The 986,492-nt window shown below is 40.1% G+C and overlaps 11 protein-coding genes and 4 long non-coding RNA genes across 33 annotated transcripts; 6 read left to right on the top strand and 9 right to left on the bottom strand.

Moving 5' to 3' along the window:
• Positions 1 to 111,882: 111,882 nt before the first annotated feature.
• slc35g1 (solute carrier family 35 member G1) lies at positions 111,883 to 177,965 on the bottom strand. Of its 5 annotated transcripts, XR_011345518.1 has the most exons (5): positions 177,513 to 177,965; positions 132,047 to 132,227; positions 116,479 to 118,909; positions 114,364 to 114,719; positions 111,883 to 112,015 (listed from the first exon to the last, which is right to left on the bottom strand). XR_011345518.1 is itself a non-coding variant. In XM_069900563.1 (4 exons), the coding sequence occupies exons 1-4, from the start codon at positions 177,757 to 177,759 to the stop codon at positions 118,881 to 118,883; spliced, it is 510 nt and encodes a 169-aa protein (XP_069756664.1). In that variant the 5' UTR covers positions 177,760 to 177,959; the 3' UTR covers positions 118,866 to 118,880. The 5 variants fall into 5 exon arrangements, 3 of the variants coding, with proteins under 3 accessions (XP_069756662.1, XP_069756663.1, XP_069756664.1); XM_069900563.1 differs by lacking the exons at positions 111,883 to 112,015; positions 114,364 to 114,719 and adding an exon at positions 120,423 to 120,475 and having other exon boundaries at positions 118,866 to 118,909; positions 177,513 to 177,959; XM_069900561.1 differs by lacking the exons at positions 111,883 to 112,015; positions 114,364 to 114,719 and having other exon boundaries at positions 115,554 to 118,909.
• Positions 177,966 to 216,198: 38,233 nt separating this feature from the next.
• Positions 216,199 to 288,055, bottom strand: lgi1b (leucine-rich, glioma inactivated 1b). 4 transcript variants are annotated; one of them, XM_069900553.1, is made up of 10 exons: positions 251,859 to 252,039; positions 246,784 to 246,852; positions 235,015 to 235,129; positions 234,564 to 234,635; positions 230,536 to 230,607; positions 230,372 to 230,443; positions 226,981 to 227,052; positions 219,251 to 219,420; positions 217,914 to 218,078; positions 216,199 to 217,828 (listed from the first exon to the last, which is right to left on the bottom strand). In XM_069900553.1, exons 1-10 carry the CDS (start codon positions 251,971 to 251,973, stop codon positions 217,008 to 217,010), a joined length of 1,743 nt encoding a protein of 580 aa, XP_069756654.1. In that variant the 5' UTR covers positions 251,974 to 252,039; the 3' UTR covers positions 216,199 to 217,007. The 4 variants fall into 4 exon arrangements, with proteins under 4 accessions (XP_069756654.1, XP_069756657.1, XP_069756656.1 ...); XM_069900556.1 differs by lacking the exons at positions 246,784 to 246,852; positions 251,859 to 252,039 and adding an exon at positions 287,863 to 288,055; XM_069900555.1 differs by lacking the exon at positions 246,784 to 246,852.
• On the top strand, positions 230,542 to 245,284 carry LOC138744419 (uncharacterized). The gene is made up of 2 exons (XR_011345517.1): positions 230,542 to 233,957; positions 245,033 to 245,284. It is a non-coding gene; the product is annotated as an uncharacterized lncRNA (long non-coding RNA).
• fra10ac1 (FRA10A associated CGG repeat 1) lies at positions 252,149 to 325,814 on the top strand. Of its 3 annotated transcripts, none has more exons than XM_069900559.1 (13): positions 252,149 to 252,251; positions 262,798 to 262,877; positions 264,151 to 264,246; positions 264,792 to 264,837; positions 270,263 to 270,339; positions 271,284 to 271,367; positions 273,499 to 273,583; positions 273,676 to 273,721; positions 282,120 to 282,233; positions 284,038 to 284,080; positions 292,995 to 293,101; positions 304,081 to 304,165; positions 325,712 to 325,814. In XM_069900559.1, the coding sequence occupies exons 1-13, from the start codon at positions 252,216 to 252,218 to the stop codon at positions 325,797 to 325,799; spliced, it is 987 nt and encodes a 328-aa protein (XP_069756660.1). In that variant the 5' UTR covers positions 252,149 to 252,215; the 3' UTR covers positions 325,800 to 325,814. The 3 variants fall into 3 exon arrangements, with proteins under 3 accessions (XP_069756660.1, XP_069756659.1, XP_069756661.1); XM_069900558.1 differs by lacking the exon at positions 325,712 to 325,814 and adding an exon at positions 317,020 to 318,327; XM_069900560.1 differs by lacking the exon at positions 325,712 to 325,814 and adding an exon at positions 307,315 to 309,899.
• pde6c (phosphodiesterase 6C, cGMP-specific, cone, alpha prime) lies at positions 314,627 to 348,853 on the bottom strand. Its single transcript, XM_069900552.1, has 22 exons — positions 347,205 to 348,853; positions 336,469 to 336,621; positions 336,289 to 336,378; positions 328,603 to 328,743; positions 328,411 to 328,485; positions 328,246 to 328,310; positions 328,103 to 328,169; positions 325,796 to 325,843; positions 325,103 to 325,252; positions 322,312 to 322,455; positions 321,714 to 321,779; positions 321,464 to 321,610; positions 320,700 to 320,807; positions 320,475 to 320,584; positions 319,840 to 319,927; positions 319,621 to 319,721; positions 317,953 to 318,060; positions 317,799 to 317,862; positions 316,987 to 317,061; positions 316,629 to 316,712; positions 316,336 to 316,486; positions 314,627 to 315,712 (listed from the first exon to the last, which is right to left on the bottom strand). Exons 1-22 carry the CDS (start codon positions 347,679 to 347,681, stop codon positions 315,627 to 315,629), a joined length of 2,598 nt encoding a protein of 865 aa, XP_069756653.1. The 5' UTR covers positions 347,682 to 348,853; the 3' UTR covers positions 314,627 to 315,626.
• Positions 348,854 to 361,995: 13,142 nt separating this feature from the next.
• rbp4 (retinol binding protein 4, plasma) lies at positions 361,996 to 376,498 on the top strand. Its single transcript, XM_069900551.1, has 6 exons — positions 361,996 to 362,113; positions 362,252 to 362,385; positions 362,467 to 362,600; positions 366,757 to 366,863; positions 373,024 to 373,236; positions 376,297 to 376,498. The coding sequence occupies exons 2-6, from the start codon at positions 362,266 to 362,268 to the stop codon at positions 376,308 to 376,310; spliced, it is 588 nt and encodes a 195-aa protein (XP_069756652.1). The 5' UTR covers positions 361,996 to 362,113; positions 362,252 to 362,265; the 3' UTR covers positions 376,311 to 376,498.
• A 308-nt stretch (positions 376,499 to 376,806) lies between these two features.
• LOC138743791 (free fatty acid receptor 4-like) lies at positions 376,807 to 381,532 on the bottom strand. The gene is made up of 3 exons (XM_069899396.1): positions 381,296 to 381,532; positions 378,153 to 378,281; positions 376,807 to 377,220 (listed from the first exon to the last, which is right to left on the bottom strand). Exons 1-3 carry the CDS (start codon positions 381,530 to 381,532, stop codon positions 376,807 to 376,809), a joined length of 780 nt encoding a protein of 259 aa, XP_069755497.1.
• Positions 381,533 to 383,856: 2,324 nt separating this feature from the next.
• cep55l (centrosomal protein 55 like) lies at positions 383,857 to 411,187 on the bottom strand. 2 transcript variants are annotated; one of them, XM_069900549.1, is made up of 9 exons: positions 410,896 to 411,187; positions 406,257 to 406,535; positions 402,108 to 402,146; positions 396,593 to 396,646; positions 392,360 to 392,486; positions 391,176 to 391,492; positions 389,796 to 389,867; positions 387,078 to 387,203; positions 383,857 to 386,456 (listed from the first exon to the last, which is right to left on the bottom strand). In XM_069900549.1, exons 1-9 carry the CDS (start codon positions 411,064 to 411,066, stop codon positions 386,265 to 386,267), a joined length of 1,377 nt encoding a protein of 458 aa, XP_069756650.1. In that variant the 5' UTR covers positions 411,067 to 411,187; the 3' UTR covers positions 383,857 to 386,264. The 2 variants fall into 2 exon arrangements, with proteins under 2 accessions (XP_069756650.1, XP_069756651.1); XM_069900550.1 differs by lacking the exon at positions 402,108 to 402,146.
• Positions 411,188 to 415,273: 4,086 nt separating this feature from the next.
• On the top strand, positions 415,274 to 664,621 carry LOC138744412 (myoferlin-like). Its single transcript, XM_069900547.1, has 54 exons — positions 415,274 to 415,630; positions 421,627 to 421,682; positions 425,888 to 425,979; positions 460,262 to 460,367; positions 466,873 to 466,963; positions 478,243 to 478,382; positions 478,562 to 478,690; positions 479,995 to 480,057; positions 480,142 to 480,192; positions 481,377 to 481,407; positions 486,300 to 486,415; positions 487,302 to 487,428; positions 488,430 to 488,533; positions 488,634 to 488,702; positions 492,057 to 492,100; positions 497,147 to 497,229; positions 498,460 to 498,495; positions 502,196 to 502,320; positions 503,034 to 503,147; positions 505,016 to 505,193; positions 508,731 to 508,855; positions 510,601 to 510,707; positions 511,532 to 511,724; positions 513,985 to 514,140; positions 516,235 to 516,366; positions 517,875 to 518,038; positions 522,718 to 522,832; positions 523,735 to 523,837; positions 527,608 to 527,750; positions 528,111 to 528,284; positions 528,662 to 528,749; positions 531,742 to 531,819; positions 540,573 to 540,754; positions 540,843 to 541,001; positions 543,367 to 543,468; positions 545,589 to 545,750; positions 547,721 to 547,886; positions 548,145 to 548,218; positions 548,756 to 548,812; positions 553,786 to 553,884; positions 557,739 to 557,864; positions 561,145 to 561,300; positions 562,719 to 562,810; positions 564,886 to 565,056; positions 565,448 to 565,590; positions 600,181 to 600,320; positions 604,752 to 604,840; positions 605,325 to 605,420; positions 636,961 to 637,102; positions 638,063 to 638,162; positions 649,505 to 649,695; positions 653,377 to 653,486; positions 656,710 to 656,857; positions 663,886 to 664,621. The coding sequence occupies exons 1-54, from the start codon at positions 415,543 to 415,545 to the stop codon at positions 663,919 to 663,921; spliced, it is 6,162 nt and encodes a 2,053-aa protein (XP_069756648.1). The 5' UTR covers positions 415,274 to 415,542; the 3' UTR covers positions 663,922 to 664,621.
• On the bottom strand, positions 647,583 to 661,185 carry LOC138744413 (uncharacterized). The gene is made up of 3 exons (XR_011345516.1): positions 661,091 to 661,185; positions 648,064 to 648,122; positions 647,583 to 647,821 (listed from the first exon to the last, which is right to left on the bottom strand). It is a non-coding gene; the product is annotated as an uncharacterized lncRNA (long non-coding RNA).
• Positions 663,447 to 670,145, bottom strand: cyp26a1 (cytochrome P450, family 26, subfamily A, polypeptide 1). 2 transcript variants are annotated; one of them, XM_069900545.1, is made up of 7 exons: positions 669,793 to 670,144; positions 669,110 to 669,334; positions 668,604 to 668,888; positions 668,357 to 668,506; positions 667,436 to 667,570; positions 667,159 to 667,314; positions 663,448 to 665,471 (listed from the first exon to the last, which is right to left on the bottom strand). In XM_069900545.1, exons 1-7 carry the CDS (start codon positions 669,979 to 669,981, stop codon positions 665,127 to 665,129), a joined length of 1,485 nt encoding a protein of 494 aa, XP_069756646.1. In that variant the 5' UTR covers positions 669,982 to 670,144; the 3' UTR covers positions 663,448 to 665,126. The 2 variants fall into 2 exon arrangements, with proteins under 2 accessions (XP_069756647.1, XP_069756646.1); XM_069900546.1 differs by lacking the exon at positions 669,110 to 669,334 and having other exon boundaries at positions 663,447 to 665,471; positions 669,793 to 670,145.
• An 11,084-nt stretch (positions 670,146 to 681,229) lies between these two features.
• On the bottom strand, positions 681,230 to 702,995 carry LOC138743925 (cytochrome P450 26C1-like). The gene is made up of 6 exons (XM_069899489.1): positions 702,792 to 702,995; positions 701,791 to 702,015; positions 701,113 to 701,388; positions 700,323 to 700,478; positions 687,854 to 688,387; positions 681,230 to 682,359 (listed from the first exon to the last, which is right to left on the bottom strand). The coding sequence occupies exons 1-6, from the start codon at positions 702,993 to 702,995 to the stop codon at positions 681,991 to 681,993; spliced, it is 1,764 nt and encodes a 587-aa protein (XP_069755590.1). The 3' UTR covers positions 681,230 to 681,990.
• A 9,561-nt stretch (positions 702,996 to 712,556) lies between these two features.
• On the bottom strand, positions 712,557 to 889,829 carry LOC138744408 (exocyst complex component 6-like). Of its 7 annotated transcripts, none has more exons than XM_069900541.1 (24): positions 889,623 to 889,829; positions 845,570 to 845,741; positions 840,823 to 840,870; positions 840,651 to 840,741; positions 835,889 to 835,934; positions 819,371 to 819,575; positions 817,080 to 817,235; positions 816,863 to 816,892; positions 816,266 to 816,334; positions 809,989 to 810,072; positions 809,848 to 809,894; positions 809,502 to 809,622; positions 807,303 to 807,374; positions 798,118 to 798,215; positions 794,833 to 794,938; positions 794,074 to 794,183; positions 790,090 to 790,201; positions 787,419 to 787,553; positions 786,406 to 786,585; positions 785,738 to 785,767; positions 763,637 to 763,778; positions 749,534 to 749,607; positions 721,989 to 722,101; positions 712,557 to 713,683 (listed from the first exon to the last, which is right to left on the bottom strand). In XM_069900541.1, the coding sequence occupies exons 1-24, from the start codon at positions 889,745 to 889,747 to the stop codon at positions 713,551 to 713,553; spliced, it is 2,499 nt and encodes an 832-aa protein (XP_069756642.1). In that variant the 5' UTR covers positions 889,748 to 889,829; the 3' UTR covers positions 712,557 to 713,550. The 7 variants fall into 7 exon arrangements, with proteins under 7 accessions (XP_069756642.1, XP_069756643.1, XP_069756639.1 ...); XM_069900542.1 differs by lacking the exon at positions 889,623 to 889,829 and adding an exon at positions 882,701 to 883,057; XM_069900538.1 differs by lacking the exon at positions 889,623 to 889,829 and adding an exon at positions 880,685 to 880,764.
• LOC138744409 (uncharacterized) lies at positions 819,899 to 856,344 on the top strand. The gene is made up of 4 exons (XR_011345515.1): positions 819,899 to 820,066; positions 821,064 to 821,207; positions 837,699 to 837,867; positions 856,086 to 856,344. It is a non-coding gene; the product is annotated as an uncharacterized lncRNA (long non-coding RNA).
• Positions 889,830 to 930,833: 41,004 nt separating the features above from the next.
• On the top strand, positions 930,834 to 933,191 carry LOC138743924 (uncharacterized). Of its 2 annotated transcripts, none has more exons than XR_011345116.1 (2): positions 930,834 to 930,919; positions 932,751 to 933,191. It is a non-coding gene; the product is annotated as an uncharacterized lncRNA (long non-coding RNA). The 2 variants fall into 2 exon arrangements; XR_011345117.1 differs by lacking the exon at positions 930,834 to 930,919 and adding an exon at positions 931,217 to 931,277.
• Positions 933,192 to 986,492: the final 53,301 nt, after the last annotated feature.

Here is a 986,492-nt window from a genome sequence, read left to right as displayed (position 1 = left end):
TTTCAGTAAATCTTTCCCCTTTGAAGAACAGATGGCATGAACTGTGCCAGATCGGAACAATACACAATGTCAAGCAAGCCGTGATCAAATGTAATGACACGGTCTCATCCAGCTGAGATCAGCTGGTTCATGTCTGGCACTGTAAAGGAACAGTATGCATAATGCTTTGCAGATAAATAATGACCTGTCCAGCAGTGATTCAATCATCTGAAAAGTTTGCTTCAAGACACATACATTTCCTTGGATCTTGACACAAATATTCTGGACTGTCAGGTCAGTAAACAGAAAAATCAGCTATTTGCCCAATCAAACCTGAACATTTGAGTAAATTAATAATGCAAACTGGTGTTTGCTATGAAATATAAATATGCAATAATACATTTCTAGTGCAATGACATATCACTGAGAGTTCTAACTTCTTTGCACATTGCTTGCTGATTTAGGAATGATATGACTGTATCAGTATTTTATTGACTTTCAGGGTGGTTTTCATTACTTGCCTTGTTCTATTTCAGCTCTCTATAAATCCAACAACATTTTCAAATTTGCGATCGTGTAAAACTTGCCAGGGAATAAAAATAGGAGAGTGAATTCACCCTAGGAAGCAATGGGAAATGGGATACGTCTTAAGTGAAGAGATCATTTTTAAAAAATAGATTGTGTCTCGGATTATTGACATCATCCAAAACAAATTTCACCCTCATTGCTGCTCTGATACTTTGCAAATTGTGTCAATTAAAATGAAGATGACTGCAACAACAGTTTAATCATATAACCAGACAAACACTAAAAATGCTTATATTAATCTCATAACACAATCTTGGAGAAACCATTAAGAGATTCTTCTTTTCAGCGATATCCAGAAGGTGTGGAAATGTGAATCAATGCCAGAGAATATTCAATGCTGAACAATTGAAACATTTTGGAAAGAGTTACAAAAGTTAAGTTTCCTCAAGATCTAAATATTTTTTTAACTTGGAAATATTAAATAAATACTCAAAAGAATTTATTAAAATAGCCCTAGCGGTAGCTAGAAAATGTGCAGAAGTCAGATACATATTTGGGAATGGGTAGAAATAGGTCGATGTGTACCACTTGAAAAGATTACATACAATTTGACATTTTTCAAAAGATTTGGGAATCATATTTACAAACTGTAGGAATTAAGTTGTTAATCGCCCAACCTGAATCTTCCAACTTCTAAAAATTAAGATAGGTTAGACTTTATTTGAAAGTTTTAGTAAGTTTTTATAAATATTATCCAGTTGCTTTTATTTTTCTTTCTTTTTTTCTTTCTTTTCTATCAGGCTGTTGGGGAGGGGAGATTTTCTTTTAAAATCACTAATTTTTTATTTTTTTGTTGTGCAAGGGCCAAGGCAAATGTGTGGGTAATGGAGGATATGGTGGTGGGGTGGGGGGGGAAGTGTCAATTTGAAGGTAGTAGAGATGAAGTCATGGTTTTTTTTTGGCTTCAGCCAGGTAGAGGTCAGTGCACCAGACCACCACAGTGCTGACTTGTCTGCAGGTATGATAGCAATGTTGTAATTAGAGTGGAAGGCAGAGTATTCTGAGGGGGTGAGATTAAAATAAGCTAGGGGAGTGGTGAAGTCAAGATGGTTGATGTCTTGGCAGCAGTTGGAAATATAAGGTTCCAGAGTGGATAGAAGGCCAGAATGAGGAGTCCAGGAAGAGGTTTAAGATGGGAGAAGATGTCTGAAGTGTAGGGTCAAAATTCCTGGTGGAAGGAACGGAGACGGAGTCAATGGAGGAAGAGTTTGGCATCATGGCATGCTCTGAACTCATCGTGATGTGCATGAAGGGGAGGGACGGAAGGTGAGGTCTATAAACAGGACAGAACTTTCTATCTCCAAGAGGGTATGGTCCAAGGGGACGGTAAAGACCAAACAGGCATAGAAGAGGCTCAGTCAAGTAGGCCAGTCACTCGGAACTTTTTTTTAAAGCTATGGCCCCCTTAGCACTCTGTTCAAAGTTTATGGGCCCCCCTTCCCTGTGAAGCAATCAAGTTTAATTAGGGTTTTTTTTTCTAAACTTCTCTCCTGCCAACTGCATAAAACATATTTTATGACTTTAGTCCATAGTCACCCTTAAATCTCCTGTGGCCCCAGAGGTGGGAGCCCTTTGGACCCAATGAGAATGGCTGACGTAGGCCACTGAGACCAAAGTGAGAGTTTGTCAGAGGCCCTGTGGCCTGTCCAGACCAGGGTGATAGTTTGGGTCAGAGACTCAGTCCTGTAGGCCGTCGGTAGTACCTTTCATTGGCCTTGTTGTAATTCTTGGAGTCCTTTATACTCCTGTTTGCATTGTCTTTATTGGTCCTTAAGGATCTGAATGTCAGCCTGTAGTGCCACATTCCAATATCTCAGGTCAATACATACACTCTGCTTTAAATATCTTAGTGTTCTTCTTCAAGTCCGGTTGCATGGGATCATGGTTGGGACCACTTCTTTTTACGTCATATGTTAATGAATTGGATTGCTGAATAAATGGGTTTGTGGCTATAGTTTGCAGAAGATGCAAAGACAGGTGGAGGGGCAGGTAGTGTGGAGTAAAATAGAGAGGCTGCAGAGAGGCCAAGATAGATTAAGAGCACGAGCAAAAAAGTGGCAAATGAAATACAATTTTGGAGAGTGTACAGTCATGCTCTTTGGTAGAAGGAATAAAAGGGCAGATTATTATTTGAATAGGAAGATCATTCAAAATTTGGTAGTCAAAGGGACTTGGGAGTCCTTGTGTAGGATACCCAAACGTTAACCTTCAGGCTGAGACAGTGGTGAAGAAGACAAATGCAATGTTGGCATTCAGATCTATAGGAATAGGATACAAGGACAGGGATGTGATGTTGAAGGTTTATAAGGCACTGGTGAGGCCTCACTTGGAGTACCATGTACAGTTTGGGCTCCATATTTAAGGAAAGATGTGCTGGCATTGGAGAGAGCTCAGGGAAGATTTACAAGAATGATTCCTGCATTAAAGGGTTTAGCATTCGAGGAACATTTGACAGCTTTTGGATTACAGTTCAGAAGAATGAAGGGAGACCTTATAGAAGCGTCAAATGTTGAAAGGCCTGGACAGAGTAGATGTGTTTCCCATGGTAGAGGAGTCAAGGTCAAGAGGGCACAACTTCAAGATTAAAGGGCGCCCAGAGATGCTGAGGAGTTTATTTTGCCAGAGAGGCGAACCTCTGGAACTTGCTACCACGAGCAGGTTGTTGGGTGTATTTAAGGCAAAGATTGCAAGGTATCTGAATAGTCAGGGAACAAGACAGGGAAGTGGGGTAGAGAGGGAGAATGGATTAGCTCATGATGAAATGGCCAAATGGCCTACTTATACTCCTATATTTTATGGCTTCTATTATTATCTCTTCAGAGAACAGAAGACCCTGCATTGGAAGGAACCTTGCATTTCAATTTTTATTGAAACAAAAGTAATGAACATGAACATTACAACATTCCTGTTAATCCAGTCTAAATCCTCACTTAAAATTTGAGCATAAACCATGCTTGCTAATAAGATCCTGAACTGTGCAGGACGTGATCATCAAATCTGATTATTTTCACTCGCCCATTTCAAAACATCACCAAACAGTAATCGAGACGAGCAGATGTTTCTCCTGTCTGACCCAGGGGGACAACATGCAACATCCTTCTGTCTAGGTGATTCACACAAACTAAAATTGAACCTGAACCAAAATGATTTTATTTGCTATCATATTTTACAAGTCACTTACTGGACTAGGTCATGGAGACAGATAAGAAAACTAAAATTACTTCAACTCAAAAACAGGCAATATTAGTCTGGAAGTAAACCCAGCTGGCACCACACAGGTACTGACCATATCTCATAACTACTGCAATCAAGATTGTCAAATGCAGAAATGTGCTTCAGGTGTGGGTTAGAAATTGGTACACTGCACATGGACCTGCATGAAGGTGAGACTCTTTTGGCTGGAATTATCCAATATATAAGCTGGGATTGTCTTGCCACTGGGGCCAGAATTGTACTTATTGGGAAACCTGACAGAAAATTAACAAAATTCCAAATTAAATTTGTAGATATTGCCCTGTCTGCAACTATTTTAAAAATCTATTGCGATCACCTGGAAGTCCGATCCCCCTGCTCATCACAATGTTGCCATATTGGTCTATATCAGAAACACCTGCATGATAATCAATATGGTTCGTTAATATTGCCAATTACAATTATACAGCAAGAAAATGAAGACATCTTCCAGGATTTCAACCCTTCTCTTAACCTTGGATCTCAGCAATAAAATCACATCAGCCACTGTTATAATCTCCACACTCAATCCTCTCCTCCCTATTTTTACCAACAAATGTAAAGATAACAAATCCTAATTTCCACAAATGCTGAGGACAAGACTCCAGCATGTATTTGAATAAGACAAATTTTTAAAAGGACGTTGACTACCCTAAACACAAAGTTAGAAGTTAGCAATAATTCCTCAGGATCAGGAAGGACAAACATTTTTATACTCTTGCTGAAGCATTAAAGTGAGCTCCGAGAATTCAGCATGTTAATAATGGAAGTGCAAGATCCAGATGAGGAAAGGAAAAAAAAACACATCGACAGGGATCTAATGTTACGAGTTAAGCCTGGAACCATGTTGTGGTAAATCTGTCAAGACTGCAAATTTAATAGGAGGGTCTGTCTAAACAAGCATGGAATAACCAGAAGATCTTAAGGGAACATTCATCTTAGAAAATATTTTTCTCCTTTTCACTCTGGTGTAGGGTTAGAACTTGTGGTTTGTCATCTGGCCAAAGCCAGATGACAACTCTCAGCCATCTCCTACTTACCTCTCCACTGGACCCCACCAAGACTCAAACCATCTCTGAACTCCTCATTTCTGGTCATCTCCCTATCAAGTCCTCTGACCTCATTGTTTCCAAACCCCACACCGCCATTTCTACCTCCTACCCAAGATCCACAAACCCAATTGTCCCAGCAGATCCATCACGTCCATGTGCTCCTGCCCCACCAAATTGGTCTCTGCTTACCTCAACTCTGCTTTGCCCCCATTGTCCAGCCCTTCCCTACCTACAGCAAGGACATTTCATTTATCCTCCATCATTTTAACTTCCAGTTCCCTGAACTCAATTGCCTCATGTTTAACATGGACGTCCTATCACTATACAACTCCATGCCTTATACTTAAGGCCTCAAAGCCCTTTGTTTCTTTCTGGACAATAGACACACTAGTCCCCCTTCTCCACCACCCTTCTCTAGCTGGCAGAACCTGCCCTCACCCCCAATATCTTATCCTTTGACTCATCCCACTTTCTCCAGGTCAAAGGGGTAGCCAAGGGTACACACGTGGGCACCAGCTATGCCTGTCTTTTTGTTGGATATGTGGAGCAATCTATGCCACAAGCCTATACAGTAAAGGCCCGTCAACTCTTCCTCCAAAACATCGATGACTACATTGGTGCTGCTTCACGCACCCATGATGAGCTCGTCAACTTTATCCAATTCACTGCTGACTTCGACCCTGACCTCAAATTCACTTGGTCCACATCAAGCAATACTCTTCCTTTTCTTGATCTCTCTGTCTCCATGTCAGGAGACAAACTCTTGACAGACATCTTCTACAAACCCAGCAACACCCACAGCAACCTCGACTATACCTCTTCACACCCTGTGGTCTACAAGAATTCCATTCCCTTTATCAAATTCCTCAGTCTCCGTTGCATCTGCTGCCAGGACGAGGTCTTCCATGCCAGATCATTAGAGATGACTTCTGTCTACCACCATCAACTCAGCACTCATATGCATATCCTCCATTACCCGCACATCTGCCCTGGTCACCCCCGCCCCCACTCACAACAAGGACAGGATTCCCTTGTCCTCACCTACCACCCCACCAGCCTGCATATCCAACACATCATTGTCCACCATTTCTGCCACGTACTATGTGATTCCCACCACTAGGCACATATCCGCCCCCCCTCTTCTGCAGGGACTGCTCCCTCCATGACTCTCTTGCCCACTCCTCCCTCATCTACCCCTGTGACCGCAGGAGATGCCCCACTTGTTTCCACATTTCCTCCCTCACCATCATTCAGGGCCCCAAATAATCCTTCCAAGTGAAGCAACATTTCACTTATGAATCTTCAGCGGTTATCTACTGCATTTGGTGCTCCTATTGTGGTCTCCCCTAAGTCAGAGAGACTGGATGCAGAATAGGAGATGGGTTTCTTGAACACCTTGGCTCTGACCACTGCAATAGAGTGCATCGTTCAGTGGTCACCCATTTCAATTCCCTTGCTTACATGTCTGTCAATTGACTCATGCACTGCGAGACTGAGACCACCTGCAAATTATATTAACAACCCCTAATCTCTTGTCTGGGCACCCTCCAACCAGATGGCATTAACATTGACTCCTCCAGTTTCCTTTAAACACCCCCCCCCACCCCCCCCCCCACCCACCCACACCCACCCATCTTCTTCCCCCATCTCCCCCTATTTTTCTTTTCCCTTTTCCCCCTCTTCTTTCACAGACCCAAAATCAATTCTTACCTTTCCTCTTATATACAATTAACACCTTTGGCAATTCATCTGGACTCCTCCCCTTCCCATTCTTCAGACTTTATTCAGAAGCCTTCAGATATTTTAGTTATAACTTGAAGAAGGGGTCAGGCTAAAAATGCCAGCAATATCTCTTTACCTCCTATGGATGCTGCAAAATTGGCTGAGTTCCATCCTCCAGCTTTTCTGTGTCTTTTTACCATATTGAAGGAGTTGGGTCTTATCAACATTCTGTACTCTAAATTTGACCATTGCTGCTTCAAGGTTGTGAATCCATCTACCGCAAGTGAATGACCCCTTGGGAAGGATCCGAGCAACAGATCGTATTGTGTTGATTCCTCATTGATGGTTATGCAAAGGGGGTTTCATGCAGTTTCAAAAGATGAGAGAGGATCAAACAGGTTTTTAACTGTGCCAATAGAACTCTTCTTACAAATATGACAGCTTTTTTTTCAAACAGGTTCTCATGGAAAGAAACCTGAAAAATGCAGAGGTTGTTGCTCAAGATGTATCATTTCTTCATAATACCGCAATTCGGTGCCTCAACCACAATTAAAAATATTAAATTCCTGTGTTTGTGTCATTAAAGATTAAACTTATTAAATAAATAAACTCATTCAAGTTCAGCTTTCAATTTTTTTTGGCACTTTATTTCACTACATATTTCATTTTCTATCAATAGAAAGTTCACTATTTTAACTTACACTTCCTCGTTAAACTTCCTGTATTTTGTTTGGTTAGAAACACGACTACTACTTCCACCCATAGTAAAACCCCTCAACATCTGGGTATTTGGCTGTATGGAAATCCCAATGGTTCAGGAATTGGTTCACTCTTTGGTACCACGTCCACATTACCAACAGCCCTGCTAATCATGAATCCACATATTCAGGAGGTTGGTTGCACATTACTGGAGCTGTAGGGCAGGGTTACAGCTGGACACTGGGACGGTGTCAGCGACACCAGGGTCGGGGACATGGGTAGGTTTATATCCTGAGCCAGGTTCCAAAGCACAGGTCAAGGTTGGGGTCAGAATCAAGAACACCAAGGGTGCTGACCATGAGTTGGGAATGACAGAGATTCAGGGTAATAGTAAAGTAACACCAGTGACCCAGAGCACAAGGCAGTATTTGAGGTGCTTGTAGTTTTCCATTTGCTTGACGGGCTAAAACCATCAAGGTCACAGGAGTAGGTTTTCAGTGCTCGCTTTGAACTCAACCACTCCATTGTCAAAATTTATAACAATCATGTGCAACATGAAGGAATAAAAGTGAATTTGAAGTGCGTGGGGGGGGGGGGTTTATACGAGTAATGTCCTGTGGTGAAAAGAATTCTCTGGTCCAGCACCCAAGTCCTGAACAAGCTGGATTAGCAGTATTGCTCTATATCACCAGCACTTGTTTTTATATCTCGAGGCACTTCACAGAAACATTGCCAAAGTAAATACGAAGCAAAGCCACAAAAGGAAATACAAGACCAAATGATCAAGAATAAGTAGATTTCCAGGTGGATATTAAGAAAGGTTCAGGTAAAGAGATAGGCAGGAAGGCAAAGAGCTTAGAACTTGGCCAGAACCAGACACAGTCACAAGCAATAGGAAGTACTTAAAATGCTGGAATTAGAGGGCAGCAGGGATGGGGCAGGAGGACAGGGCAATGAAGGATTTTTACAACAATAATAATGTTTAGAATCAAACTGCAGCCAAAATAGGGCAGCAAGCAAGATATAAATCAGCATGAAGTTCACATATTTCTGAAGGGTGACAGAGAAAACGACACTTGCTTCATGTTAGGACAAAGCCAGCAGGGTTTTAAAAGTATATTTGATCCGTTCATATTGACACCAAATCCCCTTAAGAGATAGACATTATTTGGAGGTTTGACTGATGGCAATTAGCCATGGAAGTACCATAGAATGCCTACATACAATTGCTGGTCTAACAACAGAATATCAAAAAACAGCAGACGCAGAAAATCTGAAATGAACAGAAAATGCAGGAAACACTCTGTAGTTCAGGCAGCATCTGCAGACAGAAACAGAGCTAAAGTTCCAGGGGCAAGACTCCTCATCAGAACAGAATAGTCTAACTGTGTAGTGCTGTTGATTTGTGGCTCAGAGTGCCGGCCTGTTCAACGTTTGCATATCCAAACTGCAAGCTTTAGAGAATGTCAGGAAAGAGGGCAGATCTTAGACATTCTTGCAAAATTACTCAACTGAAACATGAGCAAGCAATCAGGAGGGCTCAGCGAGTCAGGCAGCATTCACACGAAGAGATGGTCAGTCAATCAAAGGCCCCGTCCCAAAACTTTGGCTGGCCATATCTCTCCATGGATGCTGCCTGTCCAGCCAAGTGCCTCCAGCTTCTCTCCGCTTTCTCTTGTAATAGTTCAAGCCAGAAACAAGCCCTTTGGGCCCATCACGTCTACACTGATTATGTCACCTAACTAATCCCATCTGCCTGCACATGGTCTGCATCCCTTTATTCCCTGCCTATTCACGCGTCCATCCAAGTGACTCAAGCATTCCCATTGCATCTGCTTCAGCCCTGCAGATGACCATAGTTTAAAAAGAAGGCAGATCTCAGGTATTCTTGCAAAATGACTCAACTTAAGACGTAACTTGAACGCAGAACCTCCGCGTCTAAACCACATTACTGAAATATGTAATCCTCAAGTACATAAGAATTGGGTGCAGGCCATGTGACCCTTTCAGCGTTCTCCACCAATTAATAGGATCTTGGCCTCAGCCTTCCTATGATTCTCAAATCCCAAGCAGAAAATAAAGCTATTTCAGCCTTGAATATATTCAAAAGTTCAGCCTCCACGGTGCTTTGGGGCAGAGAATTCCAAAGATTCATGACATACAAGATTCATCAGCATACAGAATGGAGACTTGCATGGAGACAGCATACTTGCACTCAGTGTCACCAAAACCAAGGAGCTGATTGTTGACTTCAGGAAAGGAAAGCCAGATGTTTACAACCCAGTAATCATTAGGGCATCAGAGGTGGAGAGGGAGATAAAATTTAGGCTCTTGTGAGTTACTATTTCAGAGGATCTTTCCTGGACCCAACACACCAATGACATCATGAAGAAAGCACATCAGCACCTCTACTTCCTCAAGAGTTTGCGGAGGTTTTGTATGACAGCAGAAACCCTGGAAAATTTCTACAGGGGTGTGGTGGAAAGTGCGCTGACCAGATGCATCACAGTCTGATACGGGAACACCAATACCCCTGAGCATAAAGCCCTCCTAAAGGTAGTGAACACACAGCCCAGGACATCACATGCAAATCCCTCTCCATTATTGAGCACATCTAGAGGGAACACTGCTGTTGGAGGGCAGCAGCAATCATCAAAGACCCACACCACCCAGCGCATACTCTGTCCTCACTGCTACCATCAGGAAAGAAGTATAGATGCCACAAGACTCGCGCCTCCAGGTTCAGGAACAGCTACTACCCCTCCACCATCAGACTCAACAAAAAACTCAGATTCATTTAAGGACTCTTACTTGGGCACTTTATTGATTTTCTTTCGTTCTCTCTGTGTTGAACACTTTGTTTACATTCATTATCTGTTTACACTTCTTTTATTTGTTTACACCATGTACAGTTTATTTTTTGCACTACCAATTAGCGGTAATTCTGCCACGCCCGCAGGCAAAAGGAATCTTGGGGTTGTATGCAATGTCATGTATGTACTCTGACAATAAATCTAAAAACCCAGAGAGAAATAAAATATGTTTTTAATCTGTCATACCCACACTCCTGTTCGGCTCTGAATCATGGGTCCTCTACCGGCATCACCTACGGCTCCTAGAACGCTTCCACCAGCGTTGTCTCCACTCCATCCTCAACATTCATTGGAGCGACTTCATCACCAACATCGAAGTACTCGAGATGGCAGAAGCTGACAGCATCGAATCCACGCTGCTGAAGATCCAACTGCACTGGGTAGGTCACGTCTCCAGAATGGAGGACCATCGCCTTCCCAAGATCGTGTTATATGGCGAGCTCTCCACTGGCCACCGAGACAGAGGTGCCCCAAAGAAGAGGTACAAGAACTGCCTAAAGAAATCTCTTGGTGCCTGCCACATTGACCACCACCAGTGGGCTGATATCGCTTCAAACCGCGCATCTTGGCGCCTCACAGTTCGGCGGGCAGCAACCTCCTTTGAAGAAGACCGCAGAGCCCACCTCACTGACAAAAGACAAAGGAGGAAAAACCCAACACCCAACCCCAACCCACTAATTTTCCCTTGCAACTGCTGCAACCGTGTCTGCCTGTCCCGCATCGGACTTGTCAGCCACAAACGAGCCTGCAGCTGACGTGGACATTACCCCTCCATTAATCTTCGTCCGCGAAGCCAAGCCAAAGAAAGAAGAAGATGGCCCATTATCCCAAATCACTGTACCCCTTCCTCTAACTCTCGTCAAGAGCCCTCAGAATCCCATCTGGTGTTTGTCGTCTTTAGCAGAAAATATGGCAAAAATTCACCTGATACAAACCAGTTTCCCGTTAAATCTGTTTCAGATGAACAGCATTAATAGATAATAGATTGAGACAATTAGATACACCCACTTCTAATTTCAATTTATTGCTGATCCAGCTATTTGCAGGGTGTGCCAAATTAGTATAAACAATTATTGAAGAAAGGCAGCAAAATAATGCCCATTTAAATTGCATTTCTGATATTTTTCAGACATCTTACAGAATTGGCATATGTTATGGCACACAGAAGAAATAAATTGAAACCAATTTTCCTTCCAATTGACATCGGAAACAATGCCATGATACTTTGTTATTGTCTACTGGGATACAATGTATTTTTTCCAGAACTGTTTCAAATTGGTAAATGGACAAAATCTTCTGTAAAATTAATACCAATGTAATCTTGTTAACATTAAAAACCATATTTTTTCCATCTACACTGAAAAGTAAAATTAAATATTTCTCAAAAGACAGAATCAAGGGAAAAAGAGATGGGTTTTAAAGGGGAAAAAGGTTGGTGTATTCAGATACAGACATAATTCTAGAAATTCAAGTCTAGAAATAACAAATTCAAGTAATTTGTCATGAGCTATTTGGGTCTAAGCGTGTAATGAGGAAAGGAGGGAGGACTCTGGAAGAGAAGATGGGAGGACTGCTGCAATGGAGGCACAAAGAGAATGTGAAATATAAACTACAAGATTGAGAGATGGGGTGGACAAAAATGCTCAATGAGCAGAATTTGGTCTTGAATAGAAAATGGACACAAATTTTGTTGAGCTGAAGCTTTTGGATGGCGGAGAATTCGAGTCAGCAATTTAAAAGGGTTTGAAAGCAGTCTTTACAATTGTACAGTGAGTGGCGGCTGCTCAACGCGAGTTATCTACAACACAGAGGTTATGAACAGTCCGGTTCAACTAAAGACAATGACTGGGAAAGAGAGATGTAATGGTGGGGAATAATGCTAATAATAGCATTAGACTTCCCAGTGGCTCAAAACAGAAACTGCAGCTCTCAGACACTGAAGCAATAGAAGCAAGAGAAAATTTCAAGTTGTTGGAGAGATGATGCCTACCATCATGAATGCAAGGTGTGAAAGCTGACACAAAACCCAACACAAATTTTGCAATCAAAATGTCCTTTCCCCCATTTTAGCATTACAAATATCTGCAGATGACCAAGAATGTTGCTGAGGCACACCCAGTGGTTTACTCTCCATCACAATCCATTGCAGGGAAGACACTAACTTGAGCAAGATTTGAAAACCCTGGATATGATCTAATGATATGATCAGTTGTAAAACATTTTAGATTGAGTACAAGAGACTTATTCAGTGCCATTGAATAAGTACACATTAATAAAGATAATAGTTTAATACACATTAAATAAGATAAAAGATAATAAACTTAATAGTTTCTGTCTTCTATCAATTTTCTGGGTCTTGAAAAAACTCAAATGCTTTACATCATGTTTTATGCATAATTCAATTCCCTTCTTCAAACTCTTTCCAAAAAGAGTCTCCCTACTGTTTATAAATGTTTCCTATCTCAGCCACCTAGCACACGATAAAGTTGAAAATCTCAACACATCAAGTGTTTTGCCATTTAATATTGTTCTTAATCAAGTTGCTGCTACAGACGATCTCGAGACAGCATTCTGTGATCATAGTGCATTGTGTTTGGACAAAAAATGATCTTCAGTCGCCAAATGGAAAAAATTACGAACCTCACCAGAAATCCCCTTCAGTGAGAGGGGCTGCATTTATGATTCACAGTACAGTTAAGTGTGCTTTTCTTTCAATTCCAACTGGATGCATGGAAGGGTGTTCCATTTATTTTCCTGGAAAACAGGCTGTGTTAGTGGCAATAATTATGCTCCTGCCTTTGTGGAGCTAAAGGCAAAGCAATGAGGAATGTTTGGTTTATTGTCCAATCTTAGAATTTTCTACCATGAGTTTTCTTCTTACACAGCTTGCTATTCATTATGGGGTGTGTGAGAGGGAAGGTACAACATAGTGTGGGGGAGAACAATCAGTAAAATGACTGGGCTTGTTAGAACAGAAGGCAAGCACCATTTCCTCCTCCTTCAGACTGGGCAGTCGACCAACTTGCTCACACTAGATGGAAGATCATTAACAGCTGGAATTGAGAGATGTTTCCCTTTTCAGCTCAACTTTCATCAATTCTTTGTTGGTTTCTGAACCAAGTTTGTGGTAATTAGAGTGAAGTTATAACTGGAGTAAAGCAGGAATACAGACTGCAACAAATTGAATGCTCAGTGCAGCAGTACTCTTGCCAAGGTCTCAAAGCCATGTGTGGCTACACTTGGAGCAAGATTTCATCCATTTCGGCATTAGACATATCAAAGCTTCTTCCTGAATGTTAATACACTGCAATGACATCATTCAAGATGATTGACCTGCAGCTGTGCCATATAATTTTCCTTCAAGTTTTGGCTCAGTAAGAATAATAAATATTATTTTAAAATTAGGAGCCAGGATTCTGTGGAACTTTATGTAGCACCCTTGCAGAAAACAAGGCAGCCACTGTGATCTCTCAGACATGAAATGCAGAACAGAGCAGAGGACTGGATATGGGATAATATTTTAGCCTCAGGAGAACTTTTTCACACTCTTGCCTGCAATAACATTTTCTTCAAACAGCCTTCTTTTCCACACCTCTACTTCGGTAACTTTATATTCATTTGTATTTGGATAGCGGTCAGCGACAGGAAGGAGAGAGACAAAAAAAATCAACCAGCTGTGGGGACTCAGCAGGTAGAGTTGAATGAGCTTCAGCCCACACACTTTACACAGGAGGCATAAATTTTTTGCAGACTGTGTGGATGAATGTGGGAATTGCAGAGAAGGTGAACAACTGATAATAAGTCCTGTGATACAATGTGAGTGGATGCATCAACAGGAATATGACAGTGATAGGGACACCGTATACTCTGGTAGACGAACACCGACCGCTGTCAACAGTTTTCCCAATGTCACAGTTTAAGGATATTTGCTCAGGGGTAGAGAGGAACCAAAGGAGGAGGGATCGTATTGAATTTTGTGCAGGAAGTAATTATTTGGATTGGAGTAAGAAAGAGGTTCTACCAAAGGGCTACAGAAAGTTAAGTCGATGGGCAACATTAACAGGTATGGACAGCAACATCATTAAAAAGGCACACAAACCTCTTTCTTTGTTAGCTGAGGCACAAAATACAGGATCAAAGCTGCCTTGGGAAGGTTAAAATTGGTGTATAATATTAAGAGGGGTTTGGATAGAGTAAATAGCACAAAAACAAACTTTGGTTGAGGGGTTAAAAAGAAGCTGGAGATATAGATTTAAGGTAAATACTGGAAGGACAAGGGGGGAGGGGTGGAAATGAGGAACGATTAAAAAAATTTTTACCCAGAATATGCAAGGAGCCTTATCACATGACTGAAAGAGTGACTCAACCCAGACTGCGGGCTGCTGGAAACTGGCTCACAGCAATCAGGGAATTTTATATCTGAATACATGGAATGAAATAAATTGATCGTATAAAGAAAGACTTTCTGGGTTTTGGTGTCTTACTCATGACATAATTTCATATTCAACTTTGAATGAATAAACTTGAGTCTTCAAATAAAAAAAATGAATGACCCAGCTCATGTCATCCATGATTTGGAACGGTCTGCATTTATTGATAGTCTAGTACAGAAAGAGACCACAGTTTCAATCTGTGCCCACTTTATAAAACAGCAATTAAGTTAACCCACCACACCCCCCACCATTAAGAATCTTTACCATTCTTCTTTCTTGAAGTTTTTATCCATTTCCTTACTGTTGGCTACTTTTCGATCTGCATTCACCGTCTGCCATCTACACTTTCCAGTTTGGAAATGTTGCCCCTCAGCCCTATCTCCGGATTTGATGCCATCCTTCCGAAATCTATGCCATCTGATAATCAGCTCAGACACAAGATTCGGCTGCTGTATTCCTATTGCTTGGATGCTTTATCCAATTTGTCTTTAGTTGAGTACAGCCAAGCATTTTTTGAAGGGTGGGCTGAGCTCTCCGCCAAAGAGAGAAGCACATCACCACACACATTACCTTGAGGCTAGCCCAGACAAATTAAATCTCACCGGGCAACTAAGGCCACATGGACAAAATTACTTGCTCCCAACCCAGACTGTCTCAACAACCATTCCGGAGGGTAACCAACTTCCTACAACTTGAATGCACGTTTCAGCCTTGCTGCATTTAGAATCTGATGCTGAAGTTTACAGCAAGCTGATGGAGTTTGTAGGCATTCTCCCTGGAATAAAGCACATTAGGAACTGAGCAGCATGCCCTCAGTGCTCAACTAGGTGGGATAGGGAGGCAGGGCAGAGATGTACTTTCAGTCAGCAGACTTTATTCATGCACCATTTCTATAAGAACTTCAACTGACAATAATGCTTCAGAAATGACACCTTCAAAGATATGCCTCATTCCAGATGCACTTCTGCCTGCTATACATCAATATATGGCACTTCTTTGGTGGGAGAGTCAAATAACCTCAGCTGTGTGTGTACTGGTGGACTACAAACTTGGAGGAGGATGTCACAAATGATCTTGTTCCAGTGCAGGTGGCAAAATAAAGATCAATCTTCACAAAGCCTCTTTCAGTTTGATGTATTGCCTACACACGTGCCCTACTGCAGACAGCATGCCTGCCTGATTGTGGGTGCATCAAAATCAAACAGAATTCCATCCTCAATACTCAACAGGTGCTATTCTGTGTGCTTCATGTCACTGTCAGGCAGCCCAGCTGTTGCCTTCCTTCTGCTGAAGTCCACTCTAAAATGTGTATTTGAGTTTGTAGCAAACGTAAGGCTGCCTACCTACTGGATGCCAAGGTCTGCCAAACCAGGTCTCCTGAAGAAACCCAGAGGCAGACAATGCACTCATAAAAGATCAAGGACAGAAATTACAGGAGGTAAAGCAGGATCAGAAACATGTCAATCAATGATCGTCCCAAATAACAAATCCCACACAACCACGTATAAAACTGGACTATAATTTTTTTTTATAATGTTTGTTTTCTGGGGATTATGATAGACAACTTCAAGCTGAACACAAAGATAATTTCAGATTCGCTGCATTGTCTAGGAAGTTGGAGAAACATTAACTTTTATTCAATCTAGTATGCTTAATTGCATAATGATGCTGGCAGATTGCGTTAGTTCAACCGACCTCAAACTGATTCTTGTTTGAACTCAGCATATGATGTCTCTCATTTCAGTGTCCAATAATAGTTGGCCAGCATTGATGGATCCCACTTTTCCATGGTCACAATGTCCTGGTGAAATGTTTCACCACATTCATTACTGTCTACAAGATCAGCAGGGGAGACGTCCAAGTGCCAATACAGAAGATGAATTTTCCCCAATTGGCACATTGCACTTCAATAGTTTTGTATTCCTTGAGGTAAATCCATAAAATATGCCCAAAGGTGTTCCGGAAGCAAAATCTTTGTTGCTTAGTGTAATCTGGTGCAACAAATTATTACGCACAAAGATTCTGCCACATGGATTACTCAAATGGCAAACATTCTTCTCTCTAAGAGAGAAGGATAAAATGATTCAACTAAGTCAATGGTGCCAGTCAGTGTGTAATGCTGGTCAATTACCATCTAAAACAAAGAGAAAGTCTAATCAATTGCATTTAACACACAAGAGCATTTCCAATTTCAGATTTTCCAGTCAGCATTCCAATGGTAATTGATTGAACACTTAATTCTATGAAGCAAAGCCAGGTTATTTTAGGAAATCACAGAAATGCTGGGGGAACTCAACAAGTTTTGCAGCACTTAAGTGAGTCCTTTTCCTTTATGGATCAATGTGCTTGCAGTCTCTCTACTACAGGGCGAACCTAACTACAGTATTAGGCTACTGCTCGATCCCTGCACTAAGCCACCAGCACAAGCAGGCGCTCCTGCAGCTCTAAGTACTGCAATAGCGCTGCCTTCCCCACCACTGCTTGGCATCAGACCCATATATAACCAACGTTTTGGACCAGGATGAGTAAAAAGCCTGAATTAAAAAGCTGGGGTAAAGGGAAGAATGGGCGGGGGAGGAGTACAGACCAAAAGGTGTTGATCTGATATGGATGGGACACTGGAGAGAGGAAAGGTGAGAATTGATTAGGGGAAGGGAGGTTGTTCTTGGCTCTGTGGAAGCAGAATAGGGTGATAGGAGAGAGAGAGAGAGAGAGAAAAAAACTAAAGGAAAGGGGGGGATTAACATAGCTCAGGTTAGAAGGTGGGGGGAGGTGCTAACGGAAACCAAAGAGGTCAATGTTAATGCCATCTGGTTGGAGGGTGCCAAGACCAAACACAATGTGTTGTTGCTCCAATTTGCATGGGATCTGTCTGACAGTTCATGACACGATATACAGACATGTCAGCATGGGAATGGGGCAGAGAATTGAAATAGTTTGCTAGTGGAAGATACCCTGCTTTTGTGGTGGATGGAGCCGAGGTGCTCAATGAAGCAATTGTCCAATCTACGTCCAGTCTCTCCGATATAGAGGCGACCACAATGGGAGCCCCGGATGCAGTAGGTGGCCCCTGAGGATTCATAAGTGAGGTACTGCTTCATATGGAAGGATCGAATGGTAGTGAGGGAGAAGGTGTGCATGCAAGTAGAGCACCTCCTGTGGTGCCAAGGGGGTGAATGGTGGGAAGGGAAGTGCAGATGAGGAAGTCTCGAAGGGAGCAGTCCCTGTGGAAGGTGGAGAGGGGAGGAGCAGGGAAGATGTGTCTTGGTGAGGGATCACATGGTAGGTAGCAGAAACGGCAGAGGATAATATGGTGGATGCGGAGGCAGGTGGGGTGGTAGGCAAGGACAAAGGGAATCTTCTCCTTGTTGCGTGTGGGGGAAGGAGGGAGTGCCAGGGCAGATGTGCAGGCAATGGAGGATATGCAGGTGATTGTGGAGGGTCATATGACCCCTCCCATTGGAACCTAGTGGGAAATCACCTCACCTGCCCATCAATTATTAGTTCTGCCCACAGGTGAGGCTGACTCACAAATAGTCATCACAAGTCATGTGGATGGGCCCTACATTTTAAAAAGCCACAGGTTCCCTCTCCCTCAGCCTCCTTGTGTATCATCTTTCTCCTGCCCTTCTGTCTTTATATTGTTGTGTGTTTTTGCAATGGGGCCTTCCTGGATCCCGAGCCTTAGGCGATAGTGGAGAACAGGTTCATCTGATATACTTGTTAGTTGTAATTAATTTACCTTTTATTAGTGTGCTGTGATTGCTGGAAATAGAGAGGGGTGGTGGGTACTGTTTTTTAACCTTCATGTTCCCAAGCAGGAGTTGAGAATGTTTAGCAGAGATTTATTTGCACCCAATATGTAGCTATTTGCAGTAGGGTTAGTCTGAGTGAGTGTGTCTCCTTTTGTGCATTTCCCTGTGCGTAAATACCACTGTTTGTTGATAACGTATGTCCAGCCTTGATTCTCTTTGAACTCATCAAACCTATTCTGAACACATTTGACACTGCAAGCAGGTTTCAAGGATTCTTGAGGTTTTTGCACAATACTAACCAATTTAACCTTTCCCAATAACCACTGTGTGGGTGGGTGGGTGTGTGTGTGTGGACTCCCTGTTGTGTTGGGTCACATGGCACACACTTACTGAGGGGTGTTCAGATGGAGCAGCAGGTCTCCTGACTGGGAAAGGGGCACCAAGAAGAGGGGGGGGGGGGGGAAGGTTTGTAATGCATGGACGGAAGATATGTAATTGATGCCATTCTGGTGACTTGTCTACTTGTATATACACAGACACACACCCCCGAAGAGTGAATTTTCTTCATTCACAGGATGATTAATCTCCAAGCACTGGAAGCAGTGGTTGAACTGACAGACCCAACAATTTGAACACTACTGGCAGATTGTTGTGAACATTGATCCCTGCAGACACTGAAAACAGAGACTCTGGGGTGAAAATTGTCCAGCTCTGCGTGTTTTGATATGCCTGTGTTGAGGAGATAACGATCGCCAGCCAACCTTGCTCCACACCAATTATAACCACACATCCAGCAACCCTTGATAGGGTGGGTGGCTCAAGTGGGGGGGGGGGGGGGGAAGAGAGAGTTGGCGAGCCATCAGTGGGATAGTGGCCTGTAAATGATTGGCATGGTGTGGATTGTGGAGGGCTATGTGACCTCGCCGTCTGGAACCTGGTCAGATTGTGGATGGTCATGTGACCTCTGGCTGGAATCTAGTCAGGTGACCTCACCTATCAATGATTAGATCTGCCCACAGGTGAGGCTGACACACTATTGGTCCTCACAAGTCATGTGGATGGGCCCTGCATTGAAAAAGCAGTAGGTGGAATATCTCTCTCTCTCTTCTAGACCATCACTGAATTCTGGCTGCAGGCAGCTCTAGAGAGCCAACTACAATGTGCTTGTCCCATATCCCAAACCGTGGGCAATACTGGAGATCAGGTTCATTTGATATATTTTTAATAATTTACTGTTTATTAGTGTGCTATAATTACTAGGGGTAGAGAGGGGTGGTGGGTACTGTGCGTTTTACCCTCACATTTCTAACAGGGAGTTGAGAATGCTTAGCAGTGATTTATTTGCCCCTAATGTGTAGATATTTGCATATTATCCTGGGTTAGTCTGTGCCCGTTCATGAATTCTTCTGTGCTTAAATAAGGACCACTGTTTGTTAATAGCACATGTCCAGCCTTGATTCTCCTTGAGCCTGTCAAGCCTATTCTAAACACAACAGGGCCTAGTTGATGGTGATAGATGGGAAGTCATTTTTTTTTTGGAGGAGGACATCTCCGTTGACAGTGATGAGAAAAGCCTCATCCTGGGAGCAGATGCAATGGATGGAGGAATTGGGAGAAAGGAATGGAATCCTTACAGGGGTCAGGGTGTTAAGAAGTGTAGTCGAGATAGCGGTGGAGAAGATGCCTGTTGCAAATTTGTTTCCTGAGGTGGAGAAAGGGGATTGTGTTGCTAGAGATGGAACAAGTAAATCTGAGGTCGAGTGGAAGTTGATGGCAAAGTGGATAACGTCCTTCTGGGGACATTGCCATCTCTAATTTGCACACATTCCCGATTTTAAAATAATGTTTTCATTACTTGGGCAAAATCTTAGCCTCCAACTTAGCAACATTGTGGAAGTCTATTTATGGAATGCTGCACCTTAGGAAGGCATCTTGGCATCAGCATCTTCTCAGGGGCCATTAGGACTGAACTATAAATGCTGAGTTTGTAGCAACATTCATGCCCCTTGAATGGAATATTTAGAAAAAAACATTGAAGCATGACCCAATTGCATAGACATCCATTCTATCAAGAAAGGGCCAGTCACAAAGATGTGAAACTGATGTTTGTTTCATACCTCTACTCATACAGAAAATTCCCAGTGATTTAATAGATGATGTGGTTTTCACTGCAACTTTAAATCGAGACAAATAATAAATCAACTTTCAGGTCACGTGAAAGAATGACAAAAGCCGATGTGCAAAACATACAATAACCAGTCTATTTGTTAGTAAAGGGCAGGAGCTCCGTGGATTCCCAATTTTTTTTATAATTTAACAATAATAAGTATCGTTAATAATAAAAACTGAATGCCTTTTTGTTTCAGAAGGCTGGTAAACAGCTTTGGCTAAAAGGCTCGTTGAAATTCACAGAGAGTTTTTTCTCTACCTTCCAAGCACGATTAGTCTTTTTGGAAGAAAATTAATGCTTGCATAGCAGAAAAAGTTCAGGTCACAATGAATCACAGGCATGTTGCAGCATTAAATTAGTGTGATCTCTAACTCTCATTCAATAAAGGAGGCCTTTAACACTGTGCAAATGTCAGGGCCAAGAGTTAAAGCAAATCAGAAATATGATTTAAAAAACTTTTTTTAATGCAATTATGTTTGCAACTTCTAACGTTTCAGGGTAGCTCAAAGTATTTTACAATAATTGAAACCACTTTTGAAGTCTGGTTACTGTTGCAATACAACAGACAAAGCAAGATTGAACATCCAAAACTGGCAACAAATGAAACAAACAACTTGTTGTGGAACAAATGCACGAAAGGGCACAGAGAAATACTCCGCTGTCGATTCTGATTAATTCAGGGAATATATAATGCTCGCCTGAACATAACGATATTGAAAGCCCAATTATTGTGAAGCTGAAATGCTGTTAACAATTAAATCCAATGAAAAAGAATACATCTTCCCCTTTTTTCTTATTGCATTTCTTTTTAAAATAAGCTTGAACATGCAACATTTAAATCCAAACTAAAGAGCATCATGGTATTTTAAAGGTCTGCAAACCAGGAACATGGCCTACTGAAAGCATTTTAATCAACAAGTCATGATCCAGAGACACAAAAGACAGCATTTGTTGGAATCTGGGGCAAAATCTAATCTGCTGGAGGACCCTGGTATGTTGAACAGCGTCAGTGGGCCAACTAGCAAGGTTTTGGGTCAGGGACACTTCCTGAATCCCAGATCGGGTCAGTGTGGTATGGGAAAAGGAGTGCTGAAAGTGAATCAGGTGGGAATAGGGATGCAGGATGAAAGGGGCAACTTGATATTGGAAAATTCAACATTCACTCCATTGACTCATAGACCGTGGATGAATACATGGTTGTTTTTTTACGTTTACATCAGTCCTTGCCCTACAGTTTTGAAGGCAGGAGTGGACGGGTTGGTGTGGAAATGGGAAGTGAGGGGGATGAAATGGGAGCTCCAGATTCCCACTGCAGCCATAGCACAGATACATGGCAAACAGGTCACCAAGTCTGCACTTAATCTTACTGACGTAGCAAGTGCCACATTGTGGGCACCGAATACACCAGACAAGGTACACACAAATCTTTGCCTCTCCTGGAAGACTGCTCAAATTCTTGGAGAGTGCTGAGGTTAGTGAGGTGCTGCATCTCCTGTGGTGGCGAGGGAAAGTGCCAGGGAGTCACATGGAGGAAAAGAACTCCACCTTCCACAGTGACACAAAGGAAAAATATACGTTTCTCTTTGATTTCTTCATGTTAACTGACAACTTCATGGCTTCAGGAACAGTGGAGTATTTCCCTGTGCCCTTTCTCATGTCTAGTTCTCAACATGCAATTTGCAGTTTGGAGATCATCAAATTTTTTGCACCACGCTTTGACCCTTATAGAGCAGTGCTGACCAGACTTCAGAAGTTTTACAATTTCTGTTAAATACTTTGGGATATCCTGAAGCATTGAAAATTAATAACATCACTTTATCAAGACTGCACTTCAAAATCAAATGTTCTTTCATCCAAAACCAAAGGGGATAATGTGAAAGGCAGCTGGTGGAACTGGGACGTCACATACCTAATTCTCCTGTCTCAGAAACAGCCACTGAGGATCTGTATTTTTTTTTTAAATATTTGGTCTGATCTCACTGATGAGTTTGGGGATGTCTGGCTCAATGAAAATTATATCAATAAAACATAAGTATATTTAAAGCCCACTTTTCCTGAAGCTAACGTTAACAATTAAAAGGAATACATCTTCCCCTTTCTTTCTTTTCCATAACCCTACAATCCACATTGAAATAAATTATGGAATTATGGATTCTGTGCCAGGTCTAACATGATGCAGGACTCGATGTTTCATTCCCCTGTGTAACTGCAGGAAACCTCAGCAAAATTGATTCCACTCCTGCGCTCAATGGAGCATACATATACAGCTACCACTTCTAACCAATAAGGTTAAGACTTCTGCATTTGGCTCTACCTCAAAACTACCAGTGTTCAACATAAAATCTGTACCGGTTTATTTTCCCCCTCATGAAATTATAACCCATCTTACATGGATCCTCTGTTCATAACAGCTAGATTGTATGTTGCTTCAAGAGCATAGCTGAGATTTAGAAAGGTTGGGTAGAGATCTCCAAAAGTGGCACGAGGTAAAAAGATTATATGGAGTGCGTGTATATGTTTAAAAACTAGATGCATCATGTGGTGTGACACTGTTGCGTCAATCATTGCTAATTGAGTGTTCACATTCAACAGAGAATATTTGTTGAGAAGCTCGAGCCTTGTCAGTAGCCTTACTGACAGCAGCAAGAGCCATTGGCAACATAGATGGAAGCAGCACGGCAACAATCAAGTGCCGGGTCATGGAGAGTAAGGTTCTCTCGGTAGAGTGACAATGATGTCAGGCCAAGGATATAACAGATAATTAGGTGAATTTTAAAATTTCAGTTCATCCTAACCATTTGCCCATTGCATGGAATAAGTTGCATTGTTCCCGATACACGTTAGTTCATTTGAGGTTCCAGAGGAAAACACAGAACAACATGGTCATCATTCATAAATGGGCTGTAACGTGTATGCACAATTGTTTTCCAAAACACTACGGCAAAACTGCATCTCTATTTTACAGATGTACGCTACACAGTTACCTCAAAGTCTGGGTGAATTGTTATGTACTATCTGGAGTGACGGTAATGATAAATAGTTTACTGTCATCACATTGTACAAATGACCAAAATTCTTACTTGCTGCAGCCAAACAGGTACTTAAATAAAAACTATAGCAGTAAACTAATTGAATTAAATTAAAAGAGACAATAAATAAGATAGATAATAAGTAATGCTGGTGTAAAAAGGGTGCAATAGGGCAGACAGTACATGATTAGGATACAAAGGTTCAAGAGTATTGATCACTGTTGGAAATAAACTGTTCTTGAACTTAGAGCTACTGGTTTTCAGGCCCAAAAGGTAGCAGTGAGAAGAGCTTGTGACCAGGATGATGGAGTTTACATGACTTTGGCTTCCTTCTTAAGCCAGCACCTCACATAGATGGTTGCAATGTCTGTTATTTCAGGGATCTCCCAGTGGCCACCCATTTCAAATCCCCGCCCCATCCCTGCAATAGCCGACATGTCTGTCCTCAGTGTCATGCCAGACTGAGACCACCCTCAAATTTGGCAGAACAATGCCTCATACTCCATCAGGACAGCCTTCAACCAGATGGCATTAACATCAAATTTGCTGGTTTCCATCAGCCACCCCCTCCCCCACACCCCACCCCAGCTTTTCTGTATCTCTGTTTCCCTCTGTATCCTTTGCCTCATTCACAGAGCCAAACCCTCACCTCTCCCCCACCTCATCTTTCCTCTCTCCTGGCTTCTCCTCCATATCCATTTACCTCCTTTTGTCTGTTGGTCTGTACAGCTCCTCCTGCCAGTTCTTTTATTCAGGGGGCACTGCCTAGTTCTTTCTCCATACCTTGAAGAAGGGATCAGGCCTGAAACATCAGTAATATATCTTTACCTCCTATGGATGGTGAAAGATCTGTCAAGTTCCTCCAGCATTTCTGTTTACACTACAATCACACCGTCTGCAGACTTGCTTGTTTCACTTAATCCATGTGGTGCACATAATAATCACATCGACGTAAACGGCTTTAATTCCCAAAAGCCTGGGCACTACTGATACACTACTTGGCCAGCTTCCAGGTACAGGAGCAAGAGGGGGAAAGTCTGGGTACATCTGCCTTTATTGGGAAATCGGGGAGGAGCCAAGGGAGGGGTTAGGGAAGGTCAGGCAGGATCTGACTGGTCAGTCCATACATCTATGTAAGTGCCTTTCACCACAAATAGCTTGTATAGAAATGGATGTCCCTAGGAGATGTGTTTATGCAGTTGCATGACAAGATGCAACTTTTTTTTTAAAACCATGTTAATTTCCCAGACACAGCTAAAGAGATGTTTCTCTGTAGTCGTGACACAACTAAACCTCGCTTCCGTGTAGTCAACAGAGTTAGATGCAAGTGACAATATCAGACCTTTTGGACACTGATGAATCAGGATTATTTGAAGTAGGCCACAAAGTAGTGGCTTTAAACCACCCATTCCCAACCTTCTTTTGGCTATGCCCCACCGCCATCCCTTCCCCAGGACACTGTTCAAAGTTTATGGGTCCCTCCCCTGTGAAGCAGTCATGTTATGGTTTCTTCCCCGCAAGGCACCCCATTAAGAGCGGCTTCTTTAAAAAGGTACCACAGGCCTGAAAGTGAAGGGTTTTCATACCTGTCAGGGGAATTGTTGACTTGAAGCCAGCGGCCAGGCAAAGGTTACGTTCATTAGCCTGGAATTGATCCAGATTAGTAAATACCCGGAGAAGTGCAGTTTGATCTGTCACAGTTACAAGGCCACAACTCTCAAAAGCTCTGGTCCAAACATGGAGAAACCCAAATCATCCCTTCCAAAAGTATTGACACCTTTCAGCCAGAAAACTTCTCTTCTGTCTGATGGTCTCCAAAATCTGTATTTGCCTCACACAACCCCTAAATTTCTGATTCAGACCATAGTTTAGGTTCCTACAGTTTGTCACTGTCATATTCGGGCTGTTCGATGGAATCCAATGCATCGTAACATCCCCACATCATCTAAACAGGAGAGTTGAGTGAGTGATCCTTTTGCATCGTGAAGGGAAACAGTGAAGTGAAAGTGACTGGTAAAGGATTATAAGTGACAAGCTGGTGTTATTGCCCTTTCTGCTCCAAGAGCATCCAAAAAAGCATTTTACTGTATTTCAGTACACGTGACATTAAACGATTCAACATATTTATGCTTGCATAAAAGAAATAGGAGCAGGGGTAGGCCATCTGAGCCTGCTCTGTCATTCAGTCTGATCATGGCTGATCTAATAATAGGCTCATCTCCACCTACCTGCCTTTTCCCTAATTCCCTTAATTCCTCGACCACGTAAAAATCTATCTAACCTTGCTTTAAATATATTAACCAAGGTCTCCTCCCCTGCTTCAATGGGCAGAAAATTCCACAGATTCACCACCGCCTAGGAAAAGCAATTCCTCCTCATCTGTCCCAAATCTACTTCTCTGAATCTTGAGGTCATGTCCCCTAGTTCTGGTCTCCCCCACCAATGGGAACAACTTACCTACCTCTATCTTATCTATGCCTTTCATAATTTTATATGTACCCACGAGATCCCTTCTCATTCTTCTTAATTCCAGTGAGTATAATCCCACATGACTCAATCTCCCCTCCTTCCTGGAAACAACCTGGTGCAGCTTCTCTGCACCGCCAACAAAGCCAGCACATCCTTCCTCAAGTACGGAGACCCGAACTGCACAGATACAGCCTCACCAGTACTTTGTATATTTACAACATAACCTCCCTGCTCCTGTATGGCACCACCCCTTCTTCCACCATGGGACGTTCCCCAGCTCAACTGCTGATGGGTCACTGGTTGCGATGAAATTCGGCACAGCCCAATATGGATGGACAAGTGGAGGGAGAGAATTGGAGCTAGAGAGATGATGAAAGTTAAAGATCAAGAGATTTTGTTTCAGGTGGGGAGCACAGATTACTCCACCTCAGAGACGGTGAAGTACTCAGATACAGCAAGAACCAGGAACTACACGGTGAAGATGGGCAACTAGGAAGAACTTCCAACAGGATGGTAATTATGGAGATGTACCGAATAAGCCTGAGATTGAATTACAAGATTGGTCCTATGACACAGCCCTTGTTGGGCAAGACATCAGTCAGAAGATGCTGAAAACTGCAGAGTTATGGTCTCAGCTCAACCCATCACAAACATCCTCCTCCCCTCCATCTTAGAGCCCCTTTCACACCACTGATTCCATATGGGTTAACCAACTAATGTAGCAGGTCCATTCCCGGTAATCATGCAGTTTGAAATGTCCCAAACTGGTAGCACGAGTTGAATTCAACCGGCCTCTGGCACTTAGTGGGGAAAAGTGTCAGAGCCCGTTCAAGTTAACTCACTAACCGCCTTCCGTCATCGCTGGAGGATCCCCCCCACCCTTAAAATGCCAGGTTGCCAATTTACCGGTAAATCATGGTACAGTGGAAAAGGTGCCCCGAGGTGCAGCATGCCCTGAAAGTTTTCCTGCTTCCTACAAGGGTTGGCAGTGTGAAAGGGGTTTTATATTTCCCAATGCCTTGGGAAAGCAATCAACATATTAGAAGGCTCATCTCACTTTGGCCACATTCCCTTTTCCCTCCTCCTATCACGGTCAGAGAGAGAAAAAAAAAATCACGTGTGGGATGACATACAGCCAGATTCAAGGACAATTTCTTCCTGCTGTGATCTGATTCCTGAATAAATCGCAGACTTTTAAAAATTATGTTGCCTTTGTCTATACAAACTGATCTCTCTCTGTAATTATATGATTCTGAAGTATGTTCTATTGCCATAAGGGATGTGTAGCTACACTGCTTGGTTAAAATAAACTTTCTCACTGCACCCTGGAAAATGACAGTCAACTTGAATTTGAACTTAAAGAGCCAAAATCAAGAAGATGACATACACACTACAAGAGATCATCCATCAGCATCAAGGATGTCCAGAGCAAAAGCTACAAGATTAGTTGAGGAGATACGAGAGTTCGAGGAAATCTGTACATAGATTAAATTTGAATGAGTATTTATAAAGGAATACATGATTTATTGTTTATTGTACTTTAATAGCTAACGAATGATAATATGTAGACTGGTGTTAACACAACTTTGTTACCTTTTCAAGAGAATAATGGTAAATAATGTTTTGATAATGGATGTGATTTAAGGTTTATGAAAACCATGTGTATGATTTTAAACAGTGATATTTGTGTAGAGGTTTCTACCTTATTGATATTCATAAGGCAAATAACAAGAACCTGCGACCCTTGCAAACATATTAGTGTTCGTCACAAAAGCAGTAATTATGTCCATAGACATTCTTTTTTTTAAACTTATGAAATGTTAAATGGCAACATTTGTTTACACCGTTAACTATTGCACAATCAAAAAGAGTAATTGAGAATGAACAGAGAAGTAACAAGCGAGAAAACGAAATTATTTTGTCAAAGTGAAGACTCCCGAGACTGTTGTCATCACATTTGGACTGCAAGATGCAACCCTGTGGAGTCACTGTGAAAATGCTTGTTCAACGCATTTCCTCCTTCAGGCAAAAAGAGTTCCCTTTAACAATGCCCAGCAGTGATTCAGCTGTGACATTCATACAATTTCATTTATGTGCAATTGCTCAAATGGCATGATAAAGCCAGTGAACAGAACATTTAACTTTATTTCTATTGATGACATCAAACATGATGAAGTATTGGCGTCTGTGTTTCCACTGCCAAGCTATCTTGCATTTACATACCGCAGATCACAGACTACTCCAGTAGCAATTACAACTTTCATATTATGTTTATGTGGATCAATATTAATTCACCAACTCTGTATTACTGGGTCAGTGCCTGATCAGAATATGGGTCAATAATGCAGTTTAGTCACCTGGTGATTTGACCAAGAAACCGGTTCTGAGAATGCAATGGAAACTGGAGAAAACCGTAAAATAGGTATTCGTTTCATTGTGTAATTTTGCTCTAATTTTGTATAATTTATTTAATTTGGTATAATGAAAGAAAGCAATTAAAAGTAACTGAAAACAGAACATTTCTGTTGAAAGTAAAAATACAATTCTGAAAGTCTCCACTTGTGACTTGTGATTCTAATTTTTCTTTGAATAATTACCTTCACCTTCCAATTCACCACTAGTAATTAATTCAGCTATGTTGATAACTCACTCACACTGCCAGGAACCGCAAATCAAAATCTCTTCTTACATGCAGCACACAGTTCATTAAATTAGATTAAAGGAATAAATCACCAGGAAAGTCACAAAATGTGGTTTTATGATGTGAACCGGATTGAACATTCCTACAACTCAAATTGTGCACAATAAACAATTGCAGCTCGTTTAATAATCGTACTCCCTTCGCTTCCACGTGCATTAACCACCAACGCTCCTACTTTTCCTCAGTATTCGCGCAGATATTTTATGGCATTTAGATATATTGAAAATATGTGAACTCTGTTATAATTAGCTCTTATTCATTCAATACAATTCAAGCCCACAACAACATTTCTATCTAGATTAGTCTGCTCACTATATACTTCACTGCAGATTCCAACACGAGAACTTCTGAAGTCCAAGCCCACATTCGCATCTCCATTACAACTGTTTTGACAAGAACAAACATCTTTCACCAGCCAGCAGGTCAGGGTTATTATCAAAAATGACCTATCAAACTTTGCAGCCATTTCTCAAATCACCAACTGAATCCATAGCCTCCAAGTTCAAATAAAAACATACCCATGCAAGTTTAAAGCAATCTTACCTTGCACCTCCTGGATCTGGTCCAGTTATCTGTCATCAGCATCGCTTGGCATATCACAAGCTTCTCACGGGGAACCTTGGGAACTTTGATATCATGACTAACATTTTTCTTTTGACTGATGGCCTTCCGGGCCTTTGGTCCGATGTGCCCCGATGGTAATCTCCTCGTCCGTGCTTTGGATCCGGTATAGACAGATTTCTTCACTTCTCGGTTATTCTTATTGTATCTTCTAAACAGTAAAGTGGACCGCTCCTTTTTGTTTCGGTTAAATTCATTGTCCATCCCTTCATCGCAAGCATTATCTGAATCTTCAAAATCACTAACAGCAGACCTTAGAGAAAATCGGTTGATCAAATGACCTGCAACAAACCTGTCAGTCAGGGGTTTCATCTTCGGCTTTGTTTGGTCTATGCCTAATTCCGCCCGTGTGGCATGCAAGCTTGGACCAATATAATTATTGTTCTGCGCACTTTCTCCAATGTAGTCCTTTGGAAGCTGCAAGAGCACATTCGATGGACAAGAGAAGGCTGAGGAACAATAGTCATCTTCAACATGGAAAACCGAAGTCTCCTGTGAACACTGCCCAGGATAGAAGATGTGATTTTCCTTCTGCTCACAGCTGGCCTGGCGCTTCGTTTTCAAATCACCATTTGCACAACCAATTTCCCTGACAGTTTGACTGCCCAAGGATGACACGCATATAGAAATTTTTTCATCTGTCGAGTTATTCCGCTCTCTTTTCAACCCTTCATCTGACAATGAGACGTGAACCTTGGGGTTCCAGCGTACACCTGCATCTGTTTGCGAATGGCACGACTTGGATTGCTCTATAAACATGGTGGGATCACATTTTTTCTGGCTAGATAGCCACCTTTTTCCATTGTGGCACCCCACTTTCGAGTTTGAAGTTGCAGTTGCACTACCCTTAAGTTCCATTCCACTTGCAGCATTGTATTTTGCCGTCAGCTGTGCCACAGACATAAATGGTGGGGAGCTGTGGGCTACCCCCTGCAACTCTGCAGGAGCCACAGGAGGACCCCGAAGGATTGATATAGGATCAGCAGAAAGCATTCCCTCATTGACAACGCGTCTTATTTTAACATCACAGCACGAATTGCTCAACCTATTTTCATCTTCAGCTGACTGGGCAGATATCATCTTTCCTGGTCCCATGGCGGCAAACACAGAAGCAGCTATTTCTTCAGAGGTCATTTTGAAAGAACGACTCTCAGTATTGTTCTTATTCTTTTCTTTGACTGTCATAGCATGGCCTTTGCTGTGGTAATTCTCAAGATGCCCCTGTGGAACCTCTGTAATAACAGAACTCTGACCCTTATGTGGGAGACTAAAACTCAGAGAAACTTTACCACTTGATAAACCCCATGATCGTTCTAACTGAGCAGCTGGTCTCTCAAGTATTGTATGACATAACAAAGTGTCCTGCTCAGTACATCAGAGATCACTTACAGTCAGAAATCTGCCATTATCAGCTCTAGAATTCATTTTGTTTCAAGATGGATATTATAATTCATTCAGCAAAAAATGTTGACATGGTCTGGTAGTTAAAGAATGGTTTTTTTCCTTGTGCAGACTTCAAATTTGGATTATTCTTCACTGTAAAGAAAAAATGAATAAGAGTTACAGACGTTTCCAATGACTAGAATTACATCATCAAAAACAGGATAGCAGTGAGAAATATGGTACATGGTGATGGTTTCTAAGCACAATCAGGGTGCAAACTATCCGCTGGAGAAACCTTGGAGTCTCAACCAAAAACGACAACATCTCCCTCCATAGATGCCACCCGAAATGCTGAATTCCTCCAGCAGTTTTTTTTTTTGGCTGTTGATTTCTAAGGTGCACCCTGTGTTGGTTTAGCAAAATGAAATTATTTTGTTCCAATGTCTGCTCAAACTCATTCTTGCATGAACCAAGCAGCATTTGGATCTTTTTAGTTATTTGCTTCAGGAAATATATATTAAAAAAAAAGGAAAATTAGGAACATTTAGTAACAAAATTGGAAAAGAGTTGAAAATAAGCATCTTTTCATCTGTAGCAGTTTTAAATAATAAAATATTTTGAAATATAAAGAAGAAAATTGATGCATGAGATCCAGTTAAGTAATTTATTGAATAGTTTAAAAGCTCCAAAATAAATTTGAGTATTCTACTCCATAAAGAAACAGCTTAGAATTTAAAGCAAATCCGATGGCTGCACAGGGCACGAATTAAAATAAATTCTTCACAAGGCTACATACATCTGATCTGGGAATGTGACCAGTTTTGAGGGTGGGACCAATTTAGTTTTGCACGAAACAAAACGTTTTGGGCAAAGAATGCAATTTGTATTTGAAATTATTTAATCTGTTGAAGTGTTTTTAATGATTTTCGGTCCAGATGTGGAATAATTTCCTGTAGCTTCGTGAGCCAACAGTACCATTTAACCAAATGATAGTACTTTTTATAATACAAAACATTTTAGCCAAAGGATTTCAATTGGGTTTTTTTTTTCTCCAGTGTACAAGATAACCAACTACATTTAGCATGCAAGCTCACTACTTTCAAAACTGGCATATAAAAATGATCCTTGAAAGAAATTCTCCAATGCTTTTTAAATGAATTACAGGAATGCACTGGTAAATTTCACAAAACCTGACGATTAATATTCAAAAACGCTGGTGTCTACACTTTATACCATAATGTCTTGAATTCTACATTATTCATTGATTCATGATTGCTTTTTAAGACATTTGGAATCAATGAAGAAGAATTCATAGTTAGCTTGAAGTAGCATGTTGAAATCTACAAGCATTCTGGCTTAGATCGCATTCCATACCCTGGCTCTGCCACAAATTTACCAAAGTTCTTGACCATCACCATGCCCGACTCACCTCCCAACTTTGCCAACCCTGATCTCATATGGGGCAGTACACCCAGCCCCCACTCAGAGTAATACGCAGCTGACTAGCAAGTCTGCAGATCCATATATAGCATGACATTATGCATTAATGAGTGAGCAAGATGCAGAACCATTGCAATTTCTGAATAATTGGATAATGGATTACCAGAGTGTCTGGAATAATTGGATAATGGATTACCAGAGTGTCTGGAATAATTGGATAATGGATTACCAGAGTGTCTGGAATAATTGGATAATGGATTACCAGAGTGTCTGGAATAATTGGATAATGGATTACCAGAGTGTCTGGAATAATTGGATAATGGATTACCAGAGTGTCTGGAATAATTGGATAATGGATTACCAGAGTGTCTGGAATAATTGGATAATGGATTACCAGAGTGTCTGGAATAATTGGATAATGGATTACCAGAGTGTCTGGAATAATTGGATAATGGATTACCAGAGTGTCTGGAATAATTGGATAATGGATTACCAGAGTGTCTGGAATAATTGGATAATGGATTACCAGAGTGTCTGGAATAATTGGATAATGGATTACCAGAGTGTCTGGAATAATTGGATAATGGATTACCAGAGTGTCTGGAATAATTGGATAATGGATTACCAGCAGCTCAAGCAAGAACAAAATAAGTAAAAAAAATAAAAAAAAAATAAGCAGGTTTAAAATTGTAACAGTAAATATTCTCTGAAACAATGCATAAGCCTTTGGTGCAGATGGGAGCAGATATTCAGCCAGTGAAGTGCCTTGGTCATGTTTTGCTCAGAGCAGCTGTTTGAATAAAGTTGTGTAAAACAACCATGGTGTTGTCCAGGATGAAGAGCTGGTTGATGCTTCTTGCTGTTAGGGTGAATCTCATAACGTGGAACAAAGAACACTACAGCACAGTACAGGTCCTTCAGCCCTCGATGTTGTACCAACTCAGATTCCTTTAAAAAAAAAGTCTCTCCCGATTACTGCTTAATAAGATTTACCCTGGTCAGAAGCAAACATGGGGGGTGGAAAAACGGAATTAATTATCTGTAATGCTATTGTTCATCTTTCAGATGGAGGAACCTGCAGATGCAGCGACAATTAAATATTTTCAATTAATGTGACTGAAAATAAACTAAAATGCTTTAAGGTTAATATATTCATGCAAGTGAATTTTATTCAGTGTATGTACAGTACAGGATTTTTGTCTTTTAAATTATTTATTCTTAATGCAGGTGTATTAGTTAGGCATTGTAAGAGCAAGGCTCAAGCAACCGGAAAATACACTTATCTGGCAACTACCAATAGCCATCGGTGCAGGATATTGTATATACTTTAGTGCAAGGAGTAGTTTCTGAATATGCCTTGAATAATTTTCAGAGATATGGAAAAAGCGAAGGGGAACAGGACCAAAAGAACTTCTATGAGACAGTCATGCAGTGTCAACGAGTTAAATAGCTTCCTTCTGTGCTGCCCCAATTGTTGATTCAATCTTCTTGCTCGTATGTGCCCAGGACTTTTAAATAACAAATCAAATAATTTCCTTTGATCAGATGCACATTTTTCCATTTCCTATAAAACTAATTGCCTGAAATGTTAACTGTTTTTCTCTTCAGATATAGCATGACCTGGTAGGCATCTGCAGCATTTTTTTTTTAATTTTATTCCAAAGTAAAAAGACATTGCAAAGGAAATCAGTGAACAAAATCTGGAAACACTCACGAGATCAGGCAGCAGAAGTTGGGGGCAAGAAAAAACAGCCATCAGCCTTGCTTTAAAGTTCATGACCCATCCAGAGAGGGTCATCAAATTAAATGCCCCATTTTATTATCACTTAATTTCATATTATCCATAGATTCTGCCAAAATTGCTGATTGTTTCTTGAATTTTCAACTAGTTTGAATACAGAATTAACTCCCCCCCCCCCTCCCTCTCCCACCCCCCCCAATCTGTGCTGCCTTTGCGGATTTCAAACATATTCATTAGATAAGTTGGTTTAGTCATTCTTGCTCCTGATAAAATTATCAAGTGACACAAAGATGGTGGATCAGAACTGATCAAGATTTGGCTTCAAATGTACATCTCCACACACAATACATATCTATGATCTATTTACCAAATTATCCATGATGAATAAGACATAATATTCTTGATTATATCATACCAAGATTCCCACAATTTCCTCAAAGGTCTTATTACTGAACAAAAGGGAGAAATAAAAAGAAACTGCCTTTAATCAAGGTGCATCACACTGACTAACACTTTGGGTACTTTTTCTCAGCTCATACCTCCTCCAAAATATAGATTACCTTCATGTTGTGCTTCCCATTTTGCACTTTAATGCCAAAACTCAAAGCTGGGGTAGAGGGACCAAATGCTGGACTACGAAGCCTTGAAAATATGTGTTCTTACATCAAGTGATTATTTTCTTTGCCACCATTATCAGACTTTTGAATGAACCCCAAAATAGCAAGAATCATGTTGTCTTTGCATCTTACCCACTGATCTTTTCCTGTGGATTTCACACTGTTTTAATTTGCACTATATACAAGATGTCTATTCGTAGAACCGCTTCTAACACTGCACTTCTTTTCACTTGTGTGACAAGCATGAACTGCAAATCTCAATAATGTACTAGGTTTCCGAGGTATGGGCTTGGAGACAAAGGTAAAAAAACATGAAGCTTCTGAAATCAAATATGGCCTCGCAATACAACTACAATTATCAATGAAAAAAAGTCAGCGACACCAACAATGACTTCGTATCATTTGAGGAATCTTCCTTGGGGAAGTAAAACATTATACTATCAGGGTGTTTGGTGGATTTTAAAACAGGGACAGGCTCCTCAAAAACTGAAGAGAACATGCAAATTAGCACAAAACTAGAGGAAAAAGATAGGCCCAACCCCTCTCACCCGGTCCTCGTTGTGCTAATTACAGGTATACCCTCTTTAACGAAGAAACCCGAAATAAATTTGAATGGGTTTTCGCTTTTACAAAAATAGCCATCAATAGTAGTGAATGGGTCTTTACGCCATTTTTCATAGGAATGCCCTACTTTTGAAAAGCAGGGTACACCTGTATTTCCCCCTTTCATTCAGAGTCACAATGAAGTTCCAACCCAAAACATTGACCATTCTTTTTTTTCTCCCACTGATGCAGTTGGAGTTGCTGAGATTCTCCAGCAGATTGTGTTTTGTTCCAGATTCCAGCTTCTGCAGCCTTTCACGTGTCCAGTTCCCGCCATCCTAATTAAAATCACGTTGATAAGAACAACGTTTGAATTACAGAATTAATTCAGATCAGTATTCTGTTGATCTGAGAAATTACTTAATAATTTAATGCAACCATGTCACCTCAAGATGATTCAAAAGTAGTGAGGAAATGTTGAATTAACTAGCAGAGGAGATTAGTAACTGTGCAATTATAATGGAGCAGCGCATAATAACATCAGCAAAAAAAAAAAATCACTGACATGGCTTCTTTTTCCTGATATGCAATTTTCAAAATTTTTGCTCCTATTTTAGAGTTCCACCATCCACGGTAAAATAACTTTTGTAAAATAATTAAGCCTAGAAATTCATGGCCGTTATGGAACTGAAATTTGGCAGGCTGATACTACTAATATAACTATTTAGTGCATTTAAACCAAGTTGCCAAAACAGTAAAACTCACAACAGTGGAAATAAAAATGTACAAGGTTTTGATCAAGGCACATCTTTAATGTCTGGTTTAGATCAAGGAAATGTTGGAGTGCAGCGAGGAACGAAGGAACTAATCCCCAGTGTCAAGAGCATGATTTACAAGGAAAATTTGGGATAAACCCAGAGTAAGGGAGACAGCCAAGACAAAAACATAAAAGATGACCAAAAAAAAAATGAATGAAAATATCAATGTGTGGAAATACATTCAATTAGATTACCAGAGTGAGACAAAGATTCTCAGTTTTAAACTTATAGGGAGTAAATTAAGGAACAACATGAGGAAGTTGCCCAGATGTAGTGGTTGACACATAGAAACAAAGCGAAATGGTATGCGTGGTAAACCACTCTACATATGTTTGGCTGCATTAGGACACGCCCCTTGATGACTGGGCCGGGGGCTCTTCCTACTGTCCCCTGAATAAAGGCGACTGTGCCACAGCCCCCTCCTCAGTCCAGTCGACCAACATGGACATGCCTCCAGTCTATTATGATAAAAAGCCTATCACTTTCTCTTTAGCATCTAGTCTTTGAAGTAATTGATGGTGCATTAAGTAGTGGATTCAAGACATTATAAATGCACCAGAAATAAGCGGATGGGCAATCGGAAGAGTGTCTTCTCAAACAGTCTTTCAGGTGAACTAATTGCCTTCGTCATAATTATGTCCTGTGGTCTTCACAAGCTTTTTGCTTGATCCTTAGAGAAACACTATGCAGTTGTTGGAAAAAGGCACAATAAGGCAGAATTAAAGTAGCACGATTAACAAATTTGATTGAGAGGGGTCTTGATAGAGGTGTTTAAGATTTTAAAAGGGACAGACAGAGTAAATGTGGATAGGCTTTTTCAATTAAGAAAGGGGGAGATTCAAACTAGAGGACATGGTTTAAGATTGAAGGGGGAAAATTATAAGGGGAACATGAGGGGAAATTTCTTTACGCAGAGGGTGGTGGGGATGTGGAATGAGCTTCCGGCAGATGTGGTCGAGGCGGGATCATTGGTTACATTTAAGGAAAGACTGGATCGTTGTTACATGGATAGGAGGGGACTAGAGGGGTATGGACCGGGTGCTGGTCAGTGGGACTAGGAGGGTGGGGATTTGCTACGGCACGGACTAGTAGGGCCGAACTGGCCTGTTCTGTGCTGTAAGTGGTTAGATGATCACATTTTGTTTATTTTGTGCACTTTGGCAATTTACATATCAATGGATCAAACCAGGTGACCATCAGTCATCCTTCAATGTGATTCATTATTGTTGGCTAGGACTTCATCTTCAGTAGGACATCACCTGAAAATGAAATATTATAGCTATAGAAAATATGATCTATTGTTCTAAAGATTTTGGAGGGATTCTGTTGGAGTGGAAACACTGGTGTATTGTACTCAGTAAATAATATTTCCCATAGCAACAGCTCAGAATACATTTGGATTTCCAACAATGGGTTGCCGTTCAGGCAGCAGCAATTGTGATCCACATGATTCACCCAGCTGTGTTGTGTAATAACTTGTCACAGCTAATTCATCATTATTTTTAATGCTGGAACTCATCATTCGGTTGGCTGTAAGTGTGTCAACACTCCATTCACCAGTCTGACCGTAAGCAAGAATTTGGACGGCAGCCAACAACTTCCATTTGCCTTATTCCTAGCATATCTCCACATAGCAAGCAAGAGCAAATCAGCACCTCGCGTCACTAAGTTTCAAAATGTGTTCATCTGCACCAAAAACATTACTGTATTTCCGTCTGTTTGACCGTCAATGAAAAATGTTATCATCCTAAAACTGTAGTCAACCATACTCTAAAAGCAATAATTTAAAAAAAAGCTTGGAAGTGACATCATTAAAAAAAAAGCAAGTTTACTCGCAATTTCCCCTTACTACCCCTTGGCCCACAGCACCCCCACCAACCACAAGGAACCCAATGATAAACAAGATGCAATGCATAATAAATGAGAAGATATTTGGACCAGAACTTATAGATATCAGTCTCAATTAAAACCATGTTAGATGCATCCAATTTTTATAGTACTGTAATTTATCTCATTGATGGACCATCCTAAATTGACCACGAATAGTTGGAGAGTTAAAACACAGCAACACTTGAAGGTTCTCCCAGAGTACTGCAAGTACGAGGACGTTGCCCTAGCAATTATGAAGCAAGATCAATCTTTCCAAAATTACCAACTGCTGGTAGAATACAAGAAATAGGAGCAGGAGTAGGCATTCAATCAGACCATGGCTGATCTAATGATGACATTTTGAAACACTGAAACTTCAGAATTATTTGAAAGTGGGACTGTACATTTCATTAAATAGCTAATAAATCTCATGAATAGAAGCATCTTTGTAACAGAAATGCTCATCAGAGTATTAACAAAACACATGGATAGGGTGAGCAAATTTGTTGTTTTGAGTTACAATCTTGGAGAATCTTTCCTAGAACCAACACACTAATGACATCATGAAAAATTACTTCTTCAAGAGTCTGCAAAGGTTTGGTAATGATATCAGAAACCCTGACAAATTTCTATGGATGTGTGGTGGAAAGTGTACAGCCAGCTACAACAGGGTCTGGTATGGAGACATCAATACCCCTGAGTGTAAAGCCCTCCCCAAAAGATAGTGGACAAAGCCCAGGATGTCACAGGCAAAACCCTTGCCACTATTGAGAACATCTATGGGGAACGCTGCCATCAGAGAGCAGCAGCAATCATCAAGGATCCACACCACTCAGCACGTGCTCTGTTCTTGCTGCTGCCATCCGGAAAGAGGTATGGGAGTATAATGAAAGATTTAAACTGTGTTTCTTACTTTTGCAGTCTTTGCTTCTGCAAGGCTGAGAACTTGCCTGTTTTGTTTTAGAATTAGTAGACACATCTGTTTACACTATGAGGCCCAAGATGCATATTTAGTAGACACACCTAAATTCCACTATGGGGCATATGAATCAGTAGACATTATCCAGTTGGATCTTCAACAGCATGGATTCGATGCTGTCGGCCTCTGCCATCTCGAGTACTTTGATGTTAGGGATGAAGTCGCTCCAATGAATGTTGAGGATGGAGCAGAGACAACGCTGGTGGAAGCGTTCTAGGAGCCGTAGGTGATGCTGGTAGAGGACCCATGATTCAGAGCCTAACAGGAGTGTGGGTATGACAACGGCTCTGTATACGCTAATCTTTGTGAGGTTTTTCAGTTGGTCGTTTTTCCAGACTCTTTTGTGTAGTCTTCCAAAGGCGCTATTTGCCTTGGCGAGTCTGTTGTCTATCTCGTTGTCAATCCTTGCATCAGATGAAATGGTTAATAGACCAATAACAGAAAAGATCAACTAGCAGAAAAGATCAATATTCACTAAGCATTCAATGCGATAGTCTCAAGGACATGTCAATACATTTTGCAATTATCAAAACAAAGCCTCCCAGAGATTTATTAATACTACACATTTCTGTTACCAAGGCACTTCTATTAATTAGATATATTAACACTATCTAATGAAATGAACATTAAGGATTCACACAACCCAGCACAAGCTCTGTGCTCACTGATGCTATCAGGAGAGAGGTTTAGGTGTCACAAGACTCGCACCACCAGGCTCAGGAACAGCTGCTACCCCTCCACCATCAGACTCCTCCACGACAAACTCAGGCTCATTTAAGGACTCTTACTTGTGCACTTTATTGATTTTTTTTTCACCTTTCAGTTGTAGTTTCTTTATTTGTTTATATGTGTATATTGTATACAGTTTTATTTGCAATACAGGGAGAGTGCTCAAGAGACTTCGCTAATGGATTGTTGTTTACAAAAAGGCAACAGATGAAAGAGTTTGTCGGAGCCACTTCTGTTTGGAGCTGCTCTAGGAGGGTCATGTGGTTTGGCAAGCAGAGAGAGTAAAAAAGGCTCCTTGTGTGAGAGAGGGACTCACAAAGAGATCACTTCTACAGTATTACAGCCAGCAACAGTAGCTGGGATTGGAATAGGACAAGCTGGCAAGCCCCGTTTGGAAGACGGCCTGATCAAAAGGGAAACAAAAAAGGAACTCTGTGGTGACATGAAAGGAAGAGGTTATCATCTGGAAAACCCTGAAGGGGTAAGTTTTGTCAGCAAGTGACTGATGGAAGTACATCAGTTGTGGATATCCTGGAACCACAAATCTCTCTGAAGGAGTCACGTGATATAGTGGACGGCAGGGTAAAACCAGCCATCTCCAGAAAAGAATAAATAAAGTGAAGAAAATACAAAGTTGAAGAAACACAAAACAAATAAAAGATAAAGTTGCAGAGAAAAGAAAGAAAATGGCACCCAAGAAGGAAAAGGTAAAAACAACGGGAAAAAAAGAAAAGATGCTGGAAGAGAAAGGAGAAGGCCTTACCTGCATGAAGAAACAGGGAGCCGTGGTGAAGAGCGCCCGATTTCTGAGATTGGTGACAGCCCCGCAGACTCGTGACCCCACCCCCCCCCGCTCCCCGACCGCTGGACTGCAAAAATGGCTCTCTGAGCCAAACAAAAGTGCGCAAATGCCCGTGCATGAGGAGTCGCGCGCGACACGTGCCGAGGAGTCGAACAATGAGTAGTGCCGAGGAGTTGCACAATGAGCAGTGCGCAATCTAAGGAGAAAGAAAACACCGACCGGAAGGGGGCTCAGCCGAGGAGCGGGCAACCATGGCGCAACCAGCTGAGGGATGCCCGACACCAGGCCTCTCAGATGGAGGAAGAGGAAAGTGGCAGGAGAGGGAATGAAGTACCAGGTGAGAAAGAAAGTCAACGGGGTGAAAGGAAAGAGCAGCAGCAGCAGGAAGCTCAACAGATGAGCAGCTCAGAAGAAGAGGACCAACAGCAAGAGGCCAAGCAAGAAGAGACCCGACAAAGTGAGACAAGCAACTCATCAGGAAAGTCAGAAGAGACACAGAAACAAAAAGACACAAACACAGGTACAGACACAGAAGACGACAACCAAGATCTTCACAGAGAGATAGAAGGTAAAACAGTTGGACAGAATATAGATAAAGCCTTTTTTGAAGAACAAATGAGAGCATTAAATGAATGATTGTCATTAGAATTCAGTGCAATTAAAAGAAAAATGAAAAGAACACAAGATAAAGTGCAAAGTTTAGAATGGGTCATGACAGAAATAGGGAAAAGAGGAGAGAATGTGGAAGAATGAGGAACGGCTGTAGAAATGGAAGTAAACAACTTAAGAGTAAAATTGGAAGAAAATTATAAGAAAATTAGAGACACAAGAGTTCTTATCTCAGAAAATTGATATGTTGGAAAATTATAGTAGGCGAAACGACATGTACATTAAGCGGCAAGAGAAGGAAAATGATGACACGAGCTTTAAACCCAAAGGTGGAAAAAGGATTTAAACAAAGATAAAAAATGAAACTTGGGAAAAGTTATGTTCTGGAGCTATGAAGAATATAATAAACACAAGGTTACGCATGATACAGTATAATTGGTTACACAGGTTATATATCACACCCCAAAAGTTAAAAAAATTGGATCCAACATTATCAGATAGATGTTTTCACTGTAAGGAGGAAATGGAAACAACAGTACATGCAATTTGGGCATGTGAGAAAGTGAAAATGTTTTGGGAAGAATTAAATCAGATATTACATAAAATTACAAAAAATAACATACCAAAAATCCAGAGATCTTTCTTCTAAGTAATATATGAAGTAAAGAATTAGGCCTCAAATTGGATGAAGCACAAAAAAGATTTATTATGATAGCCTTAGCAGTAGCAAAAAAATGTATAATGTCAACTTGGAAAATGGAAGAGAGCCTGAGAATACAGCAATGGTACATGTTGGAAAATGGAAGAAAGCCTGAGAATACAGCAATGGTACATGGAAATGAATAAATGTATTCCATTGGAAAAAAATAACATAATTTAAAAAATAAAGTCACATTATTTAAACAAATTTGGGAACCATACATGGAACATAACAAAGAGGGCTTGCCTCGGACCGCCACCCCCTAAAATGATAAGAAGTGAAAATGACTTGATCCAGTGTGTAAAAGTAGATGACACATTTTTCTTGTTTATTTTTCATTGTGTGATGACATTGTTTAATGGTTTTATTGTATTATATATGTTGATTATTAGTTTTGGAGGAGGGTGGAAAGGGGGGAGGGAAAGTAGGGGGGTGGAATACAAGGGAGAAAATGCCTCTGTGTATATTTAATGAGAAACATTTGTATATATTTTGGTTGATATGGTTCAGTGTGAAAAATAAAAAAAATATTTAAAAAAAACAAATCTCTCTCTGAAAACTGACAAGAACCTTCCTGAGCGGAAACCATTTACCTTTCAAGCATCAAAGCCTGGTGAACTTTATAAATGTTAAATTCTGTGCACAGTATAAGAATTGCCTGCAACCAGTGAACTTGGAGGAATGAGAAGTGAGATTGGACTGTGAACCAAAGAACTTTTCTGAATTTACACACACATTACATACACATGCAGTTAGAATTAGAAAGGGGTTAAGTTAGGTTAAGTAAGTCAATAGTGATAAGTTAAAGTTTGATTCTATTTTCATGTTTAAAGATAATTAAAAGCAACTTTTGTTTAAGTAATCATTTGTCGTGGTGAATATCTATTGCTGCTGGGTTTTGGGGTCCTCTGGGCTCATAACACTATTGAATAGCAGACCCCCTTTTACACTGCCAATTACATCCGAGTTAACCCACTAATATAGCGGGTCAAATCATGCAGTGTGAAATTACATATCTGGGCAGGGTGAGTAGATTTCAACTGGGCTCTGATACATGGAGAGAGCAAGTGTCAGATCCCGGGTGAACACACTCTGGACGTGTGAAAGCATAACCTGCTGTTGCATTGACGCTGCTGGAGATGGGACCCCTCAAAATCCCAAGCTGCAGAATTAACTGCAAATAATGGTGCAGTGTGAAAGGTTCCTGGAGTCAGTTTGTCCTGCAAATTTTCCCCATTTCCTACGAGGGATGGCAGTGAGAAAGTAGCTATAGACAGGCTTCTGCACACAAAGTATCCACAGGAGCTCCTCATGGAGCTATCCTATCCAGGTATATTCAGAATGCTCATTTTGTTAATAATTTCCGTCAATTTGCTCAGAAAAAATGTCTATTCCACAGCAGAAACTAAAATTCTCCCAAAAAAAATTTCACCAGAAGTTGCAATGTAGAGGATAACAAAATTGTCAGCAGAAGAGTGGAAGAATGTTAAGGATGAGCAAAAGGAGTAAAATAGGACATAATGGCCTTGAAAGAAGCTTTGCCATTCATCAAGGTATCAGCTGATCCAATTTTTGTTCGCAAATCTTTTTTCATGCTCATTCATACAACTTTGATCAGAAAGTCTATTTCAACCTTGATTAAACTGAGCAACAGCTGCAATCACAACTCTCGGGAAAAGTGAATTCTAAAGATGCACAATTCTGAGACGGGAGATAATGGCCTTTAAGTGGTTAGCTCCTCATCTCAAACCATCTTCCCAGTTCTCTTCCAGTTGAGAAAATATCGTCATTTAATCGACCTTCATTTCCTACCATCTACGTATCATCTTTTGCCCAATATCCCTTTATCCCTTCACAAACCTTGCATTGTCCCCCCCACAACTGACTCATTCCCCCTCCACAACTGGAACAGGAATGAGTGTAATCAAGTATCCATTCATCTATCAGTGATACACTATATATATAGCTGAAAACCTAACACTGATCCCAAAGGTATTCTATTAGTTGCAGCTTACAATTTGAAAATTACTTGTCTGCAGACAAATATGACCATTAGCCTTGAGCACAAAGCCCTGAGTTTATGCATTGACACCTTTAGTGTGCGTTCTCAAATGCTTCTTGGAAATCCAAATACTCTACATTAACTGGCTGCATTCTGTTAGTTACATTTTTCACCAAAAAATCTTATTGAGAATCAAAACAACTTTTTTCATATTATACAGATGTACATTGTGCTCTTTTTTAATTTACAAAAAATCCCAACACACACATATGTAAATATTCACATACACCTTCAGATACACATCTAGACCTTCCACTTCCTGACCACCTTGGCACCTTTGCTGGACAGCATCATTGGTATAAAACTGATTATACCAATGCAGACATTGCACAGTAACACATTTACTCTGTGAGCACTTGTAATTCAGAGAAATAATGGATAGAGGGTTGCCATTTATGGGAAAAAAATTCCAGCGGACCCTCTTAATGTACATTTGATTTTCTCCAGTTTAATAAAGAAACTGAATTCCTTAATCTGTTGTGAAATAGAGGGACCCCTATCAGACTTCCAGTGCAATAATGTTAGTCACTTGGCTAATAGAGACATAAACGCTATTACTTTTGTCTGTCGAGAATTTCAAGATTTGCCAGAATTCCAAATATTGCAGTCAACGAGCAGGGTTGCTAATTAACTTTAGATAATGTGCTAGAGACTCCACTCCAAAAACCCTGTATTTTGGGGTCCTGATAAAACATGCGACTTAGGTAGCAAGGGGAGTCATTATACTGATTGGATTTGTCCTCTATTTCAGGATAAATGGCTGACAGTCTGGATTTTGAAGAGTGAACCTTAAACTGAACAAGTCCCCACCGAGTGCAGGAGGTGATAGAGCGAATTCTCTCAATAGCTTCCTTCCAAAGAAATTAATAAATTTAATAAAACCCCTTTCACAAAATTGTGCTGTTTTTTTTCCTAACTGCTCTATTGTCGATTCCTCAACCAATTTCCTGGCTAAGTGGCCTGCAATTCCCCACTGTCATTTTCTGAATAGTAATGTATGGCCTGAGATATTTTCAACATCTAAAAGATTTTAGAGGATTCCAAGCAATGCATTCAATATCTTTTCAATCATTTTTTTTTAAAGAAACAGGGAAGTCTAATGGTAGGCTTTAACCCCACTAATTACTGTTGTATTTTTCATCTCACAACAGTCCATCTCTTTGACAGGCTTGAAACCAAAGGACAGGACTCGAGCAAAGCAATTCTGTGGCTGAAAGGACTTGAACCAGAAGTGACTGTAATGTATTCTGCTGTTAGCCACATTATGGGCCCAGAGGACCCCAAAACCCAGCTGCAATGGAAATTCACTAAGACAAATTATTACTTATACAAAAGTGGCTTTTAATTATCTTTAAACATGAAAACAGGATCAAACTTTAACTTATTACTATTAACTTAACCCCCTTCTAATTCTAAGCGCACGTGTCTGTAATGTTTCTACAAGTTTTAAAAAATTATTTGATTCACAGTCCAATCTCACTTCTGGTACTGGGCACAGAATTTAACATTCATGAATTTCACCAGGCTTTGGTGCTTGAAGGGTAAATGGTTACCGCTCTTGTTGGTTTCCAGAGAGGGGTTTGTTGCTCGTTGGACACCCACAACTGATTCCTTCTAATCAGCCGAAAAAGTGTCTTGCCGAAAAAACTTGCCCCGTCAAGGTTTTCCAGATGACAACCTCCTTCTTTCAAGTCACCACAGAGTTCCTTTTCTGTTTCCCTTATTTCAAGTGAAACATTATACAGCCAGCAATCTCCTCTTGTATGGACCACAAGGGTTTTGACAGGCTGAACTAAGAACTCACAACCCATCATCAAAATGAGGTTTTTCCACAAGCTTGCCTGCTTTTCATGTTCCAGTCCCAACTGCTGCTCTCTCTCTCTCTCTCTCTCTCATCTGTTGCTTTCCAAAACAATAATCCATTACTCCACAACATGTCCAATTAACGCCTACTTGTGAAGTCTCTATAGGCATTCTTCAAAGTTTTTGCAAAGGCACTCGAAGCCTCATCTGTCTGAAGCAGAGCTCTGGCATTTTAAATGAGATCTGTTTTGAACTGTTTGTATCTGTATGCGACCTAAACTAAAAAAAATCTGCCACAATTTATCTCCTATAACACATTTCTATATGCAATACAATATAATCTGTCATACCACTCATTGCAAATATGGGTGATATCACATCAAAAAATCCTCCAAAAACATTGCAACACTTTTATCTTAACTCCACAAGTCTGCACATCATACAGGATGAATATTTTCCAGCTGGAAGCTAGGTAGCAGAAGAAACTATCACTAGAAAGAAGAGAAAGGAATGAGAAGCAAAACAGAATTACAACCCTTTATCTCATTCATTCTAGCACCTTCCTGACACTGAAGTGATAACAGGCAAATTAGGGGGGGAAAAAAATACACAGGTTAAAGGTGAGATGGCAGTAAGAGGGCAAAAGAAAATGGCCCAAGTTGTAAGTCAGAAAGAAGGTTTCTAAGAGAACACCAGGGTTCAACATTACAGACTCACGGGGAACATTAAAGGAGTGGGAAACATTTTGGATTTAATAGTTTAAGTGAAAGAAAACCAGTAAAGGCTGTTACAACAGCGACGTCCCAGTAGCAAACCACTTCAATTCTGGGTCACACTCCCACACTCACATCTATCCAATGCCTCATGTACTGTCTCACCCAGACCACCCGTAGATTGGAGGAACAACTCCTTATTTTCCATCTGGGCAGTCTCCAGCCAGATGGCATTAACATTGACTTCTCTGCTTTCTGCTAAACTTGCTCGCCTTTTCTTTCCCCTCCCCTTTTTCCTGTCTTTCTAGTTCTCCCTTTCCTTCCCCACCCAGCCATCCCTCCACCCCTTCATTCCTGCTGTTCCCTCTCCTTTCTCCACCTATAATCTCCTGCCTTTGCAACACCACCAGCTTTTTGTTTGGATGTCTGCCAGCATTTTCTCAAACCTTGACGAAGGGATCAAGCCCGAAATGTCAGTTATGTATTTTTATCTTTGCTACATAAAAGACACTGACCTGCTGAATTTCTCCACCATTTTGGGATTTTACTTCAACCACAATGTCTACAGATTTTTGAGATTGACTGAAGGCTGTTAAGGGCTGTGGTGCACTGTTAGCCAGAATCAGACACACACAAAGATAAAGACTGTTCTCTTCTCTTTGGCTTGGCTTCGCGGACGAAGATTTATGGAGGGGGTAAAAAGTCCACGTCAGCTGCAGGCTCGTTTGTGGCTGACAAGTCCGATGCGGGACAGGCAGACACGATTGCAGCGGTTACAAGGGAAAATTGGTTGGTTGGGGTTGGGTGTTGGGTTTTTCCTCCTTTGCCTTTTGTCAGTGAGGTGGGCTCTGCGGTCTTCTTCAAAGGAGGTTGCTGCCCGCCAAACTGTGAGGCGCCAAGATGCACGGTTTGAGGCGTTATCAGCCCACTGGCGGTGGTCAATGTGGCAGGCACCAAGAGATTTCTTTAGGCAGTCCTTGTACCTTTTCTTTGGTGCACCTCTGTCACGGTGGCCAGTGGAGAGCTCGCCATATAATACGATCTTGGGAAGGCGATGGTCCTCCATTCTGGAGACGTGACCCATCCAGCGCAGCTGGATCTTCATAAGCGTGGACTCGATGCTGTCGACCTCTGCCATCTCGAGTACTTCGACGTTAGGGGTGTAAGCGCTCCAATGGATGTTGAGGATGGAGCGGAGACAACGCTGGTGGAAGCGTTCTAGGAGCCGTAGGTGGTGCCGGTAGAGGACCCATGATTCGGAGCCGAACAGGAGTGTGGGTATGACAACGGCTCTGTATACGCTTATCTTTGAGGTTTTTCAGTTGGTTGTTTTTCCAGACTCTTTTGTGTAGTCTTCCAAAGGCGCTATTTGCCTTGGCGAGTCTGTTGTCTATCTCATTGTCGATCCTTGCATCTGATGAAATGGTGCAGCCGAGATAGGTAAACTGGTTGACCGTTTTGAGTTTTGTGTGCCCGATGGAGATGTGGGGGGGCTGGTAGTCATGGTGGGGAGCTGGCTGATGGAGGACCTCAGTTTTCTTCAGGCTGACTTCCAGGCCAAACATTTTGGCAGTTTCCGCAAAGCAGGACGTCAAGCGCTGAAGAGCTGGCTCTGAATGGGCAACTAAAGCGGCATCATCTGCAAAGAGTAGTTCACGGACAAGTTTCTCTTGTGTCTTGGTGTGAGCTTGCAGGCGCCTCAGATTGAAGAGACTGCCATCCGTGCGGTACCGGATGTAAACAGCGTCTTCATTGTTGGGGTCTTTCATGGCTTGGTTCAGCATCATGCTGAAGAAGATTGAAAAGAGGGTTGGTGCCAGAACACAGCCTTGCTTCACGCCATTGTTAATGGAGAAGGGTTCAGAGAGCTCATTGCTGTATCTGACCCGACCTTGTTGGTTTTCGTGCAGTTGGATAATCATGTTGAGGAACTTTGGGGGACATCCGATGCGCTCTAGTATTTGCCAAAGCCCTTTCCTGCTCACGGTGTCGAAGGCTTTGGTGAGGTCAACAAAGGTGATGTAGAGTCCTTTGTTTTGTTCTCTGCACTTTTCTTGGAGCTGTAAAGACTGTACAACAGGCTTTAATCCACAAAGACTTCCACAGAGCCAGGCTGGCTTTGGCTGCAGCAACTCTGAGTGAGGCCAGCCTAGTCTTATATTCCGGAGGGTGATTGACACCCAACTGGGTGGGGCTTGATCCATTCAGGCCAACTGATTGACAGCCAGCCAGGTGTTGTCCTGTCCCCTTACACTCCTGTAGTTACAGAGGTTGAGGTTGCACCCTGCAGTAGGCCGGTGGTGTACCACCACATTCACCCCTTCATTAAAATTGTCCCAGGGCAGGGCAGAAACAAGGAATCGCACCCACTATGTACATACAGGTTGAGGCGACTTGGCGGCTGCCGGGGTCTGTGTGACCATCATAGGACTGGCTCCTGGTCACTGGTCAGAGGGGAAGTGGGAGGGCTGTCGACAGGGGTGTGTGTGGCTGGTGTAATGCTGCGTGGAGGGGTAGCCAGGGGGGCTGGGGTCAACATATGGTACCCACTGCAATCAGGGAGTTCCCATGTCCGTACAACCTCAAGGGGCTCAGGAGTTCGCGGGTATGGTCAATTTCTATAGCCGCTTCACTCCAGGCACTGCATGCATCATTGCAGCCAAAGACAAGACACTCGCCTGGACTCCTGAGGGCAGCAGGGCATTCAAAGGCATGAAAGATGCCCTCGCGAAGGCTACCCTGCTCATCCACCCACACACCGACCTGCATATGGCACTCTCAGTCAATGCCTCTGCCACAGCTGTCGGCGCCATCCTGGACCAGCAGGTGAACGGACAGTGGAAACCACTTGCATTCTTTAGCCGACTTCTTTGCCCACCAGAGCGCAAGTATAGTGCTTCTAATCGTGAGTTGCTGGGCATGTACCTGGTGGTGCGTCATTTCCACCATTTCTTGGAGGGGAGGCCTTTCACCATTTTTACTGACCACAAACCCCTCACTCAGGAGCTCGCTATGGCAAGAGATCCCTGGTCGGCCCGCCAACAGTGTCACCTCTCCTTCTTGTCGGAGTTCACCACCGACATTCGGCACAAGGTGGGGAAAGACAACGTGGTCGCCAACGCACTCTCACAACTGGCCTTTGCGCGCTGACACCCAGCCTCGACTTCAACCAGCTCACCCAGGACCAGAAGTCCGATGTGGAGACTCAGGCCTGCCATCACAGGCCTGCGGGTCCAGGACCTCCCGACTCCTCACTGTGAGGGCACCATCCTGTGCGATGTCTCCATGGGCACCCCACAACCAGTGATTCCCCAGCAGTGGCGCAGGCAAGTCTTCCACCATATCCATGGCCTTTCCCACCCTTCCATCAGGTCCATGGTCCATATGGTGGCAGAACGTTTCATCTGCCACGGGCTTCGGAAGCAGATTGCGGACTGGGCCAGAACCTGCACCCATTGCCAGCTTTCCAAGTTACACAGGCACACTAGAGTACCCATGCAAGATTTCGAACATGTCCAGGAATGGTTCAGCCACATCATCGGACCCTTACCCGTTTCCGAAGGTATCCCTCATCTTTTCACCGTGGTAGACTGTACCACTCGTTGACCTGAGGCAATCCTGATGCCACATGCCTCCACGGATTCCTGCTCCCAAGCTCTTTTGAATGGCTGGGTTGCTCGGTTCGGCGTCCCGAACCACCTCACCAGTGATCGTGGCGCCCATTTCACCTCGGCAAGCTGTGCCCAGAATGCAAACAGGCTGGGGTTCGAGCTACATCACACCACAGCCTATCACCCACAGGCCAATGGGCTAGTTGAGCGATTGCACCACCACCTTAAGTTGGAACTTATGACCAGCCTCATCACCCCCGACTGGGTGGACAAGCTGCCTTGGGTGCTCCTGGGCATCCGCTCAACACCCAAAGAAGACCTACGCACATCATCAGCCGAGCTGGTCTATGGTACACCACTAGCCCTACCCGGTGAGTTCATCAACACACCTCACAACCCCCAGCAGTCACCGCACAGTCTACTCCCCCCCCCCTCCAGGCCCAGTTGGATTCCTTCACACCTCCACCGTCGCCCAGACACGACACACAGGCCTCTTACGTCCCCAGCGAGCTGTACTCCACAGAGTACATTTTTATTAGGCGGGGCCCATCCACAGCACCTCTACAAAAACCATACAAAGGGCCGTACAAAGTCGTCCAGCATTAAGGATCCACTTTCACACTGCACATCAGTGGTAAGAGGGTACTGTTTACGGTGGACAGCTTAAAGCCAGCCCACCTTGACCCCACCGAACCAGTAGTTGTGGCCCAACCCAAGAAGCGAGGCTGCCCGGCAAAAAACATTGGCGTCGGATCTTGGGGGGGGGGGAGCTGTGTGGCGGTACGCCATTAGGCAGTCGAACCGGCCCCGCTTGTCATGCACATGGCGGGGCAGCCAGCCAAAATAGCGCCATCGGGGGTTTCCTCCCGACCTCGGCACCGGGCTCAGAAGCCTGCGCTTGGCGACCCACGTGACGCCCCGGTGACATCGGGGCCCCCAGCGCAATTCTCAGCCAGGTCTGGGCTGGGAGTATAAGACCATCCAGGATGCCTGCAATAAAGGAGTTTTGCTCACTGAACTCAACCAGTCTGATTGTGTGATCCTTCAGTTAGGAGTGTAGCCGCCGCTATACACACATCTATAGTTCAATGTCTGACCATTAACTTTGTTCAAGGATTACTACTGAGGTATTTCAATACATAAAATTTACACTATTCCCAGGAAATAAGGTCTCCATATGAAGCCAAACTCTCAAGAGAACGTGAACCCACAGTATTTACACCACCCATGCCTTTCAGACTGTTTCCACTCATGCAGTGTATGACAGCTGAGTTTTGTTGACCCAAAGTTGCTGAAAGTCAACCTCCAAGGCACTCAAACTCCTCCGTTTAAAATCATCAATAGGTTTACATAAATTCTTTGAGTTAATGTATGCATAATATTTAGTATGATTTGATTTGAATAGAATTGATAGTTCGGTATTTTATTATCTTTCCAAGAATTCCAGTCAAGGACACATTATGACAGTGAGTTATAGAGGAAGGCAACTTAGGAACTGCCAGATAAAATGAAGATGGCTTTGTTGCGAGCACAAATCTTGAGTTGGTCACTGCCAGCCAGCCAGCCAAAGGCCAACCTCTACTGCTCTGCACACTCTTCCTTTATTGCTGGTGGCAGAGGCCAGTTCATCACCATGGTAAAAGTTATAACACACAGCACATTACACAAATTTAGAGACTTACTGTCAAGGCCTACAGTGGTCCTCCAGGAGTACCACCATTTCTGCCCATGTGACAGAGGATTTTGAGGTGACTTGGGAGGAATTGTTAGAGCAGCTTGCACACAGACATTTTAAAAACACAGAACATTTGCAGGACTTTGGCAGAATGATTTTTGCAGGAGGCAACAAAGTATCGACAGCAGCTTGCCTGGAGAGCATGTGATCTTTGCAGGCAGAGGAGAAGAGTTTTGCTCTCAGAGAAGGGAGGGTGTGAAACAGAGAGAGGAGACAGAAATCAGTTCCAGAAGGACATGCTGGCAAACTTTGGAAGGCTGCCTGGTCAAAGGAGGAGATTGGCAGTCTGAAAGGTGACCTGAAAGAAAGAGGATCATCTGGAGAACCCTGAAGGGGGCAAGTTTTGTTAGCAAGACTGATTGAGAAGGAATCCGTTACGGCTGTCCTGGAAAAGGAATCTCTCTCTGAAAACCAGAAAGTACCCTCCTGAGTGGTAACCATTTACCTGTTAAGCACCAAAGACTGGTGAACTTTGTTAATGCTAACTTCTGTGGACAGTATAAGAATTGCCTGCAACCAGTGAGATTGGACTGTGATTCAAAGAACTTTTCTAATCTTAAATATACATTACACACACCCGTGCTTAGTAGTAGATGGGGGATTAAGTAATTAGGTAGATTAGTAGAAAATTAGAGTTTAATTTTGTTTTCTTGTTCAAATATAATTGAAAACTACTTTTAAGTAACCCGGTGTTGTGGTGCATATACATTGCTACTGGTTTTTAGGGTCCTCTGGACTCCGTAATACCCGTCACTAGTCAAATCCCTCAGATGACAAGGGATTCGTATGAAACACAAGAGAAATCCAGCCCGAATGCAATGGGTCAAAATTTTTAAAATGGCAGAAAGCACCAACACCCTCTCAGCCAGGTCCCTGACCACTAACACACATGATCTATATGGTACTGAAACACAAAAATCAGCAGACTCAGTTTTCTTTAAAAATATACACAGCCGCTGTGTTCCAGGAAATTATTGCCATTTTACCCAGACACATGTGGTGTAAAAAGGTTGGAACCAGTAGGAGGGTGCTGTTCCCTTTCTGATATTTTACCTCCTAGACCCCTAGTAAATTTCTCAGAATGCCTGCTGTCTAAAGTTAACTGCAGGCATTCTGTGAACAATGGGCTAATGAATAGCGGGTATCAAAGACACGGGTTGCAGGTCATGAAATTGGGTGTTTTGTGGCAGCATCAAACCAGATTCATATTATAACCATCTTACAACATTACTATAAAAAAAATTAAATAATAGTGCATTAAAAATAAGGCAATGTCTTTGGTTCATTGATTATTCAGGAATCTGATGAAGCAGGGGAAAAGTTGTCCTTGTCCTGGCAGATGCTTGAGTTTAGGCTCCTGTACCTTCTCCCCAATGGTACCAGAGTGAAGAGAGCATGGCCTGTGTGGTGGGGATCCTTGAGGATAGAGGCTGCTTTATTAAGACACCACCTCTTCTAGTTGTCCTCAATAGAGTGAAATCTAGTGCCTGTGATGTCGCAGGCCAAATTAAGAACCCTCTGGAGTTTATTCTTCTCCTGAGATTTGGTGCCTTCATACCAGACAGTGATGCAACCAGCCAGAATGCTCTCCACAGTACACCTAAGTTACGAGAGTCTTTGGTGGCATACTGAATCTCCTCAGTCACATCACAAAGTATGACCACTGGTGAGCCTTCTTTGTGATTGCATCAACATGGAGTCTCCAGGTCAGATCCTCGAAGGTGCTGACAGCCAGGAATTTGAAGTTCTTGACCCTCTCCGCTACTGAGCCCTTGGTGAGGACTGGGTCGTGTTCCCCTGACTGACTTCCTCCTGAAGTCCACAATCATCTCCATGGTTTTGCTGTCCTTATGCACAAGGTTGTTGTCATCACATCATTTAACGAGCTGATCTATCTCCCTCCTGAATGCCTCCTTATTTGTGATTCTGCCGACAACTGTCGTGTCATCGGCAAATGTAGAAAGCATTGGAATTGTGCCTGGCCAGATAGTTATGGGTGTATAATGAGTAGAGCAGTGGCATCCTTGGGATGCACCTGTGTTAATATACCAACATTTTGGTCTTGAGCCCTTCGTCACTTGAGCCTTGTTCAACCTAAATTTTCTTCTAAAGTTGAAAAACCTACCATTCGCCCCAAGACCAGCAGGTCCAATTTGTACAAGTAGAAGTAAGGAACCAAAATAGTTTTGCAGACTGAAAAATACATGGTTGAAGGGGATGACATTTTTAAAGAGACACACACGCAAGATCTCTGCACCAGATAAATCAACTAAATTTATATCATATATACATTGATAACAAAATTCATTGTTGATTTAAAGAAAAATAGCAGAGTGCAATCCATCTTTAAACATGACACATAGCATTTCCCCATTATCTTGGAATATTTGTATTGAGCGCCTTTTGGCCGACAAAGTCATGTGATGCACCTGCTTCTTGAACAATGTTTTGCAGACAGTCTGCACCAAGAGTTTAGAGATATATTAGTATATTGCCTTGTAACTTTATAATTGGCTCTTTTGGATACTGTTTTTGATTGAAGACTTTACATTATTTGCTAGTACCCTGCCAGCCAAAATGCACTTGGACACTTTGTAAACCACAGTGGATAATTAGGAAACCAATTTGTTGCGATTTCAAAAGCTTTTTTTTAAATCCATTGTGAACAGGGCAAAAACAATAGTGCACAAGCCCAGACCAAAATTGAATAGTACAACAAGCCTAGACTAAGCCTGATCAAGCTCAATATTAAGATCATACTGACACTCAAATGATAAATCAAACAAGTCCAGGTTAATATAATCCAAATTGCTAGGTACACTTCAGCAACCTTTACATCAACTGGCTTGCAACCAAGCCTCAACAACAACGCTGGAAATTATAACTTAGAAACATCGAAGGCCATTTGGCCCTTCAAGCCTACACTGCCATTCATTATGATCATGGCTGATCATCTACTCGGTACCCAGTACCTGCCTTCTCCCCAGACCCCCTGATCCCCTTAGGCCCAAGGGCCATATCTAACTCCCTCTTAAATATAAAGAACCACCTTCAACCACTTCCTGTGCCAAAGTCCACAGATTCACCACTGAGAGAAAAATATTTTTCTCATCTCAGTCCCAAAAGACTTCCCCCTTATCCTTAAACTGTGACACCTGGTTCTGGTCTTCCCCAACATCAGGAACAACCTTCCTGAATTTAGCTTGTCCAATCCCTTAAGAATTTTATACATTTTATAAGATCTTCCCACCACCGCCCCCCCCCCCCCCCACCAATCTTCTAAATTCCAGCGACTATAAGCCTAGTCGATCCAGCCTTTTTTCACATGCAAGTCCTGCCATTCCTGGTGTCAATCTAGTGAACCTTCTCTGCACTCCCTCTATGGCAAGGATGTCTTTCCTCAGAGATGAGAACTATACACAATATTCTCGGTGTGGTCTCACCAAGGCCCTGTAGAGCTGCAGTAGAACCCCTCTACTCCTGTACTCGAATCCTCTTGTTATAAATGCCAACATACCATTCACTTTCCTCACTGCCTGCTGTACCTACATGCCCACTTTCAATGACTGGTGCACAGCAACACCCAGGTCTCATTGCATCTCTCCTTTTCCTAATTGGACACGATTTAGGTAATAATCTTCTCCTGTTCTTACCTCCAAAGTAGATAACCTTACATTTATCCACATTATATTCCATCTACCATGCCTTGGCCGACTCACCTAACATGTCTAAGTCACCCTGCATTTCTTTTAGCATCCTCCACACACCTAACCCTGCCACCCATCTTCGTGTGGTCTGCAAACTTGGAGATACTGCTTTCTATTCCCTCATCTGAGTTATTGATATATATTGTAAATAACTGGGGTTCTAGCACTGAGCCTTGCAGTACCCCACTAGTCACTAAGAACCAGTTTATTCCTACTCTTTGCTTCCTGTCCGTCAACCAATTCTCTATCCACCTCGATACCATATCTTCTATACCGTTGCTTTAAGTGTGTACACTAATCTTCTGTGCAGGACCTTATCAAAAGCCTTCTGAAAGTCCAGATATACCACATCCACTATTTATCCCTTAACCACTCTACTATTTACATCCTCAAAAAATTCTATAAGATTCATCAGAAATGATTTTCCCTTCATTAAACCTCAGTCTAATGATATCACTACTTTCCAAATGTGCTGCAATCGCATCTTTAATAATTGATTCTAGCATTTTCCCCACAACCGATGTCAGGCTTACTGGTTTATAATTTCCCATTTTCTCTCTCCCTCTTTTTAAAAAGTGGGGTTATGTTAGCCACCTCCAATCCTCAGGAACTAATCCAGAATCTAAAGAGCTTTGAAAAATTATCACTATTTCCTGGGCTACTTCCTTAAGATCTCTGAGATGCAGACTATCTGGCTCTGGGGATTTATCTGTCTTTAATCCCTTCAATTTACCCTACACAACCTCTCAACTTACATTTATTTCTTTCACTCCTTCCCTCACATTAGATCCTCAGTCCCCTACCATTTTATGAAGATTATTTATATTTTCCTTAGTGAAGACAGAACTAAAGTAGTTATTCAATTGGTTTGCCATGTCCTTGTTCCCCATGATCAATTCACCTGCTTCTGACTGTATTGAACCCACATTTGTCTTAACTAATCCCTTTCTCTTGACTATAAAAGCTTTTGTAGATATGTAATTTTTTATGTTCCCTGCCAGCTTTCTCTCATAATCACTTTTAACTTTCCTAATTAATCCCTTTGTCCTCCACTATTGAACTCTGTGTCTCCCAGTCCCAGGAATACTTTTTTTCTGGCTAGTATATATGCTGCTTCTTTGGATTTGATACTCTCCCTGATTTGCCTTGTTAGCCTCAAATGCACGACTTTCCTTGATTTATTCTTTTTCCAAACTGGGATGTACAATTGTATTTCATCCAAGCTATCTTTAAATGATTGCCATTGCATTTCCATCGTTAGTCCTTTAAGTATCATTTGCCAATCTATCTTAGCCAATTCACGTCTCATATCGTCAAAGTTACCCTTCCTTAAATTCAAAACCTTTGTATCTGAATTAACTCTCCATCTTAAACTTCCTTTTCAAACTGTGTCAGTGCTTAATTAAGTGAGATGTGAGACACACTTCTTAAAGAGATGACTGCAGTCAAGTGCAACTTTATTAATATTCTAAAATGTTACATGCACACAACTCTAAATTATGAGAAGGGTGCGTTCACCAGAGAAAATACAAATGAATTGTAGCTTCTCGGAGTGAAATTCAAGATGAGAGTCAACATCAAAACCCCATGGTACTTCACAAATATGACAATAGGCTCATTATGTTCTAATGCTAAATAAACATAAATCACTGATCTTCTAAAAATCACATTCACATGGACTTCAGCAAGGCCTCTGGTCAATTGGTCCAAAAGTTCAGATCGCATGGGATCCACGGGGAGCTGGCCAAATGGGTATATAATTGGCTTGATGGTGGGAGACAGGGTGCAGTGGAGAGTGGCCACACAGATTGGAAGTCTGTGACCCATGGCATTGTCACCATGATTGAAACAGAGTCCACCGTTGTTCAACATCTGTACCTATGACTTGGACGACAACGTAGTAAGTAAATGGTTAGCAAATTTGCAGATGATATCAAAATTGGTGAGTTAGTGGACAGTAAATAAAGGTTACCCAAGATTACAACAGAATCTAGATGAACTGGGAAAGTGAACCAACAAATGGGCAGATGGAATTCAACTTGGGAAATGTGGAAAATGCTGCACTCCAGTGAGTTAAACCAGGGCAGGATATGCATAATGAATGCTAGGATCTTGAGGTACACAAACTGGATATTCAAGCAGTTGTCTGGGCACTTATCTTCAGTGGTCAGGGCACTGAGTACAGGAACATCATGTTATAAATGTACAAGACATGAGTGAGACCACACACAGACTACGGTGCATAATTTTGATCACTCAGCTATAGGAAAGATATCAAGCTGAAAAGGGTGTAGAAGACATTCACAAGAACATTGATGGGACTTGGTGGCTTGATTTATGAGAGGACGAATAGGCTGGGACTTATCATTCTGAAGAATAGAAGGCCAAGGGTGGATATATTAGAAGTTTATAAAATCATAATATAAATATAGTATTTCCACCCAGAAAGGTGAATCTAAAACTAGAGGGCATAAACTTAAGGCGAAGAAAGGAAAGATTTTGAAGCTCTGAGGGCACCTTCTTCACACAGATGGTGGTGGATATATGGAACAGGCTGCCAGAGAAAATGGTAGAAGTGGGGAAAATTGTTACATTCCAAAGACATTTAGACAAGACATGAATGGGAAAGGTTTAGAGAAATACAGGCCAAATGCAGGCAAATAAGCAGATCAGCACAGAGAATATGGGCCAAAGGACCTGTTTCCATACTGTAGAGATGACATTGATTAATGAGTTCTATTACTTCTCTGGTGTGTCTCGTTGGGTTCATTTAATAATTTTGCAAACATTCCTTCCAATCCTACGGCTCTTTCCAATTTAGTACAATTGATCTAACTAGACAGAATTTCTGAATCCAAGACATTCATGCAAATTAAAAACAGCAGTTACCCCAACTCTGAGATCTGAAGAAACCACTCAATCCCACCTTTTACGTTCAGCCTGCACCCATGGTTTAAGACCCTTCCATTTTTTTTTGTCCTTACCCAGATGTTGCTCAGGATAGCTTCACTGAATAAGCCATGGATTGTCCCACAAGGTGCTAATAAATTTACCAGCATTCTGCAGGTATTCGCCCTTACTTGAAACAAATAGCCCTTTTTCTGCTGGCAAATTGCTTCTGTTCATTTTCCCTTCCTCGCGCTACGTCTGGATTGCTAGAAGTACCAATATCAGACAATGGACTACAGTTCTATTCAAACCAATTTGGAAAATTTATGCACAGCAGGCATGAAGTAATCTTGCATATTCATATCAGCCTGCCTCAAATGTAGAAGCAGACTGGCCAGTTTGGACCATGAAAAAGGTTATAGAAATGGATGATAAAGAACAAGTCAAACAGATGCACACATCATTCTGCCACTGGCTAGGGTAAGAATAAATTGTTGGCTCAAAACCAGGTCAAACCAGATGAGAAATACTTGGTTCCCATACTACATTTTAAGTTTTTTTTTAAATTGCCAGTAGATTATTCTCTCACGCACATCAAGCCCCATCATGCTGTGTGTTCAACCCATTACTGTTCAGGCCGCTGACTCACAACAACGCTGCCAAATTCAGTTCAAACAGGATCTTCAAGTTTGCAGATGATACAACAGTAGTTGGCCTCATCGGCAACAGTGATTAGTTAGCTTATAGAGGAAAGGTTGAGAGGCTCGTAAAGTGGTATCAAAACAACCACCAGAGCCTCAATTTGGACAAAAGAAATGATTGTGGACTTCAGGAGGACGAAGGTCAACCACTTTCCTTTTTTCATTTGTTCGGGCACCTGCCTAAATTTTGTCATACCTTGAAGAAGGTCTCAAGCCCCAAAACGTATCTTTATTTTTGTTATGTAAATCTGCTAAATTTTGCCAGTATTGAGTCTTTACTCCATTGCACATCAATGGTTCTCATGGAGGGAAAACATAGAGAGTATAGACAAGAATTAATAAGGGAAGGTAATGGAATAGAGAGAATAAGGAGGGAACTAAAAGAGTGACCTTTGTGACATATAAAAAACGAAATCTTTTCTGGGGGGGGCTGGGTGGGGGGAAAAGAGCGGTCACTGCAAAATCAGTTGACGCTTGCGAGTGGATTCGCAAATCCAAATGGAGAGGGGAGATGTGGTTGTCCGACAAGGGACAAAGGGCAACTCAGGAGGGGAAGGGGAGATTGGGGATAAAGAAGATAGAAATAGGAGAATAAGGAAAATGTTGGATGTTGTAGGAATGTTGTCTGGTAAAGAGTTGAAAATAAGAAAACAGAAATGGAAAAGGAGGAAAGGTAATGATGGAAAAACGGAAAGAGAAGATAAACAAAATATAAAATGGCTACGCTGAACTATATGACTCTAAATATTAATGGAATACATAACCAAATTAAAAGGAAGAAACTACTAAATTTACTGAAAAAGGAAAAAATAGATATAGCATTTGTCCAAGAAACACATTTAACTGAATTGGAGCACAAGAAATTAAAGAGAGATTGGGTAGGACATGTAACAGCAGCATCGTATAATTCAAAAGCAAGAGGAGTGGCTATATTAATTAGCAAAAATGTGCCATTTAAAATAGAAGAGGAAATAATAGATCCAGCAGGGAGATATGTTATGATAAAATGTCAGATATATTCAGAGCTTTGGAATCTACTTAATATATATTCACCTAACGAAGAAGATCAAAAGTTTATGCAAGATATCTTTTTGAAGGTAGCTAATACGCAAGGGAACATACTAATAGGAGGGGATTTCAATCTGAATTTGGATCCAAATATGGATAAAACGGGGAAAAAAATTAACAGGAAGAACAAAGTAACCAAATTTATAATTAAATCAATGCAAGAAATGAAACTTGTGGACATATGGAGGAAACAAAACCCAAAAGAAAAGGAATACTCATACTACTCGACTAGACATAAAACATACTCAAGGATAGACCTATTCCTGTTATCAGCCCACATACAAGGGAGAGTTAGGAAAACGGAATATAAAGCTAGACTATTATCGGACCACTCACCCCTGTTATTGGCAATAGAGCTAGAAGACATCCCTCCAAGAATGTATAGATGGAGATTAAACCCCATGCTACTTAAAAGACAGGATTTTAGAGAATTTATTGAAAAACAATTAAAAATGTACTTTGAAGTAAATACGGAATCAGTGGAAGATAAGTTTATACTATGGGACGCAATGAAAGCATTCATTAGAGGGCAAATAATAAGTTATGCAACCAAGATGAAGAAGGACTATAATCAGGAAACAGAGCAGTTGGAAAGGGAAATAATAAACATAGAAAAAAAATTAGCAATAAAGGAAGATACAACCAAAAGAAGAGAATTGGCGGATAAAAAAATAAAATATGAAACATTACAAACATATAAGGTGGAGAAGAATATAATGAAGACAAAACAGAAATATTATGAACTAGGGGAAAAAACACACAAAATCCTAGCATGGCAGCTTAAGACAGAGCAAACTAAGAAAATGGTATTGGCAACAAGGAAAAAAGACAAACAAATTACATATAATCCAAAAGAAATTAAGGAAAACTTCAGAGAATTCTATGAACAATTATACCGAACCGAAAACGAAGGGAAAGAAGGGAAAATAGATGAATTTTTGACTAAAATTGAACTACCAAAACTACAAATAGAGGAACAAAATAAATTAACAGAACCATTTGGAACAGTAGAAATACAAGAGATAATAAAAAATTTACCAAATAATAAGACACCAGGAGAGGATGGACTCCCAATAGAATTCTACAAAACATTTAAAGACCTAATAATACCGCCCCTCCTGGATGTAATCAACCAGATTGATGAGACACAAAACTTACCAGATTCATGTAAAACAGCAATAATTACAGTGATACTAAAACAAGGGAAAGATCCACTCTCACCAGCGTCATATAGACCAATATCTCTGCTAAACACAGATTATAAGATAATAGCTAAACTATTAGCGAACAGATTAGCAGAACAGGTACCGAAAATGGTAAATTTAGACCAAACTGGATTTATCAAAAAAAGACGCACAACAGACAATATTTGTAAATTTATTAACTTAATTCATGCAGTAGAAGGAAATAAAGCACCGGCAGTAGCAGTAGCTTTAGACGCAGAGAAGGCCTTCGACAGAGTAGAATGGAATTACTTGTTCAAAGTATTGCAAAAATTCAGTTTACCGGAGAAGTATATTAATTGGATTAAAGCATTATATAAGGGACCGTTAGCGAAAGTGACAGTAAATGGACATGTATCAAAGCAATTTAACTTAAGCAGGTCAACGCGGCAGGGATGCCCACTATCACCATTATTGTTTGCGCTAGCTATAGAACCACTAGCAGAATCGATAAGAAGAGATAATAATATAAAAGGAATAAAAATAAAAGACAGGGAATATAAAATCAGTCTGTTTGCGGATGATGTGATAGTGTACTTAACAGAACCAGAACTATCAATAAAAGAACTATATAAGAAATTGAAGGAATATGGAGAAGTGTCGGGATACAAGATAAACGTAAATAAAAGTGAAGCAATGCCTATGAACAACGCGGATTTCTCAAAATTTAAGGAGGAATCCCCATTCAGATGGCAAACGCAGGCAATAAGATACCTAGGTGTGCAAATAAACAAAAATCTAGGCCAATTATATAAACTCAATTACAATCCACTAATGAAAAAATTACAGGACGATTTAGAGCATTGGAAAGAGCTACCACTAACACTGATAGGAAGGATAAACTGTATTAAAATGAACATTTTTCCAAGGATACTATACTTATTTCAGGCATTGCCAATACAACTGACAGAAAAATTCTTCAAAGAGTTAAAGAAAATAATAAGGAGATTTTTATGGAGAGGGGGGAAACCGAGGATAGCACTAGACAAATTAACAGAATGGTATAAACAAGGAGGCTTACAATTGCCAAACTTCAAAAATTATTATAGAGCCGCACAATTAAGGTACCTATCAGATTTTTATCAAACAAGGGAAAAACCAGACTGAACGAGACTAGAATTAGATAAAATAGGGGAAAAGATACCTGAACACATATTATATAAATGGGACGAAAAATTGGTACAACATAGAACTTCTCCAGTATTACACCATCTCCTCAATATATGGAAGAAGATTCATGTAGAAAGAAATAAAATAAATTACCAAATACCAAAACTAATATTGACGCAAAATAAGCTACTCCCTTTTACAATAGACAACCTTGCCTTTAGAAAATGGGAAAAAAAAGGGATTAAAAGAATAGAAAATTGTTTTTCAGGAAGTAGATTCTTATCCTTTGAACAAATGAGAGATAAGTACAATATAACGGGAGATACAGCGCTGGCATATTACCAACTGAGATCCTACTTGAAAGATAAATTAGGAAGCAACTTGAGTTTACCAGAGGGAAGTAACCTTGAATATGTGATTACAGATACAATGTTAATCAAAAGATTTATAAAAAATATGTATATTAAACTGCAAGAAAAGGAAAATGAGGAAACAAATGGTAAAACTAAACAAAAATGGGAACAAGATTTAAATATAAAGATAAAAAAGGAAACATGGGAGAAGTTATGCTCTGGAACGATGAGAAATACAATAAATACGAGGCTGCGTATGATACAATATAATTGGTTACACAGACTATACATAACACCGCAAAAGTTAAATAAATGGGACCCAACAGTATCTGATAGATGTTTTCGATGTAAAAAAGAAAGGGGAACAACAATTCATGCAATCTGGACATGTGAGAGAGTAGAAAAATTTTGGGATGATCTCAATCAGATATTAAATAAAATAACAGAAAACAATATACCAAAGAATCCAGAGATCTTTCTCCTAAGTAACATAAAAAATAAAGAATTTGGAATTGACTTGGAGGATGCACAAAAAAGATTTGTTAAGATAGCCCTAGCTGTAGCAAAAAAATGTATTATGTCAACCTGGAAATTGGAAGATAATTTGAAAATACAACAATGGTATATAGAAATGAATAAATGTATTCCATTAGAAAAAATAACATATAGTTTAAGAAATAATATTGAAATATTCGAACAAGTATGGGAGCCTTACATTAAATACAATAGCGAAAACCTACCGGGAACAAACATTACCTAAGTTGATGGAAGGAGAAGAAAAGAAAAGAATGGACTCAGTAGAATTTCTGGTGTATTTTTGTTGAATGACAACATTGTCTAACTGAATTAATGCAACCTAGATTGTATAACTAAAATGGATGAGAGGGGGGGGGATGGGGGGGTGGCTTGGGAGGAGGGAGGGGGGAGGGAGAAAAAGTCACTGTAAATGTGTGGAAAAGAAAAAGTGTATATCATGGCTATTGTGATTTATGGTGTGAAAAATAAAAAATTTAAAAAAAAAAATGGTTCTCATGGAGCAGGCTGCGCCGATCTGCAAGTGAACCGGGTCACAGAGGTACAGGATCGCATGGGGCTGGCCCAGAGACACTGGGAGTGTTGCCAGCCCTCCAGGCTGATGTCACAATGGTCCCGGGGGCAGCAAAATATCAGGAAGGTTGTGCTTATAAGCTCACATGGGAGTTCCAGTAAAATCGGTTAAACCGACTCAAGGCCGACTACCATGTCTTTGTCCGCTACACCGGCAAGTAGATAGTGGAGAGCACAAAGTTCCTTGGTGCGCATATAAAGGATATTCTATCCTGGATCCACAGCATCACCTCATTAGACAGGAAGGTGCAGCAGCACCTCCATCTCCCAAGAAGGTTGAGGAGGATATGGCTAACAGGCCTCATCTTGACAACTTTTTTTTTTAAAGAGGAGCATAAATGAGAGTATTCTGTCTGTAACATCGTGTGGTATGGTAGCTGCAAAGCATTGGACTGGAAGTCAATACAGAGGATCATCAAAATGGCCAAGAAAATCACTAAGGTCTCTCTTTCCTCTATTGAAAACATTTAGCGGGAGCTTGCTTAAGTAAGACCAAAAGAATTATGGAGGGCATTATCCATTCAACACACAGTATCTGTGACCCACTCGCATCAAGGAGGTGGTGCAGGAATATTAAAAGCTGGACTGCCAGGCTGGGAAATAGATTTTTCCCCACAAGCTGTGAGACTATGAACAATATCCTGTAACAGAGCAAATCATCCCAAAATATTTATCGATGCATTTATTTTAAATTATATTTTTGATTATTATGTACAGTGTACTGTCTGTGCACTATGTTCCAGAGAAACTCTGTTTCATCTGGTTGTATTTGTACGGTCAGATAGTAACAAACTTAAACATTTATGCTTGCACCTGATCAACGTTATTCACAATGCTTGACGTAATTTATAAACATTCTTAGCTTGACTTTGCAGACCTTATCCATTTGTGGTACTAATGAGGTCAGTTGTGTCCCACAAGTGAATCACAGGAAGAGCCTGGAACACAGTGGATACAGAAAACTTGCACAAGTTGTATGCACTCAAATGTCAGACAAACTGAACATTTTGCTCTGTGCAAATGCTTAAAGGACACAAAAAAAGATTTTTACAAGTTGTTTGTTCGTGTGAATGTATATATTAAAAATAAAACCTTTGAAAAGTAGTTTATACTGTATAATTATACTTTAAACACTCAGCCATGTACATCCTAGCATAATCGTGAGAACTTTAAAAATTCACTCTACTTTATATGCTCAGCCTTACAATAACCATATGGCAAATGTTCTCATGGGACAACCTTTCTTTCTCCTAATTTTTTTTTTTTTTTTTTTTTTTAAATTGAGCAAGTCCGTGCCTGAACAAATTTTGTCTTAAAAAAAAAATTCTCCTTTACTACGACTGCCAGCAATAGGTGACTCATCAAAAGAAGTTCCTTTTTATGGCTGCAAAGTCAAGAGTTCGTTTTCCAATTTTGCACAACACTAGCTTGCTTTGGCAAATGCAGCACATCTTTACATTGATCTCCCAGCTCCAATATTTCTGCAAATAAACTACCAGAATTTGTTTCAGGAAGATTGATTAGTACTCCGAAACATTGTTCTAAATTTGACCATTTTTAAAAAAAATTATTCAAATTGTTTTAATGCTATCAATAATTAGTGTCTCACAATCATTATATTTTCTGTTTGTTCATCTCACTAATAAATCAACACTTCCCAATCCTGCTCTCTTGAATATCCCCAAATGTAATCAGTGACCATTGACCTGGTATGCCTTGGGTTACCATGAACCAACACACTGAATTTACCCCCTCACTACTTTTTTCTGTTTTTAAGATGCCTCCTGAAATCTCCCTCTTTAACCACCCTTTTGGCCACATTCCCCAAAATCTTACGTTGGTCACAATCAAATTCTGCCTGATTAAGCAAAATGCTGAGATGTGCTCAACTATTTTAAAGCCAAGGTATTATGAAAATTGTTCTAGGTAGATAAAATAATCCCTTACAATAGGGCTGAATTGCAATATTTGGAAAAAGTCTGAATGTCGACTCATAGAGCCATGAAGTTACTACTAGCCTGCTGGTCACCAGATCCTGAAGAAATCGTCATTTAAAATGTTCTTATAAATTTCACATATTACCTCAAAATGGCATCAGACAGTGAAATCATGGGACCCAATTTCAGATGAAGCTGCACAATGCAGCTTATTGAATGGTCTTACCTGTTCTTCATAGTCAGGGACCCACACATCCTCATCTATCATGAAGTACCTCATCGAGGATAAGATACAAATTTGCAGTTCACACTTCTCATCACCCTTCAAACATTCGTAACATCGAGGGATACCAAAAATCCATCATTACTATCCCAGATGCTTTTTCTGCCTGTTGAAAAATCCCTCAATTCAACAGGAAAACACCCATAAAAAGCTAATAACAATATACTTAAATTAATTCCAAGATGGCAATTATTTCTTAATCCAAATAAAATGATTATCTTTTTTTTTTAAAAAAGGACAAATTTTGAAGCTTCATTTTAATTGAAATTAGAGTATATAAATTAACACAATTTTGAACACAGAACAGGGCCAAGATGTCTGACCAGAGCATAATGTCAATGTAAATTAATCCAATCATCCTGAACATGATCTCTCTCTTCCCATCCCCTCCCTCACCTCTGGACAGCAAGCAGTGAAGAAGGCGAATGTTATGATGGCTTTCATAAAGAGGGGATTGAAGTATAGGAGTAGAGAAGCCCTCCTGGAGTTGTACAGGGCACTGGTGAGACCTCATGTGGAATATTGCATCCAGTTCTGGTCCCCATATTAAAAAAGGACATACTTGCTATAGAGGGAGCGCAGTGCAGGTTTACAAGGTTAGTTCTCAGGATGGCAGGATTGTCATACGTGGATAGGTTAGAAAGACTTGGATTATATGCGATGGAGTTTAGAAGGATGAGGGCAGACATGATTGAGGTATTTAGGATTATCAAAGGGCTTGACAAGGTGAAATCAGAGCACATGTTCCCAATGATGGGAGAGACTAGGACTAGAGGGCATACTTTAAGAATACAGGGAAGGCCATTTAACACAGAAATAAGGAGAATTTTTTTTACCAAGAGAATTGTGGGAATGCATTGCCACAGAGGAAAATGGGGGTGGATTTGTTGGATAGATCTAAGAGAGAGTTGGATAAGACTCTTGTGGGCAGGGGAGTTAAGGGTTATGGGGATAAGGCTGGGATTAGTTATTGAAAGGGAAAGATCAGCCATGATCTGATAAATGGCGGTGCTGGCTCGAAGGGCCAATTGGCCTACTCCACCACCTATTGTCTATTGTAAATGCACCAAACATTGCTCATCATATTTGCTTCCACCATGTCACCAGGCACCTACAAAATTCATGAAAAAAAAAATCCCCATGCATCTCTTTTGATCTATCCCCTTCTCACCTTGAACCCATGAACATTTCCACCCAAGGGGAAAAAAGCCTCTCATAACATTATATACATTATGGTAAACTTGTGTAAGACTTTGGCGAGGCCAAAATTGGAGTATTGACTGAAGTTTTGGTCACCTAACTACAGGAAAAATATCAATAACATAGAAAGAGAGCAGAGAAGATTTACTAGGGTGTTGCCTGGACTTTTCAATATCATGAGTCTTTACCACCTATCTACTGGAGTTGCCACTTTCAAATAGTTATGGGCTTGTATCCAGAAATCACTCTGTCCATCAATGCTAAGAATTCTAGGGAGGGAGTCACGTGATGGAGTAGTGGCCGGTCAGGAAAACCAGCCCTCTCCAGGAAAATAGAAAAAAAGTCAGTAAAAAGCAAAGCATAACAGAAATAAAGTATAAGAAATAGAAGATAAAGATACAGAGAAGAAAAAAATGGTTTCCAAGAAGGAGAAAGTAAGAACAGCTGGAAAAAAAGTTAAAAAGTCGCCAGAGAAGAAGGAAGAAGGCCTTACCTGCAGGAAGGAACATGACGCTGTGGTGACGAGGAGCGCCCGACCCTCAAGGTCAGTACCTGCCCTGCAGAGTCAAGACCCACCAGCCAGTGCACCACAAAAATGGCTCTCGGAACCAAACAAAAGTGCGCAATCAAAGGAGAAAGAGGACACCGGCAGGAGGTGGGCTCAGCAGAGGAGCGGGCTGTCACAGACTGAGTAGCTGAGAGACACCCGACACCAGGGCTCTCAGCTGGAGGACAAGAAAGACAGCAGAAGAAGGTGCGACAAAACAGACGTGGAAGACAAACTGAGGGAAGATCGACAAGAAGACCAACGTCAAGAGCACAACAGACGAGCAGCCCAAGAGGGGAGGAACAGCAACAAGAGGCCCAGCAACAAGAGGCCCAACAAAGAGATACAAGCAGCTCATCAGGAAAAACAGAAGAGACACAGACACAAAGAGAAGACAAAACACAGATTCAGAAACAGAAGAGGAAGAAGAAGACCAAGATCTTCACTGAGAAATAGAAGGTAAAACTGACGGACAAAGAGAAATAAAAGGTAAAACTGATGAAAAGAATATAGATAAAGTCTTTTTTGAAGAACAAATCAGATCACTAAAAGAATGGTCGTCATTAGAGTTTAATGCAATTAAAAGAAATAGAAGTGAATGACTTAAGAGAAAAATTGGAAGAAAGTGACAAAAAAATTTAAAGAGACAAGAGTTGTTATCTCAGAACATTGATACGTTGGAAAATTATAGTAGGCGAAACAACATAAAAATAGTGGGCCTGAAGGAGGGTGAAGAAGGCACAGACATGAAGGAATTTATAAAAGGATGGATCCCGAAAGTCCTGGGAACGACAGAAATGCAGGAAAAAATGGAAATAGAAAGGGCACACAGAGCATTAGCTCCGAAACCACAGGCACATCAAAAACCAAGATCCATCTTGCTCAAATTTTTGAGATATACAACAAGAGAAAATATACTGGAACCAGCAAGAAATAAAATTAGAGAAGATAATAAACCATTGGAATACAAGGGTCAAAAAATATTTTTTTTACCCAGACATAAGTTTTGAACTCTTAAAAAGAGGAGGAAGGAATTTAATACAGCAAAATCAACTTTATTGAAAAAAGGTTACAATTTCATATTAAGACATCCAGCTGTGCTTAAAATATTTATACCCGGGAAGCAAAACAGACTGTTCTCAGATCCAGAGAAAGTGCAAGAATTTGCAGAACATTTCCAGGACAGGAGAAGAGATATAACAAGAATAAAGAATGGTGATAAAATATATATAAAGATGTAAAAACAATGTATATGTAAAGAACTAAAGAGGGAAAAGAGAATGGAAGGAAGGGAGTAAGGGGAAAAAAAGAGCTTTCTTATACTTGTTTAAAAAAAAAGTGTTTTCTGAAGAGGACTGGGTGGAGGGGGAATAACCATCACTGCAAAATCAGTTGATGCTGCAAACAAGATCACAACCCAAATGAAAAGGGGAGTTGTGGTTGCCCGGCAAGAGGTATGGGACAACTCAGAGGGGGGGGGACTTTTGGGGTTAAGGTATTAGTGGATGTGGGAACTGTGGGGGTACTTTAGGTCTTAAATGTGTTGTCATATATTAAATGTAATAAGAGAAAACTAAAAGATGAAAAGGGGGATGGAGGTGGCAAAAAAATGGAAAAGAGATGTATGCAAGATACAAGATGGCCATGTTGAACTATATGACTATAAACATTAATGGAATACATAACCAAATTAAAAGGAAGAGGCTACTAAATTTATTGAAGAAGGAAAAAATAGATATAGCATTTGTGTAGGAAACACATCTAACTGAAGCGGAACATAACAAACTAAAGAGGACACGTAATGGCAGCATCCAATTAATTCAAAAGCTAGAGCTGTAGCCATACTAGTTAACAAAAATGTACCAATCAAAATAGAGGAGGAAATAATAGATCTGGCAGGGAGATATGCAATGATAAAGTGTCAGATATACTCAAAATTTTGGAACTTGCTCGATATATATGCACCTAATGAGGAGGATCAAAAGTTTATGCAGGATATTTTTTTTTTTTTAAGATTGCAGACACATAAGGATAGGAGGGGATTTTAACCTTAATTTGGACCCAATGTCAGATAAAACTGGACAAAAGATAAGTAAAAAGAATAAAGTAGCCAAATTTATGGTTAAATCAATGCAGGAAATGAAACTTATGGATAGATGGAGGAGACAACACCCAAGAGAGAAGGAATTTTCATATTATTCGAGTAGGCACAAAACTTACTCAAGGATTGATGTTTTTGTTATCAGCCCATATTCAAGGGAGTTAGGAAAACTGAATACAAAGCTAGACTACTATCTGATCATTCACCCCTGTTATTAGCAATAGAACTGGAAGACATCCCACCAAGAACATATAGATGGAGGTTAAACACCATGCTACTTAAAAGACAGGAATTTAGGGAGTTTATTGAATGCCAAATTAAAACATATTTTAAAATAAACACAGGATCAGTGAAAGACAAATTTATATTATGGGACACAATGAAAGCCTTCAATAGAGGGCAGATAATAAGTTATGTGACTAAGATGAAAAAGGACTACAATTGGGAAATAGAGCAGTTGGAAAGGGAGATAGTAAGTACAGAAAAGGAATTAGTAAAAATGGATGATATAACGAAGAGAACTGGTGGGAAAAAAAGTCAAATACGAAACATTACAAATGTACAAGGTGGAGAAGAACATAATGAAAACAAAGCAAAAGTATTACGAACTGGGAGAAAAAACACACAAAATATTAGCCTGGCAACTTAAATCAGAACAAACTAAAAGAATGATACTGGCATCAAGGAAAAAGGACAAACAAATTACATATAATCCAACAGAGATTAATGAAAATTTTAAGGAATTTTATAAACAATTGTATCAAACTGAAAACGAGGGGTAAGATGATAAAATAGAAGAATTCTTAGCTAAAATTGAACTGCCGAAATTGAAAGAAGAGGAACAAAACAAACTAATAAAACCATTTGAAATAGAGGAAGTACAGGATATATTAAAAAAGCTACTGAACAATAAAACACCAGGAGAGGATGTATTTCCAATAGAATTTTATAAAACATTTAAAGAGTTATTAATTCCTCCTCTCCCGGAAGCAATGAACCAGATAGAAGAAACACAAAACTTGCCAGATTCATGTAAGACAGCAATAATTACAGTAATACCAAAGACAGGGAAGGATCCACTAACACCAGCATCATATAGACCAATATCTCGACTTAACTCAGACTATAAGATAGCAAAATTATTAGCAAACAGATTGGCCGATTATATATCTAAAATAGTAAAAGATCAAACTGGATTTATTAAGAAAAGACGAACAGCGGACAATGTCTGCAAACTTATTAATCTAATTCACGCAGTTCAAGGAAATAAGAAACCAACAGTGGCTGTTGCTTTAGATGCAAAAAAAGCCTTCGACAGAGTAGAGTGGAATTACTTATTTAAAGTAATACAGAAATTCAATCTACCAGAAAAATATACAAATTGGATTAAAGCATTATATAATGGACCGTTGGCGAAGGTAACAGTAAATGGATATGTATCGAGTCACTTTAAATTAAGTAGGTCAACTAGACAGGGATGTCCACTATCCCCTTCATTGTTCGCCTTAGCAATAGAACCTTTGGCAGAACTGATAAGAATAGAAAATAAAATAAAATGGATAAAAATAAAGGAGAAGGAGTATATAATCAGCTTATTTACAGATGACAACATAGTATACCTAACAGAACCAGAGGTATCAGTAAAAGAATTACACAAGAAATTGAAGAAATATCGGGGTACAAGATCAACGCAAATAAAAGTGAAGTGATGCCAATGAGTAACACAGACTATACAGAATTTTTTAAAAATCACCATTTAAATGGTAAACACAAGCAATCCGATACCTAGGGATCAGGTTAGATAATAACTTAAATACAAACTAAATTATCAGGCACTAATAAAGAAATTGCAGGAAGACTTAGAACATTGGAAAGAATTACCGCTAACGTTGATAGGGAGGGTAAACTGCATTAAAATGAACGTGTTCCCAAGGATACAATACTTATTTCAAACGTTACCAATTCCTTTAACAGAAAAATTCTTTAATGAACTAAAGAGAATAATAAGGAAATTCTTGTGGAAAGGGAGGAATTCAAGGGTAGTGTTAGATAAATTAACAGAGAGGTATAATCAAGGTGGTTTTCAGTTACCAAATTTTGACAATTATTATAGAGCCGCACAATTGAGGTATTTATCAGATTTTACCAGACAAGGGAAAAACCAGACTGGACTAAGATAGAACTAGATAAAATAGGGGAAAAGGTACCGGAACATATACTTTATAAGTGGGATGAAAAGCTGGTACAATATAAAAGTTCACCAGTACTGCATCATTTACTCAATATATGGAAGAAGATCCACTTAGAAAGGAAAACAACAAATTACTAAATACCAAAATTATTATTGACGCAAAATCAGCGAATCCCTTTTACAATAGGTAACCTTTCCATTAGAATGGGAGAGAAAAGGAATTAAGATAATAGAAAATTGTTTTTTTTTTGAGAAATAATTTATTAACATTTGAACAAATGAAGTACAAATATTGAATAACTCATGGTACAATGTTTCCATACCACCAACTGAAAGCCTACTTAAAGGATAAATTAGGAAACAGCTTGAGATTACCTGAAGGAAGCAGCTTTGAATATGTGATTACAGACACAATGATAATCAAAATATTTAAAACGAACATGTACATTAATCTGCAAGATAAGGAAAATGAAATAAACTATAAACCTAAGCAGAAGTGGGAAAAGGATCTAAACATAAAGATAAAAAATGAAGTATGGGAAAAGTTATGTTCTGGAACTATGAAGAATACAATAAACACAAGGTTACGCATGATACAGTATAATTGGTTACTCCTCAAAAATTAAAAAAATGGGATTCAACATTATCGGATAGATGTTTTCGCTGTAAGAAGGATATGGGAACAACATTACATGCAACTTGGGCATGTACAAAAGTAAATACGTTTAGGGAAGAATTAAATCAGATACTAAATAAAATTACAAAAAATAACATTCTTTTAAGTAACACAAGTAGAGAATTAGGCCTCAAATTGGATAAAGTGCAAAAAAAATTCATTATGATAGCCTTAGCGATAGCAAAAAAATGTATAATGTCAACTTGGAAAATGGAAGAGAACATGAGAATACAGCAATGGTACATGGAAATGAATAAATGTGTTCCATTGGAAAAAATAACATACAATTTAAAAAATAAAGTCACAATGTTTGAACATATTTGGAACATATCAGAGAGAACTTGCCTACGACCTCCATCCCCTAAAATGAGAATGAAAATGATAAGACAAAACAACTAGATTCAGTGTGTAATAAATAGATGACGCATTTTTCTTGTTTATTTTCCTTTGTGTGAAAATATTGTTTTATGGTTTTATTGTATTGTATAGGTTGAATATTTATGGGTATTGAAGGGGGGTGGGTAGAGGGGAGGGAGGGAAGGGGGTAAAAAGGGGAGAAAATTTAATGAGATACGTTTGTACATAATTTGGTTGATATGGTTCACAGTGTGAAAAGTAAAAAATTATTTTTAAAATGCTAAGAATTCTACAATTTACTGTATACTTTCCTCCAAAGGTTCAACACATCACACTTGTCCGGATCACACAGATTCTGCCATTATCCAGCCACATTTCCAAGGGATGTATATCCCACTATGTCCTTTGACAACCTTACCGATCATCCACGTCTCTATCATTCATCATACTGTCGGCAACTCTCTTACATTTTCATCCACATTATTCACATACATTATTCAACTACAGACATCCCTGCAGAGCACCACTCACCTCAGATTTGTCAGAATAACACCCATCCACTACTACACAAGTCTTTTATGGCTAAGCCAACTTTTAAACTCAAGATTTCATCGATCATGTGTGCCTTACAAATTGTTTATAGTTTAATATTTTCATTATATGCCACATAAAAATTAGGCATTTTAAACCGAGTATACAATTTAAAATTCCTTATTGGTAAATACTACAAGGCAGATGTTGCTAAAAGACTTTTTTTCTAAGTTTCCGGCACAGCAATACATTCATCCCAATCCCTGGCAACCATAGGTCAATGGAGTGATGTCTTTGGTATGTCAACAATGAATAGGAATGAGGAATAGTTGGAAATCTGCTGTGACTGAAAGAGACCAATAAATAACCCAATTCCCTGTGTGGGTTTGAATAATAGTACGTAGCAATTTTGGAAGAGTTAGCGACAGTGGTGCCTCAACTTTACATTCCAGACACTGATTAGACTGTATAATGATAAGACTGTGTAACAGAATGGCAATTATATTTGCAAGTCAGCATGTGCAGGACAATGCACTCTAAATTAACAAGCAGAAAAAAAAAATCACAAAAGACCAAAAGACAGAAACTTTAAAGAAAGCTATACATTTTTGTTATTTATAGAATTGCACAGAACAAGAAGAATTAGTTTAGCAAATTTTTCCTAATATTTCTCTTTGAAAGAGGTAACCAATTATTCCACTCCACTATCTTAATTTTTTTTCCTAACTACATTTTCTAACTTATTGTTAAATCTGTACTCATTCAGGTCATAAGAACTCACCACTTACACAGTTAAGTTTTCATTTCTAATTTTTTTTTGTAAATTATCTTAAATTTATAAATCCTACATCAACAAATTTTCACTTTAGAAATTACATTGGAAACTAGAACTTCTTTATGACACCTACAGTACAACCAGCTGCTATCCCTCAAATTTCTAAAATACTGTCTCTTCCTTCGATTATGTTTTGTACAAAACTTGCATTCATTTTCACTTACTGCCACAGAAAGAGTCACCTCCATTGTCTTTCTGCCACATCCCAATCTACTTTCTGATGGTGCACCAAGATACACTAATTAATGGCAGAATGAATGTCAGAACTTAAAAGGGGCTTCATTCAAACTACTGTATGGAACTTTCTAATGTTTGGTCAAAAAGAACAATATTGAGGAAATATACAGTTTGTCCCCTAAATGGCATCACTAGCTCAACAATGCATTTGATATCATAGCTTTGGATATTTGTAAAGACTGAAGATATTCTTGTATGTACAGTGCCCCTTTAAGGACTAAAATTAAGAGCCCCCTAAGCATGTGTGCGTCGTTGTCCATCGCATTAAGTTTAGTGATTGGTAATTAACCAGTATTAAGCCGACAGGCATTGAATCAGCGAATATAAAAAGAATAGTCGTTAGAAAATTGTTGCTTCTGCAGATGTGTGAAAAATTTATCCAAAGAATATAATCAGCAATTTATTCTGAAAAAGTTACAAGTATTCCCCTTCAAGTTATTCCTGCATTGAAATTTTAGTTTTTCCTAGGTTATTTAATGTGAACATCTTACCTGGGGGGGGGGGGGGGGGGGGGGGGGGGGCATTTTTTTCTATCGCTTGTGCATTGAGAAGCAGTCAAAATTGGGGAAAAAAGGATGAGACATTTTTCATACATCCTGACAAGTGCTCCAAAGTAATTGATAAGAATAGCAGGCAGAAAATCTGCAACTGTAGCTTTTATTTGTTTTAAAAACTTCATCCTTCATACAAACTTTCAAGTGACGTAAAGAAACTCGTGGTTCAATTCAGCAACTGCTGGTGTAAAATGCAGGGTGCCTGTGGGTTATTGTCTCTTGTACTATTCAAAGCCATTGGTGCACTGGAATGAGATGCTACAATTCTGAGCACTTATTCTCTGACAAACAATATTCATCAACTGAAACCCTTCTTTAGTTTTAAAAAATCCAAAAAGGTATTTTTTGTGCATATATCTAGATTCATTGAACTTGCATCAACACTCAAGTGTCCAAAATCCAAGAACATGATGAAGTTCCAGCCCAAGTTATCCCTCCAGGAGCGTCTTACCTTTCCAACTGCATCCCAGTTCACCCAAGCTGCTGGCCGCTCTGTGCTTCTGTCCAGAGATGACGCTCTGTCTGTTGCAGACGTTACGAGGCGGACTGAGCTGCAGCCGTTGTACTGCAGTGAGTTAAAGTTCAGCGGCAGATTCAGCATGTGAAATACCAGGCTAACCTCAGATAAGCTCGTGAAGCAGAGTTCCCTGGGCTGTGTCAGAACTTTGGAATGTCTGAGCTAACTCCACTTGCGAGGGGTTTTGTATCGCGATTTGCACTGGGTTGCCTGGACCTTGTTGGCATTTTTATTCGCTGCCAACGATCTGCCAGCATTCATACACAAGGTACCTTTTTTTAAATCCCCCCCCCCCCCCACCCCGTCCAGTGAAATATGTATGCTATCTCAATGAAAACAATGGCTCAATTCAACAGTCTCCTCAGAAGTACAACACTGCAACCTCCAGAGTTGCCAACCATTCTCTCCTGACAGGAAAAAAAGGACAAGTTTTAAAAAAAAGAAAATGCCATGGGGTGGGGGAGTGCTTGGGGGTAAAGGAGAGAAGGAAGGAATTGGGGAAATAAGTTCTGCACTCTTGTTTTACTGGCAGCCACGAAGTATTTTAATGAACTTAGCTGATGCAAACCTTTTGCACAGAATAAAGCATAGTTTTATGCTTTTTTAGAAAAAAATTGCCTGGAACAAGAGGTTTATTGTGAGTCAATTTGTGAAGTATACCCCATAAATCTGTTCTCAGCAGAAAGTTATCAGGATTTCTGCACCTGTATTAGAAGTGAGGGGAAACTCTCCTCTGGGTGCACACACTGCTCTGCTGTATCAATACCAAGATTGTTTTCTGTCACTGAATTTGCCCGCCCTGTGTTTTTAATTACGAATCCACTACAGATAGCATCAGAAAACTGGGTTGTGTCTGGTCTTGGGTTCAAACTCATTTAGAATAAATTACTTCAATAACTAATGTTCAAACAAGCCAATTTTCTGCAGAAATAAAACTCCCCAATTTGGAAGTACGTGAGGCTATAAAAAAAAGTAATGAAGAGGAAAAATAATACACTCATGCCTGGAAATTGGATTGTTTAATCACTGTTTTCTTTATCGGCCTGTGAATAAATTACTTCAGCTCCCTTTTCTGGGTAGCGTTATTTGCCCAAATTGGTGGCATCAAAATAGTGCAGTTGGGCATTAAAACCTCCAAGAATCCAAGTCATTTCATAGAACGGGAAGATTTCCCACTTTCTCAATCTGCAACTTGTTGAAGATCTTGGCGTGGTGGATGCCATATCGAAGCATTACTTCGAGGGCTGGATCTTGAGGGACAAGAGCTCCATTCTTTTTCCTCCCTGGTTGATCACTCCAGTACACTACTATTTTCCTGAGAAGGAGATCTGGTGGCCCGAAGCAGTGCAATGGGTGCCCTGCAAGCAGCAGCCAAACAGCAGTGGAGATTTTGCCGACCTGAGAGACTGTAGACAGCTGGTGAAGCACGAGCAGCAAAGGTTTCGGAGGTAGAGCCTGGAGAGAAGCTGAAGCAAGAGCACCAGGTGAAAGGCTATCGGAGAGTTGGCAGACAGAGTAGGAGAATGAGCAGAGAAAATACAATGTTGGAAAGTGCATGCTCATACACTTGGTAGAGAAAAAATAAATGGGCAGATTATTTTCTAAATGGGGAAAAAATTGAAAATCTCCAGATACAAAAGGAACTTGACCCTGAAGGAAAACTTGCAGTGATGAAGGCGACAAATGCAATGCTGGTATTCATTTCAAGAGGAACAGAATACAATAACATGGTTATGATGTTGAGGGTTTATAAGGCACTGGTGAGATCCTACTTGAAGTATTGCGAGCAGTTTTCAGCTCATCATTTAAGAAAAGATGTGCTGATTTGAGAGAGGGTTCAGAGGAGGTTCACGAGAATGATTCCATGATTGAAATGGTTATTATATGGGGAAAGTTTGACAGCTCTTGACCTGTATTCATTGGATTTAGGAGAAGGGCAAGGATGGGAGGGGAGATTTCATTGAAACATTTAGAAGTTCTTGATTAGCCAGGACATCAAAGGTTATGGAGAGTGTGATGACATTGTTTAATGGGTTTATTGTATTGTATATGTTGAATGTTTAGTGGGTAGGGAGTGGGAAGGAGGGAGGGAAGGGAGTGGGGAAAAAGGTGAGAAAATGACACTGTGCCTATTCAAGAGGGAAATGTTTGCATGTATTTTGGTTAATATGGTTCATAGTGCGAAAAATTAAAAAAGTTATGGAGGGAAGGCCTGGCAGTGGAGCTGAGTGGGAGAATGGATCAGCTCACGATCGAATGGTGGTGCAGACTCAGTGCGCTGAATAGCCAGTTTCTGCTCCTATGTCTCATGATCTCATGGACTATCTCTGCTTGTTTCCCAGCTAAGCAGGGGAGGGTAGCATCCCAGTCACGGGGACCTCCTAACAGTGAGGCACATCTCGTCGGAAGTCTGCAATGGAATTCAAGGGACCCACTTCACACCTCACTCTTAACCGCCACCACAATATACTTGTGGAAGAGCCCAAATTACAACTTCTGTAGGCATTGGAAACATCCAACTAATCAGGTAGCACTTATCAGGTTGGATGGTATAGATTATCAATGGTGGAGCGAGGTGGGAGTTGGTTCAGGAAGTGTGTAAAGGACAGCAGATGAGCAACTCTGCAACTATTGATGTGTATATTTGTGCATGTGTGTGCATGCATGAAAGAGAGCATTGGTTTAGCATCCTGCTGTTCATAGCGATCCATCTCATCAGGCTATAAGAAAGCATACAGTACCTAGAAAAGAACAAGACAGGAAAAGACCCTTCAGATCACTCTCACCTCAGTCTAATTAATCCCATCAGCCTGCACATCCGTCTGTTCCCTGCTTGTTCACATGTTTGTCAGAATGCCTCTCAAATGTTGGTTATATTATCTGCTTCTTATCACCTCCCCTGGCAGCTTATTCCAGGCACCCACCATTCTCAGAGTAAATAATTGCAAAAAAAGTTCACCCAACTTCTCCTTATTGCAAAAACACTCTCTCTTCTCCTCGTCCCCCACCTTTTTATTCAGGTGCCTGCTTATTTTTGCTTCGGCCTCACAAAGGGCTCAGCCTCAAAATATTGGTTATCCTTTTCCTTCCTGTGGATGCTGGGTTTGTCAGCACATTTGTGTATTACGCTGAGAGGATTTAACACCTTTAGGTCTGGGAAACCCAATCCAAATTTGCAAACAAGATGGTAAAATGGATGTGATGAGGAGACTGCTATTCTGCCTTGTCTCCATACACAACTCTCTTCTGTTTCACCAAAATGGTCATTTTTTTAAAAAGCCTAAGCAACACATTTTAGAAATAGAAATATAGCCCCAAGTAAACTATACACATTGTTCTCCATTCCTTGTTATCCCCTTCATGCACTAATTACTAAGTGATAATTCCAGTATCACCCCAGCAGAGTGTATTTAATTACCTGTATTACCATAAATCCTGAAGAGCTATACAGGCAAAGTGATTTTGAATGTCATCAACTGTTACAATTGCAGCAACCATTTACAGGGCTCTCCATAATGTTTGGGAGGAACACTTTTTTTCTTTCATTTGCCCCTGTGCTTCACAGTTTTAAATTTGTAATCAAACAATTCATATGTAATTGAAGTGCACATTTCCAACTTTATTCAAGGTTATTTATATACATTTTGGTTTGACCATATAGATTTACAGTATTTTTTTTAAACAGACAATTCCCCCGTTTCAGGACACCAATATTTTGACAGTTGGTTTATCAAGTATTTGAGATCAGTCAGGTAGGTTTACTGGTTTCATTGGTGCGGGTGTAAGAGAGCTCAGCTTGCTTTTAAACTTGATCACCTTTGGAGTCTGTAGTTGCCATTTTAAAACTCAGTCTCCATCTCCTTATGTGGGTTTGGATAGCATACTGGAAGTGAGGAGGAACTTACAATGCGTGTCATCGATCGTGCACTAACGCCAGCCGTTAACTTTACTGGGGGTCTAGGAGGTAAAATTTTGGAACAGGTATGGCTCCCTCATTCTCGTTCTGACCTTTTTATACAGTTTGGATTCTGGAAAAATGGCAATAATTTCCTGGAATGCAACAGCTGTGGAAAAAAAAAACAAATGACATTTTTGAATATTTTATTTTTTACTTTCAAAGATTTGTATAAATCCAAATAAACAATAGTGTATATCATACCATCTATTTTATCCCCTACCCTTTCTCCCTCCCTCCCATATCCTAATATAAAAAATATTATTTAAATTAAACAAATACAAAGAACAAAATATCGTTAAAGTCAAAGACCTTTAAGGGAACTTAAGAAGAACCCAAAGAAACCTTAAAAAGGATAAGCAACAAAATACAAGAACACATCACTTGCTCCACGACCCACTTCACTGATCTCAAGCATTCCACGACTGGCACGGTTGTTGTATTCACTTTATCTAAAAGGGGTAAAATTATGTCCGCTCACCAATGTGCTGCAGGTAGGGTTGCCACACCCTAACGATTGTGCCATATTTCTTACTCAAATTGTATGTAATTTTTTCCAGGGGAATACAACTCTGCATTTCCATATTCCATCGTGTAATATTTAGTTGGGAGTCAGACTTCCACATAACCACTATACATTTCCTGGCTACTGACAAGGCAACCTTCACAAATTGAATTTGGTATCTGGACAGAATAAAACTCACGTCCATAATATTTCCCAGAAGGTACAATTTTGGATCCTGTAGATCCTTTGTATTTTTTTTCCAGAATGTCCCCCAGAAGGATCTCACCTTTGTACACAGCCAGGTTGAATGGATAAAGGTTCCAATCTCCACACCACCCCAAAGCACATTTCCAAGATTTCTTATTTAGATTTATGTAATTTTTGTGGTGTGAAGTACAGTTGATGCAGGAAATTGTATTGCACCAAGCTGTACCTGGCATTAATAACTGCTGTCATGTTGTCCAGACACAGGGCTGACCAGCACCGCTCATGGATTGTTGTGCCCAAGTCAGACTCCCACCTTTCCCTTACCCGTGTAAGCCCGGCTTTGGGGCCTCACTTTGGATTATGAGATGCATCATAGAGATAAACTTGCATGTATTCCCCTTTTGAATTAGAATCTCCATGTCACTACACATGGATAGGGCCATAAACAGCCTCAAATTATCCCTTAAGATCTTAGCCGAAGATAGAAGAAGGCTTTACTAGGCAAATCATATTTATTCCTCAGCTTTTCAAATGACATGTGCTGCCCTTGCTCATAACAATCTTCAATATACCTGGTCCCTTTCCGGCACCAGGTGTCCAGGATCTTATTATCCAGAGTCATGAGTATTAATTTATTCTGGGTCAAGGGAATCACAGACCTCAATCAGTCCTTGCATTCATGGGATATGCAACAAAGTACTTAACATGCCTACCTTAATATACATACTATTGCAATGTACCAAATGTTACCAAATGAAAAGAAGGGACTATATATAAAAATTGCTGTAATTTTTACATGGTCAAATCAAAATGTATGCAATTAACCTTGAATAAAATCTGGAATATGTGAATTGTTTGATTACAAATTTAAAACTGGAGCACAGGGCAAATAAAGGAAAGAAAAAAGGTTTCTTTGTCGCAAACATTATGGAAAGCACTGTATTCACAACAAATTCCCATAAACAGTAATATAATAACAACTATATACAGTCCCAGACGAGCAGATTTCCTGGGTTATTGAAGGATATTCCTATTAATACCCAACATACTTGTTTTAATGTTACACAGTATCATAACACATTTTCCAATGTGAGTGTAAAGGAAGGAAGAAATATACAAGTAGTCCAGACCATGACCTTGGCCAGAAATTTACACTTATCCTGGAACATGCTGCTAGAGGAAGGGTTGGAACCGATACAATCACTTCATTTAAGAGACACCCCAAGTACTTGGGAGCCCAACACCACCTTCAGCCATTTACCCAGCCACAGAACAGATCCCACCTCAAGATGCACATCAGAGCTGCATCTTTGGAGTTCTGGCTCACATTCTGGATCACTTAGTGAACCGAATGCCAGAACCTCAGAATTCTGAATGATCAGATGCCAAATTATCAGAGATTTACTGTCATTTATTTTTGCCATGGAATTACACAGTGCAGAAACAGACCCTTTGTTCCACCATGTCCATGCCAACTTTTTGCCCATCTACAGTAATCCTATTTGATTGCATTAGGTCCATGTCATTCTATGCTTTGTCTATTCAAGTGCTGGTTTAAATGTCTCTTAAATGTAGTGATTGTATCCAATTCCAGCACGTTCCAGATATTAACAGCTCACTGCTCAAAAAGTTACCCCTCAGGGTCTTTTTAAAACTCCTTCCATTCACCTTAAATCTATGCCCTCTTGTTCTTAATGCTCCTACCATGGGAAAAAGATTCTATATGCCCTAACTATGCTTCAAATTATCTTACATCCTTTGATCAGGCCACCTGTCAGCCTCAATTATTTCCCCCAAAAATATACTTTATTCACATTAAATTATTTACAAACATGAAACCCATTCAAGACTTTTTACATTCACAATATCAGTCCTATCTATACATTCTCGTCAATACACCATTATCAACACTGTGGCACTTCGTCATTTCTACACATTGTCATGAGATGTACCTTGTCTAGAAAAGGAATATTTATGCCGTTCAAGTCTTTTTACACTCAGGTCACTCAGCCTCATTTGCTTCAGGAAAAATAAACCCAATCTGTCTGATCTCTCCCTTCCCAAAGGTGCAAATGCCATCAAGTCATAAAACAAAGCCCCAGTACAGAGAAGTTCAACGGCTCTGCTGTTGGCCTCAGTGCTTTTTCAAAATACGAGCCAATTATCTATAGCCAAACTAGACAGACATGGTCATGTGACATACAAGCCTGCCTCTTTACAATTTGTTAGGAAATGGTTATTGGCCTCTCTATTTGAAATATCAATGACCTGCCAGAAGAAGCAACTAAACATACAAGGAAAACATTACTTACTTGCATTTCTCCCTCTCCATGTTAAATAGTTAAAATAAGATAGCCAATCAAGTGTAACTTTATCAAGCACAAAATCTCAGTTAACAGGGTTCTCACTCACTCTGTTCTAAGTTCCAAATAATTCTATTCCTTTTTGTTCTCTCAAATCTGAGATCTAAGCATTAGAAGACAGAATTAGTCAGACTTGAAGAAACAAGGTTTATTTTATTCAGCGTTGTGAATAACTGCACTGAATCTACTTCACCTAAAGAAGGTAAGCATAGTCAAAAATTCCATTCACTTTTGTGAAAAGTAGGTTTTGGCTCTGGGTTCTCATCATTTCTAATTGCATTCAATTGCAAGGTACAAATTGGCTCTTTCCGACTACTTCTTTTCCTAAAAATTCTGACTTAAAAATAATCATTGGTGAAACAATTCTGTGTTTAGCCATCTTAAATGAGACAATTACTACAAAAAGAATTATGCCTGAAAAGCCCTTGAAATAATTTTTTTTTAAAGTTTTTCAGGGCAGAGAGACCAGACTCAATTCTCTTGTTAGTGAGGAAACAGCTGAAAGAACTTTCAAGCCTTGGCATTATTCTACAATTTCTGGCCAAAACAATCATAGGTTTGATTTTATGGGATTTTTTTTAAAGAATCCAGTTGATGCATTGTTATCTGCCAGTATCATCATCGTATTAGGAGATAATTTAACAGTGGTTTGAAGAAGTGAGAATAAAGAATATGGAAACATGAAATCTGCTGTTTTCACTTTGGCATTTTCAATGAAATTAATTATTCTGTACACCCACACATGCATTCTTGTGTAATTCGCTTATGTGGATTAAAGCTTTTCATTTCTGTTTCCAAGCAACAAATATTCCATTTTGCATTATCCTTTAGAAGCATGCCAGAAACTGATCGTTAATTCAGTTATCACTTGTAGCAAAATAGTCAGTATCAGTAAAGAGGAGCAAAAACGTTCAATCTTTCCCAAGAGGTCAGGGGGCTTTATTTCTGAGAAAAAGGAACAAATCTTCAATTAAGGGGTTTTCTGTGCACTAACAAGTAAATCTCCTGTGAAAGTTGATGCAGACTTAAAGGATGGGTATATTCAGGAATATTTTTGGCTATACTTGTTTACAAAAGACTCCATCAGTGTGAACACTAATTTAGTAAAAAAAAACTGATAGTCAAACAAATCATGATTGTTCAACAATTCAATATCTATGTGGGTCTAATATAATGAGAGCTGGTTTATTCTTGAAACAGCTTTGTGTGTTTTAGGGTCAAAAATATTTAGGCTTGTTCGGTGATACTCTTTGTTTTGCAAAGCGTGTTTACTAAGAATACCAGGCCTTCTCGTTCATTCTATTAACACACTGTAAATTGGAAGCAGCAGTCTCATTAAGGTTACTTTTGAGAATGTACCCCCCCCCCCCCCACTGCAACAAACACCACAACCTCAGAAGTCTACAACTTGGATCAATTAATAATATCATTAGTCGTGACTGGAAGGAAGACTTCAGCTCATAAATTATCAGTTAATTGCGAGAATACTATCAGAGGCACGTCCCTAAAGCAAATGCCTTGTGATTCAGGTGAACAGTAAAATCTAATGAGACATTTTGGTATACAAGTAGATGTGCTGAGCTCCGAACCACGACCAAAGGCATTTTTACTTCGCAGCAGCAAATTGGTTCACGGTTCATTGCACGTGAAACTGTTCAATTAACACGAATGCAGCATCTTGTGAAAAGATTTGTCTTCCAGATCTTCAGGCTTTCTTACATGAAAAGCGAGTGTCCCCCACTTCACCCACCACAAATGTGGCAACTGTTGGGATTGAGTCCTCAGAATGGTCATTTAGCGCCGTTCCCAACCCTATAAACGTGCATCCAACTTCGCACAAGAGTCAGTTCCAAAGGAAAACGATGGGTAAGGGGACGGTGCCGAAATAGAGGAGGGGGGGGGGGCCTCCTCTTCACATAGGACCCTCGGAAAAGTGCAGTCAAAGCACTGGTCTACTTGGTGAGGGCCATATCGAAAGGTAGACTGACTGACAGGGCACTTGGAATGTAGCAGAGGAGCCTGGACTGAACCAATCAGCGTGGTCAACTCCACCTGGGCTGCGAGAGCGGCCAATCAGCGCACAGTCCTTGCGCCCTGTGTCTGCAACGTTCCCAATCTTCTGGTCACTGGAGGGATCAAAGATAGAATTTAAAAAAGGCTACGCGATTGGGACCCGATCATGTGGCGGGTCATGGAACCTGCACGGAGGTGGCAAGACTGAATAAGAGGTGAGAGGCGCCCCCTCGTTTCACACGAAAAGGGAGACTGTGCAGGGTCTGGAAGTGACCGAAGATTTTGAAGGGACTGAAAGCTCAATCACTGGAAGAAGAAGAGGGTCAATCTTTCGGGCCGTGGTGTCCGAAATTCATGCCAAAGCTGCGTAGGATCCGAGGGAGGGTTGCAAACCCTGGGAGAGGAGTCGAGAGCTGGTGAACGAAGATTATAGTGAGGGCCAGAAGAATCAGGATTTTGTTGCCATGAATCGATGGTGGGAGAACATTTCCAGTGCTGGAGGAGAGCGGAGCATTGTGACAAATTAGAGGGGACAGACAGTGGTTATTTGTGGACAGACAGTGGTTATTTGTTAACAGACAGCACAAAAGGTGGCAACTTGAAGGGGATCGGAAATAGACGCCTGGAGGATTTAAGGAAAGACGTGTTTTCTTCTGAGTAGTCTTCTATCCGCAGTTAGTAAGCGATTACTCCAAGGAAATCCCATCCAACCGGGCTGTGTCACACTGACTGGTGTGTTTAAGTATGAAAATGAGAATTTGATCAAGTGTGGAAATTAAAGGCATCTGATATTAAATTTAGGACTTAACATTTAACTAAGAACAGCCGAACATAGTTAATGTTCGATAAGGTACTGAAAGTATCTGAGGGACTCAAAATAGTGGTCATGTCAGCAAACCCGGTTAATGAAGATGAACTTCCACCAGAATTAGGAAGCTAAAAACAGATTAAGATGGGGAGAAGAGACCTCTTCAACACCACCTCACTGCAGCAGTCCCTCAGAGATCAAGACAGCCGCCATTAGCCGGGTACCCAAGAAGGTGGCAATAATAGGCCTCAATGACTACCACTCTGTGGTACTGACCTCCACCATTATGAACTGCTTGGAGCATCTGGTGATGGAACACATCAAACCACACCAATTGGAGATGCTGGATCCATTTCAATTCACCCATAGAAGAAACCGTTCCACAGACGATGCTATAACCTTGGGGGTTTACAAATTGAGGCTGCTCAGGGCCTGTGTTTCCTACCTGCAGCCCTTACACATTGGTCTCAATTGGCCGATTTAAGGGCAATCCCGCCCCTTTGGTGAGGCGGGTGCATGGTGTCATGCACCTGCCAGAAGTCACCACTATCCCTACCATGTTGCTAAAACTGATCTCTATTCAATTTATGGACATGTGCTGATTATCACAGTGACCTCACCTGAGGTGCTCACTCTCCACACTTGAACCTCTCGCCAACGTGTCACTGATGACGCGCGCGTGCAAGCACGCATGCACTCACACACTGACATCATCTTCCAACGGGGCAGCCATCTGTTGATCACAAATTGAGTAGCAGCAATTTCCAGTACGTCTACGTGGGTTGGCAATCCACCTCCAATGTGGTTTGCCAACCCGTGCAATTATTTTTTTTAAAATCGACCCACCGATTGGCCTGTGCACGGGTAGATAACCTGCCAAACTGGCAGGTTAAACTCATGTTACAATCCATTTTGTAATCCTTACTTGTCTCTTCATTCCATCCTGACCCAGCTGGAGAACAAAGCCTTTTAAACAGGGTTACTGTTGATTAACTTTAGCTTGGTGTTTAATACGATCATTCCCCAGAGACTGTCCTTGCTGGGACTCAACACCCCTCTCGGTAATTGGATCATGGATTTCCTAACTGAAAGACCATTTTCTGGGTCAGTAGCAGAACATCGAGCACTGTCGTGCTGAGCACTGGCGCACCTCAGGGCTGTGTGCTCAATCCGCTCCTGTTCACACTACTGACCCACGAATGCATCACCAGATCCAGCTCCAACAGTGTCATCAAGTTTTCAGATGACACAACAGTCGTCGGCCTCATCAGCAACAACTATTGAATTGCACTACAGAGAAGAGGTTGGAAACCTTGCGAAATGGTGCAAGAGTAACAACCTGAGTCTCGACATGAACAAGATAAAAGATGATCGTGGACTTCTGGAGGACAAGGGACAGCCACTCTCCATTACACATCAACAACTCTAGTGGAAAGAGAGTAAGCACAAAGTTCCTTGGACTTCACTTAACTAGTTACCTATAGTGGAGACACAACATCTCCTCACTTGTCAGAAAGGTGCAACAGTGACTGTGCTTCCTGAGAAGACTAAACCAGGCAAGGCTACCGGCCACCATTATGTCAACAGGTGCTATATCAAGAGCATCCTTGCCGGCTGCAAAAACAGTGTGGTATGGTTGCTGCAGAGAAATGGAATGGAGGGCCATGAGAGTGGTGGAGAGGATCACTGGGGTCTCTCTCCCTTCTCCCCCCCCCCCCCATTGACATGATCTACAAGGATCATTGACTGAAGAGGGTGTGCAAAATCACTGAGGATCCCTTCCACCCTGCACACAGTATCTTTCAGCTGAGGATCAGAGCCAGCACTCAGGCTGAGGAACAGGTTCTTCATGGAGGCAATGAGATTCCTGAATGACCAAAGGAACTGCTCACACTAACCATCTGAGACAGTCATTTGTACAAAACAATATTTATTTATTTATATGGATATAATACATGTCCTGCATATGTATTATTTGTCTGTATATGTGTTATGTCAAGTTGTGTGTCTACATGTTTTGCACTGAGGACCGGAGAACGCAATTTCGTCGAGTTATACTTGTAAATCAGATGACAATAAACTTGACTTGAAAAGGACTGTAAAAAAGGCCACCTGCAATTTGGAATAACAACACCTGATATTCCGTCTGGTCGCTTTCCAACCAGATGGCATTAACACCGACTTTTCTGATTTCTGTTAGGCCCTTCCCTGGCTCTCTCTCTCTCTCTCTCCTATATCCATCTGTTTCCTTGTTTCCAGCTCCTTACACCTTTCCTTCTAAATTCAGAGAGCTACCATCTCCCCCATTACTTCTCAGCTATTTTCTCCTCTTCCATGCCACCCATATCGACCTAAGTCCCCTTGCCTATTGGCCTGTGCTCCTCCCTCTGCTCTTTCTACCCCTCCTCCCCCCACCATTTTATTCAGGAGCCTGCCTACTTTCTGCTCATTCCCTTAACAAAGGGCCCATGCCCGAAATGTCGGTTATACTGCATACCTTTCCTTCTGATTGACGCTGAGTGACTTGCTGAGTTTCTCCAGCTTTTTGTGCATGGCATTTCAATCACAGCATCTACAGAATTTCCTGCTTAACTGTATAAAAAGGGAGCTTTGTCTTACTGTAGAATTATCAAGGAAAATAATGCAGGAGCTAAAACATCAGAAAATCCCTTGGACCATTCCTACCCTCTACCTCCTGATCCACCCCATCCTCCTCCCCTCCCCAATACCCTCCAATCCATTTAACCTCCCTCTAACCCCTGCCTGGTTTTCACCATCCCGGCCGACCTTTCTCGATCGGAGACTGAATGCTCTGTCTTCAGTAGAGGCCTCACCTTCGTCCCCCCCTTCACCTACAACTTAAGGAGTTCCACGCATACCATGATGCTGAACTCTTCTTCCATTGCTTCTACCTCCATGCCTACTTCCATAACCATGATTCTCCAGCCCCCACTACAGATCCCTTCTCGCACTTCAAATCTTCTTTCTCCTCCTGGACATCTTGTTCTGGTCTTCAGCTGCCATGACAGCAACCATATTGACTTCACTACTCTCTTCACTCATTCCAATTTCACCCACTTGGAATGCCTGGTCTTCACTCTCTCCGCATCAATCCGAACCTCACCATCAAATCCGCAGACAACTGTTGTGATCTGATGCACTGACCTCTCTCTGGCCGAAGCCAGATGCCAACTCTCAAACCTCCTCTTAATATCCCTCCAATAGGACACCACAAAATCTCATGAAACCACTGAACCACGTACCATCTCTGAAATCCCAGGCACGGCCTCCAACCTTGGTTCTGTCCACTGCAATAGTATAGATCTCCCAGTGGCCACCCATTTCAATTCTCTATCCCATTCCCTTGTTGACATATCTCATGCACTGTCAGACTGAGACCACTCGCAAATTGGAGAAACCACACCTCATCTTCTGACTTTTGACCACCTTCCAACTGGATGGCATTAATATCTCCAGCTTTTGTTAAACCCACTCCCCCTCCCCCCAACATTCTTTGCCAGTCGCCTTCCCCAAGCTCTCTCTCTCCCTTATCATTTCCAATTAACACCTTTTGTTGGTCTGGATTCCTTCCCCAGCCAACTGTCTGAATTCGGAGACTTTCTGAAATTTCTTGCATCTGACTTATTCTGCTTATTCCTTGAAGGACACAGGCCTGAAATGTTGGCAATATATCAATGTTTCCTAAAGGCACTGAAAAGATCAGCTGAGTTTCTCCAGCATTTCAGTGTGGTTTTACTACAATCACAAAGTCTGCAGACTTGTGTGTTTCATTCTGTTTTCCCTCTGGGAGGGGAAGAGAGCCTGACCTGAAGGACATAACTTTCTGTTCTGCACTTTACAACTCCTACATTCTTTTATCTGTTCTTTTGTCTATTTTATCATTCTCTGGTCGCTGCCATTTACTCAGTGATTAGATAACCTTGTTTACAGCTTATCTCCCATTATCATCCTGGTGTTACCCTTTCAGAGACATCCCACCCCCCCTCCCCCCCCACCTTCCCTGCAAGTGAACAAGTTTCTTTTGTCCTCGGTTCTGATGCAGTGTCTTCAACCTTGTCAGTTAATTCTGTTACCCCACATCCCACAGCTATGACCTTACCCTACTGAGTACAGTATTTCAACAGCTGCTCTTTCATCTCACTGTCTTGTCAGTTTCTAGAGCATATCTCTTATGGTGTCCTGCAGTGATCCAGTAAGCGGTTTCCTTTTGTAGGCCCTGTCCTTTCTTTGTGCAGTTAAATCAGAATCAGGATCTATTGTGAAGAACAAGTCATGGAATTCGTTGTTGTGCAGCAACATCAAACATTCATATTATAACCATCTTAAACCATACGACCCAAGGACCTCGCTGCCACGTCCCAGCTTGCTTGGCCACGGCACACGAACCATGGGTGTAAAGGGTGGGGCCACATCATTACTATAAAAAAATAACTGTGCACGAAAAGTGAGGCAGTGTCTTTGGTTCATTGATTATTTGCTAATCTGATGGCAGCGGGGAAGAAGCTGTCCTTGTGCTCGTCTTTAGGCTCCTGTACCTTTTACCCCAATGGTAGCAGAGTGAAGAGGGTATAGCCTGGGTGGTGGGGGTCTTTGAGAATAGAGGCTGCTTTTTTTTTAAACCTCGTGTAGATGTCCTCGATGGAGTGAAGTCTGGTGCTTGTGATGTGGCAGGCCGAGTTAACAACCCTCTGGAGTTTATTCTTGCCCTGAGAGTTGGTCTCTCCATACCAGGCAGTGATGAAACCGGAGGGGATGCTCTCCACGGTTCACCCGAAGAAGTTTAAAAGAGTAACGTACCAAATCTCCTCAGACACCTCACAAAGTATTTGTAATTTCAAAGCTGATTACTGCTTGTAGGTTACATTTCAAAATAGTGTGAATGCTGGCACACAGTTTTATTAATGACTGTCACATTGTAATCTTTAATTCTGGCTGCTTCTCCTTAACACTGTTCATTCATAGATTCAGTGACGTGAGTCCAAATCTGACCTCTAGTGCAGTCTGTGTGGAATATGCACTTAGGGTGAAACACGAAAGTCTGATTGCAGTAATAAAAAACACATAAAGCTGGGTATGGATAGGACAGGCAAACTGATATGGGGAGGGGCGAGTGGACTCTGAATGCAGAGCTGGGGGAATGGAGAGAGGGAAAAGGGAAGAGAGTGAGAGGAAAGGAGACATAGGGGTAGATAGATTGGGGGGGTGGGGGGAGAGGTTCAAACGCAAACTAGAGAAGTAAATGTTAATGCCATCCATTTGGAGGGTGCCCAGATGGTACATGAGGGGTTTTTCACCTCAAAATAAAAGAGTAATTATATTCAATCGTAATACTCATATTAAAGAGTAATATACCCTTACCCTTTATGACCAAGTAAATTTCCCTGAGTTGCTTTACATTTCCTCCCACATGTCAAAAATTTGCTGGTAGGATAATTGGCACAGAAGTAATCCCTGTGTATGAATAAGTGGAAACTCAGAATGAGATCAAAGGTATTTGAGAGAGAATATAAGCCCTTTCATTGAGAAAAAAAGGTGAATGTGAAGATAGAGATTCTCCGTCTTTAAATCGCTGGACTTACCTCCATAAAAGGTATGAAGGCGGATTGACTGGTCAAACTCACTTGATTTTCCATCAGCCTAAGGGGGGGGGGGGTAAGCTCAGAGGTGGAGTGAAGCCGCTGAAACCGGCTAAAAAGGGGAGGGCTGATGATGTCATGATGATGCCGTCAGCTGGCGATCCAGCAGCGCGAATTGTTTTAAACCCATATGGTTAATAGAGGCGTTTACGTTGCGCAGGAGATCTGCCCAAGTCCTAAGCAGATCTCCGTGAGCGCTCTTACCTGCTCTTCAGTCGCCATTTTCAGCCTTCTCCGTGCGTATGTTTGACATCACAGTGGTGGGTGGCACTACTACACCACTCGCCCCGTCTCCTTCAGCTCTGGAAACCAGCTCCCAATTCAGCTCTGCATAAAGGCACCGTGGGATCTGAATGCGGGGCTTCACCATAAAAAGGGCCAATATTGTTACAGGGAAGGAAGAAGGAGAATGGAATTGAAGGGATTCCCCTGAGACCTTACATGAAGTTGATAGGCCGAATTGGTTGATAGGCCGAATTGGTTGATAGGCCGAATTGGTTCCTGCATCATAAGCAAAATTTTAATTATTTCTCAATGGATACCCAAGGAACTGTCTGTAAAGATATATATTACTGACATTTCAGGTCTGAGCCCTTCTCCAAGGTACCATAATTTGAAGAAGGGCTCAGGCCCAAAAGATCTGTAATATATGAAAGCACGATCAATCGCACAAAGACTGAAGTTGCAGAGACTGAAAGCTTTTATTTACAAGAGATGGACAGCCTTTATGGGGAAGAAAGAGGGAGGAGAGACGAGCTGGCCAGTGAGAGCAGGGTCAACCAGGAAAGGTAATGACATTTACATATGCCAAATATATGAAATAATTGTTTCACCATGTATATCTTTACATCCTATGGACACTGCAACACCTGCTGAGTTCCTCCAGCAATTCTGTGTGTGTTTTACTACAATCACAGCATCTGCAGACTTCCATTTTTCACTCTCCATGGATACTGGCTGACTTGTTGGATAGTTTTATAATTTTATGATTTACTTTCAGAAGAAAAGTTTTTTAAAAATCCTGGACACTTGGATATTATTTAATTACTGGGTCCATTATTAATCTTCAATCTAACACTGATATTTTCAAAGCAAGACTCAATGCAGAAGATTGTTTACATTTCCACCATTCTTCAAGTTGAATCCAATGTAAAAATCTAAGCACCATTAAGAACAGAGCAGTTGCTTTGTTATTATATGTTGTAAAAGGAGCACTGGCATTTTCAACTTTGACAGACTTCTTCCTTTCCATGATTTTTCAGGGTGGGAAATTGAAATAAAGTAGCAATGTTGAAGCATCACCATAATATCTGGTTTCCTTTCAAGATACACAGGATTCAGACATGGAGATGTATTGCAGACTCCAGGGAAGCAGATGACTGGTGCAGGGCACCAGAAAACAGGGAGAATCCCCCCTCCCCCCACCCCATTTGAGAAGGAGAAGTGAAGGAAACAACCCACAGGGCGATGACCACAACAGTGGACCTGTGAGGGGTTTTGCAGCTGAAGAACACACAGGTGGCGGGCTGTTGGCAATCTGAGGCGAGGAAACCACGCAGGCTGTGGGCTGCTGGCAACTGCAGTGGAGGGATTCACACCAGGGGGCGGACGGCTGAAGAAATATCAGCAATTGCAACTGCGAGGCAAGAGGGTTCCAAGGGCACTGAAGGTTTCCTGGTCATGTGGGAGGTTTGAGTCCAGAGCTCGGGCTGCGGGAGCGCTGGAGGCAAATCCACAGACACTCGGTGATTCTGGGGGATCTCTCTTTTGTTTCTCTTTCTGACTGTTAGAGGCACTTCAGGCAATTTCTGCCGATGGTGAATCTGACTGCCTTATAGCAGATGAAAGCAAATTTGGTGGAATATTGCACTGTCTTTATTATATGTCAACAAAGGAATCTTAAAATCTTTCCTTGACAATCACCTTATCAATATTCTGGAATTTCCTTCTGAATATAATGGTGGGAATAATATCAGTACAAGGATGGCAGGCATTCACCGTGGCCCACCATCACCTTCTCAGCATGGCACCTTTCTGCTGATAGTCAATACTAACTAGCCACAATTGCTCTTATCTCAAGGTGGATTTTACTGTGTTTTAAAAGCACACTGAAATACTAAGGAACTCAGCTGCTCTTTTCAGCAGATATAAAAAGCAAAGATATATTTTTGTGGAGACTGAAAAGACCGGCTGACATCCTCCAGCATTTCAGTGTGCTTTTACTACAATCACAGCGTCTGAAGATTTTCGTGTTTCACTCTTGACTGTTTTTTAGTACAGGGATGTGATAGAAACATTAGTTTAAAGTAGATAGAAGTTGCACAGAGGCAGCCCAGCCCAAGGTCTCCAGTCTTTGTCAGTGAATGAGTTCACTGCAGGATTTCTGAGATACTCTTACATTTGTGTATAGAGGTCAAGGTCCAGTTCCACAAATTATTCAGCAGACATTGCAGCAATCATTGTTTTGCAGCGCAACTCACTGTAATGGTGTACCCAGGATAATTATCCACTGCTCACACTAAAGACAATCAAATAACTTCAGACTGGATCAATCAGAATTAACAATTTTTAAGCATGGGTATGTCAGAATTTTTTAACATTGTTTTTGACCAGGCAGGTTGTTTATGAGTGTAATGTCCCTATCTCTATCTGATCTCTAGAGATGATGAACCATGCTTTCTTTAATCAGTGCTTACAGAACATGGTACAGAACAACATCTTCACCCCATAGTGTCTACCGTATATATTCATGTGATAGTCGAGTTTTTCGGACCAATTTTTCGGGTCAAATTTGGCGGAGAGGTCAACTTTTACATGGGTCATACTTTTAAGGGGCTAAAATTTACACAAGAATCCAAAAGTACTGTGTGTAAGTTGAGTTTTGGGGACTAATTTTTTTAGGTCAAAATGGGGTGGGGGGGTGGTTTGTACTACTTTTGACAGTGGTAAATACCTCCATCATTCAAGGCATCAGGAGCTTGGATGACCAGGACAGGGTGGTAAGTCCATGTTCAGGGGCATCGGGAACTCTGGTGTTTGGGTGTCTGCCGTCGGGGCATCAGGAGCTCAGATGGGCAGGCAGCCAAAGGGAGAGTTTGCGGTCAGGGTGTTGGGACCTCCGGTGGGCAGGTGGTCGGAGCGAGGATCCACATTCGGGGCATCAGGTGCTTAAATGGGCAGGTGGTCAGGGCCAAAAATAAGGGAGTTGACTTTTACACAGGTCATATGGAAAACACATGATTTTTGAGCCAAAAAAAGGAGGGTCAATTATTTAATGGGATCGACGATTATACACAATATGTCTGTGTGAAATCTGAAATAAGTGTTCTATATCTATAACTGCATGCACATAATCCACGTCTCTCCATCAAGTAGGAAAACAGGAAAGAGGTATAGATGCCACAAGACTCGGACCACCAGGTTCAGGAACAGTTGTTATCCCTCCACCGACAAACTCAGAGGACTCTTACTTGTGCACTTTATTGATTTTCTTTTCACTCTCTCTGTATTGCAGTCAGTTTGTTTATATTCATCATTTTTCAGTTCTTTTACTTGTTTACATATTTACGCTGTGTACAGTTTATTTTTTTGCACTACCAATTAGAGGTAATTCTGCCGCGTCCGCAGGAAAAAGGAATCTCAGGGTTGTATGTGATGTCATGTATGTACTCTGAAAATACATCTGAAATCTAAAATCGGAAATGAGTGGTGAAAATAGTGCTGGGTCTGATATATTGAAGTTTTAAAGGATTTAAAATGTATCAGTGTGTCAGTTCATTTTCTTGCTCATCTTCATTATCCTGCAGTCTCTCAATAAGTTAATTTTAAAATTCTCAAATCCTATCAGTTGTGACTCTTTTTAATAATGCAGCCTTTGCAACTACCACAGATCATTTGGATCAATGCCCTTCATATTCCAGTCACTTGCTCCTTCCCTGTTGTAAATCACCCATCCAGTAACAGTAGCCATGATTTTAGCTGCCCATGCTCTAAATCCTGAAATTTTCTCATGAAACCTCTGTGACTCATGTTCCACCTGTGCAGGATTTTGACTGGTTAAAGTAAACAGTGATGCCTTGAAATAATCCACACTCATTTAAAAGAATTTAAAAGGTAAACTGAGTCTTTTCATTGCCATAAATTGTATACCAAGTGCTTACTGTTTGGTTAGTTATATTCCATCTCATCAGATCGATAAGAAGGGTTGAGAAGGACCTGGACCGAATAGGATAAGACCAGAGTGCCAACTTGGTTAGCAAGGACAAGTTGGGCTGAATGTCCTGTTCATGCAGTACAACCCTATGACTGAATGAAATGCACAGATGTTATGTTGTGGCAAACTTCTACAGATGTGTAGTGGAAAGTGTGCTGACCGGCTGCATCACGGTATGGGGGCGCCAATACCCCTGAGCGGAAAGCCCAGCAAGAGGTAGTGGACACAGCCCAGAACATCACACCATTGAGAACATCTACAGGGAACACTGCCATTGGAAAGCAGCAGTAACCATCAAGGATCCACACCACCCAGCACACGTTCTGTTCTCATTGCTGTCATCAGGAAAGAGGCATGGGTATCACAGGACTCGCACGAGGTTCAGGAATAGTTGCTACCCCTCCACCATCAGACTCCTCAACAACAAACTCAATCAGGGACTCATAATTTGCACATTATTTATTATTGAATATTTTTTCTGCATTGCACAATCAGTTTGTTTACACTTTTTTTGAGTACAGTTTTTTTTTGCACTACAGATAAGTAGAAATACTGCCTGGCCCACAGGAAAAGGAATCTCAGGGTTGTATGTGAGGTCATGTATGTACTCTGACAATCAATCTGAAATTTGAACTTTATGTGCAAAGAGTCAGCCTCTTATAGTTGAATACCTGAGTTCATCTGGGAAGAATCAGGCCAAGTGGAGAAGGGAAAGGGTGGAAAAAAGGAGAGGCGGGGGAGGAGGAGGAGGCTGGCAGTGGAGAAGGGATTCACAGACTGAATTGAAAGATGAGATCAGCACAAACTCCATCAATAAAATGAGTTTTTAGAATGAGTACATTCTACATACAGCATTCTTTTTCTGATCCTCCAGATCATGACATATTCCTGCACTTCATGTATCTATTCCAATCCTTTTTATGGATGGTATGATCCTAGCCTACATACTCACAGGCAGGGAATTTAATGGTCCCTTAGTTCAAAAACATTCCTTCCCCTTTAATTATTCCTGGGAGAATCCTTGTTTATTCTTATGTGGTAGTAGTGAATATAATCTTTCACTTTAAGCCCACTGTGCATTACTCAGCATCGTGCCTTTAGATTCTGCTGCTCAAAAGTCACCAGAATTGTTGAACCTCACACCTAAAGAATATGCCAACCAAGCTTCTTGAGAATCACACATCGCAAGCCTTCAACCTGCTTCGGTAATGACATCCTGATAGTTAGTTCCTACAAGCAGGTCTTCAGGTTCCATGCCTTGGAATGTGTCCGTCAGCCACCAAGCTCCACACTGGTTCACTGATTTGGTCTTTTACCCTGTAGGGTCCTCTTCCAGACTTCTCCTTCATCGCTTGGAGGGAGAGTGTTCTCTAACACTGGTGCTCTGGGCCATCCTGGTCCAGCCTCGGAGCCTGCAACCCCATGAGGTCTGGGCTGACGTTTGGGTATCGCCATGGGTCTTTCCTGTAAAATAAATTGCACTGCGCTCATTCAACAGCCAATTTAAGCCCACATGAGTGTGTCAGGTGGAACAGCTGAGTACCGGGACCCTATGAAAGATGCATCTCTGCTTCCCTACTCCTCCCAGGACTGCACCAGCAGCAGTGCTGCAATTATAACAGCACATCCACCTTGACATCTCCCTGTTGTCACTTTCTTCTATTTCACTGTCCCCTTTCCCCAGTGTCCTCCATCAATCCTTGGCCAATCCGCCATTTACTTCTGTGGTGAAATTATGGAGGAACATTTAAAGTGCTGATTTATCCTTTTCTGAATTCTACATTGAGTGTTCAGCTGATGTCCGAGCCTGAAACCAATGTGGGATTAGTACAGGAAAGAGTCACTGAAGTAAATGTTCAGCCATGATATTGTTAAATGGTGTAGCAGTCACGTGGGGACAAAAGGCCTACACCCACATGCAGTTTTTATGTTCTGATAAAATCTATGCACAATTTTTTAAAAATTTAAATTTAGACATACATCATGGTAACAGGCCATTTCGGCCCACGAGCTCATGACACTCAATTTCACCCAGAGGGAGGAAACCCACGCAATCGTGTGGAGAACGTACAAACTCCTTACAGACAGCGCGGGATTCGAAGCCCCAGTCCCAATCACTGGCGCTGTAACAACATTCCTCTAACCACTATGTCAACCGTGTCACCCCAATAACTGCCACACATGTTATATAAGTGATGTGATCAGAACATTTCCATGTGTAAAAGAAGGAGAGATACAAGGACAACAAAAAAAAGATCAATGTGTTCACTGCTTGCAATTAATCCTGCAATGTTCGCAATCTGTAAAGTAATTTTGTTAATTTAGAGATACAGCATGGTAACAGGTCCTTCCGGCCCGTGAGCCCATGCCACCCAAACACACCAATTAACCTACTAACTCCCTCTGTCTTTGGAATGTGGGAGGAAACCAGAGGACTGGAGGAACCCACACAGACACAGAGAGGGCAGGCAAACTCCTACAGACAGCACTGGATTCGAACCTGGGTTGCTGGTGCAGTAATGGCATTGTGTGAACCATGGCACTAACCATGTAGACTGAAATAGAACATATAATATATAAAAAAAGGAATTGAACAAACTTAATCCCTAAACTCACTCCTGCTTTCCTATCCTTAATGTGGAACCGTACAGGAGGGAGATAGATCAAGTCGTTGAATGGTGTAATGACAACAACCTTGCACTCAACATCAGCAACACCAAGAAGATGATTGTGGACTTCAGGAGGACGTCAGGGGAAAATGACCCAGTCCTCATCGAGGGCCCAGCAGGGGACAGGGTCAAGAACTTCAAATTCCTGGGAGTCAACATCTCCGAGGATTTGTCCTGGTTCTGGATCCTCCACGTTGATGCAATCACAAAGAAGGCTTGCCAGTGGCTATACTCTCTGAGGTGTCTGAGGAAATTTGGTATGTCACCAAAGACTCTCATAAACTTCTGCAGGTGCTCTGTGGAGAGCATTCTGGCTGGTTGCATCACTGCCTGGTATGGAGGTGCCAACTCTCAGGACAAGAACAAGCTCCAGAGGGTTGTTAACTCAGCCTGTGACATTACAGGCACTAGATTTCACTCCATCGAGGACATTCACATGAGGCTGTGTCTTAAAAAAGCAGCCTCTATCCTCAAAGATCCCTACCACCCAGCTCATGCCCTCTTCACTTGGGAAAAAGGGTACAGGAGCCTAAAGACAAGCACTCAATTGCACAAGGACAGCTTCTTCCCCGCTGCCATCAGATTCCTGAATAATCAATGAACAAAAGACACTTTTCGTGCACTGTTATTTTTATTTTTTATAGTAATTTTGTAAGGTGGTTATAATCTGAATGTTTGCACTGTGCTTCTGCCGCAAAACTCCAAATTTCGTGACCCGTTCATGACAAATTCTGATCTGATTCTGATGCCATATACAATGTCTTCATTAAAATGAGCACTGTGGACATTTTGATCTCTGCAAGCACTAGTTTTCTCAGGTGATTTGGTATGTCATGAAAGACTTGAAACTTAATTGGCACTGTTTGATATGCAGGTGCCAGTGCACAGGACAGGAAAAAGGCTGCAGAGGGTTGTAAATGGCTGGAGCCATCATGGGCATTAGTCTTCATTCTATTAAGGACATCATTCAGAGGCGGTGTCTCAAGAAAGCAGCTTCTATCATCAAGGACCCTCACCACCCAGGCCATGCCCTTTCCTCATTGGTACCATCAGGAAGGAGATACAGGAGCCACCCGACATTACAAAAACAATTTCTTCCCCTCCGCCATCAGATATCTGAATGGACAATGAACCTATGGACACTACCTTACTTTTCTCTTTTTTGCACCAATTATTTATTTTTTAATATTGTATTTACAGAATTATAATTTATAGCAATTTTCCACATACTTCTGCTGTAAACAACAAATTTTGTGACACGTTCACGACAATAAACCTGATTCTGATTCTTCTGAAACAGATTTGAAAAAGGACTATGAGATGAAAATGCCAATGGCAGCAAGCACATTATATGAATAAGATGAAGTTGGAAGGAAGTTTGGACCAGCAGCTTTATGTCCCATTTCATGGCCAACACAGAAGGACTGTGTTATGGCAACGTGATCCAGTGAAACGGAACAATGGTTGTGTTGTGCATTCATGAAGATCAGCAATGGGCAAAATGCCCAGCATTCTCGGTTTCTGAGGCCATGCCGACAGCAAGGAACAATGATCAATTTTGGTAAGGCAGCTCATATATTTTCACTGTCACCCTTATGTTGACAGAAAATGTTATTGTTTGCCTATACGCAGGTAACACTGCATTGATGTGCATTCCGTACAGGCTGAAATCTGCAGCTCCAATTAAAGTTACATGTTGCTATGGAAATTACACACGAGGAATCCAGCAAAGTGGTGCCAATTGAGCCCAGACATTATAATCTAGTGAACAGCCAGTATCCGTTTCAGTGCTGTTGGGATTGTCCCTGTAACTTTGAAGCATTCCAACCACATTGTTTATTACCAATGTTGTCACACTGTGCATTGGATTAGTTAACTTTATGGAGCAAGGTGAGAAGCCACTCTCAACTGTGCTAAATCTTCCTCTGATATAAAAAGAACAAAGTTTAATCCTCCAACATGTACTAAAAGCATTTTTAACAGCCATCTTTTAAATGTACAATAGTTGTCGATCAATGAGATCAAAGGGCACCAAACCAAGCCTGCACATCTTTCCATTTCTCAATGGCAGAGAACACAGATTCTTCATCATATTTTATTGGATATACAACAGTCAGGTTATTTGACAACCCTGTTCGTGCAAGTGTTTATGCTCTACTTAATCCTCTTCCTGCTTTTCTTGATCTAAATCTATCAGCATCACCCTCTATCTCATCTTTCCTCACATGCCTGCCCAGTTTATTTTTGAATGTATACATACTATTCACCAACCAATCCCTGTGATAGTAAATTTCACTTTGTCACCACTCTTTGGAGAAAGAAGTTCATTCTATATTCTCTGTTATTGCTGTTTTATAATTTATGTGGAAAGATTTCTTCTGTGTCCATCTTGTCAAAGGTTATCATAATTTTTTCAAGATTTTACATTAAAAAAAAGTAAGTTGCTCTTCAACCTCTTTTTCTCATAAAAGAGACTCATTCTTTCCTGATTCGTGAATCCTCATGTTTCTGGTTTAATTGGACCATTTCTTCTGAGAGCCCAGTTACAGCACTTTGCATTTGCTGAAAGGCTATAATATTAGTTCTCGTCAGCAAAGTTACATGGCATACAAAGGGTATCTGTGGCCCATTCCTAAATGCCACTGCAATCTCTGCAAAACTTTCTCCAGCTGAGATTCAACCAGACAAATGAACCATGGATCAGTGTTATCACCTCCCACATTGTGTAGCCCTAATGCAATTTTCCAATAGTCCATATTTTGACTAAACCCGGACCAAGTAGAGGCCAGTTCTGGGTGTCATAAAGTGAACAAACTTGAGTCACAATGGTTTGACATAGGAAGCACCTGGAAAACTTGAGTATTGCTAAGCTTTCTGTTACACATCGGAGTAAACTTGGCACATATTTCAGAAACTATAACCCAGATTTTCCATTCCTGTTACTGAAATGTGCTGTTTTGTCAGTTCCCTATTTTTCCTTGCTACCTCTGGTATCTTCCATTAGAAATGATAGGTAAATTGTGGAGGAAGGGGAAGTATTCCTACTACTACTGAACACTTATTAGGCTACTTCTTACCTGAAGAGTTTCCAGTTGTATTGAACATTAGATGATTATAAACGAACACATCCCACTTTTAACCACACAATGTTTGCGGGCGAATGGATCGCACATTGTCATTTCCTAGCCAATGGAAGTAATACTTCCATTAATTTGATTTCTTCCACATAATACAAAGTACTGGTTGAGTGTAGTTGAAAAAAAAAATTTTCACCTGAGGAATATTGCAGATCTCCAACAATCCGGTGCTGTCTGTAAGGAGCTTGAACGTTCTCTGGGTGCTCCGGTTTCCTTCCAACCTTCAAAGCATACAGGGGTTGGAAATTAATAGGGTAGCACGGGGTCATGGGCCAGAAGGGCCTGTTATCATGCTGTAGGTTTTAAAAAAAATCTCTCGTCTTCTTTTATGCTATTTATAGTATCAGCCATGGTGTGGCTTTCTCCTCAATTCTCATTATTGGTATTTTATTTTTACGAATTCTTCATAAACACAATTCAGTTATCTATTGCCTTCATCTTGATGGCACCCACAGTTTATCTTAAAATTCAGCTCTTTGGTGCATGTTTGATCAAAGGTGTAATGATATCTGAAGCTGAAGGGTACTGGCACAACACAAACTAAAGATCGGTGTCTTAGCTATTGATGTGCACTGCAAACCTGATTTAAATCCGACAATATATGTCTAACTAACTTGGTGTATATTCTGATTAAACTTTCAAACTACACCAGCTGGGGTCAGGACTTTATCCAGGTGATAATGTTGATAGTGTTGTACTTCTTGTCCATTGTTCTTCTGCATGATCTCAGTCTATTTTCCCACCTTTCTATAAACGCCACTGAGCTGTGTTGGTTTGAATTGGGCTGGTGTGGGTTGGGCATGGCAAATGTTTTGATCTTGATCTTGATTTGGATTGCCTGTGGCTGGATTGCATATGTAAAGTGTAAAGTGTAATAAATAATCTTGAATCAAGTTTGGATTAGCTATAGTTGTATTGGATTGTAAACACCAGGCATCACTTGGGGTGGAATTGGCCATAGCTTTATGATGGAGCCGAATTCCACCTTCTTCCATCTTGTCAGCGATTAAGATGGGACAACCATTGGCCAGGCCACATCCAGGTTATTTTAGTGTTTGGTCAGGTAGGTCTCACTGTTGTATTGGAAAGGGTTGGTTGAGGGCATGGCTCCTTCAGGAGCAGAAAACTTCAACAATACAACCAGGAATTTGCTGGAGTCCAACTTTTTTCTTTCAACTGCACTCAACCAGTACTTTGTGTTATGTGGAAGAAATCAAATTAATGGAAATATTACTTCCATTGGCTAGGAAATCATACATTTGGTACTTGAAAGCCATTACAAACACTTCACCTGGTCTTTTTGCACCCATGTGAAGGGCTACATGATCACCAGTGGTGTGATGGGGAATCTGCTCAGGAACTGTAACATACCACCACCATTCATGACTGGGTGTGAATGAACTACCACTGATCTCATCTTCTCTTGTTCGATTTGTCAGCTAAAACCAAACTGCTGATGACCCAGGCGATTGTCCAGGTTTGAATTTCTAAATCTTTTGAGTATTCTCTGCTTAACTTTGGCATGTGCCACTCAACAGAAGGGTGTGAAGCCAAAACATCATCTCCACAAATATAGTGCAGTAATCATTTCTACTGACATGGATATCAACACATGCATCTGCAAAGCTGGTTGGCAAGGACAAGGTCAGAAAGAGCTTTCTTGTGTTGGTGTCTCTCACAACCAGTTACCAGTTTGGCAGCTAAATCATTTAGACAGTCAACTTGATCAGTGATGGTGTGAGCAACCCACACATTTTTTTAACCAAAATTAGACTTTATTCACAATTAATTATTGAAAAAAGAAAACTGTTCAAAGTCTCTTCCAACCCTTAGTTTCGCATCCATACATTTCCATCTCTATTTACATCATTGCCACCACTGTGGCACCTCGTCATTATTTGCTCCTGTTATTTGAGGGGCTTCCCCTCAGTCTTAGCCCCTCAATCCCCAGTAACAGAAGGACTCTAGTAACCAACACATGGTGATGAATATTATTCTTCCATCCAGTGTGCAATAGTATTAGTAATGTTTCCCTCCGAGTGGAGTTTAATGTGGACGAGAACTGACTCATCAGAGGATGGTATGTGGTAATCAACAGGAGATTTCCTTCCCTGCCTTTGATTGATGTCACAACTTCCTTAGATCCTCAGGCAATGTTAAGTGTCCAAAGGCAATGTTGATTCACAATGTCCCTTCCTTCCAACTGCATGCCATTAAACCAGTGATTCTCAACTTATTTCTTTCCACTCACATACCACTAAGTATTCCCTAAGCCATAGGTGCTCTGATTAGACTAAATGTAATCAAATAACCAGAGAAATGAAGGCCAACATGTTTCTTTCACTCAAGGAATGATAATCTTCTATTTCAGTCATCATTACTGATTTCCATCTCGCCTTTGTTTTTGTACAGGGTGATGATGATGGCATCACAAAGGTCCTGCGGCAGTTTTCCTTGGTCCCAACAAAGCTTGAAAAACTCATGCAGTTTGGAATGCAGAGTTTTGCCGCCAGCCTTCCAGACCTCTGGGGGGATTCCATCCATACCTGCTGCTTTGCCACTTTTCAGTTGTTTAATTGCCTTATATGTCTCTTCCCGGGTGAGGACCTCATCCAGCTCTAGCCTTAGGGGCTGTTGAGGGAGCTGGAGCAGGGCGGAATCATGGACTGAGCGGTTGGCACTGAAAAGAGATTGAAAGTGTTCTGACCATCGGTTGAGGATGGAGATCTTGTCGCTGAGGAGGACTTTGCCGTCTGAGCTGCGCAGCGCGCTTTGGACTTGGGGTGAGGGGCCATACACAGCCTTTAGAGCCTCGTAAAAACCCCTGAAGTCGCCAATGTCCGCGCTGAGCTGCTCAAACTACAGGGGAATCACGCTGCTCTCCATTGCAGGCAAAATCTTCGCTAGGATTCTCCTAAGTAGAATAATACCTAGTGTCGCCGAGAATGTTCTCCCAGAATCACAGTGCGGCTTTCGCGCAAACAGAGGAACTACTGACATGGTCTTTGCCCTCAGACAGCTCCAAGAAATGTGCAGAGAACAAAACAAAGGACTCTACATCACCTTTGTTGACCTCACCAAAGCCTTCGACATCGTGAGCAGGAAAGGGCTTTGGCAAATACTAGAGCGCATCGGATGCCCCCCAAAGTTCCTCAACATGGTTATCCAACTGCACGAAAACCAACAAGGTCAGGTCAGATACAGCAATGAGCTCTCTGAACCCTTCTCCATTAACAATGGCGTGAAGCAAGGCTGCGTTCTCGCACCAACCCTCTTTTCAATCTTCTTCAGCATGATGCTGAACCAAGCCATGAAAGACCTCAACAATGAAGATGCTGCTTACATCTGGTACCGCATGGATGGCAGTCTCTTCAATTTGAGGTGCCTGCAAGCTCACACCAAGACACAAGAGCAACTTGTCCATGAACTACTCTTTGCAGACGATGCCGCTTTAGTTGCCCATTCAGAGCCAGCTCTTCAGCGCTTGACGTCCTGTTTTGCGGAAACTGCCAAAATGTTTGGCCTGGAAGTCAGCCTGAAGAAAACTGAGGTCCTCCATCAGCCAGCTCCCCACCATGACTACCAGCCCCCCCCACATCTCAATCGGGCACACAAAACTCAAAACGGTCAACCAGTTTACCTATCTCGGCTGCACCATTTCATCAGATGCAAGGATCGACAACGAGATAGACAACAGACTCGCCAAGGCAAATAGCGCCTTTGGAAGACCACACAAAAGAGTCTGGAAAAACAACCAACTGAAAAACCTCACAAAGATAAGCGTATACTGAGCCGTTGTCATACACACACTCCTGTTCGGCTCCGAATCATGGGTCCTATACCGGCATCACCTACGGCTCCTAGAACGCTTCCACCAGCGTTGTCTCCGCTCCATCCTCAACATTCATCGGAGCGACTTCATCACCAACATCGAAGTACTCGAGATGGCAGAGGCCGACAGCATCGAATCCACGCTGTTGAAGATCCAACTGCGCTGGGTAGGTCACGTCTCCAGAATGGAGGATCATTGCCTTCCCAAGATCGTGTTATATGGCAAGCTCTCCACTGGCCATCGTGTCAGAGGTGCACCAAAGAAGAGGTACAAGGACTGCCTAAAGAAATCTCTTTGTGCCTGCCACATTGACCACCGCCAGTGGGCTGATATCACCTCAAACTGTGCATCTTGGCGCTTCACAGTTCGGCGGGCAGCAACCTCCTTTGAAGAAGACCGCAGAGCCCACCTCACTGATAAAAGACAAAGGAGGAAAAACCCAACATCCAACCCCAACCAACAAATATTCCCCTGCAACCGCTGCAACCGTGTCTGCCTGTCCCGCATCGGACTCATCAGCCACAAACGAGCCTGCAGCTGACGTGGACATTTACCCCCTCCATAAATCTTCGTCCGCGAAGCCAAGCCAAAGAAGAAGACTGATTTCCATCATTTTCTCCTCCATTTCATTTGAGAAAGCAACCAGAACCAGCAAGTAAAGGCAAAGTAGCAGTGCATAGTAGTCCATAAACCAGAAATAAATAGCTTGTGCGATGTGCATGGCAATATGGAAATACATTTTCTGTGGTTATACTTGGTCACATTGTGCTATTCAATGATTATCCCAGACTAACATTGATACACAGCAAAAGATTTCACACAAACGCCTGAGGTACAGCTGATGGTCGCTTGTAAAATCTGGTTCTGCTCCAGCCACTTTAATTCATGTAAAATAAATGCTGACATTTGGATAGTGTAAGTTAAAGACCCAAGACATTTTTTGGTCTTGGAGAGAATGACCCAATAATACTGCAGCACTATACTGAGTATTTCATACATTTCAATGAATTGAATATCTATTGTTGAATCATACAAGGAACCCTATTTAACAAAAAAATCTATAAACAACAGCTGCATAAACTCATTACTTTTTTTAATCCCTACTTAAAAGGTGGAAGGAAATTGTAGATGATTACAATTGTGGAATTGCTGTTTGGAATGAGTTACTCCTGCTGTTTTGTGTTATATTTTGTCAATGACTACTTTCATTTCATGGGGTTCATAGCTCAGTCGTAGAGCACTGGCCTTGTAAACTAGTGGTTGTGATTTTGTTCCTCACTGGGGCCTCATTTCCGTGAGCGCGCTCGACAAAGTGGTGACTCTCTGTCTTCCTTTTGGGAGACAAAGTTAAAGAATTTCATGTATGTTACATTCTAAATGTAGTATTACATGACAATAATGAAACCTTTATTGTCTGGTTTTTATGCATCCAGTAGGACACACTGAGTTTCACAAGACCATTGGCTACATTTCTTAAAACCTAAATCTTTATCAACCATCTTTGCAGTGTCAATAAATGCATTGATTGGGTAACAACATTTTGATGATATCAATAAATTATCATTTCGTCTATTTTCTGATAATGGTATTTGTCTTTCTTTAGATCACAGTACTATATATTATGGTATCTCTTGAGAATAAGCAACCTTCACCTGGCTTTCCACCATCAGCATTATAAAACATGCACATAGTGACTTATAATTCCATCAGCTTTCTCTCTCATCAGTGCAGAATAGGAATTTCCACTCAAGTGGCCATCATTTTGGCTTCACAGAATATTAAGAATCCATTAATTTTGTCAAGTAAAGGACATATTTCCATTTTTTAGGCACAGTTTTATATTCCACATTTGAAATGGGTTGATGGGTATTCGAAATGGGAATATCGGTAGGCTGTTTGGTCATTTGGACCTCGTACATCATTCAGTATGACAATGGAGGACCATTCAATTTTGGGACCTTGTTCTTACCTCCCCTACCCCATTCCACATCATTTGAGGATTTAAGAAATGTATCAGACTATTTATGACAATAATGCTACTACAATTATCAGGCAAATATTGACCATTTAGTCACATATTAATGGAAATATCGTCAGCTGTTCCAATCCAAAGCATGACAACCAGCAGCTGGAGGACCAGCTCCTACAATCAGAGAATCTAACAACTTACTCTGGACATTTGTTTGCATTGCCAATGACAAGTCCCCACATAAAGATCCAACTCTCTTTTTCAATTTTTTATTGGTTTTATAATAAATACAGTACAATGAAAAATGGGAACAAAACTGAAAGTACAATATCACATATGTATTTATAGCAAGATAAAACTTCAAACAGTATAAACTCGGTTCCCCCTCCACTACCCTGGATGAAGACAGAAAAGACATCTCTCTCTTATATGTGGCGGTGTGAGCAATGGAAGAAACACGTTGAGGGTCGTTAATTCTATTCAGATTCAGTGTGTCCCTTTAAAGGCAGCATGAGCTCAGTCACCTGGTGCATTGTGACATCATAAATCGCTGTCCAGGGTGCGCACTGGAGGGGATGCTGGAGTCAGAGAGAAACCTCAGATGACGTCATTTCCCCATGGCTGCCCTGCCACGTGACGATACAAGCGGGATCAGTTCACTATGAGGATGTGCGCCGCCACACAACTCCCTCACCCCAGAACCGGCTACGCATCCTGTCGCTTTGGCAGCCAGCCCCGACGCTTGGGCGTGGCCGTCTTCACCATCTGTGATGTCCAGATGGGCCGTCTACAGGCGGTCCACCCGTAAAAAGTTCCTCTCTCCCCACAACGTCCAGGGTGAAGACTTTGTATGGCTCCTTGTACGGTTGCTGAGGCGGTGCACCTTGTGGTCCCCTCCGCGCGAAAACGAACTGGGCTGAGTCAAGATCTTTGGGGAGATGAAACGGCCGGGTGCCATGGTGTGCTGGGGGGTGGGGGAGCTAGGGAGGCCAGTTGCCAGCAGGTTTTTGACGGTGGCCGTGGTGTCAGGGTCTGGGCCGAAAAACTCACCCAGCAGGGAATGCGGTGTGTCATAGACCATCTCCGCTACTGAAGCCTGCAGGTCCTCCTTGGGTGCCGTCCTAATCCCAAGGAGGACCCAGGGTAGTTCGTCTGCCCAGTCTGGTCCAGAGAGTCTGGCCGTAAGCCATGCCTTCAGGTGCCTGTGGAACCTCTCCATCAACCCATTGGACTGCGGGTGGTATGCTGTGTTGTGGTGGAGCTTGACCCCCAGGAGCTTTGTCATCCAAGTCCACAGAGCAGACATGAACTGCGCCTCTCTATCGCTAGTGATGTGCACCGGGACTCTGAAAGAGACGATCCATTGGCTGACCAGAGTCCTGCCGCACCTCTCCACGGAGGCCTCCTTAATCGGGACAGCCTCCGGCCACTTTGTGGCCCGATCCACCACTGTAAGGAGGTAACAAGCCTCTTTGGACACCGGCAGGGCCCTGACGACATCAACGTGGATGTGTTGGAATCTGCGAACTGCCAGGTTGAATTTCTGGATGGGGGCTCGCGTGTGTCACTGGACCTTGGAGGTCTGGCAGTTCCTGGCCAGTTCCACCACCTCCTTCTTCAGCCTGTGCCACACAAAACGCTCTGCAACGATCTGCACGGTTGTCTTTACTGCCGGGTGAGTGAGGTCGTGGATCAGACCAAAGACTTTCGCTCTCCAGTGCGGCGGGACCACTGGGTGCAGCGTGCTTGTTGAGACATCTCAAAGCAATGTGTCCGGGCTGCTGGGCACCCGTACATTCTTGAGTTTGAGGCCCAAGATGGCGGTTCGCAAGGCCTGCATCTCCGCATCGTTCCTCTGTGCCTGAGTCAGTTGCTCGTAATCCAGGCCAGGCACGAGAGTGTTGATGGCTGGATGGGAGAAAGCATCTACCACTACATTGTCCTTGCCGACCCTGTGTCGGATGTCGGTCATGAACTCAGACATGTACAAGAGGTGGTGCTGCAGTCTGGCAGACCACGGATCCTTGGCCATCGCCAGTGCTTGAGTGAGGGGATTGTGATCCATGAAGGCTGTGAATGGCCTGCCCTTGAGGAAGTAACAGAAATGGTGGATGGCCAAATACAGCGCCAGGAGCTCCCAGTCAAAGGCACTGTATTTGAGCTCCGGTGGACACAGCTGCTTGCTGAAAAAGACCATCGGGTGCCATTGTCCATTGAGCTACTGTTCCAGAACCACCCCCCACTGCTGTAGCTGAGGCATCCACAAGAGCACCATGTGCACCTCTGGCCGTGGGTGCACCAGCAGCGTAGCGCTGGCTAGATCCTCCTTTGTCGCGATGAAAGCCCTGTCCGCCTACTCTGACCATGATAAAGTCTTCTTTTGGTGGCCACGAATGCAAACAATGGGTGCTTGGTGCGCACGGCTCTGGGGATGAAACAATGGTAAAAGTTCACCATCCCCACAAACTCTTGGAGGCTTTTCAGGGTGGAGGGTTTAGGGAATCATTGAACAGCCGCTACCTTCTCTGGCACTGGTGTGGCCCCAGCCACCAAAATGGTGTTCCCCAGGAACTGGAGAGACTCCTTCCCGACCTGGCATTTGGCCGCATTGACTGTGAGGCCGTAGTCCGCCAGCCGGGCAAAGAGTGTGCGGAGGTGGGCTTTGTGTTCGTCGCGTTTGTGACTGGCAATGAGAATATCGTCCAGGTAAATAAACACAAAGTCCAGGGGTCTTTTCCAACCGTGTCCATGAGGCGCTTGATCGTTTGGGCAGCGTTCTTTAGTCTGAAGGGCATACACAGGAACTCGAAGAGGCCGAAAGGGGTGATAAAGGCTATCTTACCCACGTCATCTGGATGCACCGGGATCTGATGGTATCCTTGCACGAGTCCACTTTGGAGAAGACCCGTGTGCCATGAAAGTTGGCGGAGAAGTCCTGTAGGTGGGGCATTGGGTACCTGTCGGGGGTGGTTGTGTCGTTCAACTGATGGTAGTCCCCACACGGTCTCCAGCCCCCGGACGATTTCGGAACCATATAGAGCAGCGATGCCCAGGCGCTGTCCGAGCGCCAGATGATTCCAAGTTCCTGGAGCCTCGAGACTCCTCCTTTGCCTGCTGGAGCTTCTCAGGCGGCAGCCGTCTGGGTCTAGCATGCAGCGGAGGGCCCTGTGTGGCGATGTGGTGGAAGACCCCATGCTGCAGCAGGGCGCCGTTGAACCATGGCTCTAAGATGGCAGGAAATTCGTGGAGGATCTAATCGAACTTGTCCCATGCTGCAGCTACGATGGTGATTTTGAGCTTGCGGTCTTCTGCTGTATCCCGTTAGGTGGAGTGGAACGTTCAGGCATTGACCAGCCTTTTGCCTTCATGTCAACTAGTAGGCCGTGAGTTCTGAGGAAGTCGGCCCCTATCAGCATGGTGCCCACTGAGGCCAGGATGAACCTCCAGTGGAACTTCTCTTTCCCATTCTGGATCTGTGCCCTGCGGGTGCCGTAGGTCCTAATGGTGGAGGTGTTGGCCGTCCGCAGGGTTGGACCTCAAGATCGGGTGCGAGTCTCTAATGCTATGGGGGGGGGGGGGGGAAGGACGCTGAGCTTAGCCTCTGCGTCCACCAGAAATCGGCAGCCGGTGGATCTGTCCATCACATGAAGGAGGCTGTTTGTGTGGCCAGCTGTCCCAGCCATTAACAGCGGCTGGCCTGGTCGTTTCCCTGAAACCTGCAGAGCTGGCGCCACTTACGGGCTTGCGCTCCCCAGCGCTTGTGGTATAAACACGAGGTTGACTGGCCTTCCTCTGGCTTGGTCTTGGGAGCGGCTTGCGGTTGGCTGGCTCCTGGTCACGCCACCTGGTTGAGGGCTGCCTCGTTCTCCCTCCTTGTACGCCAGAGGGCATCCGCATGGGCTGCAGTTCTCCACGGGTTTGAGAAGTCTTCATCTGTGAGGAGCAGCTGGATGTCCTTCGGCATCTGTTCCAGGAATATCTGGCGGAAGAGAAAACAAGGCTTGTGGTCTTCCGCCAAGGCCAGCATTTTGTCCATCAGCACCAATAGACTACGGTCCCCAAGCCCATCTAGGTGAAAGAGCCTGGAAGCCCATTGGTGGGGAGTTAGCCCAAAGGTTCCAAGCAGCAGGTCTTTGAGGGCGGTGTACTTGATGTGGCCGGGGGGGTAGTCATCCACCCTCACTGCCGTATCTTGGTCCAGAGCGCTCATGACATGATAGAACATCGTGGCATCTGATGAGATGTTGCAGAGTTGAAATTGTGCTTCTGCCCGCCCAAAATACGTTCTTGGTTGGTGGGCCAAAAGGGGAGGGGGCAGGGGACTTGATGGAGACATGCTGAATCCATGGTGTTTTGAGTCCAGAAAAATGTCTGGGCTCGTCGGGGTCACCACTATGGTGATGTGAGCAGTGGAAGAAACACAGCCACCACGTTGAGGGTCGTTAACAACTGTTTTTATTCATATTCAGCATGTCCCTTTAAGGGCAGCAGGAGCTCAGTCACCTGGTGCATTGTGACATCATTATCACTGCCCAGGGTGCATGCTGGGAGGGATGCCGGAGTCAGAGAGAAACCTCTGACGATGCCATTTCCCCATGGCTGCCCCGCCACATGGCGATACAAGCGGGGCTGGTTTGCCGTGACGATGTGCATCCCCATGCACATATATTAGATAAAGATATAGATCTAGATTAAAAAATTAAAAACTTAACCTTCTCTATTAAAAAAGATCTCCCCCCAAAAAAGCACATCTGAGCACCTTATCCTGAGGATTTTGTAGCTTTAAATCACATTAAAAACATTTACATCAAATGAAAATAAGACAAAAGGTCACCATGTATCTTCAAATTTCATCAATAAATCAAATACATGATATCTAATTTTTTTTCTAAACTTAAACAGGACATGATATGAGAAAACCATTGAAACACTGTTGAAGGTCTAGAGTCTTTCCACTTGAATAAGATGGCTCTTCTAGCCAAAAATGTAGAGAAGGCCACAACCCATTGCGGAGGTACAGAAAAACTCCCTATGTCTAGTTCAATAACCCCACAAAGAGCAGTTATTGGATTGGGTTGTAACTCCACCTGAAATACAGTTGAAAAGATATTAAAATTTTCTTTCAATACCAATAGATTTCTGAGGTAGGACAAACTGAAACATACATGTCAATGTAGCAATATCAGATTTGCACCTGTCACAATTAGGGTTAATATTAGAAATGATAGAAGCTAGCTTATCCTTGCACATGTGAACATGATACACCACCTTGAATTGGATTAATATATGACAGGCACATATTGAAGAATCTTGTACCATAGATCCTCTGATAAGGGTCTTGCAAGTTCCAATTCTCAAGCTTTTTTAATTTTGTCATGAAATATTGGACATAATTCCAATAACCTATCATATGTAATTCCATTTAATCATTTCGGAGAAAAATATTATCAACTAAATCTGGTGGATATACAAATGGAAAGTCTGGTAATATGGTATTTAAGAAATTTTTAATCTAAAAAAAAGAATATTTGGTAAGTTGTATTTACTTGCCAGCTGTTCAAAAGACATTAAACAAACTTACTCAAGTAAATTTGCAAAAAAAACCTTTTGATTTTCCATATAGTGAAATATTGATCAATTATTGGTGGTCAAAAAAAAATGAAAGATAGCACTAGATTTGCAATATATGTTGAGTATTGGATTAGATATATCCTTATTGATCTTGGAAAAACGAAGTGGAAGAGAGGTACCCCTTTAAAGAGGCCACTGAATACTGCTGCATAGATTTCAATTCTAAATCTATGCATAATGGACAATCCAATTTGTCAGAATGAAAAATCCAAAAAGGTAGGTAACGAATATTAACAGCCCAGTAATGATCAGAAACACTCAACTAGTGAGCTGTGCTGTGTATACTATTCCACTTACTTCCTTCTGTATATTGAAAGTACCTTACAACCAGCAACTTCAACCACCAAGATAGACAAGAAATTCAAATGAATGGAAGTAATCACTACTGTCTACTCCCTAAGTCACTCAGAGCATACTGTCATTGTTGCTAGATTTATATCCTGGAACTCCTGAGAGCATTGGGCGAGAAATATACCTATTTCATACACAGTATTCTTATATTTCTCCAGCATGCTAGTTTCGTCCGCGAAGCCAAGCCAAAGAAAGATTTTTATATTTAAGGCTGTTAAATTGAGAGTTTGCAATGTTGTTTAAGAAGGCCATTAAGAATCCTAACTGGTGTCACATTAGGCTAGACCAAGTTAAAACAACAGAACTTTCCTCTTGGGAAGCCCAAATGAACTGTTTTGTTTTAAAAAAAAAACCTTTTTTTCCAGGATATCACAAGGCCCCTAGCTCCATTCTATTCACCATAAATATTGGAATTGCCAAACCTCAGGACTCTTTATTTTTGTCAAATCGCCTCCAAATATTCAAACAACACTTATCTAGTAAGGAGTCCAGCTGATCCATGTGACTTGGTTACTTTGTTTGCTTAAAGGTTTTTTAAAAAATTCTTAGTTTATAAACCACGCTGGATAATGGAGGGATGGGAAACTTGTAGAATTAGACATCGGCTATTCAGTTTCTTGTCCTAAACCAGTGTCAAAGTAAGACCATAGCTGATCTTCTTCTCAGCCACACTTCCCTTCACTAACTCTAAGATTTCCTTAAACAAGGAACAGCTAGTGCTCAGGAAAACTATGGGTTATGTGGCTGAATTGGAATAGAGACAGATAACCCACTTTAAATTGTTCATCATGTCGCAACTTTTGTGGACAGATTTTGAGGATATTATCAGAGAAACCGACAAAAACAAATTCATTTAAAATAATTAAGAAATTAACGAAATTAAAAATCAAAAACTTTATAAGCTTCTCGGTTTACTTGAAGTTTATTTTAAATGCTGGCACTCAAATTCTTCCACCCCACCCCCCACAAAGTCAGGATGTTCTAAATTATTTTAATCAGCCATGTAGAACTTGGTAAACTGCGGTTGTTTTGTAATGTAGAACATGAAGAAGACTTGAGGTCCTAATTTTCTCTGCAGTCAACATTCAGATTGTGGCACAACTTTAGCAATGTGGCCAATGGCACCATCTGGAGACAAGTTGAGGGATAAATGGAGAAAAACCTGGTGATGCTCAGCAGGTGTGAAAAGAGAAAGTGGAGTTAACTTTTCGGGTCAAAGAGATGCCTGCTGTGATATGTGCAATATCAGAATCAGAATTTATTGTCATGAACAAGTCATGAAATTTGGTGTTTTTGCAGTAGTATCACACTGCAAATATTCATATAACTATCTTACAATATTACTATTTAAAAAACAGTGCACAAAAAGTAAGGCAGTGTCTTTGGTTCATTGATTATTCAGGAATCTGATGGCAGCGGGGAAGAAGCTGTCCCTGTGCCACTGAGTGCTCACCTTTAGGCTCCTGTACCTTTTTCCTGATGGTAGCAGAGTGAAGAGGGCACGGCCTGGTTGGTGGGGGTCCTTGAGGATAGAGGCTGCTTTTCAAAGACACCGCCTCACGTAGATGTCCTCAGTAGAGTGGAGTCTGGTGCCTGTGATGTCACAGGCCAAGTTAACAACCCTTTGGAGTTTATTCTTGTCCTGAGAGTTGGTGCCTCCAATACCAGGCAGTGATGCAATCAGTCAGAATGCTCTCCTCGGTCCACCTGTAGAAGTTTATGAAGGTCTTCGATGACATACCAAACCCCCTCCAGACATCTCACAAAGTGTAGCCTTCTTTGTGATTGCAATATCGGCTTAGCGATGGGCTGAAGGAAAGCAGAGTCATGAGTAAACAATGAGCTGCTGGAGGGATTCTGTGGGTACTCAGGTAGCATCCCTGGTTAGAAATGGTCAGTCAAAGCTTTGGATCAGGACCCTTTAACCGGGTCTCAATAAAGACTCCCAATCCAAATTTTTGACTCACCCTTTATATTCCTGGATGCTGTCCAACCCACTGAGGTCTTTCAGATTCTTGCCATTTCCTCAAAGTTCCACCATCTGCAGTTTCTGTGTTTCTCTTAACAAATGTGTGTGCTTGGTGGCAAGAACCTCGTGGCAACTCACACAGTTACATGTGATGCTCGTCAAATACCAAGTAAAATACATTTGACTAGACACCGGTCACGTTATATAGGAAAGTAGGGTTTTAAGGTAATCCTTGGCCCCTTGGAGTTTTGTGACACTTGCCCGCTCTATAAAAGCACAATGGCCTTGCACAAACCATCAATTGTTCCTGTCATGACAGTCTGGAGTAACAAGACGTTTCGAGCTTGAGCCCTTCATCAAGGTAAATGTTGGTTATGTATCTTTACCTTTGTTACATAAAGGACACTGTTTGACCTGATGAGTTTCTCCTGCATTTTGTGTTTTTACTTCAACCATGGCGTCTACAGATTTTCATGATTTACTTCTGGCTTATAGATGGAATTCCAGAACTTTGAGTTGAAATAATCGACAGCAAGGTTTTCACTAGCAGATAGATTTTTTTTTAAACAACAAATGAATACAGTGTTAAGTTCCTGAAGCAATGAAAAAGGTAGCTAGATTAAACAGGATGCAGGAACAACTAAAACACAAAGTATTTTAGTTAAACAACAGCATAATTTCCTCAGTTCTTTTTATTTTATGTTCATTAATGCAAAGGAACTTGTGGTAAGTTATGCAATAAAATAGGAACAAAGGCTAAAGGAGAACAGTAGAAATACTACCATGCAGTGGCAGAGCATCAGTGATCATTTGTCTGGTGAAAACTTGCATCCAAGGCCAAAAATGGCCTGGCATTTCACTTTTTTCATTTCAGTGCCACCCAGTTCTCAGTCCCTAGCCAAGCTTAGGAGATCATCAGTCACAAACCCCTTCATCTTTCCTCTCTTAAATATGTCACCATTTTCTAGTTTAGTTTGACTGGTGACAACTCAAACAGAGGACAAGGTCTGGAAATTTCTGTAAAAATATTGTTGTGGAACAGATGTATACTAAAGAGCACCTTCTGCTATTTTGTGGGAGGTACAAAATGAATTATTTAAGGGTTTTTTTGTTTGCAAAGAAAGGAAAAAAGACAACAGCTGTCATCGGTTACAAACACCTGACTGAAGGACATCCTAATATGAATGTGCTTCTATAAGAATCTTAAATTCAGAAGTCTAACACACGTAGCACACAGATTTGATTTCACAAAAGACAGAACTAGATTCCTCACTTTCCCTCCACATTTTGCTATTTTTCTATCAGTCTAATGTACCTTTGATGTCATTCATTACAGTATTCTTCAATCATTAGTTTGATAATCAGCAGGTTGCTGGATGATTATTCAACAAATACAAAAATGGTTTGTGACAGTATTTAAATAACCTACATTACACATTAAAATATTTTATCTTCATGCTAAGTGAAATAATAAAATGATTCAATCATTTCTCAAATATGAATAAATATTCTCTAATTATTGTGTAAAACCACAAAACACAAAAATATTAATGTCCAGTTTTAGAACCCAATTTTAGAAAGTACTATGAAGCTATTTACCAGTAAGCAGGTGATCAGTTCTGTTCAGCGCTCATCTGAATGCAAAGCAACAAGTATATAAATAGAGGACCTTTCATAAATCCAGAATATTCCAAAGGGTTTTGCAACCTTGGAGTTGATTGAGGATGATCATTGATGACAGAACACTTAAAAAAAAAAGTCTCCAAGGCAGAAATTAAACCAAGAAAAAGATGATCAGCTTTTGATTGACTGAGGGATGAAAGTTGATCCAGATTTAATGAGAATCTAATTGGATCATCTATGGAGTGTTATGGGACCTCTTGGTGTCTCTTACATTCTTGAGGGGCCAGTCAGGGACCCATCTTTGGAGAATTATGGGACCTTTTGGTGACTCTTTCTTCCTTGAGGGGCCAGTCAGGGACCCATCTTTGGAGAATTATGGGACCTTTTGGTGATTCTTTCTTCCTTGAGGGGCCAGTCAGGGACCCATCTTTGGAGTATTATGGGACCTTTTGGTGACTATTTCTTCCTTGAGGGGTCAGTCAGGGACCCATCTTTGGAGAATTATGGGACCTTTTGGTGTCTCTTACATTCTTGAGGGGGCAGTCAGGTACCCATCTTTGGAGTATTATGGGACCTTTTGGTGTCTCTTACATCCTTGAGGGGTCAGTCAGGGACCCATCTTTGGAGTATTATGGGACCTTTTGGTGTCTCTTACATCCTTGAGGGGTCAGTCAGGAACCCATCTTTGGAGTATTATGGGACCTTTTGGTGTCTCTTACATTCTTGAGGGGTCAGTCAGGGACCCATCTTTGGAGAATTATGGGACCTTTTGGTGTCTCTTACATTCTTGAGGGGGCAGTCAGGTACCCATCTTTGGAGTATTATGGGACCTTTTGGTGTCTCTTACATCCTTGAGGGGTCAGTCAGGGACCCATCTTTGGAGTATTATGGGACCTTTTGGTGTCTCTTACATTCTTAAGGGGTCAGTCAGGGACCCATCTTTGGAGTATTATGGGACCTTTTGGTGTCTCTTACATTCTTGAGGGGTCAGTCAGGGACCCATCTTTGGAGAATTATGGGACCTTTTGGTGTCTCTTACATCCTTGAGGGGTCAGTCAGAAACCCATCTTTGGAGTATTATGGGACCTTTTGGTGTCTCTTACATCCTTGGGGGGTCAGTCAGGGACCCATTTTTGGAGTATTATGGGACCTTTTGGTGTCTCTTAAATCCTTGAGGAGCAGTCAGGGCCTCAGGTTTTATTGCCTCATTTATAAGGCACTCACTCAGTGGAGCTGATATGCAAAAGTCTCTGGAGAGAGGCTTGAACCCACAGCTTGCTGAGTTGGAAGCAAAAGTGTCAAACAGAACCATACCAAATTGACAGAGTTCCAGGATGGTCTCCTGAACTTTGGATGAGTGCAAACATTTTACACACTAAGTAAATGGAGTGCAACATCTGTCAGTTAAGCAACATTATTGCAATAGAATTTCTCATGTCAGAAATCCAAATAATTACAAAAGTCTCAATTAAAAAATGGCAGAAAGTTATAATTTTGCATTATCCTGAGATATTCTCGAGTCATCATTTTGTGTTTTCAGTGTTCAGAAAATAGATGGAAAAATAACCATATTCAAATTCGGCGATCTCCCTCATTTCAAAATATAAAGGACTTTGGTTCATTTGCATTTTTCTTTACTTCTTTTGGTTAATTTTGATTTTTCTTTTCTTTCCTGGTGCTGGTGTACCACTTCTGAATAGCAACTCCACTGGTGCCACTTGTTACACAAAGTGCTCCCCCTAAACTCCACCAGGTAGGTGAGCGATTCAAGAATAAATATTGCCATATGAAAGCTAGAACTACTTCGATTGTCTTGATAAGAGCCACAGGGCCAGCCTTCTCTATCTGCAAAGCTTTTGTGAGAAATGTCTGCCCTCCAATGCCAAGTATGCTGATCACGATTAAAATTGCTCGATCCATTCCACAGAGGGGCAAGCTCCATTCCTGAATTATCGAGACCGCACTTAAACTCAAGACCATTCCAATCATTGAATAGTACCAAATGGAGAGGAAGTAGTGGACGGATTTGCCCATTTTCCGGATCACTATCAACGTCAATGACATGCAGATTGCACTTGCAAACGCAGCAGCCGTCCCCTTGATGTGATTCTTGTAGTCGCTTTCAAATCCAGAAATGTGAGTGCCAAAGAGAAACTGTGGCCTAGCGATAAGAATGACCCCGACTAAAGAAAAAACGAGGAAGATGGGATCCAAGAGAGTGCATTTTTCCTTCAGAAAAATCCATGCAAATACGGAGACAAAGACTGGGTTGCTAAATATTATGACAGTGGCATCAGCCAAATGCATCTGTTGAATGGCGTAGAACAGCAACATCATGGTTATGGCACCGAGGATACCTCGTAGGAAAAGCAACAGTCTCAGGCCCTTCGGTCCCAGAATGTCCACTCTGCAAAACAATGACAACAGCAGGATTAAAGTTTGATGCAAGCACATCTCTAAACCTGGACCCATACTCATATAGTTTTACAGTTTCTTAATTTAGTTAAAATATTGAAAAGGAAACATTTTCTGCATTATTCAGAAAAGACCATTATTTTTATTCATCCTCAAATTAAATTATTGTTATGGATCTATGTTAATAGTAATACTTAGGTTAAGGTTAAGTTATATTTCTTATAAAAATGTCTTAGTAAAGTAAATTATAGAGTTAAAATATTGTATATGTGTTTTTAGTAAGTTAGTTGTGGGTTGGTACAGGGTCACACACAGGTCGCAGCATATTTACAGAGAACCACTGAACTCAGAAAGATTGTTCTTTTTCGGAGTTGACGCATCTTGAAAAGATAGCGCTAATGGATCTGAAGTGAGTCTTAATTATTCAAGAACAATGGAGTGTTTGCTTTATTAAAAATTGAAATATCTAAGTACTCAATAAGAAGGAAGCCATCGGTTTTTATACTAAACCACTTAAGGGCTCTTGAACAAGAGAACAAAAACTCAGAGCCACGTGAGTGATATATTTAAGCCTTTGAAACAAAAGTGATGTAATCTTTCAGAGTGGTTTCAAGACAGATGTATGAAGATCACATGGTTTACAAGAAACTGGGGTTTGTAACAGTTTAAAATTCAATAAATGATCACATGATTTCAAAGAATTGGAACTGACCTCATTAATGATGTAAATGGTCACATAATTTGGAGAAATATATATTATCAAGTTCATACATTTTTGGATCACTTCAGTTTGGAGTACAGAAGTCAAAATCCTGTGACACACACACAGGGGTTGGAACCTTGTGAAAGACAGGGTTGAACTACAGTAACCAGAATAGGTGCTATTGTGTGTTACTCCTGGAAAAAGGGAACACAGAATAAGTGGCTTTTTAAATAAGGAGGACCGCTTCGCTGTCTCTTTGGAAAAGAGAACAGAATTCTAATGGGTCCATTTCTGTATGCCCACTTCACTTAACCCTTGTCTGGGCTTGTGAATTTATCATGGAAGGAAATAGCTACATTCACTGTTTCTTAGAAGAGGGAAGATTCTTCGTGTGGGAAACAGATTCCAAAATCATCAGTAAAAAGAAGATTTGATCCTGGGAAGACAGGAATTGTATTCTCCTTTTCACAAGAGGTACATTGGTGGCACAAAAGATGGTCTATTTAAAAGAAAATCTCAAAACATCTCATCAAAAGAATAGTGAGTTTAAAGAGACCTGGAGATATGATGTTTAAAAGTGCTTTATAGTTATTTCTGAACTGAAAATTTAAGACCTTCAAGCAAAACTAAAATGATGCTGTAGTTTTAAAAATTAACTTTTCAGAGTGGGACTTTAATTGCACACACATTTTACATTTGCGCATAGTGGGGTTAAATTTAGAGTTAAGTATGTTTAGAGATAAGTAAGTAATGTTATGTTGTTGATAGTTTAATTTAAAAAAAACTATTAATTTGAATTTACCATTGTCTGGTGAATTTTCCATTGCTGTTCCTTTGTTAGTGCTAACAAAGTCCCTTTAAACCCAAACAAAAAAAAAAATTAAAAGGGTTGTTAGTTCACAACATTATGAAAAGGATGGAATCACCTAAAATCTTGTTTTTTCAGTTTTAGTGCCTGCAATCTCAATAGTGTTGGACCACAGTGAACTTGGTGTTGGTCCAATCTAAATAAGCATTCATTGTGCCTGCACATACACAACAAATGATAGCCCCTCATTCATGAATGGCAAAAGAGGGCAAAGCCAAACCTCAGTCCAAAATTCCACTCATGCATACATTTTTTAAAGACTTCAGTCGCATTCTAGTGCATGATGTATGAATCAATGTTTTCACATCTCAACCTGACATGGTTCAGGATTACTCAATATGATACCCCTGGTTTGCTTGTTTTAATTTAACATTTCAAAGTGCATTTAATCACACTTTTCTCCCATTTCCTTGGGACAATGCTCATTTGATAAATAAATAAAATCAAAATGATTTTCTGCCATTCTACCTGTAGTTGATGATTACACCAACTCCATTCAGAAATGTTCATTTCATACAATTTCATAACCTCACCCAATTATTAACTGAACTCCAGACTCTCAATTTTTGTTGGTGTGAATGCAGCAAGTCTTAGAGTGAGTAATTGTTTTCTTACTTCTCTTTTGGATAGCAAATGCTGACTTTAAGGTTTCTTCCTCTAATTCAAGGCAATACCAGCAGTGGAAATATTTCTATCTAGTGTAATGATAGAGTGCTACCACCAGGAGGAGACAGAGACAGATTGTGTAGCATTTGAGGAATGTTGCATCTTGCGAATGTGGTTGCATCTTTAGTAGGTTCAAGATGGATGCCACCCCATGAGGTCTGCATGTGTGTGTACTGTTTTTAGTGCTGGTTGCTTAGTTAATAAATGTAGTTGTTTTAAAAAGAACCCAAAGTTTATTTATTGTAATAAAAGAAACATCACGTGGTACCAGATGTGGAAGAAACAGCCTGTACAAAAACAGAGGAAACACCACCCATGCTGGACAGTAGTGGACCAGCAGAGCCAACATAAGCACCTGTGTTAAGAAGATCCACATGAGTTGTCAAATCACCTGACAGACTGTATCTATAAAAGAACTGCATACTTAAAGATTTATACTGCTGATGTTCATGTGTTGAACTTTAAATTGGAAGAATACTGTATTAATGTATCATGTTTGATTAAACATTTCAAGGAAAAGGGATGTAGTGATAGAGTGCTACCACCAGGAGGAGTCGGAGAATGAGTGTGTGGCATCTGAGGAATGTTTCATCTTTAGTAGATACAAGATGGATGCATCCCCATGAGGTCTACATGTGTATGTACTGTTTTTAGAGCTGGTTGCTTAGTTAATAAATCTAGTTGTTTTAAAAAGAACCCAAGTTTTAATTTAATTAAAGAAACATCTAGTGCACCAATACTTTTAAAATCCCATCAATTTTATAAAAACAAAACTTCCATTTCCAGAAAAATGCAAACATGCCTGTGTATCAGTAACAAACTACATTTGAGAAGAGTCAATTTCTTACTCCTGGCAACTATTGGATTAAATCAGTGGTTTTCAAACTGCCCCCTGAAACTTACATTCCACTTTAACCATCCCCTATGCCATAAGTGCTCTGTGATTGGTAAGGGATTGCTTAAGGTGGCATGTGAGTGAGAAGGGAAGGTTGAGAACCACGGCTCTCGATTGTTACTGAAATATTTTGCTTGAGAAAAATTGTCATTGGCCCATTTCCTTTGGAGTTATGAAACCATGCACATAATGAGTCAATTAGGTACGCTTAAAACAGTGGTTTTCACCCACATAACACCTTAAGCAATCCCTTACTAATCACAGAGCACCTATGGTATAGGAATTGCTTTAGGTGGAATGCAAGTTTCGGGGGGCAGTTTGAAAACCACTAGATTAAATTAATAAGTAGTTGTGGGCCACAGAGTGACAAAGATAATAGAACTACCACCTCGCAAGCTAGGTTCAAACTTGACTTCCAGAGCAGTCAACATGAAGTTTCACATACACCACCTGATTGCTTCTGGGTGCTCAGGTTTCGTTCCACATCATAAACCAATGAATAAACATTTCTAATCAAGCCACATAACAGATGCCCCAATGCCTGGGGCACCTTGTGAAATCAATGCTGCACTCTTTCTATGATTCCTAAGTCCACCCTTTAGACTCATAATCAGAATTAGACTCAATACTCAACAGATTCCCAGTTTTTGTTTTATCTCCCTTCAATTGTAAGGTCCATAACCCTGCATGTATTTTCAGAAAACTTTTGAAGTACACTGCTGCAGTTAGGTCATTGTAATAGATACATAAGGGTCCCTCTGCTCCTGTACCAATCTTAGAAATACTCCTATATATTGCCAAACCCTCCCAAACATCTTCCACTTTGTTCTTTCCCTACACAAAATGTTATCTGCCACTTGTATACACATCTTGACATCTAACATGATCCAACTCATTAGTTACCAGACTTCCCAGTTTTGCCTCATCTGCAGATTTTGAAATCAGACTCTTCATCATTATTCAAAAGAAGAAATGCAGTTTCTTAGTACTGACCCCTGGGAAGTACCTTCCTACAGCCCAAGAAACAACTGTTCATTTTGATGGTTTTTTGCGTCAAAACAAATTTTGGAGCTTATTATGTGGCAATAAATGGAAATCCTTATGAATATCTATTTTCACATCAATTTTGTCATGGTTTTCATTTCTTTAAAATAAAATAAAAACTATTTTCTTTCAGCAAATAATTGTTAATCCACATTTGTCCAAACGGCTATTAATGTTATTCTTGATCATTGTTTCTGGCAGCATCCAATCTATTGGACTAAATTTACTCAGTTCATCTCAAATTACAGTGGACAATAAAGATTTTGCTTCCTGAACACTTTTGGGTGAATTTTATGGATTTTGAGCTGCTGATCAGGAAAATCACCTCAAAAATTCCCTATCACATATTGTTTTTTTTTCCAGATAAAAACCTATTTTTGTGATTTCATGTCATATTCTTTTAGCATGCATTCACATTTGGACTTCTTCCCTGCTGATCTTGGTACAGTCAATGACAAACTGTAATGGAGGATTAAAACCATGTACTCAGATGCTTTTTGCTTATGTGGAACTGACGACACTGGGTCCACACGCATGTCACCTTACTTTCAGAACTAGCAGATGTAATTAAACTCAGCCATGGGGACTTATCTGAAGATACACTTTGAAATGGAGGTTGCCACTCTCCTCCGAGAAAGTAAATTTCCAAAAAAACGGGGGACGCTGACAGACGGTTTTTGGCTGCTGGCCACAGCCTTACGCCACTCCGTTCAGCGTGAAGTTGAATTAGTTCAGCAGCAGGTAAAGTCTGAACATAAGAGAAAACAACTAGAGGAGGAAGTAGAGACTCTGCGACAGCGCTGCTCGATGATGAGCGAAATTGTTAGCACCAGTCAGGATCGAGCCAAAGAATGGGAGGATAAGCATGTTCAAACAATTTGCCGTAATATTAAACTCCGGCAACAGCTCTGTGCGAATAAGGAAAAGCAAGGGGTAGAACCTGATCCACACCGTATTCGTGCCATGATAAGGAATGGCAATGATCCTGATGTAATTGATGATTGGGACGGGAATATCTGGTATGATGATAATGGTAATAATGCAGATACCCCCCGGCATGTGCCTGGCATACTCCCCTCTCCCTCCGCTGTTCAAGCCCGCCCCGTAAGGCAGCGGACTGTCCAAGCAGATGAAGGCGAGAGGGGGGATGATGTAAGTGTAGAAACTGAAGGGACCGGTGCTCCGATCTCCCAAGCGGACCCAGGGGAAGGCTCCCAAACCCCTGCTTATGCTAGGTGGGCTCCCCCCTCAACGGGATGGTCTCAGCAGCCTCCCATGTGCCAGAGTGGTAACAGGGGTCGGGAGCAGTCAACAACAATACGTGACTTTACTATAAAAGAGCTGGCCGCCATTGGAGATCGTTTTAGGCAAAAGACAGGAGAAACTTTGGCGGCCTGGCTTCTGCGGGTTTGGGAGCAAGGGGGAGGTAGCATATATCTGACCCCTGAGGAATTGTTGGGGTTAGGATCATTAACTACTGATATTCGAGTCACTGCCGAATTACGTGGCAGAAGGAGAGATGTAGACTATTTACTTGCTACTCTAGGAGAAGCCCTGTTACGGGTGTATCCGTCACCAGTAGATTGGGATCTGCATTTGCAGAACCATTGGGGCACACCAGAGGAGGGTATAGCAGTGATTCGCCAACAGGCCGTGGCCTCTGCTTTGTATGCGGGGCGCCTGAGGCTGTGGATGCATGGGGGGAGCCCTGATGAAGAATTATTCACAGCTGGAATGCATACCCGATTGGTTCGTTCAGCCCAACCTACTATACGGGGACTGGTCCTGTCTGTAACTAGTCCGCTAATTGGGCACCTCGTATCTGAGGCGGTGCACGCCCTATCTGGACTCCAAGAACTGGAGTTGGGAGGTAAAATCCACTCACGTACAACCCAGGTTAAAGCAGACAGACAGGATGAAAGGAGAGGGGCTGCTGTTAATAATGGACTGACCAGAAAAGAGCTTTTTCTAACTTTGTTAAAGTTAGGCGTACCTAAAAGTGATATTGATGGGAAACCTACTGCAGTCTTGTATGCCCTTTATAAGAGGAAGGCAGGGGAACATCATCCCCAGATGCTGGGTCCTCCCGGCCCAGCTGTGCCTTCTGCTCCCACTGCTGCTTCTATCGAGTCAGCTTCTCCTGCCCCAGTTACCCGTGATGAGGTACAACAATGGGTTAAACAGGCTCTTAAGGATAACAATAGCATGTGGTCCTGGAAACCCCCGAACCCTTCTGAAGCCTGAAGGTGTGGGCAGGATTCCCGTGTCTATTCCATCGAGACACGGCGCACACACGGGGATCCGCGGCCCTACATACCATTAACAATTCACTGGGGTGGGGGTAATGATCGCCAATACTTGGCTTTGGTTGACACCGGTGCAGAGCACTCGGTGATTCCTGGTAACCCCGACCTCTGGAACGGACCCACATTTCGAATAGAAGGAATGGGAGGGGCAATCACCCTGGCAAAGGAAATAAAAGTCCGTGCCACGGTGGGTGATGGCCCTTCCCCCATATGGTTACATGCGTTGGTAGCTGCCACTGACGAGTGTATTCTGGGTATTAATATGTTGGCCGGTACAGCCCTTAATACTAGCCAAGGGGGGTTTGCATTCGGAATTCGGACTATTACAAAAAGATTAGTGGTGGGTCAGGCCAAGTGGGATCCCGTGGTGGTGACACCCCCCTCAAAACCTGTATGCATTCCGCAATATCGCCTCCCTGGAGGGCAGGAGGAGATTACCGCCACCATTGATGCTTTGAAAGAAGAAGGGGTAGTGAGGCCTGCAACGTCGCCCTTCAATAGCCCTGTTTGGCCGGTCCAGAAGCTGGACGGCTCCTGGAGAATGACAGTTGATTATCGTTTTTTGAACAAACATGCCCCACCACTTGCTTCAGCAGTTCCGGACATTGTCACTCTTATTGAAAACATTGCTACTGGGAACTCAGGAACATGGTATGCTGTCATTGATCTCGCTAAGGCCTTCTTCAGTATTCTTATAGCTGAGGACTCACAGGATCAGTTCGCCTTTACCTGGAAGGGGCGCCAGTATACCTTCACCCACCTTCCAGTATCGCCTTCCCTCTCAATTCACCATTATATTGATGATGTGGCCTCCTGGAGCCTCTGGCAGAAACAAGAGGGTCGCCGAGTCCCACTAGGATTCTGGTCACGTACCATGCCTGAGGCTGCCACTCGTTATTCTGTTTTTGAACAACAGTTACTAGCCTGTTACTGGGCCCTGCTAGAGACTGAAAGAATGACAGGTGATGCAGATGTTCAATTGCGACCTGCACTTCCTATAATGAATTGGGTCCTGGCTAATGATGCTAATCTAAAGATCCGGCGGGCTCAGCAGTCTTCTATTGTTAAATGGAAGTGGTATATTCAGAGTCGTGCGACCAGAGGGCCTGAAGGGGTGGGCCGCATACACGAACAGGTGGCTTACCATCCTAGGTCAGGAACTCAGTTATCGGAGGAGGGGGATGGTGGCTCCAGTCAGTATGCTGAGTTGAAGGCAGTCACTTTACCACTAGATCCCCATGATCACCCTCTTCGCCTGTTTACTGATTCCTGGGCTTTGGCTAATGGACTTGTGGTATGGATGCCTGATTTGCAAAAGAACAACTGGATGATACATGACCGCCCAGTATGGGGCAAAGAGTTGTGGCAGCTGTTGTGGGATGCTTCCCACCATCGTGAGATAACCGTTTATCACGTTGATGCCCATACCAATATGGCGACTAACATGGCTCAACATAATGCAGTAGCAGATCAGCTTGCCACTATCAGCTGTGCTGATACCGTCCCCCTGGCTCGATGGGCACATGAACAGAGTGGTCATTTGGGGGAGAAGGGATCAGCTATGTGGTCCCGTACACATGCTTTATCCATCCATAAGGATGATGTCCGCATGGTCATATGTACATGCCCAGAATGTCAGCTTGTGAAGTTCCATACCGTTCCACCTGGTCCGCATGGCCGAATAAAACGGGGTGCTCACTCAGCTGCGGTCTGGCAAATTGATTACATAGGCCCCATGCTAGACTGCATGGGTAAATATTACGTCCTAGTAATGGTTGACACCTTTTCGGGCCTGGTTTTTACTTTTCCCACCAAGACGGCTGACCAAGCTAGCACTATCCAAGGACAAAACCATTTGATTTATCGTTATGATGTTCCAGAGGAGATTCACTCTGATAATGGCTCGCACTTCTCCGGGAAAGCAATCTGTGATTGGGCAAATGACAACGGTATTTTATGGGTCCACCATATTCCTTATTACCCGCAGGCTGCCGGGTTAGTTGAACAAATGAACGGCTTACTGAAGGAACAAATTCATTTGTTAACATCACTGGGGACCCAGAAGGGATGGTGCCATGTGCTGCAGCAGGCAGTCGACAATTTGAATCATCGCCCTTTAAAAGGAGGTACACCTTTCCACCGACTTCTTCACGCTCCTGAATTACAGCCTATTCCAGAGGAATAACAGTCAATGCCCCCCATCCCCGAACTAGAGAATGTTGGACAAAAGGTATGGGTGGCACCACCAGGTAGTGGCCCTCCTGTAAAAGGGGAAATAGTGACACCTGCCCAGGGTAACACTCACTGGGTAGCTATTGAGGGACAGGATGATTTAGTCTGTTTAAACACTGAACGCTTATGGTATCGTGAGTGACATGTGTCAGGCTTCTTTGTTCCAGGTTCTCCATTTTACACTCCTGGTGATCTGGCTTAACAGCTGCTTTGATGCCAGCAATTGGATTTGTAATGTCGAGGACGTTCCAAGGGAGTTCCCAGTGGGAAACACGGTCCGATGCATTACACCAAGGAAGTCCTCGGTCACCAGCCTCAAGTGCAGCTTATATAAATATGTTATTGTTCAGCATGTTTCAAAATCTGTTCGTGAGCTCCAGTATCTGGGTATTGTGGCCAACAAGGATAATTTGAGCCTTGGTTGGAATCCTTTCTCATGGCTAACTGCTACATTTGGGGGAGTGGGCCACAATATCCTCCGTTGGTTGCTCGCGTCATTGCTTATCTTTGTAATTGTTGTTTTGATTTCTCTTTTTTCGCTCCCTCTGTACTCAAATACTGGTTAGGCCTCGCAAATGACAGATTGTGACCAAGGGGTGGAATGTAATGGAGGATTAAAACCATGTACTCAGATGCTTTTTGCTTATGTGGAACTGACGACACTGGGTCCACACGCAGGTCACCTTACTTTCAGAACTAGCAGATGTAATTAAACTCAGCCATGGGGACTTATCTGAAGATACACTTTGAAATGGAATTCCACCGTGAGGCCCAGGGAAAGCAGTTGTCAAATACGACACTCTGAAATTGACGTATTGGTCACAACCTGTCTTGCTCAAGAAGTTTTAATGAGTCCTTGTATCTACGAGATAAACCAGGATATCATAGCATCCTGCTCCATAATAATTAATCTTCTAAATTGTAGAATAGTATGCTCAGCTTTGATTTTGACTGACAAATGTTAGAGGGAGTGGGTGCATGATTAATTGTTTTTGGGGTATAAAAGTCTGTGGTCCTGCTGCTGAAGTTTAGACTCTCCGAGGGGTGGGAACACCCCTTGTCAAGAAGGAAGAACAGCCAGAGTCCGAGCAACGTCCCGGTCGGGGGAGGTGGAGAAGCTGCTACCAGCGCCCTGACAACCTACTACAAGTGTGCAGTTGTTGCCTCGCTTTGGCAGTTGGGACCAGTCCAAGCGTTGATAAGTATAGTTGGGAAGGGCTTGCATATTGTAGTGTGAAATCAGCTTTTGAATTAGTAATAAACATTTGTATAAACTGAACTGCTCTCGGTGTGTGTGTCTATTTTCTTTCGGTAGCTAAAACACTGTGACCAATCTAAAATGAACAAAATGAGAGGTATAAGTTTACCCAAGACACAAACGTGGTGAAAGGTTTCACCAGGACATTGTGACCATGGAAAACCAGCATCAGGGCTACTGGAATCCATCAATCCTGGGTGTTGACACGAAAGGCATCAGATGCTGAGTACAAATAAAAATGGGCGACAAAACATTTTTAGGTCAGTCGAACTAACACAAAATGCATCAGCATCATTATGTGACCAAACATGCTAAGTTCAATAAAGGTTAATGCTTCTCCAACATGATGCAGCAAATCGGAAATTATCTTTCTGTTCAGCTTGAAGTTGTGTATCATGATCCCCAATTTTTTTTTAAGGAAGTAAACTTTTTGAAAAAAATTGTTGCCCAGTGTTATTCTTTAAAGAAAATATAACCTTTCAGCATTCGTTATGCTTTCAGATTCAGATAATGATTGTGGCTTGTACCTCTTCCCCTCAGCAATCTTAGATATATCCAATCAAATGTGATGCCTTATCTACTTTAAGACCATCTATTCTTTGAGTACTTTTTAGCCTTTCCTGTTTCTCAACAACTTTTACAAGCATCATTTTCCTTGCTAACAGTAGACCTAAAATAATTATTTGACAGGCTCTATGCCTTTATGATAAATCTTTTAGTCCCTCTAATAAATTTACTAATTCAAATATAACAGATTGTTAACTTATGTTCACTCCAATTCTATCAAATTGACTTGTTTTTTGCCTCTGATCCATTTTGGTCCAATTCTTATTTGCGTTTTCAACCTGCCATGCAACGTACATCCACTTTTCCTGCTTCATCTTGCTCTATTTTTTTTTGTGTCACCCAGAGGCAAGTTTAGTTGATTTACCTGGCCCCTGGTGGGAATAAACAGCAATGAGGAAGAGTGAGGTAGTGAGTGGGGTTACAACAGCCTTGCCCTCAAGGTTAGCAAAACTAAAGAACTGGTTGTGGACTTCAGAAGGGGAAACCAAGAGAACACAAATGAGCCCTAATTGAGGGGTCAGCAATGGAAAGGGTTAAGAATTTCAAATTCCTGGGCCCCAGAGTAGATCTCTGAAGATCTACTCTGGGGCCTCCAAGTTGATGCAATTACAAAGGCTTGCCCGCAGCTATACTTTGTTAGGAGTTTGAGGAGCTATGGTAGGTCATCAAAGACAAAATAAAGTGGTAATTCTGCCTCGCCCACAGGAAAACGAATCTCAGGGTTGTATGTGATATCATGTATGTACTCTAACAATAAACCTGAAATCTGAATCTGAAGGCTCTTCCAAATTTCTACAGATGTACCCTGGAGAGCATCAATGAGCTGGTTGCATCACTGTCTGATATGGAGGTGCCAACTCACAGGACAGGAAAAGACTACAGAGAGTCGTGAACTCAGCCAGCACCATCATGGGCATCAGTTCTCTCCATCGAGACATCTTCAAAATACAGCATCAGAAGAAAGCAGCCTCAATCCTCAAGGAACCTCACCATCTAGGTGATGCCCTCTTCACACTGATACCATCAGGAAGGAGGTACAGGAGCCTGTAGACAAATATCGAATGCTACAAAAAACAGCTTCTTCTCTCTGCCATGTGATTTCTGAATGGGCAATGACCACAGAACACAGAATCATCTCACTTTCTCTTCTTTTTGCAACAATTTATTCACTTTTTAAAAATGTAATTTATAGCAATATTTGCACCTGTAATGCTGCCACAAAACAATCAATTTTGTGACATGTTCATTACAACAAATTCTGATTCTAAATGTAGCTCCTCCCTGATTCTTTAAATTATGAACTTACTGTTTTGCTTGCTTTCGATTCAACCTGGCATATCCATTATCAAAATTTAAATTGGCACTCTTTAAATGTCTTTATTCTCAATTCTCCTTATTCTTCTACAAAAATAATGTAAACAAAATATAATCGCTATTTCCCAAATACTCACCAGTGACTTATCCTACCTGAGGCACCTCTTTCCTAGAACAAGAATCAGTGCTTTATACCATGAGGATAGAAGCAGAGAGATTCTCCAGAAAGATTCTTTTGAATTCTTCCTCCCCCCCCACCCCCCGCCCCCCCATTACCCTAATGCACACTTGGATAGCTATAGAAACAGATTCATACAGTGCCCTAACAGGTTCCATCACAACTAGGCTGTCCATCAAGTAGCTATCCGTGATGATCCCATTCACCAGCACTTTGGTAATTCAACTGTTTGTCCAAATGCTTCCTAGATGTTGTGAGACCACTTTCCTCCACTACCTTCTCAGGCAATGCATTCCAGATCTCAGCCATGCTCTGGGTGAGGCAGTTCTTCCTCAGAGCCCCTCCAAACCCCTTACTCTAAGCCTACGTTTTCTAGTTGAAGACTCCCCTGCTGCGGGGAAGGTTTCATCTCATACTTTTGTCTAGCCCGATCAGATTCCCCCCCCCAGTTCTCCTTCACTCCAGCCTCTCCAGTTGCCCCTCGTAACTTTAATGTTCCATCCCAAGTAACATCTTCGTCAATCTCTACAACATCCTCTCCAGTGCAATTATATCCTTCCTACAGTGCGTCAACCAGAACCATATTCAATACTCCAACCACAAATGAAGTACATTTTTAACAATTATACCATGACCACTCTATTCCTATATCCTATGTCCCAGTTAATGATTCCATCTGTTTTCACCACTGCATTTACCTGGAAAATTAATATTTCCTGGATTCCACCTTTAATGATGTATGCCCATCCCTTATTAGGCTTCCAGAAAGGCACAATTCCACACGTAGTCAGCCATTGCTCCATCTAACATACCAAGAAATCAATTTCATTCTGTAGTCCAAGATTATCCATTTATCAATCACCCAAAGGATATCTCCCCATTTTCTCTACATTATGTTGTTCTTCCATTTCTCTGTAATTTTCCTGCAAATATACACCTCTCTATTTGTCCTAACACTCGATGGTTTATAGAATACACTGAGAAATATAATGGAATTACTATAATTTTTTAAAACAATGATTAAATGGATTCCAATCCTTATGCTGTGGCAACTTCAAGCATGGTCGAAGCAATACAAGATGCACATTTCATACTTACTCATTGTAGATAATAATTGGGAATGTAAATATCCACTGAAATAAACATCGAATCCCACTGATTTCCAGAGAATGGATTCCTTCAATTTTCTTCACCAAGAGAGAAAGGATCGAAAAGAATAAACAGGAGAATAATGCATAACATAATCCAAGGCCCACCCATTTAGGCTTCTTCTCAGTCACTGCAAAACAAGAAAATTGAATTTACCAAAATAATTCCGCAATGCAGGAACAGGGCACTCATTGCAACATCTTATAATCTTACTTAATTCCAGCTGCCTAATCAATACGGAGAACAAGTTGTAACTTCACTAGTTAAATAGGAAAGTCTGGAGAAGCTGTGATTATGGTGCAACTGACAAAGGTGCTAATAGGAAGCAAAAGGATAATAACCAATGTTTGGAGCCTGAGCCCTTTGTCAAGATAAAGGCACCTGCTCGCATTTTGCTCATACCTTGATGGAGGGATCAGACCCGAAACTTTGGTTACATCCCTTTAGATGCTGCGGGACCTGCTGAGTTTCTACAGCACTTTTGTGTATTTGCTTGTAACTTCACTATTTATTTATAAGGAGATGCCTTACAAAGCCGACTTTTCCCTTTCCAGACTAACAAACTGGCCAGTAAACAATACATTACAATTGAGGCACAGACACATTCTTAACAATGAGAATTCTAATTGCTCGTTGCAGTGTGAAACCCCATTTGTACATGTGGAGCCAAATCCTCTGCGTGGGTGTCCTCGTTCCTCCCTGGAAATATTCTTTTCTTAGAGCTACACAGTAAGTATCTAACAGTAGCATTGTTGTTATATTATAAAGCTGTAGTGTTAAGTCACATTAAGATATGTACTGCATTCTGCTACTTTCTCTATTTTACATTTAAAAGGAAAATTTTATCTTCAGAATCCTTAATATCAAATAACAACCTAAGAATAAAACCAGTTGAACAAGAGACTATTTAAATAAAAACTGACAAAGTACAAAGAGGGCAAAAATACTGCTGTCAAATATTCAAACTTTTAAAAAATTGCAGGAAATAGAAATCCTTTCAATTGCAGTTCCGTTTTACTTGTTTACACAGTGGACAGTTGTTTTTTGTCATATGGTGGACTACATTAGAGACACACAGCATGGAAACAGGCCTTCAGCCCAACTTCCCCATGCCGACCAAAATGTCCCAGCCGCATTAGAGCACCCTGCCTGCATTGGGCCCAAATCCCTCTGAACCTATTCTATCCAGATACCATTCTATTTTTTTCTTAAACAATGAAATAGCTCCTGCCTCAACCACCTCCTCTGGCAGACCATTCCTTAGACTCTGTGTAAAAAAAAAAAGATTTGTTAAATATCTTATCCCTCACCTCAAACTTATGTCCTCTAGTTGATACAAATGACAAACAGCAATGGGCCCAGCATTGAACCCTTGCAAGATCTGATAATGACCCTCAGAAGATCCTTCACATTCAGTTCCTAACACCAATGGGACTATATTCACCTGATGTTACTCTCAATAAAACTTTCAATCAACACCTTTGACAACAGGCCTAAATAAACACAAGAACCACAGAACTTTTCTTTTTAAAATATTTTAATTAATTTTAATAACAATAAATTTGTACAGTACAGTTATGGAATGTAACATGGAAAAAAAAGAAAAACCCTGTAAGCAGAATCATACAAATTCCAAACCACAGCCATAATAAAGAAAAAGGATATCATAAATTTAGCAAAATCCCTAAACTGTACAGTTATATTTAAAATATAATAGTCAATGAAAAAGTAACAAAAAAGTTTTTAAAAAACTTTAATTAAAACCCCTTCCATTAGACAAGATTTAAAAAAAATCCTACCATGTGGGTATCAAGTGACAACAACTCGGAAACAAACCACACAACATGGAAGTTTAGATCAGTCTTAACATTTAAAATTATGATAATATTCCTTAAAAAGGACCCCGTGTCTTTTGAAAATTTAATATATGAATCTTTAATGTCATATCTATTTTTTTCTAAGCTTAAACAAGACATAGTATCATTTAACCATTGTTAATCATTTAACCCACCTCACTGACAAAAGGCAAAGGAGGAAAAACCCAACACCCAACCCCAACCAACCAATTTTCCCCTGCTACCGCTGCAACCGTGTCTGCCTGTCCCGCATCGGACTTGTCAGCCACAAACGAGCCTGCAGCTGACGTGGACATTTACCCCCTCCATAAATCTTCGTCCGCGAAGCCAAGCCAAAGAGAAGAGGGGGAGTATTGTCTTTCCATTGGATCATAGATCTGGCTATCAATTAAGTAAAAGATAAAATTCAGTTTTGAGAAATCAATAAAACGTCATCATCAGATAATCCAAACAGAGCAATTACAGGGCAAGGTTCCAATTTAGCCTTGAGAATTACTGATAGTGTGAGAAAAATATCTTTCCAAAATTTTTCTAGACTAGAGCAAAATCAAAACACGTGAACCAAGGAAGCCTCTGTAATTTCATATTTGTCGCATAGAGGATTTGTATCAGAGTGAAAATGAGCTAATTTAGTTTTAGATATAGGTACTCTAGGGACCACTTTAAATTGCAATAAACAATGTTGTGCACAGAGGGAAGTCATATTAATCAAATTACAAATAGAATCCCAAACCTCAACAGAACATTAAAGATTCAAATCTTGTTCCCAATCGCACTTGATCTTAAATTACGAGGCTGTTCTTAAATCAAGTAAATTATTAAACATGAGAGATATTAAACCTTTGTGAGAAAGTTGAAAATCCAAAAGTAAATCAAGAACATCTGCCTCAGGAATTTGTGGAAAATTGGGAATCTGAGATTGAACAAAATGTTTAACTTATAAATATCTAAAAAAAAATGTGTATTTGGCAAATTAAATTTTGACACCAATTGTTCAAAAGAAGCAAAACCTTCTAAATTGTGCCCATATTCCGAAACTATGTCTAATTATCAGATTATTAGTTCTTGTAAAAAGAGGAGGATAAACATTAACCTAAAATTGCCAACAACAAAGAATTCTTTGTAAAATTCAATTCCATTTCTATCCATGAAGGGCAGTCAACCAAATTATCAAAATGTAACAAAAGAATTAACTTCTGTATAGTGACTGCTCAATAATATAATCTAAAATTGGGAAATTCCAATCCACCATTCCTTTTCGCTCTTCGAAGATGAGTTTTATTTAAGCGGGGATGTTTCCCTTGCCAAATGTAAAGAAGATAGAAGCAAATCAAGGGAGCCAAAAAAAATTTTGGAATCAAAATTGGTATGGATTGAAAAAAGTACAAAAATTTAGGTGAGATGTTCATTTTATTAGAGTTAATATGACCTCCTTTAAAGAAGACCGCAGAGCCCACCTCACTGACAAAAGACAAAGGAGGAAAAACCCAACACCCAACCCCAACCAACCAATTTTCCCTTGCAACCGTTGCAACCGTGTCTGCCTGTCCTGCATCGGACTTGTCAGCCACAAACGAGCCTGCAGCTGACGTGGACATTACCCCTCCATAAATCTTCGTCCGCGAAGCCAAGCCAAAGAATACGACCAATCTCTGAGAATGATAAAGGTGACCATCTCGATAATGATAAGTTAACCTGATTAAATAAAGTGGAAACTTTTCTCCTTAAAAAGATATTTGTAGCTCCTAGTGATTGTAATACCAAGATGGGTAAATTGGATTTCCACAATCTTAAAAGGAAAATTAGCACAACTTGATGTAGAACCATTCAAAAGGTACAAGTTAACTTTTATGCAGATTCATCTTATACACAGAAAACTGACTAATATTACTAGGCAAGGAAACCTCTGGATTAGTAAAGAAAAGCAATAGATCATCTGCATATTAAAAAAAACCTTATGCTCAATACTCTTCCTCTGGATCCTTTGAAAATCTCTACCATCTCGAAGATCAATCGCAAAGGGCTCTAATATCAAACCAAAGTGATGGACTTCAAGGACAACACTGATGAGTACCTTGAAGATTAAAAGGTATTGATCTCCGTAAATTAGTAAGAATTGAGGCAGTAGGACATAAATAAAGTAATTTAATCCATTTAAGAAAACAAGGCCCAAAGTTAAAGGGGAAGGATCCATTTAATTGTGCTTCTTCTAGGCCTATTTCCTTACTTATCATAGATGTGAAGATTTTGTCTAAAATATTGGCACACAGACTGGAGAACATTTTATCTTCAATCACTTCTGAAGATCAAACTGGTTTTATTTAAAAAAAATCATTATTCTTATTTTAATATATATCGTTTATTGAATATTCTATATTTACCTCCCACTCCTGCCTTTGAATGTGTTCTTTCTCTAGATGCAGAGAAGGATTTTGATTAGGTGGAATGGGGTTATTTGTTTGCTACTTTAGAACTTTTGAATATTACAGGACAGAAACAGGCCCTTTGGCCCTTCTAGTCTGTGCCAAACCATTTTTATGCCAAGTCCCATCGACTTGCCACAGCCATAGCCCTCCATACTCCTCATATACATGTACCTGTCCAAATTCTTCTTAAATAGAAGTTTGTTCCACACTCCCACCACTCTCTGTGTGAAGAAGTTCCTCCTAATGTTCCCACTAAACTTTTCCCCTTTCAGCCTTAACCCATGTCCGCTGGTTTGTACAGAAGATAGAACATTACAGCATAGTACAGACCCTTCTGCCTTCCATGCTGTGCTGACCTGTATATTCCTACCCAAAAAACCTAAACTTTTCCTATCTCATAACTATTTTTCTTTCATCCATGTGCCTATCTAAGAGCCTCTTAAATGCTCCTAATGTTTCAGCCTCCACCACCATCCATGGCAAGGCATTCCAGGCATCCACCTCTCTCTCTGTTAAAAAAAAAATTACCCTTGATGTCTCCCCTAAACTTTTCTTCCTTCACTTTATTTCACATTTGCCCTCTGGCTGTTCGCAATTCTTGCCCTGGGATATAAACCACTGGGCCGTCCACCTTATATCTGCCCCTCAGAATTGTGAAGACCTCTATTAAGTCTTTAGCCACATGTTAAGCTGCATTATCCTCCTATTTCTAATCTCACTAGCGCCTGGCACGGGTAGCAATCCTGAGATCACAACCCTTGAGATCCTGACCTTCAACACTGTGTCTCACTCCCTGAACTCTCTTTGCTTGACCTCATCACCCTTCCTACCCACCTCATTGGTCCCTACATGGACCACAACATTTGGCTGCTCACCCTCCCTCCTGAGAATGTCCTGAACATGATCTGAGATAACTCAGACCTTGGCACCAGGGAGGCAACATACATTTCAAAGGTAATTCATAATTTTAATTTCTCTTGGAAATTCCCCTGACTACTTTATTGCAAATTCCTCATTCTTTATAAATTATTTTCCTATATCACTTTCAACACATTCATGGACACCAGAACGTAAAGATTGTGGTATTTCCAAAAACTGAACATTATCTGATCATCACTTTAGCTTCTATTATCTTCTTTCTATCCATTTATTTAACCTTTTTACACTTGCAGTCTCCTTATTTATGGGGAAGTCACTTCTCCATTTAATCTACCACACTTACTTCACCTTCTGTTTACCTTCTAGTCACCTGCTGCTTACACACACCATTCTTAGTATTTATGCCTTTTTTTACATAAAAGTGCTGGACTATTTTAACCCCTGTTCAAAATATTTTATTGTCTTGAAAACTGTCAATTTACCCAATCACTTCTGTCTGCAAAAAATGTATCATGCAGCAAAGTATTTAACAAAGAACAAACTAAAAGTTTGTTAAGTCCTCCTATCACATTTCTTCCAAATGCTCAATCTTCTTCATAAGACAGAGGGCATGAAGTACTGAAGAAACTCAGCAGATCGCTGTCCATCTGGAGGAAGTCAAGGTGTACCAACACTTTGGGCCTGAGCCCTTCATCAAGGCATGCCCAAAAAAAACAGGCAAGAGCCTGAATAAAAAGGTGGGAAGAGAAGTGGAGGGAGGGAGGAAAGAAGGGTCAGGGAGAGGAGTACAGGCTAACATGAAGGAGGCCATAGGTGGGTGGGTAGAAGAGAAAAAAGCTGAGGGAGGGGTTAGCTCTCTGAATGATGAGGAAAGGGAAGCAAAGCAGGATGAAAGACAATAGAAGAAAAGGGAAACAGAGAGAGTCAGCTAGGGGCTTAGTAGAAACTGGAGAAGTGGAATGCCCGGACAGAATATTAGGTCTTGCTTCTCAAATTTGTGAGTACCCTCAGTTTGGCAATGCTTGAAGTCATGGATAGACATATAGGTGTGGGAATGGTGTGTGTGGATTTAAAATGGTTGACCACTCAGAGGTACCCTTTATTGCAGCAGACCAGTCTGCATTCAGTCTCTCGAACATGGAGGAGGTCACAATGGGAGCACTGACCCCTGCAGATTCACAATTGAAGAGTTGCTTCACTTGAAAGGACTGTGTGGGGCCCCAAATGGTGGTGAGGGAGGAGGTGTGGGTGCAAGTATTTGCATCTTCTGCAATCACAGGGATATATGTAGAGGGGACAATTAGTGGGAAGGAAAGAATCATTGAGGTAGTTCCAAAGTGAGCAATCCCTCCAAAAAGCAGAGAGGGGAAGATGTATCTGTGGTGGGATCCTGTTGCAGGTGGAAGAAATTGTGGAGGATAGTACATTGGATACAGAGGGTAGTGGAGTGGTAGGACATGGGCAATCTTGGCCTTATTGTGTCTCAGAGTGGAGGGGGCTAGGACAGATATGCAAGTTAAGGCCCAAATGATGTCAGTAGGGGGGTGACATTTAAAAAATTTTATTCTATGATTTCCATTTCTCTATAGGATAAACAGTCAAAAACCCCAAACTTCAAGCCCCAATGTAAAAATGTGAGGCAAATATTTTCCCCCCCATCTTTTCCTCTGGGAGTGGAGGGCATTTTCACTCTACTCTATCTTCCTGCTCTGCTTGTCACAAGTTCTACGTGCCATTGACTACTTAAGATCATTTCACACAGAGATCCCAGTAAGTCGGTGTGTCAGCTACCTGTGTTTAAAGCCAGGTCAGGTCGGATCGGAACATTCACACTGAACCAAGAAAATTCGGTTCAGAGCCACCTTTTACACATTCCAGGTCAAAAGGAGGCTGGACCAGCAGCATTACCACATCCCGAGAAGGCAGGTAATCCTTTCGCACAGGAGCCTGTGGGAAACGCATCAGCTCTGATACTACCTACCTTGGTGGGTAATACATAGGATGAAAATACACCCCCCCCCCCCCACCAATCCTGGTTTTGGTTGCATTCACACAGGTAAGTGAAACAGTAAAAAGGCCATTAAATTCTGGCTTTCAGGGGCAGTGTGAAAGCATCTTATGTTTGCATTATCTACTGGGTCCCAATTCACACTAAGCAGATAAACGCGTTACAGCAGCGGTTCTCAACCTTTTTCTTTCCTACCACTTTAAGCATTCCCTATGCCATTGGTGCTCTGTGATTAGTAAGGAAGGTGGGATGTGGGTGGAAAGAAAAAGTTTGAAAACCACTGTTTTTAATCGTCCCTAATTGACTCGTTATGTGCATGGTTTCATAACTTCAAAGGAACTGGGCCAGTGACAATTTTTCTCAAGCAAAATATTTCAGTAACAATGGAGTCTAAAGCAGTGATTCTCAACCTTCCCTTCCCACTCACATACCACCTGAAGCAATCCCTTACTAATCTCAGAGCAACGATGGCATAGGGATTACTTCAAGTGGTATGTGAGTGGAAAGAAAAAAGGTTGAGAACAACGGCATTATAGATTTTCCCTTTGGTCACCACGGTTTTACCCTCACTAAGTGATTCTCCCTTTCCCTCTCCAACCTCCCTGATTTGCTGAGTATTTCCAGCCTTTTCTGTTTCTATTTTAGATTGACAGCATCTAGATTTAAATTTTTTTTATTATTCTAAATTTCTATTTATTTTTATAAAAATATACACACACACACCACACACACACACACACACACACACACACACACACACACACACACACACACACACACACACACACACACACACACACACACACACACACTCTCTCTCTCTCATCGCTTCCTTCATAACCACAATATATGCCAAAGTGATTTCAATGAATTTTAAATGCAAACATCAGGGTCCCTTGGAAACTTTACAGCCAAATTGCACGAGATCCTATAAACAGTGACGAGATAATAATCCAATGAAGTGTACTAGTAATAAAATTAATATTGGCAGTCCAGCAGAGGGAGCCCCTCAACTTTTCTTCCAAAAGCTTTGCAAGATGTTTTATCGAGGGGCTGGGTTAACAATCCTTGTGTATTGCTGAAAACCTTCAGTGTTGCACAAAAGCGACAACCTTGATGTGTGCACGTCTGGCAGTTAAACATACAACTTTCTAACTCAAGAGGCATTTTCCCTCTTGAATCAAAGTGCATATTGGAATACAATTTCTTGCAATATAATGTTGCTATTGATGTATAGAAACTGTTGTAATTGGCACTTTGGAATTTACCTGCAGCCACAACAATTCTTCTGCTGGCTAAAAAGAATTTGTATAGTCTGTATAGTCTGTGTTATTAATGATTTATTGGCAGCAAATCATACTCTCTTTCTGACCCCCTCTCCCTCGTCACCTGGTTCTATTTGCATATCTCCCACTAACACCTTGATTCTCAGATTTATCACCATATATATCACATACAGCTCTGAGGTTTTTTTTCTGCGAGCGAAGTAGAATTGGTAGTGTAAAAAAACTGTATAACATTCATATAAACAAACTGACTGTGTAATAGAGAGAGAATTTTTAAAAAAATCAATAATGTGCAAAGGTAAGAGTCCTTAAATGAGTCCCTGATTGAGTTTGTCTGATGGTGAAGGGGTAGCAGCTGTTTCTGAACCTGGTCGTGTGAGTTTTGTGGCATCTATTACTTCTTTCCTGATGGTAGCAGTGAGAACAGAGTGTGTGCCAGGTGGTGTGGAAACTTGATAATTATTGCTGTTCTCCGTTGGTAGCATTCCCTGTACATGTTCTCGATGGTGGGGAGGATTTTACCCGTGATGTCCTGTGCTGCATCCAGTATCTTTTTCAGAGCTTTATACTCAGGGCCATTGGTGTCCCCTGCCAGACCGCGATGCAGCCGGTCAGCACACTTTCTACCACACATATGCAGAAATTTACCAGGGTTTCTGATGTCATACCAAACCTCTGCAAACTCCTGAGGAAGTCGAGGTGCTGATTTTCTTTCTTCTTTGTGCCATTACTGTATTGGGTCCAGGAAAGATTCTCTTCCCTGCCTCAACAGGTTCCATCTGCTCATTCCACCTCTATCAGTCACCTTCCTTGCTTACCAGATCCTGTATCTGCAGCCTCGTTTCCACATCAGCTTCTAGTTGGTGTCTACATCCATATCCCAAACCACCTCCTGGCTCAATATGCCCCTAGTCTCTCTTTACCTTATCACCCACCATCTCCTGACTCCTTTCCCACCTGCCCGTCATTTCCCCGCCTCACCTGGTTCTAGCTGTCATCTCCTGACTGACCCCTTGCTCTTTATACTGGCTGAGTCCTCACTACATACACTCTCAGTTCTAATGTAGGGACGCGACCCAAAATCCAGCCTGACCTGCTGAGTTTCTCCAGCAGATTGCAACATTAGCTGTTTCTTTTGTCTCCACTGCATAACTCAAATAATGGAGCTGATTGAGAAATTCAACCGATTGATGAGTTTTGGCAAGATGATCAGCAATTTTATTTTTAAATTTGCTGCAAAGAATCGCAACAGGAGAGATTAGGAGTTTTTTTTTTAAATGTTACAAATATTTTTTAAACACAGACCATCTGAAACAATTTGCATAACATAGAACATTACTGCACAGTACAGGCCCTTTGGCCCTCGATGTTATACTGACCTATATATTCCTATTAAAAAAAAACGAAACCCTTCCTACTTCGTAACCCTCTATTTTTCTTTGATCCAAGATCCTGTCTAATAGTCTCTTAAATGCCGCCAATGTTTCAACCTTGACCACTATCGCTGACAAGGCATTCCAGGCACACACAACTCCCTGTGCAAAATTACTTAACTCCCTTCACGTTGCGGAGATGTCTTTTGGTGTTTACTATTCTTCTCCTGGGAAAAAGGCACTGCCTCTCAGAATCTTTTAGACCTCTATCAAGTCTTCTCTCATAATTCTTTGTTCCAAAGAGAAAAGCCCCAGCTCTGCTAACCTTCCCTCATAAGACTTATTTTGCAATCCATTCAATATCCAGGTAAATCTCCTCTGCACCCTCTCCTTAGCTTCCACATTCTTCCTATAATGAGGTTACCAGAACTGAACACAATACTCTGTGTGGTCTCTCCAGACGTTTGTAGAGTTGCAGCGTGACCTCTTGACTCTTGAACTCAATACCTCTATTAATAAAGCCCAACATGCCAAAGGCCTTCTGTACTATCAATGTGCAGTAACCTTGAGAGATGTATGGATTTGGACAGTGTTCTTCCACACTGTTAAGTATCTGACCATTAACCCTGTACTGTACAATGTGCAGTAACCTTGAGAGATGTATGGATTTGGACAGTGTTCTTCCACACTGTTAAGTATCTGACCATTAACCCTGTACTGTACAATGTGCAGTAACCTTGAGAGATGTATGGATTTGGACAGTGTTCTTCCACACTGTTAAGTATCTGACCATTAACCCTGTACTCATCCTGTACTCATCCTTCCAGTTTGACCTTCCAAAATGCACCACCTCATACTTATCTGGATTGAACTCCATCTGCCAATTTTCCACCCAACTCTGCATTGGGTCTATATTCTTTTGTAACGTACGGTAACCTCAGCACTATCTTCAACTCCTCTAACCTTTGTATCATCTGCAAACTTACTGATTTATCCTTCCACCTCTTCATCTAGGCCATTAATTAAACATCACAAAAGAGCAGGGGTCTCAGAATAGATTCTTGTGGCACTCCATTCATCACTGAACTCTAGGCTTCCACTACTATTCTCTGCTTTGTACAGGCAACCCAATTTTTAATCACACCCAAGGTTCCGTGGACCCCATGCCTTTCTCAACGAGTCTCTTATGGGGGACGTTGTCAAATGCCTGACTACAATCCATACCAACCACATCTACTGCCCTACCCTCATCAATTTCTTTTGTTACCTCCTCAAAAAACTCAATTAGGCATGTGAGGCATGACCTTCCATTCACAAAGTATTGCTGACTATCCTCGAGTTGCATGCAGTTTGCCAAATATTCATCAATCCTATCCCTAAGAATTTTTTCCAATAATTTGCACACAATTGACATAAGACTCACTGGTCTATAATTCCCAAGATTCTCCCTTTACCATTTTTAGACAAGGAAACCACATTTGTCATTCTCCAATCCTCTGGCACCTCCCCTATAGCCAAGGAGGACTCAAAGATCATAGCCAATCCCCCAGCTATCTCTTTCCCTTCTTCCCACAGCAACCTGGGGTACATTGTGTCTGGCCCTGGGGACTTGGCAACCTTAATGTTTTAAAAGAAATTTCAACACAATCTCAAGATCATCCAGCACACATGCCTCTCCTATTTGACCTCACCCTGATCAAGGTCCTTTTGTCTGGTGAAGACAATAGCAAAGTATTCCTTTAGGACCTCTCCAACCTTCTCTGCCTTGAGGCACATGGTGCTTCCTTTATCCTTTAGTGGCCCCACCTTCTTCCTCTTCATCTTTCTGTTCTTCACATATGCATAGAATGCCTTGGGTTTTCCTTAATTCAACTTGCCAAGACCATCTCATGCCCCCTTCGAGCTCTCCTCAATCCTTTCTTAAGTTTCTTCCTGGCTACCATATAATTCTCATGAGGCCTCCCTGCTTCCAGCTTCCTAAATGTAATGTATGTTTCCTTCTTCTTCTTAACTAGCTGCCTTGCCAGTTTTGTCAACCACAGTTCCCTTTTCCTATCATCTTTTCCCTGTTTCAGTGGGACAACCCTCTCCTGAACCCAGTGCCAGTGGTCCCTAAACCTCCACTTTAATTCTGTGCTTTCACCCTTAAATATCCATTTCCTACTTACTCCCCCTAGTTCCTGCTTCAACCCATCGTAATTAGTCCTTCCCCAATTGTACACTTCTCCATTTTGCCTGCTTTTATCCTTATCCACAGCCAAGCTAAAGCTAAGGAAGATGCGGTCACTTTCACCAAAATGCTCCCCCACCGAGAGATCTGCCACCTGACCAGGTTCATTACCCAGTACTAAATCCAGTATGATCCCTCCTCTCGTCGGCTGGTCTACATACTGTGTCATAAATCCTTCTTGAAAATACCTAACAAATTCTGCCCCATCTATCCCTCTTGCAGTCAGGTGGTGCTGGTGAGCATTAGGGAAGACGAAGTTTCGCATGATAACAACTCTGTAATTTCTGCACGACTCCAAAATCTGTCTATTTATCTGCTTAATGGTGCCCCGCAGGCATTTTGGGGGCCTACAGACTACTCCCAGTGTGGAGATTGTTCCCTTCCTATTTCTGAATTCCACCCACACTGACTCAATAGAGGCAGCCTTATAACCATATAACCATATAACCATATAACCACTTACAGCACAGAACAGGCCAGTTCGGCCCTACTAGTCCACGCCGTAACAAATCCCCACCCTCCTAGTCCCACTGACCAGCACCCGGTCCATACCCCTCTAGTCCTCTCCTCTCCATGTAACTATCCAGTCCATCCTTAAATGTAACCAATGATCCCGCCTCAACCACGTCTGCCGGAAGCTCATTCCACATCCCTACCACCCTTTGCATAAAGAAATTTCCCCTCATATTCCCTTTATAATTTTCCCCCTTCAATCTTAAACCATGCCCTCTAGTTTGAATCTACCCCACTCTTAATTGAAAAAGCCTATCCACGTTTACTCTGTCTGTCCCTTTTAAAATCTTAAACACCTCTATCAAGTCCCCTCTCAATCTTCTATGCTCCAGAGAAAAAAGCCCTAGTCTGCACAACCTTTCCCTGTAACTCAAACCTTGAAATCCTGTCAACATTCTCATGAACCTTCTCTGCACTCTCTCTATTTTGTTTATATCTTTCCTATAATTTGGTGATCAAAACTGTACACAGTACTCCAAATTTGGCCTCACCAATGCCTTGTACAATTTCATCATAACCTCCCTACTCTTGAATTCAATAGTCCGATTTATGAAGGCCAACATTCAAAATGCCTTCTTCACTGCTCTATCTACCTGAGTATCAGCCTTGAGGGTACTATTTACCATAACTCCTAAATCCCTTTGTTGCTCTGTACATCTCAATAGCCTACCATTTAATGCATATGACCTATTTAGATTTGTCTTCCCAAAATGTAACACCTCACACTTATCTCTATTAAATTCCATCAGCCATTTCTCAGCCCATACCTCCAGCCTTCCTAAATCACCTTTTAATCTATGGTAATCTTCCTCACTGTCCACAGCACCACTAATCTTTGTATCATCCGCAAACTTGCTTATCCAATTCTCCACCCCTACTTCCAGATCGTTAATATATATAACAAACAATAGTGGACCCAGGACCGATCCCTGAGGAACTCCACTAGTCACCATCCTCCAAGTGGACAAACAATTTTCCACCACTACTCTCTGACACTTCCCATCCAACCATTGCTGAATCCATTGCACTACCTCCTTATTTATACCTAATGCCTCCACCTTTTTTCCTAACCTCCTGTGGGGAACTTTGTCAAAAGCTTTCTTTGGCTTGTCAAAAGCTTTACTAAAGTCTAAATAGACAACATCCACAGCTTTCCCTTCATCAACCTTTTTTGTAACCCCCTCGAAAAACTCAATCAGGTTTGTCAAGCATGAGCTACCCCTGACAAAACCATGCTGATTACTCCCTATCAATCCCTGTAGCTTCAAATATTTGTAAATACCATCCCTCAGAATACTTTCCATCAACTTACCCACCACAGACGTCAGACTCACGGGCCTATAATTCCCAGGTTTACATTTGGACCCTTTCTTAAACAGCGGAACCACATGAGCCACCCTCCAATCCTTTGGCACTACCCCCATGACCAGTGACATCCTAAATATCTCTGTTAATGGCCCCACTATCTGTCCACAAGCTTCCCTGAGTGTCCTTGGGAATATTTTGTCCGATCCCGGAGATTTATCTACCTTTATCTTTTTCAACACAGCCATCACTACCTCCTCGGTTATCCTTATATGCTTCATGACCTCCCCACTATTTTTCTTTACTTCAACTGGTTCAATATTTTTTTCCCTAATGAATACCGAGGCAAAGAAATCATTCAAAATTTCCCCCATTTCCTCTGACTTCTCACTCAGCCTACCCTCACTATCTACAAGGAGTCCAATTTTATCCCTCACTAATCTTTTACTTTTAATGTACCTATAGAAACCCTTTGGATTTATTTTTACTCTCTCTGCCAAAGCCTCTTTGTGCCTTTTTTTGGCCTCTCTAATTTCTTTCTTAAGATTCCTTCTACACTCCTTGTAGTCCTCCTTCAAACTCTCAGCTCCCTGCTCTTTATACCTCTTGTACACCTCCCTTTTTCTCCTAACCAAATTTCCAATATTCCTCGAAAACCAAACCTCCCTATGACTTCCAGCCTTTCCTTTCATTCTCACTGGGACATATCTACTCTGTACTCGCAAAATTTCTTTTTTGAATATCCTCCATTTTTCATTTACATCCTTACCTGAAAATATCCTGTCCCACTCAATACTCCCCAAATATCTTCTTATTCCTTCGAAATTTGCTCTTCTCCAATCAAGAACCTCAACTTTAGGCCCCTCCTTGCTCTTCCCTAAAACTACCCGAAAACTAACAGAGTTATGATCACTAGACCCAATTTGTTCTCCAACATTAATGTCCGATACCTGACCTAGCTCATTCCCTAACAGGAGATCTAGTATTACACCGTCCCGAGTCGGTTCTTCTACTAATTGATTTAGAAAACAATCTTGAACACATTTAGCGAACTCTAGCCCATCCAGCCCTCTAACTGTATGGGTATCCCAATCAATGTGAGGGAAGTTAAAATCTCCCATGATCACTACCTTATGATTGTCACACATATACGTTATCTCCCTACAAATTTGTTCCTCTAATTTTCTTGGCCCATTTGGTGGTCTGTAATACACCTCTAAGCACCCTCATGCCTCCTTCACCCCTCAATTCCACCCAAACAGCCTCACTGGACGATCCCTCCAGACCATCCTGCCACCTCACGGCAGTAATGCCCTCCTTAACAAGCAGAGCAACCCCTCCCCCTTTTTTTTTTACCCCCTGCTCTATAACATCTAAAACAAATGTATCCTGGAATATTGCCAGTCCTGCCCCTCCTATAGCCAGGTCTCACTAATTGCCACACTATCATGACCCCAAGTATCTGTCCATGCTCTAAACTCATCTACCTTGTTCACTATGCTTCTTGCATTAAAATATATGTATTTCAGAGAATGTCCCTCACCTATATTCTCTTTTCTACCTTTTAACCTAATCTTCATCCTACCTTTGTTATCGTTATTATTCCTATCTAAGTGGCCATGCTCCCTTGACACTGCTCTCACACTCTGTTCCCCACCCTCCTGCCAAACTAGTTTAAACCTTCCCCCACGGCTCCAGTAAATCTGCTTACCAGCACATTGGTCCCCCTCCAGTTCAAGTGGAGTCCGTCCCTTTTGTACAGGTCCGACCTTCCCCAGAAGAGATCCCAATGATCCAGAAATCTTATCCCTTGCCCCCTGCACCATCTCTTTAGTTTGATAGAAGCAGTCAGAAAATGGATAAATAGCAAAAGAAAGCAGAGTAAAAGAGCACTTTGTTTCCTCTCTAATATTTCAACGAAAGGGACAGCACAGTTAACATAGCAGTTAGCGCAACACAGTTACAGTGCCAGTGACCCGGGTTCAAATCTGATGCTGACTGTGAGGAGTTTGTATGTTCTTCCCGTGCCTGCATGGGTTTTTTCTGAGTGTTCTGCTTTCCTCTCATCCCTACTGGAGTTGCAGGTCATTTGGGTGTAATTGGGGGGTTTGGGTTTGAGGGCCAAAAGGGCCAGTTACCATGCTCTATGTCTAAAATAGAAAAACATTAAAATGGCAATAGTTTGGATTCCATTCAAGATTTCTTTGCCAGTGTATGACCCAGCATGACTCCCAAGGCTACTCCATTCCAATTGTATACAACTGCACAATCACCTCTGACATGTGAGTGATCTGTAACCTGCAATATAGGTCAAACCAAAGATTGTAATGGAGGAATCAGGGACATTGGCCCAAATATACAAATCTGCAGATGTTTTTAGGGGAAAAACTCTCCTTTGGATATTAGGCATAATGTTACTCAGTTTTCCTCTCTCAGTAGATTCTGCAAACTGCTTGGCTTTTCCAACATTCTCCTTCATTTCAGATTTCCAGCAACTATTGTCTGCTATATCTTACAATTCCAACATAGGATCTTTCCTTTTTGTCTCACTCTATTGTTCTTCCAGACTGATTGAAAAATATTCATTCTCAGCGCCAGTGAGCAGGGTTTGAATTCGGCGCTTTCTCTAAGGTACGTTCTCCTCATGTCTGCGTGGGTTTCCTCCAGGTGCTCCGGTTTCCTCCCACCACTCGGGTAGGTCATTTGGGTGTCATTGGGCTGGATGGGCTCGTGGGCCGAAAGGGTCTGTCACTGTGCTGTATGCATGGCTAAATATGGGGCCTTTCAACTAACACATTGGAAGCAACACAGAGATCAATTCTACAAGGCTTTAAAGCTTGGGAAGTAAAACATAAAAATCTGTAGATATCGTGGTTGAAGTAAAAACACACAATGCTGGAGAGACTCAGCAGGTCAAACAGTGTCTTTTATATAAGCAAAGGTAAAATACACAATCCGAAACATTGACCTGCTGAGGCAGCATTGTGTGTTTTTACTTCAAAGCTTGGTATGTCAGTAAGTGCAGCAATTCAATACAATGCAATACAATGAGGGAGAATTGGTTTTCGTCTGGTACTTAGTTTTTTCTTTGTATGTTAGTCTAATAACAAGACTTGGCAAAGCATTTAAGAACTCTGGAATGCAAATTCCATGCCAAATGGGAGGACTCAGGATGCTTCCCATGCTCAGGGCACCAGAGTTGGGGAAGGATTATCAGGATTCTGGGCTGAAACAGCAACTATCATCACTGTGGAAAGCAGAAGGCTGATTGCGGAGGAGTGCACATTTTGGGAGCTGGTCATCCTGTGGATCAAGAATGCAGACAGGCAATGGGTAGTTCAGGAGTGCCCTACTCACCATCTCTCCCCACCCCCCCTTCCCTGGTGAAAGCTTCCCCGAGGGAGTGTAATGACATCCAAATCCAAAGCATGGCAGGGGAATGAGGAAAAAGTTCAAGGAAATTCAGTAGTCAGGAAGAAAACAGATGTTTCCACAACGCGGATGGAATTCTAGGATGGTTTACTACCTCCCTGGTACCACGGTACTGACAGCCACTGCACATTTTGGAGGGGGGAGGGTGAATGTTATACCGATGACATGGGTAGATTAAAAATGAACATTTTTAATTGAATTTCCGTTGCTTGTCAGTGATCCCACCTCCCTCTACCCATTCAGCAAACACTTACTGTTTGTGTCAGAGTGTCGATGCAAATTCCATCCAGCAACTTGCCATCTTCACCACACGTCCAAGCAGAAGCCAGCATCAATTACCATTACATCGCCCATCCGAACTCACAACTGCAGATCCTCTCCCTGATGCCATCTGAGCTACCGACACCCCAACCACTAACATACCACCCAGTATCAGCCATCCAATCTCCCGACACCTTGAACAACGTAGGTACTCATGACTCCAAGATTATCTCACTTCTGTTTCAAAGGCTAAAGCAGATCACTCACATGGTTCTAAGTTTCATTTAGCTTCTTTCAGGGGCCTTAGGTGGTTTAATTTAAAAACAGATGGCTTTCTTCAGCAGTTCTTATTGAATACTTGTATCCTTCTGTTTTTAATAAAGCAAACACTCCATTGTCCTTGAATAATTGAGAGGCACTTCAGATCCATGAGCTCTGTCTTTCCAAGATGCGTCGACTCCGAAAATGAGCAACCTTTGAGTTTAATGGTGTATCTATAACTTTGGTGACCTATGTGTGACCCTGTACCAGCCCACAACTAACTTACTAAGAATACATGTATAATACTTTAACTCTATAATTTACTTAACTAAGATATTCTTACAATAAATATAATTTAATCTCATCCTAAATATCACCATTAACACAGATCCATTACAATGGGTTTGTAAAACATGCCTGTAGAGAATTTGTCTCCCAAGAAAGAGATAGAGATCAAGAAAGGGGAGAACATTGCCAGAAATTAACCAAGTTAACCAAGTCTCGGACTGTGGTTCTCAACCTTTTTTCTTTCCACTCACATACCACTTTAAGTATTCCCTATGCCATAGGTGCTCTGTGATTAGTAAGGGATTGCTTAAGGTGATATGTGGGTGGAAAGAAAAAGTTTGAAAAGCACTGTTTTAATCGTACCTAATTGACTCGTTATGTGCATGGTTTCATAACTCCAAAGGAAATGGGCCAATGACAATTTTTCTCAAGCAAAATATTTGAGTAACAAATGGGTCTAGAGCAGTGATTCTTAACCTTCCCTTCCCATATCACCTTAAGTTATCCCATAAGTGCTTATTGCATAGGGATTACTTAAAGTGGTATGTGAGTGGAAAAAAAAAGGTTGAGAACTACTGCTCTAGGTGAAAGTTAGCACCAAAGTGGATAAAGTTAATGAGTTAATGGGTGCACAAGGCAGGACCAACATATTCATCAATGTAGCGGAGGAAGAGCCTCGACCACACTGCTTCACACCCTGTCCCATGTAAGGATTCTATTCATTTCTCTCAATTCCTCTGTCTTCAAGGCAAGTTAAAGAATAAGCGTCAAGGAAATAAGTGGGAGTTCATTGGATTGCTCCGAGAGGCAGCATTGGCTGGGCTGAATAACCTCTTCCTTTGTCAGAAGAAAATATGAAATAAATATGAAAAACAAAATCTGGAGATATTTTTGTGGCAAATTTTAATGTCACAAGGCATTTCACATTGGCAGCATCAAACAAACAAGGGTGTGAAGGAGAAGCGTCTTAATAAATATACAAAGGGGGAAGACAGACAGGTGTCCAGAATATGAAATAATAAACTAAATCTTAACTAGTGAATGAACAGCCAGAATCAGAGTTTGCAGGAGCATATAGAGCAAAAAATTGTTACATAGTTCAGTAAGGTTGAAGGCCAAGAACAGATTTGAGAACAGAAAAACAAATTTTTAAAATTAAAGACAATGTTTGTTCAACTGATAGTGAAGGCAGGTCAACATTGAGAGGAACACAAATTGGTTTGCGGCAGGTTAATGTCATGGGACAGATTGAAGTTGGTATTGCCAGCATGCTCAATCGAGGGCCAGGTTTACCTTCAACATTACATTAAAAACGCTGTGTTGCCTCCTGAAGTTAAGCTTGTCTGTGGGCTGGCAGAGCATCAAGCACCGCCACACTGAGCACTGGTGCACCTCAGGGCCGTGTGCTCACCCGGCTCCTGTTCACGCTACTGACCCACAACTTCATCGCCAGATCCAGCTCTAAAATGTCAAGTCTCCAGATGACTCGAGAGTAGTTGGCCTCATCAGCAACAACGAGGAGTTGCACTACAGAAAATCTCATGAAATGGTGTGAGAGTAACAGCCTGAGTCTCAGCGTGGTCAAGACGAAGGAGATGATCATGGACTTCAGGAGAATCAGGAACAACAACCCTCGACTACACATCGACAACTCTGTAGTAGAGAGAGTGGAGAGCACCAAGTTTCTTGGAGTTCACTCAACTAGTGACCTATCGTGGACACTCAACATCTCCTCACTTGTCAGGAAGGCGCAACAGTTTCAGCATTTCCTGATAAGACTGAAGCGGGCAAGGCTACCAGCTAACATGTTAACTCTCTACAGGATCACTATCAAGAGAGTTCTGGCCGACTGCATCACAGTGTGGTATGGTTGTTGCAAAGAAATTGATTGGAGGACCACCCAAGGACCATAAAAGTAGCAGAGACAATCAATGGAGTCTCCCTCCTCCCTCCGTCAACTGAATCTACTGGGATCATTGTTTGAAGTGGGCGCACAAAATCGTTGAGGATCCCTTCCACCCTGCAATCTTTCAGCTGCTCCCGTCAGGAAAGAGATACAGGAGGATCAAAGTCAGCACCACCAGGCTCAGGACAGCTTCTTCCCACGGACAATGAGAATGCTGAAAGGCCAAAGGAACTGCTCACACTAACCATCCGAGGCTCTCATATACATGAAACAAAATTTATTTATTTATTTGTTTGTTTTGTTTTTTAATTTTTTTAAATTTTTCACACTATGAACCATATTAACCAAAATACACACAAACATTTCCCTCTTGAATATACACAGTGTCATTTTCTCCCCTTTTCCCCCCTCCCTCCTTCCCACCCCCTCCCTACCCACTAAACGTTCAACATATACAATATAATAAACCCATTAAACAATGTCATCACACAATGAAAATAAACAAGAAAATTGTGTTGTCTACTTTTACACACTGGATCAGTTCATTTCGTCTTCTTCTCATTCTGTCATTTTAGGGGGTGGAGGTCCGCGGTAGGCCCTCTCTGTTGTGTTCCATGTACGATTCCCAAATTTGTTCGAATACTGTGATGTTATTTCTTAAATTACATGTTATCCTTTCCAATGGAATACATTTATTCATTTCTATGTACCATTACTGTACTCCCAGGCTCTCTTCTGATTTCCAGGTTGACATTATACATTTTTTTGCTACAGCTAAGGCTATCATAATAAATCTTTTTTGTGCTTCATCCAAATCGAGGCCTAGTTCTTTACTTATATTACTTAGAAGAAAGATCTCTGGATTTTTTGGTATGTTGCTTTTTGTGATTTTATTTAATACCTGATTTAGATCTTCCCAAAACTTTTCCACTATCTCACATGCCCAAATTGCATGTACTGTTGTTCCCGTTTCCTTCTTACAGCGAAAACAGTTTATATATTTGTATTGACTGAATACTTGACCTGCATATGTATTGTTTGTCTGTATGTATGTTATGTGTCTGCATGTTTTGTACCATGGACAGAAGATTGCTGTTTTGTTGGGTTGTACTTGTACAATCAGATGACAATGATTGATAACATGAAACAGAGTTAAGGAAGGATACTCCCTTAGACCTTTTAGCCGTGGTTTGATTTTAAAAAACCAGCAGATTTACTCCAAGACATTTCCAACATTGCCCAGTGCCTTAGCAGAGGTGTCAACATTATCGTGGCAACAGCGAAGCTAATATCAGGAATACTCCAGTGATGAGACATGGATATGAAACCAGAAAGGGGGACAGTGGATCCCCATTGGGTCAGCAGTGGCAGATTAGCAGGAAAGAATCCACCCCTACCCTTATACGATCACTTGCACAAATTTATCCAAGACAGTACAACTTTAAAAAAAAGGTAAAATCATACACTCCTCCATACTTATCACTGAGACAACTGTTTTTTAAAAAAAATAGTGCCTCCATTCTATCCATATTCTGGAGGAGTTCAGCTCATTTTCAGGATACAAATCAAATCTTCAAAAGAGTAAATGTTTACCCCATTTTGAGTTAAGTGGTTTTGAGTTAAGTGGTTCAGGATTTGAGTGCCTAGGTGTAAACATCACAAGCATATTCTCCTAATAAAAAAAATTACTTCCCTTATGACCAGGTAAAAATAAAAATTTTAGAGATGAGCAATTAACCCATGTCACTAATGGGCAGAATAAATGTAATCAAATTGAACATATTACCTAGATTCCTTTACTGATTTCAAACCATTCCCTTATTTCGTCCAAAATACCTTTTCACCTTGATGGATAAAATAATCTCCTCCTTTATTTGGAATGGAAAATCTCCAAGGGTCCGAAACCGTTATTGGAAAACTGTAAGGTTAGTGGAGGACTCACACTTTCCAATTTCACTACTGGACACCACATATAGAAAGAGTGAAATACAAAAGTCTGCAGACGCTGTGATTGTAGTAAAAACACACCGAAATGCTGGAACATCTCAGTCAGTCTTTCAGCATCTATAGGAGAAAAAGATATCTTGCCGACATTTCAGGCCTGAGCCCTTCTTCAACGAATAAGCAAAAATCCAGGAAATCTCAGAAGAGGCAGTGCTGACTGGGGGAAGGTATGCAGACCAACAAAAGGTGTTAATTAGATAGATAAGGGGTGAGTTGAGAATTGATTATGTCTGTGTGAAAGGAGACAGGAAAAAGGAAGAGAGACAGAGCTGGGGGAAAGTAATGGGGAAGAAGTGAAGGGGGGAGGCATTAATGAAAGCCAGAGAAGTCACTATTAATGCCATCCATTTGGAAGTTGAGATGTTGTTCCTCCAATTTGCCATGGACAGACATGTCAGTAAGGAAATGGGATGAAGAATGGAAATAGGTGGCCACCGGGAGATCCATGTTATTGCGGCGGACGGGACCGAGGCACTCAACAAAGAAAGAAGTGAAGGGCTTTGCCTTCAGAATGGGAAATAGAGGTGCATAGGGATTGGATATCCATGGTAAACATGAGGCGATCAAGTTCACGAAACTGGAAGTTGTTGAAGTGATGAAGGGTGTGTAAAGTGTCCCAGATGTGGGTGAGGAGGGACTGGACCAGGGGGGACAAAACTGAGACAAGGTAAGTGGAGACCAATTCCCAACTTGATGGGGCAGGAGCACATAGACACAATGGGTCTGTGGAGGACAATTGGGTTTTGGCAAGGTCCTATTGGAGGGGTATTAGGAGGTGTCTGAGAGTTCTCATCTGGCTTTGGCCAGATAGAAGTCAATGCACCAGACCACAACAGTCCCACCTTTGTCTGCAGGCTTGATGGTGAGGTTTGTATTGGTGTGGAGGGCCAGGCGTTCTGAGTGGATGAGATTGGAATGAGTGAGGGGAATAGTGAAATCAATATGGTTAATGTCACCGTGGCAGTTGGAAATATAAAGATCCAGAGCCCTTTATTTCTTTCTGGGGAATAGACCCAACCAGTCCCCCTCCTCTACCACCCTTCTCCGGCTGGGAGAACTTGTCCTCACCTTTAATAATTTCTCCTTTGACTCATCTCACTTTCTCCAGGTTAAAGGGGTAGCTGTGGATACCTGCCATGGGCCCCAGCTATGCCTGCCTTTATGTTGGCTATGTGGAGCAATCCATGCTACAAGCCTACACAGGCAAGGCCCCACAACTCTTCCTCTGCTACATCAATGACTACTTTGGTGCTGCCTCATGCACCCATAATGAGCTAATTGATTTCATCCACTTTGCTGCCAAATTCCACCCTGACCTCAAATTGACTTGGTTCATCTCTAGTACCATTCTCCCTTTCCTCGATATCTGTCTCCATCTCGGGAGACAAACTCTTGAAGACATCTTCTACAAACCCACCAACTCCCACAGCTACCTTGACTACACTTCTTCACACCCTGTCCCCTGTAAGGATTCCATTCCATTGTCTCAATTCCTCCATCACATCTGCATCAGGATAAGGACCATCACATCTGCATCAGGATAAGGACTTCCATGCCATATCAGAGATGTTCCACTTCAAACAACGTGGGTTTCCCTCTACCGCCATCAACTTGGCCCTCACTGCATATCCTCCATTACCTGACATCTGCCCTATCTCCCTCCAGCCCAATGCACAACAAGGACAGGATTCCTCGTTCTCACCTACCACCTCTCCAGCCTCTGCATCCAACGCATCCTCTTCCACCATTTCCACCACCCATTTCATGATCCCACCACTAGACACATATTTCCCCTCTCCGCCTTCCACAGTGACCGCTCCCTCTGTGACTCTCTTGTTCATGCCTCCCTCCCCATAAATTGCCCCCTTGCTACCTAACCCCGTGACCCCAGGAGATGCTCCACTTGCGGCCACATCAATTATCACACCACTATTTGGGGCCCCAAAGAGTCCTTCAACATTTCATTTGTGAATATGCAGGGATCACCTACTGCATCCAGTGATCCCGTTGTGGTCTCATCTGCATCGGAAAGAAAGACTGAGTGTAGACTGGGAGATCACTTTGTTCAGCACCTCATCTCTGTCTGCTGCAAAAGCATGGATCTCCCAGTGGCCACCATTTCAATTACACACCACATTGCCTTGATGACATGTCTGTCCATAGTCTCATGTACTGTCAGACTGGGATCATCTGCAAATTGCAAAAATGACACATCTGTCTGGGTACCCTCCACCCAGAGGGCATTAACATCAACTTCTCTGGCTTTTGTTAACCCCCCTGCACCCCCCCCCCCACCTTTCACTTCTTCCCCTGCCAACTCTAGGCCCTTTCATACAGTCAAAAAGCCCGAGTGTAAAGGCAGAGATTCTCTGCCCTTACGTCGGGAGACTTACCTTCATGAATGTACCCTGGCTGGCTCCAAGGCACCGACTGAAATCCCTCTCGGGGAAGGATCATCGGCGGAGCGCTGTGCTCCACCACCTAGCATGAATGTACTGCAGCTGCAAGCAGCTGGCTAGGGATGGGCTGATGATGTCACAATGATGCCGTCAGTCAGCGACCCATCTCCCCTCTCTCCTCCACTCACTCACCCCTCTCCCTCCATGAACTCCCTCAGGGCAGCGGTGGCCAGTGCAGGCCTCCGGCACCTCACCAGGCCACTTCAGCTTTCGGAGCCACTTGTCAGCACCAGTGGCTCAAAACACAGCAGAGCAAAGGCCATTACCTTTTGGAGGGCTTTATGCTTGGTGTTTCCAATATCATATCTTGATGCAGCCCACTTTCAGGTGTCTAGGGGAGTGCTCAGAAGCGGAGAATACACCTACCCGAAGAGGGTTGGGTAAGTACTCCTCGGGTCAGGGCTCTCCACTTTAAGGTGGCCTCCCAACAGCCGCATTCGGGTATTTTAGGTGGCTTTCCATTGGGGTATTCTGGCCACCTGAAAGTGACTGGTGAGACTTCCCCTTGAGACTGTGAAGCAAGTTTCAAAAACAATATTCACAGCATTCTACACGATAGGAGTGTGTAGAGCTCGTCGAAAGAACCAAAGACTTGTTGATCCAAACCAAGGCTTTTATTAGCAAAAGACCGGAGCTCTTCACAGGTGGCCGACCAGTCCGGAATGATCCGACCTGGCTAGGGACACAACCCTTTAAGGCCCAGACAATAGGTGTGGCTTAGCTCTCAGCCAATCGCTGTAAGCACAGTCTAGATACAGTAACTATATACACTATGTACATTGGTGATAGATCTGTACTATCACATTCACCCCTTCTTGGAGAATTGACCCTGGGAAAAAAAAAACAAAAATGAAGGAGAGAATGAAAGGAAGGGGTAGGTCAAGGAATGTAGCGGTCAGGGGGTCTGACCATCCGGCGTGACCGCCATGGTGCCGGGATTGGGGTCGCTGGAGTGGTGTCGCCAGCGGGCTTGTTGGGTGCGACTGCTCCGTCGCTCAATTCCCCAGTCGTGTTGTCGGCAGGGTGGAGAATAAGGAGTTGGGGGGTTTGCTGGGTCTACCGCGTCCTGAGCTAGGTCCCGCACCAAAACAGTGTCCTCCCACCCGTCTGGGAACTCCACGTAGGCGTAATGTGGGTTCGCGTGGAGTAGAGTCACTCGGTCGACCAAGGGGTCGTTCTTTGAGTGCCGGACATGGCGTCGCAAAAGGACGGGGCCAGGGACAGTGAGCCATGCCGGTACAGTGGTTCCCGATTCGGATTTCCTCGGGAAAAGAAACATCCTTTCGTGGGGGGTGGCATTTGTTGCAGTACATAGGAGGGAGCGGATGGAGTGTAAGGCACTAGTGAGAACCTCCTGCCAGTGAGAGGTGGGGAGACCTTTAGACCGGAGAGCCAGTGTAACCGCTCTCCATATGATGGCATTCTCCCTCTCGACCTGGCCATTACCGCGTGGGTTATAGCTCGTGGTCCTGCTTGAAGCAATACCACACTCCAGAAGGTACTGTTGCAGCTCTGCACTCATGAATGAGGCCCCCCTATCACTGTGGATGGAATTGGGGTACCCGAAGATGGTGAAAATACTGTGAAGGGCCTGTATCACTGAGGTGGCAGTGGTGTCTGGGGAGGCCACAGCGAATGGGAAGCGGGAGTACTTGTCGATGGCTGTAAGGATGTAGGTATTACGGTTGGTCGACGGTAGGGGCCCCTTAAAGTCTACGCTAAGACGCTCGAAGGGGCGGGTGGCTTTGATAACGTGGGAGTTATCCGGACGGAAGAAGTGGGGCTTGCATTCAGCGCACACCAAACAGGCTCGGGTCATGGAGCGGATCTCCTCGACTGTGTAGGGTAAGTTAAATGTCATAGTTAAAGGTGGAGAGTTCGATTCTCCATCTGGCGATTTTGTCGTTTTTTTATCTTACCACGCTGGGTGTTGCTGAACATGAAGGAGACCGCGCGTTGATCAGTCAACAGTGTAAAGCGCCTCCCAGCGAGGTAATGTCTTCAACGACGCACCGCTTCAACTATGGCCTGGGCCTCCTTCTCGATCGAGGAGTGTCTACTCTCCGGACCCTGGAGGGTTCTGGAGAAGAAGGCTACAGGCCGACCGGCCTGGTTCAAGGTGTCTGCCAGGGCGAAGTCGGATGCATCGCTCTCGACTTGAAACGGGACAGACTCATCGATTGCGTGCAGCGTCGCAGCAGCGATGTCAGATTTGATTCGATCGAAAGCCGCTGTGGCTTCGGTCGAGAGGGGAAAAGAGGTGTTCTTGATAAGAGGACGCGCCTTGTCGGCGTAGTTTAGAACCCATTGGGCGTAATATGAGAAAAGGCCCAGGCAACGTTTGAGAGCTTTCTGGGTATGTGGGGGGGGGGGGGGGTAAGTCCATTAGGGGACGCATGCGGTCAAGATCTGGCATGACTATCCCGTTCTCCACCACACAACCTAGAATAGCGAGTCGTGTGGTCCAGAAGACACACTTGTCCAAAATGTAAGTCAGGTTTAGCTGACGGGCAGTTTGAAGAAATTTGTCTAGGTTGGCGTCGTGGTCCTGCACGTCGTGGCCACAGATGGTGATATTGTCCAGATACGGGAAGGTAGCGGTTAGCCCGTTCTGGTCCACCATCCTGTCCATTTCCCGCTGGAAGACCGCGGCACCATTCGTGACCCCGAATGGTACCCTGAGAAATTGATATAGCCGCCCATTCGCTTCAAAGGCCGTGAATGGTCGGTCCTTGCAGCGGATCGGGAGCTGGTGGTAGGCCGAACGTAGGTCAATAGTGGAGAAAATGCGGTATTGGGTGATCTGGTTCACCACATCCGTGATGCGTGGCAGGGGGTACGCATCCAGGAGCGTGAAGCGGTTAATGGTCTGGCTATAGTCGACCACCATCCGTAGTTTTTCCCCATTCTTGACAACCACCACCTGGGCTCTCCAGGGGCTTGAACTGGGTTCGATGATGCCCTCATCCAGCAATCTACGCACCTCACTCCTAATGAATTGCCTGTTTTCGTAACTATATTGCCGACTTTTGGTGGCCACAGGCTTCCAGCCAGGGGTGAGGTTTGCGGAGTGCTGGCGGGGCAATCCGGAGTGTGGAAAGGCCGCAGGATTGGCCCCGGGGCATGGGGGCGGGTTGATCGGGTGCTTCGGGAGTGGGGCGATGGCAGACCGAGAGGGGGGCGTGGGGTCCCTCAAAGTGTAGGGACACCATTTGGAACTGACACTGGAAGTCTAATCCCAGCAACACTGGGGCGCACAATTGGGTAAGGACGAATAATTTGAAGTGGGTGACCGTCACGCCCTGTACTTCCAGCGTGGCGATGCAATACCCCTTTATCCCAGTCGAGTGCGACCTTGTCGCTAATGAGATCCTCTGGGTAGTGGGGATAATGTCAAGTCCCCAACGGAGGGCCAGATCTGGCTGGATAAAACTGTCAGTTGACCCAGAGTCAAATAAGCAATTGGTGTAGTGTCCATGCACTTTAATCAGTTCCATTGCTCTGGTGAGGGGATGAGAGCATTGCTGGTTTAATGTTATTGAAGCAGTTGACAGGGGAGTTTTGCGCGATGACGTCACGCAACAGGATGACGTCACGCAACGGGATGACGTAGTCAATGCTCGAGGAGCAGGTTGGAGGACCTCCCGGAAGTGCTGTTGTGGCGGCGTTGGCGGGTGAATGATAAGTAGTGGGGTTTGTAGTTGCTCGCGATTGGCGGTGGGTAGGTCGTTGGTCGCGGCGGTTGGGCCCTGGCGGTCATCAGCGATGGACGCTAGGGTGAGCACCTGGTTGGCCGCGGGGGTGGCTGTGGCGGCGGTAGCGTCGGCCCCGGGGGTGTCCATGGCGGCGGCAGCAGCGGCGGCAGTAGCGTCGGCCCCTGGGGTGTCTGTGGCGGCGGCAGCAGCGGCGGTAGTGTTGAGTGTTCCGCACGGGGGCGAGAGGGGGGCCAACACCATGGTTGCGAGGGTGGGCTGCCCCTTCCGGGTTCGGCGTCTCCATGACGTCAGGCGTTGCCGTGAAGGGGAGCCCTCGCTCTCATTGGACGAGAGCTCTGGGGAAGAAGAGTTTGAATGGGATAGCGGCGATTGGGCTTCACACGAGGCACTGTGTTGGCCGGCGGCCATTTTAGACCTACAGACTGCAGCAAAGTGGCCGTTTTTAAGGCACTTCTGGCACCTGGCTTTTCTTGCTGGGCACTGGGACCTGCTGTGCTTGTCCCTCCCGCAGAAATAACATTTTGGGTTCGCAGGGGGCAGGGTAGCAGCAGCCGACAGGCCGTCAGGGGTAGGGTAGAAGGGCACTCTACTCACATCAGAACGAGGGGTCCAGTCCCTAGAGAGCTCGGTGGACTTTAAGGCTGCCTCCTCCATTGTGATCGCAATCCGGGCCACGTCCTCTAGTTTTTCTACCCCTTGTTCGAGCAAGCGCAGCCTCACTTCGTTTGATCAGAGCCCGGCCACATAGGCATCCCGGATGAGATCATTTGTGATCTCGGCAGCAGTTTTGTCCACACTGTTACAGTCCTTGCCCAATGCCTTTAATACTTGTAAATATGCTCTGCTGGACTCACCGGGCTGTTGCTTCCTCGACGCAAGCACGAGCCGGGCATGAACTCTGTTCACCGGTTGATCATACAGTCCTTTCAGTACCTTTATGGCTGCGGTGTAAGTGGTCTCATCCTGGATGTTCTCGTAGACTCTCAAGGACACCATAGACAGCAATGCTGTTAGACGCTGGTTATCCTCCTCTACCTGAATGAATCTCAGGAAGTTTTCAAAGTTCAGCAGCCAGAACTTAAAGGCTTTGAAGGCTGTAGCTGACTGTGGGTCGATATCAAGTTTTTCTGGCCGAGTTAAACGCTCCATCCCTTTCAAAAAAAATTCTTTTGCTAATAAAATTGTAGAGCTCGTCGAAAGAACCAAAGACTTGTTGATCCAAACCAAGGCTTTTATTAGCAAAAGACCGGAGCTCTTCACAGGTGGCCGACCAGTCCGGAATGATCCGACCTGACTAGGGACACAACCCTTTAAGGCCCAGACAATAGGTGTGGCTTAGCTCTCAGCCAATCGCTGTAAGCACAGTCTAGATACAGTAACTATATACACTATGTACATTGGTGATAGATCTGTACTATCACAGAGTGTCTGCAAAATGTGACCTGGTGGGAACATGTGCAAATCAGCATACTTTCCACCACACTTCTGTGGAAATTTGCCAGGGTTTCTGGTGTCATACCAAACCTCCACAAACTCCTGAGGAAACCAAGTTAGATACATAACAAGTATTTTAAGCCTGAGCCCTTCATCAAGGTTTCAAGCCCAAAACATTGGTTATGTACAGTATCTTTATCTTTACTATATTAAATACATTATTTGACCTGCTGAGTTTCTCCAATGTTGTGTTTTTACTTCAACCACAGTGTCTGCAGACATTTGTGTTTTACTTCACACATTGGAAGGAAGCAGACAGAAAGAGGGTCACAACTAGCTGCTATTCAACAGGGGCTATTTTAAGTAGAAGGATGATCTTTAGGAGTTGGCTGGCTTGGAGATCGGATGTATACTCCACTGTAGGCTGGTGTTGCTATTTGTAGGATTCAGGTATCTGATCACTAGCCAATTATCAGCTGGGTTGCTCATGAAGTAAACAGTAGTTTACTGCATGAACTTCAAGATGATACTTAAATGCAAGCCAATATCCAGGATTAATCCCAGGTCTGTGCTGTAAACTTGATATTCAATTTTCTTTGCACACGTTCCCACCAGGTCACATTTTGCAGATACTCCTATCGTGTAGAATGCTGTGAATATTGTTTTTGAAACTTGCTTCACAGTCTCAAGGGGAAGACTCACCAGTCACTTTCAGGTGGCCAGAATACCCCAACGTAAAGCCACCTAAAATACCCGAATGCGGCTGTTGGGAGGCCACCTGAAAGTGGAGAACCCTGATGCGAGGAGTACTTACCCAACCCTCCTCGGATAGGTGTATTCTCCGCTTCTGAGCACTCCCTCTAGACACCTGAAAGTGGGCGGGACTACGGCCACTAGTCGACAGGAGCCAGCATTTGCTCCGTGGCGCCTCTCCCCACTGTGGACCTTTCAGGTGCCAGAACAACGCTTTCAGTGCTTCCACCTGAATGTCGCTTTGCACACACCCACAGCTGGCTCCAGAGCCGCATTCTCCCGGCTAGTGCACCTAAAAGCAGCTACCGTTTGATGGGTGACAGATTTCTTGTTAAATGCAACACCCTGGCCCTTGGCAGCAAGGAAGAGCAAAGCACCATGTGGGCTGACAACAGGCCATTTTGATATTGTTACCTTTACTGTGTTTGACATTCCATGATCTAACAATTTTGAATATTCCATGCAAGTCATCTACAGCTCAGAGAAACAGATCTTCTGATAACTACTGGTGTGTGGCTAATCTAGGGTGGCCAGACATCCGGATTTAGGCTTAACAGTCCAGCTTTTGAGGACTCTGTCCTCCAACCAGTGCCACCTCAAACTGGACATTATATGACTTCCTTTTGGGGGTGTCGGCCATACTCTCCCAAATGGAGGACAAGGGGCAGAATCCGGAAAAAGGGAAGGGACACAGAAGTTACCTGTCAATTTGCAGTGTCCCAGGGTCCGAAGGCTGAGCGCAGCCATGTTTCTTCTTGTGCACATGCACCAGCCGGCCCTCACATGCGTCACGGATTTGAGTACCGAGGCAGGACAGTGCATGCGTGGTGGGCCCACATGCAGACAGAGGGGTGAGGGTGATTTCAGGTCAGGGACAGTTAGCGCAAGGTGCAGGCGCGCACTTGTGGCACAAATGATCTTCAGCAACGACATCGAATGCATAGTGTGGACTGTGATCTTTGAAGGAGAGTGAGTAACTCAGTTTTGATTCAAATTTAAAATTTACAAAAAATTTTCTAACAAGTTTTACAAAACTTTTGACATGCTTAAAAAGAAAACGCTTATTAGAAAAGCAAGACTTTTATGCTAATAGGAGAGTTAAAAACGTAACCAAGACAAGTACATGTTCGATACTCCGTTTTTTTTAGAAGCAGATAATTCAGATAAAGATAGCAAAATCATTTCAAGTGCATGTGGTGTGTACATAAAGGTCTGTCAAATCTTAAAACATACACGACTTCACACATTAAAAATAAAATGGGAAAAGGAAGGAGGGATAACTTCTGGGGAAGAATGGAAAATAATATCGAGCAATGGAGGTATCAATGGAAGTGACCAGTTCACAGAAGTGGAGGGAGTTTGGGTGGAAAAACCTGATAAGATACTTTATTCCACCCTAAAGGTGAGCCCATCTTTAAACAAATGGAAGAAATTATAATGGACATTTATAAAATGGAGAATCTAACAGCATCTGTTAATTTCAAATCGTTCCAATTTATTTCATTCTAGGAAAAATGGTTTAACTACATAATACTTCATAGGCCTGACCTTATTCTTACAAATTCAATGATTATGTTGTGGAAAAAAAATCACTCCCTACTTGCACCTAATAGCCAGAATACACCTGGGATGGTCTCTGATCTTGGAAGCTAAGCAGGCTCAGGACTGGTCAGTATTTGGAGGGGAGACAGCCCAGGAGCAGCGGGTGCTCTAGGTTTCTGTGAGGGGTGGTAGACAAAGTGGGGACTCTGTCTGCCTTACACTACGGAAAAGTTAAAGAATTTCATGTATGTTATATTCTAAATGTAGTATTACGTGACAATAATGGAATCTTTACGTATAAACTTTTTTTTCTTGTTCTATCTTTCTTCTTCTCTCTATAAGTGTATACCTCAGATAAATATTATGTGGAAAATTGTGGCCAATATGAATACAAGATAAACATGTCTAATAATCTGAGATACATCTTATGGAAAGATTTGTTAAAACTTCAATAAAAATTTAATTAAAAAATACTTGCATTAATGCAGTGGACAGTAGGGATGTGGAGAGTTGGAGATAGAGTGGTTGACTTTTTGTTTTGAGTTTTCTGATGCTGTGTTCCGTCTAAATGTTGCGTGTTTTCCATGCGGTCGCATACTCACACAAATGTACAGTATACACGCGCACAAATGTCCAAATGTGTGCACAGCACTTCCACTTGTGCGCATGCACACAGCTGAGAGAGATCTCCTCCATTATGAACATTTGGAAAGAGCCACCTTAGGGTAATCACAAGGGCAAATTTCCTTTATCTGTCCACAAGGGTGTTGCTTTACCAGGATGTTACCTAGATTGGGAAACAAGTCTCATGAGGTAAGGTTAGCAGAGCTGGGACTTTTCTCTTTAGAGCGTAGAAGAATGAGAGGAGACTTGATAGAGGTCTACAAGATTATGAGAGACATAGATAGGGTGGACGGCCAGCACCTGTTTCCCAGGGCAGGAACACCAAACACCAAAGGTCATATTTACAAAATGAAGGGAGGGAATTTTAGGTGAAGATTGTTGCTTTAGAATGTAAAGTGTGGGTAGGATTCTTAAAAGTATCAAAATATTAAAGAAATTCCATCACTATCTGGTATGGAGGTGCCAACGCTCAGGTCAACAAAAAACTCCAGAGGGTTGTTCACTCAGCCTGTGACCATTAACTCTATACTCAACCTTCTGGATTTTTCTTCCAAAATGCCCCACCTCACACTTATCCGGATTGAAATCCATCCGCCACTTTTCAGCCCAACTCTGCGTCCTGTCTATATCCTCTTGTAACCATCGACAACCTTCAGCTCCATCCACAACTCCTCCATCCTTTGTGTCATCCACAAACTTTTTTTTGAATATTTTATTTTTTTTACTTTCAAAGACTTGTATAAAACTGGAGAAAATTACGTACAGTTTGAGGAACAAATTAAATCATCTAGTCATCCATGACAAAAAAAAAGAAAAATATCCCTTCAAATCCTCACCTTAACCTATTACTGTTGCTCTACTCTCCTCTATTTCTACCCTTAGTTCAAGCAGCTCTGTGGTGCAGCTAGTAGAGTTGGTGACTGCCACACAGCACCAGGGACCTGGGTACATTCCTGATCTCTGGTGCTGTATGTGTGAAGTTCACACATTCCACCTGTGAGTGAATGGGTTTCCTGTAGGCCCCAGAGTCATGCGAGTTGGCATGTTAATTGGTTACTGTTAATTCCTCTTCGTGTATCAGGAGTGGTAGATTCTGGAGAGAGTGGATGAAAATGCAGGGAGATACATAAAAATAAACGATTACAGACAGTGGGCCAAAGAGTCCATTTTCCATTCCATGTTTCTTTCCGTGACTCAAGCCTGAATAAGCTCACAACTCCTGTGTGGATCTCCCCAGCTCTTCCAAATAACCCTTGTCAGACTCTGGCTTTACCTTACTCTTAATTTAGTCTATGTGTGGTCTGAGTCCAGTGTGTTCTTTGAATGAAGTGATAGGAGAAGGTATTCGGTTCAACAGTCAGTTTATTACACAGCACAAGAATAAAACTTAACAGAGCTCTGGGTCAGTCGTTAGTTCATAGGTCACCTGCACAGTGAGCTATTCCCCAAGACTGACCCCTATTGTCCAGTTGGCTCAGTTTATATAGATCAACCTTATCATACAGAACAAAAGTTGGCTTTCTTTGCTAGATTTCATTATCATACAGAACAAAAGTTGTCTTCCTTTGCTAGATCTTTTTGCATAAGGGTTATCACAAGTCATCTCCTGTTTTGCAGATATCTGGGGTGTAGCACTCCCATCTTAATCCTCCAGGCCAGACTATCCTGTTGTGTTGATCAGAAATTAATTCATCCCCAGATATTTCTAATCACCATTCTGTTCCTGTCTGGCCAATTTCTGCTGTTCTCTTTAACACCTCCTCCTGCCTTAATCTTCCTCCTAGACTGGTTTTCCATTCCCTTTGTTTCTTGCAGGCCATTCTTTGTTCTGGTCTGGCCTGTATCTCCTGTGCTACTCACCACCTCCTTCAGTTTGAGCATTCCTCCTAAATCGTTTTATGCATTTCCTCTCCCTGTATTTTGGGAGCGCAGTTTTTTTTGCTCAGCCAACTTTGCTCCATGCTGTGATTGCCACGTAATCACATTCCTCTTTTTCCCTGAACCATGCAGTAAATATAAAATTATTAAATAATCATTTCTTTCATAATGTTTTAACCTCTAGATTCCAACACCCTTCAAGGCACCAACAGTAACAAGCCCTTTTTTTTCCCTGCTTTTGTTTGCCGATATTCTGCATTCACGTAATGGAGATCAATACTCACACCAGGATAGCAAACCCATCCAACTCACCCCTCACGTTTGAGTCTGTCTTTAAACCCACAATTGACTCTTTACTACACTTTCCTGCCTTCTCTGTTCACTGTGGACTAATATTTTGCTAGCTGGGAGTTCATTCTGGATGCCTTTGCTCTTGAAAGGAAGTCACTTTATTTTCCCTGCTCCAGTGACATTCTTTCCCAGATCTCAATTTGCTCCAATCTTCATGAAAACACTTTCCTTCAATTGCTTCACTCTCATCCCAAGTTTCTCCCTCCCAGGTCAAAGCAAGTCTTTATTCTCACAGATTGTAATCTCTAACTCCATTCCTTTTTGTTTCTGAATTACTTGTTTAGCATCTCACCTGGAATAAAGATTCGTTCCCCCCACCCCCAATTGGTTAGGAAACTTTTGCAGTTACTTATTTTCTCAACCATCTGTCTTCTCATTGATGCTCTTGTGCTCATTTGAAACCCTTACAATTAAAGACTTTGCTCTGCCCATTTTATTCAACTCCTTTTTAAAAAAATTTTTAAAAATTTTTCACGCTATGAACCATACCAACCAAAATACACACAAACATTTCCCTCTTGAACATACACAGTGTCATTTTCTCCCCTTTTCCCCCCTCCCTCCTTCACCCCCCCCTCCCCACCCACTCAACGTTCAACCTATATGATACATTAAACCCATTAAACAATGTCATCACACAATGAAAATAAACAAGAAATTTGTGTTTTCTACTTTTACATACTGGGTCAGTTCATTTCGTCTTCTTCTCCTTCTGTCATTTTAGGCGGTGGAGGTCCGCGGTAGGACTTCTCTGTTGTGTTCCATGTACGGTTCCCAAATTTGTTTGAATACTGTGATGTTATTTCTTAAATTATATGTTATTTTTTCGAATGGAATACATTTATTCATTTCTATGTACTATTGCTGTATTCTCAGGCTATCTTCTAATTTCCATGTTGACATAATACATTTTTTTGCTACAGCTAAGGCTATCATAATAAATCTTTTTTGTGCTCCATCCAAATCGAGTCCAAGTTCTTTACTTCTTATATTACTTAGAAGAAAGATCTCTGGATTTTTTTGGTATGTTACTTTTTGTGATTTTATTTAATACCTGGTTTAGATCTTCCCAAAACTTTTCCACTTTCTCACATGCCCAAATTGCATGTACTGATGTTCCCGTTTCCTTCTTACAACGAAAACATCTGTCTCATACTGTTGGGTCCCATTTATTTAACTTTTGGGGCATGGTGTATAGCCTGTGAAACCAATTATATTGTATCATGCATAACCTCGTGTTTATTGTATTTCTCATAGTTCCGGAGCATAGCTTTTCCCATGTTTCATTCTTTATCTTTATGTTTAGATCTTGTTCCCATTTTTGTTTGGGTTTACAGCTTGTTTCCTCGTTCTCTTTCTCTTGCAGTTTGATGTACATGTTTGTTATAAATCTTTTAATTATCATTGTGTCTGTAATCACATATTCAAAATTGCTTCCTTCTGGTAACCTCAGTCTGCTTCCCAATTTGTCCTTCAAGTAGGTTTTCAGTTGGTGGTATGCAAACATTGTACTGTGAGTTATACCATATTTGTCCTTCATTTGTTCAAAAGATAATAATTTAAGCATAATTGCAAGAAGAGGAGCAAAATAAATTAATAAAATCATTTGAAATAGAGGAAATACAGGATATATTAAAAAAACTACCGAACAATAAAACGCCGGGAGAGGATGGACTCCCAATAGAATTCTATAAAACATTTAAAGACTTATTAATTCCTCCTCTCCTGGAAGTAATGAACCAGATTGAAGAAACACAAAACAAGCCAGATTCATGCAAAACAGCAATAATTACAGTAATACCAAAGATGGGGAAAGATCCACTAACACCAGCATCGTATAGACCAATATCTCTACTTAACACAGATTATAAGATAATAGCTAAACTATTAGCAAACAGATTGGCCAACTGTGTACCAAAAATAGTAAAACTAGATCAAACTGGATTTATTAAGAAAAGACGAACAACGGACAATATCTGTAAGTTCATTAACTTAATCCATGCAGTACAAGGAAACAAGACGCCAACAGTGGCAGTTGCCTTAGACGCAGAGAAAGCCTTTGACAGAGTAGAATGGAATTATTTATTCAAAGTACTACAGAGGTTCAACCTACCAGAGAAATATATTAATTGGATTAAAGCATTATATAAGGGATCATTGGCAAAGGTGACAGTAAATGGATATGTATCAAGCCAATTTAAATTAAGCAGATGAACTAGGCAGAGATGTCCACTATCTCCCTCACTGTTTGCGTTAGCTATAGAACCACTGGCAGAACTGATAAGAACAGAAAATAAAATAAGAGGGATAAAAATAAAAGAGAAGGAATATAAAATCAGTCTATTTGCAGATGAGGTCATAGTATACTTAACAGAACCAGAAATATCAATAAAAGAATTACATAAGAAAATGAAGGAATATGGAGAACTATCTGGGTACAAGATCAACGCAAATAAAAGTGAAGCAATGCCAATGAATAATGCGAATATTCAACTCCTTCTTCAATCCCAATAAAACAAGGAATACAGAGGCATACAAATGGGTTGGACACCTGCTACATCAAGCATGACCAGAGGAGTCACGTGATGGAGTAGTGGCCGGACGGTGAACTCCAGCCCTCTCCAGAAAAGTCAGAAAAAACAAAGCAAAACACAATGGCACAGAAATAAAAATCAAAATAAAGTGAATATAAAGGTGGAAAGAAGATGGCGACGAAAAAAGAAAAGTCGAAACCAACGGTAAGAAGAGAGGAAAAGAAGACAACGGAAGATGAAGGAAAAGGCCTTACCTGTTCGAAGAGGCCCGCGGTGGAGAGAGAAACCCACTCCCTCAGGTCGGTAGAATATGGACTACAAAAATGGCTCGCTGAGCCGAGTAAAAGTGCGCAACCGCGCATGCGCGAGGAGTCGCGCATGCACAATGGACATGAAAAAAAACACACCGACGGGAGGGGTGACCAGCTGGGGAGTCGATCTCCACAGCCGGCAACGACAGCTGCAGAACACCTGCAGCAAGAGGAGAACACAGAAGACAACGAAAACAAGAAAGAAGAGAAGAAAAGGGCAACAAAGAAACAACAGATGGCCAACCCAGAGGAAGAAGAAGAGGAAGAGGAAGATTACAGTGAAATGGAAGAAGAAGGGAAAGGCAAGATAAAGGATTTACTTTCTCTTATTAAAGAATACATGGAGTCATTTAAAGAATGGCAAGCGCAGGAATTTGATGATTTAAGAAGAAGAATAAACAATACAGAAGAGAAAGTGAATAAAATAGATATGACCTTATCAGAAATGGGAAAAAGAATGGACAAGGTGGAAGAACGAGAAGCAGCAGTAGAAATGGAGGTAGAGGACTTAAAAAAGAAATTAGAGGAATCTAATAAAAAAGTTAAAGAGACACAAGAACTGTTAGCTCAGAAAATAGATATAATGGAAAATTATAACAGAAGAAATAACATAAAGATAGTGGGCCTTAAGGAAGATGAAGAAGGCAAGAATATGAGAGAGTTTATAAAAGATTGGATCCCTAGGATCCTAGGATGTCCAGAACTACAGCAAGAAATGGAAATAGAAAGGGCACATAGAGCATTGGCCTTTAAACCACAATCACAACAAAAGCCAAGATCTGTTTTAGTAAAATTCCTAAGATATACTACAAGAGAAAAGGTACTGGAGAAAACAATGGAAAAAGTAAGAGAGGACAATAAGCCACTGGAGTACAAAGGGCTAAAAATCTTCATTTATCCAGATATAAGTTTTGAACTCCTGAAGAAGAGAAAGGAGTTCAATACAGCAAAGGCGATTTTATGGAAGAAAGGGTATAAATTTATACTAAAGCATCCAGCGGTATTGAAAATATTTATTCCAGGACAACAAAACAGACTATTCTCGGATCCAGAGGAAGCACGAAAATTTGCAGAACAATTACAAAATAGACTGAGAGATGAAGACGTGTAACGAGAGTACAAAAGACTGCAAACTAAAAAGACATAAGTTTTGAGCTCCTGAAGAGGAGGAAAGAGTTCAAAACATCGAAAACGATCTTATGGAAAAAAAAAACTATTCTCGGATCCAGAGGAAGCAAGGAAATTTGCAGAACAACTACAAAACAAACAGAGAGATGAAGACATGTAATAAGAGTAAAAATGACCACGATTTATATGTATGTGGGTAAAGAGGTATATGTGTGTATATGTATAATGTGCATACATGAATGTATCCGTATTTAGAGGGAAATATAGATAGTATAGACAAGAATTAATAAGGGAAGGAAAAGGAATAGAGGGAATAAGGAGGGAATTAAAAGAGTGACCTTTGTCACATATGAAAAGCGAAATCTTTTCTGGGGGGGCTGGGTGGGGGGGGTATTACGGTCACTGCAAAATCAGCTGACGCTTGCGAGTAAATTCGCAAATCCAAATGGAGAGGGGAGATGTGGTTGTCCGACAAGGGATAAAGGACAACTCAGGAGTGGAAGGGGGGATTGGGGCTAAAGAAGTTTTAAATAGGAGAATAAGGAAAATGTTTGATGTTTTAGGAATGTTGTCTTATAAAGGATTCAAAACAAGAAAACAGAAATGGATAAGAAGGAAAAGTAATGATGGAGAAACGGAAAGGGAAGATAAACAAAGTATAAAATGGCTACGTTGAACTATATGACTTTAAATATTAATGGAATACATAACCAAATTAAAAGGAAGAAACTGCTAAATTTACTGAAAAAAGAAAAAATTGATATAGCATTTGTGTAAGAAACACATTTAACTGAATTGGAACATAAGAAATTAAAGAGAGATTGGGTAGGACACGTAACAGCAGCATCGTATAATTCAAAAGCAAGAGGAGTAGCTATATTAATTAGTAAAAATGTGCCATTTAAAATAGAAGAGGAAATAATAGATCCAGCAGGGAGATATGTAATGATAAAATTTCAGATATATTCGGAGTTTTGGAATCTACTCAATGTATATTCACCTAACGAAGAAGATCAAAAGTTCATGCAAGATATCTTTTTGAAGATAGCAGATACGCAAGGGAACATATTAATAGGAGGGGATTTCAACCTGAATTTGGATTCAAATATGGACAAAACTGGGAAAAAAATTAACAGAAAGAACAAAGTAACCAAATTTATAATTAAATCGATGGAAGAAATGCAACTTTTGGATATATGGAGGAAACAACACCCAAAGGAAAAGGAATATTCATATTACTCGGCTAGACATAAAACATACTCAAGAATAGACCTATTTTTGTTATCAGCTCGTATGCAAGATAGAGTAAAAAAAACAGAATATAAAGCTAGAATACTATCGGACCATTCACCCTTAATATTGACAGTAAAGTTAGAGGACATCCCTCCAAGAATGTATAGATGGAGATTAAACCCCATGTTGCTTAAAAGGCAGGATTTTAGAGAATTTATTGAAAAACAAATTAAAATGTATTTTGAAATAAATACGGAATCAGTGGAAGATAAGTTTATACTATGGGATGCAATGAAAGCATTCATTAGAGGGCAAATAATAAGTTACGCAACCAAGATGAAGAAGGACTATAATCAGGAAACAGAGCAGTTGGAAAGGGAAATAATAAACATAGAAAAAGAATTAGTAATGAAGGAAGATATTACTAAAAGAAGAGAATTGGCGGATAAAAAAATAAAATATGAAACACTACAAACATTTAAGGTGGAGAAAAATATAATGAAGACAAAACAGAAATATTATGAATTAGGTGAAAAAACGCACAAAATCCTAGCATGGCAGCTTAAGACAGAACAAGCTAAGAAAATGGTATTGGCATCAAGGAAAAAAGACAAACAAATTACATATAATCCAAAAGAAATTAAGGAAAACTTTAGAGAATTCTATGAACAATTATACCGAACTGAAAACGAAGGGAAAGAAGGGAAAATAGATGAATTTCTGACTAAAATTGAACTACCAAAACTACAAATAGAGGAACAAAATAAATTAACAGAGCCATTTGGAATAGTAGAAATACAAGAGATAATAAAAAAATTACCAAATAATAAGACACCAGGAGAGGATGGATTCCCAATAGAATTCTACAAAACATTTAAAGACTTATTAATTCCGCCCCTCCTGGAAGTAATCAACCAGATTGATGAAACACAAAGCTTACCAGATTCATGTAAAACAGCAATAATTACAGTAATACTAAAGCAAGGGAAAGATCCACTCTCACCAGCGTCATATAGACCAATATCTTTACTTAACACAGATTATAAGATAATAGCTAAACTATTAGCAAACAGATTAGCAGAGCATGTATCGAAAATGGTAAATTTAGACCAAACTGGATTTATCAAAAAAAGACGCACAACAGACAATATTTGTAAATTTATTAATTTAATTCATGCAGTAGAAGGAAATAAAGCACCTACAGTAGCAGTTGCTTTAGACGCAGAGAAGGCCTTTGACAGAGTAGAATGGAATTATTTGTTCAAAGTATTGCAAAAATTCAGTTTACCGGAGAAGTATATTAATTGGATTAAAGCATTATATGAGGGACCGTTAGCGAAAGTGACAGTAAATGGACATGTATCAAAGCAATTTAACTTAAGCAGGTCAACACGGCAGGGATGCCCACTATCACCTTTATTGTTTGCGTTAGCTATAGAACCACTAGCAGAACTGATAAGAATAGATAATAATATAAAAGGAATAAAAATAAAAGACAAGGAATATAAAATCAGTTTATTTGCGGATGATGTTATAGTGTACTTAACAGAACCAGAACTATCAATAAAAAAAATTATATAAGAAATTGAAGGAATATGGAGAAGTGTCGGGTTACAAGATAAACGTAAATAAAAGTGAAGCAATGCCTATGAATAATGCGGATTTCTCAAAATTTAAGAAGGAATCACCATTTAGATGGAAAATGCAAGCAATAAGATACCTAGGTGTACAAATAAACAAAAATCTCGGCCAACTATATAAACTCAATTATTATCCACTAATGAAAAAATTACAGGACGATTTAGAGCATTGGAAAGATTTACCACTAACACTAATAGGAAGGATAAACTGTATTAAAATGAACACTTTCCAAGGATATTATACTTATTTCAGGCTTTGCCAATACAACTGACAGAGAAATTCTTCAAGGAGTTAAAGAAAATAATAAGGAAATTTTTATGGAGAGGGGGGAAACCGAGGATAGCACTAGATAAATTAACAGAATGGTATAAACAAGGAGGCTTACAACTGCCAAACTTTAAAAATTATTATAGAGCCGCACAATTAAGATACCTATCAGATTTTTATCAAACAAGGGAAAAGCCAGATTGGACGAGATTAGAATTAGATAAAATAGGGGAAAAGATACCTGAACACATATTATATAAATGGGATGAAAAATTGATACAACATAGAAGTTCTCCAGTATTACATCATCTCCTCAATATTTGGAAGAAGATTCATGTAGAAAGAAATAAAACAAATTATCAATTACCAAAACTAATATTGACGCAAAACAAGTTACTCCCTTTTACAATAGATAACCTTTCCTTTAGAGAATGGGAAAAAAAAGGGATTAAAAGAATAGAAAATTGTTTTTCAGGAAATAGATTCTTATCCTTTGAACAAATGAAAGATAAGTACAATATAACTCAAGATACAGCGCTGGCATATTACCAATTGAGATCCTACTTGAAGGATAAATTAGGAAGCAGTTTGAGTTTACCAGAGGCAAGTAACTTTGAATATGTGATTACAGATACAATGATAATCAAAAGATTTATAACAAATATGTATATTAAACTGCAAGAAAAGGAGAATGAGGAAACAAATGGTAAAACTAAACAAAAATGGGAACAAGATTTAAATATAAAGATAAAAAAGGAAACATGGGAGAAGTTATGTTCTGGAACGATGAGAAATACAATAAATACGAGGTTACGTATGATACAATATAACTGGATACACAGGCTATACATTACACCTCAAAAGTTAAATAAATGGGACCCAACAGTATCTGATAGATGTTTTCGATGTAAAAAAGAAATGGGAGCAACAATTCATGCAATCTGGACATGTGAGAAAGTAGAAAAATTTTGGGAAGATCTAAACCAGATATTAAATAAAATTACAGAAAACAATATACCAAAAAATCCAGAGCTCTTCCTCCTAAGTAACATAAAAAACAAAGAATTTGGAATTGATTTGGATGGTGCACAAAAAAGATTTGTTAAGATAGCTCTAGCCGTAGCAAAAAAATGTATTATGTCAACCTGGAAATCAGAAGATAATTTGAAAATACAACAATGGTATATAGAAATGAATAAATGTATTCCATTAGAAAAAATAACATATAGTTTAAGAAATAATATTGAAATATTTGAACAAATATGGGAGCCTTACATTAAATACAATAGCGAAAACCTACCGGGGACAATCATTACCTAAGTTGATGGAAGGAGAAGGAAATGAAAAGAATGGACTTAGTAGAATTTCTGGTGTATTTTTGTTGAGTGACAACATTGTCTGACTTGTTAAATGTATCCTAGATTGTATACCTTAAATGGACGGGGGGGGGGGGGGTGGGGAGGGTGGGTTGGGAGGAGGGAGGGGGGGGGAGAAAATGGCACTGTATATGTGTGAAAAGGAAAAAGTGTGTACCATGGTTAATGTGATTTATGGTGTGAAAAATAAAAATTTTTTTAAAAAAAGCATGACCAAGTCACATCCTTCTGCCTCTCTTTCAATGTTTTTATTAGTTTCATCGTATAAATGTTACCTAGGTACATGAGAATAAAATAGAAAGGTACATGAGAATAAAATAGAATAATTAACAAATCGCATAGAATAATACAGATGGTATTGTAACCCATGTTACATTAAAAAGTGATGGAAAAATACTTAACTAGTATTTTACTTGTCTAACCCCACCCCAGAGAGGGTATTGGCTTAACACAGACTGACCACTACTGATATTTTTTTAAAAAGTAACCAATGGGACCATAAACCAGAAAATATTTAATCTTCACATTTTGAAAATAATTGAGAAACGAACCCCATAAAGAAACATTCATTTTTTTTTCAAAGTTATATCAGATAACTATTGAATATGAGAAGGAGGGACAGCATCTTTCCATCTCTTCAATATGGCCCTTCTAGTGATACTACATCCTTCTGCCAAAACTAAATATTAATCCTAGATCATATTAATATTTAGGTCCAATACCAGCCATAAAAATGCAAGAAAAAGGAGCCAGGGTCCACCATCTGGCCCATTGAGCTTGCTCCGCCATTTAATATCATGGCTGATATGGCTGTGGGCTCAGCTCCATTTAACTGGCTTTTCCCCACAACTCTTAATTCCCCTATTTTGAAAAAAAACCTAACTAACTGGGTCTTAAACATAGTTAATGTGGCAACTTATACTGTATCGCAGAGAATTCCACACACTCACTATTTGGTAGTAAAGCAGTTCCTCTTCACCTTTGTGAAGAGGAATTACTCCCTTTCAATCTTTCCCCACCAGCCATTGTCACCTCCAGCCAGCCAGCACTTTGCTATCAAGATTGAGATCATTTTCACTCAGGTGCCTCCACTGCTTCCTCCAAGCCTAATGGCACAATGATTTCATCTCATGGCTCAGTTCCAGTCCATTTGAAATGGAAACTCTTGGCCATCAGTTCCAGATTTGTCTATTTTTATAAATGACTTACCAGCCAACCACCAATTCCTCTTTCCCTCCCCCATGACCCAAAACTCAAGTTTGACTCCCATTTCTAACTGCAAAAACTACAACTTCATAAAACACCTTTGACAAAAAAAAATACTGCATTTGTTCGCACGAATTGACTCAAGTTCTTGCATTTAAAACTCTTCAGTGTTTCATCATTTTGCTCGCATCCCTGTCACCCTCCCCAACCTGATCCTGCAACAACTCCACTACCAGTCTCAAACAACAACAAAAAACCCTTCGATATTGGCCTCTTGTGGATCTTCCAGCTACATCACTACACAGGCCACAAACTTCAGTTTCAGGCTCTAGAATTTTCACCTTAAAACTTTTTGACTCATCACACGCAATAAATAAGATGCAGTTCCTTCAACAGTCTTTTTGTCAGCTTGACTGACAATCATTTGGCTGGTCTCAGGCTTTTCATTAAAACATACTGTATAAGTACATGGTGGGGGGGGGGAGCACTTTCACTAATGATGACAATTTTAATTTGCTAGCTAAATTCTTGAAAATTTGGGCAGAGGTCCTGTGGAACATTATAAATTACAAGCTCCCAAATAACAACAAGTGATTTTTTTTTTAAAGTTGGAAAAACAGTGGGCTGATTACAGGATATTGTGTCCCCAAGTGTTTACACACACACAAGTAATTGCTACATGACAAGTTCTGACCTGCCCCCCCAATTGAGTCCAACTCTGGCGGACGAGGTGGTTGAAAGGGAAATAACCTAATCTCTCTTGACTCACTTGCATATTCCGCTGAGTCATTGCAAAATATAAAAATGATCTTCTGTTCACTCGTTTGAACAATGCAAGTGTTTCACTCCAGACTAAAGGGAAACATTTTTTTTAAAAAGAGGGACTTTCAAAAATGTGAGGGGACGAAGCCAGTGAATCCCTGCAACACAGTACCTGTCGTGTCCCTCGAGGGCTCTTCATCAGCGGAGTTTGCCACTCTCGGAGAGTAGCAGCAAGTAACAAAGTTGGTGTGTGCCTTGGCTGTCACTTCAACGCCTCGCTGCTCTGGCTCCGGGATGCGGTCGCACTCGGGGCTCGCTCTTCCTCGGCTGGCCTCATCCGTCAGGACGTCGTTCACCAGCGGCTCGGCCACCACAGTCACCGCCACACAGCGCTGCTCGGGGTGGCCGCGAACGCTCATTCTGAACCAGCCTCGTCGTTCCCGGTCGGCGCAATGCAGTTCTGGAGCCAAGGTGAGAGTTACGTTCAAGGGCGGTGCTTCGCAAAGAAAATGGCTTCTGATTGCCTGACCCTGAAAGTTGGAAGGCTGGTGGAAATCCACTTCTCGGTTCGACAAAAGGACGAGAAGGGAAACACTAACAAAGGGTTAATGGGGTTGTTGACTCGAACCTGGAGTTGAAGTATCCAACAGGGATATTTCTGCGCTGCATGTCTGCAAGTTTGTTCGTTCTTGGATGGAATGACATTGTAACAGTTTATATTTTTTATAGTATGTTTTAAAGGAGGTAAAGTGTGGCAGGGTTTTTTTAAAAGTGTAGGTCACAAATAAACACTTCACAACACAGATCTCGTTTATTAAAGGGCAGAGCTCAAGCTCAAGCCAGACAGTCCAGGCTCCCAGTGCCTTCGCCAAAACTTTTGAAGGGTGCCCATAGAGACTTCACAAGTCGGTGTTAATTTTGACATGCTGTGGAATAAAGGATTATTGCTTTGGGAAAGCAACAGATGAACAGACTCAAAGATTAGGTCCAATGCCGGAGTCTGAATGCGGGTTGCTGTTCTGAGAGGGTCCATGCGGTTTCCTCTGTGTGACAGAGAGAAAATTCAGTTCTACTGTCATGACAAGCTTGTGGAAAACCCCCATTTTGAAGATGGGTTCTGAGTTCTTCAGCCTGGTCAAAGCCCTTGTGGTCCATACAAGAGGAGATGGCTAGTTGGAAAATATTTCGCTTGAAATAAGGGAAACAAAAAGGAACTCTGGGGTGACCTGAAAGAAAGAGGTCATCATCTGAAAACCCCTGATGGGGCAAGTTTCTTTGGCAAGACACTATAGTGGCTGATCGGAAGGAATTAGTTGTGTGCGTGCCCAACGAGCAACAAATCTCTCTCTGAAAACCAACAAGGACCTTCCTGAATGGTTCAAGTACCAAAGCCTGGTGAAGATTCATATATGTTAAATTCTGTGCACAGTATTCAGAATTGCCTGATACCAGTGAACTTGGAGGAGTGAGAAGTGAGATTGGACTGTGAATCAAAGAACTTTTCTGAATTTATACACACATTACATACACATGCGCTTAGAATTAGAAGAGGGTTAAATTAATAGTAATAGGTTAAAGTTAGATCCTGTTTTTATGTTTAAAGAACATTAAAAGTAACTTTTGTTTAAGTAATGATTTGTCTTGGTGAATTTCTATTGCTGCTGGGTTTTGGGGTCCTCTGGGTTCGTAATAGTTCTGATTGATGACTTGAGTTTTTTTTTACAGGTGATCTTTTCTCTGCCACAAAAAAATTTTGTTTGGAATATTGCGTTCACTTTTGGTCACCTCATTACAGGAAGTGAATGGGAGGGGTGCAGGGCTTTATCGTGATGATGCCTGGATTGGGGAAGTGCTTTAGCAGGCAAGGTTAGCAGAGGTATGAGGTTGGGAAGGTTGAGTAGGTGTATAGAGGTAGGCACAACATTGTGCACTAAAGGGCCTGTACTGCAATGTTCTAGAAGATAGGTAAGTTCTCAAGTTTGAGCAAAGTGAACCTGGAAGGAAGTTTGGCTCATCAGACACCATCCATGGAGATAAATGTTCATTTCAATGTTTTGGATCTAGACTTTTAATCAAGACTCATAGATTGCAGCAGGACAGAGGGAGATCCATTGACTTGGTGTCACAGCAACCTCTCCTTGAGTGTCAGCAAGATCAGGGGGCTGCTTATAGACCTGGAAAAGAGGAAGGGCTCACCCCATGATCCGTACCAGTGCTGATTAGGTTAGGATAGCACAAAACTTTATGTTCCTAGGAGTAAACATCTCCAGTGGCTGGTCCTGATCCACCCATGTTGATGCAATGGCTACTACTTGCTCAGAAGTTTGACAAAATTTGCAATGTCACCTGCATCCCTTAACAACTTCAACAAATGAACATTGAAAGTTTCATGACAAGGTGCATCACTGGATGGTGAGAGAACTGTTCTTCCCAAGACTGCAAGAAATTGCAGAGGATTATGAATGTGGCTCAGGTCATCACTGGATGGTGAGAGAACTGTTCTTCCCAAGACTGCAAGAAATTGCAGAGGATTATGAATGTGGCTCAGGTCATCACCACATCTCCCTCCCTTCTTTTGGTTCCATTCATAATGCCCATTGCCTTGGTAAGGCAGCCAACATATTAAAAGATTCATCCCATCCCATACACACACTCTCCTCCTCCTCCTGTCAGGAAGAAGATTCACAAACGTGAGATCACACACCATCAGATTCAATTATAGTTTCTTTCCTGCTGTATCCAAGACTCCTGAATGAACCTCATAATAGTAAAGCTATGTTATCTTTGCTCTGTACCATCTGATCTCTCTCTGTAACTGCACTTTTGTGCTGTGTCTTACCTACTATATTTATGAATGAGATCTCTAGCGGGGTTGATTGCAAAACAATTACATCACTGCTTTGAACTTGAGCATCTTGTGTTTCACTACCATCTGAAGATAGATTGAAATTCATTTGTGTGTGTGGATTTTTTTGTGAAATAAACAACACTTAGAAAAAGGGAAAGACTTTATATGGTGGTACACCACCGGCCTACTGCAGGGAGCAACCTCTGTACCTGCAGGAGTGTACCACTGGCCTACTGAAAGGGGCAATCTCTGTACCTGCAGGAGTGTAAGGGGACAGGACAACACCTGGCCGGCTGACAATCAGTCGGCCTGAATGGATCAAGCCCCACCCGGTCAGATGTCAATCACCCTCCGGGATAGAAGCCTGCGCCGGCCTCCCAAGGCCTCACACAGAGTTGCTGCAGCCACAGCCTGTCTGGCTCTGCGGAAGTCTTTGTGGATTAAAGCCTGTTCTACAGTCTTTACCTTGTGTGTGTCTGATTCTGTCTAACAGCGCACTACAATTTAATCCACAAAACTTTCCCACGGCTGCCATGGAAAAACTCTTGAGCACAGGGAGCCTCGAGGTTGACCGATGCCACCCGGAAGCCCAGACACGCTTCGAGATCTGCAGCACACAATCGAGGCAATCATTGAGGCACACGAGGGCGACATCCTGGACTCCAATCGGAAGAAGTTAGTCCTACTCCAGTCAAAGCTGGGTCCCCGCGCCTTCCAGGTAACCAAAGGCTGTTCCACGTACAAGAGCGCAATGGACACTCTCGAGAACTTGTACAAGTCCCCCATGAATGTGGTCTGTGCAAGGTACCTCCTCAACACCCGAGCCCAGCAACCAGGGGAGACGGCTGAGTCTTACCTGGGACACTTGCGAGAGTTGGCCTGACCGTGTCTGGCTGAACCCGGGGTAGGTGCAGAGGAGGTTGAGAGGCTGATCTGGGATGCCTTTGTTTGAGGGCTACGCTCAAGGGCCATCTGGCAGAAGCTGCTGGAAGACAACATCTATGCCCTAACTAGGACTGTGGGAGTGTTCCAAACCCTGGAAGCAGCAGCCCTGCACGTCAAAGCCTTCGATTCCAGGTCCCCCCAGGCTTCCTCATGGCCCTCTCACACTGCAGCTGCAGCCCCAGGCCGAGCTGGGGAGGAGAACGTAGCTGCGGCAGATCCCTGGCGCCCCTGTAAGTACTATGGGCTCTGGTGTGGGTCAGATCGACGATTGAGCCACAACTGCCCAGCTAGGAACTGCCGGGGTCTCTGTGACTGTCGAAGGACTGGCTCCTGGTCACTGGTCAGAGCTGAACCTCACTTACAACAAGGAGAAGTGTGTGTTCAGCACCACCCGCCTCGCCATCCTGGGTATATCTTGGCCCATGGAGTTGTCGGCCAAGATCCGGAAAGGATGCACCCAATAATGGAGTTACCCCTCCCTCCCACACTGACATCTCCGAGGGATGAAATAACAATAGGTTTTCAGCAGACCAAAGTGTACCTTTCATCAAGTTGATGGTCTTTCAGCAGTTATGGATGTTTGACTCTGTTTGCATCCCTGGGAACAGCCCATAAATCAGGGAGTCCTCTCTCACGCAGCGGCTGGGGATGAACCATGACAAGAAACCTTGGATCCTTCTCCACACAGTCTTAACAAATCTACATTCTACAAAGAGGTTGGCAACCGACTCCACTCCACCGCAATGATCTTGAGGGCAATGTGTATTGTGGATGATGTTCTGGCTGTCCAGGAAGGATTGGACTAGAAGAGCTCCTCTCACTGCAAGCCAGGGCAATTCCTAGTACTTGGTTATGAGCACTGCCAATGAGGCATCCTGGCAGATGACGTGGACAATCTTCTCCGGGAACCATCCCACTGTGGCCATGGAGTATTTGTCTCTCAGTGGCTGCAGGACATTCCCTGCTGACCACTGCCTGATTGTGGTCAAAGGTGTCCAATGAGGTTTGGGACTCCATTTTGATGTTAATTAACATGACTTCCTTCTGTGTTTGCTGCAATTTAAAGTGGTCCACAGAGCACATATGTCTAAAAAAATTATCTAATTTTTATTCAAATATAAATCCTTTTCGTGACCCATGTAAAATAGGTGATGCCTTTTTATTTAATCTGTTCTGGACCTGTCCTAGCTTAGAAGAATTTTGGAAAGATGTTTTTCCAAACACTATCGGTAATTCTTAAGTTAAAATTGGAGCCTTGCCCTTTAATTGCTCTTTTTGGGTCACCTCAAGACTTCAATTCAAAGCCGAATTTTATCTTTTACTTCACTGATAGCCAGACGAGCAAATTTGATTAAATGGAAAGATAATACTCCACCTACACATGCACAATGGCAAAACGATATTATGTCTTGTTTAACTCTAGAAAAATGTAGATATGCTATCAAAGATTCAAATATTAAGTTTCAAAAGACACAGGGCCCATTTATGGACTATTATCATAATCTCAAGAATGAGTTTTGTTGTGAAATTTTGCTGCTGTGCTGTCCCTCTCCAGTTGGTGTCACATGATTCATACATGTCAACTTTCAACCTTGCTCAGAGGAAGGAAGGGGTTTTGAAATTTTTTTCTCACCTTTTTTTGTTGTTAAATTTTGCTTCATTTTGTCATGATGGTGCTAAGGATTTCTTTATTATGAGAATATTTGTAAAAAAAATTCTTTTAAATCTTGCAGCACATTGTATTATTGTACTGTTTAATTGTTTATAATGTAAAATATGAATAAAAATATTTCAAAAAGGAAAAACAGTTCCATGAAGGATAGATGGTGTGGCAAAATCCAGCTGACTGGGATATTGCAGAGCAATGGGGCCAGGCCCATCCTTTGCAATACCTGAGACAGGTAGAACCTCAGCACATAGCGTCAGTTGTGCCCTTGTACTTTAGTTCCAAAGCATGATACACCCACACGTAAAGGTGGTCATCAGGATGAGGACCACATTGTGTATGCCCTTGCTCCTGTTTTCTGGTGACTTGTACATAGTGACTCTTTGGACCCTTTCCATCTCCGATCCCCATATGAACCAAAAAACTGCTCCAGTGATTGCCAGGGCGGAGGGGCTGGGGATGTGCCACACCTATGCCATGTACAGCAGTACTGAGAGGACCTTGCACCCAATAACCAGATTTTTAACTATTATTGAGTGGAAGCACCACACCCACAAACCCTATTTCTGTGGCACACTTCAGCCTTTCCAAACCAGATCACCAGCACCTTCAGTTATTCATATCTGACAGTGAAGGGGATGGTGGACCGATCAGATCAGTTACTGAAGAGCATCACCTCACTCTTCTTCTGATTTATCCTGGTGCGTGATGGATGCTCAAAATGGGCACAGATGTTGATCAGTTGGTGGATCGATTGTGTGTCCAAACAGAATACGGTGACATCGTCCATGTACAGGGAAGCCTTAACCTGAGTGCCTCCACTGCCTGGCCACATCACTCCTCATGCCCTCATCCTTCCTGATGGATTCAGCAAAGGGGTGTACAACCCTAACTGACTCCAGTCTTGATGTGGAAGCCATCCATTTCCTATCTATTAATTTGAACTGTACCCAGCAAGGATTCTCATCCAAAATAAACCATTTGAAATGTTCAAATCTTATTTCTGTAGGCATTTTAAAAAAAAATTATTTTACATTTCTTTCTTGTTGGCAAAGTGAAGTCAAACTCAATTTATTCTCCCCAATGAGGACCTACCTGGACTTTTCGCTTTTTTGTTATTCCTCTATTTCATCCTCAATTCTATAATCTCTTTGACTGGGGAATGGTTAGCGTAACTATTAGCTCCAGCGATTGGGACCGGGGCTCAAATCCTGTGCTGTCTGTAAGGAGTTTGTTCGTTCTTCCCATGACTGCGTGGGTTTTCTCCAGGGGCTTTGGTTTCCTCCCACCATTCAAAATGTACCAGGGGTGTAGGTTAATGGGGTGTAAATTAGCCAGCGTGGACTCGTGAGCCGAAAGGGCCCATTACCATGCTGTATGTCGATATTTAAATTTTTTTAATTTAAAAAATGTTGTTCCACCCATTTCCTAAGGTGTCAGATAATCCCTCTGCATTGTCAAATAATTATTAAGCTGCAGAGTACTACCTTATCCTCTATATCGAGGATAAGGTATGCTTCTTTTCTGCTCTCTCTATATTATTAACTTAATTGTCAAAAAGTTTAACTTTAAAGTTCATTTTAATTTAATTGAGCTATAAAGCATGGTAACATGCCCTCTGGCCCATGAACCCACATCTCCCAAATGCACCCATGTACTTCTTTGGATGATGTGAGGAAACCAGAGCACCGAGAGGAAACCCACAGAGACACGGGGAGAACATGCAAACTCCTTACAGACAGCAGTGGATGTAAACTATGCTAACCATGCTGCCCACTTAGTACTTTAATACTTTTTCAATATTTTGATATCAATCATCAGGTGTTTAGTACACTGAGATAATTTTACTATGATTTAGTATAAGATGCATAGCACTCCGATTTACTCAGCATTCGTAAACTAGGCAGCCATTCTCATGATGGGCCATATGCTCCCCGGGGCCTCAGGATATTTAAGGGCGCCACGGACTAAAAGCATAAAATAGTTTTAAATGTTTTTTTTCATGTAGTCAGTAGGAGAGAAGTATGGAAGAAACCAACTAACTTCACTGCTTCTCAGGAAATGGAGCCCATAAACTTTGAGCAGAGTTCTAAGGGGTCCATAGCCAAAAAAAATGGCTGTACTATAGGTTCAGGCTTTCCATATGAAGATTCTAATTAATATGAATAGATTCTACTTTATATGCATTGTACTGACATCAATGCAATGTGAATGAGATAAATATTTGTAAACAAGCCATACTGACTACTAATTATGGATTCAGATATGTTGCTATGAAATTGTAAGTAATTACTGGTTGTAGACCTTCTACTTGCATGGAGTTTTGCATATAAATAAATCAGTTTGCAGTTGAAATTTAAACAGTAAAGGAAATATAATTCATGTTTCTTACAATAATTATAATGTTCCTTTTTAATTGAGAACAGATGACATAAAAGGGCTGCTGTCCCAAAGAGTAGAGATTTCATGCCACAAGTATATTCTAAGATCTTTCACATTTGTAAAGATCAGAATCAGTATTGTCTGGATTCAGAACAAAAAAATGTGTATATTGTTTACTGCTTTGAAGAAAAGTGGAGAACATTCTTGATTGCCAACTCCCACTAATTTGTGACAGCTGTAGTTTGATAAATGTATCAGCCTTGTGTACTTATTACATTGACAGTGGAGAACAACTGAAAGTAAACTAAACCATTAATCTAGATTGGTATTGGTTATTTTCATCAACAGAAATCATGGATTTTTATTAAAGATTTCTTTGAGTTGTGTCCAGTATAGCTATTAGTCCTGAGGGGTTTATGTAAACAGTTAAGTGACTCATATGTTCCATGTTCAGTTAAAGACAATGGGTTAATTCAGAACATCCTTACTCAATTAAGTTTGTGGTTGACATTGAAATGACTCAATACTGAAATGCATTTGCCTTTGCTTTTTCTATTGATTTTTAAAAAATTATTAGCTTCCATCTATACCATTTACCATGTTTATGTTATATCATTTGCATCATCAGATATGTGGGTAATCTATCCCATGATTTTAGCTTTTATAAATACATTGAATATTTGCAGTTCCAATGTAGTCACTTGTTGGATAACATTGATAGTATTTGATTACACTGAACAACAATGTTTTTCAAAAGCTTTGCTCCCTAATGAAAAATTGGAGATCATGATAGACAACTTCAAGCTGAACACAAAGATAATTTCAGATTTGCTGTGTCACGTTGGAGAAACATGAAATTGACTTTTTTTGAATTTGTCATGTTTAATCACATAATGATGCTGACACATTGTGTTTGTTCAACTAACCTAAAAATGTTTTCCTGCTGATTTTCATTTGTACTGAGCACCTGATGCCTCTTGTGTCAGTGTCCAACGATAGTCAGCCAGCATTGATGAATTCCAGTTGCCCTGATACCGCTTTTCCACGGTTGCAATGTCCTGGTGAAATTTTTCACCATGTTCGTCACTGACTGCATCAAGATGAGCAGGGAACACAAATTTCTTGTTTATTTTATTTGTGTGATTACATTGTTTAATGTATCATATAGGTTGAACATTGAGTGGGTGGGGAGGGGGGTGAAGGAGGGAGGGAAGGAAGGGGGGAAAAAGGGGAGAAAATGACACTGTATATTCAAGAGGGAAATGTTTGTGTGTATTTTGGTTGGTATGGTTCATAGTATGAAAAATTTTAAAATTTAATTAAAAAAAAGATGAGCAGGGAAGAAGTCCAAGTGCGAATTCAGAAAATGAATTTTTTTTTAAATTTTTTAAATTTTTTATTTTTCACACCATAAATCACGTCAGCCATGATATTTACTTTTTCTTTTTCACACATATACAGTGACTTTTTCTTCCCCCCCCCCCCCCTCCTCCCAAGCCACCCCCCACCCCCCCCTCTCATCCATTTTAGGTATACAATCTAGGTTGCATTAAGCCAGTCAGACAATGTTGTCATTCAACAAAAATACACCAGAAATTCTACTGAGTCCATTCTTTTCTTTTCTTCTCCTTCCATCAACTTAGGTAATGTTTGTTCCCGGTAGGTTTTCGCTATTGTATTTAATGTAAGGCTCCCATACTTGTTCGAATATTTCAATATTATTTCTTAAACTATATGTTATTTTTTCTAATGGAATACATTTATTCATTTCTATATACCATTGTTGTATTTTCAAATTATCTTCCAATTTCCAGGTTGACATAATACATTTTTTTGCTACGGCTAGGGCTATCTTAACAAATCTTTTTTGTGCATCTTCCAAGTCAATAGAAAATGAATTTTCAATGACATGTTCGTGGTTTTTTTATGCTTGAAGTAGACTTAAAATATGATAGAAAATCACAAAAATATCTAAAAACCGGAATGTGATAGGAAATTTTAAGGTGATTTTCATGACCAGCAGCCCAAAATCCATAAAATACACCCAAAAGTTTTCAAGAAGCAAATTCTTTGTTGTCCAGTATTATTATCTCTTTAAGACTTGGCTGCATCTAGAAAGCTCACTCAGAATAGGGGATGGTAGCTAATTTTAAATAGCAATTGGATCAGTACCTCAGGATAAGAAATTAGCTGGGTTTTAGAAAAAATATCAGTAAATGGACTAAACCCAGAAGTTTCGTAAAGAGAAGCACAAGGATAAAGAGATGAATAATCTCTTATGGTTCCATGGACTATGGTTATGACCTTGATTCAATGGTTGAAATTATAGTGCACCCACTTCGAGATAAAATGAAATTAAACTTCAATGAAAAAGAATTACAAATAGTGATGACTCCTCTGCTATTGTTTAGTTGACTTTTTAGCAACGCTATTACAGTGCCAGTGACCCAGGTTTAAATCGGCGATCTCTGTAAAGAGTTTGTACATTCTTCCCGTGTCTGCGTGAGTTTCCTCCAGGTGCTCTGGTTTCCTCCCACTCTCATAAATGTACAGGGCTACTTGGGCAGCACAGGGGTCGTGGACGAAATAGCCTTTTACCATGCTGAATGTTGAAATTTAAATTTAAACTTTATGTATAAAAATGCAGCATATGTTCTTGTTATTGCTCAGCACTCTTATTGGATGATCGTTATTAGGGATGGAAAGGAAATAATTTCTTCATCTACTCACCTACCAAATCCAGCGATAACTTAATGTTAGATAGACAGGAGGGAAACTCCTCTGCGTTGTCTGAAACAGATTTGTCTCTCTTCATTGATGAGTTTCATGCTTACCACACACCTCTGAAGCCTTCTTCGTCATCTATACTTGTCTTGGTTGAGAGAATTGAAGCCAAGAATATGCATCAGAAGTTCCACTCCTCTAAATTTTAGAAGTATGAATTTCAAAAGTAACTTTCAAACAATTATGGATAGGAAAGATTTCCCGAGCCTACGGGGACAGAAAGTGAACTTTTGGTTCTTTCATCTCATAAACTCCTGTGAATAGCTATGAGGTAAAACTCCACTAAATATCATGCACTGAATTTGTTAGTTAATGTGATCCAATGTGGTCCAAACATTACATTTTCCAAATACCCTTGCCACAAGATCTCAAATCATTTTGATTATTTGGGATAATTTGCATTGATATTTGATTACTTTTATCAAATATCTTCTTCATGCATAAAATATACAGCTACACAACATGAAATATTGTTTTGTCTTCATTCACAAATAATATTTACATAATGTTGACACGGCATCAATAAACTCCCAAATGTTCCATCGATGTTAAACATTGTTTTTGTTTCAAAAGATACTTTGTCATAAAGAATTAAATATATGTACACAAAACATTTTGTTCAATAATTTCATCAAAAATTAATTTATTCCTATTGCTTAATGTTAGCACCTCATTAGTTAAAATTTATAGACAGTCCGCTCCCCCTACCCCCCCAGTAAATAGTTCATGGGATCTTAAATGCTTTCAACTAGTTAGTGTATATTGGCAGAAGGGACCTAACTACAGCCCATCCCTAGCAACCTTTACAGTGGCCGTATCCAGCTTCAGCATATTTCCCATCATCTGAGGCTAATCTCACCACTAGACAAGTCAAAACACCAGGCAGGAGAAACTCACCAGGTCAAACACTGTACTTTATATAGCAAAGATAAAGATACATCACCAACATTTTAGGCTTGAGCCCTTTATCAAGGTACAATGGGCTTCAACCATGGTGTCTGCAGACTTTCATGTTTTACTGGACAAGTAAGGTCTTTGTGAGGCCCTCTGCTCATCATTTTAACAGTTAGCTCAGGAACTAACCGACGTTAGTTTTCTTTTAAGGCAGGGTTTCGGAATCAGAAGCTGGTTTATTGTCACGATCATGTGTCACGAAATTTGTTTTGCGGCTGCAGTACTCTGAATGTAAAGTTGCTATAAATTACAATTCCTTAAATACAAGATTAAAGAATAAATAACAAATGTGAAAAAGAGAAAAAGTGAAGAAATATCTATAGGCGGAGGGGAAGAAGCTGTTTTTGTAACATTGAGTGGGTGTCTCCAGGCTCCTGTACCTCCTTCCTGATGGTAGCAGAGAAAAAAATGAAATAGCCTAAGTGGTGGGGGACCTTGATGATAGAAGCTTCTTTCTTGAGACACCATCTCTTTTAAAGATACGCTTAATGGAGTGAAAACTAATACCCATGATGGCACTGGCCAAGTTTGCAACCCTCTGTAGCTTTTTCCTGACCTGTTCCTTGGCACCTCTGCACCAGAGTGATGCTTCGAGTCAGAATCCTCTCCACGAACATCGATAGAAATTTCAAGTCTTTGGTAACATACCAAATGTCCTCAAATTCCAAACAAAATATAGCCTCTGTCATACCTTCTTCATGATTCCTTAGACATGATGACCCCAGCATAGGTCTTCAGAGATGCTGACATCCAGGAATTTGAAGTTCCTTACCCTCGTGATGAGAACTGATCTGTATTCTCTTGGTTTCCATTTCATGAAAACCATAATCAATTCCTTAGTTTTGCTGTTGCTAAGTTGCATACACAGCTATCTGTCCTATATTACTTCTATAGGCTTCTTCATTGCCATCTGTAATTCTGCTGACAATATGATGTCATTGCCAAATTCGTAGATGGCATTTAGGTAAACTGGTTGACCATTTTGAGTTTTGTGTGCCCGATGGAGATGTGGGGGGACTGGTAGTCATGGTGGGGAGCTGGCTGATGGAGGACCTCAGTTTTCTTCAGGCTGACTTCCAGGCCAAACATTTTGGCAGTTTCCGCAAAACAGGACGTATCTCGGCTGCACCATTTGATCGGATGCAAGGGTCGACAACGAGATAGACAACAGACTCGCCAAGGCAAATAGCGCCTTTGGAAGATTACACAAAAGAGTCTGGAAAAACAACCAACTGAAAAACCTCACAAAGATTAGCGTATACAGAGCCGTTGGGTAGGTCACGTCTCCAGAATGGAGGACCATCGCCTTCCCAAGATCGTGTTATATGGCGAGCTCTCCACTGGCCACCGTGACAGAGGTGCACCAAAGAAAAGGTACAAGGACTGCCTAAAGAAATCTCTTGGTGCCTGCCTCATTGACCACCGCCAGTGGGCTGATATCGCCTCAAACTGTGCATCTTGGCACCTCACAGTTCAGCGGGCAGCAACCTCTTTTGAAGAAGACCGCAGAACCCACCTCACTGACAAAAGACAAAGGAGGAAAAACCCAACATCCAACCCCAACCAACCAATTTTCCCCTGCAACCGCTGCAACCGTGTCTGCCTGTCCCGCATCGGACTGGTCAGCCACAAACGAGCCTGCAGCTGACGTGGACTTTTTACCCCCTCCATAAATCTTCGTCCGCGAAGCCAAGCCAAAGAAGAAAGAAGAGATGGCATTTGAATTGTGCCAAGCCACAGATTCATGGGTGTAGAGAGAGTAGAGCAGTGAATTAAGCAGGCATCCTTGAGGTATGCTGTGTTGATTGTCAGTGAGGAGGAGATTTTGTTATCAATCCAGACTGGCTGATGAGGAAGTCAAGGATCCAGTTGTAGAGGAAGGTACAAAGGCCCAGGTTTTGAAGCTTGCTTTCCAGTAATTAGAGAATGATGTTGTTGAAAACTGAACTGTAATCAATGAAAAGTAGCCTGATGTGCAGTAGATATTGCTGTTGTCCAGATGATGAGGGTAGGGCGCTAGACGTGGTCTACATGGATTTTAGCAAGAATTTTAAGCGAGGCATTTCCCCACGAGAGACTCATCCAGAAAGTAATGGGGCATGGGATCAGTGGAATCTTGCCTGTGTCGATAAAAAAATTGGCTTGTAGGAAGAAAGCAGAGAGTAGTAGTGGAGTGCCACAAGGATCTACTTTTGGGACCTCTGCTCTTTGTGATTTTTATAAATGACCTGGATGAAGAGGCAGTAAGTTTGTGGATGACATGAAAAATTGGAGGAGTTGCGGATGGAGCTGAAGGTTGTCAAAGGTTACAAGAGGATATAGACAGATCACAGAGTTGGGCAGAAAAGTGGCAAATGGAGTTCAATCTGGATGAGAAGGCTGAGTACAGGGTTAATGGTCAATGGTTAATGGTGGATGACCTTTGGGTCCAAATCCATACACCCTTCAAGGTTGCTGCACAGGTTGATAGGATAGTTAAGAAGGCCTATGAGATGCTGGAATTCATTAATAGGGGGACTAAATTCAGGAGTAGAGAGGTAATATTACAACTCTACAGATCTCTGGTAAGACTGCACTTAAATTATTTTGTTCCGTTCTGGTCACCTCATTATAGAAAGGATGTGGAAGCTTTTGAGAGGATGCAGAGGAGATTTACTAGGATGTTGCCTAGATTGGGAAACAAGTCTTATGAGGCAAGGTTAGCAGAGCTGGGACTTTTATCTTTGGAGCACAGAAGGATGAGAGGAGACTTGATAGAGGTCTACAAGATTATGAGAGGCATAAATAGGGTGAACAGCTAGCACCAGTTTCCCAGGTCAGGATCAGCAAACACCAGAAGCCATAAGTACAAAGTTAAGGGAGGGAGGTTTAGGGGAGACATCAGGGGTGGGTTTTTTACTCAGAAAGTTGAGGAATGCCTTGCTGGGGATAGTGGTTGAGGCTGAAACATTGAGGGCATTTAAGAGACTCTTTGAAAAACACATGGATGAGAGAAAAATAGAGGGTTATGGAGTAAGAAGGGTTTTGTACTTTTTTTTAAGGAAAGAATATACAGGTCGGCACAACATCGATGGCCGAAGGGCCTGTACTGTGCTGTATTGTTCTATGTTTTATGATCCAGACTGAGTGGAGAACCAATAAGATTGCATCTGCTGTGGAACAATTGTTGTGGTAGGCAAATTGCAGTGGGTCCAAGTCTCTTCTTAGATACAGTATGAGTTCATTTAGGTCATGATCAATCTCTCAAAGCATTTCATTACAGTAGATGTAAGTGCTATTGGGCAATAGTCATTGAGGCATCTCACCCTTCTCTTCTTGGGCACTGACCGGTATGATTGATATGCTCTCATGCAAAACACTGCATGATTAACTTGAACATGTTATGTGAAGAACAGTTGCTGTGGAATGTTCCAATTAAAATGAATATGGTGAGGCATTGTACTTAGTCTCATCCTTGCAATATTGTCAAATATAGAATTTACTCTGCCTCTGCTATACATCCTCTTCACCCATGACTGTACAGATAAACATTATTCCAACCCTACCTTAAAACTTACTGACAATGCCACAGTAGTGGTACTTGTATCAAATACAAGAATACAAGAAAGACACTGCAAGTCTAGTGGTATTGTGCCAAGATAACAACCTCTCTCTCAACATCATGCGATGAAGAAGACGACCACTGATTTTGGGAGAGGGGGTAGAATCCATACACCTGTGCATATTAATGACTCTAAAATTGAAAGAGTAGATAGGTTCAAGTTCTTTGGTATAAATATCTCAATTGACCTGTCCTGGGACCAACACATTGACATGACTGTTTCTTTCTACTTTAAAGACCAAGAAAATTTTGTAGGTTGTTGTTGTCCCTCAACAACTTCTACAAGTGCACCAACAAAAGTGTACTTGCTGGACACAACACAGCATGGTATGGGAGGTGTCAGCTTAAGTTCAGAAGTAGCTATAGCAGATACTGAATGCAACTCAGAATATAATGCAAACCCCTCCTCTCCATGGATTCCATCTATATCTCCTGCTGCCTAGAAAGGGCAGCCAATAATATTGAATGACCCATCACACCCCAGATAAACTCTCTTCTCCTTCCTCCTATTGGGGAAAAGGTTCATGAGTGTGAAAGCACTCACCAACAGGCTTACCTGCGGCCATCAAGCCCTTGAATGAACCTTCAATAAAATAGAAGAGTGAGGTGTAGTTGAACATCAAGACATCTAACACTGGACAATGTTTTTCAAAAGATTTTCTTCCTGAAAAAAAAATTGAGGATTATGATAGACAACTTCAAGCTGAGCACAAAGATGAATTCATATTTGCTGTATAACATAGGAAATGGGAGAAACATTAAATTAACTTTTATTGAATTTAGCATTAAGCATATACTTGCCACAAATGTAACAGAATGTATGCAATTGTGATATTGATGAGACATTTCTGTTGAATTGAATCTTGAAGATAATAAATGCTATTGTTACGTAACCCACTCTGAAGAACATGTGCGTCAATATGCTCATTCTATATCAAAGCAATGCATAGCATCTGTATATATGAGTGGCTTTTATAGCCTGTCTTCATCTATCCTGGTTGAAGACAACATTTGTGTATCACCTGCACTGAGTGTATGCCCAGGCATGCCTGAACTGACCAAAGCAGCTTGCTTTGTGGGCAATATACTAGTAGACTTAAAATATGGCAGGAAATCACAAAATAGGTTATATCTAAAAACTGGTATGTGATACAAAAGGTTTAAGGTGATTTTCATGATCAGCAGCCCAAAATCCATAAAATACACCCAAAAGTGTTCAGGAAGCAAAATCTTTGTTGTCCACTGTATGGAAGAATTCAAGGAAATGGAATTCTGCCCAAAGTGTTTTTATGTAAGCCACAAATACAGTGGGTCTCATTTTAAATGGTAGCCACAGGACACAGGCATCATGATAGTCGCCTGGTAATTTTCTGCTTAAAAATCATTTAGGGTATGCACACCAGCTGTATCTGGAAATCCTTGCTGTTGATCAATGTTCATTTTTTTGTGAGGTATACCCATCATTTTCAGTGTGTGAAACTGATGATGCTCTGAATCAATGGAAAAACCAGTTAAAGATACAAGTACTTGTTTATTCCAAATGTAAGTGGATAATGTCGATGTAATTGCATTCCCAAAGGAATGGAAGGTCTTAGTCTTGCTCAAACCAAGCACAGAGGTGCAGACTGAGATTACCAGAAGGAAGCAGCTTTGAATATCTGATTATAGAAACAATGATAATAAAAAGATTTATAATGAACATGTACATCAAGCTGCAAGAGAAGGAAAATGATGAAATGTACCCGAACAAAAGTGGGAAAAAGATTTAAACATAAAGATAAAAAATGAAATATGGGAAAAGTTATGCTCTGGAACTATGAAGAATATAATAAACACGAGGTTATGCATGATACAATATAATTGGTTACACAGGTTATATATCACGCCCCCAAATTTTTTTTTAATGGGATCCAACAGTATCAGATAGATGTTTTCACTGTAAGAAAGAAAAGGGAACAACAGTACATGCAATTTGGGCATGTGAGAAAGTGAAAAAGTTTTGGGAAGATCTAAATCAAGTATTAAATAAAATCACAAAAAACAACATACCAAAAAATCCAGAGATCTTTCTTCTAAAGAAAGTAAAGAATTAGGCCTCAAACTGGATGAAGCACAAAAAAGATTTATTATGATAGCCTTAGTTGTGGCAAAAAAATGTATAATGTCAACTTGGAAATCAGAAGAGAGCCTGAGAGTACAGCAATGGTACATAGAAATGAATAAATGTATTCCATTGGAAAAAAATAACATAATTTAAAAAATAAAGTCACATTATTTGAATACATTTGGGAACCGTGCATGGAACACAACAGAGAGGGCCTACCGCGGACCTCCACCCCCTAAAATGATAGAATGAGAAGAAGACAAAATGACCTGATCCAGTGTGTAAAAGTAGATGACACATTTTTCTTGTTTATTTTTCATTGTGTAATGACATTGTTTTATGGTTTTATTGTATTGTATATGTTGAACGTTAAATGGGTTTTGGAGGGGGGAGGGAAGGTAGGGGGGGAAAAAAGGGGAGAAAATGCCACTGTGTATATTTTGATTGATATGGATCACAGTGAGAAAAATTTAAAAAATTAAAAATGAAAAAAAAAAACAAGCACAGAGGTCAATATCCTACGATACTATTGGCGCATCACTCTTTAATTCATCTTTACATTCATGAGTAGCTTCACCTAAAAATAAGCTTTGGGCATTACTTGTTACATTAATCCCAAAGGAACAAATTACTTTAGGAAATATTGTAACTGCTACAAACAGGTACCAAAGTCGACAAATTATTTAGAAACAAGATTTCAAAACAAATTAAAAACAGTTGTGGCATTAATTGACCTTTTCTGTGTTCTTGCTGAAACTATCAGAGGCCTTCAGCTGTCAATCTTATTAACAACATGTTGATTGACTGAAATTCTAGCTCTACCTATTTCTGGAGGATGGAAATGGTCTGCCCCAAGGCTCTATCCTGGCACCAATCCTTTTCAATCTTTACACGAGCAAGTTTGCCATGTTCAGATTGATCTTCCTTTTCAATCTTTTTATTGGTTTTAAAATATGCAAAATACATAGTAATAACAATAAAGTAAATTAATATCAAGCTACAACTATCAAACAGCAATGAACAAGGTACATATGAACCCATGTTATTAAAGGTTAAAAAAAAGTAAATAAAAAACATATATTCCTAAACTAAGGATCAAACCCCAGCCTATCAGGTTTGCTGACCAAGTTAAGGAGTTTACTACTAATAACTATGAGGTCATTAAAAACAAAGCAGAGATAATTACAAATTTTGAAAGTAATTGAGAAAAGGACCCCAAAGAGAAAGAAAGTTAAGGTCCCTTGCAATAGAAGAACATCTAATTTTTTTCTAGAGAAAGACATGCTATCACATCCAACAACCATTGAGTATGGGATGGACAGCATCTTTCCATCCCAGCAAAATGGCCCTTCTAGCAATGAGGGAAGCCTAAGCCACTACATGGGATAGTGAAAGTTAGTATTAAATCCATTGGTACACTCACTCCAAAAATAGCAATAAAAGGTCTAGGAGTCTAATATTAAGAACTAAGATAAGGTGCGAAATACCCTTGTCAAAATTAAAGAGAGAAGGACATAGCCAAAATATATGATACAAAATACGTTCTTATGCATTTTTCACATTAGGATAAAATTTAACTAACTGAACCTTAGAAAAGTGCGCTCAATGTACTACTTTAAATTGAATTAATGAATGCCTAGCACAAAGAGAAGATGAATGAACTCATTTCAAAATAGAATCCGATGTAGTTTTGGCAAATGGTGGTTGAAATTCTTGCTCCCATATTTTCCTTATACCACCCAGGGAACTATCCCTAGATCTTTCATAAAGGGCAGAAAGCAATCCTGTATGATTAGGTTTAAAATTATGTGCTTCCCAAATAAGGTTAAAATCTGTGGAAGTCACAAGGTTGGAGAATTTAAGAAGCTGCTAATCTGTAAATAAGGAAAAAAGTGATGTTTAGGTATTTTAAATTTAATAGATAATTGTTCAAAAGAAGCCAAAGGTTGGTTAATATAGAGATCTAGAAAAGTTTGGCTACCCAAGCTTAGCCACTGACTATAACTGATATTTTGGTCCCAAGGTAAAAAAAAAAAAATGAATTATATAGAATAGGGTCAATTAATAAAAACCTAAGGTAACCAAAATGTTTTCTAAATTGAAACAAAATTCTCAAGTGTGTCTGACTTTTAAATTATCAGTTAACTTGGAAGCCAAAAAAGGCAAGGATTCTCCAAGTATCAAAATGAGAGAGTACCTCTCAGCAGGCTTAATCTCTAGGTCAATCCATCTTGAAGTACCTTGGTATTCATTCTGATGAATCCAAATAGTAATATATCTAATATTCACTGCCTAATAATAAAATCTGAATGTAGGTAATGCCAAACCTCCATTTATATTAGTATTTTGAAGGAATTTTTTTTTTGATGTGGAGGCACTTGTTTTTTCAAGCAAAAGAAGAGTTGAGAGAATCTAATGAATCAAAAAAAGGATTTAAGAAAAAAACCAGTAAAATTTGAAAGATGCTTATGAATTTAGGCAAAATATTCATTTTGATAATATTCTTTGGCTTGGCTTCGCGGACGAAGATTAATGGAGGGGTAATGTCCACGTCAGCTGCAGGCTCGTTTGTGGCTGACAAGTCCGATTCGGGACAGGCAGACACGGTTGCAGCGGTTGCAAGGGAAAATTGGTGGGTTGGGGTTGGGTGTTGGGTTTTTCCTCCTTTGTCTTTTGTCAGTGAGGTGGGCTCTGTGGTCTTCTTCAAAGGAGGTTGCTGCCCGCCGAACTGTGAGGCGCCAAGATACACGGTTTGAGGTGATATCAGCCCACTTCCAGTGGTCAATGTGGCAGGCACCAAGAGATTTCTTTAGGCAGTCCTTGTACCTCTTCTTTGGTGCACCTCTGTCTCGGTGGCCAGTGGAGAGCTCGCCATATAACACGATCTTGGGAAGGCGATGGTCCTCCATTCTGGGGACGTGACCTACCCAGCGCAGTTGGATCTTCAGCAACGTGGATTCGATGCTGTCGGCCTCTTCCATCTTCGATGTTGGTGATGAAGTCGCTCCAATGAATGTTGAACATCCAATTAAAGTCGTCAAAAGAGGAGAACATTGAGATAGGGACTTCTTATCATAATTCAATAAGGTAAGGAATTTTTTCTTAAACAAATTATTAAACCTTTTGGCAATAATAATGACTAGACAGTCAATTTATTTTTAACAATTTTAAAAGGGATAGACGAATCAAAGGAGCAGAAAGAGTTCAAGACAAATATTTCACTCTTCTGCAAATTTAATTTATAACCTGAAAACTGACCAAATTGACTTTGAAATAGAAAAATAGGAGGAATTGAATGGTTAGAATTGGATATGTATATCAAAAGATCATCAGCATGGAGAGACACCTTATGAATATTTCCAGCTCTAGAGATTCCAGAGATCTCTGCTGATTGCCAAAAAGCAAACGTTAATGATTTCAAAGCCAAATTAAATAGAAGAAAGCTTAAGGACAACTCTATTTGATTCCATGATGCAGTTTAAAAGGTTTAATTGAATTAGAGAAAATTATAAAAATATTTTTTTTTAAAAGAAAATTGAAGCTCTAGGGGATGGCTATATCAATTTAATCTAATTAATAAATCAAGAACCTAGATTAAATTTCTCCAGCACACAAAATAAATATTCCCATTTCACTCTATCAAATGCCTTTTCAGCATCTAAAGAGATGCTACATTCAGAATATGAGACTGTGGAAGAGTAAAGAATACCTAAAAGATGTTGAATATTGAATTGTGAGTAACATCCTTTAATGAATCCTGTTTGATCCTCAGAAATAATTAGAGGTATAACATTCTCTAATCTAGAGGCCAGGATCATAGACAAAATCTTGGTATCAAAATTTAGAAGGAAATTGGTCTGTAAGAGGAACAGTCGAGAGGATCATTATTCTTTTTAAGTATCATAAAAAGTTTGCAACAACTTTCCACTACTTGAAGATTGAGCAAAGACAGAGTCTAAATAGGGTATCAGTAAGTGGGAAAAAGATATATAGAACTCCACTGGGAATCCATCTGGACCAGGACTTTTGCTGAACTGGAAAGAGTTAATAGCTGCCACTATCTCCAGCTGAGAGATAGGCTATCCCAGTTTCTACCGAAACTGAAGTTTTATCTTGAGTAAATTCAAGAACTGTACAGTTTAGTCTTGAGGAGTTGAGTTTGAATAGAAGTAAGAAGGAGATCATATTTAGTTTTGAGTTCAGATTTATCAATGTGCTTAATGCAGTATATTGATTGCAATACGCAAGTCCTCCCTTGAGGTAGGAGAATGTGCAGTCTAAAGAGATTTCAGTGTGACAGTGTGCTATTTCCAGAACTGGTACTTGAAACCCAATGCAGCTAAGATTTTAATGTCCCTGATTCATTCCAATTAATCCAGACCCATTAGTTTGCCCAATATCAATTTCATAGTGTTCTTGAACACAATTTAAAGCTGAAGAACTGTGTTAGATTGGCAGGATAATCTACTATTATGAATCGCCTTGAGCGCACAGATGAGTGGTCCAATTTTTGGTGTTGGGAGGTGTTGAATGAACTAATAGGAATGTGGGTAAATAAAAATGGTAAAGATACAATGAGAATAAAAAAAATGAGTGCTTGAAGGTTGGTGAAGATTCAGGCTGAAAGGCCAGTTTTGTTATTGTGAGAAACAGAAGTACCTTCACAGATTTTGCTCGAGACAAAAATTGAGAACAAAGAACATTTATTGTAAAACAGTGCAAAGTTGGGTGTTTCCCCTTACCCTGGGAATACACACACATACTGGGGCTCACCCAACTTTTATACAGTTCATTTCAGTGTAGAGATACCCTCACCCCCTTAACATTCTTCTGCCTCCTGGATTGGCCTACGTGCAGTTTCTGTAAGACCATGGGGTATCCTGTCTGGGTTCCATCATGTCATTGTCCTTATTCATGAATCTTCCTTTGTTCTTATTCAAACATCTCAACCCCCAGGACTTACTAATTCTATATGCAGAATTTGCTAATTCTTTCTATCACTATAAGACCCTTCTTCTATTATACTTGCGTAACCCTTCCTCACACTCTTATCGGAATTCATCCCTATTCAGCACTTACTTAACTTCCTCAGGTCTAGTTTATTATTCTTTATTTCATTCATACTAACTTTACTTCCTATATTCTATTCTTCTTTGGCTTGGCTTCGCGGACGAAGATTTATGGAGGGGGTAAATGTCCACGTCAGCTGCAGGCTCGTTTGTGGCTGACAAGTCCGATGCGGGACAGGCAGACACGGTTGCAGCGGCTGCAGGGGAAAATTGGTTGGTTGGGGTTGGGTGTTGGGTTTTTCCTCCTTTGCCTTTTGTTAGTGAGGTGGGCTCTGCGGTCTTCTTCAAAGGAGGTTGCTGCCCGCCAAACTGTGAGGCGCCAAGATGCATGGTTTGAGACGATATCAGCCCACTGGCAGTGGTCAATGTGGCAGGCACCAAGAGATTTCTTTAGGCAGTCCTTGTATCTTTTCTTTGGTGCACCTCTGTCACGGTGGCCAGTGGAGAGCTCGCCATATAACACGATCTTCGGAAGGCGAAGGTCCTCCATTCTGGAGACGTGACCCACCCAGCGCAGCTGGATCTTCAGCAGCGTGGACTCGATGCTGTCGACCTCTGCCATCTCGAGTACTTCGACGTTAGGGATGAAGTCGCTCCAATGAATGTTGAGGATGGAGCGGAGACAACGCTGGTGGAAGCGTTCTAGGAGCCGCAGGTGATGCCGGTAGTGGACCCATGATTCGGAGCCAAACAGGAGTGTGGGTATGACAGCGGCTCTGTATACGCTTATCTTTGTGAGGTTTTTCAGTTGGTTGTTTTTCCAGACTCTTTTGTGTAGTCTTCCAAAGGCGCTATTTGCCTTGGCGAGTCTGTTGTCTATTTCGTTGTCGATCCTTGCATCTGATGAAATGGTGCAGCCGAGATAGGTAAACTGGTTGACCGTTTTGAGTTTTGTGTGCCCGATGGAGATGTGGGGGGGCTGGTAGTCATGGTGGGGAGCTGGCTGATGGAGGACCTCAGTTTTCTTCAGGCTGACTTCCAGGCCAAACATTTTGGCAGTTTCCGCAAAACAGGACGTCAAGCGCTGAAGAGCTGGCTCTGAATGGGCAACTAAAGCGGCATCGTTTGCAAAGAGTAGTTCAGGGTCAAGTTTCTCTTGTGTCTTGGTGTGAGCTTGCAGGCGCCTCAGATTGAAGACTCCCATCCGTGCGGTACCGGATGTAAACAGCATCTTCATTGTTGAGATCTTTCATGGCTTGGTTCAGCATCATGCTGAAGAAGATTGAAAAGAGGGTTGATGCGAGAACATTATGGTACAGAAACAGCATCCTAGAGAACAACATGAGGGAGAGAAGCTCAGATGCACTGGCGCTTAATGCAAGCGCCTCTGCTATCTGTTATAACCCTTTTAATTATGTTTGGGATTAAAGGGTTTTTGTTAGCACTGACATGGGAACAGCAATGAAAAATTCACCAAACAATGGCAAATTCAAAATATTAGTTTTTTTTAAAAACTATTAATAACATAACATTTCTTACTTATCTCTAAACTTACTTAACCCCTCAATGCGCAAAAGTAAATGTATGCGTGTAGTGAGGTTGCTACGACTACAACTAGGTTCTTTGGCTTGGCTTAGCGGATGAAGATTTATGGAGGGGTAATGTCCATGTCACCTGCAGGCTCGTTTGTGGCTGACAAGTCCGATGCGGGACAGGCAGACACGGTTGCAGCGGTTGCAAGGGAAAATTGGTTGGTTGGGGTTGGGTGTTGGGTTTTTCCTCCTTTGTCTTTTGTCAGTGAGGTTAGAGCTCTTGGTTATAGCCCTAAGGTTGTAGCTCGAATCCGCAGGAGAAAAAAGACACACACACCAGTAGAGTGTATTCGACTCTGAGTTTATTCAGTGGTAGCTCTGCCTTTTATAGTCTGCTCGGCCACGTCACCACGGCGACATGGCTTGAGCAGGCCAGCTACCGATTGGTTACTTCAGATGCCCAGGCTAATTGGGCCTCCTGCGATCCACTGGCAGTGATTGGCCAATTTCACCACTCTGACGGCAGCCTATGGAAATGGATGTTTCAGCCTGCACGATGCTTTGCAGGTCGCTGCATTTGACGGCCATTTCCTGTGTCGGCGCAAGGTGCAGGCCGCTTCTCGACCCCTCCCAGAACCAGTGATCAAGGCACTGTTTTTAGGAGGCCAATCCATGCGCCATGGAGTCAGGTGAGTGATGGGCTGGTCAAAGTCCAAGTAGGCCGGTTTCAACCGGTCGAGTGTGAAAGTCTTTTCCCTGCCATCAATGTCCAAAACACAATGGACCCAGGAGACAACAGGTGGAGTTGTTGTGTCTGTTGGAAATGGTATGGCCCCTCTTAAAGCTACTGTAGAGGTGGGCAGTGAACCCCATGCTGAACAAACATGTATTTACAGTCAGTAAAGTTCTTTAGGACCTAAGTGCAAGGTTGGCCGTGGGGTCTAGGTTTAGCGGGGCCAGAATGCCTATGGGCTTACATAGTCAGGACAATGTGATCACGGGGGGCTCCCCAAGTCCTCAGGGGTTATCACAAATTCACCAGGTATAACTAGGGGTGCGCCATAGACAAACTTGACAGATGATGCCTCAAGGTCCTCCTTGGGTGTGGAGTGGATGCCTAACAGGACCCAAGGAGGTTCGTTGGCCCAGTTAGGTCCAGTAAGTTGAACAATTAAGGCTTCCTTAAGGTGTCTGTGGAACATCTCCACCAACCCATTAACCTGAGGGTGATACGCCGTGGTGTGGTGGAGTTGGTTCCCCAGGGCGTGGGCTAAGGCGGACCACAGACTGGAAGTGAATTGGGACTCCGTCCGATGTAAATGTTGAGTAAAACCCATGCACATGCTTCTGTGGAAGCCTCAGATAGTGGCACTGCCTCTGGCCATCTGGTCATCCAGTCAACCATTGTGAGAAAGTAGTGTGTACACCTCTAGATACAGATAGGGGCCCCACAATGTCAATGTGCACGTGGCTGAAGCGGCGATGTGCTGGCTCGAATGTCTGTAGTGGAGCTTTGATATGTCTGGATTTTGGATGACTGGTATTGAGTACAAGTCCGGCCCACAGGCAACCTCTTTGCGGAGGCCATGACAGACATATATGTTCGCCACCATTTTTACTGTAGCTCTGATGGTGGGGTGAGCCAAGTTGTGGACCGAGTTAAAAACCCATCTCTTCCATGTAGCTGGAATGACAGAGTGAGGTCTACCCATCAAGGTATGTTGCAGAGCAGCGTGCAATTGCCGGGGGTGATCTTGACGTCCTCCAGTTGTAAGTCGGTGAGTGCTGTCTGGTACGTCAGAATGTCAGGGTCTGCTTGCTGCACATCAGCTAGGGCCACAAAGCTGGATGGGATAGGACGTTGGCTACCATGTTGGATGTGCCAGCTATGTGTTCATGTCCGTTGTAAATTCGGAAATGTAGGACAGGTTCCGCTGTTGCCTGGATAACCACAGATCTAACACCTTACTGAAGGCAAAGGTAAGGGGTTTGTGGTCCATGTAAATTTTGAACTTCCGGCCCTCAGGAAATAATGAAAGTGCCAAATTGCCAGGTATAAGGCTAATAGTTCTCTATCAAAGGCTCTGTACTCGAGCTCTGGTGGCCTGAGGTGTTTACTGCAAAAGGCCAGTGGTTGCCATTGTCCATTCACCAGTTGTTCAAGTACACCCCTGACCGCTGTGCTGGAGGTGTCTGTCGTGAGGGCAGTCAGGGCATCTGTCAGCAGGGGCACGAGGGTGGCATTTGCTAGGGTGTTTTTGGTGGCCTGCAAGGCCTTGGTTGTCTCCTGGGTCCATTGCTAGTTTTTACTGGGTTGTGCCATGAGGGAAAATATGCGGGCCGTTACAGGTATGAAGCAGTGATAAAAGTTTACCATACCTGCAAACTCTTGTAGTCCATTCACTATCGATGGCATGGGGAAAGAGCGTTCACCTTAGTGGGTAATGGTCTGGCTCCATGTTGGTCAATTCAATGGCCAAGGAAGACAATAGTTTCTTGGCCAAACTGGCACTTGGCTGGGTTGCTGGTTAGGCTGAAATCGCTCATCCTGGAGGATAATTGTTTTAAGTGGGCGGCGTGCTTCGTGTGGGTGTGTCTGGTGATTAAAATGTTGTTGAGGTAGACGAAGGCAAAATGCAGATCCCAGCCCACTGCATCCATCTGCCTCTGCTTTGCAGGTCACTGCATTTGACGGCCATTTCCTGTGTCAGCGCAAGGCACAGGCCGCTACACGACCCCTCCCAGAACCAGTGATCAGGGCATGCGGAGAAATTCAAACAATCCAAAGGGGGTTATGATGGCGGTGTTTGGGATGTCTTCGGGGTGTACCAGGATCTGCTGATAGCCTCTGATGAGGTCCACCCTTGAGAATATCCGTGCCCCTTGCAGGTTAGCAGTGAAGTCTTGGATATGGGGTACGGGATATCTGTCCAGTATGGTGGCCTTGTTGATGTGGTGGTAGTCTCCACATGGCCTCCAACCACCCACTGCCTTGGGGACCATGTAGAGAACAGAGGCTAAAGGGCTATCAGAGCATTGCACAATGTCGAATTCCTCCATCTTTTTGATCTTGTTCCTGGCTAGGTTGAGTTTCTTGGGGGTGGGGGGCGAAGATGCCGTGCCTTTACGTGGAGGGGAGGCCCCTCTGTATCAATTTGATGTATCATCCCATGTTTTTGTTCTGCCAGATGGAAGTGAAGCATGGTGATGGAGGGGAATTCTGCTAGGACCTGGTGAATTTGTTATCGGCAGTACTCACTGAGTGCAGGTGGGGGCTGGTGAGTTCAGCACCCTTGAGCGAGAGTGAATGAAATGTCCGGGCATACAACAGCTGATGTCACTTGATATCCACCAGGATAGAGTTGGCTGGCAGGAAATATGCACCCAGAAATGGTTGTTGCATGCCACCACCATAAACTTCCAAGTGAATTGTCTGTCCCCAAAGTGTAGGGGAATGGTGTGGGTGCTGAATATTCAGATGTTGGAGCCATTTGCCACTTGTAGCTCCTGGCCCACTTTGCCGCTGCGGGCCTCCAGGCTGGTTGGGGGGAATGAAACTGTATTGTGTCCCATTGTCCACCAAAAAACGTCGGCCCAACAGGGAATCTTGAATGTGTAGCAGGCTATGCAGTTGGCCAGTCGTCACAGCCATTAATGTCTGCCGACCTGGTCATTTCCCTGGAACATACATGGGGAGCGGCATCGAAGGACCTCGGAACCCCACTGTCTGTGATATAAACAGTACTGCTCTCCGGTGGGGCGTCGCGTTCAGGTGGTCAGTCAGTTGGACGGTCAGTCGGTGGTCTTCCTGGCTGGGGACTGTTGATGCAGTGTTGTCACCTGCTCGAGCAAAGCGCAGGCATCCCTCTTTGCAGCCCTTAGCAAGTCTGCTCAGGCAGCCACCTTCCTGGGGTCATCAAGGTCTTCTGTGATAAGCAATCATATGTCCTCGGGCAGCCGCTCCAGGGAGATCTGCTGGAACAGTTGGCAGGAGGTCTGGCCATTATTGAAAGTGAGCATGTTGCTCATGAGGGCAGAAGGAGCCCTGACCCCCAGACTGTTGATATGCAACAGTCAGACAGTGCACTCATGCTTTGTGAGCCCAAAAGTGCGGGTTAACAGCTCTTTGATGGCCACATACCTTCCTTGTTCTGGGGCCTGCTGGAGGAAGCCGATGATAGTAGTTGGTAGTAGCACCTCGGCTTGCTGGAACTACACCTGTGGTTGTGACATCCAGAAGCCAGGCAGCTTCAACGCTACGACATTGATCACAGGTTACTCTTACATCTTCAGGTCCAAAGTGCATTGTGGACCAGTTGGGCTCTCCACTAAAGGAAGGACACTATAGCTAGGTTATAGCTCATGGTTATAGCCCTGAGGCTGTAGCTCAAATCCGAAGGAGATGAAAGACACACACACCAGTAAAGTGCATTCAACACTGAGTTATTCAGTGGCAGTTCTGCCTTTTATAGTCAGCTTGGCTGCATCACCACCACGGCGTGGCTTGAGTGGACTGGCTGCTGATTGGTTACCTTTGATGCCTGTGCCCTGATTGGGCCCCCTGTGTTTCACTAGCGGTGATTGGCCAGTTTCACCACTCTGCTGGTGGCTTATGGAAACAGGTATTTCAGGCCACACAATGATTTGCCAGTTGCCATGTTTGATGGCCATTTCCAATGTTGGCCAGTGGCATTGGCCGCTATGTGTGTGTATGTGTGTATAATTCAAAGTCCCACTCCAAAAATTCAATCTTTAAAAGTTCAGCATCATTTTAGTCTTGCTTGAAGGTCTTAAATTCTTGGTTCAGAAATAATTATGAATCACTTTTTAACATTATATCTTCAGGCCTCTTTTACTCACAATTATGTTTTCCACACCAAGAATCTGCCCTCTTCTCAAAGACAGTGAATATGGCTATTTTCTTCCACAATGAATTCACAAACCCAGACAAGCGTTAAACAAATGTGGTTATCTTCTTCCACGATGAAGTCACAAACCAGACAAGGGTTAAATAAAGTGGCCAAACACAAAGATAGAACCAGTAAAATTCTGTCCTCTTTTCCAAAGAGACAACAAAGTGGTCTTCATTAATTCAAACACAACAAACAGCACCAATTCTGGTCACTGTAACTCAACCTTGTCTTTTACAAGGTTTCAACCCTTGTGTGTCACAACTTCTGTGAACTCCAAGACGAAACAAACTGAACTCAAATGTCTGAATTCGGTAATATATTTCTCCAAATCATGTGACTGTTACATCATCACCAAGGTGTGTCCCAATTCTTGGAAACCACGTGACCATCAGTTTTATTTCTACCAAAATTATGTTCCTTTTTCAAAACCATTCTGTATCCATAACAATCTCTGACCTCATTTCTGTCCAAGAGGCTTAAGTGCCTTTGATTAAAAACAAATGGCTTCCTCAGCAGTTCTCGAATAATTAAGACCCACTTGAAATCTATTAGCTCTGTCCAAGACATGTAGACTCTTCTCTGAAAACAATGGTTCTCTATAAATGTGCTGTGACTCTGTACCAACCCACAGCTAACTTACTAAGAATACAGAAACAATATTTTAACTATATAATTTTCTTTTTAATAAAAATATAGTTTAACATTAAATTAAAGGTTAACAGAAATCTGTTACATATCAAAGGCAAAATGTTCTCCAGTCTGCTATAGCAATCATGTATAAAACTTACTGACAAGCTGATCAATGATACGATGAGAATAATCAGCTCAGGGTGTAGAAACTGCTGTAACACTCCCAGATATGAAACAATAGTTAATTGTCTCAAACAATGATGGCATTGTGGTAAATGTGTTCCAGCAATCTAAAAACAGTTGGAGGATACCTGATAATCAGGGTTACAGTTACACTAGCTTGGATAATCCTTGGCTCTAACACTACACTACTATCAGACAAGATGAGACTATATTCATTTGCAAAGGTTAATATTCATTTACAATATTTTGCTATTTGCTTTTCAAATGCCATCAGAATAAATATATTTGGTGGCTTTGCAAAGAATAAGCTAGATGCATGTTGTAGGCATTTGAGGTTGGCTAACTAGCATTTTGGTTTTTTTTGTTGCAGTCTTGGAAACTGGCATTTATTTTTTTTAAATTGAGTGCAGTAATGCCTTTGGCAGCCACAGGTAATGTATGGTTCTGGTACAAGCTTCCTTCGAAGATTCTACCCGTCTGACACTTCTTGACAGATCCTGACCCTCCTTGTTTTATGTATTACTGCAGCATGTAGAATTTAACCCTCATATTTCACAAGCAACTTCTCAGTAAAAAAAACTGTAAGTAGACCCTTTCACATAACAATAAAGAATAAAAAAATTTTTATTTATTGATATCTTTGCCTGACATGGATTCTCTGGAAAATTTCAAGAAACTTAGATACACCAGGACCAAACCTTAAAGTTAAAACTGTGCATCTACATTGCTCTAACTGAGTGATTAGCTCATGCTCTTCTGAAGTTGTGGCTGAAAAGAAAATTGAAATTTTCAATTTAATTCAGATCTCATTATGCAGGACATTTTTTTTCCAAAATCCTTTAATGAACTGAGTTACAGGGAAAAGGTTCATCAGGTTAGGACTTTATTCCCTCGAGGGGAGAAGGATGAGGAGAGATTTGATAGAAATGTACAATTGTTGGCCTGAGAGAAGGTGTAGAAGGCAAAGATGCCAGGTAATTCTTCGAGTCTTGGATCCCTCAAATCCTTCACACCAATGAACTCGGCAATCGAGTGCACATTGAACGCGCTCATTGAACATTGGGACCGAGGAGAAAGGGTGAAGCTTGCCCTCGACCCGTTCTGGTGAGACTGTTGAGCTTCAAGGATAGAGAAACGATCTTAAAATTTGCTTATGAAAATACTCGAAACTCTGGTTCTCCCTTGAAATGGGACAATGCAGAGATCATGTTCTTCCAGGACTTTAGTAACCCGGTGATTCAAAGACGACAATTTGACATGGTCTAGAGGGAACTCCAAGTACTTTAAGTATACAATACAGTACCCAACAACGTTGAGAGTGGGCATTTCCGAAGGCAATAGAAGATATTTTAAATTGAAAGAAGTGGAAGAATTTATTCAACAACTAAGAAGAGGAACAGCGAAACCGATGGTGAAAGACTGATGTAAATAAGATATTTAAGGACATAGTAAAGTTTTATTTTTTTGTGTGGTGGTCATCTCCCTTCTTTCTAATAAGTTTGCTAGTTTGCATTTTTTGTACTGAAGGACCATGTTAAATCCCATTTCATGGATAACTCTGTTTCATTTGTCTTGATTCAAACCTATACATGCTACCATTCCCAGTGATTGCATCCTTTCTCTCCAAGCAATACAAGATAAGCTATCATAAATAACATTAACTTGGAGGTTACTGAGCTCAGATATTAACTATGAATTCCATGTAGCATTCAGAAATTAAAGATACTCCAGATCAATCTTGCATATTCATAAAAATTGCAAAGGCTTCCTACCTTGAGCACATTTTCAATCTGGCTTGTTAGGACAGTGTAGTCCATGTGGGGTAAAAATGAAGCAATATTGGAATGTTTTTCTCAACTAGATAACATTGCAATTCTCTAGACACAGGTAAAGGCATATGCCAATTACTTCACTGTTGGTTTTGTAGTGTAGTGGCAGCCACTTTTCCAAAATATTTTAGTCAAGGTCAAACATAGTTCAAGTATTTGGATGATTCACAAAGCAGAGTATGGATAATGAAATCTTATTACCAGTAGTAACACTTTAGTCACAATTTAGCTCCTGTAAATGTAATTTCTTTATTAGGTATCTGTTAATAAACTCACTTTCAAGGCAAATAATGTTGATTTTGTAAATGCCTCTGGAAACATTATAAAGTGAGTTAATATTTCAATGCTTACCATTAAAATTAGTACTGTATGTTGAACAGCCTTGCAAAGCATTCCATGGCAGCTCCTAGTTGAACATGTCTTTGTTCCTTCTTTCCCACTGCTTCCACATGAGACAATGATTACTTCCTTCAATTTAGTATTCTCTTGTTTTTGCTCATGACATGGTCTCCTCTCACTGGACCAGACTGAGGGATCACATTGTAGAAGAGACTTTTAGTCATTTATTGTATTAGCTACCTATAACTTTCATTTTCTACTCTGCTGGTTTACTGTGCCATTCTAATGAAGCTCAATCTAAATTCAAAGGAGAGCTTCTCATTTTTTTCATCAGAAACAACTGACTCTAGATTGAGTTCAGAATTTTCAGTCATCATTCTGCTACTTGAGGGTGCATGTCACCTTGAGCTATCTTGTGCCTCTTTTATTTGCCACATTACAATTGCCTTTGCGGGGGTGGGGGGGGGGGGGCATGGCAAGATGGTATAGAAGGAAGACATGTGTTCCACCTCTCCCCAGCTGGATCATTAAATACCCAGTTTTTTAATAGTTTAAAAGTGATTAAAAATAAGATTTACAATTATTAAAATACAGTGCTTTATGATGGCATCTACTGTGAAAAAGCCTAAACCTCAGCTTCAGAAAAAATTACCGTATAAAAGTGCAGAAGAATTGAGGCCTACCTTTACTGCTGAATCCACGGAGTCGTCATTGGGAATCTCCAAGCCTCAGAGGACTCCAACCCGTTCGATTTTGACTCCGGTGCCAATCCTGCATTCGCAAGATGGCGCCGGCACAACAGTGAATTTGGCCGTTGCTGTCCTGCATCCACGTGAAAAAGTCATGCGCGCGGGTGGCATGGCCGACAAGGGGACCCGCGACCTTGCTGGGCGGCCCAGTGGCGCACAGAGTAGCGTCAGAAGATGCCTCTGCACGTCCAACGGCTTCGCCTGGCCTGCGTGTAGCATCGCGGGCCCAGGAGTTATTGGAGAAAATCAGCGCTGTGGGGGAGCCTGAGCGTCGGCATCCCGAAGAGATCGGGGTACCGGTGGCAGGTGCCCAGACCCGCAACCGTTCAGTTAAGGGAACTGTGCTGACTGAAGAAGAAGAATTTACCTTTTTGGAGGAGCTTGCTGTTACAGAGAGTGAATCCCAAAAAGTGGAACTGGAATCTGGACTGGATTCAGTGTTTACTGTTTTGGAAGGGATTGCTGGTCAAATACAGCAAATGCATAGCATGTCAAAACAAATATCAACTCAAATGACTCAACGATTTATGGAGATGAAAATAAAAATGAACACTTTGTGTGATGAGATGTCAACTGTGAAACAAGAAATGACTAGTTAAGTGATATTAATAAATGTATACAATCAGTAGATACTGTGCAAGATAATTTTAAGAAAAATGAAACAGCTTTCTCTGAGTGTCAAACTCAGACAAAAAATAGAAAAAGTGCAAGGTTCTTTTGTAGATTGGGGGATTCAGAAAAGAGATTTAATGAAGAAGATTGATTCATTGGAAAATCGAAGTCAGAGGAATAATGTGAAAATAGTTGGTCTCCCAGAGGATATGGAAGATGCTGATCCTATAAAAAATTTTAAGCACTGAATCCCAGGGGTGCTGGGTAAGGAATCTTTTCCTGAAGGTTTGGAATTGGACAGAGCTCATAAGGCTTTGAGAAGGAGACCACTAACAGGACAAACACAAGAGTGGTTTTGATTTGTTGTTTAAAATATCAAGATCGTGAAATTGTTCTACGTATGGCAGTACAGAATGCAAGACAGAATCGATCCACATTGATGGTGCAACATAATATGGTGTTATTTTATTTGAGTCAGGAGGTTATTAGAAGATGATGAGAATTTAATACAGCTAAAGATGTCTTGTGGCAAAAAGGCTATAAGTTTGCTTTTTTGTTATCCTGCAATTTTGAAGGTTTTCTATGGCAATTTTTAATCTCAATTTTTTGAGAATGATCATGATGCTTTGGATTTTGCTAATTCCTTGCCGGAATTGCAAAGAAATGGATCTCCTCCTCAATTATCTCCTAAGAGGAGAGTGAATGGAAGTGGAAATGGACATGGGAATGGAAAATATGGAAAGAATGGAAGGAAAGAAGAGTTGACACAGAGTCTTATTGATGTTGAAGATCCGGAGCAAGCAACGGGCTTAGAATCATTGGGGTGAATATGTGGACTATATTTGAATGTGTTTGATTAAATAATCAGTAAGTATCTGGCTGGTGGGGGTGGAAGTATCTGGCTGGTGGGGTTGGATGATGCTGGAAACTTTGACAGTCATCTGCCACTAGTGGGTATACCACACCCAGTATTTTAGAGTATTACTACCTTTGGGTGTTTTTTTTTGTATAATCTTTTTTTTTACATTTGATTGTTTTGTTGTTGTTTTGTCATTTTTATATTTGTCTTGAGGGAGTTTTTCTTTCTTGAAAGTATTGTAGAGGGGAGCATTATTTTATAGTGTATATTTACATTCATTAGTAGTTCAAAGAAATGTCTCAATTGAATTTTGCAACTTTTAATGTTCAGGGGTAAATAATCCAATCAAGAGAAAGAGAATATTGGCTTATATAAAAAAATTAAAATTGATAATGCTTTTTTTCAAGAAACACATTTGACTGAGAAAGAACATTTGAAATTGAAAAGGGATTGGGTTGGCCATGTTTTTGCATCTTCTTTTAATTCTAAGGTGAGGGGAGTAGCGATTTTGGTCCATAAAAATTTACCTTTTGAATTGGAATCCTCAGAAGGGTATGCTGGTAGGGCGTTAAGAATGAATTGTAAATTTTTTGATGAATCGTGGATTTGTTGAATCTTTATGCCCCTAATATAGATGATGAGTGATTTATCTCAGAAGCTTTTTTTATAGTTAACTCAAGCTAATGAAATTTTTTTAATTGGTGGTGATTTTAATTGTGTTCTCAACCCTTTATTGGATAGAAACCCAAAGAGTATAAGGAAATCAAAGATGGCAACACAAATTAATGCATTAATGAAAGATTTAAATTTGGTGGCTATTTGGAGAAAAGTTAACCCTACAGAGAAGGATTTTTCTTTTTATTCTTCGAGACATGATTCATTTTCTATAATTGACTTATTTTTGGTATTAGCGCATTTACAAGGTAGAGTATTACGAGCTGAATATAAAAGTTAAGTTATATCAGAACATTCATTATTACTTTTTTCCTGTGAAAGTTCGCAGGTAATGTGTCCATCGTTTCGATGGAGGTTTAATGCAATGTTATTGAAAAAAACAGAATTTGTTATTTTTGTTAAAGAGTTGATTTCTTTGTTTTTGTCTGAAAATGTTAAGTCTGTGGATAGTCATTTTGTAATATGGGATGCTTTAAAGGCTTATTTGAGAAGGCAGATCATTAATTATTCTACAAAAGTTAAGAAACAATATATGGCAGAAAGTTTAGAGTTAGAAAATAAGATTGCTGAGTTAAAGAAGGATTTTCAGAAGGGGGTAACAGAAGATTTAAAAAATTGCATTGGAGTGGTTGAAGTTGTATTATAATACTTTACAAACTTATCAGTTTGAGCGCTTAATTAATCAATCTAAACAACGCTATTATGAGTTGGGGGGAAAGGGCTCATAAAGTACTTGCTTCGCAATTGTAGACTGAACAGACATCTCAGATTATTAATGCCATTAAAAAGAATTGAATAATAACATAAGCCTCAGGAAACTAATGACCAATTTTACTCATTTTATCAAAAATTATATACTTCTGAGGGGAAACTGGATAATGGGTTTATTGATTCTTATTTATCTAAATTAAAGTTGTTGGTATTAGATGGAATTGATTCCAGGAATTGGAGTCTCCTTTTACGGATTTTGAAATTAAGGAAGCTATTCAGGAAATGCCAAATGGAAAGTCCCCAGGGGTCGATGGATTTTCTGTGGAATTTTATAAAAATATTTTATGATGATTTATGTAATGAATTTGAAGAGGAGCTGAATCAAGTTACTGAAGATCAGAAGCTACCAGAATACTGTTCGAGTGCTTTAATAACTGTTATTCTGAAAAAAGATAGAGATCCATTGAAAGTGTCTTCGTATAGACCTATTTCTTTATTAAATGTGGATTATAAAATTATAGCAAAAGTATTAGCTAATAGACTCACTAAATATTTACCTAAATTGGTACATATCGACCAAACAGGTTTTATTAAAAATAGAAATGCATCAGACAATATACTTCAATTAATTACTTTGATCAATGCACATTGAAAGCAACCTAACCATCCTATGGTGGTTACATTAGATGCAGAAAAAGCTTTTGATAGGGTTGAGTGGAATTTTTTATTTAAGGTATTAGAGAAATTTATATTTGGCCCTTTTTTTATTGTTAGGGTTAAGGCTTTATATACGAACCCGATGGCTAGAGTGGTGATGAATGGACAGATTTCTTTACCATTTAAATTGACTCGTTCATCTCGACAGGGCTGCCCATTGTCACCAGCCTTATTTGCATTGGTTACTGAACTGTTGGCTCAAGCTATTAGACAAAATGAAGAAATTAGAGGGATGTATGTTAAGAATGAAGAATATAAAATTAATCTATATGTGGATGACGTATTAGTATATTTAACAGAATGTTCGTTGAAACAATTGCAAGAGTGTTTGTTGAAATTTGGAGAATTATCAGGATATAAAGTTAATTGGGACAAAAGTGAAATTTTACCCATTGAAGTGGGAGATTATTCTGAATTTAAAACAATTACAAAATTAAGATGGACAAGTAAAATTAAATATCTAGGTGTATTTGTGTATCAATCATTATATCCATTAAATGATGTACCTATATTAAGATGGATTAAAGCAGATTTGATTAAGTGGTAAGATCTTCCATTAACTTTAATTGGTCGGGTTAATTGTATTAAAATAAATATTTTTTCCATGAATCCAATATTTATTTCAGTCACTACCTTGTTTACTTTCTAAGGGTTGTTTTCAGGATTTGAATAAAGCAGTGAGAGAGTTTTTATGGAAAGGTAAAATAGCTCGAACGGGGTTGCATAGACTTATATGGAAATATGCACTGGGTGAATTACAACTACCACATTTTCAAAATTATTATGAAGCGGCCTAGTTGAAGTTCATAAGTAGATTGATGGATTTAGATCAGCCTCCTAGCTGGGCTAAAGTGGAGATGGCATGTATTCCTAGGGTTGAAATACATTAATTTATATTTCATTGGGATCTGAATTTGTTATAGCAGTATGATATGCTGATATTGAAACATTTTATTAAAGATTTGGCTAAAAAAAAATAGGATGTTAGGGTCTAAAAATAAATTATTTATTTTAACCCCATTGTATAATAATCAGCTTATTCCCTTTTCAATGTTTAACAATCATTTAAAGATTTGGGATTCTAAAGGTATAAAGACAATACAAGATTGTTTTGTAGAGGGGCAATTTCTTTCTTTTAATCAATTGTAAGATTTGATATTTCTGTCAATTCCTTCTTTGCATATTATCAACTTAGAGCTTTGATAAAAGATAACTATAGTAAAGAGATGATTTTACCTACTTTGTCCAGATTTGAATCTTTGATTTCTTCTATTCCAAAAAAGGACTATATTTCAGTTATGTATAATTTGTTACAAGATAGTATCAAAAAGCCAGACTGGGAAAAATCTAAACTTAAATGGGAGAGTAATTTAGTATTTATTTTTCCTGAAGAAGATTGGGCAAGTATGTGTCAAGACAATTGTAATTAAATTGACTGATGTGTGTTATAAATGGTTAATTATAATTTTTTACATCAATTGTATTTGACCCTGGAAAAGTTTTAAAATTATGGATTTAGTCATTTGGATTTTTGTTTTAGATGTGGTTCATGTATTGGAACTTTTTTACATGTTGTATGAAATTGTATTAAAGTTCAATCATTTTGGCAAGGTATTAAAATAGTTTTTGGAGAAATTATATAATTTTATACTACTGTTAGATCCAACTATTTTCTTGTTGGGAAATTTAAATTCATTAAGAGGACTGGGATTGGATAAAATTCAAATTGCCTTTGTATGTTTGGTATTATCCGTAGCGCGTAAATGTGTTGCAATTACCTGGAAGGATGATACTGAGATTAATATAGCTCGTTACCATAATGAATTGAAGCTATGTGTTGTTATGGAAAAAATTACCTATATTTTACATGATAATTATTCTTTCTTTGTTAGTAAGTGGTATCCGTATTTGAATTATATGCATTTAGATACATTTTGAAATGTTATTAACATTTATAGTAGTTTTTTATATATATATATAACTTATATAAATTTTTTGGCTCCCCTTAAGGGAGTTGGCTGGAGGGGTGTTAATGTAAAATTTTCTTTGATTATTTCTATACTGAATTCTACGTTTTTGTTATCTTTTCAATAAAGTTTGCAAAAAAAAACAATTGCCTTTGCTTTGAAGAATTATCCCTTGGTCATTTAAGCTCCCCTATCTTGTGCCATAACCCTTGTATATTGTCTTCCTCTCCAGCTTTCATTGCCCCTGTATGTCTTGAGCCTGCTACGTATTGAAATGGTGGGGTCATTGGTTGGTGGGAATTTGTTCAGTTATTCTCCATAGATGCTCCTCCCACTAATTTCCAGCATTCTCCTTCTGTATTTAAGAGTTTGTATTTTCCAGGTTGACTTACATGGCTAAGTTATTAAAAATTGATTCTGGCTTTAACAGAACAGATTTAACAGGTTGGCCCTGCCAATCAAAATACCAAGAAAAACATTTGTATCATGAGACTTTCCAATGTGCCAAAAAAATATTAATTACAGAGCTATTTGGAAATGATTTCCAAATCTCACAGGAAAACAATTGCACACTTTCTAAATATTTAAAATTCCCTCTCTTCAGTGAAAAATACATTGACCAGACTTGTTGCTGGTGGTTCATGACTTTAAAATCAAAGGATTTATAATAAAGTTGAGTCTGCAAAATAAACGCATAGCTGTGTTTTTTTTAAATAGACCCTTAGCAGATTAATTTATACACCTGTTATCATAACAGGATTCTGAAAAAAAATGCACAATTAATCAAGGTATAGTTTTCAACAGCAATTTTAAAAAATCCTATAAAAATGCACTCAGTGCATATTCATATTCTATTTGTATACAGCATTATCTTTATTTCTAAAACTAGGTTAGATTTCTTACAAATAGTTCAGAGGAAATTTATTTCAATGATTATTCATTTATCTAACAATATCATAAACAGTATGGCAGTGATTGGGAGTGACATGAAATACTGGGAAGAATACACAATGTATGGTTATATTATAAATTCATTCAAAAAGAAGACCACAAATAGAATCAACGCACAATAAGGCACATTAATAGAATGGTGTGCATTAAGCCAAAACAATTTATGCTAATATACAATAAAAGTTCGATTTTCATGCATCCTACTGTTAGCAAAGATAATTAATAAGGTTCAGTGGGTTAGGATAACAGGGAGAGGTTTGAGGCATCATCTGTTGGAGATCAAGATTTTGGTATCGAGGAAGTGCAGCTAACATGCTTCGCTAATTATTTTATAAACCTCTACGGATAGGGTATACTCGCATGAATTAAAACAACTAAGATGACCAGGTCAAATCTGATCATAGCTTAGTAGGATGATCCAACCAGTTACATTCACAGTTTCCAACCATGTATGGTAATTATGCATCAAGGTACTCAGTAAATTCCATTTTATTCAGACTGACAATTTGGTTAAGGGCTAAGCATTTTACTTAAAAGTAACATTATGGAATAGTAACCAGAATCATTGATTTCCTTGCAATGTTGACTATAACAGTCTTCATGTTAAAATAGAGCAATACAAAATCACGTGGAGCTCATTGAAATATTCATTCATATATCTAGTTTCAAAAGTCTCCTTATATTTACACAGATCTAGCTCAGCCTTCTTAGATTCCACTTGTGTCAATTAGAACATGCTCATATATTAGTGTACTTCCTTTAAAACTTGCTGCAAACAAAAAATCACGGTTGTCTGCCAATACAGAAGTAAATGCCCTTGGAGCCTGGATAAAAGCTTCATTAAACTTTACAAATTTTCTTTTGTCTGTGTTCCATTGAAAAATCTGGGTAAACGAGTAGTCATTTCCCAGAAAAGCATATTGCCAGTTATTTATTTGAAGAGGCTGTAATATCATAGATCCTCTGGATGGAAATGTCTGTACTTCCACAAACCTGGAGCCTTCCCATTTCATTACCTTAGAGTCACCAAGGAATCTTGTTAAGCAAATGTATAAGTTATCTTTGACTTTAAAATGTTTGACTGCATGTACATCTTCTGTGTCAGGAATATCAATGCGCCAAATGAATTCTTTTGTCCCTTTGTTCCACTGATAGACAATAGGCCGTTGGGAACTACTTAACAAGATTAAGTGTGGTTTGTTGCCTATTTCCATGTATTCCACATCTATATCTCTGTACCAACGATGCAGTAATTGATGAGAATAAAATCCAATTCCATTCCACTTGTAGATGGTTGTAGTTCCACCCTTTGAACTATCTGCAATAATGAAAAACCATTCTCCCTCTATTTGAAATGATTCAATGTCATTTGGTTTTCTTATTTTTAAAATATCGATATCCTGCATTTTAATAAACTTATTGGCAGAAGTATCTCTTTTATAAATGTGAGAGCCACCAAAGAGCTGGGCAACAACAATAAATAGCTGCACCTCAACGATCAATGGTTTACAGAAAATTGTTGACGTGCCTGTGTAAAGATCCAAAAAGAAATCAAAAACAATGAACAAAGAAACTAATGATTTTTCCCTAATTTAAGTGAGAGGAATTCATACCAGTGATGTTGTCAAAATTCCTAAAGACCATTTCCACATAATCCCATTCAAAGATGCTGCAGTTCCCAGCAACAGGTTGTGCAATCACCACATAAATATCACTCATGTAATTGAAGCTTTCAATTGAAATAGATTGAAATTTCAGGGTCTGATAAGGAGCAAAATCTATAAAAAGAAAAAGCACCATAGATTAATTATAACCGTCAGGATTTGATCACTCATACATGATTGAAGCTCGGATAGAAAATTAGTTTTCCTTCTTTAATTAAATAACTGCTTAAGGAAAGTTATGAGTGGATTGAAGTTTAATTATTAATTAAATGAATTTTTGTAGTGAGTTATGAGTGTTAGGAATGGACAGCAGTCAGGAAGGACATCAAGAACTAGGAGAAGTAACAATGTGCATTAGATAAAGCATATGTAGGTACCATGTACAACCTCATTTCCCACAGATAGTTGAGCAAAAGATTATCTACACTACAGTTCTTCATGAGAAAGAAGTAGGAAAGAATTCTATATGTTAAAAAGATACAAATGATTATTTTTAGAGGCCTGTTTATTCCAAAAATGTTGGGTTCTGTTATGGAAAGCTGGGTTCAAATGGATCCATCTGTACACCCTGCACTAATGTTCAATAGAGATCCATTTCTATCCCCATCATTGTAGATGAGGGGTAGACCTCACTTTGGAGAAGATAAGCAGAGATAAAGCCATGAAGAATCACCTCAATTACTCTTCCCTAATAAATTACACAAAAATCTGATCTTAACCAAAACATATCAGGAACAAGCAAATTAATCTCCTTAGATTGAGATGACAAATAGGCATGTTGAAGAGATTTTTTGTTTTGTTTTTGAGGCTGCCAGTCTAAATGCAGGAATAAAGATGCATAGTTCTTCAAGAATGCTTCAATACTTCAATACATCTGAAATGTTCTGGTTTGGCTTTGCCTATCTGAAACAATATTTAAAGAAATCAAACCATATCGAATCAAACCAGAAGTGTACATTTCCAAAATATTTGTAACCAATTTATACCTTCATCTGGGTTGCAAGATGGAGAAGGACCATCTGGGATTCAAATCCACCACAATGAACTTCTGTCAATCAATTGTATGGCAGCATAGATTATTGCATTGGAGGAATCCACTACCTTGAGCAGCCTGTCTCTCATAAGAAAAGGACTGATAGTGAAGCCATTTGCTGATGAATAGCAGAGGAAAAGTTTCAGTTTTCATTGCAATTTACAACTTTAAAGATGTGGGATAGCACCGACTGGAAATTTTAATTGTAGCTCTACTCCATGTACAAATATATCTGAGAGTCTAAATGAGTCACCTGCAATGACACAGTTAAATTCTTCGAGTGGGAGGCTGCTTATCTTTCTTCCCTTATACTGTAGTGGACTTCCGCAATTGATCTGATCAACTGTTGCAGTGGTGCTCGTCAACCATCCCACAAGCCATTTCAATTTACAACCGCAGTGGAATGAATTGCCGCCAAGTTCCCTGTGAAGAAAAGCAATTTCAATTGGTGACATGATACAAATCTCACGTTACATATTAATGTGTGGTTTTTAAAAAAAAATCAATACTATGTACAGCATTTATTTTACTAATGACTTATTGTTGCTAGTTGTGGTTCAATGGTAATATTTTTGTCTCCATGTCAGGCAATTCTATGTTCTGACAGAATTTGACAGAGCAATGGTTTCTCCAATAATTGCTCAGTTTTTAATCTCCAAACAAGCAAGCCAATTCTAGTGATCTAATTGCTGCTTTGGCTGCCAAACTTCCTAAATTGCTAAAGTCATCATATTTAAAATGCTCTATGTAACTGCATACAAAATATTTTGATATGTCTCAAGGTCAGAAAAGCAATTCATGAATGCATTTCCTTTTTTCTTTCTTCTCTACGAAAAGAAAGTTTGTTTTAGCATGAAGATAATCTATTCAAATAATAATAACTAGCAAATTATTATCATTATAACTCAATTAACTGCTGACTGGCATTTTTTTTTCTCCTTAACAGTTTACAACTATCCTTCAGTACGTCGTGGATATACCTTACTGTGAATTCAGAATATAATCTGATTTAATTCAATGCACTATTGAGGGAGGTATTGTTGGAAGTATCATCTTCTTCTACATGAAACATTTAACCAAGAGTTTATTTCTTACTCAGTTGAATGTTACTTTATAAAGAAGTGTACGGAAATTATTCAGGCTAATTTATTTTTCAGCAGTATTTCCAAAACAGATGATTTGGTTGTTCATATTATGCTGATTGTCAGAACTCAGAAAGTGGGTGGGTTGGATAGGAGTTCATTGGATAGGAAGAATCATGAAAGAAGGAGTATTTGGGTGTAATAATAGAGTGAGAGAGGATTCTGCAGGTTAGATTGTAGGGCATATGATTACAGGGGGTTGAATTCCAGGTTGGAAGACAGAAAGAGACACACACAGAATCAATACAGCATGAAAAGACCCTTTGGTTCAACTTGTCCATTGCCAACCAAGTTGGAATTCTATGCTATTCCAACTTGCCTGCATTTGGTCCATACCCTTCCAAGCCCTTCTTATCCATAGATATATCCATACATCCTTTGAAATTTTACAGTTTCTTCCAGAAGCTGATTCCAGATATAGACCAACTTCTGAGTGCAAGTGTTGCCTCTCAAGACCCTCTAAAATTTCTCCTCTCCTACCTTAGATATATGTCTTTACTTCTCGAACCAAAAACCCTGATGGAAAAAAACTGCAGGCATTCACTTTGACCATGGTCCTCATGAGTCCCCTTCCCCCTTGGGATTGCAGAAGAAAGGATTAGAAAGGATAGAATTGTTGAAAGGGGGGGGAAAAAAAATCACTGGGGCAAAAAAAAGGAGAGGAATCGCACGGGGAAGGACTGTGGGAAAGGATCGGAGGAAGAAAGGATTGCAGGGAATGAATTTCAGAGAGTTTGCATCAGAGGAGAGGATCTCAAGAGAGAGTCGAGGTTCAAAGCACGTTTATTTTGGGGATGCAAATGGGGCAACAGGGTCGAAATGCTAAATTGACCTATACACAAACACAATATTCAAGGGGTAAATATTTCTCTTTTTTCTTTTTTTTCTTTGGCTTGGCTTCGCGGACGAAGATTTATGGAGGGGGTAAAAGTCCACGTCAGCTGCAGGCTCGTTTGTGGCTGACAAGTCCGATGCGGGACAGGCAGACACGGTTGCAGCGGCTGCAGGGGAAAATTGGTTGGTTGGGGTTGGGTGTTGGGTTTTTCCTCCTTTGCCTTTTGTCAGTGAGGTGGGCTCTGCGGTCTTCTTCAAAGGAGGTTGCTGCCCGCCAAACTGTGAGGCGCCAAGATGCACGGATTGAGGCGTTATCAGCCCACTGGCGGTGGTCAATGTGGCAGGCACCAAGAGATTTCTTTAGGCAGTCCTTGTACCTTTTCTTTGGTGCACCTCTGTCACGGTGGCCAGTGGAGAGCTCGCCATATAACACGATCTTGGGAAGGCGATGGTCCTCCATTCTGGAGACGTGACCCATCCAGTGCAGCTGGATCTTCAGCAGCGTGGACTTGATGCTGTCGACCTCTGCCATCTCGAGTACTTCGACGTTAGGGATGAAAGCGCTCCAATGGATGTTGAGGATGGAGCGGAGACAACGCTGGTGGAAGCGTTCTAGGAGCTGTAGGTGATGCCGGTAGAGGACCCATGATTCGGAGCCGAACAGGAGTGTGGGTATGACAACGGCTCTGTATACGCTTATCTTTGTGAGGTTTTTCAGTTGGTTGTTTTTCCAGACTCTTTTGTGTAGTCTTCCAAAGGCGCTATTTGCCTTGGCGAGTCTGTTGTCATCTCATTGTCGATCCTTGCATCTGATGAAATGGTGCAGCCGAGATAGGTAAACTGGTTGACCGTTTTGAGTTTTGTGTGCCCGATGGAGATGTGGGGGGGCTGGTAGTCATGGTGGGGAGCTGGCTGATGGAGGACCTCAGTTTTCTTCAGGCTGACTTCCAGGCCAAACATTTTGGCAGTTTCCGCAAAGCAGGACGTCAAGCGCTGAAGAGCTGGCTCTGAATGGGCAACTAAAGCGGCATCGTCTGCAAAGAGTAGTTCACGGACAAGTTTCTCTTGTGTCTTGGTGTGAGCTTGCAGGCGCCTCAGATTGAAGGGACTGCCATCCGTGCGGTACCGGATGTAAACAGCGTCTTCATTGTTGGGGTCTTTCATGGCTTGGTTCAGCATCATGCTGAAGAAGATTTAAATATAGACTTCGGATAACAAGGGAGAAAACGACAGAAACTGGAGAAAATACTTAATTATACATACAATCAACAGTCAGAATCAAGGTGATACTACGTCCCCACATCTTGACTGGTACGGACATGGCTCTAACTAACTAACCTCAGGACTCAACCCAACCCAGTGCAAAAGGTGATACTTGCGTACCACGAGGGGTCAAAAGAGACAGAACAAAGGGGAACATGGTCCTTTATAGTTCTGCAGCCTGTATTGGGGGTCCAATCACTTGGGGCAGACTGGGCCCCGTTGGCTACTGTGGGCAATGACTCGAAGCCAAGTCCAGGGGTCAGCCTAGGTGATTCACCTGGGCCAACTGGGTGAAAGTCAGGGCTGAATCCAGGCAGGCTGTCTGGACTCCAGCACCTGGTAATTTTGATGGGCCAATCGCAAAGGTCACCTTGATGGCTTGGGGTAAGTCTTGATCTTGATTTGCATGCAATGTGTCCTCAGAATAGGAGCACAGCAGCACCACTATGTGGTGGCCACAGCCTCTCCATTATTGGATCAGAGGAAGAAAGGATTGCAGGGAATGAATTTCAGGGAGTTTGCATCAGAGGAGAGGATCTCAAGGCAGAGTAATGTAAAAATGAGTTTCACAAGGGGGAGAGGATGACAGAGTGAAAATTGTGGAAAGACAGAAAGAGAATCCAGCTGAAAAGACAATTCAGAGTTGTGATGAGTGAATGGATGGGAGCACAGATCAAAAGGGAAGTTGGATGGAGAGATGATAGGAAGGAGACAATCAGGGGTAAATGGAATGGGTGAAAAAGTGGGTGAGGATTAAATATGGGGTCAATAGCTAAAGATATCAACAGTAAGGGAAAGGTCTTGGAGACAGCATTGATGGGAACAATTTCTATCAAAGAAACTGTCTGATAGAACTGGATGCCTTTGACGGGCAGCAGCAACCCAAGGAAGTCAGGTCCTGTAAATAACAAAGAAGCAGGCTTCTTTCCTCTAGTTGAAAGTATTCCTTTTGCAAGAAATACATGCAATTTATTTCCACTGTGAACGTGCTTTACACAAATGTAACTTCCATATTTAATTTCTGAGGCAAGGTGTTGGCTCAAAAAGAATGCAGTCATCTTTTTAATCACTTCTTCTATGTTGGCACAAAATGCTGACCTACACAAAAATTTAGCAGTTGAGATCTCAAGTAAACAGTGTAAACTACTAAAACATAGTATACTTGGCTTTGCAATCAGCATTTAATAGAGTTTCATTCAAGCTTAATGTTGTCAAGCTTCAGGATAAAATATAAAAATGGATAAGAATTGGTAGAAGCTTAGAAAGCTATGGATACTTTTTAAAAGAGCTATATCAGGCAGTGGAGTGATGATGTTGTGCAGTGGTTTTCAAATTGCCCCTTAAACTCACATTCCACCTTAAGCAATCCCTTACTAATCACAGAGCCATAAGTACTCTGAGATTAGTAAAGGATTGCTTAAGGTGGTATGTGAGTGGAAAGAAAAAGGTTTGAAAACCACTGTTTTAATCATGCCTAATTGACTTGTTATGTGTACAGTTTCATAACTTCAAAGGAAATGGGCTGATTACAATTTTTCTCAAGCAAAATATTTTAGCAATAATTGGTCTAGAACAGTGGTTATCACCATTTACCAATCACAGAGCACTTATGACATAGGAATTTCTTAAGGTGGAATGTGAGTTTAGGAAGGCAGTTTGAAAACCATTCACATAAATTTTCAGCTCTACCGCTTCGACATAGGCTCAGGAAACAACATCACATCTATTAATTAAGACATTTCACAACTATCCAGGCTTAAAGTCTTCAAACAATTTCAGATCTTCATTGAATTAGTCCTATTTCATTTGCTCTTTTGCCTTGCTCTATACCCTTTTAGTCATTTAACCTATCAAACCAAGTCGCATTTATTTGTCGTTCATACCATAACCATTGCAGTGTACAGCGAAAACAAGATAGCATTTTTCTGAACCGTGAATGTGGTGATTTACATGGCTAAATTATCTCTTCCTCAATCCTATTGCAAAATTTCCCTTTTCTTCTTTTCTCTTATTCCTCTTTTCTCTGCATCTTAGAACTGTTTCCAGTTCTGTTGAAAAGTCATTGACCAGCCTGAAACTTTAATCATGATTTATCTGTCTATATACAACTTCTGCATTGCTATGTATTTAGAGCATTTCCTGTTGTTAAAGCTCTGACCACAATAGGCATTTTAACAGGCCATTTCACAACAGCCACCAATCTAGTGACGGAAAGCTGAACGAGCAGAATGTAATGGCAATAATGTAGTTTAGGCCGTTGATCTTTAGCAAAAGTACATACTGTTGGTGCAGGCATTGACTAATACAATGTTAGCTCAGCTACATTGAGCACTGGGCAGCATTCTTAGCAAGTACTGCGTGAAGTATTGGGAATACACAAGGGTCAGCAGATGGGATTTCCTGATCCCTAGACTTTAGAGAGCAAATGTTTACTTTTAGTCATGAGTTGTTTGAGTTAAGTGGTAAGAAGCCATCTCATTTTAAATGATACTACACTCCTCCCATATTTGTCCTTTCGTAAATGGAACTATTCTATTATGAGATGTGCATGTGTTGACCTAGCTAGTAGTCCAGAAAGGTTCAAGGACAATGAAAACATATCTGCTTTAAGCTGTTCGTACAATCATCGAAAGTAACTTTGAAGATAAGACAAGATATGCATTGATTAAGAGGTAGACAGGCAGTGTCATGGATTCATTTCTTGCTACTGATCTATTTCCTCAGAAATGTTCATTTCAAGCACTAAATTAATCAATACTTTTGAATAAATGATTAATTAAATAGAATTTAATGGCTCCTGGTTAAAGGTCTCTACTGCCAGTGATTAAAGGGGTCAATAGCAGAAATTGTTGAGAGCAGATTGCCACAACCTGGCAATCACATGATTCCTCCAATAAATCAAAGAACCTGAACTTTTTTATTTCAATGTTCTGACAGCTTCCTGTGCTGGTTATGTCAAAGAAATCATAAACAAATGGGGCCATTATAACCAAAGATATGAGAAACTCTGGATAGGAAACACTGTACTTTGCACCTACTTGAAGCAGGTCTACATGATTTGTCAGGAGTCTATAAATTATTGATAACTATTGAAATTATTCACTGATACACAATTTAAATCAATGTGACACTTGTTTATTTCAGAATTTTTAGGAATGAAATGATAAAGAAAACTTGTAAAATTCAAATTGATGATTGAAAATTAATCATCCTGGTGTGTCTAATTGAAAGAAAATCAGATCAAAATATTCTAAGAAACAACCATTGTCAGTTATACCTGGAACAATCTGACTTGGGACTTCAACAAAATAAGTCCTATTATTAAAATTCTATTCTTTTCTAAATCGACAGCCACTCCCTTGCAGTATTGATTTTGCCAGACCCTTCCAACCAACCTGGGACACTGTTTCTCCCCAGTCCTACTGTATAATCATTGACATTAGACTGAACCTCAGATGCTTCTGGCCCCAATTCCCAAATTACCAATTCCCTGATTTCTCTTAACACTCTTCCTCATCCGTGACTCATGCAGCTGAGCATCCACATCTTTGACATTCACAAATATTCTGGAAATATTATGTTAAGTATTTGCAATTTACAAAAATCCCAATAGTTAATTTGTGATTTTTTTTCTCCTATTGGAGAATACGATGATTTGAGATTTTATATAAAGATATTATTGGTCTTTAGTAATATTAGAAGATATGTTAAAGTTGAGGTTTGCTTCTTTTAATGTTCGAGGTTGAAACAGTTCGATGAAGCGTAAAGATGAGGGACAGCTATGGTATTGATAAGAATTCTTTGTTTCTTTATTTTTAAATTTGATCTTTGGTAAAATGTGTGTTTGGTAGCGATATGATTTTACCTGAAATGACTAAATTTGAGACTTTTCTTATGAAGGTACCAGAGAAGGGTTATATTTCATTCATGTATTAAACATTATAGGATGGTATGGATAAAAAGGGTTGGGATAAATCAAAATCTGTATAAGATTAAAATACCTTTAGATCTGATAGTATTTTTATTGGGCAGTTTGAAACCTCTGAAAGGTTTGGGATTAGATAAATTTCAACTTGCTTTTGTATATTTAGCATTATTTGTAGTGAAAAAATGTATTGTTAGTACATGGAAAGATACAAATATGATTGATATTAATAGATGGCATAATGAGATGACATACTGTTTAATAATGGAAAAAATTACGTATGTTTCGCGTGATAACTATAGCTTTTTTATTAGTAAGTGGTTGTTATATTCAGAATATTTACATTTTGATTTATGTTGATTAGATTTTAATATGTATGTTTAATTTTTCCTTAATTTTTTTTTCCTTTCTTTATGACTCTCCTTAGGAGAGCTGCCTGAAGGGGGGAGGTTTTTTTTTCGTTTTTTCTTTTTTTTTCTATAAAATATAACGTTCATGTTTTTGGTTTATTGTTGTATATGTAATTTACTATCTGTATTTTGAATGAATAAATAAAGTTTAAAAAAAATATATCCCAATTGTACACAGGAAGTCCATTTTACCACTGGAACATATGTAGGAACATTCTCGACTTGGCAGTTTGATCCTGATCAACTTCAGGATTTCTGAATTCACAAATACACTTGTACAGAAATTCTGAACTTCCTTCATGTTTCAAATGTAAATGCAGGGATATCCACACACAACTGCTCGTCTATTCTGCAAAATAATCATGTGATCTTACAGCACTAAAACAAGATACATTTCAGGAGTTCTTACACATTGGTTAATGCATCTAGATCTTTGAACAAGTCTTTAGGAAGTGTTTGAAGATTATTATTCGCCAAACTTCTGTTGAAAGCAAAAACAAATAGAAGACAAATATCAGTAAGATAAAATTCTTGAACTATTAAGTCTTAAGTCATTCATTAAGACCATTTGTAGGAATATATATTATGTACTTAATATTGTATTATTCTGTGCAGATAAATTGCGCATAATTAAATGAGATTGATCATAATGGCTGTCTGAATCTGGAGATCAAGCAATTGAAATAAAAGCTTATCTCAGAAAGAATGGAGAAATACATTTAAAGAAGATATGATTATCCAGTTGATGTCACAAGGGGGAACTACTGGTACATGTGTATGATAAACAATGTGAACTGATGTATAAAAGATTGTTGATTTTTGAGTAAGAGATCTGATTTCAATATTGAGCTATCTATTCTTGTCTATTAAACACAGGGATGACTCCAATGTACTAGTAGTTCATTTAGGATGCAGCAGTGGGAAAATAATGAATATCATCTTAACTGTAAGGATGGTTTAACCTAAAATTTAGCCTCAAGAAGGAAACTGTTAGTGTTTAGCTGAGATTAATTTTAAAATGTCAAAATGATATTGATTTTCAATGCTAATTTATTTATATCAAGCATATCTCCATTCAAATTGTCCTCATTTGCACTCAAGGTCTAACAAAATATTTACTATGAAAATATAATTAATGTACAGAAATTAAAATTTTGGTGCATAAAAATTGAAAATGGAATTGAATTTGCCAAGTTCTGAAAGAATGTATCAGAATATAAAATCCTCATTTGATGTCAATGAATTAGATTGAGCAACCATCAGGAAAAGGTTTGTTATGAATTTAACCCCAAAATATCAGCTACCTCCCAGTAAACCTACAACCTAGTATGTAGTTCTAACAGTAATTGTGAATCATAAAGCTTCACATGCTAACAACCTGAAATAAAACCAGAAACACTGGAAATACTCAACATGTGGAAAGAGAAATAGAGTTCATGTTTAATCAGAACTGGTACTAGTGATGGTTCTTCAATCTAAAATGTTAGCTCTTTTCCTCCTTTTGCAGATGCTCCATGACCTGCCGGGTGTTCTGAGTATTATCTGTTTTTATCTCCACATTATGTGCCCTGCTCTTTGAGCTAACTTGGTCTAATATTGAACTAAATTATAGTAACTTTTACAATGCAGATCTCTCTCAGTAACACATGAACCCAGTAACCCATGAAAGCATCATTTCAGATAGTGGGTTCAAATCCTAGATCGAGATGTGATCAGGAGATCTGATTGGAAAGCAATTGCTGACTCAAGCTGGTGAGAAGTAAATTTGGAAATGGGAAATAGAATTAATGGCATGGAGACTGGCCTTTTTCTATACCATTGGAAAATGTAAGAAATATTTTGTTCATTTTGATTCCAGAAGGCACTAAATGGACAGCAACTAGAAATAGAATATAGGATTGCTCATCAGATGGCCCTCTGGATTAGTAAGTGACTACAGTTTTGGAGATAGATAGTTGTTGTATCAGGTCAGAAGCTCCATGGTTAAGATAGTGACCTGGGCTCGAAACACCGTGTCTGTGCGGGTTTCCCGAGGTGCTCCAGTTTCCTCCCATCCTTCCATACATAGGGGGTTGTAGGCTAATTGGGGTATTAAGGCAGCATGGGCTTGTAGGCCAGAAGAGCTGTATGTTCAAATTAAATTAAAATTAAAATGACCTTTCATAAAGATTAGGATTATACCATTAATTAAATCATTCAGAAATTTGCAAATAATACACAGGTATAATTTAGTCATTTGTACAATGATTAAGGGGAAATCAGCCTATGTTTAGCAAATGTATTTCTTTGTAGATAAATACACAGTTTCCCAATAAATGTGGGAAAATCAGAGGACTGGAAATGAAACAATATCCATAAAAGCAAAAGATTAGGTGCTATTGGTCACAAAACCAACAATACGCTCTTCCTGAAAATATGCCCTTCATATGTCTCGTGTTCAAGAAAGCCCCATAAAAGATACTTGGGCAAATCTTGCTGGTTGGATTCAGTGGTTCTTGCTGGAACAGCCAATATTTAACTATTTTAACCTCAGTAAGTCACAGACTTCAATGCATGCAGTGTCGAAAACCTAAGTCTGAGACTTATTGACTGATAGGTAAAGAAAATACATTCTGCAATTATACACTACAAAGGTGTGACTTTATGTAACTTCTTAAATACATGAATCTTTACCGATTTCATTCAAGATTCAATTTATTGTCGTGTAATGAAAACAGTGTCATATTACACAAAATTGCTTTTGTCTGCTTACAGCAGACAGATTTGCCATCGGCAGAAATTGCCTGAAGCGCCTATGATTCTATGCCAATAGATAAGGAGGAAAAGGAGAAGATTTTTAATTATTCTATTTCAATTTATATTTTTAATTATGTATATATTGTAGCGGCCTGCTAACTGGGATGCAACCCAGTACAGAAAATGGTCGTTGAATGCGGCAACCGCGCAGATCCCACAGGGGCCAATGACCTTCATCCCAGGTGACCAACCCCATGGCAGGAAACAGCAAGCAATGGCGGGAACACCACCCGGTCAGTGATAGGCACTGTCACGACATCACTTCTGACGTCAGCAGCGAGGAATGAATATAAGCAGAGCTGCCAGTGCAATAACTCAGTCTTCGACCGACTCCTCGTGTGTGTGTCTTCTTTCCACACTTCTCAGTAGAGCGCACGTTGTAATATCTTGCATATGTTTTAAATGTTTTAAGATTTTAATGGCTTTTATTTTTTAATTATTTTGTTTCAATGTTATGTTTTTCTAATGTTTCAGAAACTTGGTTCCTTGCAGCTTTATTTGGAAGGAAAACTCCCCTAGCCTTGACATTTGCAAAGCTTGAGGAACAATCTAGAGAAAGGCTTTCTCCATTTTGCCACATGAAGGCCCATTGCAGTCTACAGTTTGCTTTTGAAGAATTATTTCTTGTAACAGAGGGCAGCTGTCTCAGGGCTCAGGCAACTGATGGTGTCCAGCACAATCTGGCCATATGAAATAGGATAAAGAGCCAGAGATCCCTTTTTCCCAATCTCAATGACATTAGGAACAACAAATTAATCAATGTGGGTAAACCATTTCACACTTAAATCTAGTTAATATGCATTTAAGAAATTAATTTCAAGATTATATATCACAATATAATTGAGCAAAAGCAAGTTAATTAGCAAAAACAGAAACATTGTGCATAATTAAATAATAAACAAAGGAGTAAATTTAACCCTAATAACTACAATGCTTTTGTATTTAATTTTAAATTCTGAAAACATCATTAATGTTTTACTGATTAAATAAAGTGAAGTACTTACAAATGAGTAAGGGTCTGAAGCCCTCTGAGAGCATGTCTTGAAATGGATTGGATGTTATTATTCTCAATAAAACTAGAGGAAAAATGCATTATTACAAATTATTTACATTGATTATTAAAATTATTTTATGTTCTTTCTTACAGGAAGATTTTGTATGTACTTACAGATATTCAAGTTGATCAAGTCCCTTGAATGCATCATCGGCAATCAAATGAAATGTGTTTGAAGTGAACAAACTGTCAAAAAAACAATGAAAGTTTACAAAGCCACACAAAACTTAAAGCTCAATACAATTCACAATTTACAAAACTGCTACTTCAAAACAACATAAATCAATTTAAAGTTGATGACAAAGTTCATCTGATGAAACATGGCAGTATATTAGTTTTTCAAGATGAATGCACCTATATGGTAACAAACCAAATGTGTTGTTCCTCAAGTTTCCTTGTCAACATATTCCACCTGGATAGCCTAAAAGCATGATCATTGATCTTTCGAATTTTGGGTCACTCCCACCTCTATCTGGTTCAACATTCTCCAACTCTTAATTAACAACTCCAGTTCTTACTTTCCTCTCCAAACTCCATCCCCCCCCCACCCCACCTCTACCTGCCTCTCCACCTCTTCCACCTTCTGTCCAAAACCATATTGCTTTCATTATTCTTCAATTTTTATAAACAAAACAAAATAAAGTTTGCAGATGATACAAGATAAAGCAAAGTGGAACTGTGTAAAGAATTGGTAAAGGCCAGCATTAAAATACAAAAGATGGTAGCAGAAGCAAAGGATACAAAGTTCAATAAAATGTAATGTCTTGAAGCAAATTAGGATTGTGCAGAAAATAGATGCAACCCTTATTTTTTTCCACATTTGACTCACCACTGACTATTGACTATAAGTGTTTTACCACCCAGAAAGAGATTTATGGCATTAGCCGTGTGCCCAACTTTGGCACTAGTTTACGCCAACTTGGATATTTTAAACTTCATTTGTACCTCTTGAAGGAGAGCTGCACTAGATGGTGGAAATCATTCTGGAAACTATTCCAAGTTGGTAAAACTCAAAAGTGCAGTAGTAGGAGACCACATTGAAAATATATGGCAAGTTCAAGATGCAAGGACTTGAATGCAATATACAAAAATTCAATGAATTTAAATTGGCCAAGGGGTCAAAGCCCTCCAATATCATAGCTACCAACTGTTTCATAAGTAGGGTGGCCATTCCAAAGGAGGACAAGGTCATTGGTTACTATATATTTATATATCTACATACCATAACAGTAGATAGAGAAAGAGAGATACATAGACATATATAAATACAGTAACCTATGACCATGACCTCCTTTGGAATGGCCACCCTATTAAGTCATAAACTACTTCATGCAGTACAACATATATATCGACATTATCCATCTTCCAACAATTACTATCAGAGATATACCTGCTGCTCCATATTATTTTGCAAATTTCATACTTGTACCTCATAGCTTGCTTTTTTTCGCCTGCCCTGCTACTTTGGTGTGCTGAAATATATGTTGACCAAACACCCCAAGAGCACTTCAGATAGGGTCATCCATAGCAGTATGGTACCAGACAAAACTCAGCCCAACTCAAATATCTGAAGGACAAAGAATATTGTGGCGGAGGCGTGGGAAGAAGTGGTTTATGTCCTTTCCTTGCCATTGGATAAAGGCGCCTCCTATGTCAAATATTGTGTGCAATAGTTCCTCAAACTAAACTACTCATGAGCAGGCTTCTTTCACAGGACTGATATATCAATAATTCTGAGATTGCAATCCTCTCAGGTAAAAAAAAAACAGGAAAACTTCATATGACTGGGAAAACTATTCTTAATTCTGTCCAAACAGAGCACTTTAATTCTGATCAAAGTTAAAGCTTAAGGTATGATTCAAAACAAATATGGGTAGCCAGAGTAAAAGCAATCAAAATACTGTATTCACTGATAAACATGACTTGTAAAGTTTTTCTGTGAGACAAAGACTTTGGGCCAAGGTCTTGTGGCCCTACACTGCTATTCTTCTACAAGACAGTGCTGCGAAGAACATCTCCAAACATTTCTAACTGGAGGAATGAGACTGAAGATACCATCAACTTTATCCTTCACAGCTATTCTAACTATTTTTAATCCAGCAACATCTAAGAAACTCTGAATGACAGCGATGCAGGTGAAGAGCAGTAAAAGTCTTGATGGCATACAAGATGAAGTAGTGAAAACACAGGGCGAATGGTGATTAACAAGCTCTGTTCATTGCTCTTTTAAGTGGAACACACCAACTTAAAAACTTATCATCATTATGGTTTTTAAAAACTGATAAAGAAACAATTGTACCAGATATCAAGATATCCTCTACATGGTCAGGAAGATTCTTGCTGGAAATGTACTTAACTGACTGCTGTCCAATGCAGAGAAAATACTGTACTACGAGAATCTCAGTGGAGCAGACATCCCAAGACACCAACTGCAGAATTTTCATAGCTTGGCAGATTCAGGAAAAAAAGATCAAGCATCATACCTTAAACATTGCATAGCCTTCATTAATCTGACCAGTTTTTGACTCTATGATTTGTGAGTCTATGAGGAAAATCATGTCAAGATTCATATGACCACTGTTGTAAGATCGCCAGATGATTTTCCCCATTCTTTTATTGTAAGCTCTTTCAATCTAAACCAGCGTTAAACAGGAATACACTCTCCTCCATTTTTCTGACAGTCCTGAAAATAATTATCCAAAATCATCTGCCAATTGCACATTAGACTGACCGCAACAATTTTTAAGCTCTTTTTGTGGTGTGCTAGAATTAATATACAAATAGCCATTCTTCATTTCTCTAAAGCTTACAACAACCTAGCCAAAACTAAGGTTCTCTACCAGCCTGTCTGCAGTCTAACATCAGACGCAGCAAAAAAGACCCAATTAATAGAACTGCCGATATCTAGAACATCTCTTCTAATTGAGGACACTCATGAGGCAGACATAAGGCACTTCTGAAGTAGGGCAATGGCCCAAAACACCTTGCACTCCTGAAGAAGGGCTCAGGCCAAAAATGTCAACTCTTTAACTTCCTATGAATGATGTACGAGCTGCTGATTTTCTCCAGCACTTTTCTGTACTGCAGGCAAGCATAAATATTGAAATTGAGCACAGAATTGCTTGGAAAAGGCTGCCTTGAACAGGTAGTCTTGCAACAATAATGACATCAGATTCCAATACAGACTTTTAGTGGTGGCAATTCCATCTCTTCTGTATGACTGCAATATGTGGTCCACCGGCAGAATTACTGAAAAACCTAGTGCGCATGCAACAAAAATCTCTTTGGAATCTCAACTTTAACTGAGATTCAATGATTTCATAGAGGTCAATAGCTGATGCCCTGGTTATCTAGTAACAAATGAGGGGAACAGGCATTGTTTTCACGATTATTGCCGACCAGAACCATTGTTGTATGCCAAACTCACCAACAAAGGAATGAAACAGAACCCAAAGGAACACTATTAGGAGACCCTCAAGATAAACATCAAGCGATGCAGACTCTAACTGAAATTATTGAACAATTTCATTTTTATAGTAAGTATGAGGTTCATTCAAATTATTTGAATTTGAATTATTGCAACATAAATTAAGTCATTTCAATATTGAACACAAGTTCATTGCAATGGCTATAAAAAGTACTGTATTTCAAACACTGGCATTTATATAGCACTTTTACTATAGGAAAGTGTACAAAGGTGTTTTAATATAGCAAAAATTGAAGTAGAGCTAAAAAGAAAAATATGACAGTGAGGGGGGTAAAAGCTTAACAAGTTTACCAGCCTATGAACAGCTCATAACATCAGGTAATTTTTTTTCAGCCTTGTTTGGAGTTTATGGCATCCAAATAACATTCTACAACTTGACTAACAAGTATTTTGCACCTTTTAATAGCATTAAATTTCCAGTTTACTGTTTATCATTAACCTGTGTTGCAATCTAGGAAAGCTATCAGAATTTAGGGATGAGGTTTTCACCTAATTTTTTACAAATACAGAGAAAATGTAGCCCCCATTTGAATCATTTCTGCCTATTTGTGCTGTACAGCTCGACAGAAACACAGATAACTCATTCTCATTCTCTAAAGACCCTGAGATACATTTCTGAACTACTCCAAAAATTGTGAAATAGAACCAATCTCACAGAAGCTGGAGCGACTTTATATTCACAAAGCTTCTTTCTCGAATTTCACTGAAAGCAGAGTTCATGAATGACCTAAAAACAAAATGAGCTGACATGAATCAAATCAAATTGAGATGCATTGAAACCAGTAAATTTCAACTTTATGGCCATTCATACATTTAAAAGATCTTAAAATAATGTAAGAGTTGACAATTACAATAAAGCTGGCTTTGTCTATCATTTCACATTATTTCAAAGTAAATCTTAACTATTTTGATATGGAAAGTGTTTCAAATTAAATCACCTGGAAAAAAAACAGCTAGGTTTATTCCAAACATAAGCAAATTCTAGCACCAGAAAGTATTATTTTCCAAATATTGTACAAATGTTAAATAAATGTATACAGAGAATAATGTTTCTTACATTTTGGAAATATAATAAAACTACTGCAGTCTGGTGTCATAATACTTACAAATTAACTACTTCCGAGGGAAAGATTGGAGGAACCGATTTTCTGTTGTCACACTGGGCTGTTTCTTCAGTACAAATACAATTTTCAGGACACTTTACTGATCTAGATCTTGCACCTATTTTTGAAAAAAACACACTCAATATCCAGATTAACAAAGTGAATCTTTCTGCAAATTTACTAGCACCTCCCATTATGAATCCATTCAGCACAATGACCGTGACGAATATTCCTGAATGTAAACAATTCTTGGTGCTTTCTGTGTCTTGCTTTCTGGCAACACAACTGTTCCTCAGTATTTTGATCAAACAGCAATGATTGCACAATTTACTGAACACATATTAAACTCAAGAAAACTCATTTGCTGCTGGTTTGGTGCACAATGTATTCCATTCAAACTTCCTCTTTCCTCATAGTTTGAAGACTTTCCAACTACAAATCCTTTCACATAAAAACCAGTTCAATACACATGCAAAAAATAGTCTTTATCTCAGCCAATGTATTTGTCCAGAACCACTCCCAGCTTCTGTGTTAGTCCAAAACTCTGGCATGGATCACAGCAAAATAACAATTAAAAAATTAAAGTCAATTTCAAATCATGGAATATAAAAAGATGAAATTATTCAAAATCCAAATGTGGTGTTTTTGGATCTTCTCGAACAATTTTTAAAAAAATTATTTAAAACAGAATTCTTAACTGTATATTTATTTCTGATCTTTCAGATTTCAGATTTATTGTCAGAGTACACACATGACATCACATACAACCCTGGGATTCTTTTTTCCTGCGGGCGCGGTAGAATTATCACTAATTAGTAGGGCAAAAAATAGACTGCACAGCGTAAAACAAATAAAGAACAGTAAACAAACTGACTATGCAATACAGAAAGAACAAAAAAGAAAATCAATAAAGTTTACAAGTAAGAATCCTTAAATGAATCTCTGAGTTTGTCATTGAGGAGGCCAATGGCGGAAGGGTAGCAACTGTTTCTGAACTGTTTCTGTGAGTCTTGTGGCACTTATAGCTCTTTCTTGATTGCAGCAACGAGGACAGAGTGTGTGCTGGGTGGTAAGGGTCTTTGATGTTTGCTGCTGCTCTCCAACAGCTGTGCTCCCTGTAGATGTGCTCAATAGTAGGAAGTTTTTTGCCTGTGATGTCCTGGGCTGTGCCCACTACTTTTTGGATGGCTTTATGCTCAGGGGTATTGGTGTTTCCGTGATACATCTGGTCAGCACACTTTTAACCACACCTCTGTAGAAATTTGCCAGGGTTTCTGATGCCATGCCAAACCTCCACAAACTCCTGAGGAAGTAGAAGTGCTCACATGCTTTCTTCATGATGCCATTGGTGTGTTGGGTCCAGAAAAAATCCTCCGAGATAGTAACTACCAAGAACTTAAATTTTCTCACCCTCTTCACCTCTGATTCCCCAATGATCACTGGATTGTAAACTTCTGGCTTTTTTTCCTGATGTCAACAATCAGCTCCTTAGTTGTGACATTGAGTGCAAGGTCATTGTTTTTGCATCATTCTGCTAAGTTTTCAATCTCCATCCTAAAGGTTTCATTATTGTCATGTAATATTACATTTAGAGTTTAATATGCAAGGAATTCTTTAATTTTGTCTACCATAAGGAAGATGGAGTCATTTCCCCCCCCCCCCCCCCCCCCCCACTTTGTGAAGCACCCCACAGAAATGAGGCCCCAGCAAGAAACAAACCCATGACCCCTGGTTGACAAGAAGAATGCTCATCCCCTTCCTTTATACAATCCACTACCATGGTATTGTCAGCAAATTTGTAGATGGTGTTGTTGTCAAACTGAGCTACACAGTTGTAGGTGTAAGTGAGTAGAGCAGGGGCCAAAAACACAGCCCTATGGTGCTCTGGTACTGATGAAGATTGTGGAGGAGAAGTTCTTACCAATCTTTGCTGATTGTGGTCTGGATATTAACTTTGCTGAAGTACAGTGAATAAAGTCAGATGTAAACTATGATGCTCAACAGCCATCACACAAAAAAATGCATCTTTTCTCCAATATGAAATTACAACTTAGCAACCAATTCTTGAAAAACATTGTGATCTACTTTAAAAATTATTTTGGGTTCAACTTGCAAAACTTAAATGAAGCCAGTATTAATGAAAGGAATGTTTTACCACCATCATCACCTATGGCCTAGTTTGCTTGGAAATAGATTCTTAAAGTGTAGTCAGTTGTGTGCAATAAACTGCTGGCTTAAACTGAATGCTTAAGCATGTAAGTGAGGCACCTGTAAGATACAATACCTGTAAGAAGCCTTGCTTCTGTAACCCAAAATCTACAAAAGTTAGGTTGGAGCAGGGATTAAAAAAAAGGCCGAAGATTCCAACTCATCATGGCAGCGTGCGAGATCATATAAGAGTTGTCTGGATTACAGAGGTGATAACCAGCACAGGATGTCTATTGTGAGTGATATTCTTACTTGAAAAACAGCAATTTTTCCAAAGACCTGGAAAACACGTTTGAGTATGGTTACATACAAGCGAGGTGTCTATATTCCAGACAAAATTGTTGATAGATTTCAAGTAGAGAAACTGCTTTCTAAAATTCTATATTTCTCTAGGAATCAGTTCTTGGGAGTCTGTGCCAGATTTGGCCAGGCACTGCATTTATGAGTCCATTCATTTAATGGGGCTAAAGGAAAGAATGAAATTCTTGGGCGGCTTGATTCGCATAGCGGTTAATGCAACACTATTATAGCACAAGCAACCCAAGTTCAAATCCAGTGCTGTCTGTAAGGAGTTTGTACATTCTTCCTATGCTTGTGTGGGTTTCCTCTAAGTACTCTGTTTTCCTCTTACTATCCAAAGATAGTAGGTTAATAGGGTGTATTTGGGTGCCACATAGTCTCGTAGGAAGAAAGAGCCTATTACTGCGCTTTATCTCTTAAAATAAACTAAAATTAGTTACATTATGTTTAAATTATTTGTGATTTGTGTAAACCTTTTAATCATTTAATAGTGTTTTGTAATTTTAAACAAGTTACTTTTAAGCTTCGAATGTTTTGGAAAATCAGAGGATTGAAAAACTGACAGCTTTAACAGATGGCAATTGAGGATGTGTGGCTTTATATTTATCAAAGGCTTCCAGAACAGTCCCATGGTTTGCACTGCCATTATTTAAATAGAGAAGTTAACTTCGAGGCAGCAGGACCAACTCTGGAAATACTTGGGCCATCAAATCTTATCATGTTACTGTTTTGCCAACAATAATGTGGAAAGTTCAGTTGCTGGACTGGGCTGCAGCGTGTACCATATATTTCGGCATATAAGTTGACTGACAGATAGGTCGACCCCACTTTTTTAGCCTCATTTTAACAGTTTTATGTTATATCCGGCATATAAGTCGACCCCCATTTTTCGGGCTGTCCAAACCTCTCAGGAACAACCCAAAAAATTTTAAAACACCCCAATCCCAAGTAAAAAAGCTGTAAATTAAGTAAATTTTTAAAAAATATTTTTTTTCCAAAAATTATAGTGACATTTTAAATATACAATATATTAAACTTTTTCTCACAAACACAACAAACAAAAACAAAACAGTCCTCCCTCCCCCTACCCTCCTTCATACATACAAATCTGTTCACCATCAGAGCTTACATATATTTTAACTGTTTTTGTCTATATAATAGTTACTTTTATACCCTTTTTTGTTCCTTTTTATTACTGTGTCTGGGCCCCTATGTGATCCAGGTATGGCTGCCAGACCTTTACAAAAATGTCAGATTTGTTCTTTAAGTTATATGTGATTTTTTTTCCATAGGTATACAGCTGTTCATTTCCACAGTCCATCGTGCTATAAGTAGAGGGAAGTCGGACTTCCAAGCGATTGTGATACATTTTCGTTTTTTTTTATATAAATGAAATTTGATATTTGGTCAATTTGTCACTTATTTCCATGAAATTGCCTAATAGATACATCTCCGGGTTGCCCGTGAAGGCCACTCCTGAAATCCTGGTTAATTTTTCTGTGATTTCTTGCCAAAATGGCCTCACTTTTACACATGACCACATGGCATGTAGAAAAGTTCCTGTCTCAGTCCCACATCTGAAACACATCTCTGAAATTTTGGCTTTTGATCTGTGTAACTTTTGTGGGGTAAGATATCATTGATGTAAGAAATAAAACCGAACCAGTCAATATCTTGCATTTATAATTGATGTCATGTTGTCCTTACACCGATCCGACCAGTTTCTTTCTGAAATCACCACACCCAAGTCCAACTCCCATCTTTTCCTTGACCTCTGCAACCCTGGTTTTGCACACGCTCTGGAGAGTGTAAATTAAGAAAGTTGAAAAATAAAACCTCAGCCATGATGGCTCATGGAGCTGCAGTGGGTGCATCATGCGCCTGGCGTTAGCAGAAACTTCAGCCTACCAGGCAGGGGCGGCGATGGCAACATCAGAGTCCCGGGTAGGACCAGTTTAAGGTGGCATTCAGCGGTGGGAAGGTGTTGGGGAATGGTGGTGCTTCCAGCATCAACTTATACACTGAATCTGGGTTTTTTTTTGTGACTTTGAGGTCTCAAAAGTACATATGGCATACAAGTCGACCACCACCCCCCCTCCCCGCCCCCACCCCATCCCCACTTTTAGAGAATTTTTTTAGGGTTTCACGACTCAACTTTATGCCGCAATATATGGTAATTGTGAGCTGTTAATGTCCAATTGTCCCATATGGGAATTGCATGATTGGATTGTACTCAAAATACAAGGCACTCCCTTTCACAGATGTTCTTTAATTGTGCAAGAAGTTCTGTAAATGTAATTGCACTTAATCCCCTTGGCAGCTTCATAAAATTAAAAATAGGAATAGTTGACATCTTCAGATGATCTTGTAGGAAGAATTTCTTTTAATAATGCTTGATACTTGTTAAAATATACAGAAATATTGCCAAATTATTAGAACTTTTATTTACAAAATCCTTCAAAGAATCCATGTATAAAAATTATCTATTTTCTGTTATCCAAGGAAGTTTTTTGAAGTTTTAAAGTATGTTGCTGTACTTCAAACTTTCCAGGTCTTAGCACACAAGCTAAATATGCAACAGGACAGCTGGCAAGTTAAATAAAGAGAAAGCATAATAATTCTAAGAAACAGCAGAGTGAAGTTTGAAAATGTAACTCAAATTATACAGTGAACAACTAGCTCCATTCCCGCCAGTAGATGCAATGAGTACGACAGCACACAATCATTCTCACATCTTTGTGGGACCATTCTTTCACTCTTCTATCAGTGGTGAATAAGTTTAGCATAAAGGATTCCCTTCGAGTGAAAAAAGAATGATGCAAGTTTTCACCAATGTTTTTCAATAAAATTGACACCGATACAAATAAAATACCGTCATGCACAACATCAGCACAGAATGTCACTAAGTTATTGCAAGAGTAGTAGAATTCATTGTCTTTCCAGATTGTGGTCACTGGAATCACCAATTATGTAAAACTTTATTGGTCTTACTGAAATATATAAATGTAATTTTGACACAACCATGCTGAACTAAGCTGAAGATGGACATTTTCCAGTAGTGGGTTGAAGATACAAGGAATTCAGTGATTTTTGTAACCTCTACTAGAGGATACAGACATTAAAATGTTGTTTGGGTGCCTTTCTAAAAGAGCTAACAGTAAATCACAAAAATCTGTAGACACGGTGGCTGAAGTAAAAACACAAAAGGCTGGAGAAGATCTGCAGGTCAGTGTCCTTTATAGCAAAGGACCAACATTTCCAGCTTGAGCCCTTCTTAAAGTATGAGAAAATGCAGACAAGCAGTTATCCCACACATTATCTACTAGAATTTCTGGCACTTTCTACAGAATCCCACCACCAGACACATTTTTCCTTCTCCTCCTCACTGAGCTTTCCACTGGGACTGCTCCCTCTGCGATTCCCTCATGCACTCATCACACCCCCAGCACCTTCCCCTGTGCCCACAGGAGGTGCAACACTTGCGCCCACACCTTTTCCCTCACCGCGGTCCAGGACCTCCAAACAGGCCTTTCAAGTGAAGCAACACTTCACTTATACATCCAGATGACTTATATACTGCATCTAGTGCACCACTTGTGGTATTCTCTACATCTGGGAGATCACTTCACTCAGCACCTCCTCTCCATTCGCAACCACAGCGATCTCCCAATCATTTCAATTCCAAGTCCCACTCCTGCGCTCACATGTCTGTCCATGGCCTTGTGCACTATCCCACCTAGACCACCCCAGATTGGAGGAACAACTTATTTTCCGCCTGGGCATTCTCCAGCCAGATGGCATTAACTGACTTTACTGCTTTCAATTAAACCTACTCACCTTTTCTTTCCCCTCCCCCTTTTCCTGCCTTTCCAGTTCTTCCACGCACCCAGCTATCACACCTCCTCCTCTCCCTCAACGCTGCTGTCCCCTCCCTCTTTTCTCCACCTATCATCCCCTGCCTTTGCCACCCCCCCTCCCCCCCACTCTTTTATTCAGATGCCTGCCAGCATTTTCTCATACTTTGATGAAGGGCTCTAGCCCAAAACGTCAGTGATGTATCTTTACCGTTGCTACATAAAGGACACTGTCTGACCTGCTGAGCTTCCCCAGCATTTTGCGTTTTTACTACCTCTTCTTCCTGGTAACTCTTAGCCTTTTAGTACAATGGACAACAGACACAATTCTACCATCTTTTGCAAGTAGCTGTATGTGCTTCATTGTTTGGAATAGAAACACTTGTGGCATTATTAGGAAATCAAAATTTATATAAATACCTATTGATTTCATTATGCTCGTATATAATATTGCCATCTCCTGATAATACCACAAGTATGGATATATTCCTGCAATGATTGAACATCCCTAAAATTTCTTCAAATTATCAACTTTTATAGGAAGATCCAATATCAGAAATGGAAATTTTTAAAGCTATTTCCTCTCTTCAATCCGGTATAGCTCCAGGTCTGGATGGTTATACTGTTGGGTTTTTTAAAATATTTTGCTAACATACTAATGCCTCGGTAGTGTAGGGTGTTTAATGATTCTGTATTTCTTGGAACTTTGCCACAGACATTTTATGAAACATCAATTTTGTTAATTCCTCAGAAAGGTAAGGACCCTTTTGTTGATACCTCTGATAGACCAATATTGTTGTTGAATGTTGATTCCAAATTTATTTCTAAGATTTTACCATTTAGATTGGAAAATATTCTTCCTCAGATAATTTTAACGGACGAAACAGAATTTATAAAGAATCGTTATTCACATTTTAATATCTGTACCTTAATATTATTTACTCTCTCCATTGACTAAAATTCTGAAACGCATAGTATCGTTAGTTGCAGAAAAGGCTCTCGATAAAGTGGAATGGATATATCTGTTCAAAATTTTGGAAAGATTTAATTTCGGACTTGGTTTTAATTCATGGATTAATTTGATTTATCATGCTCCTGTTGCTGCAGTAATTACTGATAATCAAAATTCCTCTTTTGTTAATCTGCTTTGAGGAACTAGACAAGATTGTCTATTAAGTCCTTTATTATTTAATCTATGTTGAGTCCGCAAGCATCGAATCCATGCTGCTGAAGACCCAACTGCGCTGGGTGGGTCATGTCTCCAGAATGGAGGACCATCACCTTCCCAAGATCGTGTTCTATGGCGTGCTCTCCACTGGCCACTGAGACAGAGGTGCACCAAAGAAGAGGTACAAGGACTGCTTAAAGAAATTTCTTGGTGGCTGCCACATTGACCATCGCCAGTGGGCTGATATCGCCTCCAACCGTGCATCTTGGCGCCTCACAGTTCGGCGGGCAGCAACCTCCTTTGAAGAAGACCACAGAGCCCATCTCACTGACAAAAGACAAAGGAGGAAAAACCCAACACCCAACCCCAACCAACCAATTTTCCCTTGCAACCGCTGCAACCGTGCCTGCCTGTCCCGCATCGGACTTGTCAGTCACCATCAAGCCTGCAGCAGACGTGGACATATCCCTCCATAAATCTTTGTCCACGAAGCCGAGCCAAAGAAAGAATTTAATCTAGCCTTGGAACCTTTAGCGATAGAACTTCATGTCTCCGGTGATGTTCAGGGTATTAACAGAGGAGAAGTAATTCATAAGGTATCTTTATACGCAGATAATCTTTTAGTATATATTTCATAGCCTGAGAAATATATTCCTTCAATGCTGTCCTTGCTTTCCCAATTCAATATTTTTTCAAAATATAAAATGAATCTACACAAGAGTGAAATATTTCCATTTTTGACCATATACCTTTTAGAATGGTTAAAGAACACTTTACATATCTTGGGATTAAGATCACAAAAAAATTTAAGGAGTTATACAAATTTAATTTTCTCCCTTTCATTGACTATGTGAAACAAACACTTTCTAGATGGTCTCCATTGGCTACAACTTTAACATGTCAAATAAAGGCTATCAAGATGATTATTTTACCCAAATTTTTGTATATATTTTAAGCAGTTTCAGCTTTTAATTCTAAATAATTGTTTTGACAATGCTGACTCTAAACTTTCCACATATATGGAATAATAAGAATGCTAGGTTGAGTAAATTTAATTTGCAGAAATTAAAGAAAGATGGTGGACGGCTTTACTTAATCTTTGATTTTATTATTGGGCAGTTAACATTCAATATATTATTTTCTGGGTATATTATTCTGACAAACCAGAACATCCTCATTGGACAGATTTGAAATTGAAATCTGTACAGAAGTATTCATTAGTTTCCTTAATGGGAGCTGGTCTTCCTTTTACAATTTCTAAGACTAGTTAACATACCTTTAACCCAATTCTTAAAAATTTGGTTTCAAGTTCACAAATATTTTGATTTAATTTATTTTTAGTTTATCCAGTACTATTTACCTTTTGGAAAAGCTAAGGAATTGTCCATTTTTCGGATTTGTTTATAGATGGATGTTTAATGTATTTTAACACAATATCTAACAAATATAATATACCTAAGTCACATTATTTTAGATATTTCCAAATTAGAAGTTTGTTTGAATAAGGTATTACCTAACTTTCCTATATCATATCAACCTGATTTGGTTGATAAGGTTTTAATATTTACAGTAATTTATTAAAATTGCAATTGATCTCTCATGATAAAATTAGAGGAGTTTGGGAATTGAACCTTCAGTCATTTCTCCCAGAGGAATTTTGGGAAAAGATTTTTGGAATAATTAATACCTCTTCATTATGTTCCCGACATGCATTGATTCGGTTTAAAGTGGTACATCAGGTTCATATGTCAAAAAATAAATTGCCCCATATCTTTCCTAATGTTAGTCCTATGTGCAATAGATGTAAATCACAAGTGGCCACACTAACGCATATATTTTGGTCTTGCTGTGTTGGAGAAGCATGGACAGATATTTTGAAGACTTTTGTCAATTATACTGGGTATTAGATTGTAACCTAATCCATTGACTATTTTTGGAATTATTGTTCCAGAGATGGGTCAAGTTCCCACTTCTGCACATCGGCTTGTTGTCTTTACTACACTGTTGGTCAGAAGAGCCATTTTATTTAAATAGAAAGATCCTAATTCACCTACTTTAATGCAATGGTTCCCTCAAGTTAGGTCATGTTTAATTTTTTTAAAAATTAGAAGTTACACTTCTGATACCTCCATTAAGTTTGAAGAGACTTGGTGTTCTTTTATAAACTATTTTCAAATGAGTTCATCTGTATTTTGATGTCACCTTCCAGACTGTTTTGGATTTCTGTTTTATTTTATTGGCAAGGATCAGATAAGTAGTTTGTATTGATCTGTTGTAATGAACTCTCAGTTTAGACTACCTGCCTTTTTTTTTGGTGGGTTAAATGGGGTTTTAACAATATATTTTTTTATTTTTTGAATATTCCATATTGAGGAGAAAGGGATAAAATTGTTCAATATACTATAATGTAATACATTGTATTATGTATTGCAATCTATTGATGTTTCTAATTTTACCATTCAATTCAGTCTTTGATTCTCATTTATTGCAGATGAGGTCATGGATAGCAGGTCGATGTGGTAGTGGTAAAGGGAGTTAAAATGGCTTGCATCCAGGATCTCAAGATGACCATTCAAGTTCAAGTTTATTATCATCATACAATTCTAAAGTACCACTGGACGAAACCGTGATCTTTGGTTCTTGGTGTAAAAACATGCAAACACATATACTGTATAGACATAGTGTACATATTTACAGATGATTTATATGCAGTATGTATATAAAAATAAATATTGTTAAATAATAGTAGATTCTTGGAGGGTTTCTAGAAGCAGTATAAGTGGTTCATCAGTCATTCAGCAGTCTCACTGCCCATGGGAAGAAACTGTTTCTCAGCCTGATGGTTCTGGCTCTGATACTTTGGTATCTCTTTCCTAAAGGGAGTAGTTGGAAAATGCGACGCATGGGGCAGTAGAGAGTTTGCAAACTCTCTTCAGACAATGATCCTGGTAGATCACGTCGATGGGGAGGTGGGGTGGGGAAGAGAAGGGAGACATTCTTATGGTCCTGTGGACAAAGAGTCAGAATACAGGATAGAGATTAAGATTCTGGTCGGGTGGTGCCGGAACAATGATCTTGCTCTCAGTGTCACCAAGACCATGAAACTGTTCATTTTAAGAAGAGGCCGATGGACCTTGCACCTATCTACATTAACAGGAAGGAGATAGAGAGTCTTCATTCCTTTGAGTCAGAAGACCTTTCCTCAAGCCAGCACATTGAGGCAACCACTCTGGCCTCTCATCCATTGCAGACATCTATAAGTGGGCAGCCTCAAGAAGTCAGACAACAGCATAAAGGGTCTCTAATCACTATCATCACAACCGCTTCTCACTACTACCTTTAGGCAGAAAATATGGAAGCCTGAAAACCAGCACCTCTAGGTTCAAGATGTTTCTTTTCAACAGCTATCAGACTCCAGATTCTCCTCTGGTATGCTAATCAGACTGTTCAGACATCACAAAAGGACTTGTGCCCTATTGCATATCTTTTTTGCACTTACTATGAATATTTTTTCTTTTTTATGTATTTATTGTCTCTTTTAATTCTATGACAGGTTTTTACAAGTATCTATCAGCTGCAGCAAGTAAAATTTTGCGAAGATGTACTTTATACAATGTGTATGACAAATGTCATATTTGGCAAAATGGTTACCTAGTCTGAGCTTGGTCTCACCAATGTAGGGGAGATAATATTGAGAGCACTGAATGCAATAGACAAGATTGGAGGAGGTGCATGTCAATCTCTGCCTCATCCAGAAGGATTGCTTAGATCCCTAGATTGTGGCAAGGGAGGAGGTGTTGGAATAAGTGTTGTACCTCCAACAGTTCAGGATAGTACCTGGAGAACAAAAGGGATGGACAAACTAGGGAGTCACAGAGAGAATGGTCCTTGCAGAAAGAAACGAATAAAGAGGGTGTTGTGAGGGAAGGGAAACAAGCACGGTGGGTTCAAAGAGTAATGAGTCTGGACACAGGCTGAACACAGGAAATAAATTTATTAAAACACATGTAAGGGATCGCAACAGGGGTTAACACACACTAGAACTCTCAATCAAACAACACAGTATAATCAATTGCATCGGACTTAATACTACCAATACTAGCAACCATGCACATTTGAGTTATAACAACTGAGGATTACAATACGCTATTTTTTGGTCCTTGTCACACATGGGTATGGCTCCAAAGCAATCTACAACATTAATGTACAACAGCCACTTTCCCTGTGTTGTGCACACCTTACCAATGCCTCCTCCGGTGTTGTCCAGTTCAACAGTTCGCAACCTGGAGTGGAGCAAGGTTCTTCTCAGGACTGAAGAGCAAAGAAGAAAGAGCGACTTTATAGTACAGTAAGCTGGGGGTTCTGGCCCAGGAAACCACTAGGTAATAAAAGGGGCCAATAGTCAGGTATGCACTAATGGGTAGGCAGAGTTCAACTTTGATTGGCAAGTGATGCCACTTCTAACTAGGTTCCAGGGAGAGGTCACCTGACCCTTCACAATCCCACAGAGTTCCAGGTGGAGGGGTCACAACACCCTCCACAATCCACACTCCCATCAGGCTCCAGACGGAAAGTCAATTGACCCTCTATAATCCACACTACAGAAGGGAAGATGTTAGTGGTGGTGGGATTTTTTTTGTAGTTATCAGAAATGAAGAATTCCTAACCAAGTGCATTAAAACCTGGTGGAGATGACAATCAGTCACATATTCATCATGATGGATGCAGAGAGAGTAAATTAAAGCAGGCTTTTTCTACTGAGATTAGATGAAATGAAAACAAGAGGAAAAATTTAAAGGGAACATTAAGAGGAACTATGACATACAGAAAGTGGTGGAGTGAGCACCCAAGGTGAATTGATGAACGCAGGTTCTATTTTTCATTTAAGAAAAATTTGCACAGGTACATGGATGGGAGAGGAATGGAGAGATATGGTCTGGGTGTAGAACAGAGGGCCAAAGGACCTGTGGTTCTATTTCCAATTATGGGAAGAAAAGGACATGTCAGGAAACCTGAGTGATACTGTAATCATGGCTATCCTCAAGAATGGAAACAAAGCAGATTACTGTAACCACAGAGAGTTCACCATGCTGTGTACCACAGAGAAAGTTTTGCATCAACTTAAGCTTCCTGCTCATGTAGAGCTAATCCAAGGACAAATGAAAACTGTTCAATGAATAGCATTTGCCTACCAGACTAAAGATCACTGCAAGTTCAGAACCAGACTATGATATCGAATTTAATGCTAGCTCTGGGAGGTTCAGGCGCTTCAAATGTTTTTCGCTGCATAATGAAAAATTGAATGGTGTCTTTGAGTGCTGATGCAAAGGCAGCAGAAGAATTTGTTGAAACCTCAGATAAACTAATTGTAGAGGGAGATTATTTGCCCCAGCAAATTTTTAAACTGTTTGAAACCTCCTTATTTTGGAAGCAAATGCCTGAAAAGACCTTCATCCATAAGGAGGCCAAGTCAATACCAGGCTTTAAGGCTTTTAAAGATGGAGTGACAGTGTGGTTAGGAGGCAATGTTGCTTCTTTCTTTGGCTTGGCTTCGCGGACGAAGATTTATGGAGGGGGTAAAAGTCCACGTCAGCTGCAGGCTCGTTTGTGGCTGACAAGTCCGATGCGGGACAGGCAGACACGGTTGCAGCGGCTGCAGGGGAAAATTGGTTGGTTGGGGTTGGGTGTTGGGTTTTTCCTCCTTTGCCTATTGTCAGTGAGGTGGGCTCTGCAGTCTTCTTCAAAGGAGGTTCCTGCCCGCCAAACTGTGAGGCACCAAGATGCACGGTTTGAGGCGCTATCAGCCCACTGGCGGTGGTCAATGTGGCAGGCACCAAGAGATTTCTTTAGGCAGTACTTGTACCTTTTCTTTGGTGCACCTCTGTCACGGTGGCCAGTGGAGAGCTCGCCATATAACACGATCTTGGGAAGGCGATGGTCCTCCATTCTGGAGACGTGACCCACCCAGCGCTGCTGGATCTTCAGCAGCGTGGACTCAATGCTGTCGACCTCTGCCATCTCGAGTACTTCGACGTTAGGGATGAAAGCGCTCCAATGGACGTTGAGGATGGAGCGGAGACAACGCTGGTGGAAGCGTTCTAGGAGCCGTAGGTGATGCCGGTAGAGGACCCATGATTCGGAGCCGAACAGGAGTGTGGGTATGACAACGGCTCTGTATACGCTTATCTTTGTGAGGTTTTTCAGTTGGTTGTTTTTCCAGACTCTTTTGTGTAGTCTTCCAAAGGCGCTATTTGCCTTGGCGAGTCTGTTGTCTATCTCATTGTCGATCCTTGCATCTGATGAAATGGTGCAGCCGAGATAGGTAAACTTGTTGACCGTTTTGAGTTTTGTGTGCCCAATGGAGATGTGGGGGGGGCTGGTAGTCATGGTGGGGAGCTGGCTGATGGAGGACCTCAGTTTTCTTCAGGCTGACTTCCAGGCCAAACATTTTGGCAGTTTCCGCAAAGCAGGACGTCAAGCGCTGAAGAGCTGGCTCTGAATGGGCAACTAAAGCGGCATCGTCTGCAAAGAGGTTAGGAGGCAATGTTGCTAGTTACAAGTTAAAGCCATTTCTTATTTGGCATAGTGAAAAACCCACGACTTTCAATAGCATTAACAAACACAGCTTACCGGTCTATTACAGGATCAATAAATGTCATGGATGACACAAATGCCGTTTCAGGATGTTCTTCTCGATTGCTATGCCAGTGAAATAGAGAAGTGCTGCTTGGAAGAAGGCATAACTTTCTAGATTGTGTTAATTATAGACAATGCTCCAGGATATCCCCGTTTTATTGGTGACCTCCACCTCAACATCAAAATGGTGTTCCTCCCATCAAACACCACCTCTTTACTCCAGCCAATGGACCAAGGGGTTATTGCAGCATTCATGGCCTAATACCTGAGGAGGATCTTTGCTCAGGCTGTTTCTGCAACTGATGACACTGCCAAGACATTGATGCAGTCTGGAAGGAGTACAACATTTTCCACTTCAAAACAACCTGGGATGATGTGACCAAGAGTGCATGAATGGCACATGAAACAAAATACTGAAGCAGTATGTGCATGACTTTAAGAGATCTGAAAAAGATGATGAGATTGCAAAGATTAATAGAGCTGTTGTCGACATGGTAAACAACAACCTGAACCTAGACATAGATGATGAGGACATTGAAGAACTCCTAAAGGTGTATCTGGTGGTAGGATTAAGTTGAGGTGGCACAAATTGTGGAAGATAATATGTTGGATGCAGAGGCTGGTGGGATGATTGCAAGAGCAAATAGCTGAAGAAGGGGTAAGGGTAAAGGAAACTGCAGAAGAGGTTTACTTTTATAAGGGATTATCCAAATTCTTTGCAATCCTTAACAGCTTGCTGAAGAGATGGTCCCAAACACTGAACGCTTTTCACTGAGAGAGAGGGATGCTCATGCAGTGTTTCATGCATATAAAAAAATTTATGAATAAAAGAAAAAGCAAACTAGTGAACAACACTGGCTTCCTGAATGAGCCAACACCTCCCCAAGAAGAGACTCAGCTAGGTCCTTCAGGCATTACAGTGACAGTTCATCAATGGAGGTTATTCTACCGGAAACTCTTCCAGTGGAACACAGTGAGGAAGTGAAGAACAGTGATGTGAATGATCCTGATCCTCTTGTTAAATTGTGTGTGATATAGGATAAGAAAGTGTTCACATAAAAGTTTAAAAAGTGTAAAAAAATCAAAGTTTAATTTAGCCTAAGTTCAGTATCCCATATAGTTTTGCTAAGTATATATAGTAATATGGTGCTTGTCCACATTGCATAACGCCCAATTTCATAGGATTGAGGGCGGCGTTTGTGGAAGATCGATTGATGACAATGGTCACAATGGTCAGGCAGTTTAACTTTTTACTGGTGACTGGAGGTATATCCACAGCCCTTATAGCAGTTGGACTCGTTATTTTAGCCATCATGATACTTCCCTGCCTAATGACTTGTGTGCAGTGTTTAATTCAACAGACCCTTCGTCAGATCACTACAACCCAAAGGATGTATGTTTCCCAAACTCCATCTGATGATGCTGAGATTGCAGTTCGTTTGCTGACTCGCTTGGAAAAAGACCAAGCTTCCAGCTGAGAATTTACTAAGTGTAGCTAAAGAAAAAGTGTGGATTGTGAGAGATAGATAGGAAGTAAAGCTAGTATGAATGAAATAAGGAATACTAGACTAGACTAGAGGAAGTAAGTGCTGAGTAGGGATGAATTCCGATAAGAGTGTGAGGAAGGGTTACGCAAGTATAATAGAATAAGGGTCTTATTTTTCTTTTCTTTGGCTTGGCTTCGCGGATGAAGATTTATGGAGGGGGTAAATGTCCACGTCAGCTGCAGGCTAAGTGTCTTATAGTGATAGACAGAATTAGCAAGTTCTGCATATAGTAAGTCCTGGGGGTTGAGATGTGTGAATAAGGACAAAGGCAGATTCATGAATAAAGGACAATGACATGATGGGACCCAGACAGGATACCCCATGGTCTTTCAAGTTTACAGCACGTAGGCAGACAGAATTACCAAATGCCAAACCAATCCAGGAGGCAGAAGAATGTTAGGGGGAGGAGGGTACCTCTACACTGAAGAACTGTATAAAAGTTGGGAGAGCCCCAGTATGTGTGTGTGTATTCCCAGGGTAAGGGGAAGCACCCAACTTTGCAATCTGTGAAGGTACCTCTGTTTCTCACAGGATGTATGGTGGATTTTAAACTGTGCATACTACCTGTATTGCCTTTCTTCTTCTTTGGCTTGGCTTCGCGGACGAAGATTTATGGAGGGGGTAAAAAGTCCACGTCAGCTGCAGGCTCGTTTGTGGATGACAAGTCCGATGCGGGACAGGCAGACACGGTTGCAGCGGTTGCAAGGGAAAATTGGTGGGTTGGTGTTGGGTTTTTCCTCCTTTGCCTTTTGTCAGTGAGGTGGGCTCTGCGGTCTTCTTCAAAGGAGGCTGCTGCCCGCCAAACTGCCTTTAATGCACCAACAAAGGGTGACTCAAGGCCGTTTTAGGAAAAGTGTTTGAAGATCAAAACCTCAAATTGGGTAATTTATGGCAAAGAAGGATCGGTGATTTCTGGCCCTTCAGCTAATTCTGTGTAGAAACAACCACGCCAGACATCCGATAGCAAGGGAGATCTGCCACCAATGCTGTCTTGGCAAAACCATTGACAAGAGAAGCAAACAGACATCGGGTCTCCCCCACCCCCCTCTCCTGCAGGCCAACAGCAACATCTTGAGCACCGAGAGGTCGCAGACCCAAGCACTGACTGATCTCTTTCCACACATGTTGCCTGACCTTTTCCATGATCCTGAGAAGAGACGCGGTATCTCGAGATGTCACAAAGGATTACCAGGTGGAAAAGTCCAGGACCGTTCAGTCTCTTCCAAAAATACACATGGTTTGTCCTCATCTCGACTGCACCCGCCGACCGCAACCGCTGCTCGCGCGCTCCCCGGCCCCGCCACCGCTCCTCGCGCGCTCCCCGCCACCGCTCCTCGCGCGCTCCCCGCCCCCGCCACCGCTCCTCGCGCGCTCCCCGCCCCCGCTCCTCGCGCGCTCCCCGCCTCCGAGGGCTCGACTTTGCGACTTCAGCGCGTCGCTCTTCTGTGACGTGCCTCTCTGCGCCAGTCGCGACCGAACACGGAGGGAAGGATGAGTGGCCGAGGGGGGAAATTCGATCTTGTTCAGGTCTGGAAGGTTAACTGGGGTTTACTGTGGGGAGGCAAGAGGGCAACAAAAAATATGCCCACCATTCTATGTAAGACCATAGAGGATGGCATATACAGCACAGTACGGCATATCCCTGTCCATCAAATGATTGGGTCTGATTGGGTGGAGCGGTTATTACATTCATAACTGTCATACAGTAAAGAAACGGGCCTTCGGCCCACAATTACCATGTCAAATACTTATGGAGTGAACATCGAAAGTCTGCTGACGTTGTGATCGTCGTCAAAAAGAGAAATGCTGAAGGAACTCCGCCGGCCTCGAAGGTAAAAATATTATTGGCGTTTCAGGCCGGAGTCCTTCCTCGGGCTAAGAGTGAAAAAGACAGGCGTCTGAATAAAAGGCCTTTCTTTCCCCAGCCTTTAATTCAGACGCCTGTCTTTTCACCCCTACCTTGAGGAAGGGCTCAGGCCTGAAACGTCAGCAATAGCTCTCCCTCTTATGGACCTCTGAGTTCCTCCAGCATTTCTGTGTTTTGATTATCAAATACCCATCTATACTAATCCCATTTACCAGCATTTAGTCAGTAATAGTCTATGCACTCTACTCGTCAAGATGTTTCTTAAATACAAGTCTCTGCATCCACCACCCCCTTGGTGAAAAAATAACCTTCCTGTATCTTCTGCAAACCTCTTATTCCAATCCTATATCTGGTTTTAGACTCTGCAGCAATAGAGGCAAGTCCCCTATGATCTCCATCATTTTGTATACCTATCAGTCTCCTTCAGGCTTCTCTGGTCTGAGCAAAACAAACTATGTAGTTAAACAAAAAAAAGTCTGCAGACCAAAGCACCCAAAACTTGTCCTTCCCTAAGGCACCCTCCTGCTATCTGCACCAAGCCTCCACATCCCTCCACGTACTCCTGCAGCCTGAAATGTGCCAGTCAGCAGTATTGAACAATCAACAAGTTTCAAGCAGACCAAAGGGTCTGATTTCACAGAATTCATGGTCTCTGTGTGTGTCTCTGGGAACAGCCCATTAATCAGAGTCATCTGTCATGCTGCTCCTGGGAATGAACCATGACAAGGTTCATCATTCTCCACACACTTAGTGAATCTGGAGAGCTGTGTAAAAGGCACATGCCTCATAAGTTAATGAAGGGTTAAAAACCACAATATGAAAACCAAGGGAAGTCATCTAAGGAACCCTTGAAAAAGGATTCATTTCTCTCTTCAACGTTCAATACGACCTCCTTTTGCTATTCAGTTAAAGAATTGAATTTGGACATTGAGCTTTGAGATTGAATTCTGTGGACTGTGTTTTTGGACTGACTTACTTGACTGGCTGACCTGGGGTTTTTTGGGGATTTTTCTTTTTTTGAATATTGGGCACAGACTGTAATGGTCGGGTGGTTTTTTTTTTTACATACACACTGTTTAAAAAAGATATGTTGTCTGTATATTTTTATGGATACTTATAGTGGAGTTAATTGGGTTAACACTTTATATTGTTAATAGTCATTAAAAAAATTTAGAGTTAAAATCGAATTGCATCTTCTGTTCTTGCTGGTTTGAGGTGTAACACTATTCATAATGAAATCTTTAATACATATAATGAATAGCAAGTGACCCAGCACTCGTCCATGTGATATACTACTGTTCTAGTAATAGGCTTCCTTTTACAAAACAACTCTCTGCCATTTCCCTCTGCCTTTTATTACTAAATGAAAACAGCTGGAAATATTGTAGGCAGCATTTGTGGACAGAAAAATAGTTAAGGTTTCAGGTCTAGGATCCTTTGTCACTACTGAGAAATAGAGCAAAACAAGTTGGATTTCAATTGGAGAGAAGGTAGGGAGGGATGGTAGATCATAGCAAATATCTCTGATATTGAGATTCCAAATAAGATGAGGTGTCATATTGCAATCTTTTGCATTCAATATTGAATTCTCCAAGTTTTGCTAACTCACTCTTTCGATCTGTATTAGTATGGGTCATTTCTATCTGTTGTAATTTTGACTCTATTTGTTTAGCCTTGTATATTTGACACATACCCTGTGCCACAACTTTCCTATTAACAACACATTATGCAGACAAAGAAGCATAACAAGCACATAACTGGCCCCCATCAACCTGACCAGTTTGTCATGAGGAACCTTGTCAACAATCTTACTGAAAGTAGATATCCACCATATAGCCCCTATCAATATAGTTAATTCTTTTTTGAAAACATTTAAACATAGAAACATAGAAAATAGATGTAGGAGGAGGCCATTTGGCCCTTCAAGCCTATACCATCATTCATTTTAATCATGGCTGTTCATCCACTCAGTACCCTGTTCCAGCTCTCTCTCTCCATACCCCCTGATCCCCCTAGTCACAAGTACTAAATCTAACTCTCTCTTAAATATAGCTATGGAACCGGCCTCAATCACTTCTTGTGGCAGAGAATTCAATAAATTCACCACCCTCTGAGTGAAAAAAATTCTTCCTCGTCTCAGTCCTAAAGGACTTCCCCTTTATCCTTAAACTGTGACCCCTGGTTCTAGATTTGCTCAACATTGGGAACAATCTTCCTGCATCTAGCCTGTCAAATCCCTTAAGAATTTTGAACATTTCTATTAAACCTCTTAATCATCTAAACTCCAGTAAGTACAAGCCCAGTCATTCTAGCCTTTCTTCATATGCAAGTCCCGCCATCCCTGGAGTCATCTGGTAAACCTTTTCTGCACTCTCTCCATGGCAATGATGTCCTTCCTCAGATAAGGAGACCAAAACTGAACACAATACTCCAGGTGACGTCTCATCAAGGCCCTATACAACTGCATCAATACCTCTCTGCTTGTGAACTCGAATCCTCTTGATATGAACGCCAACATACCATTCGTCTTTTTTACCGTTTACTGCACCTGCCTGCCCACTTTTAATGACTGATGCACAGTGACACCCAGATCTCTTTGCATCTCCCCTTTTAAGATAGTACTCAGCCCTCCCATTCTTTCCTCCAAAGTGGAGAACCACAGACTTATCCACTTTATATTGCATCTGTCATGCATTTGCCCACTCACCCAACCTGTCCAGGTCACCCTGCACGCACTTAACAGACTCTACACAGCTTACAGTCCCACTCAGCTTCGTGTCGTCTGCAAACTTGGAAGTGCTGTTTTCTATTTCCTCATCTAAATCGTTAATATATATCGTAAATAACTGGGGTCCCAGCACTGAGCCTTGTGGTACCCCACTAGTAACTGACTGACATTCTGAAAAGTACCCGTTTATTCCTACTCTTTGCTTCCTATCTGCCAACCAATTCTCTCTCCACCTCAATACCATATCCCCAAATACCTTAAGTTTGTATAGTAATCTCCTGTGTGGGACCTTATCAAAAGCCTTCTGAAAATCCAGGTAAACCAGATCTACTGGTTCTCCCCTATCCACTCTACTAGTTACATCCTCAAAAAATTCAATAAGATTAGTCAGACACGATTTTCCCTTCATAAAACCATGATGGCTCTGACCAATTAATTCACCACTTTCCAGATGTGCCGTAATCACATCTTTAATAACTGACTCTAACATTTTCCTCACTATCGATGTCAAGCTAACTGGTCTATAATTCCCTGATTTCTCTTTCCCTCCCTTTTTAAAAAGTGGAGTTATATTAGCCACCCTCCAGTCCTCAGGAACTACTCCAGAATCTAAAGAGTTTTGAAAAATTATCAACAATGCATCCACTATTTCATGGGCTACTTCCTTTAGCACTCTGGGATGCAGACCACATGGTCCTGGGGACTTGTCTGCCTTTCATCCCTTCAATTTATCCAACACAACCTCATAACTTACACTCATTTTCCCCAGTCCTTCCATCACATTAGCCCCATGGTCCCCTATTATTTCCTGAAGATTATTCATATTTTCCCTAGTGAAGACCGAACTAAAGTAGTTATTTAATTGGTCTGCCATGTCCTTGTTCCCCATTACCAATTCACCTGTTTCTGACTGCAATGGACCCACATTTGTCTTTACTAGTTTCTTTCTCTTTACATATCTATAAAAACTTTTGCAGTCATTTTTTATGTTCCCTGCCAACTTTCTCTCATAATCTCTTTTGCCTTTCCTGATTAATCCCTTTGTCTTCCTCTGTAGAACTCTGAATTTCTCCCAATCCTCAGGTATTCTTTCTTTCCTGGCTAGTCTATATGCTTCCTCTTTACACTTGATACTCTCTCTGATTTCCCTTGTTATCCAAGGATGTACTACCCTCCTTGAGTTATTATTTTTCCAAACGGGGATGAACAAACACTGTATTTCATCCAGGAGATACTTAAATGCTTGCCATTGCCTTTCTACAGTTAATCCTTTAAGTAACATTTGCCAATCTAACTTAATCAATTCGCGTCTCACACCCTCAAAGTCACCCTTCTTTAAGTTCAGAACCTGTCACTTTCCATCCTAATGTAAAATTCCACCATATTATGGTCACTCTTGCCCAAAGATTGTTAACTAACCCTTCCTCATTACTCAGAACCCTGTCTAGAATGGCCTATTCCCTTGTTGGTTCTTCAACATACTGGGTTAGAAAATTATCCCGTATACCTTCTAAGAAATCATCCTCATCAGTACCCTTACCAATTTGATTCATCCAGTCTATATGGAGATTAAAGTCACCCATTATAACTGCCTTGCCCTTGTTGCATGCATTTCCAATTTCCTGTATAATGCCTCCCCAACCTCTCTACTACTGTTAGGTGGTCTATATACAACTCCCACTAACTTCTTCTGCCCTCTTGCATTTTGCAGCTCTACCCATATTGATTCCACATCATTCAAGCTAATATCCTTCCTTTCTATTGCTTTTAACTCCTCTCTAACCAACAATGCTACCCCACCTCCTTTTCCTTTCTGTCTGTCCCTCCTGAATATTGAAAATCCATGAATGTTAAGCTCCTAACCTTGGTCCCCTTGAAGCCATGTCTCTGTGATCCCAACTATATCATAGTCATTTACAGCTATCTGCACATTCAAATCATCCACTTTATTACAAACACTCCTTGCATTAAGACACAAGGCCTTCAAGCTTGTTTTTACCAGAGCCTTAACCCTATCATCATTATGCTGTAAAGTTTACATTTTTGCCCTGAGGTTACCTGCCTGCCTCTTTTGCTTTTCACCCTCCTATTTCTGACTTCTGCCCTCATGCTAAACCCCTCCATCTCTCTACTCCTGATCCCACCCCCCTGCCACATTAGTTTAATCCTTCCTCAACAGCACTACCAAACACTCTCCCGAGGGCATTGATCCTGGCCCTGCCCAGATGGAGACCATCCTGTTTGAACTGATCCCATCTGCCCCAGAACTGATTCCAATGCCCCAAGAATCTGAACCCTTCCCTCCTACACCACTGTTCAAGCCACATATTCATTCTATCTATCCTGCAGTTCCTACTCTGACTAGCTCGTGGCACTGGCAATAATCCAGAGATTATTACCCTTGAGGTCCTACTCCTTAACTTCCTTCCAAACTCCCTGAATTCTGCTTGTAGGACCTCATCCCACTTTTTTCCTATGTCGTAGGTACCAACATGGACCACGACAGTTGGCTGTCACATTGAACAGATTGAACAGATAGGATTTCCCCTAAACAAAATCATACTGATTTTGATTAATCCTCGGCAATCCAAGAGTAAATTAATCCTGTTTCTTCAGGTTTTTTTTTGGGGGGGGGGAGGAGACATCTTCCCTATTACAGAATCAAAATCAGAATTTATTGTCATAAAATTTATTGTTCACTAATGTTGGTCTCCAAGGCCTGTTAATACTTTTGCTGTCCTCCATTTAAGTGGCATTTTACCAACAAAGATTTAGAAATCCCTAGTAAATGAAAACCAAATAAACTGGATGTTAAAAAATCTGAAAATAAAACATAAAAAGTGTTGGAAACATCTGTGTAGAAAGAAAAATGGTTAACTTTTCAGGTTTGAGACCCTTCCCCTGAACTTCTGCATAAAGCTCCTCTCTTGCCTCCCAGTGAAACCTGGGATACATTTCGTTAACTCTCAGTATTTTTAACCACCTTTAAGCCCTTGAAGACATCCTCCTTTTTAAACTATAACATGTTCCAGATTTTAAAATCTGAATCAATGAATTCTCCAACTACTCTTCAATGAGTACAGATGTGAGGTATTTATGTAAGACCTAACCTGTTTACCTATCTCGGCTGCACCATTTCATCAGATGCAAGGATCGACAAAGAGATAGACAACAGACTCGCCAAGGCAAATAGCACCTTTGGAAGACTACACAAAAGAGTCTGGAAAAACAACCAACTGAAAAACCTCACAAAGATAAGCGTATACAGAGCCGTTGTCATACCCACACTCCTGTTCGGCTCCGAATCATGGGTCCTCTACCGGCATCACCTACGGCTCCTAGAACGCTTCCACCAGCGTTGTCTCCGCTCCATCCTCAACATTCATTGGAGCGCTTTCATCCCTAACGTTGAAGTACTCGAGATGGCAGAGGTCGACAGCATCGAGTCCACGCTGCTGAAGATCCAGCTGCGCTGGGTGGGTCACGTCCCCAGAATGGAGGACCATCGCCTTACCAAGATCGTGTTATATGGCGAGCTCTCCACTGGCCACCGTGACAGAGGTGCACCAAAGAAAAGGTACAAGGACTGCCTAAAGAAATCTCTTGGTGCCTGCCACATTGACCACCGCCAGTGGGCTGATATCGCCTCAAACCGTGCATCTTGGCGCCTCACAGTTTGGCGGGCAGCAACCTCCTTTGAAGAAGACCGCAGAGCCCACCTCACTGACAAAAGGCAAAGGAGGAAAAACCCAACACCCAACCCCAACCCACCAATTTTCCGCTGCAACCGTGTCTGCCTGTCCCGCATCGGACTTGTCAGCCACAAACGAGCCTGCAGCTGACGTGGACATTTACCCCCTCCATAAATCTTCGTCCGCGAAGCCAAGCCAAAGAACCTGGCTTCACACAGGTTGCCCTGTTGGTCTCTAATAGGCTAGTTCTCCTTATTATTCTAGTTTTTTCCTTAATCTTGTCCACCAGTACTATTTTGTGCATTCTTTTTACCCTCCTATGTACAGAGTCCTAATATATTGTCCATAGTCCTAAAGGATCTCCATTGATTACAATTCTGCATACCTACCATATATATTCTTAAATCTTTATTCAACCCTTGACATCCAGGGTTTCTTGTATTTGTTGTCCTTGCCTTTATTCTAGTGGAACACATCATTCATGAATCTCATAATTTCACTTTTATATGACTCCCACTTGGCTGATGTAAACTTACCTGCATATAGCTTCTCCAAGTCAACTTTAGTCTTGTCCTATGCTGGTGAAGATAAACTTGTGAATCAGTTTGGAATGCATTTATCAGTTGGTCCTTAGAGAAGGAACAGTATTGTTTCATCTTGAAAGTGAAAAAAAATATTTATTCTTAATTAAAAGTTACTGAAGGAAAATTAGAGAATCTTATTTTTAATAACTGAATTATCAGCACAGTGTACTTGCTCAGTTTAAAAGCAAAAGGTGCACAGCAAGTCACACTGATTTTGTAAAGAAGAACAGATGATGTTTTGGGTTATTTGACTTTTCTTCAGATCAGGGTTTCCCTTTTTGTTTTTATTTCAGATATTTAGTATCTTCATTATTTTGCTTTAGAATTAACTGAACTATATATGAAAAAATATCATTATTGCTATAATTTATTTGCTGTACTGAACAAATTTGTTCGACTTAAAGCCTTAAATGAAGTGCTGAATATGCAGATCTGAGCCCTCTCCTTGAACTCTGAGCCTGCCTGCCTGAATTCACTTTTTCCAGTTGCCCAGGGCTAAACAGACTGAGCCGCCACACCCAAGATTTGTTCCATGAGGTCAAGCTATTTCCAAGACACTGAGCTAGTTTCAGGCTATTATTCAACATAGGTGCTGTTCTCAAGATACCCTGACAACTTTTGAAACTTGCTCCTTTCAAAGACTTTGGTACTGTTATTGGGCCAAATGGATTTGAGGGCAGGGTTTAAGTTGACAGTGAAGTTGATAAAATTGCTGAACTCATTGTATTCACTTGATCCATCTCTGATACTGTTCTCCCTTTTTTTGTTGCATGCTCACATTCAATTTTTAAAGTGTTTTATTTATAAATTTTCAAACTCAAACTCAAGCAATTTCCAGTAATTAGTTACAAATTACAGTTATCCATTATATACAAGATTCACTGTTGAGTCTGGCCTTTTCCACCCCTCCCCCCACACTCAACAGACCACAATTACACACAACATTCAAGATACCTACAACAAAGGTTGGGCACATGTCAGAGATTTGTCCAGCCCGCCAGCGCCCAGACTTTTATATTTTTCTTGACTGGGCTGGAATGGACACTCCCATCCCCACCCCTCCCTCAGTAGAAGGATAGATGAGGAAGGCAGGCCAGCGAGGCTCTTATAAAATTTAAATATGGTTGCCAAATTTTTAGAAAAATGTTTTTTATCCTTAAATTATAGGTAATTTTCTCCAGGGCAACGCAGCTTTGCATTCCGAGTGCACAATGCCCAAGTGAGAGTCAGCTTTCCAGATAACCACTATGCACTTCCTGGCCACTACCAATGCAATCATTACAAATTGGATTTGGAATTTGGACGGTTTCATCTTGAGTCTTATGTCCATCATATCTGCCAATAGGAACAGCTCTGGGCCCTGTGGGAATTCTTTACCTATGATTTTTTTTCTAGGACTTGGCCAAATTCCACCCAGAAGAGTTTCACCTTGGAACATGTCCAGGTTGTGTGCACAAAGGTTCCTGTTACAATGCTACATCTAAAGCAATCGACTAAAATTTCTGGTTTAGCCTTATTCAATTTTTGCGGTGTCAAATGTAGCTGGTTGAGAAAGTTATACCGTGCATTAATAATCACGGCCATGCTGTTCCAACACAGGTCTGACCAGCACTGCTCATCAATTATTGTTCTTAAGTCTGACTCCCATCTTTGCCTTGATTTGTGTAGGCCCAGTTTAGGGCCTTCTGCTTGGAGTAAGAAATACTTCCCTGTGTTCCCCTTTAGAATCAGGGTTTCTATGTCCACACATCAGTAAGGTCATGGATGGACCTGATTTGACCTCAAAAAAGATCTTATCTGAAGATAGTAGAGGAATGTTTTATTTGACAAGTCATATTTAATTGTCCACACTCATCACAGTCCTCGATACACCTGACCCCATTTTGGCACCTGGTGTCCAGGATCTTGTTGTCTATTATCAATGTGACTAATCTCTTCGGAGTCAGAGGTATTTTTGAGGACAACCCCACTTTAGACTCTACTAACTGATTAATTTTATTCCATATAGAAATTAGTGTTTTAACATAGGCCTGTCTTTTTTATGTGTCCAGGATGGTACACCTCCCCCCTCAAATAGTGAGGTGATATACCTCGACTGGGCTTCCCAATAACATTTCTTAAAATCTGATAAACTTAATAGACATTTATAAGATTATGAGAGGCATAGATAGGGTGGACAGCCCCAGGGCAGCCATAGCCAGTACCAAAGGATATCTGTTTAAGGTGAGTGGAAGAAAGTTTAGGGAAGACATTTAGGGGGGCAGGTTTTTTTAATGCAGAGAATGATGGGTGTTTAGAATACATTGCAGGGGGTGGTGCTTAAGGCTAATACAATAGGGAGATTTAAAATACTCTTAAATAGGCACATGGTTATAATAAAAAATGGAATGTTATGGAGTGTGAGGGAAAGAAGGGTTAGATTGATGTGGTTGGCAAATATTGAGAATATTCATAAGCTGAATAGCCAGTACTGTTTCACAGGGTTCATTCTCCCTGTGACTTCCTCGTTCACTTGTCCCGCCATACTAATTGCACCCCCTCAGCCAGCGCTTATCCCTGCAACTAGAGCCTACACCTCCAGTCTCATCGCCATTCAGGGCCCCATACCTTCCAAGTCAGGCAGTACTTCACCTGTGAATCTCTAGGGGTCATATCTTGCATTGGGTACAGACTCCTCTATATCATAATGCCCTTGATGTAGGCTACATGGATTTTATTAAAGCCTATGTCGTGGTCCTACATGTAAAAATGGTTAAAACGATAAGAGTCCATGGGATCCAAGACATTTCAGCAAACCGCCAGTGGGCTGATAACGCCTCAAACCGTGCATCTTGGCGCCTCACAGTTCGGGGGGCAGCAACCTCCTTTGAAGAAGACCGCAGAGCCCACCTCACTGACAAAAGGCAAAGGAGGAAAAACCCAACACCCAACCCCAACCAACCAATTTTCCCCTGCAACCGCTGCAATCGTGTCTGCCTGTCCCGCATCGGACTGGTCAGCCACAAACGAGCCTGCAGCTGACGTGGACTTTTTTACCCCCTCCATAAATCTTCGTCCGCGAAGCCAAGTCAAAGAAAGATTGTAAATTGGGAAATTCATAGGAAGAAAAAGTTCTAAAACATAACCATATGATGAATTTTAAAAAAATCAAGCCCTGAAGTTAGATGTCTTTTCCATAGCTATTGTTTCCTTTGGTCCACAGGAACATGGCCTTGGGGGTTATGATTCAGAATTCAGTGAAGATGAAAAGGAACCAGAGACATCTAACTGTAAAATTCAACGGTAAGATGCCATTGACCTTTGTGCAAAAGCATGACTGAAAAGGAATATATTTTCTGTGTTTATTTTGTTGCTTATTTTAATGTCAAAGAATTATGAGCAATCCTTTACTTTATTTGAACCTATTATTTCAAATATAGAGCACAATTTTTAATTTTAAATTTACTTCCTCAATATTTAGTCTGACTTTTTGCACAGAAGCCATTACTGTGGCAGAAATGATTACGAGCATGACTGAATTATGATGTGCACAAGAGACATTTAGGTTATCCAAGCAATAGTTCATAACCTCTTCTGGGATTGGGAAAAGAGGCAGATAAATTTAGGCTTACAGCATGGTAACAGGCCATTTCGGCTATGAGCCCATGCTGCCAAATTATACCCAATTAATCTATAACTACTGGAACGTTTCGAATGATGGGAGGAAACTGGAGCACCTGGAGGAAACTTGCACAGATACAGGGAGAATGTATAAATTCCGTACAGACAGCATTGGATTTAAACCCCAGTCCCGATCACTGACACTGTATTAGTGTTGTGCTAACCATGTCACCCTTTTATTATTGTGCAGAACTGGAAAGGACATCAGAAAATAGAGTTTTAATAGAATGGCTCAAGGTGTTACCTGTAATTTTGAAAGTACAGGTATTCATATTTGTTTGTTTTGTTTTAAAATTAGTCAAATACCCATGTGTTTCTAAGAATGACTGCAAAACTTTTACCAAGGCTTTTTAAATATCAGACTATATATGTCATTGGAATATATTCATCTTTGAGACTAGTTACATCCAATATTTGGTAATGTTTATCGGATAATATTTATTTTGCATCATTTATGTACATACATGTCCAAATATGATTCAAGGAAAATTACCAGACAAAATTTGGCACTACATTTTATGTAGAGCATATCCACAGACCCTTCGGCCCACTGTGCAATCATCATGTTAATCCCACTTGCCTGCATTAAATCCATACCTCTCTTTGCCTTGCTTATTCAATGAACTGTACAATCTAGATAAGAACTTGTTTTCCCTTAATCATCAAGTTGAAAGAGTGTTTTTAAGGAATCCAATTTTTAATTCATGGGTTCAAATGTGTAGTGCTTATGGTGGTTTCCTCTTAAGGTACAGAGCTCACATAATATTCGAGATTTGTAGCAATTGTTAGTGTTGAGAATTTAGATTGCAATTTGTTTATTTTAATGCTGTCTGCATGTTTTGCTAATAATTGTGATAAATTAAGTTGTTTAACATTAATGCAATTTCAATTCCAGGAAGAGAAATGATACTACAGTACTTAAAAAGCCATTCCAAAAGGAAAAATACACCCAATTACCCCACAAACAACTTGCAGCTCATGAATGGGACAGGTAAACTCATTTTTAGTGAGTTATGACAAAATTTATACCTCACTTCAACAAATTATTTGCTTTGAAAAAAAACTGGTAATCACCTTCAACAAAATAAGTAAAAGAACATTTAAGAAGCACCAATCCATTTGCAAATCTTACAGTAGATTGTGCAAATCTTGCAATGGACTATTTAATTCTATGAATTGCTCGAAATTCTGTATCTTAGGTTACAATATCTATAGACAAAAAACTGACAGTTTTAAGTTTCGGATAAGCAACTAGATGTGTATAATCCTTTGACTCGTTATGATAGGGCAGGGAGCTCCTGTGTTGTGGACAATAAGTATTACCTATTTAATATGAAAGTACATCCAGAGTGTTTGTAGTACACAATTTGGCTGCCATATTTGTTTACAAAGCTGTTTACACTTCTCGATTAGTTTGTTGATTATGAAGCAAGTATGTTGGATTTCTTGAGAATGAAAAGCACTACATAAATTTTCATTTTTTTATATAAACTATATACAAACTTGATTTCTGTAATTCATGATTTTTTTTTTTAGGGAAGAAGCAAGAAACTGGCGTTTCCATCTTATTGCTATGGATGCTGTATCCTTGAAATCAGAGTACACCTATCAGAGTTCATGGTAGTGTAACAAGAAACAGCTTAAGAAGGAATTTCCTCATAAAATAAAACTAACAAAATTAATTTATCTTGCAAATATTATTATAAACATGGGTATTTACTTTAAACTCATCTCAAAAATACAATTGTAATTAAACTATAGATGTTCCAAAATCTAGAAAAATTATAAGCCTGGGCCAAAGCCAGTTACATAATTATTCATTTGCATTTTGGAATTTTGTTTTAAGAAACCAATGTGAAAGGCAAAGGCCTTATTGTAAGATGCTAGCAATGCTGAAAAGCAAAAGGAATTAAGAGAATTTGATAAAGCCGTGCTTACGTTTTCCAAACCTAAAAAGATATCAGTCAAGAGAAGCATCTGAGATGAGGAAATCGTTAATTTTGTAATCTTAAGGAAAAAAATAAGGTAGTATCTTTGGTTTCAACATTGGCATATTTAAACTAAACAACATACAAGGAAAGTTCAGGGATAGCTGATTGTTCTATCGCTGAACTCCACGTGGAGTCCATCAGTGAAGCTCTGTCTTACAAGGCTTCCCAGGCATTCTATGGCTAGATACCTTTTTGATCTGAGACACCTTATTTAGTTCATTAGGAATTCTTGGTTTGCAGGTCAGAAAAGTATGTTTTTAATTTATATTATATACTCATGTTACAGTCGAGTTTTTTGGACCAAACTTTTGGGTCAAATTTGGGGGGGGGGGTTGACTTTTACATGGGCCATACTTTTGACCACAGTAAGTACAGGTATGGCCTTACTGTGGCCTAGCATAGCATCTGTGGCTATTGGCATCGGGACCTCTGGTGGAGCGGGTGGCCAGGGCAAGATTCTGCGTTCAGGGTATCGGAAGCTCCGGTGGGCGAGGATATGCAGTCGTGTCAGGACCTCGGATGGGTTGGGGGGGGGGGGGTCAACTTTTACATGGACTGTACAGAAAACACAATTTTTGGGCCAAAAAGGGGAGGTCGACTATTACACAAGTATATACAGTATTCCAATTTTATTATAATATTCAATTATTTTCCATTGATTTACTGTTTTAATTAAACTTCCAGAATTATTTTAATGTATTAAAAAATGCATCAATTTCAACAGTTTTTCAATATCCCTGAATATGAATAGACAAAAGCTCCAACCCAAATTTTAATCTACTGTCAGGGCATTCTGGGGTGGACTGTGAACAGTACCCTCAGCAATACTCATGAATCCTCCTCACTTTCTTGTCTGGTGTGGTTAGCACTCCCCATATGAAGAGGAGAGAGCCAAAGGTCAGGCACTGCAGATAGAAAGTTAGATCCACCATGATCTAGTCTGTTGTAACTATGATGAGAATTAGTTTACTAGTGTGTATAGGGCTGAGAGTAGCTCAAAGAAAAACTTGTTCTAAGGGAATAACCATACAAATATGTGTGATAATAATTTAAAAGATGAGAAACCTTATCAGCTCTCCAGTGGAAAAATATGGCACTGAGCCATAAGATCAGAATGTTATTGGTTTAAATATTATTGTTATTCCAAACAATTAATTGAATGCTTTTAAGCTGATGTGTTCTGCTGTTAAAACTCTGTAATGTCAATGTTCTCATTGCTGATTGAAGGTTTAGATTGTTACATGGATAAATGCCTTGCATACATCTTTTGTTTATTGTCAAAGTACTGGCTTTGGTTATAGGAAACAGGATAAGAGAGCCCAGTTTAAATAATTGAAATGAAATATTGTGATCCAGATGGTTTTTTTAAAAAATACAGATGTAGATGATATCTTCCTCACTGCTTACATCTGTTATTATGAAACAGTTGGAACAGTTGATGGAAAACTGTTGTCCCTCTGACTTTGAACTGATTGGAGACAAAAGTTCCAGATATTCAGCTGCAACATGCAAATTTTGTTAAAATAGGAACAGCACAATTTTTGTTTATGATTATTTGCCTCTGAGTGTAAAATATTAACATTTCAACAATCTCAGAATCAGACTTTTATTATCACAAACAAGTCATGAAATTCGCTGTTTTGCTGCAGCATCCCAGTGCAAACATTCATATTATAAACCATCTTACAACAAAACTATAAAAAATAAAATAAATAATGATTCACAAAAAGTAAGGCAGTGTTTTTGGTTCATTGATTATTCAGGAATCTGATGGCAGAGGGGAAGAAGCTGTCCTTGTGCCAAATATAGGATATAATAACCAAATAGCAAAATATAAACAGAAAATGCTTGAAATACTCAACGGAGGAATTAGGGGATATGGGGAGAAGGCAGGTAGGTGGAGTTAGGTCATAAATTAGATCAGCCATGATCGTATTGAACGGCGGAGCAGGCTCGATGGGCCATTTTTGGCCTACTCCTGTTCCTACTTCCTATGTTCCTAGATCAGGTCACAGCTTTGGGAAGAGACCTGCTTTTTTAGTTTTTTTTTTTTTTTTCACACCATAAATCACATTAGCCATGATATACACTATTTCTTTTCACACATATACAGTGACTTTTTCTCCCCCCCCACCCTTTCCTCCCAAACCACCCCCCCACCCCCCCCTCTCATCCATTTTAGGTATACAATCTAGGTTGCATTAAGCCAGTCAGACAATGTTGTCATTCAACAAAATTACACCAGAAATTCTACTGAGTCCATTCTTTTCTTTCCTTCTCCTTCCATCAACTTAGGTAATGTTTGTCCCCGGTAGGTTTTCGCTATTGTATTTAATGTAAGGCTCCTATACTTGTTCGAATATTTCAATATTATTTCTTAACCAATATGTTATTTTTTCTAATGGAATACATTTATTCATTTAAATTTGGTAGTTTCTTCCTTTTAATTTGGTTATGTATTCCATTAATATTTAAAGACATATAGTTCAGCGTAGCCCTTTTATATTTTGTTTATCTTCTCTTTCCGTTTTTCCATCATTACCTTTCCTCCTTTTCCATTTCTGTTTTCTTATTTTCAACTCTTTATAAGACAACATTCCTACAACATCTAACATTTTCCTTATTCTCCTATTTCTATCTTATTTATCCCCAATCTCCCCTTCACCTCCTGAGTTGTCCTTTATCCCTTGTCGGACAACCACATCTCCCCTCTCCATTTGGATTTGCGAATCCACTCGCAATCGTCAACTGATTTTGCAGTGACCGCTATTTCCCCCCACCCCGCCTCCCCCAGAAAAGATTTCACTTTTCATATGTCACAAAGGTCCCTCTTTTAATTCCCTCCTTATTCTCTCTATTCCATTACCTTCCCTTATTAATTCTTGTCTATACTATCTATATTTTCCTCTAAGTACAGATACATTCATGTATGCTCATTGTCTCTATTCACTCTTATACCTCTTTACCTGCATACATATCAATCGTGATCATTTTTACTCTCATTACCCGTCTTCATCCCTCAGTCTATTTTTGTCTTTACCCACATACATATCAGTCGTGATCATTTTAACTCTCATTACCCGTCTTCCTCCCTCAGTCTATTTTTGTAATTGTTCTGCAAATTTTCGTGCTTCTTCTGGATCCGAGAATAGTCTGTTTTGTTGTCCTGGAATAAATATTTTCAATACCGCTGGATGCTTTAGTATAAATTTATACCCTTTCTTCCATAAAATCGCCTTTGCTGTATTGAACTCTTTTCTCTTCTTTAGGAGTTCAAAACTTATATCTGGATAAATGAAGATTTTTTGCCCTTTATACTCCAGTGGTTTGTTGCCCTCTCTTACTTTTTCCATTGTCTTCTCCAGTACCTTTTCTCTTGTAGTATATCTTAGGAATTTTACTACAATAGATCTTGGTTTTTGTTGTGGTTGTGGTTTAGAGGCCAATACTCTATTTCCATTTCATGCTGTAGTTCTGGACATCCTAGGGTCTTAGGGATCCACTCTTTTATAAACTCCCTCATATTCTTGCCTTCTTCATCTTCCTTAAGGCCCACTATCTTTATGTTATTTCTTCTGTTATGGTTTTCCATTGTATCTATTTTTTGAGCTAGTAGTTCTTGTGTCTCTTTAGTTTTTTTATTAGATTTCTCCAATTTCTTTTTTAAGTCTTCTACCTCCATTTCTGCTGCTACTGCCCGCTCTTCCATCTTGTCCATTTTTTTTCCCATTTCTGTTAAGGTCATCTCCATTTTAATTATTTTCTCCTCTGTGTTGTTTATTCTTTTTCTTAAATCCTTAAATTCCTGTGTTTGCCATTCTTTAAATGACTCCATGTATCCTTTAATAAGAGCAAGTATATCCTTTACCTTGCCTATCTTTTCTTCTTCTATTTCACCATACTCTTCCTCTTCTTCTTCCTCTGGGTTGACCATCTGTTGTTTCTTTGTTGCCCTTTCCTCCTCTTCTATCTTGTTTCTATTGTCTTCTGTGGTCTCTTCTTGCTGCAGGTGTTCTGCAGCTGTCGTTGCCGGCTGTGGAGATCGACTCCCCAGCTGGTCCCCCCTCCCGTCGGTGTGTTTTTTTTCATTCGCATCGCGCATGCGCGAAGTTTCGCGCATGCGCGGTTGCGCACTTTTGCTCGGCTCTGCGAGCCATTTTTGTAGTCCATTATTTACCGACCTGAGGGAGCGGGTTTCTCTCTCCGCAGCGGGCCTCTTCGGACAGGTAAGGCCTTCACCTTTTTCCTCCTTTGTCTTCTCTTCCTCTCTTCTTACCGTTGCTTTCGACTTTTCTTTTTTTGTCGCCACCTTCTTTCCACCTTTATACTCACTTTTCTGTAACTTTTATTTCTGTGCCTTTGTGTTTTCTCTTGTTTTTCCCGACTTTTCTGGAGAGGGCTGGAGTTCACCGTCCGGCCACTACTCCATCGCGTGACTCCTCCGACCTGCTTTTTTAGTTCATTAGGAATTCCTGGTTTTCAGGACAGAAAGGTATATTTTTAATTTACCTTATATACTCGTGTAACAGTCGAGATTTTTGGACCAATTTTTTGGGTCAAATTTGGGGGCATTCATTAGCATTTTCTGTTTATATTTTAGATTATAGAATCTGCATTTTTAAATTTTCAAGCTGTAAGCAGACTTGAGGGTCTGAGGTACAAAGATTGTACCTCCTGTCAATATATTTCTGCAAAGAGCTGTTCTCAATTTGGTATTAGATACTTAAAAAATTGTTTTCTGAGAAGCTTTTGTGTACCTTAGAGAAAATAATTGTGGATATGCTGCATTTTGTTGGTACCTCTTATGACAGATCATCAGAATTTGAAAAATATTTTACTGGACATATTATGCAGTGATTTTGTTTAATATTGAGGTATACCTCCTAAAGAAGTGACTGCCTCAGTCAGTGTTGACAGGAGCTATTATTTCTGATTCATTTACTTTGTTGTAGAAATAATATTTGTGGTGGTGCTGCCATCTGCAGAAAATTGGCAATTTTTGTTAACTTCTTAAAGTATGCACGGCACAAGAAGTACATCAATGATTATTTGCTTTATTATGGTGGCTCCAAAGAAGACTTAAAGAGATCAACGTAAGTGTTCAAAAATAGTTTAATAATTGATTATTACTGGTAATGCTCAATTTGCAATGTATGTTCTGCTAATTCAGATTTCAAATTTACAAACGATATGAAGAGTAACTGACAAAATATTTGACTTAGTAAAGTTTAAAATGATGCTTAATTGAAAGTACTGTATATAATGCACATACATAATAACTAATCCATAAAGAAATAGAGAAAAGTGCAGGTTTAAACTGTTAAACATAGGAATAAGTCATTCAGCTTCTCAGTCAGATCCACCATTAAATCATGGCTTGACTGTCCCATCCCTGCATTTTTCCAATTAACCTAATTGTCATGCTGAAAGGAAATCCTTATTCTCAGTTTGAGCTATAATTATGACTTTTTTTTGCTGGAGTCCCCCATAATAGGAAATATTAGGAGTTATTCGACAGTTCTCTCCATGGATGCTGCCTGACTTGAGGAGACTCTCCAGTTTCTTATTGTTTGTTCAAGATTCTTAGACGGTCTTTAATCTGTATTTAAAAAAACACATACAGTGCAGTATCATAATTAAACCCTTCCAATCCAGATTTTAATTGTGAATTCATGTAGCTCCAAAGCCATCCTGAGGTATGTTGTTAAAAACTGAATGCTGTACTGCAGGTGAGATCTACCTGTTATATAACAAATATCTTATCCTTCTCAGTCCCCTTGAAATTACCTGTGGAAATGTAAATGTCAATATTTGAAGATCATTCATATTACCATTAAGGTAAATAGTGTAAAATTTTTGTGCAATGCTATCCAAAGGCTTGTCAGAATTCTTGATTTGTGTTAACAAATTAATCTGTTTCTATGTTGATCCAACTGAATAGCCCTAATTTATTGCACTGGACACTTCTGCAGTGTTCTCTATGTTTGCATTTTAAGACCCTAAGAATTCTGAATCCATTTAACATTTTTGCTGGCAGGGTGAATGATAAAACAGACCTGGATGTGATAAAAGAGAACCATAGATTCTTATGGACAGAAGATGATGAAGCAGATATGAACTGGTAATTACAGGCAGTTTTTGACTTCTATAAAAGTTTAAGGCAGTTGCTCAATGCATTCTTATTCCAAATTTCACTTATATTTAAGCACAGTGTACTATATAATGAGTTTAGCGCTACTGAAATGAAATAAATTCTGAGACATATATCTTCAGCATTTACAGATAGATTTATTGCTTCTTTGAGCCAAAGCTTGTGTAGAACTTCATATAAACTTACGATAATAACATTTAAATGGAAACCAATATGTTTTCTTGAATTGTATATCAGCTAATTCTGTTAAAATGTTTCATCAAAGTTTTAAATAGTTTTTTTATAATTTATTCTAATTTTATAATTACTTGTATATCTTTAGTTTTTGTTGACTTCTGCAGTGGATTTACTAACTATTAAGTTGAAGTATTTACTCTAAAGTTCTCTGGAGATAGAAATTATAATGCTGGCATTTTTTAATCAATTGGCAAGATTTGATATAACTTCTGTATAGTGGCCCAAATCTGCTGGCCATAATTGGAACTGTTCAACAAACTCTGAAAACTAATGCAAATTTGACAAGTGAAAGGAATCAAGTTTCTCTCCCTGGTATTTTAAACAGTTATCTAAGATTAATCTATCTGGCTGTGTTAGGTCACTTTTATTACTTGTTTGCTATACTCATTGCCACAATACAGGAAGGATGTAGAGAATTTGAAAAGAGAGTTGAAGAATTCATCAGGATTTTGCCTGGATTAGAGAGTACAAGCTATAAGGAGAAGTTAAACAAACTTGCATCCTTTTCTCTGGAACCCTGGAGGCTGAGGGGAGACCTGAGCGAAGCTTATGAAATTATGAGTAGCTTAGATAGAGACTTTTTCCCTGGGTGGAAATGTTATATATAGAAGGTATAGATTTAAGACGAATGTGGTAAGTTTAAACAAGATGCACAAGACAAGATGTGTCTGGAATGCAGTGCTGTGGTGGTGGGGGGATGGGGGGGAGGATGCAGGAGGGGAAGAGATGGGGTGGGAAGGTGGGGCAGATACGATAGTGCTGTTTAAGAAACATTTAGTCATACTCATGAATATACAGGAAATGGAGAGATCTGGATCATGTGCAGGCAGATGAGTTAAGTTTAATTTGGCATCATAGTCAGCGGAGACAAGAAAAGGGTCTTATGCATTAGTGTTACATATCCTATATTGCCCCACTCACCCATCTTGTTGAATCATAGTTTATTTATGCCTCAGATAGATACAGAGGGTATATCCTGCTGGTACTCTGCATCAGAATCATGGACCTTGAGTAGTACACAAAGAGAGCCCTGACTCTAAAACATCTCTGATGGTTGCCAAAGCTAAGGATGGAGTATTTCCAGCTATGAAAGTTCTTAAAAGTGTTTGAAATTCAGATATTTAAAATTATTAAAATTAAAGCAAACAATATTGTTAAAAGATTAAAAATATGGCAAAAAGATTTTTTACAATGAGATGTTTATTTTAAAAGTAAGTAAAGCAATAATTATAAAATGTAACTCAGTTTCCCCTTTGCCAGCAATCGCCACTGAGCACCTGGTGTCTTGACGCCTGATCAGAGTGGGCATTTTCCCCAGTGTCATGCTGGGTATTCCCAAAAAGACTGAACTCTACCTCTGGATTCCATGGGAAGTTCAGCAATGAAGCAGACTGATAAACTCACCAGTAAGAACCAGATTCAGCATTCACCAGTAATATCCAGAAATTTGCATCTTGCAGAGTTTTCTTGGAATTTACTCGGATTTACTTAGGTTTCAGCAGCTGAATGCAAATTAAAGTAGCTTTAACCACAACTTCTCGCAATTGTACACACAATCCAAACCATTGTGTTGAGATTCTTGATCTTTAAACCTTTTTTTTTAGGATTTGTTAAGTCTGCTTTGAGAGTCTCACTTCAGTGACTGGCAAATAATTAAAAATAAAGAAACATGGTGGATCTATGTTTACATGAGCCATTAGGAAGGGAAGCTCTGGGAAGTGGTAGAACTTGCTGGCACTGCTCGAAAATGTCTCATATGAAGCTGGGTTGACATTTGCTTGTTCTGGACCTGGGAACCATGAGAAAGGAAATATGGAAATATTGATGATTTCCTTTTACTAAACAAGATTTCTTAATATCTCAGGGAGAAAGCCTTGGCAAAGAAGTACTATGATAAATTATTCAAGGAATATTGTATTGCTGATTTGAGCCAATATAAACACAATAAGGTATGGTGATTGAATATATATGTCATCTTTAATGGATATTCCCTATATTAATTATGTTGATATTTCACCAGTGTTATCTTCTCATCTGACAGATTGGTTTTCGTTGGCGAGTGGATAAAGAAGTAATTTCAGGAAAAGGTATTCTTTTTCAAAGTTTTTAATCTTATTTGTTCCTGGAATTAGGGTATTTTTGGCTGGCCCACTTCATTTTCTCATTGAATTCAATAATTTTCTATACATTTTTAGAAGGTAATTAATTGGTATAGATCTGGAAACAGAGCCAGTAGAGGTGATAGATTTCTTTCCCCTGAAGGACAATTCTGAATCAGGTGGGTAAAGATTTAGAACAAACGTTTTGACTGACTAGAGCAGTGGCCAATGGCCATTCATTTCTGAGATGTTAATCAGTCCATGCAGATACCATGGCCAAGAAAATCTGTCCCTTTCTTGTTGTAAGAATTAAATGGCTCTGGTTCTTTTGAGTTTGAGGTAGAAATTGTGTAACTACCTTTTAATGGCATTAAGACAGTGTTCTGCATCACCTTTGAAACTTGTGACCTCTATCAGCAAGAAAGATATGGGCCACAAGCACAAAACAAAGCCATCCTTCAAGTGGAACATCATCCTGAGTTGGAGACGTATCACCATTCCATCGATGCTGAAGTCTAAATCCTGGAACTCCCTTCCCAGCCGCATCGTAGAAGTATCTTCACTGGCAAGGCTCCTGTTGTTTGGACATGTGACTCTCCGCCAATGTTAAGGGCAGTTTGGGATGGACAATAAATGCTGGCTTTGTGAGCAGAACCCACATTAAAATGTGAGTAAACAAAAATACTATCACTATTGCCAAAAGCGGCATAAGGAGTGAAAACTTCAGCTGGGAGATTCACACAATAGCATTATTGAATTTTTCTGTGCAGTAACATCCCACCATGAAGCTGACATTTAGTCACCAGGTGTGACCTTTTGCAGTTATTTTTAAAAATATATAGTTCCATAGACCATGGGAGGAACTCCCACAAGAACAGACTGAGCTGGTCATAAACTATGCCTGCAGGAAGCATTTTTTTGGCAAAGTGGGGGGGGGGCGCCAAGCAAACCCTCCAGGGCTACAGCAAGGAAGGTCTCTGTTATGACACAAGTTCAGCCTTGTGTCCTTTTAGAATATCATCAGCTCCCCACCATGACTACCAGCCCCCCCACATCTCCATCGGGCACACAAAACTCAAAACGGTCAACCAGTTTACCTATCTCGGCTGCACCATTTCATCAGATGCAAGGATCGACAATGAGATAGACAACAGACTCGCCAAGGCAAATAGCGCCTTTGGAAGACTACACAAAAGAGTCTGGAAAAACAACCAACTGAAAAACCTCACAAAGATAAGCGTATACAGAGCCGTTGTCATACCCACACTCCTGTTCGGCTCCGAATCATGGGTCCTCTACCGGCACCACCTACGGCTCCTAGAACGCTTCCACCAGCGTTGTCTCCGCTCCATCCTCAACATCCATTGGAGCGCTCACACCCCTAACGTCGAGGTACTCGAGATGGCAGAGGTCGACAGCATCAAGTCCACGCTGCTGAAGATCCAGCTGCGCTGGATGGGTCACGTCTCCAGAATGGAGGACCATCGCCTTCCCAAGATCGTATTATATGGCGAGCTCTCCACTGGCCACCGTGACAGAGGTGCACCAAAGAAAAGGTACAAGGACTGCCTAAAGAAATCTCTTGGTGCCTGCCACATTGACCACCGCCAGTGGGCTGATAACGCCTCAAACCGTGCATCTTGGCGCCTCACAGTTTGGCGGGCAGCAGCCTCCTTTGAAGAAGACCGCAGAGCCCACCTCACTGACAAAAGGCAAAGGAGGAAAAACCCAACACCCAACCCCAACCAACCAATTTTCCCTTGCAACCGCTGCAATCGTGTCTGCCTGTCCCGCATCGGACTGGTCAGCCACAAACGAGCCTGCAGCTGACGTGGACTTTTTTACCCCCTCCATAAATCTTCGTCCGCGAAGCCAAGCCAAAGAGATATGCACTTTGGGGAAGTCTGGAAATCAGGCTCCTGTTAAGCAAGGAAAAAAAGATGATCTTATCTTCTTGAATATGGTGTTAAAATGACCTTATCACCTCAGAGAACTGCAAGCTGTAATATCTGGCAGAGATCATTGTCAACAGATTAGAATGATCCTGAGATGAAGAAGCTGAGAGTGGCCATGATCTCCTTTGACAAAGAAGTCCCAAACTCGTGTTTGGTCACAGATCACAGAGGTCACAGAGTGCAATTTTAGCATTCACCATTTAAGTTGCATAGTTTCAGAAGAAACAGTAATTGGTTTTTCTTTGATCAAAGAAGACTATCAAACTATTGAGATTGAAAACTTAACAAAAATAATTTTCTACTTTGCACATTATTGGCGACATTTGGGAAAAACCTATGCTAGAAAATAGATTAAAGATTCCTTCATTGTCTTGTAATAAAAAAGGTGTAATATTTCCACGAAATTTGATTTTGTCTACTGTGAAGATGAAATGAAAGAAATCAGCAGAAATTGCCAGGCGCCTCTTACAGTTCTCTAGAGTCACTGAGTGTCCGTGGATTCACCTCCATCACTTCCACAGCCTCCCGCAGTCTCCACAGCCACACATTATCAGCAACCTGAGCTCCAGATCTGAACTTCGGACCTGATCAGGAAGCCTTCAGCATCCTCGGCACCCTCTCATTCTGGTTCCAATATCTGGTACCCCTTCAACCAGACTTGAGCCAGTCTCCAGCTGTCTGCATCCTGCATGGGTTCCTTGCCTTGTTGCCAACAGCTCACCCTCCCCCTGTGTGTTCTTCAGCCGCAAAGCCCTTCATTGATCCGCTGCCATGGATCATCCTGTGGTTCATCTCTCCATCTCCTCAAGCAGGTGTATTCTCCCTATTTTCTGGGGCCCTGTGCCAGTCCTCTGCTTTCCTGGAGGCTTTTGCTAAACATAGGCCCTGGCATCTTGGGCCCAAATCCCACAGATGCAGAATTTAAAAGTAAACTACTGTCAGCTCCTTTAACAGGTCGCTTAAAGCCTGTACGGAGCTGCCGGTAGTTGGACTGGATGGCAGGTCTGAACCAGCGAGAACACTGCCATTTTTTTTATACTAGGGTATCAACAACTTCCAATTCCATGAACACGACTGCCTCATATTCACTGTGTCCAATCTATATTCCTCCATCCCCCACACCAAAGGTCTGAAGCCCTTTGTTTCTTTTTCAAAAACACCCACCAGTCACCCTCCACCTGGCAGAAATTGTTCAAACAATAACGTATCATTGACTCATCCCACTTTCTCCCAGTCAAAGGGGTAGCAATGAGTACTTGCATGGGTCCAAGCTGTCCCTGCCTTTTTGTTGGTTATGTGGAGCAATCCCTTACAAGCCTACAAACACCCAAGGCTACTCAACTTTGATTCCACTACCTAAATGACTACATTGGTGCTGCCTAATGCACCCACGATGAGCTTGTCAGCTTTACCTACTTTACTGCTAACTTTCACCCTGACCTCAAATTCACTTGTTCCATCTCTAGCAACACTCTTCCCTTTCTTTATCTCTCTGTCTCCCATCTCAGGACACAAACTCTATGCAGATATTTTGTACAAATCCACCAATTCCCACAATTCAGCTACACCTCTTCACACCCTGTCCCCTGAAAGGATTCTATTCCTTTCTAACAATTCCCCACTCTCCGTTGCATCTGCTCCCAGGATGAGGTCTTCCACATCAACCAAGATGTCCTTGTTCTTCAAAAAATGTTGCTTCCACTGCACCACAATCAATTCAGCCCATATCCATATCTCTTCCATTTCCCACACTGGCCCCCTCTATCCCTAGATGCAACAAGGACAGGATTCCCCCTGTCCTCACCTACCATCACACCAACCTCCACATCCCACTAATTACCCCCTTGGTACCAATCTCTGTGACCACAGAAAGTGCTAAATTGTGCCCACATCTTCTTCCTTACCACTATTCAGGGCCCCAAAAAGCCTTTCCAAGTGAAGCAACACTTGTGAATATGGGGTGTCATCTACTGCATCCTACATCAGAGAGACTGGACGCAGACTGGACAAAGATCGCTTTGTCGTGCATCTTCTCTTTGTCAGCAGCAAAGGTGGGGATCTCCAAGTAGTGCCAATGTCCTGCACAGCCAAACCAAGGCCACCCATAAATTGGAGGAGCAGCCCTAATATTCTATCGGGACACTCTCCAACCGGATGGAATTAACATTGACCTCTCCTTTGTCTGTTTGGCCACTCCTCTGCTTCTCTTCCCCATCCCTCAGCTTTTTTTCTCTTGGGTCTAGAGCAGTGATTCTCAACCTTTCCTTCCCACTCACATGCCACCTTAAGCAATCCCTTACTAATTACAGAGCACCAATGGCATAGGCATTACTTAAAGTGGTATGTGAGTGGAAAGAAAAAGGTTGAGACCACTGGTATAGACCATAGAACATAGGAGCAGAAATAAGCCATTCAGCCCATCGAGTCTTTCCCACCATTTAATAATGAGGTGATCCATTTTCACACTCAGTCCCATTGCCTGGCTTTCTCCCTATAACCTTTGATGCTCTGGCTAATCAAATTTATCAATCTCTGCCTTAAATGCACCCAATGACCTGGCTTCCACAATCACCTATGACAACAGATTCCACAGATTTACCACTCTCTAAATGAAGAAATTCCTACCCATCTTTGTTTTTAGCAGATGCCCTTTAATCCTGAAGTTGTGCCCTCTTATCCCTGACTCTCCCACCATGGAAAACAACCTTTCTACATTTACTCTGATCATGACTTTCAACATTTGAAAACCTTTAATGAGATCCCCCTCCCATCTATTCTCCTAAATTACGAGTGCTGTCAAATGCTCCTCATGTGATAACCCTTTCATTCTCAAAATTATCCTTGTGAACCTCCTCTGAATCCTCTCCAATATCAGCACATCCTTTCTTAAAAGAGGAGTCCAAAACTGTTCATAATACTCCAAGTGAGGTCTCACCAGTGGCATATAATCCTCAACATCACATTCCTGCAAGCATTGCATTTAATTTCTTCACCACTGACTCAAATTGCAGGTTTAGGTGATCCTGCACAAAGACTCCCAGATCCCTTTGCATCTGGGTGTTTTCAAATTTCTCTCCGTTTAAAAAAAAATAGTCTGCCCATTTTTTTTTTCTGCAGCAAAGCCAATTAAGAGAGGGAAGGGATAAGGAAGGGGAGGGAACACCACTGAGCCCAAGGTCCCACTCTTGCCTGGGAAGCCACTCTTCTCGATGCCACTGAGACAAGGGATACTTCCGACTGCTTGCCGTTGAGAGACAACGGCATGCAGTTTGAGAGGGAGAGCTGGAGAGAAAAGTTGATGGGAAACATGAAGAAGAAATGGAAGGGAAGGGGAGGGAGGGAGTTACCTGAAACAAGGACAATCGTCATTCTTATTTCATGTCGAGTTCATCTTTTTCAACACGTGAGGTCAGTTTTGCTCCGAGAAAAATTCGGATAAATGAGGATTTCTGATTGTATCGGATATCCTCATTTATCCAAATTTAAAAAAAAAAATTTGGATAAATGAGAATTTCGGAGAATCTGATTTCACATAATCGGAGAACATTTGGTTTTGCATGACCCTGTTGCATCATATTGTTTAGCCACTAATGCATGGCAATGTTTTAAAAAGTGGCAATGAATTTTGAACTTGCAGCTGATACTTTTATAAAAATATTTTTTGATGATCTTGCATGTTCTGTCATTTAAGGACAAATTTGTGCTGTTTATGTTAATGATAAACTCAAAAGTGAATTAAAATGTAATCCCATTGGAATAAGTATAAACATTAGAATTAAAAGATTTACTTCAGACACCTGAGACATTTAAGGACAAGACCAAGCCATTAATTGTCAGCTTGTTTAAGACACAATAGAGTTAATCTGGAACAAATGCAATTTGTATTGTATAAGCCAATTATGACAACATATAATAAATGCACCTAAAACGTTACATTTAAAACCAAAAGCTAGTCATGAGAAATATTCGTGGATATAAATCTGATCATGTATATGAACAATAAGAATCTCAATAAAATTATCAGTTGTTTTACAATTTTCAAAATCCAATAGACTTTAAAATATTGAGTCATAATTTTGGCAAATGATGAGAAGAGAATCAATCTGGTCATTTAGTAAAATTTGTGTTCTCAGTAAACAGTAACCACTTGCACTTTAACAAAAATTATTGTTAATACATTATTTCATTTCATGAGAAATAACATTGATCAAACTCATTTATTGCAATGGAGTGCTTTGTATTGGAACACTATACATCAGGGATGGCCAAACCACGGCTTGCGAGCCACATGCGGCTCTTTGACCTTTAATATGTGGCATACTGCCGGTCTCTCTCCCATGCCTGCCTGACTCGCGCTACCAGTCTCTCCCCCTCACCCGCCCGACTTGCGCTGCCGGTCTCTCCCCCTCGCCCGCCCGACTCTCGTCTTTAATAGCCTGATATTTGTAGCATTGTATTTTAGTCATAAAAAATATAATTATAATAAGACTAATTTTGTAAGGTGGAAATCTGATTAAAATATCTCTCATTTTTTGGTTTACCTTTTTTTACATATTTGTGTCTTTGTGATTAATGAAACTAAATCAAATTAACAGTTTAAAAATTGCATGCATGAATAAATATTATTGCATTTCTTAAAATTTATATAAAATTTTTGTTACAAAATGTGTATGGAACAATAAAAACGTATGTGTGAATTTTGTTCTTGTCCTGCGGCTCTTAGCATTTGAGCTTTATCGTTTGTGGCTCTTACATTCAGCAAGTTTGGCACCCCTGCTATACATTTTAGTTGAAATACTGAATTTGGTAAGACTTCAAAAATTGGAAAGAAGTGTGAATGTGTCAATTAAACAAGAAAATCTGCATTCGTTGGGGTCAAGTGCAATACACTAATGAACTGAAGAAACTTCGCAGGTCACGCAAAGGTAGCAAAGGGTGACAAACGTTTCAGACCTGAGCCATGCGGGTACCCGCATGGTTTCCAGCTATGCCTGCCTTTTTTCTGGCTCTGTGGAGCATTCCATGCTACAAGCCTGCACAGGCAAGGCTCCTCCACTATATTGATGACCATATTGGTGCTGCCTCCTACACCCAAGATGAGCTCATCAACTTTATCTACTCTGCTGCTAACTTTCACCCCGACCTCAAATTCACTTGGTCCATTTCTGACAACATTCTTCTCTTTCTTAATCTCTCTGTCTCCTTCTCAGGAGATAAACTCACTGCAGATATTTTCTGCAAACTTACCAACTCACTCAGTTATCTATACTATATCTCCATACCCTGTAAGGATTCTATTCCTTTCTCTCAGTTCCTCTGTGCTGTCACATCTGCTCCCAAGATGGGGGTTTTCCATTTCAGATCATCCAAGATGTTATTGTTCTCCAAAAAATGTGACTTCCCCTCTCCTGGCATAAGCTCAACCTGTGTCCCTCAAATCTTTTCTTCCCCATCCTTCTCAAGACGCAATAAGCATGGGATTCCCCTTGTCCTTACCAACAATGTGACCAGCCTCCGCGTCCATCATTAACCTCCACAATTTCGACCACCTACAATATGATCCCACCACCAGACACATCTTCCCCTCCCTCTTCTCTCTGTTTTCTGCAGGGACCACTCCATCTTGGACTCCCATATCTACTCATCCTTTCCCACTAATCGGCCCCTCGGGATCTGCCCCTGTGACCGACAGAAATCCTAACTTGCATATATATCTTCTCCCTTGGGGTCCCAGAGACTTTCCAAGTGAAGCAACACTTTACATAAGTCTGCAGGGGTTATTTACTGCATTAGGACCTCCTGATGTAGCCTCCTCTACATAGCTGAAACTGAATACAGAGTGGAAGATCATTTAGTTGAGCACCTTTACATTGTCTGTTGCAATACCAAGGATCTCCTAGTGGTCAACCATTTTAATTCCTCACACCATTCCCACATAAACATGTCTATCCATGGCCTCATGTAATGCCAAACCAAGGCCACTGCGAATTGGAGGAGCAACACCTTGTATTCCATTTGGACACTGTCAAATCAGACAGCATTTTTAATCTCTTCTCCAATTTCCATTCACCCTCTCACCCAAGTCTCTCTTTCCTCAACTTTCTGTCTTCTTTAGCTCCTCACTCCCTGTGAGAGCTACCCTCTCCCCCATTACTTCTCACCTTTTTTCTCTTCTACCTTCCCTCCTGTATCCACCTCTTTCCTCTCCCATCATCCTCTCCTTTCCTCCCCCCCCCCCCCCCACCTTTTTATTCAGGCTTGTTTTATTGCTCACACCTTTACAAAGGATTCAGGGCTGAAATGTTGGTTACTCTTTGGTCTTTATGGATGCTGTGTGACCTGCAGTTTCCCCAGCACATATGTGTATTGAATGTGGCAATAGTTTTATGAATGAACTAAAATGTGTTAATTTGATATTTTTCCAATTGCAGGTCAATTTTCCTGTGGAAACAAATATTGTAATGTGAAAGAAGGACTGAAAAGTTGGGAGGTTAACTTTGGATATATGGAACATGGAGAAAAAAGAAATGCCTTTGTAAAACTGAGTGAGTTATATCTTTATCGTTGATCCTGACCAAAATTTATTAGTGTCGGAATAAATCTATACTGCTGGTCCAGTTAGTTAATCTGCAGGGCCAGGCAGTCATATCTAGCTGAACATTTATTTGTTTGATCAGTTGGTTTTACTTTAAATCTGCATGCTAATTTGATTATTGTCTTAAGTTTAGAATGCATAATGTGACATAACTGTCAGTATTCGGAAAAAAATGTCCCGAATTTATCTGAATTACTGAACACTATATATTAGTGAGCAGTTGTCTTGCTGATGTAACTAGTGTAGAAAAATAGCTGGTGTTTTTTGTTCCATTTGTGTGCAGCAAATCTCAATATTAAATGGTTTTTGACTCTGTCCGCAGCTCTATTGGTTGTACAGGCAGACTTTCAACTGGTCACTGTCAGAGAAGACTATAGGAAACAATACAAACTATGAACGAAAAACAAAAAAAAGCATTCTGATTGTTTTGGGCTGTCTGGCGCACAAATACTCCACATGCAGCACAAATACTCTTGAAAGAGTGAACAAATTGTCATTGACTTCAGCCACAATGTCCCAATGTGCTTCACAGTCAAGTAGTTGTGATGTAGATGAAACAAAAGCAAATTGCCACATCGTGATCCCACAAACAGCAGTGAGCTGAATGACCAATTAATTTTTTTTTTTGTTTTCACTAGTGTTGCTTGAACACCTCCCAATGTTTTGAATAAAGCCATGACATTTTTTACATCACCAGAATACACAAAGCATCATCTGTAAAACAGAACCTTCATCTGAACTGAAGTCTTTGCTGAATATGATGATCCAAAATTATGGGAATACAAGGCCTGTCATGACGTGTGGGGGCACAAAGGGGACCTCAGATACTAGAAAATGAAGCAAAAAACAATATGCTGGAGGAACTCAGCAGGTTGAGCAGCATCAGTGGGATGTTTTGTTTCCGGAAGGGTTCTGACCTGAAATGTCAACCATTCCTTTTCTCCCAGTCATATTGGAACGTTCCCACAGAAGATATTTTTTTCTCTCTCTAGAGGCGTGGAGCAAGGGGATTATGTGGAGTAAATAGTGTAAAGGCAGAATTAATTGTCATTAAGACTATGTGCATTTATTTATTAGTCCAATGTTCCAATCCAACAAAGTAATTTAATATTTAATTTTGTAGTCCTTTTCCTTATTCATCTGGTTCACCCTTTACTCTCTTGTTCTATTTTTTAGTTGTGGTATTTCCTTTAGGTTTTAATTTATAGCTAAATATATATATTTTAATTGTGGTATTAGTTACATTATTTACTGCTATGATTCTTTTTTTTTTAATTATTTTTTTATTTTTCACACTGTGAACCATATCAACCAAAATACATACAAACATTTCCCTCTTAAATATACACAAGTGACATTTTCTCCCATTTATTCCCCCCTACCTTCCCTTCCCCCCTTCCCACCCCCCTTCAAACCCAATAAACATTCAACATCTACAATACAATAAAGCCATTAAACAATGTAATTGACTGCTATGATTCTTTATGTGGATTGTTTTTCAGGTGTGGTTGCATGAGGGAGGATTTTTTAATTATGAATCTGGGAAATGGGAAGGTGTTGGAAAGACAATAAGATTTGTCAAACTTAATAATTCTAAACTAGATTTGTCAGCACAGTACAAATCAACAATTCACTAGTAATCAGATTGTATGCATTGAGCAATTAGTGTATTTGCAAAGAGGTAGTATTAATGCTTTCTTATTTGAAATCAAGTATGTCAATCTTCTGAATGTGTGTTTTAATTTCCTCCACAGGATTGTGTAATGATTGCTCCCATAAGTTGAACTACCATCACAGGTAAGTTGCATCTCTCCATGTTGATACGTAACAATTGGAAAGAAATATGTGCATATATTTACACCATAGGTGCATATTATGTTAGAAAGTGAGACATAAAAAGAGTGGACCATTCATCCCTCACAACTGCTCTGATATTAAATAAAACTTATGGCTGATCATCTCACCTCCAAAAGCTAATGCTCTATTTTGAGATGGTGATACCTGGAGAATCTAACTCTCGGGATACAGGAACCATCAGTGCTGTATCTACCCTGACAAGTCCCTTGATTATTTTGCGTTATTTAGTGTATAAGACAACCTCCCTCTCCTTTTCTATATTATCTTTCCTAAAGTTGAATAGTCTGGAAAATCGATCTAACCTTGGTCACTTAATATCTCTGTAATGCCTACTAGATAATAACCATGTATTTATATTTATACCATTCACCAACCTTGTTGCATATGCTGTGTGCATCCATATAAGGAGCCTATCAAGTCCTTATTGGGTGTGGATCTGATATTTTTTTCTCAGTTTGTAGCTATTCGATGATTGACTTTAATATTCCATGAGCACTGTTTCATCCCCTGTGCTGTTTGCATGTTTTTCTTTTGTTTCGGTCAGACTCAATAAAGAAGTCTGGAAAAGCTCAGCAGGTCAAACTGTGTCCTTTATGTAGCAAAGGCAAAGATATATAACTGATGTTTCGGGCTTGAGCCCTTCATCAAAATATGAGAAAATGCCAGCAAGTGTCTGAACAAAAGAGTAGGAGGGGGGAGGGGGAGTGGCAAGGTAGGAGATGTTAGGTGGAAAAAGGAGGGAGGGGACACCAGCAATGAGGGGGAGGAGAGATGGTAGGGCTGTGTGGGTGAAAGAACTGGAAGGGCAGGAAATGGGAGAAGGGAAAGAAAAGGCAAGCAGGTTTAATGGAAAACAGTAAAGTCAATGTTCATGCGTTGTGGCTGGAGGGCACCCAGTGGAAAATAAGGTGATGATCCTCCAATCTGCTGGTAGTCGGGGATGGATAGTATATTAGACTCTGGACAAACTTGTGCATGGGAGTGTGACCCACTGGGAGGTTGCTATGGTTGCGAACAGAGGAGAGGTGCTGAGCGAAGTGATCTCCCAGTCTGTGACTGGACTCTCCGATGTAGAGAATGCCACAAAGGGTGCACCAGATGCAGTAGACAAGTCCTCTGGATGTACAAATGAAGTGTTGCTTCATGTGAAAGGCCTGATTGGGGCACTGGTGAGGGAGGTGGTGTGTGCGCGTGTTGCACATCCTGCGGGCACAGGGGAAGATGCTGGGGGTGCAATGGGTGGGGAGGGATGTGTCCAATCCCTTTATAACTCTGTCCCCCAGACAGAAGGTCTCCACGCTCTGCTTCTTCCTGGTCCAATGACCCGACCAATCACCCTCTACCACCACCCTCCTCCGCCTGGCAGATCTTGTCCTCACTCTAAATAACTTCTTCAACTCATCCCACTTCCTCCAAATCAAAGGACTAGCCATAGGTGCCAGCTATGCCTGCCTGTTTGTAGGTTTCATTGTGCAATCCATGCTAAAAGTTGACACAAGCAGGACCTCCTCGCCCCACCCCCCCACCCCCCCCCCCCCCCCCACAACTCTTCCTCCAGTTTATAGGTGACTACATCAGGGCTGCCTATACACCTGCGAAGAGCTTGTCAGCTTCATTCACTTAACATCTAACTTACAGCCCGTTCTCAAACCCACCTGGTCCATCTCTGAATACACTCTTCCCTTCTTGGATCTCTTGGTCTCCATCTTGAGAGACCAGCTTTCCACTGATATATACTATAAACCCTCCAACTCCCACAACTACCTAGACTACACTTCCTCTCACCCTGCCCCCTGCAATGATTCCTTCTGTTATGAGCCTAGAGGTCCTCAAAACCCAGCAGCAATAGATATTCACCAAGACAAATGGTTACTTAAACAAAAGTTGCTTTTAATTATCTTTAAACATGAAAACAGAATAACACTTTAACTTATCACTATTGACTTAATTAACATAACTTAACCCCCTTCTAATTCTAAGTGCATCTGTGTGTAAGTTCAGAAAAGTTATTTGATTCACAGTCCAGTCTCACTTCTCATTCCTCAAAGTTCACAGGTTGCAGGCAATTCTTATACTGTGCACAGAATTTAACATTTATAAAGTTCATCAGTCTTTGGTGCTTGAAAGGTAAATGGTTACCGCTCAGGAAGGTTTTTGTCAGTTTTCAGAGAGAAATTAGTTGTTCCAGGACATCCACTACTGATTTACATCCATCAGCCACTTCAGTGTCTTGTTGATGAAACTTGCCCCCTCAGGGTTCTCCAGATTATAACCTCTTTCTTTCAGGTCGCCACAGAGTGCCTTTTTATTTCCCTTATTCCAAGTGAAACATTAGACCACCAGTCCTCTCCTATTGCATGAACCACAAGGGCTTTGACCAGGCTGAACTAAGCACTCACAGCCATAAGTCACTGACCTTGTCAAAAGCATAAATGTTACTATGCTTATCTCTAAATTAAATTAAATTAATGTAATATCTCCAATTAACCCTTTTAGAGTAATTCTCATAAAGGGCTCAAGCCCAAAACATCAGTCTTTGCTACATAAAGGACATTGACCTGCTGAGCTTCTGTCTTGGGTAAACTTATACCTCTCATTTTGTTCGTTTTAGATTGGTCACAGTGTTTGAGCTACCGAAAGAAAATAGACACACACACAGCGAGAGCAGTTCAGATTATACAAGGCTTTATTACTAAATCTAAAGCTGGATTCACACTACAATGCAAGCCCTTCCCAATTATACTTATCAATGCCTGGACTGGTCCCAACTGCCAAAGCAAGGCAACGACTGCACACTTGTAGTAGGTTATCTGGGCGCCGGTAGCAGCTTCTCCACCTCCCCAGACCGGGACGTTGGTTTGGAATCTTGAAGTTCTTCTTCTTGCTGAGAGATGTTGCCACCTCTTGGAGAGTCTCAAACTTCAGCAGTGGGACCATGGCTTATATTACCCAAAAGTTGTTTACTCAGATCTTATCTCTTTGAACAAATGATTTAATTATCTTCAAAGGTCTCCTGACAGTCTGCTACCAACAAAAGAAAACTGAATCTCTGGGCCTCATGGTGGAAATTGGATAATGTCTATTGATTCATATGCATTCTTGGGCCCCATAGTGTAAATTAGATAATGTCTTCTGATTCAACTGCATCCTGGGCGTCATGGTGGAATTTAGGTGTCTACTAAAAAATATGCATCCTGGACCTCATGGTGTAAATTAGATTATGTCTGCTGATTCTAAAAAACAAACAGGTTCTCAGTCTTGCAGCTGCAGAAGTAAAAAACAGTTTAAATCTTCCAATACAGCTTCTCCTGCATTTTGTGTTTTTACTTCAACCACGGTGTCATCTTCTTAACACATGAACATAAAGAATCCATTTTGAAAAAGATCAGAACAAATTTGGGAGGTGTCCTATAACTCCCCATAACTGCCAAAGCAATCAAACCCTTCTGAAGAAATCACTAAATCCAATTATCCTGTGGTGCAGAAACAGAGATACATCATCAAGTCACTACCAAACTTTCAGGTCACACCTTCAAACATGCTAAAAAGTCAATTCTACTACAGGTACTCCCTGACTTGCAAATTATGCAACTTACAGCCATCCGCACATATGACCAAAATTAAAAAAAAAATAAAAAATATAAAGTTTACGCGGTTTATGTTGTATTTGACAAACTATAGCAGGGATACAGCGCACATAAGAGCCAAAATGTGCTACTTACCTTGATAGTCGGTGCCCCGGGGTCTATAGGCTAGGCACGGCCATCTTGATTCCTATGTGCATGCGCAATTCTTCGGTTGGCGCATGCATGGAGTTTCACATATTGGAGTTCAATGCCACATGCGCCAGAGCTAAGGGCATGAATTCAATATTGTTAGAGTGTTAGGGCCCAGGCTGATTCCATATTCCTTTCTTACTGCAGGGATTAATTCTTTTAAGGGCAAGCTTGAGGCTCCTTTTATATTTTCTACATCCTGTAGCTATTTCCCAGCCAACTTATCAAGAGACAAAATTTAAATTGTTTCTATATATCTGGAACATTATTGCAAGAAATTTTATTACAAAGACTGGTATAATTCTGTGACAACCTTGGCTTTAAGGAAACATTCCAGCATACTGTTTGTTATTATTTGTATTCCCATCAGGTCTAACTTGTTCAGTTGGGGTAGGGTGCATGGATATTTGTTCTGCTGCAGTATGATTTGAACCAGCTATATCAACATCATCAGTGCCAAAAAAATATTCTGTAACCCTTCAGAATCTAACAAAATCCCAGCTTTTGTGTTGAAGTCATGCTCCAGAACTAGCCCAACCAAGCACACCTGTCTGGACATATTGTAATAACTAATTCATTATTTACAAACCTGGCCATTCCAGTCTGTCATCATTTGGCTCGATTAATTTGTATAATCTGGCCTGCTGGGCATGTTCCACAGCCTCACAATTAATGGCATGTTAAACAGAATAAAAAGCATAAATGTTACTATGCTCATCTCTAAATTTAATTAAATTAATGTGCTTGTAATATCTCCAATTAACCCGACTAGAGTAATTCCAATATTTCTACAGATCCTTCCTCCAACTTCTCTACTACTGAAGACAAGATTTTTTTTTAACTTTGCCAGTTTGGATGAGGAGTCCCAGACCTAAAACATTAACTGTTTCTTTTTCCACAGATGCTGCCTGACCTTCTGAGTATTTATAGCATTTTTGATTAATAGATCATAGAACACTACAGCAAAGTACAGACCCTTCGGCTCTCGAAGTTGTGCGACCCATATATTCCTTAAAAAAAAGTACTAAACCCCTCCCTACCCCGTAACCCTCTAGTTTTCTTCCATCCATGAGCTTAAACGTCTCTTAATTGCTCCACCATCCCTGCCAAGGCATTCCAGGTACCCACAACTCTCTGGATAAAAACTTAACCCTGATATCTCTTCTAAACCTCCCTCCTTTCTCTTTGTACACATTTCCTCTGGTGTTTGCTATTTCTGCTCTCAGAAACAGGGGAGAAAATGAAACTGTATATTCAAGAGGGAAATGTTTATGTGTATTTTGGCCAATATGGTTCATAGTGTGAAAAATTTAAAAAAAAATTTAAAAAAAGAAACAGGTGCTAGCTGTCCACCCTATCTATGCCTCTCATAATCTTGTAGACTTCTAGTAAGTCTCCTTTCATCCTTCTACACTACAAAGATGAAAGTCCCAGCTCTGCTAACCTTGCCTCATAAGACTTAACAGTATTTTCCAATCCCAGGCGGCATCGTGGTAAATCTCCTCTACACCCTTTCCTTAGCTTCCATATCCTTCCTATAATGAGTTGACCAGAACTGAACCCAATTTTCCAAGTGTGATCTACCAGAGATTTGTAGAGTTGCAACATGACCTCTCTACTCTTGAACTCAATCCCATTATTAATGAAGCCCAGCATCCCATAGGCCTTCTTAACTCTCCTATCATCCTGTGCGGCGACCTTGAAGAATGTATGGATTTGGACCTCAAGGTCCCTCTGTTCATCTACACTGTTAAGTATCTGATAATTAACCCTGTACTCAGCCACCTGCTTTGACCTTCCAAAATGCATCCCCCCACATTTATACAGATTGAACTCCATTTGCCACTTTTCTGCCCAACTCTTCTTCCTATCTATATCTTTTTGTAACCTATGACAACCTTCAACACTATCTACAACTCCTCCCCTTCATATCATCTGCAAACTTACTGACCATCCTTCCACTTCTTCATCTAGGTTATTTATAAAAAATCACAAAGACCATGGATCCCAGAACAGATCCTTGCAGTACTCCACAAGTCACTGACCTCCAGGAAGAATACTTTCCTTCCACTACTACTCTCTGCTTTCTACCTGAAAGCCAATTTTTTTATCCACACAGTTAAGGTTCCATTGATCCCAAGCCTCATAACTTTCTGAATGATTCTCTCATGGGAGACCTTGTCAAATGCTTTACTAAAATCCACATAGACCACATCTACCACCCTACCCTCATCAATTTCTTTGGTTACCTCCCAAAAAATTCAGTTAGGTTCGTGAGGCATGACCTTCTCTTCACAAAGCCACGCTGACTATCCTTGAGTAGACTGTACTTCTCCAAATGCTCATAGATCCTATCCTTAAGAATCCTCTCCAATAGTTTTCACACCACTGATATAAGACTCACCTGTCTATAATTCCCAGAATTTTTTAATCAAGGGCACTACATTTGCCATTCTCCAATCCTGTGGCGAAAGAGGACTCAAAGATCATAGCCACTGCTCCAGCTATCTCTTCCCTCACTTCCCATAGCAACCTGGGGTCTATTGCATCTGGACCCTGGGACTTATCAATCTTGATGTTTTTAAGAAGATCCAAAACTTCCTCTTCCTTAATCTTCACATTGTCGAGCACACCAGCCTTATCCATTTTGACTTCAGCTTGATCAAGGTCCTTTTCTCTTGTGAATACTGAAGCAAAGTATTCATTTAGGACCTCCCCAACCTCCTCCGCCTCCAGGCACATTTGCCTCCTTTATCCTTAACTCGCCCCACCTTTATTCTCGTCATCCTTCTGTTCTTGCCTTGGGGTTCTCCTTAATTGTACATGCCAAGGCCTTCTCATGCTCTCTTAAGTCCTTTCTGAAGTCCTTTTTGGCAAACATATACTTCTCATGAGCCCTTCCTGTTTCCTGCTTCCTATATCTAATGTACGCTTCCTTCTTCCTCTTGACTAACTGCCTCACCTGCTTCATCAGCCATGGTTCCCTTTTCCTACCATCTTTTCCCTTTCCCATGTGAGATAAACCTATCCTGAACCCAGCACAAGTGGTCCCTAAACCTCCTCCACATTTGTTCAGCACTTTCACCTTGAACATCTGTTTCCAATTTACTCTTGCTAGTTCCTGCCTCATCCTATCATAATTTGCCCTTCCCCTATTAAACACTTTCCCATTTTCTCTACCTCTACTGCATCTGGTGCTCCTGTTGTGCCCTTCTCTACATCGGAGAGACTGGTCTCAGAGTGGGAGATCACTTCTCTGAGCACCTTTGCTCTGATGGGAATCTCCCAGTGACTAACCATTTCAATTCCACACCCCACTCTCATAATGAGATGCCTGACCATGAACAGCACGGTTGGCATAGTGATTAATACAACATATTTACAGCACCAGCGATCAGGAACGGATTTGGGTTCAAATCCCTTGCTGTTTGTAAGGAGTTTGTATGTTCTCCTTGTGTCTGTGTGGGTTTCCTCCCACTGTTCAAAATGTACCAGGGGTGTAGGTTAATAGGGTGTAAATTTGGCGGCATGGACTCGATGTAATTACTGTGCTGTATGTCTAAATTTAAAAAATTTAAGCTCAGGAGTTGTTTAGTACTTTTTAGTACTTTTTTTTAAGCTATTGCCCATCCTTTACTGGCTTCAAGCATCTGCAGTGTTTTATTTTTTAACTTGTGTTGAATTTGGCTTTGGCATTATTAAGCCCTTGTTCCAAATATAAACAAAAGATCTAAATTTGAGATGAGAGGTAAGATGAACTGCCTTTACTGTCAGGTTTACACAAAATTACCAGAGAAACTCAGCAAGTCACACAACATTCTTTATGTTCAGATATACAACCAATGTTTTGTGTAAGAGCCCTTCACCAGGATCTGAGCAAAATGCAGGCAGGTGCCTAAATAAAATGGTGGGGGAGGGGCAGAGGGAGGAGCGCACAGGCCGACAGGCAAGAAATCATAGGGGGTTATGGGAAGAGGGCACAAGAATAAAAACTGTTGAGATGATGGGGAAGGGTTAGCTCTCTGACGAAAGGGGTGGAAGGCTGGAGCAAAGAAGACAGAGGGACAGCTTCCTTCATGACTCCCTCATTCACTAATCGTCCCTTTGGTACTACCCCTGTGACTGCAAGAAGACCAACACTTGTATCCACACCTCCTCCCTCACCACCATTTGGGGCCATCTACTGCATCTGGTGCTCCCGAGATCACTTTGCTGAGCACCTTCGCTCTGATGGGATCTCCCAGTGACTAACCATTTCAATTCCACGCCCCATTCTCACACCGAGATGTCTGACCATGGCCTCTTGCACAACCAAACCAAGATCACCCGTAAATTGGAGGAGCAACACCCACCGTAATATTTTGTCTTGGGACTCTCCAACTGGATGTCATTGACATCGACTTCTCTGATTTCTGTTAGGCCACTCCTCTGCCTCCCTCTCTTCCCCATCCCTCTGTCTCCTTTCCTCCAGCTCTCCCAGCAATTTTGTGTAAACAACAATCATAGCATCTGCAGTCTTTCTTGTTTGACTGCCTTTACCATCAAGGCAGCATTTTGACCTCTAAAAGCCTTATTAAAATTACTATCAATGTGGACAAACTAGAATTATTCTTCACACAAAAAATGTTTTTAGTTGTTTTGATATCAATCAGGATTGAGTTCAGGCCATGGAGTCTTTAGGGAAGAGTATCAGACCCAGTCACTTTGGAACTACTTTGTAATCTTTGTCCATTACAAAGATCAAAGTAGGAATGTCCCTTGATGACTGCAGACTGTTCATTCTATTTGTAATGAACTAAATCTATGACCAGTAATTCACTGCCTGGCTCTCCAAAAACTTTACACAGCTGCCATCATGTTTCCTTACAATGCTGAAGGAGGATATTCTCTGTTGTAAGAAAATATAAAGGTGCTTCTGACAGGGCAAACCATGATCAAGTCTGTGATGTTGTGTGAGGATCTGTGATGTTTTGACCTTGGTAAAATGGCCTTCTTACCTAATGTATGAATGTTTCATTCCAAGTAGTATATATCTGCAAGAATCATTTTTTTTAATTGTTTACTAAATATTTCTAAAGGAGGAAAGAAGTAAAAGATGCAAAGAGGAAATGTAAAGAGGGACACTGTTATGCTCCATCAGAAAAAATGATCAAGACTAAAGAGAAGCAAAGTTCTAAAAGCAAAGGTAGGTTACAAACAAAATTTAGTTGAATAATTGAGGCAGCACAGTTGGCGAAGTGGTTAGTGCAACTCCGTTACAGCGCTAGTTATTGGGATTGGGGTTCGAATCCTGCACTGTCTGTAAGGAATTGGGACCTTCTTCCCATGTCAGCTTGGATTTCCTCTGGGGGCTCCAGTTTTCTCCCTCCCTTCAAAGCTTACCAGGGTTGTCGGTTAATTGGCTGTAATTGGGGCAGCACGGGCTCGTGGGTCAAAATGGCCTTTTACTGTGCTGTATGTCTAAATTTAAAATTTAACTGCAGCTGAAACAATCAAGAAGAACCTCAATGTCATTCAGGGTTAAGAAGCTCATTCAATTAGCATATCGTTCTCTTTAAATATTTATTTACTGAACCACTGGTGCACCACATTTACAAATTGCACCCTGACTGCATTATGCATCATTTGCTGCAACAAAACCTTGCAAATGTGAAACTGCCAAATTTTACAAATTTAAAAAGAGTATAGGAATACCACAGGTTCCACTCCAAGTTGCAAAACCTTCTGACTTATTGGCTTTTCTTCATCTTCACTGTATTCTGGTTCTATTCTTGGGAACTAGGTTAAGATAAAAGTGTACACTTGGGTATGGGTTCACCAAGAGAGCTGTTGTGGTTCAAGCTGATGGTTCACCATGTTTCCAAGGCTAATAAATGTTGGCCTTCCTGGAGGTGCTCGCTTTATGAAACATTAATCTCTTTCTGGCATGATGTTGACTAGAGGCACAGGTACAAAACGAAGTCTGAGATAAGAAGGCATGCAGCATTGAACCATAATCCAATGGACCATATGATCTGGGCTCAAGCCAGGGGCTTTTGTTGCTACACCATTAACAAGCTGAACCACCATCTTCTCCTATTGTTCAAGTGCAATGTTGACTACTCTGCAGTAGATACAATTTGAGAACATTTGAATTTTATTGAGCATAAATAGTAACAGGGCAGTCGTGATACTTTCATATTCAGGCTATTTATATGGTAAATACTAACACCTTGTTGAAGACTTTGTTGGAAGCAGGATGTAAACACAACTACTGGGATTATTGCAGAATATAAGATTTTACTGAAGCAACTTCTTCAGAGGAAACAGAGGAGAAACGAGTCATTTGGTTAAAACTTCACAGTGCCCCATTAATGGAAATGTATCCTCGACTTCATCTATTTTATTACATTTTATATTTAACTGAAACAGAATGATACTTTATTGTTATTTATGCAAGTAAATCTTCTGGCAGCAGAACAGAAAAGGTCCCAAAAGCAGTAGAGATTTTAAGGATCAGTTTAATATTTTTTCAGAAATGTCAACGCAGGATTAAATGACTAAGTACTTTAACTAGGCATTAAACAATTACCTAACTTAGATATGACTAGCACAGCCAAACAAAGTTGATATCCCATTTACAAATTGTCATCATTAATTTTTTTTTAGGATTCTGTTGAAGGAAATTTTGTTGGAATGAAATAAAAACAATATTAAAAACTGACTTTCTTCTTTTATTATTTCAAAATTAACCTGATTCTTAAGTTGTACATTGAATTAAATAGTCTGACCACACTATCTTAAAGACTAAGAAACTTGAGAAGATCCAGAAGAAACTTGCACAAATTACAATAACAAGAATGTTCAGTTTGTGCCTTGTAAAATTGTTTGTTGGCAGATACTGTATCTGCAAAAACACACGGTTCATTTTGAGCAAATCTTGCATTTTGGAATAATACGGAACTACGCCCAGGTTTCAAGGAAGACCAGCATCTCTAGGTTAAAGAACAATTTATTTCTTCAACCACCCTTATTGCATTAAAGGACTGCTCCAACCCCACAAAAAATGGAGTGCACTTTTGCTAAGTCATTTTTTTTGCACCAGGATAAATATGAATAATTATTATCTATATTTTGTATTTACTTTTCTCTTTTCAATCCAATGACTGTATACAGTTGCAGATTTTTAGTTTATTTTTTTTACAAATTTCCTGTTAAGCTGCAACAAGTAAGAAGTTCAGTGCATTGCACAATCATCTCAGAATCAACATTGTTATCAATTAATGATACTTATAACAATCATGAACTGTGCTTTCTTACAGTGAAAGCAGCTCAGCAGGTCAAAAAGTGTTCTTTACGTAGCCTGCCTACATATTGCTGATGCCTTGATGAAGTGTTCAAGCTCAAAACATTGATTATCTTGTATCTTTGTTACATACACTGTTTGACCTGCTGAGTTTTCTTCAGTCATAGGATCTGGGGACCTTCGTGTTTTACTCCTGTGGTTTCTATGCCACATTAGTGCCACATTAGTGGCATCACCTACGGCTCCTAGAACGCTTCCACCAGCGTTGTCTCCGCTCCATCCTCAACATCCATTGGAGCGCTTACACCCCTAACGTCGAAGTACTCGAGATGGCAGAGGTCGACAGCATCGAGTCCACGCTGCTGAAGATCCAGCTGCGCTGGATGGGTCACGTCTCCAGAATGGAGGACCATCGCCTTACCAAGATCGTGTTATATGGCGAGCTCTCCACTGGCCACCGTGACAGAGGTGGACCAAAGAAAAGGTACAAGGACTGCCTAAAGAAATCTCTTGGTGCCTGCCACATTGACCACCGCCAGTGGGCTGATAACGCCTCAAACCGTGCATCTTGGCGCCTCACAGTTTGGCGGGCAGCAACCTCCTTTGAAGAAGACCGCAGAGCCCACCTCACTGACAAAAGGCAAAGGAGGAAAAACCCAACATCCAACCCCAACCAACCAATTTTCCCTTGCAACCGCTGCAATCGTGTCTGCCTGTCCCGCATCGGACTTGTCAGCCACAAATGAGCCTGCAGCTGACGTGGACTTTTTACCCCCTCCATAAATCTTCGTCCGCGAAGCCAAGCCAAAGAAGAAGAGTAAAATCAGAATATGAGGAGGCCAAAAAAAAAGTTCAAAGGTTAAAACATAGGGTTAAAATTTGAGAATGGAGATTTACAAAAATCTGACTTCCTGAAATCAGGATTGAGTAAATTATTGCTTGAGGTAATAAAAGAGACTTACAGCATCACCTGGTGGCAATTTTGTGAAAGTGCAGAATGTTTAATGAAAGTGGTTCACATTAGAACATAGAATATCACAGCACAGTACAGACTCACAGACCATGATGTCGTGCTGACCTATGTAAACTTACTCCACAGCAATCTAATTTTTCCCTACCTCACAGTTATAATCTTTTTTTTTTTAAACATCCTTTTCACCTATCTAAGAGTCTTTTGAATGTCCCTATTGTACCAACCTCTACCAGCACCCCTGGCAATGCATTCCAGGCACCCACATTCTCTGAGTAAAATCTTACCTCTGACATTGCCCATAAACTTGCCTCCAATTACCTTAAACCTATGTCGTCTGGTATTTGCTTTTGTCACCCAAGGGAAAAGGAGCTAGTTGTCCATCCTATCTAAGCCCCTCATAATCTAGCAATTCCATTTGATGGGTTTGAAATGGAATGTTCCTGTGCCACCTGCATCAAAGACTAATGCTAAAGGCAGCTGTTACCATATTTTCCTTATAGTATGGTAATTTCAGTTGATTTCTGAAATGGTCTCATGCTTATAGCTTAGAAACATAGAATTTGCATTCATGCAGTTAATTTATCTTTTCTTTGGCTTGGCTTCGCGGACGAAGATTTATGGAGGGGTAAAGTCCACGTCAGCTGCAGGCTCGTTTGTGGCTGACAAATCCGATGCGGGACAGACAGACACGGTTGCAGCGGTTGCAAGGGAAAATTGGTTGGTTGGGTGTTGGGTTTTTTCTCCTTTGTCTTTTGACAGTGAGGTGGGCTCTGCGGTCTTCTTCAAAGGAGGTTGCTGCCCGCCGAACTGTGAGGCGCCAAGATGCACGGTTGGAGGCGATATCAGCCCACTGGCGGTGGTCAATGTGCAGGCACCAAGAGCTTTCTTTAGGCAATCCTTGTACCTCTTCTTTGGTGCACCTCTGTCTCGATGGCCAGTGGAGAGCTCGCCATATAACACGATCTTGGGAAGGCGATGGTCCTCCATTCTGGAGACGTGACCTACCCAGCGCAGTTGGATCTTCAGCAGCGTGGAATCGATGCTGTCGGCCTCAGCCATCTCGAGTACTTCGATGTTGGAGATGAAGTCACTCCAATGAATGTTGAGGATGGAGCGGAGACAACGCTGGTGGAAGCGTTCTAGGAGCCGTAGGTGATGCCGGTAAAGGACCCATGATTCAGAGCCGAACAGGAGTGTGAGTATGACAGTGGCTCTGTATACGCTAATCTTTGTGAGGTTTTTCAGTTGGTTGTTTTTCCAGACTCCTTTGTGTAGTCTTCCAAAGGCGCTATTTGCCTTGGCGAGACTGTTGTCTATCTCGTTGTCGATCCTTGCATCTGATGAAATGGTGCAGCCGAGGTAGGTAAACTGGTTGACCGTTTTGAGTTCTGTGTGCCCGATGGAGATGTGGGGGGGGTGGTAGTCATGGTGGGGAGCTGGCTGATGGAGGCCCTCAGTTTTCTTCAGGCTGACTTCCAAGCCAAACATTTTGGCAGTTTCTGCAAAACAGGACGTCAAGCGCTGAAGATCTGGCTCTGAATGGGCAACTAAAGCGGCATCGTCTACAAAGAGTAGTTCACGGACAAGTTGCTCTTGTGTCTTGGTGTGAGTTTGCAGGCACCTCAGATTGAAGAGACTGCCATCCGTGCGGTACCGGATGTAAACAGCGTCTTCATCGTTGAGGTCTTTCATGGCTTGTTTCAGCATCATGCTGAAGAAGATTGAAAAGAGGGTTGGTGCGAGAACGCGGCCTTGCTTCACGCCATTGTTAATGGAGAAGGGTTCAGAGAGCTCATTGCTGTATCTGACCCGACCTTGTTGGTTTTCGTACAGTTGGATAACCATGTTGAGGAACTTGGGGGGGCATCCGATGCGCTCTAGTATTTGCCAAAGCCCTTTCCTACTCACGGTGTCGAAGGCTTTGGTGAGGTCAACAAAGGTGATGTAGAGTCCTTTGTTTTGTTCTCTGCACTTTTCTTAGAGCTGTCTGAGGGAAAAGACCATGTCAGTAGTTCCTCTGTTTGCGCGAATGCCGCTCTGTGATTCTGGGAGAACATTCTCGGCGACACTAGGTATTATTCTATTTAGGAGAATCCTAGCAAAGATTTTGCCTGCAATGGAGAGCAGCGTGATTCCCCTGTAGTTTGAGCAGTCTGATTTCTTGCCTTTGTTTTTGTACAGGGTGATGATGATGGCATCACGAAGGTCCTGAGGCAGCTTTCCTTGGTCCCAGCAGAGCTTGAAAATCTCATGCAGTTTGGCATGCAGAGTTTTGCCACTAGCCTTCCAGACCTCTGGGGGGATTCCATCCATACCTGCTGCTTTGCCACTTTTCAGTTGTTCAATTGCCTTATATGTCTCTTCCCGGGTGAGGACCTCATCCAGCTCTAGCCATAAGGGCTGTTGAGGGAGCTGGAGCAGGGCGGATTCTTGGACTGAGCGGTTGGCACTGAAAAGAGATTGGAAGTGTTCTGACCATCGATTGAGGATGGAGATCTTGTCGCTGAGGAGGACTTCGCCGTCTGAGCTGCGCAGCGGGCTTTGGACTTGGGGTGAGGGGCTGTACACAGCCTTTAGAGCCTTGTAGAAACCCCTGAAGTCACCAATGAAGACTACCTGGATGCATCCCCGATCCAAACACTGGCACCTCCTGGACTACGTCCTGGTGCGAGAAAGAGACAAACGAGATGTGCTCCACACCAGGGTCATGCCCAGCGCGGAATGCCACACTGACAACCAGCTGATTCGCTGCAAGCTCAACCTTCACTTCAAGCCAAAGTCCAGGAACAGTAAAGCCCCCAGAAAGAGGTTCAATGTTGGAAACTTGCAGTCAGACGAAGTGAGAGGAAACTTCCAGGCAAACCTCAAAGCAAAGCTCGAGGATGCAATCCGCCTCACGGACTCGTCCCCTGAAACCCTCTGGGATCAGCTGAAGACTGCCATACTGCAATCCACTGAAGAGGTACTGGGCTTCTCCTCCAGGAAAAACAAGGACTGGTTCGACGAAGACAACCAGGAAATCCAGGAGCTGCTGGCAAAGAAGCGAGCTGCCCACCAGGCTCACCTTGCAAAGCCATCCTGGCCAGAGAAGAAACGAGCCTTCCGTCGCGCATGCAGTATACATGCAGCATATTAGCAGGCACAATTGCACTCAATTAAGTTACAACCCCGATACGTTTTTGAACAGTGGGAGGAAACCAGAGCATTTGGAGGAAACCACGCAGACACAGAGAGAACATACAAACTCCTTTCAGACAGCACCAGATTCAAACCCCGGTTGTTGGCGCTGTAACAGCGTTGTGCTATCTGTGCCAAAAATTCTCACGATCATTAGGAATGTAAACATTTTTAAATCGATTATATAAAGCTAAGTTTTTCATTAATTATTACAATCTTCTTAAAAAATTCAATTGCATTTCATTCAATCCCTTTTTTAATGTAGTAAACAATTTGTGTAAACAATGTGCTTCCACAATGAGTAGGATCTTTAACCATATTTACATTGTTCCCAAAAGTAAGTTAGCACCATAACCATTTACAAGCAGTTCAACACTTGTAAATTGGGGAGGAGTCACGTAATGGAGTTGTGGGTGGTCGGGAAAACCAGCCCTCTCCAGGAAAATAGGAAAAAAGTTAGGAAAAAGGAAAACATAACAAAAATAAAATATAAGAAATAGAAAATAAAGATACAGAGAAGAGAAAGAAGGTGGCTTCCAAGAAGGAGAAAGTAAGAACAACTGGAAAAAAAGAAGTAAAAAAGTCGCCGGAGAAGAACGAAGAAGGCCTTACCTGCTCAAAGGAACAGGATGCTGTGGTGACGAGGAGCGCCCGACCCTCGAGGTCGGTGCCTGCTCTGCGGAGTCGTGACGCACCAGCCAGTGCACTACAAAAATGGCACTCGGAGCCAAACAAAAGTGCGCAACTGCGCAATCAAAGGAGAAAGACGACACTGGTGGGAGGGGGTCTCAGCAGAGGAGCGGGCTGTCACAGAGCGAGCAGCTGAGGGTCACCCAACACCAGGGCTCTCAGCTGGAGGGCAAGGAACAACAGATAAGCAGCACAGGAGGAGAGGACCAGCAAGAAGAGGCCCGACAAAGAGATACAGGCAGCTCATCGGAAAAACAGAAGAGTCACAGACACAAAGAAGAGAAAAAGAAGACACAAACATAGATACAGACACGGAAGAAGAGGAAGAAGAAGACCAAGATCTTCATAGGGAAATAAAAGGTAAAATTGATGAACAGAATACAGATAAAGTCTTTTTTGAAGAACAAATGAGATCACTAAAAGAATGGTCGTCATTAGAGTTTAATGCAATTAAAAGAAAAGTGAAAAGAACAGAAGATAAAATGCAAAGGTTAAAACTGGTAATGACAGAAATAGGGAAAAGAGTAGAGAGTGTGAAAGAGCAGCAAACGGCTATAGAAATGGAAGTGAATGACTTAAGAGAAAAATTGGAAGAAAATTACAAAAAAAATTAAAGAGACACAAGAGTTGTTATCTCAGAAAATTGATATGTTGGAAAATTCTAGTAGGTGAAACAACATAAAAATAATGGGCCTCAAGGAGGGTGAAAAGGCACAGACATGAAGGAATTTATAAAAGGATGGATCCCGAAGGTCCTGGGAATGACAGAAATGCAGGAAGAAATGGAAATAAAAAGGGCACACAGAGCATTAGCTCCGAAACCACAGGCACATCAAAAACCAAGATCCATCTTAGTAAAATTTTTGAGATACACTACGAGAGAAAATATATTGGAGCGGGCAAGGAATAAAATTAGAGAAAATAATAAATCATTGGAATACAAGGGTCAAAAAATATTTTTTTACCCAAACATAAGTTTTGAACTCTTAAAGGAATTTAATACAGCAAAATCAACTTTATGGAAAAAAGGTTACAAATTCATATTAAGACATCCAGCAGTGCTTAAAATATTTATACCCGGGGAGTAAAACAGACTGTTCTCGGATCCAGAGAAAGCGCAAGAATTTGCAGAACGTTTGCAGGACAGGAGAAGAGACGTAAGAAGAATGAAGAATGGCGATAAAGTATATATAAAGATGTAAAAACAATGTATATGTAAAGAACTAAAGAGGGAAAAGGGAAGGAAGCGAGTAAGGGGGGAAAAAAATAAGAGAGAGCTTTGTTACATGTATTTTTAAAAAAGTGTTTTCTGGAGAGGGCTGGGTGGAGGGGGAATAATCGTCACTGAAAAATTAGTTGACGCTGCAAACAAGATTGCAACCCAAATGAAAAGGGGAGTTGTGGTTGCCCGGCAAGGGGTATGGGGCAACTCAGAGTTCCCCCCAATTTTTGGGGTTAAGGTATTAGTGGATGTGGGAACTGCAGGGGTACTTTATGTCTTAAATGTGTTGTATATTAAAGCCTTTGACACCGTGAGCAGGAAAGGGCTTTGGCAAATACTAGAGCGCATCGGATGTCCCCCAAAGTTCCTCAACATGATTATCCAACTGCACGAAAACCAACAAGGTCGGGTCAGATACAGCAATGAGCTCTCTGAACCCTTCTCCATTAACAATGGCGTGAAGCAAGGCTGTGTTCTCGCACCAACCCTCTTTTCAATCTTCTTCAGCATGATGCTGAACCAAGCCATGAAAGACCCCAACAATGAAGACGCTGTTTACATCCGGTACCGCACGGATGGCAGTCTCTTCAATCTGAGGCGCCTGCAAGCTCACACCAAGACACAAGAGAAACTTGTCCGTGAACTACTCTTTGCAGATGATGCCGCTTTAGTTGCACATTCAGAGCCAGCTCTTCAGCGCTTGACGTCCTGCTTTGCGGAAACTGCCAAAATGTTTGGCCTGGAAGTCAGCCTGAAGAAAACTGAGGTCCTCCATCAGCCAGCTCCCCACCATGACTACCAGCCCCCCCACATCTCCATCGGGCACACAAAACTCAAAACGGTCAACCAGTTTACCTATCTCGGCTGCACCATTTCATCAGATGCAAGGATCGACAATGAGATAGACAACAGACTCGCCAAGGCAAATAGCGCCTTTGGAAGACTACACAAAAGAGTCTGGAAAAACAACCAACTGAAAAACCTCACAAAGATAAGCGTATACAGAGCCGTTGTCATACCCACACTCCTGTTCGGCTCCGAATCATGGGTCCTCTCCCGGCACCACCTACGGCTCCTAGAACGCTTCCACCAGCGTTGTCTCCGCTCCATCCTCAACATCCATTGGAGCGCTCACACCCCTAACGTCGAGGTACTCGAGATGGCAGAGGTCGACAGCATCGAGTCCACGCTGCTGAAGATCCAGCTGCGCTGGATGGGTCACGTCTCCAGAATGGAGGACATTTGCCTTCCCAAGATCGTATTATATGGCGAGCTCTCCACTGGCCACCGTGACAGAGGTGCACCAAAGAAAAGGTACAAGGACTGCCTAAAGAAATCTCTTGGTGCCTGCCACATTGACCACCGCCAGTGGGCTGATAACGCCTCAAACCGTGCATCTTGGCGCCTCACAGTTTGGCGGGCAGCAGCCTCCTTTGAAGAAGACCGCAGAGCCCACCTCACTGACAAAAGGCAAAGGAGGAAAAACCCAACACCCAACCCCAACCAACCAATTTTCCCTTGCAACCGCTGCAATCGTGTCTGCCTGTCCCGCATCGGACTGGTCAGCCACAAACGAGCCTGCAGCTGACGTGGACTTTTTTACCCCCTCCATAAATCTTCGTCCGCGAAGCCAAGCCAAAGAAGAAGAAGAATTAAGTGTAATAAGAGAAAACTAAGATGAAAATGGGGAAAAGGGGGATGGAGGTGGCAAAGAAGTGGAAGATGTATGCAAGATATAAGATGCCATGTTGAACTATATGACTATAAACATTAATGGAATACATAACCAAATTAAAAGGAAGAGGCTACTAAATTTATTGAAGAAGGAAAAAAATAGATATAGCATTTGTGCAAGAAATGCATCTAACTGAAGCGGAACATAGCAAACTAAAGAGAAACTGGGTAGGACACGTAACGGCAGCATCTTATAATTCAAAAGCTAGAGGTGCAGCCATACTAGTTAATAAAAATGTACCAATCAAAATAGAGGAGGAAATAATAGATCTGGCAGGGAGGTATGCAATGATAAAATGTCAGATATACTCAGAATTTTGGAATTTGCTCACTATATACGCACCTAACGAGGAGGATCAAAAGTTTATGCAGGATTTTTTTTTGAAGATTGCAGACACACAAGGAAATATATTGATAGGAAGGGATTTTAACCTTAATTTGGACCCAATGTTAGATAAAACTGGACAAAAGACAAGTAAAAAGAATAAAGTAGCCAAATTTATGGTTAAATCAATGAATAAATGTATTCCATTGGGAAAAATAACATATAATTTAAAAAATAAAGTCACAATGTTTGAGCAAATTTGGGAACCATACATGGAACATATCAGAGAGGGCTTGCCTACGACCTCCATCCCCTAAAATGAGAATGAAAATGATAAGAAGACAAAACGACTAGATTCAGAGTGTAATAAATAGATGATGCATTTTTCTTGTTTATTTTCCTTTGTGTGAAAATATTGTTTTATGGTTTTATTGTATTGCATATGTTGAATATTTATGGGTATTGGAGGGGGGTGGGTAGAGGGGAGGGAGGGAAAGTGGAAAAACAAAATGGAGAAAAGACCACTGTGTAAATTTAATGAGAAACGTTGTACATATTTTGGTTGATATGGTTCATAGTGTGAAAAATAAAAATAAAAAACATTTGTAAATTGGTGAGGAGCTTTCTTTCAGCTTCATGTTACTTGAAAATTATCAATCTAATCATCCTAAACTAAATATGTGCTTGTTTTCCATTGATTCTAGTCATGTTAAAATTAGTGTTTTATCGCTTTTAATGAAATGTAATTATTATATCAGAATCAGAAAATACTGCAAATGCAGAAGATTCCACTGAGACTGAATATTGGAAAGGAACAAGTCTGGATTCTGAAAATAAGACAAAGTAAGCTTGCCAGTTTTTATTTTTATTTACCTGTATATTTAAAAATCAAGAATAGTCATGAATTATTTTATATTATTTGTAGAATAGAACTGGGAGAAAAAAATGCATCGTATTTTATTCACTCATGAGATGCGGGCCCAAAATTTATTGTCCATCGCTAATTGTCCTCGAATGGAATGTCTTGCTGGGCCAAAAAGTTGGCCGTTTACTTTTCTAAAGAACATTATTGAACAAGGCAAATCCATATAATTTCCATCACTGACACTAGTTTTGTTATTTGGTTAATTCATTGAATTTCACTTCATCAGTTGCTACAGATCACTGAGTTACTCATCCAAGCCTCAGTATTCTAACCATTATCTAACAGATCCCAATGTAATAACAAGTTCCACACAAGTTCAGAAGCATGAAATCACAAAAGCAACCTGCCTCCACTGCTTCCCAGGTCAATTTCCTCTTTGCTATTTTTCTAATCCAAATATTTTCATTTTTTTTTCTTTTATCCTGGAAACCTAATCCCTATCTGCTTAGTTAACTTATTTAAAGAATAGCTGTTAAATTTGAGTTTTTTTTTAAAAACTGTCTGGATTCGCTTAAATGCAAGGAGAATGGGAAAGCAGAAGGTATGATAGAACTAAAGAATGAGAATGAATCTCACTATGTGGACTGCACTGTAGATGTCCAAACAGGTGAAGGGAGAAAGAAGAACAAATTCAAAAGCAAATACTTTTGGGAAGAAATTGTGGGGGATTTTGTTTTTTGCCCGTTGAGATTGAGGGTGCATAACTACTTTAATCAATATAAACCAAATCCAACAAGAGGACATATGATTCTGGAGCAACACAAAATGCTGGAGGAACTCAGCAGGTCAGACAACATCCATGGAAGGCAATAGATGGTCAATGTTTTGGGCCCAAACCTTTCATCAGGAATAACAAGAAATAGTCAGTAAAGCACAGGTGATAGGTGCATGCATGTGAAAGGAGGGAAGAAATAGAAAACATGTAAGAAGATAGGAGGTGATGGGAAGAGACAGAAAGCTGAGGAGCATGCACTGATAGGAGCAAGTAAGGGAGTGGAGAGCTGGAAGGATATGGGTGATGGGCAGGTAGAGAGGGCATGGATGGGAAAGAAGGAAAGGAGATGATGGAATGAGGCCAGAGAGATAAGGGAAAGCAAGGTGGGGGTGGGTTGCTTGAGAAAACAAGTGGTTACCGGAAATAGGAAAAGTCGACGTTGATTGGACACTGCCAAGGTGGAATATAAGGTGCTGTTCCTCCTCTTTGCGTGCGGCCTCAACTTTGCAGTATAGTAAGCCAAGGATAGACATATTGGTATGGGAATGGGAAGTGAAATTGAAGTGACTGGCCGCTGGAAGATCCAGGATGTGGCAACGGACAGAGCAAATGTACTCAACAAAGTAATTTCCCCGTCTACATCCACTCTTCCTAATGTAGAGGAGCACAGGATGCAGTAAATGCAGTGATTCTGTATTTAATTTTAGAGAATGGAACTGTATACTGTACATGAGAGGAGCAGTTTGTCGTACTGATCACAGCTCATTTAGATTTAGCTTAGTTATGGAAAAGAACAAAAATAAATTAGGAAATGTTAAATTGTGGTGAGAATAGTTTTACTAGGCCGAGAATACAACTGTTTGATGATAAATCAGCCTCTGAAGAATTGTAAAGTTGAACAAGGATCTTAAATAAGAAGTACAGTTCAACTTTGATTATCTGAAATGGTTGGGAACTGCCCTATGTTGGATAACCAGTTTTTTTTCAGAGAACTGGTCATTTTTTTAAAAACAGCCCAATAGCAACATCAGATCACTTTTAAACAACAACAAACAACAAGGGAAGACTTTTTAAGCATTAAAATAATGTTTAATTCTCACCAAAAAAAATGCTGGCCATCATCGATCACCGACACCTCTCCACTGAGGTACCTGCTGCCACCAACAGCCTGAGGTCCCCAGTCAATTTGACTCCGAAAATATTTCAGATAAATGAGGATTTCTGATTTGTTTTGTATATTCTCATTTTTGTGAATTTTTATATAATTTTCAAAAAAATGAAGATTCTGGAGGATCTGATTTTGGATAATCGGAGTTGTACTGTACCTGAAAGCATATTGAAGGTTTAGGATCTAAAATAAAAAGGAAGTTAGGAGAGTGAAGTATAAGAATGTAAAAATATTGAACAAATTAAATTATGAAAAATATTGGCAAGAAAAATGATAAACGCTCAGTTTATAAGAACTAAAAACACAACAAAAGAAAAGAGTAGGCCATATTGGTTACGAAGCAAGGAAATAACTTTTGTGTGAATCCTACTTCACGAAAACAGGCTCTTCAGCTAACTTATTCATGCCCACCAGACTCTTCCCATTTGCTTGTGTCTGGCCCAAAAACAGAGGTTGTGGGTAAGGATTTAACCATGTTCACAAAAAAGGACATTGAATGTAAGAGGACATACACCTTAAGAGTAGTGGGATTCTGCTAGTTAGGCAGGTTAAGTACTGAATATAGTTCTGGTCCCAACATTACATTTGTACTAGAGAGAAGCAGAGGAGATTCCTGTTGGCAGGACTGGAAAGATGAGATCAAATGGTTTGATTTTCTTGGATCAGAGGAATCTAAAAGGAGTTTAATTGATGGGTATAAAATAATGAGAAGCCTAAATAGAGTAAACGAGTAGGTCCTATTTCCCTCTTCAGAATGGTTAAAATCATAAGCCAATGTTATAAAGTATTGGTAGAATTAGTAGAGAGGTGAAGAGCTTTTTTTTTCCATCCATGTGGTAAAGGTTTAGAACTCACTGTCTGAAAGGATATTACAGACAGCAACTTTAATTAATTTTAAAATGAATATGAAAAGCCGAGAAATTCAGAATTGCAGATCCATAGCTTGATGGTAGGATTAGATTTTCAGTCAACACTAACACAAAAAATGCTGTGAAGAGACACAGCAAAGGATGAGTGTTTGAGAAAAGCACTGGTTGAAGGCCAGCTGAATGTAGTTTGAGACAAATATGGAGAATGGAAGTCGAGGCAGCAGGAAGAGAGGGACTTTAACTAGTTCATGAGCAAAGCCACAGGAGATAAATAATGAAATGAAAACTATGGTAAACTCTATCCTTGATCTGCAGGAAAGGTGAATTTGATGAATATTTTGAAGACATGTTTCTGTGACCTGTGCTTTGAAGAGGATTAATAGCTTCATTCAGTTTATTCCAAAAGAAGATCTCTTAAATGCCTAATTTTCTTTTTAAGACTCAAACTTAATTTATACTGGCAACACATTTTAATTTTCACATTGAAACATCAAGTAAGGCTGGAAGAAAATGGAACACTGAATCCAAATCAACCAATTGTGAAGAAAAATGGAAATATTTTGCAAGAATTAATTACATTGGGAGGTACACAGCAGATATGCTACCAACTACATTCAGCAATATATTTGAGATCATCTTGGTGAATCTCCAGATTCTTCAGAAGTTTTAAGGGTAATAACCCTCAGATGAAAAGCAAAACATTTTGACTCAATCGATACATCTATTATCAAGAGATTCCTTGATTATCAACTTAATTTGTCTATTAATTTTAAAAACTATATGTTTCAGTAAGAGTATAATTATCAATTAAATTCTAAAATATAACCAGTGAAGCTTCTGCTCTTTTATGTGAAAATATTAGTAAATTGTTTTTAAACAGGAAGATCTGCAGATGCCATGGTTGCAGTACAACCCACAGAAGAGCTGGAGAATCACAGTAGATCATGCAGTATCGATAGGAAATAAAGGGTAACCCAAAGTTTCAGGACTGAGTCTTTCATCAAGAGTACGCAAAATGCAGACAAGTACCAGGAAGGGATTGAACGGAAACTGTTAATGCTGTCTGATTGGAGAGTGCCCAGACAAAATATTAGGTGTTGTTCCTCCAATTTATGAAAAGATTGGTTTGGCAGTGCATGAGGCCATGGATAGACAAGTCGATGTGGGATGATGAGTGGAATTAAAGTGGCTGGCCACTGGGAACTCCCTGATAATGCAGCAGGCAGAGCAAAGGTGCTCAACAAAAAGATCTCCCAGTCTCCCTGATATAGAAGAGGCCACAACGGGAGCACCAAATGCAGTAGATTACTTCCTGCAGATTCACAAGTGAAGCACTTCACTTGGAAGGAGTGATATCTACAAGATTATGAGAGGCATAGATAGGCATCTTTTTCCTTGGGAAAGATTAGCAAACACCAGAGGACATCAGTGAGGGGAGGAAACTTTAGGGGAGACTTCTGGGGTAATGTTTTTACACAGAGAGTAATGGATACCTAGAATGCATTGCCTGGGGTGGTAGTGGCTGATACAATAGGGATATTTAAAAGACTCTGAGACAAGCACATGGATGCATGAAAAATAGATTATGGGTGTAAGGTAGGGAAGGTTCAGTTTGTTGAGTAGATTTATATAGGTCAGCACAACAGCAAGGGCCTTAGAGCCTATGCTGTAATGTCCTGAACTCTATGATTGATGACCCTAATGATGGTGAAGGAGGAGATGAGAATGTGTGTACATTTCTCACGGCCTCAGGGGTAGATACTGAGGGGGCTATTAGTGGGGAAGGATGAGTGGACGAGTGAGTCCTAGAGGGAACAGTCCTTGTGGAGAGGTGAAAAGAAGGGAAGATGTGACTGGTGGTGGGATCATATTATGTGAAGGATAGATAATGTTGGATGCGGAGGCTGGTGGGGTGATAGGTGAGGACAAGGGGAATCCTGTCCTTGTATGTCGGGGTGGAGATGGCGAAGGCAAATATGTGGGAAATAGAGAAGATGTGGGTGAGGGCTGAATTGATGGCAGTAATGGGAAAGTCCGTCTCTTTTTTTGTCATGCCCAAAACATCAGCAATTTATCTTTACCTCCTATGGACGCTGTGAGGCCGGCTAAATTCCTCCAGCATTTCTGTGTTTTTACTACAATCACAGCATCTGCAGACTTGCATGTTTCAGGCTGAATTTTGAATGCAGATAAATCCTGAGAAAAATAAGCAAAAAATTAGATTACTAGAATAGGATTTGAAAGGATGGATAAGAGGGAAAATTATGTAATCGAAGGCCCACTTGGCTGAGAATTGGTAGCAATGAGAAGTGAAAGTGATGAGATGAAGATGTTGCAATTATTCAGTGAGATGAGAAGGGAGCTATTAAAGGCCAAATTTTCCTAGAAACACATTTCATTTCTGTTCCTCATATCTTCAATCATTCAATCCTGTCATGACTTCTATTTTTCATCCAAAAAGGAAAAAAAAATTAAAGTAATTAAATTTCATTAAATATAAAAGCAAATCGCATAGTAAACTCAATAACGATCAGATCTTTGGTTGAGAGTAGGTATTCATTGTATCTATTAATATTCCAAGAATGTGGCCATTTGTGTTCTCATGGAGAGAATTTTTTGTGAAATTAATATGTGTGAAAAGGCAGAAATTAATAGCAAATTTCTTATAAACATGTTTATTGATTCTATGCTAGGATGCCATGTATAATCCTTCACCTTCTGTGAGGCACCATTGCATTATGAAACAAAAATACAATTTGTAAAATAAAGGGGTAATAGCTCAGGTCTTCCCCAATATAAGTAGTAACTAAAAATGCAAGGAGGCAAGTGATATCTGCATGAAAGACTATTGCTACTTTATCAATTTAATTTTGAATTAAAAAAATTATGATTTACTGGTATTCATTTTTTTCTGATTCTTCATGTTTTAAGAATGATTTGTAACATTGAAATCCATATTCGTATATCTTTGAATATATTGCCAACCTTCTTCTGTGAGGTTAAGTATATACAGTGTACTCCAAATAGGAAGATTTAACGATTAAATCTAATTCCATCTTTAAAGCTTGATTAAATTCTCAATCCAATTAAAAGCAATCTGCTTATTTCCATTTCGGCACATAGCCGGCTGACGTGGCTGAAACATAGATCTGTATCCCTTCACAAAATCTGGTTCTATCCCTTGGCATCTGTTTCAAACTTCCTTTGAAAGTTCTTCATCTGGATGTCAAATTTGACTAGAAATGGGCTTTGGACCTGATCATCACAAACATTGATTATTTCTATACGCATTTGCTACTTTCTCTTTATTTCGTCTCAATGGCTGCTGAAGGTCTTGGTCATGCCCCTGCATTTGAACTTTCGCATATACTCCATTACCCACACATCTGCCCCCACACTCATCAAGGACAGGATTCCTCTTTCCTCACCTACCACTCCACTAGCCTCTGCATCCAACATATCATCTTCCGCCATTTCTGACACCTACTATGTGATCCCACCACCAGACACATCAGACACATCTTCCCCTCTTCTGCCATCTCTGCCTTCCCCTAGACACTTATCCCTGTGATCACAGGAAGTGTTATACTTAAACCCACACCTCCCTCACCACAATTCGGGGCCCCATACAATCCTTCCAAGTGAAGTGACACGACTTGTGAATCTGCAGGCGTCATCTTCTGCATCTGGTGTTTCCCCCTTGCAGTATCCTCTACATCAGAGAAACTGGATGCAGACTAGGAGATCACTTCATTGAGCACCTCGGCTCTGTCTGCCGCAATAGCAAGGATCACTCAACTCTCCCAGTGGTAGCCCATTTTGATTCCCTGCCCCATTTCTATGTCAGCATGTCATGCACTTGCCAGACTGAAAACACCCACAAATCTCATTTCTGTCCGGACACTAACTGGATGGCATTAACTTTGACCTCTGATTTCTGTTACACCCCCCTCCCCATCTATTGCTATTTCTCCTTTCTTCTATCTCATTCCTTCTCTCTCCCTCTCTCTCACTTTCTCTCTCTCTCTCCTTTTATCTCTATCTTCTTATCTCCAAATCTGCATTCACAAAGCCACCCCTCCCCTCATTAATTCTCACCTTTCCTCTTGTCCTATGCTCGGTCTGTGCTCCCCCTTGCCTTTTAATTCAGACACCTGTCTGCTTTTTACTCATTCCTTGAAGAAGGGCCCAGGCCCGAAACCTAGGTTGTATATCTTTATCTCCTGTGGTAAAGGAAACCTGCTGAGTTCCTCAAGCATTTCTGTGTTTTGATTGGCTCCCTTGTTCCGTCCTTGCTAAACCTGTTCACGGAGTACACATCTGCATGTTCTATTTTGTTCTAAGTTCTCTTCACTCACCACCCCAAAGCTTGCTGATCTGCTTTGACTCTAGATTTTTCTATATTTTTTTTAATTCTCATGTTTTTATGACTCAATGCTTGGTCAAACTGTAATCTCTCCAGGCCGAAATGAGCTGAGATATCTACAGCTTCCAATTATATGAATCACCCCCAGATTTAATCATGGAGGTCTGAATTCCGTCATTTAACCCCCTCCCTGGCTAACTTTTTCATCCTTTAAAACCTATTTTGACTGCCATTCTGATGGGCCTGATAAAACTTTCAATCAAAGTTTTCCAATTATTTGATTAGGATGGTATGCTAAATTAAGGATAATATATAAATGCATATGATATTACTGTTATACATTCATTTAATCAATCAGTATGCCTTTGTAACTCTCTGCTTAGCACTACTTGTGTCCTGGTTAATTTGAGTAATCTGCAAGTGTGGAGCTATTCTACTCATTTCATCCAAGCCATGGTGAAATGAGTTTAATTTCCATGACACATTGCTCTTATCATTTCCTGTTAATTAGCATCTGTTTCCTATTTTCTTAAATTTGACTCTGGCTCAACCAGTTAGCTACCTACAGTGCCATCCATCATCTTTGGGACAAAGACACTGTTCCTTTATTTGTCCCTGTGCTTCACAGTTTTAAATTTTAAATCAAACAATTCATATGTGATTAAAGTGTTCCAGATTTTATTCAAGGTTATTTGGATGCATTTTGGTTTGCCCATGTAGAAATTACAGCATTTTTTTTAATACAAAGTCCCCTCATTTCAGGGCACCATAATATTTGGGACATATCAATGATATTTATATTAAGTATATTATGTATATCATTTAGTACTTTGTTGAATATCCCTTGCATGCAATGACTGCTTGAAGTCTGTGATACAAAGACAGCAACAGGTGCTGAGGATCTTCTCTGGTGATGCTCTGCTAGGTCTCTACTACAGTCATCTACAACTCCTGCTTATTTTGGGTGGTTGTCCCCTGGAGTTTTTTGTTCAGCATATGGAAGGCATGCTCAATTAGATTTAGATTGGATGATCGATTTGGCCATTCAAGAATTTTCCAGCTTTTAGCTTTGAAAAACTCTTTTATTGCTATAGTAGTATGTTTGGAATCATTGTCTTGCTGTAGGATGAAGCACTGTCCAATGAGTTTTGGAGGCATTTGCTTGAACTTCTTCATACAGTGTTAGTGGCCCCATGAAGCATGGAAAGAGTCCAAACTGCATACACCATAGCTTCAACTTGCCAGGTATGTGGTTCTGTCAATGCTCTCAAGGCCACTGATGGCATCCTTCCTGAGCTGATGTACCTACTCTGTATCTTTGAGGGATGTGTTATACCACCAACCTAAGCCTTTCACTGGTTTCTCGAAGACTGTTGGAATCGTCTCATTGCCCATGTAGAAGCGTTGGTCTACCAGCTTCCCCTTGATGATGGAGATGCTTTTGGACTTGCTAGGCTTGATCTTCATTTGAATCTGCTCGATGTTCTCTTGAAGATTCCTCAACTGATGTACAGTACAAGGCTCGGTTGTGGTCAGTGTTGTGAGAGCGTCCACATAAGTTCTGATAGCCGGCAGCCTCAAGCCAGATCTTGTGCAATGCCCTCCAACCACCTATCGAGATGCTCTAATGATATCCTCCATGGTGAAGGCTAGCAGAGAGATGGTACAACCGCCCAAGATTCAAACTTCCAGAAGTTGCCACACTGTGGTGTAGCCAAACATGTCTTGGAAGTAGGCCTTAGGGAGTTTGAAGAAGTCGAAAACAGCCCAGAGGTGGTTAAGGGGGCTGAACCAAAGGCGATGTCCAGGAACACCACATGAATATCTGTTCCCTCCTTCTTGGTGACCTGAATCTGATGCCAGATGGTGCAAGGATGTTCCATTCAACCAGAGAAGCCCAAGATCCCTGCTTTCTGGATTGATATATCAATCAAATGGTTTCTTTGCGGATATGTTGACAGCCTATGAGCCACCACACCATAGATTTTGCCCTCAACATTCAGGAGACTGATCTGGAAGAATTGGCTGATTTCTGATTAACCCTTTTCCTTCTCTCTGCCATGATGTTGATATCCCCTGGTTATTCCAGGCTACTTTCATGAGCTTTCAGAGGAACAGCAGGACACCTGGTACATTTTTGTAGAGCCTGTATGGCACTCCATTGGAATCTGGGGCTGATGCAGCCCTTGCTCTATGTACAATCTTCTCCATCTCATTCCATGTAGGTAGGCTGCTATCAGGTTGGTGTTTTGGTGAATGGATTGGTGGCATATCAAGTGGGATAGTGATCTCTTTGTGGCATTGGTTGTCTGTGTAGAGCTTTTCCAGGTGTTTTTGCTTGAATAGTATTCAAATCCACATGAAAGCTTTGGAAGATTACACTAAGGCATCTTCAGTTTGCTCACTCCTTCGTTGGGGTAAAATCCGTTACAGGTGTCCCCTTTGTAATGACAGTCCGAATAATAGAATTTCATCCTTGGAGAATTCATAGATCACAACCCTAAAAGTTGAGATAGGGAATAAAGTTTGCTCTGGGGAATTTATGTGAACAAGCTAAATAAATATTTTTTTCAACTTGTGTTTCCTGTTACATGTCCATCTTAGCATTAAGGAAAATCATGATCTGATCTATTTTCCAGCAACATCCCCAACCCTTATTATGCAGGGGTTGCTTGTATAACCTAATATTTGGGTTTTTTCAATCCCCACTGCTTACTGTTACCTTTTTTTACAACTTGTTTCACATCCATTATGCATTTTTTTCCTTGAATGTTTGATCATTTCTTTTTTCTAATTGACATTATTTCTGAAATGTATGGTTTTTGACGCAGTTGATGAATAATTCAATGAATGTGCTCTTTAAATCATAACTCAGACGTAATCCATGGCATTCCATTGTAACAATCATTTTTAAATTAAGTCACCACATTTTTTAGGTCAAAACAAACAGATATGGAATCCCAAAATTCATCTAATATATTTTCCACTCTGAATCCACTGCATGTACCTTAGATCTTTATTCAGGATTCTTTTTCAGTTGTAAATTTATTTTGGTTATCAATATTTTTAGCATGGTCTCAAATTTTCCATAACAACATTAGTCATTCGTGCATCTCTTAAAAATTTCAAATAACTCATTACAGTAAAATTAAGCCCTTTCGTGTTTTTCTAGCTTCCTAAAGCCAATTAGTTGTAAGGGATGTAATGCAAACAAAGAAGGTTTGTATTCTTTCAGGGATAATTACACTAATGTAAACAATGTGACATCCAAATGGAACTTTATTAATCACATGACTGCAGAAGTGCTGGCTTTTACAGTGGTTGCAACCTTTATTGAAAACTTGTTAAATTAATAATTCAATGAATATATCAGTGTTCATTATTAAACAACAAATTTTGTGACGAGTTCTGATTCTGTATTTAACAGCATACAAGACCCACCTTTTTCCCAAAAAATGGCTCAAAAATATCCCCCGGATCTTATATGCAAAGTCAAAATTAGGGTGATAATGGTAACGCAAACAGTGATCATTGTCGCTGTATGGCTCACTAGCATCACTGCCATCTATCGTTGGGGGCTGGTGGCAGGTTTTCAAAGCGGGGTGGTGGGATCAGCGCAGGTACCAAAAATAGGCCGTCGGGAGAGAGCAGGACCAGTGCAGGTACTGACAGCGAGCACCAGGAGAGAGCGGGACCAACTAGGGTAGCATCAAAAATAACATATAATTTAAGAAATAACATCACAGTATTCAAACAAATTTGGGATCCGTACATGGAACACAACAGAGAAGTCCTACCGCAGACCTCCACCACCTAAAATGACAGAAGGAGAAGACAACGAAATGAACTGACGCAGTATGTAAAAGTAGATGACACAAATTTCTTGTTTATTTTCATTGTGTGATGACATTGTTTAATGGATTTAATGTATCATATATGTTGAACGTTGAGTGAGTGGGGAGGGGGGTGAAGGAGGGAGGGGGGAAAAAGGGGAGAAAATGACACTGTATATTCAAGAGGGAAATGTTTGTGTGTATTTTGGTCAGTATAGTTCATAGTGTGAAAAATAAAAAAAAATTTAAAAAAAAAACAAGGCAGTCAGAAGAGAATGGGACCAGCATTATACTGTAGCTACCGGTACATATTTCAATAACATTAAATGCTTACCCATCAATACCCTAAAAAAATTCTTAATATTCCTCGTTGAAATGGTGTGGGGTCTTATATGCTGTCAAATACAATATTTGTTTTGTAAAGCTATTCAAAATATTTCACATGTTCTGGATTTTCCTCCATGTTTGCTTTCATTATTTGCTTTTCCTTCGCCTCCTACTCCTCCATTTGCTGCTGCAGGAAGACAAGATGAGAGGGATTTAAATTGTTTATGTTGATCTGATACTTAAACTGGTTCTAAAAAGTTCAGACTAAAACTTTAATTATATTATAATCCAACTGAATTAAGATCTATTCAGGTTTTTCTAAACAACACTGGGCCAAATTATCCTGACCAAACTCACCTCCCATCCAGGTAATTTTTCCCCAGATTCAGGGAACCAGATGAACTCACTGTGATCCATAAGGAGTCTGAATAAATGTAGACATCAGGACCTCTGACCCCTACCATCCCAGAATGGTCTGCCAGCCTGGTAATCAATTTTTTTTTTTTTTAAGAGTTTTTAAATGTCTCAGGTAGTCAGACATCTAAAAAGCTATTCAAATAGACAAATTTTTTTTTTTTAAAAATGGTGACTTAAATGTTCAAGTAAAAATAATGAATTAGAACAACAACCAATAATTTAAAGCATTAAAATCGTTCCTTCTCCATTCCCCAGCAATCAGGTACATCCACTTTCAATTTCCATCACATAATTCATTCCATTAACATATCACATCAAGTTCAAATGAGTTTCATTTGAGAGCAGCTGGAGATTTTTTTTCTCAAAAATTATGATAAATGGGAGATATTCAACCTTTTTTGGCTGCCATTTCCTCTTGCTCCTTTTGTTCTTCAAGTAGCTTCATCTTTGCTTCATACTCATCCGCAAGCGATTTCCATTCAACTCTGTTGTTTTGGAGACCATCATACATTGGTGTTATTTCTTTATGGAATCTTGCAAATTCCTGGACAAGACATTCAGCAATTAAATGTCAGTTTTTGATGAGTATTTAATAAATAAATCTGGGTCCTAATTAGAATTTAAAAGTAAAATCAATTAATTTAGAAAAAAGACTAGATGGGAAATAAAAGCATCATTTTACTTACTTTATACACAAAGGTGCACACAAAGTCGATGAATCCAACTTGTAGTTTGGGGAGTTCATCTTTCTTATTTCTGTCCATCATGGGCTGTTTAAGACAGGAATATCGTCAGCATAAATCATTAAGCTAATGTATATATTTCATTCAGCAAAGTTTATTGACTGGCATTAAATATGATCCTTCCCTGGCATCTTTAAAGTTACATAAAGAAAAAAAAACTATTCAATGTATGTTAAAAATTCAAGTCAGAAGTAGCTACCGGTATTTTTTTTTTCCATCTGATATCCTAATTATCCATGAAATCTAGTTGTAGACTTGAAACAATGTGAAGTTAAAATTAATACAAGGATTGAGAATTTACAATTGGTTGTTGCTGTAACACTGTCTGTTCCAGATCACCTTGCTCCCAGAATTCATTGGCCACCATGAGTGCAACCTGGAATAAAAACAAAATACAGCTAAAAAGAATTTCAGATTTGACTACAAAGGAAAACAGAAGAATACCAAGCTCAGTACCTCAAGCAAATAAGTTGCTCATACTGCTTCCTAGTCATTAAAATGGCACAAAGAAAATTAAAGATCACTAAAATCCAAATTTTACAAAAAATTCTGTTACTGTTTTACCATGTTTCCCAAATTGAAATTGAAATTCTCATTTTAAATCTTAAGATGTGATAAAATTATCCTTTCTTTCATTGAAAAACAAAAGCAAGTTACAGACAATTAAATTACAATGAAGTTTGCATATAGCTTTTTCTGAAAACGGAATAACAAAGCTCTGCACATGTATAATGAAATTCCCATTAATGAAGGTTTTTCTTGGAAAAACTTTAAGACGTTTTATTTTTTTATCTATTTTCATTCATGTTAACCATTTTATCAAATATTGAAGCAGGCTTTAAAAAAGTCTGTGGAAAATGGTTGTGGAATTTAAAAACAATTAATATAAATGTTTTGGAATCACTTTTTTTTTTAAACGTCGACATTTTAAATGCTGATCCAATTCTTGATTTAAACAATTGTTATAAGGTTTTTGTTATATGTAAATACATAATTTAAATTGTTAACAGCGTTAGCTTTTCAGTTTTAAAGATTTCCTATTGCACTTGGTTGGATATTCAGAATAGTGTATAATGCTGAGTGTAGCAAGGTTAAGATCAGCAATTTTGCTACCTTGCTTTGTACGTCCCAAGGTTTTGTTATAGCAGACAAGTCACATCCCGTCATCATCATTGCCCTGCGAAGGTACAAGAAGATATTTGATCAATACTACCAAAATATTACAGAAACCTTTCCAAAAAAAAATGCCAAGAGACAAAATACATACATGACAATTTCTTTCTTGGTTGGGTCAGAAGAAATATATGTTATGGCCTCTTCTTCATTATCTGTTTGTTCAATATGGTCAACAATCTTTTGAAACATTGTCCTTTTCCTGTAAAATATTTCAAAAATACAATGGTGCATTTTACCTATAATTGGTTTCCACTGAGAGGATGTCAGGGTGTAAGCTACAGACATTGATGTTTATATAGTTTGTGTATGTGTGTGAAAAAATATAAAAAAACATAATATATGTTACCTTGCTGTATGTCTAAATGTAAAATAAAAAAGGGACCATTTTCATTCCCTTTATAAATGGAAAAGAGAATAAAATGGAATATAAAGAGTGTGCCTTTTTGATAAAATAGCCCAAATTTCATTTTACTCTCTTGTGTGATTTTTTTTCTTTAGCTCTTTAAAGGTCCAAAAGACCTAATTAATTTCTTCCTTAAAGCACCAGTCTTAGAAAATATTTTGGTGTCATCTTGAAATACAATTTCCTTCCCTTTATTAGATTGTTATTTTGGAGAATTGAAAACAGAATGATTAGCATGGCAATTTTAGTTTCTAAATGAGGAGAGGGAATTCCTCCATTCCAAATCACAGACACAGTCTTATTTCCCAAAACAAGAGTTCCTTTAATACATCAGTTAAGTGCTCTGAAAAGCCACTTTTATTACCCCGACCTCCTCCAAAAACATTAACGTTAATTTTGGTAAATGCATCTGTATTCCTAGATATTAGTTTGAAAATGGTAAACAAATTAATATCCCAGATATGTTTTCTTTCACAACTTCTCAATTTATATCCATTACTTGTGATTTTATTTTGTGGTTTTACTTTGGAGTAATTATTAATAATTACATTCATATTATTTTTACTCCTGTGACATTCTGTCTGTGTAAGTCTTCAGTAGAACAGTGTGTGAATGACCAGAACAATGAAAGAATTTTTGAATGATCTTTTTCAAGAGAATTTCAAGAGAATATCCTGATTATAATATCCCCACTATTCCATTTCTGTTTAATTGCTTCACTACCATCATCTGGCTCTTTCTGGTTGTTTTCTGCATTTGCTGATGTTAATTTCATTTATTAGTTTATTCTGTGAAATATTTCCATTCATCAATTATACACTGTATGTGTAAATTATTTCATTTTCAAAATCTATTCCTTTTTTCACATTCACACAGTATTATCACCAATAAAGCTTATTTCTACTGTAAAATTTCTCACCTCTATTTCTACCTCCATCTTTGAAACCCATATACCTGTACGTATCTTCAACACCTCCAAATTCAACCATTCTAATGCTTCAGATTTATGATATATGTGTCACTTCTTTTCTGGAAGATGAATTTGTTTTTCTATAAATATCAAGTATCTCCTGTAATGTCAAATTGTGTCCCTTTTACTAAAGCAGGCAGTAATGATAATGCATTTATTGTTGTAGACACAAGTGCAATATACACATACACCAAAATTCTTACCTGCTGAAGCCAAATACTTTGTATAAAAAAACAACTCCGAGTACACATTAAATTACTGAACAGAAAGAGATAATGAATTCAAAATAGACATCAATAATATTCAGTTACAGTGGAACAAGAAAAATTGCACTTCAATAGTCCAGACAGTAGCAAGCAAGAAGGATCACATAAATAAGCACATACTTGAAATACAGTGCCAAGTCAGTGGCAATTATAGCAACTTCCATTAAATGCATGACTGTTTCATACTGATGGTGGTTCAGATTCTGAAGAATATTTATACTCTGTCCATTGAAAAGAAAGTAAAAGAAAATCAGTAAATTCAAAATTGCATATCCCGTGAAAGTTTCAAATATTTGCAGTTTTAAATAAAATGTTATCCTCAATGAATGACAAACTGACCTCATCCTGAAGTAGTGTTTTACTGTATTCCAGGTGATGTCTTTCCAAAATAGAGGATCCATGCAGCCTTGCTAGAGGTGCTTGTGATCTATAATTGAACATTGTTATAACATATGATCAAACTTAATAATATGCTTCAGATCTTTTGGTCAATAACTGATCAGACTATCATCAAAAATATTATTATCCTAAGTATTTTATGTCTGCCATATTCAAGCACCCAGTTAAATGCAGATGCCAGGAAGCTACCTTGTGGGTTTTTCTCTCCTCCTCAAACTTTTAAACCTTTGAAACTCACGATTAGACCGAAGGGAATAGATGATGTTGCAAAATTTAAACAGTAGCCTCACCATGAAATCTGAGGTTAGCTGTTCTCTGAATGGCCCAAGAATCCATGCAGTTCTGGCTTACTTACAGATTGGCTATAAATCCAGTCATTGTCAATGACAATCACATCCAAGAAATGAAAATAATAAAAATCACTCTGGGAGTTATTTCCTTCTTGTCTGCAGTAGTTCATGAAGGAGCTCCACTCTTCAGTAAATTGGAGATAATCAATAATTATAAATCCTAACAAGAATATCCAGATTTGAAAAATGTATGTTTAAGAGCCATTAAGTATTAACACCACTTACTTCATCTGGTACAAATTATTAGTGCCACGGTGATCAATATCATGACAGAAAGCTGCTGTAACCATGGCGAAGGCTTCCAGATCGGAATAATATTTCTTTATTTTTCCTGTCTGCAAAGTGAAATAATTTTTAAAACACACAATAAAAATATTATTTGTATAATTTCTGGATAGTTCAGTTTTGAAATGACCAAACCCAAGTTGGTTTGAAGCATTGTACCCTTACCATTAGAAGTGTAAACATGGTCTGTCCCACATTAAACCCGTGACGCCAGTTATGGTAAGTGATATCACGGTAACCTTTCCTGATCGTATACATCCATCGAGTCAATACCTGAAGCAAAACACAGTGCCTTTTTCATGGAAGATTTAATTTAATTTGGAGATGCAATATAGTAACATGCCTTTCCAGCCCACAAGTTCTCACCATCCAAGTACAATTAACCTACTGAGCATTTGGAATTATGTTAAAGAATATAAAAAAGTCTTGCATAGAAATTTATATTTGGCTGTAAAATCGTATATATATTATTGAAAAATAGATCATTAGGATTCTATTATTCTGTCTTTAAACAAGAGCACACCCTCTCTCCCAATTAATTTATTAGAAATAAAATCCAAGCCAAATGTAATTATTTGATGTAGGATAAAATACAATGGCCAACCCAATTATCCATTTTACAATAATATCTAAATACATATACAAATGAGAATGCATCAAAGTTATTTTAACAATAACCTTTTAATTCAGAGTCTTGTAGCCTAATATCTTTGAACCAACTCCTAATATCTGTATTAATTGACCCAGTAGCACCAGGGTCCAGAAATCTTCTGAAATAGAAGACCAGCCAGAACAAGCACCTTAGATGTCAGGGCTTCAGAAAACAACTTGGGGGGAAAAAAATAAGTAAAAATGAGCTCAGCTATGTTCTTGCAAATTATCCAATTGATTAAAAAGATACAACATAAATTGAACTTAAAAAGACTCACATCTGCTGGTATTTTGAATTTTGTTATAGCCTTTATTTCAAAGAAACATCGGATTCCATACTTGATTAGATCAAACTCTGAAACTGATAAGTCACTGAAGTGAAATTCATAGAGCTCAATATTGCCTGGGTCAGGTAATTCTTCTTCCTATAAATAAAATTCAAGTTATATTAAAGAAGGTAAATTATGTTTAATTCCAAAATACTGTACAACAGCCAACAGTGTTCAAGAGATAACAAAAGTAATTTACCAAGATTGTAATAAGTTCCTTCTGATCACAATCTGCAACATCCTTGTTCAGTTTCTCTTTTGTTTTCTGTGGAAAGATGGAACGCTCAATGAAATGAAAAGGGGTTTGATTTATTTTGTTCCTTTACATTAATCAATCAAAAATCCGGTTTCTCTACTGTAAGGTAAAACATCATGAGATGGGAATGTGTAGGGAGTTACCCTGTACAGGGCAGTAACAAGAAGGGGAGGTGTCCTTGTACTCCTGTTAGGCAAAACATCATGAGATGGGAATGTACAGGGCTGTAACAAGATGTGAATGCATCCTTGTACTTACAAGATAAGAGAGACATTGATGGATTGAGAGGCAGGAAGCTAGCAGGGAAAGGATAGCAACAGTTTTAGTCATTGGACAAGTAATGATATGATGATGTTCTAAGCACATATCCAAGGGTATAAAAAATCACCATTTTGCTGATAACGGCAGAATGCATTCTCCGACTAACATGGTTAGTCGCAAGTGTTACAATCCGGTAATAAAGAACAAAGAACCCTGATTTCGACTCAGCCTGGTGTTTGTCTCACTCATTCATGAACAAAGCAGACCTAACACTACCTACCAAAATGGTTTGAAGTTCTTTGTTGGTGCACTTTGAATGGTACATTAACATTTCCGACGCAATATCTTTCCTGCTTTGTAGTTTATTCATTTTATCATAAGTATCTGTGTTCAGGAGTGACCATCCTAGGAACTGTGTCAAGGTCTGAAACAAGCACATTGCTGAAGTTAGTAAACCTCATTTATACCAGAAGTAGTCTCAATAGAAATTGGCCCAGAAAATCTTGTGGGGATGTAATCAGCAATTCATCCTTTGCCACTGTCAGTATATGGCACAAATATATGTACAAAGAATAGGACATAATAATGTTGTCTTAGTATTTGAAAATATTATAAAACCAAAAAAAATGACACACAAAGTCATACAGTGTTTAATTTGCCCCTATTATGAACCAGGCCTCTAGAAATCAATTCCTATTTTCCAATGCCATAAATGGGACATGGAGCTAATAAAAGAAAAATAAACTAAAGTAAAAGTTGTGAAAAATCATGACAAAGTTTGAGGAGTAGCAAAAAAAGTGGTGGAAGACACTTTACCTAAATGTTCTCTTCAGTACTTGTATGCCAATATAACTACTTATTTTAGATGTTGAAACATCTGTAATGTCCCTTATCATCTAGATGGCCCTTTTATTATCAGCTTTTATATTGGGTTTGGTATGTAGTGTGGATGTGGTTAATATTCTATATTGGACAGGATACGAATTAGACTACAGTGTGAGAGACCAAGGCAGTGTGCTATAGCAGTAGACATTTTCAGTTGTAACTAAATTATTCTCTTAGATTACAATAAATTATAAACAAGTTGAATTGAAACGTCTCAACATCTGCCTTGAGTTCAACATTACACAGTAGTTCAGGAAAAAAAAAATCCAACTACATCATTTCCACAGGGAAGCATAGAGATGCCCATTTATCATTGCTCCAAGATTTCTACAGCTCCTTGGATTGCAGCAGCATTAAACCTGCATCTTCAGGAAGGTAGAAGTTCAGTGTTCCTATGTGCAATTACAATTTTGTAAGTACTACATTCAAAGACATTTGGACAGATATAAAACCTGCATCGTCAGGAAGGTAGAAGTTCAGTGTTCCTATGTGCAATTACAATTTTGTAAGTACTACATTCAAAGACCATATAACCACTTACACCACAGAACAGGCCAATTCGGCCCTACTAGTCCATGCCGTAACATTTGGACAGATATGTGAAAAGGAAAGGTTTAGAAGGATATGAACCAAATGCAGCCTAGAAATCCAACACGATTAGCATGGATGAGTTGGGCCTAAAGGCCTGTTCCATAATTAATGTCTCAATTAATCTGTTAATAACCCCACCCCCCTTCTAATCTTCCTACTGATTAAGGGGCCCAAGCAAAGAGTGGCCAGAAAATTGAGCCAGATCCTAAAAACAGATCCTGGCTGACTAAAAATTTGTGGGAATCCCACAGATGCAGATGGAAGGTTCAAAGGGAAAAATTCAGTTTCGCACTCCTCCCCATCACTCTGCAAGAATATTTTTGTCAATTGAATACCAAAAATGCCAACTTCAGATGACTGGGATATGGCAGCAGACTTTTGCCTCAGTTCCACTTCCATTCAACAGTTCGGGCTGTTCCCTTGGCCTCTGCTCCCCAAGTAAAAACCAGACTCTTGAGGATTGCAGTAGTAGAGCAGCAAGGAACATTCATACTGTTACGAGCCCAGGGGACCCCAAAACCCAGCAGCAATATAAAATTCACCAATACAAAATGGTTACTTACACAAATGTTGCTTTTAATTATCTTTAAACATAAGAACAGGATCAAACTTTAACTTATTACTATTAACTTAACCCCCTTCTAATTCTAAGTGTATATGTCTGTAATGTGTATATGTTCAGGAATGTTCTTTGATTTACAGTCCAATCTCACTTCTCACTGCTCCAAGTTTACCGGTATCAGACAATTGTTATATTATGCACAGAATTTAACATTTATGAATTTTCACCAGGCTCTGGTGCTTAAATGGTTACCACTCAAGAAAGTTCTTGTTGGTTTCAGAGAGATATTTGTTGCTCGTTGGACTCACACAAACTAATTCCTTCCGATCAGTCATTTCAGTATCTTGCGGAAGAAACTTGCCCCATCATGGGTTTTCCTAATGATAATCTCTTCTCCCAGGTCACCACTGAGTTCCTCTTGTTTCCCTTATTTCAGGAGAAACATTCGAGCCAGCCATTTCCTTTTGTAAGGACTACAAGGGTTTTCAACAGGCTGAACTCAGAATTCACAATCTGTCTTCAAAATGGGGTTCTCAACAAGCTTGCCATGTTGAAGACTTAAAAGCCACTGCAGAACTCAGTTTTCTCTCTCTCTGCTCTCCTGTTTTATTCCTCTCTCTGTTTGCAAAACCACATGACAGATTGCTGGCATCAGAATCATTTTCTGAGCCTGGACATCTGTTGCTTAAGACAATAGTCCATTTATTCCACAACATCAATCCAATTAACACCTACTTGTGAAGTCTCCATAGGCATTCTTCAAAGTTTCTGTAAAGTCACTGGGGACATGAAGTCTCTGCTTATGCATAGCTCTTGCATTTCAAATGAGATGTCTTGTGAAATGTTAATGTCTGTTTGTGAAGTGACCTACACTAAACCCCCACAATCTATCTCTTTTAAAGCCATATTTATATATAATATAAAATGCAATATAACAATTATGCAGCAGGAAGGTGGAAGGAAAGTGTGCACACTGTACTCTTCAAATTTATAGTTTTATAAGGCTTGTGAAAACAAATCCAGTGACACCTACTTCAGTGATCTGCTCATCATATTCATCAAATGGCTTGCCATCCTTTCTATTGTAAAATGTAGCTATTCCCACAATATCTTCTTTCTTATTCACGATTGGCAAAGACAAGACATTTTTTATAACCCAGCCTGTTTCATCTACTGGTCCTTTCTATAAAAGAAGATAGTGAGAGATATAACAAGTTGTACAAAAATAAATTCAAATTATATGTCATGAGACGTAAACACAGCAAGTCCTGAAAGAATATCCCAATTTAAAACGTGTCAAAAATTAATACAAAAATTCTCATACACCAATTTCCTCACTTACAGTATTTTAAAAGTACTGTAATAGGAAATTTATATTTTTATTTGTATTTTTCATGACAAAAAAAATTAATTTAAGATGGTTTGAACAGGTTAACATGCTACTGCCCAATCAATGAATGGATATCATGAATAAATGTTAATTAATTCTGCTTGTCAATGACAAGTTTGTAAGGAAAAGAGTCATACATGTTTATATGAATATATGTAGTGTGTTCATTCTTAATGTTAAACAGTTTTTATATTGGATTATAATACTCTTGGAAATCACTACTAAATCACATAATCATTATTGTTTTAACAGAAATATTTTCTCTCTGGCCAGTTCGTTTCTTGATAGAAAATGCATTGATTTGAGTAGCCTGCAACAAATAAATGCTAGACTTACTTGAAATGTAAAATACTCATCTGCTGGAGCATTCATCATGTTGCAGATCTGTCAACATTCAGATTGATGATAATTAGATTCAATAAAATCCTGCATGAACTTCAAGATCAATTCAATTTTCTTGTCTCTGTTCTATATCCCTGAATTTCCTTTTTGCGTAAGAATCCATCAAAATCAGTTTTGAGTTGTTTCATCGCCTGAGAACCCACATTGGAAGGGGAATTTCAAAGATGAGCAACTTTGAGAGTGAAGAAATTCTTCTTCATTACCATTCAAAGGTTGACTACTTGTCCTTATTTAAGACTACTTCTATATTTCTGGACTCTGCCAAACATTTTTTTCACATTTGCCATTCTCCAATCCTCTGGCACCTTTCTTGTAGCCAAGGATGATTCAATGATCATTGCCAATGCCCCAGCAATCTCTTGCATCGCTTCTTGTGGTATGTCATCTAGACCCAGGGACATAACCAGCATTTCCTCTTTCTTAAACTCAGCATACTCCATTAACCTCATATTCTCCTCTCCCTAGTGAACAGTGAAGCAAAGTATTCATAGCACCTCCCCTACTTCTGCCTCCAGGCATATGTTCCCCCCTTTATTCCTAATCAGTTCTGCCTTCCCTCTCATCATTTTATTCTTCACGTATATGTAGAATGCCTTTGGGTTTTCCTTAATCCTACTTGTAAGGTCTTCTCATGCCCCCTTTTAGCTATCCTAAATGCTTTTTTTAAGCTCTTTCCTGGCTACTATATAATTTTAAATTTACACATACAACATGGTAACAGGCCATTTTGGCCCATGAGCCCCATGCCACCCAATTACACCCAATTAACCTACAACCCCCCCCACAGTATGTTTTGAATGGTGGAAGGAAACCAGAGCCACTGGGGAAATCCCATGCAGATACAGAAAAAACATACCAACTCCTGAAGCACTGGATTCAAATTCCGGTCCCAATCGATGGCACTGTAACAGCATTCACTAACCATTGCCATCCTAATTCTCGTGAGCCTTTCTGATTTTTGCCTCCTGAACCTTATGTACAATTCCTCCTGACCAGCTGTCCTACCTCTCTTATCAACCATGGATGTACTTCATGGATTAAAGATGATTAGAGAAAAGAGATTAGGTATAAAGTGATAATTTTCAGAATGACTGGTTGGAAAGCATGAGCCCGGGCATCAATTATTTGTAATTTATACCAATGATGCATGACAAACTTAATTGGATCTACTTTGGCTGCTTGGATTCAGAATTGGCTTGCCTGCATAAAGCAGAGGAATGTAGAAGATGGAACAAATTCTGTGTGGAGGTCAGTGACTAATGGCATTCCGCAGGGATCTGTTCTGGGATGGCTGCTCTGTGATTTTTATAAATGACTTGGATGAAGAAGTAGATGGGTGGGACAGTCATTTTACAGATGATACAAACGTTGGAGGTGTTGAGGATAGTATAGAAGTTTGTAGGTTACAATAGGATATACTGTAGACAGGATGCAGAGTTTGGCAGCAAAGTGGCAGATGGTGTTCATTGAATGGCTAATTTGCAGGTTATCCAGTATGAAAAGGGCTACTGATTGCCAGTTCTAGTGGGATAAGATTGCCTCTGAAACTATTGCTATAGAATGGCGCTCCATTGGAAAAGGCCTCCAAAAGAATTGAAATGTCAACTGAGTGGTATATGGACATTTATTTCAAAAAGATGCCAATGTAAATTATCAGTAATAAATTCAAGTTATCTGCAGAAGATTGTTAACTCGCCATGTCACATCACTGGCTCTAGTCTTCACTCCATCTAGGATATCTACGTGAGGCAGTGTCTTAAAAAAGCAACCTCTATCCTCAAGGACCCCCACAACCTCAGGCCATGCCCTCTTCACTCTGCTACCATCTGGAAAAAGGTTCAGGAGCGTGAAGACAAGCACTCAGCGGCATAAGGGCAGTTTCTTCCCATCTGTCATCAAATTTCTGAATGAACAATGAACCACAGACATTACCTTGCGTCTTTTTTTTTTGCACCACTTTATTTGAAATGTGGTTTATAGAAATGTTTGCACTGTGATTCTCCGCAAAGCAACAAATTCTGTGACATGTTCATGACAATAATAAGTTCTGATTCTGAATTAGGCCATTTTTCAGACAAACTCTTTCCATTTAACCAAATTATTTGGTTGTAAATTTGCACAATGATTTGAATTCCGATTAGAAATCCCGTTGACTACATGCATATTTGTTCACTTGTAATGATAAAAAGAAAATATCTAACACAAATCAAATTAATTACTGCTTTTTAAAAATCTACTTACGAAACCATTCTCAGCAACAAAGGTTGGCAGGCCACTCACAAGGGACCAATGATCTGCAGGAGGAGACCTAAAATGACAGTGTTGTAAATGTTCTGTTTGATGAAATATGCTTTGCAACCATGTAAAATACTGATAATACTTACGGAATGACCTTGATTTCCTCTTTTTTCACCAGTAAATAATCAATGATTTTATAAAAGATAATTTCCTGTATAATTTGAGAGACAGTGTGTATTAGAGGTACAGAAACACACAGTAAATTTTGGGAACTGAACATGCAAAATTGGAGATATTTTCCATAAACTCACTCTGCCATCTGGGGTCTTTGGACCTTTATAAGGAGGGACTTCACCCAGCAGGATTGGCCATTCATCAAAAAATTCCTAGGATATATTTTGCATTTAATTAGATTGTATGTATCATATTTCCAAATCATATTCATGTTTTTTGATTCTGGATGGTCATTCTTTTTTTAAAAATCCAAAGAAAGACATAACTACCTTTTTTTTGGTCATATCCAGAAGAGCAACTGAGTATCTTTCAACATTTAAATAGATTCGAACCGTGTACAATGCTTTGTGAAATTGGCGTTCAATGTCTGTAAGTTCTTCAAACACCTTGTTAGCAGACCATAACAGAATCTGTTGAAGTGGGACAAAAATGCATTGAACAGGATCCATGAGGTAAAAGGCATTTGACACACTAAATCTGGTTTACATCATGAGTGAAGAATCACCTAAAGGCTGCAAAAATGAAGTTTCACAGAATTGGCCAGGCCATTGTCTGTTGGGGTCGACACATAGTTTTATGGCTGAAAGTTGGTTATGCAATCTCAAGACTGTTTTGCCATTCCTTTTCTCTCTTCTCTTGTGCACAAGACTTGCCAGTCTTCGTGACATTCATAATGAAGAATATAGCATTGTGCAGCTGAAGAATGATAGGGATATTGAATTTGCCCAGAGAAGAAACCGAGATCACTTGATATTTTTCCATTTCTAAATATAGCCTATTAGATTGATGTATTGTGTGATTTCCATTTAGATATTTATTGTGAAGCAGTCCAGTATTCTGAATTACTCACATTGGCGTCTTGAACAATGTGAGGTCTAGTGGAAAACTGAGGTAACTATGACAAGTGCACAGTAATACAGTAAAAACCCGAGGTATCTGGTACCTGTGGGGATTGGTAGATGCTGGATAAGTGACTTTTCAAGTTGCTTGAGGCTGTGCGCTGTGTGATTGGCAAAATAACAATGAGGAATGCCCATTTTAAATTTGCATATTTTTAATTTATTTATTTTCTGGGGGGTTTTTTTGCCAGTTGCTGGAATTCCAGGTAACAGGAGTTTCACTGTAGCACCAAAAAGCACATTGATATTTATCTTCTTCAATGATAACAAAATCCAAAAGAAGGTTAAGATTGTTGTGCGTAGATTGTGTCCGAACCATTTTATTCATTGTTCAGTAATTTCTGGGCATCTAATTTTCCTTCAGGCAATGAGACCTATCCATGGACTAGGTGGTAATGGAACTAGGCAAAAAATTGGTTTGGCACAGACTAGGAGGCTGAAGAAGCCTATTTCTGTGCCGTAATGTTCTATGGTTCTACCTTCAGACAAATGAAGGGATTAAAGGGAAATGGGTTAAATGCAGGGAAATGGTACTAGCTCTGGTAGGTCACTTGATTCGTGTGGATAAGTTGGGTAAAGGGCATGTTTCCAATGTATATGACTATGTAACAAGGGAAATTGTAGTAGAAGAGTGAAAGGTGATAAGGACTTTTGTTCCCTATTGTGGTTCAGAAGCTCGTGCTACTGCTTCACAGTTCCAGGACCTGACCTCAGGTACTGTCGGTGCAGAGTTTGCACATTGTCATCACATGTTTTTCTGGGTGGTCTAGTTTGCTCCATTTGTCCCAAAGACATGTTGGTGAGTTCATTGACAACTGCAAATTATCCCAACATGTACATTAATAGCAAAGAGAATCAGAGAGAGGTTGATGGAAAGTGTAAAAGAAAATGTTGTGAAAGTACAGACAATAAGGAAAATGGAAATTGAACTACAGTAAAAGTCCTAAAATCCAGACTGCTCAAGGATTGGGTTTGTCTGAATTTTTGGATTTTACAGATTCTCGTGCAATACTTTTAAAATACAAATTTAAAGGGAGAATAAATTGTTAAATTTTTATAATTTATTAAATAAACATTTTTTCATATGAAATACAAAGTGCAAAAACCAGATAATTTTTTTTTGTACATTTCCACGCTCCCACCTTGTTGCCTGTTGTGGCTTTCCATCTGTAGTGTTTATGCTTGCATGCACGCACACATGAGGTCCAGATTCTCAGGTGATCTGGATTTCAGGCAAGAGTTTGAGTTCCGGATTCTCAGGTGGTCCAGATTTTTTGACTTTACTGTATTAGGGTTGCTGCCCTGGATATAGTGCCCAAAATGCCCTTTGCCTTGCTGTCATCAGGAAGCAGGTTCTTGCATGTGAAATCATGCACTATCAGATTCCAGGATAGTTTATTTCCCAGAACTACTGGACATTAGTTTGAACTGAGCTCTCACTGTGACTGTTTTTGTCTGCTGCAATTATGTACGAGTTGCTGGATACCAGGCAAAACAGGCCTTTTTGCTGAACATCAACACCTGACAATCAATGAAAATTTGAACTTGATTATCACTGGCTCTCTACTCAGCCTTAGATCACTTGGACAACAGCAATAGCTACACCAGGCTGATTTTCATCGATTATAGCTCAGCCTTCAACACCATCTTCCCCTTAGTACTTGTCAACAAGCTTCAAAACCTGGCTTTGATACCTCCCTCTGCAACTGGATCTTTGACTTCATCGGAAGTCCACAGTCAGTGCAGATTGGTAACAACATCTCCTCACTGACAATCAAATCAAGCTCACTGCTATACTCTCTAGATCTATAACTGTGTGGTTAGGCACAATTCAAATGCCCTCTACAAATTTGCCGATGACACCACGGTTGTCGGCAGAATCACAGACGGCAATGAGGAAGCGTACACAAATGAGATAGATCAGCTAGTTGAGTGTGTAACAACAACCTTGCACTTCACTTCAGTAGCACTAAGGAGTTGATTGGGGACTTCAGGAAGAGGAAACCAGGAGAACACAAACCAGTCCTCATTGAGGGATCAGCAGTGGAGAAGGTAATAAACTTCACATTCCTGGGTGTCAACATCTCTGAAGACCTATCCTTGGAACATCATGTTGATGTAATTATGAAGAAGGCATGCTAGTGGCTACATTTCATTTGGAGCTTGAGAAGATCTGGGATGTCTCTAAAGACCCTTGCAAATTTCCACAGGTGTTCCATGGAGGTGTGCGCAGGTGTACAGTTGCTGCAGAGAAAATGGATTGGAGATCAATCCACAGGACCATAAGACCAATGGAGTTTCCCCCTCCTCCCCCCTACCAATGGCATGATCGACCGGGATTGCTGTCTGAAGAGGGCGTGCAAAATCATTGAGAACCCCTTCCACCTTGCACACATCTTTCAACTGCTCCCTTCAGGAAGGAGATACAGGAGTATCAGAGCCAGTGCCACCAGGTTGAGGCACAGCTTCTTCCCACGGGTAGTGAGAATGCCAAAGGACCAAAGTAACGGCTCACACTAACTATCTGAGACTCATTTGTACAAAGCAATGTTTATTTATTTATTTTATAGATTGTAATACTTGTCCTGCGTGTGCATTATTCATCTGTATGTGTATATGTCCAGTTGTGTGTCTGCGTGTTTTTGCACTGAGGACCGGAGAACGCTGTTGTATTTGTACAATCAGATGACAATAAACTGGACTTGAGAGCATTCTGACTGGTTGTATTACTGTCTGGTATGAAGGTATCAATGAACTGGACAGACTACAGAAGGTTGTAAGCACAGCCAGCACCATCATGGGCATTAGTCTTCAATCCAATGAGGCCATCTTTAAAAGGCAGTGCCTCAAGAAAAGTAGCTTCTATCATCAAGGACCCTCACCACCCAGGTCATACCCTTTTCTCACTGCTAAGATCAGGAAAGAAGTACAGGCGCCTAAAGACTCACACTCAATGAAACAAGTACAGCTCCTCCCCTCCGCTATCAGATTTCTGAATGGACAATGAACACTTACTTCACTTTTCCATTTTTATTTTAAAAGAAAACCTTGTATTTAGAGAATTGTAATTTATAGTAATTTTACCATACTTCTGCTGCAAAGCAACAAATTTCTGCTACGTGTTCATGACAATAAACCGGATTCTGATTCTCATCAGCAAGGACCTCCAGTGGCCAATCATTTCAATTCCACCCCATTGGCACACCAACATTTCTAACGATCTAGCCTCCACAGCTCTTATCAGGTAGAGATTTCCAGTGGTTCACTACACTCTGCAAGAATTTTTTTTAATGCATCTCAGTTATAAATGGCCACATCCTTATTTTTTTTAAAAAAGGAAATCTCTCAGAGTCTCTTCAAGACTCCTTCCAGCAAAAACATCTTGACATTGTCATGTCCTCCAAAAGCCTTACAGTATATGTTTCATTATACAAGTATACCCAGCTTTAAGAATACTTGAATTACGAAAATTCGCTTTTACAAAAAAAGCAGCCGGTGGAGCTGTCACAGGGCGGCTGGCGAGGCAGCTGGGGGAGTTGTCAGTGTGCAGCCGGCAGGGTTGTCAAAACTACCGTCTTCCCAATTCTGGCAAGTGAAACTACACAGTGAATACTATTTCTACCTTGTATAGGCTGTGTATTGATCATATCATTCCTGCTTTTACTACATGTTAGTGTTCTTTTTAGTTTTATGTGTTATTTGGTGGGGTTTTTTTTTGGCTCTGGGAATGCTCAAAAAAATCTCAGAAATTAATGGTAATTGCTTCTTCACTTTACGCCATTTTGGTTTACAAAAGATTCCATAGTTTCATAAAGTGGGGTATGCATTATCCTAATCTCCATAAAATGTTTGCCTGATTCATTTAGTATGTCCTAATAGAATTAACTCTGCAGACTACCTCCAATTCTATTTATTTAGAGACATAGCACCATAATAAGCCCTTCCAGCTTCTACATTTTTTTTTAAAAATGCAAGGGAACCAAAACAGTGTGCAGTACCCTCACCAGCACCCCATACAATTGTAACTAAATTTTCTTATTTCTGAACACTAAACTTTGCAAATAAAGGTCAGAATGCTACTTAGCCTCATGAATCTTGCTGCATCTGACAAAAAGCACTTTGGTTCCTGTGGTGAATGTCTGCCAAGCTGCCTGTCTCCCCTCTGGCGAGCCTTGCTGTACTAACATTGACTGTGCATTATCTCTCCTGTTAAGGACACTCCCCTTGGATATAACTGTATATGTATCTATTGTCTTTCATTATTGTACCATGAGTTCCTGCTAATAAAAGCCATGATTATTGTTTGACCACATCGTCTTTGTCTACTTCATCAATTGGCACTTCAATTCCTCTGTACACTCACTTTCCATTAGCAAAATAATCTGCCTTTGATCCCTTTTTAGTGAAGTTCATAACCTCACATTTCCCAATGTTAAGCTCCATTTGCTGAGGTTTTAGCCCACTCACTCAATCTACCTCTACCCCATTTCAAAGTCATAATATATTCTAATACTAATGTCATAAAGAAAACCCATCAGTGCCTCTACTTCCTCAGGAGTTTGCAGAGTTTCGGAATGACATTGGAAACCTTAGTGAACTTCTACAGATATGTGGTGGAAAGTGTGCAGACTGTCTGCATCAATATGGGAGCACCAATACCTCAAAGTGGAAAACCCTGCAAAAGACAGTGAACAAAGCGCAGTACATCACAGGCAATGTAATGTTATGTAATTTTATCTTTGCTATATAAAGGACACTGTTTGACCTGCTGAGCTTCTCCAGCATTGAGTTTCTACTTCAACTACGGTGCCTACAGACTTTTGAGTTTTACTACAATCAAAACTCTCTCCACCGTCAAAAAAAAATCTACATCAGACGCTTCCATCAGAGAGTAGCAGCAAGCTTCAATGATCTACACCACCCAGGACATGCTATGTTCTTGTTACTGCCATCAGAAAAGAGGTTTAGGTTCAGATTTCAGATTTATTGTCATCACATATAACCCTGAGGTTCTTTTTCCTGTGGGTGAGGCAGAATTACCACTTATTGGTAGTTCAAAAATAAATTGTACACAGCGTATACATGTAAACAAATAAAGAAATGTAAACAAACTGACTGCAATAGAGAATGTTTAAAAAAATACCCAAGTAAGAGTCATTAAATGAGTCTCTGATGAGTTTGTTGTTGAGGAGTCTGATGGTGGAGGGGTAGTAGCTGTTCCAGAACCTGATGGTGCAAGTCTTGTGGCACCTATACCCCTTTCCTGGTGGCACCAGCGAGAACAGAGCACGTGTGGATCCTTGATGATTGCTGCGTTCCCTGTAGATGTACACAATAGTGGAGAGAGTTTGCCTGTGATGTCCTAGGCTGTGTCCACAACCATTTGGAGGGCTTTATACTCAGGCGTATTGGTATCCGTAAATATAGACTATGATGCAGTTGGTCACCACACCTCTACAGAAATTTGCCATGGTTTCTGGTGTCATTCTAAACCTCCGCAAACTCCTGAGGAAGTAAAAGCGCTGATGTACTTTCTTCACGATGCCATTGAATACAGTTTACAATTGCCGATAAGTAGAAATTATGCCTGGCCTGCAGGTAAAAGAATCAGTGTGGTATAGAATTTGAACTTTATCATAATGTGCCCTCTAACTCATTTTGTGCCATAGACAATTTTAATGGGAAGGAATTTGGAGATGGTAATGCCATTTGATATCATGCTTTGGAGCTGGATCACCATGCAGAAAATGTTATTTGTTTCATCATCTCAGGTTCAAATCTTCAAATCTGGTTCTGAATATAAACTGCTTCCTTTACAGCAAATTTTACTATTTAGTCATCTGAAAGCAATCCCTTATGGTGCAGGGAAGAACACGGATGAAGAAACTGAAGATGGTTGCAATGTCCTGCCATTGCCGAAAATTGATTTCCAAAAATTATTACCATTTTCGCAGATGTCCAACAGAGGAGACTCTTCCCCTTGATTCCTAGTGATAGCCGATGATCATTTTCTTGAGGCTTTTTCATGCTTTGCCCAGTCAAATGCTTGCTTGATGTCAAGGGGAGTCATTCTCACCCCACTTCTGAAACTGGGGTGTCTTGTCCATTTTTGGACCAGGAGTGAAACTGAATGTTGCAAACCAAATATCAGTGAGTCCATGCAGCGAGACTGCACTGTTAATGTCACTGCCCTTGATTTTCCTGAGTGAAAGCACTGATAGAAATTGGATGAACTAAATGAGTAGATGGTGCATACTGATGCAGTTTTTCACTTTACCAGGTAGGAGCAATTATTATGTATGTTTTAGAACTGTTTGATTAGAAATATAGCAAGTCTTGGAATGCAGGTCTCAGGACTCAGCTGCTGGAGCCCATAGCTCTGGCTGTGTCTAGACCACAGCTATTTCTTGATAGCAAGTAGAGTGAATCCAGTAGTCTGATGACTGAAGTGAACCAATTGAAGATTATTGCAGTGACCTATCTCTTACAGTTATGTCCTACATTATGCCAACATTAAAAATGAGAAGGTCATGAGGCTTTCTTTTTACATCAGATGTTGAAATTCTATCATTCATTTCTGATTGGATGAAGGACTACATAGTTTTAATCTGATACATTGATTGTGGAAAGCTTAGCTGTATATTTAGTATGCTACCTTTGTAGTGTAACATGAATGTACTGGAAGTTACACTGAGTGACCACCATTTAAGAATGTTATCCATTTGCAAAAAATGGAGGGAGTGATCTCTAGGTAAAGAAAATGATCAATTTGTTTATATATTTAATGACTTAGTATGGGATAAAATTAAATGAGTATAATTCTTATCATTCTTATGCATTGTGAGTGGAGAATCAATACATCTTATCATTTTCTATATGTTTTACTCGTTATGAGGAAGAATCTTCTCATCACAAGATTTTACTTGAACTGTATCAATGAACATAGTTTTCCTTCCCTTTATTTTGATTTTGGTTTTTTTTGTCATGAACACAGATTCAAAAAATATAATGTGTAAGCATTGGGGAAAGAAAGAATTTGATTTAATTCAATATTACCTGTGACCTTCGCTGTTCCACACTGTAGAGGTAATTTACATGGGAGAATTTCAGTGCTAATGTTCCAAAGTTCAGATATTTTGTGAAAACCTAGGAATACAAAATATGTGCAAGTAGATCATCAGGTGATAGACATGTTCGAAAACCACATAAAAATCTCACACTGTTATTCATTTTTACCTCCTGATCTTCTTTTGTGAACTGTGGTTCGCCAACTTTGTTGACCACCATCAGAACTGCTAAAACTTCCTTCCCCTGTACCAAAGGGGCAGCGAGAATATTCTTGGTTGTGTAGCCAGTCTGCTTATCAACAAAAGGAGAGAAATGGGCATCCTAGGACAGAAACAGAAAGTCACATTGTTGTTTTCTCCGAGAAAAGTTGTTGGCAATTTTTGCTTGTGTTCAACTTCATTAAATTTGATCCTTTGAATAAAAGAGTTATACAGCACAGAAATGGGACCCCAGATTCTCCCCATCTCTGATAAGGATCTATGCTAATCCTATGTGTCCACATTAGGCCCCTCTACTCATTTCCTATCCAAGTACTGAACTGGTTAGGTATTGGATTGAAGTATTAATGGTGAATTTATTGAATGAAACAAGATTCATGTTTCATTTTATTGTCATGTAATAAAGACAGTGCAATATTACACAAAAAAATTTCATCTTCTGTAAGGCAGACAGGTTCGCCATTGGCAGAAATTGCCTGAAGTGCCTCTTACAGAGAGAAAGAAAAGCAAAAAAAAAAGAGTCCCCTCAGAGACACCATGTGTCCATGGATTCACCTCCAGCGCTCCCACAGCCACACAGAATCCAGTCCAAACCATCAGCAGCCTGAGTTCCAGATCCACACCTCCGACATGATCAGGAACCCTTCAGCCAGTCTGGAGCCAGATTCCAGCAGTCCGCAGCCTGCATTGGCTTCTCACCTTGAATCACCAACAGCCCACCGCCTGTGTGTTCTTCGGCCTCAGAGCCCCTCACTGGCCCACTGCCGTGGTCACCATCCCATGGGTCATCTCCTCTGCTTCTCCTTCTCAAATGTAGGGGGGGTTGGGTTGTCTTCCTATTTTCTGGTGACCTGTGCCAGTCCTCTGCTTCCCTAGAGTCTACAACCCCTCATGGCTGCTGCCTATCATAGATGCCACCATCCTGGGAGCAGACCCCATAGATGCAGTATTTTTAAATAAAACCACTGGTGGCTCCATTTACAGGACATTTAAAGCCTTTACGGATCTGATCGTAGTTGGACTGGGTGGTTGGACCCCGTGGGAGCACAATGACTCCACTCACCGTTCTCCATGGGTCCACACTGCTACCATTACAGTAACCATGGCAACACCACCATGTTCTCCCTCCATCCAGCAAAATCACTGGCACAGCCAGGAAGATTCATGAAAACAGCTGCTGTTGACTAGGAAGCTACCTGAAGGGACTTGAAACGTACCATCACTCGAGGCCAGGTAAAATAAGATAGAGGGTGTCAACCAGGTTCCTGCCTTACTAATTGTTGATTATTGTCAATAGGAGACCCTGCAACAGGTACAAGATCCCTGATGGTTCCATCAATGGATCCAAACTCGTTTTTGACATCCAGCCATTTCAATCTAATATAATTTAATTTAAACATACAGCAAAGTAACCTGCCATTTCACCCCACGAGCCCATGCCATCCAATTACACCCAAATGACCTACCACCCCAGTACATTTTTGAAGGGTGGAAGGAAACCGGAGCCCCTGAGGAAAACCCATGCAGACATGGGGAGAACGTGCAAACTCCTTCCAGACAGGGCAGGATTTGAACCCTGTTTCCAATTGCTGGCGCTGTAACAGCATTGCACTAACTGCTTCGCTAAACATGATACCCCAGTGTTCAATCAAATACTGACATTATGTCCAGCTTTGAGATGCAAACTCAGGGCCATTTTGCTGTCATTTAGCATCAATGATACAATCACCATGTTTAAGTGACATTTAATAGGTCGGCTAGTCATGGAAGGACACCATCCGAATGCAGGCAATTCAGATTAGTGTTCTTCAGCTAAAAGGTTATTATGGACATGGTGGGACAACGGGCTTGTTTCCCTGCTGTACCTCTCCCTAACTCTTGATTCCAAGCTCACTAAATAGTCACATGGAAAGAAAGCTTTTGAATATTGCTGGATTTTTGTGCCACCACTCCAAAGTCTATAAATGTTAAGAGCATCTGTGAGACATTTTGTCAGTCTTCCTGCAATATTCCAGGGATCAATGGAAATTCAAGGCCACAGAAACATATGTTGGTCATTCTAACCAATCAGTACGTGGCAGTGTTATTTTGTTGTCATAATTTGAGCTGGGGTTCAGATTCTAATATTCACCAAAATATGGAGCCAACTTCATACAGTTGTTAGAAATGCTGAAAACACTCTGTAGGATAGGCAGCATCTACAGAGAGTGAAACAGAATCAATGTTTCAAGTCAATAATCCTTCCGTTCTGAAATGTTATTTCGGTTTCTCCCTCCACAGATGCTGCCTGACTTGCTGAGTGTTTCTGGCATTTTCAGTTTCAGTTTCAGATTTTTGGCAAAAGCAGCTTTTGGTTTTGTATATTCTAAAAATGGCATAATAATCCATTGATATTCAGAACAGATGGCATTCAATGATCTCTAAAGTGGACACCTCACTCAGTTTTACTTTCCATATCATTCATTTGACTTATGGAATAATACAGACAGACAGTCGAAAAACTGGCCGCATTTCCTATTTTGTTCCAGTTGACCAGTAATTTATAAGGCTCCAGGATAATGAACTGAGTAGGACCCCAAAGGTTTCAGGTGCCAATGAATTCCCAGAAGGGAAAATGCTTCACAATCCCGACTTATAACTAGGGGTGCAGGAGCCCACCAAAAATGGCAACAAGGAGGTCTCTCAAGATCTGGCCTTACTGGCCGCCATGTTCTATTTGGTGTTATATAATTAAGAGCGAACGGAAGGACGAGAAAGGAGGATGATCGGCCATGGAAGGAACAGGGACATTGAATGTCCAGAATAGCGCTCAGCAGGGACGGGGGGGGGAGGGGGGGCCGGAGTCTTTAGGCCCCGGGGCAATCCCATGAAGTGTCAGAATGGCTCCATGAGGTGCTGGAGTGCCGGTCTGGTGAGCTCCAGCAGCTCTGCACCCCTGCTTATAACAAACACACACTGCATGGACAAGGCATCTCCTGAGAAATGCACATCCTTGCGATCCCTCTTAATCAATCTCAATTTTAGGATTATTCAACATTGCCATGATTTAGCAAGTGTTTGCAAGTAAATAGCTGCAGATCTTGACATGCAGTGGTAACATATGGAACTGCTTGTTGTGATCAAAACAAATTCATAATATATTCTGTCATCTAATAGTTATTACTTTTGTTAGGTATAAATATTTATTAAATTAAATGCGTACATTATGCTTGAATCCAAATCTGCAAGTTCACACGTCAAATTTGCATATAACAGCAGTCATAGAATTATGAATCACTGAAATGCCTCCTTCAGCCTCCTCATCAATGCTGACCATCTTTGCTCATACCCTGTCCTATTTACTATGGCTTGGTCTGTAGCCTTCTGTGTGTGACAATTTAAGTGCTTGTCCACATACTTCTGAAACATGGAGAGAACGCCACCATCAATTCAAGCAATGGATTCCAGATTCCCGATCATCTGGGTGAAAATTGTCTTCCTCAAATGATCTCAAAATCTATGGCCCCTTTACAGTTTGGATTTAGATATGCAATACACAAAATTGCTGTAGAAATTCAGCAGGTCACACTGTATCCATAGGAATTTCCTGATGACGGTCTCAGGCCTGAAACGTGGATTGCCTTTTATTTCTTATGGATATTGCATTCTTTTGCATATTGCACTAGACCCAGTATCTGCAGGTTTTATTGTTTAACTCCAATTAGATATAGATAACTCTGCTTTGGGGAATAGTTTCAGCCGATGTTACATCCCATAGATTGCTCCTGTACAGTGCACATGATGGAACATGATATTGATACACATCACCACATCATTCACACACAAAACCTTGTTTTATCTCTAACTTGACCCTGATTTTTTTTAAAATAACTCATTGACCTGAAACATTAATCACATTTGTGACCCACAGATACTTGACTGCCTGAGATCTGGGTCTCAATAATCCACTGTGTAATTGGATCCTGGATTTCTTTACCTTCAGACTCCAATCAGTGAAGATTGGCAAGAACATCTCCTCCGCAATCTCATTAGTAACGGTGCATCACAGGGCTGTGTAGTTAGCCCCCTGCTCTATTCACTTTGACCTACGACTGCGTGACTCAGTACGACAACAACCGTCCACAAATTTTCTGATGATGATACCATGGTAGTGGATTCCAGAAAAGGAGCATTGAGTCAATAAGGGACATTGAAAACTTGACTGCATGTTGCACTAACAATAACCTTGCACCCAAAACCAAGGAGCTGATTTCGGAAAACCATGCTATTGAGGATCAAAGGTGGAGAGGGTGAGCAAATTTGAATTCCTGGGAGTCACTATCTCGGAGAACCTTTCCAGGATCCAACACACTAATGTCACCATGAAAAAAAGTACGTCAGTGCCTCAGGAGTTTGCGGAGGTTTGGTAGGACCGGAAACCTAGGCAACTTCTACACATGTGTATTAGAAAGTGTACTGACTGGTTGCATCATGGATTGGTTTGGGCACACCCATAGCTCTGAGCAGAAAGCCCAATAGAAGTGACCCAATACATCACAGGCAAAAGGCTCCCCACCATCTAAAGCAGCAGCAATCATTAAGGAACCACACTACCCAGGCCATGGTCTGTTCTTGCTGCTGCCATCAGGTTCAGGAATATTTGCCAACCCTCCACCATCATACTCCTGAACAATAAACTCAATAGAGGCTCATTTAAGGTCTGTTGCTTTCTATATTATTTATTACTGAATATTTATATTTTGTGTATTGCAAGTTAGTTTGTTTACATTTCTCTCTTTTGTATACTTATCTTTTCTTGAGTACAATAAGTAGAAATTTTGCTGAGCCTTCAGGAAAAATAATCTTAGGGTTGTATGTGATGTAATGTATATATTCTGACAATAAATCTGAACTTTGAAAATTTATCAAGTCTGCCAGCATCGGTGCAAAGTAACAAAGTGCATCCAATTAACACCTTTTGTCTGTTGGTCTAACTCGTCCCACTCCCGTTCTTCTCCCTTTCCCCACCCTTTAATTCAGACACTTGTCTTCTTTCACTCATACCTTGAGAAAGGGCTCAAGACCAAAATGTCGGGAATATATCTTTATCTCCTATAGATGCTACGAGACCTGCTGAGTTCTTTCAGTATTACTGGGTTTTGACTACAGTACAATCCTAGCGAAGATTTTGCTTGCAATGGAGAGCAGCGTGATTCCCCTGTAGTTTGAGCAGTTTGATTTCTCGCCTTTATTTTTGTACAGGGTGATGATGATGGCATCACAAAGGTCCTGAGGCAGCTTTCCTTGGTCCCAGCAGAGCTTGAAAAACTCATGCAGTTTGGCATCCAGAGTTTTGCCACCAGTTTTGCCACCAGTTTTGCCACCAGCCTTCCAGACCTCTGGGGGGGTTTCCATCCATACCTGCTGCTTTGCCACTTTTCAGTTGTTCGATTGCCTTATATGTCTCATCCAGGGTGGGAACCTCATCCAGCTCTAGCCTTAAGGGCTGTTGAGGGAGCTGGAGCGGGGTGGATTCTTGGACTGAGCGGTTGGCACTGAAAAGAGATTGGAAGTGTTCTGACCATCGGTTGAGGATGGAGATCTTGTCGCTGAGGAGGACTTTGCCGTCTGAGCTGCGCAGCGGGCTTTGAACTTGGGGTGAGGGGCCGTACACAGTGTTTAGAGCCTTGTAAAAAAACCTCTACGTCTCCTAGAACGCTTCCACCAGCGTTGTCTCCGCTCCATCCTCAACATTCATTGGAGCGACTTCATCTCCAACATCGAAGTACTCGAGATGGCAGAGGCCGACAGCATCGAATCCACGCTGCTGAAGATCAAACTGCGCTGGGTAGGTCACGTCTCCAGAATGGAGGACCATCGCCTTCCCAAGATCGTGTTATATGGCGAGCTCTCCACTGGCCACCGAGACAGAGGTGCACCAAAGAAGAGGTACAAGGACTGCCTAAAGAAATCTCTTGGTGCCTGCCACATTGACCACCGCCAGTGGGCTGATATCGCCTCAAACCGTACATCTTGGCGCCTCACAGTTCGGTGGGCAGCAACCTCCTTTGAAGAAGACCGCAGAGCCCACCTCACTGACAAAAGACAAAGGAGGAAAAACCCAACATCCAACCCCAACCAACCAATTTTCCCTTGCAACCCCTGCAACCGTGACTGCCTGTCCCGCATCGGACTTGTCAGCCACAAACGAGCCCGCAGCTGACGTGGACTTTACCCCTCCATAAATCTTCGTCCGCGAAGCCAAGCCAAAGAAAGAAAGAATCATAGTTCAAATCTACAATCTTAATTGGTTTTGAAACGCGAAAACTGCAGACACTATTAACTCTTTTTGTTCTCTCCATAACAGCTGCATATTTCCAACATTTTCTGATTTGATTTTAGAGTTGAATCATGACTCGCGCGATTCCAGACACGCATTCCATTTCCGCATATAAACTCTGAAATACAAACATGCATCCTGATTCATACCAAGTTTCCCGTCAGCCATCAGCAATGCTCACAGACCTCGACTGACTTGCAGTTCAGGAGTGTCTCCTTCAGCCTTCTCAAATTCTCAGTCTAGCATTGAAATTCTTCTGTGGCCTTGCCCTTCCCATCTCTGTAACTCCCTCTAAGACTTTTATACCCCTTAATCTTAAATGCTTTCAGGTGGCCAGAATACCCGACTGTAAAGCTGCCTGTTCTACCCCAATGCGGCTGTCGGGTGGCCACCTGAAAGTGGAGAACCCGTCCAGGAGGAGCACTTACCTAACCCTCCTCCTGTAGGTATATTCTGCTCGGAGAATCCCCCGTTGCACCTGAAAGCAGAAGTGGGACTACGGCCACAGAAAACAGGAGACGGCGTTGACTCGGACGCAGCTCTCCTTCAGCCGGCACGTAAAGGTGACAGAAAGGCGTCTTCTCCGCGGCCACCTGAACATCCCAGCTGCACTCCCCCAGCCGCATCTGCCGGCATATTATCTGCATCCAAGCACCTGAAAGTGGCTTTAGCCTGCTGTACTCTCGTTTATGCAAATCATTGTTAACTTCAAACTCCATGGTCTGAAATTTCCTTCATCAATTGCACTCCCTCCCCTGAAGATGGTATTACTTAAAATGTACTTCTCTGACAAAGCTAGTCATCCATCCTACTATCTCTTTAAGTAGCTTAGTGTCAGACATCACTTTTGTAACTCCCCTGCAATATGCCTTGAATGTTTTCTTAACAGCTTACTTAAATACAAATTGTATTTCTGACAACTGAAAATACTCAGCAGGTTAGGCAGAAAGAGTAAAAAGAAACCCCACTTCAGGTATTGTTGAGTAAAGATAACTTAAGACAGGATTTGTACAGAGTGTTAGGTCTGCTTTGTTCATGAATGAGTGAGACAAACACCAGACTGAGTCGAAATCAGGGTTCTTTGTTCTTTATTACCGGATTGTAACACTTGCAACTAACCATGTTAGTCGAAGAATGCATTCTGCCGTTATCAACAAAATGGTGATTTTTTATACCCTTGGATACGTGCTTAGAACATCATCATATCATTACTTGTCCAATGACTAAAACTGTTGCTATCCTTTCCCTGATAGCTTCCTGCCTCTCAATCCATCAATGTCTCTCTTATCTTGTAAGTACAAGGATGCATTCACATCTTGTTACAGCCCTGTACAGGGTAACTCCTTACACATTCCCATCTCATGATGTTTTACCTTACAAGAGTGAGAAAGCAAGTTTAGACCAGAAATGAACTGCTTGATAACGTGCAGACGTTATTGAAGTACGAATATAATGTTTCGTCAACAAAAGACCTTTAAAATCACCACCATACTCTGTAAGGTAAAACATCATGAGATGGGAATGTGTAGGGAGTTACCCTGTACAGGGCAGTAACAAGAAGGGGAGGTGTCCTTGTACTCCTGTTAGGTAAAACATCATGAGATGGGACCGGAGAAGGAGTCACCCAGTACTAAGGAGTAACAGAATGCATCCTTGTACTTACAAGATAAGAGAGACATTGATGGATTGAGAGGCAGGAAGCTAGCAGGGAAAGGATAGCAACAGTTTTAGTCATTGGACAAGTAATGATATGATGATGTTCTAAACATGTATCCAAGGGTATAAAAAATCACCATTTTGCTGATAACGGCAGAATGCATTCTCCGACTAACTTGTTAGTCCCAAGTGTTACAATCCGGTAATAAAGAACAAAGAACCCTGATTTCGACTCAGCCTGGTGTTTGTCTCACTCATTCATGAACAAAGCAGACCTAACAATTCTCAGGAAAAAGACAGTGCTGCTGTTCACAGACAATAGCGAGAGCCACCCACCTTGTGTCCCTTCTCCCCTTGATAGGATTAGTCTAAATTTAGCTGCCATAGCTTCAGCGAAATGAGGAAACACCATCCAAAATGAGCAGGAGATTAACCTTACCATTTCAGCGACTGACAGATGTCAGTGTACGTGCTATTCAATGCTTTGCAGATAAAATGTTCTAGGTAGTGCTTTAGACTCATCACTGATACCATGCCTTGATCTTTTTATGAAATATTAAGCACGCAAATAAGGTGGAATCGATAAGCCATGTCTCAGAATAACATATCTTAACCTGCAATGTAATAATGTTTAACATTTAATACAGATTTCTGCATTCAAAATCAGATTGAGCTATTTTTATCCACTTCCCTTTCTGATTTCCCACTACCTGGCAATTCTGTAATTCCTTCAAATGTTATTTCTCCACTGTAATACTCTTCATATCATGGGTTAGTTTTTCACAACCCATGATGAAACATCCACCTAAAATTTTGATACATTTCTTCAGCAATGTTTGATTTTTTTTCCCAGCGTTTATTGCTTCTTGGTGGTTCTGCCACAATAAACCTTCAGGTGCAGTCAGCTCCACAGGCCTCTAATCTTGAGCTTCTCTTTATACCAGTGCCCCACTTTCAGTATACCCTAAAAATCTGTAGTCCTGTATTAACACCCCCTCCCACCACTGCTGTCTTTATCTTTGTCCAGGGTCTATTTATGTTTCAATATCCCACTCAATAATGCATCAAAAGAACCTTTTATATTTGATATTTTAATCATTTTAACTATATTCTGTAACTGGGGATCTTGTTCTTCTTAAATGGCTGCATTAATGTTTGATTGCTCACAGAATAACTTCCCATTTTGTCACATATAATGTAACAAGTAGGCTTAACCTTAAACATAAATGTAACCATAAAATGCCTATATATATAAAAGTTGAAAGCCACTGTAATTCATAAGCCTAATAGCCTGAAAACAACTGAGATTGTTTGATCTCAGAAGCCAAGCAAGCTCAGACCTGGTCAGTACTTGGAGGGGAAACCTCCTAGGAACACCAGGTGCTGTATAATTCTGTAAGGGGCATTGGACAAAGTGGCAACTCTCTATCTGCTTACGGTGGAAAAAGTTAAAGAATTCAGTGTAAGTTACATTCTAAATGTAGTATTATGTGACGATATTGGAACCTATATTTTTATGCAAATAGAAAAGGTGAGATATTAGGGCAAGACATGGACCAGGGCACAGGAATCCCAGTAGGTGAGAAATATGATCAACATGGAAAGAAAAATCGTAAAAGGCACAGAAATTAATCAGAATATATTGTCATGGACAAGTCACAAAATTCGATGTTTTGCGGCAACATCATTATGCAAACATTCATGTAACCAAGGCAGTGCCTTTGGTTCATTGATTATTCAGGAATCTGATAGCAGCGGGAAAGAAGCTGTCCTTGTAGCGTTGAGTACTCGTCTTTAGGCTTTTGTACCTTTCAGATAATAGCAGAGTGAAGAGGGCATGGCCTATGTGATGGGGGTCCTTGAGGATAGAGGCCACTTTCTTAAAATACCACCTCTTGTAGATGTCCTCAATGGAGTGAAGACTGGTGCCTGTGATGTCATAGTTAACAACCCTCTGGAGTATTTTTTTCTTGTCCTGAGCATTGGCACCCCCATACCAGACAGAGACGCAACCAGCCAAAATGTTCTCTACGGTATACCTGTCGAGGTTTTTGAGAGTCTTCGGTTACATACCAATTCTCTTCAATCACCTCACAAAGTTTAGCCGCTGGCAAACCTTCGTGATTGCATCAACATAGAGGCTCCAGGACAGATCCTCGGAAATGGTGATGGCCAGGAATTTGAAATTTTTGACCCTCTCCACTACTGAGTCCTCGATGAGGACTGGGTCATGTTCCCCTGACTTCCTCCTGAAGTCCACAATCATCTCCTTGGTTTGACTAATGTTATGCTACGAAGCTACACAATGTGAAAAATGGAAAATAAATTGAAGGCAACAGGAGAGCAAGGAAAGGAAACATTCAGGGTGAAAAAGGAAGAAGAAGATGAGAGAATTGTGAAGCAGGCTGAAGGGCAAATGGGAGACATGGTTAGAATATTGTGCAGTAATAGTGGAAGGACAATCAAACAAGGTATTCAAGAGTAGAAATAGAATACATTTTTTTCCCCAATTCTACTTATATAGTTCCTTAGTCAAATATCACCCCAATGAAAGCTTCCAACAACTTGGATAGACTTCACCTGCCCTGCAAAGTTTATGTGTAAATGACAACTGTTTCAAGAAAACTCCTCATACACAATCGTACGTTCAAATGCGGATTTTTGTTTACATTGAATGCACAATATTTAAATAATTCAAAAAGGCAACTTACCTTTTTAACATCAGCAATATTCTGCACCTTCTTGGTATGTGCAGTCCATCCCACTACCCCCATGTCCAATGGAAAAACTACCTCGGCCTGCGGTACCACGAGATCACTCTCAAAACTGGAGTCTCTGGTCACATTAAAAAGTCTTGTGGCCAGTTCAGCGACCCCATTCCTCGACCTGAATGTGAACATGCTGCCCCTGTCTGCAGCGACCAGGGCCACAATTCTCTGCAGTACCTTATGCATCTGCTTATCTACATTGGAGACGTCCTGCATCTCCCTGACCAGCTCAAACACGATGTCAGACTCCTCCAACTTGCATAGATCCTTGAAGGAAGCGCCATTCGGTAACTCAACCTTTGTGCCGTTCAGGATCGCACTGATTGATTCTGGTCTGAGCTTCCTATCAAAATAGTCCTTGGCAAACTGTGGGTTATTCTCCAAATATTGCTCGACTGCTTCCTTGTCAACTTCTCCCATGTTTGTTATTACCCACTCTTTGTTTTAGATCAGCACCACCGAGGTAAAGGGGAGTGAAATGTTGGCAGCTGCGATCACGGTCTGTCGGGCAACCCCTGTGACCCGCTGTTTAACAAAGCTCCCACGATCTCTCAAAAGTGGACACCAGCCAAAGACTGAATAGTCGAGGCATCTTCCAGAGCGCCTCGAAACGGCACGTCAGGAATTTAAATCGTTCTGAGATTGGCCATTCTTGAATGGAGATTGGGTGTCACAATCTCATTAATGCGCTCAACTAAGACGAAACACACGTGAGACACCCAAGGACGCCGCAACCTGCTGGAGGAACCCAAGAGCTTCTTTTTCCTCCCAATGATGCTGGTCGACTGGCGGAATTGCTCCAGGAGATTGGGTTCAGCCGCGGGTCCACGCAAGTTTGGCCCTACAAATTTTCCAACTTGCCAAGGGCAATGCATGTAATTGGTGGGGTTTCCTGCTCGCCGAGTTTGATGGGAGATGTGGCCAGTTTGGGAAGACAGCAACATGTAGACTTCTATTCAGCTTTGCAATTTTAGTAATAATTAATAAATTGCATTGGCTCATCGACAAATAAGCATAATATTCAAAGTAGGGATCCCAAGAAGATGCAGCATTCGTTTAACGTGAGTTGCATTTTCCACTGGAAACACATTCACTGGGAAGTTTGCGATTGATTGTCTCAGCCAGGATTTCGCAACGTGGAATTGAGCTGGTTGGTTGTTGTCGGTGGGAGAAGCCGCATTTTAAAAGAGATCATCCCTCTTGCTTCCTCTAATTCCCCGTAATACGATCAACGGGGTTGCTATTTACACCTAGGAAGATTCGCTATATTTGCCAATGTGCTGTTCGAATGAGCGCACCTTGAAATGTAGCACTCGAGGTCCGTGAGGACTCGCCAGGTTAAAACGTTGAACGATGGACGGCACAAAGTGCAGCTCATCAGACCTGCGGCAAACCTGGCCCTCGCTCCCACTGCTCCACCCGGCTTTTCAGCAGGTTCGTGCCAGTCATGGGATCCGAAGGGGAATAAGATCGCGAAGGACTCCTGGTTTTACTCGCCTTCCCATAACTGGCACTTTTCCTGAACTTTGCTCGACCACGTTGCCGCTACCTCCTGCCCCACGATGATCTTATTAACTTTCACCCCGACCTCATACATGTTGAACGTTGAGTGGGTGGGGAAGTGGGGTGAAGGAGGGAGGGGGGAGAAAAGAGGACAAAATGACATTGTGTATTTTCAAGAGGGAAATGTTTGTGTGTATTTTGGTCAGTATGGTTCATAGTGTGAAAAATTTTTAAAAATTAAAAAACTTTCACCCTGACCTCAAATTCAGAGCTGCAGACATTCCTATTTATCTCCTGAACTTACGGCCTGGTTTCATACACTTTTTAAAAAAAGGTTATGAGTTAATTGTAATATAGAGATTCATCTTCTTGTAGCCAGATGGCCAGGTAGGACATAGGAACAATGGTCATACAGTGGGGAACAGGCCTTTTTCGACATACAGCAAAGTAACAGGCCATTTCGGCCTTAGGCCGTACAGCCCAAAGACATCCAATTGACCTCCAACCCCTGGTACATTTCCAACATGGAAGGAATCCAGAGCCCCCGGGGAAACCCCACAATCCTCTGCAGTACCTTATGCATCTGCTTATCTACATTGGAGACGTCCTGCATCTCCCTGACCAGCTCAAACACGATGTCAGACTCCTCCAACTTGCATAGATCCTTGAAGGAAGCGCCATTCGGTAACTCAACCTTTGTGCCATTCAGGATCGCACTGATTGACTCTGGTCAATCATACAAACTCCTTACAGACAGACGCTGTAAAAGCGTTTCACTAACCTTCTTGGCTCATCTCCTCCATGCTGACCAAATCGGCATTTGGTCCCTAACCTACTAAGCCAGTGGTTCTCAACCTTTTCCTTTTCACTCACATACCACTTTAAGTAATCCCTATGCCATAAGTGCTCTGTGATTAGTAAGGGATTGCTTAAGGTGGTATGTGGGTGGGAAGGGAAGGTTGAGAATCACTGATCTAGACTTAATTGTTGCTGAAACATTTTGCTTGAGAAAAATTGTCATTGGCCCATTTCCTTTGGAGTTATGAAACCGTGCACAAAACGAGTCAATTAGGTACAATTAAAACAGTGGTTTTCAAACTTTTTCTTTCCACCCACATACCACCTTAAGCAATCCTTTACTAATCACAGAGCACCGATGGCAGAGGGATTATTTAAAGTGGTATGTGAGTGAAAAGAAAAAAGTTGAGAACCACTGGTAAGCCATTCCTATTCATAGCTCTGTCTACATGTTAATTGTGCCCACTTCTCCAGAATAGCTTCCTCTGGCAGCTTGTTCCAGATACGGATCACTGTCTGAGTGAAGAAGTTGCCTCATAGATCCTTCAAATCTTGTCCCTCTCATGTTAAAATATGGCCCCTTGTTCTAGAATCATCTTCTTTGGCTTGGCTTCGCGGACGAAGATTTATGGAGGGGTAAAGTCCACGTCAGCTGCAGGCTCGTTTGTGGCTGACAAGTCCGATGCGGGACAGGCAGACACGGTTGCAGCGGAAAATTGGTTGGTTGGGGTTGGGTTTTTCCTCCTTTGTCTTTTGTCAGTGAGGTGGGCTCTGCGGTCTTCTTCAAAGGAGGTTGCTGCCCGCCGAACTGTGAGGCGCCAAGATGCACGGTTTGAGGCGAGATCAGCCCTCTAGATTGAGAAAAAAGACTGAGCAATACACAAAAGTGCTGGCGAAACGTAACAGGTCGCACACCATCTCTGGGAAGTAAAGGGAGGTGGGTTTTTATGTCTTTACTGTTTTCATCCAGTGCACTGGAGGGGGGGGGGCGAGTTTATACTGTTTGTTCCCTTTTCTTCGTTATACTGTACTTATTATAAAAAAGATTGAAAAAGAAAGGAAGTAAAGGGTGACCAATATTTCAGGTTTGATGCCTTTGTCAAGGTAAGACTCTGAGCATTCACTTTATCCTTGCCCCTCATAGTTTTTGTCTACTTCTATAAGCTCATACCTTAACTCCCAATTACTCTAGGGATTAAAGACCCAAACCTATCTAAACCCTCCCTAACCCTCAACCCCTCCAGTTCCGACACCATCCTCCGCATCCCTCCCTACAGCTGGGCAACACAATATTCTAAGTATGGTCACACCAACACCTTCATCACCATTTTGTTTACCGCAGTTGCCATTTTCAAAGGAAAAGGAATAGTATAAATTAAGTTACCACCATGTGTCATGGGACAAATAAAAAGATAAATGCAGGTGCTCCCCTACTTATGATGGTCTGACTAATGGTTTCTCAAAGTTACGATGGTTCGAATCCCGACTATCAGTTTTGAATTCCAATCTGTTCCCACCCTTGTGACATGCGGTACGCTACTCCACCAACCTCATCATCCAGCAATTAATTTTAATTCAATGCTTCGAACATTGTTCATGCCCAGTGTGAGTTCAGCTGTGAACATTAATTTTTTTCCCCAGTGTGGAATAAGGGTATTCAAAATTTAATTATTAAAAAATGGTAGGTGTGGTATTCTTTTTTGACTTACGATGGATTTACCAGAATGTAACCCCATTGTAAGTTGAGGAGCACCTGTAAATATAAAAGGATAGGTAACTTCACAGTGAAAAAGAAACGTGATGTTCGAGTGATGTGCTGACTGATCTTATGCTGGTTCCAAAGCAGTTTATGGTTCGGCTAGTTAGGAGTGGTTTGCAAGACTAATAGCTGTTGGAAAAATAAAACTGTTCTTGAACTTTGGTATCAGCAAGGCATCGTTGTGTCTGGAGTGGTGGGACTCTTTATGATTGCTGGCTGACTTCTTGAAGCAGCGCTTTATGTAAATTGCTATTTTCCAGGAGTGAGAAACATACTTGAAGTTGCAAACCTGAAAACAAACCTCTTTCACAAATGTTGTGTGATCTTCTTAGTTTTTCATGTTTTGTATTTATTGTACTAATCTTGGAAGGTTGTGCATACATTTTACAAACTTGAATTACAAAGATTAGACAAGAAATTATTTTACCCAAATTAAATCCAGGTCTTTTGCATGAAGTCAGTCATAAACAACAGAGAAATGGGCCCTTGGACATACCATGTCTGTTCCAGCTTGTTTGCCCACCTCTGCTAACCCAATTAAGACAACACAGTCCCCATGTAAGTGTCTGCTAAAATGCCACTTCAACAAATTGACTAGTATTAGAATCGTCCCATCCAATTATTTTTTTTTAGAATCATTGGGTCAGTTGGATTTGTCTTCTTCTTTGGCTTGGCTTCGCGGACGAAGATTTATGGAGGGGGTAAAAAGTCCACGTCAGCTGCAGGCTCGTTTGTGGCTGACCAGTCCGATGCGGGACAGGCAGACACGATTGCAGCGGTTGCAAGGGAAAATTGGTTGGTTGGGGTTGGGTGTTGGGTTTTTCCTCCTTTGCCTTTTGTCAGTGAGGTGGGCTCTGCGGTCTTCTTCAAAGGAGGCTGCTGCCCGCCAAACTGTGAGGCGCCAAGATGCACGGTTTGAGGCGTTATCAGCCCACTGGCGGTGGTCAATGTGGCAGGCACCAAGAGATTTCTTTAGGCAGTCCTTGTACCTTTTCTTTGGTGCACCTCTGTCACGGTGGCCAGTGGAGAGCTCGCCATATAATACGATCTTGGGAAGGCGATGGTCCTCCATTCTGGAGACGTGACCCATCCAGCGCAGCTGGATCTTCAGCAGCGTGGACTCGATGCTGTCAACCTCTGCCATCTCGAGTACCTCGACGTTAGGGGTGTGAGCGCTCCAATGGATGTTGAGGATGGAGCGGAGACAACGCTGGTGGAAGCGTTCTAGGAGCCGTAGGTGGTGCCGGTAGAGGACCCATGATTCGGAGCCGAACAGGAGTGTGGGTATGACAACGGCTCTGTATACGCTTATCTTTGTGAGGTTTTTCAGTTGGTTGTTTTTCCAGACTCTTTTGTGTAGTCTTCCAAAGGCGCTATTTGCCTTGGCGAGTCTGTTGTCTATCTCATTGTCGATCCTTGCATCTGATGAAATGGTGCAGCCGAGATAGGTAAACTGGTTGACCGTTTTGAGTTTTGTGTGCCCGATGGAGATGTGGGGGGGCTGGTAGTCATGGTGGGGAGCTGGCTGATGGAGGACCTCAGTTTTCTTCAGGCTGACTTCCAGGCCAAACATTTTGGCAGTTTCCGCAAAGCAGGACGTCAAGCGCTGAAGAGCTGGCTCTGAATGGGCAACTAAAGCGGCATCGTCTGCAAAGAGTAGTTCACGGACAAGTTTCTCTTGTGTCTTGGTGTGAGCTTGCAGGCGCCTCAGATTGAAGAGACTGCCATCCGTGCGGTACCGGATGTAAACAGCGTCTTCATTGTTGGGGTCTTTCATGGCTTGGTTCAGCATCATGCTGAAGAAGATTGAAAAGAGGGTTGGTGCGAGAACACAGCCTTGCTTCACGCCATTGTTAATGGAGAAGGGTTCAGAGAGCTCATTGCTGTATCTGACCCGACCTTGTTGGTTTTCGTGCAGTTGGATAATCATGTTGAGGAACTTTGGGGGACATCCGGTGCGCTCTAGTATTTGCCAAAGCCCTTTCCTGCTCACAGTGTCGAAGGCTTTGGTGAGGTCAACAAAGGTGATGTAGAGTCCTTTGTTTTGTTCTCTGCACTTTTCTTGGAGCTGTCTGAGGGCAAAGACCATGTCAGTGGTTCCTCTGTTTGCGCGAAAGCCGCACTGTGATTCTGGGAGAATATTCTCAGCGACACTAGGTATTATTCTATTTAGTAGAATCCTAGCGAAGATTTTGCCTGCAATGGAGAGCAACGTGATTCCCCTGTAGTTTGAGCAGTCTGATTTCTCGCCTTTGTTTTTGTACAGGGTGATGATGGTGGCATCACGAAGATCCTGAGGCAGTTTACCTTGGTCCCAACAAAGCTTGAAAAACTCATGCAGTTTGGCATGCAGAGTTTTGCCGCCAGCCTTCCAGACTTCTGGGGGGATTCCATCCATACCTGCTGCTTTGCCACTTTTCAGTTGTTCGATTGCCTTATATGTCTCATCCAGGGTGGGAACCTCATCCAGCTCTAGCCTTAGGGGCTGTTGAGGGAGCTGGAGCAGGGCGGAATCTTGGACTGAGCGGTTGGTACTGAAAAGAGATTGGAAGTGTTCTGACCATCGGTTGAGGATGGAGATCTTGTCGCTGAGGAGGACTTTGCCGTCTGAGCTGCGCAGCGGGCTTTGGACTTGGGGTGAGGGGCCGTACACAGCCTTTAGAGCCTCGTAGAAACCCCTGAAGTCGCCAATGTCCGCGCTGAGCTGTGTTCGTTTGGCGAGGCTAGTCCACCACTCATTTTGGATCTCCCGGAGTTTGCGCTGAAGATGGCTGCATGCGCGACGGAAGGCTTGTTTCTTCTCTGGACTGGACGGCTTTGTAAGGTGAGCCTGGTGGGCAGCTCGCTTCTTTGCCAGCAGCTCCTGGATTTCCTGGCTGTTTTCGTCAAACCAGTCCTTGTTTTTCCTGGAGGAGAAGCCCAGTACCTCTTCAGTGGATTGCAGTATGGTAGCCTTCAACTGATCCCAGAGGGTTTCAGGGGACGTATATGTTTTAGAAAAACATATACATGAATTAAGCTTTTTCTTTGTGATAAATCTATCAGAAGGGCAGAGGAGACCAGTCCATGAATCATTCCATTGTACAATTAGATCAGGGGAAAATGATAATCAAGAAATCTGGACCTTGAGTTCAAATCTCTTCTTGGCAGCTGGGGAATTTAAAAACACCTAATACATTTTTTAAAAAAGGCTGTTGAGTGCAAGGATATTCATGACATTGCCAAGCAGTCTTATAATTTGAAATATAATTATAAATTGCTGGAAACTCTCAGCGGGTGAAGCAGAATCGTGTAGTCTCTGTCATCACAGAAGCCGATTTTTTTTTCAGCCGATTCACTAATATTAAGGAATGGCTAAGAGCACTGGAGACGGCAAAGCAATGGGACAAGACGAAAAACAGGACAAATCCAATCCTGTTTATCACATTATAGTTGTTCATGCTAAAAGAGTATAATTATTATGAGAATTGTAGGAACAAATTTCATCCGAAAAAAGTTCAAGTTTATTATTATCCGGTTGTATCAAAATCAGGGTTTATTGTCATGAGTATGTGCCACCAAATTTGTTGTTTTGCGGCCGCGGTATTACGCATTACAGATGCAAAATTGCTATAAATTACATTTCTGCAAACTCGCTATTTAAAAATAAATAATTAGTGCAAAAGAAGAGAAAAAAGTGAAATAGTTCCTGTGGTTCATTGTCCATTTAAAATTCTGATAGCGGAGGGGAAGAAGCTATTTTTATCATGTTGGGTGTTTATTCAATATTTCCATACAGTTTAAGAACTATAATTTTATGCTGGATTCTCTCCTAGTTCCTTATGGAAAAATTTGATATTAATCTGGAAACCTTTTGTTTTCCTACTTTTCTCCCAGAATAGACATCCCAGTCCCTTTTTCTTTTTTTTAGATTACAGGGGATTTTGCAATAAAAATTCAATTTTTTCTCTCTTTTCTTTTGGTTTTACAAGAGAAGAAATTTATGGTTAATATATATTTGTTAAATACTAGTTGTCGAGCGCGTCAAAAGAATCAGAGGCTTGTTGATCCAAACCAAAGCTTTTATTACCTAGAAGACTGGAGCGTATCACATGTAGGTCGACCAGTCCAGAATGACCTGGTCTGGCTAGGAGCAACCCTTTAAGACCTGCCAGTAGGTGTGGCTACGCTCTCAGCCAATCACAGTGTACATGTACACATTGGTGATGGAATCTGTACGATCACACTAATATGTTCTTTTTCTTACACATTTGTAAATGTATGAATGTAAAGTAAATCTCTTGTATATATGTTCGATATAACTCAATGAACAGAAAAAGAAAGAAAGAAAAGCAATTTTGGGTAATGTGACATATTTTTTTTCCGAAACTTTATTTATTAATTTTAACATATGAAGAAAGTAAGTAATTCACGTACAGAAAAAATACAAAATAAAGAAATACAAGTACAAAGTAACATAGTTAATACAGTACCAATCTCGGCATCTCCCCCTAACAACTAAAATATGACACTTTTTAATTACATGACAATAAAATGAATCTTGAATCTTGATAGAGGCTACATTCTTCATGAACCACGTCTTAAAGCTGTCCTTTATGGAGTGAAGACTGGTGCCCAAAATTATACTGGCCACGTTTACAATCCTCTGTAGCCTTTTCCCATTGCATTCGCATTGGCACTTCCTACCAGACAGTGATGCAACCAATCAGAGTGCTCTCCATGGTACACCTGTACAAGTTTTCAAGAGCCTTTGATGGACACCCCAAACCTCCTCAAATTCCTAACGGAATATAGCCTTCTTCATGATTATGTCACATGATTACCATGTTGACACGCAGGAACTTGAAGTTCTTTACTCTCTCTCCATTACTGACCTCTCAATGAAGATTGGTTTGTGTTCTCCTGGTTTCCCCTTCCTGAAGTCCACAATCAGTTCCTTAGTTTTGCTAATATTGAGCAGAAGGTTGACACCACTCAACAAGCTGATCGATCTCACTCCAGTCCATGATCCTGCCGACAACCATGGTGACGTCAGCAAATTTGTAGACTTGCGGCCACGTGGTCCTGAGTGTAGAGAGAGCAGAGCCGTGGACTAAGTACACATCCTTGAGGTGCACCTATGTTGATTACCAGTGAGGAGGAGACGTTGTTACCAATCTGCATTGAGTTTCTGATGAGGAAGTCCATGATCCAGTTGTAGAGGGAGGTACAGAAGCCCAGGTTTTGATGCTTGTGGACTGTATGCAGGGGATGATGGCATTGAAAGCAGAGGTATAATCAATGAAAAGCAGCTTGGTGTAACTATTGCTGTTGACCAGGTGATCCTGGGCTGAGTAAAGAGCCAAGTGAGATTGCATCTGCTGTGAAATGATTATGGTGATGGGCAAATTGCAGTGGATCCAGGTCTTTGCTTAGATAATAGTTAATTTTGGCCATGACCAACCGCTCAAATTATTTCATCACAGTAGATGTGAGAGCTTCTCGGCGATGGTCATCGAGCCAGCTCATCCTGCTCTTCTTGGGCTCCGGTATGATTGATGCTCCTTTGAGGTAGGTGGGAACCTCCAACTGCAGCAGGGAGAGATTGAAAATGTTCATGAACACTCCTGCTGGTTGATAGGCAGAGATAACAACCCAACGAAATAGCTTTCTCTGGTCCTCGGTGCAAAAGCATGCAGACACACATCCAGTCATAGCACACATACATACAAACAAACAATAAGTAGAAGGTATATACAGGTACCTATATAAAAATAAATAAATATTGTTTAATAAATAGTAGAGTTTCGGAGGGTTTGTATCTATAGTTCATTCAGTCGTTCTGCAGTTTCACTGCCCATGTGAAAAAATCTTTGGTGGGCCTTTTCGTCACTTATTCTACTTTACCATGCAAGTGATGCTGGTGAACCATCTTCATGTTGAAGATACATTCCCAATAACGTGGTTTTGTTGGAACTGGCACTCTGATCGTAAAATACTCAACAGATATTACTGAACACCTTTTGAGTAGAGGCACCAGAAAATTGATCAAAGGCACTCTGTGTAAGTGTCTCACTGAAACATAAGTGGGAAAAAATCTGTATCATTAAATAAAAAATAAAGAGGACTATAAAGTGTTGTGAGGTAAGAAGAATCATAAGGGGAGGTGATCGACAGCAGATTATCCCAAAGCTGTATAATTACAATAAATTATCTTTTTTTTTTAATTTATTTAAGATTTTATAACATGAATAACATATAGGATTACATTTTAAAAAAAATAAAATAATAAAATTACAATACAGTATCAGTAATCTAACAATAAATTATCTTAAAGCTCAGTGAATTTTGGGGAAGATTTTTTTTCAATTGTTACTGCCAGTAATAATGTCCTCAAAGGGATAAAATTATAGGTCGATTTTGTGCAGAGGCTCTTTAGGAAGTGCAAGTTCCTACCAGAAGGAGTGGTAGGAACGGAATCTACAATTGCTTTTTATTGAGAGACTGAGAGGGATTTTAAAACATAAATGCGGAAGGTATATGTCAAGATGATAGCTCTTCCAGAGAGCTAGCGTGGACAGCTAAATGGCCCCCTATGCTTTAGAATTTTATGATTCTCAGTTATTTTGCATTGTTTAAAGTTCTGACTGTCATAACTTAAAAATGGATCAATGCCCAATGATTGACCTTGAACAACAAACAGTACAAATTCACTTCATGATATTTGGACTTAACGGCTTCAACAGTATGAAAAGTTTGAATAAACTCTGCAGTTTCTAAAATTTAGAGGGTTGAGTTGTAATACAATTAACGTTCTTTAAAATATTAACAGTGACAAAGTAGATACAAAGAAACTCCAATGAAAAAAATGTTAATCTAGATTTACAACAATCGATTGAGAACATTTTCCAAGGAATGAGAGATGGAATTTAACTTGAAGAATTGCAAAGTGCTGCATTTTGGGAAGTTAAACCAGGGCAGGACTTACGCAGTAAATGGAACACCACTGCAGAGTGATGTAAAACAGAGGGAGTACAAGTACGTAGTTCCCAAATGTGGCGACAGAAAGACGGGTGGTAAAGATGCTTGCCTTCATGATCAGGGCATTGAGTACAAAAATATGGATGTCATGTAGCAACTCTTCAAGACGTTGGTGAGACTGCACAGACTTTTGTCTGTACTGTTGTTACTGAGACTGGACGGCTTGAATTATAAGGAGGGTCTGAATACACTGGGATTGTTTTATCCTGCATGATGGAGGCTGAGATGTGGCCTCCTGGAGTAACACAATAATTGGATGGCCACATTCTTTTTCTTAGGGTAGGGGAGTCTAAAGCTATAGGACATACCACCCTTTTACACAGACATTTCCATGCAAGAATATTTCCACCTTTATTACACCACACCTTCTGTGTAAAAGGTACAAACACAGAATGGGGGTGGGGGGGGGGGTGTTCATTGCAGTCCCACCTTTAAGCTGGCAGCAGAGGTATTCACAGCATTGAATCATGACTGTGTAAAAAAGGGCGATCCAGCAAGCCGGGACAAGGACAGGAAAGGATGTGTATGGGCATATTATACGTCACACATAATGCAACTTTTGCTCCCGGAATGCCAGCTTGTCGTGTAAAATGATACACTGGCCCAGCATTACGATGGTGTTGATTGGTTCAGTGTAAAAAAAAGCAAAGCCAGCTTAATGATAGGTCTTTTTTTTAAGTCAGTATTGCAGGAGCTCTGTGTAAAAAGTGCTGTAGGCTTAAGGTTGGATGGGAAAATTTTAAAGGAGACTTGAAAGGAAATTGTTTCACACAGAGAGTAAGTGGTCAGTATATTGGAACAAACTACCTTTGGAAGTGGTAGAAGTGGGTACAGTTACAATATTTAAAAATCATTGAGACAGATACATGAATAGGAGAGATTTGAGGGATATGGTTGAAACACAGGGGCCAAGGGGACTAGTTCAGGAAAGTAATTTGTTAGAATGGATGGGGTGGGCTAAAGAACTTGTTACTGTGTTGTACCAATCTATATCTCTAATAAAGGAATCCAGAATCCACAATCTTAAAAGCGGAGTGGTCAGGGGTGCAGTGCTAATTTTTTAGGAGCCAGAGTTCACCATAAATGGTGACAAGGGGGTCTCGCGAGACCTGGCCTTGGTGGCTGCCATGTTATATTTGGTGTGGCATATTTGAGAGTGAATGGTAGGACGAGGAAGGAGGACTAAGTGTACCGGTCGTGGAAGAAACAGGTTCCTTGTATGTCCAGAATAGTGCTCAACAGGGAGGGGGGGGGTGGTGGCCAGAGGCCCAGTGTGGAGCAGGCCCATGAGGTGCTGAAGTGGCGCTCCAGTGACCTCTGGCAGGACTGCACCCCTGGGAGTGGCCATCAATTCAATAGGTATTGTCCATTTCACGGGGATGTAGGCACAATATTTCCATTAACACAGAAGATTAAAGGATAGGATGTGGAAACAATGGGTTGTGTTCAGATCGAAAGGTACCACAAGGGTCAATAGACTTTTCAATTTCTGCTATTGGCTTAGATCTAAAGAGATATTGTAACATATTACTGACGTTACAAAACTGGAAGGGGAAGTGAGCTGGTGGACACAAGGAGTGACTGAAGGTGGTACAGGATGTGGGAATATGTGAGGTTATTCATTTTGGCAGGAAGAGTTCTTTTTTTTAAACTGTGGATGTATGGTTCATTTGGATATACAGAGAGATCTTTGTAGGCTGCTTCCTGAGATGCAGGGGGTAAACTTAAAGCAATGTCAAATAATTAGGAGGGTAGTAATGCTTATTGACATTTATTCTAAAGAAATTGGAATGCAAAGGTATAAAAGCTACAAGGGACTGCAGATGCTGGAATTGGGAGCAAAAACAAACTGCTGGAGGAACCCAGTATCTGCCTGGGGAAAGGTTTTCTCAATGGTAGAGGCCATGGTTTATGAGACTTCCCAATGCAGCAAGCATTCAAGGAATGGTTTAACTGGTGGAGAGATTGAATAAAGATTGCCTTTGACTGGTGTGATTACAGCTCACACATATAATTTCAAGTAAGTTTGCAATGCACTTTGCTGTGCTCATTACATTTTCCTTCACATTACCCCCAGCAGCTGCAGCCCAATTGGTCCTGAGCTGCTTCAACATCCTCAAATTAAATTTTTGTTTTTGGTGACTTCAATTTGCTGAACAACCATTTACTTTTATATTGCATCTTTAACAAATGAAAATGGACATCATGGGAATGTCATCAGACAAACATGTTCATTAAGCCTGGAAAATGGAATTAAGGAGACCAAAGAGTTATTCTTAAGAGAGAGAAAGACCGTTATGTTTAAAGAAGCATTTCAGAACTGGGTTTCTTTTCATCTGGGTCCACATTTAACACTGGCGGGCAAAGATAATCAGGAAAATCCAAGAGGCACTGATTATAAAAATAAGGAATTCCATCAGGGGTTATCAGGCCAGAAGTTGTAACAGAATTAAGTTAAAGCAAAGCTAAGGAAGATCAATGATCAAAGGTGATGTGGTCAATATTTTGTGAAATGAGAACAAAGACAATATAAAGACTTGGATTCATTTTGCACCAGTTCATGTGGGAATCAGACATCTTGTCGAAACATATATCCTCCATCAGAGATATTGGTGGTGCTTTATGATGTCACCAATGCCTGGCAGGAAAACCTGTTCAACCTCATGAATGAATGACCTCTACCTGGTTCATAAGTTCGAGGGAAACCATGAGGAGCTCAAGTTACAACTTCTTGGAGGAGAGGATTAAGAAGGGAGATGGAAGAAACACCATTGACAACAGAAGTCGTTTCCTGTTGCACTGCCACACTAAAAATATTCTCTCAAAGGTTCACTAAGGATCCCAGTGTTCAACCAACCAACGCTAGTCTAACGTTTCGAATATATACTCCAGAGAATCTCTTTTGTTTTTTTTTTAATCATGCAAATCATTAAATCATTTGGGGCCTGGATCCTATTAAAATTGTGCACCTAAACATTCAGAAGTCGACAGAAACGCGTGAACTTGATAAACTTTGTGATCCAGAATACATTCACGGATAAGAACTAATGTCAAACTGCGAAGATAACAGCGTTTTAACAAATATATTCCTCTCGCACAAAGTTCATTTCAGTATGTCAGTGACCCAATTCCAGCAAGCTTCACAAAACATCAGGGATAATCGCGTTAACCAGCGGCTGTCATCGTTGGGGGGGGGGAGTGTGGGGTGGTGGGGGGGGGGGGAGTGTGGGGTGGTGGGGGGGAGTGTGGGGTGGTGGGGGGGGAGTGTGGGGTGGTGGGGGGGAGTGTGGGGTGGTGGGAGGGGAGTGTGGGGTGGTGGGAGGGGAGTGTGGGGTGGTGGGGGGGGGGGGGGGCGAGCCTGCAGAAAGGAAAGGATTGTGAAAGCAAGCAGGAAAGCGACCCAAGCATTTTGGAGGGCAAACTGCGTGCTGCCAAGGGCCAGCCACTCCCTCCCCCCTCGTCCTTTCGTCAATCTGGTTGACAAAAGTTGGAGGCTGCCTGGAATAAACGAGCCCTGCAGCATCGGGGCGGAGACTCCGATGAACCGACCATTAGGGGGTTAAAGGGAGAGGATCAATTCCGCTGTTTGGTAACATCGGGGACACTGTAAATGATTGACATTCCAACGCTGTACCTGGTTTGGCTGGGGGAGGGTAGGATAGATTAGGAAATCTATACGACAGGGGTTGTGGTGGGTGGTCAAGTTGCCTGTTGTGGCAGAGAGCGTTGGAAAGAATCCCTCGGAGCCTCCTCTTTGACAACTCGGGCTAAGGTAACTCCGATTTGGGATTTCTGCCGCACGATGTGAATGGGCAGGCGGATCGGAATGTAGCAGGAGGGTGTCCGCAGCTTGAATCGGGCCGCTCGCAGTGTCCACGGGGGTGTCTCATTGCGTCTCTCCTTTCCGCAGAGAAGCAGCGGACCATGCTGCGGTGCCTGGACCTAGCGCTCCTGGCGGCCCTGTTTTCCGCTTCCAGTGGCTTCACCAAGTCCGACTGCGTGGTGGACAATTTCCACGTGAAGGAGAACTTCAACAAGACCCGGGTAAGTTGGTGTGTCGGCGGACCTGGTGTTAGCAGCTGCTCCGGAGGCGCTCACTCTCCTTCACCCTTTCCTCCCACACAGTACGCGGGGAAATGGTACGCTTTCGCCAAGAAGGTTCCGCTGGGTCTTTTCCTGGAGACTGACATTCGCGCCGACTTCAGAATTGAAAACGGAACGATGATCGCCAAAGCCAAGGGACGGGTCACTTTACTGCCGTAAGTTGTTGCTCTGCGTTTTACTGACGCCTGCCTCCTCACCCATGCCATCGATAGAAAAAAGGAGGAGATCCTGAGGAGTTAAGAAGGAAGCTAAAAGTGGTCATTCCCGGGCAGGAATAGGAAGTTATGGGAGATGAATTCCTGCCTGAAGAGTTGGGGCAGGGGTTCAGATTCTTGGATCATTGGGATCTCTTCTGAGGAAGTACAAAAAGAAAGGGTTGGGGAGGGAGGGGATTAATATCCTGGTGGGGAGATTTGCTAGAGCTGTTTAAAGTAGCTTGGCGAGTGATGGCACTGCCCTTGCTGCCCAGAATGAGAGGGCAAATATACAAGTACTTGCACTCTGTAGCAAGATTGTGAGGGAAGGATAAGTAGTCAACAGGTCAAAAGTCCACCTCACCACCAGAGGAGTGAACAACGCTGCTCCTCGCCCTCAGATCACATATCCATCCTGCTAACCCTGGCAGACTGATGGCAAAATTAACAAATCCATTTTGCAGGGAAATCAGGATGTGGCTGGTGGGGGCCACAGCAGCGCTACAGGACTGCTTTGAGACAACAGACTGGAGGAGTTTCAGGGAGGTGACCACCTACAACGGCCTTGTAATCATTGAGGAGTATGTAAACTCAGTGACTGGTTACATTAGCAATTACATCGAGGATGTCACGGAGATCAAATGCTACACAACCAGGGCTGGGTGTATTCGGGTTCTCAGAGCTCGTGATACTGCCTTCAGGACAGGAGACAAGATGGCACTAAGATCAGCCAGGGCTGAACTCTCTCGTGCGATCCAGAAGGCAAAGCATGGGTGTGCACAGAATATCCAGTCAGCTGAGTGACACAGGCGACAAAGGATCAAAACTATAACAGACCCCAGGTGACCTTAGGATTCAAAGACGGTGTCTCCTTTCCGGCCAGACTGAACACCTTTGCACAGTTCAATGAGAAGAACAGGCTAACGCCAAAGAATTTTCCATCTCTCCCTAATGAACAGGCCCCTTACATAGCCATGGCCAAGGTGAGTAAAACCCACACAAGGCAGCGGGACCAGACAACATACTCAGTCAGGTAATGAAGGACTATGCAGTCCAACGGACAGAGGTACTTACAGACATCTTTAACACGTCACTTCAGCAGTCCATTGTCCCCGTGAGTTTCAAGACAGCCACCATTATCCCGGTACTAAAGAGAGTGACAGTAACAGGCCTCAATGATTGCCACCCAGTGGCATGGATCTCCACCATTATGAATGCTTTGAGCTTTTGGTGATGGAACACATCAAAGTGCATCTCCCAGAGACTCTGGACCCATTTCAGTTCACCTACAAATGGAACCATTTCACTAATGATGCCTTGTCTCTTCATTCCTTCCTATCCCACCTGGAGAATGATGCCTCATACATGAGGCTGCTGTTCATTGACTTCAGCTTGGCATTTAATGTGATCATACCCCAGAGGCTCGAGGAGAAGTTGTCCTCGCTGAGACTGAACACCCCTCTCTGTAACTGAATAACGACCTGCGTCTCAACATGGACAAGATGAAGGAGATGATTGTGGACTTCAGGAAGTTCAAGGATGACCACCCTCCTCTACACATTAATAGCTTGGTCGTGAAGAGAATAGAGAGCACCTAAGAAGTGACCTGTCAACATTCTACAGGAGCTCTATCACAGTGTGGTATAGTTGCTGTAGAACTTTCCGATTGGAGGGCAATCCACAGGACCATAAGAGTGGCGGAGAAGATCACTGGGGTCTCCCTTCCCCCCCCCCCCATCAGTATGATTTACTGGGATCATTATCTAAAGAGGGCTTGCAAAATCACCCTGCACACAGGAAATACAGGAGGATCAGAGCCAGCACCACCAGGCTGAAGAACAGCTTCTTCCCATTGGAAATTGAGACTGCTAATTGACTGATGAACTGCTCATACAAATGCTCCCAAGACTCAACAAGTTTGTAACAATATCATCTATTTATTTATTTTAATTTTTTTAAAATATATTTAAAATTCACCCTGCACTTTGAGAGGGAGAAACTAAAAATCAGAGGTGACATTATGCCAGTGGAATAAAGGGGACTACAGTGGTATGAGAGGAACTGGAAAATGTTGACTGAAGACTGCAGAGCAGCAATGGCTGGAGTTTCTGTGAGAAATAAGGAAGATGCAGGACACGTATATTCCAAAAAAGAAGAAAAAATTGAATGGAAAAATGACACAACTGTGGCTGACAAGAGAAGTCAAACCCAAAGTAAAAGCAAAAATGAGTTGAAAAATAAAGGACTGGGAAACTTTTAAAAACACACAGAAGCCAATTAAGAAGGTCATTAGGAAGGAAAAGATTAACTTTGAAAGGCAGCTAGCAAATCATAAGAAAAAAGTTACTCAAGGTCTTTTTAAGTACAGAATATTAAGAGTAAAAAAGATGGAAGAAATTATGCTAAAAAAAACTGTAATGGGAGACAAGGAGATGGCAGAGGAACTGAATGAGTATTTTGCATCAGTCTTCACTGTGGAAACATCAGTAGTTTACTGGACTTTCAAGGATGCCAGGGAAGAGAGGTGAATGCAGTCATGATCACCAGTGAGAAGGTGCTTAGGAAGCTAAAAAGTCTAAAGGTAGATGTCTCCCGAACCAGGTGGAATGCACTCTCAATCTGAAATTAGAAGTAATAGAGATTGTGGAGGCACTGGTAATGATCTTCCAAGAATCATTAGGTTCTGTCCTGGTCCAGGACTGGAAAATTGTAAAGGTCACTCTGCTATTTAAAAAGGGAGGCAGCAAAAAGGAAATTATAGACCTGTTAGCCTAATATCGATGGTTGGGAAGTGGGTGGAGTTGATGGTCAAGGAAGAGGTTACAGAGTACCTAGAAGTGCATGACAAGTTAAGCCTAATTCAGCACGGTTTCCTTAAGGGAAAATCTTGGCTGACAAACCAACTGCAATTTTTTGAGGAAATCACAAGCAGGCTCAACAAGGGAGATGGAGTTTATTTGGACTTTCAAAAGACCTTCGGCACGATGCCACACATGAGCATTACAGGAAAGATACAAGCAGGGGAAGAGCATTGGTTGATCAGTGTAAATCCTAGAGTGGGAAGAAAGGGATCCTATTCTGGTTGCCTACTGGTTATCAGTGGCGTCCTGCGGGGGTCGGTGGAGGGGCACTTCCTTTAATGCTGTACGTTAATGATTTAGATTGCTGAATAAATGGCCTTGTGGCTAAGTTTGCAGATGATACAAAGATAGGTGGAGAGGTAAGTTGTGAGGAGGAAATGGAGAGGCTGCAGAGAGACTTAGATTGGGAAAATGGGCAAAGAAGTGGGAAATGAAACACAATGTTGGAAAGTTTGCAGTCATGCACTTTGTTAGAAGCAATAAAAGAGCAGATTGTATTTGGATAGGGAGAAAATTCAAAATTTGGATATGTAAAGGGACTTGGACATCCTGGTGCAGGATTCCCAGAAGTTAACCTCCAGGTTGAGTTGATGATAAAGAAGGTGAATGCAATGTTGGAATTCATATCGAGAGGAATAAAATATAAGTACAGGGATGTGATGTTAAGGCACTGTTGAGATCTCACTTGGAGGGCAGTGTACAGTTTTGGGCACCTTATTTAAGAACTGATGGCATTGGAGAAGTTTCTGAGAAAATTCAGAAGAATGAAAAGATTTAGTATCTGAGGAATGCTTAACAGCTCTTGGACTGTACTCCTTGGAGTTCAGGAGAATGAGGGGGAACCTCGTAAAGCAATTTGAATGTTGAAAGGCCTGGACAGAGTAGATGGGGCAAAGTTGTTCCCCGTGGGAGGGGAGTCTAGAACAAGAGGGCACAACTTCAGGATTGAAGGGCACCCATTTAAAACAGAGATGTGGATGAATTTATTTAGTTGGAGAGTGATGAAAGTCTGGAATTTGCTACCATGGGTGGCTGTGGAGGTCAGGTTGTTGGGTGTATTTAAGGCAGAGATTGATAGTATCTGCACAGACAGGGTTTCAAAGGATTTGGGAAGAAGGTAGGGGAATGGGGCTGAGGGAGAGAATGGATCAGCTCAGGGTGGAATGGCAGAGAAAACTGGACAGGCTGAATGGCCTATTTCTGCTCCTACATCTTATGGTCTTATTGTTCCCATTTTCCTTCATTGACTATTGCAGGGACTGGATCGTATGTGCTGAAATGATGGGGACCTTCAACGACACAGAGAACCCCGCTAAGTTCCAACTGAAGTACTGGGGAGCGGCCGAGTACCTCCAGAAAGGCAGTGAGTGGTAGGGTGGGAGTGGGGAGAGGTGTGGAGACACAACAGGGCTCCATCTCAATGTAAAAATCAGCAGTTAACTCTGATGTCCTCTAAGAATCTATCCTTGTCTGTGTTCAACTCTTTGCTGTACAATTCCTCTTGAGGGTATCACCCGAGTGCACAATTTTCCATGTGAAATTTAACACTCAGCTTTACCTCCAACTACCTTAACGTAAAATTGTGAGACTGTTTGACATTCACACTAGATGAGTAAGAACTTTTTTCTATTAAGCAATGAGATATCATCAGTTTCCGTCACTTATTTCCTGTCTCCCTCTCCTGAGCAATGGTCTGAAACACAACTGAATTCCATATTGAGCTTGGATACTTTATCAAGCTCCATCTATCCCCGATTCCATATTATCATTCCGAGTCTGCTCTACCCCTGCTTAATATCTGCTGCAACTCTCAGCCACCCATTTGTTTCTCTCGCCCCCATTTTTACAATGAACAGGCATTTTTGTTTAATTCTCCATAAACTTCTCCTGGAGTCTGCTGTTTATGTCCTACCTTCCAGCAAATCCCATTCACTTGCAATTCTGGTGCAACCTGACATGCATAGAATTCGATATCAGGCCTTGGTTAGTTCTTTTGTGTCCCGGGCAGCCTGCTGTGTGCTCGTGGAGCAAGCTATCTGTTTGCTTATAGGGCAGCTCTCTGCTACTCCAGGGCAGGCCACTGTGTGCTGGAAGGTAGTTCTCTTCTGCTCCTGGGGCAGCTCTCTGCTGCTCCCAGGGGAGACCAATGTGTGTTGGGGCGGCCGTTCTCTGCCTGCTCCTGGAACCGTGTGCTCGTGAGGCAGCTCACTGGTATTGCTGGGTCAGCCATCTGTATGCCCCTCAATACAATAACTTCACAGAGGCACATTAGAGTAGATGGCCTAACGCTCCGTCAAAGAACATGCTTTAAGAAAAAGTATAAAGGAACACAAAAGATTGTGGGTGGAAGAGTTAGAGTGATACCCCAATGCTTTATGACAGAGGCACCATAGAACTCTCCACAGGCTGTTCCCAGGGATGCATACTGAGAATGTTAAAATGGACCTGAGGTTGCTTGAACACAAACACTAATACAGCTACAAAAATACTTTGCAAAGTATGAGAACCCCATTACAACTGGAATCACTGCCGCAAGCAGGTAGTCTCACTCCAAGAAAGTCTGGTTCAAGGCTCACAAAGTTGCATATCTATACAGATAAATTTCCAGACCTCTAGAACATTTGAACAGACTTCTCCTTATAAACACATGTTTCTTAGAATTCTCTTGGGATTTTTTAGTCAGGATAATGCCCCTTACCCAATGGTTAATAGTCTTTTACTACCTGACCAAATAAGGAGGTCATCATCAGCTCCAGCCGGTAAGAAGAAAGGAGTGAATGTTGACTGGAAATCTTCGCTTCCAGTCAACATTTTAAAAATTACATTCTCAAGATGATCTTCAACTGCTTCTGGAAAATCATCAACTCAGTGAAAGATATACTCTGGTTTGTCTGGAGAGTGTCGCAGAACAGCACAGTATAAGGTATGGGTATATGGGTAGACAGAGCAGTATAGAAAGTGTTTGGCACATTTGCCTTCATTGGTCAGGATACTGAGTACAAGAAGAGTTAGCTGTACAAGACATTGTTGGAACTACACTTGGAATATTGTGTGCAATTCTGGTCACCCAGATGTAGGAAGGTTGTCATTAAGCAGGAAAGGGTGCAAATCCAACTCACAAGGATGATGTCGTGGCTTGAGTTTTAAGGAGCGGCTGGATAGGCTGGCACTTTTCTGCCTTGAGCACAGGTCCAGATGACCTTGGAGGGGAAAAAAAAAATCATAAGAACAAGGTAAACAATCACCAGGTTATGGGTGGAGTTCATTGATTTAAGGGAATATGAGAAAGATTTAAAATTGACCTGAGGGACGACTTTTTCACAAGCTCCAGAGTAAATGATTGTGACAGGTCCAATTGAAATTTTAAATTAAATACCTAGTATAGTGAGGAGACTTATTCTGCAAACAGACCAACTAGTTATCTCTAACATTCATATAGTCAAGTAAAAAGCACAATTTATTGAGTGTAGGATTACAATGAAAGGGAAAACTAATAAGCACCAAACATAGGCACCATGATAGCACTGTCATGGGGTTCATTCAGGAGCCTGATGACTGCAGAGAAGAAACAGATTCTTAAGCCTTCTTCCCAATGTGAGGGCTAGAGATTAGAGTGGTTTTTGGTTTGATGGATTTTTCAGTATGTTGGCTGCCTTTCCAAGTTTGTGTTATGTTCTGAGGTGCATTCACTATCTTCTATACCTTCTTCTGTTCTTGTCAATGGCAGCTTCCATATCATGCTGTGATGCCAGTAAGTAAGCATTTGATGGTGTACCTGTAGAAGTTGTTGAGGGATAAGGGAGGTCATGCCGAATTTAGTCTTGCAAGAAATTTGAGATGTCTGTGCACTTTCTTGACTGTTGTGTCAAAGCGCTTGTCCCACATCAGGTCAATAGAGAGATTTATTCCTAATAACTTGAAGCTATCAACTCTATCAAATTCAGCTCCATTAATGTGGATGAGTGTATGGAATCTGCCCCCTCTCCCAAAGTTAATGATAATCTCGTTCATCTGCTTGATAGTGGGGGAGAGGTTGTTATCTCGACAGCATACAAGTGGACTTTTAATCTTTTTCCTGTATACCATCACGTCGTTTTTTGATACCTGGCCTTCTACTCTGGTATTATTGGCAAACTTGAAGATGAAGTTGAAATGGCTTAACTGTCCTGTCATGAAATATATTTAAACAGGTACTTGGGTTTAAAAGGTTTTGAACAATAAGGGCCAAAATGCCCAAATGCAAGCAACAGGGACTTGCCTGGGTAGATAAATTGTTCAGCATGGACAGCCTAATTCTGTGCTGTAAAACTCTACGATGACTTGCTGAAGGATGCACTGAAGCTTGGTGTAGCCACTTGGTGTGGGGGAAAGTATCCTGCCATCAATGAACACCCAGGGGATGGGCCTTGAGTGACAGCCTCTCAAACATTTCACTGATGTACTATTTGGAGATAAAACATGAGTGAGTAATGCTGGTATATTTTAAATTAGTCACAGTGACATGTCACGATTAATTACTGTATATTGTACGGATGAAATATAATTCTGGAAAAAATAATTTCTACAGTGAATTTCATCTACGTTACTGAACATTCACTTCCTTGAAAGGAATATGTCTTCGTTCAGTTCTTTCACTCTTAACAAAATGTATATGTTCATATCCATACAAAAAAATCTTCTCATCCAATAAGCCAAGATAAATATCAATTGCTTTGTTTTTTTTTGTCTTTTTACTTCTTCTTTCTATTTTACTCTCTTGGTCAGAACAGAAAAAGGAATACGTAAATTTATTCAGGTGGAGCAATGTCAAAACAGGGAAGTAAAAACAATATTCATTCATAATTGGTGGTAAATGAAGTGTTGTCCATTTGCAAGGGGAATGGGTTTAATTTTTTTTAATTTTGAGGTACAATATGGTACAATATACATCAGGCCATGAGCACGCACCACTGAAATACACCCATGTGAAGAATTAACCAACTAACCCTGTACGTCTTTGAAACATGGGAGGAAACTGAAGCACCCAGAGGAAATCCATGCAGTCATAGGGAGAACTGACAGCAGCGCATTCAAACCCAGGTCACCAGTGCTGTAATAGCATTGTACTAACCATGCTGGCATTAAATGTGTGATGTAGTGGTGTGTATGGAGTAGTGGGTCATAATTTGACTGACTGAACTGGCTGGTCTAGCTTTGCACTCTTAAGGGCAAAAAACAAAATCAGATAGATTTTTCAAAACCATCAATAGACTTTTTTGATGTCTTGTTGTCACCTTATTACCTAATACAGTGAGAAAGGTTATTCATCGAGCAGTCTAACAGTTTATCTCTAGCCATAGGCAGATCTAGGGTATGGGATTCAGGGCACATCCCACTTGGGCATCCCAGAACGGCGCTCCAGCAACTCACTGAGCTGCTCCAGGCTAGCATCTCATTGGGCCACTTTGGGGCTATTATGGCCCCTCGTGGCGGCTCAATGCGGATCAATGGGAAAAATGGTCATCTTCCTTACCCATAAAGCCCCCACACATCTGGAACCACTCTGCCAGTGCCATCGCCAGTGAAACGCAGAGTATCATCTTTGTGACACTGACAGCACTGTGAATTAAAAGTGTGTTGGTGTGTGACTGAAAAGGGTAATATAATTTGAACAAGTGAATTACTATTTCACCACTCTGGATTGTATTGTGAAGCAGAGAAGGGTCATGACAGCACTACCCAGCACTGCCAATCAAGGTTTGGCCCTGCCCCACTCATTAAGTGCACACCTTGCCAAGTCCTTTGTACTTGGCCTTGGACCATTGGCCTTTGTAATTGGCTTAACCTTGATGGCACTGAGCCATTGGCTTCCTGTAAACGACCTGAGCGAGGACCCCAGCTCTCCAGCACTATAAAGGGTGCCACTTGTGCTCAAATTGCCCTATTTGCCATTGTTGGGAGTCTTGAAACCATGTGTGCATGAATTGCCCTCTTTGCCTTTGGAACCACCCTGCTTCACTTCAGGCCTAGAACCATGTTGCAGCGATCATGACTGGAGAAATTGTTGATAATTAGTTGTTGGTACTAAGATGTGCACTGTACTGTTAAAGGGTTGAGAGTGTTTAATTAGTGTCCCTAGTTCATAGTAGTAGCATAGAGCTGTATGCCTGAATCAAGGGTTGGCGTGGCACATATTGTATTTTCCTTGATTGTTGAATATACTAGGTAACCAGTTCAGTGCATGTATTTCATCCCAGCCAGGGGTGCAGTGCTGCCAGAACACTACTCCAGCACCTCATTGGGCCACTTCAGCGTTCGGGCCCACTCGGGCACCTCGTAGCGGCTCAGTGTGGGATCAATGGACAAAATTGTCATCTTCCTTACTCAATCCCCCACCAGCTGGAAACAATGTGCTAGCACCAGGGAAACGCAGAGCAGTTCCAACTGTGTGGGGGATTATGGATAAGGAAGACGGCCATTTTGCCCATTGAACTGCCGCTGTGAGGTGCTCAAGCGGCCCCAAAGACCAAAGCAGTCCGGTGAATTGCCAACCTGGAACTTTCCGAGTCATCCGACCCAAAGTTTTCAGGAGCACAGAAGCCGTGGGTCCTTCTGCAGAGGTTGTAGCTTCCAGCCGGGAATGGCAGGAAATAAACACAAGGCTTGGGTCGCTTCAACACGGGCTGGAGCCTGGGGTGTCCCATGACTTGGCAACTAGGAATGGTAAACCTCAACGTGGTGTGGTGTGGTTCACAATCGAGGGTTCTGTTAGTGGGGGGGTGGGGGGGCAAGAACTGGGGAGCCTTTCCCTTACTAAATAAAGCTCAACCTAGGGGCCTGGGTGGGAGTTAATCCACTGATTCACCTCTAATAAATTACAGCACAATGTGTGAAATTTGCAAGGATATGTCAGGTGGCATAGTTTGTGTGGCAGTTAACGCCAGCCCAATTGTGCATGAAAATTGCCCAACTGTCAACTTTGTGGGTTTTTATTAAAACGAGGGGAGGCGCAATTTCAGTGCTTGCCATTGGCGCTCTTTTACCTAGATACGCCATTGTATCTAGCATTCATACAGCTGTGAAAGAATACTTACAGAGTAGAAAGAAGAGTATTTTATGAGCAGAGAGGATCTGCTAGGATCTTGCAAGATTTCACGTTTCAACAGCATCATATTGAATTATTTAATTGAAACAAAAGATAATGAAGAAAAGATCACGAGTCGCAGTAACACATTCACCTTGATCCGGTATTCGGGTACAAGCATTTGGGATGCAATGAGATTATAGAAGTTTATGTGGAACCAGGGCTAGATAGATTTTGAAATGGTCATAATTTTAAAGCTACATGTTGGTGGATTAGGATCCAATGATGGTCACAGAAGGATGGTGGATGGACAGGATTTAGCATGGAGTTTTTCATGCACTTACATTTATGACAAACAGAAGAAAGGAAATTGGAGAGGGAGGTTGGAGTATTGTTAAGTCGAGTAGACCTCACTTGGCTTATGTGACTGTTGGGGTAAAGAATACTGTTTTTCTTTCAGATGATGATCATTGGATTATTGACACGGATTATGATAACTACGCCATCACATATACATGCCGAAAACTGTATGAAAACAGGACTTGTGCTGACAGCTATTCATTTGTGTTCTCGCGCAATCCTATGGGTCTGGTCCCTGAAACGCAGCAGATTGTCCGGAAGTGGCAGGATCATATCTGTCTGGCATTCAAATACAAGCGAGTTCTTCAAACAGGTAAATGAATGAAAACCATTGAGGGTTCCGTGCCTCCTGATTATTTGGTCCACCCAGGTCCATAGACTCCAAGCTCCAAATATGATCTACCCACAAAATGTAACTACTCTCTCTGTCCTGGCCTTCGACCTACTAGCCCACTGGAACATACTAACTTTCCAGCATCTATCAATGGGCTCCAAGCTGTGGCCTATTCCAATTTACTCTTCTCAAATCTAGCAAACCTTTGAAAGCTTCTCCCTCTTCAGTACTTCCTAACTCAGGCTTCTGTTGACAAGGGTTTCATTACCGTACGACAATCTCCTTAATGCTAAAGGACGCCTCAGTCCACCAGATTTTGGCTTGTCTCTTGTATTGAGGTCTTGGGATGCCTCCTGAGCACTTCCACTCATTTAATTTTCTACTGTTGTGGGTCGCCATCGTACTCTGCAGTTACAATGGAGGAACCAACAGTCAATCCTGAAAAAAAATCTGCTGAAGGAAACCAAAGGGAAATTAATCATGAAAAGTCAAAGTATTTTCAAAAAAACTTTCCCACATTTCATTAACTCAAATTTCCAGAGTTCAAAATATTGTAATTGGAAACATTAAAATCTGTTTTTTCCCAAAATAACATTATTAAAGTTAGTTGCATTACTTTGACTGATTTCAGAAATGTTAATTCCAAAAACATGTTCCTTCATAAACTAGGGTTTTATGTTTCTTGGGGATTAACATGTTTATCAGCTGAAAGCTATTCTTAAACCTGCAATTCCCAGGTATAAATGCAGAGGGTGAAAACTATTTTTTCCAGAATTCCTCTGTCAAAGCATCGGCATTTTCCTTTGTGCTTTCAAATGATTTGAAGCCAATATGAAGTTGGATACAAAGACCAGAGGTCTTTCTCCATGTGTCAGGGGTCTACCACTGGGCTCAACAGTGAGTCCAGCAATGGAAACTCCAGCTCTTCTCAGACCTACATATTTGGCTGAGCATTTATAGTGGACAGGGACCCACAGGAGGCCAGAAGGCTTGTAATTGGTGGATCCCAGTGGAACCATGGCTGTCAGTCAATGATATGGTCGTCATATACTTTCTGAAACAAATGCAATGCTTTTTTACAATTTAAATTCTGAAATATGACAAATATTGGTTTAGCCTTGATAGCTCCCCAGTGATATTGTTCCTGACTGGAGATGATTGTGCAAGGGTGTTGTATTTGCTTGTTCCTTTAATGAACAACTTCCTTGTTCAAGGAGGTGTTTTTTGTTTTAGCTTTTGGAATAATTTATATTATTTTAATTGCTTTTTTTCCACATGCCTCCTTGGTATTCTTGAATGTGAACATCAATGAATATATGTACAGGTAATTCCCATGTTTGAGGGCGTTACTTTCCTGTAAAACAGCCCATATCAAGATTTTCCATTACCAGTACGTGAAACCACAAGCCATGCATTAGGTAAAATGAGTTAGGAAAAAATAGTTAGTGTTCAAATAAATTCCTTGAAACTGAATGTTATTCCTTTTTTTAAAAATTTTGGGCAGCCATTTGTGGATTATGTGAGAGAAAATTTTTGTAACCCGGATGACTCGAACACAGGTAGCAAAACACGAAAATCCAACACTGATTCCCAGGATTTCTGAATCTTATTCCTTTCACCCTTTTAATTCCACCCCCAGGTGGTGCCGTAACTCATCTTGGTGTTGTCGAGAAGCTCTCTTGTTCCAACAGCTTCTCATCCTCATTTCCCAAATTTTAAATAAAGAAATCTGAAATCAGATCAAAAACACATTGGGAACACTTAGCAGGCCAGGTAGCATCTGTGGTAAGATGAAGAGATGAAAGGGCTTTGACCTGAAATATTAACTCTTGTTTCTTTCTCTACAGATCCTGCTGAGTATTTCTAACATTTTCTGTTTGAGTTCACATTTCCTGCATCTGCAGTTTTTGTTTTCATTTATTGTTGTTTTATGAAGTCAGAAACATCTACAAGGTTAGTTTTAACAAGTATGAATGTCTTTCTTGGCCCAATTATCAACATCCCTTGAACATAACTTTGCCCATAGACTATAAAAGTTCTCGAGTCCCCTCAAACAGTAATATTGGGTAATAAGACAGATTTCCATTGATCCTGAGATTGCCAGCTATCTAACCTCAGGCCACACAGTAGTTTCCAACATGGTCCTATTCACATTCATATTCACAATTGATATTCACATTTAAGAATACCAAGGAGGCATGTGGAAAAAAACAATTAAAAATATACATTATTCTAAAAGCCAAAACAAAAAACATGCATCCTTAAATTCGTTAAATCCATTTACATCAAGTCAATTAAATTAAATAAAAAGATACCTTTACCTCTCTCCTATCAATAATGCATTGATTTAAATTAGACTGTAGTCCTTGTTCCAGAGTTGATCTGGCATAGATTCAGCAGACATTCCAAGAGCTAGGAAGTCTGCTGAACTTCAGCTTATTCCCTTGGACTCCATTATTGCTGTGCAAGAGTAGCCTGCAGCATTGAGGAATACTGTAGGGTGTTGGCTACTCAAGCCCGCACCAGTGCTAAACTTTGAGACTTCCACAAAGAACTGTGTCTATCTCGCAGATGCTCCAGTGCCCAGAGAAAAGAGCTGCTCCAATGTATTAAAAAGAGCAGATGAGTGTGTATGAACGTTGTACGCATTTATTCTTAAAATAATGGGAGCTTCAGTAGCAAATAAACTAACAACATACGCCAACCTCTCTAGATTTCTGGTCAGTGATTAGAATGTGAGCAAAGAGTGAATACATTTTTTTGGGGAGGGGGAGAATGAGGCTTCCAGAGTAAGGGTCCACATGTGTTGTTTTCTATACTCTTTAAGGTGATGGTTTCTCAAATTTCGTGTCTGTTGGAGTGAATGCGAGTTACATTGTTGAGATGGTTCTTGCTTTTTTCTGTTCATCCTTTACATTTTCTTATCATTCTGACATTTTTAATCATTGATTCAGAAGGATATTTCACTCAATCCATTGACATTTGTGTTAGAGTTATGATCACAGAATCTGAATGAGGTATATTTTGTTTCTTATGCAGACTCGTGCCCATAGAGCCACTGGATTGGTGCCACTTCGGCAAGGATCATGGTTGTGAATATTGGTCTGAAGTGCCACACCTGGACCAGGTTCAGTCACCGTGAATATATTTTTCTAAAGCTCGCATTTTAAGTGCAAGTGGACTTCCAGTCATGTATTGCTTTTGCGCTATTATTACTTGTCAAATAAAGTTATGACCAACATTTGTGTGTAAACCTATTTTAATTAGAATCAGGATCTCAGATTAGGATAACTATAAAAAGGAAAAGTTTACAATAAATGCTCTATTTTTCTGACAGTATAACAATGGATTTATAGAATTTGAGAATCAATTCTGTCCTCTTGCATCTACTTATCCAATGCAGAACGTTCACTAAAACCCAAATGCAAAACACATACAATATTTGGAATCACAGCTTCTTCCACCTGAGAATACCCAATGTGTTTGCTCAGGTTACAGTTATGTAATTAACTCCATGAATTAACTCAATTCTCTTTGTTCATAATTTAGTTACAAATAACAGAGGGTCTGATGATCTTGAGTTCTTACTCTCCTTAGTACATGCTCTGCAGCCAAGCTGCCACGGTTTTTAAAACGGGATAAGGAGAAGAAATTAAGCATATGTTTCCATTTGCTCTTACATTGAGAGGTGCCATATAAAATAGGGTTCACAGCGGAATTGGCCAGGGTAAATACACTGACCCAGAAAAACCAGGTGGAGGAAAGTTGCAAATCACCTTTAAAGTTTTGTGCTATAAGTAAAAAGATGACGAGAGAAATGGGAGTCCACATGATAAAGAAGGAGAGGATGAGGACCAGGAGAGTCCGGAAGAGCCAATAATCCTGTTTGGAAACTGAAATCTGCTGCAGGTAAACCGAATGTGGTCTGTTGGCTTGCAGTCTTCTACTGGCAGCTTTAGTTATCTGCATAAAAAGGTTGTATCGTCACAAAGTGAAAATTTATTGTCAATTCATGCATTTAACACGTTATTCTGAATACTATTAATCCTGATTTGAGAGTGGTATTGTCACAATGGATAACATGGGTAGGGGTCATGTGGGACAGTGGGGGGCTCTGTGGGAGAATGGGTGACTCTGGGCTGGGGGCATGAGTGACCATGGGATATGGGCAGTGGGTGACCATGGACATGGGTGGTCATGAGGGACAGTGGGTGACTCTGGGCAGGGGGCATGAGTGACCATGGGATATGGGCAGTGGGTGACCATGGACATGGGTGGTCATGAGGGACAGTGGGTGACAATGGGCAGAGATCATGAGGGACAGTGGGTGACAATGGGCAGGGGGCATAAGGGACAGTGGGTGACGATGGGCAGGGAGCATAGGGGTCAGTGGCTGACGATGGGCAGAGGTCATGAGGGACAGTGCGTGACTGGGCAAGAGAGCATAAGGGACAGAGGGAGACTCTGAGCAGGGGGGGGGGTCTTTGGGAATGTGGGTAATTCCATCCAACTGTCAGTGCACACTAGTCCATATGAACCTTGCAACATCCTTGAGCAGAATGCAGTGTGCAGTGCAATCCAACTCACTGAGTTTCAGAACAACCAAGCCTCATGTTCCTAGTTCACAATAGTTTTAATACTTGGTGCTGTTTGACTTGCATGTCAACATTTAAACACCCAAGTCCCTTTTTGCAATATGGCCTCAGTAACCCACTGTCCTCATGGAACATGAATTCAACAAAAATGTTCATTTCTTTCACTGTACATTATTTTAAATGCAGCAGTTTATATGGAAAGTCATTATTTTGAAATCTATTTCCTTCTCCACAGATGAGCATTTCCAGAATTTTGTGCTTTAATGTACAACATCCATTAGTTCTATGGAATGAAGATACCTTTAATATTTTTGTGTAACTGACAACAACGATTAATCCTGGAATAGCAAAATCAACCAGGCTGTAGTACACATCCCAAATGATTTCTTCCACTGCATTTGGCCACACCAGTGTGCAAATCTGATATTCCTGTTTAAATATGCAAAATTTGGCATTACTGCCAAATTAGATTTATTCAACCAAATGAATGATAAACTCTGGGGAGACAGTGATTAATCAAAATTATTAGTTAAGGAATAGAAGCTTAAACCAAAGGTACTACAATTATTGTGGCACAGGTTAATGCCAAAATGGACTTGAATGTTTACATGTTGACATACAGATCCATAAGCAAATAGGATATTCACCTTTTTTTTAAACATTGTGCTTGACATATTTGACAAAGTAAGTCTTGTTGGATTCTAAAAGGCTTTGTTGAAACCACATATGGACTGTTGTGTTCATTGTGGCTCACCTTACTAAAAGATGAATGTAAATTTATTTGGAGAGAGTATCCTAAATAGTTCCGTTGACTTATGTGAAATAAAATGACAGGAGATAAGTCAATCTGTCCTTAAGTTGGTTCTGCTATTCAGTTAGATCAATGGTTTTCAAACTTTTTCTTTTCACTCATGTCACCTTAAGTAATCCCGATGCCATAGGTGCTCTGTGATTAGTATGGGATTGCTTAAGGAGGTATGTGAATGGAAAGGGAAGGTTGAGAATCACTGCTCTCGGCTCAATTGTTACTGAAATATTTTGCTTGAGAGAAATGGTCATTGGCCCATTTCCTTTGGAGTTATGAAACCGTGCACATAACGTGTCAATTAGGTACGATTAAAACAGTGGTTTTCAAACATTTTCTTTCCACTCATATACCACCTTAAGCAATCCCTTACTAATCACAGACCACTTATGGTAGAATGTGGGTGGAAAGAAAAAGTTTGAAAACCACTGAGTTAAATTATGGCTGATCTGAATTAAACAACATTACCACCTTTGCTCGAACAACTTCATCATTCTAGGTAACAAAAGTTTATTTTGTTCTGGTTTAAATTTATTTGCCATTTACAGTAGATTGTTCCAAATATCAACTTCCCTTTGTTTCCTAATTATCAGGAGAACAAAGTGGGTTTAAATTCTCAAAAATGCTATCTTTATTGTGGAGTCTCGCCTCTTTCTTTATCTACTTGAGAATGCTTAAAATACTGACTGGCAGGCAGATTTCTGCATTCTGTTCTTTATCAGCTAGAGCTGATAACAATCTTTTTTGGTAGTAAAAGACCATTGGGTACAGGACACAACCCTGATTAACAAATCCCAATTCTAAGGAATAGATGTATGCAGCCATATGGAGCTGTCAATTTGAATTTTAGGGAACCCTAGGGGTCTGAAGGTATAAAATTACATAATTTTCAATCCATGAGGAAACTGTCTTGATAGCAAGACAAGCTGCTCATTGCAGTACTTGTGGCTGTTAAGTTTTCATGCTTTGCAAAGTGATTAAAAGTTTGTGCAGCTGTGTTTGTTTTCAAACCACCAAGGTCCACTTTAACATACCCTTTCATTCAACCTATGATTTGAACACTTCAACTGCTAAGTTCCAGGGAGTGTGACTGTCTTTTTTACAATTGCTCCTCATAACTTATGTACGGAATACTTCACAGAAAGTTTCTGAAGTACCCAAACATTCAGCCAGCGTCTTGAGATTGTTTTATGAACACCTTAGATGGAGTTTTTTTTAATGTATTTAATTGTCTGGTTTATCGCCAGGACAGCTTATCCAGATCTGGAATATTTCAGCTGCTTTGTACATCTTCAGGTCAAACACCACATAATACGATTAGTGACGCTACTTAAATGATCATGGCACTGGCTGTGAGTTGAATCTGGTTCATTACTGACCGGTTGAATTGAGAAAGCAATGTTGAAGTCAAGGATCAGTCATGCTTTAATAGGTTGCAGTTGTTGGTTGAAAAGTCTTCTGTCGCTTCCATGTCTATGTTAAATACTGTATATTAAAGACTAACCACTATTCAATCCAGTAGGAGTGGGAAAAATAGTACAGGAAAAATTAATTGGGAATGCTCTGTGATCTGGTAAAGACTGATGAGCCAAAATGGCCTCCTATTAATAAAGAAAATTAATATGGCATTAAAGATAGAACCTTGGCCTTGCTGTTAACTCTAATATGACACTGGTTGGCATAGATTGGAATTAAGTTAATTTGCTGAAGCAATAAATAACATAGCTGATGAGAAAAATTGTTGTGAATACTGAAATATGCAATTCACTGATGTTACCCATGATGATGTTATTTACCTAATAACTGTAAAATGAGTTTAAAATTCAAGGCATTTTTTCACTCTTCCAATCCAAATTACTAAGACATAAAATATATAGAATCATAGAACATTACAGCACAGAAACAGGCCCTTTCAGCCTGTGCCAAACCAATTTTTTTGCCCAGTTCCACTGATTTGTACCCAGTCCATAGCCCTCCATACTTCTTCCATCAATGTACATGTCCAAATCCTTCTTAAAAGTTAAAATTGAGCCCACATTCACCACCTCAAATGGCAACTTGTTCCACACTCCCACAACTCTGTGTTGTGAAGTTCCCCTAAACTTTTCCCTTTTCACTCTTAACCCATGCCCTCTGGTTTGTATCTCACCTACCCTCAGTGGGAAAAGTCAATCTACATTTACTCTGTCTTTCCCCCTCAATTTTAAATAACTATCAAATCTTCCTTCATTCTTCTATACTCCAGGGAATAAAGTCCTAATCTGTTTAACCTTTCCCTGTAATTCAGTTCCTAAAGTCCGGGCTACATCCTAGTAAATCACTCTTTCAACCTTATTGATATCCTTCCTGCAGTAAGGTGACCAAAACTCCAAATTTGGCCTCAGTGCCTTATACAGCTTTACCATAATATCCCAACTCCTATACTCAATACTTTGATTTACAAAGGGCAATATGCCAAAACTTCTCTTTACAACCCTATCCACTTTCAGGGAAGTATGTATCTGTATTCCCAGGACCCTCTGTTCTACTGCACTCCTCAGTGCCCTACCATTTACTGTGTGTGTCCTTTCTTAGTTTGTCCTCCAAAATGCAACAACTCACACTTGTCTGCATTAAATTCCATCTGCCATGTTTCAACCCATTTTTCTAAGTCCAGCTCCTTCTGGAAGCTTTGAAAATCTTCTTTGCTGCCCACATCACTTCCAATCATAGTGTCATCTGCAAATTTGCTGATCAAATTTACCACATTATCATCCAGATCAATGATAAAAATGACACACAACAATGGTCCCAGCACCAATCCCTGAGGCAAACGACTAGTCACAGGCCTCCAGTCTGAGAAGTAATCATCCACCACTACTCTGGCATCTCCCATCCAGCCACTATCAAATCCAGTTCACTATTTCACTCTTTATTATACTGGGTTTTCTGTTTTGGCTTGGACAATAAATAGTTTTTCTGCCCTCACTAAAATAATTTCTTCATTATTTTGTCAAATATAAATAAAAACCCTGGACACTACCTTAGCTTTTTTGGCATTGTGTAAGGGGGTGGGGGATCAACTTTTTCTGGAGTGGAAATAAGTTCAGACACCAGATTACAAGACATCCTTGTGCAGATCATTCTTACAAGACTCAAGATAAGATGTGATGTTGCGCTTGTTTTGAGTCACCAAGAAAATTTGTACTTTTTCCATTCTGAACTCAAAGAAAAGGCAGAGAGAGGAAATGAGGTTATGTCTGATAATGCAAATCTGCAATTTGTCTTATTCAAGGGAATTGCATGGAATTATTAGTAAAATGTCCAGATCCCCTGTAATTAAAAAAATTTAATCTTTTCCATTCTTGTGCATTGGTGATCTTATCAAAATGTGCTTTTTAGCATAGCTGTTAATGATTCCCTTGGCAATCCTGGAAAAAAAGTTAATAAATAATGAATGTTTATAAGATGACACCAAAATTAAACATTTACTGAGATTCTTTGAAGCTGTTTTAATGATATTGTAAGTCAGTAGTGTAAAGCAGGCCACACAGTTGCAGAGACAAAAACTCATCTATCGGAGCCTGTTGCCACACAACCAACAGTGGTTTGTATCAACAAAGGGTTTTTATCAGGGATGCCTGAATATCTGGATTATCAGGGAATGCCTGTGGATTAGAATATCATGAGAAGGGATTTCCAGACATGACTTGTTGAGAGTAGTAATTTGTTACCAAGACATGTTTGGCTAAGTCTTCCTTTGTCCAGAAATTCCCATATTTGAAAATCCCATCTTTGAGATGGAATAGCAGATTTCCTACAAAACTGACAGTCAGTGGGGTCTGGACTATGAATCACCAAAGCAGAAAACACTCCTTATAAGATCAGCCAATAACATCATCACAAGTTAAGATTTAAGGGCTGAAGCACATGGAAACTGAAGGAAAAAAGGACCAACCTGCATCTAGCCAAGGGAACATCATGGGCACCAACATCCAGGCTTAGCTTAATCACCGAGAGGCAAGTTTGAGAGTGGAAACTAGGGATTGCCTTGAAACTGGGTGCCTGAGACCTGTCTAGGCCTGGTTAATACCAATAAGTCTTAATAAGACTAATGAAACATATGTATTATTAATTTTAAAATACAGGAGATGGCACATTACCACAGCTTTTAATTAAAATAGATTTTGGTTAAATTTGATCTGCTTTGTTTAAACCTGTGGTTCCACTCACATACCACTAAGTATTCCCTATGCCATAGGTGCTCTGTGATATGTAAGGGATTACTTAAGGTGATATGTGGGTGGAAAGAAAAAGGTTGAAAACCACTGGACTGCATTAAAAAAATGTGTTACTAGAGATGAGAATAGCTGCTCTAGACTATCCCCGAAACTGCAATCATTCCATATCTTCAATGTTGCTTTAACCAAGCATGGTTTATTTAGATTTGGCATGTTGCACACAGTATCAATCATGTAAATAATCACATCACCAGTCAGCCAGGATCACATACTGGTTTAAGGACTGGAGAAATTAGACAATTACATAATTGAATGGAGCCAGCAAATTGTTAGGAATTAACAATTGGACTTCTCTGCATATTATTCTGTTGTGAACAAAGACTACAAATGACTGAAGACCTGCTGGTTTCTGTTAGGCCCCTTCCTTTTCCTCTATCTCTCTCTATCCTTCTTCCCTCCATTTTCCCACCCCCTTTCCTCTCCATTCAGAGGACGGTACCCTCCCCCATCACTTCCCAGCTCTTCTGCCCTCCCACCCTGATTTGTTTTTTTTTTGCACAGAAATGAGCTGCCAGAGGAAGGAGCAGAAGTGGTTACAAATGTCAGGTTCAAAAGATGTTTGGACAAGTGCATGCATAGGAATGTTTTAGAGGAATATGTGCCAAACACAAGCAAAAGGGACTGGCTCGGGTAGGCAACTTGGTCAGTGTAGATCACTTGGGCCAAAGGCTCGGTTTCCTTGCAACAAAACTGACCAACTTCAAGATTAGGTGTGTTACAACAGTCAACATTTATCATGCTTTTGAAAATTTGTTTAGACCTAACTGCAGCGCACTAAACATCTTCTAATGTGGGTAACATTGGCCACCTCAGGTCCACTTTCTGTTCACAGACACTGTCTAAAGGTGTTTTCAAAATGTTCAGATGCAATGCAATTCCGTTTGACATAAAGCAGAAACAAAGATATGAAACAACTCTCTTCAGCAAGTAAATATTTTTAATCACCTCTTTTGAGGCATATTAGGCATTATTGAAGTTAGCCAGACTAGATTCTCCCTATCACTTCAAGTTGTTCCATCACTAATGTTGCAAAAAAGCTGACTCTACAATTGGCTGAACAAATGCAAGTTATTTGACACCAAATCTTTTACAACATATATACCATTTTCAACTGAGCAGAAAATGAACGGCAAACTGCTCTTGACATGCTTCATTGATAAGGAAATAAATTGAGATAAAATCACTTATTTCAAGTTACCTTAAAATGACTAAATATTTTGTTTGCAAATAAAGAGATTACTTCAGCAAAAAGAAACCAAACAATGCAATATTTTTAATCACTCTGTTTATATAATTATAAAAATGGACAATGTTTAAAATATGAAAAATAAAACTCTATACAACCCATTCTGACTTCACCTAAATAATTTAAGTTTTATAAAAATATTCAACTTCTTGAGGTTATTGGTTTGAGCTAAAATGTTAGTATTCAAACTATAAACCACAAATTCAAACTAATTTACTATATTCATATACAACTGATCTTGAGAGGTGAAGCTTTAAGAAACATTAAAATTTATTTGGGGAAGAATGAAGTGGGTTGTTACAGTGCATTAGAAAATTACAAACCACACTGAAAATTCCCCCACCCTCCACGTTTATTATCCCAGTTCTTTTCTGGAACGACATTCCAGACCAGATGCCTCTCAACAATATTGTGCAAGAGAACAACATCATGCCATCTGTTGTAACTGGCTCAAGATTAACTTCAGGAACTGGTTAATATTCTGTTACCCAAGCTGCAAATGGATGGTTCATAAAACTTGAATTAAAACCATCCAAAAATAATGGCAAAATTACAACAACCTGGAAGGAAACTGTCATGGTTCCTGCTCTGGCCCTACAGCATATACATAGAGGCTGAACTTGAAATAGTCCGCCCCCTTTGCACCTTTTACGCTTAAAGAAAAGTGCAAAACAGATTCAAATTATGAAGCTTTCATATATTAAAATAATGCACCTCTTAACAGAACCATTCGGTGTGAAAAATAAATATGGAAAGAGCAACCTATAATCATTCATTTTCCACAAGTCCTTTACCCAAAAGATGGTATGCTTATATCTTAATTCAAAAGGAGCATTTAAATAAACATTCTAAAAAGGAAAGATCTTTAAACAAAATATTCTAAAATAATATTTAACAGTAGCATATATTCAGTAATGTATCTCAATATTTTGCTGTAACTGGAAAACTGCTTCAGTAAATTTTCCCCATCAGTGCTTCCTGCAATACTAGTTCTTTGAAATCACCAAATTCAGTAATCTCTGGCAAAGCTAACTGAACAAAAAGGTTAATCAAAGGTTGCGAGAAAGTTGTTTGCATCCAAATGTCAGTTAATTTTAGATCATTGAACACCATGATCAATTAGATCACTATAAATGGCTTAAAAAAACTAATTTTTAAAAAAAATTTATGCTTATTTTAAAACAACCAATTAATACAATATAAACATGCCATAATCAGGTTCAGAAGCAGGTCATCAAGCAATAAAGGCTTTTATGGCTTCCCAGGAGTTCTAAGAATGGAACTGTGAAGGCATGTCAACACGACGAAAAGTATATGTTTATAGGTGTACATGTTAAACGAGGTTACAGAGGAAAAGACTTACAACTTCAAGTTACGATAAACTATTAAAATCAGTAAAATACATTTAACTTCTCAAAACGCTATATTCCCAAGTAGAAAAACAATGCATAAAACTAGATCTTCAGCAAACGAACTAAATGCAAGTACTGTATTGTGAATTATTTCACAGTTTTGCTTTCATGTGCAAATCAGAGGGAGGGAAAAAAACAAATTTAAAATTCCTTTGCCCTGCTGAGAAACATTAACAAATGACTGCAAGATTTGGAGTGCTTAATCAACATAGCAGAATTCTGTCCATAACAGAACAGCCCTTTGCCCTAATTTAACTCTATCTTCTCAGTTTGCTTTATCTACAGAACTGACTGCAGTTCAAGATTACACTGAAGCCTTAGAGCAATTGCAAGATAATGCAGCAAAGCTTGATGTTCGAGACTCCAAATATTCTAATTTTTTTTTAATGTTCAGGTGAATTTTTTTTGGCATGATATAAGAGTATTATTTCCCACTTGATTAATACAGAATATTTAAAAGGATGTACTTGGAAAAAAAGATCAACGCCATTTGAAGAAATAATGTCCATGAACAAAATTGTAAACAATCCCAACCATTGTTCGCATGTATTCTAATGACCAAGGCCATCTAATTTCCTAATTAATTATTCCCTGGGGCCATATCTTTAAAAATCGCAAACTTTAAAAATGCAACTGGAAAAGGAAGAGGAAAAACAAACTTGACAGATCTTAGTAATTGCAATAATCAATATGCTCCAGCAGGTTACGGTGCTGACTGGTTGGGTACTGAGCTTTGCACTTGGGACATTCCAAGAAACTCTCATCCAGATGATTTTTGGATTTTTGAAAAGTTAATTTCTCTTCTTCTTCTCCTCTATCCCTGTTCAACACTGGCTCCAAGATGCGGATATCTTCTGCTTTCTGAAATAAAAATGTGTTTTTAAAATTATTTATGAAAAATTGCAAACAATTCATTCCAGTAAGAGTTCAGCAAGGGATTTTTTTTTTCAGTAATTCATTTGATCTCAATCGTCAGAGGCCAGAAAATGTTTTTTGAAGGCTGCTGCTATCGTACTGTATGGAGTACTGTATTCCTATCTTCTTCTTTGGCTTGGCTTCGCGGACGAAGATTTATGGAGGGGGTAAAAAGTCCACGTCAGCTGCAAGCTCGTTTGTGGCTGACAAGTCCGATGCGGGACAGGCAGACACGATTGCAGCGGTTGCAGGGGAAAATTGGTTGGTTGGGGTTGGGTGTTGGGTTTTTCCTCCTTTGCCTTTTGTCAGTGAGGTATTCCTATACCCATTTTACAATTGAGCTTTTTTTGTTATATTGACTATTCTCATTGCCCCCGCCAAAATGTCAGTTAACATATCTCAGCAATGTTAATTAAGCCTATTAGTGTCGTTATGCTGTTCATTAGTGTTCATTATGCTGCCGAGTTCAGTCATCATTATGCAGGAAATCACATCAACATCTTGTATGGAAAAATGGAAGCATACTTTACAAAGGATACTAAGCTAGTAAATTATCTGGATACTTACAGTATTCTCAAGCCTTGCAATTTGCTCTCGTGCCTTACGCAATTCTTTCAAAACTTTGCTTAATTGATGCTGCAGATTTTGACGTTCAAGTTTCTCATTTTCAAAGTCTGAAGAAATGTTCAGCATCTATAAAATAAAATTCAAAAGTAACTTCACAGTTGAAAATTATTTGCAAAATTTAGCTTCATGGTAAATGCTGATTGTTTTGTTCACTATTGCAAAATAGAAGCTAACCAATTAAACCAGTTTAAACTAACAAATGTTAATCTTGTGCTGTAGACAAGCCACTAAATGGAATACATATGGAGGAACAAGGGCATCTTCAAATCAGCCACTACGGGAGATCACAGGACAAATAATGGGATAAAAAAGGTAGACTAGTGACGCTACTCTTAAGAACGGCATTCAGTTTTAATTATCATTTTGGACAATGATTTCAAAGTTCAAAAATTAAAAGTTCAGATTTATTGTCAGAGTACAAACATGACATTCCTTTTCCTGCAGGCCAGGCAGAATTTCTACTTCTCAATAACAGGACCACCCAGACAACTTATCAACTTTCAGCCAAGAACATTGAAGAGTCCATAAAATGTTGTCTTCTATACAGTCTACCATAACGAGCATCTGTGAAAATATTCTTGGCTTCTCTATTAAGAACCAGGTCTGGACTGATGAGAATGACCAAGAGATTGAGGAGTTAATTAACTGCAAATATAACACATTTCTGTATCATAGATTCCACCAGTCCTCAAGGGAAAAGGACATAGGTCCAACAGAACACCCATAACCCAATAACAGATGGTGGATTGAACAAGCACAGCATGGTTAGTGTATCACCATTACAGCACCACTGACCAGGGTTCGAATCCAGCGCTCTCTGCAAGGGGTTTGTACATTCTCCCATGTCTACATGGGTTTCCTCTGGGTTCTCTGATTTTCTCCCACCATTCCAAAACTTACCAGCATTGTGGGGAAAAAGGGTCTGTTACCATGCTGTATGTTTAAAATTTATACATTTAAATTTAAAAAGCTATGATATATGGGATTCTCAGCATGGTCAACGTAGACTATGGTCCAGACACCCAGGATCCCACCCAATAGGATCCAAGGAGGAAAGTTGCATTATCAGAGAGGCACACAGTAAAGCAGTTATTAAAAGCAGTTAAAATAATACCCATTTTTAATCCAATCACAGAATGGTTAAATATACAAACTAGTCAGTGGGATTCCTTTCACAATATATTTTAAACAATTAACAACCTCTGGATTTAGATTCAAGATTCTTTTATTGTCATTATCATGCAATATTACACTAACTTGCCTTCTGCCTGCCATAAGGCAGTCGCCATTAGTGTCACCTGGCACCCCTCACAGTATGAGAGAAATGGAAGTAAAGGAGAATCCCTTCAGAGTCACTGAATGTCCATTCACCTGTTCAATCCATCAACAATCTAAGCCCCAGATCCAAACCTCTGACATAATCAGTGAGCCTTCAATGCCCAAGGCCCTTCAGTAGCCCTTCTTACCCTCAGCACCCTCTTGAAACCCATTCCAGATACTTGGATCCCATGAACCAGACTCCAGGAGCCCATGTGGGTCCCTCAGCTGCTGACCCCCACTGAGGTGCTCACTGTTCTGTAGCATCCTCTGCTTCTTAATTGGGGTGGAGGGGGGGTTGTGGAAAGGATCTTAATGTTTTTGGATCCCTGCTCTGGAGAGGCACCTGCCAGGCAGAGGCTCTACCATCTTGGGCACAGACCAGTAGCTGCTGGATTTTAGTTTAAAAAACACTGATGGCTCCTCTATCAGGCCACTTAAAGTTTGTATGGAGCCACTGGCATTAGGACCGGGCAGTTAAACCTTTCTGAGCAATGCTGTGTCTCCACAGTCCCAGGTCCACACCAGTGGCAGCACTGCCATTTTATAAAATGTCCAAAAATCCATCACAAAAGACCAAGGAAGTATGTTTTTACATTATGGACAGCCTCATGGAGTTCTCATGAATTGAAATCTTTGAGGACTCCTTCCACCCCACACCCAACATCTTTCAGCTACTCCTGTCGGGGATACAGGAGTATCAGAGCCAACACCACCAGGCTGAGGAACAGCTTCTTCCTATGGGGAGTGAGAATGCTGAACGACCAAAGGACATGCTCACACTATCTGAGAGTGTCATATTCATGAAACTATTTATTTATTTGTATTGATGAATACTTGTCCTGCATGTGTGCTGTTTGTCTGTATGTATGTTATGTCTGGTTGTATTCCTGCATGTTTGTAACAAGGACTAGAGAACACAGTTTTGTCCAGTTGTACTTGTGCAATCAGGTGACAATAAACTTAACTTGGATAAAAAAAAGATTCACAACATGAGACACTATGGTTCAACAGCAACATAACAGTATTTCATCCATGATCTGTAATCTCATGACCCTGCATAACCCATCTATAACCAATGCAATCAAGTCAGTGTATCAACTCCAATCCAATGAGAAGAACAGATCGATATCCCAGGAATGCACATTTCTGGAGCCACGTGACTTTATAAATGAAGTGTTTAGCATAGCCATCCCAAAATCCATTTGTCTACAATCCCATAAACTTTCATTCCTTGGCCATAACAGACAACATTAAATGAAGAATTTGTAAATGCTTTCTATGAATTAAACTTAGTGTACATCTAATTTATTTTTTAAAATACATTGTTCATAACAATACCTGTTGTTCCATTATTCGATTTCTTGATTGTTCTTCTTGCTGGTTTATGGAGGACTTTTGAAGGAGCCGGATCTACACAAATAGTAAAAACAATTGTTTTTATGACTAATTAAATAAGGCAGGTTAAAATAATTTTCAAACACATCAGATCATCAGGAGGACATGCAGCACGTTAACGGGCCATTTCCGCCCAATCAACCTACTATGTACTCATGGGCTGAAATGGCCTGTTTCCATGCTGTCATCTAAATTAAAAATTAAAAGTTTGGCCACCCTGACGTAACCCAAGAGAGTGAAAATACCTTAAATTAGCAGACTAAATTTTCAATTTTTATAGCACATGGATGAAGTTTGTACATCGAGAGTAGCCAATAAACCAATAATTAGGAAGTACATTAATAGTTTTAACTTTGAGGAAACTCCAGCTCAGACGAAACAGTTGGGTTTTAAAAAATATATTTAGCTGTGAAGGATTACTTAGCCTCCGTCTACTTCTGATCACCTGTACCACTTATCAATGGATTATCCATCCAATGTAGTAGTCTTTCAACCTCACATACATTGATCTAACCCATCTCTTAAAGCAATTGTAAATCTGCACTTAGATATGAAGCAATATACTGTACCAGCATTCCAAATAGGTTCCAGTGCATGAAGTTCTAATAAATCAATTGAATGTGTTAGTCTACATTAAAGATGAAATTTAACAAAGATGTTTCAGTAGCAATCAAAATATTCACAAAACTAAATGTTTGCCTAATTTCTACCAGTAAATTTTCAGTGCATTTCAACAGCTTTCAGCCCTTCTGATTTTCACATTGATTCTTCCAATTTCATGAGTCCAGTTCCATAACATCCTAATGTAACATGTGAAAGATTCAAGATTCAAACACCAGTACCAATAAACTAACAATAAGCCACTCAATAGAATACACTTTTGCACAGAGAAGGAATTGGGAACCTTGGTGAGATGGGAACCTTGGTGAGATGGCATCCAGTTAGAATATTGAATGCCCATTCCTTTGAGATCTTAAGTTTTATACGATTGATAATCCACAAAAGCCATCAATGTCTATGAATTAAACGTGCAACAATATTTGAGAAAACTAGCATAAAGAAATCAAATTGGCAGAAAAATCTTAAAGTGTACTAGAAACACTGAAAGTTGGACAGAAGGAAATTATTCTTTTAGGATTCAAATAGACACAACGTGATAAATTTACGAATATCTAGTGCCATGGCTTGTATTCTCAGCTTATCTTTACAGCACATATAATTTTATGCTGTGCATTCACAACTTATGATAAATTACACTAAATTGTGTTTCACTGGTACAATTGCAGAACAAAAAGTTATCATTGAGCACAAGTAAACTTTGACCTGATACAAAAGATCTGCTGATCTTTTTGTTTCATCTTCATATTGGGCTTTAGTGGTCTCCAATTCCATTTGAAGTTTCTGCATCTTTTCAGCTGAGGCTTTTCTATCTTCATCAGCCTTCCATCTGTTGCAACTTTGTTCTGCCTGAAATTTGATACCCATGGCCTTGACTTCCAAGCTCTTTTCTTCATAACGCCTTCTCATATCAGAAAGCTCCAACTTCAGTCCCTCTGCAATCTCGCGTTGTAGTTCACTATCTTTTTGAGCAGATAAAAGAAGCTGACTGTTTTGGTCTTGCTTATCTTCTGAGAATTGATCTGTATGATTCATTGAAATGTATTTTAAGTCAAGAGGAACATGACAAAATAAAAGGTGCAAAACCAAAATCTTTCCACAGAACAAAAGAATCCAACACAGCTAGATGTTTACTTGTATATTAAATAATCAGTTGAATATTTGAGAATACACATTTAAAGATTAAAGTATATTTGGATAGCAAGTATGGTAAACAAGACAAATCTGTACTCAAACTTTTGACTGAAACAGTTAGAAAGATTGATCTAATAAAAACTTAATCAACTTATTCATGAAATATAATGCATTCAAAAACTCTTCCTGAAAACAAAGGATTCTTTTACTGTCAAGAACAGTACAAAACAAATTTTAAAGATTCTAGTGAAAGCTCATGAGAACCAGAAAGAGAAAGGTATTGCAAGCAAAGCATTTTAAAGTCCTTTTTTTTGTACAATAGATCCAGTATTAGACAAATAAATCAAGTGATATTTTGCAGTAAATAACAGGCCTAGAATACAAATTAAGCAATTTAGAGGCCTAAAATAGATAAGAAGATTCAATGATTTTTCCAGTCAGAATGTAATGGCTTTTTAAATTATTCACAGAAAGTTGTGTGCTACCTGTGCTCTTTTTAAGATCAAGATGTTGCAGGTAACAATTCAAGTAAAAAAACAAACTGTTGCATGAAATATGAAAAATACATGCTTCCAATTTTAAGGCCCATTAATAGATTTGCCTGATTGGCAAATTAAGAACTTCACACATAAAAATTGACAGACAGTGCTCTACTTTGCATGCACACTACAACGATGCTTTGAAGAAACTGTATTGTGGCACTTATGTACATTTTTTAAAAAAAATAAAAGCTCAAGAATGATATTGCTCCATACTTGCTCCACTGATATCACAATGTTTTCTAGTTTCCTGCTCCAGCTCAAATATCCGGGCCAGCAATCCCTTGACGTAGGCCTCCCGTTGTTGGTCATAAACAAGCCATTGCTGGTTTTTCTCAAGAGCCTATACGGAAAACCAGAGATTTTTTTATGCCATACATCGTCAAGTAACTTGTGCATTTAATAAAGCTATATTAAAAAACTATGCACACACAAATGTCATTTGATTTATACAATGTCTGTAAATTAAGAAAATGTAATATTTTGTTTGCTTTAAAATCTTATGGTCAGCATTAAAAAGTCAAGATTCAAGGCAACAAAGCATCAAGGTTTCTTTTGAGGAAGCCAACCAACCGATTATGCATGATCAAGATTTTTTTCTCTATTTGCTGTCTTAACTACTACCCTGCTACACCATAGAAAAAATGGTCAAGTGATCAATAAATATTTGCAACAAGCAGAGGAAGGTTTTAATATATAGTGGAGTTATGTGCTGACTTGATTTCATAAGTATGTGCAAATTCTCCCATTTACCTCAGACAAGTAGAAGTAGTAAAGCCTCCAAGCTCACAATTGAAAAAATATTATGAAAATGTGGAGAAAGACCAATATACAATAGCTTGCTTCCCAAAGAAAAACAGGGGTATATCTGTTTAATCTCCATCGGGCACACAAAACTCAAAACGGTCAACCAGTTTACCTATCTCGGCTGCACCATTTCATCAGATGCAAGGATCGACAATGAGATAGACAACAGACTCGCCAAGGCAAATAGCGCCTTTGGAAGACTACACAAAAGAGTCTGGAAAAACAACCAACTGAAAAACCTCACAAAGATAAGCATATACAGAGCCGTTGTCATACCCACACTCCTGTTCGGCTCCGAATCATGGGTCCTTTACCGGCACCACCTACGGCTCCTAGAACGCTTCCACCAGCGTTGTCTCCGCTCCATCCTCAACATCCATTGGAGCGCTCACACCCCTAACGTCGAGGTACTCGAGATGGCAGAGGTCGACAGCATCGAGTCCACGCTGCTGAAGATCCAGCTGCGCTGGATGGGTCACGTCTCCAGAATGGAGGACCATCGCCTTCCCAAGATCGTATTATATGGCGAGCTCTCCACTGGCCACCGTGACAGAGGTGCACCAAAGAAAAGGTACAAGGACTGCCTAAAGAAATCTCTTGGTGCCTGCCACATTGACCACCGCCAGTGGGCTGATAACGCCTCAAACCGTGCATCTTGGCGCCTCACAGTTTGGCGGGCAGCAGCCTCCTTTGAAGAAGACCGCAGAGCCCACCTCACTGACAAAAGGCAAAGGAGGAAAAACCCAACACCCAACCCCAACCAACCAATTTTCCCTTGCAACCGCTGCAATCGTGTCTGCCTGTCCCGCATCGGACTGGTCAGCCACAAACGAGCCTGCAGCTGACGTGGACTTTTTACCCCCTCCATAAATCTTCGTCCGCGAAGCCAAGCCAAAGAAGAAAGAAGAAAGATAATGTAAGCAAACAAACCATGGTGAAAATACTTTGCAATTAAAAGGCAATTTGAGTATCTTTTAATGACATCTTGGCAAGAGTTCCGAGAAAAGTCATTAATACTGAAGAGTTTTCCTTCATCATACCAAATAACTTGAAAAGATACTGTAGTTCTTTTCAAAAATTTGAAACCTTTTGTGCCATCTAGTGGAGAATTTAAGAACTGTTCTAATTCCAAGTAGAGCATGTTATATATAGTAAAACCCCCATTTATCTGGAAATCAATCAACCGGAAACTCAAACAACCATAAATAAATAGATATATAGGCTTTCAGATAAATAAGACTGGAGGGATGGACCCTGCAGGGAGCACTGAGACTTGCCTGGACACGTGCAGGTTTGCCCTGCTGAACTAGCAATGCTGCTCACTCTTCTGATGTCATTTCCATGGAGGGGAGCTGGGTTGCGCCGAGGGCCTGATCGGGACACTGGCGTGGAGGGGAGCCGGGTTGCGCCGAGGGCCTGACCAGGACTCCAAATGCGGAGCACTTGCCCGCTCAAGTCGCACGGCCGTCTCTCCCTTTTACCCCAACCCCTGCTGTACCAATGCCACATGAATGGCCCCATTCTCGGTTCCTCTGCACTGGCGCTGGTACAGCGGTTTCAGCTGTGTGGGGATTATGGAGAGTGTCAACGACCATTCAGCCTCCACCGCTGGGCCAAGTGAAAGCGCTGCGACACTGGACAGGCATCAGTATAGGTGATTCGGAGGTGCTTATAAAATAATGGAACATGACGGGTTACACAGGAGTTCAGCTAGGGTCACGCTATGTCATGTTTGGTGCCAAACTCCGTCTTTGCTGAGCAGATGTCATCTATCGAAAAAAGTGCTGGTTTTTGGAGGTTGCCGGTTTTCAGAATTCTGGATAAAAGGTTATGCTTTTCTGTAAACTTGTGGAAGGGGATTAATTATGATGGTAGCTAGTGCAATGCTGTTCCAACTGTGCATCTTGGCGCCTCACAATTCGGCGGGCAGCAACCTCCTTTGAAGAAGACCGCAGAGCCCACCTCACTGACAAAAGACAAAGGAGGAAAAACCCAACACCCAACCCCAACCAACCAATTTACCCTTGCAACCACTGCAACCGTGCCTGCCTGTCCCGCATCGGACTTGTCAGTCACCAATGAGCCTGCAGCAGGCGTGGATATACCCCTCCATAAATCTTCCTCCGCGAAGCCAAGCCAAAGAAAAATAAGAAGAAAAAAGAAGAGCTAGTGCAATGCTGTTACAGCACTAATGGCTAGGGTTTGAATTTAAATTCAAGTCTTGTAAATTACAGGATTACTCGGTTAAAGTGAACTTTACGTAATTAAAGACTACAATACTGATTTCTTTCAACTTATTTTACACTGTCTTTGGTCTTTTAAAGGGTGTCTTCTTAATGCAAGTGTATTAGTTAGGCTCTGTCCAATGTAACCCAGTCACATGGTCAGGTGGTTGGTGACTAAACTGGCTCCCCCACCAGGTTTGCCTGGTGCAGAGGGTGTAGGCAGCCTGCAGGATGAAAACCAGACTTATCAAAAGGTGGACGAACCGTCTTGTAGGGTCAACAGCCATCTAGCAGACACGTGCCGTGAAGCATGGAAAGGGCATCCCTTGCATCAAAGCATACTCTGGCCATTTACTGCAACAGAACTTCCCCCAGCCGTCTTGGACCTCACCATGCTGCTGGATCTGGGAGGGGATGTCGAGAGGGTGGGTCTGGACCTGTGAAACCCCTTCTCACCTAAATCCATACATGCACATGCTGTTCTTTTCTGAGCAGGTTGGGGGGGGGGGGGTATCCTCATATCAAACCCCACAAACTGACTGAAAGGAACCACCATCACCCTAAGGGATGGATAGCCAGAATTATTTAGGCATTTAAGAGTAGTCTCAAGTCAACCAGAAAATTTGCCTATCCCACATGCAATCCCAGTAGGTGGTAGATAATGGGGATTTTATTGTACATTATACACTTCAACTTTTGTCTGATGCAAGGCAGTCAAAAGGTTGCCCAGCATCCCTAACAATAGGAGAAGATGAGTGTCCCTTCAGAGACACTGAGTATCCGCAGATTCTCCTCGAGGGCGCCCTCAGCCTCACAGTTCAATCCATCAGCAACCTGAGCTCCAGATCCAAACATTCGATACCATTGGGAGCCCTTCTTGCCCTCAGCACCCTTTCAAATCCCAGTTTCAATACCTGGTTCCCACGAGAAACCCACAGCCTAGTGCGAGTTCTTCGATTGCAAGTCACCAGCAACCCGCATCCTGTGCGAGTCGGTCTCCCAAGTTTCTTCTTTTTTCCATCAAGAACCTATCAATTTCTGCTTTAAGTGACACGGTCTTCACAGCCGCACGTGACAGTGAATTCTACAGATGCCTCTGGTTGAAGAAACTTCTCATCTCTGGTCTAAAGGGATTATTTAACCATCTCTCAAGTACAATGGTATATACAAATATAAAATATAAATTGTATCCCTCTATATATACTTGATATACATATTTTTTTTATCATTTCTTTGTGCGGAAAGAAGAATTTCAAGTTGGTGACCTTTCTTCAGAACTGAAATGTCGTAGATTTGCAATTTGTTTTGCTTTTCACCAATACCTGCCTGACCTGAATATTTCAGGGATATATTTCAAGCATTTATTTTTTAAACCCTCAGACTTCCAGCATCTATAATGTTTTGGTTTTGTACTTACATCCTTCAGTTGAGTTTGAACAGTTCCAAGTTCATGTGATGATGCAGTTTGGCTCTTGAATACACAAAAAAAAATTAAGATACAATGTTAGGGCCACAAAAATAAAAGGGCAGCAGAAATTTCATAAAATCAGCCAGCATGTTTTAAAATTAACAATCAAGTTGGTTTTTACCCCCTCGCGTATCTGCCAGCTAATTTTAAGTAACTAATCCTGAAAATGGAAATTATACAAAATATTGGAAACAGTCAAAAGTCTACCAGGTAGAATTTACTGGGGAAAAAAAATCTCAAGCTTGGGCAGAAGTTACCATAGCTCTTGCTCTAGATAATAATGGCATATAGGGAGTCTAATCAGACACTGATTTAACAGACAATCTAGTCCAAATCTGTACTCAAATACTGGACTGCACGTGGTTCAGAAATGACCAGTGACTAAATTCCTGATTTGTGCCTTTTCGGGAAATGAACTTGGTGACATATACAAAATATTGTGAGGTCTGTGTAGAACTGCTTGCATATTGCTTTAAGAGCTTGTCTAATGTTGTGGCCTTGCCGGAGCTGCTGGTCCGGACCCACAGAGAGCAAGGAGCGGAGATATAGCACTCCTGTCATCAGCTCCAGACAGGCTTTGAATGGCCCTTTAAAGGAGCTGACGGTAGTTTTATTTAAAATTCCATGACCACAGGGTCTGTGCCTAAGATGGCAGCATCCACAAAAAGCTGCAGACTCCAGGGAAGCAGAGGACTGGCACAGGGCACCAGAAAACAGACAGGTTACACCCCCCTTCGTCGGAGAAGCAGAGGAGATGACCCACAGGACAGTGACCACTGCAGCGGACCAGTGAGGAGTATCTGTGGCTGAAAGACCCACGGATGCAGCAGGTTGCTGGCAACTGCTGTCAGGGGACTTGTGCCGAGCTGTGGACTGCTGGAGACTGGCTCAAAACTGGCTGAAGGGGTACCAGGTAACAGAACCCAGATGCGAGAGAATGCTGAAGGAGTTGAAGGTTTCCTGATCATATCAGAGGTTTGGACCTGGAGCTCGGGTTGGCAATGATTTGGACTAAACCCTGTGTGGCTGCAGAAGAGCTGGACGGGAATCTACAGACACTTGGTGACTCTGGGGGTGTGTGGGGGAGGGGGGGGGGAGGACTCTCTTTTGCTTCTCTTTTTCTGACTGTAAGATGCACTTCAGGCAATTTCTGCTGATGGCAAATCTGTCTGCCTTACAGCAAGCAAAAGCAATTTCATGTAATATGACACTACTTTACCACATGACAATAAATTGAATCTTGGATATTTTTTTTTAAATTTTTTATTTTTCACACCATAAACCACACTGACCAAGATACATACATTTTCCTTTTCAAAGATATACAGTGTCATTTTCTCCCACCCTCCCTACCTCCCCCCCCCATTCATTTAAAGTACAAAATCTAAGACACATTAAATCTTGGATATTAATAAAAATTTAGAACATAAAACATTACAGCACAGTACTGGTCCTTCAACCCGCAACATTGTGCTGACCTATGTAAACCTTCGCCAGAACAATCTAATTTTATCCTCCCTCATGCCCATAACCCTCTCTTTTTCCTCACATCTATGTGTCTATCCAAAAGGCATTTGAATGTCCCTATTGTACCAGCCTACACCACCATTCCCAGCAACGCATTCCATCACCCACCACTCTCTAGTGTAAATGAAAACTTTCCTCTGACATCTCCCCTAAACTTTCCTTCACTCAACAGATATCCTCTGGTATTTGCTATTGTTGCCCCAAGAATTTTTAAAAATCCAAATAAAGACCAAAAGAAGGATTAAAAACAAAGTGGATGAATTTAATGTCAAATCAGGGCAGAAACAAGAGAGAATGAAGGAAGTAAAAGAGAGATTGAATAATATCAAAATAAAAACATCTGGTTCTGTCATTAATTTTAAAAAATTAACAATTAATCAGAGACTGAGAGGTTGAGGTTCTACACTATTTTTCTGGGTGAGAGAATTTCATCACTAGAAAAGTACTCGTAGTATTAATTGCAAGGCTTGAAAGTTAATGTGAAAAGTCATGAAAATAACAAAAAAATATTGGGAAGAGACATTAGTTTCCTAAAAATCATATTTCTTGCCAGAGGCACTAATTTGTGTCACCAAGAATCCAATACAATTTTTGCCAAAACATGACAATTTCTGTATAAAAAAAAATACATCAACCAGATAAGCCAAGTAATCTATTGACCCAGAGACCACATGAGACTCAACCCTTAGTTTGCTTTTCAAAGCTACATTAGAATTCTATCTAGAGTACTAAATTGTTCAGGGGAGTCACGAGATTGAGAGTTCGTTAGTTTTAGCCAAGAGCAGGTCAGTCTCTGGATCTGTATTTTTTAATCAGCTACTGAGTGCACTATTCCAGTGTTTAACGTTAATCCTGTTCAATAAACTCACCAGCCTGTTTGTCAAGCCTCACTTTCTTTTATTATGGGCATGTTGTGTTTCTTCATTGTTTACTTGCAGTGGACAAAAAACAAAAATCAGCCTGATGTGTGGTGTGGGAAGCTTTTTAGAAATAATGGTCATCCAAGGAGAAAACCTCAAATGGCCCTTTAAAAACAAGGCTGATTTCTGCTACAACTGCAAATAAAGTTAAGTTAAAATTTATTGTTGGTACATATATGACATCACCTACAACCCTGAGATTTTTTATTTCTGCTAGCCAGTCCAAAATTTCTATTTATCAGTAACTGTAAACTGTACACAAGAAAAATATGTATACAAGAGAGAAAAATACGAACAAAGAAACAAACTGACTGAATACAGAAAAAAAATGTGAAAAGAATCCTTGAATGAGTCTCTGATTGAGTTTTTTTGTTTAGGAGTCTGATTGTGGAGGAGTAGTAGCTGTTCCTGAACCTGGTGGCATGAGACTTGGAACTCCCCTACCTCTTTCCTGAAGGCAGCCACGAGAACAAGGCATGTCCAAGGTAGTGCTTGGCTGCTCTCCAGGGAAGCAAAAGCATTCCATGTAGATTTTCTCAATGATGGGAAGGTTTTGCCTGTGATGTACTGTGCTGTGTACATTACTTTTTGTAGGGCTTTTTGCTCAGAGGGCATGATGCAGCCGTCAGCACACTTTTAACTACGTATCTGCAAGTTTGCCAAGGTTTCCAAAGTCATATCAAACCTCCTCAAAGTCCAGAGGAAGTAGAGATCCTGGTGTGCTTTTTCACAATGACATTACAAAGTCCTCCAAGATAGTGTCTCCCAGGAATTTAAATTTTCTTACCCTCTCCATCTCTGATTCCCCCAATGATCACTGGATAGTACACCTCTGGCTTAAGATGGTATGGGGGTGGAAATAAAACGTTTGAAAACCACTGTTTTAATTGTACCTCACTGACTCGTTATGTGCACGGTTTCATCACTCCAAAGGAAATGGGCCAATGACAATTTTTCTCAAGCAAAATATTTCAGTAACAATTCGGTCTAGCGTAGTGATTCTCAAACTTCCCTTCCCACTCACAAACTACCTTAAGCAATCCATTACTAATCATAGGGATTACTTAAAGTGATATGTGAGTGGAAAGAAAAAGGTTGAGAACCACTGGTCTACATTTAGCTCCTTGATTTTGAATAAGAGATTATTGTTAATTCACCCTTCAGCCAAATTTTCAATCCCCCTCCTGTAAATTGGTTTTTTGTGCACAAAAGCCACATTATCAACTGCTCATGTTTTAAAAAAAAGCAAATTTGCCTTTTATGCAGAGGACAGAAAAGGCAGATCGCACAGTCCTTTTACGTTGCCCAGAGGAGCATGCTGGCTTCCCAGGGCAAAAGGAGAGCACGATATGTAGCATAGCAGCGGCCACCTGTGACAGCCCCCTCGCCCTGCTGCCTTAGCCCCACCACCCTGCTTTCTTCCTCCTCCATTCCCCACACCTCCCTCTCTCTTCCAGACCCCCATTCTCTTGCCCCATCTGCCAACTAGCAGCACCACAACAATCCATCTTGACAGCCCTGTCAGGAGTGGTGAGGCCCAAGAGAGCGGGTGAGCGGCTTGAGTGAGTGAGTGCAGCTTGAAAGCTCCGCCAGCCACTCTGTGACAGCACAGTGGGGCGACAGGGCTGTCATCGCGACAACAATCATCTTATCTTCCTGTTTAGAGCCATTTTCAGCAGTAATCCTTTAACATAGGAGGTGGAGCGACTTGGTGCAGGGAATCCGGAGCTAGTTGGACCAGCCAATCCACCTTTGGACTTTTATGCAGGCAAGTGGAGCATCTTAAAGGCAGAGGAAACTTGTCTTTACAGATTGCTAATTTTCACTATAAAAGGCCGTTATGTTGACTTATCACCTCTTTTTATCCAAATTTGTAAATGATGCTGTCATATGAAGCCAAACAGTCATAGGTTTAAAGGGAGTGGAGCAGGGGTCTAACAATGTAACCCAGTGATGCTCTAGTGCTGATGGAGATTGTGCAGGATATGTTCGAGCCAAATCGCACTGTTTGGGGTCTGAGGGTGTGGAAATCCAGGACCCAATTACACAGTGGGGTATTTAGGCCCAGGTCTTGGTTAACTGATTAGTTTTGAGTGGATTATGGTGTTGAATGCCAAACTGTAGACAATAAAGGACATCCTGATGTATATGTCTGTTATCCAGGGGCTCCAGGGCTTTGTGTACAGCCAATGAGATGGCATGTACTGTAGACCCTTTGCTGCAGTAGACAGATTGGAATAGATCCATGTCACCACTCTCAAGACTGGGCATGATGTTTCAATACTGACCTCACAAAACACTTCATCGCTGTGGATACGAGTGCCACTGGTCAGTAATTATTTAGGTAGATTACCACACTGTTCTAAGGCCCCGGTACAATTGCATCTGTTTGAAACAGGTGTGCTATATCCTTCCGGAATGAGATGTTGGATGAGCTATACGTGAATACATTGGCCAGCACAAGTTTTTAGTACTTGGCTGGGTACTCCATCTAGCTTTCCTTGGATTCACTCTGCTGAAGGCAACATCTCACACATCATATTTGACAATTTTAAGCAAAGTTATTTTATGACACAAATACAGAGGGTCAAACAAGGTAAATGACGTAACAGATACAAACTTCAAAAAGGTAACCGACAATCAGCTTGCTACAATAATTGAATCCCATGCAATTAGAGACAGTGACAGTACGTGTACAAAATTGAACTAACAGAAAGCAGAGATAGCTGGTGTTCAACTAATTTTTCAGAATGGGAAGATATGCTGCACCCTCCTGAGATTAATATAGGATCATGGCTTTTTTTTTAATAAACAATGGATTATTATTTGGCTACATAGGATGCAGGGCATCATTTCAAAGTATAAAATTCAAGAACATGGCTTCAGGTGCCACACATATGGTTTCCCCAGGTGTTCTAGTTTCTTCCTAAATCCCAAAGACATGCTGGCTATTTTTGGAGAATGCTGTTAGGCATGCAAAACAGGTTACATGGAAATAAATGGATAAATAGAATTACTTTGAGAAATGGTGCAGTCTCAGTGAGCTGAATAGCCTCCTGTAACAAGGAAATAAATATGACAACATGTACCATACAAGGAAGAAATTTGTATCAGATTCCAAGGACCTTACAAAACCCAAGTGAAATAGGCAGACACACAGTTGAACGATAGAATTTGGAAAGGCAAGTTAATTGGGTTATTTTTAAGTGTTGCAAGAACAGAGATAGGGCTGCATTCACAAATTCTTGATGAAAGCAGGTCAAATAGAGAAAGCTGTTCAGAATAGTAAATGAAATCTATTTCTCAAGCCTTTTGTAAAATGCCTTTTGAATCAACAGTCCATTACTTCATTATGAAACACAAATTAAATGCAATGCCCATTACTCTATTAGGATTCCCTTTATTATTACATACACAAAATTACACAAAGCTTTTCCTTTGTTTGCATTGTAAAGACATACAGATGTATCATCAATACAGCACTGCTAATAAGACAAGAAAGAGAAGCAAGTGCCTCTTAAGAAACCTCGTGTCCATAGACCCTCTCATGCTGCTGCTTCATGTACCCCTGTAACCTCTGTAGCTGCACGGCCTCTTGTCCAATCCAGCAGCAAACTTGTGTCAAGGCATGCAAACCGTCTTCCTTGGCCCGGTTCCAAATCCTTGCAGCTGTTAGTGCCAGCTCGCCATCATGAATCTGGCCCCAATACCTGGTTCCCACAAGCTGGTTGTCAAGCAGTCTGGAGTGTGGCCTTTGTTCACTGAGTCACTCACTTATCTGTCACTCTGCTTTCCTACCCTGTAGGCTCCTCTTCAAGGCTTTTCTTTCTTGGCAGGGGGTCCATTCTACAGGCAAGAAAACCATGGAAAACCACTTCTGCTTGCCCTTGCTGTTCTTGGGTCCACACCAGTGGCAACACTCATTACTGTATATGAGCCAGCGCCACCATCTTGGTAATCCATACTTTTCTAAATCATGATTAGTTTTGTCCTGTATGGTCAACAAAAGATTCATTATTTCTGTCAATTGGCACAGCCTCATATACAAAGTTGATTTAAAGAATGAGGCTAGAGACCGATTTCCACTCTTATTTCAATCTTTATCGAACATCTTTGCTTGATTGACCGTTCTTGGCAACTTATGGACTGTTATCCTTTTAAATATCTATGAATAATATTTTTATCCTATCCAGCTTAATTATTGGCTCTTTATTGCAAAATTGAGAGCATCCACTTTTCCAGTGAAATCAAAATACAATATTCCTTGATGTCTTCCTCCATAAGAGCCATTACTTTGGTGATACAGTACTCTCATTGATATTTTTATACTTAATCAAATACCTTATTTTCCTTTCACAAAACCATAGCCCAATTTAGTTTATTTCACTACAATCACAGCTTCTGCAGATTTTACTGTTCAACTAATTTTGTGGGGTTTTTTTTAAACTCATTATCTTTCTCAGATCTTTCTGCACTTGCTGTAGTCTGCAAGCTTATAGTGTACTTTGAGTATTCCAATTATCAGTCTTACAAAAGACTTTCAATATTTTAAAGCTCTAAATTCAGACAAAAAAAAATCTGAAATTAGCTTTGTGTGGCCTTCCCTTTACTCATCATACCCACATGGGACTCTGTCCAAAGGATCATTGCTCAGAATGACTTGCTGGGTATAAAACAATAATGAACACAAGAGCAATTACCAGTAATTCCTTCACCAATATTCTCTTATTTACTGTTATTATTCCATTCCACGTTACGATTGTCCACACTTCTGCAGATTTCCTACAATATTGCTCTTCCATCATTAACCCACTGTTTGTTTGTCTATTCAATAGGACAAGTTTCATGGCATTGTCAAACAGAAACATCGTCCTGATTAACCTACAGCATCTTCCCTCATTAGATGAAAGTGATCTTCCACGTTGAGCAACAAATGAAAGAACGGAAAATAGCAAAGGGCACAGAACATAATCTAGAGGTTTTAAATAATATCACCAAGAGTCACCACAAAAAGAGCCAACTGAGTCCTGAAAGACAATGGATTTGAAGAATGGATGAACTCACTTAACGTCCTCATCAATTTATCTGTGATATACAAGCCCATAAGACATAGTAGAAACAGGCTATTTAACCCATTGAGTTTGCTTCACTATTTAATCATGAGTTGATCCATTTTCCCCACTCAGCCTCACTGCCCAGCCTCTCCCCATAACCTTCAATGGCTTGTCTCATCAAGAACCTATTAATCTCTGTCTTGAATAACATCTAATGATCTGGCAACAAATTCCACAGATTCACCACCCTCTGGGTGAAATAATTCCCATACACCTCTGTTCTAAGCAGGTGTCCTTCAATTCTGAAGTTATGCCCCCTTCTCCAAGTCTCTCCCATCATGGGAAAGGAAAGGCATGGATGGGATAAATGTCTAAAGATTGTTTCCCATGATGGGAGAGACTTGGAGAAGGGAGCATAACTTCAGAATTGAAGGACACCTGCTTAGAACAGAAACATTCAAAATGTTTCAATGAGACCCTCCCTCATTCTCCTAAATTCCAGAATGCAGGCCAAGAGGTGTCAAATTTTCCTCATGTGATAACCCTTCCAAGAATCATCCTTGTGAACCTCCTTTGACCCCTTTTCAACATAACCTCATCCTTTACAATCAACTCCAATGTCTTCTCAACCACTGATGTCAGGCTAATTGGCCCATAATTTTCTTTCTGCTGCCTCACTCCTTTCTTGGAGTGGGGTGACATTTGTGATTTTTCAGCCCTCTGGGGCCACGCCTAAATCTATCGATTCCAAAAACAATGACTCCACAATCACTAATTACCGTGACCTCTTTCAAGTAAAAACAATGCTGGAGAAACTCAGCAGGTCAAAATGTGCTTTATATAGCAAAGATAAAGATATATAACCAACATTTTGGACTCGAGCCCTTCATCAAGGTATGAACAAAATGTGGGCAGGTGCTTGAATGAAATGGTAAGGGGGAGGTGTGAATGGCAGGAGGAAGGTCCCTAAGGAAGTAGATAAGAAGCATAAAATAACTCAGCAGCATCTCCAGCCAAGCTGTTCCAGGAAGTTACAACTCTGACATCTATTTTCCCCCACCCCACCCATGTATAATGCTGTTTATCTGCTTTCTTTACACTCAGGACAAATCTAATCCTGTTAATTACTGCCTACACAGTCTCCTCTGAATCATAAACAGCGCTAATAAGTGACTCATAATATCCTACCCACAGAACCCAGCTAGGATAGGAACAAGCCCTCAGCAGCAGAACTCATCAAAGCCTTGGTCCTCATGTCCAAAGATAAATGACAGCCCTCAACATCAAGGCAGACTTTAATCATGTGTGTTAGCATAATTGGTTTAAAAAAAAGGAAAACATTCCGGTACCTGGAGATATACCTGCTACAAAACCAAATCTGGTGCAATCAGAGATAACAAAGCTTCACTCCTCTATGAACTTTATGCCTGAATTGACCATGAGAACAAGGAAGAAATACAGTTCCACCCATATCTTCAGATGATCCATTACTGCCAGTGTCAGAAGATGATGTGCCTTCATGAGAGTGAATCCAAGGAAAGCCAGATAGAAAACCCCTCATACCTCTCCCTACTCACCATCCATTTACTCTTTTGATCCCTCTTTCTTGTCTCTCCAAGCCCTCAGACCCTCTCATCTCCTCCCCAGTTCCCCACCAAGCTCCCCTTTCTTCCCATCGCTGACCCTCATCTCCCTGCAACTCCCCTCTAGCCTCTTCCCCAACTTGATCCCCCCCCCCACTTCTTCCATTCCCCTATCACCAACTTTTTTCTCTTGAGCCCCCCCCCACCCCAATCCACTCATGACTTCTTGCCTGTGGCCCTACACTCCACTCTATGCCCTCTTCTCCCTCCCGCCCCCCCACCACCATTTTATTCAGGGATCTTAATGAAGGGCTCAGGCCCAAAACATTGGTTATGTATTTTTATATTTAGTACATAAACAACACAGCATGAGAGTTTCTCCAGCATTTTTGTATAGGACACTATTCTGCATACAATGAGGACAGTTTATCATTCTACACCCAAGAAATGTTACTGGCAGAAATGTAGAGTTAAATTTTAGATACATCCACAAATTTAAGTAAAATATTAAGTTGATAAACTATTTTACCGAGGTTTGAAGTGTTGGGACACTGTTTTCTAGTTCTTTACATTTTAGAGTGATTGCAGACAATTCGTTTTTCAGTTTTTCAGTTTCCTCGCTCAAGGACTTGTAGAGTTGCTCCCTTCTTTTGGCATCTTTACTTTTTTCTGCAAGCTGGTTCCGTAGGGAGGTCACATCATCGACATCAGATGTTGATAGTTGATCTTTTATTGACAGAATCTGCTTATCTTTCTGTTCAAGTTCATGGATCTGCTTCTGTTTTGTAGTTTCAAGGGCAAGAATTTTCTGGATACAAAGAAAATACTGGGTTAACACAGCCTTGGAAATTTCATGTTTAGAAATATCCAATACATTTCACCAAGTTTTATCAAAATGGATTGTTTATTGAAACTTTTCTCCAAGGAGAGAAGCCAGTATAGCTTTGAAGCAAGAAAACAGCAAAATTATTGGGACTGAAAGTGAAAGCTAATATAATTGGAAGATCTTTAGGATATTTTTTATTCAACCTTTCAGCTTTAAATGTTTGGAACAAAAAAGTCTGCTTGAGGTGGGTGGGAAAGCACTATTTCCTCCCCCAATTGAAAATAATGGGCAATTTTTCAGAATTTATCTTTTAGACTTTCAGCATGGTAACCGGCTTTACTGGTCCACAACCCCATGCCCCCCAAATACACCTACTATTCCTGTACGTTTTTGAAGGGTGGGAGGAAATTGGAGTACCCGGAGGAAACCCATGCAAACAAGGGGAGAGCATAAAAACCCTTCACAGACAGCACCAGATTTGAACCCAGGTCGCTGGCACTGGAATAACATTAAGCTACCTACTACACTAACCATGCCACACTTTTAGATTACTGCAAATGGCTTTCCAAGCACTCATACAAATTTGTGGCCAATCCAATGATAATGGGGGGTGCACGGTTCAGTTTTTTTTTTGAAACTGAGGATGGGGGTGTGGAAATGGAACAAAGATATGCACAAAAATCAAAAACAGCTCAAGTTGTTTTAGTCCAAGGAAGTTTTTCTCTTGAGACTGAGCCAACAAATAAATTTTAAGAATGCTCTCCGGTGTTCTGTGAAGCACTGAACAGCTGAAGCAAACAAAAAAAGTACAAAAACAATGTAATATTTTAGATTTTTTAAATACCCAGGCATATTTCAATAAAACACCCACATAAATTATGAAAACTATTGCCTGCTTAAAAGCAATGGTGAAGGCAAGCATGAACTCTACACTGGACAAATGACAAAGGTTCATGCATTCGTCTATAATAAATTAAATTTCAAAAATCACAAATGTTTCACCATTGCAAACCAATTATTACTGTAACTGCATTACTGTTGTTTGGATTACAGAAATTTGCTGATACCAGATTCACAAATCACACCCAAAAAAATCTGCAATAGACAATGAAACATGCTCACCAAACTTGTGTTCACAAAAAAGTCATTACATTTTCTTTAACTGGCTTTTGGAGGCACACACAGATGATGCAGGTTTATGAAATTAAAATAGTGATTCGAACTCTACTACAAACACATAGATTCCACCCCCCCACCCCCACAATGTGGGGTTGTCTGTATTCTCCTTTGAACTTAAAGATATCAAGTTGGCCCAACTTATTGATTCACAAAATGAACACATTTTACACAACGCTACCATTCACATTGGGGTGTCTCAGGAGGGGTAGTCCTCTTGCGCAGGAGAGCCTGCCATGCCCTTTTCGGGCAGCTCATCCACCTGGCACTCAGCTCTCACCTGTGGCTCCAAGTAGTTGTCGCACGCACAGCAGCCACACCTTGGTAAACTGTCTTGGCAGATGGCTAAACCAGGTAAGGATACCCAACAGGCCTTAAATCCTCATTGAGGTAGGGGATGTGTCTAGCCCAGCGTATGAAGTCTGGCCCTGGCGTATTGAGCTGAAGACCGATTAATGGTCCAATTGTCAAGAAGGTAGGCCTAGCAGAGTGCTAAAAGAATGGCAAGATACTTAGACATCCTGGTCATCCACTGCACCAAGAGAGGTCACCAGTCCTAACGGTTGTTTGAGTCACTGGATCAAGGTCTCTTCTGCCGAGAGAATGGGATTGGCCCTGTGCAACGGCTGCTCATGCACAGGTTTCTGTTGTGCAATTCATCTCAGTTTGTCTCTTCTTCTATTCGAAGGACTACCAATACCATTCACAAGAAATCCCTTGACCACAACAGAAAAAAACTCAGCAGTCATCTCCAGGTGAACAAAAAATCTTAGATGCTGGGATCTAGTGAATTATACAAAAGTGCTGGAGAAACTCAACAGGTTACGAGATACAGTACTGCTCTTTTGTGTACTCTGCTGTCACCTCTGAGGATGAAAGACAGGAACTCAGTTTAACATCTCAAAGAAACAACATCTTCAGAAGTATGGTCCTCAAATTAGTGCTATGCCAGGGAACTGGACTCTAATCCAGTGCTATCTGTAAGAAGTTTGTGTGGTATGTGTGGATTTCTCCAGGTGCTCCGATTTTCTTGCACTTTCCAAAACATATGGGGCTGATAGGTTAATTGGGTGTAATTACATGGCATGGGTTTCTTCAAACATTAAATCATTAAAATTTAAATGTAAAAATTATAACCATCTTGATCCATCTATTCCATGGATTCTCAAGGTGGGGCATGAGAATATTCTGGTGGAGTGTGGGGCTTAAGAATATTTTAGTGGGGAGTAGGAATATTTGGGGAAATAATTAAAAAGTTGGTTTGAAAAAATACACTCGTCATATTGGTGTGAAAGATGTGGCTTGGCAACACTGTCAGTACCAGCACAATTGTCGTAACAAGTAAAATCACTGTTCTTTTTTATTTTCATAACGTGTTTTTTGCTCTTCCGATGTTTCTCTTATTTTAACGGTTATCATTCTTGGTTAACATTACAATTATATTTTTTCTGACCATTGTTAATTTCGTCCATTCCAAATTATCTCATTGGAGACAAGGATTCCAAATTATCTCAACAATCATGTCTCCACCCATACCCCTTGACTTTTTCATTTCAGTAGTGAGTGAGACCTGTATTGGTATGCATCTTGAAAAAGGTTGAGGATGACTGTTTGAGACAATGCACTGTAACTACTTAACTAGGCTACCCTGAAAGACTTTCCAAATCCAAAAGGTATCAGAAACACAACTACTTAAGTTCCTCTGCAAGTTATATAACCGTCTGACTTGACAACATGTATCCTTCTTCACTAGTTCTGTTTCTTGAAATCCTTAAACAACAGCTTTTGGTACACATCAGCCTTTTTAAGGAAAATTATGGATGAACAATTAACATTGGACCTGCCAATGATGTCCATATCCGCAAGATAAAATAACTGGCTGAATATTGATTGAGCAATTGAGCATGTACAGTACAGAAGAAAGGACGAAAGTATAATCTGTAGTCCCCACTAAAATGTTGAATTTTCAGATCTCTGTGAAGTCTTTTAAATGGACAGCTTGAATAGTTTTTTTTTAAAAAGTGTGAACACTCGTGTGCTCTCTTTCCCCAACTTCTGCACTTTCGTGTTCTCACAACTTGCATCTTGTCTAATGAGGCGGTTTCCAAAACCCACACTACTCCATCATCATTTACTCATTTACTCCATGCAAGTCCATTTTTGTTTCAGCCAATTTGCTGCTGAAAGACTCAAACATGTCTGCCTTCTGACTTTTACGACTTAAAATGAGGTTTTTTTTTGGCCATATTACCTCTGTGGTGATATGTAATTATACCACTAGGTCATCAGGGGTCATCCCGGTGACCTTGTATATCAAGCAGTTCAGAGCTACAGTGTAGCCTTCCAGCTTTATCTTGCAGAGAGACAAGACCTCTTAGTGTACATATTCGTTTATTAAAGCTGTCTTATACTCGCACTGCTGGTGTGGTTATTGTCAGTACAATTTAATAAACTAATATGTACACTTGGAAAGAGACAAGACCTCTTAATGTACACATTAGTTTATTAAAGCAGTCTTATACTCGCACTGCTGGTGTGGTTGTTGTCAGTACAATTTAATAAACTAATATGTACACTAAGAGGTCTTGCAGAGAGACAAGACCTCTTAGTGTACATATTCGTTGATTAAAGCTGTCTTATACTCGCACTGCTGGTGTGGTTATTGTCAGTACAATTTAATAAACTAATATGTACACTTGGAAAGAGACAAGACCTCTTAATGTACACATTAGTTTATTAAAGCGATCTTATACTCGCACTGCTGGTATAGTTATTGTCAGTACAGCCTCTTAATTCTCCTATCACGGATCTTCATCAATTAAAGCAATCGACCTGAGCCATTAATCGTTTCCCCAGAGTTGCTGCGTTGTTTCAGGCTAACAACTTCCACAATCTTGTTTCCGACATTACAGAGGGAACTAAAAAAAAAGTTCTCCAAAGTGGGGATTTAGCGGAGAGCAGGCGAGAAAACTTTAGTCCACCCACCCCTCTCCTTGGGACGATCTCTCACGGCGTCTCCCTTTCTACCCTGCCTGTCGCACTGAGCGCTTCCAGCTTTAATTCCAGCTGCCCCGATGGCGGCAAGCCAGGTTGAAGGACGCCAGCCTGCAGGCTGCCGGGCGATAGGACGGACCCGGCTGTGGAGCCGGAGCGGCTGCCAACCCACCTCGAGCAGCCTGTTCCTCTCCCTCTCCCACGACCGGCCTTTGCTCAGCTCCTCCAGCGACCTCTTCAGCCACCCGTTCTCCTTCCGGAGCTTCTCCGCGTCGCTCTCCGCTTTGGACAGGCCGGCTTTCCCCAGGCCGAATCGGCTACTCGTTATGTTCTTGGAGGTCATTGCCCGGACAAGGTGGGGGCGAGGGGGGGAGACTCCGAGCCCGCTAACCGCTCGCCGCCCCGAGGGTCACTGTCCCAATTCAAATTCCCCGCGGCTTCCGACCCCGGTGCATCCTGGGACATGGGTGGGCGGGCGCATGCGCATGAGCGCTTCGAGGCGGGACGGATGAAGAGGTAAATCAGTGAGTAAGGCTCCTCGTTCGAAACGCAGATTGACCACTGGGGGCCATTCCGAAGGAGGGCACGGTCGGAGGTCGCCGGATATCCGGCGTGTTTGCCTTTGCGGTTTTTGCAATCGCGTGGATGCGGCCTGGCCTGCTGAGGTTCTCCAGCAAGTCTGAGGGCTGCTTCAGGATTCCAGCCATGAAGTGGCATCACTGGGAGGGGAGGGGGGGAGTGGGGAGGGGAGGGGGGAGGGAGGGGGGGAGGGGAGAGGGGGGAGGGGAGGGGGAGAGGGGAGGAGGGGAGGGGGAGAGGGGAGGGGAGGAGGGAGGGGGAGAGGGGAGGAGGGAGGGGGAGAGGGGAGGAGGGAGGGGGAGAGGGGGGGAGGGGGAGGGGGAGAGGGGGGAGGGGGAGAGGGAGAGGGGGGAGGGGGAGGGGGGGGAGAGGGGGAGGGGGGGGGAGGGGGGGGGAGAGAGGGGGGAGGAGAGGGGTTGCCTTGCTTGACATATTTGAGTTCAGTGTTGGTCCATTATCTCCTTTTGTATTCAACACTGAGGATGGATTCCCCATCAAAAAAAACCCAGGCACTGCTGAGATGTTTACTTGTCTCAAAAAAACTTCATAGGATGAGAAGAGTCATTCTGTGAACAGACTGACAAGTTATCTTTTTTTTTGAAAAATGTATTTATTTAAAATTTTACAAAATACAAGTGTATAAAATACAAAATAAAACCTAAAAATACTACAAACTACCCCACCCCTTACAACCCCTTGGAGCTTTTTTTTTTAAATACATAAAATCGTAACAGGCTGCTGTGTGATTTGTCAACTATTTACATCTATAAACACAAATAAAAATTTTACTTAACATCTAAACCCATACATTCCAGATATAAAGTCCACATTTTAACAAAAAAACTATAGTTATTTTGCAAACTGCATGTTCTCTTAACAGGTTTTCTCTAACATTCATACAATATACAGAGTATATTGGCTTGTCGGCAAAGCCTCTTTCGGCAAAGGCGAAGAGATGGTAAACTGAATTCAAACCACCTGCTGCCTTGCAGGTTTTGCCTCTTTAGGCAAACGCTAGGAGAAGGCAATTCTGATTTCAGATCCCCGAGCTTGGCTCGCCCAGCCGTCAGTACCTGGAAAGGGCCCCAGCTATGGGCAAATAGCACATGTTAGTCTGGCAGCAGGGGCTGGCAGCTGTAATAGAGTGTAGGAAACAGTTTCCACAGCGATTTGCAGCAGCAAACTCAGCGGGCAAAGGATCCGTGAGGACAACAGCCAGTGAGCATGGTCTTGAAACAGATCACTGCGGGGAAATCCTGTGTCACTGGCTGTCATGCCTTGCACTCCGCCAGGCTCAGTGGCGTGGGACCCAGAGGGAGGCATTGTCCTGGGCAAGCACTCGCCTCCAAGTTCTTGCCCTGGCACACGGTGGCTAAAGCTGAAAAGCTACAAGGCACCATGTTCATCTTCACTTGCGAAGGGATGGGCCATGGATGGATACAATGAAAATTAATATTAATTAGCACCAAGCTAGGGCAGCATTAGAGCACTGTTAATGAGGTTCATTCAGGGCAAGAACCTTTTTCAACCTGTTGGCATGTGTTTTCATACTCTTAAGCCTTCTCCCTATGGGAGGTCGCTTAGATGTTTGACTGCCTTTCCCATTAGCAGCAGATTGTAGATAGAGTCCACAGAGGGGAGGGATGTTTGTGCTATTTACCGAACTACGTTCATTGTATTCTGCAGCATTTTCAAATCTTGAGCAGAGTAGCTCCTAAACCACACAGGTGATGATGCATCAAGCAAGTATACTTTTGATAGTGTACCTTTGGAAGTTGTTGAGGGACAATGGGGACATGTTGAACTTCCTCAATCCTCTTTTAATGTATTTTTGTAACCATTGCATGAAATTAATCCATCCTGATAACCCCTGTGCTATTGCATCACGGGACAAAGCTTCATTTATAAGAGTTTTCTTTCACAAATCCATGGCTGAAACAAAGCGAGCAGACTGTAAAAGTCATTTAACAGAATATTTCATTTTCAGGACTCAAGCACAAAGGTGCCTTCCTTGTCAGAATCTTCACGCACAGCCAGAGTCTTAGTCCGTTATTGGCTGCCCACCAGATGGGTGCAATGAGGATGAGATCCATCTCCTTTTGAACCCTATATTTTCCAGGCAATTTTGAAAGTAATATAGAGGCATTGCCCGCATTAGCTGATTAAAACTTTCAGGCAAATAAGCACATGCAATAGAAGCATTTTTGTAAACTATTAGCATATACTGATTACTTAACACACACAGTACCATAAAATTTACCTTCTAGGCTGGGATATTACCCACACATTTGCAAACTGGCTAGGTTCACAATGAGGGGTCTTCCCAACTCCTCATCCAAGATGGGAGGGGGGGGGGGGGTAGATGATCTTTTCCTTGTAAATGGTTAGTGTCTGAAGTTGTCTCCTGCTGATACAGTGTCAAGTCTTTTTATACATTCACAGTCTTCAGACATTTGTTTTCTCTACAGCAAAATATGAGGCTATAAAATAGTTCTTTTCTGGATATGTACTGGTTTTTCCAACTTCTTCATCTATTATCTCTACTACTGACCCTGAGCTTATCTTTTGGCTTTGCACTTTATCAGTTGCCCATTTGTTCATATCAAGCTCAACAGACAAAACATGTCAAGGTACATCTACACAAAAGTGCTGGAGAAACTAAGCAGGTCCCACAGCATCCATAGCAGGCAAAGACATATGGCCAACATTTCAGGCCTGAGGCATTCATCAAGGTGTGAGCAAAAAGAAAGCCTAAATAAAAAGGTGGGAGAGGAGCACAGTCGAACATCTAAAAGGCCATAGGAGAGCAGGAGAGAAAAGCCAAGAATTGATTAGGGGAGGGGGACAGCTCTGAATGCAGAGCTGAAGGTAAGGAACAGAGGGATAGGGAGAGAGATGGGGTAGCAATCTGGAGGAAAGGAGGTAGGGGTAGGGAAAGAGAGATGGGGGGAACTAGAGAAATTGATGTTAATACCAGCTGGTTGGAGGGTCCCCAGATGGAATAGGCCCAATTTACACTGTGTACCCAAGCACACATATCGGGTGTTCCCCAACCAGAAGCCCTGAATAAATCAGAGAATTTGCAAACAGTTCAGGGTGAAAACAAGGGTGTTTAAGGCCGGGGATCAGGATCTTTACAAGAAATCCAGGTACGACCTGCAGAAGGGCATCTCTGAAGCAAAATGGCAATTCCAGAAGAAGCTAGAGACAGATACACGCCATCTATGGCATGGAGTACAGGCCATTACAGCTTAAAAGCGAGGGCAAGCACACATCCCATCTCACGAATTGGCCCCTTGGTACGTAGCAGGGAAATGCTTCACTTGCACCCACACCTCTTGCATCAATGAAGTGTTCAAGCCCGAAACGATGGCTATGTATCTACCTTTGCTACATAAAAGACACTGACCTGCTGAGCTTCTCCAGCATCTTGTGTTTTTACAGATTACCTCTGCAGATTCACAAGGGAAGTGTTCCTTCACTTGGAAGGACTGTTTGAGGGCTGGATTGATGGAGGAGGTGTGGGTGCAAGTGAAGCATTTCCTGCGGTCACAGGGGTAATTGGTGGGACCGGATGAGTGGATGAAGGAGTCACAGATCGAGTGGTGCCTAGGTTAAGGTGGAGAGGAAGATATGTCTGATGATTGGATCACCTTGTAGGTGGGAGTGGCATAGGATGATGTATTGGATGTGGAGGCTGGTGAGAAGGGGAATCCTGTCCTTGTTGCATCTCTGTGTATTCCACGCTATTCTAACTCCAGAATGTTAATCCAGTGGCTCTCTGACTTACATTGATCATTACCCTATTTTCCTTACCATTAAAACACATCTTTAGTTATTGATGGACGGCAACTGACATAGTTTATTGCCAGAACATTGAGTTATCAAAACATTCCAGCTGTGACGCTTAAACAAATTAAGCCAGTCATTCCCGAGGCGTGCCCATGAAATTTCTGTTTTCAGAAGTTTCTTTTTACTGTTGCACGACGTGGCAATGCTTTTATGCGACTCGCGTTCTGCTGCCTGTCCTTCGGTGTTCGTCCTTTGGTAGGTCGTGGAGGTATTGGTTTCCAGGTGTGGTAACCAATCCGCCTCAACCTAGACATGTCCTATTAGAGCTCTCATTCGGAGCTCCTGACTCATTTCCCTTACACCACTGGAGAACGGATAGATGTACCGACGATGTCAGGCTAAACGTCGTCGTTGAAACCATCTGTGTTTGCTGCTTGGGAAGGTCAAAATGCTTCGCTTGATCGTAGAGTCAGCCAGTAATCTACCAAGTTCAACTTTTGGAACTCCCGACCCGATAGCATCGGTCACTTTTAAAGGTAAGTGTTTTTAACAAAGAAGCAAACTGTGCGCCAACAGTAACACAAAATTAGCTGGGCATGACAGCCAAATGCTTTTCGAATTAATCTGTTGATACTTTAATCAATTAGTTTCTGAAGAGATATAGTTTTACTCGGTGTTTGCTCAAAGTTACAGCTGAACTCCGCCCAAACTTCTGAAGGGCGTGGAGGGTTAATTTTTATTTGCGATATACCAAGAGAAAAAAAAAATTCCTAGCCTGTTGCCGTTGTTAACGCTTTTCTTTCCTCGCGTATGACATCCCCACCCTGGTTCGTGAATTGAGATTTGGTTGCCTTTTTAAGGCGTGGTTACTTGTTTTGTTTTATCCACTCCTGCATCCACTCATCCGGTCCCACCAATTGGCCCTTTGTTTTATCAAGTTAATCTTGAGAAACTCATTTTATGGACGTTTTCCAGTTCTAAATAGTCTGGAAAGGTCTGTTTTAACTTTTATGTTAAATCGTCTATTAAATTTTCATATCTATAAATGTTTATCCTTCAATGAGTTAATAGTTTCACTCTTATATTCGCCGAAGGGATACAGACAGACAATCCAACTTCCTCGTTGATTGGAAACGTTTCGTGTTCTTTGTGTGCCATTGTAACCAGAAGTGTCCCAGGACGCAAATATTTCTCGAGCTGAGTTGATCCTAAACTGAAACAAGCCCCGGCCATGATTTGGTATTAAAGGAAAGTGAGCAGACGCTGTGATTGTACTGTAATACACCAACGCGGTGAAGAAACTCGGCAGGTCACGCACCCACGTAGCTATCGAGATTTTCTCTCAGCTCGCTACTTCAGTGGAAACAAGCAGGAATTCAGTAGCAAGGGTGTCATGCTATGGATTGTATATGCTAATTGGTTCGGGCTGGCCCAACCCCTGATGACACTTACCTGGACTCCTCCCCTGGAACCCAGGCCATAAAGGACCGACCACCTCTCCCCTTGTTTGGATCGGAGCCAGCTCAAGTTTTCTGTACAATAAATCGTATCTTTTCCCTCAGTCTTTGTCCTTGTGGTTATTGGGGCAACTGGTAGTGCCCAACAAAGGGCAAATGTGTAATGTAATTTTTGAACGTTTTAAAAATGAATATGCAATGTGTTTAAATCAAATAACTTTATTTTGTGAATTAGCAAAACAGCCCTAGTTATCATCATTCAGGTGCCTTGACATTCGGCATGGGCGATTATGTCTCTCCATCCTTCACTATCTCTGACCCTCCTAATTGTAGTTGTGGCCTTTTCTCCTTTGGTGAATGCTCCATCTTTAACCTGAGACCTTAGTCGATGTTGAGTTCGTGCTTATACAAAGGAAGAATCACTGTAGTGGTTTCCCTTTGCCTTCTTCAGTTGCAGTGTCCACCCTGGATGGGTAGCCCTGGCCATTGACCAGCAGATTCACCTGCCCAGTGTTTTTAGTTTTACAACCATAAATTCCAAAAATATCCACCGTCTGCAATCCATGGCTTTAGGTGACTCTGACTGGGTGGCTAAACCAGTACTACACCTTGCCCAAGGGTGACTTGTAGGCTATCGCACGGAAAGAGCACCTTAAACTCCTTGTGCTGAGCAATTGCGCAGCACAGAAAACAAAGCCCAAGTAATAAGTAGGAGAAAATCATTGAGACCAATACATGAAAAGGACATAAACGGTAGATGCAGGAACTCTGAAACAAAATCTGAAAATGCTGAAAACACTTAGCAGGTTTCACAATGAACAACTCCACTCACTTTCTCCAGATCGAGCTTATGTGGACTCAAGCTACACTAGTCCAATTTTGTATTGTGAAATGTCTACCACAGATTTCTTTGGTCTCCCCCCTCTTTTTTTTTGTACATTGAAAATTGCATTGACATGACTTCCTGTGCCCATACTTTATTACTTGTGCTGCTCATATTCACCCTGTTCTCAACCTTCAAAATATCTATCTGATTCTTCCCTTCTCTTTCATGGTCCTATTTATCACCACCTTCTGAGATGGAAAAATATTTGTTGCAAGTGGGTCCCCATCTTCTCATTGGGAATGTTGCAGCCGCCATACATGATGAATTCTCCAATTTTTTTTCCCCAATGTTCTCTCATTCTATGTTAGAACTGTCTGTTTTAGCTCTGTCTTTGGATCATGATATCAGCTCCCCTTTATAGTTTGAGCTTTGTCTTGAAATTATGATACCCAGTTCAATTAGAGGTGCGGAGCCTGTTGATATAAAATTTTGAATGATGTATCACTAATATGGCAATGTCTCCGTTGAGTAAGGGAAAATTTTCAATTGATTTCTTTTTTTTTTTTTTTTTTTAAATTTTTTTATTTTTCACACCATAAATCACATTAGCCATGATATACACTATTTCTTTTCACACATATACAGTGACTTTTTCTCCCCCCCCCCCTTTCCTCCCAAACCACCCCCCCACCCCCCCCTCTCATCCATTTTAGGTATACAATCTAGGTTGCATTAAGCCAGTCAGACAATGTTGTCATTCAACAAAATTACACCAGAAATTCTACTGAGTCCATTCTTTTCTTTCCTTCTCCTTCCATCAACTTAGGTAATGTTTGTCCCCGGTAGGTTTTCGCTATTGTATTTAATGTAAGGCTCCTATACTTGTTCGAATATTTCAATATTATTTCTTAACCAATATGTTATTTTTTCTAATGGAATACATTTATTCATTTAAATTTGGTAGTTTCTTCCTTTTAATTTGGTTATGTATTCCATTAATATTTAAAGACATATAGTTCAGCGTAGCCCTTTTATATTTTGTTTATCTTCTCTTTCCGTTTTTCCATCATTACCTTTCCTCCTTTTCCATTTCTGTTTTCTTATTTTCAACTCTTTATAAGACAACATTCCTACAACATCTAACATTTTCCTTATTCTCCTATTTCTATCTTATTTATCCCCAATCTCCCCTTCACCTCCTGAGTTGTCCTTTATCCCTTGTCGGACAACCACATCTCCCCTCTCCATTTGGATTTGCGAATCCACTCGCAAGCGTCAACTGATTTTGCAGTGACCGCTATTTCCCCCCACCCCGCCTCCCCCAGAAAAGATTTCACTTTTCATATGTCACAAAGGTCCCTCTTTTAATTCCCTCCTTATTCTCTCTATTCCATTACCTTCCCTTATTAATTCTTGTCTATACTATCTATATTTTCCTCTAAGTACAGATACATTCATGTATGCTCATTGTCTCTATTCACTCTTATACCTCTTTACCTGCATACATATCAATCGTGATCATTTTTACTCTCATTACCCGTCTTCATCCCTCAGTCTATTTTTGTCTTTACCCACATACATATCAGTCGTGATCATTTTAACTCTCATTACCCGTCTTCCTCCCTCAGTCTATTTTTGTAATTGTTCTGCAAATTTTCGTGCTTCTTCTGGATTCAATTGATTTCTTGATGCTGCTCAGCTATGCCTTGATTGATGTTTCTGAGAATGAGTTAAGAATAGGATCTAGCTTAGCTATTGTATCAGCCTTGATGAATGCTATCTTGGACCAGGTGACTAGCTGCTACCAGGGATGCAAGTCCATAGAATTTCTGCCCTATCAAGACATAGGCAAAACATAGTTTTCCATATGTTTTGTTTCACATAAATATACCTATGACATTCATTTTATCTGGTGCACGTGTTTACTTTGGAAGTTAGCTTCCCTTAAATTGTTCAAATTGTGGGATAATTGCAAAGTAATTATTTGCTTCAATGTTTCAGTCTTCTGAACTTCTGATCTCCTTTTTAATGTCTTGAACAATATGGCTGAGATTTCATTTTCTAATATTTACAATATGCATTGATATCCTTTCCAAACATTTTAAATTTTAAGCAAAAGATGGAAATGCAACTTGAATTGGTGCTTTTGTTTGGAACGATCTGAGCTATTGGTAAATCCCTGAGGAGGAAATGTGCTCACTCTCTCTGCTGTATGCCTCTTCCATATTTTGTCCTAATGTTCCTCTTCTCTGCCCAGCACTTGTAACAATATTTGTCTATCAGCCACAAAGCCACACGCAACTGATTTAGAAGCCTCTCATAACAAATTGGCAAATTGCAGATATGTTCTTGACTTGCGTAGAATTGAATTTTATTTGATCAAACCATAAACCGGCATGCCAGTACCTGCAGTGAATGTATTTGGCGGGGGAGTGGGGTTTGTGGTAAGAGTTGGTAATGGTTTCTTACACATTTCCAAGCACTAAAATGGAAGGAATTGTGATTCATTCAATATTATGTCCATGGTGAAATATTTCGAAAAAAAGCTATGGAGAATCAGGGGAGAAAATTTCCTGTTGAGGTTCTAGGATGTTTGCCTTTACCTAGCTCGCTCATTTGCTTTATTATGTGCAGACACGTTTGCCAACTTCTACCAACCTCCTTCCAACGGGATTTTAGCTATTCTCTTAAGTTCTCATTTTTGTTAAAGTTGTATTCAGAGACACTCCTCCAGTCTTGAGGATCAGCATTTATTGCAATTTTCGTGATATTGTTACAATAAATTATCAATATGGTACTTGGGAGTCCTTGCGCTTCACCCCAGAGCAAAAAAAAAACCCTAGTGCAGAGGAAGTGGACAAAAGTATTCAAATCAAATATGTGTAAACAAGATGCAAACCAATTTTTTTTAAATTTAACAAATCGGGACCATTTCTGAGACATGAGAATACAGATGTTGGAATTTGGAGCCAAAAAAAAAAGCAAGTGTTGGTTTTGATATAATGCTTTTTAGAGAACAGAGTACAGGATATCTTAGAAATTCTTCTTGTCCTCTTGGGCAAATCTAGTTATGTCCTTGTATATTAGAAATGGAAGTAAATAGTGAACTGGTAGGCAAATTGACCTGTTCTTTTCTGGTGGAATTATTTTTTAGTGAATCTGATAGAAATACATTATTTTGACGCACCTGCTTCATGATTTTTATTTTCCAATCACTGCTCACCTATTAGTTGTCCTAAATTTGCCAATCAGGAGAAAGTGTTAATTGGATATGCTCTCACTTCTGCATCAAAACATGTTGATGGGAAGATGACAAATATTCGGAATTCATCACTTTAATCTATTCTAAATGCTAGAGACTTTTTTGAATATTTTTAAGAAAATATAGAATAAAGGAATTAATATTAATAACAATGATAAAATTATTAGAAAAACATTCATAAGGTCTGAAAATATAAAAAGGAGAGTCCCCCTTCTCCCAGCGCCCCCTCCCCAGATTCGAAAGAAAAGGGGACAGACAGCAGAGAATAGAGGGAGATAAAGAAAAAGCAACAGGAGCAAGGTCCGACATATCAGTCACATTATTTTAAAAGTATTACATTTCTAATAAGGAGTATACTCATTGACAAATATCAAAATAAATTATACAATCTGGGCATTTAAGTAATCTAAATTTGATGAACATACTAGATCTATTCCTAAGACAGTAAGTAATCTTCTCAAGGGGAATACAACATTGCAGTTCCATGTTCCAACGATCAATGTGAAGTAGTGAATTGGATTTCCATGTTACTGCTATGCATTTCCTGGTTATTGACAATGCAATTTTAATAAATTGAGATTAACTTCTGGAGAAGTTAACTTTTATAGCTGCCAAATTCCCCAGAAGAAATAATTCTTGGTCTCGCGGGAAGTTCACCCCACAATTTTTGTCAACACTTTCCCCAATTCTACCCAAAGGGTCTTAAATTGTGGACATAGCCAGGTGGAATGTAAAAAGGTGCCATCATCTAACACTAGAGATAATTCAGAATTAAGTTACTTGTTTATGATTAAAAATAATTGAGTATTTACTTTTTTTTCTCCACTCATTTAAAAAAGGTACATTTGTGGAAAGAGATGCCAAAATCATTGCACTTTGCTAGAAAAAATTTAAAAGTGAAATTTAGACTGATTCATCATGTCTTTTCACTGTGGCTTGATTTGCAAAAAAAATTACTCTGTAAATTTTGACATTTGACTCTTTCAGGTGAAAAGAAGAAAACCAGGTCAATTGACAATGAATTGAACCCAGTGTGGAATGAGGTAAGATTGTTTAGCTTAAGATTCATTCTTAAATTATTTAAAAATAAAAATTGAAACCATTCCAATCTCATTCCTGAGACATATGAGAGTACAGATGTTGGAATCTGGAGCCAAAAAAAGCAAACTGCTGGAGGAACTCTAGCAGTATCTGCAGAGTGGGGGTGGGTAGAAAGGACTGCATAATAAAAAGTCTTGACCTGAGACCAGGGTCGGCACCAGAATAAATGTTGGGGGTGGGGGATGCATTGCAGTGGTTCTCAAACGCTTTCTTTCCACTCACATCTTTCTTCTTTCTTTGGCTTGGCTTCGCGGACGAAGATTTATGGAGGGGGTAAAAGTCCACGTCAGCTGCAGGCTCGTTTGTGGCTGACAAGTCCGATGCGGGACAGGCAGACACGGTTGCAGCGGCTGCAGGGGAAAATTGGTTGGTTGGGGTTGGGTGTTGGGTTTTTCCTCCTTTGCCTTTCGTCAGTGAGACTTTAAGTATTCCCTATGCCATTGGTGCTCTGTGATTAGTAAGGGATTGCCTAAGGTGGTATGTAGGTGGAAAGAAAAAGTTTGAAAACCACTGTTTTAATCGTACCTCATTGACTCGTTATGTGCACGATTTCATCACGCCAAAGGAAATGGGCCAATGACAATTTTTCTCAAGCAAAATATTTTAACAATTGGGTTTAGAGCAGTGGTTCTCAACCTTCCCTTCCCACCCAACATTACTTCCTTAAGCGATCCCTTACTAATCACAGAGTACTTGTGATGTCAGAGAGGGTCAAAGTTGCTCAGCGGGGGGAAGGTTGGGGGGGGGGGGCAGATGCTGGTCCTGCTGAAGAACGTTAATGTCCTCTGTCCCTCCAACATAGCGGTCGAACGTGCCGCTTTTATTGTGTCAAGCGTCACGAGCTAGGCGCTAGTGATGCCTGTCGCACATTAGTGACGTGGCCAGGAGCGGTTGGGTGGTGGGGGGGAGGGGTCTGACGGCGACAAATAGCCATGACCATATGGGAGGGGCACAGCACCTTACTTAATAATAATAATAACAATTACAGCACGGAAACAAGCCATTAGGCCCTTCTAGTCCACACCGAACCAAACACCCCTCTCTAGACCCACCTCCCTGCACAATGCCCATAACCCTCCGTCTTCTTCTCATCCATAGACCTGTCCAACCTTTTCTTAAATAATACAATTGACTCCGCCGCCACTATTTCTCCCGGAAGCTCATTCCACACGGCTACCACTCTCTGAGTAAAGAAGTTCCCCCTCATGTTACCTCTAAACCTCTGCCCCTTAATTCTTAACTCATGTCCTCTCGTTTTAATCTTTCCTCCTCTTAACGGGAATAGTCTATCCACATCCACTCTGTCTATCCCTTTCATAATCTTAAATACTTCTATCAAATCCCCTCTCAACCTTCTACGCTCCAAACAATAAAGACCTAATCTGTCCAATCTCTCCCTATACTCTAGATGCTTAAACCCAGGTAACATTCTGGTAAACCTTCTCTGCACTCTCTCCACTCTGTTTATATCCTTCCTATAATTAGGCGACCAGAACTGCAGCTGGTCCCTACTTGGTGTTGATCCTGCCTGAGACATTGACAATTCCTTTACCTTTCTCCCTCCTCCCCAATCACCCCTCCAGATTTTACTGAACCCCTGACTTCCAACATTTTTTTTTTTAAGAATGGTTTCTGATACTGCCATTTTGGAGGATATTGTCTAAATTTTAGAATCCATTATATTGCTTGGTTGTAATTATGATATTGCATAATTCTCCAATCTATGTGAATTTGACTTTGTGACAATACAATCAGATTTACAATTGGCTTTTCATTGAGAGTTGATTAGATTGCCTCTCACTTTAAAAGAGAGGATCAGGAGATCAGGACTGATGGAAGGTAGTCGCAGGAGGCTTAACAGTGGAACATGACAATTTATGGAAGTTACGACACATTTCTTGAAGTCTGGCAACTGTATCTGAGACACATAGATGCTTCGATATAATTCACACCCCCTCTTCCCCCCCCACCCCTCCCACACCTGACTAAGAAAAAAGAAACAATCTGCCCTAACAGGTAAAGGATTAAGAATATGAAATGGGAATGCAGCGCAGACGACATGTGCTTTCCCACATACCTGTTTTTATTTAATATCCGAGATCTTCTAGGTTCAAGGAGGATCGATGTCTTTATTGTTATTTAGGTGGTTTTTGTATTTTTGTATTTTTATATTTTGATATTTGTATAATTTAGGGGATGGGATGGGAGGGGAGGGTGTAAGGAGAGAGGAATAAGAACTCTGTATTACATGGGAAGAGAATGTAATATTTTGTTTATCGGATTTGCATGAGTCTTTGGAAAATCAAAAATAAAATACTAAAAAAATGAATGGTTACAGGACTGCCTCGAACTCGGCTGAGGATCTGAATGATTACACCAGGGCTGTTACAGATGTTATAAAGAAACAGCTGTGGATGTGTGAGTCCCCACCATATAGTTCAGGGTTTCCCCCAAACCAGTCTCCCTGGATGAACAATGAAATTTGGAACTAACAGAGAACCAGATCACAGGCATTTGTCCAAGATCCAGACATCTGCACAAGGAGCAGTTACGACCTAGGAAAAATCATCTCCCAGATGAAATGGAGATTCAGGATGAGAATGAAAACAATAAAAGATGCCTGACAACTGTGGCGGGGCCAAAATGACATAATCTGCTACAAAATCTAATCCAGTGTAGTTGGAGACAGCAAAGCTTCACTCCTAGATAAATTCCAGGCCCAATTTGTCACCAGAACAGGGAAGAACTTCTTGTCACCGGATGTCCCTGAATAGCCTCTACTGTCAGATAACATGCAGGCTGCCTTCATGAGAGTGAATCCAAGAAAAGTATCTGGTCTGGATGGAGTACCCAGCTGAGAAATGAAAACCTGTGCTGACCAACTTGCCAATATATTCATGGATATCTTCAGCATCTCACTTCAGCAGGGCATGGTACCTGCCCATTTTAGAGAGGCCTCAATTGTATCAGTGCCCAAGAAGTGTGTGGTAACCTCCCCAAATGACTATTGATCAGTGGTACACACATCCACAGTGATGAAGTGTTTTGAGAAGCTGGGGCTAAAGCATATCAACTGTTGACTGAACTGCGACATGGATTTGTTCCAATTTTCCTACTGCAGCAATAGGTCTATGGCAGATGCCATCTAACTGGCATGAACCCTGAGAACACCTGGACAACAAAGAGGGCAATGAATTAGCAAACAGGAGGGATGTTGGCTGAATAGTGTGTTCACAACAACCTTGCATCAAAGCCAAGGAGCTGACCTTGGGAAGAAAAACCAGAGGTCATTGGGGGATCAGAGGTAGAGAGGATGAGCAAACTTAAATTCCTGTGAGTATCTATCTTGAACCTAACACACTAATACCATCATGAACAAAGCACGTTAGTGCCTCTACTTCCTCAGGAGTTTGCAGAGGTTTGGTATGACATCAAAATCTTTGGCAAACATGTAAAAATGTATAGTTAAAATGTGCTGACCAACTGCATCATGTCCTGGTATAGGGGCACCAATGACTCTGAGAGGAAAGCTCTGCAAAGGGTAGTGGACACAGCTCAGGCAAACCTTTCCCCACCTTCGAGGAAATCTACACTGAATGCTGCAGTTGGAGACCAGTAGCAATCATCAAAGATTCATGCTCTATTTTTTTGCTGCTGCCATGAGGAAAGAGGTATGTATGCTGCAAGACTCACACCACTAGGTCACTAGGTTCAGGAACAGTTGTGACCGCTTCACCATCCTAACAACAAACTCAATCAGAGATTCATTTGAGGACTCTTAACTATGCACATTATTTATGACTGAATATTCAGGGGTTTTTTTCTGTATTGCAGTCAATTTGTTTGCATTTCTTTCTTTGCTCACATTTCACTTTTGTATACGTTTCTTGAGTGCAGATTTTTGCACTACCAACGAGCAGAAATTCTGCCTGGGAAGAAGAATCTCATAGTTGTATGTGATATCATGCATGTTCTCTGACAATAAATCTGAACTTTGAACTAATTTTTTTTTCAGAAAACTTTGGGTTGACTGACAAGTAGAATTCAAACTATTTGAATTATTCAATGTCTAATAAGATCATTATGAATCAAGAAGAATAATTGTGAATCAAGAATCTTGACCATTATTTTACTTATTCATCCACAGAAAATTGAATTTGATTTGAAAGGAGTGTCTTTAAATGCTTCCTCATCAATTCTTGTTGTGGTTAAGGACTACGAGACCATTGGAAAAGATAAGTAAGTGTTCCAATATCTTGCTCTTACCTCTTTCCACTCCATTCTCCTGTATTGGAGCTGTGCTAGCAGTAAAGTTGGTCTGAGTTTTAAAACTATGTTTGCCTTTTTTCTTTGACCATGATAATAATAAATGTATGATCTATATAATTTTCAAGATCTCTTTCAGCAGAATTGACAAGTATTTAATTTTACTCCAAATAATTCTTCACCTGTTTAGGCTCTATCTTTTTATAGTTCATCATATTCATCAGTATTTCCTCATATTACTGCTTGACCAGGCAGCAGGACCAGTCAGCATACCTGGTCAGGTACTGAAGGACTGTGCAGACCAATTGACAGAGGTCTTCGTAGACATCTTCAACATGTCATTGCAGGAACTGTCATCGTTGGGACTCAATGCCCCCTCCCTGTAACTGGATTCTGGACTTCCTAACGGAATGACCACAGTCTGTCCTGGTTGATAGCAGAATGTTGATGCTCAGTCTGCTCTTGTTCATGCTACTGACCACGACTGCAATGCCAGATCCATTGCAAACAGAGTCATAAAGTTTGCACATGATGTAACAGAAGTTGGCCTCCTCAGTGACAATGATGAGTTGCACTACCAAGAAGAGGGGGAATATGGTATGAGAGTAACAACCTGAATTTCAATGTGGACAAGATGAAGGGGATGATCATTGACTTTAGGAGGACTGACTGACCTCCAATACACATCAATACTATAGTAGAGTACAGAGCACCAAGTTCCTTGGAGTTCGCTTAACTTGTGAGCTGCTGTGGACCACAACATCTCCTCACTTTGTCAGGAAGACACAACAGCGACTGCGCTTCATGAGAAGATGGAAATGGGCAAGGCTACCAGCCACCATTATGTCAACCTTCTTACAGCAACCTTTTTGAGAGAATCTGGCTGGCTGCATCACGGTGTTGTACATTTGTTGAAGAAAAATGTGTCATGGTCAATCCACAGGACCTGAGAGGATCACTGAGGTCTCCCTACTTTCCTTCCCACCACCCCATCCTCAACCTCCATTGACGTTATCTACTGGGATCATTGTCTGAAGAGGGTGCGCAAAATAATTGAGGACTCCTTCCACCCTGCACACAGCATCTTTCAGCTGCTACCTTTGGGAAAGAGCTACAGGAGTATTAGAGCCAACACCACCAGGCTGAGGAACAGCGTCTTCCCACAGGCAGTGAGAACGCTGAACCACCAAAGGAACTGCTCCTACAAACCATTCGAGACCCTCAATTTACAAAACAATATTATTTATTTGTATGTAGGAATACAGTACTAATCCTGCATACTCATTGTTTGTCCATATGTGTGTTATGACTGGCTAAGTGTCTGTTTTGTACCGAGGTCGGGAGAACATTGTTTCGTGGGGTTATACTCATGCAATCAGATGATCATAACCTTGTCTTGACAATCAGCACAGGGAGGTTAATTATTTATTTATTTGTTAATTGATAACCTGTCACTTTATCAAAATGGTAAAATAGTTTAGAGTTGTGAATTATTTTTAATCACCTGCCATAGTAGGGCAGATAGGTTAATTTGAACTACACATAATCTCTTCTCACTGCTACCCTTGGGGCAGAGGAAACAGAACCCTGAAGACCAACACTTCTCGGTTCAAGAACAGTTTCTTTCCAACTGCTATCAAGCTCTTGAACCTCTCTTTGTCACACTAATCAGCGACCACTGTGGCGCCAAACAAAGGACTGATTGTATTATTGCAAAATCAATTTGTTTGCATGTGGGAAACTGTGACTATACATTATAGTTTCTGTACTTCTTTTCTCTTTTTAATTCAATCAAGTATATTATTGTATTTGTTTAGTTTTTATTTATAAAGTACCTATTCAGCTACAGCAAGCAAGAATTTTGGAGTATATGGACATTGTGCAATAAATACGATCGTTATCATGTGGCTTTTCCAAAGATTGCCACTTTGTAAATCAGCTGGAATCTAAATTTAATCTTCTTTGTTAGAAACATTTCATGTCGTGGGTCACTTCCCAACTGAAGAAATGGCATCGACATTAGTGTTCTGGATTTGCCAAGCATAATTGGTTTTGCATTTAGATTGCAGTCATTTATTTGAGATGTGTGCTTTTGAGTTCACTAGTTAGGTGTGTAAATAGGTTTACTGTTTGATCATCCATATCCATGGGCTACATCCAATCTTGATTTGTGGTAAGAGTATATTCTCATCATTTCATCTATTCAGCGTTCATAGCATCTCCTGTAAAACTCTATATTTTTCAGTTACAGCCCCCTCCCCATTCCTGCAACCAGTCTATCAGTTTGTGTAGGCCTTCATCCATCACACCATTCCGACTGGCAACTTACTAAATTACATCCATCTATGAAGTTTTTCTGGTGTATGGTACCATTAAAGAATCATGGATAGCTAAGATGAGTATTCATGTAAAGTATTTGGATATTAGTTAGCAGATGTGTAGGCAACAAAAAAAAGTAAAGCATAAATCAAACTGATCCTTTTCTCATTTCAAGGTGATAAAGAATCAAGATAAATCATGGTTAATTAACTTCATGTCCATATTATCTTCCGTCTACCCACATGTGATGGTTAATATGAATTTCATCTGAGGATTGACTTTCTGTGACAGCCTTCAGTTTGTGCCTTTATTTCTCTACATAACAATATATCTATTTTGTCCAAAGTCCATGTAGTCACCTTGGTCTCTCTACCCTTTCTATGCACTACCTTGATTAATTTGTACACTTGTACCACCATAGACAACAACACTGCCATCTGGCACTAAATGTACATAATTCCTGGAAAATGTGGATCACTTCTCACATCACAACTAAAGATACATTTTTCACTGCCTTAAATGTACCAAGCCAGCCTTTGGTCAGTTGAGGAAAAGGGTATTGAAGAACAAGAGCTGGCACAAAACTTGTAGTCTATCAGGCAATTTCCTGCCTTCCTGAAACTTGGATTAGCTGTAAGTCATAAGGCATTGAGGAAAAATACCTCAATTCACTCGAAGGATAATAGAACCAATGTTCGATCCTTCTCCCAGGTTTGGTAACAAAGCTGCAATTGCACCCAATTGGCTAATTTGGGGAGGTTACCACATTTTCATGTCTAACATCGCATGCTTCTAAAACAGATGCACTTCTAAACATTCTCTTGAAAAAGGTGGACAGGAAAGATGCAAGGATGTGCTCAAAACATCTTTGAGGAAATACAACATATTTACATATTCCGAGAGTTCATTGGCCATGGCTTGAAGTGAAGAAGAAGTGTTGGGGATTGTGTGTGGAGTTTCAAGCCATGCAACCAGGGCATGTGGAAGCTCTATAAGTGCAGTGGAAAGAGCACACCGCTTCATCAAACTGCTCCCCACCCCATCTGCTGTTGAGTCTATGGTTCTCACATTAGTTTTAGCAGCCTCTGCTGACCCCAAAAAATTGGCTTAAAAGTAAATCCTTCATCCTGTAGGACTGCCTCAAAGGATAATTCTGATACTAGTTTTCTTGTTTTCAAGATTCAACATTGTCATACTCTTCTATTTATCTCATCCCTTGCAATTTGCCATTGGCAAAAATGTCATAGCTAAAATTTGAAAATGGTTTTCATAATTGCCCCAAATATTGGTTTGAGGAATTAATTGTATTTTTGATCTTAACTGAAGAACTGACTGGATTATTTTTTTAAATGTTTTCCTTTTGGGGTAATTATTGAAATTTATATCTCTCCTGGATGCAACAGATGCTCTAATGGTTTATATAAGAATTAGGAGCTGGGTAAGCCTTCTGTCTGTCTGCTCCACCACTCAATGTGGTCATGAAACCTTCAATCGTTTCCATTCCTTTTGTAATGTTTTGGAAGAAAAGTGGTAGTTTGGATTTTTCATTAAAAGGAGAAAGTTTGCAGCAGGTAATCAAGAGAGCAAAGGGCTTATTGGCCTTTATTGTTAGTGAAATTGAATTGGAGAGCAGCGAAGTTCCATAACTGTAACGGGTACTGGCAAAGCTGCATCTGGAGTATTGCATGCAGTTCTGGTCTCTTGACTTGAGAAAGGATCTAGTGGCCTTGAAACTGGTGCAGAGGAAGTTCAGGTTGATTCTGAAGATGGAGGTGGGGGTGTGGTTAGCATAAGAGGAGAGAGTAAATTGCCTGAAACTCACTGGAGTTTAAAAGAAAAAGAGGAGAACTCATAGAAATGTAAAATCAGGAAAGAAATGGATGGCCAGTGAGACAAGAACTTGGGGACATGGCCTCAAGATAAGAGGAGGTAGATTTAAGGCAGAAATGGAGGAATTTATTTAATATTTATAAATCAGCTGGTTGCAGAGGAAGTTGGGAAGAAGATCCCAAGCAGCTGCAGGATGATTTGGACGGATTAGAAGAATGGCTAATGTATGGCAGATGCAGTATAATGTAGATAAACGTGAAAGTTTCAAATTATGATGGTAAGGTTCATTTTCATATATTGTACAACATTCTTGCTTGTTGCAGCCAAAGAAGATACTTGGCTTAAAAAAAAACTACAGTAGTACACACAGTTGAATTAAAAAGAGACAAAAATACGAAGAATAATAAATATTCAGACATTCAAGAGCAAATAAAAGCTGCAGTAGTTCACAGTTCTTCTGTGGTGTCAGAGTAGTCCAGGATTAGTGTAACAAGGGGAGGGTTAAGAGCCTGATAGTTGTTGGAAAGAAGTTGTTCTTGAATCTGGAGGTGTAAGTCTTCAGATTTCTGTTCCTTCTGCCCAAATATAGCAGCAAGAAGTGGTAGGGGAGTCTAAAAATGAAGGGTATAGATTGAAAGTGAGAGGGTTGTACATGATGGACAATAAAGGATTCTGGGTCATTATAATGTCCAAAGCTTGTTAAACCTGTACTTTAAGGTTATTCACATTCAAAACAGTGCAGGCAATTGAGCAAGCTGCCGCGTGAACCATAATTTTCATCATCTACTTTCAAAGCTTAACTGCTTGTCTTTTTTTAGTGAAAATTCTTTGTGTCCTCAACCAATATTATTTAATCTCCACCTGAATTTTCCATTCAGATCTTCTTGATATTGGTGCCACTCTGACTTCTAGCTACTGCTGTGCTTGCCTTCATCCTTTAACCTTGAGTGCTTGCCTTCATCCTTCAACCTTGAGTGCTTGCCTTCATCCTTCAACCTTGAGTGCTTGCCTTCATCCTTCAACCTTGAGTGCTTGCCTTCATCCTTCCTTCAACCTTGAGTGCTTGCCTTCATCCTTCGGTGCTGCACCATAACCTTTGATTTTCATCATCAAATCCTGTTTCTTCCTGCCCCCGAGCCAACATTTTTAAAAATACCTTCACCATGCCTTTTTCTTGCACACTTTTTAAGTGTTTTAAAAATAGTTTCTGTAGTATGCATGAACAACATTTAAATGACTGAAGTTTATAACCTGTTCTGCCATCTTATTAACTGAGTGTATCAATTAACTCCATCTTTATTTATTCAAACTGATTGAGCTGGAGTGATTTACTTAAATGATTTATTCAGAGAATTGAGCCTCATTTTATTCCACAATGTCACACTTTCTGATTGACATTGGCAATATTTTAAATGGTGGGTGGATACTTGTGGAATTAGACATTTCTGTGCCATTAGTCATTCTGATTAATTCTCCTCGTTCTTGCAGTTCATAACTTTTTGTGGGGCAAAGGGCAGGGGATTACCAGCTAGATTATTGTTGAGCTGAGATAGTCTTGGCAGCTCATTCGTCTCCTGACTTGTAATTATTGGTTTTGTGAAATATAATCTTATGGTAGAATGATTTTTTTTAATGACTATTCTATCAGCTGCAGAAATCTAGTGAATGGGCTTTCTATATATGTGGAATATTTTATGACTAAGGTCTTCATTCTGTGGAAGTAATTGTGAGTTACATTCACCCTTTGTAGCAGCATATCAAGATAAAAAGCAATAATTGGATATACAAGCAACTTATGAAATTTGGCATCCACTAAAAGGCCAGTGAATCATCTTGTCTCATGATGCGTTTTAACATGTTCGAAGGTTTGCAATCACATTTGCATGTTTTTTTGCTGCTTTGCAGAGGCATGCACTGCAATCTAGGAGTGGCTCAAACATCAGAATCAGTAACTTGAATACTAAAAAAAATTATTTCTTGTGTAATTCCGTGGGATATGTGATTTTTTTAAAAAAAATCCTACATTCTAACCATGATTCATTTTTGAAATGAGTGCTGTTCACAAATGGCTTTTTTTATGATGTGGTACAAAGAAATATTTATCTGTTTTTCCATTGTGTTCATACAAAATTTGTTACATGCTGGGGTTTTTTCAAATCTGTCTTTTTACCATCCACATATAAATTTAGTAATCTGGTTATTTGCAAGAGGCATTTTGAATTTTGAAGACCGTAAATTGTGGATAATTGAACAGCGTACATTGATTTGTTCATGGGTACAGATCTGCAAAGTTTAGTTTGAAAAATGAAACTTTACAAAATATATTGTTAATCGAGATTTTGGGTTTTTTTGAATGGGGAGAGGAATTGGTCTAAGTATAGAATCTGGGCAGGGGGAACAAAACAGCTGCAGCTTTACTACTGCAAAAAGCAGTATCCTAGCAACAACATTGAAGGGACACACCTCAAGATAGTTTCTCTTTCCTCTGGATAATTTTTTTAAAACTTGCTGACATTTTTGCAAATCAACTTTGGCTTGATGTGGTTGCAATGGATAAATTTGTTTCTGCTCTATTTTTATCTGTTTCTACAAAGTTTTTAAATATGAATGTGGAGAGATTCAACTCTGAGCTCATTTAATGATCTTCAATACATGGTTAGAATGTTCAGTTGAACTTTTTAAGCAATTCCATATGGGGAAAGTAAATCTAAATGTTAGTTTTAATTTAAGCTTTGACATTGTGCTGGATAATTTTAAGTACAGAAACCTGGATTTTTAAAAAATGGACTAGGATAACATCAGTGTTCAGAATCTACAAAAATGTACAATGTACAGTTACTATTCTTGATGACAAAGTAACTTATTTCACCTTTTTTTCATGGGTGGGTGAGAGAACTGGGAGAATAGAAAATGGTTTGTATCTCTCTTTGATTTTGGTGTTTTTTGGTTGACAAAGTGTTCAAACATCAAATTATTATTAGATTATTTTGAGAACTTTTTATTTTTGCAAATGTTTCACAGTTAAACTTAAGTATGCATTGATTACACTTGGGTGACATTGATATTTTAATCTCAAGTTTGCCAAGTAACTAAAGTCTGGTTGTTGCTATGAAGTGGTTCAAATTGTTGCTGAGCAGGTTTAAGTCTGCATTAATTTTAGGATTTGCTCATTTCACCATGACCTCTGTTGTGTTGAAAGAAAGGAGGGGTATATTGGGAAGAAGACAGGAGACCTTTTTTTATTTAAAAAAAAGCAAACCTGTTTGTATATAAACATTATGATGAAAGATGAGTAAGTGTTATTTAGTCCATACAAAAAGGAAGTAAGCCAATCCAAAACTGAGGCTTTCAAGCATAATCACAATGGATTGTGAAAATGTTAAACCTTGAGTACATTTGGAGAGGACCGGGTCAAAGGGAAATACTTGGGAATTTAAACTTAAGTACAAAATTTTGGCATTTTTTAAAAAATCTTGCCCAGTTTGAAAATGAGTTTTGGCCATATTTTAGATACTTTGAGAGCTGCTCCAGTCTTCAATATAAAGCACAATATTTAATGTCCTGTATTGCATTAAGGTTAGGGTCAGTTTGAGGCACAGGTTGTTGATTACTTGACTAGTTAAAATCCAACCATGGCAGCTAGGATCTTTTGTCAACCAAAATAATCTGATATTGCTGCAATAGTCAACAATAAATGAGAAGATACAAGAGACTGCAGATGATTGAAATTGGACCCATAAATAAACTGCTGGAAATTGTGGATCAGACAGCAGGGGGTCAGACTAAGACTGGTAAGTGATAGGTGGGAGCCAGACAATGGGCGATGGAGCCAGGTGGGGAGGGAAGAGTAAAGGGGAGCCAAGTGTAAACGCACATAGAAAGGTATATGGGTGATGGGTAGGTGGAACAAGGTGGGGGAAAATGTTGAGTCAAGGTTATGGAAGGTGGAAAAGAGAGAGAGAGAGAGACTCTATGTAGACTGGGAGTAGGAAAAGAATACTGGAGGGAGTGGATTACCTGGAATTGGGGGAAAAAATGTGATGTTCAGACCAATGGTCTGTATTCAAACATAGTAAAAGATGTAAACCCATCTCTCAAATGTTTTTTGAGAGGTGATTGGGAATTCCATCTGGTTAGATTCATTAAAATTCGATCATCTTGCATCAAATCAACCCTTATTACATGTATTATTTGGCTTTTTTAATCAAAATAAAAACTATTTTTGAAAATGCAATTGGAATATTCTTTAAACTTGAGGCAATGAGCACAAGAAAAGGAGATGCAGAAACTATTGGAAGTCATAAAGGGCAGTAAGTTAAGAAATAAAGCATTGTTAGATGGTATGGGAATAAAACAATGGTAAAAGCCATGGTTAGAATGCATTTCTGTTATAAATGGAAAGATTAAAAGGCACTCTCTGTGAAATACACACATGTCTGAGCTGATCTCTACTAAATACATGCTGAGATGTCTTCATTTCATTCTTGAGGGACAGGAAGGACGAAGAGCTGGTGCTGAAGGATATTGTTTTAGAAAGAGAAATTTCCCATAAGGTGGTGTGCTGGAATTCTTTCCAAGGATTCTGAACCTTCTGAATCCTAATATATTAAAGGATAAGAGGAACACATTTTAATCAAGAGAATGAGTAACACCAGAGATGAATATGCGAAATGGATAGGAAAATGGATTTGAGGGAAGGTAAGATCTAAGCCATGATCTTGCATCCAATTTTGCTTGCTACATTTTGAGGAAGACGACAAAGAATCAGAAGACTGCATATAAAAGATGCACATGAAAGATTTCTAAGGATTATGAATTATGGGTTAAACAAAGAGATTAAAGTATCTGGGGTTATTCTTGGAACTGAAAAGACAGAGAAAATTTGATAAATGCATAAAATCCTGATTGTTTTAGATTTGGACAGCACCTCTCTACATTTACTCTGAGAAGATATGGCTCTAATGTATTTGTTTTTTTTAAAATCCAGAGGAGATGAGGGGAGACAAATCTCTAGCAGCAAATTATCTGTAATTTAAATGTACTGTGGTAATTAGATTTATCTACATATAACTGGGACGGACTGGATGGGCCAAATAGTTGTGCTGGAATACTTCTAGTACAAAAGGTTAATAAAATTTTTCTGACTGATCTCAAAGGGGTGACGATACAAATGGACTAAAATTGTGCTTCATTTGGCGACCTGATTAACCATTCTCTGCTGTTTCTGATGCCAAATGTAAAAAAAATCTTGAGAGAATTGAGTGCAATTAAATTAAATTAAATTGAGTAGAATTAAAAGTTATATTGAGGAACTGCCACAATTCATTTGTCTAGCTTAAAGGATTAATATAGTTCAGAGATTTAGTCATTAGATATTATTTCCTGTGGATGAATCTAGAACAAAAGACAATAGCTCTTAAAAGTTTGTGCCATTTGGTGAACAAAACATTACATCTTCAATTAACAAAAAGAAGAAAACAGCCAAACTTCTTCCACTCAAAACAAAACAAAAAAAACCAGAATAAAAAAAAAAACACACCAACTAATAGTAGTTCATATTAGTTTTGGAATTGAAGGAGATTCATTCTAGACTTTGTGCACCTCTTCCACTGATTTCGGAAATTCCTTGTGACTATCTTCAAAAGTGATCTGCAGACGAGCTGGATATAACAAGGCGGGCTTGAATCCTTTCTTGTTCAGCTCAGTCATGACTTCTTTCTATTCTTTTCACATATTCATAACTTCAGGGCAGTAGTCTTCAACGAGTCTAATTTGTTGTCCCTGGTAATTAAAACTTCTTCTCTGGCAAGCCTTGCAGATCACATGATCTTTTTCTTAGTAGTAATGAAAGTAGATGATTATCGAACATGAGCGGTGTCCTGAAGTTGGCTTGGGAGCGAAGAATTGATGTGCTCTGTTTAGCTCAGGCTTAGTAGAAAGGAACTCCCTTCCAAAAACCTCCATGAGTAAATTTGAAAAGAAGTTGGTCAACTGGCCATTTTCCGTGTCTTCTTTTAAACCCAAGGTTTATTTTGACGCCTGCTTCTACTTTCCAAATTAACCACTTTCAAAGCTAATGAAGTTGTTAGCAGACATTTCAGAACAAAGAGTTTCCAGATTGCCAACGTGTTCATTAACTGACTCTAAACCAACCTCCTCAACTCTCAAGCGATCATCAATTGCTGATATCCACTGTAAAACCTTTTCAAGTACAGATTTGATTCCCCATTGACTTTCTTTTACCATTGTGGCTATTTCCTGTGTATGTTTGTTCAACATGTCAGAAATGGAGTTTGCAGTTAAGGTGTCTGTCTCTTCTTCCTTTTTGCCGCCTTTGCTTTTTTTTCTGTTTTACCACTTCTTGTAGCAACCATTTTGAAATCCAACAATATTAATTAATGAAGGGACAACATATGGTTTAAAAAAATTAAAGGTGCATGAATGGGAAAAGTTTGAAAATGAACAGGAGCACCTAACTACTGTGTTATGCCATGTAGGACCCAGCCAGAAATCTCTTGAAGTTGTTAGCAATCACAGAGCACCTATGGCATAGGGATTGCTTAAGGTGAAATGTGAATGGAAAGAAAGTTTGAAAACCACTGGTCTAAATAGTGAAACTTTATTAATGGGTTAAAACAGTGCCCTCCATAATGTCTGGGACAAAGAAGGGTTTTTTTCCCCTTTATTTGCCCCTGTGCTCCACGGTTTTAAATTTGTAATCAAGCAATTCACATGTGATTAAAGGGCACTTTCCAGATTTTATTCAAGGTTATTTGCATACATTTTGGTTTGGCCATGTAGAAATGACAGCATTTTTTTATGCATAGTCCCCTCATTTCAGAGCACCATAATATTTGGAATATTTGGCTTCAGATGATACAGATGTGGATGTGTTAGACTACTGTCCGCAGAAGATTCCATGAGCAGAAATACAGAGGCTATACTGCAAGATGCAAACAACTAGTTAGCCACAGAAACAAGATGGCCAGATTACAGTTTGCCAAGAAGTATTGAAAAAGCCTGCAAAATTCTGGGGAAAAATGTCTTGTGGACAGATGAGACCAAGATTAACCTATATCAGGGTGATGGCAAAAGCAAAGTGTGGAGGTGTAAAGGAGCTGCCCAAAATCCAAAACAAGCCACCTCATCTGTGAAACATAATGGTGAGGGTGTTATGACCTGGGCATGTATGGTTGTCACAGGTACTGGTGCACTTATCTTCAATAATGATGTAACTGCTGATGGCAGTAGCAAAATTAATTCTGAGAACTGAAACATCTGCTCAAGTTCGAGCAAATACCTCCAAACTCCTTGGATGGTTCTTCATCCTGTAGCAAAACAATGATCCCAAACATACAGCAACAAAGGAGTTTTTCAAAGCTAAAAACTGGAAAATTCTTGAATAGCCAAGTCAGACACATGATCTAAATCCAACTGAGCATGCCTTCCAGAAGCTGAAGAGAAAACCTGAGGGAACAAGCTCCTGAAACAAGCAGGAGCTGAAGATTGCTGCAGTAGAGGCATGGCAGAGTATCACCAGAGAAAATTCTCAGCACCTGGTGATGTCTATGAATCACAGACTTCATGTAGTCATTGCATGCAAGGAATATGAAACAAAGTACGAAACATGATTATTATACCACTGCTATGTCCCAAATATTATCATGCCCTGAAATGAGTGGACTATGTATAAAAATCTGGAAGGTGCACTTCAATCATATGTGAATTGTTTATTACAACTTTAAAACTGTGGAGCACAGGGGCAAATAAAGAAAAGAAAACATTTTATTTCTAAATATTATGGAGGGCACTATTTTTTACAATGCAGGAATATGGAGGAAAACCAAATAAAAGAATTACTAATAGTTGGAATGGTAATCTTATTTTAACTGTGAACCAAACTGAGGGAGTAAAGGTGACAAGAAAATATGTATGGTTTTCCTGGACATTCATTTCTCCTTGGATGTGTCAAATTTACTGTTGCACAGCATTTGTTATGCTTTGGTGCCTGTTGAATGCTAGTAGGCAACAAGCAGCTCCTCCTTGTTAGAAGTACAGATTTCTTAAGCATTTTATTTTGGGGGGTGTGGGGGGGGAGAGGAAGGAACTGTTTTATATTGTAGAACTAAATATTTAGACTAGCCTTGACACACACTGATGAAAATATTTTTTCCTGGACTGACTGAGCTGGTCATGTTTTTTTTAATGATTCAGAAAATGTTTGAAATTCCAGAGAACAATGTAATTTTATTAATGTGAAGAGAATTGAAGGATTTGGTGTTAGTGAATGTGTTACTGTTGTTATTTTTTTGAAAGTTGGAGCAATCGAATGGGCTGAATGACCTGTTATTTCTTGTGCCTTTCAGCAGTGGAAGGTGGCTCATTAAATGTAATCTATTTTCTAACATCTTGGGTGATATTTTGGGCAGGATGCTGTGACGTCCCAACATATATTCTACTAAATTCTCCCACCATTGTAAGGAAGGAGAATAGAGGTGTGATGAACGAAAGGTTGTGTGTGCGATCTCCTTTTAGCCCTCAGAACTGAAATGCCTCTACTTCATTTGAGGGGATAGTGAAGAATCATTGTACTGATGGGTCTGAAGTTGCACATAGGGTGAACGCAAGTGAAGTTGGAGGAGTCTAGTAATACATGTCTTTATCTGTTACCTTTGTAAATTATCAGATTCATTTAATTATGCACACTTGAGTTCCAAGGCGCTAATTTGAGATCAAAAATAGTGTCTCTTAATGCACTTTCACTACTTAACTACCATTCCTTATCTCATGACAGATATAAACTATTTGGGAAATGAGGGATGGGAATGGTTGTGATGTGACTGTTATTTGATTGGGTATAGGAGCTGAAGTTTAGGCAATATTTAGCATGGAAATCTAACCTCTGTTACATGGTTTTTCAAAACTGCTGTACAATTTCCAAACTTTATTCTGCTGTCTTCAAATCTCACGTAAACCATTCAAAACTGTGCAGCTTGAACACTAAAATCTGTTTCTATTTGGGCAATGTCCAAGATCATTTCCTTCTTGCCTTGCTCAGTGACCTTGTGCTCAAAGAATGCGAGAGTGCTGCAGACACACAAGGAGAATTTTGTACTTCTGAACTTGCAGAATGTGGCATTGGTTGCTTTGATTTCTTCAGTTTCTTGTTTATTTCATAAACAATTAGTTTATTTTTCAATTGGCTGCCATAGATAGTGCCTTAGCATGTTTACACATGGTCTGCTCCAGCTCTCTCAAGTTCTTATCTTTTGTCTTGAGCTACAAGATATTAAGTTGGACTTGGTGAGAAAGAACATTTGAAATAAATGTAAATACAACTTAAACTGAAAATCTTTGGAATTGTAATAGTCTTTTCTATCTAAATTAAAAAAGGCTTTTATGGGAGTAAATTTTCACAGTCATCTCTTATTCATCACTTGAGGGACAGTAGATTTTTTTTAAAAACTGATTTTGTAAACTAGATATTTCCTAAAGCATGATTCAAATACTCAAAAGAAGCATCTATGCAGAGAAGGGCAAAGTTTACATTTTTGAGTTGATGTTCATTTCTCAGAACCGTCTTGACCAGCTGAATATTCCTAGTATTTATTTCAGATTTGCAACACCTGCAGTTTTTTTTTTTGTTTTTTTTTCTTTTCAGCCTTAATACAGGTCTTTAAAAGATTTTTAGTAAAAATTTGTAATACTCTACCAGGTATAGCTTGGTCCTCCTTGGAGTCCTCTTTTTGGAGTAAATGACCAGGTTTTTAAATAGACATTAGCTATAAAATGAAATGAAGCTGTAAAACTGGATTTGGAGATTACAGAATTAGTTTGTTCTCCTTGCTGATTTTTAATGGCTGTTCTGCCTCTCAAATTCCTATGTACATATTGCATTGTTTAGAATTTACCTCAGGCAATATTGATGTAGATGAGGGATGCAAATTTGTGTCGCAACAACATTTGCCAGAGTATTAGAGAACCAGTTGATGTAGAGCTTCAGTGATGTGCACAGCAGAATACACTTGATCTTCTACCATTGCAGAAGAACTGAGTCAGTAAAGGCGAAGAATTGAAATAAAACAAAAATCACAAAGACGTGGCAGGGTATGTTGGAAGAAAAGTTTGAGGGTGTCATGGGTAATAAATAGAATAGATTGGTGGTCAAATGACTGATGAATCATTAGCCAGTTGTTTGACATCACCATGTATTTGGTAATACATGGTGTTTGGTAATACCAAATACATGGTAATACATGGAAGAAAAGTTTGAGGGTGTCATGGGTAATAAATAGAATAGATTGGTGGTCAAATGACTGATGAATCATTAGCCAGTTGTTTGACATCACCATGTATTTGGTAACACCAATAACCTTTTAGCATACTATTGTCATGCAAATAAAAGTACTGATAATTTTAGCTTCTGTTCTGCTCTGAGGAAAATGGCCTTGCAATATTAAATGTAAGATACCATTGGCTGGGACCAAAAATTTTCACTGTAGCCCTAAATTCTCTGAAATTTTGTAATAACTTGCGGAGGTGGAATTGGAATATACAATATTATGCATATTACATTAGTTTAAGAGAGGCACATACAATGCGGTGTGGTGCCATTTGGGAATCCAAGAGGCAGGGGAATGAAATTGGCTCAGCATTTTTATGTCCACATAAGGAACATAAAATTTCAAATTGAGTTGAGGTAAATCAGGTCCACTGGATTGGATTAGGTCAATGAAAGAGTTGATCCTTTTCCAAGTGACATGGAAACCAGAAATTATTGCATTTCCTAACGTACAATACTGAAAATTCTGAGAAAAAAAACTATCGGAAAATACCAGAACTTCTTTGCGAGTTGGGAAGCATCTGTAAAGAGAGAAACCATTTAACATTTCGGGTTGACGATCTTTAATCAAAACTGGGGTAAGTTCAACAGAAACCAGTTTTGCATTGCAGAAAAAAAAAGGATGGAGAGAACCGAAAGATTCTGTGATAGGATGAAGACCCACAGCTGGGGTGGGCAACCTTTCATTTTAAAAATTCCCTTTCAATGTGCTCTATGATTAGTAAGGGATTACTTCAGGTGGTATGTGAGTGGGAAGGGAAGATTGAGAGTTACTGAAATATTTTGCTTGAGAAAAATTGTCATTGGCCCATTTCCTTTGGAGTTATGAAACCGTGCACATAACAAGTCAATTAAAACAGTGGTTTTCAAACTTTTTCTTTCCACTCACATACCACTTTAAGCAATCCCTTACTAATCACAGAGCACTTGTGGCATAGAAAACACTTAGGTGGATTGTGAGTGTTTTTAAAAAAAAAAAAAATGGTTGCCCACTCCTGACCCAGTGTATTATTAGTTATCAGAAGAATACAATGTTGGTGGTTGGGTGGTGGGGGGGGGGGGGGGGGGGGAGGGGGGGAGGGTGCAGGAAGGAGAGAGGGAAAAAAACTGAATTTGGGGAATAGGATGCAAGGCTGATGGTCTGAAATTGTTGAGACTTGGCTATAATATGAAAAGACAGATGCAGTTTCTCAGGTTCTGTCAGTTTCATTGGAACAATGCAGGAAGACAAAGGGAATGAACTTGCACCCCTTACAGTAAGAGGAAGAGAAACAAAGAGTCCCTTCAGAGTCGCTGCATGTCCATGGATTTGCCTCCAGTGCTCCCATAGCCTCTGCAGCTGCATGGACCCTGTTCTATCCATTGGCAACCTGAGCTCCAGTTTCTGATACAATGAGGAAGCTTTCAGTGCTCAAGACTCTTCGAGAGCCATTATTGCCCTCAGCACCCTCTTGAATTGGCATTTGATACTTGTTTCCCATGAGTGAGTCGCCCACAACCCATGTGAGTCCTTCAACCACAAGTTGCCAACAGCCCTCATCATGTGTGGGTCCTTAAGCCACTGAACCCCTCACTGGTTTGCTGCAGTGGTCACTAACCTCTGGGGTTGTCTCCTATGCTTCTCAATGGGGGTGCTCTCCCCATTTCTTTGCCCTGCAATCCTAATTCTGGTTTACTTGGGAGTTTAACAAACTGAAAATTGATTTGTTGGCTATGTTGCTGGAGTGTGGGCGTAACAATCTAAGTTGTTCCCACACAGAAAATTTGCTTAAGACTGGGAATTGGCATAGCATTCCATTATCTCATCATTAATTGCTACTTTGTAGAAGTGAGTTAACAATCAGAATGGCGCAACAGCATGACGGCAGTCCAATTATCAGTTTAAACATAAATTGTGATTTCTTTGAATGCTTAAAGCCAGTGAGCTTTTTGATATCATTTTGAAAACCATGTGTGGCAATTGGTGTTGCCAGTTTAACAAATGAAGTGTAGCATTTAATTTTAAGTATACAGATGTCCAGAGATCAAGTCCCGGGAAATTTTTGGCACGCTTTGTCTGAAAATGATCTCTTGGGTTACACTTTGATATAAATTCTGCAGCAATAATATTACGATTTAAGGTTGAAACTGCCAAAGAATTTTGGCATTTAATTTGCATATAGGGGTGGCATGGTTGGCGTAGGGGTTAGTGTCTTTACAGCGCCAGTGATCGGGACCAGGGTTTGAATCCTATGCTGTCTGTAAGGAGTTTGTACATTCTCTCCATGTCAGTGTAGGTTTTCCCGGGGGCTCTGATTTTCTCCCACTGTTCGAAACATAATTGGGTGTAAATTTGGCTGAAATGGCCTGTTACCGAGCTGTTTCTATATTTTCAAATTTAATATCCATGAACTATTCAGGACTAACATAAATAAAACATGCACCATTCAATAAGATGATCTTGTACCTGTACTCCAATGTGCATAAATCCCATGAGCCTCTATCCTAAAGACTATGATCCTTAACTTGAAAGTACCAAGGCCAGCAAAAAATACATTGCCCTCCAAGTGAAGGCATTTCTTTGCATCTCCATCTTGAGTGGTTGACACTTTTTATTGCTCTAAATGGGGAGGTTCTGTAACAATATTTGCTACATTTAAGATTGTGTTCATTAATTTTTTTACATTGAACATCAACAAATTGTGTGTCGGTATCTCGGAAGTATAAGCTAATACTATCACATGAGGAATTCTTGATCTGGGACATAAATGAACAGGGCAAGCCTAATGAAGAAGTTAAATTGGTGTAAAAAAGACGGTAAGGAAAATATACAATTCAAAACTACTGGTGCATTTTCTTTAATTGTCATGACCTGTGCTGTGAAGTGGTTTAAATGATGACCAGTTGATAAAACCCAGGAGGAAAGTGACACATATGTTCCAAAGAGGAAAGTGACACACATGTTCCAAAAAGGAAAGGTTCAACAATATTGTTGTTGATTGATTCATATCTTTGAAACTGAGGATATGGATTTGCCTGAAAGCTTGTAAATGGTTGCATTGTTACAGCTTGAACTGATTTTTTTTAATCTATATTTTCCAAAGAATACAGTTGTCAGCAACTCTCTTATGGGTCCACAGAGTAATTATTATTTTAAATAGTTTAAAACTGGAAACTGGAGCATAAACTTGAGGAGAAATTGACAAGTAAAAGCTTGTTCACAAATTTCTTTGTATTTGATCTCAATATTAACAAGAGCCTACTTCAATGTTGTAATGAAACAATTTTAAAACTAAAGTCTGTAACAGATTGATTAGTATGGGTAGTAGGTTGAGTTTCATGCAGCTATAAAGTGAATTGTAACATTCATATCTTTTATTACATTTCTGAAATTCCATTGACTGAGGCAACAAAATGTGAATTTGGAAGTGATAGAGAGTAATTTGTCTTTTTTAAATCTTACCCCACCCCCAACAGAAATGCCATTGCATTTTACAGGTAGAAATGTTTTTGGATGACTTCTCAATTCTTATTTCAGGCCTTCCTTCCATACCTTGAAGCAAAGCTTTGTGCCCCATTTTAATTTGCATTCTCAGCAGTGAAAAGTTCCATTTACACAGATCTAAATATAATTTGCAGCTTTGTGTTTCTAATGGAATGCAAACCCTGAACCTGGCTCACTGGACCTTTTTCATTCAGCTACCAGCTTTCAAAGTAAAATGGTTTAGGAATGTATCTGTTATAGAATCATTTTGTCTTTAAAATCATATTCAATTTTGATAAATTGCAGTCAAAAAAAGAGAGCTTATGTTTTTTCTAAGTAATTTTAGTCCACCAATGAAATATTAAAACCTAATATTGTGTGAAGGGAGCGAGGAACATTAGGGTAATGGGTGATGGTGTGCTCATGGGTTTGAGGAACATGTAGGTGAACCTGGATAATGAGAATGATTAAATTGTAAATTAATTTCCAAGAGCCTTTATACACATCTGGGACCATTTTCTTTTCCATTCATTTAGTACCCAGAGTAGTTTGGTGTAGTAAAAGATTTAAAACATGCAAAGGATCATGCAACTTGTTTGTTCATATGAAAGAACTGAGAAAAGCAAAGATTTGTTATGTACTCTAGGATCAGGAATACACTGCATACAGAGACGTGATGCTTCATTCATTGTTTAATACAAATCTGAAGTGGTTCCCTGCAGCCCACAGTATATATAAGTGATGACGTTATCAGGCTGGCCGTGGTGACGTCATATGTACACAGGCATAATATATATAAAACTCTTCGCTCCCACAAAATAAATGCTTTGTGAAAATAGCATGTGGGCACCACTTATACTAAACTATAACTGCATGGTGCCCCTATACTAATGGTGAGAATTACAATTACACTCTACAGTAAGTATGAAATGATAACTTGACCTTCAGTCATTCTGCAGGATGTCTTTTCTTTTTTGATCATCTCAGAGAGGTGGAATCTGTTGGGATACTTGGCGACTTCTCTGGACTCTACCTTTTGGGGTAGAACCTTGGTTGGTGGCAAGGAATGTGAACTTTGTCTTTTGCGAACCTCATTCAGACGTTGCATAGGATTGTATTGAACAGGACGTAGTGTAGGACTGCTCAGTTGAGAAGGGGTCTCACTTCTCAGACGTTTCTGAACTGTTGACTGTGGAATGAGTCCGGGGATGTCCTCATGATCGTGAGCAGTAGGTGTAGCCATAGGATAATCCACTGCTCTCAACTGGTTGGAGTTCCAATTCAATCCTTCCCTTTATTGTAAATGATACCATTTTGGGCTTAGAGAACTTAGGTTCAAAACCTGATTTCAAGTGTAACTTTGCCTGGATCCTTGGATTTTTCCCTCGGCCTTTTTCGAAAACCGCCTGATATTTCTTAAGCTCTTGTTCCAGTTTTGGCTTGCCTTTCTCCTCCAGGCATATGTTTATTATGGATCCAATTTCCATCCAAATGTTGAATGATTGATAACCAATTTCTTTCAAACAACGCTGGCCCCTTGGTGTCAACGATAGAGGGGTAATCTTTTCGGTGTCTGTCCTTCATATTCAGTGTTTATTTTGCATTTTTCAAACATCTTGACTGTGACTGTTTTTAACATCATGTCAGACTCTTAAATAGCAAGATGAGGTAGCAGTCATGTTTTTAGTTTTAGTGGCATTATTGATACTACTGCCCCTGTGTCCAAATCTATTCGAAGAGGTTTGTTGTTGATTTTCATATGGACATAGATTTCCGATTTGTTATCCTTTAATCTGCGAATATATTCCTCAGAGTTGTTAGTTTCTCTACTAGGGGTTTCATCCATTTCATCCTTCTCCTTCACAGTTTTCACTCCATATGAGCAGTTTTCCTTTTTTTTTTCTCTCTTGGTGGCACTGTCTTTCTTTCTTGGACACTTGGCTCTGATGTGTCCCTCTTTGTCACATAGGTGGCATCTAGATTTTATGAAATTACACTTATTTGGACTGTGGTTGGTTTTTTAGCAGCGGAAGCATTCGTGGCGGGAAAATTTACCAATCACCTGTGTTATCTACCATCTCAAAACTCGACTCAAGGCTGTGTCATACTCCAACTTAAGGGTTACATATTTTGTACTTGGTAATTGTTGTCTGGCACTGCAGTCTACTAAACCCATTACTAAGTGGGTTTCTTAATGCCTCGTTCAAGAAGACACCAAGCTCACAGTTTTCTGATAGTCCAAGCAATTCAGCCAAAAATTTGCTTACATATTTGCAAATTTTCTGCTTTCTGAGATAAAATGTTTGTTTTTCTGCCATAACAAGTGGTTTGGGGCTTGGATGTGCTCCAATTACACCACGCAACTCTGCATGTTTTTGTACTTTGTCTTTCAGGTGCTAACAGAGATTTCATCAGTTTAAGTGTCTTGGTTCCCACTGCTCAGAAACAGCTCTCATTTTTGGTTCAAAACAGGTGTGACTCTAATATTATGGGCAAGACAGTGTTCATCAACTCTCGATAAATAGTCATACCAGTCTTCTTCTGTCTCCACAAATTTCCAAACTGTCCCTCCGCCATTTTGAGTCTATTTTCCCACCTCTTCTCTATGTTTGAGGCTGGGCTCACTGCTGTAGTAGCCTCGCATTTCCTTTTTAAATCTTCACTCCAACATTTGAAGTCCAGACGAGGTCCATTTCGATCCTTGTCGCCAATCTGTTATGTATTCTAGGATCAGGAATACACTGCACATGGAGACGTGATGCTTCATTCATTGTAAAATTCAGATCTAATATGGTTCCCCACAGCACACAGCATGACATCATCATGCTGGGCGTGGTGACATTATTCACACGCAGGCGTATATGCATAACATGATTTAAGGCCAGTACTTGCTGCATCTTAGACAGTGAGTCCCTTTCAGGAACTGTTGTGGTATTTGTGTGGAGGTACACCCCCTCCATAAATCTTCGTCCGCGAAGCCAAGCCAAAGAAGACACATTGCATAGTGATTTTGATACAACTGCTAGCTTCTTGGGTCATTTTGGGAAATAGTTATGGGTACACCAGGATTGTCATTATGGAATCATGTATAGCCTACATTTGGTATAACAGCAAATTTCTTTACCCAAGAGGCATTTGAAAAGCTTCTGGGTTTTGGAAAGCAAACACAGTTGCCTGCACCTGCTTTGCATTATGTGTTTTAATTAGCTGCAATTAAATTCCTTTGCTGCTATATCTGATTTGATTCTGTGCCTTGACAATATTAATCCGGTAACAGTCAGCCATACTGACATGTGTATACATTAGACCACCACATCATTTAAGACTTGTATAGGGTAATGTTTGGCAGATCGGAGAGCTCTGATACAAATACAAGGAGGCTTGGTTGTGAGGAGATGCAGTGGGTAATAGAGGTGTATTTGGGGAACACTAGAACAGGAGGATGGAGGCAAGAGTTTGGAGGTGGTACAAACATAGGGACAGGTTCTGAAGAGGCTATTTGACAAATGATTGAACTAGATGCTTGAACATCTGGATTGGAGTAGGTGTGATGGGATATGGGTGGAAGATGGTACAGGTGTAGAGAGGTTTGGGAGTGGTTGATATTATCACGGCTACATGCCCATGTGTGTTTTGGGTTGGACTGGTCACTGCTGGTGAGCTTTAATGGATTGTAAATATGGGATTGTAATCAGCCTGAGCAATTGCAATTTTGGTGCCTTTTTGGGACATAGAGTGACAGAGAAATGGCTTCTTGTTTGAGGAGGCAAAAGGTGCAGGAAATTCAAAAGTAACCTGTGCCCATTCATTCACCCAGTTGTGGAGTTTTTTTTAGGGATGATGAATTTCTTCAGAAGTTTTCTACCTATCGCTGCCACGTTCCTCTTGCCACTGACCAATCTGAAATGGTCAGAAAAATCAACTTCCAATAAACTTTTGTATTTACATGAAGATGCTTTTGAGGCCTTTGACAATATGAAGAGAACTCTTACCAATGCCACTATCCTTGTCTACTAGAGGCCAAATGCCTTACTCTCACTCACCATAGTTGCCTCCGTCAACACTGTGGAAGCCATTTTGGAGCACCGAGTTAATACCAGGTTGGAGCCTCTGGCATTTTTTTTTATATGGCAAAGCTGTCACATACTCAGATGAGGTACAATACATTTGGGCAATGACTCGTGACCATCTACCTCGACGTCAAACATTTCTGCCATTTGTTGGAAGGCTGTCCCTTCAGTAATTATACAGACCACCAGCCGCTCACTTGTAATATCTCTCGAACAAGGGTGCAGCACTATTCACCATGGGAAATCTGCCACTCAGATTTTGTCCTGTAATTTTCCAGTGACATCAGGCACATCTGAGGGAAATCGAATCCTGTGGCCGATGCCCTACCAAGACTGGAAGTAGAGACTTCCATACCACAGCAACTTTTGATTTTAATGTAATTGATCACACACCATGCACTGACCCCCGAGCTCATCCAGTACCACTAGAATGACACAAGTCTCAGACGAAGACTTGTGCATTGGCGACTCAGCTGGGACAATAGCGTGATATACGTCCACTAGCAAGCCAAGTCCTTTAGAGGGCTGGAAAGTCTTCAATGTGCTTCACAACTTTTCCTATCCAGGCAATAAAATGACTGTCAAGCTGGTTGCTGAACATTTCACTTGGCCACACATTAGGTGTGATGTCAGAATATGGAGAAAGACCTGCTTTCCGTGTCAGCATTCTAAGGTCTGCAGACACACCAGAACTCCATTTGGAGATTTTCTTGTCCCAGATTCTCATTTAGAACATGTCCACCTTGATCTGATCAGTCCATTCCCACCATCGAGAGGTTACACATTAACTCACCTATGAAGATTGGACTACAAGATGGCAAGAAACCATCTCTGCAAGATGGTTGGCCAGGCTTGCGTTGACCGATGGGTTCCCACCTTTAGTGTCCCAGGTACAGTTACATTAGACTGAAGATCACAGTTGCTCTCGTCGACCTTTTGGGCACCAAAATCTGATTCTGACAACAGCTTACCATCTACAGGTGAATGCCTCATCGAACGTTTCTGCTGTGAGCTTAAAAACAGCATTGACGGCCAGCCAATGGTCCTACTTGGCATTTGTATGGCAATAAAAGCAGACCTAGGTTTTTCAATGGTGAAAATAGTCTCTGGCACCACTCTGCCACTTCCCAGTGAAATCATTAAACATGCTCCTTTTACTAGACCACTTGATCCTGCTAATTGCATCGACCGACTACGGCAATCCATGCAGTTACTCAGGTCTACACCAAAGTGGCAAGCAACTTCTAATGGCTGTGCCAGCTGACTTACTACATTGCACACGTCTTGGTTCGACGTGACACCATTCACTTCAGTGAGCATACAATTGCCCTTATCAAGTCATACAATGTGATCCATGGGGACGGAAATACTGATCTGTATCTGTCAACCATTTAAAGCCAGCATATGTTGAGAACTAGCTGACTATGCCTCCCACCAAACAAGTGCAGGCACAAGACCCCAGCCCGTCCTGTCAACTACCGCCCACACTTGAGCACCAGACGATATCAGGCTGGACAAGCAACCCACCAGACCATTATGGGGTGGGACAGATGGGGTGGAATGGGGTTAGGGAACAGTATGAGGCTTTAATAGAGTTGTGTTAAATAAAGAAGACCCAATGTGGCTTACTGAGCTTAATGACATTTGACCCTTTTGTTGTGGTGAGATTTAGCAGTTTCTACAGGTACTGGTGTGAAATTTAGGCTGGAGAATGGTGCAGATTAGTGTGATGAGGTTTGATGTAGGTTAGAGTAGCTAGACAGGCCATTGTAGTTTGGAGTTGGTGCTGATATGAGGAAGGTGAATGGGATGCAGCAAGTGGAGGGAAAAAGTACGGTTTTGCAGCTGTGCATTAAAAAAAAATTTTAATGACTAACAAATGTATGCCCTCCTGTCAGCTATTTCCTCAACTATTTCAATAATGGAATGTTTAATGGGTTTGGAGGGGGTGGGGAGGGGGGGTGGGGAGGGGGGGTGGGGAGGGGGGGTGGGGAGGTAGGAAGGGGGTGAAAAAAGGTGAGAAAATGTCACTGTGTATATTTAAGAGGGAAATATTTGTATGTATTTTGATTGATATGGTTCACAGTGTGGAAAAATAAAACTATTTCAATAATGCATGATGACAAATAGAAACCTGCTCACAATGACCTTGAAATCCCACTTCACACTTCCTGACTTCTCATTCCTGGGGGAGAGGGAGGAGTAAGAGAGAGAGAAATGCATTCAAAAACAATAAGATTAGGCTATGGCTTTGTTCCATAGTTAAGCAGGAAAGACTGCAGATGTTCTGATTGTAGTGCAATGCACAAAAGTGCTGTAGAAACTCAGCAGGCCAAACAGCATTCATAAGACTCAAAAGGCAAACAATGTTTTGGGTTTGTAAAGATAGGGGCCAAAAGCAGGCATTTGTGGCTAGTGGGGTTGCTACAGTTTGGTTGGTGTGGATAGGTTGGGTCGAAGAGCCTGTTTCCACTCTCTGTCCCAAGAGAACAGGAAATCCTGGTTATTTGTTGGTGTTTTTATTTTCAGTTAATATGTCAAAATGTTCTTGCCTATTTTAGCTTGGAATTATTTTCTTCCCTTTGTCTCATGGCACTTCAGTTAATAATGTTCTTTTAGGCCAGATTGTAGATCATAACAGGAGAACAGAACTGGGGTTGTTGGAAAGGACATGGATTCTTCAGGCAAGATTAACCTGTCTGACAAGACTTGACTCTACGGGTGTGCGCTGCTTAACGTCTGAATGGGCAACATCTAACCACATGTCCATCCGTGGTTTGATATAATGGAGAGTTCAGTCAGAAATCCCAATGTGAGAATGGGATGTAATGGACTTAGCCGGAACTGAAGAAGATGCAAGGGAAAAGGAACCTACAGAAGGGGTTCACATTTATAAGGGATTATCCAAATTCTTTGCAAACCTTAACAGTTGCTGAAGAGATGGACCCAAGCACTGAATGCTTTTCATTGAGAGAGAGGGATGCTCATGCAGTGTTTGCTACATATAAAGAAATATATGAAGAAAAGAAAAAGCAAACTAGTCAAACACTGGCTTCCTGAAGAAGCCAACACCTCCCCAAGAAGAGCTTCAGCCAGGTCCTTCAAGCATTATGGTGACAGTTCATCAATGGAGGTTATTCGACCTGAAATTCTTCGAGTGGAACACAATGAGGAAGTTGAGAACAGTGATGTGGATGATCCTGATCCTCTTTATTAAATTGTGTGTGATTTAGGCTAATAAAGTGTTCATATAAAAGTTTTTAAAAATGAAGTTTAATTTATCGTAATTTCAGTATCCCATATAGTTTTGCTAAGTATATACGGTAATATGATATTTGCACAATGTCCACATTGCATAATGCCCAGTTCCACAGAATGTATCATGGATGTTAAACAGTGCATACTTGTAGTTTATAAAAGACTAACTTGCTGGCGTAGAATATGTGATTCCATTTGCAGTCTCTCCATTTGGTGGATCCCATAACGTGCTGCTCTTGCCATGTAATACCAGCACACTTGCTCACTTTTACACATTGATGCCATTGTACCCTTGTCTTCAGTACCTCCTTATCCCATCTCCAATTTCACTCTGGGCAATGGGTGGCATTTGAAACCTGATTGGCTTTTGTGCAGATGTAATTGCACTATAGTGAGTTGACAAATGATGTATAATAGACAAAAGAGTCAAAATTAATTTCATATAAGAGGACTGAAGTCTTGTGTGGAAGAGAAGGGATGTTTTGTGAGTTTTTATTTGATATTGAGTGGCATTAAACTTGCCTACAAACATTGTGTTATTTTGGTGAACAAACTATAGGCAAGGTAAGATCTGCTTCCATATTTCACTAGAGTACTATCAATAGTTTGAACCAAAGGATTGAATTTAGGAGCAGGGAAGTTGTACTGCAAATAAACAAGGTACTGGTGAGGCCACATCTGGAATACTTGTGTACAGTACTGATCTCCTTGCTTGCAAAAGGATGTTCTGGCTTTGGAGACAGTGAAGAGGAGGTTCCCCAGGTTGATGACAAAGATGAGGGGGTTAACCTATGAGAAGAAATTGAATAATCAGCAGTGTACTCACTGGAATAGAAAAATGAGAGGGGATAAAATTATGAAAGGCATAGATAAGATGAAGGTAGGTAAGTTGTCTTCATTGGTTAGGGAAACCAGAATGAGGTGTCATAGCCTCAAGATTCAGAGTAGTAAACAGCCACACATCACAACAAGAGATTATTCATTTTACTCAAACGTTCATGACTCTTATGCAAGAGTAAATTTGTTTTTAATGTCTGCATTAAAGTGTATTGCAATCACTTGAAAGTCAGGCTCTTTCTTATTTGTTGCTCGATGGGCCAGGGAGATGTGTCGTTATATACCCATGGAGAAAATTACTTATAACTTAAAAAATAAATATGATACTGTAGCGACGGCTACACTGCTCCTGCAATAACTCACACAACCAGACGGGTTGAGCTCAGTGAGCAGACTAGTCTATTGCAGGCTGCTGGGCTGAACTTATACTCCCAGCCTGGACCTGGCTGAGAACCGCGCTGGAGGGCGCTGACATCACCCGGGCATCACATGGTCCCCCAGCGCGAGTTTCTGAGCCCCGTGCTGGAAGGAAGGGAAACCCCCAATGGCGCCATTTTGACCGGCTGCCCCACCACGTGGCTTACAAGTGGCGCCGGTTCGCCTGCCTTGTGGTGAGCTACCACAAGACTTTCATTAAGATATGGCAGCCATATTTATATTATATAGGGGTCAAATTGTAAACTTGACCCTTCAATGTATGTAAAGATGTGATATCCCAGAAAAAAAATCATGAAGAAAAAAAATGAGAACTCTGATGGTGCTAAAGTTATATTCTTATATCTATGGGTGGGAGGAGAGAAAAAGGGGGAAACTTCTTTTTCTTTTGTTTGTAAACATTTAATATATATTTGAAATGTATAAAAGTTTAAAGACTGTATGAATATATTTATGGAAAAATAAAGTATTTAAAAAAAGGATTCCGGGTAATAGATTTTAGGATACAGATGAGGGGGGCTCTGCTTTTCCCAGAGGGTAGTGAATTGGTGGAATTCACTGTCCATTTGAAGTAGTGGAGGCAACCTCAGTAAATATATTTAAGACAAGGTTAGATTTTTTCATAGTCAGAAATTGAGGGATATGGGGAAAGGCATGTCAGTGAAGATAATCCTCTCATCATGTCAGCCATGATCTCATTGAATGATGGAGCAGGCTTGACAGGCTGGATAGCCTACTCCTGTTCTAATTTTTCGTGTTCTTCAGTTAATGTCATATTAAATGAAAAGTTCCTGCTGTCAAAACAGTGCAAACTCTTTGCTAATATTTATTTTTGGTCAGCACCATCACCCATTTTGTTTGGTGACTCCTGGTTGTGGATGCTATGCTACTGGCTCTACACAAAGCCCTGGAACACCTGGACAGTAAAGATGCATATCAGGATTCTCTTTATCAACTTCATTTGACATCAACATCATTATGCCCTTGACAATGATCGGTAAACTCCAATACCTGGGCCTCGACACCCCAATGAGTAATTGGATCCTGGATTTCCTCCCCTCCAGACTACAATCAGTGAGGATGGGCAAGAACTTTTCCACCACAATATCCATCAGTACTAGAGCACCATAGAGCTGTGTTTTTAGTCCACTGCTCTATTTACCAGCCACACAGTCAACAACAACACCGTTTACAAATTCGCTGACAATACCACAGAAGTGGGCCCTTTTTTTAAAAAAAAAAAGGGTGATGAATCAGAATACAGGAGAGATATTGAAGACTTGGCTGAATGGTGCACCCACACCAACCTCTCACTCAATATCACCAAAACCAATTAGCTGATGATTGACTTAAGGAAGGGAAAACCAAAGATGTATGATTCAGTGGTCATTGGGGGATCAGAGGTGGAGCGTATGAGCAAATTTAAGTTCTTGGGAGTCACTATCTTGGAGACTATTTCCTGGACCCAACACACCAGAAGCCTAATAAGCCTGAGATTGCTTAGCTTCCAAAATCAGACAGCCTCGGGCCTGGTCAGTCCTTGGAGGGGAGACTGCCTCGGAACACCAGGTACTGTAGGTTTCTATGAGAAATGCTAAACAAAGTAATGACTCTCTGTCTGCCTTGTGTCAGACAAAAGTTAAAGAATTTCAGGTATGTTACATTCTAAATGTAGTATTACCTGACAATAATGGAACCTTTACCTAATGGCATCATGAACAAAGCATGTCAGCACCTCTTCTTCTCCAGGAGTTTGCAAAGGTTTAGTATGACATCGGAAACCCTGGCAAATTTCTGCAGATGTGTGGTGTAAAGTGTGTTGACCTGCTACAGGTATAGGAACACCAAAACCCCTGAGTGGAAAGCCTTGCAAAAGGTAGTGGAGACAGCCCAGGACAAAATAGGCAAAACCCCTTAACCATCAAGGACATCTTCAGGAAACACTGTTGTTGGAGAGCAGCGGCAATCGTCAAGGATTCACCCCACCCAGTATATTCTGTTCTTGCTGCTTCCATCGAGAAAGAGGTACAGGTGTACAGAACTTGCACAAGCAGGTTCAGGAACAGGTGCCACCCCTCTGCCATCAGACTACTCAGCTACAAACTCATTCAGAAACTCGTATTTTTGCATTTTATAGAGTTTTTTTCTCTCTGAATTACACAGTCAGGTTGTTTACATTTCTTTCTTTGTTTGCGTGTATACTTATCTTCTTGAGTACAGTTTTTTTGCACCACCACCAAGTGGTAATTCTGCCTTGCTATAAAATAAAAAAAGAATCTTGATATTATATGTGATGTCATGTATGTATTCTGCAAATAAATCTAAGTTTAGAATATATTTGCAGATCACAGGCATTCCCTTGGTTCACTTATCCCCTCTTCATTATATTTTATTTATAACGTGTGCATTACTTCTAATGAAAGACTGCCTGTAATGTAACTTTTTGCTTTTCCCAGATGCTCCTGGCCCATTGATTATTTGCAGTATCGTTCTATCATATTTCCAATTTTCACTGTTTTTGTAACGCTCTGATGCATATAGTTCATAACAGAATGCTTGCCACATTAAATTCCTTGCATTGAGTATAATGGGAAGGGGTCAGATTTGCCAGTGAATATGCCAGTTCAGTAAAGAGTACAACTGTGCCAGACTACTCACCTTCTGACTTGCCTGGTAAGCAAGTGCTGATACTTGTGATAGAAACTTGCCTGTTAAAAGATTTGAAATTCTTGCTCTTTGAGTCTGTGATAGGTGTAATGTAAATTTGGGTTCATCAGGACAGGTTGATGGCCACCATCTATTTGTAAACGAACATTTTATTGAAATGCAAGCCTTGTGAATATACTGCTTTTATTTCACAATGACTACATTGGAGATGTGTCACCAAATCAATCCATATTACATGGACAAAAAAAAAGCTGGTGATTCCAGCTCAATTATGGTGTTGGGAGGTCCATCTTGATCATTTGGAAATAGGTTTGCTCTTGTTGAACAAGTGATTAAGAATTAGATGTGTTACCACTTGCTCAATGGGCCAGAATGTCTGGCTAGCACCATTGGTATTGGCTGCTACCTTGTGTGGAAGGTAACTGGATGAACGAGTACTCACTAGTGGCCATCTGACAACTACTCTTTAATTGCAGTGACAAGGTTAATATTGCCAATGAAGGAACAGTGATTATATTTCTCAGTTGATGCTTTGTGACTTGAAGGAGAACTGGAAGATGATGGACTCCTAATATACTTGAAGGAGAACTGGAAGATGATGGACTCCTAATATACTTGAAGGAGAACTGGAAGATGATGGACTCCTAATATACTTGAAGGAGAACTGGAAATTGATGGACTCCTAATATACTTGCTGACTACATCCTCTTAGGGGCTGGTCTGCAGGTAGATCATGCACAAACTGTAACAGCAAAGCACTGCTGAAGGAGGAAGAGCAGATGTTGATTGATTTGCACACCAGTCAAACAAACTGCTTTGGACTAGATGATATTTTATCTCGTGTTGATGGAGGTGAGCTCATGCAGGTAACACAGCTATATTTCATGGTGCTCCTGGTTTGCTGTAGATAAATGGAAACCCCTTGAGGATTCTGGTATTGAATCACTTGCTGCAGAATACCCAGCCCCTGTTTATTTATGCTGGTGGTCCATATGCAATTCTGTCAGTTGAGGGGATTTTGCAATATAATGTCAAGGGGGAGGGAGGTAGATTATTGGAATTGGTCAACAGAATAACATGTAGTAAACAGTATATTTTTTTAATTTATAAATCCTTGTGGCATTATCATCATTCTTTGATATAAATTATGAAATTATGTATTCATTACTACATGGCCAGTATTTGAGCCTGAAATCCATGGCATACCAGCTATCTGAAGTGGGTTAACTGTTGTATGATCCAAAGCAAATCTAAGAAGCCAAAAAGTCAATATGTTTCTATGCCAAGTTTTAGTTTTCAAGAAAATATTGACTGAAAGGGATATAATGATAAGAAAGAATGGGTCTTATTTGAATGCAAGTTCTATCAGAACTTTCAAGTTCAATGTGGTTGAGGAATAGTTGGAATAAAGCTAAGCCTTCTAATTTAATTATTGGATCCTCCGTCTCCACAGACTTCTGGCTAAAATGTTCTCCTTTCCTGGGTCCTTTTTATCTTTTATATCCCTGATATCCTCTTGTTCATTGCTCCTACTTGCCAGCCAGAACAGTCTTCCATCTCTTACCATAAAATGAAAATCTTATTTAAATGGACTCCATGGTTAAAAATTTCTTCTGATTTATCCCATTCCAGTCACTCAAATACGTATTCTCTGCCATAAAATAGTAGGCCAATAACTCGTAGTCCACTCCATACTCTCAAGCCCAAATTACTAGACCTCATCAAATACTTCAAATCGTACAATGGATTCATAAAGATTGATATTTAATGTTTTGAATAAACATTACGATATAACTTCTCACTGCTCTGTTCTTAATGAGGCTAATTCCTCCAATCCAGCACCATGTGTCAAAAAGCACACAAATTCCAAGAACAACTTAACATACTTATAAATTCCATTGCTGATTAGCCATTTTCAATGCCTGACTTGGGTGCAATTAGCGCACTGAAGAGTTGGGAAAGATAGGGTGAATGGTTTAAAAGCTTGCCATTTGAGACAAGAGTTGCATGGGGACAAAGGTAAAGAGATACTGGAAAAGTAGTGAGTCTTGTTAAAGCTGGGAATGTGGTTTCCAGCTTGAAATGAGTAAACAACATACCTATTTCTCATTTTGGGCTGCTTGCCTGTGGTCTGGTGGGGGGAAAAATGAAGTTTACAAGTCCAAGCTAAAAATGATTGGTTTGGTCGTTTACTCAGTAGTACACTCTATATCCATTCCACCTCTTTGTGGGTCAGGAAGAGTGGCAATAAAGCCATCTCTGATGAGGGGTCACAAACCTGTAGCATTAATTGTTTCTCTTTTTACAGCTACCTGATCTGTTGAGGTTTTACCACATTTTGATTTTGTTTCCAACTTTCCAGCTTTTGTGGTTTTGTTTTGATTTTCATCCATAATGCTAGAAAAATACAAAATGTTACAAATGTTCAGAACTAATGGCAAGAGAAGCAGAGCTTCTATTTTTCTACTTTTCTATTGATGGTCTTTCTGATATATTATCTTAAAGCTGAAATGTCAGCTTTTTCCCTTTCCTAAAAAATGCAGTCACACCTGAATGTTTTGAGTATTTTTTTTAAATTTTAGGTTTTGAGCATATGCACTTGGTCTCAATGCTGATCAAAATTCTGCACCATCTAATCCGAATGATTTATGGTTGTATCTTCAAGGATTCAAAATATTTCAAGGCCATTTATTCCCACCGTCATCTGAGGATGGCATATTTATGCTGGCCTTGTTTGTGATGCATATCTTCAAATGCATGTTATTAAGACACAAAATGAGTTACATCTACAAATCAAACCATGAAGGCTGAAGAACCAAATGTGATTAAAGACAGAGGTAGCAATTTTAAATGGCATGTTTGTTCTGCTCATGAAGTGGAATGTCTGTTTCTGTGGACTGGAACTTGTAGATAAATCCAGAGCTTTTGCCCTCGATTTTTTAAAATCTTACTGTTTGGGCATCAAGAGTGCTGATCTTGCAGTCCTGACAACACTGGTGAAGCCTGCTATTCAGAACAAAGGTGCTGTTATTCAGTATGCCACATAGTACCTGTACTGGAATACAAGGCTCTTGTAAAAGCCAAGGCTTTTATTAGCAAAAGACCGGAGCTCTTCACAGGTGGCCGACCAGTCCGGAATGATCCGACCTGTCTAGGGACACAACCCTTTACGGCCCAGACAGTAGGTGTGGCTTAGCTCTCAGCCAATCGCTGTAAGCACAGTCTAGATAATGTAACTATATACACTATATACACTGGTGATAGATCTGTACTATCACAACTACACATCCTATAATATGTTGCAGCCTCTGATCTAAGTGAACTAGACAAGGCTTTCATGTCTTGCTATATGCAACTACTAATATATTCTGTCTTGCAGTTTTTTTAAAAAACCATTAACACACAGCAGATACCTGGATGAAAAATGAAGAACTGTTTGAAGCCAGATTCGACCATAATTTCATTATTTTTAATTTCTTTTTCCAATGGTTTAAAATTTTCAGTTACCTATTTAGAAAAGGCATTCATTTCTGATTTTGAAAGAGCTTAGCATTGCCTTTGATAAGAATTTCCCTTTCAACTGTGATGCTATTGAAAATGCGTTGAAGACAACTGAAGACAAGCTAAGTGAGCAATTAACTTTATTGGAGCTTTCTCACTGAAAGCATAGCACTAACAGAGCGGTTTTCATTTTAATAAAATTTGAACATGCAAGTATTAAGATAGAAATTAATATATTATAAATATTTTGACCGTGTGTTAAGCACAGTTTAGCACTTTTGAAGCAGTCATAAGATGACAGGAATTTTTTTTTGTGGTGAGATTAATTTGTATACTTGTCAGTTTGTGGGAAAAGCTACAACAGCTATTTGAGTGCAGCTGTGCAAGTACAGAAATCCCAGGATACTGGTCAAAAAGGTTAGGACAATTGCCACTGAAAAATCCAACATGATATTTCAAAATAAGTATCAAAGTAGAATTGTTGATTTTTATCAGTTGAACAAAATTCATTGCTGTCTGAGGTTTAAAGCTGACTATTAATGTTATACAGGTGGTGCATTTGGATGTTGCTACATCTTTCCAATTGGTTGTTCTGCACAAATTGGTGTTTTTCAGTCTTGGAGGTGCTAATGACGCATGTTGTAGCAGGACATGTTGAAGTACATCAGTGCCTCTACTTCGTCAGGAGCTTGCAGATGTTTGGTATGACATGGAAAACCCTGGCAAATGTTTGCATATGTGTGGAAAGTGTGCTGACTGGCTGCATCGCGGTCTGGTGTGGAACACCAGTACCCCTTCATGGAAAGTCCTGCAAAAGATAGTGGACACAGCCCAGGTCATCACAGGCAAAACCCTCCCCGCCATTGAGAACATCTACAGGGAACGCAGCAGTCGGAGAGCAGCAGCGATCATCAAGGATCCACATCGCTTAACACACACTCTGTTCTCATTGCTACCTACCATCAGAAAAGAGGTATCGGTGCCACAAGACTCGCACCACCAGGTTCAGGAACAGCTGCAATCCCTCCACCATCAGACTCCTCAACAACAAACTCAATTAGAGACTCATTTAAGAACTCTTACTTTTGCACTTTATTGATTTTTTTTTCCTCTCAGTTAGGTTGTTTACATTTCATTATTTGTTTACATGATTACATATCATCATGAGTACAGTTTTCTGCACTACAAATAAGTGATCATTCTATCTTGGCCACAGGAAAAAGAATCTCCGGGTTGTATGTGATATTTGTGTATGCACTCTGAACATGTATCTGAATTTTGAACTTTGAAATTGTGGGCTTCCTTTAAAAGGTTTGAGTTGTCTTAACTAAATACTGATTTAAATGTCATAAGAGTTTCTAGCAGCAAATCATTAATCACAGCAAATAAATGATTGGCTTTGGAAAGATAAGAATATGGTGAACATTTGCAATTGCACATATCCAAACTCTTGTAAGTGAAGGTTCCAAGTATATTTATTTGCTGGAATATTAAGTTTTAATGTTGCATGTAATGACTATCATTTCTTTTTAGGTTTATTGGATCTGCAACAATCTCTTTGAGGGATCTTGTAAGTGGTCAAAAAACACTGCCTTTGAAGAATATCCCTTTACTTACTGAAAAGCAACAGCCAACAGGCGTAAGTAAATTTTGAAGTCTTAATATCCCATGTTTGTGCTTGCTTAAACCTAACTTTGAGTAAGAATTGATTATTATACCCTCAAAGTAGGTAGAACAGATTTTTCCATGGGGAAAAAAAAAACACAAGGACTGCATATGCTACAATTTTGAGCAAACCGTGAGAAGCAGGAAGAACTCAATGGGTCAGGCAGCATCCATGGATAAAAATGGACAGTTAATGCTTTGAGTCCTGATTGTCACACTCTCTCCGTGGATGCTATCTGACCTGATGAAACCCTTCAGTTTCTTGGCATTTACTAAGCTTTTCCATGAAATTCTTTTCAATGGCCCAATTTGTGTGAATGAGACTTGTAAAGACTAGACTGCCAATTTGCATTCATGTACCATAACATGTAAAATTTTTGTTTTGTGCAATCCAAAATTTAGATTTCAGCCAACTGAACCAGACTTCATATATATCCACAAAATGATAATGATTGATATTGGTGAATCGTAATGTTCCTCCTACACTTTGCACTGTCGAAAATGCTCAGTTAAAATTTTCATGGTTCATTTCTTTCTTTAGCTCCATGTCTTTTTTCCCCACTCTCTTTCAGTACTTTGAATATTCTCATGGAACTGAAATCTATTCACCTAATCCAAACACTTCAAATCCTGCTTTTCAAGAACAAACCAGGAGTGATAGTCTCAGGAGCAATTTGTAATTTCCACTGCAAGCAAACAGAATCACAAGATTCAGTTGAATAGATTATTGATTTGAAACATCCTTTAATCTACTAAGGTTATTTAGTAGTTTTATTTACTGTGAAATTCCTAGTCTCTGCTTGTTTAATGGCTGTGAGGGGAAATTTTTAAAAAAAAAAGCCTTTTTTACAGGATGGTAGCCACATAATTTCAAGGTTATTTCATTAACGCAGCAAGAAGACAGCCAATTGAATCATTCAATTATGTAAGACCACGCTGTTGTGTGGTTGATGCACCATCAATAAGTTGTGAAACTGATAGGTTTGTAGCGGGTTGTGAGCAAGTGCAGTGAAGAGACTGAGACAACAGGCTGGGCTCAAGTAGCACAACTGCTTTATTTTCAATTCTGCGCTGCAGCCTTTAAGCCCGTCCCTGGTCCTGCCCGCGACATCCTGGCCCTTGTGTCATGATGACGCTCGCCCTTCCAGTCTGGGCCAGAGGTTCACCGTTGCAAACATGTGCAGTCCCTCACTCCTCCCCCTCCCCCCCCCCCCCCCACCCACCCACCGAACCAGCACTGATGGTCTTGGGACGAATACCTACTCACAGAACAATGTCCAGGGGGTAGTTGCAGGGTGGCTGACCATGTCGCGGGGGGCGGGGCAAGGGAGCCCAGTTTGTCCCGCAACCGCTTGAGGATGACTACTATGTCAGTGTCCCGTTGGGTTGCTGGCGGGTGGAATTGGCCAGGGACTGCAATGGTCATACCAAAGAGTAGTTCAGCAGAGGAGGCTCCGAGGTAGTCCTTCGGCGCCGTGCATATTCCCAGAAGAACTCGGGGTAGTTCATCCACCAAATGAGCTTTTCGAGGCGTGCCATCAGCGCCAATTTGAGATGGCAATGGAAGCACTTGATTAGCCTGTTAGCTTGGGGGTAGTAAGCTGTGGTGCAATGCAGTTGGGTGCTCAGGAGTTGAGAGAGTTCTGACCACAGGGCAGAGGTGAACTGTGCACCCCCCCCCCCCCATCAGTTGTAATGTCTGCTGGGACACCAAAATGGGAGTCCCAGAGGTTTGTCCACTGAAGCCAGCGTGAAGGACCATTGGAATGTGGTGTCACAGAAACAACATACAGGAATTCACCTTTTGCCAAAGGTTCTGATGGCGGTGTTATTGGGAGCGCACAGGGGTCTCTTGAGCGCCTTAGGGGCTATAACACTTATCTCCACCCCCATATCCATGAGGAACCTGTGGCCTGAGATGCTGTCCAAGACATGGGGGAGGCTGGCCTTGTTGTTTCCTGGATGCACCCCAATGTTGGTGCTAGAAACCCCATTTGGGATCAGACCTTTCTGCTTTCTGACGGGTTGGGGCCTACTCATGTGGTGGACTAGATTTTGGCGTTGTCCTTGGTGGCAGCTGTGTAACGCGATTGACCGAATCTATGACTTCATGCTTGGAACAGTAGAGAACGTCCCCTCGCACCGCAACCTTGTGCAGGATGCTGAAATCCATGTCGGCCAACAGGAGTCTGATGTCTTTGGGCATTTACTCGAGGAATGCCTGCTCGTACGTAAGACAGGACTTGTGCCCTTCTGCCAGTGTGAGCATCTCGTCCATGATGGCCTAGGCCATCGAAGTGAAAGAGCCTAGCAGCTCTCTCTCATTGAGAGACCGTACGTGCTAATGAGGAGGTTTTAAAGTCATGTATTTACCTTCCTCTGGCGGCGCCTGGATGAGGTTATCGACTCGTGAGGCAACTTCCTGGTCGAGTGAGCTGAAGACGTAGAATTATCTCGTCGAATCGGAGGATATCTGTTTGATCTGGAACTGGGCCTCCACTTGGCCAAACCAAGTGTGGGGCCTGTTCATCCAGACTGTTGGCAGATTCAATGCGATGCCGCCTACAGCTGCTGGTTCCATTGTGTCGAGTCTTCAGGATGTGGAGATGCGTTGGGGTCTCCAATTTAGTTGGTTGTGAGCGAGTGCAGCAAAGAGACTGAGACAACAGGCTTGGAGCTCAAGTATCACTGCAGCCTTTAAGCCTGACCCAGGTCCCGCCTGCAATGTCTTGGGACTTGCGTCATGATTACACAGGCATGCACCCGCCCTTCCAGTCTGGACCAGAAGAGATGGTCCCGTGATGCCATCCTTGCCGCGGCTGCCCCGCTGACCGTGTGTGACAAGCAGGGCAGGTTCGTCGTTGCAAACATGTCGTTGCCACAGGCTTTTATTAACTATACATTGGAACAGCCATCAACCTCATTGACTGATTGAGGTGGAGTGGAATAGGGAGTATGCAAAGGGCTACGGGTAGGATCAGTCTGTCTCGGGAGGTGATGATTTAAAACCCCACGTTTTGTAAGCATTTAATTGTGTAACTTTCTTTTCCTTTTTTTCTTCTTGTTCTTTTTATAAGTAGGAGATTACTCTAATTATATAATTTACCATGAATGCGTTGCAATATTAGAAAATGAGGTGAAGTTTTCGTAAGGGAATTTCCATTATATCTGAGCATCATATATAAGACGATGTACAAACTACTGATGATTCATATTCTTTAGTGCTTTGCATAAAGTGTGATTCATGTGTAGTTATTATGTAAAATTAATATTTCTCTTTTCCAAATCAATAAAAATATATTAAAAAATAAAAGTATTTGGAAAGGGTTCAGGACATGAGGTAAGCCTAAATGTTAATACAGCATTGTTCCTGGTCCAAGCATGTGGTGGTATGATAATGTTAGAGTTTGCATTATAAATATTGCAGAAAGGATGGTGGAAATATTTTGCACATGTAACACTTTTTAAACATGGCAGATATAAATATAATATTACTGATTCCAGTAAGTTGTGCGTTGTGTACTTCATGTGTGCCATCGGGCGCACTAAACTCAAAACGGTCAACCAGTTTACCTATCTCGGCTGCACCATTTCATCAGATGCAAGGATCGACAACGAGATAGACAACAGACTCGCCAAGGCAAATAGCGCCTTTGGAAGACTACACAAAAGAGTCTGGAAAAACAACCAACTGAAAAACCTCACAATATACTACCTCGGAGTATACAGAGCCGTTGTCATACCCACACTCCTGTTTGGCTCCGAATCATGGGTCCTCTACCAGCATCACCTACGGCTCCTAGAACGCTTCCACCAGCGTTGTCTCCGCTCCATCCTCAACATTTATTGGAGCGCCTTCATCCCTCGCATCGAAGTACTCGAGATGGCAGAGGCCGACAGCATCGAGTCCACGCTGCTGAAGATCCAGCTGCGCTGGGTGGGTCACGTCTCCAGAATGGAGGACCATCGCCTTCCCAAGATCGTGTTATATGGCGAGCTCTCCACTGGCCACCGTGACAGAGGTGCACCAAAGAAGAGGTACAAGGACTGCCTAAAGAAATCTCTTGGTGCCTGCCACATTGACCACCGCCAGTGGGCTGATATCGCCTCAAACCGTGCATCTTGGCGCCTCACAGTTCGGCGGGCAGCAACCTCCTTTGAAGAAGACCGCAGAGCCCACCTCACTGACAAAAGACAAAGGAGGAAAAACCCAACACCCAACCCCAACCCACCAATTTTCCCCTGCAACCGCTGCAACCGTGTCTGCCTGTCCCGCATCGGACTTGTCAGCCACAAACGAGCCTGCAGCTGACGTGGACATTTACCCCCTCCATAAATCTTCGTCCGCGAAGCCAAGCCAAAGAAGATAGTTGACAAATCTCTGCTTGTAGTTTGGAATTTTGATTTGAGTCCTTGTCGGAAGATCTGAAATGTTAAGCAATTTTTGTGCCAGGTTAATTGGATGAAAAACCGTGGTCACTTTCCTTTGTGAATAATCTAATTTATCGGTGAAAAATTAGACATTACAGGGATCTATGGAAGAAAATATTTGTTACTTAATGCAACAAGTTGGGATAAACCTGAAAATCACCAGAATGCAAAGCGGATTAAATTGACAAAGATTTGTGTTGATTAGACCTGTGTGCACGCCCTATGGAAGATTGGGACTGGAAGCAATTAAAGTTTGTGAAATTTGAACCAGAAGATGCAGGGACGAATTTCCTCTGGCAGGTTTCCCAGATTTGTGGTCTGAAATTTTAAGAGTAAAGGCAATGCTCAAAATTGTCAGTCATGGAAAGGGGAGAGAGTCATTTTCAAATGCTGTTGAAGCAAGTTGAGTTAAAAATATTAAAGCTTCTGACCATTGGCAGGCCTAAGTTAAGACCCACTGATGCCCTAAGCACAGCCCACAATAGTTTACCCCTTGACCCTTCCATTGTCTAACTGACAAGACATGAAGACTCAATAGTGCAGAATGTGAAATAATGGATTAAAAATTCTATTTTCTTCCAAGCCAGGCCCCACAACTATATTAAATATAACCTGTGTGTGTATTTATAATATACATATATATTTTTAAAAATTCCATTTATTGTGGGGATCCCCTTTTCATGGTGCCCCAGTTCAGTTGCATCATGGTAAATCTGGCACTGGAAAAAAACTTTTGTGGCCTTCCCTGACTTAAGAATGTGCTTATTTTGCTTAATGGTTAATCCAGGCCTGACCATTGTCCACAGGTAATATGATTACACGAGTGGAATCTGTATTTAAAATGGGTTATTATGGCATTATATGCAGATATTGATGCTATTGCTCACTCAACTTGGAAGATTAAGATTATCTCATCACCATGTGATCCTGTAAGGTGAGGCAATGGGCTGGTATGGGGCGAGCAGTGCAGATACTCAGCAATGACATGCTGGACTTGGACTGAATTTTGGTCTGCATGATGAATAAGCCATTGCTGAGACTGACAGAACTCCAAATCATTTTGATCCTCTGCTTCTCTCCTCATCTTGCAATGAATGTGATAGAAACTACTGTCTGCCACTGTTTGGCTGCCCTGCTCCTAAGTCTGAAGATTTCTGCCATGGTGGTTGCAGACCATTAGTCTAATATCAGAGAATCTAAAGATTGGGTTGAAGTTCACGACAGAAATGGTTTCCGTTACATGTGACCAAGGTGGGGAAATTATTTCTAGTTCCCCAAGAATGATCCTTGTTCACAGTGCTGCAGACCTGACCCCTGTGTCTTGGTGCTGAGTGACCACTTTGTCTGCCACACCCCTCGTAAGCAGCCTCTGCTAGGTCCTTGAGTGCAAGCTGGAACTCCTGGTGACCAGGAATTTTAATCTCCCTCCCCGGTCTCATATGGACATGTCTATATTCCACCTCATCTTTTTACAGGGTGAGGCAAAATGTCAACTTGAGTAATAACATGTTACATTCCATATGTATAGCCTAAAACACAAGGGCATGAGTATTACATTTTCAAATTTTAACTAGCCGTCCTATTCTGCTTCCACTATTTCCATCTGTCTTTTACCTGCTATCATTCTCACTTTTTTCTTACCTTCCCACTCCTCTCCAACTGTCTTTCCATCTCTCCCACCTTCATTTGTCTATCACATCCTGGCCCCTCTCTCGTTCTACCCCCTCGACTGGATCTCTCCTTCCCAATTTAGTCCAGATAAAGAACCTTGGACCAAAATGTTGACTGACTATTTCTCTCCATTAACGCTAGCTGACTCATCAAGTTCCTCTAGCCTCCCGTTGTTGGCTCAACATTCCAACATCTGCAGTTTTTACATTTCTATGATTGTATTTTATTGGCTTTTCCAATTCAATTGTTCTGCCATTGAGCACTGGAAGGGTGCTTCCAATAATGCAGAGTGGATTCAGCATTTCTGCATTTTTTTAAGAAGGTTACATGAATAATGTTCATTTTAGTTCATAACACTTTTTCTTCCTTCACTAAAGGGAATTATAAATTTGGTGGCCAGTTATGACCCTCCTGCTGGAGCTAAGCCATCTAGTGGAGACTCCACTTTACAAGAATCTGGTGGAGGGGGTAAGTCTTCATTGTTTGTTCAAGATTTCCCTTTACCTTCAGTCCTTCAGTTTCTTTTTGTACCAGTAGAGTACCTGTATGCATTTGTATCCTGTGCTCAACAAAGAAGGTTGATGTTTTGTGTTTAAACTCCGACAGGTGAGATAGTTTACAAAGGAAAATGCATCTTGTTTAGTGAGATATCAACGAGGATGACAGTAACAGGCCTCAACGGCTACCACACTCCACCACTATGAAATGCTTCAAGTTTCTGGTGATGGAATGTATCAAAGCATGCATCTCAGTAGCACAAGACCTATTTCAATTTGCTTAGAGATGGAACAGTTCCATTTACAATGCTATAGCCTTGTTCCTCCACTCTGTCCTGACCCACCTGCAGAATGAAGCCTCATGCCCCAGGCTGCTGTTCATTGACTTCAGCTCAGTGTTTAATACAATCATACCCCAGAGGCTGGTGGAGAAGCTGTCCTTAATGGAACTCAATATCCCTCTCTCTTACTGGATTCTGGACTTCCTGTCAGAAAGACTGTAATCCATCCGGGATGGCAGCAGAACATTGAGAACCACCGTGCTGAGCACTGGCACACCTCAAGTGTGCTTAGTCTGCTCTTGTTCATGCTACCTACCTACATCTGCATCGCCAGATCCAGTGCAAAGCGTCATCATGTTTTCAGATGACACAACAGTAGTTGGCCTGAACAGCAACAATGATGAGTCGAACTACAGAGAATAGGTGGAAAATCTTATGAAATGGTGCAAGAATAACAACCTGAGTCTCAACGTGGACAAGACAAAGGATATGATTGTGGACTTCAGGAAGAGCAGGCATGACTTTGCTTGTATTGAAGAGAGTAAAGAGCACCAAGTTCCTTGGAGTCGACTTGTGAAGTGACCTATACTGGACACATAATATCTCCTTACTCGGCAGGAAGGTACAACAGCGACTGCACTTCCTTTGAAGGTTGAAGTAGTTAAGGCTGCTGTTCTATCAAGTTTCTACAATAGCTCTATTGACAGTGTCCTGGCCGACTGGATCACAGTGTGGTGTGGTATGGTTGCTGCAGAGAATTGGATTGATGGTCAATCCACTGGATCATAAAAGCAACAAGAGGATCATTGGAGTTTCTCTCACACAATCGATATGATTTTTCTGGATCATTGTTTGAAGAAGCTTGTTATATCTGTGAGGACTCCTACCACTTCATGTGCAGCATCTTTCAGCTACTCCTGTCGGGGGGTGGGTTGGGGTGGGGGGGGGGGATGTATAGAAGTATTAAAGACCGAGCCATCAGTTTGAGGAACAGCTTCTTCGCATGTGTAGTGAGTCTGCTGAATGACTGATGAACTATTACAGCTCTCTGAGTCTCCACTATTTATTTAATAATATTTATTTTAATTGTATGTATGCATTTACTATACTTGACTGTATGTGTGCTATATCTGTGGACCGCAGAATGCTGTTTCATCAGGATGTACTGCAACAAATGGATGATAAATAAACTTGATGAATTATTGATGGCCACAGAATTACTTAGCATCTGTTACAAAGTGATTTGTCTTTTGTTTCTGTTATTGATGTAGATAATTCTGTTAAATTATTTTTAATGATTAATTTAATTACTGTAAATATTGCAACCTGAAAGCAGGTGATCAAAGGACTGAAATAACAATATCTTTAATTTGTGTATTGAGTGAACTCAAAGGCTAATGTAGACATGGAGTTTTATAGCATGGAAATAGGCCCCTTGGCCCATATTGTCCATACCTATCAATTTGTCTTCTCAAGCTCATCTCATTAGCTTGTGTTTGGCCCATATCCCTCGAAACATTTCCTATCCATGGAGTTGTCTAAATAGCTTGATGTGTTATAATTGTGCCTACCTCTACCAATTCTTCTGGCAACATTCCAAATAACCACCTCCCTCTGTGTGGAAGAATGTGTCCTTCAGATCCCTTTATAAATTTTTCCCCTCTCCATGACCTGTTGTCTTTGGGCCCTCTACCCTAGGGAAAAGCCTTCATTTAATCTTGTCTTTAATCATGCTTTTGTAAACCATTTTATCAGCTTATCTTTTCCCCATCTGGATCCTCCAGCCTCCAATTGTCCAGAGAGAAAATTCAAACTTACCCTTCTTGGTAGGGTCTTCATGAATTTATTTTGTACCCTTTCCTAGTTTGATGATAACTAAAGTATACTATAGCTGAATGGACAGAACTGCACATAATACCTCAAATGTACTCTCACTAACATCTTGTACGAATGTTACATAGCTCTATTTTTCACTTGAGCATCCTGACTGAAGGTAAGCATGCCAAACATGGTTTTCAAAACTCTGTCAACTTGTTGCTACTTTAATGAAACTATGCACCAGTACCCCTGAATCTCTCATAAATTCTAACTTCACTGACAGGCTTTTGTTTTTAAAATATCAATGGTCATAACTGTTATTAAATTAATTTCTAATGATTTTATGGAACTTGGAATCTGATTGGAACCAAACTATTTTGAAATCTGAACACCTTATCAAATTAAGCATACAATAAGTGCGGTGTACCTTGGTCATCAGAGCTTGTCTCTTTGCAAATTATTTTAATTGTCTGATTTATGTCAAATTACTTTCCCAATTTATCTGCCTGTGTTTGGCAGTTTTGAAGAGTGGTTAGGATTTCTTTTCCAACTTCATGCTTTTTTAATTTTGGATCCATTTTTGGCAGGACGAATGCAGAGGGAGTGAAGCCATTCACAGATATATTTGTTAACCATCTCTGTTTTAATCTTTAAGAGGGTGCAGTAAAAGTCCCAAAATCCTAAGTGCTTGGGGGTTGGGTCTGTCTGGATTTCCGGATTCTAAGGCAGTACTTTTAAAATTCAAATTTAAGGAGAATAAATAGGTAAATTTTTTCATATAAAACACAAAGTACAAAAAAAAATTCTTTTACATTTCAGTGATGTCCTCACGGTCGCTTGTTGCCACTGTGCATCTGTGGCGCTTACAAAAGCCAAACGCTTTTGAGAAGTCCGGATTCTCTAGTGGTTCAGATTTCTTGCATCTAGATTTTTGGACTTTTAATCTACAATTTTCCTGTAATGATTGCATGTATTGTCATATACAATGTACTTGAAATACTTGTTTGCTGAAACCAACCAAGTACTTCAAAACAAAATGACAACTGCAGTGTAAATAATTTAAAAGATATTGATGATATTCAGATTAAAAAGTGAGGCCAAACCTCACATGGATGACCAATGGATGCAAGATAAGAGTCTATGATGGACCTGGCTATGTTTGTCACCTCCTGGAGCCTTCTGCTTTCCTGGGAACTCGAATTAGCAAAACAGGCTCTGGTGCAACCATCCAACACACTTTCCACAATGCATTCTTGAGAAGTTTGATAAAGTATTCAAGGACATGCCTCATCTCGTCAGACTCCTTAGAAAGTAGAGGGGTTGGTGTGCCTTTTTCATGGTTGTCTTTTCCATAAAGTGATTTTTCCATAAATATGCTTTATTCATACAGAGTAAATACAATCAGGATAGATCATTACCTCTATTTGTTATATGAAATAATTCAATACATGCCTTTACAATATATCAACAGCATTAATACAGCGTCTCAAATGTTTCATTGATGCAATTAACAGAGCTCAAAATCAGAATTTATTGTCATGAGCATCACAGAGCAAAATATTTTTTTTAAAGTGCAAGAAAAAGTGAGGTAGTGTCTGTGGTTCATTGTTCATTCAGACATCTTATGACAGACAAAAAGGTGGTGTCCTTGTGCTCATCTTCAACCTGTACCTTTTTCGCCAATGGTAGCTGAGAGCTGGTGGGGGCTCTTAAGGATAGAGGCTGCTTTATTAAGACACTGCATCTTGTAGATGGCTTCAATGGAGTGAAGACTGATGCCTGTGAAGTCACAGCCCAAGTTTTTTTCCTGTTTTGAGCGTTAGCACCTCCATACCAGACAGTGATGGAAACAGACAGAAGACTCTCCACGGTACACCTGTATAAGTTTTTGAGAGTCTTTGGTGGCATGCTGAATCTCTTCAAACACTTCACAAAGTAGAGCCGCCTTTGTGATTCTATCGACATGGAGGCCCCAGGATAGATCCTCAGAGATGTTGACAGCCAGGAATTTAAAATTCTTGACCCACTTCATTGTTGATCCCTTGATGAGGACTAGTTTGTGTTCTCCTGATTTCTTCCTAAAGTCCACAATCATCTCTTTGGTTTTGTTAACATTGAGTGCAAGGTTATTGTTGTGACACCACTCAAAGAGCTGATCTATCTTCTCAATGTCCAGCTGTGAAGAAAGCTAGACAGTGGTCTTCCCACAGTCTCTTGTGGTGTCAAGCCAAAATGCATCCATCTGCACCTTGGAATGAACTGACTGGTAGTGTTCACTTGTGGATATCTCCTTCAACTGGTAGACCAAACTGTGGTTTTAACCATTTGTCGATTGTGTGTGTTTGTATCCTAAGCAGATTTTACGCAGGAAACTCCTCAAGAATTGCTCCATGCTTTCCAGATCTTGGCAAACGCACATCAGAAAGTGATGATTGTCTCATTCTTGCTGCACCTGTGTCCTGGGTGTTGCGTAATGGGATTGAGGTGCTGGCTGTGCACAAAGTATCTGACAGAGGGCCCTTCTCTCCGCCAACCCACTGAAATCTTGCTGTTTGTTTGGGAATTATGTTGGAGGGATTCTTCCAAATAACTTTGACATCCTGGACAGGGAACAATCCCACTGGATCCACCATTTCCTTTTCCTATGACCTCCAGAACATTCTGTGTTGATCACTGCCTTAGATTTGAGGTATGAAGATGATTTTCTGCTGCAGCTTTTCCATGAGTGTAAGTCATGCTGTATGATTTAACCAAATGGAATGCTCTGCAGAATGAGGCCTGTTCCTGTTTTAACAATACCGGATGCCGGTGAATCATCAATGTTTGCTAATGCTTTGTGTTGACACACAGGTTGTTGCAGCCACATGGCAGATCCTACAAGAATGAAGGTTACATTGGGTTTTTTTTTCATTCTCTTTCTGACATCCACCCCTGCCTCATCCTTTCTTTGGACAATTGTAAATTATACCCCAACAAATGCAGTCATCTTGTATCTCCAGATGAAATGGAAGATGACTTGGGTGACTGCTGCCATGCAGAGGTGGGATATGGCACATTGTCTAACTTTCTGCATCAAGTTTAGAGTTTAAAAAATAAATAAATAAATAGAATTAAGGGGCAATAGGAGCTGGCCTCCTACCCTCCAGCACCTCACCTGTGACTGAGGACATTTTAAATATATGGCCCCTGAAATTTCTGCTCCAGCCTCCCTCAAGGACTGAGGGAATACCTTGATAGACCCTGGGGATTTATCCACCTTTATTCACTCTGAGACAGAAGGCACCTTCTCTTCTTTAATCTGTACAGGTTTCAAGACCTTGCTGCGTGTTTGCTTGCTTCCCTAGACTCGGTGCCAGTTTCCTGAATAACTATAAATGCCAAAAAACCCATTTAAATCTTTCCCATCTCTTTTGACTCCCAACCTTTCCGATCTTCAAGATGACCAATTTTGACCCTTACAATCCTTTCAATATACCTGTAGAAACCCTTAGGATTTTTCTTCACCTTGTCTGCCAAAGCAAGCTTTTTTTTAGCCCTCAAGATTTTTTCCTGCATTTTGTTATATGCTTAGGGTACCTCATTTGCTCCTTGTTGCCTATACAAGTTCTACACCTCTTCTTCTGAACCAGATCCCTAATATTCCTCAAAAACTAAGGTTCCTTAAGCCAATTAGTTTTGCCTTTAATTCTTCCATAAACATTCAAAATCTGTACTTGTATGGTCTCAGTAGAGGAACCCTTTGGTCTGTCCTGTCTTGTGCACAGCTGTGATATTTTCCCTGTTAAGTAATGCCACTCACCACACCCCCCCCCCCCCCCACCCCGATCCCTGCCGCTCTATCCCATTTGATACAACGGAACTCTGGAACATTGAGCTGCCAATTCAAGTTAGCTTATTAATATCTGATTGCATCACGACAAACTGATGAAATGGTGTTCTTTGCTCCTTGGTGCAAAAACAGACATAACACGCATACGGACAAATGATACATATATAAAAACAAGTAAATATTGTTAAATAAATGATAGAGGCTCGAAAAGTTTGTATGAGCAGTTTATCAGACAATGGGAAGAAGCTGCTTCTCAGCCTGGTGCTTTTGTATCTTTTTCCTGGCTGAAGTAGCCGTAAGATGCAACGTGTGGGGTGACGGATGTCCTCAACTATTTTGCGATCCTTCTTCAGACAATGATCCCGGTAGATCATGTTGATCGGGGTCGGGGGGGAGAGGTGAGGAGGAGGGAGACCCCAGTGATCCTCTCCGCTACTGTTTTGGTCAACAGTGGTGGTGGTCCTGTGGATTGACCTCCATCCAACGCTCTACAGCAGCCATAGCACACCATAATACAGTTAGCAAGGATGCTTTTAATAGAGCTCCTGTAGAAAGTTGACAGGATTGTGGACCATAGCCTTGCCCACCTCTATCTTCTTAGGAAGTACATTCACTCTGACCAAACTCCACTATCTGGTCTCAAGGTTGCTGAAGATATTGCCAAGTTTTTCATCTTTTACCATTCTTTCATTGCACCCTGGAAGTAATGATATCGGGCCTAAACATGATCTGTTGGAGGAGCACAGCAGGTCAAGCGGAAATTGATAGGAAAAAATGAATGGTCAACATTTCAAGCTAAAACTTTTCATCAAGACTGAGGAAAGTTAGTACAGAAACTAGCATAAAGGTGGGAGGGGTGAGAGAGGGACCCCAAATGGGATTGGTGAACCATGAAGAGGTGGAAAATGATGGACGGGACAGAGAAGTGGCAGATGATAGACAAAGGCAAGCAAAACCGAGATCACTGGAGGAAGGTGAGTTATAAGGTGGAGTGGGTGATTAGAAGACAAAGGCTGCTCATGCTGCAATCTGATTAGGTGACTATGTGGTATGAAGGGAGGAGAGGATGGAACCAGAGAGGAGGGGGAATGAGAATAAGCTGGAAGGGGGTGGATGGGAAGGGGGACAAAAAATAAAGGGTGCAGAATACCATTGGGCTTTTGACTGCCCAGGTTTTCCACCTCTGCTTGATTCGCTCACCCCTCCCACCCTGTCATCTTTACTACTGCCTTGCATTTCCTGCGGAAGAGTTTTGACTAGAAGAATCAACTATTATTTTTCTCCCACTGATGCTGCTGAGCTCGCGAAGTTCTTCCAGCAAATTGTATTTAGCCTCAGATTTTAGTATCTGCAGATTCCTGTGTGTCTGTTGTGTCAACCCTGCTGGTTTGCCTGGGTCTTGTCAATGATGCAATTGAAATCAACAGTCGGTACGACAGCCTGGGACATGGTAAGCAGCAGTGGGAGCGGTTAGAGGATGACCAGCCAGCCATTCATTTCTCCAGAGCTTGTGTTTGCACCTTGTTAGGGTGCATGAATTTTTACTGCATGCTACATTTATTGCAAGGAAACCTCTGCCAACCATTCTGTTGACTTTAGTGATGAAGTTGCCTCCCTGTCTCAGAATACCAAGGCTGCTGGAGCAGCAATCATTGCCCCATAACTTTAGTGATTGCATGTGGGGCCATCACGACCACCACTGTTGACATTTGCAGAGGTAGTAAATTGCACTCCCTGTCAAGATATCCCAAAGTCACCTCATATCATCCAATGTTTTTCCCACTGCACGAGTTAATTGATGCAATCCTTAAACCTTTCACATATTCAAAGGTCATGCACCAGCTAAAGATAATGCTGCTTGTGACTTTCCAATGATCACATCAAGGCAAGAGAATAGTGGGAGAAAGGTAGAGTAATGAGAAATGCTCAACATGTTTCATCATTCCACCCGAAACACAATGCAGAATTAACAGTAGACCCTTGCATGCAGTCAAAAAGCCCAGTGTAAAGGCAGAGATTCTCTGCCCTTACTGTGGGAGACTTGGCTCCACGAATGCACCGTGGCTGGCTCCAAGGCACTAACTACAATCCCTCTCAGGGCGGGGGTGGGGGGAAAGGGTCAGCCTAACATAAATGTAATGCTGCCGCAAGCAGCTTGCTATGGGCGGCCTGGTGACGTCGTCAGCCTGAGATGCAGGAGTGGGATAATTAAAATGCTCCAGGGAACTTCTTTGGATCCTAAGCTTGCATACTGCCTGTGTGGAGTTTGCACATTTTCCCCATGTCTCTGTGGCTTGTTTTTTTTCTGCCTCCAGCTTCCTAACCCACAACCCAAAAATCTCCTGGCAGGTTAATGGGCAACTCTAAGCTGCCCAGTGGTTCAAGTGATTGGAAAGGGAATTAAAGGGTAGTGAGAAAGAAGATGTTTTTACCTCAAACTTCAATATATTAGGAGCGATGGTTTATCTCTGCTGGAAACAGGCATCGACCTGATGAGGAAATGGCCTTCTGTGATGTAATCAGTTCAATCCTTTATCATTCACCCTATTGCCTCTATTGGCTCTGGAGAGCGCTACAACATGAATGTGATGCAAGCAGCCTTTTAGGGTTGCTTCATGAAAAGTAAGTTTATATATTTCTCTCCTCGCTTGGAGCTGGTCTCCAGGTGGAGACTTGGCATGAAAGGGCCTTGTTTTCATTCTTCCACTATTAGCATTTCCTTCTGATAATGTGCTATAGCTGGCACACCACTGTTTGGTAATAAGGTGATCGGAAACTTGTCTTTGGACCACATTGTTCCAGACTTAACCTAAGCATTATGCTGCAACAAAATCATCTTCACTCAATGCTCAGTTTATTTAAAGAATAGGATATATTATGGGTAACTAATAAATGTTTGTCCTGAAGTGAAGCAAGCTTCTGGAATGTACCATTTAATTGCAATGCTAATTTAAAAGGTAATGGTGGAGATTTTATTTTGTCTGCTCTGTCAGAGCCAAGCTTTCTTTGTGCTATTTGGTTACATTTCATTTATCCTGCAGTGTGTTATTTTTGTGCTTGTTCCTTATGACTAAGAACTTGCAAGATGAGACCATGGTTCATTTGTTAACTGAAGTTATTTATTTGAGAGAACAGAGCCTTCTTCAAATTCTATCTGAAGTCTGTCCAGACTTCCACTATTCATGCCCCACTCATTCTGGACATGGCATACATGCTGTTAAATCTCCATTTTATATTTTAAGTTTGGGGGCAGAGGCATTTCAACAGATCAGCTGCTCTGATCACGTGGAGTATTTTCAGAGTTCTAATACTGTGGTTAACTTCTGCGTTTGAGATCGGTATTTCTGGGAAACCAGAAAGTCAACTGGTGATGCCCAATGCGTCAAGTTTATGCCCAAAACTTGCTAGCAATTCAGAAAATTCTAGTTATTTTCTTTTTGTTTTCACATCTTGTGGCCTTGAATAATAAATGATTCTAATTTTTTATAAATTAAGCTGTATTCTGCATGGCTAGCTTTGGATGCAGTCCTAAAGTGTGTTCTTTCCACTAAAGAAAATGATTGTTGTGTGAGCTTCAGCAATAAAAAATTCAGACATCTGTCCATTATATTTGTGTGTATGACAATAAGCTCTCATTATTTTTGTATGGATGGTGACAATGTTGTTGAATTGTGTAAAACAAGGGTTCAATGAGTTGGTGATAGAGGATTGACTCGGGGACAAATTGTTGAGGGTGTTCCTTTGGGGATGCAAGTGGTCCCTGAACTGAGACCCCAGAAGTTCTAAAATCCCCTCTTTACTAATCCCTATCTTTTCCATAACTAACCCTTTTGCCTTACTTATCCTACACAATTCAATATCTCTTTCCCTCGAGAACACAGAGAAGAATTTATTCAATATCTCCCCCATCTCATATGGTTCCTCACACATTCCTCCGCTCTGATTTTCTAGTGGACCTATCCTATCCTTAACTTTCCTTTTGCTATTCACATATTTGTAAAAACCCTTTGGATTTGCTTTCGCCCTATTTGCTATAGCCCCCTCGTACCTTCTTTTTGCCTTTCTAATTTCCCTTTTAAGGTTATTTCTACAATCTATGTACCATTCAGTTCTTTCTACAATCTATGTATCGTTCAAACATCTCATCAATTCTTTGCTTCTTGTATTTAACATAGGCCTCTCTCTTATCCCGAACCAACTTCCTATTCTCTCTAGAAAACATTTGGCCTTGCCTTTTGTCCTGACAGGAACATAAAGATTCTGCACTCTCAAAATCTCACATTTCAATGCTCTCCAATTCTCCTCTACGTCCTTTCCAGAAAAAAGATGAGCCCAAACTACTCCCTGCAAATCCCTTCTAATTTCTTCAAATCTGGCTTGTCCCCACTCAAAGACCTTCCTCTTTGGACCAGACCTATCCCTTTCCATAATTAAGCTGAAACTAATGGTACCATGATCACTGGATCCGAAGTGCTCCCAAACGCACACCTCCATCACCTGCCCTATTTCATTCCCCAACAGTAGATCTAACACTGCCCCCTCTCTAGTGGGTACCTCAACATATTGATACAAAAAACAATCCTGCACACATTTTACAAACTCTAAGCCATCCAGCCCACTCACTGACTACGTTTCCCAATCTATGTTAGGAAAATTAAACTCCCCAACTAACACAACCCTGTGCTTACTGCACATCTCCACTATTTCCCTACACATTTGCTCTTCTAGTTCTCTCTCCCTATCTGGTGGTCTATATATAATACATCCCTACAATTGTATCCTCATCTCTTATTTTTTAATTCCACCCACACCGCCTCCCTTGATGAGTCCTCCAATCTATCACGCCTCAGTATCGCTTGACAAGTAATGCCACACCCCCCTCCCTTCCAATTCTATCACACCTAAAGTTGCGAAATCCTGGAATATTTAACTGCCAGTCACAACCCTGAGTTGTCAATTAATGGCAAGCAGCAATTGAATAAGCAAGAAATGAAGTTAGGCTGGAGAAACGTAAGAGATTGTAGATGCTGGAAAGAGAACCTGCATGCAGTCTGCTGGAGGAACTCAGCAGGCAAGCAGCATCTGTAGGAGAAAAAGAATTATGCATTTTTTTTTTCTCTCCCACTGATGTTGCTTGACCCATTGAGTTCATGCAGAAGTAAGTTAGGCTGTCTGTTGCAGGTGGTATTTACATGGCACTTCATGGTAGTAATTCATTATGCGATTAGTGCATTTGATAGAAATCAAGTCCAAAAGTGATTAAACCTTAACTGTGTATTAGGGAAGGTATTTGCTTTTCACTAACTACCTTGCTGTTTGCAGATGAAGGCGATGAAGAAGATGTGGAAGGTGAGGAGGGAGGGGTTGCAGGAACCCCTGGTACACCAGCCTATCCAGCAGCAAAAAGGATTCGGAAGAAGAGAAGTAAAAGGGTGCTATCCAACAAACCTCAGGATTTCCAGGTATACAATGTTTTATCCTTCGGGAGAATCAAATTGACATTTAGTTTCTTCTGCCAGTAAAATTTATTGTTTTGTTTTTGTGGAACCACTTCAATGGGACTGGTTCATTTTTTTATGTTATTGTGCAGTAAGCATGAAGCAGAGCTTTAGCATCTGAATTTACTGCACTGTCTTTTCAGGTTCGGGTGAGGATCATTTCAGCACGCCAGTTACTTGGGAATAACGTCAAGCCTGTTGTTAAAGTCACAGTCTGCAATCAGACTCATCGAACAAGGATTCGAAGAGGAAACAACCCCCACTTTGATGAGGTACACATGTCGGAATCCCTGATGTAAAGCTTCCTGGAATTATTTTGTTGCTACATTTAGTTATTTCCAACATTATAAATGAATAATAGCTAACGACAAATGAAGATTAAATTACAGGAATAACATGATATAAATATTCTTTATTGTAGCATTTTAAGAGTAAAGGATATTTTGATATTTTTTGGCCATTATAAGGAGCTGTTTAACATTTGTACTTTCTCAGTGGTTTCAAGGCACTGTCGAAGTTTGCAACAGATACGAGGCTTCACTTGAGTAGCTTGAAGCTTTTACTAGTCTCTGGCACTACAGAATCAATGGAGTCTTTTTGTTCCTTTTTGAAGGTGTCATCTCAATAAATCTATTTGCATTCTTGCTTCCTGGAACTGGTTAAGAGACAGGGTCAGCAGTCTGCCCTGTTGGAGGTGAAGGATGCCATGGCACTTTTCAAAGAAAATTCTGTCATTATTTCCTGCTGATCTATATCCCACCCACCAGTCCTAACTGTTATTAATGGGGATTTGGCATGTGCAAAATAACAATCGATAGGCAGCTTTCATTACAATATAAATGACCATTTTAATTATTTGTGGGATGTTGGAATTACTGGAGGGGCTAGAAATTATTCCCATTTATAGTTTTTTTTCAGGCTATTAAGCTGCCACCTTCAACTTTGGCTGTTAGTATGGTAAAGATGGCCCCTACAGTACTGTCAAGTACAAAATGCAAGGAATTTGTTACAGCAACTGTGTGATTCAGAGGAGTGCCTGCAGATCACTGAGGTTTACCAGACTGTTGAAGTGCATTCCATAGACATCATGAGCTAGGGACGTAGGGTGCAAGTATAAAATGTAATGGACTGGATGTCAGTTATCTAAATAATGCTTTCATCTACATAATGGTGAGCTTCTAACATCAGTTGGAATTTCTGCCCATTGAATCAACAGCTGCTGAACTGGAGCCTGATGTGCATTGTATATGATGGAAATGTTTTTGGGAAGATGTCAGATGTGTAGTGTTCAAAACAGAACATGGGTCCTTTTCCCATCTCCTGAGTCATGGTATTTCATGAGTTAGTCCAGTCATTGATCTCTGGAATATTGATAATGGAGATGTTGGTGGGGGGAGGGAGGAGGGTTGTGTGCTTGGGTGTGAATGTAACAACAATGACCCTCTGAATGCCATGCACTTTTTATTTGGATTATTGTGTATTTTGAGGATTAATGGAGGATTAGTTGTCACTTATTTCGAGGTCTGGGTGTTGGAAACCCATTTCAGCATTCATTCCTATGTTTCCATGTCAACAGATTTTCTTCTTCAATGTAACACGGTCACCAGAAGAGCTATTTGATGAAACTATCCAAATTAAAGTAAGTTTCACTTGATATTGCAATAAATTACATTTTTCATCTGAGCTTCCAAGGCAAGTTTAATTTTTTTCTTTTTCATTTTAGGTGTACAATTCCTTTTCATTGCGCGCAGATTCATTAATGGGAGAATTCAAGGTGAGTTTTTTGTTTAATCCATTTTGGCTATTAGCTTTAAATTAGCTAACAAAACTGATGAGCCTAACAATTAAAAATACTAAACTTCATGGAAATGCCAACATTATGTGCCAGCAAATGAGAATTGATTAATTTGGCATTGTGTTTGCTGCAGGTGTCTTGGCCTGTGCTGTTCTTTATTGCAGGTTCTGAATTGTTGCAAATTGTTATAAGCTAATCTAAAATGTGGTCTCGAGTCATTGCATCACAAGGTCCATGCAAATGATCTCCTTTGACACAGAGTGGTCTCCTTCACCACAAATTGCCATTGATTCACTGTTGCCACTGTAAGAGAAAGATGAGCACAGCTCTGCATGCCGGTATTTTTTTGTTCCTTCAGCTGACTGACATGAAAAAAATCTATAGATGCTAGAAATGTAGATCCTTGACCAGTCCATACACTTTGCTACCAGTTTGCACTTAACCCTCAACTCCAGCTTCACACAGATATATGGAAATGGGTATATGACATTTTTACTTTTAACTTTGAGTTTCTGAGATCCAGTATTGAAGTGAAAGATTTGTTCCTTATCATTCCAAATAAAATTTCAGAATCTTAAATTTAAATTTAGACAAGAAGCACAGCAATAGGCTCTTTTGTCACATGAGTCTGTACCGCCAATTGACCTACAACTAGAACATTTTGAACAGTGGAAGGAATCTGGAGCACCTGGAGGAAACCCACTCTGACACAGGGAGAACGTGCAGAGTCCTTATAGATAGTGCGGGATTTGAAACAAGGTCCCAGTTGCTGGCGCTGTAACAGCGTGGCGCGAAATGTTACACTAACCATGCCACCCTAAGTTTGTTTCACCTTCTCAATGAATTTTAATAACTTTTTCACTGACACTGGTAAATTCTGTCCACTTGTGATATTTCTTGCTTTAACTTTTGTTACTGGTAAATTCTGTCCACTTGTGATATTTCTTGCTTTAACTTTTGTTACTTTGCAATCGTTGGCTCAGTTGCTTTTTTCAAAAACATACAAGATCATAATGAGAATGTAAAATTTAATTTCACTACATCTGCACATTAAATTATTCTGGAAGCTCATGCAGTTGCAGTGCATGACTCCCAGATGTTAACATTTTAACTGCATACTGAGAAATCAAAATTCACTGAATATTGATTATTTTGTTTTTCAGCTGGACATTGGCTATGTATACGATGAGCCTGGTAGGTTGTGTTTTTCTTTGCAAGTAAAAGTGGAGAAGGGGCAGTACATTTTATCCATTTGCTTCTGAGCAAACTTCCAATTTAGTGTTTGTGTTTTCCCTTTCAAATTTGATATGCTACAACAGTTAGTGATGTCAAACCATTCTCCATACCCCCACCCCATTTTCCTTGTACTTATCCAACCTTGCTAACAGGTTTACAGATTTGCTGTCTTTGCATGCATAGATAGTCAAGATTGAAAATCCCTTACTGTATCCAGTTTTCACAAATAAAGTTGCCAATATATTCCATGGTACTGAGAGGATTGCCAATAATTCCTTAATTATAGGCTCAACATGGACCAAAACCCACTGTAGTTAAATACAAAAGCCTGCAGATGTTCTGATTGTAATAAAAACACAAAAATGCTGGAGGAACTCAGCAAGTTTCGCAGCATCCAGAGGAGATGAAGATATATAATCGATATTTTGAGCCTGAGCCCTTCCTCAAATTGAGAGAAAAAGCAGACAGTCCTTGAATAAAAGAATTGACAGGAGGAGTACAGATCAACAGAAAAAAAAAATGATAATTTGAGAGGGAGAAGAGTCCAGGAGAAAGGAAAGATGAGAATTGATGTGTGGGTGGGTGGGGTTGGCTCTGTGAATGCAGAGCTGGGAAAAAAAAAAGAGACCCCCGGGGAAAAGGGAAGAGAGGAACACACAAACAGAGCTACAGGAAGGGAGACATGGGGCAGGGATTGGTTAATGGAAATCATGTTAATGCCAGTTCCCTAAACTCGACTGCTGCACCTTTATCATGGATATCCAACCACTGTACACCTCCATCCCTTATACAGAAGGCATAAGCCCTTCCTTTCTTTCTTGTCCACAGACCCAACCAGTTTCCCCTCCTCCAGCTCACAGAAATTTTTCTAACCCTCAATAACTTCTCCATCTCATTTTCTCCAAGTCAAAGGGGTAGCCATGGTTCCCACATGGGTCCCAGCTATGCCTGCCTTTTTTGTTGGCTAAATGGAGCAATCCATGCTACAACTCTACACAGGTGAGGCCCCTCAAACTTTCCTCCACAGCTTCGATTACTACTTTGGTGCTGCCTCATGCTTCCCATGATGAGCTCGTTGACTTCATCCACTTTGTTGCCAACTTCCTCTCTGATCTCAAATTTACTTGGTCTATCTCTAGCAACACTCTCCCTTTCCTTGATCTCCCTGTCTCCATCTCAAGAGAGAAACACTCAACAAATATCTTCTACAAGCCCACCAACTCACACAGCTACTTAGACTACACCACACACTGTCCCCTGTGGGGATTCCATTCCTTTCTCTCAATTCCTCCTTCTTCATTGCATCTACTCTCAGGATGAGGTCTTCCATGCCAGATCATCAGAGATGTTCTCCTCTTTCAAAAAATGTGGCTTTCCCTCTACCACCATCAACTCTGTCGCTCATCTGCCCTGGCCGCCTTAGACCCCATGCATAACAAGGACAGGATTCCCTTTGTTCTAACAAGCCCACCCTACAAGCCTCCGCATCCAACGTATCATCCTCAGCCATTTCTGTTGTCTTCTGCGTGATCCCACCACCAGACACATCTTCCCTACTCATCCTCTCTCTGCCTTCCTCAGGGACCACTCCTTCTGTGACTGTTCACTCCTCACTTCCCACCAGACACCCCTTGGCTCTATCCCTGTGTCTGCACCTCCTCCCTAACCACTTCAGAGAGAAGCAACTCTTAACTTGTGAATCTGCCAGGGTCATCTACTGCATCCAATACTCCCTTTGTAGTGTCCTCTACACCAGAGAGACCGCACTCACTGGGAGATCACTTCGTTGAGCACCTCTGCTCTGTCTGCCGCAATAGCCACCCATTTCAATTCCCGAGCCCATTCCCTTACCAATGTGTCTGTCTATAATCCAGACTCAACATCAGAAGAGATCTAATCAGGAGGCATTAGGGTAACCACAGGGTACAAACTGCCATTCGAGAACTCATTCAGTGGGAGGGGGGGTGCGGAGCAGATGCCTTACCTGCCATGGACCTCTTCTGTCTGCTGTTTCATCACACCCCGCTCCCTCCAACATTTCAGACAAACAAACATGCTTGTAGCGCATGGAGACGAAACAACTTGATTCATTTTGGAGACCCTTTCTGATGCCTTCACTCAGAGCAGTCTGTAACCCCTATAGTGACGCTAGAGCTGTGGGTGGGTGGGAGCAATTTGGGGGGGCATGGGCCTGCAAATCCCCCCCCCCATGATGCCAAGACTGCCATATAATCCATTGCCAGACTGTGACCACCTGCAGAGAGGAAGAAAAACAGCTCCTATTCTATCTGGGCACCCTCCAACTGGATGACCATTAGCCAACCCACCTCCCCACCCCCCTAAAGTCTCCTTTACCCCAGCTTTGTATTCACAGAGCCCACCCTCACTCCATCAATTCTCACCTTTCCTTTCTCTTGGCCTCTTCTCCATATCCAAATATGATTATCCAAAATCCTCAGTTATCAAAAATTTTTTTGGAACCAGAAGTGATATCTGTTCAGCTCTGAAAATTTTTTCAGATAATTGAGATTTCAGATTTCGCCTCCAAAAAAATTTCGGATAAACGTAGATAATTGAAACAATCAGAAATTCTCAGTTATCCAAAATTTTTTCGGAGCCGAACTGATGTCACAGGTTGAAAAAATGTTGGAATTTAGGAAAAACCTCTGAGTAGAATTTTGAGTTTTTGGTGTTGGATTTATCTTATTTTGTTCAGGTTGGGTTTTTTTTGGTGAGAATTAAACATTATTTCATGTTTTAAAAGCCTTCCCTTGTTGCTTGTTGTTTAAACACTATTACAAGTGATTTGCTGTTGCTACTGGGGTGTTTTTAAAAAAATGACCAGTTCTCCGAAAATATAATTTTGTGGCGGCACGCCATTAGACAGGCGAACCGGCCCTGCTCGTAACACACGTGGCGGGGCAGCCGGCCAAAATGGGGCCGTCGGAGGTTTCCACTTCGACCTCGGTACCGGGCTCAGAAGCCCGCGCTGAGGGGACCCACTTGACGCCCTGGTGACATCAGCGTCCCCAGCGCGGTTCTCAGTCAGGTCCGGGCTGGGAGTATAAGGCCATCCAGGCAGCCTGCAATAAATCAGTTCTGCTCACTGAGCTCAATCCGTCTGGTTGTGCGTTATTTCGGTTAGCAGTGTGGCTGCTGCTACAGTTTATCCGAAATCGGCCCGGTCCTGACCATTTTGGATAATCGGAGTTGTACTATATCACTTTTTGTCTGTTGGTTTGTACTCAGGGGCTGTCTTGTTTTTTTTCCTCATACCCTGAAGAAGGGCTTCGGCCCAAACCGTCGATAATGTACCTTCATCTATGCATGCTGCAAGACCGGCTGAATTCCTCCAGTATTTTTGTGTTTTTTTGACAAAATCCAGTGAATTTTTGTTTATGAAATCCTGGATGCAATTTCCACTAATGCTTCCCAATGGGGTTGCATGCTCTCTCCCTCTTGAAATTTAGAGTAATTGGATTCCATCCTTTCCGTGGGCAGCATTCGGTGCCCATAAAATGTAATGGCTGTTATTTGATACAGATGTGTGACCACATTAGCTGAGTGCCTGTTTTCCTGCCAAAGATTGGCGTGCATGCCATGTTACTGGGACATTGCAGACAGCCAAAGGGAACACTCCTTGAACTTGTATTTTGAACTTGTAAAGAAATTAAGGGGATCTTTGGTGTTTTTTTAAAAAGCTCCACAACCATCTCTTGAACAAAGACTTCTTTGAAAGACTATTTTAACATTTTGATCAAAGATAATTTAATGTGGGTTGAACTTGTGTCCTGCAGCTATTGAAACAATGATATATTATCAAAGACTCATGAGCATTTTATTCATGCTGTTGGTTAGAAGCTTTTCTGTAAACAGTTATGGAAGCCTACTGGAGTGAACTTGGTTATCTGCCCTTTATACTTATGGTCTGACTCTCCTGCTACTTTCGGATATCATTACAAAGTTTTGCCTTTCAGTTATTATCAGCTTTCTGAATGTTTATACATTAAAATATTTGAATCTTCTGTTGTCCTCTTGAGAAATGCATCACCGATCACTATTTAAAATTAAGCATCCTTATCTACCTCCTTTTGCCAATTTCATTGGACATTTTCAGGCTTCCATGGGAAAATGTCACCTTATTTTTGCTATTATTGCTTTTTTTAAGCCTACACTAAATTCCCTTTAACTTTGTGCTTCACACATACCAGGTTTCCAGAAGCTGCAATGCTGTGTTCCTGACGCTAATCTCCTCTGTCCACCCATTGAGTTAAATGACAATCTCAAAAGATTGAAAGATGGAAATAGGTATAGTGCCAAACTTAGTGGAGCCCTTTCAGTGATTTGTAAAGATTCAGCATTAATGTTCCCAAAAATAAAGTGTTCCCCTTTTCAGCTTTCTGCTGTGCAGGAAGTCCCCAGGTGACCACAGGGCTCTGAGCTTGACGAGTGTTTGCATCTCAAAATTGAACCAAAACAGTATGCGGGGGATGGGGTGGAGAGAATCAGGGGCACAGCTGTGATGGGAGAGTGTAGTACAAGCACAGGAAAAATGGCTGCCAGCAGGACTCACTGACTTGGTGAGTGACTCTGCTCAGTGGTTCCAGCTCTGTCCCAATTGTTGTGGCTTGAGTGGAGTGGTGAAGGCACTTGGAAATGCCCCGATCCCACCAGACAGACAGCAGCTGACAAATCATTCCCCATCCATCCCGCTGGTCTCCCAGATTCGTATGTACAGTGGCTCCATTAATCGCATATTTGTAGCACTGAAAGGGCCTGTATTGTTGGGCACTAACAGTATGGACTGGTGATGAATAAATTCATTTGTCAAAATTTTTTGCTATCCACAGGACATGCTATTTTGAGGAAATGGCTCTTGCTTCATGATCCTGAAGATACAAGTACAGGGTCAAAGGGATACATGAAAGTCAGCTTATATGTCCTGGCTACAGGAGATGAACCTCCGGTAAAGATTTTGTAGTTGATGTGTGAATTCTGTCTGCAGCCAAATGAGTTACCTTCATTACTTGTCTATCTTGTTCATAAATGGATGGCAGAGAGATCTTGTGACCTGTGAGTTTGCTGAACTCTTCAATCTGGGATGTCCCTTTCACTGCTTTGATTCATGAAACACCCGGTAGGATATGTTGCTGCATACCTTTTTCCCCCATCTGGCTCAAACTAAGCACTGGTGAATCTCATAATTTTTAATCATCAACACAAATAGATTGTTGATGTGGTTGAGGAGCAAATAAATTAAGTGAGATTGGCATTTCAAACTGTATTTTTCCCCAAATAAACTGTTCAACAGTCCTGGATGAAAGTAAATGAATACTTTGACACCATGTTATCGTGTTCCATGGTCACTTGGTAGTGTACACTAAAGACCACATGTTATAGCTTGGCAAGATTTAAGAAAGAATCATTTAAGATAATGGTGAGAAAATTTATTTAGACATGCAGCATGGTAACAGGCCACTTTGGCCCACAAGTCTGTGCCACCCAATTTACCTAATAAAATGAATGTATCCTGGCCAATGCGTTGAAGCATTGCTTCAGAAAGAGTGCATAATTTTTTTTCTCCTTTTTGCGACCAACGGCAAGCTGAGGTTTGCAGCAATATAATTCACTTCTGCAGGGAAAGGAGTTTCTTTTTCTTGAACAACTAGCAAATACCCAGAGGTAATGGTGAAGCTAGTGTCACAATGGAACACCTCTCCACGAAGGTATCTCATAATTGGCTGTTTTAACAAGTTAGTGACAGAGACAGGAGTTGAATGATATTGTTAGACCAAGTAGGAGTTGGTTTTTATTAATGTTCTCATTTTCCTTCTCTAAATTCTGTTCAACAGACTGAGAAAAAGGAGCGAAATGAAGACGAGGATGATGTAGAGAGCAACCTACTGCTTCCTGCAGGCCTCACTCTTCGGTGGGTGACTTTTCTTCTGAAGATCTACAGAGCAGAGGATGTTCCACAGAGTAAGTTGGATTTGGGGTTTGAAGAGAAGATTTTGGTAACAAGGAATAAATATTGCAACGGAGAAGTCTTATTTTAGTTAGATAATCATGCCTTCAGCTACCTATTTTCAATTTTAATTCACATGGACTTTCCTTTTCAAGCAAGTATCTGTGATTTTTTTTTGTTTGCCCTTGAATGCAATGCACACTCAAGGGCAAGAGACCACAAGACCTAAGAGCTCAGGGCTTTGGTGGATAAATAGCACATGTTAATATTCTCGATCCAACAGCAATTGAAAGTAGCTTGTTTATGTATTAGCATTCTAAATGTAATCTGCTTGGCAATCTGATCATCTTCCTGTCCAAGAGTTGATCTTGCTTGACTTGACACCCTCTCCATTCACAGAGCCCTACCTCCCCCATTTTCTCTTATGCCCTTCTTCCTTTATCCACCTATTACTTCTTGCCTGTGTTCCTGACCCTGCCCCTGCATTCCCCCCCCCACCACCATTTTAGTCAGGTGTCTGCCTTCATTTTGCTCACACCTTGATGAAGGGCTCAGCCATTCACATTGGGCATGTATCTGCTATTTAAAGTATATAACCTACTAAGTTTCTCCATCATTGTTTACTTGACATTCTCACACTTGCACATCTTCAAGAGATGCACCAACTTATTTTGACCTTGTCCTCTGGTTGCCACAGCCCAGCCCTGGACCACCCAGTAACCTTCCGTTGGTGGCTGTTGCCATTTCTCCACCTTTATAAAGCCAAATTGCTTGATTTTTATTTGACCTTTATCCCTAAACTCTTTGTTTGGCCACATCATTCTTAGTCTTAGAATGTGCAATTGTGTAACAGATCCTGCTTTAGTCCATGTTATCATGGCAGAAATAAGTTAGTATTATTCAATTAAATTTTATTTCTAGCCCTCCTTTTTGCTTTTGATTTTGGTGTACTCAGATAACATAATGCTCACACAAGTTGTGGTGAATCGCTTTTGTGTTTTGCTCTCCGTTTTAGTGGATGATGCCTTTGCAGAAAGTGTGAAGTCTATATTTGGAAGAGGCACTGACAAGAAAAATCTTGTGGATCCATATGTGGAAGTTAATTTTGCTGGGAAAAAAGTGAGAATCTACCCATGACCATTTCCAGTGTCTTAAGCATGTAATTCTTCCATGTTATTCATTGCCTTCCCCGTGTAACACTGAATCCTTCTGTTTAAAGCTTTGTACAAAGATAATAGAAAAGAATGCAAATCCTGAGTGGAATCAAATCCTTTACCTCCACGTCAAGGTAGGACCTGCTTTCATTTCATTATCTGCTGAAGTTTTGACTTTGGCTAGGATGAGTTGGTGTCTTCTACCATTTCCATATCCATTTCTGTCCACAATTAACTGTTTTCCTGAGTTGATCTTGAGTTGCTTGTCTCCAAAATATTTTTGAAATGTGGATAGGAGGAAATTGTTAGTGACCTGAAAATGGAATTGGACCCCTTGCACATGTTTCCCCTTCCCCCCCCCCCCCACCCCCCACTACTTGGGCAGTTTCAATGTTAAATGTTGGGAGAAATTTGTTAACCTTATGAAAGTAAGGTAATAAAAGCACACCTTTTGTTCCTTATGATTTTGTATCTGAGAATCATTGTGTGTCCAGATGAAATGGTGAGGTCATAAAGAACAGTTTAACCAGACTAAATAGATGTAATTATCTTTTCCTGTTCATCATGAATTCTGTCCTTTGGATTCAATTTCCCTGTTCATAGTTGCACCAGAAACTGCTATGTAATCTTGAAAGATTAATTGCATGCTTTACCCCCCCCCCCCCCCCCAAGCAATGCAGTGTTGTCACATAAGGACAGCATAATTATAGTGTGGTTAGTTTGTAAAGGCAGTACCCATTGTGGAAATATAAATAAGGATTTGAAGGGGGTGTAACCACAGGAAGTCAAAGGGCAGCAACAAAGTATGTGGAAGAAAAACTTTGAGTGTGAATAATTGCTGAATGTGCAGTAAATGCCATTTGTACCCCCTTTCTCCTCACTGCCACCAAGGGATGATGTTTCAAAGAACACTGAGGGGTTGATTACAATTGGTTAAACCCTCTAATTATATGATTAATAATAATGTGTTCAATGGTGATGACTGACTTGAAGTTAATTTTGAACGTGGGTCATTTTGTTCTGCAAGTAGCTGGCAAGGTTTTTTTTTCCAGTGTATCAAGTCTACGTGGCATAGAATGCTTTGTTTTCCCTTTCTAAGAAAAATAACTATACAGTATTAGATTTAAATGGTTTATTAACATAGTTAAGGATTTTAGTTATCAATATTATTCACCATTCAGAAAATATTCCCAAATTTCACGAAACTGATCATTGACAATCAATTCATGATTTTTATTGTGTATCAATAATAAAATGGCACTTGGCTTTTTGAAGCCAAAAATGTAATATCAAAGTCAAAATCCTTACAAAATGGCAGTTCCCACACAATTCATGCAATTATCTTGTTGACACTTTTGCTTGACTTTATTTGAAAGAAGGTAATGTCACTTTTTAAAAAAAATGGAATAAAAATGTCAACTTCATTGAGTTGTGTCGTATCTGTGTTGTGACTTTTATAATAATAAAAACACACAGAAATGCTGGAGGAGCTCAGCATAAGATGTACACTGTGTATAGAGATATTATGACGTTTCAGCCTTAGGCAAGCATCTGAATTAAAGACTGGGGAGAGAAAGGGAGAAGAATGGGAGGGGGAGGAGTCCAGACCAACAGAAAAAAGGTATTAATTGGAAATGATAAGAGGAAGGGTGAGAATGGCTCTGTGAAAGAAGACAGAGGTTAAAGGGAGGTGAGTGAGAGACAGAACTAGAGGAAAGGAGATGGGGGAAGAAAATAGTCGGGGGGAGGATGGTGTTTAACCAAACCAGAGAAGTCGATGTTAATTCCATCCGATTGGAGGGTGCCCAGAATGAAGATGAGAAGTCGTTCCTCCAATTTGAGGGTTGTATCATCATTACTCTTTGGTTAGAATGCTTCCTGTTTGGAGTATTCTACTATTTTGCACGTCTTATCCATTGTATGAGTAACAAAAATTGCAGTGAACTTTTTCTTCAGCAAGTCGATGGTGAAAATATTTTTATTGCTTTTTGCACATCATTGAAACAGATACAACTTTGCATATGTCAACTGGGAAGGTAATTTTGTCTTTAAAAACCTGGGCTAATGTTAATGAATTTGGCTCTGGCATTGATACATTATCAAATTCAATATCACTACATTTTTTTGGCAGTAACTAGGACATTTTTAATTTTATTGACCTACAATTTTGCCCTGGTTGTTTTTTTTAATTGGAGCAGCATAATCTGAGGATGTAAAGGTCATGCTGATGTGAAGTAAATACCCTTGCTGTTTGTTCCACCCCTTTTAAAAGGGAACAAGTGAGCACTTGGGCAAGATTTGTTGTGAATTGTTAAAGAAGCTTTGTCATATTTAGATACTCATTTTTTATGCTATTTCAAAACAAATTATTGGTAATGGATAGGCTAAATATCCTCATTAACTTGATCACTTTTTGTATGTTTTCTAATGCATTTTGCAGTATATTTTCTCCCCTCAGACTTTTTTTGCTTCTGAAATTGCCCTGTTCAGATCGATCAAGTTTCCAGCAGCAAAATTTGTATATGATTGTATTGTTAAAAGTTAAAAGGTGGTGGAAATAGGGAATAAAACGCAAAATACTCAGCTGGTGAGCATGTGTGATGAAAGATGGTGAATATTTTGAATCAATTACTTATCATCGCAGTAAATAGTGGAGAAACTGATTTTAAGGTTTGGTGGGAAAGGCAAGATTGAAAAGGACATGAAGAAAAGGCTGCGTTAAAGTCCAGAAATAATATGAGTGGTTTGTGATTATTATGGACTATACTTGTAAGGATCTATTAGAGATTTTAGACTGTTTGGAGAATGGATAAGGGGAAATTTTGAGGTATCTAGATTGTGGGGGCTATTTTCTTTTGAATGTTTGCGAAATCAAACTTGTTTAAAAGAAATAAAACAAAAGAGGATATAAATAGAGAAAAAAGTTGTTTTTTTTTTTGTTGGTCTATTTGGAATCAGGAATCCACTACTTGCAGAAGTAATGGAGGCAGTTAGCCAAATGGATATTAGGCATATGTTATATCAGAGAAAAGGTGCCAGAGTAGTATTGAATTTCTCTGGTGGGGCTGTGGAGAAGTTTTCTGTTTGTCTAATGATTCTACTGTCCGTGAAATGGGTTAACAATTACACCTGTGAAAGTGGATGTTTGGGAAGAAGATGATCTTAATGAAGAGGAAAAGAGAGAAGCAGAATTATTCTTGAAATCTTGACTGCTGAAAGGTTATGTGGCCATTCTACTTTGAGCCACTGAATTCTGGTAGCCTTAAAATGGTCTAGGTGTTCAGCTTGTCTTTGCAGATCAGTTTCGTGGTATATGGCTTGTATTACAGTTGGGCATGCGACTAAAAGTCAAGTTGTTTGTTCAAGATGCATTTAATTGGTTACCTAGTTGGTAATGAATCTAACAAGACTCAAAAGCAATAGTTAAAACTATTCTTTTTTTTATATGTGGGAATAATCTACAAGAATAAATGTTCTTGTCCTTTCAGTTTCCATCAATGTGTGAGAAATTACGCTTTACTATTTTTGATTGGTGAGTATTTAAAAAAGTTTTAATTTCTGCATATTAATATTTAATATGTTATGTGAATAGTTAATTGGAGCTGGTTTCAATAAATGCTTCAACTTGGTTGAGTCATCTTTGATCAATCACCTTGTGTGTTGACGATGGTAAACTATCAAAGGGTGTGACAGGTAATTCCATTTAAATTAGTAAATGAACTTCAACTTGCCCTTGGGAGCATCAATTCATTTCCTGTAGGGTTGGTTTTCCCCAATAAAAAATGTACTACTTTAGAAGATGGATGTGGCATGTGTTTGGATTTTGCAAGAAAAACATGTGCAACTCAGTGCACACAGAGGAGGAAGTCTGTCCAGTGTTTATTTTTCTATGAATTTTGTTCTTCTGGTGATCCAACTTCGTTTCACTTCATGACAATCAAAAATTAACTGTATCTGCTGAATTGTTCAGTTCTAAATTTGTTTGGCATGGTAAAAGGAGTGAAACTTTCTAAATAGAACAATAATTGCTGTGCAAGGAGGGGAGAGAAGATTTTAAAAATAACTCCAGTCAAACAGTGTAATTTATGTAGCAAAGATAAAAATACATAACCATCGTTTTAGGCTTGAGCCCTTCATCAAGGTATGAACAAAATCTTTGCTATATTAAGGACACTGTTTTACCTGCTGAGTTTCTCTGCATTGTGTTTTTACTTCAGTCACTGTATCTGCAGACTTTTGGGTTTTACTTGGGGGGGGGGGGGGGGTTGTAATTGTTTACATATCTTGTTAAAATGTTCTTGTACAGGAAATCACTTTCCATGAGATGACCCTCTTTTGAGTTGCATTGTCAAGTACCAAACAAAAGGTTAATATCATGCAGGTTGAGGCCAGAGGTGCCCACGGAAACTACCAATGTTTACCTGGAGCTCTTTTAAGTCCCAAAGGGCCAATACCAATGCATCCATCATTACTCTGTCAGTGAATCCTACATGCATCCTGGAAGCAGAGCCCAACGTGGTTAAGATTCAGCATTATCACATGTGAATTATGTTCACTTGTGTTGTGGGCCCAGAGGACCCCAAAACTCAGCAGCAATAGAAATTCACTAAGACAAGTAGTTACTAAAACAAAAGTAGTTTTTAATTTTATTTAAACATAAAAACAGGATCATATTTTAACTTATTGCTATTAACTTCACCTAACAACCCCATTCTAATTCTAAACAAGTGTATGTAATGTGTATAAGTTGAGAAAAGTTCTTTGATTCACAGTCCAATCTCACTTCTCATTCCTCCAAGTTCAGGCAATTCTTATACTGTGCACAGAATTTAACATTTATGAATTTTCACCAAGCTCTGGTGCTTAAAGGTAATTGGTTACAGCTCAGGAAGGTTCTTATTGGTTTCAGAGAGAGATTTGCTTGTTGGACACACACAAACTTATTCCCTCCAATCAGCCACTTCAGAGTCTCACTGAAGAAACTTGGCCCATCAGGGTTTTCCAAATGATTACTAGTTTTTCTGCAGGTCACCACAGAGTTCCTTTTGTTTCCCTTATTTCAGGTGAAACACTCTAGCCAGCCATTTCCTCTTGAATGGACCACAAGGGTTTTGAACAGGCTGAACTCAGAACTCACAGCCCATCTTCCAGTCACTGGGAGGTCTCCGCTTTGACAGCAGACAGAGAAACTATCTCCCACTCTGCATCCAGCCTCTCTGACGTAGAGGAGGTCACAATGGGAGCACTGGATGCAGTAGATGATCCTTGCAGGTTCACAAGTAAAGTGTTGCTTCACTTGGAAAGACTGCTTGGAACCCTGAATGGTGGTGAGGGAGGAGATGTAGCACTTCATGTGTCACAGGAGTAGGTACCAAGGGGGTGATTAGTGAGAAGGAATGAATGGATGAGGGAATTATTGAGGGAGAAGCCCCTGTGGAGATGGAAAATTGTGGCTGGTGATGGGATTACATTGTAGGTGGTGAAAATTATGGAGAATAATTGCACAGTCTTGTTGGGTGGTAGGTGAAGACCAGGAGAATTCTGCCTTTGTTGTATCAAGGGGCTCAGAGAGTAAGGGCTAAGTTGATAATGGTAAAGGAGAAGCCACATTTCTTTATTGAAGGAGGAGTACATGTCATATGATCTGGAATGGAAGACTTCATCCTGGGAGCAGATGCGTTGGGGATGGAGGAATTGAGAGAAATGAATAGAATCCTTACAAGGGCTAGAGTGTGAAGAGGTGCAGTCAAGGTAATTGTAGTAGTTGCTGGGTTTGTAGAGAATTTCTGTGGAGAGTTTATCTCCTGCGATGGAGATGAGAGTTTGAGAAAAGGGAGTGTTGCAAGTGATGAACCAAGTGAATTTGAGGCCAGGGTGAAAGTTAGTAGCAAAGTGGATAAAGTTGATGAGCTCATCATGGGTCATGAGGCAGCTCTGATGTAGCCATCATTGTAGTGGAGATAGAGTTGAGCAGCCTTAGCTGTGTAGACTTGTAGCATGGATTGCTCTTCATAGCCAATGCAAATGCAGGCATAGCTGGGGCCCATGCAGGTACCCATGGCTACCACTTTTACCTGGAGAAGGTGAAGTAAGTCAAAGTAGAAGTTATAAGGGTGATAAGAACCTCTGCCAGACAGAAGAGGCTGGTAAAAGAAATGAGGGACTTTGAGGTTGGTATGGGAGATGGAGGTGTATCAAGATTGAATGTCCTTACTGTAAATGAAGTAGTTGAGTTCAAGGAACTGGAAGTTATTGAAGCGATGGAGGGCATTGCAGATGAAGGGAGGAAGGGACTGGACTGGGGGGAAAAGATGGAATCGAGGAAAGATGATACCAGTATGGTGGGGCAGGAGCATGCAGAAACGACCAGTCTACAGGGAGAATAGGGTTTGTGGATCTTGGGTAGGAGGTAGAACCAGGCAGAATGGGGTTGAGAAACTGAGGTTGGAGGCCGAGTGAGGGAGGCAACCGTGGGTGGGTGATGAGCTCAGAGATCATGTTTAAGAGGAGATGAGAGAGCTGTTGTCTGGCCTTGGCAATGTATCAGAGGGGGTGAGATTAGAATGAGTGAAGTTGAGACAGTTGGAAATGTAAAGATCCAGAGTGGGCAGTAGACCTGGAGGATGTGTCCAAGAGGAGGAACAAGGTTTAAGGTGGGAGAGCAGGCATCTTCAGTCAAGGGTGGAGAATCCTGGTAGAAGAAGTAGGCACTGGAACAGAGATGCCAGCAGAAGAGTTCAGCATTGGGTTTTGTGCAGAACTCATTGAGGTTTGGGTGAATGGTGGCAAAGGTGAGGCCTTGTCAGAGGACAGAACATTTTTTCTCTGAGGTAAGAAGGTCAAAGAGGATAGTAATGTCCATGCAAAGATCAGAGTGAGTGTCAGTGGGGTAGAGGGTATCAAGAAAGGTAAGTTAAGGGATCAGGTGGGGGGGATGCTGGAGGGTTGGGGGAATATGGGAAGGGAAGTGGAGGGTTAGAGAGGTCAAAGTCTGGCGGGTTGGGGAGACCAGAGGGGGAGGAGAAGGATAGGTGGGGGGGGGGGGGTCAGATGGAGGTTGGGGAAAATGAGATGGTCAGGTCTAGGGAAGTGGGAAGAAAGGGGTGAGTAAAGAGAGATGAGGGGATAGGGTGAGAGGAGGGGATGAGGTGGTGGGATCCAGCAGTAAGGTATCCAAGGTTTCAGCCCTGCAGCAGATGAGGTTGGTGTGGGAACTGGGGTGGGAGGTGGTATGGATACCGGAACGGAGGTGGTTGGAACTGGGGTGTACCGACCTCAATGGATACGTCGGGAGCTTCGGCCTGTGAGCGACTGGGGCTGGAGTTAGCAGCAGGGGCTGTGAGCATCAGTAGCTCTGGCTTGTGAGTGGCCAGGGCTGAGGTGGAAACCCATGTTGGAAGCATCGGGGGCTCTGGCCTGTGGGTGGCTGGGGCCAGGGTGAGAATTCACAGTGGAGGTTCTTGCATGTGAGCAGCTGGAGTCTGAATGAAAACTCTCATCAAAATTTGCAGAGCTGTCAGTCTCAAGGCAGGCAAGCTTCTGATCCTTGATGGACACCAGGTGAATATAGAATCAGCCATTGAATGCATGGATCTGGTGGAAGATGAAGTGCAGGAGAGGTTTATGGCAGGTCTTGGCTAGTGAGGTTCTGGAGGCGTGGTAGCAGAACAGCGAGTGTCCACTGGTATCTTTGCATGACCTGTTGTGTTATCCAGAACTGATGCCTATGAGCAGTACAGATAGTAGCTTTTCTTTGGCAAACAATTAAATCAAATTTAAAGGCAATTTTATTTCTACCTTTTTTTGTTCTCTCGTCTGAACAATGGTATTGGAATTCCATAAGCTTTGTGCTTAAATTATTACTTTTTAATTGTTGTGATCTGAACTGAAAGTCATTTGCAAAGCTCGAATGTTTGCCCCATCCTTAATTGCTCTTGAATGTAATGGTTTTTGAATTTAAGAGTCAAGGCACTGCTGGGTCTGTTTCCCTATTGTGGGAAAATATTTAACTGTCCATCCCTGAAGTATTAAGTGAACTGAATGAGTATTTAACAATGACCTGATAGTTTTGTGGTCACTGTTGTATTTTAAGTTCTAGGCTATTAATTGAATTTTAAGGTAGGAGAGCAGGCATCTTCAGTCAAGAGTGGAGAATCCTGGTAGAGGAATTTGAATTTGGATCATTAATCTGGAACTCAAGATTATGAGTCTTGTACTTTAATCACTATTCCTGGTGTATTGGTGCCTGATACTTCATTACCAAGCTGCTTAATCAAATGTATAAGTGATATTTCTTTGAAGCACTGGAGGTAACAAATTTCATAACAATTAAAACATGGAAGTAGAAACTGCTTTATCTTTGTAGAGCTGTTCTGCTGGAAGTTGTCAATAGCTGGCCTGTAGCTGGCACTGCTTGCCTCTAGAGATCAAGATTTGGTTCCTTGATCAGTTGGAACAATGATTGCAATGGGATGTTCCTTTTATTATTTGTTTTCCAATGACTTCCTTACTGATTAATGCAAGGATGAGATCTAGTTTTGGCAGTAATGTCAAACAAAATAAAATGAGCATCTTTCAGGGATCGGATGACTGGAAATGATGCAATTGGGACAGCACTTTTGTTCCTCTCCAAGATCGCTTCATCTGGAGGCGAAGTTGAAGGTGTGTTTTCTTTTCGATGTGCACTTTGAAGCTGCCACTGAGTTTTGCATTGTAAATTGCTCCATTATAGGGTAAAGGAATCTGTATGTGATTCTGATGTTATAGTAATAAGTATCATAAGATTGTAGGGCACAATTGACTTGTACTTTGCAAATGCATTGTTTTCTTGTTATGAAGTTCTCTAACAAGCACATTTGAGTCATTTATCATTCAACCAGGCATTTTGGGTGCGACTCACTTTGTGCAGCCTGATGCAGTGACCTTTCAGTGCATTCCATTGAATTATGGGCAGTCTGTTTCCCAATACAGTACTGAATTACTGTCCCCTCAACCCTTGTCCTTTCCTTCAACCCCTGCCACACCTCAATCAACATCTACCTGATGTTTCATGCCCTTCCCTCTCCATCAGCACTGGGTTTACTCTATGATCCTCATCCCTGTCTGTGCTTAGTTCTCCTTTTGCCTCACTATCAGCTACATAAATTGTTCTCTAGAAATTTCAAGCAAAGAATCTTACTTTCATTCATCCATAAAGATGTGCATACAATGTTGTATAATTTGCCTATTTTCATCATCAAAAATTGAGCATGCGTTTCAAATTCTGTCTTAACATAAAAAGCATTGTTAATGTGTTTTCTCTTTTAGCTGTGACAATGTAGATGAGATCAGTTGGTAATCTAGCTTTGTTCATTTTGAATGGATGCTGCTAAACAAAGTAATGAACAAATTGACTAATGAAGAAAAAACAATCTGATGTTCTTCAATACAATTCCCCACACCAATTTTGTGAACAAACTATATAATTTCTATGCTTTTTATTTTGACTGCATACAAAGTACCATTTGGATGAAAAACTATTTGGAGGGCAAGGTATTTCTAAGCAACAATATCTTTTGCCAGAACCCTGACAAAGAGTATGTCAGGTAATGAACTTCCTGACTGTCACCCTGCCCCCATCCATCAGATACTATGCAGTAGCAGCCTGGAAATAACCATCTCAGACTAATGCTGGCCCAAATAACTTCACAAGGTGCAGTTTCGTATCACGTGTGTGGAAGAGGAAGGAGATTCGAGCTCTCTGAATGCATTGTGATGCTTGTTACTACTCCATGACGATGACAATATAAATGAATTGTGAAGCTGGTTGTGCGTGGTTCCTACACCATTGTGACTGGTTCATAACATTCATTTTGAAATGTTCTAATGTGTTTTTGTTTTCCTACAATCCAGATGATGAGGGAACTGTGGCTTATCCAGCAAATAAAGGTTCATTTCATGGTCTAATCTTTAAACATTCCCTGCCAAATATAATGACATTTTATTGTTTAAAAAAAAAGGGGGTAATATATATACCAAGGTGTATTAATGAATTGGGGAGTAAATTTGTCTTTTAAAATGAATAATGCAAGGACATTTGGCAGTGGATGTTTTCACACAAAGTAGCTTCTGGACTTGAGTGGTTTAGCTGGCTTGGCTATCTTTTTTCTATTTTTATAAGAAAAACTCTGGAAAAAATATGCAACTGCCATTTCATGTTTTATTGTAGGCCAACTGTGCATTAACTAGTAAGGTTATAATTCCTGAATATTTCATTTTAAGACAACACATTGGGATGTAAAATGAAACTGAAAATGTTGCTGGCTAGTTTTTTTGTTGTTGTTTGAAACCATCTACCCCCAAACTCCAATCACTTTGATTTTCTCTCCATGCCTTACTTACACTCCTGAATGTGAGGGCTCAGTACTGATAATGGCTCTGTCAATGGCAGCCTTCCAAATTCAGCCAAATGGACCCCTCATCAACATAGGCTTCCAGCAGTGATGGTTGCATGTTATTATGGTATGAAGTATTTTTGCTTTAAGAAATGATGAAGGTAATTGAGAAATGCAGCTGAGAATGCATTCAATAGTTTGTATAATTGATCACTAGTTGACTGTCACATTTGGAGTTAACTCTGACCAAATGAAATCTTGTAATTCTCACACATAATTGTCCCAAATGGAAATTGGCGAAGTTCCTAACAAATTGTCTGTTGAAATGTTTGTTTTGTGTCTAAGACTTGATCCACTTCAACTACTATTCATTTCATTTATTAACAAAATGTTGTTTTAAAATGTATGCGCTTCAATTTTACTGGCCAATAATTAACAGCATTAAGAAAAACTTTGAAAGCTGTTGAGCTACTTTTCCTATTTGGAAAATGTGGAATTATTACCATGCTGGCAAGATGTACATTGGTCCTACATGCTTTGATCAAAAGCTGCACTAATTGCTTACAATCACTGTGTGCAACAAATAATTGCTTATAGTACTGTGCTAAGTCTTGTTTTACCACAGAAACTAAGTTATTTCTTTTTTAAAAAAAAACTTTTGGTCAGCAGAAAGGTAGACACATAGTTAGTATTTGGCATGTTAATTGTAGAATGAACTTTCTGTTCAACCACACATTGCTTTCAAGAATAAAGGTCCTCTTAACTTGTTTTCTTTTGCCCAAAATCTCTCCTTTTCCATTTTGAATGAACCCATAATTTTAGGCCTTCCTCGGACAGCCAGTGTCAAAGAGGAATCCAGATAATTTCACAGAAACAATTTGGGATCCCGAAAAGGCAGTTCTACATTTGAAGGCAAGACCCGCATGAATTTTTAAATGAGATGAACAGCATGGAAACAGGCCCCCTCCAGCTCACAATGCCTAAATACACCAATCAACCTACAGCCCCCGTACCTTTTGAAGGGTGGGATGTAACCGGAGCACTCAGAGGAAACACACGCAGTCATGGAGAGAGCATACAAACTCCCTACAGACAGCGCCGGATTCAAAACCGAGCCTCTTGCCCTGTAATAGCATTGTGTTGCCCTCACATTCAGGGTGCATCGATTTTTTTTTTCCTCTCTTGTACATATTTCTAACTGCTTTCCAAAACTGTCTTAATATAGTCTCTGTTAAATACAACTGTACTCATTTATGCCTGAGCAGTTAAAGACTCCGGATAATGGCATACTTGGTTTTTGAAAAAAAAAATTAACCACCAATTATGATGTTGAAGTTTTCATAAATGAGGATTGATAAAGGAAGGAAATGTCAGAGGAAATTAATAATATAGGCACATTAGTGCCTTGCAAAGTGTTTGACAATTATTTTTCTGTCATTTTGAATAAGAAGTCTGTCGACAGCTTCAGTTGGGCATCTTCCACTAGTGACGCTGAGATCATCACAAACAAATATAATGACCCGGCTGTCACTGTCAGTTTATTCATTCTCACTTTTGATTTTAGGGGGATTGATTCTTTAGTGCAATGGTTTTCAAACTGCCTCCCCAAACTCACATTCTACCTTAAACAATCTCTATGCCATAAGTGCTCTGTGATTGGTATGGGATTGTTTAAACTGGTACGTGAGTGGGAAGGTAAGGTTGAGACCCAATTGTTACTGAAATATTTTACTTGAGAAAAATTGTCATTGGCCCATTTCCTTTGGAGTTATGAAACCGTGCACATAACGAGCCAATTAGGTACGATTAAAACACTGGTTTTCAAACTTTTTTCTTTCCACTCATATACCACCTTAAGCAACCCCTTACTACAGTAATCATGAAGCACTTATGGCATAGGGATTGCTTAAGGTGGAATATGAGTTTGGAGGGGGGGCAGTTTGAAAACCATTGCTTTAGTGGATCTGTTTTAAGTATCCCTCAGTGCTATGTATCATTCCTAGTTATCATCCCTCCTTGGCAGGCATGGACGACCTCAGATTTCTCTGTTAATAATTTAATAATTTACCCTTTACATTTGTCAGATGGGATTCAGTACTAAATGTATGGTGAATAAGTATATTTAGTTACATTTTTCCAGCAATCATTTGCATTCTTAGGTAAAAATGCCTACAATTTTACTGTGATCCATGGTGAAAACCTTTAATACACTGTAACGTTATCTAGGTCCACATCTGGATGAGGTTTGGAAATGTGGACTTCCTTCCAAACTCAAATGCAATTTAAAGTGAATTGTGTCTAACTCTTAATGCTGTGAATAATTTAGTTCTGTGGTAGCAACACAAGACTCTTCATTTTTAAAAACTCATTATTCAGTGTAGTTGTGTGCTTTCTGTAAAACTTGGTTTTTATTGACTAAAGCAAATAATTGGGATCTTATTAAAACAGTTTTTTTTATTTTAAATATTTTTGCTTCAGGTTTTCCACTTGGGGCTTCAGAATGTTAGACTGGAAATTATTGATTTGAATGCAGGTACTTGGGAACTGGTTAAATGATTCCATGGAAGCAATTTGTTTTATTTCTCTACTTTTGCTTCAGGTTTTTCATGGGTCTTCAAACTTTTTTGTATTGCATCGGTTGAAAGGGTAAAAACAAAATAAGCCATTACTTTCCCACTCTGGTGCTAGTGGAAAACCTATTGAGAGGGCGGACAGATAGCAGTTCAACAAAACGAATCACTGCAAACTCTGATCTTTTTCACTCGTTTTGCCCCCATGTCTCATGAATTGTGCTCTAACAGGAATTGAAACAGTTGCAAATAATGGGTGCAATAAGTAGGTTAATGCTGTGAAAAAAGTTTTATCATCTTTTTGACTGTTTCAGGAGATTGCCCACAGACAAACATGCCTACGGGATGGAATAGTGAGAATGTCTGTATATTCAACGCTATTCTTTCCCTATAAGTGCAGTTGGAGGATAGTGCGGGGAATAATTTTAGTTCTTGCCAATGCCAGTACTAAAATTTGGTTAAAGAACATAATTGTGCTATCCGGAAATCTTCTAAGAGTTGGTTTCCATAGAATTTGTGCTCTTAGTCTTGCATGTCATGTGTTTCTCTTTCCCCTCTGCAATAGTTGTGTGTTTGTTATGCAATCTTCACATTTGCTAACAAACTAACTTGCACTAATCAATTTTTAGTGAATGCTTTAAAAATGCCAATGTGGTTGGTTGATCACTTTCTGTGTTTTGATAGGGGAAACAGGAGATGAATCAGTAGGGTTTCTTCCAGCCTTTGGCCCTGCTTTTATCAACCTTTATGGGAGCCCCAGGGAGTTCACTGGCTTTCCTGATCCTTATGAAGACTTGAACCATGGAAAGGTCAGAAAAATGTAACTCACTGGCTGTGTTTAAATGTAACTCACAAAATTATTTGAGGATTATTTGAGTATGTTATTTTGTTCATTTGTGTATGGCTGCAAAAATCAATGTCTTCTGCTCCGAAGCAATATGTTTATAAAAACTTGTGGCCCAAAACATTTGATTTATGGCTTGAATGATGGATATTGTGTTTAATTTGAGGCAGCTATCGTCTAGATCTTCTGGTTTTATAATCAGCAGAAATCACCAACGTGACTAGACATCGCATGTTGTGTAATTTTACTAATGCTCTTGCTTTCCATTGAAAGTTTTAATACACAGGAGAATTGTATGGAGTCATTGATGTATCTGAGGTGGGTTCTGATGTGCATTGGGGAGGTAAATGGAGAATGAAAATCTTTCTTAAGTTTCAGCATGACTATTTGCAAAAGCAACATAATGAAGCCACTGAAAATGAAGCTTGTAATGTGATTTGGTGTCTGTTTCAACTGTATGAAGCCAACAGCCTAGGTCTTGTACAACAAAATCATTAATATGCTTCAAAATGCTCACTAGGTAACAGAATGATCAGAAATTGGAATGTCAAAGCATTCCCAAAGTTGTTGTGTTTTTTTTTTGAAATGCAGAATTTCAGTTGATTTTCAATCACCAGTCCCTTATTTTTTTGGAAAAACAGGTGCAAAATATCTTCACTATATATTTTTTTCTTTTAGGGTGAGGGAGTTGCATATCGTGGCCGACTATTAGTTGAACTAATAACTAAACTTGAAGGTAGCCCAGAGAAGAAGTTGGAAGACATACCAAATGATGATATTTTGGTTGTTCAGGTTAGTTGATTTGGTTAATTATGGTTAATCTTCATAAATCTAGTAACATTAAACATTCTATTGGGCACAATAATAAAAAACTAGGTCAAAACACAATCTGCTAGAGGAACGTTGGCAGGTCAAGCGGCATCACTGGTGAAAAGGGGAACATTTTGGATAGGAGCCCTTCAAGTCTTGAAGGTTTCCTATCCAAAACACTGACTCTTCTTTTTCCTCCCACTCGAGCTGCTTTATCCACTGATTTCTTCCAGCTTTTGCTCCAGATTCCAGCAGCTGTTGTCTTTTGTGTCTGCAATAAACAATGGGATTCTGGCTATAACATTCATGTAAGCCTAATATTCCACGTCTTGTGTCATTCAATCCAAGATAGCTGTAAACTTTGTTTATGTCTGTATATGGTTATTTCACTTCCGCGACAGGGGAACAGAACTTGCCCCTTCCTGTCTCAAATCTATGCATCAATTTTTATCTTTCCTCGTTAGCTTCCTCCTGTACATCAACTGAAAAAAGTTTGATAGTATTTTCAAAAGGGATCCAATTTTCAGTTTAAAGACATTTCATTCTACTACTTCCTTTCCCTTATTTCCTCAAAATCCATTTTCTACAGAGATCTTCTTCTGCACTAAGCCAGAAATTTTGTTCTTCTTTGAATTGTAATCACTGCTTTGAAGGTGGACTCCGCCACTTGCCCAGTGGGTTGCCTAATTATTTAGATGCCTGAAGCTGAATCCTCTCATTATTCCTGTTGTGATCTCTTTTGTTTCCTGTGACCATTGTACATTCCTGTCCTGCTCGCCATACTTACCATTAAAAAGTATGTGTGATGCCAAGGGGGAATGATTTTAAAAATGTTGGAATTGTTTATGGCCATCCAGTAGGAATACTTTGGTTATGAATATGGTTTTGGTTCACCATCTCCCATAATGAATGGTATAAATAAATGCAGATGTCAGACACCCATGATTGGATACACAGAGCACTGATCCACAAACATCAAGGCTTCCAAAATTTGTAGCAGTATTTGCTGCAATATCCATTGGCAAACTGGGATGGGAGTGCTGTGTTTCTGGCGCTGGATAAACAATTCCATATCTACTCTGCTCTATGCTGCAATCTCTTTCAACAGGGTAGTATAGTGGCGTAGAGCTATTGCCTCATGGTGGCAGAGATCCTGGTTCAATCTTAACCTGAGGTGGAGTTTTGGTGGAGTTTGCATGTTCTTCCTGTGACTATGCGGATTTTCTCCCAGGTGTTCCGATATCCTCCCATTTTGCAAAAATGTGCGGGTTGACAGGTCAATTGGCAACTGAAAATTGCAAATGATGTGTAAGTTAGTGGGGAAGTTGAGAGAATATAGGCCCAATAGGGTTAAAGTCGTCATCATGGCTTGGCTTTGCGAATGAAGATCCAGGATGGATCGTAGACATTGGCATGTCCTTCGAGCCTGCACAATGGATTCTTTAGATGGAATGCAGTGTGTGCAGTACTGGCCTCCTCCTTTACACCCGGGATATATCTGCCATGGCCTAGCAAATTGGCTGGCTGCCATCCAATGCTAATGAACCCAACTCACCCATCCAGTTATTCTGCAGGACACTCCATAAGTCACGCCATGACTTAGCAAACTCAGTGGAAACGGGGCACTACGAGAAGGTATTGCTATAGATGCAGTAATGTAGAAGAGGCCATTTGCAGTGACCTCCTTCCTGGCAAGCCAGACAGTGGCCAAGTGGGTGAGCAGTTAATGTAGAATTAGTGCAAATGTGTGGTTTATGTTTCCCTGCTCTATCTGTCTGTCCCAGTCTCTATTGATTATATTTAGTACTTGTCATTGACATGGGTTTATTTAATATTCCTCTTTATTCTAGAAATATCAACGCCGACGCAAGTACAGTCTTTGTGCTGTCTTTTACGCTGCAACAATGCAACAAGAAGTTGGAGATGCTATTCAGTTTGAAGTCAGCATTGGAAATTATGGCAACAAATTTGACAAAACCTGCAGGCCTTTAGCTTCCACAACACAATACAGTAGGGCAGTGTTTGATGGTGAGTATTACCATTGAGAATCCTTGGCAACTAAGGATTAATATTTCCATAGTAAAACATGGTACTAGTGAATTAATTCCAGATCTTTCTAAGAGACTAATTTTAAACAATTTTTTATTTTGAAGTGCAGTATCCTCTTTATAGAATTATTATAACCCTACTTAATTTTTGCACTTGAGGAATGGAGTAATGTTTGCTGGTATATTTGGCCCTTCTAAACATGGGGTTTCATCACCATAGCATTTGAGCAAGAGTTCCAATTAAGTTTTATTTTTTGTCCACCAGATTCAGCACTTCACCTGCCATCTTAAGTGGCCGCTAGTTTCACTGTTGGGCATATTGTATCTGCACAGTGCATTCTATGTAAGATGCAGCAACTTGTTAAAACCTAAATCTTTCCTGGAGATGTGAAAGATACTGGAATCTGAAGAAGAGAGAAAAAAAATAGTCCTCCAGAAGAACTCAACAAGTTCAGCAGAATCAGTGGGAGAAAAAAGAATTGTCAACATTTTGGATGAGAACACCTCGATGAAACGTTGACATTTCATTTTCGGCCACCCATTGAGTTCCTCCAGCGGACTTTTTTTTGCTTCTCTCTTACCTAACGGGTGAGGTTCATTGAGTACAAGGGCAGCAGGTGCATAGATACTTGTCCAAGTGTTAAACTATTTTGATGAAGCAATATTATTTTAATTGAGGCTATTGCTGAGAATAGTTATCAGTTCAGATTTATTATTAGAATACTATACATGACATCATATACAACCCTGAGTTTTTTTTCCCCTGAGTTTTTTTCCCCTGAGTTTTTTTCCCCTGAGTTTTTTTTCCCCTGAGTTTTTTTCCCCTGAGTTTTTTTTCCCCTGAGTTTTTTTTCCCCTGAGTTTTTTTTCCCCTGAGTTTTTTTTCCCCTGAGTTTTTTTTCCCCTGAGTTTTTTTTCCCCTGAGTTTTTTTTCCCCTGAGTTTTTTTTCCCCTGAGTTTTTTTTCCCCTGAGTTTTTTTCCCCTGAGGATTTTTTCCCCTGAGGATTTTTTCCCCTGAGGATAAGGCAAAATTGCCATTTATTACCACTTACTTAGTACTTATTGGCAGTGCAAAAATTACTAGTTTACTGTCTACATGTAAACAAATAAAGAAATGTAAATAAATTGTGCAATGCAGAGAGAAAATAAATCACTAAAGTGTAAAGTAAGAGTCCTTAAATAAATCCCCGATTGAGTTTGTTGTTGAGGAGTCTGATGGTGGAGGGGAAGCAGTTGAACCTCGTGGTGCAAGTCTCGTGCCACCTATTTTCCCGATGGTAGTATAGACTATTAGAGGCTCATAGAATAATAAAGAACTTCCAGTCATCTGCTGCCTCTCATGGTGCTTCAGAACAAATGAATGGCCTTTTGAGGTGTAGCTACTGTTCAGTCCGTAATTATAGCAAGCAAATAAGTACGGAAAACTCTTGGCACCTGCAGGATAAATGGCAGTGTGAAGTGAAGCATGAGTATTGACTAGGAATCAAATCCTCTGTGCTTGAATAATGTTGGGGTACTTTACGTGTTCCTGGAGTAAAGAAACAGAGCCTTGGTTTAATGTGTGCAAAAGCTAATACATTTTGGCAACTTTGCACTTTTTCAATCCTTCATATATGTGAAGGACTAAGTCAGTCAGACCTGAGGAGCTGCCCAAAAAAGGCATAAAAGAAGAATTGAAGTAATGGGTCATTTAGTATTTGTAATGATGCTGTGAAATGTCTTTCCCTGTTATTTTGGAGCAATTTGGTTAATGCACTGAATAAACTTTTGACACTCAAATGGAGAATTTGGTAAAAACATAGTATCGATTTACTACAATATCCAATTTCAACATAGACCAACAAAAAATACCTGAATTATAATTTTTAGAAACTCACTCCATAATCTTTTGTTATTCCTCCATAAGACCCATTGTAGCATTGAACTTGTTTCTTAATTGCCTTAATTTCTGATCCCCCAGCCATTTGGGGAATGTATGCTGGTATCCACCCTCGTTTTCATCTCGTCAACAGTAAATTAGTCCTACTACTCTCTTGTCTGTATTTTGACTTTATTTTCTCTATTCAGTTAAATATTGTCCACATTCCCACCAAGGTTATTCCAGAGCTGAACAGCCCAAGCTCTTCAAATATTTTATACCTTTATCTCTTGCTACCAAGCATCAACAATGTTGTCCTCAGAACAGCCTCTCTGAATATCTGGATCTTCACTGCACCATTTGAGAGCCTCAATAATGGTTGTAACAATGGTATTTTTCATATTTACATTAGCTGTTAACAAATACTTAAATTGGAAGTAATTAATTAATATCCATATTCATGACCCAGAAAAAAAATGAAGTGGAATTCCTGCACCTATACAGTGGCTTATTGTGGAACTGGTCTGATGATATTGGCCATTGAGGCTTAGGGGGTGAATAATGGTTCTTTGACAATGCACCACCAAATGGCTCGTATTGTGTAACACTAACTTGACATGAAAATCAAAAGTTGGGTGGAATAAAGTTAAAGGGATGGTTGAAAGCATAGAATAGTAGTTGAAAGGATGCATTTCCAATTACAGTTACAGATATGATTTATGTGGCCTTGTTCCATGCAAATTATGTGGATGGAGGTAAAGCACATTGATATCAAAGTTGGCTGGCATTGCAATGTTAAATTTGTTTGCAACAGTTAGAGTTGCAGTGTTAAACTATTGGAATATGAAGAAAAGTTTGATGAGGTGAAGTAAATTTTAAGTGTCCAGAGCACAGGCTTGGGATTAATTCTAAATGCGTTCCATGGCTGCTTAAAATTGTACGGATCTGATCTGAAAGCTGTGTCAGTCTTGAAAAGGATCTACCTGCTAGGTAATACTAGGTTAGAATATTTCCAGCTCACCCTTGTATTTTAACACTCTATGGCTGCTTGGAGCACCTGCCTGTTTCCTAATGAATAAAACAAGCATGTACCATTCTAAACAATAATTCAAGGAATGTGCGCTTTGCAGGCTGAAACAACATTTATTTGCCCATCCTGAAATTCCCCCTTAAGAAGGTGGTATTGAACTGTTCACTTGAACATCTGGAGTCCTTGGGATACGAGTAGGCCTAGAATGCCTTTAGGAGGAAGTTCCATAATTTTGGCCCAGTCACCCTGAAGGAATGATGGTATATTTCTGTCCTGTTGTTGTGTGCCTGGAGGGCAACTTGCTGGGGATAGTATTTTCATGCTTAACCTGGTAGAGGTCGTGGGTTTGGAAGGGGTTGTCTAAAGTGTCTTGATGAGTTGCTGCAGAGCACCATAAAGCAAGACTGTGAGTCAATACACCTAAAGTTTTGGGGATTAAATTGCATAGTTCTCAAGAGTAGGTCAAAAAATATAAATGGCAGCAAGTGTGGAGGTTGAGCTGCAGGTAGATTTGAAAGTTGGCTTGGGGAGAAAATGAAAATGGCTTGGAAAATAGGATTAGAGTAGTCATTGTGAAAATCAATGCATGTAGTTCTTTCTGCTGAGTTATTGTCTTTATTTCTGCAAGGTAACTACTACTATTTTCTACCATGGGCAAACACAAAGCCGGTTGTGACTCTGACTTCCTACTGGGAAGATATCAGTCATAGGCTGGATTCAGTGAATATCCTAAAGAAAATGGTTCTCAGGCTGGTAAGCATTTATTTTTCTTTCCACTTGTTTATTCCCCTATTGTTTATCATAAGAACTATTTTGAAGTCTTTTCAATTTGATAAATGTGTAATTAAACAAATTACAAATTCCTGGTGTTTTTTTTCCCCCATTGCAAATTAATTAACCTTTTACAATTGCATTTACTATAAATGCTGCATCTTTTAATTTCCGAAGTTCACAGCCATCCTTGATCAAAAATTAGGAGCCTCCAGCACATTGAACGTGGTGTATTGTAGCTTTAGTAATGGATAGGGCCCACCTCACTGACAAAAGGCAAAGGAGGAAAAACCCAACACCCAACCCCAACCAACCAATTTTCCCCTGCAACCGCTGCAACCGTGTCTGCCTGTCCCACATCGGACTTGTCAGCCACAAACGAGCCTGCAGCTGACGTGGACATTTACCCCCTCCATAAATCTTCGACCGCGAAGCCAAGCCAAAGAAAGAAGAAAGAAGAAAGAATGGATAGGGTAGTGGTTAGCGCAGCACCATTACAGTGACAGTGACTGACCCGGGTTGGAATCTAGTCCTGTCTGAATGGAGATCCCTGTGTCTGCATGGTTTTCCTCCAGGGGCTCTTGTTTACTCCCACATTCCAAAGACTTGCGGGGTTAGTAGTTTAATTGATCACATGGGTGTATTTTGGCAGTAAGGGCTCCTGAGCCAGAAGAATTATCTCTAAATTTAAAACAATTAAATAAATAAAACAGCCCATCCTGCCACCAATAGAGGAAATGCCAACTTCGTGCTGGACCTTTCAGTTCATGATTGAGCACATTTATTAATTTCCTTCTAGATTAATGTAAGCATAGCTTTATTATAATGGCCCTCATATCCTGAACCATATTCTGCTTTCTTTGGAGAACTCAAAGATCTTTCATTCTTGCCAATTTGTGATTATAGAAATTAAGCATGTTGTTACACCTTGTTATATTTTTCAATTCGTGAATATAGCTCAGACAATCACCAAAAACACCCTCCCCCTTTTCCCCCAACAACCCATCGACTCTATCTGCATTTCCTGTGGTCTCAGACAACCATCCAACATGTAAAAAGACACATCCCACCCCTGACTCTCTTCTCATTAGGAAAGATTCACGTGTGAAATCATGCATCAGCAGCTTCAAGGGCCGTTTCTTTCCTTTTGTTATCAGACTCCTGAATGAACATCCCAGAAGTAAAATAATGTTCCCCTTCTTCCCAACCAATCGCTTTCTACAACCTTGCACTCAGTGCTGTGTTTTGTTTGCTCGACTTGTGTATGGGTTTACTTGCTGGATAGCATGCAAAATGAAAGTTGTCACTGTACCTTAGTACACATAACAATAAGCTTGAACTTGGGAGTCCTGATGGACAGCGTAGGTCAGTTTAGTCTCATTCTTATTAAATGTGCCATTGAATATATCCAATGCAGAAAACAACTAAATGGAAATATGAATAAAACTGTTCTCGCTGCTGTGGAGCACAAACATAATCAACAGGAATGCTGCTCAGTGGAATCTAACTCTCTCCAAAATTTGAAAAGCATGCAAAAAACTTCGTATTTAGAGATGCCCAGTATTGTTGCAGCAGTCCTCGCTAAGTTAGTGTGATTGCTGTGGCAATAAAGATGGGTGTCGTAAATTATGCTTATAGGGAGCTCATGAAAACAGATGTGCATGAAGCTGCCTTATTTAAAATCTGGCAACTCAAGGGATAACTAAAAATGTTTATTTTGTTTCCAGGAAGAAAACTTAACTAAACTGAACACTGCCATACAGGCAAAAGCAGCAGAGGACCTCCTGGCTGAATTCTGGTTTAAAGTTATTGAACAGGTTATAGAAGAATGCAGGTAAAATTAAGAAAGTTTGCCTTGCAACACGAAAGTAACTTTTGCTGTAGCTAATTCCATACTCTCTCCTGATGGGGAAATTGGTAAAATGATTGCAGGAATTGATTTATCCTTGTCACAGTCAACCAATGTATCTGAGATCAGTTTTGCCATGTAATCTTAATCTTTTGACCATTGTTCTCGTTTTTTTATAAATATAAAAGCACTGGAGTCAGTGAAGCCACAACTTGGTGATGCATTCCATTTCCAGAGCAGCCTCCAACAGGAGACCTTTTCGACAAGCCCCATAATGTGGTTGAACTGCATTAAGCTTATTGAGCCTTTTGTTACTTTGTTCCATTTGTGCCAGCACATTGTAATTCAGAGTGAATAACAATAAATAAGGCTGCCCTAATTTAGAGGTGACTTGTTGAGATGAGCATTGAAAATAACTAACCAGTTTTGACAAGTCTAAAACTGTTGATGCTTGGAGTATACCAAAAGAACTGGAAGAACTTTCATTCTACCCAGAAAAGTCATTTCCCTTTGCTTTTTCAGAAATGCATTGAGATTCATTTGAAAGACTAACAGTTTTATTCATATTTCCATTTACTCATTAATTAGATTTCCTTTAGTTACTAATATTGGAATTCATTTTGCTGAGACAAGTTTGATATTTCAAATCTATTTCTATACATTAAACACCAGCTGCTTCCTGACTTTTCCAAAATAGGAGTTGGCATTTTTGTCTTGGTCAACCGCGCTAAGTTACTATTTGTGGTGAATGTCACTATTGTACCCTCTTTCTCTGTGAGCTTTGTATTTCAATCTCCTCCTGATTTCAGCCAGCCCTTGCCAAATTTTGAAGGAAAATCTAATGTAACACAACTTGACTTACAAATCCTCAAACTGCGCACAAACACACTGGCATCCATTGTTGAATCTGCAACAACCATGCGAAACGAAGCAAAAGATCCCAAGGAAACTATCTCTGAAATTGAAAGCTGGCTGGAAAGCCTCAAGTCAGTGGCTGAAGAGGTTAGTGGACATATTTTCAATTGCTTGTTATAATCTAGTGTTCTCTTCCATCTTCATGTCTGCACTTTACATGATATGTAAATGTTTTGATTGGATAATATCTATATTTAACTGAAAATTCTGTGGTATTAATTTTTCTGTAACTCATATGACCTTTCAAATGGCTTGACACTTAAATAAAATATCAAAGCAGATCGGTAGAGAATGACCAATTAAAGCATGTCATAAGAGTGAGGCTTAAGCACAGGGTTGAAATAGTGTTTCAACAGTAAGGTTTACTGAGGAAATTGCAAAGCATAGGATGAGGTGTTCAGAAGTGTGGTTCTCAGTGGAATAATTGAAACTTGGGGGGGTTAAAGGAGCTTGCAGTAGAAGGCAAAGATGCTGGAGAAACTCAGCAGGTCGTATAGCACAAGGGACCCAGTCCCAAAGCATTGGTTGCTCTTTATTTCCTATAGACACTGAGTGACCTTCTGTTTCTCCAGCATTTTTGTGCATTGCACTTGATCCAGGAGACCATCCGGTTTATCTTGTAGTCGAGGGAATTACTACTGGATGTTAAAGAGCAATGTGATGCATTTATGGTGTCGGTTGGCACTAAAACCAGCATTTATAGTGCCTGTATTTGGATTTATGTAGGAAATATTTTGAATAAAATTTATGGTATATTTGGATGGTCACCAAAAACTTTCCCAAACCATTATCCTATGTTCTAAGCAGCAGAGTTGTTCCTGATGCAATAGGAAAAAATAGTGACCGTTTTTTTCATACCAATTTTCTGTTTGGTTATAGATGTTCGAACCTGCAATTGTCTTGTTTGTTGCAGAGAACATTTAATCATAATAATAAAAACAGAAAATGCTGGAAATATTGTTTGGGAATACAGTCCGACTTGCTGGATACTTCCAGCATCTTGCTTTGAATTTTATTTTAATCATAATGTTTCCAGTGAAGCAATTTGGTGTTGGAGCAGATCCTGCAGACCTTGTTTCACTTTATCTCATTTATAATTTTGACCCCTTAAATTGCCTTGTTATTTCATTGTATTTGCTTTACTGCTGTGCTGGCATCTTTGGAAATGGTTTTTCTTGTGAGATTTTTTTTTAATTTTTTTTTAATTGTATGGAATACAAGCCAATTAGTTTGACTGCCAGAATATATCACAATCAAGTCCAATTGTTCTATACACATGCACAACTCAAGAAGCATTTTACGGGGGATGGGACCTGTTGTTTACTTGCCTCATGTTTTTTATTCAGTAGATCATTTATATCTGGTCCAGCTGATTGCATTGAGCTGGATTTTAATTTTGAGCATTGTTTCTCAAGACAATGGGATTTGTATAGACTGCATTCATGCACTAACAAATCTGCAGAACTTCAGGCTAGAAAGAGCTTCTCACCATAGTAACTTAAAAAGATCTTCCTTTAATTTGGCTTGGCTTTGACTTGGCTCAATGGTGCACCGATAATAACCTTGCACTCAATGTCACCAAAACCAAGGAGCTGTTTGTTGACAACAGGAAGGAAAAGACAGAGATGTACGATCCAGTGATCATTGGGGGGGAATCAGGCATAGAGAGGGTGAGGAAATTTAAATTCTTGAGAGTCACTATCTCAGAGGATCCTTCCTGGACCCAAAACACTAATAACATAATGAAGAAAGCACGTCAGTGCCTCTACTCAGGAGTCTTTGGAGGTTTGGTGTGACCCAAGAAACTCTGGCAAATTTCTACAGATGTGTGGTGGAAAGTGTGCTGACCGGCTACATCACAGTCTGGTATGGGGACACCAATACCCGTGAGTGTAAAGCCCTGCAAAAGATGGTGGACTCAGCTCAGGACATCGCAGACAAGACCTTCCCCACCATCAAGAACATCTACAGGGAGCACTGTTGTCAGAGAGCAGCAGCAGTCATCAAGGATCCACACCACCCAGCACATGCTCTGTTCTCACTGCTACCATCAGGAAAGAGGTACAGGTGCCACAAGACTCACACCACCATCAGACTCCTCAATAATAAATTCAATCAAGAACCCATTTAAAGACTCTTAATTTTGTACTTTATTGATTTTTTTCCCTCTGTATTGTGCCATCAGTTTGTTTACATTTCTTTATCTGTTTACGTGTGCATGTTATGTCCTTTTTTTTTTGCACTACTAATTAGTGGTAATTCTGCCTCACCTACAGGAAAAAGAATCTCAGGGTTGTATGTGACATCATGCATGTTGTCTTACAATAAATCTGATTTGCCCCAACAGCCACAAAACAGCATGCCTGATGTTATCATCTGGATGATATGTGATGAGAAACGAGTTGCTTTTGCACGGATTCCAGCTCACGAACTGCTTTACTCAACTACAAGTGAAGAAGCCTGTGGCAAATACTGTGGAAAGACGCAGACCATATTTTTGAAGGTAGACTTGAGCGTTTAATGCTGGCATTGCTATTGAAGTCATGTTTCTATGCTCCTGAGATCTGACCTCATGGAATAATTTTTTTCCACCTTTATTTTCCTAAATGGAGAAAGTTTTCATTTGTTTCTGGCATCATTCGCAAGGTGAACAGTTATTTGTCAACCTAAACTGTATTTGAGAAGTTGGTGGTGTGCCACCTCTTTAAACACTGCAGTCAGTGTGATTAAAGGATCCCTGTGCATAGAGAGCTTCATAACTTTGACTGTAAATAAGAGAATAACATCCATTCCCAGAAGAGTTGGTGCATTGTATAGAGATGTAGCTATTCATGTCTGTTTTCTAACTTTAATTTATTTTTATATCGTTTATTTAAAATTTTTGACCATACATGCAGTCTATTACAAAATTAAAACTTATGTACAAATGTAAATCCAATGTTTACTCCATGATGATTATGCCCCAAACCCCCAATCCCCATCCACCCAAGAAAAAAAGCCCGAAGAGAAGAGTGGATATAAAGAAAAAGAAAGCAGTGTGGATCACTGGAAAGTGCCGCACATACATGCATGGATCATAAATGGATGTTCTATATAATTATCTTTGGAGAAGATCAATGCGGCTCTCAAGTGTTAGGCAGACCACAATTAAAGATTTTACATCCGAAAATTGTAAATATGGGTGCCAAACTTGTAAAAATATGTTGCACATATTTCTTAAGTTATAGGTGATTCGAAAGGGAAATAACTTTTATTTTTGAAAGGTGCTTTCAAAATCTGAAATAAATCTTGGTAAATTGCGGTTCAACTTGTAGTCAGTGCACTAAATTGTGCATTGTTTTACCTCAAGCCGATGAGCTGATTTAACTGTTATTTCTTATTTAATTTTGATATTAAAGAGTTCTTGGAAACAAGATTTTTTTTAAATGGACAGCTTTGGAACTCAAGTGATGGTTTAGTTTAGTATTCTGATCTTGTCTAGTTCAAATTGAATTGTTATCAACAAAGGTGACAGTTTATCAAAGCCTAAATATGTTTGTTTTCTCCCTCAAACTTGAAATGACACCACTCGTTGTCTGAAACAATGCATTAGAATCTTTGCAGTTATTTTGCTGTAATTGCAGTGGATACTCTATTGAAGTATTTGATGCAATTGCATGCTGTTTTTCTGCACTACCTGTGTTAACAGATTGAAAAAGTTTCATCGGACTGAATTATTCTGTACTTAATTTGATGGGCATCTTTGCTTCCTTCTGATGATTTGGGCAGAGCACATCCTTGGGTACACTAGTAGTCTCCGAAATCAGTTACAGTCTGTATGACCTTGTGAAGTGGGCTGAGAGCAGTGCCAAATGCAGTGTTCAATAGAGTGTCCATTGGTTGCCACAATCACTTCAACCAGGTGAATGATGGCAGATAATTAAACAGCTGGGATAAAGGAGGTAGAAGGGCAAGTTCTATATCTCATGCCGTTCCCTAGATTGACTTTGTATGTACATTGTATGCATATACATTGAATGTAAGTAAGCAAAGGAACACTGAAAAGGACTTGATAGGTGTGGACCTGATTGATATTTCTGTGGTTGCAAAAATTCCAGAAAGGACCATGTTCAAAGATATCATGGAGCACCTGAAAAACATTGTTGACCCTCTCTTTCTGAGGTCAAGGGTCGGGTTCAGGAGTTTGATCACAGGATAGATAGAGGGAATGACTTCAGAACTGCAGGGGTGCAGGTGGAAGGGTGGGCTTTGCTACCCAAACTGAAATTTCATCTTGGCAAAGGATAGAAATCTACCCTCTAGCCACTTGCATTAAATACATATATACTTTGTTTTCAGGTTGATTCCACTTCAATGAAAGTGTAGCCTCTACTATATTACGAGCTTATTGCAAATGATTGAGGTTGTTTCTGCCCTGAGAGACTCCATCAGTCTCTCTGGTTTGCTGCCACACCACTTAATTTTACTGTTCATCAGAAAGACTTGAAGACTGGTGCAACTTGAAGAGGAAATAAAAATCATAACTGATTATGCACAACTCTGAATATTTGATTTTACGGAGAAGTGTTTGGTCTAATCCTTCTGTTCTCTCTTCTAGTACATAGAAGGCGAGAGCAAAAGCTACAAAATACCAACTCAGTTGCGTGTTCGCTTTTGGCTTGGACTTTCAGCTGTGGAGAAAAAATTCAACAGCTTTTCTGAAGGGAACTTTAATGTATTTTCAGAATTGGTAAGCCAGGCGTGTGTTTTTTTTGTTATAAAATTAGAAACCTAGAGATTTTTAGCAGGTCATGAAGCAGCTGTAGATGAACAAATTGCATTGATGGTTGGAGGTAAATCACAAAATTCTGTAGACCCCGTGGTTGAAGTAAAAACACTAAATGCTGGAGAAGCTCAGCAGGTTAAACAGTCTCCTTTATGTAGCAAAGGGAAAGAGGCATAACTGATGTTTCAGGTTTGAACCCTTCAGGTGTTGTTTTGGAATGAGGGGTGACTTGATTGAATTCTATGTATTGAGAGATGCAGATGATCAGGTGGATGTGGAGAGAATGCACCTGCTGGTAGGAGAATCTGAGGGCCACTGTTTTTAACCTGTTTCTCCTGCTTGGAAAAGGAGGTTGCTATGGTTGGCAGAGTTTTTCCACTGTTAACATCCAACATCTTCACTGGGTCTGAGGTGAACTGGGAGCAGGCTGCTGGAGTACTTTGTCTTCCTCAGGGTTTTGCAAGCTTTGAATATATGGCTACAGGTTATCGGTAGCCCCTTTCGTGTACACAGCTGCAACACATTCATGGAGATCTGGAGGCTGATTATTGTCCCTCAGATTGCTTTATTTCTAATGTAAATTAAATATTGGGCACTGTTGTCTTTTGGGAGACACTTTGTTTTCTTAGCTCCCAGAAAGAGGGTGACTGCCAGCACACAACTATTACATCAATTTGGATAAGAAAAGCTTGGGTAGATCTACTGTGCACTGAAGGCAGTCATTAAATGATCTTACATCACTGAAATTTGATGGTCAGATGAATTTTGGCATGATTTTTCACAAACTCTTGTAATTAACAGTTGAAAGCTTCAAACGGGTAGATAAAGGTGACAAATGTCTTCTGGTGTTCCTTGGATGTTTACATCATTTTGGTGCCTGTGGTCATCTGAAGTCTCTCCAGAGGAATTTTATGTGTGGAGTGGGTGGGGTGGGGGGTGGGGGGGGGAGCAGATGGTTCTGGCAGAAATCTTCCTGGTCATGCCTCAATTGTCAAATTTTGACTAGTCATTTTTAGTACGTCATCAGATGGCATGATGTTTTAACACAAGCACTGTGGTTGCATTTTTATTACTAAAATGTTTCCTCTCTTGACTCCATGCCCATATTTCATGCTTCTGATACAGTTGTAATGGGTAGTAAAAAACATCACTCCCTCATAGCTAAGGGAAGGAGAATCAAGAAATGGTTTTGTGGTGATCTGAAATGCCACATTTATTTCGATACATTTTGGTCAACAGTCTTGACCTTCATTATTTCTCTGAATCAATTTTTAAAAAAATGTATTTGTACTTGACCAGACTCGGATTTTTTTTTCTAATTTTTAAACTATATTTCTTAATCTCTCTTAATTAATGAGTGTTGCCCATGCAAAATGCATTAAATATACACAGCATTTTTGTGATGTTAGGAGTAGTTGTTTAATGTTACCACTTCTGTCTTTCGTGCTTGATATATTTATTTTTCTGTACAGTATGAAAACCAAATGCAGATGCTGGGAAAATGGGGCACAAGTGGACTTGTGGGACGCCACAAGTTTTCTGATGTTACTGGTAAAATAAAGCTGAAAAAAGAGAGCTTCTTGCCCCCAAAAGGCTGGGAATGGGAAGGTGACTGGTTCGTTGATCCTGAAAGAAGGTTAGAACCTTAGCCATCAAAATTGACTCTAAACAATTGTACTTCATGTGGTACAAATATAATTTACAGAAGAACTGAAATATTTTACTTCCTGCACCTTTGACCAGACTGTATGTGGATTTGTGGTACATGTTTAAATGTTTGATTTGTATTCCTTGTTTTCTCTTCCCCAAAGAAAATATTTTTTTTTTAAATTTAGATATACAGCATGGTAACATTCCATTTCAGCCCATGAGCCCATGCCACCCAATTTAGACCCAACTTGCCTACAACTCCGGTACATTTTGAGTAGGTAGGAGAGGGGGGTAGGTTAGAAAGAAAAGTGGGAATGAGAGCAAGAATAGGAGAGATGGAAACAGTGCAATTGGATAGGGTTTGAAATTACTCAGAATTAGGAAGTTCAGAGTTCATGATGTTGGGTTTAAGGCTACCCAGAAGTAATGTATGTTGTTCTCCAAGTTTACATTTAGCCTCCCCCTGCAAAGGGTGAGACAGAAGGTAGCCATGTATGTGTGGGAGAGGAATTAAATTGGCAGGCAACTATCCAGCTTCGACCTGTGGACAGTGCAGGCGCTTGGTGAAACGATTACTCAGTCTGAGTTTAGTCTCACTGATCGAGAGGAGGCCACACAAAGAGCAGTGGATGCAGAAGATTAGGTTCGATTAGATGCATGTAAGACTACTTCAGTTGCAAGGTCTGTTTAAGGTCCTGGAGAGAACTGAGGGGAGAGTTGAAGGGACACATTTTGCACTTTATCCATTTTCAACAGGAAGTCCCCAAGGTGGGGATGCAAAGATGGGTGTGGAAGGAAGAATGGACCAGGAGTTTAATGAGAGGACAATCCCTGCAAAAAAATGGGAAGGAGTGGGAAGATGTGACTAGTGGTGGGATCCCATTGAAGTTGGCAGAAGTGTTGGAATATGATATGTCGATGTAAAGCCTGGGTTGGGTCAAAAGTGAAGACCAGGGAAATTCCATCCTTGTCTAGGAAAGGCAGGGTGAGAAGGAAACTGTGAGGATTGCAGAAGCAGGCAAAGGGTCATCAACTTGAAAACAAGCCCTTTACTCACTGCTTCCACACAGAGGTTAGGCTTAAATGACACATTTTGCCTCTCATTTTGAATGAGGATTTCACGCTGGTGGTTTTCCAATCCTTTGATACTTCTCTAAAATCTAAAGATTTCTAGAAGATTACAATGCATTATCCCAGAAATAGCGACCTACAATGGAAGCTATTTGGACGGCAAACGTTGAGCTCCATTAGTTTACCTAATATCATCACTGCCATTAGAGAAATTAAATTTAATTTCTCCTAGGTGTTATTCATCGCATCCAAAGATGCTATAAATGGCGCTGATGTAGATCAGTGCTGGTAAGCCAGTGAAGGTATAGATGATGGGAAAATTGGGTTTGTTTGGATATTCATGTATTTGAATAGCCAAGGACTGATTACAGATTGTCAACTTGGCTTTGTGCATGGTAGGTCATGTTTAACCAATCTTATAGATATTTGAGGAAAGTCTATGGATGTTGTTTACATGGACTTTAATAAAGCCTTTGACAAAGTTCCACATGGGAGGTTAGTCAGCAAGGTTCAGACGCTCGGTATTCATGGTGAGGTAGTAAAATGGATTTGATGTTGACTATACAGGAGAAGCCAGAGGGTGGTAGTGGTGGAATGCTTATCAGTCTGGAGGCCTGTGACTAGTGGTGTACCTCAGGGATCAGTGCCTTAACCATTGTTGTTTGTCATCTATATCAATGATCTGGATCATAATGAGGGAAATTGGAGCAGCAAGTTTGCAGATGACGCTGATACTCTTTTATACTCTGAAAACTCGCATTATTACCATATACATGACCTGTCTCTGGAAGTTGACTTGCTTGTTCACCCAGAACAGAAGAAATGCCTGGTCTTTGAAGGTGTTGTGGACAGTGAGGAAGCCTTGCAGAGGGATTTGGACCAGCTGGCAAAATGGGCTGAATAATGACAGATGGAATTTAATGCAGACAAGGGTGAGGTATTGCATTTTGGAAGGACAAACCAAGGTAGGACATGCACAGTAAATAGTAGGGCACTAATGAGTGTAGTAGAACAGATGGATTTGGGATTATAGATATATAATTCCCTGAAACAGGTAGATGGGGTTGTAAAGAGAGCTTTTGGCATATTGGCCTTCATAAATCAAAGTATTGAGTGTAAGAGTTGGGATAGTTGTATAAGTCATTCGTGAGGTCAAATTTGGAGTACTGTGTGCAGTTTTGCTCACCTAACTACAGGAAAGATATCAATAAGATTGAAATAGTGCAGAGAAGATTTACTAGGATGTTGCCAGGATGTCAGGAACTGAGTTAGAGGGAAAGGTTAAACAGATTATAACTTTATTCCCTGGAGTGTAGAAGAATGAAAGGAGATTTGGTAGAGGTATAAAAAATTATAAGGGGTATGGATAAAGTAAATGCAAGTAGGCTTTTGGGTGAAATACAAAACAGAGGACATGGGTTAAGAGTTAAAGGGGAAATGTTTAGGGGGAATATGAGGTGGAAATTCTTCACATATAGAGTTATGGGAATATGGAATGAGCTGCCAGTTGAAGTGGTGAATGCGGACTTAATTTTTACACTGAAGAAAAAGATGTATGGAGGGCAATGGACTGGGTGCAGAATAATAGTTCAGTAGAGACTAGAAAGGCTGAGGGCTTGATTTTGATGTAATGTTCTATGGTTCTAAAAGAGAACTGGTTTCAAGGAAATAAGTGATGGTGTGGGATTGCTCTGAGAGCCAGTATGATCTTTATGCCAAATGGCCTTTTTTTTTAAGCAAATCTTAGCACAGAGGTTGCAAAGTCTTTGTTCTGCTTTTCTCCCCACCCCCATGTTCTTCAGGGTGGCACAGTTGGCGCAGCAGTTAGTGCAATGCTTTTACAGTGCCAGTGATAGGAACCAGGGTTCAAATCCTTCACTGTCTGTAAGGAGTTTGTACAATCTCCCTGTGTCTGCGTGGGTTTGCTCCGGTTTCCTCCCACCATTCAAAATGTACCAGGGGTGTAAGTTGGGTGGCATGGACTTGTGGGCCAAAATGGCCTGTTACCATGCCATATGTCTAAATTTTAAAGGTCAGTGGTATTGCTTTGTTGCACTGGGGAAGAAACATTTATTCCATTTTTCCCCAGTGTGTGTGACATCTTTTCATCACTTGAGGCTGTACTTAATTTATGTCCAGCAGGGGGCGCTCATAAACCGGGCTTCATTTGCCAATGTTTCAAACGATACGGTTGGTATCAGTGTATAGCCAGCAGGTGGCAGCAGGCCACACAAGATGCTGTACAGTAGGAGGCACTGGAATTTAGCCTGTAGCTTTTGTGTAACCACTTGCATGTTATTTGGATGAGTTTGGACTCCTCCCAAGATTTAGCAGTTACTTGAAACAACAAATGTGCACTCACCAAAAAATAAGTTTGTCAATTTAATTTTCAGTACTGGGTTAGAAATATGGGGTCAAAATGTGCTGCCGTCTGTTTGGAGTTTGTACATCATCCATGTGTCTGTGTGAGTGCTCCAGTCTCCTCTCACTGTTCAAAAATATACTGGGGGTTATACGTCATGTCAATCATGTAATTGGGTGGCATGGGCTGGTTACCGTGCTGTAGTCACTTGTTCAAAGTCCACAGAAATATTTCCCAGGAGAATTGTATTTAACTGATTAGACTATTTTGAGTTGATGTGCTGTTTAATAAATTGTTGATCAACACAACCACAGCTCATAGGAGAAAATTTGCCAAAAATTGGTATTCAAATTGATTTCTGTTTCTATATTCGTGCCTTGGAATACTGGACGGCACTAACCGAATGGACAAATTTGGTAGATGGTGAGGAGGAGGCCATCACTATCCAAGAGGATAAATTATGAAATGAGTAAACAAGTGACAGATGAAAATGATGTCAAATGCACAATATTGTTTTTTAGGAAGAAGAAGGAAAGGCGAGAGATAATGGGTACAATTCCAAAGGATGTGCTACAACAGCACATATTAGAGTTAACTGGGTGCATGTATCCTTTCTTTAGAAAAACAAAACTGCATGGACGATGACAATTAATGGTAGGGCATATGCAAACAAAAAGGTTGCGATGAACCTCTACAAAATACTTGTGCAAAGTCATCCTGTGGATGAAGGATTTGAGTTTCAGGAATAGATGGGTGGGGAGGGGTGCAGAAGGAGGGAAGGATGAGATTTCCAAAATCAGAGGATAGAGACAAAAGGGACAAGTAGAAAAAAACTCTACGCATTGATAAGAATTGAGAATCTTTAAAGTAATTGACAAACATGTCAGAGTGACACAAGTACAAATCTTTATGCAGAGGCGTATTGTGATCTGAAATTAATTGCCAGAGTGTTGCATAAGCAGAATGCCACAGTTATTTTGGATCATGTTGATGGGAGGGTGTGGGGAAAATCTTTCAATATCTAGGTATTCCTGTTTTTAAACCCTTGGTTGGAATGAACTATCTGTTTGAGATGAGACAAAGAGAGAATTCTATACCTCCATCTAGGGCCTTGGAGAGTATTCATTTACCCTTAAAGTGGGCAAATTTCTCAAACCCAATGATGAGGAAAGAAAAGAGACTGAATTTTTTTTTAAGGCCATTAACATGTTTCATTTTATTTTTGTTAATAGTTTGCTGACAGAAGCTGATGCTGGTCACACAGAATTTATTGATGAAGTTTACGAAAGTAACTCGCGCTATCCTGGTGCTGAATGGAAATTGGCAAAGGAGCCATACACCGATGTGGTGCGTATTGTTGTAAATGTGTGAGATATGATATTGATTATCCATTTGAACATACCAATTGAGCATGGTTTGAGAGTTCCTTTGTTCAGTAAGGTTTACGCTTCATCCATAGACAACATTTAGTTACATTTATAACTTTTAAATATTGGTCTGGTGAGATTAGTTTGGAGTTCTATTTTGAATCTTGCATTATAAGGTAAGAACCGTACAAGTTCCATTATGGTGCAAGTTCCCACACTGTAAAAGATGAGCAAATAAAGTTTCTTTAGTCCTTGAGCCACTTGTATAATTTTAATGACTAAAATCCCAAGAACTCTTTAGCTTGCAGTGGTTTGAAAATGTGAACCAAACACACCCATGCACTTCTTTTTGGTATATAACGAACTGACTTGCTCTGAACAGTGTTAAGGGGCCAGATTAAATACTTTTATCAAGAATGACAGAAGGAAGGAGGGAGGGAAAGGAGGGGGGGGGGGAAGGGGAGAAAATGACACTGTGTATGTTCAAGAGGGAAATGTTTGTGTGTATTTTGGTCAGTATGGTTCATAGTGTGAAAATTTTTTTAAAAATTAAAAAAATGCAAATGCTTTGTAGTTACAATCTGAAAGATTGTTTTCATTCAAGTTATTTTAATTGAATACTACTAATATCACCTTGTTGCTTCGTGCTTGCAGATAATATGGACTTTTGCAGTCTAATCATTTGCCAGTTGTCAACTACTGAACCATCTGCTGGTGCCAAATACAAAATCTGCAAATCTTCCTCTGCACTTATTTTGCATTCCAGTTGTCTTGTGTTGTTTGCAATTAAGGAATAAAATGTTCCAATCTATTAAAGTAAAGCTGTATTGAATCCTAATTTTTTAACTTTTCCTTAAAGATTGTTTTTAATTTTTTTAATAGAATGGAGAAAAGAGTTTATCAAAAGAAGAAATTGAGCCTCCAGCTGGTTGGAGCTGGATGGATGTGTGGGAGTATGATGTCAATCGAGCTGTAGATGAGAATGGTAATTTTTGCTGCCCACTGTTGGAATAATTGTTTTGGGTTAGGGTTCACCTATTATTCACTGGTTTATTGTTCCAGGTAGTTCTTATAATTTTCTTCAGTCTCATTAATTTTTACAAAGTAGGTAAATAATTGCTTCAAAAATTGTTTTGTATGGATCCTATCTCTTTTTAAGCTCCACTCGCTAACGTTTCAAAACAAATGTGGTAATTAGCCTTGAATCACGTTAATAAGTAATTAGCATTGATATGGCATTACAACGTATTCAACATGCATCACTTCAGTTTAAGTAATTCACAGCTAATGTTTGTGTGTTCATTATCAATCCTATTGAAATCATAACTTTGCAAGCGTTTTAGCGATCAGCAGCATAAATATGACCAGAAGATGTTTTATTCCTTTTTAACTCTGCATGAAAAGTTAAAAGTAAAATTTTGTTATACAGTAAAACCCCATGTTATCCAGAATTCAAGCAACGGGCAGCCTCAAGCAACCTACAAAAAAAATTAGCGGAAAATAAATAGGTAAAAATTTCATAAGTTTAAAATTGGTGCACCTCACCATTAGTTCGCCAATCATGCAACATGTAATCTCAAGCAACCATAAAATTCACTTATCTGGCATCTACCAATTCCCATAGGTGACAGATACCATGGGTTTTAATGTGATTGCCAGAGGCTTTGATCTGAACCCACAAAGACCCTAGAAAAGGTTGTGTAAACATATTCTGGGCTGATTACATTGAACATTTCCTTCTGCTATTGAACAACTGAACATTCTGCAACTGAACATGCATGGTCTGCAACAGAATTTTTCAATCTGAGGCTCACAGATTCATGGATTATAGGCGGTCTGTGGTGACTTGAGAAAAAGCTGATAATTAATTTTCTTACCCAAAACAAAAATCCTGTCTGTTCTATGGGAAGGGGCTCAAGCTTGCCAGCCCACTGCTGGTCTGATGGCTGATTGTAGGTGGTCTGGGGTAAATGAAAGATTTCTTGAGATAGTCAATGGGTGAAAAAAAGGTTGATAACCTCAGGTCTAGAATATTGAGTGTGAAGTGAGCAAATTTTACAACCTAGAGCTTGTTGTCAGCAGTGAATTATTGGAGAAGCTATTGTAAGTACTTACTCAAATGTGTTGATTTCGAGAGATATTTTCAACCCCATTTGAAATTACATAACCTTAATGTGATAGATAAACCTTCAGTCGCCTTTTCTGTGTCTGAGATTGCATAACTGCCCTCCACCTATTTTGGAGATTTTTATTGAAAGTTTCACGTAAACTGAGGATCTTGGTCATTACTTCTACATTGGCCCATGGTGATGGGTTGATGAATTCTGTTGCACTTATAGAAATGCTAAAAGCTGTTGATAGTCTGTTAAATTAAACACATTTTTCTGTTGTTTTTGTTTGACAAATTTTGAAGGTTTCAAAGTAACAGGTGAGGTGAGAAGGATGAGAGCAATGTAATTGATGCTGAGTATTGGGACCTTCAAAGGGTACTTGATAAAGTAAAACAACTTTACTGCCATGAACACTTGTTAAAAGATGCGTTTGGTTCAAGTGTAAAAAAAAATGGTTGATTGAGTGGCGACTTTGTTTCTCAAAGGTTTCGAGCTATTCACTTGTTTTGGATGTCCATGACTTGTGGATGTAGGGCATAATTCTGAAATTTCAAGATGACAATTCCAATAAACTAAGCTCTGAAGATCTTGCAATATGTTCGTCAGGAAACCATGCTGACTTGGGCCTATCTTTTCATGCACCTTTGTAACCTCTTCCTTTACAATCCTCTCCAAAAACTTCCCAACAACTGGCATCAGGTTAATGAATCTATCATTTCCTTTCTATTCCCTCACTCCCTTCTTAAACAGCAGTGTGGCATTCGACATCCTCCCGTCCACCGGAATCATTGCCAGACTCCATTGATTCCTGGAAGGTTATTACCAATATCTCCACAATCTCTGCAGCTACCTCCTTCAGAATCTGAGGGTTCATTCCATCTGGTCCAGGAGATGTCTACCCTTGGATCATTTAGCTTCCCAAGTACCTTCTCTCTTGTGATCTTGCATTCACTTCTCTTCTGAGAGAGCCATGAGAGTCTGGTAAGCTACTAATATATTCCACAGTATTCCAAAATATTTATTCAGTTCCTCTGCCATCTCCTTGTCTCCTGTTTACAATTTCTCCAGCATCATTTTCTATCAGTGCTATGTCTACTTTGGTCACTCTTTTAATCTATATATTTAAAAAAGCTTTTAGATATTACTTGCTAACTTCCTTTCATAATTCATCTTTTCCTTTCTAATCACCTTCTTACTTGTCTTCTCCAAGTTTTTTAAAACTTTCCCATGAAAGTAGCCATGCAGCAGGCAAGTGAGGGGCTCATTGGCCAAGGAACCCACACAGGCTGTGGGCTGCTAGACACTGGACTATGGGAATCAGGTATCAAAGCTGGGATGAGAGAGGATCCTGAGGGCAAGGGGGTCTCCTGAAAGGCTTCAGATTATTCTTGTCCTGAGAGTTGGCACCTCCAACCAGTCAGAATGCCCTCCATGGTACACCTGTAGAAGTTCACGAGAGTCTTCGGTGACGTACTCTATCTCCTCAGACACCTCACAGAGTATAGCCGCTGGTAAGCCTTCTTTTTGATTTCATCAACATGGAAGCTCCAGGACAGATCCTTGGAGATGTTGACATCCAGAAATTTGAAGTTCTTGACCCGCCTCCCCTCATAGATTGGTGCAGGGCCCCAGAGAAGGGGAGAACACGCCCACCACCACCCACCCCCCCACTGGTTGAAAAGGGGAAGCATAAAAGATGGCCTGAGAGGATGGTGACAATGACAGTGGACCAGTGAGAGGTTCAGCGTTTGAAGGACCCACACAGGCTGCGCGCTATTGCTGACTTGCAGTCGAAGGACCCACAAAGGTTCTAGGCTTCTGGAAACTGGCTTATGGGAACCACTCTATGCTGTGGGATTTAAGAGGGTGCTGAAGGCAAGAAGGGCTCCCAAAGAGCTTTTCTCCTGAATGCATTGGAGGTTTGAATCTAGAGCTCGGGTTGTCACTGAATCGAATGGAAGACTGTGAGGCTGCCTGAGCATTGGAGTTGAACACATGGACATTCAATGTTTCTGAAAGGACTTTTCTTTGCTTCTCTTTTCCCTATTGTCAGGGGCACTGGACAATGATAGTGACTCTTTGTTTGCCTTGTGGCCGGAGAAAGGAAATTTACTGTAATACATTTTTTGTATTATTACATGACATTAAAAAGGATTCTTGAATCTTGAAAACTGAGTCATTCAGTGAAAGGAAATAATTCAGTATGGGATTCTGTTTTGAACATCAGCTTGTATGAACTCTGGGATGAATACCTTCTTTTGTTGATTTCCTTGTTGTTTAAGAACAATGCGATTTTACAGCGCTTCACCGTCTCATGGAGAATAGAAAATAGTGGATTTTTTAAAATTCTAATGAAAAAAAACAGAAGTCACACAATATTCTGGTATTTTAGAATGACAAATCAGTAGTCTTTGATTACCTTGCATGTTGAACTCCATAATTCTACTCATCAAATTTTGGAGAAGACAATGAGGTACATACTCTGCACCGTCTCCATTACCACTTTAATACTTCATCAGCTTTACCAGTGTTTTAGTCAGTTTTGTGGTGTGCGTGACTTGTGTCGTCCATTACTACTTCAAAGTTTCAGAAGGAAACTGAAGAATTTTTTGTTGTTGTTGTATTTGCATCCCACACATTGCAGGTTGGGAATATGGAATAAAAATTCCCCCAGATGACCAATGCAAATCCTGGGTTTCAACGGAAAAAATGTATCACACCCAGAGAAGGAGGCGCTGGGTGAGAAGGCGCAAGAAGGACAGCCAGCAAAGTGTACATTCAACGAAGGTGTGTGGTCATAGAAAAGCAATTGTAAAATTACAAGCAGAGCAATCCCAAAGCTGCTTGTTGCACTGAAGTATATTTGCATGAGATCCTGAAATTGATGATTTTTTTTAAATTTGCATTTCTCCTAAAAATACATCACATGATGTATTGATGTCCCCTTTGATCTATGCAAAATTACTCAATGTGTAATTATTGCCCAGGGTGTAGAACAAATTGTAAAACTACTGTAGTTCAATAATATCAAATACTTCAATGCAGAAACCCCCAATTCATTTATCACCAGTACAGAAGCAAAATATCACTTCCCATTACTGATATTGGGCCCTTTTCTTTTATCTTGGACTTGGTTTGAATTTTCAGCCCACGTCGCCTGGCCAGGATTCAGAAGGTTGGGAATATGCATCTCTGATTGGCTGGAACTTTCACATTAAACAGCGGAAATCAGACACTTACAGACGCAGAAGATGGCGAAGAAAAATGGCACCATCTGGGCGATTAGGGGCTGCAGCAATCTTCAAATTGGAAGGTGCTCTTGTAAGTAAATTACCAATATTTTTTTTAAAAGACCAGATACTGCAACCTCTGTGAAACTTGCAAGTTTGTGTTAATACCTGTTGGATTGGTAGCGTATCGTCTTTAAAAGAGTTGAATGTTTTTATTCATTTTCCTTACCTTGTTCATGACCTCTGCATAGTGGAGGGGGGGGGGGGGGGGGGTGGAAATGTCTCCTAACTTCACAATCACCTCAAAGTAAATGTCTCTGACGATAACAGTCCAGAATTTGAACATCTATATGCTTTTGCATACTTCACTTCAATCTGAGAATTTCACCATTCCCTTTGTTATTGCGGTTATGAAGTGGGGATGTTGGGGGGAAAAAAAATAAGTGACCATAAGCCTGTCTCTTTAAGGCTTCACCTTCTGGCGAGGATGGAGATAAATCACCAACAGATTCTATTTTTGGTGCAAGTGCTCCGATGATCTCCTGTGTGTTTGACCGTAAGTAAACTGGACAATTCTGAATGGCCTGCCATGGAGATGTGAACTGCCAATGGGAACACAGGCTAATCTTTTCTTGTGAAAGGAATGAATCACCAAAAATGAAGGCTTAACAAATTACTCAGACATAGTAATCCATCTTGCTGTTTTTCCACAATTTGTAACAGCATGTTAAAGCTACTCAGTTTGCCCTAGTGTATTAGAGATAAATGCATATATTTTAGTATTAATCTATCCCCATTTACATAGCTATTCCAATTTATTTGCTTAAGTTGAGATAAATAATCAATCAATGTTTCACAATGGTTATGTCTTGAGTCGTTACTCAGCAAAACGGACAGAATGTATTGCTAAAATTGTGTAATGGAATTAGGAGTGGCCAGTCTTTTCAGAGTCCATAAAAAGTAAATATATATTGCCAACATTTTGGGCCTGAGCTCTTCTCCAAGGAATAAGCAGAATGAGACAGAAGCAGGAAATCTCAGAATTCAGACAATGCCAGCTGGGGGAGGAATCTAGACCAACAAAAGGTGTTAATTGGATATGATAAGGGAGGGGGTAAGAATTTATCATGTTTGTGCAAAAGGACACAGGCAAGGGAGAGACAGAGCAGGGGAAAGGTAGTGGGGGGGGAGAAGTGGGGGGAGGGGTGGTTTAACGAAAGCCAGTGAAGCCAATGTTAATGCCACCTGGTTGGAGGGTGCCCAGTCGGAAGATGAGGTATTGTTCCTCCAATTTGTGGGTGATCTCAATCTGGCAGTGTATGAGACTGTGGACAGACATATCAGAAAGGGATGGGATGGGGAATTGAAATGGGTCATGCGCAGACATTATCAGGAAGAGAATGGGATGGGGAATCATGGGGCAGAAATAACAAGGGAATGGGAAACAGAACCTATCACCCCACCAGCCTCCACATCCAACATCTCCTCCTCTGCCATTTCTGCCACCTACTACATGATCCCACCACTAGACACATATTCTCCTCCCTTCTCTGCCTTCTGCAGGGACTGCTCCCTCCGTGACTCCCTTGTGCACTCCTCCCTTCTCACCAATCATCCTCTTGGGACCTACCCCTGTGACCACAGGATTAGCTCCACTTGCGCCACACCTCTTTCCTCAACCTCACATGGGGCCCCAAACAGTCCCTCCCAAGTGAAGCAAGATTTCACTTGTGAATCTGCAGGGGTCATTCACTGCACTTGATGCTCCCGTTGTAGCCTCCTCTACATCGGAGAGACTGGATGCAGTCTGTTAGATTGCTTTATTGGGCTCCTCAGCTCTGAATGCCACAATAGTGTAGATCTCCCAGTGGTCCTCCATTTCAGTGTGTTTTTAACTACAGTCACAGAATCTGCAAACTTTCCAGTTTTACTAGTATTGGTGTTTGCACTGTGATTGAAGTAAAAACAATGCTGGAGAAACTCAGAAGGTCAAACAGTTTTCTTTGCATGATAAAGATACATACATCATTCCTTGATGAAGGGCTGTTTGACCTATTGAGTTTCTCCAGCATTGTGTTTTTATTTTGGTGTTACAATGGCTTGGTTTTCCTGTTAGTGGAAAGGTATTGTTGAACTAAAAATCTATGATCAAACATAATGTTGTTTGTTTGGGAGCAATTTTAGAGGATGTTTGACAGACTGGCTCGAAAGCCAATCAAATTGAAGAATTCTCAAAAAAATCAATATTTGGCCAAGAATTTAGATTATGGTCTACATAATTGAAGATTATGACAAGACCTGGGAGGAAACAAAAGAAGTTAATTTTGAAACCTATTGTATTATTTGTGACATAAAGGAATTGTAATCCACACACAATTGACATTTTGGAGCCAGCTAAGTTGAATCGTAAGTGAGGTTGGAACACACCTTGTGTAATATGTTCATCGGCGCTTCTTGCCACTGAAACAATGCTTTGTTGTTAATTGGTATTCTTGTCAGATCACAAATATTGTTGATTATGCAGTAGAAAGTTGCCAAAAAATGGCTGTTTGGAGGAACGTGGAACAAGCAGCTTTTGGATTTTTGTAATTCACTCTTCCAGAATTTGAGCCAGTTTTACAGTGCAATGACAGATGTTCCTTGATGATAGCTGCAAACCCTGAGCCAATGTGCATCTTGGAACTGGAACAAAGTAGAACGAGGCTTTCCAGCATCAAGTTTGACTGGGGGAGTCCATTCTCATCAAGGTTGGAATGGAGATGGTGACACAAAGAGTGTGCTTTATTCACAGCATGAGGAAATGTGTGAAAAGCTCTCTGCACAGTTCTACCACTTGACTTTAGTTGGAGCCTGACATGCGGATGTTGTTGGGCATTGTGGAAAAGCGTTAACTGGATACTTTGTCCAGGTTCATAGATTGATAATTCATAGTTAAAATGATCTGACCAGCCTTGATAGTTATGAGTACTGCAGATTACATAGAGAAGGCAAATCCCTTTTATCCTTGACCAATCACTGCGAGACGATTGCTGTTGATGTGGAAGGGAACAATGATTGCAGAAAGCACGAGCAAATTGAACACAGCACAGTGGGATGAGAGACCAAATAAATTGGGGGTGGAGGTTACAGTATGGTGGGGGGGATGCAATAGTGTAGCCAAAACTGAGATGTTTGAAGTTTTTAGAACATATTTTTGCAGGTGGCATATATGTTGCAATGTATGTAGGACTTAATCAAGTTTCTGCAGAAGGAATTAAAAGGAGCTCAGGTTTTTTTTTAAGAAAACGTATCTTTGGATTATCAACTCTGTCATGCACATTAGAATAGGGATAGATTATAAACTTAACTTTTCAATTCCTGGAACACTAGCATCCAAGCTGAATAATGTGGGAACTGTTCCATTGGGCTCGACTCAATTACAAAAGGTTTTGGTATGAAATGGATGATGTGCCTAGATAGACTAAGGTTTAGCTTGATCTTGAGTAGTTCATGGCCATCCAACTTGTTCATATTCGTTTCCTTGTGTTAATTCTGTTGTTCTATTTCAGGACCTTTAATTTTTCACCTCCGTTGCTATATTTTTCAAGCTAGAAATATGATTGCTATGGACAAAGACAGCTTTTCAGGTATGTGCCTGTCATATTTCATCTCGTTAAGTTCATATACTAAACTATTAGAAATGTAATTTTCTTTATTCTTGGACCAAACAAAATTATTTCTCTGCAAAAATTTTTCCCCACTTCTCTCCAAACAAGTAAAAATACAAACTGCTGGAGAAACTCAGCTGGTCAAACAGTCCTGTCATAAAGGGCACTGTTTGACTAGCTGAGTTTCTCCAAAATTTTGTGTTTTTACTTCAACCACGCTGTCTACAGATTTTCGTGATTTATTTCTCTGCAAACAAGCATTAGAAGCTGGAACCAAATACACCATTGGCAGTAACAACAATTTATATTTGTAAACTTCACTGTCCAAGAAATCGGGTGAATTTTAATTTGCCATGAGAATTTGGAATTTTATGGTTTCTGCTTTGCATCAAAAAAAGTTGGCAAAAGAAGGGTTAAATTCTTTGAACTCAGCAGTCAGTTATTGAAAGTTGACCTACAGATGACCTGAGCAATAACTGGAATTGGTTACAAGAGCTTATACTGAAAATAGTCATGTTGACCAAATACCTGCTGTACAGATAAAGGTGATTAAGAGCTATTGATAATGTCAGAGCCCAAGGAAGCCTTGTCTTTAATATCTGAGATAGAAGGAACCATAAATATATGAACAAGTCAATTTTGACCTATTGATAAAGTTTCTGTGTTCAGTGACGTATGGCGCATCTGTGCTGAATGAATGTTGTGAACTGCATCTAAAAAGACTCCATCAGTAAATGCTGATGGTTGGAAGTTGCAAGTCAACTGTATAATTTTGCTGCTGTAATTTTAGTCAGATTTGTATGAAGAGAAACATTCTGTAGTCAACAGCCATTCCCAGGTCTCTCCACACCTTTCCTTTCTTTCCGTTCTGACAGGAAATTCTTATTGAAATTGTATTTTGGAATCCAATCAGTCTATTTTGTTGGCAGCCAACAGAAGCATATTAGGCTCCCACTTACTGAATTTCTTCCATGCAAATTGTACAGTGAGTAGAAGTTCTCAGAGATGTGCAATTCCTGGCCCTGGTGGCTAGGGAGAAGAGCATTTTTGTCATTACAATTGTATAAATAATTTCAGAAATGCAGTCAGAATTCATAAAATGCTCTTTAACCTATTTCTATCTCGATCTTGCACAAGTGCATACCCCTAGATTTGAAGTAATGAAAACTTTGTGCCTCTCTCTACAGGTTAATGCAAATGATTTGAGTTATCAGTGCCAGGGGTTTCCCTGTGTGTGGTGCCTTGGCTCAGTGACCTTTCTTTTTTTATTTTTTTTTTAATTTTTAACACTATGAACCATATTAACCAACATACACACAAACATTTCCCTCTTGAATATACACAGTGTCATTTTCTCTTTTTCCCCCCCTCCCTTCCCTCCCTCCTTCCCACCCCCCTCCCTACCCACTAAACGTTCAACATATACAATAAACCCATTAAACAATGTCATCACACAATGAAAATAAACAAAAAAATTGTGTCATCTACTTTTACACACTGGGTCAGTTCATTTCGTCTTCTTCTCATTCTGTCATTTTAGGGGGTGGAGGTCTGCGGTAGAACTTCTCTTTAGTGTTCCATGTACGGTTCCCAAATTTGTTCGAATACTGTGATGTCATTTTTTAAATTATACATTATTTTTTCCAATGGAATACATTTATTCACTTCTATGTACCATTCTCAGGCTCTCTTCTGATTTTTTTTTGCTACAGCTAAGGCTATCATAATAAATCTTTTTTGTGCGTCATCCAAATCAAGGCCTAGTTCTTCACTTCTTATATTACTTAGAATAAAGATCTCTGGATTTTTTGGTATGTTGCTTTTTGTGATTTTATTTAATACCTGTTTTTATTTAATACCTGTTTTATTTTCTCACATGCCCAAATTGCATGTACTGTTGTTCCTGTTTCCTTCTTACAGCGAAAACATCTATCTGATACTGTTGGGTCCCATTTATTTAACTTTTGGGGTGTGGTATATAACCTGTGTAACCAATTATATCGTATCATGCATAACTTCGTGTTTATTGTATTTCTCATATTTCTGGAGCATAGCTTTTCCCATTTTTCATTTTTTATCTTTATGTTTAGATCTTGTTCCCATTTTTGTTTGGGTTTACAGCTTATTTCATCGTTCTCTTTCTCTTGCAGCTTGATGTACATGTTTGTTATAAATCTTTTAATTATCATTGTGTCTGTAATCACATATTCAAAGCTGCTTCCTTCTGGTAACTTCAGCCTGCTTCCCAATTTGTCCTTCAGTTAATGGTATGCAAACATTGTACCATGAGTTACACCATATTTGTACTTCATTTGTTCAAAAGATAATAAATTATTTCCCAAAAAACAATTTTCTATTCTTCTGATCCCTTTTCTCTCCCATTCCCTAAAGGAAAGGTTATCTATTGTGAAAGGGATTAGTTGATTTTGCGTCAATAATAATTTTGGTAGTTGGTAATTTGTTTTTTTCCTTTCTACGTGAATCTTCATCCAAATGTTGAGCAGTACTGGTGAACTTCTATGTTGCACCAGCTTTTCAACCCACTTATAAAGTATATGTTCTGGTACCTTCTCCCCTATTTTATCTAGCTCTAACCTGGTCCAATCTGGTTTTTCCCTTGTTTGATAAAAATCTGATAGATATCTTAATTGTGCTGCTCTATAATAATTCTTAAAGTTTGGTAGCTGTAAGCCCCCTTGTTTATACCATTCTGTTAATTTATCTAGCGCTATCCTCAGTTTCCCCCCTTTCCATAAGAATTTCCTTATTATTTTCTTTAGCTCATTGAAGAATTTCTCTGTTAAGGGAATTGGTAACGATTGAAATAGGTATTGTATCCTTGGAAAGATATTCATTTTAATGCAGTTTACCCTTCCTATCACTGTTGGTGGTAAATCTTTCCAATGTTCTAAGTCATCTTGTAATTTCTCATTAATGGCTGATAATTTAATTTGCATAGATGGCCTAGATTATTATCTAGTCTAATACCTAGGTATTGGATTGTTTGTGTTTGCCATTTAAATGGTGATTCTTTCTTAAACTTTGTGAAATCTGCATTATTCATTTGCATCACTTCACTTTTATTTGCGTTGATCTTGTACCCCGACACTTCTCCATATTCCTTCAATTTCTTATGTAATTCTTTTATTGATAATTCTGGTTCTGTTAAGTATACTATGACATCATCTGCAAATAGACTGATTTTATAATTATTCTCTTTTATTTTTATCCCTTTTATTTTATTTTCTGTTCTTATCAGTTCTGTCAAGGGTTCTAAAGCGAACAGTGAGGGAGATGGTATTCTAGTGGTTTTATTGTCTTCTCTCATTTTATTCATTGCCTTCTCCAATATATTTTCTCTTGTCGTGTATCTCAGAAATTTTACTAAAATGAATCTTAGTTTTTGTTGTGTCTGTGGTTTCGGGGCTAATGTTCTGTATGCCCTTTCTATTTCCATTCCTTCCTGCATTTCTGGCATTCCCAGGACCTTTGGGATCCATTCTTTTATAAATTCTTTCATATCTTTGCCTTCTTCATCTTCCTTAAGGCCCACTATCTTTATATTGTTTCACCTACTATAGTTTTCCCTTATATCCATCTTCTGAGCTACAACTCCTGAGTTTCTTTAACTTTTTTATCACTTTCTTCCAATTTTTTTTTTAAGTCGTTCACTTCCATATCTACCGCCATTACACTTTCTTCCACATTTTCTAATCTTTTCCCTACATCTGTTATGACCAGCTCTATTCTACTCACTTTTTCATTTTTCTTTTCATTTCATTAAATTCTAAATGTCAGCCATTCTCTTAATGCTTTCATTTGTTCTTGAAATTTTTTTTTATCTATGTACTGTCCATTCATTTGACCTCCTATTCCTCTGTGGAGAGCTTGGTGTTCTCCATCTTCTTCTTCTGTGTCTGCTCTTGGGTTTGTGTCTTCTATTTCTCTTCCTTGTATCTGTGTCACTTCTGACTTTCTTGTTGAGCTGCTTGTCTAAGTCTTTTGGGTATTTTTTTTTCCATGGTGTCTTGATGTTGGTCCTCTTCTTCTGGGTTGGTTATTTGTTGTGTCTCTAGTTTCCTTTTTTCATTTTCACCCCTCCCATTCCCATTGTTTTCTTTATCTTCCAGCTGGGAGCCCTGCTGTCGGGTCTCTCTCAGCTGTTCGTGCTGTGGAGTTTCACTCCACAGCTGGTTCCCCCCCCCTCCCATCAGTGTTGTCTTTCTCATGCGCATCGCGCACCTCTGTTTGGCTCCGTGAGCCATTTTTGCAGTCCTGCTGTTAGTGGGTCGCAACCCTGCGGGGTCTTCACTATCCTCGGGGAGTGGGCTCTCTTTACGGCGGGTCCTTGCATGTTCGTGCAGGTAGGGCTTTCACCCTTCTCTTCCGGCGTCTTTCTTCTTCTCGTTGTTTTTGGCTTTTCTTTCTTAGGTGCCATTTTCTCCACACCGTTATATTTTATTTGTTGTGATTTGTGTGTCTGGGGCTTTGTTTTTTCTTCACTTTTTTTCTTTTTTTTCTGGAGAGGGCTGGTATTCTCCTACCGGCCACTACTCCATCACGTGGCTCTTCCTCGCTCAGTGACCTTTCTTTATGAAAATTTGAACTATGTATTTGTCAACAAGCCTTTTAATTAGTGACCAAAGGGGATATTCCTGTCAATGAGCCTATCCTTGATTTTTGAGTCACTGAAGGAGCAATCAGGTTGGACCTTTTCCTCTCTCTTGCCCTTCTATATCCTTGCCATTGCCCAGAGATGCAAAGACCAATTGTACTCCAGTTGCAATTAGTAGGTGTTCAGTGAGAAGATGCAGAGTACAACAGAGCATGAAGTATTTTTGCACCATGTTGGCAAGAAGCTCAAGGATTATTCTTTTCTTTGTTTTTGAGTATTTTTATTGATTTTAATATACAATAAACAATGGGCAAAGAGAATAAGGATGCACAATTGAAAAGATTACAAAATACAACAATCAGTATGTAATAATAGTGTCTTCATCTCCCTAGACTCAATCAAAGAGGGGAGAAAAAAGCAAAATAACAATCCCATTATAGTAAAACCCCATGTACTAATCTAATAAATAAGAGAAAACAAAAAACTGGAAAGCCTTGGATCAGTGTTCTTCAAACATAAGAAACCTGGTCCTCATCCAAAAGAGAAACTTAGAACCATGGAATGCTACAGCACTGAAAACAGATAATTCAGCCCCTCTAGTCTGTGCTGACCATCATCTCCCTAGTCCCATTGACCTGCTCCGATACCATAAACCTCCAGTCTTCTCACATCCATATACCTATTCCAATTTACCCTTAAAACACACAATTGAGCCTACATTCATCACATCTGACGGCAGCTCTTTCTACACACCCACTGCCCTCTGAATGAAAAACTTGCCTCTAATGTTCCCCCCTAAACCTCCCCCTTCAGCTTAAAACTATGAATTCTTGTATTTATATCCCCCAATGTAAGTGGAAAAAGCCTGTTCACATCTACTCTGCCTATACCTATCATAATCTTGTAAACCTCAATCAAATCTCCCCTCATTCTTCTTTGCTTCAAGGAATAAAGTCCTAACCTGTCCAATCTTTCCTTGTAGCTCAACTCCTGAAGACCCAGCAACATTCTAGTAAATCTTCTCTGCACTCTCTCAATCTTATTGATATCCTTTCTATAGTGAGGTTCCCAGAACTGCACACAATATTCCAAATTTGGCCTTACCAATGTCTTAAACAACTTCAACATAACATCCCAACTCCTGTACTCAATACTTTGATTTATAAAGGCTAAGATACCAAAACCTTTCTTTACAACCTTGTCCACATGCGATGCCACTTTCAGGGAACAATGTATCTGCACTCCTAGATCCCTCTGCTCCTCCACACTCCTTAGTACCTCCTCATTTACTGTATATCTCCTACCTTGGTTTGCCCTTCCAAAATGCATCACCTCACATTTGTCTGCATTAAACTTCATCTGCCACTTTCTGACCAATTCTCCTAGCTGAAAAGCTTTGATAACTTTCCTCATTCTCCACAATGCCTCCCATCTTTGATTCATCAGCAAACTTGCTGATCCATTGTCATCCAGATCATTGATGTAGACAACAAACAACAATGGTCCCAATACGGATCCCTGAGGCACACCACTGGTCGCAGGCCTCCAATCCAAGAAACAACCATCCTCTACCACCTTCTGCCTTCTCCCACACCGCCAATTTTGTATCCAGTTTACCACCTATCCTTGAATACCTAATGTCATAACCTTCTGAAGTAACCTCCCTTGTTGGACCTTGTCAAAGGCTTTTCTAAAGTCCATGTAAACAGCATCCACAGCCTTTCCTTCATCTACCTTCTTGGTAACCTCCTCAAAAAACTCTACTAGATTTGTTAAATATGACCTACCATGTTCAAAGCCAGTGGTGACTATTCTTAATCAGCCCATGTCCGTCCAAATACCTATATATCCTCTGTCTCAGAAGTCTTTCCAATATTTTATTTACTACTAATATCAGGCTCACTGGCCTATATAATTACCTAGTTTCTTTTTGGAGCCTTTTTTAAACAATAGGACAATAGAAACTACCCTCCAATCCTTTGGCACCTCACCTGTGGCAAAGGACATTTTGAATATATCAGCCAGGCTCCTGAAATTTCTACACTAGTCTCTCTATAGGCCTGAGGGAATATCATATCTGGCCCAGGTGATTTATCTACCTTTATTTGCTGTAAGGCAGCAAGCACTTTTTAAAAATATTTTATTTTGAGAATTTTCAATCAACATGCAGTCAAAATGAAGAACAATCAAAAAGAATAATCAATATATTAACAAAATAATATAAATATCGATCTGCATGTTGATACTAAAGAAAGTGAGAGAAAAGAAAAGTCAACATGTGATTCAATTATAATAAAGAAAGAAAAATTACAATAATACTATAAAAATCGAAATTCAATGTCCATGTTGCACTAAAGGGAGAAAAAGATAGAGAGAAAGAAGAACAAAAGAAAAGGAACCCTCCCCCCCCCCCATAGAAACAAGAAAAAAGAGGATAAAGTAATAAAAGAGAAAGAATAAGAAAAAGATAAGATTGACTTCACCCAGGATAAACCCCACTCCCATCAAAGGACAAATAACCTTGGGTCCTCGGTGGTGTGAGCACTGGGGGAGGGGAGTAAGAGACAGGAAGGGTGAATCGTTAAATATTTATCCTGATTACCTTGGGTATAAATTCCATATTCTTGAAAATACATCAGATTATAGGTAATCTTCTCCAAGGGAACAGAATTACGCATTTCTATCTTCCAGCGGGCTAAACCGAGTTGGGAATCAGATTTCCAAGTAACTGCTATGCATTTCCTTGCCACTGCTAAAGTGAACTTAACAAATTTTAATTGATATTTCAACAGCCTCATTTTAGGTCTTGCATCTCTAAATTTCCCAATAAAAATAATTCAGGTGCCTGAGGGTATCAAATTCCAGTCATTTATTTTCGAGGAGATTACCCAAATCTTCCCAGAAAGGCCTCACTTTAGGGAATGACTAGGTTGAATGCAAGGAAGTACCTATTTCTTGATCACATCAAAAACATTAGTCTGTACCACCAACTGAAAACCTACTTGAAGGACAAATTGGGAAGCAGGCTAAGGTTACCAGAAGGAAGCAATTTTGAATATGTGATTACAGACACAATGATAATTAAAAGATTTATTACAAACATGTACATCAAACTGCAAGAGAAAGAGAACGGACTCAATTTGGATGGAGCATAAAAAAGATTTATTATGATAGCCTTAGCTGTAGCAAAGAAATGTATTATGTCAACCTGGAAATTAGAAGATAGCCTGAGAATACAGCAATGGTACATAGAAATGAATAAATGTATTCCATTGGAAGAAATAACATCACAGTATTTGAACAAATTTGGGAACCGTACATGGAACACAACAAAGAAGTCCTACCGCGGACCTCCACGACCTAAAATGACAGAGGAGAAGTCGAAATGAACTGACCCAGTAGGTAAAAGTAGAAGACACAAATTTCTTGTTTATTTTCATTGTGTGATGACATTGTTTAATGGGTTTAATGTATCATATATGTTGAACGTTGAGTGGGTGGGGGGGGAGGTGAAGGAGGGAGGGAAGGGAGGGGGAAAGGGGGAGAAAATGACACTGTGTATATTCAAGAGAGAAATGTTTGTATGTATTTTGGTCAGTATGGTTCATAGTGTGAAAAATTTAAAAATTTTTTAAAAACATTAGTCTGATGTTTCCGATTTCAGTTTGTAATTTTTGTGAAGTAAGGTATAGCTGATGCAAGAAGTTATATTGCACCAGCCAATTCCTTACATTAATCGTGTTAGTTATGCTGTCCCGACACAAGTCGAACCAGCAAAATGAATCAATTTCTATACCCAAATCTGATCCCCACCTTTTTCTTAATTTATCAAGCCTTTGTTTAGGCGTTCCCGCCTGAAGTGAGGAATACATTTTGGATATAAATTTTTTTGTGCTCCCCTTCCAAACCAGAGTCTCTCGCTACACTGCTGTAAGATTAGAGTTGGACCTAATTTGTCCCTTTAATAAGATCTTAACTGAAGAAAGCAGAAAAAATATGTATTTTTAAAAACTCCATATTTATTCCTCGCGCGCTCTCTCTCACTTGTGTGTGTGTATGTATGTATATATACACTTTCACTTTTTCATGATTTCCAATCTATTAATTTTTGTTTTAGATCCATATGCATATATTTCATTTCTTCATCAAAGCAAGAAAACAGAAGTTATCAAATCTACTCTCAATCCAACCTGGGACCAGACTCTAATTTTCAATGATATCGACATCTACGGAGATCCTCTAAATTTATTGCAAAATCCACCAAATTTGGTTTTTGAAGTATTTGATGAAGATCAAGTTGTGAGTGTTTCAGTTTGGTCTTGCGGTACAGTGTATCTGCTTATAAATAGAGCAAAATTGAAAAATGTTAAAATTGTCTTCTGTGCAGGGCAAAGACGAATTTTTGGGTAGATGCCTTTGTCCTCCGATTGTGAAGCTGAAGCAAAATACAGATGTGACACCCAAACTTCTCTGGTATCCATTGAAGATGGGTACAAGGAAAGCTGGGGAGCTCCTTGTGGCTGCGGAACTGATGTTGAAAGATAAAGTAAATATATGGAGATGCTCTTTGCCAATACAATATGAGGGTATTTTTGTCAATAATGTCTAACTTGAATCTTTGTCTCAGTAGCACTAATTTTAAATTAAATTGGGCTTGACAAATTCGGGTGCTTTTGATCTGCAAATTGGGCTCTGGTTTCATATTTATTAGAAATTAAATATCAGGGAAAACTTCTGAAACTCTAATCTTTCCATTTGAACATGTCCATTCATAATGTGTGTTTGTGAATGAAGATTGATCTAGGAATACCTTTAAAATCTCTCCTTTGTGCCGTACTCCTTCCCACCCCAATAGCATTTGAACTGAAACCTCCAGTTCTGATTGGTTCCATCTATGATGGCATTTATTCCTTCAGCTCACTGTCAGGCCTTCCCACGATTACACTGGACAACAAATATTTTCAAAAGGTTTGATTCCTGAAAAAAAAATTGGGGATTATGATAGACAACTTCAAGCTGAACACAAATGATAATTTCAGATTTGCTGTGTTATGTCGCAGTCCAGCAGCAATAGAAATTCACCAAGTCAGTTATTTTTTAAAACAATATATTAATAATATAACATCTGACGTAAATCTACCCTAATGGTGCGCCCGTGTGTGCATTGCCTAAACCATTACAGCTTAGGCACAATTCTGGAAAGTCTGCTCAAAGTTCAGTCTTAGAAATCCTGCATTGAAATTCGAGCTTTTAAACTGATGCTCAGAAGTAATTATAAAGGAAGTGAGACACTGAGTGATCAGATTGCTGAAAACTCATAAATCCTGTTGAATTGCTTCCAAAGAAATGTCCTTTCATATGAATGGTTGTCACAACTCCCCTCTTCCTTGCGTAGGGGAAAGGAAAAGTGATGCTTCCAAAACCGAGGCACGGGTCAGATGAAATGACAATCAAAATGGTCACAATCCAAATGGAGGAATGATTCTGTTTCCTTTACCCAGATATAGGTCAATCAGAATGACCATTAAAATGGTCACAGTGGTTCAACAATAATTCCACTGATTAGAATTGTCCATTTCACAGAGACATTCTACCTCTGTGTTTATCAGATGACTTGCTGATCAATACTGAAACCTATTTTTTTTTGTCTCAAACACATGACTCATGATCACATGTCTCTGTAAGTGTCCCATCTGTTGTCTTGAATAAACAACCATTGTTGTTTGGTCTTTCAGAACATTAACCTTGTTTATAATTATCACTTAATGGTGCCATGCAGTCTGTAAAAATGTTGTGAAATCTGTATATGTTTGCACCCTCTCCCTCCCCCCCCCCAAAAAAAAAGTGACACTCACTAAATAGAACAGGAGCTTGTAATATGTATCACCTAGAACACTGGTTCCCAACCTTTTTCTTCCAACTCACATACCACTTTAAGTAATCCCTATGCCATCGGTGCTCTGTGATTAGTAAGGGATTGCTTAAGGTGGTATGTGATGAGAAGGGAAGGTTGAGAATCTCTGCTCAAGACCCAATTGTTACTGAAATATTTTGCTTGGGAAAAATTGTCATTGGCCCATTTTCTTTGGAGTTATGAAACCATTCACATAACAAGTCAATTATGCACAATTAAAACAGTGCTTTTCAAATTTATTTCTTTCCATCACATCCCACCTTAAGCAATCCCTTACTAATCACAAAGCACCTATGGCATAGCGAATACTTAAAGTGACATGGGAGTTGGAAGAAAAAGGTTGGGAACGACTGACCGAGAAAGATGTAGAAACATTAAATTAACTTTTATTGAATTAAGCATGTGTAATTGCTTAATGATGCTGACACATTGCCTTAGTTCAACTGACCTTAAATGTTTCACTGCTGGTTTTCGCTTGTTCTCAGCATCAGATGGCTCTTGTGTCCGTGTCCAACAATAGTCAGCCAGCATTGATGGATTCCATTTGACCTGATACTGTTTTTCCATGGTCTCAATGTCCGGGTGAAACCTTTCACCATGTTTGTTACTGACTAAGATCAGAAGGGAAGACATCCAAGAGTAAAGGCAGAAAATAAATTTTCAATGACATGTTGCATTTCATGGTTTTAAAATAGACTTAAAATATGACAAGAAATCACAAAAATGTGTCATGTCTAAAAAGCCAAATGTGATAGGAAAATTTTAAGGTGATTTTTATGATCAGCCCAAAATCCATAAAATACACCCCAAGGTGTTATTGGATCTTTCTGCCACTGAAGTTTTTCTCTCCTCGATGAAAGATCAATTTTAGTTAAAAATAATCTCGTTTTTCTTCTACTGAATGGTTTTAATGCTGAAGTCTTTCAAACCTTGCACTGTTTTCCCTTTTTATTTAAAAAAAAGTGTGAACATTTTACCCTGTTTTCACTTCCAACAGCCTGATGGATCGAATTTGCCGATTCTTCCTCCAGTCCGGTCAGGCACGCTGTATATGGTGCCACATGGAATCAGACCAATTGTGCAGCTTACTGCAATTGAAGTAAGTTCCAATTCTTGATCTTGACTTGGAATATGTTTGTACCTGCTCATATTATCTAAAGGAAATACTCATTAAGTTCTATTGGTGCTGTTCCACAAGAGAATGTCATATTTTGTTAGATGCAAGGAGGTACACACACACGTGGAAATTCTTTTACGACCAGCTTCAGTGGTGGTAGTCTCTTTTGGATTTAGTTCATCTGTCCTGATTTTACTTGGCTATTTGCAGTGAACCACAACTTTTTAGCAAGCTCATTACCAGTTATTTCTTGGTTTAGCTGGAAGATGGGGTCTTCACCAGCACATCTTTGATGGCCCAAGAGCAGAATATACATTTGGAAACATTTGGAAACATATTAAAACAATAGTTTGAGAAATCCTCTTTGACATATCCTGATTAAAACAAGCAGGAAATGGTTTTAAACGAGAGACCTAAATGTTTGTTCATTGCATGTGACCCTGATTCTAATGAAGGCAGTGAATTAAAGGAAATGTTTGGGAGCAAAAATAAAGTTTAATGTAAGGTAATGTGACCATGGTTTGAATTTTTCAGGGATGTTGATGTACTTCGCCATTAACCTCTCTCTCCATCATTTCTAATGTAAGAATAATGGGCAATTATGAATCACTAATGACCGTGATCTCGATGCATATTCCACCACAGAAATGTGTAGCTGTCAGCAGGTTATTAATGACACTATGCACACATGAAGATCAAGAAGTTGCTGTCATTAGCCCTTTTCTCACTGCCAGCCTGCCTAGGGAACGGGAAAAATTGCAGGGCAGTCTCAACCTGACAGTGTTTCACACTGAACCATTATTTGCCGGTAACTCTGCTACTTGGGATTTTAAGAGGGGTCCTGCCTCCATTGGTGACGATACAAGTGACAAATTATGTACAGCGCTCTGGCAGCCAGCTGACCTGCACAATGATATTTCACATTTGTCAGAGCTTTAGATATTATGATCTTCATAAACACAAAATCACCATCAGATTAATTTGTCAAATGTTTATTGTTGAAATATTAACGACATCTGTACACTTAACAAAAAAATACTTTTTGTGTTGTTTTTCGATGAAAGTTTTTTTAACTACTAATCAGTAGTTCGCCCTGGGCTGCCTCACTCAGACTGGCCAGTGAGTGAGTGAGCAGACAGAATAGGCTGCTTGGAGCTAACAGCCAAGCAGAGCAGAAGGCCAGACATCAGGGTCAGGTCGGCTCCAATGTGAGAGACCTCTGCTCCAGTCAAAGCAGCCATCCCTTTGTGATGGCACTCGGGCTCCATCATGCGGACCAGCTCCAGCTTTCTGCAGTGGGACGTCACCACTCCTGTGTCACCAGTGCCTGCAGCGCCTCAGCTGACCAGCTCCTCATGTAGCATCCGCTCCCCTTCCCCTCTCCCCTCGTCCTCCAACTCACGCCAGCCCTGCTCCCTCATACCACCCGCTCCCCTGCCCCACTTCCTCATGTTGCCAGCTTCTTCATGCCATTTCCCCGGGTAACACGGCTGTTATTTGAAGAGAAAATGATGGCTGCTTTCAGGGGACAAACTGCGGAGGGGAGCTCAGTTGGATAGCATGGGAAGGGCTCAGGCACCGGGACTGGGGGGGTGGGGGCTGTCAGAGCGGGGCTCATGCAATGGAGTGGGACCTGTCAGAGTTCAGCGGCCAGTGCTGTCAGAGCGTGGCTAGCGCACTGTGAAATTTACCTGCCAGACTTACTCAAGCACTCGGGCACCAACATCTCTAATCATCCCTGGTAGGACTGGATGTTGTTTCACTCCTCCAGAAGGCGATTGGTGAGTTAAATCAGCCAAGCTCTCAACTCTGTTTCGAGCAGAGTTGATTTGCGTTTGAAACTGACTCACCCAGCCTAGTTATTTCTTTTCATGTCACGCTATTCCCGTGATTTGACCCTCCAATTTGGAGGGTTAACTCACATACTCAGCAGTGTGAAAAGGCCTATTATTGTGTCTTGATAACTGTCTCATCACAATTTAATATCCAATTTAATATCTGGAGGGCGTTTATTAAACTAACTATTGAAGACATCTTCAAAGTAAAGATTGATTGAGTTCACTAATCATAAGGCAGGTTGTTTAACAGGAATATTGTTGCAGATACTAACATGGGGGTTACGGAACATGAAGAGCTACCAACTGGCTGCTGTTACTTCCCCAAGTCTCATTGTGGAATGTGGTGACAAGTTCTTGGAATCTGCAGTGATCAAAAACCTGAAAAAATGTCCAAATTTCTCTACCTCTGTCCTCTTCATGAAAGTGGTAAGTATATGCATTTCAGGAGTACCCCTGCAATTTGTACTGCTACGAGCCCAGAATACCCATAAACCCAGCAGCAATAGATATTCACCAAGACAAATGGTTACTTAAACAAAAATTGCTTTTAATTATCTTTAAACATGAAAACAGAATCACACTTTAACTTAACTAACCTAACTTAACCTCTTCTAAGCGCATGTGTGTGTAATATGTGTGTAAATTCAGAAAAGTTCTTTGATTCACAGTCAATCCTCCAAGTTCAGGCAATCTTATACTGTGCACAGAATTTAACATTTATAAAGTTCACCAGGCTTTGGTGCTTAATTTTCAGAGAGAGATTTGTTGTTCCAGGACATCCACAACTGATGTACTTCCATCGGCTCCTTCAGTGTCTTGCTGACAAAACTTACCCCTTCAGGGTTCTCCAGATGATAACCTCTTTCTTTCAGGTCACCACAGAGTTCTTTTTTGTTTCTCTTATTCCAAGTGAAACATTAGACAGCCAGACCTCTCCTCTTGCATGAACCACAAGGGCTTTGACCAGGCTGTCTTCCAAATGGGGCTTTCCATAAGCTTGGCAGCTTGTCCTGTTCCAGTCCCAGTTGCTTCTGCTAACTGTAACACTGTAGAAATGATCTCTATGTCTCTCTCTCTCTTAGAGAGAAAGCCTGTTTGACTCTCTCTTTGTTTGCAAAACCACATGACCCTCTTCGAACAACAAGTTCTCTTCCAGACAATCAGCCACTCCAACAAGATCTTTCATCTGTTGCCTTTTATAAACAACAATCCATTAGTGAAGTCTCTTGAGCACTCTTCACAGCTCTTGCAAAAGTTGTGGATTTGATATGTCGAGCATGGGGCAGAGCTCCAGTATTTCAAATAAGATCTGTTTTAAAGTATTTGTATGTAACCTACTCGAACAAACCTTTCCCAATTTATCTCCCAAAAACATACGCATATACTCTGTCACAGTACTTTAAAATTCTTTAATTAATTTTGTTTGATTGTTAAGTGATGAGCAATAGTAGACTATTTAGTTAAGGTTGACAGGCAAAATTTATGAAATATCTAATTGCACTGATATCTTTGCATCATTCCAGAATTAATGCAGAGTTCTCGAAAATGGATGCCTTATAAGTATAGTTCAATGTGCAAGCTGTATAGGTTAACTCTGCAATGGTTTAATCTTGGTTTTTCTACTGCCAATTTTGTCAATTTCATTAATAAAAGAAATATCAAGGAGTGTAATTTGCAAGCTTCTGTCCATATTATTTGTGCTAAAATGAATGTCAGTATATTCTCAGTATTTAGCCCTTGAATTTCTGAACTCTTATTAAAATAAACTGCCTCATAATTGACCTGTTAGATCTTCAATAATACCTGTCTCGACTGCTAAGTGTCCAATGTACTACATTGTACTAGATAATGTACTACATGAAAGGCAGCTAAAGCAATTGAGGTAGAATTGAAACATTGCAGCAAGAAAGTTGATGAGTACAAAATGCACATTAACCTTATCAATGCATTTTGTATCTGAGATTTTTTTAAATAGATAGAGTGATGTTGGATTTTTTTTGTTAATCAGACTATACTGGTCATTGCAACAAAGTCTAATTGCTTTAATTTTTTGAGAAATATTTAGTCTTAATCCTTTGAATAATGGTTTTCTGTGCTTTTCAGGTAGGTTAATAATTCACAGGGGAGTTTTTTTTTGCACTGGGCTTAGAAGGGGAAGACAATTTTGGACACCGATCCACAAGTTAAATATATTTATAGAGAAGAATCTCAAAGATAAAATTTGAATGGCAAAATTACTTTATAAGATTGCCATTGAAATGTTATTTTGTGCATGATACCTGAACTGGTACATAAAAATATGTGATGCCAGAGTGTAACAAATTATTGCATTAATCAACAAAAATATTCAAGTAAATGGATCTGAAATTCTCTCTCATTTCTAACCTTGGTTTTAGTATCTTCCAAAAGAAGAAATGTACACTCCTCCTATTGTCATAAAGGTAATTGACCACAGACCATTTGGACGTAAACCTGTGGTTGGACAATGCACAATTCATTCTTTGCAAAAATATAGGATTGATGCGTATGCTGAGAAAGAACCTGTTGGAATCCAATCAAAAGGTATTTTCCATAAGTCTTTCTAAAGGAATTTTCAACTTGGGAAAGCTAGTTTCATGGCAAAAAGCAAATCTGAATAACTGTAGCATCACATCCAATGTGTTTTTTTTAATATATGTTAATTTTAATTATAGTCATGCAGACCAGTCTCTAAACATGAATCAAAGTGTTAAATTCATAACACAATTTTTGAATACTTTCATAGCATTGCAACTTTCTAAAGCACAGTGCAATAATTATGATTTTTTTTCATTCTTGCAGTATTAATACTTCAAAGTGCTCGGGATTGTGTTATAGATATAGAAGACCAACAAAAACCTCTTCTGGAATCGCAGGTAATTAGTGAAGGTTGTGACTATCCATCTAAAAAACCCATTCTCCACATAACCCAAGTAGTAACTTGAATACTCTGTGGTCAGGTACCTTGAATTTGTTGAACATTGAAGTGAGAACAAGTAGATGTGATTTGCTTATGTTCAATAATTTCTTATAATCATGCACAAATGTTCATTAAAATGCCATGGCAAGTTCTATGTATGTAATGCCACAACTTGCTAGGAGGTTAGAATAATTTAGAATATCATTTCATAAAACAATTTTATATAAATCTCAGTCTAGTTTCATTCATTGCCTTGGCTGGATTTATTTAATTTCTATTGTGTGCAGTGAATACATAAGCTATTCCATTATATTGCAGATTCATTTTTTTGCACTGTTGCCCGGTCTTTACCCATACAACTTGTAAAAAAATGATTCAAGATAATTGGGGGAGGGGAATGTTAAATCACATTGGAGTGAGTGAATTTCAATGAAGAAGACTAATTTCTCAAAAAACTCTAGGTGGAACTCACAACATGCATTCTAACTTTCAGTTTGTAGACAGTTTGACCAAAGCAGTCGTCAAAATGACAACCACATCAGCACTGCATGTATGTATGGAAGATACCTCATTAGTCATATTCAGGGAGGCTTGTAATGGATATTTTCTGTCACTGTATGTTACATAAGAAGGAGTAAACAACCTGGTGTTGTTTATTTTGTGGTTGAGAGGTCTGCCAGTAGCTAACATGTTCTGAAAATATTTAATTCTTGAATTCAAATGATTTGTAAGTTTTTTTTTCCAATTAAATTGACTTCAGTAAGGTTGGTAGCTTCAGTGTTCTGGCTTCATTGCCAGTTCCAGATGTCATCTTAGTCATATAATCTGGTAACTAACCCTTTTTCTCTTTAAGAGCTCAAGAAAACAAGTAGGTTAAGAATAGGAATTTTAAATTGCACAATGTGAGTTTTAAAATTTGTACTCCGGTTTACAACTGCTTCTGTTTCTATTCGACTTCCCAGTTCTTTGTTTCTCCTCTCACATCATGCATATACTTTCTTTCATCTGATGATACCAGTAGCTTGGCACGTGATTCTAAAGTGCAAAAGGAAGATTATAGTGATGGTCTGTGGCACTAATTACAGTGTGGAAAAGTTCACACCAGAGCCATATTCAGCACCAACAGAGTATTTCCAACAGATTATTGAAAGGGGACCAACAGTGCCTGTTTTCTCTTTTCCTAACCTGAGGGCATTGGACCATGTAGTCATGGCTGAGATGCTACCCCTATGGAAGTCAATTTTGGAGCCACTTTTGATTGCATATCTTCCAAGCCAAAAGCACTTGATTGATCCACAGTGAGGATCGGTCTCAACACTTCCACCAGGATTACTCCACAAACACTGATGCCCTGCAAGGCATCCCTGTACCTCCATGACTGTGTGGCCAGACTTCACTCCATCTACTAATTCGCAGATGACACCACTGTTACAGGTTGGATCTCAAACAATAATGAGTTCTCATGTTGAGTAGAGATAGAGGGACTAGTAGTTTGGTGCCAGGTCAGAGTCTCCCTCAGAGTCAGCAAGACAAAGGAGCTTCTCATGAACTTCCAGAGGAGTGATGGAGCTTATTCCCCTTTGCATCAACAATGCTGAAGAGGAGTTAAGTTCTTTGGTTTAAATATCTCCAACAGCCTGTGCTGGTCCAATCAGTTTGCCTTGATAACCAAGCGAGCAAGTGTCTTCTCTTCCTCAAATGTCTGAGCAAATTCATCATGTTGCCTGTGTCCCTCAACAGCTTCTACAGATACATCAGAGAAACCATCCAGTCAGGAAGCACAATTGGATTGTATAAGAACTGCATCGCATAAGGTTGCAAGATCTTTGATTTTTATAAGTGTCCTAAACTGAGCAGCAGAAGAATGGATAAGTAAGTTTGTGGATGATACGAAGGTTGGAGGAGTTGTGGATGGAGCTGAAGGTTGTCGTAGATTACAAGAGGATATAGACAGGATGCAGAGTTAGGCAGAGAAGTGGCAGATGGAGTTCAATCTGAATAAGTGTGAGGTGATGCATGTTGGAAGATCAAACCAGAGGCTGCATACAGGGTTAGTTAAGAGTGTGGAAGAACAGAGAGATGTTGGGGTCCAAATCCATACATCTCTCAAGGTTGCTGTGCAGGTTTACAGACTAGTTAAGGAGGTATGTGGGATGCTGAACTTCATTAATAGGCGGATTGAGTTCACGAGTCGAGAGATTATGTGGCAAATCTACAAATATCTGGTGTGACCACACTTTTTATGTTCAGTTCTAGTCTTATATGAAGGATGTGGAAGCTATGGAGAGGTTGCAGAGGAGATTTACCAAAATGTTGCCTGGATTGGAAAATAAGTCTTATGAGGCAAGGTTAGCAGATCTTGGACTTTTCTCATTGGTGCAAAGAAGGATGAGAGGAGACTTGGTAGAGGTCTACAAGATTCTGAGAAACACAGATAAGGTGGGCATCCAGTGCCTTATTCCCAAAGATGGAATAGCAAACACCAGAGAACATCTGTGCAAAGTAAAGGAAGGAAAGTTTAGGGGAGTCATCAGGGGTAGGTGTTTTTACACACAGAGCTATGGATGCCTGGGATGGTGGTGAAGGATGAAACATTAGGGGCATTTAAGAGACTTTGAGAGAGGCAAATGGATTTATGAGGTAGAAAGGGTTTAGTATTTTTGGTAGGGATACAGTTTATGGATCAGCACAACTTCAAGAGCTTAAAGGCCTGCACTGTAATGTTCTAAGAAAGTGTAATCAGATGTGAATGCAGCTCTACCATCATATTGACTCTCCTCTGGCGAAAAGAAGCAATCATTATGTTAAAAGGCTCATGGACCCCAGTCACACTTTCTTCACCCTCTTGTGGTTGGAAGAAGATTGACAAGTATGAAATCACGCATCAGTGCATTCAAGGACCGTTCACCCCACTGTTTCCAGACTCCAGAATAAGACTCAGACTAGTCAAATAATGTTGCCTTTGCTCTATTGTAACTGATATTTCTCTTTACCTCTGCCCTCTACTCTTTTTATTGTTGTATTCAGTAGAGGTTGGCGAGCTGGGCTGTACACAAAACCCATTTCTCCCCCCACACCCCCCCCCACCCCTTTTAGGTCAGAACATGTGATAATAAACAGAGAAATAGTGAAAAGGTATAGCAGGATGAAATAGTTTTTTTTAATCTTTTCATGATGCTTGTTTCACTTGTATGAATTCCAATCCACTTAATTTTGAGTATAAGCTCTATTTTAGCGAAAGCAACAGAAAAAAATGTTGCGATCGCTCCTGAATTTCAGTCCATATTTGCATCTGAAATGCACCATTTTGTTTTCCTGATGCAATGTTAGGAGTTCCACAGAAAGCTAGCTATTGGCAGATGTTGCACAGATGCATAAACAATCTTTTTGAAGAAGCTTTGCTGCAGCACAAGATGAAAATTGACTCCAATCTCACTTGCACAAAGCATTGAATCAAAAGATTTTAATTAAAGACACAATATTTCCTATAAAAGCCTACACAGTCCGCAGAATAAGCCTATTAGAAGAGCAGTACAGTGAGGATGGTCTTAAACTATAGCTTTTAAAACATCCTTTCACTGGAAGATGTCAGTTATTCTATCCATTGTAATGAAAAATTCTGCAGGATCGGCCGTTTCGTGTCCTGCTCAGGTATGTATCATGTACAGTGCTAACTGCGGAGTCGCTTGAAACAATAAATGGTATGAAAACACACAACATGTTAATGCTGTGGGTTTTTTTTTTAAAGTGAAGACTGTGTAGGCTGGATTTTTTTTAACAAAAGGATAATGTCTCTAAATGCTAAAGAGGGAATATAATTCATGAATATATTACTGAACAATAAATTGGGTGATTGATTCTGCTCATTCACTATCATTAAACAGCTTTGCAAAACCCAATGCATGAACATGAGTTTCAAGTGAATTTCCTTTTCCAGTTAATTCATGGTTGTACTAACCATTAATTGTTTATTACATACCTCCTTGTAGAGATCTGCATTTATTTATTTGATTCCTGCCAACCACTTAAATCCAATGTTTGGAGGAAGAAAATATGACCAAAATTTTAATCTGTTCCCTTTTATATCGCATCATAATGCACATTTTGGCACACAACAGTGTAAATAATTCTATGCTCTGTAATTCCTGGTGAGGTATGTAATAAAACAATGCTTTATCTTCTGGTGAGAATGATGTATTTATTCAAAAAGATGCCATCTTTCCTGGAACAGGAAATTACCGGTATGTTGATTATTCTTTTCTGCATAGAAATACGTGTTAGCTATTTGAAATTGTGGAATTGTTTACTATTCTGATTACTTGATTTTCTTTCCCGTTTTATTTCCCAAATGCGGTATTGATGCTGTGAACAGGTTGTTAAGGTAAGTTGTACTTTGGTGTTGTACTTATTATAATGTATGGAGTTGAGAGCCAGGGTTGTATTTAGTGAGGTGGTTGGTTTGAGGGGCCAGTTGACTTTCTGCTCCTGTCCACTTCTGTTTCTGAATGTCTGGGAAGGCACTGGGTTATCGTCACATGCAAGTGACCTACAGAAGAGGGCAATTTTCATCTGTAAAGAAGATAACTGACCTTTCCACTTTTCCCTCTGTCCTCCTTTCTCCTTTATTGGGTATTCGTTTATTCCTTGGACAGTATGCTGTCCAAGTGAATGCTTGAAATATGTCACAGCATCTATATCCAAACATGATGGGAGCAGAGTGCAGTTATCTACCCATGAGTAATTCATGTTATTTACAATTCTAGTATGATCCTTGTACATTAAGGATCAAGGGTCATGCAGTTATGCTCTTTCTAGACAGCAGGTCTGTTCTGCTATTTTTTGAAAAGGTTCTATTGAATTTTAAGGAATTGTAATATTATAAAACGTACAACAAAATGCACAGTTTTCCCCAAATATTTTAGTAATGTCTGTGATGTCATGATTTTAAATAGAGCAGAATATTTTGTTCTTGCTGATTGAATAGAACTTGACAAATAAAGGTAGAATGTATTGTTTAGGGCCCAGGGGTGGCCAACCTTTTCATTTTTAATTTAGACATACAGCATGGTAACAGGCCATTTCAGCCCATGCGTGCATACCGGGGATGTAGGTTAATTTGGTGGTACGGGTTTGTGGGCCGAAATGGCCTGTTACCATGCTATATGTCTAAATTAAAAATTAAAAGTTTAGCCACCTTCTGGTTTGTCTTCCAAAGCCAAATTGAACTCCACCTGCCTTTTTTCCGCCCAATTCTACATCCTGTCTATACCCTTTGTAACCTATGACAATCTTAAGCATTCATATCCATATGCAAACTTTTAATCTGACATCATTTTTTTTAATATATAAAAAAAGACCTATATTTATCTATTATTGTGGTCTATCATTTATAGGTCTGAGAGGTTTTGCCTGAAATTCCTTTGCCAGCTTCTATTAACATTTGACTTTTGTATCTTGTGGCTACTACAGTGTACATGTCTTTTTAATTATTTATGTTAAGGAGAGTTAATTTCTTTAATATAGGAGGATGATTCTATCGATTGGTGGAGCAAGTTTTATGCATCTATAGGAGAGCATGACCGATGTGGCAAATATCTTCAGAAAGGTTATGATACAATAAAGGTAAAATGGCTTGGTGCTTTGATGCACCAAGGGTATACATGGTGTTTTACACATAGCTTTCACGTATTTATGATTTCTCAATGGCTTCCATTGGATAAATTGAGTATTAAATACACAAGCCTAATGCAGCAAGAGATTGACAACTTCGTTCTTCAAGTGTCACCTTGTTTCTTTTTTGTGCAGTCAAACAAAGGCTGAGAAGTAACTCCAGATATGGGATTGCCCTTTGATTTCCTTACAACATTCCTCCAGCAAAATCATTTGTTTTCCTTCATTTTGGATTGTTTAAAATTGCACTCTTCATATTGTCCAGGAAAATAAGTAGGATCTAGAAATGGAAATAAACATTTTTTTTCATAATTATATATGATAATTGGCAGGATTGCCATGAATGACCAGGGATGAGGTGAAGGTTAGTAGGAGCATTGAGGCCACAGCCCTATTTAACTTTCAGGAAAATGTATACAACCTACTCTTGAATGTGTGCATCCACATATTATAAGAGCATTAAAATCAGGGGTGGCCAAACTTTTAATTTTTAATTTAGACATACAGCACAGTAACAGGCCATTTTGGACCCTGAGCACATACCAAAGGCGCAGGTTAATTGGGCAGCATGCACTCGACTGAGTGCTTACCATGTTGCCCAGTACTACCAGTCGCATGGTCAGGTGGTCGGCAATTAAACCAGCTCCCCCAACAGGCTTGTCTGGTGCAGAGGGTGGCTAGACACCCTGAAGGATGAAAAACAAGACCTGTCAAAGGGCAGATGAACCCTTTTCAACAGCCACCTAGCAAATATGTGCTGTGAAGCAGAAAGGGCATCCTTGCATTAAAGCTTGGTCTGGCCATTCATTGCAACAGAACTTCCCCTAGCCATCTTGGACCCCACCAAGCAACTGGATCTGGGAGAGGATGTCGAGAGGGTGGGTCTAGACCTGTGCAACCCCCTACTCGCCTAAATCCATTCACACACTTGCTGTTCCTTTCTGAGGACCCCACAAACTGACTGAAAGGAACCATAATCATCCTACAGGATGGATAGCCAAAAGAGAAGAAGATTTGAAGAGGTAAATTGATTGGAAGGTTGAAGAATTCATGATTGTCCTTGTTCATCAGAAACAGTGCTGCTTTGTTGACTGGTGTCAAGAAACATTGAGGTTATGGATCAGAGATGTTATGATCTTGTGATAATTCATTGCATCTTCTCAGCCACGGTCTTGCCTCATTGGGATGGTGGGTTTGAGAGAGCTTGAGGTTTGGTTGCATTGCAGTGTCTAATTTACCTGACAGGTGCAAATGATTTGCTCGCTGGCCATCTGGTATCTGCAAAAGGTTCATGCAGATATTGGTGAGTTAGGCCAGTGGGTCTCCCCCCTCACCCCAAGTCCAAAGCCCGCTGCGCAGCTCAGACGGCAAAGTCCTCCTCAGCGACAAGATCTCCATCCTCAACCGATGGTCAGAACACTTACAATCTCTTTTCAGTACCAACCGCTCAGTCCAAGATTCCGCCCTGCTCCAGCTCCTTCAACAGCCCCTAAGGCTAGAGCTGGATGAGGTTCCCACCCTGGATGAGACATATAAGGCAATCGAACAACTGAAAAGTGGCAAAGCAGCAGGTACGGATGGAATCCCCCCAGAAGCCTGGAAGGCTGGCGGCAAAACTCTGCATGCCAAACTGCATGAGTTTTTCAAGCTTTGTTGGGACCAAGGTAAACTGCCTCAGGATCTTCGTGATGCCACCATCATCACCCTGTACAAAAACAAAGGCGAGAAATCAGACTGCTCAAACTACAGGGGAATCACGTTGCTCTCCATTGCAGGCAAAATCTTCGCTAGGATTCTACTAAATAGAATAATACCTAGTGTCGCTGAGAATATTCTCCCAGAATCACAGTGCGGCTTTCGCGCAAACAGAGGAACCACTGACATGGTCTTTGCCCTCAGACAGCTCCAAGAAAAGTGCAGAGAACAAAACAAAGGACTCTACATCACCTTTGTTGACCTCACCAAAGCCTTCGACACCGTGAGCAGGAAAGGGCTTTGGCAAATACTAGAGCGCATCGGATGTCCCCCAAAGTTCCTCAACATGATTATCCAACTGCACGAAAACCAACAAGGTCGGGTCAGATACAGCAATGAGCTCTCTGAACCCTTCTCCATTAACAATGGCGTGAAGCAAGGCTGTGTTCTCGCACCAACCCTCTTTTCAATCTTCTTCAGCATGATGCTGAACCAAGCCATGAAAGACCCCAACAATGAAGACGCTGTTTACATCCGGTACCGCACGGATGGCAGTCTCTTCAATCTGAGGCGCCTGCAAGCTCACACCAAGACACAAGAGAAACTTGTCCGTGAACTACTCTTTGCAGATGATGCCGCTTTAGTTGCCCATTCAGAGCCAGCTCTTCAGCGCTTGACGTCCTGCTTTGCGGAAACTGCCAAAATGTTTGGCCTGGAAGTCAGCCTGAAGAAAACTGAGGTCCTCCATCAGCCAGCTCCCCACCATGACTACCAGCCCCCCCACATCTCCATCGGGCACACAAAACTCAAAACGGTCAACCAGTTTACCTATCTCGGCTGCACCATTTCATCAGATGCAAGGATCGACAATGAGATAGACAACAGACTCGCCAAGGCAAATAGCGCCTTTGGAAGACTACACAAAAGAGTCTGGAAAAACAACCAACTGAAAAACCTCACAAAGATAAGCGTATACAGAGCCGTTGTCATACCCACACTCCTGTTCGGCTCCGAATCATGGGTCCTCTACCGGCACCACCTACGGCTCCTAGAACGCTTCCACCAGCGTTGTCTCCGCTCCATCCTCAACATCCATTGGAGCGCTCACACCCCTAACGTCGAGGTACTCGAGATGGCAGAGGTCGACAGCATCGAGTCCACGCTGCTGAAGATCCAGCTGCGCTGGATGGGTCACGTCTCCAGAATGGAGGACCATCGCCTTCCCAAGATCGTATTATATGGCGAGCTCTCCACTGGCCACCGTGACAGAGGTGCACCAAAGAAAAGGTACAAGGACTGCCTAAAGAAATCTCTTGGTGCCTGCCACATTGACCACCGCCAGTGGGCTGATAACGCCTCAAACCGTGCATCTTGGCGCCTCACAGTTTGGCGGGCAGCAGCCTCCTTGGAAGAAGACCGCAGAGCCCACCTCACTGACAAAAGGCAAAGGAGGAAAAACCCAACACCCAACCCCAACCAACCAATTTTCCCTTGCAACCGTTGCAATCGTGTCTGCCTGTCCCGCATCGGACTGGTCAGCCACAAACGAGCCTGCAGCTGACGTGGACTTTTTACCCCCTCCATAAATCTTCGTCCGCGAAGCCAAGCCAAAGAAAAAGAAGGCCAGTGGGTCTAATTCAGGATGATCCACCCACTATTCGTTGTTTACAATGTAACTGCTCTGTTTTGGATTAAGTTTTATTAATAGCATAACTATATTTGCAAATGATTTCCAGCAGAGGTGAGTATTTTAATTAGGATTAATATCTGTTATTTAGGCTACTAGTATGCCAGTGTCCCTGCCAGTTAGTTTTTAAAGGTCTGTTTTCCAACTTCAGTTGAAATTGAGAGAATTTGACATTTTGCATTGCCTGTAGACATGTAGCTGTCAACACAATTAAGAGAAATTATTTTAAAACTGTCACTGCCTGGACATTTTCAGATTACACCTGGCCCTGACTGTTGCCAATAATCATCCCACGCCAGCTTCCATCGAGATGAGGTGATTTTTGCCTTACAGGCAAAAAAAGTGAAGTAGAACGAGTTGATGATAAGAGTGTAGCTTGTCTCTTTGTATTTTAAGTTGGCCTCCTCGACTTCCCTTCCTACAGGTGTATAACACAGAAATAGAGAATGTCCCTGAATTCAAAGAGCTGACTGATTTCTGCCAGACCTTCAAACTCTTCAGGGGCAAATCTGAGGAAGACGAAGACCCGTCAGTTGTGGGTGAATTTAAGGTATGCATTTTTATTTAAAATAAAGTGCAGACAAATACTGTCTCACTTAAAAAAAGATGAAGGTTTAAAATGTATGTTTCCTTCTTGTACTTGCACATTGCCATCATCAGGTGGATGTCAAACTCTGAGATTGTACTGAACAAAATAATCCAGTTTACCTGCCTTTTGAATGTTATAATTCAAAATGGAACACATGCTCTCCTTTCTTCGTCCAAAGGGATGACCCAAAACTCGTGCTCTGAATGTAGATTTGTAGAATCTCAGATTAAGTTACTACTTTCTTAAGCAGTTGGCTAATACACAATCAGAAGTTACGCCATCCATTCCCTTGTAGTTATAAACTGTGTATTTTGGCAAGCACGCTGTTGAAATTTTCATATTGCTATTGTCCTGCACCAACAAGCTAGTTTGAGCATTAGGATTACAAAGCCATTATAAAATGATCAAACTTGCAGATAGACCCGTTTACAGTTATATCAGACACCCTACAATTTCCTTCCATCGAGTAATTATTACTTAGACTCTCAAACCTCCCAAGTCAGGTTATCAGGTACAGTCAAAAAAAATGTTTTAATTGGACAATACCCCTTAGTTAAAGAGCATGTTATTGAAGATCTTTTGCTACATTTTCTGTTGTGGCTGCCTTTCCAGGTGCACAGAAGCTGCTTTAAGAAACTGGAGAAAAGGGGATGAAATGTTAACCTTTATTTCATCCTAACCCTTTAAAAAGAGAGGGAAAAGATTTTAAATGGTTCTGAGGGGCAAGTCATTCACACAGGGCAGTGGACATATGCAACCTGTGGCCACAGAAAGTGGTAGAGGCAGCTAAGATATTAAAGATATTGTGGATTGGAAATGTGCAGAGTGATAAGGCCCAAATACAGGAAAATAGGGCTGACTTCAGTAGGTACCTTGATTAGCAGGGACAAGTTTGACTATAGTTCTAACCTGCAATGATGTGGCTTACAAACAGTGGTGGATTAGTGTTTAAAACAATGTTGAGGAGGAGTTTATCATACTGAAGAAATAATGAGCAGGTAATGTAATGTTCTGAATTTGTTTTGATGGATGATTTGCATGCCTGGCATTTACGAGTTTTATTTCTTTCCTCTCCCCCCCCCCAACACCCTTGCTTATCTGTAAACATTATTTTAAAAACAAAAAATGGTTATTTCTTAACTAGCCATTTCTGATGAAAGTTTTTTGACCTGAAACCCTAACCATTTCTCTAGTGATAATTGCTGTCTGTTGAGGGTTAAGAGCCTGGTTAAAATATTAATAAAATATGCCAGATACAAAAACAATTCCAAAGATTCTTGTAAATGAAAATAACTATTGAATGTCAGCAAGCCGATCAGCATCTATGGACAGAGAAGGAAAATGAGGCTGCTCATTGGAGCCAAGAGGTTATTTACCTGAAATTCTGTTTATCTCGTTCCACTTGTGCTGACTGATTGAAGTTTTTCTGCATGTTGTTTCTATTAAAGTAGCTTGTGGGCAATGTTTCCTCTAATTTTTAGTAGTCAGTGTGCACAAAAATCCTATGTTGTGCATTTTTTTTTCCTGTGATAAAAGTATGTGTGCATTGAATGCTTGTGCAAATGTAAACTTGAAATTGTTTCAAGGTCATTTTGGGCACAGCCTATCTCTCTTGGCTAATAAAACTGTATTGGCATGTTTTAATATAATACAAGTATGATTTGTGACAGAGTATGTAGATATATTTTTGGGAGATAAATTGGAAAAGGTTTGTTCAAGTAGGTTACATACAAACACTTGAAAACAGATCTTATTTGAAATACTGGAGGTCTGTTAATGCTAGACGTATTGGCTCCACTGCTTTTGCAAGAGCTTTGGAGAGTGCCCAAGATTGTTGTTTGAAAAAGGCAACAGATGAAAGATCTTATCAGAGCTGCCTTCTGTCTGGAGTAGAGCTTGCTGTTCTAAGAGGGTCATGTGCTTTTTCAAGCAGAGAGAGTCAAACAGTCTTTTCTCCCTAAGAGAGAGAGAGAGAGAGAGAGAGAGAGAGGCACAGTGTTACAGTCGATAACAGCAGCTGAAACTGGAACAGGACAAGCTGGCAAGCTTGTGGAAAGCCCCATTTGGAAGATGGCCTGGTCAAAGCCCTTGTGGTTCATGCAAGAAGAGAGGACTGGCTGTCTAATGCTTCACTTGGAATAAGAGAAACAAAAAAGAACTCTGTAGTGACCTGAAAGAAAGAGTTATCATCTGGAGAACCCTGAAAGGTGCAAGTTTCATCAGCAAGACAATGAAGTGGCTAATTAAAAAGGAATCTGTTGTGGATGTCCTGAAACAACAAATCTCTCTGAAAACTGACAAGAACCTTGCTGAGTGGTAATCATTTACCTTTCAAGCACCAGAGCCTGGAGAACTTTATAAATGTTAAATTCTGTGCACAATATAAGAAATGCCTCCAACCAGTGAACTTGGAGGAGTTGGACTGGACTGTGAACCAAAGAACCTTTCTGAACTTACACACACATGCGCTTAGAATTAGAAGGGGGGGTTAAGTTAGGTTAGTTAAGTTAAAGTGTGATTCTGTTTTCATGTTTAAAGATAATTAAAAGCAATTTTTGTTCAAGTAACCATTTGTCTTGGTGAATATCCATTGCTGCTGGGTTTTGGGGTCCTCTTGCGTCGTAACAGTTGCTGTTACCAACTGTAACACTGTAGAAGTGATATCTCTCTCTCTCTCTCTCTCTCTCTGCTTGCAAAACCACATGACCCACTTAGAACAGCAAGCTCTACTCCAGACAGAAGATGGTGCTGACAAGATCTTTCATCTATTGCCTTTTGTAAACAACAATCCATTAGTGGAGTCTCTTGAGTACTCTCCAAAGCTCTTGCAAAAGCTGTGGAGCCAATATGTCTAGCATTAACAGAGCTCCAGTATTTCAGTTAAGATCTGTTTTAAAGTATTTGTATGTAACCTACTCTAACAAACCTTTCCCAATTTATTTTCCAAAAACATCTATATACTCTATCACAGATTGCATTGTATGAAGTAATCTATTTAGTTAAAATGTTATTTTAACCTTTTGTGCGTACATTAATTTCCTTTGAGCGCTGACTGCAAAACATGTATGTGCACATATACAACTTAGAGGGAACAGTGCTTGTGGGGAAATACAATTCAGTTTAGTATTTGAATCTTGCCCATTAACAATTGGAAAATGCTACAATTGCCCTGAATTTATTTCAATTAATTATGTATTGGTTCAGTGTTCTTTAGCTTTATTTTGTTTGTCTATGACTTTAGGGTTCCTTCAAGATTTATCCTTTAAGCGATGATCCAGGTGTTAAAATGCCTTCACGCCAATTTGTAGAGCTACCTGATAGTGGAATTCAAGAATGTTTGCTGCGCATTTACATCATTCGAGCCATTGACTTGCAACCAAAAGATAACAATGGCAAGGTAAGAATGAATCTCCTGGTCATTCCTTGAAAAAGGGCTCAGGCCCGAAACTTCGGCAATATGTCTTCTATAGATGTTGAAAAGTCCAGCTGAGCCTCCAGCAATTTTGGGGTGTTTTTAGTACAATCACAGCATCTGCAGACTTTTGTGTTTCACTCCCTTGAATCTGCTGGTATCTACTATGGTGTACAATTATTTCCAGAGGCTTGTCACTGGATTAAAAGGGGAACATGGGTGTAGTGACCACCTTCTTTGTATTTTTTTTAAATCTCTTCAAACAACTGGCTGGAAAATCTGCGTGTAAATTTATTTCTGTCCCTGTCACTCTATATTCCTACTTTCAGTCTACCAACCTATTTCCATGATGAAAAGGACGCTAACTACCTGAAGGGAATGGAAAATGGCTTCCCACTCCCCAGACCTTAAAACATTTGAGAGTTCATTTCAGTAGGAGAAAAAGAATGGTTGAAGTTTCGAGCCAAGACCTTTTATTGAGATGGGGAGTGGAGGAAGAAAACAGAAATACTCAGTGAGGGAATGGGGGTGGAGGGTGTTGGAACCAAAGAGAAGGGGGGGAGAAAAAGAGTAGAGGGCTGGGAGAGGGTGAATGCGAAAGTGAACAAGAAAAGGGGGTGAGAAATAGCAGAAGGGATACAGAAGAAGAGGGGGACTAATTACCTGAAATTAGGAAATGTTACATTTGTATATGATTGGACTGTTAATTGCCCGTACAAAATATGAGGTGCTGTTACTCTTGTTTAGATTGTCTCACTCTGCGAATGGAGAAGGCCCATGACAGAGGAGGTCAGTGGGGAAATGGGAACTGGATGACATGACAAGAAACCAGGAGTCATGATGGCCATTTTGGACAGAGTATAGATGCTCTGCAAAATAGTCTCTCGGTCTATGTTTGGTCTCACTCGCCCCTTTCAAACTGCTGTGCAAAATGGAGTTAACCGGGAAATTTCCCCAGTTACGCGGCAGTTAGACCCAGTCAACCTCGTTGGAATCCTATCGGGTCCCTGACCTACCTCAGAGGTAGTCAGGGAACCCCGTTAAACTTAACTAGGTCGCATCCGCAGGCAACTTGAAAACAAAATTGGCTGAACTGCTTATTCTGGTGACGTCAGCGCGTGCATGCGAGGCAGCCAGCATCTGAACATCCAGCAGTACTTCCAGTGAGTACATGACGTGTCATTGCGGGGATGAGATCCCCCTTAAATCGCCTGGTTGGAGATTTAATGGGTCCCCCCTGCAATTGAAAAGCTGCTTCCAGCACCTTTCCTCCAGTAATCGCACCTGTGTCCCAGGTGGGCAACCCAAGTGCTGCAGTTTATAAGAGGCTACTGATATAGAGGAGGCTACGCTGGAGATTTGGAGATTTGTTATAATGATTTTCTCCTGTTGTTTTATTTTAGTGTGATCCATATGTGAAGATCAGCTTGGGTAAAAAATCAATTGAAGATCGGGACAATTATGTTCCTAACACTTTGAACCCAGTGTATGGCAGGTAATGCACACATTTTCTTGCATGTTTAATGCATATTCCAATGAAGGGTGTCAATAGATATTGCCTTAGTATAATTAGTTAAATATGTATTTTTCATTTAATCATGATTTTCTTTTTTTTTTGGGCTACATTGTCTTAAGTGGTTCACATTTTTTTTCCTCCATTTTTTCCTCTTCTACCTATACACCCCACCACAAATGCAGCAACTCCACATAATCATTCATTCACTGCTTGTCCAAATAGCCATTCATTTGTTCATTTGTGTCTTATTAGCAAGGTTGAATGGACTATTGCTCTTTGGTATACAGCAGGGAATTGTGTGACATCTTTTTCCTATTTGGAAACCCATGCTGTACCAGTCCATTTAACCTAACAATCAGTGGGACTTTAAGAGTGGGACATTGAGATAGTGCAATCATGGCCTGAACTGACAATCAGATACAAGATGTAGATCATTCTAAACACACAATCTTTAGAAATTGGTTAGAGGTGAAGTTAAGCATGGGAAACAATACAAGGTGATCTGTTGTATATTGCTGAACAGGCAAGTGTTTGAAAGTGCAATACCATATAAGAGAAACTGCTTTTTTGTAAATGGCATTACAATAATTGATTTATATTCACCAAATTGGACAGCTTGTGCCTAAGCTGCGTCAGAAAGGTGAATGTTGCCACAAGTGCGTCTGTCCAGATTTTTTCTGATCAAGTTTAACCCCACAGTCCTGCCTGTCTTTTGGATATGAATATGGAGCCAAAAATAACTTTGATATTCAAAAATGAAGTTGAACAATTAGGTCAAACGATTGGAGTGCCAGTTGAGAAAACAAGCTGAATGCTTAACTAAAACTACTAACTCAAACCAAACCAGATATTGTGAATCCAGGTAGTTTCCCAATTCAGGTTATGTCTTCTCTACTATCTGCTTATGCTTGGTATGATTCAAAACTAAAATTCAGGTTAATGGTTGAGTATTTTGCAAAGGTAGTCTGATTTTTAGTTCAAAGGAGAGCATGGACAAAAATGTAAATAAACTGAGGTTCAGGAGGAAGCTTCCCATAAATTGATCCAACATGAAATGCTCAAAACAATGTCTGAGATTGTGCTTTAAGATATGTTAAAATTGTCAGATAGTAGTACAACTTCAAATTGGAATCTGTTCCATGAAATTTGGGGGAAAAATTACTAAGCAGCTCCACTCTGCTCCAATAGCAAGAGCCTCCCAGTGATTAAGCATTGCACATCCAATTACCACACTGACGTACCTGTCCCTAGCCTTATGTACAACCGAGATGAAGCCATTCATAAATTGGAAGAACAACTCTTGGTCGGCAGTGTCCAACCTGACAGCATCAATGCTGACTTCTCCAACTTCTGCTAACATGCTCTCCAGGCTTCCCTTGTATATCTGTCTCTCTTTCTCCTCCGCCATTCCTTCTATTTAAGAGCTATCTTTATCCCTCTCCCCTATCGCCTCCTCTCTCTTTTCCTTCCGTTCTTTGTTTATCTATCACATGCCAGCTGTTGCTCCATCCCCTTCCACCCTCCCACCACCTTTTTATTCAAGCGTTTGCCTGATTTTCAAAACTCCTGACAAATAGCTCAAACCAAAATGATGACTGCTTTTTGCTTTTCATTGATGCTGCATGACCTGCCATGTTTCTCTCACACTTTAGTGTACAGCAGGCAATTTTCCTTCGTTGCATTGGATATGTTAGAACAAAAGCAACCGTTCCTCAATGAGCTATAAAATGGATAGAATGACCTCAATCATTAGCCATTGATATGTTCTCTGACAATTTAAATTTACTATTTAATTATCAGAACTTGTAATGGTCTTTGTCATTTCTCTGGTATTACTAGTCAGTCCAGTTGTGGTCACACAACTTGTCATTGAACACATTAAACCAATTACTTTCCTCTGTGGCCGAAACTAATGGTGAGATGCTTGTTCCAATCATTTTTTTATTTGAAAATCGTTGCACTGAACAATGTTGCTGTCAACAAGTAAAAATTCAAAATCCTTGTTGAAGTACAGCACTGGATGAAGGAATAATCAACATTTTTTTTTCTTTTAGGATGTTTGAAATTACTTGCAATTTACCAACAGAGAAAGATCTCAAAATTGCACTTTATGATTTTGATTTGTTGTCACGTGATGAAAAGGTTGGAGAGACTATTATTGATCTGGAGAATAGACTTCTGTCACGTTTTGGAGCTTGCGCTGGATTGCCTCAGTCATATTCTATGTAAGTAATGGAGATGATTCAACCCGAGGCTTGAGCAGAGCTATCATTTTTGTAATTGTTTTATATGTTCCCACTTTTCCCTGGTGATCATTTCTTGGAACATGGTTATAAAGACCTGAAATTCCTTGGGATTTTGTACAATGCTTTATGCTGGCCATGTCCCAATTGCTCACATACTTTATTAGACTATTATTGGGAATAGGAATTTAAAGAATTTCTTCCTAGTTAATTGGATGAACTGGCCTACAAAATTTTCACTTAAAGAAATTTATTGCATGAAGGGTTTGGGAAAAGTTTTGACATGATCCTTCATCTTTCATCAGATTAACTTTATTTTTGTTTGCGTATGGTCGATTTAGATGTGACTGGCTTAATTGGCTTATTTCAACAGTTCTGGAGTAAATGTGTGGCGTGATCAGCTCAAGCCATCCCGGCTGTTGCAGAATTTAGCCAAGATGAGGGGCCTTTCTCCACCAGGTATCTCGAGCAGCAGACTCTCCTATGATGGACAAGAATACGATCTAAATGAAATTGGTAAGTGCTTTTGCTGTAGCAAAGGAACAGAAAGACATCAATCATAGAAGTCCTCAAATGAGAGAAGTAGAGTTGATGTGCACTGAATTGTTCTTATCCCAGGCTTAAATGGATCTCTCATTGGTAGAAGATGATGCCTTTCCATTATTTTACTTGTAAACTTTGTCTTTGTAACCCACGGCCCTGCATGCTTAACTTATTATAACACTACACTCTGTATTTTTGTTTCATTGTTGCACCTTCCTGCTGTACTTGAGTATGAGTTGGCTAACCTGGATAGAATGCAAAGCAAAGCTTTTTGCTGAATCTCTGTACACGTGATGATAAACAATTCAATTCAATGAGAATAGCATTATTTGGCAGCAAATTCTGGACAAAACCCTCTTGTTCTAAACTACAGTAAACTTGGGAGCTGCTCTGATCAAGACCACAAGAAACTGGCTCACGCAAGCCAACCTCCCATTGGCTCCTTTTATCCCTCCTGCTGTCTCAGGAAAGTTGTTAACCTATTAGAGGACCTATCCTACACTCTCTTCTCTCCCCGTTCACCAGGCACAGGATATATGTGCTTGAAAACCAACCTCAGGACTCGAGGACAGTTTCCTGCTCTTATCAGACTTTTAAATGGATATCTCATGGACAAAAGGTGATGTGGTTAACTGTATTTTTCTCTACATTCTTTAGTATGTTTTTGTGCGTTTGTCTCTACCCTGCACTATTTGACTTATTGTAACTCTACTCTCTGTACTGTTTTCTTTGTGTTTATTTATTTATTTATTATGATTGCACTAACTGTCATATGTTGACTTGCCTGGATAGAATACAAAACAAATCATTTTACTGTATCATGGTTCACATGCCAACAAAACAATTCATCTTCTGGGCTGTTCATTTTTAGTAGACTGGTAAATGTTGCTTATTTAAACCAAAGTTATCGAGTGTCGTAACCAGTTGTAGACCAACAGATATTAAGTTGGAAGCCTCATATTGGGCATGGATGATATAAAGCAGAAAGAATCAGATTTGTTCAAGTTGGCTTGTGCCCTAAATCTGCAGAGATAGGGTGATAAATGTGTGGTTGGAGATTATGTACTGCAGAGAAAAAGAAAATTATGGGTGTTTATAAGCATGGCAGCTAGAAACTTGAAATGGAATACAAGATCACAAATGTGTTTGACTATTTTCCCAGCACTTTTTAAAGTTTTAATTTTTTTTTAAATTTAGACATACAGCACAGTAACAGCCCCTTCTGGACCATGAGCCCGTGTTGCGAAAATATTCCAATTAACCTGCAACAACTCACATTTTTGAAAGGTGGGAGGAAACCTATGCAAGCACAGGGAGAATGAACAATCTCCTTATAGACAACGCCAGATTCAAACTCGGGTCACTGATGCTGTAATAGTGTTGCACTTACTGCTAAGCTAGCCATGTCTTCCTTGAACAAATAGCAAGTGCATCAAATATCACTACATGGATTTGAAATTGATATCGAAATTATTTTCTTGTTCTCTGCATCATATTAAGCCACACATTTCCCCATATCTCGCGATCTGGTGCAAGAATAACAACCGGAGTCTCAGCATGGATTAGACAAGGGAAACTATAGGAGGACCAGTGTCATCCACCCTCCACTACACATTAATAGCTCAGTAGTGGGGAGAGTGGAATGCACCAAGTTCTTTGGAGTCCACTTAACAAGTGACCTATCGTGGACACACAACATCTAGTCAGGAAGGCGCAACAGTGACTGCACTTCCTGAGAAGACCAAGGAGAGTCAACTTTTTACAGGAGCTCTATCGAGAGTGTCCTGGCTGGCTTCACCAGAGTGGGCAAAGGTTGCTGTAGAGCATTGGATTGGAGGTCAAATCTAAAGGATCATAAACGCTGCAGAAAGGATCACTGGGGTGTTCCCCCCCCCCCCCCAACCATCAACGTGATCTTGAGCGGGCGGTTGGTGTAGCAGTTAATGCAGTGCCTTTGCAACACCAGCAATTGGGTCCAGGGTTCAAATCACACACTGTCTGTAAGGAGTTTGTTCATTCTTCCCTTGTCTGCATTTGTTTATCCTGGGGGCTCTGGTTTTCTCCCACCGTTCAAATTGTACCGAGAGTGTAGGTTAATTGGGTGTAAATTGGACGCCACGGATCCGTGGGCCAAAACGGCTTGTTACTGTGCTATATGTCTAATCACTGATGACCACCTACCACCCCGCACATAGCATCTTTCTGCTACTCCCATCAAGAACGGGATAGAGAAGTATCCGAGCCAGCACCACCAGGCTGAGGAACAGCTTGTTCCTACGTGTAGATAGAATGCTGAATGACTGAAATAAATTGCTCATGCAAAACCTGTGAGACTACTATTTATTAACCAATATACATTTATTTTTATATATATGTATATACACACTGCATATGTACATGGGTAATGTTTGGATGCGTGTTGATGTTTTTGCTCAGTTTCGCCAGGTTGTACTTGAACATTTGGACGATAATAAACTTGAAGCTGAACCCAATAAGAACCTGCTTTGTTTCCAGGAAACTTTTTCGAACTTCTCCCTGACTTGGACTTCAGAAAAGCTGCATTGTCAGCTTGCATTGACTGCAAAGCATAACTACTCATGGCTTTGTTTGCAGTCGAGGATAAATATTATTATAAGTAGCAAACGTTTCTACTGGTGCCAATGATGCCTATTCCCACTGCGCTTTATTAGCAGATGCAGTCAGGTGTTCAGTGGACTAGGATGCAGGCCTTCAATAGTAAAAACATGTCAGTGAACTATAATTTACCCATTTTCTCCTCTACGAACTTTTGCTCGCTGCGTGACCTGATATTGTCTGCTGCCTTAACGCTCAGAGCACTTTCTGGTTGTAATTAGACCATTGGAGAGACATCAATTCAATACAATACACATGGTCTGTTTGGCGGAGGGGCAGGACTCTTGCTAAATGTGTATCCATGTCCTGCAGTAGAGTGACGTAGACTGAAAGTTATCCAGGCAATTTATTGAATCTTTTGATGGCAGGTGTTGAAATAATTAATACAGTAGATGAAAAGCAAATAGATTTGATCTTGGAAAGCTGACACATCATCAAACTGTTAGGCTATGTTGGAACGTCAGTTTTTATACATGTTAGACTTCATATATCTCTGCCTGTAGATACAGGCCTTTTCATTCACATGAGGCTGGTTCACGGTTTAATCTTCTATGTTTTTGTTCTTGCGCACCTAAAAATATGACACGATTGAAATGTTTAGTTTAATACGTGCATCCTGATGCTGTCAAATCCCAGATGGCTTCCAGCATCATGCAGGTGCGTAATTCTAAACTACCAAATTACTTTCCATTTAAATAAATGCTGCAGAAATATTCACTGACTTTACTAGTTGTACAGTTTTACACAATGAATTCATCTTTACATCAGAGTAAATAAATATTTTTTTACGTAACATTAATTTGAATTATGTATTTCTAATTGAGCCATGTGATGCTAAACAGACTGACAAACAATTGAAGTTGTAATTAACTACATGTCAATTTTTTAATAGTTTGAAATAAACTCCACTCGAGAGATATTTGAACTTTTAAAATTTATGCACTATTGCCCCAGGAATTAACTTTTTTCTGACTTAAATCTTCACTTTCTGAAGATCTCAAAGATATATTAGGAGTTTTGAATGTGTCTGAAGGAGTGATCTGGTCCATCCTAATAAAAAATATCATCTCAACTTTGAGTCTCTTTTTTAAAAACTGAACAAGCAGAATTCAAAATTTGGGTTTAAAAACATTCCTTTGCTCAAAATTCTTCAGTCAAAATCAACTATAATTTCACTTTTCAACCAATAGCAATTCACAGTTAATTGGCCACCAATCTGGTCATTACTGTGTGGAATGTGGTAAAATTATGGACGGAGTCATTCTGTTTGACACTTTGGTAGTAGAAGCAAAAGGTTTATGGTCTGTTTGTGATCTTAACACAACAAAATTGACACAAATATCTTGGTATACTGTTGACTTTTCCAGCCACAAAGTGACATATCTTGGAATTAATGGTTTAAAAATTTAATCAGATTGACCTGGGTCACTGTGCAACAGGACCAAAGAAAACATCAAATTTACATCTGATTCAGTTGTAAAGCGCTGCATGGTTGCTGATCATTTTTACTCTTCCCCTTCAGCACCTCACATGTGCACAGAATGCTTCAAAAGGTCCAAATTAGCCCAAGAATAAAAATATATATTTATTTAACTGGGAAAATTATGCCCCATGCAAATTATGGTAAACATCAAATGACGTCCTCGCCATTACACTTGGAGTTGTACCTTCATTGGCATCAATGTGAAAATCCTTTACAGCTGATGAAGGTTTCAAATTGATTTTTTGAAGTAAGTTATAGATCAAACAATCAAGAAATTGTGTATTCTTTCCATTCTTGATTGCTGCTTTCTCTTGGTATAATTGATGTCAATATAAACTATGATAAGGACATTGATATGTTGATTCCTACTGTTATGAACTGAGTATATGGAAATATATTAATAGGAATATTCATGAATGTTTCTGCTTTGGTAGAAGTGACAACTTCTGAAACCTTGTGGTAATGAAGGTTGCATCTTCACACCGATTGTACTCCCTGAGATGTATTTATTTTAATGCGAGGAGCGTAGTAAGGAAGCTGGATGAGCTAAAGGTGTGGATTGACATGTGGCATTGTGATGTTGTCGCCATTAGCGAGACGTGGTTGAAGGAAGGTTGTGACTGGCAGTTGAATGTTCCAGGATTTTGCTACTTTAGATGTGACAGAGTTGGTGGATTAAGAGGGGGAAGTGTGGCATTACTTGTCAGGGAGGATATTATAGCAGTGCTGAGGCAAGGTGGTCTGGAGGGCTCTTCGAGGGAGGCAGTTTGGGTAGAGCTGAAAAATAAGAAGGGGGAGGTTACTATTGAGGAGTTATAGGCCTCCAAATGGGGAAAGGGAACAAGAAGAGCAAATGTGCAAGGAAATAGGTGAGATGTGCAGTAGAAATAGGGTGGTGTTGGTTGGGGATTTCAATTTTCCAAATATAGATTGGGAAATGCAGTCAGTAAAAGGGCAGGATGGCCCTTTTAGTATTTATGCATTGTGTTCAGGATTGCTTTTTGCAGCAATATGTTGAGACGCCAACTAGAGGTGGAGCAGTGTTAGATCTGTGGTTTTGGAATGCAATGGGGCAGATGACGGAGGTAAGCGTTGGAGAGAACTTCGGATCCAGTGATCATGGGTCCATTAGCTTTAGCTTAATGATGGAAAGGGATAGGTTGGGTCCGAGGTTGAAGGTCTCCAAATGGGGGAAGGCCAGATTTGGAGAAATGAGAAGGGATTTGCAGAGAGTTGTGTGGGCTGATCTTTTTGCCAGAAAGGATGTAGAGGAAATTTGGGGGGCATTTAGGGGTGAGATTTTGAGAGTACAGGATCTTTGTGTTCCAGTCAGGCCGAAGGGGAAGACTAAAGGTTCGAGGGAGCCGTGGTTTTCTGGTGAAATTAAGAAGTTGGTTTGGGACAGAGGGACGCCTAGGTGAATCCTAAGAATATTTACCGATATGTGAACAGTAAAAGGAGGGTTAAGGATAGAATGAATAGGTCCACTGGATGATGGGACTGGTGAACCATATGAGATGGGAGAAATATTGAACAATTTTTTCTCATCCGTATTCACGAGGGAAAGGGACATTGGGCTATACGAGATAAGAGAGGCAAAGGGCTTAGTTATCTAAAGGATAAGGATTAGTAAAGCGAGAGTTTTGGACCTTCTAGGGTCAATTAAGGTGGATAAGTCTCCTGATCCTGATGAGATTTTTCCCAGGACTTTAAGGGAGGTCAGGGAACAAATTGTGGGGGCACTGACAGTGATTTTTCAAAGATCACTGGAGGAGGGGGTGGTACCACAGGATTGGAGGGTTGCAAATGTAGTTCCATTGTTCAAAAAAGGCAGTATGTGTAGGCCAAGTAATTATCTGCCAGTAAGTTGACTTCAGTGGTGGGGAAGGTTATGGAGGGTATTCATCAAGATAGTATATACGCATATCTGGATAGGCAGGGATTGATTAGGGGCACCCAGCATGGGTTTGTAAAAGGAAAGTCATGTTTGACCAACTTTGTTGAGTTTTTAAGGAAGTGACAAATAAGGTGGATGAAGGTAGAGTGGTGGATGTGATCTATTTGGATTTTAGTAAGGCTTTTGATAAGGTTCTACATGGAAGGTTAATAAGGAAGGTTCAGTCACTAGGAATTAGTAGAGAGGTTCAGAGGTGGCTGGGAGATAGACAGCAGAGAGTCATGGTGGACAACTGTATGTCAGGTTAGAAGCCTGTGACAAGCGGGGTGCCTCAGAGATCGGTGCTGGGTCCCTTGTTGTTTATCATTTATATTAATGATTTAGAGGAGGGTGTGGTTAACTGGGTAAGCAAATATGCAGATGATACGAAAATAGGGAGAGTGGTGGATTGTGAGGTAGATTTTCTTGGATTACAGAAGGATTTGGTTTGTTTGGCTGAAAGATGGCAGATGGAATTCAATGTAGACAGTGTGAGGTGTTGCATTTCGGTAAAAATAACCAGAATAGGGCATATACAGTTAAGGGGAGGGCATTGAGGCATGCAGAGCAGCAAAGAGACCTGGGGGTTCACTGAAGGTGGATTCCCATGTAGCCAGGGTGGTTAAGAAGGCATATGGTATGCTGGCCTTCATAAATTATAGTATAGAGTATAGGAGCTGGGGGATGATGCTAAGGCATTGGTGAGGCCAGGTTTGGAATACTGTGCTCAGTTCTGGTCTCCAAATTATAGAAAGGATATAGATAAGGTGGAGAGGGTGCAGAGAAGGTTTACAAGGATGTTGCCTGGCTTACTGCATCTGGATTACAGGAAGAGATTAAGGAGACTGGGACTTTATTCATTGGAACATAGACGACTGAGAGGGGACTTGATAGAGGTATTTAAAATTATGTAAGGAATAGATAGACTAGAGATAAACAGACTCTTTCCCCTGAGGGAAGGGGAGGTTGGAACAAGAGTCCATGAGTTAAGGGTAAGGGAGCAACACTTTAGGAGAAATATTAGAGGTGGCTTTTTCACTCAGCGAGTGGTGACAGAATGGAATGATCTTCCAAATGAGATAGTTGCGGCAGGGTCCCTTCTGTCATTTAAAAGAAGGTTGGATGTGTACGTGGAGGTGAGGGGGTTGGAGGGTTATTGGCGGAGAGCGGGAGGTTTGAGCTAGTGGAGTTGTTCTAGTGAACCGGTGCAGACTCAAAAGGCCGACATGGCCTGTTTCCACTCCGTGAATGGTTATATGATTGGCAGTGTCCTGAAACCAATCATGGTCACCATCTCCATTAAAGAACATCCTGTAAGATCAGAAGAGGTAATGTGCTGATGTTCAGTTCCATTTGCAACTCCTCAGAAAATACAAAATGATGGAGGAACTCGGCCTCTTCAAATGAAGCTGTCCATGTCTACATGCAGAAATACCCTTCTGATAAGTGGCAGGTGCCATTTTTTGCCATAAATGCCAACAATAAACAATCCCTGTAGAAGACATTACTGATGCCTAATTCCCCTCTATGAATACCTTGCTCATCATTATTAATCAAAAATTCAACAGGACCGGCAGAACAAATGCAATGGTTAGAAGTTGCTGAGTATCTGATGGTGAGTGTCTCGTCTCCTGTTATTCCCCCCCACCTCCCAACCCTGTCCATCAAAAGACACAAGCCAGGTAATCTTTAATCATCTGAATGAATGCAGCTCCTACAAATTTCAATAAGTTTGTCACCATCTAAAGCAAGGCACATTCTTGAATGGAACTATGTCATTGACCTACCCCCAAAAAAAAACAACCCCTCTAACAGTAGTGCAAGAGTACAACATATATTGCAGCTACTTGCCAGTCTACTCTCATAGCACCTCCATGATCTGCACCATTACGGATAAGGGCAACAGATGCATAGGAACACCACCACCTGAAGGCTCCAAGTTGCGCATTATCCTGATTTGAAAATCTGCTGCCATTCCTTCATTGCCACTGGCTCGAAATCCTCTGAACAGCATTGCCAAAAGAGCAGCACCGTACAGATCGTAGTGTAGGATGACTGTGATTGGCTGAGAGCGTAGCCACACCTACTGGCAGGTCTTAAAGGGCTGCTCCAAGCCAGACCAGGTCATTCTGGACTGGTCGACCTCCGTGTGATACGCTCCAGTCTTCTAGTTAATAAAAGCCTTGGTTTGGATCAACAAGCCTTTGGTTCTTTTGACGCGCTCTACAGTCCCGCAATCATTTTCTCGAGGGCAATTAGTGATGGGCAATGAATGCTGTCCTTCCCCAGCAGCACACAGATATAAAATGAATTCAGAAATGATTTTTGATTAAACTGGAGGAGTGTCAGAGCCAGCACCACCAGGCTGAGGAGCAGCTTCTTCCCACAGGCAGTGAGAATGCTGAATGGCCAAAGAAACTGCTCACACTATCCATCCGAGACCCTCCTATTCATTAAACAATATTTATTTCTTTTGTAGAGATGTAAAACTTGTCCTGTATAGGTAGTGTTTGTCTGTATATGTGTTATGTCTGATTGGCACCGACAACTGGATAATGGAGAATTGTGTTGGGTTGTTCTTATACAATCAGATGACAATAAACTTGATTAATTATAAGGAACTTATGATTGGCAATCTGCAATTCCACTAAATACCTTGCAGATGTATCTTGCTTTTAGAAATTGATAATGTTTTGCAGCTGGAATTGCACATTCTTCCTTTGAATTATGTTTTTAATCTCTATTTATTTCCTAATCTCTGCAATCATGCAGTAAGTTGATATGATGTTGCCTATCAACATATTAATATTCATACTGAATGAACTGCTCATACAAACCCTCCATGACTCAACTATTTATTGAACAATATTAATTTTTATACAGTTGATGTATATATGTACTACATACATGTGTCATCGTGTCTGGTTTTGTGTGGCATGTTTTGCACTGAGGACCAGAGAACGCGGTTTCATTGAGTTGTACCTTGTACAATCGGATGAAAACAAACTTGAACTTGAACTATTCCTTTTCAAATTTGAAGCAACTGCCTGTGCAAATAATTTAACATCTGCCCAATTCCAGTGAATGTCCTGCTGTCACAAGGGGGTTTGACTGCAATGCAGTTAAACCCAATTTCCAAATGATTCTAATCTTTTGCCATGTGTGAATTCATTTGTGAATTTGCTGTCTGAATGCAGCTGAGTTTCAGTTTTACTGGCAGTTTTGTTTCTAATGTTGTGCTCTGAGTGAAAAAAAACATTATACCAGGATTTCTCACACCTCTCCCAGTGTGGAGGACCACTTAAGTAGCTATGACATTTGGTACGGAAAGATTCATGATTGTGTCTCATTTAGCAGAGAGCCTCAATTAAAGTTGTTAAAGTGCATTTTTGTAAAGAACCTGGTTGATACAAGTTTTCCATCTTGTACAGTCTTGGTCTATTGCTCTATTGGCAGCTGCTTTTTTAACCCAATCTGCATGAATAGGTCTGAAGGGATCGCTTTATCTTCATCTTCCACTGCACTAATAGTTGAGTAACTCAACGTGCAGGTTGAGGTCTTCACCCTGGGGATTAAATACAAATAGAAGGTCACATTTGTTCTCTTGAGTCAAAAGGCCAAAGGTTCAAATCCCCTCCTCTGATTCCAGGCTGTCATTTCAGTGCATTGGTGACAGAGATTGGCTTGTGGATGAGTTACTATTAGCCCTTTCAGGTTGGGTGGAGGGTTCAATACATTGGTACCATTTTGCATTACTGCAAACAGAAATGGGGGGGGGGGGGGGGGAGGAAATAAATTAATTTGCTTTGGAAAATCTAAAATAATAAATTTAATTTATCCTCTTATGAAGATAACTCCTGTTTCAAATCAAGATGAAGAATACTTTCATTTTTAGAAGATTAGATGTTGAAATTGTCCTTGCTCAATTATATGTTAAATGAATGAAACACAAGTTTCCATGTATCAATGGTGTTTGCTAGTTTAGTATAGTAAACTGTCTAAATGTCATAGAGAAGTTTCAAAATTTAAATTTAGACACAGCATTGTTTCATGCCCTTCTGGCCCATGAGCCTGTGCCCTCTCCCATACACCAATTAACCTTTAAACCTTATACATTTTTTAAGGGTGGGAGGAAACCCACACAGATGTGGGGAGAACATACAAAATCCTTACAGGGAGTGCCCGATTCGAACCCAAGTCATAGACGCTGTAAAAGCATTGGACTAACTGCATTGCTTAGCCTTGTATACCAATACCCTCTGGGATGTAGAGTTTGGAGTTCTTTGTCAATGTGAATAGCAGAGTGATTCACGTTGAAACCCAGATGATTTTGCTTGGAATCATGCTGTGGTGTTCCTGAAAAGCCAAACCTTCATTCTCTAATTACCACTTCTAATATTCTGGTGTTCTGTAATTTCAAGAACAAATGAATGCTAGAAATGAAGAGCAGGTCAAGCAGCATCTGTAGAGAAGCAATTCAGATTTCAGGGCAATGAGGTTTGTTCAGATTGCAGAAGAATTGCAAGAAATAATGTAAATTGCAGTGAAGGGAGGACATTGTGGATGGAACAAAAGAGAAGGCCTGTGATCATAGAGCACTGCAGCACAGAACCCGGCCCTTTGGCTCATCTAGTCTATGCCAAGCTATTTATTCCACCTAGTCCAATCAACCTGCACCCGGACCATAACCCTTTGTAGCCGTCCTAAATGTTGAAATCGAACCCACATCCACCATCTCCAATGGCAGCTCATTCATATTCTCACTGGCATCGCTAGGGGGTTGCGGGATGTGCGGATCGCATCAACTGACACCATCAGAGGGAGTGATACTAAAATGACTGTATATAAAAAATGTTTGCAGAGTTTCACCAGAAATTTTTTTTTAATTAAAAATATCCCTGTAGTAAGTTATAACAACAAAAACATTTTTCATAGGCCAAGCTTAGATGTATAAATGTACCTACAAGGGTAAAACTCTGTTAATTTATTTTTTGAACCTTCTATTGCACTCCGGTCAGAGCTATCATTATTACCCAATTGCAATGACGCTTTAAATCAAGTGGTTTCGTCTGCACGTGCTGCAAGCATGCGCTGTTGATTTCGTTGCCGCTGGTGTTTTTATAGTCAAATTTTCTGGTGTTTTAGTTACAATATTGTGGTCATTAGTATTTGCTAACCTATAATCAATAACATTTTTGAGAATGAAGTGGTAATTAAAGGAAAAGCAGGAGAAAAATCATGGAGGTGGGTGGGGTGACACCCTCCATGGATGTGACACCAACCTTCCTTCAATGTTCCCCTTAAACATTTCACCTTTCACCTTTAACCTATGTCCACTAGTTCTTGTCTCACCCAACCTCGGTGAAAAATGCCAATTTACATTTGCTCTATCTATTAACCTTTATCAGATAGAGGGCAGAATAGACTGAAAGTGGGTAAAGATTATTGAATGACAGAAAGCATACTTGGATGTTATAGTTGAGAACAATTAAGTTTGGAATTACTGCAAGAGGAATAAACAAAATTAGAATTGAGATTAAATGCTGGATTCATTTATCTGCCGTAGAATTCAATAGCCCTTAATGGCTGTAGTGTGACTACAAAGAAGATGAAGTGGTGTTCCTTGGCCTAATGTTGAGCTTCACTGTTACAGAATAAGAGACCAAGGAGAGAGGACAGAGTTGGAAGGAAAGTTATGTAATGGGAAACTACTTGGAATTGCAGTATAGTTCCTGAGTCTGCAAGGCAGTCATCTAATTTATTTGGTTTTCTCAGTATGAAGAGACTTCATTGGGAGTATGGATGGACTACAAGTAAATGTCTTCACCTGGAAAGAATATTGCCATCCCTGGATGGCTGAGAGAGAAGAGGGTAAAGGGCAAATGTTGCTTCAGTGGCAGAATGTGTGGGGTTGTGGAAATGTAAGAATAAGCTGGAGCATTCTAGATGGAATAGTTTATGTGAAATACGAAAATCATGGGAGATTGTCACAAAAAAACTGGAAAAGATCAGACAGCATTCCAGAGGCTGAGGGGAAGGTTGATGTTTTAGGTCAAAGTCATGAACCAGAAAGCAGACTGGTCCTGATGCACCCCAAAATGTTGACCATACCTCTGTCTCTAAAGATGCTGTTTGACCTGCTGAATTATTTCAGGTTTTTTTTTAAATCTCATCTCTATGTGCATGTGGTCTGGTGTGAGGCAGCATGAATTTGTGAATAGAACAGAGTCTCTCAATTATCCTCTGATGCTTTTCAGGCAATACCATTTGAGGCTTCTGATAGGATTCAGTATAGTAGATACAGAACAATATGGAGTGATCTTGAACCTAATTTTGTCAGTGATTTAACAATTCAACAAGTACTTAATTAAAGAGAACTGGAGCTTTAAATGAACCAAAGTAATTTCTTCCTGAGTGGCTGATTTAGTAGGAGTCTTGCAGTGAATTTAAATAGGTGCTCTACATCAGAATTCTGACATGGAGCTTTGAAAGTACAGTATTTATGTTGGTTAATGTTTCTAAATTCATATGATTAGGAGGTCACTACAATCAGCCTTTGTTCCAAAGTTGGCAGTCGAAAAAATCTTTGCATTTTAGTAAGGGAAAATTTTAAGTTCATTTGATTACTGAATCACACTTGGCTTTCCAAACAACGCTATATTTCTGCCAAAGTAGTATAGTCAGCTTCTACAATGCAGTTTGCACTCAACTTCAGTAATTGTTTATCATCAGACTCTGAATTGTTGTAGTAGCAAGAGGAAGTTTTCACTCTTTAATTCAAGGTCAACTAAGGTCTTATCATACAGGCAGCTGTTTTATAAACAAGAAGGGTTCATTGGTAGTTCAGGGTAATACCATAATAATTTCAAGAACAACACATCTTCTGTTCACTGCCTTATTTTGATATGCACTTGAAAAATTTTGGTAACTCTATGACCTGAATCGTTCAGCTGTCTGCGGTCTAATAAATTTCAGAATTTTACAGCTTGCTTTAATTTGATCATTCAGAGAATATTGAATTTGTTTTGAAGTAACACCAATGCTAAAATTCAGACTTTTTGATCTGAAACACCTCCAAGCCATTACAATTTCTGTTTCACATTGCAGCAAGTACAACACTTGCATTTAGATAACACATTATAATGTGTCATCATTCATCTCTGTGTGTATGCCAGGCTATCTGTGCCAGTATTGCTCCAATCAATATTCAGATGTTAATTGATAGAATGTGCTGGTTATGGCATCTTTTAGATATTTTGAGTAAGATCTTCAGTGCTTTCTTGGTCCAGAAGATCAAGCAACCTGAACTTCTGCAACATTATCATTGTTGTCTTGATGCCCAAAATTTTGGACTCCAATAAATACGATGGGGTTTGTTAATCAGAGGATTTCTGAGTTTACAATTTTTAGGGCATATTTAAATTGATTTTTTTATGTAAATAATGTCAACACGGAAAAGGAATGGTCAAAATAACCTGAAAATTAAATGGAAACAGAAACAGGAAGAGCTCAGCCAGTCAAGCAGCATCTGTGGAGTGGGGGTGAGGGGAGGAGGGGGGTGGGAGGTGGGAGAGAGCCAGATAAACATTTCAAGTCAAAGACCTTTCATCAGAAACTAAATATTAACTGGACACAGGACAGCCTTCAGGAGTAACCATTCAAAGTGAGCAATGCACAGTTTTGAGAGAGGAGGAAATGGGGCTGTTGAACAAATATTCAATTGAAACTTAATGTGGAGCTTAATTTTAGGTGTAGCACTGCTGTAGCTCACCTAGTAGTGGTACTGGGGGAAGCCCTAGTTGAGCCGCAGACTCACAACACCACTCTTATTTTTCTGATCTCCAGTGCAACATTTGGTTCATAAATTGGATAGACAGTTATTATATCTCCATAATGGAAGCAATCAGACAGTTGAAGAAAGCAATGTTTTCTCCATGAGGATTTTGGCTTGAATTGCCCTTGTATGCCACTGGTGTGTTATTGAACTTTCTGTTATATTTAAATGAGTATATTTTTGATTGATTCTAGATTATTGTGTATCTTGAATATTGTAATTTTGGAAGTGTTTTGACATCTGTTGACAAATTGAATGCCTTCTTTTAGTGCAATTTTTCACAGAAAATGGCTTTTTCTTTTTCAACTTGTATTCTTCCTTTGCATGATGGATTAAAAAAAAGCAATTTTCCACAATTACTTGAGATGGAATGCCAAAGACATACAATTATTTATGGTAACAGCAACATGAATTTTGAACTATACTGGGGTTTGTCGGTTAATTGGGTGGAATAGGGTGGAATGGGCTTATGGGTCTGTTAACAATAAAATTAAATAGAAGTGTTTTTATTTCACTCAACTTTTTCATGGAGCATAGTTCAGAAGTTGTGCCATATGATTTATGGCAGATAGCTGCTTCAAGACATTTTTCAAAATTGATGTCAACCCTAGTTCTTCTCGATTCATAGCTCCAAATTTGAGGAAACAATGACTTTTTAGAAATATTTTATTTATTAAAATCCATGAACAAACTACTCTCCCTACTACCCACCCTCCTCCTCCCATGTAACCCCTCTCTCCAATGTCAACTAACCTATTGCCCATGAAAGGAAAGAAAAAAGATGTTGTAGCAGCGGCTACTCTGCTCCTGCAATAACATGCAACCAGACGGGTTGAGCTCAGTGAGCAGACTGGATTATTGCAGGCTGCTGGGCTGCACTTATTCTCCCAGCCTGGACCTGGCTGAGAACCGCGCTGGAGGGTGCTGACATCACCCGGGCATCACGTGGTCCACAAGCGCGGGTTTCTAAGCCCCAAGCTGGAAGGAAGGGAAACCCCCCCCCCCCAACGGCGCCATTTTGGCCGGCTGCCCCGCCGCTTGGCTTACAAGTAGGGCTGGTTCGCCTGCCTTGAGGTGAGCCGCCACAATGTAAACCTGAATTACAGAATTAATTAATTACCATGGATTAGAGTAACACCACAACTATGTGGCCAGAGAATTGAAAATTTTAAACCTATATAATCCAATTAGGTGCTCCAAGTTCTACAATTTTTAAAAAATGGCTATTTCGAAAATTCTGTTTTTTCCCAATGGAATACAAGATCTCAATATGCCATCTATATATACTCAAATCAGTCTAATTTTCCAAGTAATTGCTAAACATTTTCTGGCTACAGCCAATGCTAATCTCAAAAATGCAATTTGAAATCTAGTTAATCTTAATTCTAAAGTCAACTTCTTAATATTACCTAACAAAAATACTGATGAATCTAATATAAATTTCACTTTAAAATTAATTTCTAAAAAATCCTTAAGTCGCTTCCAAAAAGGTTTTACCATTTCACATGACCAAGTAGTAAAAAAGAACCTACTTCCTTCTGACATCTAAAACATAAATCCGAAGAAATTAAATTATATCTCTTTAATTTTTCTGGAATTGAAATATTATGAACTAGGAGAAAAAACGCACAAAATTCTAGCGTGGCAGCTTAAGACAGAACAAACTAAAAGAATGGTATTGGCATTAAGGAAAAAGGACAAGCAAATTACATATAATCCAACGGAGATCAATGAAAACTTCAGGGAATTCTACGAGCAACTATATCAAACTGAAAACGAAGGGAAAGAAGACAAAATAGATGAATTTCTAACTAAAATTTTTCTGGAATTAAATATAATTGATGTATAAAATAATAATGAACTAACCGACATCTCACATTAACAATAATAACTGAGGGCACAATGACTTGAGCACAAGCAAGGTTGAGAAATGCTTATTGAATGAGATTTAAATTCTCATCTCGTATGGGTAAAATATCCTATAGCACTGTTGAAGAACAACAAGTTTGTTTTGACCTGGTCAAAACTAGTTCACCATCAATATAGGTAAATAGTTATTCATTTCATTGTTTGCAGAATTTTGTTATGCATAAATCTGTTGACATATCAGCCTGCACTTCAAATGCTTCCCTATTCAGTAATTTTGAAGAAATGCTGAAGTTGTGAAAAGTACCTTACAAATGTTTAGCTTTATGGATAGATAGGTAGGGTTTCTGAAGATTGTAAACTGGGCTCAAATGTGTTTTCACTGAAACTAGCAACATGGCTTCTGGTGTTCATTGGCGTAAAGATAGCTGGTGAACAACTACGGCCAACTCAGCTGACCTACGATGTGTTTTGACATCTAACTATTGTCTAGAGTAGTTCTGAATGACCAGATAAGTAGGTGAGACAGGATCTTGGCTCCCTTCCTCTCACCTTTCAGCTGAGGCACTTTTTTTTAAAATTTTTTTTTTGAGAATTTTTTTTTTAAATTGTGATTAAACTTGATGCTTTGCTGAGCATTTCCACTACCCTATCTTACCATGTTCAGTTATTTCTCCAAAGAGTCCTCTGCTGTTGTGCAATAAGACAAATCTTGATGGAGCTTGTAGCATAACAAAATTTTGCATCAGAGCACGAGTTGAAGAGGATCCACTTTAAGAGCAGGTCATTGGATTAAAGATCTCAATTTGTTATTCTCAATGAGCAATCCATTTGATCGAAAGGAACTCGGCAACAAGAAGGATCAGTGGGAGAAAAAGAATGGTTCTTATTTCTGGTTAAAAATTTTCACCAAGACTTGGGATGTCTTGCTCAGCTGCTCAACCTGCTTGGTTCCTCCAACACATTGAGTTTGGCTTCCGATCCCAGCATCTGCAGACGCTCGAGTGCAAAGGTTTGCCATTTTTATTGATATCTAGGTTCTCTGCATGCAGTAGCATCATGTTACTGATTTCCCCACATTGCCAAAATTGCATGTTGTAGTCTTCCACCAGTGTCTAGTGCATGCATTGAAATCTCCTAATCATGCAACTTGATTTGTATGTACAGATTTCTTAAATCTAAGTGAAAACAAGGCAATAAAGTCAGCTCTGCTTAAACTGTTTGACAATAAGAGTGCATTTCCAGTGTTGCATAGCTTTTCTGTACTGTACTCTGCATTACACTGCTACTTATCCAGAAATCTCCCCACCCCTCCCCCAATTTTTTTTTAACATTACAGTGCATTGAAAGTTCAGTTGCTCAATACATTTGAGTTGACGGTGATCCTTTTGCTTTTTTAAAAAAAACATTTACTGAAGTTGAATCAACCTCGCATGTATCTATTGAGATTAATTGTTGTGCGTACATGGCTCATATTGGTGTCACTGTGCACTAATCTGGATATCAAGCGGCAGAGGGCCACTGTGGGAACTTTGGAAGTTGGAGAACTTGTTAATATTATACTAATTTTAATGTGTTTGTGACCTCTGTGTTTGAGTTGGAAAAACAATCTAATTTGCCTTTTATCATGAAATTGGATTGGATTTGTATTGTGGGTGTTTTATTTTCCCCTCAGATTGGGTCAGTTTAGATCTCTGGATCTTAACAGTTACAGTTGATGGGAAAGTTACGAAGTTGTTGGCACAGATATTTTCTTTCTTTGATCCATACTTTTTAAAATCCCATAATGTGTTGAATTCAAACATTGATTAAATCTCTTAACATCAGATTTGAACAGAGCATAAGTGTCTTTGAGCACTAATGAGAGTGGGCAGATGCTCAAGCCAGACAGGTCAGTCTGACATGGGAATGAACCCAAGGAGTATGAAAAGTAGAGATAATGGGTGCTAAAACGAGAGTGAAATGTTGCGAAGAGCATTTCTTTTGCTGAACCGAGGAGATTTGTAGCGGGCAGCTGGGGGTGACTCTTTCTGACTGACTGTGTGTAGTGTCAGGGATTTGCTCCACTATAATCCTTTCTGCCCTCTCCATGAACTGGGCAGCTTCCTTTCACCAGTTTATTTTAACTTGTGATTTGGCAGTTGTCTGAAAGCTGCAGATGTTCCATATAAATAAATGTGCAACTTGCCTCAGAAAGCTGTGCATGAATACTGGACAGTTAACCGTTTCCTTCCGAAATCGAGCAGCAGAGGAAACAAACTGTTAAACATCATCTCGTATGCACCATTGCAAATGACTGCAGCTTGTTTTCAGCTTTGTTATTTATACCTGTAAAGCATTACAGAATTTTGTGATTTACCTCAGAATCGGCAGGTGAGCAATTTATGCCTGTCATTACTGAACTTCAATTGTTTTTCAGGTGCCTTTGTAAACTATAGCTTAAAATTTTGCTTATTTATTGGGAGTTCCTGGTGAACTGCTATTTGCTGCGCCAGGCATAGTTCTAGCCCTCTGTGTTGAACCTGTTCACGCTCTCAGCCTCATAACTGGCAAATAGTCCACACCGAAGCAATAATTTCCTGGGTGTTATCAATTTGTCACTCAAATAGCTGCTATCTGCCAATCTAAGAAATTCAAATGGCATGGTGAAATTGTGATACAGTGTACTTGTAGCATCTTGCAACTTACAGAAAATAAGCAGTAGGGTTTATTTGTGGTGTCACTGGTTCAGAAGTGATCTGCATTATTATTTTTGTGATGCCATGGAATGGGGCGGTGAATATTCAGGTAAAAATAATGTGGTGTATTCTTGGGTGATTTATTTTTGTAGTTAGTGCAGCTTAATTTCATTTGGTGCAATCCAGTTATGGTATTGTGAGCAAAGCAAACTGAGATGGTATGTTATAGAATGTCAAAGTAGGTGAATTTCTGCTGAATAACCATAACCATATAACCATTTACGGAGCGGAAACAGGCCATGTGGGCCTTTCGAGTCCGCAAGTCTGCACCGGTTCACTACCTCCATCTCTCTCTCTCTCTCTCTCTCTCTCTCTCTCTCTCTCTCTCTCTATATATATATATATATAACTGATCTTAGTTTATTTATCTCTTGTCATTTATCAGTTTGGTCAAATCTTTTTTGATAATGTTGTGGGAATGAACTTTTGTAGTCTTTGTTGTGGGCATCTTCCCTGTGTTGTGGAATAGGACTGATCATGGGAGACTTGTTGCCCATTGGATTGACACTGGCTGGAGGTGACAACCTTATCGGAGTGAAAAGTGTCTTGCCCATGTTATTGGGAGCTGATGGGAAATATTTGTTCAATTCCACCCATGTGATGTTTGTACATGGGCCAAAGTCCTGATAAATCATGGCCTTGCTGAAAGGTACTGGGCCGGTTGTGAACTGTTATTCCTAATAAATGCTCATTTATTTTATAAGCATTTCTCCAAATTAATTAAAAACACAGATGCTGGAGGAACTCAGCTGTTCTTGCAGTGTCCATATTACTGATGTTTCAGGCCTGATCCCTTCCTCAAGGTATAAGTATGTCAGTTTTTACCTGATGAACTGATACATGTTTACCTCCTATGGATTCAGCAAGACTGACTGAGTCCTCCTGCATCTCTGTTTTTAAGTACAATCATTGCATCTGCAGACTTTCATGTTTCACTCTGAAACAATTGGTAAAGACATTTAAAGTTCAGATTTATTGTCAGATTACCTACATGACCTCACATACAACCCTGAGATTTTTCCTGTAGGTGAGGCAGAATTTCTACTTATTGGTAGTGCAAAATAACTGTACTCAAGAAAAGATAGATATACAAAAGAGAAAAATGTGTTACGGGCCCAGAGGACCCCAAAACCCAGCAGCAATAGAAATTCACCAAGACAAATGGTTACTAAAACAAAAGTTGTTTTTAATTATCTTTAAACATGAAAATGGGACCAAACTTTAACTGATCAACTTAACATAACTTAACCACATCCCCCCTTCTAATTCTAAGCCCATGTGTATATAAGTTCAGAAAAGTTCTTTTGATTCACAGTCCAATTTTCAACTCACTCCTCCAAGTTCACTGGTATCAGGCAATTCTTGTACTGTGCACAGAATTTAACATTTATGAATCTTCACCAGGCTTTGGTGCTTGAAAGGTAAATGATTACTGATGGCAATTAGCATGAACAATATGAGACAGAGGGCAAGTAAAACGCTAGGTTTAATAGGCTAATATAAACAGGTAGGCCTTGCCTCTGTGCAAGCCTAGGCCAGAATGAATGAGAATGAGCTGCAACCAGTTTATATAGACAAGGTCACCAGGTGGTGGCCCCCTGGTGACCTAGTGGTGTAATAACATACCACCTCAGTTACCGCTCAGTAAAGTTCTTGTTGGTTTTTGGAGAGAGAGATTTGTTGTTCGTTGGACATAAACTGATTCCTTCAGATCAGCCACTTCATTTGCCCCATCAGGGTTTTGCAGATGATAACCTCTTTCATTCAGGTCACTACAGAGTTCCTTTTCTGTTTCCCTTATTTCAAATGAAACATAGAGCAAGCCATCTCCTCTTGTATGGACCACAAGGGCTTTGACCAGGCTGAACTAAGCACTCACAACCTGTCTTCGAAATGGGATATTTCCACAAGCTTGTCAGCTTGTCCTGTTCCAGTCCCAGCTGCTGCTGTTGTGATAAAATCAGAACAGGGGGGGAGTTTCTGACACCAAATGTGGATTCCGGATCCGCAGGGTGCTCACACAAAATGACTCACTTCAACTACAGTCTTGGTTGGATCGTTCTTTAATCTGCAGGGTGGGTTACTTTCATTCACCGCTACTACTAAAATACCATTCAGGAGTCAGTGACAAAAGTGCCCCCAAACAGCTACAATACATTCTCCTTTATTCCAATCCGTAGCGTACTGTATAATGCTACACCAAACATAAAAGACCTCATCTTTTAATATCCAATAGTTAGTTCCTCACATATACAAAGTATCTCTAAGTTATTACGCTTGCTGTATAATATTTTACCAAACGTAAGACCACAGCTTATCAATACTAGTAGCTAGTTTCTCGCATATACAAAGTCTCAGGGTGCCAATCAGCTCAGCATATCAACAAGTGCGCTATTGTTCTCTCAGATGCTGCTCCGATCTCCATTGCTCTGACATATTTTGTGTGTCAGCTTTTTGTTAATTTATTTCTTCTGCTGTTTTCCCATCATGTTGCAAAGCCCGACTGCACTCTACTAGCCCCAAGCTCTACCTACAGTTCAGCCAACTTCCTCACAATTAACACTGACTTGTGAAGTCTCTATAGGCATTCTTCAAAGTTTTTGCAAAAGCACCCGGAGCCTGGACTGTCTGGCTTGACCAGAGCTCTTGCATTTTAAATGAGATCTGTTTGAAGTGTTTGTATTTTTTTGTGACCTACGCTAAAAAAAAATCCCACAGTTTATCTCCTTTTAAAACATATCTATATACAATATAAAATATAACATAATCCATCACAAATGTAAACAAGAAGAAATGCAAACAAAGTGTGCAATACAGAAAATAAATGTTCAATAACAAATAAGAGTCTTTAAATGAGTCTGAGTTTGGTGTTTAGGATTATAATGGTAGAGGGGTAGCAGCTGTTCCTGAACCTAGTGGTACGATCCTTGAAGCACCTTTACCTCTTTCCTGATGGCAGCAGCAAAAACAGTGTGTGTGCTGGATGGAGATTCCTGCTGCTCTCTGACGGCAATATTCCATGTCGATTTTCTCGATGGTGGGGAGAGTTTTGCCTGTGATGTACTAGCCTGTTTCACTACCTTTTGGAGGGTTTCCACTAGAGGTTTTTATGCCCCTATACCACGCCATGATGCAACCAGTCAGCCCATTTTCTACTACACATCTGGAGAAGTTTGCCAAGGTTTCCAATCTCATACCAAACCCCCACAAACTCTTGAGAAGCTCTGACATGCTTTCTTCACGATGATATGTGTGTCCAGGAAGGTTTCTCTTTCAGAGTGACTCCTTTAAAACTTGTGGACTGAGATTGGATGCTTATAAAGCTGAATGGAAGGGTTTTATTTGTTCCATGGCTGTGTACATGGAAGATTGTGTCTCACAAATTTGAGTTTTTATTTTAAGTGATTGTCTCTATAGACTTTAGCAAGACCTTTGACAAGTTCCCATATGGTAGGCTAGTATGGAAGGTTAAATCACATGGAATATAATGTGAGCTGGCCAATTGTTTTCAAAATTGGCTTTGTGGAAGGAGTGGTAGTGGCAGGTGTTTGGAGACCTGTGACCAATGATGTTCTGCAGAGGTGGTTCCTGGGTCCACTGTTGTTTGCCATCTAAATCTTTAAGATAGATGGCAATAGAGTTAATGCAATTAGTATATTTTCAGCAAAATTGGTGGTGTATTGAACAGTGAGAAAAGATTAGTAGGAAAGGTGGGTCTTGGAATGGCAGAGGGAATTGAACTCAGACGAATATGAAGTGTTGAACTTTGGCAATTCAATGCAGCATAAGACTTGCACAGTAAATAGTGGAGTGTTGTAGAAGAGAGAAACCCAGGAATACTGTGCATAGTTCCCTGAAAGTGGCAACTCAGGTTGACAGGACTATGAAGAAGGCATTGAGCACACTTGCCTTCATTAGGCAGGGACTCTAGCACCTCTAGGTTCAAGAATATCTTCTTATCAACCATTTTCAGACTCTTGAACTTCCCCTGGGTACACTAATCATAGATGCTCCGACAGTACAAAAGCAACCAGCTGCACTATTGCGAGTTATTTCTTCTTGCATAAGAAATACTGTGAATATTTAGTGTATTTGTGTATTTATTGTCTTTTTAAATTCAATTGATTTTATTAGTTTTTATCTATTGATGCCTGTTCAGCTGCAGCAAGTAAACATTACAGCACATATGTACCTTGTACAACATGTATGACATTATCATACTGGACACAATAAGTTGAGACCTCTTGATAAAGCTGTACAAGGTGTTGGTGAGACCACACTTGGTGTACTATGTGCAGTTCTACTCACCCAGCTAAAGGAAGTATATCAGTGTTTTAATGAGTGAGGAGGAGATTCACTAGGACGTTGTTGGGTCAGGAAGGTTGAGTTATTGGATGACGTTGGATCAGCTGGGCCTTTGTTCTCTGGAAAGTGGGAGGAACTTGAATGAGGTGAATCGTCAGTCTTTTTTCAGGGTATATTATTCTAGAATTAGAGGGTATAAGTTTAATTCAAGAGGGGAGTGACTGGGAGGAGTCACGTGATGGAGTAGTGGCTGGCAGGGGAATACCAGCCCTCTCCAGAAAATACCAAGTTCAAGAAATACAAAACATGCTCCGGAACTATGAAAAATACAATAAACACGAGGTGACGCATGATACAATATAATTGGTTACACAGGCTATATATCACACCCCAAAAGTTAAATAAATGAGACCCAACAGTATCAGATAGATGTTTTCACTGTAAGAAGGAAACGGGAACAACAGTACGTGCAATTTGGGCATGTGAGAAAGTGGAAAAGTTTTGGGAAGATCTAAACCAGGTATTAAATAAAATCACAAAATGTAACATATCAAAAAATCCAGAGATCTTTCTTCTAAGTAATATAAGAAGTGAAGATTTAGGCCTGAAATTGGATGAAGCACAAACAAGATTTATTATGATAGCATTAGATGTAGCAAAAAAATGTATCATGTCAACCTGGAAATCAGAAGAGAGCCTGAGAGTACAGCAATGGTACATAGAAATTAATAAATGTATTCCATTGGAAAAAATAACATATAATTTAAAAAATAAAGTCACAGTATTCGAACAAATTTGGAAACCGTACATGGAACATAACAGAGAGGGCCTACCGCAGACCTCCACCCCCTAAAATGACAGAATGAGAAGAAGACGAAATGAACTGACCCAGTGCGTAAAAGTAGATGACACAATTTTCTTGTTTATTTTCATTGTGTGATGACATTGTTTAATGGGTTTATTGTATATGTTGAACGTTTAGTGGGACAATGAGATAGACAATAGACTCGCCAAGGCAAATAGCGCTTTTGGAAGACTACACAAAAGAGTCTGGAAAAACAACCAACTGAAAAACCTCACAAAGATTAGCGTATACAGAGCTGTTGTCATACCCACACTCCTGTTCGGCTCCGAATCATGGGTTCTCTACCGGCATCACCTACGGCTCCTAGAACGTTTCCACAAGCGTTGTCTCCGCTCCATCCTCAACATTCATTGGAGCGACTTCATCACCAACATCGAAGTACTCGAGATGGCAGAGGCCGACAGCATCGAATCCACGCTGCTGAAGATCCAACTGCGCTGGGTAGGTCACGTCTCCAGAATGGAGGACCATCGCCTTCCCAAGATCGTGTTATAAGGCGAGCTCTCCACTGGCCACTGAGACAGAGGTGCATCAAAGAAGAGGTACAAGGATTGCCTAAAGAAATCTCTTGGTGCCTGCCACATTGATCACCGCCAGTGGGCTGATGTCGCCTCAAACCGTGCATCTTGGCGCCTCACAGTTTGGCGGGCAGCAACCTCCTTTGAAAAAGACCGCAGAGCCCACCTCACTGACAAAAGACAAAGGAGGAAAAACCCAACACCCAGCCCCAACCCACCAATTTTCCCTTGCAACTGCTGCAACAGTGTCTGCCTGTCCCGCATCGAACTTGTCAGCCACAAACGAGCCTGCAGTTGACGTGGACATTACCCCTCCATAAATCTTTGTCCGCGAAGCCAAGCCAAAGAAAGAGGAGAAGAAAGAAGTGGGTAGGGAGGGGGGGTGGGAAGGAGGGAGGGAAGGGAGGGGGGAAAAGAGGAGAAAATGACACTGTATATTCAAGAGGGAAATGTTTGTGTGTATGTTGGTTAATATGGTTCATAGTGTGAAAAATTTTTTAAAATTTTAAAAAGAAATACAAAACATAACAAATAAAAGATAAAGTTGTAGAGAAAAGAAAGAAAATGGCACCCAAGAAGGAAAAGTTAAAACAATGGGGGAAAAAAAGAAGAAAAGGTGCCGGAAGAGAAAGGAGAAGGCCTTACCTGCATGAAGAAATGGAACTGTCGTGGAGAATAGAGCCCATTCTCCAAGGTTGGTGACGACCCCGCAGAGTCACAACCCCCCGACCGTTGGACTGCAAAAATGGCTCTCTGAGCCAAACAAAAGTGCGCAACTGCACATGCGTGAGGAGTCGCGCATGAGCAGGGCACTTACTAAGGAGAAGGAGAACACCAACGGGAGGGGGGCTCAGCCGAGGAGCGAGCAAACACAACGCAACTAGCTAAGGGATGCCCGACACTAGGGCTCTCAGCTGGAAGAAGAGGAAAGTGACAGGAAAGGGAGTGAAAGGAAAGAAGAGCAGCAGTAGGAGGCCCAACAGATGAGTAGCCCAGAAGAAGAGGACCAACAGCAAGAAGCCAAGCAAGAAGAAGCCCGTCAAAGTGAGACAAGCAACTCATCAGGAAAGTCAGAAGAGACACAGATACAAGGAAGAGAAGAAGAAGACACAAACACAAGTACAGACACAGAAGAAGAGGAAGAAGAAGACGAAGATCTGCACAGAGAAATAGAAGGTAAAACAGATGGACAGAATATAGATTTTTAAAATTTAAACAACAAATAAGAGCATTAAAAGAATAGTTGACTTGAAAAGTACAGAAGAAAAAGTGAGTAGAATAGAGCTGGTCATGACAAAAATAGGGAAAAGATTAGAAAATATGGAAGAACAAGAAACGGCTGTAGAAATGGAAGTGAATGACAAAAAGAAAGTTGGAAGAAAGTGACAAAAAAGTTAGAGACACAAGAGTTGTTAGCTCCACAAGAGTTGTTAGCTCAGAAAATTGATATGATGGAAAATTATAGTAGACGAAACAACATAAAAATAGTGGCCCTAAAGGAAGATGAAGAAGGCACAGATATGAAGGAATTTATAAAAGAATGGATCCCAAAGGTCCTGGGAAGGACAGAAGTACAGGAAGGAATGTAAATAGATAGGGCACACAGAACACTAGCTCCGAAACCACAGACACATCAAAAACTAAGATCCGTTTTAGTAAAATTTTTTAGATATACGACAAGAGAAAATATACTGGAGCGGGCTAGGAATAAAATTAGAGAAGACAAAAAAACCATTGGAATACAAGGGTCAAAAAATATTTTTTTACCCAGACATAAGTTTTGAACTCTTAAAGAAGAGGAAGGAGTTTAATAAAGCAAAATCGATCCTATGGAAAAAAGGTTATAAATTTATGTTAAGATATCCAGCTGTGCTTAAAATATTTATCCTTGGGGAGCAAAACAGACTGTTCTCGTATCCGGAGGAAGCAGGAGAATTTGCAGAACACCTGCAGGACAGAAGGAGAGATGAAGAGATGTAACAAGAATGAAGAATGGCAATAAAATACATATAAAGATGTAAAAATAATGTACATATAAGATCGAAATAAGGGAAAGAGAAGGGAAGAAAGGAAGTAAGGGGGGAAAAAAGAGGGTGAGCTTTGTTATATGTCAAAAAAAAGTATTTTCTGGTGTGGGTTGGGTGGGAGAGAATAACCGTCACTGCGAAATCAGTTGACGCTTGCGAGCGGGTTCACAATCCGAATGGAGAGGGGAGTTGTGGTTGCCCAGCAAGAGATAAGGGGCAACTCAGAGAGGGGGTGGGGGGACATTTGGAGCTACGGGAATATTGGATGTGGGAGTTGTTGAAGTATTTTATGTTTTAAATGTGTTGTCATACATTGAGTTTAAAAAGGGAAAACTGAGAGATGAAAATGGGGAAAAGGGGGATGGTGGTGGTGAGGAAGCGGAAATGAGCTGTAAACAGGGTATGAGATGGCCATGTTGAATTATATGACTAAATATTAATGGATTACATAACCAAATTAAACAAAAGAGGCTATTAAATTTCTTGAAAAAAAGAAAAAATAGACATAGCATTTGTGCAGGAAATGCATCTAACTGAAGTGGAACATAATAAATTAAAAAGAGACTGGGTTGGGCACGTAGTAGCAGCATCATATAATTCAAAAGCTAGAGGTATAGCTATATTAATTAATAAAAATGTACCAATCAAAATAGAGGAGGAAATAATAGATCCAGCATGGAGGTATGTAATGATAAAGTGTCAGATATATTCAGAATTTTGGAATTTGATCAATATATATGCACCTAATGAAGAGGATCAAAAGTTTATGCAAGATATTTTTTTGAAGATTGTAGATACGCAGGGGAATATATTGATAGGAGGGGCTTTTAACATTAATTTGGATCCAATGTTCGATAAAACTGGACAAAAGACAAGCAAAAAGAATAAAGTAGCCAAATTTATGGTTAAATCAATGCAGGAAATGAAACTTATGGATATATGGAGGAGGCAGCACCCAAGGGAGAAAGAATACTCATATTATTCAAGTAGGCATAAAACATACTCAAGGAATGATGTGTTTTTGTTGTCAGCCCATATCCAAGGGAGAGTTAGGAAAACTGAATATAAAGCTAGATTGCTATCTGATCATTCATCCCTGTTATTAGCAATAGAATTGGAGGACATCCCACCGAGAACATATAGATGGAGGTTAAACTCCATCCTACTTAAAAGACAGGATTTTAGAGAATTCATTGAGCGCCAAATTAAAATGTACTTTGAAATAAATACAGAATCAGTGAAAGACAAATTTATATTATGGGATGCAATGAAAGCCTTCATTAGAGGGCAGATAATAAGTTATGTAATTAAGATGAAAAAGGACCACAATCGGGAAATAGAACAGTTGGAAAGGGAGATAGTAAGTACAGAAAAGGAACTACCAACAAGGGATGATATAACAAAAAGAAGAGAATTGGCGGACAAAAAAATAAAATACGAAACATTACAAATGTACAAGGTGGAGAAGAACATAATGAAAATAAACCAAAAGTATTATGAACTAGGAGAAAAAACACACAAAATATTAGCCTGGCAACTTAAAACAGAACAAGCTAAAAGAACTGTATTGGCATCAAGGAAAAAGGACAAACAAATTACATATAATCCAATGGAGATTAATGAGAACTTTAAGGAATTTTATGAACAATTATGCCAAACTGAGAACAAGGGGAAAGATGATAAAATAGAAGAGTTTTTAGCTAAAATTGAACTGCCGAAATTGCAAGGAACAAAACAAACTGATAAAACCATTTGAAATAGAGGAAGTACAGGATATATTAAAAATGCTGCCGAACAATAAAACGCCTGGAGAAGATGGATTCCCAATAGAATTCTGTAAAACATTCAAAGAGTTATTAATTCCTCCTCTCCTGGAAGTAATGAACCAGATAGAAGAAACACAAAATTTGCCAGATTCATGTAAGACAGCAATAATTACAGTAATACCAAAGACAGGGAAGGACCCACTAACACCAGCATCATATTGACCAATATCTCTACTTAATTCAGATTATAAGATAATAGCAAAACTATTAGCAAACAGATTGGCCGACTGTGTAACAAAAATAGTAAAACAAGATCAAACTGGATTTATTAAGAAAAGACGAACAGTGGATAATGTCTGTAAATTTATTAATCTAATTCATGCAGTTCAAGGAAATAAGAAGCCAACAGTGGCTGTTTTAGATGCAGAAAAAGCCTTTGATAGGGTAGAATGGAATTATTTATTCAAAGTATTACAGAGTTTCAATCTACCAGAAAAATATATTAATTGGATTAAAGCATTATATAATGGTCCATTGGTGAAGGTAACAGTAAATGAATATGTATCGAACCAAGTTAAATTAAATAGGTCAACTAGGCAGGGATGTCCATTATCTCCCTCAGTGTTCGCTTTAGCAATAGAACCATTTACAGAACTGATAAGAACAGAAAATAAAATAAAAGGGATAAAAATAAAGGAGAAGGAGTATAAAATCAGTTTATTTGCAGATGACATCATAGTATACTTAACAGAACCAGAAATATCAATAAAAGAACTACATAGGAAATTGAAGAAATATGGAGAAATATCAGGGTCAATGCAAATAAAAGTGAAGTGATGCCAATGAGTAATGTGGATTATACAGAATTTTTAAAAGAATCACCATTTAAATGGCAAACACAAGCAATCCGATACCTAGGTATTAGGTTAGATAATAATTTAAGCCACTTGTATAAATTAAATTATCAGCCACTAATAAAGAAATTGCATGAAGACTTAGAACATTGGAAAGAATTACTGCTAACGTTGATAGGGAGGGTAAATTGCATTAAAATGAATTTCTTCCCAAGGGTACAATACTTATTTCAATCTTAACAGAGAAATTCTTTAATGAACTAAAGTGAATAATAAAGACATTTTTATGGAAAGGGGGAAACTGAGGATACCGTTAGATAAATTAACAGAGGTACAACCAAGGTGGTTTGCAGTTACCAAACTTTCAAAATTATTATAGAGCAGCACAATTAAGGTATTTATCAGATTTTTATCAGACAAGGGAAAAACCAGATTGGACCAAGATAAAGCTAGACAAAATAGGGGAGAAAGTACCAGAACATATACTTTATAAGTGGGATGAAAAACTGGTGCAATATAAAAGCTCACCAGTATTGCATCATTTACTCAATATATGGAAGAAGATTCACTTAGAAAGGAAAAAAACAAATGACTAAATACCAAAATTATTATTAGTCTCTTTTACAATAGATAACCTTTCGTTTAGAGAATGGGAGAGAAAAGGAATTAAAAGAATAGAAAATTGTTTTTTGGGAAAGAATTTATTAACATTTGAACAAATGAAGTACAAATATGGAATAACTCATGGTACAATGTTTGCATACCATCAACTGAAAGCCTACTTAAAGGATAAATTGGGAAACAGACTGAGATTACCAGAAGGAAGCAGTTTTGAATATCTGATTACAGACACAATGATAATTAAAAGATTTATAACAAACATGTACATCAAGCTGCAAGAGAAAGAGAATGATGAAATAAGCTGTAAACCCAAACAAAAGTGGGAACAAGATCTAAACATAAAGATAAAAAATGAAAAATGGAAAAAGCTATGCTCCGGAACTATGAGAAATACAATAAACACGAGGTTACGCATGATACAATATAATTGGTTACACAGGCTATATATCACGCCCCAAAAGTTTTTTAAAAAAAAGGGATCCAACATTATCAGATAGATGTTTTCACTGTAAGAAGGAAATGGGAACAACAGTACATGCAATTTGGGCATGTGAAAAAGTTTTGGGAAGATCTAAATCAGGTATTAAATAAAATCACAAAAAAAAATACCAAAAAATCCAGAGATCTAAATAATATAAGTAAAGAATTAAGCCTCAAACTGGATGAAGCGCAAAAAAGATTTATTATGATAGCCTTAGCTGTAGCAAAAAAATGTATCATGTCAACCTAGAAATCAGAAGAGAGCCTGAGAGTACAGCAATGGTACATGGAAATTAATAAATGTATTCCATTGGAAAAAATAACATATAACTTAAAAAATAAAGTCACATTATTTGAACAAATTTGGGACCCGTACATTGAACATAACAGAGAAGGCTTGCCTCGGACCTCCACCCCTAAAATGATAAGAAGACAAAATGACTTACTCCAGTGTGTAAAAGTAGATGACACAATTTTCTTGTTTATTTTCATTGTGTGATGACATTGTTTAATGGTTTTATTGTATTATATGTGTTGAATGTTTATTGGTTTTGGCAGGGGGAGGGAAGGTAGGAGGGAAAAAGGGGGGGAAATGTCACTGTGTATATTTAAGAGAGAAATGTTTGAATGTATTTTGGTTGATATGGTTCAAAGTGTGAAAAATAAAAAAATATTTAAAAAGCAAAGAGGGGAGTGACTGAATAGGGTCATGAGGGCATTTTTTTTTTCCCCAGAGGGTTGCCCATATCTGGAATGTGCTGCAATGTTCAAAACGTATTTGGTCAGATCAGTGGTTTTCAAACTGCCTTCCTAAACTCACATTCCACCTTATGCCATAAGTTCTCTGTGGGATTGCTCAAGGTGGTATGTGAGTGGAAAGAAAATGTTTGAAAACCACTGTTTTAATCATACCTAATTGACTTGTTATGTGCACGGTTTCATAACTCCAAAGGAAATGGGCCAATGACCATTTTTCTCAAGCAAAATATTTCAGTAACAATTGGGTCTAGAGCAGTGGTTCTCAACCTTTCCCTCTCACATACCCACCACCTTAAGCAATCCCTTACTAATTGCTGAAGGTGGAATGTGAGTTTAAGGGGACAGTTTGAAAAATACTGGGTTAGATTGATGGAATGCAAGGGTTGGTAAGGATAAGATACGGACCAAATGCATTCATGGTTGATTTGGGCTTAAGGGCCAACTCAACCAGAAGGAGGACTGGAGGTATCCAAGTCTTCTGAAGAATTATTGGGGGAAATCATTATTGTTGAGTGTGATTCTATGATTGGTGTGGCAAGCTTCCCCAAAGGTCAGACAGCTGAGTTTTCTGCCAGCGCTAATCAGGACAAGTGAACATCCTGATATTGCATGGCATAATCTAGGATGATGTGGACTCAAAGGAAGTGGGCTGGAGATAAGATGGCGTGTATAATAGAACTTGTGGCCTCCATCCCTGCTGCTGTTGGTGGAATGTGCAGCATTCAGCATCTGAAGTTGAGTCTTTGTAAATTGTGAGGGCCGATCATAAGAATGTCGCTTTCGAGGATATTCCACTTCATGTATAACGTAGTTCCTTGTTTCCTCCAACCAATCACTGCAGCAGGGGCACTCCTCAATATTCATCCACTTTTCTTCTTGCACAATGTTCATAGCCTTCCCAGCCTCACCACTCTTACACCACCAACTGTGAGACAAGTTACAGGTAGTCCCTCTGATGTTCCATTGCTGCAGACCTTGTGCTCCATGATTTGACTTCTGGGACCCTCTTCTGGTTTGCAGAAAGCTGCCAAAAGGAAGCTTCTGACTGTCATGAATGTGGCATGTATTGCAGGACTGAGACTGGGTTAGTAGATCTTTCTGCCCCATTGGAGATGGGTGATTTTCCACAATAATTCCTCAGAGGAACTTGGATAGCTTCAGCCCCCCCCCCCCCCCCCCCACCACCTTTCTGCCCCATATTCCCGTCTTCAGGAATTGACTCAAACAAGTTATCAATCATCCCTCACTCAAAATCCTAAATCTCAAGTAGTTTTTTTTTAAACCCAGTAATTTCCTCCTGTCATCTGTAATTCTTTCTCAAAGATATTGTGTCTGTGCCTGGTAGCTATTAAATCTTAAGCCTTTGGAAATGTAAGAATATATCATAATCAAATGGTGCAAAAGATTTCAAAAGGGAAATGCCCTCAAACAATGACTTTGAAGGCTATTTTTTCATCAAAGAAATTCTCAATATCATTTTAGACACATATTTTGGCATATCTCCTTCATTTATAGGCATACCCAAATGATGTGTGCTTAGAGAATTTAGAATATAGAACAGTACAGAGCAGACCCTTCAGCCCACATTGTTGTGCTGACATCTATGAACCTATTCCACATTAATTGTTCCCAATAACTTTTCTTGCATCCATATGTGTATGAAGAGACTTTCAAATGTCCCTATTGAAAATGCCTCCATTATCCCTAGCAATGCCGCCCAAGCACCTCTCACTCACCCTCTGATGTCTGTCCTAACCTTTTCTCCAATTGTGTTACACAGATGTCATCTGGTGTTTGCTAATTGTTGCACTAGGGGAAACGGTGCTGCATCAGACATTTTATGCACCTTTAATTTTCATTTTTGTTACTGCTTGCAGCACTTGAAATAGGCACACTGTCTGTTCAACAGTTAATTCCTTTTCACTCCAATTCCTAAGTCCTCCATTCCTTTCCTGCACCTTTCTCCCTCCCTCCTCAAAAGTAAAAATACCTCTGTGACTCAAATTTTCACCTTTCCCTCTCAGAATCATATCTCCTTCTTCTTCCAACCACTCAATGCTTTGGGCCCGATGCGTGTCATCAGATAGAGAGACCCCCCCCCCCCCTGCCTTCAGAACTGATCATTTCCAGTGAGCCAAGCCAAGAGGTGTCGTGGAAATTTGCCGAGGAAGCCCAAATATAGACTACCCTGGCTTAATTCTCTATTTGATCAATGTAGATGAGATTAGTTAATAAAAACAGTGCTAATTTATGAAATTTGGCAGCTAGTCACATGAACAGAAGTGGTCAGCAATATTGAATGAATCATTATATATTCAGCTTGAGAGCTGATTTCCATTTTCCCCACAATTTGTTCAAATCTGCAGACAATTTCTGAGTTGTGCATTTAATGCAATGCAAGGAGGGAAAAAAATTGAAATATTGGAGAGAGAGAGAGAGATGCTTGTCAGATATAATATTGTATTTGTAATTTGATAAATAGCAAATCCTTTTAGGTATATTTGATCATTGAAATGAGGAAAGAATATCTGTTTTGATTTGATTTATTCACCTCATCAATCATTTTTCATGTGCCATGCACACTGCACGTGAATATCAATAGAAACCTTGACAGTGATGGGTTTAAAAGTTGAGGGTGTGGAGCAATGAATAGACAGATGTAATTGGATTTCATTTCAGTCATTATTTGATACAAATCACTACTGTTTATGGAGATTCCTTCCAGCAAGAATTTCTATAGTTCTCCCAATAGCACCAGTGAGCATAACATGATAGAAGATTTCATATTCAGTCTCTGAGTTGCATTGTGTTAGTTCATCTCTGTTGAGATGCTTTGCTTTCTGTGACCTGGGGCCAAGGAGGGGAATGAAAGTTAAACTGGCTTCTTCTGATCATAAACCTAACAGGAGGCAATGCATGCATCAGTATTCAGCCTTACAAAATTGTATAGAATGCCCCTGTAAGTGGGAGAAAGCTCTGAGTGATGCCTCAATGACAATATGGCGTTGGTGAAACACAATTAAACATAAACCATTTCATAATAAACCACAGAAAGTAGTGGGCGTATGAAAAGCACTGCCAGCAAAGGTGGTGGAGCAAGGAGGCTGGCAGAGTGGAAGGCAAGGACAAGGGAAATCTGGTTCTTGTGTATGGTGGCAGAGGGGGCCAGGGCATGTGTGTAGGAAATGGAGGTTATGCAGATCAAGTCATAGGACATTTTAAAAGATTATCAGTTAGGTACATGGGACTGAGAAAAATGGAGGGTTATGCTATTGGGAAATTCTAGGCATTTAGAATAGGTTATTAGGTTGGCACAACGCTGTGGGCTGAAGAGCCTGTGCTGTAGACTTCTATGTTTTAAGTAATACAGTGTACGTGATCTGTTAATCATTTATCGAAAGGTTTCCATCCATCTCACAAGCAGATGAACAGTTGCGTGTAGCAAAAAAATGACTAACATAGACTATACAGAAGAAGGGTAAAAGAAGTGTTGGTGACTCTTGTTGAGAACTTGGTGTGACAGAGGATTTGTTATCGTTTCAAAACTATAGGCAATGTAGGCAATGTGGTTTTTAAATATTTAGATATGTGTAATTGATGCCTACATAGATGACTACTGAGACTTCTTAATGCACCAGTCACATTTCCTTTAATTTGAAGAGTATTGTTAATGCATTTCACAAAGATGTGCCTGTATTAGTGCAGAGAGTAGTCTGAACTGTTCTTAAGATATGAAGAAAATTTGAACTTTAATCTTCAATTAAAGTTCATTATAAATTGCATTGATAATAAAGTGATGTTTAAAACTTATTTTAAACTGCATTTTGATCTTATGTGTAAATCCACAATGACATTGTAATGTTTACTTTTAATGCAGAAAGAAACAAAACTTTAAATGAGCACCTTGGACCCCCTGAGGAACGACTAGCACTTTATGTTTTGCGACAGCAAGGACTTGTACCAGAGCATGTAGAAAATAGGACATTGTACAGCACCTTCCAACCCAACCTGTCACAGGTAACCCTTTTTTAATTTGCATGTCTTCAATTCTGAATTCTGACTAAAGTTTGGAGTGAGTGTTTCAACTTGTGTGGACTTCATTGGAAGAAAAGTTGGTTAGAAGCAGGGTGGTTGGATACAACAGTTGGAAGGGACACCTGACAATGAGGGTTTATAATCTTCTAAGGAATTGATTGGACAGGCCTGGGGTGGATGTTTCTTTACTTGCCGAAGCACACAATGCTTTTTCATATTGTATTGTTATGGCACATATTAGCCTGGATATTTTGTTTTTCATGTCTGAATTTTTAAAATCTTTTCAAGTACAACAAAAAAAATTCAAGGCAAAGCTATCATGTTTGAGTATATAAAATGGATTTGAGTGCACAAAGTAAATGATGTAAGGTAACTTTGAGTCAGTATGTCCCAACCAAAGACTATCATAATTCCCAGAAATAACTGTGGAGTATTGTACAGCCTGCAGCCATCATTGGTTTATATGCCAATAACTTATAAAATTGTGTGAAAATTTCAAAGAGCCAAAGGAATCTAACTCAACATTAAGAAAAATGATCTTGCAAGGTGACTGGATGGTTAGAACAAGTTTCAACATGAGATACTGTGAGACAAGTTTGAAAAATAGTAGGAGTTTAATATGTATATTTAACTTTTTCTTTAATATTCTTTCTTTTTTCTTTCTTTATGGCTCTCCTTAGGAGAGTTGGCTGAAGGGGGGGGGGTTCTTTTCTTTTTTTTTTCTATATATATATATATATATAGAAAAAAAACCGTTGATGTGTATGTTTAATTGCTGCATATGTCATATTATTTGTTTTTTGAACAAATAAATAAAGTTTAAAAAAATAGGAGTTATAATAATTGCCTTCTTCAATACAAGTCTTTTGATGAGTTAGAAAATTGAAAAAATTGATGTTTCCAGATTGAAAACGCATTGCCCAGCCATTGGAGGCTATCAGAAAGGAAATTAATGTGAGATCCTGAAAATAATCCAGAATTATAGGGAATTGATTATTCATCTTCAACAGGCAGTCTGCTTGCTAAAGGAATTGTCATTTTGTTTATCCCAACCAAACATTGTGCTGCTTGGGATAATGAAAACATGGGTAAGATGGAACAGAAAGTGAGAGAGAAAGTTTTTATGTAGTCTCTTTTTGAACATTTGCTCTGAAGGTCTCTTGAAGATTATACACTTCCTGATTAAGGATCCAAGGATTGGTTAAGCAGTAGGTTTACAAACAGAATTTAGGAGATCCTATCAGAAGTAGTTCTTCAACCATGCACATAGTTGCATGAAAGTGGCAACGCGGATAGATAGGGTGGGGAAGAAGGAATTTGACACACCTTTGGTGGAAGGTTGGGACATTTGAGTACAGAAATAGTTACGTTATGCTACAACAGATGGTGAGACTGCAATGGGAGTATTGCAGGCAATTCTGGTCACCCAGTTAAAGGAAAGATATCACTAAGTTGGAAAGGTATAGGAAAGATTCATGAGAATGTTAGCTGGAAACAGGCTTATGTTATTGAAAGGCAGGGTAGACTGGGACTTTTCTCTGAGTGCATGGGAGGCTGAGAGAGGACTTGGGAGGTTTATAAAACCATGAGGGGACACACATAAGGTAAATAGAGCTGTCTTCCTAGGGTTGGAGAGTCTTAAACAAGAAGGCACAGGCAAAAGGCGAAAGAACTAAAAGGGACCTGAGTGGTACCCTTTAAATACAGGGTGGTGGTGAAGTTGAACAAGCTGCCAAAGTGGTAGAGGTCGGTACAATCCAACTTTTAAAAGATATTTTGATAGGTAAATAGATAGGAAATTTTAGACTCATTTGGGCTGAATGAAGGCAAATAGGATTAGCTTGAACAAACAATTTGGTCGGCATGGGCAAGTTGGGCCAGTGGGTCTGTTCTCATTCTGGAAAACTGACTCTATGACATAGTATATGCCAATAGTTAGCATGTAAACAGAAAACAATGTGTATAAATAAAAAGAATTGGGGTTGTTTGTTAAACTAGCTAGAGAAAAGCCAGAAATTCATCTGGAAGTGACTAAGGCCCTTGCACCAATTTGACAGGCAATTAATAAGGCTAACAGAATGATGAGGTGGTGTTACCAAACCATTGGAGTAAAAATCTAAAATTGCTGTGCTGAAATTGACCAGTTCCTCGTCAGCCTACAGCTTGAACCTTATGACATGTGGTACGAGGAAACATTTAACCTTTGAAGCCTCTGCAGAGAAAGGTCCTAAAGATTAGGATATCTTGAATATTTTGTATCCTTGGGTCACAAGCAAATGAGATTACTAAAGCAAAGAAAATTAAAATCTGGAGGTTTTTTTAGCCCTTAGTTAGGAATGTTGAAAAAACAAGTAGACTCCTGAATAAAAAGGTAGAATAAGCTGATGGAGAAGAGGAGAGGATGGAGGAAGATGGATGCAGGTCGAAGAGAAAGGAGCTGAGAACTGATGGGGAGAGGGCACAGAGTAAAGATGCCCTTCCTCTTCAAAAAACATTGCTTCCCCTTCACTACCATCAACTTGGCCCTCATCTGCATAACCTCCATTTCCTGCACATATGCCCTGGCCCCCTCTGCCACCAGACACAACAAGAACCAGATTTCCCTTGTCCTTGCCTTCCACTCTGCCAGCCTCCACAATTTCTGCCATCTATAACATGATCTCATCACGAGGCACATCTTTCCCTCTCCGCCTTCTGCAGGGACTGCTCTCTCGGTGAATCTCACGTCCACTCATCCCTTCCCACCACTTTTTCATCTACCCCTGTGACCACAGGAGGTGCTGCACTTGTACCCACATCGCCTCCCTCACCTCCATTCGAGGCCCAAAATAGTCCTTCTAAGTAAAGCAACACTTCACGTGAATCCGCAGGGTCATCTACTGCATGTGGTGCTTCTACTGTGTCGTCCTCCTTTATATCAGAGAAACTAGATGTAGACTAGGAGATTGTTTCATCTGTCAGCTTTAATAGTATGGATCTCACAGTGGCAATTCATTTCAATTCCCTGCCTCATTCCCATGCCAACATGTCTGCCCATAGTCTCATGCACTGCCAGACTGAGACCATCTGCAAATTTGAGGAACAACAGCTCTTATTCCTTCTGTGCACCCTCCAACCAGATGGCATTAACATATACTTCTCCAGTTTCCATTGATTCACCCATCATCTCTGTCTCTCACTTTCCCTATCCCTATGTCTCCCTTCCTCCAGCTCCCCACCCTGTCTCTCCTTCTTTCCCTTTTCCTCTATCTTCTTTTCTCCCCTACCGTCCGATCATGTCTGTGGATTCCAGGTCTGCAGGGTGCTCAAACAAAATGACTGACTTCAACTACAGTCTTGGTTGGATCGTTCTTTAATCTGCAGATTGGATTAGTTTCATTTACCACTACTACTGACTCCATTCAGGAGTAAGTGACAAAAGTTTCACCGAACATAGTCCCCCAACTATGGTCTCTTGGCTGTTGGCCTGTGCTCCTTCCCCTGCCTGTTCTTCCTTCCACCACCACCACCCTCCCCAACCTTTTTTATATTCAGGTGCTGGTCTAATTTTTGCTCAAGCCTTGATGAAGAACTCAGGCCTGAAATGTTGGCTATGTATCTTTGCTTGCTATGGATTCTGCGGGACCAGCTGAATTTCCCCTGCACTTTTGTGTATTTTCTAAAAAGGGTAGCTCTCTCATCGATGCTGTGTCGAGTCCACGCTGCTGAAGATCCAGCTGCGCTGGATGGGTCACGTCTCCAGAATGGAGGACCATCGCCTTCCCAAGATCGTGTTATATGGCGAGCTCTCCACTGGCCACCGTGACAGAGGTGCACCAAAGAAAAGGTACAAGGACTGCCTAAAGAAATCTCTTGGTGCCTGCCACATTGACCACCGCCAGTGGGCTGATAACGCCTCAAACCGTGCATCTTGGCGCCTCACAGTTTGGCGGGCAGCAACCTCCTTTGAAGAAGACCGCAGAGCCCACCTCACTGACAAAAGGCAAAGGAGGAAAAACCCAACACCCAACCCCAACCAACCAATTTTCCCCTGCAACCGCTGCAATCGTGTCTGCCTGTCCCGCATCGGACTTGTCAGCCACAAACGAGCCTGCAGCTGACGTGGACTTTTTACCCCCTCCATAAATCTTCGTCCGCGAAGCCAAGCCAAAGAAAGCTCTCTCATAGGAGAAGGAAGAGAAGAGTTGTGAATAGTTGGAGAAAAGGAGACAGAGGAGTAGAGAAAGAGACCATGGAGTTAACGAAGATTGGAGGTCGATATTGATGCTGTCTATTTGACACTGCCTAGATGGCTGCATGAGGTGTTGTTTCTCTAATTTGCAGTTGGCCTTGATTTAGCATTACAAATTATCAAGTGTTTGTTTTTCTGAAGCCATGATGTATTGTCTCACACCTTGCTATCTCTTGAATTAGGGAAAGCTGCAGATGTGGATTGACATTTTCCCAGTAAGCTTGGGACCACCTGGGCCACCATTTGACATTAAACCTCGAAAGCCTAAGAAGTAAGTATAGAATCTTTTAATTGCTTCTATATGTATTAATGGAAACTCCAAGTCAGTAAGGCTGCGTATGTGAAAAAGAGAACCTAAGTTAATGCTTCAGGTCAAAGGTTAATTTGTAGGATCTTTAACTTGAAATATCAACTCTTCCTCTTTGTAAATCCTTTCTCTATTTTCATTTCAGATTTCCAGTATCTACACCTTTTCTTTACTACATGTGATGGAGTGAAGCTTGAAAGTTTGAGCCTAGAAATTATTTAATGTAATCTTAATTTATGGACATTGTGTCAAATTGTATGTTGATGCCTGTAATGTTCTGAATGGTTTAACACAGCTGCTTAAGGTAGACAGAAAAATATTAACCATCTAAACTATTTTTCTAAAGCATTTTTCTATTCACTCATTTTCCAAATCCTTTATACAATTATTTGAAGGAATTAGTCTAGCTATCGATTTTCACTGGATCGTCACTGTGTGCTTCATGTAGATACTTCCTTCGCTGTATAATATGGAATACCAGTGATGTCCTTCTGGATGAAACGAGCATCACTGGAGAAGAGATGAGTGATATCTATGTAAAAGGGTAAGTAGATAATTCCTTTACTGCTATTTTTTCTAAAGTGTGTTGTTCCTTTTTAAAGTCCAGGCACCAGACATGACCTCAATATTCGAATTGTTAGTCTTTGCTATCTGCTACAGCCTGCTCTCTGTCAGAGCAGCAGTGAAAGTAAAGTGGAGTTCATGTGCAGGCCAATCAAGACCCCAGGGGAGTTACTGGTATTTGGAATATTACTTTTACGGATGGTCTGATGAAAGACCTTATGGAACATGGGTCTTGAAAGGCTCATGACCTTGCTGACAATTTCCTTGCAGTCAGAAGTTCAGAACTGCTGCAGGTGGGAGTTGTGGCCACAAGTTTAATGCAATTTTCATTTCCTTTTTAATATCTCTGAATAATAAATGGCCATTTTATAGAGCACTGTCAAGAAATGTCTTTTTCTTAAAAATTAAAATATTTTATTCATAATTCCTTTTACTTCACCTGTATTTTTCTTAGTTCTGACTGCCCAGCAAGATGTTGAGCAGGTGACCCACTTTAAAGCATGTCAAGTTCTGTTTGGAACATAACTGAGGGACTAGAATCATTATTGCTCTCATTGCTGCATAGAATTAGATACTTAATCTCTGGTAATTATTTATATTTGGGATTAGATATTTTAAGGGGAAAACGACAAAATTCATAATTGAGTTGAAATTAATGTTAATTGTCTAAAGGTATGAAGATTATTGTTTGAAATGACTTGCCATTTAAGATCTAATTACAAGCCAACCAGTTTACCTATCTCGGCTGCACCATTTCATCAGATGCAAGGATCGACAATGAGATAGACAACAGACTCGCCAAGGCAAATAGCGCCTTTGGAAGACTACACAAAAGAGTCTGGAAAAACAACCAACTGAAAAACCTCACAAAGATAAGCGTATACAGAGCCATTGTCATACCCACACTCCTGTTCGGCTCCGAATCATGGGTCCTCTACCGGCATCACCTACGGCTCCTAGAACGCTTCCACCAGCGTTGTCTCCGCTCCATCCTCAACATCCATTGGAGCGCTTTCATCCCTAACGTCGAAGTACTCGAGATGGCAGAGGTCGACAGCATCGAGTCCACGCTGCTGAAGATCCAGCTGCGCTGGATGGGTCACGTCTCCAGAATGGAGGACCATCGCCTTCCCAAGATCGTGTTATATGGCGAGCTCTCCACTGGCCACCGTGACAGAGGTGCACCAAAGAAAAGGTACAAGGACTGCCTAAAGAAATCTCTTGGTGCCTGCCACATTGACCACCGCCAGTGGGCTGATCTCGCCTCAAACCGTGCATCTTGGCGCCTCACAGTTTGGCGGGCAGCAACCTCCTTTGAAGAAGACCGCAGAGCCCACCTCACTGACAAAAGGCAAAGGAGGAAAAACCCAACACCCAACCCCAACCAACCAATTTTCCCCTGCAGCCGCTGCAACCGTGTCTGCCTGTCCCGCATCGGACTTGTCAGCCACAAACGAGCCTGCAGCTGACGTGGACTTTTTACCCCCTCCTTAAATCTTCGTCCGCGAAGCCAAGCCAAAGAAAGAAAAGAAGACAAGCCATGTGCTTGTTCATGGAATTACCATACAATGTGATCAGGATTCTTACAATTAAAAGGTTTGCAGTCTTAGTTTCATGCATATACATGTATACATCTACCACAAAGATAGCTGGGCTCCAAAGAAAATGCATTGATATCTAAGAATACACATGTAATGTAATTATTCTTGTTCTTTTAACAATAAACATCTTGCTAACCTACAATTGCTTTTAACACTCTCACGTGCTGGTAATGGGCAGGTAATACCTATGGATGTGAAGCACAAAAGTCTACAGATGCCATGATTGTAGTAAAAACACAGAAATGCTGTAGGAACTCACAGCGTACATAAGAGGTAAAGATAAATTATCAACGTTCTTCAAGGTTTTAGCAAAGACAGAAAGGCATCAACATAAACTCTGAAGAATGGCATGGGGAGGAGTCCAGACCAACAAAAGTTGGCCATCCATTTCAATTCTTATCCCATTCCCATACTTGGTCTTGTGCACTGTCAGACTGAGACCATGCGCAAATTGCAGGAACAACACCATATTCGGCTGGGCACCCTCCAACTGGATGGTATTAACATCAACTTCTCCAGTTTCCATTAACCCCCTACCCCCACCCCTTCTACCCCTGTCATGTTTTCCCCATCTCTCTCTCTCCCTCTCTTCCCCCCACCACCCCTAGTTTTCTATCACAAAGCCAAAATCAATTCTCACCTCTCCTCTTTTCATAACCATTGTTGGTCTGGACTCCCCTCATCTACCCCCCCCCCCCCGCCCCAGCTTTCTTCCTGTCTCTATTCTGATGCTTCCTGTTCTTTGCTTAGACCTTGAAGAACTGCTTTGGCCTGAAACATTGGCTATATATCTTTGCCCCCTATGGATACTGCAAGACTGGCTGAGTTCCTCCAGCATTTCTGTATGTTTTTAATACTTTTATCAATAGTTATTTATATTTGCTTTATTGGCAAAACCTAGAAATTTTGCAAAAATAGGACAATAATGTTAGATGTGATCATCTAATTCTTCTAACCTGGAACCATAGAAAACTACAGCATAGAAACAAGCCATTGGGCCCTTCTAGTCTGTGCTGAAACATCATTCCTCTAGTCCAGGGGTGGGCAACCTTTTTATTTTAAAAAACTCACATTCCTCCATAAGCAATCCCAATGTCATAAGTGCTCTGTGATTAGTAAGGGATTGTAAAGGCAGTATGTGAGTGGAAATAAAAAGTTTGAGAACAATTGTTTTAATCATACCTGACTCATTATGTGCACAGTTTCATAACTCCAAAGGAAATGGGCCAATTACCATTTTCTCAAGCAAAATATTTCAGTAACAATTGGGTCTAGAGCAACCTTCCCTTCCCACTCACATACCACCTTAAGTAATCCCTTACCAATTACAGAGCCCTTATGGCAAAGGTGGAATGTGAGGTTTTCTTAAGGTTGCCCTCCCCTACTCTAATCCCACTGACCTGCACCCAGTCCATAACCCTCCAGACCTCTCCCATCCATTATCTATCCAATTCATTCTTAAAACTTAAGAGTGAGTCCACATTTGCTACATCAGATGGCAGCTCGTTCCAAACTCCAACAACTCTCTGAGTGAAGAAGTTCCACCTAATGTTTCCCTTAACCCTTTCACCTTTCACCCTAAAGCCATGGCCTCTCATATTTATCTCACCCAATCTAAGTGGAAAGAGCCTACTCACATTTATTTTGTCTATTCCCCTCAAAATTTTGTAAACCTTCCTCATTCTTCTACGCTCTAAGGAATAAAGTCCCAATCTGTTTAATCTTTACCTGTAACTCAACTCCTGAAGACCTGGCAACATCCTAGTAAATCTTCTCTGCACTCTTGTTTTCTTATATCTTTGCTGTAGTTTGGTGACAAGAACTGCACACAATACTCCAAGTTTGGCCTCACCAATGTCTTGTACAACATCACCATAACATCCCAACTCCTGTACTCAATACTTGGATTTATGGACCAAAATGCCAGAAGCTTTCTTTAAAATCATGTCTTCCTGCAATGCCACTTTCTGGGAATTATGTATGTTTATTCCCAGATCCCTTTGTTCCTCCGCACTCCTCAGCATCCTACCATTTACTATGTATGTACTACCTTAGTTTGTACTTTCAAAATGCAACACCTCACACTTGTCTGCATTAAATTCCATCTGCCCCATTTTTCCAGTTTGTTCAGATCCCTCTGCAAGCTTTGAAACCCTTCCTCGCTGTCCACAACGCCTCCAATCTTAGTGTCATCAGCAGACTTGCTGATCCAGTTTCCCACATTAGCATCCTGATCATTGATATAGACAACAAACAACAATGGTCCCAGCACCAGTCCCTGCTCCTCCAATTTTCTCTGACTACTGGGCGGTCTATAATACAACCCTATCCGTGTTGTAACACCATTCCCATTCTCAGCTCCACCCATACGGCCTCAGTAGACAAGCCTTCTGGGCTGTCCTGCTTTAGCACAGCTGTGATATTTTCCCTGATTACCAATGCCACTCCTCCCCCTTTTATCCCTCCTCTTCTATCACATCTGAAACAATAGAATCCCAAACATTGGATTCAGGGGCATCTGGAAGCTCAAGTCTCACTAATACCAATAATGTCGTAATCTCACTTGCCAATTCACGCCCTGAGCTCATCTGCCTTTCCGACAATAGTCTATGCATTGAAATAAATACACCCAAGAACATTTCTATCACATGCAAACTTTTCATTTCTGTCCATATATGTGGTCATCCCATTAACTTTATCCTCCTCCACCTCACTATCTAGTCTAAAGCCACTTTAAGGTGGAATAGCTGGGAGAATGCGTCTCCGGAGCCGGCTATGGGTGTGTGCGAAGCAACATTCAGGTGGCAGCACTGAAGACGCTGTTCTGGCACCTGAAAAATCCTCAGTGGGGAGAGGCACCACAGAGCAAACGCCGGCTCCTGTCAACTGTGGCCGTACTCCTGCCCACTTTCAGGTGTTTAGGGGGAGTGGTCGGAAGTGGAGAATACAACTACCCGAGGAGGGTTGGGTAAGTACTCCTCGGGTCAGGCTCCAGTTTCCTCCCACCATTCAAAACGTACCAGGGGTGTAGGTTAATTGGGTGTAAATTGGGCGGCACAGACTCGAGGACCCAAATGGCCTGTTATATGCTGTATGTCTAAATTTTAAAAATGAAAAATAAATAACTGCTCATGTTCAATGCATTTGGTTTTCCCCCAATGAAACTACAAATGTGGAAAGGGGATTTATACCAAGGAATCTTTTCCAATGGTACATTTCTCTGCCAGCTTTCAGCTCCCCATTTCAATCATCCATTCAATGTGAAATATCTTGCAAGACACTAGGCGTTTTTAAACTGCCCTGTAAATTGGGGTTAACCGGGCAATTTGCCCTGTTAGCGACCCATTTACAGGGCAGTTTGAAAGGGTCTGACACGGTCATACAGGTAGCCTCCCAATAGCTGCATTCGGGTATTTTAGGTTGCTTTATGTTGGGGTATTCTGGCCATCTGAAAGTGGCTTAACACTGGCTCCCATCCCCCTGCCAATCTAGTTTAAACCCCCCCCCCCCCATGGAGTACACCTTAATCTGGGATGATTATTGTGCTGTAGTAAACATTAGCTGCATTTCATCCATTGCAGGTATATCCTGGGATAAAGATATGATGCCTATACACAAAATTCCAGATATCATCCATCTTCAAGTATCTTACTGTAGTTTTGGGACTGCAAAATCTTCATTTTATTGTATATTAATGAACAAAGAACATTATAGCACAGTATAAGCCTTCAGACCATGAGGTTGTGCTGACTTGTGTAAAACTTCTCAACAACCATTTAATTTTCTGCTACTTCACACCCTTAACCCTCTTTTTTACATTCATGTGCCTATCCTTTTGAATGTCCCCATAGTATCAGCCCCCACCACCACCAATGGCAATGCATTCCAGGCACCCATCAGTCTTTTATGTTTTTTACATAGAACTTGGGAGATTTTTCCATTCTGAAGTGTCTCCCTTCCTTCCAGGAGTGGCCGTTCACACAGGAATGACCAAAACTCCAAATTTCCATATCACATTGAGTTCAGACAGAATAGCTGCAGTCCTGCATTTAAGGAGGCTGGATGTCCAGCCATGATCAGCCATGATCTAAAATGGTGGTGCTGGCCCGACGGGCCAAATGGCCTACTCCAGCTCCTATTGTCTATTGTCTATTGTCCTATTCATTAGCCCGTTGTTCACGGATCACCTGCAGTTCAGTTTGGACTGCAGGCAATCTGTGAAAATAACTAGGGGTTGAGGAAATAAAAGTCTGAGCGGGAATTAGTCCATATTCCAGTTACGATCTTTTAACACAGACTGTGTTCCAGGAAATTGGGAATAATTTCCAGGCACACAGTGGGTTGTATTAAAAAAATGTGTAAAAAAAAAAACTTATCTCTGACATCTCCCCAAAACTTTTGTCCACTGACCCTAAACAGATGACCTCTGGTATGTGCTATTGTCACCCAGGAAAAAGGTGCTGCCTGTCTGCCTGATCTCAGCCCCTCATAATATGTATACCTGAATGAGAGACATGGTTAACCAGTTGACAGTGAATAAAATGTTCCAGATGATCCAACCTCAACCAATTAATTTCTGTATGGTTCTGAACATCTGGAAATATCAATATTTGTGGCTGCAGTCAAAGAATGGTTTGTTCAGTGAGCCTGAGTCAGACATTGGAATGTATACTCATCAGCATTGTCAAGATTCAAGACACATCATTATGGATCAATATTGCAGTGGGTCAAGATGTTTCTATTGAGCTTTCTAATCCAGTGCCAGTTGCCTATAAATGCAAAAATGGTTTCTCCCCAAATGAATTTTCAGGATGTGAATAAAAGCATAAAAATTGTCTAAATTTGATTTCCATGATTCAATCCTCTTTAGCACCAATCTCCTCCTTGAATGAGCACAGATATTCGTGTTTATTGCAAATGATTTGCTGCCTGGAGCAGAACCACAAATTTTTTTTCTGATTAATAAGCAACCAGGTGCAAAGTCATGGACTTAATCTAATGAATGTGATGTGGCGATTAGTAAATATGATCTAGTGACCAATAGCTCCTTTGATCTTGGTTTTCTAGTCTTAATACACTAAATAAATTTATCCATTGAATGGAGTAGGAACAACTGGACAGCCTTCATTGATAAAATTAATTTAGGCTTTGAAGTTTTTAATGGCTTTCTTTTCAGAGGATTATGCAAAAATAACACAGTTGATGTAGCAGTTAGCACAATGCCTTTACAGCTCCAGTGATCGGGACCGGACCAGGGTTCGAATCCTGCGCTGTCTGTAAGGAGTCTGTACGTTCTCCCTGTGTCTGCATGGGTTTTCTCCAGAGGCTCCAGTTTCCTCCCACCATTCAAAACGTACTAGGGGTGTAGATTAATTGGGTGCAAATTGGGCGGCACAGACTCGTGGACCCAAATGGCCTGTATGTATGTCTAAATTTTAAAAATGAAAAATAAATAACTGCTCATGTTCAATGCATTTGATTTCCCCCATTGAAACTGCAAATGTGGAAGGGAGATTTATACCAAGGAATCTTTTCCAATGGTACATTTCTCTGCCAGCTTTCAGCTCCCCATTTCATTCATCCATTCAATGTGAAATATCTTGCAAGACAGTAGGCATTTTTAAACTGCCCTGTAAACTGGGGTTAACCGGGCAATTTGCCCTGTTAGTGCCACATTTACAGGGCAGTTTGAAAGGGTCTGACATGGTTAGACACATCAGAAATCAACTGGGTCCCTGCCCTGCCTCAGAGATAGTCAGGGAACCCATTAAAACTTAACTAAGTCACGTCTTCCCATGGCTTGAAAGCGAAAATGGCCGACTCAGTTACTCCTGTGACATCGGCGTTTGCGCGCTGGCTTCACAGGGAATCACCAGCAGAAGGGAAGAGACGGGTCGCCGGTGGGGCAGAAGGGTCCCCGTGATCAGCGAGCTGGGGTGGGGGATACCACGATTGGCAGGCCGGGGGGGAATACTGCGATCGCAGGCCGGGAGTGATGCCATGATCGACTGCCGCAGGGGCAGAGGGGTCAGCTGCCATGGAGGCAGGGAAGTGTAATTGACAGAGGGAGGGAGACTGACAGCTGGTGGGGGGACGGGGAGACTAGTTTCCATGACGTGCCACTTATCGTGGGGGCGGGATCCCCCTTAAATCACCAGGTTGGCGATTTACTAGGGCTATCCCCCCTCAACTTGAAAGGTGCTGGAGGCACCTTTGCCCCACTAATTGCACCTGGGTCCTAGGAGGGCTACATGGGAGCTGCAGTTTAAAAGCACCTACTGACTTGTAACAGATGATCATTAAAACATGCCTTGGCCATTTTAGATCAAGGGTAATAAAGTGGCATTATAATCTAACTTCCAAAAAACCTCGTCCCAAATGTGATTTGAAGCAAAAACCTTTGCTGCAGCAACATGTCACAAGCTCAGGCAGGTTGTTTCCAATTTTATTTTTAAATGTCTTAATAATGTATTCCCTGTTTATGAAGATGACATGATTTTGGATGGAAGATAAGATTTTATTGTATGCTGCCATTCCCAGCCTTCAGACATCTAAAGTACTTACAGCCTATCAATTAATCTTTGAGATGTAGTAATTGTAGTTTAGGAAAATACACATGAACTCAGCCCAGTTTACCAATGGTCATGCTGCATTCCAGAGAAATATCTTGACTGCTTTTTTTAATGGCAAGATGGATAAAATTGATAAATAATTTGTTTTCCACCTGCCCCATTCCTCTTCCTCCTCCTTCCTTTTCCCAAAAGAGCCATCCTTCGGTCAAACAGGAAAGTCTACAGAATGTAGGTGCTGGCCTGTACTACTCCCCCAGCCACCTTTTTATTCAGGTGCTCAGACCTGAAACATTGGTTACCATTTGTTTCCTTTGCTCAGACCTTGACAAAGGTCTCAGGCCTGAAACTTTGGTTGTCCTTTGCTTTCCATAGATGTAACTTGACCTGCTGAGTTTCTCCAGCACTTTTATGTATTGCACCACAATCTTCAGGTCTATACAACTACCATATATTAATCACAGCATGTTTTCTTTCTCCCATAATGGGTACAGTTTTACCAAGGAAATTATAGTTTAACTTGCACATTCAGTGACTTGAAAGAAACAAATATCGTTGAGTAATGAACCTGAAAAATTCTAGAAAGATGAAAGCAACAGAACAGGAGACCACAGATTTTGGAATTCGAAGTCAAACAATCCACTGGAGGAACTTCACTAGTTCTGATGAACAGACTCAGCTTGAAACATTGACCATTCTTTCACTCCCATTGATGCTATTTGACCTGCTGAGTTTCTCAGCAAATTCAAGTTTATTATCATCTGATTGTACATATACAACCAGATGAAATGATGTTTTTTCAGACCTCAGTGGCTACATAAGCACACACAGTGTGGCATGATTAGCGCAGCAGTTAGCGCAACGCAGTTACAGTGCCAGCAATTGAGACTGGGGTTAGAATCCCATACTATCCATAAGGAGATTATATGTTCTCCCCTTCTCTGTGTGGGTTTTCCTGGGGTGGGAGGACTCCAGTTTCCTTCCACCGTTCGAAATATAGGGGCTGTAGGTTAATTGGGTGGCAAGGGCTTGTGGGCCGAAATGGCCTGTACCATGCTGTACGTTTAAATTTAAAATTATAAAATTTAAAATATGTAGTATGTAATAATCACATGTATACAGAATGATTATTATGTACTATGTATTTTCAATTTTTTTAAACACACACATGTACATGTGTTTTTTATATATATATATGTATATATACATATATATATAAATTTTAAAATTGGACAGTGAACAAATGGCACTTCATGGCTCATGGCAGCACAACTGGATATATAAAATATAAATATATTAAAAGATAAATTGTTTGTCTACTGATTCCACACCACTGTCTTGTCTCAGTTGCACAAATTACTTTTGACTTGGAGGAAAGAGGAAGTAGTAATACCTGTACTTGCATCTGGATATAACCAGGTAAACATTTAAATATGCCCAACTGTGTTGCCATAAAGTGCCATTTGAGCACTGTCCACGAAAATGATTAACATCCAAAAAACGTGGCAGAATGCAAAAGTGCTGGGAAACTTTTGTGGAAACAACAGGTCATGCAGCATCCATGGTAAGCAAAAGGCAGTCAATATTTCAGCCCTAAGCTGTTCAGGTGTGATGAAAATCAGGCAGATGGTGGGGGAGGGGGGGAGAGAAAGAGAGTAGCTTACGCTAGCAGATGATAGATTAAAGCAAGTGGGAGGGAATGAAGAGAACGGAGCTGAAAGTTGATGGTGGGGCAAGGACAGAAGGCTGAGAAATATATCTCTGATAGGAGAAGGAATGAAATAGGCTGGAGAGTTGCAGGGAGAGTGTCAGAGAAATGAGGGAAAGTGAGAGACCTGGGAAGGGGCTTAATAGAAATTAGAGGTCAATATTGATACTGTCTGGTTGGAGACAAATTTTGCTGAGGAGCCCTTCTTATTTGAAAACCACACCAAATGAAATTTGACAAGTACCCACAACAGAATCAAAAATTGTCAGAGGAAAATGGCAGAATTAGGACCTGCCCAAATGCTGAACTCCTGTCAAGCACAAATGGGAAATAAAAGTTCACCTAGGCAGTAGAAAGCCATAGCGCCCTGACTATTTTAGAAACATATCTTAATATTCTTATCATGACAGGACAATCATATTGATTGTGCATTTTAAAGTAACCATGGTGATCTATGTATTTACATGCAGCTCCTCATTTGAGGATTTTGTTTTTGCCCTCCAATTTATAGATGAAATTAATCTATTTACAAAGATTTTTCTATTAACAGTATACTTTCATATTACTTTGTCTGAATATGTCCTCCATTTATATTCATCTGAAGACCATTTGTATTTTTAAAATAAACATTTTAGTCATAACCAAATATATATTATAGCAATGGTTTGTAGAAGTACAAAACTTGGCAGAATCTTTCAATTCACAAACCAAGGCCAGTAGAAGTTCAGTTGCAGTAAAAGTTCAATCACTGAAGAAAGAGATTTTCAGGTGTTAAATGAATCTTCGGACATGGGGTTAATGCCATAATGTGACTTTGAGATAAAAAATTACCCATGATAAAGTATGAAGAGGGCCAAATGACCAGCTCCTGCATCTGTTTCTTTGTTCATGGTTTCCCTTGAATTGCTTGCACTTTCCTTCAAGTTTTCATTCTGATATTGAGAGGATTTTCACCTATAAATAAAGCAGGAAATGCTTTATTTAAATGCTCGGCAGACCAGGCAGCCTTCATGGACAGTGAAATGCAGATAAGATTTTGCAATGGTAATTTTTCACAGGAATTTTTTTTTTAATGACCTCAGTTCTGTAAGTTCAGTGGGTGATATAGTAGAGTAACTGGTAGACCTGCGTGTCTCTGCTCCGACCACCTGGGTTGAATCCTGACCTTCAATCTTCTGTATGTGAAGTGCAAACTCAATTTCTCCCAGATGCGCAGGTATCTTTTTAGACATACAGCGCAGTAACAGGCCCTTTCGTCCCACCAGCCCATGTTGCCCAATTGCACCCAATGGACCTCCAACTTCCCAGTATGTTTTGAAGGGTGAGAGGAAACTGGAGCACCCAGAGGAAACACATGCAGACACAGGGAGAATGTAAAAATTCCATACAGACAACGCAGGATTCGAACCCCAGTCCCAGTCGCTGGTGCTGTAGCAGTTATGATGTGGGATGTTTCTTCCTACATCATAAGGATGCTGGTTGTTGGGTAAACTGGCTATTTTAAATTATCCCTGGCATTGGTGGGAATTTAGAATACCAAGGTGGAGTTGATATAACAGGAGAAAGTTGCTTACAAGTAAATAAATGGGAGGGGGAGGGGGGTTGGGTTAACTCCAAGGTCAAATATTTACCAAGTCCTTTGGAAATATGTGAAATTGGAATTGATGCTGACATATTGTTGCAAAATGATCTTTGGTGTAATGGCCAAAGTAAGGGTTCCAGGGTGGATGTATGGGAGAGGAATCTGGCGGGGTGGAGGTAAATTTGGAAAGAAAGACAATGGAAGAACTTATCATCCATCCAAACTCTAATTCATTGAAGTGGTAAGAGGACATTTTTTGAGATCATAACTTGGGAATATAAATATTGCCATTGTTCAGTGCATTCAAATCGTGAGTACAAATGAGAGGTAGGTCCACAGTTGTCACTTGCTGGTTTGTAAAGCCATTTAATCTTTATCATTATCTGGCCACTAGATGGAGTGGTTAATACCTCGTCAAGGAACCTCTTCTAACAACCCATGCCACAAGGTCAGAAGCCACAGTGAAAATTAGGAAAAGGGGGTGATTTCAGTGAAGTGTGCAAAGAGAAAGTAAAGGGAATTAAATATTTGGAGGCATCGGTATCTGAATTGTTCAATCTTGTACTTTTTGTCATTGGTAAGAAGGAAGAAAAACTTTTTTGTAATTATGTGCCAGATTTTCTACCTGGAGCACAGGAAGATATAGGTTTATAAAGATTTGAGGGAGTAAAGAAGGAAAATAGTCAAAGCTTTTTCTCAGCGTTGGGGAATCTAAAAATTAGATAGCAGAGGAGGAAATAATTAAAAGGGACCCGAGGGACATCTACTTCACAGAGAGGGTGGTGGATATATGGAATGAGCTGCCAGAGGAAGTGGTGGAGGTGGGAACAGTTGTAACTTTTACAAGGCATTTAAACAGGAACATAGATCGGAAAGATTAAGAGTGCTATGAGCCAAATGTAGGGACTAGTTTGATTATCGTAGACAATTTGGATTGAAGAACCTGTTTTCATGCTGCAGAACTCTTCGATTCTAAGAGGGTGAAATGGAGGTATAGGCCAAAAATCATTTGAGATGATGCAATTGGAGCAATACATACATCATTAAAGCATAGTATTGAGCATGGATCTCTGGACGTAGTGAGAATAAGTGTTTGAGAAAATAGTCATTTATAATAGTAAAAACACAATGCTGGAGAAACTCGACAAGTCAAAAGGTACACTTTATATGGCAAAGATAAAGATACAACGTTTTGGAGTTGAGCCCTTCATCAAGGTAAGGAAAAATTCCAGTAAGCATCTAAACAAAATGGTAGGAGGGAGGGGGGATGGTGGAGCACGGCCCCAAATTTAGGAGATGGTAGGTGGATAGGGGAAGGAGGACACAGCAACAAGCAGGGGGAGGAGAGATGGCTTGGTGAATAGAATGGAAAGGGGATGGAGAGCTAAGGGAAAGGAGACAAGGGGAAAAGGAAGGAAGGGATGGGGTATGGAGAATAGGTTAGCAGAAACCGGAGAAGTCGCTGTTAATGTCATCTAGTTGGAGAATGCCCAGACAGTAAATCAAGTGCCGTTCCTTCAATTTACGGATGGTCTTTGTGGGATAGTACATGAGACCATGGACAGACGTGAGTATGGGAGTGGGGCACAGAAATGAAATGGTTGGCCACTGGGAGATCCCTGTTATTGATGTGGATAGAGTGAAGGTGCTCAGCGAAGCGATCTCGTAATCATTCATAAACCTTGCTGATCTCCCAATATATCTTCTTTTAACTTGCGATTTCAATAAATTTGTGCCTCTTCTCTTGACTGAAGCACTGGTGTCCATTTTGCTTTGCTCTGAACCTTCTTTTAACCATTATGATATTCATTAATTTGACATGCATTTGCTGAAGCTACTAAGTTTGTAAAAGCAACAACAAAAAATTTGTGAAATGTAATTTTGATTCAAATACTTGCAGTAAATTTTGCACTTGCCTCCTTGATGTACATCGCTGGGCATGCTACTTTACCCAAGTGACAAATGTTCACTGAGCTTTGCTTTCAAAAAAAATTGAACAAATATACCAGTATGCTGATAATACAGAATGCTGATTCATTGTGGTGCACTTTGTCATCAAGAACACATACTTACTGTTGCTCCATACTTTATAACAGAAGTGCATTTGAGCTGCACCCTGCTATGCTGGGGATCTGGTGCTTGCCCTACCTTCCTTTCCTACATCAGGGTGCTGGATGGTGAACCCAGTATAATCCCTGGCCCCCAATGATGCTTGCACAAAGATTAGCTCTGTAAAAAGGCTGGCTGTGAGGAATGAGCAGGCGTTCTTCCTGTTTGGTGCTGAGAACAGGCACATTCCCTGTGTGTGCAGACCATTTCTCCACATGTTGACAGACCTTGTAAATCCTGCCGTGTGTCTCATCACCACTTGTTGAGTGTGATGGAAACTGTTGGCTTTGGCTGGACAGCTCTCCAAACCTAAACAGTTCAATTCCTGTAAGCAAGACTGAGCATAGTTTGAATTAACACTCCTTGCACCCATGTACACCTCTTGAGTGCTATTCAAGGTATTGGTGTACACATAGGGATAGGGTTCTATGGTATCAAAATGGTGCTTTGGCCTAACGTCCCTGCTAAGTACATTTTCAAGCTAGTACCATTTGCCTACTTTTCTTCGACATCCCTCTAAACCTTTTCTATCCATGCATCTGTTTAAATAACTTTTAAACATTACAATTGCATCCACCTCTACCACTTCCTCTAGTAGCTCATTCCATATCCCCACCATCCTCTGTGCAAAGGATGCCCCTCAGGATCCCTTTAAATCGTTCCCTTCTCACCTTTAATCTGTTCCCTCTGGGTTTAATCTCCCTTCCCTGAGGAAAAAGTTATGACCATTTACCTTGCCTATGCCCTCATGATTTCATAAACATCTATAAAGTACCCCTTGGCCTCCTGAGCTCCAGAAAGAAAAGCCCCAGCCTCTCTGAAGTTGAGCACACCAGTCCTGGTATTTTGTGCCTCTTGCCATCCTCCACCTATTTATTCCAGATGTGTAAAAGCTCCAGTGCCTTTATAACGGAGGCCACTAACAATGAGATGTGAGAAAACCTGGCACTTGTGAGTCCTGTGTTACCACCACTTGAAACTGCATGGTTTGTAAAAGAGCATGTAACGTTTCCCAATCCAAATTCACCCTGGACTGCATGCAGCCACAATGGCAATATTTCATAATCCTTTAATTAGATCCATATTTTCTCCCCCTATTATCAGCAATGTGTCTTTGCACAGACAGGTCTGCCTGCTTTTTCCGAATTGTTATTTTGTGGAAGTACTTCAAAATACCACCTCATTGTGATTCACTGTTTATATTGTAAAAATGTTTGAAACCTCCTTTTTCAATGCATGATACTATGATGGGATTCTTTTAGCAGTAATTTTCCCCCTTTAAAATTGACTCAGAATAAAATTTGTCACACCTTGTTAATAGTTCAGTTTGTCTACTTCCTCTCTTTTCTTTAACGGAATGTAAGATCTATTGTGTTTGATGTGAAGAGGGACTCTCCTGCACTATGTAGAATGCACTTAAGTTTACTCTTGGTATGACTACCGTAGGAGCCAATTACGAAACAAAGGTTAGCAAAGTTTATATTTCATGGTAATTTACGAGTGATGAACGAGCTATTCTGTCACCCCCAGTCAGGTGAAGGTCATTCCTAACTGTCTGAGCCAGATTCAGAGCCCCTTTCACAAAGGTAGCTTTGAATGTTGTCTCCCGACCAACAATTTAATATTTGACTTCTGAAACCCCCCTTTTCTTGTGGCTTTTTGCAAAAATAATGAAAATATGAGTTTTGGCTACAAATATATCTAATAATCAGGGACCCCAGAGAGCAAAATTGGTAATAAATGTGCATTAGTTACTGGAGCTTATATAATTCTGCTAGTTCTTCAAACCAGGATTTAACCATAATCATTTCCTCCTTCTTGGCAAAGCTTTCCATGTTTTTTTTTCCCCTCCAAAATTATGTGGTGGATTTTTCCTCTTGTCCCAAAAATTCAAAACTTGTCAGAGTTTGCCTTTTCAGACACCGAGTCTGTTAGTTTTTATAATCCTCTGCTTCAAGTTTATGGTTATGTGAATAGCCTATTCTCTCTTCTGACTTACTGCCAGTCCAGATCTAATTGAAAAGCCTGTGCAGCTTGTATCTGCACAATTATTATTCCCTGAAGCCTTGTTAGGTTTTTGCTAAGTAAATGGGTTTTTTTTGGGGGGGGGCGCTAGTATGGTAAAATGTATAAACTAACTGACAAATTGGTTCGAGCTTGCTTGTCTTGCAGGATTTTGTAGCTGCCTGTCTTGACATTAAAAATATGTGCATGTTATCTTTCCTTTGAAAATTTGAATGAGTAATTTCCTTGAAAGTGCATAATGTTAAAGGCACATACAACATATGTTTGTTATCATTCCCACCCTAGTTATGCTTAGTGCTGTTTTGCATCGTTGGGGCCAAGTCCACATCACAGGATGACATGCAACCCGCTCTTAAATAAATAAAGCAAGTCATGACCCATTTGTTTTGATTTTTCCACTGATTTCCTGGCCAGGAAGAATATTGCTGCAGCAACAAGAACCTAGCAGCCGAAACTCTAAACCTCTCAGGATTGTCTTTTACCGCTAATCTGTGCAGATCTACTGATCATGCGGTTGGGAAATGTGAAAATCCTGTCAAGGGTTAAAAGCAAATGTTATTCTGTTAGTACTAGGCTCTCTAGATTGCCTTCTCTCTCCCCACATCCCTGCCCTGTAAGCTCACTCCCAGGAGGAAATAAAATTACTTTATTGACAAACATACTTTTCCTTCAGTGAACAAAAAAAATTATCAATTCCTGAGGGACTTCAGCCACTTTCTTTTCTTTTGGTTATATTTCTGGAATAGCCTGCTGTGAAATGGCAAAGTTCATGGTTCATCTGAACTTTTGAACTCCTGTTCGTATTTGTCGCAATGCAACAGTCTAAATCAACCCAACACAGTTTTTGTCATCAGAATTCTACATATGCCTTGTCTGGGTCATTTGGCAGGGGAAATGTTCTTTTATTTACTTAGTGTAAGCCATCAGTTTAATAACTAGCAGGGATTTGAGATAAGTGAAAGGAGTACCTTGAGAAAGCTGATATTGTGTTGGTTCATCAGTTTACTGAACTCTGTTTGACCCGCTGTATTGGAGGCTTCCCCAGGACAAGTCACAGCACCATTGAGACAGTCAAAGCTTCCTATCTAATTTCACATGCTGCAGGGCTGGGAGTTCTCTGCAACAAGCCACAGTTTGCTGCAGGTTACACATTTCGGCTCAATATGACCTTTTTTTAATACTTTAAAGGATTATTGATCTGTGCACACACAGGTTAAAGAATGAAGGCTTAATGTTATATTAAAAAAATCAGAAAATATCTGCTACTTGTACTCGTTGATTTGTGTGTGTGTTTGTAATGCTTCCTCTTCCCCTAATCAATTGTGGGCTAGCAGCTTGTTCATTACGACCAAGTTGGTCAGATTAAATAAGAGAAATTAAAAACTAAAATTTGTGAAGATACATAAGGAAATGTAGATGGGAAAATATGAAAATCATTTGAGTTCAAATAGCACAGATTTTCATAAACTGAAAGGAAAAGTGTTTGCTACACAATATTGTAGTAAAATTATGCATCTTAGCTTGAAAGGATGGAGCAAAGGTGCCCATTTTGCTGAGAAGTGGCAAGAGATGACAAAAGGAATGGACTCCACACCAATGTGAATATCAAGAAAGAAGACTAAACCTTGAGCAAGCACTCGTTTAAAATATTAACCCTGCTGAGCTCAGGTTTAGAGTGAGAAGAGGGAAAAATACTTTTGTGAGATGGAATTGCATCTGGTTACAAAAGAGATCTTATTGCCAAAGGGCCTTGTTGGTATCACTATGTTTGTTGTACTTCCTTGCCAGGTGTTGATCTAAAACTGTAGCTTGTACAAGTTCATATTGAAGATAGGAGTACTGCAATTTCTACATTGGGCTTGTGTGTCTTCCAGGGCATTAATGATATGCAAATTGGATGGCATTTATTCAGAAACAAACTTAATTGGGTATATTTTTACTCCCACTAAGTGCATGTTTATTGTCATTTGAATGTTGCTGTAGATATGATGCAAGTCGGTAGCGTGCTCTCATTACTTTGACATATTGCAATCACTATCTGTTTGGCTGCAGCAGTGGAATGTATGGTAAATGGTCACACCTAATATGAGGTCCTCTAGTAACATTGCTGAATGTCTTAGGGAGGCATTTTGACTCTTCCTGGAGATAATCCCTATTGTCCATGGACAAAGGAATATGCTGTTCAGCCAATTTGTTCCGCCACTCAGTTTGATTATGGGCAATCTATATCTTAATGCCATCTATTTGCCTTTAAGTAATCCATAGTACTCTTGCTTAACATAAATCTATCAAACTGTTTTGAAATTTTCAGTGGCCTGGCTACAACCTTTAAGTGAAGATATTCCAGATTTCACCATTGTGAGGAATGGCTTCCTGAAATTATTCCTGAATAGCTCGGCTCTAAATATCAAATTCTATGCTGTCATCACCTCCCTTTCCCCCTCCAGATCTTCACCGCTCCCTGTTCAGGATTGCTTCCATGGCCAATAGTACTGAACTATTTTATCTTTCTATGCAATACATTGATTTGTGCGTAATTTTGGTGTTGGCCAAGTCTGAAAATTTGCTCCAGCAATTTATTTTTTTCATCAAGTCAGGCAGTTTCTGGGAAAGCTTTTTAATTAGCCCCTGCTCCCTCCCTATTTACCTTTGGGTAATGAGATGTGGCGTGAATCTCTTGTTGTCCATCTGCTAATATGTAGTTTCTGCTATTAGGTAGGGAGTTGCAGGATTTTGACCTCAAAGTGATTAGGAATCAGTTATTTATTTCCAAAGCAAGATGTGTGTCACAGAGGGAGATGGGGTGGTGCTACCTTTCCACCTGGGAGGAAGAGGTTGTGAGCTCAGGAAATGCTTTTTCCAATCATGCAGTGCACATAGCAGCTGGTGCACAGATCCTGGCAAATGGAGAACATTCCACTGTTTCCAGTTTATAATGTGGAAAGCTTTGAGAAGTTGAGGCGAGACACTTGCCACAGCTTGTTCTGCTTTTGATTTACTTATGTGGCCACTGTGATTGAGGTAGGGTCTTTAGGAAAGATACTGGTAGTGGTGGATTTAATTTTGGTAAAAAAGTGTCAAGGCAATAATATTCAGGCAATGACCACTTCATATTCTCAGGTCTTTCATTCTATGGGCCAAGACTCCTTAATTGTCTGAGAAGTTGTGAATATAATTGAATGGTAATAATCATCAGGAGAATAAAATTTCTGGCCATGTGATAGACTGTTTAATGTAGCAGCTAGGTCCTTGGACTCTGATGCTAACAATCTGATGCTAACAATAATTCTTCTAATGGTCATGCTGTTCATTGTCGAGCTCTTTATGACTCAAGGTTTACCCCTCTTGATTTTCTATTGATTTCAATTAACTAAGGTTCCTTGATGCTACAAGGAACAAATGTTATCCTGATGTCAATTGAGTTTGCCTGTTAGTCCTGCCTGCAAAATTCAGTTCTTTAATTCATATTTAGGCCAGGTTGTAATGATGTCTTAGACAACTGCTACATGAAAACACCTGTCAACTCGCTGCTCATTTTGTCTGCTGATAATTCAGATTAAGCTGATGAGAGATAAATTGTAAGAAATTTTATGAATGGAATATGGAGGGAAACTTTCCAATATGGGAGCAGATACTAATGTGCTAGCTGTAATGAAGCAACTTGGGTTGAGGTGTGACTGGTACTGGGACAAAGATTGCAGTTGGATTGCCACAAAGACTGGGTTCTTGTATAGCAGTGGTTCTCTACCTTTTTCTTTCCAGTCACATACCACTTTAACAATCCCTATGTTATCGGTGCTCTGTGATTAGTAAGGGATTGCTTAAGGTGGTATGTGAGTGGGAAGGGAAGGTTGAGAATCACGGCTCTAGACCTAATTGTTACTAAAATATTTTGCTTGAGAAAAATTGTCATTGGCCCATTTCCTTTGGAGTTATTAAACCGTGCACATAACAAGTCAATGAAGTACGATTAAAAGAGTGGTTTTCAATTTTTTTCTTTCTACCCACATAGCACCTTAAGCAATCCCTTACTAATCACATAGGGAATACTTAAAGTGGTATGTGACTGGAAAGAACCACTGTTGTATAGAGTCCTGTTTACCTGAGATAAACTAGTTTCCAAAGACATGCTGGATCTTGGGCCAATTGATGATTGTAAATTGTATTGTGCGCAGGTGGGTGGTAGAATAATTAGAGGGCGGAAGAATGGGGAAATAGCAGGTTTGTGAGAATGGGTTGTAGGGAATAGGATTGCTTTGAGCATTGGCACAGACCCTGAGCCAAATAACTACCTATGTTGTAATAAAGTATGAGAAAGATGGTCATTTTATAATGGCAGGAATGCCAAAATTAGCCTGGTGCTTCTTTCCTGATTGTGGATCCAAACTCTTATGGTTTTTTTTCTCATCACTGTCTATGAGCTTGTTCACAGAACAACTATCCCTCATGCTTTTGGCTGGTTAAGACAGAACTGCAGAGATTTGTCCCAGTCAATTAGCTTTCAGTGCTCAAAGATGACCACCAAATGCAGATTGAGGCAGATGCTTTGCAGAACATCCTCATTTAGTCCACAAGGAGGAACTGAAGCTGGTCATCTCCTTTTCAATCTTTCCCACTCTGGATTCTCTCTTCAATCTCTGAGGGTGACCAATGTATCCTTGGAGAATACTATTAATGTAAAAGTAAATGTTCTTTTCAAAAATTCCTCCAAATGGGGCTGGAAATTTACTGATGGTAGTATGGTGATAGAACCATTAAAATTATTTCCCATGAGTATATTAAATGAGCAGCAAATATTTACTCATCTATCACTTGGGGAGGGGGGCTGCCTTATCTGCTCCATTTCCCCTCAGCAGATTGCTACTGATTTGTCAACTGTGGTTCCTAATTTCAGTCCAGAGTAGTAAAGGATAAATCAATTAATGTGATGTATTTGGAACTTCAGAAGATTGTAAAACATGATAAGTCTGGGAATAATATTTAGGATTGATTAAGAAACAGGAAATGATAGGACTAAACAAGTCATGAACAGGTTGGGAGCTTGTAACCAATGGGCTGCCTCCAGGAATCTGCCTGGAGACCTTTGATGTTCACGACCTAGATAAGAATATAAAAATGATTTGAATGAGGGTATCAGATGAACTATGTCCAATTTTGCTGAAGATACCAATCTGGGTGGCACAATGGATTGTGAGCAGGATGCAGGAACACTTAGAAGTGATGAGGGCTCTCCAACTGAATGGCCAATCACATAGCAGATGAAGGATAATATGCAACCTTCAGTTACCTACCTGGGAAAATAACATAGGAATGGTGTATTCTTGGTGTTCTCTTACTCAATTTATAGAAATCAATATGCAGGGTTAGCAAGCAAATAAAGGGAAAATTGTTTGTTACCCTTTATTGCAAGAAATTTTAAATTTAAAAGGGGAGAAACTTTGGGCCCCAATTGACAGCATTTAGAATATTGGTTTAATCTCCTGACCTAAAGAAGGATACAGTTGCAATGGAGGGATCACAGCAAAGATTCATGAGATTGGTTCCGGGAGACATTGGGTTTGGCATGTGTAGGGAATTTGAGTGTTTGGGGCTATAATCTTCCCAGAAATAGATGATCCAGACTTTACTGATATTTAGTTATTTGTTTTTGTTTAGTTTATATAATCTTTGTGGTATTAGGGTATGGGAAGGAGGGTAGAGGGGTAGGGGAAAAAATAGACTCTGTATGTTATTACTATCTTTCAGAGAGATTGGGCTGTTTGTTTGAATTTTTATGAGTCTTTGAAAATCAAAAATAAAATGTTCCCAAAAAAAAGATGATCCAATTGAAAGGTACGAAATTAGGGGATCAACAGGATAAATTTGTTTTCCATTGGTGGTGTGGTGATGGTGGTGCCTAGGACTGGGGTCAGGGTCTCAAAAAAAGGAGACTGCCATTCAGAACCTGAGAATTTTCAGAATCAGAATTTATTGTCATAAACAAGTCATGAAATTTGGTGTTTGGCAGGTGTATCTTTGTATATCTTTCTTTGGCTTGGCTTCGCGGACGAAGATTTATGGAGGGGTAATGTCCACGTCAGCTGCAGGCTTGTTTGTGGCTGACAAGTCCAATGCGGGACAGGCAGACACGGTTGCAGCGGTTGCAGGGGAAAATTGGTTGGTTGGGGTTGGGTGTTGGGTTTTTCTCCTTTGTCTTTTGTCAGTGAGGTGGGCTCTGCGGTCTTCTTCAAAGGAGGTTGCTGCCCGTCGAACTGTGAGGCGCCAAGATGCACGGTTTGAGGCGGTATCAGCCCACTGGCAGTGGTCAATGTGGCAGGCACCAAGAGATTTCTTTAGGCAGTCCTTGTACCTCTTCTTTGGTGCACCTCTGTCACGGTGGCCAGTGGAGAGCTCGCCATGTAACACGATCTTGGGAAGGCGATGGTCCTCCATTCTGGAGACGTGACCCACCCAGCGCAGTTTGATCTTCAGCAGCGTGGATTTTATGCTGTCGGCCTCTGCCATCTCGAGTACTTTGATGTTCGGGATGAAGTCGCTCCAATGAATGTTGAGGATGGAGCGGAGACAATGCTGGTGGAAGTGTTCTAGGAGCCGTAGGTGATGCTGGTAGAGGACCCATGATTCGGAGCCGAACAGGAGTGTGGGTATGACAATGGCTCTGTATACGTTAATCTTTGTGAGGTTTTTCAGTTGGTTGTTTTTCCAGACTCTTTTGTGTAGTCTTCCAAAGGCGCTATTTGCCTTGGCGAGTCTGTTGTCTATCTCGTTGTCGATCCTTGCATCCGATGAAATGGTGCAGCCGAGATAGGTAAACTGGTTGACCATTTTGAGTTTTGTGTGCCCGATGTATATACTGTCTCTGAAAATGGAGGTTGTTCTGTCATTGTATGTAGTCAAAACTGAGAGTAGATATTAAGGAAGTCCAGGTATATGGGATTAATACAAAAATAAAAGAGATGGATGAAGCAGGCCATGAGTGACAGAATGGGCTTGTTCCTGCTTCTGTTAATTTGCTGATGTATATCCAGCACAAGTGGCACCACATCCAGGGATGAAACTTTTTTTTTAAATCCCAAAGTGAGGGACTGGATCCACCACATCTGACCTTGTCAGCTTTACACTGGGGAAGGCTGGTGTATGTTGTGCACCCCTGTGTATAAAAATAGATTTTCTAGTCTTGATGTAAAAGCTATGTGAAGATATGTGGGTTTGTTTCCATTCTTTAGTTTGCTTAATCTTAATTTTTTCAGTATTTTCTCTTGAGGGTGGTTACATTTTAAAACAATTTGAAATGTCTCTGAACAATCATTTTAAAACTGTTCAGAAGTCTTTGGTGGTGAGCTGACCAATAACAACATCAGGATTGTTCTAGACAGAGCTTCGGGATCAATCTTCTGAGAACACCCATTCTGCTGTACTGTACTTCAAAAATGTACTTATCGTGGCGGGTAAAGTATAGGGTTCAAGTAGAACTGATTGAGGATAATCTGTCCATATTCCCTATGCTGATTACTAGTGTTGGTACTAAGTACCACTACAAAACTATCAGCAAAATCACCTCACTTTGACTCCAGTTGTATTTTATTTATTTAGACATTCAGCACGGTAGCAGGCCATTTCTGCCCATGAGCCCATGACACCCAATTTACCCCAATTAACCTAAACCCCCGTATGTTTTGAACAGTGGGAGGAAACTGGATCCCCCAGATAAAACCCACACAGTCATGGGGAGAATGTACAAACTCTTTACAGGCAGTGCGGGATTCGAACTCCAGTCTGGTCCCGTTCTCTGGTGCTATAAAGGCATTGCACTAACTGCTAAGCCAACCATGCTGCCCTATTGGTACTGTCACCTTGCCATAGTGGATATTTATCATGTTTCTAATTTTCAAAATGCACTTGCAATCTGAACCACAAAGGTTTTTCAGTATTTTCAGAAACTGTTCTGTCTACTTTAGATTTTGAACCTAGGCAGAACAGAAAAGTCTCCCCAGTATGAATCCTCAGGCAGTTGTAAACCAGGTGTTGGGCAGTGTTAGAACTACTGCACTCTGCTGTGGCAGATCCAGGACTCGACAGGATTTTCAAGTTGGTGGTGCATCACTCAAAGGACTTGCCTGTCTAATCCTATGCCATGACAATCCCAATATAGGATTCAGGATCTCAATGAATGAGTGAGAATTTATAGTTATGTGTACAAGTGCAGTATGCAGATGCAATGAAAGTTTTACTTGCATCACTTCATTGATTTCAAAGGGCATTACAAGCCAAAATCTTAGGAGATTGATTTCAAAGAGCAGTCCCAGGCAAAAGTTAAGGAGACAAAAGGGATGGTCAGTGTCTTTAAATGATTTTACTTCATGTTAAACTTTTTAGTTTTCCAAGTTGTTAATTTTCTTCATTCTCTTCCATTTTAATGTCTCTGGATAGAAACATTTTTCTAAGTCAAAATCAGTGACCACCTCGAAAAGAGACTAAACCCTGCTTCCAGCTTTATTTGTCTGGGGTGTTTTTTTTGGAGTGGGACCTCTTTCCTGCACTATCTTGATGCTTCAGAGACTTTGCTGCAGGTTTCTGGGGTCCTAAGCATCAGCATATTGGACCCACTGAATCCATGAGTAAAACACGAAAGATTGAAGCAAAAGGCACAAAGCTGGGGAAACTCCACAAGTCAAATAGTGTACTTTATATAGCAAAGATAAAGATACATAATCACTGTTTTGTGCTTGATGAAGGGCTCAAACCTGAAATGTTGGTTATGTATCTTTAACTTTGCTGTATAAAGTGCACTATTTGACTTGTGGAGTTTCCCCAGCTTTGTGTTTTTACGACTGAATCCATCCTAGGTACTTTTGGGCTTGAGGCAGAGAACCCAATGCCAATTCAGGCCATTGTCTCAAATCTTATAGCTAAAATATTCTGAGATTATTTAACTCTAACATTAAAGATGATTTTGGTCACGTTCTGCTCTGATACTGCACGGTAAAATTATGCATTTCTTCGTACTTCACCTCAACTCAAGAAAGATACTCAATTGGAATAATCCCCATTTTCATTTATAAACATTTCACAAGCATGCAATTAAACAAACCTTGACATCAAATCTCAACTGGAAGTTGCGCCAAATGATCAAAGGCTTGCCCAAAAGCAATTGTCTTTATAGAACTAAGAGGAGGAAAGAAACCGAACTAAAATGTTTCCAAAACAGCTGAGGGTGCATCTAGCAAATTGGAAGAGAATGTAGAAGATTTAAAATCAAGATTTGCTCAAACCTGATCAAGGATAGATCTATGAGCACATGGTGTTGATAAGTGAACAGGGCTTGGAACAACTTTCTAAATTTCAGTGTTTTATTTATAAAAATAAAGGTATTGAAGGAAATCTACTTTTTCTACATGGTGGAGCTTCTGTATATGGAAAGGAATTTTAAAATCAAAATTACTTTCTAAGTGAAGAATTAGTGCCTGACCTAAGTATTTTAAGGAAACGACATCACATTTCATTTTGTTGTTGTGAGGTATGTGGATGAGCAGATACCATCCGTACAATGTATATGAAGCCAGCAAGATGCTGGAGTGCAGGCAGAGGCTGCAGTACAGGTATGAAACAAATGCCCGAAGCTACTGTCAAACATGAACTTCAGAGGAAAGTTTCAGCTTGTCCTTTTGAGTTCAAGAATGCTGCAGAAACAGGTGGTGTCTGACAAAGACAATAATTATCTTTCATCTTGATGGATGTAGGTTTAATCTTCTTCTTACATGGTAGCCTAAGCCTTCAGCTTGTGTAGTGTCAGTCGAGCAGATGGGATCTTCATGTGGTCTGCATGCCACAGAGAATGCCCGAGACACCTTTTTAATGCCCTATTTGATTTATATAGCACATAGGAGTGCTAATGGTACCTGTGGCACCTTGTTATGGATGATGGTCGTAACACACATTTATTATACCACAGGGAAGCTTGTATTTTGTGTCAATGCCACAGTTTCATTTCCTTCGGAAAATTTTGACTTGTTTATTGGGAAGCAATTATGTGATAAGTACAACCACTTTTTATAATCCTTGTCTGTCAAATCTGACACTATGAAAATACATTAATTTGATGCAATGCATAATTAAATTTTATTAAAATAACCTTTAGCTACATAAGATTTATCACAACATCAATGTTTAAAAACAGATTTATGGATTGGTGCCAGATGGTGGCACTGCATATCGACCTTAAATTGTGGATTTTGCACGTGGTAACTGGAACAAAAAGCTAACATTTTTTCTTCAGTAATAAAATGCTTGACAATATATTTTGTTTTTTAAAATTCAGAAATTATCCTTGGACAATTGATAAGTCGCATTTTATTCTATTACATTGGAATGTAATTGGTGGGGGGGGGGGTTGGTTCATGATGTGGGTATTATTTTAATGTCATTACCCATGCATTTCATGATTTTTGGTTGTTAAAATAACATTCAGTTTCCACCAAGGATGATGATGGTTTGAGGGGGATAGCTCAGAACTGAACCAACACCAGGGCAGCACAGTTGGCGTTACACTTGGGGCAACGCTTTTACAGCTCCACCTTATGATGTAGTAATAAACATCCCACATCATGTTTCTTCCCCCATCATAACTTACAGCGCCAGTGACTGGCACTGGGGTTCGAGAATCCTGCGCTGTCTGTAAGGAGTTTGTATGTTCTCCCCATATCTGCGTGGGTTTTCTCCAGGTGCTCCGGTTTCTTCCCAGCCTTCAAAATATAGCAGGGTTGTAGGTCAATTTGGTGTAATTGGGTGGCATGGGCTCATGGGCCAAAAGGGCCTGTCACCATGCTGTATGTCTAAATTGTCATTTTTTTTTTTTAATTTAACACCAAAAGAAAATGAGATTCAAGCCAAACTTTTTTAATGATAGAATGACTTGCTTTCGGTCCATATTTAATCCTCCTATATATTTAAATTTTATACAAGGTAAATCCATTGTTAATTTGTACATTTTTTGAAACCAATATTCTAACTTGTTAATACAACAATCTTTAAAACATTTGACAGCAGCAGATTCATGACATCTCCCTTGTGGTAGTGAATATAATAATCTGGGGGATGGGGTGGAGGGAAATGTTAAATTACTGATGCTTCTAAAATTGTATAAACAGCAGTATTCTGTAACTAAGTATGGGCATGCCAAGTTTTACAATATGTCAGTGTCTATTCAGACACTTGGATCTCATGTGTGTAATCTGATTTAATAGTTTAACCATTCAAAATTAGAACAATTTGATTGAAATACCTTTCTTGTTCATTCGGGTGAAGAGAATCTTTTAAATTAGTGAACCAGATGTTGCCAAACGTGATTTCTGTTGTTGTTATATTCAGCACTCCTCTTGCATAAGTACAGTGAAATTAGTATTTCTCAAACCTGACTGACTTTTTTTTGTGGCTGAATATTTAATTCAATAAAATATCTAATTGCAAGAATGGGTTTCATTTCTGAGCACTGCTATCCACCCATATTTTAGATTTTTCTTTCAGTAACTGAATATCATTCACAGAACTAAGTCTTAAATGGAGAACTACCGTAATTACATTGACTAGATGTATACCTTGATGAAAGATTATTTAAGGAGTTATCTAATTGAGATGATTTTAAGATGTTTAAAAGATTTGATGGGGCAACTGTTTCTTTTTGTTTGGAGAATTTAAGACAAGAGGCCATAACCTTAAAATTGGAGGTAGCCTAATCAGGGTGATTTCAAGAAATATTTTTCTCAGCAAAAGTTGCTTGAAATCTGGGAAACGTGCCCTCAAAACTACTTTTACTACCTCAGCAAAAATAGTCAAAACAGACATGGATAATCTTTTGTTAGGCAGTGTTTAGAAACCGGGCAGGGACATAGCCATAATCTAATTGAATGGGTTTCCTGATGTTGCTTCAGGAACCTTCAAATCACACATAGTAAAATGCCATGGGTTAAGACTTTAACTTTGCTAAAATTGCAATGTACTTAATTTAACAAAGGAATTTCACACGCTCTGTTCTTGCTGCTGTCATCAGGAAAGAGGTCTAGGTGCCACAAGACTCGTACCACCAGGTTCAGGAACAGTTGCTCCCCCTCCACCATCAGACTCCTCAACAACAAACTCAATCAAGGACTCATTTAAAGATCTCTACTTTTGTATTTTAGTATTGCAGTCAGTTTGTTTACATTTCTTTATTTGTTTACATGTGTACATTGAATTAGGTTTTTTATTGCACTGGTAATAAGTGGTAATTCTGTCTTGCCCGCAGGAAAAAGAATCTCAGGGTTGTATGTGACGTCATGCCTCCCTTTTCCCATCTTTTCCCAGTTCTGTTGAAAGGCCATTGACTGAAATATTAAGTTTGCCTCCAAAGATGCTGCTGATGTGCCAAGTATTTTCCATTTTCTTTGTTGTGATTTTTCCCCAACTCATCGACGTGCATCATGCAAAACCCACCGCTCAGATTATTAGACAGATTTTTCTTTCAAGTCATGAAGAATCTTGATATACAATTGAATTAGCAACAAACTGCCTGAGGACTGTTGGGTCAGACTGTTGGTAACCTTAAGCAGAGAGGGAAAACTTGAAAGCTTGTATGCAGTGTGTGTGAGGGAGACTAGGAGGGTAAAAGGACTAAAGTAATATACTTGCTTTAGGTAAAGAATGAAAGAACATTTCAGGTTTATTGTCAGAGTACATACATTACATTACATAAAACCCTGAGATTCCTTTTTCCTGCAGGCGCGGCAGAAGTAGTGCAAAATTAAACTACGTAGCTCAAATATGTAAACAGATAAAGAACTGTAAACAGATAACGAATCTAAACAACCTGACTCTGCAATAGAAAGAATAAAGGTAAAGGTTCCATTATCATCACGTAATATTACATTTAGAATGTAACATACATGAAATTCTTTCACCATAAGGCAGTCAGGAGTTGCCACTTTGTCCAGCACCCCTCACAGAAACCTGGTGTTCCTAGGCGGTCTCCCTTCCAAGTGCTGACCAGTCCTGAGTCTGCTTAGCTTCCAAGATCAGACAATCTCAGACATATTCAGGCTATTAGGTGTTAGAATAAAAAAGAAAATCAATAAAGTGCAGAAGTAAGAGTCCTTAAACGAGTCTCTGATTGAGTTTGTCATTGACAAGTCTGATGGTGGAGGGGTAGCAGCTGTTCGTGAACCTGGTGGTACCTCTTCCCTGATGGCAGCAATGAGAACAGAGCATGTGCTGAGTGGTATGGCTCACCAACGACAGCATTCCCTTTAGTGGGGAGGGTTTTGCTCATGATTTCCTGGGCTGTTGGAGGGATTTACACTCAGGGGTATTGGTGTTCCCATACCAGACCATGATGCAATCAGCACACTTTCCACCACATGTTTTTAGAAATTTGCCAGGGTTTCTGGTGTCATTACAAAGCTCCGCAAACTTCTGAGGAAGTACAGGCACAGACTTGCTTTCTTCATGATGCCATTGGTGTGTTGGGTCCAGGAAAGATTCCCCAAGATGGTGACTCCCAAAAACTTAAATTTGCGCACCCTCTCCATCTCTGATCCCCCAATGATCACTGGATTGTATATCTCTGGCTTTCCTTTCCTGAAGTCAACTATCAGCTCTTTAGTTTGTGACATTGAGTGCAAGATTGTTGGTGAACCATTTGGTGAAGTTTGCAATCTCCATCCTGTATACTGACTCATCCCCTTCCTTTACACAACTCACTACTTTGGTACAATCAGTAAATTTGTAGATGGTGTTACTGTCGTACCGAGCTGCACAGTCGTAGGTAGGTGTAAAGTGAGTAGAGCAGGGAGCGAAGAACACAGCCCTGTGGTGCTTCGGTACTGATGGAGATAGTGGAGAAGTTCTTACCAATCTTCTAAACATTTCCTAATGAGATAGAAGCCTTCGTAGGTGGGGTGAGCTCCAGCCTTTAGCTCTGGATGAAGTTAATATAGATTAAAAAATATTGGAGCTACTGTATATGACATTTGGAAGGAATACAAAAACTATCAAGAAATTAATTTGGGAAAGACGACATGTCCTGTGTGTGTTCATTAACTAGGGTTAAATGCATGTTTAACTTAAGAGCTTAATTGAGATGTCCTGAAAATGACCAGGACATGGGGATCCTTGGGGATGGAATACCAAAAGATATTTTACTGCAGTTTGTTATAATCTCTGAAATGCTTTTTTTTGTTGTTTAAATGTTTTCCCATCTATCTATGTGCACTATGGTAATCTGTAAAATATTGCATTTTTCCATGGAGCTACTTTACTTACCTACACAAGAGAGGTCTAATCAGGCCTTGCCTCGTTTTCCACATATTATTAACGTTGAGTACAAGTTAAGAACCAATGGCCAGCACTGCACTTTTTAACATGTCACATTTTAACAGTGACCATTAGAAGAAAATACCTTGTGTAATTATAAGACTGGGTGATGCCAGTATTAATGTTTCATATTTAGTAGTAGATCTATTTCAAGAACTTGGAATTTCCTATACTTGGCTGATGTAGTTTATCTCATTGTAGTCTTTCAATTACCTTTTTTGTCTCGGATAAGTGTAGACTTGGAAACTTGGGCTATGCTGATAACAACATCAATATCTCTTGTATCTGCTTCAGTCTTGTCTGCACCTCTGTTTGGTCTGTCAGTATGTGTACCTTGTTTTTCTTGAATTTTCACTACATCCATTGGCCTCAGCATTTTTCTGTTTTTTGTGCAACCAGGCATTCTAGTAATACCCTTGATTCGTTTGATAATTTTAAGAAGAGTGAAGCTGGTCATTATGTCCAAAGTACACAAGATCAATGAAGAATTTATCCATGTCTTGAACTTTATAAAACAGAGAGCCATATTCTTGATGTGAAAATTGCCTTACAGTGGTTCATTAAAACCACTGTTGTTTGCTTCACTAAACCAGGAACTTGCCTTTAATGAGGGCAGGTTGTCCTCCATCCCAGAACCTGCTCCTTACCTAAAACAACCAGAGGTGCTACCTACAGCACAACTCGGATGGCTTAATGTGGTCAATGGCCTCTGAAGTTCAAAGATAATGAAAAGCCAAATGGCTTAAATAATCTTTTTTTTTAAATAGTAATAGATTTGATGTTGCAGTGAATAAAGTAAACCAAAACCTTAATGAAAAAAAATGTTGACCCCTGTTCAGGTGAATGGAGTTGCCACTTGAGTACAAGTGTCACCTTCAATTAGTGATGAGTTTAGCAGCAGACTGAAAGGGCAGATGTGTCAGCATTTGCCCCCTGACATGTTTAGTACCTCTGCTGTGGTACTTGGATGTAAAAGTTGAAAGTGTAAAGAACACTGGAAGGTGGATGGACAGCAGTCTGATGTAGAGCCATAGCTCATAAAGCAAATCTGATCCATTATTTTTAATTTTGACTTGCACATTAGCTGCTTGTTAAATGGATGGCAGGATGTTGAGCCCAATAATTACTACAATACTTACATTTTATTAACCTGGTGATTAACTCAATATGAATGAACTGCAATGGAGCTACTCTGGTGCCCATTTGTTCAGACGTTCAAGATGTCCCATTGCTCACCATAATCACCCTTACTCTTGCAAATTGCTTCAAGCATTGTAAAAATTGGGGGATGAAGAGGGAATGCACCAAGAGAGGTTCTGCTCCAGCCAGACCTACTTTTGCTAACTTTCAATTCTCAAAGTCCTTTTCTTTTATGGCATCCCAGTTTCTCCTGCACCTGCATTTATAATTTATAGAATGTAATTGGGAGTTTACGTGGGAATTCTGCATCAACTTTGACAGTTATGTGTCTCCAAACATCCTCTGTCAAAGTCATTACTACTTGGAATAGGCCTTTTTTAAAAAAAACTATTATTTAGTACAAATCTAATTGTATTTTTTGTGTTTCTTTTGAATTTTTTTAGCTGGATGGGTGGGCTTGACGATGAGAAGCAGAAGACAGACGTGCACTACAGGTCCCTAGGAGGAGAGGGAAACTTCAATTGGAGATTTGTTTTCCCATTTGAGTTCCTTCCAGCTGAACAGCTTTGTGTTATATCCAAAAAGGTGAGTTTTTAGATTCCACAAAACACCCCGTGGTATAGCTAGGCCACGGAAATGCCTAAAGAATGTGAGGCAGACTCTTTTAGACGTTGTCTTGCTGTACAATTAGCAAAACCTTTGTCAGACCGAGCAGAAAATCTGGGAGGGCTGATCGCTCATGTCTGACTTGAGGCAACAGTTTCTTTTATTTTGTCAGTATGGCTCAAGAGAGGACAAAGTCAAAGGTATGAATTTAGCATGGCCTTCTCTGGAATGTTCAGGTTCAAGTACAGTCATTGCTGAGTGCTGCTATCCCCACAGGGCAGTTGTGTTGGTTTGACACCAGTCCTCCTTGTGGAACAGAAGTTCCCATAGGGAGGTCTATTGTCCTCTGCCCTGCACCATTTCCTCTCATTTTGTAAGTGTACATTCTTTCTATTCATGCTAACAGCCATTTGAGTGTAACCCTTGCTGTGAGCAGTTATTTATGCAGCATTGTGTGAGAATACTGCTGCATGAAGAAATGGTTGAGGCTAGCAAGGGTCGTATCTAACTGACCTCTCTTACTTTGGATCCAAAAAAATGAATCATTATCGTAACCTTGTAGTGTTCTACTTTTGTACTTACGTCAGCTATCTTCCTAGCTCCCTCTAATTTGACAGCATACAGCTGGTTGTGTGTGCTTAAACCAGGTGTTTAGATTTTGAGTGTGCATGCCATATTTGTAAAAGGCAAAATAAAATCATTTTACTGCAGAATTTATACATGTAGAAAATATTCGACTGAATTAAGTTGCTTGCTCCAGTAAAATATTTTTATAAATCGCCAAGATGTTAGCAATTCCAAACATCTGCAACCAAATCTGATTCTATTTATCCTTTCACAAAGCGTAAACTATTACACAGATGGCTTCATGTAAAAGGTGAAAGGAAAAAGATTAATGTGAAATAGGTCATCCATATTGGCTTGCTTTTTCTGTTCCAGGAAAACTTTTGGAGTCTTGACAAAACAGAGTTCAGGACACCACCAAAACTATTCATTCAAATATGGGACAATGATAAATTTTCCATGGACGACTATTTGGGTATGAAATTCTTGTCAGTTTATCTTTAAGCTGAACCAACTGTGGCTAAACTAAAATGATGTTATGATTTTTTTTTTGTAATTCAGCATCATGTATGTACTTTTAGATGCAGCAGGTAATTGTTGGTTTAGTTTTGTACGTACTTTCTAAAAAATGTAATCCTAAAAAGGTCACTGTTTCAAGGTTCTGTCATGCTCTTAAATCTAACATCTTTTTGGAAGTTACATGAATTGTAGAAATGCCAAGAAGTAGTGCAATTCATTTTTGAAGGGCCCTGCAAATTGTTAAATAGGCTTGTACTTATTTGGCTCATGAAGGCCAGTATTGGAGCTCCTTTTGCATGTTGCAAAATGATAATCAGTTTTTTAAAATTTTCATATTAGAGTGAAACATGAAAATCAGTAGACACTGTGATTGTAGTAAAAACTCAAAAATGCTGGAGGAACTTAGCAGGTCATAGAGCATTCATAGGAGATAAAGATATATAAACATTGGTTTAATAATATTTATCTATTTATTTATTTATTAAATATATAGACACAGTTTGATCGGGTGAGGTCCTCTAGCATTTTTTGTATTTACTCTCTCACATCAGATCTTGTCATGTCCAACACTTGGTAGAAAACAATCAGGATTCTTCCAAGAATAGAGCAAGGTGGGTAAGAATTGGAGTGAATATTGTAGTGGGCAGAGTGGTCAAAATGATTGTAATGGGGTGGCTGGAAAGGCCATACCTGCAGTCAAGATCACAGGCAAACTTAAACTCCAGGTTGTAACCTGTGTAAAAATGATGCAATTCCAATTGCAGTTGAAGAATCTTATTAGCTAATGTGAGTATATTTTTGCAAATGACCTCGCATAAATAATTTTTTTCATAAATTTAGTATTAATTTGTATTTTTTTTAAATTGAAGAGGTATTCTGAAGTATTTTTTCTGCAATGTGTTGAAATAATAGATACCATTGCAATTTCAAACTCCAGATTTCTAAAATGATCTTCAGAGAGGAAGATTTAGAGAGTAATTTATCAGAATGCCATTTAAACACAGTTGTCATTTTTAGCACATGGATCAATTTTCAACAGTTATCAATAAAAATTGAATAAAATGGTGAAAGTTTATGCTGTTTTAAAAAAAAGTAGTTTTGAATGTACTTGCAAAACCTGCAGCAGGGTATCACTGGCAACAGCTGTGATTTCAAATTTCTTCCTTAACCTGCACAAAGTAGAAGTTGATTTCAGTAATAATGACAGGGTCCAGCTATTTTTAAGTCATTGAAACCACATGCTAGCTAATTGTGTTTATAAAATCCTTGTAAGTTTTGTATGGGCATTCGTTTTACTTGCTGCCAAGTAACTAGAAGATGGAAAATTTACTTGTCCTCTTTTCCCATGATTACTTTAATATCTTGCCTGTCTGTTCTGAAGTAGTTTGTGTACTGAAAGGTGGTGACGTCTCCTTTTGAATTGGCAAAATGTAAGTGCTACAGAAATTTGGTGCAAATAGGTGTGATGCCTGAAATGGTTAGACAGCATTTGATAAATGAGGTACCACTTCTCGTTGGTCTCCTGCTGACTGTGTACTGGTGAATACATAAGATCGTATCTTATGTAACATGCATTGAGTATTTATGATTAACATGTGTGCAATGTTGGAGGCTGCATAAAAGAGTTTTAAGCTTTTTTTATTTCAGACTAAATTTCCACAATATATTCTCCTTGTCTATAAAGAACCACCAAATTTTTAACTGTCATGACAATTAAAGATTGAGTTAATTTTAAGCTAAAGATATTTTTGGGGGGCACTAATAATTCTACCAGACCTCAACATCTCACCCATTGTTATTTTTTTTTAATCTAAATTTTAAATTTAGACATACAGTCATTTCAGCCCATGAGTCCGTGCCGTCCATTTACACCCAATTAACCTACAACCCCAGGATGTTTCGAATGGTGAGAGGAAACCGGAGCCCCTGGGGAAAACCTAGGCAGACTCGGGGAGAACGTACAAACTCCTTACAGATTATTTCGGAGCTGCTGTTCTCGAAGACCTCTTAAGCAAAATGTTTTTCCATTATGAAGGCTGTTTTATCATCGTCCAGTTTAGATAAAAGGTCATTGAGCAAAAATGATAACTCTGTTACTATCTTCATAGATGTTGCCTGTTGTGCGATTTCTATTTTTATTGCTGGTAATGGGGAGAGATTTGGGGATTTAGCAGATGTGGTTTTCCCTTTTAAAATAGCCGTCTCATTTCCTACTAACTTTTAATCTTCAATGTAATATGTCCCCAGGGTCAAGGAGCAGGGAATTTCAATCATCTGCCAAGCAAGTGAAGCTTGCTTTGGCACCAGTAACTTCTCATTGGCCTTGGGATGTACATATTCAGACTATTTCTCCAGAGAATAGGTTAAAAGAATGGGCTAAATTAAATATTAAATGAGAGCAATCCTTGATTTCCAGACTTCAGTTTATCCCATGAGCCTTACGATAGGAGAATTGTTACCAAAGATTTATTATGAAGCCAAGCAGAAGAGTTCCTAGTTCTCACTGGCATAGGTATCTCCAAAATTCCAATGGAGAGCCAAATTGGCTCATCAAAGGTTTGATAGTGTTCCAAGATCAAACTTGTCAGTTTGCAGCCAATGTAATCCCCAAAGAGGCACCATTTCCACCTCCCCATCTTATGGAATGTTATCTTTTATAATAAGTAATGAGTCTGAATTATATAACAAAAACAACAATGTGTAGATTAATTTGCTCTAAGGCTAGGAGTATAGTTGCTAGTTTAGAAGAAGAGGAGATTTCATTGAAATATACAAAATTCTGATGGAGAATAACAGTCTGGATGTAGGGAGGATGTTTCCCCTGGCTGGCAATAGGAGAGTGGAGAAAATAATCTACACTTGGTCTTAGTCTCAGCTTACAGGGTGAGACACGGGGCTGAGATGAAAGGTTCTTTGCTCGGTGTTGAACCTGTCAAGTTCTGTGCCACAGACGGCTGTGAAGACCAAGTTACTGAGCATGTTTAAGAAGTTGTTAAATAAATAGATTTTTAAACACAAGGCATCAAGGGGTAAAGGGGAAGAAAGAGTATTTTATTAGGAGATGGGGGGCCTACCATGATTGCATTGAATAGGAGTGATCTGAATTGAGGCCATTGTCACCGTCCTGATCTCAGCCTCCCACTCATCATTCATGGCAGATACAAATTGCATCTTGTGGTAATTCTTCCAGACCTTTTCCTCTTTTAAGCCACCTAACATATTTACCACCAAAGTCACCGAAGAATGCAAAGATGATGTATCCTCATGTTAATTACCCTAAATTGAAATCGTTCTGAATATTTTATAACTTTATTTTAATTTGGAAGGTTAACTGAAATCGTGCAGGACATGAAGAAGGCATGCAAAATCTTGACAATTGTTTTCTCCTACATCTTAAAAAATCAAATATAACTGCTACTTTGGATCGCCATTTTGAAGTTTTGTTTTAAGATGATAGCTCAATGGTTAGAGCACTGGTGTTGTAAACCATGGGTCACGACTTCATTCCTCACTGGGGCCTCATTTCTGTGAGGGGCACTGGACAAAGTGGCGACTCCCTGTCTGCTTTAGGGTAGACCAAGTTAAAGAATTTCATGTAGGTTGCATCCTAAATATAGTAATTACATGACAATAGCGGAACCTTGATCTTTACTTTTGTTTTACACACTTGGAATAAATCCCTGACAGATTAGCATACAGAATTCCCTTCCTGTTGTGTAATGTAAAACTGGACGATGGTGGAGTCTCAGCTGTGGCAGGGCTTGCATGCCATCACATCTTGTAAGGCTAAACAAGTGGTATCACCAACAGCAGAACATCTCCTCTAGATGAGTTCAATGCCTCCTATGCTTGCCTTGAAAGGGTAAACAATGAATGCTCCTTTGTGAGCCCCCACAGTCCCTGGTGGCTGTGTGCTTCCAGTTTCTGAGGCTCACATGAAAAGAAACGCAAGGAGGGTGAATCCTCAGAAACTGCCTGGCCCACACAGGGTACCTGGCCACATCATAAAAACCTGCATGGACCAACTGGCTGAAGTGTTGTTGACATTTTCAACCTCTTGCTCCTATGCTCTGAGGTCTCCGCCTGCTTCTAAAGGACATCCATCATACCAGTGGCCAAGAAGAACTAGATAAACTGCCTCAATGACAATTGGCTAGTGGCACTTGCATTTACAGGGATAAAGTGCTTTAAGCATTTGGTTTTGGAGCAAATCAACTCCTGACTCATGAAGGACCTGGACCCTCCTCAGTTTGTCTATTGTCTTAACAGGTCAATGCCATCTATCTAGCTGGTCCTGCCCTCTGCATCAGATCATTTGGATTGGAAGAACGCTTATTGTCAGGCTTTTGTTTATTAACTACAACTCAGCGTTTAATGCCATCATACCGGCAAAATGAATAGTTGTCTAGAATCTGGGACCTTTTTGTCCTTTTGCAGCTGGATTCATGATTTCATCGGCAGATCCCAATCAGTGCAGATTAGCAAGATCACCTCACTGACCATCAGCACAGCTTCCAAGGCTGTGTCTTTAGTCCTCTGCTATGTTCCCTGTCATAATTGCATGGCTAGGTTTGGCTCCAACATAAAATTTAAGTTTGATAATTACTCCACTGTTGTCTGAATAACAGATAATGATCAGTCAGAATATAGGATGCAGATGCAGAATCTGATTGAGAGGTGCCAGAACAGAAATCTTGCTCTCTATGTCAGCAAGACCAAGGAGCTTACTGTGAATTTTAGGATGGGGAGGCTGAGTGATCACAACCTGTCCTGTCGAACGGCAGTGGAGAGAGTTACTACTTCAAGTTCCTGGGAATCCAGTCATCAACCTCTCCCAGAGCCACCACATGAAGGCAACCATGAAGAAGGTGCACTAATGCCTCTACTTCCTATTAAAAAAAAATCTGAGGTTTGGCATGTTGTCAAATTCTCTATCTGGCATCTGTCTGGTTGCTTCACATCCTGGATTAGAAACTTGGGTTCCATGGAAAGCAGAAACCTGTAGAAAGTGGCAAACATTACCAAATTCATCATGGGTACTAACATTCCTATCCATTGAAGATAGATGAGATGCTACCTCAAGAAGGCAGCCAACATCATGAAGGTTCCCCATCACCCTGGCCACAGTCTCTTCATGCTGCTACTTGCAAGTATAAGCCTCAGAAGCCTGAAAACTAGCACTTTTAGTTTCTTGAACACCACATCCCACATTTTGCTCGAACCATAAACCACTCCGGAAACACCAAATGATCTGCCTGCACTATTCAAATGTCTTTTTTTTTGTCTTGCACGAACTGCAGCTGTGAAAATTTGTTTATCTATTTTATATTTATAATCTTTTTCTGACTTGGAATATTGTGATAATTTAATTATACCACTGTAGTTGGTGTATGTTATATTTTGCTGCAGCAAGCAAGAATTCCAGAGCCTCTGTACATGTTGTGATATGGTAATGATGACAAACTCATTAAGATCATTATCACGTCTCTTTTGATTCAGCAGAAATTGAAGCATTCCAGTAGGAAAGGATTCAAGTAAAATCTTGCAACTGCAAGAAAACCAGCATTTCAGTAGTCGTGTTTAGTCAGGTTACTGGTTTAAAACTTAGTGCCTTCTGCTTTCTTTCCGTCCACACCACCCAAAAAAAATCCCACCTGGTACATTCGGAATTTAGCCAAGTCATGGTGATAACATGTGAAGGAAATGCTTTAAGTTGCACAAGATGCTACAATGCATACTTCTGGCATATTTTCCCTTAATAGGAAGTTTGCTGAGAAACATTCCACTATTAAATTCAAAGGTATTTATTTGTGCTAAAAAACCAGAAAAGGTTGCACTTTTAGCACCTTGAGACAGGTCATGCATAGTTCAAAGTTCAGATTTCTTGTCACAGAGTACAAACATGACATCACATACAACCCTGAGATTAATTTTGCTGCAGGGCAGGCCGAATTTCTACTTATTGGTAACTGTAAACTGTACTCATGAATAAGATATGTATACAAAAGAGAAAAATGTAAACAAAGAAAGATATGTACACAAACTGTGCAGTGCAGAAAAAAATATTCAGTAATAAATAATGTATACAGTAAGAGTCTCTGAGTTTGTTGTTGAGGAGTCTGATGGTGGAGGGGTAGCAGCTGTTCCTGAACCTGCTGGTACGAGTCTTGTGGCACCTGTACCTTTCTGCTGATGGCAGCAGTGAGATCAAAGAATGTTTTGGGTGGTGCAGATCCTTGATGATTGCTACTGATCTCCAAAGACAGCATTACATGTAGATTTTCTTGATGGTGGAGGAGTTTTGCCTGTTATGTACTGGACATTGCAAGCCCTTTGGCCCATGATGTTGACCCTACTTCTTTATACTCAGCAAAAGAAAACTAAACCCTCCCTACCTCATGACCCTCTTTTTCTTTCATCCATGTGCCTGTCTCACAGTCATTTAACTGCCCCTATTTTTTCTAGCCTCCACCACTCCCTCTGACCATGCATTCAAGGCAGCCACCACTCTGGGGAGAAAAAAAGCCTTTCCCTTGATGTCTCCCTTAAACTTTTAAACTTTTGTCCATTCACTTGTACTGATGTCCTCTAATGTTTGCTACTCCCACCCTTAGAAAAACGGTGCTGGCTGTCTACCTCAACTAGACCACTAGTAAGTGGGTTGTGTCCACAATCTTCAGCAGGTGCCTCCATTCCAGGCCTGGATGCAACTGGTCAGCACACTTTCCACAACACATGAGTAAAAGGTTGCCAAGATTTCCGATGTCACAAAGTTCTGCAAACTCCTGAGGAAGTAGAGGTGCAGATGTGCTTTCTTCACGATGGCATTTGCATGTTGGGCCCAGGAAAGGTCCTAGGAGTTTGCAATAATTGTCATTGGTGTGTATGACACTTTCCTTGGCACTTCCAAGTGATGCAACAGTTAGCATTCAGAGATTAACTCATTTCTCTCTTGAACATTGAATGTTTTAAATATCTGCACTTTTAATGAGACAAATTGTTATCTTAAAATCCAATATTTTCCCTCTTTTAAAAAAAAACTGATGAGAAATGGCAAGATATTTTGTACCAGGACCAATTTTCTATAAAAGGCAAAATGTGTAATTTTTAACTCTTTAGTTGTAGGACCTAATCATGTTGAGGAATCATGTTCCTCAACATGATTATCCAACTGCACGAAAACCAACAAGGTCGGGTCAGATACAGCAATGAGCTCTCTGAACCCTTCTCCATTAACAATGGCGTGAAGCAAGGCTGTGTTCTGGCACCAACCCTCTTTTCAATCTTCTTCAGCATGATGCTGAACCAAGCCATGAAAGACCCCAACAATGAAGACGCTGTTTACATCCGGTACCGCACGGATGGCAGTCTCTTCAATCTGAGGCGCCTGCAAGCTCACACCAAGACACAAGAGAAACTTGTCCGTGAACTACTCTTTGCAGACGATGCCGCTTTAGTTGCCCATTCAGAGCCAGCTCTTCAGCGCTTGACGACCTGCTTTGCGGAAACTGCCAAAATGTTTGGCCTGGAAGTCAGCCTGAAGAAAACTGAGGTCCTCCATCAGCCAGCTCCCCACCATGACTACCAGCCCCCCCACATCTCCATCGGGCACACAAAACTCAAAACGGTCAACCAGTTTACCTATCTCGGCTGCACCATTTCATCAGATGCAAGGATCGACAATGAGATAGACAACAGACTCGCCAAGGCAAATGGCGCCTTTGGAAGACTACACAAAAGAGTCTGGAAAAACAACCAACTGAAAAACCTCACAAAGATAAGTGTATACAGAGCCGTTGTCATACCCACACTCCTGTTTGGCTCCGAATCATGGGTCCTCTACCGGCATCACCTACGGCTCCTAGAACGCTTCCACCAGCGTTGTCTCCACTCCATCCTCAACATCCATTGGAGCGCTTTCATCCCTAACGTCGAAGTACTCGAGATGGCAGAGGTCGACAGCATCGAGTCCACGCTGCTGAAGATCCAGCTGCGCTGGGTGGGTCACGTCTCCAGAATGGAGGACCATCGCCTTCCCAAGATCGTGTTATATGGCGAGCTCTCCACTGGCCACCGTGACAGAGGTGCACCAAAGAAAAGGTACAAGGACTGCCTAAAGAAATCTCTTGGTGCCTGCCACATTGACCACCGCCAGTGGGCTGATATCGCCTCAAACCGTGCATCTTGGCGCCTCACAGTTTGGCGGGCAGCAACCTCCTTTGAAGAAGACCGAGAGCCCACCTCACTGACAAAAGGCAAAGGAGGAAAAACCCAACACCCAACCCCAACCAACCAATTTTCCCCTGCAGCCGCTGCAACCGTGTCTGCCTGTCCCGCATCGGACTTGTCAGCCACAAACGAGCCTGCAGCTGACGTGGACTTTTACCCCCTCCATAAATCTTCGTCCGCGAAGCCAAGCCAAAGAAAAAAGAAAGTTGTAGGACCCAAATTTTTAGATAACGGGTAATCTTGTGTAATCATTTTCCTGATGTCAGCTTGGCCATGAACTGCAAATCGCCACTTGCTGTGCCTAGGTATTCCTGCATTTAGACACTGAATTCCATTTTACTCGAAAGCTTTGTTCAGATGTGTTCAGTAATAAATTTTTTTAAACTTCCGATGTTGCATTCGCTTTTAATTGTTACAATTGCACTTGTGCATTTCTTGCCAATTCCTTAAATATATTCTAACTTGCACATATTCCAAAGTTTATTTTTTTCCAAAGTTCAAGCAAAATGATAATTGAGCAAGATCTATTATTTTACTTCAACCACGGAGTCTACAGATTTTCATGATTTACTTCTTAAAATTTATCAAAATGTTACTTTATTTTAAGATGAGTTTGAAATCACAGGATACTTAATGAAATGAAATTAGATTTCTTTAATCAAAAAGAGAAACAAAATCTATTAAAAGTTTTAGTCATGAAGAGACATATTTATTAATGAGATGCCTTGTGATCTTTTCTAATTTGTCGTTTCCTCAAGTTCCAGTGTTGCACAAATCCAGAGTAATTGCATTGCTGCATGTATCAAATTGTACAGCTGGTATAAAAATAAGCAGCGCCATTGTACGGAGAGCAGAGGACGACTTTATCTGTAGTTGAATTCCAATATGTGGCCTTGTTTCTGCTTTCTTCAAACTGCAGCTGATTTCCATAAATTATCATCGAGGCACCTGAGGCTCTTCTGCTAACTAGGCCATTTCCTTTCAGCCAGTCACCAATCAGAACCCACTTTGAAAAGATAAAAACTGATAACTGTCTGTGACAACATTCACATTTTAATTAATGACATGGACAGCATGGTCTGTTTTGATCTCTGGTGAGATCAATTAGTCGGTATTTCAGCATAAATCCGAAATCCTGCTTCCTTGTCAAAAATGCATGAAATCAGAGGAAAGATGAATCCTATTTGTACCTCTATTAAATAGAGCCAACATTATACCCCTCATTCAGTGTAGCCATCAGACTTAATTGTTTGTCTCACAATCTCCTTTTGTTTTTCTCACCTGCACTACTTCACCACCCACTTTTTTTGTGTGTGTGTTTCCTGTCTGTGAGGTTAAGTACCACGTACGTGTTTTCAAACCTTTTATTATCAAGCAAGTCTCTTCCTGTGGAATGAAATGGAAAAGAAACATTTTGGGTATATGGCTGATTCTCAATATAGCAAACCCCCCCCCCGCCACCATCCCATTAAAGTCATGGGTCTCCATGGTGTTCCTTTTGCATTTCCTTCCCCACTCAAAGAAAAAGCTGGTCGGGCAACACAAAACTGGGATTTAGTATCACTGTGCAGACAGGAAATCACTAATTCTAAGGGGATATGAGTTCACAACAAAGCCAAGCTCGCTACCTTAAGTCTGTTGCTTTGAGCCAAATAAAATCTGCTGGAGGAACTGGATTGAGCAGCATCTGTGGGAGAAAACAAGTGATTAACTTTTCAGGTCGGAATCCTTCATCTGTCTTGATGAAGGGTTCCAATCCAAAATGACCATTCTTTTACTCAACCTGCTAAGTTCCTCCAGCAGCCGGGTGGGAGTTGGGAGGGGGGGGTGGTGGTGTTTACTCCAAATTGCAGTATCTGTAGTGTTTTGTGTCTCCTCGTTTCTCTGAGTCATGATGGTCCAATCTGCCCATGGATTCTGCAGCTGGTGGGTCTTACCTGGGCAGTGATAGGGATGTTACATTGCCTCTGGGTTGGAGAATTATGAGCTTTAAAAAAAAAACTTGTTCATGACCCTCATTAAGAATGCACTTATGAGTAAATTGGTTGGAAAAAAATGCTCACTTTATTCTTTTCCTCCATGGATGGTATCAAAGGATGAAAGACCTCTCCAGACCAAATCCCAGCTCAACCAATAAAGGAGTTATAGAAATCTTTTGTATGTAAATAGCAATCCTCTTTCCCACAGTACGATTTTAATAGATTTGTACTTTCAAATTTTAAATGAAACTTTAAAACATTGATTTGTTTCAGTGTGTTTTTCATTGACCCATTACTCTTTAATTGACTGTTTAAAGAAAAATGGCTTATGGTTACAGTCAGGTGCAGATGTCACTAAGATGCTACCATCCTGTTGAACTGTTGAGTGGAAAACTAGAATTTTGCATTAGATTTGTAAACTTTATCAGCTTAAAACAAAAAGTTAAAATAGTCCTTTGCTGCATTGCAAAATAGTCCTTTGCAGTCCTTTGCTGCGATGGCTTGGCATCGCGGACAAAGATTTATGGAGGGGTATGTCCACGTCTGCTGCAGGCTCGTTGGTGACTGACAAGTCCGATGCGGGACAGGCAGGCGCGGTTGCAAGGGAAAATTAGTGGGCTGGGGTTGGGTGTTGGGTTTTTCCTCCTTTGTCTTTTGTCAGTGAGGTGGGCTCTGCGGTCTTCTTCAAAGGAGGTTGCTGCCCGCCGAACTGTGAGGCGCCAAGATGCACGGTTTGAGGCGATATCAGCCCACTGGCGGTGGTCAATGGGGCAGTCACCAAGAGATTTCTTTAACTCTTTGGTGCACCTCTGTCACGGTGGCCAGTGGAGAGCTCGCCATATAACACGATCTTGGGAAGGCGATGGTCCTCCATTTAGTGAGTAGGTAAAAAGAAATTCTGATGATTGCTTAATCTGCTGAATTTAGTTGATGAAATTAAAGTTGAATATTTGTTTATTTTAAATAGTGGATGATTCTGCTTGTTAATTTTGAAGTTTAAAGAAAGCCCAGTAAAACAATGTGAAAGATTGTACTGCGTGCCAAGTGGTCTTGATTGTTTCTCATCACTGATTTTTCCTCCATTTTTCAGGTGTCCTTGAGTTGAACCTCAATTCAACAATAAGTCCAGCCAAAACAGCTAAGGGATGTGACCTGGGTATGCTCCCAGATCCAAAGGATATGAGTGCTAAATCTCCAAACGTGTCTTCACTTTTTTCCCAAAAATCCATAAATGGTTGGTGGCCATGTGTCCAAGAGAAGGATGGAAAACGTATTTTGGCTGTAAGGACCTTCCAGTATATTAATGGAATTTTATTTTCAGTGTTGTCGTATTTTAGCAATTTGTGGTTTATTTGCCATTTGTTTTGGTTAAGAATATTGTTATTAACTTTGATACTGTCATTTTAAACTCAAATGAGAAAGATCATGATGGACATTTTGTTAATTGTTGAAGTACCTGATGGGATCAATCACAGGTTATTAGGAAGGTAAAAGAGGAGATTGCTGAGGCCTTGATTGATCTTTGGAGTCATAGTCACAGAGGTCTACAGCAGAAGTAGGATCCTCAGCCCAACTCATCCATGCCCTGCATTTTGGCCATAACCATCTCAAATTTCCCTGCCCATGTGCCTGTCCAAAGGTCTAACAAGCATCGTAATTGTACCCACCTCTACAGCTTCTTCTTTGCTTCCTTTTAGGTCCCAAAAGCCTATAAGATAACCAATATTGTTTAATAAGGGCCCAAGGGAGACAGCAGATGCTGGAATCTGAAGCTGAAAGCAATCTGCTGGAGTTCCTCCTACAGATTGTGTTTGATTGTTTAAAGAGGATAGTAGAAATAATCCAGCACATAAAAAGGCTGGTGAGCCTTGCAGCAGGTGGAGGGAAGTTATTGGAGAAGATTTTACTGAGCATCTGGATACGTTTAGAGTACTTAGTGCAGTTCTGGTCGCCACATTACAGGAAGGATACTGAGACTTTGAAAAGGTTGCAGAACAGATTCACCAGGCTGTTCCCGAACTGTTCCCCACTGTTCCCCACCATTTCCCAGCAGTTTCCTACCTGGTCCCCATGCGTCTTCACTGTTCCCCATCACTTCCCCATCTCTTTTCCATCTGTACCTCACTGTTACCCCCATTCTCCACTGTTTACCATCTGTTCCAAACTGTACCCCCTGCTCCCCACTTTTCCTCTCTGTTTTGCAGCTGTTCCCCTTTGTTCCCCATTTTTCCCACTGTACCCTACTGTTCCACATCTGTTCCCCACAGTTCTTCACTGTATCCCACTGTTCTTCACCTGTTCCCCAACTGTTCCCCACCAATCCCAACTGCTTCCCAGCAGTTTCCCACCTATTCCCCACGGTTCCCTGCTGTTCCCCATTGTTCCCCCTGCTCCCTTTTGTTGCCCTCTGTTCTGTTGTGTTCCCCACTGTTCCCATCTGTTCCCCTTTCCTCATTGTTCCCTTGCTCCCCAATATTCCCCACCATTCCCATTGTTCTGCAGTGTTTCCCACTGTTCCACACTCTTCCCCATCTGGATTAGAGAGTATTATCTACAAGGAGAGATGGGACCAACTTGGAATAGGGTCTTTTTTGCACCAAGAACATCAGGCGCCTGGAACAAGCTGCCAGGGGAGAGAGTGGATGTAGGTATAATAGCAGGGTTTAATTGACATTTAAGTCAAGTTCATTAAGGGCAGGGAATGGAATGATCTGGACTATATTTAGGAAGATGGGATTAGTTTAATTTAGCATCATGGTCAGCGCAGGCAACATGGATTAAAGAGGAGAGCCATATGGGTCAAAAGGAAACTGTTTCAGCTGTGTTCTATGCTCTAATGCCTGAATTCTGGACAAACTTTTGAGGTCATTTGTTTTGGATAGCTGATTGAGGTTTCAAAGGAAGTGGCCAATTTGCATAGCATTTGAGTAGGAGCAGTACACATGATAGACTTAAGGTTCTGCTGGTTTGAAGTTACTGTTCCCATATATGTTCTGTCAGAGTACATACATGACATCACATAAAGCCCTGAGATTCTTTTTCCTGCAGGCGAGGCAGAATTTCTACTTATCGGTCGTATAAACTGTACTCAAGAAAAAGATAGGTACATTTAAATTTGCTCACCCTCTCCACCTCTGATCCCCCAATGATCAACCGATTGTACCCCTCTGGTTTTCGCTACCTAAAGTCTACAAACAGTTCCTTGCTTATGGTGGCATTAAGTGAGAGGTTGTTGTTAAGTCACCATTCAGCCAAGTTTTCAAGCTCCCCCTGTGTGGACTCATCACCCCTTTTAATACCACTACTGTGCTATCATCAGTATACATACACTCATTCCTCTTGGTACATCAACCATTACTTCATGTGGTTGGAAACTTGTATAAGTTTTAATCATCTTGACTCATCAGCCTTTTTTTTGTATTTCTATTATTGTCCCAGATTTATCCAAATAAGAATTGTGACGACGAATATATTCCATTCTGATTGAAACAATTAAAAAAAATTATTTAGCAAAAATGTAAATATGTTGCTTGAACACGACATCTACACTCTGGCTGCTTTTTCCTAATCCTATATTGCAGACCTTGACAAAAGATCCAAGAACTTTTAAGTGCAACTTGCTTATTGCAAAGACAAAATACTATGTAGGCTGGAAATCTAAAATTAAATACGGCAGATGCCTGGAGATGTTTGCTAGGTCATGTGGCATCTGAGGAGCGAGGAGCATATGGTAGTTAATATCTAAGTTGGTGATTTTGAAAGATTATTAAGATGAAATGTTAATTGATTCTCTCTCGACATGCTGCCTGATTTTGTATTTTGCACTCAATGCAAATTCAATTCCTACAAACCTTTTGTGTGGGCTTAGAAAACATAGTGCTAAAAGCTGGCTGTAAACATGTCACCTTCTTCCTTGCCCTGAGTAAATTAAATGCTCTTCAGAATTTCTGACAATCACCCTCCTTCACAGGCCATTAACGAGGCTCTTTGAGCAGTTTTTCATGCTGGGTGCCTTGAGGTGAATTTAAAAGCTTTTTTAAAACAAATAATGTACAGAATTGAAATTCTGTCTACTATACGAGTAACGGAATAATGAGTTTTAATGTTTAATTTTTTTTAAATTACTTGATATCCAAGGATCAACCAAAGCTTTTTGTCATTTTTGTGGCCACCCTCTCTCCATCAACTGTAATGGATCACAATTCAAAAATATATCCAGCAATATTTTAATGCTATTTTTATTTTCAACAGTTACTCTTTCACTTGTGCTTGTTTGTACCTGAGCTAATTTACAAATTAGTTTGAGCAGAAACATGAACAAAAGAAGACTCCATTTATTACTGGATCATAACATAAAGCTGATATTTTTGATCACTTGTGTTTTTCCCCAAAGGTATTAAGAATCCAGTGCAAAAAAAAGAGAAGAAACTAGGTCAGGATAGACAGAGGGAATAATTTTGATTAATGACATAATGGTATACAGCATAAATGAATTTATAGGGAAGTAAATGTATTTTATTCTGCACCAATGCTGTTCAAAAATTACAATTGTCTGAAGCCACAAAGAATACGAGAGCTTATTTGATTAATGATTCAACACCCAGGAGCTACAGCAACTATTAATCTATTTCATACCTTGGATTATTATCAATCAATGATAAATAATCATTGAGGAAACCATTTGCTAATTAACAAAGTAATATTGAATACCAGAGGAACTTTTTAAAGTCGATTGTTAATTGAGATTACACCAAATTAACTCTGCCTTCAATTCATGGATCACATACTTGCTTTAGTTGGCCTTTGAGATCGGACTGTTGGCCTGAAAAGAATTGCATGTTTTTTGAAAAGGTTGAGGTAATCCTAGAAGTTTTGCATTCAGAGGTAACCATATCACTTATCTGTGAATGTCTGTTCTCATTAGACATTTTGCTGAAAGTTTTTTTTTCTTTTGTTTTCCAGGGTAAAGTTGAAATGACACTGGAGATTGTCACTGAACAAGAGGCTGAGGAAAAACCTGCTGCCAAAGCAAGAGATGAACCCAATATGAACCCAAAACTGGAGCCTCCAAAGTAACTTTTTTTTCCCCTCCTTGATTTGTTTTTGTATGTTTGTATCTTACAGTTTGAAAGGATGGGGGCCTATATGGGGCATCACATTTAATAGCATAGGGTTTTTTTTGAGCTTTAAACATTGAATACTGACTATCTGAAGTGAATAGATGGTTTTTAACGATTCTTTGTAAGCAGAGATTTCTTTATCTCCTCCTATTTCATGCACTTAAGGATTTACATTCAAGTTGATCCCACTGTGTTGTATGCAGTTGAGAGTCGTGTTTGTTCTTTCAATCAAAAAAAAACCATTTTAACAAATGTTCTGGGATTTGGTTCATTTGAATTTAGATGAGAGAAGGCACTTTTAGGGATGTTACAACTCCAAACATCATAAATTTTCACAGTGTCATTGCTAATGAGTTGGGTTCTTTAAATGGACTCTCCATCCCTGAGTGTAGATTCATTTTGAGAAGCAGTCCGTACATCCGTCATCTCTCAAAGACCTCACTGAATGACCAAGTGCGTGTATAATAAGTGAATTGATGAGCAAGAAGTTTTTGCAACCAAACTAGACCTTTTCATTGCCAGAAAATGTTGTACTTATCATCTTGGGCTGTCTCTCACGACAGGGGATCTCGTGGGTTAAGAATGGTTAATGAGGCAAGCATGGGAGTCCCAGACTCTTCCAGGAAATGGCACAGGAGGATACTGACGGCATGTTTTTGAAGCCTATGCTGAGATTCCATGTGCTCCTGGTGTGTGATCTCCAGATTAGAAATACCTTCCTTAATGCTCCTTCTTCACTTTATGGAATCATGGGGCCAGGATTCCCAGTGGGAAGGCCTTCAAAGGAAATCTTGAGCCTTTCATTAAACCATCTTTCCTGCGTGGTAGTCTCCTCTTGCAACAGATTTGGAACAGCAAGTCTTTTTCGCTAACGTAGTGTCAGGCATGTGAACAATGCGGCCAGTCCTGCAAAGTCGACCATGTGTTCCAAAGGACTTAAATATGGAGGTTTTGGCTAGGAGAGATCACCAACATTGGTTCATTTATTCTTCCAATGAATTTGGAGTATTTTGCAGTTTCAGCATCTTTCCTATTTTATCTCAGAGCCTTCTATACCTGGTCACGGACTCACAGGCTCATTGGAAGGCAGTGATTTGTGCAGCCCAGAAAACATTTGAGTTTTGTGCCAGTCTAAGGTCTTGATCAATTGACAAAAGGCTCTACTGGTGCATTGAAGATGGTGGTGAACTTCATCAAAATTTCCTTCGCTGAAAAATGACACCCCAGATCCAGGTTTGCAAGGTATCATCGTGAGGGCAATCTGGTGAAGGGCCTTGGTTTTGTAAACGTTGAGAGTAAAGCACATCAATTGTACTTTTCAGCCAGCTGGAGCTAATACAAGGATGAAGACGAACAAGGCAGCTGCTTGTCAGATTTGACAGGTCATGGAACATGAATAAGCCAATACCCAAGGGTTAGAGATGGAAATCTGCCAGATTTCCATTTTAAAGACCTTTTCAGCACTGGATAATGGATTTTGTAAGGGTTGATCCAGAAACTGATTCTGTGATACTGTCATTCTGAAGGTCTATTAAAACTTAAAGCAGCATTAGGAATATACGTGGCTGATTGATCTCCAGAAATCCAAGAATCTATGGTGCCCTTCAGGAAGAGAGGAGAAAATTGATGCGTGAATTTAAACCAGTGGAAATTCAATAAAATTTGCACATTGCACTTTCTAGAGCAGATAGCGACAACAGAAAGGAATATCGCTGCAAAAGCGTTGTGGCTGATTGTCATGGTCACGGCTATCTGCTTCTCATTAAAAAGATTTTGCCACCTGCCATCACAGTGATTCATAGTTCTTTCCATTTTGTAAACTTGTTTTTGAACTATGTATTTCTAAACATCCTATAGTTCTCCATCTTTCATAAATTGCTTCAATCCACAGTAATTATTAGCAATTGTGGTTTCTTTGTGCCGAGCAAGATCTCGTGAGCACGTTTGTGGTGTCTTTTATTGCGTGATGTTTGGTTGAATGATGAAGGTTATTTGGGATATTACCATGGGATCTCTTACCCAGATACACAGGCCCTGACTTAATATTGCTCCTTGAGAAGCTTCATATAAATGTATTGCTCAAGGATTAGCCTAAATGTTGCACTGAAGTCTTAGTGTGGAGCTTGAACTTGCAATTGTCCACTAAACTAATCTGATGTTCATTAGTGTATGCTGCGAGCAAGCAGATCAGGGTAAATCTGAAGAAAATGTTTAATATCTCCAGTTGTTGGCCCTTGCCAGATGTGGCCTGACCTACTGAATGTTTCTAGCATTGATGTTTAAAATTTCCAACATCTGCTGTATTTTGATTCAGTATGTGATTACTTTCTGTCATCTCATCTCATTTAGTTTTACTGTCCAGAATATAGAAGAATGCAATGTGATCTCCTAGAAATTCTTGCAATGCTCCACAGGGCAGATGGAAGGGTGATGCCTTCCCTGGTTAACATGTCTAGAGATGGAGCAGACCAATTCAAAAATTGGAATCAGCTGTGAGGGTTTGCAAAAAGAAGACTGCAGTGAATTTTAAGAATTCTCCACTCAGGAGAGTTGTGGAGGCTCAGTTGCTTAATAAGTTCAAGGCAGAGATTGACATTTCTTTGGAAATTCAACAAATAGAGGGTTTGGAATAGAGAGCACAGGATTTTGGGGCTATGAACTTGTGGCATGATAGAGTAGGCATGAGGCGCTGAATGGCCTCCTCTGTGTTTCCACCAACAAGGGCAGTATCACTGTGTGTATCCTTTCTGGGATACAGGAGGATTCCCATTTTATTTTCTCGTAAAAGGTGCTGATTTCCATGGAGGTCAGATTATAATGGTATCTACTTGGGACTTCATTCTAATGGATATTGTTCAAATGTAGACGTAGTGTTTTTAAACATCTTGTTCATCCATTCCACCACCATTGATGTTAATTTCAGTTATAGCATCACCACTTCTGAAGTAGAAGTCAAAACCCAAACTATCCTCGAGTGTCTTTATCTTGCTACATTCACCGACTGAGTCATTGGTTAGATAAGAACTCACTATCATTTTTAACAAGGATAATAAAGAGGCCCATGGTTTACTTGAATAATGGTTTCTTAATTCTGTAAATGAGTGCCTAATGTAAATTATGTACACTTTATCCTTTTAGAAAGAAAAATTAATTGTATTTATTTCATTACAATCAGCCGTCCAGAAACATCTTTCCTGTGGTTCACCAGTCCTTGCAAAACGTTGAAATACATCATCTGGCGCCGATTCAAATGGATATTTCTTGCGATCATAATACTGCTGTTTGTAGTTTTGTTCCTTGCGATCTTCTTTTATTCATTGCCAGTAAGTACATGTTTAAAATTGTTGTTCTCAAGGTGACATTGCACACAGACAGTTCATGCTTTCAACAAACAAGTACGAGTTGACTTTTTAAAATTTCCCTTTGTAACTTGGGTCATCATTCAGTTGTGATGTTTTGTGTTTTGCCTTTCATTTTGCAGAATCAAATGAAAAATTTTTGGCCAAATACAGCCAAGACCTGATCTAAAATGGAAAGTGTGATCTGAGTGCTGCAATTGGCTACTGTTTACAATTGCCACTTTCGGCTCTTGAGTCTGAAGCCATAAAGCAATATTCTCAAAGGGAGTTAGCTTGGTATTTCTGCCACTTGCAGTACCGATTAAACATTTTTATCTCTAGCCCATTCTTCATTCCCCTTCCTTGACTAATTCACTATTTGCTCACTGCTGTTGTGGTTACTTCAGAATCTTTTGTGGTCATCTCAAAAAATAGAACTAAAAATTGTTGAGCAAGCCACGGTTTTGCTCATGTATTTTTTTTTGCTCCCTCCCCCACAGTTTGCTGTCTTTTCACTAAGAGTGTGGGTTTCTCACCCTAAACCACTCCCACCCCCACAACAACCGCCATCATATCAATGTGCTGTATTGACTAACAAGTTCTCTACTTTACGAGACAAGATAATGTCCCTGAAATAGTTTATGATCCCGTCAGTAAAAAAAAGGCAACTGGAGGCTGCCTGTACGGCATACCAGTTCAGGCTGCAATTAGAATTTGAGAGCCCTGAATGGAAATGCAGGCATTACTGCAAAAGTTAAATTTTCCTTTTTAAAAAAAGTAGAGGGCAAAGTAGAAATAATTTATCAATGAAAAGTTCATTGTATGACCACAGGATAAAAATGTAAACACGGGCATTTTTGTGTATTTTCATTTCTGGGCTAATTCTGTCTATTTAATTGTGTGTACCTTGGAGCTACTTTTATATTTAATCTATTCATGAAACCATCAGCAAGAGAGGGGTTAACGTTAGTAGCCAAGTTCCCCATTATCTTAGCGTTTTCAATTAAATACACCAAATTACCAATGGCACTTAGTATAAAGTATTGCTACAATAATGTTGGACGACCAGCAATTACATTGATTTACTCTGGACTATGTTCAGTTCATTGGGTAGAAAAGAAAGAGATTGGTGTTTAAGAAATTCACTGGTGTAATAAATTCTGTATATTGCTACCAAGTTAGAGCAACAAGGCTGTTAATTTAAAATTAAATAAAAACCCTTCTGTCCTCCACTTTGATGGGAAACAAAAGATTATGGGAAAGTTCTTTTTAAGGTGATAGGAGGAAAAGTTCAGCAGCATCCATCATGGCCTCCAGGCTTGCTGGGATAGGAGGGAGGGACATAAAGGTGTCAACACCAGAGCTGGTACAGTAGTAAATCACAGTTAGCGGAGCTAGCACAGGAATGGCAAACCAAAGCAGCTGTTAGTTGTGCAGTGTTGGATCTCTCAATGTTGCGTTAAGGCAAGTTCCCTTCTCATGACCTTGCTTTCCATTGCTGTTTGTACACCATCATCATCTGCCTTGTGACCTTAGCTGATTTTTTTTTTAAGAGGGTTGATAAAGCTGAGAAAAGAGAGAGTCAGACTTGTTTTTTTTTTGAGGAGAGAGTCAGCCAGGAATTTTTAACTATTCTATTATCAAGGGATTGATTTTTCAAGTGGTGCTTTATCCTTTTTGTAATGCATCTGGTGGAATTCTTATCGATTTCCTTTCCATTATAAGATTAATTTGAAGCATTTTTAAAAATATACTTGAGTCACATGCACAATGCGGATACTTGAGGATTTGCGTTGTAATAGAATCCTTCTAAACTCGTATAAAACAAGTTTTATCCATTTATAATTGAAGGAAAGGTGCCTGTTCAACAGTTGAAATTTGATCTAACATGTACCATTATAAATTTGGGTAAATTTAAAGCATAAATTTGAAAGTTCTGATTTAGATCTTGGTTAAAAGTGAAATGTAAAGCATTTATCTTTACTGGCTGTCAAGTTTGATTGCTAGATTTTGTGTGCCTGGTGGAAAATGAAATAATTAGATCTGATGGTTAGATGGGAAATCTCTCAGCCAGTAATGTGCTGGAGCCCCACATGAGAACATGTATTTCGTCTCCACTGATGTGGACAAATCAGGAACTTCGCGACATTTGATGAATTTGATGAAGGTCAGAATAGCCCTTGAACAAACCATAGTTTACCCTTGGCCATTGGTTAAAAGTAATGTGTATTTTATTAAGTAAATGAGATTAAACTAAATGTGGAATTTGAAATAAAACGTTAAAATGCTTGAATCCCTTAGCAGGGCAAGCAGGATTCATGAAGAAAAACAAAGTTGATTTTGCAGGTTTCAAAAAGGGTGTTGTGACTAATTTACATTGAATTTAAATCACTGTGAACATGATGTTTTTAAGTATTCCAAGGGTCTGCTTTCTTGGACCATAATGTCCCACTTATAATTTAATCAAATGTCTGTGAAAGGTGAATGTCGTGATACCATTTAATTTTTTTGTGTAGAAATGGTAATTAATGGTAACCTGGCTTTTGCATCTTGGCTTCCTTAAAGTTAAGTCAAACAGAAAGGTCTGCAGACACTGTGATTGTAGTGCGATACACAAAAATACTTGAGAAACTCATCAAGGAATGAGGAAGGGCCCAAGCCCAAAATTTTGGTTATATCCCTCTGCTTCCTATGGACGTTGTGTGACCTGCTGAGTTTCTTTTGCGTGTTTCTTAAAATCAAAGTCTGTTTGGCTGCTTCACCCCTCAGGGATATGCTTCTAATATCACACCATCAACTGGAGAGATGGCTGAGGAATAGGACTACATCCAATCTGTCCTGTACAACTTTATCCCTTGAGTAAACAACCTGCTGGGAGGTGAAGAAAATTCCTTAAAAATAAAACCATTCTTATTTAACCATTTTTCTCTCACCCTTTTCTCTGAAATCAGTGCAAATTTGATTTGTATTCTTTTAACATAATGAATCATGAACTACCCTAGGATGGCCAAATCCATTGTCTTCCTAAGGACTAGATGCCAATATTAGGCACCAAGAATAAAACCAGTGTAAAGCAAGTTACAAGTGCAACTGGTATTGTCACCAGAGATTTCAAAAGAAAAAGAAAAGGAAAAATGGAAAAGTGATGAAATGGCAAAATTTGGTAATAAAAGGGAAAAAAAAGAATTGTCTAAACACAGCCAATATCTCTAAGTAATGAGCATGGAAAGTTTTCCACGAACAAAATAATTCATAAAGAGAACCTCCACCTGATGATAAATGTTTATGCATTGTCTGTAATGGCAGCCCATTTCAAATTTGGTGAGTACAGAAAGTGACACAACCTGTCACTGAGTGAAGAGATTTTAAGAAGCTGAAAAATAATAAACTCTTGCTGAAGAGGCTCGAGGATTTTATGACGATTTAAAATTGGGGTACCCTTCTAAACTTGGACAGATTTTAAAGCTGCAGCACATTTTGACTAAATATAGAGATTAGACAGAATGCAATTCATCAGTCTGATGACCCTGCTACAAATTCTAAATGTTAAAGACTGTTGACATGTTAAAGACAGTTTGTTGGGCAATTTGTGTTCTAAAATCCAGAATTTGTTCTGATGTTGGAAAATATATCCACTTGGTTCCAAATGAAGAAAGATTTGGAGACCAACACTGGAGAATAAGAAAGAATCTCATTGGAGTGCACTGTAAAATGGGAACCACTAGTTTAGATATGTTCATATGGTCATCAATGGAGGAATCTCACTTGATTTGAGCCAATCCTTTGCCCTGTGAAAGGTCTGATCAGGTTACCAATGTCATGGGTCTCATTTAGCCAGCCCTGTCTGTAAGGAGTTTGTCAATACTCCCTGTGTCTGCGTGGGTTTCCTCCAGGTGGTCTGGTTTCTTCCCACCCTTCAAAACATACAGAAGTTGTAGGTTAATTGGGTGTATTGGGGCAGCATGGGCTCATGGGCCAGAAGGGCCTGTTACTGTGCTGTATGTCTAAATCAAAAATTAAAGTGGTGAGAATTCCATGGGTCCATTTTGACGAACTGATATGGGACAGTGAATCTATTCAAGTTGGTAATTAAGAATAAGGAGCTGTATTTAACCAGCAATTAAGAAAGATTGATAAGTTAAAGACATGGTACATGTACTCTCATAATAATGAAAATAGCCAGATATTAGAAAATGATTTGGTGAAAAAAAGACCTACTGATATTTCTGAGGAAGCTGCCTCATAACGTGGCCAAGCAACTTTCCAAAGATAAACACTTCTCATTGTCACCTAGACAGCACCTTTGTTCTTCATTGTTCCTGTCAACTGTATCATTTTGAATATTCTTTTTAAAAAGTTCTTTTTTGCAGATTGCCTAAGCACCAATAATATGTATATCAGAATAAAACTGGCAACAAGAGTAAAGAATTCCTCTGGCTACCATAGGCATAAAATTTGATGTTTCCTCGCATCAAATTCTACCGCAATTGCTGATTGTAATAAAATGCCAAAAAAATCCATTTAGTTATTAAAACATATTGCTGGAAATACTTACTGGATCAGCGGGCATCTGTGGAGAAAGAAATGACTAATGCCTTTCATCTGAACCTCTTCAGCCTTCAGGCATGAGAATAGCTCCCAAGTTGCCTATCATGCTCTTACCAAGCATACTTCCAGACTTAATCTTTAGGTTCAACAATTTAAAAATAATGAGTATATTCAGCATTTTCCTAATCTGGAATTGGTGATTGCCTTTCCACCTGGTCATTATGGTTGATAATCCTCCACCTCCCACTTACACCAAATGCCCACTGGTCTTTGTTTCTGCATTTGTACCCTTTTTCTTGCTATCATTATTTCTTGGTGTTGTTTCCTCTCTCCTTCATTCCACCAATCACATTTTGTTTTTTTGACCCCACCCACATATTTTTCTGAATACTAATTATTCTGAGTTCTGATACATAGGTCATTAGTTTGAGTAAATAATTTTTGACCTATTTCTAAAGAGAATCGCCTTTAAACTTGCCTGGTTTACTGGAAAGGTAAGTTAGTTCTCAGAAAGCCCACTAGGTAGAGCTCTGAGCAGGAAAGCTCTGTGAACTTCAAATCAGATGGAAAAGAATGCAGTACAGAATTCATTTTCTGCAGGAAAAATATAGCTTTGGAATTTATGGAATCATTTTATGACTGGGGAAATCTTCAGTGGGGAATAAATGTCAGGTATCAATTTTGTTTGTCTTATTTTATGTATTGCCATAGGCTGCATCATTTATCAAATGCTACTTTTTTCATCAATATCCTTTGCTGCATCCCTCGACTCCCAAGAAACCAGTTAATAAATGTAATGTGGTGTGACAATAGGAACAGAGAAATAGCTGTTAGTGAGGGTGAGAGAGAATTTTGCAATGCACAAGAGGTCAGATTTTGAAGGAGATTTGATTTATAACTTTGCTCCCTGAAATTAGGGCTTTGTTGGGATTTGAACTCCAGGATAAGAATTTTAATTTTGAGGTGTTGGCAGATCGGGAGTCATGTGGGTCAGTGGGCACAAGAATGATGGGTGAGTGGAACTCAGTTTAGGATTGGAAGATGGTTTATTCAAAGTTGCCAAAAATAGATACGTGGCCAGTCTGGTGACCATTGGAATGATGGCTACGGAGAAAGTGAAGGTTTGGTTAATGTCTAAATCGATCAAAGGCATGGATGTACTGTTGAGATTTGGATGCAGACAGGTGCTTGCAGTGAACACAGATGTAGAAAAATTGGGTAGTGTCATTCAAGTTGACATGCCTGGGAAGAGGATAAAAATTGTAGTGAAGCTGGGTAATTTATTGTGGAGACTCAAAGCAATGGCTTTTGGTATTTTTTGCTAAAGGAAATTATTATATAGCTCTAGAAATTGGAGAACAAACAAGTGGCCGCACAATACTGTGGTGGTGCTAGGGGATTCTGCATTGACTTTGGATACTACCTTTGCACACATGGAATACGTTTCCTTTGAAATTATGCTGGCACTGAAGATCAACTTGAGGATGTTGAGAAGCATGAAGAGAATGGGAAGGAAAGCAAGTTTGAGAGATTATTGGGCTACACTAGGAGTAGAGCCGACTAAGCAATTCTATTGAGCTGAACAGCGGGTAAGCCACCATTTTAAAAGGTTGATGGGGATAAAGAACTGTGAATATTCGATTCAAGTAAGATGCAGAGAGAAGCCTGTTTAGCATTAGTGTTTAGTCCTGGTTGTTGATGGGGAGGAATTAAGTGAACAATTGCAGTATCCTTGGGAGGGCAGATGAACAAGGAAGTAAAAATGTGCATGGTGGAATAAATTCTGAGGCTTGTGTAGTAGCAAATGCTTGGCAATGCAGCATGGAGAGGCGATTCCCTGAGGAGATGCAGGTTTTTTTTTTCAATCTTTATTCAGTACCTGATCTGTTGAATTAAACCTTTACATGAAAAATCATATTAAAATTTAAAATCCTATTTAAATCTCAATGAAACTCAAATACAGAGGGTTTAGAGCACTTAGCAAGTAATCATTGTCCCATTTTCTCTGCTGCAAGGATAACCATGAACCATTTAGAAAAACTAGTGGTGTATAAATGCATATTTAGTATATGTGTACTGCAGATAAAGGTATTGTGCAGGTAAGTAGACAGAGTTGCCTAGTACATTTATTTGTTGTTGGTCATCACAATGAATAAAACTGACTCCAGACTCTTTATTTATTGTAAGTAAATGTATGTCAATCATTTCTATTGATCATGCATTTTTGGGGGGAAAAAAATTTCCACAAAGACTGTGTTGGATAATGATTTATAGATGATCTTGTTCAGATGCACAATTTGTGACCCAGGTCTTGGATGAGATTCTTATTTAAACCTGTTGGATTAACTGATGACTACAGATAGGCTGGAAATTGTGGAAGTTGCCTTTGACAAATATTAAGTGGAATTGAAGCAGTACCTCTCTGAAAAACACTTTTATTGAAAAAATTATTTTATCTCCCACAGAACTACCTATCCATGCGAATTGTGAATCCCATCTAAGGAGGTAGAATTGGCTGGTCCTCCTGCAACAGCAATTCTGTTGAATAGCTAGTCCGTGAACATTCATTTCATGTCTACAACTTCGTGGCCTTAAGAATAGAAATGAACTGAGGTTAGGAAGGCGACAAGATCTACATTTACCAAGGTTAGCCAAGGTTCATGGGGTCATGACTGGGCCATTTATCAGTGATTCCATGTTAATGCGCTGACCCTGATGACCAGGATCCTGCTGGTTTAATCCCAGCTTTTCTACAATTGAATGTTTGTTTAGCAGGTGCCTCTCTAGTTATGAAATACCAGGGTTGATTTCTGAATGATGAACTGAGATGAAGTGTTAGAAAACAATGGCTATTCAAGGTGGCTGGCTTGCTAATCTGTTACAAGTTTTAAATGTGCAGATTTATGGGATTTCTATAGAATATTATTTTATAAAGTAGAACTTCATTTAAGACTGCAAATGCTTCCATTTGGTGTGCATGTGTCTCTGGAGGAATGGAAGAAATTGGTTGATATTCCATTGATTTTATAAAGTGTAGAACTCTTGTACTCAGCAAAAACTCGATGGTTCATGCATTTGTTCACGTGTTGCTTAAGAATTTGGACCAAATGTGTCATTTGAATGCAGACTGAAGTGTAATTAATCAAAACGTGCTTTCTGTATTCACTATTGGTTTGCTTATAAATCATTTCATCAGCTCTATGGTTCATGTCCTTTTTATTACGTACTGTATAGCTTTGTTAAAAATTCCTCTCTGCAGGCCTTCCTCTTGATACATAGCTCAGTGCTTGACATGTTCTTGCAATGCATGCCAGGCAGATTAAGTTACAATATTTACATGCCAAGACTTTTACATAAATTAGCAATCACATAACAAAGATACAAAGCATTTAAATAATTCAAAATCTAAAAGCAGTGAATAGAGAATATTACAAGTAGTGTGAAACAGCTTATATACACAATTAATAAAGAGTCTGACTTCACCAGTGTGCCATATAGACAAAGAACATTCTAAAGGAAATAGTTTGACTTTCATAACAGACAAAACAATATTATAGAAAATAGATTAAAGCTTCTGCCACATTTATGAACCCACCAGATGACAATCTAAAGGTTATTACTCCACCTGAATACATATTGATGACATGAATGGAACACTACTCCATCATCTGATCATGTATTAGCAGAGTTCTTGCTTGTTAATAGATCATATTTTGTATGGGAAAGGTGTAAATTTTGTCGGCAGATTATCCACCGGGTATATGGTGGGATTGGTCTTCATTGCAGGAGGCCCATTTAAAAGTTGCCAATCGCAAGCTCTGACAAGTTCCACTGTGAAGATTTTGAGGAGGATCTTGGCGAACTCTTTCCCTACACAACTCCTTGAGCCTCCACCGAATGGGATATAGCTAAATCTGCATGCATCTTTTTCTGGACAGCCCTCCATGAAACGATCAGGATTAAATTCATCCTTGTTTGAGAAGTTGGTTGCAACATCATGAGTGTCACAGATGCTATAAATAACATTCCAGCCTTTTGGTATCTGATATCCCTGCAAATTAAATTTTTATGTCATTATTGCATAAACTTATTCCTTTAAAATATGGAACTTGTCAAATGAGTATGACTTTCATCTGGTGATGGGATGGATATTGTTATGCATCTTACTGGTTCACAACTCAAAACGTCATTGGTACAAAATCTCTGAAATCAGAAATATTGTCCAGGTATTCTCAGTAGCTCGGCCTTGCCACTGGAGCCGCAAACTGTTCAAAGTAGAAACTTCAGATTCTACATTTTGGTAGAATCTATCTATTCACTGTAAATTATCCATGGTATCACTCTCAATGTGTACTTAATTTACAACAACAACAATGTTCCATTACATACTTTAAATCTAAATAGGTTAAAATAAAGAATTTGCAGGCATTAATGGTAAATTTGTAAACTCGAGGAGAACTAAGTGCAAACCAGTATTCCTTTGAGTCAGTGATTCCTCCCTGCCAAGTAATGTAACCTCTAGTCTCTGAATGACATTATTTTTATTTCACACAACAGTTGTGCATGTTCAGAATTTTGATTTCAGTGAATTTTTGTAAATATTTATGAAGCTCAACCATTTCTGTATGATTCTCTAGCTTCCTGAGCCAGATATATTTTGTGCTCTGTCATTGTTCCTTATTGTGTCTTAACCTTTTCTCCTCTTTCATTTGCTATTCCATTAGGCACCCTCAACATAGCAATATTTCTTGTTGCCACCTGACCAGTTATTGCCAACAATTTTCTGTTCATTATATCTCTCGTGTAATTTGAGATTTTCATGGGAAAAATCTTTTCGTAGACTTGATTACTGTCTATACCGTCCCGCGTCGGACTTGTCAGCCACAAACGAGCCTGCAGCTGACGTGGACATTTACCCCCTCCATAAATCTTCGTCCGCGAAGCCAAGCCAAAGAGAAATACTCATGTAATCGTTGATACCGTGTAATGGTCAATCCCCCCACCCACCCGTGTTTGGCTCCGACCACCTGCCCATTGGAGCTCCTAAAACCCCATCAGTAGTCCTTAGCCCCAGCCACCCTCATACCGGACCGGAGCTCCCAATGCCCCTGATGCCCTGCGCTGACCCTTGCCCTCCCCTCTGCCCACCGGAGCTCCTGACACCCCGGCTGCAGATCCTCATCCTGGCCAACTGCCCACTTGAACTCCCAGCCACCCCACCTGTCCGAACTCCCAACCACAGATCCTCGTCCCATCCTACCACCCATCCGAGCTCTCAGTGCCCCGGCTGGAGACTCACCACCAAGTCTGGCCATCACAGAAACTTCACCGGGTCAAAAGTTGAACCCATGTAAAAGTCGACGCCCCCTTTCCTTTTTTGGCCCATAAAAGCTGTCCAATAATTTCGACGATTACACGAGTATATACGGTAATTGCAAGGATTGCTTCCTAATCATATATAAAGACCAGAAGCAGGAGTAGGTCATTCAACCAACCCTCTACACTGCCTTGGAGCATAGCATATCTTATCTATGCCACTCCCTCTATTTTCTTGATCCTCTGTTTATATATGTAAAGTGATATTCATTTCAATGTACTTGAATTAAATTGAATATTATGGATGCGTTTTTTAAAAAATCGCATGTTTAAACCCCCCCCCCCCAGAATTGACTGTCTGCATTTTCTTTGGGCAAGTTGTTTCAAAATCGACACACTTCTTTTTGCCGGAATCTGCTTACGTTTAACACGAAGGTCTTTAGGGCCACGCGGAACCCTCCGGGGACCGGGGGACTCAGTCGCAGAGTTTCTTTGATGACGCTTCCGGTGTATTTAAGTTGTTCAAGGGCTTCCATGGTGACTTGTGGGTTCTCCTTCACATCGTGGCTCAATAATCCCTGCAAATCCCACAGTGAGAAGCCGCATTTAAAAACAAAAGACTGAATTTGCAAGCACAGGAGGAGGGAGATTGCCGTCTGCACCACCAGCCGAGGGGATCTGTGAGCGCTGATGCCTTACCTGCTCCTGCAGTTCCCGCCTGACTTTTCCAACCACCTCGGGGTGCAGGGCCAGGAAAGTAACGAGCGAGGTGGCCGTGCTCGCTGTGGTCTCGTGTCCCCCAAACAGGAGCTCGGTGGCAGATTCCTTCAGCTCCTTCCGAGAAACCACAAAGGGGGGGAGGGGACATTAGCAAGATTAGCAGCATCTCCATTCGGACCAACGCTACTTCGTGAGGGTGACCTGATGCAATTGTCAGCGTTGGAAATCGGATGTGAACCGCACCTCTTCGGCCGATTTCCGGGCTTGACCTGGGACCTTGTGCGTTTGCCACCCGACCAAGGGAGCCGAGAATCTTCGTTTGGAAGTTTTCCGGGGAGGAAAACGTGTCACCATTGTTTATCAAGGTGTTGTGTACGGGATAACTCTGCCGGAAAGTTTCTGCATTAGAAACGTGTCGGGCTGAGGATCTGGGGGGGAGTGTTGTTCTGGCAGAATAAAATGCTGGAACCACTTGCCAGTCAAGCAGAAAGATATTTCGGGGATTTTTTTTCTGCGAGTTGTTTAATGTCAATGTGGGGGTAGGTCGATGGGATGGGTCAGCTTTCTGTGAGCGACTATCCTCGTGGGTCGGATGCAGGGAAGCGCTGTCATCGGGCAGCACCGTGGAGATCTGGGTCTGGACGGACGGGTCCGGGCCACTTGGTCCTGCTCGATATGCCGGCAGCGAGAGCTCGGGCTGAAGTGACCCACGGGGAGGTGAGCTGCGGGAAGGCAGCCGATGCGGAGGTGTGAGGATGCGTCTTCTCGCCGTCCTGGGGCAGTGCCCTCCTGAGCGGCTGTTGCGGTGAAGCTGCTGGGGACTGAGACCGGGGGGGGGAAAGAGGGGAGAGGTGAGGAGCGCCCTTCGGGATTTGTTCTGGCAGCTCTTTGTAACTTTACCTGCAACCGCAGGGGCTGGTCGCTCTCTTCCGAGTGCTCTATCAGAAGCTGCAGCGCATCCTTGAACTGACCCGCGGCCTCTCGTCTTGCTACCTTTTTCCGTATATTTTCTTCGATTTTTGCATGGATCACATTCCTCGCCTTCAGCCCCTATCATCAGATAACAAAGTCGGCATTAACAGCTTGATTTAAAAGTTGCGAGCTCTCCCACTGACCCACCCGGCACTGCCCTCTTGGCGCATCTTACCCGGTATAAGCCGCTGAAGGGCACGTCGATGGGCAATGAGAAGAGATTGCGAATCATTTCCTCAAAGGCTTCGATCAGCTGCTGCTGTGTGCGCGGGTTGGTCTGGCTTGGTTCGAATCCGAGTAAGATCCGGGTGGCAATCCCGAACATGAGGCGCTTCACCTCGGGGTAAACCAGGACACAGGAGCCGCTCTCCAACCAGCGCCCCAGACCGGCACGGATCTCCTCCACCATCACGGGCATGTAGTTTTTCAAGGCTTCTCTGGAGAACGCTTTCAAAATCACCTATTAACGTCCGAAAGAACATCTCAGCAAATTACCAAAAGGTCTACAACATCTTCCCCTCCTCTACACCACTGGAAATACCAACAGTTTCTATTACATGAATGCCAGCATGCCTGTATTTGGCCATTCCTTACGTAAATGGTGCCAAACCTTCCTGTGCGAATTTAGACACAAAACATCGACAATAATGAATGGGTCCGGATGCGGAACTATGCCCTTACTCTTTTCCTCTGCTTGTGTTGGGAATCGTGGAGGCTGGACAGGCAGCCGGCTCCCAGGATCGTCCTCACGGAAGCGGGCCATTGCACCGATACGAGTTTGTGCTCCCCCAGTAGAATTTGTTTCACATTTTCAGCCCCCATGATGCGCACCGTGGGGCTCCCGAAAAGATGAGTCTTGTAGATCTGGCCATACTTTCGTACTTTCATCTTAAGGAATTTGTATCTCTGCAAACGAATACACGGCGTGGGTTATAGGTACCTCTTTTGCGGGATCATGTTAAGAGGCTGCGGCTTAACTCTTGCAGATAAACAATAAATATGTCTTACATACCGATACCCGAAACAAACCAAATCAATTGAGAAATGAATCTCCATAACAAACCAGCCAACTTGCTGGGTTTCTTTATTTACACAGCGACGCTTGCTGTAAATTCTTGTATTAATGACGACACTGGAATGCAATTTAGTTCAAGTTACTGTTAAGTCGTCGGCTGAACTGAGCACCGCCTGTCTGCTTTCACTTGCAAGTTCGCAACCTGTTCTTCATGATCTCAAAACGTTTTAAAAATGCCTTCTATTCTTAATGCCGAGTTTAGCATCTTGTTCTGGCGTCCTCTTAGAAGTCCTGAATCTGAGGACGCGGACGCGTTGTTTTTCTCTCGAATACAAGCGGAACCTCTCACCTGCAGGACCAACTGGAGAGTCTCTCCCAGGAAGGGCAGCCCCATTGACCCCGGAGGTAAGGGGCTTGCACAGCTGCGGTCCCTTCCACTTATGCAGTAAATTTCCCAGAGTTTTACCGCTGCGAGAAAAAGCGACAGCGGGAGCACGGAAGTGCACAAGAAAGTGGCGCAGAGTGTAAACATGACCATCTTAACAACAACGGGACCTCTCAACTCTCCCCTCGGGACTCCCTCACCCTTCTCGTGATGTGATTCTAAGAATGAGGGAATGGTAAATGTTGCTGCCACTCCAGGTTCAAGCCTCTTTATAACCACTCCAGGTCTCAGCCCCTTTACCTTGGTCAGTTCAATTAGTTCACACAAAGTTCATCTTTAATTGTGTAGTTGGTGCCCATTCCCTCTGACTCCGCCTGGTTTAATGACGCTTCTCAAAAATCTTTAACCCATTGTTAACCAGAAGTGAAGGAGATCGGTTAGCGTGAGGTTTGATCACCTGGGCTCTGTGATCGCGCTCTTAGTAAAATTCTATGCAAGGAGTTCTGGTCATTGAGAAGGCAGGAGAGATCCTTATTACCTCAGAAATTAGAGGCCAGAGACTAGAGGTATTAAGTATCGTGGTCCCTTTGGCCACATTGATAATCAACCCATCAATCAGATTCACATTTACCCCGCTGATAAATTCATGGTACTTGTATCCAACTGAGTCATGATATGGGTGGAATACGTTTAATTTACAGCGCGTATTACATTTAAACTTGTCTCATGGATCTGGGTGTTGCAATGCTGAGCGATAATCTCATACATTAAAGGTACGAGAACAAAAGGTCTCTCTTGAAATTTAAGATAGTAAAGGGCCAGGCAAGAAATTTACTGGAGCTGAAAGATGCTCGTCGCTATGGAACCTTGAATGGCTGTTAAAAGGAATTGGTCTTCACTTCGGTTCGCTCATCGCTGTGAGAATTCCGTGTTGTGATCATTCAGAATGAAGGTTAAGCCTTTGGTATTTTATAATAAATTGCCTAGCGCGAAGTTTGCTCTGGATGGGCTGCTTCCCGCCCTCCAATTGGAAGGAGCTTATGTAAAGATTAATTATGTCATTGTCGTGGAGCCAAGTTTCGCTTTGACGTGGCGTAGGGGTTGAGTGGCTGTTGTTTAAAAAGCAGCCTGGCCTAGCGTTCACCCCCGACTGCAGATTAAACCGCGCCTTTGGGTAACTGTGAGAAATAACTACATCGTCATTCAGATGTGAATTCCTAAAATTATGATCCCATCCTCGTTCTAGGTTCAAACTCCGGTCAGCCAGGCAGAGCAATGGAAAAGTAAAGTTATATCAGAAAGTAAACAGTGGCCGCCGCCACCCACAGTTTATAGGTACGTTTACAGCAGCTATAACTCCCCGCGCGTACAAATCAGAATGTAAGTCTGGAGTTGCTGTGGAAGGAATCTAGAAATGATCGATATGTACGAGAAAAGTACAAATTCGCTGCCCCGTCGGTGAACTGCTGCATTTCGTCTGAATCTGAATGTTTTAAAATTTAATCTCAAACAGCGTGTACAGTCCCTCCAATATTACGATCGACTCCCAATAAAATGTAACAAAGCATTGTTTTTAAACGTCCATCTGGGACACTGACCCCGCAACTCCAATGAATCTGAGGTTGTAGAAAGATTACTGGTTGCGCAAGTAAACAAGATGCAATCCAAATAGGAAAATGAAATGACAGCTGGAAAGTTTAGCCCATTGCCTGTGAAGTGCCTGAAGGTCTTCAAGCTCCTTTGCTTTTCTTCCCCCTCCCAAAAAAGCAGACATTCTAATCTTGCGATTTTCCTCTGTCAATCTGACAACAGGCAGGACACATCAAAAGCATAATTCATTGTGGAAGCATTTGTAACAGACCGATGGAAATGAATACTGATATGATAAAGGTATTTAAAATTATATGGGGTAGAGACAGCCATTGGGTAGGCAGGCTTTTTCCACGCAGGGTAGGTGAGATACAAACCAGAAAATGCTGGGACATTTTGACTATTTCCCACTGTTTGATATTTCTAAGTGTTTCCAGCAGTTTCTGTATTTGTTTCTCATTTTCAGCATTTGAGGTTATTTTCTCCAATTACAGTCCAAATAAAGTTACAGTATCTCCCGGGTCTTATTGAAATGTGTATCTCCGCTTTCTAAAACTTCCAACTTTGACAGGTAAAAGCACAATGCTGGAGAAACAGGAAAGCAAACCGTGTACTTGGAAAGCAAAGATAAAGATGCAGAACCAACATAATTAAGATATCTTGATGAGGGCTCAAGTCAGAAACGTTGGTTCTGTATCTTTATCTTTGTTCTATAAAGGAGACTGTTTGACCTGTTGAGCTTCTCCAGCATTTTGTGTTTTTACCACAAAGCTCCAGGTCTCCCTCAGGGCCGAGGATCTACTTGTCCCAGGTTTTGAGGTTAGGTCTGCCCTCTTTGAACAGCAATGTTCCAGTTTCTGAGAAAAAAAAATTGTTTCAGGGAAACTGCTTGAATCAAAAGTCCTGCAGGCACTGTTGGACAAATGCCCGATGGATCTTGCGGTGTGGTTCCTTGAGTAGATGGCCCATATCATCTCACATCATCCTCATCGTCAAGACTCATCAATAAGCTCCAGACCTCACTAGGCTGGCGGTTCCCCTTCAGATCTTCCCTGTCTGATTGATATCTCAGTCCCAAGGCACATTGCCCAGGTGAATGAGGATGAGATAGGTGGTCGCCCACCTTTTTGTGGACTTTGTACATCCCAAGAATACCTGAGATGGATGCAAGATGCCTCATCAGTTCATTCTGAGCAGCTCCATAACAGAAGACTCTGGTCTATTGCTAGATCCCAGGAGTGTACACATCAGGTGCTGCTGGAAGATCACCAACTCTATGAAAGATGCTCTTTGGGTTGCCCGAAGCGTGTTGGTCTTCCGGGTATAACTTCCGTGCGGGAATGCTTCTGACTGACACATTTTCAGGCTCCAAGAGCGAGTGCTGGGAGATGCACTAAATCTTGGTGCAGCCAACCCAAAGGCTTTATGTGGCATGACTGCAGTCTAGGATTCTTCCACCCCTGGACACTCCGTGTCAGGAGTAGAAGTCTTTAGAAGCCCCTCTACACCTTTATCATCCCAAGGGGCTAAAAATAGTAATGGCTACGTCTACCAATGTATACTGAACCATAGTAATGTAAAGCAAGCCATACTGCTTTTGCACTTGTATATTTAAGATTAAAGTTTACATCTTGGATAAAATGACTTCATTTGATCAACATTCCCCTGGTAACCTTTGAACAGGTATTTCTCCTACCGGGTAGCGAAGAAATGAATTGTTTGGACGATCGAGTGCCAAAATACAATTGGGCAAATGTCGTAACTCGTCTACTGTGATGGGATTTTATCCGAAGACATTGGGTAATATCGTGGCCGCTTCGTTACTTGGGATCTGTCAGCGTTGCGTTGTAGGGAAAGAAGGGCTAAGACTTTTAGCTGTCAGATATATCTAGAATGGCACGGTCAGACAGGGTTCTGAAGTTCAAGTCTCGATCACTAGGCACTGTTGATCACTCCTAACATTGCCATCGCATTCCGAGCATTGCAATGCAAATTCTAGTTATGTGCAGAGTTACGAACAATGACTACAACTACCTGCACCACTGATGGGGAAGGAGGTTAACAAGACTTTCAATGCTATTCAGTTGCTAATTGTCGGGCAGGGTTCCGTTTCTGTGAGATGACGAGAGTCGTTGAATGTGAGCGGCAGATGCCAGCGTTTTACTAAACGTCCATTATTGTTAATCCTTTAGTTACACCCACTAGTTATACATTTCTAAACAACGATTCCACCCGTGGTGAAATACAACAAAGGAGTGTTCTACTTCATTGTTCGGCAAATCTAATAATTGGAGAGAAGGTGTTGTGGACAGACCTGAGCGCCCGAGTGTGCGGGGTGGTGTGACCTGTTTTATTTAAATTGCCACACATTCGTCGAGAAGTTTGTGAAATTGCTGGGCTTTTATTTTTGTCGAAACAGAAGGAAATTAGCGACGTATAAATCAAAATATTGAAGACAGCACATTACAGGATATTTTAGTATTTACGGGGCTGTTATCACCACTTGTTGAGTTTTTGTGAAAGGTGTATCCGACTCAGGAATATTTAGCAGTCGGGGTGGCGTCAGATTGATAAGCCTTCCACAATAAGCCCATAGGGAAGCTCTGGGTGTGTTCACACCTCGTTCAAACTCCAGAAAAATATGGGAGCCCAGAGCCGAAAAGAGAATCGAACCCTTTAAACGACTGAAAGTTCATTCAAAATGAGACGTCAGGCCTATATCTCGTTTTAACAATACACGATTCCACACCGGGTTGGTCGTTTCCAGGTATTTGTAACCAGGAAAACGAGCATTAAATTGTGCTTTGCAAATATTTGAGGCTTAGTTAGGTGCACTTTATTTTACTAAGATCTTGAGCCAATTGAGAAATCAATTCAGTAGCAAGTGTGTGTTGAAGGGCGTCAATTCCAATGTCTCGGGGAGCAGCGGGAATAAAATGAAACAGACGACCGACCTCAGTACACTGGGCGAAAAGATTTCTTTTTCTTTTGATAATTCCTTCACCATCGTCTGCTGAGTAAAATTCATATGTTCGTGTGCTGCCACGAAACCTGTAAATGCTGCGTTTCGGTTATGACTCGCAGTTTTGAGTGGATGTTTCAAAAGGCTCATTTAACCTGAAACGGTAGAATTAATCACTGAATGTTCACACATAAATATAGTGAGTGCCGATTAAAAGACTCTGTCCGAAACCCATTTGAATGTCAGGTGTAATGTTAAATAAATGGACGACTGCCAGCAAGAAGACAAAAACTTGTGCAGTTTCAGTGAAGCCTTGAAAGAGTTTTCACAGCTCAGTATATCTCTTGAAAAAATGTCGATTTCAAAATGATTATCCCCCACACACGAATGTCCCGTTTCACAATAATGAACCAAAAATTTAATATGTAGGATTCTTATCCTAATAAAACTGACCAGAGTGCCAGATGATTTCCGGCGGCCACTCCAAAGCTCCATTCGGCGAAATGTTTAAGAACTTTTTTCCCCCCATTTATTTGGAATTATACCTTGCTCATCTATTTTATGCGTAAATGTTTCAATTTTAAACCAATTGATAACGTGTTCGCCAGGATTCAATTGCAGATTCTCAAACCGTAATTTATAAACGTCTGCCAACTCTAGTTAGTCAAAGCTGTCTTCAAAATAAGGTATACAGAAGTTTCATTGTTCCGCATGCGGGGTAGAGGACTGCTCTCTTCAGTGAGCGGAATGGACCTGTTATTTATTAATCAGTGTTATGCTCATTCAGTTATGGTCATTTGTTTGTTTGGTCCCAGCAGATGGCGTAATTATGGGTTACAGCGACTTTTAATCTCTTAAGGCAGTTATTCCCTCGGTGGGGTGACACAGAGTGATTTTTTTTAATGGATTTGAATTTTACCAAGCTAATAGAGATTCTTGCAATATATAGCAAGAAACAAAAGTTTTTTAAATTGTATTAATGACAAATGATGTTTATTCTCCGAACCCTTTAGTTGCAGGTGAACCTATTGAATTCATCTCCATGATGTATGGCTTTGCTCCTCTCTGACCTGGTGGGTAAGTTTTTCAGCCCACAAACCTTTACTATAACGTCTGATGCCGGGGTTCCTGAGGATTGTTAGTAAACGGCTCCCCAAACCTGGGGACACACAGTTCTTTTGGCCCCCAAGGCTTGATGTGTTTTCAGCCAGAGCTGACCGCAGTCTGACCTGCAAGAAAGACGGACCGTGACATCCGCGTGAACTTTGGCAGAAACTTCGTCAAGTTCACTGGCCGTCTCCACAAATTCATCCATGGCCGGAGTGTTGGAGCCAAGCCCGCCTATTTGCTTCCCGCGCTGATCTGAACTCACTTGCTATTCGAAGATTAATGCAGAGCGTCGGCATTCGCACCATGTTTGTAAACTGTGAAGTATGAAAGTCTGCAGGCGCTATCACTGTAGTAAAAATACACAGAAATGCTGGAGGAACTCAGCCGGACTCAGTACAGAACGTCTCGGGTCTGAGTCCTTCAAGGAAGAAGCCCCACTGAGTTCCACCAGCATTTCTCTTCTATATTCTACAGGTGGAACAAAAGCGAATTCCCATGCACATTAAATAACAATTACACTTACATTGAGAGAGTTTAAAATGAACGATTTTATTGTTTTTCACTGTCGATGTGCACGTATAAATTTTCAGAAGGAAAATGTTTGGATGCTGTGGGCTGCTGTGGCATTAGGACTTTAAAATTGGTTCAGTGTTTCTCCCAGTGGGGTCTGGAGGCCATAAAACTGAACACACCAAGCAACGCAAAACACCAAGCAAAATGTCTAATGCAGAAATATAACGAATTGAAACAAGCAATAAAGTTGACAGTAAATTGGGGATATGACGGTTTCAATATCTGGAGGCGCAGTGGACGGCAGATATTAACACCTGGAGCAAAAAAAAAGACGGAATTCAGCGGGTCAAGCAACATCTGTGGAGGACAAGGGACAGTTCATGTTTAGAGACCCTACATCAGGAGTCCATCATGTGACAAGTCCCACCAAAGGGGCGCTGGAAAAGACCAAGTGAGGGGCGCTGGACAAAGTGGCGACTCTCTGCCTTACTGAAAAGAATTTCATGCCTGTTACATTTTAAATGTAGTATCATGTGAGTATTGGAGCCTTTACCTTTTACGTGGACTGGGAGCAGCTTCTCACAGTTAAGTCGACATCTGACACATGGGAGTAATTCAAAATTGGAACGGGGTTCAGATGCAAGGTAAGGACAGCAAGACCAAAGAACCCTTGAATATCGAAAGGTGGATAAAGCAAAGTATTGAAAGCAGGACAGGCCCATCAGGAATATAGAACATTAATGAAAGTACTTGAAAGTATCCAGGAGGGAAAGATTAGGCTCCATTAGTAACTAAAGAAGAGTGCATTGAGGTGGAATTTGTAGATAGGTCGTAAATCAATACATATCCTTTGTCTTCACTAAGGAGAAGAAATTGTCGGTTAATGCCAGGTGAAGGGGGAGAGGAGACAGTAAAATTCTAAGAGGGTGTATTAAATATATGTACAGACTTATAAGTGGATAAATCCCTGAACCTGTTGAGGTTAAGTTCCATGGGAGATTACTGGGGTCAAAACTGAGATTTTCAAGAGAAGTGCCAGAATGAGTGGAAATGTGCTCTGCTGGGGAATGGTGGATGGTCAATGGTAGACAAGATTAAATCTATATGGATAGGGAGGGCTTTGGTAGAGGGCATCCATCATTTCAAAAAGCCGATGCAGTTCATTGGGAAATGTGTTTGATCCGGATTACTTAGGCTACTGTAAGGCCTTTTACAAGTTCCAAAAGATTAGTGCCCAAGAGGTTCAAGGTAGTTTGGCAAATCGGATCCAGAATTGGGTTTGGTAATGGGTACGGAGGGTGATGGTGGCATGTTTTTTATAGTTGAAATCCTGGAATAAGTGGTAGACCACCTTAAACAGTGTTGCAAATCCTTGCTGTCACATACAATAAAGTTTTGGATAGGAATATAAAATTGGCAAATAGCAGGAAACTCGTTGATGTTGACACTAACTATTAATTCCTGTTTGTCTCATCTGAGATGATCAGTTCTTTTGAAGTTTTTGAAAAAGTGTGTTTACCATTATCATATAAAAACGCATAAAAACAACATTTTACATTTTTGTTTCAATAACTAAAAATGTTAAGGGTATAAATTCAACTGTTATTGTAAAATGTAAAGTACATTTTGCCTAAAGTGACAGAAAGGTGTATTTGCAGCCTTATGGGGAAAGTATGTGAAATCAGGCTTCTGATGGACTAGTAAATGGATCTTGAACATTCACTGTAACCATGGAAGGAATGTAAATGATTAACTGTAAGGAATAATCCTCCTGTTTTAGTTCCAGTTTGATTATTCAAATATCAACGATGCGAAATAAAGATAGAAAAAAATATTTTTTCCTCAAATGAGATGGGTTTTTAAAAAAATTTTGGAAGCTTTATTCAAAAGGAAATAAATATAACGGTACCGATATGAAAACAATAGTTTGTTCGTCTAAGATGATTTCAAAGGAATCGGCGTCGGATATTTTGACCCTCGGATCGGGCGACGCAAAGGTAAAGGTTTCATTATTGTCATATAATTCTACATAGAATTACATGAAATTCTTTAGCTTTGGTCTCCAGTACGGCAGAGTCCTTCGCTCGTCGAAAACCTATTGCCTGAGTGATAAGCAGTCGTCACCCTTGATCATAAATCCATGGCAGGAAGATGGCCAGACGCCTGTGCTTTGATCTGAAACTGATTTTGTGCATTGAAGGCAATTAACATTGGCAGGAGTTACCTCATTTTAGAGGCTTCAAGTCTGCCAGATGGTTTGCACTAGGTAGTGCGACGATTGAGTCTTGCTGTGTACTGAGGAGAGAAGCTGCATTTTCCACAACCATTCTCTATGGTCGAGTTATTTTGTGAATATATTTTTTGTCGGAAGAATAAAATGGGACAGCACATTTGCTGCTACCTCTCCACTCTGGCGTCTTCCAGCCGGGTTCTGTGTGAGTGTTGTACTCGGCTGCTCTGATTTCCTCCCAAATACCTGCAGGTGTGGGAAAATTGCTGAGTGTGTATATATATATAGTCTCTGATGGATAAATCTGGGTGGGAGGAGTTACCGGGAATATCTCAGGAGGATAAAATCGGATGTGTAAATGGGGCGGACTGGCTATAACTCAATGATCTCTGCAGTCGAATAGATTGGCAAGAGAATGGGATGAAGGTGGTGACTGCGAGGTATTCTTAGACTTTCTGGTACAAAAAGAACGAGCGCTTATATACAGTATCATTGACTTTAACTGTCGGTTTTAATGTTCTCGAACATCACAAAGCACAATTAAATTACATTTGAATTAAAATTAGTCTCAATTTTGCAAAGCAAACTAATACCTGCTTCTAGGAAATTCTACATACAATGTTTAGAAATGCAACCCATTATCACAAGAACTGTGCTTTTAAAAACATTTATATTATTTTAGGTTTATTCTTTAAATATCACAACATACATTGACACCTTTTCCAACATTATAATCATTATATCTGAAAAGAAATTAATTAAACGAAATAAACATCTTACCTAAAACTGGTAAATCTGTATCTACAGCTGTTATGTGTCGATTTTTAAACTCCTGTCTGACTTGTTGGATATTCTGTTGTTTATTGGAAATGTATAGTTTCCTTTAGGAACTGCGACAGATACCTATTTATTCTAATCCATATACAAGTCACCAAAAACAAAAATGCAGGAAGAACTTGGCCAATCAATCAGCATCTGGAGAAATAGAAACCATTCATCGGAACTGAGAAAGAGAAAAACAAGCAACTCCAAGTAATGGAGAAGTGGGGGGGGGGGGGGGGGGGATGGCACAGGGATTACTTTAAGTGGTATGTGAGTGGAAAGAAAAAGGTTGCACTGCATGAGATAAAGTGAATTTTGCACGATTCCTGGTGGAACCTCATTCAGTTTAGCGCAGTTTCCGCCATTGGGCTTGGCGACAGATTAGGGTGGTAACCTTCGAAGATGTACCCCGTATGACAGTCAGCTGTCATGCCACAAAGGAGAGGGAGCTAAGTCCCACATTCAGCCAAATAAAAACGAGGTACAGACAGGGACGGAGAGGAGTGTGGTGGGAGTACTATGAACCGAGAAGGAAGGTGTGAGATGTCTGGGAAACTTGTGGCTCCATAATAGGAACCTCTACAGATGTCTCATTCAGAAAAATAAGAATCCCTTAAAATAGGCCCACTATCTGCCAGGTCATTTCTGAGAAGGTGCCCTTTAACCGAGAACGCCTTATAGTTCTTGCTGACACCCCTCTATTCAGCTGTGATTTAAAACAGTGGATGCCAAGGCGGACATTCTTCTCGGTAGCATTCATTCTCTTTCTGCCGCCCCTCAAAATCTGCCTTCAGGCTTCAAGTCTGCCAGCTGGTTTGCACCAGGTAGTGCGACGATTGAGTCTTGCTGTGCACTGAGGAGAGAAGCTGCGTTTTCCACAACCATTCTGGTACATTCATGGCCCTTGTATCTGGGTCATGGTGGGCGAGGGCATTAATGTGAGGAGCTCCAGAAGTCCTGTCCTCCGGACCAATCTTCTAAGATTCCATCCCTTAACGCTGTTGAAAGCTCCGATCTCCCTCGGATTCTCAGAAGTTCTGATGAAGTGAAACCTTTCCCGTTTGACGAAGTTCCTGATGTCAGTTCCGATGAGTCAACAGCTTCCCGTGTTTGCGAAAAGCCAAGAATAACTGGGAAAAATCTGAGTGCTCGCTGGAATCCTGAGCGGTGACGCCACCACTCTATGCGCTCAGTCTTGGGCCACATTGAGCCACAAACGGAGAAACACGGTCATGGCCCAACATGAGGAAGGTGAGAGACAACACGAATTTATCATTTTTACAGTCAGAGTCCCAGGTTGGCGGGTGAAGCTGAAGAATTTCACGTACGTCGATGGTGAAAGCCTTGGAAAACTGCGGATGCCGGTGTATCGTTCATTGGTCTTGATATAATGGACATCTGTGATGACTTCTTGTGAGATGCCTTGATGTCGGACCACAAGGTCCCTGTCTCACTCTCAGAGATCAGTCATGACTAATAATAGGTTCGGCACTAAAGTTCAACAAAAATCTCTCACTTCTGAGACATCTGCAACTAAGTCCGGTATCAAACACGCATTTGATTTGAGACGTTTGGGCAGCCTGGAACCACTTTTGAGTTTATCTGATTCCTTTTAAATCTCTAGAAAAGCAACCAACTGGAAAGCGAGACCCTCATTTTCCCGCCGCGCTTCCAGAATGGCAGTAGTATGGGTTTTCGTGCACATTTTTAGAAAGGTGGATTCTTTGGCAAGTGACATCTTTGCTGCCAGAAAAGATAGGGCGCACGATATCTCCAGTGGATCATACACGAAAGTCTGATTTCGCTACAAACTCCACGTGGTTGGATTTTGTATGAATGGCACTTTTTTTTTTCAGGAACAGGCACAATCCATGGTCAAAGCAAGGATATTCTGGTCTTAAAGTTTAATGGGAAATGTCACAGGGATTAAATGCCTCAATTTAAAACAGGGCAACTCAGCCGCCCCGAGAATCCCCCGGTGGGTCATGAATTGAATGTTTGTGTCATAAAGAACAAAGATCACCACCATAGCACAAAAATCGAATCCTTCCCTACTTCACACCCATCAATAACACTACCTTTCTTCCATCCATGTGCCTATCTAAGGATCTTCACAATGCCCCTATTTGTACCAGCCTCCACCACCACCTCCGGCAATCCATTCCAGGCAACCAGCACTCCCTGTGTAAAATAACTTGTTTCTGAACACCTCACCACCTCGCTCTCACAATCCTCAGCCCCACCCGCCTCGTCACCACCCCAGTCCCCGATCTTTCCAGATCACAGTCTATTCCTCTTCACGTAACTCCAGACTGCGACCATTGTCGAAGGTCAGCGAGGATGGACATGGCGAGTGAGGCAAGGATGAAAGAGGCCATGCTGTCGTCTTTATAATCTAACCAGAGGAACAGCCAATGTCAACAAAACAAAGATATTTTATTCGGTTTACAAAATACATAACTACTTTTGGTCCCTTTACTGTTGATTGAAACATATTCTGGGAGGGGGAATAAAACAAAAAGGCAATGTACAAAATTCACTGTCGAAGCGCCATCCTTTCCACACTGATAAACCAAAGTTTAACATACAGGGGTCAGTATCTGGTCACCAGTCGAGTGAGAACTCGTAGTTGTACGCTCTGAAAGCGAGTCATCAATATATAAGTGCATAGATAAAGTATTGTGTTTTGCCATGATGTATTTGGATATAATGATGAGGGGGAAATAATTAAGATCCAACAACCAGCTAGATCGGGAACCTTTTGAGATAACTGGTGATTGACCCTCTGCGGAAGCCTGAAACTGGTCAATGTTAATTTCCATTGATTGGCATTCACATTTTGAGGGGGCGGATCGCTTGGCGTAGATTTGAACACGTCGTCTGATGTCACAGGACTCGGCCGCTGGCTAACTCACCCTCCCCAGGCCGGGTCCTGTTATTCGTTTATGGGTTTGCAATTTCCTTTATCATTCAAGCGACGAAACCGAACCTTCAGCCCATCGACTGGGTGCACAACTGGCACGGTCTGCATGTGTGGGTAGGCGGCACTGGCCAGTTCCCACTGCGCGCTGCTAATTAATTCAATCGCCAGGGTTTTGAGGATGATTTGCGCCAACTCTTTTCCGATGCAGCTCCGAACGCCCCCTCCGAAGGGCAAATAATTAAATCTACCCGCTTTGCTCTCATCCCGCTCGGGTCCAAACCTATCTGGGTCGAATCTGTCTGGATTCAAATAGACGGCCGCTGTCTCTTGTGTGTCGCGAATGCTGTATATAATATTCCAGCCTTTAGGTATCTGACATCCCTGTGAATCAAACAGAGCAAGTAACTACGGGCAGTACTTGTATAAACTTCTAACACTACTTCATTCATTCAGAAAGAACGAACCTCATCCCTTCGCCTTACGCTCGATGGTCAATAGGCTTGATGAAGACATTCGCTCTCTACCTGCTGAAAGCTGTCACTCTGTCGGAGCAGATGGCCCCCTCACATTCGGTTCTACCCTGCTGTGATTCATTTTTGTCTCACGCCGCTTTGATTCCCCCTCCTTTACCGAATGTCCGAATGTTTTCATCACAAATCCCCAGTAATTTTCCTCGGGGACGAAAGATTTCAAAGTGTTTGCAAGACTCGGAGAGGGAGGGAAAAGGTGTGGGGGGGGATAAAGAGAGGGGAAAGAGAAAACAGAGGGAGGAGCGAGGTAGGGGAAGAGTGGGAGAGAGGGCGAAGGGAAGAGAAACTGGAAGGGAGAAAGGGGGAGTTTGTTAGCTTTGAGAAAATGTAGGACAGTCGAGTAGCTATGAAAGACAAAAGACACCGAATTGCCTTTGCATTTATCTTGAACAAGTGAAGAGCTGGAGGGACTTGAAAAAAATCCCGACCGAAAAGGTGACTGCTCCTTTCTCTCTCGGGATGCTGCGTGACCTGGTGAGTCCCTCGACGTCCTTTTGGAGACAAAATAAATGTTTGTTTCAAAATAGGAAAGGGGAGAGAGTGAGTTTCGAAGAAGAGAACACGAACATGACAGAGAAGCAGGAACTGAGCAATAGGCCGCGGTGGGAGAACCAGTGATTAATTTACAGCAGAAGCCACAACGGATCTTGATTCCCATCTGTTGGGGCATGGGGAACCAATGCAACAAAAACCATAGCTTTGGGAAAAGGGCATTGCAGGACTGTGTGACATCCAGCCCAGCCGCTGCCTGCGTAAACCCCCACCTTCATCCGGCTGGTTCTACATTCTATCTGTCCTTTACACGCTCTTCTCTCCAACCAACCTCCTTTCCCAAGTATTCTCTTCCCCACCTATTTCTCCACCTCTCCGATCTTCTTTTGTCCAGCATCCTCTTCCATCTTATCCCCCCCCCCCCACCCCCAGCTTTCTTCAACCCTCTCTTCATGCTTGAATATCCAACCTAGTCTCCAAAAAGGGATCCGACGCGAAACTTTCTCTCCATGGTTGCGGAGTTCCTCCCTCTTCCCTTTCTTTGCTCAAGGTTCCTTATGTTGCCCTCCAGCAGTTCTCAGTGGCACAAATACTCAGCGTAACCGTGACCCTGAATATTCAGCTACCTTGCCATTTGGCGTGGGCGATCATGTCTCTCCATCTCCATTCCTGAATAGGAAGTATTAACAAAAGATTGAAAATATATAGTCGAGCATCATACTCAAACTTTCACTCCTCTCGGAGACAGAATGTTTTTTTTTAGTTTGCAACCTCTGAAAAGCTTGGGAGGAGACAGAATGTTCATGCGGTTCGGCATTAAAGGAAACGTTCGCGGGTCTGGGATGCAAAAACATATGGGGGGGGGGGGAGCGCTGACTGAAGACAAACCAACTTGTTTGAAAGGGCAAATGAACCTGCGTGCTGCAGAATAAGTTTAGAATGAACGCGATTGAGATAGTTTCCTTGTACACAAGGCAGCCAAATGGGAAAGCAACCTTTTCTCCCTTTATCGTGTGCATTCAGATGTGGACAATTAGTATTTTTAAATAAAAGGAGGTCTGAGTGGTTATAAAATTAAGGAACCATCTAACTCGTAAAAATTACAATGCTGGAAATATAAAATAAGTCCAAAAACCTGGTAAAACTTAGCAGGTCAAGTACCATTTAAGGGGGAAAAAAAGAGTTTACGTTTCAAGTCGAAGACCCTTATTGGATAAAGCTTTGCATCAGTTCGAGAAAGAAGAATGAGTTGGAATTTTTGGTCACTTGTGTTGGTGTAGCGGTTAGCGCAAAGCCACTGCAGAACGAATGATGGGGACAGGGGTTCGTATCCTGCGCTGTCTGTAAGGAGTTCTCCCCGTGTCGACGTACCAGGGGTGCAGATTAATTGGGCGGTACAGACTCGTGGGTCGAAATGGCCTGTTACCATGCTGTATGTTTAATTTAAAAAGATAGGAGGAGCAGATTAAATTGTCGAATCAGTCTACGTGAAGACAAGCTTGTAGAATGTAACACTTTCGAAACAGTGCTGGAGAAACTCATCAGGTCAAACAGTGAACTTTATGTAGCAAAGTCAAAGATACATAACCAACTTTTCGGGCTTGAGCCCTTCATCAAGGCATGAGCTAATTGTGGGCAGGCACCCGAACAAAATGGTGAGGTGGAGGGACAGAGGGAGGAGCACAGACCCACAGACAGAAGGTAATAGGTGGATAAGGGTAGAAGGGCACACCAGCAAAACTGCTCCCCATCTGTAATCCCTGCTACTCTCTTTGCTACATAAAGTACATAGTTCTCCAAGCATTGCGCTTTTACTTCAACCACGGTGTCTGCAGACTTTCGTACATTCCATATTCTTTGAGATTTAGTTATTTGAATACAGTGTTCAGGATTGCACACAATTAAATGCACACCAGTGTAAACCAATAACATAAGTCAAATTTGCAAGCTGTCACCACGCGCCTAGAAAACGGTAGCATTCATCGGTGCTCACCATCTGAATCTTCGGCCACTGTGCAAAAAACATCGCGAACGTGCAGTCAAAATGCTCGACAAGGTGGTCGGCTGCGAAGTGATTGTTGCCATTCTCTGGCAGAGCTGCTACCACCAGCATCACGTTGGACTGCATGGGTGTTGTATGGCGGCTTGTGGAAAGCACGGGAAGAGCTTCGGCTCATCAGCACCAGGACAGAGACAATCCTCAAGCAGACCCGAGCACACTCACCCTGGGCAACTTGTACAGGTCATAATAACTTGGAAATTTAAATCAGGTATATATGAACAAACTTTGGGTTTAAATAGAATCAGTGGGAAACGATCTGATGGTTGTAACAAATCCCTTTTAATTCACCACAACCTGGCTTGACCCAAGTGCGACTCTCCCCTAGCAACTGCGTCGAATTTCACCGACCCCCTTAGAGTAGGGTCAATGGGGGGGGGGGGCGGGGGAGAGGAGAGGGGGTGTAGGGGATAGAAAATTAATGTCGACCCTGCCACTCGCGTCTGCGTGGCAGAAAGGGAACATGTTAGATAAAGGGTATGGAAAACAGCGCAGCTGATGTTCTCACGAGGGAAGTCCAGGCAGTTTGTCAAAACACAGCTCCGAGACTGGATACTGTTGGGCTAGGTTAATATCATTGCATAATGGGGCAGGTCCAACGATTCAATTGCCTTTTAATTCTTCAGCCTCCCAAGGCCTTCCAAAGCACACTTTAACCAATTCTGGTTTTTTTTTAGTTGTGCAGGTCCGCGAATGCAAGATGAAAAATCGGCATTTACCGATAAAGGTCAAACTTCAGCAGAAAGAGGGTGGGATAAACAATGCCTTTCAGATTAGCAGACTGTTGCAAGTGAGGTGTCACAAGGACCAGACTTGGCCCTTCAGCTAAATCCATTTATATTAACAATTAAGATACAAATCCAAATGTTATCTAAATGTATTGATGATAGAAGGTTAGGTAGGAAAATATCCTATGAGGAGTATTAAATGAGTTGAGAAGTTAGGCAAGGTGGCAGCAGATTGTGTTTCTTCGAGTTATTGTGTGAGGAATGTTGATGTCGCTGGCAAAGCCCTCCTTCATTGCCCATCCCCAATCTGCAGTTTGCTTGAAGATGACAATGCTTTTTCAACAGGGAAAAATGGCCAGAAGCAAAGGAACTTGGGTGTAATGATGAGGTAAAGGGGAATTGCATTCGATAATTTTAAACAGATGAATATGTAAGATGAATAGCTGGATGTAGAATATGAGATTTTGTAAGATGGAGGTGAGGATGTACCAGAGCAGAAAAGCACGATGAATTTTACAGATGGCCAGTCTGTTGCATGCGAGGTGTCACCAACATCAGTATTGAGCTTCAGAAAACAAAGAATCTGGAGAGACTCCGCAGGTCAGTAGGCATTCATGGAGACAGACAAGGCTTCTGGTACAACCCCCTTTTAGGAATCTGCAAACCCTCTCGCTCCGTTTTGTTTGCTCAAGATTCCTGCCCGTGTTTCTCCAGTATAAAGTTTCAACCAGTTACAGTGTGCATTAATAATGTCGCGAAAGGACATCTACAAGTTCCAATCCTATGAACTGGCAAGGCATCCTCAACATTCGGTGGATGGGGATTCGTTTGATTTTCCAGATATTTCTGCTCATTTCAATTTTCTGGCAACAGCAATTATTCTTATTTTATTTTAATGAATTGGGCGTACAATTTCAACACTGCACTGGAGACTTCAAGTGTCCTCATAAGAGGTGTTTATAATGAACCCGTGCTGTCTTTTCGAGGAGTTCCTTATAAAAGAGTTACCCACTTTAACGTCGGCTGCTTTGGGATTCTCTCTCTCCCGGCCGACTGTCCTTCACCCCTGTTGTTTGGTTCGAATAAGTCCGGCCAGATGCAAAGTTCTGCTTCTGTAAGCAGGAAGGCCTTACGATTTGGTCAACCATTATTTTTGGATCGATGCGTCAGGCTCCCTATGAATATCTGCATGTGAGAATGCAATTTGAAAGTCCCCGCGTATTACGAAACACTGGAAAGTATTTAAAGCCCTTGATCCAAACCGAAGATTTCTGCTACGCCACCCCCCCCCCCCACCTTGTGAGCCAATAGCCTAAAAGAATCGATCTTGATATTTATTATTGTCACCTCTTAAACCTACCTTCACGCTCCAATCCCACCTCTGCGTGGAATGTGCAGACAAGTTTTTTTGCTGTTCATTATCGCGTTCGTTTCAAAAGCTCGATCCAGCTCACCCAACACCACACTGGATTTAGTTAGCATGACCGTTTATTGTGCAGCCCGCAGCTCCCTTCCTCAGTACAATGGAATCCCACCCCATTCCTGGAGCTGGGGTGGGGGTGGAAACCTCTCACAGGTGCTAGAAAACTGGAGCAACACAAAATCTTGGAGGAACTCAGCGATTCAGGCAGCATGAAGGGACTCGGGCCGAAATAGCAACTTTCCATGGATGCGCTGAGTTCCTCCGGCTTTTTGCGTTGCTGGATCCTTTCCGAATAAGTAAAACAGTTTAAAATACCGAGATCAAAATTAATGAAAATAGATCTACATTGAACTGGATGATATAGATCCCACCTCACGACTGGTGTAGTGAATTCACAAATAGCCATAAAGACCAATGACAGACTGGTGCTAATTGGACTCTGCAGTACTCGATGGACGCAGTTTCAACAACCATTGAAAAGGATATGGGAGAAGTGCTCCGATTATTATTTTTTTGGTGCAAGGGAAGGGACCAGATTCGAATGCTCTTTGGGAAAGTTGGCGCAGGCAATGGTCACGTCTACGCAGCCGAATTCCGCATCTATAAATGGGAGCTTTCTTTCCCGGCAGGAAGTTTTACTTACATTCAGTTCAAAGGTTTGCAGCGCCGTCCTGTAACCCCCAGACACAGGGGGGAGTAGCCTCAGGACCTCCTTGACCACACAGTCGAGGTAGCGCAGGCGGCCGAGGATGTCCAGACTCAGAGAGCGCTGACAGTCGCAATCTCCGCACGACCGTCCCGCTTCACTCTCCGCCGCCGCCCCGGGAGACTCGGCGACCGGACACTCGCTATTTCGAAAGGGTTCTTTGTCCAGGATGATACGATCGTGGTCGGCGCGGATATGAGAAGACTCTTGATGCCGGACGGATTTATCCGTTGTAACGGACGATTGGAAGGCAATACCTCTGGTTAAATTCTCTGGCCGCTGGTGGCCAGCGGTTTTATCCTGGGTGGCAAAGAGCCTATTGCATTGGCAGCTGGGGATCAAACCGTGCTGTTCCAGTTCTTGCCTCGCTTTCTCTCGGACCTGGGAGTGCTGAAGGAGAAGCAACACCAGGGATGTGCTGGCACTAGCTGTCGTGGAGAAGGCGGCGAAGATCAACTCAACCGCAGCTTCCTAGGGAGAGAACAGAAATATCGAGGCAACTCGTTGACAGATGGAAGAAGCTGAGCAGCATCAACCCCGGAAATTATTAATCCGTTTGAAATTCATCCCTCTTTGGAAGATTGCCAGAAATTTGGCAATCCAGACACGTGAGACCTTTTCATACGCATAGGAGGGTCTTTAATGGTGGGATTCATTGGGAAAGAGGCAGATGGGGACAAGCCCTTCGGCTCAGAAAGTACTTATCTAGACTAATTGCAGCCTTCGACTGCCAATCAATTGCCGTCTAGATAATTGAACCTCGCCCGAGACTCTGCCTCAAGGAACGCTGACTCTGGATGGGAGACATTTAAGGGGATTCATTACGTTGTCCTCGGATTCTCATCCGAGCTGGAAATTTGCATTACGGCAGAAGACAGGGCGGAAATCTCCAAATGAAGCGAGAGATTTTGCAACAACCCCACACTCTGAGAATTAAAACTTTCACACGTGAGATTAAAATAAAGTTCACTGGATATGATTTTTCTTTATCATAACTATGGCACCAAGAGTCAGTCCATTTTACTTTGCGACCGAGATATCTTTTTGTTTTGGCCAAACAGCATCTCTAAAACCTTTACATTGCCACATCACTGTTTGTGGGATCCGGCCTTGCTTCGTTTGTCTGAAACATATCTTGCATTGAATGCAACTTCAAGGATTCAAACGAGCGTTTAATAATCTCACGTCCATCCTCATGAAGTGCTTCGAAAGGCTCATCATGGGACACATCAAGCTCCTGCTGCCCCCCTCTCTAAATCACCTGCAGTTACCATAAAGATCCAACCGCTCTATGGAAAATGCCATTACCACAGTCCTCCATCTAGCCCTCACCCTCACCCACCTGGAAATTAAGGACTGGTATTTTCGAATGCTGTTTACTGACTTCAGCTCAGCATTCAACACAATCATACCCCAGTACCTGATAAGGAAGTTGAACCTGCTGGGTCTAAACACCTCTCTCTGCAATTGGATTCTTGACTTCCTGTCCGGGAGAGCTCAGGCAGTCTGGATTGGGAACAGCATCTCCTAGACCATCACACTGAGCTCGAGGGCCACCATCTAACCCCCCACCACCCCAGGGCTGCATGCTTAGTCCTCTGCTGCTCACTCTGACCCAGAACTATGGAGCTAAACACAGCTCAAACCACACCATCCAGTTCACTGACGTGATGACCGTGGTGGGTCTGATCAGTAAGAATGAGGAGTCAGCGAACGGAGAAGAGGTGCAGTCTCCAACAACCTGTATCTGAATGCCTGATGAAACAAAATAGATGATTATTGACGTCAGGAGGGCCTGGGAGCAGGGGGGGGGGGGGGGGGGAACCGTGCTCAACCTTTGAGGTCATCAAGAGTATCAAGTTCTTTGAGTGCATTTGGTGGAGAATCTCACCTGATCCCTTAAGAACAGCTCCATAGTCAAGAAAGCGCAGCAACACCTCTACTTCCTGCAAAGGCTGAGAGAAGTCAATTTCCCACCCTCCATCCTCACTACATTCTACAGAAGATGCATTGAGAGCATCCTGTGGCAACTGCATCACCACCTGGTTCAGAGGCTGTACTTCCTCGGACCAAAAGACCCTGTAGAGGATAGTGAAGTCAGTGGAAAAGATCATTGGGGGCTCTCTTCCTACCATGAAGGACACTCGACACAGGTGAAAGGCAATAAACATTGTGAGGGACTCCACACACCCCTCATGTAAACTGTTCTCCCTCTGCCAGCTGGTAGGAAGTATCATAGCTCTCAGGTCCTTATGTCCAGATTGGGCAACAGTTTATTCCCTCAAGCCATCAGGTTCTTGAATTCCCAGAACATATGTGGATAGTGTACCATGGACCTTTACTGTATATGTCATAACACTTCAATATTTCCGATGTGTTTAACTTCTATTCCAACTTATATTTATGTAAGTATGCTCCATGGACCTGCAGAAACACGATCTCGTCTTTATCATGGTATGGTAGCATGGTATGAATGATAAATAAAGGTGATGAATTGATATTGTGAAAGATCTATCCGTATTTGACCCATATAGAAGTAGCACCTGCCCCCACCACTATACCTAATGTGTAATGTAACTGATTCACTGACAAACCTGCCTCAAACCTTACTCCTACATCATTTCAATTTTATTGGCACTATTAAGGATGATGTGTACAGTATTCCTCTCTGTATCCATCCCAGGATAGCCTCATCAAACTCATTCTCTACTATAGAATAATATTCTTTGCATAACTTTCTGCAAAAAAAATTAAATCACTTAAATCAATAGCTTTACATCATTGTACCTAAATACTGCTCTAGGAAACTCACTTTAGCCAATTTTCCTCAATCTGCTTGGATTGGCTTGGTTATTCCCCGCTCTCAAAAATTCACATGTCCATTATATTATACCTTTATGTGTATAGGTATATGATAGTATTTAATGTATGTACATATTAAGAATTATTTTCTCTCCTCAGAAACTCCAAATATTTGCCTTGGAAATCTGTCATGGCTTCAAAGCCATGAGATGTGGTGAGAAACAGCTGGGCTTCTTGAAAAGCACAGCTATACTGCAAGTAGAAATAAGGAAGGGCCAGCATGGTGAATCATTGCAGCAGACACGTGGATAAAATGCAGAATGTCCCAAGAAAATTAATATTGCATGCTGCAGGGATTCAAGCAAGTAAACTTGACTATGACTGACGCATCCCCAAGATCCCAGCATTTTAAAGGGTCATTGGAAGATGCTGTTAGAACATCTGAAAAGTATTTTTAACCTGTGCCTGATTTTTTTTTTTGATTAGAAAATTGTGCACTCTTTCCTTGCCAATTGAGGTAAGAAAGGGAATCCTAGGAGTTCTAGACCACTTAGTGGCAATGTTTGGAGATGACAAGATGATAATTAAGGACAGGTACTGAAGTGAGCTGAATACTTTTACCTGATTGGATAGAGGTAACATTGATTTATAAAGGATACTTTGTACTTTTTATTTTAATTGGAGTTGTCAGATTTAGTGGATAGTGAATCTCAAAGGATAGTAAGATGCCCTTCCAGAGCAAATTTGATACATCTTTCGCAAGAATGGCAGGAGACAGTAAGGAAAATACGTAGGTGGTTTAAGTTAGTAAGATTTGACTCGCATTTTCTATATGCATGTATTGACTGGAAAAAGATAGTGTTAACAACATGGATGATGTGGTCACACGCTGCCATTTAAAATTGGTAATGACTCAACGAAAAGGGGAACATGAGGGGGAATCTCTTCACACAGAGAATGGTGGGAGTGTGGAATGACCTGTGAGCTGAAGTGGTGAATGCAGGCTCCATTTTAACATTTAAGAAGCATTTGGACAGCTACATGGATGGGAGGGGTATGGAGGGCTATGGACTGGGTGCAGGTCAGTTGGACTGGGCAGAATAATAGTTCAGACTAGAAGGGCCGAAGCACCTGTTCTATGGCTCTAAGAAAAAAAGAAGCTTTGTAATAAATGTTGATGGACAGAGTTAAATGTAGTGATATTAAGTTTAAGTGTATCCAAAATAAATCTGTTGTTCCTCAAGTTTAATAATAAGTTTTTAAATAAGTAAATCACACATTAGCCACACCTTACTGAGAATACTCAAGTAGCTGAAACTCTTGTTTCAGTTTTAAATCCTGAATCTGGTTCACTTGATAATATTTGTTGCACTCCCTTTTGACTCACTGGGGCCCTGGTCCCTGTGCTCCCTTTAACATGCAAGGACCCTGAATCTTGCACCCTCCTTCCACTCACCAGGGCCTAGCTTCCAATGCTTCATTTCTACTCACTCAGGCCTAGTTCTCATTCTTCTTTTCAACTCATTGTGGCCCTTGTTCCCACACTCCATTTCAGGTTTTAACTGTTTCACTGAAAATTGATACTATGCAACAGCTAAGAAATTATTTAAGGGATGTTAAGATTTTAACAGAAATTATATGCAATAGTCCAGAAAATCTGTCAGTGCAGCACCAAATTACAAAGGCTGCCAGATTTGTGGAGTTTTACCAAATTAATGATGGCTCAGGAGTTATCTTGTAGTTTTGTTAACAATAGCTCCAATTTATGAATAATAAAGTCACCATCTATAGCTTCATGTACACAACTGCCCTGTATCATGTTACATTTAACAACAGAGAAAAAAATGTCCCTAACACTAAAAACACCAGACTATAAAATAAAAATCTGTGGTAAGCTCAGGCCTGGTTGAGAGCAAAGCAGAAAGCTTTTTGGAAGTACAGAGAGTGAGTTAGCAGGTGTACAATGTGGCATTATTTAAATAGTGACCCTTAATGATCCAGACTGTTCCTCACTGTGTAGACTTCCTGAAATTAATTGTGGAACCAGGTGTTGAACATTCAGAACAGGAATGAAGAATTTCTCTAAAACTAGCTCTTCTCCCAGAGCGAGAATAGTCCAAAATAGCCATGCAACGTCAGTTTGGGATTAAAAATGTGAGCATTGCATTTGAGTAAGGGAATGGTGACAAAGGAATGTACAGTGGAAGGATACTTAGAAGCGGGATCTTGGTGAGTGTATCTACAAATTGTCAATGGTACCTATTACACTGGATAACAAAGATTTTGCTTCCTGAACTCTCTGGGTGCATGGTATAGATTTTGGGTTGCTGATCGCAAAAGTCACCTTAAAACGTTCATATCATGTACCATTTTTTAAGATATTAGCTATTTTTGTGATTTCTTCTCATATTTTAAGTCCACTAATATATTCCTACAAAGATCAGTTGAACGAATGCAATGTGCCAGCATCATTTTGCTAGTTTCAATAAAAGTTAACTTAATGTCTCTCCAGCTTCCTAAGTGTTACATCAAGTCTGAAATTATCTTTATGTTCATCTTGAAGTTGTCTATCATGAAATCATTTTTGTTTAAGGAAGCAAACCTTTGAAACAATTTGTTGTCCAGTGTTATTTATTGAAAGCTCTGAAGTGGATTAAAAAAAAGCACTTTTTTTGGTGATGCACAGAATACACCAGTAAGTCAAGTGAGAGAAGGTAGAGAAATACAGTTAGACCACAGCCCGAGTACATTCTGCTTGTCAAAGCTCTAGATAGATGATAGCACAAAAGATAACGCAGAGGAGATTTATGAGCCACAAAATACAAAAATGTCAGAAATTTGAAATATAAACAGAAAATGCTGGAAACCTTCAACATTTCTAGGGGAAAAAAAAAAGCTTAATTCATGTCTTGGATCTGAGACCCTTTGTTAAAACAAAGGATTTAGAAATGAAATATTATCTATTTCTTTTTCCACAGATGCTGCCTGTCCTGAGGAGTATCTCCAGCATTTAGTTTTCTATTGAAATTTATGGGTATGTTCCCCAGAGTTGGGCTTGTTTTTGCTGGACCAAAAAGGTAGGAGGGGAGATTTAACAGATATATAAAATTATGAAGGCTGAAAGAACCAGAACACTTTATAACAACAATATCAGTTCCTAGAAAGGAATGCATTTAAGTTGAAAGAGGAATTCAGGAAAGAGTAAATGAAGTCAATGAGTAGATGTGACTGATGTGTCAGTGTCCACTGAAGATCCAGCTCCATGGGCCAGCTTAGATGAGCAGGCCACATTGTCTGCTTCATGCCAGTCTCTTGAAGCAAGCATAATGCTGAGCTCCATCATAACAACGTAGCAATTAGTAAGTTCGAGAGCATGTTTTAGGGGCAACTTTAGTAAGCCCACTCACCAAATTATGGCAATCAATTGTTGGTATTAACTGACCATAGTGCTGAACTAACATTATCCTCCAAGATATTTACTGGGACCACGCAACCTGCCAAATAATGTGAGCTAATCAGGAAAGTCTGCAGACACTGTGATTACAGTGCAAGGCATAAAAGTGCTAAGAGCTCAGGCCAGAAACATTGGTTACCCTTTACTTCCTATTGATGCTACATAACCTGCTTCGCTTTTCCAGCACCTTTACGATTTGCCCTTGTAAATATCATTTTTGTAGTTGGAATAAAAGTAAAACTTTTTGTGGTACCATCAAGCCATGGAACTCAGACTAGAGGAGAAGCATCCAAGGTGATCCAAGAATTTGGGACCTCCTCTGTTTGGGGATCACAAAGAAGAAAGAGTATGAAAGATTCCATCCTGCTTAGAAGTCAAGGAAGGTGTGAAATATTTGACATAACAGATAAAGGAATGTGAAGGGATCTAGCTAAATTAAGTTCAATAAACCATTTTTGCATTCAATGTATCCCAGAAGAGGGGTCACATAGCAAAAGCTCTAAAATTAATGAGTTAATTTTCAAATCACTTGGTACAGACTTGAAAGGAGATCTGAAATATTACTAAAATGGTCCTTCTGTTTACTGAAGTATCATATAATTACTGTATAACATTAGTCAAGGGCAAGTTATAGGAACAATTCTTGGTAGAAATCAATGAGAAGAGTGGACTTTAACCAAGGCAGGAAACAGGAATTTGTTCAGGATTGTGCATGACTAGTTTTTGAAAATTTAACAAGGATGACAACATAATAAATCTCAAGAAGCTTATAAGTAAAGGTTCATGTCCACAGATTGTTAAGGTATTCTAGACATTTACTTTAATTGGCTGAAACATAATGTCCAAGTGCATTAAGATTGTGCCAGAATAACACATAACATTAGTTAGGCCTCAAGTAGAATATTTTGTATTGATCGGTTTGAAAGGATGTGATAGAGCTGAAGAGGATAAAATTTAGATTTATGGACAAGAATGCAGTGTTCATTTTTTAGGTCAGGAGCTCACCAAAAACGGCAACGAGGAGGTGCCTGGACCAGCCCCGTGAGGTGTTGGTGCAATGCTCCTGTTTATGGAGAATTCAAGATATGATGAGAGAACATTTAGGTTAGGTTTGTTTTCTTGGAAATGTGGGTGGCAGGAAATTTAATCAAAATTTATAAAGTGCTCATGAATAACAGAAAGAATCAACTTCACTTGGTGGGAAGATCAATGACAAGGAACTATTTTGAGCATGGTCACACAAGGGTTTGCAATATCAACATGATCCCGCACAACAGATCTCTACCAAAATATATAATTGTGTGAAGATCACTGTGTGAACTGCATCAGATTGTTTGGGAGTCAAGAACCTGATCTGCTGAGTATTTCCAACACATCTGCAGATAATTATGCAGGTAATTTTCATGCATTAGAAAAAATACGTTCTCTGATCTCCCGTTCAGTCAAGGATGGACTTGAAGCCACCCAAGAAAACAATATCTGTAACATGTATAAATTGCTCAATTTATTTGGACTTTCTAAATAGGAGTGTTAAAACCCCTAAAATTATTGCAATTGATTTTTATATTTGGAGGTGAATCATTCATTTAACTCGTGTGCAATATGATCTGGGATCGCAATGTACTGAACTAAAGAATCCTCTCTACTCTCAACATTTTGTAAGCAGACATTAGAAGATATCCCACCTGTGAAATCAATACAATCCAGGCAAAGATTTAGAATTGACAACTTTTCTATAATCCAGTTGCTAATGGAAACACAAAGTATGACAGTATTTTCTAATATTGTTTCCACATTTCAGTCTTATTAGGCCTTCACCTGGCTACAAGCTTGGAGGGAAAATATAAAACTTACCTTTCATAGAATTGCTCCAGTGTTGCATTCTATTAGCGCCCTCCAGATCCGACGGAAGTGGGGCGACTGGTGCCTTAGCACCACCTGTCATAAATATGCGGAAGAGCAATGGCCGTCTTCCCTACCCATAATCCCCACACAGCTGGAACTGCTCAGTGCTTCCCAGAACAGTTCCAGTTGCATGGGGGATTATGGGTAGGGAAGGCAGCCATTGTTCTGATGCATTTTGAGCTGCAGAGTATAGCCCTGTGAGCCTGCACCAGCCACCCCCTGACGGCTCCAGCTGGCTCCACCTCCTCCTGATGGCTCCCACTTCCCCCTGACAGCTTTTGCCCACTGCCCTTGCCCTGAGGGGGTCATGGAGGGAAAGGGATGAGTGGCGAGATAGGTCGCGGACTAACGCCGTCATCAGACCGGTTGGACTTTCAAGCCAAGTGGCAGAGAGCAGCACTCTGCCGATTATCCTTTCCTGAGAAGGGTTGGATTCTGCGCCTCGGAGCCAGCCACGGTGCGTTCAGAAAGGTACGTCTTGAGGCACAAGGGTGGAGAACCTCTGCCTTTACAGTTGGGCATTTTCCTTGATTGAAAGGGTCTATTGACTTCGTAACTACTCTAAATGGAGGCTGCAAACACCCTATTTTAGCTTTTTGAGTCTATGATAGAATTCACAAACAAAGCGGTCATTTGAATAAAGTAATGGATCTGAGGAAGCCTGTTCAAAGTCAACTGCAAGATGGATACAAAGCTCACATCTGTAAAAGTGACTAAGCAGTTTAAACCCCAAATGATACATTGTTATCTTTCAGGGAAGGCAACATTCTAACAGACCCAGACCAAAATACAATCCTAGTTGCAATCCTAACTGAGAAAGACAAAACCTGCAGATGCTGGAATCTCAAGCAAACAAATGATTGCTTGAAGAACTCAGCAGGTCAGACAGTATCTATGGGTAGACATCATCAGTTTGGCATTTCAGCTCCCCAACCATTCCTGCAGAGGCATGTCTGTCATTAGTCTCAACCATTGTCAGGGCGAGGCCAAATGTAAACCCACAGAACAATAAAAACAATAGATTACATTCCTCCTGGACAGTCATAAATCTAATAGCACAAACAATGATTTTCTAAATTTAGGTAACTCCTGATTCTCTCTCCTTTACCTAATGTACTTATTTTTCCCCTCTCTCCCTCTCTTATTTTCTCTTATTTCCACCCCCCGCATGGATTCTCCTCTACCTCTCTCTCCACCTTTTATACTTTGTTCTCTGCACCTCTGGGCCACTCCTCCAGCTTCTCTCCCCCTTTTATATGTATTTTTACCTTAGTCTTAATAAAGGGCTCAAACCAGGAACATTGGCTGACTATTTCTACCCATGGAGGTGTCAACTCTCAGGACAAGACAAAACTCCAGACGGTTGTTAACTCAGCCTGTGACATCACAGGCACCAAACCACTCTATCAAGGACATCTACGAGAGGTGATGTCTTATAAAAACACCCTCTATCCTCAAGGACTCCCACCACCCAGGTCACGCCCTTTTCATTCTGCTAATACAGGAGCCTAAAGACGAACACTCAGTGGCCAAGGACAACTTCTTCCCCACTACCATCAGATTCATGAATAAGAACCAAAGACACTTGCCTTAATTTTCGTGCACTATTTTTCCATTTTTTGTGGTAAGGTGGTTTATATGAATTTTACACTGTGACGCTGCCGCAAAACACCAAGTGTCATGACTTGTTCATGACAATAAATTCTAATTCCAGTGATTCTGACTGACTTGTCGAGTGTTCCTCCAACAATTCTTTGTCTACTCAGGATTTTTCTACCCAAAAAGGGAACAACTGGCCTCAATAAAATGGGATAAATATTAATAGCAGAAACGGAGCTTTGAAGAAGCTATAATTAAAACGATACTGCTGATAAATTCAATGTATTAAACTGAAGGCACGATTATTCCAATTCTCCTTGCAGAGAATGATAATCGGAGCCATGCACCAACTCAAGACCATGTTAATACTATTGACCTTGGCATTGTCTTTAAGAAAATAAATGTTAAAAATCAAAGATTGGTGGCTCCAGAATTGATTCCAGCAGATGTATCTTGTTTCCATTCGATTGCTTTGAATTGAATGCTGTTTAGAAGAATCAACTTCAGTAACATTTTATAAAAGTCAACTTCAGTTAATAAATGTTCAACAAGGAAACATTTCTCAAGTCCAATTTCATAAGCTTTTGGAATGAAACTACATGCGATGACAAAACAAAGTTTCTGGACCACCTCTCTGAGGTGATCTACCTCCTGTACAATCCCAATATGAAATCATGGCAGAAGAAACTCTCCAAGGCAAAATGTATTTGCATTTCATGGCTCCTGAGGTCAAGAACTGTCCATCTTTCATGAATCATTTTTCTCTCCTGCACTGATATCTCAAGTTTAGTGCGATGTGTGGTTAAAGGGCAGGTGAATGAAACTTGCAAATCGGACTAGAACTCGACCATTAAATTGATGAACCATTTATTTAATCAATAGATTATCTAATTGATGAGCAATTTACTAATCCACACAGACTATAATCCCAATTCACAATGTCAATTTAATGTTAGAGCAGGGTAGAAGCTATTAACAAAGCAAAATTAGCAATTATAAAGGCTTCTGTAGGTTTAGTGAAATGAAATTATTGTAGAGTAGACTAATTGCTTGTTAATTTATTTGAGTGCCTTCAGGAATGATATTTGCAAGCAAAATGTTTAGAGGTCACTAAGAATCACTTAATAAAAATTGCTTTGGTCTTGAAAGTGGTTTTCATGGAATTGCCTATCAATTGGTGTCTTAAAATAAAATGCAGCTGGTAAAATGAACAGTTTGCAGCCACACATCCTGGAAATCAAAACTAAAAGTAGAAATGCTGGAACGGCTCAGCAGACCAGGCAACATCTGTGAAGTAGAAACCGTTTTCTATCTGAACTGTTTCCTTTCTACAGGTGCTAAGTGTTTCCAATGTTTTCTCTTACAGACAGTCTCTTAGAATAGGCTGTGATGAATCAATTCATTCCCAGGTACCTCTTACTCCACAAAGCATGATCCATTACACAATGCTATGACAACCAAATCACCTTGTGCCAACAACAACATCGTCTTTTTTCAATCTGCATCTGTATTTATAATAAACATTTTCCTGCAATTTCTAGAAAACTAATATTGTTTAGTTTCATTTGGCAACAGTGGCCTTGAAACAAATAGTCTTAATTATTTCATTTTCCCCTTGGCACCACTACTAAAATTTAAAATTAGAGGCCAGTTTTATACAGAGAAAACCAATGAATTTACAATACCATTTGACTTTGACTAAATAGTCCTCAAATCTGTGATCAATCGCAATGATATGAAATTTTGAGAAGTTCAGTTAAATAGTCTTTGGATAGGACCATCTTTTTTTTTATTTTTTTTATTTTTCACACCATAAACCACATTGACCATGATACATACATTTTCCTTTTCAAATATATAGTGTCATTTTCTCCACCCCCCCCCCCTCCTCCCATCCCACCAAGATAGAACCACCTTTAAGGAGCTATCTCTTGTAGTATTCATAAGGCAGCTCTGAAAGGATCTGAAGGGAAAATACAAGGTTGCAGGGTGATGAGGAGAGGCAAGGCCATGGTTACCAGTACAGACAAATAGACTATGTAGAGCACAGTTGCAGGCACGTAGTTTTGAAAAGTTAGTTTTGGAAGCAACATCTGAAAAGGTCAATTTGTGCTGTATTTCCAAACCCATCTCTAATTGGGGTAGAAGAGGATTTGGAGCAGGACTCACACACAAGTGTACAAATCTACCTGTTTTCTGAGTAACTTAGTATAATTACCAGCAGGGACAGGGAGCCTGACTTCGAAACAATTTCTGCTGCATTTGCCCTTAGGAGATCCGGACTCGCTTTACCGCACAATTGTACTTCAAACACCCAGCACTGAGAGTCAACAGAGGGGCTCGATTTGATGGATGCAAGATCTCAAGTATTACCATAGAACAGAACCCGCTTCGCCGTGGCGCGAAAGCTGCAAGTGATGTTACTCCTGGGAGTCCTGGCCGGCTACCGGCATTGGACGTGCACGCAAGCAGAGGCAATGAACGATTTGATGCAGATTGTTCAGCGATTTTTAAGGGCCTTAACTGCATCTACTTATTCATGGAAATATCTAAGAACAGAAACGAACAGCGTGAAAACGGAAGGAAAATCCGAACGAGAATTGAAGACGGGAGGATTAATCACATTTTCAAACGAGATCCGATTACCTTGAGTTCCTGGAGGTTCGGCTCCTTCCCGATCTCCCTCGCACTATTCAGGATGAAATCCAGAGCATCGGGATAGGCACCGGGGCTGTTTTGCTGCAGTTTTTCGGAGATTGCTTTTTCCAAGTACTCGTGCAATGCATTCCTTGCTTTGATACCCTTAGAAAAACATTGCCCTCAAATGAGTCTCCGTTTTACTTTATATCGAAGGTGTATTGAGACCGTGTTGTCTGGTAACTACAAAGAATACGGCTTTTAATCACGGGCTCGAAAGGAAGCTACATCATGAGTTAATTCTATCTGAAATCTGATAACGTTCCACCTTTCAATTACGGCACTTGCAAACAGAAGGAGTACTCTGTTCAATACGCTACCTTCTTTCAAATGCCACTGTCATTTAATATGTTGCCGTGTACACAATTGTATAGAAACATAAAACCAGGGGAAGTTTAAATTCTAAACTCCACATTAATATCAAAGCAGGTTTGGAATTTGCTACAAAAGTGAAGGGTTCAGAATGCACAAACATCTGTTCGGGTTTATAGAATGAAAGGGCCAAGCCCTCAATGCAACACACACCTCCCTGGAAAATAACCAGCGAAAGTTTGGGCGACAACTGCTTTGGAGTTCATCTGAAACCTGGACTGGTTGCCAGGCTGTAAGTCAGTCCCGTGGAAAATTCCGCGCTGACCAATTACATGTGTTGAGGTCCGAACAGCAGGGGCAGACTGAAGCAATGTCTTGGGGTGAACGGATGACCGCCGGCGGGTAAATTGATACATCGATAGCATACCTTGCGCAGGCCGCTGAAGGGAATATCCAAAGGCAGCGAGAAGATATTTTCCATCAGCTGCTCGAATGTACAAGACAAGTAGTAAAGCTGGTGGTCGGCAGCTCGGAGTCCCAGCAGGGTCCGGACGGCGATACAGAAAGTCAAGGCTTTGGTGGCGGGGTAAACGGCGACTGGTGCCCGCTCCTCACACCATTCCTGCACCCGGGAGCGGACCACTTGCTGGGTGCCAGGTAGGTAACTGTCAAGAGCGGAGTGACTGAATACCCGGGCCAGGATCTACAAAAGGCAAACGGAGTGTGAAAGCAAGTATAGACCAGCCGCGAGACCCTGCGGTTTGTTTTAATGCCCAAAGATCGGAACCAGAGCAGCGGCGTCTTGAAATGAATCATCCTCTCAGATTTAACAGGCTAACAATTTATACTCTTTTCATTAATGTTCTAAAAAAGAGACGTTTCTGGAAGACGAGTTCCACATTGCAGTCTCGGGATGGTGGGGGAACCAAACTCCTGGTCGAGTCCATCCGTCGAGGCAATGGGATAAGCACAGGTTCTGCCTTAATCCCAGTAGCCGCGCACGGTGTCTCACTGCGCCTGACCTGCTGCGTTCCCCCAGATCCCAGACTCCGCAGTCTCTCCTGCCTCCTGTGCTGAGATCCCCCGCCCCAATGAAGGTACTTGCCCTCCGTCGCTGGCGGTGCATGTCCCCGCTGGAGTTGGCGAGTGTATTGGTGCCCAGCAGGATCCTGGTGCTGTGAGGCCATTGCGCGCTCACCAGGCTGTGCTCTCCCATCAGGATCTTCCGGATATTTTCCGCCCCCGTCACTCGGATCACCGGCCTGCCCAGAAGGTGCGTTTTGAAGACGTTTCCATATTTTTCTCTCCTGGAAGCGTGGAAGTCGGCACCCTGCCGAAAGGAAGGAGGGAGGCACTGATGACCGAAGGCTGACGCATAGCGGGAGATTCAGTCTAACTACCCATCTAAACATCTGGAAACACCTGTAATTAAGGCAAAGTGCTTCCGAGTGTTTGGGACGGATCCTTCCTTCAATTCTCGCCACCTCCCCCCTCAAGCAAAACCCTCATCCGAGCAGCGAGGACCCCAGAGTCTGACACAATATGCGATCGCCTTCCCATGAAGGCTCTGTTCACAGACCGGATTAGGGGAGCACCCCGCCTGCTTCTTCGTTGCTGTTCACCCCTTCCTTCCTGTCCTCTCGTCTTGAATATTCTTTTCTCGAATTGGAAAAGATCCAATCGTGATGAGTGCGCACGGATTCCGAATTAAAATCGGCATCCACCGGTTATTAAAGTAAACTTGCTTTTTTTTTAAAAATTAAAACCGATTCAGATGTTATGCGATCTTAGATTAGGGAGTGGAAACCACCCCAAAGCACTTCACGACGTTACGGGGGAGCAATTACTTCCCCAACTGTTAGAGGAAGATACAAATGCAGGAGCCAATAAATGGGCCCCTTGTTATTTGTTAGCATCGATGAAAGTGCCTGAAACGAACGCTATTCGATTTAACTGTATACACAAACAAAAGGTTTCACTCTAAGTCAAAGCAAGAGAAGGAAAAGAGGAACGAACCAGGGTGGGCGCAGGAATTGCCCCTCCCCCCGATATAAAACGCTTGACTGGTAGGATCTGCTTCACTGGCAATTATTGCCTTCTCCGTACCTGTACCATCCAGTGCAGCGTCTCTCCAAGCAGTGGCCAGCCCATTGAACCTTTGGGAAGCGGCAGCTTGTTGTCCCGGTCTCTCGTCACATTCCAGGCGAGTGTCCACAGCTGTCTGGACACAGAGAGGATAAGCAGCACCGAGAGCAGAGAGGCGAGTGCCGTGGCCACCGCTGACAGGTACTCAACACCGGGCAGAAACATGGCCAGCAACCAACACACTACGGTGAATTATCTGCTCCTCTGGCGAGAACAAGAGTCGCGATTACAAGATTTTTAACATGAAAACATTTTCTTCCCAGTTTCAAGAAAACATTGGTACCCAGTAGAGAAGGGTTGATCTATTCCACGAATCTCCAATCTCTGCTCAATTCCTGTATCCAAAACATGGATTGCTTTCAGAAAAGTCGAAAGTACTCAAGCGTGAAATTGCCCGTAGAATGCAGGATCCTTCATTAAACCACCCCCCCCCCCCCCCCCATTAACACAACTTTGGCAATATTTTAAGCAGATTTTGTCACAACAAGTTAGTGAAGGAGAAAAACCAGAAGCTCTACGAATATTTATTGCTTTAAAAAAAATAATTCGAGTTACGGGACCTTTGGTCGCCAAAGTCGGTCTGAACATTCAAAATGCAGCACGTTTATCCTCATCAAGAAACAATCCCCTTAGTTTCAAGAATATTTGAAAGACACAGCGAACAGAGCCTCGCCACACATATCCCGTGATTGGTGAAAAGAGTAAAACGTGGTTATTTCTTTCTTTCCACGCGCGATCCCATATTTTTATTGTTGGATTCGTCGTCTGTTTGTTCGGGCCGAGGATTAGGTGGAGCGCTGCATAATTCAACAAGTCAAGGCATAGACGCAAAATGATTGAAGCAGAGCAATCCACAAAGATGAGGTGAGTTAACATTGAGACGATTACCAAAACACATTCGGCCGAAACAGTTCTAGTAACGGATTCATTATTAGATAGACCAAATTCCAAATTGTTGGTTTAGTTTGACCTTGTCAATACAAACTGAGCGAATAAGATCATTATTTAATTGCGCCATGATCTGTTAGGCAAATCCCAGGCAAGATCTTGCTACAACGAGGAGTGTTTTAAGTTTGAAAGCCTAAAACATAACCGACGAGTCGCCAACGAAAGAAACATTGAACAACTTACACTTCTGTTGGAGGTGCAATTGAAACGTCGGAGCAATCAGTTGTTTTTAAAACCAGATTACGCAGTAGTTTTCGTTTAAAATTTCACATCAACCCAGTTGGGGATGAGAATTGGTGGGTTTTCTGTGGACAGCGGTTTTATAGATATTCGCTAACCGGACCATCCACCTCCTCGGATGACGTCGTTGGCAAATTTAAATACTTTGCAAAGTTTCAACAATCAGATTGTGATAATCCGTGCCAAATTAGAGGGATTTCGGGAATTGATCTCAATGATTAAAATCGAAGGAGCGAGAAAGGCAGATTGGGATGAACAAACCGCAGATCACTGACACTCCCATGTAATTCTTGGGAATTCAATGAGATACAGGTAACCAATAGCAGGAACTGCACCAACTCCACATCTAACACAGCCAGCCACTGCTACACCATCGACCAGTAAATAACCCCAAAGAACACCAGACCACACCCTCTCCCCCAATAAAAAGCAATCGGACCGCATTCAATTTCTGTCGTCCTCTGACGAAGGTTGAACACGTTGTTATCCTCGCCAGGCAATTTAACCCTGGAGTAAAGCCAGTAGCTGGAGGCAAGTCATACTTTATCAATTTAAAGGTGACTCACAAACAGGGTGATTGGAATGAATTCATCCAAAGAACATCGGACAAACCTATTTTCATATCTGCACCCATTTAAGAGTTTAGAGGAAATTAATTAATAGGTTGAAAGAACAGCAAGCAATCATATCTACGTCTATTTAATGTTTAGGCGAAGAGTTCACCCGTTTTTCAAGACCCACGAATCGATTAGAATAGGCGGGTTAGTCTCTTTTTAGCAACCGATGCACTGCAAAGGGTGAAACTTGTATAATAGCACGCTAGGCGCCGAGTAAAAGCAACATGCACTCGGGATCATCAATATCACTGTATTGAGCTGGATACCCTTGACTGTTGTGAACCATCCAGAATTGTGAGGCGCACAACGGTGCCACAAAACACCTTCCTTAGCCTTCAAAAAACACAATGGGAAATCATTTGAAACAATTGCGTGCGGTGTTGACGCAGTCGCACAGTAATCTTTCAAAAGGCAACACCAATGGTTAGCCCTCATATAGATTGAGCTGATGCTTAACTCAGCTCTGCACTGTACCAATGTTTTCTTTATGGCTGAAACAGATAATCATTCTGTTAAAAAGCAATAAATGTTTTAAATATATCAATAACGTTAAACAGTTCATACTAGTATCAAACATTGTTTTAACATTATATTTCCAAATAAAACAAGGTAAATTATTTCAGAAACAAAGTATACAAATTTGCTTATTTTGCAATGTAATTAAATTAAAATATTGGAAATAGGTATACGCATCTAAACCAACCCGCAACAAATTTAAGCATGTTTACAATGAGGGTACAAACAGGCTATAGTGTAAATTATGGCAATAAAGTTGTTTAATAACCTACAGTTTATTATGACCTCAGAATGCAAATCCTAAAAGCACGACTGAAATTTGCTGCTCATTGTTGGCCGGGGTTGAGGACGCTGTAATATAATGATTCATGCTCTAATTTGGGTGCACTTTTCTGCCCAGATCTGGACTTCTCTTCAACATTCTTTACCATCTACAGCATAATAATATTTAACATGGTCTCTGCTGCAGTCGATTTTGTTTACATTTGACCAAAATTCCACTGCCCTCTACCGCACACATAACACACAATACTCTTTAACATAGCTTTAAAAATAGTTCATATTTATTTTCTTCCCAGCAGAGATTTGAGTGCTTTTGGAGTTAATTGTCCGCATTGGGGTTTGCCTTTCCGAACTGTTCTTTCTCAAGTCAGACCACCAACTGTGCAAGTACACTTTATCCAAATTCTTGAAAATACTACTTGAAAGAAGAGGGTGGCGATGGGGTGGGGGGGGGGGGATGGGCGAGAACAATTTTCTTATGGTTTATAAACTTAATTTTGATTCTAGACAAACTCTTATTCAGTAAATGCACTGTTTAAATTTGTTTATCATCCTTTAAGCATACGTTGTTATATATCTGTTATTTGCTGGGTGTTAGAACAAGTTTTAGTTCTGTTTAGCTCTCTTTACACATGCTGAACAAAGTTCACGCTGCTTCGCTGATTTTGCTCCTTCACACCTACTTTTGAATTAATATGATTAGTTTATCATCTTATTCCAGGTGCATCATTTCATCTCCTGTCCTCACTTATTGAAAACACCTGGTGGAGTTTATATTTGTGTGTTCCCCTTTTGCAGTTAAAAAAAAAACCATTAAGCCTCCAGGAGGAAGTTCTTCCCTACTCGGTTCCCGAAAATCCTCCTGACAATTCTCATGTGCTTTTGTTGTTTTGTCATCTTTTCCCAAAACAAATTAGAAGCAACTTAATTTGTTGTCGTTCAGTTACTTTAATGCTGGTAGGAAATGGATTTCACCTCATTATGGTATCAAACCCCTTCCAAGGAATGTAAAACATTAAATTCTCCCCACACAACGCTGGAGAAACTCAACAGGTCAAACTATGTACTTTATATAGCAAAGATAAAGATACATAACCAACGTTTCTGGGTTGAGCCCTTCATCAAGGTATGGAAAAATGTCGCCAGGCGGAACTCTGTTCAGACCATCCATACCTCGATGAAGGGTTCAAACACAAACGTTGATCATGTACCTGTATCTTTGCTACATAAATTACACTGAGTCTCTCCAGCATTGTTTTTCTCCTAGACGTATGCTGCTGTTTTATATGAACACAACCAGATATAGACTCATGGGCAACTAGAAATATTTAGCTCAATTATGATTGGAAGCTGTACTGTTTTTCACTACTTTCATTTTAACACATTTGAAACGTCATAGGAAGGAACTTTACAAACTCACGCTATGTAACACAAAATTAATTTAAATGTATTCATTTGACATTAAGATATAAATAGATTGACTGGGAGTTTAAAAATTTGCATTTTTTATAGCATCGTTTGCATTCCCATTAGGACTTCTTTACGGCACTTTTTGATTCTGTTCACTGTGGTGAGAAAGGCGCCAGCCAATTTGCCCTTTCCACAGTGCGATAATGACCCAGATCATCTGTTTTGTGTGTGTGTGTGTTGGGGACGGGAAATTGTCAGAATATTAGGGTTAACAATCAAATGGTGTTGCAGGACCATTCAACGGTGTAGCCTGGTCCCAGTGAATCCCATGCTCATCTGATTAAGATTCCGCGATCGCTTCCTGAGTAAGCTTTTACACGGGCCAGCGAAAATACGCGGTGACATGCAAGCCTCGTTCATCAAGTCAACACATAAAACCAGAATAAATCACCACGTGCACAATTTCGAGTTGAAACACTTTAATGTCCCGTTGCAGCATCTTCCAATGCAATCTGCCCCGGTAAGATTTTTAAAAACTCATGATGGAATTTCCAGCCAAGAGAAGGAGTTCCATTCAAACTCCCCCAGCCAGGGACAGCTTTTTGCGCATGCCTCCCTGTAAACTCGACCCGCTTGTTTCCGCCTGCCTTCAATTCTCGAACGTGTCGATCATTTGGAAGAGAGAGAGAGTCGCGTCCAGACGGCGACAAGGACAAGCAGTACGGGGATGTGTTCAGATGGACTTTTTAAAGTCGGCCTGGCGCTCCATTGGAATCAGATTCCACGTGGTGAAATCTTAAAAGGTGGTAGACTGGGTCTTTCAGAGTTTAACAGAATTTTTCGAGGAACTCAGCTGCAAAGGCCACATTATTTATCGGGCGAACTTTACAGTTGATCACTGCATCCTTCTGTGTGAATGACTACCAACCCAATCGGCACGATTTAGCTTTAAGACATTCCAAGGTTCAAGCTTGCTTATATTCTCTCATTTTCTTTGCACCACGTTTTTAAAAAAATATATAGTAAGGAATTTGCTTTAAATTAAGAAAAGTAACAAAAAAAAAACCTTCTTCACAAAGTTACACATCGCTGTCTGAAAAATGCAAGAGATCAAGGCGTTTTCAGTCGAATCCACTGGGGCTTAGTTCACAAGCAGAGACAGGGGATCAGTGAAATGCCTTTAATCTCCCTGGATCGGCAGTACAGCTTCTTCCCAGGTTTCCTTTCAGCTCAATTAGGGGGCGGGTTGTTTCATCTTTTGATAGACCAGTTCGGCTCTCCGTATCAAAAATCTATTTACTCCATATCATAATCCGAAACTAATCTCAGAGTGCTGGCTCTCAATTCGCCCGCACTTCCCTGATTCCCTCGATAATTACCGGACACGATTTGTAATTCCACAACACACACAAATCCGAGTGTGTTTACTGGATGTTTTCTTTGTGGAGTCAGTACTTTCCAGCAGAAACCCCAGTGATAAGATGATTCCGGCCACACACACCGATACTTGCTCCACAACCCACAAGAGAAACAGTACACGGATTCGCCCAGAATGAGTCGGAACACATCATACGATTCTCTTCTTTCTCGGGGATATTTAAAACTTGTTTACAAAAACAAAATTGGTCCTTTCATCAGGATTCTGCGGAGTTGGTTAGGCAAAAGCTCTCGTTTTTTTTTAAAAAAAACAAACCTATCCTTCGTTCAGTCGGACATCCTACTCGGTGTAATCAGTAATGCAGGATACACATCTGAAGACATCTGTTTTGCTTTATGTGAATTATGTAACAAAACGCAAACGGTAAACGAGGAGTGTTAATGTGTTCACTGTCGCAGTTAAGGCGTTGAGTAATGAAAGTTGTGTCCACTTTTCCCCCCAACCTGATTTTTTTTTCTTGAACTTAATGTTAGGCTACTTTCGCTGCAATGGTGTATACAGTTTTTTTTCGGTGCAAGCTTAGAAGCTTAAATCAATAAGGTATTTTAGATAACGAAGAAAATTATTAAACCAGTACAAAAACAGTTCCAAAGAACCCTTTAGTTGAACAATAAAGAGTAAACAAACAGGAAAAGGAAACAATTCTATTCCAGATTTAAATAATTGTGAGCATCTCTGAATATTAAATTACTGATGGTCATTTATAGTTTAAAGGAGATTGAAGCAAGCCGAAAGGTTCACGCCAACTGAAGCAGTTGGGTATCAGAAAAGGACTTTAAAATAGACAATAATAACCAGGGAACAAAGAGGAAATGGTCAGACAGCATCCACGGATAGAACTGGGCAGTCAACGTTTCCGATCGGGACCCTTTATAGAGACTAAAGCAGGAAGGAGAGATATCCGGTCATATAAAGGGGAATGGGACGAGAGGTTAAACTCAACGGCATGAACATTGACTTTTTCAACTTTAGACAGACCATTGTTCCGATTTTTCACCTACTCCCTTTCTTCCACTTACCCATCTCTCCACCTCCCACCTTTTTTCTGTCCAGTAGTCTTTCACCTCTTGATATCTTCCCTTCCAACTTTAGTCTTTACAAAGGGTCCCAACCAGAAACATTGACCTACCCATAGATGCTGCCTGATCTGCTGAGGTGCTCCTGCTTCTCTTTGTTCACTACTGATCATTGATTTTAAAATTAATATCTTGATTGCTTTAATTAAAAAAAGTGGTCATGTAAAAGGCTTTCATACTGAAGTTTCCCCCACAGCTTTAAAAAAATAATGAAAGCCTAAGTCTGTTCCTTAACATTCGTGTGACCACTTTCATAACGAAAATATATCTACGTTTTAAACATTACTCCGAACCTATTCTCAGTACAGCATTCAAATTAAATATACAAAGCTTATTTTTTAAGCTTTTAAAACTTGAATCTAAAGTCATAAAAGTATATGTAAGAGAAGACAGCTACTGGACCTCTATCACCCACTGTCCACATGTCAGTGAGAGAAGAGTAAAGAAGAGGAAGGGAAAACAAGATATTTTCCCATGATTCTTTGAATTGAAAATAGAAAAAACACTGGAGAAACTCAGCAGGTCAGTGTCCTTCATGTAGCAAGGTTCTATATAACCAATGTTTCTGGCTTCAGACCTTCATCACGGCATGGAAAAATGTCGGCAGGCATCTAAACAAAATGGTGGGGGGGGTGGAGCAGTCTTAGAGGCAGAAGTTAAAAGGTGGACAAGAGAGGGAGGAGAGAATAGAGGAGGAAGAGGGTGGAGAATTAAGGAAAAGACAAGGAGGCCATCCGGTTGGAGGGTGCCCAGTCGGAAAATCAAGTGTTGCTCCTCCAATTTACGAATGGTACGAGGCCAGAGAGACAGACATGCGATTATGGGAGTGGGACGCAGAATTGAAATGTTGACCACTGATGTGGAGAGTGAGGTGCGCAGTGAAGCAATCTTCCAGTCTGTACTTAGTGTCTCCTATGTGGATAAGGTCATAAAGGGAGACAGGATGCAGTTGATTTCACCCGCAACACACAAGTGGTGTTGCTTCATTTGAAAGGCAGGGCCTCAAATTGGAGTGGGGGCGGTGCCAGGTGGGGATGTAATTGATGTGGAGGGATGTAATTGATGTGGAGGGATGTAATTGATGTGGAGGGATGAATGCCCGAAGGAGTCTCCGAGAGATCGGACCCTATGGAAGGTAGAGAGGAGAGGGGAAGATGTGTCTGGTAGTGGGATCATGCTGTAGGTGCCAGAAATGACAGGGGACAATGTGTTGAATACAGAGACTGTGTGGGGTGGAAGGTGAGGACAAGGGGGATCCTGTGTTTGTTCCATCTGGAGGCAGAGAGGACCAGGGCAGATGAGCAGGAAATGGAGAAGATGCAGGTGAGGGCTGAGTTGAAAGTGGTGGAGGGGAAGCCATGTTTGTGGAAGAAGACAGGCACTTCAGAAGATCTGGACTAGAAGACCTCATCTTGGGAACAGATGTGACAGAGATGGAGAAATTGAGAAGTGAATAGAATCCTTGCAGGGGACTGGGTGAGAGGTAGCGAAGTTAAGGTAATGCGGGAGTCAGTGGGCTTGAAAAACTTGTTACCTGAGATGGATGCAGAGAGATCAAAAAAGGGGAGAGTGTTGTTGGAGATGGACCACGTGAGTTTGAGATCGGGGTATGGGGTTCTGGTTGTCTCAATGCTAATCTTGCCTTTCTCTTTTAATTTCTGTCCACCTTTTAAGGATTTGAACAGTTTGCTGCCTGGCAGATCTCCTAAAGCTGCAGCTTCCAAGATTGCCACACTAGGTTTTGCATTCATCAGCTCTGTAGACATTCATTGTGTTTTGGGAGTGGGGGAAAATCACTTGGTAGTGTGATAATGCATTGAATTTATCTCCTCTTCTTCCCCCACCTGCCCACAATGAGTGTTTTTGCTTTTGTGGTCAGTGATCATTTTGCAAAGGAAGATAATTTTGGGCACAGCAAAAACATTAAGCATTTGGATGTGAAATAGTCAAATCAAAGCCAAGTATTGCAATAATAACAATTCTGAAGCAATAGCTACTGTGTGGACTAGTTATTAACACAAATGTGACAATGCATCAAACCTTCTGGGAAATCAAAGTATGATTCATAAACAATGTAAAATTAGCAATAGACTGAAAAGGACACAGCCCTTCCACTAGTAGAGGTTGATAGCATTTTAACAGTATTAATGGCCACCGCCAGTGGGCTGATCTCGCCTCCAACCGTGCATCTTGGCGCCTCGCAGTTTGGCGGGCAGCAACCTCCTTTGAAGAAGACCGCAGAGCCCACCTCACTGACAAAGGAGGAAAAACCCAACACCCAAAACCAACCCACCAATTTTCCCCTGCAACCACTGCAACCGTGTCTGCCTGTCCCGCATCGGACTTGTCAGCCACCAACGAGCCTGCAGCTGACGTGGACATTTACCCCTCCATAAATCTTCGTCCGCGAAACCAAGCCAAAGAAGAAAAAAGAATGGTATATAATACAATTCACCTGGATGTACACTGACCAAATATCCGCAATGCAAAATCCTTCCCGCAGTTTAAAGAATGCCAGAGGGCAACTGCAATATGATTAATCAAAATACATGGTGGGTAGCAAGCAGCAAAACTGATACTTTGTTGATCTAGCATAAATGTCTTACACTGGGAGCTGCTTTGACCCAATAAACTTGAGGCTCTCCCTTTCAGAAGGGCATCATTCTCCATGGCATCTCAAACTTACAAATCTTGGATTTAGTTTATCTCATCATTCCTTTATAAAAAATATTATAAAATGAATTAAACTTGTCAATTTTATATGAATATCCATTGTCAATATGCTTTTTTGTATTAGTGAAAATAATTGCATCAAATGTTTCGTGAATGATCCATAAATTGGTTTAAGCAGAGATCAACAAGAGGGGCATTCACACAGAGGATAAAGAGTTATGTTCATATTAAAACATAATGAGGGTGACTTCACTTGGGAGGATTAACAATAGTAACCTTCATGTAGATTGAGTGTAACTCTAACATTACAGCAATAATGAAAATGACTCACATAATGAAGAATTAATGTTACAAATTAAAACATTAATGAGTAACCTTTTGGGAAATCTTAAATTAGAACAGATATTGATGGTACCTTGTAAGATATTAATATGAAATTCTAAAATAACAATTCTTAATATTGTTCAAAATTGTAGGTTGGTAAATAGCATCCAGCAAAATAAAATTGAGACATGGAAAGTAACAATTAAAAAGTGCTCAGGGTTACTTTTATTGCAGGATAGAAATAGGGTACTGCAATAGATCAATGTACAGAATTTAATAGCCTTCATTAATGTCTGTGTTATAAACAACAATGAACAAACTGGGAGTAAAACAGTAAAGATTATGAAGCTACACACCATGTCTCATTAATTGTGCTGAGAAGGATCCATCTATTATTTTTCAACCATTTTTCAATCAAACTATATCTAAAATAAGGGAAATGGACTGAAGCAAATCAAATGTTATATTCCTTCTGATCAGTGGAAAAGTGCTTTTGCTTAATTTTAATAATTTTGCAAAAAAAATCAACAACATTCACAATAATAGGTACAGCCCTGAGGAAAAAAAACCTACAAATTTACATGCAACCATATCTGTAACATGAAAGTGTTACAAAATTGTGAGAACAGAATTAGACTGAACATCAAAGCAGGTAAAACATACAAAATAGGTGTGGACAATAAAGTGAAAAGGAAACATCAGCCAACTCTATGCAAGACTGGAACATCATGCATTTTCTTGTTTATTATTTACAAAGTTATGTCACAGTCAATTCGCAAAGTTAAGAGATTACAGTGTGACTACTGGACTAAAAAATAGTTCAACTTACTTCCAAAAATATTGTTAAATGTTTCAACACACCCATTCTCACTCCATATGGACCCTGCCCATCCAGAATTTGAGCTTGTGTTATGTACATTTAGTCTTCCAGTGTCCTTAAACAAATTAACTGAACGTTTACCAAGTGTGCAAGACAGACCAATGCACATATTCAGAAGGACTCAAAACACCAAATTCTGCATGATTTGAAAAATACATACAAAATATTTCCCTTTCTCTCATTTTATACCACTATTATACCCTTTACCTTCTTAATTGGGTTGCTCTGGCGGTACTTCACATTCTCTTATATTCTGTTGTACACAAATGCTGGCTGAAGAATCAAAGGGTAGGAACAAAATAACCAGGGCAACAGGTTATGTGTGTTGGGACATACCATTCACCAAACTGCGTAGTTGCTTCACTACTGTTTCAATTAGCTTCTGTTTGTCACGGTCATTTTTTCTGAATTGAGAAAATATAATGTTTTTTTTGTTGGCATCTTTCATCCTGTAAAATAAATTCACATTTTTAGTGTCTCAGATATGTATTCAAATAAACTTAAACAGCATCCAATGCCGGAAAGAAGAATAAATTAAATTCATAAGTGCCACTTAAGAGTACAAAGATCAGCCTCCCAACTTCCATCCTCCCTAAATGTTATTCAGATACCCCCTGACATCTATAGTAATTCATACCTAGTGTTCAACACCACAAGCACTAATTTAGACTGGCTATCCCTTCAAAATTACATTACATTTAAAAATGATTTTCCAGATGTTTAAATCGCTTCTTGATCTTAACACTATCTTGTGTAAATAATTAGCCCTCAAATCGTTAGAGAGCTTGTATTCCTCCAATTCTGAGCTTTCATACACCTTCATGTAGTTCTCTCCACTACAAGGTGCTTGCTCCCAAGTTCCAGAACTTTCTTTCTAAACCCCTCTATGAACTCTTCTTCCCCCCCCCCCCCCAAGAATTCCATTATGGATGTGGACTTCATTGGCAGTGATTAAGAGTTGGGCTGTTGTTCTTGCGAATAAATGAAACATTATTGTCCATTTCACATAGATCCCAAGATGATGATAGAGGTCTCTTGTTGAACCACTGCTGTCCATTTGGTCAGAGTACTCCCATGGTGATAGTGAAGTAGTTCCAGGATTTCAACTCAGTGATAAAGGAAGAGATACATTTTCAAGTCAAAATATTGTGCAATGCCCTTCCTACATTTCTATGACCTTTGTACACAACTATAGAAGCTATTGATTTAGAAGCTATTGAAAAAGCCTCAGTGAGTTACAGCAATGAAGTTTGTACACAGTAGGCACTGCAGCGAGAGTGTTGGAAGATGTGGACTTTAGGGTGACAGGCTGAGTGCCAATCATTTGTCTCCTTTGTCCAGAATATGAATGTCAAGTGTTGCTGGACTGCTAGTTTTCTAGACAAGTGGAGAGTACACATTCCCAACCTGTGATTTTGGATGCTGAAAAACTTTGGGTAGTGAGGAGGTACGATATTCACAGTAGTTATAATTTGCCTAGCATGTATCAAATACTACCATTCCCTCATGAGCCCCTGCCCAAGGGTAATCTAGTAGGCAGGCATGGACAGCTTTGTTTCCTAACAAGTTGTAGATGGAATTGAATATTACACAATCTGCAATGTGACTCCACCTCTCTCCTTACAACTGAAGGCCAAAGACACGTTCCTTTGGAAGTCCTGTAATAATGTCATTGGGCTGATTTGACAGATTTCCAGCAACCAATACTTCTTTCCTTGGTGCAAGTACATTTCCAGCACAGTTTTCCTTCTGATGCCCACAGATTTTAGTTTTTCCCAGGATACCTTAATGCTACATTTAATATCCAGACTCTGTCAAAGTTTGTCATTCCCAGAGCTCTACAGCATAGAAACAGACCCTTTGGTCCAAAGGGCATTTGGCCAACATCCCTCTAAACCTTTTGTCATCCAGAGCGCTCTGCTTCTAGAAAGTCTGTAGCGAGAATCACTGAACAGATTATGGACAAGTAAATATCACTTTATAAGCCTTTCAATTACATCCTCCATTACTGAATGACAGTGTAAATTTATGGGACAGCGATCAGCAGAATTGATTTTGATTTTTTTTGCGGTAGGAGTTAAAACATTGTTGGGAGGCTCCAAATGGATTTCAAATTCATTGTGTTAGCTACAAACCCTCAACTTCTGAACCCCAGAAACCCTCAACTTCTGAACCCCTTAACCATGTCTCAGAACCACATTGTTCATCTCCTTACATGTGTGGAGTTTAAGTCATGCTCTTGAGAAGTGCTTTGGAATATTTTACTATATTTAAGCAACAAGTTGTTGTTTGACGAATCCCTCTCCATGATGGTGAATTCAGACATAGCTGAGGTCAGTGAGGACGTAATTTCATGTTAATATTAAGGAGGAAACATCAGGTAATAGACAAGTCTATTATTCTTGGAGACCCTCTGAAGTTTGGCTTAAGAAGTTTGGGTGCAGTCTGAATGCAGGATGCATGATGTAGTAAGGTTTTGAATATTTTAAAAAAATACTGTATCTGTTGGCCTTGCTTTGTCAAAGCAAAATGAATTTATTACGTCTGTCAATCAACCTGGATGGATTTTTAAAAAAAATGGAAATCATGTGCAACTATTATTCACGCAATACACATTTTTGAGAAAAATATTTCTTTAATTGGTACAACCCATTGCAGTTTTACACTCCCCCATCTCTAAATAGATTTTGCCTGAATAAACTGATTTATGGTATAATGAACTACTGTGATTCATGACCCATCTTTGACTCATTTGGTGCCACAATATTGTCAACAAATACCAGGTAGCGGGGTGACGGGAACTGGAGTCTGATTCTCTCTGGACCAGGGGGAAATAAATGAGGGTTAAATTTATTTAAAAAAAAATTTAAAAAAATGAACACAAACTCATCTCAAATAATATTCCCATCCATGTACTGGCATTTTTACAAGTGCATGACACATTTTTAATTTTATCCACAAATGAGAACACCCACTTCATCTCAAAATACTCCTGAACACAACCTTTAAAAATAACTATTCATACAAAGTTATAGCCTGGCATGACAGAGAATTTCTGTCTTTCTTACTCAGCCATTCTCATGTCATGCAAGCAATCAAAATTATGCATTATCTTCGTGGAAGATGCTATTTGGATTAGCGCAATCAAATTTTTCTTTCCATGCATACTGTAAAAGAGTTCCCTCCTAATGTGGATGTTAGGTAATTCAAGCATGATTAAAATGGTCTCTTGGGCTAATTTATGTTGATTTAAAAGCCTTGAAGAATTCTTCAGATTTTTTACCTAATTAGCTAGGTTTTTTTTTGCATTTTATTTTGACTGTCCCAGAAGGAATGGCTGCTGGAAAAGGTGTTTCACAAAGCCAATGTGATAAACCAGGCTGTGAGGCAATGAGTTTGGCTAGACAGTGTAGAAGTGAGTAGTAGTTATTTTTTGCACTCTGGTTGAACACGTCTTTTGTAATGTCCATAGACTCGCCGTTCAATCCATGTTAAAAACATTCCAAGTAGTTTAGAGATATCCCTCAAGGAAGGTTCACATGTCATTCGGGTACAAGGTTGAGTAAGTAATGGAGGGGGGAAAACAAAAGGTTTTGAAGGCAACCAAATGATGACCTTAATTCAATGACTTTGGTAATGATCGATCAAGAGAATTACAGGTCGTCCTCAACTTATGACCTACTCGAATTATGTCCACCAGCACATACAACCAAAACTAAAAATACTGTACATATGCTGAGATTCTTCATTAAAGGTTAATTTGTTGAATTTTTAAAAATTGCTTTAATACCTCGTTAAGACATGCAAATCCAATTTATGACCAATCCTTAAGTCCCAATTACGGTCGTAAATTGAGGACTACCTGTTCTGCAATATAATCTGAGATAAAAGGGTCACAGATAAGCTAGATATGACAGAGTTCTGTAGTAGTGGGGGAAAACCACCCGGAATTATTTAAATTATTGGCATGACAGGAAAGAAATAGGATAAATTGTTTTTTTTTCAAAAAAATGACCCAAGATACAAAAACTCATCATGTTTCCATTTCTTAAAGAGTTTGTCAAAAATGATTGTTTTCCTTTTCTTTCTCACATATATTGATACAACAGAAATGTATAACTATCAATAAATAATTGGACAAGTTTTAATCCTTCAGATACAGAAACTACCTTCGTGCATTGTTGTAGAATTTAATCATCCATGTGTATTTAATCTTGAGGAGTATAAATGTTTTACTTTGGATTACACAGTAATTTAGTTAACTCAATTATTCTAATTAAAATATTTGCACTAGAATTAACACAGCAGGAGACTAAATCCAGCTCCTTTGGGAAGGTGAAAAGTGGGAGACAATTGGTTGGGGTTGGGGGGGGTGGGAAAAGGAGCGACAAAAGTAAATTGACCATAGGATTTGCACTGAAGATATTCCTGATACCACTAATGAGAGGGTGGGGGGTTTGAATTAGGCAGCAGGAAACTAAAGAATAGATTTGATTTATAGGTCAGAATGACTTCCAGAAGTTTTCATCTTGCCAGTCGAATAAAATGCCTAATTTATAACTTGACTGAACAAATGTTGCACAATAGTGTCCCCACTGCAGGAGATACAAGTCAAAGTGCTTTGCTGCTATGAATACACGTCTAAGTGTCTTATCAAATAATATTTCAATGAGTAATGTATTTGTGAACTTAGTGCTTCACTAGTGGACTTGTAAATTTTGTTCTGGATCTTTGTATACATGATGCATTTAACACTTAGTACTACTAGGCACAAGTAGGGATGTCAAATAGAAACAAATTCCTTGCAGAAAATAGTTCTCCAGTTGCATGGAGGCTGGTCTTGAACATGGAAGAACCCATCTGGAGAAAGAGGCCATATTTAAAGGCTGCTTGACTTTACCTGGTATGTTCTCAGGATTTGAAGCGTCCTCCTTCAAGTGGATTCTTACCAATCGTCTTTCCACAATCAGCTGAGCTGTTAATTCTTCCCATTCTCCTTATCTGCAGTCCCAGGCCAATCTTATTTTCTTCCTCACTGCCTCCTACTCATTCTACTACCACAATTAACCCATGCTCTCCTATCAATCTACTCATCTCAACACTTCCTCCCACATAACCCCAATCAAATACAATATCAGTTTGTTCAGTCCATTGGCTTCCACCTATACATGTGCATAATGAAACCTAAAACGTCTTCCATCAAAAGGCTTTTTAACTGCACCAAAAATTTTTTCAGTTTTATTTGGCTAGAAGCATTCTCAATTCTGTGTTGGTAATTTAGGAAGTTGTCAGAATCCCAAGCACTCAAGTGGTCTACACTTTTAAGGGCTGATATCCTTCACCATCTTGTGTAAGCAAACAATCTTCATCACAGAGCAGAAGAGTTCTTGTACAGTTCCATTCAATTTCTCTCCTTGAAATCACCAAGGACAAATCCAATGAAATCACCAAGAACAATTATCGAAACATTAATTTCACATCTATAGTGGATCCTTGCTGGGTGAAAATTGCCTGCATCCTTCTTGTACCTCATTAAAATGGCAGTGCACCTACATTTGCTGCAGTAGTTTGCTGGTGCTGTTACGGACCCAAGAGAGGAGACACATGGATCCTCTGTAGGGTCCTTTTGTCCAGTCATAATGCCAACAGCCATGTATAGGTTTAGAACTGCCTTTAAAAGGGCTAGAGTATTTAAAATAAAATCTTTAAAGCCAGAGGTCCATGCCCAAGATGGAGTGCCCAGGTTTGGCAGCTGTCCTAGAGGGACGTGTGCAGGACACTAAAGAATATCACCAGAGAGATGATCCTACAGGGAAGAGGACAATAGCAGTTGTCCAACAAGGGGCTCAATAGTTGAAGGACTCTCATAGGCTGCCAGCTGCTGAAGACTGGCTTGTAAGAACCGGGTATTGGGACCAAGAGTCGTGAAGGTGCTGATGGCAAGAAGGGCTGTGCAGCTTCAGAGGTTGTGGAAGTGCAGATGAATCCTCAGCGTCTCTGAAGGGACCCTATTTCACTTATTGTTGGGGCAGCGGAGTTAGGCTAGTGGCACCTTGTTTTGTGCTTTCATGGCAAACAAAAGCTGAAAAATTTGTGTTTTTATTACATGACAGTAAAGAAGTCGAGTTACAGCAGAACTCTTTAAGACATTGAAAAGTGCTCGATAAATCCATGAGACGAGAGATTCCTTTGTCCTTACATCGCACTATGCAAATCCACATCTGTAAATCTGAGTGTCTTTCTCACTTATTTTCTAGTCATTATCCTTGTGCAAAAGGTAGCAAACATAGCTAGATCCATAACAGGCATCATCTCATGGAGGAACTCAATATTATAAAAGGAAGGCAAATTTGGCTCCAACTCAATCTATTAAATCCTCTGATGACATCATTACTGTTGATCTAATAACTGGAAATAACAAGTCAGAATTCAAGATGGAGACTGAGAATCTGGTTGGTAGTTCCAGAACAGCAATCTTGCTCTCAACACCCCCTTGTATACTCTCAGGAGATGAAGCCAGGATACAAGCTCACTCTACTCCTTTGTGGACATGCCTCAAGGGAACCAACTCTGGAGCATTCAAGGCAGAGTTAATAACTGTGGAGCTCACCCTAACAACATTTTCCTCTCAAGTGTCCTTCTCTCCAATCCCCCACCCAAGTCTAATGACAAAGACTAATTGTGGGTGGTGCAATTCACTTTCAAATATGACTGAGTAAACTTTTAAATGGCACTGGAAAAAATTAGACCAGGCAGCATCTGTATAGAAAAATATTTCAGGCTAAATTTTCAACTTTCTCCGGTTTTCGTTTGACCCTACCATATCTCCATTTTTCTAGTTGTCACTTAAAAAAAAATCAGCTGCTGCATTCCAGGAAATTGGAATGGGAATAAGGACACATTCCCGTTCCGACATTTTACCTCCTCAACCCCTAGTCATTTTCACAGATCGCTTGCAGTCTAAATTGAACTGCAGATGATCTGTGAACAACAGGCTAATGAGTAGGAGGACATCCAGCCTATGAAAATACAGCATTTCAGGGATTCTGTCTAAACTCATGGTGTGATACAGATATTCGGAGTTTTGGTTGTTCCTGTGTGAACAGCCACTCCAAGGCAGGGAGACACTTCAGAATGGAACAATCATGCAAGGTCTATGTTAAAAAAAGTCTCTCTTCCCTTTTCCTCTCTCCTGTCCAATTAACACCCTTTGTCTGTTAGTTCTTACTCCTTCCCTTCCCATTCTTTACCCCCCCAGCCTTTAACACAGATGCCAGTCTCTTTTCTTACTCATACCTTGAGGAAGGGCTCCGGCCCGTAATGTTGGTAATATATCTTTACCTCCCAAGGACACTTTGAGAGTGGCTGAGTTCCTACAGCATTTGCAGACTTCTGTGTTTCACTCCATTTTCGTTAGATTCTTCTGCTGAAGTCCATTGAATTTGCACAGTAACTGTTTTTCTCCACTGACCATGTTTTTTTTTCCAGATTTTTACATTATTTTGTTACTGTACTTTAAATAGTAAAGTTAAATGTTTAGTCATCATTATGTGATGCAATTTCAGATGGGAATGGGGAAAGTGATCATTGGTCAAGGTCTCATTTGTTCGAGTTGTGAACATTTAATATGTGCTAGCACACAATTACCGTAGTAATTTTTGAGATTCACAATTCCTATGTTGAGAAAATTATACACAAAATGAAAGCCACATATTAACACATAAAACCTCACCCAATCTGAATGAAGCTTAATATCAAATTCTTTATTTTATTAACCATTCTTATTTACCTCCATGGTCAGATCTTAGTTTGTTCTCCTAGACTTCTTTTTATTATAGACAGTCTATACGCTCATGTCACTTCATATTGCGGTTGATGTGCACATCCTATAATTCTATACAAGAGCTTAGACACACAAGCTGGGCAAGAGAAATTATTTATTTGCTATTGTGCATGAATAATGAATTCTGGGTTTGAATTAATAGCAAGCACCATTTCCAAAATGCAGCAGACATTGAAAGCTCTAGGGCAATAATCATAGTTCATTTCAAAGAAAAATTGATCAGATTATCAGAAAATAAAACTTGATTAAATTGCCCAGAGACATAGCTTTCAATCTCATCGAATTGGATATTAACTGATTATTCAAACAGGATGCAATATCAAAGCAGTTAAGAGAAACAGGTCACAGATATGATTTGTGAAGAGCTTATTTCTAGGATGTTAACTATACAAACATTAAGCATGGAAGTCAAACCTAAAACAAATATTAAAATTTCAAACTATGAACATTCAATTCACAGCAATGAATTTGTGATACTACCTGATACATGAGAACTACTTACCTTCTGTAGATTCTGTACAAAAGAGGAATGGTAATGACAAAAGGATGTCAGAAGTTACTTGAAGCCATTAGGACAGTACTTAAAGAAGTTGGTGCATATTTAACAGTTGACATGGAAAGTATTGGCATAGTGAGTAGACAATATTTCTGCATTTACAATGCAAGTACAACCAATGCAAAGTCCACATCCAACTGCTGAAATTTGTGCATCGCTTTACTAAAATAGTTTAATTTTAAAATAAATATCAATTGAATTACAGTATTTAAGTGAATCAGTGAGATGGAAAATTTAACGAACATTTTTCTTCCGAATACAGTTCATTTAAGATAATTACTGTAAGTCATGTTTTGTGCCAATTTATGTAAATATTAGGCTTAATGTATACATAAAACTTTATATAATTTCTTACTTCTCAAGAAGTATCAGAGCTGTGCTGGGATTTACCCTCAGATATTTGGATGTAGGTTGCCCATAATCAGCAAGGTACGTTGACCAATCCCACACCATAAACAGATCAAGGAGCTGCAAAAAAATAACCATAATATAACATTTCGTGTGTTCGGGTAATTATGTAATTTAACTTTTAAGTACCTTTTCGCAAAACCAGCTTGCATTTTAAATTAATTTAATTGTGTAATTTGAACCCAAGCTTATAAGCACTTGTTAAGATGCTATGCAAATTGACTATGTTTCCAAATTGAGAATGGAATGGAATTAAAATGAAATATGAACCATTGAAATTGAAAGTTTATTTTCTAGGGGCAGCACTTCTAAGGGCGTTTTAGAGCAGATTTCAGATTTATTGTCAGAGTCCATACATGACATGACATACAACTCCGATTCTTTTTCCTGTGAGCGAAGCAATATTACCACTTATTTGTTGGTAGTGGAAAAAACTCTATTCAACATGCATGTAAAAGAAACTGACTGTGCAATAAAGAGAAAAATAAACAAATCTGAACAGGTCTACTAATTTCCTGGTTTGGCCAACAAAATTTTAGATTGGTAATCTGAGGTAGTGCGGGTAGTAGCAGGTGAGTCAAATTGTTATCCCCATTTTCATTTACAAAATATGGTAGTATTTACCTCTGGAAAGCCCAACTTGTTTTGACTCAACTCAGCTCAGTACCCAATTATATAGTTAGTTCACCACAATTTTCTGAAAATTGAATAGAAATTGTAGAAACTGCATTTTACACAGATACAACTCATCAGTTTAGCATCATGTATATTTCTAATTAGATGCTGGCCTTTAACGTCTGTTTAATGTGGTCAGCATCAATCTCACCTTTGAAACTAAAGCTCTGCTCCAACAATAAACGATAGAATCAGACTAACATTTCTCTGCTATACGCAGGCAATTACAGAAATGTCCGTTTTGACTGTTAAGACAAGTTGTAAAATGCCCCGACACTAAAACAGAGTGGTTCATTTAACTCATGTCTGTTCATTGGATCCTGTGTACAAAATAACATCTCCTCACAAAGAACGATTGCACTTCAAAGTTATTCAGTGTACATGAAGTACAGTTTACCAAAGTGCACTCTAGGTATTTACCTTGTTCATTTATTATTACCTTACATAATGTAGTCTTGATCGTGTTATGTGGCGAGCTCTCCACTGGCCACCGTGACAGAGGTGCACCAAAGAAAAGGTACAAGGACTCCCTAAAGAAATCTCTTGGTGCCTGCCACGTTGACCACCGCCAGCGGGCTGATCTCGCCTCAAACCGTGCATCTTGGCGCCTCACAGTTTGGCGGGCAGCAACCTCCTTTGAAGAAGACCGCAGAGCCCACCTCACTGACAAAAGGCAAAGGAGGAAAAACCCAACACCCAACCCCAACCCACCAATTTTCCGCTGCAACCGTGTCTGCCTGTCCCGCATCGGACTTGTCAGCCACCAACGAGCCTGCAGCTGACGTGGACATTTTACCCCCTCCATAAATCTTCATCCGCGAAGCCAAGCCAAAGAAGAAGAAACATAATGTAGTGATTGTTTCAGTACAAATTTAAAAGTGAATCATATTTAACTTTAAATTCACTAAATTTAACAGATGAAAAATTAGTTAGAAATCAAGTAATTTAGAGAATTTCTAATCAAATCTCCCTTTGTGATAACTTAAATATCTAATATGCCACATTCACTGGGTAATGGAATACAGAAATGAAGTTACTATTTTTCTTTCACCCAGGCGAGGTAAGGCATCGTTTGAAATATGTTTGGTAATCTCACATGGTAGTGGAATAGTTGGAAGACTGGCATTGCACAAACAAGTTACAACCTAGTTGTACATTAGTGCTGTTCTTTCCTCAGACAAGAACTACCTACCATCTTTTGTAATGACAAGTGATTTGTTATATACATCTTCCTTGACCTTGAATTTTACTCCAATGGAGATCATGCAATGCAAAAAGTAGCAGAAAACAAGGTCACTGTTGTCTCAACAAGTTTTGATTTACCTAAAGCTGTTTGAGAACTTTTTTTTTACAGTCTTTCTTTTTCTAATTGGCATGAACTTTTCATTTATTGAATAACAGAAATAGTTGTATACAAAGTTTCTCTATGCTGATGGATAAGAAACCATAAGAGCTGGATGAAATAGCTGGTTACTTTTCATCTATTGGCTTTATGTGCATCTGATGCAATATTTAAAAAGAATACATAGCACATTTCATGAACAGAACACTTATGAATCTACTTTAGTAGATTTCAGGTAGAAATTGAAGTGAAACAAGCCAAACATTCAACTTAAAATATTTGCCTTCCATTGAAACTTTCACCACGTAGAGTTGGCCGTCATGTTAAACAATGACCAGAATCAGCCACATTTTGCTAATTACAAAATATAGATGGGATATTGCAGTATCTACCAACTCAACTGAAGTAAAAGTGAACGCTGACATTATTTTACTTTAAATACATGGCAAACTGGCTAGTAACAAGATAGTCATCAGGTAGATTCTTGACAATTGACAGATCATTACATTCTGTAAAGTATAACAGATCCATACCTGTTTACATATAATCAATAGGTTGAGGGATTTTTTTCTCTACAAGAAATGGACCAAAAGGTTTTTTTTATAAAAAACAATGCCAGACTTGGATGAAATTTCAACTCACTAACTTTAAGAATTTAATCTTGTGGAGAATGTGGGAACCAATGTTAGGAAATCATTTACTTCAATCAGATGTAACGGGAAGACTATCCAAGAGCACCAGTTGATAGAGAAATTATCAAATACTCCATGGGGGCATTATTTGAGAAAGCACAAGTGGTGTAGATGCACTGCAAGATAATGAATTGATGATACAATGAATTTAGACGAAAGTGTAGATCAGTTGTATTTACTGTGCACATTATGAATTGAGTAGATTTTTGAAATAAAACTTCTATGCCACAGAATACGATGAACGGAATATATTGCACACTCATCAATACAAACCCACATAAACTTGCAGGTTTTAGAATGAGAATATTACTTCCAAGTGGTGCAAATCATAACAGAAAGCCTGGATATACTTCATTTCCTTGGGCTTCCAGTGACAGATTTGAAATAAATCTGACTGCACAATATTTATCCAGGTAGAACCCAGTTTCAGTAATGGTCATCCCAACCCTTTTCATTTGCTCTTTCAGTGGTAATAAGCATAATTACAATTGTGGTGGGAAAACAGCTTATGAAGATGGACTTTTTGCATACTGACAGAGAAAATACAAATATATAGCAATAAAAAATATTGGACATGCCAAATCTCCTCTGCAACTGTCAGAGATATGGAAAGACAAGAGCTATTGTCAATTTCATGTACATAGGCTTTGTGAAAACCCTTTGATTACATACGACAGGGAGATTTCATCAGGGAAGATCGAATTAAGAGGTCAAAAAGGTTTTTGAGTTCAAGACAAATTTTTGGGAGGTTAGTGGTATCTCACTAGGTTCAGTACAGAGGCATTAAACATGATTTGAATAAAGGCAAAGAAAAGGTAGTATAAAAATAAATTGGTTATATGAAAATAAGATATGGTTACTTTGGAAGACAAGCTTCAAAAGGATCAAAGACATAATGTGCTAAAAATTCAAAAGCAACGTGAAGTTTAGCTTTTATGATTTCAAAAACATTAAGCATGAAGTGAAGATGGTTTTGTGCTACTGAAAAGCTGAAAAAGTTTGGAGACCACGTCACAGTAGATTGGAGTCAGTATCTCACATTGATAGCATGAAAGGTAATAGAATTGAAGGTATTTAGATACTGTTAGCTACTGAACATGTTTCACTCTGGAGGATAAAGCAAAAAAAAAAATTAGCCCCATTTTTAAGTGCAATCCCAAGGGTATGTCGAACTATTAGAAGTTCCACCTTTTGTCCAAGACATCAGCTCTATAATGTGTCTATTACAAAAGTAACCATACTTCGATTAGTGTACAAAACTTTGAAAGGCCATTTTTTTGATTCAACTGTTCTAGCTTAATATATTGAATATCAACAAAAGTGAGATTTAAAAAAAGATACAAAAACATAGACAATAATTACATTTTCTTGACCAACACTGAAACAGCTTCAGTGTTGTTGTAGCAGGATTTATCTTTCAACCAAAGACTGAACAGGCTGACAGTGGGTTTTGTCAATTCACAGCCATGTCATTAAAATGATGAAGCACCTTGCTACTTTTTCAGGAAGAGAGGCAAAAGTATTTGGCATTTGACTCTTATGGACAATCAAAGAATGGTGCTGACAATCGTTATAGAGCACCATACATCCATGACCACTCCTTCCTCAAATGAAAACAGACCATGTGGTCTCAAGTGTTCGGATTATGCTGTTAGTAGGGCAAGGGAGAAAAGGAGTGAAATGCTAAGTCAGAGATTTAAGTATAGCCTTTAAAATGTAAAGCATACTTTTACAATCGCTTTGCCATTTTGGATATCTGAGGAGTTGAGCTATTGTTTTCTGAAGTTAAAAAACGCATTTTACTTCCAAAATAGCAATCAATTTTACCTCACTTTTCTCTTGTATTGCCTGAGTTACCACACTGTCATTGAACCATAAGCCATTTAAATTCACACTTCTTACAGAGCAGAATCAAACCAAAGGTCAATTAGCAGTAGGAACAAATATCAAAATGAGGAAACTTTTGGAATTCTAAGCAGAGCAAATGTTTGGTGTTTCTTTTTGCACAAGGACCATCTCTTCCACAAACACTAATTTAACTGTGAATAATTTCCAAACAACTCACAAACATGTAATTATTTGACATACGTTTGACAAAAGCAACAATACTTTTAAAGTGTTACAAAATGTGAAACACTTCCAATTTTAGGATTCTACTAACGCAGCACAAGATTAAGAAAAAAAATTGAACCACTTTAACTCCCCAACGAGATTTAGGTTTTACAAGCTTGGGTTATCGAGTTGTTCAATATAAAACATCTAAAGAAAAAATGCTGGTAAGCATTGGACTTTTAAAAAAAAAATGGTACATTGAGTTGATGAATTATAAACCTTGTATAACAAACACCTGCTGGATGAAATGTAATTGCCATTCTTTCCTTAGACTGAGTGCACTAAATAAACGATACAATAACCTTGTTCAAAACCAATGATCAAAATCAGAAAATATGATAATGTACAAAATAATCATACACATTAAAAAATGTAATATTAAAATACAAAAACCGTGTACACTTGTTAAATTGTTAACTTTAATATTCTCCAAAATGGTGTGACGGATTGAACAGGAAGAACTACTTTCAATCTGATTTAAATTCAAATAATTTAAGGGAAATGCATTGTTCATTTTTGGAAATTTTCCAAATAGAATTTTGGGTTCAATATTAAAGTTATTTGGAGTCAATTATTTCATCCCTTAACATACAGATTTAAAAAGGGAGAAAATGCCACAGTGTATATTTAATGATATGGTTCACAGTGTGAAAAATAAAAAAATTATTTAAAAAACATACAGATTTTAAAATACTTAAATACAACAGTTGATGAGAAACAGTGACAAATAAGATTAAAAGTCAAGAACTATTCCCCCCCACCCCCCCGTGTTGTTAGTCTAATTGCAATATTATCTTGGAAAAAAATCATTTTGCATAGAAATAAGCAAGCCCTCAAAATTGATTTAACAGTGGACACTATCTTGTTATTTATTCTTTTGTCTCAAACTGAGACAGTTATAGCACAGAAGCAGGCATGTAAGTCCACTGGAGTCCATGCCAACCATCAACCACGCATTTATTTTTATGTGGAAGGTAAAAATTTCCTATTACAGTAAAAGTTCTAAAATCCGCACTGCTTGGGGACTTTTGGATTTTTCACATTCTCAGACAGTACCTTTAAAATTCAAATTTAAAAGGTGAATAAAGAAATGATGATGGGTAAATTTTGATAGTTTATTAATGAACTATGCAAAATACAAAAAATGTTTATTCGTTCATTTCCACACCTGCGTGTCTGTGGTGTTTACACATATACATGCACACAGAACCCCGATAAATTTAAAAAAACTTGAGAGTTTGAGAAGTCCTGATTCTCAGGTGATCCAGACTTTTGGCATCTGGATTTTTGGACTTTTACTGTAAATCCATGTAGCAATGGTGAAATATACAACCTGTCGTCCTCACACATCATTGCTATATGAGAATTTTGACACTTCCAGAAATTAACACATTTGAAGTTAAACAATTTTTTTTTTTAAAGTTTGAGAATGTAGATTTTTCAATTTACAAAGACACCTTAAATAAGAGTCCTTTGTTCTTCAATAAGAATGAGTGTAGTTAATCGTCACCCCAAAGAAAAATACTTAATCTGGATGCTTGTTCAATATGGAAAAAGAGGCCATCCCACCTTTATTTATTTACAAAGTATATAGCATTTCACAGAACTGTAGGAATTTTAGATGCCAGCTATTTATTTTGAACAAAATAGACCGCTAACTATACCACATCTACAAAACTGTGATTAGTTTTACAGATAAATAAAATCTCACTTAACCTGTGAGGTTATAATTTACTGCATCTGGTGAGGTCTGCTCTATATTGAGGAGATTGGAGGTAGATTGGGGAAATTGCTTCATTAAGCACCTTCATTTCGTCCATTGCAACAACAAGGACTTCTCAGTGGCCTGCAACTTAAATTCCAAACTCAATTTTGGGATATGGTAATCAGGCATGCAATGGTGTGGCCAATTCAAGAGTTGAGTGCAATTTCAGGTCTCAGTGCTGGAAATGCCACAAATTCCACAGCTTATTCCCACATATGCATGTCTCTTCATGGCCCCGTGGACTGCCAGGCTGAGGTCACACTTAAATTAGAGGAATAACACAATGCCATCTTCAACCAGATGGCATTAATAATGACTTTTCTCATTGCTGTAACCCCTCCCCCATCTTTGCTTTCCCCATTCCTCTGACTCCTTTCCCTATCCATCACCTATACCTCCCTTCCTCCAGTTCCCCACCCCTTTCCTCTACCAGACAGCATCTTGGCTATCTTTCACCTTTATCACCTTTCAGCTCTTTTCTTCCCCCTCCCACTGGCATTCACCCATCACCTGTAAATTTGTCATCCTCCCCCATTCCCCTCTGATCTTTGGCATTCTTGAAGAAGGGCTCAGAAGTATCTTGAAAATGCTAACTAACCACAGATACTGCTGACTCTTGGAGACAAACAATGCTGCCAATTTACTTCAGAGCAGAAGAAAGCTGAGCTGAAACATACTCTCCAGCAGAGGGAACTATAAGTGATCAGGAGACCCAGTTGATTTATCTCTTAATTTGTAAAATTAATTACCATTTGGGTTCTTGGGTTCCAGCGTAATTTTTATTAAATCAGGAAATAAAGCACCCTACAACTTCAGGATATTATGAAAGTTAAACCATCAGACAGCAAAAATGTCCCAGAAATGTTCCTTTTTCCACCAAGTTTTTCCATCAAATCCACATTGGAAATTAATAACTGAAGAGTGCGGTTAAATAATTAAAGAAGTTGAATTATTAAAACAAATAATTGTTCTGACTTAAATGATCTGTAATACCACAGTTTCAAGAATGGCAGCTTATTACTTTTGATTTTTAGGTAATATTACATTAACAAATTGTAAAGACCCAATGATTCAAATAGTTGATAACATTCTTGATTATGCCATTTGAAGCTATAGGGCTTTAGATTTTTTTCTAACAGTCAAGGCTAAACCATTAGCTTTAAATACAGGACATGTCCACTGAGCATAGTTGATTAGCCCCTAATCATCCAGCTGCTCTTGGACCCAATTGTAAGTGTAATTACCTTTTTGTCAGGTACAATTTGCCTGATAAACATGTCAGAACACTTACTGCTTAGTCTATTTCAAAAGATAACTGCTGCCCATCCACAGCCTCCGGGCACAATTACCCAAGAAGAGGGCTGTTATAAAACACACCGAAGCTAATGCACTAGAAGAGGCCAGAAAAGAAATACCCTCCTGACCTCTGGATAACCCAAGCAGGAGATTAGCCTATTTCCAAACAGGCAGGCTTGGCCAATTGCACCCATTGCCACTGTGCCTAATGCTATTATTTCTGTCCCCCTTTTTAAGCCAAGTATTGCAAGTGCTTTTCATCAGTGCAACAGCAGAAAAGGACCAAAATCAGAATGAGCACAAGGGTGAAAAAGTTGAAGCTATGCTGCATAATTGTGAGAAACTTGGATGTCCACTTGACAAAACACTTGTGTATTAGGACATTGGTCAAATTAATTGGAACTCTTCTAAAACTTCAAATTTTTGCAAAGCATCCCAATTTACTGATTATTTACCATTTAAAATCCAAATAGCATTTTCAGCCTTTCAATTAAGGCAAATTAAGCTGCTTCTTTCATCAGGTGTTTACTCGGTGCCAGACATATTTACTCATCCCTATTAGTACCCATCCTCTCTCATTCCCTACTGAGAATGACCATCAAGGAAATGAATGTATACAAACTTGTAACACTGTTATATGTACAACAAAGCTAACACTTCCTGAGATGGCACCAGTTTATTACCAGCCCAATGGTAACTGCAAAAATTACCTATACTTCACGGGTTTGCGTCACATACCAAAAATACCACAAAATACTTGACTTTTTTGTTAAACCTGCTTTCACTTTGATCAGAGGTGCAAACAGCCTTTTCTGAGGGATATGAAAGCCACCTGCTGTTTCTGGCAAGGCAGCTGCTAATTGGTTAAAAAAGCCTTCAGAACTTGCCTAATAGATCCCAGGTTTTAAAAAAAAACAAACAGGAAAGTAAAAAGCTGGATTGATTTGTAGCACAATGAAAGCCTACTCATGGAGAATCATGCATCAAAGAAAAATAACCCATTACATGCCCGAGACCTGTAAAATACAACCCTCAAAGCCAATTTTCTTCTTCACAAAAATGGGGGAGAAAGAAAGAGAGAGAGAAAAAAAATCACACTTTATACACTGGAGACTCCAGATGCCGGACGGAATCTGAAGCCAAACACAATCCAACTGAAAGAACTCAGTGAATCAAGCAGGATTAGTGGGGGAAAAATATTATTTTGAACTGAAACTTTTCATCAGGACCTCTATGCACAACCTATTAAACATTGGTCTTTTGGAATACAATTATTAATGCCAAATACTAAGGCTGCTGTAATTTCTAAAGAATGGCACCTCAACAACTAAATGTGTGCAGAATGATTCTCCCATAGGTTTTGATGAGTGGAACAGAAGGTTTTTGTATTTTCCAAGTAAATCAGTTTTTTAAGTTCATACTAATCCTGCTCAATGTTAAATTCTCTCCTCGGGCAATGCATTTTCCCCAAAAGTCGACCCTCAGGCTATAGCACAGTGGGAAGTATGGTTTTGACATATTCGTAATCAAGCTCAAAAGAACCAATGGAGTTTTGATTTTGGACACACACACTTATCACAGGTTGAATGAAAACAAAATGCAAACAATGGGAACTGCAAATTATCTTGCCAATGGAATAGAAGAATTTCAAGATGCTGGCTCATCAACGAAAAATGGTAAAAATGTGGTAAAAAATTCATGCCATCATATAACTGTTCTCAAATTAATGCAAAATGATTTCTGATATACATCCGTGTGAAAATGGTTGGCAGTATCACTTAAATTATATTGGTATAATTTCCTCTCTGCAGAGAAACTTTACTAGAATATAATTTTAATCGAGGAAAAGTGCATTTGAAGATTACCCCTTCACACCCTGCACAAGAGGCTTGGACCATTTGGGAAGACTCGCTAAGAACAGGGAAGTGTCATTCATGCCATTTCTGCAAAGTCTTCCAAACCATTGGCAGAAGAAATTAGCACCCTTTCCAAAGCCACCATCAAGGCCCTAATTGCACTCAGCAGTTCACATGCCTGGCACCAAATTGCCAAAACAAACCCCATTCTGAGTCATATCACAGAGATTGCCAAGTGGAGAAAGGAAAAGACAAAGTTCTAAACCTATCTTTAAAATGTAACGCTTCACCGACTCCTGTCCCATGGGTGTCAAGAAGGAAGTTTGGGACGTATTGTGAATCAGAAGGTAAAAATTCTGCTAAACTAGCTAACAAAGCACCCTGTCAATCACTCACTGTGGAAAAAAAATCTGCCACTCTGATATCGGCACTTCAGAAACCACTACTCTGCAGCAAAAACAAGTCATTCTTAGGTCCATTTCAGATAACCCAAAAGTTGAGATGTAAAGGGGGAGAAACTCTGCTAAAACGCATAATCACTTACCTTTCTGAATGTGCGAAGGCAGTCTCCAAACCGCATATTCCAACTCCTCTCCGAGAGGGATAATCTCCACATTGCAGCCCTCCACTGATCAATCTGAATGTGCAGCTGTGCTAAGCGGCTGTTTAGGGACGGGCTGATGATGCTGTCAGCTGTGAACCATCTCCCCACTCACCCCTCTCCCTCCAAATAAGGGGTGGCGGGGAGCCCTTGGGGAAGTTGGGGCAGTGAGAGCCGTCAGCAGGGACTATCGGGGTGACAGGAGCTGTCAGCAGGGCCTGCTGGTGGCAGTGGGAGCCATCAGGGGGTGGCCACTGTGGGCTGGGACAGCCAGACCGGGCTGCTCCGGCCGTCGGGGCCGCTCTCTGCAGCTCAAAACGTGGCAGAGAAATGGCCGTCATCCTAATCCATAATCTCCTATGCAGCTGGAACTGTTCTGGGGACCATAGAGTGGTTTCAGCTGCATGGGGGATTATGGGTAGGGATGCTGGCCATTGCTCTGCCACATATTTATGATGGGTGGCGATACAGCACAAGTTTCCCCAACTCCGTCGGATCTGGAGGGCGCTACGAGGCGCCTCTGGATATGAATGGGACGCTGGAGCAGCCTTTTAGGGCTGCTGTCTGAAAGGCAAGTTCCTATTTTTCCATCCGCTCTGCAGCCGGTCTCAAGGCGGAGGCCTGACATGAAATGGCCTTTAATCTCAAGGGAGAAGAAAACAAATGGCCTCAATTGATGATATAATTGGGTTTATGAGACTCCCCTTCGGACTGCATTATATACAGTAACATAATGACTTTGGACCTTTTTACATTTTTGCAGAGTATAAAAGCTCACACAGTAACAAAAATTAATGATGGGATGAGAACGATATCACATGTGGCAGAGGTGCCAGTCTGAGATACACCATGTGTTAACATTACTTTATTAAATACGGGCAGTAGAGTTAGCGTATACAGAGCCGTTGTCATACCCACACTCCTGTACGGCTCCGAATCATGGGTCCTCTACCGGCATCACCTACGGCTCCTAGAATGCTTCTACCAGCGTTGTCTCCGCTCCATCCTCAACATTCATTGGAGCGACTTCATCCCTAACATCGAAGTACTCGAGATGGCAGAGGCCGACAGCATCGAATCCACGCTGCTGAAGATCCAATTGCGCTGGGTAGGTCACGTCTCCAGAATGGAGGACCATCGCCTTCCCAAGATCGTGTTATATGGTGAGCTCTCCACTGGCCACCGTGACAGAGGTGCACCAAAGAAGAGGTACAAGGACTGCCTAAAGAAATCTGTTGGTGCCTGCCACATTGACCACCGCCAGTGGGCTGATATCGCCTCAAACCGTGCATCTTGGCGCCTCACAGTTCGGCGGGCAGCAACCTCCTTTGAAGAAGACTGCAGAGCCCACCTCACTGACAAAAGAGGAAATACCCAACACCCAACCCCAACCAACCAATTTTCCCTTGCAACCCCTGCAACCGTGTCTGCCTGTCCCACATTGGACTTGTCAGCCACAAACGAGCCTGCAGCTGACGTGGACATTACCCCTCCATAAATCTTCGTCCGTGAAGCCAAGCCAAAGAGAAAGATTACAGCAATCTGGGTTTCTTTGTTCTCCCTGTTCCTACATGGGTTTTCTCTGGGTGCTCCAGTTTCCTCCTGTCCTCCAAAACATATGAGGGTTTTGTTAATTTTGGTGCACAGGTTTAAAGGGCTGGAATTGGCTTTTACTGTGAGGTAAAAAAAAAATCTGGTAACAATAATTGTGGAACATAGCAATCTGATAAAGAAAATTGGCATGACTATGATTTTTTGAATTAGAATATTATGTCAATAAATTTTCAATCAAATTCTTTTCCATGCTCCTTGAGATCAACCTGACAGACTCATTTTATTTGCAAAGGAGAATCTTCAAAAAGGCCACATAATCTGCATACATCGGTATTAATTAACCAGGCTCCTTGGTAGCTGTAGATATTGCATGAAATAGAATTAACCCTCTATAGGGAGAGGCTGAATGGATTTGATGTCATTCTTCCAGCTGGGGAAAATGAATTTCTATCAAATCTTTTTTCTTTTGCTGACATGAGCAAGGGTATTTCAATCATCTATAATGAGCTAGAGTTCAAAGATAACAATTTTCAAAACTGTAAATAGCATGCAGGTTTAAAAAACAAACCACTTTTCAATTTCTTTTGTATTTTTTAATGAAAGGAATTTTGAACTGCCAATAATTACCCTCTATTTGGAGTAGTACTGGGTGATAGAGTAAAACTTTAATTACATGGTTTTTAATAGGTACCAGGTACTTGAAAATAATTCAACATTGTTAGGACAAATCAAATTCAAATCTATCACTTAGATTTGATGTCTATATATTTGAATGTTACAAGTTAAAGATTTTTTTTCAGGATGAAACCTCAAAGACATTTAAAATCAAAAACCATGAAAACACATTTTGGATGTAAAGTTGGGACCATATCGCTACACTACGTATATACCCAGATTAAAAGCCATCTTCTAAGTGAAAAGAGCTTCATGGAATCAAAGCAGTAATGTGTGATCTTTTATCAACTCTATGATGTGAGTGGCCTCAATCTGATGTATGATTGAAATATAACACTGCGAACAATTCAGGAGAATCTGCTTAATTTCTCCTCTAACCTCCCCCACCACACGCACGCACACAGATTGGGACTTGCTGCATTATAGCAGATATAAACTTGAGCAACATTGCTACTTCTAACACGGGTCATCCTTTGTTTTTACACTGCTGCTGCGTCCCAGAAAATTATTCCCAATTTCCCAGAACGTAGTCTGTGTAAAATGATCAGAACAGGAAAAAGGACTCATTCCCGTTCTGGCATCTTACCTTCTCATCCCCTGGTAATTTTCACAGTTCACCTGAGGTCTAAACTGAACTGCAGGCAATCCGTGAACAACAGGCTAATGAATAAGACATTCAGACGACAAAAATACCACACTTCAGGTATTCTGTGTAAACTCGTGGTGTGCTACGGATATTTGGAGTTTTGGTCATTCCTGAGTGAACGGCCATTCCGGGAAGGTAGGGAGACATTTCAGAATGTGGAAAAAAAATCACACAAGTTCTATGTAAAAAAAACATACTTGATGCTCTCTGGGTCAGATTGCTATATTACTGGTATGGATTAATGAACAGTGAGAACCATTTTAATTCACATAGAAATGCTTTGTTGGCACTCAGTTAAGTTAGTACGCAAAAGAACGTTGTGCTAACTTCAGCACCCACTTCAATTATTACAGCTACGTTACAAACTAGAATAACCTCTCAAACAGAGAACAAAGAAGATGAACTTTTACAGGTAGGCAATCACAAGAAACAGAATGGGTTACTAAATGGTCTCAAATTGTATACATTCACTTCACGTATTTATTAAGTCACAGTAGTTATTTTATTGTAGGATAAAACTACCAATAAATATTTTTGCATCCACTTGTCAGCCTTCCAGGCAGTAACTATTTTCATTCTCTGCCATTTTCAGATGTAGGCCATAATTCAAGTCTGCTTCTCCATTTGCTAGATCAACAAAAACTTTATGAACTCTCTCAGATATCTGATACCTGACTACTGGAAAGAAAACAGCTACATTATAATGCATAGACAGTATCCTAACTAATTATCTAGTCTGCTTCTATAGCTTTGTCAACAATTTAGGAATATGTCATTCAAGACTTCCATTGAGGTGGTGGTGCAGTACAGGTGTTGATAAGTGGATCTTGCTTATCTAAACCTCAAATGGAGCTGAAATAATTCTATTTTTTCCTCCTATTTTCTATTACTTTTCCCCCCCTCTTGAAAGCATGCAAGTTAAGAACCAGAAGCATTTAGTTTTTCAGCTAAAGCAGTACATATCTAGTGTTTCCCATGGTAGCACAGATTGGCTATTCTACCACAGAGACCACAATAATTTAATACATTTAGGTGAAATCTCTAAGTAATGAAGCTAACTGATTGATACTAAAAAAAAATTTAAAATATTGCCCAAAGTACCAGAGAAAATTTATTGACTGCAATTTTTTCATATTTGCTGGGATAGAAACACCTTCTCAACCAAAGCCATTTAAAAGATTGACGATTATTACAAGAAGTGAACTACCTCAAAACCCCATTCATCTGATGAAGAATTAAACAAAATTAATAGACTTTCTTTGCCAAGAATCTGAGGTCAGATCAGGAAATGGAAGAGTTGTTGCCAGGGTACACATCTTTGGAAGGATGAATGGGAAGCTTAAATTTCTTAATTGATTCAGGACAATGTGGATCTTTGAGGTATATTCAGTGACCAGTGTGAATGGACCCCATGGTGCCACTGAGAGTTAATCAGGATTTTCAGGTGCAAGGACAAAATTTAAATTTAACTAAATGGAAAGTATTTGGGATGAAGGGGACCAGATCATCTCATTCACAAAAACTAATTTTTTGCTCATTTTGTGCCCTTGATTGGCAAAGACTTCATGGAATACAGAGTCACAAGTTTTTTTAAAATCTGGAGTTTAGGCACACAGCTGGGAAGGCATTTAAAAATTAGAGAATAAGTCCTACTTGAAGGAGTCCCTGGAGGAGAAAGCAAACAATGCTGCAACCCAGTGGTAGCTCTGGGCTGTATGTAAGGAGAGGAGGTTTGGGAAAGTGAATAAACTCTTATTGGCTTGGGAGCAGCATTTAAAGACTGTTGATCTTGATCTCATGAAAGGCTAATTGGACAAGTGTGGGAAGGCCACACAGAGGATTAGCATTCACTTGATGCATTAACAAATCTTGCTGCAAATCATATCTAATGAAATAGACAAAGTTGTAAGGCATCACAGGGGCTAGAGATTAAAAAATAATAGATGGGCAAAATTAACTTTTGGTTCCAGGTACAACTAGATTTGCCAGTCACGAAGATATCTTTGAAGAGAGTAACCAAGAAAACACATTTAATTTTAAAAAACACTCATATTGATCTGTGTATCATTTGCCAAAACTATATAAAAACTTCTTTGCTTGCTGTAGCTCTAAGGATTCTGAATTCCCAGGACTTGTTCACATATTTGAGCCTCAATTGTTTAAAAAGGTCTTAAGTTGAAAAACCTAATGCTTTTTTTTATTATCTAAGCAGGTGGAATAATAATAATTATTAATTTAAATCTTGCTTATCAACCACAGTTCAGTCATAAGGTCACAAATAAATTGAGTGATGTAGCCACTTTAGAGAAAACCACTAAAATTATAGTCTGTAATTATGCAATACAAAAATATTTATGAAGATAAATGCAGACATCTTGTAGCTAAAAACATTTTATAACTAGAAAGAAAGAAATGGCAGAGGAGTTAAATAATTTAGTTGTCAAAAGGTTAAAACTAATTTCTCAGAAATAATTAGGAACCAAGTGTCTAACGAACAGAAGAAATTAAAAATTTGTAAAAACATAATGCTGGAGAAACTCAGTAGGTCAAACAGCTTATTTTATATAGAAAAGATACGTAATCAACATTTCTGGCATGAGTCCTTCACGGTATGAACAATGACTAGTTTCCTTCCAAACTTCCACAGACACATTTCTTTCCTCTTAATTTGCTCATACCTTGAAAGGCTCAAGCCAGAAACATTGGTTATGGATCTAGTTATTGCTCATACCTTGAAAGGCTCAAGCAAGAAACATTGGTAATGCAATATAAAGCACACTGTTTGACTTGCTGAGTTTCCACAGCATTATGATTTTACTTCAATCACTGCATCTCCAGACTTTTGTGTTTTACTCTAAATTAAAAATTAGTATTGTTAAAGAAAAAAAGCACTGGAGGAAATGAAGACTGAGGAATCAGACTAATCCCAGTGTCTGATACGCTGCCAATCAGAATACTAAAAAGCATGACAATTGGTTGTCAACTCAAAACTTTATAGATTAAAGAACAGTTCTTGAAGATAAGAGGTGGCAAATTTCATTTTAAATAAAGCAAAGAGAAAACTTAACCTAGTATCAATGGCAAGGAAAATTAGCTAGAGCCATTTATAGAAAAAAGTGATAACAGGAAACAAAATAGAAAATTAGACAAAGTTTAATTTATGCAAGTGCAATTGTGTTTGACAAACCTATTAGAGTTATTTGAGGACATAAATGAAAAGGACAGAAAAAGTGGAATTGGGGCATTTTGATTTTCAGAAGGCCTTTTAATCAAAACCTTATATATAGGAGGTTAATGCACAAAATTAAATCACCAGATTAGGGCATAATGAACAGATTCAAAAACAGGTGACATGAAATCAGTAAGAATAACTGGGACTTTTTTTGAGGTGATGTATGTGGCTGGTTAGATACTGCAGGGATCAGTGCATGTACCTCAGTTATTCATAATATAATACAAAATATTTGGATAAGAGAACCAAATATATTATTTCCAAGTCTGCAACTCTAAACTGATGGGAGAGTGAGTGAGTTGTGAGGAGAATGCAAAGAGACTCCAAGACAATTTGGATTCATTTAATGAGTGGACATATACATACAATTGGAGTACAAACATGGCTAGATATAAAGTTATCCACTGATAGGAAACATAAAGGGGAGTATTTAAATGGTGATAGACTTGGGAAATGTTGATGTACAAATGGGGCTGGGGTTCTTGCATACCAGTTACAAAGCAAACATGCAGGTAATATTTATTTTAAATATCAAGTTTAAAGAATAGGATTCTTGCCTCAAGTACACTGGGCCTTGGTGAGATCACATCTAGAGTATTGTGTAGTTTGTATCACCATGTGAGATGATATACCTGCCATAGAGGGAATGCAGCAAAGTTTCACCAGGGAAGGCAAACTTGCACGAGAAAATATCCATTAGGCCAGTTTTCATACAAGTTTAGAAGTTCGAGGGAAGCTCTCACCAAAACATGCAAAATTTTGACAAGAATTTTGCGGAGGTTGGTTACGACATCAGAAACCCTGGCAAATTTCTACAAATATGTGGTGGGAAGTGTGCTGACCAGCTGCATCATGGTCTGGTGTGGGGACACCAATACCTCCAAGCGTAAAGCCCTGCAAAAGGTTGTTGAATCAGCCCAGGATATCAAAGGCAAACCCCTTCCCATCATTGAGAACATCTATGGGGGAATGCCGCCTTCGGAGAGCAGCTGCAATCATCAAGGATCCACACCACCCAGCACATGCTCTGTTCTCACTGCTATCATCAAGAAAGAGGTATATAGATGCCACAAGACTCACACCAGGTTCAGGAACAGCTGCTCCCCCTCTACTATCAGACTCAACAACAAACTCAATCGGGGGACTCATTTAGGACCCTTACTTTTGCACTTTTTTTTCCCCTCTTCTCTGTATTGCACAGTTTTTACATAGGTGTGCACATTGTGTACAGTTTTTTTTGCACTACCAACAAGTGGTAATTCTGCCACTTGAAAAATAATCTCAGGGTTGTATATGATGCCATGTAAGTATTCTGAGAATAAATCTGAATCTGAAATCTGACGAGACACAAACCAAATACAGGTTGGATGCTTCCTCTGGTTCCAGAACGAGGAGAGCATCAGCATACGGGTTGAGACAATATGGACTAAGACATTTATGGGTTATCAGCCGTAGAAGGTGATGGAGGCAAAGTTGCTGAAATGTATTTTCAATTGAGACATTGAAGGGGAGAAATCAGGAACATCATATTCAAATACAATTTACAAATTTTACCAGGCAGTACCTTTATCAAATTATAAAACTTACCAGGGCTGATAAGTATAACAATGAGAAAGATTAAAAGATACAAAATGCTGACTTAACACTCCAAAGCTTTCAAAATAGTTTAATATTTTTCCCTCCTTGAAATTTTGGCAAGATCCATTTCAAATGATCCTTTGACAATGCAGCCTTTAAGGTTAGGCAAGAGGCTTGGGATTAATATTCATTAACCTATGATTCAATAACTCCAGATGTTTTAAGGATTTTGTAATGTCTAGCAAATTTTTTCTCAGCTAATGGAAACTCATACATCTCTCTTTGTCTGGCCTTATAAATGTTACAATATACAGAAGTGTTGTTTCTAACTTGGGAACAAAATATATTGTTCTACACCTTGGTTGAATTTTAACTCTGCTGCAGAGGTAACACAGAGCAGTTGCTGAATAACGATATTTGTCCTATCCAAACAGCATTTTTTTTTTGCTGAATATGCCGTGATGAAAGTTGAAGTTACATACCTTACACAGATGCATCCGTTCCATATAAGACCTTTAATGTTACCAGGGAAGCAGGCAATATTTCACTATTGAATCAATTCCTTAACAATTAAGCTACCAAACACTTTTCTGCAACTAAAGATAAAAGTGTCGAACAGGTGTCCTCATGTCGGGACTCATACTAAGACTATTGTTGTTTATTTCTACTTTAACAGATCTGTACTTGAAAAGTGGGAAGTATGGTTGTCTATATTTGCAAAATGCATCAAACTGGAGAGTTAATTGAATAAAGTGGAGGTCTGAACCAAATTATAGATTTGCAATGTGGCCAGAAAAACAAGAGAAAGGCATCATCAATCTGCTGGATATTCTCTAGCTATATTTTGTTTGAACTGCTGAGAGTTTTCCCAATATTTTGTGGTGCATTTCAAATTTCTGGAGTATATAATACTCTTCTTTTATAGCCCTGTGAAATGTGGATAGTTCTGACAGTAAGATTTGGAAGATAAGTAGCCATGCCATTTATTGGAACAAACATCTAGGAATCGACATAGACAAGCTATTAAAAGCACTGACCTAAACATGTACACACTAGATGCTTAATTTTAGAGAAAATCCAAAACTAGACAAATTATGTCAAATCTAAAGAGAGACCTTGTGTAGACCTCAGAATGCAGTTCTGCTCTCCATATCTTAAAACCCTGCAGGAAGTCCATAGAGATTGACCATGTTATCAAAATGGAGAGGATGAAACTATCAATGATTGAACAGATCACAGTTTCTTTGAAAATGCGATTGTAATAAAAGGACAAAAACTAAAATTGTGAAGAAATGTGACGGGAAAACTTTTCACTTTTCTAGAACAAGAGGGCATGAAAATAATAGAGCCAATGAGCAATCAAGAAAACTTTCTATATTTAGAGTTTTGAAATGTGGTTCTCAGTTACATCGTACAATTGAAGCAGATGACACTGACATCTAGAAGGGAAGACATTCTTCTTTGTGACATAGGATAACAGAGAAAGTCAGGAGATGGGAGAAATAATTTAATTAGAGGAAGCATAAAAAAACTGTGTTCATCCCAACAAGAGCTTAATTTAAAAAAAAACTTTTCTACAAGGAAAATGACTATAAAGTGCAGAGGGCACTTTTTTTTCCCTCTTCTCTGTATTGCACAGTTTTTACATAGGTGTGCACATTGTGTACAGTTTTTTTTTTTGCAATACCAGCAAGTGGTAATTCTGCCACTTGAAAAATAATCTCAGGGTTGTATATGATGCCATGTATGTATTCTGAGAATAAATCTGAATCTGAAATCTGACGAGACACAAACCAAATACAGGTTGGATGCTAAAAGGTTGGATGCACTATAAAGTGCATAGTGGACCAATTGATTTGAAATTATTTATTTATTACTGAGGAGTAGCACATGGCAGGGAGAAAAAGAGCAGCTGGTGGTTGAAGGATTATGATTAAATACTTCCTATGAATATACGAAACATCATGTCTCAGCGCTCTCATGATCCTTCAGTAATTTATTTACAACATCACTGCTAAAATTGCACTTTTTAATGCTCTGGGTTCTTCAAAAATGATTGCATTTTAGATGCGTTGAAGCATAATGATATCCATGTACTGAATATGCTATAATGCCGATTATGGAGCACCATTAGTTTCATATTCCTTGTATCTAAAAATTTTCATGCATCAGCACCTTGGAGGATCTTTTGATAAATGAGCTAATTACCTTTTGTGGACCTAGAGTTCCTTCTTAAAAAGGCATGAATTCTCAAATTCATTGCCTCACTGTCATTGATCCCTACGCGCTGTCCTCTATACGGCTTATCAATGGCATGCAAAGTAAGACATCAGATTAGACTACTGACATCACATGCAATTGATTGGCATTACTCAAACTAGTTTCATCGCAGCTTTTCAAAATCATTGATCACATTGCATTTGTAGATAAAAAATTCTGTTTTCAGATGAAAACAAATACTAACATTTTACTTTGGCAGTGTATGCGCTGGTCTTAAAAAATAATTGAAGTTTTTTTAATCCACTAATTGAAATGAAAACAATTGGACCATTGTTGATTTTAATATGACAGGTTCTTCTCAATGCACTTGGTTCAATTCTGGATTTAAAAAAAAGTTTATTCATATATCCAATATATGTCCTATATATATCCAAAGTCTAAATTAAGAGAGAAAGGAGCTGCTATTGAGACAGCTAACTTCCATTAGTGATCCAATGATTGGCAGTGGGATCATGACCTCCCAATCTCGGGTCACCTACTTTTCTAAAAAGGGCAATCCCACTGATCCATCTTTTAGCCACAGCTTTTCATCCAATCCCAAACCTCTTGCCTTTTAGCTTTGATTTGGTTCAGGCTTTCCATGGTATCAACTCTCTACCTGTCATCAGCTCTTCTGTAAAGCGGTGCAAGTATCAAGATTCTAACCCTGGGGCACAATCAGGGTGGGCAGGTAAAGCTTGGCCACTGGAGCTACTTCCTTATCTTTCATAACTATGAAGGCATGGCAGAGTATCAAATTCAAACTGGAGAACAGTACATGAAACAACCAGTTGCCCCAACGGAGAAGTTCCTTATAAAAGGCACTGTTTCCTTCACAGTCTACTTGAAAAGAAATGTCATCTATCACATTAAAAAATAAATGAATCATAGGATTGTATGACAGGGAAATTGGCACATGGTATTCGTACTGCAGGTGAGTGCTGATAAACATAAGTGCTTGTGTTTTACTGCATTCCCAATATATCGTCACTCAAGGCAGAGAAACCGAAGGAGCTTTAAGGCTGGTTGATTAATGGAAAAACATACGATCCCTTAGGACACCATTGTACTAGTGCTACTTTACAATAAACAAAAGAACGTTTAAAGCTTTTCATTTACATAATGATGCACAGGAAATTAGAGATACACACATTTATATAATCTAATTTTCTATGCTCTGTATGTTTGCATGCAGAACAAAGACCTGGATTTGTATAGCACCTAGTGCAACAATGAAGCATCTAGAAAACTTCACAGAACTGTGATTACTGCTGTGTTGGGTAATACGACTGCTCAACATATTCCTACAATTATAAATAAGTGGGCAATCTCTTTAGTGATATTGATCAAGGGATAAACACTGGTCAGGATACCAAGGATAATTTCTTTGCTGTTCTTTGAAACAATCAGTAGAATGGGGTCCTTTGTGCCAACATCATGTGAAAGTCTAACATTACTAAAAAGCCTTCTTTGACAAAGCAGCACTATGGCAGGAGATTGAAACACAGTTTTAAAAGTCGAAATAATTAAAAGAAAATTTAAACTAACACAATATTTTCAGAGATAATAACCTTTGTTTAAATGCTACACCATGTTGTGTGTTACTATAATATAGCTTAAAAATATCAAAATGCTGGAAATTTGAAATAACAGAAAATATTGGTTCCAGTAGCACATGGAGACCGGAGCAGTCTAAACATTCTGGGTCTATAATATTTCATGAAAACCAGAAGATCAGAAATTTAGGCCTCATCAATTCAGAGAAGATTTACTAGTATGTGGCCGGGTCTTCAGGAGTTGAGTTACAGGGAAAGATTAAACAGGTTAGGTCTTTATTCCTTGGAGTATAGAAGAATGAGGGGAGATTTGATAGAGGTTCACAAAATTATGAGGGATACAGACAGAGTAAATGTGAATAGGCTCTTTCCACTTCGATTATGAGATATACGAGAGGACATGGCTTTAGGGAGTAAGGTTTAGGTGGAATTTCTTCAGTCAGAGAGTGGTGGGAGTGTGGAACGAGCTGCCATCTGGCATGGTAAATGCAGGCTCAATCTTAAGTTTTAAGAATAAATTGGATAGATACATGGATGGGAGAGGTCTGGAGGGTTATAAACTGGGTGCAGGTCAATGGAACTACCGGAATAATGTTTTGACACAGACTAGAAGGGCCAAAGCCTGCTTTCTGTGGTTCTGATTCTAGGTCATCAACTTGAAAGCTTAACTCCATAGATTCTGTCTGATCAGCCAGTTGTTTTTAATAGCCTCTTTAAAAATTACAAACTTCTAATGCAAAGCTCCCATAACAACAATGTCGGGTCTCCTTGTTTAATACTTAGCTTCTGTCCGCTCTACATTTTCAAGATTTTCCATCTTTGGAACCAGCCCTTAAAACAAAAGCACACTGCAAGAGATGTGGTAATGCTGGGCAAGTTAGAGGTGTGGTGGGGGGGTGGGTGGGGGGGGGGGGGGGTGTGGAATGGAATGAACAACCTTTATCTAAAGGCAGGTACTTCTGGCAGAATGCTAAAAGGAAGATCACTATATGAATGAAATCTATGAATGCTTAAGCTTTGGGGAAACCTGCATTGGTATCAAATCCCTGCATCTACTATGCCTGTTCCTTTGGCTGAAGAAAATGACAATAAAAGTCTCATCTCAGATATTGGAGCTTGGGCAACAAACTGGTTCTTGTGGCATAGATTTTGACCAAATGGACCGCTTGGAAGCTGGGTGTCCATAATTTTGATCAAATCTGTGGGCTTATTTGGTTACTGGCAAAGATCCCCGTGGGAATCATCTTGCTGAAACCTAGCTTGCCTCACCATTTCTGTTCAGGGAAAGTGTTATGAGCGTAGGACAAGCCTGGATGTGGTTGGTAAAGACAAGTTGGGCTGAAGGGCCTGCTTCTGTGTTGCAAACACTTGGCCATGGTAGTAGCCTGTGATGTCTCAGAGCCATGATCTAGCTCAATGCCATCCAACAAGAATCAAGTGGAAACAAATCCACGTACAGAAGTCAGTTTTGAGTGCACTAAAGCCATATACAATGCAAGGAACATCTAGACTAGCGGTTCTCAACCTTTTTAACATATCACTTTAAGTAATTCCTTACTGACCACAGAGCATCTATGGCATCCTTAAAAAAAAGGTTGAAAGCCACTGATCTAGACTGAAGGGTGAACATTACTGGGCCTAGGGTGCTGGAGGAGCACATGAGAAAAGTTTGATTATTGGCCCTTTAAATAGCATTTTGTTTTGAAGAAACATAATAAAAGTTGCTTTTTTTGCAAGTAAAAACTAATTTTTCAGAACTGCAAGGTTATAATCACAGGAGAGATAAATATTTGCCTTCCACTACTGTTAACTTTATTTGATAGAGCATTACATTGACTTGGCAATCAACAACCTCACATTTCAAATTTTCATTTGCCATTTAGTTTCATCCACATCTGCACCCACCTGTACCAATGTGTAAATATATGTTCATTTAAAGGTGAATTCAAAGTGAATCAGCTTCAGATTAAGAATCTAAAATTGGAATGAAACTATGAATGTTCAGTGGGATTCTACTACAAAATGGTTTTCCGTGAAAGGAAAGGAAGGATATTCAATGAGGTGCATTTCCTTTACTTCCCAAAGAAAGGCATCCCCTTGTTGTAGGCCTCCCATTGTTCAATTGCCTCTAATCTTGGATTCTAATCAATTTACGGCAGATTCCTCTTCACTGAAACCAGCCTTTCTCCACACCAGACATACATAATCTAGCCAAGGAGTTAATGACAGAATCTGTCTGGTGACAATTAAGGAACAATAGAGGAACTACTACACAACTAGGTTTACCATCAAGTAGCTGAAGGGAAATAGGAGTATCAGCACAGGAAGATTTTTTTTAAAGAGGTTGAAGGAACAGCAGTAGACACAAGGGATATGTTGTTTTCATATTATCCTAATTAGAAAAAATTAGCAATAGAATCAAGGACAAAAGGAGGAAGTTTCTTCAAAATTTCAAGAAACCTTGATCAATTTGTTCCCAGTCCTATAGAAAGCAAAAATATAATTGTACTGGAAATGAAGCATGGCTCAGCAAAGTACAGCATGGAAAAGGACAAGATCTAATCAAATATACAAATATTTATTTTGAAGAGTTTAAAGAGATCTAGCCAAAATGGATTGAAATTTCAAATTGATCAGCAAAATATTAGTCTTAGAGCCCATGCCAGCCAAGTTGTCAACCTAAGCTGGTATAATTATATAAAAAACACCCCTAACACTTCATACCCATGTGCCTATTAAACTGTATCCACCTTAATAACTTCCTCTGACAACTTGTGCCATATACCCACACCTGTCTAAAAAAGGTGCTCCTTTGGTCCCTTTTAAAGTCTTCCACAGATTACCTTGAATCTAGTCCCTTTAGTTGTAGATTCTCCTCCCCTTGGAAAAATATACCATAGCTGTGGCCCTCAAGTCTTTACAAATCTCTTGTTTTGCAAAGGAATATCTGCAAATGGACAGTTCAGGAAAAAAATAGGAAGGATTCCATGAGGGAGCAAGGATAGACAATTGACATTTGATGTGTACCTATTAAGGTGAAAATGAAACAAAAGATTGTGTAAAATGCAAAGATTTAAAAAAAATTCAAGTACAAAAGAACTAAATGGATGAGAAAAGATGAAAAGCCAATGCAAAGATCTTTCAAACATACAAGTGACAAAAGAACTGTAAAATCCTAAGTCGATTTGGACTATCTTGAGATACAATGTATATTAAATGAAAGTGATATTGTCAAAGCCATAAGAAATGACTGGGCAGTGGTGATTTGAGGATGTTAAAAAAATGTATTTGAAAGGTTGACAAGATTAAATCTGCAAAGGGTGGAAATTTCAGAGATTCTGTCCTATAACCTTCCAATACAAATGAGAGAGAGGTTGAAAATATTGCAATACAAAAGGAAAAAAGATAAACTGTTATCGCAGATTTATCAGTGAAACAGTAATGATGGCAACCAATTGGAGACCATTACGTGAATAAACTAAAATGGCAACTGGAAAATTATGGTTTAACATACAAGATTTAGTACTGGTAGATTTGATAAAGCAAACAATTATTTATCTAATTTATTTGAGTTTTACTGGAGTAACGGAGAGGGTTGGTGTGGTTAAAATTCAGATAAAGCATTTTACTAAGTGCAAAAGACAAACCCCATTCTGAGCTTAAGTAAGCACAGAGTTGATACTTTTAAAGACAACCATTTTAAAATCTGAAGACAAATGCTTTGGACAACAGAAGTAATAGAAAACATTGGGCTGGAAAGGCATTTTGCTACAGTAAAGGAGAAATTAATAATTTCTAACCATGATTTCCCCATAATACATTCAATATTTTTAAAAAAAATCCTTAATTTCCAACTCCCTGAGTCCATCAAGTCCACCAAACTAACCACATCAGCACTCCACAGGAAAATACAAATGGACTCTCAATCCATAGTTCACATCCTGATTAGAGCAGATAAAATTCCAAAACTGGAACTCCTCTGCCCCAAACCAGAGATTCTAACATTTAACCAAAAGTTCTCCAATGAAATTCAAGCCTCAATAAAATCCCAACAAAGACATTGAGTCACACAACTGCATCTACACAAAGCTTTAATGTATTCCAATGATTGAACAGAAATGAAAGTGAGCAGGAAAGCAATGAACTCAAACCTTGGAAATGAGCATCAAGTTCTGTGCAGTTTGTTTTCCCAGCAACAGTGCTGACCCGTCTTGAAACAGAAGAACATTTCACATTGCCACAACTTTACCTCTATCTGAGCAAATATGGCTCCATTACTGCTCCATGGGGATACTAAATCTAATTACCCAGGGTCAGCAACTACTACCACCTCCTAATGCATTCCCATGCTTCTCCCTAAACCTCCATCTCCTAAAACCCATGAGCACACATCCTAAACCACTCATCATTTACAAATTGGACCCCAAATCCATCAATTGAGCTGTTACCCCACTGGGAATTGTTTTTAGTGATCAGACCCTCCTGGGTCCCCAAACCCCTCTACCACAATCACACAGAATAAAGTCATTTTCCTCCTCATGGTTGTAACCACCTTTAACCTTTCAATAGCACAGACAAAACCCTCCCCACTGTTGAGAAAATCTACAGGGAACACTGCTGTCAGAGAGCAGCAGCAATCATCAAGGATCCACACCACCCATCGCACGCTCTGATCTCATTCCTGCCATCAGGAAAGAGGTGTAGGTGCCACAAGTCTCGCATCACCAGGGTCAGGAACGCTGCTACCCCCCCACCATCAGACTCCTCAACAACAAACTCAGACTCATTTAAGAACTCTCACTTGTGCACTTTATTTTCTATTTTTATTCTCTGCACAGTTTACATTCTTTATCTGTTTACAGTTCTTGATTTGTATACATGTATACACTGTGTAGAGTTTTATTTTGCACTGTAATTCTGCCACGATGCAGAATAAAGAATCTCCGGGTTGTATGTGATGTCATGTATAAATCTGAAATTCTCCAGTTTGGTTCAAATTAATAATCCAGTCCCCTAACGCAGATATCCTGAAACCAGTACTCTGTCTCAATTTCCTCTTCATAATGCCATGGGAGATGTAGATTTTAAACTTGATGATCTATCATCTATAGATCATAAAGAAAAACTTGGCATTGAAGTTTTAACACTAATAATCTTTTCGCTGTTTTCACCATTTAGATATATCAGGACATCTTAATTCCACTCACCTTATTTTGACCAATTAGTACTATTATTTTTCTTGTAAAGTCAATCAACGTCACACAGCCTTTATGGAAGAAAATTCCATATTTCTACTATCCTATTATAGACATCTTGTGACCACTCATTATTTGGGGATTTATTTGTTAGAACTGGTTAAATTGGGTGTTAATTAACAGAATATACTGGTTTACTTTTTTTTAAAGCATTGTTAAAACTCATCACTTCTCCCAGAGAGTCAAATCTTCAGGGTTCATTTGCATTAAAATCTTTTGTTCAGCACAGAACAATCAGTAGAAGCACTTTGTAAGGGTTCATGGTATTAAGATCCAAAATGGACCGACTAGCTTTTAAAAAAAAATGGAGTAAACAAATAAACAGGCAGCATCAATGACTGGTGTTTTTACCAATGGCGTTTGCATCACTCAATGAAAAATAATCCCAAAAGCCTTACTTGTCTGAGGTCGATGAATGCTAACTGCAGGGTGTCACCTTGGAAACCTGGCACTGGCTCAGAACTAGCAAACACTGAAAGTGAATGTCAAAAGGAGAAAAGCATTAATACTTGAAACAGAACTGTAGCAAATCTAAATTTTTAATCAAAATACTCGAGCAAAAGAAACCATATTATCTGTAACAAAAGAAAACAAATTTAATTTTCAGTTTTTAAAATTTCAGGAATACATTCAAATTAAACTCATTTAAGCAATTTTTGTTCTAAACTTATAATGCACAAGTACCCAGTAAGTTAAATGTTAGGTGCATCTTGGCACACTTGAGCAGGCACCAAAATGTAACATTTCTATGGAATCAAAGATGCAAATTGTACAAAATGTGATAATACTGCAGTAAGTTGACAGATTTCCCTCCTCAATTTTCTGGTTCACAGGGTGAATGACTACAAAATCATTTTAAGTAAAAAACCAATTCCATGGCTGTCAACGTATCTTTTTTTAAACATCTGCTTTGTTATAGCATCTGTTCAATAAAAATGCTACCTCTAGCCAAACTGCAATTAAAGACAGACAGTAGGGTGGGAACTTGTTTAACTTGCAGACAACAGGTGGAATGCTTTAAGCACTACAATCTGTTCTTAACTGGAATGTCTGTCCTTGCCATGCAAGACATTTCTGATAATTTAATAGAAGACAGTTTTTTAAAAAGTGGTTAAAAATTATTGAAAGAAGAAAACAAACTTGACCAATTGGAAATCCAACTATTAAAGGTTACTAAAACATTTTTCTTTTCAATCTATGCAAGGTAGTAAATAAAGCTATCTGTCCTCACAAAAGCTATGGTACCAATTTAATGAATGGTGCCTATCGAAGAAATATGGTGAAAATAAATCAAAGAGCATTTTTAATGTTCAGATTGCTTAATCTATTTTAAGCCACATTATGCAACTTCTATGTTGAATCTTTTCTCTTCTGCCTTCCCTGTTCCCCATGAACAATGGATTGGATAGAGTTTTGTGATGTCATGAAGTTAGTGATGCACCCATGCGACCTTTCTGACATGTACATAATATTCAACACTGGGTTTAGCCTGAAGCTACATTTCTTTTTGCCTCAAGGTGCTTCCTGAAAAAGACAAATCCATTTTTTGTATTCCTGTTTAGATCCGAGGGACAGCTGGGTGGAAGTTTTGGTGGTGTGGATGTGGCCCCTGAGAGAAAAAGACAGCATCCCCAGCAAAACAGGTGTAATCTTCCTTTCTTCTACAAATTAAATTTGCCATACTGCTGGAGGCTGACCAAGTAATAAGCACAATGAAGAAAAAGGATTCCTTAGAGTTAAGAATGACTCCAGATGCCAAAACAGGCATGTTATATGTAAAATAGCTTTTACTGTTAATTTAAACAAATTTTGGTGAAAGTACATAGGTTTATCTAAATGGCTGTTTTGCCAAATACAACATTTAATTTTAAAGACAACCAGTAAATAACTAGAATTTATGATGGAACTCTGGCTTTCTACATAAATATATACGGCTCTGATTTTATCTAACAAGCCATCTTACCAGCTTTGTGCATGTTTTTAAAAAGAAATTTAAAATTAGGGTTTACAAATTATTGATGCAAATAAAATGGGGATACAGCAATCAACAGGAAAATCAAATCTTTTCAGCATTATCTGGAAAAAAAAAGTCAAAACATTTGAATATAACCAGAGTCAAATTCAAGATTCTTTAGTCACAGGTGCAGAGTGGTTCAAAAAGAGTAGACATATTGTACAAAGTTAAATCAGTGTGTTGGTTTGTGCAAGTGTGTCTCCCTCTGGATTTAATCTTTCAATTAACCTTCCTGAATCATGTTCTTTTGGACATTCATACCAGTAATTTGAAAGATAGCTACATAAATGCAAATAGTAAATGTATCATTTACTCCAAGAATGGAGTTCATTTCCAAATTTGTCCTTGCCAAGTTGCACTGTCTCTGAATCAGGTTGAGTCCCTTCCCAACAATATTACTTTTACCTTTTTGGACAGTCCCCATTATATTTCCATATCTTTTCAAGATTGAGACACCTTTCTGTACATGAGTAAGTTAACAGAAATGCAGTGGCTTTCATTTCAAAATCTGTATTAAGAATTTCTTGTGGTCCACACCGAGTACGATGCTGATTCGGTGAAGGGATCATCTTCCCTTAGAAGCAATGCAGGCATAACTGTTTAAAATCCCTTGTCAAGACTTAAATTTAAGTCAAAAATATTGTTTAGAAAAAGGCGAGCAGCTGCAGAAATGCTAACAATTGCTATTGGATTCAAACAATCGACTATGATCCCTATCCTTCTTTCCTAGGCAATCCCTCAGGATTGAGGATATTTCCACATTCAGAGATGGGCATGGAGGTATCACTGCAATGTACTCAAGAATGCCAAGTCAGTTATCTATCACAGAGGATGTAAAAGAACATTAAACAACAATGCATGGTTCTCAATTAAAAAGTAGTAATCTTCATGGTTAATAAATACATTCTTTACTTAAAGGAAAATACCAATCATCTCACTTCCAAATTAAAGCTGCTGTCAGCAGTTACGAATTGAAGGAGGTGAGTGCAGAATGACTTGGTGGCAATATATAAATATGAAAAACAAATCCAGAAGCAATTATAAAATGCAACTTGCCCCACAGCTATATTAATTTCAGTGAATCCATGAGCAGAACCACATTCCTTATTCAGTAATACATTTAATCAGACAAGGATCCCATAAGCAACATTGGTCTAAAGATTTCAAAGCATCACATTAATTACTTTTAGTTAATCGATTTATTCTGTAATGATTGCCATTTGTCCTCCACTTTGGTGATGCTTAGTACAACATACGGATGTTTTCTTCCAGCGAGGAAATGCCTCAGTATTGGCTGTCATTCTTAAATGCTATAATTATACCTGCATTTTCCACCACCTCTGGCAGCTCATTCCATAGAAAGGTTAACAGACGTGAAAAAGCTTGCCCTCAAATCCCTGTGAAATCTTTCCCATCTCACCTGAAACCAATGCCCTCCAGATTTAGACTCCTACGAAAAAGGATTGATCATTCAGATTATTTACAACTCGCATCATTTTATAATCCTCTTGATAATAGAACAATGGAAGATCTATAAATAGAAAGTCAAGGACAAGACAGGTATGCTTTTCTGAAGGGACAGGATAAAAGTCACATCTCAGTTTCCTTCACTGCAGGGAAAACAGTCCTCATCCAGCCAGTCAAAAGTCGTGCAGTTCTGGCAACATTACTGTCACTGCTCTTACCTTCTCTCACTTAAATCATACCCTTCCTATAACACAGCAAACTGCGTACAACACTCCAAGTCCAGCCTTAACAGCAATTTACACAACTAACTTTATATCCCAATTTTAACACTCACTGCCTCAATGAAGGCAAGCATATTATCCACCTTCCTCACCAATGTGTCCATAGTTCTTGGAACTATGGACGTAATCCAAGACCTCACTGTTTAATATCATTTTCCAGGTCCCTGACATTCATTGTGCAGGCTCTGACCTGGTTCTTCTTCCCAAACTGCATTACTTTGCACACGTCAGAGTTGAATTCATACGTCCATTCCCTTGCCCACCTCTCACCCTTGATTAATGTCAGTGGTTCTCAACCATTTTCCCCCACTCACATACCACCATACCTATACCTATGTTCTGTGGTTAGTAAGGGAGTACTTAAGGTGATATGTGAGTGGAAGGTTGAGAACTGCTGATTAAGGTCTTTCATTGTCCATTATTACCAATTAATGGTGTCATCTGCAAACTGAACATTCTGTTCCAACTCAACTCATACAATGAATAATTAAAAACCCAGCAATGTTACTTTTAGAACACCACTAATTACAGATCTCAAACCTGTAAAGCACCCTCCACTACCACAAAGCTAATTTGTATCCAATGTGCTACCTTACTTGGATCCTATGTATTGTATTCTGGACCAACTGATCACATGGGACCCAAGAAGTCCACATAGACAATGAATTGCCTTGCCCTTGATAATCCTCTATCACCTCGGAAACAGAATTGGTGAGACTTGATCTTCATAAACAAAGCCAAGTCAACTATTCATAATCAGTCCTTGCCTTTCTAAATGCTTTAAAAAAAAACTGTCCCTCAGAATCCCTTCCATTAACTTTCCCACGACTGACATAAGCCTCACTGGCCTGCAATTCCCTGGCTTGACCTTGCAGCACTTTGTAAATAAAGATTCATTAACCATCTCCATTCTTGGCTAACAATACAAAAATCTCTGCCAAGGCTACATTGATCTCCTACCTTGCTGTCCAACATGCTAGAATACACTTGGTCAGGCCCTGGGGATTTGCATCCTTCAAGACCGCCAACACCTCCTCTTCCACAAAGTCAGTCAGTACGCATCATGATATCACCATTCTCTATCCCAAACTCACTGCCTTTCATGACCTTCTCCATAATAAATATAGATGACTATTCGTTTAAGCCGTCTCGTATTTTCTATGGATCTACACATAATTACCACACTTAAAAGGAACGCATTCTCTTTTTTTGCCCTTAATATACAGATTCGCGCCATTTAACGTCCATGATACGTTCTGGGAAATTAGGCGTTATGCGGTGGATGTGGTGTGAACAGCATACTATATACATAGCAAAGCTATATGGGGTACTGTAGTGCACCTGTAAACTTTTTATTTGTAAGTAGGGATCAGTGTGGGGACTGACATATGGCTGTGGGGAGAGACCTGTTCTAACTAACAAGGTCTTTCTGCAAGAAAGCCTATACGCAGATGGGCTCAAGCCTTTTTATAAGGTTTAGCTTCCCATTTTTACAGCCTGTTCATGACTATTCATATGACCTGTTATAATTTGCACTTTGTAGACCAGCAAAACATCTAGCACAAGTTTAGAGAATGGAATGGTCTTGGTTCTAACAACTTGCAGCTGCGTTACTAAAAATAAAACAATTTCCTTAACAGACTAGTATTTTCCCATCAAAGTATTCTTTTTAACCCTTTCTTGCTACTGAAATTTATAAAGAAAAGCAACAAATAAAGCAAATCTATACAATCTATGCTTAAATCTATCAAGGGATATCTGATATTTGCCTTCCCAATTCCCTTGTATATCGTGCATCCTTTACACCCGAAGAACTCACTTGATCTCAGCTGATGTACGTCTCTTCCTTTTCCCTGAACAGAGTTTAAAATCCTGGTCCTGAAAGCCTTGCCTTATATTCTGATAGGAACAGCGTGCCCTTGAACTTTTGTGTCTTTTTCAAAAGCTTCCCATTTACCAGACGTCCTTATATGTGTAAGAAGCTTTTCCAATCAATCCTTGCAAGTTCCCTTCAAGTACCATCAAATTAACTGATTTGAGACAAAGATTAAGCCAATCTTTTTCCCATAATTATCACAATACGATCAGAATTATAGTCATAGGTACAAAAGTACTCTCAATGACACATTAGACACTTGCTCAGCTCAACTCCAAGAGGAGGTCACGTGCAGCTCCTTGTCTAGTAGAGCCATCTATCTACACATTGCTTCAGAGAACCTTCTTGGATGCACTTGACAAAACATGTCCCATCTAATGCTGGAGCACTCTGATAGACCCAGTAAATATCAGGGAAGTTTAAAAAAAAATCCTATTACAGCCCTATTATTCCTCTACCCTTCTGTGATTTCCCTACACATCTGCTCTGCTAATTCCTGCCGTCTCTTGGGGTAATCTACAATATAACCCATCAAAATTACTTTTTATTTAATTTCTCAGTTCTGCCCATATAGCCTTGGTGGACATTTCCCCTGGGGATATACGTTTTCACCTCTAACCCAATCATGTTTTAATTGAACCTCCTTTAACACTAAACTCTGCACTTATGCTTTATTTTGCACTACCCGTTTTATTTAAGTACGCAGTGTCTTAACTGGATATACACATGGCAAATAATTCAATTCATGCCAGAAGTATCTTTACCCCAGAACATTAAGCTAATCCTGCCCATCCCTCAGCCATTTTCTGTAATAGCAGTAACAGAATTTATTGTCTTGAAATTTGGTGTTTCTGTAGCGGAAGCATCATAGGATAAACATTCATATTATAACCATCTTACAACATAGCTATAAAAAAATAAAAATAATAGTGCATGAAAAGTAAGAGTCTTTGGTTCATTGATTATTCAGGAATCTGATGGCAGTGGGGAAGAAGCTGTCCTTGTACTGATGAGTGCTTGTTTTTAGGCTCCTGTACCTTTTACCCGGAAGGTAGCAGAAGGAAGAGGGTATGGGGGTCTTTGAGATGGAAGCTGTTTTTTAACACCACCTCATGTCGATGTCCTCGATGAAATGAAGTCTGGTGCCTGTGATGTCACAGGCCGAGTTAACAACCCTCTGGAGTTTATTCTTCTCCTGAGAGTTGGCACCTCCATACCAGGCAGTAATGTGACCAACCAGAATGCTCTCCACAGTACACCTGTAGAAGTTTACGAGAGTCTTTGGTGACATACCGAATCTCCTCAGACACTTCACAAAGTACAGATGCTGGTGAGTCTTCTTTGTGATTGCATCAACATGGAGGTTCTAGGACAGATCCTCAGAGATGTTGACACCCAGGAATTTCTTGACCTTCTCTACAATGAGCCCTCAATGAGGACTGGGTTGTGTTCCCCTGACTTCCAACTGAAGTCCACATCATCTACTTGGTTTTGCTGATATTGAGCACATTGTTGTCATTACATCATTTAACAAGGTGATTTATCTCACTCCTTTACGCTTCCTCATTGGCATTTGTGATATTGCTGACAATTCATGCCTCGCTTTCAGCTGCCATACTTGTAAATGCAATTTAATCCATCAGACCTTCCTTGCCTCCTATCCTGCCTCTTCCTTAATGCCTACTGGACTTGCTAGCTTCATCTTTCTCATTTGGCAATATTGTTCTTTGGATTCCAATCCCACATCAGATTAGTTTACTCCCTCCTGCATAGGTGTAGCAAATCTCTCTAGCAGGATATTAGTCTCCATCCGTTCCGATGCAAACTGTTCCTCTTTATCATACTAATAAAAATGAAAAGAAATATGCAACCTACTTTAAACCAAAGGAGAATGCATTTACTCAGGAAAAAAACCCCCAATATGTTTTAATCAAATGCTGGTCAAATCTATGAGTTCAGTTGATGATATTCTTCTTCCTATTATCAAATATATTATGACTCCTTTCTTGGAACTATCCTGGTTATTGTATAGACAACAGACTCGCCAAGGCAAATAGCACCTTTGGAAGACTACACAAAAGAGTCTGGAAAAACAACCAACTGAAAAACCTCACAAAGATAAGCGTATACAGAGCCGTTGTCATACCCACACTCCTGTTCGACTCCGAATCATGGGTCCTCTACCGGCATCACCTACGGCTCCTAGAACGCTTCCACCAGCGTTGTCTCCGCTCCATCCTCAACATTCATTGGAGCGCCTTCATCCCTAACATCGAAGTACTCGAGATGGCAGAGGCCGACAGCATCAAGTCCACGCTGCTGAAGATCCAGCTGCGCTGGGTGGGTCACGTCTCCAGAATGGAGGACCATCGCCTTCCCAAGATCGTGTTCTATGGCGAGCTCTCTACTGGCCACTGAGACAGAGGTGCACCAAAGAAGAGGTACAAGGACTGCCTAAAGAAATCTCTTGGTGCCTGCCACATTGACCACCGCCAGTGGGCTGATCTCGCCTCAAACCGTGTATCTTGGCGCCTCACAGTTTGGCGGGCAGCAACCTCCTTTGAAGAAGACTGCAGAGCCCACCTCACTGACAAAAGACAAAGGAGGACAAACCCAACACCCGACCCCCAACCAACCAATTTTCCCTTGCAACCGCTGCAACTGTGTCTGCCTGTCCCGCATCGGACTTGTCAGCCACAAACGAGCCTGCAGCTGACGTGGACATTTACCCCCTCCATAAATCTTCGTCCGCGAAGCCAAGCCAAAGAATCTGTATCACTCATGCAGAGTAATATTTTAATGGAAATTTATTTTGCAATATTATTCCACGTAGACGACTGCTAATAATGAGTCCAACATCTCCTATATGAAAGGAAAGTGTGGATTTTCCACTGCACATGGACACTGCTACCAAGTGCAGCATTTCAAAGCAATATTGAACTTTATCCTTCAAAAGGGACTAGATATTGTTTCACATCTCAGAAAGTGCAGGAAGATGGAATGTCAGGCTCATGATTAGCTACAGTGGGCATTGGTAATGTCAAAGTTGAAGCCGAGGGGAAATTGGAATGTTAGGGCTGGGACTTGCAGCAATCAGATGTGGTGCGAAACAGTGTGTGACAGAGGCCTTGTACAATAGTGGAGCCTGCAGCGAGGAGATGAATAGTAAATGCTGGAAGAGCAGGCAAGTAAAAATTTCAAAGGGAACTTGGAGGATCAAGGTTTCAAACTCCATGGAGAGATCGACTGTATTTGCACATAGACTACACTTTTTACCACGCCATGTGCTAAATTATTTGAGGAGAGTAAACTCATAATTACAAAGTGAATATCCATTTGACTATTTTTGTAGAATGTGATGCACAGAATGTGATGCACAGAATGTGATGCACAGAATGTGATGCACAGAATGTGATGCACAGAATTTGTGTAAGTTGATGCACAGAAGTGAAAGAATTTGATCAAGTTGGTCATTGACTAAGTTGAACGTTTAGTGGGTGGGGAGGGGGGTGGGAAGGAGGGAGGGAAGGGAGGGGGGAAAAAGGGGAGAAAATGACACTGTGTATATTCAAGAGGGAAATGTTTATGTGTATTTTGGTCAATATGGTTCATAGTGAGAAAAATTTAAAAAAAAGTTGGTCATTGACAAGTCACAATTTTGTGAAGTTGAACTAAAAACTAAATGTAAAGGCTGGGAATTATTCCCTTTCTGGGAATTAAAAAATGGTTCAAGTTTCTGAATTTGGTGCTGACTTGTGTAATAAATGTTTACAGGAAAAGGGTCAGTTTTTAATCCAACTGAAATTTCCAAAAGACCAAGATGATGCCATTCCTCCCATGTTAAACCCTTAAGCACATTTATTTATTACTGTAAAGGAAGTTACCTGCCACCTGTGAGTTATCTGCACACAAAGGGTGTTACTGGAAATGTCACTGTTGTGACCATTAATCCGGAAAATATCATACAAAGCTGGGAGGAGGGCGTTAAACTCAAACATTAATCACAGATAGCATGGTCACATCTGGAATGCAGATCTGACAGTTGCCATGAATGTTTTAACTAGTTACTGTCCTGACCTTATCATTTCAAAATTCAGTAAATTCATCTCAATTTTCAAAAATATCTGCAAATTATGACTGACAAAAGATAAAATTTAACTCAACTTTAAATTATTTTTCACTTCTTATGCAAGCTTATCTTCAACATTAAATGAAACACACAAAAAGAATTGACTGCAGAACAACACTTACACAAATTGAACACTTTTGTTCTGAAGATACAAAAATGTCAACAGTTTGTACATTTTTTTTTATACCTGATAATTTAAAAAACAAATCATTAAAAGGCAGAAGGAAACACCTCAACTCACATTTCAGGTATAATGTTCACTGCACGATATGCTTGATTCTGACTTTAATGGAAGACAATTTTATCAATTTCAAAAGAGTATAATGGAATAATTCCAAATACAAAATTAATTGTCTTTCTAAACATTAAAAAAAAGATCAGGAACAACGAAATCCTTGTTTATTGGCTGGCATACATGGTCTTAACTGGTTTATTCATGAGCAAGAACTGCCTGCAGTCTCAGTGGAGTGCTGCATGCAGGACACCTGTGGCTCATGGAGTCCAACAGGGCAGTGCAAACTTCTGTAGATTTCCCAATTCTCAGACGGAGAGATTTGCCTGCTGATCCCTTGCGAGGTTGACATGGCAATGCAATAGTTTTATTGAAATTAATTGGAGAAATCAGCTGCTGAGAAGTGATGTTTTTATTTAATTTCAAAAGGGTCTTCATTGTTTTTAGTGTGCATGATGTGGTTTTAGTCTGACTTAAAAAAGGAAGAAAATATGTGCCAAATCTTCCTGGAATTGGCCTGTGCTGAGATTTGCCACCTGAAGTCTCAGCCCACGTGGGTTTAATTTTTATGGATTCAAAGAGCAGCATTGTGCCCTGAGTGGTGCCTAACCCTCATGAGAGTACCCCAATAGCTTTTGATTAGCTGTTGTGGTCATAGGATTTAGAATCATTTAAATGAAGTATTTAATTGAGATTAAGACAATAAATATTTAAGTTTAAAAACAGCCAAAACATTAAAATACTAACAAACAAATCCAAGCACTTACAAATTTAAAAGAATGGGTGCCATTTTATACCAACCTCCCTGCAGTAAAGCGGAGGGACTGGTTGCAAACGAGGAGTACAGAATCAGACTTTCAGGGTTTCATTGGAGTTTCAATCCAATATTCTAAGACAGCAATTAGCTATAAACTGGTTAAGCATAATTCAGCCCAACAATTTTCTGATTGGTGTTGGGTGATTTTGGATGTTATGCATGTTAAAAATATACAATTCATCTACTGGTATTCACTGCTTAACACCTGTTCAGGCAACGCAAGCCCTCATATACATCCATGGTCTAATAATTATTCAGATACCGCAATCAAGTCAACAGCAATTTAGAAAAAGCAATGGCTAGCTGTAGGAAATTGTATACCCAAACTGTTCCAACTGCTCCATTCTCTCCCCTCAGCCCTGTGTAAGTCCCCACACTGATGCCTCTGCCCCGCTCTCTACCCATAGCCCCGTCCGTGTCAGTCCTCATTGATTCCTACTTACAAAAAGGAAGTTTACAAGTACACTACAGTATCCCATAAGCTTTGCTAAGTATATAATATGGGGTTTGTACAACGTCCACATCGCACAATGCCCAATTTCACAGAACATATTGTGGATGTTAAATGTCGCATATCTGTACAGTATGTTTCCAATTATCCGAAAGCTACTTTACCAAAATTCTCAGTTATCCGCGAAGATTTTAGGCGGTGACATGATGTCACAAGTTGAAGTTGAATTTTTTTTAACCTGCCATGCTCAAATGGGACCCTGATGTGCTGTTAGCGCCATTTTGAATCCCATGGAGCTCTCATGTACTCAAGGTAAGAATTAAACTTTACTTCATGTTTGAAAAACCTTCCCTTGTTCTTTGTTGTTGTTTTATGCTGATGCTGCTGGGCTGGGATCGGAGACCTCGGGCTCCTGAGGAGGTTCCGTGACTGTGGTGAGGAGATGTCGGGGATCTGAGCAGGGACCTCGTGCTCCTGGACAGGTTCTGTGAAGGCGATGGGGAGGTGTCGGGATTGGTGATGGCCAATACAAGTATTCTGTTGCTTAAAGGCATTTCTCAGAAATCCAGGAAATGCAGTTAACCGATATACATCCAGTCCCGAGCATTTCAGATAATCTAAAATATGCCGCAGTAGCTTTTGATAGTTGGTGATATCTACTCAATTGACAATACCACTTGCACTAGGATGGGCCTTGCTGGTGAGCTGCTGCCAAGGGAAATTGCATCATGGACTATAGAGGAAGAGACAATTTTGTCTATGCTACAGGCATCTAGAAAAAAAATAGAACATGAGAATAATTCAGAGGGCAAGCAGCTGGTTGGTGATGTATGGTGATGGGGAGGCAATAAGGGCAGATAGAACCAGATGAGTGAAGGAGAAATTGAGAAGCAATCTTCTCTTTAAAGGAGGCAGTATGAGAGGTGATGCTGTCAAGGTAGCTGTAAAAATTAGCAGTCTCAGCCGAAGACCCAGACTGCTGAATAGGTGTCAGCAATTTACATTTGGGACATCCTTGATAAATTTGAATTCACTGGTCCCAACCAGTTCAACTTCATTATGGACATCCAGTCTCTTTATACCTCCATCAAGAAAGTTTTATAGCCTAGCTTTATTTGACAAAGACTCAACCAGTTATGCTCACCAGAACTGTCATCCACTTTACAGAACTTTATCCACAACTTCTTTCAAAGCATCCCATTCTCTACAGATGAAATGAGAAGCAATGTCTCCTAGATCTTCTGCTATAGTTTTTGAAATATTCTTTTTCCCGAAGCATGCTTCCCCTCTGCCATTAATATGGAGCCCTCATGTACTTTTGTAATTTCTCAAATCTGCTCAATCCCCTCTGGGCTCTGCAAGAACAGCAATAGGAGTTTTCTTGATTTTCACCTTTCACCTCATGGACTCCACATCCAACACATCAACCTCAACCATTTCCACTGGCTCCAAAACAATTGCACCTGTCGCACTTTCCATTTTCCCCACACATCTTGCCCCCGGCACTTTTGCCTACAACCAAAGAAGGTTCAACATCCCTGTCTTCACCCTCTCCCTCACCAGCATCCAGGGACCCAAACAGCTCTTTCAGGTGAGACAAAGATTCACCTGCATCTCTGGTAGTCTGTACTCAGTACTCACAATTTGGCCTCTTCTACATTTGTGAAACCAAGCAGACACCAGGTGAAAGTTTTGCCCTTCGTCCTTAATGACCATCACGAGCTTCTAGTTGTGTGATATTTTAATCAAGTGATCAATGAATTTTCCAATTCCAGGTTATTTCTCCCCACCCCCCCCCCCCACTCACCTGTTCATGTAGCTTTCTTCGCCCTGTTCATCCCTCTCATGCACTCTCTCCATTTTCCACTATCCTCTCAAAAATCGGGTTCCACCCATTTTTGCACTGGTTCATAATGGCACTGAGAAGTATCCAGGACACTGACAACTGATAGTTACATGGCAGAAGTATTGCCCCAGGATTGAAACTCTTTTCTAAAGAAAGGATTACCTAAATCATCAATTTACTATAATAATCAAACCTGGTTCAAGAACAAGGGAAACACCTGCCATACCCAAAAATTAGGCAACATGTAACAAAGAGAGAGCCAAGGGATCACACAACCAATGGATCAGATCAAAGTACTGCAGTTCTTGTCTCATCCAGTTGTGAATGGCAATAAATGGCACAGCCAGTGGGAGGAAGAAGCATCAGGAAAATTCTAGTTCTCAACAATGGTCCATCCCAGTATCCAAGTGGAAAAGCAGAAGTTGAAACCCCAGAACAACCATTTTGGACCCAGGATTTTGAGGGATATGTTCTTCAGAATTAACAATCTGAAGTCTCTTGTTTTATGATGGGGGAACCACAAGTGATCAAAGTAATCTTGCATGGAGGTTGCGCTTGTCTATAAATAAATTGAATGTCAGTTGATGGATTCTAGGATATTACAAGCACCAACACAAAAGCTCTAGTTTCTATGGACAGAACAGTCAAGATGTCACTATCAGCAAGGAAAAAAAAAGCCAAAAATAAAGGCAAGAATCCAGGGCCAAATAGTCTGAAATTTATTCCACTTAGACACCTTATCCACATGTTGGTTTCAAGCACACAACTCAAAACTGATGGTAGTTGTTTGATAACTGTCCTTGTAGATGAGCCATATAAATACTTACAACTGGAGCTTATTCAAAGAGCCAGATGTAGTACAAATCTCAGACCTGATGAATTATTCCAAATACTGAAAATCCTCACCTAGCTCAAACTTCTTCTCATTGAAACTGTTACACTATTACTGAATATGCAAATCATAACAATCATTAATCATAAAAATTGTTCTGTTCCATTTGTCAAAGCATCCATGGAGTAATAAAAGCTTAAGGATTGTGATAAGAGACAACACAGAAAAATGAACACAATAATGAGAGGCATTCAAACTGATAAAATGGGGGGGGGGGTTTGCGAAAAACAGAACAAAAGAAATCCCACAGCACACAATCTTTAATTTGTTTCCTTATGAGAAAATCAACTTCTTCCCATTTGAAATTTAAAATGTTTTTTATGTAGGAAACCAGGTTTTGTCGTCTGGATTAACAGCAATGTAGTATCGAGTCACTGTTCAGACTGCAACTCATGGCAAATTTACTCCTATTCAATATTAATATAAATTAATGGATTGAATTTTTATAGATAAAATTATTTGTTCAGTTACAATGTGCAAGTTAACTACTACTTACATTCACACTGAATAACATCCAGATTGAACTGCTGAATGGCTCCCATGCTTATCTGCTTCACATCAGAATCCAGAAGCATTTGCATCATTGATGTCGATAGGTGCTTACAAGCCGACATGCATGCTGTTTGGGCTACCTTTCCCTGAAAAAAAAGAGACAATGAACAAAATCTTAAGCCAAGGTACAGTTCTGCAAATACAAAGTTGAAGTACTTTTGATTCACGTAAAATGTGAACTGGTTTGCTACATATCTGGCACAGCATTTACATTTGGTATAAAGGATGCACTTCATCATTGGAGAGAAGTTTTATTGTGGCTATCAAACAATTCATTCCAATATAGTGTAAAACTAATAAATGTCATCAGCTACATAGAATTAGGATTGTTGTCCCCCTATGGACCAAAGACAAAAAGCACTAGTTCACATGTTGATTGTTAACAGCAGTGAAAAGGCACAGCATTTCTGTATACATGTGAATATAAACATGAGGCTGAATGGGTATGCATGAATTCTTGGAATTTATACAGGCAAGGCTACTTTCTCAAAGACCAAGAACTTTTGATAATTTTTGCTAAGATCACTTATAAATATAGTTTGGTCAGTCCTCTACTTTAGACTGAATCTCACCATTTAATATTAAATACTCTTTCTTCTTTGGCTTGGCTTCGCGGACAAAGATTTATGGAGGGGTAAAGTCCACGTCAGCTGCAGGCTCGTTTGTGGCTGACAAGTCCGACGCGGGACAGGCAGACACGGTTGCATATAACCAACTACAGCTTGTATAATAATTCTATACTAAAGGTTTGCCTTTTTACATTTCTCCTTTTGCACAACATTCTTGGTTTCACAATTTCTCTGTTGCGAGAAAATAGACTTGTGCTCATATAGAAGGAATCGTCTGGAATGAATGATATTGGGATTACGTGACTAGGAAATTAACTTTCTACTTTGTTTCATTACAACAATAAGCTCATGCATATTTTCTAATGCATCTAATGTATCAATCATAAACCATCATTGAAAATGAAATCTGGAGCATTAAAACATGCAATACATTTTCATACCACTACAATGTAAACTTATGGGAAATGGAAAGATCAGGCTAAATGCAATACTGATAATACAGAGCTGGAAGATTATGGCAACCCCAGCTGCAGTAAATTCTAACTAGCCCCAGATGAATTTCAAAATGTTATAGTTCAGATTGCTAATCCAGCAATGTAAAAGTGCTTCTACAATGCCATGGTAAATAATATTGAGAAACTGCTCACATCACTGTAATCTTGATGCCAGCGGAATTACTGAAATAATCTACAATTTTATCTATTGTTAAAATTTCTTTTTGGATGAAAATGTTTACTCTTGAATCAGCTTTGGAGTTATTTTGACCAATTCTTCCAGCTGGGAGGCAGGCAAGAAACTATTTTATTAAAATTGAGTACATTATGATCATTTTAATAAAACCATGGAACATGGCTCATTTTACAGTTCAAAACTTCACACAAATTCTCCCTCTAGATTAAAACAGAGCCATCTATGTAATTGCATTAATAATTGTTGAAATTTATTAACATTAGGCAAAAATGATGGGAATTTCTCAAAAAATGCAAACCATGCTTGATAAGATTTTACAGCAGTGAGTGAGTGGAATAATGGAGTAAATGGTGTTACGATGCCAAAAACAAACTTGTGCATAATTTTTAGTACATTGTCAAAATTACACAACTCCGTACGTTTTATGCTTGAAAACTTTTTGCAACTGTCTAGAACATTTTATTGATAAAAAGCCAACAGAAAAATTTGCAGATATACACAAATCTTGAGACGCCAAAAAGTCCACTGAGTGGGTGAAGGTGGCTAAATATTCTCTTCATTCCAAAACAAAAAATGTACAGTGACATGACTTTGTAAGGGCATAGTCATTTTTATGACAGTCTATCGAAGTTTGAGGAGAAACCAACTCCCTTATCCCCTCAATCAACACTAATTTTGTTATGGAAACTACAAAATATATGATTTCTCTTTTCTCAATGTACCAAAATGCAATAAAAACATGTAGCCCTAAACTAAAATGTAACTGAAAATCTAAAAATTACAATATGTGCCCAGTTATCAAATTTAATGAAGTTGTGTGGTCATAAATGAAGTAAATGTGAGTGCCTAAATAATTGCTTTCTTTTAAAAATCCCCCATTTCTGAGCACACATTACTGAGGAATGGTTCGAGTGATGTCTTAGCTTTTATAAAAGAAATTCCTTCTTGTTCTCAGGCCTTGCTAATTGAATCTGCCAAGTTACAATTCAATACCCTTATGACAATTTTTTTTTAAATGCACAGAGGAAACACAAGACTCTATATACATCATTAATGTGAAGGAAATCACAAAAGTTAATCTAAGTGCCTTTTAATGCATTTTACTTCAATACCAGACTCCATCAGGGATGTCACTTCCTTTTAAGCTGAATTTTAAAACAGAGGCAGTACACAAAATAATTTGACGCAAATTGATAAACAAAAGTACAAGATACAATCTGAAACTGGCACACCCTGGAGTTCTCAAACCTAATGTTAATCACATTGGAAGATGAGCAGATTTGCTCCCCAAGCAATAACAACATGAACGACAAAAGGAAGCTGAAAAGAAAAAAAAATCAATGGCTGCAATTCATTTAATTACAGAGTAATAGGGTTGAGATATTTAATGGAAATGTCATTTTAATTTAATGGAATAAGTACTGCATTTCAGTATAACATACTGCTCCATCAAATCAGCTCCATGTCCTATTTATTCTGTCTATATAATGTAATAACTGCATAAGCAGATTAATAGGTTGTCAACAAAATTCTAACATTCGATTTATAAAAACGTAGGAGTGTTTGAAATTATTATAATACTTATTATTAATTATTAACATTTATGGAAAGTCTACTTGGAGCCACAATATTTCACAGAATATGATATTACAAGGTTGTCACTAGAATATAGCATATTTGCAGTATGCTGGTTAATGCATATTTTAGGACACATTAAAATGCTCTTGGCAGACAAGTCTACACTATTTTGAGAAGTACAAGGCATCAAAAGTTCTACCAAGTGTTGACAAAAAAGCATCTGAAAATAAATTTTGAGAAACAGTCTTAGGTGATCTATAAATGAGTTTTGTCCAAATTGCATTACAGTTATTTCTGGGTCAAATCCCTCTATTCTGCAAATTGGATCAGGTACTTCCAGTTGTGATTCACAACTGTGCACCTCACATTTTCCTAGAGTCAAATGCACACTAAATGAGGTTAATCATAGTGCAATGTACTTTTCAGCCCCTTGTAATACAAAGTGTAGTAAAACTATGTGGAAACAGTCATAGGATAAACTTAGGCTATAGCGCTTTGTGGTTAGCAGGGGATTACTTAAGGTGGTGTGAGAGTTGGGGGAAAAAAAAATTGAGAACCACTGAACTGGGAGCACTCTGTGCGCTCAGTTCAAATCAAAGCTCCTAACAAGACTGTGTCAAACTGACTGGATCACTCAAACACTTCCCAAAGTACACAACTAGTCTTCAAATGAACAGAAAGCACTTTTTTTTGCTCTCTGTTGGCAGAGTTCCTGTAGATGTTCTTGATGGTGGGGAGGGTTTTTGCCTGTGATATTCTAGCTGTGTCCACTACCTTTTGCAGGGTTTTATGCTCAGGGGTATTGGTTTTCCCATACTAGACTGTGATGTAACTGGTCAGCACATTTTCCACCACACATCTGAAGAAATTTGTCAGGGTTTCCAAAGTCAAATTAAATCTCCGCAAACTCCAGAGAAAATAGAGACACTGAAATGCTTTCTTCACAATACCATTAGTGTGTTGGGTCCAGGAAAGCTCCTCTAAGACGCCCAAGAACTTAAAATTGCTCACCCTCTCCAGCTCTGATCCCCCAATATTCACTCGATTGTACATCCCTGGATTTCCCTGCCTGAAGTCAATAATTAGCTCCTTGGTTTTGGTGACATTGAGTGTCAGATTGTTGTAGGTGCCCCATTCAGCCAAGTTTTCAATATCCCTCCTGTATGGTGACTCATCACCCCTTTTTGTATATGGTATCATAAACATATTTGTAAATGGTGGTGTTGTCATACCAAGCCACTTAGTTGTTGGCACATAGTGAATAGAGAAGAGGGCTAAGAACGCAGCCCTGTGGTGCTCCAATACCGATGGACATTTTGGACACAAACTTTCAGTATTGGTGCTTTATTCATCTCAAGCATTGAGGACCACAAAAGAAGGTAAAGAAACACAATGCAATAACCCCTGCAGAGTCTTTAGGAGGTACCAGATCATAGTTAGGATTATTCAGATGAAGAGCAGGTTTGCTGGTTCAGACTTTATACAGCTTTAATAACACATCTGATATTCGAGAGAATGGTCTCCAGCCAAATGTGTTGAGACAGCTCTGTTGGTGCATATCAGGGGAAATGCAACTGTCACCTGACCTTTATTCTTACAGTTCACACTGTCTCAAGGGATAAAACTTGAAGATCTACCTTTAACTTTTGTTCATACTCCAACTATTCGATAGAGGAATAATTACAGGTATACAAGTACAAGGAGCAGAGAATATGGCTGGCCTCTTGAAAATCAAATGCTTTTATTATCAACAGTTCTGGGTGCAGTTGAATACATGTCCAACAAGTATGGAGACTCCATTGTAGAATGCTGAATAAACAGCTGGTGTTCAGGAAGAGAAACAGAAAATAAATAAATGCACTTCTGAGGTCTCTGCAAAGGGAAGTGGATGCTTCTCATTTATTCAATCTTTGCCTCTTTTTTAAAAAAAAACTCAATTAATTCTCCACTCATCGTCCTTTGATTCAAGTAAAGCAGTTTTTTTTCCCCCCTAGGAGTCCCATCAGTATCCTTACAAATTTATGCTACACTCTTCCCAGCAGTTACATCATCTGGCAATGTGGTGATCTAACTGTACAGATTATTCAATAGTCTTGCTAGCATTGTGTACTATTCTAGAATAACCTCCCTGCTATTCTCACATCCAAATAAATGTATTCCTTTGTAATCATTTTATCTGCTTGTTCAGCTACTTTTAATCATCTGTGGACATGCACTTCATGGGTCACCATGCTCTTCCCCACTTCTCATTATCCTCATATTCCACTTCCTTGTAATATCATCCCAAATGTACTTAAATTCCATTTGCCTCTTTCACTCAACTGAGTAGACCACCTATGTCTTTTTTATGTCAACCACACAGCCAATTTTGGTATAATCTTTAAACCTCTCATTCACCAATATTATAGTTCAATTACAGTACCCATACCAATCAAGTGGTTCTTTCCACATTTCACACGTTACCAGTCAGTACCAAGTAATTCCAGAAAATGCATAATATTCAATTGTGTTGTTCTACAGTTCACCTGCACAGCTTAAGACCTTTACTTCAATCACAGTGTCTGCAGACTTTCATGTTTTACTCTTCAAGATAATTAAATACTTGGAGCAAAGATTAATTCATTTATATGCTTGCTACAAGATCTCCAAGCAAGATGCCATTCATCAAGAAATAAAATGGCCTCTGAACTCCTCACAAAATATATTTTTCTCAGAGGAGCTCTACTCTGTAATTGTGAGTAGAGATTAAAAGCTTTTACACTTTGCTCCACTGATCCTCATTGCTGGTGGATTCAGGCTAATCTGATCAATACATCATGATACACATTATTCTCAGCCACATCAGATTGGTACAAAATGGGTGGAGATTCATTGCAGGGCTAATGTTTCAAGTCAATATTTGTCTAGACTAGTTTAGCAGCGAAAAATTCCTTATGGAATTCCATTAGATTTATTTAAAATGCAATGAAGTTATTGAACATTTCACCATACACAAAGACCAAGAGAATAAAAACACTATCTCACTGTTCACATTTAGATTCAATCACTACTGTCACAGAATCCTTCTCAGACAATATATTTTTGGTTTCTATTGTTTTTAATTCTACACATAAACAAAAGTGCCTGGAGAATGGGCCACATCAAGCAAATAATTCATCTTACCAAGCAACCTTTATTTCTATATCCTTGCCTCTTTTAAGTCCCTTCCATTCAGAATGTCATTTATAAACATCAGGAGACCAAATAAGGGACAAGAATTGCAAAATAAGAATCTAATTCACATAGAAGATTGTACTCTATTATTGCAAGAATTACATGGTAGCAATGGCATCCACTGACTTGCATCATAATAACCTTTACTGTGCTATGAAGTGAACATTTTTATTTGGAAAGCATCCTCTCCAGCTATCTGTAATTAAAGTTGTCCTTATTAATCATACCAGGTGATCACCACTAGATGTGCAGTTACTCCAGTAATCATCTGACCGTGGTGACTGTATATAGAACTATCACATGTCAGGCATCAAAATGAATAGAAAAAAAAAATCATTCATGAAATCAAATAATACACCGATGCAACATATTGATCGACAAAGTTAAATACCTTGGTGCTGTTTCCTTTATCTATGCTGCAGGTGGGGTTTGATGAGTATTTTGGCTGTTGCCTTTTCTAAAATTATATGCAGATATTCTTAATGACAAATGTGAAGATCTTACCATAAATGCACTGGCTTCAGACTGAAGTGGAAAATGGCTGGTGTTCTTAGTGGCACACATATGATGACCTTTCCAGGGGGGGAAAAAATCATTAACAAAGAACCTGGAGACTAGGTGACTCGCAGACAAATGAGTAGATAATGGGTGGACTTTCTGAACAATTCTGAATCACAGGTGTCTTGGCTTTCCTTTGAGTGAATACCAAAGGAGGACTTTGTCCATGAAACTGTGATTAGTGAAGGGGTACATCTCTATTTTTTCCAAAACATACATTCCTGTATCCCATTACAGAGTTTAAGTGGAAAACTGATTTGCTCATGCTTGGTGTCTCAGTTTGTAGAAAACATAACCACCAATAAGGGAGTAAAGTTGCTTCTTAAGAGAGTTGCTGAAGGATAACACCTTGTTTTTGAGAATAGCAATCTACTAATGAATGGCATCTTGCTGCAAATGGTATGCCAAAAACACCTATTGTTTGATCTGCATAGACTCTTAGAACATGTCCAGAGATTCAGTCTGGGCCAGTCGCTCTCTGCGGGTTCACTCTCTGGAAAGCCAACCTAACTTCAGCAATAGTGATTGTGGGTGCAGAACCAGATGAATTATTTGCTGTAAAATCCACCTCATCACCTGCTCCTAGTTCAAGGCAAGCATTGTGCACATTTAACTCGTAATGGAGTATCTTGCTTGGCTTTGCTTTGTACTCCACGATAGCATGCATGCCCTGCCAGAGTCTGTGTGCCTGTGATGTTGTCACTGGTCTCGAGTAGTACTGCTTCTTGGCTCTGTGAAGACTTTACTTTGACTCCTTGTAAAGGGATGGATGGATCTTTTGACTTGAATGCCTTTAACCTGGCCTTTAGTAATGAGTTGACTTTACGGTTCATCCATGGCTTCTGACTGGGGAAATACCTTTATCGTCTTCTTGGTCATGCCTTTTTTTAAATTATACACACTTGCCAGTGAAGTTATTAAGTGATGGTACATTCAAAGGTTGTTTGCCAAATCCTTGACTAAGGACAAATCTACTGACATAAAGCAGTCACGCAAGATGTCTGTAGATCATCACTGAATGACTTTCACCATCAAGCCCATCCTTGTAAGTGGCTGTCTGGAACATAGCCCAATGAGGGACTTACTGAAGTGCAGTGTAGAATGGAACAGTAGATATTCCCCGTGGTTGTTTAATAGTGGTCAAGGGACCACTGGTGGGGCTGGAGACAGTGATGGCAATTTGGGTAGAATGCTGGAAATTGGCTTGGTTGAGGTCCCTGGTGTGATGAATGCAACTCAGGATATTTTGTTTTGAAGCCGTTGTCGGAAACGAATAGTTCATTTCAGAATTAGAATTTATTGCAATGAACAAGTTACAAAACAGCATCACAGTACAAACATTCACATAAATCACCTTACAAAAAAAGTGCACAAAAAGTTAAAGTAAGTAATTGATCATTCAGGAATCTGGGGATAGCGGGGAAGAAGCTGTCCTTGTGCTGCTGAGTGCTCGTCTTTAGGCTCCTGTACTGATGGTTGCAGAGTGAAGAGGGAATGGCCTATTGTATTGGGAGTCCTTGAAGATAGAGGCTGCTTTCTTAAGACACCACCTCTTATAGATGTCCCTGATGGTGTGAAGTCTGGTGCCCATGATGGCACAGGCTGAGTTAACAACTCTTTGGAATTTTTTCTTATCCTGAGGATTGGCACCTCCATACCAGACTAGCCAAAATGCTCTCCAGAGCACACCTGCAGAAGTTTGAGTGTCCTCAGTTACATACCAAATCTCTTCAAAAACCTTAAAGTATAGCCCCTGGTGAGCCTTCTTGGTGATTGCATCAATATAGAGGCTCCAGGACAGATCCTCAGAGATGTTGACACCCAATAATCTAGTGCTAACTTCACAATCAACTTCACATTCAGCCATCCATACAAGTGATGTGATTTCTTGAGGCAGATAACAGTGGCAGCATTTCACTGTTAGGATACAGGAGCTTGCAATGACTACCACATCTGAGCATCATAAAGATTGGATGTGCTGTGTTACAAAAGGTTAATACAAAAAGAAATACTTCTCTGAACTTTTCCTCATATTCTAATAAAGGGCAATGGAAAGCATGCAATGGTTGATTTAAAATGGTGGATCGCCGCCCACTTAATTTTAATTAAAAAAAAATTTTTCACACTGTGAACCATATCAATCAAAATACATACAAACATTTCCCTCTTAAATATACACAGAGGGATTTTCTCCCCTTTTTTCCCCCCCCTACCTTACCTCCCCCCTTCCCACCCTCCTCCAAACCCATTTAATGTTCAACATATACAATAAAACCATTAAACAATGTCATCACACAATGAAAATAAAAAAAGTGTACTTTTGCACACTGGATCAAGTCGTTTTGTCTTCTTATCATTTTAGAGGGTGGAGGTCCAAGGCAAGCTCTCTCAAGTTCCATGTACGGTTCCCAAATTTGTTCAAACAATGTGACTTTATTTTTTAAATTTTATGTTATTTTTTCCAATGAAGTACATTTATTAATTTCCATGTACCATTGCTGTACTCTCAGGCTCTCTTCAGATTACCAAGTTGACATTATATATTTTTTTGCTACAGCTGAGGCTATCATAATAAATCTTTTTTGCACTTCATCCAGTTTGATGCCTAATTCTTTACTTCTTGTATTACTTAGAAGGAAGATCTCTGGATTTTTTGGTATGTTGCTTTTTGCGATTTTATTTAATACCTGATTTAGATCTTCCCAAAACTTTTTCACTTTCTCACATGCCCAAATGCATGTTCTGTTGTACCCATTTCCTTCTTACAGCGAAAACATCCATCTGATAATGTTGGATTCCATTAAAAAAAAACTTTTGGGACATGATATATAACCTGTGTAACCAATTATATTTTATCATGCGTACATCTGGTACCGCACGGATGGCAGTCTCTTCAATCTGAGGCGCCTGCAAGCTCACACCAAGACACAAGAGAAACTTGTCCGCAAACTACTCTTTGCAGATGATGCCGCTTTAGTTGCCCATTCAGCACTTGATGTCCTGTTTTGCGGAAACTGCCAAAACGTTTGGCCTGGAAGTCAGCCTGAAGAAAACTGAGGTCCTCCATCAGCCAGCTCCCCAACATGACTACCAGCCCCCCCACATCTCCATCGGGCACACAAAACTCAAAATGGTCAACCAGTTTACCTATCTCGGCTGCACCATTTCATCAGATGCAAGGATCGACAACGAGATAGACAACAGACTCGCCAAGGCAAATAGCCACCTTTGAAAGACAACACAAAAGAGCCTGGAAAAACAACCAACTGAAAAACCTCACAAAGATAAGCGTATACAGAGCCGTTGTCATACCCACACTCCTGTTCGGCTCCGAATCATGGGTCCTCTACGGGCATCACCTACGGTTCCTAGAACACTTCCACCAGCGTTGTCTCCGCTCCATCCTCAACATTCATTGGAGCGCCTTCATCCCTAACATCGAAGTACTCGAGATGGCAGAGGTCGACAGCATTGAGTCCACGCTGCTGAAGATCCAACTGCGCTGGGTGGGTCACATCTCCAGAATGGAGGACCATCACCTTCCCAAGATTGTGTTATATGGCGAGCTCTCCACTGGCCACCATGACAGAGGTGCACCAAAGAAGAGGTACAAGGACTGCCTAAAGAAATCTCTTGGTGCCTGCCACATTGACCACCGCCAGTGGGCTGATATCGCCTCAAACCGTGCATCTTGGTGCCTCACAGTTCGGCGGGCAGCAACCTCCTTTGAAGAAGACCGCAGAGCCCACCTCACTGACAAAAGGCAAAGGAGGAAAAACCCAACACCCAACCCCAACCAACCAATTTTCCCCTGCAACCGTGTCTGCCTGTCCCGCATCGGACTTGTCAGCCACAAACGAGCCTGCAGCTGACGTGGACATTTACCCCCTCCATAAATCTTCGTCCGCGAAGCCAAGCCAAAGAAAATAGTTCCAGAGCACAACTTTTCCCATGTTTCATTTTTTATCTTTATGGTTAAATCTTTTTCCACTTTTGTTTGGGTTTATAGCTTATTTCATCATTTTCCTTCTCTTGCAGCTTGATGTACATGTTTGTTATAGATCTTTTTATAATTGTTGTTTCTGTAATCACATATTCAAAGCTGCTTCCTTCTGGTAATCTCAGACTGCTTCCCAATTTGTCCTTTAAGTAGGCTTTCAGTTGATGGTATGCAAACATTGTACCATGTGTTATTCCATATTTGTACTTCATTTGTTCAAATGTTAATAAATTATTTCCCAAAGAATAATTTTCTATTCTTTTAATTCCTTTTCTCTCCCTTTCTCTAAAAGAAAGGTCATCTATTGTGAAAGGGATTAGTTGATTTTGCATCAATAATAATTTTGGTAGTTGGTAATTTGTTTTTTTCCTTTCTATGTGAATCTTCTTCCATATATTGAGTAAATGATGCAGTACTGGTGAACTTTTATATTGCACCAGGTTTTCATCCCACTTATAAAGTATATGTTCCGATATTTTCTCCCCTATTTTTTCTAGCTCTAACTTCGTCCAATCTGGTTTTTCCCTTGTCTGATAAAAATCTGATAAATACCTTAATTGTGCTTCTCTATATTAATTTTGAAAGTTTGGTAACTGCAAACCACCTTCTTTGTACCACTCTGTTAATTTATCTAATGCTATCCTCGGTTTCCCCCCTTTCCATAAGAATTTCCTTATTATTCTCTTTAGTTCATTGAAGAATTTCTCTGTTAAAGGAATTGGTAACGATTGAAATAGGTATTGCATCCTTGGGAAGACATTCATTTTAATGCAATTTACCCTTTCTATCACTGTTGATGGTAAATATTTCCAATGTTCTAAGTCATCTTGTACTTTACTTTGGCTTGGCTTCGCGGACGAAGATTTGTGGAGGGGGTAAAAGTCCATGTCAGCTGCAGGCTCGATTGTGGCTGACAAGTCCGATCCGGGACAGGCAGACACGGTTGCAGAGGTTGCACGGGAAAATTGGTTGGTTGGGGTTGGGTGTTGGGTTTTTCCTCCTTTGTCTTTTGTCAGTGAGGTGTAATTTCTTCATTAATGGCTGATAATTTAATTTGTATAGATGGCCTAGATTATTATCTAATCTAATACCTAGGTATCGGATTGCTTGTGTTTGCCATTTAAATGGTGATTCTTTTTTAAATTCTGTATAATCCACATTACTCATTGGCATCACTTCACTTTTATTTGCATTGATCTTGTACCCTGATATTTCTACATATTCCTTCAATTTCTTATGTAGTTCTTTTATTGATATTCCTGGTTCTGTTAAGTATACTATGATGTCATCTGCAAATAAAATGATTTTATACTCCTTCTCCTTCATTTTTATCCCTTTTATTTTATTTTCTGTTCTTATCAGTTCTGCCAATGGTTCTATTGCTAAAGTGAACAGTGAGGGAGATAGTGGACATCCCTGCCTAGTTGACCTACTTAATTTAAATTGGTTCGATACATATCCATTTACTGTTACCTTTGCCAATGGTCCATTATATAATGCTTTAATCCAATTAATATATTTTTCTGGTAGGTTGAACCACTGTAATTCTTTGAATAAATAATTCCATTCTACCCTATCAAAGGCTTTTTCTGCGTCTAAAGCAACAGCCATTGTTGGTATCTTATTTCCTTGAACTGCAGGGATTAAATTAATGAACTTGAAGACATTATCCGCTGTTCATCTTAATAAATCCACTTTGATCTTGTTTTACAATTTTTGGTACAGAGTTGGCCAATCTGTTTGCTAATAGTTTTGCGATTATCTTATAATCTGAATTAAGTAGAGATATTGGTCTATATGATGCTGGTGTTCGTGGATCCTTCCCTGTCTTTGGTATTACTGTAATTATTGCTGTCTTACATGAATCTGGCAAGTTTGGTGTTTCTTCTATCTGGTTCATTACTTCCAGGAGAGAAGGAATTAATAACTCTAAATGTTTTATAGAATTCTATTGGGAATCCATCCTTTCCAGGCATTTTATTGTTCGGCATCTTTTTTTAATATATCCTGTACTTCCTCTATTTCAAATGGTTTTATCAACTTGTTTTGCTCCTCTTCTTGCAATTTCGGCAGTTCAATTTTAGCTAAAAACTCTTCTATTTTGTCGACTTTCCCCTCGTTCTCAGTTTGGTATAATTGTTCATAAAATTCCTTAAAGTTTTCATTAATCTCCATTGGATTATATGTAATTTGTTTGTCCTTTTTCCTTGATGCCAATACAGTTTTTTTAGCTTGTTCTGTTTTAAGTTGCCAGGCTAATAATTTGTGTGTTTTTTCTCCTAGGTTGTAATACTTTTGCTTTATTTTCATTATGTTCTTCTCCACCTTATATGTTTGTAGTGTTTCGTATTTTATTTTTTTGTCCACCAATTCTCTTCTTTTTGTTATATCTTCCCTTGTTGCCAGTTATTTTTCTGTACTTACTATTTCCCTTTCCAACTGTTCTATTTCCCGATTGTAGTCCTTTTTCATCTTAGTTACATAACTTATTATCTGCCCTGTAATGAAGGCTTTCATTGCATCCCATATTATAAATTTGTCTTTCACTGATTCCGTATTTATTTCGAAGTACATTTTAATTTGGCATTCAATGAATTCTCTAAATTCCTGTCTTTTAAGTAGCATGGAGTTTAACCTCCATCTATATGTTCTTGGTGGGATGTCCTCCAGTTCTAGTGCAAATAACAGGGGTGAATGATCAGATAGCAATCTAGCTTTATATTCAGTTTTTCTAACTCTCCCTTGAATATGGGCTGACAACAAAAACATATCAATTATTGAGTATGCTTTATGCCTACTCGAATAATATAAGTATTCCTTCTCCCTTGGGTGCTGCCTCCTCCATATATCCATAAGTTTCATTTCCTGCATTTTTTTTTAACCATAAATTTGGCCACTTTATTCTTTTTGCTAGTCTAGTTTTACCCAACTTTGGGTCCAAATTAAGGTTAAAATCCCCTCCCATCAATATATTCCCCTGTGTATCTACAATCTTCAAAAAATTATCTTGCATAAACTTTTGATCCTCTTCATTAGGTGCATATATATTGATCAAATTCCGAAATTCTGAATATATCTGACACTTTATTATCACATACCTCCCTGCTGGATCTATTATTTCCTCCTCTATTTTGATTGTTACATTTTTATTGATTAATATAGCTACACCTCTGGCTTTTGAATTATATGATGCTGCCGCTACGTGCCCTATCCAGTGTCTCCTTAATTTATTATTTTCCACTTCTGTTAGATGGGTTTCCTGCACAAATGCTATATCTATTTTTTTTTCAGTAAAAATAATAGCCTCTTCCCTTTAATTTGGTTATGTATTCCATTAATATTTATTGTCATATAGTTCAACATGGCCATCTCATACTCTGTTTACACCTCATTTTCGCTTCCTCACCACCACCTCCCCCTTTTCCCCATTTTCATCTCTCAGTTTTCCTTTTTTGAGCTCAATGTCTGACAACACTTCTAAAACATAAAATACTTCAACAACTCCCACATCTAAAATTCCTTTAACCCCAGTGTTCCACCCCCCCTCTCTGAGTTGCCCCCTGTCCCTTGCTGGGCAACCACAACTCCCCTCTCCATTTGGATTGCGAACCCGCTCGCAAGCGTCAACTGATTTCGCAGTGATTGTTATTCTCTCCCACCCAACCCCCTCCAGAAAAGACTTATCTTCACATTTAACAAAGCTCGCCCTCTTTTTCCCCCTACTTCTTTTCTTTCCCTTCTTTAGTTCTTACTTATACATTATTTTTACATCTTTATATGTAGTTTGTCGTCATTCTTCATTCTTGTTACATCTCTTCATCTCTCCTTCTGTCCTGCAGGCATTCTGCAAATTCTCGTGCTTTCTCCGGATCCAAGAACAGTCTGTTTTGTTCCCCCGGGATAAATATTTTAAGCACAGCTGGATATCTTAACATAAATTTATAGCCTTTTCTCCATAGGATCACTTTTGCTGTGTTAAACTCTTCTTTAGGAGTTCAAAACTTATGTTTGGGTAAATAAAATATTTTTTGACCCTTTTATTCCAATGGTTTTTTGTCTTCTCTAATTTTATTCCTTGCCCTCTCCAGTATATTTTCTCTTGTCGTGTATCTCAGAAATTTTACTAAAACGGATCTTGTATTTTGTTGTGGCTGTGGTTTCAGGGCTAATGTTCTGTGTGCCCTTTCTATTTCCATTCCTTCCTGTATTTCTGGCATTCCCAGGACCTTTGGGATCCATTCTTTTATAAATTCTTTCATATTTGTGCCTTCTTCATCTTCCTTGAGGCCCACTATCTTTATGTTGTTTCACCTACTATAGTTTGCCATTATATCAATCTTCTGAGCTAACAACTCTTGTGACTAACTTTTTTTGTCACTGTCTTCCAATTTTCTTCTTAAGTCATTCACTTCCATTTCTACAGCCATTTCTCGTTCTTCCATATTTTCTAATCTTTTCCCGATTTTGTCATGACCAGCTCTATTCTACTCACTTTTTCTTATGTACTTTTCATTTTTCTAAATTCTAATGTCAACCATTCTTTTAATGCTTTCATTTGTTCTTGAAAATTTTTACATTCTATATATTGTCCATCTATTTTACCTTCTATTCCTCTGTGCAGAGCTTGGTCTTCTTCTTCCTCTTCTTCTGTGTCTTCTACTTCTCTTCCTTGTATCTGTGTCTCTTCTGACATTCTTGTTGAGCTGCTTACCTCAGTTTGCTGGGTGTTTTTTTTGCATGGCTTCTTGCTGTTGGTCTTTTTCTTCTGGGCTAGTTATCTGTTGGGCCTCCTGTTGCTGTTTTTCTTTCCTATCACTCCCTTTCCTGTCACTTTCCTCTTCTTCCAGCTGAGAGCCCTGCTGTCAGGCATCTCTCAGCTGGTCACGCTGTGTTAGTTCGCTCCTCAGCTGGGGCCCCCTCCCGTCGGTATTTTCTTTTTCCTTAGTGTGTGCAGTTGCGCACTTCGGTTTGGCTCAGAGAGCCATTTTTGCAGTCCAGCAGTCGGGAGGTCGCGACTCTGAGGGGTCACCACCAACCTCAGGGAGCGGGCTCCTCTCTCCACAACGGCTCCCTGCCTCTTCATGCAGGTAAAGCCTTCTCCTTTCTCTTCCGGCGTCTTTTCTTCTTTTTTCCCCCAGTTGTTTTTGCTTTTTCCTTCTTGGGTGCCATTTTCTTTCTTTTCTCCACAACTTTATCTTTTATTTGTTGTGTTTTGTGTTTCTTGAACTTTGTATTTTCTTCACTTTATTTCTTCTTTTCTGGAGAGTGCTGGTATTCTCCTACCAGCCACTACTCCATCATGTGACTCCTCCCACCACCCACTTCATAAAGGGAAATTAGGTGACAGTATTATATGTGCCACCAACATTCCATGAAATGATTGACTCAAATTAAAATACACAGAATCAAAATTTGCATTTACATTACATTTTATAAAATAACGTTATTCTACATGGAATATTTGTTTATTTTTCAGTACCAAAGATAATATCATTGCTCAAGTAGTTTCAATATTTTAATTTATTTCAAGTACAGCAATTGTAAGCTTAAAAATAAGGATGGCTGACCCACAGAAATAGCCTTCCTGAAGTGGCGAGTAGCTGAATGTTTAAATTCCCAACCACAATTATTATGTCTCATTCCATGAATAATTCTTTAGGTTTAACTTTGAATATTATATCAATTTTATGGCCTAATTCATATTACTTCCTTACAAAAGAATGATTCAACAATGACATAATGGATTAAAGTAAAAATGATCTATATCTTGGGAAAACATAAGAATTTTAACTTTAGAATAATGATTGGTTATCAAGACAACAATTTGGCACATTAAGGTAGCCATTTGCTAAGAAATTAGGTTAGTAATTGAGAAGTTTTTAAAAATAATCTCATCACAGTTTCTCAATTCACCAACTAATCAAATGACCAGGTCACAAGCAAACTGAATGACAGGACAATTTCCTTCATTCATTAAAACCTTACTGCTGAATCACAAATGAATTGCAAAATTGTCACATTAAAATAATTAACTCAATATATTTTATTACTTCGCATACACAGATGCTTAAATGTACAGATTTATTCAGTACAGTTACCATAAAATTGCTTTAAGAATCCCACTGGGTTTGCTGCATACACCTTTGGACAACACATCACCAGTGTTAAATACTTTATCTACATTAGCTGTCTAAAAAGCAGCTTTTATCATTCAGTTTAGTCCTATAATGACCATAGTCATTATGATATATGACTTGCGTTCACCAGATGAGAAATATGACTATATTCTTCTAATTTGCTTTGCATCGAACCACTTAAGATTCAAAGACCCTGTGTCAGGATAAGGAACACAATTAACCAGCCAGAGACAGATGCATCTATCCTCCCTGCCAGGAAGTGCCAATCAAAAACTGCATGAGATGACATTTGGTAGGATTAGTAACAAAGCCCATTCTCTTGTCAACCCATGTGGGCTTTTGAATGACAGGCTTTGGAGGCAAATGTTAAATGCTGCATCATGTGTCTTGCTATCGTTCGCATTAAGAACTAATGAACAAAGAAACTGTAATGATGCTCGTCCCTTCAAAACAAACACCAACTCAAACAATGAATCTCTAATTTCGTTATTCTGTAATTGACAAGATTAGCACATTCTAATTTAAAGTTTTCATCGCATTTTGATTCAAATATTGTTGAATACAAATGTCAGTTATTCATTTTATTTTAAGCTATTAGTCAACTGAAATTAATATGCATTGCAACCACAACTATGAAAAGGTAATTCATAGTAGCATTACTAATGCAACAAAATAATAATTTATTTAAAAGTCTACCAATTTCAATTTGCAAGCAAAACAATCACAGTCTAGAAGGGCAATACAACCAGAGGGACAACATTGAACTTTCCATGAGGGAAGCAAGATGCACAGGTAAGGTTGTATTCAATCTAGCAAAATGCATCGGTGTTAAAGTGTATAAACTTGAAACTTTTTGCTGCACTGTGTTAGTTATTTCTCAAGTCTCTAAACACAGGCCCACATGGGGAGGAGAACACAAGTCAACAACAGGATACTTTTGCTAACATGAGGCACAGGATGCTCTTGGAACTGTAAATAAAGCTATGTAATACAACATCAGAGGAACATCTGGCCACCACCTTTGCAGCAATTATGACGCCCATCTAACTAATCAGATCTACCTGCTCAGAGTCCACATTGCTCTATTCCCTGCTTGTTCATGTGTGTCCAAATATCTCTCAAATTGCTCGTGTATCAGCTTCTAACACCGCCTCTGATAGTCCACACCAGACATCTACCACTCTATATGCTCTCTTTCTAACCATAACCCTTTGTATCTCAATGCTCCCAAAGGTCCTGCTAGCTACATGCTCTGCTTCACAGAGGCATGGATCAGCGTTCCACACTTTAGGGTGCCACAGTTGGTGTAGCGGTTAGCGCAACGTCTTTACAGCACCAGCAATCGGGAATAGAGTTCGAATCCTGCATTATCTGTAAGGAGTTTGTATGTTCTTCCCTGTGTCTGCATGGGTTTTCCCCCTTGGGCTCTGGTTTCCTCCCACCGTTCAAAACATACTGGGAGTGTCAGCTAAATGGGTGAAAATTGGGCAGCGTGGACTCGAGCAGAAACGGCTAGTAACAGTGTCAATACATGTCCAAATATAAAATTTAATTTAATGTACACTTCAATTGGAGGGCTTCTCAGTACACCCAATGGACCTCACAGCATCCTCAAGAACATTGAAAGTGGAGGTGACTGCCTCATCATCAACATGAAGTGGTGCTCAGATGTACAAATCCTGGAAAACTGCTGTAAAGTACATCTGTGAAGTACATTGCTACTACCTGCCTTGGGAATTTACATCAGCTTCACTAACAGCAGTCTATATCCATCCTCAGGCAAACACAAAGCCAGTGCAAGATGATCTATTCACCTTCATCAACAGCTTTGATATGAAACACATTGGAGTTGAGTTCATTATAGCTGGGGAATTCACACCAAATTCAAAAGTGCTACCAGAGACCCCAACAGCCTCATCCATTGCTACACAACTATCAAAAAGACCTACCACTTCGTCCTCTGCCTGCATTTTGGTAAATCAGACCTCCAGCAGAAGCTGAAACACAAAGACCCCATGGTAAAATTTGTGCATTGCTGTACTTGGGCAACAGATGACAACTCCCGCAACTGCTCCATATTCAAGGACTTAATAAACATCAATAAATACCACACTATCATAACTGAGTTCATCAGCAAGTGTGTGGAAGATTGTATGTCAAAGAGAATTCGAGTGCTACCTTTCAAGATGCTATGTATTCCCAGATCTCTCTGCTCTACAAAACTTCCCAGATACTTAGTATTTACTGTGCAAGTCCTATCCATGCGAGACATCCCAAAATACAATGCCTCACATTTCTTGGTAAGAAATTCCAACCATTAGTCTGCCATCTGCCCAATACCCTGCTGCAATTTTTGGCAACCGTCTTCATTATCTACAATGCCAGATATCTTTGTGTCAACCACAACCTGCTAATCATGCCATGCATGTTTTCATCTAAATGAATGACACTGATGACAAACAGTAATGGGGCCAACACCGAAACCATGTGGCACAACACTAGTCACATGTCTCCAGTCTGAAAAGGAAACTTCCATCAGCACCCTTCTGCTTTCTTCCATGAAGCCAATTTTCTATTCATTCCACTTTCTCTCCTAGGATCCCATGTTATCTAACCTTCTAGAGCAGCCTACCGCGTGGAACCTTATCGAATGCCTTGCTGGAATCCATATACTGTAACTGGTTCCTTTGTTTTTTTTTTTGGCTAAGCTTACAATATCTCTCACCTATGTGGAATTAGCTCAGTAAAGCAGAAAAGGCACAAAAGGTTCAATGTTTGATTTGCAATTGGTTACTAGGCTCAAAACGTTAGAAGGGTCATGAAGTCTTATGACCAGAGTTAGAAAGCTTTGATAAATAGATACACATTGAACACAATTCAATTATTTTCTTTGTATGCAGAACTCTCAATGAACAGATGAAATAATTGCATTCAAGGAATGGCCCACTGCACGTTTCTTGAATGTAACAAATTCTTAGGTACAAAAATTATCTTGGTTTTTAAGATGATCCTTTAATTAATAAAATGTGAGAATATACAGTTAATTACAAAAATGGATAAATGGTCATTATTAGTCATTTGTAATGATATCTGAAGACACAATAATCAAATGATGACTGCATGTTGTGTAAGGTAACCAAAGGAAATTATGGTATCATTATACTCTTGATTTTGTTGGATGGAATATTCCATCAACAATAAACATAAAGCTCCAAAATTACCAAGTCCAGATTCATACAGCTTCTTGGAAAATAGGCTTCAAACAATGTCATCAGATGACATGCACAGGTAGAACAAGTTCCATCCACAAAATTCATGTAGAAAGCATGGGTAAATGGCAAAGAAACACTACCACCTTTGCTGTCCAAGTTATCAAGTTCTACTCCTCCCCCCAATAACCAATCCAATCTGATTTTTCTGACTTTCAAGTACATGCAACAATTTTAAACTTAAAAAACTTTCACCTTTCTTGTGTACCTGTACTCTTGTTGTTCAAGTGAGCATGTTCACAGGTTTATCTGTACAGGATATGATAGCAACCCCCCCCACCATGCTACAAGATTGCAAGAAACCTCTATTCCACTCCCCCCCCCCCAACAATGGGATAGCTGAAAGACTGCTAGCTTAACCAGCATGCACAAATCTCAAAACCTACATGTACATTGTGAATGGTATCAGTAGTCCAAACTGAACCAGTAAAACCCAACAAAAATCCAGGCCCTTTTGTCTTTGTAAAAGGGAAATACAGTACAACTCCAATTATCCAAAATTAATAATAAATCCTCATTTATCCAAAATTATTTGTACCCGGAAATGACTTCTGTTCACCTCTGAAAAATTTCAGATGAATGAGGATATCCAAAACAATTGGAAATCCTCAGTTATCTGAAATTTTTTTTTTTCCTGGAGCCAAAATGACCTCACAGGTTGGAAAAAAAATTCACTCGACGTGAAATTAGAATGATGATCATTCTTGTTTCAGGTAAATCCCTCCCCTCTCTTTCATTTCTTCTTTACCTATCCCTATTGACTTTTCTTTCCAACTCTCCCTCTCAAATTGCATACCACTATCTCCAAATTGCAAGCGGTCGAAGAATCCCTTGTCGCAGCATCATCAAGGAGAGTGGGCCCCCGGCAGGAGCAGGGACCTCAGTGGGGAGGTGTTGGCGATAGTCAGCGGCGATTAGGAGGGGGAGTGTGTGCAGGCGAAGATTGGGTCTGTGTCAGGCTCCAACTTTGAGAACCAGGATGCGAAGTCGGAACAGCCCCTGCCAGAACAAGCCCTCAAGGAGTCAGGAACCTGCCGACTCGCCAGTGAGTGTTCCACTGGCCCAGGTAGCCTCCCCAGGGAATTGGCGGTAGCGGTCGGGACGTGTCAGGGATCGGTGGTTGGGAGGTCTCAGTGATTGACCAGGCCATTGGGAATGTGTTGGGGATCGGCAGTGGTCAGCATTTTTTTTTGGTGAAAATTAGACATTATTTTAATGCTTAAAAAGCCTTCCCTTGTTGATACAAGTGATTTGCTTTTAAAAAATGACCAGTTATCCAAAAAATTCAATCATTTGAAATTGGTCCAGTCCTGACCATTTTGGATAATTGGAGTTGTACTGTATTTCATGTCATGAGTATTCTATAAATAAACTCTACAATGAAAATAAACAAAAGTCCTTGATATAGTGCAATTAAAGTTTCAACATACATTTTGCTTTTTGGTGGGTTAATTGGCTACTGCAAGTTCTCAATAGGGTAGGTCTGTGGGAAGGGCTCAGGAGAGAGTTGGTGGGAACTCAAAAGAGCTTGCAGGAAGATGTAGCTAAATAGGATTGTTGGGGTGCTCACACCCTGCATAGTCTTGATAGGTCAAATATTTACTACTTTATAGGGAAATTTGATAAAGCAGGCTATGCTACAGAGTACATTAGCAACAAAAGACTATCCTACAATTATATCTACAAACCAAGGTTCTTAGTGTTTGAAATTTTTTTTCAGGCAACCATTGCTGATAGGCATTATGTTAAAAATACAATGATTTTTGAAATTTTGAGGGGTTAATTTTGTTATAAACTATTGGATAATGTAATAATCAACGATGCATGTTAAGAGCTATTCTATCATCGAATGTTGCTGTTAATTAATTTCTGCCCACTTCAAACTAATTGTTTATTTTTAAACAGACATTACAGGGGAAAGGACAAGCTTAGTTGCTGACTTCAAATTTATGTGAAGGCTACTTGACTTGAGCAACAATCCTACAGTCAGTTCACAGCCTTCAGACGTGCATGCTTTCTTCAGCTACTCACCGACATTGCTGCATGGTGACTGACGTTATTCTGAGAAGGAACCCAGCGAGGAAATCAAAACAAAAAATCAAATGTAAACATGCGTAGAAAAAAGTGTGAACACCAATAAAATAATCCGCAAAACAAAAACATACCAATATTAATTAGATCAGTGGCTAGGTGGACATCTCCACATTACAAAGATCAAAGAATGTCCACATCAATTCATAACTGTGTACTAATCACATTCCAATCATATTTAGGTTTATGAGAGCATTACATTGTAAATTAGATAGCAAAATTCAACACGTCAATTCCATCAATTCAGCTCCACTGTTTTTATTTAAAAAAAGATTTAAAAAAATGTTTTCAAGATTATTGTCTTTGATTGTCAAAGTCAGTAGTTTATAGAATGCTACTGTTAAAAAAATGTAAAAACTGGATTAGTGTCACCTCTAAAATTAATTAGAATAATCTTCCAACAATGAAGCTTGTTTGTTTCATTGCTGTATGTCAAGGACAACACAAGAGAACCAGTTAGAAAGAAAATAATATTTAAATTTAAAAAAAATCAACAAAAGGTCCCGAAAGGTACAGATATAGAGGAATATTAACCTGTTTAAGGGTCTAACAAATAATTTTAAAGAAAAAAAATACACATTTTAGGATTTTCATACTCTAATACTCACAGGCAAATGTGTAAAAACTTGAAAGGTGCTTCGGAGAAAATTAATAAGATCCATTAAATAACCACTGGCTCGACCATCCGGTTCTGTCATTGTCCATTCATAATCAGCTAGTTGCATGAATTCATCAATTTTATGGTTGAGCTTTGTATATATTTCTCCTTCTGCTGCATGTCTAGCATCCTGTATTAAACAATCATTTAAATTAACTGATATTTTCATGTCTACCATAAGAAAAAAAATCAATTTTTGAAAGCAATGGTTTAAACTTTTCAACTACTGTAAAAATTCCTTTAATTCACATGCAGACAAAACTCCACTTTGAAACAATATCACATACATTCCAAACCAAAAGCAAAATATTTTATCATCAAAGCTGCAGATGCTCAAAATTTTTAACTAGAAACTGGAAAGAGAAGCCAAGTTAGTGTTTCAGCGCTAAGATCCTTCATTAGATGTGTAAAAATTATTTACAAATGCCTTTAATATCAAACATTTACAGATTGGAAACCATAACAATAAAATAGTGATATTAAAGCCGCTGAAAAAGGGTAAATGAGTTTCATTACAAGAAAAACAACGCATTGCCAAGGGCTACACAGACATTTAAAACAATTCACTGCTTAGTTGTTCACAAAAACAACTAAACAAAAAGATATTATAGCACAAGACTAACTTAATTACTATATAATTGCATCTTCTGGAGGCAAAGCATACATCAAATTTGATTTTACATTTGATTAGAAAACAAGTTTTTAATATAGAGCCATTTACATCAAGCAGAGACTAAATGACTGAGTACCTCAGAGGGTTGCAAAATATTCAGTGAGCCAATAAATTTCCAATTTTCATTTTTTTCTAGGTTTCATAATGTTACAATATTTTTCTATTTATAGGATCCTTTAATGTTATTACGGGACAGATTCATGGACAAAATTTAAGGCATTAAAATAACTGCTTTACACATGACTAAAGTAATTACAAGGTGAATTTCTGAATATCCATGCGACACATACCTTGAATGTGGATAGCCCATAAAGCCGTGTGGTGTGCACGGTCTCAGGCGAAACATTGGTTATGTTTGTTATAAAGTCTTCAAGGTATTTACAAGCCTGTTCCAGGTGTGTTGTATTTATGATGATTTGTACAAGCTAAAAAATGTGGAAAATATATTCAATTCAATTTTGCTTGCAGCTGTCAACATTTTCTAGCACTACCTTAATTTGATACATTTTATTCTAGGCAGCCACAGAGGACAATTCTTCAACTTTTTAAGCAAACAATGAACAAACTTAAAAACACCGCAGTTTGAGAAACCAGATTTAAAAATTCCAGATAATCAGAACTTTTTTTGATTTACATGTCTCAGTTATTCCTTCAATAAACTTGCATTCAATGATTCTCTCTTGTATTTGATGGACGGAGAGAGGATCTGAACTGCATATATATTGCTGTTAATTGGTCATTAAAGACTAATCATTTAAGGTTTAGAAACCAATTATAGTACAATAATTACTCAACAACTCATCTTAATTTACAGTCTTTGTTGAAGGGTCTCTATTTAAGCTCTTTGGCCTTTCGGTCATTTGTCTTGAGGTTGGTTTGAAAGAGGACTTAAATGTGCCAGATCTGGGCAGACCTGAGAGAACATACTAGAGCTTGCCAATGGAGGAGGACTGGGAACAAGAAATGCACAGGAAACGACAGTGGAATTCACCAGTTCTCAAAGTTCCATAGCCAAAAAATACTGTGAAAGCTGGTTCCAGAAATGGCATAATTAGAAGCTCAATTAATGATTAATTAGTACATACATTTAAAACTGGTTCCTCTGAAACAGTAGCCAAGGGAGACAGATTGGTGATGAAAAAAATTGAGTTTGAGGAATCAATTAATTGCTGATGCTGGTAAATTAACTGTTACACTCTCCCCAGATGATGGTAGCGAAGGAATCTGAATCTACTGATTGATCTGCTTCCTTTTATATTTTTAGTTTGCAATGGCAATTGCTAAATTCATTGGCATCACCCTTCTCGATAGAAGGAAATGAAAGCACACCTCGGACAGGACCATCAGATATTGGTCAACCACAGGAAACAGGCAAGTGTGAGATGGAACTTAACAGTACAGGTTGGACGTGACATCCTGTGTGCTTTCTTTTTCAAAAGAAATCTTATGGAATCTTAGTTCATCCACCAGTTCTTCTTTATCCAGTGCAAGTTAATTCCTTAGAGTTAGAAGCTCTTTATTTTAGGATCCTAAAATTTAATTTTCTGTCACATGATTGTCTTTTATAGTGGATCAACATTTCTCCAACCCAAGCCATTACATACCCAAAACATTAAAATAGTTTTGAAAAAAAAGCTGTTTGAAATTTATTTTCAACAAAGAGTTGCATGAATTTAACAGACTTTATCCAAGATTGATTTTTGTTTTTAGAACTGTCAGGAATTTCATTCTCAAAAATTTTAAGATAAAAAGAATCTCGTCAGGAAAATAAGTTACAACAAGGTACAACTGAAAGTCAGTTCTGGAATTGGTCAATTTCAGGATTATTAGCTCCGTGACCTGAACAATAATGATAATTAACACTTGAATTTGTGATTTCCAAGCTTAAGTATAGATTGTACAACTAGTTGAATAAATTTGATATCCCTTATGGCTATGGCATGTGTTACTTAGTGCTAGACCAAGGATTTAAAGCATGTTGTGCTTTCAGGATCTATCTCAACACCTGTGACTAGATTCTTTAGACATTTACTAAAAACTACTGTCAATTATGATTCATTTGTTTATTACATTTTTCCTTAGTGATCAGGAAATTTAGCACTGCAGGCCCAGAAAAGCAAAGACATTACGCTGCTCTGAAAGGTTTAACCACTCAGTCACTCTGCACAGGCTTGAAAAGACCCAATAGGAGCAGACAGTGCTTTATTTTTAAATCCTGCAACCGTGGGGGTCTGTGTCCAAAATGATGGTGCCTACGCTTGACAGCAGACTCTGGAGAGCAACAGACTATCAGAAAGCACCAGAAATGGGGAGAACAGCCTTCCTTCTCCTCTCTTCCTCCCCTTCCCCCTCCCACAACAGAGAAGGAGAAGCAGAGGAGAAGGCCCTTCAGGATGGTGAACATGCTGATGGACCAGCAAGGGGCTCAGTGGCTGAGAAACTTTCACAGGCTGTGGGCAACTTGCAATTGGGGGCCCGACATGGGTTGTGGGCTACTGGAGACTGGCTCATGGGAACCAGTTATTGGAACCAGGATTCGAGAGGGTGCTGAGGGTAAAAAAAGGCTTCTTGATTGTGTCAGAGGTTTGGATCTGGAGCTCTGGCTGCGATGGATTGAACAGGAGTCTGTGTGACTGCAGAAGCTGCGGATGTGCTGAAAACAAATCCATGGACATTCAGTGTCTCTGAAGGGACTATCTTTTCCTTTTTCTCTCTCTTACTGTAAGGGGTGATAGGCAACTCTGCATGATGGCAGGCTTAAGGCAATTTTTTTGTAATATTACTTGTTCTGTACTATTGCACGATAGTGAAGGAATCTTTAATCTTGTGTGGTTTTGCTACCCACTGAATACAGTCAGATTTCAACTACTTTATTTAATACCAATTGTCCATAAGCACAATTTTACCAGATGGTTGGAATTATTTGCAAGCTTTAATCTTTCTTGGTGCTAAAAGATGTACCTCAGTTAAACCTATGTGCGGTTTCTTGATCAAGCTTTGTAAACATCCACTCAAGGTTCGTGTCAGCAATAGGTTGGTAGATTTTCTGAGCATATCATCTATTTCCGTTGAACTGATAATAAGAAGACAAAGATGTGCAGGCATTCTCAGTAAAAAGCCAAATGAAAGGGCTTCATAATAATTGCCGACATTAATACCATGGTAAAACACAATGACAAAATATTTGATGGTCTTAGGTATATTTCAAATTTCAAAATAGCATCAGATTTATAAATTTCCACTCATTCAATATAGAGATGATGCAGCAATGTATCAACTATGAAGTGATTTAAACTGCCTTTATGTGAATGAGTGGAAAAATGCAAGTACATTGGCAGTATTGTGAAAAATTCTGTATTCATTTAAAACAATGACAGTTGATGTAATATACAGAATACATTTTAAAATGTAAAAATTACACTGAGAATTTGCTTTAAATTTTATTCAAGTAATGTATTGTGATATATTAAACTCATTCTTACATTATTTTCAGGTAAGTTACATTAGAAAATGTCCTGATAAACATTGTTTTTAATGTCTTATATTCAACATAAATTCCAGGTATATTTCCCGTTATACAATAATTATATATTTTTTGATTATTACAACTCAAGGAGGGGAGTCAATATTCAATCATTAAGAATTGCATACATCTGAGCATGAGGTACAAATTGCAATTGATAAAATACGTAAAAATACTTTACATTCGGAATTCACTTGATGTTATTTTGTCTTATTCCAAGGTGACTTTTCATAATCACTCATCATTCAGAACCAAGCAACATTAAAAGATATGGAAGCAGAAGAGGAAAGAGAGCAGGAAAGAGGGAGAAGACATTTTCCAACAAACAGATATTGAAAGGGTCAATTTCATCTTTAGAGTATGTTGAGAAATAAGCAGAGTTTAAAATCTTAACTTCAGATTGCATTTTTTGGAATTAACGTGAGATTCTATAATCATGGAAAAAAATCCTCCATCAGTACTGGAGCAGCACAGGTCTGTATTCTTAGCCCTCTGCTCTATTCACTTTATCCCTATTACTGTGTTGCTCGCTACAACAATAACACCATCTACAAATTTGCTGTCAACTTCAGGAAGCAAAAACCAAAGGTATACAATCCAATGATCATTGGGAGAAATTAGAGGTGGAGATGGTAAGTAAATTTAAGTTCTTGGGAGTCACTATTTTGGAGGATCTTTTCTAGACCCAACTCACTAATGGCATCATGAATAAAGTACAGCAGTTTTCTTCAGGAGTTTGCAGAGGTTTGGTATGACTCCAGAAAACATATAGTGGAAAGTGTGGCAACTGGCTGCATCATGGTCTGATATGGGGACACCAATACCCCTAAATGTAAAGCCCTCCAAAATGTAGTGGACACAGCCAGGGCATCACAGGAAAAACACTCCCCTACATCGAGAACATTTACAGGGGATGCCAAGTCGGAGAACAGAGCAGAATCCACAATCACTCAGCACACCCTCTGTTCTTGCTGCTGCCATCAGGAAAGAGGTCTAGGTGCCACAAGACTCACACCACCAGGTTCAGGAACAGCTGCTACCCCTTCAGCATCAGACTCCTCAACAACAAACTCAATTAGGGACTCATTTAAGGACTTACTTTTGCACTTCATTCATTTTCTAAATTCTCTTTGTATTGCATAGTTTGTTTACATTCTTTATCCATTTACAGTTCTTTATTTGTTTACATGTGGTACATTGTGTACAGTTTTGTTTTGCACTACTAAAAAGTGGTAATCCTGCCTTGCCCGCAGGAAAAAGAATTGCAAGGTTGTATGTGATGTCATGAACCTACTCTGACAATAAATCTGAAAACAAATATAATTGACACCAGACTGGAGGTTTTAGTATCTGAATTATATAATTTGGGACCAGATTATGCTGAGATTTGATGGTGGTTCTGATGTCACCTACTGCAGCAACAGCTCTATATAAAACCCTGGAACTCCTGAACAGCCAAAATGCTTACACCAGGATGCTCTTTATCGACTACATTTTGGCATTCAACACCATCGCCCTCTCAGCAAACTCCAAGACCTATGCTTCAATAACCCACTGTGCAATTGGATCTTGGATATCCTCATCTCCAGACCACAATCAATGAAGATTGGCAAGAACATCACTTCCACAATCCCCATCGTACCAGAGCACCTTTGTACTTAGCCCTTTGCTCTACTCACTTTACATTTATGATTGTGTGGCTCGGTATGACAACACCATCTACAGATTTGCTGACTATAGTACAGTAATGAGCTATACAAAAAGGGGTGATGAATCAGCATACAGGAGGGAGATTGAAAACTTGACTGAATGGTGGACTAACAACAACCTTGCACTCAATGTCACCAAAACCAAGGAGATGATTGTGCAATTTAATGAGGAGTGGACAATCCAGTGATTATTGAGAGATCAGAGATGGAGAGGGTGAGTAAATTTAAATTTCTGGGAGTTACTATCTCAGAGGACCTTTTCTGGAACCAACATACAAGCATGATCAAGAAGAGAGCACATCAGAACGTCTCTACTTCCTCAGGAGCCAATGGAGATTCAGTATGACATCAGAAACCTTGACAAACCTTTACAGATGCGTAGTGGAAAGTGAGCTGACTGGCTGCATCACAGCTTGGTATGGGGGTACCAATACCTCTGAGTGGAAAGCCCTGCAGAAGATAGTGGACAGCCGAGTACATCACAGGCAAAACTCTCCCCACCATCGAGAAAAATCGACATGAAACACAGGACAAGCTCAGTTCTTGCTGCTGTTGCAAGAAAGAGGTATAGATGCTCAAGACTCATACCACCAAGTTCAGGTATAGATGCTCAAGACTCATACCACCAAGTTCAGGTATAGATGCTCAAGACTCATACCACCAAGTTCAGGTATAGATGCTCAAGACTCATACCACCAAGTTCAGGAATAGTTGCTCAAGACTCATACCACCAAGTTCAGGAATAGTTGCTCAAGACTCATACCACCAAGTTCAGGAATAGTTGCTCAAGACTCATACCACCAAGTTCAGGAATAGTTGCTCAAGACTCATACCACCAAGTTCAGGAATAGTTGCTCCACCATCATTCAGAGATTCATTTAGGACACTTGCATTGCACATTATTATTTTTTTCTATTTGCAGTTTGTTTACATTTCTCTCTTTTATATACTTATCTTTTTCTCAAGTACAGTTTACAATACTGATAAGTAGATAATCTGTCTGGCCTGCAGGATAAAGAATCTTAGGGTTGTATGCGATGTTACCTCACAATAAATTTGAACTTTGAGATCTACTGGCATTCAGCTGTATGATTGAATGCAAGTACTCACTTCAGGAGGGTAGACTCAGAATGTGACAAATGGTAATTACTAAGAGAAGTAGAAGGCATGACACTAAAGGGGAAAAAAAATTAAGATCCTGCACCAAGTAAGACAACGTACAGGTCTCTAGACACTCATTTCAATGGAGATCCTTCAAAAAAAGGATCAATGGCCAAAAGGAAAGCAAATTGTTTTTATTTAAACATTGTTTTGCTTTGATGTTCTTAATTATGTTTTTCCGTACATTTTGTTAATTTGTATTTGAAAAAAGCATTGTTTTTTATTTCGATGTTAAATATTCTGGATGTCAAATGTCTGAATGTCAGGCCTTATAAACAAACTTAATTGCTATTATACTCCAGACTGTGGAGAGATAGTAAGAATAAGTCCTCCAAGCCAGATCGGTCAAAAGCAGGCATGAGTGGATCTCAAAATTTTAGGTCTGGTCCAATACTATCTGATATCTTTGGCAAATCCCCCATGTTCTGTTTCACTAACACATTGTCGGTGAATGCAGAGAAAAGCTGTAACAAACTAAAACTGCAAGAACTATTTTAATGTTCCACTGCAACAAATTAGATAAGACTTTTGTATTTGAACTATCATACTCACCTACGATGAAGAGATTCTGAAAATTTAAGGCTTGCATAAATGAATTCCTTGAACTCCTTGTAGATTTCGGGCACTGACTGAGATACTGGAAACCTCTTTGGGAAGGGTTGCTATGAAAATATGAAAATATTTTTATACTTAAAAGTCTACATGAACATATTTAGGTTCATATGATATGTACTTTAAAAGCAAATATATTTTCACAATTCCTTCTGTGTTAGTGTTCGAATACAAGACAGCAAGTCTGACACCTCAATTTCGATATATTAAACCATCTCAACACTTTGTAACTCTTTTAGATAAAAACAAAATCTATATTTGCATCTGAAGTCAAATATGGTATAGCCTCTCAGTTGGACATCATTAAACAGATGATTAAAAGTGATCGGAAAATTCCATTGCCAAATCAATGATGCTTGGAAATTTTAAAAAGGAAGAAACAGAAAATAATGCATTTGAACTACTGATTTTATCAGCATGAAATAATTAACCACAAATGTATTGTTATTTAAATATTTAATATGAAGTAAATTATATGTATTTCAAATACAAGTATTCAAAACCTAGCTCATCACAGTAAATTCTAGGAAATGATTATCATGCGAACATCATGAGATTTTCCCTCTCGAGTGAAGCAAGATCTCACCTGAAGCTTAATGCAAATTTAAAGCTATGAATCAGAATTTGCAGAACAAGAAATTAGAATGAAACTTGTGTTAACAAGATAGTTTTCAAGATTATAACTATCAAACTACTAACCTTTTCAAGCTCTGTGTCGTGAAATGGGAATCGACTAATTATCATTCTGTACTCCTCTTCATTTGCTGAAGGAATTGGACTGTAGTTGTCAGATTCAAAAATTTCTCTGTCAAACAAATAATGTTATATTTGCATAATCTACAGTAGTGACAAAATTATTTTTCCATAAAAGTAAAAAATGACCATTTTGTGAGAGGAAGTTAAATGATGAATGGTAATAAATGCTATTTTTTGACTCCTGTATCATCCCTTTATGGAAAGTGTGATTTACTCGTAAGAGTAAGGCACACTTCCCAAACAGATTTTTGTACAATATGATAATGAGCTGCCTTCTGGACTGTCACAATCCTTTCTGTGAAGATACTCACAACCAATAACACAGAGCTCTAGCATTATACCTAAATGATTAAGAAATGATAGCCCATTCCCAAGTCAGTATATAGAGGAGAAACTGCATTATGGTCATGTACTTTTGCAGCCTCTCCTTCAAGACCAAGAGTTTTGAAGATGTTAGTGTAACTTTAGTAATTAGCATTTTGTAGATGGTGTATTCAACAGGCACAGTACAGGTTGTGATGATTACGATGGTAAGTGTGGCACCAATCAAGAAGGATCCTTTGACTCATCTGAGCCTCGTGCTTTTTTTTAAAAAACTGCATTCATCTTGCAAATTGAAAGTATTCCATTGCAATTCGGAACTTTGATATTGGTTCATTCAGTGTTCATGGTAAATGAATTTCATTGAAGGAGACAATTGCCTGTATATTTTGAAGCATTAATGTTACTCATATCCAAATATCCTATGTATTATGGGATGTAGAGGCATGAGCTTCTTCACTCATTTGAGAGTTGCATTTGGATTTCACCATTATTTGAATATGTGCACATCAACACTTGAGACCTTTGGAGTGCAGGAAGGGTTATTGATAATGCACGTGAAGCTGGATGGGTCCAGGGAATTATCTGAGCAACGTCTGCAGCAATGCCTTGGGACCAAGATGACTGATCTCTTTGCTCAAGACTAACCACTGGAGATTTTTTTCCTTTGTTCCCAAATTCTTCAAATTTTAACCGAGCTCTTTGACGACAAGGCCAAATTCTGGAATTATGTTCTTTTGGCCACATTTGGATCAGGTGTTTGGACAGGATGACATCATCAATTAATGCGAGATATGGATTGGTTCACTACAATTTTCTACATCAATTATATCCTATGCCACATAAACTAAACAAATCAAAATCTGAAATATCTAAAATATGCTTTAGACGTGGCATCGAAATTTGAACCTTGATACATTCTACATGGTCATGACTATTCTGGCATGATATTGCTGAAACACTAACAAGAATAATAGGAGTGACCATCACATACAACCCAGAGCTATAACTCCTGGGCAACCTTATGGACGCGAGCAAGAAATTGACTAAATTGTTAAGGTAGCCCTGGCTGAGGCCAAGAAGTGTATATCAATCACTTGGAAGTCTGACTCTCCCCTACTTATTGCTCAATGAGCTGTTGAGATGCGTAGTTGTATACCCATGGAGAAAAATCACATTAAAAAAAACACTTTCATTAAGAGATGGCAACCAAACTTAGATTATGTAGGGGTCCAATTGTAAACCTGACCCTTCAAGGCATGTAAAGATGTGATATTCCAGAAAACAAAAGAATTATGCAAAGTTATATTCTTATATTGGTGGGTGGGGGAGGGAAAAAGGGACATTTTTCTTTTGTTTAAACATTTAACATATATATTTGAAATGCATAAAAGTTTAAAGACTGAATGAATATATTTATGGAAATTTTAAAAAAAAAGCCGGAATGCAGTTTGGACCTGGTGCAATTCAAACTGCGCACCCACAGGCACATTATCAGTGAGTACCCATCATTTGAAAACAGTTTCAATAACAATTTCCATTACTTTTTACTTGTATGACTGTGTGGAAATTATTCAAGAATTTATCTTGACGAGTATTTCAAGTGCACTAGAACAGATAAGACTACATTGTTTGGAAGGATTTTTGGCTAATCCTACTGACTTTATGCTGCATCCAGTGTTCCCAGCTGGTTTCTTGAGCTCATGTGGTGTGACTCAAATTGGCTTCCACAATGATGCAGGACCACAGGAAAAAGACAAGATGAAAAGTAACTGCACTTGCTTCATCCTTGCCTTTGCTAATGACATGCTCTTCTATACCCACTGGAGATGGATATGTTCTCAGTGCTTCCTCCTCCAGTTACCTGAATGGTGATTAACAACTTCCTCCTCCAGTTAGCTGAATAGTGATTAACAACCTCCTCCTCCAGTTAGCTGAATAGTGATTAACAACCTCCTCCTCCAGTTAGCTGAATGGTGATTAACAACCTCCTCCTCCAGTTAGCTGAATGGTGATTAACAACCTCCTCCTCCAGTTTGCTGAATGGTGATTAACAACCTCCTCCTCCAGTTAGCTGAATAGTGATTAACAACCTCCTCCTCCAGTTAGCTGAATAGTGATTAACAACCTCCTCCTCCAGTTAGCTGAATAGTGATTAACAACCTCCTCCTCCAGTTAGCTGAATGGTGATTAACAACCTCCTCCTCCAGTTAGCTGAATGGTGATTAACAACCTCCTCCTCCAGTTAGCTGAATAGTGATTAACAACCTCCTCCTCCAGTTAGCTGAATAGTGATTAACAACCTCCTCCTCCAGTTAGCTGAATAGTGATCAACAACCTCCTCCTCCAGTTAGCTGAATAGTGATCAACAACCTCCTCCTCCAGTTAGCTGAATAGTGATTAACAACCTCCTCCTCCAGTTAGCTGAATGGCGATGAACAACCAGACAAGATTAAATGTGGCAGAAGGAAAAAAAAGATACTTGCCAACAAGTAAAAATACATGTACTTTAGTAATAGAGCCAATTTCTTATCCACTCTCCATTTTCCACACTAATGAGCAATGAAAAAATTTGGTTTCATAGATCTCGAAGCACTGAGAAATTCATCTACATTGGCAAAAGTATTTTTCATTGGATTATTAAAACCATGAGGAAAGGAAAATGATGCAGCTTGGCTGAGTTGACGCAATTCTTTCCCCAGGTCAAAATACTGTGTATTTCGTCATTTAGTTTTGTATCAAGAACTGGACAAGCATGTAGAAATTTTAAAAAGATTGGTAATTCTTAGGAAATAATAGGTGTACTTTAATCTTGAAGGTTTTTGAGATGAAAATTGATTCAAGTAGTAACAGTAATGAATCTTTTTACATCATTGTGAACACAATATTTTTTCATAAAACACCTACCTAAACACCACCGCCCATTTTTTTAATAAAGTTTCATTGTATTGATCCCGGATTTCAAGTAATAGATCAAAAAGTCTGCTCACAGGAAATCCATAGCCCTAAAAGAAATCAAATCAAAAACATATGCATATCGTCTGATAAGAAACAAATTAGTCAATTCAATTTTGATTTCAGAAAAGCATGAGAAAATTCAAAAGCAGATTAGAATTAGTTATATTCAAAAAAAACATTAATTAAATAGTTGTACCTAATTTTGTGGAGAATCAGTTTTTAATAAAACTCTTATTCCCCCTTACTGTTAGGTTGTAGTTGCTGTTTCCTGAAGACAAAGCTGACTCATTGTTTTATACACTTCTTTAGAGTGCGGATGGGGAATGAGAATAAAGGGTCCGATTAATGATTTTAAAAGCAATTGCATCGCACAGAATTCCTATGCAATAATGGCTCCTTGCTCATCTGAGTTGCTCAAATCAACATTTCTGAATCAGTTTTGCATAGACCACTAACAGTTCATGGATTCATTATTGGTGGTTCATGGCATCAGGGCCCCAGTCAGGAGGCAGGTAGTGCTGTAGCCAGACTGCCATCCACAATTTGTAGATCTGGTCTCACAGAAGTTTGTCACCAAACTCAAGTCCCACTGGTGGTCTGGAAGGGGCTTGAGTTCCCCAGCTGCCACCCCTACCTCACCAATGGTGGTCTTTGGGTTTATTACAAGTGGTCCACTGAAAAGTAAAGGTGATCTATGGGTTGAGAATCACCAGCATAAATATCATTTATGTACTCCAAGATGAAATTCTTGTGAAAATTGCTACATTGTGAAGACATTAGGACAGTGGCTCTCAACTTTTTTCTTTCCACTCACATGCCACTATGCCATCAGTGCTGTGATTAGTAAAGAATTAATTAAGGTGGTATGTGAGTGAGAAGAGAAGGTCGAGAATCACTGTTCTAGACCTAATTGTTAATGAAATATTTTGTTTGAGAAAAATTGTCATTGGCCTATTTCTTTTGGAGTTATGAATCCGTGCACATAATGAGCAAATTAGGTACAATTAAAACAGTGCCTTTCAAACCTTTTCTTTCCACTCACATACCACCTTAATTAATTCTTTACTAATCACAGCACTGATGGCACAGTGGCATGTGAGTGGAAAGAAAAAAGTTGAGAGCCACTGTCCTAATGTCTTCACAATGTCTTCACAATGTAGTAAGCAATTCCTTACTAATCACAGAGCACCTATGGCATAGGGAATACTTTTTTTTTTAATTTTTTTATTTTTCACACCATAAATCACAATAGCCATGATATACACTTTTTCTTTTCCACACATTTACAGTGATTTTTTCTCCTCCCCCCCTCCCTCCTCCCAAGCCACCCCCCCACCCCCCCCACCTCTCATCCATTTTAGGTATACAATCTAGGTTGCATTAATTCAGTCAGACAATGTTGTCATTCAACAAAAATACACCAGAAATTCTACTGAGTCCATTCTTTTCTTTTCTTCTCCTTCCATCAACTTAGGTAATGTTTGTTCCCGGTAGGTTTTCGCTATTGTATTTAATGTAAGGCTCCCATACTTGTTCGAATATTTCAATATTATTTCTTAAACTATATGTTATTTTTTCTAATGGAATACATTTATTCATTTCTATATACCATTGTTGTATTTTCAAATTATCTTCCAATTTCCAGGTTGACATAATACATTTTTTTGCTACGGCTAGGGCTATCTTGACAAATCTTTTTTGTGCATCTTCCAAGTCAATTCCAAATTCTTTATTTTTTATGTTACTTAGGAGAAAGATCTCTGGATTCTTTGGTATATTGTTTTCTGTTATTTTATTTAATATCTGATTGAGATCATCCCAAAATTTTTCTACTCTCTCACATGTCCAGATTGCATGAATTGTTGTTCCCCTTTCTTTTTTACATCGAAAACATCTATCAGATACTGTTGGGTCCCATTTATTTAACTTTTGCGGTGTAATGTATAGTCTGTGTAACCAATTATATTGTATCATACGCAGCCTCGTATTTATTGTATTTCTCATCGTTCCAGAACATAATTTCTCCCATGTTTCCTTTTTTATCTTTATATTTAAATCTTGTTCCCATTTTTGTTTAGTTTTACCATTTGTTTCCTCATTCTCCTTTTCTTGCAGTTTGATATACATATTTGTTATAAATCTTTTGATTAACATTGTATCTGTAATCACATATTCAAGGTTACTTCCCTCTGGTAAACTCAAATTGCTTCCTAATTTATCTTTCAAGTAGGATCTCAGTTGGTAATATGCCAGCGTTGTATCTCCAGTTATATTGTACTTATCTCTCATTTGTTCAAAGGATAAGAATCTACTTCCTGAAAAACAATTTTCTATTCTTTTAATCCCTTTTTTTTCCCATTTTCTAAAGGAAAGGTTGTCTATTGTAAAAGGGAGTAGCTTATTTTGCGTCAATATTAGTTTTGGTATTTGATAATTTATTTTATTTCTTTCTACATGAATCTTCTTCCATATATTGAGGAGATGATGTAATACTGGAGAAGTTCTATGTTGTACCAATTTTTCGTCCCATTTATATAATATGTGTTCAGGTATCTTTTCCCCTATTTTATCTAATTCTAGTCTCGTCCAGTCTGGTTTTTCCCTTGTTTGATAAAAATCTGATAGGTACCTTAATTGTGCAGCTCTATAATAATTTTTGAAGTTTGGCAATTGTAAGCCTCCCTGTTTATACCATTCTGTTAATTTATCTAGTGCTATCCTCGGTTTCCCCCCTCTCCATAAAAATCTCCTTATTATTTTCTTTAACTCTTTGAAGAATTTTTCTGTCAGTTGTATTGGCAATGCCTGAAATAAGTATAGTATCCTTGGAAAAATGTTCATTTTAATACAGTTTATCCTTCCTATCAGTGTTAGTGGTAGCTCTTTCCAATGCTCTAAATCGTCCTGTAATTTTTTCATTAGTGGATTGTAATTGAGTTTATATAATTGGCCTAGATTTTTGTTTATTTGCACACCTAGGTATCTTATTGCCTGCATTTGCCATCTGAATGGGGATTCCTCCTTAAATTTTGAGAAATCCGCGTTATTCATAGGCATTGCTTCACTTTTATTTACGTTTATCTTGTATCCCGACACTTCTCCATATTCCTTCAATTTCTTATATAGTTCTTTTATTGATAGTTCTGGTTCTGTTAAGTACACTATCACATCATCCGCAAATAGACTGATTTTATATTCCCTGTCTTTTATTTTTATTCCTTTTATATTATTATCTATTCTTATCGATTCTGCTAGTGGTTCTATAGCTAGCGCAAACAATAATGGTGATAGTGGGCATCCATGCCGCGTTGACCTGCTTAAGTTAAATTGCTTTGATACATGTCCATTTACTGTCACTTTCGCTAACGGTCCCTCATATAATGCTTTAATCCAATTAATATACTTCTCCGGTAAACTGAATTTTTGCAATACTTTGAACAAGTAGTTCCATTCTACTCTGTCGAAGGCCTTCTCTGCGTCTAAAGCAACTGCTACTGCCGGTGCTTTATTTCCTTCTACTGCATGAATTAAGTTAATAAATTTACAAATATTGTCTGTTGTGCGTCTTTTTTTGATAAATCCAGTTTGGTCTAAATTTACCATTTTCGGTACCTGTTCTGCTAATCTGTTTGCTAACAGTTTAGCTATTATCTTATAATCTGTGTTTAGCAGAGATATTGGTCTATATGATGCTGGTGAGAGTGGATCTTTCCCTTGTTTTAGTATCACTGTAATTATTGCTGTTTTACATGAATCTGGTAAGTTTTGTGTCTCATCAATCTGGTTGATTACATCCAGGAGGGGCGGTATTATTAGATCTTTAAATGTTTTGTAGAATTCTATTGGGAGTCCATCCTCTCCTGGTGTCTTATTATTTGGTAAATTTTTTTATTATCTCTTGTATTTCTACTGTTCCAAATGGTTCTGTTAATTTATTTTGTTCCTCTATTTGTAGTTTTGGTAGTTCAATTTTAGTCAAAAATTCATCTATTTTCCCTTCTTTCCCTTTGTTTTCAGTTCGGTATAATTGTTCATAGAATTCTCTGAAGTTTTCCTTAATTTCTTTTGGATTATATGTAATTTGTTTGTCTTTTTTCCTTGTTGCCAATACCATTTTCTTAGTTTGCTCTGTCTTAAGCTGCCATGCTAAGATTTTGTGTGTTTTTTCACCTAGTTCATAATATTTCTGTTTTGTCTTCATTATATTCTTCTCCACCTTATATGTTTGTAATGTTTCATATTTTATTTTTTTATCCGCCAATTCTCTTCTTTTGGTTGTATCTTCCTTTATTGCTAATTTTTTTCTATGTTTATTATTTCCTTTTCCAACTGCTCTGTTTCCTGATTATAGTCCTTCTTCATCTTGGTTGCATAACTTATTATTTGTCCTCTAATGAATGCTTTCATTGCGTCCCATAGTATAAACTTATCTTCCACTGATTCCGTATTTACTTCAAAGTACATTTTTAATTGTTTTTCAATAAATTCTCTAAAATCCTGTCTTTTAAGTAGCATGGGGTTTAATCTCCATCTATACCTCACTGACAAAAGGCAAAGGAGGAAAAACCCAACACCCAACCCCAACCAACCAATTTTCCCTTGCAACCGCTGCAATCGTGTCTGCCTGTCCCGCATCGGACTGGTCAGCCACAAACGAGCCTGCAGCTGACGTGGACTTTTTACCCCCTCCATAAATCTTCGTCCGCGAAGCCAAGCCAAAGAAAAGAAATACATTCTTGGAGGGATGTCCTCTAGCTCTATTGCCAATAACAGGGGTGAGTGGTCCGATAATAGTCTAGCTTTATATTCCGTTTTCCTAACTCTCCCTTGAATGTGGGCTGATAACAGGAATAGGTCTATCCTTGAGTATGTTTTATGTCTAGTCGAGTAGTATGAGTATTCCTTTTCTTTTGGGTTTTGTTTCCTCCATATGTCCACAAGTTTCATTTCTTGCATTGATTTAATTATAAATTTGGTTACTTTGTTCTTCCTGTTAATTTTTTTCCCCGTTTTATCCTTATTTGGATCCAAATTCAGGTTGAAATCCCCTCCTATTAGTATGTTCCCTTGCGTATTAGCTACCTTCAAAAAGATATCTTGCATAAACTTTTGATCTTCTTCGTTAGGTGAATATATATTAAGTAGATTCCAAAGCTCCGAATATATCTGACATTTTATCATAACATATCTCCCTGCTGGATCTATTATTTCCTCTTCTATTTTAAATGGCACATTTTTGCTAATTAATATAGCCACTCCTCTTGCTTTTGAATTATACGATGCTGCTGTTACATGTCCTACCCAATCTCTCTTTAATTTCTTGTGCTCCAATTCAGTTAAGTGTGTTTCTTGGACAAATGCTATATCTATTTTTTCCTTTTTCAGTAAATTTAGTAGTTTCTTCCTTTTAATTTGGTTATGTATTCCATTAATATTTAGAGTCATATAGTTCAGCGTAGCCATTTTATATTTTGTTTATCTTCTCTTTCCGTTTTTCCATCATTACTTTTCCTCCTTTTCCATTTCTGTTTTCTTATTTTCAACTCTTTACCAGACAACATTCCTACAACATCCATCATTTTCCTTATTCTCCTATTTCTATCTTCTTTATCCCCAATCTCCCCTTCCCCTCCTGAGTTGTCCTTTATCCCTTGTCGGACAACCACATCTCCCCTCTCCATTTGGATTTGCGAATCCCCTCGCAAGCGTCAACTGATTTTGCAGTGACCGCTCTTTTCCCCCACCCAGCCCCCCCCAGAAAAGATTTCACTTTTTATATGTCACAAAGGTCACTCTTTTAATTCCCTCCTTATTCTCTCTATTCCATTACCTTCCCTTATTAATTCTTGTCTATACTATCTATGTTTTCCTCTAATTACAGATACTTTCACGTATGCCCATTGTCTCTATTCACTCTTATACCTCTTTACCCGCATACATATCAATCTTGGTCATTTTTACCCTCATTACCCGTCTTCATCCCTCAGTCTATTTTTGTCTTTACCCACATACATATCAATCGTGATCATTTTTGCTCTCATTACCCGTCTTCATCCCCCAGTCTATTTTTGTAATTGTTCTGCAAATTTTCGTGCTTCTTCTGGATCCGAGAACAGTCTGTTTTGTTGTCCTGGAATAAATATTTTCAATACCACAGGATGCTTCAGTGTAAATTTATATCCTTTCTTCCATAAAATCGCTTTTGCTGTATTGAACTCTTTTCTCTTCTTTAGGAGTTCAAATCTTATATCTGGATAAATGAAGATTTTTTGCCCTTTATACTCCAGTGGTTTGTTGCCCTCTCTTACTTTTTCCATTGTCTTCTCCAGTACCTTTTCTCTTGTAGTATATCTTAGGAATTTTACTACAATAGATCTTGGTTTTTGTTGTGGTTGTGGTTTAGGGGCCAATGCTCTATGTGCCCTTTCTATTTCCATTTCTTGCTGTAGTTCTGGACATCCTAGGGCCTTAGGGATCCATTCTTTTATAAACTCCCTCATATTCTTGCCTTCTTCATCTTCCTTAAGGCCCACTATCTTTATGTTATTTCTTCTGTTATAATTTTCCATTATATCTATTTTTTGGGCTAGTATTTCTTGTGTCTCTTTAGTTTTTTTATTAGATTCCTCCAATTTCTTTTTTAAGTCTTCTACCTCCATTTCTGCTGCTATTGCCCGTTCTTCCATCTTGTCCATTTTTTTCCCCATTTCTGTTAAGGTCATATCCATTTTATTTATTTTCTTTTCTGTGTTGTTTATTCTTCTTCTTAAATCATTGAATTCCTGTGTTTGCCATTCTTTAAATGACTCCATGTATCCTCTAACAAGAGCAAGTATATCCTTTACCTTGCCTTTCCCTTTATCTATTTCACTGTATTCTTCCTCTTCTTCTTCCTCTGGGTTGACCATCTGTTGTTTCTTTGATGCCCTTTCCTCCTCTTCTTTCTTGTTTCCATTGTCTTCTGTGGTCTCTTCTTGCTGCAGGTGTTCTGCAGCTGTCGTTGCCGGCTGTGGAGATCGACTCCCCAGCTGGTCCCCCCTCCCGTCGGTGTGTTTTTTTTCATGCGCGGTTGCGCACTTTTACTTGGCTCTGTGAGCCATTGTTGTAGTTCTTTTTCTACCGACCTGAGGTAGTGGGGTCCTCTCTCCACAGCGGGCCTCTTCGGACAGGTAAGGCCTTCACCTTTTTCCTCCGTTGTCTTCTCTTCCTCTCTTCTTTCCATTGATTTTGATTTTTCTCCTTTTGTCTCCATCTTCTTTCCACCTTTATACTCACTTTTCTTTAACTTGTATTTCTGTGCCTTTGTATTTTCTCTTGTTTTTCCCGACTTTTCTGGAGAGGGCTGGAGTTCACCGTCCGGCCACTACTCCATCACGTGACTCCCCCCCGCATAGGGAATACTTAAAGTGGTATGTGACTGGAAAGAAAAAGGTTTGAGGACCACTGCATTAGGAGAATCTGTCTTTAGTTCTCTAGGGTTCACATATGCCAATGGTGTTCAGGAAAACAAAACAGTGGAAACATTTGAAAGATCCAAGGACAGAATGTAGCCATCATACCTTGAAGGAAATTTTTGTCAAGGGGATTGAGAGAGTGGGACCCAAACAACCAAAAGTAATACACAGGCATAGCATTTATTTTCATGGTACAAATTTTGGTCTATTTTTTAGAATTTGGCAAGGCAGGTTAAGAAAGAATTGGAGATCAGATTTTAAGAAATCAGAGAATTCAAAATAAGTTGATTCAGTCACAAACAGTGTATCACAACCTTTTCAGGAAGAATGCAAATACCTTCAAGGGTCCAGGAAAGATTTATTACATTTGGTTATTAACACAAGATTGCAATTGCCAAGAGTATTTGTGTAAAATGAAAAGAGGCTAAGAGAAGATATAAACATTGAAAAGAATGAGGAATCCCGAGGGATTGGATGGGAAATAGTTCCACCCGGGAGAAGGGCTAAAAACAAGACAATTTAATCTAATTAAGATTAAAAAAGATTTCCTCACATCAGAAAGGCAAATTCTAGGGATTATTTTCACCAGATGGTTTATTGATAGGAAAAAAAAAGTCTTGACTTGAAAAAAAATTATCCATTGATGTCTGGATGACCAAGTACTTCATCTAGAAATTATGTTGTGCCATCCTAAACTTGAAATATGATGCTGGATCATGACAAGTTTATTGTCATCTGATTTCACAAATACAACCCAGTGAAACAACGCTCTCTGGTTCTTGGTGCAAAAACATGCAGAAACACAACCAGACATAACATACATAGAGACAAATAATATGTTTTGTATAAGTGAGATCTCAGATGTTTTTTTTGTGAGCAGTTTCTTTGGTTGTTCAGCAATATTTCATAGTACCTTTACTCCTTCAGCCATCTGGGAAACTAGATCTATATATTTCATGTTCAATCAGCCAGAACTGATGCATCTTTCACTCCCATTTGAATTTTTGGCTTGATCAGTTTAATTTAACAGATATTTATTAACAAATTCATCACGTGGCGGTGAGCGGGAGGTTTGAGCTAGTGGAGTTGTTCTAGTGAACCCGTGCGGACTTGAAAGGCCGACATGGCCTGTTTCCGCTCCGAAATGGTTATATGGTTAAGTCAATGGCTAGGTTTTATCACAAATTAGATTTTAGCTCAGCTGTGTCTGCGCAAGATTAAAAATGAAAAACCATGAAAGCAAATGGTTCCAGTTTATCTACTAATACTATCTACAACCTCACCAATAACTTTTATATGCATTATACGATTTGTTCTCAGACGCTAATCTTATTTCACCTATCTTTTGTTCTCAAGCTTTCTGCCCTATTCCTATGCAGTTCTGTACAAAAGACACCTGCTGGCTTGGCATGGCTATTAGGATTTTCAGATTGTCGACATTTGTTCTCTCACCACTAATAAAATCCACCACAACTTTATGTGAACAAGACAACATTCATTGCCAAAATTCTACCATATATATGACAAATATTATTGTTATTCCTAGTTATCCTTAAACATTATGCAGTGGAAATTCCTCTGGAATTTAAATGGTCTTTTAACATTTTTTATATATATTTTTAAGATTTTGATTTCAAAATAATTCTGATCAGAAGACTCTCTTAGTGAACCAAAACTTACTTGCAAAGTGTCAGCATAAACGACAATTAGGTTTTTCAACTCCAAAACCAGATCAGGATCAGTGCAATAGGACTAGAATAATGATATTGAAGATGTTAATACTTAGAAAATTGCAGTCATTCATTTTATTTTGCGACTATCAATACAAAAATATGCATCTCCAGATCTATCAGCTGCCAGTTTTCACCTGTGTATTTCTTCATGAAACATGACTTAATATTACTCTATTTTCTTAAAATATTTAATAAATTTACAGTAATAGCACAATGACTCATTCCAAAGGCATCATATAATAACAAGCACCATGTTACTTAACAAAAGAGAAAAGGTAATATTGAAAAGGACTGCTGCTCCAACAGCACATGCATCAGGGAAAAAGTATTATGAGGTTCTAAGTTTATTTCAAGTTTCAATGACGATTTTCAAATTTATAGAATAATAATCTTGAATCAGTATCTCAAGATATTGGAATAAATATGATCTTCTCATTGATTTCTAGTTTTGTGGGTAAAGACCAAAACAGATTCTGTACCATGTTATGGTCAAAGGATTTTGGATCTCATAAATGCATCTGTTTTTTCACTAACTTTATTGACCTCTATCTATGTGACATTTTACAATGCTTCACCAGACACTTCATTTTGACTTCTATGGATATTTTGGCATTTACTTTGAGGGCTACATAATATCCCTAATGCAAATATCTTAATTTGCTACACAAAGTGAACACTGCTTATTTTAGTGGTGGGGTATATTTTGGAAGCAGGGTATTTAGAATGATAATTAGGAACTATTCCTGGGTAGTGCTTTCAGTATTGAACTATTCAATTTGATCGGATGAAGAGGTCAGTTAGGACTAATGAGGACAGATTGTAACAATAATAGCAGATTAACTCTGCATATTCTAAACTCCAGAACTAAAAGCATGTTTGGAAGGCTCAGTCAATTGTAAATCACTAAAAGATTATGCAAATAGCCCCCAGCTGCAGTTTAAATCCCAATCCTGATGAGATAAACAAAAGCCTGGCAGGCCCTCTCCCAAATCCAAGTAACTTTTAACTACAAAAGGTCAAAGACAGAAGCTGTAATCATTCATTTCTTTGACACATACTTGTCAATGGACAAGGGCACTTGCAGTGCTACCAATAGTAGATACTTTGCCCTCCCACAGTTGAAGTCAATTACAAATATCAAAGAGGCAACCTTTGGAGTTCCATCAGTTTATGAAGTGATAAGAGATGCATCTTCTGTTCCCGTCAATGAACACACATAGCTCGTTAAGTCTTTTACCTAACTCTTGGCATTTTCCTTCTAGAATTTGTAGTTATCAGTGTGTATTAATTTAAGTAGAATGGAAAATATGGCACAAAGCAGTTGAGCTGAATGGCCATCACATGTTAAAATTTTAAAAATCTAGTTAATACAATTTAAAACTGCTCATGTTAATTTTCACTTCTATAGAAATTTCATGTACTTCATTCACTACATACTGTATTGCACTACAAATATCTTTTGTTGTACAAGATAAATGCATCTAATTTTGGAAAAGTATTTCGAATCATACTACAGAACCTGCAGGAAAAAGAATCTCAGGGTTGTATGTGATGTCAGGGTACATGCATAACAATGAATCTGAACCTTGAATCCCTCCACACAATTCCCAGATATTCCAAAAATCAAATGAGGATTGAATAGACTTGCTTCAATGAGTATTCAGTAAAACTTTGGATATTTCATGCTGACTTGTTTACAGGCCATCGTCAGGTTGAGAATATCCAGATTATGAACACCTCTGCATTTGAACAAGCTCCCTAATGTTATTAGAATTCAAAGTGGGATGTGTACACATTCATGTGTATTCATTCAAACAAAGAGCAGAACTAATTTCCTCTTTCTCTCCACTTTGGTTACTTGTGGACAAAAATCAATTTCTGGTTGTCTGTTACATAATATACGGAGAGCATGTATGACAATGAAAGTTTAACATGTCCAAACCAAGTTTGCAGTGATGAAAATCATTCGCTCAACTTCAAAATGGAAAGCAACTCAGATTCGAATATGAAGCACCAGAACAAACTAGAAGTTGAAAGTGTTGTGAAAAAACAGTATCTTAATTTCCATCTTTTTCCAGAGATCCTGATTGACAAGTATGCTTTATCCATTATAGTACTCTAAAAACACTGCAAATTGACCACTTACTGAATGGGTTCTTAAAACAGCAATTATTTTTGAAAGTGCCATGTTCCAAAGCTCATCAGTAAATGCTCTAGTCACCAACCCTTGCGTTGCATGTAGCACATGATCTTCCACCACAAAAAATCTATAATCAAAGAATCAAATTATTTAAATACTAAACATTTACAAATGAAAATCTATCAGAACTAAACATTTTTATGCATTTTACATAAATGTTTATGCTTTCTCTTCAGAAGACTACACATAGAAGCAGCTATTGTTTTAAAGTTGCAAAATTTAATTCTTTTTTAGAAGATACTTCCCTACGATCAAGAGTTATTAATGTCTTTAACAAGACAGAAGGTCTTACCCAACAATCTGATTAAAATATTTCCTGTAGCCTTCAACAGTGTCATGCTAGTATGAACAGAAAAAAAGACCAATGGTCATAACAATATTAAAACACAATACTGTTTAATGTGTGACTATTAGTCATCATCCTGAATATTACCATGTTTGACTGTGGCTGTAATACTAGTCCTGCTTGCTTCCTTCGCTGTCTTCTGTAATAGCTTTCAAAGGTTTCACGATCACCCTATAATACAACAATAGAAATAATTTGTTTCAAGGAGTGCAACACTACAGACCACTGACACTAATTGTAGTGAAAACACAAATGCTGGAGGAACTCAGCTGGTATGAGCCCTTGAAGGAGGGCTCAGGCCCAAAACATCAGAAATATCTCTACCTCCTATAGATGCTGAGACCTGATAAGTTCCTTTAGCATTTCTGTTTTTATAACTTGTTTCAAAGCAGTTTAATATATTTAGCCATAATTTAATATTTTTAATTTTATCTTCATGGTTAAAATATTATAAATCTGTTGCTTCATTAAAGCCACTACAAAAATGTGAGTGTTTTTGGGATATTGCAGTCCTGCATTTTTGCAGGTGCCTTGGTAAATTGAGCCTTACAGCAAGCTCAATAAATTCCCTTATGAATTAGTACATCAATGAGAGAAACTTTAATTTGACAAAACAGAATTCCCAATTCTCTCCTGTGTTACTGCATTATACTTATATTTTTTTTTAAAAATGACAAGTCATGACACTTTGTTTAAATGTTTAATTTCCACAGTGCTAATGTTTACTCATGTTGAGACTGTTCCCTTAAAAGGTCAAATTCAAGCTAAAAATATAGAGAGTATAATCTTCTAGATGTAGAATATTAATTGGCGTCCAATTACTTGTCATAGATCTGCATCATAGACAGCATCTACCATAATCATGTCTATCATTCCAACTACACGAGAGTGGCTGCTTGGAAAGATGAGCAATGTAAGAATACAACTCATCATTTCCCACCAGACAAGCTGCCTCGACCTTCAGCAGAGTTGCAGAGGATCATTTTTCATTTCTGGAACAAGTTACTTAACAATTCTTGCTTCTCTCCTAAATACTCCACAACCTATGCACTTTCCACAACATCTGGAAACATCTGTTTTTTAAGTACATTTGTAATTTAATAGCCTTAAGTAACAGAATCAGTATTTGAAAAATGACAGACATGAAAACTTCTTCAAATTATTTTTTAGGCAGTCCCTTGGGTTGAGGACAACTTGTTTCTACTTTAAATTTATGGATTTTAAGGTGGCTGATGAGACCACTGTGGGAATCACATATTCTTCCTAGAGATGCCCAACAGGGTGAGGCAGTTATTTATCAGATGGTGAATTCATCCTCTGTTTAGGAAGAACTTCCATGTGCTCCAGACACAAAACTCAAGTTTCTTCAACTATCAGTGATGCTCCTTATCAAATGAGTGGTCTTGGGCCACATAACTAAGATTCAGTGGAGATTCTTTCTTATCTCCTCAAAGAGACATCTCAATCTTTTTCCTTATCTGCCCAGTAATCTTTTCCTGTGATAAAGCTATGTTGATTAATGCAACTGTTTTGCCTATTTGGTGTCCTGTTATGTAAATAGAGCAAAATGAGTAACTAGGTTTGCTGTTTGCAAAGGAGAAAATGATTGATGTTGGTTCAAGTATCCTTCTGGTAGATTTGGAGGGATTTTGTGAAGGCATGTTGGCGGCTTCTAGCCATCTTCTTCAAGTGCCTGTTATATGTAGTCTTGTTTACAGATATATGGGAGGGTGATCCCAAACTCTGCATTGTCTGAAATTATGATAGCCAAAATACCTCCAAAATGCAGCTGTTGAATAACACAAACACCATGCAATAGACTCACCCTGGAGAATGTGGATGATTTTGCATACTTCAGGGCCAGTGAAAGCTGATGTTGATGAAGAAATTCATTATTATTTCAATCTTCCACCGCAGCCTTAAATTGAAGAACTGGATGTTTCAAGATCAAAGCTTAAACCTGGCTTGAATCTAATGATCTACTGGCAACAGCAATCCTGTATGATTCCAAGACCTGGAATACTACAATAGGCATCTTACAGCACCAAATGTTGTCTCTACAAAATACTCCAAATCTATAGAAAGGATAAGTGAACCAACATTAATGTTTTCTCACAAACCAATATCTCCAGGTCCAAATTATATTCAGCCAAATCCAGTGGGCAGGCTTCAGGATTTAACTGTCCAACACAGGATACTCTAAACAGATGTTCTATTCTGTGATCACAGGATGAAAGTATCAGAGGGGCAGAGAAAAGGACTCAAAGCCTCTGTAAAAAAATTTGCAACATTTCCAACTCTTGGGAATCCCTGACACATTATTTCTCAAAGTAGTTTATCAGTTGGGGTGCCTTTCAGAACCTTAATTCCATCATTAACATAAAAAGCTTGATATGAACAACGGCCCAGTATTCTATTCTATCAGACTTCACCTGCCCCATCAACAGGTATCTCCAACAATGGCCTCAGAACACAAAGAACCAATATGGGAGCATATTATCCTTTATCCTGAAGGACTGCCCAAAAGGTGGATACCTCTATAATTAACTAAATGCTTTGTTATCCATTATCAGGAAAGAATTACAAAATTACAACTAGAAAGTCACTTTGCCTGAAGTCCCTACATGAGGTTGTAATGTCTGCAGATACTGGGGCTGTAGTGCAATGCACAAAAGTGCTGGAAAACTCAGAAGGTCATACAACATCTATAGGAAGTGAAGGGTAACCAACATTTCAGGCCTGAGCCCTTTGTCATGTATGAGCAAAAAGCAGGAAGGAGCCTGTAGGAAATGAGGGAGAAAGGAGCAATGGAGGAGCACAGCCTAACAGGCAAGAGGTCATGGGTATCTTCATCCAACACATTATCCGCCAGAATTTCCTGTACTTACTACAGGACCCCACCACCAGACACATTTTTCCTTCGCCTCCCCTCAGCCTTCCATAGGGATCGCTCCCTCCGTGACTCCCTTGGGCACTCTTCCCTCCCCACCCATCACCCCCCCTGGCACCTTCCATTGTGGTCGTATGAGGTGTAATACCTGTACTACACCTCCTCCCTCACCATGGTCTGAGGTCCAAAACAGACCTTTCAGGTGAAGCAACACTTTACCTGTACCTCCAAAGAACTAATTTATTGCATCTGGTGCACCTTCTGTGGGCTTCTCTACATCAGAGAGACCGGTCACAGATTAGGAGATCACTTCGCCCAGCACCTCCTCTCTGTCTGCAACAAAAGCAACCTCCCTGTAGCCAACCATTTCAAATCTGAGTCACATACACAAACTCACATGTCTGTCCATGGCCTTTCACACTACCCCACCCTGACCACCCGCAGATTGGAGCAACACCACCTAATTTTTGTCTGGGCACTCTCCAACCCCAGGGCATGAACATTGAGTTCACTGCATTCCACTAATCAGTTTGCCTTTCTCCCCCACCTCCCCCCCCACCCCTTTAACTAGTCACTCCTGTTCTTACTTCCTTTCTCTCTCCACCAAGACTCCTTCCCCCTCCTGCGCTCTCCCCCCCTCCACCTATCATCTCCTACCCTCACCACTTCCCTCCCCCTTTTGTTCAGACATCTCTCATGATTCCCCCACAGCTTGATGAGGGGCTCAAGTTCGAAATGTAGGTGATGTATGATCTGCTGAGTTTCTCCAGCATGGTGTTAACAGAATCTTGTATTTTACCTCATGGGTAGATATGAGTATTTGTGTATTGCAGTCTATCCACTTAATCCTTCTCATTCATTAGACCTGCACTGCTTTTAGTCATTTCCCACTTCAACATTTATTCAACTTCCCACTGAAAGTTATCTTCTGCAATTACTTCTGCAGGTAAAGTGCCACAAGGGTTGGTGCTGGGCCCACAGATATTCACAATAGATGAATTTGATTTGACTAGGTGACCACCAAGTGCCGATAACTAAACTGTGCAGAAAAGCAAATTGTATACAGGACACAAGAATGCAGAACAATTATAGATAGGTTAAGTGAGTTGGCAAGGATCTGGCAGATGGAGTACAACAGTGGTAAATGTGAAGTATTCATTTTGAAAGGAAAAATAGTAAATTGGACTTATAAATAGCAAAAATTGTCATCATGCTGTGCTCGTATATGCATCGTGAAAAATTAATTTGTAGGTATCCAAGGTGGATGGAATTTTGGGCTTCATTGATTGAATTTAAGAACGGCAGTTCTGCAGCAATAGTACAGCGTTCGTACTGGTGAGACCACACTTGGGAGTACAGCATGCAGCTCTGCTCTCCTTAAGAAAATATGTACTGGCTTTGGAAGCAGTGCAGAAGTGGTTAACCAGGTTAATCCTAGAGATGAGCAGAGATTGAGTAGCCTAACCTTTTACATTGCATCAGGTAAAATATGACAAGTAACTTGAAATTGAGAGATGGGGAAAAAGACGAATGAAAGGAGATAGGCTTGCAAGGGAATGCAAAACTGGAGCAGAAGATTAATTGAATTGTTTATTAGTGCATGCACTAAGCTTTATTTTGTGTGTTATCATGCAAGTCAACTTCTATTTAATTACAGTAGGTAAGGCAGCAATAAAACAAAAGTGCACTGTTACAATGAATCAAATAGTGAGCATATTGAGAAAAGTAGCTGAAACAGTGCAAGGCTTCACAGCACCCCGTCTGTACCCCTCCCCCAGATCTAGAAAAGCTAGATAATTTAAGGCTCGGAAGATGGACAATGCATACCTAACAACCTCTCATTTTTTTTCTCTTTCTAGTTTAGTTTTGAACTATCTTGTTTTCTTGCTCTCCATTCTTTTTCTTACTTTTCTCAGGGGAGGGGGGAGGAACGGTTCATTTTAGCTAGAAATGCAATAGCTATTAATGGATGTACTAGTATATTACTTTTTTTTCCAGCAATTTTTTGACTTTTGCACTGTTTGACTTGAAAATTTGCAAATAAAATATGAAAAAACAGTGCAAGGGCATCATCTTTTATCAGTGAGAGGCTCATTTAAGTGTCTGATAAAAGCAGGTAAGAAACTGTCCTTGGGGGTTCATATTTCAATCTGTTTCTTTTCTCCAAGAGAAGGGAAAGAAGAATGAGACTGGGGTGGGATACATTCTTAAATATGTTAGCAAATTTCCCGACACTCTCTATAGTCTGAGTTGATAGAGATATCTGTGTGTATAATGGCTTGAACTGTGTTCACAACTCTTTAGTTTTTTGTAGTCCTGGGCAGAGCCGTTTCCATACCAGACAGGATACTTTCTATGGTGTGCATTTTTTTTAAACAATTGCTAAGAGACCTCAGCGACATGCTGGATTTCCTGCAGCTTCGATAAAGTTTGCTCATTTTCCTGGTCATAGCATTGACGTGGTTAAACCAAGAGAGATTATTGATATTTACTCTCAAGAACTTGAAGCTCTCCACCATTTTCACCTGAATTTGGTGGGGAGTGGGGGTACACTGAAGATTGTTCAAACCAATTTGCTTTGATGGGCTGCTTCTCTCCAATGTAATACTTGCACTGAGACAGGTGGTGTCAAGACTTGTTTTGCATTGTATTCTAATAGAAAGTGAGAACAAGGGCAGGAAGGTGGAATGGTGATAATGAGAGCCAGGAGAGATCAACAAGAACATTGGAATGAAGGATGTGCTTAGAAGCAAATGGCAAACCTTAAATCAATTCATCTTATAACATATTAGCCACCATCACCCAGAGCAGATGTGTAGCAGACAAAACTGAGAGCAGATGCAGATTTGCTGTTTACTCTATTTCCCACACTCCTGGGCTCCTTATTGAATCCTGCTTACAGCCTCCTAGAAAACTATTAATATGTGATCTTTAAAGCTAGTAGCTAATGGTGTGCAGTTGCCAGAGTTAAGAAATGAAGGATGCACAAGAGATTGCAATTATAAGAACTGTAGATTACTGACCCATGTAGAATCCTAAATTTATTACTGGATGTTCATAAAAGCAAAACATTTTCCATTAGGCATTTTAAAAATCCTGGTACTCGAATGCTATTCAAAATAAGTGAAAAAAAAGGAATTTTTTTTCATGAATAATTTGACAGTCTCACTAAAAATTACACAATTAAATCAAAGAAAAAACAAATATTGTACCATGCAGATTGGATCTTATGCTAACTTTGTGGAGGACACCACCATCATGGAGAGTACTCCTTTTATCCAAAATCTTATAAACTTCTATTTTCAAATTGTACTATTTGAACTAAAGAGGTAGGGATAAAACAATTCTCTACTTCCCTAGCAAGCTTCTCTCTATTGATTACATATCTCATCTCAGTAACCATTTTTGTTCGTGTACAATGCTCAAAAAGGTCCAATTAACTTTAAACACAAATACTTAATTTAAAGCACATACCAAAATGGTGTATATATGCAGACATCTGTAAACAGGAGAGAAATCTACTAGATCTTGGGCAGTGAGAACCTGTAGAGAACAAGCATTATCAATCAAACATAGATGCAAGATGAAATAACAACCAATGCCTTAATTTTCAGAAGACTCTCAGGATCTTTTCTAATTGTATATTTAAAATGCCCAGAAACTAGCTATTAAATGGGGAATGGTCTGCGATGAAATTACATAATCAAAAACTTTCTGATAATAATATGCAATAATCAAAACATTCCCATTAGAACGATTTCAAACAGTTCTACAATTTGCTGTTACTGAGGAACAGAATTACATCAACCCATATTCAAGGCTTTCCACTGAACTTGCAGGTTTTTATACTACTCTCATATTTGTAAAATGAAACTGACTATAATAGAAGTAGGGTACTCGGTTGCTTGGGCCTGCTCTACCATTCAAGGTGTGCTTGATTTTTCCCTTCAAAACTATTTTCCTTTCAGAAATGTATACTTCTCTGCTTTGAATGCATTCAATAATAGCCTCCACAGCAACATTTCTGAGAATTTCAAAAGATACAACTTCCCAAGAAAATAAATTTCTCACCTTGCTCTCCCTCATTTTGAGACATTTTCCCTGAGTGAAGAGAACCAGGATCATTGTTGGGATCTTATGAAGGCCTCTAAATTTTGTATGTTTTGTGAGATCCTTACACATTTCTAAACTTGAGACAAACTAGTTAGGAAAATTCCCATTCTCACAATTATACTAATTAGTTTAGTGCTTATATACTATTTAAATAGAAAACAACTTTTAAAATTACCTCCTCTTCATACTCTTCTTCCTCATCCTGTAATGGCTCTGATGTTGCTGCATCCAAGTGTCCTAAAACTGTGCCAGTAGCAACATACAACTTCCTTTCATTGCCGTTATGTGTTTGTTTCTTTACAACACTATTGAAGATTCTCTGCTGCTGTGACTGTGAATGACCAGAAAACTAAATTCATTTTCATTGATACCTGAAATATTTTCTACATATTTTAAGGCAATTTATCCAACATCTTCCCAAATTATATATTATTCTAATTTGACCATATTTCAAATTCATGGGCCTGCATGCTGCAGCCAGTAGAGAAGAGAGTGCTCATCTGCCCACTGATGCAAAAGAAAAAAGACCCACAGAATGGGTTTTCGTTTTGCTGACATCAGTCATCTGACAATGGGACCAGTTGAGTCCAGCTATAGTGACTTCAATAAGCTGCTGAACTGTCAATTAATTACAAACTGCCCCTCCTAAACTCACATTCCACTTTATAAGTACTGTGATTAGTAAGGGATTGCTTAAGGTGGTAGGAGTAGAACGTTTTTAAACCACTGTTTTAATTGTCCCTAATTGACTCATCATGTGCATGGTTTCATAACTCCAAAGGAAATGGGTCAATGACAATTTTTCTCAAGCCAAATATTTCATTAACAATTGGGTCTAGACTTGAGCAGTGGTTCTTAACCTTCCCTTCCCACTCAGATACCATCTTAAACAATCCCCTACTAATCACAGAGCGCTTAAGGTAAGGCATAGCAATAGATAAAGTTGGTATGTGAGTTTTTTTGGGGGGGGGGGGGTGGAAGAGGAGGAGGGGAATTTGAAAACCACTGCACAATGTTCACATTTCATAATCAAACTTAATAAATCCTGAATATTTTTGTGAGAATGGATGGTAACAACTTAAATTCCATGTCAAATCACTAATTCCCTTCTATTCCAGATAAGGGTGCAAAACAATGCTGACTATAAAAGAGCAGAGATCTATAGATGGAAACTTCTGGATTTTCAGACAAATGCTCAAACACGTATCCAGAATTGTATAATCACTTAATAATAATGAATGCTAATAGATTCATGGTAATTACAACCACAAGATCCAACCCACAGAAACTGCACAAAGGGCATAATGAATCACAAATTTTGATCCAACAATTAGAGTAAACTGAAAAAAATTATATGCACAATTTTCTAAAAAGGCTTAAATGAGTCAAATAGTAGCCTTTTGTTAAAAGTATTAATTAAAAATAGAAATTAGCAGTTCAAATTCTATTAATATAGATTTGTATATATTGACAATATATACTCATTTAACAGGAGCAGTATTGAATACATTTGAAAGTAATATGTAAACTCCCACAATTAATGTTTCAAAAAATTATTTGAAAGCACTGGAGCCCAAAAACTCCTTGGGATATTTCAGTAGAAAAAAAAGACATTTCAATCCATCTATTCCAAATGAACATGGATTAACAACAACCCCCAGACCCAAGTTTTAATGCTACTCTAATGCTATATTTAACTGTGAAACCAATTAAAATATATATTTTTTAAAACTGCACTCTGGCTCATCCATTTACCAATACCTTAATGAAAATAAGGATAAATAACATGCAGCAATGAGTTTAAGTGTACATTTCATAAGCAGAAAAAAATCATTCCATGATTCCATATTTCTTATTAACATCAAGAAGTGGTACTCTTCAGAAATGTACATCTTGAAGTGGTAGAGAAGAGTAGCTATACCAAAAGTGCTTCTTGAACTCAACTTACCAAAAAGAAATTAAAAAATAGGATTTGGACTTTGGGTCCTTCACTTCAAGTCAATATTCTCATAAATTAAATTTAGTCTTCACTTTTCTGTTAATAATTTTCTCCTCTTCTCTTTGGAATGTTAGAATTCTAGATTGCTGGTTATTGGTCCATATTAGGTACCTTAACTTGAGAGTCAATATGGCAGTCAAATCCAGAGAAAAAGTTTGATTTTTGAGAGCATTAGTGAGGATTTTCCAGGAAGAAAGATTTCATGACACAGAACAAAAACTTCTCTTCTCATTCTTCAGCACCAGCCCCAATGATTGAGACTTCACTTTAACCAAAATTGATGAACAGCAAACTGTGAAATCTATTTCTTACATTTTCTCTAAATTGGTAGATTGACACTGGACACATTTATCCACTATTTCATTTGAATTTTAATAACATACAACAATGCACTTTATTAGGGAGAAAGAGTACAAAAGTGAAAGGTTACTAATTAAAAACAAAAACTAAATCTGATATTTTCTCACTTGTTTCATGGCCATTTCTCCTATTTTATCAGAATGCTTCCGAATACTTTCAAGGAAATCTTTCAAATCTGACATTGAAATTTCCTTTATCTCCTCTCGCAGTCTGGGAATATTTTCAGTCATGATCTGACAGAAACGATACTGATAAACCTGGGGAAGATAGGTATTCTCTAGAAGTTCCATAGTTTTCAGAGCAGAATAATACCTGCAATAAAAACAAATATTTAAAAGTTTGTGTCTATTCCATCAAATATGACTTTTATAATGACAAACTCTTAAAATGTTCTTGGCTCATTGTATTTGACAGGAGTTTAATTGTTACATCATAGAGAGGGTTTGAATGAGCCCATTTTCAGTTCACCTTTGCCCCAATTTTAGTGTCAATTTATTTATTAGAAAATTCTGTCACTTATTAGAAAGTACAAAATTTTGATATTATCAAATCAAGAGTTTTTTTTGTGAAATTTTGGTGAAGATTTAGCATTACCAGTGGAGACAAAAGTAGAATTATTATGGACTAGAGATGTAAAGAAATTCATTTCAGAGATGTATAAATTATTTCAAAAGAAAGCTCGAAAGGAAGGAGTTCATAAATCAAGACATAAATGGGGGATAGATTAAAATAAGCAAATAGATGAACATAAATGGATTCATATATGTAGAGAGAGTATGAAAAGTACAATAAATGTGAGATTGGTTAGTTCAATATAATTTTATTTATTAGTTATGTTTAACACCACAAAAATTACATAATATGAATTATACTTACTCAGATTTATGTTTTAGATGTGTTAGATATGGACAAGAAATTTATACCTTTTTTGCTTTCAACTTGGCAGTGTTCAACAATTAAACCTTTTTGGCTTGATATGGGTAATATATTAGAACAAACAACTGGAGTAAAATTCCCACAGGATCCAATGTTATTTTTATTTGGAGATATTAGAGAGATTAAACCCAAATTAAAACTGAATGTATATCAAGTAAAATTTGTTCAAATTGCTTTGGCAATAGCTAGAAAATATATTGCGATAAACATGAAAGTTTGATTTTTTTTGCGGGGAATGGATAGATGGCATGCAGAAGTTTGGAGTTGTAGTTCACTTGAGAAAATATCATACATTATGGAAACTATGAAGACCATATTTACAAATTGTTGGTATTAAAATTTAAATGAATCTCAAACATTACCTTTCTCTTATAGGTCTCTCTTTCTCTCTCTAAATATCACAAACACGGTAGGGGGGGGGGGGTGGGGGAATTAATATGTTTTTTCTTCTTTTTAAATTTCTTTTTGCTTTCTTTTTTATATAAATACCACATATATTTGGATTGTTTGAAATAATGTAATATGTTTGGTTAGTGGTTTTATTTTAAATAAAGTTTCAAAAAAGAAAATTGGGCTGGGCTGGAATAATAGTATATGGTTAGAAGTCATTTAAACATTTAAATTAAGGGGTGACCTTTTCATTAACGTAGTTTTATTAAAATAGTAAATATATCCATGATAATTGTTGTGATGCCATATATTTTGAGGAACTAGAGTTGAAGTACAGCTGTCAACATTAAAGTTAAGAAAAGCTGATTTTGTTCAATAGGTTTTCTTTTTAATGTGACTTTGGATAATATACTTTTTTAGCGGTCACTGGTGATTCAATTCTGAAAGAATGTTTTAAATCTGTACTCACTATAGGCACTGGTAATATCAGAAAAATTATGGTAAACTCTGCTGAACATTGACCTTGGAAGAGAATAAGGGCTGTAACGTCTGGATGACAGTAGCTGAAGAGTGCATAAGTTCTGCAACACTTTCCATTTTCCTATCAGTCCACAAAAGGTAGGTGAGAAAGATGTAGTATTTATAGGAAACCCCAGATGATATCTTTTTAAAATTTTTTTTATTTTTCACACTATAAACCATATTGACCAAGATACATAGGCATTTTTCTTCTTAAATAAATAGTGTCATTTTCTCCCCCTTTTTACCCCCTCCCTTCCCTCCCTCCCTCACCCCCTTCCCCATTTATTTGAAGTTCAATCTATAAGATACATTAAACCCGTTAAACAATGTTGTCACTTAATAAAAATAAACAAGAAATTTTACTGAGTCAGTTCTTTTCGTTATCTTCTCCTTCTGTCATTTTAGGTGGTGGAAGTCCATGGTAGGATTTCTCTATTGTATTTCATGTATGGCTCCCATATTTGTTCGAATATTGTAATGTTATTTCTTAAATTATATGTTATTTTTTCTAATGGAATACATTTATTCATTTCTATATACCATTGTTGTATTCTCAAGTTGTCTTCTTATTTCCAGGTTGACATAATATATTTTTTTGCTACAGCTAGGGGTATCATAACAAATCTTTTTTGTGCCCCATCCAAATCGAGTCCAAATTCTTTGTTTCTTATATTACTTAGGAGGAAACTCTCTGGGTTTTTTGGTATATTGCTTTTTGTGATTTTATTTAATATCTGGTTTAGATCTTCCCAAAATTTTTCCACTTTCTCACATGTCCAAATTGCATGAATTGTTGTTCCCGTTTCCTTTTTACAACGAAAGCATCTGTCTGATACTGTTGGGTCCCATTTATTTAACTTTTGAGGTGTGATGTATAGCCTGTGTATCCGGTTATATTGTATCATGCGTAACCTCGTGTTTATTGTAACCCCAGATGATATCTTAACTCTATTTTCTCTTTCCATTCTCCTCAAAAATACAGTGCATTTATACCTGATTTTAAATTATGAGAATATTTAAGTTTGAACACTCATGCAACTAGTGAAAATTTTAATACCTATAGTTTTTATACTAAAGCATTAACAATATGCAAGAAATGTTCCACATTCCAAATATTCGGATCATCTTGGGATCATTTATAATTGTAGTCTTTATAATGATGACATTGATCGGCTCAAATGGAAAAAAATGATCCCTCATGACACCAGGTTTAATACAAATACTGTGTGATAGATAATGTCAGGTTATGCCTTTATTACATTTTAAAATGTACAATGATCAAACTGCAACATAATGCATTTTTCAAAAGACATTTATAACAGTAAAGTCAAATAAATAGTTTTATTTAAATTACATTTATCAGCTTATCTTTGCACTGTTAGATCATCTGGAAAGCCCAGACTTTGAGATCAACATTCATACATAATCCATTCAAATCCATTCTGCAACCCTTCACTAATTATAGGTGTCTGTAGAACAAGAGCTTGGCCTTTTAACATCTGTTCTCATAAAATATTGAGGCCTTTTTTCATTTACAGATCAAATGCAGGTCACGGTTCAAATATTCCATTTTAAAAAAATAAAACAGAATGCAAAACCCAGCATAAGGTTATTTGCTCAAGCAATGTCAAAATAAAACTAAAATGTGGTTATATTTGTGGCTGCCAAGGACATTTAGCACAATTATTTTATCTACAAAACTATGAACAATAATTTAATACAAATACTCAATATACCTTCGAGATTAATGTGCAGATTTTGTTCAAAACCCACGCTGTACATGCACTTATTTTTAGAATTAACACTATGAAAAGGCACTCGCAAAAAAATGGGCTTTTACAAATCAAAAACAAAATTCCATCCAGTTTACTATGATACCAAAATATTTTTTAATCTGTTTATCTGTTAAGCTAATTTTAGAATGGTATTTGCACAAAATATTATCAATTTAATCCAAATGAAAAAACACAAATGTGTACCAGTTCTTCCAAAAAGGATTCATCACTTTTAAACTCCACGGCTCGAATTCAGCAGTTATGAATAATTTATAGATTTTATCATAAGCCATTAAAACCCAAAATGACTCCCTAACCTGATGTTAGTAAATGTCAGCTTCATAATGACATTTTAATGACTGACAAGTTTTTTTAATATTTATATTTATTCCACGTATGCATTTTATTTTAAGTGAATGTATTTCATTAAATGCAAATCGTATTTGAGTCCCGTTGGGCTAAAAGGGGTTAGAATGTTATTGACCTTTTTTCACTTTTATGGAGAAGCCAGATACAAATTAAGAATACTATTATATTGGGCATTCAGCAACCTCCTTTGAAGAAGACCGCAGAGCTCACTTCACTGACAAAAGACAAAGGAGGAAAAACCCAACACCCAACCCCAACCCACCAATTTTCCCTTGCAACCGCTGCAACCGTGTCTGCCTGTCCCGCATTGGACTTGTCAGCCACAAACGAGCCTGCAGCTGACGTGGACATTACCCCTCCATAAATCTTCGTCCGTGAAGCCAAGCCAAAGAAAGAAGAATATTGGGACAAAAAAATAGAGCTCCAGAGCAGCAAATAATTGAACACTATTACCAAATTGGTCTTTGCATGGTAATTGATGCAAGTGTTCAAGTTGTACAGCAGTGTACCCAATATTAGTGACCGTGTTGCCAGTGAACACCACTAGGAGCATACAGAAACAGGAGATTATGATATTAATCACATTACAATGCTTATTTAATCCCAGTGCTATTAAATTAGATCTCAAAGCTCATGTTTTCTTATTATTGTGCACAGCTGAACACAAGGTCAGCAGCAGTCGTATTTAAAAAAGGATTTAACTATTTAGTCTTGTTAATGATTGATTTCTAGCTGCTGTTACAAGTCTAAAAGGATTTGGTACTCTCAAGCTCTTTAAAGTTGATATAGTTTACAGGGAGTGGTATGCCAGGTGTTGAATGATCGTTTGGTCTTGAAGCATCTGTACCAAGTTGTTCTCGCACAATGCCACACTAGATATTCTTCTAACTTTGTGTGAAAAGGCAATCTGAGGATATTAGCTGTGAGAGGAAAAAAGTACTTGAGAATAACAGGAAGTGAATGGTGTAGATATTTCTTAGGAGGCAACTTTATATACCCTAAGAACCAAACTTCAAGGAACAGCACAAGAGCATATGCTATTTGGCAGCACGTGCCATTTTCCTCCTTGCCACAATTCCCACCTTGCAACAGGGACTGCTTGACAAATAAAGTTTAGAAGGCATGAACATTTGACACTGGCATCCTCCATATTAGAAATGAAGTCCCTACTATAAAGCAGCAACATACATTATGTGGATTGCTGGCTCAGCAATGCTGAGAATCACTAAATGAATGCAAGTTTAAGAGAGCCACCTAGTCTTTCAATGTTGAGCTTGTGCATGAAAAGACATACCACATCACACAGATCATTCCAAAATATCCATTAATAACCATAATTTCTGCTAAACAGATTTGAACCATCACAAATCAAAGGTGAGACTGGTGGGAAATTAACTGTTTCCACTGTAATCATGGGTCGCATATCTAATGTGCAGCATCCACATAAAATGGGATGCAGCAGGCGACTAAATCTCCTGGCTAGATTTTCAGGAAGGGATCTGCAGAGGTTTGAAAACAGGTGGTTCACTCCATGCTCCAAGCCTTGCTCTCATTGGACTCCAGCAATATTATCTAATACAAGGTAGAGAGAAGGAAGATAGAAGCCAGCAAAAAGAGATAGGGCTCAAGATCCTTTCTCATTGTTCCATCGACTAACTAATTTGAATCAAATCTCCATGCAGCAACAAACTCACATCATGTTTAAAATTGTAGTTTTAATTTTAAATTCATAATTTTAGTCACGTTTTTAAGACCATGACATCCTTGATGCATTTGTTAACGCAGCCAGTCACTGACCTCATGCACTCAATGTTTACGTGGCTGCCTTCCTGAAACAGCTCCAGTCCATAGCCTCAGCAGGGATGTAATGCTGCTTTGATCCCCACTTGGTCACATCCTGACCTCCCTGTGAACTGACTGTCCATTTTGCCAACAGTCTGTATGCCCGGGTTAGCAGGACATATACGTAGTTCAAGTATCCAAGGTGGAGGCGAGGAGTAGCCTTGTATGCACCAGGGATGTTGGTGTAGACTCAATCGAACATGTTCTCTCCCTGGCCAAGTAGAAGGGTCTACATTTCACCATCAGGTACTCAATTTCTGCTGAACAGAAGGTTCCTTCCAACAGAGATATTGTGCACCAGTTCTTATTGATGCAAAAGCACAGACCCCCTTCCTTGAGAAGCAGCAGCAGCTGTCCACCCAGAGGGAAATCAGGCCATCAAGCTTGATCGAGGAATCTGGAATGGGGTCCAGGAGCCAAGTTTCTGTAATCACCAGAGCACAGCAGCCTTGCAGTTCTCTCTGGGTCATATTCAGTCTCCAGTAATCCATTTTCTTCTCTAGCGTTCTTACATTTGTTATATCGTTGGGAGCATGGGTCTGAAGGGGTTATTATTTAGCCCAACTCTGATGCCAGCCCACACAGCAATTCCAACGACCTCCCTTGTGTCTTCAGGCATCCACTCCGAAGTTTACTACAGACTAGCTCTTTTGTTTCAGCAAGTTCAAACCGCTCAATAGCTTATCAGTCTGAATCTCAAGTTTGACATTCTATATTGTGTTTCTAATTTTCTTTAGTTTTTGACAATCATAACCAAAATATGTAGAGGATTTTACCATTATATTGAGCTGAAGTGGTTGCTGCAAACCTCATGCAACCTCATACACTTCCATCAAAAAATACTCTGCTTCGAGAACAAGCACTTTTTTTTGTCTCAAATCCCTCAAGTTTGATAATTAAACTCCATAATTTAGCTCTGAAGTATTGCATTTTAGGAAGTTAAACCAAGGCAGGACTTGCATTGGAGTGAAAACACAAATGCTGGAGGAATTCAGCAGGTCTTGCAGCATCCTACAAAAGATATACTGTACAACAGAAGTTTAGGGACTGAGCCATTCTTCAAGGTATAAGTAAAAAGTAGGCGGGGAAAAGAGTATAATCAGGGGAGGGAGTGGATCTGTGAAAGCAGACCTGGAGGAAAGGAGACAGGCCTAGAGGAACGGAGAAATAGGGATAGATGGGGGATGGTGCTAACAGGAACCAGAGAAGACCATGTTAATATGATGGTGCACCAAAGAAGAGGTACAAGGACTGCCTAAAGAAATCTCTTGGTGCCTGCCACATTGACCACCGCCAGTGGGCTGATATCGCCTCAAACCTTGCATCTTGGCACCTCACACCGCAGAGCCCACCTCACTGACAAAAGACAAAGGAGGAAAAACCCAACACCTAACCCCAACCAACCAATTTTCCCTTGCAACCGCTGCAACCGTGTCTGCCTGTCCTGCATCAGACTTGTCAGCCACAAACGAGCCTGCAGCTGACATGGACATTACCCCTCCATTTAATCTTCGTCCGCGAAGCCAAGCCAAAGAGAGAAGACAGAATACTAGAGATGCAAGAAAGTGCCCACACAGATCAACAAGGTGATGGCAAACATGCCAGAAGCAGCATTTGTCAGTCAAGGCATCAAGTTCAAAAAGTTTAAATATTTTGTTAGAGTACATACATTACATCACAAAACCCAGAGAATTTTTTTTCCTGCAGGCCAGGCTTAATTTTATTCTGGTAACTATAAACTGTACTTAACATGAATTGTAAGCAAACTGTCAGCACACTTTCCACCACACATGTGTAGAAGTTTGCCAAAGTTTCTGATGATATACCAAATCTCTAAAAACTCCGAGAAAGTACAGGCGTTGTCACGTTTTCTTCACAATATCATTTACATGATGAGTCAAGGACAGGTCCTCCAAGATGGTGACACTCAGGAATTTAAAGTTGTTGACCTCCACCTCAGATTCCCCATGATTACTGGATCATATAGCTCTGGTTTTCCTTTCCTAAAGTCTACAATCAGTTCCTTTGTTTTGTTGACATTGATTGAGAGGTGGTTGATAATACACCATTCAGCTAAGTTTTCAATCTTCCTCCTGTAAGCTGACTCATTTACCCCCCCCCCCCCACCCCTGCATCTTCAGCAAACTTGTATATGGTTGTTGTACTTAACGCACAGTTGTAGGTGGAGAGCAGGGGGATACCGTCAGTACACGTCCCTGTTGTGCTCATGCAGATTGTGGAGATCTTTTTGCCAATCTGAACTGACTGGGGTCTAGAGGCGAGGAAATTCAGGATCCAATTGCACAATAGGGTATTGAGGTCCAGGTCTTGGCATTTACCGATTCGTTTTGAGATGGTATTGAATGCTGAAATGTAATCAATAAAGAGCATCCTGATATCCAGAAGTTCCAGGGTTTTGTGAAGTGCCAATGTGATCGAATCTGATATGGACCTGTGCTATGATAGACAAAATGGAATGGATCCGTGTAACCATTCAGATAGGTTTTAACACCAGCCTCTCAAAACACTTCAAAATTGTGGATGCAAGTGCCACTAGTGTACAGTCATTTAGGCAGGTTACCATGCTCTTCTTGCAGTACAATTGAAGCCAGTTTGAATCAAGTGAGTACCACATCCATTTAAAATAGAAGAGGAAATAATAGATCCAGCAGGGAGATATGTTATGATAAAATGTCAGATATATTCAGAGCTTTGGAATCTACTTAATATATATTCACCTAACGAAGAAGATCAAAAGTTTATGCAAGATATCTTTTTGAAGGTAGCTAATACGCAAGGGAACATACTAATAGGAGGGGATTTCAATCTGAATTTGCATCCAAATATGGATAAAACAGGGAAAAAAATTAACAGGAAGAACAAAGTAACCAAATTTATAATTAAATCAATGCAAGAAATGAAACTTGTGGACATATGGAGGAAACAAAACCCAAAAGAAAAGGAATACTCATACTACTCGACTAGACATAAAACATACTCAAGGATAGACCTATTCCTGTTATCAGCCCACATTCAAGGGAGAGTTAGGAAAACGGAATATAAAGCTAGACTATTATCGGACCACTCACCCCTGTTATTGGCAATAGAGCTAGAGGACATCCCTCCAAGAATGTATAGATGGAGATTAAACCCCATGCTACTTAAAAGACAGGATTTTAGAGAATTTATTGAAAAACAATTAAAAATGTACTTTGAAGTAAATACGGAATCAGTGGAAGATAAGTTTATACTATGGGACGCAATGAAAGCATTCATTAGAGGGCAAATAATAAGTTATGCAACCAAGATGAAGAAGGACTATAACCAGGAAACAGAGCAGTTGGAAAGGGAAATAATAAACATAGAAAAAAAATTAGCAATAAAGGAAGATACAACCAAAAGAAGAGAATTGGCGGATAAAAAAATAAAATATGAAACATTACAAACATATAAGGTGGAGAAGAATATAATGAAGACAAAACAGAAATATTATGAACTAGGTGAAAAAACACACAAAATCTTAGCATGGCAGCTTAAGACAGAGCAAACTAAGAAAATGGTATTGGCAACAAGGAAAAAAGACAAACAAATTACATATAATCCAAAAGAAATTAAGGAAAACTTCAGAGAATTCTATGAACAATTATACCGAACCGAAAACGAAGGGAAAGAAGGGAAAATAGATGAATTTTTGACTAAAATTGAACTACCAAAACTACAAATAGAGGAACAAAATAAATTAACAGAACCATTTGGAACAGTAGAAATACAAGAGATAATAAAAAATTTACCAAATAATAAGACACCAGGAGAGGATGGACTCCCAATAGAATTCTACAAAACATTTAAAGACCTAATAATACCGCCCCTCCTGGATGTAATCAACCAGATTGATGAGACACAAAACTTACCAGATTCATGTAAAACAGCAATAATTACAGTGATACTAAAACAAGGGAAAGATCCACTCTCACCAGCGTCATATAGACCAATATCTCTGCTAAACACAGATTATAAGATAATAGCTAAACTATTAGCGAACAGATTAGCAGAACAGGTACCGAAAATGGTAAATTTAGACCAAACTGGATTTATCAAAAAAAGACGCACAACAGACAATATTTGTAAATTTATTAACTTAATTCATGCAGTAGAAGGAAATAAAGCACCGGCAGTAGCAGTTGCTTTAGACGCAGAGAAGGCCTTCGACAGAGTAGAATGGAATTACTTGTTCAAAGTATTGCAAAAATTCAGTTTACCGGAGAAGTATATTAATTGGATTAAAGCATTATATAAGGGACCGTTAGCGAAAGTGACAGTAAATGGACATGTATCAAAGCAATTTAACTTAAGCAGGTCAACGCGGCAGGGATGCCCACTATCACCATTATTGTTTGCGCTAGCTATAGAACCACTAGCAGAATCGATAAGAAGAGATAATAATATAAAAGGAATAAAAATAAAAGACAGGGAATATAAAATCAGTCTGTTTGCGGATGATGTGATAGTGTACTTAACAGAACCAGAACTATCAATAAAAGAACTATATAAGAAATTGAAGGAATATGGAGAAGTGTCGGGATACAAGATAAACGTAAATAAAAGTGAAGCAATGCCTATGAATAACGCGGATTTCTCAAAATTTAAGGAGGAATCCCCATTCAGATGGCAAACGCAGGCAATAAGATACCTAGGTGTGCAAATAAACAAAAATCTAGGCCAATTATATAAACTCAATTACAATCCACTAATGAAAAAATTACAGGACGATTTAGAGCATTGGAAAGAGCTACCACTAACACTGATAGGAAGGATAAACTGTATTAAAATGAACATTTTTCCAAGGATACTATACTTATTTCAGGCATTGCCAATACAACTGACAGAAAAATTCTTCAAAGAGTTAAAGAAAATAATAAGGAGATTTTTATGGAGAGGGGGGAAACCGAGGATAGCACTAGATAAATTAACAGAATGGTATAAACAAGGAGGCTTACAATTGCCAAACTTCAAAAATTATTATAGAGCCGCACAATTAAGGTACCTATCAGATTTTTATCAAACAAGGGAAAAACCAGACTGGACGAGACTAGAATTAGATAAAATAGGGGAAAAGATACCTGAACACATATTATATAAATGGGACGAAAAATTGGTACAACATAGAACTTCTCCAGTATTACACCATCTCCTCAATATATGGAAGAAGATTCATGTAGAAAGAAATAAAATAAATTACCAAATACCAAAACTAATATTGACGCAAAATAAGCTACTCCCTTTTACAATAGACAACCTTGCCTTTAGAAAATGGGAAAAAAAAGGGATTAAAAGAATAGAAAATTGTTTTTCAGGAAGTAGATTCTTATCCTTTGAACAAATGAGAGATAAGTACAATATAACTGGAGATACAGCGCTGGCATATTACCAACTGAGATCCTACTTGAAAGATAAATTAGGAAGCAACTTGAGTTTACCAGAGGGAAGTAACCTTGAATATGTGATTACAGATACAATGTTAATCAAAAGATTTATAAAAAATATGTATATTAAACTGCAAGAAAAGGAGAATGAGGAAACAAATGGTAAAACTAAACAAAAATGGGAACAAGATTTAAATATAAAGATAAAAAAGGAAACATGGGAGAAGTTATGCTCTGGAACGATGAGAAATACAATAAATACGAGGCTGCGTATGATACAATATAATTGGTTACACAGACTATACATTACACCGCAAAAGTTAAATAAATGGGACCCAACAGTATCTGATAGATGTTTTCGATGTAAAAAAGAAAGGGGAACAACAATTCATGCAATCTGGACATGTGAGAGAGTAGAAAAATTTTGGGATGATCTCAATCAGATATTAAATAAAATAACAGAAAACAATATACCAAAGAATCCAGAGATCTTTCTCCTAAGTAACATAAAAAATAAAGAATTTGGAATTGACTTGGAAGATGCACAAAAAAGATTTGTCAAGATAGCCCTAGCCGTAGCAAAAAAATGTATTATGTCAACCTGGAAAATGGAAGATAATTTGAAAATACAACAATGGTATATAGAAATGAATAAATGTATTCCATTAGAAAAAATAACATATAGTTTAAGAAATAATATTGAAATATTCGAACAAGTATGGGAGCCTTACATTAAATACAATAGCGAAAACCTACCGGGAACAAACATTACCTAAGTTGATGGAAGGAGAAGAAAAGAAAAGAATGGACTCAGTAGAATTTCTGGTGTATTTTTGTTGAATGACAACATTGTCTAACTGAATTAATGCAACCTAGATTGTATACCTAAAATGGATGAGAGGGGGGGGGGTGGGGGGGTGGCTTGGGAGGAGGGAGGGGGGGAGGGAGAAAAAGTCACTGTAAATGTGTGGAAAAGAAAAAGTGTATATCATGGCTATTGTGATTTATGGTGTGAAAAATAAAAAATTTAAAAAAAAAAAAAAAAAAAAAAGTGAGTACCACATCCTGTCAAAGTGAGACATTGAAGATATCATGGATACACTAGCCAATTGTCAGCACAGGTATTTTTGTACACTGGCCAGACATTCAGTCTGGGCCAAAGATGCTTTCCTTGGATTTATACTTCTAAATCTAGCTCGCACATCATCTTCAGATAATGACAGTAAAGGATCATCAGGAGTCATCGTCGTGTGCAATGGGTCCTCTTTGTCCTAGTGGACAAGTCAGGCAATAGACAGCATTGAGCTCTGGGAGTGAAGCTTTGCTGTTCTTATCTACATTGTGCATTTCATGGGGGGGGCAATTTGTTGGGAAGTTAGGTAATGAATTTTTAAAAAAACAGATGCAAAACAAGGAAATTATACATAATTTAGATCTGACAATGTGTAAAATAAACGAGTATGTGAATCCATAGAACAAGCATTCTACAATTGCATAGTTTTCCAAATATAGTTTCTTGGGGATCTTGTTTATTACTGACTCAAAAGAAGTGCACTTTGCTACACTAACAGCAGATTGAAATGGTCTTGATAGCAATGAGAAACCTTTATGAAATGCTGCATTCTGAATCAAGATACCCCCCACTGCAATTAGAGACCATAAGACACAAAAGCAGAGTCTGTCCTGTCATTTAATCAGGAGATAATCTATTTTCCCACTCAGCCCCACTGCCCGGCCTTCTCCCCATAACAATTGATGCCCTGGCCTATCACGAACCCATCAATCTCTGCTTTAAATATATCCAATGGCTTGGCCTTCCCAAATGCCCCTGGCAACAAATTCCACAAATTTACCACCATCTGACAAAAGAAGGTCCTCCACATTTCTGTTACAAGCAGACACCTTCTTGACCAAGCCTCACGTCATTGGAAACAACCATTCTACATCTTCATTCGAAATGTTTCAATTAGATCCCCCCCTCATTCTCTTAAATTCCAATGAGTACAGGCCAAGTGCTGTCAAACACTTCAGATGATGACCTTTCATTCCCAGAATCATCCTTGTGACCCTCTCCTCAACCTTCTCCAATATCAGCACGTCTTCTCTGAAATGAGGAGCCCAAAACTGTGAGGTCCCACTCCATCACCATATCTCTGCTCTTGTAATCTATTCCTCTTGAAATGAATGCCAGGGGAAATTTAGGATTTTGACCTAACAATAACGAAATGAGCAAAAACATTTTCAAACATGTATGACGGATGCTTTGTCTGGAAACCTGGTAGATTAGTTTTGCCATGAGCTTAATGCTTTTGTCCTTGGAAAGGACAATCTGGGAATACTGTGGAACAAATCCTAGTTATTTGTTGCTGTGCACACCAGACAGTACGCCAGTTGGGAATGAAACAGTTTCCTTTCATTTCAAGGCAAAGTTGCAATTCAACACTACCAGCAAAAGAACGTTTATTGTAGTACTATGAACAAAAAGGAAATCATGGTGCTCAACCATTTGGTAAAAAAATTTACATGATCGTTATATATATTGAATTGTGATCTCATTCAATCATGCAGTTTAATCTATTAGTGAGGCACTGGAATGGGAAACCAGAACACAAATCCTCCTCATCGACAGGTCAGCAGCACATCATTTAAAAACACAAATGCAAAACTGATCCTTTGAATCCAAACTGATAGTTACAGAGATCAGGGCTATTTGACCTCACTCCATTTTCCTATCCTAGCCTTTTATTTCATGATTTTCTTAATATTTGGAAATTTAGATTTCAGATTGTCAGAGTACATACTTGACATCACAAACTACCCTAAGATTATTGTTCCTGCAGGCAAGATAGAATTACCACTTTTGGTACAGTTACACAATCCTTTATCTGGAACCCTTGGGGAACAGTGTGTTCTGAATTTCAGATTTTTATGGATTTCAGAGAAAAGCCAGCTGCCCCAGATTTAAGCCCACCTGAAGTGGGCTGCCATATCCACCCCCTTCCAGTCGCGCTGCCGTCTCCACCCCTCGCCCGCCCGAGTCGCACTGCCATCTCCGACCCTCGCCCGCCCGAGTCAATAAAGTGCAAAAGCAAAGAGTCCTTAAATGAATCCCAGATTGAGTTTTTTGTTGAGGAGTTGAATGCTGGAAGGGGAGTGGCTATTCCTGAATCAGGTGGTGCGAGTTTTGTAGCATTTATACCTATTTCCTGATGGGAACTGCGAGAACAAAGCATGTGTTGGGTGGTGTGGATCCTGGATGATTGATCTCTGACGGCAGCGTCCCCTGTCGATGTTCTCGATGTTGGGGAAAGTTTTGCTGATGATGTCCTGGGCTCTGTCCATTTCCCCATTTGAGATAACATAAAGACCAAGCCTTTGCAACATCCTTGATAGGGCACTGGAACAATTTACCACTTTTTCCCAGATAAAAAGATTTCCTCACCACAATCCGATTATATGATATTCTTTACCAGGCAGATAATGTCCTGTTGTGCCCTGGAAGAATTGTGCAAAATTCTCATTCCTATAAATTGAAATTAAACAGACCTCATCTACTTGCACTCCCTTCTTACAAACTCAACATCCCAGGAAACAGTTTTATAAATCTTCATTGCACACCCCCTATAGCTTTTCAAGACAATATTCAATGTCCTCTCACTGAGCCCTTTATAGTTGCAATATGACTTTTTCACTCCTGTATTCCAATCCTTTTGCAATAAAGCTTCACACCAGGATATCCATGTCCCTTTGAATAGCAGTCTTTCCAAGGGTTTAAATAAATGCTTTTTTTCTGTTTAGAGCACCAAAGCAGGCAACTTTGAATTTTCCACATAAGCACAGGTTAAATTTAACCCAAGGTTGAAGAAATGTTTTAAAGGATGAGCCAACTGTGGCTGACAGAAGAAGTCAAAGACAACATAAAAGCAGAATTACAAAATAAGCAAAAATCAGTGGGAAGCTATAGGATTCGATGCTTTTTAAAATCCCACAGAAGGCAATATAAAAAGCAATAAGGGAAAAGGTGAAATATGAAAGTAAGCTGGCCATTAACACGAGGATTTTACAGATAAAGAAAAAGTGAGGGTGGATATTGGACTGCTGGAAAACTCCATGGGGGATAGTGATGGGGAACAAAGAAATGGCAAACAAACTCAACAAGTATTGTATGTTAGTTTTCACCGCGGAAGGCACCAGCAGTATACCAAAACTTAAGAGTATCAAGGGGCAGAAGTACATGCAGTCACTATTCCTGATGAGAAGGCGCCAGGGAAAGCTGAAAAGTCTGAATGTGGATTTAGGAATATGGATAGACTAAATTCCAGGATTTTTAAAGAGGTAGCTGAAGAGATGGTGGAGATATTGTAGTGAATCTGGAATGGTTCCAGGGGACTGAAAAATTGCAAATCCCACTCCACTCTAAGAAGGGAAGGAGGTAAAAGACAGGAAAGTATAGGCCAATTAACCTGACTTCATTTGGTAAGATGTTAGAACCTATTATCAAGGATGAGGTTTCAGGGCACTTGGAGCCACACAGTAGGCCAGTCAGCATGGTTACCCTATGGATAAATCTTGCCTGAAACATGTTTGAATTCTTTGAGGAAATAACAGAAAGGTCAGAAAAATGTTATTTATTTGGATTTTTAGAAGGCCTTTGGCAAGGCAATAAACAAGAAAAAATGCAAATGCAGAGGTTGAGTGCACTAAAAAATGCCGGAGAAATTCGACAGGTCAAGCATCATCCAAAGTAAAAGGCAGTCAACATTGCATAAGCAGACAGACACTGGAAAAGATAGAGGGGTTAGGAGGGGAAGAGCACAGACTAAGAGGTTGATACATGTGAGAGGACAGAAGAGAAAGCTGAGAAGTAACAGGAGGAGTGGGTTAAGAAGGATAGCTCCCTGATCTTTATCAACATGCAGCACACATGAAGAGGTCCCAGCACTGCCAACCAGAAAGGGCATTTTTATACCCACTCTGACCTGCCAGACAAAATTTCTATCCATACAAATATCATTCACATCTTGCTTAGCAGGTTACAACTCAAGGAAGTAGAGTCTGCAGAAGGACTTTGACAGGTTAGGTGTTTGGGCAAGGAAATCACAGATGGAATAGTGTAGCAAAGTGAATGATCATGCAGTTTGATGGAAGGAAGAAAGAAAGACGGAACACTTTCTAATCGGGCATCAAATTCAGAAATTATAAATACACAAAACCCCATATTGCAAAAAACAGTAAATTATTAATACTAATAAGTTCTTACTGGTCAAACATGGAATCAAAAGAAACAATGTTAATGATAATGCTACAATCACTTTTGTATTTGCAGGGGAAATGACAAGCAAAATTAGTGCAAAGACATACAAACTACCTTTTAGCCTTCATCTGTTCTCTCACTTTGCTGTACATTTCTAGTACTAAAATGCAGAAAAGGGAAGAAAAGTTAACGATTCTTTATTTAATAACCAGTTGAGCACAAAAACAATTTTCATGTTAGATAAACTAATATTTATAACACATGATTTTCCTTTGCATTCCCTTGGACAAGGGAAGATAGCTAGATGACACTCCATAATACAAGATGATTTTTTGTTCCTCTCTGAAGATAATACTTAGCCTATTCCAAGTCTCAATTTGGATAAGGATGTACAAGGAACTAATGCACAATAGGACACTGAACTAACAGCAGTTACATATATAAAAAACAAAGCAAGCCATATTACATCTCAGTACAAATCCAGAAGGACATGCACTGAAAAAATTAATCTGTTTTCTCAATTATTAACTTGGCTTCCACATCCAAGAATAAGAGGAGGTCAGAGGCAAGTTCTTGGAATATCAGACAAGCATCTTCAGTCAGACCTAGCCTCAAAAAGTGATAAATTATTCTTTATTATTCTCCAATCAACATTTTTTGCAAAATAATTGTAAATAGTGGCACCAGAAGAGTCATTTGGATGACACCACGGCAAGTGCAACTGCAAAGGGTGGATGAATTTTAACTTCCCCATAGGTGTTATACCAATTTAGAAAATTTCTGATTTGTAAACAGGTTAATAATAGGTGAATGAGAGTGAAGAGAGTTGTCAAATATCTTGAAATTAGACAAATATGCAAAGACAAAATAATTGAGGATCAAGGCCTGCAGAGAAAAAGCACATCAGCAATCTATACAATTTGCTAATATAGTTCTATGTTTTAAATATTATGTTTCACAAATTCCATTTCCCAAAATTCTAGATTTTGAAAATTAATTGAAATCAGATTCTTGTAGCAAAAAAAAAAACCACAAATTTACAGATGGCAATTAGTTTACTCCTTCAAGGAAGGAGGAATACTAATTTTAAATATATTGTATTTTTCTCTATTTCTGGAAAGAATTGTTAAAATTTGTACATAGTTTGTATGTTTACAATGCTGAACCTTTGTACTTCACATCTGTTCCTCAATTTTTAGTACATTTACAATTGTCTCAAAGAAACTGCACTCAAAATGAAACTTTTGCATCTTTTCATTAAATTTAAAATGCAATTCTTCAGACACTGCAGTTTAGAAATAAAATGCACACCTGCTAGTAATAATAAATGGGAAGAGCAATAGTTAATCTAGATATTGAATTAGGAAAGGGACACCCATGAACACAGCAGAGTTATCAAAAAGTTGATGACATACTTCATTTTTTTTTCCTTCAACAAGTACAGACTTGTTCTACAAATAGATTAATAAAAGACCAGAGATGTAATTTATTATGACATTATGAACAGAAATATATGGAACAATCAGCACTGAATCATTCAACTTTGGACTTTGCATACTATTTCAAAAAAAATGGAACAGATACAGCTGTTGGTTCTCACCTTCAATGGACTACCCATGGAGTAGTCTTGAGGGAGTCAGCAGAGATTACGAGAGGGTATAGGAATGGGACCTCAACCAAAATCTATATTTTGTGCAGGTTCCAGCATTCTATTTAAAAATTGTATAGCAATCAGGAATGAGGAAAGACTTCAACCATCAGGACTTGTCCTCAACAGAAAGAACAATACAAGGTGGAGATTCAATATGGGTGTTTATTGCAGGGAATTGCAACCATTTCCTCCATCAATGCTACTTAGCTCAGGATTTTCGTGTGCATAATAGCCTTAATTTGTTGACTGATCTCTAGGTTCTTTTTTTGACAGATTGTCAAGACCAGATTCCATGGAATTCAGTGGTATTAGACAAAGACGCATCAATTTCAAACTGCCAAGTTACTGACAGGAACAACACTTCTATTCATCTGAACAAATGAATGACTGCAAGACACCTCTGCAAGTTTCGAATAATTTAATATTTTTGGAATTAAATTATGTTAGTTATTTTTAAGTATACAAGTTTAAAAATTTTTTTTGTAAAAAAACTAATTTTTTTTTTAGTGTGTTTAAAAGGTAGCACCAACAAGGATTGTGGCTTATCCCACTGACAAAATTATTTGCATTGTTTTGTGGGTGGGACTTATTCTATTATCTCAATCTAATGAGATTTACACAAGCTGGTGGGCAAACCAGCTGCAAATGGCCTTGCCAAAGCTTAAATCAGCGTTTTGCAGCAAATTGACAATGGCTCATCTGCAAAGGGCAAGTTTGGATTTAATTCCATATACAAGTAGGGATAGCTCACTGCTAGCAAGATATATTGGACCACTTGACTAGAACCCAGCACGTTCTACTGTCAGCCTGGTTTTCATTTCAACTTTTACCGAATTGATTTGTTTTGATTGGAGGATTAGTGTTGGCCAAAAATTTCTGGCCTTCTGCTTTAACTACAGCTACACGCAGTTCAGTGCAGATGCTGATGGGGTACAGGCCCAAGTCAAGATTGGACGTGTTAACAAACATTTCTACGACTGATTTCACCTGCATTGAATTTGTTCATCGTTATTGAATGAAGATCTACCGGGACCAATGCCTGAAGAGGGCGCACAAAATCAGTGAACCGGTGCGGACTCGAAAGGCCAACATGGCCTGTTTCCGCTCCGTAAATGGTTATATGGTTACAGCCCGAAGTAATAAATGGACTGAATGCAGCACACCATGAAAATCAATGGCAAAAGGACCATGTACATACAAGATCACAATACAGTAACAAATCAGACAAGCACAAACTTGTGTTTACAGATTTTTGCTGGAGCTTAAAATACTTTTCTACAGAGAATAACTGATGCAACAACTGTAATAGGATTTGTAATCAAGATTGAAGGAATAAATATTGAATATGGATCAAAAGATAACTGGGAATGGTTTTAGTTTAGATTGCTCTAGCAAGGCTGTGCAGATTACAATGAATCAAATACTATAAACTTGTCAAAGAACATCTCTCTGTAAGTAAAATAAGTTGGTATGGCTTCAGCATACAACACATTTACAAATTTTGATGCTCAGATCAGGGTTTCACTGCAACCTATTTCACTGCCGTAAAAACAAAATAGCTGCATACGGTTAGTCATGATGTTTAATCACACTTGAATCTTTTTCTTTACAAATGTTGACAAAGCTATGTTAATTATTTCCTGATTATTTCACATTTATAGCATTTCACTTTCATGCACAAATTTCAATTTGTGGTAACATAATTCACATTTTCTTCTCCCCCTTTGGCTTTCAAATTTGAATACCAAGGTCACCCTGATTCCCCAATGCATAGTTAATAAATGAACTTAATTTTTTAAAAACCTCTTAATTTCACTTAATTGAAATATTAAAGATAAGTGAATATAAAATTAATGAAAATCTGAACGAGTGTACAGAACAGATTGTACTGTAATCTAGATCCATAAATTTAGAAGTAAACTACTATTAAAAATTAGCTAAGTTTTATTTGTTTTCACAACAGCTTTAAATCTTTGGTTGATTCCAAGATTAAAGTAAATATTGATGTTGAAAATCAACTAGCCAAGATCCAAGTTCTTGCATTTAGAAAGATCCTTTTCATGATTCCCAAGCTTTACTTCTTTGTATTCTATCAAGAATCAATTCAACATGTTGATCACGGTCTGAAGAACTACCTATGACTTACAAATTCATCTTTTATTATAGATGGGAGTCTGCACCCTCTTGCCTCATTTTTGCAAATGGATTTTCTTTTGTAATTTTCTGTATTTCTCTTTCATATTGTTACAAAGTAAAATTTCTGCCATAAAAGGCAACTCAGAACACAAATTTGCTCATATCTTTAGACAAGCATTGTGGAGTTTGAGTGGAATTTTTTGTTTTATTAAACAGAGTTCAACAATGGAAATTGCATTGTCTTTTACTTCAACATTCACCATTCGCAGTTCTGTTGAAGAGTCTTTGAGCTGAGGCCAATTATTTTCCCCCCATAGAGGCTTCTTGACCTGTATTTTCCCTTTTTATTCTGACTTTCAATCAACTGCTAAATATTGCACCCATTCTGCTGCTTGATTAAACAATTACTACTTCCATTCAGGGAAATTAGTTAGAACATATAAACTTGGCCACATCAAATTGTACACATTTATCCAAAAAGTTCCCGTGGCATTTCCAACTTTGAATGTCTTTCAGCCTCACTATTCAGATACTATTAGTGAACACTCATTTTTCATCTGCCTACCTTCCCAAGATGTAGCTTCCCTTTTTCTTTCTCCTTACCCACTCTTGTCTGTGCAAAATAAAGTTGCATCTAAAACCTTTTCTAATTATACAGAAAGATCATTGAGTTCAAATGTTAATTCATTCCCTGGCTAAAAGTTCTGCTTGACCCACCAAGTATTTAATCTTTACAGTTTAGGAAAGTTAGCGGTGAGAATAAACAATGACAGAAAAGTAATTTTTGCTGAAAATTTGGGAAGAGATCAGGAAAATAATAACAGTCAGGGCCATAGAGCAATCTAAAAGGTGGCTTCAGTGAAATTGAACACTTGCAAAAAATGTCAAATTGTCCAATTCTCTGCTGCAATTACTACAATTAGGAAAAAAAAAATCAGTACTAGTTTATAACTTCATCTCAGACTTTTAAGTACAGTTTCTTCGTGGTTAATTCACTATTATATTTGGTTATTTTCAGAAAATGCTCGAGATATGTGCAAAATATAATATCACAAAAATATTTTATGTCACTTAATTTGCTTTTCTTACCAGGAAGACAAAGTTGAAGCTTTTCAACTGTAATGGCAATGTTTCTCTGATGCACCCTACATCGGATTACCCCTTCACTTTGGTTAATCACCTTAAAGTAAATCATATTCCACATTACATTTTTAAAATTGGCAATAAATACTAGGATAAAAATACTAATAATCATTCTTACTTCTTTTCCTGCATCCTGAAGCCGTCGATTAGTGTCAGTTACCTGAACCTAAAAAGTCACATCAAGAAATTAAACACTGAATAAGATCCAACATTTAAGAATATTTCCTGGGTATGCAAGATATTTGCATCTCGACACCCTACTGAAAATAAGAACAAGGATTCATTTTAAAGTACTCTGCCAGTTTAAAAATACGTTTGAAAATTGAACCGGTTTTCTCCCAGTATAAATTCTGAACAATCCAGCAAATTGAAAAAGAATTGCAAGCCATTGTAGATAAATGATGTCCATCTTTTGCCAAATGAACAGCTTAAAATAATCAAATTTTCACAATTAAGCAAATTATTCTCAAATTCAAATGTATTCAACTACATTACATTGGGTTCAATTTTGTTATCCAAATTTCATTTTCCACTTTACTGAAACACCATCCTAAAAACCCTCATTCTTATTTTCAAAAGGGCATTTAAATGTTAAACTATAAAGCTACTACAAATCAACATGTAGATTTAAGATGCGAAAACAAAATTACAACATTTTACTAGATATATTTAAGCACAGGGTGCAAGACAAAAGCAAAATATTTTGTGACACAATTGTATCTATTTTTGAAAGAAAATACATGTGGCCAATTGATAACACTAACTTTGAAAGGATACCCAAATTTTCAGACCTTGCTCCTGTTTATAGTTGGCATTAAAAACAGCCACATGAAAAGGCAGTGATATCAGAAGGAAAAATGCCCAACTCTATCCTGGATGTCAGAAATCTTCATACTCTATGGATAATTAGAGAACCTTGAAGCCCCTCAAGCCTCCTACGCAAATTCTAGTAACAATGATTATAACTTGTGCAATACTGTCACCAAAGTGCTAATCTTCCTCAAATAAGCAAATCTATTCATTCCCTCTGGAATAGTTCCCTCTGCTCACCCCCAAATATGGTCATATTTTTTGACCAGTTCCACTCATCTTCCATCTCCTCTCTGGGTTTCCTTTCCTCAGGTTATCACATCGGCTTTAGCATTTGAGAAAAAAAACTGCATATATTGGATGCAAGTTCCTCAATTAAAACTAAATTCAAGTTCGATCTTTTCTTCATTTCCTGAAAAGTAAGGAATTATTGCTGGATATTCTCCCAGACCATTCTAAATTAGGATAATACTTAAACAACATTTTCTATCATCATGTTTTATCGTGTAATTAACATGGTAAAACATAGCTATTTCAAAAAATGCCAAGCCACATACATGATTTGGGGTAGGTGAGCAAAATGTTGGGGATGGGGCTGTTTTACTAAAAATTTACAGATAGTAAAGATTCAGACAGCAACTGGAAATGTGATGTGAATGCACACGGGGATGATTTAAAGGATAAAAGTGAAGTGCAAGATATAGGAAGATAAATGGTCAAGGATGGATATAATTTTTTTTTAAAATGAGCCTATCAGTGGAAGCAAGGGCTTACTAGATGAACAAGTTTAACAAAGGGCAGCAGCCTCCATTTGGATTGAGGATTTTGCCAGTTAATGAGCTGAAGTAGAGGGGAAGTTTGACAAGGAGTCCAAATCAACATGCTCAGTGATCACACTGTTTGATCTTCATCAAGGTCAAATGTGATACCAGGGTTTTCTCCCTGACCCAGCAGCCCACGAGATCGAGCCTCTGGCACCAACTCTCCCCCTGGCCCCAATAACAACCTCCCCCCCAACACAGTGTCTGACTTCCCCAAACCTACCACTCCTCCCTTGGATCCCTCCACCCTTCACCTCCTGATCCACACCATCTCCCACCCCCCCTTCCCAATGACCCCAACTCCAACCCCTGCATGGTTTTCATTTGGCTAATCCTTCCCTCTTAGAGACAGAACATTCTGTCCTCAGTAGAGACTTCACCTTAGTTCCCCACCATTCCCCCCTTCCCCCACACATACCTCAACGAGTTCTGCACATGCCACGATGCCAAACTCTTCTTTCATTGGCTGTCTCGGTGCCTACTTCTACAACCGGGATTCTCCACCACCATTCCCCCTCTCCCCCCAACTGTAGACAACATCTCCTGATTTAAACCTTCTTACTTCACCTGGAAACCTCAATTAGGGCTTCTGCCTACTTTGGACCTTTACATTTCCAACTGCTGTGAGACATTAACTGTCTCAACTTCACCAATCCCCTCACTAACTCTAATCTCACCCCTTTGGAACATCTTGCTGTCCACTCTCTGCACACCAATTGAAAATTCACTATCAAACTCACAAAGGCGGCATTTTTGTAGTCTGGCGTACTGACCTCTATCTGGCCAAACCCTGATGATAACTCTCAGACACCTGGTCTTATTTACCCCTTCAACAGGAGCCCACCAAAACTAAAACCACAGTCTCATGCACCATCGCCAAATTCATAACTTCCAGCCATCTCCCTTCCACGGGCTCCCACCTTATTGTTTACCAACTCCACACTGCCTGGTTCTACCTTCTACCCAAGATATGCACACTCAATAGTCCCAACAAACACATCCTATCCCACCGAACTAGTATCTGCTTTCCTCAACTCAGTTTTGTGCCCCTGGTCCACCTACATCACGTTCCATCACTTAAACACCTTCCAATTCACTGAAATCGATCACCTCACCTTCACCATGGACATCCAATCACTATATATCTCCATCATCCATAATGAAGGACTCAAGGCCCTTCATTTTTTCCTCAATAACAGATCAACCAGTCTTCCTCCACCACCCTCCTCCAGCTGGCAGAGCTTGTCCTCACCCTCAATCACTTCTCCTTTGACTCATCCTATTTTCTCCAAATCAATGGAGTAGCAATGGTTACTCAAATGGACCCCAGCTATACCCGCCTTGTTGATGGCTATGTGGAGCAATCCATGCTACAAGCCTACACAGGCAAGGCCCCACAATTCTTCCTCTGGTTCACTGACAATTACTTTGGCACACCGATGATAAGTTAACCACATAACCATTTACGGAGCGGAAACAGGCCATGTTAGCCCTTCGAGTCCGCACTGGTTCACTGATTCTTTGACTTTATCCACTTTGTTGCCAACTTCCACCCTAACCTCAAATTCACTTGGTTTATCTCTACCAACACTCTTCCCTCTCGAGATCTGTCTCCATCTCAAGACAATCTCTTGACATTTTCCAGAAGCCCATCAACTTACACAGCTATCTCAACTACACATCTTAACACTGTCACCTGTAAGATTCTATTCCTTTCTCACAATTCCTGTCTCCATCACATCTTCCAGTTCGAAGTTTTCCATGCTAGATGAGAGATGTTCCCTTTCAAAAGTGTGGCCACCCTCTACTACCATCAATTCAGCCCTCACCCCCATATCCTCCGCGACCCACAAATGTGCCCTGGCCCCCTCTACACATCAGGGACAGGATTCCTTTTGCCCTCACCGACCACCCCACCAGCCTCCGCATCTCAACATATCATCCTCAGCTATTTCTGAAACCTGCTGCTTGATCCCACTATAAGACATCTTCCTTTCTCCTCCCCTCTCTGCCTTCCGCAGGGACCACAATCTTTGTGCCTCCCTCCACTCCTCCTTTCCCATTAATCACCCTCTTGCCATCCACCCATGACCACAGGAAGTGATACACATGAATGCACAATCTTCCGGGTGAAGCAGCACCTCACTATAGGGGTAACTGCTGCATCTGGTGTTCCCATTGTGGTTCAAAGTTTAGATTTATTGTCAGAGTGCATTCATAACATCACATACAACCCCAAGATTCATTTTCTTGCAGATTAGGCAAACTTTTTACTTATCAGTAGTCCACAAAAAACTGTACTCAAGATAATTATACAAAAGAAAAATGTATACAAGAAATACAAACTGCGCAATACAAAAAAAATTCAAATAATGTGTGAACAATCCTTAAATGAGTCGGATTTGTGGTGTCCTTTATATCGGAGAAATTAGGCACAGATCAGGAGATCACTTCATTCAACTGCAATTGCAAGGATTTTCCAATGGCAACCAATTTCAATTCCCTGCCCCATTCCCATGCTGACGTGTCTCCCCATGGTCAATTCTCACCTTTCCTCTCCTATCCATGTCCAGTTATCACTTTTTGTTTATTAGTCTGTGCTCCTCCCCCTGACCTTTCTTCCCTTCTCCCCCACTCTTTTTATTCTGCCTGATTTTTACTTATACCTTGAAGAGGTCAACTCATGTTTATCATCATCTGATTGCACAAGTACAACTCAACACCGTTCTCCGAACCTAGGAGCAAATCATACTTGCACATAACCAGATGTTACAGTCAAATAATACATATGCAGGACAAGTATTCATATCTACAAATAAATATTGTTCTGTGATGAGAGTCTCGGATGGTTAGTGTCACCAAAAAATGGCAACAGTAACTGATTCATTGAGGTAGAAATGTGATTGGAAGAATTCAAACAGCATTTCAGGAAAGATCAGGCAAAGAATTGAAAGGATATTAGGAACTTTGCAGGAGTGGAGATGGAGCAATAGTTTGCCAGAACAAAAGCATCAGACATTTTTGAAGACTATAATGGCAAGAGGGAGACAGGAATGGACAGGTGGTGAGGGCAGTCATGGAATTGAAAGAAATAGGGAGAATTTAAGTGAAAGTAAAATTTCAAGATGTGTTGCAGTTACAGGCACAACTACAATGTAACAAGGTTTGCAGCATTGTCAGTGTGACAGCATTTAATTTTCCTTTCTCACACATGTGAAATAGAAACATTCTTACCTTTAGCTTTCCTGCATTTGACCTAACTTTTAGCAGTTCAGTTATTGCATCAACAAAACCCTGATGATGAAAATTACACATTTTTTCAATTTCCCGGTCATGGTTCCGAATTCGGGCCTCAAGTTTTTCCATAAACCGCTTGTGTGCATTGGGCCGGTCATCATATACAGATCTACAAAGGCAAATTTAGACTAATTATAAACAATACTTCATTTTTTAGCCAGCTTACAATGAATAACAAGTATCAGTAACTTTCAAAGTTCAAGAATCAAGATTAAGCAGGTTTTCCAAATGTCCACGGCTCCATCTAGTGAATATTATTATGGCAGCAGCATACTCAAAGAAAATTCTTGTATTGGATGAATGGTCAGTCCTTTCATCAACATTACAATATCCACTATTTACACATGCATCAAACATTCTACAACTTTAGAAAAATACTAACATTCAAAAAGCATTGATTTTGTGCACAATTTTTTTTAAGGATGGTTCAAACTCTTTGTTAACTCGTATTAAAATATTGCTCAAGATTGAACTGTGCATTTATTCATTGGATGAATAGTGGTGTACGTCCATTCACATTTGCTGTTCAAGGTAAATACTGGGTTGCACTACCCCAAAGTAGGACTGGCTGGAGGGAAGCATCCAAGATCACCAACATGCCATATGTAAGCATACCAGAAAAAGCCCCATTCACAAAATGTAAATGCAGTGAAACATAATTATTATAACAGAATAAGTCAATTCAGCCAGAGTCTGTGTCAGCTCTCAGCTCACTAATCCCTTTCTCCCTCATTAATCCTCTCACATGTGCAACAGTTTCCCCAAGCTGAAGCAACTTTTGTTAGATGGCCATGTCACCACACTTGTATCAAAAGCATTAACATTTACATAAAATATGCAAAATTAATAAAAACTAAAATTTCCTTGTCTTCTGAAAATTGAAATACAGATGACACAAACATTAAAAGTGTTGTAGTGTAAAAGGTTGTCATAGGTTACAACATAATATAGGCAGGAAGCAGAGTTGTACAGAAAAGTGGCAGATGGAGTTCAAGAGTTCAATCTAGATAATATGAGTGTGAAGTGATGCATTTTGGAAGGTCAAACTTGAAGACTGAATATATGTTAATAGCAGGATTCTTAACAGTGTGGAAGGACAGAGGGACCTTGGGGTCCAAATCCATAGATCTCTCAAGAATGTTGCGCAGGTTGATAAGGCAATTAAAAATCCTAATGGTAATGCTGGCCCTCATTCGTTAGGGGATTAATTTCAAGAGTTGTGAGGTAATGTAACAGCTCTTTAAAACTCTGGTTGGACCACACTTGGAATATTGTGTTCAGTTCTGGTCCCCTTATTACAGTAAGGTTGTGGAAGCTCTGGAGATTTACTAGGGTGTTGTCTGGATTGGGGATGTGTTAAGAGGTAGGTATTTTCTCTTTGGAGCAAAAGAGGATGAGAGGTGACTTAATAAGGTCAACAAGATTACAAGGGGCATAGATAACATGGAGAGACATCACCTTTATCTTGACACCAGAGGACATTTGTAGGAGGGGAGGAAACTTTAGGGGAGTTGTCAGGGTACTTTTTAAATACACAAATAGTAGTGGGTGCCTGGAGTGCATTGCCAGGGGTAGTGGTGGAGGGTGGTACAATAGGGACATTCAGAAGACTTAGACAGGCACAAGGATGCACAAAAAATCAGTTATAGTGTCAGGTAGAGAAAAATAGATCCTTGTGGGACCTATACTGTGCTGTAATGCTTTTTACCTTGTACATATTTCTTTGTCAGTGCAAAATCTACACTGAAATTAATAGGCCCATTCATCCTGCATGATTCAGAAACAAATTCTACAGCTTAAAATAGAGACAACCCCACCAAGCCCTCCTCCCAAAACATGAGAACTGTTCAGACAATGGAAATTCACTTCACAATTTACAGAATTCGCATCTCACTATTAAAAAATTTGAGAAATGGAATAAAATTCATTCTCACACAGTAAATAATGAGAAAGTAACTATTTTCTGACTCCCATTTTGTTTTGCACCTGCAGATAATACAGCTTCACATTACAAAAAAATTGTGATACAGACCTTCTAGAAATGCAACACCCCCTCCAGACATTGTTCAGTGATTGCCTGTGAACTGACCACAAATTCATTTCCAGTACAACTCCAATTATTCAAAATCAGATTCTCTGAAATCCACATTTATCCAAATTTTTTTTTTTTTTTTTTAAACATTTCAGATAAATGAAAATATCCAAAACAAATCAGAAATCCTCATTTATCGGAATTTTTTTTGGAGCCAAATTGACCTCAAGTTAAAAATTATTCACCCAACATTAAATTAGAATGATCATCGTCCTTGTTTCAGGTAACTCCCTCCTCTTTCTCTCTTTCCATTTCTTCCTTTTCACTCCAACTCTCCCTCTCAAATTGCATGCCACTGTCTCCTAGCCACAAGCAGTTGGAAGGAATCCCTTGTCCTGATGTCATCAAGGAGAGCAGCCTCCGGGGCAGGAGCAGGACCTCAAGCTCAGTGGCGTCCCCCTCCCCTTTTCCTCCTAGACACACTAGAGCTCCCAACACTAACCCCAAACACTCCCCTTGACCTACTACTGAACACACATACCAGACTCCCTGGTGTACATGTGCAGTAGGCTTAGGGGAGGATTTGGAGTCAGGACTCGGGCGTTGCCATCGGGAGCTCCGGTGACCACTGACTTGCCAGTGAGTGTTCTACTGGCCTGGGAAGCCTCCCCAGGGATCTGCGGCAGCAGTGGGGACACGTTGGTGATCGGCAATTTGGAGGTCTTGGTGATCAGCGGTGCCAACTGGGAGGTTTCAGTGATCAGCAACAGCCAGCATTTTTTTTGGTAAGAACTAAACATTATTTTAATGCTTAAAAGGCTTCCCCCATTATTTGTTGTCGTTTAAACGTTGATATAAGTGATTTTGCTATTGCTACTAAAAATGACCAGTTCTCTAAAAAAAACTTTATCTGACATAGGCCCGGTCCTGACCATTTTGGATAATTAAAGTTGTACTGTATCTGCTTTCAGAAACATGACCACAGTTGCAGGTTTTCTAACACTTTCATGTTTGTTACTGCAATTGAACTGCTAGCAAAACCTATTAAAATCTCAACCTCAACATTTTTCTAAAACAAATGAAAATGTAAAGTACCAATCAGATTAAAGCATTAGAACCATAATAAATTACAAACACAGAAACAGGCACCTTTGGCCCTTCTAGTCTGTGCTAAATCATTTTATTTGCCTAGGCCCACTGACCTGCCAACAGCCCTCCATACCTCTCCCATCCATATACTTGCTCAGATTCTTCTTAAATGTTAAAATTGAGCCCACAATTATTACAGCTGGCAGATCATTCCACAATTTCATCAATCCATGTGAAGAAGTTCCCCCTCATGTTCCCTCTAAACCAGTGGTTCTCATTCTTTTTCTTTCCACTCACACACTATAAGTATTCCCGATGACATAGGCACTCTGTGATTAGTAAAGGATTGCTTTAAGCCGTATGTGGCTGGAAAGAAAAAGTTTGAAAACCACTTTTTAAAAAAAAATTGTACCTAATTGACTCGTTATGTGCACGGTTTCATAGATCCAAAGGAAATGGACCAATGACAATTTTTCTCAAGCAAAATATTTCAGTAACATTTGGGCCTAGAGCAGTGATTCTCAACCTTCCCTTCCCACTTACATATGTGCATGCATTCCTAAATCCCTCTGTCATACTGCACCCCTCAGTGCCCTACCATTTACCGTGTATGTCCTTTCTTGGTTTGTCCTTTCAACATGCAACACCTTGTCTACATTAAATTCCATCTGCCATTTTTCAATCCAGATCCCTCTACAAGCTTTAAGAACCTTCTTCGCTGACTACAACAACTCCAAACTTAGTGTCATCTGCAAATTTGCTGACCCAAATGACCAATCATCCAGATCATTGATATAGATAACAAATAACAATAGCCCCATCAGCAATCCCTGAGGCACACCACTAGTCACAGGCCTCTACTCTCTGGCTTCTCCCATCCAGCTATTGTCGAATCCAATTCTCAACTTCACCATATCTAGCATCTGAACCTTCCTGATAATTTTCCCATACAGGACCCTATCAAAGGCCTTACTAAATTGCACGTGGACAACATCCACAGCCTTTCTTTAGTCAACTTTCCTGATAACATCTTCGAAAAATTAAGATTGGTTAAACAAACTACCATGCACAAAGCCATGTTGACTATCCCCCTAATCAGTTCCTGGCTATCCAAATAATTGTACATCTGATCTCTTACTTAGAACACCTACCAATAATTTACCTACTACTGACATCAGGCTCACCGGCCTACAATTTTTCAGTGCTACCTTTTGAAATTTAAAATAAAACAGAACAACATGAGCTACTCTCCGTTCCTCCAGCACCTCACCTTGGCTAAGGATTTTAAATATTTCTGTCAGAGGCCCTGGGGATTTATCCACCCTTATTTTCTTTAAGACTGCAAGCACTTCCTCCTCTTTAATCTGTATAGATTCTATGATCTCACTGCTTTGATTTTAAACTTCCCACGACTGTGCCTATTTCCTGAATGAATACTGATGAAAATGTTAAGATCTCTCACATCTCTTTTGGCTTCATACGAAGCTGATCATTGATCTTCAAGGAGACCAATGTTGCCTCTTACTGTCCTTTTGCTCTTAATATACCAGAAGAAATCCTTAGACTTTTCCTTCATATTGTCCACCAATGCAACCTTGTGTCTTCTTGTAGCCTTCCTGATTTCTCGGAGGTTTCTACAAATATTTTTTATTCTCTGAGCACCTCTTATGCTCCATGTTGCCTATACTTGTTATACACCTCTCTCTTCTTTCAAACCAGATCCCCAGTATCCCTCAAAAACCAAGGTTCCCTATACCTGCTAACCTGGTCTTTAATCCTGACAGGAACATACAAACTCTGTACTCTCAAAATTTCCCTTTTGAAGGTCCTCGCACATCCTTGCCCAAAAACAACTTCTCTCAATCCACACATTCTAGATCATTTCTCATTTCCCAGAATTGGCCTTTCTCTAATTTAGAATCTCAATTGGAGGCAGAGACCTACACATCTCCAAATTAACTTGAAACTTGATCACTGGCTCCAAAATGTTCCCCTACACATACTTCTGTCACCTGTCCGGTTTCATTCCCCAAGAGATGATCCACTATTGCATTCCCTCTAGTTGGTACCTCTATATAATGATTTAGAGAACTTTCCTGAAACATTTGACCAATTCCAAACCATCCAGCCCTTTTACAGTATGGGAGCCCCAGTCAATATGTGGAAAATTCAAATCTCCTACTATCACAACCTTGTGTTTCCTGTAATTGTCTGCTCTCTCTCTATAGATTTGCTCCTCCAATTCTCGTTAACTATTGAGTGGCCAAGAATATAACCCCATGAGTGTGGTCATACTTTTCCCGCTCTTTAGCTCCACCCATATAGCTTCAATAGATGAGCCCTCTGGTCAGTCCTGCCTGAGCACAACTGAGATATTTTCCTGAGGAGCAATGCCACTCCTCCCCCTTTCATCCCCCTGTTTTATCTTATCTAAAGCAACAGAAGCCCAAACACTGAGCTGCCAGTCCTGCCCCTCCTGCAACCAAGTCTCACTAATGGCCAAAATGTCATAATTGCATGTGCCAATCCATGCTCTGAATTCATCTGTCTTTCTAACAATACTCCTTGCATTGAAATAGATGTACCTGTGAACATTTCCACCACATACAACCCGTTTATTTCCAACAATGCATGCAATTTTCATATCATCTTTTCCCTCCTCCACTCCTCTGGCACTCTGGTTCTCATCCCCCTGCAATCTAGTCTAAGCCCACTGGAATAAACTTTTCTGCAAGGATATTAGTCCCCCTGCAGTTCAGATGCAAATCATCCTGTTGGAATAGGTCCCATCTTCCTTGGAAGAGAGCCCAAGGATCCAGAAACCTGAAGCCCTCCCTCCAGCACCGTGTCTTTAGCCTTGTGTTAAGCTATATTTCCCTATTTCTAACCTCACTAACATGTGGCACAGGAGATAATCCTGAGATCACAACCCTGGAGGTCCTGTCCTTCAACCTAGCATCTAGCTCCCTGAACTCTTTGCAGGACCTCCTCACCCTTCCTATCCACATCAATGGTACCTATATGGGCCATGACATCTGGCTGTTCACCCTCCCTCCTGAGAATGCTGTGAACTCTATCTGAGATATCTCAGACCCTGGCACCAAGAAGGCCACATACCATCTGGGATACTCAGACTCCATGCCAGAGACCTGATCACCATAGCTTGTCCCTGGTAGGACATTCACCTCAACAATGGTATAGTTGTTATTGAGGGGAATAGTCACAGGGGATCCCTGTACTACTCCCTGTACTTTCCCTCTCCTGTCACCCATCTAACCTCCCATTGCCTCCTAGATGTCCCTATAACTTCTATCACCCCCTCTACCTCCCAAATGATCTAGAGCTCAAACTCCAGCTCCAATTCCTTAACTCAGTTTGTCAGGAGCTGCAGGTGGATGTACCTCTCACAGATGAAGTCAACAGAGATACTGCTGGCTTCCCTGATGACCCACATTCCATAAGAGGAGCATTCTCCTGCCTTGCTGCCATTCCCATTGTTTATGGTAACAGAAAAAACTCTAAAACCTGCTGAATCCTTTTTGTTCCTTGAATAGGGTGGCCCTTTCTTACTTCAACTCCTGCACCACCACCTCAAGCCTCTTCTCACCGAAGCCCCATGAGCCAAAGCCTTGCCTCTATGATAGCCCACTCCAACACTGACTGCTCCCTCAATGACCACCCCGCGACACAATCCCTCAGTTTTATAGGGATGTTTGGGTCACCTGAGATCAATGGCCCAATCAACTGCCCTTCTACCCTCCAACCGTTGACCTCGATTGCCCAACAGCACCTCTGCCTTCAACTGAGTAATGTGGAAATAAAATTAGATGAGTTGCATGTATCTTTTTTTCTTTGGCTTGGCTTCACGGACGAAGATTTATGGAGGGGGTAAAAATGTCCACGTCAGCTGCAGGCTCGTTTGTGGCTGACAAGTCCGATGCGGGACAGGCAGACACGGTTGCAGCAGTTGCAGGGGAAAATTGGTTGGTTGGGGTTGGGTGTTGGGTTTTTCCTACTTTGCCTTTTGTCAGTGAGGTGGGCTCTGCGGTCTTCTTCAAAGGAGGTTGCTGCCCGCCAAACTGTGAGGCGCCAAGATGCACGGTTTGAGGCGTTATCAGCACACTGGCGGTGGTCAATGTGGCAGGCACCAAGAGATTTCTTTAGGCAGTCCTTGTACCTTTTCTTTGGTGCACCTCTGTCACGGTGGCCAGTGGAGAGCTCGCCATATAACACGATCTTGGGAAGGCGATGGTCCTCCATTCTGGAGACGTGACCCATCCAGCGCAGCTGGATCTTCAGCAGCGTGGACTCGATGCTGTCGACCTCTGCCATCTTGAGTACTTCGACGTTAGGGATGAAAGCGCTCCAATGGATGTTGAGGATGGAGCGGAGACAACGCTGGTGGAAGCGTTCTAGGAGCCGTAGGTGGTGCCGGTAGAGGACCCATGATTCGGAGCCGAACAGGAGTGTGGGTATGACAACGGCTCTGTATACGCTTATCTTTGTGAGGTTTTTCAGTTGGTTGTTTTTCCAGACTCTTTTGTGTAGTCTTCCAAAGGCGCTATTTGCCTTGGCGAGTCTGTTGTCTATCTCGTTGTCGATCCTTGCATCTGATGAAATGGTGCAGCCGAGATAGGTAAACTGGTTGACCGTTTTGAGTTTTGTGTGCCCGATGGAGATGTGGGGGGGCTGGTAGTCATGGTGGGGAGCTGGCTGATGGAGGACCTCAGTTTTCTTCAGGCTGACTTCCAGGCCAAACATTTTGGCAGTTTCCGTAAAGCAGGACGTCAAGCGCTGAAGAGCTGGCTCTGAATGGGCAACTAAAGCGGCATCGTCTGCAAAGAGTAGTGCACGGACAAGTTGCTCTTGTGTCTTGGTGTGAGCTTGCAGGCGCCTCAGATTGAAGAGACTGCCATCCGTGCGGTACCGGATGTAAACAGCGTCTTCATTGTTGGGGTCTTTCATGGCTTGGTTCAGCATCATGCTGAAGAAGATTGATATCTAGAGCATTTTTAAATGTACAAATCCAACGTCAAGCTTAAAAATCATAGTACTGCGTTGTTTTGAGTCAAGAAAAACACAAGGACAAGCGACATCATAACTAGATGAATTGCGTAAACTTGAAATACAGTACAGTACACCAGTATATACAATATGGGCTGAAATTAGTGAAGCCAGAAAAGTCTGGGCTACCAAGAGAATGAGCATCAATTTGTCATGTGCAAATATGTTTCACCAACTTACAGAACTACACAAGTTTTTGATAATAAGAATGGTCATTTTGAAGTTCAAGTTATTATCATCTGATTGTACATGTGCAACCAGACAAAATAGCATACACAACAAATAAAAGTGCTGGAGGTCTTTAGCAGGTCCTGCAGCATCCATGAAAAGCAACAGGTAGTTGATATTTCAGGCCAGAACCCTTCACCAGACCCAGCAAGTTCCACCAGCACTTCAGTGCATTGCTCTAGTACCCCAGTGTGTACAGTCTGGGTTTACTTTGAAGTTCTATCAGAATGAATTTCAATAGATAAACCTTTATTGCAAGAATTGCAATGTAATAACAAAAAGTTAATCATATTATTTCCCCACCTATTCCCTCCTCATGATGTGAATAGTGGATCCCTTGGGTCTATTTATATATGTTCAATAGCATTACTCTCAATTTGTTTAGCAGCACACAATTCCAGCACACAATTCCAGCACACAATTCCAGCACACAATTCCAGCACACAATTCCAGCACACAATTCCAGCACACAATTCCAGCACACAATTCCAGCACACAATTCCAGCACACAATTCCAGCACACAATTCCAGCACACAATTCCAGCACACAATTCCAGCACACAATTCCAGCACACAATTCCAGCACACAATTCCAGCACACAATTCCAGCACACAATTCCAGCACACAATTCCAGCACACAATTCCAGCACACAATTCCAGCACACAATTCCAGCACACAATTCCAGCACACAATTCCAGCACACAATTCCAGCACACAATTGTTGTGCATCATTCTTTCCTAACTTCTCTCTCCACATCGCTATCCCCACCAAACAGCTTGACCTGCCACTCGTAATGGCACAATATATATCCCTCACAGCTATGTTACATATTTCTCCATACATTAATGCAGCCAGATTCTCATCCATGATTTGTTGGCACCATCCGTTTTCTGAATCTCATGCAGGTTATGGAAAATGTTAATTTTTTTCTCTCCATAATCTCTGGTTCCTGCCCCTCATCTCTAATTTCTATCCATTCATTTAAGAGACCAAATATTTAAATCACACAATTTTATTTTTTCTCAATTCAAATTTGCCCTCATTTTTCTTCAGTGGCACATTTGGTTTTACTGCAATAATCAACACTCTTATTCCACATTGAGAGATTGCCCAGGTTAGATTCCAACGATTATTGCCTTTTACCACCACCTCTTTTTCTTTGCTGAGTGACAAAGGCCAAGACCATAAGGGAAGGCAAGGTTAAAGGTGAAAACGGTGGCGCTACCAGAACCACTGTAATGGCAGCGCTACCACTGGTGCAGACCGACCGGGAGCGAGGAGTGGAGATATAGCACTCTCACAAGGCCCAACCATCCAGTCAACAGCCATCAGCTCCACACAGGCTTTGAATAGTCCGTTAAAGGAACCAACGGTAGTTTTATTTAAAATCCTGCAACCGCGGGGTCTGCACCCAAGAAGGTGGCACCAATGATTGGCAGCATCCACGAGGGGTTACAGATTCTAGGGAAGCAGAGGACTGGTGCAGGGCATCATAAAATGGGGAGACCATCCCATCTGAGAAGGAGAAGCAAAGCAAAGTGATCACGGCGGTGGACCAGTGAGGGAGCTCTGCAGCTGGAAGACCCACACATGCAACAGCTGCTGGCAACTCGAGGCGAGGAACCTACAGAGGCTGTGGACCGCTGTTGGGAGACGCGCTGGGCTGCGGACTGCTGAAGACTGGCTCAAATCTGACTGAAGGGGTACCAGGTGTTGGTAGTGGGATGCAAGGGGGTGCCAAAGGCACTGAGGGGGTTCCTGACCGTGTTGAAGGTTCGGATCTGGAGCTCAGGTTGCCATTGGTTTGGACTGGACTCTGTGTGGCTGCGGAGGCAAACCTACGGACACTCGGTGACTCTTGGGGGGGGGGGCTCTCCTTTGATTCTCTTTCTGACTAAGCAGCACTTCAGGCAATTTCTGCTGATGACGAATCTGTCTGCCTTACAGCAGGCAAGAGCAATTTCATGTAATATGATGCTGTTTTATTACAATGACAATAAATTGAATCTTGAAATTTTGAATTTCCTTACTAAACAGGACAAACAAAGCCGAACCAAGTACAGAAACTGGACTAGGAAGCCATTACAAACAGGAAAACAACAAAAAGGAGCAGAGGTGACAATAATGGACCGGTATTCAAAAATGGAAGAATGAAGATTGTACTGTGCAACATGATGTTCAAATGTACGATGATGAATAAGGATTTATAAAGCTCAGTTACGAAGGGGAATACAAGTTTACAGTGCTACAGGAATTTACAGTTATTGCAAATTCAACATCTTTTAGTTAACAATTAGGAGCATTTATTTGACATTAAAAGTATGAACATTTTCAAACAGAATTTTTTATTACTGTACAGCAACACCAATACAAACTAAACTTTGAGTAATACATTCAAAATAACTGTTTTAAAACACCACTCCTGATCACTAGTTCACAGCAACTTTAAAAGGCTCTCAATAATTACTGCCACTAGAGGGCTTCCCTTAGCATTGAAGCAAGGCCAGTACCACAACGTTCTATCAAAGGGGGACAGTTACAAAGAAGTAAATTATGAAGGTTTTTTCAACCAAGTATATTATAGGAAGCTCCAAACCCAAAGATAAGATGGTAATATAAGCAGCACGTTTAGCATAGCAGTTTGCATAACACTATGAAAGCGAAGGTGAACAGATTCAAATACGGCAACTGTCTGTGAGGAGTTTGTATGTTCTCCCCACATCTGCTTGGGTTTCCTCCGGGTACTCCAGTTTCCTGCCACCCTTCAAAAAACATATGGGAATTGTAGGTTATTGGGTGTATTTGGGGGGCACAGGCTCATAAGCAAGAAGGGCCTGTCACTCTGCTGTATGTCTAAATTTAAATTGTCAAACCATTTGGAGTGCAAGAAAGATCACGAATACATGCTTCTATGGAACATAGAAAAACAAGGGATGAAAATGCAAGAGACCTGGAAAAAAATATTCATTCCATTGTAAAGCATGGGTGGGGTGCCGGAAGACTGGCTTATTTTGTGTATTTAAAAGGTTGCAAGGACCAATTACAGGCCAGCGAGCTTTGCATCAGTTGTGGCCACGTTACTGCATTCATTTCTGAGGAACACGATCTACATGCATTTTCAAAGGCAAAGTCATCTTGGCTTTGTGCATGGGATATCACGCCTCACCAATTTGATAATTTTTTTTGAAGACATGACAAAAAAGTTTGATGAGGACAGAGCAGAAGGCATCGGCTCCGTGGAGTTTAGCAAAACATTTGTTAATGTCAACATGGTAGCCTGATCCAGAAAGTCAGATCACATGGGAGTGAGCTGGCCAATTAGATACATAATTGGCTTAAAGCTAGGAGTCACAAGGTGGTAGAAGAGGGTTATTATTCAGATCGGAGGCTAGTGACCAATAGTGTGCAATAATGATCAATGCTGGGTCCACTGTCATTTGACACCTACATTAACAACTTGGATGAGAAGGCTGTTAGCACATTCCTGCATCTAGTTAGTCTAATCCTATCAGAATTTCATGCCTCCATGAGATCTTCTCATACTCATTAGAATTCAGGAAAATAATCTCTAACACAGTGGTTCTCAACAATTCCCACCCCACTCCCACACCACCTTAAACAATCCCTTACTGAGATGGTGGTGGTGAGGAAGCAGAAATGAGGTGTGAACAGGATATGAGATGGCCATGTTGAACTATATGACTATAAATATTAATGGAATACATAACCAAATTAAACAAAAATGGCTATTAAATATCATGAAAAAAGAAAAGATAGACACAATATTTGTGCAGGAAACACATCTAACTGAAGTGGAACATAATAAAGAGAGACAGGGTGGGGCACATAACGGCAGCATCACATAATTCAAAAGCCAGAGGTGTAGCTATATTAATTAATAAAAATGTACCAATCAAAATAGAGAAGCAAATAATAGATTCAGCAGGGAGGAATGTAATGATAAAGTGTCAGATATATTCAGAATTTTGGAATTTGATCAATATATATGCGTCTAATGAAGAGAATCAAAAGTTTATGCAAGATATTTTTTTGAAGAATGTAGATATGCAGGGGAATATATTGATAGGAGGGGATTTTAACTTTAATTTGGACCCAAAGTTGAATAAAACTGGACAAAAGACTAGCAAAAAGAATAAAGTGGCCAAATTTATGGTTAAATCAATGCAGGAAATGAAACTTATGGATATATGGAGGAGGCAGCACCCAAGGGAGAAGGAATTTTCATATTATTCAAGTAGGCATAAAATTCAAGGATTGATATGTTTTTGTTGTCAGCCCATATTCAAGGGAGAGTTAGGAAAACTGAATACAAAGCTAGATTGCTATCTGATCATTCACCCGTTATTAGCAATAGAACTGGAGGTCATCTCACCAAGAACATAGAGATGGAGGTTAAACTCCATGCTACATAAAAGGCAAGAATTTAGAGAGTTTATTGAACGCCAAATTAAAATGTACTTTGAAATAAATGCGGAATCAGTGAAAGACAAATTTATATTATGGGATGAAATGAAAGCTTTCATTACAGGGCAGATAATAAGTTATGTAACTAAGATGAAAAAGGACTACAATCGGGAAATAGAACAGTTGGAAAGGGAGATAGCAAGTACAGAAAAAGAACTAGCAACAAGGGATGGTGCAACAAAAAGAGAATTGGTGGACAAAAAAATAAAATACGAAACATTACAAAAGTATAAGGTGGAGAAGAACAAAGAAAATAAAGCAAAAGTATTACAAGCTAGGAGAAAAAACACACAAAATAAAAATTAAGCCTGGCAACTTAAAACAGAACAAGCTAAAAGAACTGTATTGGCATCAAGGAAAAAGGACAAACAAATTACATATAATCCAATGGAGATTAATGAGAACTTTAAGGAATTTTATGAACAATTATACCAAACTGAGAACGAGGGGAAAGATGATAAAATAAAAGAGTTTTTAGCTAAAATTGAACTGCCGAAATTGCAAGGAGGAGTAAAACAAACTGATAAGACCATTTTAAATATATGTAGTACAGTATATATTAAAAAAGCTGCCGAACAATAAAATGCCTGGAGAGGATGGATTCCCAATAGAATTCTATAAAACATTTAAAGAGTTATTAATTCCTCCTCTCCTGGAAGTAATGAAGAAACACAAAACTTGCCAGATTTATGTAACACAGCAATAATTATAGTACATCAAAGACGGGGAAAGATCCACTAAACACCATCATCATAGAGACCAATATCTCTACTTAATTCAGATTATAAGATAATAGCAAAATTATTAGTAAACAGATTGGTCAACTGTGTACCAAAAATAGTAAAACAAGATCAAACTGGATTTATCAAGAAAAGACGAACAGCGGATAACGTCTGTACATTTATTAATTTAATTCATGCAGTTCAAGGAAATAAGAAGCCAACAGTGGCTAAACTTTAGATGCAGAAAAAGCCTTTGACAGGGTAGAATGGAATTATTTATTCAAAGTATTACAGAGGTTCAATCTACCAGAAAAATATATTAATTGGATTAAAGCATTATATAATGGACCATTGGCGAAGATAACAGTAAATGGATATGTATCGAACCAATTTAAATTAAGTAGGTCAACTAGGCAGGGATGTCCACTATCTCCCTCACTGAACACTTTAGCAATTGAACCATTGGCAGAACTGATAAGAACAGAAAATAAAAGATAAAAATAAAGGAGAAGGAGTATAAAATCAGTTTATTTGCAGATGACATCACGGTATACTTAACAGAACCAGAAACATCAATAAAAGAACTACATAAGAAATTGAAGGAATATGGAGAAATATCGGGGTACAAGATCAACGCAAATAAAAGTGAAGTGATGCCAATGAGTAATGCGGATTATACAGAATTTAAAAAAGAATCACCATTTAAATGGCAAACACAAGCAATCTGATACCTAGGTATTAAATTAGATAATAACTTGTATAAACTAAATTATCAGCCACTAATAAAGAAATTGCAGGAAGACTTAGAGCATTGGAAAGAATTACTGCTAATGTTGATAGAGAGGGTAAATTGCATTAAAATGAATGTCTTCCCAAGGATACAATAATTATTTCCATCATTACCAATTCCCTTAACAGAGAAATTCTTTAATGATCTAAAGAGAATAATAAGGAAATTTTTATGGAAAGGGGGGGGGGGAAAAAAAAAAAAAAATCGAAGATAGCAACCAAGGTGGTTTGCAGTTACCAAACTTTCAAAATTATTAGAGCAGCACAATTGCATAAACGACTGGTTTCCAAAATCAAGGCTCATGGGATTTGGGGCAAAGTATTGATGTGGATTGAGAACTGGCTGGCAGGTAGAAGACAGAGAGTTGGGATAAATGGCTCGTTTTCTGAGTGGCAGGCGGTGACCAGTGGGGTGCCACAGGGATCTGTACTGGGACCCCAGCTGTTCACAATTTACATTAATGATCTGGATGAGGGGATTGGATGTAATATCTCCAAATTTGCAGATGACACTAAGCTAGAAGGGGTTGTGTGCATGGAAGAGGGGGTCAGGAAGCTCCAGTGTGATTTGGATAAATTGAGGGACTGGGCAGATACATGGCAAATGCACTACAATGTAGATAAATGTGAGGTTATCCACTTTGGTAATACAAACCGGAGGGCAGATTACTATTTGAATGGCAATAGATTAAGAGATGGGGAAGTGCAGAGAGACCTAGGGGTACTTGTACACCAGTCTCTGAAGGCGAGCATGCAGGTACAGCAGGCGGTTAAAAAGGCAAATGGTATGTTGGTCTTCATATCAAGAGGATTTGAGTATAGGAACAAGGATACCTTACTGCAGCTGTACAGGGCCTTGGTGAGACAACACCTGGAGTATTGTGTGCAGTTTTGGTCACCTTATCTAAGGAAGGATGTTCTTGCAATGGAGGGAGTGCAGAGGCGATTCACCAGGTTGATACCTGGAATGGCAGGAATGACTTATGAGGAAAGATTGCGCAAATTGGGATTGTACTCGCTGGAGTTTAGAAGATTGAGAGGGGATCTCATAGAGACATACAAAATTCTGGCATGACTGGACAGAGTGGATGCAGATGGGATGTTTCCAATGATGGGAAAATCCAGAACCCAGGGCCATGGTTTGAGGATAATAGGCAAACCATTTAGGACCGAGATGAGGAGGAATTTCTTTACCCAGAGGGTGGTGAATCTGTGGAATTCATTGCCACAGAGGGCAGTAGAGGCAGGTTAAATATATTTAATGAATATAAGAGGGAATTAGATATATTTCTTCAGTATAAGGGTATTAAAGGTTACGGAGAGAAGGCGGGGACGGGGTACTGAACTTTAAGATCAACCATGATCTCGTTGAATGGCGGAGCAGGCTCGAAGGGTCGAATGACCTACTCCTGCTCCTACCTTCTATGTTTCTATGTTTCAATTAAGATATTTATCAGATTTTTATCAGACCAAGGAAAAACCAGATTGGACTAAGATAGAGCTAGATAAAATAGGGGAGAAGGTACCGAAACATATAAAAGCCAGTACGATATAAAAGCTCACCAGTATTGCATCACTTACTCAATATATGGAAGAAGATTCACTTAGAAAGGAAAAAACCAAATTACCAAATACCAAAATTATTATTGACACAAAATCAGCTAATCCCTTTTACAATAGGTAACCTTTCCTTTTGAGAATGGGAGAGAAAATGAATTTAAAAAATAGAAAATTGTTTTTTTGGGAAATAATTTATTAACATTTGAACAAATGAAGTACAAATATGGAATATGGAACAATGTTTGCATACCATCAACTGAAAGCCTACTTAAAGGATAAATTGGGAAGCAGACTGAGATTACCAGAAGGAAGCAGCTTTGAATATGTGATTACAGACACAATGATAATAAAAAGATTTATTACGAACATGTACATCAAGCTGCAAGGAAAATGAGGAAATAAGCTATAAACCCAAACAAAAGTGGGAAAAAGATTTAAACAAAGATAAAAAATGAAACATGGGAAAAGTTATGCTCTGGAACTATGAAGAATATAATAAACACAAGGTTACACATGATACAGAATAATTGGTTACACAGGTTATAGATCACGCCCCAAAAGTTTAAAAAAATGGGATCCAACATTATCAGATAGATGTTTTCGCTGTAAGAAGGAAATGGGAACAACAGTACATGCAATTTGGGCATGTGAGAAAGTTTTAGGAAGATCTAAATCAGGTATTAAATAAAATCACAATAAACAACATACTAAAAAAATCCAGAGATCTTTCTTCTAAGTAATACAAGGATTAGGCCTCAAACTGGATGAAGCTCAAAAATTTTTTATTATGATAGCCTTAGCTGTAGCAAAAATATGTATAATGTCAACTTGGAAATCAGAAGAGAGCCTGAGAATACAGCAATGGTACATGGAAATGAATAAATGTATTCCATTGGGAAAAATAACATACAATTTAAAAAATAAAGTCACATTATTTGAGCAAATTTGGGGGCCGTACATGGAACATAACAGAGAAGGCTTGCCTCGGACCGCCATCCCCTAAAATGATAAGACGACAAAATGACTTGATCCAGTGTGTAAAAGTAGATGACACACATTTTTCTTGTTTATTTTCATTGTGTGATGAGATTGTTTAATGGTTTTATTGTATTGTATATGTTGAATGTTTAATGGATTTGGAGGGGGGGTGGGAGGTAGGGGGGAAAAAGGGGAGAAAATGCCACTGTGTATATTTAAGAGGGAAAGGTTTGTATGTATTTTGATTGATATGGCTCACAGTGTGAAAAATTAAAAAAATTAAAAAAAACAATCCCTTACTAACCATAGAGCGCTTATGCCATAGGTGCTCTTTTGTTAGTAAAGGATTACTTAAGATGGTATAGGAGTGGAAAAAAGGTCAAGAGCCTCTGCTCTAATCTATCCAGGTCTTCTTTTTCCTCCCCATATCTCAGTCCTGACAGCCCAGGAATCAGTCTGCTGAACCATTGCTGCACCCCCTCAATGAAAATAATCTCATTTTTCAGAATAGGAGATCCAAACTGTATTCAGTATTTAAATATGGGAACTCACCAAGTCCCTATACAACTGCAGCAAGACTTCTCAGCTTCTATATTCAAAGCCTCTCACGTTAAAAGGCCAGTCAACTCTCAATCATTGAAAATATTATTGTGGTTGTTGGACTTGGTCCTAGTATATTGCCACTGGAGTTCTTCAGGGTGGCTTCAGATGCTTCAATGACTTTCCCTCCATCAGAAGATCAAAACTGGGAATGGTTCTGATAATTAAGATGTTCAATTCCATTCAAATCTTAATTGTGGAAATGTCTACTTTGCTGTTTAACAAGACCTAGATAACATTCTACAAATTCTACAACCATACAAATGCTAGGAGCAAACAACAGCCAAGGAAGATCAAATACTGTAATTTTACCTTCATTAGAATCAGAATTTATCGTAATGATCATGTCATGAAATTCATTGTTTTGCGGCAGCATTACAGGAGCATATTAATATTAAAAAATTAGTGCAAAAAGAGAAAGTGAGGCAGTGTCTGCAGTTCATTGTCCATTCAGAAATCTGATGGCTGACGGGCATAATTTCATTTTGTGCTGCTGGGTGTTGGTCTTCAGACTTCTGCAGCTCCTTGCTGACGGTAGCAGTGTGAATACGGCATGGCCTCTTTGCTTTCTTAAGACATTGCCACTTGTAGATATCCTCTGTGGAGTGAAGACTGATGCCCACAATGACAGTGGTTGAGTTCACAACGCTAGTCTTTTTCGGACCTGTGGATTGGCGGCTCCAAACCAGACAGCGATGAAACCAGTCAGAATGTTCTCCATGATACATCCGTATAATTTTGCAAGTCTTTGGTGGCATACCAAATCTCCTCAAACTCCTTACAAAGGATAGCTGGTGAGCCTGCTTCATGATTGCATCGACATGGAGTCCCCAGAACAGATCTTCAGAGATAGGAACATAGGAAGTAGGAACAGGAGAAGGCCCAAAATGGCCCATCGAGCCTGCTCCGCCATTCAATAAGATCATGGCTGATCTAATTTATGACCTAACTCCACCTACCTGCCTTTTCCCCATATCCCCTAATTCCTCTATCATGTAAAAATTTATCTAACTGAATTTTAAATATGTTTAATGAAGCAGCCTCAACCACTTCCCTAGTTAGAGAATTCCAAACATTCACTATTCTCTGGGAAAAACTATTTTTCCTCATCTCTGTCCTAAATCTACTCCCCCGAATATTGAGACTGTGTCCTCTCATTTTAGTTTCCCCGGCTAGCTCAAAAAACCTTCCTACATCTATCCTATCCATATCCTTCATAATCCTTTATATTTCTATAAGATCTCCTCTCATTTTTCTGAACTCGAGCGAATACAATCCTGATACCCAGGAATTTGAAGTTTTTAAACTCTTTCCACTGCTAACCCCACGACAAGGGCTGGTTTGTGCTCTCCTGGTTTCCCCCTCCTGAAGTCCACAATCAGCTCTTTAGTTTTGATAATGTTATGATACCACTCAACTCGTTGATCTCTCTCATACTGTATGCTTCCTCATTGCCTTCTGTGATTCTGCCGACAACTGTGGTGTCATTATCAAATTTGGAGATGGCATTTGAATTATGCGTGGCCACACAATCATGGTTAAAGAGCCAATAGAGCAGTGAACGAAGCACACATCCTTGAGGTGCTCCTCCGTTGATCAACAATGAGGACAGTGATCATACTGACTATGGTCTTCTAATGAAGAAGTCAAGGATCCTGTGGCAGAGGCCCATCTTTTGGAGCTTGTTGACGAGTACTGAAGGAATAATGATGCTGAAAGCAGAGTTGGAGCCAATGAAGAGTAGTCTGATTTACGTGTTGCTGTTGTCCAGGTGATCCAGAACTGAGTGGAGAGCCAGTGATATTGGATCTGCTATGGAGCAATTTTGATGGTAGACAAATTACAGTGGGTCCAGGTCTTTGCTTAGGTACAATTAATTCTGGCCATGACCAACCTCTCAAAGTATTTCATCACAGTAGATGTGAGTGCTACAGGGCAATACTTATTGAAGCAACTCACTCTGCTCTTCTTGGACACCAGTATGATTGATGCTCTTTTGAAGCACGTGGGAACATCCGACTGCAGCAATGAGATTGAAAATGTCTGCATAACACTCCAGGTAGTTGGATGGCACAGATTTTCAGAACCCTGCCAGGTATGCTATCAAGGGCCTGACACCTTGCAAGGGTTCACTCTCTTGAAGGATGTTCTGATGTTGGCCTCAGAAACAACTTCACAGCGTTACCAGCTTCTGCAGGGATTCTAATTGGTACAGTTGAGTTCTCCTTTTCAAAGCGAGTATAAAAGGTGTTCAGTTCATCGGGTAATGAAGCATCACAGCCATTTATGGTGTTCGGCCTCATGAAAAGGACTGCAGTATTTCAAGGTATCTCACTTTCTTGGGGACAACTTTGCTTTAATTAATAAATAAAGTTAAAAGGACAAAGATTCTGCTCCATTATGTTTAATGTTAAGTTTCAGAGAAAGCCAAAAGGAAGACTATCTATTTGAGCCAAAACATGGTGATTCCTTAGGCTTTGACAATATTTAAGCTTTTATTCAGAACTACATGCAATTTCTTCTCTTCTCACTCAGGTCAGTTGCCATGTTTGTTTGATAAGAACAGATCTAGATACTCGACAAAATGCCACTAAACCAGCTGAAATTGGGAATACCTCAGTCAGACCATCTACAGAATGTTCTTAAACTAATTGTTGAACACATTTAATAAATTTCTCCCCATGAAGCCCTTTAGACTAAGAATTCCAGTCAACATGACGTTGAAATCATCTAGAACCAATGAATGCCAAAAAACAAAGGAGCCAAGTACAATCCTCAGCTGTAGAATGCCAAGCCTTGGAAAAGTTGCAAAAGTCAGTCAGTAAGGTACAGCATTTTGTCTAAACATGAAGAAACTGAAGGAGTAATGTTCAACAAGCTCAGAGACCTACAGCATAGAAACAGGGCCTTCCCAGTAATGTTACCTCTAATTTTTAGTATGCACAAAAATCTTATATTTTGCAATTTTTTTTTCTGTGACAAAAGTACGTGTGGATTGGATGTTTGTGCAAATGTAAACTCCATTTTCTGAAATATACATAAATATTTCTCGCAGCTGAAAATTCATGACTTCATGAGGTTTCAGTGTAGAAGCTTATATTTTGTTCAGCCATTCAACTTTAAACAAACTTGAAGTTCTTTTGCGCTTCACGCCCCTTTGCTTCTTTTGAATTCGAAACAGTGAATCAATAATTTTTCAATAAAAATTCAGAAGGTTATTTGCAGTATTTGAAACAAATCTTTATAAACTTTAAAATATGAAGACTGTCTGCCAAACATGGCTGCAGCTGTACAACCCTGAAAAGAAAGTGAGGTGACATAAATAAGTAATGTACAAATGTAGTATTTGAAAAGTCGACTAACTAGTGAACAGAAACAGTTAGCAAAAAGATTATTTTCAATAAGTATAATAATTAATGACTAATTTTCTTTGTGCTAGTTGCAAAACGTACATGAGCACGTACACAGGTGAGAGGGGACAGTACATTCCAGCCCACTTTTATCTTTTTAAAATTTATTTAAAATAACCACTTAGCAAACCTATTGCAATATTTCAAACTTAATCCAAATACAGGTGGTATTTTATAAAAAAGAAAAATTACAAAAGAAAAGCCTCCTATTAATCCCCCTACCCCCCCCAACAAACTAAGAAAAAAGGGTCAAGAAAACTACAAAAGAAGTACTACACTTTCTGATATCTTTAAATATATAAATATTTATAGAGACCTATAAGAAAATGTTCGAGTGTCATTTAAATTTTAATACCAACAGTTTATAAATATGGCTGCATAGTTTCCAAAATGTATATTTATCTCTTAAATTTTAAGTAATTTTCTCAAGTGGAATACAACTCCGAACCTCTGCATGCCATCTATCCATTCCCAAATCAATCAGACTTCCAAGTTATGGCCATACATTTTCTAACTATTGCCAAAAAATTTGAATTTTTTTTTTATAAATCCCCCTAATATTGCCCAGTAAAAATAACATTGGATCCTGTGGGAATTTTACTCCAGTTATTTGTTCTAATTACTCATTTCAAGCCAAAAAGGTTTAATTGTGGAACACTGCCAAATTGAATGCAAAAAAAACTTTTTTGATCACATCTAACACAAATCTCAATAAGTATAGTTCATATTACATAACTTTTGTGGTGTTAAATACAACTTATGAATAAAATTATATTGAACTAACCGATCTCACATTTTTTGTACTTTTCATACTCTCTTAATATGATAGGAGCAAGGGGGAGACGGCGGCCCCGGCCTCGGTCGAGTGGGGCAGGGGGAGGCCCCGATCCGGGCAGAGAGTGGGAGGCGGCAGCCCCAGTCCAGGCACAGGGTGAGCTGCGGCGGCCTCGGCCCCGGTCCGCGCAGTATGGACCGACCTAGGAGGGGAGGCAGGCCCCTACAGCCCGGGTAAGAAACCTGCATAGGAGAAGGCCACTCCGATAAAACCTACGACCCAAGGACCTCGCTGCCACGTCCCAGCTTGCTTGGCCACGGCACACGAACCATGGGTGTAAAGGGTGGGGCCAGTACTGCGCGCACTGCACTCCACCTAAAAGCTCCTTTGCGCAGGCCCGAGGACAGGTCCACGTCCCCCCCCTCCACGTCCCCCCCCTCCACGTCCCCCCCCTCCACGTCCCCCCCTCCACGTCCCCCCCCTCCACGTCCCCCCCCTCCACGTCCCCCCCCTCCACGTCCCCCCCCTCCACGTCCCCCCCCTCCACGTCCCCCCCCTCCACGTCCCCCCCCTCCACGTCCCCCCCTCCACGTCCCCCCCCTCCACGTCCCCCCCCTCCACGTCCCCCCCCTCCACGTCCCCCCCCTCCACGTCCCCCCCCCTCCACGTCCCCCCCCTCCACGTCCCCCCCCTCCACGTCCCCCCCCTCCACGTCCCCCCCCTCCACGTCCCCCCCCTCCACGTCCCCCCCCTCCACGTCCCCCCCCTCCACGTCCCCCCCCTCCACGTCCCCCCCCTCCACGTCCCCCCCCTCCACGTCCCCCCCCTCCACGTCCCCCCCCTCCACGTCCCCCCCCTCCACGTCCCCCCCCTCCACGTCCCCCCCCTCCACGTCCCCCCCCTCCACGTCCCCCCCCTCCACGTCCCCCCCCTCCACGTCCCCCCCTCCACGTCCCCCCCCTCCACGTCCCCCCCCTCCACGTCCCCCCCCTCCACGTCCCCCCCCTCCACGTCCCCCCCCTCCACGTCCCCCCCCTCCACGTCCCCCCCCTCCACGTCCCCCCCCTCCACGTCCCCCCCCTCCACGTCCCCCCCCTCCACGTCCCCCCCCTCCACGTCCCCCCCCTCCACGTCCCCCCCCTCCACGTCCCCCCCCTCCACGTCCCCCCCCTCCACGTCCCCCCCTCCACGTCCCCCCCCTCCACGTCCCCCCCCTCCACGTCCCCCCCCTCCACGTCCCCCCCCTCCACGTCCCCCCCCTCCACGTCCCCCCCCTCCACGTCCCCCCCCTCCACGTCCCCCCCTCCACGTCCCCCCCCTCCACGTCCCCCCCCTCCACGTCCCCCCCCTCCACGTCCCCCCCCTCCACGTCCCCCCCCCTCCACGTCCCCCCCCTCCACGTCCCCCCCCTCCACGTCCCCCCCCTCCACGTCCCCCCCTCCACGTCCCCCCCCTCCACGTCCCCCCCCTCCACGTCCCCCCCCTCCACGTCCCCCCCCTCCACGTCCCCCCCCTCCACGTCCCCCCCCTCCACGTCCCCCCCCTCCACGTCCCCCCCCTCCACGTCCCCCCCCTCCACGTCCCCCCCCTCCACGTCCCCCCCCTCCACGTCCCCCCCCTCCACGTCCCCCCCCTCCACGTCCCCCCCCTCCACGTCCCCCCCCTCCACGTCCCCCCCCTCCACGTCCCCCCCCTCCACGTCCCCCCCTCCACGTCCCCCCCTCCACGTCCCCCCCCTCCACGTCCCCCCCCTCCACGTCCCCCCCCTCCACGTCCCCCCCCTCCACGTCCCCCCCCTCCACGTCCCCCCCCTCCACGTCCCCCCCCTCCACGTCCCCCCCCTCCACGTCCCCCCCCTCAAAAGATGCTCACAAACTCAAGCTAGCATGCTGGAACATCAGAACCATGCTAGACAAGGCTGACAGCCACCGACCTGAACGTCGGTCTGCCCTCATTGCACATGAACTCCTCAGACTTGACATCGACATAGCCGCTCTCAGTGAAGTCCGCCTGGCAGATGTAGGCAGCCTCCAAGAACGCGGCGCGGGCTACACACTATACTGGTCTGGCAAGCCTTCGGATGAACGACGCCTATCTGGTGTAGGCTTCATGGTCAAGAGCTTCATTGCCTCCAAACTCGAAAACCTTCCGACAGGCCTCTCGGACCGAATCATGTCCATGCAACTCCCCCTTCAAAACAAGCGTCACATTACCCTCATCAGTGTCTATGCTCCAACCCTCCAGGCGGAACCAGCAGAAAAGGACAAGTTCTACACCGACCTGCGCAACCTCATCCAACGCACCCCTACAGCCGACAAGGTTGTCATCCTGGGCGACTTCAACGCTCGTGTCGGCAAAGACTCAGAAACCTGGCCAGGAATCCTGGGCAAGCATGGCGTCGGCAAGTGCAACGACAATGGGCGCCTCCTGTTGGAGCTCTGCGCAGAACAGCGGCTTGTGATCACAAACACCCTTTTTCAGCAGAGGGACAGCCTTAAGACCACCTGGATGCATCCCCGATCCAAACACTGGCACCTCCTGGACTACATCCTGGTGCGAGAAAGTGACAAACGAGATGTGCTCCACACCAGGGTCATGCCTAGCGCGGAATGCCACACTGACCACCGGCTGGTTCGCTGCAAGCTCAACCTTCACTTCAAACCAAAGCCCAGGAACAATAAAGCCCCCAGAAAGAGGTTCAATGTTGGAAACCTGCAGTCAGACGAAGCGAGAGGAAACTTCCAGGAAAACCTCAAAGCAAAGCTCGACGATGCAACCCGCCTCACGGACCCGTCCCCTGAAACCCTCTGGGATCAGTTGAAGACTACCATACTGCAATCCACTGAAGAGGTACTGGGCTTCTCCTCCAGGAAAAACAAGGACTGGTTTGACGAAAACAGCCAGGAAATCCAGGAGATGCTGGCAAAGAAGCGAGCTGCCCACCAGGCTCACCAAAGCCGTCCTGTCCAGAGAAGAAACAAGCCTTCCGTCGCGCATGCAGCCATCTTCAGCGCAAACTCCGGGAGATCCAAAATGAGTGGTGGACTAGCCTCGCCAAACGAACCCAGCTCAGCGCGGACATTGGCGACTTCAGGGGTTTCTACGAGGCTCTAAAGGCTGTGTACGGCCCCGCACCCCAAGTCCAAAGCCCGCTGCGCAGCTCAGACGGCAAAGTCCTCCTCAGCGACAAGATCTCCATCCTCAACCGATGGTCAGAACACTTCCAATCTCTTTTCTGTGCCAACCGCTCAGTCCAAGATTCCGCCCTGCTCCAGCTCCAGCTCCCTCAACAGCCCCTAAGGCTAGAGCTGGATGAGGTTCCCACCCTGGATGAGACGTATAAGGCAATCGAACAACTGAAAAGTGGCAAAGCAGGAGGTATGGATGGAATCCCCCCAGAAGTCTGGAAGGCTGGCGGCAAAACTCTGCATGCCAAACTGCATGAGTTTTTCAAGCTTTGTTGGGACCAAGGTAAACTGCCTCAGGATCTTCGTGATGCCACCATCATCACCCTGTACAAAAACAAAGGCGAGAAATCAGACTGCTCAAACTACAGGGGAATCACGTTGCTCTCCATTGCAGGCAAAATCTTCGCTAGGATTCTACTAAATAGAATAATACCTAGTGTCGCCGAGAATATTCTCCCAGAATCACAGTGCGGCTTTCGCGCCAACAGAGGAACTACTGACATGGTCTTTGCCCTCAGACAGCTCCAAGAAAAATGCAGAGAACAAAACAAAGGACTCTACATCACCTTTGTTGACCTCACCAAAGCCTTCGACACCGTGAGCAGGAAAGGGCTTTGGCAAATACTAGAGCGCATCGGATGTCCCCCAAAGTTCCTCAACATGATTATCCAACTGCACGAAAACCAACAAGGTCGGGTCAGATACAGCAATGAGCTCTCTGAACCCTTCTCCATTAACAATGGCGTGAAGCAAGGCTGTGTTCTGGCACCAACCCTCTTTTCAATCTTCTTCAGCATGATGCTGAACCAAGCCATGAAAGACCCCAACAATGAAGACGCTGTTTACATCCGGTACCGCACGGATGGCAGTCTCTTCAATCTGAGGCGCCTGCAAGCTCACACCAAGACACAAGAGAAACTTGTCCGTGAACTACTCCTTGCAGACGATGCCGCTTTAGTTGCCCATTCAGAGCCAGCTCTTCAGCGCTTGACGTCCTGCTTTGCGGAAACTGCCAAAATGTTTGGCCTGGAAGTCAGCCTGAAGAAAACTGAGGTCCTCCATCAGCCAGCTCCCCACCATGATTACCAGCCCCCCCACATCTCCATCGGGCACACAAAACTCAAAACGGTCAACCAGTTTACCTATCTCGGCTGCACCATTTCATCAGATGCAAGGATCGACAATGAGATAGACAACAGACTCGCCAAGGCAAATAGCGCCTTTGGAAGACTACACAAAAGAGTCTGGAAAAACAACCAACTGAAAAACCTCACAAAGATAAGCGTATACAGAGCCGTTGTCATACCCACACTCCTGTTCGGCTCCGAATCATGGGTCCTCTACCGGCACCACCTACGGCTCCTAGAACGCTTCCACCAGCGTTGTCTCCGCTCCATCCTCAACATCCATTGGAGCGCTTACATCCCTAACGTCGAAGTACTCGAGATGGCAGAGGTCGACAGCATCGAGTCCACGCTGCTGAAGATCCAGCTGCGCTGGATGGGTCACGTCTCCAGAATGGAGGACCATCGCCTTCCCAAGATCGTGTTATATGGCGAGCTCTCCACTGGCCACCGTGACAGAGGTGCACCAAAGAAAAGGTACAAGGACTGCCTAAAGAAATCTCTTGGTGCCTGCCATATTGACCACCGCCAGTGGGCTGATAACGCCTCAAACCGTGCATCTTGGCGCCTCACAGTTTGGCGGGCAGCAACCTCCTTTGAAGAAGACCGCAGAGCCTACCTCACTGACAAAAGGCAAAGGAGGAAAAACCCAACACCCAACCCCAACCAACCAATTTTCCCCTGCAACCGCTGCAATCGTGTCTGCCTGTCCCGCATCGGACTTGTCAGCCACAAACGAGCCTTCAGCTGACGTGGACTTTTTACCCCCTCCATAAATCTTCGTCCGCGAAGCCAAGCCAAAGAAAAGAATATGATAATAACAAAATTTTGTATTTTCCAATATCTTAAACTTTTTCTTCATTCTATTAAAAGTAATAAATGTTATGGTTTCAAAAAAAGTTTTTAATACCACAATTTTTCCCAAATTGTTAAAAGTTTATTTTCAATAGAAAATGAAATAAATCTATTTTGAAATAAAGGTGTTCATGCAGACACTAAACCTCTTCCTCCAATCTCTTTATCAACTTTATTCTAAAGTTCAATTAAATTTACCAGCATGAGGTTTCTCTATTTGCTATTAACAATATTGCATTCCATTTATAAATAAAATGCTGTGATTGTTTCTCCTATTTTATCAAGTTAAATATTCACCAATGCTAGAACATGATTTAAATCATACATTACATTAATAAATCTCAACTGTGCTGCTTTATAATAATTCATAAAATTGGGGAGCTGTAAACCTCCTAAATCATATTTCCACATCAATTTCTCCCAAGAAACTCTCTTACCATAAAAATGTTCTAACACAAACATTTAATTCCTTTAAAGTTTTGAAGAATGAAATCAATTGAAATATTGTATCAAGGAAAAACATTATTCTTAACACAATTTACTCTATCCAAAGTAATAGGTAATATTTCATTTTCCAAATCCTCTTTAATTAAGATAAATAATTTAATTTAAATAATTTTGTCAAATTTGATTTCACATAAATACATAGCTATTTATTCCAAGATCTGGCAATCTAGATTCAATTACTTTCTTACATTTCTCATAATCTCCATTAACTAAAGATGTCATTTCATTTTTCTCCCAATTGATTTTATAATCCAAAATGGCTCTATATTCTTTCATTCTAATTTTTAAGTTGTTGCAAAGTATTTAAAGGATCTGTAAATATATCAAAACATCATCTACAAATAAACATTTTGTATTCTTCTTGCTTCACCTTAATACCCAAAATCTTTGAATCTTGTCTTATTAATTCAGCTAACGGTTCTATTGCTAAAACAAATAAAGCTATAACAGTGGTCAATCTTGTCTACTTGATCTCATTAATTTAAAAAATGTTGAAATCTGTCCATATTTCACTACTTTTGCAATGCTTTTTTTTATATACAACATTTTAACCCAATCTACATTTCTCTAAAACTTTAAAGAGGAAATCCCATTCTAATCTTACATGCGGCAGAGAAACCCCTCTATGAATGCTCCATGTATGCAGCCACATGGAATTCTGGGAGGGCAGGTCTGCCATCGATTTTTCCCTTTGTAGGTGATAGTGCTACCAACTTTCCCACACTTTACAAGTTGTGTGCTATACCCCTACAAACTTCTCCATGCTGTATAAATTGAGTGCTATAGCGCTACCTATTTTCCCACCCTGTTTAAAAATTGTCCACTATTACTATTTATTGCTCGCACTTTCCCACGGTCCCTTATAAAGATTTATATAGGTCAGCACAACAACGACAGTGGTTGAAGGGCTCATACTGTGTTGTACATAAAGTTTCAATATGCTATAATTTTGCATGATTAATTTTGTTCAAGTATAAGATCATAATACATTGATCAGGATTTAGGGCAGGTTCACCATCACGGTGTCATAACGTCACCAGTAGAAGGTAGAACAGTCCTAATCCCAGGGATGGCTCCTTGCAAGTGTGAAAGCATTCAGTGTCCCAGTTAGGAGTGGTCAAGTGTGAAAAGCCAAACCCCCATTCCTATCCCAGGACACTGAACAGCCAATTTAATGGGATAAAAGTGTGAAAGGGCTTTAAAGATACAAAATTGCAAAGTGAAATAAAATGGCAGTCCTGCTGTTCCGAAGGATCCTACCACCCAGCCCTATTGTCTCCACACAGGCTTTTAATGTCCTGTTAAAGGAACCGATGATGGTGTTTTATTAAAATCCTGTGACCACAGGGTCTGGACCCACGGCACCTGTGTATGGCAGCGGCCATGAGAGGTAGTAGACTCAAGGGGAGCAGGGAGTGGAACACTGATACCCCTGTTGAGAAGGAGAAGCAGAATTGACCACGGAGGTGGACCAGCGAGGGGCCCTGCGACTGAACGATACGCACAGGCAATGAGAAATTTGCGACTTGTAGGCAAGGAACCTATTCAGGTTGCAAGCAACTGGAGGTCAAAAGACTTGCACCAGGCTACAGGCTTCTGGAAACTAGCCCATGAGAACCAGGTATTGGAACCACAATTCAAGAAGGGCCACAGCCAAAGGGGCCTCAGATCATGCCAGAGGTTTGAATCTGGGCTTGTGCATCTATAGAGGCCATGGGAACGATGGTGGAGCATTCACGAACAGTCACTCTTGAGGGAACTCTTTCCCTGAGAAGAAGGGGCCTTGGTCAATGCTAATGGCAAATCTTTGCTTGCCATATGATAGATTAAAGACAATTTTGTGTAATATTCCATTTCCATTTTATTACATGACAACATTGCATTTCTGTTTTATTACATGATAATAAATAGCATCTGATCAGATCTGATCCAAAACGTAGACTGCAGATTATTGAATTTGCTGAAGAGTTTGATTTTTATAATAGTTATTTGCAGATTGACAGTACAAAAACTTGTGGCTTATAATTTATGTTCATTTTATACAAAACATCTTACTAGTTTAGAAAGCATGAAATATACCCAAAAGATGGAGATGGGAAATTATAAAATAAATTGAAAATTCCTCAAAGAGATAAACAGAATGCTTGTTCTTTGTAACCAATAACCAATTCATTCAATCTCATTCATTCTCAAGCTAAACATACACATATAACACAGTAGTAAAACAAAGTCTGCATAGTGGTTGGAGTTAAAAACCACAATGCTGGAGAAACTCAGCAGGTTAAGGTTAATAGCCAACATTTCAGGCTTGAACCCTTCATATCAAGGAGTGTCTCCACCATTGTATTTTTACATACAGCCTGGTAACAGACCCTTTCAGCCCACAAGCCCATGCTTCCAAACTACCCTAAATAACCTACAACCCTCGTACATTTTGAAAGGTGAGGGAAACCAGAGCACCCTGAGGAAATACGCATTCTCGAAGAAAATTCCTTACAGACAGCACCGGATTTGAACTCCGTCCGGTTGCTGGCGCTGTAACAGCATTGCACTAACTGCTACACTAACCATGCCACCAACAATTCACAGAATGCATTGTTGGCCAATTTCACAGTATAATTTCTTATACTGTGAAAGAACAGTTTAAAGTGATACAAGTTACACTTGTATAATTGGCCTTACATTGAAAGTCACTTCAACTTTGAGAATAGTCTGCACCCAAATATAAAAGGCAGACTATTTTCAAAGCATTTCATTTTATCACTGCTGATAATGAATGGTGTAATTAACCTCATTCTCAAGATGAAACTAAGTTTACATTTCATGTCAGTTACAAACATTGTGCATACAAGATAGACAATGACACAGAGCATTTGATACAATTACATGGGGAGAAAGCCGTTAACTATACCAAATAAAATTAGGCCAGGTAGGAAAATTGAATAGCTCAGCTGGAAGATAAATCAAGTGACCTAGAATTATACAATTTAGAAACATAGACAGTTTCTAAAATTAAACAGGGAAGGTTGGACCAACAGACACCAGGGAAGGATGCAAGAGTTGTAGGCAAATGAACAGAATCTTTCATTTACAGTTGAAGTTGAGTGACTGAAGAGTCTGTACTGGTAAAGCCAATGCTATTATTTTCCTTGAATGACCAATGCACAATGAACAAACTGTTCCATCTACATAACACCTGCAACTTCACCTTCAGTCAAACTACCAACAAAATGGAATAGCTTTCCAGTGATGACGGCACATCAGAAAAAAAATATTCAAAGAACTCCCGTGCCCCTTATAATCTTTAGATTGCTCCTGCTATAAGGACCCTTTGTATTGTTTCAATATGCCTGACAATCAGAGGCACTTAATATATTTTTCAAAAAAAATTGTGATGTATGGGTATATCCCACTTTATGAAACTAAAGCGCTCCAATGAAACCTTTCGTAAGCTGAAATGGAGTAAAGCAAAGACCCATTCACTACTAATGGAAACTATTTTCGTAACAGCAAAAACCCATGCAAATCCTTTTGTAAAAGAGAACACTGTTTTCTTCATAAAAATTAATTTTCATGATTCAAGTATTCGTAAAGCGAGGTATACCTGTATTTAAATACATTAACTGATGCAAGATTAAGCTTTTTTTTTTTAAATTCACCATTCAGGTTTGAGATATACTCAAATGAATGGGGGTCATGCTCAGAAAGCTAGTCACAGTTGGTTTAGAGTTGAGATAACAAATACAAAAAAAGCATTCAGCCTCTCAGCTCAGCATGACTGGTCTCCAACAGCTGGGCAAGCAACAAAAATTGGTTGGAGTGAACTGCACCACAAAGATCTACCACAGAGGTCTGTGGGTGCAGCTCTCCCTCTCAATAACAGAGAAGAACCTGGTCATCAGGTGCAAGTGCAAATGTACCTGATGGACATGTATGGTTATGACATGAAGGATGTGAAGAGACTTTCCTTTTTGTAGGTAATTTATTGTGAATAAAGTCTTTTTTTTAATTAAAAAGGTCTCCAATAGCCAAGACTCATTCCAAGTATTCCACCAGAACAAGAGATCAGCTGCATCTGATCTGTATATCATTTATTCTTCTGCAGTATATTTCAAACAAATTTGGACCAATGATTTACAAAAATGTCAACTTTCCATCGAGACAGAATGAGGTCGCAGCAAGCCGTTTTCAAGTGGACAGAAAAAATTCCATAACATTTTCTCAAAGATCAAAAGGAAAGTGACTCTGGTATCCTTATTTATCCTTCACTTAAAATTACTAAAGATAGATTTGATCATTACCATACACCATTTTTCTAAGAATTTAGATTTACTGCAACTATGCTTTGTATATTAAAACTATGCGAACATGTTTAAAAAGTATTTGGCAATGTCCTGAAAGATAAAAGCTATACAAATTCCACTTTTTAAAAACTATGCACGTGGCAAGGGAAATTTAGAGGTGTGACTCCATAGAGGGGAAAGTGCAGGTGCACCCATGCTGAAATACAAGATGGAAAATCTTCCTTTTAACATCATGATCCATCAGTCCTGCATGCACATCTGGTGCAACTTTAATTTTGTAAACACCTTTCCTAACCTCAATACCCCAAGTTCTTTACAGCCATTCAAAAATTCAATCACTATTATTTTTGAAAGAAGTTATTATTTTTGCAAAGAGAGGGAGGGCAATTGTGTAAAAGTAATCTTCATAATGCTGCACCATTACATTCACCTTTCTCTCCCTCCCCCCACCCCCCCCCCCCCCATATGTATTTTTTAAGCATCAAAAACAACTTGGCACACATTATACAGATGTATATTGCGCTCCTATTTTCTTTCATTTTTTAAAAAGAGGAAAACCAACACACATACAGTAATGTTCACATACACCCTCAGATGCACACCTATCACCCCCCCCAAAAAAAACTCCCTGACCACTTTGGCACCTTTGCTGACAGTATCATCAGTATATTACCAATTGTACTGGTACAACCATCTCACAGTTAGTCTTTTACTCCATAAGCACTCATAATTCAGAGAAAAAACAAAGGGTTGCCATTTGTAGAAATTTTTTTCCAGTGGAACCTCTTAAAGTGTATTTGGTTTTCTCCAGTTTAATGAAGAAACTGATATCCTTAATCCACTGTATAATAGAAGGACCCCTATCGGACTCCCAGTGTAATAAGATTATCTGCTTGGCTAATAGGGACATAAATGCTATCGCGTCTTTCAGCAGGGAATTTAGGGAGTTGGAGATTCCAAATATTGCAGTCAACATGCAGGGTTGCAAATTGACTTAATTTTTTGGATAGAGTACGGAGGTCTCTGCTCCAGAACCCTTGTATTTTGGGGCACTGATAAAACATGCGACTTAGGTGGCAAGGAGAATAATTACATCTATTGCATTTGCCCTCTATTTCAGGCTAACAGTCTGGATTTTGAAAAGTAAACTCTGGGCAACACCTTGAACTGAACGAGTCCCAAATGACCACAGGAGGTGGCAGAATGGACTTTCAAACAGACTCTTCCCACAATTTCTGTTCAATTTCCAATTCTTGCTCCCATTCTTTAATTTGGAAAGTGAATGATTTTTAATTAACAGAATACTGTAGAACTAAACATTTTTGAAATTGTCTCGCTCACTTCTGGATTAGTTCTGATATTAGAGTTGTTTGGCAGGTAACTGAAGGAAATTTGAGAAAGCTTTTGAAATTAAATGTTGAATTTGAAAGTAACAAAATGAGTGTGATGCAGGTGAGCCATGTGTGTGTGAGACACAGATATGAAGCTGCTATACACTCCATCTGCATAATGATCTTGAAGACATTTGATATCTTTAGTTTGCCATGTATTTAAAAAAGAAATCAGTGACCCGAAGGTGAAAATAAGTAAATGTTATTTAAGGGACCCTGAACTAATGCCACTGCCTATAGAAAGTGATGTCTAATCTGGTACCAAATATTTACTACTGGGTTAGTTGGTGCAGTTTGAGGGTTTTGAGGATAATGAAGAAAATACCATGGCAGGGTAAAGATGACGACTTACAAGACCCTTCCAGTTTACACTGCTCAGGGGAATGCATTAGTGATTTAGTGCATGTATCTATATCTATCTATAGATCGATATATCGGTCGATATACCTATAGCCACACCTATAGCCACACCTATAGCCACACCTATAGCCACACCTATAGCCACACCTATAGCCACACCTATAGCCACACCTATAGCCACACCTATAGCCACACCTATAGCCACACCTATAGCCACACCTATAGCCACACCTATAGCCACACCTATAGCCACACCTATAGCCACACCTATAGCCACACCTATAGCCACACCTATAGCCACACCTATAGCCACACCTATAGCCACACCTATAGCCACACCTATAGCCACACCTATAGCCACACCTATAGCCACACCTATAGCCACACCTATAGCCATATATGCTGCCCAGTAGTAAAATTGGAAATTGGTAAGTGCCAGTCTTCCATTATCCTTAGAGTTTCGCAGTAATGCTTTTCAGACCCTTGAAGATTTCCCATTTCAAGTAAAAGAAGAAATTATTCTATCTCGTGAAAAACTATTTGGAAGGAGGGAATGGTTTGAAACAAGCAAAAGAATCTTGGAAAATGTTCATTTTGACTATATTTATTCTACCCATTAGTGGTAGAGGCAAATTGCTCCATCGGTGAAAATCTGATTTCCCCTGTTTGATAAGAGAAATAACTTTTTTTAAAATGAGGAGATTGGAGAATGTGTATGTGATGTTTACACCTAGGTACTTGAAACCTGAACGACTAAATTGAAAATGCAGATCTGATTGGTTAAGTTGCAGAGCTGCTCTATTGACCAGGATAACAGTCTTTCTTTTGAAGATTTAATTTATAACCTGAAAAAGAGCCAAGCTCCTCCAGAATGGATAGAGTGCTTCTCTGCGGGTCTGTTACAAACAGCAGCAAATAATCAACATACAATGAAATTCTTTTCAAGTTCTTTTCATTTTAGACAGTGCATTTAAAGGTAGGGGAAGACTGCAAGACAATTGATAATTTTTCGATTGCAATGGCAAAGAGATAAGGGGATACATTTGTTGGGTACTGCATTCCAACACAATACTCTTAGTGAGTATTGTTTGTGTGAACTGATGCTTGTGGTGTAGTATATGAAAGGCAATCATTAATGGTCACCAATAAAGAGAAATTTAATTGATACAAGATTGACAGTATAACATTGGTATTATAGCTTTCTAATTTCTGACTTAATTTTTGAAACTTTCCAAACAAGACTAGCCATCCAAATGGAAACAATTGCTCTGATTTACAGACTGTAACGATGCTAGCTACCAACCTCAAAGATAATGGCCTTAAAAATCCACCAATGATATGGAGACCATTGTTGGATATTTGCTGCTGTAAGGCATCAGTTCAATAAGATCCCAGACACACAACAGATGCAATGTCATTGCGCTGACTGGACTATTAATTTTAATATTCCCAATGGACAGCAAGATTCTGTATGAACAGGGACATCTTTTAAACAGAACTGGACTGAAGCACAATGAGCTGATTTAATAGGTGTACAAGATTATAATAAGCTTAGATAGGAAGAACACCTATATACATACTCACTCACATGCCAGAGTGGGTGCTTGGAATGCATTGCTGGGGTAGATCTGGAGGCTGATACAAAAGGAACATGAAAACAAAAAACTCAGATTGGCACATTAATGTCAGAAAAAGAGTTATGGGTGTGGGGTAGGGGAAAATTAGAATGTTTTCACAGTTCAGCATAGTGAACTGAGGAGACGGTAGTGTCCTGCAATGTTTTACATGAAGTGCAATTCTGAATTGAGACGCAGAACCAATATATGGGGAAAAGATTGGATTGAGGGAAAAATCAAAAAGATGTGAATTAAAAATCAGTGGAAAAAGGGAATTATAGGAAACATTTTAGAGTTAAAACATCAAATTCAAAATTCAACATCTTGAAAAATTATAAAGAAATTAGAATTCACCTACACATTAGCTTAATGAAAGAAGTGACTTACCAGAATGAGGCCTAGGCCACTGACATCAACTATTCTGTTCTCATGTATAGGGAGACCCCTGCGACTATTTTGGGGGTTTTTTTTGAAAAAAATGGCTATATCACAAATTTCCATAACTCAAAATAGAATCATCTATATGTGTCAAAAATAACGAGTTGAAGTTATTTACCCTCCCCAGGCGCAACACAAATTTCGTGTGAGAAAATTTTATTCTGCATCTCATATTTTTGGATAGCAATTTATGAATTATGCTACATCAATTTTCATAACCTCAACAGCTATAACACAGAGGCCATGTGCAACATTTTTAAAGTACTTTACAGCAAATCAACCAATTTTCTTTTATCACAGCCCAGATATCTGCAGAATACAGCCTGCAGATGACCAAAGCAGTAAACAATTTAAGAACTCTATACTAAAGTACATATGCTAAGAAATCCCCAAAGATCTAAAAATGCTCCACAAAAGAAAATGACATGAATATTGTTGTCATTACCTCGACCACCACAAATCTCTCTTCCACCAGCCCCCCCCCCCCTCCCCCCCACCCTCCACGTGTCCTGATGCTGCAGCTTCTTTGGCTTTTCGACCAAGAGTACCTTGAACATAATGCTGATCTATTATAATGTACATTTCATAATAATAAACAATAGTCAAAAAGCTTTTTGCAATGGGCAATATCGACTGGATGCATCATTCCACAATCAGCACCAAACTATTCTCAAAGCTCATTCATGAGCATTAAGTGCACAAGACATCTTTTCAAACATGAAACAATATTCACATTTATAACCAGAATCAATTTCCTTAATAGCCGTTCCATCCACTATACATCACCCTGCACCACTGGGAGAGGCGGCACAAAAACGACAGAAAGCATCTTTCCTGGAGACCACACAGCAATAGGTCACTAGCTGCATGACCAAGGGAAGGGCAAAAGTAAGCATCTTTCTGCTCAAAGTCTTAACCCAGACAATATCAAATGTCAACTCTGGGAACCGCCCACAAGGTCCAACACATGGATACAATCAAGAAAATGTAAACCACGACTGGCTAATGCTGTCCTGCTACCTTGGGCTACAGAGAAACTTTCCAAACAAGACTAGCCATCCAAATGGAAACAATTGCTCTGATTTACAGACTGTAACGATGCTAGCTACCAACCTCAAAGATAATGGCCTTAAAAATCCACCAATGATATGGAGACCATTGTTGGATATTTGGTGCTGGGAGATTGCAGGGTGGTTTCCCCAGTCAGAAAGGAATACAGAAAGACCAGAGAATGCTGGAAGTATTTGGATGAAAGGTGACGTCTCCCTCTTTTCCAGCCGAGTATTTCCAGCAGTTTCCCCGCCTCCCCGTGATCGGGTGGGGGCCAGTTGTAGGGCACTGCCAGCCTTCGTCCCCGGCTGCGACGGGTCTCAGCCTGCAGGGCGTGTGTCAGTCCACCGTCAACACTCAAACGGCCACCCAACGTCCTTCAAACATGGAGACCCCGTGGTTCTCGGCCCCAGGCCCGAGGAGACGAGCCCCCACACCGGTGGGGGGGGGGGGGCAGGCCTGCGGCGCACCGGCCCCAACACGGAAGCTTTCCCACTTGCCTGAGCGTGGGCCCCACGCAGGCCGCGTCCGTGCTCTCGATCTCCTGCAGGATCCGCTCGTGTTCCGTGGCCGCCTCCAGCCCCTCGGCGTCTGCCATCTTGCGGCTCGCAAAGGGGGGGAGTGGGGGATGTGTCGGGAGAGGGGGTGGGGGGGGGGACACTGAACCGTGCCCTCACGGCTCGTGGCCCCGGCCTTCCTCCGCGACGAGCTCCGAAGGGGGGGGGGTGGAGGAAGAAACCGTCGCGGAGTCGCCACTCACACGGTTCCGGTCCGGCTGCTTTCACTTTCCTCTCGCTGCCCAGCCCACCAACCCCCCCCCCTCTCTCTCTCTCTCTCTCTCTCACTGGCGCGCGCGGCCGCCCGCAGCTCGCTCCGGTCATGCGCGCGCACGGCCGCCCGCGCGCGCGACCGTACCTGCTCCCGCGAGGCGAGCCTTTTGTGCCAATGGCGGCGCCCAGGGGCTCAAGGGCCGGTTCCTTTCTTTTGGATGGCTCACCCCAGCACCTTGGACTTCGGGAGGGGGAAGTAAAAACACGGACGTCTGCAGAGACCGGGATTGAAGTAAAAACGCAAATGCTGGAGAAATTGAGCAGTTTATGCAGCAAAGATAAAGATGCATCACCAAGGAATACCCTTCATCAAACAGCAACTCATACAGAGGGCGGCTCTTCATAGACCGCAGCTCAGCAGCCTTCAGCACCGTTATTCCCTCAGTGCTGGTCAAGAAGCTACAAACTCTGGGCATCTGTCACCCCCCCCCCCCTCCCCTACCCTTCCCTCCCCACTCTGCAACTGCATCCTTGACTTTCTCATCCGAAGGCCAGTCCGAACGAATTGGAAGCATCTCCTCCTCACTCGGCCCTTTTACTCTGCCCTTGAAAGATGGTAATTAACCACTTTAAAAATATATATAAACTGTTTTGCTTATCTGTATAAACACGACTAGCACCATATAGTGGGGGGGAGGGGGGGGTCATTTTCATCCTGGCAAGGTAGGCAAGTTTCTGAGCCAATGTGAAACATATTCAGCTCCAGTGTAAAAGGCTTACCTGCCTTTCCTGGATGCCAATGCTGTGATGCTGCTGGTCCTGCCTTCTTTTGATCCAGGATCCTGGGTTGCTGTGTAAAAAGTTGCATTGAAACAGCTTTTCTGGATTCATTGAGAACACTCTGATCTGACCTGGCTTTAAACACAGGTCGCTGGCACGCTAATTTAGTGGATAAGGGATGTAAAAGGGATATTGCTTTGTCCTTCCAAAGATGCATTAAATTCCATCTACCATTTTTCAGGCCATTTTTCCAGCTGGTCCAGATCTCTCTGTAAGCCACAATACTGCAGCTCCCTCCTCCTTTTGCACCAGGATGCCAGGTCCCTATGTAAAAGGTCACACTGAACTGACCCAACCTGGCTCTAAACACAGTCACTGCCAATTTACTGGGATCACTGATTATCAACACAGGCACACCCCAAAGATGCGTGCTTAGCCCACTGGTCTACTCATTATACACCCATAACTGTGTGGCCAGGATTCCAATGCTATCCACAAGTTTGCTGACGACACCACATTTGTCAGCATAATCACAAATGGCAATGTGGAAGCCTACAGGAGGGAGATAGAGCACCTCATTGAGAGTGGTCACACCATCAACCTTGTGTTCAACATTTAAAAAAACCAAGGAGATGATTATGGACTTCAGGAGTAAGTCAGGGGAACTCGACCCAGTCCTCATCAAGGGCTCAGTCGTGGAGAAAATCAAGAACTTCAAATTTCTGGATGTCCACATCTCAGAGGATGTCCTGGTGCCTCCATGATAATGCAATCACGAAGAAGCCTCACCAGCAGCTATACTTGAGGTATTTGAGGAGATTCAGTATGTCACTGAAGACTCTCGTAAACTTCTTCAGGTATAGTGTGGAGTGGATTCTGGCTGGTTGCATCACTGTATGGTAGTGATGCACCAAACCTCAGGATAAGAATAAATTTGAGGGTTGTAACTCGGTCTGCGATATCACAGACATCTACATGAGGTAGCATCTTAAAAAAGCAGCCTCTATCCTCAAAGACCCCCACCACCTCTTCACTCTGCTATCATCAGGGGAAAAAAGGTACAGGAGACTAAAGTCAAGCACTCAGTGGTACAGGGACAGCTTCCCTGCTGCCAGATTCCTGAATAATCAATGAAATAAAGATGCTGGTTTTCATGCACTTTTTAAAATATATACTTGTTTTAAGATGGTTTATAATATGAATGTTTGCATTATGGTGTGTTTGCTGCTGCAACACACCAAATTTCATGTCAAATTAAGATAGGCAGGAGGGATGGGGGAGGAGCACCATCCCAAAGGCAGGGGCAAGAGCAAAAAGCAGGTCAGCATCTCTGCATCAAGGTATCAAGGGCTCACGTCCAAAACATTGGTTACACTTTACTTCCTATACATGCCGAGTCCTGCTGAGTTTCTCCAACACTTCTGTTTTGCATTACATTCCCAGAGTATGTAGATTTTCCTGTTTAACTCCAAAGTTGATTAGCCATTTCTATCCATTGATGCTCTCTAACCAGCTAAGTTCTTCCTGCAACCCTTTGCTAACTACAAGTGGCTGATGTCTTTCCAACAAAACATTTTTATAAGTCTATGACAGTTATTGAGAAAATTTCTAAACTGATGCTAGCTACTACTTCAGGGGAAGGAATCATTGAATCATTTCAGAACACAATAATACACCATTCTAACTTCAACAGGGTAGATCTTATGTTAACAAAGAAATTGTGATTTTTGCAATAGGAATAAGAAAGTTCATAATTTCCATTCATAATATTCAAATCTTAAAAAGGTATTTATGCTCATGTGGTGCCAACAGTATATGAAGTTCAAGTCTGGTCCCTTTCAATCATCTTGAGATCTACAAAATGCATTTCCATTCGTCTTCCATTCTTCCTTCTCTTGTACAGTCCCATTCCACTGACATCCACAGCACCTCTGCTGCCCTCTGGTGCTTTAACAATTTCTAGTTTCCTGGTCCATTTTCACCATGGCCATCTAATCTCTCTGTGAATCCTGCATCAGAATGGACTGAGAGGCTTTCTCTTTTCTTGGACAGATGTCAGACCTCTCCTCTTTGATTAAATTTGATCTCTACTCACTTTCTCCAAATCAATGATGGAACTTTAGGAACCTGTATGGGCCAAACTATGCTTGGCTCTTCCTTCCAAACATGGGACAGCTCTTGTTCCAGTCCTTTCAAGCCTCATCTTCAACTCTTTCTCCATTACAGTAATCACTGATTAAGGGACCAATTAGAGTAGTCAGGGTCTGATTAGCTTTGTGAATGGGAGATTGGGCCTCACAAAATCAGTCAGTTTCTCCTCCCCCACAAACTTGACAAAGAAGATTGATGTGGTGAATTTATATACTGTCTAGACTGTATAAACAGTTTAGCAAGAACTTTGACAAGGTCCCATGTGGCATGTTAAATCACAGAGGACTCAAGGAGAGCTAGCTAACTGAATTCAAAACTAGCTTTGTGGAAGGAGGCAGAATAGTAGTGGAGAGTTAATTTTCTGATTGGAGGCCTGTGGCCTGAGGTGCACCACAGGGCTTGGTGCTCTGCCCTCTGTTTATCTCAATGCAATGGAGTTAACACAATTAATACATTTTCAGAAGACACCAAATTTGGTGGTGTTGTGGACAGTGAGAAGAGATATCCAAGTTTACAATAACATCTAGATTGGTTGGAAAGGTGGGCAAAAGAGTGGCAAATTGTATTTAACTATGACAAGTGTGAACTTTGGCAAGTCAAACCTGGGAAGGACTTGAACAGTAACTGGGAGAGATCTGGGAGTACATGCAGGCTTCCATGAAAATGTCAACTCAGATGAAGAGTGTGGTGAAGGTGATAGGTACACTCACATTCATTGGACAGGGTACTAGACACAAAATTTGGAACCTCATATTTCGGCTGTAAAAGTTGGCAAGGTCACACTTGGAATACTGTACATAGTCTAGTCACCCAGTAATAGGATACAAGTCATAGAGGGTGCATAGGAGATTTGCTAGGATTTGTCACTATGGTTGAATTATGGGGCAGGGTTGGAGAGGCTGGATTTTTATTCTCTAAAACAGCCATTTTCAACCTTCTTTCAGCTATAGTCTCCTGAGGACTCTTCTCAAAGATTATGGGCCCCTTCCCTGTGAAGCAGTCAAGTTTTGATTTCTTCCTACTGACTACATAAAAAATGTTACACAAGGTAAAAAGAAAACAAAGTTTTTACTTAAATGTGCTGTGGCCCATTGAGAATAGCTGCTCTAAAACATAGACAGGGGTGTGATTAAGGGTGCATGGATAAAGCAAATGTTTACAGTCCTTTACTCAGGATAGATAATTCTAGAATCAGAGGACATAGATTTAAATTGAGAGATTTAGGAGGGACACAAGAGCAACTTTTTTCACTCAGTTTCTAGCTCAAATAAGCTGTTAAAAAGTCATAGAAGCAGATACAATTATAACATTCAAAGGGCATTAGGACATGTACCTAGATAGAAAAGGTTTTGAACGGTATGAACCAAATGCAAGCAAATGGAACCATCCCAAGAAACCAATTTGGTCAGCTCAGACTAAGGACATGTTGTATGAACATGACTCCTGGATACATTCATACTCAACTCAAATTTAATTCCCTTGACTGCCAATTCTCACCCTGTACTCACCTTTACTTGGTCCATGTTGTTACAAGATAAAACCAGCAACCACAAAGAACGCATATCACACAGGGGTAATGATGAACAATTAGTTTATTAACCAGATAACCATAACCATATAACTGTTTCGGTTCACTTGAACAACTCCACTAGCTTCCCCCTCCTGCTCTCCGCCCATAACCCTCCAACCCCTCACATCCATGTACACAACCAACCTTCTCTTAAATGACAGAAGGGACCCTGCCGCAACTATCTCTTTTGGAAGATCATTCCATTCTGCAACCACTCTCTGAGTGAAAAAGCATCCTTTAATCAAAAAAATTTACCTTCAAACTTTAATTCAAAATCCCCCTTTTATAACAATGCCCACTAGTTACTATGCGAATTCCTATAACAGTGTAAAACTAATAAATTCCCCAGCCTAAGTATATGTAATTAAAGTTTAAGTTATATTTCCAACCAGCCCACAGAAAAACAGACACAAAACACACTAGACTCACAAAACTTGGATCAACAACAGAGGCCAATACGCAGCACAGAGGCCAATACGCAGCACAGAGGCCAATACGCAGCACAGAGGCCAATACGCAGCACAGAGGCCAATACGCAGCACAGAGGCCAATACGCAGCACAGAGGCCAATACGCAGCACAGAGGCCAATACGCAGCACAGAGGCCAATACGCAGCACAGAGGCCAATACGCAGCACAGAGGCCAATACGCAGCACAGAGGCCAATACGCAGCACAGAGGCCAATACGCAGCACAGAGGCCAATACGCAGCACAGAGGCCAATACGCAGCACAGAGGCCAATACGCAGCACAGAGGCCAATACGCAGCACAGAGGCCAATACGCAGCACAGAGGCCAATACGCAGCACAGAGGCCAATACGCAGCACAGAGGCCAATACGCAGCACAGAGGCCAATACGCAGCACAGAGGCCAATACGCAGCACAGAGGCCAATACGCAGCACAGAGGCCAATACGCAGCACAGAGGCCAATACGCAGCACAGAGGCCAATACGCAGCACAGAGGCCAATACGCAGCACAGAGGCCAATACGCAGCACAGAGGCCAATACGCAGCACAGAGGCCAATACGCAGCACAGAACTCCGTAACAATGTCAAAGTTTCCCTTACTTTGAAATTTCCACCTCAAAAAATTGACTGAATAATAACACTGAACAAAGATTTTGAACACAATTGGGTGTATTTTATGGATTTTGGACTGCTGATCACGAAAAAAAAATCACCTTAAAATGTGCCTATCACGTACTTAAAAAAAACACCTATATTTGTGATTTCCTGTCATGTGTTAAGTCTACTTCAAGCACACAAAATATGAAGTGCAACATGTCATTGAAAAGTCATTTTCTCCATTTGCACGTTTTCAGTGAATGATAAAGATGGGCCTGAGAATTTCGTCAAGAAACATCTCGCAGACGTTCTATTTTCTCCCCATTAGTTACAATTTCAAACATTCCCTTTCTACTGCATGGTCTGTTGAGTGTCTGTTTTTGCTAACATGACCCCTTCTGGCCAGGCTGTAGTTTCAAGGATTACTAAACAAGACGAACTACATCTTTTCGCAATTTGATCGTATTAACGCTAATTACGAACAAAAGTCATTCCTTTCCACACCGCGATTTGTTTGATGTCCGGATTTTTTTTTAATTCCAAGAAGTCTGTAAAATATCCACTGCGTCAGGAAATCGTAACATTTTTATTTGACTTCTCGTACAGATGAATATTTATGAAACAAGATTTAAAGCAGAGAGAACGGCGACAAAACCATTAGAAAAGACGACCACGATTATTGATAGAAATTGTTTTCCAAAAGTCAGGAAGAGTTTTGAAGGAGGAAACTTAAAAATTAAACTTTTCGCAGACGATGATCTCCGAGCAATTCAAGCAAATTTGGACACGTCTAGGTCATAGGTGTTAACCTTCAACCCGAATTAAATCTATTTCAAGTGTCCATTCGACTATTAGGAAACTACAGTACTATATTTCTTAATCAAGGTATTCGTACTTCACCGTTAAAAGTTTTTTTTAAGTCAAGCGACGTCGAAACTGGACAACGACATTTGTGGCTTTCCACAATCGTGTTGGAACACAAACACAAGACTAAAATATCAAGGGTGAACATACTTTGTGTATCTCTGTTCAACAGTAAAACACCAAACTTTTTAATAACGATAAAAGAAAATCACAGTCCCTACCGCAAACTTGAGCCAAGAGGTAATTCCAGTGTTTCTATTTCTGAAAACACATTTTCATAAATTTGATTATCTCGAGTTTCGTCCTTCGAAGAGTGAGAGAAAAATGATTTCTTATCCTGGGCCATTGTTTTCAATGTTTACTGCCCCGGAGTGCTGAAGTGGAATTTTCTTTTGTTCAATTTAAAACCACAGAAAAAGTTGCGTGAAGCAGCGAAGTGAATGGACACAGTCCTACTCGAGAGAGTACAGGGTACAGTCTACCATCACATAGCAAGAGGTGACTGTGGTTGATTTATTTTTAGCGCGTATCATATTTCTCACGCCAACTGATTAACCTTTTATAATACCAACATGACGGCTTACACTTTCTTTAGAAAACACGAAAAATAAATGTTGTTAATTGTTTTATGGAATACCGATGTATCAATAAAATACGCCGTTGGATCCCTTAAAGCCGTCCAACAATTAAGAAACGATTTCTCCCAGAAAATACATGTTTGACTCAACAAGCAAATCACGTTTGACCATTGCCATAATCGCTATCAAGTTTTATCATTCGATTTTTTAGATTTATGCTTATAGGCAATTCCAAGATATATACTGGAGGGAAAATTACAACTATAATTCTGCAAAAAAAATGGAATGCTCTTACATCTTAATTATTGTTGGCTCTGTGTCAAACAGCAAAATTGCGGTTAAACGGGGCTTCAGGAATTTGCAACCACTTCACTAGAATTAAGCATTATTGCAATGGGAGACATGTTGCCGCCAAATTGTTCATGAAGTCCCACAATAATGGAGTAATTACCATTTAACTCCTGGCATTTTCTGCAGCGGAGAGAATAGCAAAGTGGGGTTAAAATTTCCTTTGAAGTGCTTTTTGACAGCACATTTTTATACCAGTGGGTGTTCCAGTCTAAATTTTGGGCTCAAGAACTTGCCATGTATTTTGAACATTACAAAGTAAGATAGGCCAATGTCTCCATCTGTCCCTATCATCAACTAGATGGACTTAATTAAGTTTCATAATATAAATTGTAACGACTCAATGGATGCACATCAGATTAATCAACCAGGCAAAGTCCAGCTCACAAATATCTGGAGACATGCCAAAACAAGAAGAGTTGTGAACAGATTAGTTAAACAGCTGCCTGGTATTATCACCGCCACATAATTATGCCATTCAGTCAACATCCCAAAATCTTTCTTGGCTGCCCTGAGTATGTCCTGCATCATATAAACAGACACATCAAATATAACTGTGTGGTTAGGAGTCATTCTCCTTGAAGTCCTCAACCCAGTGTCTATGAAGTTTCAAGGCTAAGAAACCTCTGGTAAATTAAGCTTGAATGCCCCTGTCAACTGATGAATGCACTCTTCCATGCTACATATCTTTTAAAATAAGCACTAAGTGTATCCAAGTCACAAAATGCACAATGGAATGGAAAGTTCAATGTTCATTGAAGTCCCAACTCATCTCAGTAACACCATAACTGACCAAATCAGGCAATCTTTAAAGGCAATGCCAGAGCCTTTGGTTCATCTCAGATGCAGCCAGTCAGGACACTTTCCACTATGCATCTGTAGTGCGTAGTTTGCATATTATCCCATGGGTTTCCTCTGGGTGTTTTGATTTAATTTGGAGATCTTTGGCTTGGCTTCGCGGACGAAGATTTATGGAGGGGGTAAATGTCCACGTCAGCTGCAGGCTCGATTGTGGCTGACAAGTCCGATGCGGGACAGGCAGACACGGTTGCAGCGGTTGCAGGGGAAAATTGCTTGGTTGGGGTTGGGTGTTGGATTTTTCCTCCTTTGTCTTTTGTCAGTGAGGTGGGCTCTGCGGTCTTCTTCAAAGGAGGTTGCTGCCCGCCAAACTGTGAGGCGCCAAGATGCACGGTTTGAGGCGATATCAGCCCACTGGCGGTGGTCAATGTGACAGGCACCAAGAGATTTCTTTAGGCAGTCCTTGTACCTCTTCTTTGGTGCACCTCTGTCACGGTGGCCAGTGGAGAGCTCGCCATTCTGGAGACGTGACCCACCCAGTGCAGCTGGATCTTCAGCAGCGTGGACTCGATGCTGTCGGCCTCTGCCATCTCGAGTACTTCGATGTTAGGGATGAAGGCGCTCCAATGAATGTTGAGGATGGAGCGGAGACAACGCTGGTGGAAGCATTCTAGGAGCCGTAGGTGATGCCGGTAGAGGACCCATGATTCGGAGCCGAACAGGAGTGTGGGTGTGACAACGGCTCTGTATACGCTTATCTTTGTGAGGTTTTTCAGTTGGTTGTTTTTCCAGACTCTTTTGTGTAGTCTTCCAAAGGCGCTATTTGCCTTGGCGAGTCAGTTGTCTATCTCGTTGTCGATCCTTGCATCTGATGAAATGATGCAGCCGAGATAGGTAAACTGGTTGACCGTTTTGAGTTTTGTGTGCCTGATGGAGATGTGGGGTGGCTGGTAGTCATGGTGGGGAGCTGGCTGATGGAGGACCTCCGTTTTCTTCAGGCTGACTTCCAGGCCAAACATTTTGGCAGTTTCCGCAAAACAGGACGTCAAGCGCTGAAGAGCTGGCTCTGAATGGGCAACTAAAGCGGCATCGTCTGCAAAGAGATAAAGCATGGTAAAAGGCCCTTCCAGCCCATGAGCTCCCACCACCCCAATACACACATGTGACCAATTAATCTTCTAACCCTGCATGGCTTTGAAATGTGGGAAAAAAAAGGAGCATTCACTCCCACACCAACAGCTGCTCTAAAATTACCAAATTTGAAAGTGAGAGGTAGAATCTGGAGGGACTTGGTGAGAATATGAGTTGAATTTAAAAACATACTGTTGGATTAGTGTAAAATGGATGGTTGATAACTAGTGTGAACATGTGATTGTTTGTGCTTTCTCTTTCTATTTGCAATAATTAATCCATCAATAAATTTATCCCCATATTGACTGTGACATCATCCTACATTCCCTTCTCTCGCCTCCTTTTGGTTGTTTTCCTTCCCAATAGGTTTTTGCACTGAAATGTTAATGTTGCTTCTCATTCCACAGATGCTGCCTGATGTATTGTTCGTTTTTAGCATTTTCTGTTTTTCTTTAGGAAGAGTTACTGAGTAACAGCCAACAAGTGCAAGGAAGAAGAGGCTAAGTAGCTGCAATCCGTTGAGACTGCTTAATGTTTATAAAGGTAAGTTTTAGTCGATAAGATTTTTGGAGATCCAAGTTAATGACCATGAGTCAGAAAGCAGGATGGAGATCAAGAATCTGTTTGTGTGGTGCCAGGACAACAATCTTGCTTTCAATTTCAATAAGATTCCACCTGCATTGAATTCGTCCATCGTTATTGAATGAAGATCTACTGGGACCAATGCCTGAAGAGGGCGCACAAAATCAGTGAACCGGCGCGGACTCGAAAGGCCAACATGGCCTGTTTCCGCTCCGTAAATGGTTATATGGTTAATATTTTTGTGCACTACTCCTGAGACCTATGTTAAAAAATAAGCATTCTCTGGATGTTATGGTTTAAATAGATGGGAAGGAATATTGGGTGAGATTAAGCAAGGCCAGATTATCCAGGCCTGGTTCAGTTGCCTTGAATACCAGGAAGAGTTTGCCTGTTATGACTTAGCCTGGCTGCTGAGGTCTATCCCACTTGTCTTCTTCACTCTAGACAATATTTTGAACACATGGGGAGAGTTCTTATCCCTGAAACACAGTCAGCAATGTTGGAAGCTACTCTTCATTGGCCATTATTTATAATAAATTTTAAAGTTCAAAATGTAAGATCAGAGTGCATACATGACATAACATACAATGCTGAGATTCTTAATCCTGTGGGCCAGGCAGAATTTCTATTTATCGGTAACTGTAAACTGCACTCAAAAAAAGGATATGTGTACAAAAAAAAAGGATATGTGTACAAAAGAGAGAAATGTAAACAAACAGACTGTGCAATACAGAAGAAAATACTCAGTAATAGCATGCATTAAATCTGTTAGGAGTCTGATAGTGGATGAATAACAACTGTTCCTAAACCTGCTGGTACAAGTCTTGTGGTACCTGTACATCTTTCCTGATGGCAGCAGTGAGAACAGAGCATATCCTTTGTGGTGTGTCCTTCATGTTTATTGCTGCTCTCCAAGAACAGCATTCCATGTATATGGCAGGGAGAGTTTTTCCCACAATATCTGGGCTGTGTCCACTACCTTTTGCAGGGCTTTCTGCTCAGAGGTATTGGTGCCCCCATATGAGGCCATGTTGTAGCTGTTCACCGCACTTTCCACTACACATCTGTAGAAGTTTGCCAAGGTTTCTGATGTTGTAACAAACCTCAGCAAACTCCTGATGAAGCAGAAGCTCTGACAGACATCCTTCACCAGGACATTATCAAGTTGGATCCTGGAAATAAGATGGCAACTCTCAGGAATTTAAATTTACTCAACCTTGTCACTTCTGATCCCCAATGAGTACTAAATGATACACCTCTGGTTTTCTCTTCTGAAGCCTTCTTAAAAATTTCAGACAATGTTTATAACGTCCTCTCTTCCTTTGAGTTCTTTAATGTTCATTTCCCAACCATTGGCAGTTTATTGGCATATTCCTGGACCTCTATAAAATCAGGAATAAAATTCCTTTTCCCCTCCTGGCATCATTACTTTCAGTGTCGCTGGATGGCGAAGGGCAAATTTGTAACCTTTCTGCCTGAGTGTCCTTTTTTGCCAAGTTAAACTCTTTTCTCTTTTTAGCAGTACTGCACTAATGTTTGGGTTAAAAAAAATCTTTTGCCCGTTAACCTCCAATGGGCTTCCCCTTTCCTTTGCACCTACTGCCGCTGCAATGCAAAATTCTTTCCCTACCCTAGTATCCTAAAAGCTTCATCAGAATAGAGCGTGGCTTCTGGCCATGACCTGGGTGCAGGGCAAGGAACAGTGCACCCTTTCTATTTCTATATTGCCTCCCACCTTGTCTTTGTCCAGTGTCTTCAGGTTCCAATCTTGGAGGAAGGTGGCCACGTCCCTCCCTTCTATACCTTCCCTTAACCCTACAATTTTAACACTGTCTCTTCTACTGTAGTTTTCCAGGGAGTATAATTTTAGTCATATCTTCTCTCTGTTCTTGGCCCATAGTTCCATCTCTCTCTCAATTTTACTGACTCTATCAGTGTTCTCCTCCATCTTATCTTCCATATTTGCCACCCTGTTTATTTGCCTGCTCAGGGTTCCCTGAATTTTATTTAGCCCCTGGGCCAAGAAGTCTAGCTTTTCACAGGGGCATCTCTCCCGCTCTTCCACTGCCTTCAAGATGTCTCTTGGGGAAGGGTCTATTTCCCCTCCTTTTTCTCCTTCTATCAGGTCACGCCTTCTGACATCTCCCAGCCTGGTCATCTTCACTTTCACTATTGCTCTCACTAAAGGTTCACCCTATAGCTCTCTTCATCTTGCGCCTCCAGTCCTCATTTCCACTATCACTGTCACTCCACCTCCCGCTTTTACTCATTTGTCTCCTGCTGCTATGCCTCCCCACACCATTGTAGGGCCAATCTCCACACTCACAGGTTTCCTTTATCTGTCCAGGCTCTCCCCTTGCTCCAGGCCATTATTCTCCCGCCTCTCAGCTGCCATTATTGCCTCACACACAGTCACCACTTTCCAGGCCTCCCCCCAGACTCATTCTCCGCCACCAGGTTCTAAATGCCCATCGGTCCCAATGATCACAAGAAGCTTTCAACCTTTCCAAGTCCTCCTGAGTTGAAGGTGTCATCTCTGACGTCTCCATTTCCTCCTGTGATAATTCTTCCACCCTGACCTCGACTCTTATTTTATTCTTTGTCTGGCAGGGAGGAAGTCTCCTCCACTCCATTCTTCATCTCTAGTGCTGATCTCGGGTCGCGTCCACCATTTTGGACACCATGAGGCAGGCTGGTTCAATTGCTGCAGTTAGTTTTTTCTTTTCCCGCTCCCTTTAGTGCTTACTTGTTTTTCTTTGTCATTTCCCTTTCCTTGTATCTTCTTCTGGCTCTTCCTGTATTTTCGTTTGGTTATTTTGGTCATTTTCTATGATTTTTATCTTCTCAGCCTGGGAGCTCTCTGTGTTCACTTCTCACTCTTCAGCTCCCTCCACTTCTTCAGGACGTTATTAACCTTTTTGTTTGATTCCTTGCATTATTATCACTTTTGAAAATAATGGCATCCGAGATCTTGCAATTCATCTAATCTAGCACAGGACAGAGTAATGATCATAGCAAGACAGGGAATCCAGAGCTATCTGATCCTTATCTTTATTAATTACTGAACTACCACAATCCATAGAGCAGAAATCAAACATTTCTTACAGTTTCTACACTGAAGGTTGAACAAACCAATGTGAGGCACCTTTTTGCACATCAACATCTTCAGAGCTGAGGGCCGAATTATATTGTCAACACCGAAGGGCAGGTCACATTGTTAAAATGATAGATTCCCAAAACTGGCACTATGATCAATTCTGTCTGGAAAGATACTTGGACCTAGAAAAATAAAAGATTGGGAATGTACTCAAAGCCTCCTCCTCAAAAAAATGCATCATCCACACAGACTCCAGGGGAACAGGCCAATAATCATCAAAGATGCAGTATTTTGATGCATTTAGTACACGCAGAGGCTCAGAATAAAGAGTGGAAGAAGCAAACATTCTCACAAACTCCCTGTCGGCCCACATCACCATTCACTTTCTGCACTTATGGAAATACTTTCTAATTCATCAGCTCCCTCAGAAGCCACTGATGTGGAGTGGAAATGAGATGTCCTTGATTCAAGGGATCTCTTAAGAAGAAAACTTGATGAATTACAACCCACAACTCAAAATCTATTTATCCAGATTTTAAAAAATGTATTCAGTTAGTTAGATAACAAAATGCTTAGCTCTTTTTTAAAAAATGTGGCATCCTGCTACTCTGCATTTTGTCTGACAAGCAAATATCACTGCAGTTAGCAAACTAGCAGTCTGTACTTAATGTCAGCAATTTATTGGGAAACCCTGATAAATGCCATGCACATTCAATGACAGCCCATTTCATCAAAACTCATACAGGAACTGTCAAGATAGGCCATGTAAAGGAAACACTTAGATTTTTTGATTTATACTTTAGAATAAAGAACTCATTGATATCCGTTCATTGCAGTGCTAAATTGTGTTGGTGACATTCAAGTTTGGGAGATTTTTGCTGACCTTTCACCCAGTTTACACTTATCTACGGATGCACACCCACCAAAGAAAGGAAAACAGCTTATAGAGTATCCGTTAACAGAATCACAATGGTGAACTCCACCCCTAACCAGCTCATTTTACAACATTTTTAATGGAATCATATGAAGCAATATTCCTCGAACTTCTAAATCTGACGTGTAAGATGCAAATGTTTCGAAGCAGGTGTGATTCCTTCAGAAAGTAGGACAGATTACAAGATGAGTCAAATGATATCGGTAGCATTAACTCATGATTTCTGGTGGTTGTAAAAAAAACATCTGCTATTGCTGTGGCTAAATATCTACAGTAAAGCCCCTGATATCCGACACCAAACCCTGGGCCTCTGCAACCCCTCTGAAACTGGATCCTTGACTTCCTCATCAGAAGACCTCAATCAGTTTGAATTGGAAACAACATTTCCTTCTCACTGACTATCAACACAGGTGCGCCTCAAGGATGCATGCTTAACCCACTGGTCTACTCATTATACATCCATGACTGTGGCCAGGCACAATTCCAATGCTATCTACAAATATGCCGATGACACCATGGTTGTCGGCAGGATCACAAACAGCACTGAGAAAGTGTACAGGAGGGAGATAGATCAACTCATTGAGTGGTGTCACACCAACAACCTTACACTCAGTGTTAGCAAAACCATGGATATTTTGGACCAGGAAGAAGTCAGGAGAATGCAAACCAGTTTTCCTTGAGGACTCAGTAGTTGAGAGGGTCAAGAACTTCAACTTCCTTCAACATTTCCAAGTATCTGTTCTGGAACCTCTATGTGGATGCGATCATGAAGAAGGTTCACCAGTGGCTATACTTTTTGAGGTGTTTGAGGAGATTCAATATGTCACTGAAGATACTCTAAAACATTCTGGCTGGTTGCATCTCTGCCTGGTATGGAGACACATACCAGACTTCACTCCACTGAGGACATGAACAAGAGGTGGTGTCTTAAAAAAGCAGCCTCTATCCTCAAGGACCCCCCACACCCAGGCCATGCCCTCTTCACTCTGCTGCCATCGGGAAAATAGAACAGGAGCCTGAGGATGAACACTCAGCACAAGGACAGTGTCTTCCCCACTGCCATCAGATTTCTGAATGATCAATGAACCAGTCACTGCCTTACTTGGACTTTTTGTGCACTATTCTTATTTATTTATTTTTAATTTATTTTGTAAGGTAGTTTATATAAATGTTTGCACTCATGCTGCTGCAAAACAACAAATTTTGTGACAATAAATTCTGATTCTGATTCTGACCTATGGGCATTGGTAGATGTCGGGTAAGTGTGTATTCCAGTTGGTTGAGTCTTACGCTTACAATGTCTAAGTATTACTCCTGCATTAAGAATAAATAGTTTAAAAAACAAAAATACTATACTATACTTACACGGAACAAACTTCATTTGCATGAATATATAAACCTTAAAGCATTTTACTTTATTTTCAGTCACATTCTTTGAAAACATTTAACCATCGCTTCATCTGCAGGTTCCTCCCCCTCCATGGAGCCACCCGAAAGATGAACAATAATATTATACAGATGGACCCTTACTTACGATGTCCCGACATACGATATTTAAAACTTATGATGTTTCTGTCCTCGCATTTTTTTGGCAAAATCTCGTGTATTTTCTGGCATATGCATTTTTTTGGTGAAAAATCATGTTTTTTGGCAAATCTCATTTTTCGGGAAATCTCATTTTGTTCTTCAAATCTTGAGTTTCTTCGCCCAATTTCAATTTACGAGAATTTCAACTTATGATGCTAGTCCCAGAACCAAAACCTATTGTAAGTTGGGGTCTACCTGTAGATGACTGACCACCCCCCCCCCCAACAAATTTACAGAAAAAGCCTCTGACCGAGGTGACACTTACTAGGCAGGGATAAGGAGTCACTTTAAGTGAGTCACCCCAATGGCGAGTGGTATCAACCAGCTCTTTATCCTGGTGATGCTATTTTATTCAAGCACAACTATATTTTAAACTTTATTCAAACAGCTGCTATGAACAAAGCACAGCCAAGGCAGGAAAATGTTGAGTGGTGATCGAAGTGAACTCACTTAGAAGATCAATTTAAAGAAAGGAGGAAACAAAACCACAATAATTTCTTGGGAAAATATTGCATTAGTAGGATTCTTCTACTGATGGTGTGGAGGCAACATTCATCTTTTAGAACCAGTTTTCTCAAAATAAAAGCCAGCACAGACTATATGGGCTGGTTTGTCTTCTGTGCTACAATGACTGTATGATTCCATTTCACCATTTCATTGTGTTATCTGTGCATATTAAATCAAGGTGCAAACCAAAAAATAGGTTAATAAAATGGCAGAGTTATTGGTAGTGAGGAAGGTTGTCAAAGGATCAAATCAATTGGAAATATGGGTGGAGTAATGGCAGATGGAGTTTCAACTGGACAAGTGTGAGGTGTTGCACTTTTGGAGATCAAATATAAGTGTAATGTAAACAGGAACTGGCAAGACCTTGAGGAGGACTGATGTGCAAAGGGATCTTGAAGTACAAATCCATAATTTACTAAAAGTGTCAGCACAAATGGGTAAGGTGGAAAAGAAGGCATGCAGCTTTCTTCTTAGCCAATGTAATGTTTATCTTCATTGGAACATTAAGTATAAAAGTTCACAAGTCTTTTATTTGTACAAAACTTTGGTTTGGCCACATTTGGACGTAGTTCAGACATGTAAAGGCGTGAAGGCTTTAGAGAGCATGAAGAGTTTCACCAAAATGTTGCCTGGAACATAGAGAATTAGCCATAAGGAGAGGATGGACAAGTTCAGAGTGTTTTTGTTGGAGTCTTGGTGTCTGAGGCATGACCTGATAGAAGTATATAAAATTATGAGAGAAATAGATAGGGTAGATAGACAAAGTATTTTTTTCCAGGGTGTAAAAGTCAAATGTTAGAACACATAGATTCAAGATGAGAGAGGGGAAGTTTAAAAAAGATTTTTGAGGCACATTGTTTCACACAGAAAGTAGAAGGTGTCTGGAACATGCTGCCAGGGGATGGAATGGAAACATATTTATTGTAAAAACTCCAGAGACACTTAGACAGGCACACGGACAAGCAGGAGCTAAGAGGATATGAACCATATGCAGGCAGATAGGATTAGTTTAAATTGCCATCACAGTCAGAGACTGACTGTGGGCATAGTCCTATGCTGTATTGTTCTCATGTTCTATAATATATGAAAGACTGATATAATGTATGATATATAATTTATGTAATTGTACCAGTGCCCAAGAAAAGTGTGGTAACCTGCCTAAATGACCACCAATCAATGGCATTCACATCAACAGTGATGAAGCCTTTTGAGATGCTGATGTTGAAGCATATCAGCCTCTGTCTGAACAGCGGCATGGATCCATTCCAATTTTCCAACTGAAGCAATAGGCCCACAGCAGATACCATCTCACTGAGTCTACACAAAACCCTGAACCACCTGGACAGCAAAGATGTATATGTCAGGATGCACTTTCATCAATTACAGTTCAGCATTCAATACCATCATCCCCTCAAAGCTGAGCAGCAAACTCTTAGTCCTGGGCCTCAACCCCTCAATGTGTAATTAGATCCTGGATTTCCTCACCTTTAGACCACAATCAGAGAAGGTTAGTAAGAACATCCTCTCCACAAACTCCATCAGTATCAGAGCACCACAGGATTACGTTCTTAACCCCCTACTCTACTAGTTTTACACCTATGACTGTGTAGGTCGATACACCAATAACACCATCTTCAAATTTGCTGATCATAACCACAGTAGGTTGTCTAAAAGGGAGTGATGATTCAAGAGATTGAAAACTTGGCTCAATGGTATACTGACAACATCCCCTCACTCAACGTCACCAAAACCAAGGAGCTGATTGTGGAGCTGAGTGAGAGGAAAACCAGATGTGTATGATCCAGTAATCCTTGTGAAATCTGAGATGGAGAGGATGAGCACATTTAAATTCCTGGAGTCACAATCTTGGAAGACCTTTCTTGAACCCAACACATGAAAGTCATTGTGAAGCCATCTGCAGGGCTTTCTGGTCTGAGGTATTGGTAGTTTCATAACAAGCCTTGATGCAGCCGGTCAGCACTTTCCACTACACATTGCAAACTTCTGCAAACTCCTGAGAAAATAGAGGCACTGATGTGCTTTCTTCACAATAACATTTGTGTGTTGGGTTCAGGAGAGGTCTTCTGAGATAGTGATTCATTCTTACTTGCTGCAACCAAACAGGTACTTCACTAAAAACAAACTACAAGGCAATTCCACCTTTCAAAGTAAATACAAAATCTCAGTTCTTTCTGCTGGGTGATTATTTCTGAGAAGATGAAGGATTGCAAGTTGTTAATAGCATTTATATGTGAGTGTGACTTGTACCATAAAGATCGAGCAACTTTGTTTAATTCCTGCTCAATTGTTTTCCTAGCTATTGGAGGTCACAATGCTTCTCAGAACTAAGGACAGAACCAAAGTATGGCAAAGGATGGTGAGATTGTTTTAAAATTGCTAGTAAGCCTCACTGGATTCCAGTGAGATCAAAGATAGGAAATTGTGTTCAATTGGGATGTGTCTTTCTTTCTCCCTCTGATTTTGTTAACCTGTTGTGTGCTGAATTCTTCTATCTTACAACTCTCACCACTTATCCACCAATGCACTTTGTGGGTGTTTGGCAGTTTGAAAAATTGATTTGTGCAATTGGGATGCTGGGCAGCGCAACATGATTTCCAACATCTATTTGTTCCAAGTAAACAATAAATTTAGTACATCAATCTGTTTCAACTCAATCGCATGACAGGACAGGGAAAAACTGCACCCCTGGAACCAACCTTCCACATCAGGCAAATTGTCTTTGACCTAAAATTTCTGTTTCTCATTTCATAGATGCTGCCTGACCTGCTGAGGGATTCAGTATTCTCTGTTGTTATTTCAGATTCCAACACTTGCATTTTTATGATTTTTCTTGTGTTGGTAGTCTCCTTACTTTGCAATAATATCTTGTTCTATGTATTGTGTATGAGGGAATGAATTCTCAGCAACTACATGCAGTTTGTACATTGGTTCTACCTGATCCTTGACTCTAACCAAATTTGTCGAAGAGGTGAAATCTTCACTGCCTGTAAAATATTAGCAATCTTTATTCTCTCTCTAAAGTGATATTGAAGATGTGGAATACATTCAACAGACATCACTAAAAAAGAGCAAAAGACAATGAGGTGTGAGAGGAACCTGACTGGTCAGGTATAATCTGTGGAGGAAAAGGCCATGTCAGGACTTTTGTTGAGACCCTTTCTCAGGAGTCTTTAAAAAGGAAGCTGGGTCATCATGTGTCAGGACGAAAAAAGTAAAATATAATTAATTATTAAATGCAATATCTATTTTTTCAGGGGTCAAGACTGAACAAAGGAGAATCAAGAGATGGGAATTTAAAGATTCTTCAATCATGTTTGGATTATAGATAGAGCAGAATTTATTGACTTAAGAAACTGTCTTGCTCCAACCTATATTCTTTATGAAAATGATCCAAATTGCCAGTGAGGTTATTATCTTTCAATTTCTTTGCAAAGTCTGGAAGATGGTGACTCAGTTTGCTTTGACAGGCATGTAAATCCAGGATCAATTCTCAACACTGATCAAGAGATTCCTGCCAAAACAGATTTTTTTTGGGGCAAATTTTGACCAGTTCAACATTTTTTTTGTTTGTAAATCCATATTGAACTATGGAGATCCAGAACTAGGGAACACAGTTTGAAAACAAGTGGGTCACCCATTTTAGGCAGAAATGGACAAATTGTTATGTTTCAAGGAATTGTCACTCTTTGATCTCCTTCTCAAAAGCAGAGTGTTTATAAGGCTGAGTATGGGAGTTTTTTTTTGTAAAAACAAAATATTACCAGGAGTAGGCAGGATTGCCAAACTGAGATTGCAATCAGCCATGATTTTACTGAATAGTTGGGTCAATGGATACTCCTGCTCCTTATTTTAATATCTTGGTGTGTTTCCATATAAATTGAAGAAAACCCGCATTTTACAAGTTGATCCATACCCAGTGCTTAATTATTGTCATAGATAGTCTATAATCTGCAATGCATGATTTAGTAAAATAATTTGTATTTTTGGAAGCATGAGAAGTTTCATATTATTTTCAATGAGCAAACAGCAAACTAATCATTGTGCATGCCTTTTTTTGGATATGTGCTTATCATGTCACAATTTGATTTGTATGACATTTCTTTGATGTGTCCATTGACTGAGTACTTTAAAAATAACAGAAGCAATCTTAAAATTGACAGACTTAACAAATCTAAAAAGGAGAACAGCTTTTTCTGCCTTTTCTTTCTCCATTATTCTCATTTAACATTGGATCACTATCAGAACAAAATGAAAATCTAGTGAACCAAATGAAAGAGTGGACTTAGTCTGAGCATTTTATGCAAGACTCCTATAGCAGCAGACAATCTCTAAGAGAGTCACTGAGCTTTGAGCAGAACAATGTGTTGACTTCCTGAACCTTCTGCTGATTCATCAAAGAGGAAGAGAACTGAGCTGATTGACTAACCCTCAGTTGGAGTATTGTTCATATTTGCTGCCAATTGCCATTTTCCTGTTTTGTGAAAACCCCAGTAAGACTGGGGTTTTTGTTGAAGCAATTTCACCCAATTTGTTTCTTATGTTCCTTTTGGAGCCTGACAGGCCTATTTCCAATGTCCTTTCTGTTTGGTCCTGACCATTCCCATTTTCTTTTCAAGGCCTGGCCTAATCTAATCCTTATAGAGATTTTTATTCAGCAATATCAATCATTATTTCACCAATACAACCCCATCTCAGTCTTGCATAGCCTAATCATTACTGAGTCTCAAGAGAAATCCTTCTCACTTCTTGGTACCTTCAACAGTCATACTGCTAAATCCCCTTTCAATATTTGTCCCTGAGGGTGAAATCTCCAGTGCCCTAGAAACCTAAATGTAGTGTGCCCTGCTTGCCTGCTTGGATTCCCAATCAGCGAATACTGTACTTGGCTTTCCTGCTCCCCAGCAATCTTTGTTTAACATCAGTGAGTGGTTTTGCTGACTCTCCTACCTGGTTAGTTACTGGCCCCTCTATCCTTCTTTCTTTGGCTTGGCTTCGCGGACGAAGATTTATGGAGGGGGTAAAAGTCCACGTCAGCTGCAGGCTCGTTTGTGGCTGACCAGTCCGATGCGGGACAGGCAGACACGGTTGCAGCGGCTGCAGGGGAAAATTGGTGGGTTGGGGTTGGGTGTTGGGTTTTTCCTCCTTTGCCTTTTGTCCTAGTCCTTATCTAATCACCTGGCCATAATCTATTTCAAGAGTTTTCTTGACCAGTATTTGTCCTAGCCTGCCTGCTTACCTATATTATTGTTCTCTTGGTTACCTTTTCAGTTACTAAATTGCAGGAATGCTTTCCTGCACCCCCACCCCTGCCCAATACTTCCCAGTCCACTTCCCTACTGACCTGAGTTTATCTTAGTCCTTTTTGTCTTGCATATCTGCTTACTGAGCTTACTGAGGGTTTTATAGTTTAGCTTGTATGGAGGATCAGAGTTGAACCTTGATGCAGGTTCTGGGGTGAGATCTCAGTCAGCTGTTTATTCTCCTTGAGGAATGAAGTACTCAAACTTTTCTTATTTAATATATATTTAATATTCATATATTTAATATACTGGCCAATGGGAGGTCCGTCACCTCTGAAGAGAATCAAATAACTCTCCAAATATGCAAGTGCATGGGTTTGTATACCCGGCCGCAATCTGACTTAACCAATCACAAAACAGCCTTCTCCCATGTGACAAGCATTACCCTATCCACATTAAGTTACACACTATTCACCTGAAAATTCCCTCATTTTGTGAACCAATCATGAAATCTGTTTTCCCCCTTTCCTCAGGCATTGTTCTTGCAAGTCACCTGATCTGGGAAACTCCAGGCTGATTGAAATGTACTGGCTCAGCTGGGGTTGGCCGGCAACACACGTCATGGAATCCCTCACTTCTCTTAAAGTATTTGCAACCCCACAGCAAACATCATGGAGCAGCAAGGTATATCTAAGCATTAATTAACATTGATCAATCTACATGAGACAGATCCTTTGGTCCACACTCGCTCACCCTATATCCCAAATGCCTCCAGGCTGCCCACTTCCTCCCGTAACATTCCATACTTATCCAACTCTGGAGCACAGTTCAGCTCATCACTTACCTTAGCTGCCCAGAACTGGGCTTAATAGTTTGATGCCCATTCACTGTATTGAGGTAAAGTGTATCCTTGGCTACCCACATTTTCCAATTCACCCATCTATGTGACTGCCATAGATGAAATGAAAAACTACAAGTGAATGTCCTTAAATCCGCTTGACCACTCTTCAATGTAGAAACATTATTTTAATTATGTGCCCATTTACTGCCTCTTCTTTGCAATGATTTTAATTTTTGATACAATTGGATAGTCTATACTAAACCAAATATTTATCTATTTGGCTATTTCACCTAAAGAAAAGTGAGCCAGGGCAAATGGACCATTATAATTGTAATCACAGTCCTCTCTAGAGTAATTGATACCATCTACTTAAATTCAGTTCAATCCTTTGGTCCCTTAAGTTAATGAGGGCACTGTCATTACAAAAACTACTCTGTCTGAATTCAAATAACATTTCATTAGTATCGTGAAAGAAGTACCAACCATAAGCACTGCTGTGCGATCAAGTTCAATTTTATTATTGTCATAGTACATCTGGACAAAACAACATTCTTTGGTCCTCGGTGTAAAAACACACAAACACATATATAGACATGGCACACATATTTACAAGCGATTTATATGCAGTACATATAAAAAATGCATAAATATTGTTAAATACTACTAGATTCTTGGAAGGATTGTATGAGCAGTACGTGCAGTTCATCAGACGTCTCGTTGCCTGTGAGAAGAAGCTGTTTTTTAGCCTGGTGGTTCAAGTTCTGATCCTTCTGTATCTCTTTCCTGATGGGAGAAACTGGAAGATGCTATGTGCAGGGTGCTGAAGGTCCTTACCAATTTTGCGAGCCCACTTCAGATACATTCCCAGTAGATCACATTGATGGGGGGTGGGGGGGGGGAGGAGGGAGACCCCAGTGATCCTCTCTGTTGCTCTTATGGTCCTGTGGATGGATCTCTGATCTGATGCTCTACGGCAACCGTACCGCACTGTGTTGCAGCCAGCCAGGACCCTCTTATTAGAGCTCCTGCAGAAAGTCGACAGGATGGTGGCCGGTAACCTTGCCCACCTCAGTCTTCTCAGGAAGTGCAGTCACTGTTGCGCCTTCCTGACAATTGATATGTGTGTCCAGGATAGGCCACTACTTAAATGGATTCCAAGGAGCTTGGTGCTCTCTACTCTCTCCACTCTAGTTATTGGTATGTAGTGGAGAGTGATTGTCCCTAGTTCTGAAATCCACAATTATAGCACATAGAATAGCTTGTGCAATCAAGAAGTACAGGTTTCATCTAGCTTTTGACCTATTAGATCATATCTAGTTTTGTGACATGCAATAATTGATCAAAGCTGTGCACCAGCTCTATTTTAATTAAAGGCCAGTGAAATGTAGCAAAAAAAATCTTTGGTCAATGAAGAAGTCCAAGCAAGCAAGATAACAGGAATCTTAAATCTTAAATACCAGAGATATAAATCTGAGATTAGCTTCAAATGTTTTGAATCTAAAGTAAAGATCTACGTCCACACAGACAAAAATAAATGTATCTTTAGTAGATATCTTCAATCCAAAAATCATGGAGGTATGCACCATGGAAAAAGCCCCTTTAGCCAAAATCATCCATGCTGATGAAGTTGTCAAACTTAGCTGGACCCCTTGCCTGTGTTTGGCCCATATGTCTTCAACCATTCATTTATGTACCCATCTAAATATGCTGTAAATGTTGTAATTGTCCCCACATTTATCATTTCCCCAGGCAGCTCATTCCATATACCCACCATCAATATGTGAAAAAGTTACCCCTCAGATCCCTTGAAAATCTTCCCCTCTCACCTTCAACCTATGCCCTCTAGTTTTGGACACCCTAAGCCAAGGAAAAATACTATCACCATTTACCTTGTTTATGTCCCTCATGATTTTATATACCTCTACAAAGTCACCCCTCAGCCTTCTATACTCCCTGGTTTAAAAAAACTCACCCTAGCCAGATTCTCCTTATAATTCATCTCTAGTCCCAGTAACTTCCTTGTGAATCTTTTCTGATTGAGTTTGTAATTGAGGAGTCTAATTGTGGAGGGGTAGCTGCTGTTGGTGTGAGTCTTGTGGCATCTCTACCTTTTTCCTGATGGCAGCGAGAACAGAGCATGTGCTGGGCGATGAGGGTCTTTGAAGATTGCTGCTGCTCTCTGACGGTAGTGTTCCCTGGAGATGTACTCAATAGAGGGAAGGTTTTACCTGTGATGTCCTAGGCTGTGTCCACTACCTTTTTGGAGGGCTTTACACTCAAGGGTGTTGGTGTTTCCATGCAGCCGGAGAGCGCACTTTCCACCACACCTCTGTAGAAATTTTCCAGGGTTTCTGATGTTATATCAAACCTCCCTCTGCAAACTCCTGAAGAAGTAGGGGTGCTGATGTGCTTTCTTTATGATGCTATTGGTGTGTTGGGTCCAGGAAAGATCTTCTGAGATAGTGACTCCCAAGAACTTAAATATTCTCCACAAAATTAGAAGAATCAAGTGTACTGTCACACAAAAACACATGACACATGATAGTTGGTAGTTTTTCTTAAGTTCTGAGCGTCTTCCATATTCGTTGTTGTTAACATCTGGCTTATTTATCCTGTCTTTATTATATGATGCAGGAACAAAAAATAAAAATGTGTGCATTCAAAAGCACAAAATGTTGCCTTTTTCTTAATTTTTTTAACACTTCCCCATGAACCTCACCAGCAACAATATATTCAGTATTAATATGTACACAGTGAAATTTTCATCTATTTTCCTCCCCAACCCCCTCCTTCCCCACCCCTCCATAACTTCAAGCCAGAAATAGAGAAATCACAAACTTTTGCCTTGTCTGAAAGTCTAGCCTCATAAATGGTGCCGTGAGGTTTGGATCATTTTTGTATCAATCATTGTTCAATAATCAATGTATGTGTTATTTATATCAGTTAAATTTCAAAATTAGGACATTATTGTTGATGTTGGTTAAATTTTTGTCCTTTTTAATATCAAAATTGCAACAAAGTCATGATTGGCTGACTTTTAATTGGCAGCTAAAAGTCCACTTAACACAGCATCAAGCACTATTACTTACCAAACAAAGAAAGAACAGCATCATGTTTATTCGCTGTCTCTGACAGGTTTTACTTCTCTAACAAAATCCTTGGACTAACCATACATTGGTGTGCTAGTTCTATAAACACAGGTATGTTGGAGCCACTCCGTGCTTACTAAAAGCCTCTGGTTAACAAATCTTGGGCTGTGATCAAAAGTGAATGAAAGACATTTGATTATCAGAGTAGTATTGAGCGGCTCCTGTCGTACTTGAATGGGTTTAGAGCAGTGTTCATTGTGTTCCTTGACACTACAAAGATTAGCAAGTTTGATCTGACTGCCCCCTCACTGTGTAGCAAATCCTGAATATTTATTTTCGTCTGGATTCATTATCAAACACACAAACTAATTGGCACCTTGCAAACAAGGAACTCAATATTTTTGTGTTTCTGATAAGTCTTACAAATATCTGTGAAAACTTGTAATTCCATTAACTGGCAACATTTCTGCAGCGCTTCTCTGTCTTTTACAGCAGGTGGCGCTGTCAGGAAATTATTAAGAATTGGAGAGTGTTTAGAACCCAACACACTGGTAACTATTTCCTTTATTAAAAGAAGCTACATTTTTAAGGCCACTTTTACCATCTTGGGTGCCACCAAACTGCTTTAGAACCAGTAAAATGCATGGAAAGAAAAACCATTTATTTGTGCAAAGCAAGTTCCCAAACGATGTCTGCAATATTGGCCAAATAATTTCTTTTATTGATGCTGGTAAATTCGCTATTTCCACCACACCCTTCTCCAACCCCAGCACAGACAAAATCATGGTTATTTATAACATTTGGAAAACATCTCCTGTGATTTATCTGACAGAGTATCTGCTTAACTGCTTCTCTTTATAAATAACCACATTTAAAAGTGTCTGCGTAAAATAATACCGGTGTAATTCTCAATATATTTTTCAATTCATCTATTCATTTAAAAATCTTAAATAATTTAATGATATCTCCCCTAATACTAATTCTTTTTCAGAACCTGCTCTTACACTAATCATACACTGCTCGAACAGCACAAATGGCCTGTCTGCACTATGGCAAATCATTTTTTTGGCGCTAGGATTACTGTGAACATTTATTAGCTATTGTATGTATTTATTGTCTTTTTAATTCAATTAAGTTTACTATTATAAATTTTCTTACAAGAACCTGTTCAGCTGCAGCAACTAAGAGTTTTGGTGCAAGCATATATTGTACAATGTATATGACAATAAACTCTTTTTCATTATAAATAATCCTGGGCACTTCAATCTCTCTTCATTGCTTGAAAATATTAAATTGGTTCTATCAGTTGCCTTAACCTTCTGAGTTAGTATGGATCAGGAGCCAGCCTGTCACTTTACTATATTATCTGGGCTGGCACTTTAATGTAATTTTGAAATAGAGCAGCATTAATGAAAGTAGCATTTTATAGAGGAATATGGGAGACAATTTCCGAAGGAGGATTTCACATAGGCATTAAGGTTAATGGTCAATATTACTGCCCTATGAGCATGAGCATTAGTAATGGGAGAATCATTATGCTTCTTTAACAAATTCCATTGGAATTTATATTGGCATTTGAACTCATCAAAAAAAACAGTTCGGATGGAAAAAAATTACCTCAGGACTGGACTGAAGTTTAGGAATGGAGCCTATATCTAGTCTACTGATTCAGATTGTCACCAACTGACAATAGTGAGATCTTTTCTTATCATAGCAGAAAAGTGTGAACAACAGAATCAAATATTACATAGATATGTTTGGTACTAGATCCCTTCAATAATATGAGAGGTTTTGTCAATGAACTAAAGCTGGGTGCAAGTTCTTAGATCATTCCCAGTGGTAATTTGATGGCAGAAGTTGGTGTCATGTTGACTGCAATCCAAGAATATTCCTTTCTTTCTTGTTAAATTATTTTTATTGATGTTTACATTATGCACAATTGGACAGTACAGTTATATATTGCATTGTATAATTCAAGAAAAATACCCCAAAAAAACCTTATAATTCAAAACCCCTTACCACGAAGCAAGGTTAAAAGCTGACCCATAGGAATTAAGTGAAAACAACCTGGAAGATGGACAGCACAGCACCAAAGCTTCAGAACAACCCTAATATTTTAGGTTATGGTAATAGTCCATAAATGGGCCCCATGTCTTTTGAAAGTTAATATTTGACTCTTTAATGGCATATCTTATTTTTTTCTAAATTTAAACAAGACAATATTATTTAACCACTGTGTATGTGTAGGTGGAATAGTTGTTGTTGTTTATTTATATAGTGCATTTAACACAACGCACATTGATCAAAAATGCTGAATATACAACTAGGAATAAATTAGTTACTATCTAAACAATGACAGGCAGCCAAAATACACCAGCACAGCCATCTTTTTACATAGTCTATCCAGCTTAGAACATTAATTATTTAAATCCTAACCCATTCCTCCTGATCACAGAAATGAACAACTTTTCAATTTCAAATGAACAACTGTGCTACAAAGACCAGACTTAAAGAACAAACTGTGAACACAAATACGTCCGGTCGCAAATACGTTTGGATGTTACAAAAAGTCCAACTGCTTCCATCTTCGGACTGGTTTACTGGCATCGGCAGAATTTAGATGTTACTGTCTGCCAGCTTCAAAGGGGAAACTACCAACCAAGTCACAGCTTCTCGAGGCGGCAGAGCAACAGCCCACCTCAAAGTCTCGCCGACCTCGGACGATCAACATCGACCACGACCAATACATTCTTTGGGATTTCTCAAGGCTAACACTGGTCCACTGCTCCGGTCGTCTCTGCCACGTGGCATGATTTCCATGACCATCGAAGCAGCCACCACTGGAAGGCTGAGGCCACATCGCCACACTACACCGCAGCTCGGTCTCATCAGTAGGCCTCTCTCCACAACCGACAAGCTGCAAACTTTGTGGCTTCGTCTCAGCAACCCACTCATTGTTTGGTGACCCAGGTTGCAGTTCTAGACTCACTGCGTTTCACCAAATCTTATCAAAGGTTTACTTGTTAGTTAGAGCAGTGCTGGGATCGAGAGCAGCTCAGCTTCTGCTGTGACCTCAGTTGCACCGCCATCTTGCAATTTCCATTTAATCAAAATTGCATCTGGCTGTCAATGAAATAAAGGTAAAATTTGGTTTTGAGTTGGTCAGTAAAACATCCTCATCTTGAAATGATCCAAATAGAGCAAATGAATCAATGTATTCCATTGGAAAAAATAAAATATAATTTAAGAAATAACATCACAGTATTCGAACAAATTTGGGAACCGTACATGGAACACAACAGAGAGGGCCTACCGCGGACCTCCACCGCCTAAAATGACAGAAAGAGAAGAAGACGAAATGAACTGACCCAGTGTGTAAAAGTAGAAGACACAAATTTCTTGTTTATTTTCATTGTGTGATGACATTGTTTAATGGGTTTAATGTACCATATATGTTGAACGTTGAGTGAGTGGGGAGGGGGGTGAAGGAGGGAGGGAAGGGAGGGGGGAAAAGGGGAGAAAATAACACTGTGTATATTCAAGAGGGAAATGTTTGTGTGTATTTTGGTCAGTATGGTTCATCGTGTGAAATAAAAATTAAAAAAAAAGAATATTCCAAGATAATATTTTAGAAAATAATTCTTGATTTAAATAAACACAAGTTGTTGCTTCAATTTCCTTGTGGTGCACTACATTGCAAGTGAAACATTACACTTGTAGACTCTTATGCATGTTTATATTGTAAGCTGACAGCCATTCATCACCTAGCATTGTGCAACCTCCTCCACTGAGGTGGAAGATGTAAAGTAGACCACATCTTTCTGTAAAACTGCTGTCAAGGTTATATATTTGGCTAGTGGGAGTGTGATTTATACTTATCGGTTAAGTTTATGTCAGTTCTTCTTCCTCTTACTCCAAAACTTCGTTTCTGCAAATAATAAGGAACTGATGAGATTCACCCAATAGAGGCCAATAACTCTCTTTGGCTTGGCTTCGCGTACGAAGATTTATGGAGGGGGTAAAAGTCCACGTCAGCTGCAGGCTCGTTTGTGGCTGACAAGTCCGATGCGGGACAGGCAGACACGGTTGCAGCGGCTGCAGGGGAAAATTGGTTGGTTGGGGTTGGGTGTTGGGTTTTTCCTCCTTTGCCTTTTGTCAGTGAGGTGGGCTCTGCGGTCTTCTTCAAAGGAGGTTGCTGCCCGCCAAACTGTGAGGCGCCAAGATGCACGGTTTGAGGCGATATCAGCCCACTGGCGGTGGTCAATGTGGCAGGCACCAAGAGATTTCTTTAGGCAGTCCTTGTACCTTTTCTTTGGTGCACCTCTGTCACGGTGGCCAGTGGAGAGCTCGCCATATAACACGATCTTGGGAAGGCGATGGTCCTCCATTCTGGAGACGTGACCCACCCAGCGCAGCTGGATCTTCAGCAGCGTGGACTCGATGCTGTCGACCTCTGCCATCTCGAGTACTTCGACGTTAGGGATGAAAGCGCTCCAGTGGATGTTGAGGATGGAGCGGAGACAACGCTGGTGGAAGCGTTCTAGGAGCCGTAGGTGATGCCGGTAGAGGACCCATGATTCGGAGCCGAACAGGAGTGTGGGTATGACAACGGCTCTGTATACGCTTATCTTTGTGAGGTTTTTCAGTTGGTTGTTTTTCCAGACTCTTTTGTGTAGTCTTCCAAAGGCGCTATTTGCCTTGGCGAGTCTGTTGTGTATCTCATTGTCGATCCTTGCATCTGATGAAATGGTGCAGCCGAGATAGGCCAATAACTACCATTGAATGATTAACATCCCTCAAGGCACAAACAGTGACTTTCTTGTGAATTGATTAATCCGACAGTCTTGTAAGCATAAATGTTAAAAACCAAGTCCTGCATCAAAAATGTTTCTTTTTTTTAACTGAACCTTTCCAATGACTTTTCTTGTTGAAATGTAATGCAGAGTAAAATTTGTATTTTCCAGAACTTAAAGATTTTTTTTTTAAAAAGCTTGTGATACACATCCAGTTTCAAAAATAATTCTGCATTCAAGACCACTTGATGAGTTTGAAACAGATTAAAAAACGATTGTCTTTGGTGAAATAGAGAAGTCTTAAAAGGCTTTCCTTCGCTACATTTAAAAGCTTCTAGTTGCCTTCCTCAATTTACTGCATCACTGTGAGCTGTCAAATCCATTCAGAAGAAACTAGGAGAATAGTTTTAGTTTCCAATTATAAATGGCGTCTGTGTAAAGGAAAACACCAAGTCTAAAAGAGGAGTTAGATGGGAATCAGAAAATTCAATCATTTTAATTGCTTTGTTGTATGAGGAAGCACCCAGCAAATATTTAACCATAAAATCATTCAAAGACCTAATGTTATCCAGACAATATTTATGGGCCCTTACGGATAGTTATACAATACTTTTCCTGCTTTAGTGAGTCCTTAAACATCTGTTTGTTGGCAATAGAATTGCATTAAGTCAGGAATAGGTTTCACTGGATTAGGGGTTGGTTCCTAGCTAAAATGTTTAACTACTTTAATTGAGTTATGGTAATTGAGGGATTTTCTGCTACAATGCATTGATTACTTGAAGTACTCATTTTATAGCTTGGCTATGTTGAAAGTAAGCTTTTAAACACAGTGAAGCAAAGTCTTCTGAGATTTATATGAGATTTCTCTATAGACTTAATCATAAAGCTAAATGTGGAACTATTTATTCCATATCCCTACCTCTAAACAAAGGCATCAGACCTTTTTCCCCAGTGCCTGTAATGTATTTATTCAGGGACACATGAGATGTCTGAGAATAAAATTAACCTTTATGTACAGCTTATTAACAGTTATTACCAGTTGCAAACATTATTCTTTTATCCATATCTTTATAGTTTTTCAGACACATTTTGTTTTTAACATTCATGTTGTAATTTACTTGTAAATGTAAAATGTAAAGGAAACATTACACCATTAATGCCACTGCAGCAAGAAGGCAGGGATGAGGCAGGTTCCTGTTTCCGGGGTTGTAGGGTATTATCGAGGTTCAAGAGCCAATGTGTGATTTGCCCAAGTTCATTCACATGGCTCTTACTGGTCGTTTCACAGACATTTCACAGTTAAGTAAATACAAATAAAAAGACCTTGAACAGCATAATAAACTTGAGAACAGGCTTTATTGGGAAACAGATGGCTTGATATTAAACAAAAAATAATATATTCAATTTAATTTAATGTGGCAGCCCGCCACCATGGCGATTGAGTCGGCACTCCATGCGGTGAATGCAACCAAAGGCCAGCAGCCTGCACAGCAGCACTGGTCCCAACAAGTGAACCGATGGGTGAACAGCAAGGGCAACTTAAAGGCCAGTGACCCCAAAATGGCGCTGGCCTTGCTGCGCAGCCAACAGACAGGGACAACACAAGGGGAAGAAGGGCACACGGGAAACCACTTTTGTTATGCATGTTGTGACGGTAGTCAAGGGAGGCTATGGTGGGAACAGTGCAAGTATAAAAGTCTGACCTGAGCCCTAATAAAAGTCAGAAATTAACCTGACTACACTACGTGTGTGTTTTCTTTCGAGTAGCACGCGGCTATAATTGGTGATCCCAATGGTTTAGGCGGCATCTAAACCTAGCAATGAACAAGCAGGCAGCAGTGAACGCGGTCGCTCTCGAGCTGCTGACCTTCTGGACGAATTGAACACGCACGTGGTTTGACCAAGCTGAGGTCCGGCAGATCACAGCAGAATCCACCTGGTACTATCACGTGGTGAGGGCCCTGGACCAGGACACAGAAGGTCGGGTGGCCAATTCATCCAGAAGCCCGCATCAGAAAGCACATACACTGCCTTCAAGGACTTGCTGATTGAGACTTTTGGGCTCTCACAGCATGAGAGAGGGGAACGTTGGAAGGGGCTAGGGGTCAGGCCCCCATCAGCCCTCATGAACGAGATGCTGGCCCTCCTGGAGCATCATGTTTGAGCAGGCATTCCTGGAGCAACTGCCCAAGGACATCCAACTGTTCCTGGCTGACGTGGATTTCAGTGACCCCTGGAAAGTCGCAGCATGAGCAGACGTTCTGTGGAAACAGAATGGAGAGTGTTCAGTGTCCATGAGGCTCGTCACTAAACCCCGCTGCCAGACCCATGCATAGCTGCTGAAAGAACAGCAGCGCCCCAGGGGAGGTGATCCAGACAACCAGTGGTGTTTCTACCTCCACTAATGACCATAACAGCGGGCCACCAAGACAGCCTCCTGTACGTTTGAGACCGCCAGTCCAGACGACACTTCCTCATGGACACATGAGCAGAGATCAGCATCCTGCTCCCGTTGAGACAGGACACAAGGAACAGGCAGCTGGGCAGTTGGGAGGCAGCCTCTTCTCATGAGTGTTCATGCTGGCTGCAGTGGGATAGCCGCTCCTTGGGGCAGATTTCCTGTGCGCCCACTGCCCTCTAGTGGACCACAAGGGAAGGAGATTGGTCCATGCCAAGACTTTTCAAACTTTCCCCCTCAAAGACGCCAGGCTCCCAGCACTCCACCTGACTCCATAGAGAGATTGGACAACAAGTACGTCAGGGTCCTGGCCAAGTTCCTTGCAGTGCTCACCCTCCAATTCACCACGGTGTTGCCCCGACATGGAGTACAGCACCATATCCTGACCCAGGGCCTGCCGCTTCAAGCAAGGGCAAGACACCTTCCTTCGTAGAAATTCTAGCTGACAAAGGAGGAATTCAGGAAGCTGGAGGAGCTCGGCATCATATGGCAGTTGGACAGCCCATGGACTTCTCCCCTGCACATGGTACCCAAAGCAACTGGGGGGTGGAGACCATGTGGCGACTACCGCCAGCTCAATGAGGCCACAACCCTGGATCGGCACATCCAGGAGTTCGTAGCTAACCTGCACGGGGCAAGGATCTTCTCCAAGGCGGACCTCACACAGGGATATCATCAGATCCCGATATACCCCGATGATATTCCCAAGACCGCCATCATCACTCCATTCAGCCTCTTCGAACTCCTCCGAATACTGTTTGGGCTATAGAATGCCGTGGATACCTTCCAGCGACTCACGGATGCAGTGGAGCGAGACCTGGATGGCACCTTCGTGTACCTGGACAACATCCTGGTGGTGAGCAGGAACCAACAGGAGCATATGGCGCACCTCGGCAACCTCTACACCCGACTGAGCGAGTTCAGCCTGACGATCAACTCAGCCAAATGCCAGTTCGGATTGGAGGCCATCAACTTCCTGGGCCACAGAAATAACTAGGGAAGGAGCCACACCACTATCCAGTAAAGTGGAGGCCATCCAGAAATTCCCCAGACCCAACACGATCAAGGGACTACAGGAGTTTGTGGGGATGATCAATTTCTATCACAATTTCATCCCCTCAGCTGACTGGATCATGCAGCCCTTGTTCACCTGGATGGCAGGCAAGGCGAAAGACATCACCTGGGACGAGGAGTCAGCAGAAGTCATCGTGAAGGCCAAGGAGGCCCTGCCAGATGCCATTCTCCTTGCACACCCCAGGTCAGACACTCCAATGGCCCTGACAGTGGATGCCTCAGGAAAGGCAATCGATGGAGTTCTGGAACAGCATATCAAAGGAAGTTGGCGGCTGCTGGCTTTCTTCAGCAAACATCTGTGGCTTCAGAACTGTAAGGCTCATCTCCAGCAAGGACAACATGGTGGTCAATGCACAGTCCAAGCAAAGTATCCATGCACTATCAAGGCGAATGGACTTCATGGCACTGGTGGAGGCGCAGCAGAAAGACAAGGAGATGCCCCAATACAGGACTGCCATATCGGGGTGCAGCTCTAGGACACAGGCAACAGGTCAGGTCAGACCCATCGACTCAGTGGCTTGGAGATGACAAGTTTTCTACTCCATCCCCAGGCTAGCTCACCCATCCATTAAGACCATGGTCCGGCTGGTGGCCAGCAAATACGTGTGGCATGGATTTCGGAAACAGGTTAGTGGATGGGCAAAGGCGTGCATGCAGTGCCAAACAACCAAGGCACAGCAGCATACTAAGACCCCACCTCAGCACTTCGAGCCCGCAGAACAAAGGTTCAACCACATCCATGTGGACATAGTAGGACCCTTGCCGGTATCCCAGGTTTCCATTATCTGTTCATGATGGTTGACCACTTCACCAGGTGGCCAGAAGCAGTCCTGCTGGCAGAAACGTCCACAACCTTATGTGCCAGGGCCCACATCTTGTCCTGGGTAGAACGGTTTGAGTTACCATCCCACATCACATCCAACAGAGGGACCCAGTTCACCTCCAGTTTGTGGTCTGACCTCACGAGCCTGTGGGGTGCCCAGCTGCATCACACAACAGCCTTCCACCCACAGTCCAATGGGTTGATGGAGCGCTTCCACAGGCACCTCAAAACTGCGCTCATGACCAGACCCCAAGGACCCATCTGGGTAGACGAGCGACCATGAGCACTGTTGGGCATCCGCACAGCATCCAAGGAGGACTTTAACATCTTTTTGGCTGAACTTGTCTACAGAACTCCACTGGTGGTCCCGGGAGAATTCGTACCATCCGCAGGCGGACAGCAGGATGACTCTGCAGCATTCCTCAGCAGGGTAAGGGAAAGAGTCGGCAACCTGGCCCCAGATTCCACCTTCCAGGCATGGACACATGAGGACCAACATACCCAAAGACCTGCAGGACTGTGAATATGTTTTCATTCGCAGGAGTCCACATTGTTCACCACTTCAGAGGCCATATGAGGGTTTGTTCTGGGTCTTCTGCAACAACGGGGCCATGTTTGAGCTGGAGGTCAGAGGCAAGACAGAGGCCTTCACCACAGAAAGGCTGAAGCTGGCACACCTGGACCCAGAGTGCCCGGTCAAGATACTAGCACCATGCCGAAGAGGCAGGCCACCGAAGGCTACAGAGACTTTGCCTCCGGGCACCAAGGGACAATACCTTTGGTTCTGGTGCGGGGGGGGGGGGGGGGGGGTCATGTGGTGGCCTGTTGCTGTGGCAATCAAGCTGGTCCTCTGGGCAGCGAGTGCAACCAAAGGCCAGCAGCCCGCACAGCGGCACTGGCCCCAACAAACGAAATGGTGGATGAACAGCAAGGGCATCTTAAAGGCCAGCGACCCCAAAATGGTGCTGGCCTTGCTGCACAGCCAACAGACAGGGACAGTGTGGGGAAGAAGGGCATTGTTATCCAGGAAAGTACCTGCACGCGGGAAACCCGGTTTTGTTATGAATGTTGTGACGTCAGCCAAGTGGGCCACAGCGGGAACAATGCAAGTATAAAAGTCAGGCCTAAGCCCTAATAAAACTGAGCTTAACCTGACTACACTACGTGTGTGTGTGTCTTCTTTTGAGTAGCGGACAGCTACATTAATTTAATTTAATCATGTGTTCTAAATGCTGCCATAATTTATTCATTTAATTTAACCTAATTAATATACATTATGGTAGTGTTTAGAATATATGATGGAAATTTATATTGACGCACCCACTCAATCACTTAACACAGATGACAGAAATGTCCAAAATCTGCAATTTAAACTAAATTTAGCATAAAGAAAATGTTCCTCTAGAGCAATTTTCATGCACAGACTTCACAAATACTGATAACATCTCAAAAATTGTCAACAGCATGCACCACATATATTTTCTTGAAGTTTGAAATTCCCAAAGAACAACTTAGAAGGGATATTTTTACTTACTGGGAGAAGTGGCTGCCTTTAGTTTAGCCACATATTCAGTTGTAGTTCATAGTAGACTATCACTGCATTTGGAAAGCTTGCAGCAAATATATCATTGATGCTTTTGGAATAACGACATTTTCCTAACATTCTTTTGAGTTTTATTTGCAACTTTTTCAGTTTACTGAGGACATTGAATATTGTTGTCATGCCTTGATTAACATTGTCTACTCAGGGTATAATAAGATGTATTTATTTCAATTTGATAAGTGTTGTACAACAAACTTTCACACCTGGGAGTACGATAATTACCCCAAATGAGTGTGAAAACTCATTTCACACTCATTATTTTAGGCCAGTTGTTGGCATTTTTCTAAAAGTTCACCATTAGTGTGTGACAAGTTGTTTAATAAATATTCATGAGTAGGTAAAGCAGTGTTGGAAGCAGTAGAATTAGATGGGGTTAGGGATTATCTAAAATTAGAAAAATCTGGGTATAAAATATTTGCAAAAGCTGGTCAGTAAATGAAGCAGTGATTGTTGTTTTTCAGACCAGTAATTTTGAAAATCACATAGGAAAACAAAAGTTGAGGGTTGCAGTATTGTGGATGTCATTGGGCAAGGTTCAAGTGAGCTGCATGTCTAGCAATAACAACATTGCCATCAGTGAAACAGAGGTCAAATGTCCTGGGTGGCACTGAGAGACACTCTATTCTGTACTAATCCATTTTCAACTACATGGCACTATATTTTTGAGTGTTGTGAGTATGACATCTTAGCCCAGGGATCCTGCTAATTTTCCTTGGTGTTCTTCTAGTTTCTCACTGAAATTATATCAGGAGACAAGCAAAATCACAGAGGAATTTGGAACCCAATGTAATATATAAAGCAAGTATTATGCATTATATGAAATGCACAAAACGAGGACTTATCAATTATATATTACAACAATTATTCAATGTGTATATATTGAATATATTATGCATATTGTATTAAATGTAAATTCTTTCAAATGTAATATGGCAAGAGCCTATTTTTTAACTTCAGAAAATTCTTGCTAAAACCATGCAAGCTCCACTTCCACTTATAGTTCATGGCAAGTCTCTGCTACAAACAGAAAATGTACAGGTTTCCAAAGTCTTCAACAGGCTAGATCAGAGTGAGTCCAGCTTGCTATCTGTTGGTGGTAACCCTGGAAAATATCATGACCCCCTAATCTATTAGAATGAAATAAAAGTTGCCAATAGGTTGTCCATAGGAATCCTGCGTGGGTGAATGTTATTGGAAGCATTAGAGGTGGAATCAATGGGCTCATTGTTATGTTTTGTGATCATGTGTTTGAATTGTTTTTTTCATGTTAGAACTTTTATCACTTGAATTATTCATTGAGATGACTGAGAAAAACAAACTTTAGTTGCTAAACGTCAAAGATGCTTTTTGTGGTTTTAGTTGCCCTTTACTAGGTGTCATTTTTAGTATTTTTTTCAAGTCAAGTTTATTGTCATCTGATACCTGTGCAACATGATGAAACAGCGTTCTCAGGTCCTTGGTGCAAAAACACAGACACTCAATAAGACAACAACACACAGCAGACAAACAATACATATGGAGGATGAGTATTCATATATACAAATAAATCAATAAATAAATATAACATGCTACAGACCCAAATCTGGTGTAGTAGGAGATAACAAAGTTTCACTACCAGATGAACTCAATGCCTTCTACACCCAAATCAACCGTGTGAACAAGGAAGAACACCCAATGCGCACTCCCGTTTCCCCAATGATCTCCTCATGTCTGTATCCAAGGAGGACGTGCAGGCTGCCTTCAGGAGAGTGAATCCAAGGAAAGCATTTGATCTGGATGGAGTACCCGGCCAAGTAAAAATCTGTGCTGAACTACTTGCCAATGTATTTGTGAATATCTTCAATATCTCTCTCTGGTAGGGCGTAGCACCCACCTGTTGCAAACAGGCATCAATCATGCCAGAGCCCATGAAGAGTGTGGTAACCCGCCTAAATGAATATCGACCAGTGGCACTCACATCAACGGTGATGAATTGTTTTGAAAAGCTGGTGTTGAAGCATATTAACTCCTGGCTGAGTGGCAAAATGGAACTGTTCCAATTTGCCTATCATAGGAAAAAATCTACGATGGATGCCATCTAAACAAAGCCCTGGAAAACCCGGACAGCAATGATGATTGCATCAGGATACTCTTTATCGACTACAGTCTGGCATTTAACACCATAATTCCCTCAAAATTGGGGGATAGTGGTGTTAACACCATCTCAAGACCTGGGAGTTAACACCCCACTGTGTAATTGGATCCTGGATCCAATCAGTGAAAATTGGCAGAACATCTCCTCCCCAATCTCCATCAGCACCTGAGCACCACAGGCCAGGTTCTTAGACCCTTGCTCTACCCACTATACACCTATGACTGTGTGGCTCGATACAATAATAACACCATCTACAAATATGCTGACGATACCATGGTATCGTTGTAGTGGGTTGTTTAAAAAGGAGCGATGAGTCAACATACAGGAGGGGGATTGAAAACATGGCTGAATGGTTCACCGACAGTAACCTCGCACTCAATGTCACCAAAACCAATGAGCTGATTGTTGATTTCAGGAAGGGAAAACCAGAGGTGAGATCATTGGGGAAATTCGAGGTGGAGAGGGTGAGCAAATATTTGGAAGTCACCATCTTGGAGGATCTTTCCTAGACCCAACACACCTCAGGAGTTTGCGTAAGGTATAACTTTAAAACCCTGGCAGAATTCTACAGATGTATGGTGGAAAGTGTGTCATCACGGTCTGGTATGAGGACACTAATACCTCTGAGCTTAAATCTCTGCAAAAGGTATTGGACACAGCCCTGGACTTCACAGGCAAAACCCTCTCCAGCATCCTTGATGCAGCAATCATCAAGGATCCATGCCACCATAGAGCATGTGTTATGCTCTATTCTTGCTGCTACCATCAGGAAAGAGGTATCAATCCCACAAGATTCACACCGTCATGTTCAGAAACAGCTGCTACCCCTCCACCATCAGACTCCTCAACAGCAAACTCAATCAGGGACTCATTTAAGGATTCTTACTGTGGCACTTTATTGATTTTTTTCTTTGTTTACATGTGTACAATGAGTCCATTTTTTTTGCACTGCCAGTAACTAGTAATTCTCCTTTGCCCACAGGAAAAAGAATCTCAGGGTTGTATGTGATGTCATGTTTGTTCTCTGACAATAAATCTGAAATCTGATCTGAAATATGAGAGTCTCGGTTTCCCACAGAGCAACCTTCCTGATTTAGCCAATGGAAAATTTGAATGAGTAGTATGTTTTCTTGTCAAAGGTTATTTCCCGCATCTAATGGACAAAGAAAAGTTGCAATTTGATGCAGAAGGCATTTATTTTAATTCCTGATCTATGCAACGGGATCTAATTTATTCTTATTTTTATCTTTTTCTAAGGATATTTTAAATAGTGAATCGGTGAAATTGCAAAATTGTAGGGATGTAACTCTTATGCAGTCTAACATTTAAATCATCTAGATGCAGAATTGCATTGTTATTTAATGGATTGTTTATTAATTCTTGATAGCTTATTTAGCCAGCCACAGTAATCACAGTGAAAGCAGCAAAGTTCCTTGCAGTTTTTATTCTGATAGAAAATGCAATAACATGGTAGCCATCCCAAGTTCTGATTCTAATAGAAGAAAGAAGTTTTGATGAGCTGACTGTGTAGAGGTATGCTTTCTGATAATAATCTGATGGTGCTTGTTTGTGTCCCAAAAAAAAGTGCAACTGGAAGGAAATGATAAACAGAATTTCCTGCATGGGCCTGCTTACGATAACATATCCTATTAGCTACAACTGTAAGCATGATTGCTGCAACACTTGAAAGGAACTATCTGGTCTATTGAACACAGTATTGAAACATTAAAATTTATGTTGCATTTTCTCACATAAAAATTAAACCAGAAACTCCTGAAGATCTAAATAATCTTGCATCCTTTTATTTATTGATTTAAAAATATTATTTACCTATTTTTTAAAATGAAATTATCTGCTGCCAAGTGCTGATAATCATTTCCAAATTAAAATGAAACCATTGGGCTTGAACAAGAAGTTTTATTTCCTTATTTGGCACTTCCGAGATTTTTCAGTTTTATTGCTTCTCTGATACCAAGTATTTATTTCTAGATTTAATCAGGTTTTCACACAGAGAATCCCAAGAAGAATGGAGAATTAGACTTGACCAAATAGAACTCAGATGTTATTATCATAATTAGTCAGTGAAACAGTCTTTTTCTCAGAAGAAGATCTATTTTGCATTATAGCAATTTTGTAACACAACCTTGGGCTAAAAATGTCTCTGACTTCACCCCGAAGGGAATTGATTATTTACAATTATGTGCAACGTGGCAAATATGCATTTCTGCAACCATTAATGTGAAGGCGTTTTTCAAAATTACAACCATTGTGTGTGCCAATTTCAAATTCATTACTTGTAAACAAGATGTTGCAATGAAACACTTTGTCCTTTGCTGTGAAATTCATAATGCTGGTTAAAATTTATGTCACCAGATCCTTTCAAGTCACATCAGGAGATACTAGAATTTGGTCCAATTACATAATCAGCAAACTTTGGTTGCCAGCCAGGGACAACACTTTTGGAAAGAAGGTATTTCATTAAAGATTGAACATGGTAAAGATGTTATTGCAAGACAGTGGAAACTTCAATGAATTAATCAAGCCTGGTGACTACACAGGTCCAGGTTTGAAATAATGCACATAACTTGGCTGTAACAATTCTCTAATCTCAGTTTTACTAACAAAACTAATCTGGTTAAACTGAGGCACATTTCTTTTATTTCTTTCATAAATTCAGTTTCTTAAATAGACTGTGTTCCAAATAAATTTACATTGTTAAGTATACCCCGATATATACTTCACTCTGGTTGATGCAGAATTGTTTATAGTAACAATTTTTATTCCATTTATTATTTGCATTTATTCATATCATGACTTAATCCATTCTATGTGCCATCAGACCAACAATTACCCCTTGTATAGCTCACCAGTTTCCAAGGATAATTAAGAGTCATGTATGAGCCAGAATTATTAAGGGCATCAACTAGTGACTCAGATAGGTTTTTAATTACACCCTTGTGGCTTCAAAGTTGCCATTAGTGATAGAACATAGAATATAGACCATTACAGCACAATACAGGCCCTTTGGCCCATCTTGTTGGGCCAACCTATATAGAATGAAAAAAATGAAACCATCCCTACCTCATAACCCTCTATTTTTTTTCATCCATGTGCCTGTCTAAGAGTTTCTGAAAATCCCCCTTTTTTTCCAGCTTCCACCACAACCCCTGGCACTGCATTCCAGGGCCTGTCAGCTCTTTACAAAAAAACTTACCCCTGATGTCTCCTCTAAACTTTGTACAGTAGTACTCTGGTGTTTGCTACTCCCACCCTGGGGACAAGGTGTTGGTTGTCTATACATGTCCAGATTTGAATTTAAATTCCTCAGCTTCCATTTTGGGAAACTTGAATCTTGTCATGCTCTCCCAGTCATTTAACTACTATATCACTCTCTTTCTCAGAGCAGCACTTTTAAAAAGATGTCATAAAATAGCTAATACCGCTTAGAACAAGTGCAAAAATAAAAGGGACATAGTTGAACTTGAAAAGTGGAGTGATTCATGAGGGTGCTGATGGCGAGAATGGCTCCCCAAGGGCCATGGGTGTACGCAATTTCCTGATCACATCAGGAGTTCAGAACTAGAAGTTCGGGGTCACGGATGGAAATAAATAGGAGGGCATTCAGCTGTAGAGGTGATGGGAGCCCAAGAGGCAAGTCCATGGACACTTGGCACAGGAGGCAAATCCACACACACTCATTGTCTCTGAAGGGACTTATTTGCGTCCCTTTCACTTACTGGTGGGGGTGTCTCTTTGTGCGGCTTTATAGCAAACAAAAGTTTATGTACATGATAATAAAGGGAGCTTGAATCTCAAGTGGCAGCCCATTTAGACTTTAAATCAGGTCACTTTGCAATTAGATGCATTTTTTGTAACTACTGTGCATATTTCAAATCACTGATCCAAACGAATGTGAGAAGGTTTTAAATAACAAAGAAAACAAACAATTCTTTCATATTTTGTTTCAGGAAAGATGTTCTCTTTATTTCAGTTAAGTTGACCTGGCTGTGCCAACACTTGAGTTTTAGAAAAAACACACTTATTTTCAACCTATGTACCTACATAGGTCATCAATTTTGTGTACAAATTATTGTGATAAATCAGGTTTTCCTTTAATCAGGAAACACACATTCAATAGCGAGTGTTAAAAACAGATAAAATCCTTTCCATACGCATTCCAAATAACATTAAGATTTCTCGAAGTTACTCTTCTTTGAAGTTTGTTTTTGGCCTTTAAGCTACCAGAGCTTCCTGCCAAGAGCTGAATGGGTTCATAATTTGTGAAATACAACAAGTTTCTCTCAGTGTTTATCATTCACAGGAAAAGGACGGCACATTTCTTGCCAACATAAACTGTCTGCTGAAAAAGATAATAAGTGACTAAAGAATCAATAAAAGCTCTACCACAGGCCCAGCTGTATATCTTTCAGTTTCTTTTGATTAATTAGGATATTAGGTTGAAAAGCACTGAGGAAGCCACGCACTTTATCTAATTTTTTGGTAACAAGCATTGATAAAATATCTTTAATGCAGAAAAAAAATGTGAAAATACATCAAGAGTTTCACAAAAGCATGAGAGGGCAAAATGGGAATGAAATATTATGAAAAATGAAAGATGTGTAGCGACTGCTACACACAGAAAACACCACTGGACTCAATGGGGTTTCCAGTAGAACTCTTTATTTGAATTTCGCGCGTGCCCCTTTAAGGCCAACGGGAGTTCCGTCCCGCGCAGCAGTGATGCCATCACGTGGCCTGGGCCGCAAGTTGTGACCTAAGCCACGAAGCAATGAGCAAGCCCTAACAGTGCCATCTTCTGTAGCTGCCCCGCCAGCGCGACGGTACAAACAGGGCCAGTTCGCTCACAGAGATATGCACCGCCATAGTTGATTGGATACAGAGAATTGTTTTATAGAAAATCATAAGGGAAGAGGAGGGTGAAGGGAATGAATAGTTCAGGAGTGGTTGCCAACTGCAGGGAAAGTTTTGGGGGATATGCAAAAGTTTAAAAAAAGCATAGAAAAGGAGAATTTTAGAAAGGAGAATCATAGGGTTGCAGAAATATATGATCCAAAGGAGATATTGGACATGTCATGTTTATGTGACCAATAAGTATTCAGTTTTTGGAGTTATTGTCAGAGTACATATATGACATCACATACAACCCCAAGATTCTTTTTGCTGCGGGCGAGGCAGAATTACCACTTATTGCTAATGCAAAAAAAATTGTACACAATATGCACATGTAAACAAATAAAGAAATGTACACAGATAAAGAAATGTAAACAAACTGACTGTGCAATACAGAGAAAAATAACAAAGTGTAAGAGTCCTTAAATGAATCCCTAGCCACTTTCAGGTGGCCAGAAAACCCCAATGTAAAGCCGCCTAAAATACCCGAATGTGACTGTTGGGATGCCACCTGAAAGCGGAGAACCCTGACCTGAGGAGTACTTACACAACCCTCCTCGGGTAGGTGTATTCTCCGCTTCCGAGCGCTCCCCCAGGCACCTGAAAGCGGGTGGGACGGCGGTCACAATCAACAGGAGCCAGCATTTGCTCCGCGGTGCCTCTCCTCGCTGCGGACCTTTCAGGTGCCAGAACAGCGCCTTCAGCACTGCCACCTGAATATCGCTTCACACACGCCTGCAGCTGGCTCCAGTGCCACATTCTCCCAGCTATTCCACCTGAAAGCAGCTCCTAATTGAGTTTGTTGTTGAGGAGTCTGATGGTGGAGGGATAACAGCTGTTCCTGATGGTGCGAGTCTTGTGACATCTCTACCTCTTTTCTGATGATAGCAGCGAGAACAGAGCGTGTGCTGGGTGGTGTGGATCCTTGATAATTGCTGCTGCTCTCCAACAGCAGCATTTCATATGCACGTTCTCGATAGTGGAGAGGGTTTTGCCTATAATGTCCTGGGGTGTGACCACTATCTTTTGCAGGGCATTACATTGGTGTCCCCATATCAGACTGTGATGCAACCAGTCAGCACACTTTCCACCACACCTCTGTAGAAATTTTCCAAGGTTTTGATGTCATACTAAACTTCCTTAAACTCCTGAGGAAGTAGAAATGCTGATGTGTTTTCTTCATGATATCTTTTGTGTGTTGGATCTAGGATGGATACTTCAAGATAGTGAGTCCCAAGAACTTAAATTTGCTCACCCCCTCCATCTCTGATTCCCCAATGATCACTGGATTGTACACCTCTGGTGTTCCATTCCTAAAGTCAATAATCAGCTCTTTGGTTTTGGTGCAAGGTGCACCATTCAGCCAAGTTATCACTCTCCCTCCTGTACGCTGACTCAGTGGCCCTTTTTATACAACCCATCACCAAAGTATCATCAGTGCATTTGTAGATGGTGTTGTTGTTGTACTGAGCCACATAGACATAGAGCAAGTAGAGCAGGGGGCTAAGAATGCAGCCCAATGGTGTTCAGGTATTGATGGAGATTGTGGAGGAGATGCTCTTATCAATCCTCACTGATTGTGGTCTGGAGGTGAGGAAATCCAGGATCCAATTACAACACTGGATGTTGAGTATTAGGTTTTGGAGTTTGCTGATTGGTTTTGAGGGCATGATGGTGATAAATGCCAAACTGTAGTCAATAAAGAGCATCCTGATGTCTGCATCTTTGTTGTCCACATGTTCCAGAACCAGTGAGATAGCATCTGCCATAGATCTGTTGCTATGATAGGCAAATTGGAACAGATCCAAGTCGCCGCTCAGACAAGAGCTGATATGCTTCAACAACAGTCTTTCAAAACATTTCATCGCTGTTGATATAAGTGCTACTGGTCAAAAGTCATTAAGGCAGGTTACCACACTCTCGGTATGAATGACGCCTGTTTCCAACAGGTGGGTACCATGCCTTGCTGGAGTGAGATGTTGAAGACATCTGCGAATACATGGGAAAGTTGGTCAGTACAAGTTTGTAATACTCGGCTGGGAACTCTGCCAGAGTGAATGCTTTCCATCAATCCACTCCCCTGAAGGCAGCCCACATATCATCCTTGGATACAGACAGGAGAGGATCAACCTACTACATAAGACCATGCCCTATATGTTGCTAGAGTCAAGTTTATTGTACAAGTACAACCTGATGAAACAGCATACTCTGGTCCTCAGTGCAAAAACATACAGATACACAACCAGGCATAACACACATACAACAAACAATACATATGCAGGACAACTATTTCATCTATACCAATAAATAAATAAATAGATTTTTTTTTCCTACATATGAAAGCCTCAGATGGTTAGTGTGAGCAGTTCCTTTGGTCGTTCAGCATTCTCACTGCCTGTGGGAAGATGCTGCCCCTCAGCCTGGTGGTGCTGGCTCTGATACTCCTCTAGCTCTTCCCCGACAGAAGCATCCGAAAGATGCTGTGTGCAGGGTGGAAGGGGTCCTCAGTGATTTTGTGCACTCTCTTCAGACAAGTTTATTGTACAAGTACAACCTGATGAAACAGCATACTCTGGTCCTCAGTGCAAAAACATACAGATACACAACCAGGCATAACACACATACAACAAACAATACATATGCAGGACAACTATTGAAGTCCATGATCATCTCCTTCGACTTGTCCACATTGAAAATCAGGTTTGTTACTCTTCACCATTTCACAAGATTTTCTGCCTCTTCTCCATACTTCATTGTTGCTGATGAGCCCGACTGCTGTTGTGTCATAGTTTACATTAAACAAAGAGAAGAAGCATTCTTGGTGCAGGGTCACAATCTGAAATATTGACCTTCTTTTTGCCTCCAAAGATGTTGCCTGAAATGTTGAGTTCCTCCAGCAGTTGTGTTTGAGAAATCTGTTGGAGTTATTTTTCAGAGGATATAATTAGTCGAACCTGCGAATGTTGGATTTTGATAAAGTCACAAATCTGATAGATAGACAAGGTCTTTTACACTGACCAAGAGAGGGCATTATGAATTGTGAGGAAAGGAAGGGTTAGATTGATCTTGGAGAAGTTTTATATGGGTCAACACAACATTGAGGGCCAAAGGGACTGTACTATTCTATGTTCTTAATTTTAATTTTTAATTTAATTTAAGCACCATCATCCCCTCAAAAACTATCAGCAAACTCCAAGACTTTAGCATCAATACCCCAATCGGGACCGCAGTTCGAATCCAGTGCAGTCTGTAAGCAGATTGTGTGTTCTCCTCGTGTCTGCGTGGGTTTTCCACCTGGGCTCCAGTTTCCTCCCACCGTTTGAAATGTACCGGAGGTTGTTGGTTAGCTGGGTGTAAAATGGGCGGTATGGACTCGTGGGTCAAAATGGTCTGTTACCGTGGTGTATGTCTAAATTTAAATTTGACCACAAGAAAGGGAAATCACAAATTGATTGTGTCTCTAAAGGACATACTAATTAAATAACAAAGGAATTGGTGCTGAAAATTTTCATATAAAATTTGCACAATATTCAAAGTTTTTGGAAGATAATTAGATTAACAAATCACAAGTTTTTCCTATTAATGAATCTAAATCAAGCAAACAAAATATAATAAAAACAGAGCATAGTTCCTTTTAGATTTGAATAAAGAAGAATAATTTCATTAAAAATAGATTTCAACCCAAAACAAAATGGAAAACTACTGAAAGAAATATGAATGTTTCACATGCAGTACAGTTTGGAAAGCAATATACTGTGGCTTATCAAGTTATGCAGACACCACAACTTGATAGTTGGCATTACTTAACGGAGTGAATATTCACAAAACAGTACGCCATAGATCACAATCTTTGGTTGTAAAAGAGCAATGCTGTGTCCTTGAGAAAGCATTAAGCCAGGTTTCTGTAACTGTAGTGGGATCTAAGCAGATTTTCCAACATTAGTCTGTAGAACTGAGGGTAATCCTGACATTGGTACATGTGCATTGAAGCTCTGCCATCCAGAAGCCGGCATTAGTGATGCCACTGCTCTTCCGCAGGGTGTGGTGGTTGCAGTCTTTAGAGATGTGAGACTTTTAATGTCTCATCTGGAAGATTATACTTTTGACAGTGCACCTGATCCCATGGCTGTACTAATACGCCACTTAAGTTTCTGGAACGGTGCTTCATCTTACAACCCTCTGATATCTGAGGCCAGAATGCTACTAACTAAGAGTGAGAGAAAAATAACATTTTAATGACAATTTTAATGAGATCTTCGGTAATGCTATTTAGCCTTCACTGTTAAAAAATAAGAGAAACGAAGGCAGATTTATCTCTGTGCTCTGGTTAGACTGGAAAAAGAATGCGTATGAAATAAACAATTCCACAGAATTGTAGGTTCTACAAAATAATTACTTAGAGTGGGAGACAGTCATTGTGTTGGATTCAGCAGCATGAGTGTAGAGATAAGGGAAAGTGTGTGTATAATGGCATTGGGCCATTAAAGTGGCCTGCAACCTAGTGGTACACAGGCTACAGCATGAACAGACATATAAATAAACTGAGCACGCCAGTTTGGTCAGACCTGTTAATTTATATAACTTTTGAGCATTCTGTTATCTTACTTGAGCAGTGGCACCCACTACTCTCTGCCTTTACTGTTGGTCATCAATACTCATCAATTGGATCGTGGACTAGCTAGGTTTCCAGCTGAGGGTGTAGGACATTGAAGATCTTAGTAACGATGGACGGGCAGATTGTCTGAACTATACCTTGTTATTTGTGAGTGCCTCAAAAGACTACTAATTCACTTTTTACTCAATGTTACATGGAAAATAAATTTTTCAGAAAGATCCGTATATTTAAAGGGCATTTAAAGGGCTTAAATGGATTTCAAGGGATAATGGGAAGTGTAATTCCAGTGAGTTTAAAGGACCGCATGAACCGGGGCCCCAAGGAATTTAAAAGGAGAATGGAAAACATCACCTGGTGAGTAAAGTACTGAGCCACAAGATGTTCCAAATAATGAGAGTGGACTTTCTGAGTTTTATTTCTGATTAATATTCAAAAATTCTGCTCCTGATGATGTTGGTTGAGGAATAAATATTAGCCCAAGAGAGTGTGGTGAGCTCCCGTCTTCTTCGAGTAAATAGTGCCATGGGCTCTTTTTACATCTTTTATCATTGGTTGAGGTCAATGTTTCATTCCAAAAGAACAGCTCCTCTGCCAAAGTACCATGCCCCTCCTACTGAACTTATCTCTGAGGAGTGCACCTTCCAGTCAACCTCTTGACTGAGAAGTAAGAGGCCAACTACTGGGTTAGAGCTGATGACTGATTGTATGAAGAGTAAGTACACCACAAACATTTGTGAAATTCTGTTGCTGGAATCTGAACATTTTTCCAACACATTTGTTTCAGGAAATAGCAACCATTAATATCTGTTGAAGATAATCAACTTTGAATGTTTGAAGTGTTGCAATTAACTGCTACTTCTTTTCATAACTTGGAACTGTTGATCTATTCATTGTGAAGTTATTTACCGATAAAGCTCTGTTAGATGAACAATTAGGGCTGGTGTTGAACCTAAAACAATAATTTAGCTGTAAATTTAAAAAAAACAATTGTGCTGTTAATATTTAAAACATCAGTGCTAAATTATATTATGTGCATTGTTTAGTGTAGGAGAATAAACAGGCAGGCATGATGGCTTTTGAAGATAAGGGCGTTTAAAGAGGGGAGTGTGCAGATCAATGAACTGAAAGTGTTTAACTTGCCTATTGTACTATAAAATATTTTCAAATAAGTTAAAAACACTGCATAACTAACATTTACTTTGGCTAAAAAATGAAAGCTTTAACTTCATAGAACATAGAACTTCACAGCACAGTGCAGGCCCCTTTGTCCATGATGTTGAGCCTACCTCTATAAACCTACTCAACAAACTAAGCTTTCCTTATATCACACCCATAACCCTCTATTTTTCTTGCATCCATGTCTGTTTAAGAGTCTTTTAAGTGTCCATATTGTACCAGCTTCCACCACCACCAGCCTCCATCTTCACCCTTAGCAATGCATTTCAGGCACCCACTACTCTCTGTGCAGAGACTTACCCCTGACGTCTCCCCTAAACTTCCTCCCCTTTCCTTGTACAAATGTCCCCTGGTATTTGATAGTCTCACCCCGGGATAAAGGTCCACCCTATCTAGGCCTCTCATAAACCTGTCAACCTTTCTTAACTCACCTCTCACCTCTCATTCTTCTCTGCTCTAACAAGAAAAGCCCTAGCTCTGTCAATCTTACACCATAAGACATGTGGCCAGTGAGGACGCAAAGATCATTGGTAATTCCTCAGCAATCTTTTTCCTCATGTCCTGAATTTAACCTGGGGTTTATCTTGTCTGGTCCTAGGGACTTATCAATCCTCATGTTTTTAAAAAGATCCAGCACTTGCTCTTTCTTAACCTCAACATGCTCAAACACATAGTCTTGTTCTCACATTGACCAAATTCCCTCTCTCTGGTGAACACATTCAGGACCTCCTCTATCTCCTTTATTCATAAGTGATCCTATTTTCACTCTTGTCATCCTTCTGTTCTTCACATGTGTATAGCATGACGTGGTTTTCCTTAATCCTACTTAAGCCCCTCTTGTGCCCCCTTTTAGCTCTCCTAAGTCCTTACTTAAGTTTCATCCTGGCTACCATATAATCATTGAACACAGTTCAACCATGTCGATACAATAACGGAGCTATTGAAGCTATGCTTCATGAGTTTTGAGAAGATTTGGTATGTCAACAAAGAGTCTTGCAAATTTCTACAGGTGTACCGTGGAGAGCAAACTGACTGATTGCATCACTGTCTGGGATGGAGGTGCCAATGCACAGGACAGGAAAAGACTACTGAGAGTTGTGAACTGGGCCAGCACCACCGAGGGCATCAGTCTTCACTCCATTAAGGACATGTACAAGAGATGGTCTGGAGAAAAGATCGTCAAGGACCATCACCACCCAGGCCATGCCCTTTTCATACTGCTACCATCAGGAATGAGTTACAGGAGCCTGAAGGCAAACACCCAGTGAAACAAAAACATCTCCCAACTGCCACCTGATTTTGGAATGGTCAATGAACCACAGAACACAGAATCACTAATGCACTAACTTATTTTTTTTAATTTAATTTATGGCAATGTTTGCACCTGTGATGTTGCAGCAAGACAAGAAATGTTATGTCCATAATCATAACAATAAATTCTGATTCTGAATTTCCATCCTGTTGTTTGTGCCCCTGTATTTTTTACATTGACAGTGGAAATAGTGACTTTTCCCATCTAAAAAGAACATTATTTTTATGCGTTTGCTGCCCCCTACAATTGATGGAACCAAAGTTGCTTCCAACATGTGCTGATATGGTTTATCTGGTTTTTTTTACTTGCTATCTATGCGTTAATCTTGTCAACTAGCCCTTTTATTCTGTCATCAAATCAGCAGCTAAAGAAAGCTATCAACGCTTGTTCTTTTTAATTTTTAATCTTCCAGGAAGTTGAAGGACACCAGGTGCAGTGTTTGGTGTGTCATCTGGAAGAGTTACTGCCATATAAAGTACAGAAGAGGTATAAAAGTACAGGGAATAGTTACACAGTGTGGAACTCTTTAGTGTGGGTGGAGGCGTCTCATAATAGACCCATTATGTACAACAAGGTGAAATAATGACTGCAGTAATCTTCTATACCAGATACAACATTATTAAAACAGTGATATCACAGCAATCTCCACACTAAATAACTAACAGTGAGCTCTGAAACTGTTTGTCCATTGTGATCATAATCTTTTGACAGATTCTAATATAGCTAGTGATATAGCTATCTGCGCAAACAATGAAATGTAGCAAAGGATGTAGAACAAGAACTCTTTGTTGCAGCGTGAATCAATAGTTAGAAAAGATGCTAAGGTAGCTTCGAACTGATTATTACCATGAAGATTGACTGGTCAGTAAATGTCAGGCAAAAATTCCAATCCTTGCATTGATATATCTCCAAGGTTTTTAAAGTAGTACATTAAAATTTCCTCTGATGCATTGATTGAAGGACACATTAAAACTTTGTCCAATCGCACAATGGAAACTTTAACTTCTAAGTTGATTTATTTTCGAAGCATCCTTCTTTTGCTGAAGTCTATGAATCAGTTTTGGTTGTGGATTCCATTCTCTCTGGTAGCTCTCATGTGGACTCTTTATATGTGAGCTGAAACAATGACAGTGAGTAGGGTATTTTAACTTTAGTGGGGCACTCATCCTCACACCATGTTCCAGCAGGTATCACAAAAAGCTATCTAAAAGTGCAAAATATTTGTTTGGTTTGGTATGACATCGGAAACACCGGTAAATTTCTAAAGATGTGTGGTGGGAAGTGTGCTGACCAGCTGCATTAGGGTCTGGCACAGGGACACCAATACCCTGCAAAAGGTAGTGGGCACAGTCCAGGGCTTCATCGGCAAAACCCTCCCCACCATCTAAAACATCTACAACTCTGTCGTCAGAGAACAGCAGAAATCGTCAAGGATCCACACCACCCAGCACACTCTGTTCTCACCGCTATCATCAGGAAAGAGGCAGAGGTGCCACAGGACTCGCACTACCAAGTTCAGGAATAGCTGCTACCCCTCCATCATTAGATTCACCAACAACAGACTCATTTAAGGACTCTTACTTTTGCACTTCATTGATTTTTTTTTCTCTCTGCATTGCACAGTTTGTTCACATGTGTATGTTGAGTACAGTTATTTTTGCACTGCCATTAAGTGGTAATTCTGTCTCGACTGCAGGAGAAGAATCTCAGAATTGTATGTGATGTTATGTCTGTACTCTGACAATGAATCAGAAATCTATTGATGACTTCATCTCTGCAGGACTGTTGAGACCAATCATAACATCCTTGTTGCCAATGTGTCTGCTCGTAATCTACACATTTATTTTAAAGTTCATATCATGTTATGACCTTTAAAAATGCCACACCATGCAACACCAAATCTCCAAGATGATTTGTTCCCTCTCATCTTCTGGCGAAGCTGAGAATCCACAGGAGGCAAGAGGCAGGCACAGAACGAGAGGATCAGAACCATTAGTCACACAAAAATTGGAAGCAAGAGGTGAGGTTATTAATGCCACCTGTGCCAAAAAATGCTGTGAATCAGCAGCGCACTTTAATAAAAATTGTCCAAGTGATACATTGAGGATGTTTGGATTTACTGCTGTGGCTTCTTGTGATTTTGTAGAAGATAATTATCTTGGTTTGGTGTTAGTTCCTGAGGCATGTGTTTCTCTTCTCAATGGGGTCAGAGATGTGAATGGTGTTATGTACAAGATTCCTTCTCCCTGCTGTTAGGCTTTGTGGAGATATCTGGCTGCTGCTTTCCGTTTTATGGCTACACCTTGGAGAGTTGATCGTTGGTCTATTTCCTGCATTGGGCTAATACATCTGAATGGTCCATGATGATCTTGACATCCTCAGCCATGAAATTGTACTGGATTTTAAACCATTTCTGGAGCTCTCAGTCCAGAATATGGAGTCTGTTCATTTCATCTGCAACTCTCTTTTCAGCATTGTGTCCATTCCGCTCGCCATAGTAGCAGGTGTCAACTCCATTCAGGGGATAGTGATTGGTTTCAATGGAGCCATTCTTGCTTTTCCCATTGCAAACCCACAATGTACCTGATCCTTGTTATCATGTAGTAACAGGTAACTAACAGTTCTGTAACTGGCTTCACATGCATCTGTAAAGAGATGCATTTGAGCAGATGTTACAGTTCCAAAATTTGTGGGTTTGAAACATCTGTCAATCTTGAAACTTCCAGCTTATCAAGATCCTGAATCCAACATGTCCAGTTTCATACAATGGATTCTGGTATCTCATCATCTTAACCAATTCTATTACTACACAAATCTTGCAGGATCTTCTTGGCAGTCAGGACAACTGGTGCCAATATTCCTAGAGGATTATATATCAAACTGACTGTTGATAGAGGTATAGAACCTTCTTGAAAGAGGTCGGCCCTTCAAAATGATTTTGAACGTAAAAAATATCACACTAAATACATCATTGAACACCTGACACCCTCTCCACAGGAAGGTTGTCATGGTCTAAGTCCAAATTTTTCTTTTTTTTTTTGCCTTCTCTCTTTCAGGTATGGCAGCCAATACCTAGTGATTGTAACTTATCCATTTGGTAAGTAGAAAACCTCCTTTGAAACAGATCGCTCTCAACTCATGATAAAGAACTATTGCTTGTTCTACTGTAGCTGCAGAAGTGAGACAGTCATCCACATAGAAGTTATTCCTGGTGGTGATTATAGCTTGAGAGCTAAATTGTTCCATATTGTCCTCAGTACACTTTCCAATGGAAAAATTCATACAACTCAGTAATGAGGTCGCACCAAATAGTTGTCCCCTCATTCTGAATTCTACCATGTTCTGTCCGTAACCTCCATCAGGCCACCAAAGGAATCATAACAAGTCATGGACTTCATTTGATGGAACATTGTTTAAACATCTGCAGTAATGACAGCAGGTTCTATACAGAATCTAGTTAAGAATCTTACCAGTGTACTGGTCAAATGAGGTCCCTATGAGAGTTGAGAATTTAGTGAAACTCTCTGGAAGGTTGTTCCACAATCAAACATCACACAAAGTTTCTTCTTCTATAGATGTAAAACCTTATGCTGTGGTAAGTACTAACTTTTGCCGTCACGATATTCCAAAATATTATCTTGTACTTTCTCTGAAAACCTTCAAATATCATATCAGACACACACTTAGGGTAGACTGAATGAAAGAAAAAATCTTTCTTAAATCTTCTCCTTTAATTCAGTGTATGTTGTTTGACAACATTTCTATTATCAGGCATGTATATTTCCCTTTTTTTTTTTAAAAAGGTAATCCAATACAGTAATGATCATTAACTAGCTTGGCAGTTTTTGTCACCAATTCCAAGGGCTGGTTTTCATTTGAAGGTTTTTGGTTGCCCCTGAGGCACTCAGGAAAGTCATTCTTGAACTCTTTCCACACCCTATTTAGCTTAATCAATGTGTTGTTGACACTAATAGCCGACTGATTTTGAACCTCTTTTCTTCCTCCTAATGGTCCATTTATTGATGACCAAGCATAAGGTAGGTCACCCACACTCCTTATCATACCTAGAGGTTCCAGAACTTTTGGTTCATCTGAACCAATCAGCAATTCCATCTCAGAGTTGATTTCGCGTAAACAAACATTTTTCAAATGCATCCATGGTTCAATGCCATTCTGATGTGTATGTTTCCTTTGTGCGCAGGCACAATCTACTGAGTGTATACTCCTGGAAGTTCACAAAAATCGTTATTATCCAGTCTAGCTGGTTTCAATTTGTTTACCGTAACTTGACCTATAGTTCTTAATAGAATTTTTGACATTCTTCCTTGAAGATTAAGCTTATTTATTAGCCCCATAATGCAAAATAAAGCAGTGCTTCCAGGGTCAAGAAATGCATAAGAATGCACTGATGCAGTACTTCGTTTCTTGACCTTGACATGCACAGGGACTATAAAAACTCTGCAGTTCTTCTCATCGGCTCTAGTAAGACCATTTGTCTGTACTGAGGCTTCAGCACGGTTTTCATCTGCTTCTGTTCTTGCTGTTTGTTCCTTTTCCGTATTCTTCTTTTCCTGGAAGATAGGGAGCATTTTTGGATGCTTTTGACAACATACGTCACAGCTAAGTCACTTTTTGAAGTTTTTGCTGATGTGTCCTTTACATAGACAGCCAAAACATCCTTCATTTTCCTTCAGAAAAGTGACTTTCTCCTTATGCGTCTTCTTTTCCAATTGTGCACACTTTTACAAAGCATGCCTATCGTAACAGAACAAACATTTCTTCACGGCAGACAAACTTTCATTTTCCTTAATTTCTTTATCCGCAACTACCAGGGAGGTGGCAAACATGCTTTTTTCAATTTTGTTTGAGGTGGCATCTTGAAACTTTTCACCTCTTTGCTCATCTTTGGAGTAGCTTTGATATCTCCAAATCCTGGTACATTTCAATCTGCATGTGCCATTCCAGGATATCAACAATATGTTAAAAAGTAGCATTGAGTCTAGATTTTATCTGAAGTTTGCAAACCCTTGCTCTCCACAAATCCCTCAGCCAGTTCGGTATCTTCTGGCTGATGGTTGACATATTAGAAAACATGTTAAACTCACACATGTTGTCAATATCTTCCATGGCATTACAACATTCTTATAAAAAGAGAGCATATGCTTGTAAAGCCTTTGTGTCACTCACTTTATTGATGCCCATGAAAGTGCTTTATCCATATAAGCCATCACAATTCTATGCTCATTGCCAAAATGAGCCTTGCCTTCAGGAATCCCTTTTCTGGATCCATATGTAGGCAACTCATTAAAAGTTCCTTTGACTGTCCCTTAGTATACTGTTCAAGATAATAAAGATGATCTCTGATGTTTTTATTCTTGCTTTCAATATTGTGTATAAAAGATTTAATGAATGGTTAATACTGAAGTGGGTCTCCACCAAAAATCTGAATCTCCTTCTTGGGCAGGGAATAGCGACCTTCTTGTTGTACTAATAAAGCAGTAATTTCATTTTGTTTTCCCATGATTGACAATATATTGCCCTGTGCATCATTATTTTGTCCACCCAGATTTCTGTTACCTGATGGAAGTGGCACAAGATGGTATTTGGCTCACATTTCTCTCCACTGGGTACATTATTGGGGTTTGATATTTGGCACCACCGTGCCTTATCCTGCCTAATTCGGGACATTACATGTCTTGTGATTGTAATCCTGGCTCTTCTTTGGTATTAAATTTTTTTCTTCTCTGTTGTCCTTCCTCAAAACATGATTACACTTTAGATAATTTACTTGGAGCACCAGATACCTTTGAGCCTTCTAGTACCCTCGACTTGGACAGCCAATTTTTTTTCTCAGTTCCAGTTGCCCCTTTTGCCTCCTTAGCTGCTCCTCTTCTCTTTGCAGCTGTTCCTCTTTCTTCCTTAGCTCGTCCTGTTCTCTTCATAGTTGCTCCTCCTGCTCTTCCTTAAGTCATTCACGTTCTACTTCAAGAGCGGCCATTTCAGCCCAAACCTTTACATGTGTAGATGCAGTATTTGAAACACTGGAGCTTGCTCCAGAACTCCTTTGCTTCTCCTGCTATCACCTTGTCAGACATCATGCTCTATTCCAGATGTTGCCTTAATATCTGACTATGTCTCCACTCTGGATTGACCATGTTCCACATCACCATCCTGTGGCACATCTTCAACCATTTCCTTGCGGCAGATCTTAGATTCTATTTATTTTTTTTGCAGTACTTCTGGTGGGGTTTATATTTCCAGCAGCTGTAATCTTCTCCTTTTCTATTGCCTCATTCAGTTTGCAAAGAGAGAAGCTTTGGCTCCACTTGTATCTAAGTGCCACTGTTGCAATTCTTCTCTAAGTTCTGTGACCTTCACTTTCTCAACATGAAGCTCCTCTGGGGAAGCAGCTTCAGTGGCGGCTGCCACATTATCATTCTCCATCCAACCGACCTTCATACTTAGGCATCAATCATGCACAACAATAACTCCAAATCCAAAACTGTTCTCAAAGGACAAGTGGCAGTTTCCACAATCTATGTTCTAACTTGGAATAAACACACAGAAGGGATCCTTTAGTAAGGCTTACCACTTCTTCAATGACCTTGGTAATTTTGTTGATGATCGTGCCTCCTTGAGTTTGAAATACTTTAAACAGAGCCCAATCGATCCAGTCCAAATTCCAAATCCAATTTCCAACTTTCTATAGTTTTAAATTCCATTTCTTTATTGACTAAATTGCAGTGACTATTCACCTTTATAGTAGCTTGGAGGATATCAAAATGTTGTTGTCTATGACTCATTCAAACAAATTCCTACTAAAGTTGAGATGAGTTTTTGAAAACTTAAATAAATTGTTACAACCCATTAAACTGTTAGAAGGTGCTAAAAGTTTGTTAGATGGTCAATAAAAACTGTTGGACATTCTAATTCCTTATCACTTTCAAAATAAATAAAACTAACATGTGTAATCTCTCTAACAAGCCGTAAGACCTTGACTCAAAGACATTGCTAGGAGACACTCAAAAAATATGTAAATGACATCTTGAAAGTCACAAACAGAATTTGCTTGCATTAAATATATTTAACCCTTACATATGGTAATAAACTGCAAGGCACTAAATTTGTTGGCTCACACATTAATGGTCAACCTCTGCTGGAACTGATGCAGCTCTGCTAGAAATTGTCAGTGCTGTTGGGCCACTTACTGGAGGAAGACCTCTAGTTGAATGAAGCCTCAGGAAGGAGTGAGGCCTCTGTCTCTTTTTGGGACTCTGACAGGTTTTGGGCAGTGGTGGGTGGGGAAAATAAATGATATAACAGAAAAAAAAATTACAATATATTGAAAATTAAAAGGAAAAGAAACCAGATGTTTCCTACTGCTGATTTTCATAGCTCGCTCACTTCCTAGGGATTGTTTATATGTTGAAAATAAATAGAAGATTGAATATTCCTTAACAAAATCAATACTCCTCCAAAGGACATTTGTCAGTAACTAATTAAAGCACTACTCTAAGATAGATAGGCAGAAAATTAGATTTTGGTTCTGCTTCACCTAATGAATTGGCCACTTCAAACACAGCTTCACTTTGACAATCAGTTGCTTTGCCATTTCACTAGATGCAATGAATAGGGAAAATTCAGACACTTTGAAGTAGTATGCTTTAATAAGATAAATGTTAATGTAATAATTACATCTATAAATTCACATAAACTGAAATGGCAAACACAGGAAGAGTGAAATGTGCTGAATGCCCATTCACACACCAAATAATCTTCCCCAATCTCTCTGGTTACACTGATTTCAAACACTCTCCCTCCATATATATATATATATATATATATATATCTTCTTTGGCTTGGCTTCGCGGACGAAGATTTATGGAGGGGGTAAATGTCCACGTCAGCTGAAGGCTCGTTTGTAGCTGGCAAGTCCGATGCGGGACAGGCAGACACGGTTGCAGCGGTTGCAGGGGAAAATTGGTTGGTTGGGGTTGGGTTTTTCCTCCTTTGCCTTTTGTCAGTGAGGTGGGCTCTGCAGTCTTCTTCAAAGGAGGTTGCTGCCCGCCAAACTGTGAGGTGCCAAGATGCACGGTTTGAGGCGATATCAGCCCACTGGCGGTGGTCAATGTGTTAGGCACCAAGAGATTTCTTTAGGCAGTCCTTGTACCTTTTCTTTGGTGCACCTCTGTCATGGTGGCCAGTGGAGAGCTCGCCATATAACACGATCTTGGGAAGGCGATGGTCCTCCATTCTGGAGACGTGTCCCACCCAGCGCAGCTGGATCTTCAGCAGCGTGGACTATATATAAGGGTATAATGTACAGCAGTGGCTCTCAACCTTTTTCTTTCCAGCCATAAACCACTTTAAGTAATCCCAATGCTCTGTGATTAGTAAGGGATTGCATAAGGTGGTATGTGAGTGGGAGGGGAAGTTGAAAATCACTGCTCTAGACCCAATTGTTACTGAAATATTTTGCTTGAGAAAAATTGTCATTGGCTCATTTCCTTTGGAGTTATGAAACCGTGCACATAACGAGTCAATGAGGTACGATTAAAACAGTGGATTTCAAACTTTTTCTTTTCACCCACATACCACCTTAAGCAATCCCTTACTGATCAGAGCATCTATGGCATAGGGAATACTTAAAGTGGTATGTGAGTGGAAAGAGAAAGGTTGAGAACCACTGAACAATGAACTGTTGTTTGATGGGCTTGTTAAGCATATGCATCCATTGACCTAACTTTATAAATAGACAAAGCTGTTGTACAAAGATCCATCTGCACACAGACACATGCAGTGTTCACTGCCCACCACATGAGTCTGCTGTGCAGGTGAAAAAACAAAGAGTGCATCCTGAAACTCCCTGGAAAGCCTTGATAACAATTATGAGTGTTTTTTTTGGTGTTCTCTAGACACATCACAGTTAGTTTATCTTCCTTATCAGAGTATATTAACTTAATCACCTCATATTTTAAGCAGCAGGTTGACTTTTTAGTGAAGTATGGGATCATGGGTAAAAAATAAATCTCAATTGATAGGATTATGTTCCTCTTGATTAAATAGGCGCAATCTTCACTTCCTTCAACAACGTAAAATAAAACAGGCTGACAGGAAACAACAATAGATGAGCAAGTGGAGTAGTTGGTTTCCTAGGAGCCAAAAGCACCTAATTTGCAACTCCAACAACATAACGGACAATTTCAACTGCTGCATAGTACTTATCTTGCGTGAAATTGGGAAGATTGTGAAGAAGAATGGGTCTGCGGCTGATTCTTAGAACATAGAATATTACAACACGGTACAGCCCACGATGTTGTGCCAAGCAATGGAAACCTATTTCACAACCATCTAACCCTTCCCTACCACATACCCATAACCCTCTATTTTTCTTACATCTATGTGCCTATCCAAGAGGCTTTTGAATCGTGCTATTCTTCAAGCCTCCACCACTATCCCTGGCAACGATTTCCAGGCTCCCATCACTCTCTGAGTAAAATAAGGACATCTTCCCTAAACTTTCCTCCAGTCATTCTAAACAGCTTCATGTTGTGGGGAAGAGAATTAATGCAAATGCGTAAGACCCAACATTGTCTCTGAAATACGAATCAGGGAACAGCTTAAATGGTAGCCTTTAAAAAGATTATGGATGGCACTCCAACACTATCTTTATCCATTTCCAAAATTGTTGTAATATATTGGCCAACACTTCAGCCCTTATGTGTTAAAGCTTGTGCCAGTGGATAATTGCTTAAATGGGACCTGACATTCTGTAGGACCCGGTATGAACATCTTTACCTGGGCCTGCTGAGGTTTAAACGTTTTGATTGATAGTTGAGTTGCTAATCAGTGGTAGTGGCTTAACAACCTTCCAAAGGGTTTGCCATGCCGAGAAAACTTGCATTTCTTCCATAATCGCAGCGAAAAGCTGCTTTGATATGGAAAAAGATCCATAAGAACACCTCGGAGGGAAAAAAATAGATAACCTTTTTGTAAAAATCATCCCATTAAAATATAAAAATGAAGAGGGATATCTTTCAGTGAGTGACTCAATGTCTGACATCTCAAAGTCTTTCCACCAGCTACAAAATACAAGTCAGGATCATAGCAGAATACCCACTAATTCAACATTCCTTAGGAGACTCCAGATTATAATAGTCCAGTGGAGCGCACACACTTCACTGCCCTAAACCCTCTGTCATTGACGTATAGTGCCTGCATGTGTACCTTCGACAAGATGCATTGCAATTACTCACACCAGCTACCCACTCCACTGCCCAGACTTACACAACAGTTACTCAACCAGGCTACTGCCACAGCTCCTCTGAAACCTGCAACCTATGTACTCAAAGACACAGCAGAAAGCTATGTGACAGAATCATCTGTAGTGTCCCATTCAATTCATACAATATCCTGACTTGGAAATGTATTACTGGTTCATTAATGTGAGGACTAAATCCTGGAACTTCTTAATCAACAAGAAGTCCTGCTGAAGGCCCAACACCTTGGAGACAGGGACAGATGAGGAATGGGATGAGTGGCTGGGTATCACCATCATGCAGGTCTGGTTTATAGGTTAGAACATAAGAAATAGGATTAAATAAGGGTTAAGAAATAGGAGCATCTGGCCATTGAGTCTTCTCTACTATTCAATGAGATCATGGCTAATCCTAATTTATATAAATCTTTTTTCTTTACAGTCTCTTGTAATGTTATACACATATTAGAAATATATTTCTTAACAACAAATGTATCTGTTATTATATCTTCAAATTCACTTTGTTTAAGGAGTCTCAAATCTGCTCCCAGTCTCTTTCACAAATACATTTTTAATTGATAATATGCAAAAATTATATTATTATGTATATTGTATTTATCTTTTAATTGATCAAAAGTTTAGAAAAAAGTTCCTAAGAAACAATCTTTTATTCTCTGTATTCCTTTACTACACAAATTGTCAAATAAAGAATTGTTAAAAAGTTAAAGGAAGAAGTTGATTTTGTTTTAAAAACTTTTTGGTAATTGATAATTTTTAATTCCTCTCTCAATATGAATTCTATTCCATATATCTAAAATATGTTTCAATACGGGTCCTGCATATGTTTTGTTTTTCTGCATGTGTGTTATGTCTGGCTGTATGTCTGCATGTTTTGCACCGAGGACCGGAGAATGCTTTTTCGTCATGTGTACAACAGATGACAGTAAACTTAACTTGATATACATTAGTACAATGTACAGATGCATTGAAACTCTCACTTGCTGCATTTAGACAGGCACATTAGATACACCAAGTAGAATAGTATAATTAAATTACAACAATGTGCCAAAATAGAAAAAAGATTGATAAACACAAAAGGACAGATAAATATATCTTCCCAGTTGTAGTTAGTGCAGGAAAAAACCCTGATGTTTTAGTAGTTCAGATATATTTGGGTGATGATAGTTGTTTCTTTTCTTTTTAAAATATTTTCATTGAGTTTAACATGTAAGTTTATATAGAGAATTTTAGAAAATAAAGCACATAACAAATCATTTGTATACATATAAGCACACAAAAAAGAAAAAAAATAGATGAAAAAAAGTCAAGAATTCCTTAATAAACATAAACAATCATTTGAATTGCTTTGTAAAACCATGATAAACCCATTTGCTGTTAAGCCAATTTTTAAAAAGTGAAAAAAAGAGAAAAAAGGAGAAAATAAAAACTACATCTAATCCACCTCCTCCCCCTAATCAAAGTTACCTTATGTAATAAATTAATAAAAGGAAAAATGTGACTCCAATGGTGACATTGGATAGTTGTTTATGGTTAGGGTTAGGTAGTTTGGGGAGGGTCAGAGTCGGATAGCTGTTAAAAGCTATTAGTGGATTAAAAACTGTTCTTGAAACTGGAGGTGCGAGGCTTTAGGCTTCTGTATCTCTGCCTAAAGGTAGCAGTGAGAAGAGATTATATTTATGGTCTAGGGTCCTTTATGATGTTGGCTGCCCTCTTGAGGTGACGCGTCACATCAATGCTCTCAATGGATGAGAGACTGACCGGTGTCCATGATGGATTTTTCTAGGTTTGACATGCTCTGCAGCTTTCTGCATTTGTGGACACTCATCTGTTCTTCAAACATCCTGTCGATGCAGAAGTCCTGTGTGATCAATGTGCGCTTCCTCATAAACTATTCTCCCACCCATGCCATCAGCCACCCCATCTCATCTGTGGAAAAATCTGTGGTTCCTACACTTGCCTCATCAGTCACCTCACAACCCACAAAAATTTGACAGGAAGAAAACCATCCTTGATCCCCAGGGATTTGCTAAGACTGGATGTACAACACAACATTATTAGAAAACACTAATTCCAACAAAATGCCCTGATTAATATTTGGATTTGCTAAGACTGGACATACAACACAACACTATTAGAATACACTAATTCCAACAAAATGCCCTGATGAATATTCGGAACTGTGTAATAACTGGCAAAATGAGTTCTCAACAGAGCATTGTTGTTCTAACTGGGGACATAGCAAGGGTGCTGAAAAAAAATTTTTAGACGAGAATCACCCTTAAACATTCTCAAAACACGAGAAAAGGCAACTATGTCAGATGTTTTGTTTACTGGGTTTTAATAAAGATTTCATAGCTGTTGTTCTGTGTAATATCTGTGAAAATTATACCGTATATTAAAAAAATTCTCAGTACAGAATTTGAATCAGGCACCTTTTCCAATTGTGAGACTAACATTGATTCTTGTACAAAGGAAGTTGATAACTTATCAGATTTCATCATCATTCAAAATGGATCAACGGAATACATGCTGTGTCATCTGATCCAGAAGAATCGAGATTCATTTTCACATGTCATGGCTTACCAATGGAACAAACTTCAGAGAACTGATCTCAAGTTTATTCACTTCTATTGGAGCACATGCTTAAACAAAGGGTCATTTAAGTACCCGGATGCAGCTGAGAGATTAAAATTGTCACTGAAGGCACAAATGTTACAAGGGTGCTCAAATTTAATAATGAGATGTAGATCACAAACTTCTTGTTAAACTACATGACAATGCTGCAAATACTGCGTCTGACTTCCCAATGTGTAGAAGACTGAGAATACAATGGAACTTAGTTTAGCCAAATCATGAAAGAATAGTGGAAAATAGGTATTGAGATGGGAAAGAAATTGTAACTTGTATCATAATTTATAACAGTATTACATAACAAGTCTAATACACAATGTTGGAATGATAGCTATAGTATGCCAAAGAGAAATATTATCAAAACAGGATATAATATTATATGTGTTCAATGTACCCTAACCTTAACCTTTCTTGCAAGAAATGTACAAGAGAATGTGGAAGTGTTGTGTGATTGTTCTGTAGAAATTGAGCCAATGGAAATGACATAGAATTCTGATGAGTCAGTCAAGAAGCGACACATTCCTCAAGTCAAATGAACCAATGTGTTCCTTTGAAATGATTACTGGTGAATGCAGTTATGTGACTATGATTCATTTTATTTATTTTCAAAAGGGGAAAAAAATGAAGTCTACATGAATGTGGAGCACATATTGTGTGAGTAACTCAGTTGTAACATGTTCTAACTAATTGCTGAGGTTGTTTTCCCATATTCTCTGCCTAGCCCCGATTAAGAGCAGGGAACTTATGCACAAACTAATATGTTACATGATTCATCTGGCCAGGACAATGCAGAGACTTAAAAGTTCCATCACAACCTGGGAGGGACATTAACAACCCATGCAGATAATAGAGGTGCTGATTCTTGCTGTGACATTCTGCGCATTCATCAGTTGCCATAATGGAAGAACTTCTTGCAAAACAATGTGGGAAACAACATAGAGAGAACCAACTTAAACAATATGACAAAGCTTTGTGGTTAATTTGTAAATGCTAAATAAAACTCAAATTGAACTGGCACACCCACTGGCTGCCTACTCCTGATCTCTCTTCCTCTGGGTAATTTTGAATTGACGCATTATCTGCCTCCTTCCAGTCTAATCCACTGGGTCAAGGATTGGCACTGAAGGGTTGCTAAGTCTATTGGTGGTGTAGTTTCAGATCTCTGAGTGATGAGAGTGGATCTGGATCCTGTGCCATTAACTGTTCTCAGGATGGGTTCCAATCTTACAGATTCAGGGTCTTTGGTTCTAGAACTGGAACTGCAAAATCTGAATATGGAATATTGGTACATATTCCAAAATCACTGTGTATCGCTCCTCAGAGTTTAAGAGACTAATGCAAGAAGGTGGGGGAACCTAGTAGAGATTTCTAAAATCGTGAGGAGAATAAATAAGTAAATATTCATAGATTTTTAAAGTCAATATTCATAGACCTTTTCCCTGGTGGAGGAATCTGAAACAGGAGGGCATAGGTTTTACATTAATGGGGCACCTCCTTCATACAGTGGGTGGTGGTCATATGCAGCAAGCTGCCAGAAGAAGTGGTAAAAGCAGAGACAATTGTTACATTCAAAAGACAATTAGACAGGTACATGGATACCAATGCTGAATATAGGCAAAAACGGTTAACATGGACAAGATGTGAACTGTGCCATAGAATTGAATCTATGACTCTATGCTGTGTCCAGTATCAGGGCCTCAATGCAAAGACAAGATGGGAGTGGACCCAATAAAACCGGCAGCCTTGAAGTGAATAGTCAGAAGAGAAGAGGACTCTGGATACAATGGCCCCAAAGGAGGAACAAGCAGCAAAACCTACTGAGAGCTTCTGTACTGATCGACTTAAATGAGGCCAAGGAGCCTGGCTACTAAACCCAAACTCCAAGATGCTCAACGATACATGTTAGAGTCAGGGTTGTATCTGTACAAAATAAGATAAGAATTCTCAGACTCAACCTGGGTTTACTTTGCCCACAGTTGACCCTGTTCTGCTGAGGCCTGCTTCTCCACAGCTTAAAATGCAACCTAATAGACAATGTCCATGACTATGAATCTGGCACAGGGGCCGTCCTACAAGTGCAAATTCTTTAAGAATTATATTTAAATCTCACTGTCGCAACTCTACCTTTTCAGGCACCTCCAGCACTGATCCCCAATCCCAGTGCAACCCTTCCCCCTCAATGACCCAATACAATTCTTTAGATCATGGCCAACTCTGAACTTTCATCCAGAATCAGATTCCCCCCATGACCCACAACTAGCTCCATGATAGTGAAGTCTGCAGAGGAACTGCCTTTCTATTGTCATGGGAAAGATCAGCCTCAGCTCCCCAATATTCTTCTGAGATCAAATGTGGCAGGAGGACCAGTATTTTAATAGGAAATGTTATTTATCAAATAGACAAGATAATTCCAGTGTGTATTAAGGTAAAAATCATCTAATTTTCCCTGTAGCAGGACAGCCAACTTGACACAACAACACTTCATTTCACGCGAACAATTCACAGCCCTTCCATTGGAACAACCACATTTTCTTGCACTTGAATATCTCAGCAGCAATCTGATAATGCAACATTTAAGGTAAGCAGGAATATTAAACCAGTATCTGAAGTTGTATTTTTTTGTATATTAGATCATAAAAGAAAACATAATGTTGATCATTTTTGCAAGCCTCTACAATATTTTTTCTTCCATCTTCAAATTTCAACCCATTCAAAACTGCTTGCTAATATGGCTGTTGCTAAAATCAATAAATATTTACGGTAATTGACTTGTAACTTGATTATCCAGCAAATTCTCTGACCTAACAAAGAAAGTTAAACAATTAAACAAAGTACTTTTTTCCTTGGAATACCAGTGTCATTTCTGATACTGAAGGGATCATAATATTGCTGAATCTCAGTCACCACCCATAAAGCTTCTAATTGAGGGAGTTCCCTTGCCATTTTCATCTTTGTTTTTTCAGACTTTGGTATTGCAGAAAGGAAACAAGTCAAATTAAATGGCATTGTTCAAACTCTCAAGTTTTTCTGATAACAATATTTGTGGAAACATACACACAAGAATAGCTTCCTGAGTGAAAAAGATTAAATTGAATTTGGAAGCTCAATTTTTTTCTGATATATGCTAATTATTTAGTTTACAAATTTGTCAGCATTTTCTGTATCCTTTTTTGTTTTACCTCAACCATTAAACTCTGTTTTACTCATAAACAAAACAGGAAAATAATAAAAAATATTATGTGCACCATTATTTTGTACCAACGTGATTCAATTAAATTTATTTGGAAAAAGGAAGTCATTATTTATTCATGATTTTATTTTGTAGTGATTTGATAAATGTAATAAGCTGATAAGAGACTTATCCTTTAAATATATAAGGATGGAATCTACACAATGGCTTTCTTTGTCACATAGCTATGCTATGAATTTTCTTATTAAACTTATTTTAAGTCCATCACTTCACAATTTACAAAATATATAGCATACATTCATATTATAGTAATTTGTTAAATGATTCTAAGGGTGCAATAAGGACTGAGACAATTAAATTTGGCTCCATGGTGCCTTTATTTATTTACAGGTGTGCATGTGCACTATATCACATTGGAAAGGCTGTTAACATATGCATAGATAGTACCCAATAAAACTACTCTAAATAAGCAGTTTGCAGTTTTGGTCAGTGTGCATGCATATTGGAAATCACCAATTCAATGGAGAGACCGGTTGCAGACTGGAAATCGCTTCGCTCAGCACCTCCACTCCGTTCACAACCACAGCGACCTCCCAATGGCCAACCATTTCAATTCCGAGTCACACTCCCGTGCTCACATGTATGTACATGGCCTTATGTACCATCCCACCCTGACCACCCACAGATTGGAGGAATAATTTCTGGCTGGGCGCCTTCCAGCCACATGGCATGTACATTGACCTTACTGCTTTCCATTAAACCTGCTTGCCTTTTCTTTCCTTCCCCCCTTTTCCTGTCCCAGTTATTTCACTCACACAGCAGCCCTACCATCCCCTCCCCCTTATTGCTGCTGTCTCCTCCCTCCTTTCATCTCCTGCCTTGCCATCCTCCCTTTCCCCCTCCTACTCTTTTCTTTGGATGCTTGCCGCCATTTTCTCATACTTTGATGAAGGGCTCAAGCTCGAAACATCTTTTCCTTTGCTACATAAAGGACTGTTTAACCTGCTGAGCTTCTCCAGATTTTGTGTTTTTACCTCAGCCACGGTGTCCACAGAATTGTATGATTTACTGCAGGGGTTGCAGGTTAATTGGTCACATGGATGTATTTGGGCAGCATGGGTCTGTTTCCATGCTCTATCTCTGAATTAAATTAATTTTCTGCAGGTTACAGGTCCTGATGAAGGTAAACACTTCCTCTCCCAAAGGTGGCTTAAGATGATGCAGATATCCCCACCCTCAAAAGCTCAGAGAACTCATGCTAGCTGTTAATCCTATTGGCATGTGCCAAGTTATCATACAAGAGGAAATATGCTAGTGAATGGGAATGCCATGTCAAAATAACAATTCAGGGTGGCCAACCTTTTAATTTTTAATTTAGACATACAGCACGGTAACAGGCCATTTCAGCCCACGAGTCCATGCCACCCAATTAACCTAAACACCAGTATGGACTTGTGGGCCGAAATGGCCTGTTACCATGCTGTATATCTAAATTAAAAATTAAAAGGTTGGCCACCCCTGCATGTACTGTGTGCAAAATTGTGAGATGTGGATTTGAGGTTTGAGGTAAATGTGTGAGGATATGGTAGGACACAGGAATTTTGGAGCCAAGGCCTGAAGTGAATGAGTGATGAGAATATGATGTCCTGAAACTGGTGGTGCAATTATGGCACTTCAAAATCCACTTACTGTTCTTGACTCCACATGTGATGCTATTGAAGTCTTGTAACACAACATCCAGATTTTTGAGTTTGACTCCTGACATCGCCATCACTGCCATTTCCTACCACTACATTTTGAGTGAATAGCAGGCATCCTGGTTATCTGTAGCCTCCTCCATCAATGCAGTGTCGTAAAATCTTCAAACCTCCCCACTCCTGTAATTTGCTAATTTCTTCTGACAGTTGCAATTACTGTTACAATAATGTTCATTATTTTCTCTGGTCACAGTCTACCTGCTCTTTAAGAAGTACAGATTGCCTTTAAGCTATGCAGCCTGGATTGAGTTGGCACAGCCAGAATCCATATTACTGCAATAAGGTAAGAAGAGTTCAGCAACAACCATTAATTGGCCATCTCAGTTCCTGCATCAGTTATGGGGAATGTTCCAGGTTAATGAAGACATCACATTTATCCCAATGGAAATTCCATTATGTTAGCTTCTGTGTAAATGCAAAGTTTGTTATATTGTTAATTCCCTACTATCCATTGATTTTACCACCTTCACAATTGTTACTGCCTATTATTCTATTAAATGTCAAGCTTTTTTTACTTTAAACAAAAGTCTGCCCGCTGATGTGAATCAGTAACTGCCTGTGAAATCTAGTTTAGTATTGTTGTTGGTACTATGTGACCAGCTTGATCTGCGTGTATGTGGACGGAACCCTGCCAGGTTCAAGAGAGGGGCAGCAGTTCTACTGTTGAGCCAGCCCAGGATCTCTATTTTTTCCATTAAGATTTGCACTAACTTCTAGGACAGGATTCTAGAGTTGGAAGGCTATCAAGCAAAAAACCTGAATGTATTAAAACCAGAAGTTATTCCACTTCCTGCCATTTGACCTGACACTAGAAGTGATGCATTAGGAGAAGGAAATTATTTGATTCTATCCAAGTCACATGAATCCTAATTTTTTTTCCCCAACAAATTTCTCCAAACAATGAATAGTTCCACTGATGAAATTACAAATGAACTATTAGTGAGCATCTTTGTTGAGGTGAAACAGAAATAATAGATTATTTCCATAAAATAACTTCCACCCGAACTTATTTTTGCTGTGGTATAGCTGAATAATTATAATTGCTTGCACACGCATTGTACACATTTCCATATCAGCAAATTCACTGATATAAATATGTACACTGTATATATTGTTCTATGTTACAATAGTTAAGTACTTTTTTCCTCATGCATAAATAGAAATATATTTTGAACATAGAACATTAAAGCTCAGTACAGGCCCTTTGGCCCATGATGTTGAGCTGACTTATACAAACCTATTCAACAAATTAAACCTTTCATAACCCTCTATTTTTCTTGCATCCATGTGCCCGTCTATGAATCTTTTAAATGTCCCTATTGTACCAGCCTCCACCACCACCCCTGGCAATGGATTCCAGGTACCTACCACTCTCTGTGTTAAAAGAATTATCCCTAATGTCACCTTTAAACTTTCCTCACTTCATTTTATACAGATGTCCTCTTAAGTTTCATAGTCTCATCCTGGGAAAAAGGTGCTGGCTGTCCACCTTATCTATGCCTCTCATAATCTTATAGACCTCTATAAAAAAGTCACAGCTCATCCTTCTTCACTCCATAGAGAAAAGCCCCAGATCTGTTAATCTTGCCTCATAAAACACATTCTCCAATCAGGGCAACATCCTGGTGAACCTCCCCTGTACCCTCTCCATAGCTTCCACAGCCTTCCTGCAATGAGGCAATCAAAACTGAACATAATATTCTAAGTGTGGTCTAACCAGAGTTTTATAGTGCTGCAACATTACTTCCTGAATCTTGAACTCAATCCCCTGATGAATGAAGGACAGCTTACCATAATTACCCTATCAACCTGCATGGCAACTTAGAGAGATCTATAGATTTGGACCCCACAGTCCCTCTGTTCTTCCACACTGTTAAGAATCCTGCCATGAACCATGTACTCTGCCTTTAAGTTTGACCATCCAAAATGCATCGCCTCATACATAACTGGATTGAACTCCATGTGCCACATTTACGCCCAACTCTGCATCCTGTCTATGTCCAGTTGTAACCTACAACAACCTTCTACACTTCCACCACACCTCTAACCTTTGTATCATCTGCAAACTTACTGACCAATCCTCCACTTCTTTATCTAAAAGTCAAAAAGAGTAGGGGTCCCAGAAGAGATCCCTGTGGAACTCCACTAGTCACTAATCTCCAGGCAGAATATGTTCCATCTACTACTATCTTTTGCTTTCTGCAGGCAAACTAATTCTGAATCCACAAAGCCAAGCTTCAATGGATCCCAAGCCTCGTGACTTTTTGAATGACTCCACTATGGGAGAACATTGTCAAATGCTTTACCAAAATCCATATACAGCACATCTACCGCCCTTCCTTCATCAAATGTTACTTCCTTAAAATCTCACTTAGGCTCATGAGGCATGACCTACCCCTCACAAAGCCATGCTGATTAACCTGAATAGATTATGCTTCTCTAAATGTTCGTCAATCCTATCCTTAAGAATCCTCTCCAATAATTAGCCCACCACTGACATGAGACTCACCATTCTATAATTCCCAGGATTCTTCCTATTATTCTTTTTAAACAAGAGAACCACATTTGCCTAGATGTTTAAATTATTTCATGGCAATGTGTCAGGGAATTGCATGTGGTCACTGTCAATTGCAAGCATTTGGGTCTTCCTGAGACTCTAAGGAGTTTCAGCTTGAAAAGTTGACTGTTCTTTTTTTCCCCCACTGACCCTCAAGGGTAGTGATCTCTGGATTATTCCCAGTGCCATGTGGCAGTCAGAAATAAGAAGATATGCTAGATGAATTTGTGGCCAAGGAGATGGTGCAGGGGACAGGGATTCAGGTTTTGGAACATTGAGATCTCTGCTGGGGCAGAGGCAAACTGTTCTTGAGGCATGTGTTGCACTTGTACCAGAGAACCAGAGAGGGACCAACATCCTGTCAGGTAAGTTTACTGGTAGGTTTAAATGAGATTGGCTGAGGGGTGGGATCCTATGCAGGACAGAGCCAGGTGGGAGGTAAGAAGTTGATATGGTGGGTAATGAGAGAATGCTTAGTGGACAGGAGAAAGGCAGGGAAAGAGGAAGGACTGTCTACAAATCTGCTGATGATGCCTCGATGGTGGATTGTATAAAAAGGGGTGATGAGTCAATATACAGGAAGGAGATTGAAAACTTGGCCGAATGATGCACCAACAAAAACCTTGCACTCAATGTCACCAAAACCAAGGAGCTGGTTGTTGACTTCAGGAAGGGAAAATTGGATGTGCACGATCCAATGATCATTGGGGGGATCAGAGGTGGAGAAGGTGAGCAAATTTAATTTCTTGGGAATCACTTTCTCAGAAGATCTTTCCTGCCTCCAACACACTAATGGCATCATTGAGAAAGCACGTCAGCACTTCTACCTCCTCAGAAGTTTGCAGAGGTTTGGTATGACACTGGAAACCCTGGCAAATTTCTACAGATATGTGCTAACCAGCTGCATCATGGCTTGGTATGGGAACACTAATGTCCCTGAGCATAAAACCCTACAAAAGATAGTGAACACAGCTCAAGACATCACAGGCAAAACCCTCCCTATCAAGAACATCTGAAGGGAACACTGCCATAGGAGAGCAGCAGTAATCATCAAATTTCTCTCTTCCCTGACTTCCTCCTGAAGTCCACAATTATCTCCTTGGTTTTTCTATCATTGAGCACAAGACTGCTTGTGTGACACCACTCAAAGAGCTGATCTTATCTCCCTCCTGAACGCTTCCTCATGACCATTTGTGATTCTGTCAACAACTGTGTTTCATTGGCGAATTTGTAGATGCCATTCTAATTGTGCCTGGCCACACAATCATGGGTGTATAATGAGTAGAGCAGTGAGCTAAACACGCATCCTTGGGTGCCCCTGAGTTGATAATCAGTGAGGAGGAGACATTGTTTCCAGTTCATACTGACTGTGGTCTTCCGATGAGAAAGTCAAGGATTCAGTTGTATTGTACTGCAGGAAAGATGTCAAGGTGGAGTAGGCACAGAGAAGATTTACAAGGATGTTGCCAGGACTTTGGGGGCCTCAGCTATACGGTTGGGGGCCTCAGCTATATGGAGAGATCAAGTGGGTTAGGACCTTATTCCTTAGAGCACAGGAGGGTGAAGGGTGATCACATGGAGGTACACCAAATCATGAGAGAGGAATAGATAAGTGAGCGCAGAGAGTCTTTTGCGCAGAGTAGGGCAAAATGTAACTAGAGGATAAAAGCAAGCCAGATTAAAGAGGAACCAGAGGGTTTTTTTTTTACATGGAAAGTAGTGAATGAATCATGGGGTATGTAAGAAGAGGAAGTTGAGGTGGGTACTATTGCAATTTTTAAGGAAAATAATGGCAGGAGACATGGAAGGGATAAGTTTAGAGGGATATGCACCAAATGCAGGCAGGTGGAACTAGTGTGGATGGAACATTTTGGTCAGTGTGGGAAAGTTGGGCCAAAGGGCCTATTTCAATGCTGTATGATTCGATGACTCTATGTCTCAAGCTGATAGGTATAATGCCTGTCATTTTGAAAGAATAGGCTGTGGGAATAAGCAGTTCTAATGCCACTTCTCTTTTCAAGAAACAGTGGATTTCATCATTCATGCAGATGTCTTTAGACATCTGTGGGAGTCAAAATGAGCCCACTGCCAGGAAGCAGGTTTAACACCACAACCGATGAGCTGACTGATAACATCTCATCCATTTTCATTTGCTGAGGCCTTTACCTACTGGAACGGATATTGGAAACCTTCCTCAACGTTTTTGCTCACTGACATCGATCTGAAGAAAAATTCCTTAGAATGAACAATTTTGGCAAAATCTGAAATTTCTTTTGCATAATCACCTAGTCCTGCTTTTCACCCCTTTTCCCGCCCATAGCAACTTTCTTCCTTCGAGCCTAATGCTCTTACACCACCCTTGCCATTACATTTCAATTCTCTACACCAGTCATTCTTGATGGGGACACTATCACCACCCCCCCCTTTAGAGCCACAGCATATTTAAGTAAAAAGTCTTGTTTTCTTTTCATCTCTGTGATGTTTATTCTATTGTTATAAAGAATTAAGTTCTTTTAAAACAACTATACTTTATTGGCTATATTCATGACCATGTGTAGGCATCTATCTTGAATCCAACTGACTGCAACCAACTAGCCTATGACTCCTGCTAGTGGTCAGGAGGATCACTAGCACTATATTTTTACATGCCCTTTCTTTGAGATGTTTAATCTAACAACAAGACACACTAATGCAGTATTCATTTCAGTTTAAAGTTCAACCCAAACATAAACACAAACATCAGCTATACAAACTTTTTAAGTGTGCAGTTCTTTTAGTTTTAGAGATTCAGCCTATCAGGTACTTTGATAACACATGTGAATCTTTGTTTGAACAACCTCCTCTCATGATCAACATTTCCAGTCCAATTTACAGCATCAGGAGCATTCACACTTCCTATTTCTCTGCTGATAATGACTGATACGCACTCTCCACATTCCTGGTGTTTACCTCATTCCTTTAAAACATCTATACTTTATTAGCTATATTCACGACCATGTGGATGGATCCATCTTGAATCCAACCAACTGCAACTCGCTTTAGTGGACAGGAGGATCACTAGCACTCTATCACTACAACCTCATGTAGCATAAATATTTTTCCTGTTTTTTATGTGGTCAGTAGCAGAGAAGTACAAAAGAAACCAACTAAACTTGACTGCCTCACAGGGAAGGGGGCTTGTAAATTTTGAGTAGAGTCCTAAAGGGGCCATAGCCAAATTCATGATCAATCCCAATGGTCACCATCATTAGTCAAAGACCATTAGGATTGATCATGTCTACATGCATGCCTTGAAAGCCAAATTCAACCTACTGAAGCAAAATGTAAATGCTGCAGGAGAAAACAAACCACATTGTTCATTTCATGGATAAGAAACTTAGAAACTATTTTTTCAAGCAGGCCTTTAGAGATTTTTAAATTTAAATCAGAAAACCTTAAGCCCTAACTATACTTAAGGTCAATGTGGAGATGACAAAACGTTTTTCACTTGCTGTATGTATGAAAACAGCTGCTTTGTTAATTGATAACAACCTCAAAACAGAGCTGTGTATGTCATTTAATGTTACTAGAATATAAAATAAAGTACTCCCAAGATCAATAAAAGCTTGCCGTACATATCAGTAACTGAAGGATTAATTGAGTCAACATCATTATCTATGAACTGTGCTTTATCACGTCAGGATATTTCTGTGTCATTTATTTGTTATGAGGTGCACCTATCCTGTGATCATTGGATCACGGATTACACTGTTTATAGAAGTAATTCGATTGTACATTCATGCAACAGGTCTTCATTTAAAAAAAACACTATAGGAAAAAAGTAAATCGTTTCATAATTGGTTTTCCATTCTTGTTCCCTTTGTTTTTCAATCACCAGCCTCTGTGAGAAGTAACTCAAATTGTCTAGGTCAAATGACACCCATAAAATAATTTTATACCACACGCCTTTATCTAATCGTTGATCACAGATGTTCGTGTTTCATGGAATCATGATTGGTAAGGTGGAAGCGTGTCCTTTATTCAGGCACCTAATTTATTAAAACTATACAAATATTAAAACATTTCAAGAGATAAACTGGAAACAGTGTGTTACTAGAACGTGATAGATTGGAGGTTAAATTACCACAATAGTTTAGAGAGCCTGGGGCTATTGATCTGGAGACATGATTTTGAGTCTTCCAATGGAAGCTGAGCAATTTAAATTCAACAAATCTGGTATCAGTAATGGTAACCATTAAACATATGGTTTGCCAGAAAAATCCATCTAGTTTATTAATGTCCTTCAGAGAAGATCTTACAGACTGTTCTATGTGTCACCTTGACCCAAAGTACTGTGGCTGACTCTTGTACCCTCTGAAATGGCAAGACATGCTGTTCAGGGACAATGGGAATAGACCAACAGCAGGACCCATAATCTTGAATGTATTAATAAAAGTTGGAAATCTGTGTGATGTTGAGGTAAAATCTTTCTTCTTAGCCAGTATAATCAATCACCACATCCCTCCCCAGACTTCCACTCCACGTGATCATCACCTATTCAACAATTGCATCATCAATAGGAAGGCAATCAAGGAAGACAAGGAGCGTGCAGCAAAGTGGTGCTGAAGTAAAGGATCAAGCAAGATTTTATTGAATGGTAGAGCAGGCATGAGTGTCTGATTCACCATTTCCTGCATTTCTTATATACATGGAACCTGCATTTTAGGCATCTGGTGGTGGAACGCATCAAAGTGTACCTTCCAGAGATACTGGACCCATTCCAATTCACCTACAGATGGAACCCTCCACTCTGTCCTATCCCAGCTGGAGAATGACGCTTCATACGCCAGGCTGCTGTTCACTGACTTCAGCTCGGCATTTCACAGAGAAAAGGTGAAATGATGCAACCTGAGTCTCAACATGGACAAGACAAAGGAGATGATTGTGGACTTCAGGAGGAGCAGGGACAACTATCCTCCATAACACATTAATAGCTTAGTAATGGTGAGAATAGGGAGCACCAAGTTCCTCAGAGTTCACTTAAGCAGTGACCTATCCTAGGCATGCAACAGTGACTGCACTTCCTAAGAAGAATGAGGCGGGTAAGGCTACCGGCCAGCATTCTGTCCACTTTCTACAAGAGTGCTATCAAGAGTGTTCTGGCCGACTGCATCACAGTGTGGTACAGTTGCTGTTGAGTAGTGGTTTTCAAACTGTCCCCTAAACTCACATTCCACCTGAAGCAATCCCCTACGCCATAAGTGTTCTATGATTAGTAAAGGATTACTTCAGGTGGTATGTGAGTGGGAAGGGAAGGTTGAGACCCAAATGTTACTGAAATATTTTGCTTGAGAAAAATTGTCATTAACCCATTTCCTTTAGAGTTATGAAACCATGCACATAACAAGTCAATTAGGTACGATTAAAACAGTGTTTTTCAAACTTTTTCTTTCCACCCACATAACACCTGAAGCAATCCCTTACTAATTACAGAGTACTTATGGCATTTCAGGTGGAATGTGAGTTTGGGGGGGCAGTTTGAAAACCACTGCTATAGAGCACCAGATCAGAGATCAATCCACAGGACCACGAGTGGCAGAGAGGATCACTGGGGTCTCCTCCCCCCCCCCCACCCCATTGATGCAATTTATGAGGATCGTTGTCTGAAGAAGCATGCAAAAACAGTGAGGACCCCTACCACCCTGCACACAGCATCTTGCTGCTACTCCCGTCGGGAAAGAGACATGAGACGGAGTTGGTAAATAAGGTAAGGGAGAAGCCTAAACAGTATACAGAGCAAAGAGGTGACTAGGGAGAGAGTAAGGCTCTTTAAGAATCAACTTGGTTGTCTATGAGTGGAGACGCAGGAGACGAGTGAGGTCTTAAATGAATATTTCATTTTTATTGACTGTGGCGAAAGTCGTGGAAGTGAGGAATTCAGGGAAAAGAACAGTGATGTCTTGAAATATATCTACATTATAAAAGAGGAGACACTTACTGCAAATAAAGGTGCATAAATCCCTTGGACTTGACCAAGTGTAACTGAGAATAATGCTGGAAACAAGAGAAGAGATTGCTGGTGCCCTGGCAGAAATACTTGTATTATTGCCCGCCACAGGTGAAGTTCCGAAAGACTGAAGGGCTGCAAGGAAAAGCCTGGGAACTACAGACTGGTAATCCTGATATCAGTAATGAGTCATTTAGAGAAGCAGATTCTGAGACATGGGCTCCTACATGTGTTTAGAAAGGCTGATTAGAAGCGATTATTATGGCATTTTGTGCATGGGAAATCATGTCCCATAAATTTGATTATGCCTCGAAGAGGTGACAGAAAGGATTGACATGGATGGAATGGTGGATGTTATCTACATAGGCTTCAGTAAGGCATTAAATAAGGTACCGCATGGTAGGCTTATATGGAAGGAGAGTGCACATAGGATGTAGGGTAAGCCAACCAATTGGATAAAGAATTAACTTGATGGTCGAGTCAGAGGATGGTAATCAATTGGAGGCCTGTGACCAGTTGTGTGCTGCATGCATCAATGCTGGGTCCACTGTTGTTTTTCATCTATATTTACAACTGGGATAAGAATGTATGATTTGTAAGTATGAGGATGACAGGAAAGTTGAGGGTAGGGTGGACAGTGAAAAAAATTTGGAGATTATAAAAGAACCTAGATCAACTGGGAAAGTGGGTGAAGGAATGGCAGATGGAATTCAACTCAGAGAAGTGTGAAGTGATGTATTTTGGGAAGGGCACTGGAGTATGTTGTAGAGCATAGAGATCTTGGAGTATAAGTACAGAGTTCCCTAAAAATGGCAACACAGATAGGTGAAGACAATCTCTGGCATATTTGCTGTTGTTGGTCAGGGCACTGAGTACAAGAGTTGGGATATCATGTAACAATTGTACAGAATGTTAGTGAGTTTGTACTTGTAGTACTGTGTGCAGTTCTGATCATTAAGCTGGAAAGGATGCAGAAGAGATTCACAGGGATATTACCAGATGGGAGGGCTTGAATTATAAGGAAAGGTTGGATAGGCTGGGACTGTTTTCCCTGGAGCACTGGAGGCTGAGGTGGTGGGGGGGGGGGGGGGGGTGGTTACTTTATAGAAGTATATAAAATACTGAGGGGGATAGATAAGATGAATGGTCACAGGGCAAGGGATTCTATAACTAGAGGCCATAGGTTTAAGGTAAAAGGGAAAGAGTTAAAAGGGACCTGAAGGGCAACTTTTTCCACATAGAATGTGGTGGGTATGTGGAGTGAGGTGTCAGATGAAGTGTTAGAGGCAGAGACAATTACAATGTTTAAAAGTAATTTAGACAGGAACATGGATGGGAAAGGTTTAGAAGGATATGCAGCAAACACAAGCAAACAGGACGAGCTCAGATAGGATCTTGGTGCCACAGATGAGTTGGGCTGAAGAACCTATTCCTATACTTTGCAATTCTATGGATCTAATTCCACTCTCAAGTTTTCCTTTGAAGACCCTTTACCTCTTATGTGATCCTCTTTCAAAAGCCTGACTAAATTTATCTATCTGGCTGCATGTCAACAATTTAGCCTGACATACTTCATACATACTCTTTGCTTTCTACCCTCAACTATGCAACAACATAAAGAAGCAAAATTTGTGTCCCATTAATTAGTCTTTTTTTATAGCCCAAAATGACAGTATCTCCATTTTAATAAAAATGCTTTAAAAATAGTTCCCGGTCAAATACAAATTTAAGTTAGTTATTAGCAATTTTTCCTTGAACAATCTCCATACTTTAGCCTTTAAAGCAATCAATAGTATTGACCTCTCAATTCTGATGCAATTAATCATAACTGGCTTGTTAACATTGCATTGCAGTCACACAATTGATCCACTCTGAACAACTTTTAGCTGAAGTTTAGCTTCAGTTCTCAGTGTATTTTACTGAAGGCCAGATAAGTGGGTCTATGAAGTACTGTGGTAATTATTAAAAAATGTCTGCTGACCTCACAGTGGAAGTAAATGCCATGTAGCATGGGTGACTTTGATAAGACTTTGGTCACCATTGGAGACTGAGATAAACATTAGAGACATTGATCAAATCATAGGAGTGCTAAATCTTGTCTCCTGACCTATGATTTTCACTGCTACTTGTAGACAGGATGCCATGACAGTAGTGAGTGACAAGAAATGTATTGGCATGAAAATGCTTTACTGAGACCCAATGGAATTCACTGGCAGGCAGCCCTAACTATCCTTCCAGTTATCTACAAGGGATATCATATCAAAATGAAAACTACCTGGTTTCAATGGAATCAGCCAATTACTAACCAATGTTTTATATCTGTGTTTCTGTTAAAATCAATCTATAATCCTTTTATTATGTTTTTATAATTCAAAAGCTTCCTTGGTTTTTAGATATTTTTATTTCTGAGACAGAAAATGAAGGAAAAATGCACAGTTAAGGCATCTTGAATGTTGTTATTTCAAAGATACTTTTTCTTCACATGTTGATACTTGATCCACCTTCTCTTGTATTCTTAATGTAAATTGTCCTCATACTTACAGCGTGAGGAGTTCATTTTATTCAACTATGTGTTGTGGCCCTTGGATGTTAACAAGCCAGTTATGATTAATTGCATCAGAATTGAGAGGTCAATACTATGCCCTTGGACAAAGGAAATCTGATATCACAATCAATAAATATGGATTCTTGTTTTGTTTTACGGCATAACCAATGCATTATTTAATAAATAGTTTGAGCCTAAAACTAGAATCGTAGGATTGTAATGCATCGAAACAGGCCTTTCAGCCCACCATTTCCTTGGCAATATTTACACTGATCCCATTTGTTCTCATTATCTTCTTCTATAATTTGCCTGTTTTAATGCCTTTCTAAATGACTCTCAAATGTAGCCATTCATTCTGACTTCTAGATATCAACGACATTCTCTGTAAAAAAACCACTTTGGCAGCAAACCCCCTTTAAAACATCTTCCTTTCAGTTAAATCTATACCTTCTAGTTTTTGATACCTCCAGCAATGGAAAAATATTCTGACCATCTATCCTTTTGATGCCCTTTACAATTACATATACCTCTTATCTGACCTTTGCTCCAGGGAAAACAAACCACAACTATTCAATCACTCTCCATAACTAAACACCTCCAATCCAGACAAGTTCCTGGTGAATCTTCTCTTCACTCTCACCAACACACCCTCTAGTGTAATTACTAGAACGACACACAACAGTCCAAGTGCAGTTTAACCAATGATTTGTAAAGATGTAACATAACATCTTGACTTTATATTCAATGCTCCAACCTATAAAAGCAAGTAACCCATGTTCCTCCTTTGCCACCCCATTTAACTCTTTTGTCACTATTTCGATTTTTCAGATTTCTTGTCAGAGTACATACATAATATACAACCCTGAGATTCCTTTTCCTGTGGGTGAGGCAGAATTACCACTTATTGGTAGTACATGAAAAAACTGAACACAGCATATACACGTAAACAAATAAAGAACTGTAAACAGATAATGAATGTAAACAAACTGACTCTGCCATACAGAGAGAATTTTAAAAGTGCATATGTAAGAGTCCTTAAATGAGTCTCTGACTGAGTTTTTTGTTGAGGAGTCTGATGGTGGAGGGGTAGCAGCTATTCCTGAATCTGATGGCACAAGTCTTGTGGCACCTATACCCTTCTCTGATGGCCTTAATGAGAACAGAATATATGCTTGGAGGTGAGGATCCTTGATGATTGCTGCTGCTCTCTGATGGCGGCGTTCTTTGTAGATGTTCTCGATGGTGGGAAAGGGCTTTTCCTGCAATATCCAGGGCTGTGTCCATTATCTTTCGCAGGGCTTTACGCTCAGGAGTATTGGTATCTCCATACCCGACCAAGATGCAGCCGGTCAGCACACTTTCCACCATACATCTGTAGAAATTTGCCAGAGTTTCTGGTGTCATACCAAACCTCCTGAGGAAGTAGAGGTGCTGACATGCTTTCTTCACGATGCTATTAGTGTGTTCGATTGAGGAAAGATCCTCCAGAGATGGTGACCCTCTCCACCTCTGATCCCCCAGTGATCACTGGATTGTACACCTCTGGGTTTCCCTTCCTGAAGTCAACAATTAGCTCCTTAATTTTGGTAACATTGAGTGAAAAGTTGTTGTTGGTGCACCATTCAGCCACATTTTCAATCTCCCTTCTGCACGCTGACTCAACCCCTTCCTTTATACAAACCACTACTGTGGTATCACTGGGAAATTGTAGATGGTATTATTGTCATACAGATAGATGTAAAGTGAATAGAGCAGCCCTGCGGTGCTCCGGTACTGATGGAGATTGTGGAGGGGATGTTCTTTCCAATCCTCACTGATTGTGGTCTGGAGGTGAGGAAATCCGTGATCCAATTACTTGTCTCAGTTCTTGGAGTTTGTTGATCAGTTTTGAGGGGATGATGGTGTTAAATGCTGAAATGTAGTCGATAAAGAGCATCTTGATGAATGCTCTTGATTTTAGCTTACAATAAATTGGGCGGGACAGTTATCGCCACGCCTTTACAGTGCCAGTGATTGGGACTGGTCTGGGCTTTGAATCCCGTGCTGCCTGTAAGGAGTTTGTACATCTCCCTGTATCTGTGTGGGTTTTCTTCGGGGGCTCTGGTTTCCTCCCATCGTTCTAAATGTACTGGGTGTGTCGTTAATGGGGTGTAAATTGGATGGAACGGTCTCTTGGGTCGAACTTGCCTGTTACCGTACTGTATGTCTAAATTTTTAAAATGTTAAATTTTTAAAAAAGGCAGATATATTCATGCATTTATACAGAGCATTTACCATTAAAGTAGTACAGGTTGTCTATTGCATATGCAGGTTATTAAATTAATATTACAATTTGCCAACACAACCCAGATTGAAATCTTTAGAATGAGTCCATGTCCTACCCCACCCACCCTGTCCTCATTACACTGTCTCCTCTTCTCCCCATCCCCAGACTTGAAGAAGGGTTTTGGCCAAAACATTGACCATTCTTTTCCTCTCTCTGTTGCAACTCAACCTGCTGAGTTCCTCAAGCAGGTTTTGCCTAGCTTCAGATTCAAGCGTCTGCGGTTTGCTCTGTCTGTTGTATTTTAGATTAACCTACTTCTGATGAGTAAGATTAACAGATAAAAAGAAAATTAGAACATATATTTTATGTTTAATCCAGAAATAATCAGCAATTTAACTTCATCATCACGTAGTTATCATTACTGAGTGCTTGGGATATCTATTATAGTAAATATTTATTATGTGAAGAAGAGTTTCCATTTCACCTAATATTATCCACGTTCACTGGAACAATATTAAAACTTTTCAATTCACAGACTGAACAGAATCACAAGAATACTCCAGTTTCCACTGAAAATTGGACATTTCACTGATCTGTCAAGGAACATCTTTGATTTGAAGTTTATTGTTATTTCATTCATACTCTTCTTATGTGTTCAATTTAACAATAGCGTGCTTGAGAAAGAGGATCCTGGTATAAATTATATAATTAGCATTCCCTGTTGGAAAGCTCTCCAGACAAGAAAAAATTGATAGCATTACCCTACTGCTGACACAGCCACCGAATTTAATGAAGGAAAATAAAATGTGATTAAATTAAATTCAATCCAAAAGTTCTATCAAACATACAGAAAATGATCAAGATATGAAGTGGACATTAAGCAAAGTACCACTGGCACAGAAAGCTCTATACGTCTGATATCTGAGCATGATGAGGGGAGCTATAGTTCGTCCCTTTTGAGTTGGTGATATGGTCAATCCTTTGTGAAACTTTGTGAAGAATGAAAATCAAAAATACTCACTTTCAGAAATCAAAATAATAGGTTACAAGAGATTTTTTTTTAAATGGTTACATTTGCCATGATGTCTTGACATATGCCATTAGATTTTTTTTTGAGGCAAACGCATCACATCTACAGGTACATGGATGGGAGGGATGCGGAGGGTTATGGGCTGGGTGCAGGTCAATGGGACTAGGCAGAAAAATAGTTTGGCACATACCAGAAGGACCAAAGGGCCTGCCTCTGTGCTGTAATGTTCTATGGTTATGGATATCACCCCTATTTTCAATAAATTTTACTCTGCTTTTGTGTGTTCATTTTCAGTTTGCAACTGAGCTTCACTAACTGACCCACTAAATAATATGATACGGGTTATTGGCTTTATTGAAATAATCACATCTGGAGGAAATGGGTTAAAATCCAATTTTTCTATGATTCTTGTTCATCAAAATAAAAAAAAATGAAAATACATATTGATCATACAAATAGTTTACCAGATTTGTAGATTGTGTCCATAACATCTTCACTTGCTCCGGATCTTAAATCAAAGCACATTATGAGGTTGAATTTATTGGTTAACTACAAAAGTGGATATGCATGGCAGGCAATACATTTTCCCCAAACAAATTGCTTCAAAGGAACAGTTTGGAGTGATTAATTCAGATGGGTTTTAATAACCATTTGTTAATGTGTTGCAATAATCGAACAACTGAGGAATGTAACTGCACTAGCTGTTGACCTTGAGTAACCAAACACCATTATGTAGTGTTAGTTTGATAAATTGATGAAGGTGAATGTTTACCTTTGATACAGTATCTTTTACTGTTTTGCAAAGCCCTGTCAATGACTCTAATGTCACACGAGGTAAACAGAGGAAACTCAAGTACAGTAGAATCTGGTTTCTGTAAATTCTGCAACTGTGACTTGATAAATCTACCTTTATCTATTCAATATCTCGAGTAAGAACACCATGTAAAGTTCAGAACAATTACCCTTAATAAAACAACAAATGCTGGCTAAGTTTGGTAGCTTGGCACACAACAAATCAAATATTTAGTTTGACATTAAATTTATATGCAGCACTACAGAAACACTTCTGTCACTTATTGGATTAAAGTCTATGGTCTGATTTTTATGCTTCAGTGGTAACCTTCAGTTGTGTCTGCATTTCTCTCTTCCTCTCTGACATCACAAATGTATTAACAAACACTTGAGAAATTAATTGGCTGAATCACATATGATGTGCTTTTCTGTTTGTGTGCATTTGCAAAAGATAACCACTTTTATTGTCAAGGCTACAAAGAGATCACAGGTCTCTATGAGCTCTGTTTGTCTACAAGAGGTTTTACTCCGCTTTTGTGTGTTCATTTTCAGTTTTCAACTGGCCTTTGATGGAAACCACTAAATAATATGATAAAGGTTCAAATACTTTATTGCAATAATCACATCTGGAGGAACTGGGTTAAAAATCCAATATGGGATTGATACTCAAGACTACCTCACTGATGCCTGTTTAACAACAAACAGCGGCCGAAATTGTTGGCCGTTTTAGTCTAATCATGGTGGAAATGAGCCAACAAAATGGAACCAATGCCAACTGCACTAGAGACTAACAAATGAAAATATTTTTCTTAAAGGTATTATAAATCATTATCTGTTCCTACTGACGGGAACATTAATAGCTCGAGACGACCTTTTATCCAGGAATGAGTTACACTGGCTAATTAACATTTGATCACTGAGCTATTAACCTCCAGCCGCTCTTCCATTAAAAGCTAAATTATAATAGAAAACAACTGATCATTAATCTGATAATAGAAAGTATGAGGAGGAAACAATTTATCAGACATTTATTTGCGAAGTACTAAAATGTTGTGGTAAGATATGCTGGCAATGAGCAGAAGAATGTCTTGGGGAAAGTGCACTATCCTTCAAACAAAACAGTAAGAGACTATACAACACATCAATATCCACCATATAAACAGGTCACTCCTCCCAATAAAGCATTAGTACCACCTCTTCCCAACATTAGGAGTGTATCAGTCAGGAAATAGGAAGGAGAGAACAGTTGAATGAGAGAGTGAAGAAAATGGAAAGAGTGAGTGAAAGAGCAAATGGAGTGCAAGAAGTATTCAAACCTGAATTGGACACCAACCCATCTGACCAAATTTCATGCTTATGCCCTGTACACCTTGCTGCTCTCCTCTCGCAAAATGTCATCCATTAAAAAAACCGTCCTCGGTATGTGAGTGTAACAAATTGATAATGGGCCTCAAAGGTGGGGAAAGGAAATTGAAGATGTGTATGGACTGCCTTCAGAGGAATACAGTTATTTTCAGGTCTGGAGGTGGTTGCAGGGCCAGGGGAATTAATTCATTGCAATTAACCACAATGATTTTTTTTTTTTAAATCACTTGAATGACCAAAAGTTTTCTTTTAACTTCATCTTAAAAAACAATTTTCTGTCCTGTGCAGAAAGCATATCAGTCTTCTCAACATTAGACACAATCAGCTGCTGAGTTTACCCATGATGCAGTAAAAACGCAATAATGCTGGAGGAACTCAGCAGGTCTCACAGTGTCTATGGGAGGTAAAGATACTTATTTACTTCCTACGGACTGTTTATGTTTTTACTACATTCGCCGCATCTGCAGACATTCATGTTTCACTCCTTACCCATGATGCAGGCCAGACTTCCACACTAACAAGTTGAGTGCTGTGAGAAAAATCATTTCCTCGCAGCTCCATACAACCTGTTAATTACATTAGACACAGTAGGGATTCACAATGTATTATCCTGTCTGGGTGCCTTTGCAAATGGTTGCTCTAGTCTTCTTTATGGCCAATAAAGGCAGCAGTAAGACCTTAAATAAAACATGCTAAACAAAACAGCTCCCAGCATTGGTCCTTTCTCCCAACATTGACAAAGTTGATGGGCTGCAGTTCCAAGAAGCCTATGTCTGAGCCTAATAGATGAAACCACTGTGCAGGTGTAGAGTATCAAGGAGTTGGGGGGGTGGGGGTGGGGTGGAATATTACCTCCACTACCTCCTTCTTTGGAGGTGAAAGCCTTGTTTAAAACAAGAGTATGATGAATGCAAAATAAGTTCAGTGGTGAAAATACTTACCCCTCCAACCAAGCATTCCCACAAAAATATTGTGTTTCTTTTATTTGCAGTAGTTCTACTTCTGTGATTAGTAATTATTTCAAATTGGTAGAAATTCATTAACAATGAACAACAATTAAACTATCACTTAAATAAATTACACAATGGATCTTTAAGAAATTAGTGCTTACATCATTAAGAAGCAGGCACTCAGGGATGGGCAACCTTTTAATTTTTAAGTTAGACACACAGCACGGTAACAGGCCATTTCAGCTCACGAGTCCGTGCCACCCAATTAACCTATTCCCCCCCCCCCCCCCACCCCAGTGCATACTCATTGGCCAAAATGGCCTGTTCTCGTGCTGTATGCCTAAATTAAAAATTAAAAGATTGCCCACCCCTCTTCTTTCCAATAGAGGACCAACCCTCTATATGTGGAAGAATTGATATTTAATATACAATGAAATTATTTCTTAAAAGCATGATCTGGAGAAAAGTAAACAATTTGCTGACTATATATGAACAGTTATCCTTCAAATTAGGTTGAATTATTATAAATACTAATGAATAATATTAAAAAGGTGTTGGAATCTAATGTGTTTAGGTCCGCAGAGAAATAGAGCACGTGTAAGGCAAACAAAAAATGGGATTAGTAAGCAAATTAAAAATTGATTAGGAAAGACAAAAGTAGTAACATTGTACAATATTTGTCCATCTATAGATCATCATCGAAGCATAATAAAAAAAACCTTTGAAGTGTCCTTGTTTGTTTCACATTCTTAAAATTGCGGGAAATTGAAGACTCAAGGTTCATATATTTACATTATAGATGATTCAATGGTCTAATGCAGAACTGCTTTAGTTTTGTGTCCCTGAACATTTGATTCCATTATATTAGTTCTTTAGAATATCTTTCTTTCTTTCTTCTTTGGCTTGGCTTCGCGGACGAAGATTTATGGAGGGGTAATGTCCACGTCAGCTGCAGGCTCGTTTGTGGCTGACAAGTCCATGCGGGACAGGCAGACACGATTGCAGCGGTTACAGGGGAAAATTGGTGGGTTGGGGTTGGGTGTTGGGTTTTTCCTCCTTTGCCTTTTTGTCAGTGAGGTGGGCTCTGCGGTCTTCTTCAAAGGAGGTTGCTGCCCGCCGAACTGTGAGGCGCCAAGATGCACGGTTGGAGGCGAGATCAGCCCACTGGCGGTGGTCAATGTGGCAGGCACCAAGAGATTTCTTTAGGCAGTCCTTGTACCACTTCTTTGGTGCACCTCTGTGTCGGTGGCCAGTGGAGAGCTCGCCATAGAACACGATCTTGGGAAGGCGATGGTCCTCCATTCTGGAGACGTGACCTACCCAACGCAGTTGGATCTTCATCAGCGTGGATTCGATGCTGTCGGCCTCTGCCATCTCGAGAACTTCGATGTTGGTGATGAAGTCGCTCCAATGAATGTTGAGGATGGAGCGGAGACAACGCTGGTGGAAGCGTTCTAGGAGTCGTAGGTGATGCCGGTAGAGGACCCATGATTCGGAGCCGAACAGGAGTGTGGGTATGACAACGGCTCTGTATATGCTAATCTTTGTGAGGTTTCTCAGTTGGTTGTTTTTCCAGACTCTTTTGTGTAGTCTTCCAAAGGCGCTATTTGCCTTGGCGAGTCTGTTGTCTATCTCGTTGTCGATCCTAGCATCCGATGAAATGGTGCAGCCGAGATAGGTAAACTGGTTGACCGTTTTGAGTTTTGTGTGTCCAATGGAGATGTGGGGGGGGGGCTGGTAGTCATGGTGGGGAGCTGGCTGATGGAGGACCTCAGTTTTCTTCAGGCTGACTTCCAGGCCAAACATTTTGGCAGTTTCCGCAAAACAGGACGTCAAGAGCTGGCATCAGTTTTTGTTCTGAATGATGCGGAATAACAATCATTGCTACAGTTATAAAATCAGAAATTGGACTTTTAGCACACCATTGACCATCAAGTGCCTATTTACTTTAATATAATTTTATTCTCTCATATCTCCATTAACTCCCCTGACCTCCCAGATTCTATCACTCACTTACACACTAGGGGGAATTTTTAGCAGCCAAATGACTGATCAACCTGCAGGTCATCTCCATAGAAGCCATTACATTCACAAATATTAATTGAGAATATTCCACTAGTTTGTGGTGACCAGAACTTACCTTGGAAGCATGCCATGAACCTTGATGCGGAACACTTCATGGTGTACAGACTAATTTTTTTAAATAAAGAAAGATGAATAGCTGGACATGAAACTATTCGGATAGTGAAAAATAAAATGATCTTGAAGGCGCATGGTGCCAGTTTTGCAAATCAAGACACAAGACCAGCTGGTTGAAATCTGAAGCAAAGAACAATTTGCTGGATGAACTCAGTGGGTCAGCTGAAACCCTTCTTCAAGGCACAATGAGGTCTTGAAGATTCCTGATGAAATCTTGATGAAGGGGTTTGACCCAAAATGTTGATAATTCATTTTACTCACTGAGTTGTTCCTGCCAATTTCTTTAGCTCTAGTGCTATGCTTACCTGCTGTAAGAATGGCTTTCTGAAGCAAAAGACTATTTTCTTTGCATGTCTGAGGTTCTTGGCCTCTTCCTAGAAATTCTGTTTCATTAGAAAATATAGGATCAATATTAATGCACTTTGTATTCTTTTTAGCCATTCAGTGAGTCATCTGTGCTTCTCTCAATTTTCCACGTTTGCAGGTGATATTAATTGATCAGAAATGAGAGCACCACAGGCTTAGTACACAAGATAAACTGTTGTGTGACTGGTTCAATACCATGTGTTGCACTTACAGCCTTTAGAAGTTGCATTCTGTCCCAGTCTGCCATCTCATTTACACTAAAAACTACATATTGTTTTTCAAATTTGCAGCTCATTTGCAACAAATTTCACAATGTTCTTAGTGTTGGGTTGTTTATTCCAATCTGTTTGAAATGCAGCCCAGAATAAAAGGTCCCCTTCCAAAAGTATATTTAAATTTCACTGAGCTGTGCAGCAGGAGGTACCTATAGGCAACCAACGAAATGCAGTATTGTTAAAACCAATCCTACACAAGATCACACATCCTAATTCACCATTGCATGGTTGAGAATCAAAATCAGAATTTATAGTCATGATCGTGCCACGAGATTGCTATGAAATTTATTTTTAAAAAATAAATTAGTGCAAAATGATAGGGGGTTGGGGTGGGGTGGGGGAATGAAAGGGGGGAGTGGCATTGCTTGTTAGGGAAAATATCACAGCTGTGCTCAGGGGCTCATCTACCGTGGCTATAGGCAAATGTGTGGAGTTGAGGAACAGCAAAGGTGTGACCACACTCATGGGTTTGAATTATAGATCGCTCAAAAGTCAATGAGAATTGGAAGAGCAAATCTGTAGAGAGATGGCAGACCACTGCAGGAAACACAATTGAAAATGATAAGCTGCAGATGTGATTGTAGTAAACACATTGAAATGCTGCAGGAACTCAGCTGGTCTCTTCAGCATCTATTTTCTGGGTATCCATTCCATAGGATGATAAAAGTTCCTTTCAGCCAGTTTGTGGGGTTTGATACGAGGATACCCCACTCATTAAAAAGGAACAGCACGTACGTGAGTAGGGGGTTGCAAAGTTCCATACCCACCCTCTCGACATCCCCTCCCGTATCCAGCGGCATGGTGAAGTTCTGTGGCAGTGAATGGCCAGACCAAGCCTCGATGCAAGGGATGCCCTTTCTGCACTTCACGGCATGTGTTTGCTCAATGGCTGTTGACCCTTCGAGAGGGTTTGTCTGCCCTTTGACAGATCTTGTTTTTAATCCTGCAGGGTGTCTAGCCACCCTCTGTACCTGGTGGGGGAACTGGTTTAGTTGCCGACCACCTGACCATGTGACAGTTAGTACTGGGTATTATGGTGCCAGTAGCACTCAGATGAGTGTCCTATAGGATTGTAGTAAACACACAAAAATGCTGGATAAGGGCTCAGGCCCAAAATGTGGGCAATATATTTTTGTCTTCTATAGATGCTGGAAAGACCAGTTGAGTTCCTCCAGCATTTTGGAAGGAAACATAAGGTTGTGATAGTAAGAGATTTGAACTTTCCACATATTGACTGGGACTCCCACACTGTAAAAGGGCTGGATGACTTGGAGTTAGTCAAATATCTTCAGGTAAGTTTTCTAAATTAATATATAGAGGTACCAACTAGAGAGTGTCTAATATTGGATCTCCTTTTAGGGAATGACACAGGACAGGTAGCAGAAGTATATGTAGGGGAATATTTTGGTGATCATAATCCCATTAGTTTCAAGTTAATTATGGAGAAGGATAGGTTTGGGTCTTGGATTGAGACATTCAATTGGAAAAATGCCAATTCTGAGGAAATTAGAAAAAAATCTAGAAGTATGGATTGGGAGAAGTTGTTTTCTGGAAAGGATGTGATTGGTAAGTGGATTTCAAAGGTGAAATTTTGAGAGTTCAGACTTTGTATGTTCCTGTTAGGATTTAAGGCAAGAAAACAGGCCTTGGTTTTTGAGGGATATTGGGAATCTGGTTTGGAAGAAGAGAGAGGTGTATAGCAGATAACACAGAGCAAATGAGGAAGTTGAAGAGTATAAAAAGTGGAAGAAAAACCTCAAGAACAAAATCAGGAAGCTAAAAGAAGACATGAGCTTGCTTTGGCAGACAATGTGAAGGAAAATCCTTAGGGTTTCTACAGGTATATTAAGACCAAAAGGATAGTAAGGGACAAAATTGCTCCCCTCGAAAATCAGAATGTCAGCTTTGTATGGAGCTAAAAGAGACGGCAAAGATCTTTTCATCAGTATTCACTCAGCAAACTGGCACTGAGTTGATGAAAGTAAGGAAAACGAACAGTCAAGTCATGGAACATATACAGATTAAAAATGAAGTGCTTGCCATTTTAAAGCAAGTAAGAGCGGATAAATCCCTGGGGCCTGACAAGATAATCCCTCGGACCTTGAGGGGGGCTAGTGCAGAAATTGCAGGTGCTCTGGCAGAAATATTTAAAATAGCCACAGGTGTGGTGCCGGAATATTGGAGGGTAGCCCATGTTGTTCTGTTGTTTAAAAAAGGCTCCAAAAGTAACATTGGAAATTATAGGCTGGTGAGCCTAACGTCAGTAGAAGATAAATTATTGAAAGGTATTCTTAGGGATGGATATACAAGTATTTGGGTAGCCAGGGACTGATTCAGGATAGTCAACATGGGTTTGTGCGTGGTAGGTCATCTGGAACCAATCTTATAGAGATTTTCGAGGAAATTATCAAGAGAATTGATGAAGAAAAGGCTGTGGATGCTGTCTACATGAAGGAAAGGCTGTGGATGCTGTCTACGTGGACTTTAGTAAGAACTTTGACAAGGTCGCACATGGGAGATTAGTCAGAAAGGTTCAGATGCTAGGAATTCATGGGGAGGTAGTCAACTAGATTCAACATTGGCTGGAAAGGAGAAGCCAGAGAATGGTAGTGGATGATTGCTATTTAGAATGGAGGCCTGTGACATAGAGCATGGTCATAAGCCCTCTCAGCCCAAGTGTCCATTCCCTCTAATTGCACCTAATTGACCTACATCCCCAGTACATTTTGAAGGGTGGGAGAAAACCAGAGCACCCTGAGGAAACCCATGCAGACATGGGGAGAATGTACAAACTCCTTACAGACAGTGCCAGTTTCGATCCCAGGTAACTGGTGCTGTCAAAGCATTGCACCAACTGCTATGCCAACCATGGTAAAGACACTGGATTGAACATAAAGTTTCCTTATATGCAAATGATCTCTTGCTTTTTATTTACAATCCTGAGATTTCTTTACCAACTATATTAACTTTGCTCAATTTAGTCAGTTTTTGGGGTATAAAAAAATTTACATAAGAGTGAACTACTACCTACAAAAGGGCCTTCAGCAATCTATGCTAATTTTCTTTTAAAATAGATAAAGATCAATTCAAATATTTGGGAATCACAATTACAAGAAGTTGTAAAAACTTATTGAAAGAAATTTTTTCAGGGTTAGTTAATCAGTCTAAAGAGTTGTTGGAATGGTCACCCTTATGTAAACAATGATTGGACATATTATTGCAATTGGAATGAACATTTTACCTAAATATTTATATATGTTGCAATCTTTACCAATTTTCATTCTTAAAACTTATTTTAATTCATTGGATTCAATTATTTCTTCGTATATATGGCAAGGTAAACAGCCCCATATAAATAGGCCTATCTTCAAAGGATCAAGAAGAATGGGGGCTTATCGCTTCCAAATTTTTAGATATTACTATACATGAAATTCATTATTACTATACCATGATCTTTTATACCTCAGATGATCATCGTTCTTGGGTAGAAATGGAACAGAGTTTTTCTAAAAAAATTAGCTATTTTGGCAGTTTTAGGTTCTACTTTACCCTTTTCCTTTTCGAAACTGGCAGATAACCCGATAACGAGACACAAGGTGAGAATTTGGGCACAATTTAGGAAATTCTTTGGCTGTCTCAATGTTTCTCTTGCTAGCCCTATTACAAAGAATCATCTTTTTCAACCATCCACCTTAGATTCAGGTTTCAAAGAGTGGGTTAAATTGGGTATAAAATGTTTTAGGGATCTGTACATTCAAGGTAATTTTGCTTCATTTGAACATCTAACAGTTAAATTCAACTTTCCTAACAGACATTTTTTTTAGGTACCTACAAATTAGCCATTTTCCTCAGTCTAAACTTTCTAATTTTCCTTGGATTCCCAAAACTAATATCTTTGAGTTACTTTTTGATTTAAAATGTTCTCATGGTGGATTGATAGCAATTAATTATGATAACTTGATGGATCTAAGATTATGTTCGGGAGGGGAATTAAGAATGAATAGGAATGAGATTTGAATATATCAATACCAGATGAAGACTGGGATACCACACTTGATTTGATAAATAATTCTTCATTCTGTGCATGACATTGTTTAATACACTTTAAAGTGGTACATAGAACACGCATCTCTAAAGTTAAACTATCTCATTTTTATCATGATTTTGATCCATTATGTGATAAATGTAATATCTTTGAGGCCTCACTGATTCATATGTTTTGAGAATGTCCGAAATGAAAAGAATTTTGGGGACAATTTTCCCAAACTTTATCAGAGATTGGAACCATGATCTTTTATTGCTTTGTTTGGCTATTCTTTCGAGGAAAATATTTCCTTGAATTTAATTCAAAAAAGAATAGTAGCTTTTACTTCCCTGATAGCCAGGTGAGTCATTTTGATGAAATGGAAAGAGAGTTTACCACCAACTCATATGCAATGGATACAGAATGTTATGTCTTGTTCGAGTTTGGAGAAAATTAGATATAATTTTAAAGGGATGAAGATCGAGTTTGACAAGATATGGGACCCATTTATGGACTACTATCATAATTTGAATACATAGGCGGGGGATGCTCTGGCGGTTTCCTGTCAGATATCTGGAAGTTCTTTACATATTATTTGCTGGTGACTGTGATTAGTGGGAGGGGTAGGATGAGAATGGGGGTCTTCTTTTTTTAAATATTCCATTATAAGTAGATTAGTTCAATTAGATAACCTCATATTCTAATATTATGGCATATTCATTGTTGGTTAAGTTTTTACATGAATTTCTACTTTATTTGAGCATTGTGGACAAGACAATGTATTATAAATCACTTATGATTTATATTCTGTAATTCATTATATAAAATTTAACTAATATATAGACAATATATAATGTAATATTTCTCTCTACCAAATCAATAACAATATTTTAAAAAGAAAGAAAGACACTGGGGACAACTAATCAACATTTACCTACCCACGTTTAAAAGGAAATTATGGAATTTCACTTCGATCTTAGTCACAAGAATCCAAACAGATAGAAATTAAACTGTAGATTTCAGTCATTGTATGAACGCTGTACATAAATGAGTAACTAAGCTAACCAAATGGAAGCAAAATGCTTACAATTGTGTGTAACATTGGTTGTAACCCTAACCACACCCAATATTTGATGTTCCCTATTGATTTCAACAAAAAGTCAAATTGGACTGGGTATGAAGTCAGTGTCGCAAACAATAATGGGTTGGTTCAGATTGGATCCAGACCACCAAAAACAAATTTAAAACCAGAAGATCATAAATTCTCTTTAACCTCAGATTTTCTTCCCTTGGGCCTATTTTGACGATTCAGTCAGGTGTCTGCAAATAATATCTTAAAGACCACCACTAATATAGAAAAAAGTAGTTTGCTTAAAACAAAATTCCTATTGCATTGGATGAAAGCCAAAAATAATCCTACCCACTTCATTAGAATGTTATCACAGCGTCTGGAGTGCAGTAACAAAGGCTGCATCTATTTTATTGGACTAACACAGACAACATTGAATCGTCTCCACTTGTTCATAAATTAACACTCTAAATTTTCATGAAGCCAAGATTCAAAAGGCTGCAGAGAGCCAAATTATAAAATGGTTCTTTAATTTTAGTTAAATATCTGCAGCTTCTGGAGGAGTGTTATTCTATCCATCACTGTTTATTGGGTTTCCTTTCTACCTGATAATGATTTGACTGATTAAAAATCACTTGCAACAAAATCTGGATTGTGATTGGTGATCATTAAATTCAACAATGTAAGGCAAAATTAGATCAGGTAATTGACCAGTGAAGCACAAAGTTCTACCTACAATTAAGCAATCAACACAGTCAAGCGTTAAACACAGTCATCTTTACATGCTTCTATTCCAGCTATCAAGTCAATATTTGATTAACTGTTGTCAGGGAAACCACTTCCTCTACACTCCTGGACTAGTAATCAGGTCCTACTTTCTATCTCATTAATTCAATTAGTCTAGTGTAATTTGCAAATAATGGAACTCCTTCACTAAAGTAGATTCCACAAACAGCTAAGGAAAAGTGAGGCCTCCATTTCACTGTGCACTTAACATGATTATTTATCTTGCAATTAGATAAGTTCCACTCAGTGATGTGATGAATGTCCGTGCTTCTCCGTCACTTAAAAAAATTACAGAATTTTCTGCTTGAATTCCCCCTTATGAAAACTGCAAACAAGGCTGAATTTGAGAGGCATAGAACTGAATAACATATAACTGGCCCTTGGGGACTTTTCTGTGGCAAAATACATTATATGACTGGTATTTTTTCCTTTTACTACCTCAGGTTACCATGAGTTATTTACAGAACTGTCAATTCCTTGATAGCCCCCTTGACACCTCAGGAAGAGATTTTCAGCTTGCAAAATATTTTATGATATGCTTTAGTTTGTTGTAATTATTGACTGGCAAGTAATTGAGAACTTCATTTAGTTAGTACTTGAACAAAATTAACCACTCCCCTGGGTGGTTTACAGGGAAAGTGATAAGCATTAGGAAGAAAGTATGAGAACCATAGAGTTGTATCATTTAAATTGAAACGTACTTACAGCATGGTAACAGGCCCATGAACCCCTGCCGCCGAACTACACCCAATTGACCCACAACTCCAATACACTTTGAAGGGTGAGAGGAAACCGGGGCACCCGAAGGAAACCCACACAGGTATGGAGAGAACGTAAAAACTCTTCACAGACAGCAACGGATTTGAAACTGGGTCACTGGCTCTGCTAATCGTGCCACCCTTTATTTAGTTCATGAACTAAACTTAAGACCCAAACATGGTGTTATGAAAGCTCTCCCATTAAAGATGGAGAGAATGGAATCAGACCAGCAACAAAAAAAGGCGTTGTTTGCAAAAATAGAGTGCATGAAGGGAAAGAGTAGAGTAAAACTATCAAGGAATTTAAATATGGATTTAAATACAGATAGTTGATTTGTTGGGAATAGGGAACTAGACATAATTCCAAGAGTAGTGGAAATGGATGCAGAGGATCTTTTGAAGCATACAATTGAAAGAGCAGAACAATGGATGAATTAACGCTAGGCCTTACAAATAGTACGCAGTGAAATACACCAACCAAGCTTTGAAACACTGCAAGTCAATAGCCTATAGTTTCAACGAGCAGTTTTCACCAGCAATTTACATGATTGAAGTACCTAAGAGGATCACATGAAGCAGTTTTAAAATGTGTCCGTTCCTGTGATCCCTGAGAGCTATCCTAGTGTTGATGAGATGGACTGCTGACAATGCAATTCTATTCATCCAGACAAATAGAAGAACTGCAACAGTGTAAACTGTGCAATTGTCATGCTACATAGTGGGAACAGAAAAAGGAGAACTGCCCGGCTTATGAAAGGAAATCTGGCGTGTTCTTCGAGTAAATCATCTTTCATACTGGTGCTGGGAGAGGAAGACCAACTGCAACAATAAAGGGGCATGGGCAATTGACAACCAACTGCAGTTCTTGTGAGAAATTAAAGGGGCAGTATCACAGGATCAAGACATGATGGTGAACCCAGGCAAGGAGGAAAATGAAACAAATGAACAGGTGAGAGGAGACAAACTTCTGTCTCTTTTCAAGCGTAAGGAAGAGAACTATATTTCCAGGTAGGCTGTAATGGAACATGTAACGTCATCCTTAAGAAGTTGGTAAAGGAAGATTGATGAGATAAGTTGAGTGCACAAATATTTGATTGCATTACCCCTGGGCAAATGCAAACTGAAAATGAAAAATCCAAAGAAGTACAGAGCAGAGTTTGTTGAATTTCATTCAGTCGTAAAGGAGTAGTGTGCCATTTCTTAGAGGGTGCACAGCCCAACAAATGCAATTGATAATACAGTTCAAGCATGAATCCTGAGGAGGACACAGGCTGCTGCAGATACAAGTTCTTCACTCAGAAAACCAGATCAATTTGCAAAGGTGTTTGAAGGAACCGAAAAGCTAGAGGGAGATTATGCCCTTAGCTGACTGAGAGCCAGTGGCTGGTTTTACATCCTCTCCGACACATTCCAGCAGCTACTAAAGAGAAACTGAGCTTGCAGGTCTGATGTTCAGAGATCATCATTGTGCTCCTCAGGTATCAAGCATGCATAAGACAGGTAAGTTAAGGCTGTGACTAAAAGGAGTGAAGAAGAACCATTATCCATTAAAGAGAACTGAAGAAATCTCAGATTTACATACATGACATCACATACAACCCTGAGATTCCTTTTTCCTGCGGTCGCGGCACTAATTGGTAGTGCAAAAAATAAACTGTACACAGCATAAATATGTAAAGAAATAGAAGAAATGTAAACAGATAACAAATGCAACGTTATTGCGATTTAGGGGACAGAGCACATAAAATCTTGGCATGGCAATTGAAAACTGAACAAGCTTCAAGGATTATTCATGCTGTGAGGAAGGACAATTCAGTTACTTTTAAACCTCAGGAAATTAATGACCAATTTTTGTCATTTTATCAGAAATTATATGCTCCTGAGGGAGTGCAAGATGATGGTTCTATTGAAGCGTTTTTCTCAGAGTTAAATTTACCAATATTGAAGGAGGAGGATGCGAGAAAGTTGGATTCTCCTTTTGCGGATTTAGAAATAAAGGATGTTATTCAACAAATGCCTAATGGGAAATATCCAGGAGATGATGTGTTCACTGCTAAATTTTATAAAGTTTTTTATGATGATCTGTCCTCTGTATTCATGGATGTTCTTAATCAGGTAACTCAGGAACAAGCTTTACCAGACTCATGTTTGAGTGCAATAATAACAGTTACACCAATAAAAGACAGAGACCCTTTGAAGGTTTCTTCTTATTGACCAATTTCTTTATTAAATGTGGATTATAAAGTAATAGTGAAATTATTAGCAAATAGATTAGCAAACTATTTACCACAATTAGTAGATTCTGACCAGGCTGGTTTTATTAAAGATAGGTATGTTTCGGATAATATTCTTAGAGTGGTTTCATTGATCAATGCTTCACGTCAGCATCCCAACCTACCAATGGTAGTATCATTAGATACTAAAAAAGCTTTTGATAGGGTCAAATGGAATTTTTTATTTAAAGTTTTGGAGAAATATTAATTTGGACCCTTATTTATTGGTTGGGTGAAGGCATTATATAATAATCCTGTAGCAAGGGTGGCGACAAATGGTCAAACTTCTTCCTTTTTAAAATTAATGCGTTCAACTCATCAAGGTTGTTCTTTCTCGCCAGCCCTATTTGCGTTGGTCATTGAACCGTTAGCTCAGGCTATCAGGCAGAATGAGAATATTACAGGTATAAGGATTGGACAGGATGAACATAAGATTAATTTATTTCCTGATGATGTTTTGATATATTTAACTAACCTATACCTCTTTCCTGATGGCAGCAGTGGGAACAGAGTGCGTGCTGGGTGGTGTGGGTCTTTGATGATGGCTGCTGCCCTCCGATGGCAGCATTCCCTGTAGATATTCTCAATAGAGGGAACGCTTTTGCCTGTGATGTCCTGGGCTGTGTCCATTATCTTTTGAAGGGCTTTACACTCAGAGGAATTGGTGTTTCCATACCAGACCATGATACAGCCTGTCAGCACACTTTCCACCACATCGCTATAAAATTTTCCAGAGTTTCTGGTGTCATATCAAACCTCCGCAAACTCCTGACGAAGTAGAGGCACTGACATGCTTTCTTCATGACGCCGTTGGTGTGTGGGGTCCAGGAAAGATCCTCCAAGATAGTAATTCCCAAGAACCTAAATTTGCTCACCCCCTCCACCTCTGATTCCCCAATGATCACTGGATTGTAAACCTCTGGCTTTTCTTTCCTGAAGTCAATAATCATCTCCTTAGTTTTAGTGACCTTGAGTGAAAGGTTGTTGTTGGTGAGCAGGCAGTCAAATTTTCCATCGCCATCCTGTATGTTGACTCATCTCCTTCTTTTATACATCCTACTACTGTGGTATCATGGGCAAATTTGTAGATGGTGTAAAATCTATCTATTGTAAGGACAGCAAAAATCTTAAGTACGTTGAATGTTAATCTTGTACTTTGGTAAGTAAATGACCTTCATTTTGGAATTATCTGCCTTGGGAGAATCAGGATCACAGTCACAGTATTTCAGAAAAGATCATAGTAGATGTTTTTAACGGACTGGTGCAGTTAGAGAGAGGCCATAAGAGAAAGTCAGTACAGGAGACGAATTCACAGACACTCAGTACAGGAGATGTATTCACACACACTCAGTACAGGAGACGAATTCACAGACACTCAGTAAAGGGGACAAATTCACACACACTCAGTACAGGAGATGTATTCACAGACACTCAGTGTCACAATCTCTTCAAATGCTTTATGATGATTCCATAGGTCACTAAAGGGTCTTAAAGAACAAATGCCCAGAAAACAGGCAAAGAAAAACCATGCAGATCGTAAAGTCTAAACCCAAGGAGCTTTTCTGCATCGGTTACTTGGTCATCAAAGAGGGGCTCAAATGAAATTCAAACAGTGATGCAAATGGAAAGCCCAACATATGTTGCTGGGATAAACATTTCCAAGGTTTGCCTACTAATTAAACAAATTCTGAGTGAGTAAATCACTGAGATAATTGACTAGGAAAGACATTGAACAATGTTGGATGGACATCTGTGAGAAAGCAGTCCAACTGATGGTCATAGAATTATTTGAAGAGATTATGACACCGAGTGTTCATGGATTCACCTCCTCTAAGGACTGTCTGTGGATTCACTTCCTGTACCAAGTGTCCATGGATCCGCCTCCTGTACTGACCGTCTGTGGATTCGCCGCCTGTAACGAGTGTCTGTGGATTCACCTCCTGTACTGAGTAGCCTCTCGTACTGAGTGTCTGTGGATTCACCTCCTGCACTGAGTGTTCATAGATTCGCCTCTTGTACCTAGCGTCCATGAATTTGCCTTCTGCGCTTCCATAATCTCTGCAATTGCAAGAACTGCTCATTCCAGTCATGAACCCGAGCTCCAAGTTTCAAACCTCTGAAATGATTCAGAAAGTTGCTATCACCCAAGGCCCTCCTTGCCACCAGCATCCTTGCGAATCATGATCCTGTTACCTGGTCTCATGAGGCAGTCTTCAGCAGTCCACAGCCTGGTGTGAGCCCCCGAGCCTCTTGCTGATCTACTGCTGTGGTCACATTTCCTGTGGGGACCTCTCCCAAGTTTCTCTTTCTTGGTGGGGTTTAGGGGATGTTCTCCCACCCTGGTGTCCCCTCTACAAGCCCGCAACCCTCGTGGTCTACAGTCAAGTATGGATGTCGCCGTTTTTGAGCATGGACTTCTGTGGGTTCGCTGATGTTTAAAAAGCCACCACTGGCCCCTTCTACAGTCTGTTTAAAGACCTGTACTGGCCTGTCAAAGTAACGACCGAGAATTAGGACCCCGCAGAGAAGTACTGTGTCTGCTCCCCACTCCTCCTGGGTCTGCACTGGTGGCACTGCTGTCGTTACAGCAGCCTGCAGCGACGTCGCCATTTGTAATGAATGGTAACCTCTGACAGACAGATCCAGGAGAAATATTTTCCAATCAAAACATCTCACAGACTTTAGCTGATATAGGTAGGTATAAATCCAGATAGATTCAAATCATTTTGAAATGTAATGCTGAAAAAAACATCAGTCTATGTTGAGAAGTAATTTAAGTTCTTGGAAAACCAGAGAATAGATTCACAATTGTCTCAAATGTTGAAATGAAACAAATGTAACAGGAAAGATGTAAGAGGTGTCATGCATAATGGACCTGTGAACATCAAGCTTTCTGAAATCAGAGAAAATTGGAGTTGCCAAGGTGGAGGACAACCACATTGTAATCTTGAAAGTAGTTCAAGATTAAAATATGGCTCACCAAAAACCCCAAACAATTAGAGCTAGTACAGTGAGAAGGTTTCTTCTTCAAGCAATCTAACAAGTTAGTGCTAACATTCATATAGCCATATAAAGTAAAAGAACAGGAAAACAATAACAGAGTATAGAGTTACAATGATAAAAATGGCCAATTCATAGTAAGCAAGGGTGAGGTTCATTCAGGAGTCTGAGAGCTGCATGGAAGAAAAACTGTCGTTAAGACAGTTGCATCATTACACACCCTCAAGCCTTCTCCCAGATGGGAGAAGGGAGTGTGTCCAGGATGTGATGGGTATTTCTGTATGTTGGCCACCTTTCTGAGGCAGCAGGAGATGTAGGATGGGAGGAATGTTTGTGCGATGTTCTGAGCTGCATTCACCAGTTTCTGCAGCTTCTTCCAATCTTGAGCAGAGCAGCTCCCGTATCATGCAGTGATGCATCCAACCGCGCATGTATTCGATAGCGGCTCTATAGAAGTTGTTGAGGGACAAGAAGGACATGGTGAGCTCCTTAGTTTTCATTATTGCGATTTGTACAGGTCAGGTCATTGTAAATGTTTATTCCCAAGAACTTGAAATAATCTACTCTTTCAGCAGCATTTCATTGACATGGACAGGGATGTCTCTGCCCCTTCTCTTGAAATCAATCATCTTGTTGACCTTGAGATTGAGATTGTTATTTTGGCCCCAGCTCACCAGCTTTTAATCTTCTTCCTCTGCTCTGTCTCATCATCCTGGCCTGCAACTATGGCATCAACAGCCAATTTCAAGATGGAGTTGGAACAAAGCAAGAACCACCCATTAATGATATCAGAACGACTCACTGTTGCATCACAAATAAAGTCTCTCTTCCACTATGTCTTTGCAACCTTTGACCTTCTCTATTCCAATTCTCACCTGACTACCCACGAGATTCAGTAGATCTGAAATTTCACTTCCTATATGTGATTTCAGCCCAGGTCCCTTTCCAGTAATTCCATTGGACCTCCATTCCCTCTTATCAATCTGCAAATCCCTGTACCTCATCTCTGTTACCCTCTTTTCTGAAACTGATCTACTGCTCAACCTCCACCCATCCTCTCTGCCTTCCCCCTCCACATTGTAACCTTTGTCTACATCTGCCTGACCCAAGATACTAGAATCCCCTGTTCAATGCCTTGCCTTCAATCTCCCTCCTCTCCATCAAGCATGTGTGTGAAAATTATTAATTTGGCTTCTAAAATCTCCTTTGTCACTGAACTGAAATCTCTTTTGTCACTGTGTTTTCAGGCTGAAAATAAATTAAGAAATTTCGCAATCCTAAACAGAAAGAAAATAGTTGCGTATAGTAAAATGCAAGTCGAAATAAGCCTACACCCGCTACTCACTCCCTGAGCAAGAGAGCGAATCATAATACACTAATTTCAAATCAAATAGCTAAATGGAGAGCCTAACCTTTGTCTGGGACCTCGACAATGCAGTGCCCCATAAAACACGAATATAAATCTGCCCGTCCTTAGAACAACATTCTATGTTAAAAGTTCATCTACATTTAAGTGGTTGTATTACAGTGACATTTGGTATGATCATTTACCGGCTGGATCAACAAAGATGGCTACTTAGCACCTATTGGAAATATTGCGTCTGTGAAATGTAGAACAGGGGCTAGCTGCTGGTAACTGTGGTATTGTTTCTAGCTGGAGCTTTATTTAATTAAAACGTACATAAAAATAACAAGTGGAGCACCAAGCATACTCATCGTATTTTTTTAAATTTGAACTCCACACTTCTTCAAGTATGCTAGATATTCAAAAAATATTTTATGTGCTTAGTTAAAAATATCCTTCATTTAAATCAAAGGGTTAGCATTCATTTAGCTTAAGACTCTCTGCCATGCAACCCTCACAAAAACCTGCTCCTGATGTAATTGTAGGTGGTTAAGAAAAAGATCTACTTTTGCCATGGCAGTTCCAAGGGACTGTGGTTGTATTGGAATGTGCAATGAAGTTACATTGAAAAGCCAGCAGACTAGCAGTCTGAATGGATGAAATTTTCCCAACCAACCACTTACAACAAATCTCAGTATTGGGCTCACATTCGGAAATTCCCCAGCAATCAAGGAAAATGTTGAAGCAAATGCGAGACCTATTTTCACATTAGTTTTTTTTTGGAGAACGATTGCAACTGCCCAAACATAATTTTTAAAATTGGTTATGAACTATAAATATCAAACACATACTTGTTCTGTTCTATTTTTCTCATCATTTCCCTGATCACATCTGAGTGATGCTGAAAGATACATGGAGGAAGTGGAGAGCTTCAAGTGCCACAGAGAAATGACATATTCTGAGAGCATTCTTTGTTGGAGTTATCGAATGAGTAGGTGTCAGGAAAACAGGACATAAACAGCTCATTGATTATTCAATGTTAATCTTCTTCAGAAAAATCAATGGTACAATTAACAAAATTAGAGGAGGGCCAAACATTAATATGACAAACCTCTTGGAGATATTACAGGAACAGTTTCCTAATGTACTTGAAGGGAACATACTGTCACCTAATAAAGGTTGTCAGGCCTTTTTCAGACCAAATTCCATGAACGAATTGTTTGCCTTTGTAAAATTTTATACAAATGTGTTATTGAAAGACTGGGCTGGCAAAAGCCAAACTAGTTTCATGTATATAATGTACCTTTTAGCATTTTGTTTATTTTTAGAAATTTTGCTCTCTAATTTAACAGCAAAAATCAGTACAGCTGATGAAAAATGTACCATTGAGTACACTTTGAGATAGTTACGTTAAACAGATTTAATTCCATTAAGTTGTCTACCCCCATCATAACCTTCCCACCCACCTAACCATATTAAAATCCATATGCCCCTCCCACCTCCTTTCTACCACTTTAAAGGTGCTTGCTTCCTTCTCTTTGCAATTCTGATGGGAAGTCACTGATCTGAAAATGTAATTCTCTCCATTGGTATCCCCCATCTGTTCAGCACCCTTTTTTTTATTACAGGTCTCAATCCCTTTAGGATCAGTCAAAATAAATCCTACCCAACAAACCTAATTGTCTCGGTAAACCCACTGTTTCAGCATCCTCCTGCCCCACCGAACTGGCATCTTCTTAACACGAAACAAAGAGGAGGCTTTTACAGAGAAAACATCCCCTATCCAATGTGCAGTGGTCTAAACATCTGGAATTACAATGACCAAGGCACTAACTTAATGATGGTAATCATTCACCTCCTAAAACCTCATTCTATTCTCTCAGGAGAAAATTGTTTGTATAGTTGAAATGAATACACCCATAGCCAAAAACATCTTTTGAATTACAGTTCAATTTATGGTGTAACTGTGAGGGCATTTGTTCAGAGAGATCAATCT

This window comes from Narcine bancroftii, chromosome 10 (genome assembly GCF_036971445.1).
Source record: "Narcine bancroftii isolate sNarBan1 chromosome 10, sNarBan1.hap1, whole genome shotgun sequence".
NCBI lineage: Eukaryota > Metazoa > Chordata > Chondrichthyes > Torpediniformes > Narcinidae > Narcine > Narcine bancroftii.
Note: the sequence above shows the minus strand (reverse complement) of the source record. Positions and strands in the feature narration are given on the sequence as shown.

Excerpts from the sequence above, each read along its gene's own strand:
- fra10ac1 (XM_069900558.1), top strand. The coding sequence starts at position 252,216 with ATGAGTGGCCGAGGGGGGAAATTCGATCTTGTTCAG. Across the intron at positions 270,340-271,283 it reads GAAGACTTAAAGAGATCAAC|GGTGAATGATAAAACAGACC; the intron begins GTAAGTGTTCAA and ends TTTTGCTGGCAG. Across the intron at positions 293,102-304,080 it reads GCAAAGTTCTAAAAGCAAAG|AATCAGAAAATACTGCAAAT; the intron begins GTAGGTTACAAA and ends TTATTATATCAG.
- LOC138744412 (XM_069900547.1), top strand. The coding sequence starts at position 415,543 with ATGCTTCGCTTGATCGTAGAGTCAGCCAGTAATCTACCAAGTTCAACT. Across the intron at positions 460,368-466,872 it reads AAAAGCAACAGCCAACAGGC|GGAATTATAAATTTGGTGGC; the intron begins GTAAGTAAATTT and ends CCTTCACTAAAG. Across the intron at positions 653,487-656,709 it reads CCAAAACTGGAGCCTCCAAA|CCGTCCAGAAACATCTTTCC; the intron begins GTAACTTTTTTT and ends CATTACAATCAG.
- pde6c (XM_069900552.1), bottom strand. The coding sequence starts at position 347,681 with ATGGGAGAAGTTGACAAGGAAGCAGTCGAGCAATATTTGGAGAATAAC. Across the intron at positions 320,585-320,699 it reads CCATGTTTACACTTCTAATG|ACAGGAAAAATAAAGAAATA; the intron begins GTAAGGGTACAA and ends TTCACTTTGCAG. Across the intron at positions 316,713-316,986 it reads TGTTACAGCAACAACCAATT|CCCATGATGGACAGAAATAA; the intron begins GTAAATTCTCAA and ends TGTCTTAAACAG.
- slc35g1 (XM_069900561.1), bottom strand. The coding sequence starts at position 177,759 with ATGAGCGTTCGCGGCCACCCCGAGCAGCGCTGTGTGGCGGTGACTGTG. Across the intron at positions 132,228-177,512 it reads GCCCTCGAGGGACACGACAG|TGACTGAGAAGAAGCCTAAA; the intron begins GTACTGTGTTGC and ends CTTGTTTTGCAG. Across the intron at positions 118,910-132,046 it reads CCAATTATTATCTACAATGA|AGTGGACATTCTGGGACCGA; the intron begins GTAAGTATGAAA and ends ATTGTTTTGCAG.
- cep55l (XM_069900549.1), bottom strand. The coding sequence starts at position 411,066 with ATGACCTCCAAGAACATAACGAGTAGCCGATTCGGCCTGGGGAAAGCC. Across the intron at positions 396,647-402,107 it reads AGACTGCACCATTTCTCAAA|AGCCAAACTGCATCATCACA; the intron begins GTAATTCTATTT and ends TGTGTATTCAAG. Across the intron at positions 389,868-391,175 it reads CAGCAGATCTTTTGTATCAG|ATCCGGCTCCTTCAAAAGTC; the intron begins GTCAAAGTTTAC and ends CTATTTGTGTAG.
- lgi1b (XM_069900553.1), bottom strand. The coding sequence starts at position 251,973 with ATGAGGACAAACCATGTGTATTTTTGGAAGAGACTGAACGGTCCTGGA. Across the intron at positions 234,636-235,014 it reads CCCTCGGAAGTAGTTAATTT|GTCATTCATGAACTCTGCTT; the intron begins GTAAGTATTATG and ends TTTTGTTTTTAG. Across the intron at positions 227,053-230,371 it reads CTTCAGACCCTTACTCATTT|AAGTTTGGCGAATAATAATC; the intron begins GTAAGTACTTCA and ends TGCTTTCAACAG.
- LOC138743925 (XM_069899489.1), bottom strand. The coding sequence starts at position 702,995 with ATGTTTCTGCCCGGTGTTGAGTACCTGTCAGCGGTGGCCACGGCACTC. Across the intron at positions 701,389-701,790 it reads TGCACCGCCAGCGACGGAGG|ATCCTGGCCCGGGTATTCAG; the intron begins GCAAGTACCTTC and ends TGCCTTTTGTAG. Across the intron at positions 688,388-700,322 it reads CGAACCTCCAGGAACTCAAG|GAAGCTGCGGTTGAGTTGAT; the intron begins GTAATCGGATCT and ends TTCTCTCCCTAG.
- LOC138744408 (XM_069900541.1), bottom strand. The coding sequence starts at position 889,747 with ATGGCCCAGGATAAGAAATCATTTTTCTCTCACTCTTCGAAGGACGAA. Across the intron at positions 816,893-817,079 it reads AAGAAGAGTATGAAGAGGAG|GGAAAATGTCTCAAAATGAG; the intron begins GTAATTTTAAAA and ends CTCTTCACTCAG. Across the intron at positions 722,102-749,533 it reads CATTCATCGACCTCAGACAA|CTCCTTGATCTGTTTATGGT; the intron begins GTAAGGCTTTTG and ends ATTTTTTTGCAG.
- LOC138743791 (XM_069899396.1), bottom strand. The coding sequence starts at position 381,532 with ATGGGAGATGCCAGAGTAGTGGTGGATGATTACTTCTCAGACTGGAGG. Across the intron at positions 378,282-381,295 it reads AGCTGGACTTAGAAAAATGG|GAATATCAGATTTGCACACT; the intron begins GTTGAAACATGG and ends ATATTTAAACAG. Across the intron at positions 377,221-378,152 it reads GTTACACAAAAATATTAAAG|ATAACTAAAGCTGCCAGTAG; the intron begins GTATCTTCATTC and ends CTTTTTATGCAG.
- cyp26a1 (XM_069900545.1), bottom strand. The coding sequence starts at position 669,981 with ATGGTCATGTTTACACTCTGCGCCACTTTCTTGTGCACTTCCGTGCTC. Across the intron at positions 668,507-668,603 it reads CCTTCAGCGGCTTATACCGG|GGGCTGAAGGCGAGGAATGT; the intron begins GTAAGATGCGCC and ends ATCTGATGATAG. Across the intron at positions 665,472-667,158 it reads TAAAGACCTTCGTGTTAAAC|GGATATCAGATACCAAAAGG; the intron begins GTAAGCAGATTC and ends TTTAATTTGCAG.
- rbp4 (XM_069900551.1), top strand. The coding sequence starts at position 362,266 with ATGCTGCGGTGCCTGGACCTAGCGCTCCTGGCGGCCCTGTTTTCCGCT. Across the intron at positions 362,601-366,756 it reads GGACGGGTCACTTTACTGCC|GGACTGGATCGTATGTGCTG; the intron begins GTAAGTTGTTGC and ends TGACTATTGCAG. Across the intron at positions 366,864-373,023 it reads CGAGTACCTCCAGAAAGGCA|ATGATGATCATTGGATTATT; the intron begins GTGAGTGGTAGG and ends TTTTTCTTTCAG.